The sequence below is a fragment of the Streptopelia decaocto genome (genome assembly GCF_964273445.1).
Source record: "Streptopelia decaocto genome assembly, chromosome: 1".
Lineage (NCBI taxonomy): Eukaryota > Metazoa > Chordata > Aves > Columbiformes > Columbidae > Streptopelia > Streptopelia decaocto.
In genome coordinates, this window is record NC_138663.1 from 129145724 (window position 1) to 130200019 (window position 1054296).

Consider the following 1054296-nt stretch of genomic DNA (forward strand, 5'->3'; position numbering starts at 1 on the left):
ACACCTCCAGGGATAGTGACTCAACCACTTCCCTGGGCAGCCTGTTCCAATGCCTGACAACCCTTTCCATGAATGATTTTTTCCTAATATCTGATCTAAGCCTCTCCTTGTGTCACTTGAGTTCATTTTGTCTTGTCATGTCGCTTGTTGCTTGGAGGAAGAGACTGACATCCTCCATGCTACAACCTCCTTTCAGGCAGTTCTAGAGAGTGCTATGGTCTCGCCTCAGCCTCTGTTTCTCCAGACCAAACAATCCCAGTTACCTCAGCTGCTACTTATAAGACTTGTGCTCCAGACCCTCAACTCTTACAGGGAGGCTTCTCAAACTCATAAACACTCACCAGTCCTGTACTCCCACTCAATTCCTCCATAAATTTCAAATCCCTCGAGTTAGAGTATTTGAGCATTTGTAGTCACAGGGTCCTGTTGGCAGCTAATAGTCACCATGTGCAGGGCTCCTACTGTCATCAAAATCACTGCTCAGCCTGAAACTGACACAGGGACTTACACTGGCATGTATTGAGTTATTTCTGCCTGGTTTGCCATAGTCTTTGCAGAGCTCTATTATTTTGCCCCTCTGCAAATGATATCCCGGGTACTAGAGCATGCTGGGAGCACTTCCAGTTGGAGTGGGGGTTCTCACTCAATATGCAGGAGGATAGGCCTTGGTGCAGCCCTTGCCATGGACATACTGCAGAGCCCTGTGCCTTCTCCCTCATGCATCAGCAGCAGCTGGTGAACAGATCACGGATGAGAGCAATCAGTGTAACATATGAAGTTACAGAGCAGGAGATTGTCTGCTTTACTGCACCGTAAATGTTAAATGCCAATATGAATTTTGTGGGAAGGAAGGAGGATATACTTAAGGTGGTGCTAGCTGAGGAGGTCTCCAGCACAACATGTATGATGCTACACAGAATTTCCTTGCACCAAATTCTCTAGTGTCTGAAAATTAAACCCTGAGAAGTGCTACACTTCTAACAAGCTGCTCCCTTGTTATGAATGCTAACTCTTCTAGATCTTCCATCTGGTCCAATGGGGGCTAGACTAGATGATCCATAAAGTTCCCTTCCAACTCAAGTTATTCTATGATTCCTAGCAAAACTACATGGAGATAGAACACCAGCTATAACATAATTAGGTATTTTACTAAAGAGGTCAGTTTCCATTTTAAGACTCTTATGTAGAAACTTTTCTTCTATAGAATAAGACATATTATGGCTGCAGTAAACAGATTTGCCCACCACTTATAGAAGGCCCTTGTATTTGTAATGAGTGCCTTGCAACCCTTGGACTGTTTATCCTCAGAACCTCCCCATGAAGTAATGAATGCTGTCATACTTAGGTTGACAGGGTTGATGTGAGGCTTAAAGAGTCAAAATGGTGTACTAAAGTTGGTCATCTGGTAGCTTGCTGCTACCAGGAGATCATCTCTCCAATTTCTTTGGGCTGACACTAGCATTCATCTCACACCCTGATGAGTGTGGGTGGTTCTGCTCTCTAAACTGATAGAAATCTATTCTTCTTTCTTGCTGATAAATTTTCTGCCAATGTAGAGGGTTCAAAAAACAGACAGTATGAGGGCAAAAGGGGTGGTGACATCTTGAAGCAAAAAATATGCATGAAGTGGGGCTATTCCTACCACAAAATGAGATTCTTTACTTAATAACATACTGTTATTTTCTGAAACTGATCTTTTCTTAGTAATACTGCCATTGTTGAACAGCAAAACGAAAGGACCCATGTTGTAAAAGTTCACCTTAAGTGCCTTAACTCAGGTTACAGCAGGGCACCAGTGGCTGAACAGACTGAATTTTAGACTGACTTCATGTGTTCAAGGATCAGTATGCCACCATACCTATGGGATTATCCTTACTCCCTCTTCTAACTTTTGTTCTGTTGTCCTGAATTCCATAAAAGGAGATCACAGGGAAAGAGAGTTTTCTTGATTATAGTACCATGAAATACACACACTCACAAACACGCTGTTTCTTCTACAGTAGTGGTTCATTAAGAATTACAGAACAAAATAGTTATGTATCACATAAGGCTGCTATGGAAAGAAGGAAAGTAAGTGATTGTGCAATTGAAGTCTGTGTATTAAAGCACTCAAGATGGATGGAGAGCTAAGTTAAAATTACATGTAAAACATAAATTTTTCGATGATCATCCAAGCAGATGGTTGCATTAATACAGGATGGGTAGGCTTGTGTCTTGTAAAATTGCAAGTTATTCCTAATAATTTAATTATTACAGATATAATTTCATTCATTAACTCCAGTCTTGGTTTTCCTTAAGGTATGATAATGCCTAAGGAGATCACATTTTAGTGTAACCAAATGTTCTGTAGGTTAAAAATGGACGCTTACAAATAATGAAAGTTGTGGGTTTGAGTCAAGTTTAAAGCTATTTGTACAAACTTTCACATTTGGGTGAGATATCTGTATTTTGGAAGAAAGGGAGACTGGTTTGAGTCCAGCTGTTTGGAAATAAACACCCTCAGATGTTGTTTTTAATAACTAATAATCTGCTATAAGAGAGGTTTCTTTCTCATTAAAAGAAAAGTATTGTCTGAAGTAGATTTTTTCTTAGCAATATTGCCATTTGTTAAAAAGCAGAAAAAAAGTTAAGTGATTTTTAATGAATCTCACATTTACCTAAAGAAAAACTTCAGCTCAACCATTTGCAGGAAAAGGCCATTATAATTCAAGTTTCTGTAAACATGCTGTGATGACAGGATTTTAATACTGCACCTGAAGGAAAAAGATAGTGTACAAATGTAATGCACCTGCTGGCTTGGGTGTTTATATGATCAGCTAAGCGGGAGCTCTTAATACTTCCCAGCAGATCTCTTCAGTGGGCCTGCTATAAATCCCTCCACAGCCAGACAAGTTGGCCTTTATTTTTTCATATTGCTCTGGGCATCTCACATGACATTCCCAAATAAGGAATTGTACTACAAGCCTGCTCTGATTGCTAGTAATGACTTAACTGCAGAGGAATTATAACAGCATGAATAACAGTGGTTTGCAGTGTGAATGCCTAAGCTACTCCAAAAATGCCAGACGAACCAATATAATGTGCTTCTCACTCATAACTTTGAAATGGAAGAGAAAGTCAGGGCACTTTACAACTGCTGCTAATCTGTAAACACTGATTGTTCATTCAACAGCAGGAAGCAAAAACAAATGGAAAGCAAATAATAGTATTAGCTGTTACTGGGTCCTATGGGAGCAAAATTAAGCAAACTACTACATTAAAATATAGATAGGGAAATAAAATTTCCCTTTGCTTAAAAAGGGTAACTTGAATGAACATTTTGTCAGAAAAACCTTTCTCTGTGTGTGCATGTCTTCTTAAACAGCATTAGATTTCTAACTCGTAGATAGAAATAAACCAACACTGTTTGTATATGAATTAGACTGCAAACTCCCTAGGGACAGAATCTTCTTAATTGTTTTGTCTTACAGCTTGTTTAAACTGGCCTGTAAGTTTGGGCTGTACTTGTAAACTGTTGGTAGAGAGAGTGGATACAGAACATCTATCTAATAAGTATCTAATAAAACATACCAATAAGAAGACTATAGGTAGGAAATATTTCAAAAGGCAACAATCAGATTAAAAAAATTAATTTAGCACATAGGTATCTTCAGCAAGCCTATTGGATTACATACAGAGTAAAGGGGGCGCTCACAAGTGGGCAGTGACTCTCAGTGCTTGTTAATGGAAAAAGCTGCAAATTGCTAATGTATATATAGGGGACATGCAAGGAAGGGAAAGAAAGACCAAAAAGCAAGTTGCAAATCAAGCACAGGGAAGTAACGAAAGCCTGGGCTTAAGCTCAGCAATTCACAACCAATTTCAGCCACTCTCCAGGAATGATTTAAGCAAATTCTCTGGCAGGATTTCACCTTGCAATTGCTACTGTGCTACTAATAAGCAGTTTTCCTAGGTGTGGCTGGTGCTGCCTCACAGCAGCAGAGGAATGAGAGGTTGGTGCCTAGAAAGGCTGTTTAATAATACAGTCTGAGTGGAGAGAGTAGGGCTGTTAGAAAGAAACTGTAGGAATCTGAGGAAGCTTAGAACTTGTTGTAGCAGTACTTGCTCTGAGTCCCCTGCTGGGTGGGAATTGTGGTGGGCTTTGCTAGGCTGTGCCTCAAAACCAGATTTTTGAAGGATATACTTGACCTTTTTTGGCAGGGAACCTGCAACGTACTGTGGATGTTTCTCTGAAACATAGTGCAGCGTTTCATTACCCAGCTGAGTGATCTGATGTGCTTGATGGGCAGCACCAGGACTAAGGAGCAACAAGGCTGTCACAGCAAGGCTAATGCATGCACAGGAAAACTTCAGTGATGCTGCTTCTGTGGGTAGCCTGTGACATTGTGGCACCCTGAATAGCCCTAATGGTGCCTACTGTGCCACCATGGAGCAACCTTCAGGGCAGACCCTTGCCACAAACAGCTGTGGTATTTGGAGCTATAGTGAGAGACCAAAAGAATTCCTCCTTACACGCTATAAAAACTTGCATTCCTTCCTTTGGGCAAAGCAGGCTGGATTTCTCCTTGTCTGAGTTCTCTGACTTAGTTGTGCAATTTGCCAAAAAGTCTGCCTCCCTGGAAAAGAGCAGTTACCACTAATTGTTTTCCTGAGAATCACTCTTTTGAGTTGTCAACCAAAGCTGTCTTCTGGCAGCTGCCCAGGTTGCCATAGTTCTAGACAAAATGAAAATGTTATTCAGTGAGGCATCTGCATCAAAGGGAGAAGCGATGGAAATATCAGTCAGCAAAACTTGTGATGTTGTGCCTAGGAGGAGCTCTGTCTCAGTATTTTGCACCATTGCAAGAATGGTGCTTGCAAAAAGGATGAAACTATGAGATCTGGCCAGGGATTCATAATTCCATATAAGGAAGAATTCCATTTTTCAGATTTCATTTTCTTCGAGATAAAGTGTGCCTTGGGCTAGAATCACTGTTTTCTCATCCATCTGGCTACCTGAGCAAAAACATAAGGGAAGAAAGACACATGCTTCATAATTTATGCATAAGCCTTCAAAAAAATATTTCTTTTGAGATTTTGTCAAATTCACCAAAACAAATGTTACTGTTGGAGGGAAGGTGATGGGAGGGAAGAGAGCAAATCTGGGACACTGTTTTCTCGAGGATGACAGTGTGCCCCAGTGCTCAGTACTCATTTGGACTGTAAGAGCAGGAAAATGCCCGGAGAGCCAGATGTAGTGGTTTTCTTCTGATCTTGAATAGGAAAGGACTCCTTTACCCTTCAGGGCAGTTTGTATGAGTTAACAGAAACTGCACTATTGCTCTCTATCCTTGTTTTGAGGAGAGATGGCCTTTTTTCTGCTATCTCTGTATTTTTGAAGCAATAGTGAGCCACTATGCACAAGGCACTTGTGAACTAGGAGGAGAAAAACACAATTTAGGAAATTGAATAACTGAAAAAAAAAAAAAAAGTACCAAAAATTACGGTCCTGCTTTGGGGTAAAACTCGGTTGGCATTGTCCATGAAGATTCAAACAGCCTATGTCAAGTGGACATGATATTGCAAATCTTTTTGTGTAACCTCCAGACCTGCAGCATGAGAAAAATCTCACTCACTGGTGACAGATTGTAGTCTCGCAAGTATGAAGAGATGTCCTAGTTTATGTGTGTGGCTTTTTTAATGCATATATTTACATATATCTCTCTATATAAGTAAATTTTAATTTTACTGTGGGACCTCTGTAAATTGACTTTTGCCTGTTTAGGTATATCAGGCCTTATTTAACTCAAAATTGGTTTTGATAGCTATGTGCAAATACAGTATGGAAATCTCTCTTTGCCTGTGATACAGTGTATGCATCACTGAACTAGTAACCTTTGTGTAAAGAATTTAACAATAGAGTTCTCTAACATATGGAATCTTAAAAAATATCAGCTTGGGCCTTGACTTCAGAAATTGCTGCTGCCTGGGATGTAGGCTTTTTAAAATTTCCCAATTAAATGCTAAGAGTTTTTTTAAAGGTTTGCCATGATATAGTAGGATATTTAGTAATTTCGTATTTTTTCCTGTAAGTAAAGAAAATAACAAAAAAAAAAAAGGCTGAAACTATGGAAATACTTTCAACATGAAAAAGTCGTTTAGAAAGGAGAATCAAGAGTTGAATTTAAGTTAAAAAATTTATTTTTTAACCACAAAGAAGATCAACTGATGCTCCTATTTTCCTCTATGGTGATCCAGTTTCTAATGGCTCACATGCAGAACATTTTACCAAGTATTTTTACTCTTAGAAAAAATACTGAGTGTATAGTGCATGTTGACTCTTGATACAACTGGTCATAATCAGAAGAGAGAAGGACAGGCTGACCTTGCCTCTGACTCCTATCCAGGATTCTCCTACAGGATATAAGTGGCAACATTTCTGAGTTTTTTTGCAAGGTAGACTTGGTATTTTTAGTCACCTGCTTAACACTTCAGATAAACAAATGTTAAGTCACATGGGTGTGGGAAAGAGAAGTGAGAGCTCCTGATGAAGTCAAGGAAAGAAAAACAGTTCTTACATTTACTGAGAGAGGTGCATATGTCTCACTGCACATCAGAGCAGGGTGCATCCTTGGTGTGTCCCACGGCAGGGATGTTTCTCAAATGTCAGCACTGAGTGAACCTATTAAAACCCTGGGCATGGCTCCAAGCTTCCTGCTGACTTGGCTGGATCTAACTTTGAGGTGACCTCAGATCATTCAGGGTCTTTACCAGGTGGGTTGTGAATATCTTTGATGTTGGAAATCTCTCTATATCTCTGGGCAACCTGTTTCTGTGTTTAATCAACCTTGTTGACTTCTTCAACCAGTGTCTAGGTCTGTATGTGCAAAACACAAAGAAAACGTGAAGACGGGGGTGTGAGGGGGTGGGTGTTGTTTGTACATCTACTTTTCTAAAAAATTCAGGTTTGATACTTATTATTTTGATGACTTCTTGATTCTTACATGTTGGTTCTGCCATATCCCAAATATGAAGTAATTAACAATTGATCTTATGTCTCACAAATATATTTTACTACAGCTTCATCCCTGGGCTGGACTGTCTCTTCTGGAGTCTATCATTTGAATCACATGGAAATATCTCGGAATTTTTGACTAGAGAGCAGACTGTGTAGTGGATATGATGATGTGTAGTTGAATGTTTTCATGAATAGGTAAGCCTTCTAACATACAGTTTGTAAGGTCCGAGACAGATCCATTCTGACTTTGCAGGCTATCAAGATAGTGTGAGATAAATACTTCTGATCATATCCAGTTATACAGAAAACAGTAATTGTACTACCCTGTCAGTTTCTCTTTGTGCATCACTCTCACTAATGTGATAAGCATTTCTATCTATCTCTGGAATTTTACTGATTGTTTTCTTTTAACAATAGCAATTGTATGGAGTGCAGTCACAGATAATTTGCATTGGAGTTTTTCAATGTGCATTCTTCAGAGTCCCTTGGCAATAGTGGGATGCAAAGCCTTGTTAGACTATTGGCTTTATTATCCAGCCCATGATTCACAGGAAAATGTTGTAATGACCTCTTGCACCAGCAACTAATTCTTTTAAAAGATGAAAGTTATTTCTTCTCCTGGCACAGATATCAGAATCTGCCTTCAAAGAATGATATGGCATTAATAGTACAAGCTGCCCAACACTTCTAAAGGAGTAAAAACGGCAAGACCATTTTTTTTTCAAGTGTATACACAAGCCAGCTGTATTTTTTTTATCCTGTGCTTCAGAGGCAGAACTGTTTCCTCCTGCTACTCAGACACAGCACATGTTAGCAATAAGTGAATCATATTTAAGATGGAGAAGAGGAGAAAAACAACTCTGACCAGAAGACTGACCTATCTTCCAAATAAAAACTAACCTATAAAACTTGGATTAATTCAGACAACCTTTCACAGCTATGCTGTTTGCTCGTAGTCTAGAAGAGCACAGGTTCTTATTCCAATCTGGAGTGTGTACCCTAAATGGTCAGCTAGATAAAAGGTCCAGTTTTTGATGCTATGGGCATTCATGTTTATCTCTTTTTCTGAACTATACTACTGTGATTTCTTGTCCTGACTGCTTTTGATAAGTACCTGCTCCAGAAAATCACTTTCCTTGTGTTTAGCCTTTTTCAAATTTCTGGTCAAAATTAACTGATGATAAACTAAAGCTCACTGGGTGATGTAGTCCCTTAGCTTAAATGAGGCTTCTACTTCCCTGATGTTTTTACTTCACCAGGATAGACAGCAACAATTTTGTCTTGTAGACCTAGTGAATCACCCTCTTCTCTAGATTTTCTGACTGTAATGCTAGTGGCCTGAGTGGTTTACAGGCATGTTTTGTTTTGGATGATTTTACTTATGGTTCAGGTGTCTTATATTTCCAGTGAAAAGCTTACCAGTATTTTGTACTTTCCTATTTCTGTGGGAAAATGTAGCCTGATACATCACATTTGTCCTTTCACAGTGATATATCACTGATAGATTCACCAATCCGTAGGGCAACTATATCTTTCTCCTTGTTGGCCTATTTTGATTCGTTGAGCATAGATTTGTAGGAAATATCAAATGCCAGGTGAACAATCTTTGATTTCATATTCTATTTCATTTCAGTTACTTCTGTCCTCAAGTTTCTCCAGATCTTCTTGCCTGATGTTTCAATCCTTTTCAATTTGCCAATGAATGACAGTTTCATTCATACCACTTATTCAGTATAGTGTTGCATTTTTCTGCCATCACCTTTAATTAACTATTTAGCACCCATGTGTGTGGAGTTTCACTTGCAGCTTTCCTCCATGTCAATAGTTTCCCTGTCAGCAAATGTTATTTTCATTTTTCCTTTATCCAGTTTTTAATGTACATTATGATTTTCTTCTTTTAATTAAATGGTAGGGATAATAAATACATTTTATGCTTGTTAGACCAGATGAAATGAGCTGAGCATATTCTGAACTAAGGCAACTCCTTTGCTGGTGAAACTATCTTAATAAAAAATAAATTGCTTACTTAAGATACATGTTCAGTAAACGCATGCTGTATTTTCTCTGTTTTTCCTGTTTATGTCAGTTTCTAATTCTTGCTTGACCAGCCTGATCTCCTTCTATGACAAGGTGACCTGCTTAGTAGATGAGGGAAAGGCTGTGGGTGTTGGGTACTCAACTTCAGTAAAGCCTTTGACACTATATCCCACAGCATTCTCCTGGAGAAGCTGACAGCTCATGGCCTGGATGGGTGTACTCTTTGATGGATAAAGAACTGGCTGGAGGCCCGGGCCCAAAGAGTTATGGTGGACGGACCCAAATCCAGTTGGTGGCTGGTCAGGAGTAGTGTTTCCCAGGGCTCAGTATTGGGGCCAATTCTGTTTAATCTCTTTATCAATGATCTGGATGAGGACATCAAGTGCACCCTCAGTAAGTTTGTAGATGACACCTGATTGGGTGGGTGTGTTGAACTGAGGAAGAGTGGCTGGAAAGCTGCCTGGTGGAAAAAGATCTGGGGTTTCTGGTCAACAGCCAGCTGAACATGAGCCAGCAGCGTGCCCAGATGGCCAAAAAGGCCAACAGCATCCTGCCATGCATCAAGAATACTGTGGCCAGTGGGACTAGGGAAGTGGTTTTCCACCTGTGCTTAGCACTGGTGAGGCCTTACCTTGAATCCTGTGTTCAGTTTTGGGCCCCTCACTACAGGAAAGACATTGAAGTGATGGACAGTTCAGAGAAAGGCAACAAAGCTGGTGAAGTGTCTGGAGCACAAGTCTTATGAGGAGTGGTTGAGGGAACTGGGGCTGTTTAGCCTGGAAACAAGGAGGCTGAGGGGAGACCTTACGGTTCTCTATAACTACCTGAAAGGAGGCTGTAGCATGGACAGTGTTGGTCTCCTCTCCCAAGTAGCAAATGATAGGATGAGGCCTCAGGGTGTGCCAGGAGAGGTTTAGATTAGATATTAGGAAAAATGTATCCACAGGAAGGGTTGTCAGGCATTGGAACAGGCTGCCCAGGTGGCATGGTAGAGTCACCATCCCTGAAGGGGTTTAAAATATGTGTAGACAAGGTTCTCAGGGACACCCTTTAGTGCCAAAGTTAGGTTAACAGTTGGACTTGATCTTGAGAGCCTCTTCTAACCAAAATGTTTCTATGATTCTAATTACCTCCTCCAAAACTTGTTTGTAGCTCTTGGATATTACTGAATGTAGATTAATGAGTATTTTTTCTCTCCATTTTTATCTACAGGTATTACAGGTCCTTGCTATTCTTCAGCTACATTAATTTGTCAGTTTTAAAGCAAAAAAATTCACTCCTCAAACCTTTTCCTTACAGGACCTGTAATTTCAAGTATAAAATCTGTCAACATTTTAGGAAGGACTCAACTCTTCCAATTTGACTGTATTGGGTGTAAATTTTGGTGATGTGCTTCTAAATTACATGTAAGAACTCCTCATCTCGTTAGCTACTTATCCTCCATTCTTCACTCAAATTCACTTTCTTGAAAGCAGAGGCAGAATACTTATTTTGCCTTAGAATTTGAGTGGACTAATTTTTATCTTAAATTCACCCCTTCTACTACATGATAAAGTTACTTTTATTCTTTTACATTTTTTTCTCTGTATGTGCCTACTGAGCCATTTGTTATTTGTATTAATTTGCTTTGTAAGTTCTGACTCTGTTTTAGCAATGCTTGTGGTGTTCCCACTCTTGATGACAAATGACATGAAGCTCTCCCTAGTGGGTAGTCACTTTGCCAGTCTTTGTAACTATATCCTTATTTCTTCTATCTTAATATTTTTCTCTTTTTGGATGTAAGTATATTTGTTCCTGTATTATGTTCATATGCTGATGTGGCAACATCACTGATCCCCTACCTCAGGGTGTGCTTGGTTAAATTCTGATTTAGATATTTGAGTTTTAAGTCCAGGTGAATTCCCTGACTTTCTATATTTGCCTTTTTGAAATCATAAGCTTGATTTGCGAATCTCTTGTGGTAGCTCTTTTCAGGAACATTTTTATGGTCAGTTTTTCTCTAAGGTCCGTGCTGCCTTTCAAAATTGTCTAAACCAGTGTTATCTTAGCCTAAAATTTTGTTACCTTAGTGAATGTCTGAAGATAACTTTCTATTACGCTCAAGTGCTTCTGAGCATTTTATTTCTTAAATTTGCTCTCCATTGTACATAGAGGAAGCTAATGTCTTTGATTAACAGAATTTTAATGGCTGTCTCTGACGTTGTTTACTCATACCCATCTCTAATTTGGGGGGAAGTTTGTAACACACCCTTACATATACTGTCTTAGACATCTAATGCATTTCTGACCTAGCATAAGGGATCCATACTTTTCTGATGCCTTAGTGTGGCAAAATAACATTGCTAAAAACATTCTGTATCTAAAGACTTAATTAATTGCTTATAAGGAGAGAGAAAAGAAAAAGTCACAATCTTCATGAATCATGTACCTGTAATAATTGACAGACCTCTTCTTTATGATACCTCCATTATTTCTTCTAGTGTGATGCTGAAAACTATGTATTCCAACACAGGCTTCAAATGGAAGGATTACTATATAAGGCTAATAGGCTTCCTGTTTACATATCCCAGGGCTTTTTCGGTTGTTTTGGGTTTAACGTTTTTTTTGTTTGTTTTCTTTTATCAGGTAATCTGCTCTAATCCCAGGACATCTTCAGCAAAATTGCTTCCTGACCAGTTTCCCTATGCTGCCTTGTGCCCTTGTTTATCCATTCCCAAACACAAACCTCTGTGCTTGCCACTTGAAGGAATATTTGCACTGTATCTTGAAGGTTTTGGCGTTTGCCTTCAAACTGCTTTCTGCAGGCTGTGTAATACTTCTTAGTGTTACTTTTATCTCTTTTGCATTTAATGCCCTTGCCAGCGTGGTCCCCTTTCCAAACAACTGACACTGTAATTCAGGTCTCTTTAGAACACTTGCAACAGTACCAAACCCAAACCAGTTCCCTTCACAACCCTCTCCCTTTCCCTTCCATTTAGAAAACAAATCACTTATAACTCCTTTAAGTGATTCTATATATACACATATACATACACAATTTTGTACCTGCCACACAGCCCTCCTTCCTCTAAGAATGTGACTCAGGATGCCATCATGTCTTACCAACATCGAGAGAAAAAGTTTACTTCTCTCTTAGTCCCAAGGCTTGTTACCCATTCTGAGAGGGAAATTAGATGGGATTTATATGGTTTGTTCTGTACTGATCCAAAGAGTATCTGTGCATGGGTCACTAACAAACATGGGAGGCAGGAGAACTTCAGATGAGGCCATCATTCTGCTGAACACAGGCTAATTTGTAGCCTCTTTGCTGTTGTGGAGTACTAAAATTGCATGCTTTTAAAGTTAACGGCAAAGCAAAACAGTGTACCCTTTAGTACTCAATTCCAATGCAAGTGAAGAAAATCTTTAAAAGACAACATTTCATTCTGTTTTTGAAAAATAATTTAATATTTCATGACTTTTTGTCTCTTTGGAGCTGCATTTAGCCTCCTGGTGTCCTTAGGAGACCAAAGCAGCATAGTATGAGGCTGAGCTCTTGCCTTCTTGAGGATCTTCAGCAAATCCATGAAAGGGAAAAACTTGAGATCCTTACATTTACAAAAGTGATGGTTTTGTCTTTGGTTAGTATCAAAGGCCCACACTGTAAGCGATCGGTAAACGGCAAATACATCTTTGTGCATTGCTCTGTAACTCCAAATCTGGGACTTCCAATGCTTCATACCAGTGCTTGTCAAAATAGTGCTAATGAGATAATTAAATCCATGTGATTAGAAGCAAAGTCCGAATGATGTAATCAAATGCTGGTGAGCATCTGATGATCTGAAGGTGGGGGTCGGCTAAAGAAGGAAACAGTCACATCTTGTGCTCTAGATGTGAGGCTTGCAACCATCTCTGGTTGCACCTCAGTGTCTTTTTTTCTGTCTCACATATGCTCAGCACTGAGTTTTCTCTCTGGCTGTGAAACACTCACAGAGTTGAGGAATGGGGAGGATGTCCAGGTGCTCTGCTTTGAGTTGTGCCTCCTGCTTTCATGACCTTGTCATGCACAATACCTCTGCCCATGTATGCACATATGATGAACTTGACCCAGCAGGTCTTTCCTCCTGATCCCAATATGACGTGTTAATATTGAATAAGATAAAGTCTGATTTCAGGGCTGTTGGGCCCACTGCTGCCTTGATGTTATTAAAGTTGCATTTTGCCTACAGGCTTTCTGTTTTATGGAGAAAACTGACTTTCTGCAGTCACTTGTGTTGATATGGTCTCTAACATTGCATGCCATCTTAGAGCCGTTCTGCATTGACAGATTTATTGTTCATTTAACAGGCTAGTGGAGGATTCAGCAAGTTTGGGAAACTGCACTAGAGAGAACACAGATCAGCCAGAAAGTCCTGAGTTTTTTGCAGCAAAATTTTATGGTTTTGCAGAAAATGCACACCCCCCCCGCTTTTCTTTTTTCCCCTTCCCAAGATGAAAAAGGGGGAGGAAGTTGGAGAAAATGTAGTGTGGACTAATTTGACTAATTCTTCATTGCCCTTAGCACTGTCATTTAACTTGCTGTCTTAGTAATAAGGAACTCTCACCCGTCATCAAAGAAGTTTCCTGTTAGCAGAGCACACATGGATCTGCAGCAGACCTCTGCCACAGGCTGCTGTGGCATGGTTTGATCTAATATCGTAGAAGCCTGATACCTGATAAAATTTTTGGCTTCCTAAATTGCTCACTGCATGTTTGGGGTAGTTATTTTCTGTGCTGGATATTACAAAAGAGAATTTGTTTACTTCATGCCTCTTCTCCAGATGTAACTTGCCTACTGTGGAAGTTGTGCTTCTAGAAACAAAAAATTATCACTTAAACATCTGAATAAGTAATGGTTTTTGGCATTCATGCCCCAGGCTGTCCATTATATGAATCACCAACTTATGAAAAATATTTTTCTGGGTATTTTTTCTGAAGGCTGGTATCTTGGCAAAATTTAAATAATTTATCTAAATTTATTTTGTGTGCTACTGAAGCAAAATGAAGTGAATACCATTTAATAATTGCCACAAAGCCAGAAAACTTTGATTCATTTTAATTAATGACTGTTGCCTGACCAATATGTAATTCTCAAGAGACTGATCCTTTTTCCTGCACACAGTGGTTGTGAAAGAAAAGGAAAATGTATTGAGTGACAAATAGAGTTTGAAATAATTAAAAGAGGATGAACAAAGCACCAATTCTAGGAAATATGGGCAGAGGCTGATTTTTTTCATTAGTCATTCTTTTTATTTTTAACTCAAATCAAGGATCGACTTTTTCTGTACAAAATCTAGTATTGTGGCCTGTGCTCTCTTGTTGCAATATGGATAAATATGAAAGTACTAATCAGATTTCTCAGTAAAAATGCTTAGTATTCCAATGTTCCAGTTACAAAGTGTGAACATCAGTGATGGATGATTTTCAGTTGGGTCACTGACTTTTTTAAAATTTTTTTTCTTTTACCATTGTTTTCCTTTAAATTGTTGCTTTCGGATAAATTGAGTATTGCAAAACTACTTTGTATAAAATGAAACTGAAACAAAGTTGAAATAAAAATGAAATTGGGATCTAGATATTAATTATGACGCTGGAATGCTGTTGCAGATTGGGTTTCCTTAAAAACAGAGCGTTTATAACTGCACATATTACACATGCATAGACTAGATTAAAAAAAATCCCAAGTATTCAGCAAGAGGCTTTTCTATTTTTCAGTAACCGACACGTAATCCAGACTTTGTCACCTTTACTTACAGTAACTCTTGTGCTCCCCATCTCATAATGGGTGTATTAATTAGGGGAAGCAGTTCCTGCCCCCACATTACAACTAGACACGAAGGGACCAGTGAAACGTTAGTTAACTTTTCCTGCCACCTCGTGGACAATATTATAAATAGCTTTTCCCACTCTATAGTCATAAAACCTGCGGAAGTACAGCGCTCACATGTATCTGTCAGCCAATGACTTGTGAAATTATCTTACCCTCCCTGATAGCAACTTGACATTTACTAATAAGGAGATTGCCGTAAATTAAATTTCTTCCCCAGGAAACTTCTCTCAAACCCCAGAGTGAAACACCAGAAAGTAAAATGAAATGTTTTAAATCGAGTGAAAGTAAAATCCCTCAGCACAAAACTTTCAAGTCCTAAATACCAAATTATCTAGCTGAGGTAGTGCTGCCTTTCACTGATACCAGAGTAAGAGAACAGTTACATAGATCTTGAACAGCCTTTGTAACAAAATCTCAGATGTGTGGATGCTTAGATTTTGAAACACATTATGGGATATCCTTGTCCTTACATTAGGCACAGCTGTTTCTAATGGCTAAGTTTTATGATAAATTGCCTGAAATAAATGGAAAATGCTGCAGAGGGGTAAATGGCAGTGTGGATTTAACGGCACTCATTGCAGACCTAGCCTTGTAGTTTGTGCTGTTCATGCACTTAGATGCAGAGATGCTCTGTGTTCTAAATCTGACCACCATTTATGAATGCTGGTTCCTGAAGTGGCATTCAAGAAGAAAGTTTGTAGTACTCCACCAGTGGTAAAAAGAGACTTATTTTTTCTTCTAAGCATCCTGAGTGGCTGTAAACATTCCTGTTGACATTCTTGGCAGGTCAAAGATTCTCTGTGTTCTGAAGTCACGACAGTAAATAAATAAGAACTATACCACATGCCTTCTGAATGCATTGATCTTATTGTTGTTTTGAATCTACTCTAACAAATCTATCTCCCTGGACTACTCTATATATATATATATTTTTTTTTTTTACATTTAAAATTCCTTAGTGTGATGGGTTAGTTTGATTGAATTCTCTTGATGCGTGTCTCTAGTGTTATTATATTCCATAAAGACAAAATATTTTTTCATACCTGTCAAAAGGCTTTCATGTTTGCCAGTATGTTGCCATGTAGTTTAAAAATCATACTTTCTAGTACTTGCCTTCCACTAGCTAGTGAAACTATAACAGTGGCTTTCTTATAATCTTCTAGAATATTTCCTTAGCATGGATAGTCTTCATTTTTGTTGGTTATGGCATTGCCTTTTGTGAAAGATTCAATTAACAGAAACTTTGTGATGGAAGCTCTCAAAGGAACCAATATAATTGTGTCTTATCTCCTGTATAACTTGGGCCATAACATCTTATCTTGTAATTCCTTTATCAAGCTTGCAATTTATATTTGAACTGTACTCTTTCTCAGAGAAAAATAGCCAGACATGAATGTGTAGCTTTCCTTGGTCCTGTGTCCCTGTGATTGATTAGCTTTGCTTCAGAGTTACTGGTAGAGCAGTTAACAAACTCTAGGCCAATATATCTACTGCTGTCATGGAAATCGAATTATAGAAACTGAGGTACATGGAAATGGTAGATTTACCTCCTAAAATTTCTGCTCTTGGGAGAATAAAGTTATGATACTATGTCTATTCATATTAAATTTGGTAAGCAGTTCAATGCTAAAGAAAAGGTAGAAGTTATCTTTATGTGATATTGAAAAAGTGAAATGTTACAACTCTTTTCAAAGATTTTTAAAGACCTAGAAAAAAACTATGTCTTGTTTCAAATTAACCGAAAATGTTAATTTCTCTCTCAGTAAGCAGGGAAGGGAAACAACCTACTTTTCTTATATTCCTCTTTAGGGATGTGATTTCATGTTTTTGCAGTTTCTGTAACATGTAACGGTTGTACATGTGCAACAACAGTCACCTGTACAATGAGCCAACTGGGAGGTATTCTGCAGTGTCAGAAATGCTGCTTTGGGTAGCATTCCACCTCTTATGCCTCAATGGATTGGTTAACAAGCTTTGGTGTCAAGGACTCTCTTAAAAGGGAGAGTTTGGTCCATAGTTTTATACTTTGCATAACGAAAATACACTTGGTGAAACACATGTGAGGAGATGTGCTAAACAGAAACTACTCTCTTTATAAAGCACTTTTAAAAGAAAAGCAATTTGTTAACACAAAACGGAAGTATAAAGTCTGTTTTTCTCATCAGGAGACAGATGAGTACTGTGGCAGAAAAAAAAAAGGCACAGAAAAAATACCAGATGTCACAAAATCAGAAAGCAGTATGACTGAACTGAAAACCAATCTCAGATCTTGATTTCAGACCTGATAGTTCAGTGTCAGAACCTACTTATGTGTCAAGAGAAAGCTCTAATACAGTATTATAGCATGCACCCTGCCACAGCATTCTTTAATGAGCTTTTCTTCTTGCTAAGATTTGCATTTTTGTGAACCAAGCCTTGACACAGACAAAATAAAAGGTCTTTTTCTGGCTTTGATAGGGCTTTTAGCTCACAAGGACACTGCTGATAAATCTTACATTCTATAATTCAAAATCTGAATTGTAGATTCAAAAATCTATAATTCTCTCTACATGAATATACTGAGGTTAAGAGTTGTAGTATCATTGTAAGGGATTAATAGCAAATGAACCTGAGGACTTTAGAGTCTTGGAATCAAGCATGTTCTTAGCAGCCCTACTCAGACCGGAGTGTTGGGGGCAGCAAAATCATACCTGAGGGACTGAGAGGTACCTTACATTCTTTGAAGTTCTTTTTATAGACGTATTTTTTCTTTGTAAGACGTAACAATTGTATTTCTGTAAGAAACTGTTGTTACATTGTGCAGTAGAGTTCTGTTTGGTTTATGTTCTGTATGTGTTAAGCCTTTTGTAACAGTAATGTGGAAATAAATAGACCAGATACTTGAAACTTGCCAGGTTACTGGACACTTTTGGCTGACAAAAAACTTGGGGCAAGAAGGAAATGAACTAGAGAGTTCTCAGTTTAAGAGTCATTATATATTTTATCAAGCAGAAGTCACTTTTTTCTTTGGCAAAAGTATTTTTTTACTGGCTCCCTGCCAATCTGCATGGGCATGAGGTGAAAATGGTATATACCACTGCTGTGCCTGGCTCTCCCTCTCAATATGCAGTCCAAATATCTACAAACTTCATGGTTAAAACTTAAGTTATTGAGTTACATTTAAGGAATATGGATTTGAAAACAGATTTCAATTTCTACTGAGACTGGCATTCTTACTGGCTTCCATCTTCTAGAATTTAAGTTTTCACACCTCAGACAAAATTTATTGCTTCAGTGGCTTACACCACAAAAGCCTACAGGTGCAGTGCTCAAGTGTAGTGAGAGAGTATGTGCAGTCTTAGCATGTGGCATATTGACATAGTGTTTGTGGCATTATTCTGTCACTACATAAAATTTGTGTTAGTAAACATGGAAATCAGGAAAATGTTATGTGTAGTTGAGTATTTCAAATATTTCATTGGATAGGTTTTGAAGCATCATCTCCTAGCAAGAGCCACTTGCAATTAATACCATGAGAAGTGAGATCTGCACTCTTCATTGATATTGAAAGTGAAGAAACCTAGATGTATTCCTTTAAAAACAATCTGATATGTGAATTGAAAAAAAAAGCACTTAATATTCAAATGAGCACTCCAGATTAGTGCTTACCTTGTGATTACTAGGATGCTGTCTAAGGTTGTTTAAAGCAATTATTTTTTTAAAAAATTACTGCAGATTTCCCTTTAAATATATGACTAATATTGTCTACATTTGCTTCCTTCTTGTGTTTTGCAAAGGATGGATAAGGAGAATCTCCATCCCCTGATGGATGCGAGGGGAAACATAGTGACAGAAGATGAGGGAAAGGCTAAATGCCTTCTTTACCTCAGTCTTCAATAGTAAGACAAGCTGTGCTTCCCTGAGCCAGAAAGCAGGGATGGGGAGCAGAACAAAGCCCAAATAATCCAAGGGGAAATGATTAGCGACCTGCTACACCACTTAGACACCTAGAAGTCTATGGGGCCAGATGGGATCCCTCCAAGGGTACTGAGGGAGCTGGTGGACATGCTCACCAAGCCACTTTCCATTATTTCTCATCAGTCCTGGCTAACTGGGGAGGTTCCAGTTGGCTGGAAGTTGGCAAACGTGACACCCACCTATAAGAAGGGCCAGAAGGAGGATCCAGGGAACTACAGGCCTGTCAGTCTGACCTTGGTGCCAGGGAAGGTCATGGAGCAGATCATCCTGAGTTCCATCATATGGCACATACAAGATAACCAAGTGATCAGGCCCAGTCAGCATGGGTTTATGAAAGGCAGGTCCTGTCTGACAACCTGATCTCCTTTTATGACAAGGTGACTCACTTAGAGGATGAGGGAAAGGCTGTGGATGTTTTGTACTTAGAATTCACTAAAGCCTTTAACACTGTTTCCCACAGCACTGGGCTGGACGGCCAGGCCCAAAGAGTTGTGGTGAATGGTATCAAATACAGTTGGCAACTGGTCATGAGTAGTGTTCCCCAGGGCTCAGTATTGTCTGTTTAACATCTTTATCAATGATTGGGATGAGGGGATGTGAGGGATTAATGGCACAGACTCTCAGTGCGAGTGAACCAAGAGACATTTTATTTTCACAAGGTACTTACATTTATAGTTAGTAGCTGTTGTACACGCATTTAATTTTCTGTTTTAATTGCCTTATGCTAGCTGTTCACGTGCTTAAAGTTATCTTGCGATTGGCTTACTTAATCTTGCATGCATTCTGGCAGCTTGACTAACACATTGTAAATATCTTTTCTTGTACAAAAACATTCTGGTTTCTTATTCTATTTTGGTCAAGGTCATTCCAGTAACTCAAGATGACTCTCTGTAAGATACTCCACAGGGATGGAGTTCACTCTTACTAAGTTTGCAGACAACATCAAATTGGGTGAGAGTGTTGATCTGCTGGAGGGTAGGAAGTCTCTCCAGTGGGATCTGGACCGCCTGCATCATTGGGCTGAGGCCAGTTGTATGAGGTTTAACAAGTAGCAAGTGATAGGAAGACAGGAAATGGTCTCAAGTTGCGCCAGGGAATGTTCAGATTGGATATTAGGAAAAAATTATTCATGTAGAGTGTTGTGAAGGAGTAAAACAGGCTGCCCAGGGAAGCAGTGGAGTCACCATCCCTGGAGTTGTTTAAAAGGCAATTAGATGAGGTTCTTAGGGACATAGTTTAGTGCTAGAGTTAGGTTATGGTTGATAATCTTGGGAGTCTCTTCGAACCAAAACAATTCTATGATTCTATGATTTGTAATGTTCTGTGTGGGTCACTAGGAAGAAAATATATGGGAATCTTTCCACAATTAGGAAACAATACTTTTACAATTTCTGCCCTAATACGGTATGTTGTGTTCATTACCAATGTGTATAGTTTTGTTTAGAAGAATTTCAAAAGAGATTGTATAGGGATTAGTACTGTCAGTCAGTTACAGGGGATTCTTTTGCTGTTGAACTGCTTTTGCCATACTGTCAAAGGGATGTTTAATTATACCAGTCTAGAAGTGCCTTTTATAATTGTTTTTAATGCTTTCTGTAGGGGACAAAGATGTACTGATAGAGAGGTATTTTCATATAAGGATAACAATGTTATTTGGTCTATATCACTTTAGTGTAGTTAAACTTGTATAAATTTCTATGTAAGAATAAGCTTTAAGATATTTTGGCTGTCAAACACCACTGCATGCAGGTGAAATACTCAAATCTCTTACATTCCTAAGTGTATCTTTGCCTAGAGATCATTAGAAGAGTAGCTACAATGAAGATGAACATTTTTTTAATGAATAGGATCAATGGACATGAAAGAGAAAAAGCATCTCAGATGAAAGGAGAGTAGAAGCTCAAACCATGCTACACCTTTCTTTCCTCTGTGTTGGTTGCTGTTACAAACTCCTATCAAGAAGACAGCTTGAAAAGAGGTCCTATTGCTTTAGGAAGATTTTAGGAAATGCGCATAAAGGTACACAGAAGCTCCCTATTCAAAAGACTCCTCTTATATGTATACAAGGAAGTGACTCATGAAATCCAGAAATAGTTAGTTAATTTCTGTCATTCTTAACTAATTTCTGTCATTCTTAACATGCTAGCCGTATCTTACTGCTTCTTTTCTGGAAGTCACCAGAAGCAGGTGTTGACAAACATAACTCATCTTGGGTGCCACCAAAGCTGTCAGATACTTGCCACAGTCCCAGGATGGGCTTAGTCCCAGCCAACATCTAGCCTTTTTCCACTTTTCCCTCCACTGATGTCAGGTTTATCCCCCTGCCCTCACCAATTAAAGCAACAGCCCTCATCCTGGCAGAAGACTGTCAAAGGTAGCTTCAAAACCTAGCTATAAATGTACACCTCCGGTGGATGTTTCTGAGGGCAATAAAAAGAGCAATGTTGAATGAGAGGCAGTAAAAAGATTTAGATTTGACTTTGAAATGTTGGTCTAGCATGGTGAGTGCTGAAACGCTGTGATCCAGATGGCTCCTCTTCAGCCATCGAGCCCATGGCTGCTCTCCCTGCATCGAGACCGTGGCTGCTCTCCCCCCGGCACACTGGCCAGCCCATGGGGGCTGCAGCTGTAGTGGCTGCCACACCGGTGTCTGCAGATGTATGAGTGTGTGTGGAGAAAGAAAGACCCGGTCCATGGTTCTTCCAGGCAGGCACCATGAAAACCAAAGCAAATTCACAGGAGTGGGACAAGGTTGCAAGAAGAGGGTACCTGCTTTTAGATGGACCCCTGGGCAGTCCTGCCCCAGCTCAGTGGCTGCCTCCCCAGTCAGGCTGAGGGCCTGTGGTAGCACCAGGGAATGGCTGGGCTGTGGCTGATCCTGCTGATCAGCCCTGGCTTGCCACTGTGGCCTCTGCCTGTACTGTGATGGTCATTTGGTCAATTATTTTTGTATAATAACTTATCTTGTAATAAAAGTGTGTTTATTCAATGGTCTGTAAGCATAAAAAAGAATGGATCTTGATTTGCCATGGATAGTGGAAGAGCAAATCCCATTTTTATTTGTGTTTCATAATTTGCTTAAATGTCTCTTTTTCCTAGTCTACTTGCTGCAAAATTAAAGAGTATTATAATATGACTCTGACTTCCTTTTTATTTTATTTTTTTCATTAAGGACAAAAAGAGTTTCTCTTTATTGTTCCTAACAATAAGATCTATAATAGAAATTGCCAAGTTGTTGAGCAAATGGCCCCCAGGTTCATTTATTTTCTCATCCCCACCTGAGCCTAAGCAACACAAATATCCTGCCTTTTCAGTACAGTTCAATGAAAAAATATCTGTGTATTATGGATAGAGTAAGAAGTATAACTTACAGGAGCAGAAGAGGGAGGGAAGGCTAGATATATGCAGAAAAACGGGAGAAGGGTGAGAAGAGCCAGAAGATAAGAACCACCTGCGTCCAACTCCCGTATTTCTCCCTGACGGTCAGACAAAGCAATGCAGCAGGCAGAAGTGGAGGGGCAGCAACACTGTGTCCCTTTAGTAGTTGCAGCTTAAATAGCCAAATGCTTTTGCACAGATCCTTTGCTTCATTTTTTGGCAAGGGGGTGGTACTTTCTCTTCCAGTGCAGGCTGTGGAAGCAGGGAAGCCTTCCCCTATGGCCCTATCACTCCCTTTCAAGCATTTCACCTCACTGTTTCTACCTCCTTTTGCAGCAGATCGAGTTTATGCCTACATTTCTGAAATCCCCTTAAAGTACATGCCTCTCTTTCTGGCTGGTGTTTGTATAGTGACCAGCAGAGCAAGAGGTCAGATTACTTTGTCCTTCTAAGTTTGTGCTTAGTTAGGGATATTCTCCATTTGAATGGGTTGTAACACAGATACCACAATTGCCAGCTAAAATGATCTTGGAAACATTCTTTCTGTTTAGTAAACTTTTAAGTCAGTATATGCAGTTTTATTTTATTCATGCTTATGTCTCATAGAATCAAACTAATGGAGACAGATTTTCTAATTAAAAGAGAGACTATGTATTTATCTGTTGCCAGAATGTTAGATAAATGTGTTCTGGATGCAGTTAGTCTCATATCAGCAGAATTAGATGAATCCCGGTTTTCATTAGCTATCATGAGTGAGGATGGATTATTGCACATTTTCTGTAAGCAGCTTAATTTTATTGTTATATGACATTCCTCAGCACAAAAAGTGAATAACTGGATGGCATTTAAAAAGCTAAGAACTCTCATTGGTAGCAGTGGGGGAAAGTTTTCACTCCTAACATGACAAAGATGCCATGTATACGAACTAATGTGTAAATTTCCAGACTTTTTATCACAAAGCAAACTCTTCTATGCACTAGCTTCAAGAGCCTTTCTACTTCATTAAGGGAGAAAAAAAAAATAAAGGAACAGTGACTTCCATGACAGATGATGCACAATTTCTCTACTAATATAATGAGCCGTTTATGAAAAGCAAATCATCAACAGCTTGCTGTCCTGCAGCAAAGGGAAGCATAACCTTTGTGGTATTGATTTGCTGTCCTGGATCAGCCTAGAAGGGAAAATAGTTCCTGTTAAAGCTGTTGAAATTTATCTGTCCTTGTCTTTAAAAGTTGATCTAAGGTTATAGATGACCCAGAAATTTTCTACCTCGTAGCTAAACATTAAACAAACAATTTACTTTGTATGAAGTGTAATTATTGCCAAAGAAAAACATCTGTAAATAATATCATGTGTTGAAATAGTTTTAGAAGTGACCAAATAATTTAGGATGATAATTTTGTTTTTATATTTCTGCTTGTGGAATGCAAATGGCAAGATCACAGCTGAATTTTATTTTGTTATTAGCAGCATCTGATGAAGTTCATGAATTATTTTAACTGTTCTCAGATTGCTTATTTTTCTAAAGACAATTCAAGGGAAGGACCACTACTTTTGGCTATCAGAAACAGCATGCTGAGTGGGTGGATCTTTGATCTGGCCTGGTATGACTGTTCTTCTGTTCTTGTATGTTTGTGAACACTGTGTGTTACACAGTGTCAGCATTTCTGATTTAAATATTCATACATTAGATTTTACAGTTTTGTCTGCAGGAATTCTTCTGTATGGGTCACTGAAAGTTGCATTTTGTGAATTCTAGTAGTAAAACTCAATCTAGAGAATCTTCTTGTTTTAAATTTCCTTAATTTTAGTAGCCAGTTCCATATATCCAAAACACCCACAGAATAATTATGGTTCTAAAAGAGGTCTTAACTATAGGATGCCCCTTCTATTTATAACATTCTGGAGGAAAAACAAACCCCCCAAAACCACCAAAACAAAACCACCCCCCCCAAACAAACAAACTCACTCCCCACGAAAAAAACAAAGCCAAAACCAACAACCCCCCCCAAAAAAAAAAACCCAACAAACAAACAAACAACAACAAAAAAAACCAAAAAACAAAACTAAACAAAAAACCAACACAAACAAACAAAGAAAACCCCACCACAACACCACCACCACAACAACAAAAACCAAAACAAAAACCTCACCACAACCTGTTAGGATGCATGTGACAGTTTAAATGCTGATCATCTGGTAATCCAATGCTAATCAGAATGGTAATTGTCATGCCCAAGTAAGCTGGATCTATTCATTTTCCCACTGAAAGAAAACCCATTTTCAGACGACGTAAATTTTCTCACTCCACTTTGCTGGGAGTATCGGTGAAGCTATTAAATAAGGTGCCTAACAGCAAGCTGTCACCAGGGAGAAAAGATGGATAAGATACATGTGTCTTGAAAATATCTCAGTTCTTGGAAGAGCAGAATATGGAAATTCCATCTTTTAATGAACAATCCCCTATACCTATGTTGATTTTACTGATAGCAATAAAGCTCTGTTTGGCCTTAAAAAAATCCATTTGCACCTGTCTCTTAAAAATGAATCTGTTCTAGAGCTGATTATTTCTGTAGAAAAGGGACAAGTACAGACAAATACTTATTTGGTGACTTTTGGACCAGGCCTGCTGTTCAGATACTATCAAATTTACAAAGTCTAACTTGAACAGATGTTATCTGGAGAGGGGTGTGAAGAAATGCTGTAAATTACTTCTTTTTCCATCAGACTTTTTTTTTCCTCAGGCAAGTCCTCCAAGTTCCATACATTAACACATTACCCTAATTACTCTCTCAGCCCCAGTACTGAGTCATGTGGAGTAAGTCTTCAATAGACGACCTTACAGATGAACATGTAATGAAATTCCTAGACTATAATTCACAACTGAAGAAGACATTGGATAGAGGCATCTTTGAAGGCTGCATATTGTAAGCAGTATGTCAAGAGTAACTATCACAATCTGTACTTCTTTGCTGTTATAGGCAATTTCTTATTAACTTACGTTAGCATTGAATTAAAAGCTGTCATTGTGGTGGTAATAAATAGCAAGAAAGCCAAATTATAGTCTGTCTTCTTAAAAACTTTTTTTTTTTTTTTTTCCCCCAATGAAAGGGAGGGGTTGTGTGTCTATTGTAGTCACCTTGGTCTGTGACTTGTGTATCTGAAAATGTAATTTAGATAGACAAAATGTGCAGAAGAAATGCTCGAGTTCTATTCCTAGTTTTGGCTCTGGCCCCAGACCTGTCACATTGGCCCAGATCCATCACTCAGTGTAAGAGTAGTTGTGCTGAGAATTGCTACCCTTAAAATTTAGGCAGCTGCTTCCAGGAATGGAATTCAGAAACCTCAGTTGGATGCTGAAACTGTCTACACAGTGCATGGGGGAGATACATGTCCGAAAAGCCAACTGGGGATCATACTTCAGGCAGCCCATGGGTGATGCAGGAGAGTCCAGCTGTGTAGTTTGTGACTGCAGGAAATTTGTCCCTTGTGTAATATCTGCTTATGGATTTATTTTCATTAGAGTCCCAGGTTGGCTTGACCTAACCATAACTCAGGCAGGTGGCTGGTGTGTGCCAGTGCTGGGGATTCCTGGGGTCTGGTTTACTAATGCCAAGGAAGTTAATATCTCCTGCTGCATGATCCATATGAAGTCACCTCCAGGCAGAGAGCAGACCCTCTCCTCAGAGAAGTATCTTTACCACTTGACTACCACATAACATTTCTGGCTATCCACTTGCTAATTATTTCAGCTCCCCAAAGCACTGGAATTTCAGGAGGACTTGTGGCTAAACCCTTCTCTAAGGAGGCAGCTGGTACACCTCTGAACACACCTTGGCTGAGGTGAGCAGAAAATTCAGAATTGCAAGAGGTGAGGTCTCCAGAGCTTATGAATATTTATTTTTAACAGGGTGATGCCTGTAGCTGCTGTGTAGTTTTGTTTTAGGAGCTCTCAGCAAGTTGTAGCCAAAGAGGAGTAGATTTGCAGATCAAAACAATTGGTGCAGAGGAGCCAGCAGTCGCACAACAGGTGTTTGAGGGGTTTTCCTCAGGACTAGCTTTAGTCTGGGCCACTGTGCAGAGAAGCTCATTAGCAGCTGGAGATCTAAAGGTGCACACCTGGTCCTCATTTTCTGGGACAGATTCACCTGAAGTCCTTTGTGTGTGTGTGCATGTGCTGTGACCAGTCCACAATGTGAACTAAAGTACCATAAGTGGGGACCATTTCAAAAGTCACTCCTGGTCTGGCCTGAAGCATTGACATCAAGGCAGCTAGAATAAAAGTGTGCCCATCAGACAGTATCCCTAGGTAAGAGAAAAGTTGCCTGCATGAGTCAACCAGTGCATGAAGATGCTAGAGAATTTCAACTGTGCTTCTGGATTTCACACTGGAATTGCTTGGCACAAGCAGAATTTTCAGTGCTTCTCTGGGATGTAGTCCTTATCCTCTTCATGTTGTGCTTACTTGTCTATAAAGTGTAGGTACAATGGTATTCTCTTGTTCTCCTCTCCAGGATCCCAGGAGTTGTCTGGGAGGGATATTGAGATTATACAGAGGAACATTGTCTTATTTCCTCCCTATCACCCTCTTCCCCTTCAGAAAAATACTAGGGTTAAAGTTGTTATGCTTTTCCTAAGGTTTAATATAGGAGATGAGCACCCCTCCAGCAAGAAAATTTGAACCACTGATGTAACAAAATGGTTTTCAGCTTTGCAGTTTCTGTTGTGGCAGAATGCCAGTAAGTGATGACATTGGGTTGGCATGGTACTACTGGCTCTAGCCTTTTTCCAGACCTGATTGCCTGCTGGGTATCTTGTTTCTTTGCTGCGAACTAAACAATTAGGAAGGTATATCCTGCTTCACTCACAGCTCAAAAAAGGATGAAGGAACACTGCCAATATTTCTTCCATCACAGATTCTCTCCTGCATTTTAAACCAAAGGTTTAAGTCAAATTCCTACACAGCTAAACCAGAAAAATCTTGAACCAGCAATTCAGGAACGTAGGAGACCAGGAACTGAGTTTTCTTGTTACTGTGGAGGGCACTGAGGTCAATTGCTCTGTGTCATACTGTACTATAAGTGTGGGAGGAAGAATCCCTATATCCTCTCATCCCCAGCTCTTCTGCAGCACATGCCTCTGCACCTACCTGCTCAAGTGGGATTTAAGCTCTATGACTTTATCAAGACAAATTCATCACCTTCATGGTCCAAGGCTTCCTCTGCCTTGATACCTATTAAAGCTTTAGCATCATGCCCCATCTGCCTCCCTTAACTCCACTTGCAGTACCTGCTGTTTACCAGCCCTGTGCTGCCTTGCCCCTGATCCAATGTGTGGATTAGGAAGTAGGGGGTTGACATTGTCTGGCTTCCTCTACCGTACTGTTCACTGGAAAAACCCAAGGAACAAGGAATTCAGCTATACACAAACATAGGTGGTACGTCCATTTGTCTGCAGATGCTGACCCTATGGTTTAAGTAGCCTTCATGTAGATAGCTACCTTGGAACTGTCTGGTTGGAAGCATGCAGCTAAACTGTGAAGGTAAGTGCTTGATGGTAAATATCTCCCATAACAGCAACAACTGTCACTTAAGTAAACATCTCCAAACAGCCAAGATTGGGACCTGACACTAACTTCCTGTCACTCTGAAATCACATATGCATCAGTCTGTTCCTCACATATTAAATAAACATAGCTAGGATAGAGTTATAGGACACCTCTAAAGCGGTGAATTAAAATAAATACAAGGGTTGATGAAAACACAAAGGAACAATTTTGATAACTTTTTCAAAGTTTGAATTATAATTTCTTTAAAGTAGACCCAGTCCTCCCTTACAATTTAAGCAATTGTTTAATATATTTATTTCAGTTGGCCCTTCTTAACTTCCCCTCAGTTGCCTTAACTCAGAATCCAGGAGGTAATTGCATCCCTCATATGAGGAAGATGTAATTGCAGATACTTTATCCTGTGAACACAAGTGCAGGTACCTCCTCCCCTCATGTTCATTTTGGCCTTGATGCAGTCAAAAGTTGGCACAAGGACTGTGGATGTCAATATCTTTCTCAACAGCTGATGTGCACTGTTCTGTGGATTATTGCTCATGAGCTGCTGCAAAACTCAGTTGGTCTGCACTCTGAGCAAATAATTCCTTTTATTTGGCAAAAAACCAAACCAAACCAAACCAAACCAAAAAAACAACCTTCCCCACCGCCTCCCCCCCATTCCCCCCCCCCCAAAAAAAAAAAAAAAAAAAAAAAAGAGAGAGAGAGAGAAAGAGGAGGAAATAAAGGCCATCAGACTGTTCCCAAGCAAGGACATCCAGAATGGTAACGAAAAATTTTGCTGCCGTGTTACAGAACCATTAGAATCATTTACCATCAAAGGTCAAGTGCATTAACCACATTTTTTACCTAAAGTGGAATGGATAAAACACTTTGACTCAGGAAGACCAATTAGAACTAGTAGGATCTTTTAATTTAATAGCTGCATTAAGCAAGATGTATGAATGTTGGTACAAACAGACATAGAAAACTAGACATTTTCACTGCTTATGATATCTGAAATAGAATAGAATTTCAACTTGACTCACAGAATGCTACAGTACATCTGTCCCTGGTGTGGCTATGTAAGAGAAGGAAAGCCTAGGATGTTTTTTTCTAGTCCTAGTAGGGTCATGTGACAAGTAATGCACCTCTTGCCATCACTGATGTGTGGAGGTATACTCTGTGTATCTGCAGGGATAAAGTGACACCCAAAATGACTGGGAGCTTAGACTCCCTGCTGAAATGGCAGCTATCAGTGGAGTGCAGACCACGTTCTCCCAGGAACTTAGGTTTCAGTTATTTCTAACATACCATTTGTAATGTTTACCATTGTATACTGGTTAAAGACGATTGGCAAATATTCAAAACCTAAGAAATAGTAGAATTAAGTGTGCTTTGGGCATTTTAATTTGTTCCGCTTTTCCCCTGCCTGGCATGCATTAGTTATATGAGTACACGCAACCCTTTTCACAAGCACATTCTGGGTTTGAACTGGCTGTTGCCTAGTGGGAAAAGGCTAACAGGTAAAAGCTGGTCACTCAGATTAATTGCTTTTAAATCCAGATAGTGCAAGTCTCTCTTAACTGTCCAGGCTGATTTGCTGTAATGGGAGCAGAGATGTCAGATCTTTCAGGAAATCAGACACTAGTATCTCCTTATTCAGAGCAGGCAGGAGATGACTGACTCTGTTCTGTCCTAGGAAGGCCATCCCCTGGCTTACCAGGTTGTCAGGTGAAAGGCAAAGGTCAGCTGTGTCTCTATAAAAGCATCGTAACTTTGGCTGCGGTTTCTTCATTGTGGTGAGGGAAAGTAATAGGACTTCATGTTTCTAAATGATCCTATTCTCAGTTTGTCTTCATAATGTTGTTGATGAGAAATTCTGTGATGAAGATGCACAATAATTCCTGGTTTTGTATTCTCCCCACCACTATTAAATGTTTAGATGGCAGGACGAAGCTACTTAGAGCTACCTGAAGGCACTGGAGATTTTGGCAGTGTGGAGAACACAAAACATGCCCTAAGTACAAAGGTAGACTTGTAATAATTTAAATACTTTGAGTTGGATACTTTTAAAAAAATCCAATAAACTGGTTCAGAAATCATTGTCCCTCTACTTTTTCAGGTTTGGGGAAGGCTATGGGCTCCTCTTTTTCAGCTCTTTAGCTGGGCAGAAGGCAAATTCCTGAGTAAGGCATAGCTGATATTCTGTGCATGTGTAAATTAAAAGTGTCCTAGTACTGAACATTTTAAAATTTTCAGTTTTTTCCCTTGGTTCCTGTAATTCTAGTAATGTGGGTCAGGTCAGTAAAAAGATCAGAAATTAGGAGATGATAGTTGAATGCAGACATTGACTTGATGCCAGCAGTTGATTTGTGTTAATTTGCTTAAACATTCCTTTTGTAGACAAGCAATTGCAAATAGAATTTAAAAATAATCCTAATCACGCTGGGAGCATAGTGATTACCTCTTGATTACCAGAGAGGAAGCACAGTGGGTTATCAGGTGTGATACATTTCAAGCTTATTCATGAAGCAGGTGTTTTCTAGCCTATTTGTATATATGCCAGCATCTCCCTTTAGGGACTTTGATTTATTCATAGCTATCAGGTGTCTCGTGGCTGTCTTCTCCATTTCTAGCCTTTGCTATTTATCTCCCACATCCCATCCCTGAAAACCAAGGACATAAGTTCTCACAGCAACACTTTGTAGACTGTCAGTTTTGTTTCCCACCTTCTAAGATGTAGGGGCCTGGAAGCTATGGCTGCGCTGAACTCCATATTCATCTAAAGTCTACCTGCTGGTAGTGCAACTTCTCAGTTTTATCTCTTTTTACTGAGTTCCCCTAATGCTAGGTAACTTTATCAATGAAACAAAGCCACAAGTAAACATCTAGAGAAACAAAAGTTACTGGCAAATAAATACTATCTGGTTTAAGCAACAATGTGATCTCTTAATCATCCAAATAGAAACTCATGTTACTGTTGCTATTGAGAATGTTTTCTGCATTTTGCTATCCTTCCTTTCTGGTCACTTTTCCCTTGTACTTTCATTTAATTTCTCTAAACTCCTTCCTGCCCAGGTAGCTGCTTTTTTTTTTTTTTTTTTTTTTTTTTTTTTTTTTTGTGTGTGTGTGTGTGTGTGTGTGTGTTATTATAAATAACTCAGATTTATAGTATTTTGCTTTTCTCACATTAATATTGGAGAGTAAGTTCACCTTCTCTTGCTCTACCTCTCTCCTTTGAAGGTTCCTGAGTTACTGGAGGGGTGCCACAGTCTTGTAGCCAAATCATGTTCAATGCACATTCATTCATCTGTTTTGACACAATTACAAAATTAAAATAGACAGGACAGAACTGTTTGTCCCTTTTTATTTTTTTCTGCCGTAGGTTATAGACAGGCTTTAAATGTAGTTGGCAGAGAACAGCCTAGAGCCAGTACTTATAAGTGTGTAAGCCATTTTAAGAAGGATAATAAATTCTGAGAATTTCTGTTCTAATTACTTTTTAGCCTAAGCTTTCAAAACATTTATTTTTGCTGCCAGACCTGAGAAACCTAAGAGGACTATGATTGTCTTGAAAATGTGAAACACTTCTGAAAATGAGGCTTTTTTACATGTGTCTTAAGGCAGGTGTTTCAAAAATTATATTGGCGTTTGGATCACCAGTCCCTTTTAAAAATACATGCCCCAGCACAGCATCCTGCAGTTATCCTTGTTCAGATTTCGGAAGTGACTCATTAAGAGCTACCTGGTTAATCAAATAGCTGAGACAGGCAACAAAATATTCAACCCAAAATGATGAGCACAAACTTCTCTTCTAAACAACCGTGAGAATGATTTAGGGAGTGACATAATCTTCTAAATTACATCTATTATGATATAAAAATGCAACATGCCAGAAGGAGCGTGAAACTCTCATAAAGGCTCTTAATTTAAATTTGTTTTGAATTGGCAAAACCCACACAAAAACAACATACTCGATTTAACTCATTTAAACCATGTCAGAATAAATTGGAATATGAGGATAAAGTCATGGCATATTACAGTCCAGATTTCCATGAAATTTTACTAATCTAGGAGCAAGGATGTACAGCACTTTGTACATAAAATAAGGTACTAAATTTAAAATATGACCCTATGCGTATGAGCATAATTAAAATACCAAACTTAAAGATGCAATTATCAAGTAATAGGAATGCTATGCATCTGTAATGTTAGAATTTCCTTAAAGCACATTAAGAACATGCAACACTCAGCAGATTCCTAACTACTACTTAATTACCCTTACCGCTTATTGCTGCAGAGATGCAGAGTATGGAAAAGATACACATTTGCCTAACCAAAAAAAGCATTAAGAGATTTTCTTTTGTAGTATGGATAGCCTTTTAAAATTTATTGTATACCTTGCTCAGTAAGCAACTAATGAAATAATCTGTAAATCCACATTTTAAAACTGTCATCTGAATACTTCAGTTAGCACCAAGTATAACACATTGCATGAATCTCTGTTGTCCTTGTACAAAGCTCAGTGGTGTAAGAGTTTCAGAAAGATCCTTAAAAGCTCCTTTGTCTTTGTAGTCATCAACCTATTGCCTTTCAAAAGAAAAGCTTGTCTTTAATACATTTGTTCTTTTGGCAGGATCTCTTTTATAATAAATTGTGCATTTCTCAAGAAGACAGTTCAGGTTTTCAGAACACTCTAGTCCCTTTCACATAACAGTTGTAGGGCTTTGAGTTTATTTGGAGACTGATTCCCTTTCTCTTATGAAAAGCTTTTAAAATGCAGTTGTACATTTAAGAGTCTCATGTTTTGTGGGGTTTTTTGTTTGTTTGCTTGTTTTTCTCTCTGGCTTCAATGAAAACAAATGGAAATTTGATGTTTTGTTTGTATCACAGTATGTTTCGGATTGGAAGGGACCTCAAAAGATCATCTAGTCCAATCCCCCTGCTGGAGCAGGAACGCCTAGGTGAGGTCGCACAGGAACATGTCCAGGCGGGTTTTGAATGTCTCCAGAGAAGGAGACTCCACAACCTCCCTGGGCAGCCTGTTCTAGTGCTCTGTCACCCTCACTGAGAAGAAGTTTTTTCTCAAATTTAAGTGGAACCTCTTGTGTTCCAGCTTGATCCCATTACCCCTTGTCCTATCATTGTTTGCCACCGAGAAGAGCCTGGCTCCATCCTCGTGGCACTCACCCTTTATATATTTATAAACATTGATAAGGTCACCCCTCAGTCTCCTCTTCTCCAAACTAAAGAGACCCAGCTCCCTCAACCTTTCTTCATAAGGGAGATGCTCCACTCCCTTAATCATCTTTGTTGCCCTGTGCTGGACCCTCTCCAGCAGTTCCCTGTCGTTCTTGAACTAAGGGGCTCAGAACTGGACACAATATTCTAGATGGGGTCTCACCAGGGCAGAGTAGAGGGGAAGGAGAATCTCTCTTGATCTACTAAACACCCCCCTCGTAATACACCCAAGAATGCCATTGGCCTTCCTGGCCACAAGGGCACAGTGCTGGCTCATGGTCATCCTGTATAACCTTTAAGATTATCAAATAGCTACCTAACAAGCACAGTTCATTCTGTCTGTTTGGTCTGAGATACTCTCCATTGTCAAATACTTGTTTCACACAGACTGGCTGTGCCACACTGCTCTGGAAGTGGTGGGGAGGGGGGAAGATGTCCCGAGAAACTGCATCTGAAGTTATTTAATGCAGCACCTCCCCTCTTTGGTCTCTTTGGACAGTTTATACACTACCTGTGGATAGCTTGCTTGAGTGTGCCTGGTGGTGTTGCCTGGTCAGGAGAGCTGGGATCTCACCCATTGCACAGGGAGCATCCTGATTGAATTCAGGTGTGAGCTTTCAGGGTCCCTTGGTGATAGTAGCTGAGTCTTGTCTTGAGGGAAGCCTTTTGGCAATCACTTAAGACATAATTTAGTTTCAGATTCTCTTATTCTCATTTTGGATGTCTTCACATCTGTGTTGTTTGTAAGGGAAACCTCAAAGTAATTATAAAAATGTTATAAAGTCCTTGTTACAGGAAGAGTAAAGAGAAAATAAAAAAAAAAAAAATAAGGAAAAAAAAAAAGAAGGAAAGAAATAAAAACTTTGCAAAGGAACAACACATGAGAAATGGCAATGGAAGAATATTCCTGAGGGGAAATAGTTTTTTTGAAAAAAAAGATAATAGCATCTGGGGAATGGGGTTACCACAAAATGTAACTCCCTCTGAACGCTTCTTAAACTAGCTGTGTGTCTCTTTTGTATTGTCTCCACTTTAAATAGAGACAGGCAAGAGTGGGAGGCTGAGTTGTGTCCTTTGACAGAAGCCCAGACACTCTCTGAGTTGTGTAATCTCAGTCCCTGGAGTGCTCTCTGTCTTAGAGACAAGGGACTTACATCTTGGTGCTGGATTTTTTTTCTTTATTGTAAATTCTGTGCCAAGGAATTGTTGAAGTGACAGTATTAATGGCTCAGAGCCTGCAACAAGTGTGCCATTTCAGTGCAGGCACCAGGAACTGGCACAGTGAATGAGAGTGGAAGGAAAAAAAATCTCCAAAGAGCGGTCGGTCAGGAGTTCATTTCATTTCTTTCTACATTCACTGGACCGATAAGCACAATTAACATCTGCTTCAATGGAAAGAGTTTTCACTCAGTTATTTCCTTCATCTCAGACTTGGACTCATTCGATAATTATTTTTACATGCTGACTTTCACATCATCGACTGTTATTCCCATTCTTGTACCATTCTTGTTCCCATTCTTGTGACAATGGAAATTTATAGTACAGTCAAGTCATTGTTTTTTACTCTTTCCTTGCCATATTCCTACTTTTCTTACAAGTGCAGTAATTCTCCTGCCATGTCATGGTGGGTTGACCCTGGCTGGATGCCAGGTACCCATCAAAGCTGATCCATCACTTCCCTTTTCAGCTGGACAAGGGAGAGAAAATATAATGAAAGGTTTGTGGGTCAAGATAAGGACAGGGAGAGATCTCTTACCAATTACCATCATGGGCAAAACAGACTCAACATGAGGAAATTAACTTAATTTATTGCCAATCAAATCAGAGTAATGTAATGAGAAAATAAAAACAGATTGTAAACACTTTCCACTAACCCCTCTCTTCTTTTCTGACTCAACTTTACTCTTGAATTCTTGACCTTCTACTCTCCCAGCAGCACATAACAATGGAGAATAAGGGTTGCAGTTAGTTAATCATATGTTGTCTCTGCCATTTCTTCCTTCTCAGGGTGAGGACTCCTCATATTCTTCTGTTGCTCCAGCATTGGCTCCTTCCCATGGGAGATGGTTCTGCATGAACTTCTCCAACATGAGTCCTTCATGAACTGCTGCAGTCCTTCATGAACTGCTCCAGTGTGAGTCCCTCCCACGGGGTGCAGTCCTTCAGGAACAGACTGCTCCAGCATGGGTCCCCCCCAGGGTCACAAGTCCTGTCAGCAAACCTGCTTATGCATGGGCTCTTCTCTCCACAGGGTCACAGGTCCTACCAGAAGCCTGCACCAGCATGGAGTCTCTGTGGGGTCACAACCTCCTTTGGGCATCCACCTGCTCTGGCATGGTGTCCTCCACAGGCTGCGGGAAGATATGTGCTCCTCTGTGGGCTGCACCATGGGCTGCAGGAGAACCTCTGCTCTGGTGCCTGGAGTACCTCCTCCCCTTGCTTCTTCACTGACCTCGGTGTCTGCAGAACTGTTACTCTCACATATTGTCACTCCTTTATTCTACCACAGCTGCTGTTGCACAGCAACTTTTTCCCCATCTTAAATAAGTTATCTCAGAGGTGCTACCACCATTGCTGATGGGCTTGGACTTGGACAGCAGCGGGTACATCTTGGAGCCAGCTGGCACTGGCTCTATTTGACATGGGGGAAGCTTCTAGCAGCTTCTCACAGAAATCACCCCTGTAGCCCCCTCTACTACCAAACCCTTGCCATGAAAACCCAATACATACACTGAGTTGTGTACTTTGTCTTTCTTAGGACAATGTATATATCTGATCAAATTCATCTGCCAGGTAAGTAGGATGACACAGTTACTGCTGTTCAGAAAATAGATTCTGCATTGAATTAACTACTAGAAAAGCAAATCTCCATTATGTCAAAGAGTGGTAATATTGCCTTCAATACTCTTTTCCTATCAGCATGGGATGGGTAAAGCATTGAAGTGAAAGTCAGAAATCTATAAAATGGCTCATTGACCTTGGACAACTTGGATTGTTTCTCCTTGTGTTTTTTGACTGTGTGCCTATTTCTTTATTTCTTTCTCTCTGTGGATAAACCATTTCTGCACTTGTTTGTACAACCTCTGTTTTTCTTGGAGTCTCCAGGTAAATTAAAATATGCCTCATTTAAAAACAAAGCTGTGGGGCAGTGCAGCTCTCACCTGTTTCCTTTCAAATTCCACAGGAGTTTTGCCTGATAGCAAGTGTAGTACTGTGGTTTGGATTAAAATGATGTGCTGTTCCAGTAGTCATATCATGTGTCCTCAGGAGGTATTTCCTTGGGAACTACTGGTCTGAGCCTTCTAAAGGAAAAAATGCTTTAGTTAAGCCTGTAGGCTGAAAATCAACGAAAGCGAATGCAAATTAGTCCAGTCAAAATGGGCTAACAGATGTGATGGTATCAAGGTAGGTAAATAACTAGCACATGGATAAAAATGAATGGAGTAATATTGGTGTACTGGGCATTCTCTTAAATAGTAACCAGAGTAATGAAAGCTTAAGCTATTCTGTCCATCATCCCTTCTTCATGTCCAGAAAGCAACAGTGCTGGTGGATAGTGCTAGAGGACACAGAACTCTGATATCAGAATGTCGAGGGTTTAGGTTGTGGGGTGACAATAAAACCCTGGCAGATGTATTGTTAACCTCCTCTCTTCCCCCCTTCCCCTTTCTGCCCCTTCCTCTCCCCCCATCCTGCTAAGGACAGGTGATTGGGAGGGAAAGAAGGACAGAGAGAAGAGAGTTGGAAAAATTGAAGATATTTTACTAATGCTACTAATAAGAATAGAGAAAATAACACAAAATATACAAAACCAATCTTGAAAGTCTCAGCAACTGCAGAGCCGGCACCTAAAAGCCTGGATTGAAATTTGCAGCCAACCGGAGCTAGATTCAGTCTCTCACTAGGCCTCAGTTCACAGGGACGACTAGCAGGATCCTCTCCTAATGTCGGCCATAAGCAAAAGGGAAAAAAAAGAGCAGAAGGACGAGATCCTCGTGATCTCCCACTTTTATATGAAGTATTCACATGAATGGAATGTTATACAGAGTTGGCCAGTTTCTTGGTCACCTGTTTCTCATTGCCCCTCTCGTGAGATGTGAATCTATCCTTATCAATAAGTTCACATTCCATTGCTATGTTTACCGAAACATGTATCTGGTTCTCCAGGAAAATGCAGCTAATATGAAGGCTTTAGCTGACAGCCAAATTCACTAAAAGAGAAACTTGTTTTTTAGCAAAACCAGGACACAGAAATAGAGCACCACCAGGGACAACATACTCCTCTTGAACCATATTCTTATTGCTTTGGGTAGCTGAAAGGGACCCATGTGTTATCACCATCTCCATTGGCTTCAACAAAATCCTAAAATCCTAGTCAGTGCCAGACTATTAGACCTGAATTCCTGCTCTCACCTTCTCCTTGTGTGGTTTTGTGTTTGTTTTTTTTCTCTTTTCTTCCCTATTTCCCAGTGTATTGTGTATTTCTTCCCTTCCTTCAAACAAAGTTTTAAACAGCCTGGCTTGCAGAGGTTTGTCTGATCTAAGCATGACAGGTAAGATCTTGTGTTGAGGACTTGCCAATTTTTGATAGTAAGCAAGAGACAGCCTCAGAAACAGAAGCTGCATCTTTAAAAATCTCCTTAGTTCTTCCTATTTTCTGCTCTTTGCAACCTTGCTTTGTCTTTGAGGAAAGAGGATCAAGCTACAACAGAAACAGCAGGAGCAACAATAATTCCAACTCACTTCAGCACCTGTTTTTCTTTGCCATCAAAAGGCCTGTTATCTCCCTTGTTAGCACCCTCTGATAGATTTGCCAAACAACATGCTTTGTGTGTTAAAACTCTGGTGGCAAAAAAGAAAGGAATTAACTGAGGCTGATAAAAAAATTGAAAATTTTATTTAATTCAGTAACTTTTGTGTGACTATTTTTTTTGTTGTCCTGCCCTTGTAATAATCAGTTATGAAAATTATTAGTCTATGATTGTTTTCCATGCAATTAAGGAGGCTAAAGTCTTTGCTTTTGGAACCCCGGATCAGTGTAGGAACTTAATGTTTTCCAAAAACAAGATCACACAAACAGCTTTGACTTTCTTGGTCTATTTCTATAGCCAAGCGTAGCAAAGCAGAAGCTAGGTGCAGGTCTCAAAAAGTTTATCTAACAGCACTAGACAAATGGTGGAAAATAACCTTGTATATTTGCTACAGAAACATAGCCTATCTCCCCTAAGCAGGATTGTCATCTCAAATGATAAATAAATACATAAATAGCTCTATTTGGCCTTTTGAAGGAGTTCTTCTCAGGACAGGTAATTTTGGAGCCTGTTTAAATGCAGGGAATTTAATAATTTTTAGACTCCATCTAATGGTATGGGTCTAGATCCATCAAGGCTTTTAAATGCATTTGAAAAGATAAAACTATTGAGATTAAAATGTCTTCTTCTAAGCCTGTGGGAAAGGAATAAAAGGGAGAATGTGGGCCTTAGAACCACTGCAAGTTTTATGATAAACCAATATCAACTCGGCCTTGATGTTTATGGGTAAGCCAGTGTCTTTTGCTAAAAAGATTCAGTGAATTGCTCCAAAGTATCATTCACTGTATGCTTGAAGAGTTCTGGTACAGTGGAGCCCACCTGGCTGTGGCCTTTAGGTATGACCGGTGTCTCTAGTTACAGCAACATCATCTGCTTTTGGGCCACAGCTGCCCAGAGAATGTGCCTCTCTTATCAAATGTAGGAGGAGGCTTTCTTCAGAAGCTGCAAGGGGTTGTTTTCCTATGGACCTTTCAGGCCATGCCGGGGTGACAGTGAGCTCGTCCTTCCACAAAGGCTCTTTATGCAAATGATATAGCAAGTTTAAATTGCATGTAAGGAATAATTTGCAGAGAATAGTGAATAAATATTTTTAGCTTTCCTTGTTCTGAGCGCTAGGGTTGAATATGGAGCTGAGCAGGATTTGCTGCTTGTCTCTGCAGTACATATTTGAAAATGTCATTCCTGCTGGTGATTAGTGTAAGAGATGATAAAGGTTCATGGCTTCATCAGAGGTAGAGGATTCCTTTGGGATTTGGAGGAATAAGCAAACTGTCAATATATACTGAACATGTGAATTCACGAGGGACGCTGGTCACATCAAGGAAAATACAAATCTAGTGGAATGTGGGACAGCAAGGTATCCCGCAAATATATCATAAAAATGTTATAGGCCTCTTTCTGAATGAAAATGATATAAACCAGTAACAAGCAGGTGTGTGGAGCTGTTTTCTGCACATTTATAATGTTTTCAGCGTTTTAGTACCCATATTTGGAAAGGTTTTTTTGGAAGCCAGAGAGAATATGGAGAAAGCCAACAAAACAACAACAACAACAAAATCATTTGAAGACTAGAGAAAAATTTCTTTGTTTAGTTTCCCATAAAAAGTCAATTGCATTGTGATATCATTACAGTACCTGAAAGCCATTTGAGAACAAATGCCTGGAAGTGGGAGCTAGAGAACCTCCAGGTAGGAACACACCCTTGCCAGCTGCATAACAGAGACTCCATCTGTCCTGGTAAATTAACGTTTTGGGGGAGACGTGGATTCAAAATATCTTTTAATGTCAAAAAGGCAGAGGGCATGGACATACAAACTAGAAAACAATTTAACTGAAGATCAATGTAATTGGGCATCATGCAGATCAAAAAGTTGAAAAGGGTGTTCATAGTCCAGAGGCACAATTAGTCATTAGCATCAAGTCAATCACCATCCAAATGCTCTTTAAAGAACCAGATTTATTAAATAATAGATAACTTCCAGATGGTAACAAGGGCTTCTAAATGGGATCAGCCTACAAGCTTGAAGTTATAATTTTTGAAGTGATGATGACAACCTTTCAGACATTGTGTCTTAAACTGTTACTATCTGAATTTTTGAAAAAACATAATTCTGAGTCTGAAGAAAGCAAAACATTTATTTCCCTTTTTATGTTTTCTTTTGTGTTTATGTCAATGCTGAAATTATTATGACTATTGAGCGACATCTAGTGGATATGATGCTGAATACCAACATCTCAAAGGTAAAAACCTTTTGAAATGATTTTCGGTCATAGCGCTAGCAAAACACCCACGTAAATGAAATATACATTGTAGGAACATGTAGGTAACAAGCCAGAGAGACAGAATCCAACTCTTCAAGAAAACTGAAACTTTAGCCAATTTAAATGTGTCAGACTTCTCTTTATTTTTGATCCCTCTAATTCTCATGTAAAAGCCTCCAAACATACTACTTGCTGCACATTTTGTATTGTCTATTTTACTTTCATATAATCAACATTTTAGTCTACATATGCATACCTTTTACCAGCCAACCCATTCTAAATCACAATCTGTCACAGACGAGCACTCCTGTGGTGAAGAGGGGCTTCTGATGTATTTGCTTCTTTTTAGTTTCCATTTCATTTTTCACAATTCAATACGAACTTATCCTTGAGGCTTACTGGCTACTGTAAGTTTGGAGTTGACATTTCAGGTTGATTTACAGTAAGCTGATGACAGAAAAATTGTAGTTTTTCAGAAGCGATTGTTGAAGAATACCTGAAATGCTTGCCAGCCTTAATTATCTTTTTGGAAAAATATATTGCTGGGAAGACCACATTTCAGAAATGGAGATATAAAGACTTTAATTTCTAAAGCTGAATGAAAAAAATGTCAACAGAAAGCTTTCATAGCCTAAGGGCATGATTTCTCAAGTGCCTTACAATTTTTTTAACTTTACTGATCATCAAGCACATAATTGTGAACTCTGGATTGTTCACCTTGGCCACAGAACCACCACAGGGCTCTAAAAGTACCTTTAAATTCCCACTTATGAATTTTATTTTACCCAAGTTTGTAAATGCAAATGGTTTTTAAATAAATCAGATATTAAAGACTTACACTGCTTAGGTGCATCTGTCCTACTGTAACTTCATCTGTAACTTGTAGCTGATCTTTCCGTCCCATCCCTCCCATCCCACCACTCCCCCCTGCCATGCCCCAGTAAGATGTTGGTTGCACAGACCTCAGATATTCCAAGATACATCCCTGCAAGTGATGCTGCCACCCTCCCATCATTATCTGCAATCTCATGCTCTCTTAGAGTGGTCAGAAGGGAAAGATGGAGCTGCAGCAGTTACGGCTCCTACTCAAACCAGAGCCAGAACGTCTCAGTCTTGTGGCATGTGGTTTGCAAAGCTGCAGCCATCTGGTAGCAAAATTTCAAATAACTGTTCACAAGCCACTGCACATTCCTAGCAATGAGCATGTCAGAGTGCGGCAGTGCTTCATCTGTAATGGCCTGTTAAGACTTGGAAATCAATACCAGATACCCATAAGAGGTGAGGAGTTGACTGCACACTGCAAGGAAGGATTTAGAGGTTGTTCATATTTTGACTCTTTTTTACCCCCCTCCCCAGCTGGAATGCAGTGACATTTTATCTTTAAAAGGGATTTTTATTTGATTTATTCTTGTCTTTCCATAAAACCTGTGCTATATTTGCACGCAGATATACCTCTTCATAATAACTGTTTGTCTTTCTGTGACATCTTGTACTTTCGTGTAGGCTGAGGCTAAGCTTCCATTTTAGAAGAAATGAGATTTTTTAAGATACAAGACTGTTTTCTCTTTCATTGTATACTATGTACAGGTTCACTAAATAAATGAAATTAATACCCTAATCCCTATAAAAGTTGTTTTACTGAAAAACTAATTCCATCAATACCAAATTTACTTTTGTAATACAGGATCAAAGATAAAAAAACAATTAAAAAAAAAAAATCTTGATTCAGTGGATCTTGACTGTAAGTCAGAGTTTTCTTTCCATAGACATTTTCAATGTCAAGCTATAAGGAGGATTTATGACCCAAAATGAGCTTCTTCCTAATTTGGATATAAATTACCAACATACTCTATTTTCACAGCATCACAGAATGGTTGGAGTTGAAAGGAACCTCTGGAGATCATCTAGTCCAACGCACCTGCTAAAGCAGGTTCACCTAGAGCAGATCACACAGACACATGTCCAGGAGGGTTTTGAATGTCTCCAGAGAAGGAGGCTCCACAGCCTACCTGGGCAGCCTGTTCCAGTGTTCTGGAACCCCCAAATTAAAGAAGTTTTTCCCCATCTTCAGATGGAACCTCGTGTGCTTCAGTCCGTGCCCATTGCCCCTCATCCTGTTGTTTGGCATCACTGAAAGAAGTCTGGTCCCATCCTCTTGACACCCACCCTTGAGATATAAATTTATAAGCATTGATAAGATCCCCTCTCAGTCTTCTCCAGGCTGAACAGACCCAGCTCTCTCAGTTTCTTCTCATAGGAAAGATGCTCCAGACCCCTCCTCACCTTGGTTCAAAATATGTACTAAAATCATATTCCAGTGCTGCCAACTCTGAAAATTTTATCTTCTGTTTTGTGATACCTTGTGTTCGTATCCAACCCACTTATAAAGATAATATTTTCTCAGACAATTTTTTAAATGAGAAATCTGTGACCGTTTTAGAAGTAACCTTGGAAAATATGTGAGCCTCCTGATATTCATAAACTAGAAAGCAAGCAAGCAGGACCCAAACTTCTGATCCAGGCTGAGGAATGCTGTTTAGTGAGCATGCGTGACTGATGAGTTATGAGGTGCTTTGCCTGACATCATTGAAAAATATCTGAAACCCATGGCTGCAGCAGGAGCCACCCCCACTGTGCCCCCCACTGAAAGCTAGGCTGAACATTTTGTACTATTGCACTGCTGGCGCTGGGCAGCAGGGCCTTTGTGGGAACCGATGCAAGAAGAGACAAGTTCCCACCCAGTGCCTGCTGTTGCTATAACTGAAATATTTCTGCAGCCTTTTAGTGAAATCACAGAATCACAGAATGGTTGGGATTGGAAGGGACCTCTGGAGACCATCTAGTCCAACCCACCTGCTAAAGCAGGTTCACCCAGAGCAGATCGCACAGGAATGCGTCCAGGAGGATTTTGAATGTCTCTGGAGAAGGAGATTCCACAGCCCCTCTGGGCAGTCTGTTCCAGTGCTCTGGCACCTCAAAGTAAAGAAGTTTCTCCTCATATTCAGATGGAACCTCCTATACTTCAGTCCATGCCTGTTGCCCCTCATTTTATTGTTGGGCACCACTGAAAGGAGTCTGGTCCCATCCTCTTGACATCCTCCCTTGAGATATTTATAAGCATTGATAAGATCCCTTCTCAGGATCTCTTCTCCAGGCTGAACAGACTAGCTCTCTCAGTCTCTTTTCATAAGAAAGGGGCTCTAGGCCCCTAATCATCTTTGTAGCCCAGTGCTGGACTCCCTTCAGTAATTCCTTGTCCTTCTTAAACTGGGGAGCCCAGAACTGGACACAGTACTCCAGATGGCGGCCTCACCAGGGCAGAGTAGAGGGGGAGGATAACCTCCCTTGACCTGCTGGTCATACTCTTCTTAATGCGCCCCAGGACACCGTTGGCCTTCTTGGCCACAAGGGTGCATTGTTGTCTCATGGTCAACCTGTTGTCAACCAGAACTCCCAAGTCCTTCTCTGCAGTGCTGCTTTCCAGCAGGTCTGCCCCTAACCTGTACTGGTGCCTGGGGTTATTCCTCCCCAGGTGCAAAATAACGAAATAGCGTGGGAGAATTTATTTGCCTTTTTGACTCGGCTATCCGGTATCTTCCTCTCAGATTAGTGAGCATTACAAATGGTTTCTTTCTCATTCTCTCTTTTTTTTTTTTTTTTTTTTTTGGTAATCGCAGCCCTAAGTCCTGATCTGAAAACTGGCATATTTCTGGACACATTTCTGCAGATGTGTGTGGAGTTTGCTGTGCCCTTCAGGGGAGGTAAGAAGTAATACTCTGCCTTGTAGAGCTGGGGCCAGCTATGAACTACAGGACTGGCTCATGGGTTTCAAATTGATGCTGCTCCTGATCCCAAATCGTTGCTCAGCTGCAAGCAGACCTATTGCACGCAAAAGAGGGTTGCCTCCACATGAACATTAGGAGCTTCCTGGGGAATAATAATAAAAAATGCTAATGAAAATGCTGCTGCCACAAGCCACAGCAGCTGGATACAAACAGCTTCTCTTGAGCCTCAAAAGCCGAGAACATGAAGCTTGATCTAATACAAAGTGTGGCTGAAAGGCAAGCTACACGGGCTTAGGCCTTGGAGTCATGTTTATGTGTCTTGTGGACTAAAGCTGATTCATACCTGGAGAACTGTGGGCATGCAATGCTGTTTAGACCTGCTATTAGTCTGAAGACATCTCTTTGAAGCTCTGATCAAGTATATGCTACCCAATTAACCGTATTCACCTTGCAGGAACAGCCCAGTAAAAAAATATGGAGCTCCAAACCTAAATCAGGTGTGCTGGAGGGCTGGGATTTTATGCTGCTATTGCTATTTCAGTACCCAGTCTGGAAACTGACAGTACTTTTTTTAACATGTTTGTTTACAAAATTGGACTGACCTGCACCACAAAGTCCAGGAGCTGATCCTGAGTTTGTGTACTTTTCCTCCTGCCATATGCAAGTACAGGCATGCTATTGTTCTCAGAAAGTAAAGGCAAGAGAAGTTCTGTTTCACTGCAATTTTATAGAAAGGGATTTGTTTGTTTGTTTGTTTTGTTTTGTTTTAATCAGTTTTCTGAGTGCGAGGTTGTTAATTTTGCAGATCCTCGCAGTCTAAAAGGTTTGGGCATTTGTATTTATTTCTTTATTTTAGGGATCAATATCTCATCTGTTTCAAATACTATTAGACTTGCCAAAAAGTTTCCACTGCAAATCTATTTTTTCTCTGCATGTACATGAAGAATTTCTACTTTCAGCTCTTTAGCTATTGATGATTCAGAGTGAAAATAAGAAAGTGTGGGGGTTTTTTTGTTTTATTTTGTGGTTTTTGTTTTGTTTTTGATTTGTTTGTTTGTTTTACTGCTACTAGGCCTGCAGTATCTGTGGTTTTAAGATTTGTCTCAGGCAGTGTACTTGAAACATTAATTGGATACTCATTCACAGAGCGTAAATTTGAGAAGGTGAAAGACTCTTAATGTCTCAAGTGCCTATTTTCAGAATGGGAATAACTGACATCTGTATTTTCTCTTTAAGCACACTTTGGAAAACAAAAAAAGGTGAGCTACAAAATAATTTCCCCATTTTAATTTTAATTTTTACTTTTATTTTTATTTTTATTTTTTTAATCAGGAAGCAAATTAACCCTTGCAGGAGACTTCCTGTTGCAGTGACAGACCCTGCTGTCATTAAAGCCAGAGAACTATCAAGATGTTGATCATCCATTTCTGATTCTAGCAAACGTAACTTTTGCTGAAAAGGTCTTGTTTAAAGCAACTTTGCTAAAGCTCTGAAATGCCTTGACATTGCTTTGCAATGCATTGGTATGCTTTGCTTTGAAGATAACCAGCCACACACAAAAAGAGCCCCGTTGAGAAAAATATTGCACACCAAAAATGTAATAGGAGTAGATGATGCAGTGCTGAGATTGTGTTACAGTGCCTCTTTCTTTATTAGCACCATCTTGACCCTTACTCATGATTCCAACAAATCACCTGGAGGAAGGGTCACTCTTGAAAAGTAGAAAACCCGACTAATCCACTGTTTGGGGGGGTCACATAAGGTCAAAACCCTCTTCCCATTTACTCTCAGGGACCGAGGGAAGTCTGGTCTTGTACAGGACAGAGAGTTCTTGCAAAAGTTTGGTATCAAAAGTTAAGTGAAAGCCATGCTATTCACCAGAACAAGGGATATTAAAAAGCATAAATATAAATCTATTTGTAAAAGTCAGAAATAATTTTCTTAGTATTAAATAATATTTTCTAGTGTATATGTATGTCTTTTGTGGTTCATTTTGTCTCACATTGTCTCATAGTGTTTGCCAGAGCTAAATCTTCTTCTTTTAGCTATATTTTACAACAATATAATATTCATTTTTATTTAGTGAAGATATGGGTGAAACAACACAGGCCTGTAAGATCTGAAAATGAGTCAGAGCTTGAAGTCAGTAATGCTTATTTTATTTTGTACTAAAAGCTTAGCAGCAAGCTTCTTTTTTCACTTCAATATATTTCATAAGGTTAGCATTCAAATATCGAAAATAAAGAGCTGGATTTTTTGTTTGTTCATTGTAAAGAACCCTTATTGACTCTTAGGTTTATACTAGAACTACAACTTAGGCAGGCTCAGAACCTCAGCTTTTAAAATTACTAATATATACAGCTTGGAAGTCTTTAAAAATGCATGCCATTAAGACAAGAAGAGTAAAAGGTTTTCCAGCTGAGCTATACACAAATGTCATGATCCAAGACAGCACAGTTTTGTGCACATGAATTATCCTAGTGACTTCACTGGAATTTATTCACATGGGCAGAGCTGCTCACAAAGGAAGAGCATTTGCACTTCTGGAGTCATAGTTAATTCTTCCCTGCACAGAGAAATAGAAAAAGGTTGATAACCTTAGCTGTGGCTGTACAATGTGTCAAAAGCAAAAATGCATTATTTCCAGACTGATCAACGATAATAAATCATAAGAAGAAAATCAATTGTTTCTTTGAATCAGGGTTAAGAACAGCTAGGGTTACTTGCAAAAATACCACAAGCAGGCAAGAAATGCCAACAGCATAAGCAGATGAACAAATTAACACCAAGCACTACAAAGTCATTCCATTTTTCTGATGAGTAGCAAATACTAATACAGAAACAACATAGCAACTAGTTTTTCTGTGTCAAATCTCCCCGATATTTAAATTATGTTCATAAATTAAATTATACATGTTATTCTATACTAGTCACTGTTAAAATCGAATACTGTTTACTGCTAGTATCAATATACTACCCAATTCCATTTGTGGCTTCACCAGTGGTCATTAGTTTGCCTTTGGCATATCCTGTGGGATTTTTACACAAAAGCTATTTAAAACATGTACCTTTCCTTATAAAGTCCAACTATGAAACTAGTGATTTGAAAGCATAACCTGCCTGAATTGTTTTTGAGAATAGTATCCTGAAAATCTACAAGCTGTCAAGATCAAATTACAAAGTTACAATCAATGAATATGAGACTAGACTAGATATTACTCCGTAGAAGGGCAATACTAGTACATCCAAATCCTATCAGTATGTAGCATTCTGGTATTCTCTACAGCTCCCTGTGTCTCTGCTTTGTCTACATGGCAGCTGGTTCCCACTGTGATCTCCAGAAGACTCTGTAAGAATTCATTGCAACAGTACAAGATGAACAGGTGAAAAATCCCTGGGCAAACCTCTGGTTGCTGTCATAGCTTCCTCTTCCATATGCTGGCAATTTTCATGATGACTGGAAAAGTTTTGTTATTTATTTTTAATCAGGATTTAAAAAAATAGTATCTAGGAAGCATTTTGCTTGCTTGCATTTCCCTTTCTCTCTTTCTCCCTTTCTCCTTTTTCTCTTCTTCCCTTTTTGACATTTTTTTTTTTTTTTCTTCCCCTTTGTTTGACTTGGTTTTCACCACAGCAAAGAACAAATTAAGATTTGGGAGAGTGGTTGTGGGGTCTTTTTGGCTCTTGTGGCAATGATCATCATGGATGCTCTGGGAATTTTTTCGGTAAGAACTTTTGCTGTTATTGGTGGTCGCTGAGCTATTGGCAAAGACAGTCTTTACCTTCAGCATTCATTATTCAGTGAAGTTAAACATGTTTTAGCAATGTCAAGCAAAAGGCTTTCTCTGAGGTTAGAAAAAATTGGCAAGGCATATTAAGGGCAAGGTATTGTGGGTCCACACCTACCCACAAGTACTTTCTTGGTCCAGATAAAACATGGAGTTTTAAACAGCAAACATTTTATTTTATTTTATTTTATTTTATTTTATTTTATTTTATTTTATTTTATTTTATTTTATTTTATTTTATTTTATTTTATTTTATTTTATTTTATTTTATTTTATTTTATTTTATTTTATTTTATTTTATTTTATTTTATTTTATTTTATTTTATTTTATTTTATTTTATTTTATTTTATTTTTCCTGCTTTGTTCAGATTCTTGTAACACCTCCATCAGCACTGTTTACGAAGTGCAATAGATCACTGCACATCTATTGCTGTGAGTTTTTCCTCTCCTTATTTCTCCAGGAAACAAACAAACAAACAAACACAACAAAAAACACAACAGTATTTATTCAAGTACCTTTTTTTTTTTTCTTTTAAGACCTCTCATTCATTCTGTATTTGTTTTAAAACATATATGTGATTGTGTATTTACATTAGACGAGACAATGTCAAAGAAAATTGTGATTTGCTCAAGTAGCACTAGATGGTGCTGTGAAGAAAAATATCTGACATACCTCTCAGCAGTCCAACGTGGGTGCTGAAATTTGTATAGCCACATCGGTAAGCTGTATAAAGCAGGTATGCATTGTTGTTCAGGATTGCACTCAATTGCTTTCTTTAGGACTGGAAAGTGGTGAGAAACATCATCTGACTAGCATCCAGGAGAAGTTGGGTCTCCCAGCCAAATAACAGAAATATGTAGGTGTCATGCATGCCCTTTTCCGCAGAGTCACAGATGGCTGCTGAGGCATGCACTCAGTCGAGAAACAAAATATGTCAGGATTTCAAAATCTATGGAAAATCACCATAGACAGCAGAGCAAGGGTCTTATAGGTCTGTTGCAGTCAAAGAAATGCAGAGCATTGTTCTGAACTAATTAAGTCATCGAGGTTTTCCTAGCATTACAGATACTATAAAAGTGGTATCTACAATTGCTGCTGAGTGTGAGCTTTACATCAGGAGGAAAAATACTCTTCCACCCATCATTTATCCTCTTCCTGGACAGCCTCCTGCTCAGCCTCCAAGCTTTGTCTCCTTTGGGGATTTTTCTTCTTTTCCACCTCTCAACATGGAGCATGAGCAGAGAAAAAGGTCTGAAAGTGCAACTGCAGTTTGTACTGCTGTGTAGGCTGATCTGCCTCTGCAGTGGTGCTGAGTGCCTGTCTTCCAGACTGGAGCTGTGTGACAAAGCACTGTAATTTATGGCTTCAAGCCATCTACCTTGAAAATGGTCCAGTCCAGTGCTCATGATGAGATATCCATACATCCCATTCAGCCACTCTCAGCTTTGCAACTAGTTGAGTCCTAAATTGATACCAATAAATTAGTTCTCCCCCAGGATAAACGGCATATTAGCTTATTGCCTGTGACACAAAGCCAGCTCCACAACACATCTATGCTCAGCTCCTCTGCAACCCTGTTAGACATTTCCAGTGTTGTCATTGCAGTCTACAGCTTCCTCACAAGGGGAGGAGGAATGGTAGGTGCTGAACTCTTCTCCTCAGCGACCAATGACAGAACCCGAGGGAATGACAGGAAGATGTATCAGGGGAGGTTTAGGTTGGACATTGGGAAAAGGTTCTTCCCCCAGAGGGTGGTGGAGCACTGGAACAGGCTCCCAGGGAGGTTTCACAGCCCCAAGCCTGACAGTGTTCAAGAAGAGACTGGACAAAGTCCTCAGACACGTGGTGTGAATTGTTGGGTTGTCATATGTAGGGACAGGAGTTAGACTCAATGGTCCTTGTGGGTTCCTTCCAACTCAGGACATTCAATGATTCTGTGATTAGCTCCCTTGTTACCATTAATTCATTCAGAACCAGCTCCTTTGACACTTCTTCTCCCTAGCTGCTTGGGTCTACTGCTTGAGTCTAGATCTATGAAAAATGGATTAATTTGATGTTGGTGTCATTCCTAAACTTCAAGAGGCATAATATATTTTGCCATCTTTATGGCATCCCCATTTATCCTTAAAACACTTCTAAAGGCAGAAGATATACAGAAAGGTGCTTAAATGTCTCGTGAGTGGGGTTCTTAAGTTAAAATTACAGTATTTTAATACTTCACATGCTATGATCTCTTTGTAAAGTTTTCATAATGTCAGAGAAGTTTATAGAGTAAATTAGTTTGACTTCACTCAGAGTGCTAGCATTTATAGATCTACAGCACTGCCTTTCTGAATATATTTACTGCTGCAGAGAGGAAGGGGTGGATCAAAGGGTTCTAACACTTATTTCTGCCATAATTTCTCATCTTCAGCACAGATTGGGTTTTGTATACATAGCAGTTTCCTGCTCCAGAGATGTCAGAAATTATTTGGAGCCTGTTTACAGGACATTAGAAAAGGATATGCACAAACCTGCAAAAGTGTAGGTACTGCATACATTAAACATTAATGGCCTACATAAGTCACGAATCCAGATTCACTTGCAGATTTATTGTATGCTGTATTTTGCAGTGTGGGCGTGGGAATAAAACTAGAATCTGTCTTTTCTGAGTGCATTTCTCCCCCACATATTATTTGAGCCTTAACAGTAATAAAAGGAGAGAAATAAACAGTGCATATTAGGGATCTAAAGCATCAAAACACATGAGGAAAATATCTAATTGTAAAAGATCACCAAAGTAACAGCAACAATAATTTCTGGTTCTGCAGGGGCTTGATGCCTTGAGATGCTAAATTCCCAGAGTTTGGTAGGAGTTTTGAGTTCTTAGTGTATCACACCTACAAAATGCCAAACCCCCCAACAACGTACCCTTTTTTCCCCGCAGTAAGAAGAGAATCTATTTTTTAATTTGTCAGCAGCATTTCTCACTTTAGAATACTGTTATTTGAAAAGCTCCACCAGACTGAGTCATATGATCTCAGGAGAAGTTCATGGTTTTAACAAAAATTTTGATGTGACCCCTAGTAGTTCAACACCTCCACCACTCCTGAGGGAAAAAAAAGAAAGTAAGAGAGAGAAAAAGAATTATCAATTTCTCAACCATGGTTTCTTGGTATGGAAACCATCATTTTTGAGTATTTGCAGAAGGCAGAAGACCACATCCTGCCCTTCTTGTCTCAGTAATCTCCCATATGATTGAATAAACCACTACCACAGTGATTTGAATAACCATAGATGCCATATTTCTGGGTGAGGGTGGGATAGATTGAAGAATTTGCCTCCACATTATGTCTGGGTTTAGACAACATCAAGTTTATCTGTAGTTAAACAATGAAGAAACAAATGCTGTGACATATTCTGTGAACTTAGAATTGTTGGGCATCACAGCAACCACCATGCCTGACATTTTCCATAGCACAGAGTAAAAACATACCCACTTGTCTTTTCTTGGAGCCCAGCATACCTGAAGCATGTCATTCCTTCTGAAAGAAGGACAATTCTGTTAGTACAATTATTACTGAATGCTATTAAAAAAAATAGAAAACTAATGATGGGAGTTACTTCCTGAGGTGACTGACATCTGGGTCATTCCCTTGACCTACAGAAAGGTTAGTTACACCTGTCTATGTCAACTCCAGACATTTCTGTCTAACCTGTCTTTTAAAGACTTCCAGTGCTGGAGGCTACACAGCCTCCCTAAGGAGGCAGCATCTAGGACACCATTGGGCCCTGGGAATGATGTTAAGGCTGGTGCTATAAAACAAACCTTCCATTTCTTTTCTTAAAACATGAGAAGACATTTTGCACCTGATGAATGGTGGAAGGTTTTAGACTGCTGCTTTTTCTACAGGTGTTGTCAATTTCTACATTTTACAGTCTTGCCACTGTTGAAAATCCCAGGCACCACCAAATTGTCTGTTTGGCCATAATTTGAGAAGGATTTCCTTAGGAAGTACACTCTGTGGCTGTGATCTTTTTGCGGGAATCAGAACTTCTCCATCATCTGCCATGCAGATTTTGCTGTTACTTCAGCACCAGGGAAAGGGTTTTCCTAAGTGACTTTAAAGTTCTACCTTCTGGAAGAGTTATGGGATAGAACCGACGTAATCAACCACTTACCAGCTAGAATTTTGCTACTACCAATGATGTTAAAGAAAAGTTATATGCTTTCCGCTGATCTTCTTCTACCATCATAGTTCTGAACTGCCAGTTTCATCTCTTTAGTCAAAAGAGGGCATTTAGAAAGCAAATGAACAGTGGATACTTGTGAAAACCAGTCATGTTTCAGAAAGTCACTGTGCATATATTTGAGGGGCGTGGGGATTTCATTTTCAAACACAGCTCCCTAGGCAGCCTCCTGCACAATCTGGCATTGTCAGAGAGTGAAAAAAAGATCTTAAGGGCTGATTCACACAACCGCTACATTTTTTTAGTCATAGGAGTACCCACAAATCAGCAAAATCATGGCATTTACAAGCATCCTACCACCTTCTGTAGTACTGTTGATATTAGCATAGAAGGCAGCAGTGAACTTGTTAATCCTCACAAAATTGGAAAGAAATGGCTTTGTAACAGAAATTTACAACATGAGGAAATAAGCAGACACACTTTTAAAACTACAGCACAGTGGAGTTTTGTTCTTTCCTCTTTTTAATTATCCTTTTTATTGTCTGAGTTAAAATTCTAACAAGTAATTTAGTAGAGCACTGTGGTATTTTATTCATTACTGAATTATGATACTATCAACAGTGTTACATTTGTTATTATTGTTATTACTATTGTTATTATATTCCTTTATCTTCGTGACCATACAACATAGCTTCTGGAAGATAAGTGAATGCTAGCAGTGCACCACTGGCAAAATATATACATAGAAATGTGACTAATATTTAAGCATATTCACCTCTATTCCACACAACACTTTAATATAATTTGTTTTTCTACTTTATGTGGTAATTTTATTTCTGTCCACTAATAATTTAGAGTCGTTTTCTACTTACATTATTAAACTCTGCCTGAATTACGCAGCTGGTGTCTGAGATCACCTGTATTCTCACTCTACAGTTTCACTGACTCTTCTTATGACATCAACATATTTTTAAGGAGGGAGCATAAAATATTTGCTTGCAATCTCGCTTGGCATCTTCTCTAATATAGTCAAGAATATAGAAAGAAAGTAAAAAAAAAGTTCATGCCATGTAAGAATGTAACCAAGAATATTGCCATATCTGGACAGCAATACAGAGGACAGACTGAAACGACTAAAATGCAAGACTTAATATCAGAATTGGAATCTAGTTTTGAAAAAGTGTTTTTCATTCTCCTGGTATTGGAAAATAGTTACCAAGCAACACTGTAGATATTGGTAATGCAGGCAGATCTATTCAAATAAAAAATATTCAAACCATTGTCATTATCTGGGGGGCTCTGTTATTGCTGGATTCATAACATTCGGTATCTGGAAATTTTCATATTCCACTCCTAAAGCAAAAATCTGCTTTTCCTGAAGAAGTTGCCCTTAATGTTAGTTCTGTTATATTAAGCTTGCAGGGATATTCCACCATCTGCTGTATTTCCACCTATGTTTTGCTGGGCTGATATAGTAATGGATGCCAATGACCGAAGGGCAAATAGATGGTAAGTACATACACAGTACGTTTGAGAAGAAGCAAAAGATTAGCTTTTTCATTTTTGCAATGATTGGCATGGGATTTCAACAAAAGCCCTTATGTCGAACTGTCCTGTTATTCCTCAGGAAAACAGCAAATAAATGGGTTAGATTCAGAATTATCTTCTTGTTATCTAGAGTCAGTCTACATTTTAGAAGCAGCAGAGTAGACAGAAAAATTGCTAAGTGCATGTCTTGCAAGCTGGCTATAGTATGGAAAAAAAGTCATGTTACAGAGCCAGGGATTACTGTTCCCTTGCCATGTGGCTTTGCGTAGATGCACCTAGGATGTTGTTGCAGATTGGGACAAACTGTTGGGAAAAGTCATAGTCCTTCATGTTGGCTGCAGGAAGTTCCAGAGTTCCTGAAAGAGAAGGCTGAATTAACAGTCATCTCCAAACCCCAGAAGATAGTCTTCTCCCTGTTCTATCCAAAGATGCATGCATGTTCTGACCCACTGGTCAGAACAATGGATTTTCATTTTAATGCTGTATGGAGCTGGAGGGTGTAGGTGACACACACACACTGTAGACAGACAGTGCTGATTGTTCCAGCACAACCCAAGTATGTAAGGTAAGTCTAGCCCAAGGAAAGGCCCTGGGAGGCCCTTTCAGAAAGGATGTTTTTCATTTCCTCATGAAGTGGTAAAAAGGGAGACTTTGCCTGTTCTTGAGAAGAACCACAATTATCTACAAGTTGTCTAGTGTCCTCATAAAGTTCTCCTCCTGGATAAAACAGACAGTAAGACTCTTCATCTTCTGCTTGACTGCTTGGGCCAAGTGGGGAAATGGTCCTGAGACCTGCCATAAAATGAAGATAAAGTGGCAAGAATTCAGGGAAGAACTATAAAAAATGACAGCTATTTGGAAGGTGTGATTTACAGCAATAATACCCAATCATCTCAACCTGTGCTGAACAAGTTGCTCTAGATGCCCTGAGCTATTCTCTGCACTTCAAAGGAGGATCTCTTGTGCTGTGCTTTTTGCTGTATGAAAGAGCACAGGGAGAACATTTACTTGTGGCATTTGGGGCATTCCATTTCCAACTGGCATCTGACTCTATAAAACAATCAATATCTGGAGCAAGTTAAAAAAACTTGAGCTTAGGCTGAATCAGCGAGTTGTAAGTGTGAACAGTTCTTGGTCCAGCAGTCATGAAAGCCTGGGGGAAACAGAAGGGGAGTTTGCTTTTGCTGTTATCAGTCTCCTGATTCAAGAAAAACAAATGAAGCAGCCAGGGCTGCTCTACTCACCTTGGCAGTGCAAAAAGCAGAAAACAGCAATAGCCAACAGGGAAGGGATATTTGCTTTCGAACTCCCCTCTCCTCTGTGGGCAAAGGAAGCTGGGGAAGACAGCAACCTCTATGTTCTCCTTTTAATTTCAGGATGAAGGAGATTTATCTATTTTAATGTGTGACTCTGAGAACATGTTTTTAAACGACAGTGACAATTTTCTTTCTTAATGCAAATGCTTGTAAGGGCCTCATGTTGTGGGCAATTAAAAGGTTCTGATAAATACAAAGGTGATCTGATAAAAGCCATTTCTCCTCATAGGCAGTGGTAAGAGTATACATCTTAGAGGATGATAAATATGCTAAACTGATGATTACAATTTTTAAAGGTAAAACCTCTGGCAGAAAGCCACACTGCTGATATTATCTTGTAAAGATGCTACATGCTGTATATGTCTGAACTTCTGTCTGTGCCTATCTTCTTATAGTATAGAGAGAAAATTATTTTTTACAGCATTTGTACCAAATTTAATTTGAGAAATCAGTGAGTAGGAGTAGAGGGTGGAAGGAGCTGGGGGCAGAACCTGCTCTATTTACAGCTCTTAAAAATAGCATTTGAAGCCAGAAACTCATACAAAACCAAACTAGCCATCATCCACACGCAATGCATTTCCAAACAGAGGATATCTGCAGTACTTCCCAATTATGTTCAGTTCACTGCAGCAGGTGACCCCAATTTCTTTGAAATATCTTTATAACAGTTCTTTTCAGAAAACCTGCATGGGGTGCTGAGGATAAAAGTCAAGGCCATAGAGTTTCACTTATTTGGACTTCCTTCAAATAAAAGTGTGTTTATTACATGGTCAGGGAGAGAGCTGGAGGACAAAGATGTGACACCTGCATGGAGGCATTTAAAGCCAGTGGCAAGACAAGTTGGAGATTATCAAAATGAAATTTTGAGATGGCTGTTGTATTCACCACCTGGACGGTCTATGCTCTGCCTCTATTTCTTTCTCTTGTAGCTTCCATATGCCCTGTGGTGCTTGTGAGTTGGGCCAGCTCTTGGCAGTCTGGTGGGCCTGATGCTGCCCCAGGGGCCCTAACAGTGGGGATATTGTACTGGTGACTGCTGATGCAAGGGTACGTCATGGCCCCTGGGCTGGGGAGGAAATCAGCAGCCATGGAGCACCAAGGAGGCCCATGCTCACCCCAACAGCACGCAGCTGTGTTCTACAGCTGCTTTCCTGAACGCTTTGCCTTCTGCCTGGTACATGTATACAGTGGGCTGCACAGTGTGTAACCCTTTTGGAGTGTGCCTCCAAAGGAGTTTTATGATGTGGTCCTTGATTGGGATGGGGGTGTAATGGCATGGGAGGGGCCTTACAGGGATATCTGTACTTGGCAATAGAGTTTTCTAGCTGTACATGTATGCCCTTGTTAAAAGACGGGGCTTACTTTAGTTTCATGGGTGTTTTCAGAGCAATGCAATAGAGAACATGACTGTTTTTACTTAATATTCATTTTAGTGATGTTGGCATGCAAATGACAAAATTTAACACAAAGAGCACAAATGGAATTTGCTGATGACACTGTAAGGAGGCACCGGTGTAAAAAGCATCAAGGAAGGAGAAATGGATAACCTCAGGGGAAAAAGTAATAGTGGTGGAATTAAATTTTATAGTACAGAGTGTAAATGGGCTTGGGCTTGGGGACTATTATCACTATTTTGCTTTATACTGGAAGCTCATTAGCTAGGGATGACTGACGCTGACAAGGATCTGGGTGTATTGGCCATGGGACAACTGAGAGCCACCAGTGCTGTGAAATGGCAATGGCAATCCAAAAATGCCTCTGACAGGATATTTTCAGTAGAGATGAGGGAGAGTTCATCCCATTTTACAAGGTACTGCTGAGAGCTCATCTGCAATACTGTCTCCAGTTTTAATCAGCCGTATCTAAGAAAGATGAATTCAAGTGGGAGTAGTTTGCAATGAAAGGCTAGGAGGTGTCTGAAAATGGAGAAAAAAAGGTTGAAAATCACCATGCTGGGGGAAAGTGTCAAACTGAGTTGGGATTTGTCTTTTTTTTTTTTTTTTTTGTATTGCTTTAGCACTGGACATTTAAATGTTAGATAAACAAAATACAATTTGTTTTACAACAGAGAATGTCTCCTCTATCAAATGTGTGTAGCTTTGTGCTAAAATGGCCAATTTAAATGGGATTCCAAAGTTATAGTTCAGCCATCAGCTTGAAGTTTGTTGCAACATGGGCCTGTATATCTAAAATCATTTCTAGTGGTCCATATATCACTTTATGGAATTTGGAATGTGTACAGGAATGGTTCCCAAGCCAGCAGAAGTAATGAAAGTAAAACTAAAATAAAATAAAATGAAAAAAAGAAATAAAAAGAAAAAGGAAAATTTATATAATTTCATAGAAGCTTTTATTCATTGTTATACCTACTAGAACACATAGTAGTCTTATGCAACCATGATTGTACTTCATCATCTTTGTTATGCCACCATACACTTTCTGGCTAATTTCATTGTTTTCCACAAAGATGCCATCTGCGTGGCATGGCAGGCTCGTGCTCTGTGACCTGAAGCTGGAACAGGACATCTTGGTCATAAACTGAACAGAAGCAGGAGCCGAAAGATCACAGCTGCCTTCTCTCTCCCCCTTTGCCCTGGGTCTCTCTGGAGGCCTGGAGATGAGGGGTAGCAGGGTGCTGGGGCTCAGCAGTGCTGAATTTCTCCTCAGCTGCCTTGTGGTCAGTGTGGAACCCTGGCTGAACAGGATAACATGATGGTGCCATCCATCACTGGCCTGATGGTGCTCAGTTCCCACACAGCCAGTCTAGAGACACATATCAGTGGGTGACTCACAGCTTTGGGTTCATTATATCCAAGGGGCTTGAGGGAGTTGAACTGTTGTTGTTGATTGTTTCCTGAAATTTCTATTGATTTTCCAGGAGGAAGAAAAGTCTTTGAGCACAATCTCACTAGTTTTCTTCACAGCTTTTCACAGGAAGAGTGAATTTTACTTTTTGCACAGGATCTTATTCCTAATTCTGAAAACTGCTGCACTTCTTCCTCTTTTTTTTTTTTTTTTTGATTGTGCCATCTGTTTACAATAAGAGAGGTAATAGATGTTAAAGTCAAGTAAACTGTGATATTTTCTTGGAAGTGATACCTGTATTTCTAATTCTTAGACTGTATTTTAAGGAATGATAGAACTCATAGTTTAGGAGAACATTGAGGTAGCAACCTTTAAAGATTAACCAACCTTGTAACCATAAAATCTTTGCATAAGCAGACCTTATAACCATAGAATCTAGAATCTTGCTAACCATACCTTATTCTTAAAGTTGACATATATTTACGACATATTCTTTTAAAACAGGTAACAGAAGCAACTGAGAAACATGCGGATGTTACTTAGCATTGCTCAAGTGAATAGCTTGTGTTAGAATAGGCATGGAATATGTTAATGGTTGTCAAGAACTGTAACAAATATGTAATTTCTCTGTCAATATAAGCCATGTATGACCAACTGGTTGGCGGCAGATCTATGGAAGGACACCCCCTATCCAGTCCCGGCACTGATTAAGAAATGCTACTTTTAAAACCTCAAAATATGGTTTTAAGAATCCGTTACTTTGCTGATTTTACGGCATCAGAAGCTGCTTAGTTTCCCCAGCTTTCTGTGCACCCTTTCATCACACAAACCTTGAACATGAGTGATGGTTCCTGTGAGATGCATCACAGCTACTTGCTCTTTTCACTTGCTGCCAAAATATTGTGTGTTTAAAGAAATTCCAGGGAATTTTGGTGGAAAGCTTAAATGGCAAACATTTTCTTAAAGTCACCTCAGCAGGGAGTGGGCTTCAGCCTGCATGAGTAACCCTGTGTCCTGCTTTCCTCTGCTCTTTTCTTAAGGGACCCTTACAGTCTTTCTCTTCTCACATAAGCTGACTTGCAACTGCTGCTTGACTAAAATTTGGGTATGCCAGTTATGTGACAGGTGTGAGTGCAGTCATGTTTAAGGAATACCTGTATACGTTACAGCATGTAACAATGAGTTCCTTGTCTGTGTTATCTGTCCAGATGCCTTACCCAAAATTACTAGAGGCATTTTGGGTGTAGAAGTACCTGCATTTTGACCAGCTGCTGTTCTGTCCTATAACAGAGGATAAGAATAATTAGACAACCTTCCCATACCTTCATACAGGGTGCAAGCAGCATCTTGATCAAAAGGTTGGACTTCGCTAGTCAAACTCATCAGCATTGCTGTTTGTTTAAGGCAGAAAAAAAAATTTCAAGGCATTAGCTAGGTGATGCAGGGAAATATTTGCATTGAGCATCACTGCGCACAGTCTAGAAACCACCTGCTGCAACATTTTGTAAAATACGTTTTGAGACTGAAATGCCAAATAGTATACAGATGCTAATCAGCTAAAACCATCAATATCTGTTTTCTGAACACGGATCAGAGAACAGTATCTTGGATACAGCATGAACCAAGAGACAATATTATTGTCAAGCAGAGAAACTATCAGGTCATACTTTAATTCTTCTCAGTTGTCCATGGAATTTATTTAAACTCCAGTGCAAAGGGAGGATTCACAGATATATCTAGTGAGGCAGAAGGCATGTTGTAAAGGCTTATTTAATGGCATGTTGTTAAGATTTTATCATGCTCACATGTGAGCCTGGAAATGTGGAAGGTGTAACTGTTTTGCCATAGCAAAGAAGATACTTTTTTAGACATATTTTCTGATCTGCAATACATAATCTTTACTGCAGCTAGCATCCTGAAGATTACAGGCTTTATCTATTTCTTGGTCAATTTGAACTCTATTTTATAGCCTGTGAAAATACCTCTACGTACCTTCGTACATGTCAGCCAAGGGTGTTTATAATGTGCAGGAGTGCGCTCTTTTTTCGCCCTGTTTCTTCAGAAGCATCAGGGACATTTCTACACTAGAATATGAGCCTAAAATAGTCCTAGTCTGAAGCATGTCTATATAAGCCAGCCTCAGAAAATCTCTTGATACATGTCTTTCCCCCTCAGAGGTGTCAAGAGCCAATTTGGATTAAGAACAGTTTAGTTGTCTTCTTCAGGCTTGTGAAGTTCAGACACTATCCTGGAGACAAGCTGAGATTTTTTTCAAGGTTCAGCGTCAAACTGCAAAACTTGACTACTGGCATAAAGAAAGTAAATGATTTTTGGGGGATGGCACCAACTACTCAAAAGCCAGTTAGTTTTTACTATGAAGTTTTGTAAAGCCCCTGCAGGCATGCTACCGGTTCATTTTCCTTAAGAATTTACTCTCAGTATTGAAAACAGACGTGCCTTTTGTGCAGATATGTTGTTCTGCACAGAAAGAGGGTCATCTGGTGCAATTTCAAACTACTTGGAAGCAGGGTTTTTGTTGTTGTCCTGTGTTATCCTGGTCCATGACTGAAGCTCATGGGTATTGCTACACTAAAACTGAGCTAACAACAAATGTAAAAATATCCTTTGAAAACCTACTTCTGCAGTGTTGTATGTTGGCTCAACTGTTTCCACTTCCTCAAATATCTTTCAGTCCTGACACAATACTTAAAAAGAGCTGCTTGGTTTTCTTTTTAGCTACAAGCTGTTTCAAATTCCTGTTATAGCAGGCATAGAGTTTTACCATCTCCTTTACAGTGAAAATAGTGATAATTTAGCGGGAACAAAAGAGATACCAGGGTCTTTTGGTTTTTGGACAACACGATGCATCAATCATGCAGGTTGCCAGCAGTTTGATTCAGCTATGAGCTGTGAGTGAAAGTTGATGTTCAAACACGTTATTGATCTTCCATGGTTTCCCTTCCGATTAAATGTCAATCATGTCCTACTAGAGCTGGATGAATTCAGGGTGTCTTTGTTGTACTGTTATTGCTCTTCTGATATGTCATCATCCTGATTAAGACTGAGAAGTTCAGTATTTTACATTCTTATTCTACTGGTCCACTTCTGTCTTGCAAAAAAACCTTTCTAATGACAGAAAACCAAAATAAAACCCACTGATGACATAGGTGCATTGTACATCTTTTTCCTTTTGGATGGTTGGGCAATGTAGGTATACGCTCTCCTCTGAATGAATGTAATGTATTAGGGCTTGATCTTTCCCGCACACCTTTGCCTGAGAAACTCCCCACATATAAAAAGGGCTCATTCAGTTTAATGGGACAGCTCATGTTTGTAGGGCTGAGGCCTTGAAGTGCATGGGTAACTTTTATTGGCAGTGATTGCAGTTATTTATCTAAATTCTTTGTGCAAGTATGGACAAAGGCAAAACAGCAGTACATTGAAAAAATTAATATTGAGTATGTTTCTGATTAAAGTGACAGCTAATACAATATGAAACAATAAAAACCACATGGAAACCAAACAGTTTAAATTCAATTAGGCTTCATTTAACCATGAAATAATATCATTAATATCAATTGACCTACACCACTGCTGACTTTGTAACCACAACACTTTTCACAGTGAAGAAAGTTTCCGTCTAACTTTAAAAGGTAAATTGGAGCTTTCAGTTTCTAAGAGACTTTGGTGGAACAAGAAACACAGTGTTAATATTATTGCTTGATAAATTATTTCAGGTACTGCTAAATGACACATTTTGAGTGAATCTCTTATTTTCTTGAGGATTTTCCCTTAGAAATCTGCAAGTTCACACACTCACATAAAAAAAATTTTTAAGTATGGCATTTCAGATGTCAGTCTGATTTGGGATTCTCACTCCACCACCATCCAAACTATGGCAGGTGCAGCAAAAATCACAGTTCTAAAGGTGATGAATTAGCAATTTTTATTTCAAAAATTCCAAAGGGCAAACTTTGCTAGGTATTTGTTTGTTGAGCTTTTCTAGGTTTGCATGCTTGTTTGAAGCTTGAATATAACATTAAAGGTAGGATGGGCAAGCTGCTGGCACTGCTCCTCACCCACATTGTTACAATGCCATTACAAACCTATCCTTATTATATTCACACCTCCTTCTAAGCCACTATGGCAGTCACATACTTGCGTCAAGTCACATTTATCACTGCACTTCTTAACACAGGCTGTCAGATGCACCTCTCCACATCCCACTGAAAGCACCAGAAACTTCCAGGCTGACAAACCACTGTGATCATGCACACGCCCCTTGGTCAACAGACAGTACCCTTGACCAATGAAACGCCTTTGTTGAGAGAAGTTTCTAGACCACTACCATAAATGATCACAGCTCAGATTTGACCTAGGGTATAAATGGAGTCTGCTGGAGACCTGTTTTGAGTTGGTCTACCTTGGAGGAATGGACTTACAGTTGAAGACTCTTTTCCTTAGACTGGGATTCCATCTGAGGAAATTTCCTTGAGGATTAAGACACTTTGCCTTATTGGTAAGTGACTATATATTCTGAGGACCCTTCAGAGTAGTCACTTTTTATGACTGGGAAGATGACTGAATCACCATTCTAAAGTGTCTTTGGATCCCTTGAGTCTGAATCAGCTATCGTAAAATGATAGAATGTCCTGAGTTGGAAAAGACCCACAAGGATCATTGAGTCCAACTCCTGTCCCTGTATATGACAACTCCACAGTTCACACCATGTGTCTGAGGGCATTGTCCAGTCTCTTCCTGAATACTGACAGGTTTGGGGCCATGACTGCCTCCTTGGGGAGCCTCTTCCAGTGCTCCACCACCTTCTTCACCAAAGGGTGAAGAACCTTTTCCTAATGTCCAACCTAAATCTCCCCTGACACATCTTCCTGCCATTCCCTTGGGTTCTGTTATTGGTCACCAAAGACAAAGATTGACACCTAACATTCCTCCTCCCCTTGTGAGGAAGCTGTAGACTGCAATGAGGTCTCCGCTTAGTCTCCTCCAGGCTGAACAAACCAAGTGACTTTAGCTGCTCCTCATATGGCTTCCTCTCCAAACCCTTCACCAACTTTGTAGCCCTCTTCTGGAAACTCTCCAGTACCTTAATATCTTTTTTACCTATGGCTCCCAGAACTGCACACAGTGCTCCAGGTAAGGCCGCACTAGTGCAGAGCAGAGCGGGACAATCACTTTCCTCATGTGGCTGGCAATGCTGTGCTGGATGCACCCTGGGACATGGGTGGCCCTCTTGGCTGCCAGGGATACGAGTGGCTTGTGTTCAACTTGCTGTTGACCAGACCCCCTAGATCCCTCTCCACAGAGCAGCTTTCCAGCCTCTTGTTGCCCAATCTGTATGTACAGCCAGGGTTGCCACGTCCCAGGTGCAAATCTGGCACTTGTCCATATTGAACTTCATGCAGTTGGTGATTGCCTAGTTCTCCAGTTTGTCCAGATCCCTCTTTAGGACCTCTCTGCTCTCAGGAGTGTTGACAGCTCCTCCCAATTTTGTGTCATTGGCAAACTTACTAAGCAATCCCTCAAGTCCTGAATCTAAGTCATTTATAAAGACATTGAAGAGTGCTGGCCCTAAGGTGGATCCCTGCAGAACCCACTAGTGACTGGTCACCAGCCCGACATATCCCCATTTACTAGAAGCCTTTGAGCCCGGCCTGTCAGCCAATTGCTCACCCACTGTATTGTGTGTTTATCCAGCTGTATGCTGGACATCTTGTCCAGGAGGATACTGGGAGAGACAGTATCAAAGGCTTTGCTGAAATCCAAAAATATCACATCAGCAGGCTTCCCTTGGTTAACTAGGTGGGCAACCTTGTTGTAGAATAAAATTAAGTTTGTTAAGCAGGACTTTCCCCTCTGTATAGTAATTGAACTCCCCACTGATATCTGAATCTGTGTTTTGTAATGTTGCCAGAGTATTGAATAATTTTGGATAAACCTCATTTCTAGTTGGTACTCTGCTAAACAGTTCTGTTGGGAGATAATTGCCTGCCTAAATTGATTTTTGGGGTACTTCTGCGACACTCAGTAGCACAGTTACCACTCTTATTGCAACGTAACCTTGCAGGTGGCTGGCCAAAATTTCAACTACTAAGCCTAGATGTATCAAAGAAGCAAGTTAGCCCATCTACACTCTGTTGCACAAATATCAGTTTCTTCTTGGTTAAAAAAAAAAACCAGAAAACAAACAAAAACACACACAAAATAAAGTCAACCCATATTCACAATGATTTTATCCATGTCCAGTCATCATCTCAGTCATAAATTCTTTTGCTTGCATCTCTGAAAAGTCACAAATCTCAAGAATTAGTATGCTAACCAGGTGAAAATTCAGTACCTGCAGACAACACACTTCTGGGAAAGCAAAGCCCAACAAAACCCTCTCAGACAAAAAACTCTCAGACTATCAGAATAAGCATAATTAAAGCATCATTGTCTCAGATTCTGTATTCGTTAAGGTATCTGTTGGGTAGAGAAAAAATAAGACCACAACTGATAGTGCTATCATGCTGGCATGTTTCTCAAATCCTTGTGCTCAGGGGAAGGAGGAAGCACAGAGAATGTTCTTGACAGTTCTGTTGCATAATACTGCAAATGCTGTCCCTTGCTTTTCTGTAATCACTTTTGCCTTTAAACATATGATTTAGCTATAAATTATCACCCCAGCCACAAGCAGCTCCTTCATATACTCACTGAAAAGCAAATTAACCTTTCCTCTCTAGAATGAACTCTCCTGTTAATATGAATATCAATTCAGTCCTGTTTGTTTTGGTTACCCCCACCTGTCTGCACTTCTCAAGCTGAATACTGACTATCTAGTTAGTCACTTAAGCAGAATTAATTTCAAGAACAAATTAAAAAAACCCCACCACCCAATAATATAGTAAGTGATGTTCTGGAAAGCTTTTAATTACTTCATCTGTGGCTTCTAATTGCAAAACAGAATGTCTAATTATTGCCCTGGTTCTTCCATCTTGGCCTTGGACCAGATCCACAGGAGGTGAACACCACTGCATTGTAACAGAAGTCTGTGTTACCTACGTGCTTTTCAACTTGCTGCAGATCTAGCCCCCATGTGTTCCTGGGCATATCTTTAAGGTACTTTTTTCCAATTGATGCCTTTATCCAGGTAAGACTTGCTTTTTCAGGTTATAAACATTGCTTAGCACCTGCTCTCAAGTGGCATGCATGGAATCTTACTCTCAGAAACATGTGGATCTTTTATCACCCAAGGAAAAATATATCCAAAGAACACAAGTCCACCAAGATCAAAAGAACAAAGTCTGTATGCAGTGAAGAAAGAGCCGTAATAGAATTTGAGTGTTGTATGTGTATGGGCATACAGGGTAATGGGAAAGGTTACACAAGGTTTTCCTTTGTTCTTACTTTCCTGCAGTTACAGCAGATGCTAAGGAGTATGTTCTCCTCTGCTTGTCGGGCCTTGTATCCATACACAAAGAATTTCATCACCCTACTTTATGCTATCATCTCTCTCACCGACAGGCAAATATGGTTAGTAAAAATCCATTTCTTCTTTCTATGCTCTCATTCTTTTTTTTTAGACTAAGTGACATCACTTTAGTTCTCCTACCCCCACTGCAATCGATAAATTCCTCTTTTGCAAGAAAGAGTGCAGAGCAAGATGCAGCTATATCCAGTCTCACTAGGGAACAGTCCCTAAAAAATTAAAATACATATAGATTTCTGATGTCAGTAAAATAATTAAATCTGCAGTAAAACACTGACTCATTGTGCCTTAGCAAAATGTAAAATTTTATCGTGTCACAGCATCAGTTCTGTTTCCATGCTCTCAGGAGTGTTGTTCCAGGCTCTTTGATGACTCAAAGTAGATTGAGGACATATGTTTTTAGGACACTTTCAAATACATATAAAAGAATTGAAAAAGCAAGCCAAGATTCTGTGGCAAAAGCTGTAGATTCCTGCAGTGAGAAATGCTGAGGAGAGCTCTGTTGCACAACTCCTGCCTGCCTGCAGGCTCAGAGACAGGATCCAAAGCCACATCCAAAACCACCGTTGCAACCCTGGAACACCCCAACTGATTGGCATGTTAATTTTAGTGTTGCCCAAACACCATGTGTAACTTTCTCATATCCATGGATGTACATGAAGAACTGTTGCATTCCTCAGTGTCTCATACCAAAGCTCACATCAGCTGGGATCAAGAAACAAAACCTTCCTCCAAACGAGGGCTGATCTGTAGGAGCTTTGGAGCTCACGTGGAGGATATAGAGACAACAGCTGTTTTCTTTTAAAACATGGCCAAAGGAGGAGGAGGGCCCACTTTTCACACAAATCTTGTCTGAGCAGTCACCCAATAGACAAGAAAACAGGAGTTGCTCCCAGGACTGTTTCAGTGTTTTATATACTTTGGAATAAGCCTTTACTGGATAAACATCCTTGGAAGCAAGGGACCTACTCTTTCTTTTCTGCTCCAGTGCATCCTAGGTTAATATCTGCACCACATTCACTTTCTCTCTGTGACCCAGCAGATGTTTTAACTATTTCTTGCAAAGGGAAACCTGAGATTTCTCCCATTTCCATGAGAATAATTGCCACATTGCAAGCCCTGCAAAATCTCACATGCTGCAGAAAAGGGAATTGTGAGAGCTCTCCCAGTTCGTGGGGGGAAATTGTATACCCCAGTGCACATGTGGGCTCACACTGGCTGCCAGCACAAGCTTCTGCTGCCAGGGACATACAACATTTTTAAGCAGAATCAAGTATACATGTATGTCTGGATCAATTTACTCAGTGGTTGGGAAAATGAGAGGGAACTCGGGTACAGAGTGGAAAGTTAACAAAGAGGCAAGGGAAGAGAAGAGGTAAGGAAGTATCTTCCTCCCATCTCTAATAATTGTACACCTGCATGCTGCTGAATTTCAAGCACAAATGCCACTACTAACCTTTTTATTAAAGTTATCTGCTGAAAAAAAAAAAAAAATACAAAACATCAATTGACTGCTTTAAAATAAATAATTACCTTTTTGCCAAATTGTGCATTTATTGAAGGGAACACATAATTCTTTCCAGAAGTATAATTTTAGTCTTTGTAAGTATATTGCTGGCCTCTTTATCTTCTTGTTCTGCTACTTGTCATGTGTGCCAGGCCAATGTTGCTCTAACAACCATAATGAGTCTTACAAGCTTAGCGAAAACTTTGGGGTACTTTTATGTCTGTTCACTTAGTAAACATGTACTTTGTTTTTCTAATGGTGTTAAACTGAACTCCCCAGGTTAAGTGGTTAATAGAGATCAAAATTAGTCCTTCAGGGACGGGCCAGAGTCTGCCTGTGGTATTGTCAAGTACTTTTCAGTATTTTCAAATACCAGTGATAGCTTTGCTAAAATAGTCTCTTTCTAAATCTCCTCTTTAATATATCACTGCTTCATTTCTAACTTTTTTACACTGATTCAGACCTACATTATTAAGGAATGCCTATGCATCATCTTTACCCTCATAAATAGAAAGACATCCTTAAAGCTTTCATACTCCTTAGCTGCCCTGCATAGTGTGGTGAAGAGGGTGAAATGGAATATGTTATGAAATGTCATACCCAGTTGAAACTAAATTAGCAATTAGTGAACTAATAATAAGGTTGCAGCACTGTTTCTTCAAAAACCTTTAATTTTGACATCAATAGGCATCATACATATCTCAGTGTGGAATAATTTTATAGCTTTGGTTGATCTTATGATAGTAATACTTAAATACAAAATAAAGGCATCTATGGCACTGTTAATGGAACGATTAAAGGGGCAGATGAAAATGCAGAAAAGCCAGGATAAGAAATGTAACATAAGCTAATTTACTTTGTACTTTTATACTGTCTCCTGTGGGAGACTGTTGAAATCTATATCTGGTTACAGAAGTATTGAATGACTGCTACCTTAACACTAGTTGTATTAATCACTATAGCCTGCCTCTGTAGTTGGTGAAGAGGCAAAAGCCTTGTTTTGCCTCTCCAAATTGCCCTATCTCACTAGGTAAAAGTTACCTTTGTGAATTAACCCTTCTGATTTCCTGCCTATTAGTTTACTGCATAGGGTGATGCTATTACAACTAATCCTCACTATTTCAGTTCCTGATATTTGCACATGGAAATTGCAAAACCTTGTTTTGCACTACCATGAGCTCTTGCAAATAACTTCTTAGGTTATTTTTTTTTAAAGAAAAAAATGAAGGGGGGACATTGTCGAAGTTTAATGGCAGTTTAGCTTTATAGGCCTCAGTACAGCATCCATCATTGAAATTAAGCATGTGCTTAATTGGGTTTCTGAATATGGATGGATTTAAGCACATGCTTAAATGTCTTGCTCACTTGAGACCCTAATGGACCATGCAGACTTAAAAGTTCGCATCTCATTGAGATAAATGGAGTGGATAATCATAAATCTATCAGAACAGAAGCTGCTGCTTGCTGTATATATAGACAGCATCTTGTAGTATTGTCCTCCCTCTCCAGCTAGGATATCTAGATCTTGCTGAAATAAAACAGTAGCAGCAGAATAAGAACTGGTATCTCTCACTCAGATCAGTTCAGCAGTACAATATTAATAGTATTAATATTAAAAGTATGATCCCTGTGCATTTGCCACAGAGAAATATTTTTCTATGAAACCTTATAATTTTCAAAATTATCAGAAATTAGATGAAGAAAAAAAAAAACAACTCAAGCAAACAGAAGGGTTATTTAAAACCAAAGAATCCACCAGTTACTTCATACCTGTACACTGTCTTTCCTAGACAATTGTCTTCACAGTTGTGCAATGTGCTAATGGTAGCAGCAAACAGAAAATTAGCAGAAAGCACCTGCTGTGGAAAAGCATTGATGTACGTGATTGAGGAGCACTACATTGCCTCTTCTTTTCCTTTATCTCTGTTCCATTTTCTGCGTGACTCAGTGACAGGAGCAGACTTGTAGCAAGGGCCTGCTGATGAGAAGGACACACTCCAGCTGTTCTATCCCCAGCTCTTATACAGTGGACCGCCTCTTCTGCACCTCCTGGGTTGATGCATGGGGTGTCAGGGAAAAATTGTGGTCCTGCATTGGGAATGCTGTGATAAGAAGGATGAAGACAGAAACTTATAAGGAGCTTAAATCCCCCTTATCCCTATTTGTTCTCATTTATCTAGCAAAAATTTTTTTCACTTGGACAAGAGTTGTTGCAATGAGTAGCACTGAACACTCTGCCCAGAAAGCCATTAACTGTCCACTGAAACCACGCATTCCATGAGCAGCAGCCCAGCGAAGACCAGTGAGATGCAGACTTGTGTCTGGCTTGTCTATGAGATGGTTTTGTATGTGGTAATGATTGAAGCTCATTATTTCCTCAGTAAGAAATTAGTATTTTCTGAGATTACTTGCCCCTGTGTTGAATTAGACAAAATGTGGGAAACGGTACAAAAAGTTTTTGGAAGAAATGGGGAATGAAACAAAATAAATTATTCATATAGATACCATGATCTCAAATGTCATCCTTTAGGAAATAAGGCTATGAGATTTCATTAAAGCTAATGGTGGTAGACACGTCCCAGATAATCCAGTGATGGGGACTGGACATGTGATGCTTTCTAAAATAAAGCATACAGAGCAGTTCCAACCGTGGTTGCCTTTGCTTATACAAGGATCTGCACCTACCGCCTATTTTTTTCTCTATATTACACCTTCTAGGTTTGTTTTGAGCCATGTTAGATGATAGAGTGCTGGAGGCTAAGTGAGTATGAAGCACTGTCTGGACAAGTGGCAGCCAGAAAATTTAACAGCTTGTCCTTTATGATGAATTTCACAAACCTACACATTATATTATATAACTATTTTGTTATCACTGTCAAATAAATATTTTACTAAACATCACAAAAGAAAGCAAGGTACTTAAAAGAACTACAGAATTACTTGAGGGGGTTGAAATTCATCTTTTCCAGTCAAAGTCTAAAGAAGATAAGTCTGTCTCATGTCTCTAAGAAAAGTGAAAAAATACTATATATACAAGAACCTACTGCGATCATGTCGATCTGTAATACAGTATCACGAAGGCTGGTAACATGCCACAAGCTTTGCACTGAGTTTGCAAGGTGTCAGGACTTGCTCTGTCTGAACTTTCTGTGACTTGCCTGAAGCCTTGTTTTAGTTAGTTTAGTTGTGACAGAAATTTTTCTAAGTCTTTACAACTTTATGGCTGATTTGGTTTGCTTTGGTTTATGTGTGTGGTATCACCATGGTTTTACCAGTATAGACAAACACAGGTCAAGCTGGATAAGAAAGACCTTAAGAGGTGGAGACACAGTGTGGAGGAATATAGGCTTGGGATGATAAGGTATGGGGCACGGGCTGTGCACTGGAGACTCCATGGCTAAAGAAGTGCAGACCCAAATGTGGGCAAAACTGGGTTTTAGGAGAACAAAGAGAACAAAAAAATAGTATCTAACATATGTAAATCCACCATAAAAAATCGGCTATAACACACAGGTGCAGGTCAATTAAATAAAAGCTGTGTGTAAAGGCATGTTAACAGACATACAAAAGTGATCCCAAATGAACCCAAGACAGAGAAAGAGGAGAACATCAATGTGAGCATTATATTCCTCCGAGTTGTATGCTGACAACTCGCTGTTAACACCATGAACACTAGAATGAAACCCCTGACCTTAGGACTAAGAGGAACACCAGAGTGACCATATCATCAAGAAAAGAGGTAGAAACTAAGTGCATGTGTAGAAATTTAATTGTATTACTATTATTACTACTGAACATTTTCTGCATACACATGTTCTTTCTATTTTCATAATGATTGCATCTGGATTAATAACAATTATTGGATTAGACTTTTAGGATTTCAGTTGTACTAATGATAATTTTTAACTTTATGTATATGGTACGTTTCCTCTTTGCCTGTAAAAAAGATTTTTAACTATCTAAGGAAGAAATTTCAAAAATATACAGCTCTCTTACTCTAGCAGAAAATAATAGAAAATAAGATTAATTGGTCAGAAAATAATATGGATGAAACACCAAAATGATATTTATTATATGCTGCCAGCAAAAATAAATACATATCACAATAAAAAAGCAAACTGTGCAAAACAGGAAAATGGTCTTAATAGGGAAATGTTAATCAGGAATGTGCATTTCACCATAGGAGTTTGTTTTGGCTTAGTATTTCTGCCAATGGCAAGCTTTAGGCAAGAGGGAAATAATGTACTACTGTAGCTCATGGAAATAGTCTGCCTTCCCTTCTACATTTGCCAGGGCATTGTTGTTGCACTGACTGTTAGAGATGTCAGGCTCCCCAAGCGGCACTTGTTTAGGCTCATAGAGGTTTTCCATTACAAGGGTGGAGGGGGACATCATCTACATGCTTCACTCTCACTTGAGCTTAGAAAAAAATGCTCTGTGCAATGTTCATTGAAAGACCTTGGCTTTTCAGGGGCTGTGAAAGTTGTACATAAAATGAATTTTTACTGCCGAAATTGATCTTATTATTTGGAGTGTTTTAGGCTACATTTGTACAAAGCAGCAAGTAACTGTTCTTTGGAGAGCTGTGGCGAGGCTTTATAGGGACATGGAATGGAAGAAAAGAGGTCGCATTAATTTATGCTTTCATAATATCGAGACTGTAAGGAAATATATTTTAAATAAGAATTGACATAGGAGACCTCCGTGATAACAGCTTATATTGAAGGGAATCATTCTTATACAATATATTTCTCAAGGCTCATAAAAGATAGCAATAACAAACAACATTATGCAGTATCTGGGAAATTCTATTTACTTAAAATGCTTTCTGCTTTTTTTATTATCCAGGCTCATTCCTTCAGTGGAAGTTTTGATTGCAGCTTGAGCAATGTGCATGATCTCATTACAACAGGCCTATATTAGAAAATCTGATACTGATAGTTCCAACAATGGCACCTTTCTCTTATTATCTGTCACTTGGCTACAAGAGCTGTGCAAATTTCCTGCCATCAAATTCTGGCAGGTGGTTGGAAACCAATCTAATATACCGTACATATCCCACATATACCCTACTGCACTGGGTAAGAAAGCACTTTCAATATCCTGACTGTGGCTGATTTGGAGCACAGGCTGCCTCACATGCAGTGTTGGGTAGCAGACAGGTTTATGCTTTGCTGGGGAGCATACAAAAAGCCATCGTGTAGGCCATAATACAGATACACATCAACATAAGTCTTTTGACTGTACACCCTGAAGTAAGTCACAGGCAGCTTTCAGGGCAGTCATTCATTATTTTTTAGCTAGCAATTCCCTAATTCTTCATCATCACTCTTGTACTGCATGTTCATGTCCAAGGCCAGCTAGATTTTGCCTTTGAAAGCTCCAAGAGGCCAGGTAGTGTCACTTAGCTCCAAGGGATCACAAATACTTAGGATGTATGCTCCCAGGTTTTGGTGCTGTGATGAGAGAGGGAAGGGGGAAGAGCTATCTCACTTTGTCTCTGTGCAGCTCTCCTGTGGCATTTCAAGGTTATTCCTTAGCTGTCCTCTACTTTTGTAGGGTTTGTCAATACAGCAACAACTGATGGTGGAGGGTTACCGGCTCACAAGGCTTGCACCAGAAGGGCCATGAAATAGAAAGCAAATCTGTCCTGCCAACCCAAAGTTAATAGTTTTGTAGCCTTTTATACTAAGGTTTATTTGGAAGAAAAAAAATACCCAAATCTCACGCACAGTAAAACAAGATAACTGTCCAAGCAGGGAAAATTCAGAACCTACAAAGTAAGAAGTAAAGCATATGAAAAACTGGAAAACAAATATCGCTCTTGAGAAGGATGGGCCCTTTTCTCTGGGCCTTCTTTCAAATTTGCAACTTCCAGTGTTTCTGTGGTTGGAAGAAAGTGTCTTCTCTCCTGGCTCCCCTTTGGAGTCTTTAGGAGGGGTCACTGTGTCATTTCTGAAGCTTGGTGTAGGTCTGTCCTCCAGTGCAGGTAGCCTCTTGCTCCTTTCAGAAGTCCTTCAGTCCCCACTCCTTCAGGCTTTTCCCTGCATTTCTCTTCTCCAACCGTTTGTCCTTCCCTCCAGAGGGACTGGCCATCTGGTTTGCTTGGATGCTCTTATGGAAGATGTTTCCTTTCCTCTTTTCTAGGGTGTTCCCCTTCAAAACACAGTATAGGCATCAGGACCAGCCTTCCTCTTTGCTAGCCCTCTTTGTCGCATTCCTGTAATGATACAGCATTTTATAAATACAATATGCCATCATGTAAGTACCTGCTGGGGAGCTACAATCACATTAACTAGCCTGACCTGCTCTAAAATCTGTTTGTGGCAAGGGCAGCACAAACACCTGGCTGAAGGTAGCATGATGTCAACTCCCCTACTCCTTTCTTGCCTTTTTCTGACACCATAATTTGGGGATTTTTTTGTTGCTCAGTTGTTGAAAAGTCTTGGTGGAAGCCTCATGCTGGCCGTTTTGAAGTAATTTTCTGACAGTCTGGTAGATAAACTTACTGAAATAAAAAATTTCCATCTTGAGAATGTTATGTTTTTAGGAAAGAATAAAGATAACAGAGCAAAATTGCTAAAGAAAAGCCAATACCTTCCCTTTTTTATGAATGCACATCTTAATGAAATACTCTGACTAGTTAGCTGCTGAAAACATTTAATATGAATTAATGAAACCACAATTTTTGTATAAGCTGTTTTCTGGAAGGTCTTCTGTGTTGCCAATTGTCATCTTTCTTAGTGGAATAAATCCTTCTGCTTGGGGTTGTTTCAGTCTTCACAGCTGACTTCTCAAAGTAGCTCATTTATTCAGGGAGTAAAACAAATTTAATGAACCATGGGAAACACATGAGTTTTCAGAAGTGACCATAATGACAATCATTCATAGATAATCACAGGCTATTTACCTGTGCCTGAATTGCTTCAAATTTATTTCCTTCAGACAACTTCCTAACCTTGGCTACAGTGGCAATATGAAAGAACTATAGGTCCACAAACAATTTGTTAATTAAAATTAATGTTGCATATTGAGCTGTTGCATTAAGCATATAGGTCTTCTCAAAGAAAGCATAATCAGCTAATTAAACAAATCTTTGGGTCTGACCAGTTTGAGAGGTGAAGGATTTCTCACTTCAGCTGCATACAACCTTCCTGGAGGTCGTGTACATTTATAATCAGCATATCCTCAGGTTTATTGATTCTCCTCTGTAAAGTGTAAAGCCTGTTTCTGTTGATGTCTAGGTTATTGCACTGATGTGCTTACCAAAGGAAGCAAGAAACTCTTTTACATTCTTACATGAGCTAATCAGATTTATGTAGGATCCAGTCAAGTATGATGGATTAGATGGATGGGTGATTACTGGAGACAAAAATCAACACTAGAGCTTTTCCTGCATACCAAATGCTTGCTATCTAGAGTTTACCTAACTCAGGGAGTGAAGAGAAAGTGCAGAGGAATTTGGTCTCATCTGTGTCAAAATTTAAACTGATACATAACATGGCAAAAGGGTTAACATGTATACATACATAAGAAATATATATATATATATAGATATATGTAACTAGGGAAAAGTAATGGGGAACAAAATCGATGCAGCAGAGGCAGTTAGATATCCTAGGTATATTTTCTGTGACATTTAGACATTTGAATCCAAAAACACAACTCACAAAACCCTTGCTAAACCTCCCCAGCATTCAAAAGATTAAGGATACTTGGGATTTCACCAGAAAGTTCCCTGGTGTAGCCTATCTTGCACCTGATCCTGCTCAGAAGTGACAAAAAGCAGCATCTCTCTGCTGATATCCCCTTCACTATAAGAAGGAGGTGAGGCTCCTTCTTGCTTTGGGAACTGTTTTGTCATTTACTTTAATGCCTACAAATTTGAGACATCAGCCTCACTGGGCTACAGGACTGTACTCCATGTTTTGTTCCTCCTCTTTGGCTCCAAAATCATATGCTTATATAAAAAAAATAGAAATTGTCCATCCTCAGATGGTGGATTTAGGTACATAATCTGTGAGACCATTTGGATGCTAAGATCCTTTGATAAGCTAAGAGCTGGAGCAACCCATTGTCATTAGCTTTCATTGGGCAGGCAGGATTTGGTCTTGGGGCTCATTCAAGTACTTTAATAATTGCTGTCTTAGATTTAATTATGCACCTGAGCTTGGATTTACTTTATGTTAATATTTTTATATAGCATAAAAACCAAAATACATAATATAGCTTTCACAGACAAACTCTCATTTCAAAATAAACTCCAGGATCTACATGACAGAATATTAATTTTAAACATTTTTCAGAGATAATTTTGGCACTTGTGTAAAGAAAAAAAGGAGGTAGAGGAAAGAGCTGCAGTGATAATTTCCAATGAGCCAAGCAATTCTGATACGTTTTTTCACATGCATCCCACATCTTTGAAAGGATATGCACCGCATCTTATACAAGTGCAGAGTTTTGAGATGTGCAACATTTCCTGTGTAACAACATATCAGTTTCAGGTTGTGATGAGAAAAAATTGCTTTCAAATATCACAGGTTCAAAAGTGCAGCTGAAATTTTAAAGTATTAGTTTCATATTCTGCTAAAGAAAAACTGTGAGAAGAGAAGCAGAGAGGAGACTGGGGATAACATTCTAATAAAAATATCTATATCTAGCAAGACAGTTGGTATTATATATATCTATATAATACTGTGTACATGACGAATATAGTAACAGAGTACTCAGGCTGCATGATTAGGCAGCCAAAAGTTTGGAAACAGCCTAGTTAATGCTGTTCACTGTGCTGCTCTGCTTCTTCACATTGTGAACACATTACGCCTTTTTTTAACTGCAATACTTCTCTGCATACCCTTTCTCAGAAAGAATAAATATTTATTTTATATAACCTCAGGAAACTTGAAATGTTCTTTATTCCTCTAAGCATTTGTGGATTTTCATTATCTTAAGGGTACAAACAGTAACACAGATGCTCAAGCTGTTTTTTAGGCTTTTGTACCATTCAGATGGCATAGAAGAGCCATAAACCAGACAACACCAACCCACCTCTCCACCCTTTTCCCACATTCCCTTCTGTTGTGTCTGATGTGGATGCTTTTCTCCTGCCTCTCTCCTTCTGCCATTTTTGTGTGGTTAATTAAAGTGAAACACGGCAGTACAGGTTTTCAAATGAGGAAACAGAGCTGGCAAGACCCCTCTTCCATCATCACTCCTAGGTATAACAAAGGGTGCAAGGCAACATCTCCTGCAAGTCTTCATGTGATTTGTCCTTGTCTGTCTCTAGGGCTGGGGTGAAGATCATCCAAGCCTAGGGGATCTAGGTCTAATTTTTATTTTATCCTAATAATGATCATGTTTTACTATGCTCTCCCTCCTCCCACAGATACTTGATGTACTTAAATTCTCTGTTTGGAAGGACTACTGAGCCTGTAGAGAGCAACCTTTTCCCACCTGACTTCTGAGGTGGCCTTCTCAGCTTAGTGTTGTTAGTCAACAGAAAAGTTGCCCAACTACAGTGTATCTAGGAATCAGTTCACCTACAAACTCAGCTGCCTGATAAATAAACAAGTTTTAGCTGCTACTCTCTCGAGTTTTTCCTGACACAGAATAGGGTCTCTAAATAGAATTCCTTTAATTGTAATGCCAGTGGCCTATTGCCTCTTTAAAAAAAGGTACGTAGTTAAATCTACAGCATCCACTCCAATGCCTTGGATATTTATCCAAACCCACTGATATGGATGGTCTCACAACAGAGTTGTCTTGATGCAGACCCGGACAATGACTTCTAATGACAATCTAACTCTGAGGGTCCAAATAATTGCTGGAGCATCTTATGGAGGAAGAAAAATATTTGTAATAAATTTAAAGATATCTACTACATCCATATTCTACATTGTCAGACAGTCTAGAGGGCAAAATCACAGCTACAGACATATGCCTTCCCTGTCCAGTTAAGTGTGAGCAAACACGCTGTTTTGGATGTGGTTAATAACTTTACTAGCTCCAGATGATTATCAGTACTCACCTACTAGAGATCATTTCTGAAACTCATTTCTGAAACTGCAGAACATGGGTGCTCTTTCATTCATTTCGATGTTAAATCTAGAAGGTTATTTCACATCCTCTTCACCATCAGTTTAAGCTAAGCTGGAATTCTTAGCACTGCGGCAGGTGAGAAGCAGCCACTGGTAGCTTTCTACCAGGACTTCTGTATGTGTGTAACCCCCAATGCAGAAGCAGGGATGAATGGGGAGGGGTGTGCACACTTGCAAAGCAGAGGCATTTGTATGCCTTTATTGTATCTGCTGGAAACTTCTTATTCCCATATTTGTTTTCTCAGAGCTCAGACTTCAGCACTAGCCTGATTCTTACGTGTTCTCTGTAATGGATGTGCAGGGGATTCAAATCCTCTGTACTGCATGGCTAAGAGACTAAGCTAAAAGGAGTGAAATATAGACTGTTAGGTGAAAGCAGCATAGACAAATTTTTCCTATCTTTCCAGCTTCTATTTTGTCTTAGAGGATAGCATAAAATTCTTACCTGAAGTGATGACTTTAAAGCTTAAGGGATGCAACTTGTTTCTGTAATGTGACTCCATGATAATTTTATTTTATAAACCTGAGCTTAGCTTAATAGATTTCTATTCTAAAGTTACATTAGGACAAAGAAGAGAACATGGTGTGTTAGAAATTCAGAGCAAGGTCAGTAGGCTGTAAGAAAAAAAGAAAAAAAGTTTTAACTGGGATGGTCAGCAACTCTAGCAATTTTATTATAGATAACACAATTACATTGTATAATTCCCATGATTGCCAGAGAACTCATTGATTACTCGCAATGGTACTGCATTAGGATGCTGATAATGAGATGTTTATTTTAATAACTGTTCTCTATGTAGATGTACAAGTTTACAGAAGCACTAGGTTAAGGATACTTGTTAATCACAGAATCACAGAAGTGACTCCTGAACTAATTTAATGTAATAAGAAGGACAAATGGGCTTTGAACTCAGTTGCAACAGTAAACAAGACATCACTGGAGCACAGATCCTTTCATGCTGTTCTTTTTGCAAATACAGTGTACTGCCTTTCAACACTTTAGCTATTTCTGCTTAGGATGGTTATATCATATAAAGAACTCAGGATTTGAATTAATAAAGGCTAGACAATTCTGACACTCATGTTAAACAGCAGCTTACCCTGGGAATCACAATTTTCCATGTTTCTTTGACACATGCTGTAATAAAAGGAATTGCACTGGAAACAAGGTAATGGTTACCTTCATCAACGGTTGCAGATCCTGGCCTAAAATTAGTGATGAAAATAATAGAAATTGATTTTAACACAATTTCCATGAGAAATTAGATGATTTATACCTTTTCCTGTTTCTTATCTCCACTTTGTAAGCAAATCTTGGTTCCCTTTACTGCCCCCATAACACCTCTTCGATAAGCCAATTTCCATATGTAAGCTGTTACCTAGTGTAGAAATCTCTCCTGAGAATCCAGCTGCAACTCCATTTCTGCGCTCAAAGCCATTATCATGCTGTCTGGATCCGAAGGCATTCATAGCATCTACAAACAATCAAGGAACAACTAAAGATGCAGTTCCAGCAATCGGAATTTAAAAAACCATCTCAAATACAGAGGTACTGTAAACTGTACAAAATGATTAGATTTCACACAACTACTAAACTATTTTGACAATTTAGTCCTTAAAAATCTGTACCAATAACTATATTGCAAAACACAGAGGCAATCAGCACAGCATGATGCAAGTCTCTGATCTCAAGTTAATCTTTAAAAATAAAATGACCTAGAAAGAATTTATTTAGTTTCTTATGTAGCTGAGAGTTTTGTGTTGCACTCTGCAGAGACGAAGGGCCTGGAGAGGATTTCATTTGCTGCTTCTCATTGTCATTTCTGTTGAGCCATCACTAACCCTCATTAATCTTATAAAAGACTCTGCCCAGCATCCTCCCATGCAAGCAAGACTCGCCTGTTGGGAAGCCTGAACAGGATGCTTTGGGCCAACACATCAAACGTGATGTATGAAAACTTTTATAGACAGCTTTCAGAGTTGTAGCTGCAACCAGGTTTCCCACCAAGGCTTTGCAAATGGCTTTTGGAGAAAGCACCCAATCTCCTGTTACCCTTGCTTACTATTTGTTGGGGTTTGAGGAAAACTTTCCTTGCTCAGCACTTCAAGCTCTGTCAGCTTCAGTCCTGCTCCATGGACCCTCTGCTTTCTGTATTCGATGTGGTGGTGTTTGGGTGAACCCAATGGGAGATGCTCAAAGGATGGGCCAATTCATATCCATGAGCATTAAGCAATCTCATTCATCATAGCTGCCCTTTAGACAGTACAACAACCCCATCCGTAGTCAAGATAGATCTGTTTATAATCCAGATGTAATATTACTTCCCAGCAGCAAAATGAAACATATTAATCGCTATATATATGTACAAGGAAAAAGCTGGGCAGGGCCATAGAAAGGTTTTTTGAAGTAAAATGCATGTACATATACCTGTGTATGCATGGATATGGATGTATAGAGAAAGGAATTAGAGAAGTGTCTGCTTTTATATACTCTTCTGTCTGACAAATAAAGGAACTGTCATATGCATGCCTGTCCTTTTAATAGAAAAAGGCTTATAAGGGGCCTCTGCTGATTATTACAATCTGTCATGCCTTCACATAAAAAACCAAAACAAAACAAAACACCAAAAATATAATGAAAATATTTTAGTGGATGCTTAGTCACTTTGAACCAAGTTATTCATCATGCTTTGCAAATACAAGCTGTAATAGAGGGAATTTTTCTCATCTTTTCTCTAGAAGAGAAAAAGAAGTATCAAACCAAAGTTTATGGTAGTTCATCATCTTACACAAAGACAAAGGATTTAAAATGTACAAGGAACAATTCAGGTTCATGATATCTGTTTCAAAAACCATGATCAAGGCTAGATTTTCAGTCACAGTTTTTTACTTTGAATCTTAAACTCTAAAAGGTTCCCCAGAGACTCTGTCTTAACATGCATTGTAGAATATAAAACATAAATATAATGCTCAGTTGTATAGATTTTAATTAAAATAGTTGTCTGTGTTTAAAGTTTAAACTTCCTGTTATGTTATACAAAAGCATTAACTCTATTTTCTGTATAATTCTTTTTAAACTCATCTTAGAGGTTTTGACTTCTATGGGAAGATTGAAACTGTTCTCTGATTTAATCCCCTACACAGATTTGTCTTTGACCCCGCTCAAATCTCACTCTTGTTTGCCAGAAGGCATTGTAATGATAATTTTCAGGCAAAGGCACTATCTGAAAAATAAGACCAGTTTTCAGTCAACTCTAAAGGACAAGATACCACTATAATAGCTGCTCATACGATTTAGTAAAAAAGCAATTCTTTTTTTTTTTAAAAAAAAAAAGATGTGAGACCAAACAAAATTAAAAACAGAAGAAAATCCATATGTCAACCAGGGCAGAGCGAGTACTTAAAGAAAACTCAATTCTGTTTTGCTTAATCCCACATTTTTTAATCTGTTGCCTAGCCCTTTCACCTTGTTTCTACACAAATTTAAGCTGGTTAGATATCTCTCTCCACCTTCACTTCAAGTATTGCAGCTGTAGATTGCTTAGTAGTGAAATGAGGACCACAACACTTCTCTGCTTCACCAAACAGTCCAAGTTTTAACTACTAACATAAAGAAAAAGATGTTTTATCTTTCTGGCCAGTATTAGCCTCTCTTTTATAATATGTAAGCATTTTTTCCCTAGAGTTCCTCTTCACCTGAATAAGGCAGTTGGTTCATTGAATGTTTTCCTCAGCCTTTCTATCCCCTGTCCTCTGTTTTACGGTCTCTGCAGCCGGTATTTAAACAAACACTGTAACAGAGAAAATTCATTCTCTGTGCCTACAAATATATATATATATGTATATATATATAAAAAAGGTGAATGAAATCTATACTTGCTTCGCATCTGCTTTCAGTATACCACAGCAAGTAAATGACATGGATGAGTGTGTGCAAGGTAGGGCAGAAGAGTAAGCAAAACTGCAAAATAAAATGGCTCTTGAAAAGCAGGAAAAGATGCTGTTTGGTGTTCACTAAATATCAGAAAACTAAATGCAAATTTGCCCTTCAATAAATGAATGGAAAGGAGAAAGACACTGGGAGGAATTCAGGAGGTTGAGTTCAAGTTTTCTTTCAAGTTTCAGGTTTGTCTGAAACAGATGGAATTTCACTCTCAGTGCTGCTGACAATGCATAAAGTGAACCCACCAGTGAGGTTTAGATAAAACCAAAGTAAACAGCAGCAGATTTCATGCTGTTCTAATACAGACCCCTGTGAAATCACAACTGTTCGGAAAAATTTGTAATATACTTCAAGTATGTAGGCCTACAAACCTCAAGAGGCACCACTGCAATGGTTCTAGCCGAATGACTTCTAATTTGACACTGAAGAGGCAACCTACCAAGTAATAACTATGAAAACTGCACAGGGACAATAATTCAGCTTACTGTAGTTGTGTTTTCAGCACAAGGAGATTTGCTATATATTAGTGTTAACCTTAACACAAAGCTTACCTTGCTATCAGATGATTGCTCTGTTTTTTAATGTGTGTGATCCTAACAAAAAACAAGTCATAGAATGTGTTATAATGTGTTTGATGTACCACATTGCATATACTAAGAGAAAAAATAGAGCTATTTGTAGCAGAAGAACTAACATGAAAAAAAAATAATTCTCCTTCTAAGACCACTGGCAAACCACCCATGTTTTCACTGGATAGGGCAGGTAAAGACTCTCTAGAGCCAAGAATCACCACTGAAGCCCTGTTCCGTTACAAACATAAACCACATAGCACTTTCTGATTCGAAGACCTGTTTGAGCAGTAGCTCATCAGAACAACAGCTCAATGGTAACTGCAAGTATTACATCAATTTTCCAGAGGCACAATGTTCAGCCATATAAATCCAGGCCCAAACAGGAATTAAAAATCATGAGTTCTGGCCTGGCACTAGCTCTTTCTGGTCCCCATGAATCTAAAAGCAAACATTAAGGAGGAGAATAGTAATTTATTGATGCTGTTCTGCACTACTATGCGTAACACGCATACTTAATTCCCAGCCACTTGCTCTGCAGAGACCAAGAGCACTTAAACCAGAATGTCTCATCACTTCAGTAATGACATCTCCAGGGATCTCCAGTGCTGGGTGACTGGGCTAAAAAATCTGAGAAAGTGACTGATTCTGTCTTTCTTGGTGCAAATGCCGATTTCTTAAAATAAGAGCACACAAAGCTGCTGCAACATGGTGTTATTAAAAATTCTTTAATATATGTTTATTAAAGAATAACTGAGTTTTATTAATCAACTAGACCCCTCTGGTATGAGAAATCCTTATAAAAAAGTTTGACATGGGGGTGATAAGATACAGAAAAAAAAAAATTGCATACTCTGTGTAAAGAAAGTGCAAGACATAAAGTACAGAAACACACCGCAGAGACACAACAGAAGCCATAGATACCTCACTACATAATCACTTTACTAATCCAGTCATCAGTCAGGACTAATAGGAGCTACACATTTTTATTCCACAGTGCTTCAAAATCTGGGTCAGCCAAAAAACTCCCCCCCAGCTGCCTGCTAGAGCCCCAGCATTTGCCAGGTAGAGGGAAGTCTTGCCAACACCGACCACTCCGAGGAGCCAGAAGGCAGCAAACCACTGTCTGAAAAAATAAAATCCAACTGGCAGTGTTGTCCATTTTGTTTATAACACAAGCTTTTTGAACATTATGAAACTTCAGAAATGCTTAACACCTCTGGAAGTCAAGCAAGACTGTGTTTATGATTTCTCACTAGTAAAATGTCTGACTTATCTTGAATGCAGGTAGGAAACTATTATGGTGTTCAGAGAAGGTTTAAAAAAATATTTGAAACATGGGCAAGCTATTTGCAAGCTGTAGTGTGAGCATCCCTTACAGCAGTCCCATGCAGACAGGGAGTGGTGAGAGACAAGCACCCTTACCTGGCTGGAGCACAGGACCCCGACCTCAGCTGCACCCTCAGCATTAACAAGTTATCAGAAAAACACCATGCTACTGCCTCTCAGAGCTGAAAGTCAAAGAGATGACAAGGAAGGAGGCAAGGGCCAGCAGACCAAGCAAGCCTTTCAAACAGGAGACTATGCATGGGGGCCAGGAGCAGTGACCAGCTCTGCCAACTCCCTCCCCACCAGGCAGGGCTGCAGGTCTGGGGTCAGCTCCTGCCAGTGCTCTGGGGCATGGGGTCAGGCGGTGGGGCCATTCAGCCCAGAGACAAAAGCACGTACCTACATACACACGCAAAGCACACACTGCCTATGACTTTAAACCAAGAGCTGGAGGCAGCAATGCCTGTCCTGTCCTTGAAAAAATGAGTAGAAAAGGAAAGGGAGAAGACGTGGCTGCAGCACTACTCTGGGAGCTTGTGCAACCCCTTCAGCATCTCCTGTGTCAAAATCCAGATAGCAGTTGTGGGTCTCCTTGAAACTGCCTTTTGTCTGAGGAAGTTTTGTCCAGCTCATGTTGAAGGCTTTGTGAGTTTTCCCAGACTTCTAAGAGGTTTAGCTGTGCAAAGGCTCTACCACATGCCTGGTCCTCTCAGACACGTTATGTCTCTGCTTTGGCTGTGGTCCAGGCATGTGGTAAGGTGCTCAGGGTTTCTGTAGCTGTGCCACGTAGCTCTGCTCAATGAGGTTGATGTTTTCAGGTTGTCTTTACCAGATCTGCTGAGAATGAACTGTGTATGATACATTCCTACAACATTATTTTTACTGCTTGCGCACAGAACAAGTGTTTGGCAGATAGGTACATGCTTCCATCTGGGACATCCCTTGCAGATATAGATGTATGGAAAAGAGAGAGTAAGCAGTGGTTTGGATGTAGCAGGGAAAAGAAGGCTTTGAAGGCTATATGCCACAGAGGAATGACTCAAGAGCAGTGACTTCCTCATGTTTTCACATATACTGTGCTGAAAGACATAAACTTGGGCATTAGAGTGCAAGCCTGTCTCCCAGAGACACCTGCATGTCTTTAGCATTGCATGCTTTCCATTATAAACAACAGCAACACCTTGCTTATGTGGCAGAATTGTGAATAAAATCTCTTATAAAATCAGCCAGCACTGTGCACACAGCTTCAGTCCCCTGCAATCAATACTTTATGGATAACTTGATGCATGCACTCTGAAGAAGATGAAACTAAATGTACCGTGTCAGTTTACATAATCCGAGAGCCGATAGCCTTCATTTTCTGAGCCAGCAAAACAAAGACACAAAGAGATTTGGAGGCAGGAGTTTAATCTCTGTATATTTTGCATATTGTTTTTTTTCCAAAAAATGACTCAAAAACTTTGTAAAGGGCAAAGAAACAACTGAGAGTGTCATAGTATTTCAGACATAGGCTGAAAAAATAGTGTAAATTGGGAAAAATGCTGCATAAACACCTTTCTTTCTGTATTGTGCTGGCTGCCTGACACATTAGATAAGTCAATGAAAGGCAAAAGCTTTCAGTATCTGTCACCTGAATTTACATCAGGACTTCAGTTTTCAACTTTATTTAGGTTTCTGGAGCACCCAAAAAGAATATGAGGGGAATACTTCTGGGACTACGGACAACTGGAGCTGAGCCTGTGCTGTAAGAATGTGGTCTCCCAGTTCCCTGCTCTCCTTGCCTTTGCAGCTTTGCAGCTTCATGTGCATGTGCAACCATAAAAGGTTATTTCAATGATGAGAGATCTTCAGGATCCCTTGTTTAAACACCATGACTCTCACATGCAGGTGATGGCTTCTGCGACTCCTGTCAGCTTCAGGTACTGATTATTCATCCAAACATGCAGATGGACACTCTTTTGTGTATGGCTGGATGCACACAAAATTGATGGCTAGGCTGGAAAATATTGGCTTGTATTAAAGATGGAAACATTCCCTGGTCATGTTCATCCTCTTATTGTTCAAAATAGGTTTCATGTAAGGGTCAGTTTGTTCCCATATAATGATTTCAGACAGTTACTCTGATATATTTATCAGATATATTTATGTATTTATCAGATATATTTATCAGATATATTTATGTAAGAAAGATACTTGGCAGTTAAATTAAAATTTTTAAAATGTATATTTTCTATTATTTTTAACAAATATAATGACAATTCTCACGTAAGTAAATAAATGCTAAAAATACAGAGACACAACCTCTTGTCTGCGAAGTTGGCAATTAGGTGCATAAATTCCCTTACAAATCTGGAACACTATAGTGCTACAGCTGGCCCTACCTCTTGAAGTTACCCTTTATTTTTAGGGAAAACAGACACATAAAAAACACCACCTGAGGACTTTGAGAAAGGAAGAAGAAATAGGTTGCCCTTATGTAAAAACTCATACCTGCACTGAAATATTTACATATATAATTTTATGTTTGCAGATTTTTACATTTACTTTTTGCACTCCTGCACAGCTCTATCAATTGACATGATTTCCAAGATGAAATAAAAAGTTTAAAAGCTAAGGGTAAAGCAAACACTACAAAATCCCTTGGCTTGGACACTGATATAACTTATACGTATTATTTGAATATAGTACTTCTTGGAAATACTTGTGTTCCATTTAATCAGGTAAGGTCTCAAGAGAAAAAAACAGTTGCTGACTAGTCTCTTTCTAGCTCTGGGCATCAATCAGGTCATCCTGAATCCCCTAGCTTTTTTGCAATGTGCTGTTAGAAACCACTTCATGTTAAGTGCCCAAGACATTTAAGCGGTCCTCTTTAGGGGACCTTGTGGTCAGTGCAGTGGCCCTGCCAGGAAAGCAAAGTCAGAGTCTGCATGGAAAGTCCACCTTTCACTTCAGCTGAACTAAGGGCTGAGGAAAAAGAGAGTGTTTTAGTGTAAATGGAGACATCAAAACTGACAAGGAAAAGTCAAAACAAAGCCGTCCACAGCAATCAACATAGTACCAATTATTCAATAACAGAATCTGTTGCTAGGTGCTGGCCAGGAAGAAAATACCTGTGCTGTCTTCGCTGTTTTCATCTCCCCTGTCAGCTTGCCCCACTAATTTATTTCTGTACTACTTTGTCTCCTCACTTTAGTCTTCATTCTTGTGTTGTTTTATCACGGTGCCTCCCTAGAGCCTTTTCCTCATCCTGGGCTACTAATCTGTGGGATGATAAACCCCAGAGACAAAGCTTTTTCCTGCTGTTGCAGTCAGCTACTTTTTGTTGTTGTTGTTGTTGTTCTCACTCTGTCTGTTCTCCCGTTCTTACTGATCTCCTCTGAAACACACAGGGCAGATGACAGTAAAGAAGCACAGAAAAAGGGGAGAAATATAAGTGAAGTTATTGCCCAATGCACAAGAAAGCTCAAGTTACAACATCTTTAGATGGAAAAACTATCAGAAGTAAGGTTTTAGAAGAAGAAATGTCTTCCCTGCTGACAGCACCGTGAGGGATAGCTTCAGGGCAGAATTTTAAAAACAGAGGCTGTCTTGACCTCTCTCCAGCCTTGCATGGTGCTCAGCATGACAGAGCAGGGAAGAAAAATATACTGGGTCAGATACAAAGACACATTGCATTGCAGCAGAGATGCAATAGCCCCCCTGATTTTCTGTGGCTACGGATGGCATGAACTGGGATACTACATTCAATATGACCACAAGAAAGATTTGAAAACAGAGAGGGTTCAGAAAAGAGCAACAAAATAATTAAGGGGCTGGAGGGATTTGCCTATGAGGAAGATTAAAAGAACTAAATAAATATGTATAGTTTGGCTAAGTGATAACTAAGGAGAGGCATGCTAACCATCTACAAATATTTGACTGGCATACACACTAGGGAGGGAAAGGAATTACTTAGCATGAAACAAGCAGGTATATCAGGGAGTAATGGGATGAAATTAAGAAATGGAAAATTGAGGCAGAATTTAAGGTAAATCCTCTTGACAATGAATTCTAATAGTCTGTGGAAAACATACCACCCTATGTGCCATAGGGAACAGTCCTGCATTGATAAGAAGGGGGACTTAAATGACTTGCTCAGACTTTCCAATCTCAAATATTTATGATTCTATGATTAAGTATTATTAAATTTAATGACATGTACCTTTTTTTTTTTTTTTTTGAACAAATTCTGACTGTTGCCTCAGGTCAGAATTGTCCAATTATTTCCTAACTAAAGTCTTATATTTTGACTCATGAATTCTCCTAAATTCAACTAGGTAGGTCTTTTTTAAAAACAAACAAACAAACAAACAAAATCAAAACAAAACAAAAAACTAAACTGAATTTCTGTTAATGCATTTTATCTTATTTTCAAACAGCAGCTATCTGCCCTTAGTAGTGACTCATAATGCAAGGCAAGCAAGCATACTTAAGGCTGAATGGCTCAATGCCTGAACCTGGTCAGCCTCAGGTTGAATGCCTGCTGTGTTCAAGGGAATTGCTGTTCCACAGCCCAGATGAGCACAGAGGTTGTTCTGACTGTGAGGGTGAACTGTATGGAAAAAGAAGAAAAATATGTTACATGGTATTGCCAACTAAGAGCTGCTTATGGAGCTTTGAACCTAGATCATGTCTACACAAAGAGCTTCATGTCACCGCTTTACCCTGTGCCACAGCAGCATTCATTAAATGCAAACAGGTGTTTGTGTGGTAGTTGCCCAAGCTCCCAGCAAGTACCACAGCTGCTGGATAGCAAATTTCCTCTACTTTATGTTGGCAAACTCCTTCATTTTGGTGCACATGCCTGCTTCTGCCAACATATACTCCAAAATGTCTCCTGAAATGGGTACAAGTCTAGGAAGTGATTAGGGATCTTACATTTATATGTCTCACATGTATAGGTTAAAATGCATCAACTAAGTCTTGTGGTTTCTGAATGTGTTGTTCAGGGTTTTCTATAGAATCCATCCTAGTTTTGTATGGGATTTTGCCTTTGATAGATAGGTATTTTTTACTTCCTCAAAAGTCTTCACTGTTATAAAATGCCATCTATTACGTAGTTCACATTTTTACCATCTTAATTTTAGGCCACAGTTGCTTCTTGCACGAGTGCAGCCCGTAGGAAAATAAAACAGCACAAAACAAAACAAAATACTGAAAGCACATATTTTTATACCATTCTGCTTATCACTCACAGAAAATAAAGAGAAAAAGAATTAACCATTTCCATGTTGTGGGAAAAAAAATAATGAGATTTAATGAAATCAAACAAGGGCAAGTGTAGAGTCTTGCATCTGGGCAGGAACAACCCCAGGTTCCAGTATAAGTTGTGGAATGACCTATTAGAGAGCAGTGTAGGGGAGAGGGACCTGGGGGTCCTGGTGGACAGCAGGATGACCATGAGCCAGCACTGTGCCCTTGTGGCCAGGAAGGCCAATGGCATCCTCGGGTGTATTAGAAGGGGAGTGGTTAGTAGGTCAAGAGAGGTTCTCCTTCCCCTCTGCTCTGCCCTGGTGAGACCACATCTGGAATATTGTGTCCAGTTCTGGGCCCCTCACTTCAAGAAGGACAGGGAACTGCTGGAGAGAGTCCAGCGCAGAGCCACAAAGCTGATTAAGGGAATGGAGTATGAATTTTCGAGGTCCCTTCCAATACCTGACATTCTGTGATTCTGTGATTTTCTGTAGGGTGTTTGCTTAACTTTTTCATCAGTTAGATTTTTCTGAACTTTTCTGTGGTGACTATTGTTGTTTGTTTCTTCAGTTTATTGATTATTTTCATGGCCCTCAGCATAGGTACTGTTCAGGAAAAATACTAATATAAAATGAACAGGCTTCTTTATCAGGTTCCTGAACTGTAAGCCAGGCACTCTGCATAGTTACCATAGAAGTTATTTATATATTTATATATTTCCTTTTACACAGGGTTTCTGTTGAACAGGAAATAAATACATACTTATGGAGATGCATGGAACAAAGTAGCAGTTTACTCATGCATAGAAAGCAAATTACTTTTGGGAAGAATAAGAATGTTACAGTCCAGAATTGATGTGATTTTCTTGTTATCTTAAAGAATAATGTCAAATCTTTCCTCACTGCATTTTTTTAATGAAAATGAGAAATAACTTTGCACTACTGTGTGTTCTTGGATTCAGGACATTTCCACACTCCACAACTCCTAGCTGAGCTCCTGGCTGACTTCAGTAAAGGTAATTTTGCTGTGACAGCTGTGAGATAGCATCTATAGATTGTTCTGCAAAATGTAACTTTCCATTAGGAGTCAGGGTGACTATTCTCTGGCAATCAGACCTCTTTGATAAACATTTATTTTTGTCTTCTTCACCTAGACGAGGCTCTGCCACAGTGTTTGGAATATCTACTGGGCTGGATCTAGCTGTATTTCTTGCAGCTGCTGCAAATCTATATAGTGACAGTTGCTAGCCGTGATAACAGTGGTCAGACAAGCAACACCATTTTTAGAGTATCCTGTTTACTATATCCCATCTAACAGTGAAGATATTGTGTCCTTACTGCTCAGGCATAGCTGGGGAGGGGCTGATGAAGGACGAGGGGACACACTGCAATTCAACCAAGAGCTGTGCTCATGCTGCAGCAGACTCCTGTGTGTGTCAGAGCAATTCCTATTCTCCATGACTTTCTGGTCTCTGTGAAATAATGGTGGTAGCTAGCTGAAATTTCAGCTTACTTGCCCTACGTTAATCTCTCTTCTCTGGTACTCTGAAGGAGCTGGCTTTATCATCTCTATCAATTCTGTCTCAGCAAGAAACTCACCTTGGGAGGTGGAAGTTCTGGGCCAGGCATTTGCAACAAATTCATATCCATATAGCATCATTTGGGCAATGCACAGGCAATGGGAGAGTAAAACTATTTACCCTCTAATGAAATCCTCATTTGACATGAATGGATGTGCTTTTGGCATAACCAGTTTAACTCTTCTCCTTTTGTAAGAAAGGAGGCATCTCATTTCACTCACCTGGTAGTCAGTCTGGTGTTTTGCGCAACTTCTTGTTACTCTTCAGACTTGACTTTCATAAAATCACATATGCTTGTGCAGTTTCAAACTCCATAATTTCTATTCTTCCTCTGCTGTTGTTTTTTGTAGAGCAGCTAATTTTCATTCCAGGGATATTGTACAGAACAGCCTAATAGTTAACACAAGAGGCGGTCATCTGACAAAGACTGGGAAAGGACTTGGGCTTTCTGTTCTAATAATCACAAGTGTCAGTAACAGGATGGGAGGAGAGACTCAAACACAAATAAATTAATTAGCGAGGACATTATTTATACACTGGGAATTCCTAGTGTATGTGGTGTCTTCTCTAATAACCCATGGACAAATCACCTCCACTTGCTATAACACCTTGGGGAGAGGGCCAGCAGAGAAGGAGAACTGCAAGTTCACATCTAAAGGGAAGAGAATAAGCAGCAGACTGAAAATCTGCAGGGAGAGACCCTGCATATGCATAAAGAGCAGAATGATCTGTATGGACACCTGCCCCTCACAACAAGTCCTATTGCTCCTGGCTAGACAGAGTGATCTGCGGTTAATATGAACAGGATTGTGTCACATGGGGATCTGAGCACTCCAAGCTTGCTCTTCCTAATGCAGCGAAACACAGGTGAAAGCAGAACTTTCAGGAGAAAAAAACAGCCTTCTATGAAGGTCAAGGAGGACTAAGAATCCCTTCCTTGCTTATGCATCTTTTCTGAAAACAACTTGGTTTCCATGCACCATAAATAATGAAAATAAATCTAGGGTAAGGACCATTTCCCCTTTACAACCTGATGTATTTGGACCAAATTGTTAACTGTTAAGGGGAAAAATGCCAATGTTGTCAGAGGACCTCAAATTCTTATTTCTGGCCGATAGTGATTGGCCCATTTTATTGGGCAGTTTAGTTGGCTACTTTGTAAAAGATGAAGAATGAAAAAAGATAGTCTTTCATTTCTTTGCTGTAAGTCTGTACATGGTGTATCATAAAATTCTGACCTTTAGCCCTTGCTTAAGAAAAATACAAAAATAAGTTATCCATTAAATATTTGACATTTACAGCATCCTTACCTATGAACAATACGTTCCTCCTTTATGGCTGAGCCACTCCAGTGTTCAGTACTATTCAGAATAGCATCTGGGCTTTTCTTCAGAGGTTAAATTCATCTACTATTTTGTAAAGAAATAAAAATGCTTTTTTTTTATGTACAATTTTCTTTTCTCTAATTGTCCCATGAACATATAGGACCTGGGTATTTAGTTACGTGATGTAATTTGTCACATTTGTTGCTGCAATAGTGATAACCCAGGATGGTATGAAGCTATGATATTTAAGACAGAAAAGGGTGTTGATATTTAAATCTGCAGTAGTTTAAAGTGTCTGAAGTATAAAAAGAAAGAAAAGAAAAGAAAAATTTCCCACAACTTTTTTTAAAGACAAGCAAACCATATAATTTATGGTACATGGTAATTACTTCTCTGTTTGAGATATTCACAATTTTCTCCCATTGTAATTTCACATACTGGATAATGAGTATCCTCTGCACAGAAACAACAGTAATGGCTGTGCGGCAGGAGAACGGTTGCTTGATTGTTCTACAATAAAACGTTTTCTCACGTTTTCTCAGTGCATGACTCAAATACAGGTGTGCAGAGGAGTAAAACTGAAAGGCCAAAATATTAAGCTACAAAAAAAGGAAAGATACTTTGTTTAACAGTCAGTCAGAGCAAAGCAAAGCCATGTTGTATAAAATTGATGTGAACATGAACATCAGTTCATGAACTGATGTGAACATGAGCATGAAATTTGTGTTTTCAAACAATCTCCTGCAGATGACCCTTAGAATATAGCCATTGACTACATATGGAGGTAAAGGTCTGACTCTTTTTGTTTCTGAAGGATCAGACAAAAAACTTGAAATAACAAATTGATGTAGATTTTTTCCTGAAATACAGATTTTTAAAATCTGTCTAATGATTCAGTGCAAGAATATCACAGATGTAGCCAAACGCCCTTTCAGTTCTGTGGGAGCAGAATATCATGTGCTATGAAACAAACATCCACTTTCCTTTAATTTCTAATGTAAATGAATTGGTGGAGGATTATGTCATGGAAGTTATAGACTGTGCAGGGAATTTCTACATATTAAGTTAGTGTTTTGACTTTTTTTAAAATCATTTGTTAAACAATTAGTTATATCAGGCTTACACATATTCTTTGAAATAATTTTATTTGTCAGTTAAAATAAATTTGGTAGTGGATAAGGAATTTAACTTTCTTACTATGTCACTAGATACCTATATTACAGAATTTGTGTAAATGTGAACATGTTAAACATTGCCAATGCTAGGTAGAACCTGCTGCTTCAAAAGAGCTTAGTAACATAGAGTGATGGATGCTAAAATAAGCTTAGAAGAAAAAAAAGGTTTCCAAAATTTTGAGTGATAAAGTTTTCATTTACAGATCTTCACAAAGATTTGAATGGATGCTTCAGTCCTTTAACAGAGATACCTTACACTTAGGTTGTTACAGTGCTCTTCTATATTTTTAAACAGGAACAAATGCTCTTCCTCATGAAGATGACTTGTCTGCTGAAAAATTGAGGGCAAAATAGAATGAGATAGATGAGATTCTTAAACAACATGATCAGTAGGTAAGAAAGTACTCTTACAGCCATTTTTTCCAAAGTTAAATACACAACTCCAGTCACAGTAAGGCAACAGCCTAGAACAGTGAGTACACCTGATCTTAGCAAAACCTGAGAAATAATTTCCTGCACATAGCCAAGAGGAAATAAAAATCCCCCAAATCATATCAGCCAAAAATGATATAACGCAGTCTCATATGTTGTAGAATGCAAAGAATTATATTTAAATACAATGCAGTCATTCCATTTATAGGAAAAGATAGTTTCTGTAATTCATTAGAATGCTATGAATTTCAATATATAGAAAATCAGTTTTAATTTCAACAGCAAACTAATTCTCAATACAAAGATAAAACCAAAAGAGAAAAAACAAATCTTACAGAATCCTCCCAGAATTAATATTGGATTTATCCAAATTCAAGTTTCAATAATACCATCATCAAGTGAGCCCTCAATTAACCTTGTCTGACATTCCAAGCAGAATATTTTAAGGGCTGTGAAGCATGCAAATAGAAACTTCAATTAAAGAACGACTTCATACATTGGACAGCCTGAGAGAATAGTGTGAAAAATTATGTAACCAGCCCAGTGCTTCAATAAACACCCACAGATGATAGAGAGGAGACTGACAAAATTGAGGATCAGCATCCTAATTCCTTTCTCAGGTAGAGCCTAGAAAGATTAAGAACTTGTTTACATGGGGGAGCAGGGGTTCCCTTCACATTCACTCTGAGCTTGATTTCTGTGTGTTCAGATGACCTGCGTTCACACAGCACAAATCTCACCATGCATTAGCTGCTGAGATAAAACATATTCTATGCTCCTTTTGAAACCATAGTAGATTCAGAGTGCATGAACTGAAAGCGTACAGATATTCATTGAGTGCAGCTGGATCACACAGGCCCCTGGAGAGCTGCCAAATGCTCTCTCAGAGGGCAGCACTGCGTGCCCGCTCCTGCCCTTGCTGCTCCCCATCAGGTGTTGCTACCCAGTTAAACACTGGCATCCAGCTGGGGAGAGCCCTTTGCTGGTGGCAAACACAACCCAGAGGTTGCACTGGAATTACATCTTAATTAATAAAACCATGTTCTGGCCTAAGAGCTTTGTCCACCTAGAGCGTGACAGATATCCTAGAAGGGGAAAGGTGAAGGTTCAGGCTGCTGTGCGATGATGACATGTGGCAAGAGCAACAGTGATATCTCTTAGGCGGCTTGTTAGTACCAAGAAAGTGATCTGGGCTTGTGTTTATTATATTCTTTGACTTTTCTGATTTTTACCTTTTCTTTTGTTTCCATTAGATGTAACCAATATTATATATTTTCGTACACCACTAGGAGCTGTTTTTTTCCAAGTATCTGCTTGAGACTTGTAGCTGTTTGGATTTTTAAGCTTTTTTCATGTGCTGAATGCAGTGACTGTGACAGAGAAAAAGCTACTCAGACTCACTTCTTGTTGTATACATTTGAAATTCCCTGCTTCTAGTCTGACTGTCAAATAGGTATTTGTATGTATTTGTACACTGTTCTTCTTCCGGCATGCTGGAAAACCTTTCCTCTAAATGTTCAGAATGGTAACTTGTTTTCCCTATTCAACCCTAGGAAAGTTGTGAGAATGCAATCGTTCACTGCATCTCAGCTAGCCATTCCTAACTGTTCCCTCTTTCCCTTCTGCCATCTGACACATACATTTTTTCTTTCCACTGTTTCTTTGGCTTCTCCCAGTAGGAAAGCTCTTCTTCCTGTAGCACTCTGAAAATGGTGACTGTTGGCTCCTGCCTTTTGGTGCAAAAAAAATAAAGAGAAACACTGGCCCCCAACCCCCCCAGAAAACATATTAATAGAAGTGTACTTACTGTGCCCAGTACAACGAATAGTGTTAAGTACTATATCCTAATTAACAGGGTACAGTAATGTTCTCATTTTAATCAATGGGCTTTGTAGTTTCAGCTTTTCTGGTATGTAACGAAGTACATTTTGAAGTGCTTTATCATAGAGCTCTATAGCTTATTTTATAGACGTTTTCTTCCCCGATTACAAAGGGCAGAATTTCTGCAGCAGAAACACATTTTTGAGGCTTTTTCACAGGATAAAACTAAACTGCAGCTGTAAATCAGCTCTGCATAAGAAATGCGTAGACTTAGTGAGCGGTGAGGCAGAAGGCTGTGGTGTGATTAACCCCCAATGTTCTGGACAGTTGTTTCCAAACACTGTTGCTGCATCTATGTATTTTGTGCCTTTTCTCAAAAGGTGTGATAGCTACTTTATGGTACAGCAAAACCAAGGTGGGAAGCAGCAGGAAAAGAATTTATAGCAACATGAGGCTTAAAGGCTGCAAGATTTTTCCCTCTGTCTTTTTTGTAAACTAATAGTTTCAAACTGTTGCACCCTTATGGCTCTCACTATCTCTTTCTTATCTTCAGCTTGGCTGGAGTCTTGTACAACAAAGCTTTCTGTGTATCTGTATGTCTGTCTTCCCTCCTTTACTTTCAATAACTTTTGAACTGACAGGAGCGTTTCAGCCACGTTTGGTGAAGAACATCAGGTTTCAAATATTTCAGGTTCTCCAAGAAACTGGGAAAATGCAGGGCTGGGTGGAAGACAGAAATGTCTGAAGGACAAGTGGGGATGAATCAACTCACAACCCTTCTGCTTGGCTCTCCCAGCAGCCAAGGACCACGGCTGGCTGTGCAGGCTTCTCTTGCACAGCTCAAAACTGATGACAGCATATGGTGCTTCTTGCAATCCACATGTACGTAGAGGAGAGGGCTCATTGCAGACAGAAATATTGGGGGCACAGAGGGGAAATGAGAATATGGTATTTGGGGGATCTAGGGAAGACGAAGGGATATTGTTGTGATGTGGTGTGTCTGGGAGGGGTAATTGTAGGAGGAGGTATGGGTTTATTGTAGATGTGGGGGCTGTGAGGTGAAGGGATGTAGGGCATGGATCTGTGGGAAACCTAGCTTTATTTCTACCCATGGATATGAAACAACATGAAGCAACTTGAAGCAGTAGTTAAATAGTTATATCTCCTTACATGTATTTTGTAAAAATAAAGATTTGCTTTATTCATCTGAGATGTTTTTTTATGAGGCTTATAATACTAGCTACATAAAAGAAAAGTACATTTCTCATACTTAAGATTTTTTCACGGTTCAATAGACTAAGTTTAAAATAAAATGAAATAACAGTGGGAAAATAACTACACCATGCACACAACAGAAGCAGTGTTTCCCCACTTAAAAAGATTTTTGTTCAATACCCCTACACAGTCACAAAATAGTCTGTGAACTCCTCTAGAAATAATCTACTAAATGTTCATGAAATACACAAAAAAAATGCTACACACAAACACACACACACACACACATACACACACACACAAAAAAGGAAAGGAAACGAGGAGAAATCATATAGCCCCTAAACTCTGAAACTTAAACCATCATTGTTTTATCCTTTGTACAGAACACAAAAGTGCCCTCTGATTAAGTGTGCAGGGAAAATGAAGTTTGTGGAGGGTGTTTCTCTTCATTTCTCTGCTCTCTTAGCTGTATAAATTGTAGTGTGCAATTATGTGAAAAGAGCAGGTACTGACCAGGTGCTGATAGCCTACTTACAGCGCAGTGTCATCTGCCCTCAGTTTCTAAAACCTTCTATCATCCTCCAGTCACTTAGACGATAGTTTCATTACTTTCTTGTGATTTTTATTATTTAGAAAAATGCAAGGCAGAGTTAGCAGAGTGTCCCAGGATAAAAGTTCTGTCATCTCTATTAATGTGATCAAGGTAGTGGGAACAGCGTTATCTGTTTCACTAAAGAAAATCGGTCTGGCTTAGTGGCATGCAGTGCATCTTGTGCTTTTGCTAATCATGCCACAAGGATTTTGACAACGTTACCACAATAACTTACATGGCCAAAACAGTTAGAGAAGCTGGTCTAACTCTGAGCTCTGACCTGCAGAGCTCCAGCAGATGGCAAGATGTCAAATCCATCGCCTCCCTCCAACCCGATTCATATTGGTTAAGACCAGCAATGCAACACTGAGCACTTTTTTTTTCAGAGCAGTTTGAAAATGTACCAGACTATAAAAAGGGGCAGATCTAGGAATGGATGTGTGTGAATTTGGTCTCAGAATTGCAGTTGCAGAGAGGTAAGGTTCACAGCACACAACAAGAAAAAATATTCACAATGCTTATCGCCTACACACACAAAAAATAGAACAGAGTGGGTAGGGAGGAGGAAGCAAGCTCACTGAGATGGATATAGTGCAGTACTGAATATGTAACTGCTAAAGGGGTCATGTTTTTATGCAAACCAAACAGGTCACGTAGGCAGGTCTGGGAGAAGCTATTTCTGCTGATACTCAAACCAGCTGTCCCTTACAGCAAGTCATCGCCTTGCTTTTCCTCATATTCTCTTGCACAGTGACTCTTTTTCCTGCATTCTGTACTTGTAATTGTTTGTTGTTTGATATCATCACCTACTCACTAGAAATAATAATAAATAGAATAGATCGATATAAAGAATTCAAGACGCTTAAACCTGCCAATTTAAATTAGTTTAGGAAGAAGTGTTCAAGATAAGCTAAAAGCAAATTAGATGAAACCGAGGCTCTGCCCGAGAGATTGCCTCTACACACTAGAGAAAGGAAACCTGACTTGCTTCCCCAAATAAGGAATCAGTTCTTATGTAGTGTCTGATATCACAAATTTTCTTTTTCTGTCTATTTGTTAAGAAGATCCTCACCACATCCCACCAGGCACGGATATAATCAGAGAAGTTTTAATCTTTTCTTTTAAGCCAGTCCTGTCAGCAATGACTAGCATTGCATTTCTTTGAATTCCCTTCCAACTGCTCGGCAACATTGGTAAGAGGTTATCAACTCTGTACACTGTCTTCTAAGAGCCAACTCCCTTCCACATCAGGGAGACTTCAGGTTATTCAGTAGGAAACATTAAGCATCTTGCAGGATCAAACAAGATCTTCCATTTCACCATTCTAAACCAGAACAAGATTATTGTTCCTTCCTGAATAAAGGTATGATGGTTCTTCATCTGCAGACTGAAAAAATAAAAATAAAATAAAATTCAAAATGGCTCTTTTACTGTGATACCTCATTGCAGATTCATATCTGTTTTTCTGTCAATATTATGCACTCAGTCTCTTTCAACATTTCTGTTTTCCAAATTTTTCCTCCCACTGAATCTGTATGTTTGATTAATGTTTTCCCAGATGTCTGAACCTGGAGAAAAAAAGCACTTTCAGTCTCATTTTGTTAAGTGCTGGGAATCTCTTTGATGATCCATAACTAATTTTACTATACTTGTCACAAAGCAGATGTGTGGTGGTAGTCCCCTAAGCATGCTGCATTCAATCATTACAAACTCTGGATTTCTCTTTTCTTTCCCTCCCACCCCTCCCCATTCCCCGCACCCCGTCCCCCCACTTCCTTTTTTGTGTTTATTTTTCATTAGTAATTAACCTTCACAGTTTATCACATTCTCTTTCACTGGTTTAATGAACACATTTGACACATGAGTTATACAGTTGGACCAACCACATTTTATCGTTCTTTTTAGTTTCATCTCTTTGTACAATATCAGATTAAGGTGCAGTTTCAGTTTTCAGTCTTTAATTTGACTTTTTTGTTTCAGTCACTTAGTGCATTAACTCTTCTCCTGAATGATTTTTGCACTCAAAGGATGTGTTCTTTAAACATTAAGAAAAGGAACTACTGAAATGAAAGACTCTAAATAATTCCTACTTAAAGGAGGTGTACTCTATTCTATCTAACTCAGCATCCACAATTGGCTTTAAAGATCTCCTTTGTTTCAGCCCTCTCTTATAGAAAGCACCTCTGAATTGTCCCTCTTATTTCTGATAAGCTTCAGATATAACAAAACCAGAGAGATGACTGATGCTATTGAATCTGACAACAAGAGCAATTCATGGAACTATCTAAAAGGAAACAACCCTTCCCTTTTGTGACTGCACAGAAAACATGACTATTTAGAATCACAGAGTAGCTGAGGCTGGAAGGCATCTCTGAAAAATGTCTAGTCCAACTCCTCTGCTCAAAGCAGTGTCACCTAGAGCAGGTTGCTTAGGGCCATGCCCAGTCAGGGTTTGAATATCTCCAGTGATGGGGACTTGACAACTTCCCTAGGAGACCTGTGCCGGTGTTTAATCATTCTCACAGTTAAAAAAAAAAAAAAAAAAAAAAAAAAGTTTTGTTTTGTTCCTTTTCTTTAAAAATATTTTTTTTATATTTCCATTTGTGCCCATTTACTGCTTTTGAAAGTCACACTTCATTACACCAACAAAACAGGTTTCTTGATAGAATATCTTCTGCAGGAAAAATAAAACAGCTACAAATGTGTGTCTATTTTTCTACAGAAGTTGTCAAAGTACAATTGTAATACCAACCTAGATATTTGTGCTACTAAACATATCAAAGTCCTTATGAAACAAAAGTAATATCTTATTCACTGTAATGCATATGACTAATACACTAGCTATACACAAAAGGAATTATTTTCCAGTGAATGCTGGAATAGAAGCCAAAGAATAATTTTTATCATAGTAACAGCAGTAGGTATTACACCAGAAATGATAGTATTGTTCTTGTCCCTTCTTCTAAATCTGTAGGATAAATACCTTGTTTGGTTGTTACTATTACAGTCCATTTAGTGTATGTGTGAGGTGTGCATGTGAGTAGTTACATGCACATTAGGTCCCTGAAAAAAACAATAAGTATAAACTGAGATTAATTTTGTGTTTGAATCTCAAAACTGCATGTTGGAGAATCCATCAGGAGCCTATGGTACAGAATTTGAGCAAGAGCACCATGGTGACTATCAAAAATACAAGCTGGGTGACATTCAAACATATTTTATGGATGACAGTCAAACAATTGCAAAACTTAAACTTCATGAACTTCAGTGCTGTCACAGCCATTGCTTCTGGTCCTTTCCTTAGAAAGCCCTTAGTTCTCTCAGGTGATCATGTATATAACTTGTATTCAAACTCATTTTTGTAAATGAGGGTTCTTCTTTTTTTAAGGGAGATGAACTTTGAGATATTGACCATCTGTCTGATGAAGTGAATCGAACCTGAATTTTTGTCAAGGATCATTCTGCTGAACTTCTGCAGGTGGATTGCATTGGGCAGATGTTTTGCAGTAAATGCTCAGAAATCCTACCTGATCAGTACTAGGCGGAGTTGTTTCTCTGTTTAATGTTCACATAAGCTAACAACTCACTGGCCTCCCTTGGACTGAATACTAACAACATTCACTTTCATTGTCTACAAAATTGTCCTTGCTAAGTCTTGTAAAGCTATGTATGAACTGGCGAGCACTGCAGTCTTTCTAGCCCTTGAGTATGAATAGTCATAGCCCTGTACTTGGGCAATCAAACAGCCACATCCTCTACACAGCAATACTTTATAGGAAGGGAGCCAAAACACTGGCTGTGTTCCCCTATCTAGATGACAGGGCAGGAGCTGGACTTTGAAATGTGCTATCATCTATACCTGTTACTCAGCCCAAACCCGGCAAACAGCTGAAGATGAATAATTGGTGTAATGGACGATTTAATTTTGGCAAATAAAGTTGGTGCTCTGACAGTGACCAAGGTATCATCTTCAGTTTGGAGGTTTGTCAGGTGCAGGATAAAATTTCTCTTCCAAACATGAAAAACACGCCCACAAAGATGCAAGTGGCTAGCTAAAATATGATAACTTTTGCCAGAAAGAGACTTGATTTTAGGTCTCTCAAATCACAGGTAACTTCCTTGACTTGGCTGTCTGTAGCTGTATTTGTCCCTATTTCTGCCCTGGTTCATACCCTTTACCCTCCTGATACGAAATGGGATTCTTCATGATATGCCAGAAACTATGGTCCAGGATGCAAAAAAACCTTTTTCCTGCTCTGAATATTTTAAAAAAACCCACAAAAACAAAAGAAAAATACAACAACAAAAACAAACAAACAAACAAACCCCAAACCACAACTAACCAATCAACCAACCAAAAAAAACCACCAAACCTTGAGAGGACATGTTAGAAGGGGAAAGCATTATCACTTTTTGATATTTTTCTTATTTTTTTAAACAGTGGATTTGGGAGTGGGTGGAAACTGGTGACTTGGACATTGTCACAATGTTGAAAGTCATCAGGCTGGACGAGTGCTCTGCTTAGGGAGAAGGGAATGAAACATGAGGGAGAGGAGAGAATAAGGTGCGGTTTCTTGGATTAGAGTTTTTGTAAGCTTCTAGAAGAGAGAAAATTCAGATGTTTAGCTGGCAGCAGTTGGTGGTGAGGGAAGAGCCCTGGCTAAGTTCCCTGTTGGGCACAGGAAACAGTTTCCCTCCATCTGTTAGGAGCTTCTGATTAGATGAGGTAGGTTAAATATTTTTTCCCTCTGCTCCCCCTTCCCAACAGTTGTGAAATAACTCATTTGTCTTGCTGGGAGCAAAGAGAAGAGAAATGAAAGCACAAAGCCAGTGCAGGGCTTTTTGTCCTCTTTGGAGGCTGCAGAGGCTGGAAGGAGATGATTAGAGTGATTGAAGATTTATGGAAGTGATAAGATGGGTGAAAGGGTACTGAAGGGAGAAAGGAATGATGCATTTACTTAATAGGATATCTTAAGTTTCTCTGTCAGGCTGCCTTGTTTGCAATTTGTTTAATACTTGGTCGTACCTCATAAAGAATAATGGTGGCTTATTGTACATTTTCTGAAAGGACAAATTCATATCTGCAAGTGTGTGAAGTGGCACAGAGAAAGAGGAGTACCTACACACTCTTCATGTGCCAATATGGCTTGTCTTGAGGCCATGCTGAAGTAAAATCAACTGCACCATGTTATAGTGATGTTTTCCAATTATAGACACTTCTGAGCTGACTGCCATAGTGATTAAACTGAAATTGTATAGGACTGCAAATAAGGGCCAGTACAAGCTCTTCAAGCAGCAACTCACTGACATCAAGCTCTGGCAGGTTTTAGAGCAACAAAAGAGACACATGATTACAAAAATAAATGAAAAAAAAAAAAAAAGGAGCCTGGGAAAAGCTTTCCAGCAAACCCCAAACATATACAGGCAGGCAGACCAAATCTAAAAGAAAGTAAAAACAGAAAAAGAATATTAATTCTGAAGGAGAGGAGGAAATTTTCTTCCTTTCTCTTCTAGTCTCTTCTCTCTCTTCACTCTTCACTGTCTGTGACTAATCTACTTGGGATCCTTATGTCTCCCACTGTGATATTGATCCACCTCCTGTAAGGGCATTAAATTGCATAACACACCAATACAACAGGCTGCTCTATTCATGGAGCAGCCCCCTGTTAATTCTTAATAGTTGGCTGGCTTGGCACAAAACGGTAAAAAAACAGACAGCCACAAGCATCCCACAGCCCAGGGCAGCATCCTTTCACTAGATTGTTGCCTCACCACCTCCCTCTGCTTTGGCAGCCCTGCAGTTTGCATTGTTGGGTCTGCCTGCTTTATCCAGGCATTTGCACAGGAGCAGAAATGACAGCAGCCTCTTTTCTGTTAGAGGGTAAATGAATTTTGTGACATGGGTTCTACATCAACCACAAAACTAGCAGCTCTCCTTTTGGGGGTTGACCAGAAGATTAGGCTTATATAATCTAAGGCCAAGTTAAAGGTGGTTGCTTCTGCTAAATTTAAATTTGTAAGGTTATTACAAAAAGTCATAAGTTTGCTTAACCAGAAATCAAAAGGTACATTATTTCATGTCTTAGTAAGTAGAAAGAAGCATGTCTGTGAAGTCAAACACTGTTTGCATAGAACCACAGAATGGTTTGGTTAGAAAGGGTCTTCAAAATCATCTAGTTCCAATTCCGCTGCCATGGACAGGGATACCTTCCACTAGACCAGGTTGCTCAAAGCCCCATCCAGCCTGGCCTTGAACACTACCAGGGCATCCGCAACTTCTCTGAAGAGCCCGTTTCAGTGTCTCAGCACCTACATGGTGAAGAATTTCTTCCTTGTATGTGATATAAATCTACCCTCTTTCAGTTTAAAACCATTACCCCTCTTCCTATCACTACAGTCCTTAATAAAACATCTTTTCCCATCTTTCCTACAGGTCCCCTTTAAGTACTGGAAGGCCGCCATAAGGTCTCATGAGGTTTTCATAGTTAAACACTCCTCTCCCCCCAGGACTGGAAAAGGAAAATGGCCAAGAAAGCACCCATGAAGCATTTTTTTTAAACATGCCCATTTATAACCCAAACTAGTTAATTTACATCTCAATTTGCATATATCCCACAGTACTTTATTCCATTGATTAGACATCAGTACATTTACATTTCCATCACTTCCACATTAACAGCAGCGGTAGGTCACAGTGACCTTACAAATATCTTGTCAAAGCCTTTTGTGTCAAAACAGCCTAACCTCAGAAATGCACTATCAAAACATCCCCATCATCCGATGTCAAAACACCTTCATCACAGAGTCTAAGCACATTCAGATCCAACAAATTAACATATCAAGGCTTTATTGCTTTAATATCCAAGTAAAAAACAAAAACCTAATGCCTTCCTGTGAAAAGAAAATTGTTCTTACTCCCATTTCCCACTGCTAATTAACAAAGTTCCTATCTACTGCGGTGTCTCAAGAGTGATTTTTTTTCTGACAGTGTCAGTGACCGATATTTTCATTTAGTCAAACTTGCCAAAAAGTCTGGAAGATGCTTCTTGGGACTTAGCCTCAGTGGTGGTCAAGTCAGTAAAATTCCTGGTTAGATACAAGATTATTCAGCAAAGTGAAGAGCATAACTGAAAAATTTTGTAAGCAAAACCCACACAGAGCTCTGGACAATCCCCCACTTCCACCACTGCATTTTAATTTTCTTATTGTTCAATTTTCAGGACAAACCTATCTTAGTACTTGCCTTCACTGCAAGTGACTGAGTGGGGAGGGGGAAGCACACACTACACTTTTTTTTTTTTTTTTAATTTAAAAGAAGTGAGATAAATAATGCTCAGAGATGAAATCTAACTGTTTATAAATTGCTGTCTCAGTGATTCTCTTGCCCTCCTGCCCATCTGCATACAAGGCAGAGAAAGTACCTTACTCTTTTGCATAATCGCACAGTTTCACACTAGTGCAACTGAATCCATGTGAATCCGGTAATTTAAATTGTATTGCATCTCCACCTCTGCTTTGTGAGTGAAGTGTCTATAAAGGAGGTTTTCAGGGACAGATCCCATCACAGGGCAGCTTACTTGAATGTAAACACACATAACATCCACATACAAATGTAGTCAGGATAGTAATGTTTAGTGTATTCTTGAATAAGTACATGCATAAAACATAATCTGAAAATGCAATACAGTAAACTAGTCTGGAGTGTCATCACTGCAAATATTCACGTTCAGGCAACACTCACAATTTCAGGCAATTACTTTCTTAATAGGTAAAACTTTCAAATATAGAATACATAAATATAAATCACTCTGTTGCATTTCTTTTTATTTTTTTTTTCCCCCCAGGATATTAGCTAACAACCAAAGCAATTCAATTTATGAGCAAGAAGAAGGTCATAGGCAATCTGCTCTTAACTGACCTTGTAGTAAAGACATTGTGTCACACCCATTTGCACTAGGGCAGGATCTGTTGCATTTTGCTCTGTTTCCCACATGAGCCACTTCTGTGGCAGCACAGGGTGATACCATGAATTCAGATTGATTATATCAAGGTGGAACAAATCAGAAGCAGCAGTTGCAAATTTGTAGAAACAGACCTGACTGGTGTATTGGAGTTGTCCCCAGGAAAAGCAAGTGAGGACATGACCACATAACTCGATCTTGTATAAATGCTTTCTATTTAATTTTTCAGACTTGCTTCACTCTGAAAGTCATTCTTTTAAAATTCATGATTTTTTTCTTAGACAATGTACAGCAACCTCCATGTAAGCTCTCTCCTTAAAAATTGTTTCTCAGTATAGGAGATATTAATTCTGTTTTAAATGAGAAGATAATTTCATGGACTACTTAAATGTGACTGATGCAAGGAGATAGAAAAACAATTCACTCTGCTGTAATTCTGGCCTTTAGTTTATACTTAGCTTTAATGAATCATTATATTTATTCATACTTCTCTTTCATTTCCTAAAAAGTAAAATATTGATTTGCAATCTGTAGTCTCAGAACTAATCTCAGTATTTCAATGACCAGCTTCACAGTAGTAAAGTCTCTTTATGTTAGTGCTTATTTTCATCTATTTCTCCAAGTTCTTAACTGTAAACAAGATGTGCAAAATCAATTTAAAGTCAAGGAAGGAAGTTCTTTAGATCTCTCTGGTAGAAACTTGTACTGCCTGAGAGATGGAGAGGGAATAGCTGTTTTCATAGGTTGATATTACCTAGGGGTATTAGACAAAATGACACACACATGTGAAACAAAAATGTATGGAGAAAGAAGGGCACCATGGGGTGTTACAACTGCAGAAGATAATAGAAAAGAAGAAGTGGTAGGGTGAAGAGTCAGAAGAGAGGCATATGTATGAAGGAATAAAAAGACCTAATGAAAGGGAAAGTTGGGCAAATTTTTTCCTACATAACTTTGATTCCACTCAATTTCTGCTATCCAAAGCAACAAGGATGGCTGCGAGGCTTGAGCAGGCTTGACACAAAGGGCAAGGGGAAGGGGCTGCTGCTGTAGGGCTGCAACTGTAGAGGGACTTCCAATGAAGTTAGCTGCAATGGTCATTGATGGTGAAATGATACTGCCGATACTGTGGGACATCACAGAAGGGTACTGAGAAAAAGGTCACCTCAACTGGATAAAAGCCCAATTATTTATAGATCCAAGAGAGCAAGAATATTAGAGATGATAAAGGAAGAAACCCACTTAAAATTTACTTGATAACTCAAATTCTCCCAAAATTTACAAGAGTGCCAGTACCCCTCTACAGCTACAGCCCTTAGGCCCAAAGGTTTCAGTCACTGTCATAGCTGTGAGGTTGCTGTAGAAACACCAGCCTGACATTGATGTGCTAGAGTGGAGAATCAGCCCTTGACATAAGAAACCTCCTTGGCAGCAAGGAGCCTTGCAAATTGACATTTCCAGCATTCTTGTAATTTATGGTACAGATGACTTCTACCAGGATTTATTTCAAGCAGTTGAGGGGCTCTATAAACAGGGCACCTGTGTGTCACCCAGCATGTATATCAATGCTGGCACAGCACACCTTAAGGTTCACTTTCCAAATGGAAGTCAGCTGCCTCCGTAGAGCCCAATAATCACCATAGCCAAGAAAGTGGGAATTGACTCTCAGAATAAATGAACTTCCAAGATCCAGTTTAGGTATGTACTTGCAAATTACAATTTCTCCTTGATTTGATCATTAAACTGATAATATAACTGAGAAAGTTAGTGTCATCTTTCTGACCCAGTTCCTCTGGCTTCCCAAAAATGTACAGTAGCAACCCAAAACTTTCCAGTAACATAATTGTGTATCAAAGATATCTCTGCATGGGAAATAGTTGCAGCAGAACACAGAGATGGGCAATGCTTCAGATCACTAGCCTTATGGCAGTAAAATACAGTACTGTTATTGTGGGCATCACACTTCACAAAGCGTTTTTATACAATCAGCTGTTTGCTATTGCTGCTAGTGGAGCAGCAGCAGTTTGAATCAGCAGTAACACTACATTATTTACAGGCTAGAGATTTGGGTGGGAAAAAAGTTAATGAAATATAACAAGGGCAAGTGCAGAGTCTTGCGTTTGGGCAGGAACAACCCCAGGTTCCAGTATAAGTTGGGGAATGACCTATTAGAAAGGAGCGTAAGGGAAAGGGACCTGTGGGTCCTGGTGGACAGCAGGATGACCATGAGCCAGCACTGTGCCCTTGTGGCCAGGAAGGCCAATGGCATCCTCGGGTGCATTAGAAGGGGGGTGGTTAGTAGGTCAAGAGAGGTTCTCCTTCCCCTCTACTCTGCCCTGATGAGACCACATCTGGAATATTGTGTCCAGTTCTGGGCCCCTCAGTTCAAGAAGGACAGGGAACTGCTGGAGAGAGTCCAGCACAGAGCCACAAAGCTGATTAAGGGATTGAAGCATCTCCCTTATGAGGAAAAGCTGAGGGAGCTGGGCCTCTTTAGCTTGGAGGAGACTGAGGGGTGACTTCATTAATGTTTATAAATACGTAAAGGGTGAGTATCACAAGGATGGAGCCAGGCTCTTCTCGGTGACAATCAATGATAAGAAAAGGGGCAATGGGTACAAAATGGAACACAGGAAGTTCCACTTAAATTTGAGAAGAAATTTATTCTCAGTGAGGGTGACAGAACACTGGAACAGGCTGCCCAGGGGGATTGTGGAGTCTCCTTCTCCGGAGACATTCAAAACCCGCCTGGACATATTCCTGTGCAGCCTCATTGAGGTGTTCCTGCTCTGGTGGGGGGTTTGGACTAGATGATCTTTTGAGGTCCCTTCCAGTCCCTAACATTCTGTGACTCTGTGATTTCCACGCAGCAGTCCTGAGCAGAGAGAACTGTGCCCGTGTGTGCCAGTCTTAGAGAGCTAGCCACACCGTCAGCTCTTTACAAAGCCGGATTGACTCAAAATACGGGCAATGACAGCAGGGTGCAGGGATAAACAGTTTGGGCTGACACAATGAGAGGACAAAAAAAACAAAAACAAAACTGACAGCAACAAAACACAAACAAACCCACAAAAAACTTCAAAACACATTTCAGTAATATCCAGCCATCATCTTAGCTTTTGCAGGCAGTTTGCTCTTTTTAGCATGCTCTGCAGGCCTTGTCATCATTTCACTGTGAAAAGAAGTTGAGGAGTTTTTTTTGATGTTTTTTTCCTTTCAGCAAATTTTTTCACTACTATTCTTGTTATAGTAATATTGCACCAGAGATTCCTTTGATTGTTTGGTTATGTTAAAATTTTCATTAATGCTATTCTCCTTTGAAACTTCTTCCTAGGGGTTTATTTTTACACATCTGGTGGAAAATTTTATTTGCTTTTTTGTTTGTTTGCTATCACACACAAGAAAAGCACACATAAATCAAATGTTTTGTCCCTCAGTCTTCTCTTGTCTTTATGCTGTATCAAAAATTTCAATAAAACCTGTTAAGTAATAATCTTATAAAGACATCAAAGTGGAACGTGACACACCAACAAATCACTGAGAGTTGGATATACAAATAATCTTTTCGAAAAAGAGATAAATTATTATTCCTTCCTTCTTTATTTCTTTTTCTCACTTGGAGTTTAAATAGTTTTTATTTACAGAATTGTGTACCTGTGAAACAAAATCTCTTGCAACAGAGTAAAGATGAATAAAATTTGTAAGGGGTATAAAAACGGCAGTTGTATCCAGTATGTCCTTGTTTTTAATCTGCTTTCAGTAATCATTTCTTCTTATTGTTACATAAGAGATATCTTGACAAACACTGACACTTGCACTGACGGCAGACAAAGATATTCACTAGATAGGTGTCTTTCTTACTATGAAAAATGGAGAAAAAGATCACCTAATTGTATATTATTGCAGTTTGCACATCTCTACAGAATTGCAGTATGCAAAATAATTTTCATTGAGAAAGATGTGATAAAGAGTATTCTGACAGGAAGGAAGAAAAAAGTAGTAAACTTTTAAAGATATAAAGGGAGAGAGATGGGAAATAAGAAGCACAGAAATAGCTTTGCATTTTCTTATTTGAATCCAAAAAAAACAAAAACCTAATCAGGTTGTCAGGCATCAACCAATCTAGTGCAACAGGGGAAAATCAGAGGTGAGAATGGAAATTTTAGCAATGCACAATGTCTTATAATTGTATGGATCCTTTTAATTAATCCAACTTTCACCTGACTCTCTTATTTCTAGCCTCTCTATGTTTGTGGGTATTTTGTGCGTGCATGCATGACTTTTTCTCATCCTGAGCATTTTTGCCTGAACTGCAAGATGGCTTTTCTACTTATGTTGCCTCCTCCATCCAATGCGTGTTTCCTGGCTGTACAGTCCCAAACTAATTCAGTTTCAACTTCCCTGCAGCACTGTGGCAATGACAGCGTATGACCCAAGAATCACAGAGCAGATAGTTGTCATTTGGGATAACAGTAATAAACCTTCCAGACTTGGCATGGGTATAATAGACTCTTTTCTGTGATGTTGAACCACACACAGTTGTTCACATAGTTCCTCTTTGTGTCTGTGGTCAGAGATTAAGAACAGATGCAAAGGCATTAAACCCTAAGTATAACTGGAAATTATAGGAACAATGGCTTCTTCTCATTTCAGTCATGACTTTGATCAAAACATTTATATTTGCCTCATTGTAAAAGCTTATTACAAGCCACCATATCTATTGCTTCACTGCTATTCTATAGTCTTTGAGAAAAGAATTGGGGTAGCTGCTCAAAAAAAAGTTTTACATGAAAATATGTTGTAATACATACATAAGTGAGTCAAATGTAATGAGAAGCTTCTAATGGAAGTCAAAGCACTGAATAACCAGCATCCGTGGCCAAAAGGTTTTTGCGAAGTTTCACTCAGATATTTGCAATGAGTTTTCACTGCATTGTGTATTCTTCTTTTAACTTTTCTTCTCAATAGCAGGCAGATGATGTCTTTTTTTGTTTGTTTTTAAACTGGTAGGGGTGTCTGCAGATAAGAGAACTCCAAGTCCTCTTTGCACCATTTGGCATGGCTATTCATGGATTTGCTGATTTGGATATTTGTGGTTGGATCACTTGATTGGTCATACAGTTGTCACCATCAATGCAGTATGAACAAGAAGTGTCATATTCTCAGAAAGACTCGTGTGCATGTGTGTATATTTTTAAACGGATAAAATCTTATTTGAAAGCATTCAGCTTCAAAGATCCACTTACCATTCACTGGTTGCATTCAGATGAACACAGTTTTAAGCAAAAGAGTTCATTCCTTATTTTGATGTAGGATCAGTCCTGCTGTTTCATCTAAGCCTTATCCTTTGTCATGTAATAAAGCTGACAGGATGACAAAAAAAACTTTAGTGCTAACAAACTTTGTCTCTTCCCCCTTTTGACTTTTCAGAAATCATCTGGCAAGTGTCACTGGTATTTATTTAGAAGTGGGAGAGATCAAGCACATATAAGATTTTTTAAAATAACAAGTCATCATGAAAAAAACCCCACTATTTACAGCACTGCTAAAGAACAGGGATTCAGTTGAGGCGACCCTGTTCTGCTTGCAAATGCTTCTACCCTGTGAGCTACAAGACAAGGCCCCAAAGGAGCACAAGAAATCATGCTTCTGTGAACTCTCTACCTTTGAGAAACGGAAAATTAAATGTTAAAGAGACCAACAAATAAAAGCAATAGAGAGAATGCTCACCAGACCTTGTCCTCTTCTCCCTTCTCCATCTTCCAGCTTGGACCCAGCAGAAGAAGCACTTGCACGCAGCGTACCCTTGCCACCCTGGCTGCTGTGGCTGCAGCCTGGGTTTAGCTGCAGTGATCCCACCAGCTCAGCCAGAAAGCAGCCACCAGCAGGGCCAGGGACCCTCTGAAAAGGTCTTTCCCTTGGAGAGGAGACACAAAAGTCAGCAGGAAAGGCAGCACTGTCAGCCATTGAGAGCTGCACAGCTGATGCTGAGCTCCTGATTCCTGTTTTCAGGAGACTGAAGCTCAGAGGACAGGTTTTGAAAGTTTGAAGGTGTTTTAAACTGTCCACGTAGGCCAAGGTAGTCAAATGGAAAAGAGGCAATGTCCCTCACATCAGTTGTGTTTCACATTTACTAGATAGCTCTAAGCTCAATGAGATGCAGTGCAGGCATCTGTAGCTTTGATGGCAGGCCTCCCCAAGGAAAATGGGGAAAAAAAAGCACTTCAAAATGTGATTGATAAACTTTAAGGAGAAATTTCCTTCCCAGAACCAAGTATGGTGAGGGCGACCTGTGTGAAAGAAACTAATTCACCTTATCAATGGAGACCATTGGGTGACTTTAGGAGCATTTGCTTTATTCTGGGTTATTTCTAGCTACGTAGGCAAAGAGTACAAAGGCAGATGGTTTTATGAGAAGGAACACATAACATCATTTGTAATGTTACCTGTAATCTCAGACGTTGCTTTCAAACAGGAAGGTTGATGTCAGTAGCTAATGGATCCAAGTGACTGCCCTTAAAGGGGGAAGGAGAGTATTCCAGCTACTGTCTCTTTCTGTTTCTGATTCAATAGGCCTCTGCACTGTTCAGAGTATAACTTCTCATTGCTAACTACACTGTTAGCTCTCTCTCACATCAATGGTCAGAGGAGTACATCCTGCCACAGCAAGTTATTTTGTCCAGAATACAAATGTATTCAACATAGCAGGATCTTATCTGAGAGGGAACGTGTTATATTTGGCAAACTGCCCTGGCTGAAAGATGAAAGTGTTTTGAAGCACACAAGCTCTTCTTCTTCTCTGATGATAGCAGACACTTCTCATATTTTTAGACCAACACCACAGATATGTACAAAGTTGTAGCATGTAGGACTGCACCCAGGAAGTAGATGTTCCTATTAAAAAGTAATAAAACCAAATCACTGTAGGTCTGTGGAAGAATAAAGGATGCAAAATAAGATTAAGATTGTGCAGTAGCTTTGCAGTCAGAGAAGTCTTTGACTTAAATCTGTGAGCTGAAATTTCATGACTGTCTTGAACAGAGGCAATAGATAAAGGAGATTAACCATTAAATTACTGGTTGCTGGGAGGAGTGGTCTGCAGATAAAAGACTTCAACCTATTGGAAAATAACTTTCTTCTACAAACAGTCAGAGAATGAGATAGAGGTGAGTTGCTATTGGCCCTAGTTAGCTCCAGTGTCCCAAGAAAATTGCCCAGAGTCCTAAGGACAGAGAGGCACTTGGCAGTATCCATCAATACGAGGCAGTGGTTCTTTGATTGCTAGACAAAAGTTCAGTGATTAAACTTTAATGCAGAATCTCAGAGCAAATGTTTGAGAAATTTTGATTCTATTAAAAAGGATTAACTAGAAATACTGTATTAAATTGAAAAAGCACATGGATGTAGAAGGAGGCTGGAATGTATCTAAGTCAATTTTATTAAAACTGGACTTGCAGGCAACTCATTCGCTTGTAAGGACTTTTGTGGGGGGACAATGTTTTAAGAGCCACAATTTAATTACTAAGCCACAATACAATTTAAGTGTTCACTTTGCTTTTCTCTACTATTACTCATGTTGCATGTAGAACATTAATGCATTTGGCATCAGTATCAATTCCTGGAAAGGCTCAGATTCCCCATTGCATTCAAATTTGTTTAGTGGACAATTTATTACACTATTTATGTTACACATTAGTATCGTATTTGTTCATCTGTGTCTACCAAAGGATGTCCTGTCTTTTGTTCCTTGTACTTCACTGGGGTCTCAATTATTTTAATGTACATTCTTAACTTTTAATAAATCAAGGAGAATTGTCTACAACCACAAAACCCAGAACAATATAATTTCACTTGGCAGTTTCATCACCCATACCGCACATTTCAGCTCCATTTACTTCACATTTGTTTCCCCTGCAACACTATCATAAGGAGAATGAAAATTTCTAAGAAGCAATAAAGTAATAATCTTATCAATAGTAAAAATTAAAATTTCCCTCTGTGATACTGTGCATGTCATGGAAACATTATAATGCTCAACAGTGTAATTTGATTATATTGTAAAGTAATTATACTTAAAATTTTTCCTTTTTTTTTTTACCAACCTAACATACTGCTGCTATCTGTTTTCTCCATAACAAGGCATATATAATGACAGAACCGATAGCAATTGTAACTGATAATGATGCAATTACAAAATCAAACATATCTCCTTGCAAACTCAGGCTGAAGTCTGCAGTTGGACCTGTGCAAATGTTTCTGATGGAAGTTGAGTGGCACTTCTTACAATATACATATCCAAGAGCAGAGTTTAGCCCCGGTATTAGTAGCTGTGTTTTCACTATCTAAATCCTAATTACAAGTTCTGCCTTCAGTTTCAGCCAGTCTTAAAGCTGCACACCACTTATCATTTAGGATGTTGTTTTCATACTCATTTTCTTTAAAGCTCCCAGGATTTTGTTACTTAAGGTTGATCATGTCTCATTTGGACCAATTTCTGAGGTGTTTTGGGGTCTTTGAGATAAGCAGGAGAAGAATTTCAGACAAATTATTTCAGCTATTTCTGGGGGCAGGATAAGGTTTGCTTGCTGTTGGGTTGAGAAGGTCTACCTTTCATGTGCTCTGCAGAAAGCATTTGGCAAAGTGGCAGTAGTAACAGATGGTATAGAGTAAGATAAGAGAGACAGTCACCTTCATGTCATGGACATTTCCATGTTGTTCCCATAAAAAGGACTCATAACCAGACAAGTTTTTATATCTGAAAAATCTCAGTTTTACATGTGCAATGAACAGTTTTTAAGGGGAGGACAAGAAGTGGGCAAGGAAGAGAAGACAGCAGTCTCATCAGGAGTCCACACATCTTACCTGGGTTGGACACACTTGGGAAAGAGCTCTGAGCTCTTGTGTCAAAAATACTGGAAAGAAACTCTGAAAAGGTTTTTGCAACTTCTACAAGCACTACAAGCTCTTAGTCCTATGTGAATGAAAATCATGATGCGGGGGCCAGCCTTGGCAGCTTGCTAACATGCTGTACAGCAGTGGAAGACTAACTATTGCCTGGGAGAATGGAACAACTCCTATTAACATCTGATCAACTTATCTCCAAGCTGTTTGGAGCACTGGAAACCAAGCCTCTGGAAGACACAGGCAGCAATGCAATACTTTTTCTACTTCATTTCCCCCAGTAAGCCAGAAGATATCCTAGGATGTTCTCACCTGCACAAACACCTGTGTGTCCCTAAGAAAGCTTGCTAAAGACACAGGTGTAGCCAGGTGAGATCAAACGTTCTCCTGTAATGTCTGTTCTTGAAGTCAAAACTGGTAGTCTGTTGGCAAGAGTACCTGGTGTGCACTCATTATTGTATCATGTTGGATTACACAAAAACATTTTGTTGTTTTCCATCAGTTGTTGATGTGAGGAGTTTTTGATTGCATAAACTATTAAGATCATGTTAAAACTGGGTATCTGAATAAATAAAATAAAATGTTCTCTCTGTTCTCTCTTGAACTAGAAATTTTCCATTGCTAATTTTTGCTATTTCTCTTTTATGGTAATTTCCCCAAAAGACAGTTCCTTTTACATTCTTCAAAAATATAGTTCTTTGAGGTTATTGGAGTGGGACTCACCATTATCAATATTAAAGTTGCAGGTCTTACAATAATATTTTCTAGTATTATGGCTGTCACACACAGACTCAAGTAGACTGAAATGGCTCTGAAAGAGCCTGATTGGCTACCAAAATTAGTTTAAAGTACATTTTAAAAGAATTATCTCTGATTTTGTTTGTAGAAGATACCATTAAAAACATGCAATTAAAAAAAAAAAAAGAAAAAAAGACATAATAATAAAATGGCATTACTTAATTTAATTAAACTTCTACCTAACTGTCAAGGTTTGATTTCAGGGTGACAATAAACTATGGCAGATGCTTTGTTAACCCCCTCTCCCCCCCGGCCCTCCCTTAGTTCCCCCTCCCCACTAATTACAGGTGATTGGAAGGTAAAGAAGGACAGAGAGCTGGAAAAAATTTAAAATGTTTTACTAATGCTACTAATAAAATAGAGAAAATAATACAAAATATACAAAACCAATCTTGAAAGTCCTGGCAAAGATCAGCACTGCTCCAGCAGCAGCAGAGCCTGCACCCAGAAGTCCTGGATTGTACTCTGCAGCAAACCAGAACTGGATTCAGTCTGTCACTAGGTTCGCAGGGATGACTCACAAGGTCCTCTCCTAAGGTCGGCCATAAGGAAAAGGGACAAGATCCTCGTGATCTCCCACTTTCATATAATGTATCACATGAATGGGATGGAATACTTGGTTGGTCAGTTTTAGTCATCTCATGCTTGCCCCTCTCGGGGGATGTGCATCCTTATCAGCGACCTTACATTCCATTGCTATGTCTACCAAAACATGTATCCTACTTTAGAAAAGTGCAATTACTAAGAAGACTTCAGCTGAAATGAAAATTCACTAAAAGAGAAACTTGTTTCTAAAAAACCAGGACACTGACTTTGAGTATCAAACATGTCTCTATGTCATAACTTTGAATAACTCATATCCATGGTTTCACTGTCATTTTTTGATAAAATGTTAGTGCTGTATTGTCATTACTGCTCTGTGGCAAGGAATCACACGTTGAAAGAGAGTGTGAAATGGCATTGTCAGGAGCCACTGTCTCAGAATCTGTTTCAAATTTGTATACAAAGCCATTTTGATACCATTTTACAGTACAATTTCATCTACAGATGTTGCCAAAGGCCAATATTCCACTATAACAACTAATGCATTTCTCTGGAAATAACCTGATTTTAGTGGGACTTGATGTTGCATAAGATGCCATTCAGCATGAATAAAGGTTTCAAAATATGGCCCAAAGTTATTATCCATATAACCTAAATGTCAGTAAAGCAATGAGATGCCCAGATTAATGGCTAACGCCTGGGATGACATTCCTATCTTAACCCAAGCTCTCTGACCGAAGCTTAATAATAACATGTGCATAGTATGTCATCAGACTCTGAAATACAGTCACAATAGTATGAGATTTCAGAATAAATATCTACTTTCATTTTCTTTTATTCCCCTTGTGGATTTAAGTCAGTTCCTTAAAATATTGTTTAATATGATTTTAGAGATTTAATAACAATCTATTGACCAAGAGAGGACAAATGTCAGTTGTCTCCTCAGCTTGTTCTCAGTAGCATGTTTGTTCGAGAATGCTCTTTCTTTTTAGTCTTACATTAAGAAACACCTTCCAAATCACCTTTGAAGCCATCAAACACCTTTTCCCAGTTAATGGGAAGCCTGTAATAATATCTAACAACAACACATTCTATAAAGTATTTTGGGGTGCCTTGAATATAAAAAGCATTGCATTAAGCCAGATTCTATTTTTCTGCTGTTTTATGTCATTTTCCACACCAGCTGAATTGCTTATAACAGTAACGTGTAACTCACATATGCAGAACATGAAAAAAAGTTTTAAAGTAAGAGATAATTATGTTATTATGTAACTTTGAATGCTATATGGACATAAAATAGGAATGTATTTTAGTTATCACATAAAGTATTCCTGCACTATGGATTTCCATTCATAGTGTATTTCTGAATATTTTAATGGAAAAGATAATGAAATTAATTAGCATTCCTTCAGTACATCAAAGTCTTTCACTATTGTCTCTATGGGAATTTTTCCATGCTCACACCATTACTCACTACAATACAAGCAAGTCAGGAAGAAATTATGGTCATGGTCATAGTTCTGAAATCTGGGCTTCTCATTGAGTTTCCAGTGAATGTGTACAAATAAAAGGCCAGAGCAATCTCATGCCAAATTTTGTATTCATAAATCCAGATTAGGTCCAAAATTCTCTCCTAAGTGAACAGAGACAACAAGACTTCCAGTTGAGAGTGAGATTCAGAACAACCCAAGCAGTCCAAATGTTCCCAAAAGAAATGTGCATTTGAAATGTTATCTTTGGCTCAGAGCTATAATCTGTATAGGACTAGGTTATAAATCCAGGAAAAGCATTCCTGCATTTAGGCACAAAGTGAGTTTTTGAGGAGTATGACTGGGTTTTAGGATAGTAGGACAAGAAGGTGGCATATTGTTATATTACTACCCTACAGTTAGGTCAAGAAAAAATTTACCTGAGATTAGAAGTACAGTTCTTGACCTTCCTTAGCCAAAAGTAGTTTAAGTTCATAGCTTTGATCTTCCAGTGTGATGTCCTAAGCAGACAGTTATCCACTAGACTGAAACAAAGAAACACTTTATTGCCACCATACTGAAAAAATCAATCAATCAATCAATCAATCAATCAATCAATCAGTCAATCAATCCAGGATTCAGAGGGCCAAACAGACAATAGAGGGAAATGAAGAAAATTGTGATTCTAATCATTAATAAGAATGCTCATCTGGTAGGAAAGTGATATAGGTTTGAATTTTCTGATCTTCCATTTCCCAGATAGGAGCCCATGTTATTAACTTGTTCAGAAATTAGAGAATGACATCACCTCCTCTGGCTGCAGTTTTGATGGAAGGGCTCATGACTTCTGTGATTGCAAAAGCAATACTCTGAATTTTCCCCAGCAGAACAGACTTCTCAAAGCATAGAAAATGGTCTTAAGGCGTGAAATTGTTGCCATTAGCTCAGGCATGATGGCTATGCTACTGGATATATATACATTAGCAGAACTTGAACAGCTTAGTAGGTAAAAGTTTAGGTGTCAAGGGGATCTCACAGACTGAAAGGGACATTTGGGCATTTATGGTCCAGACTGTAGCTTGCAAGAGTTCTTACATTGCACTTGAGGATATTCAGCAGGGCACAAGTCACAAAGCCAAATCTATTATAAAAAAACTGTGAAGAACTTAAAAGACAAAAAGTAAAATTAGTTCAACTTTGAATAAATGCATGTTGACACCTTTTCTTCTGCCATAACTTTATCACTGGAGTGTAGCTCATGCAAACACCTGGGGATGTTTCCTCTACACTGACTTCAACTGGAGGAGAGTTGCACTCAAGCACCAAGGATCCTTTAAAAGTGTTAAAATATGCACAGCGATGAACCGGGGTATATTTTAATAAGTATTTGGGTTATGTACATGTGCTTGTGTGTGCTTTACTATACTTATAGGTAGGTTTATATACGCCCTGACACACAGTTAAAACTGAAATATGGTGAGCAAATTGGTATATCTAGTAAACAGATGTGCTGGCAGTAGAATTACAAAGCTCACAGATAAATGTCCTCCATAATTACAAAATATAAGCAGCACCACAGAAAAAGAGCTTAATTCCTGCTAAGCTATCTTTGAAATGAGATGTGAGTGTAATTTGTAGAATGTTTTTGATGTTGACAACAAACAATTGAAATGGCTCTTCAACTGAACATCATAGTAGAAAAGAAAAAAAATGGTCTTACATAGCAAATTCCAGCTGCATCTGTTATGATCTATAAAGCCTGAGGTATGTTGAAAACTCAATACCTTTAATTTGGTATACTCAAGGCAGTCTTTATAGACTCCCTGTAACACACTAGTCATAGTAATCACAGAAGGGAATATTTTGCGTATCTCGGATCAAACCTGATGACTAGTCCAACTAGCTCGTTTGTTAGGGTATATTTCAAGGGTTTGGTTCCTTTTTAATTGGGATTTTTTTTTTTTAATTGATGGACAAGATAGACTATTTCATACATTTGAGATACAGAATGAGCTTTTAATGTGCAGAACATAATCATGAAGCCCTTAGGTCTTATTTTAGAAGTAATTTTTTAGCTTTTGCTTGAATAGCACTCTGTGAGGGACAATGGAAGAAAATCATTATGAGGTTCCACATCAGCCAGGATACTTTCTGCCCCTTTTCTTTGATTTAGACATACACTGCCAAACAAATCAAAGATAACACTTGGGAGCTGTATGTTGCTCTGGTGGATTTCTGGAGAGGAAATTATAAAAATGGACTTAAAAAAAAAAAGGAGAAGAAACACAATGAACCAAAAAAAGTTTCAGCAAGTGTTGGCTCTGCGGTCAGTCAAATGAAAGAGAAGGGGCAATTTGATCTATTGCAAACACATAGCCAAGGATGAAGAAATAGAAGTTATCTCACTGACAGAAACAAACACATTAATTTTGATGCAGTTGATTGTTCAGGTTTTATTGTTATTTTAAAGAAAACAGCTTTCTCCCTGTTCTGGTGACATGTCTGTGCACCAGGACAGCCTCTTGATCACATGTAATTCTATGATACCAAACTATGTCCCGAAATTGGTAAGCTTGATAAATGAGAAGCAAATAAGGATGTTTTCCATTCTTTTCAGAGCTATTAAAGGATATAATCTCTTAATGCTTCAAAAGACCTGTCTTCAACTATAACTACCACTAATTAGAGGTCTGGTAATGCTTGATATGCCTTCAGAGAAAAAAAAAATCCACAAACCAGCTTGTTAAAATTGTGATGCTAGCTCACTGTGAACAGCTGCCAGCATGGGTGATTTGGAAGTGCATGTGGAATGAGGGAGAAAAAGCTGATGTAAATGCAGTCAAAATAAGGAGAAGTGTCAAAGCAAGAACTTTGTAATGATGTTTAGCTTAAGTGATGCTTGCATTCCAGAAAGTGCCCCATATCCTGGGTTGAATCAAAAGAAGCAAGACCAACAGGTCAAGGGAGGTGATTCTCTTCCTCTACTCCACTCTTGTGAGACCCCACCTGGAGTTCTGCATTCAGCTATGGGGCCCCCAACATAAGAAGGACATGGACCTGTTGGAGTGAGTCCAAAGGAGGGCCATGAAGATGATCAGTGGGTTGGAGCACCTCTCCTATGAAGATAGGCTGGGAAATTTGGGGTTGTTCAGCCTGGAGAAAAGAAAGGTCCACAGAAACCTTATTGCAGCCTTCCACTACCTAAAGGGAACCTACAAGAAAGCTGAAAAGGAGATTTTTACAAGGGCATGTAGAGACAGGTTGAGGCATAATGGCTTTAAACTGAAAGAAGGTACATTTTGATTATATATAAAGAAGAAATTATCCACCATGAGGGTGGTGAGACACTGGAACAGGTTTCCCAGCGAAGTTGTGGATACCTCATCCCTGGAAGTGTTCAAGGCCAGGTTGGGTGGGCCTTTGAGCAACCTGATCTAGTGGAAGGTGTGTCCCTGTCCATGGCAGGGGGATTGGAACTAGGTGATCTTTAAGGTCCATTCCAACCCAAACCATTCTATGATTCTGTGATTGATTCATGAGAGGGTGAGTTTATGACAGAATTTCTGAAAATTCCACATCTGGAAATGACAAAATTAAGTAAGACATCTTGTTTCACAAGTCACATCTAATAATTTAATCACTTTTTCCCCCTGTGTAAAGTTTTCTATAGTGACAGGACAAGCATTACTTCAAGCCATGCTCTTGGAATTACCTGACCTAATTGTGTAAAACTGTTTTTACCTGTGACAGTACACAGCACACCTTGTACAAATTTTGCCAAAAAATGTTGTATGCAGGAGTGAAGGGGCTGAGAGCAATATGTGAGACAGATGTATGTACAAATCATTAAAACAGTGTAGATTGAAAGCAATGATTTCTTCAAGATAGATACCTAAATAACTTAATCAGATCAAAAACTTGTAATTAAATTGTCTTCCAAAACCAAAGAAAACTAAAATCTATGCTAAAAAAAGATATCTTAAATTTTACTTTGCCCTAGCAGAGTTGTGATATTATAGCAAGCTCAGCTTGATAGTGAAAGCATCTCAATTTCAACAGGCTGCCTTATGGAAATGTGCTTTTAAGTTGGAGAACTCATTAAAAAGTGTAGCAGAGAAAAGCGGTGAATTAATTCATGAACTTTTATTCATAACTATCTGGCCTTAGAAGATTATTTGACATTGCGTATGGATGTCAAATACTTGTAGATTGAACAGTATTGTGCTGAGGATGCTTCTTTTCCCTAGGTTTCCTGAGACAAAGACTTAGCCATAGATTCCAGAAATTCTTATTAAATAAATAATTTATTCATAAGGCACAGTATATAGCAGCTTGAGCTGGTTACCTCTGGTTAGGGACCTCGAATAAGATGATCTTGGGCAATGATACCCTTAGAATTTAAGTTTCCCACCCCGTGCATGACAGTCTGGGCCAATTATAAAATTAGAGTCTGGGTTCTCCCAGTTCTTCATTGGATCCCTTCATTTTCATCAGGCAGGCTGTGTCTTACCTCTGTGGGTAGTTGTTTGTCTTTTTCTGACCAGACTAGATGTCAATCAAAGTCCTGACCTTCAGCTGCTATTTTGCAGCTGCAGCTGGGGAGAAAATAAGTCCTTGGCAATAACCAAAACCTTTTTTTCCTCTCGTCTTCTTTTAGATGTGTGGTTCTGTTCCTTATCTCTAGGGGTGCAGATCCTGTTGATCAAAAGCTCCCTTTTTCTTCTTGCTTGAACAGTCTCTGGGGCTGCTTCTTGTTCAACAAGGTAGAGAGTTCAAGAGTTCACAGCAAACAATCAGTTATGCTAAGGAGTTCTCTACAAGCAATTTCTGAACAAGTTGTATGAGAAGCAGTATACCAAACAATTCAATAAGCTGAGGCAGTCTATTTCCTAACAATTGCATATGACTATCACTCCCAGTTTGCAGATACGGTGGGTTTACACTTGAATACTTTCCTAACTATACATGTAGTTTAATCCTACCTTTATATGTGTAGGCCCTGCATGCAAAAATAACACTATGGCATCTTTAAGAAAGTACATGTAAATTTTATTTTAAAGTACATTTTTTTTTCTGCATTTGAACATGTAGCTCCTCAAAAGTAGAACATATGCTTTGAAGTTGAAAATGGTGTTCTCTATGTGTCCAGTGATAGAACACATAAAATGCTAGAATTATACACATGTGTGGGAGAAATGAACCTAAGTGCAGTTTTAGTTAAGGCTATTACAGCTGGTCTAATGAAATTCCAGATTTGTTTGTAGTACAACAGTGCGTGGTAACTGCTTAGTTCAAGAAGTGCTGTTTTTTGAACCTATGAACCAAGTTGGAGTGTTGTATGCAACTCTCCTGTCTGAAGCAAGATAAAAACTGATTGCACTGGTGTGGCCTGTTGCATTTTCAGGCTTTTTCATTACATCTAATATCCCTGAAAAACAATACACTCAAAACAATGCATCTGTAAATGAAACTTTACCTGTGTTTTCCTTAATCTGCAACAAAGATGATTAAGAGAGTGGAGCACCTCCCTTATGAAGAAAGGCTGAGGGAGCTGGGTCTCTTTAGCTTGGAGAAGAGGAGACTGAGGGGTGACCTTATTAATGTTTATAAATATATAAAGGGTGAGTGCCACGAGGATGGAGCCAGGCTTTTCTCAGTGGCAAACAATGATAGGACAAGGGATAATGGGATCAAGCTGGAACACAAGAGGTTCCACTTAAATTCGAGAAAAAACTTCTTCTCAGTGAGGGTGACAGAGCACTGGAACAGGCTGCCCAGGTGGGTTGTGGAGTCTCCTTCACTGGAGACATTCAAAACCCGCCTGGACATGTTCCTGTGCGACCTCACCTAGGCGTTCCTGCTCCAGCAGGGCGATTGGACTAGATGATCTTCTGAGGTCCCTTCCAATCCCAGACATACTGTGATACTGTGATACTGTAATGTGAAAATTTCACTCCTTTAAGTGAGACCAGGGATCTGTAGGATCCCTGTACATAAGTCTGCTGGATCCTGTCCCTGCAAAACTCAGAAAGCAGAGAAGGATAAGCCCAGCAGTGCTTGTGAAACCTTCTGCATGGCCACCTTCTTGTTCCTCTTGCTCCCTCAGGAAGTCTTGCACTAGCTGCAGTCTCTGACCAGTAGTGGGAACTCCTGCTGTTGTACATTCTCTGAGAGATGCATGAAATGAATTCTCTCTTGCAACTGGTGTTACTGTCACCTCGGAGCTGGATGCCTACTTAAATTTGACCAAACTTTATTTTCTTGGACACAGAAGTTTTATTTTTCCTTTTAAACTTAAAGTGAAATAGAATTTTAAAAGTTTCACTTAACAAATGTCAACTTCCAACACTTTCTGACCCATGATATTTTTTTCAGCTTAAAAAAAAAGCGTATATTTCAAGAAGAATTCATGTTCTTATATGAATTTGTATGCATTTTTGTCGAAAGAAAAAAAAAATGAAAAGAAAAAAATTCTTAGATCTAGTCTGTGTCCCTTGTCTCCTCAGAAGCATTGTATAGCAAAAGCACAGATTCATTTCCCTTCTGACTTGATAATAATTTACAAAACTGAAATAAGGCAGGTAGAAGGCTTCTAGGAACTTGACTGGGATTTTCAAAGGAGGGTTTTTTAAATGGATGGTGGTTTATTTGCATTTTTAAAAAGCAGATGGGGAAATACAAATTAAGGATTTCTCCTGCATCTGAAAATATGAATCCTTTAGTTATATGTGGATTTAACATTCTATTTCTTCCAACTATACATTAGTAATGTATTTGCTGGGAATAATGTTTATTTACACACATGTAGCCCTATCTCTTAGAATACATTTCTATGTATTTCTCTATAAAAGCACACAATTTACCCCACATCCCTATATGGCTTCACCAACAAAACCCCCCCGTATTTTTCATGTTTTTCTCTTCTTTGATTTTAATTATATCAGATCACCATAAACCAGTCCATTTTCAATAAATACTGACATTCCAATATTCCACAACCTATTAATTCTAAATTGTTGTTTGAATCATTATAAAAAGAAAAGAAAATTCAACAGAGGCATGCAATACAGTCTGCTCTACGCAACCAGGTAAATCACAGTTTGCAAAATCATTTTACCCTCTAATAGCGTCAAAAATGGTTATTATGCTTTAAGGTTGCTGCACTTTATCTAATTTTTTCTTCCATTCCCTAAATGCCTAAGCAGTTTTTTCAAACGTTGCACACTCCATCATTTGCTGCACCCTTTTTCTGTATGAGAGGAACTGTCTTGATTTCTATAACAAAATAATAACACTTTGTGCTATTGTGATAATGATACTGCAACAATCCGAGATATCCACTAGCGTTTCCATCTCTACCTTTATGTCCAGTAAACTGAGATTTCATCAGCACCATCCTAATCCAGTACACTAGAACTGAAGCACTGGTCAAACAGTATTTTACATATTAACAATGCTATTCATATGTGCTAATGAATCTTCTGTATAAAAGGACTTATTTCCTTCTTGCATCAATACTATTTTATATCAGAAAGAGATGACAACTGATCTTGTAGACTGGCTACTGCCCACCTATCCATGAACATCCTAAGCAATTTGTTCAGATAGAAAGTCCAGGTATCTTTCTCAGTATTGCGCAGAGTCAAGGAGTTAGTGGGCTAGTGAAGTGTTTTTCTGGCTGTTGGTATCCCATTGAAGCTTGAGATTTTTATTGTAAATTGTACTTCCTAAAACGGCCATCTCTATCTCCCCACCCGAGCCTCTCCTTTGTACGCTGTCTGCCAGCCTGACATTTTTCCTCCTTCACTTCTTTTTCTTTCTGCTAAAACTTCCAGCCTCCAAAACTTCAGTACCTTCTTAGGAACATCAAGTCACTTGGCAGGCTAATTGCTTTTCTGCTAGAAGTTGTTATCAAGTGAATACACTATTTTCTGTAGTAATTACACAATGACCCTAGGGTAGAATGTGTACAACAATAAACCTCAGTAAGAAGGCAGATCCCTGCTATTGTAAATGGATGAAACTCCTCTAATGTCAATGGGGTCATGTCTGTTTGTATGAGCAGATAATTTGGCTTGCATTAGTAGGTCTTTGGCAGATACTTCCCTTGTCTTTCTAGGAAGTATTCCTATATGAACTCCACCTGCCATTGCAGGAAGGCAATTACACCTTTCTTACCTCCAAGGTTATGATGGCCAACACTCTCTTAGAACCAACAGTATCAAATTTAGCTTAAATCATTCTCTCCATTGCCAACATATGGATTAGTTTGCTCACTTTCATTTTGAGAATATTTCAAACTGCTGCTCAATAAAATCCCTAGATGTCAGAGCATTTAGCTTTCTTTCTTCGGTCAATAACAAAAGTATTCTCCTTTTATTTTCTCTATTAAAAAGCTCAAGTGCAATTATGTTAGAGAAAATGTTATTCTCTTTTTCACATATTCACCTAAAGATGAAATTTTTCTGTGTCCATTGGTATTAGGACAAGGAATTTAATGCTATAGGGATGTATCAGCCTGTTCAGCCTGTGTCAGCTTGCTCAGACCTGACTGCTTGTACCAGGGTGAAGCAGTAGGTATCATGGGTCACGTGAGGTCTTGAACATGGAAGGCTCAAAAAAAGAATGCCTGTTACCCTAACGCAGTCCACAATTTATCTGTTACATAGTGAACAAAGAGTAATTGTTACAAATTTTCTGAAACAAGAGCAGCCTTAAAAGCTTGTAACCTTGTCTTTCTGATTTCTTTCCTGTCTCCTTCCATAGTCAAACTGCAAATAATATTTTTTGTTTGGTTTGTTTTTGTTTTTGTTTTTGAGGAAGAGGCTAGAGGAAATCCTTTTGAATGATTAGCCATGAGCTCAGGTTTGGTCACATAAGGAAGACAAAGCCGGAATGCGTTTTTATGAAACAAAGTCTCAATTCTTTCATAGTTATTACCTACTGTGCAGCATGCCTTGTTTAAAAAAGTTTGTTTAATCATTTAATTCATAGCTTCATTTATTTTCCTTGAAGGCTTCCATTAACTTCACAGCAAGGGATGTAGACCACAGAGACAATGGTGATGGCTGGTGGTCAAATACATAGGTGAGGTGGCTTGGAGTAAACCCTGTAGGCTGTCAAAAGTAGAGTTAACCCTGACACTGCAAAAAGTTTTTCTTCTCTGGACTTGTTCCACTTCTAAAAATCCTAGAAAATTATTGCCTGGTAAGGTAAACGATGGCAGAGCTGGATCTCTATGTCTATGCCATAGTAAAAAATTAAACTAACTTACATATATATATATATTTATATATTTTTTCTATATTTATATATATTTATATACTTATATGCTTATATACTTATATATATATAGTCTAGTTTATCTCCAGAAAACTGTGGAGTGTTTGAAAATCCCATAAGCAGAAACAGAGGAAGATCTATTGTGTGAGAACCTAGACTTACAAACAGGCAAATCAACTCTTTGAAGAAATAGTAACCAAGGTCCTTAAAGGGAATCTGTGTTCACTGAGATATGTGACCTGGCGATACTGTCACATATTTTTGGCAAGAATTTTTATATTTTACAAAGATTATAACACTGGCAAGGCAGGTCCCAGTACTCACCATCAGAACCTTAACAGATATTGTGCCTTTATTTAAGTAATAAATGTACAAAATATGTTCAAGGAAGACCCATCGTAATGCACTAAAGTTAAACCAAGAGGTAAATTAATCTTGGTTGTATGTATTAAAAGAAATATGAAAACTGAAACTGTACACATATTTAAACATATGTTCTTCAAATTCTATATTCAATAGTATAACTTCCACTATAAATAAAAGTTAAAAATTTCCCCAATGTCAAAAAAGCCAAATATTACTCCTGAGTGCTTTTCACTCTACCTCACTTTGCAGTTGTTTCTAATTATCAAGATTAACACTGGTCACCATTGCTTCTGAATAGATTTGTTGTGGTAATCTGTCTGCATTACTGCTTTTCTAACAACAGCTGAAAAATAAGCCTGTCAGATTCATTCCTTTATGTTCAAAAAGTTTTTTTCTGTTCCTCAAGTCAGATAATACTTTAGTTTTACCTGCATCAGGTGTGATCTGATTTGAAAAATTACTTCGACTATACTATGTCTTTGTCTTTAATTTTGAATCTGGATTTTTGTTTTTGACAGAAAACTGTATGCTTTATTGTGCTGTGTCTTGTCGTTTTAAAGGTTGTCGTGTCATCTCAGATACTCTAATGGCCATTTCCCATAAAGAAAGATGGCATTTACTTAGAAAGAATTAAGTCACTGTCAGCTCCCTGGAAGATAAGTACGAATTCAATGTGACTCTAACCAGAGCTGTTTATTTGTTTACACTTCAATTTCTCTCAGTAGTTCTAGATAAATTTACTACAAAAACACTACCATGGTCATCAGAAACCAAAGGGTGTTGATGAACACAGCTAACATTAGTGAACACCAACAGCAAACATGTCCATGACTTGAGAAAAAAAAAAAAAAAAAAAGAGCGAGAAAAGAGACTTGGCAGTTTACCCAGAGAGTCAAATCCATATAGGAGGAAAGTATGGGCTAGAAGCCCTTGAGTTGTCCAGAAGAATGACTGCTTTCTTCCCTTGAAAAGAGAAGTGCATTTACCTCGAGATCCCAGCTCCCTGTAGTTCCCAAGTTAAACTTAGGAAGTGACTAGGTTGTCAGCACCAAAGTGTGCAGCCTAAAGAGAAGGCTAAAAAGGTGCTCACCAGGAATCCCAGTAAGCATCTTCGGAAGTATATTTCTATCATTTTTACACCTCCATAACAGTAGTGTTGGTAGCATCTCGATCAAATTCATCTATTCAGCATGTACATAGATTCATTGTTCATTATCCTGAGATCACCTTTTAATCTCCAAGTAGTTCACAGTCCTGATTATTTTGCAATGACAATATGTTTTGGAAGATAAGCAGTGGAGTACTCACCATTTTCATTTTGATTTGCTAAGTGAATTCAATGATAAATAATAACCCTTTTCTCTATTAAAACATATTTCATGTTGAAGGAAGGAAAGATTTCAGTCTTGCTAATAATATTGCAAGTTTTCAAGTGTGGTAGGTAGCAGTTTTCTCAGATATTTCAACCCAAGTCTGTATCTGTAAGCAGGACCTTTAATTTCTAAGCAGACATTTTTTTTTTTTTTTCCCCCCAAGGCACTGAAGTTTCACTGCAAAACAGCAGTAAGTCCTTTAATCTTCATAAACAAAATTTAGCAAAAAAAGTCTAAATGATTATCTGCTACTTACATTAACCTTTCAAAAGGTCTTCTATGTTCTATTTTATTCAAGAGAATTTTTACTCTTATCCTTTACCTGGAAAATTCGGATTGATACTAAAGCTGCATATTTCCAAAATGGTGTCACTCCTAATAAATTACCATTTTCCACCAAAACAGCTGTGTTGAGAGAACTGAAATGACAGAAACCTTGCCATTTACAGAAAGAGAAATCAAAACTGAAATTGAGATACTATGGTTACCAATATGTATATATATCATCCTGTTATAAATGACTCTGTCTGAACAAAAGTTCCTAAAAAAAATGCTATTAGGCATCAGCTGCTTTTAGAGTCCTCAGTTTAAAAATGACTGAGAGCAGATATTCCAGGAGATTGGTGTAAACTTCAGTTCAGTGTAGTCTGGCATTTCTGAAGCTGGGAATAAGATGCTTTTGAAAATGTTATCTGTACAATTTTTTCCACTTTCCATACTTTTGTATCCATAGTTTTTTGTTAGATTCTTCTTATGTACTTTTTTCCTTCATATTCTTTCATGCTTTTCCTTTTCCTTTTTTTTTTTTTTTTTTTTAATATATATTCTTCCTGTTTTGTGTGGTTCGCTTCAGTTTTCAGTTGAGAGTTTAGGAAGAGCACCTTTGTGTACCAAAGAAAAAGAATGTGGCCTTTGCCAGTTCTTAAGTGTATGTAAGATGATGCCCCAGCACAACCTCACAAGGTAATTAACATTACCTCATTATTGACTAGCTTAACTGCTTCTCAGAGAGTGGACTCCTGACATCTCAAAAACTTGTAAAGAATTTAATCGGTATTCTAGTGGCTTTCCTAGGTGTCTAGAAGCAATTTCTACTTTTCCTCCTTATGTCACGTAAAAATTTTGAGTGAAGACTGTTCAGAGTAAGAGGCATTACAGTCAACATCACTTTAAAAATGTTACACATGCAGTGAAAATGCAGCTTAGAGATAGCATTCATGCTTTGAGCAATTATAGCTGAGAGATTTTTTTCAGATAAAACATTATTTGTGACATCTCATTAAATTGACAGCTTCTTAGACAAGAGTGAGCCATGTGAATTAATGTATTATGCATTATATATATTTTACCATTTGGTTACTGTAATTCTTAATGAACTAAAATTAAAAGCAGAGGTTATTTGTGGGTATAGCCAAAAATGCATCTCAAGAGAAAACACTATGTAGCAAATCCCTTTAAATTAATGACACGTGTATGTGTGTGTGTGCGTGCAAGAAACAAAACGTGTCACAAGTAACAGAAAATCTTTTGGTACACTAGTAATTAATTAAATATTTTCATAGACTACCAAGTGCCTATTGCATAGATTCTTTTTGAAATTTCATCGATTACCTCCATCATGAAAGCACAATTATATGCTCTAAAAACCTCAGAACTGCAGTGATTTAATTTATTTCTTCTGACTAGTGAAATGGTAGGTATGTTTGTATCACACAAAGCTTCTCAATGCAGATTTCTTCAAGCTAGTCATGAATGTGTGGTAAATCACCAAAACCTGAATAAGCACAGAAGAGGAGGATTTGCTTCTTTGTCTGAAGAGTTATGTTATGACAATTTTTTATTTTTATATTTCTATTTTTATTTTTTCTTTAAGAACCAGAACAGCATCTGCAGCCTGCACAAAGTTGAGGCATTTGGACACATCTTCCAAAACATGTTCATTTATTTTATTCCTTCTGGATTTCTTTGTTGTCTGAATCCACAAACTTCAGAAACAATGTCATATATTGTGCTAATGTCTTATCTGAGGTATTTTTATGCCCTCATTTCTGTCTTTAGTTATTCTAAGCATTTCTTATCTCTAACAAATTTTCTGTGCAATGCAATGAATTCCTGAGAAAAATAGGAAGGCTAATTGTTATTTTAGCTGTAATGTTAAATGATTTCGTAGGACGTGTCTCTTGGAATTAAGATTACACAATTTTTATTTAGAAAACAAAAAACAATAGTTTATCTTATGGGCTAAAGGAGGAAGTTTGTATCTAAACAGAATGGATTCACTGAATCTGTTGGGAGTCCTAGGAAGAAACACATTTTCTTTACTTATTAAAGTGGTTTATTTAAAGCAACTTCAGCTACCCAGAAATGAAAGTTTACAAGAAAACTCAGAGGGGACAAGAGGATCACAAAACGATGAAGCTTCCAAAAACCTGTGTATAAGTTGCCTTTTAGTCTCAAAGGGCTGAGGCTTAAGCTGAAATGAGTGCACATTTATAAAGAAGTTCAGCTGTGTTATCCTTAAATCCTAACACTCTCCTAACATGGAAATATTTTTAAATGTCTGTAGACAAGTCTAATATCCTTTTTTAGGGCAGAAATTTCATCAGCCTTTTTTTTCCTTTGTTAATCAAGTTGTTTTTACCAATGTTCTTTTTTACAAGAGAGATTCCTCAATAAAACATTTCAAGCTATTTCTGAGTGGGTCCTGAACATTAGGAATTCCCAGAAATTGTATGGGAGGTCACATAATTTTTCAAAATATTATTTTGTCCATCTAGCCACATGTATCTTCACTTAGTCTTTCCTTGTCTCCTCAGTTCTTTTCCTCATTTTTCAGGGATGCGGCTCTGCTTTCTGCACTTCCCTCCCTGCTCTTTCTTTGTTGCTCCCTCATTTATTCAAAACTAAGGCAGGTGCTGTGTAACCCTATGGGAATACATTTCTCACCCTCCCTGAGTTCTTTAATAGCTGTTTCCACCAATGCCTTATTTCTGTGCTGAACTTTTTCTATGTCAATAGTTCCACTGAGTTTAGTGCATCTATACAGTCGAGTGAAGTTATTGAAAAAAGGTTTTCAAGTTTTTCCTGGATGAGAACCTGCAACCAGATCTAGCATTTTTGTAGAAATACTCAGGATGTGTTACACTCACTGTTTAATTAACGGGACAACCCCCACAACAAGGTTTGCTGGACTGCAGTGATGCACAGACCTGTCTCTAGCCGTCTATCTTGACAGAAGAACAATAGGAAGAGCTCAGCTCTGAACTGCGCTCAGCCATGTTGGAATGAAAAGTGAAAATGACTTAAACATCCTTGGGCAAAATTTGTGAAGACTAATTCAGAAAACTGAATGCTTATTTATTGAAATTATGAAAAGTATGGAAAATTATAGAAGTACCTGCTATTTCTCATTTCTGTGCACTTCTCACACATAGTATTATAGCAGAAAAGTTAAAAAAAAAAAAGTATGTTTTGCCCTTGAGAGTAATAATATGATTACAAGACAGTTTCAGAACTACCAAATATTTCAAACCATTCACTTTAATGTGTGTTTCATTAACTTTAGGTTGGGAATGAAAAGAAAGCTCCTTCATGTTGTTTTTCATACTGTTCCACTTCATTATTAAACAACGATGCCAAGCTGTTCACCAGGATTGCTGCTAGCAGGCTTGAACAGCTTCTGCCAAGTGTGATTAATGCAGATCAAACAGAGTTTATTCAGCGGAAAAGATTGGCAGATAACATTTATCATCTCTTAAGAAAATTGGGATTTCCAGACTGACGTCAGGCTGGTGATAACTGAGAGGCTGAAGGATGTTTGACCAAGTAGTTTGCATATTCTTTAGAAGAAAGTTGCATCCATTTTGATTAGATTTGAAACCTGATAAAAACTTCATTTACATGCAAAGCCTTTTCCAGTGGTTAACTTTTTAAAAGGACAAGGCATATGGAGACTCTTATCAGGGATTATAATTTTTTTCATAAGCATAAGAAATATATGTTAGACTATGTGTCACTCACTAGTACAGAGTAGCCTGCTACTGGCCAAAGCAGCATCCTCAGGCTAAATGCAGGGTGGGAGAATAAAGCAGCCTGGATTTAATTCCTGGATTTGCTTTGTTACCTTAGGCAATCGGGTCCAACCATTTTTTGCTCTTTCTGTCTGCTTGAGAGTATAAACTTTTGAAAGGCCCTGGGCTCAGAGGATGGCTAAAATACAAAACAGCAACTTCTTGTCTTAGGTGAACATATTTTTAAATAACAAGAAGATTTTAATGAGGAAATTGAAATATGTTTAGTCTTTACCTTCCTCAGAAGTCATTAACTTCGGGTCAGTTTTCTGGGTGCTGAACAACACAAAAGCTGTGTTGAGAAACTCATTCAATTTCTAAGATCTATTCCTTGCCCTTGAACCTCTAACATGAGCCTCTGCAAAAGATCTTAGAATAACAGTTTTCCACTTCCTCCTCCTTCCTCAGCTAAACACAACCCTAATAGCAGTCAGCATAATAAAAAATCTCTGACATATAAAAGCAACTTCCTAACAGTAGTCAGCTAATCTCTGAGACACCCTGTGTTGTCTCACTTGTTCGGAGGCAGCAAAAAGCTCATTAGTGCCAGGTGAATCATGTCACCAGGTTCAGCCAGCTTATCCTGGAGTGGCTATCTAAAGCTGTCTTGGGCAGAGAGACCTTTGCTTCCCTCCCATTTTGGTAGTATACTACAAGTAACCTGTTCTGCGAGAGCATGTGTTTCTCTGCAGTGACAAAAGTCCTTTTTGATATCACTGTGACCTAAGACCTCTGTTTCTCACCACCAGTTTCTGTAGGCTTATTCTTTTGAAAGCATCTAAGCTCCCAAGGCTCCAAATGATAAAGTTTGGTTTGCCTTTTTACAAAAAGGATACTTCAGAAAAACAACAATAACAGTTTAGAACAAGCACAGTTTCTTTCACATATAGGAAATGTAAACAGAAAGAAGCCTATTTTCTTATGTCACTGTATAGGCATTTTCAGTTGTTGCAGGTAGCATTTTTGGCATAGTTGTTTCCTTAGTATAGCTAAGACTACAGCTTAGATTTTCCATTCCTAAAGTTGTCCTTTTATTTATTTGCTTATTTTCTGAAGCATTCTGAACATCTCAATACATTTAAGAAATGCTTATCTGCTATTGATAACTCACTTTCATATTGATAACACAAGTTTAGAAATATGTTCTCTCAGGTGCCCTGTGCTAGTCCAGATCCCTTTCTTTGGAGTCTCACTCTCAGCAGTATCTTTGGCTAAGAGGCATCATTTTATCTGAGACCAAGCAGAAATTGTAAAAGAAAATAACAACAAAACTCAACAGCCCAGCGTGTATAATCTAACACTGAAGTTTGTGCTGCAGCTCATCTGACAGATGTTCTGAAGAGTGTGCCTCTGACTATCAGAGCTATGGTTTCTTTTCCATTTGAAAATGATCATTCCTGCTTTCAGTGGTAGATGTATGGCAGATCCCTCAGGGAAATTGCAATATGCTCCACTTAGTTTCAGCCTTCACTAGCCCAACATAATTTGAAAGTAGCGGTAATTTTGAGTTTTGACCAGTGTGGTAATACAGCTGTCCCAAACCTGTCTTTGGGGTTCTTTGTGGACAGCTTAGTCTTGCATTTACTGCTGCAGAACCTCAGCTTGGAGGCCTCTGTGCCATACTGGAGGATTTGCATTCCTTGTTCTTTGCTTCCTCCTGCACAGCAGCAACTTTGGGTTCCTGGCTCAGGCAACACCACAGTCACACAACTTGCTATGCAAAGTTCATAATTCTGTTGTACTTCTTCAGATATTCTCCAGAGCCAAGAGGTGTGACACTGGTCTGGTTCAGGAGCTCAGAAGGGAATAATGTCAGTCTCATGCAATACAAGTTATTTCTAGCTCTCTCTTGCGAGGTCCTTTTGAAGCTGATAGATGAAATCTGCTCCATTTCAGCTCTCTGCAATATCATTCCCAGAACCGCTGCAGCTCATCTCTCCTCTAGCAAATGTCCACTGCTCCACTGTCCCCCCATGTCATACGAGCTGCAGCAAAGCAGCTATAAAATCTTCTGATTTACGTTTCAAGTTACAACTGGAATCAAGCCAGTTCAAGGCTTTCCAGAAGCACGGGCAAAGTCACTTTTGTCTCTTGAATAATAAGGGTTACAACACACATAAAGCAGTTCCTGTCCTCAGTAGGGGCAGGTCAGAAGAAGGCACTGAGCTTGAACATTGTGCCAGAGTTTTTGTCCCTGTCATCTCCAGAGATGGGAGTGTGCCTGGCTGATCATCACCCCACCCTGCGCTGCCCCACCATACCACAGCAGCAGCTATGCTAGGGGCTGCTGGAGCCCCACCATCCTCAAAGTAGGCAGCTGAGACCATAGACAACCATTTGCTCCTTCCCTGCACACAACCAGCTTAGGAACCTGCCTGGTTTGCCTGTAATGACAGCTAAACCAAGGAACAAGACCCTCACTTTCATCATGAACCCTGCCTTTAGCAAGGAACAGCTGCAGCCCCTCCTAATGATAAACCAGCACTGAAACACAGACGTTCATAATCTCCTCTGTCAGGTTCTCATACCATTAATTCCACCAGTGCTGCAACCTTTTAGCAAGATATCAGGCACTAGCAGCAGGCTCAGAATTGCAGACTTTAATTAAAAACTGTATTTTAAAATAAAACTCAGTTTAGATGTACTGATAAGTGATTTTCACCATGTGAAATTTCATAGTGCTTTGCTGAGAAAAATCATTGCAAGCTTCCTATTAATTTCTGGTCTAGCTGGGTTTCAAGGACAATTTTATTAAAAATGAGCAGAGCCTTATATAATAAACCCTTTGCAGTTGTTATGACCACCTGTGCTACCTCCCACCCTTATCCACCATGTGACATAGCACAGCTAATTTTCCCACTTCCTAGCAAGGAAATTGAGCTGCTACAATTTTAGACTTTGTGGCTAACACAAACATATTTTAGACTTCATTATTTTTCTGTTTGGCAAGGCTGGAGCTGGCACAGTTTGTATCTAAACGCCTTTAAGAGTTCTTTCTCTGTGCAGAACAGTATGAAAGTTCCAATAAAATCATTAAAGTTTCTGAATGGGAGTGAAAGCAAGAAACAAGAGGAAAATAAAAAATGGGTTCCTAGTTGAAGCACAGAGCACTGACTCTACAGAAAAGGTCTCACAGGAGACAATCTTAATGGATTACTGTTAATAAACATTACAGCTTATTAAACAGTTTATGAAACAAACAACAGGATGGCACTCATCTGAACTGAAACACAAACAAGGAAATTATGACTCTTGAGGCTTGCTCACCACAGATAAATTGCTTCCTGCTTTCTCCTCAGCCCTACGTCTAAGTTTCATAAAAACACTAATTGCTACCCACTCTCATTCTTAACCACTGATAGAGAAAAAGGAAAACAAAAATCAAAAAGCATACACCAGCTTGATCGGGTCACCGCAGACCAGCCTTTTTGGTTTGTGATCATCAATTTTTAATTTCATGGGGAAAATAAAACCTTAGACCTAGCCACAAAAAAACATCAGATGACTGTTCCTTTTCCACACAAGAAGAGCAGGACAATTCAGTTAGGGGAGAAGCTTGGCAAGCTGAAAAATGGAAGGTAGGGGAGGAGATTATAATTAATGCATATGAGTAATTTACATGCTGTCTTCTCTCCATGGTGAGAATGTAGCAAGCTGTCTAATTGGAGCCTGGGTTTTGGCTCCTCTTAAATTCCTCAGCAAACATCGCACTTCACAGTCTGCATAGTTAGATTTTGTAGGTTTTGGCCACAGGAGAAGCCTAATAAAAATACTGGGATGCAGAGGGCAAGCTATTTCAGGCATAACATTCTGGAGCAATGCAAAGAGGTCACAACTGGTGAGAATCTGCATGAAATTGCATTAGGCACAGATGAAGTGTCTGGTCATCTTTCTGCCCAAACTCATAAATATATTAACACACACACAACCGTCTCAGTCACATCCTATTTTTATATCCAGCAACTGTCTTCTTCACTGGTCTCTGACAATTCTGATCAATTGTTGCTACCCTTCAAAAGAATTTTTGATTTTGTTTTCAAATCCTACCTTGGGCTTTTCCAGTGGATTTATGTCTAAAAAGATGCAATGACACTCTGGCATGAGAGTGGATGGAGGTCTTTTTTGTATTTGCTCAGAGCCTGTGCAAAACCTACAAGGGAAAGAGGAATTACCCAAATATTTTCAGTTCAATTGGTTATTTAGATTTTTTAAAAAGTCCTTAAAACTTAATTTCCAATAAGCAAAAACTTAATGTGAAAACAGCAACAATGCCTATTAGTTTAGCCAAATTAAGTGGATACCAATCCTGTAAATTATTCATCAAACTGCAAGCTTTGTGAGGCAGATCTTAAAAGTCTGGAAGCCCTTAAAGTTTCATAGCTGACATTTGGAGGAGTGAATTGATTGAATGAGGACAACACCGTCGCCTGTCAGGGAAATGAAAAGACTAGTAATGATTGTCCCAGCTTCATGACTCTCTGTGCCTAGGTGCTCCTGCGGCCTATAGCCAGTGAATAAAAAGAACTTAAGTAAAATGTATACAAGAAGAAACTTGCATCTTTTAGTAAGATGAAGTTAGGTATATGACATTTCAATTTCAACCTGCTGTTTTAGCAAAGTGATGCGAATGACTGGTTTTGAGTGAAGTTAGAAAAATGAAACTACTAATGAGGCTTAAGAAAAACAATTCAAAGTAAAAATGGTGCACACAGAAGGGCAAACCTACAGCTTCAAACATGTATATGGAAGTAGCCCTGCTCTGAAACTGTTTACTGAAGTCACAATCTTTATTAACTGCATTCTATTCCTCTAAAAGACAGAATTCAACTATGAATTATTTGGAAAGGCCAGAATCTCCACATTAATTTACTGAGGCTTTCATCTTTCTGCACAGCAGTGTATTTTTAATACTGCTCAAAAGGTATCAAGTATCTTCTTTCCAACCTATTCACCAGCTCTAAATGGGATTTGACATTATGAGGTCAGTTTTGCTTTACCTCATAGATGACTAACAAATGTGCAGAGACATAGGTTCACTGTTCTCACATGGATCACTGCTCAACAGATCACTGGTTTTTGATGGCAAACATTTAACTTCCAACCATTAAGTAGGAGAGGAAATACCAGCTGTAACAAATTACTTGGCATCTAAACAATGTTAAAGTTGCCCATTAGGAGTGCCTTCAGACAGTGGAACAGCACATTAGTTTTAAATGGCAAAGTTCAGTCAGTGGAGTTCAGATCAGAAAAGTTTTACTGAGCTATTGAAAGGCCTGTACAGTGAAATGTATTTAGAGCAAACAAGACCAGAATGGAAAACTATTTCTATAGTCAGATGAAGACTGTTATTCCCCATGTTGTCTCCTCCCCCCCAACACCAAAAGCAACCAAAAATTCTGAAATGCACTGTAAAGTATGATGCTAAAACTAATTTGTCTATAAAGTTGTCATATTAAACTGATTTCACTGTGCTTTAAACTGTGTGGGACTTCAGACCAAAATGTATTTTCACCCTGATAATATTGCAGTATTTATTCCTACCTGCTATTAATTACTCTTTTCCCCTTTATAATCATATCACCTATATGGCTGTTCGTATCACGTTCCCAGTTAGGAGTGTTTTCTGTCTTGAATAAGACTGGAAACCTAAAGAAGGAAGAGGAATGTAAAGAAGAGGAGTACAAAGAAGAAGTATATAAAGAAGGAATACAGATAGTGGTACTATATGGGGCAGGGGTGTAGAGATGAGATCAGTTGGCACTTTGCTTTTTAAAAACAAGCTCTATTGAAAACTTTTTTTTTAATATTTGGCAAATTTCATTTACCAGTTGCTCTTTACCACAGCATGGGTGAGGGAGCACAAAAGTATATGTGTCATGAAATATTGATGCAGAAAAGGTTAAAGATGCTGATGAGAACAAGGTTCCAGAACAGAAGGGAAGCGTGAGTTTGTTAGTGACCTATCTCGAAATGCAGATATGGGCATGTTGCAGGGAACTCTCAAACAGACCATTTTAGGGTCTGTGGTTGATTCTTGGTGTTTTTCTCCTTAGCCTTACTCCATCCCCAGAATTTCTCTACTCCATACTTTCTTGGCTCTCAACAGAAATCTCTTGTATTCATCTTCACTTCTAACCTGTATTGTAGTTTCTTGAATAATCACATCCTTGTACAGTACCAGAGATCCCAAAAGGAAGAGATCTGAATGGAGAAGAAGGGGTTTTAAAATATAAAAGACAAGGTGAAAAAAGAACTCGTATTGCCTGCAGAGATCATGAGAGTAAATTATGCTTTACTATTTCCCAATGCATGTGATGTGTTGAGAGTGTGTGCCTTGAAAGGAGGATGACTGAAAACAGGGACGATGTCTTTGGAGTAAACCTGTGAAATGTGAAGGGGAAAAAAGACCTATGAGGAAGGGGACAAAAAATTTAAGGAAAAAGTACAACAGCAATGATACAGAAAGAACCTCAAGGAACTGGAAGGAGAGCATCAGCAGGAAGGGAAGAGAGATTAAAGAAATACATGCAATTTATTATTTTATATAGTTTATTTGATCAGTGTATCTGAGCTCTCTTCAAATTATTCCACTTTGTTCACAGTGATAGGTGGAAATTCAGGAGTTTAATTAAGCAACATTTGACATAACGGGACTCATTACAGAGCTGTTTATAAATCTATCAGTGTGTTGGTTGCAAATGTATAAGAGATATCTAAGCATCTTTAGTACTTAAGAAAATTGTATAATTTGAAAGATATTGTGTTCAATCTTCAGTGAATGGATAAACAAACGTCAGACAGAAAATTCTGCCAATTTGGAAGTCCAGGTGAACTCCTACATGACCACTGCTACTTGCTAAGACTATTACATCTCAAGGACATGGGAAGATTGCCACTTGGAACTCAGTGAAGAAATTTATTAGCTTCACAAGTCTAAAAACCAGAGTAATTGAGTACCATGAATACCATGTCTCATTCTCCTTTGTCTCTAAGGGCTGGATAGTTTATATGCCTCTTGATAGTTTTCTGCAATTATCATGAAGAAAGATGATCAGTTCAGAATAAACAGATAAGCAAAAGCCATACCTGTAATGAAAATTCAAAATATTAAAATTGAGTACCATATAACAACTTCTGAAATGAGACGCAATAACCCCCCAAATGTCAAAAAAGTGCAGCTACTGCTCACTGTGGTTACTAGATCTATCATCTTGGAGTATGAAACATTTCACAACTAAAGGCCATAAAAACGTGCTCAGAAGGATATAGTTCTAGGAAGTGTTCTGGCTCTTCACTTTTTTGTGTGGGAATTATTGTGACAGACACTTCTGCTCTTTGCTTGTCACTATTGTGGCAGCCAGTGCTGCTGAATTAATGTTCTTTTATGAAAAGAAAAATATTGTTTCAACATTTCTTCAGGACTGAGGACACAATTTCAAATCTTGAGGAAGAAAACCGACAGTTTAAACTTTGACCTCCAACTAACACAGAGTAAGAACAGAATATACAGCCTAAGGATCACAGGACATCATTGCTATACATGCAGTCATTATTATTTTACTTCATTTTTGAAATTCAGAAAAAGATAAAGACATCTTTATGAAGATTATTCTGTGCAATTAGAACAAAATACATCTACCCTGAATGAGACATTTCAAAGACTTTAGAATAATTAGTACAGTAACACCTAAGTACAATATAATATCATGGACCAAATCAATGATATCTCTGTTTTTATTTTCTATTTACCAAGTATTTGGAATAAAGGCATAAAGCTTTTGCCTCTCTTGAAGCATGAAGCTAAAAACTCTTCATATATATTTATGTTACTGTAAGTAGAAAACAACAATATGCTATGTAAATGGAGAACTGCCTGTTTCTTTTTATACTTAATTCAACATCAATCTGTCTCTTTATTTATCCTCTGGCAATGATAGTGAAATTTAGTTTAGCCCTATGATTAACAACAAAAAACCCCCCACCCGTATAAATTTAGGATGTCTTCTGCTTTACTGTGTATGATGCTTGTTTACTCCCCAATGAACTTGTTTTTTTCTACACCCATTTTTTAACAGGTAGCATGAAGACTATACTGTTTGAGGTGAACAGTCAGCATTCATTCGAGCATTAAGTACTTCTTTTCCATCTTACTTGCTCTGTTTTGCTTTCTGTACAGCCTAAGTCTCATTACTGATTGAGCTGTTCAGAACAACACTGAAGTATTTTTTCTCAGTGGTTACAGGGGCACAAGAAGGCTTAAAAAAGTTCTTGACAATATTAGGATGGTCAGCAGAGAACAGAGCAACCTGGCAAGATCTGTAGGAGTTCTTCCTCAACCACTTCATACTTGTCAAGGGCGCATTTTTATTTTCCTAGTTTTCAGTGTCTTCTTATCCTTGACATCTTCAAATTGTACTTCTGACTTCACAATCACATCACTCTAAACAATTACACTATCCTCTCAAAAAAGACTCCAGAAAGGAATGGGAAAGCACCCAGTCTCCCTACTGCGAGATTTTTCTTCATCTCTCCCTGCTCCACAAAGAGAATTTCCATTAGTTCTGTGCAGAGGGTGGGAGCAATGAAGTTCTGCACTGTTTTACCAAATGGTATCAGCAATGAAGAATGATGGTAACAAATGTGTCAGAGCGATATTCTTCCTATGCTGTTTCCCACTAAACCTGGCAATGGTTTCAGAGTTGTTTGACACTGTGTTATGTTGGGATGGAGTAACTGAGAGAGATCCTGAATACCGGATCAGATTACATCTGGAGTCGTAGTTCTAAAACCAGTCTACCAGAAAATGTTAACCTAGCAGTAGGGAAATCATAGTTGAGATAGGGGAAAAAAACAAACCAAACAAACAAACCCCACATACAAACAAACAACCCCAAAACAAACAAACACCTGTGCAATTCCTGAATATATACAAAAATGAGAGGGGAAAAAAGGCATTAGTAGTCAACCAAGAGCAAGGGTGGATTAGAGAAATAACATTTCTCAATATTATCTTGAGGGAATCTTATTTTTGGCAAAGGCAAGGATGTCTCACCAGAACACCTGTCCCATTTATAAAGTGTCACCAGCTAGGCTCAGAAAACATAAGTGCTAAACTCACCTCTGGTGACTTTGGTATTTGGTACTTTTAAAAACAAAATGTGTGCAATAAGAAACTCATTTCTTCCTTTCTTTAAAGTATGTTTACCTAGTGGAAGCATTTCAACAAAACTCATTTTGATAAAAAATGCCCACAAATTACAGATATTTCAGCAAAATATCAAACACCAAATATTTTGGTGAAAAGTGGCAAGGCATCAGTTTGCAAAACCCAAGGCACACACAACTTATTCAGTAACACTGGTAAAAAATAAATCTCTCAATGACTCTAGGAAAAAACATCCCTACTCTAATTTTTTTTGAGATTTCTCATTTAAGCCAGTTCTTAATCTATTTTTTGAGAGTTATAGTGGGTTTTGTGGAGTGCTAACTTATAACATGAGGCCATGTGTCAACTGCTATGGCAGTCCAGTGGGAGATGTAACTTTTAAGAAACCTTCTCTATAATAAATGCATTTCCCCAGGATTTAGAGTTAAATGACTAATATAAAGCACTGGAAAATGTAATTTACTGCATAGGTCTTTAGAGGTCAAAACTGACAATATTTTTAATTATATTACCAAAGAACCCAACTGTATTAGCAATGTAAACATCACCAAGCACCAAGTGAGGAAGAAGAAGGTTTACAGCCAATATCTATTCATCATGTGCTATCTTGATAGGACAGGTGATGCTTCCAGAAAAGCCTGCTAGGCTGTCACCTGTGTTTATAACACTCTTGGTTTCTTCACATATGCACTTTAGCATGGTACATTAAAGTTTTGCTGTGCAGCTTTAAAGAAACCCATCTACTACACAGTGGTGCTGTCTCATCTGAGTTAAAGCCATATGCTGTTTCCTTAGAGATAATATGTTGTACTGTCAGGAGGATAATCGTATGTAGAATGGCAATACACATCCATTTTGTGAAGTCTCTTAAAGCTTACTTGGATAGCAATTTAAACCCACCAGGTTAAAACATATGTGAGAAATTACAATTGTAATCGACTGTCTTGAATAATGCATTGTTGCCATGAAATCCTAATGTTGCTTTCCAGTAAAGTAATGCTTCCTGAAGAGAAGCAGAATGTTGAAATGAATGATGTGACAAAACTATCAATGTTAAAAGAAAAAAAAAACAACAAAAAACCCAAACAAAAACCAAAACCAAAACAAACAAACAAAACAAATCCAGAAAATAATAATTTTTAAATTCTTCAAGTAGAAATGTGGTAAATTAAACCTAGGTAATACCAATACACTGAACAAATATGTGCAAAAGGAACATAGTACATGGATATCAAATATTTAAATGGCATGCATTTTTGTCCATTTGAAAAATGTCCCTGTTCAGCAATACAAAGTAGTTTTATTTGTACCCAACGTTAATCCAATCCAAAATGTCAGGAAAAAGTATAGTCTGTCTCTCACTCTTTAAACCAGGGACCTATACCTCACTGTGAAGTCAGCTACAGTTTTAAATTAAATTCATAGAATAATGCATCTCCAAGTTTAAATTTTTCCAGCTTCTTAATAAGTGTTTGAATAAATAACCCCTTAAACTGATTAAGTCCCTTATCTAAGAAAAAAAATGCAGATGTTTTTATGTCAACTACCATTCATATTTGTATATGGACATATTTGCCAACCTTGAATTGTGACAGTATAAAAATAACTTTTAAGAAACATTTAGCTGAAATGTCCTGTTTCAACTTGTAATAAAATAAATATTCTTCCTTAATGTCTTACAAATTTGTAAGAAAACTACCCTTGGCATCATATGTTTCCTTGGCTGCTGAAGGAGATGCCTAAGGAATGTGAAATGATACTGGCAAATGGTCTCAGTAACCTCCCAGGCTGTCAAATCTTAGGCTGCACAAGACTAATCACTCTTCTATAAAGCATCTGTCTTAGCAACACTCCTCAAGCCCAGAGGCTCAGAACATCATCTTTTTAAGGGAGAAGCAAAATAGGTTCCCTAACATTGATAAGCTGCATTTTGATTCATCTGTGAGTCACAGAACTCATTAGCAGGTACAATTATAAAGATAACGGACTAGGATTTCTATGGCTTGGTCATAGGGAAGCTTTAAGTATTTAAGTTCATTTTGCTTTATTACAAGTTTTACGGTAATTTGCAGTCATGGTCTGCAGATTTCTTCTAAATGCTGTTGCTCTGCAAAAAAACCCAAAGGGAAGCACAAAGAGCCACTGAATTTATTTTAGTTCTCTAAGTTTAAAGCAGGAGTGACCACTCTATGGCTCACATGACATGAGGGATGCTATACACTCTCAGATGTGACAGAACTCATACCTTGAAGAGAGAAAGAATTATAAACCAGTGTGGCACTCCTAGAAAACAAACCTGTAAAGCAACAAAATTCAAGTAGCAAATAACCAAAGCGAACAATTTGCAGTCAGGAAGACACCCGGTGATGAAAAGTTCTGCATGTAGTCACAGCAGCACAAATCCTTAACAGCTGCCTGCAGGCCTGGCATTGCACAGTACAAGGTTTGCCTCATCTGTGACTGAAGATACTTCAGAAAAATAAAATTATAAAGGGCAAAAAGCCCTCAGAGAATGCAGCCCGGGTCTCACCTGCTTCATTGTATGAAACAACTTCAAAAGTTACTTCATTTATTTTTATAAGTTTTAAGTTTGTAAGTTTTAAGTTTATAAGTTGAGCACACCTGAAGTCTTATGGAGATGAGTCAGGGGCTCCTGAGATAATAGAGGTCAGCAGGAAAACACCAGTGAAGAACTTCAAAAGAATTAAGGGGTGTTCCTCTAAGAAGGTGACACATCCAACAGCCCAGCTGAAGTGCCTCTACACTGATGCACACCGCATGGGCCACAAACAGGAGGAGCTGGAAGCCACCATGCTGCTAGAAGGCTATGACCTAGTGGCCATATCTGAAACTTGGTGGGACATATCCCATGACTGGAGTGTGGCACTCAATGGCTACAGGCTGTTCAGAAGGGACAGGAAGGAAGGAAGGGTGGAGGGATTGTCCATCAAGAGATAGAGTGTGAAGAGCTGTCTCTGAAGAATAGCCACGAGCAGGTTGAAAATTTATGGGTGAGAATCGGAGACTGAGGCAGCAAAGGAAACCTTGTGGTTGGTGTCTTCTACAGGCTGCCCAATCAGGGGCAATACTGGACCTGATGGTCACCAAGGCAAGTGAACTAATTGGTGACACCAAGATTGGAGGCTGCCTGGGTTTCAGTGATCACATGCTCATGGAGTTTGCAGTCCTGAGAGATGTAAAGTCAGGGTCCTTTTTAGGGTTGAATTTTAGGAAAGCCAACTTCCAGCTCTTCAAGGAGTTAGTCAACAGGATCTCCTAGGAAACTGCCCTAAGGGACAAAGGAGCAGAACAGAGCTGGCAGATCTTTAAGGATGCATTCCTCTGAGCTCTCGATCCCCAGGTATAAGAAATCAGGTAAGGAGGGCAAGAAGGCGGCGTGGCTGAGTACCTCCTTTCTACCCTTTTTCCAGTCAGTGGGGTCTTCACCTGACTGCTGTGACTTCCCAAATATCATGGAGAGTGGCTTGGCAACTATATCAGCTGATTCCCTCATAGCTCTGGGATGCATCTCATCAGGTCACATGGACTTATGTTTGTTCAGGTTCCTTAAGTGGTCATGAACCTTATCCTCACTTATAGTGAGAAGGACTTTGCTCCTCCAGTCCCTGTCTTGCAGTTCATTTTCCACTCGAGAGTGGGGAAAGAGAGCTTGCCTGTGAAGACTGAGGCAAAGAAGTTGCTGAGTACTTCAGCCTTCTCCTCATCCCTTGTTACCAGTTTACCAGTCTTCTTCATCAGGGGGGTACACTTCCTTTTCCGGTTGACATACCTGTATAAGCCCTTCTTGTTATTCTTTGCACCTCTTGCCAAGTTCAGCTCCAGCTGTGCCTTGGCCTTCATGACCTCATCTCTGCACAACCGGGCAGTATCCCTATACTCTTCCGAGGATACCTGTCTCTGCTACTGCTGCCTGTACGTTTCCTTCTTGCCCTTAAGTTTGACCAGCATGTCAGTACCAGGAAGTACTGTTTAACATCTTCATCAGTGACATAGACAGTGGGATCAAGTGCACTCTCAGCAACTTTGCAGATGACACCAAGCTGAGTGGCGCAGTTTACACACCTGAGGAATGGGATGCCATCCAGTGGGACTTGAACAAGCTCGAGAAGTGGGCTAATGCAAACTCCATGAGATTCAATAAGGCCAAGTGCAAGTTCATTCACCTGTCTCAGAGAAACCCCCAGTATCAGTACAGGCTGGGGGATGAAGGGAGTGAGAGCAGCCCTGCAGAGGACTTGGGGGTACTGATAAATGAAAGATTGGACATGAGATGGCAATGTGTGCTTGCAGCCCAGAAAGCCAGTCATATCTTGGGTTGCATCAAAAGGAGCATGGCCATCAGGTCAAGGGATGTGATTCTACCCCGCTACTCTGCTCTGATGAGACCCCACCTGGAGTACTGTGTCCAGCTCTGGAGCCCTCAAGGTACAGGAAAGACATGGACCTGTTAGAGGGGGTCCAGAGGAGGGCCATCAAGGTGATCAGATAGATGAAACACCTCTCCTACGAGGACAGGCTGAGAGAGTTGGGGTTGTTCAGCCTGGAGAAGAAAATGCTCTGGGGACACCTTATTGCAAGCTTTCAGTACTTCAAAGGAGCCTAACAAGAAAGATGGGGACAGACCTTTTAGCAGGGCCTTTTATGACAAGGCAGGGGAGAATGGTTTTAAACTAAAGAAGGGGAGATTCAGGCTAGGCATGAGGAAGAAATTTTTACCATGAGGGTGGTAAAACACTGGACCAGGTTGCCCAGAGAGGCAGTGGTTGCCCCATCCCTGGAGATACTCAAGGCCAGGCTGTACAGGGCTCTGAGCAACCTGACCTAGCTGAAGATGTCCCAGCTCATTGCAGTGGGGTTGGACTAGATGAGTTTTGAAGGTCCCTTCCAACCCAAACTATTCTCTGATTCTCTGACTCTGTGTTTCTAGGAAGTTATTATTATCATGAACAGAAAGACCAAAACTTCACCAAAAAAAAAAAAAAAAGGACACAGCAAGGAGGAAAATTAATACAATACCGAAAAGCCATGTCTTATTTACAGACTGATCTTCAGCCTGTTTATTTTATGAAACTACACCCATGAGGAAGTTCAATACAGGCTACCATTTCAGGGAAACCACAAAGAAATTATTCCACAGTATCTTGGCAAATGTGTTATGTGATCATCTCTCATACTAGAAAGAACAACAACCACACAGTAAAGCATTTATTTGAAGTTCATTCATTCTCTACACATGTGCACAGACACACAAAGACATATATGTATATGTGTACTTTTACACACACACTTATATATAGATGTAGATACACAATGGCATAAGATAAATGCACACAATGACATACCCATATATTGAATTTATAATAAAACCAAATGTAATCTATAATGATGACATGAAATATCCTTAATTCCATTTTATTGGAAGCAGTAAAGAACTGAAAGAATCAGCCGGAACTGATGTGCATAGCAGTAACCCAGAAAAAGCAGATAACAATTGATGGCACTATACTTTCACATAATATAATGATGAAAAGGATTTGAGGAGGTGTCCAATTATATATCAACACAAATTACATTTTACAGAGCTGCATATAAATAATTTTCACTTGCAAGTCATGAGAGTTGTGATCCTACTTTCACTGTACACCTGTTTTTGCTCAGTGTATGCATGCAAACTTTGCTATCATTGAAGAACTGCCTTTGCTCACTTTCTTCTACCAATACTGCCCAAATTTTGTACTATGTCTTCAGAAAAATCATTGCTTTTCTTTCCTTCACTGCATTTCTTTCATGCCTTGGTCATCTCTCTCTCTCTTTTTAGGATTAAAGAGAAGGAAAAACCCTCAGACCAGTGCAGCTTTCTTTCTCTAAGGTGAGAGATGCCTGGACCTCACAAAATGAAAAAGAGGGAATCAGACCTTTCACTAATACATAGAAGTTAGGCTGTGTGATTCTGACTTGAAACAAGACTGATGAAAGATGAGGTAATCTAAACAGTTATCCAGGCCCTGAATTACTTTGAGTATCTTTTACAGAATGCCTCTGTATTAGCATTTTGGTTCGGACAAACAGTGTGCTTCCAAATTAAATTTTTGTTTTTCCTATTCAGCGTGCCTTGGTCTGCACCACAAAGCAGTTTCAGAGTGCACAAACAAAGAAGATCAAGCTAAACTGAAGGATGCACTTTGTGATCTCACCCTACTTGCTTCAGCCATGACTGGGTGTTCAGTCCATCGCATCAGTCCAGAGCTAGTCCAAAGGAAAATGCAGGAATACCCACAATGTGTCTGTTGGATCCTCAGCACCATCTCCTTTTCTACACAGAGCCTTTCCCTTGTGTAGCATATCCTTGCTAAGGTATACACAACTTTGGGAATGCCTGTCGTTTTCCACTGTGCCTTAATATATCTGGAGAGAAATGTAATCAGCTCACAGTTACAACTTGAATGCAATCCAGCCTATAATTGCAAATAAGTTAGACAGCACTGGCTAGAATAGTTCAGGATTACCAAAGAAAAGATGAAATTATAAATTTAATTCTGAAATAATGTTTAATTCTGAAATAATTGGTGGATTAAATAAGGACAGCACAATAGAAGTCAGTGGAGTTAAAGCTGACTATGCCATCTGTGAACCTGGCTCACAGACTTACATCGCTAGTGAATGTTGGAAATAAATTTGCAATGCACTAATTACCTGCTTCTTAGGATACCTATAAATATGGTGAATATAGCAACAAAATGCTTAAGCCCTTAGTTAGTCAATAGATACTATTAAGATAAACTATTTTCAGTCAGCTCTCTCACATTATGTGTGTAAAATAGTGGTCAGCTCTGACAACCACACTACATTAAAAACTCTTGCCAAGCAGCATGTATTTTAACAAAGCACAAGGTTTCTTAATATGACCTATTTCAGCTTTTTATCATTTTCCATAACCTTTTCAGAAGACCTAATAAAACCACTTAATCATTAAAGTTTGGGATCATCAAAATATTTTTCCTATGTATATTTTAATTTGTAAATTTTTTAAATTTAACTTGTATTTTAATAATGGAAGTTATAGAAAATACCAGAAGATACAGTATTTTTGCTAAAAAGTTCCAAGACTGATAACCCTGAAGTTAAAAAATAATAATTTCCTGCCTCTTATATTATTTTCAGTAGACAGATAACACCGACAAAAGCATACTACAATTCCCATTACAATGTTTGCAATGTCACTGAAAAATAATTAATGTTATTTTAGCATTCATAGAATACCAGACTCCAAAAGTCACATTAGTTGCTTGCATTGAAAAATTAAGAAGCTTTGTGACTAACACTGTACAACTGAAGGGTCTAACTTTATCTTGTGAATCCAGCTAGTTCCCTCCTCTCTTGCTTATGTATTTCAAGCCAGAATGCTCATAGCCTTTTCCATATTTGGTCTCCGAACCTTTATAGTGCCTATGATGTTTCAAACACATAGCTTCCATTCCATGGGGCCAGACTGCTCTGTCAGGCTGAATGGCCAGGGTAAACACATTTCCAATTTCAAAGCTGTTTGTTTTGGTAATTCTAGATAGAGAGGTTCTGAAATTGGTATAGACTCATTTTTGTGTTTAGAAAAAAGGCTGTTTCAGATCAGAATTATTCCCATGGCTCTCAACTTGCCAGAGTCCACATGCGTAGCATGTCTAACAAAACAAATCAAAACAAAAACCCAAACAAAACAAAAAAACCAACCCCCACCACAATGGAAAATGAGGGACTCCAAATATTTACTAAAGAAAAAAAAAGCCTAAACTCAGGATCCTTAAAATACCACAGACTTTATTCCAATCAAGAAACAGCTCTTGCTATAATACATCATCATTTATTCGGGGTGAGGGGGAAAGTTTGTCTGTTGTGGTTTAACCCGAGCTAGCAATAACAACCATGATAGCTGCTTGCTCACGCCCTGTCACACCCCCACAACAGGTGAGAGAATCAAAAGGGAAGTGAGAAACTTGGATTGAGATAAACACAGTTTAATAAAATGACAAAATACTAACACACTACTAGTAAATATATACATAAAAAGAGAAATAAAAGATACTCAAGGCAATTACTCACGAACTCTATCCGCAACTGAGCAGCCAGTTCCAGCAAGCCACACCTGGTCCCAAACAGCTGATCCCGGAGAGAGAGAAGAGAGGAAAAAGGCAGAAAGGCCAGAGGCCTCTGCTAAACAGCAAAAGCCAAACTAAATGTCCCATAAAGACCTCACCCGGCTGCGACCCTGAGAGAGCAAGATATAGCAGAGGAGCAAGAGAAAAGGGGAACAACCCAGAAGAGCAACTCTCCTTAAATCTGAAGCATGACACTAATGGGATGGAATACTGTTATTGATCAGTCTGGATGTCAGTCAATCGCTGCCCCATCTCTGCCTCACTGTCTCACACCTGTAGGCAGAGCACTCAGAATGTCTTTGGCTCTCAGACAAGAGTGATTAAAAACATTAGCTCTGTGCTGGGATGTTATCTGCTTGTTCTCAATCTGAGTCCAAATAATGAGCATGCTAGCTACAGAAAAGAAAGGTTTCTAACTGCACAAATAAAATTAACCCATTTTCAGTCAAACCAGCACATTGTCTCAAAAGTAATTTTAACAGAAAATTGAGAGGAAAAGGAGCTTTTAAAATATGTGGAATGGTCATAACTGACTTCAATTCTATTTTGCATGAAGAGAGGCTTCAAACTGAAGTATATTTAAAAACCTGGTGGTTTCACATTACTGTGGTAAACTAAACCACAATCAAGAAGATGCCTTGGATTAGATATATTGGTTACAAATTTTCAGTGCCTCGTCACAAGTTCTCTGAGGCTATTAACCTCATTATTATCTTACCTATAGAAGAGCGGTGCCTAGAAGACTCAGATGAGATCAAATCTCTATCACTGTAGGCATTTTACAAGTGCTCTTGTACTCACTCTCACGTAAATAACAATGAAATACAATGAATGAAAAAAAGGAAAATGGCAAGAATTGGAAAACTAGCTCTAAGTCAAATAGTACACATCTGTTCTGCCTTGCATTAGTCTGAGAGTGGACTTGGGCATGTTGTATGCCCTATGCCCCTTTTACCACACTGTCAGGAAGACATAACAACAATTCACTGCTTATCCATCTCCTACAATATGACTGCACACCATGGCTGTGTAGAGGAACTCAGTAGATTTACCGAGTACTCCAGTTGGTGGCAAATACAGGGAGTTCACACTATAAACATTTAATTGGGTTTTGTTTTAAAATAACTAGTCCTGTGGGTTGAGTTCTTGATAGCATGACAGAGGGCATCTTTCTGCTCAATTCCATGTCAAGTAATCCAGATCGTCTGCTCTGAGCCTGCTTCATGGTACACACCAAACCTCATCACAAAAGTGTGTGAGGAGAACTGGGGGATTTGATTCAAAAGCATGCTCCTGACCCAGACTGCAGCACCAACATGCTGCGTAAGTGTTGTGCCACTCTTACTAGAGTCTTGCCTGCTCTGTCAGTCAGCCTTGTGGCATTACAGGCTAAAGAGAGATAGATCTACCTCCATTCAGCCAGACAGCCCATCTGCACTGCAGGAGGTGGCACGCTTTAGGCAACAGGTCAAGGCTTCCCCGCCACTAAGCTCTAAGACACCAACAGGTCTACAGCCTAAAATGGACTCATATCCAAACACTGTGGGTTTGAGTGTCTTCTGGATCAACCATCTACTTCTGGGAGAACAGCCAGAATGAATAAACCCAGATCCCCTCTCAGCCCAATGACTTACTATCCAGAGCACATTTTTTCCCTCAGTCAATGTATATTACACAGAAATGGTTGCCATAGCTCAATACCTTTACCATTATGAAGGAGTGAATTCACTCCCCTTACAATATTTTTGTGCTGTCATAAGTTCATGTAAGTAGCTGTATTTTAGTGCTAGCAATATGAAATCTTCAGTGATACCACTATCTTTATAAAAGTTATCATACAATAGAAGGAAATTTCATTCTCCAGGTAATGCATGTGTGACTTACAATTTTTATTTTCTCTTGTTTATTTTTTCTCTCATCAGGAGAATATGTTTCATGGGTATATCATGTATCATATTTTAAATAACAAATTTTAGTGCATGATATCCAATACCACATTCATTATTTTAAATAAGATTAGGCAATCTAAAGTTATAGAAAAAAAGTTTCATATATGTCTAATCCATAAAAAAAAAGAAAGTTTATTAACCACATAAATATTTTAGAATAAGTGCTATATTAGAATTTTGGGAAATGCTGGTTTCATAAAGTATTTCTTAAAATCTAAACATATGAGCATTGCTCCCAAATATATATTATATATGTGTACATGCATATTTATGTGTACACATGCATGCATACATAACTAATGCTACTTAATATGCACACATTGAGTGTGACGTATCTGCGTAAGTGGACAAAGCTGGGGCCAAAATTAGAAACTGTTATTTCAATAATTTGTTTCAAAACACATTATTTTAGGCTGTACTCTCTCTTGTTGATTTTAGAAAGTCACATGATCTTTAATTCATATGGATCATAGCAGCAGGAGATAAATCCTTCTTCCTTTTACAGAAAACTTTTTGACTTGTGTCATCTCTGCCCTAACCTTGACAACAGTTAAAAAGCATTTAAAATAATATCTAAAACATTTCGTTAATTCAAAAAATGTGATATCTCATCAGAAATGTGAAAAAGCAATCAGGGAGAACAGAATGAAAATTAGAATATTAACATGCTTTAAACTAAGCAAATTCAGAGAGAAGCCAGAGGTGGTAAAACGTCCCGTACTGGGGTTCAACAGCCTCATGTTGCAGAATAGGGTGAGAAAATGGTTTCTAGAATGTAGCAATGATTAGATCAACAAAACCCAGAAAACTATCAGTAAAAAAAAAAAGGTATTTTTGCATAAAGATACTGTATCATGATGCATAAAATTGTAAAAATAATTTCTAATACAAAAAATACAGATACAAATGGAACTCTTTAGAATTTGTAACAATAGGTATGCATTTAGACAAGTTTTCATGAATTTAAAAATGCGTATCAGTCTAAAACGACTAACGAGACTACCCAGTCTTGTTTACATCTGACTTCAGCACATCTATATTTAGATGGAAAAAGCCTTATTTGGTACGTGGAAATCATATAGAAGCACATACATTCACATGATGTACATGACTGCATGCAATAATTGCCTAAAAATATTCAACTTTTCTGAGGGTATCCAGTTCAGCTAATACATACCTTTACCATCATTGAGCTCTCCAACTGTGATCAATACATAATGCAAAATGTAACGATACTTCACTCCAGAATCCTAACACACCATTTTGCCTGAAATACTTTATCTAGTTTAGATAAAATTATCTAGCTAATTTGTGTATGATACTTGTATCATCTCCATTACTGGAACACCTGAGCTCCTCATTGTGTCTCAGTGTGGGCATCCATTAAGAAAAGTCGTTTTTGCTTGCAGTTTATAGACTGTGAACCTCAGAGCGGAGCTACACAAGACATATTGTGAGTTGCTCTGAAAATCCTCGCCTACCAATAGAGAAAAGGCTGAGCACAGCTTCCAGAAGCATCTGATGAGTACCAAAGTTGTGTATGAAGGAAGAAAAAGTGAACTCACTTCCTTTTGGATGAAAGGTACAAGATCAGCTCGACCACCCATAAAGCCACAGCTTTCAACTCCATGCTGTTCCTAACCTTTAGATTCTTTGATACATACTGCAGTCCCTTACTCATGGTGAGGAGTGCATGCAGTGTATCAGAAGAGACTGGTGCCTGTGCATATGTTTTCACCAACCTAATCTTGTTGGAGGAGTCACCTAGCCTAAGTAACTCAAGACACTGAGTTACTCTTCTCCAAAATCTGCAGGTGTTTTATGATATGCTGCAGAGAGGTACTCCTGTTTGATCTCCATTCAGGATTAAGATTCTCCCCATCATCTTGGGATTTAGGTGTCCACATCTACTGTTTGTTACAAGGTAGAGGCTGCAGTAATGACCGTCCTGTATTTAATCACTTTGTGGTTAGCTGTCAGAGTCTTATTGTGTGGGCTTTCAGAGTCTTCTGCATACTTAGCTCCTTGCATATACGAAGTCAAGGTTTTTTACATGCCCAGAATTTCTTTCCCTTTGAGTTGCACTGTCCAGGTTTTCTTCAGACAAATTATTTTTCCACCCTGCAGAACCTGAGGATTTTGACCATCTGAGCAGGAAAGCTGGATGACCCAAAGTGCCAGACAAATGCCACTGTAGATTTGGGATCAACTTACACCAAAAGTGCTCAGAGCCCAGCCTCTCTTGGATGCACTGGATACCACACAGATTAAATCTGACTCATTGTGGGATTGCTGGGCTCAGCAGATGCACAGCCTGACAGGTCCGCAGACATTTTAAAGTTTATAGACAGAAATAGGAAGAAAGTCATCTGAGATTATTTGAATTTGTATTCCCTATCTTCTAAGGAAGGTATTCTAGCAATGAATGATCGGTATTCAGGAGTGATCAGAGGCCCTCACTTTCAATGCTAGAGATAGTGTAACTGTGTAACTGGGCCAGAAAAAGGGAGAGAGGAAGCCAGAGGGGATGTTAGTATTTAGCCTGGTAGTAAAGGAAAATAAATAGTGAACAATATGTCTGCCATGACATCTTTTGTATAAGAAAATGCTTGGTAGATCTGTTTTGACACATAGTAAATTGGGCCACACAGGCCCAATTTGGTTTTTGTTTGTGTTTGTTTTTGTTTTTAATCAGGTTTAAATGTTGTGAGGCACATTCACAAATAGATCTTGTTTGATAATTTTTCGTCTTAAAAATATAGACCTCCAATGAGCTAAGCAGTGGCTTTTGAGGAGCTGTCCAGTCATCTAACTCTTACAAAAATCAATGTGAATAAGGGATGCACATATCCTGGTGGCTCTAGTCACTCACCAGAAAGCATTGATTTCTGCAGATGGAGCAGAACACTGAGCTCAGGTGTCTTGAATGCCAAACTGGCCCTTAAACAACAGAACTGAACCATGGATATATCTTCAACTTTGTAGGCAGAGATAAAAAAACTAAGCAATAAACAAGAACAATTCAGATGGTGTAAGAAGAATATAATAAAATCACAAAATTTATGTCAAGTGGCTTGTATCTTATTAAATTACATATTAACTGAATTGGATAACTCTCTGGATTCCCTGTAGATATACTTTGAGCATTTAAAGACAAAATAAAAGAAATTTAACTTAAGTACTTATGTTAACCTCTGATACATGAAAGCACTGAAATACCTGTTCCAATCCATATTTATTTTACAATAAAGATACGTATTTGTCTAGATATTATACTGAATGAAGATATTCTCCCAGAATGAGATGTTGGCTTCCAGGGCCATTTTGAAGCTGGCTAAAACTTTCACCTGTATTTGGTTGTACGTCACCTTTAAATCTTTTCAGTTAAATCCTGCATTGGAAACAAATTGCCATTTAAAGACTAAAATGGGAGAAAAGGAAAGCCAAAGAGAAACAGGTTGGGCCAATTATCCTTCCAGTTTACTACAGTCATGTGAAAGTTGAAATGCATATATCTGTCCAGTATACTCGGTTCATTTAACAAAAACAGAGAAACCCAAGTCCTAAATCAAAGGAGGAAACTAACAAGGAGAAAGAGCATTTTTAGTCTTTTTTTTTTTCTGTCACACTGCTTCTCTGAACTGACCATAAATATCTTCCACCATAGAAACAGTTTGAAGACTAAGTTCCAGATCATATTTCAACCCTCTGATGAAATATCTCTGCAATAGGAATAGGTAATAAGTTTTTAGGAAGGGGATTTAATATGTCACACCTTATTTTCATTTTGAGCTTTTGGCTGAGATCTTCAAGTTATATGCTACAGCACATTTAAGACATTTCTGTAAACTCATTTCACATGTGAATCACTAAATGTTGGATTTTGAATGTGACTCTTCCCCCACCTTCTTTTATAGATGACAAGGCTCAAGGCTTCTCAGCTGCAAATTCAATTTTGTCCTTCCAAAGATCCTTCAAGCAAATTCAATTTAGCAGTGTCAGCAACAGGTCAGATTTTAAAGAGTCACCTTCTGGCAGGTGAGAACGACTTGTTGATGGGGATTGCTGAAGGGTAGGAAGGACACAAGCAGTGGCAAACCAATACTTGGGAGTTGGACTCAATGATTCTTATGTGTGCCTCTCAAGTTGAAATATTCTATGATTTGTGTGGGAATATAGTACAATTTTGAGGCACTCCATGTGGCAGGAAGGACTACAGATGAGTGAGATGGAGTTGCAGTGTTATTGGGTAAATGAGAGAGATATGGGGTCCACAAGACATGGGGAAGAAAGGTAGAGCTGGGGCTCTGCATGGAGGAAGGAGCCCAGAGTGATAAAAGGCTAGCAGGGCATTGCTGGAATAACATGATAAGTGAGAGGAGAACAAAGCCCAGGTTGGAAATTTTACTTTCATCTTCTGTTGCTCTTCTTCTTTGCTCATGATCCAAATAACCCCATGCTTACTGCTTCTGTTGCCCCTGGGCCAGGGAGGCAGTGCAGAGCAGATGGTTCAGAAAAATAAAGCAATAGCTGCCCTCATACCTTATGCATGCTAGTGCCACCAGAGAGTAAGACTGTAGAAGTAGGTCCATAGTGACCTACATGTTCTCCAACACAGGCAGAACAGTCTTTCCCAGCTACAGCCTGCCTCTTAAACTGGTGCCTATGTTTCCTATGCCATTTGCTGGCTCTGCTCCAGGCATAAGCTCCAGCTTCCACAAATAGATCCACCGCAATCAGTGTGACTACTCATGTGAGTAATGGCTCACAGCTGGATGCAGAGTCATGAGCTCCCTACATTTTTAGTTTTTGAATTTTAGTAGTTTTCTTCTGCCCTTTTTTTTTTTTTTTTCTCCTCATAAATTGGATAAGTAAATTACCTTAGCTCCTCTATGTTTAGGATCACAATGATCAGCAGAGTAAAACAAATAAAAAGGGATCTTATTAAGTGAAGTTAACCCAATGCTGCTGCAACTCATCATTTTTTTGTTGTTGTTGTTGTTCTATCAATCTCATTTGCTGATATTATCTTTAAGAGAACTGAATGACTCTCCTGTGATTTCAAAGCATCCCAAGTTCCACTAAATCAAATGTGGTGTTAAAAGTTCATCAGTTGATATGTCTTTTCTGAGATCACACTAAATTAATTTTTCACCAGATATCCTATTGCTGGCAGCATGTGGGATCAGATATGTAAGCATTAGTCCCTAATGACAGTGCCATTGTCAAAAATAACTAGAAAAAATTAACGCTATGTCCTTAGATTATTTTATTTTAATAATTAATAAAATCCAAAAATAAAGAGACAGAAATCTCAGTAGACAAGAAGGAGATTTTTTACTGAGAAGCTGATTTTTAAATGCTTGCTACTGCAGCAGAACACACTTTCAAAAAGTGTTCAGTGTCCAGCCATTGCTTCTGCAAAAATAATATCTAGATCTTTGGAGAATTCAAACAGCATGCCACTGGCTACTTTACTGATGCTTTAAAATGCTTTAGTTTCCCTTGAAATCTTGACTCTGCAAACAGCCAAAACTATTTTCTGAAAATCCTCATACTTCCTAGCAAATGTCACAAACACGTTCTTCAGAAGTGTGTGGCAAAGAACTTCCTCACTGATCCCTAAAAAAGCGGATATCTAAATTAAATCTATTTGAGCTGAAATTAAGATGAAAATATTTTTTAAACCTTATTGTTTACTGATTTTCTTCTTAAATCCTTTATAAAGACACATTGCTTTGTTATTTACTTCTGCGTAATTCTCTCTCCATCCTCCTGTCCCAGACAGCTACCTTTGTCTCTGTGTTGTATAGCTGATTATTCCTCACTATTACTACAGTTAAGCCTATTCTTTCCTTTGCAATAGCTAAAATTCTTCATCCCACTTTACCTGCTTGTCTCTTCTTCTGGCCTCCAGGCCAAGTTCATCTTCCTTTCTTGCTGCAGTTACAGCAAGGTCATACTTCTTTTTTCACATTTTCCCTCTCACCCCATTCAGTTCATTTACTCTGTCCTCATATCTCTATAAAACTCTTTCTCTGACCAGAACTGACCTCTTCTTTACTTCTAATCTCAGTAAAGGACAAATATCTCCAGAAAACCCAGATGAGTTCAGAAAGCTACAAAAGCTGCACAGGACATTCTCACTCCAATTTTCAACATTCATGTTCATTTTTGTTAGTGTCACCTATTTCAATGTCTCTCTAATTCTGCTCCAAATCTGCTGTGACACACATTTATAAGATGGTGACTTTTAGACCAACAAGAAAAAAAGATGACTGTTTGAAAATCTTGTGCCTATCTGAAGAGGAAACAACTTTGAAGAGAGGTATGTCCATATAGCTGAAGGCAGAGGTATGCCACGTTTTAAATCTACATTTGCAACACATAGCAGTCTTGCTGTATAATGAATAGGTAAGGGTAGGCACAGTGGAAAAATATCTTTCTTCTTCCAGGGTTTGTCTGTACATATCAGGACTGTACTTCTGATGAAGAGATAAGGAAGCACAAGCTGAAAATATCTGCCCACTACCTCAGCTGAAAATAATTTCACTTACCACTGTTGGGAACACCTCAGAAAACCACACTGAGAATATTAACACATACATGCACATCAGTTGTACTTGTAAACTTAAGTAATTTTCTCTAGGCTGATGGTTGGTTTGTTTGTTTGTTTGTTTTGTTTTATTTTTCTCAATTTGTGTAGACACAGCAAATAGATGTGTCAGCTTTTTGTTGGTTCAGTAACAGAGAAAAATCTCCTGAATCCGATTATCCCAATTTGTATGTGGTCGGCAGTTACTAAAAAATAAGTAGTCTGGAGACTTAGATTTGCTTCAGAAATCAGAGTAATCTTATTGTTCCCCAATAAGTATGGCGTGAGTCACTCCACTGCAATAGTCCCTCCACATTCCAGTCTTAATTGTCTCTAAATTAAGAAAAGTGTTACATGCATCTTACTGTGAGAAAATGAATATTTCTGATCCCTGCTGCTAAATAACATGGCAGAGAATTCCTCTGAATGTACACCAGATCAGTTCACTAATATGAAAACTGTCCCTTGAATACATTATTGAATCATTTTTCATTTCAGCAATTATTTATAATTTGTTAAACCCATAGACTAATTTCACAAACAAAAAGTGAATGTTACTTCTTTATCAAGAGGGGTCCCTGTGAGCTCCCAGCCTTTCTTAGCTCTTGACAGAAACTTGATTGCAATAATGAAACATTATAGTTACAGCTCTGTTAAAAAACATTGGTTTTGTTTTTGAACTAAGTTGTGACAATTGCCTCCCATTTGAATCAATTTCACACAAGCCTTGCAACAATTTTTTACTCTGTGATTATTTATTAGGCATTATTACCTGAGTGCTCAGTGACTCCCACTGCTGTGGAGGACTTGTCCTGCTGAGAGCAATATACAAGTTGATGGGCAAACAGCACTTGCTCCAAAGTTTTTGCTGTCTAGGGTCCAAAACATTCTGTGTGCAGTGACAACAGGAGGTCCACCACCCACCCACACAGCAGTCAAGGGGGACATCAAGGCCAAGGATGATGGTACAGCCCTGCCAGGAACAAGTGCTCTGTTTTTGATCTAGAGGAGTGAAGAGGCACAAGTATTTACATTGAGTACCAAAGTAGCCCATTTAGATCAGCATCTGACAGACAAGTGGTTAGGTAAGGCAGGGAAGCCTACCAAGTGTAAGTCACCTCGCTGGGAAGAGGATCTCCACCTCCACACATACAAAAGGTCAGACTCAGATACATAAATATTTTCATTTGTTTAAATGGTTGCAGGAGGGAGACCTAGATCTTTATGCAAATACTTCCCCTCACTTCAAAGAACCCTATTTTTGACAAGTATTAAGGAGAAGGCATGTTTGTCTTATATTAATGCAGTTTCCACCTCAACAAATCAGTGTAGTTTAGGAAACATCTTATTAAAAACAGGTTCTGGTTTTGAGTTTCTAAGAAACACTGCCTAACAAACTTAAGCTGTATGTGGCTTCTTGTTTTCTTATTCTGCATTATCTAACCTACAAAACATTTCGGAAGAGAATTTTTGTGTAAAAGCTGCCAACAAAAATCGATGCATAAGTGGTACAAAAATAATTTTGACTACGGCCTGCAATATCTTTAACACATGAAATTTAACCAGAAGAGCTTGAATTCAGTGAAAAAAATACATATTAAAAATTAAAAATAGCAAGCTCAGAAAATTGAATCGAATCAGGATTCTCCTGCCACCTGGGAAAGGATGTGGAAAATGTTTTATTGCACAGGGGAGTCCAGACGATATTGACCAAGCCCCTCTTGACTTTCTCTAAAACATTTGTTGCATTAAAAACAACCCCTAGGTGTAGTAATTTATTTCTGAATTCCCTGGGTGTGCAGAGAGACACAAAGGTCCTAAATCTGCTGACTAAGATAAATTGCGGGTTGGAATTTATTTAACAAATGATAATGCAAAATGCAGGAAAATATACAGAGAAACAGCAGATAGCAGCGGAATGGAGTACATGACCTGCCTGAGAAGTTACTACACACAGTCAAAGAGCAGATATAACTGGAGACTAATTCCCTCAGCTTTCAATCCCTACAGAAATAAAGTACTATTAAGAGAACACATATTTCTCCCTGCAAGTGAATCTTTCATCTGCTTAGCAAAGATGACTGGGAAACTGCTATTGCAGTAGGAGAAACAAACTTGCTGTAAAGCAGAGGAAAGGTTAAGAGAAAGGAATGTGCTGAAATTCATTTAATGAGTTAAACTTCCAAGGCAAAAACAAGCTGGAAATAAAAATCAATCAATCAAACAAACAAACCCCAAACAAGACACACTTCATGCTGCTATGGCTGCCTGCTACACAGTGCCTTGTTTCATGGTTTGAAGCCTCTGGTGTTGGCCAGCATTTGAGTTAGGACACAATACTCAGTGGACCAGTGCTCTAATAGGGTATGGCAATTCCTATGGTCTTGTTTTGTAGACAGGTGCAATCAACCCTGGTCCTGGTTTGTTTGTTTGGTTTTTAAATCTTCTCCCCTGTTTCTCCCTGCACACAATGACTGAAGAAACATCTCACCAAGCTGTCACTGCCAGCCTCTGGCAGATCAGCTCCTTCCTTGGGCCAGGGCTCAGCAGCCAAGTAGCAAGTACAGACCTACAAGAGCTGTTCATGGAGCAATTCAGATGAGAGAAAACAGAACCTGCTACCACTTTGCACTCACCTGCCTTCAATCTTCTCTCTTCCTTTGCTTCCAAGCAATCAAAAGAGGAATGAGACACACGAAAACATGCCTCTGCCCACTCAAGAAAGCAACTAAGGAAAGACCTTGGAGTTAATATCAAACAACTGAAAATTGACATAGAGAATCAAGAGGGGCTATTGGAAGGGGAACTTGTTGTTGGTAGCTGGAAAATAAGACAATTTGATACACGAAAGTTATCATGCTTATAAATGAATCATATTCTACTGAATCTCCTTTACATGCATAGTGTTGCATTGTTTGTACAGCAATACCACAGTGTGGTGCACAAACACTAGAGATGGAAATCTTTTCGCAGAGGATTTGAGGAATTGTTTTGGAAGACAGAGCTCAATTCACCTCCACAGAAACCATGGTGAGGCAGCAAGGACATAATTGAAAAACAAGTGAACAAAACCCAAACATCAATATAATTTTACCTCCAAGTGAGAACTGCCTTCACCAGCCAGGCTGAAAGGAAAAGGGAGGACCCCATTTCCGTGATGAGCAGATCTTTCCGGAGATGGGTTTCACTACCCATCTGTTACTAGGATAGCGCTAATTCTGCATGTGACTTGAACCCCTATTCCTTGTGCCAACAGGGTCTTATAATTTTCTTCTTTAGAAAGCCTGCCTTAGAACTTCTCCTAAAGTCTGGATTTACTTAGAGAAAAAGCCAGAGGTATAATCAGCTGCTGACCTGATACTGTGAATTTTCCTTCATAGAAGCAAGGACTCCAGTTTCTCTGCTGAACAAGTTTTCACAAAATAGGACTTTCATATTTGAGATCGCCTAATCCATATAAGTCTTGGCTGAATTGGGGAACAGTTTCAGAAGCAGAAGCAGGACTGAGACACGATATGATTATATCCTCTTGCTTGCCTGGAAAATCAGACCTAACTCATAAGACTTCAAACAAAAGAAATATTCTGATATAGAATTATCTATCTAAATAGAAATATATTGTTTTCTTCATTTTTTTTTCTATTTTTCTAACTTACAAATAATAGATATAGTCCGTTTTCTTACCCTGGGAAAGACTGCTTCTGACAAGAAAATGCAGAAGAGGAGGGACTTCCAGATAGCTCATCAAGAAAAAAAATGCAAAAACCTACCCCCTATAACTAGCTGGATATTGTCACTGACTCACAGGAATGTGTTCCATTAACCCTCCTCTTCTGTCTTTCACCAGCACATGTACTGGTTTATTATTCTAAAAGAACTACTATTTTTATCTAATTAAAGTTCAGTAGTGTCCCCATTTGGGTAAGTGTCTATCATCAGATGGGAACATTCACTCCCACCACACAATTCATATTCACAAGGCTATTCACCTCCCCACCCATTGGACTGCTAGCTGAGCAGCCTGCTGCAAAAATGTATATCACAATTTCTAACACATTCTGTGCTATAATGACCTACTACACTTCTGAAATATGTCCACCACAGAAACTCTTCTGGTACCCATCCCAGAACAGCTCTACCTCTGTGACATGTAAGTATACAGGAACATTGAAGGGTAAGCTACCCAACACATAATGGCTTGGTTCTGGCGTGCAGCTGCATTTAGCAGAGCATTTAGTCATACTTATCTTTCAGAACTAAATGTTTTGTGGTATAGACCCCTCACACTGGTCTGCTTAAGCTGAGCTTAACATAAGCAGTAATATCTTCAAAATCAGAAGGGTACCCTGCCAGTGACAGCAAGTTTTGCTTTTCAGAGACATGACTATCAGCAATGCCTACCGACTCTTGGCTGTGCAATATACAGCGGTGATGCTGTAGCCCACCTACAGCCTCCAAATAGATTTGTCAGGGTACCTGGCAACTACACTAGACACAAGTTGAGGTCTGTGTGGAGAAAGACAGGAAAATAAGCAAGGATGCAAGCTCTGCTCTCAGTCCACACTAAATTCTTCCAGGTCTGCCACTTAATGAGGCCTTTCAGAGGGGTTTAAAAATCACGTATTTCAGGCCATGTTTCAGTTTTGGAAGAGGCAGAGAATAGGTCACTCACTTTTACTCAGGACAACTGTGAGCACTACATGCTCATAGTTACTAAAGAAAAGCAGCTGATGTGCTAAAGATATGATAGCTGAAAGTAACAAGCAAGAAGAAAAGCAACTGCACCACTCCAGAACATTCTGAGATACAAGAAAACATGAGAGGTCTGCAGTAAGGTTGCTCCTGATTTTTTTTTAATTGAGTTGTACAGTCAACTAGATTTCTCTGCTACTCATATCTTGTTTATAGATGAGTCATCTTTGTGCTGCCAGTTCCCAGTTCCTTCTTTCCCTGTCTGTGACATTTCTTTCATCCTTGCCAGATCTGCTACAAGGTCTGACCAGTCTCAACAATGATCAAATAACAGATTGTGAAAAATAAACTACATCCAAGAGAAGATGCTAAAAACTTCTTACATTTTACTTTTTTTCTCCTCTTTTCTTCAAGCATGTTAACACAGCACCTACCTTGAGGCTTTTTGTGCTTTATCCAAAAGACTAGATCCAGGCTACCTTCAGCAACATGCTAAAGAAACACTCTTTATTTATTGGATAAGACATAGCATTTCCTACATTCCTGATTCAGTCTTTGATCTCTCCTGACAACTTATTTTAAAGAATTTTGCTATCTTAAGGGATTATAATTGGTACATGCTGTCCTTTCAAGAAAGATATTTTTTAAAAAAGAAAACTAAAAAAAAATGCCTGGAACATCATTCATGTCCTTTCTGCTTTTAAAAAGTTCAATGAAGTTCACGTTGACCAAACAGTTAAGAAGTATTTATATTTGTTTTCTTTTCCTTCAGCTGCAAACCACTAATGCTTTATGACACCTTTATTACAGCATTCTCCTGTGAAATGCTCCTTTCAGTCCTTTGATCGTGAGCCAGCGAAGAGCCTCAGTGTGTCACCTTGGTGTCCTTGCGAGTCAGGATTGCAGGGTAGGCTGTTGTTCTTTTGCTCTTATGCACATTTAGTATCTTGCCTTCACTGAAAAAAAAATAAAATAAAAGTCTTGCCAGCAGTTGCGTGTGTTTCTTTTGTTTCTTTTCTTTGCTGGTGGTCTTTTGCTTTTTTTTTTTTTTTTCAATTTTCTTGTATACTACTCTTCAATAAAGGTAAGTTTGATTGATGTTCTTTTACAGGCTACTAAAATGTAAGCTAGCACTCTTCTGTGTAAAAAAAAACTTCCAGAAGCTTTATTAGTCAACAGTTCTGCATTTTTAATTGTGCCTGTGTACTTTGGGTGCTCACACTGACAGTCCTGTATCATTACTGCCAGCTAATAAGCATGACAAAGACTAAGTGCCCCATGGCCAGCACCTCTGTGTTCCCCATCTCTTGGGTGATTCCATGCCCCAGGATGCACAGGGATCCAGCTGCAGCATCTATTGAGATGCCAGCTGAATGTCAGATACTTTGTTTTTTCTATCTTACAAGGTTTTCTGAATATTCCTAAAATACTCACTCTTTTGAAAACATCCTAGCATTCCTCCCTGCTTTTAGTCTTTCTTCCACCTGCAAGGATGCTGAACAGATCTGCAGCCTTCTTCTGTCTGATCTACAGACACCCTGGGAAACTCTTGCACATATTCAGAAATTCAACAAGTATAACTCAAATAGCATTGGAAGATCCCAGGAATAGGATATAGAGTTTACTGAAATGAACAAGCAAACAATACTGGCTAGTGCAGGCACCTATCAGCTACACAAGGAAGAAGGATACTTCAGGGTCTTAAGAAACAAGCAGTAACTGATAGGACCACACTTTCATGCAAATCTGAGACTATTGGGAATGACTGCCAAACTTTTGACCAGGATGGGTTCAATCTAGACGACAACAGCTCAGAAGCAGAAAGCAAGTGAACTTTGGCAAAGGAGAAGAGAGTGGTGAATGTCACCAAAAGACTGCAAGTCTAGCTTGTGCCAGGCAGATGCCAGGCACTGGGGAGTTGATAGCAGGTCCGGAAATACACAGAAAGAATGGCTGTCATTCAAGAATGCAAGGCCACTACTTGCACTTTTCCATACAAAGTCAGGAGGAAACATCTTCTTGAAGAGCAGTGCAGTCAGAGATAGGACATATATCCTAATGAGATTTTTTTTTTTTTTTTTTTTTTTTTTTTTTGCTTTGACTACATAAACAGTAAAGCTGCTAATTTTCTTCAGTTATGTAAGCACCTGTCTCAAGTGGGAACATTTCACTTAACATCTGTGGTGGCTAGTCAAAGGCAGTATGTAACATGACATTTACCCTGATAGAAACATATGTCATTTCCAGAAGATGCAAGGTGGGATCTTTTTTCTTGACCAAACCCTCCACTTTTCTGGAATTGCAATATCAAGGGTAACTTTATCCTTTGCTTCCCTCATCTTAGGGCCACGAAAAGAGACATCTGACCAGTACCACAGAGATTTAGTTAACATTTGAGAACACACACAGATTAATATAATTTTAGTTTCCTGAAAGGGTATGAAAATGTATCATGAGTCATACTGCTATTAGCAAATTTAATGTTTCTATTATTATTGCTACGTACAGTGTACTACTGAATCATCTTTGTAAGCTAAAGTGACAATTAGCAGCAGAAGTTAAAAGCACGTTAAAATTAGAAAATTTGCTTGCTAATTTTCAACATCCAGATACAAAGGCGGTTCTGAGTATCTACCAAGACTCTGTTCAGATTAGAGAAGACCTACAAGATCTTGACAATATGTCTGAGTACTGAATTGCCTAATATTTTTACTGTGTGTTGGCTAGAATATTGCAATTAAGTGCCATATAAACAAACGATATGAACAGTTTTGGACAGAAGAGTGCTGTTTGGGCATCTATGATCTTCTAAGATATTTCATAATAAATGTACACATTGCATTGAATACCAGCATCAGGAAAGGAAGCAGTGTAAACACTTCACAACAAAGAGGAAAAGAGCAATACATTCTGCAGATACACTTTCATAACATCACTGAGGAGAACGTAGTGCTTGTAATAGCACAATTTAGGGATGTAGGGAATGTCTCAGTTCTTCCTGATTTGTCACTGGCATCCATTTGAGAAAGATGTTGGTCATGCATGTCTGTCATAGTAGGAGTAGTACATGATCTCCAAAAAGTGGTGAGATAATACATTTTGCTGATTCTAGGCCATAATCTGCAGTACTACTATCCAATATTAGAGTCAGTATTTTGGTACATTTCCATCCTGCTATCTTAGTTCTGCAAAACACTTTTTCATAAGCAACCTGTTTGTAGTACAGGTCCTCTTGGTGAGTTTTCCAGTAAATAGGGAGGTTACTCTCCTGAGAGCCAAATCTGCTAGAGAAAACACAATTTTTTAGATAACTGTGGAAAGAAAAATAAAAGCCAGTCTTTAACTTCCTAAAGTCTTTTCCAATAAATTAATTGAAGAATAGAACATGTGTCATGGAATGTACTCCAGAAGCCCTCTTAGATCACAGTGAGCCCACAGGAAGGCCCAATTTGCAGAGAAAAAGAAACCTTTTCAAGGGGTCTCAGGTTATCAGGGTGGGAACAGAAGAGTGGATGCCACTAAGTTACTCCACACATGATTATGGCTAATGTGTTGTTCTGGAGGTTGAAAACGGCTCAGTTAAGGCAGAAGCTACAAGCAGCTAATGACATGCGGGCCTCACTGCTGCTTGGTTGTTCGCATGAAGGCCTGTAAGAGCTAAGGGAAGGATACAGGTAGATATTTGATCAGCATGGAAGACATGAAACTTTTATACCTAGAAACGTCAGGAAAAGGTTTTTGAGCTATCCCTGGAAAATGCTGTTGTTTAACATGAAGCATAAAAAGGACATCTCTGTACAGATCAACACAGCTATCTCACAAGGAAAGATGAGTCGTGCTTGGCACATAACATTGCAAGACAAAAGAAAGCAGAAATACAATCAAGTACATTGCTACTGTAATTGCTCCTTTACCCTTGTGAAAGTAGAGTGCAGGTGTGAGATATATGGAAATGGCAAAACTGAATTTCAAATGGGACTATAGCCTTCTGCAGTTTTTACATTTCCTGTACTAGAGGTTTATGAGAACGAACTTGTAAAAGGTGGGACCTCGGAGTGAATCAGCACTGCTGTTTGTGAAGCATGTCTTGATGCAGTCTGTTTTATTTTAGTCACATACCTAGATTGGTAGATTTTTCTTTGTTGCTATGATCTGCATGTTCTGATATTGTTCCTTTATGACAGATGAAATTCTACCACTGATATTAAGATACGATTGATAACTAATGGCTCTAATATTATCTCGTTTTATTGTTAGGTCTTTAAATAAAGAAGTTATTTTCAAAATCTCTTCTTAGGTCTTTTAGTCATTAAATGAACACTATTTTTTGAAGAGTGTTTCTAATCTTTTTTGATTAGAAAAATAATTCTATGTACTATCTCTACCTTAACTTCCTCCTTTATTGGGCTTTTTCTGGCTTCCCTGTGTCTGATCCTGCTACATTTCAGAGCACTACAAATGCCTAACAGGGACAGGATTGCATCCTATGTATCTCTGCTTCCTGATGAAGTTATCTTTCTATGGTACATTAGTGTATTCACAGCTACATCCAAGTGAAAGTATGCTCCTCTTTTTGCATGTGCAAATGTATGTACAGATATATGAAACTTGCTGTACATACACAAACACGTATGTTCACCTCTTCCTTCAAATATATATTTTGGTAGAAGGCGACCAGTGGGGAGCTAGTAAATGCTGTCTTGGTCTTCTCTGTCTTCTGGTAGGCCTGACAGAGATATTTCACCTTAGCTTGTTGCTACATCTCATGCCTTTTTTGGCCCTTGACTACTGTTTCTGGAGTGTCGTCGACCTGAATATCTCTGTTTTCATTTCTGCCTTATGGAAACATCTGCTCAGGCTCCTAAACCATGCAGGGAGTAGGGTTTTATTCAGGTGTCAGAAAGGCAGTAGGATTTAACTACTTCAAATTTGCACATGGGTGCAGGCAAACCTAGAGAGATAAACTGACAATTTTTTGTAGAACAGAGAAGGGAATAGAAATTAGTGCTTGGATCATAATGCTTTCAGTGCAAGCAACCATAGACCTCACTACCAAAAGAAAAGTATTTGATATTGAGAACCAGCTGTGCATTCAAAATAGAAAAGGCAGCAGGCCTTCTCTTGATGAGTTTAAGCATTCAGAGACACATTCCGTCTCCTTTTGTGCTCACTCTGATAAGTCTCTTACTCCCTTTATATTCCTGCTGTAACTGGGAGGGCAGAATGTGAGCTATACAGTACTGAGGTGGATGGTAGAATGCAGTCTGCAATAAGCCATAGAAAATACAATACCCAAAAAAAGAAACAAAATTACCAGTATGGCAGTGAAGAAAACTGACACTGCATAAACAAATGGCAGGATATAGGTTAAAAAAAAAAAGTTGAGATTAGATTATAATATTTTTCATTTATTTGTACTCCATTGTTTCACTGCACCTCCTGCACCTCCCTGGTATATGTTTTATTTCTTAGGATTTACAGTAAAAAGATGGGATAAATAATCTGGATTTTATCACTAAATGATATAGCTCTTCCTTGGCTTCAGCAGTATAAACAGTTTCCAAAGATCCTCTCCTCTGCTCTTTTCAGTGCTATATGTCTGTTTTAAGCACACAGAGCTACATTGCCTGGCTTCTGCACTATGGTATTTAATGTGCTTTAGCTATTATGAAGAAAGGATTCTCCAGAATTACTTAAACTGAAAAGCCACTTGCCTAAGCCTTCCCCAAATCTGTTGTGATGTCATTAGATCCAAATGAATGGGTGCAACAAGAATGTGAATATTCAGGTCATGGAGTGAGTTAAAATAGTTTTTATAGCTCATCCCAAAGTTGTAAGAGCAATCCTATTTAAAAGTGTATGTAAAACTAGGTTACTCTTACAGTGACTACAGCTATGAAATACTGCTGTCTTTTTAAGCACCACAGGGGATGGATGCCAGCATGGCAGCCCAAGGAATGGTAAATTCTTAATGTGAAGAATTGGATAACATATCATTTCCACCAAAGGTTGGGGGGAGTGACATGAAAGATTGAAAAGCCTTAAAGGACACAGCTGCAAAGCCAGCTACTGCCTATCCTTGAGATGTTCATACAAGGACTCTGTGATGTACAATGCCAAAGAAAGAGAGATCTGTGGAGTCTGTTGAGACAAGGTACCTCTGTCAACGCTAATAAGAAGTGAGGTTATCTCATTGCTATGTTTGGGTCAGAAAAACAGTGAAGTTTCTCAGAAGACACATGGCTAAAGAGATAATGAAGTAACTGAAGAGCTACCACTTTTCCCATAATCTTTCCCCACTATGAGAAGATTAATGATAGAATGATATATGGCCTCTTCATCTAAAGGAAGTAAGGGTTTCTTTTTTTCTTTTTCTTTCCTCTGTTTTTCTTGCTTAGAATTCAGATGCTATTTTAGGAGACTGTAAAGCTTTCTTGATCTTGCTGAGAATGTCATTTTTACAGATATGTGCAACATCCAGGCACTTTAAAGTAACACACTTTAAAAAATCTAAGTAAAGAAAGAACAGACTCCTTGAACTAAAATTTGCTCAGGACTGAGACTCTGGTTAGGCCAGACCTGTTTAACTCTGGGCTCCATAAAAAGCATATGCTGATGGCTCCATTTTTGTAGTTTTTTTTTTTTTTTTTTCTACTGATCCTTACCTGGCCTGACTGATTTATTTGTTTTTGCTCTGAGCTACAGAGATAACAGCATGGAACACAGCACAGCGGTGGATTGCCACATTAGTGGTTGGATTATCGATAACTGAATAATAAAGAGACATCCTTCCCCTCACAGAAGAAAGGCAGTAGTGAAGACCTCTCAGAAGTGAGCATGCTGGCTGCAGTGAAACAGTCCCTTTCTGCAGCCGCAGTCCAAGTTCTCTTACATAGCCAAAGCCCACGATGGACAGAGAAAGTCTATCTTCTGCTTCCTCTTCCATCTCCCCTCCTGGCTCACCTATTTCGGCTCTCTTCTGTCCAGTCAGGCAAAGAGTCAGATATGTTCTGTTGCATCAGTCAGATCCAGTTTTGCTTTGGGGTTTTTTCTTTTTCCCCTTTAGCCCCGAAGCATAGAAATTTGCTATTTTGTTTTGACAATGTAACCTGAAGTTTTAACTTCACCTTGTGACTTACGTATTTGCTTTAATACCAGCCAAGACACAGATGATGATGGTTTTCAGGTGGGATCTAAACTAAAGATGACATTTCACTGATCCTCCATTTCTGCCCACCAGAACTGGCCTCACCCTGCAAAGCCCATGGGCATTCTATAAGACTTCTGCACCACAGGTGAAATCTACAAAGCAGGACAAAGATGTAATTAAGTGTCAATATATTTCTTACTAAATGTATCTGACTAATACAGTGATAGTTATGCAGCAGTGATGATGTGCATTTCACCAGTCAGTGGCAGCCAAAGTAGGTATAGAAGGTTTCTGGAGCATTTACAAGCACATACTTTTAAACATTGACTACTTTTTTCAGTAGAGTAAGGGCTGTCAGAGACTGGTGTAGTCCTTCTCGAGCATCTTCAATCTCCTAAAGCTTCAAAAGAAGCACTTTAATTCCTTGTCTTCTAAAGCAGGGAGAAATGCAAAGAAAGTTTGCATGTAAACCTTTGGTGTATGCAATATAGTAATATTCCTTCCTTAGCATAGTTTCTTCTTCTTCTTCCTCAATGAATAATTAGACTTTTATTCTTCTTGTTTTCCAGGTCAGTTTGACCTGGCAGGTTGTTCCTTGTCACATTTTCTTTCCTATCACACTCCAAATTGCCATTTTCTACACATCAGCAGCACTGTATCTGTAACTTTTGTGCTCCTAGAAAAGACAAGATTAACCATCCCACGTTCTTACTTGCCTACATGTGACATTATGCCACCTTTGGTCTGATAATCCAAACAATTCCTAATCCTCATTTACACAGTTAGTCAAGAAACTTCTGAACATTTCCACTTCCCAAAACCCTCCCTCTATCCCTGCATCTTCCAATAAATTATATTTACCCTGTTACAGTGTTAGCCCAGATCTTTCTTTAAGCAAAGGCCCCAAATTCAATATAGGCCTTTAGCCTTGAGGACCTTGAATCTTTATCAAAGTTGAGCAGAATAAAAATATTACCTCAAGTGCCCTGCTGCCTCCCAGTATGGTATTCGGATTCACCACAGCAGTATGACATTTTAACTCATGACTCATATATATTAGCTTCTGGTTCAGTACAACCCCTGACCCTTTTCTGTATAACAGCTTCCTAGCCAGCTGCTCCTCATTCTTTATTTATGCAGTTGACTCAGCTTGCCTACGTGAAGTAACATGCACTTCCCACCTATTCCATTTCAGCTCATCTTCCCCAGGTTGTCAAAATCATTTTTAATTCTGCTCTTGCCATCTGGTGCATCTAGCTTCCTCCCTCTCAACTTGCTAATGCCTTGAGGATGATCATTAATGAACAACGACTGGTACAGAGCAGGTCCATTTATCACTTTATTTTAATAGTGAATGTGATAATTGCATTCTGTATAGAAGTTTCAAACAATTTTGCACACACATTGTCACAGACCTTTGCAGACCGTGTTTACTTTTGAAGATGTCAGGATAAACAGAGTCAGGAGACAAGACACAAAGGATTCAGTGCTGCTTCTCTGGCATGCTGCAGAACAGAAGTAGGTTGGTTTGGCACAACTGTTTCCCCAAAAAATCCATTCTGGAACTATTTGTCTCCACTTTAACTTCCAAGTGCTTAGAATGGTTGGGAGAGCTTTGGTCTAACATCCTTCTAAAAATTTTGATTACTCAGTATTACCATACTTCACTGTCTCCTTCAGTTGTTAAAGATAGGCTTCTTGGCGTGTTTCATGATAGCCACCATCTCTGCCAACCCCACACTGACCTCAGTTCATATAACTGGATTCAGATCTTGGATATTCAATATGTATTTACTAAGAGAGAGACTATTGGCAATATTTACTTGAATTATTTAGGGGAAGAAAATAAACAAGTCACCAAGTTATGATTCTGACTTGGCAGTAATGTTAGAAATTGGTGGGAAAAATATTTATATCTATAGTCTCTGATGATTTATAATATTTTTGAATAAAAAACTCAATATCAGCTGTAGAAATCGTCCCTATTTTTCTAAATTTGCTCAAGATTCATTACTATTTTCCATGGGAAAAAAAAAAAAAAAGGTATTTTTCAGAAAATCTACATTTGAGAAAAGAAAAAGAAGCAGAAACTTTTACTCCTAACTGCATAGTCTCAGCATACTTATAACTTAATTCAGCCTGATTCACAGTACATTCCAGGCCTAACAACCCAACTTTGTTCATAATGTGATTTTCAGTGTTTGTGAGAATAGGTTATTGGTTAAACAGATGGGGGAAGAAGGGAGTGGAGAGAGCTTTTGAAGTTATGAGATCATAGAAAATTTATTCTCATGGTCGAATCAAGGGACTTGCAACTGCTGATTAAAAAAAGGGATTTTGCAATTTCTCATGTCTAGTTAAATTTGTATCTACTCAGGGCATTGCCCTTATACTGCAACTGAAAAACCTGTAAGACATTCAAGGTTACACTGCAGCTGGGAAAATTCCTTGGCTTCTAATAAATTTAAACCAAGAGACCCCCTAAGATATTGAGACTAAAGTGGAACTAGTCTTCTGTCTGACAAGTTAAAGAAAAGCAAATGATCCTACCTCAAAGGATACGTTTTGCTGAATGGGCACTCAGGAGTCACTCTGCTAAAATATATTAAAAGTGATGTCAAAACAAATGTCCTTATTTGTGTCTGCAATTATGATTTATACTCAGCATAAAGCACCAGCTACAAGAGAAGAAAAATGAACTTCAGAAGGGAGAATATTCAGAAGCTGAAGCACCAAAACATAACTAAAATTTAAAGTCAGTTAGCAAATAGCTACAAAGAAAGAAATTAATATTTTGGGTTTGACTGAACTGGGTGGCATACTGATTTACTGTGGGATTATCACAGGTCCTTGCATCTAAAAGCTTTTGCAGAGGTCAGCCCTGGGCTCTGTGTCCTGGCAGAGGCAAAGTGCCCAGAGCAAGGGCCAGCGACATCACCACCTGCCCAAAAATGCTTTGGTTTCAGCTCTTCAGCTAGCTGCCCATCAGAAACTACAACTCACTCCACCTAAAAGAGGTCCTTTCTCCCTCAAATGCTGCAGTGGGAGACAAATCGCTTGTCCTCTCACTCCAAGGATCTCCCTTCCTTTCCCTGGCACAAGGGGGATAATTCATATCATTCTGCATCTACAGAAGTGCTCATTAAAACTTGTACACCACTGTCCCTATGATTAACCTGCTTTTGTAAAATTGAGGGCACACTTAGTATATAATAAAGACTCTTCATAGCTTTCCCAGAGTGATAAATATACACGTAAGTAAACAGACAAGGCTCCCTCAGTTTCCTTAGGGAACTTCCACATAGACTAGATGGTTATAATTCTGATTGTTTGCCCGCAATTAGAAGCAAAATACCCCCCTTTAGTCAAAAGTTCAGCATGCTAAAGCCTGCTGTTGCAAGGGTTATCCACAAACTGTGATGTTAAAAAATTGATTTAGTTTTGGAAGTGTTGGTATGTGCCACTAAATTGGTGTGTCAAAACTGACAAGTAAGGGGCTCTGGAGGAGCTATAGAAGTTTAGCATTCAAATATTGCTACAGGTTTTTGAATAACTAAATGTGCAGATGTATATCTCCCTTTTGTCGCTTACTTCAACAGTTTTGATGTCAACTATTTCAATCCACTTAAAAAGTCAGACTTGCAAATTTATTTAGCCTCACGCATCACATACCCCTATCAACAGCATCATGGACACATGGGCAGCCTGGGCATGTACCCTCTCCAAGAACCACAGACAAAACTACTTCTGTCAAAGGGAGTTACCCTTCTGCCAAACTACTGTTTGGCTTTTTGGGTTTTTTTTTTAGACAAAGAATTCTCGTCTCAAACCACAGCTTCACTAGGCCACACTAATGGTAAAACAACAATAATAATAATGATAAAATTCAGCAAGGCATAAAAACTTGTAGAACAGAAATAGTGGTGCTTTTGCCATTTTTATGATGCACTAATCTAGTTGCCTCGTAAGGAAGCAGATTATGGTCTCATAAAACAGCACAATGGAGCTATGGTATAATGACTTCAGTAGGTACAGCAGCAGCTTTACTACAGTTCCTCTCTCAACAAATTGTATGATGTAGAATGATAAGCATAAATATAAAATCAATCTAAATTTTATTTGATTGTGATTTCCACCTTATCAGGACAGAAAGGCGTCACAAGAGAACATGAAGTAGTGAAGACAAATGCAAAAAAACAGCCTATAATAAAAGACAAGCTAACACTTTCAGCTGCCTAACTGTAAAAATATTTCAGCAGATGCCCAGAACTTTAAAGGTATTTACACAATTCATACAAATAACAGCTTTAAAAGCAAATTGTCAGCGATAAAATAGGGAAGAGTAAAAAGGCAGAATTAAGTAAATGGAAGTACCCCATCAGAAGCTGTCGTTTATATGACATCAGTTTGTTTCATTTGTCTGTGGGGAAGAATATTAAAAAAATACTTTTTAAATGACTATATCACACACTTGATGCCAGCCTAGGAAAAAAGGTAAAATAAGAATTTTGCTTTACTTTTTTTTCTGCTTTGTGATATTGCAATGAAGTAATTATAGATATGTCATTTTATATATTTATACAAAATGAATACTAACAGAATAAGACTCAGTATCCCAGTTATTTACAGTACAAAGACTGATAAACAATATAAAATGGTTGTATGTATTTACCAAGGGTCTGATCCAATGTTCGGAAAGCCCACTGGATGCCTTTTTGCATCAACTACCAATATATTCTCATAGTATTGCCTCTATTTTTGGTGTAATTTTGAAATAATTGTTCAGACAAGAACTTGCTTTTATTTTAGTTGTTGTATAGTAAGTAGCAGTGTGAAATCCAGGTCTGCAATTACAGTGCCTCAGTTCTAAACACCAATGCACTTCTAAATAAAACCTGAATCTCTCTGATCATCCATGATAGCACCGCGAAAATTGAATTTACTCCCAAATTTTTTTAAAAAATTCTCATTGGATTTGCAGTTCTATTTCAGAGCCATTAAAAAACAGTTTGGAGGGATTGCAACCAAATAGTTATTATTGTGCAGTGCTTCAGTAGCATTGGAATTTTTAACAGAGTTATGATGTAGAATCTGCAGGTATATGAACATCCTTACAAAATCAGTCCTACCTGGTTCCGTTTAAATGCTGCTTTGAGTTTTGGACTCTCCTGCTGCTTCCAAAAACCATTTCCCTTAAACATCTCCCCAGCTTGTATAGCAGGACCTCATACAAGCTGTGGTCAAGTATAACTCTCCACCTCTTCACGCTGCTAAATTACTATTTGTCTTCTAAGATTAAGACCTTTAGGTGCCAGGAGAAAAAAGAACAGTACCTGCTCTGAAGAGTCTATAAATTGGAACTTAAGTTTTGCCCTTTTCTAGTATACCTAGTCCATGCACAACCATGCTCTCTGAGAATGGCCACTCAAGCAGCTGAAAGTGCTGTAAGGTTACTCTCCCATATACTTTCTGTCCCCACAACTGCTGCAGGGGCAGCTTCTATGGAAGCAGCCACTGCTGTGCTAAACATGCCAGGTGTCTTACATAGTCTGCAGGATCTCATGAATGCCCTCTACCTGAATAGGTAGGTAGGTAGGTAGGTAGGTAGGTAGGTAGGTAGGTAGGTAGATAGATATACATAGACAACATTTCATTTGTTTCCCTCTTCCATGAGTTCATGCCAGCAAGCTCCAGGAGTTGACTGCTACCTTTCCTGCTTTCAGCTACACTAGTAAAAACCATTCACTATTGTCTCCTCATACAGCCTGATTTTGTCTTCAAGAGCTGTGGCTTACAGAAATGAGTAAGATCTGGATTTTTTTTGGAGGGGCTGAATATGGCAGTTCAAGTAGATTTTAGCAAGGATTTTATTTACTCAGCCTTACAAAGAATCAGCTTAAAGGTATTGTAAGACCTACAGTCATCTGCTACGGAAATTCACCTCAAAGTTTGTTTCTTTGTTTGTTTTTCATTCAGCTCCATCTGTTGCTGCAAGTTAGAGACAAAGTGATCAGAAAAATGATAGGTGACAGCTATGAGGGAACCTTTCAGATATTTTGAGGGTCATACTGAGCAGAATAATGTCAAATATAGCATTGTTCCTGATGAGACTGGGAAAAATATAAGTCCATAGCAGGACTGGGCTTGATAACATGCAAAAGACCTGGTAGAACAGGCCAAAATGTATCAGGAATGCAAAGGCCAAATGTGTGGGATGTGAAAATAGATGTATCCACCAGAACCAGAGATACAAATACAGAAATCTGTTGGCAAATAGAAGTCCAGGTAAATATATATATATGTCATAAATGACTAAAAGAGTACATAAAGATTTTTGATTTTTAGCTGCTGGTTTGCCTCTGCCTCTCATCCCTTCCTTAGTTTCTTCCTCTTTCATATAATCAGAAATAAGAATACATGGCCAGGTAAAGTGATGTTGTCGCTGTGGCTTGCAACAACCAGGCAGCTGTATAGCACCAGGATAAATGACACAGAAGCAAAGTTATCTTACTTTTATGTAAATTTCATTTTTGACCTGTATGCAGTTGGCAGTGCATATTTTATTGTGTTCACTGGGTTTTCATTACAACCCTTGTCATTTGCTGTAAGGTATTTTAACTTCATTTAAATCACCTTGTGCCTCAGAAATGCCAATAAATGTCATTTTTATCATCAGTTTTGTCCTGGGTTGGCTTTTCTGAGTTTTCTGTCTTTAGATTTGATTAAAATTGGGAAATAAATAGTGAATAACATATTGATTGCAGACTGGGAAAGGTTGCAGATAATTTATTATCTGGTGAGCATGATACTGAGGTTTTTTCCTACCAGAACCTTCAGACTAAGAAAATTCATTCTGATGGGAAAGCGGGGTTTGTAACTAATCTTCAGTGCAAAGTAGTTTTGCAAGTCTATGTTTGATCATCTGTAGACCATAAATCAAGTTAAGATCAATGGTAGTTATGCCATACTGTTAGTTTAGCAGACCTTAAAAAAAGAGGCTATTGGAGATTATTAAATCTGAAATCAAAATGCCTTGCTTACAAAGGAAAAAAAAAAAAATATCAACAGACATTGTCTGTGAACACTAATCTGAACCATATTTCATTGTATTAGCAGTAATTTCATTACATTGCTTTAGCCAGCCTTACAGAAGAGTGAGTATTTGGAGCTGTATGTCCTACACTGACATTTTTTCATTCTCCAATGCTGTATCACTAGCCAAAAGAGTGAAAACTTAACCTGTCAGCATAAGCTTCTGCACTTTCCATCATATCAATGAACCCTCAAGAACCTTCCTGCTCTCAAATCTTCCCATGACTGGGAAAATATGAGCAGAAAAATGGTGATGATTCAGAGGAAGCAAAATGAGACAAAACCATGTACAACATCAGTTGGGTTCTTCAGTCTTTCCCATTTACCCTTCGAAGAGCACCTGATCTAATGCCCATTTAGTCTAGAGAAGCTAATTTACAATTTCAATGGTAATTACAGTTAAGAGTTTTTGCCTCTAACTGCTCTCCTCATGTCAATCTTATGCCCCTTGTCACTAATGGCCATGGAAACCACGCTCTGTGACAATCTTGCTCTAATGGCTGCAGGACAAACATTTTCAGGACATAGTATTTGGCAGGAGGACTGAATTTCATGGTGCCTGATTCACAAGTGGAGACTTCAGGTATTACTGCAACCTAAACAGTAATCAGAAAACACCTTATAATGTCTGGTGGGGTGAAGAATCACCATTATCTTTTATTGCCCTAAAATATCAACAGTGTTGCTGTTTATTAAGAGTACAGAACAGCTCAGGTAAACAACTATTCTACTACACAAAAAGAAATAGCAGAATGCCAACAAACCCAAGAGGATCATTACCAGTAACAGAGCTGTTGGTGGAAGCTGGACCCCAACGACAAACCCTTTCCCCACCTTCAGCCCATCAGAATCACAGTAACTGTTTTGTGGCTCAAATGGACTTACAGACCGGAAAGCCAATGCATGTCATTGATGCGAATGCCCGGTAGCACAGGAGAAATAAGTGACACTTTTCCAGAAATGTCTGAGACTCCCCATTCCCATAATCTCTGAGTACCTGACAGTCTTTAATCTGCTCATTCTCACTCCACTGAAGATAATGAACAGTCACAATCCACATCTTCAGGAATAACATTTTGCATCATATGGGCTCATTTTCTGAGTAGGTTAAAACAGGGTTTGTGATTGCTATAGCATCAAATTCAAGAGACCCTGAATTATTCAAACACTTCTCCAGAGTGGATAGATCTGGCTCCCTGTATGGCAAGTGCAGAGTAGCAGAAATACACAAGCAACTAACATACTAAAAGGTACCAGTTTCCCGTGTTACTCCTATTGCTACTACATTGTTTTTTGTAGAAGGTAGCAGTAACACATATTAATAATTCCATTTGAGAAACATAGATGAACAATACTCAGCAACACTGATATACCCATGTATATTTGCAAACTTATTCAATAAAAATAATAATAAAAAATTTTATTTGCAAACTTTATCCACTAAAGTTACATTGAAAGGCCTGAATTCAGAACTTCTGGAGCATCTAGGACAAAACCAGTATGTGGTAAAATATGAAAGGATTAAACCTAATATTTGCTTCTGGGCATTTATAAAGAATGAACTTGTTTTCATCCACAAACTTCATATGCAGTTAAGGAACAGAGTTACTATTTATTACAGGAAAGGACTCTTGCAGAAAAGGACTAGCCAGAAGAGCTGTGTGAATGACAACAGAGAGAGAAATGAACTGTCTAGAGACAAGATGCTCTCATGTAAGGTATTGAGCTACATGAAATTTGTTCCGTGTTTTATTCATTTGTAATATAAAGGGGTCATGGTGCATTTACTAAGAGCCCAGGTGGTTGTACTGCTTGTGAGCTATTGCTTTTTTACTAATGGGAAAAGGGAAATACAGAGCATGTAGGAAAATAGCCCAGATTTGAAGGTGAGCAAATGGCAAACAGAGAACAGAAACATATCTCTGCTTCCATTCTAAGCTGAACTGTGGGATAAGCCTGTGAACCTCAATTCCCAACCTGGTTGCCTCATACCTCATATCCAGATCCCTTCTTCCACCAGCAGGCTGCTAATGGCATTGCTGTTAAAGAAGAAAAGGACTCCTGCATCAGCTGCAGGCCTTTTGAGGCAGATTTTATAAAAGAATAAAAGATAAACTTTACTGAAGTTATTCTGTTTCTTGCCCCAAATTATTCAGACAGTGCCAATGACCAACAACAAAAGACTGTTCATTGTCCATTGCAATCAACAGGGGAAGATAGACTCTGGAGAGTTATTTAGCATAGAAACATGTGTCAAGTTTCATCTTCCAACATTTCTAGCCAAGATAGAAAGGGATTTTCAAGAATATCTACGAGATTTCAGCAACATGAATGCCATTGAAACAAATGGGACTTTTGCTCTTTGTTGCTTTTCACTCTCCTCATTAAGTCTAAGGCATTATTTTCACCAGATTTGTACATGGATTACAAATGTCTGGAGCATTTCCCAAGGTACAATTAGATGTAGTATCTTCCTTCACTGCCCAAATATTAATACAGTCTAGCAACTTGGAAAGATTAAGTCCAGATGCACTAGTTTCATGTCCTGACCACTAAGCTGCCCTCAAGCATTCGTACACAGGGAGAGAATATGTCAATATATGTGAGAATGAAACCTCACTGATACGGGCAATACATTTGGGTCATAATATGATCACTAGAACTTCATTTCTGTAGAGTTCACACATACCTTGAACCACGAGAGATTAGTGTAAGATAACCAGCTGAAAAGATAAGCAAAGAAAAATCTTGGAATAAGGTATTTGTATGGTAGTATTATTATTCTGTGTTTCCACTGCAGCTTCTCATTTTTTCCATCATTATGCTTCAGGCAATGACAAACCCTTTCGCCTTAAAAACCATCAATGAGATGTTTAAAATGGTATGTGGGGGAAGGGGATGCAGGTATATAATAGGTATATAATTTTTTTTTTTCTGATATCCCATGGCACCCACTCAGCAATTATTACATGGCACCCTATCTACACACTGGGCAGCATCTATATTTTAAACTGCAAAATTGCACCACTTCAAAGCTAGAATAGATTTGCTCCCTACACTCCCAATTCTCCACTAATGCCTGCTGCTGACACAGAGGCAATGCCCAATCAACTGACTGAGCAAAGTGTTGACAGACCCTAGAGATGCTTCTCTGCCCCCACTGTGATGAGAGGGCAAAAGGAGAAGAAACGGAGTCCATTAACAACTTGAGGGGGATGTCAAGGGATTAAATATTGTTCTGAGTTTCAGTATGAAATGTGGAATGAGTCAGAGCTCCAGCTGAACCACTGGGAAGAGAGGAGCAGGCTGCAGAGACAGATAGAGAGGCAGAGGCTGCAGAGAGAAGGGAGCAAATGAAGCTGCAGAGAAAGAGAGGAAGCCTGGTTTAGTACCAACCTTTAGGTTCAACCCCTGTTAGAGAAGAAATACACAGCTGAGCTGTCTTATGCATACTATCTCTTGTGGCCCTTCAGTTTATACTCTTGCAGTTCCCCCTGTGCCCAGCATCAGGGAAGGACTGATCAAGAATGCACAGCCTCCCTGATTCTCTTGGCTTTCCCTTTGCCCATTGACAGTGGAAATACTCAGTGCATGGAGGGGCAGCACCTGCCCTGTAGGCAAAAGCAGAGTCAGCATGAGAGGAGAGCTGTACCATTAATCTGTTTGGCTTAGTTTGGCTTAGTAACAGAAAGACACAATTTAGCTCCTTGTGACTATCTGAAGCTTGATGTTCATGTCAGAAAAAGGATGTGGAAAGCCCCTCCTCAGGCAAACTGTCTTCTAAGGTCCAGATGTGGCAGTGAGAATAACTTTTCTACACCCTTTATTACAGTTAAACATCTGGTGCTTAACCCTTCTCTGCCTTCCAGGCCTCTGTATCTTTTCATTGTTCATTTCACTAAACCACCTTTTTTTGGATAAGTTGTAGTTCAGAAAAACTTTATGCAGCTCTGAGCATTATGAAGTTTGCTGAAATTAATCCAACTCATTAATCAAGCAGAAAAGAATGCATCATATTGGTACTGTCTTAGGGAATGCCACATTGCACCACAAAAGAAATGTTTAATTATACTGTTGCTAAAGTTTATTCAGCTCCCCATTTATCCTCATCCCGGTATGATGGCAATAGTCAAGCTAATCAGGAAGCTGGTGTTTATAAATCAATTAATACATCAATTAATGCACTGCTTAATGTGCTGCCTAGAGCAGCTATTATTAGCAGTATGTCAGTTAATTGTTTCCTCCCTACTCTTCTGACTCAGTGGGAGTGTATTGGCAGAAGGCATCTCTTTATGTTCGTTTCTATGATATTGAGAAAGATGCTGGACTTTGCACTTGTGGATGAATGGATGCAAAACCTTATGCGTCCCTGTTTCATTAACTGAAGAAAGAAATTTACTTCCTGACTTCCTACCTTAAGTAGAGGGTGAAACACATTCCTTTGCAACATAAGACATGTAATCAAAGACGTTGCATTTCAGACTGCATCACACCAAGCCCCTTCTCCCCTGGCAGCAGTACCAAGGCCTGCTGAGGGACTACATAATTCACAACAGCAGCCTAACAACTGATGCTGTAGGATGTATCTAACGTATCAATAGGGACCCTATACCTTTCAAAAACTGTTGAATGAGTATTCTGTGAAGTAGCTGTGAGTATTTGCAACCTGCTTTCCCTCAACACAGCAGCACACCACAAATCAGAAATTAGCCTCAGAGGCATAGTCACAGAAGACACAGAAGTTAACGTCACAGTAAGTAAAGGACCTTAAGGATTCCTGTCCATCAGTCTCCTGCTTATTTTCCTGAGGTTCACTTCCTTTAAATGTTGGTACATAAAACACAGACTTATCAATCAAGATCGAGCTTGATTGCTGGTGAAACTTGACAATACAACTTGTAAAAATCTGCCACTGGTATAAGACATTGTCTTGGTTTTCGGCTCTGATGAAAAGTACAACATGACCTGCAGTTTTAAGCAAAATGGTAACAAATTTTGCTTAATAAATTTTTCACACCATCATACACTTAATTCTTTAGCATTAGTTAGTGCAGCTGTCAGTAGCTATTAAGTATAGCCTTGCATTAAAATGGCATGAGGTGAATTACCCATTTGGGTTACAGCAGTTGTTGGTTTTTTTTTTTTTGTTATTTGTCCATATATACAGAAACAAACAAACAAAAACAAACAAAGAAACAAACAAACACAAACGAAACAGCACTGGATAAAAATAGACTGATTCAGTTCCAACCTCCATCTTGCTTTCATCTTTACTTTTTCTGCATTCCCTTCCTAAAGTGTGAAGGTACCATCTTCATTTTCATTATTGCTAAAAAAAGGATAAAAAAGTTTGGGGTTTTTTCTATGAGAAGTTATTATAGATTAACAATCAAGTTCTAATTCTACTTAGCTACATAATTGTTCTAGTTAAATTATATCACTTTGAGCTTATGACATATCAATTCATGGGCTTTCTATATAATAGAGTACAATAAATTAAAGTAGCCTGCTGCTATATTACATGCCGACACTTATGTGAGGGCTTGTTATCTTCAGCCTGTTATTGGACAAAAAAAGTTTTGTACCTTTTGTATGTTTGTGTGTGCAAAAATTATATAATAGTATGGAAATAATTTGTCTAATTTTAAACTCTGGGATATCTGAGTTTTCAGACACATCTTACAAGAGACTTTATAGATATCTCTTCGATAGAAAACAGCAAGTCAGAGACAAACATAAAACAGAGTAGCGACAAGATATTGATGTTGAACATCCTCCACACAAGATCAAGAAAAGCTCAAAATCCCAAACCAGAAAATGCATAACAGACAGTGAAGTAAACCACATCAGTCCAGAAATTCCACAGATGTGGAAAAACTGACTCCAGCCATCGCCAGAAAAGGTTTTAACTCTGAACAACATCTTTATTAAGTAAGGCATCGAAGAAGAGAAATACATACTACAATGTACTAGAAAACACAAATGGAAAAACAAGAATTCCTGGAGCTGTGAAATTGGTGGTGAATGTAGAATGGATGATACTTTCAAAGGCACTTTATATTGACTGAGCACTGCTTCAAATGAACGGAAAAGAGCTCTCAGCAGCTGAAGGAGCTGAGCTGGTTCAGGGCTCAATACCTTTGAAATTGTCTCTCTGTAGCTTGCAAACCCCAGCAGTTTTCAAACTTGCAAAATACTGAATGATTACATGCATTTCCACTATCCAAAGTCCTGGGTTCTCAGTATTGGTGCAGGTTGCAGCAGCACTCATGTTTTTAATGAGAGATACCCATCACAAATCCTTTTTCTCTCAAGTTAGCCACATAAATACAAAACTATTTCAAACACATGCAGCCTGTGCAATCTCACCACTGGGAAGAGGGGCAACAGCAAAACTGAAGGAGTGCACTGCTCCTCAAACCAAAATGAAGGTATATGATCATGGTTTGAAGCACAATAGTTGGCTTCAGATCGCAATAAGTGAAAATAGCTTTGAAGTACCAACACCCACTCCCTGTTGGGGAAAACACTTTCTCCAGGATTTTGTTTTCCAGCTGCAAAAACATAAGGTTGCTTTTAATCTAAAAAGAAACCGTTTCACAGGCATGAACTCTTTCGAGTTATGTAGTTTACTTTGTAGTTTTCAAGGGATTTAAACCAAAAGAATCATCACCTTTCAGAAATACAGCCTTAAATTATAACAAAAAATCTCTCTGTAGAAATTACAGCATAGCTATCCACAGATCCACTTCCTAAATACAGAAATGTAAGGTCTCAGGCCTGATACTACATGTTGTGCAGTATCAACAATTCAGCTGAACCTTATGTGAAGAGGAAATTTTACATAGACATTTGCCTTAGATGTCTTGACCTTCTGACAAGGTCTAGAAACAGTTCCTTGCTCTTAAGGCCACATTTCAGCAAAGAAACACAATCAGCTGGAGCATGATAGCATACACAACCAGAAATATTCTGCTCCTCTGTGAACTTTCCATTAATGGACTTCATGGAAGAGAATTTCCAAAGTCTGGAAATTAAACTGAATCTCAAATACACTGAATAAATAGTGGAGGAGATGCTGGATATGATTCACTGACTAACTCTTAGTCAAGACACAGAGGACATACTTCTGGACAGGAGTGTGAAAGAATGTTAGCAAGGCAATACTGAAGAAGAGCTAATATAGGAGGAAAAGAATTTACCATGTATGATATTTAGGATGAGAAGCTGGAAGATGAGAGGGAAGAAATACGCAAAGAGAAATAAAGCTAGTTCCAGCAAATGGAGAAAGATACAACAGTAACAAAGATTAAGGAAATAAAGTAATGAATATAAACAAAGAATTGCCATACTTAACTTACCATGACTATGGGCAGCCTGTCATCAGTGGAGATGAATGGAACACCAGCATACATTTTGCTACTCTGGGATTAGAATCAACACATAATGGAAACATAAAGAATTATTCAAATGGATTGTGGTCTTAAAAATACTAGTGAATGCTCATAAGTTTTTAAATAACATAGTAGTAAGAGATGGGATATGTAGTAAAAAGCAGACTGATTTAATTGCTTCACTGAGAAAGACTCTCAGTGCTGAAGACAAGAAAACACCAGACCGAAAATGGACATGCCAGTTCTTTACAGAAAAGTTTCTTTGTGTCATGGACCATTACAGAGCCTGCTATGAGGAGAAGCTGAAGACATGCTTTCTTATCAAGCAGAAAAGTTACTAGTCTCCTGGGTGAAATAATAAATTACTTCTGAATAGCTCCAAATCTATCAGTCACATCACTCTTACTAATCAGCTCCAAATCCAAGTTACTACTGAAATCTGAAACAGGGAGAGAAGTTTTATGGCAGACCCCAGAAGACAGAAACAAAAGAATGACAGACTGCACTTTCCATCACCAAGAATTTGTTGACATGTCTGTATAGTTGACTACTCAGAGAAGAGATCATAAAAAAAAAAGTACTGATAAAATGGATCAAGAAAATTATACGTGGTTGCCTGTTGGAAAGGTGGTAATTCTGCAAGGGGCGAGGGATACCAAAACAGCAAACAAAACAAAATATGTGAACAACAACAAAAAAAGCACGTATCAACACTATCCAGAAAACCCATGGGAAGTTCCACATTTACAAATACAGATTGTTCAGTCTTTAATGCTTTAACCTGTAAAGTGCTATGTAGGTGCTAAGAATAGATGACTGGTTGCTCTCCCTATGACACTACTTCTTTCTCCATCAGTGCATAGTTCTGCCTAAACACTGACCATAGAAAAGAAAGTGTTTTTTTCTCTCACTCTCTTGTCTTGGACAGGTAATTATCTAGACTTACTCTTCAAGGGGATCAATCACTACCTCTTATGAAACATCAATTTAGTGTGTTTAAGTCACTGAACACTCATAATTACAATTCTTGCCACTAGGAAAAAGATTTTTTGTTGTTTTCCTACTTATTACTTTTATTTCTCAAAGTGTTCCCTCATATGGAGAAAGATTCAAATAGAAACTCTCTCTACTTACCCAGTGTTGTAACAAGTGCTCTGGGGATGTTAATTAAAAACCTTTATAATGCTTCATGTCCCTGACCAAGGGTATTAACTTAGCAGAACACACATTATCTTCTGTGGCTCAGAACCGGAAGAGCTGTGCTCATACAACTTTTACTCTTTCTTACTTATTTAACACAATTTCTGTCCCCTAAAAGTGAGTTATTGAAAGATTAAGGCCAATGACCATCATATGTCTATCTTGTGAAGCTGAAAAAAATAAAAGGATCCTTGAAAATAGCTACCTTTGACATCTTAATGCAATCTTTGCTGTTAAGCTTCCTAGCTGACTTCCTATGCAATAGATGTAAGATTTTTATGCAATTCCTAGCTTGTTTCCTACAATACATGAATGATGGCATATCTTAAGTGCTATGTCTGCAGAGTGTAAGCCAGAAAGTGTTTTTCAAGTAATCATGAAATCTAAAGTGGGTTTCTTGCCATGAGTAATGTATTCTAGAGATATGAGCACTTTTGTATATTTAACATTGTGATTTTCTCTTTGATCTCAGATATCACATTTAAAAGTATCCTAATCTTGGAGTTTTATAACTCGTCTTGAAATTTTATCAAGCAAAGCACATACACTTGTGTACACCACATATTCTTATTTCTTCCTTTTGGTAATCATCAGCCTTTTCTTCTCCTTCATGGTGTAATATTATAGACCTAGAATTACAGGATTGTGCTGGTTTCAGCTGGGATAGAGTTAGTTTTCTTCCTCGTAGCTGGTACAGTGCTGTGTTTTGGATTTAGTATGAGAATAATGTTGGTAACACACTGATGTTTTAGTTGCTGCTAAAAGACTTCTCATCTTGGAGATGGTTGAACACCTACCTGCCCATGGGAAGCAGTGAAGGAAATCCTTGTTTTACTTTGCTCGCACCTGCAGATTTTACTTTACTTATTAAACTGTATTTATCTCAACACACGAGTTTCCTCACTTTTACTGTTCTGATTCTCTCCTCCATTCCCTGGCGGGGACTGAGCAAGCAGCTATGTGAAGCTTAGTTGTCATCTGGGGTTAAACCACAACAAGGATCTATCACAAATCTTAATTTTCTGGGCTTCCTCATGGGAACAAATCTTGCATCTAGAATACAATTTGCAGCTCCCTGCAAAAAATGAAAATCTTTTCCTCCCCATCACCACCCTATGTGTGAGTGTGTCTATGTTCCCAAAGAAATAAAACAATAAACCTCACAATATCTTGTGATAGCTTGGTGGCTAAACCTACATGTTTAGCCACTGAAGTTTTCACTGCTGTTACCAATGAGCTGCCAATCTAGGCTTGGTAACTTTCAGTGCATCATTTAATAACATGGATGGATCATGAATCACTGAAACTGTAGGTGTGCCTTTGTCACAAAGAACTATAATGGCAGTTTGCACGGGCTCCAGGATCTGTATTACACTTTCAACTTTGTCTGATTATCTTCAAAGAAGTCTTGAGGTCTCAACCATTTCCCCAGATCTGTTTTGACAACAATGTGGCACTAATATCTGATTGTTCCTCTAACTATCTAGAAAACATGTTGTAACTTTGTTGGAATATCTCTTATTAATTTACATCAGAAAACAGCCAGCAGGAGCTACTTTTTTTCCAGCACAGTATTTGCTGTGTGGATGCCTTCAAAAAATAGTACAAACACTGTTCACCTGGTGCACATTCAGGCCCTTTTCAATGACTGAACTGAGAGTATGTAAAGCATCTGAGATGACAGTGCTGCTTCTTTAATTGCAGTCAACATGTTAACCATATTACCTCTGGAAGGGGATGGGTTCTGACAATACATTCTGCAGTCTTAGTGAAATGCAACCCTAGTCAACACATGAGCAAGGTTGTGATCATTCAGCTATCAGAAAGATCTGACTCGTTCAACTATCTTTTTTGCAACACAAAATCTTGATCTGATGTTAGCTGTTTTTGAAATATTTTGTTATTGTCACTCAAGATACCGTGACCCTAGAGGTTATAAAAGATACATCAGAAGTACTTTGGCCTTTGATTTCTACACAGGCTTATAAAAACATTTGCAAATAATTCCTCCTGTGAATGAAACACTGAATTTTATATATAAGCATCCAAATGCTTTCTTTCAACCTCTGAATACATAAGCAAACACGATGAAGTCGTCTTTGTTACCAACTTCAGTCCACAGTTCAGCCCTAAGTCCTAATAACCTACTTGTCCAAATGATATACAATTCAATTCTATCCTAGTTTCTTTTTTGAAGTCAACCAACCAGTTTCCACCAAAACAAAACTAAGTTGTTCTAAACACTTTACTCCAGGGACAGCTGCCTATATTGCATTGTGGATAACACTGCACTGCTTTGGTTCTCCTCACTGTCTTCTGCATCCTGAAATCTCTTTATGTATTTTCCTGCTTTATTCCAAAGCATGCAATGCAGACCCTTGACTCTCATGCTAGAAAAAATATACATATCTTATAACCTGCTTTAATATTATTTTGGATATTCTGTGTTAGGCAATAAGCCACGCACATACAAATGTCCTTGTTTAAGGTGCAATGGCCCAGCGGAGTGCAAAGCAGTGCTGAGACACCTTTAGATAATGTGGATGTAAGCCATTCTTCATCATTTTGTCTAGAGCCGGAATTATTTTCTGGGATGGAGGATTGTAGTAATGCAAATATAACCAAACACAGCAGTAGATTCTGTAATGTGGTCACATCATGATTTCAGTTTACCTCACACCAACATTAGAAGAGCTGTGTATATGGATTTGCACTCTTTTTACTATGGGATTTACCAGCTGTGTCCAATCTGCCTTCCAGAACAACTCCATATTTTTCTCTTCAGAGGCATCATAACTGTATTGCTGGCTTTAGAACTCATGTTGCCATAGCAAACATTGTGTATTGTCTTGTTATTATTTGTGCTTTGAATGCTTTTGTATGCAATTATTTAAAAACTAAGGTATTTGCATTCTTGAGACTGAAATGATGTTGTGGATCTTTGAATTACAATCTCAGCATGTTTCAGCTAAATCAGTTTTTGCATTTTACCACTGTGGGGGTATATACTGCTGACAGGGATGCTTCTGTTGGCAAGATACTTGAGGGTCATTTCTAGAGGAGAGAGATGGGGGAACTGGAGCCTCCCAAGCCACTTTTGACAAAGAACATGGCAGGATTTTTTGCCACTCACAAGAGACAGCAGGACACCTTGGGATGCTAATTTTTCAGCTACTTGAAAAAAAAACACACAACAAAGGTATCCAGTTCAGCATGCATACAAGTCAACCCTCCTTAACTCAGCAAGAATCAATGAATTTAACAGGAAGTTAAGTACCTAATCAAGTACATTATCATGTGCTGAATAAACTGTGAACAATGAACAGTTTCTCTGAAGCTAGTAAAGCTACACATTTTAATAGCAGCAAACAAAGGAAAGAGAGTTTGTGCTTTAGGATTTCCTAACTCCATAAAATTACTTCTCTCTTGTACTGACTAGAAAAAGACCACATTACCTTGTACAGAGCCTCAAGACCTGCCAATTCTTTGTAACAAAAAGCATGGAAGTGTGTAAACACCAGTCATTTTCATCACCAGTGTGTTCCCCTCCCTTACCCCAAATAGCTCTAATAATGTCTTCAGTACTCACTTAATATGCAGTGTATTATGTACCACAGAACAAGTAGAGAGGACTCTTTATGTCACTGAGAGCAAAAACCTCACCTATGTTTAGTTCTTGTTAACTGTGGCATATTGAGCAGAAACACAACTTGGGCCCAGTTTAGGTGTTATATTCCAGGTTCAGACAATATCTTAGAGGTGAACATGAGCCTAACAAGCAACACTTTTGTCACAGTTCAGTGTTTTTGAAGGTGTTACGTCATCTGCATTAGCTTTAAAAACAACCACTAAATTCACCAAGAAGTAAAAATGAAAATGAAGCAGCCTGAACTTATGCCATGTGTCACAGTGGAATCCTTTAGATGATCTTCATTCTTTTTTATTTCCAACTTTTACTGTGGTGATTTTTCTACATACATGGATTACAAAACCTATTTTTCATCATGGATGTTGTTTAGAAAATATTATGATTGTAAAGAACACTTTAAAATTGTATCTTGTTTTTCAGCTGATGATGCTAGCTATTTCTGTAGGTAAATTTGTTACGCAACTTTGCAAGTGAACTATAAGAATGTGTCTATTAGGAGGTGACATGATCAAATAAAATTGCATTGACAGCTACCTACAAATCCCTTTCTTTGCCTAAGAAAGGCTATATAAATGTGTGGGAGAGGTCCTCAGTTTCACATTTATTAAAATAATCTAAATTCTTTTAGAAGTCTTGTGGGAAAAAAAAAAAATAAAAAAATAAAGCTTCTATTCATAGTCACTTTTCTGATTTCTGCACAAAATTCTTGATGGTGTTAGAGGCTTGTCTTTTAACTGTTCATACCTCCTATTTCTCTTCCATGCTCTCTCATTATCATAGATGCTAAAAGCATTTGATGTTCCTTTTCCATAATAAGAGTTTACTGTTCAGAAGTTGGCATTATGTTGAGAGTTAGATTTATTTTCTTATTGTCTATTATTTCCTGCTAATATTACAATTCTAGATTAAGATATCCTTGCAGTGGAAACATAGCTGCTGGGGATTTTTAATATACTGGAAAGGCTTTGATACCACTGTGGTTACCTGAGTAGCCACAGAAAAATGGCCAAATTGAAGGCTGGTAACTGACAGGAATAATCAAAGATGGAGAAAATAAATAGCTCCTTAGCACCGATAGATTATTTATTTGCAAATAGAAAACAAGGATATGGGAAGAAAATACAATTTTAATAGAAGGTTAGTTGAGTGCACTGCAGCAAGGGATTTGAGTGTAATGTAAAATTGCATATTGTTTCACTTGGCTTCCACATGCTTTCCTGCTATGCTAATGAGGAAAATGTCTTTAAGAGATCAACAAAGAAATATGAGTTTGTACCAGAGAATTAGATTCTGGATGCAAGGTCATACAATTTAGGTCACACAGTCCAGTGCACAGAGCAGTGCTGATAAATTCTGACTGAGGTGGTAATCAGTTAGGATGAAAGGAAAATAAAGAATTAAGGAAAACAACAGTTTTCACACAGCTGCAGTGCACTAAACAACTTCTATACTCCGATGCAATACAAATACTTTAAAAGAAAAGGCAACCTGCGGTGTGATAGCCATTTAGCCAAATGTTCTGAAAGCTGAAGGGCAATGTTCAGATCCTTTCTGTTTTAATAAATATCACTGGTATGAAACCTAGGAAAAATAGGATAACCTGGTGAGACCTATGCATGCTTCAAACACAGAGCTCAGACATAAACTAAGCCACCATATTACAGACTGTAGAGTTTTCAGAATTTAGAGGTTGCTATTTACCAGTATCACACCAAAGTAAAAATAAGAATGATGATTCTCAGAACACAGATCTGGATTAAAATCCTGGGTAGAATCTAGTACAATCCATGTCCTGCTAATGTTTTACTTCACTGGACGAGTCCTTCTTTGTCTCAGTCTTACAGCCTGGGCCTTACAAGCTTAAATATAATTTGAAAGGGGAGGTATGATACAGTATTGGCTAAAGCTGTTGAAATTTTTCTGCAAATAAGGATTTTATCAAATAGCAGAGCCTTAATCAAAAAGAATATTAAAAGTATGTCTTTTTCAGAATGAAATCCTCACATAATCAAACCACCCTGGCCTTTTAAGGTAATTCTTGCTTAAAAATCCTTTAAAATTATTGTCTGTTCTTAATTAAAAAAGAGTATGTATGAAAAGACTTTGTTATTTTTTTGGAAGTCATATAATGAAAGAAATTGCTGTATGCTCACCATTGACATGCTGGCAGTGCACACAAGCAGAGAGGTTGTGCTGAAGGCAGAGGAGCAGCACGTCTGTTAAATCCTGCTGTGATCTGAAAACTCTGCATTATGATAGGGCTTAGTATGATAAAGGACAAATGATCTCAGTTTGACTACAGGAGTTTGCCCATTTTAAGGCTGGGTAATACATTCCCTCTGTCTCCCTCCTTGCAAAAGAAGCTGAGTTGGCAGGCAGCATGAACTGGCTCTTTGAAATTACATTCCCCCTATAAAGACTAATTACTTTTTATTTAAGTATTTAAGCTTGGATGGCATAACTTACTATTTCCAGGATCTACTTTGTTTATACAAAATAGTTGCTTATTTCAAAGTCAATACCATTCAGCATACATATATTTTTGTTTTCATCAGTGTCCAAATTCCCTCAAGGGTTCAATTGTCTTTACCAGTCCTTCACAATTCCCTTGGGAACCCTTCTCAAAAACCTGTTACAAATGCTTCACTCAGAGAAAAAAATCTGTGTAGTGTTGCTGTTGGTTTTTTTTTGTTTATATTTCACTGTGGTCTTTCCAAGTTCCACATGAGGTTCATATCTTCTTTCTGTGAATGCTCCAGGGTCTCATTGTGCCAATGACTAAAATGATATAAGCTTGTCTTATGTACCTATATGTAATGTGGCAGCATCATGAAAGATCCTGTTCCCCCAGATATCTACATATTCCAGACTCACTTTCTCTCAAAAAACTACAGCTTGAACCAGACTGGTTGGTCCTCAACTCCCACTATTCCTAAAATGGACAAGCTGTTTTGTAGCAATAATTTTTAAATATGTCACAGATCAAGCTACCAAAACCACCACATTAACACAAGTTATGCCACTGACCCCATGTTAAGACACCATGAAGTAAGTTTAATATAACACATTGCAGAGCATAGTTGCATTGTCAGCCTTGAGAAAAGGTGGCTGAGGGGAGACCTTATCACTGTCTACAACTACCTGAAAGGAGGTTGTAGCATGGAGGGTGACGGTCTCTTCTCCCAAGTAGCAATTGACAGGATGAGAGGAAATGACCTCAAGTTGTGCCGGAGAAGGTTCAGATGGGGTATTAGGAAAAAATTCTTCACGGAAAGGGTTGTCAGGCATTGGAACAGGCTGCCCAAGGAAGTGGTGGAGGCACCATCCTTGGAGGTGTTTAAAAAGCATATAGACAAGGTCCTTAGGGACATGGTTTAGTGCTAGACTTAGGTTATGATTGGACTCGATGATCTTGAGGGTCTCTTCCAAGTGAAATTATTCTATGATTCTATGATTCTATGAATAGGAAAACAGAGGCCAAGAGCTGGAAGGCCTGTTGTCACAGGCCGTCAGCACTGGCCACTGACACAGCCACTCTGCTGCTTCTCTCTGCCTTGCTCGTTGCTCAGGGAATAATTTTGACAGAAACAGTGTTGTAACTCACTGCAGAAGGTGCTATTTATCATAACTATGTGTAGGAGACTGAGGACCCACTTCAAATAAAATGTCTGATTTGCATGTTTAATGTGCGATAGTTTTTATTTTAAATTATTAATGAGTATGCTTATCTGAAGAAAGAAATTTGCTGAATATTTAATGTTAAACAAGCTTTGTTTGGTTAAACAAACTGGAACAGAAGAAATTTCTGAAGTTGCAGTCACAGCATTTTTAAGCCACGAGTTTATCAATATTCAAATACATGTAGGAGATGTTTGAGAATCTAAAACCACATCACAATCTTACATTTCTATGACATCTTTAATTCAAAATGTTGGCAAAGTGTTTAACAAACTGCAGGCAAGGATAATTTGACCTATCATTAAAACACAGACATGGCTGCAATGAGTTTTGGAAGTGCTTTAGCAGTGCAGAGGATCACTGCACAACAGCATAGGAAAAGAATAAAGAATGCTGCAGCTTTAGAGACTTGATATCAATGGGGATTTAATCCTCAAGGTTTATGAACTCATACTGGCATGTCTGCAACTTTAGGTCCCCATGCAATTAAAGAAAATATAACCCATAATAAATTGAGCAGATCTAAAGCAACTATTCAAATAGGCAGAATACTGTGGTTAGCCTATGACAATGTTTCCAAAAGCAGGATGAGTCTGAGCTCAATATTTCATTATTGACATACAGCTTTTTGTCTCAGCTGAGAGACAGCATCTTGGTAACAGACATATTCTGTGGTTCTGTTCATGGCGTAAAGTCAATAATAATCCCCCAAAACAACGATGTTTATCAAGTCATCAACAGCACTTTTATTTTCCTTGATGGTCTCTGACCCTTTTATTCATATAAAAAAAACCCCTTTAGATTATGAGTCCTGATGGAACAATATCTCTAAAATATTGATGCATAAACACACTCATTGCTTCCTGGCACCCATGGCCCTGAAGTGCTTGAGTATAGTCCTTATAGTCAGCTGAAAAAGCAGAGACAGAAAGGGCAAAGCAGGGATGAATATTCACAAATCATTGCTCAGAAGCAGTTTTGTTGTATTCCACTGGACTTGGTTCAGTATCTAATATGGTTTGACCTTTTGCTGTTTGAGGTGTTTTTGATCTTCACTGAATGGCACTATACTCTGTCTTTAAGACTACATGGATTCCAACAGCAATGATGAAGTAAAAGCAACCATCTCTTCAAGCCTTGCTTCAAGGAAGACTGACAGGAAACTGAGTGAAATTAGTCCTTCATAATGCACCCCCAATTCAGTTTTGATTCTAGTCAGCCTATTTTTACCTCTTTCAACAAAGATTCATGCAGAGCTGTCCCCACTTCTCAGCACTGCAATCTGATCAGCTTCTAGATTTCACTTGATGATGCTCAAACTGAAAAATTCCTGTGCATGCCCTGAAGCATGCAGCACACCCTTGGACACACTTCTGAGGGAGATCGGTCTTCATTGGGTCATAATGTCAGGTTATCATTTTTTTAATATCTTTTCCTAGCTGCCTGAAATTGTCATTCTGTGGTGCACCCTATGCCACTTCCCCCAGGAGAGACAAAGTCCACACTTCTGTCTTAGCCCAGCTACCCAACAGTTTTGCCTTTGTGGTACTCGCAGAGGAACTAGATGGTGAAAATTCAGCTTATGCAGGCTAAGCTTCCCATTCAACCACAGCACTTAGAAAGGGCAGCCTTAGCAGAAATGCATACAGACATAGTTTAGTTCTCAGCTCCCATCAGTAAAACACAGATAACAGGGATATTCCACACTACTAAAGTTTTGTGAAGGTAACTGTAGTAGAAAATAGGAATTGCTCAGACAACACAGTAATGGGGGGATCATATAAGTATGTTTAAGGGAGAAATACAGGGCTGGTCTTTCTTCCTGACTCTCCACTTTCCTATTCCAACTGGAAATGCTCAGGAAGTATAATCTGTGAGAAAGGCAGAGAAAGTGGCTGGTCAGGCTGGAAATAGGCAGCCTCATCCTGCCCTTGCATTTACAACTACGTAATAAATTTGCAGTCTGGTCAGCCAAGCAAAGAACCGATGAGTCAGTATTGTCTCTTCAGCATGCCCTCATGCAAGGCCAGAGTGAAGTATCCTGATATAGTTTACATTTCAGAAAAGCTAAATAAGAATGATTCAGCCTTTTACTCAGACCTGCTGTGAAAGAAAGAAAAAGTGTTCACCAAACTGCTAAAATGGAAGATTCCTTCCAGCTGCAAACATGCCAATTATTTTGGCCTCTATGCAAGAAATGAGAAACATGTTTAAGTGTACAATTCCATGTTTTGCTTCCAGGTGACAAAGGCTCAGTCCTTCCTTATATGAGACTTTCTCAAGTGTATGGTTACAGGTGCATGTGCACATGCACATTTCCAGGTGGTGGAGTAGATTTCTTTTTTAAAATTGAAGAACCCCCAAAGGACAATCAAATTAAACAGTCCACTTAGAGAACGACTACTGGAATTTCACTGGAGGGATTCTTTTTCATGAAATGAAGGCCTCTGATGGTGATAGATATTGTCTAGGCTGTTCAAATGTAGAATTTTTACATCTTTTAATTAGCTGAGTTGCTTTAGGAGTACTAATTTATATCAGTCATCTTCAATAATCTTGCTTACTGTATATTAAAATTAAAAATTAGGTAAACTAATCAGAACTGAAAAGACCAACATATTTCCAATTGCTACCTCGATGGACTTCTTTTGTCTGTGGTTTTGAAAATCACTACCAAACATAATTGAGAAATTGCAAACAAGTCCTCTTCTCATAGTTGAAAATATATGACTTCAACTTCAAAAGTGCTTACTGATGTTGGAGCTTGATCTTTAAGCAACATTTCTTCAGCACATCAGTGATATGGTACAATTAGTTCCTCATAAAAAAGAAATACAGCATCTCAGAATTCAAATTTTATTATTGCAAGGCTTTGACTTAACATCCTGCATACCTAAGCACTGCCAGGCAGCTGGGATGGAATACATTGCATTGAGATCTATCCTTTTTATTAAAAACATATTATACCTTAAGGGAAGTCTGTTTTTCTGCAGGGATTGCTCCACAATTTAATTACAGCCGACTATCCTCTCATTTTATGAGATGCATCGGAGCTCAGGAACCACAGTATGATTTATATCAGCATATCCTGCCCTGTCAGAGCAGAATGTGTAGCTGTGCTCTCTTCAAAAAAATAGTATGGTTGGCAAAAATTCTTTGGACAAACTGCAGAAATGACAGTAAACTCACCTCCATGAGGTAACATACATCATCCTACTAACAAACTATTACCCACTAGAAACATCTCAGAAACATGTGCTGGCTGGGGGAATATAGCACCTCACTATATTTTTTTCCTGTACAACTCAGGCAACAGCGCTGAATTTCTAGAGTCTCTTTTTTTTTTTTTTTTCCTTTGTTTTTAAGAACATATTTTACAAAAGAAGAAACACTGCAGAAATCCTCATGAGAACAAAACATCCTTTTGACATCTTTAGTATCTTTTTTTTAAAAAAAAACATTCTTTAAGCACTTGTAAACAGCTGTATAAAACATAATATTCTCAGTCTCACACAGACACACATAAAGGGAGTTTAAATACTGCTGAATAAACAAACTCAGTTGAGTAAGTCTCATGCTATTGCAGTCCTCAATTAAGGGCAGAAAACAGATAATTTAATCTGGGCTGTACAACAAAAATAGGATCAAAGTTTGTCACTGCAGAAAACATGCTCCTACTCAACATGGCATCCACATCTTAGGAAAGAGAACGGACTATGCAGATATGTAAGTCACAAGCTCATACACAGACCGGATTAAAAATTACTGGCTGAGCGTGGTAAGATAGATTTTGCTAGTGGTATAGTATTTCAAACACTTGCTGGCTAAAATTCTGCTACTCTTCTTTTACTGCTGGGCAATACTTTCATTAAATCAGCAAAAGGTTCCAGAAATATGAGATGAGGGAGGTCAGTCAAGATTGCCAATATTAACACCTTGGTTGTCTCATGGAATCCCGGTTTATTTTGGTTCGTTGGCTGTCTGCTTGGTTGGTGGGTTTGCTTTTTATTCCTCCAAGTAGTCCCTGATGACAGAATTATCAGAATGCATGAATATATCAGCTATTTTTTTTTGCTTTGAAACAAATTTCCAGCCTACGCATTTTTGAGAACAAGAATAAAAAATTACCATCATGCAAACTAGCAACACAGAAATAGAGAACAAAGGTATCAAAAACCAACAAATCTCAGTGTGTATATATATATATGTGTGTGTGTATATATATATATATTTTTTTTTTTTTAATTGCTCAAATGTTTCAAGGTATTCTCAGGATTTCTGAATATTTGAGGTTTGTAAAACTGCTCTTTTATTATCTGCCCTATTGTCAACTGTTTTCTTATCAAGCCTTCATCTGGTAGTCATGTGTCCAAAAAGAATCATACTTTCTTGTTTAATGCTCTGTAGCATATTACAATTGACAGATGTTGCTGTCTTCCTAGCAACAGTACACAAGGAAATGCTCTCCCACACCCTGTTTTCCTCAAATGCGGCAGCAGACTTGCAGAAGGGACTGCCTTTGTACATCTTCCTTCTCCATACTGAACATCTCAGACAGCATTTTAAGGATGAACCGAAAAGAAGGAAAGTGAATTCTAGCTCCTCTGAAGCTGGTTTTCAGAAACAAGAAAGGATGTAGTAGGCTGCTGGACAGCTGGTCTTAGTCTTATCATAGCTAGTAAACAAGTGCAGAAGAGCCATAGAGAGACTATGTTAGAGGAGAAATCCTGCTTATGCTGTCCCCAGTGACCATGGAAATCATGATGAAAGGCACAGAGTTGACACGTCCTTTGGCAATGGGATGCCGTGTGGATGGAAGAATTCCTACTCTTTAATTGAGCACAGAGGTTGTGACTACCCTAACTTAAAAAATGTGTCAGGTTAACATTCCTTTCACCTGTATATGCTTCCCCTAAAAAACATACATAAGGCCCAAAGGCAATCTAGCTAACTTTTAAAGTGATCCCAAAGAAGAGGAATAATTCTTGTGAGAAGCTCCCATGACTTCCGTTCCTGCAGCAGTAGCATCACTTCTCTATATCTGCCTGGGTGGGCTATCTGATCTGGAATCTGGTCTCCAAGCAATTAAACTGACAGAAGGGAAAAATGGTAGGGGAATTGCACACACACACACAAAAAAAAAGAGAAAGCTTGTATCTGAGCAGCTGTTTCGGCATCATAGGTGTTGAGCTACAGGCTAGTATCAGTGAAGCCAGTGACATGGGATTTCTCTGGGCAAAGACCATGAAATGATTTATAATTTAGTTAAACTTGCATTATTAAAAAGGGACTCTGCCTCTTTTGAAATATATTTGCGTCTGTCAGTCATTCTCTTGATTTTACGAGGTACTCGCCTAGTTGGATACCAGGTTATTAAAAAATAATAATTTTTGTTGTTGTAGTTATTGAACTGATGTTATCAAAGGAACTCTGTGATTTACAGCATCTGTCTCTAGGGAGGCTTTAGTGTTTTTTTTTTTTTTGTCTCTCTTCTTGATGTACATTTAAATTTGGCACCCAGTGAGATTCTGTTTCTCTCTTTCCTTGTGTGAATGCAGATGCTTGGGCTACTCTATCATTCACTCTTTCTCAATGCAAAAAGGGTTTAGACTCTGGTATGCCTTTCTTTCCTGTTTGGAATTTTCCAAAATCATTTTCACAACCAGCATTTTGCTGAAGATATATCAATCTGAAAATCTTTACCAAAAAACCCATTACTGTTTATAAAATCTTCTGTGTTTTCTGAAGATTTGAAACAATATTTGAATGCTCAGAGCAGTTATTCTGCTTAGTTTCCTTTTTCCACTAACTGTGAAAAGGTCACACGTAGGACACAGTGGAGCATGCCGCACATACAGCTGTGTTTGCACTAACTGCTGCAAGGTCTGCAATTGGAAACATTGCAATCCTGGCAGCACAGCACGGTTAACAGAAAAGCTAATGCTATGAAGAGGAAAGGTCTATTAGTCAAAGTGCCTATTGCAGCTGCTTGGTTTTTTGGAGCCTTATTAGTATCTTTGCATAGTATCATGTCACATGTTGGTTTCTTAAAGCTAGTTCATGACATGCAATGCAATGCTGCTGAGCTGCCCAAAGAACCTCAAAGCATAATAAATGTACACACTGCACATGTATTTAACCTGCAGGCTAGACATGGAAGGGAACCAACCATTTGCAACCAAATGCTGGTCTGCACTGAGAGCGCAGTAGGAACTTAAAAGTGAGATCAGGATGTAAAATGTCTGTAGTTTCAACTTCTGCAGACGTCACTTTGTTCAGCACACACAAAGTAGGGCAGCATTCAACACCAGTACTTAAAAAAAAAAAAAAAGCTATAAACCTTTCCAAGACTACCACATTTTGAAGCGGAGAGAAACATCTGCAGAAACTCAGAGAGAATTGTTGTCTTGCACAGAAACAGTCAGACAAGAGTTAGAGGCCTCTCGAGCTCCTCTGGGCACGGCGAAGCAGACTGCCCAGAGAAATGCTGATTAACAGCATTTTACTCTGCTGGCTCCCAGTTTCTGATGAGTTCCTGTACCTGGGGAGCTGTTGCCTTTCCTAACAAAAGCTGGCATGTGCTCTGGTTGAAAGCCGTGGTTCTCATTAAACTGGTAACTAAATCCTCTCCCCTTCTCCCTCACTGGAAGCATTGCTGGCTGGCCAGATACTTACCAATCAAATGGGAAAACAAAAGGTACCAGGGAGGCATCAGTCATAAAACTTGTAGTTTTATGCACAACTCACACTCCTTTCATACAGTATTGGAAACACTGATGCCCTCTCAGTGTCTTGCAAAGGAGGATATAATACATGTTGCCCACCAAGAGTTAAAAGGAGACATCCTATGTATTTTTAGCAACGCAAATAAGCAGATGTATGGCATGAGCAGTGACTATTTAGAAAGTCAAAGATGAGAGTCAATGCAACCATTGTGCAACCATTCTACCAGCGGATATTACATTAGAGTCAGTAACTACTAACTGGCTGATAGGTAACATCATGCGCTGTATTAAGCATACAGTGGTATCTCATTAACTACTTACCATTTAAGTTGTTTCACTGTGTTTTACATGTTAGAAGATCCTTGAAATAACTCAGTGCAACAGCAGGCGTGCAACTAAACCTGATATACATATGTACAAACACAGCTGCTTGGCAATGACCCATACCTCAGTACAGGTCTACATGGAGGTGCGATGTTCACAGTGAGTGTTAGAGAAGTGTTTACTTCTAGGCAGTGGCTCCAGTATCTGTCACTTAGAATGAATCAAATCATTTCTTATACTGACATTTCTCTCCCTTGATGATAAATGGAGTCTAGAAAACTAGCACAGATCTGGATATTGTAGAATTCTGAAATTAGGTGATTTGAAACCCTAATCTTCCCCAGCTTCCTACACAGTCAGTGGGGAGTCATGCACCTTGAAAGAGTCTCTAAGTTAGGCTCACACACTGCCAAGCACAGGTAAATATTTCTACGGAAGGAAATAATCTAGGCAGAGGAACAGTGAAAAGAATATTTTTGAAGGAAAAAAGAAAGGAGTATTACAGAAAGAAATACTGCAAAACTAACAGAGCACTGTGCCAAGCCTTAGGAAGTTCCTCAGGAAATATTTTTCAAAGCAGACTCATGCCTTTGCTGTAGCCCCATATCTCTTTAAGTGTTGCTGACTTAAAAGACAAGCCTAAAATATTAACATGAAAAGAAATCTCAGCAATTCTTGCCACATCAACAATTAATCCCATACATTATTAAATTCAGACTTTTCAAGGTCAATTATTTTGACTGGAAGCAACTGATTTATTGCCAAAATTTTGTGTTTTTTTTTTTTTTTGTTTTGTTTTTGTTTGTGTGTTTTGGCTTTTTGTTGTTGGTTTGGTTTGGTTTTTAACTCTGTTTTACAGTATTGGGAAATGCAGTAACATTCTGTGAAGCAGAGACAAAACCCTCTATTTCTTTTCTGTCATGGGAATGCCTAACCACTAGGTTGCATAGTGACATTCCTGCAATTCTCTTTTTCACTGTGACCCAACAAATCTTACAATCTTTTCTGAAAATTGGAACACCTTCACCATGAATAGTGTAGTATGCTTTCTTTCCAAAGCAACCTATGGTTGGCTCTCCTCAAGGAGATGGGAAATATGGAATTGAGTTTGTTCAGGCTGAAAAGAAACTGAAATTCTTCCATATCTGGTTCAAAAGCTAGGACAGGGATTTCCCAACTTTCTTTGCTTGCGTGTCACTAGATGCAGCAAGTATCACCACCATTGGCAGTGTTTGCTCTCATCTCTGTGTAGATCTGTAAAGAAGCACAAGAGAAGGCTTTGGTTTTTTTGTTGGTTTTTTTTTTTTGTTTGTTTGTTTGTTTGTTTTCTTTTCCTCTACTATCTCCTTCCTGCCTTGCTTCTTTACAAGTCCTGCCAGGATAAACCCTCTCTCTCTCATTACACCTCAAACTGGGGCCCCAAGCTCTTTCTACCTCCTGTCGCTCAACCAGGTGCGATCCTCCTAAGGGCGTTCCCTGTACCCACCATGGGAGAAGCCACAGAGTGAGGTGTTAGTGCAGCCCACAGCAGCAGCCGACCAGCAGACCAGAGTGAGCTGCCACTGGGGTATAGCTGCTCCCTGTGGCAGTCTTCACTCCATAACACAGACGAGAAACTGCACGATGCACTTGTGTGTTGGGGCTCTTTCTGAGTCATGAGGGAAGTCTCTGCACCGAGGCAGATGCTTCCGCAGTCCCTAACCCAGCCAGACAAAAAGAAACTTCTCAATAATATCAGCAACTCAGGAAAGACAGAAAACGTTAAAATAACAGGTGGGAGGCCAAGAATGAAAAACCTATAAAAACCGGGTTTCGGTTTCATCACTGAAAAATGGCCCTCTTATCTACCAAGTAAAATGGGCCCTGAGAGCTCTTCTGTCTGTGAGGGTGGGTGAGCACACAGAGACTGAGAGGCTGAGGAGGGTGGGAAGGTGAATGCTGCTGTCTTCCCTGCTGAGCTTTCTTCCACCCCATTCATACCTGAGGGAATGTTTCCATTAATACGCATCTACAGAAGTTACTGGAGGAAGGAAGCCAGACTGTTCCTCAGCATGAACTGTCTTTAACAAAAGAACATCATTTCCTTACAATACTTTTGCTTTAGGGTTATTTTAATCTGAAGCTTAACAAAATATAGGAGCTGTTTTGGTTAAAAAGCCTTAGTGGACTAAAAGCACGACAAAGGACCTGTAAGACTTCTATCTTCTTACTTGGTCTAAAAACTTCTAAGTCTGCTTTTCTACTTCAATATCCATTTTAGATATCAATGTCTATGTCTGAACTATTAAAAGATGATGGTTTTGAGCTGGGACCAAAATCTATATTCCTCCTCCTTGCCTAAGGTAACCATGCATTCCTCTTCATTATGAATCACTGCACAGCAACAGATTCAACAAGCTGATATCAAGCTATAATTAATTTAAATTAATTAAATATTAATTTAACAAAATCTAATAGAGGCTAATAAGTATTCTTTAAAAATTCAGTAAGTTGTGCAAAGACAACATGGAAGAAAGGTTGCTTGGATAATAAAAATTACTTGGTATGCCTAAAACACGTTGTTTATGTTATCTGACATTGTAGGACTTGCAAAATTAATCCAAATCTGTGATCTCCTTTATGTTAGCACTGCCCTAACGACCTCCCTTAGGTGTATGGGTGTGAATGGGATCAGCATCAACTCTCCTTTCTTAAGTCATAAAACAAAATTTTGCTTTACCTGAATTATGACATCTACTCAGTATTGTGTAAATGTATTTCCTCACCTTGACATTTGTGACAGCAGATAGAAATCACAATATCAGCACCCACCACAAAATATTATAATCCGTTTGTTTGATCAGACAGTCTGATTTCTCTGACTTCACTCTGAGTACCAGCTGAACCACGCCCAAGACCCAGGGAGATTATGTGGGTAAAGCATGTACTGCAGCTGTGATGATACACAGAAAGGGGCTGGATCATGCTGAGAGTCACTTCTGCCACACAGTAATTCAGTAGAATAAGAAAATATCTCTTTATCTTAAGGTCTGTATGCCCAGGGTTTTCATAGACATAAGGGGGAGGTGGGCATCTTTCGGTGTTACTGTTTTGTTTGATTTTGGGGGGTTTGGTCTGGTTTTGTTATTGTTTTGGTTTGGGTTTTTTTTTGCTGATGAGAGATGATGTCTTCATAAAAAAAGAGATAAATCCATTCACTTAAAATGCCTGTCTACATAATTTCTGGAAATGTCATTTGCAACAAAGAAGAAAAAAACTGTGTATTGTCAGCACAAATCTGCAAAGCTTTTTCATACAAACAGTCATTGTACTATTTAAATCTTCAACACTTTCTGCTTTTCATTGCCTTTTCTCCACTACTACCTTCAGCAGTACATTCACACTCTGCTCTGAACAGGCAGCTGTTACTACTGTAAATTTGTAAGCAGGTAATGGTCTGAGTCAACCCTATGGAACATATACATTACACCATAGCTAATAAATAAAATGACAGCAAGGGGATTCTGAGTACAGCAGCTACTGTGTCTAAAGGGGCTGATACATTGCTTATCTGAATCCATGGCAATCTTTCTACTGGCTACAAGTGGCTTCTGGCACTTAGGAGCCAGCAGGCAAGAAACAAGCTATCTACAGAGCAACTATAATATCAGAAATCAGTGCAAGATATATCCAGTGGAATTTAAGCTGCAGAAAAGACCATAACAGGAAAAGATTTTCACAGCAAGACATTCATATAAACATGGGACTACTTTTAGAATTAGTATTCATTACAATTGAATGAAATAAGGTATCTTCCTGAATAAAGCTGTGATGTTATAGAATTCTGTATTGATGAAATGTCTAGTACTGAGAAAATGAAACAGTCTTATTTAACTGAAAATAATAATTATTTAAGGAGAAACTAATGCAAAACAAAGAACAGAAAACATAAAAAGACAAATATTTTTAAATGTAAATTACATAAAAATTCACCAATTCAGAATCTCAGTACTAAATGAACTATGCAGTTCTCAAAAAAAAAAAAAAAAAAAAAAAAAAAAAAAGAGACACCTCAATTTCTGTTTTCACTAAGATTTGAAGAATGACTCACATGTGATCTCCATCAATGTACTGTGCTGAAGGGGAATCTCAGCAGCCACGTACTTGTAAAGCACAAATACAGGGAATATTTGAACTAATAATAAGCACAGAGACTCTTCCAGGGAGAGAGCTCACCTCTCTCTCAGATCTGTATTTTGAAATTCTCTGTTACACAAAACTTTGAACACTTTGAAGAATTTACATGCTCTACAGGGTACATGGTTCCTACATTACAATGAGAAATTTGATGGCCATGCTTTTACAACAATATTAATTAACATCTATCTATAACTTCGGCAAGGACAAAGATATTCAAATCTGCAGAGCACAGAAGGATTAATGGGTAGCAACAAGAGGTAGCAGATTATTAAAGAGTTAAATTAAGCTCTTAGTTAAACAATAGTGGTCCACCCATATATATTTTCAGACAGCCAAAAATTCATAGTAATACCTGGACATCTGGATTGCAGGATATATGTTAGACATTGGGACACTCAGCCTTGAAAACAATGAGTCAGGTGAAGATGAAGTCAGAGGTTGCCTCTTCATGAACTATAAAAAGAGAAACATTACCGTTAAATGGCCTAGTGAAGTCCTTGGAGACAGGAGGAGATGAATGGTCTCAAAGTAAGACAGCTATTGGAATTTATGCACCTGGTTCCAGTGCACATATCATGGCAGATGTAGAAATGCTAGAGATATGGAAAAGAAGATCTGTGTGATGTGTGACAATCTTTCCCATTCATTGGCTAATTTATTTTCAAAAATACTAAGTTTTTCAAGCTTCTATGAATACAAAAGAATAAGGAAAGTAAGCCTACTGAAGTTCCTGCTGTAAGGCTGCAGTGTGGGTTCAAGCGACAGCAGGCTTCCAAGAATACATGTCACAGGACCTCCTTGTTTCATAAATTGGTGAAATGTTAAAGTCAAGGGATAGGCAGGTGGGCAGAGCAGATGACATTATATAATGAGATAGTATAATAAACCACTTGATAACAGAACCTGTTTACTACAGTCTGCTAAGTTAACTAACTTTTTTAAATATTACAAATTTCTACTCATATCTCAAAGATTTTCTGCAGGGTTCAGACGTGAGTGACATATCTGACAGAGACAAAAATGTGTTGGATTTATAGGCTACCTTGAACTACATTTTAGGGTAAAATAAAAGCTCTCCTTGTTCTCTGTTCAGATAGAATGCAACTACTGCAAACAATCTTAGTTGTTCTCCACTGCCTTTGTTATTTCATCATGAACAAAACACTGCTGCCTCAATAACAATAGTAATAGCGGAAGTGATAATTATAGTCCAAAAAGATTCAGTTCACAGGATGACAGTAAAACTTTTTAATAATTGCAAAGGTATTTTTTTTACTCTTCACTATAATCTATAACAGCATAACATTGCTTCAAGATTTTTCCTTACCAATTTGCTTTCTCATATTGAATGCACACAATGGTTAGTTACAACAGAACTGCTCATTAGTGCTGAATTGTTGGCAATGATCATTGCAGCATTTGTGGTTTTACTAAAATAAATAATTAACAACTGTGCTAAAGATATTGGATGTAGGGGAAAATGAAACAATGAAGGATCGATACGTTAAATCTTTAAGAAGCTCATAGGCTGATGAATGACCTCAGTGGTAAAACACCATTAATTGCCTTAAAATATAGCTTATACAGACTGGGGTTTACCTATTTGTTAGTGGAGAGAAGGGACTTTTAAGAGGGAGGAGTCCACACAAAGTAATGGAAAAGTCCCCTTCAACATTTGGCATGTCATTACTCTGACAGTGCTACTTTTTGTCATAAATATGTATGTCCTGTTTTCTGAGATTATAGTAGTGTGTTGAAATTACTGTTTTTAGGATTAGCAAAACTTGTTTCTTGGCTTCGTTTTCCAGCCAAATATCTGAGAAGCAAATTGAAAACGGTGCTGAGCACAAGCACTGCTAAGCCCCAATCTATTTTTTTTAGATCTTCTAGGCTGAAGTCCTTTTTATAAACTTGTAGAAATATAATGTTTTCAACTGAAGTCTAGACACTCCAACCTTTTATCCTTTTATTTGCAACTGATAAAGAATCACAGTGTTCTCTAATCATATTCTAATCACCTCTGTGACTTCCATCCACACCTCAGTTAGAGGAGGTTTAGAAGATTATTATTTAATGATCGTATGTATAATCTCCACAAGAAAAGAAATGGCAACATGTTGGAGATAATCCAACCTTGTGCAATGATACTTTGCCATTTTAAAGGAGGAGGACAGCAGGTAAATAATCTGACATACAGAAGCAAAGAGGGCAAATTAAAAAAGACCTCTTAAAGGTGCACATAAAAACAACTTAAAACAAACAAACAAACAAACAAACAAACCAACAAAAAACAGAACAACAACAACAAAACACCACCCCCCAAAAAAAACCCAAAACAAAACAAAAAACAAACAGACAAACAAACAAAAAGACCTACAGAGCATCTTTTAGTCTTTTATGCAATAGAAACCAATATTTGGAAGCAAGTGAACCCCTCCTTAGCTGGCTTCATATTTCATAAAATAAGATTCTAGTGGTTTATGTGCAGCTGTAGTCACAGTATCAATACACCAGGTACACTAAACCTAGTAAAATTTTGTGCAATTAAGGTCAAAACAAGACAAGTGGGTGTTTTGATCCCATATGAAAAAGAGGGCTTTCTCACTCTAATTCACCACTGAAGATAAATGAAAAAAAAAAAAAAAAAAAGAGAGAGAAAGAAAATGTGTGGTGAAATATAAATACACAAGATTTTCATCAACTTATCCTCTAGGACTGGCCAGAGGGGCTTCTTTTGGCCTATCCTTATCAAGAGTCTGTTTGAAGGTGACATGAGAACTTTCTCTCCCATCCTTCTTTCTTTGCCATGTTTCCAATATTTTAGATTAGTATTAACGTAAAATTTGCTGCCTTTGCTGGACAAGTCAGTAAGCAGCTTCCTCTGAAGCCTATCAAGGAACTGGGCAGGAGACCACTTTTGAGCACTGAGCCAACACTGCCAGTGAAGCCTCAGAACTTGATTTTTCATAGCTGCAGGTCCTCCCAAAAGCATGTGCATTCTGCCAGGCATGGGAGCAAGATGCCTGAGGCCATGCTTCTCCTGGGCACCCCTTCTCCACCAAATCAGTGCTGTTTGTCAAGATGCAGTGCCAACAGACAATCCTTTTCAGACAAACTGTAGTGTTATCTCTGTGAGCTGCCACTTCTTTGAATTCCTCATTATCTACTCATGAAATCCAATGTGTGCCTAATGCCAGCTTAATCTACAAATCAAAAATTACTAGCAACAGGGTAAGTAGGTGTATTGAACATATACAAACAAGGCATTACAGGAAAGCATTTTTTTAATGCTAGTGTGCTGTTCCACTTTCGCAGTTACCTCTGTTACTTACAAAAAAGTTAGAAATCCAGAGGAACCTATTTTTCCAAGTATAAAGTGATGGCCTGCCTGCTGCTGCCCTTGCATAAGCATCACCAGATGCACTATTTGTCTTCCAGACAGAAGCACCTTTCCCTAGTATTTTAATTAATTCTTATACTTCATATTCTTCAGGAGCTTTTGGAGTGCTGTGTTAATGTGAATAAGTGTGAAATGACCTCATTCTTTAACATAACCTTGCAAAAGGACTTTCCCTTGAAACGGGGGTTGTTCTTGCTCCTGTACATAAAGTTCCAATGCACGTTGCTCCCCTGGGTCTCTCTCCAAGCTGCATTTCAGCTCTTATCTCTTGAATAACAGAGGAGTGGGGTAGAATTACTAGCCATGAAATATCTATATTTCTTCTGATTTTGTATGATTCACAGATGGTGCCATTAATTATATGTCTTAAAAATACATGTCCCTAAGATTAACCTGCAGAAATTAAGTTTACACACATACACGAGCCTTCCCTTTACTAATAAAATAAAACAAAATCAATAAAATGCTGTTATCTTGTGCCATGTTAGCAGTGAACTAACGGGCACTTCGCTAACTAACTGCCTTGAGAGTGATTTTGCTTGTCTCTGCTTCTCTAGCTTCCTTCTGTGCTTTATCTCATTTAAATTTTTCTTCTCTTTCTAAGCAGATTATGTGTAATCCTCTTCTATTATTTGTGCCAGTGTGTGCATGAAGAGATGTCTATAAACTGTTTTGCTCTGGTATCTTCAGTTTTCTCACATTTCTTTTTTTTTTTTTACTGACAACTCTGGGCTGCTTCTTAAACTTCTAAATAATAGCATTGAAAATGGAGAAATCTGGGAATAATCTTTGCCACAGATACTTAAGAGAGAGAAAATTCATGACCTTGTGACCTTAGCCAACAAATACCTGTGCTTTTTAGGCCTTTTTCAATGCTAATTTCCAAGCTTGATACTAATACTGCTTAGTTTTTCTTGGGAGAGCATGGAAAAGATGTCGTAGTAGGAATTTATTATAAGACAGCTAGGGCTAATTAAAGCCTCTATAGCTTCATTTACGAAACTCATAAATCTTGTAGTAGCCACCACACACACAAAATAGGGACAAAATGGAGCTGTGTAGACAAGCTTTACCCTTTCTCCATGTTGCACATTGAGCATGATAATCACTGAGAATCTCCAATAAAGAACATCTAACCTACTGCATGCCAAAAAGATAAATAGGTCTAGTTTTCAAGGTGGAATTTTCTTCACAGGACAGACCTGTGAGTGCTCATCTTTATCCCAAAGCCAGGATTTTTAAATACTTGGGTGCTCACTAATCAACACATCCAAAATGAGTAATCAATGCCATTGTTTACTCAGTAAAAGTTTAGGAATTCACTTCTCATTGAGTAAATTCCCTATGCACAGGCTTGTAAAGTATCTTTCCTCTATTCTGTGTAAGAGACTAAGTCAAGTAAATGAACAAACTAAGCCAACCTCAGGCTACGATTGTGGAAGCACCCACATCTGGATTGAAGAAAATATCTGGATTTCAGACTTAGGCATTCAGATTAGGTAAGACTTATGAATTTGATCCAGAGTCAAAGGAGTCTAACAACCAGCTCCTGGATGGTGTGCTTTTCTGAGAGATGGCTGTAGAAAACTTGGGTGGGTGCTATTGCTACATCCACTCTCATCCATTTCTTCATTAGTAATGCTGAACCCTTGGCCCAGCTCAGTGTCTCTCTTTTCCCAGAAGGGATAGGAAAATTTACTTTCTCTTAACCTACCCCCTAAACCAAGAGCCTTTCCAGACCTTTTTCTCAAACAAACTCATCTCATGTCTGGACTTCAAGACTTCTTCCCATCTCCCTTCCCCATTCCTTCTCCTGGAATCAAAATCACAAAACGGAATTTCATTTGCACTCCTGAGAAATCTTGAATAATTTCTATAACTGACAACATAATGAAATTTACAACAGCCCCCCAAAACAGTGAGAAAGACTGCCCATAGTATGACCTCACATACCTCAGCAAAAGAGAGATCATGTGGAGCTGTTAGAGGTGTTTGATAATGACAAGACAGGCATTAAGCCTTGACAATATTTATCCTCTTTTTTTTTTTTTTTTTTAAATGTTCAATGGAGAAGCAACAGAGAAAACAAACAAACAAAAAAACCAACAAAACCTGGCTTCTTCGCTCTACTGACTTTTACAGAATCTGTACAATGTTCAGGTTTCCATACATTAGCTCCTGTGGGGGATCCCGTCTGGAATCCCTCATGTTTATAGCAATCATAGAAGTCTCTGTGGGTCTCCCTTGATGAATAATTTCCATATCCCTTTTCATTTAAAGCTTGTTTATATACAGATTCAAATTAACAAGAAATCAGCTGATTAGAATTCTAGATACTTTTCATTAGCTCTACTACAAATGGATTAATTTGAAAAAATACATAAACATTCATTATAGGCTACTCTATATATCTGATGAAAGAATTAACCATTTGTTCAGAATTTGTCAATGGATTACTGGAACAGTCATGGCAACTGGATTCCAAACAAAGTGAACACCCCAAATATCAAGAGCTAATGGCAAAGTAAATACATATTATTTTCTGAGAAATTTATAAACCCTCTTAAGAAACATCTCTAAAAGAGCAGGAATAAACCACAATATTTAAACAGTAGGGTTTGGAATATTATAAGGCATCATTCAAAGAGGCCGAGCCCTACTAATGAAAACACAACAAACTGACCACATGCAACATGCAACAAAAATAATAAATCCTTCCTTCAAGAGGGACAAGAAACCAACAAAAAACCTGTATGACCAACAAATGATAAGGCTGCAAAAAGTGCACTCACAGAAGGTGCAAATATACAGAAGACAAATTAATTTTTTACATCACCATCCACTATGGAAAGTACTGTGAACCCTTGTGCTGTAATCCTTTTGCCTGGGAGACTTGTCAGAGGATCCATATGAAATTGAAATCATTGCAGAAAAATTCATGACTCAAATGGACAAAATGGACAGTAGGAGCACACCAGGACCAGATGGTGTCCACACAGGAGTTTCAAGGGAGCTTGAGGATGAAGCAGACAAATAGTGGGTTATAAATTTCTGCCTAAAACTGGTATCTGAAGATAAAAAAATATAGTGCCATTAAAAATAAAATAAAATGAAGGCAGGAAAAATATGCCAAAGGAACAAGATGAAAGCCTAACATACACAAGGCCAGTTAGCAAAAAAACCTTGAGAGAATACAGGATGAACAGAAACTTGGAAAAAACTGTTCTACTTGGAAAATGCCAACATGTCTTTTCAAAGAGCAAGCAATGCCTTAAAAACCTGTTTGGGTTCTCAGTGCTGGATTTCAAAAAGAATCTAGATACAGATCATCAACCTGGTGTAACCTATTTAGTCTTCCAAAAAGTTTTCAATATATTCTTTCATTAAAGGGTCTTGAAGAACTACATGGCTGTATGCAAGGGAAAAAAAATCCTGGCTAGATAATTGGCTTAACGATGTGATAAAGAAGATGTAATATGACTGGTTCTCAAGCAGTGAAAGAAAACCATCAATGGAGTTTCACCTGGGACCCCTGCTGTTCTATATGGTCATAGATATAACCTCCCAAAGGGGGTGAGTGGTGAACCGACAAAGTTTGCTGACGATACTGAGTTATTAAAGTAGGAAGAAAAAGACTCATGAAAAAATGCAGAAAGATCTTATGAGTCTAAGAGGCTGAGCAATAAAATGTCAGATGCTGTTCAATATAAGTAAAAGTGCAGTTAGTCAAATGGAAGAAAAATAATCTTATCTCCACATTTAAAGTGACGGCTGTTGAGCTGAGCGTTACAACTTCAGAGCATAATCTTTGGATTAGGATCAACAATTCCATGAGAATGCCTGCTCAGTACTCAATAGTAGTCAAAAAAGACAAATTTTAAGTTAGAAACTATTGCAAAATTAAGAGAGAATAAAACAGAGAATTTCATTATGCCATTGTATAAAACCATGGTACACCCATATATTGAATGGTGTGTATGCCTGTATCTCAGGAAGGATACAGGAGCATAAAATATGTGCAGGAAACAAGCAAGCAAACTCAAACAAACAAACAAACCCCACACAAGCAACCAAAAATCCCCAAATCCCAGTAGAAAATCAAATGTGTAGGATAACTTTTGTACAGGGAACAACTAAACTAACCGTCTATGGAATGGAAATTAATTGACTGAGGTAGGATATGAGAAAAATTTGCAAAATTGTGACTGGTGTGAAAAGGGTGATAGGGATGAACTGTATAATTTATCTTTTATATTGTCAGAACTAGGGCACATCAAAATAAGATAGAAGGAGCCAGACTCCACACACAATAAAAAGGAACCAATTCTCGATGCAGCATCTGGGACTCTCATGATGGCACAGGCTACAGAATCTGGGTTGAAGGGGAGACAGAACATAGATGAGACAGTTAGCAAAGAGAAGGAGACCAGGCTTGGCATACAGAGTTCCCTGACTGAAAACAGTTCCCTGTCTGCAACAGCTCTGACTGAAAACAGTTGGAGACCAGTAAAAATACTGAAGGGAAGCATCCTACATCCTTACTCTGCTTTTACTCTTTCCTAAGCACTCACTCCTACAGAGTCAGAATATAGCATGAGATGAACCTTTGGTCTGACCCACTGTAATTGTTTTAATGTGTTTGTAGCTTTGAGGTATAAGGCAAGTGCCACCTGCAACATACTAATCTTTTCCTCTGTGGATTAATGTATTACAACTGAAGAATTCAGTTAACTTACTCTTAGACTCTTGGTACTGGTGTCTATCCCATAACCAGTGCTCAACCAGAAGTAGTACTGGGCTCATCTGCTGTAGTTGCTAATCTGCTATCTTTCTGTAGCATATAGCTCAGCAACCTTAGCGACAGATCTTTTTAGTTTTTATTAGCAGCAGGAGAAATATATGTTTAATCTGTTATTTTTGCAGGGAGTATGTCAGAACATTTTCCTTTGTTTTTGTTATGTAGTGCAATGGCCAGTTAATACACTGAAGAGAAAGAAAATGCTAGAGATTATGGCTGAACTAGTTTTCAAACACAATTGGACAAATAAAATACTTTTATTGAATAAATTTCACACTGTAGAGCCTGAAATTTGGCAACAAACCTTACAAATCATGAACAATATAGAGGATACAGAATTTAATTAACAAAACCAAGAGTGGAAAAGCAAGTACACTCGTATATGTAATATGGCTCTCAGCTTTGATATTCAGCAATAAAATAATAAACCAATACTTCTAAACCAGCCTGAAATGAGTAAAAACCAGAAGCAACATAGTTGGAAGGTTGTATTTCAAAATGTAATTAGTGTCAGAAAATTTCAGAACTACTAAAAGCAAATAAGTCACCAAGTTCAATACAAAGGGAAGCACACATGACAGAGAAGCAATTTAGAGAAAGAAACATAGCTTGTTATTTTTATTATTTAAATCTAATAATCATCAGATTAATTTAGAGGAAATCAATTAAAGGTAAAATTCTACATCTTCATATGGTCAAATAATTGGTGTCAAATAAATTTTAATTTACTGGAAACAAACCCTTCTGTGCAATTAAAGAGAAAAACCCCAACTATTATTTATGTTAAATAGCAGCTTTTGCTGTTAAATATAGCTCTCCAATAATTAGCTATGTTTTAAATGAATGGCCACATAACATGATTTCCTATATTCTGTCCTCACAAAATTAAAGACAACTCTGAAAAAAGGCCTATGTGAGTACTTTCAAAAAGAATACTGAACTGTAATTTATTTGTAACAGTACATTAAGAGATCTTTTGGACAAAGCTAGTATTTTATTGGGTAAAATACTGAGATGCACATTGAAATAACATATGTTCCAGCACAAATGCCAGGTGGATGCTCACTTTAAATCAGAATCCAAATATTTCCACAGTATTCCCACAGAGCTGCAACACTGAGAATCGCTAAGATGTAATTTGTATGACTGAGCAAGAAGTACCACCTCCCTTTGTGATGTGCAGTGTGGTCACACCACCAAGCTTATGCATATACCTAAACATGATGAGAAAACACTAGCAATGGCACAGATGGCAATTTTCAGTGCTCACAGACTCACCTCCATGGGAGAAACTTCACAGACCCTTCAAAAAGCCTTTCAGGGATAGTGATGCTACTGGCAGTTTTCTCTTAACTGCTACAGGTTGAATTCTCTCAGAGACAGACAAATATTCTGATATTAGGGTATGTGGCTGAGTGCAGAGAAAAATGCCTGTTGTCTAGAAACAGGTCTGATGGTAGGAAGAGAGACCAAGTGAGCTCCTCTCTTTCCAGTTAGCCAGGAAATGTGCCATCCTTGCACTGCCTTTCGGCTGTTTTGCTGCAACCAGGAACTACAGACAAATGTTAATGTGTAAGAGTAAAAATAATAATATAAGCTTTGTATTGTTTTGCCCCTTCGAAATTCAGGCTTAGCTTGAGGTCTGTGCACAGTCAGACTAGTTGTTTTTTTTTTTATCCAAGCCAGTTCATCCATCCCTAATCAAGATGCTAGCAACCAGCTGTGTTGATCCTCTTGTATTCAGCACACAGCCTTTTTGTGCTCCATGGAAAAAAGATCTGACTTTAGACTATGCCCAGTCAAGAGTGTTTTTCCATCAGGAATCTACAGGTGCAAGCTCTCTGGCTTTGGCTTTGCTCTGCATGAAAGCTAATTGCATACCCCTTGGATGACCATCTAGACCTGTGTCTCTTAACCTCTGCACTGCTGAGAATAAGCACCGTGTTCAGCACTACAGCACAAACCAGGAGCAAGCTCACCTAATTACCCCTCCATGCTTCCTCCTATAATGATGTCTTCCAAGGCACTGCTTCCCCTTTCGTCTTCTTACCAGCTGCTCCCTCCTACTTCCCCAGGGTAAAGGAAGGGTACCTTTTGCTGGTCCAAAGGAGTCATCACACACTCCTCTCTTCAGGTTTATCTCTTTCTAAACCCATGGGTGGCTTTTACAGCATAAAGGAGTAATGGTTCCTGTCCCAAGGCTTCAGTCAAGTCAAGGAAGGAGCAGCTGGGAAGAAAGGGAAGGAGCAGCTGGGAAGAAAGGGGGGATAAAACACCAGTAGTACTACGTAGACTAGTGGGAAGGGCTTCAGCCAAAAGGGGCTTGGTACCTACTGCAGAAACGTGGAGCACACCAGGGTTGGGTGGTAGATATGCACCATGGCACGTTCCACTGTCCTGGTGATTTGTCACATCAGTAAGGAGCTGAGCACAGCACAGTGTCTGTCAATTATTCAGTCCAGATACCCATATTTCTCTGTTAATTAGGATTCAAAAGACCAAAGACCACAGACACACAGACCCATGGTGATGAACGTGTCCCTCCCTTTCACCCTTGATTTAGGCTTAACTGAGGAACCTGGATTTAATGGATTACCTGGTGACACCCAGCAGTAGCAGTCCAACATGGATTGCAGATCCCTTTGGTGGAGGTATCAGGTTTCTCTTTGCTCTTTCATGAATGCAGTCCCCTGGAGGAAAACAAGAAGTGTTTAAACCACTGATAAAAGGATTCTTTTCAGGTTGTTGTCAGCAGGTATGAGTAAAAGGTGACTGTGCCCTCATCACCCTTTCAATTACAAAAGCAGAGGAAAAGTTCATTACCAGGCCTTTGGAATGAACCATGACACAGATTTTTTTTTTTTTTTTTTTTTTTTTTTTTGCATAGTTACACTTGTAAAATCTGCTATATAACTATACGCTTTCTTAGCATCTATCTATTAAGGAAATGTGACTAATTTAAAATAAGGTAACCAAAAAGAAGGAAATGAGGGAACTGGCTGTAAGCACATGTATGACATATATATTATGACACAGACATATAATACAGGCCAGATTACCAAACAACAGTGCACTTAGTTCATCGCTGTCTCCTTTTTCTTTTTAAATATTAAAAAGCCAACATATAGCCTTTTCCAGGGAATTCACTGATGAAGGGTCTTCTCACAAATCTTGCAATGCAGTGGGCTCTTTATGAAAGCCTATGATAGCCCCAGCAAAAGGATGTGTTATATTAAAACAGTAAAGGTGGAAAGAACGAAAAAACAGGTAACCACAAAGCTGTCTTGGGGCTACAGACCCTCCAAAAGCAAATTTTTTTTTTTTATTTTTTAATCTGCAGCAGAGCCTACGGTGGTCCTACAGTGTTTGATTTACCCAAATTTCATGTAGATATCACAGGCATCCCCTGCCTTTGCATGAGGGTCAGACCACATGCAGAACTGACAGCTTCCATGGGGGTGTCTGAAGCCCTTCTTGGATCTTAGGCTCCTCCAGCCATTACAATGTGATAAAAAATCGTATCTTATAAACTTCAGGCCCAAGAAGCTGAGCATAGTCCATTTGTGACAGTGTTTGTTTTCCCCACTGTAATTTTTCAGACAGTGTCATACTCTATTTACTCAAATTGCCGTAGCTTTTAGAAGACTTAATTATAATTGATATTTTACTGTTCTAAGGTAATTCTACACTATTGTTCAAATAATGTGTCTGCACATGGTTTTGTTGTAAATGTATAGTTAGACACATCTCTTATATTATTGACTCCTCTCAAATTAATTTTTAGATATTTTTAATGGTAAGAATATCACTAATGAGTAATTATGGAAAGAAAGACATAGTTCAGCCTCCACTCATCTGATGTAAACCATTATTTAGTCCTTAAATCTATCATTCCCCACAACTGTTGTTTAATTAATTACACAGTACCTGTGCTCTGGGGATAGTTTTATTTATTTTTTTTTTTTCTTTATTGAGAAAGCTCTGATATCTCAGTCAGTTTAACACAATACCAGTAGGTGGAGTAATGGTAAAGCAAATATCTGCTGCAGCTATCTATTTATATTTATAAACTGCCATTTTTAATACCTTTTGCTGAGATTTGCATAAACCAGTTGGATATATGTCAGAAACATCTATACATATATATTTCTTACATGCACACACTTAAAAACATATAGATTAAAAGAACATACTTAATACCTGAACAATGAAGCACTTTTGTATCTTAATTCTAATATTTGATGCAGTTTTCTTCAATTTCTTCATATTGGGTAATATATATTTTGCAAATTGTGCTAGAAGCCTGAAACCCTAGATTCCCAGCCACTTAAAAAGAACTGATCAACGCCCGAAGGGAATAAGGACTCGCTGGCAAGTTCCACTTTGGTATTGAGGTCAGTTGAGATTTGAGAGACAGCTTTGGTTAATAGTGTCATGCCCTCGCCAACCTGCAGTTGTGTATCGTGCCCAAAGCCTTCAGTACACTGTATAGGAGCAGCATTACCAAGACCTTTGTTCCGTGTCAGGGTGGAGGATGGCTGTTGTGGATGAATGCACTTATGTTAAATAAGTAGTTTCTATGAATACAGCTATTTTTCTTCCTCCTTTCCATTCCACAAAATTCTCACAGCTACTCATCTGGACTTCAGGTAAACACTAGCAAATTCCAAGCATTCAGGTTGGAAACAAAGCAGAGCCTTAACACATGCATAAGAGCCCAACATCACTGCAGCAGCTTGGTCTCTAAAAACAGCAATTTTAAGCTGAAATATAAGTCACACCCATATGTACTGTCAAAATATAGAAACTTCAGAAAATGAAACAGATAATGCACTGAAAGGAACCTCATTTAGATTGCAGCTTGTAGTCTTTGTTCAGGCAAAATTCCTACCAAAGTCAGCTGTGGAGGTTTGTGGGGTTTTTTTTGTTTGTGGTTTTGTTTTTGTTTGGTGGTTTGTGGTTTTGTCTGTTGTTTTGTTTTGGGTTTTGTTTGTTTGTTTTTGTTGTTGTTGTTTTTGTTTGTTTGTTTCTGATATAATAAGCAGGCACAAGACCCTTAGTCACTATAAGAAGAAAAATTATCAGTTAGTATTAATGTATTTATTGAGTCACTGTATCCAGATGAGAAGTACAATACACTTCTATAGAGATATCTCAGACTGATGTCTGAACCATAATCAAGACAATATATTCCCTAATGTCAGTGTCCATTTTACAAGTAAGATGGCTGAAACCAAGCTTTGCTTGTGTGCAGAAATTAAAAACTTGGTCAGGTTATCACCATCATTCTTCAGCTATGAGTTTTGCAAGAAAAAACCTAAGTTCAGGAGCACTTAGGTGATGATATTAAATTGCAACTACCAACATAAAGGGGAAAGAAAAAGAAAAAAAAATACAAGATTTCATCCATAAAATTAATATAGTTCTAAAGAACTGTAAACATCAATCTCAATACATGCACTACCAAGCATAGGTAAGGCTTCTTCCCCTATCACCATTTGTTTCATGCAGCTATGTGGAGGTTATTAATATTAAGGAAAGTCATTCTCCCCATCAAATCCACAAGTTCAAGAAAATATTTTCACATATTCATTTGAAAATACTGAATATGTCTGTACTATGTTTTGTAGGGTTGCTCAAGCTCATAATAATTTTACTATAATTATGTTTGTAAATTACTTCTGATTCATTTGGAATTATTTTTCTCCTTTTTGCATGCAGTATTTAGTGAACCAAAAATATCTGTACTCTTTCCACTGTCAATACAAGCATTGCAGTACTATCATCTTCTACCTCCCTATTTTACTCTAGGAGAAAGGGGGGAAGCACAGAATAACAGGTATTTCAAACTAACCACTTATTTTCTGTCAGACAAAATATAGTCATATCCCTGAAAACAAACATAACCTCAACATATACCAAAGAAAGCAAGTGAGCAAAAAAATGAGTATAAAACATACCACAATCATTCAATAAAAAAGAGATGTAAGATTAAGAGAGTCACGAATTAGCATGATCTCAAGAGATCACGCCCGTAATATCTGACATGTTTTGACACATATGGAAAAGGTAAATGAGTTTTAAAGCTGAAGAAGAAAGGAACATTTTACAGAGCTGTTGCCTAATTAGGACCGTATTCTCCAGGCTGCCATGCGGATCCCTGCGGCTTCCACAGCCTCACCGGCAGCGTCCCGCACCGGCCCTGTTCGGTAACCAGGAAAGCAGAAGCTGAGTGCGCCCACCAAAGCCGAGGCAGCATAGACAGGTGTGAGGCTGCGAGAATGATGGCCATGGCACCAGTCACTGTGTCGCACACAGTCGTTGTGCCCTTTTCTCAAAGGATAACCTGAATTCACCCTCTGCACTCCCCCTTACTGGTTAGTGCGTCGGCTGTTCATTTCTTCAGCTCACAACGCAGCCTTTGGAAAAAGGGGGTCAGGATTTGGGGGTGAGGCAGGGCAGAGCAAGCTGATATCTCACACTCATTCTTCTGGTACCTTCATCTCACACATCTGGACAAAAAAGATGTAATACCTGTGTTTCAGACTTATGTTTTCCAAAGGATACAAAAATAACTTTCTTCTTCAGCCCTTGTTTCTATCTTAATTGAGACCAAAATTGTTTTCTGCAAAGGCTTTTTATGCCAATCCCAGGAGGATTTAGACTGAACAGGAATTCCACTAGTTTTCAAATGGATTGCTTCCTGTTACTCAAAAGTTACAGGTCAAAAGCCCAAGAAACAAACATTATATTTTGGCAAAATCATAATCTCTGCTCTAATTTTCTAATTAGATAATGTACTTGTCCCCCTACTTTTTTTTTTGTTGTTGTTGTTGTTGTTTTTTGGTCTTTTTTTTTTTTTTTTTTAGGTATCGCAGTTTGGATTTTCAGAAATTGTTTGGGACAAGGGCATTGACCCTTTACTTCAGCCTTCTTTTTGATCACAAAGAATCCTGCTCATGAAAAAAAAAAAAATCCTGTAACATTTATGGCAAGGCCCTTCTATAGTGATGACAAAAAAGATGAACCAGATCAATTTTGCACTCATCCTTAATCTGACTACACAGTTTTCAGATTAGGTGCTATCTTGTCATTCACAGTTATCCACAGTATAAGGTTGGGAGATCTGACATGAGGGATTAGAGGATGATTTAGTGTATGAATTTGCCCTTTTGATATGCTTCTTGACGTTTCCAAGTCTAGAGAGCCCTTTTGCATAAATCTTAGCTCATGCAGCCTAGAAAGGTAAGTTTGCAGCACAGTCACTTCTGCTGGTATTATTTGTGTAAAACTTCATCCCATTTCAGTGACTGCTAGGTGCCACAGCCTGTGTTATGGTTTGCAGCATTTTATGAATTGCTCCCTGGGCTCAGAGCCATAGATGAAAAAGAGTTTGGAAAGCAAAAGCAGACAGGGAAGTGGGTCTTAGTCAGATTTGCTATGAGGCAGAAATCAAGGGCAAGTCTGGAAGCTCTTGACAGAAAATGAGACAAGAGAAAGTAAAGCTGTGGCAGAGGGGCACAAATAATAAACAGAGCACTTATGAGAACGTGAATATACCACAGGTGAAATCCAATATCTAGCTGAAATGTTTTGTTTCTCAAAAAGAACTGTAAAAAACTAATGCAGAGTTCTGCATGCAAATCTTAAATTTGTAGATTAATTCAGTTTGGAAGAGACACTGGGAGGTCACATATACCAACCTCCTGCTCAGAGCATGATCAGCACTTAATCTATCCCCACTATGCATTTGTGAACAAGCATGTAATGAATACTATACCCTCAACCAAGTATCCTGGACACTATCTCAAAAGAAAAAAAAAAGAGTATCACCTCCTAAAATAGACATCTGAAAGGTAAAGAATGTGTCCAACAGTAACTAACATAGGTATTCATTACACTATCACTTCAAAGCACAGCTTTCACATGTTAGCAGCAGCCTCGTTACAGCTTTGCCTTATCTGCATTAGCACTAAATTTCAAGTAACATGCAGAAAAAGGAACCGTAGTAATGCTTTAGTGGCAGGGCAATCAGAGGGAACCTGAAGATAGGAGTGAGGAAAACATCTTTAGAGTGTTCCTAAATTTTCTTTATAAAACTGCAAAACATGGTACAGAAAGAAATAAGATTCCAACAGAGTTCATGTAAATGAGAGTTCTAAAAATGTGCAATGTGCACTAGGTACCAGAGGATTAGTTCATTATTAAACTTGTATTGTGTTTACCTGTGTAGCACAAGATTGAGGAAGACTTAATTGCATACTGTGTCCTTGCCCTCTGACCTTCCTGTTAATTACATTTTGCTATAGTAAGAATTAGATGCACCATTTTCTCTTATTTCCCTAGGACTCAGAGAGTTATTAATTCCTAATAAGCTTGCTTTTTCCATCTGCAGAAGGCTATATTTTCTTTTCATTGCACGCACAGTACTCCCAGAAGCTTTTAATTTGCATATATTGAAGATCACTTCACATATTTAACACTTCCAAAGTAAACTTGCTTAAAGTCACCATGTGGCTGTGCTCTGAGGCTTAATCTCCTCCTGGTCTGTAATCATAGCACCCATAGAAATTAGTAAAATGAGGAGTAGAGGTATAGTCATATATACACGCACATATATCCTCACATACGTATTGTAAGTGTGAGTATACCAAAGGAGCAAGGCTGCCTGGTAGCTTCACTGAGGTTCATTTTTTGAAGTGTTAAATGTAAAGACTGTTCTTCAACATACTTCCCACTCTCTGTTCTATGGAGCTGTTGTTGCCATGTCATATGCTTTATTTTCCAGCAAAGATGAGGTTCTTTCTTGAATCAGTGAAGACTTTTTTTTAATCTTTAAGAATGTTCTTTTTGTTTCAGATGGGATATTAATTGAAATTATATTCTATTTTCATCCTCACCTGCTGGCTTAATAGGCATCACATTGCACAAATTATTTTAATACCTTGAAAAATTCATTAAGTGAACAAAAGATCCTGACATAAGTCATAAGATTTTTTCCTCAAATATGAAGTTAATAAAAAAAAGACTCTAGGTTATTAATGTATACTTTTTAAGCCACCTTTCTTCCCATTTTCAAGAATGGTCTTTCTGCTTATTTCCAGAAAATTTAGACACTAAGCTCTGAACAAAGACAACCGTTAAACCAGAGGATTTTAACATGAGTGAACCTCCCAGGGAAAAAAAAAACAAAAACAAAAAACAAACAACAACAACAAATGAAACAGTATTTTCAGAATGCAACTTGTTTTCTTTCTTGGGAGACAGAGCATGGAGGGTAGCAGTTAAGCCTCTTCCTAGATTTCAAGTAGGGTAAAATCTGCCTTTTAAAAGAGGACTTCTGTCCTCAGAAGAGTGTCTGCCACGTAGGCAAATAGGACTGGATGGAGAGGGAAAGGGAAAGTATAATCAATGTGGTGACAGTGGAAGCATTGTGCCCTGCTGGTGCATGCAGATGTGCTGGAAGGGCTGAAAATAAGTTGATGTCACAAGCACTTCTCAATTTCTCTGGATGGTCAAGCATGAAGAACACATCCTGTCTTCCTCAAAGTTCATGGCAGTTCTCCAGTACTGGGGTATTCAGTTGGGGTTATGTCGATATGTGGTCCATCTCCTCACCCCAATGAACCAGAATTATTATCAGGCTCCCCTGTTGATAAGAAAAAGCCTTTTTGACTTTTGTTTCAACTTCTCTCAGTAACTCCAGTAAGATTTGGAATTTGAAGGAATAGATACAGTGAAAGCCTGCAATAACATGGATTTGGGATGAGGGACAGTTTCTGGTTTGTGGTTATCATTGAGAGCGAAGCAGCAGAGTAATGGACAGATCCATTTATTCTCCCACAAACACATTTTCCCCACCCTTTCCCAGCACAGAAAGTCATTTGAATATAGTTTTCTACTGCCTAGTGAGTAGCACTTCCTGCAGTGAAGAGGGTTTGTGGTCAGAGATGGATCATCACACTGTACAGGTTCACAGAGCCAGCAGGAAGGCACCTGATACCCAATATTATTTTGGCCAACAGGAAAAAAAATGGAGCGATCAGGCTGTTCTCTGGCATGGCATACCAGTGTAACCTTGGAGAAGGCTTTGTGAAAAATAGCTAAGTCCAAGGATAAGACTCATTCAGGTCCCCCATGCACTTGATGCCCCTTGGCTCTAGAGCTGCATTTTAACTTGGATCCAGCCAGTCCCCTACTGAAGGGACACTGCTCCCCCTGGCTGAACACCAGCCAGGAGGAGCAGTGTCCCTTCAGTAGGGGACAGTCCCTTCAGTCCCAGACAGCAGCTGGGGTGGCTGGGCTGTGACTGTCCCTGCCACTATCCTCTGCACTGCACAGCTTGCTCACCTTGCTGGGGGATGTGGGACAAGGCTGGTCAGGGAGGGAGGGCACTGCACCACCTCCGCCCCAGGGCCCCACCAGCAGTGCCCTTGGCATAGTCACAGCTCCACGTACTATTCAAACTCACGTTAGTTCAAAGCCAATTGTGAAGTCACCAACATTGGGAATTTAGTCCAGGACAAGTCTTGACAAACTTGCTATGGCAAAAGAAAAAAATTTACATTTGTTAGAAAAAGCTGTTTCCCTTTAGAGTTAAATTTGGTTTTGCACATAGTGTAAATATCTAAACCAGCACATACCTGTTTACAAGGTATTTATTTTCTACTTAATTGAGATTTTTGAAGACTACTACGTTGGTCACAAATCAATCAACAGACAGACATAAGGAAGTTATTATGTCATATCTTCTAGTTAGTTTTGATGCTATTTTTCTCAAGTTGCTCTAGATTCATCCAATCTACTTGACTGCTGTGTAAAATTATCCTTTCCAAGAAGTGATGGGTAACTGCAACAGAAAACTGCTCATCCTTCCCAAAACAATGAGCTCTCAGTATGTACTTGAAGTCTAGTGGGACTGAACATATGTTTAAGTGCTGGTTTATGTGAACTCACACCCTTGGTAGCTCTCAAAGTTTTGTGGGCATGTATTTGTCTGGCTGTGCAGAGCAGAAGACTAAATAAACCATCTGAAACTTCTTTTCCTTTGTTGTCTTTAACTGCAACAACAACAACAAACTACACTTAGATGTAACCAAGCCGTTCATAAACAATCACTAGGTGGCTGATTCTACCACTTCTATGAAGATCGCTCTGCAGTTCATTTTAGTAGTGGACCATCCATATTCAGGGTATTTATTCAACTTTGCTGAACACCCCTATCTTACCATAAATGGCTGATTAACTGAAACTCAGTTTGAAACACAGTAACATCCCCTACACACTCTAGAGGCAAGGCAATACATAATGCACTGCAGGACACTGTAGCAGTGTTAATGGCTGTTTCCAGGGGACAGCAAAATAGCAAGTGTTGGAAGTGAAGAGTTTTTAGACATAGAGGAAGAAGTGACATGAAATATAGTGACTTCCCCAGGGTTTCTATAGAGCTTAGGGAGTAAAATAATGTACACCAATAAAGAATGTTACTTCTTTTCTTTGTTGACAACTGTCTTCTAGAAATTTTCAAAGCATGCCTGGTTTTCCATTTATACGTATGGGTTGACAAAAACAAAAACAACAACAACTGCTACTACTACCACTAATAATAATTCTATAAAGCTTTTTAGAACATATAATGAATGTACTGGGATTTGAAACTGTACTTGACTGTTGTATATATATTTCACATTGTAGAGGAGCATCTAACAACCTGATCATGTTCTGATACATAACTGAAGGAATTCACTATCATTGTCTGCTAAAACAAATTTCTGCATAATTAACCAAACTAAGTACACTGAAAGCAGCTTGATTTGATTTAACCTGTAGTCCACAATGATCTCTGAAAGCTTAAATTCAAGAAGTTTCCAATAATCTGCAACATTTCATTGTGGAAAATTAGGCTCAATCTACCAGTTCAAATAGACAAGAGAATAACACAAAGTATGGTATTTGGTACAGTAGTATTGCAATTAGAAAACATATGAACATACTATCACCATTGACATCTAAGCCCTCCAGATTTGTTGGGCAGGCTTTTGTAGTTTTGGTTTGGTATGTTTGTTGTTGTTGTTGGTTGGTTGGTTGTTTTTGTTTTTTTTCCTTTTTTTTGTTTGTTGTTTTGTTTTTCATTCATTTATGGGAGGCATCATACACTTTGCAGATGAATGCTTCAGTATCAGGTTAAGAACTGCATAATATAATGAAAATTGTCTTCACCTTTGGCATTTAGTGCACAGTCTTAAATCCAAACAGGGTTGATAAATATTAAAAGGAAAACAAATTGTCTTTTAAAGTCAGATAAAATAAATTATTACAAATTATACATGTCTCAGTTCAAAATCGTTAATGGCTCTCAGAGTAAGAGATTAAAAGACAAGAATAACCTAATTAGAAAGGATTTACAGTGGGGTGTTCAATTATTTGTGCTCAGAGCAAGGCAGGATTGGATCTGAAGCACATGACGATGCATCAGAAATAATGATGAAGATCAAGAATACTAATTAGTATAGCCCTGCCATAAACCAGTCACAATTGTGTGAAAAATTTCTGAAAACAACTCAGATACAATATCTATCTGTCTGAAAAATTAGTCCACTTTGCATTGTCTGAACAAAAGGAATACTTAATTATGAGCTTTCAGATATTCCTTTCACTATACCTGTAGTATGTAAAGCAGTGAATTTCATCAGCAATTTTAAACTAAAGCATGTATATTTATAAGCAACCCTTATGTTACATTTGTTAAGGGAATACTGAATAAAAGGTAGCTATACTACTGTGGTTGGATGATTTCTTAGCCATCAGCAGGGAAGCTGCAAAATAATTTTAACTGAACTGAGCACTCAAGGGTAAATTCAGCTTTCAGTTACCCATGTGTAATGCCAGTAATTTGCATTCAAGAAACTGTGGGTAGAATTTGGCCTCAAGGAAGTAGTTTGTGTTAGTGCCATAACCTTTGTTTTACAGGGAGTACAACATTTGGCCCAGAGGAGAAATACACTTCTTGTAAACCAGGTATGCAAATAGGCACAAACCTGCTCAAGACATCACCAGCATAAATTGGAAATAATTTCATTTCAATTTAAAAGGAAATTAACACTGTCTGAAACAGAAATCTGTATATGTTTGTTCTGATTCTGGTCTTACAGAAGCATTTTGGATTGCACTCCTTAGATGAGTGACCCCGGTCTGTCTTCTTCATTCAAATTCATTTGTGATTTACCTATTATTTGCTGATGAATAGAATCTAAAAAATTTCCTGCTACATATTTTTAGAGATTAAATTCTCCAGTAATCTGCTTCACCCATACATGACTACAGCAATAATGCTGCATGCTAATATCATCAATATTTCTGTCTTGTTTAAAAATCTGCAAGTGGTACTAGAACTTGTCACCTTCTTGATCTCTTTCAGCTCTCTTAATGAAAGACAGAAAGTTGTATATATTTCCAGAATAGTATGGCTGTGTACCTATTTGAAAAGTGCACCTCCTGAGTGGAGGACAGTGGTCCTGGTCCAGCTCACACCATAGTGCTCCCATTGGCACCGGAGTCCTTCACATTCCCTCCACCTTCATTTCAACAAAAGGGAAAAATATTTTATATGCATAAGGTACTGTATAACAGTCAGCTGTAGATTTCAATGAAGTTTCGTATTTAAAAAGAACTTCTCACACACTAAACTGCTATTGTAAACCACAAACCAAACTTTTACTTGATACGAACAGGATTTCCATATGACTATCATCAGCCTACCAGTACGGCCCTTGTCTAAAAATTATTTGAATGTGACACCATGAAGTAGAAAAATCTTGGAGCATAGATAATCATATCCTTAAGGTTAACACATTAAATTATCACTGCCAAAAATGTGTTTATGAATATATTTTTAAATTCTAATTTAGTGTAACCTGGCTTACATTTCTGGTAGTATCCATGCTTTCACCATGATTATTCTGTTCTGCATTTTCATAGGTTCAGTGGGTCATTTACAGCCCAACTTATGCCCACTGCCTAACACTATGGTAATAAAAGACCTAAGAGCACGGCTGAAGAATCTCAGTGTACTCTCTGCCCCTGCCAATAGCAAACTGGCAGAATAACTTGCTGGTCAGAGGACAGCCAAGCCACATTAAATCTATTGTGTATTTTTATTGCTAGCTCTGGCCAGAAGGCACCTTATGAAGATGACATCCATTGCCTTATCTAAGTGAAGCTCCATTAGGAATGAGTAACAGAAATATCCCTGTAGGCATGCTTCCCCTTGCTAGCATGCTGCCTAAAATTCCAACTCAAAATTTAGCTGATATCGCTGTGTTTATCACATTAGCTACAAGTGAAATGCTTATCTAATTATGCAAGCACTTCTTCCTTATTTCCTCTGGTTAAACCACCTATAAAAAGAAGTTAAAAAATAATTTGCTAATCATGCTCTAGTTTTCCCTCTAACACTGCTAAGCTGTGCAAGCATATGACTTAACTGTCACAAGGATTTTATGCAACCTTAAATGCTGCTGTACATACCTGTCTTATTTTCGAACTCCTACCCAATTTACATTTAAGAGTTTAGATACTAACACAAGGAATGAGTTGTTTACCCATTGTAAGCACAGGAAGGAGTGTAAATGTTTCAAAGAGGTGTTAATATCCAAACCAGTTTAAAAATAGTGAAACCAGATCAACAAATATCACATCTTTTTTTTAGAAAAATCTTTGGGCAACAGAAAAATGGACATTCTATTTTAATAGAGCTGAACAGCAGTAATATGGGGAAGAACAAACAAATAAACAAACAAAACCCCACACACAAAAGAAAACCAAACCAACCACAACAAAACCAGAAAACCCAAACAAACAAAAACCCCCAAAAATCTCAACAAAACAAAACAAAACAAAACAAAAGAAACCAAACCAAAACCTAAAAAAACAAACAAAAACCACTACTATGTTAAAACAAACAAATCAACTTCAGCCCTTCTACTACCATACTGGAGAAATAACAACAGGGTATTTTCAAGTTACTTTAAAACTCCAAATTGATTTTGTTACAATAGTTTTAATACTTTTAGCAATATGTTTAAGAATGACTGAACTGAGGGTAAACAGAAATGAAGTCTGCATTTCAAATTCAAAAGCAAAACTCACAAAACAAATTTTGCATAAAATTTCAGTCTTAAAGACTAAGTAGATGCATATTCTCCTGTTAAGTTTCATTCCCAAGCCAAGGACATATCTTCTTTTCAAACTTAAAGTGCAAACAAAATATTTTCAAATGAATTCAAATCATAACTATCCAATCCCTGAGAACTGAGGAAGCATCAATTTGTCTTGTTTAGTCTATTCTAAAGCCATAATATTCCCATTCAAAGGAGACGCATAATCTGTGAAGAGACTGTCTAGCCCCATCTATTTCATCATTTAAGAACATGAGTGTCCTTCCATTTTCACTAAGTTGCACAGTTTCTCACACGTGCCATGTAATGCATTTCTGTGAAAGAAAAATCTACCATTAAGAATCCTGTCCTACTGAAATAGTCATCTGTTCTCCACTAAGAAGTTATCTTTGTACTTGCAGAGGAATATAATTTAGTAGGTTTTTCTCATTGGTAACTAATGCATTCCCAAGTGCTTCACCACAAATACTGTGGAAAACATGGTTTCAACTGACAAGGGTCTTCTAGCTTGCCAGGCTGACTGGTTCAAACAGCAGACAGTGCTGTTGCCTGGGCAGTCAAATATAAATCTAGCTAAAGAATTTTTTTTAGTTCAAGGAGGCAAAAGCATGATCCCACTTTTTACGAAGCACAGTGAGACAACATTTTACTGCTCAGCTCCTGCCTTGAGACCCCAGCCTGGGGGTGTCTCCATCAGGGGGAACACAACCTGGGCAGCTGCTGCCTATGATGGCACTGAGGGGACATGCTTCACCTCAACAGCTTCCTTGCTCAGCAAGGCAAGTTAGCCCAAGCTGTGCCCTGGAAGATTGTAGGCACTGGAGCTGGCCAACTTGGAGCTACTGGTGGCACTTTTGCCTTGCAGCCCACTTACTTGGTGCCTGCAGAAGAGAAGTTCTCTGGAGACAACTGTGTTTTTCAGGATGAAAGTTATTTTTCTGTTCTGGTCATTAATACTTAAGTGATAATTAAGCATGAGACAAATCACTTCAAAACCAAAAAAGAAAGCTGTATATCACTTTTATCCAATACAATAAATACAATTAAAAGGAACTATTGCTGTCTCTCTTAGTTTTCCCTCATATATATCAGCTGTCATTCCTTGAGCTTTAAAGTGCTTGAATAATAAACCTGCACAGAATTGAATTACTTCAGTAGCAAGTTGATTAGTTCCCACATCCAATAAAATGTCTATGGTATCTCATATATTTGGCATTTAATGTTGTAATTAATAAGTCTTGATCATGTGCCTCTTACAGCCACAGGTCAGTGACAACACTGACATTCCCTTTCTCAGCAGGAAATTGAGCCTCCAAGACATTTTCCTGAGACACTTTCAATTATGATAAATTGTCAGATTTGCTTCAATCGTTTTGAAAACTACTTCAAGTATATCTTCCTAGGTAAAAGCAGTGTAAAGCTATGAAGTAGTATTTTTTTTCCTTTGCACAAATCACAATTTGGGGAGTATTTCAGATTTTTTCAGGGTCATTATAGATTCCCCAGTGAAAGGCATGCTTTGAAATGAACTGATCTCAAGTACATATCTTTTCAATTTAATCTAGCATTTCCAATAGAGGGCCAGATACCAAATTGCTTTAAATCTGTGTAGCTCCATTGATTTCAATCGGTATATGTTAAATTTTTCCACACAAGGATTTGTCCCTTTAATTTAAAGTGCTGAAAAGGCAAGGTTGCAAAAGTATTTATCCTACATTTATTTTTACCGATGTATGCAGAAATTGTGGGGTTTTGTTTTGTTTGTTTGGCTGGTCTTGTTTGGTTTTGTGGGGTTTTTTGTTTTTGTTTGTTTTGGGGGGCTTTTTTGTGGTTTTTTTATCCTTCAGTTATTAAATATCAGGATCTTATTTCTTCCATTTTGTTCATAGTCATGCTGACAATATGCAGGTCTGATGATGAAAACACTAGTGGACATAAAAGTGTGGCACAGGTAAAGGCAGTTTTATGAGTTATGACCTAAAACATGTGAGACATGTAGAAAAAGGGGTGGGAGGAAAAAGGAAAGCAAAACATAGCAATGCCATGAAACCAGCATTACTATCATTACTTCTTCGTTACCTACCGTGAGGGTGCGCTGTTTTTCTATTTGTGAAGTTACCAAGGTCACCTTGTTTACATAAACGCAGTTTTAAAATAATGCTCCTGCATATAAAAAAATTAAATACTGAAGGTAAACTAAGACTATTGATTTCTAATCACCAGTAAGAGAGAAAGGTTGCAATAAAAAGGGGAAGAAAGTGCAGATAACCACTCTGATGCAATATGCCAAGTGGAGGAAAAGAGGGATAAGAAGAAATAAAGTATCCTGAATATTTGCTTCCTTTGTCTGGAACTTTATTCAGTTTCACTCTGATCAAGAAATGTTTCTTCTGAATTGAAGGCAAAGGGTTGACCACACTCTACTTATCAGCCTGGCTGCACATACTCAACATTTACAGTCCTACCTTGCTGTTCATGTATGCAACGCTGCTAAACCTGATGTTCACACACCATGGCTTAGACTCCAAGATATTATTCATTTTAAGAAGTAACATAGTTTGGGTCTTCTCCATTTCTGTCCTAGTTTTTCTTTTAGTCTTCAGGGAGTGACTTTATCAAGGTTTTCTTTCTTTACAAGCGCAAATGCTAGAAACTTATTTCAGTTAAAATTGAAAGTTTTATACAGCCGTGTGTCTGCAAGAGCTGGGATGTTACAAGGAAAAGAAATATGAAATATCATGAGACCTGCTGTTACTGCAATAAACAGTAAGAACTTATAAGACTGTATGATATAACATAAAATAGTCATACTTTTCTCGAAAAGAAGAATCCCCTGAGCTTCAGGAAGCAGGTTATTAGTCTTCTAAGTTTTACAGACTAAAATCTTATGATAGAGAGCTTAGTGTTTTGCTCAAAATTTGTTGCTGAAATACTTTAAAAAGAATGATATTTCTATTACATATTAGGAAGAAACATTCAGAAAATTTGTAGGAGACTGAAACCAAATATCTCCTTGGAAACAACCAGTAAAGAACATGGACTCCAACATTAAACATTTCCAAAGAAATTAAAACAACAGCAAAATATTTGAAGGACAATTGTTAAAATGATTAAAAAATAAATGAGATAAATATCATAAACTAGATACAATATATACAGAGAATAAAGATTTGAAAGGAAAATGATGGAAAGCAAACAATAGTACAGAAAACACTCACTGTAATAGCAGAAAAACATGAAGAAAACACAGTGAAATCTCCTGTTTCAACCTGATTCTTGTAGGTAAACAACCTGACTGTGATGTTGAGATCCCACGATTCTGATTTGCGGCAATTACACCCGGAGGTGTAATTAGAGGTATTCCTATCCTTTGGCTTTATAATGTGCTGTCTTCTAATCTGTATAATTCTTATTAAATTCATATGATAATCTGAGTTGCTTAATATCTCCTGCTTCTAACCTTGTAAATAATTTTTCATGTTATAAACTACAGTAACTAAGAGGCTCTGCATCTGCTAGCTCTCTAAATATATATATATATTTTAAAGAAAAAAAAAAAAAAGACACACCCACAAATTAAATGATTTCTTGAAAACAAGGAACGGGTAAACTATACATAGGCTTCTGTTCTAAACTATTAATAGAAATCTGGCTGTTGCATCCAGACAAGCTCATTAACTTAAAACTTGTCAGGTTTAAAAGAAATGTGGAAAGGAGCTACTTAAAAAAGTGAGCAATCATAATCTTTGCTGGTTGTGCACAAGGACTCTGCTTTCTTATATATATATATATATATACATATATATATAAAAAACATTCCTGGTGTCATTCAGATGCATATACTTTTCACAACTAACTTTGTCCACACAAAGTCATTTCACACCAATTCACCCACACTAGAGATACCTACATCATATCAATCTTCACTCACTGCATTGTCATAAAAACTCTGACTCACCTGTATTCATCTCACTTGTCTGACTCACTGACTAGCAGGGACTGGGAGTTTTACTGTGACAAGAATATTCAGTGGAAATCAAAGTGTCTTACTTAACCTGGATGCTTTATGTACGAAAAAAATTTGTCAATTGCTTTTTCTTTTTAGGATTGAATGAAGGAAAATTTGCTTCGGTGACCACTTGTTCTGAAACAGAACAGTTTTGTCTTTTTAAAACAAACCATGCCTTTTCATTTTGGGCTGGATCCACCATTCCTCTGTTTTCTGGATCTGCCACGGCACCTCACAGGAACAGTATTTTGCTCCTTCCAGAGCTCACTTTTTCTCTGTAGGCACTTTTGTTGAGCTGCAGTTACATTTACACACCACAGCATCCCCTCCAATTAAACTGTTAAACACACCATCTGAGTCACAAGACTACTGTGCCTGATGGAGGTTGTATAAAAGTTAGAGCTCAAATCTGAGCCTAAGGAGACAAAGAGCTGAATTTCAGTTTTCATAAGGCACTGGTCCCATTCAGGCATGCACACTGTAACATCCAGCCTAAAAACTTTCAAAAGTTCAGGTTTATTAGAATTTTCCATTCTAATAAATATATATATATATATATATATATATTTTTCCCTCTTAATCCAGGGAAAAGGGAAATGTTGAAATCACAGATTTTTCAAACCTTTTCATACTGTTGTGGTTACTATCCAACCTGCCCCTACTGCCATTCACAATGCTCCTTCGCACACCCATCCTTTCCTGTCTCTTTTGCCCTCCCAAAATCCACACATTCACTTCTCTCACCCACCTTCTCACTCTTCCTAGCAGGGCTCTCTGTGACATGGTCAGCAACTGCAGCTGTCCCTTAGCCTGAGTCAGGGCCTAAAGTCAAAACCAGAATTACAAATTTCAGTCCTAACCTTCTGGGAGAGAAGGGAAAGCTGTTCCTCCCTCCCCTCCCCCACCCCCCGCAGATTTGGGAAGATAACTAGAAGGAAGGAGCCAGGGTATGAGGCAACCTATTAGAGGTACTCTCACAGCAGGGAATCAGATGTCCTATGGGCCAAACCTCAGCTGGTTGCAGCACGAAGAGAAATAGGCACAAAGAAAAGGCAGGAAGGATGAAGTAATTGCTGATCTTTATAAGCCTTATGTAAAATACCATTCATAATGGTGATGACAGTCACTTTCTGCACACAGGCACAAAGGGCTTTTTCTTCCATGGCACTTTGACAGTTCAGGCAGGAAGAGAGAGGTGGCTAGTGGAAGTAAATTGTCAGCAGTCTGTCACTGAAGGGCAGATTGCTTTTCCCCTCCTGAATTTTCCCTCCTGAGTTAAGATTAGTCTCTGCTGAAACCTAGGGTTCTCTTCATCACTGGCCAGCACCCACAGAGATGAAATTTCTTTATCAGATCTCTTCAAATAAGTAGTTGAAGCTCAAATCGTTCTGACCTTAGGAAGGGGAGGTACAGTTGTTGCCAAATACTAAAGAACAAAGTATGCCGAAAAATAAAGCTCCATAATGAAAAATCGTTAAAAGCTATTTTTCTACATGCAGGCTGTTGGAGTACAAATTAAACCCAGTGCTATCACAAAGGAATTAAGACCAATAAAATTATTGTAAATAAATTGCCAGTCTTTACTTCGATCAGTCTATATTTAGCCACGTGTACAATAACATAAATTAATTTGAGAAGAAAAGATTCAGTTACACATGAAATGCTTCAGAGTACCAGGAGTTTCCAAAAGAAAAGGAAAGTCTCCTTTGTTTTATTTGACTTTGTTTTGATAATTACTTTGCAGTTTACCCAGGTATAATGTCATCTTCTTTGCAGAATACTAAGATCCATGTGGAAAACAGAAATGTCTGCTAATTATTTCCTTCTAAAAGCAAACAAGAGAATGAAATGTCTCGTATAATTGAATTTGAAAAATGCCAAGAAAGTTTGTTCTCCTTACAGCCAAAGTTAGAGCAAATTATTTTGGTGAGAGCTGAAGAGGGGTCAGGGGAAACTAAGTTTCCATTTAATTTCCAGGTACACACACATTTTGACTTTAGTTGTCAAAAGGCAGCCTTTCCATAACAGGCTACAATAAATAGCTGGAAAAAAGCAAAGCTTCTGTCACAAGGGCTCTGCCTTTGTTCTGTATTTGTGCAATACCCAGAACACTGAAGCTCTGGATTCTAAGCCAGATATAAATAAACATGTAAGGAAGTGAAAGAATAACACGAGAGAAATCAAATAGACGGGTAACCTGGAAGAAGAAATCAAATTGTATTTATGCCATTTGACTCTTACTTGTCTAGCTCTTTATGCTGCCTTAGAAAAAAAGAAATTTTATTACAACTCAGCAATACTTGCAATAGCCTTCTTTAGAGAACTTCAAAGATAGCACCAATAGAACAATGAATGCATATATATTTATATAGCAATCACACTCCGTAACATAATAGCTCCATTTTTTTTCCCTAAGGAGCATGGCCTACTTCTACACCGTGGAGCCCATGAGACCTTGAATTAATATAGGTCAACATATCGAACTTCTGTAAGCACTGACAAGGAATCTCACCATGCAGCATTGCAGTCTTTGATATCAAGCTACAGCATCCAGAAAGCCAAAATGTCTCCTTGATCACTAGGACAAGAACGAGAGCGAGGCACCAGCCACCTACAGGGGAGGTCTCTGCTGGTAGCCGATCAGCTGCTGCTCACCAGCCCCAGCCCAGTGACCTCTGCAAATACTCTGCCTCATTGACTGGACCCTGCAAAGTTGAATCAGACCTTTGTAACACATCACAACTGGGTACATCTTCCTCCCAAAAGTTGAGGTTCTTATCCTTTTCAGCACAGCAACAACCACCAAAACAATCAACCATGATGTGTTGCAATGAAGGAGGTAAAAAGTTGTTACAAATAAACTAATTTTGTTATATTCCCCATTGAATGTAAATGAACTGATGTGTAAGACAGAAGAGCAAATACTGTCAATCCAGAGTAGAGTTTGTTCTACAGGGTAGGATCAATGGATAGACACGTAAAAAAAATATTGTATTTATTGGATTAGTACTTTTCAATTGGAGATAGCAGAAAGAATTAATGGGATAGCTGTGTTCATCTACATATTTTGTATTGCAATATCCTAAGTGGCAGTTTCAGATTTTGCTGTGTTTTAGCTGCTTTACAGAAAAGATAACATGAAAATGTAGGCAAGAAAATGAAAGATGGCTGCTTTCAGAGTGGTGTTTTTGTGAAGGTATGGCAGGAAAATTTTGTGAGGTAATTGTACCGATATTGCTAAGAAAGGACAGAGCTATGAAGTACAAATATATCAGTATTGCCATTTTACAATGTCATGTCCCCTGACTGAGCAATGCATTCATGACAACATGCAGGAGAGGTGGAAATAAAAGAGACAGTAATACCTCTGATTGCACCAGATGATTGGAAAACTACAGAAAGGAAAGGTTAAAATGTCACAGTGGCATTTTTTTCTGCAGAGGAACCTGGCAGAGGAACTTTTGCTTTTGGTACAATTGCTGATGTGATCTGGAAAAACTGACACGAGGTTCCAGTGGAGTTATTCCCAAATCATCCATGTGCAAAGAAAGCATCTGTGTTCTGTTTTCACCAGACCACAATGCTAGTAAGCTAGGCATAAAAGAAAGGAAAAGCTTTAGCATCATCATGTTGCACTGAAGACAACAAGGTTATTTCAGAAGACAGCAAGCCTGATATTAGCTCATATTATAATCAAAACAAATCAAGCATGGACAATTTGGATCACCTAACCAGGCTTTATACACACAAGAGGAAAATTTGGTGGTAGCCAGTGATAATATGATTCTGATGTGCTGTGCAGAATGGCTACATTCTTCATTTAGTATTCAGAGTTCCCAGGCTCAAATTCTGCAACGTCCTGTGATTGTCGATTGTTTCTGTGAAGTAGTCAACAACATAGCTAAATAAAGAGATGATAATCCAGGAGTTTTTCAAGCTACAGCTCGTATTGGATTTCAAACATTTGGGATGGAAATACCAACGTGCTTGCAGCTGTTGCACTTGAACCACACAGATCAACAAAGAATTAACACTGTCACTTGTAACCACACAGGAACAACAGAAAACTGAAGATGTACACCCAAGTGTCATATTAAAAAAAAAACAACCAACCAATCAACCAAACAAACAAAAACAAACAAAAAAACCACAAACAAACAAAAAACCAAACCACATTTGTTGCAGAAATAGAAAATAGCCTAAAAAGCCTGAATTATTAAATAGTTCAACATGCACAGTTACGTAAGCACATCCACAAAATCTTTTACATAGAAAAAAAGGCAGATATAAAATGTAGGTCTCTGCATTGATCCCTGATTAAAGCAAAGAGAATAACCCACTTATTTTGGCCCTATGGCTAAAGAGAGGAATAACAAATGGCAATGAAGTAATCTATACAAGAAAAAGAAATAGAACTAAGGAAAGAAATTAAGATAGACACATAAGAGATGAGACAAGAAGGTGATAAATGAAACAGCAAATCAAAAACCTGCACACAGATCTTTTAGCTTAGCAAATTCAGTAAATGTTCTTAAGGTTTTCTGTATTTACCAAGGAAATACTGCTGAACATTTGAGATGAAAAGACTGCTAATTTGAACATAGGAAGTACATAATAGGACTAAATAGTCTGAAGGAAACAGTAGAGAAAGCCAAGAAAAATTAACCAAAATGCACACAGAGTCCTGCTAGGAGCTGCTAAATGGAGCTGGAAGCTTGATCTGATGGCAGCAACACAAAGGCCTTAATCCACTTATATTGATGCAAGTCTTAAATTCTGATAGGTAGAGGCTCAGACTATTTGTCTGGCTCATTTGAAATTTGCAGTGCCAGGCTGTGGGCCTCTGATCAGTCAGAGAATGGCACTTTTCCCACTGAATCATCAAGCCAATGACCTGTCATTGTGTCAGGGGCAGGGATGGGCTGGTGCTGATGGAAGGCATGTGTGTTTGTGTTAAGGGAACCAACAATTTCCCCTCAAAATAGATACGCTGGCCCAAACACTCTGGCTAAGTAGAAGTACAATTGCATTCTGCCTACCTCAGTTTTCCCTGTTGTTTTAATTGAAAGCTATATTGCTTGCTGCCCATCCTAAAACGTTGACTAATTCTGCCCTGCTTTGCTGGACAGCTGCCGTGTTATGGCCCAGAGGTAAGTGATGAAGTGATTCCTCTGTACTTGCTACTGGCTATTTCACTTGGGTACAGAATGTCTTACTTAATGCTTGTAAATCACTTGGAGATCCTTAAATGAAAGGCATAAGAGCACAAAATACCATCATCATTAGCTATAAGGGCCACTGCAGAGCAATAGAAAATATTCCTTTTCCCTGCCCATCTGGGGTTTTGCACACTGCCTAAGCAGTGCTCCCATTCCCTGCCAGCTCAGAGAGCAAGAGATCAAATCTGTGCCTCTGGCATAGCAGTACAGAGTGCTAATTACAGAACTACCATAAAACATCTGCTGTAATGCATAACTATAATTCCTTGGCATGCACAAATACAGCACCTAGATGCTCAGAGCATAGCTCTCTAAGCAAAACCTATGAACCAGAGTGCTAGTGGCCCTCAAGTGAGTCTTGTCCCAGATGAAGGGAGGCAGAAGAGCATGGAAAGGCACCAACTCCCTCACGCACTCCCTTCATGCAAAGGAGTTGCAACTGCAGGCTCTGCACCCAAAGAAACACAGAAGCAAAGCCATTGAAGCTGCCATCTATCTGCTCCCAGAGCAAGGTCAACAACCTAAAATGGAAGGACAGTGGTATTCTGTCAGGGATTGGCTCAAGGAGCATGGACATGAGTCCATGAGTCCACTGTATGAGCACAGCCCATTTTGTTTGACATAAGTAGACCTTAGTTAGCTTGACTATTAGGCCGTGGAAAAGGGGGAAATGGAAAAGTACTGACTAAGGCTGGGGGAGGAATGGGGAATGTCTGTGAAGAGATAAGAGTCAGAGGAAGGAATGCAGGATATGCATAGTTAGCTAAACCCAAGTAGGTGGAGTAAGTAAATGTAACCTTTTAGTGCTAAGCCTATTAGATAGAGACAAGTATGCATAATTATGGTATTTGGTATAAATACGCACTATCCCGGGCAATAAAGTTGAATCATGCTTTATCACTCACATTGAGTCGGCCTGCATGTTTTCCTCAGCCGCGAACTCGCAGTATTCAAAGAGCATACAGATAGGCACCTTCCTTTCATTGCCCAGGGTGACACAGAATTGATTGTTCACAAGACACTGTGAAAGCTTGCCCCACTGTGGGAAGTCTTAGAGAGGTTATGTCTGAGACGTAGTTACCACCAAGACACAGCCTTTCCAAGAATTCCCATGGCCAGGCACAGCTTCCCAGTGCTTCCACACTGCCACTGCACAGCTGTGTATAAGTAGGATATCTTTGTTCCAAGAAATCACTGGTATAGAAAAACAGGACATTAAGAATTAAAATAAAACTTCTGTTTATATACATTTGGAAAGGGCTACTTCTCATTCATGCTTTGAGTCAACAGTTACTGACTGTAGGGACCAAGAGTACTCATACACCAAATATTATGCTTTATTGCTTTTTAGAATTGGAGGGATTCAGACAATGTCCTTCCAACATGGTGCTCTGTCTTCAAGGACTTGGAATGGCCTGTTTAAAAACTCATCCAATATATCAGGCTTATAAACTGGATGATAAACTCGATCAGAATGGAGTTTCAAGGAAAGCGATCAAATGTTCCCTTCATTCCCAGCTGATGTGCATAGACTTGAAAAAGTGACACAGAAGGTGCATGCGTTCTGCAGCAGGGTCACCAGGAGATATTATCTGCTGGAAACTTTTTGTTAGTGTGAAGCTTCTTTATGCTGAAACCCTCATGTGTCAGAAAAATATGTGCTTCAGTGCCTGCAGGAAATATATCTCCTAGCCTATTACATCTCTCTTCATCAAAGAGGAAACACTTGTAGTAATCATTGCTATAATTTTAAAATATTATCACATTTTAAGAATCAAGATTAAAGTAAACCTATAATAGGGACCAAACCCACACCTTGCTTTTCGAGAATGTAAGGGACAAATGAAGCCATTAATTCCACAATGACAATTTATGTGCTAATGTGATTAGCCCTGAAGACAGACCAACACGTGAAAAAGAAAATATGGTTACAGAATGGCTTTGCAGCAGTTCTGTGAGCAAGTCCTATAGAAAGTGCAGTGAGCTGTTCTGATATCTTTACAGTAAAACAGGAAACATAGACACTTCACGTATTCATGCACAATGGTACTAAAGATGTATAAGCAAGACTCTTCAGCCTGAAATGGATAAATAGAGATTAAACACTGTTTTTGATGCAATACTAATCAAAGAAAACAGAGGCTTTCATGCTGAGTTGCTTGGATTTGTTTTGTCTGCATAGAAGCACCTTTAGAAGTATCAATATAAAAATAAGAAGCTTTCACAATGCCAAAATTCAATATCAAACAAGACTGGCATGTATGTTCTAATATCTGTGCTAGCTGGATCACATGCATCTGAAAAGTCTAGCTACGACAACTCCATTTACAAAATATGAGGAGCATACCAAACATGTGAACAGATCCTTAACTGCATTGCACTATGAGCACATCTTAAAGGGGAGGCACTGTGAGGAAGACAGGAAAACTTCAGTAATAAGTTGAATCGATATCTGCAACTCAACAAATAAACTAAAAACAAGTGTTCTGTAGTTTGCTACAGAATGTTTAATATTTTCATTCATGTGTCTGATAAATTTATTTTCACTTAAGAAACATTACATTATCTTTTTCCATGAGGCAAAATAATATTCTTAAATAGGAATCTTCATTAAAAAAAAAAAAAAGAGGTGATTCTTCAAAATGTTTCTACCATCAAAATTAAAAGTATCTAGAAGAAACTAAGCACCATCTTTGTAATAAAAAAAAAATAATGCTGTAGCATTTAAGAAAGGGAAGTCGGTAATGAGTGTAGACAGGAAGTAGTAAAATACAAATGCTTTTTTCTGCTTTCCTGAGAGACAATTACTGGTGCTTCCTAAACACTTGTCAGTTTATTCTGCTCACCGAAACGTCCTTCCCTTTTGTCTTTTAATATTAGATTCTGTGGGATTCAATTGACCACAGTGCTCCATTGCCTCCATCAGTCAGCAACATAGCATGAAAGAAGTCAAGAGAAAAAAAATATTTTAGAAGGTGTTACTTCCATAAAAGCCAGAAATAAAGAGATTTGTTGTTTCTGTTCCCACCACAGACCCAATTCTGTCGAAGACTGGATATGATGGTACATGTGTATACACAAGGAAAACAAGCAAGTATAAATGTCTTAAATAAGTGTACATACAAAACACATTTGAAAATTATCATTTGGAACTGTTTAGATTCACGCATATCACTGTATAACTTATTTATTTTTAAAGTAACCAGGGAAATTTAGTATCATTTTCCAAATGAAAGAATATACAGAAGAGAAATAAGAATACCATATAAGATGGCTATGTTAGAATGAGAAAAAACCCAAACAAACAAACAAACAAAAAAAACCCAACAGTGTTTAAAGTATCTCATAGAATCTCTGCTTGATAATATGATGTCAAACCGTTGAGGCCCTGGACCATGGTTTGCTTAAGGTCTTTGGTATTCTTCCAGACACAAGGAATTTATCAAAGCCGGCAGAAACTGCATATGCAGCTTGACACTGAACCCTGTGAGATGCTGAGTATTAAGGGAGATCAGTAAAGCTACTTTTGTGAATTTTTTATTTTCTTTACAGAATATGGAGAAAACAGCTAAAATGGTAATTTTTCTAAATACAACCCTATCCAGAAAGGAAAAATAGGTAAATAGTAATTTGGATGGGATAAAATGGCAGGATTACCTCTTTTTAGAAAAGGAAAGATTGAGAAGAACAACAAAATAAAAATAGTGCATTTCATGAAGAAGGCTAATATATTCAGAGAACTGGTAGACCATAGCCTCACAGGGAAGAGATAACCCTAAGGAAATTCTGAAGCACTAACAATTCCTTAAAGAAATTATAACAAAGGCACAAAAGCCAACTAACCCAGTGTAAAGGAGGAATGGAAAAACTAATTAGACCCCCACTGGCTAGATCACAAGCTCCTCCTTGACCTCATTTTAGAGGAAGCTACACAAGATTACTAAGGATAGGAATAAAATTATAGCATTAGTATCTAGAAGCAGTGTGAAAAATAGCTTAATAACAAACAATGTAAAAGATAAGCAAGAAACCATCCTAGAAGTACACTAAGCTAAGGCTAAAAAAAATTTTAAATTTTAACCTCCTCTTTAGAAAGCGGATGCCCACAAAGATGAAGTACTCCATGCCTTTTTTTGCTATCAGTTTTCACTAGAAAAATGATGCATGACTGATGTCAAGCAAAAGGCTAGAGCAGGGAATAAAGAGCTCAGAGACACCTAGGATTTGTTTTCAGACTCCATGAGCCTGATAAAATTTAAAACATCTGAAAGTTCTGTCACATTAATGGCTGGTTTTGAGAATCTCTGGGAAATGGGGAAAACTCCAGAGAATTGGAAGAGATCGAATATAGCATGTATTTCTGAGACAAAAAAGGGAAGAGGTAGAAATTATATATCAGTTTCCTTAACCAAGTACCTAAAAAAAACCCAGCAACCCTATCAGCACAATCAAACAACCTTTAAGAATACACAAACTAGCAAGGAAAAAAAGACATGAAGAATGAGTTTTACCCAACATATCCAGTATCTTTTTATGGTGAGATAACAGGTCTTCTGACCTTAACCCTTCTGTAGGAGGGAGAAGGGTAAATATCAGGCACTGACTCTGTCCTGCTTATGATACAGTAATAGGCAACAATGAAGGGAACCAAAGTCTAGATCAACAACACATATAACATTTTCTGGGCTGTCTTCAGGTGTCTCAAAAGTAAAAAAAAAAAAATATGCATCAGGATTTGTCCAATGGGTACCAGTATTGATTCAATACTTTCATTAGTGGTTTGAGTGATGGAACAGAACCCATCTATTTGTTAAATGTAAAGGTGACGCCAACATGAGAGAGGCAGCAAACACAATACAAGAGACTGTGGTTTTAAACTATATTGCATATTGGAGGGTCTCTTTTTTTTTTTTTTAATGGCATTCTACACTGCCATGTACACTTAGGGGAAAAATGTTGCAGAAATATAGTCTGGAGAGCAATCTGGTTAAAACAAACAAATATGTGGATCACAGAACATGAATCAACAGTGTTATTCTCTGGTAAAAAAAAAAAAAAAGTGGGCATCATAGCAGGATAATAGACAACAACGTAAACTGTGCTGCTTCTGTGTTTCCTAGTTTCCTTCTGTTTTGCTGTAGTAATGGGTTCAGTTTTGGTCATTGCCTACCAAAAACATGTGGGTTGCTTGTAGAGATTCCTGAGGATCAGAGATCTAAGATACACAACGTACAAAGAAAGGCTGAACAAATTGGGGTTGCTAACTGCAAAAGTCTTCAAGTATATTAAAGGCTTTTGCAGAGGGAGAGAAAGAATAACTTATCCTCCATGTCCATGAAGGAAAGAACAAGAAATAATAGGCTGAAACTGCAGCCAGGGAGATCCCCTTTCCATCACCAGGGTTTTTCAAGAACTGTCAAGATAGGCATTTTTCAGGAAATGCAGACAAAGTTTGTATTGTCATCTTCTGCAGTGTCTTCTCTCAGGGCATCTTGAAATCCCTTTAAACACTACAAACAACAATTTTTAGTTGGTTGTCTGTCAATTCAAAATATTTACTAAGTCAACACATTTCCTTTTTCTACCCCCCAAAAATGTGGAACTAGTTTTAAAAGGTAGTAATTTTGGTAACTAATTAGTATGATTGCCAGATATAAATAAGACAGTATGTGCTGAAAACATGACTTGGGTCTATGGTCTCTTCCTATTGAGACTTTTGATTTCTACTATGATATTTTTTTGTTGAGGATCAACACACTTCATAAAAAGGAAAATTAAAAAAAAAAAAAAAAGCAGCATATTTCAAACACAGACCTCATTGACCTCAGAATGCCTTTTGCTCTTTACAAAGGCAAAAGCCTTGGCCCTTTCAAACTCCTGTAGCCAAATATCTGTTCTCTCTCACAGGAAATTGTTTATAACAAAGAGAATTTATTATTTTTTCTTATTATTTAAATAAATTATCTTGTGTTCCATCCTATGGTAATCACCCCACAAAATCCTGAATATTTCATGTAGTCACAGGGGCATTGTTTAAATGGGAGCATGTTTTCTCTTTCTCTTTTTCCTATCATTTAGTTCAAAGCAATACTTAACTGTTCACTTTTGGTTTTTTTAAGTTATTCACATGCAGAAAGTTAAGACAGGTCCACCTCGAACATATCACTACTGGCTATGTAGATAAGAGATCTGGTAAACAAAATAAAATCAAATTTACAAGGAATGGAGAAAACTACCTGGATGTATAGACTGAGTGCACCCTCAGCAAGTTTGCTCATGATACCAGACTGGGAGGAAGGGCTGACACACCAGAAGGATGTGCTGCCATTCAGCAAGACCTGGAGAGGCTGGGGGAGTGAGCAGAGAAGAATCTGATGAAATTCAACAAGGGCAAGTGTAGGGTCCTGTACCTGGGGAGGAATAACCCCAAACACCAGTACAGGTTAGGGGCAGACCTGCTGGAAAGCAGTGTTGCAGAGAAGGACTTGGGAGTTCTGGTTGACAACAGGTTGGCCATGAGTCAACAATATGCCCTTGTGGCCAAGAAGGCCAATGGTATCTTGGGGTGCACTAAGAAAAGTGTGACCAGAAGGTCAAGGGAGATTATCCTCCACCTCTAGTCTGCCGTGGTGAGGCCAGATGTGGAGTACTGTGTCCAGTTCTGGGCTCCCCAGTTTAAGAAGGGTAAGGAATTACTGGAGGGAGTCCAGCAGCAGGCTACAAAGATGATTAGGGGTCTGGAGCATCTTTCTTAGGAGGAGAGCCTGAGAGAGCTGGGTCTGTTCAGCCTGGAGAAGAGAAGGTTGAGAGGGCATCTTATCAATGTTTATAAATATCTCAAGGGTGGGTGTCAAGAGGATGGGACCAGACTCCTTTCAGTGGTGCCCAACAATAGGATAAGGATAGGCATAGACTGAAGCATGGGAGGTTCCGTCTGACTATGAGGAGAAACTTCATTACTTTGAGGGTGCCAGAGCACTGGACCAAGCTGCCCAGAGAGGCTGTGGAGTCTCCTTCTATGGAGACATCCAAAACTTGCCTGGACAGATTTCTGTGCAATCTACTCTAGGTGAACCTGCTTTGGCAGGTGGGTGGGACTAGATGATCTCCAGAGGTCCCTTCCAACCCTAACCATTCTGTAATTCTGTGAAATAGTCTACTATATTATTTGCCACATGTTCCTGTTTGAAATTTCGCTTTCACTGCTTCTAGATATTAACATTGTTTTTTCTTACTAGCGTATTGGTCTTTGTCATTGTCTTCCCCCTCCCATAGAGTTTGCCTCAATGCACATTGGTAAACATCTCAGGAAAGTTTATCCAAAATATTTCTCATGTGAAAGAAAAAAACACAAACAAAAGTGTTCTAAGAAGAGGAGAGTTAGCCCTCTGCACAAGAATGATTGTCTTTCATACAAGAGCAGACACTGTATACACATGCTTTTTAATGGGTCCTGAATTTAAATGCTCTGGACAAATTTCTCACATACAATGCTTTCTTAGAAGCTGAAGATAACTTATAGTCAATGACATAAACATGAAACTTCTTCCAATTTCCTTCTGGCCCCAATGTTCTAATAAGATGATCTCTTTTACTATGGTTTACCTATGAATATACACCATTCTTAAAAACATATTTTACTTATATATGTGCAAAGATTACTTTAAACTGTATAAATCTAAAAGTATTCAAAACCTCTTGAACAACAACAAAAAAAATCAGTTTATTTGTAGCAAGTTATTTTGTTCAATCCAAAAGAAATGTACTGTGATAAAACTATCAGTTCTTTAAAAGCTTTGGTTTAAAGCTGGAGTACGTGCAAAAGTACTGAAAACTGTATGCACTCTTCATATTCACAACTCCAAATGTAGTAGACTGCAAATTTGGCAAACCTACAAGTGTCAAGCAGCTCTCAGGCAAGTATAATAGGTATCTTGAGCCTAAGATGATTCCAGGATTGTGCTGGCTATTGGAATACTTCTTACCCCACCCATCATAGAAACACAGGTATTTGGGGAAGAGGTGCACTCCTACGCTAAGAAGAGTTTCCACTCCTACTCATTAACTGAGCAGCTCTTCAGCTGGTCATTCCGGCCAGTGCAAAAGGACCATCAGGATCCAGAGATTACACTCTCTGGTCCTCAACTCCCACAGCTGTACTGCACTGAAGGTGTCTTTATTGGAACATCAACTCAGATTTTTTTTATATTACTATACCTCATTGCATCTTACAGCACACGAAGGTTTCTGGAATGCAAAGACAAGAAAAATCAGCAGGACAGCAATGGTGCTGACAAGTGGACTGGGATAAGATAATGTAAAAATTTGTGAAACCAGTGAGATGTGGTGCAACAACACTGGCAAATGTTGATAGAAGAATATATTTGCTGGAAAGACATGCTTGCTGAAACAGTGAGTGACAGGATTGCCGAGGAGAATTAGATGGCTGGGTCACTGACCAAACAACAGGGATGTTTCATGGCTATGAGATTACGCATGACTAATGCTGAGATAGGAACGGAATTTGCTCAAGAGGAACAGTGTTAAACTAGCAGGAAATTTGGGAAGACAGCAATGGCACACACCTGTTCAAGTTACAGGCTCAGAAAAATATCAACCAACAATTTATTACTTGTTTATATAAAAGATGAAGTCATATAATAACCCAGAGGTGCTCAGATTAAAATCAATTTGCAATGAGTTTCTAGTCTCAAGAAACTGTAGACAAAAAGAAAGAGATGAAGATTAATCTGGCTGCTTTAAGAATGTAAAAGTATTAAACAGAAAATGGGGAACAAGAAATATCAGACTGCAACTGAAATAGCCTACATCCATCTTTGGTATGAACCACTATTAGTTCTGCCAGTGTCAGCACACACTGGCTATGGTGCTCCACGGACTCTTACTGCCTTATAAAGAGTCTATCAGTCAGGCTCTTCTGTTGGAGGTTTAATGCAAGAAAGCAGAAAGGTTGCTGGTTTAGCTACAAAAATTAGACTACTCAGAGACAGCAAAGGTATAAAGAACCTGTGCTTGCTTTGACAGAGGAAACAAGAGAAAAGCTTGAAGCTTGAAACTGTGCTGGTGCCAGAGGTGGTTTACATGATTAACCCCTCAATGATGAAAATAGTGCATGATAGCAGAAAAAACGTAAGCTGAAACAGCTCAAGGAAGGATGACAAGAAATCAGAATTAAGATGAAATGTGACAGGGAAGATTTCAGAGAAAGGAAAAAAATAGAGAAGGAGAAGATGCAAATAGGAAGTGAAAGCAAGGAACTGCTTGGGATCATAAATGAGCTCAGTGGAAAGTAGCATGGCAATTGCTGGGCTGGAACCACTGAATTATGGGATTATGGCCCCAGAACTCAGCACTGCAGCATTCTCTTACAGCTACCCGAGCAACTTGAGATTTATTACACTGCACAGCTCCCTGCCTTTCTTAGCCTGCCCTTGTAAAAGCATTGAAGTCAACGCTGAATGGAAAATTAACCAACCCTTCTCTCTTCCTGTCTTTTCTTAATAAATTAGCAAGAAAATGCAAATGTTATTGTCTCCCTCTCCGTTTCTTGCTTCAGTAATTGTTGACATGTCAGGAGCTACCAGCCGGAAGATTTAATTCAGAGCTTTCTTCAGAAGCCAGCAGCTTTTACAGGTGCTAGAGGTAACTATTCAAACTGCAGCACTTTTACTTTGAACTAGTGTTGTGACCCACACCTATAAAACACAAAGGAAGAACTTAAAGCAAAAGGCAATGGGATGCTTATGAAAGCAAACCTTTCCCAGGACAATTTCATAAAACTTCAACATGGAAACTCTGAAAACACAAATAGAAAATTCATGGAGGTGCAGATGGAGTTTGTTCCACAGTGGTCAAGAAAAATCTTAAGTCCTTCTGCTTTTCAAGGTGATGTGAAGAAGGGAGGGAGTTTGGCTTACTCAGCCTTCAGTGGGTTTCTTTGTTTCAGGTTTGTGTTACTGAGCGTGATTCTGAAAATACTGAAACTGCTTAAATACAGAAAACTGTGAGGTTTTAGGTACAGATATTCAACAGAAGAAGATGCAAGAGAGATGCATTTTGAGAAAGGCAAAGACTGTGCTCAACTTTCCTTCATCTTATTTTTCTCTGTATTTCATCTGTTCTATTCTCACAGAAATAAATGTATGAACACCACCTGTGTGGTTCTTCTCTTTTAATATATTCTTTGGCCAGGAAAATTAAATGGTATGAGAGAGAATATTTTATTCAGCTGGCTACCTCCATTTTCATGGAGGTGGTATCATACAATTAGGCCTGTAATTTCAGACTAGGCATTCTCACAATCCATTTATTGTTTCAAGGAATCTTGGATTTATTCAGTGTCATTACTTTCTGCTTCAGGACTGAGATCTGTATGATGCCCTGACTTTTCCTCTTCCTTCCCCTGAAGGATCACATGCCACAAGAGGTTTTAAAACAGAGACAAAAACCTTTTCCTTCCCAGAGCAAAATTCGGTTCTTACAAAAGAGTTCCAGATTTGATCTATCCAACCGCAGTCTGAGACAAACACGGGTGTGGCAGTTGCACTTCCCCCCCTGAGAACTGGTGTGACAGTTGCACATCCCCCTCTGAGAACTGTAGCCTTCAATGGGGCAGTTAATGGCTCTTTTGTGGGACCCAGAGTCAGTTGACAGGGTCGTTAGCAGAGGGGCCCTGAGAAGCTGAGAAATTTCTGGAGTGCCCACAGCCAGATCTGATCAGACTATAAACAGGGCTCCCGCTGAAGATTCCTTTTAAGAGCAGCGGGTCTGCTGAGCCAGAGCCCGCCCCTTAGACTGGAACGCCATCTAAGGAAACTTCCCGGGACTGTGAGCACCTCACCTCCTCGTCTGGGTGAGTGATAATTTACTGGATATATCCTTGAATAAGTCCTTCCCTAACCAGTCGAGTGTGAGTGCTTGCCTAACTCAGGCGAGTGATTATTTCTTGAGGCGACCCTGGAGTCAGAGGGCTCTGGTTTGTTTCTTGTGAGTGTGTGCATGCACACTGTGGATCCTCATTATTCTCATTTTGCTGCACCCCAATAATCTCCTCAGCTGATATCCAAACCTGTATTTTGTGCTGTCAGAGTGCTAACTAATTGTATAAGCCCTGTTTTGGTCAGTTTATTGGCTGCACTTTTCCGGCCAGAATAAAGTCTCTTTTGGAACTTGTGCACCTAAAACTGACTTTGGGGTGCCTCTCTGACAATGGGGCACATATTTCTACAGCAGACTGGCTTTTAGCAGATATGGAATTTGGCTCTGCTGTTCTCTCTGGCTGTGCAGAGTGCTTGAAGTAGCACCATACAAGCTATAGCAAATGATACTTTTTGTTTCATGGCTTTTCAACGTAAAGCAACACCACTCAATTCAGAAGGGGCCTTGGTGCCCACCAAGTCTCTGCAATCACAGCAGATCCAGAGTCGCCACCTCTGTGGGGGCAGAGGGTCCCACCCCACCAGGGCAAGTCGTGCTGCCGTATGCTGGGGCTCATGGTCCTAGGTGAGATGCCTGACCTCTACCTTCATGTCCCAACCCAGTGTTTCTACAAGACACTTTCCTTAGCAAAACATCACCAAGGAAACCCTGTTTTTTGTTAGAACTCAGAGTCCACCTTGCCCAGCATAGAGATGTTGTTCTTGGCTCCAAATGCTGAAAAATGCTGCCTGGAAGAGACTAAATCCTTCTGATCCAGCCCTCCAGCAAGGAATTACCCAAGATGATGGATCTGGGAACCCATGAGTGCCTCATAGGTATAGTTCCTGCCCTCATCTAGAAACTATGTGGTCTTTTTCTCTCTTCTGCTTTCCTCTAAATTTATAAAATCTTTTCCCTCTGCTTCCTCCCCAGAGTTCTGGAAGGTCTGCTCCTGTGCTGAAGCACATAGAGGGACATTCTGGTACTATGAAAGTCAACAGCAAAACTCCCTACAGCTAATTAGAATGAGCATTAGTTTAACTTTACTTTTAATAGAGAGTAACTCCATACTTTTTCAGGGGTAAGGACAGCAGGAAACACAAAAGTCTCACATTAGAGATGCTTACACTATCTACTTATTGTACAGTTTGGCAACAAAGTAAACTCCTATTTTCCTTCAGTTTGCATTCCCTTCAGATTTATTTAACCTTTTGTTATTTTGGGTGGTGTTTTGTTTTTCCCCCTCTTTGTGCCCTCCCCCCCCATACCCATTGCAAAACCTCTTTTAAGTAATCATAAAAGCTCTTGAAGAGTGAGGCCCTTTATCTTTCTACAGAATTAGTATAACACAGGTTGCTTTCCCAGCCGGAGGCATCCACTTATAAGTGAATGCCTGGTTCATTCTCCTCAGCCAGGCAGTTCTCAGCCAAGAATCTAACAAAGAGAAATAATTTTTGTGTTTATTTGAAATGCTATTATTTCCCATGTTGCATCACATATTCACATTGCTTTATAGGAACAATAGAAGACAAACCCTGCCCCAGGGAAGTTAAAAATAATGCTTTTACAGTTCTTCTCCCTCTCCCCAAGAATTTCACACTAGTTATTATAGAAAAATATATTAAGAGCTAAACATTACAGGGGGTACTTGGGTTGAGAAACAATGCTCTCTCCTCTGCCCACACACCCTTTTCTGCTTCAGGGGCAAGGAAACCTATTCCCATCTCCTGCTGGCTGTGAAGAGCAAAGAAGGGATATAGGAGGGAAACAGCCTGTGGGATGAACTGAGCTACTCTTTCTTCCCACCTGAGCTATAAAGGGGCTACTAAACACAAGAGTTGGGTGAGAGCTGCAGAGATAGCCCTTTGCAGCAGGTGTCTGCTCCCCATCTCCCTCTGAGCACTCACCCCATGTGGGAGCTGGTGCCCACAGACACCCACATTAAGTCACCATGCATGTGGTAATGGAGTCAGCAAATCTGCAAATAGCAAGAGGGAATCCTGAGGGAAAGAAAAGGCAAAAAGAGATTGAGGGTGGGGGAAAGAAAATAAATGGAAAGAGCATCAAGACTTTCAAGATAAAGAAAATAGGAGGACAAGACGAGGGGTGAGGTTTGGAAGAAGACACTGAGACAAGGCATGCCAACAGATCATGAACATGTTTCAGAGTTGAAGACCTTTCCTCTCACTCTACTCCCCCCAGCTCCTTTTTTTCTTTCTTTTTTTTTAAGCGAGGGGTGTCAAACTCCTTTGCACTGAGGACCACATCAGCCTCACGGCTGAATTAAAAGGGCTGAATGCATATTACAGTCCTAAAATTACATTCAGCCCTTTGAAGGCAACTGCTAATTTAGCCCCTGGTGAAAATGAGTTTGACACCCCTGGCTTAAGAAGTTATTATAGGAGGAAAACAACAACATTTGGGAGACTGAGTAGGAACAAACTAAAGGCTATGACCTTAAACAAACAAAAAAAATACCACAAAAAAAAAAAACAACAACAAAAAAAAAACCACACACAAAACCACAACAAAACAAAACAAACAAAAAAAAGTAAAATAAGTAGGAGTGGCCTAAACATCACTTTCTTAAAGAAAATAGTGGAAAAATAAACTTGTGAAGTGCACCACTGGTCCAAGGATCTTTTTTCCCGACTGACTGTGTATGATACATCCTATTTACTACCTATAAGTGTTTTGGCCAAAATAACTCCACTGATGCAAAGTGATTTGTGTGATAGTAAATGTTATCTGTACTAAGGTTTGACAATGTGTTAACACTAGCTAGCCAGCTGCAATCATGCAATGGATAGGAATTTACGTGGTTGAAGCAGTGACTTGAAAATGTTGAAAGTATCATGATGGACATCTTTATACTTCTTTTCTTACAGGGTAAGCAGTTGCATACAGTTGAAGAAGGGAATTTTCTTTCCAACTGGGAAAAAATACCCAAACATATAAAATCTGTAGAAAAAAAATTTCCACTGCATTTTTTTTTTTTTTTTAATAAAGAGGTAATAAAACACAGTAACTAATTTCTGTTCTTTGGAATAGCTTTTAGTCAGACTCAATTCTGTCTAAGGTTGCGCAGTCACACAAGGGAAATCATCCTCAAGCTACCTGGCATATCGGCATGTTTAAGAAGAGAGCAGAGTATTTGCTGACTGTCCCCTTTGCTTCCCCCTCTCCAACTCACTGATGAAACCAGTGAGCAAACAGGAGTTGGAAAAAGTTAGCAATTTACTACAATAGAGTAGCAGCAAATTCTTCCCCCCTCCAAATAAGAAGGATGAATGATGATTCAGAGAACTAAGATCACAGTGATTACCAGACCATCTTAGTCAAACAGCATTTCAAGCTATCCCTAAAATGCAGCTTTTGTTTGCTGCACATTTAGATCAATTCCATTGATACTTTCTTGAAGCGATATAGACAGATATGTTCTTCAATTTCTTGCATCAGGCTACAATTTAATATGAAGAAACCCTATGTAACTCTCAACAAGCAATGAGTCTGAGGTCATTACTGAGATGCCAGAGGTAACTAAAGAGATTATGGAGTAGGCATGTATCTTTGCCTTATTTTGAAAACCGTAAGCAATTATGTTATACTTATTTGCACAGAAAGTGAAAGCAAATGTGAAATGCTGTAATAAGTCTCATCTCTCTGCTAAAAGGAATATTCACTCTTTTTTCCTTATTTGTTCAATCTGTAGTTAAGACTTTTGTCTCAAATTTGTATTTTTTTCTGGATGAAATTCTGGATTAAATTTATTACCAGCTATATTAACAGAACATTCACTGTTAATACGTTAACTGGTCATACTAGGTTTTTAAATATGTATTTAAGGTGCTTTAGTGAGTAAACAGACAGATTTCTTAAAAAACAAAAAAACACCTTCAAATCGACAATCATCTGCAATTAGAAATACTAACTAGAACCAAAGTAATGAGCCTTCACAGCCAGTTAATGTATGCTTTAATAACTTTTTCAAAATATACTTAGCATGCAGTGCAATAGCTTGTTAATACTGCATGACACTTTCAAATATAAAAATGTATATTGAGATGACAGATAAGTGTTACATGACATCCGCCCTTGGATTAAAGGTTCCTTATTTGTTTGCAATGACATGAGAAATGATAATGGTTCCTAAAAAAATGATATTGTCCATCATGTCATGGGTCCATCGAGATTTTCCTCTTTTCTGCAACTTTTAATACAAAGGGAGACATAAAATTTCATTAAATCAAATCTTAGAGGCTTAGCTTAAACCTTAAAATCAAAACAGTTGACATAATTTTTGATAAATCTTTAGATGTGGGTAGGGCAATGAATAATAAGCAACAGGTTTGAATCTTGTATTTGGCTTATAAATGACTTCAAGGTGCAGTCACATATAGAGTACATTAACATTTAACTTGCACGTGACAAAGGCAAGGCAGCTTCTTATTCAAAATACTCCTGGAAAGCGGACATGGCAGTTGTCATATTGCAAGGCAAAAGTAGAAAAAAAAAATGATATATTTAGCATGCAGCATCTCCCATTCTTAATCAGTAAAAATATGTGCTTTAATTTCTATCCACCTTTCCATGTTAGGAAAGAGCACTCCCATCACATTAATGCTGACAAGAAAGATGAAAGACTAGTAGTGCCTCACGTGGAAGGCCTACATGCTGTAAAAGTTCCAGCATGGCATTTTCCTTTGGAAAGGAAATGTTAAGCTATTAAATTTGAAGCCAAGAGGACTGGATTCATCTAAACACAATGGTTTATTGATATACCTGGAAGACCTTGTGAACATTGTATCCAGTAACACAGAGAAATGCAAGACCAGAATAATTAAACCAAATTTGGAGCACTGCAAACACCATCTTAATGTCAAATCATTCTGGCTTTCTGTCTTTTGCACTTTTTGTTGCTACTCTTTGCTTTTCTAAACACCCATGAGACTTAGGGTAGACAAGTGGAAATGAAGGCCAGCATGCTTTGGCTCAATTCCAGGAATTGGCTCCTCTGTCTGCAAGCCTCAGGAGTTGCCCAAAGCACTACCGCAGGTCTCTCAAATTAACTTTTGTCTAATTCATTTCCTCTTACCCAAACCCTCATCTAGACACTATTTAATACATTCTGCTAGCTAACTATGACAACAACTTGCATGCTCTCATTCCAGGTCTACTCCTGAATGCTCCTATAGCATATACATCTCTAGCAAGATATGTACTCTACTCTAACACCTTGAAAGGGGATTTTGGGAGAGAGAGTAAAGAGTAAACCTTGCTCACAGCTGCTTTTGTAGTGTCCCAGGAAGATACAAAGTAAGAGTTATCAGAAAAGCATTATTCCAACTGAGTTAATGCAAGATCTGCACTAGCACTTATACACACACAAACAGCATAAAAAGAAAAAAAAATCATCCACAAAACAGCCAGAAATCTAAAGTAATTAGCAAAACATTTTAGTCTTGTCCCATAACTGCAAAGTTAACAAAATAATGTCATGATCCATCAGGTCTTTCCATGCATTTATAGGGGCAGGGAAATTAAAGTAATCTAAAAGATGCCATCTTTGTCCAGACAGAATCTTCTCAGTGATGATCTACACAAAAAATGAGATGTGACCGAGGGAAACAGTTTGCCAGCTTATCAGCATTGAGTCCTGGACCTCGTAACAATTTTTTAAGATCTATTGGTGTACAATACTGTGTGACGAAAGACATCGCTTCCCTGTTTTCATGAAAGTGACTCTTTAGGTCCCTTTCTCAGCAAGCCTGTCTTCATAGCAACAAGCAAAAACCAACCATAAAACTATTTTTTTCTTTTCACACAGCTATGGCATATAATCTTTAAAAACAATCTGTATGTCACAGTTGGCTGGAGTCAATGTGAGATCCCCATCACTGGCACTTTCCTTGAAGTCAGTGAGACAATGGATATGCTCAAAGACAAACAGTTAGAAAAATGGTTGATAAAAAAATAAGATAAACTGTCTATAAAGGTAAAAGGGAACAACGTTTTTTTTCATAATGCTAAACATCAAATATCAAATTCTTTGGCTTTTAACAGTGTAAATATCAATAATCAGAATATCCTCTCTGAAGCAGGAAAAAAGGGGAGGAACATGTAACAGTAGTAGCAGGGTTGTTTGCATTGTTTTCTGCAAAACTTTTAATGCGGTCAGGCACAGAATTCCACAAGCAAAATCACACATTGGCCATAATGGAGATGGCCTAATTTTGTGTAACACAAGCATACACATGCTAATCTGAAAAGCCTCTGCACAGTTAGAAAACTGTTCGATAAAAGTCAATCTGGAACTTAATTATAGCTAAAACAATACATACTGTAGGAAAAAAGGCAAATTTGTTCTTAATAATAATAATACCTGAATTAAAACCCAAGAAAGACAAGTTTTTCAACCCATAATTCCACAAAAATAAACTTATCAAAATATATTTTTCCATGCTATATATTATGTTACACATTATTATGAAAAAACACAAACTCAACTCCAAATAACCAAGACAAGGTGGGAAAGCCCTCTGTAGTTTAAAATCCATTCTTGATTAAAAAGACATTTTGGAGGTTCATTACTCTTGTAATTACAGTTGAGGTTGTTAGTCCCAGTTGGTATTAAAAAAATCTGTGTAATTAAGTGTATTGTTACGATTCCAAAAGTTACACATTTAGGTTTAAAAGATGAAATTAAGTCATATGAACTTGAAGAAATGAAAAAAAAAAAAAAAAAGGAAAAAAAGAAACAAACAAACCCCACAAAACACCAACCAACCAAACAACCACAAACAAAACCCTAAGGAAAACTAATACACTGAATGCTTTTTTTTGTTATTGCCCAAGTTGTGTAAGAATTATATCACAGTTATTTTCATTTTTGCCTCTTAAAAATAATGTTGCACTAGCTGCATAAGATTTTTGGAAACAGAATGAAGAAATAAGGCAAAAAATACAGCAGCGTTATGAGTATCTGTTTATCAACCTGACCTGAGATAACATTACTTTCATTTGGTCTCCTTTCCTTGTTGAGAATTGTTGGGAACAACCTCTTGTGTGCCCAAATGTCAATGACCCCTAACATGTTTTAGCAACTGAGAACAGCAAGAGCACATTAACAAAGCAACTGAGTCATCTTTGCTGCTGGGGATGCTGATGAATGCTGATATAAAACTACTTTAGTCCCACTTCACCTGAGCAGCACAGAGTAACAACACTATAGACTGATCTCACTTTTCTCTTCCTAAGCTCCTAATGCTGTTGCTATATATTTCTATAGTTTTGAAAGAGATGAGACCCAACACCAGCTTAAAAATAATAAACTAATAAAATAAAAAAAAAAAAAAAAGGAGAGAGATGCATCAGGAACATCAGGGAAAGAAAATTGAAGTATTAGTCATCCAGACCCATGAAGGTCAAGAGGAGACTCAAGGTGAAAAAGCTTGCTGCAGTTGAGGTTTAATTGCTGTGGGTTTTTAAAGTCATGTATGTTTCATACAAGGCACAAAACATTCCCTGCCTAACCAATACAATAGACACAAGTAATGGGACAGAATTTCTTTGCTCAGACATTAGCAGTCTTTGAACAGATTTTGCCAGAAATTATCTCCGTAGCCTTGTTTTCAGAGTCAGTTTGCAAGGACCCTTCTGCCATCCTCAGATCTTTGCTGACTTCTTGGCAATATTCAGGCTGCTGCACTGATTTATAGAATCATATAATCATAGAATGTCCTGAGTTGGAAGGGACCCACAAGGATCACTGAGTCCAACTCCTGTCCCTGCATATGACAACCCCACAGTTCACACCATGTGTCTGAGGGCGTTGTCCAGTCTCTTCTTGAACACTGTCAGGCTTGGGGCCATGACTGCCTCCCGGGGAAGTTTGTTCCAGTGCTCCACCACCCTCTGGATGAAGAACATTTTCCTAATGTCCAACCTAAACCTCTCCTGGCACATCTTCCTGCCATTCCCTCAGTTTCTGTCATTGGTCACTAAAGAGAAGAGTTTGGTGTCTACCCTTCCTCCTCCCCTTAGTGAGGAAGCTGTAGACCACAATGAGGTCTCCTCTCAGTCTCCTCCAATCTGAACAAACCAGGTGACTTTAGCTGCTCCTCATACAGCTTCCTCTCCAAACCTTTCACCAACTTTGCAGCCCTCTTCTGGACACTCTCTAGTAGCTTAATATATTTTTTTATACTGTGGCACCCAGAACTGCACTTAGTGGTCCAGGTGAGGTCTGGAGTAAAGCAGGATGCTGTGCTTGATGCACCCCAGGACACGGTTGGCCCTTTTGGCTGCCAGGGACACTGTTGGCTCATGTTCAACTTGCCATTAACCAGAACCCCCAGATTCCTCTCTGCAGAGCTCCTTTCCAGCCTCTAGTCCCCTAGTCTGTATGTACAGCCAGGGTTGCCGTGTCCCAGGTGCAAAATCCCCTGCACATGAAAGTTAGCTCTGTTGCTGCTGTTTGCAAAGGGATTTGTTTTTCTGTGACAACAGGATCCTCTTTAAAGAGTGAGGAACTACTGCAGACTGGCAAGATGCCCCTGGCAGAGTGGGCCAGGTACATCCTGGCTTAATTGGGAAATTCTGAGGGAGTTCAGATGTGACAACCAAGAACAGGGAAGGTATGAGCAGGTAGAGGCTACAAAAGAGAGGTCACCCATGTGCAAGGTTGGATTCAGGGTGAGCAAAGCTTGGCTGGAGCTAAAACAGCTGAGAGTTGATCAGAGCAAGAAGGAGAAAGTCTAGAGCTACCTTGGTAGCAAAATCAAGATGTAGAAAAGTGTGAGCTTGCTGGTGAATTGGAAGTTGGGCTCTATAAGAAAAACATGGAAAAGGCCAGAGTACTTAATGTTTTGTTTGCATCAGTCTGTACTGAGGAGGTCTGCTCCCAATGTTACCTGGGGTAAACAGGAACTACCAGGCAGAGGAGAATCAAATTATGGGATGCTTGAATAAGTCAAGTGTATATCCATTCATGGAGCAGGACAAAGCATACCAAAGCATGCTGGCCAATATCTCCATGGGGCCACTCTGTCTTCTTCAAAAAGCTCTCCCAACTTGCATGGTCCCCAGTGACTAGAAAAAGGCAAGTGTTACTGCCATTAAAAAAAAAAAAAAAAAAAGAAAGAAAGAAAAAAAAAATCAGAACAGTGGGACTATAGGACTAGAATCTAGAATCCAGGGAGCTACAAACCACTAAGGCACTCTTCAGTCCCTGGGAAAGTTACTTGGCAAGTCCTCATGAAAGGCACTTGATGACAGGAAGGTGATTTGGAACAGTCAGCACAGATTTACAAAATTGCACTTGATCAGCATGATTACCTACCATGATGAAACGACTGGCTCTGTGAATGTGGGACAGCAGAAAACATCATTTACTTTCTAATGACTTTCACTAGTGTCACCTGGCAGATAAGACACAGTGACTGGAACTGAGTGGGTGGTCTATGAGGTGGCTAGACTGGCTAGACTTTCAGGGTAAACAGTTTGAAGCCTAATCATAACCTTTTTTTTTTTTTTTTAATGATTAGAATATCTTAGGCTTTGATAATGGAGCTTATAGAGCTAAATATTATCTGTGTGCTGGATGACAGGGGGGACTGACACCTCAGGCAGTTTGTGGGTGGCACCAAGTGGCAACAAAGGGCAAGGCTGTCACCATGACTATGTGGGAGAACTGGCCAACAGAAAACCTCAAGAGGTTCAACAAGGACAAAAAGAAACTTCTGCATCTGGGACAGAATAATCCCAGGCAACAGTACAGGCTGGGGACTGACAGGCTAGAAAGTGGCTTTGCAGTAGAGGTGACTTACATTATTTACAGAGTAGCAAATGCCTCTTCCATCTGCTATCAATAAAGCAGGCCTACTTCACACACGCGCTTCAACTTTGTATTCCATTTCCCAGCCTAAAAATAGGTTGCAGTAATCTGATAAGGTGTCTGAAAGAAAATGAATATCAGTAAGAAAATCTGTCATAATACAGAATAGAAGCAACTAGAGCAAAATATTTCCTAGGTTTTCTTCCTTTCTTAATTTCTGAGACTGATCATCTGAAATTATCAGAAAAGGGAACAAAACAAAGTCACAACCCAAAAAAACAACAACAACAAAATCTGATGATCCATGACAGCCAAAGAGATAGTGAACAAGAAGTGAATGAAACATTTATCAGGTGCCAAATGGTAGACAAATCAGATACTTATTTGAAATTAGTATCTTATCCTACCATGCTCTGTTGACACCATCACTTTCATAGCTTATCATTTCTGTATGACAGTGTATACCTGTCTTTTACACTTCATCTCAGAATGTTTCATCAACTTTGATATTTAGAGAAAAGGACTGAGCTGACCAGTTCATAGTTCACAAGCTCTACTAGGTTTCAGTAGAAATTTTATACAAATTTATACCAATATTGCACTGAATCTTGCATGCTACTAATAGACAGATCGAGTTTGTGTTCTGTAAGTTTTCCAAAAAGCAGAAATAGCACCAAAGTAAAAAGTGCCCAGCTTTCTGTTTACTTCATTGTAGGTTTGCATTTTCAAACACAGTGCATAATCACAAGTGAAAAAATGGATTGAATCAGTCAGAATTATTTTTTGAAAACAGTAAATTATACAGAGAATTTTCACTATGGAGGGTAGGGGAGAGTCAAGATAAGGAGAGAAAAACAAAACAGGCTCTCCTTATTTTGGAAAAAAATGTATAGTATAGAACTTCTGAGAATTAATCTCTAGTATTTTAAGATATCTATGCTTTTCTTTATTAAATGCATCTTACCATGAAAAGAGAACAGATAAAGAGACTTGGCTAGTAAACCACAAACAAAACAAATGGTCAAAATGCAAAGCATAGGTTCTCAGTTCTTGCAATTAAAAAGAATTTAAGAGCTCCCCACTGTAAGTACCTGTGCTTTCCAATTGTTTACAAGCCTAGTGACTTGAATCTTGGACACTATCTACATTTGGATGAGTTCATCTGACCAGATAAACCATTACAGTTCCAATAAAGCAATAGAGCCAAATGAGCTTAGAGCCACTGGGGACTTTGTCTCACACTGTGACAATCAGAAAAAGGTGATTTTTTTTTTTGAGTTATCTTTGGAGGCTTGACCATGCCAACCTCACAAGTACTTTTTCAGAACTCTTTGGTAATATCATTTGCTCAAGCAGAGACTGCACTGCATTGAAGCCTCTTGACAGCCCCAGCCACGCACAGGCTTTGGCGAGCAGGCATGGCAGCAGAGATCTCTCCTGCCTTCCCGAACAGTGGCCAGGCAGGCACAGAGCAAGGTTTGCCCACAGGCTTCGCAGGTGCCCATGGAGGAGAGCAGAGAGGCAAGGGCTGCCAGCTTCTGTCAGGCCAACCCCTTTGCTCCCTCGCCATCCTCTGGGTGTCAGCAGCGTGGCATTTCCCCCTCTTCTTCTGTATTGCGGGGGTAGTGCAGCTACAGGAGGCAGAGGTGGGAAAAGAAAGGAAGTACAAGATGCTTTTGCCCAGTGCCGCCCCTCTGGTCACCTGAACCTGAAGCAAACCCCTGAGGGAAGCCTCAAACGGGAGTGCAATCTGAGTATTCCCATTTGCAGCTCCCCTCCCATGCGGGAAGATTGCTCTCTCCCTGCCAACACTGAAGGACCACTGAAGACCTTTGCTCTGAGGCCTGAGGCTCTGCACGCCAGCTGCCCAGCTGAGTTCGCTGAGAGCAGTGGTCACCCAAGAGCAAACAGCCCAGGCACTGCCTCCTGCAGCTTCAGCTCCTGGGGCTCGAAAGGCAGCCAGCTGACCTCAAGCTCATTGTTTCTGGAGCATCAGTCATAGAATTTGGATATTATCCCTGAGTAAACCCAGCAGATTTTTCCCTTCATCATAGGGGCTCTGTAGCTTCTCAGTGAGATGCTCACATTTAACTTACCCAGAGGAAAATTCTGTGTTTTTCCTTTTAGGAACAACATATATCATCTGAAACTCTTAAATGCAAACATACACATTAATCACTCTAAAGCAGATGCAGGTCTCAGATACCTTCAGCACAACTCCTAAAGTCAGAAGTTATATGCAAGTGAAGACAGGCTTTTCTAGCACAAAGCCATCCATCCAGTTGATAGGCAGCACTACTAGGTCTCTGCCAAAGTCCCACTCCTTTCAGTCTACTTATATTTCATTTCCTATGTATTGGACCAAGTCACATTATTTGCAGCTTCAATTACTCATGTCAATTCTTATTCACATAGTCAAACAGTTATTTTAACAAAAGGAACACTTGCAGTCCAAGACACACACTGAAAATTTAACAACAAGAATGAACCTGAGCAAAAGCATGAAAACAGTTGAGGAAGCACCACAATCTCCTCACTGTGTGTTCAGAACAGGAGTTAATAGAAAAGCAGCTAAAAATGCTTCCTGAGCACCACAGTTACAAGCAAGAACATAAGGCAGCAGAATGCCAGTGCCACCGGATAACTTCTGCTGCAGAAGCTCCACCTGTGAAACACGCTACTCAGATCACAGGAGGTCAAGCTCTCACTAGGGGACCACGTCTTTGGTCAATGTACCTTCTAGTCCTCAGAGACTCAACTTCTAAGACTGAGGTCTACACAGCCGAAGTCATGTTTACTGCATGACATCTTGACCACTCTTGCCTCAGGCCTGTTTATCTTTGTTTTCCCTTCTTGCCCAAGGAATCGTACTGAATGCCTTTCCAGTAATGGGACTTCTGAGAGCTTGCTTTCAAACAACTAATAAAATTCAAAAGAAGTCTTCCTGATTTGTTTCTTTGGTGCAGTATTCCCACTTCAACTCCTGCCAAAGCTCCCCTCCCAAGGTAGGCAAAAGTTTCTTCCAAACTATCTTCCTTCCATATATTAATAAAGCATTACTCCCAGGTCTGTACTTAGAGCAAACTTTCCTTTTGCTGACCACAAAGTAACTGTATACAGATTTCCAGCCAAGCACTGTTGCTAGCTTAATTTTTTGTCTTCTCCACTCAGAGAGTTCAAATTCACAGTGGTTATGCCATACCTACTGCATTATAGTACATGTGTTACACTGCAATTATTCTGCTAAAACTTAAGCAATATTAGCACATATAATTAAAAATCCCTCATATTACCATGTTGTAGAATTAGCAAACAATGACTAATCTGAGAATATTTTTTTTTGTCTGGTCCTTTTAACCCTCTAAGTGTTACAATTAATTACACCACTGTTTTTTTGTTTTGTTTTTTTTTGCAAGTATTATAGTTAATGATGATTAGTGTAGAAAATTTCATTAGGTTCCCGTTTTCTAGCTTAGAGATATCACTTTCATTCTAAAGTGTTGATTGTTTCTTATCTAACTTTGAAAATGAGATTAGATACATTTAAAATGATGTTTCTTATATTGTCTAACTATGTAGATTTATATGGTAATTTAAAATCAGATAAGCTATGAGTGGCATAAGACTGTGTAATAAAGCAATCACAGCAGTTGACACTTTGGAGAGAATTGAGTCTTGCTTCAAAAGAGGGAGACAAAAAATGTGTACCACTACATGCTGGGGAACAAAGTGATGGGGGAAACATTTAGGGCTAGAAAGTCATTACTTAACTTACAGGCAGTGCCCTCATTTTCTCTGCGTGACTGGACAGGTGCATCCATTATGTGTTATTTCAGGAGTAAGTAGAAAAGAAATAAATGGTCAAATACCAAGAGCTGCCTAGAATGAGATTGACTTGCTGAGGATTTCTGTGATGGGGGCTTGGATTACAGGCTTCTCCGAATGCAGTTCTCTTTGTGTGCTTTTGCACAGGCATGGATGGGAGAATAATAATGTAGGAGTGACCCCAATCCAGTGGATGCAGTTTCTTCCAGCAGAAATTCAAATTCTCCTCACAGGTGGGGCAAAGCAAAAGAAACTCTTTTGTCTTTAGATTTTAAGGCAGCTTCTAAACCAAAAATGGAAACTGAATTATACACAAGAACCCTACACAGAAATGTCCTTTTCAGCATATACAAAAAGGAACCAAGAAGTAAAAGGTGCACTTATAGGGAAAGATTTTGCCCCTGGGGACTGTGAGGTGGCAAACAAATTTGCAGGATGGGAAGCTGCACACTGATTTTCTTCCTAAAAGAAGTCACCCTAGTATACGTTCTTAGATATTAACTCAGGGCTGTCATGCTGCAGCAGGAAGGTGGTAGGACAGAAGAAGCTAAAAGTACAGTCTGGAGTATGCTAGGAGAAATGTCTGTTTGAACTGTAGCTCTTGCACACTGGAAGCACAATATTGGAGCCTCCAAAGACTATAGTAGAGGTTGTTCTAAATAGGTCTGGACAGTGCAGTGACATCAGGGCATCACCTCCCCCAGACACGCCACGAGCACTGCCTTCTTCCAGTGAAGGACACAGATCACCCTCCTCACTTAATCAGGGCTTCAGAGAAAGCTGATTCTGATTACAGGCCCTCTTCATGAATTAACCTATGGCATAGCCAAAGCATGTCATTATGAGGGCAGACTGGTGTTGGGATAAGACAACAGTGACAATGTACAGCCTTCCTGGAATATGTGTCAGGGAAGCTTTGAAAATCTGCATTATGATGGCAGAGGGAGGGATGGGCTGTGCCTTATACAAATGATCTAGTTTTCAACAAGACAAAAAAAGAAACACAGCTATATTTGTCAAGCCAATGCACATTTAAGAGCAGCTGAGTCTTGGTCTGAAAAGCAGAGCTGTAATCTACTTGTTTCAGTTATACAATCCATATTTTATGACCAAATTGTGATCAAACACTATTATAACCATTGTTCTTGCAGATTTTACATGTGAATGGTAGACACTGCTGTATCATCAGACAGCTGAGCCACAACACAAGACACATCCCTTTGCTGGCTGCACAGCATGATCAAGCTGTCTGAAGTAAAGAGGATACAAGTCCTGGGTTAAAGCAGGTAGCAGGGATCTTTTGCTCTGGAACAAGGTCATCCTGAGTTAGCATGCACAGCTCTCACAGGAGCCAAGAGACAAGTTTCTCCTTTGCTTTTAGAACATATTTTTATTTCATTTCCCACTCTCATTTTCTCTCTTGAAGTCCTGTACATGGCTCAAATAATTTGGAAAACTGCTTGGGGAAAAAAAAAAAGGGTGGACTGGAAGGAGTTGCTGAACTATGGAGGAATCCATGTGCTCTCTGTTTGTTTTAACTGAATCAAAAATTGAGTGTCGCAAATGCAACAAAAGGTAAATTCAAAAAAGTGTTTTTCTGTACCTGAAAGTTTAAATGATTCTGTACTGCTACTCTCAGTTAACCAGAGTTTCAATGTATGAATGCCCCTTTTCTTAAAAGCAAACAATAACACAATGTTTTATCAGAACAAACACTAGCTCTAGTATCTCAGATCTGCCAGTGAGAGACTGGTTGGCAAATAATTTTATTCTTGACTTCTCCTGAACACTGTACCCTCTTAGGCTGAGCTGTTAACACAACTGTGCTTCTGTTCCCCTAAAAAATCTCCTTGCCTTATTCTGCTTTCTTCCTCTGGCCACCTCTTGCTCTGTCCCCTACACAGTGAATCTCCCTCCAGGCAGCCCTGCTGCTCATTGGAGTGATACAGCCTCCCACCCCCCCTCCAAAAAACATCCTGGCAACTCAAGGCACTGCAACTAGTCCAGAGCTAGCACCAGGCTTTTACCTCCCACTCTAGCTTCTTCCTAACATGGAAAGTGAAGATTGAGCAAATAAAAACAATATCCCCCCTCATTGTCCCAAATAGGTTGTGAGCAACCAAAAGATAAGACTTCTAGCAGAACACTCAGTATCAAGAAGTAAATGTTATCCATGAAGGAATAAACCTCAGCTCTTAAATCACTTAATGCCTTCCCTGAAGTCACAGATCTACCATGGACCAGGGAAGTCAAATCTAGTTTGCTCCAAGGGATGAAGACAAAGAGGCACAATACAGGCAGGACTCAACTTCCTATCGTGCCCTTTCATCTTTACCAATCCTTGTTTCTCATCTGACACATTTCTGCTATAGACTTCAGTACCTTTAATACCAGAGATTTGTGCAGGATTTTTCAGTGTCAAACCCACAGCAACAAAGAGTTCTAGACATTTCCTGGAAATCTTTTCCTATCCCACTCCACAACCCCTCCCAAACTCTCTTAACAGTGTCAGTTAAACAAAGCTGCATAAATCCAGTATAAATCAGCTGTTTTGCTGTAATTCAGCTTAGAACTCTTTTAACATTATTGTGCTTTCATCCTACTCTAGCTCAGCCAAGCAGCAAGTAGTATCCTCTAATAAAATGACTTTTTTGTGAGGTGGTCGTAGAATATATCTGCATAACAAAGAACAAAAACAGTTGAATCCCTTCTTTGGCAAATGATCAGCTAGGCAAGATACTTAGACTAACCAAGCAACATATACTAACACCACATGCTCAAGAGTATTCATAATCATGCAAATTTGTTTGGCCCATTGACTGAGTTTCCGCAAGTGAACAATTAGTTTCTCCTCTATAAATTTTAATAAGCGTAGGGCAAACCATCTATGCTGTAGCTGTTAGCTTTTTCCTCATCTCATTATTACAGAAAAATCCATTTGGCATTTGTCATCTTTCTCTGTATATCTTCAGAAGAAAATTGTTCTCCATATTCAGCAGCTTCCTTTTTTAATATATTGTCATAAACAAAAGCATGTATTCATTCCTCCTCAGATTTCTCCATAGCACTTGAGAAAGTTTTGCTTGGCAGTTGTCATACTTCAGGATATGTTTCATAAGCAAATCACTCACCATTCAGCAGCTTTATGTGGATCTACTAAAAAAAGGAAGTGCTTGCTCCACTTTTCATCAACACACAGATGCAACCTCATTATAGGTCCAAGGATGAACAACTCTAGATGCATAAACTCATAACCAATTAGGATTATGGGGAGATCTTCTATACTTCAAAAATACAATTTGTGCAAGTAGCTAGGGAAAACTTCTCCGTGGTTATTGATTAAAGTGAGAATTTGATATTATTAATCTTACCGACTTTTTTCTACTAATTCTTGGCAATTTACTTGGGAATAAATAACTATGATCTTTTGGACAGTTCTTCTTCCAGCCTTCAACAAGATGTTCCTTTTCAGAAAAGCAGGTAAGTGTGGAAAGTGCATGCTCTATAGCCAGTACAAACCAAAAGTAGCAGAGGGAAACAAAGCCCAATGCAGGTATCTGAATCAAAGACAACTGAAGTAGTTTAAACTGCACCTGCAGCAAGTCAGCAGGAACCTCTTCACTGCCCTCTCACACACACTTGTTCTCTCAGCTGATCCCAGGACAGACAAAAATGACAGGTAACAAGACAGAAAGAGAAATTCCCTAATTTTGTCATGGTGGGGAGGAATTTGACGCACAAATACACAATACTACACCTTAGGTCTTCAACTGCTGTATTGGCATGAGGTTCCTGGTATCATGAGAGTGATTGCCACAGAGCCCTGATGCCCGTTTTCCAAAGGGTCCACCACTGGCTTGTTGTGTATATCTGAAGGACTACTGCAATACCCAAAAGCAAAATTCTTTTTGCCATCTGCATGTAGCAAAAATTTTGCTTCTGATTTTTGATTCCCCCCCCTCAAGCCTTGTACCTCTGCAATGCTTACCACCTTTCAGAAACACACAAAGCACTATCTGTCACAGCCAGCTGTTTCCTTCCTACACCTTCCCAGGAGAGCCCTGAGTGGGGATTTTATTAGCTGGCTCAAAATGCAATAGGCCAGGTGTAGAGAGAATATGACAGCAGACACTCAGTAATTTAGAATAACAAACAAACAAATAAAAAAAAAAATCTGTGCTAATTTAGACTCATGAAGAGAAGTTTATTGCTACTACTATATGGGTAGGAGGGGGTATCACAAAGAGACATGCAGCTGTGGCTCTATTATTCATCTAAAAAGGACCAGGAAATAAGTTTAGGCACTGGACCCTGATCATCCAGACTGACTGTTTCCTAGCTGTTTTAACTATTTCAACTATACCTCTCCATCGCTGTGCCCAAGTCCATCTAGAGATATAGCTCACTCCAGAGGTAATACAGATGAGACTTGACAGAATCAGGATTCTTTTCCCTACACAGCTGTTTGTTATTAACTCAGAAGGGTCATGACAAAGGAAAACTATTCTTCTAGGCTTCTACATAATCTTTGACATGATATGAGAAAAGTCACACAAGTTATTTCATAATAAGACCGTCTTGGGAACACAGAGGAATCCTAAGGTTCAGGGACCACTTCACTGCAGATTTGGTAAATCTGGACATGAACTGTTAGATATCATACGACCTTGAGGTGAACAATTAGTCCCTTTTATTCAGATCTGTAGATTTGGCATGTACACTCATATGCCATCAGGATGGATAATGATTATTCGCCTGTAGATATGCACATATTAAGCCTGAGCTCCACCTCTAAGGGTTTATACTCTGGAAAACTTTTGAAGTTTTGAAATAGAATCCAAATAGCCCTGAGGCTATTAATTTTCCTTTCAAGGTGTAACAAATTTATACTAAGGCTGCTTCTTGAAAGACCATTTTTGACCCAATGGCCCATAATGGCTTCTTCAAAGCAAGCTACAGTCTATCAGTCAACTTCTGTTTAATTCACAGATCATTGATACAATGGAATTTAACAGCTGCTCAAGAGCTATTATAGTCTTTCTTGTCAATCTGGTTGTCAAGGTTGTACAACAAATGTCAAAAATCTTCAAGAATAATTTTAATTGATATTTACTGACCATACAGGAGAAGTAAGCCTTTATGCTCTAGCTTTTTCTCCAAAGGGTGAAGCAAAAATGCCTTACAACCTGGGTATTAGAGCTGCCAGAACAAATTGGTCAACACAGTAAACATCAGATATATTCTTAAGCTGTAACAGCTTAACAGCATATTTACTCAATAAATCCCTGCTCTTCCTTTCACTCCTATAAAATGAAACTAGCTAAACATCAAAAAGAAGTTAAAAAGGGAATACCTTTTATTAAGACTTTTACTATAGATCTAGTTTTTACAATCAACACTCAAAATACTTTTTGTAAAAAAAAAAAAAAAAAGGCACCTCTATTTTCTTTACTAAAAAAAAGGAGGGATAGGAGGGAGAGGCAAAGATGCATTAGACAAGTGGCTAACAACACTCACAAAATAAATGCTTCCACACCTTTCTTTAAAACAAACAAACAAACACTCCAATCCTGCTGCTTCCCTAGAAGCGTCCTAAGCACAGGACTCTTGACTAGGAGTTTGCTAAAACTGATACACCAATTGGAACACCATACTTGGAGTCAAGGGGGAAAAATTGCAAATAAACAGTACTCTGTCCTGTAATGCTCTTAAGGGATGAGCTTACATGTATGTGCATACATTGGTAACCCCGTCTGTAGAGGAGGAAAAGGAAGACAACAGGTAATTTGTGTTTCAATATTTTCTCAAAAGAGTTCTGTATGTCATGCAATATATATCAAATGGCAAAGAGCAGCTAACCTAGGTCTTTCCACTTCCAGGAAACAGTTTCCCACAGAGTGACAAGGCTTTTTTTTTTTTTTTTTTTTTTTCCCATCCCAATGGGTTTGGAGATGTGCAGAAAATAATTAGAAAGGAAGAATTGCTACTAAAGCAGCATTCAGGTAAAGGGTAGGCATCCATTTTCATTCCCTCAGACAGAGGATGACAATACATACCAATTTACTAGATAGTAGGAGTGATATCATCCACCTCCTCCACACCTCTTTCAGTAGATGCCTGTTAAAGTAAGAGCACTCTAAACTAAAGGTTTTAGGAAGTGGGACTTGGTAGTTTGCATACAAATCATCACACTTGCTCCCTCAGGTGTGTATGTAGCACAGAAGGGCTGAGACATAAGGGCTGATCACAACTCCTGAGGTTTCAATTTGCTAGCAAAAGGCAGCTGTATGTCCAGCGTGCTAATTCTAAGTGTCTCTAAGAGGCACCATGGGCTCTGTGCACCCTACTCCAAAGTAGAAAAACCTGTCCATTCACCTATCTGGGCACCCACCACAGAGCTCTAGACTATAAATTCAGAGCTGAGAAGAGAATATGCTGAAATGTCAAGTATATTAGTTACTTATTTGATTTAGCCCTCAGTTTCTTTGTGAAGAAATGAAAATTTGGAAATTCAAGTCACTGCTTGGAGATAGCATCCCTTGCAGAAAAACTGAAGATTCATTAGGTAGATAGACCAATTTATTAGGAGGAAACTTCAAGCTCAGTCAACATTGTCAAGAGGAGAACTTAGAAGAATGAAATTAATTTGAGGCAGAAGAAGAGAAAGGGGAAAATTTAGAGATTAGAAAGGCCAAATACAGAAAGGCATTATGCACTCTTGATACAAAGGAGTAACTGATAAATTTAAACAAAAATAAATTCTTAAAGCTGACATTTCTCTGGTTTAAAGGTCACCCATATTCTATATAGTACTAGGAAAGACAACCAACCCGCTTCAAAAGATGTCACTTAAAAATAATGTGTCTCAGCTCAGAAATAATCTTCTGAAATACAGAAATTAATAAAAGAAAACTGATCTTTTCAGTATAAATTCACAAGGCGAAACTAATCAGGATTAATAGCTGAAGACAGAGTAAAAACTTAGTATTTGCAAGCCTGTGCACAGATGGATTGAAGTACCATGTAACAGTAGTGATTATATCAGAGTAATCAGTAAAACATGTTAACAGAAATCCCTGTAAGAAACTGCAAAATGTCTGTGGCTTTCAAGTCTATGAAATCTGGGACTTCAAAACAAGCTGGACTCCCATTTTTTGGCTGATTTTTTTTTTTTTTTTTTAGCATTTTTTTGGTGTTGGTTTTGGTTTTTAGTTTGTTTTTTTGTTTGTTTGTTTGGGGATTTGTTGTTGTTTTGGTTTGGGTTTTTTTGAGATGAACTTTTGTACCCCTGCAAAATTAATAGGATGTCCCAAATTTAAATCCCACTTTTCTCTAAAGGAGCAATTGTCTGGTAGGAATCCAGGGTTTTCCTACCAACCCTTTGTCCTGCACTAGCCACCACACTTAACAGACAGGCAACAGCCTTGATTAAGTTATTTGTATTCCATAGAGGTTTACTACTGCCTGGGCTCACTCTGCAGTCCTCTAACCCTGATCGGGAACAGCTGAGCAACTGAAAATAGTTGTTATATACCATTAAGACATAATGATTACCTTAAGAGCACAGAACAGCAAAACACATTTAACTTGAGCAGCAAAGCTTTGACCTCACCCTTCATTACACCAGTCTACCAGAAACAGCCAAGTGGGTTTGTGGAGTGAGCTCTGATAGACAGAAATCCTCAACAGGACACAGAGTCCTAAACTCTCCCTTTTGGCTCACTCCTGGCTTTCAGAGATGCCTATGAACTGAAAATATTTCATTAAGGTTTTATAACATGAATCAGTACCTGAATGTATAAAACTTGGGCTGGAGGAAGCGAGACAGCAGCAAGAATGAGTTTCTCCCTGAACAAACGGAAGCAGGGCTGGGCACTATATACTACAAATGAGACAAAGCACCTGTGCAGCTGCCTAGGACTTACCGTGGTTTGTAAAGCTGACTTTCCAGAGCTGCACCCTTCCCTCATAAGAATTTCCTGTCCAACTCAACCAGGTTAGAAATATTTCTAAGTCAGTTCTGCCACTTCTATTTTCTGCATCATTGTAGGTAACGTGGCTGAGGATCGTCATAAACACAAGTAAGTGCAGCTGAGGAAGAGACTTTTTTATTTAAAGAAGCTAGTAAAGAACTGCTCAGTTTTCTGATACAAGAATGATAAAAATGTAGTTCTCTCTCCTGCTGGTTACTTAAATTCTCTCAGGGTGAGCCTGTAAATGAAGTTTAATCAGTAAAACAAGCAAATATGGTAATTAGATGAAATGGATGAGTAAGAGAGTGTCACTTTTATGCAGTTCTGTGTTTAACTAGTTTGAAAATACAAATCTAAAATGACTTCCAAAATGCCTTTTTTCCTTATTCCTTTCATTTTTAAGCAGATAAAATAATGAACTAATACTATTTAAAATCCAAATACATTCAGGGCAACGGCTAATTCTGTAACCAATTAAAGGAAACTCTGGGGCAGAGAGTAGAGTTTGGAAACCAGTAATCATGAAAAATACATTGTTAGGTTTCCCTGTGATACTTTCCAAAAGAATTTTCACATATGTCATTGGGCTCGTTATTTCTTAAACACTACAGATATTAGCATCAGCATGATACTTCCATTCATACATCTTCCTTTTTTTCTGTCTATTCCTTCTCTAAACTTGCTATCTTCTTCAAAGCAAAGTTCTCACACTTAAGAAAAAAAAAAAAATCCTCTTGTCAGCAAAGCACTCTCATTCTCTTCCTTCAAATCCCTCCATATAACCTACATTTCTTCAAGACTGACAGTAGTGCTCTAAATGCTGTCAGTATCACACCTATCTTGCAATTTTACTCTTATCCTGTCTATCATATTCTTCTAAAATCAGATTCTAAATTGCTTGGGGCTTAAAGTTGTCTCTCTCCTTTATCTTGAGACATTCAAAGAGCCAAGCATTTCCCACACCAACTGGTTAATTTGTAGGACCTGTGGGACCACTTTATGGCAGCTAGAACAGCTGAGGTTACTGTTACCCATGAACTAGGAATCAGCTGAGCACATAATATTCCAGCTCCATGTTTTCCACACCAGTGGACTACATCACTGACATAGAACTAGTTATATGGCATTTGCAAAGCAGACTATGGTCAGCTTGTGGTGTTCATTTTCAGAAAGCTATCTTGACAGAGTTGTGAATCTGCTTTACTTCCACTTTTGTAAGCTAACATTAAAAAAAAAAATCCAGTGACTTTTAATTATGAATCTCACATATATGATAATGCCCTTAAACTTATACAGTAATCTGAAAAGTAAAAGTGACAATCATAAAGTCCCAACAGCAAAGTATCTAAGCATGACAAGTGAACTGTGGAAAACAAGATGCTCTGTGATAAATTGTGGAGAGTTTTTGGAAGAAAGAGGACATGGGCTGTGTGCAGTGAGCAAGCCAGAGCTTGATGTGGCTGAGGTGTAGGCCAGGACCTGCACGGAGGGTTGTCTGGAGACACCAAAGACAGAAAGGAAGTCGCTTAAGTAAACAGAAGCTGGTCTGTCCCCAACCCAGGCTGCAGGAGGGGCGCTGTCATCACTGCGCGTGAACAGCTGGTGGACAGTGCCCTGCAGCCAATCACCATGGGGGTGGGGGGACACGTGACTGCAGGAAATAACCAATCATAGCCTGTGCTTGTCATGTGAACACTAAGCAAAGAGTATATAAGGGTTGTTAAAACCCGTATCGGGAGACATTGATGTTCAATGTGTTGTTAAAACGTTCATTAAAGGGCATTGATGTTAAACTCATATTGAGCCCGATTCTCTGTCCTTGCTGGTCCGCCCATCGCGCTCAAAGAGACTTACTGTTCCCAAGTTTTTCATTCTCCACAATAAATGGGTAGTGCATGTTAACTTTACAATAGCAGAGTATAGCAAAGACTACATATTCAAGACTAAATATAAAATGGGTGACTACAGACAAAAAACAAGACAAAATTCAGTCCTGATCTTTAATACAATAAATGTTAAGCTTTTCAATAAATAAAGAAAAACCTTTATTTCTTACTAATTATATGAAGTTAATGGAACTTCTCCCTATCAAAATATTAAACCTAACTCACCCCAGGAGTTCTGACTATTTGAAACATACATCTTTCTCTACTGCTTTTGAAGTATCAGTATATACCAATAAGCTTTATAATTGACTCTTTTTTTAAATTTAGAAAGTCTTCATAAACATAAAATGAGCCAATTTAGAACTTGGATGGTCTTTGCACTGAAGTGCTGATGAGATAAAAAGCATATCTGAAACACAGAAAGCATAGGTTTTTAGAGACAGTACCTCTAAGAAACTATACAAATCATTTTTGCTTAGTGATTTTCTATTTCAAGGATGGAAAAGCCATTTCACAATGGCTTATTGTTTCCATAAGCCAGGGTATAACAAAGGCCTTGGTCTGCTTTTGTAGCAAAATAGCTACAATCAGCTGAGCCACAGGAGCAAGCAAAAGCATCCTTTAATCATGCTGCAGTGTTCTTGTCATTGCAATGTGGAGATGTTCAGACTAGTTGTAAGCAGCAATAGCCACGTTGCTCTTAACATATCCTGGTGGAAGAACCACAGAGCTCTGTGGTGCACAAGTGAGAATCCATTCCCTCTGCTGTGCTCTTAACCAGGTCTCTCCTGCAGGGACTTGCAAGGAAGGGGTACAGAAGCCCTCTCATCAGCACTGCTGGGAGGACCCCAGACCAGAAAGTTATGAGCATTGTATGACACTGAGGTGGTACATGTAAAATGGGAACTCAAATCTGGTTTACAGTTCTCATAAATTGGAATTCAGAAGAATCCATTGTTTGGCATCAAAAGAAAAACACACACCAAAGCACAAATTAGAGGCTAAAGGCCATCATTTCTTTCAATTAAAAAGCACAGCAGAGGCAACAAGAAAAAAAGAAAAAAATAATAAAAAAAAAGAGATAATTGGGACATGCTGTTTGGAGTAGCCGGAACACTATGCATAGCAGCGAGGATGGCTGCCTCCAAGTAACTGGGCAGCTCAATGCAGCAGCAGCCCATTGCCAGACAAGCAGAACATGCACACCCCGATTTCCAGCTCTGTGCTCAGCTCATACTCTGCCTCACAGAAGAGGAGATTTTAAAGTCTCAGCTCTCCAAAACGGCAAGCTCTGAATCCCAAATCTATTCACAGCTATGCTCTAACACAAATTACCTGCCCTGTGGTGGCTGAGCACACACTGGCAAACCTCAAGTGCAAAAATACTGGGATACCTTGGAAGCTGGTCCAAAGAATACAAACTCATTATAATTTTCCCACAGATCCCAATACCTGTAAGGGACACTTCAAGAAGCATCTAAAACATGGATCAGTATTTGAAGCTCGGTATGCCCTTGGGATTATCTTGCTTTGTTGTACTCATCTACTCTTTTTAATCGTGTACTCTAAGCAAAGCTTCATTTCTACAACATGGGGTTTTCAGCTCCTTGCTATATTGGAGAGTTATGAAACTGCAAGGCAATTTTAATAGAAATACTGTACTGTCACATAGAGGGAAGGAAAAGAGCTAATCATGACACTACATCTGAGATGAAAAGTTACTGATCCTACAAGAGAAAATGAGTAAAGAAAGTTACGGTTTAACATTCTCTTTGATCTATGTATGACTTCGCCATTTAATTTGCTTAAGCTTGAAAAAGGTGGACAGGGAAGAGAAGGTTTTATGAGAGAAACGGTTTCACAGCAATCCAGCTTCACTCGAGACTTTTGAAAAAGCATTAACTTATATACTATAAATCTGCCTCTCTTTTAGGCTTTTTCATCCTACAGTTTAACAAAAGTGAAAAAAGATATTTTATATTTATATGGCACTTGAACTGCTTAGATCATCATGCTATACAGTAAATGTATCTCACTAAAGGTGAGAACCCTTTGGATAAAATTACTAATTAAAACTCTACAACTGCAAAATTTACACTTAAAATTAGCTTTGTATTTAGGACTTTTGAAACAAACATATAATGGATGTGATATGGACTGATATGGAAAAAGAGTAATGTGGACTCATTGAGACATACTGCAAACATTGCAGATCTGGACAGCACATAACGCTGTTCAGAGTATTTTCAGTGTTGTATTGAGCAAAAGAACACACTGTAACTTCACAAATGGCCCACGGGTCAGAAGGAGTTGGATGTCTGTCGATGAAAGCACTGGGGTGACCCCATTTTATTTCTTGCACCCAAGCCTCTGCAAAGAACAGAGGGATTTGGGCTCAAGACCAAGGTCCTCCCAGGTTCTCCAGCATGCCACCCTCGCACACAGACCCTGGCAACAACCATGTTTCTCACTGCTTCACCACTCTCCCTGAGTGATGGTAAGGACCACAAATAAGGTTGTTTTTTTTCCCAAAAGACCTTGAGAAGTCACCATGGGCTGGGTGTTCTTGTTTTCTCCTTACTAGTTTCCTTCAGTTTGGCTAACTTGTTCCTCAAGGCAAGTGGGATAAATTTGGTGTAGTACAGGAAATGTCCACTGCACAGTCTACCCTGACACTGTCCCATCATCACGTACCAGCTGCCCCCAGCACTTTGCAGACACAATAACCCTGCAGCTGGGGTGCTTTGCTCTCTTTTACTGTACATCTTTACAGAGGAAATCACTAACCTGATCTGCTCAACTGTTTCTTCAAATATCCTTTCTACAGCCTAATGCCAGCACAAATGTTAGTATGAACATTAGGGAGTTATAATTTGATCCCCAAAGCCCCACGATCCCTTTTCCTCCTTCAGCCTTTCTGACCAAGAGTGTATCACAAGGAGTATTGTCTGCAGTTTCTTCAGAGGAGCCAGTAAAAGCCAGTCCCATAGTCACATTAAAGGTCCCAGGGTGTCTCTTGTTAGAAGAGAATAGGGATTTTTTTGTGCTTTCTTCAGCCAAGAGCTCTCCTCCCAGGGCAATGTACTAAGTACCTGCCAGCTGTCTTCCATCTAGCAGAGGGAGCTGAATGCTTTTTTGTAATGAAGGCCACTATATACATCTAAGCTATTAATTCAAAGACAAACAGGCACTTCTTTGATGGAAAGATATGGGTCTGCAAGCTAGAAATGGGTTAATAAACGTGAAAATTAATCTTCTAAGGATAATGCACCAGTGTCAAGTAGCAAAACAGCCAAAGCACAGTTCTGACATCTCCTCTGGACACACAATATTCCCATAAAATCTGGGCAGAGGAGAAACATTTGATGTCTGGCCCTGCCATTTATATTTTTAGAAGGCTACACAACAATACTCTGACACCCCCTGAGGTATCTAATGGTTCAACAGTCCTGTACAGCCAGGTTCTGCCTCCTTTCTAAGGCGCACAAATCCATAAACCTTCAGTGACCTGTAGTGTCAGTATGTTCCTGCCTGCAGCCCTTTTTTTCTGCTGTGTTAGAAAGCCTGATGAGACTGCTTATTGAATTTCTTCCTTTCAACATCAAAGATCTTAGCCATGCTCTCCAATTATTTAATAGATTCTGCTACAGTGGAGATCACTGATTCATTTTCACTAGAGATATCCAGTCATTGTAAAGAGCAATTATATATAATAACAGCCTAGCAGTTCTCAAATGTTCTTTTATCAAACGCACAGTCCAGTGATTATTGAAATAGGCAATCATCTGATATCGATAATAAAACTTAATGTCTTTGGTGTTAGTTTTACCAAAACATCAGCAGTTTTGCTCTGCAGACCCCGACACTCAAAATGCAGCAGGGCTGTTCAGACTGCCTTTTGCTTTAACTGTTATGTTTATTTCATGGCCATTCTTTTTAAGCCTTGCAGAAAGGTGTCTCTGATTTGGATTTTTTTTGCTGCTCAGCAGTGCTGTCTGAAGGAACAACACGGGGAGATGGGAGATGCTGACTTCTGAAGCTGGCTCTGTCACCAGGCAGCCTCAAGCAAGATGTTTTGTGTCAGTCTTCCCATCTGTAAAACTTTCCTACTTAACTGCACACAGGGGCTGAAGATCAATTTGTTAATGGATGTGCATTAGCACTATGCACAGCCCTTTGAACATATAATATGTCCTAAAAATACTAACCCTTTTTGCCCTTATTCACAGATTACTTTCCAGATCTACAGATTAAAGCATTATTTTTCTAAAACTTTCGCTGAAATAAAACCTCAGTGATAGCTACTTACTGAGCCCTGTCTCTCAATGGCTCCAAGGTAGCAAGTCCTCCGCTTGAAGTAAAAACTTTTCCTAACCATTTTACAATTGTGATAATACTAAAAGCAAAATTAGACTACTGAGGTTTGTAGGGCTTGCTTGACCATGAAGCCTAAGTTGTGAAGAGCAAAATGAGAGCACCCACCTTCTACAGCTTGGTTTTGAACCCAACCATCTGACAAAGACTGCAGAGATGAAGATAATAAGAGTCTTGAGCAAGTTTTTTATCTTCATTAATAGAAGGCAAAAGTATGCTAGTTCCCTGCTCTAGAAAGCTATTATGTGCCACATAGAATTTTCATACATTTTAAATAATCCTTAATTTAACAACATGGTCCTTTATCTTTTATACCCTGTTCTTTCTCATATGTAGGGCTACAACAGATACAAGTTTCCCTTGACATGTTCTCTTTTTCTGCCTTAAAAATGAGATCCAGGCAGACTGTGGTCATTTGTCTGCTGTGTAGGACACAAGTGTGGTTCCCACTGGACCAGGGACTGGAGCCATCTCAGATCCTGCCCACAGCATGTACATAGACAAATCCTAGGGGCCATATGCCATTAGGATGACAAGTTTTTGTATGAAATAAATTTACCTAGGGCTCTTCAACTACCTAAAGCATGTACCACTCATTCCCTGGATCTGACAGCTGCTAGATGTCTGCCTTCAGGATTTCCCAAGCAGAAGCCTTAAGGACACAATCTGACTGGGAGGCATTAAGTGCACATGTTAGCAAGGAATAAAGAAAAAGAGCTCTTCTGGGAAAAGTTGTTGGGTGAGTGCATTTATTCCAACACATTCATTCTGATCGTGCACTCAGACTAAAGCCCCAGAGCACCACACAGTCTGGATGCTGAGCTATCCTCTGGCTTTGAGCTGAGACAGGTCTAACCTTTCATGAAGGCAAGTAACCTGGGCATATCATGGGGGGCCTGATTCACACTGTTCTGCCTCTAATGGCAGCTAGGCTGTAGGGGGAGATTCAAGAACACAATGTGCCTGGCAAGATCATGGAGCAGATCCTCCTGGAAACTATGCTAAGGCACATGGAAAATAAGAAGGCCATTGGTGGCAGCCAACGTGGCTTCACTAAGGGTAAATCATGCCTGACAAGACTAGTGGCCTTCCACAATGGGGTTACAGCATTGGTGGATAAGGGAAGAGCAACTAATGTCATATACCTGAACTTGTGCAAAGCATTTGACACTAACCTATACAACATCCTTCTCTCTAAATTGGAGAGACATGGATTTGACAGATGAACCACTTGTGGATAAGGAATTAGCTAGATGGTCACATGTAAATAGTTGCAGTCAATGACTCAATGTCCAAGTGCTGACTAGCATTGAGTGGTGTTCCCCAAGTGTTGGTATTGGGACTGGCACCATTTAACATCTTTTTCAGCAACATGGGCAGAAGGATTGAGTGCACCTTCAGCAAGTTTGCGGATGACACCAAGCTGTGTGGTACAGTCGACACACTGAAGGGAAGGGGTGACATCCAGAGGGATTTGCACAGGCTTGAGAAATGGGCCCATGCAAACCTCATGAAGTTTAACAAGGCCAAGTGCATGGTCCTGCATATGGGTTGGGGCAATTCCAAGCCGAAATACAGGCTGAGCAGAGAATGGATTGAGAGCATCCCTGACGAGAAAGACTTGTGGGTGTTGGTTGATGAAAAGCTCAACATGACCCAGCAATGCACACTTACAGCCCAGAAAGCCAACCGTACCCTGGGCTGCACCAAAAGGAGCATGGCCAGCAGTTTAAGGGAGCTGATTCTCCCTCTCTGCTTTCATGATACCCCACATGGAGTTCTGTGTTCAGCTCTGAGGCCCCCTAATAAAAGAAGGATGCGGTTCTGCTAGATTGATTTCAGAGGAGAGCCATGAAGATGATCAGAGGGCTGGAGCACCTCTCCTATGAAGACAGGCTGAGAGTTGTGTTTTTTCAGTCTGGTGAGGAGAAGGCTCCAGGGAAATCTTACAGCAGCCTTCCAGTACCTAAAAGGGACCTACAAGAAAGCTGGAGAGGAATTTTTTAACAAGGGCATGTAGTGATAGGACAAGGGATAGCAGCTTTAAACTGAAAGAGGGTAGATTTAGATTAGATACGAGGAAGAAATTCTTCACTATGAGGGTGACGAGACACTGGAATATGTTGCGCAGAGCTGTGGATTTCTCATCCCTGCAAGTGTTCAAGGCCAGGCTGGACAGGGGTTTGAGCAACTTGGTCTAGTAGAAGGGGTCCCTGCCCATGGCAGCAGGTTGGAACTAGATGATTTTTAAGGTCCCTTCCAACCCAAACCGTTCTAGGCTGCTATGATAAAATGGCTCTACAATTTTCATACAAATTTCAATCTCACAGACCAAGGAGACTATATGTATAACCATCAGACACGAATCCCTGTGGTGGGACACTGTCTGGGGCCAGTGTCTGTGGGACTTCAGGAACTCTGCTGTGTTGCTAGCTGAAGCACTCCTAGCTGCCATTTCAGCTCTGTCACCCCTAGTTTTGACAGAGTAACTGGTCTAGTTTACCTATCACTATAGACTGCTCCAGCTCTGCCTCTTAATTGGAATTCATATCCTGCAAAAGCTAGAGCCTGCAGCTAAGAGATACAGCAAATTTTTCAGCTTTAACCAGCATAATCTGAGCTGGTTTTAATGGTGCCTGTTTCCCACTCCTCCCCAGTCACGCACAAGCTCTCTCTGTGGGCACAGTGGAGCAGCCACAGCAGCTGTGAGGGCAGCTGGGGGTGGAAAGGAATTTTGCTTGTCTACACAGTCTCTCTACTTCATATTCTAAATCCACATCCATTTTTTTTTCTTTGCCAGGCAGCTGTGAGGCTTTGTTAATACACCACATGAAATCTGTTTTCATCTAGCATTCAAAACATGACTGTAAATGGGTTATTGTTGTCATACTTTTAGATTACTTTAACTTTAGGAGCACTGCCTTTTTCCTGCTTATTTTTCCTGGCAACACACACTGCTTCTCTTCCCTGTAAGGTGAAAGATGTATAGACTGCTAGTTGTCAGGGCTTGCAAGTCGCTATTTAAAAGCAGATATTTTTTGTCAGCATTTTTATTTGTGAAGCTTCTATGACAGATTTGGAAATTGAAGCCCTTGATTTATCTCCAGGCTGAAAACTAGACAGAGGCAAGGACACCGTGAGCCTTAGGAATGAAATTACAAACATGTCATTACCTCCTTTAATCTGCTCTTGTTTCTGTGAAATTATTCCAGACAACCCCAAAAATCCATGCACTCTTACAAAAAAGAAAAAAGAAATCCTCTTTTCAAGCTATTTTCCACCCATGTAGTTTGAGGCCACTCACTGTTCACTTGTGTAAAAACAAAGGCTAGTAAATATACTGTTTTTTAGCATATCTAGGAAGAGAAGCCAACAGACTCAACCAACATACATAACAGTCATCACCCCATCCCTGCCACCCCCTCGCTTTCTTTTTTTCCTTTATTAAATCTTGTTTGGCTCACAGGAGAAAACAGTCTGATGGTGAGTCACACTTGCCCTCAGTTCAGGCCACATTTGGCATAACATAACATCACATCTGGCACATTGAAACCATGACTGACAGCGACTGATTGAGATTCGCATGATGGGAGTAACAGGGGTTATTTCAAAGCAGAAGTGAGGGGCATCAGAGGAGATATAGTGAGAAAGCGGCAGAAAGCCCAACTCCCCTTTGCCTGCTTGAGCATTTCTATTAGCTCTTGTTTGTCCACGGCATGATAATCCTACATAGAAATTAGAATTAGTTTAGTTTACATGTTAATTAGTTTAATTTAGTTACATGTATCAGTTTATGTTGTTAGCCATGTGACAATATCCATGGACAACTGAAGAGGATGTGCTGTGATGAGAAAGGTTTGAATGGGGGTGCAAATAGTTGTATAAAGTATAGTCCCTTTTCTGAGCCAGGCCCTAAGCTTATGCTGGCACTAGCAGTAACCCCTAAGTGATCAGCACCAAGTAGAAATTTGCAGTTGCCTGAGCTGGGCATATAAAACTTGTTTCTCAGCAGGCTGGTGTGTTTTCCGTGTGAGAAGTGCCCTGGTCACCCTTAAACTATTCACCACTGAGATGGCCATACAATGCCAAGAGAGAATGCTGAGGCAGCGAACAAGTGACAGATCTCATTTTGCTCCAAAAATCAGGCAGAAAATTGCACTAACAGCACCTTCACATCACAGGCCTAAATGGGTAAAGAAATCACCTGATGTGGAGGAGATCTCATTTTGCTTCAGATGTGGGAGAAGGCAGCTATACCTGAGGCAATTCAAGTCTACATCTTCCAGCACCTGTGCAGCTACCACATAACTAAACTGAAAGCAGTGCTGGGTAGGAGAAGGAGCATTGTGTTTTCCTTCTCCTTTTTCATGTGATTTGACTTCAAAGAATAATGGGTTAGGTTCCTAGCAGTTAACCACAAGAGTTATTCTCATCGTCATAGACCCAGTAAACTTGTAATCTTATTCTTCCAAGAGCTGACAGTGGTGACAAACAAACCCTGAAGCAAACATAGGTGTTTCTGCAGCCATATCACTTTAAAGGAAAGCAGTCATGCCAGAACTGAAAACACAGACACTAGGGACCACACGACCCCATTACCCTTCCTGGTAAATCTGCAGTTTGACCTGATTTCTGGAAGTTCAGGTAAAAGGTTCCAGTACTGGGCCCAAATTAATAGCTAATTTATTATAGGCTCAGCTAATTTGGCAAAGCTCCAGAGAAGGGTGGAATTTCAGACATATCTCTTCTGTAAGCATCTTCTGCTGTCTAACACTCCACATTGACTTGAAATGCCTTTGTCTTCAGAGGGCTGAGAATCCATGTCCTGGAAACCCAGATCTGTCCATGTAGATTTAACATAAAGCTCTGGTCTCTTCTCTGGCAGGTAGGCACAAAAAGGTTAGAAATCAAAACACATAACTTTAATCCTTAAACCCATTTACCAGTCTACCTCTCTCCTCTCTGTGACATGAATCCACTACCCACCCTTTATCACAGGCCTCCTGTGAAAATAAAAGCAGTAATCCCTAAGAAAATTTGGATGCTGCACTGAATGCACCTTGACTTCAGTAAAGCCTTTGACACAGTCTCCCACAGCATCCTCACAGCTAAGTTGAGGAGGTGTGGTCTAGACAATAGAGTAGTGAGGTGGGTTGCAAACTGGCTTAGGGAGAGAAGCCAGAGAGTGGTAGTCAATGGTGCAGAGTCTACTTGGAGGCCAGTATCTAGTGGAGTGCCTCAGGGGTCAGTGCTGGGGCCAATATTATTCAATATATTCATTAACGATTTGGACGAGGGAATTGAGTGTACTATCAGCAAGTTTGCTGATGACACCAAGCTGGGAGGAGTGGCTGACACGCCGGAGGGCTGTGCTGCCATCCAGCGGGACCTGGACAGGCTGGAGAGTTGGGCGGGGAATAACCTAATGAAATTTAACAAGGGCAAGTGTAGAGTCCTGCACCTGGGCAGGAACAACCCCAGGTTCCAGTATAGGTTGGGAGATTACGTATTAGAGAGCAGTGTAGGGGAAAGGGACCTGGGGGTCCTGGTGGACAACAGGATGACCATGAGCCAGCACTGTGCCCTTGTGGCCAGGAAGGCCAATGGCATCCTGGGGTGTATTAGAAGGGGGGTGGTTAGTAGATCGAGAGAGGTCCTCCTTCCCCTCTACTCCGCCCTGGTGAGACCACATCTGGAATATTGTGTCCAGTTCTGGGCCCCTCAGTTCAAGAAGGACAGGGAACTGCTGGAGAGGGTCCAGCGTAGGGCAACCAAGATGATTAAGGGAGTGGAGCACCTCCCTTATGAAGAAAGGCTGAGGGAGCTGGGTCTCTTTAGTTTGGAGAAGAGGAGACTAAGGGGGGACCTTATTAATGTTTATAAATATATAAAGGGTGAGTGCCATGGGGATGGAGCCAGGCTCTTCTCGGTGGCAAACAATGATAGGACAAGGGGTAATGGGATCAAGCTGGAACACAAGAGGTTCCACTTAAATTTGAGAAGAAACTTCTTCTCAGTAAGGGTGACAGAGCACTGGAACAGGCTGCCCAGGGAAGTGGTGGAGTCTCCTTCTCTGGAGACATTCAAAACCCACCTGGACATGTTCCTGTGCGACCTCACCTAGGTGTTCCTGCTCCAGCAGGGGGATTGGACTAGATGATCTTTTGAGGTCCCTTCCAATCCCAAACATACTGTGATACTGCGATTTATACACACTGCCATGTTGTTCAGCTGCTGTTGTCTGTCTTCAGGTGTGCTATCCCAGAGAGCTGGAAGTGGGGCAAAAGCCCATTTATCAAGAATGGACAGAGTAAAAAGAAACTGAAAGAGAAAAAGAAAATATCCACCCAAGTTCCAGTACTGACAGAAAAGCAGAAGAAAGACAGGAGAGAGATCAGGCTTTCACATTGTAGAAGGCTGTAACAAATAGCAATTGAAAAGGAGCAGACTGCCTGCAGAGGTAAGAAATAAACAACTGCTTCTCCTCCCCTTTCCCTCCCACACCTGCTAAAGAGTCTATGAAAAGGGCAACAACTGGGGTCAATGACAGTCAGGTACCAGACAACACCACAGAAAAGGTAAAGCCACCCATCCCTATCAGAGAAGCCAGTCAGATGAGCAAGTGATGGGTAAAGCCTGTGTGGAGGGAAGGCAGGACTGAGCATTACCAGAGAAAAGAAATTATGCCCAAACTGAATTGCTCACCCTTTAAGAAAGTATCACTGCTATCAGTAGGTCAAGCTTCTTTTGGGAATTCAAATCTGTGATGGAATCATCAGGAAAAAAAAATATATTGTTAATCATCAAGGATTAACAAAAGTCACATTGTCATTAGCCAACGGGACTTTCTTTATGATGTTTTCATTACTTAAGATGGAAGTTACCTTCCCACGTAAGATCTGTCTGCGATGAATGTATCCATTTGCTTCATAAATTGACCAGAATAAAGCAGAATTCTGACTGTAAATTACTGTTTCAATCTTTCACTTATGGCATAAATAGTCTTTATTGCATAATATGTATAGTTTTGCATATTAATTATGTAGTGGTGTTTTACTATGGGCACATAATTTCACCATTTATAAGGTATTTCATATTACTTAGGTACAGGTACATTTAAAACACATTGTTACATAATCTCTATTTTGGAAAATAATCTTTTGAGAAAATACATCAGACTGTCATTTTGGTGCTAAAATTCTATCTCGATCTGCTTAAATGTGTGGGTTACGAGTGCAGTAGAACTACTCTCATGCAAGATGAGAACCAAATCCACAGTATGGGAAGATGACTAAATCTCAGATTTTTTGTGTTCTAGAACTTGTGATTGACAGGCTACCTTATAACTCTTCCTCTTTTTTCTTCACTTTAAGAATATCTAATGAAATTAATCATAGCGTGAAGGAGACAGTTTGAAACCTGTTAAGAGTTATGTATGTCAGTGAAAGCTTTACAACTCACTTGGACTAATTTGCTACTGGCAAATATATCACTGTCATACACTTCTGTAAACTTTGCATTTGCAATGTTTTGAACTAACCATACAAGCTGAAGCATTAAAGTCTAAAGGACTGATAGAAGTGTTGATGCAAGGCCTCTAACTTGGCAGTAGCCCCAATAAAGATGTGTTACTATACTTCTGTGACTTGTAATATATGATGTTTAGTCCATATCAGAGACACAGACAGAGTAGTAAAAAGTAATTTGACTCTTTCTAAATAAAGCAAGGAACAGCTGAAGTGGAAAAAAAGAGAAATTGGTCAGACTCAGACTCTGTGCAACCAGGTTGTGCATTAGTATCAGCCAATATTTTGAAATCATAACATTATTATTAATTCACATATTAATGTATCTTTCTGTGATGGATAAAGATGGTGTCATTATGCTATACCCAGGCTATCCAAAACATTTATAGAAGCAGCAAAAGTTAAATTAAAGTCTCCAATAGTTTTTTGCCACTTCAATACCTGTCACTACTGTCAGTTCCCTGTAAGTTATTGATTTCTCTTTGAAACAACTACCAGGAACAATATATACACTATTAAAACTCCTGCTTTAAAGAAAAACCTTAATTACGACCTCTTATTCTCTTGAGTCAAGATATTGACACATCCGATCATCACACAGCCCATCTGTTTCCAAAGTTGTTTTACTTTATTTTGCTGAGGGTGCAGTAGACATTACAAAAGGGGACGAGTTGTCCTGTGGAGGACACACTTTTATCTAGTGTCAGGATTCAGAGATACCTGCTTATTTCCAGCCTAGGTACCACAGTTTTAGCTCTGTCAGATAGCTGAATTTGGATTATTAGCAAGTTCAGTAGATATTGCTGAATGCAGTTTCTTTCTATACCAGTGGTTATCATAGGCATTTACTTTTCTGATACCACCTAACACAAGTGCAAATCTAATGGGATTTATAATAGATGTTAAACTAATAGTAACAGGCAACAGCTAATTTTTAACATGGCAACCTTTAAAGTACTTTTAAAAAGTGCTCTAAGTATTACCTTCATTTCACAGATGGAAAACATGGGATAGATACCAGACCTGCCCAAAAAAACCCAAAAAACTGTAAAACCTATGTATCCTAATACTGGGTTTGCTCCTCTCAGTTGAAGGGCTTTGAGAAGAAAACACCCCCTAAAGTAACTCCTGCCCCCCAAGTATGTTCATAACAGAGTGTATTTGCAAACACAGAGAATCAGGCAAAAGGATTTTTTCAAAGATGCTTAGGAATTTGATTAAATATATTTAAAGATATCACTACACAGATCTCAAGTACATTCCAAGATCACATCAGATATAGATCTGTAATTGAGGCAATTCTTAGCCTCATTCATCACAGCTCAAGTCCCATCTGAGATGCTGTCTTGGAATATGCATTTTGTCTTTGTGAATAGACTTTCTAATTCATTACAGTAGGAAGTGATAGGAAACCCAAGTATTTCCAGATAGTATTTGTTTTTTTTTTTAAAAAAAACAAACAAAATCAAACCAAACCCCAAACAAAGCCAAAATAAACAAACAAAAATAAAACTTTGTATGCCATTTAAACCCTTCTTTCTGGAGACTTTTCTTGTTTTTCTTGAATATCATATCTTTCCTAAACAATTTATCTGGTACAAATAAATTTAGGAAAGAATAAGGAACACCAAGATGCTAGGTACTACCTCAAGATTTTTAAATGATTTTATTAGTATTTTTTTATCAGTTCATTGGAAAGGGAAAGTCTTCTGGTGAGAGATGATTTGCAAAGGGACCTTTCACACAGAAGTCTTAACAGAGACACTTTTGATTTCAGATTGAAGTCTGGTTCTCCATGTAGGAAATGCTGCTGTAATCCTGTACCAGCCAGATGAAGCTGTTAGATCAGTCCCATCATACAAGATTTAGCTTCTTCTTGGTGCCAGCTCTGTACCAGCAAAGGAATTAGTTTTTCATGGCAAACTGAGCATTAGAGTGGCTATTTGGCCCGCAAGGAGCAAGGGGATGTTAGTTAGTCACATTGTACCCGGCTCTGCATTCTTTGGAGATCAGTCATTTGCATTTCTTGGAGCTTAGCACAGCTACTGAAAGCAGCTTTTCCCAGTGAATATTATGAGGACATTTAATTCCTAGACCATTCCCTGCAGCCCCACAATTCTCTCACAGAACAACTTAGGAATATCTGCTCATGGTTTTCCTGTGTCATATTTGCCAAATCCTCCTGTAGTCTATCACAAAAAAAAAAAAAAAGCCTGCTTTACTATGGCTTTCAGTAAATATGTAGGCCAGAGAAAATAAACAAGCAAGCAAATACCCAGTCTCTCCATTATTTTCAGGGGTTTTTGTTTTGTTTTTCCCTATCCAGCTGTAATTGCACATTTTCTGACTTGAAACATGGACAATTCACTACCAGTATATGACTGTGCCAGACACTCATCCTTCCCAATATCCTCCCACTCCCAATTTCTATGCATTAGCTTAGAAACAAGCTGTACAGCTGCCTCTACTTCTTGGAAGAGGTCAGTGCATTAACATGCTACTGATGTTTTCTGAGGCTAGATGAGGTGTGGGGCAGAGTCAGCAGGACTGTAACATTTTATGCTATTTTTTTTTTATTATGTCTCTGATGCTGCCTAATGAGAACTTTGACATAAGAGGCCATTCAAACAGGAAGAAAAAAAAAAAAAAAAAAAAAGAAAAGGAAAAAGACAAAAAAAGCCTGAACTAAACCTTTCTTCATTCCTTGCCTTAGGATGACATTACATTCAGCCCTTCGCAGAAGCAGTAATTGGTTTCTATGCTTACTTACATCCAGATGAATCAGGAGTAATTTCGCAGAAGTCCAGGGAGTTAGGCTGATTTTAAACTGAGCTAGCTTTGGTATAATTCAGTCTTATTTCTGTGATTCTCCCTTTCACCTTGTTTCATACATATGTGGTATATGCCAAATCATTGTTGGTTCTTTATTAGAAAAATTAAATCAAACCATAAATTAGCTCATTCGTTCGGGATATGAGGGAGCAAGGGCTTTCCTTTATCTTCATGTATAATGATCCCAGTTTCTACAGAATACTTCATTTCCATTTGCAAGAGAATTTCATGACTTGTACAAAAAACTCTGTGGCAAATGAAACTCCAACAGTGGTCTTCACTCCTTTCTTTTGGTTAATTGTAATAATTTTCATTTCCTTGTTATAAAAGAGATTATTTCTGAGCAGGAAATTCCTACCCAAGGTATATAAGAAAGTGAGACATTTCCAATTTTTGTCTCTTGAGCATATTAATAGTGCACCAATGTTTAGCCTATTTCAGTATGAATTTAACAGAGGGTTTTTAGAGCTCTTTTTACCTATAAAGAAATGAGAATGCCTCTGCCATTGTCAAAGGCATTCTGTCTTTCTTTTTGGCAACCACCCGAGTAAGTGGGTAGCAGCTGGTGACAAAGTTTATGACTGCAGTTGCCATTTTCTTGTGATAGCTGAAGCAGAGCACTGGCCTGAAGCAGTTGCTGCTGAGTTCCTTATGTCTCCAGCAGGGTTAGGGAGGGGAGTTATGCAAATGTAAATATTTATATCAAATATGCTTATTCCAATTGAAGCTGCTAGTACACTTATCCCCCTTCAAAACAGGGAAATCTTTAGACAGTGTCATCGTTTTTCCTGATCTATTTGAAGATGTCCATGCTCAGTGCAGGGGGGTTGGAGTAGATGACCTTTGAAGGTCCCTTCCAACCCAAACTATTCTGTGATTCTATGGGGAGGGGATTTCTTGCGGCTACAGGAATCTCAAGCAATTGCCTTCTGCTCTACTGTCTACTGCATATTTTATGCTGAAGGTGTTGCCTGTAGGCAACCTGCTCTCTCTTGGACTCCTGGCTTCAGTGTGAGTTTTTAGCAGTACTCTTTGATCAGTTCGAAGGCTGCCTGTGAATGACAGTGGAAGTCCTTTCTGTCAGCAACTTGATGTGATGCCTTCTCAGTCCCAGCTCTGGGGACTTTCAGGCATATCAGCTGCACTGAGTGACACTCTGTCAGTCTGCCGTCATTTTCTTTCAGAGGCCTTTTCCTCTCTCTGCCTTTGCTTTGAAATTTCTATTTCATTCCCTCCCTGAGTCCCTAACAGGCTTTGTAATCTTATCTGATTCTTTAGCTACATTCCTCCACTTTAATTGCAAACCTCATGAGACTCACAGTGGTAGGAAAGGTATTGCAGCATTTCCTTCTGCCAACACTTTTGTTGCATTTCTTGCTCTTCTAGACCCCACCTAGCCTATACAATTCTCTGTTCCCTTTTCTCAGTTTCTTACAGGAACACTTATTTGTTAGCTTTGTGCGTTAAAGGTAAATACCATATTGTCTGGTTTTGCCCCACAGCAAGGCAGGATGATCATGATTCATTTCCTGAATGAAATTGTAGATTCATGGTCCCAGGGGCATTGAAACCAGCCATGCTATTTCCCTCCCACTCTGAAAGAAATAAATAATGATATTGGCAGAGAAAAGTATGTGATTTGGTGATCAAATAATGCCCTGATCTGGTGTTCCTGCTGTCACAGACACTCTGCCAAGCTGCAGAAGAGCCAAAAAGCAGCAACACAACCAACTGCTTCCTTCCCATCCTGGGTGCAGCAGTCATTATCTTCAGGGACCAATGCTGAATTTCTCTTCCACTTCAGTGAATGTGGCTTAGCTGTACTGAGTACAGTGGAAAAATCGAAAATGTTTCCCACCCTGCCACGTTTTTGTATATTAGAGCCTCCTTTAGAAAGCCGGAATAGGCCTCCTAGTGAAAAATTTTCAACCAAAGTTGCTGATCAATGAGTAAACCTAAAGTTAGTTTACCTGTGCCACATAAAGCATTGGTGGAAGCCATATGGGTATAAAACAAACGTGAAAAAGAGAACGCTGTGTCCTGACAGATTATGGTAGATATAAAATCATGAGCTTGGAGTAGCAGAGGAAGTGGAAGATATCAATGGGGGTAAGAAGAAGACACAAAAAAATACATGACATTAGTGCTGTGCTTGTGTGTGTATACTTCTGTCCGTTTGTACCTGTCTGTTTATGAGCTCATACAACCCAAAAAAATGAAAACCCTAAATTAAATCCCACTGCTAATTTCAAAAAGAACCAGAATAAGATCCTGCATTCATGTTTCAGTAACTTGTGATATTAAATGTGAACAGACTTCTTATAGTCCCTAAATCACCCATCAAAGGATAAGCTTATGATGTGTAAATGAGAGTCTCTGTAATGACCTAGTGACCCTCTTCCCTTCTACTAGTGAAAAGACATAGGTCTCAAAGAGGTTTTCATGTGCTGCACACATGTTGCTGTAACAGGTGAAGGTAATGACATTGGCCTTTCTGGCATGAGGTACCCAAGGAGTAGTTATGGGAAACACTACTGACAACTTGATTCTGTCCAGTCTCATAGGATTAATCCTCTCCTACATCAGCTTTGTCTTCCCCATGCAGACAGGAGGCTGGTTGGTCAGATGAACTGCAGTCATGTGCTAGCTGCATGAAGAGAGCGCCAATCTCGATTGTGTCCAGGTAAATAATATTTAGGGGTAAGTCTGGCTGTGGGGAGTGACAAAAGCAGGCCCCAAAGTGACAAAAGCAGGCCCCAACAGGAGTACTGCTTACCCTTCTCTACAGCAGCAGTCGTGACCATTGCTTTTTATCAGCTTTAGGCAATAAATGAATTTGAAGGTCATGGCAGCAACTCTGCTATGTGACCTCGCAGGTGGGCTACAGCCGTGCAGTACAGCTGACCATGTAGTGTGTCTTCACACACCCTCAAAGGTGTGCAAAACTTGGATACATCTTCTTAGTAAAAACCAAGCTCAGCTTGCTGCCCCACAGCCTACATTGGCTTCTTATAGTTTTTGGAATTTAGTCCAAGGTCTTGGACTTTATTTCAAGGGCCAGATATAGTGGAGCTGAAAGGCTTCCTAGAGCTAATAAACGTAGACCAACATCAGTAACTTTATTCCTCTGTCACTCTGAAGGTTTTACAGGGAGAATTTTCTAAAACAAGAACATTGAAACTCACAGGAAAAAGGGACCATCACAACCTGTATAGGTTTCTTCTCTAAGTACAAAGTGCTTTTTAATCTAAACATCTTACATAAACATAGGGGAAATATTAAAATAAATAAATAAATAAATAAATAAATAAATTACTACAATGCTTCATTGCACACAGACTCCTCCATGGGGAGTGGATGAAAAAATAAATATGACAGCTCTTAGTCATGTTGCTTACTGCTGTTCTGGAGGGTAATCTCATACTATGTTAGTGAGTGCAATATAATGATGTACTTTAACTGGATCATATTATGGCATATGCACTTTTTTCTCTGAGGTTAACATTAGATGCTCCAGAAAGAATGAAAATGCACTGGAAAAATTACAGAATTATATGAAATATTTTCATTGTCCTGAGACAGAGCTAGCTAATGCTCTGATACAGAACTGAAAGCCCTTCCAAGATGTATTTTTCCCATTTCAATTACTGGTACTTTCTGTCCAGCTTCATCTGTCAAGGTCCAAATTATGATTTGCTGGGTTCTTCTTCTTCCTTTCTTTGTATCTTATAAATTCCCACCTCTCTCTAAGTTCAAGCAACTCAAAACACTTGAAATGGGAAGCACTGCCTGTTTTCCATGTGTTGGCATCAGTGTTTTGGAGAATGGTTCTCTCTGTTCAGTAGCTCTGTCATTCTGCTGGTTGGACCGGTTTCATTTTACATCCTCTTTAGCTGAAGCTCTAGAAGTGAATACAGACTGAAAATAGGAATAACAGGCTCCCCTTTGCTCCCACACCTAGAGAAGTACAAACCTGTCTCCCATGTCCCTGGTATCTGCACAGCTTTGCCTCTTCTCACCGCTCCCTTCTTCTTTCATGCAGCCAGCTGGCACAGCCCGGAGGATGTCCTCCCCCACAGTACACCGAGCAGGGATGGTTACTATCCTCACCAGCTGACATTAGTGCTGATTTCCTGTAAGTTGCCACAGGATAAAGAAGAGACTTCTTTCAAAAAGATCTTTCTGGCTTGCTTAAAAACTCTCTCTGTCTTCTTTTCTTCCTGAATGCATCTTGCAGAATCAATAAGGCCCCAGCCTCTTAGCCTTGAGCAGCAAAGAATCTATTGCTACAAACTCAGCTGGAGCAAGAGCTAGGGCACGTAAGTAGCCTGGAGCTAATATAAAGTGCCCTCCCATGGCTCAGGATGTTGCCAAGTGCTTGAAGCAGAACCAGAAGGCGATGTACTATGGCACTTTTGTCAAGCAAGGAATCATCTTCATTATCCCTACTTGATTATCTCTGAATTTCACTAATTGCACTTACCTTTACCTTACTCCTACCAACAGAGCTCGGACAAGTGTTGCTCTATAACACTACTTCTAAAAAAGTGCATATAACTTCATGTAGGTGCCTGATGACTATTAAAAGGGGTAAGTAGCCTCTCTTTCACATCAGTGTATAATGTCATGACAGTCTGGTAAAGACATTCTGTATTCAACAAAATTATTCTCAGTATTTAATGAAATTTCAAGCAGCCTTTATAGTTTAAAAGATATCATGTTGGTTTTGTTTTTGTTTTTGTTTGTTTGTTTGTTTTTCCCTTTAGAGTATTCCTGTTGAGAAAACAAATGAACAAACCAAACCCAAAACCAAACCAACCAACCAACCAACCAACCAACCCCAAACCAAACAAAGGCAAACCAAAAAAAAACCCCACAAACCAACCAACCAAACCCCAAACAAATCAAACTAAAAACCCAGACAAAAAGGGACTTTTGTCTTTTATTACTATAGAAGGTGAGAAGAGGGAAAATATTTTGTTAGCTGCTGCTGAAAGAGATCCCTTACTGGCATTTATAGATTTAGGACTACTTCTTTAAAAAAGGAATCATTTGAGGGACATAGCAAGTTAATGTGATCACTGTAAGAATCTACTCTTGGTCAAGGAAAGGCACAAAATACTGTTACATTTAGGGAAGCTTTTGGCTGATAAAGGAAAACAGGACAGTACTACAAGTTACAGCTTGAATGCAGAAAACTCTAAATCCAGTGGCGGATGGTGTCATTTGCTGGACTGTGCCATTTTCTTTGGGCACACTGTCAATTTTCAGCATGCTTTGCCTAAATCATGGGCATATGACATTGAGGATCATGTGGAAATTTGCATTGTTGTGGTATTAAAAAGTATGTTATTGCACAATAAAAGTGAGTTAAGGGGACATTTTTTGGTTTAGTGAAAAGAAGGGATAAAGATAAGAACGCATCTGCTGAATCCAACGGGGTTGTACATTTGTCAGATGCATGCTTAGTCTAGGTCATAGGAAAGCTCTGCCATCAGACATGTGCAACAGCACTGGGATATCCTCTGCATGGAGGTACCAAACTCTGTTACCATCTCTCTCTGTATCTGGGACTGGTTTCTCTGTCATATACACAGGTCCTCTCAGAATTTCCTCTTACCTGTGACATTTGCCTCTCTCCCTTTGAGACCAGTGGCCTTCTCACCCTTTATAATATCAACTCAAGCATGATAAGTGGTGTAGAAAACCTTGCATGAATTCTCTAGCTCCTTCAAGAAGGCTAAGCCACCATTTAAGTCCCACAGGCTTAAATGCTTTTTCAGCACTTGACCTCTTCATAGGGATGAATTTCTCTAACAGTGAGGACAGCATCCAAAAGCTGTTACTTTGTCAGTCAGAAGAAACTGTAAAGCAATACATAGCAAATAGTGCATAAACATCAAATAAAATAATAGAATTTATAATTATCTGTGAAATACCAGCATCTCACAGAAAATTTTCTTGGATAACTTTTTAAAATATCACAATTAATACTTAAGGGAGTATATTATTATAACAGTTCTACTAGAAACAGCAAAATCTGCTCAGTGAACAGTTTGTGTGCACAGCCACTTGTCTAAATCAACTCTACCGCCAAACTGGCAAGAACCAGGAAATATATTAAATGAATAGACAATTCAGAAATGTCCAACAGATAACTAAAATTGAAATTTTATTTTTTCAATAATATTCATCAGACAATTTTCTGACAAGACTTTTCTGAAAGATGAAGTGCAAATGGGAACCCTGTAAGAATGTTTAGAAGAATTGTACACGACATTTTTTAAGCGCCACTAAGTACACATTGAATACTTTGTAAGTATATAGGCATAGCAACATGCAAGTGTCATGTACCTAACATTACAATATGCATTTTGTCTGCTCAAAGTTATTAATGAGGAAATTAAATGAAAAAAATGTGTCTCATCAGCAGTGCAATATGTTTAATTCCCATGGATTTTGTTTATTGGTTAGTGTTTCTGAACCGTTCAAATATATCCTTCCCAAGGCCATAAATTGCCAGTGTAAGAGCAGAGTATGCTGGAGTTCCTAGGAGAATACACTTACAGTGGCTATGAATAGATGAAGTTGTTATTACAGTCCTTTCACAAATTATGCCTTATTATTTGTTCTAGGAAACTTCCTGGGGAACTGAAGGTTTTTTGTAGTTGTAAAATAACCAGGCTAAAAGTAAAGGATGCACAATGGTTGCTTTATAATTCTGTTGGTAAGGAGCTAAATAGGAACTCAAACATGTGCATTAAGGACTTGAGCCTTGTCCTTTTCAAATCAATAGGCATATTGTACCCAACTTTTATGCAAGCAGGATGTATATGAATCCAGTAATCTATGAATTCACTCTCTTGGCTCACTGTTTAGGCAGACACAGATGATTGTAGGTCATATTTGCATATTTCTATGGAAGCTATATAGGGGTATAAGCAAATCTGTTTTCACTGAAAAAGGACAACATGTGCAACTGCATATTTACTAACAGTAATCAATATGCATAGAAAGGAGAGAAAGAGGAAGTGATAAAGAATTCAGTCCAGCAATTAAAGATTTTCCTCTTCTTCATAATCAACACAAACAGTTGATGATCATCATTATTATTTTCTTTACAAGTTATTACTTTAAAACCCCTCCTTTTGAACCTATTATGAAAACCCTTCAATGATTTCATTGTAGAATAATACTAGGAAAATGAATGTGTTTAGAAGTGATTTTCAGTGCCATGCATAAGGACAGAGTAAGGCTGTCTGTAGTTTGTGCTGAAATGTGAGATCAGAGCTCACACAGGAAACACTGCTGGCTTGACCCTGAACACAGGGAAAGTGCTAAAGTGCTGACCCCAACAGGCTTGGCTTTGCACCTGAAATCTAAAAAAAATAAAAAAAATATAATAATAATAAAAAAATCCTCAAACTTTTCTTTAACAGTGACACACACTGCTCTTTTCAGAGGAGAGACATTTTTTGCTACCTCCTTTCCAATTAGACTGCTGCTTTTAGCCCAGCAGAGAATAAATGACTTAAGACACAGAACATGGAGGGCAGATGTCTAGTAAACACAGAAGCCATGAAGATTTTTTTTATCTATCTACTGAGAGACTCTGGAAGCCCCTGGTCCTGTAGAGTCATCATATTGGCTCTACACTGTCTTCTGTCTGGCTGTGAGTACAGTAAACACTACTGAAGAAAATGAACACAGCAGCAAGGTGATTCCTAGATGTTGGAAGAATTCTCTTAATGGCTGCTGGAAGCACACAAAGCTTGGAGCATCCTGAGGATGTGGAGTGATACAGAAGTGTGCTGTTAAACCATGTTTGTACCCTTATTTCCTCCTGAGTTAAAACTAGTGCAGAGTGCTGGGTTAGATTCATCAATAGCAAGAAGGAACTGTGCTAGCTTCTGTTAATGCCAAGTAGACAACTCCCATTTGCTTTAGAGGTACTAGGTCCACTCTGAAAAAACATGTAGGAAGTCCTACTCTCAATAAGAGTTTCTGCTGTGCTCTGTTGACATCAAAGGCTGCTCTATCAATTTAATTTTCTCATATTGTTTGCAATAGTCCTTCCCTGTCCCCCATGCAATGAGTGTTTTTAATGTAAACATGCCCAGGCAATATTATGTTTAAACACATAACAGGCATGTCAAAATATCTCAACAATATTGGTATTGCATATTTAATTCGAAAGCTTGCATGTGCTTTAAAAGTTTCTCTTCAAACCTGCATGCCTCACTGGAAAGAACTGTGTTGCAGTTGGATTGCACATCATTACCTAATGCTAACTAAACATTGACGTGTTATAGAAGTTTATATTTACGCTGTTTGGGATGAATCCCCAGCCAGTGTAAATTGGCCCACATTTAAGGCAACAGAGTGAAGTTGATTTATACCATCTGAGGCTGTGTCTTTGTGCCCTGTTAAAAGCTCAAACTGTCCCAGAATGAATGAAGAACAGGGCCAGAATTACGGACCCAGGATTTTTTTTTTTTCCTAACAGAAAAAAAAACAAAAAAAACAAAACAAAACAAAAAAAAAAACCCAGTGATTTTATTTCAAGACTACATCAAAGTTGCAATAGTATTAAAAATGTATACAAATATCTCATAGCTCGTCTTTAGACTAAGAGGTAGATGTCATATTCTAGGAACAGTATAATGTGGAATGATGCTAATGGCAGTTGCTAAATACATCTATTTGCTTGTTACATAGGACACAAAGGACGGTTATAGCAATGGTAACCACAACAAGGTTTACAATATTCTTTTCTTCTTTTGATATTCTATGTTATCTGTCTTTCAGTGCATTCCTTCTGGAAGGGTATGATGCATAAGTGGTGAGAAGTAAAAAAATCAGTAATACGAAACCTCACATTTACAAAATGTTAGCTTTATCATTATGATTCATCATTAAAGGCATCCTCTGTACTTTGATGGAAGCATTTTGTACTTACAATTTAAGATTACCTGGCATTATTGAGCGAGTAGTGGAAATTCCAGGTGAGGTGATTCAGCAAAATAGGGGTCAGAAAAATTCAGCTCTCTCTCTCTCTCTTTCTTTCTCTCTTGTTCATGCTAAAAATACCAGGGCATATGGCAGCATATTTCAGCATCTTAACATACTAGGCTCCCTTGAGGATGGAAAAAAAGAGGAAACTTGTGCTGTTGAGCCAGAAATAGATTGTAGAACAGTGTTGCCAGACATGCAGAGTGCTAGCAGAAAAGCCATTAGCAAAGTCAGTGTCTTACTTTGCCTAAAGGTGTTTCCGTGATCTTTAATGGGCCTCAAAGAAATGGAAAGCACAGTTATTGAGAATGAGGAGTGGTATAAGCATTTCTATAAATTAGTCATTGTAAGCAGAGGAATTACACATATTGCATTAGGATATCCACTGTTTGGATATGTACCTTCCAGGTTTTCCTTGTGACTGTTAGGGGTCATCCCCCTGCTTGAAATAATCAAAATGCATATTGTAATTACACGGTTTTCCAATATCCATACACAGCAAGTACAAGATACTTACATGTAAGTACACTGTATTTACCTATATTTTTGCATAGTTTTTAGTGTGTACTTTGTGCCACTTAATAAAAAGCATTACTTGTCATTTTTGTTCGTTTTTTTTTCTCTATTAGACAGCTTATTCAATTAAAGTTGAAGTAGCTGGATTTTTGGTATGTTCATCACATATTACCAGTTCCTAGGAGTGTAGAGATTAGACACTTGGAGGAGTCTGGGTAAGCGGTGGGGGAAGCTGCAGTGTGAACATGAAGTTTTAAATCACCTCCTTAATTAAGAAATGCAATATCAGATTCATGGTGCTAATTTAATAAACTTACCTTTAATTTGAATGGAATTGTAAAGGTAAGAACTCCATTTTCCTTTTGGTAACACTTTACAATAAGTGGCACTAAATTACACTATAACTGTTATGTTACAGGGAATTACATGTAACTACACTGTAACTGTTGAAATAGCTACTGTACATGTGCGTACATGGTAACTTCAGTGCTGTTACAATCATGAATTACATAATTACAGATGATTCTGTCCTTTCTTTTCATTGAAATAGTTATATATATATATAGATCATACTGCAATGAAAATACACAAGATGTTAACTTTCATGTCTTATTTAGAAAAATTGGTCTTCTTCATGTTTTCCTTTATAGATGGAGTCTCAGTGCAAGACAAACCACCCTTAAGTAATGTGGAAACTTTTTAAAGTGTTCTAGATTAAATTCTGAGCCTCAAGTTAAACATAGGTTCCTTAAATTGTTTCTTGGTTTGTCAGATGACCCTAAAAGAGTGCGAGGATGCACCGCTCTTTTGTTCAAATCATGAGAATGTTCTCGAAGCACTAAAAAAAAATCTACATCAAAAAGTTTAAAAATAATCAGCAATCGACACTGTAAACAGTACACTGGCAGAAAACTAGCTACCTGGTCTCAAGAAATCTACTCTGCAAGTGTGTGTAGGAGAGGATGTCACATACATTTTAGAGAGGGTAGCTCCCATTCAGAGCCTCCGCTTTTCACATTCGCTGGATACCTCACACCATAATAAAAGCGGTGTTTCAGAATGGGATCTTGGACAAAGGGAACAGATGACTGGCTTTGAGCCTGCTGAATGTTGTTAGTGTTGAGACATGGTTCTGCATACAAAGAAAAGGGATGTCTCTTTACACCTAGTGTAGTAATTTAAACCAGTGAAGACCAGACAGGCGTGCAAGGTGCTATCCAGGTAGAATACTTGATGTGGGGTTTTTCACACCTGCTTTGCACAGATGCAAGGGACATCACGAGGTGCAAGATAATGGAAGATCAACTGCATTAAAAGCAAGCACATGTGAGATGTTTTAATTGAAAACCAATGAAATAACCTATTTTAACAGTACATTGTTTTTGGTGGTGTTTGTGTTTTGTTTTGGTTTGGTTTTTTTTTCCTCTTTTTACAAAGTTTAAATGCTGTTTCTTTGCCACTGGAGAAAATGGTTTGAAATGGTTACCTCAAGGGCAATCTCACTTTTGAAGGCCCTACCTGACCTTGGTTGGGTAATGGTTCCAGTAACAACCCTACTATTCAAGCAAGCTTGAGTTAGGAAGAATGAAAAAAGGCATAAATACCATACTGGTGGGGAATTCCACTTGAGCAAATAAGGCCCTCATCCAGGGAAGCACATATTTTTAAGCATATGAATAGTGCCTTACAGTCCAATGGAACTTCTCTGACGCCTAAAGCTCAGCATGTGCTTAAATGCTTAGTTGAACTGGGCTCCAGGTCCTGAAATGAAACCGTGCCATATGTGATACTGTACTGTAGGTAATGCAACTTACTGTTGTGACATGAACCCATATTTTTGGTATTAAACTGAATGACTTCCTTTGCCAGCCTTTTACATGTGTTTGTTTTGAAAGACATGAATATCTTGTAAACCTATACTAGTTTTCAATGTGTCTAGTAGCACCTACCTGGTTCTCTCAAACTACCATATTATATTAACATATTATTGCATTTTTCCACAGATGGGTATGGAGAGAACTGTAAAAACAAGCATGCAATCACATCAATGCAGACTTATTTCTTTAAAATGTCATACTGTATATGATTTATTATGTTAACACTCAACCACATCATATTATTTATGCCTGTATACTTTGAAAAAAAGTGCTGCTTTGATTGACGACACCCTTTTTTTCTTAGAAATGAACAAGATAAATGTTTCAACAAAAACAATTAAAATACTCTAATATCATCCTTAAAAGGTTTATACTCTTCTGATAAATAATCTGACAGAGCACCTTTTATCTTCCATTTTACCGTACTACATGATGTCATTTTCCAAAGTCTCCCTTCCCCACACAAAAATAAAATCCCAGGAGAAAGTCCTTTACAGCAGACCATCATGCTTTTAGGCTTCACAAGCACAGCTACCAGAGAGAAATACTCTTTTGTCAAAGGTGCAAAACTTAGGAGCAAGACAAGCTCCACCTAGACTTGCATTCTCCAGTGTACAATCGTTTCCAAGAGCTGTTACAGCAACCTTTCTCTTTCATTGGAAGAGGAAGTAAGCCAATGGGCTTAGAGTGTTTTGTTGTCATATTTAAGAGCATGTGATTTTTCAGCTGTCAATTACACAAAAAATTTCAGAAATAATCCAAACAGAGACTTTCACTGTGGAGCTAAAAGCATGGCAGGAATTCTCTATCATTCACGGTGACATAAGTTTGTACCTCACAAAATGCATAGACAGGAATTTAATATAAAGAATTAGTCCATTTACTGTATACACAAAACATATATCTTTTGTTTTAACACTTCTATTTTTTCTTTTTTTTTAATTTTTTCTTTTTTTTTCATTTTTTTTTTTTTTTTTTTCATTTTTTGGCAAACCAACATAGAGAAGCAGCTCTGGAACTGCCAAACGAAAAATTGAGAATTTTAGCAACTCAATAGTATTTTTTAAGGATAGTAATCAAATGTGGTTGTAATTTAAAACCTGAGGCTGTGCACTGGTTGTTAGCTTAAAACTATCTTTCCATATAACATTGTGCTTCCATTGTATAACAAAGAAAAAATTAACAAGAACTAGAAAAGTTTGCTGCTGAACAGTGCTAGGACATACAGACAAAAAACCACTAACACATGTTATCTACTCAGAATACTGATTTGAGTCATATCTAAAGGGATATAACGGACATTAGAAAATGCTTACTTGTGACTGACTTAGCTACTGCCAAAAAAGTTAAATATGTATCAAATAATGTTTAATTGAATTTATTATATGCACTATATACAGATACTAAAATGCCTTGCAGTTGTGCCCCATGAACACTTCAAATTTGAGTAGGCAGGTGAGGTCATGTGAAGCAAATAAATTATAAAAAACAGAAGTTACACAGAAAGTTCTCTAATCTCAGTGATCCCAAAAAGCAGTAAAAGGGCAGGTCAAATTTGTTTCAAATGAAGTACTGTTATCTAACTTTGCAGAATCTGTATAGCTATTCAGCATATTTTTACCACTGAAACATGGCACTGTTGTCAAGGTACCATTTTAAACATAACAAAACAAAGCAAAATAGAACAAAAAATTCAGTAGACTGGTATTTTCTTTCCATCAAATCCAAGCATGCAAGAAACTATACCAAAAATATTTCATTTTGTGTTTCCTAGGGCATATGTTTCAAAAACAAGTTGCTTTTTTTGAATTATAGATAGACATGTATAAAACATTCTTTGTAAACCTCTAATCTTAGACTTAACATTTTATGTAAGTAAGCTAGGTCCCTACCTAATAGTATTTGTTATGAATTTTGTTTTATGACACACTAGTAGGGACATGATAAAAGAAAACGGAAAAAGAAGAAAGCTGCATAACATTTAAAAATGTAGAAAACTTGGATTAAGATGATGATTAACATTGTTAAGGCTGTATATTCAAGCACTGTATGTTAAGAGAGCAGTGGATATGAATTTTAGGCAATAAGAAATGTCCTGCTTTACGCATGATACTGTAATTATAGAATGATGATGTCAACAGCTGATTGTTGGCATAAACTGGCTACTTATAGCAGGTGTGAGAGTTAATAAAGATAGCAGAAGATGGCAGAAAGGAATTCTGAGAAATTATAGCCAGTTTTCCCCAGCAGTCAGCCTGATAAGTAAAACTCCAAGATTCTAGCTCTGCATCTAAATGAAATACTCTTTTTTTTCCTCTGCATTGACTTGGCTGCCCTCTGCATTGATAATGGCTGTGTCGGCATCAGGTGCATCTTCGGCTCCTTTCGCTTCATTTGTTAAATATGTTCCTATAGGAATCAGTAAAATAGAAAAAAAAAAAAAAGAAAAGAAAAGAAAAGAAGAAATATTAGGTTTTTGGCTTTACACTGCATTGTTTCATGAATGGATAAATATTTTTACACAGTTTTAGTCTATGTGATAGAGGTATGCCCAGCTTTCTACTTTGTCTACGAAATACTTATAGTATTAATACTGACAAAGCATATACATAAATTCAAATATATCTCAAATAAATTAAGGAAATATTTTAACAAAAATCCACTTTATCTAGCTGCATTAATATGCAATACATTTTGCAATTTTAGAACAAATGATAAAATCTTGGTTATTTCATGGAACAACTACCCATAAAAACAAACTAACTTTGAAGACTTAGATATTAATAAATGCTTATTTTTTATAAAAAAAGGCCACTGATTATTTTTATATTTCTATTTGTTCTTGATAGTATCTACACTTTAATTTTACAGAATCGTATTATAGTCATTTCCAAGAATTACAAAATTGAGGTAGTTTTATTAACTGAACCCACTCACATTCTACTGTAACAGATATCTTTATGCTCAGGATATTAATAAAAACAATTGTGTAAAATAGTCAGCTTCCCATTTGTGAAAAGCATTATTTATGTGGGCCTGAGATGCGTTACTGTTCACTCAGGAAAAAAAAACAAAAGAGACACACTTTCACTGGTTCATTAAAAAAAAAAATCTTGTTTTTCCCTGCAGAGTCCAATCAAATTAAAAATATGTTTTTATCAGCTTATGTATGCTGGCAATATAGTTATCCTATCTACAATGAGATTTAATGAGTTAATATCAACACTAATCCTCTCTTCACTTTTGTTTTTGGAGGGGGAAGGGAGTGTTTTAACAATAGTTCTACAAGTCATTCAGAAGTTGAACCTCAAGAAATTACTTTGGAATTAACTAGGTCAAAATAGGATCATAGAGAAGCTTAGTCAGAAGCCAGTGTCAGTCCTTCCCTGTTACGTCTAATAGCAGGGGGGCCTGAAAAGGAAGGGAGTAGAATTGTGAAGGTGAAATCTCTGAATAAAGTAAAGCTTGGCCCAGGAATTAACCCCTCATTCCAGTGGGATCATTAGCAAAAGAGTCACTGATCTGAAAACTCACCACCAGCGTCTGATATTTTTTCAATACATACTTAAGGTATTAGCACAATTTATTAAAATGAAAAATCTTGTTCTCTCTGTATGTTTGGATATATTCTGCTGAACTGATGTACTAGATAAAACTATGAGATCATGTAACCAAAGGTCTAGAGCCAAGGGCCAAAACCAAGGGGGAATCTTGCCTCTTAGTCTCTCTAAATCACTGACTTATGATACGACCTTGGGCATGTAACTAGATGTCCTGTGCCTTAGCCGGTCCACTGGAAAACTGGGTAAAATTTACAGGGACTTCACTTGCGACTGGGCTGTGAACTGAGCTTTCTAGTCAAAATCATTTAGCAAATGGGGAAGGCAAAAGGGAACAGCCATCCCAGGTGAAATTATGCCTTGCTTTCAAAAGGGACTGAGTTTCCACTAAATCGGTCTTACCTTTATGTCTTGCCAGGTATCGACCAAGGAGAATTATAGAACATAGCGTTACAAAGACAACTACAGCCACTATTCCTCCTATAAGAGCATGGTCAGGTCCGGTCTGTCCAGCCAAAGCATTTGGATCTAAAGGGAGAAACAAAAAGCAAAAGTGGTCCTACACAGACAAAAAAATTGACAGGAAAATTCACAATACCAAGTTTTATACCGATCATCCTGAAAATAGGGCATTTCCCTCTTTAATATTCAGCATGGTTATTCCCACTTTTACTACCAGTATCTTATCAACAACATAGTGCTGCTTGTATTCCCAGATTGTTAAAGCCCTGAAGACATCACAGTTATGAAAAATATTACCTTATTCTTCTTTGGCAGAGGTTATTAAATGGGAAAGGTTTCTTGTTTTGTCCTCGTCATTTTACAACTAACAACCTGGCCATAGCTATTTATAGAAGGAAAAAAAAGGAACTGAGAATTGGGCATCAGATAGCATCAGCAGAATAGTGTCTGCATAATACATAATTTATAGAACTGATTCTCAGTGGGGATCCCTTATATATTCTCTTCCTCTCACTCCTATCCTATTGCACCAGAAATAAAAAGGGAGATAAAGTGCAGCCATGCCAAGTTCCTCTGCACATGGCTGAGCCTGCATGAATTTGGTCAGATAAAGGTATCGGGCAAGCTGAAAGATCGTCATTCAGTCTCAAGCATCATTTTGTGAATTTACCATGAATACTCGATTAATGTCCAAGATGAGCAACCTGTAATAGATATAACAATGTATTATCAGGTTCATTTTACTAACTCTGTGCAGAACACTAGGAATAATGCCAGATTCAAGCTTTCTGTGCTGGTCATTTTTCTGTTCTGTTGCCTGGTGTTTCACAAAAGTAACAGAGAGGCAAGGAAGGAAAATGGCACTACTTAGGGGTGAGTAATTCTTTGGAGCTTTTGAACAATGAACCAGCAACCTGTGACTGTTGACTCATCTGAAATATGCAAAAGAAAGTAAAAATTCAAACTGAGAATCACGGTAAGATTTCTATTTTTATGAAAATGCCTCTGCTACAAAGTAATAGTAATTCCCTCAAGGTGCTATTAGCATGTACTGTGTGTTGCAATCAATCTACTCTCACTGGTTCAAGGGCATTTCCCTCGTAGGAGCTGTTTATAATCTACAAATAGTTTGCAAACAACTTCTTTGCTTTGCAAAAGGGAAAGGCAGGAAAAATATTTACACTGAAAACAAGGCAAGTCTGTAAACATGACAAGACGGTGCTCTGATAATGCTGAGGAAGTATGATTCCATACCATAATTACATTCTGCTGACCGGGATCATTGTATAACAGTAAGATATATAGATATACCTTCATCTACACAAGTGTACACAAATATAATATTATACAGATGAAAGAAAAGAATCATGCTTTCCCTTCCTTTTGTAAATTGTTGAGCATACCGAAACTACACTTTCATGTTTGCTGGAGTACAGGGCGCTATGGCCACTGTTAACAGATACAGTTCTACTTTTAACAGTCACTGAACCCATCAGGCATGGCTTTGTCACTCATTGCTGGCTTGCTTAGCTCCCACATCTTTCTCCTATGGCTGCTAAGAGGACTTTGGAGAAGTTGACCATAGCACTTCTGTGATGGCAAAGAGTAGTTATTTGACTCAAAAAACCTAGAAACACCTTATAAAATCAGCTGTGCCCGCCTCTTCCTTCATCTTCATGAACCTCCTGGCATGGTGCTGCTGTTGGTGGCACAACACTGAGTACGGAGATTCAGTCCAAGGGGACATTGCCTCCGTTTTGGTGATTAAAAATGACCCTGAGTTCTGTGTGCCAGCAGCCTTGCAGGCAAAAGCAAGACAGCTGAAATCTTGCCTTTTTGAAGCAAGACCTTGGAGTGTGCAGCCATCCTTTCCCATGCCTTGCGGGGACTCTGTCTTCCGCAGTGAGTAAGGAGGAGGTGACTGTTCATTTGAGAAAATGGAAGGTGGCAGGTTGCTGCAAGATTGTCAGCCTGCTTGAGCCATCTAACAAATTCCTCCTGCTGTGGTGCCTGTAGCAACATTGTGATAAACCTCCTCCCTGCAGCAAAAAGGCACCACTCATTCAGAGACAGAGGAGCAGCAATGTCCCCAAATGCTGCACGTGACCTGCAGGAGATGCTCTTCCCCAACACTGGTCCAGGAGCAGCATGATCATGTTTTCCCGCTAAAAGCTAACTCCTGCTAGTATACTAGGAGTAAAATTAAAGAATGAAAGGAGATATTTTAAGGGATAATATACATTCTGATGCAGAGTATAATGCCGAGAAGGCTGGCACAGCACTTTATAGAGGCACTTTCTGAAAAGCTGGTTGCAGTCTACAGCCTTGGCTCAATACCCAGATTTACAATATATCTCCTCTGTGAGCTTTAATAAACATTATGATTAAAAATCCTCACAATACACTGTGTTTTTATCCTTATACATGGCTACTCACTTCTCTTCTGGCGTACCTGATATGACTATATAAAACGGCTTAGAGCCAACATATATGTAAAGTTCTCACTAATGTGGATTAATGAGATTCTATGCCTGCTATAGGTCGAAGTTTTGAACTTTAAAATTAATTTAGATATTCACAGGAATGAACAGTTAGTATTGTATTTCTGCTATAATCTCTTAACCTTGATATCAAAGTCAAATTATAATGGTAAGTATTGCTAGACAAGTTTGCCCATGAACAAACCTGTCCATGACCTATTACCATAATATTACCACTGAATAACTTATTTGTTAAAAAGAAAAAGGAAAGAAAGGAGAGGAAGGAAGAGGTGGAAGGGAAGGAAATAAAGAGATCCTCTAAAACATCCAATATTTTACTGTGAAATAAGAATTCTTTAATCTCAAAATGAAAATCTGTACAACATAAACAATATTCTGAACAGGAAGTGCACCTCATAGAAATATTCTCCTCATAGGAAAATAATGTTAGCATTAAATACGCCCTACATTAAGCATACAGAGTAACGTACTATACTTTTGCCTTTCATTAAATGACATAAGCCCCATGAGTGAATTATAGATATGGGGCTATCTATCATCGTATAAATAATTACTGGGTCAAAGTCTGCCTGGACAGTATCTGAATGATAGAAATACAGGGGATTGGAAACTATGCCATTTTGTGGTTTAGGTATTTATGCAGTGAACATGTATAATTACTCAAGCATTCTGGGCACTTATAGTAGCAACTCCCATTGAAGTTCCTGACAGTGTTAAACATGTATTTAGGAGCTGACCACCCCACATTTTGCTTTCCAGAAAATAGAACAGTAATCATATTATTTTTAGATTCCCATCATAAGCTTCATGAGCTTTACCAGGCAAATCCTACCCTGCCACACATAACTTCAGTGAATGAAATCTTAAGTATTCAACTATGCAATAAACACTACATCTTCTTCAAATAGCAGTTGTTTTTCTGTTTATTTCATCCTTTGATGAGACTAAGGAAATCTTAAAATCTGACAGCAAGACAATGACACAAAATCTCATAATTCTTTTTTGTTTGTTTTTTGTCCTAAATTTAGAAAGCCTCCTCAAAATACCGATTGCTGATGCTGTGAAGTTAAACCATTTTTAATTTCTGGGATTTGCCTGTTACTGTTTATTCACAAACCTCCAGAAATTACATACTTAAAATGACTAAGAAAAAAATGTATCAGTCATTAAGAAATGAAATGCATCATATAAATCTTAGACCTATTAAATAAGGAGATATGTGCTTTTTATGACTTGCTGACAAAGTTTCAGTGTAGAATATTTTTATATGAATTCACACGTTAGTTAAGCAGATAAATTTTGGAACAGTTTTTCATGCTTTTGCATAAAATATATGTTAATTATCCATCTAATTTCATTTTCTCCCTGCATAAGTTTCCTTCTTATCTATGCATAGCTAACTTGACTGAGCAGGCTGCAGGAAAGGGTCAGATAACCCTTCCCTAAGCAAAGGGAGAACAAACACATTTGTGAATGCTGAAATGATATATTTGGGGGAACATATGCTCAAGCAGCTCCATTTATTGAAGAACTTTATTAACGTGTTTTTGTCTCAGGTGCTGAAATTTTAAAAAATCACTCTGAGCGTGAGATACACCTATGTTGGAGGCATGCAAAACAGTAATTTGTTTTGACCATTTCTACTAAAAGAAAAATTGAAATTAAAGGTCCTAATTTGCTGTGAAGCTTAAATAGCATTCACAAAATGAAGACATATTAAGCAGATGTATTATTCATAAATTACTGTTCCTTAGGGCTGGAAAAAGAACAGGGATGTCCCATTTCTCAGGCAAGTACTGAAACCATCAGCCTACCGTCACTTTTACTGATTTCATGAATAATCAACCGCTGAGGCAAAGTAGAAGGGCTCCAGCAAGGGATCCTGGGGCATGGTTCCATGTTACAATTTATGTGACAGAAAAATCTCTTCAAGTGACTTTGGCTTCTTTCCCCATATTCAAGGACTTGTTATCATTCCCAGTATAACTTGCCAATGGTTCATACTTCTGCAAAAGCAATTGTTTGAAGGGCCTGGCTCAAAATCAGATCAGTAAAGCAAAGTACATTTTAGGGTGGGGAAATCCAAAAAGCATAAAAATTAAATAAATAGCTCTGTCATATTTGAAGGGCTGTTGAACTGCTGCAGATGAGGGCAGGGTGAAAATGAGTAGTGGAAACCAGTGAACATTCCTGGAGAAAATCTAGCAAGGAACCACAAATCATGAGACATCTAAACCTGCACTACTTCTAAGTGCCTTAGCCAGAGGAGAGCCAACTGCAAAAACTGTGGAAAGCAAGTAGCTTTGAGTTTGTGAAGTCCACCAGAGAATGCAAGTTAAATTAGAAATGTTATCCACTGAAACTTCTCTGTATTTCAGGTTAATTTCCTAAGCAGATATAACTCGTGTAATCATGCTTTTTCACTCCGTCCAAATTACTTAAGAACCATGGACGCATTATGACAAGTTTTAAGAAACAGTAAAGATCTCAAGATTACAGTTTTCCTATAATCTGAGGGGACAGGTTGCTGCAGGAACTTATTAGATATCAGAGAACCTACAAGAAAGACATCTTCAGAAAAACCCTAACAGAGACAAAAGTTTCAGTCAAAATCTGTGCCCAGGAATCAATTCTTCATTAGAGGTTTCTCTCCATTGTGAGTACTTTGGTGTCCAATACTGCACAGATCCTGTTAGAAGCTTTTCACCTGGTTAGATGGCATTTATAAAATCTGAGCCCTTCCCAAGTCACCTTTTCCACCTTCTCCCCATAACCACTTGCAGCTTCTCTTCCTTCTTGTCTCATAATGGTCAGGTCACATTGCAGAATTTGTATAATTCAGTTTAAAAAGGCAGTCAACCATGAGGTACAATCTCATTGGGAACCAGAGAAGATTTCTTTCTGCAGTTTATGGAACAAGCTTGGTTTTAAAAATGTATTTAGGTTAATACCATTCGCCAGCTTTAGCCATAGGGTTCATATAATTTTTAACTATTCCACAAATGTAAGCTTTGGAAAAAAAAAAAATAAACCAAGCATTAAACCCCAAAACAAAACAAAAACTCCACAAACAAACAAAACCAAACCCACAAGTATTTGTCTAACAGCAGTAGGAAAAAAAAAAGACTAAAATAGGAATTTACTCACAATATAGATAGGAGGTAGGACTGAAGTGATAGCTGACAAGGTATTTCCTTTAGGAAAAGCGGCAGTAGTGCTGTCTGTGATGCATGCCAGTAAGTAGAATTTACCCTTTTTAGCACCTTAATTTGGGCACCCAAGAGTTCAATTTCCCTTTGCCTGGCCTGGAGTGCTGAAACAGGTACTTTTAATCTCATTTTGTAATATAGTGCTAAGCACTAAAATACATGTACGTGAAACTTGTGAAAGTATTGTTAAGGGGAAAAGAAAGTTTCTTCACCTTCATTTAAATTGCAAAGAGTAGCTGCCTAAAGGGGTTGGTTGTGAAATTCATTGAAAATGTGTTTTGTTATTAACCAGTTCTGAACCTAAAATATGTGACAAGCTTCTTTTTCCTTCAGTGCCTGAAGCAAAGAAGAACAAAACAGTGTACTAATATACTGCATATGTAAACTGCTATTTTTATAGTGGAACATCATCAACCGTAGACTAGACAGGCAGGAAAAAACTTTACTTGTAAATCTTCAAAGGAATTGATAGCCCTTTCTTCTCTAGTTACTGCAGTAGCATGTTTGGCCCATTTTGCCTCAAAGTGATTTTTTTTTTTTTTTTTTTTCCCACCGTACTGAATTATATATACATTTCTATTAAGAAGAGCCCATATCCCAGAAGCACAAAAGTCTCACACTAATGTTTCGGCAGCTGAACCTACAGCTCCTTTTGAAGAGTTCATGTTGTTCTCATGATTCTCAGACTTCTTTCAGTCGAGGGAAAAATCCAAATGTCTTCTGATGTGTATTTGTAAGTAGATGGCCCTTGTCAAAGGTAAATAAAAGCATTACCTGTACCTATTTATTCTGTAAATGTATTATTTGCAATGCTAACAGGAGAGCTGTATACCTACAATGTTAAACAAAACGTGTAACAGTATTTTTTGGGGTCCTTAGAGCCTTGTTGCAGATTTTGTGCCTTGTGTCATTAACATAGTGGTGGGTTTTTTTAAGTGTTCTTTGTTTTTTTGTTTTTTGGTTTTTTTTTATTTTTTCTCCTTAATGCTGCTTTAAAAGCTCCACTTTCCTGAAGGGAACAGTTGTTATCATTAGAGCACATAAAGGACTTTTCGTATTGACAAGATTATATTTTTGTCCATCAATTGCTTCAGACTTTGTCTTAGGAAAAAAGAACTAAAATCCACAAATTTTGTCTTCATCTTATTTTCTGTAGAGGATAATTTAGTCAATTCAGGGCTTGAAGAAATACTTGCAGTCTGTCCAGCTATAACTTCTAGCTACTGAAACAGGAGGCTGTAGGGAAAGAGACAACTGGCACAGATGACTGTAGAATTTCCCTGGTAAGTTTATTTCCCTGAACAAGTTGACTATGGGCTGCAGCAACACACAGTTGATGCCTTAACTCTGCTTCCAGCATTTAAATTTTTGTCTTCTTGTGAAGTTCCAGAATGCTCAGTGCCTCCATTGAAGAAATCAAAAGAAAGGAGGTGTAAGTTTGGAAACTTCAGCCAACTAGATACTTTTAAAAATATATAAATAAATAAGAGGAAGAACTCATCCCTACCTACAAAATCAAGATGCATGACTTTGTGAGAAAAAACACATTTCATAAGCATCATTTTTCTCCTGATGACTTTCCATCAATAAATGGATCCCTGCTCTTCTTGGTTTTCTTCATCAGAAAAAGGACAGGCACCAGCTGGAGCAGGTGCGTGTGTGCACACAACTCCTTTCCCTGTCATCAGAAGTTAATTATCTGTACAAATAATGAATGATTCGCTAATTAACACAGAGGTCAGAGACGCCAATGTACTTTTCTGCTCCCTTCCTTGTAGAACCTTGTAGTTGTGGCTTTTGGTCACTTCTCACAGATTTTGGTTTTCCAGCGAGAATATGAATGTGATTGTGTGGGAAGGGAGCATGGAGCACATGCTCAAGCAGGGTTTTCTGAGTGTGGGCATCTACTGCTGCCCTCCATCACAGTGGCTGGGGCCGGGTATTCAGATGGTCTCTGGCAGTGTTATCTTTCCAGTACCATGAGAAAGCAACACATGATCACCACAGCTACATATCATGAACTATGGTTGTTAAGAGAGTAATTGCTCAAAGGATCATTGTTCAAAGCTTCTAAGACAGTTATTGTGTTAACCTTAAGGAGGTCCCAACAGTTTAAGCCCACTAGAAAGTAGAATAAATGTTTTTGCTGTGACTTTTTTGCTGCTTTGTTTTTATGCTGTTATACAAACTCCCTCACAAATTGCTTCTCAGAGATAAACATTATCACTGCAGACCTCAAATAATAGATACTACTTCACATAAGCAGTGCAAGAAAAACATGCTTTCAGCTGAGAAAGGGTATGAAATAAATGGAGAGGTTCAGTGAATCATAGAGACAAAGTTCTTCCCAATGGCATAAGGTAGGGAAGAGAAAGCTTTCTCACCAGTAAAGCAGACCCACAGACATAAAGTTAACCAAGAACATGTATGGTCCTATAAGGATCAGGGAAGCATGAGCAGATTCACAGTTGCACAAGATACATTGTACTGAACATGTTCATGAGAGTTTTAAAACCAAGACGGGCAGTTTTAATTTAATTGAAGAACAGTTCTAATTAATACTTACTCTGTGGTGGAAGAAAACCTATTGTTCAAATGAATTCTGTATGCTTGTCATACTAATTTTTTCTTACCAAATCAGATTAAAATAATTATAAGCTTATAATGACAAGAAAGAACCCCAGTAAACCAGCCACTTACAGCCAGAATCTGACACCTTATTCATGCTGAAAAGCAATTTAATCTGTCGTGGGACTACTCAGTATGAGTAATTGCAACAGAATTTCCTCTTTGGCAATTAATAGCATATTTTATCTGTCAATATATCTCCACAAGATTAGCTAGGCATACTTGTGGTTAGGGTAACTGAGCCAAAAGAGGCTGTTGACTGACCCAGCTCATCTCAGAAACAGGGATGTGAGATACATTGGCAGAGACAGCCTGTTGTAATGCACGGAGTAACAGAAGAGTAAATTATTAATAGGAAGGTGAGCATCCCTGTTAATATGTGAGGAATCTTTTATAGCTGTTTTAGTTAGGGCATAAAATCTTATGTAAATTCTTTGGGACAATGGTAATATCCATTAGTGAAGTTTCTGTCCAAGCAATAAAACCACCTTCAATTTATTTGAAGTTTTGCCTGTAGTTTAATTGAATACTATCCATTCTTTATGACAACTTTGTACTAATGGAAACAACAATATTTTCCCCATTTAATAATGACATGCTTGATGGAATTCAATATCTTAACCAAATACTCCTCTGGGAACATTAAGACTTCGTTGTTTTCAAATGCCTTAAAGTTAAATACCACCCAGCTATTAGTGAGACACTGTTTGCTCTTAATGTCATTGATTGGTAATGGATTTGCTAAGAATAAGGTTGATCTTTACTTTCCTAAAGGCTTTTTGTATTCACAAAAAAATAAAGCTACATAGTTTTTGGTTAATGGGCCTATTTTTTTTTTTTTTAACTTGGCAGCATGCATTCATTTCCAGCAGCACTCATGATCTCTGTTGTCTGCACCACTGGCTGCAACACATCTGGATTCTAACAAGGGGGTCACATCCACACCAGTCTGCAACTGACAGATTAATTTCCTACCTTCTCTTGAGACAACAATGAGGACTGAACAAATCAGAGGTCCACTGTAATTACTATGTATATTTCAGATTAAATAAATGTGATAAAAGCCTCCATCTGGCTGTTGATCAAACGTGCAGAGGCAGGCTGATTTTCAGTGACATAGTACAATAGGTCTCTTGTAACAGTCCCTAATGTCAGCCTGTAAATTACTTACATTTGGGATTACTTGACTATGGCAGACAGAAATATTACTCACTGTTTAAGGACTGCCTACTGGGAGTATGGGCGATGTAGTCTAATCTTAAAGTTGTTAAGCAAGGCATTAAGAAATAATGGGGCCATGTTTATTTTACTAAATGCTGATTGTACTCACACTATTTGAAGATGGCAAACCCAATTTAATAGTAGTCTGAGCCTGGTCTGAGAAGCTGTAAAAAGTCTAATACTGGGGAAATGAGTGTATGCGGTGTACTGGAACAGTTCTTGAGGAAAACTTTAAAAATCAGGAAAGTCTTGCATAATATGTCAGTAGCTTCAAATTATACTCTATCTGCTAGAAAAATGCAGGTCACTCTCAAAACAGAAATTCATGGCCTCTCATGAAAGAAAAATCCCAACCTGCTACCCAAAAAATAAACAACAAAAATTTCAAGGGAAAAATAGAAAATGATGCTGCCATTTCTCCATTTACTTTACACCTCCTTGCAGTAGTGCTTGCAATACGTGGAGAGTCAAAATTTACTACATTACTGGAGGTCTTTTAAAAAACTTATGGTAAGAAAAAAAGGCTGGTGAAAAATATATGGAATTTATTCACAGAGCAACTAATTGTGGTTAGAAGGGCTCCTTGAGGTTTACAACTCAGAAAGCTACAACAAAATTAACTCAAAATTGAAAATACCAGTGCTTATTTTTTTAAAAATGACAAATCTCTTATCTTAGTCAAACTGTGGATATTCATGGTTTACAATATCACATTTGTACCTCTTCTTAAAAATTCATTCTGACCAGAAACTGTACCAGGACACTCTGTAAATCAAGGTGCTGCTCAGCAAGGAGATCTTTGGCCCTTTAAATTCATGTTGTAAAGCCCAGCAGAAAGCTCTTTTTGCTCTACAGCTCCTAAGAGGTCAGCATCTTTGTACTGCAGTAGTTAAAATTGATTTCCTTCAAGCTATTGGTCTGGAAAAAGTTCTTGGAAGGATTCGTGAGTCTAGGAAATATCTCATGGCATTTTTTGCTCTAGAAATATTCTGCTCATTTCCTATTTGGCCACCTCATCAAGTAACTTTCCCTTCCTTTTCCTATTCAGTTCTTATACTCTTTAAACTGCAGGAAAATTTCCATATAATCCCTTCACCCTGAATTGTCTCATCAGATTACATCACTTGGCATCCACTCTTACTTAACTGAAGTGGTTCATTAAATCACATTTCCTCTTAAAAGGCCTCCTAAAACTTAGTTCTCTCTTTAGGAAACCATGAACATCAAATGCAGAAGCAAAAAACAGCACTCCAAACAAAGCTGGAATTAACACGACTCTTCCAAATGCTACTGCAGAGCAACTTCGTCTCTTTCCTTCTTCCTTCCTAATAAGTCTGTTCCCTTTACATTATAGACATGTAAGGTACATTATGTTCCTCTCTGAAGTATTTTGTGTGCTTAAACTGACTAAAAATAAAGATGCACTTCAAAAATGTGATTCTGATCATTGTGACATTTTGTTGGATGCAGAAGCTTTTGTTAGTCAGCAAAATTTTAGTTACGGCTATCCCACTATAACAATATAATTCCCAATATGAAGTGAGTAAATACTATACTCAGCTGAAAAACAGAGATTTTTACTGGAAGTTTAGGAATATGAAGCCAAATGTGGATATTTCAAGTTTTCTAGTGTTACAGCTTAATTCAGTAAAACAAGTATACAACAAACGGGGCATAAACCAAGATTAAGTGCTTTTCTGGCTTTAAAACCGGAGTGTTAGATCCCAGTTGCAATTTACAAGACACTGGCTACCAAAGGAGACACAGATAAACTAAAGAAGGAGCTACGATTCCATTAGCTGTGAAAAGTAGCATTTCTAGCCTTCCTTGCCCTCTGGAAAGCTTTAGCAAGCTGCTCCTCCTCTTCTGGAGGTGAGATTCATGAATTCAGAGCCCATTGCGACAGCTTCTCTCTGACACCGGAGTGTCTGGGTCTGGCGCCAAACGCAGCAGTGAGCCTGCGGCGCTGGGCAGCGCATAATCAGAGAGTCCTCCATGCTGGTAGCAGCTACTCATCAAAGCGTTGCTCTTGTCACCTGGGCCAAGGAGGCAGCATGTGGCCTGTTCCTGCAAAATCTATTTCAGTACTTAAGGCAGAAAGGGTTTTTTTACACCTTGTAGCCTAGTAAAATCCTGAAAATGTATGCTTGTTCTGCCTAGTGATGACTTAGTCTGCTCACAACAACGCTTAAGGCCTAGAGGCTCGTGAGATGTCCCTCCAGGACACCATGCTGGTGACATTCCTTGAAAAAAAAGTTAGTTTTTCGAGAGATAAGCATGGAAAATCAGGTTTAAATCCTTGCCATGCGACAAATACCCGTATGCATGCTTTGGCAAAGTGTTTTCTTTACCTGTGTTTCGGTTCCCTTGAACTAAATTGAGACTCATCAACAGTGAATGATCTTTACTCATAGAATGACTGACAGAACAATGAGCGGTTTTGATATACAGTGGTAGTAGGGGTAAGGTGAGTACTTCATCTGTCCTTACAAACAATATTCTACATGATAGTATTTTAAAAACATTTGAAATGGATTTCTGTGTGTTTAATTTTTGCTAAACTTTTGATGGATATAATTTTTGTTTTTTGGATAAAAGGAAACTGTGCCTTTATTCCTATGTGTTTGCATAATGAAGAAATTAATAGCTGGATGCCTTTATTTCAGAGACATGAGACTGAACAAGATAATCTTACACAGCTACATTACTGAAAGAAAATCACACCAAATAACTGATGAAGATAAAAATAAACAGAATACATGAATAAGCCAGAAATAGGGTGAATCAACTTCTAGATTATGGAAATCAACAAAGAAGTATTAGAGATGTTGTTAAACATTGTTAAACAGGTCAACATGAAGCCGTGGGTTCATAAATAACCTTGAATTTAACAGGCAAAGTTGTTTCATTTTAATAATAGAATCATTGAAGATGTATGTCAGCTGGCAGCCTGGAGAAGAGAAGGCTGAGATGGGATCTTATCAATGCTTAAAAATATCTCAAGGGCAGGTGTCAAGAGGCTGGGACCAGACTCTTTTCAGTGGTGCCCAACAATAGGATGAGGGGCAATGGGCACAGACTGAAGCACAGGAGGTTCCATCTGAATATGAGTAACTTTGTTACTTTGAGGGTGGAGGAGCACTGGAACAGGCTGCCCAGAGAGGCTGTGGAGTCTCCTTCTCCAAAGACATTCAAAACCCTTCTGGACACATTACTCTGTGATTTGCTCTGGGTGAACCTGCTTTAGCAGGTGGGTTGGACTAGATGATCTACAGACGTCCCTTCCAACCCCAACCACTCTGTGATTCTGTGATACAAGAAGGTAGCAGAGAATTAATGTTAGAAAAATGAGCAGCTATATTCTCCTGGCTTCAGATTTCTTTTTCATCCCAGTAATGTCTGCTTTCTCTTAAGTGTTAATAATTTATGCATTACAGTTATACTTAGAAATTATGATTAAAGCTTCTTTATATTTAGTTACACTAACTTCCTAAAATCTCAGGGGACCATTTAAAGGTTAGTTCCTTTATCTGTATGTTAATCTAATGCAACAATAACAGTTTGGAACTTTAAAATTACATGAAGCAACTAAACCTGCATCCAGATCTCAAAGTTTCAGTGAACAGTATTACAAGGTTCTGCTACCATTTTTTTGACAACTGAGTAACAAAAGCAATCACAGCAATCACAATAGAAGACCCATAAAATGTTACTGGTTTAAAATAATATGTACAGGTGCAATTATATCTCTTAATAGCTTCGGAAACTGTTCAAGCACATGAACATGTTAGATATTTCAATGGACATTTGTGCCTTTCATTGCTGCCATAGCATGCAAGTGGTTAAATCTTCATAGTACTATAAAGAGGTATTGTTCCAAAAGATGCCATGGCTCTGCAAATATGAGCCATAACATAATATACTTCACATATGTCGAGTATGACAATCCTTGTGAATTATATGCAAAACTAAAAAAGAGCAGCAAATTCATACCCTGCAAGAGGTCAGCTAGTTAGCAGCTGCCCACACTCACAGACAGTAAAGATCAACAAGGTGCTTGGGGGCTGGAGCACATAATGTATGAGGACATGCTGAGAGAATTACATTTTTTCAGTCCTAAGAAGAGAGAGTTAAGGAAGGAAACATTATTGCTATCTTCAGCTACCACATGGGAAGAAGAGATGATCGAGCCAGACTCTTATTAGAAGTGCACAGAGATGAGAGGCAATGAACACAACCCAGAACGTCAGAAGTTAAAAATAGATATTAAGAATTTATGTTTCACCACAAGGATGGCCAAACACTGGAACAAGTTACCCAGAGATGGTGCGAGTTCTCTGTCCTTGAACACATGTCAAACACACCTGAATGAGGCCCCGAGCAACCTGATGTACGGTGACCCAGCTCTAAGCTAGGCTTGGACCAGATGATCTCCAGAGGTCCCTTAAAACTTATGTTATTCTACAGTTCTAGGATATGGGTCACAAGCCATAAAAATGAAGAATACAAGGACATAAAATAAAGAAGTTTTCCAGGTTTCTGCATCTAAATATGAACAGAGTTAATAATAAACAATCCTACTATTGCTTTAAGATTCACTGTTCTTTTTGTGTTGTCTTACATTGTTGCCATCACTTTTATATCCATACTGTCAAAAATTCAACAGGCTCTCCAATTACTTTTCTCCTGCCTTCTAGTAATGGCAGGAGTTCACATAAAACTTTAGAAATTATACCACAGAAAGCAGTTCTGTGTTGGCAGAGGAAAATTCTATGTGATAGAATTTTGTTGTCTTCCTCTAATAATTTGTCTTTTCTTGAAATATTTTTTTCTTTATCTCAAAACTAGGGTCACAGTAGGCATTCTGAAAAAATATTCCATACCAGATTATTTCAGATAATGTTTTACAAAGCAGTGTACATAATAAGAATGTCAAAGATCAGCAAATTGTTCCAATGGACTTTCCATCAAATTATGTTTACAATTACTGAGAGGTTAGATTTGCAAATAAATGAGCTGACATTTCCACATTCTCTGGCAATTGCAGTATTTTCAGTTTGAGGATTTCAGTTTTATGGCCAGCTTGACAAAACCAGTGTAATTCTGTTTTTCTCAGGTATAGCTAGGTTTATTTAAAGCAAGGTCAACTCATTTGAAATCTCTTGTATCTTTTTACTCACTAGAGAAATTGTCATGCAAGTAAAAGTCTGGATGGTGTTGTTTCTCTGTAATAGCAGGGAGTAAGAACCAGCAACCACAAAAATTACTTCTCTGCCTGTCAGACTTGATATTCAATGCACAAAACATTTCACAGATAAAAATATACTGGAGCTTATCTCCATGTAATAGCAGTGAGCAGGCATCTTTCAAAGTACACTGTAGGCCCCAAACACTGCAGGGGCTCTGATGGAACTACCACATGGAAGACCTCATGTAAAAATCTGACAACTAAATTTATGATCTGAATCTTCTCCAAAACCTGGGGAGATAAAATCCTGCTGCAAAAATTCTGATCTGAAATTTCTCTGTGGGAAATTCTGCGGGAAAACATTCTGGAGTGCATCAGCCACCCCTCTTTTCTTCTTGGTCCCCACAATCTCTTCCTTTTTGGTAATTTGACTTCAAGAAAAGGAAAAATTCGCATAAAATCTGCTAATTATGTAGTATCGCAGCTACATTTAGGAGTGTGCTTCCACACAGTTTTCTGTATCTCTGGCCTTCCACACCCCTAGCACCATCCTTCTCCATTACTTTTTCATGAAAGAGGTTCATATACTTCCAGCAAAACTGTCACTTAAAACAACTTCCTCAGCGCCACAAGCACCTGCATAGATCCTGTTATTGCCTTGCTATTGCATTGTTACTTCCTGCTATTGCTTTAGAAATTAAGAAGTTTTTCTTGTCCCAAAAGTAAGTTCCTTAAGACCTTTTGCATTTTTGTTCTATTCAATCTTACTGTGCACTCAGGATGAGAACTAAATGCACATTGAAGTATCTTTAATGTATCTTATGTCAAATTTGAGCAACAACATCATGAAGTGTGTTCACAAAAGCATGGCTTAAGCCATTTAAAGGACAGGGAGACAAATGTGTCCCTGCCGAATGCATCTTTGGATGACTAGCATGCTATACTGTCCATGCCTAGAGGCAGCACTGTTTTGGCTGAGCTGATCATCTGTGTATCTGCCTGCCCTATGAAGTTGTTTTAAATTCACAAAGTAGGTGTTTCTAGTCCTAAGTTGCCTGAGGGCCCAACTGATTTGTCTTACTTCAAGAATGTTAAATACACACTTGAAAACACTGAATCTAAACCAAACTGTACTAGCCACAGACAGTCCTACTCAAGATGCAACATGAAGAGGAACAGAATCATTGTCTCACTAGGGTTGTGGAGATGATTAGGGAATATTAAAATAAATACAGTGCTGGCATACATGAAAGAGGGTGAAACCCCCTGATAATCATAAAGACATCACCACAAAAAAAATCACGTGCCCTGGCCATGCCCACCCTTGCACTGTGAGAAAGTAGTTAAGTCCCCAGAAAACCATAGTCATGTTATCTGAGAGGCAGTGTTTTGTGACCTTAATTTAAGAAATGACCACTTTTGAATGGAACTGGCTTGGAGCATAGATAGAGTGAACATATGAGTTAATGTACTCAAAGAACAGCTTGAAATGCCTAATTCAGTATTGACCTCCTCTTTTATAGCTGACCATCTAACACGATTCACTGAGTATTAGATTACCTCGTATTTGGCTTCATTCTCTGTTGACTAGGTGTCCCTAGAAAGGTAAATTCATCCTGGCAAATAACTCAGAAGATGGATGCAGTGACACATCTCTTGTCATATCTCCCTTTCATGCATGAGAAAGTGTATGCTGACCAATAATGGCATGATTTGGCCTTGGCCATGATCAAAATGTCACAGCATTCCTAATGAGATATAAACTATTTTTAGCTGGGTAGTTCCTCAACAACACTTCATCTATGAATGAACTGCAACACTGTATTTTGATGCAACATATATTAAGGACACAGTATCACTAACATGATCTGCTGCCTTCTATAATGATTGGTTTGATTCCTGGCTCTGTGTTCAAAAGAACACAGATGCTCAGTGTTTCCATCTTTCTGCATCTTGCATCTCTTCAGAGATGTGTAGTTCTGACACAGCAGAACATAATATTTTAAAGCACATTTGGTTGATAAGGTATATTATTCATTTATGTTCAGGACTATTCAGTTTTTAAAAAAATCTATTTTAGCATCTTATTATAAGAATTCATAGTTCATTGACTAATTTTCTATACTGTTACCATTTTTATGGGAACATAGAAGAAAATAGCATACGTCAAATCTTCTTGGAAAGTTTTTTTTTGAACACTGCTTTTGTTTAAATAATTTATTTTCTAGTTATTAAAAGAAAATCTGTAGAAGCCAAGAAGCACAGTTAAACATATATCACATTGTCTAGTGTTGCTTAACTTTGTTCTTTGAAACATCTGCTTTTAAGATTTATTTACCTGTCTGGTGACAGTCAGACAAATTACTGCAAGACTTTTTTTTTTGCCAAAAGAGATGTCTGTCATTTCACAGAGCAGTTGCAAAGAAAATAAGTTGACTTGCCTTTTTCTGAAATATGCTGGAAACAAAAGTTGCTCAAAGAAAACAAATGCTGTGGTTTTCCATTGCGTTCATGAAGAACTACGCCAGCCAACCCTTTAAATACATACAATCATGACTGAGCCCCTCATCAGACGCTTAACCATGAACAGTTTAACACTGTGTATGATTCATGCTTGCTTGACTTCAGTATCTAAGGATGCAGTCTTTCTCCCATCTGAATCAATGCACATTTCAAGCTTTTAAATATTTTAAACAACTGAAAACTACTACTAGGAGTTGTTGGCTGTCAGAGATATTTCTCAGCCAATACGCACTATTTCTGGGACCTTCTTTGTGTGCAGCATGGTTGACGATGTGTTTCTTCTTAATACTAAGAATAAAGAAACCATTCTGGAAAGCACAGAACAGGCATTTATCTCATGCACATACCTATGTCGTGGCCTGGCACGTATTTAAACACAGTATCATCAAGAGGATTTGTTGAACCAGATTTATAATCTTTAATGAAAGTCTGTCACATTATCTTGGAACAGAGAACAATCTCTAGGAAGCAGGTGCAGCCTGGCCGCAAAGACCAACCCTCGTGCTGGTGCGTCTCCCGCAGCAAACCCAAGCAGTAGCATTTCAGAAAGAATAGTATTTATCATTTCAAATTGCATATTTTGGCACAACGCATTTTTATGATCTGGTCATATTTTTAGAGACCAGACAATCTTTATAATCAGCTACTATAGAAATCCTTATTTAAAATGCTGATTTGTGAAGGAAAAAAAAATTAAAAATATATGTGTATATATATATATATATATATAATCTGTTTAGTTCATAGACTCTCACACAGAAACGAATACTGAGAGAAGTGCTAGAGAAAGTCTCTCCTTTCAGCTGCCAGTACTCAGAATCTGACTTGAAATTATTCTACCTCTTCACATGCCAGAAGCAATATGGATGGGATTACTTCAGGGGTAAAATACCACACAGTGCAAGAATTTCAGAGTATTATCCTTTAAAGAAGCAACCATGTGTATGACATCCATGACACATAGAAAGTACAAGTTCATGGTGTGGCTTAAAGAGAACTAAATGAATGTTGTGAAACATCCAAACACAACACTTTGAAATGTCTTGTATGTGCCTTCTGAGGAAACATAAAAAATGGTGTCTGTGATTGCTTTTCATAGCTGACAACAGCATTTTGATATCAGATCTTCCTTTTTGAGGTAGAACCTGTGTGAAACAAGCAGCTGTGCATCAAAACCAAAATTATCTTCCAAAGAGCTACAAGAAAGACCCAATACATAAAAGGACAGATAATTATTGCAGCACAAACATAATGAGCTCTGAGTGTAATTGATGGCGAGTTGAACTGTTCTTTCAAATCAAAAAATCAAACTTCATTTTCAACATGTTTAGGGAGAGTTATTCTAGTGCTAACATTTTAATAGTGTTTTTACACCTAAATTGTACAGTAAGCTTTTATGTCCAGACACCCTGAAAACTATATGACTCATTTCAATAGGTTATGCCTTGTAAAACATTTTGAACAAATTTGAAAGTCAATTATAATGAAAGAGATGTTAGGCTGGTTGTGCAAATTTTGGAAAAAGCTAAGCCATGCTTTTCTTTACAGCATTATGGACTTATTAACATCTTTGATACAGCAACATAAACAAAATATTTCAAGATTTTTTTAAAAACAGAAGAGACTGGAAAGACTGGGAAACGCAGAAAAGAATCTGCCGTATGAACACAAATCTCTTTCCATTTTTACCATTCCATTCACTTTTGTTTATAAACAATGTTGAATCATAGAGATGCAGCCATGGATACATTTGTTCTCTTTGTGTGGTAGGGATGGGAAAGGAAAGGTAGATTCTCAGAAGTTCCTTAAAAGAATAATGAATTTAAATGAACATGCCCTTCTCTTAGTTATTGCTGTTTCTATTAGCAGCAGGAATAGGAGTGCCAGTTTTATTTTACAAATATACTTCTCTCTAACATTCAGGGAAATTAGAGTTACTGGTATAAACTGGTCTTGTGCTTGCTTACTCCAAATGATGCCTCTGTACACACCGTTTAAAAGAAACTATTAGGGATTCTTTAGATAGTGACAGGAAATATGATCCATCTTTCCCTGGGTTCCACTATTGCCCATTTCTATTTTTTTTTGGCATTGAAAACCAGACGTATACCAACAAATAAATAAAATTCATGCTTGTATATCCCTGTGCATCTTTGATTTTCTATGTGAACACCACAACAGGAGAGTCTGAGCTTTAGAAAATGCTCCTGTTTCCTTGGTGTGCAAAACAAAGCCAGGTGTGCACAAACTGGTGCACAAAACTGCCAGGTCCCTTCCCCACACTTCAAGAGTTGCTCCTCCTACTAGGGAAGGAACCAGCTCTGAACTTTGCCTGTTTATCAGTTACAACAGTTAAAACCACAAAGGCACAACTGAGCTTATGGCTTCTACTACATATTTTGCATGGGTTCCTAAGTATTTAACGTTATCAAAGAGGAGATGCAGAGACATAAAATGACATCCTCTTTGAGAAGAGTAAGGGTGTGAATAGCTACAATGATGAAACTCAGCCTCTGTTAATCCAGCAGGAAAGTTCAACTAGTAAAATCAGCTTTCAACCCAGAATAGCAGCCAATGCTCTATTCACGGTTGAACAATTAGCAAAAATCAGATGGGCAAACAATACATACTTTAGTATGTTTCTCCTTTTTTTTTCCTTTTCTTTCCCCAATTAGTTGGTTGCTTTGTTGTTGCAAAATTACTTTTGTTTTCAAAGAATCTCATTTTCTGCCCATTGAAGCAAAACTGAAGAAGAGAAATGAGAAAATCACGGGGCAACAAAGCAGGTAAAATCTGCTCTGAACTGCTTAATATTCCAAATTCCTGCTTCAGGGAGATGAAAACTCTGTTGGCACAGTCTGAGTTGCACTGATGTCTGAACAGGAAGAGGTTACTGTGGATTTGGAAGCTAGACTTGTTAAAAAAAAAGAAAAGAAAGAGCAAGAAATTAAGATTCCTCTGTATTGCTGTGGTTTCCTACAACATAAACCTCACTGATAAACAGAAATATAAACAAACAAAATTTAGAAGCATTAGAAGTGGTCACAAACTGCTGAAGGTCTCCATGTAATTAGTATTCAAACTACTAGCAAAACATGCAGCTTATTTTGATTCATTATGAAACATTGCTGGAGAACCAGAAAAATAACATAATTCCTAATGATTAAGACTCTGTATTTCTATAGGCATCAGATTCTTTTCAGGTTGCTGGGAACAAGCCAGGATTCCATTTTTTTGCCTGAAGCAGACAAGAGACTGCTGAAATGAAACTTTAACAACTCTATTGCAGACAAAAGTATGCCTTGAGAGCGTATGCTCAGTTCAATTGCATGAATATACACGTAGGGGCAAAGTCTCCTCTGCATCACCTAGTGGAATAGAAGTGCTGTTATACATTGGCTGTATATTCTTTCACATCCTTCAAGCATCTTATGTATTACACCAGTTGTAGCACTGTATGAAGACACGGTATTTTTTGTTTGCTTGTTTATTTTCTTTAGCAAAAGAAGATATATTTAGGACATATTTCACAGAATCACAGAATGTTAGGGATTGGGAGGGACCTCAAAAGTTCATCTGGTCCAGTCCCCCCAGACTGGAGCAGGAACACCCAGATGAGGCTATACAGGACCGTGTCCAGGTGGGATTTGAACGTCTCCAAAGAAGGAGACTCCACAACTTCCCTGGGCAGCCTGTTCCAGTGTTCTGTCACCCTCACTGAGAAGAAGTTTCTTCTCGTATTTAAGTGGAACCTCCTGTGTTCCTGTTTGCACCCATTACCCCTTGTCTTACCATTGGTTGTCACCGAGAAGAGCCTGACTCCATCCTCGTGACACTCACTCTTTATATATTTGTAAACATTAATAAGGTCACCCCTCAGCCTCCTCTTCTCCAGGCTAAAGAGACCCAGCTCCCTCAGCCTTTCCTCATAAGGGAGATGCTCCACTCCCTTAATCATCTTCATTACCCTGCGCTGGACTCTCTCCAGCAGTTCCCTGTCCTTCTTGAACTGAGGGGCCCAGAACTGGACACAATATTCCAGGTGTGGTCTCACCAGGGCAGAGTAGAGGGGGAGGAGAACCTCTCTCGACCTACTAACCACCCCCCTTCTAATACACCCCAGGATGCCATTGGCCTTGTTGGCCACAAGGGCACAGTGCTGGCTCATGGTCATACTGCTGTCCACCAGGACCCCCAGGTCACTTTCCCCTGCACTGCTCTCTAATATGTCATTCCCCAACCTATACTGGAACCTGGAGTTGTTCCTGTCCAAATGCAAGACTCTTACACTTTCCTTTGTTATATTTCATCAAATTTTCCCCCGCCCAACTCTCCAGCCTGTCCAGGTCTTGCTGGATGGCAGCACAGCCTTCTGGTGTGTCAGCCACTCCTCCCAGCTTGGTGTCATCAGCAAACTTGCTGATAGTACACTCTATTCCCTCATCCAGGTCATTGATCAATATATTCAATAATACTGGCCCCAGTACTGACCCTTGAGTCACTCTGCTAGATACAGGCCTCCAACTAGACTCTGCCCCATTGACCACAACTCTCTGGTTTCTTTCCTTCAGCCAGATCCCAGTCCACCTCACTGCCCGATCATCCAGTTCACACATCCTCAGTTTAGCTGTAAGGATGCTGTGGGATGCTGTCAAATACCTTACTCAAGTCAAGGTAGACCACATCCACCTCTCTGCCATCATCTATCCACCTCGTTATGTCCTCATAAAAGGCTATGGGGCTGGTCAAGCACAACTTCTCCTTGGTGAAGCCATGTCGACTGCCCCTAATGACCCTCTTATCCTTGATATGCCTGGAAATGGCACCAAGGACAAGTTGTTTTGTCACTTTCCCAGGGATGGAGGTAAGGCTGACTGGTCTATAGTTACCTGATCATTCTTCTTGCCCTTTTTGAAGACTGGAGTGACATTTGCTTTCCTCCAGTCCTCAGGCACCTCTCCCATTTGCCATGATTTAGCAAAGATGATAGAGAGTGGTCTAGCAATGACTTCAGCCAGCTCCCTCAGCACCCACAGGTGCATCCCATCTGGACCCATGGATTTATGGATGTTCAGATTGCTTAATTGCTCCCTAACCCAGTCCTCATCAACCAAGGCAAACTCCTCCATTGTCCTGACTTCCTCTGGGTCCTCAGGGGTACAGGGCTCCTCAGAACAGCTTCCAGCAGAGTAGACAGGGACAAAGAAGGCATTCAGTAACTCTGCCTTCTCTGTATCTATCTTTAATGGACTGGCCAGGAATCAACTCTATACCCACCTTATCCACTCATCCTAACTCCCCCAAACAATCTAACCCTGAATATTCCATCACATGTTCAAAATAACATGCACAATATTTCATACTATTACTAGGTTAGACTCACATGGTTTGGGCACTATAAGCAACTGCTATTCAACAGACTTCACTGATGGGTAGTACTGAAGAGCCTGCTCAGGAAAAGTAAAACCAGATCATTGGATGAAAATGTCAACACAGATTATTAACTTCTACCTGTTGATGCCTCTCTAGTTGTTTGCAGTGATTCTCCTCTCACTCAGAAACAGATGAGTATTGACAAAGGAGAGTAAAATCCAGACACTTTTAAATGTTCAGGGCTAAAAATCACTGTTTCCGATTTATGACTGGATGCAAATTAACTGCACTTTCTCCTGCCTGTGTATGAGAGGGAGCAGGGTAGACTGACCAGGATTTGTACCCTCTTAGCCACTAGAGTTTCACATCCAGCATTTCAGTAAAAGCAGAAATTGAAAATGGTGTCTTAGATAGCCACAAGAACTGCAGCAGCTTTATTGCTGGTCTACAGTGGGGGTATAGCTTGGGACCTAGAGAGAAGTATGCCTCTCCTTGCTTTCCATGGAAAGAACCAGAACACAGCTTCACCTGGATGCCAGTTACAGTGCTTACTCTTTCTAGACAGCAAGCTGTAAGAGCGCTGCTGATGAACCTCAGATCTGAAGAGCAACACCTTTACTACATGATCTTGCTAGGAGTGGTCCTTGACATGCAAACCAGCCTGAATTTTATGCTTATCACCAGAAGAAAAAAGCCTAATGAAAAGTCTGTAACTACATAGGTCTTTTTCCCAAAACAAAACAAACAATACCAAAGCCAAAACAAACAAAACCACCAAAACAAACAAACAAACAAACCCCAACAAACCACAAAACAAACCACAAAACCCCACCATATTAATTATTTTCTTTAATTCATTACATAAGATCTTTAATTTTATAGCTTCATTCATCATTGTTTTTTACTTCTAAATACAGAAATGGGATTTTTGGCGCAGAAGACAATGCGTATGTATATATTACAATATAATTCATGTTCATATAAAGTTGCCCTCATTGGTACTACACTCAAATTTAGATCTGTGTAATCAGCACCAACTTACTCTGATTTCGTAAGAATTGTAACAAATTATTTACCTATGTTTTCTGTGGTAAATTGATATGGATAGCAGCATATTTACATGATATGTACATCAGTAAAGTTTAAACAGTAAATTATACTGTCAGAAGATTTAATTTAACTACATTGGATTAAGTTAGAGAGATATTACAGTTGTGATTTAATTGTCCCACAATTTTTTAGGGTTGTTATCTGTGGTTATAACATTTGAATTTGTATTACCCCTCTAAATGCTTTATGTTCCATATTCCTACCATTGTTATAATATACGATGTTCAGGCTTCCCCTATTACTTTGGTTAATTGTGAAACCATGACTGCTATTACAACCTTGAGCCACCCATACAATTTTTCTTTACACATACATGGTATTTGGGACTTGTAGGTTTATAGGAGTGTGATTGCCAATTAGTTTGATGGTCATTTCGCCACTGAAATCACACAGTAGGTGGCCATAAAGAAACTTTATTTTTCCCTTAAAGCAGTAAGAGTCACATCTGATGAGCAAAAGATACTCTGTTACAGTATCTTTTTTCTTTCTGATAAAATAAATTATATAGTAGGTTGAGTGTCTTTTTCATTTGTAACTTGTATTTGAATTACCAGGAAAGAGGAAAATTCTTAACTTGGTTTTTATGATTTTATAATTTCACTGAAATGGTGGCACGTGGCATTAAAGAGTCTAAATTTGCAATTAATTTTGTTAAGTTGTATTACATCACTATTATTTATGGCAATAACAGTGGAATTAAGCTGCACTCTCAAGCAACTCTTTCTCTTTCATAACCATTAGACTTTTGTTGGGCTTACTTAGAAATAAAATCTTAAATTTAGGGGGAAAACTTGCAAATTATGTAACAGTAAAAGAAAACACACTGTATGCAGAACCATCCTTCTGGAAACACGAAGTACTTTACTGTTATGAGCACACGCATAATAAGTTGCTCATTTACTTTTATGTTTTCACAGTTGAGGCCTAATTAAAATACACTGTGGCACCTTTAAAATGATTTTTAGTGACAAAAAGCTCCATTATTTGCTGTTTTTCCCAAGCTTTCAGACTCATCCCTGTCCTAGTCTTTAAATCCTACACAGATAGACAAATGTAACCATGTAAAAATAATCTTTCAAAACATTATAGACTACTTAAACATTCTAGATTTACTAGTTTATAGCAAGACAGACTCCAATTGAAACGGTAACTGCTTTCTTTCTTTGTTTTCCAGACAATAACAAATCAATGGTTTTGGTTCAGAGTTCCAAACAGACTACGTACCAGATCACAGACACATTTTCCAGGTATGGTTAGAGCCACAGTGGGTAGGATGACAAAAATGTTCTCATCTTGCATGTAGATGTTTCTCCAGCAGGTTTTGTTTTTCCTTTCTAAACCTTATTTTGCTAAAAAAATGATAGGAAGCCTCTTCAAAACTATCACAAGTCAAAACAATTTCTGAATGGTCAGTTCATGAGAAAAACGGGGACACTGGTTCTTGAAAATGTTGATTCACGTAACGATCACTGACTTAGCTTGATTTGTATCAAATTATTTTTACCTATGGTTTCTGTGGTATGTGAACTCTGATATGGATAGCAGTATATTTACATGATTTATACATCAATAAGGTTTTAACAGTAAACTATATTGTTAGAAGACTTAGTTTAACTAAATTGGTAGAGGGATATTACAGTTTTGATTTAGTAATCTTGCAATTTTTACTGATTTTTTCTGTGGTTGTTAAATTAATAGATTCAAATTTAGTTTTCTTAACATTGCAACAAAAATAGCCTTGTAGTATAAGTTATCTTAGTCAATAACCTAACAGTTATAAAGATCCATTTTAATTAAACAATTCTATTATTTTAATATTAATTACAGCTATGATTTGAGGTTGGTATATTTTTATTCATTTAAATTATGATCAATTTGAAATTTGCAATTTTTTCCTGTGCAGAAAAATCTTAGAACATAGGAAAGACTGTACTAGATTGGACACCACCACCACCTAGTGAAGTCTTGTTTACAACCAGATGAAAAATGGGATACATAAGTTCCCCTTGTTCACTCAACCATTTTCTGACTTCAGAGTCTAGAAACTTTCTGCCTTGGTGACTGTATTCACATCAATCAATTTTTAAATGTAATTTCTAATTTAATTTAACTGCTACTACCTCTCTTTCCAGATATTTCTTTTCCAAGCTGAAAAGTTCTAGTCTGTTTAAGCTCTCCCAGCACAGATACCATTTTGAAACAACAGACATCCTTTTTGCATTTTTTTTTCTAATTTCTATCATATCTTTTAATGCCAGATAACCAGAACTTTGTGTGGTATTTCTGATGCAGAGGTACAGTATTAAGCATGTAAGGCACACCATAAGGTGAACAATTTAAGGTGCACCATAGATTTACACAATGACATGGCCACGATTTCCATTTGGGTTTCTACTCCACTCCTGCTGGTGCCACCATTTTACCTACCTTTCTGTATTATCACTGAATCCTGACTTGTTTTCAAAGAACTAGCTGCAATGATCCAACCTCTGCTTACAAACTACTATCAGCAGCTCATTCAGACATTCATTGTCCTAGTGTGTACAGGTGAATTGGTTTTATAGAATCAATGCATCATTTGCATTTATTACTTTTCATATTTTCATTAGAATGCTTCTGCAACTGTGCATCATGATTCTAAAAAATTTCCAAGTTAGTTAAATGTCACAAGCCCATAATGGTCACATCATTTTGTTCAGCAGCCTCTCCCTGCACAGTGTACTCCAGCTCTTGCTCCTCCTCTCTCTGCTTGGCAGTTGTCCTTTCTCTCCCCAGCAAAGTGCAAGAGCACTGTGGGGCCAACATGACTGTGTCAATGACATAGTAGCGACCTATAACTTGTATCTTGGCAGTGAAATAATTAATGTCACTTCAGATAACAAGTGAAATACTTTTGGACTATTCACAGTATTGAAATAGCTCAGGTTATTTTATAAGTGGCTTGTGAAAAAAGCACTGCTGGGCAGGATTGGTGGGGGTTTATCCCCATTGTATGTGAAGGAAAAATACGCATAATCTTTGGTAGACTTCTGTAAATACTCCAACATCGAAAATTATGAAATGTTCATAATTTTATCATAAAAGTGATTTCAAAGGTTACCAGGTAATCATGTATTTTTGTTAAACACACTCACTACATAAAAGAACCATGTAATAGGAATAGGGATTGTTCAGCATAAAAGTACACAGTTTTAATTTATTTAAAATTTTTGTCATAAAATTACAGTTGTACTATTGATGTTCGTAGCTGCAATATTTAACATTATCTACTATGGTACTGCAGATGTTCAGATATATAATTTGAAAACAAGTCAGGATTTAAATCTGAAGTCCCATTACTTTTTCTTTCTTTGAAGCAGGTTCTGTGGACACTTCAGACAGAAATTGGGTCTTATCTTAATATTCATTCCTTATCAAAGTTGTGAAGTGGTTTATAAAATCAGCAAATAGAGTAAATGCTTGATAAGTGCACAACAATATAAACGCTTTAACCTTATCAGGAACATTATTTATCTATAATAACACAGACTGAGTGCCAAGAAAAAAGAACAAACCAAAAAACCCATTTTTGTTCTGCTTCTCTCAGTATGCAATGAATAAATGAAAAAGAGAAATCAAATTAATGGAATGTTTGGGCATGATTATATTGCAGTTCCTGTTACACAACCTTCCAAGTAAACTTTCTTAAATGGGTTCAAAGAATAGGGTTTAGCCCTAATGATAAACATAGTCGTAATCCCCCAAGGACACACATGCATTTGACTTAAACAACAGATGTAGCTTCTCTGATTTCCATGGGATTGCTCATAATGCACAAAACGTGTGGGTAATCTCTTGCAGGAGCAGGCTGGCATCTCCAGCCTGATTAATGACATTTGTCCAGAATACAAGAATACAATTGCAGATTATAGGAAGGCACCTCTCAAAGTGCTAATGTTAACAACATATTGCATAATTACATAGTGACAAACTAATTCAATTAACGTGTATATATATGTTTAATGTCATGTAAAACTGATGAAAAGTTCTTAAGATTTCAGTACAGGTCTGACTAAAATATACCATCTATAAAATTTAGACTGAATAACACAGTGCTACATTGCAGGCCTCATTCTTTCTAATGCTTTTGCACTACTATGTATGTAAGTAGTGCTTCCAATGCAGCACAGCTCTGCTGCTGATGCATCATTTTGGTTTTGATTGCTGAAAGAATAACTGTGGAATGCAGCCTAGATTAGTTCACATTCCTGCAGCAGTTAGTGGGCATCATGTATTCTATCACACTTACTGCCACAATCTTAGAAAAAAATTACTTTTTTCAGTGCTACATACTTCTATTTCTATGGTTTTTATCTTTCATTAAGATAGTGGCAATGCAGACAGTAATTAGTGGTAATGAAATATCAGGATAAAACTGAGATCTTAAAATATAAGATGTTCTTGGAAAGAATAAATTTATTGACAAAAGTTGATTAATTTAAAATTAAATAAAGAACAGGCTTTTTTGACAGAAAAGAAAAAGTGTCCGTTCTCATGATAATCACATTGGAAAATTCCAACATGTTTACTACATTCACAAATAAATCATCACAGTAATTTTTTGACCAAGATCTGAAGTTAGAAGTTAGGTTTAAGTTGATGTTCAGGACTAATAAAGCTGATTTTTGGAACTGAACTGACCAAGACTAACTCTGAGAACATTTGACTGCCATTTTCATTTCTCCCCTTTCCAGAAGACTTCCTTTCAGCATACTATTAGTGTAGCAATATGGCTAAATAACTGCACTTTTCCAACATCAGTCTTTTGAACACAGTATAAATTATAATCTTAAAACCCTTACAAAAAGAATTAAAATAGCTTTTTGATGCATTAAATAGCCATATATTGAAGGTATCCAGCAACAGATGGAGAAATCTATGACTGTAACACTTCTTAACATTTGTGTGTCTTTTTAAAAATTATTTCAGAACTTGAATCTTTTAATTATAATTTATTTGGAATGAAAGATGACCTGGATTTTCATATGTGATATTAAATGTAAAATTTATATATTTTCCTGTCTCAACTGAAGGTTTGTGAGTTCTAGTGCAACATTAGGTATCTGCTGTGGCTACCATGATATAAATCATAAGGATGACTAGAATAGAATAAAACAGTACAGAACAGAACAAAACAGAACAGTTGCGGTGGAAGAGACCTACAATGACCATCTAGTCCAACTGCCTGACCACTTCAGGGCTGAGAAATAGTCAAAGCATGTTATTAAGGGCATTGTCTGAATGCCTCTTAAACATTGACAGGCTTGGGGTACCGACCACCTCTCTAGGGAGCCTGTTCCAGTGTTTGACCACCCTCTCAGCAAAGAAATACTTCCTGATGTCCAGCCTGAACTGCCCTTAGTGCAGCTTTGAACCATTCCCACACGTCCTGGCATTGGATGCCAGGGAGAAGAGCTCAACACCTCCCTCCCCATAGCCCCTCATCTGGAAGCTGTAGAGAGCCATGAGGTTGCCCCTCAGCTGCTTTTTTTCCAAAGATGACAAACCCAAAGTCCTTAGCACTCCTCAGTCTGATGAATTAATACCAATTCTAAGATTCTGAATGAATACAGCAATTTAAATGTGGATATATATATAAAAAACTTGGCCAAGTAAATTACTTCTTTTTTCAATATCAGGTAATCACTAATAAAAGTCATATAGATAAGTATGTGATAATAACAAAAAGTGTGATAAAGAAATATAAGGCTAAAATGGACAACTGTAGATAATCAATAGGGAAGTAGGAGTTGTTACTATGCACAGAAGATTTTTATGAATATGAAGACACTCATTTTCTCTCATTTCTCCAGCTTTGTTTCTCCTATTGCCTTCCTCAACCATCTGTTTGGCTGATGACAGACCCATTCAATTTTAGACACCTGTGATTTTAAACACCGAATAAAGTTTACTCTGAGATCTCCACTAAAGTTGTGAAATCATGAAGAATTAGTAGCACTGTTTTGTAGCCATCAAGTCAAAAGAGAAGTCAAAAGAGAGATAAGGTTTTAAGATATGTCCAGTCTTACATAACCCTAATCAGATGATCCCTGCGGAAACGAAGACAGTATTGTATATGACCTCTGTATATGACCTCTGTATATGACCTGCTAGCACATGCTAGCTACTGAGCATGTTCCATCTTTATTTACGTTGGGATAAAAAATGTGTTTTAGGCTTGTGCTTGAATACAGAATGTAAGCTCAAATGCTGCCATTCATTCACCATAGATTCAGAGACTTTTTTACAAAATGGTTAATATGTTAGGATTTTGGAAGTTGTTCAGACAGACTAGAAATTGGGACAGTATAAACAGGGTTAGTAGACTGTAACATAAGACAACTCAGACATATTTTCAACAGTAAAAAAAAAAAAAAAAAAAAAAAGTTTTAAATCAAAATCCTGAAAGTATTTGAACAGCATTAACATCCAAAGCCCAAGAATCTGCTCATTGTGTTCTGTCTTCAGACAGTTTAACCGTTCATATTTTTTTTAATAAAACAGACACATTAAGAAATGTGGTTTAGACTGATTCATATGTTGTTCTTATTATGAACATTATTTATTTTGTTATTATACACAAGTTCATGCAAATATTGCCTATAAAAACAGAAGAAAAATTTTCCTGCCCTTGAACTTTCCTGATGTTCTTAAGTTTCCCATAACACCCCAAATATACCAAGAGCAAGATGTTTCACACTGCATACAATTTTATTATGGTGCTGAAGGCAACCACACACTATTAATTTCTCTGGTGTATGAATTATTCCCCTGACTGTTTATTAGGTTGAGAAGGATTTAGAATTATGTAAAAACCCTACAGTTCACTCATAATTCATAATGAATACAGAGAAGCACATTCTGCACAGAAAATAGAAACTAAAAACTCTGAGTGTCTTAGTAGCAATTTTCAGCATTTTTTTTTCCACAGAAGTTATTTTGTAAGAATTAGTGGATACTACTGGAAAGCACCAGGAAGTAAAATAAGTGGACATTTCAGTCACACAAAAACAATTAGGACACTTCCCAACAGTCATGCTATAATACAGGGACTTAACAATAACAACAAAAAAGTCCCGTAGGGACTTGGCACAAGGTCTCATGGTGGAGAAGAGCCAACTTGATTGTAATAAAAGATTAATTTCTTCTTAGCGTTACTAACTCCAGAAATACAGGGAACAGATGCTTCAGAGTTGAGCTGGAGGGATAGGGCTCTGGTGTTAAGCAACCTTTAAAACCTTAAATAACTCAGGGCTGCTATTGTTTTGTAAAACTCACAACTTATGAGAAAATAAACAAATAAATAAATAAATAAAAACAAACAAACAAACAAAAAAAGAACAACAACAACAAAAGATCTGACATTAGGATGTCCTCATACAATAGCAACCCAGCACTCACACTATCAAAACTGCATTGTAGAAGATGATAAACAAGTTCAGGATCAGCGACAGTAATTGTGTCAAAGAACATCAAAGTGTGCCCAAGTATGCAATTCAGCCCAGGTGAATTCCTGCACTGGAGACAGTAATTGAGTCAAACACAAACCTAAATATTCAAAATGTTCCTCTTAGGTCTGTATTGAAAGTTACACCCTGCCACAAAAAAAATGAAAAAGTGGAAAGGCTTTATATATTAATCTTCTACAATGTTCCTATTCTCTAACAAATTAATATAGTTATAAAAGCTAGCTTCTATCAAGAATGTCCAAGGACCTGGTCCAAAGTCAATGCTAAAGATTGATAGGGCACTTTGAATTCATTAAAATGAAAGCTGTCTCTTCTCTATAGGGTGCTGAATGCAGTTCATGACCTGATGTGTATACAGTAGAGATTTGTCAGCCACAAGAAAAGAAGTATATAAAATAAATAGAATGGCTTCCTTAAATTGTCAGCCTTGGGGATTTGTCAGCCTTGGGGATTTTTCCTTTTTTTTTTTTTTTCTTTTTTTTCCCCTGACTATCCATAATTTATTCCTATAAAAATTTATATTCTGGCCTTTGTTGCCCAGGATCCTTGTCTCTTACTCTTTATGCTGGAAAAGGAAATTGTATATTAACGTAAATTGCTACTCCTGATACTTCTTTCCCTTGACTGATGCTTTTCTATTACAGGCTTGCAAGAATTCAGGCTGGAAAGAAACCCAAGCATCTTGATTGAAAGGATTTGATATATTCTTTTCAAATTCATGCTATCTAAATCACAGCAGGATGACTTGTAATCAAAGTTTTTCAAAAAGAACACAAATTTGGGGAAAAGGAAAAGGCCATTCAGACCATTGCAAGTCATCTTGGTTAACACAGTTCCTCCAGAATAGTATCTCTCTTCTTCTTTAATGACCCCAGTGCCTCCAATTCCAAACTTGGCTCAGTAGGCTATTGAAAAATTGTATTTCTCTTTGAGTGAAAAGTACTTCCTTGTGTTGGTTCTGAATTTCATTTTTTCAGTCACTTCCATTTGTGCTTTCCCATTCAGTCTTTTATACTCAGCCAAACAGTGAGTCAAGTGCTATTGAATAGGTTTTCCACCCTGTATTTCCCAGAGTAGATGAGCTTGTAATTCTCTCTCAATTTATATAACCAAAATAATGAACTCGGCTGTGATTAGGTACAGCCATTTACAATATCGTATGCTTCAAACCAGACTTCTCTTCTGCTTCTTTCCTCTAAAGCGTGTTTTAAGCTAATCTTTTAAAACATTGGCATTCATTTTTTGTCACCTTTTTTTTCACTCCAGCTTTGTTGACTCTGCTTTTCTGCACCCAATGTGACGGCCACACTGCAGAAAAATGTCAACCTTTAAAGATTTTTGGTTTAGAGTCTTAAAGTAACAGAACTACAGCAATGCGCCCTTTGTATTTCTAGTCTCTCTACCCCTCTTAGTCATAACAGGGAAATACATTTTAACTCTATTGTCAGATGCACAGCGCAGCCGAGAGACAGGCACCACCACCACAGCAGGACCTGAACCTTCAGCATTTTGACGCACAAGGCACATGCTCAGCATTCTGCTCTGAAAATACTCCTGTGTCATTCGTCACTGTGTACACTGCACTTTGAAAACAACCCACATCAAGTATGATGCCCAGTAAAGTATGAGGCCCAGATGGGTCTGAGAGGAGACCTAGGCCAAGTATGAATTTGTACTGATGCTTCTCTCGGCTCCTGAAGGAGATGGTCCTAAGAAGTGCAAATACGAGCCAACTTCCCCAAGCTGCATGGCACTCAGGTTTCTCCGTGGTGCCATCTCCAAAGTGAACAAAGAACAGACACCCCAAATAGCTAATGCAGCAAAAATGGGTATGGCTAAGCAATTAATTTCAATGCTCTGAAAAATGCTAAAATATTACTTTAAGAATATCCTTTTTTGAATTCAGTATTTGGATAGCCTCACATCCAAAAATTAAAAGGTCAGATTAAATCATCTCCAAAGTCACTCTTTGTAGATTTTGCTTTTATTTTATTGTTCTGGGGAATGCTGTAGCTTCGAGTTTTACGAAGGTCATCTTTCATCCAAAAAACTTAATATAATTAGTACCAGTTCTGTATTTTGTGAGACTCACATTGGAAGTTATTAACTGTGTTTCAAGTGGAGTGTCAGAGAAACCAAGGGCAGAGGGAGTAATCTTTTCAGCTTCAAAGGCACAGTTGATGACTCTAGTTCACTGGTTAGTGAGAAAGACGTGCATTTTTTACTAAAGGTGTTAGCAATACATTTGAAACTATAAGCATTTTCCCTCTTTTTCTTTTCTCTCTGCATTTTTAGACCTTCTTGGCACCATTTCAGTCTTTTTTAACATCCTGCATGACACTGGAACAGTTGCTTTAGTTGTCCTTGTTGTTAACTGTGCCGATTCTTAGTTGTATACTTTTGCTTTTAACAGTGAAGCACTTCATCAGTATTCTGACAGCACAGAACTTGCCAAAATCTGCCTTCCACAGTAACATCAGAAAAAAATATCTTGCATTTTGCTGGTGCGATCTTTAAATACTGTAAATATCTCTCTAAATAAAATAGAACTATGTTAGCCTTGTGGTTTGATATAAATACAGCAGCAATGAAAGACACTCAAGAGAAAGTATTTGCCTAATTTTTCTTCTTGTTATAAAAATATATTTCCTTTAAAACTCATCACTGAAGATACACTTGACAACACCTTTAAAACAAACCAAATCAACAAAAAGTCTTAAGAAGATCCTAAAGATCTTCAGTTCTTTCAAATGAAGTCTTGCAGATTTTAATCTATGAATAACACACCAAACTACATATAGTCCCACTGAAAATTAATGAGCTCATGTATATTTAAAGTATTACATAGGTGAGAGGATATTACAGCCTGTTCTCCTGTAGAGGAAATTCTTCACATATCTGCAGGTCTTTCTCAAGCTTATGGGGCACTTCAGGCAGCACTGAAAACACACTAAAAATAGTCTTTGGACCGGAAAATCAAGATACTTCTAAACCTCAAAACTGCCTGTCAGCTAGATGGGATACATTAGTTTAACTAATTTACAAGCCAAACCACTTGTAGAGTGTAAATACTTGATCCCAAAGTCTCTTGAAATTTGTGGAATTCTGGCTTTTACAGTAGCAGGTATGGATTTTTTTTTTTTTTTTTTTTTATTTTGAAAGTCATAAGACTATTAAGCATGATTGGAGTGTGAAGTTAGTACGAATAATATAGGTTTCATGTCTTGTTTACAAATGAATTTTGAAAATTATCACACCTTATGAAACTGTAGGAAACATTATGACTGAGGGCACCACTCAGCTAGAGGATGGATGAAAATGCTCAGTATGATTACAGTCTTCAATCTACACTGACTTTGATGTTACACTTTATGTAGAGGTGGTGATACTGATGACTTCTGTCCTTCCCATGTACTTTTGGAAAGACCTGTTTTTCCTTGCTAGTTACATGTGGAGGCTGGGCAGAAGGAGTGCTAAGACCCTACAGCACTGTTGCCTGAGGGGCAGTCTCAGGATGAATTCAGAGCACAGGACTTTCCTTGCTGGCAGTAAATGCGCTTCCAACAGAAGGGACTCTTAATTTGGAAAATCTCTGGTACTGCTGGCTTGCAAGAGAGGCTGTTTGACTGCATAATTCATATGCAGGAAAAAAAACCCAGCATGATCAGAGCTCAGGTTAGGAACGTTTGAATTCCTGATGCATTGCTGAAGCCTCTCCGGAGATCAGCTATATAATGGAATCTTTATCAGACCATCAACCAATTGTGATACTTATCTGTACAGCGTTGCATTTTAGGTTAAGTGATAATCCATCAAGGCTGGAAATCATTGTGTACTTTTTAAGTTGCATACTTCATTACTGCAAGCTCACAGCTGGATGGATTTGTTAGCACTAGAAATATTTGTTCCAGACAGAAAAAGCAGGTTCCTAATATATGATATTATGGTATTTCCTTTGTTTTCATGTATTCAGAGTGCCTGTGTTGTAATCTATGTCTCATTTCTGATGTTCACGTGCACGGCAACCTATTCAGAGTATGAAATCTATCTTTATTTGTTCCAGAATGCAACAGTCTCATTTCATGAATAATATGAACAAATAACATATAATAACGACGACAGTCTTCATCTTACATCATAATAGCTGAGAAACAGAGAAAACTGCAATTTTCTAAATTGCATATTTCTCTGCTTTAAGTTGTAAAAGATAAAAATTGAAAAGCCCAAGTACATTTCATGGCAATCAAGGCAAATAGCGCGATGTGGACAACTTGCCAGAATTTTTGTTTGTGGCTAGACTGCTTTAGTGCTGTGCATCTTGACTCGAGGATAACTCTTGGATTAATATTACAAATATAAAGCACTTTTTAAAAGCATTTAAGAACTGGGAATTCCACACAGAAACACTTGATTTTGGTCAGCTCACAATATAAACATCAGGATATTTCAATTTTTTAGCATGTTGTGGTAGTGGAGTTTCACATTTAGTTTCACATTACATGAAAAAGTACTTTCTTTCATAGCTACCATTTGATGCTACATACTGCCTTGTTGTCCAATTTCGTCTGAGCCACAGAAAAATATCTTCTGTGGATGCTAAAATACCCAAAATTCCTAGCCTTAGTTTCAAAAAATGTAGACTATTTTCACACTATGTTTGAACCACCTCTTGCTTGAAGCTAGCATATTTTTGGTCTATGATCGTCATGCATGTGGACGTGTTTGTTTGTCATAAGTCTGATTCTCTGTGGACATACTTAGAAATCAGTAGGAACCTAGCCAGTAAAGTAACAAATTGCTTGAGTTTGGGTGTTTGGTTGGTTTGGGTTTGTTTAGTTGGTTTTGGTTTTGTTTTTTCTTTGGTTGCTACAGGGAGATACCTTATACCATGAGGCTAAAGCATAAGAACACCTGAGGACTCCTAGTTATAATTTTTTTGCATGTATCAAATCTGTGTACGTGATCTGATGCACTAACATTCTTAAAAGCCACTTTCATGATATTATAAGAAGGCTTTTCCTGGCTGGGTATCTATCAGACCTAAAAACCAAACAGTTCTTTCAATGTGAATCTTTGAGCTATACCCTGTTGATCTTAACTTTGTGCACTTTGAGAATTTGCAGCATTAATTGTACCACCAAGCCTGACTTCTGGGATGAAATAATAATTAAATGTTCCTTAAGCAAATAAAAAATACTGTTTCCCCTAAAATAGGAATTGCAGACTACTAAGTCTCTACAAAACATACTTGTAGACCTTTAGAAACTTTAAGTCTTGTTCAACACATGTTTCTGGAAACTTCAGAAATTAGCAAGAGTCATGAAACTTACACAGCAACTGAAACCAAAGGAATTGTATACCCTGGAGGAGTCAGGAGAAACATTGAGGGATCTACAAAGAAATGTAACTAATAAGAATTCAGCTTCCTTGCTCATGTTGGGCAAAGTTGTTCTGGATTCCCCTGTGCATGGCATAGTTCTTGTGCATCCTTCAAGTACCATACGAGAAGAGAGAAGCACAGGACAGCCTAATCTCTTTTTTTTTTTCTTTTTTAAACTCTGGGTTCTAATTTCCTCCTGTTTCCATAAACAACAAATTTGAATCTCACCACAACAGGTATATTTAGTTATTAAAAAAGTTGACTGTTTGATCCTAAAAAAATAAATCTCAAATCTTGCTCTCTGGATCTCTGCTTTGGGTTTGTCCTCCCTGCTGCACAGAAGCCTAAGATTTGCCCCAAGGAGCCACATGCCTGCTGATGAGCTGAGGCCATACACAAACACAGCTGTGGAGTTTTTCTTTCAGTGTTGGAGCCCCTGGTAGCAGAGCGCACACAGAAAAGAAGGCAGACAGCCTTACACTCCTGCATCTCCCTTCTGAACCTGTTAGCAAGTAGTGGACCTTGGGAAACTGGGCACAATTTTTCTTACTGGTCTCCTCTATTTAGCCCACACAAGTGCCAAGGAATTCAAATGAGTTTTCTATTCCTGGCCTTCCTATCAGCTGGTTGCAGATGCTGGCCAGGGAAGGTTTCCCAGCTACTACTCAGCTGTACCTTGTGGATGTTTCACCTGTGTAACAGATAACTCTGATCAGAGACAACCCTGGAGGTTTCAAGACTTAGGGAAAGAGGCTTGTAAAGTAGGTTTGGGATTTCATCATGGTCTAACTTAGGTTTACCATTATTTACTAGCACACCTTCTAACTAGCTGAGAAACAAGAAGAATGAAAAATAAATGTAACAAGAAAAGTCATAAAATCAAGAGCTGACAGTTCTTGCAAGATGGGTGCTAAAGGCTTACTTGAATGTCTAGTGGGAAAAAAATAATCTAAAGAAGTGTTGCTCTGAACCTCAGTTTGGCCTCCTGGGAAATCTAGAAGTGGACAAGCCAGTAGGAGATTATTATAAGAGAAGGGAAGATGAGAAAGAAGCAATAAAAACTGTAAATTTTTAATTTTCTTACCTGGTTTGAGTAAAACCAGAGACAAATTAGGCTGTTACTGCTACAGCTATAAAGTAGTATGTAAAACAACAAGCTTTTATCCTGCTGTCATACAAAACTGCTTTTCACAGAATCACAGATTGTTAGGGATTGGACGGGACCACAAAAGATCATTTAGTCCAATCCCCCTGCCAGAGCAGGAACACAGAGAGGTTACACAGGAATGTGTCCAGGTGGGTTTTATATGTCTCCAGAGAACGAGACTCCACAACCTCCCTGGGCAGCCTGTTCCAGTGCTCCGTCACCCTCACCATGAGGAAGTTTCTTCTCAAATTTAAATGGAACCTTCTATGTTCCAGTTTATACCCATTGTCCCCTGTCCTATCATTGGTTGTCACCAAGAAGAGCCTGGCTCCATCCTCATGACACTCACCCTTTATATATTTGTAAACATTAATAAGGTCACCCCTCAGCCTCCTCTTCTCCAGGCTAAAGAGACCCAGCTCCCTCAGCCTTTCCTCATCTGGGAGATGCTCCACTCCCTTAATCATCTTTGTTGCCCTGTGCTGGACTCTCTCCAGCAGTTCCCTGTCCTTCTTGAACTGAGGGGCCCAGAACTGGACGCAATATTCCAGGTGTGGTCTCACCAGGGCAGAGTAGAGGGGAAGGAGAACCTCTCTTGACCTACTAAGCTCACCTCTTCTAATACACCCCCGGATGCCATTGGCCTTCCTGGCCACAAGGGCACAGTGCTGGCTCATGGTCATCCTGCTGTCTACCAGGACCTCCAGGTCCCTTTCCCCTACACTGGTCTCTCATAGGTTGTTCCCCAACTTATACTGGAACCTGGAGTTGTTCCTGTCCAGATGTAAGACTCTACACTTTCCTTTGTTATATTTCATTAAATTTTCCCCTGCCCAACTCTCCAGCCTGTCCAGGTCTTGCTGGATGGCAGCACAGCCTTCTGGCATGTCAGCCACTCCTCCCAGTTTGGTGTCATCAGCAAACTTGCTGACAGTGCACTCTATTCCCTCATCCAAGTCATTCATGAATATACTGAATAGTACTGGTCTCAGTACGGACCCTTCAGGCACTCCACTAGATACAGGCCTCCAACTGGACTCTGCCCCATTGACCACAACTCTCTGGCTTCTTTCCTTCAGCCAGTTCACAGTGCACCTCACTACCCGAACATCCAGTCCACACTTCCTCAATTTAGCAGCGAGGATGCTGTGGGAGACTGTGTCAAATGGTTTACTGAAATCAAGATAGACCACATCCACAAATGTTTTAGACAAAACACATTTTATTCATGGTCAGAGTTGAATGCAATAACTATATTTGAAATATGTCTACCCTAATCTCCCTTATTCCTCACATATTCTATACCTTTTCCTTGCTTTGTTGTTTCTTTCTCTGTCAATATCACAAAAGTGCCAAGTTACGTTAATTATATTGTGTGTAAGAAACATGAAATCACAAGGAAAGAAATGGTAATTCTTAACATTTTTTGATAACAAAAAAATCTGTGGACTACAAGTATTGTCCAAGCAGTTTCTGCATTTAAGCTGCCTATAAGGCCATAATGAAATGGGTATTCCAGTCTTTTTTTTTTTTTTTTTTATTTCCCCTCATTCAGACTTCAAGGTAAAAATGCGAGGAAAAGAAATTAATGTAATTTTTTAGCTAAGGTGGTTCGATGGTTGAAATTTATGCTATTAAATAGAAATATTCACACAAATTAAATTCACAGTAGTTTTCAAAATTATCACATCCTCAATCCCCTCCTTAATCCACTGCAAACTCTTCTTTTAAATTTAGCTCCACGGATCTCCTTTAAGAAATCTTTCTTTTATACCAGAGCCAAAACCAATAAAAGCAAAGTGGATTATAATAAAGCAGGGATTTCATTAATATATAAATGTGTACATTCGTTGCCTTTGTAGTAACCCTGACTATGAAATAAACTCTTGAACTTCACTCTGCAGCTGCCTGGGAGCAGCATCATATCTCTGCTATATGCAATGACTTTTGGAGATGTTTTTAGGCATTGCTATATAAAGCTTTGAACATTCTGGCACAGTCATTATACAAGTGAGTCAGATGAGACTGAATCATTCTGATACATGCAAGCGAACTGAATAGATCTATCTTCTCAGTTTGGGATGCTCTTGCAATGTGACTTTTGTACCTATTTAGGGGGTGGTGGTGGGATTTCAATCTTCAACAAGTAAAAATTACCAAAATTTATAACTTCCTTCTATTGAGTGTTTTTTTTTGTTGTTGTTGTTTTTGGTTTTTTGCCTTTTTTTTTTTTCTATTTTTTTTTTCTTGATGGGAAAATGATTTACATTAAAAAAATAGCAGGGTGGGGTGGTATGTGGGGTTGTGATTAACATAATGCCAGCCTTTGAGAGGGGTTTATGTGTACACAAGTTTTTCTGCTTGGTGAATGCAGAAACACAGAGCTGTTCTGGGTTGAGGTAGCTTCTAGACTGTTAATCATACTCCCTCTCTACCTACAAGACTTTGAAGGAGCGGCACAGAACAATCTAAATTAATGTTATTCTAACAAAGAATTTCTCCAAGGAAGGCATCCCTTCTTTCACTACTGGGGGCAAATCCACAATCCCTTTGTGCCTCTTCCAGTACGAAAGGGAACACCAGCATGGATCCATGCACAGCTTTCATAAATAACATTACATAAATCTGATGATACAGTGTGTAATTATTCTTTCCGTAGTCCTCTAGAATTGTTTCTTCTCACACATTTTATTCTCATTTTGTCATACATTTCTCATCATGGTTATTAGGCTTTAAGATACCCTTGACAAATATATAAAGGGCAATACTCTTCACTGGCATCAAGTTGTATTTAGATTTTTTGAGCTAGTAGGTAATGCACCAGTAAAGGAATAATTAATTCCTGAAGGACTGAGCACAAAAGCAAGCATACATTTGTCTGAGAAAGTGAAAAGTTTGACTAAACAGGATGTTTATGAATTATCATGCTGTCATCCAACCGGATCAGTAGGTTTTTTTCATGTTGTTTACTAAATGCCATGCAAATTACGACAGAGATGGGTCATACAGTTCCAGAATTAACTGGTGATAGTTTGGAGGTGGGGTTTTTTTTTCCCCCATTAATGCATTTTCGTAATAATGAGGTACAATCATCATAATGTAAAATGTCATACAGACTCTCTGGTCTCTTTATATCCTGTATCATATTCCTGTAAAGACATCTCTTATGACTGGATGTGAAGTAACATATCCTCAAGGTGAACTACGTAAAAGTCATGCAGAATAGAGGAATGTCCTATAAAATTTACCTGAGGTGATTCATAAGTATGAAGTCACAATTTCTGAATGGAATTAGTGAAATCCATCCAGCAAGACTATTATGTCAGCTATTGGAAATCCAGTTCAATCATATTATTAATTAGTATATACTACCCTATGATCTGTGGCAAACTTCTGTTTGTTTAAGGCATGATTAAACAAAATCTGATAGAGAAAGACAAAGAGAAATGCTGCTTCTAATGTACCCAGAAGGTAAAATACAACCAACAAAATTATTTGAGTATTGAAAATATATTAATATCTTCTCAACTTTATGTCCTTATATACTCCTTCAGGTCAAAATTCTTACCAGAATAAAAAGCAGAAGTGTCAAAGGAAAGTATGTTTATGTGGTTCTTTTCACTCAGCCAGAAACAGACACTACCGAAAATGTGGTCCTTTCCAAAATGGTTCTTATGCAGCTTGTACCTCTGGTGTATAGGTGCTCTGATCTAGATAAGGCTCATTCTAGTATTTCAGGATGGTGAAATTCTGCCTTCACAACATTCACGGTAAGTTTGTGAACATTATTTGTTTATGGGTCCAAGAAAGATATGGGAGGAAGAGGCCTAAGGAGAGCATCTTGTCCATTTTCCTCTGCCATGGTAATCAAGCATTTTTAAGGAGAGAAAGGATGAAGGAAGTCATAGAACTTCCAACAGCTACACTGTGTCCCTGCCTCCTGCTCATTTAGAAAGTTTCCCCACTAAAAGCCTTTGACACTGATTCAGTGGATTCATTTTCCTCATCAAACTTGGGAAATAACTCTCCATCAGCTTTATACTGACTTTTCTTTTTTGAAAGCAAAACCAAACAAACTGGTGCCTTTAGTTTCCTCACAGAGCACATCTCTAAGTTTCCTGTTCTTGTTCTGTGATCTATCTCTGTTTGTGGTCATCTTTCAGTGTGACACCCTTGCTAGAAACAGCACTCTAGTTATCAACCATTGTTAGATAAAACACCAGTTACTTCAGCCTTGTCCTAATTGTTCATGAATAGGATCATTACATTTCTTTATTTTTGTCTTTCATCTAATGTATTTCTAAAACATTTTGTTTGGTTAAATTTCTCACATCTTGCTAGTTGCAATTACTTTTGCATCTGATTGTTTCTGATATTATGCCTGGTTTCTTGTTTCTTCCACACTGATATGACTTAAACTTCTAGCAATCTTCTTTTGTTTTAACATTTTTGGGTTTTGATTTCTTAGATTGTTAGATAAACAACTTCATTAGTCTATTATGTGTCTTATTTTTCCATTGCATTGGGATAGACTGTCATTTTCCTTTCAGTACAAGCTTTTCAAGAAATAGCCTTTCTACATTCCTTTGTCTCTCAGATTATCTGCCCAAGAGACCATATATCCCAGTTCCTTGATGATGAAGTGGTCTCATCGTCTCAGCCATCTTCTGCATTCAATTCATCGGGGAAAAGTAGGTGCTCATGTTTTAGTGATTGCCTTCACACAGATTTCCTTCTTTTAATTTTGCTTAAAGCAGTATCTCTTTGTTGCTGTAGCATCAAATTGCATGTGTTCTCATATGTGTTAAGAGTTGAAGCTTAGAAAAGCATTCTCCTTTTCCAGATACTTCTCTTGATGCCAGGCACACAGAGTAAAGAAAAATGAGGTCCTAAACCACACTTAAGAGGTAACAGACTGCCTTAATAACGTTGTTAGACTAAATATACAATCACATCAGTGACACAGTTTAGCTAAGACCACATAACAACAAGAAGAAAACAATTCCTTCACGACAGCAAACACCAACATATCACACCAAGCACTTTGTCCTTCCAGTATCCAAGCCCTCAGAAAGCTGGGAAGCTTCTGCTGTTTGACGCAAAACGCTCTTCTATATAGACACGATAATTCCTGTCATTCTGTTCCTTTTCAATAAATGTTCCTCTTGCAGCTACTCAGACCCATGAGCACTGGACTGTTTTCCATGGTCTGTCCTTTTTTCCGGAGGGAAAGGACTACTACAATACTTCTTTTTTTTCACTAAAGCAACAATATTTTTTTTACATCATAAGTAACATTAAAGCTTAAAAATGTTATATCATTTCTGATGCAGTTTATTACATGAAAGCCACAATATTAAAATACCAATGCCCTATGGAGGAGAAAGTTGGGCGATCTGATACCATCACAATCTTTACACAATGGACTTGCATTTAGCTCAACTTATTCTTGCAAGTTAGGCAAGTCACTACAACTGATTAGTAACAATGCTTCCAGAAATAAAAGATTTCATAACTCTGTCTTAGCTCCCCTGGCATAATTATACCTCATCATGTGAGTATTTCAAGTGTGATAAGTTAATATGATTTCCTCTCTCCTTGCACAACAAAGGTTTTCAACAGACCACACAGGAACCTTCTGCCATTTCACTCACTATGAGAGATTACTAGCTACCCAGAAGATGGTAATCCACAAAACCTTACACACACATCTTTGCTATTGAACAGTTATCTGATGTCACTGAATACAACAGTAAAATTAAGGTTTATAGTTTGCTCATAACAAAGCAAAGCATTACTAGAAACATTTAGAAACTTATGACAGACAAAAAACCCAACAAGATGTAAGGCAGGGAGGGGAGAGAGAAATTTCAGCTCATTTACCCTAGTTCTGGTAAGACAAAGACAACCCTAAAACAGGAATAGATTAAATTGTAAAAGACTAACAAGGGTGATGTAATGTGATGCCTCTTTGTTATCAAGCAAGATTGCATCACCAGTAATTCCAATGCTGAGACACCTATCTTGTTTTAAACATTAGCACCCAAAATAACCAGTCTTGAAAGGTCATGTTTACTTAAAAATAGCTTGCTTGCATTTTACATTAAAGTTAATCTACTAACCTTAAAAAAATTAAATGCAAATGTATACAAATAATTTAAACATCCTGTCAAAGTTCACATACACACTGCTTGAGCAATAAAAATATTCAAGGTCGTATGAAATCTTTCTTAACCATGTACTCTCTCATGGATTATTCTATTAAATTTATATATTGAACTAAAGTGTTTGAATCCTCTCTTTAGCAAGTTCTATTCTTCGTAAAAATCGAACCTATAATTTCCTATTTATAATGTGTTTTTTCAGGCCATAACAAAGAAGCATACTGTACCTCTGGTGCTGATGGCTGTTGCCGATGTGGTTGTGCTGGTTGTTAAGGCTACAGTGGTTGTGACTGTTGCAGTGGTAAGGGAGGGGATGACAGTAGTGGGAAGCAAAGTGTTGAAAACATCTGGTGAGTGGAAAAAAAATATAAAATAAAATCATATCATGCAAACAAAGGAGAACCATAAAAGTGGTTTAATTTGTAAATACATGTATGTTGAAATGACTAAATTAAAACATGATTAACATAAATTATTACAGGTACAATGAAGTACCTTTAAATTCTTGACATTATATCACTCTCAGTTTTTATAGTCAATCTTCTAGCATACAGAATTTAAAACACTGTTAAAATGACCACGTTTCCACAGTTCTGGAGAGTGACTGTTTAAGTGACAAGAATCTATTTCTTCACATTTTAAATGTCTCATATAGTAGAAACCATATACAGATGAAACATGCTGTGTCAGAGTGGGAAATGAAAAAAACAACACCATCATGCTAAAATAAACACACACATGTTAACAAGAAATGGCTTTATGTTAAAACACCCACTTTCAGACAGACTCAATGGAAGGAAAAAGGGGAGAAAATGCTACTAACTATAAGAGCTGCTTTTTCCATGTTGCTTTTCTTCTTCCCACACATTTGTTTAAGACACAGTTGTCTGCTAAGATCCAGAGCAGAGTATATTTCAAAAACTTTACCCTAATTAGCAGTCACAGCCATCTTTCAGTCATCCCTAACACTCAAAATTTACCATTACTACATGCATCAGTATTTCTCTAAAACAGTTTAGGACTAAAAAATTTGAAATACTAATAATACTACTATTAAAAACATGTGTATACAAGTCAGAAAAAAAGCACAGTCCTTATGACAGCATCCTACAAAACCCTTCAGCTTTTGATCAAGTAAGTGCAGGTATGCCAGACTTAGGTATGCTGCTGCTTTGTTGCAGAGGAATCAACAATGTCTGTTGCAAAATGCTCTAGTACAGAGCAGAACATTACCAGATGTACGGATAGAAAATACTTTGATTACACTGCCAAAAGCAATAAAGACCAGTATCACTTTGCTTATAAGGTGATTGCAGGCTTTAAAGGAAAAACAAAGCCTTGAAGAGAACTAGAGAAAAGCACTTCCATGAGGACATAAAAACATCTGACATTTTTCAGATTATTTATAATGCAGGTTTAAAAGGAAAGGACCAATTTCTCAGCAGCTGATGGTTAGTAACCCATTCCACACTGATTTCAGTGAAAATATTTCTGAAGAGTGATATTCAATGCAATAAAAGAGTAAAAATCTGACCCACAATCTGTCTTCCCTTGCTGTGGAACAAAACGCAATTGGTCTCTGAGCACCATCAATTCTGACTGAAATCAATGGGAGCTGAAGTAGCTCAGAGCTTTACAGTATCGGGCCCTACAGAACACACTTCAGACACAGGGTCCTTGAGTTCAGCACTGCATAATTACTCTCTTAAGATTTCAAATTAGCATGCTTAGTTTATTTTCATATTGGATGACAGATTATTTTGCCACTTTAAAAGTCTCCTTGTCAGTTAACATCTATGAGTCACCTACAATTTTCTGTATTCTTCTGTTTTTGATAAATGCTAACAGTATTCTTGTTGGAACCTATACCTTTGGGATTTTCCACTTTCGAAGCCATCAGAAAACAGTATGAGAACCTGCTTTCATCTGTTGTACACTGGTATTTAATCTGTTTCTCAGTACAAAATATTCCCAAGTCAGAAAAATTAAACCAGACTTTTAAAAAAACCCACAGCGTAGCCAAATTAATCATCAAGAAAAATGGTAACATTACCTGCAGTGTGAGTACCATGATAATTAAACAGAACTGAGTATAACAAGCATTAGAAATAAATTAACATGTTAAAAAGATACATGTCACATATACTGATCTTTGCAATTGCTTCTCATAAAGGGAAACTCCTTCCCTGATAAGTATCTGCTAAAAATGAAATCAAACAGGAAAAAACACACCTATTTCATAAGGAAAGCAAAGCCTTGTTTATTGGGAAGCTTTACAAATCAGTCTTGTGCGTAAAACCTAATTAGTGTGACTCACAGTTCCATTAATTATCGTTCTTAAACATGCCATTTACTTAAGAATGTTGCAGTGGCAAGTTAACTGCTACTGGCAAATACCGTTATGGTTTTATGTCAGTGCTTTCCAACCTGTGAACATACTGTTTACCCATTTTACCACCTAATAGCTTAAATGAGTCATTGGTGAATTTAGAAGTTTATTGCTTTCTGGTTTCTCTTCTGATTGAAAAATTTTCAAAAAGATTTCTTATTTTAAAAGAAGGGCTACTTAGGAAACAGACTAGTTGAAAAGAACTAGGGTGTATCAGAGTTTTAAGACAGATGTGATAGATTCACTTTTTCTAATCAGACGAAGAATGATGAAAACTTGTGTGGAAATTAGTATCCTGATCAAACTCACAAACTCTGATGTCAAACATCAAAATGGCAGCTTGTCTGAAGGCTCAAAGAAAAACATATGTTCTCAAAAGAAAGGTACATACAAGCAACAGCATTGGCTTTGTTTCTTTCTTAGCAAAGTAAGGTGAAATTCACCATGCAAATAACTGCAGTCGCTCTGTGTTGCTCACAGCATTACAATTACTTGCTCTCAAAGACTGCAATACAAGATAGCAACCAGGAATCATCAGCCTGAAGAGCACTACTTGCCCACGCAATGAAATCTAAGTCAGCCCTGGACTCAAGAAATGCCTGGTGCATACCTGCTTAGGTTCAAGGCTCTGCCCAGTAGAATCATATCTTCAGTGACATGAGTGTGCAATAGGAAGGTATGTGTAAAAAAAAAAGAATAGCTCACAGCTCTCTGGTCAACATGTTTTGGAATTCTTGGGCCATAGCCCATCCTTAAACCCTATTTTGGACATCCCAAATCCAGGTGTAGATTAGAACTCTGAAAAGCACCCCAGCCCCACATTCAAAAGACTTATGTGAACAGGGACCCCCACTCCTACTGAGTGTCTGTGACAGTTCTTCCAAGAAGATTTATGGAGTCTCTTGAAAACTACTTGATCTTGCCCTGAAATTGCTTTTGCATCAGAGAATGCAGAATATGCAGGTAGGAAAAAAAGCAAAGTAACATGCAGTGCCCTTCATTCTCTCATCATGTATTGTAAGTGTAGGAGGTAAGTGGGTTTGGTAGTTCTCAAAATTGGACAGACTACAAGTATAAACTCATGAACAAGAGCAGAGGCTTCTGTTTAAGGCATATGAACCACTGTGTTTTAATGAGGTTGTGCTGTTTCATTTGTATGCCAGAAAAGGGAATTACAATTTTACTGTTTCTAGTTCTGTATGACTTTTTGGTCATTGCTTTTACTGCAGGGCACACCTATCGTATACTAATGGCAATGCACAGGTTATGTTACCCAGAGCTGCCTACTGGCAGCTGCTCAGAAACATGCTATCAAAGGGACTCTGTAGATTTGCCCACTTGAGCTCTCTGCCTAGAAGGATCTTCAAATAATGAATTTGCAGATTTCTACCCAAGAAACCTGTGTTGGATTGAGACTTAATTCCATTTTTCTGGCCTTGCATTTTCTGAATTTAGTTGTACACAACATTCAGCTGAAAACATTTTATTTTGTTCATGAGTCTCCTGCCACTAAATACCAGGGATCATTATGACCAAAAGACCTTGTAGAGTGGAACTTTTTAATTCAAGTAGCCATACCCAAATCAAGGCACAAGATCGCTATTTCAATAATACTAAGGTATTAATCCTTAGCCTCTAATGGAGCAGAAGGTAGCTATATTTTGCCAATAGGGAACCAAAAAAGATAGAAAAGCCACGCTCGCAGATCTAGAAGTCAAGCAATAATCGTAACCATTACGTTTGAAACCTTACTCCTAAAATGAATGTGTGTTGACAGACAGTCAAAAGTTGAATAATGTATTTAAGTTGATATTCATCACCTTGCTATCTGTGAAATACAATCAATTCACACAATTGTTTCCATAAAAGTTGTTGGAAATAGAAAAGGGGTTAGACTTCATGTCAAGGGGAGTTACTGACTGCAGTTCCAACTATTTTTCACATACGTTCCCACAGATTATACCTGAACTGGATTTTCAGTGAAAGAGACAGGCTCCTAACCTCTCTCAGTGGCATGAGGGGGTTTGAGCAGAGCCACAAATGCTAAGTGAAAAGGTCTCTTTCCAGTGAGGACCTAATGTAACATCATGGTTCAGTGGATGCAGAGGGAAGTATGGGGAAGCTTTTAGAAAGGTGTTCATGGCTGCTGCTGCTTGTTAGCAGGTCATCAAGCTACAGGAGCACTGGCAAGGTGAAGGCAGACAGCAGGTAATCTGACTGCTGACTGCAAGCGGACAGTGGAAAAAGGAGGAGCATTCAACATTGGTCTGGAGGCTGCTCTTTAGCCGAGGCACAGATGTAGTCTGTTTAAGAGTGGCAGAATAGTGTTGTACAAGATTGGCTCAAAACACTGTTAAACTCTGCCTGATCAAAATTTTCTACTCGCACCTCCTTCTTTCTTGAATTGATGATGCATTCTTCTTGCTAAGGCGAAAGACATTCATCCAATTTACTCTCACTGCCAGTTTGGCCCTAAGCATTTTTACTTTCCATTTCCAAAGAAATGAGAAATGGTTCTGTTTGGTTTAGCGGGCTTATATGAAAGATAGATCTGACCTATTGAAAATATTTGACTTGTTTGGTAAAAACACAACCGATATTCTGAAATGACTGAGCACAATTCCGACAACAATAGCTGCAGTTGATAAAAATGTAAAGGCTTTTGTTTCAAGCTCGACAAAGGCTGACAGAAAAATTAAAGGACAAAGTGATAATGATGGATGGCCCTTGCTGTATTTTGATGGAGAATGAAAGAAATTTTAAGTGGTAAACTGAACTGAGTGATGACCTACCTGGGAAACAATCTCACTACTCTGTGCAAAATTTCATCAGTCCGTGGTATGTAGTACTAAATAATTTAGCAAGGTTTTAAATTCAAAGGGAGCTACATTTAGCCTTACTCCGTGAAAACGGGATTGAACAAAAGGATCATTCAGCTTGAATATCATGTGCCAATAGCTCCTTGCCACTTTGAATGATCATGAAGGCTCACGGACATGAGGTCAAGGGGTTCTTCTTACTAATTGATTCAGATTTATGAAACTCTGAAATGGCAATTATGTGCTTGACATTTTGTCTAGAAAATCAGATGTCATTTAAAAATATCGAAACCCTTTTAACAAAAGCTCCATGTAGACCTAGATCTGTAATTAAAACCACTGGAGTCTTCCAGTGCATGAGCTCATAATGCAAGATATACAGAGGGGCTAAAACAACTAGGCAACTTAGAAAGAAAAGAAAATAAATTCACATAGTCCGATGATTCCAAGATGTTTCATGGGCCTGATGATATTAAATGTTAGAAGATGTGGGACAGCTCATTAAAGTTTGATTAAACATAGTTTGGTTGCACAGCCAGGATAAAGGAAAAAAAATCAAGAGATATTAAGATTTTGATCTCATTGCTCTTTTTACCTAAGTTAGAAACTGGGAAGAACACTAGTTCTCTCTTCTTATAGAAAGTTTGGTAGTTTGGTGTGGATTTTTGTCCTATTTTGAACTCGATAGGTTTCAGTAGCAAATGAAGGATGAAGTAGTACAAAATTACAGCAAGAAAAGAAACTGTCTCCTGTTTTCAAAGAGAGCCAAGCAAAAAAAAATGGTATCCACACATTCCTGGCCCAAATTCTATGCTTAGAAACTTATCAATAGAACTTGAAAGAAAAAAGCCCATGCCATTATTAGTACTTAGTATTGGCAGCATGATGTCATTCCAAATCACTTAAAAGTTCTTCCTTTAAAATGACGACCTGATATCACACCGTGGCACATTTTACAACACATGCTCTGACCAGAATTGCTCATGGAAAAATAAAAAATGTGATAAATATGACAAAACAAGGTGTACTAGCAAGTTATTTCTGATTATGCCAACTCATTTGACACTGAAATATGAAGAAAAATTTAACTGCCCTTAACTGTCTTGAAACAACTCCTCTACTGAATATCTCATTCATTTTGTGCACCAGAGCAACAGCAGGGCTCACAAAGACCACAGGTATGTGAAGGGCTGATTTTCCACCAGTAAAGCCAGGTCAGGCTCAGAGGAACTTTGTGAGCTGTCAGGAAACAAGAAGCTGTGGCTCTCATACAGGTGTGACAAAAAAGAAGCGGTGGCAAGGAAGTGTCTCAATGTAGTAGGAAGGACATGGTAAGGGAGAACGAGCTTTCAGGGCTGAGACCAGTGACTTCCCTCCACACTCAGGTGCGGCTGCCCGGGCTCAGGACAGCTCTCACATGGTGCTGTGGGTCCCAGGGTCAGGCGGACAGCAAGGGATATTTAGATAAAATTCACGTCTACCACATTCTGTGGGGACTGACAAGCAGAGCATGCTCAGCAGGGGCAGCTCCCACCCTTTCTCTTGAACCTCTCCCCGTACACAGAACAGAATTTGAGATTTAGTGGGCACTGGGTCTACGTACATGCATTTTATAAGGCTTATGAGTACTTGCTAAAATTCAAAGATTAGCAGTAAACACACAAAAAAAGGGTGCTTTTTTGTTTGTTTGCTTGTTTGTTTGTTTTTTGTTGTGGTTTTTTTTTTTTTGTTTTTTTTTTTCTGGGTAGGAAAACATGACCTTTCTCCACAGCACAGAGGTTGCCACAAATATGGCTTTGTCACCTGGAGACCAGCCTGTTGCACACACAGTTGGAGTTGCACATGGGGACCACATGAAATTTGAATCAAGGTTTTCACAGGAAAGCAACTAACATGAACATTTAAGCATTGCACTAGTGGCTGATAACTTTAAAAATGCAGGGTTTGACCTTTGAAGCCCTCAGTGTTTACTTTAGGGATCATTTTGCTCCCCACACTACTTCACTGAATTTGTGATCAGCAAATGCACTCTCACAGCAGCTCCCTTGAAACAGAAAGAGAAGCTTGCAATGAAGGTCCTGAGATGCTGGAACACACTCTCATTTCACTGTCCATCAGACTCATTGTTTGTCACCAGTCTAGCCAATTATAAAGCTCACCATTCTTGCTCTCAGTGAAGCAGAAGAATAAAAGGTGACATAATGTGGTATCTCACAATACATTTGCTTATTGCTGTTCAGTTTTGGTGGGGCACATTATATGAATTGCAACATTTGTATTGGAGAAAACAAATAGGTTGTAATGCAATATTCCTTAATTTCTAATTGTGCTAAAACCAGGCGAGATACAGAGAACAGAAAAGGATAAAATTCATAAGGTAATAACTTGTCTTGATGATTAGATATTGAAGATTATCTTAGTACATGGAAAACCTAAATTATCAAGAAGGCAAATTCTTTAATACTGAATAATCTGTTTTCAGGTGCTCTAAGTTCTACTTTATTAATTATTATTAGTGTACAATGTACCTCTAAGGACAAATCAAAACAAGTATTCAAGAGAAAGATTGATATTCCATGTTCTGGAGTTTTATGAATACAATATGTACTTCAGACTACTAAAAAATATGGTGTAAGACCTATTTTTCCCAAAGCTACTATAAGTTTTGCTAGTAGGTAAAAAAGCCCTTTCCCATTTAATAGTAGTAATACTAATAAAGCCTATTATTTTATTTAAGGGACTCATTCTATCCTGTACAAAAGCCCATCTTTCTAATTGATGTAGTTACAAATACTGCACTGAGAAGATCACTGAAGCTTATGCAACTTGCCTGAAAGAAATTAAGTAAAATTTGCAGAGCATGCAAAAGGCTAAGAAAGAGAATTAAGTAATTCAACATTTTAAATAAAAAGGTAATGTTTTAAAGCATTGTTTGAGACTGCAGTGTCAAATGAAGTAGATTTTCCTATCAAAAGGCACCTATACCTGTCGATCGTGTTCACAACTCAACATTAACAAATATATGTGCAGTAAAGAATGGATCTCTGCCATGAGTTTCTGTAAGACCATTATTTAGACAGCGCAGACCAAATATTAAGGAAAAGGAGCTAGCATTATTCCCATTTCACAGCTGGAGAAATGAACAAAGAAGTATTAAGTGAAATGTCTGATTTTTACAGATATATGAGCCTGACAGGGTTGTTCAGAACAGAACTCCCGAGTCCTGTTTTAACCCTCTACTAAAAAACCAAAACAATCAGAACCATAAAAGAAAACAAAGCCTTTTAAAATGATATTTTAAAAGGAATTGTTCTTATAGCTGAAGTGCCAACTTCACTGCATCCAAGACAAAACGTTACCATAAAAGCCACCAAGCGTCTTGTATGAGTAAAGCCAGCATGATTTGCCCCAGAAACACAGCCTTCTATCACTATTAATATGGTGCTGTAGGCTCATTGCCATTGCTTAAAAATCATGTTAAGGTTGTGATGTTAATTTTTATTCTTTTAAAGTTAACAGACAAGTCATACTTCCTTGTTTCTCCAAGCCATAAAATAGGAGTATTCAAAATCATATGAAATAAAGTACCAGCAGCTGGCCCTTGAAAACCTACGTACAATACAAATTCAGACACCAGCAGCCTTGAACAAATATGACAGCTTTCTCAGAATGACACTTGACTCCTTCTGTGCAAAAAAATTCAAAAAGCTCAGCCAGCACTGCACTAGGAAGAGGAACAAGGCCAAGGAGATTTTTCTAAAATTTCCCTATTAGAGACACAAATGCTGAAACTAAATGGAGGTAAACAGATTGCTGATCTTTATTTAATTATGGTAGCTACTTTCATTTCTCTGAGAAATTCAGCAGAAATCACTGAAATTGCTTAAACAAGTAAAAACTCACTGCAATAATTTTAAGGTTCATAAAAGAGATAAAGAATATTATTTATTTTAAATTACTTTATTTCAAACTAAAATCAAAGGGGTCCAACACTAATCTGAAATGCTTTATCACAGTGGCATAGCTGTATCCCATTGAAAATCACCTCGGACAAGTTAATGGCATCTTTGCAACCTGAAACAGTCTATTGCACTTCTTTGCACTGTATTTGACTAATACACTTCATTCTCATTTTCTTATCACCATACTACATTACCTGAGAAACCAAGGACCTATATTTCTAGCTGTCAATCTTTCATGCTCTGTCTTTTTTTGCTCAAGAGAGTTGCAGTTGAATTCCCCCCATGACTTTTCTGGCTTTATATAACACACTACTATGGATGGCAGGACACGTGCAATATAGTCAAGACTTAATTTGATTAAAATTATCCAGCTTCCCTTCAGGCAGACACACATTTACTTACACATTTACCTTAACTACCAAGCCATCCAACAGGATTAAACCAAAGGATTATCACAGTATCTGTTATAAAGAATGCTTGGTCATATCTCCTAAATTATTTTAAACAAAATGATATACAAAGCTGTGCAAAGACATTTCCGTTTCTGCCTGTGAATGATGAAAACCATCCAGAGCTCTCCTCAATCAAACAGCAAACTAGCACTTGAACATCTCAACCTCCTATGACTACTCCCTGCCTCCTACCCATCAAGCATTAGGAAACCCACAGAAAATATAAAAAACAGACACAACAGAAGGAAAAACAAATTCAGTAGTGCAATGACCCACAGTAATACCTCAAGTTTACCCACTCCTACAGTTTTACCCTGTCAAACTTTTTTCTTTCCCTCCTCCTTCCTTTGTTTTCTTTCTTTCTTCACTTGCCATGAAGATTAACACGGGTTGTTTCAACTGACAAGCAAGAAGTTTCCAAGCAAAAGCATTATTTTTCTTCAAGGGCATATTCAGTGAGTAAACAAGCTGTGTAGATGCCAGTGAAGTAAAAGTAAAGAAAGTGCATGTCAGAGTGTAAAGCAGATAAAGAATAAAGAAATAAAAACTTTAATTATTCTCTCTCCAGGGCTTATAAGAAAATAAAAGTAATCCTGACTGAAAATGGTTTGGACCACTCTTCTCACAAATAACACATCACCTTACACCACAACATGAACTCCATCAGTTGCAGCAGATATCTTGAGACCTCTTCACAGGCACCTGCCAGGTAAGTTTCTTCAGAAGGGTTTACAGGAGGAACCACAGCCCTGTGAAAGAAGTCAGGGTGTTGTGGGACTTCCCCATATAGCACTTTACCACAAGCTTTGGTAGATCCATAGTCATACTTGCTGGCAATGGTGGAGTTTGTTTTGTTTGTTTGTGTTGTTGTTCTTTTGGTGGTTTTTGTTTTGTTTTGTTTTGGTTGTTGTTTGGGGGGGAGGGGGGGAGGTGTGGGTGGGGTGGTGTTGATTTGGTTTGTGGTAGGTTTTTTTTTTAGTTTTGGGGTGTTTTTGCCTCCCTGCAACCGGGGAATAATTTTGAGACATACACTTGTGTCTTCCTGGCTAGTTTTTGTTGTCTCTTCCCCTTCCCATGGCAATTATACAGACAGATTGATGCAATGAGCGTTCTTCAAAGCTGTCAAAACAGTTTTGAATCCTAATGACAAAGTCAAAGTAATTCACATTAAGGAATGGCAAGACAGAGGAAGATATAATACAGAAAGATTATTATATGATTTAGCAATAAAAAATGTGACTTTAATTACAAATCAAAGAGAATTTTATCATATTGGGTCAAGAATTCAAGCAGTAGAAGAAAGAAAAAACAGTTTGTTATTGCAGCTTAGAGGTTTCCATTTTGGAGGAGGGGCTAAAGATGCTTTGGGTCTCACCTCAAATGTAGACTGAATCTATGCTGTGAAGAAAGATGTTAAGGAGATTTTTAAATTTTGTTCAGGGAAATGTCAAATTTTTGTAATTTTTATCTGTTTTTTAGTTAGAAGAATATGGAAAACAAGGGAGAGGAAAACATTATTTACTGTAAGTAAAATACTAATGGAATGCTATACAAAGTATTTTATTGAATATTTTTTCCTTCATACAATACGGACACTCAAACTAAGATAAACTCCAGAAAAAGTTTACAAGTCATTAATTATTAAAATTACAAATAACAGAACCAGAACACTCAGAACTAATAAATATTAACATCAAATTATTGATGTTAGAAATGTTAATGGTTTGAGATGAGAAAATTTCGACGTGTCTACTTTTCTTTGAACTTCTATCCTCATCTTATCATGTGATCAGTGACCTTAGATACAGAACTTTTCAGACTTCTCTAAGAATTTTTACAGAACCTTTCCCTACCCCTTTCAGACTCAGGATAGTGTTTGTAATCTCACCAAAGCATTTATATCTATCTCCATTTGCTCAGAACCAATGATTTTTGTTACTTTCCCAGGGTTTGTAACCTCCGTTGGAATAAAATATTATACTGATGTAGCACGAGGCTACTAGCATCACTAGCCAACATTTTAAACTGTATCACTGTATAGTGTATCATTTTCCTTTCTTGAATTGAGTGGAAAACTGAGCAACCTATCCTCAAAAGAAAGGTAAGTTATAAAAGCACCGTATGAGAAGGATAAAGGACACCCTTATCTCCATTACACGTAGCACCTAATGATCAAGAAATATTTCAATTTAGAAAATTATTAAATCACTTTAACAATTTATTTATTGTTTGGGTTTTGTGAATAATAAATTATCTATATGCAAAAAGATCACTAGCAACTGTTAGACTATAACTTTGTCATCAGTTTGAAGTGAATTTTTTCTGTTGACAGTGATATTTTCTTCATTAAGATTTTTAAGTCAAAAAGCCAAAAAAGCTCCATTGAAGTAAAGTTCAAGAATGTTAGAAGTATAAGCAATAGCAAAGCTTGAATTCCAGAAAAATCTGAGAGGAATCTCTGCTACTACAGCAAATCAGTGATAATTAATTCAACAGCATTATTTTAGAAATACACATCACTAATGATCAGTTAAAAGTTCTTTTCAAAAAGCAACAGCAATTTATACAGTATATCTAGTTCAAGAAGTACTTTATTGTGGATGCTTTACCCATATGCAAGCATCCAAAATATTAACTTTATGCAATTATTGTATGTGGAAACAAGAACTCGTTATAATTCAAAACTAACATGCAATCTTTTCAGATATAACATACAGAATCCAAATCAAGAATTATCACATTAGCCAATTTTATATGTACACAGAAAATTAAATATTTTCAAGTGTTGTATGCTATTAAAGACACTATCCAAGTCTACATTTTTTTTTAAAGAAGTATGAGCTATACTTGCTAGAATATGTTGTTAAAGATTGGACCCAGAGAGAGCTTTTGATGCATCCACTAGGAGAAGAAAAACAAAACAAAACAAAACAAAACAAACAAAACCAAAAAGGAAACAACAACAACAAACACAAACACACACAGAAACAAACAAACAAAAAAAAAACCCAAACAAACCAAAACAAAACACCAACAAAACAACTCAGGACACATCCAGATTTAATTCAACTGAAATACTCTTAATTCAATAATTCCAATGAATACTCCACTGTGGAAAATAAATTAATTAAAATCTTCTATATGTCATCTAACAAAATTAACTTAGAAGTTTTCTTTCATCAAAAGTAGTATTTTAATGTAAAAATGTAGAAATGTCAAACAGATTCCCCAAAAGTGTTACTGTGGTTTGGAATGTTATTTTCTTGACCTTTACAAAATAATTTTGAGCTCATCTGAAAAAAAAAATAAATTGTGTATTATTTTTCCAAAGTCACCATAAATGAAGAAATATCAGTTCATACAGCTCAACCATAGACCCCGCTATTCATGTATTTATCAACAAAAAACAACCTCAAAGCATCTGCCTTGCAAGCATTCAGGGATGATAGCTGGACAGTTCATCCACAAAATTAAGCCAACAATTCCACCATAAGTTTCTTGACAGTCTTCTTATACCTAAAAAATGTCAACTATACATTCTTCTTCTTTTGTCCAGTACAACGATTTCTTAATTCATCTGGTTGTGCAGCATCCATCTGCATTGTGCCTTAAGGTCTGGGACACCTCTTTTAGCATAACCAAGTCACCTAGAGAAGTCAACTTCAATGTCATGACAATGATTGAATACCTTAATGTCACTTCAGAATGTTGATGCAAAATCAAAACATTTCAACACAATTAGAAGGGCTGTGCCTTGCAGAAACTTCACTCCACCACACCTCAACTTTTGCAAGAAAACCATCCTCTGCTGTGGATTTCAAATATATGAAGATGAAAAAAAAAGAAAAAGAATCTCTTCCTGAATAAGTTACTACTAATAAGTTATTCTGTTTATTTGTTTGTATGTGTGCATGTTAAGTGTTTGTGTATGCAGACATGCATAGCAGGGAAGGGGGAGAGAGAAAAAGAAAAAAATATATGATTTGGGAGGATGGAAACATTTGAGAAGGAAAAAGTCTTCAAGAACGTCCTTTAATTTATTTGTTTTTCAGCTGAAGGCTCAGGCTTATCTGTCTGTGAGTTGTCTTCTGTACTTTTTAAGGTTATTTTTCCTTCTCAAAAGATGGGAATATGCCTTATTGCTGTTTAGTGGTGGGCCAGCAGCTAAATAGCAAAACAATTGCTCGCTCACCTTTCTTTCTCTGGAGGGAATGGAAAGAGGAGGAAAGACTTCTGGGTTGAAACAGAAGCAGATTTATTAAATAATAGTAAAAGGAAAACGATACAAAGCAAATAGCCACTAGAAATTGCACCTGCAGCAATGAACGCCAGAAGGCGGCGACTGTGAGCACACTGAGTTCAGTGAAGATGCGGAGATGAACACAGGGAAGGGCACAGGGAAGGTAGTGGAACCAGGCTCTGGAAGCAGAACAGGAGCAGAAACCCCTCAGGGACAGCAGCCATTGAAGAAAGGGTGCTATTTCCAGAAACTTCCCACTTAAATATAGAACATGACGTTCACAGTATAGAATACTTCTGTTGGCCAGCTTAAGTCAGCTGTCCTGGATCCGCTCCTCCAAGCATTATACACCTGCTTACTTGCAAAACCTGAGAAACTGAGGGATGACCTTGGCTTCTCTATCAATAAATATCAACATCAGTGAGTTCTTACATCCTTTCATGCTAAGTCTCAAACACTGGAAAATTACTGGAAGAAAACATTTACTCTGTCCCAAGGTGCTATCTTATTATTCTTGAACTACATTCAAAACAAAGGACAATGCTAGCTATCAACAAGAAAATTAGCTAAAGCAATGGAAAACTACACTGATTCAGCCAAACCAACGTAGGATTCAAAACTGAGACACCCTCTTTCTTTTAATTCAAACAGAGATATAAAAACAAAACAAAATGCAAAACTAAATAGCATAGGTATTCACATGTACAGAATTTCAAATTAAGTCCTAAGCAGTCTTCTGAGACTCGTATTCTTGATATGCCTTGATTGCTGTAAGGGCAAGGTTGTTTTTTTACTAAAAACACGCACTATTGTAGCTGTGCGTGTTATTGTTGTTCCACTACACAATGATCTGGTCAATTCTCTTTTCCCAAAGCCCAAGCTTTTTTCAGTCGAAGTGTAGGATTTTCCCATAGGCAAGGAAAGTCTTTTCTCTGAGATTTGTGTGTAAATGAGACATGTCAAGTCAGGAACTATAAAGGAGGAAACTTTAGAAATTGTCCAGCTACCTCAACATCTACAGTGTTATCACCAAAACAGAGAGCAACTAGATAACTGATGAGCATGCTCTTTCACAAGGATGCTGCTTCCTTTCCTTCCCACCTCCCCCCACTCCTTTAGTGAATATATTTTGTGTGTTTTTTGAGATATGTTTATGAGGATAAGGTGTCCAAAAGCAGTGCATAAGATTTATCAGAAGCCTGTAGTGAAAATATTTGCAAACCAGGAGATCTATTGCCTATCCAATAAGCTCAGTTTTCACAGAAAACTGAAAAAAAAAAAAAATGGCACCTCCTCAGTTTTAACTCAAGTTACGGTTCTACTCAGTTTTCACCTTCATAGAGTAAGGGATGTGCACAACTGAGTTACAGAAATAAAGGAGAGGGCCCCCTATGAAAACGTCACAATAGAAATGAGATTTAATAAAAATGTGATAGTGGGCAAATGAACAGACAAAGATAAAGGAATCTAGAACAGATAGAAGTAATGAAGTTTGTTTCATTTCAGATGTGCTTTGGATGCCACAGAGTTTCTACTAAATTAAAATGAAACTTGTATAGAAGTAAAAGTGCATGGTGCTGGTAATATGGGTGGCCACAGGAGACAAACTTCTATAAATGTATTTGGAGGCAGAAGTTAATATACTAAGCTGTCCGGTGCTCTTGGCATAGCACTATGTTTGGCATAGTGCTGTTCTAGATATGGAGAACAGTCAGTCACAGAGATTTACTACTAGACCAAAACCGAAGAAAAATGTAGAAAAGAGGTCATGAAAGAAGGAGAGTGGATATAAGGGACAGAAATCCAGGAAATGCAGAGTCTAAGGTCATAATTAGCGAGAAACTGAGAGCAAGGTGGAAATACTTGAGAAGCTATTGAAGGGAAGCAGCAGTGATTTTAACTGCAATGCAGCGATCAGACTGGAAAACGGTAAAATGAAGGTGGAAATGAGAACATTATTGAGATAACAACAGCTGTGGGACTTAGAAGAGGATACAAGCCAAAGGCCTAAGTGGGAGAATTTATAACAGAAGATGTACTGGGATTTGAAAGAAACTGTCAGCGACAGTAAGAGGAATGAGACAACACCATCAGAATGCAAATATGAACCCCCATCATAGTGAGATTTTCCATTCTTATAGCACAAACAGCAAAAGAGGCCAAATAGATTGTAAAGTTGGGAAGTGAAGAGATCAGGCAGCAGGCTTAAACAAACAAAAGAGAATACTTTTCCTTCAAAGCACATAATTCAATTCAGAAACTTGTTGCCACAGGTTATTGTGAAAGCAAAGACGATAAATATTTTGAAATGGGACTGGACAAGCAGTGGAAGATAAATACATTATAATCCAAAGGAAAGGTGCAGTGGGACCTTTGATCTTACACATTGTAGCAGATCTTCTCTTTGAACGTACATTTCAAAATATTAATGAGGATGTAACTCGATCTTTTAGTTGCCTTTATTTGCAATAAAATAGCTTGTTCAAGAAAAAAATACAAAATAACTGAGAGACTGAAGTGAAGGGAATATGTCATGCCAATTTTTATTCTCTAGAGGTACTATGTTACTGGCTTAAACACTTTCTACTGTATGTCTGATTGTAAGAAATGCTTTGACCACCCACAGCTGCTGATTCATGTTAATTTCCCTTTGCTTTGATACATCATATATACATGACACATGATACCTCTGAATATTTAAATTAATTTAATATGTGTCTTTAGATTGGCAAATCAGGGTATTTCACCAAGGTATTTTATGTCAAATCGATTTGCAAATTATCAAATGCTGCTGTTTTCATTAAGATTTCCCAATGATGTGGACTTCTGTCACCCACTCAATATGATGTTGAACTAAGTCTTCAGGTCTTCTAGTGACATCCAGAGGATATGAACTACTGCTACCCACATAACAGCTGTGTCTTCAGTTTGATGATGATGGACCACTTCCTTCCTCAACTCCAGTTAAATCAATACAGTTACTACCTAAGCTTTGCAAGTAGAATCTATGTTTTTGGGTTGAGCATTATGAGTTTGACAGTTAGCTCTGTTTACTGATGATTAATGACTAGTGTTTGGACAAAGGTAAACAAAATTCTTTATAAATTGGAAGAGAGTGAAAATTGCCTGGGGCCCATTACCAAAGAAAGGGTGCAATATATCTAGCCAGAATGTGCACTTCTAAGGCACTAAGCTTGCCAATTAGAATACAGAAATGACAACAGCTACAGGCCTTAAAGCTTGTGGCTTTGTTACTGCATGAGCAAATGTTTCAGCAAACCAGATGTCTTGCCTTTGCACTGCTGCCTATAAACTCTGACTTTGTACCCAACTTCTTGCTTCATGAAGGGTTTTCTTGACATTTATTATTAATAATAAAAGGTAAGAAAAATGAAAGTAACAGCCGTATTGATTCAGCAAAGCAGCATGAGAATATTTAATAGCCTGTGCCTTTTACCTGATTCAATTATATTCAATTTCTCTGAAGTCCAATTTCTTTAATTACACTACAAATCTAAAAAAACTTTTTATGTTATCAGATACTAATTATAGCAGACAGATTGCCATTCAGCTGGTTACAGCAATATTTATTTCCACTGCCATCACTTAATATCAAAACACTATTACCTCATCATCACTTACAGTGGAAAAAATACCACTTTTCTGTATAATTTTGTCTCTAGGTTTGTCCAGTTAAAGGCATGAGACACTCTTTGCTTGGTTTCTATAATTAATACGTATAAATACTTTGCTTACCCCTAAAACTAGGGTGTCTTCCAAAGTGATTCTAGGATTCTACTATTCTATACCTTCTAATTTTAAGCAAACTTCTCTCTATGCTGAAGAGGTCTAAATCTCTTCTGAGTTAGGAAGATAACTTCAGAAATTGAGAGAATTAGTAGATTGAGTCCCACTCAGGGTGGCATTTCATAGGGGAAAAAAGGAATAGAAGTCTGATGAAACTTTTGCAATATTAAAATACAGAAAGACAAAATTTGTTGAAGTAGAAGTGAAAAAAAAGAAAGCATGCAGAGGAAATCACAGTATGGATAAGAAAAGAAAAGCTCTAAATCAGGTTACACTCCTCTGCTTATGCAGAGGATGCCTTCCATCGATGTCCTCTGTCTTCTCACACAAACTAGCCTGGAAAAACTGAACCTGCCTTAGTATGTCTCTAAACTTGCACATATAATTATCTGTCTTTCTCTCTCACCCTAACTCCTCTGGGCTTCAGAGTTTCCTAGAAAAATTATTTGTTGTTTAAAAACTGTGGAGCTGAACTTCCAGAGGCTCTATTAAGGCAGTGGCCACTAGCACTCAGGGCACATATTCCTCACTCCATAAAGATCTGGTAGGTCGCTTTTCCTAGACTTTACTTCCTTGACCTGTAATTTAAAATAATCTTTTGTGAAGAGATTCTCATGCAGATTCCTCCCCTGTCCTCTCCCACATCATTACCAACAAATGTTCCCCTTATGTTAAATCTGGCATATACTTGTATTAGGAACCTAACATTCAAGTAAAGAAGGCATGTTGATATGATAAATCACCTCTAATAAAGGAGTAGGACAAAAAAAAAAAGATTACAGCCACACATTAGGCACAGGGGAAGGGATGCAAAATCAAAGGTTGTTCCCAGATATAATTAGGAAGATCTAGGAAAAAAATACACCCCCTATTAAATGAAAGAATGTATCGCAGAAAATGATAAAATGTAGTTTTGGTAGCCCTCAGAGAGAGAGAGAGAATATTGTATAGTTTTGGGAGGATTGTGTTTCACTAGGGACATTTTTGAATGTAATGAGCTAAAGAAGGGGTAAGACACTACCTAAATTGATCTATACAACTGATTGTGCTACACTTGATAAAATAATTGTGTCAGTCTCTTCTCTACTTAAAATAAACTTAACAACTCTAAAACGCAGTAAGGTGAGCATTAAACATCATCACATACTCTGTCACACTACTCTCATTGTTTCAGAAACCTCGGAAGCACCTGACATTTACCTTCTTTAGCTCTAACATTGGAATTGCAGAAACATAATTAGGAAAACTCTGATACTCGTAACAGAAAAGGTCAGCAATGTGCAAGCTAAATCTGATAACATGCCTACTGTGCTGCCAAACATAACAGAATGCCTTCCTGATAATGAATGATTTTACAGACTGCCATGAAGTTGTTGCAAGAAAATCAGATCAACAGGGGCATGCCACTATGGAAAAGACACATAGGAGATTGTGAAATATTCTTTGATAGAGGTATATTGCAAAGTCACCACTGATGGAAAAAATCTACCATTATAAATGGCCATGTTTTCAGAAATAATCAGATAAATAAATTGGGCAGGAGACACAAACAACAGAAGTTTCAACATTTGGTAAGCCAGAAGACATTACCTCATCAAAGGCAGTGCACTTTGTGCCTGCAGCCAAGAACCAATACAATATTACCTCCACAATGTAAAGGATAGTTTTCCTTTTTCTTTTCTTGTAGTAATCAATGTAAGTAGAGGTTAGAGGGTTTAGTTTTTCTTTTTGTCTTTAACACAGAAATACTCACGCAGCAGTACAGGGTCTGAGTTCCTCATGCAAAGACCTCCTCCTTACTTGTGCCACTAATCCTACATAAACTAATAGTGAACTTTAAGAAAAATGAAAAGTAATCTATGGGGTTCTTTTGATAAATGACATTTCATCAACAGTGTCAAAAATATCTCATTACTGAAAGCTGAAAGTAGCACTTATTAAAAGTTTTCTGCCAAATACCTAAAGGCAGGTTAAACCTTTAGTGAAAAATGTTATTTAGAGCTTGCAAACAACAAGAAAACATGTATTTGCTATACCTGAATTCATCATGAGCAAATAAAATCTATACAATTCCCATGCCCATTTACAGAGCATAATTTGTATTAGATTGTTTCATTATATTTTGCCATTTTTATAAGAAGTTGCATTTTTTACAAAACTAGAGGAAAAGCAAAATACTGCCAAGAGCTACAGTGGTACTTTCACCTCTATGTTCACTTCGGTTAAAATTCAAATTACAGAAGTCAAAGTTTTCCAGGAATTATGACATACATATCTGTGATAAGAGATCTTTATGTTTTGGGACAGCAGATCCTCAGTGCAAAGCTGTATTAAAGGTAAATGCTAACTTTGTATTATAGATCCTCCTATGCCTGAGTCATACCAATCTTACCCATGATTAATGTAAAAGCCTGCTATTCTTTTCATGTGACACATATTGTTGCCTAATTAATTAAGGAAAGCACATCACTTGTAATTTAATGTGAACCTTCCCATTTTTCAATTTTATTAGAAGTAGTCACATGAATTTAGGACAGGACAAATTTTTGAGGACTGACTGTAATGACAAGCCAGATGATGATCAGCTGACTTGTATAAGCTGAATTTTCTCAGCAGCAGGCTGTAACTTGGGTAAAGAAAGTATCTGATTGTCCTTTCTTTGGTGGTCTATAAAAACAAAACAAAAACCTGAACTACTTGTCTGTCTAGTATTTCCATATTTCCCTTCACATATGCTTTTGTAACAAGCTTTATCTGAACAGTGTGTGCCTGAGGCAAGTATGTATAAAACAGTACCCAACATACTGCAAAACATTTTTACAGGTGCTTACTTTGCAAAAAAGTTCACAGCATAAGCAAATATATTTTGTTTAAACTGTATGAAGAGAGGCATGCCAATAAAAGGAAGTAAACATGCACCCCACAACTACATGATAGCATCAATAAAAGTGCAATTATACTTCCAGCTTTTTCTTGCTGTTCTTTTGGTAATGATCATAAGAAACTGATTGCATTTTCTTGAAATTTTACATATGCATAACATGCACCAAAAAACTAACGAGCATGCACTCACCATGTACTATCAGGACATATTCTGTGCTGTTTCGGCCGATAGGATTTTTTGCTTCACATCGGTATGTACCATTATCTGTTTTGTTTAGGAAACTGATGCTTAGGACCCTGCCATTGACAACCATTCTCTCTGGATCTGGTAGTTCTCCACCATCCTTTGTCCACAGTACTGGTTCTGGCCTGTTGAATCCAAAGCAATGCATTTAGTCAGATACACATAGCATGTATATGCAACATATACATCAGAAAATTATGAATAGTAACCTGCCATCACAGAGTATTCAGTGATCATTTGAGTTACTGGATATAATGAACTGTCATGATTACAACTTCACCATCCTGGATGGGAACTACTAAAGAAAGTGAAAGAACAAGCAAGGAAGAGAACCGAAAAAGGAAACAAATGGAACTGGAACAGGCCAAGATCTTCTCTAAATTAAAAACAGGTGCTTGCAAGGTTTCAGGGTTCACAGTTTGGCAAGATACTTGGCAAGCTAAGTGAAAACAGCTTCCCATTTGTGTGATGAGCAATATGGTCCTGTGTGGCTGACAGGCATCAGAAATCATGCAAGCAGGCTGAAGTAAATGTAAGTGGTTTATAAATGAATTCTAAAATTATTTAGGCTATTCACATTCCCAAGTGCACTTGCGTATGCTGAGTACTTTTCCTGAACCAGGCATATCGGTCTCAAAGTGGCACATCTTACATACAATCTAAATTTGTTTCTGTTGCTACATTGTGTCACAGCCCATCCCTTTTTCCACCCTTTCCGCATTCTTCCCTCAAATAATTGCTTGTTACGCATGTTCTCACAAGCAATATAAGATTTGACTTAAAATCCTGGATTTCCTTCTTTTGTGAAACCTTTTCTCCTGTGCCTCATGAACTCAAATCCAAGAAGCCAAAGGCAAAGCACTGCCAGAGAAAACCCCCTGGCAAGTTAAGGGCACCACAGAGAAGGGAACTTACCATATTGCAGATTCACATATACCTTCCCACTGGCAAGTGATACCTAACTCTTTCCTAAAGACCTTCCAGAGGCTCCACAGTTCACAAGATTTGCTTAACGGACAGTGGGATGCATTTATTGCTGGTATGCAGTCTTAGCGTACATGTAACAACATCTACTTTCAAAGTTACATGAGGGAAATCACCAAAAAAGACAGATCCACAACCGGGACTGAAAAACTGTCTTACTGAATATCTCACAAACAAACAGAACATCTCAGGTCCTTAGATACTAGGCGTTAGAGCAAGAAATATATAGCCTGGGAATTCACTGCTACGTTACTTGTATTTGGTAGCTTTGTACATTATAACCTAAACATTGATCCCTTTCTTTTGGGTATGCTACTTAAGTAATTTCAGTCAGAAGCAGTTCTAGATTTGCACATTTATTTAGTAGGAGAATGTTACATTATATTTCCCTATTGAAGTATGCTGTTGTATAATAGTAATAAAACAAAATACAAAACGCTGTTATAAAATCAGCAGATGATAACTTAGTTGCAAGTCTTATCCAAGAAATACTTAATTTAATTAATTCAAGCAGGTGTCTAAAGCTTATTAAATACAGTGAGTGTTAAGAATAAGAATTAAACCTAGATACCTAAGGAGACACTTTTTGTCAAAATGTGGCTTTATGTGCAGAAAAATAGTCCTAATGACACATTTTCTTTTAAGTTAGGCATGTCATGTAAACAAAGTGAATTTTTCTGAAATGGACTTACTGCTATATAATTTATATTACTTTTTTCCAAAGTAAAAATACCATAACTTATGTTTATCTCAAAAACCAGCAGACTTTTATACACATTTAAATAATATTTGGATGATACCTTGTTAAATAATTGGTGAACTTTTTACCTAGACCAGCTATTATTTGAAGTTATGCTATTTTAGAAAAATCATATACTCAGGGAATATAACAAGATTCACATCATTTTAAACCAAGGATTAAGAACTGTTGGTGTAATGTGCCTTATTTATATCTTACCATAAATATGTCTTAATACTCTTCTTAAGTCCACTTTCAGGAATTGGTGTCTAAATATACATGATATACACTTCTTTTCTGCTTAATGTAAGAAGGGAACCTAGATGTCCATGCTGTTGCAGAAACATATCCCCACGGAGTTTACAACGTTAAGATGTGACTTGCTTTGGTATTTTAAGGTGGATTTGTTCAATTTTCTAGCGAACTCTTCATTGTTCCCCACTTACCAGCTTACTGTGAATCTGTAATCCCAGGAGCGGAAATTCTGAAACACTTCTGCTACAATGTGCACCATTACCTTCATAAATGGCATGTTAAAGCAACTTCTGCACAGTGGTAATTTATGGAACTTACATTTTAAATTGAAATTAGATGGCATATCCTAGGGGAAAACCCATAGGATAACAAATAAGTATGAAATGGAGCCTTAGATATAAATTATTCAGGGAGCTTTGTCATATTGTAATATACCAACTCTAGTCTTACAGAGAGTGCTTAGCTATGGTTGCAAAGTGATGGTGGCAGAAAAATCACAGCTTAGAGAGAGGCAGATCTACATACTCTGGGTGTCAGGGAAGTTGTGGATTAACCATTAATATCAAGCCACCATGTGCTGGCTTAGCAGCAGCAGCAAAATTCCTGGGCAGCTGACTCACAGTCAACACATCGTGGTGGCTGGACACAGCTCTCACCGAGGAATGGTGCCTAAAGCAGCACTTCTGTCACAGCCACAAAACTATATTGCACTGCTGGGAAGCTTTGAGACATTCTCATCTAAACAATTCCTTAGGTAGAAGTGAGCTAAGAATGCGAGACATGCTCGTGCACCCAGACCAGGATATGTGGCCGTGGTCAGCATTTACGAAAAGCTTGTGTGTTTGTCCATTATCTGTAGTTCATTCCTCCCGTACTCTGCCACTCTGCCAGCATCCACAGTCATTCTGTCAGGGATGTTGGAGGGCACATCTCCTGGTTTTTTGTTTTGTTTTGTTTTGTTTTTGTTTGTTTGTTTGTTTGGGTTTTTTTGTTTTTTTTTTGTTTGTTTTGTTTTGTTTTTTATCTCCTCAGTATTTACTTGTTGCCTATGAATGTCTGTAATATCTTTTTGAATCTGCTTATACTGTATGTCAAGCCAGCCTCCTGTGGCAATGAATTCTGGAAGTTCCTACCTGCTGTGCAAAAAACGTATTTACTTTTATCTGTCTTACACTGATCTCCTAGCAGTAGCAATGAATATTGCAGGATATGGTAAATAATGCTTCTGCATATTATAACCTTATCATAAGGTACAATAGCCTTGAACTTAGTAGGCCCCTCTCTCTCTTTTTTTCTGTTTGTTTGCACTTGATATCTTCTGACATTATTGGCAGGGGGAAAAAAATAACAACAAAAAAGGGTAAAGGAACTGTAAATTTAGAGCATATTGGCTATTCCTTGATAATTACTTTAGTACCTTCATTGTCCAAAGCACAAATGAAACTGAAACAGTGATGGGGAAGCTTTCCTCCTGTGGCACAAGACACAGAGAATTATGAATTGCCCATAGTTTATGCTTTTGAAACATGTTCATGGGTGCAGATCCAGACAGAGGTCCTTTCTCTTACCCATCACTTTGATAGGGTTCTAGCTCACCTGCAGAATATTTAGGTTTGACATTCTAAACCACCAAATATATAAACTTCTAATACCGCACATTATTCTTCAATGCATACATCTCCAACACTGCAGAATTTCAGCTTTTCTTTGCGTACTAAAGATTTGCCATAATACTATCAATTACTGTGTGGACTAAAACAAAGAGGATATCCCTGCACCTTGCATTTGTGCTTACTTCAAGCTGGATCACTCTTTCCAGTTTAATCCCCATTTTTCTCAGACAATACGGAAAACATCTGTCTTGCAGCACAATAGCTATAAAGTTGGAGCAAGCACTGTGGCCACTAATGCAATTGCATGTTACTACCTTCACATATTCCACGGCACAAACAAGCTCACTGACCTACTTTGTCCTAATAGGACTGTGCAGCCTGCTGGTACCAATGCAGTCAGCTAAAAAATAGGCCTGTCCTCCTCTCTCTCTCTTTCCTTTTTTCCTTCTTTGCCTCTTTCTTTCTTTCCTTCCTTCCTGCCTTCCTGCTTTCTTTTTCTTTCTTTCTCATCCTGGATGAGAGGTGCTTTTCTATGTCCCTGGTTTAATCCCTCCCATGTGGATGTGGTTACATGGAAATGGGCTGTGCCATTAATACATCTCCATTGGATTTAGGGAGGTAGCAGAGCTGAAGCATCAAGAGGCTGTTTTCTTTCCCAAAACATAGCTCTGCTTCTGGCTTATCTATTCTAATTTGCTCCCAATGAGACACCTTTTCAAACCAAAAATGCTGTACTGAAGAAATTCTTCCAATGACACAGCTCATGCTATTTCTTTGGCTTATATGTATTCCTTTTACTGTTTTGGATTCATATGCAGCTGCTTGCAGTGGAATTATCAGGACTATATTAAACCAAAAGAAGCCAGAGATACTAATCACAAGCATACTAAAAATCCTTAAGTATGACTAATGACTTCACTGCTAGCCCCCCAAAAGAAATTTGAACTCTATACTCCCTCTGAAGAATGGCTAAGTGGTCTTAGATTTTGGTATAATTTGTGTTTAATCATAGTAGAAAGGTCCAGAAGCTTTCAGTAACTGACTTGCAAAGGGGTAACTAGTATTTGGTATAAATAAATGATTTTGTGAGCTGTCTTCATGTTAGCCTCAAAACTTGACATAAAAAGCAACAGAATTTAGTATTCTTTCCTAGTCAAACTGAAATGGGATTGTAATGATTATATCAAAAAACTGGTATCATGTTCCTGGATGATTCATGTTTTTTATTGTGGAACAGAAGTTTTCTTGCACATAGCTTAGCAAAGCATTGGTAAATAAAGCATATTTTTCTAATCCTGAGGCTAAGAGAACTTTTCTGCCAAAATAAGCCAGAGAGAAAGCTAAGGGCAAAGTGGAATTTGTTGGGGGGAAAAAAAAAAAAAAGTTTAAAAATGACAGGCAGATTTGATTAAAGAAGAACACTGAGGCACAGATTTACTTTTTCAACAATTGTTTATGTAACTAACTTGAAAGTTAACAGTTAAATAAGTCCACATTGATATTTTTTATAATCTAGGCCTTTAAAGTTACACAGTAGTATTTTAAAACAAGTTTGTCAATTTTACATCCCTTTCTCCATCTTTAATTAAAGGACTGTGATGTTCCAGTGCTTTCCTATAATCCTGCTTTCTAGCGATATCTTTATATCTAACCATTATATTTATCTTAAATCAGCCTTATTTTAAAAATGATCCATAGATCTATTGTATGACCTCTTCTTTCCACACAAAGTTAATTTAAGCATTGCAATCCACTCCCACTTGAAAGTTCTTGGCTCTATTCATTTTTGTTGCCCTTTTCTGATTTTTGTGTAGAGAAAGGTCATGTATAAAGTGTTCTTCACCAAGACCTTGGTAAACAACACTCAGATCACTTGCTGCCCCATAATACTTGCACAGGATAACCTTTTAATTTCCATAAGATCACACTCAAAAAAATCCCACAATGACAACAACAAAACAGAGTTGGTTTGTTTTTACATTCTCCATCTCACTATATTATCATCCATCTGGGTACCTCAGCATCCTATCAAAATTTTTTAGCCAAATGAGGGTAAAAACCATAAAGATGGAAGAAGGATTTGTGGAATACTAATAAGACAAGTAAATTAATTAGAGTATGGCCTCTCTTGAACAATGCCTTTTACTTCTTCAAACAGGAGCACACTCAAGTCCATAAAAACATAATCCAGTAGTTATGCTCAAATGAGTAATGGAAAAGGTATCACTGCATTTATCAGAGCATTTTTTGTTGAAATCCTGGTGCAATGTTAAAAGTCACCCAATGGAACGATTGCTTCATTAATTTGAAACTTACAGTTTCTCTGTATTGAGAATCTGGATTTTTAGCTTTGTCAGTTAATCAACCAGTTGAAAGATTAAATCCTGAGGGAACCTCTTGTTTATGTAAAGTTTCAGTCTGATGAGTCATATTGGGATGAGCTGGTCTGGGAGCATTTCATCTATCAAAAACATCAATATCCACAGTCACTAGCCTTTCATAAAAGGCTTGGATAGATGGTTAGTATTTTACGAGATAAGAACTCTCTATGATTTTGTAGTTCTGCAAAGCCCTGAGTAACCTTCTTAGAGTTTTTCTCCCCAGATGACTTAGTCAAGAATGTCCCAAGTACTTTTAATGAAGTTCTGTTTTTAAAGAGCTTTGAACATCAGAATTTACTATTACATTTGCCTCCACTTTTTGTCTTTTAAGCAGCTCAGCAGACACAACGTAGCCTAAGAATATTTTTTTTTAAATAGTTAAGAATAAAATTATTAATACCAACATATGCTAAAAATTAGGTGACAACATTTGCCAAGAAATCAGAGCTATAAAGACAACAGGAGCAACAAGAAACATTGAAGACAGTTGTAGTGTATTATGCCTTTGAAAACCTTGCTGAAATGATAAACTTAAAGGGGTGGCAGGAATATCAAACTGTTATTATTCATCATTTACAGAAAAACAATGCTAAAAAATAGGAAAAAAAAATAGCAGAAAAGGGAATTAAAAAAAAAAAAACTGACCAAAAAAACCCCCCAAACTAAACCAAAAAACCACAACCACACACACACAACAACAACAAAACCCCAAAACAAAACAATTACAACAAAACAAACAAACAACAAAAAACACCTCACACCACACCAAATCCCCTTCATCCCTCACTTTCTGTCCTGGATACGGATCAAAGCCTTTCTTTTGTACATCACAAATGTACTGGGGTAACAGGCCTCCCTGCCTCTAGCTTGTTTTGCATAAAATGGGCAGTCCTCTCACCTTCAAACTGGCTCAACAGATTACAGTAGCTAACCATGTTGCTATGACAGACTAAATTTGCGGCCCGAAGTCCTCATCCCTCAGTAGCCTGTGACAGCAACTCATTAAAGTGACTCAAGAGACTATTTTCAAAGCCAAGGTAGTTATTCTTTAACCCAAAGATACAAAGTATAGATTGCTAAAGGATAAAAGAGTAATTTTTCATATTCATATTTCCCCCTATCTACACTCCAATCTTTCCTTGCAATAAATTTCAAGGTTTCTTTCAGGTCAGTTAGTACTCACCTTTGCCTGTAAGAACCTGACTGTTCTCTTTCTGCCATAATTCTCTTTCCTTCTGTATTTCCCTCTCATCAGGCTGATAGCCCATTTCCCTTTATCCTTTAGTATCTTTAGAGTCTAGGACACCCTTTGACCTAAAGCTTTCAGCCATTAACACAGCTGTGTAATGCTGCTGCTCTCTGGATAGCTTTTTTTCCCCACTTTTCACCAACCTATTATAATGTTAACTCCTTTAAAACCATTTACCTGTAGTTTTTTGCTTTGCCTTTTGTGCATTTCTTGTACCCTCTCCCCTTAAATATTTCCTTTATGTTAGTCATTTTCAAGAAGGCAAGGCAATATAAAACAAATATCCTGAAAAGTGCATAATCCACATATATATATTTATATATGTATATATGAAATTTCTTACCTAACACCAGTATTATTCACAATCTTCCCAAAGAAACCTGCTGTGAGTAACAGTTTGGAGATTGGCTTTCTCATAGTCATGACATAGATCAACAAAAGATCTTACGTGAAATCAGAAGGTATCTTATCAGTGAATTGCATCAGAAATATCCATGTATTCTACTATTGTAAGCAGCAGGGAGGCTAGAGATGGACAGAAAGATTGTCTCAAAAAAACACAACATAAAACCCCACAACTTTGTGAGGGAGATGCCATAGGAATGTAGTCCAGAATTTTATTGAAATAAACTCAAAATCCATTGCCACATGAAAGCAATGTCAGGGAGACCCCAAAGCTTGTTTACAAAGTACCATTCTCCCTAAAGTAAGTTTAATGTGAGAGAAAAAAAGAGGACACAGAATGCTTAATGCTTTGGGTGATCCACTGTCTTTCCATGATCCACATTAGAAGTGAAAAAAATAGTTCTGACCATCATAATTCATTATGAATATTCACTGTGTCTGTATTGGAGAGGCAGTGTTTTGTCAGGGATAGTTTGGTTGTGCCAGCACTGCAAGCCCTTCAGCTTTGAAGGAAATGCAAAATCAGAGAGCTCACAAATGTGCAACATGGCTGATGGGTCAATGTCAGAAAAAGCTTTGTTGTGATATTGTGCAATATATCAAAACTGAGATCAAGTCAGCAGTTTGTCTCAATAGTGGAATACATACGAACCCATCACTGTAGTATATGGTAACACAGTTACTTATTTAAGCGATTTCTTATGCCCCCAACACTAGAGCATGCAAACGGCCAACTCAGAATAAATCAGTGAGACATGAAATCAAACTGTGCACAGTTGGTTGCTAAGGCCATTTATCGCCCCAAGTACCTCTAACTATTCAGAGTCAGGAAAACACTTATCTAAAAAAATGCATCCTCTTAAAAACTGTTCTTGTTATAAAGATTTCTAAGAAAATACCATAATCATTCAGGTTACATGTTTTATTTTGCCAGTTTCAGCAGTGCTGCTTCTAGTGCTATTAATTTCTTTTAAGGCTTTATCTGAACATCTTATCTGATCTCCTCTATCAGAAGAAGTCTCCTTTTTGTCTTAGTTATTAAACTCACCTTGCAGTGAAATCACTATTGCATGCCATAAAAATAACACGCTAACCACTACAAATGTCACCTGCCTTTAAAAAATTGAGACAAACTGTTTCGCCGTACATTTTTTAGTAAATTCTGAAGGAGACTTCTGTTAAAAGTTCCTCTACGTGCTTATAATAAACTAGAAAAAATAGAAGTCATTCTAAGCAAGACTGTCCTCTTGATCTGGAAGAGAAATATGGTCTATTCCATATTTACCAACTTTATTGATCATTTCCCCTCAGCCTGGCCTCCCTCCTCTCCTATTAGAAGCTGCTCAGTGTTAGGTTAGGCTTGACTGCCAAATGTGCAAGGGAGAACACAATTCCGGCTGCAGAGTTCCTACTTCCTTTACAAAGCCCTGTTACTTAGGCCAACACCATGAGCGGAGGTACCAGCAAACCCTGATCTAGCTTTCCACTGTGACAGACAGCTAAATCTTGTTCTGATAATGGAAGGTTTTCACAGACACTTAGAAAGTCAGCTTTTCTAATTGACATTAATAACTTCAAACTCGTATATCAATTTATTTGCTGAATTGTACCCTACAAGTTGAAAAGCTTTTTTTTTTTCTTTTTTTTTTTTTTTTCTGATTAACATGAGAAACCTTATTATCTTCAATTTACATAAGAACTAGAAACCTTTTTGCAAAGTTCATAGCCTCTCCAAATCACATGGATCTCCTGTGGAGTGAACAAATTCACATTTTACGTCTTAAAGAGCTTGATTACTCTTAAATGAAAATTAGCTATAAACTCATGAACTATTGACAAAAGGTTTTAACTGTGTGCCAGTGTGTAAAGATAGATCAGGATTGACAGGCATCTGCTAATGCTTAAGGCTTACAGTTCATGCTGCCTATTTAAATTATTCAGCCTGTGTTTTTAAGTAATCTTTCTATTTTCTACATTTTTCTATATTTCAGCAATTATCATTTCTGCCAAACTTTTTCCTTTGAATATGCCATATTGAGAAACCGTTCCAAAAGGTATTGCACCATCTATCATGCATTACTTCCTGAGTCTAGAACTTCTGGTTCACAATAGTTCCAACTATATGTTAGAACATTAATGTGCATTAAAATCCTTGCCATCCAAATCTAGTATATATTCTGCAGTGGAGCCACTTTCTGATTCACATGAACAATGACATTTTGTCCATTGGTCACTGAATTACTCTGACCATGTCTGAATCAAGAATTGAGCACTACCATAATGAGTTGAGAGTACCGAAATGAGTAAATACTGAGTGTGACGATATAAAAATTCTTAAAAAAGGAATATTAAAGTTTTCACTCAACATACTTTTTGTTAGTACTAAACAACAAAACACATGTAGAATACTTTCTGCTTTTAAATTGTTACACTCAGAATTATATTTAAACCCACTTTAAGGATAAATATAATTTAGAACGCTACATCTGTGGTGTATATGATAGTTGCCTGCTTCAGCTATATTTTTTGTAGTAATGCAAAAAAAAATATATTGTATATAATTCCAATACATAAAACATATTTTCTAATAGCAAGTTCTAGAGAAGGCAAATCTATGAAGTATTCTAAATAAACAATCTTTTTAACCTAGTGTACATTCAGACATCTGTGTTTCAGGATAAGCTGTAGCAAAATATTTTTAACTCTCATGGAAGTGCAAAATCTATTTCAGTTTTTATAGCTTTTTAAGAATGTTTAATTGCTTACTGATTGCCAATCTTATTTTGGTTCAATGAAATCTCTAAATGATTTCAGACTTCGTTTCAAGTTTGTCCTTTAAAATGACAAAATAAATCCAAATAATATTCTTCTAAGACACTATAGTTTTACTACTTGTATATAAAAAAGAATTAAAAAATGCTTCTATTTTTATTCTTCTGATGAACAATACTCTTATGTTTGAGTTTCATCATAAGACCTCAGCCATCCTTCATTTCTTCATTCTGGTTCTACTCTGAACCAGTTTATTGCGGTACTGAATATTTCCCCAATTATATATCCAGCCAGTACTCTTCCAAGCCTGACACTTTCTTTATAGGCATGCTTTTGGGTTTTTTATCCAAAATTATTTTCAAGATTTTATTCTTTTGAGATCTGAACTCTCCAGATGACTTGTAAAATTTCCTGCAGTCTTTAAGTGTTTTATTGCTGTTATTTTTATTGGTATCCCACCAATTTGCTAATTTCTGAAGTGAAACAACTTCTTCATCAGATTAAGTGGTAGATCTTGTGGCTAATTTTCTTCAAGAAAGTCAGATCTCATAGTCTTCACTAACAGATTTTTTTTCTTCCTTTTTTGCCCCTTGATATTTAAAACTAACCACGATTTTCCTTACACCTAACAGGCCATGCCAGTATTTTGATACGGCTGTAGTTACGGGTTGAGCTTTTAACTGCAAAATTGCATTATTTCTGAACCGTCAGACCAATACTACAGAAATGGTTGCACTTTACTTTAGATGTGTGTATGATGTATATACCCCATACGCACATAATTTTTAGGAGGAGGCTGCCAATTCCCATTCTACAGCACCTTTTTTTTTCACACACTGATGGGATACTACCAGTACCCCTTTTAGGACAGTCTTAAAAAAATAAGAAAATTTTAAAAAGGAGAAGCATCTTGTGCTTATACTCTCCACCTTCTTAATACAAATTAAAACCACTGCATGCTGTCTAAAAGGCTGTTGGTTTTCTCCACCCTTTTTCTCAGGCATTTGCTTCTGTAACTTCCTCAGTCAGAAAGTGAAAGCATTGCAGATGTGCTAATTTTAATGGGCTTTCATAGCAGAGAACACTAAGAGCCAGCACGTATCTATTCTATATAGTGCCCATTCTGTAACCTCACATTCTGTTTTTCCATGCTGCCCAAATCTCTCCCACATTTGTCATATATCCCATCTACTTTCAAACTTCTGGTGTCTCATTTCATCCCCCATCCAATCTTTTGCTTTCTCTGAATCTGACCAGCTTCCCAAAAAACAGATTGGAAATTTCTACTCCTTTATACTTTCTCAAGTCTTCAGACATTTCTGCACTGGGCAGACAATTACTCCCATAAAAGGCAAAATTTGCTGAACTGCTTTATTTCTGCCTTCCATCACTTACGAATGTAGTACCACAAAATGGAGGAAGGATAAAGAGGTTGCCATATTTCCAAACTTTCAAGGCCAGAGCATCACTTAGGAGCAAAAAGGGAATTGAAGAATACAGGCACAGTGATGCATACAATAAATAAAAAAGTAAACCTCTTTTAAATACACTATTAGAAGGTCAGGGAATAGGCACTGACTTAATTTTTTTTTTTTTTTTTCAGATTTATTCTGAAATAGATCTGTATATTTTAATGCATTTTTAGTACTTCAAATCAAAATGTCTAGTTTTTTAGAACATTTTTAGTAGCCAGCTATTAACCACACCTTTTTATATGTATTTTAAAGTCTGAGGCTTAAAACTTTTCAAGTTCAGAGAAAACACCATAATCTTGACACCTTATGAACAGGTTTCATAAAAAGTGCATTTTGAAATCTTCTGTCTGTAGAAAACAACGGTATGTATGGCTATAAAATTCATTTTGTGTTGCCAGTTTATAAATAATTTATATTTCTTTTAAATTTTAACCAGGAAACAACAACAAAAAAAGTCCTCCACAGAAGGAAGCCCTCCACAGAAGGGTAACATCTCTCTCAGAAAGATTCCTGAGGCTAAAAAGGCAGAAGGAGAGGTGTACAGCTGCAGTACAGCTGCAGGAAAGAAAAAGAAAAAGAAAAAGAAAAAGAAAAAGAAAAAGAAAAAGAAAAAGAAAAAGAAAAAGAAAAAAGAAAAAAGAAAAAAGAAAAAAGAAAAAAGAAAAAAGAAAAAAGAAAAAAGAAAAAAGAAAAGAAAAGAAAATCTTATGTCATAAATCCTGCCTTACTGTCTGGGGAATGGAGGCCCTTGGAGAAGTAACTGCCACTGTCAGCTACCTGACACTGGCTCAAGGACAAAGTACTAGGTAATTCCTTGCAGGGAATATCTGCAGGTCGGCCTGGACTTGACCACAGATTAGATAAGGTGTTTTCCAGTTTCTGTAAAGTAACAAAGATGCTGCTTTTGTATCAGAAGTCTTGTATTGAAGGCCTGATATGGACAGATTGCACAACAACGAGCTGTTCAGGTGGATGCACAATGTATTATCTGCCATGCAATCATTTAACAGCCCTCACAGGCAATGGATAAGATATCTCTAACGACAGATCAATAATTAAGGGCAAGTGACAGCCTTGCTTTTAGAAAACTGTGCAAGAAAGTAAAGGGAGAGAGATCTTCTCTTTAAGATGCATCTTCCTCACTGCTGCAGGCGGAGGGGCAAAGCAGACTCGGTGAAGCCACTACATCCTCTGGAGAATGGAAAGTCAGCAGAGCCTCAGGTTCAGGCTGACGGCCGGGTAATCCCACACAGGGAAAGAAATGAGGTCCACTCAGGGCCACAGCAACATTATTCCAGTCAGAGGAAGGTGTAAAACATGAAACAGAGAAACAGTGATGCCCTGAAAACTCCTTTTAAATTCTGGAGCTGGAAGTATTCTGGATAAGTACTGGAGCACATCAGTAATATATGCCCTTCCCCTGTTCTTCCTGGGATGGGTGCCATATATTAATGTGCAAATTGGAAAGAAAAAACCTTTCCCTTTCAGCTTCAGAAGCTAGGACCCACAATATCAGAAAAGAGCAGGGTTGTGGGGCAAAAGTAGAGGAGAAACTATATACAGTTAAGTGAATATAAAAAATAATTGTCACACCTTGCTTAAATATTTTATTGCTGTTCCTAGGGGCTTTTTCTTTTCTGTCAGAGTACAGCTGAGATGATAAATGGCATGCAAGAATTTCATTCTCATGAAAAATCGTCGATTAAACACAGAAATCTTAATGGCCTGGTTTCACTATAATTCTAGTTCTATAGGTTCCTAATTACGTAGTCTGTGTTCAAACAGCTAAATCTTTGGGCTTCTTATACTGCTGTTTACACCTTGTTGATTCCTTCTTAACCTTTAAGAGCTATTGAGAAATTAGTAGATTTTTCTTTTTTCATCAGCTGTAACTAAAGCTTGACTATAAGAATAAAGGACAATAGAAACTGCAGCGGAATAAATGGACAATGTCTGAAAAAAATGTATTTCAAAGACAAGCAAATGTCAGCAGTATTAAGATAATATGGTGCTCAAGTGGATGCATCAGAATGGTTGCTGAAAATTACTGGGATTAACCAGGAACTATGTTCCTAATGTTAATGAAGTACTGCTGGGAATAGGAAAGCAGCAGTAAAACATAATGATAGGATGTGCACACCTTAGTTACTATGCATTTAATAGAACAGAGGAAAATAACATCTTCTCAATCAGCATGTCTTCAGGTCCGTTTATAACATTGTGTGTCTTCATAGAAGTTTAGAAGCATACTGCATCCCCAGCGAGGGCAACAAGAACTGAGGAAAATACTGATTTATCAGAAATAACAGAAAAATAGCAGAAAGAGTTTCACCACCCCTTATTTTAAATGTTTTACATTTTCATATTATAGGATTAAAAAATGTACACTTTCAGAAAACTAACTTGGCTTACATAGGCTGTGCTGAACTGCCACATAGAGAGAATGGTGGAGACTGCAAGAAAGAGGAAAGAGGAGGTAACTACTGTCACACTGGATTTTCAGTTCCCTTTTCTCTTTTTTCTTAATCAACATTATGTCTGCTGATGATAGCACTACTGCCAGTTGAGGCCCGAATGGTATATCGAGGTATTAATGAACAAAGATTATTATGAGCTGGTTTTTTTTCCCTTTGATGAGTCAGGATTTTAGATTGCTTAAATATTTCAGGCTGAGACACTGATGGATATTCAGATGCCTAACTTTCACTGTTTTCAGTAAGAGCTGTGTCCCAACACTCATGAGAAACCTCCTCTGTTATTACGATAAACTGAGAAATCCCACCTAAGAAACACCAGCTGCATTTTCTGAGCTAAGGTCAAATGCTACCTGGCACAAGAATAAAAGAGGAAAATGAAGAGTGGCTGATTCACTTCCCCTTTTTCCATTAAGTAAACAGCTACCTGCTTGTCCAAATACTACTTGTTTAAAACCATTTGTCGCTGATGTAAGGCACAGTCAAGGAGAAGCCTCATGAAACTAAAATTCACCCATGTGCTTCAGGTGCAGTGACAACATGCAGAGACCTAACGTAAGTACCAGTGCTGCAACCTGAATGACAAACAAAGACTACACAAAGTCTTCAGTACCAACCCTCATTAACCAAGGTATGCTCTTCTGGACTTTCAATGCATGTAAGAACATCACGAAGTTTGGGAGACATAGTAGAATATCCTCTTTTCACCAGACAAGATCCCCTTAAATAACTAGCTAGAACAATGACATTTCTAAATCTTTAGCTGAATCATGGGTTCTTCTCAACAAGTAACCAAATGTTGATATTTATCACAGTTATAGGAGCACCAAAGGAATAGAAATACACCATAACATTTTTGTGTCTCAGTTGTATTTTTTCACCAGTGTCAAAAAAATCTGATGTTGAAGCACACTTTATTAGATAATAATAAATAATAAAATGCTTCGTACTTTCAAGGTAATAAAATGAAATCTTAAGAACTACACACTGGGAACGTATGATTATTTATATTGCAGAGCTAAGTCCTATACCGTGGTCTCTGTCAATTTCTTTTACATCGAAAAATAACTTATGAAACAGTAATACCATAAAGGGAAAAAAAAGAGACAAACATTATTTACTTAGAGGAGTTTGCTTTTCTTCTCCCAAATGTATCATTATTTCCAGATAGAGGGGAGTGCTTTAGTTCACTCAAACTTCTCTCACATAGAAAATTATTCATTAGTACTTCATAGTAATAACTTTTTGCACTGTAAAGGAGATACCTTCAAGCTCTCAAAGGGATCCAGCTTCATTAGCATCTAGTCCTAGCAAGCCACAACAGTCTATGTTCAACGCTTAACAGCATAGAAACAGCTGTACTGGATCAGACTAAAAGTTCAGGTACCCAGTGCCTTATCTCCAACACCAGGGACAAGCAGATGTCTAGGGAACAAGCCAAGCAGAGATGTTGCCTCCCAAGCACTTCTCCAACCTGCAACCGTCTCAGGCATTTCTGAAACCAAGCACAGTTTAAAAATATTCTGTAAACCTTAAGGATTTTTCCTTTTCCATGAACTTACAGAGTTTTCCCTCGAACTACCACAAACTTTTACCATCTGCCATATCCATTGACAACAAATTCCCAAAGTTTACCAGTCATTGGATAAAAAATGACCTCCTTGCTTTGTGACAGAACTGATTCTTACTAGCTTAATTCACCCTTAAACATTCATATTTGAAGAAAGAATGAACCAACAATCCCTAACAGCTATCTGTTTGACATTTACGATTTTGTAAATATCTGTAATATTTCCTATCAACTGGACCACCAAAAGACACATTTTCTGTGCTCTTCGAAGAACTCCAATATGTTTATAAGATTGGATTTTCACTCTGGAAGAAGGGACCTTCCCTGTAGGAAGTTTGTTTTTATTCATACGCCTGCTAATTCTAGTCCTTTTTATAGTCTTTACTATTTGTGAAGCCCAGGTGTCACTTGTACAGACTTGCACATCCTGGGATCTCTCCCGAAGCCCTGTTGTCCCGAGTTAGCAAGGTGGTTTTAAACATGAGGTTTCCTGTCACTGTTCATAATTCATCAGTCTCATCCTTGAATTCCTTTTGAACACCAGGGTGAAACCATCTGGTCTTGCTGGCTTGCTACCACTTATTTTGTACATACGTTCCACAATGTCCTCCATAGTCCACTTAAGAAAATTCTTGCTGATGAGCACCTCAGAAAAAAAAGAGGGATCCAGTCTGTCATATACCCAGTTTCTTCCACAGTAAATATGGATATAGCACATTCATCTGGCTTCCCTGTACAGCCTGATCCTCAGCTGATCCTACAAATATACTGGCACACTTCCTGGTATAAATCAGGAAAGACTGTTACTTTCAATTTCCTTTGCTAGTTGCTGCTTAAACATATATATATATATATATGTATATATATATTAGCAGTTTGGCTTACTGTATTTTCATATTTAATCTGCCAAAATCTAAGGATCTCCTTCTTTTAGAAAACAACTTCAGCTTTTTTAAATTATGGCTTCATCATTTTTATTACTTCACTTTCTCTTTTGTTTAGCCTCACCAATTTCTCCTTTTCAGTTTTCTCTCCCAGGTGATATGCCTTGACCCTGTGTTTCTAGACTCTTTTCTTTAAAAATTTATTCTAACATAGTCCTCAGGCTGCCTGGAAAGATTTAATTCTCTTAGCTGCCCCTATTAGCTTCTTTTTAACAAGATTCTTCGTTTTTATGTAGTTCTCGTTTTTGATGTTGATTACCATATAATTGTCTAGACTTCACTTATTGCCCCTAGGTGCAAACTGCAAGTAAATACATTTTAAAGAACAAGCTGAAGGTAGACTAGATGGTGCTGTGAGCTCCCCCAGTCTGTCGCTTCCTGGGACAAACCAACTACATTTGGAGCATTCTAGAAATTGTGTAAGTGAGGTAAGAAGATAGACTAAGGATATTCGAGAGCAGTAGAAGAAAGGAAAAGAAGAAAATCACAATTACGTAGCAATTATAAGTAGAAACACTGACCCATCTCCACTTAAATCCTACTATTCCCAAAGGATCCACATTCCCCTGTACCCTGTCAGCTCCCCCAGCTCTGAGCAGGTGTGGCTGGATCTCCTGCTCTTACTGTGGGGACATCACAGTCCACCCCACTACCACTTCTTAATTCTAGTCACAATGGTGGTGCCTCAGGGAAAGTCTGTGTAAGAAAGGGCAAAACACTGCCCAGCAGTGAGGGGTGAGGAAAAAAAAATGTGAGAAACAGCCATTTGAGGTGAGGGGAAGAGGAGAGAGAGAAGGTGCAGCAGGCAGCAGAGCAGAGATTCCCCTGCAGCCCCTGGAGAAGACAACTCTGGAGCAGTGTGAGGAGGAAGGAATGGCAGAGACTGACCACAGCCCCTGTTCCCCATCCCCTGGCAAGGGTAGTTAGAGGAACTGGCAATAAACTAAATTAATTTTCCCTGAGCTGAATCTGCTTTGCCTGTGACAGTAACTGGTAAGCAATCTCCCTGTCCTTATCTCAATCCACGTCCTGCTGAGTGGGGTGAATGCAAGAATGTCTGGGTGGGTGTCTGGCTGCCAGCCATGGTCAAGCCACCACAGATAGGTACGTGGCAACTGCTATTAAGCACGGAAGAAAATACACAGGAGAAAGTTACAGGATCCTTCACTAAGTAGTAGCCATCTTTTCTGTTTTCCAATGTATAAACACTAAATACTCTTATGTTGTTTGTATTATTTTGGTTATGAATAACCTTTGCTGTTCTTCTTCTCTACAAGACTATTCCCTCAAGCCTTTGCTGCATAATGCACAGAAACAGGTATGCGCAAAACTCAACACATACATCTGTGATGAAATTTTAACTTCAGAGCCCCACCAGCCAAAACCCAGTAGACTCACCTCTGTCTCCCAGTTAGATCATTCCCTGACTAGGTTATCTGCCATTAAGAGCCCTGGCATGGCTGCTCAGCCCCTCAGCTGCTTATAGCAGGCTCTTAAATGAGGGACAACCAAGACAACTAGCTGTAACAGTTTCTTGCTAGTTCTCTTCTCCTTGAAGTGCTACATTCTTCCAGCCCACTGCTTTTGCTCTCCTGTGCAAGACTACAAATCACAGACTCAGTTTTCTTTAGGTCATATAATATACATTTTGGAAACAGTTTACAGTAGTACTTTAAATACTAAGCCTTGAATCTGGAAATTTCATTTTAGCTAGGCAAACTTAAGTCTGAGAAATCTCTGAGATTTTCCTCACAATAGAAAGACAAAGACTATCTAAAATGAACAATGACTAATTTGTAATTTACACTAACAATAAATGGTGTTAATTTATTCATTCTCTTACCCGTTTCCCTTACCTGTCAGAACCACAATCCTACTTACCTTGTCATATCTGTTTGTTCCAGGGCTAGGCTCACATACCAAAGAGTATTGTTAAGCTTACGTTTTCAAACCTAAAAAGGTTGTTTGAATATTTTTCCAGCCTTTGTTTTCCAGGCCTTAGCAGGGGGCTAAACTGTCTGGGTTAATGCCACAATGTTCTTTGCGTGGAGAGATGTGCACTTCCTTCCATCCATACAAATGCCATACATTTTGTAAATATGCCACCCATTTGTCAAAATATATGTCAGAACAGTACTCTCTCAGAGCAACCTAGAACAACTGTATCAAGTGATTTTCCCCAGCAATAACTCTAGGGAATGGACAGCAAAGAGCTTCTTCTTCTTCAAAAAAAAACTCATAAAAAAAAAGGCCAGTAATATATGCACACAGCACTGCGAATTTCAATGGTTATGTGAGCACGTCTCACTGCCTTTTCCATGATGGGGCAAAATCTCCTTGCTGTGCAGTGGAGCAATTTCGCCACCTTTCAAAATAGTTCTCTTGGGTTTTCCTGTAGTAAAGAGAACTGCTGCCAATAGGCACTATGACTCTCAGTTTTGTGAGGAAACTAAAACCGCCAATGCAGTTTTAGAAAATTATGTAAGCAAGCACTGGATTTACTGAATGGGTGTCACTGATGAAAGTGCAGTATGATGACTAGTGCAATATCATGTAGGAACAGTTCAGGGATAGGCTTCAGTGCTCACTTAAAACCAAAAACAAACCCCAAAAAACCCAAAACCGAACCCTCAACTCACTTGTGGCTTTGCCTTTCACATGTAAGATAGCCATTCCAAAAGTATGCCAACAGACCTGACCATATTGTTATCTTCCCATACTTACTCCATTCATACCTCTTTTTAGAATTTGAATGCTGACTGAGAATTTATAACTCTGGAGAAGGATGATCAGGCAGAAGGTTGCATTTGAGTTTGTCAATTAAACTGTTTCTTTCAGTGTCCATTTTCTGCACCACATTTGCACATTAATCGTACATGAGCCCCAATTTTGCAATGAGTGGTGAACAAGCCAATATCAACATCTCTATAGGGATTCAGTGATTTCAAAAAAGGGCACACTCTGAGCTTGAGTTCAGCATGCCAAGAGCTTGAGATCACAGCAAATGTACAGAATTGATGTGACCAGGTCACAGAAACCTGCTTCTGCCTGTTTTGGTTGAAAAAGGAAAAAAGTAGATAATTGTAATTTAAGAAAAAATATATCTAACACAGCCTCACAAATCTAGAGAATGTTGAAAAAGAAAAGTAATTTTTGTATCAAAATTAAGGAACCAAAGAAGATAAAGTCACAGTGGAGAAAGGAACAATACAAAATATAGTCAATAGGGGAAAAAGTAGTGATTCCAAAACCAGTGTCCAACTTCATAAAGAGAGGTTGTCTTCAGAAAAAACAAAAACAAAAAAACTTTTTCAATGAAAGGACACCAAATACAAAGAAGAAATTGTAAAAAAAAAAAAAAAATAATCTGTTTTGATTTTAAGGTCCCCTCCTTACACTGTTGTATAAATGCACACTTACTTTCCTTTAGAAGGATGGTGTTTTACCCTGCTACCTTACAGCATGTACATGTTCTTAGGGCACTATATTGCTATAAATGTGGTGTAAAAATGCAGATATGCAATGAACTAGTGTTCATTGTGACACTGGGTGTTCCAGATCACATCTGCTGCACAGGGAACACATTTTGGTTCTCTAATTGTATAATACAGAAAATACCATGAACATGATTTAAACGTAGTAATGTGTCTTCTTGTAGTCTACTGCTAATGGTTGACTCAAGACTGCTGTAATTTTACCTGTAAGTGTAGCTAATCCTTTATCTACGGAAACCAAAGTACCTAAAAGACTGAGCATCATATCATCTCCCAAAACTTTTATTTCTCATGTTTTATCTTCCAGTCTAGTACTCAACTAGAATTATCCATGCTGTATTTCAGTTTTATCTATTATTATATTTCATAGGCCTTTTTTGTTTTAGAATGTGTTCCCAACTGAGAGCAAGGGAAAGAATTATTTTGAAAGGCATCCCCATGCAAAATGGATATAATAAGCAATAAAAATGCTTCATTTAGTTGTTTTTCACACTGTACTTTCTGCACCATTTTATGTGTAAACACTGCAGAAAAGGGACACTTAAAAAAGAGGAAAAGCAATTATTGAATTGAGCCTATTAGGCAATGAGATCATTTTACAGATCACTAAAGGAAGTTCTTAAGCACTGCAGGAGGCTTTATTGTAAAGTGTAATTTTCAGACAGGCACTAATGCTCCCACCTGTTTCTTTTTGTGTCACACTTTTTATAACACCAATTTCCCTGCTCCCTGCAAAATACTGGGGAAAAAAAAAAAAAGCATAGAAGGTCCCAGCTGTGAAAAGAAGATACAGCCTCCCAGATGGCCAGGATGTTTAACACAAACTGAAATTTAATCTATTAAATATACATGCTGTATCTCAGCAAAAATGTTACCTGCTTCTTAGTGTGTTATCTGCTACATCACAGCATAATTCCACGGGGAAGGTGTAATGTCAATGGAATATTGGTGTTGAAGGTTACAAGCTACATATTTACATAATCCTTTAAAAATAATTGGTTTTTTCTTGCAAAGACAAACTACCTATCTGGAAAGTTTCACTAGGCAGTTTTTTTTCTACACTTCATATGATATTCCTTATAAAATTCTAGAACATTTTACTGAAAATGAGCACTCATTTAACACAGCATATAACAAATGCCTACTCAGTCAAGGCAGGATGAACTCCTTCAAAGTGACAATAATTTAAAAATTGGTCAACTATCTAAAGAAGGTAATTACAGTAACAGTGTCAAATTTTGTACTAGCAAATGTTGCCAAGTTTGGCTTCAATAGAAATTAACTAGAATTGTTTTAAAAATAAACTGGGCATAAAATTTGTGTACTGAAAAGGTTCACCATTATTAACAGTTCCAATCTACAAAAATTTTCTCATATGCTATGTGATAAGTCTGTGTTGCATATGATACAGTTTCTCTTTATCTTCCTGATTGACGGAGCTTGAAATGTAGTGTTTAACACTGATAAAGGTATTTTTAGTTAGACACTGCTGCCTATATGGGTGAAGGATCTAGATGCTTAACTTACAAGTCTGTTTGAGTTCAGCATGCCAGAACTTTCTATGTGGTTTACAATAACCATGGAACACAAAGTGATTAACATTAGCCTAGCATTAACTAGAATTCCTTTATAGGCTGCTAGGTATTCATGGCACAATCTAGATAGCATTCTGCAGTGAATAAAATTTATGCAGAAAATGAGACAATTTCTTACAGAACCTCCATCTCACTTCCTAGAGAAGCTGAGAAGTGTATCATGTCAAAACAGGAAAGAAAGAACTGGACATGGGCAAAAAGCTGGCTGTTAGGGTAATGAATCAGAATCTAAACCTGCCATTATGATATAGTTTCAAAGCAATATTGGCAAACTACTTACACCAAAATGTTAACAACTGAATGTCAAGTGAGTTTCCACAATTTTCTCTCCTAGTTTCTGATTTCAGACTCTTGAGCATAGATTTGTAGATGTGCTAAGAACTCATTGTTACAATTCAAACCAATGATGAGCTATCTTCTGAGTGTGATGCTATGTCACATCAAGTACTTTTGGGAAATTGGGGACTGTGTTCAATATCAGACATAAAATATATGTGTTCTATTTGTCAGTTTTGATTTTAAGATTTTTTTTCTGCTTCTGTTCCCAGCGGTAAATTTGAGGCAATTGATTACCCTAGTTGTACAGAGGTGTGATAACAATAAATATTTAAATATTTGCCAAGTTCTCAGATTCTATGTGGAAGAAACATAAAAACACCTATGAAGAAATTATTTTAATCCTGTGTTCTGAGAGAATGCCTCAGATAAGACCTGAGTAATACAGATAATTCATAGCTACCATTCATAATTCCTATTCTACTGAAGGAGGCAGTAGATTTAGCCTTGGAAGAAGGCTAAATCCAAGGCTTCTTCCAAGGCTAAATCCTGCCCATAATGCCACAGTTTTCAGGAAGTAAAATATTATGATGCTTTTCATTGTATGATGAAAATTGTGAAATCCAAATGCATCCATTTTAGCATTTCTCAAACCACCTTCTTTAGATTCAGGGGATTTTCCACTTTGAATTCGTTTGAACTAAGGTAACTGTTCAGATTAAGGAAGAGAATTTCTACTCTTTTATTTCTAACACATTTTATCCTTGAACCTGTGACAAAATGATTAATGAAATAAGTGTATCCATAATTTTCTAACTATTAAACACGTGAAAACTCTGAATAAATGACAGGATCTGTAGGAGAAGAAGACTGTGTATGCTGTTTACCTTGATTTTAGCAATGCTTCAGTTACTGTCTCCAATGACATTCTTTGTATCTTGGCTGGGATGTTACCGTTGTCCTGGATGTGTGTACTACTCAGTGGGTAAAAAGTGGTTGGCCCATTGATTAGGTTGAAGGGACACTCTACCTGGTGGTTGTTTACAAACTGACTTTTTCAGGATTCTGTCCTGGCTCCTGTTCTGTTTGACTTTTTAATATCAAAGACCTGGCTGAGGTGATGGAATGTGCTCTCATTAAGCTGGTTGTTTACACCAAACTTCGGCTGTATTGAGTATAATTGCAGGGAAGGCCACTATTCAGAGAGGCCTCTGCAGGCTGGAGGAACAGGCCAATAGGTTCCTCACGGAAGGCAGGGAAATTCAGCAAGGACAGATACAAAATTCAACACCTAAGCCGAGAAGGACCTGTGGGTCCTGGCTGACAGCAGGCTAAATGTGGGCCAGAGGGAGTCCAGGCTCCGCTGCTTTCAGGTAACTAAGTTGTAGTTAACTCTCTTCACTAAGTTTTCTCTTTTCGCCTAGAGCCCTGTCAGGTCCTTCTCAAATGAAACAGCCACTCGCTGAGGTCACTGACAGAAACGTGTTGTATGCTCCTCTGTTATCATTAGTGTTTGTTTCAAGTGTTTGCCTTTGCAAAATGTTTGTCTCATTCAAGGGTGTCTTCTTAAAATAGATACTAGAGAAGTCAACTTTCAGGGGCAATACTATATACATAGTTTACAGTAGCTTTATAGCACAAGCTATTTAGCATGCCCTCATTATTAGAAGTGACCAATTTTTCTGATATCAAAATATGTATTTGTCTATATATTACTGGGCACATATAATACTAGTGTTTAGTACTGGTTGTACTTTTCTCTATAACTTTTTCATGACCTTACAAATAATGTTATTCTGATGAAGGATACATATAAAGTGTTCTTCTGAAATAAAAATCTTTCCTATTTTTTTCAAATAAGGCCAAATATTCACTTTACATTAGTCAACCAACTATACTATGATTCCCCTGAGCTGCATGGAATGGAAAGACATTTCTCTAAAGCACACAGGAGACAGCCAACTCTCTCTTTGTTTCCTGTGCCCTAATTATTCCATTATATTTTGACATCCTTTCTGCTGAAATGACACTGACTTAAAAAACCCCATATTTCATGCACACTTTGCTGAGAGTGCTGACTTAGAATATTAAATATTGAACCATTTTTTCATTATGGGGCAGTTTTTTAGTTCACTTTTGGGTCAGGTTTGAGTCACTAGACTCTACCATTATGACACAACAGTGTGTAGAAGCTGCAACTTGCAATAAGAAAATATCAACTTCTAAAATCTTTTGTAAGCACAGATGACTGTAAATGATAATTTTGTTCTTGGGTTTTTATTTTTTTCAGCTGTCTTCTGTTCATTTTAAAATATTCAAAATATTGTCAGGCAATATGACTTCAGGAAAGTCTAGACATTGCATATGAGTTCATAAAAAGGATGTCTATGATTTCTGAAGCTTAATTACATTTCTGTTGTTGGAAAATAAACAAAGCCTAGGCAAAGGTATATTATGGTAATGAATTTAAAAGAGCCACTGACACCTTACAGACATATTAGGCAAGTTCATTTACTAAAATATTATAGCCTGACAACTGTCTAGGGCTTCATCAAAAAATATTGGAAAAGACAAAATAGCTCTAAGGACTGAAAATACAAGAGATTACCTTCAATTTGGTTTGAAACTATATGGCTCAGCCACATTTCCATCTCCCTCTCCATCTTCTCTCCCACTCCCCCCAACTTCTCTTCTTCCCCTTGACCCACTTGTAGGACTCCTGTTCCATCTGTGCACCAAGACCACAAATGTGAGGTTACATGAACCCATTCACTGCAACAGCAACCTCAGAGTCTGGGATAATTCCATCCCACCTCACACATTCTAACATTGATGCTGCACACATGCAGCCAGTGTAAGAGGCCATTTTTTATCTTGTCCAAAGACATGGTCATTGACTGGTCAAGCCAAATCTTATACTCTAAACTATGAAACCTTAGCAGGGCCTTAGTTCTCCAGTTTTAACACCCAGTAAACAGTTCTTCCTCCTGTCTCTGCTATATCTGTGGAGAATGCGGTTTCAGCAGGAGATGCAGAGGGCAGTTGATTTCCTAGAGGTGTTGGTCTGAGCTAGGCTTCCCTCCCATTCCCTGCTACAGGACAGTAAGTTAAGTAAGGATTTTCCATAGGACTGTGTTGTAGATTTGGAGCACAATATCTGGGTATCTGTGATGCACATGGTTTGAGGTGCTTGGTGATGCAATGTAAGATGGAGTAAGTAAATTCTAGCTTTAGCCTCATTCTGCTTTTCCCTTTTGGGAAAGAATTACTCTGCAGCAGCTATCAGTATCAGGAATGTCACCACAGCCATGGCCTGGCTTCATTCTTTCTCCATTTTCATGTCTAATGTCATTTTGAAGCTCGTGAAAATTGCTCCTGGGATACAAGAGAAATGTACCTGTAAGTAAGTGTTCATTTACTGGTATGATTCACTGCTACCTACAGAAAACAAAGGAGACTGTTTTAACTGTGACGTAAAGTTGACAGTGTATGGAAATTAACCCATGGCGTTTAAATGGCTATGAAGGACCATGGCTGGCTCTGAGCTCTCCATAAAGCCCACACTTCATCACTTCTCTTGTGATACTGACATACTTGGTCTCTGTGGACCTCTCCAATTTCTCTCTCTCTACAAGCCAGAAGGTAATTGTAATGTAGGTTGGGAGCATGACATTACTGTTTCTCATGCAAAGCAACTGCAAACTGCTCCCAGGAGGATGCCTATTTATTACTGGCTTTGCTCCATGAAAGACTGACCTAATGGAGCAGTATGGAGCAGCTGACGTTGGCGTTTCTTCTAGCATTAGACAATTAGAGGTGTATTTATTGGCAAAATATTTGTGCCCAAAAGATTACCACAAACAGCTGCCCTGCCTTGATAATTCTATGGTGTGGAGTTTTTATTTGGCTGCCCTTTCAAAGCCACATGTAAAGTTTGCATTTGCATCCATTAAGGGTGCAACTGAGTTTTATTTGAAAACAAAAACCAAACCAAAATAGTAAATGCCTCAACTGAAACTCTATTTTCATTATTATGTTTTAAAGAATGTCTCCTAATGGTAACATATGAATTATATCTACAATATTATATGTACCAAACAGAAAACATGGTGTATCACTTTTATATTTTTTTACATCCTTCAGAAATGGCTAACAAATAGGGTCTAGAGGAAAAGATAATATCTGAGAGGATTAATAGCCTCTTCTTTTAACAGAGTCTAACATCTTTGGCATGTGAAAAAAAATGTTAGCCCATTTTCAGTGAAGATTATACAAAGAGCAAGATGCATGTAACCAAAATTCAAAATAGCTAGAAAATTTAATATAAATGTCTACATTTAGACATCTATACTTGGTATTGAAAAATACAGAAGTAGATATCTGACTGAATTAACTGTCTGAACTCCATGTAGTTAGTTGAGAGAAAGTAGCAGAGTCTGGCTATTCAGTCTGGCTGTTTCTTCTGTAATTGTCTAAGGTAGAACAGACAAGTCATGTCATAATAGTGCCTAAATCTCTCCACTGAATGCAAAGGGAAGCCCAAGTGAGCAGCTTAGACGTAAATATCTACTGTGCAAATGTTTAAAGACAGCTGAAATGATTCTCATACATTCAGAAATAGAAAAGCATTGTTGCAATGCTCAGAGACAGGTGAAATCATTGGAGGACTAGAACACCTAGTTGGTATCATACACCTATCCCTCCTTCCTCCTCACATGCCAATTACATCTCTCTGTCAAATCATCCAGATGTCTGTCTCACAAAACTAAGAAGAACAAAAAGAGGAAATCGATGCACAACCTCCAAATTTTCTTATTGTTTAAAGACTCCAAATGTGAAGGGCCATATGCCCTCTACAACAGACAACAGCTAATTAAAAATATAAAAGTACATAATGACTGCCTTACTTCTAACCTTTATCCCTACAGTGAATGTTAGATGAACAGTGAAAATCAAGCACCTGGGGTTAGGACACCTGAAGTCTATAAGCCAAGCAGAGCATTTAGCATATAGTTGTCACCTGTTAAGTCATGAGGAAAACACTGAGATAGGAAAAATCCTAATTATCACCTAGCCAACAGTGCACTGAAGGCAATCAGGGCTGACCTCTTTCCTAAGATTAAGCACTTGAATATCATCTTGAATATCTTCTGCTGAATTTTGATACCTAGGGGAATGTTCAAATGCTATTAGGTAAATGGATAATTCCTTCTCCTTCAAGTATATTATAAAAGCAAGAGATGGCTTGCAACTGATTTTTGTGTTACCTACAGGAGTATCTATCTCAGAAACACATATTAGTTCAGAAGTACACAGGTACACAGAGGACTGATTGCATTGAGCACCATGCAAGACTAATTGGGTGGACCATCAGTGTTCTGGTCTCAAGCAGAATAGAAGCAGGATCTAAATGCTGAGTTGCTCAGGCCAGTCAAGATTTGGATGGAAGAGATGCTTTCAAATCATACAGGCATATAATGTAACAAAGAAAATACTTATGGAGTTGAAATGATACCAGACTAAACTCAGAAGAGCTTTTCAATTCATAAATTTTGGAATTAAATTCCTGACTTCACCTAAATCTGACTTCAGCTTCCTATATGAAGCAATTCCATAAAGTGACTGAAGTTTTACTAGGGAGAAATTCAGCCCTAAGTGACATGATTTTTGGCATGTAATTTGCACCTTTTCTAGAACCAAAATATTATTGCACTATTATTTTCAAGACCAATCTAAAGCTGTATATCATCACTCCATATAACAGTTTGTATTAATCTTTTGAGCAGAAGGTCAGTATTTAATAAACTTGATTCATATCAACTTAATATTAAGCAACTGGATTATTTTTGTATTTTTATGGATAAATATATAACAGCTCATCTGAGAATACACTGTTTTAGAGACCAAAGTCTATTTAAATAGTAGTTTCTGCGTAAGAGTTAATCTCTGCAGATCTGCTTTTAAAATATTGATGGCAGAGATGTTAGTTTCCAAGTAAAACAATTTATATTCTTAAAGCAGGCTGCATCTTTTCAAATTCCGGTCGAAACGGGCAGCCAACTTGCACATATCATTAAACTTCAAATTCCCCTGTAAATGACAGCCAAAGCATCCAGAAAGTTCAATATATTTTCTCTGAGGCTAGTTGATGTAGGAAGATTTTCATGAGACATTTCTTTTCTTCTATCAGTTCAATGATGTAAACAGTGACTGATTAAGCCTGCACTCCTTTCAGGTTGATATACCTGACTGAAAAAAAAAAAATCTCACAGCTGGAATTCTTCCTGAAAACTAAAATAGATGACAAAGTAAAAGACCAAGCCTCTACAGATACTTAATGAAGACAGGCTTCAAGGGGTTTTCTATTCCAGAGATTACTTTACACCCCAGGACAAGACAAAACCAGCAGATTTCTGCAGCTGAAGATTGCAATCACAACAGAATAAGGAAAATAACGAAAACATATTACTTGTTAAGTCACTTACACTGGTTTTCCTTTGGATTCACAAGTCAAAATTATAGATTGTCCTTCTTCAGGCCATGAATTGGAAGAAATGATTTTAACTAAAGGTGTATCTAGGAAGAAAAAAAATAGACATCTTGTTGATATACACAAAAAAGATTTATTAACTATGAGTGCATTCCTCTCTATTTGCAAAAGTCTGTATCATAGATTTCATTTGCACTTGGAGATGCTTTTTTATGGAGCCTTGTGTGATTTCCATTGTCTTCGGGAAGGCAATAAAAATGACCGATGGAACTAAACAAGTAACTTTTTTATATCCCAAGAAAACACAGATATAAAACACATATATATACAGAGGAAATAACTCTTCTTTCTGTATTCAATGCAAACACTACATATGACTCTTCCAAACTCTGACATCTAACAACAAAATAAAAAATATTGAGGATGAATAACAACTATTCTGTGCAATTGCCTCTTTGTCTATTTATAGGTTGATATGATGGAATGCTGCTATTAGAGGAATTAATGCAATAACATACATTTCAATAAGAACACTTTTATCGTTGCAGAAGCTTGAAACTCATAATAAGAAGTCTGTAATGGGCTTTCAGATAAAGCATGTTGTTACAGGCATTTTACAGGATTTTATTTCTGAAATGCAATAATGCTGCCCCTAAAACAGAACATTATTTAAATCAAAGTTACGAAGAGAATGTTTTAAATATCTGCACAAAGCACTATATAAATGTCCCTAATCTGTCCTAAATTTTTTAGAAATATTTTTCCTACACATTGGAATTAACTTTATAGCTTTATTTGCAAAAACATACACAATATAGCTACTGTGAATTCATTCAGAATAAATAAAAAAAAAATTGCCAGCTGCCTTGCAAGGGTATGTTCTCATAATCAAGATAGTTTATATGAGCTAGAGACACCTCTTATAAGGAAAAAAAAAAACAACAAACCCAAAACAAACAAACAAACAAACCCAAAACCAAACAAACAAAAAAAACCCAAAACAAAACATAAAGAAAGAAACATTTTTGTATAAAGAAGTTTTTTGCTTGGGAAAAGAAACAGTTCATAGTTATAGTGAGAAAAAAATTCAGACTCAATAGGAAAGTATAAATTCTTGTTTCTTCACAGTTTCCTAATACAAAACACACATCTTCATCTATGGCACAAGAAATACTTTAACCTGCAAACCTAGGGTATCTAAGTTTTGTCTCACTCAATTTGCAATTCCTATTTTCATTAGCAATGAGGTAGCAGTGACACCACCAATATCCTATTATCAAGCAAATGTGAAAGAGCATGACAATATGTCTCTACAAAATCAAATGCAAAAAAAAAGATATGCTGTAATGATATAATGTCTTATTGAGATGCTAATAGTCCCATTGAACACTAAATGGCAATTAAAAATGTCAGAAGCATTTTCCTAACTTTGATTTTTATTTTTGGCATATCAAAATGTAAGAGCATGGCACAAGACAAGAAAATTCCACTGAAAAGATCATCAGCATCATTTAGCTTTCAGTACAGCTGCACTAACCTTACACCAGTAGCAAATCTGTTCCACAAGTTCATATTTTTAAGGACCCTGCAAACCATTATGCAGGTGACTAATCCTTTGGAGGATGTGCTGGAATTTGTTTCATTTTTAGCACATGCTTAAGGCACTGACCTCAAGTGCCTTAATAAATCAGGGCATCAAGTACTTCTGTGATTTCAGTGGTGCTATTGAAGATTAATAAATTACTCTCTTAACTATACATTGAACCAGAGGAACAAATTAGTAACAGTTAGGAACACATGAAGAATTTAACCGAGGGAGGGAGACAACTAATGCAATGAGATCAAAAGGTTTCCAGAGAAATATGAAAAAGAGCTAAACTTTGATGGAAGTAATCTTGATAGCCACAGGTGAGGAAAGAAATTAAAGGTCCATCTAGCTAGCATTACTGGCTTAAATATTTAAGAAATTATCAGCATTATATGCATTACTGTAAATGACCCACATAAAATAGAAGAGAGGACTTCAGACAATTAAGCTTTCATTTGCATGGATCAGTGCAGTGCTGTTTCCCCCAGTGTGAAGTTCCCATTCCTACTTTATTTAATGCCCCAGACAGCTCTCTGTTTTCCATGCGCTTCTGAGCAGAGCTTATTTACACAGAATAAGAAAGGTTTTATGTTTGTATTTCACTCTCTAATGCATAATAAAGCAGTGTAGGAAATATGTGATTTTCCCTCCTAATTGACTTGTACAGTAACTACTTGCTTCTTTAAAACAGGTAACACAGGAATTAATTCAATATACAGTTTTTAGTAAAGCTTACAATTGACAATTTTTGTATTTAATTATCAGTCCTTTTTTTAAAAAAAAAAAAAACCTAGTTGATATTTTATTTTGGATGCTTCATTCTCAGTGTTGTTGCTTCTACTTTATTTTCATGCTGTGCTTGATTTCTGTCCAGAATTAAAGCGTGCACTTCTAAGGGGAAAACTATTAAGACAAACTTGTCCTTCACTTTCACATTGACATCAATATTTAGAATGAGAAGATTTTTTTTTAAATAATTCCATCAAAACTAACCTAAATATATTATTTTAACAAAGATAAATAAAACCCTGTTGACTGTGTTTTTTCCAGAACACAAAATGCTGTTACAAAATACTACCTCCTGCTAGGACTGTTCATTTTAGAAGAATTTGACAGGTATAAATGTACTCTATCAATACTGGGAGCTTTAACCTGTTGCACTCAGAAGTATAAATCATAACAACAGGAACATCACCTTATCTTCAGCAAACAACACCACCACTAGAAAACGAAGTCTAAAGAAAGAAAAACATATCAAGAATAGTAACACAGTTAGAGAGATTGATTTATTTTCAGATATGCTCATCAGCTTGTTATAAGTAATGCAGATATGTCCAAAAAATCTCCACTTTTACAACCAAAACAAATGAAAGGAGTATGGTCAGGCGTTTTATTGTGTGTCAGATGTTCTGTTAATTCTCCTTTAAAGTCAGTAGAAGTATGCCAATTTACATCAGTTAAACCTAACAGAACTTAAATTATTTGCATATTTTTTAGGATTTGGCCCCGTACTTTCATGGTAATAAAATATTGTAGATCAGTATTTCAAGCAAAATTCTTATGAACAAAGGACTGGTGACTAAAATTTCTTTACAATACCTATGAAGAAGCCCTTATCCTGAGCTCTAATGACATTATGGAGGAGATAAATATTCCAAAAAGAATGAGCATTGGGAAAATTGAATTTAAAAACAAAACAAACAAAACCCAACAAACCAACAAAAACCAAAACCACAGTGGCTTATGTAAGCATAGGTTGTAGAGCAAGCCTTCACAGTAACACAGGAAAACACAATGGTTTCAATACCCAGTGACTTATGTATTTCCATGCATCTCCAAGAGCATGAAAAATGTTTGGCCCTACACTCTTCAGCTGGAGTAGTGAGGTATTTATGAGCTGCAACTGATTGGAGGTAGCAGCAATGTGAACTGAGATTCAAACATGTCTTTAGGGACATAGCAAGACACCTTTACCAGCCATGTGCCAGGAATCTGTCTTTTTGCTGGAAATAACAACTTAGCTGTGGTTACAGAAAAAACCTATGGCATGATTTGTTTTGGTTGTTTTTTTCATATATCCTTTCCAGTTTCAGCAAAGCAAAGGCAAAAGTTCCACTGAGTGATTCTGTTTCATCCAGCTTTCTAGGATTTGGGTACATCTCATTGCACAAGACCAGGGAAGCCATTCAAAGCTTTGGGATGATTTATCTGTTTTTGATCAGGCAATATCATCTTTATTCAGCAACACACAAAATCAGTGAATGCGTGTGGAAAATTGATTTTAGTTGACACTGGTAATGAATGTTATCTGATATAAGAAGTAATTAAACACTTCAGCACATGATTTTTGTTGTACTCTTAGCAATAACTAATGGCAACATTAATACCTTGTGGAACTGCTTTACTGATTGATTTAATCTCTTTGAAACTATTTCAAAATAAACATGGTTCTTATCACTCACCAGACTGTCGCTGCTAATCAGATCCTCAATGCTAAAAGGTTTGGGGTTTTTTTTGCTTTTTTTTTTTTTTTTTCAAAATTAACTTCCTGTTTTTATATTGCATGAAGTAAGAAGGATTTCATTATGTATTTATATCATCTCCCAGCTCTTATAAGGTTACATGCAGCATTACATTTCTTCATATAAATTTCTTCACATAAATTTCCTCATATAAAGGAATCATATGGAAGCTGCTGCAAGATTCCCAGATGATAAGTTATGTTAAACTGTATATGTAAACCCTTGACAACCACAGTGTAAAAGCAGAAACTGAATTAATAAAAGTAACAAATTAGCCTAAGATCATAAAGCAGGTCACCAACAAAACAAGAAAATTAATCACTGTTAGCTTCTTCTCAGTGGCAAGATCTTAAAAAAGTAACTTGGCCTCTTTTTCCTATGTAACTTCAGAAGTCCTCCACCCCTTAACTCCTTAGCATGCTGGATTACTGGAGCTTCTGTGGATACCTTTCCATGGAAGTCCAAGCTGCTGGTTGAGTAATTAAATCAAAGTATGACCCCTATGTATCCTATAACATTATTCAGCAAAAGGTGTGTGAGAATAACCACAATTATGGGGGGGGAAAAAAAAAAAAAGTGAGATAAAATGATAAAATTATGATGATGTTAAAACAGCACCATGTTATTTTGTCAAATAATCTCTCTTTAAAGTAATCATCTTCAGTTACTGTAACTACAATCCTAGAAAGAGAAAATAAGATCACCTCTTTTCATGGCCAGATAGTTGGGTGGGTGGAGTATGTACATTAAGTTGAGACTTTTAAAAAATTACTATTGGCAGTAATATACTACTCAAGAGTAGAAAGATTAGTGATTTCAAACAGTGGTGGAAATGCACCTATTCAAAGATGCATGCATCAGTCTTTACTGCAGATAACAGATATATATACATATATATATATATATATGTTTAGCTGTAAAATAAACACTAGTTGCCACTAGATTTCTCTGCACAATTTGTTTAAAGTAAATCTCTATGTTGCTCAAATCTTAGCCTTCATTGGGCTTCCAGTGAAAGGAGGATTAACAGAAAAAGTCTTATTGGTTCTCCCCTGCAGAATCTTAGAAAGGAATATTACATCAGATGTAGAGATCCAGGTCAGGGCTCATAATTTTCAAGTTCCCTGCTGAATTATAGATATTTTTTTTAAAATAACTGCAAAAACTTACTATGAAATTTAAACTCAGCACCCCAAATATCTTTCAATCTGGCTAAAGTTTCAGGAAGCAGAACGGAACAAGAACACCTCCTTCCTTTCACTTACAGAAATAAGGTTATTAATCCCTGCAAAACAGACCTGTAATACAGCATTCTACATTCTAGAGGCTGACTAAACTCCCAAGTCTTAGGACGACATTTCTATGCTTCCTTACTTACAGGTAATTCGATTTTTATGAGAAGTAGTAATCAGCCCACCAAGACTAGTTCTTTAGACAAGTTATTAGAGCCCATAAAGTGATTTATGAGTAAAAGAGGTTCCTTTACTGAGTATTGAAGTATTCACACTAAGTAGATCAAATCCAGCAAAATACTTATTTGACAGTAATGCAGTGATTAGAACATTCAGACCCTTGGAATCTGGGGATTAAGGGTTTGGTCTGATTCAAGAGTATAAGGACTTATGTGCTGACCTACCATACAATAGCAGAAGTCTACCAGGTATTTTAAGATCTCCCACTCAGGTTTGAAATAAAATTTCACTTTAAATCTGAAAGAGTTTTTTTTCCTACCTATGTCCTTGTTTGGATAAATCAGGATTTTCTGACTACTAAAACCAACAGGTATTAGTATAGAAAATCCTTAACCCATTCCACATTATGAATTAGAATTCCACAAGTAACTCAGTACTGTGCAAATTGTCCCTATTTACATTCAGTGACAACATAACATGGAATATACTGTCCATCTTACCTACATTTAAAAAAGGTTTCTAAAGCCAGATTAGGATATTTATAAAAAGAAAAAAAACCATAAAACTTTAATATTCCCTACACATTTCCTAGGATGTTTAATTGAAAGTTCTGTCAATACTTAGCATTGAGTGTCTTTGATACATCTATTCTTGGACTCTACACATAAAAAATTACTGAAATGTTTTCAACAGCCTTTGAGCTGGTGCAAAATGTTTGGATGTTCTCTTTGTACCTGGGTACCACGTTTTTGTCATAAGCAAAGCAGTCCATTAATACATATAAAACAAGTTATTTGCCATTTAAGTAACGATTAGTCTTGACTTATAGTTTTACGAAGGTTAGTTCACATCATTCTAAGGAAATGGATGACAGTGGCAAGAAGAAATCACATTTCTGTTGGTTTCCACTGTTGTCACATCATCATAGAATGTATGTTTTCTAGTCTGTAGGATATTAAAAGATCTGGCACAGAAAAACTGTCACATTTGGTGACAATAAGCTTCAATATATAGAAGGCGTATAGTGAAAGATTAACCTCTTTAATTCCTTAGTTTACGAATCTTTGGGACTCAAAAAGAAAAATCCATCGGTGAGGTTCTTTCCTCTATGTATGGTACACATCAGTGTGATATATACCGTCCAAACCTCTTTTTCTTAAAACATGAGGGATTCTGCTTTTTTTTTTAATTTTTCACAATGTCCTGCTTAGTCTTCCAACTTTGAACTAGAACCAAAAGAGCTATACCTAGTGCAAATAGTAGAAAAGCAGGCACAGCTGCTCAAATGTTTGCCTGTTGTGAATAAAAATGTACACCTCTTTACAATATGACAGTAAATACTATTAAGCCTCCAAAACAACACCCTCTCATCTGATAAGTTTCCATCCAACCAAACTGTCAGGTGCCTATATCAAAATCAGGGCAAATACAATCCTGTCTCTCATCATGTTCTAAATAATGGAAAAGAGCTCATTAACATCGTTTGACCCTAGGCCTCCTCTGGAATACTTTGATTCTGATGCATGTTTTCTTTGAAGGTGATTCTCTCTCTCTAGTTCATGTTATGAACATCTCCCCACCTGCAGTAAGAAGCTGAGTTTGTTGTAATGAAGTCTGTGATCCTTGTTGGACCTACTGTTTGAGTGCAAATTATGCTAACACTAAAAGGAAAGGCACCAGTAAAGGCAGGGGTGAATACAACATTTGCTGGGTTTGCCAAAGGAAGCAAGTGTTCATAATACATCAGGGTATGCTGCAAGTGTTATTCAAATCCCTCCTTCTAAAAACATTGGTACGGCCTTCTTATTTAATCTTTTAGGATGATGACTAGATGTTTTTAATTACCTTTTGTGACTAGAAATTTTCTTCTATGCACAATGATTTAAAAAAACCTTAAAAGTGCTACTAGTAAGAAAAGACTGTGTTTAACAATGCAATTCTGCATTGGATCTAGTAATACGAAATAGGCCATTGAATCCAATAAGGAAGAGAGCTATGCTTGTGTGTCAGGGTGATGTTTCCCACTGTGATCAGGGAGCTTCCCATGACTGCCAGGTTTTACCTTCACAGACCCTAAGCAAGAAAAGGAATGTGTCTTACTAACTACTTATCAGTTTGGAAAACACTCCCTTGAGCTCCAGGCAGCCCACAGGACAAAATACATAGACCCTGCCTAAGGTACAACATCCACGTCATGGCTGCCAGATGATTTGGCAGAAGCACTGGAATGAGGTCTCTCTCCTTCTCTAGAGGACATTTTGTTGGGTTTTCTTGGAATAACAGGAGGATTGTCATCTTCTCAGCAAGCAGGTTGTGCCTTGTTGCAATATATAAAATCCTGCTTTGGTTGGTTGATGAGGCTTACTGCACTCTTCTATTGCCATAACGTGCTGCATCATTTCTACAAGATTCTCAAGAGCAAGGGATCACAATGTTAATATCTCCCCCAGATAAACAGGTAGATATCTGTCATTGAGGGTTATCATTTCAAGCTGTCTGCATAGCCAGCAATTGCCACTGCCCAGGAAAACTAGCAGATTTCATTTGTCCCCCAAAGTTCTAGAAATGTATTAGCCCCCTGGTTCCTGCTGTTGCCCACTGACTGTTCCCAAATTACTCTAACTTCTCACACAATCATGTGCCTGTGTGCATCAGTATCTCCTGCCTGGATCTACAATACTCAAGTCTACCCTGCCATTTAGAATTAATTTATTTATCTTGATGTTTAATGTTTTGCACGCTAACTACCCTCTGCGCTTTGTACCAGAGTTCAAATTAGTCTGATTTATTTATTACAACACACTTTTGCTCTTACAGGTTTAGCTAAATTATGAGCTACCAACAGCACGTCTACTTCGTAGTTATATTTTATGACCACAAACCTTCTGAATATTGAAAAGCTTCCATAAATTTCTCTGATATTTTATTGTGGAAGCTAACAGCAACATTTCTGGTGCTATCATTTTAAAAAATGTTATAAAAATCTAACAGTCTGATAATAAAATATTATTGCTACCTGGTAATAAATGACTGCCAGATGATAAGATTTTTAAATTATTTCCTGAGAGACTAATTCATTTATTTTCTACCTGGTTTTGTCTGATTTTTCAAAAAGCATGTTTGTGAAATCTGTTTATGTCACAGCCTTCTACATTTTTCATCATGCTTTTTATTTTATTTCCTTGGAACCTTTCCATCACTTCCAGATGCACAGATAAAATAAGCAGATACCTCTGAAAATGATGATGTATCTACTTTCCAGATTAATTAGCACTGGAGTAAGCATAGGATGGTTTAAGTTATTTTTTTTTTCCAGAAGTCTTGAGGAAATCATAAGTTTCATATATGGAAAGCAATTACAAAACTCCTCAAAATTTCTATATTTCTACAGAATTCTATACCTATTTCTTAAAAAAAGTATGGTAATTAAGCTTAGAAAAAAAGTCCTTTAAAGTAAATTCCAAGGACAAACCACTCTAGTATGTACAAAAATAAACAACAAATTGGATATCCCAAATGAGATCTGAAAAAAGAGAGAGGAGTACTCTAATCAGCTCTGTGAAAGTGCTCACCATTTTTAATAGCTTTTATGCTTACCAGCTGCATGCATTCTACAGCTGTGAATCAGCATTCCCCCAAATTGGGCTTCTTTTGTAAATGACAAGTAGCATGGCTTCTGCCTGTACCCTGTTGCTTTGAATAAGCAATTGCAATGTAAGTCTGTATTGGTAAACTTCATCAAATAAGCCTGAGAAATAGTCAGTTTGATGATCTGCTTCAGAATATAACTAATGGCTCACTTTTTAAACACATGAGATAAAAACCTCAGTATTATGTATCTGACAAATTATTTTATTATTAGTATTTGTGGGTGAGACAATCTAGATCAAATGATTGTGTCATGGCAATGGTATTTAATTTCAAGAAATATATTCAACTATACTGTAAAAATAAGCTTTATAATATTTTTCAATATTTAGCTTTGATACAAGTAAATACTTGGTACCATATCTACATGGGTATTCTTATATCTTCTTTTTACATTCCTTTAAAAGCTACTTTATAATCAAGCAGGACAAAAACCAGCATATGGTCCCTTTGTCTTCTGAGATTCTTTGATGACTATTATGTCATCCTCGATCTCATCTCTTTTAATTTAGTTTTAAATTATGTTTGTTGAAGAACAAAGTAATAACAGTTTGTACCAGAACAGCATAAAAAACACTCCTGGAAGCAAAAAAAACAAGCCAAATGCCAATGTGGGGAAAAAGAAAGCTTGATCAATGAAATACTCCCTCCTGATGCTCATAATTCATGAGTGCCTGAATTCAAGCACCAACCTTGCAGGAAACCCTTTAAGTTACTAATGCTGTGAACACTGATTATCTGGTATTTTGTTAAAAAGTATTCATAGTACCTGTTTCACCATCTCACCTGTCAGTCATACCAGACTCCTTCACCACAATTGCTGAAAAGAAAAAAAATAATTAAAATGTGATAGTACATAATGTGTGGCTTGGGGTTTTGGGAAGGTGAAAGAGAAGATGGAGGTACGCTACCAAAGCTCCACAGTTCCTCTCTACTCCACTTAAAATGTGTTAAAACCTTACACTTCCTTTGCCATGTAATGCCTATGTTGATCATTCCTACCTACTTTGTGCTTGGTCTTAAGACTGTGAGACCTAAATGTGAGCATAGCTTTAGATATATTGGTAGACCCAGCTGAATTAACTGGTAGACAGAGTGACACTGTCACCACAGTTTGAGATGTGTGCCACTTCATGAAGATGTAATAGAAAGCTCCAGTAGCACTGCTTGTGTAAATAAAGCTATTCTCCTTCACATGCTTTTGCAGAACGGGTCACTGGTGTCTTAGTTAACCATTAGGTCCCATACATACATAAATGATATGGTAGAAATAATATTTTCTTTGGCAACTCAATTCTGTTTTCTTTGGTGGAAGCAAGTGATGAAGCTTTGTTATACAGCCTTCCTCTTGTTTAATTATTTCTGCCCTCCTGATACTTTTTCAGACAAAACAATCTCAATTTTGCCAGTCTCTGTAGATACGTAAACGTCTCTGTTCCATTTAACATCTCCATTGCTGTACACTGTGCTCTTTCCAACTTATTTTTATTTTATCTAATTTTTGCCATGCCACCTGAGAGGCATATTGAAAAAAAAGCAAGAGAAAAAACACCTTTCTGCCTAAATCACATATTATCAAGAAATACCTAACTCTAAGTCAGCATATGACCTTGCAATGTAACTTCATCTTACGCATCCTCAGTTTCTTTTGCTTAAGGCCTTCAGTTTTCTGTTATGTCTGACTCAAATTATCTCAAAACCTGCCTGGACACCTTCCTGTGTAGCCTCATCTAAGTGTTCCTGCTCCAGCAGGGGGATTGGACTAGATGATCTTTCGAGGTCCCTTCCAATTCCTAACATTCTGCGCTTCTGTGAATATGGCTTCAGAACTGCAAACTGCAGAAGGAGTAAATAAGAATTCTATAAGCTCAGCAGACCAAAATACCCCTTCAAGACTTTCTCTGACATTCTTATCACATATTGGGCACTATAAAAGTTTAATCTATATAAAAATATCTAAGCAATAGTACAGGGACATGAAATTTTTACTTGTTTCTTATAGATATATACTACACCCTCATCAAGGGCAAATCTCTATTCCTTGGGAGGTCTTACTAACAATTTCTGTATATGTTTTCCTCCAAAATATCTCACCTGTTTTCCAGTCTTTAGTTTTAGAAATAAACATCCCCCAAAACTGTTCTATAGGGAAGCTCTATCCTTCTGTCGTTAGGTTCACTGGCTGAAGGAGACCAGAGTTGTAAACTGAGGTGTGAGCTATACATATTCTGTAATTTTCAGCCTTCTTCCAAGATAATTCAATTTGAAATAACACCAAAACTACACTAGGAAAAAAAGAAAAAGGCATTTGAAGCATATTTTTGAAGGCAGCATGGAGCTTAATACATCTGAGTCACATACTTGAAAAATTTTTGCTCCAATTGGGACCTGATGTCAAACTTTTCAGATACTGGACTGTCATTCAGCCACACAGTCTTTATTGTCCTGTTAGTGCTACCTAATCTTAAGTAGTTCTAACAAACATATTTTAAAACTTGCTTTCTAGTTCTTCTGTAAATCAACCTTCCAGTACATATCTCTAAAACTGTTAATCTAATCTATTCACATTATATCCATGTATCACAAACTCACAGAATGGTTGGGGTTGGAAGGGACCTCTGGAGATCATCTACTCCATCCCACCTGCTAAAGCAGGTTCACTAGAGCAGATCTCATGGGAATGTGTCCAGGCGGGTTTTGAATGTCTCCAGAGAAGGAGACTCCACAACCTCCCTGGGCAGCCTGTTCCAGTGCTCTGGCAACCTCAAAGCAAAGCAGTTTTTCCTCATATTCAGATGGAAACTCTTACATTTCAGTCTGTGCCCATTGCCCCTCACCCTATTGTTGCTGTTGGGCACCACTGAAAGTAGTCTGGTCCCATCTTCTTGACACCCACCCTTGAGTTATTTATAAGCATTTGATAAGATCCCCTCTCAGCCTTCTCTTCTCTAGGCTGAACATACCCAGCCTTCTGTCTCTCCTCATAAAAAAGATGTTCCAGACCCTTCTTGGCCACAAGGGCACATTGCTGACTCATGGTCAACCTGTTGACCACCAGAACTTCCAAGTCCTTCTCTGCAGTGCTGCTTTCCAGCAGGTCTGCCCTTAATCTGTACTGGTTCCTGGAGTTGTTCCTCACCAGGTGCAGGACCCTACATTTGCCCTTGTTGAATTTCATCAGGTTCTTCTCTGCCCAGTCCTCCAGACTGTCCAGGTCTCACTGAATGGCAGCACAGCCTTCTGGTGTGTCAACCCTTCCTCCCAGTTTGGTATCATTAGCAAACATTCTGAGGGTGCACTCAGTATCTTCTTCTAGGTCACTGATGAACAGGTTGAACAGAACTGCACCCAGTGCTGACTCCTGGGGGACAACACTAACTACAAGCTTCTACCTAGACTCTGTATCATTGATCATAACCCTCTGAGCTCTGCCATCCAGCTATTCTCAATCCATCTTACTGTTCACTCATCCAACCCACACTTCCTGAGCTTACCTATGAGGATTTTGTGGGACACAGTGTCAAAAGCCTTGCTGAATTCAAGGTAGACAACATCCACTGCTCCCCCCATGTCTACCCAGCCAGTGATGCCATCATAGAAGGCTATCACACTGGTGAAACATGATTTCCCCTTGGTGAATCCATGTTGACTACTCCTAATAACCTTCTTTTGCTCCACATGCTTGGAGATGACATCCAGAATGAGTTGTTCCATCACCTTTCTGGGGATGGAGGTGAGGCTGACTGGTCTGTAGTTTCCTATGTCATCCTTCTTGCCTTTTCTGAAGACTGGAGTGACACTGGCTTTCTTCCAGTCCTCAGGCACCTCTCCTGTTCTCCATGACCCTTCAAAGATGATGGAAAGCAGCTTAGCAATAACATCTGCCAGCTCTCTCCACACTCCTGGGTGCATCCCACCAGGGCCAATGGGATTGTGGATGTCCAGTTTGCCTAAACGACCTCTAACCTGATCCTTCTCAAAGGGGAAGTCTTTATTTTCTCCAGACTTTCTCTCTTACCTTCAGAGTTTGGGATTCCTAAGGACTGGTCTTAGCGGTAAAGACAGAAGAAAAGAAGGCATTCTCTGTCTCCTCCATCACCAGGGCAACCACCTCATTCAACAGTGGACCTACATTTTCCCTCATCTTCCTTTTGCTGCTGATGTACTTGAAGAAGCCCTTCTGGTTGCCCTTGACATCCCTGGCCAGATTTAACTCCAAGTGGAGCTTGGCCTTCCTCACTGCATCCCTGCATACTGTAACAGCCTCCTTGTATTCCTCCCAAGTGGTTAGTTACACAAACATCCTTCTTCCACCTGAGTTTTGACAGGAGATACTTACTTATTCATGCAGTCCTCCTAGTCTCTTTACTTGATTTCTTGCTCATATGGATGCAATGGTCTTGAGCTTAGATTAAGTGATTTTTAATATTAGCCAGCTCTCTTGGACCCCCCGCCTACCTTCTAGAGCCCTAATCCACGGGATTCTTTCAAATAGGACCTTGAAGAGGCCAAATTTCACCCTGCCGAAGTCAATGGTTGTAATCCTACTTATTTTCCTGCTTCCTCCACACAGGATCCTAAACTCCATCATCGCATTGTCACTGCAGCCAAAGCTGTTCCCAACCTTCACATCTTCATCCAGTTCTTCTTGGTTTGTTAGGACAAGGTCCAGCAGCACACCTCTCCTTTTTGGTTCCTCCACCACCTGTGTCAAGAAGTTGTCATCAATGATGTGTAAGAACCTCCTAGACGGTGCATGGTTAGGTGTGTTGCCTACTCAGCAGATGTCAGGGTGATTGAAGTCCCCCATGAGGACGAGGGCCTGTGATTGTGAGGCTACTTCCAGCTCTTTGTAGAAAGCCTCATCGATTTCTTCTTCCTGGTCAGGTGGCCTGTAATAAACAGTTACAACAATGTCCCCCTTATCCCTTAATTTTTACCCATAAGGACTCAACTCGTTCTTCATCTCTCTCCTAAGCAGATCTTGATACATTCAAGTTGCTCTTTCACATAAAGTGCAACTCCTCCACCTCACCTTGCTGGTTTGTCTTTCCTAAAAAGTGCATAGCCTTCACAACAACGTTCCAGTCATTTGAGCTGTCTCACCATGTCTCTGTCACAGCAATGAGATCATGGCCCAGCGACTACACACAGATCTCTCATTCTTCCTGCTTATTCCCCTTCTATATGCATTGGTGTACAGACACTTCAGAGGAGTAATTGAGACTGAAGGTTTCCCATGAGGGGTGCAGAAGGATCCACCACAGCCATACATACCCTTGAAGTAGTTGGCCTTCTGTTTCTCACCTTGGGAGGCAGCTAAGGAATATTTGTCGCTGCTGTGGTTGGTCTGGCTTATTCCCCAGTTGGACTTGATGGTGTGAGCATTGCCAATTTGGACCCTCCCCCAAGCTCTTCAGTTTAAAGACCACCTTATCAAGCTAGCCAGTCTACTGCCAAAGATTCCCTTGCCTTTTCTAGACAGGTAGATTCTATCCCTCCCTAACAGGTTATATTCATAAAAGAATGTCCCATTGTCATAAAAGCCAAAACCCTCACAATGGCACCAGCCTCGAAGCCAGGAGTTGATGTGCATTGTGCATGTATTTCTGGCAGCCCACTTTCCTCCAACCGGTAGAATGGAGGAAAAGATGACTTGGGAACCAACATTTTTCACTTTCACCCCTAGGTTCTGTCTTTCAGTGGCATTTGTGCCCACGTGAAAGAGCAGCAGTGGATAGTAGTCTGTGCTCTTGACAACTTGTGGAACCTTCTCAGTAACATCTCAGATCGTAGCTCCCAGAAGGGAGCATACCTCTCGTGGCTCCCTGTCAAGATAGCAGGTGGGCGCTTCAGTGCCATTTAACAGAGAGTCACCCACTACAAGCACCCTTTGTTTCTTTTTACAGTATCCACTGTGTGCTGCTGATACAGTTTCTCCTTGCAGACCTTGCTCATTGGTGTCTATATAGCTGTTAAAGCTTCATATCTGTTTTCGGTTGTGATGCTGGAGCATGGAGACTGAGGCGAAGCCCTTTTTTTGCAGGTCACCAGGGTCCAAAGTGCCTCATTCTCATTGGTGTCTGCTACATTTTCAGTGGTGTCTGCTACAGGAACACAGTTTTGAAATCACTTATTTCCATCTTAACTCCTCTAATACTGTGCAGCCTTTTAACTGTTTCCGGCAACTCAGCTACCTGATGTATCAGATTATCAACCCGTGCACACCTTGTGCACTTAGCTTTTCTCCCGGAGTGGGGTCTGGGCACTAATTGCAACCTACCACCTCTACAGAAGTCTCTTTTCTTACTGGTTCTGTCTGGGTGGAACCGAGACATTTCAGGGGCTTTCCCTGCAGGAGTGCTCACCATTATGGCAGAGACTTGGAGCACTACCCTGGGCTGTGGATCTATGAGTAGAATGCATCGCCCTGCCTGCGTGCCCCACCTGCGCAAACTGCCATGGACCTTCTTTGCCCATCCTGTTCCTAGCACTCCTTGTCACCTGCACTGCTGAGGACCATTTAAATCTCCCACAGTTGCTCCTTACAATGCCCAAGCCTCATCAGCCTCTCTTGTGAGAGATGCCACTTGCCGGCATGAATGCCACAGCAAACTCTTTCTCAGGTTTCCCTGGCTTCAGGAGCCCCAGTGTCCACCCCGGTCCATAATAATATAGTGTTCAGGCATGTAACTTACTGTAGCTGCTGCTGCTGTGTCTTGCTTGTCTTATCTGTCTTATCAAATACAATGTAGAGAAATTATTTTTTAATCACTTTTACACTAGATGATTGTTACTTGGATTAGGAGCTTCAAAAATCAGTCAGTCTTGGGGATACTGCTGCTTGTCTGTCTGCAACAGAACATTATTTCTGGAACCTATCTCCTTACCCAAAGAAAGGTCTATCATTACAGGAATCAGCTGCACTGCTTTATTTATACAATGACACTAGTTTTCTGATGTGTTCAGGTAGACGGACTATCTTGTTCTCTTTATTATGTCCACCTAAGAATATCCTCCTGTGACTTGACTGACTCTCTGTGGGGATTTCTACTGATGACCATGGCCAGTGCCCAGTCATGACCAAATTAACTATGTGACCCCAAAAGCCTACAGTGAGCTCTATAAGGTTCTATCCCCAGAGAGAAAACAGTTGTTAGCCAACTAGTGCTTGTTAATCCGGAAATGTCACCACACTGATCAAAGCTAGCATCTCCACGTGGCTGAACACTATGTGGTTCAAACATATATTTGGAACAGGTTCAGGGATGACCTCACTGTGCTCCATTTCCCAGCATATCCATGCCCTCTGTCTTATCAGTCATTTTACTGCAGGTTGTCTCTTTCCTATGCCTAAAGTCCTACTCCTTTGAAATTAAATCATATTCAATTTATGTTTATTTCCTGAACATCCTACTTTTAGTATCCTTTAGCCCTCTCTTAAGCACACAACAAGCAAATGGAATAACCTGTTCACACCATATTTTAAAGTTTCTAAGCAGAATAGACAAGCCACTCTGTGGATTTGCCTACAAAAGATTTTACAGAAAAATAAATTATATTAAATTGTATTTCACTTGTAAACCATATTTGAAGATAAGCCTCCAGATGGGAAAGGTCAGAATTGTACATTAACCCTTTGAACTAGATATCCCCTTTGAAAGATGAAAGTTTGACAGTAAATGGACCCACAAGTTTTTGAGTTATTTTACATTTAAATAATGGATTTCTTATTTTCATCCATCATTAACCTAATTGATCTCATTTAAACATGCAAATTGTGGCACAGAACTTTCATATTCACAGATATCATTCTTTAGTGTTTATAGTAGCTATCCTTGATGTTTCATTTAAGCACTCACTAATATGAAAAGCCTAAACAAGATAATTTTACTTATTAACACAATATTTACAAAATTTTTGAGCTAAACAATTAAAAATAATAACTTATTTACTTTTCATTCAATATGAAGAGGTCTACATGTACTGATGGCTGAATCTTTTAATTTGCATTCTTATTACTACTAATTTCAACTGCATCTTACATCGCTAAATGTGGAAATATCCCTCCTTTAAGGGAGGCAGAATGGAAAGCTGGTCACCAAAGTACTCAAATAACATTGAGATATATTGTCCATAATAATATTCACACTGTGACTCAGGGATAAAAGAAATCCTGTTTGGAGAAAACACCAGAAGAATATCTCAACATAGATGAGTCCTGGGGTGGAAACCTGAGTGTCTACAAAGGGCAAACTTGTCTAACAAGGAGACAACTGAAAGATCTTGAAATTGTCCCATTCTCAAGGTCACAGCAGTCCAGCAGAGCATCCTCATTGAAAGCAAAAAGCAAGAACACCACTCAGATAGTTGTATGAGAGCATCAGTCAGCAGAGACAGTACCTCTTCATCAGACTGAGGTAGCCATTTAAGAAAACACCTAGCTTGTCCTCATAAACTTCTAAAGGATTCAAATGGTTGGCAGATTTTTGTTGAAGTATGGAAGTCCCTGCTTGCTCAGGCTTACAGAGATTGTCTGTTATCAGAGAGGCAGGTTTTAGGAGAGAGTCAGGTCCTGTCTGCACATCACAGAGAAAACATAGCCCTCTTGCTCTATAAGTAGAAGGGAAACATAGCTTTAATCAGTAAGACCATTTAATTTCAAAATAAAGGTCAGATAGAGAAACCCACTTGAAAAGGTGAGACCTAAGAACTCGAGGTCCAGGCCTATTCTGTAGAGATGAAGTACGTTCTGAAAAAATGTATTGCTACAACCAAGCTCAGGTGATCAAGATGCTGGGTGATCTCTTACACTAACCAGCTACTACCTTCCATTAACTCAGTATGGGAAGTATACTTCATTATTAAGGATAAAGAGCATACGTATAAAAGATCCCTGGGACAGGCCAGTGTTGGAGTAAAACCCAGAACTCTTTGGTGTCTGAAGCAAAAAGATTGTTTTTACAGCACCCAGAGTCCTGTCAAATCACTCAAAAAAATTGTTCTGGGTTTCCCTCTTGTGGCCTGTTATTCACATCTGTCTTTGTCAGGTATGTGTAGCAGAAAGACTGATAAGAGATGACAGTCTGCTAATGACTTAGCAACTTCCAAAAGGTTGGATCTAGGTAGCTGTACAATGACATCAGACTGTTTCCTTAAAAAAAAAGAAAGAACACATAGCCGAAATGTGTCTCATTTCCAGAGCTGAGTCTAAGAACCCTGAAGAATAAAGCATTAAAGCCGGCAAAATCATTAGGAGTATATCCATTTGGAACAAAACAATTCTCTTTCCTCAAGGGGAAATCTTCCATGCCTTTTCTTCTGTACAGGATGTAATAGGATGGGCTGTGCCAGAGAAAGTGCTGCTGCATCTGTGCCATCATGTTACTCTTAAAAGACAGCTCAAGCTTGAGATATTGGCCACCTTCCACGAGTTCCAGAGGACTCTGAAGTGTCACAGTTCCAAACACTCAAATTGTTGTAAGATAAAATGGGTATAGCAAGAGAGCTAATTTGGAATAGAGAACTGCAAAGCCCTGGATGTGCAAATCTTGAGTGAGTTCTTTTACAGCCCTTGAGATTTATGCCCTTGGAAAATCCATCTCTTTTCACTGTATCAGAAGTTATAGGAGAATTGTGTGCTTGACTAAAGAAATAGTTAGATAAACACTTTCTCTCATAGAAAAACCAAAACAAGTTTCCATTCTTACAAGCATTCAGCTATTTTCCCTCCTGACTCAACATACAGTCTATCTGCATTTACTTGAGCTGGCTCAATATTTTGGGGTCCTGTTAAAAAATAAATGAAAAATTGGAATGCTGTGACACCTCATTATCGTAGTTAGTAAACCATTTCCTGACATTTGGGTTGGATCTCTTGCCAGGTTGTGCATACAAAGATTAAGGCACTGTGTAATCATGCCAAATATTCCCAGATTTTACTTTAGCCAGTGTGACTTTAAGGATGTCACACAGCCCAATGAAGAGATGGTCATAAGCAAATGAGAACGACCAATAGGGCTGTTGAGTGATCAGAAACAAAAAAAAAAAAAAAAAAGAAGGAATTGTCTTCTAACTCTCATATTTTCTTCACTTCAGAGCAACATGTTCTCTGCCTAGACACTGCAAGCTACTTCCTAAAAAGAGGACTGTGCCTTTGACCCTAAAGCGTGGGTACTGCTTAACTCCTGGGTAATTCTGCGAGGCATACGTCAAGTAAAAAAACCAAACCAAACCAAACCAAAACAAACCAAACCAAAACAAAACAAAACAACAAAACCTGAAGTAATTAAAAAGAAAGCAGTACACTAAAAGAAAATTCAAATCTTATGTCTTAGTTGAACGGCCTCAGAAAGAGAAATGGTCTGCCTCAGCCACACAGTCAAAAGAAAATGAAGGTGTGACACATATTTTACCCATTTACAGTAAAGAAGGACCATAGGGAGGCAACAAGGAAAACTGTCCCTATCCTCTCAAACTTTATCCTAGCTAAGAGGTGCTCAATTCTATATGCGTCTTCATGGGCACACATCTGCCCCTTCTGAGCTACAAAAAAAATCAGCGTGTCCATGGTTGAGATAGTCACCCTGAACAGCTCTCTAAGATATGTAAAGCGTAACTTATCTATTATAATTAAACGTTAAGGTTTAAGGAAGATTTTTTTTCTCTCTAAATACTGTTTTGATGTGCCATTACAGTTTAGACATTATCCATAGACAAAGGGTCTAAAAGTCAACATGCACGACCCTTTTCTTGCCCTTTTTTGTGATGCCTTATTTCACACAGTACTATATGAATGTATATTATATATATTTCACATCTTATATTTTCACATATTCACACCCCCCCTATATATCATATTTCATATATTTTAACTTATTTTTGTTCAGAATGCATAATTGTAGAAACTGTGTTCCAACAAAAACTTGAAACCAGCCAAGTAAAAATATTGGGCTAAACTCTCTTAGTGAGCATCAGGTAATGTAGTTCTTTCACAAAATTACTCTGCTTTACACCAGTAGAAATTCTAACCCCATGCTGTTTTCAGGGTGGCCTTCATTTGTTTATACATCAGAAATCACAGTAGTACACTGTTATTAAACACACACACACAGACACACACTATTTTCTAGATGGCTGCACAAGTGCATTGCTGATTTGCTTATCTGTAGTCTGCTGCACTCAAGGCATTTTGTTTACTTAATTCAAAATCAATAAGTTTATTTCCTGGACAATAGCCAACAATCTCTTGGAATAGCTGCCTAATTTTAAATTCAAGTTTGGACGATCATTGTAAAAGAATCTAATAACAACCCACAAATGAAGAAACAGCCTATTACACAAACATTGTAAAAACAAGTTAGCTGATGGCTATAGACTTGTCAGACTGACAATTCACTGCACATCTGTGTCTGCCAATCTAGAATTTACTCAAAATTGCCTCTTTAGATGCTTCTTTACATAACACATATTTAGCTTATTAGTGCTGTCATTTGGGAGTGTGGTCAGCTTTTGAGCAAAATCACACTGAGTCCTTTAGCACAGATCACATCACAGCTGCCATTTTAGAATCATGATGATTACTTTTGAAGTTCAAATGATATGATTTCACTTTAAAGCTTCAAAAGTAGCCTCTGGGGTAGACTTACACAATTAATTTTTACTGAGGTCTGCTGGGTAATTTACTGTAGTCAGAGAATCTTCACTAAGGTAAGGTAATTACCACTGGGTAATTTTATGGCACTCTGTTCAGTGGGAAGCAATGTGTTGGCTGGGTTCTGCTCAGACAGGACATGGAGGAAAGTGAATATGCTGCTTCTGGGAAACAACATGTGTCTGAGACATTGCGGAGGGATGAACAGAATTCACTCACTTCCCAGGTGTCGACCAGAAGTTGCATTTGCCCTCAGAATGTCTTTTGAGGAGTGTGCATGAGGACTTATGCTATACAAACTCATAAATATCATACTGAAAAGCTTTCAAAACTGAGTTCTGCACCTGTGATTCTTCTATACAAAAACAAAGAATGCATCCTCAGTTTAGTTTGAACGCAGAAGTAAACAATAACATTAAATATCCCTTTGAGATTTGCATTTATCACTTACAAGAAGCACTTCCTAATAATCAGTGGCAGCTAGGCTGACAAGCAAACTTCAGAAGAAAGCCACAGGGGATACAAGTCTATTTTAGGTTTACTGTTGACAGTAAGGGTCAAAGGAAAAATAAACTCAGCAAGCAGTGTCATGCTGCCACAAACCTCTGCTGGCCAAGCAGAAACTAAATTACAGCCAAGCCTTTCAGCACGACAGAAAGACTTGGGCAACTGGGCTGCTCTGCAGAGCATGACATACAGATGAACAAGATCAAGCACAAGTGAGCATAACATCAATTAGTGATAAATAAAGCTCAAAAGATTGCGGGAGATAATTATACCACAGTCTGCAGTGGGGTACAGTGTGCTTACCCCAACAGCATCCTGATTATTTTAATGTTTGAAGCCTGCAAAATTAGTCTGGAAAGCCCTGTGGAAACAAGGACTGATCATGGTCTTTTTCAAGATAACCATCTTTTTGTCAAGCTATAAATAATATAGGTAATCTCTAGTTCTGGACCTAATCATTGAAAAAAAAAAGTATACCAGAAGGACCTGAACATTATTTCTCTTACATACACATATATATATTAAAAGAAAGTAAACACTTTTTATCATAAAAGTTTAGTCCTCAGCCTAATTTCATGTATGGTAGTACTACAGTGGAAAGCTGATTTGATTTCTCTGTCTCACTAATAAGAGCAAAGATTTGTGTATGGGGAAGAAGAGGGAATAAAGTATATATCATTGTTGCTGATGGCATTACTGGCTTTCATTTGTTAAGTTTACTTCCTATTAAAGTTGATCATAAAAGCAGATGTGTGGACTCATAAACACCTATACCTACATCTCTCCATGGACTCTTTACAAATATCTGTTTCATATAGTCTCATCACCTCGGACAGATTTAATTTTAATCTGTCTTTCACTAGGCATAAATAAAAATCTGTAATTCCAGCCATTGCATTGTTTTCCTTTTTGTCTATCAACCACTGGATGCAAACACAATACTGTAATCCCTACTGTTCTGTTAGTTTCCTTTTCTTTGCTTTTTTTTTTTTGTTTGTTTGTTTTTGTTTTGAGGAAGCCATAAATGTTCTGTCCATAGTCATGGGCTAGTTGCCTTGAAAAATGAAGACTTTATTACATTCAAGCATAATTACACAGGACATAAATGGCTAGACAATTTTTTTTAGTTTATTTTTTCTAACCTGTAATGATAATTCATAAGGAGCATCCATGTACCACAGATAAAATTCTTCAGATTTGGGAAGGTGTTTTAAAACCAGAGTACAATTCTAGTGAGTGATACCCAATCATTGTGCATCTGTTCTCTCCTAAGTTGATATTCATCTGTCCTGTTCTGTTTGACCATTTTAAGGTCCTTGCTTATCTGTTTATCTGAAAAACCCCTGAGATATTCAGAACAAGTGCCCTGTGGAGAAATGATACACCGTTTGGTCATGATTTTGGAGCCTACAGGACGTCAGATTAACAAATTGTCTTGACTTTTCTCATGGGGTCCCATAATCCATCTGTTTTGTCAGCACTATTTTTGAATTGCTGTCAGCTGCCACTGGGGATATATTGGGTCAACTCATATTAGGTCCTGTGAGCATGCCTCTCATTGATACAAATACTGTTATACATTTAAGTCTTATGGATTGATGGAAGAAAGCCAACAGCTTCCACTGACTGCAGTAATACCCACAATGAGGGAGAGCAATACTAGAAGAATAAAATCAAGGGCCTCAGTTCCAGTGCAATATACTCCATTCGGAGTCTTCAAGATTGCTCTGGTATATGATCCTCCTCGTCTTTTTCCTTCAAGGCTTTTTGCTGAACCACATCATTAGTTCCCTGAATCTCCTTCTCTTTCTATAAAGTTTTCTTTAGAAACTTGCCCAGTGTAAGATCTCTGAGTATGTTGACCATGGAGATGTAGATGGTAAGGAAAAGGACAATAATAGCCTGTTCTTAGTCTCCTTGTCACCAGTAATAAATATTAATTTCTCCATGATTTTAAATGGTATTTCCACCCTCTCTTCTAAACTTGAGCTTCTGTTGGTACATTTTTTACTTATCTTTCCATGTACAATGTCTCCATATTAGTGATGGAGAGTATTAAATCGATTGGTGGAAAATAAATGGAGCAAGCAGACACGACAGAGAATAATTACTTGTGCATTGTGGCTTTTGATAAGTTGGCAGTCTTGGGGGGTGGGGAGTGCAGCAACATAAAGCACATTAGTAATTGTAAACACTCTGTTCAGTTTGTTCTTGTTAGAGAACTTCAGTGAACTCCCAGAAGAGAGAGAAAGATCTTGTTCAAAACATGAAGCAACAGGCCTAGAGGAAGATGCATCCTGCTGCTACTTAGCAAGGTTATGACTTGCTACGTAGTGTGCAAACGTGAATGAAACAACGAATATTCAAGAAGCTTTATGTATGAGAGGCCACAGAAAGGCTTCCTTGCCTTATGATCTTCTGATGATCACACAAACCACAAACCTGCCTTTAGCCAGAATCACATTATGTTGCAGCCACTGTAACTCAGCTTAAACCTTGTGTAGCTGTCCTGTTTCTGTATGCACTGTTCCATTTAGTTTGGTTCATCTCCTGTAGTCCTAACATCTTGAGGAGGGCACGGAAGGAAAAGTAAGCAATTCGGAAGTGAAGGTATGGGCCAGCTCAGTGGATGAGAGTTGTGGGATTTAAAATTCAGGGAAATAAACCTGTTAAAAATTCATGTCTGTAGTCCAGATACCATTTCAACACGTTAGGGGAGGCAGGTGTTCAACAGCCATTTGGTGAAGAAGATGGGTAGAATGTTTCAGAATACAGTTGTTTTCAGTACCTATTATTAATACTTGTGGATACTAAATGACACCCTCCTAATTTGCAGGCTTTTTTTTTCACATGGGATTTTTAGCAATGCTGTCAGCTTCTATGCATGGAGTGCTTTTGGCATTACTGTATTTTACATGTGTTGTGAGTCTTAAACGCTTATGCAATCATGCAATCATCTTGGGGAAAGGGATCCTTAAGATCATTGAGTCCAAGCATTAAGCTAACTCTAGCACTAAACAACATCCCTAAGAATCTCATCTATACATCTTCTAAACACCTCCAGCAATGGTGACTCCATCACTTCCCTGGGCAGGCTGTTCCAATGCCTGACAACCCTTTCCACAAAAGAATTTTTTCCTAATATACAATCTGAACCTTCACTGGCGCAACTTGAGGCCATTTCCTCTCATCCTATCACTTCCTACTTGGGAGAAGAGACCAGCACCCTCTAAGCTACAATCTCCTTTCAGGTAGTTGTAGACAGTGATAAGGTCTCCCCTCAACATCCTTGTCTCCAGGATAAACAGGCCCATTTCCCTCAGCCTCTCCTCATAAGACTTGTGCTCCAGGCCCCTCACCAGCTTCATCGTCCCCCTCTGCACTCTCTGTAGTACTTCAATGTCCTTCTAATGATGAGTGGCACAAAACTGAAAACAGGATACAAGGTGGGGCTTCACCAATGTCGAGTACTGTGGAACAATCAACTCTCTAGTCCTGCTGGCCACACTATTCTTGATACAAGCCAGGATGCTGTTGGCCTTCTTGGCCACCTGGGCACTCTGCTAGCTCATATTCAGCTGCCTGTTGACCAAAACTCTCAGGTCCTTTTCTGCCAGGCAGCTTTCCAGCCTGTAGCGTTGCCTGGGGTTATTGTGACCCAAGTGCAGGACCCAGCAATTGGCCTTGTTGAACATCACACAACTGGCCTTAGCCCATCAATCCAGCCAGTCCAGATCTCTCTGTAGAGCCTTCCTACCCTCCAGCAGATCAACACTCCCACTCAACTTGGTGTCATCTGCAAACTTACTGAGGGTGCACTCAATCCCTTCACCCAAGTCATTGATAAAGAGATTAAACAGAACTGGGACCAATACTGAGCCCTGGGGAACACCACTGGAGACTGGCCACCGACTGGATTTGGCTCCGTTCACCACAACTCTTTGGGCCCAGCCATCCAACCAGTCAGTTCTTTACCCACTGAAGAGTACACACATCCAGGCCATGAGCTGCCATCTTCTCCAGGAGAATGCTGTGGGAAACAATGTCAAAGGCTTTACTAAACCCTAGGTGCACAACGTTTGCAGCCTTTCCCTCATCCCCTAAGTGGGTCATGTTGTCCTTGAAGGAGATCATGTTGGTGAAGCAAGACCTTCCTTTCATAGACCCATGCCGACTAGGCCTGATCGCTTGGCTGTCTTGAAATATCCCCCTTTAGAAACAAGTTAGTTATGCCAGCAGTCCTTGACATAGTATCTCCAGAACTAGTGTGCTTTACAGACAAGCTTGTCTGCTTCATAATAGAATCTGGGGCAGGTTCTTTAATTACACCTAGCCAGAAACAGAAGCATGCAAGGTCTCTCCCGTTCATTTGGTCTGACAATATGTTCCAGATGCCTCATTTTGCTAGCTGGAAATCAAATAGCTGGACCCTGAAGAATGGTGGCTATAATGCAAGTGAAAATGAAAACATCATCGGATGGTGAAATGGCATTTTTCTGAGTGTCTCATGGTTTGTAAGAGAAAAAAAAAAAAAAGACTCATAAGACAACACGACTTCAGAGTAGGGCACAGAGATACTTAGGCAGGTGCCTTCAGCTTTGAAATAATGCATTGCAGAAAAGATCAAGTTTCCAGAAACCCTATTTGAAAAAATAACACAATGTATTTAGATAGAGGACAACTGAAGTTTGGATTATCTTAGTAACATGCTGTATAGATAAAGCCTAAAAATAAAATTTAAAGGGTTTTTCCTTCTGAACTTGTGTTATTAACAGAGTTTCATTAGCAGGATTCAAAGATATTGAGGCAGTCTACTGCAAACTTTGCTTCTTCATACCCTTGTTTCAAGTTTCTAGAAACTTTCAAGAAAAATTGTGAACCACTATGATCTTGATTTTTAAGAACTCTTTCCCATTGCTACAATGATAAACAAAAAAAACATATGCATTTCCTCTCTACTATTTCTCAAAGCAAACCAGGAACCCAGTCCCACAGTGTTTTCACTGGTAATGCTGTCATTAAACTTTTTAGAGTTTCCCTTGTAAAAATAAAAACAAAAAAAACCCCAAACAACTGATCAAATACAAACCAGAGAATCTGGCTGAAAGAAAGATGTTCTCTATCTGCACAATACCAGAGATACCCATTGCTTCCCACATTAGAAACTATGAAACAAAACAAAACTAGACAAGCAAGTATATATAATGTGTATTACTTACAGTGTATTTCTAGAACCTGCATTGCTATCTGAGGTGTAGAGTTTAGGGACTCGTGATCTACTCTGCAGCTTACAACTGCACCATCATCATTGCGATCTGCTAGGAAATCCAGTGTGCTGCTGACTGTGAATGTTTTACGATTTGCATCTTCTTCTTTTAAATATTTAACATCTGAAAGAAAAAATAAACAAACATGTCCAATAATTTTAGGAAAAGTAGTCAAGCATTAGACGGCTAAATTATCTATCACACTCATTGAAAAAACCCACATCTTTCATGCCTGTATTAATCTATTTAAAGCAAATTGTTGGGGCAGGAGATACATATTGAGAAAGAAAATTTCAAAATTGGTAACATGACACTACACTCTAATGAAATTCTTCTCACCATTCTCTCTTATATGTTTAGGTCCAAATTTGATGTCAATTTTCTCTGCAGTTCATTAGAAAAATGTGGTCTGTTGCACCATCACTTACCTTAAGTAGTCAGAGTGTCACTAATTACTAAACTTTCTAAGTCCATGCTTATAATCTTTCATAATGATACATGGATATTACTGGAGCCACATTAACTAAGAGTTACATACATGTAATCTCATTAATCTTGTGCTTACTTTCTTCATTGCTTATTCTGTTGTTTGCCTAGAATTAAGCAATAGATATCAATGGCGTTGAACAACAGTAAATAGAGCATGTAATAGTATTTACTCTACAGACAAGCCCCAAGAAGACTAGAAATGAAATTCCTTCAGAGAGATCACCTACTCACTACTTTATATCATGCTAAATTGGCATACTTATTTTGTGCAGATTCAGTTAAAAATCTCTTTGACAATTTTCAGCCCAGATCCTGGAGTGCAGGAAGCCTACAGCCATGCTTAAGAAGTATTCAACTCAGCTCAAGGTTAATGTTCAAATTCAGAAAGTTTTGTTGTAGAACACAAATCTTGGATCAGAACTGAAGATCCGAAAGACTGAGCTTTTTTTTTTTTTAAAAAAAATATTTTAATGTATTAACTGCAACATGAGATCTTACACATACTTTAGCATGATTTTACTTGGTTCCAAAATACCTATAGTACTGATTTTAATTTATTTCAGCAAAATAGTAAGCTTGTTATATCAATTTGTTACAATGAAAGCTTTAAAAGACATAAATACATTGATAAACATATATATTAAATTATATTGAGATTACATGTCCTCTGTGCCCTAAAAAAAAAAGAAAAAAAAAAGTGAGAGGTTTCATTTTTATAAATTATACTAAATCCCACTAGAGAAGATGACCTAAATAACATTTCCATGAAATACCAATTTTGGAAAGCAAATCTTAAATGGCCTAAGATACACCTTTTAAGATTAAAAATACCTCTGAATCAGTAAGGTGGTCTTTCTCATTGTCTCTAGGTAGATGAAGATGCCACGTAGTTATACAATTTTCATTCTTTCCTAAGAAATAATTATTACTTGCATACAAGCATTTTTCTACCTGTTGGTTTAAGAGATTTCAATTTCTGCCATGGTGACTATTAATATTTAGGGATCAGTAGGTGAGAGGAATATTGACCAGGGTTAAATCATAGTTATTAGAATGAAATAACTAATATTCACTAATATTTAAAGTAAACACATGAGATTTTTTTTTCCCAGAGTTACGTTTCCAAATTTAATAATAAGGACCTTTATAGATAGTCTTCTGCTTATAAGCAATGTACACATTCCTTTGCTTACTGACTTCAAGGAGAGAACAGACAGCTCCTGCAAACATCAACAACTTTAATTTCAGTGAGAGGTTGTGGATGCTTAATCCTTTAGATTAAAAATAATAATAATAAAAAAAAAAACACCAAAACAAACAAAAACCAACCAAACCAAACCCCAAACCAAACAAAACCAAACCAAACCAACCAACCAACAACACACAAAGAACAAAACAAACAAACAGAAACAAACAATCAAACAAAACCCCAGTTAATTTTCTAAATGGATGTTTAGAAGCCTTTCTCTAAACATGAACTGTTTGGAAGAGTCTGACCCTTAGAGTTAATTACCTCTGCAAGAAGAATGGTGATAATATTCTATAAACTGTTGACATCTTCATCATTGGACATATTATACTCCACTTTATCAGATGTTTCTTCATAGCAAAATGAAAGTATGATTGTAATATATGCTAACTGAATGCAAGCCCACCTGGATGCAAGAGCAGTGTATCAGGTACTGGGTATCTCACCATATGCTACCAATCAGAATATTTACCTGGAGTTTTTAAAAATTTTTGAATAGGCCTACAGTAGTCCATTATTTTATTATTTTTCTTGCTACTTCTCTCTCTCCTAAAAACCCTCTTGAAATAAAGGTTAAAAAAAAAAAAAAAAAAAAGATCCATTACAGAGGCACAGGTTGGGGTATGACTAGCTAGGAAGTAGCTTTATAAAGAGGAAACTGGAGTTCTTGGGGACAGGTTGCACATTAGTCAACAGTGTGCCTTTACAGTGTTGAAAGCTAAAAAATTACTGCCTCGCATCAATAACAGCATAGTCAACAAGCCAAGGGAAGTGACTTTTCTCTATTCAGTATTTGCATGTCTGCATTTAAAGTACTAGGCTCAGTTTTAGGCTTTCCGGTACAAGAAAGGTGTTGAAAAACCCAAATAGGTTGAGGCGAAAGCCACAGATACGCTCAGTGGCGGAAGCATACGATGTACAAGGACAGCTTAAGGCAGTTGGGTTTGCTCAACCTGAGGAAAAGATGACTAAAACCAGACGAACTGCTGCCTTCAAGTACCTAATACATGGTCACAGAGAAGAAAAAATCCAAAGTCCTCTTAGAGGTATGCAGCAAAAGTTAAGGGGCAATGAACACAAGTTACACCAAGAAAATTCTGATTCTGTATCATCAAATATCTAAACAAAATGAAAATCCTCCACAGTAAGGGCTTTCAAATACTGAAACATCTAGCCCAGACAGACTATGGAATCTCCATGCTTGGAGATTTTTCAAAAACTGAATTGGAAAAGACCTTTAGCAAGCTGATCAAACCTTTGAACAGAGGTTTGGACATATGAAATTTAAGAGTCAACTATGGGTCCACTTATATGACTATCAGATAGGTGCACATACAGATATGCTTTTATTAACTAGTACTAGTTTAGCTGTTTGATAGTCAAAATAATAAAAAAAGAAATGGTAGAATGTCTATCATTCATTGTTCATTGTCAACTATTTCCAAAAGCATATACTTGTAACATCCATGTAGAAACACTAATCTTTTAAAAATACAGTTGTGCTGTTTTTGCAAGGCAAATATAATTTTTGTTTACATTTAAAATCAAATTGTGACAAGAAATGGCCTTCTTAACTAAAAAAAAATCATATTCGTTTTAGAGGTTTAGAAAGACAAAATGTTCACTGCCTCCCCGAATTCTTTGCATGTACTAAAGATACATAAACTCCTTCAAACTGTTCTAATCTGTTGCAACAAAATTACTAATATGATCTTATTTATTTTTGAAGTCAAATTCTGCTAGGGAAAAAAAAAAGAAAATCTATTAAAAATATTTCTGAATTATAGAATTTTTTTTCAACATAATATTGTTTAAATTGGCTTGACCAAGATCAAGTCTTGCCTGATCAACCTAGTGGCTTCCTATGAAGAAGTAACTATATCAGTGGACAAAGGAAGGGCGACAGATGCTGTCTATCAGGAGTTCTGTAAAGCCTTTGACACAGTCCCCCACAACACCCTTCTCTCTAAATTTGAGAGATATGGATTTGATGGGTGCACTGTTCAAAGGATGAGGAACTGGCTGCATGGTCATACCCAGAGAGCAGTGGTCAATGGCACAATGTCTGGATGGATGTCAGTGACAAGTGGAGTCCTTCAGGGGTCTGTAGTAGGACCAGTACTGTTTAACATCTTCACCAATGACATAAAGAGTGGGACTGAGTGCACCCTCAGCAAATTCGTGGATGACACCAAGCCGAGTGGTGCAGTTGATATTCCTGAGGGCTGGGCTGTCATCCAGAGGCATCTGGACAAGCTCAAGAAGTGGGCCCATGGGAACCTCATGAGATTCAACAAGGCTAAGTGCAAAGCCCTGCACGTGGGTCAGGGCAACCCCCTGTATCAATACAGGCTGGGAGATGAAGGGATTGCGAGCAGCCATGCCAAGAAGGACTTGAGGGTACTGATGGATGAAAACCTGGACATGAGCCAGCAATGTGCACTTGCAGCCCAGAAGGCAAATCATATCTTGGGCTGCATCGAAAGACTTGTGGCCAGCAGGTCGAGGGAGGAGATTCTGCCCCTTTATTCTGCTCTGATAAGACCCCACCTGGAGTTCTGCATTCAGCTCTGGAGCCCTCGGTACAGGAAAGACATGGACCTGTTGGAGAGGGTGCAGAGGAGGCCACAAAAATGATCAGAGGGCTGGAACAGCTCTGCTATGAAGACAGTCTGAGAGAGTAGGGGTTGTTCAGCCTGAAGAAGGCTCTGGGGAGACCCTATTGTGGCCTTTCAGTACTTAAAGGGCTCCTATAAGAAAGATGTCGGCTCTTTAGCAGGGCCTGTTGCGACAGGACAAGGGATAATGGTTTTAAACCAAAGGAAAGGAGATTCAGGCTAGACATGAGGAAGAATTTTTTTACAATGAGGGTGGTAAAACACGAACAGGTTGCCCAGAGAGGTAGCAGATGACCCATCTCTGAAAACATTCAAGGCGAGGCTGGACGGGGCTCTGAGCAACCTGATCTAGTTGAAGGTGTCCCTGGTCATGGCAGAGGGGTTGGACTAGATGACCTTTGAAGGTCCCTTCCAACCCAAGCTATTCTATGGTTCTGTGAAATACCTTGTAACAAGTGTTGTTGATTTTAAATGAAGATTATGTATTTAGCTTCTCCAATATTATTGCTTTAAATGATCTTCCAGAAGTGTCATCAGAATGCTAAATTGCAGATCGCTTTGTTAATTTGGTGCATATATGAGAGATGGAAAACTAAAGTAAAAGGTATGGTACTCAGTGTTTCACATTCAGTCTCTCTCATCACTAACACTCTATCAAACAGTATTCCTTTACCAGATGATGATTCCTTTTTTGAATAATAGCAATGGAGCTACAATTTTAGAATGGCTTTTTCCCCTTCGGTGCAACTCTGAACTCAATGCATCATTTATATTCTTTTGCATCACGTATAATACACTGTAACACAATTGGATTTACTGGTGCTAGACAGATGAACTCCTAACCTTTAATGTCAGCTGCATTAGCATATAATTTCATATCTATTTTCTCAGATTTATCATTTCACCTTTTACAGTGCACAAAGCTAATGTAACTTCTGCTGATGCCACTGCAAACTGGTTAGGTTATTTTATTCCTAACCTTTGTGAAATGGCAATGTGCTCTTCAGAAGACCTAGAAGACCAAACTGAAATGAATGTGCTCAGTCCCTTCCCCTCTTTTTTTCTTTTTTTTAGGAAATGTTGAGAAGAGCAAAAGTTAAAGAGTCAAATCATATAATTGCTTGCTTGGCTTCAATTATATGTCAGCTGAAAGGCAAAGTTAATACACGAGATTTTAAAATATAATTTTTAAAATAACATCTTTTTAGATATGTTGCCTTGCTGTCATGTCAACTGTATCAGTGGTTCTCTTAAAGTATTGACATTGATCAGAGTGACTTTCAATCTTTACATATCTTGAATATGTATATTAATCTTGTCATCTTTTCTGAATGACAGAATCTATGCCATGCCATGTGTTAGCTGTGCTTTAAATTTTTCCTTTTAATTATGTTTAATGAGGCAGCCCTTTTCTTTCAGCAATTTTCTCAAATTTCCCAGTGACTGGAAAGAATGGTTCTTTGTTTCCAGATTTTCTACCCTTGTTAAAAGTGGTCAAATATATTTGAAATGATTCCAGCCTAAAATTCTGGTCTCCTTTAAAAGTATTCTGATTTTGATCACAAATCTAAAGACTCTTCTAGAATGGACTAGGTTCCTTGGACAATCAACTGCAATATCCTTTATTTACCAATTTTATATCACAGCTCTGGTTGTGTACATTGAACTGTGGTAGAGAAAAGTAAAGGAAGATTGATGGGTTCTGTAATTAATGCTGCAATTTTGCTTGAGGCACTTTATTGTGCTAACAAAGGCCACAATGTAAGACAAATACAAGAGAAAGCAGATAAAGTTGTGGGGTTGTTTTGTTTTGTTTTGTTTTGTTTGTGGTTTTTTTTTCTTTTTTAAGGTAGAAAGAAAATGCGGGTTTTGAATCATTTATTGATCTGATCTTATAGCAGAATTATTCATATTATTTATTTTTTATTTATGTACTCTATAATGGGTGCTGCAGCTGGCTGGGGTAGATGTGACTAAGCCTTCTGTTACAGGAAGCTCTCTCCACCCATTCACCAAAAAAGATTTTAAACTATCCCAGCATTTATGATGACATGGACTAGAAAACTAAGTTCTAAGGAAACAACATACAAAGTGAAAGAGAAGACAGAAAAGAAATAAATACCTTTTACATGCAGCTGTTTTCTATCTCACAGAATCATCACAGGCAAATCCTTGCTTTCAGCTTCAGTTTTAGTCACCCAATGACTTTACAGTTACAACAGACTTTTTCCAACTCCCCCCAGTCCTGGTGAAGTTCTTCCCATCCCCTTTAAAGTCTGTCTTCTCCCTGCTCCTTACCACAGACACTCAGTATCCTCAGCTGCAGGGACCTAGTTTCCCAGCTGAGATTCCCTCTATTGCTGTATGTCCTCACTCCTCCTCACCAGAGCAGGCTCCATAGCTCCCTTATGGGAACTGCAGTCTCCTGTATCCTTCAGACTGTTCTGCCTCACCTGGTCAGTTTCCTTAGAAGAATGTAACACAAAACTGGCAATTGAGCAAATCAGACATATCTCATATTAGAAAGGCAAAAAGAGATGTAAAATATCTGGGGTGAATGGTATGGCTGTGATAACAGTAATCCATAAAACGTTTCTCTATGAAGCATCACAGTTGAGTTTATTATGCTGAATAGAATTCAGAGCAATTCAAAACATCAGGTTTTACCATTTGAAGAAAAAGTAAAAAGATGGTTATATGACCACTCCAGTAATTTACAAAAAAATTCCTTTTCTATGTACTATCACACAGCATGGGAAACAAACAGGAGCAGCTGGAAGCTGCTGTGCAACATGAAAACTATGACATAGTTCCCATCATGGAAACAGGGTAAGATGACTCACACAAGTGGAGTGCTGCAATGGATGGCTCTCAGCTCTTCACAAGGGATAGGCAAGGAAGGAGAGGAGGTGGGATAGTCCTGTATGCTAGGGAGTGTTTTGACTATTTAGAGCAGAAGTGTCAAATTCATTTTCACCAGGGGTCACATCAGCCTCATTGTTGCCTTTAAGGGGCAGAATGCAATTTTAGGACTGTATTAATGTAGCAGTAGTTACATTTATACAGTTCGACACCCCCTGTTTTAGAGCTTACTGATGGTGACAACAGGGTCAAGTGTTTACAGGCAAGAATCAGGAGAAAGGCCAACGAACCAGATAACATCATAGGAGTCTGTTATAGACCACCCAACCAGGAGGAAGATGCAGATGAAACATTCTATAAGCAGCTGGGAGAAATCTCACGATCACTAGCCCTTGTTCTCACGGAGGACTTCAACTTACTAGGTGTCTGCTGAAAATACAACACAGCAGAGAGGAAACAGTCTAGGAGGCTCCTGGACTGTATGGAAGACAACTTCCTGACACAGCTGTCAGTGAGCCAGCTAGGGAAGGTGCCCCACTAGGCATCTCGTTTGCGAACAGAGAAGGACTTGTGGGTCATATGATGGTTGGAGGTCACCTTGGGCATAGTGGTCATGAAGCAGAAAGGTCAGTAGAACTGCTACCCTGGACTTCTGAAGGGCAGACTTTGACCTATTTAGGAGGCTGGTTGAGAGAGTCGCTTGGGAGACAAAGGAGTCCAGGCAGATTGGTCTGTCTTCAAGAAGGAAATCTTAGAGGCACAGAAGCAGGCTGTCCTCATGTGCTGAAAGATGAGATGGCAGGGAAGAAGACTGGCCTGTCTGAATAGAGAGCTTCAGCTGGAACTTGGGAATTAAAGGAAAATTTATAACCTTTGAAAGACGGGTAAGGTAACTCAGGAGGACTACAAAGATGTCATGAGATTATGCAGGAAGAAAAACAGAAGGGCCCAAGAACAACTGGAACTTAATCTGGCTACTACCATAAAAAGACAACCAAAATGTTTCTATAAATACATGAGAAACAAAAGAAGGGCTAAGGAGAACCTCCTTCCTTTATTGGATATGGGGGGAAACATAGTGACAAAGGATGAAGAAAAGGCTGAGGTACTTAATGCCTTCTTTGCTTCAGTTTTCAATAGTAAGACCAGTTGTTCTCCAATAATCAGTCCGCTGGGCTGGAAGATATGGACATGGAGCAGAATGAAGCCCCCATAATCCAAGGGGAAATACTAAGTGACCTGCTACACCACTTAGAAACACACAAGCCTATAGGGACAGATGGGATGCATGCAAAGGTACTGAGGGAGGTGGTGGACGCGCTCACCAAGCCACTTCCTGTTATTTATCAGCAGTCCTGGAAAAACAGGGAGGGCCAATTGACTGGAAGTTGGCAAATGTGACACCCATCTATAAGAAGGGCTGAAATGAGAATCTGGGGAGTTACAGGCCTGTCAGTCTGACCTCAGTGCCAGGGAAGGTCATGGAACAGGTTATCCTGAGTTCCATCGCAAAGCGCATACAAGAAAAACAAGTGATCAGGCCTAGTCGGCATGGGTTTATGAAAGGCAGGTCCTGCATAACCAACCTGATCTCCTTCTAGAGCAAGGTGACCCACTTAGTGGATAAGGGAAAAGCTGTGGATGTTGTGTACCTAAACTTTAGTAAAGCCTTTGACACGGTATCATACAGCATTCTCCTGCTGAAAGTGGATACTCATACCTTGGATGGGTGTACTCTTTGCTGGGTATAGAACTGGTTGGATGGCTGGGCCCAAAGAGTTGTGGTGAAAGGAGCCAAATCCAGTCGGTGGCCAGTCTCCAGTGGTGTTCCCCAGGGCTCAGTATTGGTCCCAGTTCTGTTTAATCTCTTTATCAATGATTTGGGTGAAGGGATTGAGCGCACCCTCAGTAAGTTTGCAGATGACAACCTAGTTGAGTGGGAGTGTTGTTCTGCTGGAGGGTAGGAAGGCCATACAGAGGGATCTGGACTGGCTGGATCGATGGGCTAAGGCCAATTGTATGATGTACAACAAGGCCAACTGCTGGGTCTTGCATTTGAGTCATAACAACTCCATACAATGCTCCAAGCTTGGGGAAGAGTGGCTGGAAAGCTGCCTGGTTGAAAAGTACCTGGGAGTTTTGGTCAACAGGCAGCTGAACATGAGCTAGCAGAGTGCCCAGGTGGCCAAGAAGGCCAACAGCATCCTGACTTGTATCAAGAATAGTGTGGCTAGTAGGACTAGAGAGTTGATTGTTCCACAGTACTTGACATCGGTGAGGCCACATCTTGTATCCTGTTTTCAGTTTGGGGCCCCTCGCAATAAGAAAAACACTGAGGTGCTGGACTATGTTCAAAGAAGGGCAACAAAGCAGTTAAAGGGTCTGGAGCACAAGTCTTATGAAGAGAGGTTGAGGGAACTGGGGCTGTTTAGTCTTGAGAAAAGGAGGCTGAGAGGAGACCTTATCACTGTCCACAACTACCTGAAGGGAGGTTGTAGCATGGAGAGTGTTGGTCTCTTCTCCTGAGTAGCAAGTGATAGGATGAGAGGAAATGGCCTCAGGTTGTGCCAGCGAAGGTTCAGATTGGATATTAGGAAAAAAATATTCTATGAAAGGGTTGTCAGGCATTGGAACAGACTGCCTGGGGAAGTGGTGAATTCACCATCCCTGGAACAGTTTAAAAGGTGTATAGAAGTGATGCTTAGGGACATGGGTTAGTTGTGGACTCAGCAGTGCTAGGTTAATGGTTGGACCTGATGATCTTACAGGTCTTCTCCAACCTAAATATTTCTATGATTCTATGATTAATGATTCATTCAATGATTAAATATCAGAAACTTTACAAACGTGAATTTAAAAATATAATTTTAAATAAGACATAGTTTTGACAATTGCATAAAATGACATCAAAGTCCTTTTAAGTACCTTTAACTTCTTTGTCGTTCTTGAACCATCTGATATCAGCTGCTGGCTTACTACCAGACGTCTTGCAAGTTAGCTGCATCCTCTCTCCCTCCATAACTGGTGAGGTAAATCCAGTAATTTGTGGCTTCTCAGGAACACCTAAAAAGGAAACAAGCAAAATATCTCTGATAGTGTCAGCTGCTGCCACGAATATATGACCAACTTAAAGTTCACTTCATATGCTCTAAATTTCAGGAGCAGAATAATTAGTTCCTTGTCTTCTATCAAAATTGAAATGCCAGTTAATCCTGCTTCCTATTGCAAATAAACTGTCAATCTGTACCATAGTTGATTCTAAAGAATTAAAGAAAACATAAATTATCTAGTTTTCTAAGGGAAACAGATTGTATTTTAAAAACGGTGTTATCTATGTATTTCTGCATGCAGTTCTAGTATGACTTGCTATTATAAGGTTTAAAATGGTCTACAAAGCAAGCAGGATGACAACGTATATTAGAAATACAGCTGTGAAAATACAATATAACTGGCAACAAAAAGCTGAACTTGTCTAAGTTCAGAAGGGATGTTTAAGCATGAATTATGAAGATGTTAATACAAAATCCAGGGGAAAGGGAGGGTGAAAGTAAATACAGGAGCTACTTTATCTTCAGAGAATACATAACCAAAAAACAATAGGTATAATCACAATTCAATTGGCTATGGAGCATTTTTCAGCTGAATCCAAGTTCTTTGGAGGAGGTTACATAATCATGACATACTATATACAGAATATTAAATTTGGAAATAGTTGTTTTTCAATGAACCATGGAAAACTTTTTAAAAATAATGAAGAGAATTGGGAAATTGATTACTGCATGTATAAATCCATCTGACTTCCAAAAACACAATAATAACTTTTTTTAAAGTGATACTGATGACTATAATTTTAAAATCTCTGAAAATGTCATTGTTATAACATGCATCTGCAGCACTTTGACACATTCATATTTGTGGCTAGATAAAGGAATCAGTCATGGTAATTGATCCTGTGCTGTGTATTTCACAATTTAGTTTGTTTACATCTCTTTTCCACAATGACAGATTATGTACATAAAAACCAAGCAGCAGTACCTATTGCATAGTACATTTCTGTAATAAATTTACTCCTCTCTTTCAAGACAGAAAATGGTGTCTACTATAATACCTTGACACTTAAATCTTCTAATCTATAACAGAGCAGTCAACAAAGAGATTATTAGTTCATAAAAGGATAATTTATCTGATTAAAATATGTAATACATTTCAATGGAAAGTATCTCCTTTTCAGATAGAAGGTGTTCCAAGAGTTTAAAATGTTACTTTGAAATAGAAAATTAAAAATACAAAATGAAAACAGATCAGCATCTAAAACCTTGAAGCTTTCTTTCTTGGAAGTAGCTGATGTTGCAAATATTTCATTAATCCCTCCCTCAAACTGAAGGTAAAACGAGAACAGCTGTGAAAGATCAACTTACTTTGGTTCATAAATATTGGCTAGATTTTTTTTTTGTCTTTGCCACACCTTTCTATGTCTTTCTGCCACTTAAAATGTTGAACTGGTCTACTCATCTATTGTTTAGATCATGAGATGCCTCTCTATGGAAAAGATTAACTGTAGGCAGTTGCTACTCCAGATTATTCTACTCTGAGTGGGTATTTTTTGTCCTTAATAGCAAACTTTTGAAGATTTTTGTAAAATAGTCTCACAGGGACTGAAAGGGAGATGTATTTCACATCCTATGCACAAAACCAATTCCCTGGCTGGATTAATGTGAATATTACTGGTGCAGAGGACATCTTACATCAGTCCTATTAAATTCAAACGTCTGCCTGTATATATAAAAATGAAATAAATAAAAATCAAATTTAAAAAAAAATAGTCAAGTTCAGGGACAGAAAAAGGAGAAAAGAATAAAAATCAATCTCTAAAATCATATAACCTCTTAGGTACACAGGTGTGTTTCAATGAACTGTAGCAATTTTGGCCAATTGGGCTACTGACATTCATGGAAACATATAAAGCTTCAAGCAGAAACTTTATTTCCTGGACATCTCTCAAAATCTCTTGCTTTTCTATGTGTATCTATAACCTTTGGGGAAAACAGCAGAGCATTTAGAAGATAAAGCATAAAAGAAACAGCAAACCCAGTGAAAATATGCACTTTATAGACCAAAAAAAAAAAAAAAAAAAAAAAAAAAAAGAAAAGAAAGCAGAATGAGACAAGAAAATGCATAGCTAAGGAAAAATGATAAAGCACTAAAACCCGTTTTGATTTTATGCTTTCTGATCTTCTTCTCTCTGCCCTGTACAATATATTGTTAGGAGATGAATACATGCACCTTCTTTGCACTTCTGGTGCTTGGGATGTAGAGGTTATGTCCATTTTATGGAGCACTCATGCTGCGATATTTGTGTGCTCCCTAATTCATTATCCTGCCACAGCACAAATAGCAAGAGGCATGTTATTTTTCAGCACAGCAATATGAAACAATAAACTTCAGGGAAACAAGATCAGACATTTACATGTATCTTCTGACAAGCTTTAGAAAAGTTCATTCTTATCATAATTTGCCAAAGCCTGAGAAGTTTAACACTTGCTTCTTCATGCTCAGCTATTTATACTTACCGAGAACGGTAAGAAAAGCCTTGGAAGTTTTGACAGGCATTGTAAATAAAGAGCAGGTATACTGCCCTTCATCCGACAGAGACACGTCACTGACACTGATACTCAGTTCATGCCATGAAGCTCGGACCAGCTCAATTCTGTTGTCCCTCAGAGCTGAAAAACAAAAAAACATATTATAGGGTAAGAAACAGCACATTAACCAAGTGTAGTATGTTGTACAAGAGGCTCTATGATGTAGCCTAGAGAAATCATGGCCTAGAATACAGGGATATGGCCACAGTTGTCTTTCTGCAGAGCAGTTTGTTTTCTCCGTGGAATAGAGTGCAAGAGTTCAGCGAGTTTTTTAATAGTGTGCTAAGTGACTTGTAATGTATATAAACCTAGAAATTAAGGGACTTTAGTTTCTTTGGTCTTCCTCTGAAACAAAAAAGTGACTTTGATTTCTGCCCCATAACAGCTTTGGTCAGTGCCTAAAATAACTCCTTCCTAAAACCTTTTTCTTTTTCACATATTTATAAATGTAGCTGAATATTAAAAATCCTGTTTCATCTACTAACAAACTATATTTTCAACTTAGAAGTCTAGAATTGCACAGCTTGCCTACAGATTTTTCTCACATCCGTTACTACTCATATTGAACTGGAATACCAGATTTCTTGAATGCTCAAAGGATATTTCTTATTATGAATATATTGAAAGTTCCACTTCTACATGCATATATAATACATTTAAAGATTTGAGGTAATTTAGGATAGCGGCTTTACTTTTTTGATTATGATCAAACATCTGGTCTATCAGAAAATCCTTCCAAACAAAATTTTGTTTCCATGAAGCCACTTAGGCAAGAGGAGCAGATAGATTTACTTAAATTCAAAATGTCACTTTAGCTAATGTCTTGAAATTTTAAATATTTTAAAGCCTATATTTAGATGAACACACAATTTCTATTGAAAACTACAACAACAACAAAACCACAAACAAACAATGAAAACATTCCTAAACATTCAATTTCTCTGTAGTGAAGTTGTTTTGGGAATCTACATATATTAAGTCTTTTGGCAGAATAGAAATACTAGTATAATAAGTAAGTTAACACCATAATTCTCCTAAGCGAACAATAAAAAATCCTCTGTAACCTCTAGATTCAAATCTTTGACCTGACAGCATTTGAGTCTATTTTTATAGTCAGCCTCTGAAATCAAACTAATACAGGACTGTTACAATTACTGGAAGAGCTATGTTTTGATTTGTGAGAAGAACCATGGTGTTAAAGTCTCTAATGCTGTTATCACTCACCTCTTTCTATAGTCCCTAAAGGCTCTTAGATATAATTCTCCTAACATTTAAATCTTCCAAAGAGAAAAACAAAGCTTTACCGCAGTTCTTTTGCTGCTAAATCTAGATGTTTCTGCCCCATTGCAAGGCTCTCCAAGTGCTGCCAGTTCAAGATGATTTACACCAAAATAAGCAGCTACAATGAAAATTCAGCAAAAATGTCATTTGAATTTGTTGTCTTCTAATGCTAGCATTCAGATTTCTTTACAGCAATCTCAAGCTGAATTTACTGGCTATTTCAGGGTAGGCCAGCTAAAGCTTGACTTACTTATTCTCTGCAGGGCCTGAAGACTGAAAGGTGACAGCTTAAGCAGACCTAACATACAAGCATGTCATGAACTGCTCCAAGGCACTTCAAAGTGACTGAGATTGTGTGTAATGGACAGAGTCAAAACATAACTGAGACATCTTCTGACCAGCCACAGCAAGAAATAAATAATTACGTAGTATATAATATAAAATGCATATAATGATGGAAAATACTGGCAACATTAAAGCAAACAAGCAAGCAAAACAAAAGCCACAACATGGAAAACTATGTATATACCAATATGCTGACACAACAGCCAAGAAAAACAAGCTCAAGAAAACAAAAGTCCATAGAAGCAAGCTTCTACCAACCCAGAACAACAGGCAAAGCTGATGACTCTGTCTTTAGCAACCAAAAGCCCTCACAATAGGGAAGCTGTTGCTATCTTTGAGGAAGTAGATGGGGATTCAGAATTCATTTCACAGTTTTTCAATTCTACTCAGATGCAAACTGAGCATAAAGAAGAATGGTAGTTTATTTCACATTACTGACCCTTCAAAAATAATTATTTTCAAAATGACCCAGAGCTTCGAAATGGTTTGATTACTACCATGCCCATATATATAATTTGGAGAACAGCATATGATTTTTTTTTTTTAAAAAGGACCTTCTGCATCCCATAATTTGAAAGTGGTGAGTTTTGCCTCTCCTTAATCAGAAATTGTTTAAAAATTAATGCAGTATATAATCTAATATTGTATTTTATTTTGTTAAAATTTTCAATTGCTACTGCCTTGTGATAAAGATTTATGTAGCTGTTGAAATACTTTCCTATAGATCGGGCAATGTGAAGAATTCCATGCACTAAACAGAACTGTAATGAATTACACTAGAGCACAAATGGTCTATAGGTGTTGCCAATAGCACACCACTTTTGATCTGACTGGCAGTGAAAAAAAAGCCAAAAAAAATTGAAATACAAACCACCTCCATCAACTATATTCCCACTGCTCCTCTCTCATTTCCTCCCCTCTACACCTTTTTTAGCCTGTGTACAACAGAGAAACTTCAGCTCAGCCAATTTTCTGGAAAACTGGTAAAAACAGCCACTGATCAAGAGCTGATATAGATGTTCCATGTTTCAGCCTGAAGTTAACTTTTATTGAAAGAACAGAAAGAAAGAATTTTATAATGGAAATACCAACACAGAGCCTTTGCAAAAAAAAAAAAAAAAAAAAAACGCAAATAGCTTTCCTTTGCAGGAAAGCTGTTTGTCAGAAGCATTTTTATAAGTGCTAAGTCTAAATGCAATTAATTATCTGTGCCATCAGTTTCAAACCTAAACATCTGTAAGCTTTCCTGTCTAGGCAGACCTGAGACCAAACCAATCAGAACTCTACTGCTATTGCTTAGACAAGGCTAGCACTTACATGGAGTCTTTTTAGAATCTTATTTTCAAACCTTATTCCTACATCTATGTCTGTATCCCTATCTATATTGGTTTAGAAAGACATGAATTCCTCTTAAGAAACTCATTGCTATGGTAGATGCCAGAACTGGTTTGTTTCCATTTTCTGTGTGAGGTACATTTTGCTATAAGGTTGAAGTTGGATCTGAGAAAAAGTGGCTGCCTGTTTAGCCCTGGCTCCTGCAACCTGGGGCAGAGAAAACCCTCTGAGAGAGGGTGACTGCTCCCTCGACCAGCAAATGAACAGTTGGTGACATTGCACAAGCCAGGAGCACTTCTAGCCAGACAGAAATCTCCAGGCATGGAGATTGAGTAGAGCAGGGGTCTTGCTCATGGCAGAGAGTAAACTCTTGACGAGCCTGTTTGATGGTGCAAAGAAGCCCGTGGAGCCAGAACAGAAGCCAGCTACTGAAAGGTATCAACTGGAAAGCAAAAGCTTGAAGGAGAAGACATTCTCCTCAAGGAGCTAGTGGATGGGAAGCAGATTTATTTACAATACTCTGTATTCCATCCCTTTCAGCAGATCTGAGTTCTACTTGTTTAAAGAGTGATCTCATTTAGTTCACTATTCTCTCTTTAAAGGATATGAGCTTCAAAAGCTTTCGATATACTTTTTGATTGCTCTTTCTTTGGAACAAGAATTGTCCCCAAAAGAGCAATTTTACTACAAGGTTCAAGCCAGCTTTAGGCTCTACCACAGTAATTTAAATAAAGTACCATACCGTAAAATACAAAATATTATCTCTTTTTTAATGAATAGCTGAAAACAAAAAGCAGAACATGTATGGGGACATTCTGCATGAATTTGGAGTTTGGTATACACCAATAAACAGATTTCCTATATACTGAAATGCCCATGCATTGTTCAATACAAACAGCAGTAAATATTTCTAGCTCCCCACAAAAAAAATAGAAAACATACTAAAATACAGCTGCTGTATTGTACCCCAGTGACAGTATTTATTCCTCCACCTTTTAAGAAGGTTATACAACTAGCTTCATTTTGTATTTCACAACGTAGTTTCTGAATACTTTCAGTTGTATTGTGGTAATGACTAGACAGACCGGGTGAGCACAGAAGAGAAAGTTTTGTCCTTATAGGCTCTACAAGCTCCATCCTCACTTGATGTGTGTGGTTTACCAACATCTCTCCTACCTATGCCTGCTCATTCATAACCTTCTCTGGAAGCTTTTTCTTTTTTCCATTTCACTTTGTCAGAAGCCAACCCCCTTTTCCTGGGGATTTTCACCTACACACAAAATCATTACCTTATCAATAACTTGCATACCTACATTTTTGCATGATACGGAGGTGTTAGAAAAAGGGTAAATAAGCTGAATATATATTTGATTTCTGGGAAATACACCTTTGCCAAAACTATAACAAGGAACACTATCACAGGCGGCTCCTTCCCGGATTCTTAAGTTGCAGGTACTTAGAAAAAATATAAAATGCAATAAGAAATAAAATTGCATAGTAAATTCCAGTATGCTCTAAGTATATTATTCGTTTTTCTGTAATTCCAAGGCACATGTTACATAGTTAATTAGAAAGGTATGAAACAATTATGCACAAAATACTTGTTCCTAAGCAGATACACTTCATTTATTTTACCTGTCAGTCTCTTTTTCTGTAGAAAAGATTTCCTTTCAGAATGTTTTCTGACACAGAAACAAGCAACCTTGATAATTTGCATAGTTTAGTTTATTATGAATAAAATATACAGTCATGTATCTCAGCTGCATTAATTAGCAATTCTTGAGACTCATGGCCACTGCAATAAACTGGTCTCTTTGTTCACAAACACAAAAAGCTGCACTTTATGTTTTGAAAAAAATATTATGATCATATGTAGTGAAATATTACAATAGGAATTATATCAAAGAGATTAAAAAAAAACTTAGAAATTCACACTGTCATGGAAAAAAAAACAAAACACATTTCATACTGTGTGGAAAAGGGAGTTGGACCTGTTAGATATAGTGGCCAGAAAGCAGCATCTCTCATCTTATTTCTCTAAAATGATTATATCTCATTAGTATTTTGAGTGATATAGTTGAAGAATGGGGAAAAAAACAACCAACCAACCAACTAAAACCAAACCAAGCAAACAACTAAAATCCCAAATCCTCCAGAGTGTTTCACAGATGTTTTGACAATACTAACTTGACATATGCTGCCATCCTGGGATTCACTCAACAAAATTTTCTTCCTCATGTTAGAGCTCTTCCCTCTGTCATGGGAATAATGTAACCATTAGTTGGAACCAGAAAGATTTCTGATAGTCTACACGTTGTGCTAAACTCCCAAAAATTTAATACTTATGAAACTGAAACCATCCTTCTGATTTTCAGACTCCAGCTTTCTGAATGCAGCACCATGGACTAATCTGAAACAGATTTAAAGGGATTTATATTGCGTTTCCAGATATACTTGGATGTACTTCAGAAGCCCTTTTGCCTTGTTCCTGATAAGTTCAATATATCAAGGTGCCTATAGGGATGATCTACAGCACTTGAGCATTAAAATCTATCAGGCCATAGACCACCACCACCACCAGGGAAAGAAAAAACAGAGACAAAAGGGGAGTAAATGGAAGAAAAAAAAATCTATTATTGTTATTCTGTGCTCAGTCTTCCAGGCCACCATACTTATTTTCAAAACATTTCAACTTCCTTTAAAAAAAATAATGTACTCTTTAGTCTGTTACAGTATGAACAGTTTGCACATTTCCAAGTGATACACAGTTATTCTGGTAATGCCTAACCTACCTAGTAGGAACTTGCATGGTATCTGGACCCCTAATATTTTAAAACTTCTCAATTATTTGTACATAGAAATAAATTATTTTTCCTTCCTCTTTCATTTCCTGTCATGCAATTTGATTACTTTCATACAAGAAGGGATACAAGGCTGTAGCAGTGTGGATATTTAGTAATCGCATGTTTTCTATTCTCACATGTGGTGAAGCAATCTTTAACTCTCATTGGAAATCAACTCCATAGCACTGTGTCTGTAAAACTATCACTTTTGCTTTTATTACTAGCTGGTCATGACTGCAACAAAGCCCAAAGGTGAGAAAGATAGATGATCTCTTAATCAGTCTAGGGTCATGACAGGTTTCAGTACTGGGACAGAAACATTGAAAATTAGTCTACTTTCACAGGTAATGCTAATGCAGAGGGAAAAGCACTTGGTAATATGTTAGAAGTTTCTATGCAACCTGTTTGACTGACTGATGTATGTACCATTGGAGTCCTTTAAAGGTGACATCATTTCTAAGTAAAATTAGCAGAAATAATAAAGAATTGAAGGTCACAATACCGTGGACAGATCTTTGGCTAATTGGCTGTGAAATTTTCAGATACATGATGATTTTTTTCCCCATTAGGAAAGTGATTAGTAACACAGATGAGTTCACACAGGCATTCCAAACAGCATCTTTCACAGTTCCATGTCACTTAGGTATTGTGGATACTTCACTCATTTGTTGAACCCCTTCATGTACTTAATAAATTCAGGGCACCACTGAGTTTTGCAGAAGGTGCTAAGTGAGGTTTTTGAAATGGAAGAAAACATAATAATCCTTGGAGATTAGTTTTATTTTCATTCCAGTGTATTTATATTTCTCTTTGAACTCTTCTGAAGTACTTGGTTATCAAAAGGAAGAAACAGGGTCAATAGGAATATACTACTTGTACCTCTAATCATCTGGTCATCTTCTACTTTATGCTCTAGCCTGCAATCTAAAAAGAAATAACTAGATTGTTTTCAGCTGACAAATACTTCTGGGATATTTGATTAGGTTATTTAGAGAATAATGTTCAAGAGCAAGTTGCATTCTGTTTTTTATATTTTTTTAGATTTTTTGCACTTTGGATAATGCATATGTCTAGGCACACAGCAAAATGCCTTCATTGGAAGAGATGATGACAGTCTCAGTAACAGAGGCATCTTCTCTGTGCTCACCTACTCCTCTGAAAAGGCCAAAGCACTGGGGACCAAGACACCTATCCGTACAACATTATCTATTATTTATGAGGGTGGGCTATATTTAAAGAACAACCTTAGATACTTAGGAGGAATATCCAAATAGCAAGATAATTTCTTCAGCGAAATGACAACGTTTCTCTGTTTTCTGCAATCTAGATAAAATGGAAATAGTTTAGGGTGACTTCTGACAACTTATGATCTTGAACACATTCACTCAGTGAGGTTTCTCCAACTGTCATCAATGGACAAAAGGAGGCCAGGATGAATATATGCTCTTCATGAATGGAATAAATGCAGTAAAACTTTCTTGCATGCTAGAGTTTCTGCACTGAGCTACATCTTCTCTCACAATGACTTTCTGTATTCTCTTCAGTTTCTCTCCTTTTCAGAGTGTTCAAGAAACATGGCAATATGCAAAAAGAGAATAACTTATTTTTAAGAGTGTTCATAATGCCTGTTTCTGGAATTAAAGAGGAACTGCACTTATGTGCTGCTTGTCTTTTGAGAATCTTAAGGATGACAGTTATTGAGATCTCCGGGCTGCCTCACATTTTCATGTAAGAAATTTAAGTTTCAAATCCTTCCAAAACATACAGGTTTTTAACTATGAAGATGCTATGTTGTTTTACTGTGTTGGAACAATGTTTAACTATACCTCAAAAAAATAAAGCAAAAATCACATTTGTCAGAATGAAAAGTTGTCTTACAAGGTCTGCTCATTTAATTTCTTCCGCAATGAGGATTTACAAGATTTGCTACTATACTAATGCAACTGGACACGTGACATAGCACAGTTCCCTAGAAAATATTTAACAATCATACTTCTGAAATATGCAGCTGCAAAAAAGTAAAATTGCAAAACAATCTGGAAAGGTAAAAGATGGACAGAATTAAAATAAATTATATTTAATAGATAAAAGTAATTGGTAATCTCATATACCAGGTTGGAGACTGATATTTTGAAAGCAGTATTGCAGGGAAGAAGCCCTGAGGATTACAGAGAAAATTATTTAACTGTATTTTCAAATGCAGCACCATTCTAAAAAGACAAATTGTATTCTGTGTTGTACTGATTCTGGCAATTATGGTAAAAGCAAAAATAATGCTACAGTATTCCAAAACTGTATATATATATCATACTGTGTCATATATGGCAAATTACAGATAGAAACAGTCTCTCAGTTGGAAATGTAATTTCTGAAGGTCTACTGATGGAACACTACTGCATAAGTAATAGTATGAAAATAATACAATGGAGAGCTGTAATAACAGTCCACACCTACATAAGGAAATACTAATAGAAGTTAGAAAAATAATTTTTTTTTCTATAATTTTGAGGGCAATACTGAAAACACAAAACAGTATGTTTCAGGCTAAATTAGAGTTCATTGTAAGTGAGAAATATTAGATAATGACATCACTGAAGTAGAAGGGATAAATAAATACTAAGCCTCTTGCAAACTGAAACAAGAGTACACAGATTATCCAGTTTGTTCGTCTGTGAAGACCAGACTAGGCGATTTTTCCTCATGCTACTGATGTTGATACTAATCACTGTGTTAACAGTACTTAAATGATTGCTGAGCAAGGCAGAGTTAAGTTTGTTTAGGTATTAAAAACTGTCTAGCTAAATAGCACAGTGGTCTACCAAGAAAGTCTACATATTTTAAAGAACATCAATTATACAATATGGTCACTTTTTCCTTTTCAAGAGACTATCCTTTACAGTCAGTGCTGGTGACCTTCATGAACTGGCTTTAGTCAGCTTTGGATGCAAGGAATCCTAGGGGGTAGTCAACAACTCGGCCAAATTTTACACTCTTAACACACTGCTGGAAATCCAGTTCCTCCTCAAACCTGCCCATGTGCAAGATGTTCTTCATATGCATCTGCAGGTGACCATGTCTTAAGGAAGATGTAGAACTGTATTTCTCTAACCTTGTAGATGGTGACATTACAGTTCTGCTCATTCACTAGCTGAACTTGATGACCCCATAATAATGAAAATGTTTTTAGTGGCATGAATGAGTAATACTTGTGGTACAGTCCTGTTTATGGTATTGCTTCATATTTCTTGGAAAACCACCACCCTCTAACTCTCAAGAACATGGTCCTGTTCAAACATACTGCCTCAGCAGAATCTGGAGAGACTTTCTCACTTACTAACGATCTGAGATCTCTCTGTAAGTGAGAACAGCTACAAGATGGGCCATTCTTTCTGCACTTCTTGATCACTCATGTAGATACATAAATTAACATGGTTCTTCCTGTAGCAGATGGATACATTGGCTGGACATGCAGTAAGAATACTTGTTCATCCTAACTACATTAAGGAGTCAGACTCCCTAAAGTCCTGCTGCAGTCAGTGGAGCAAGACAGCTTCCTCCAGAGGCCAATTAAGAACAGGTCACTGTCTTGAAAATATTAGACAACCTGAACAAAATAGTGAAGAAACTGTCAACGATTGATGACTATATCTGCAATCAATCTAGCAACTGCTTCCAGTACCAATGTAGAGTCAAATACTAATGTATACGTCGATACTGAAGATATTAGTCGTGTTACTGATGACTTTCAGATCTCACTATTGAGGGAATTGAAACATGGAACAAAGTATGAGGAGACATCTGAGATGAGTCTAGTGCAATTCCAGAGAGAATTCACAGACAGCTCTTTGGTGGTTTCAGCAATTTTTACGATGAAGTCCTTTAAAATTCTATAAAGTCTCTCATCTGGCCTATCAGCAGACAATCTGCCTCTGAACCACAAGTACACAGAGGCTTACTGTTTTGCAGGATTTGTCTTAGTTTTTCTGATACAGATGTGCTGTGAAGGAAACTGAGAAATGGTGATGGAAACACATAATTAAGGAATTGGAGGCTGAGAGACATGGGATTGTTTAGCAGGAAGAGGCAGCAAATTATGAACTTAATGCAAATGCAAGAGAAAATTTGGCAGCAGATGTCAAATACTCTAAGGAACTTGATCTAACTGGACATATTTGGAGAAGAAAGTTGGACTAGGTGACCTCCAGAGTTCCTTTCCAATGTGAAATGTTCTGTGATCTTGTGATTCTAGATGTTTTTGGGGTAAATAATCTGTGTAGCACAAAATTCTGGAATGTGACCAATCCTGAAACACCAACAAAATCCCCAGCTTTTGGTGGATATTCACAAAGATTTATCTTCTTTAGCTTTTCCTGCAGCTAGTTTGTGCAAATACGCTTCTTGTGCAGCTATATTCTAAGAATGTGGTGACTTCACAAGTGCAGCAATATAATATTTGGAGTCCAGAGTGGTGGCCAGACATATTCACCAAGTATTACTGAACATCATTTGGAAAAATAAAACAAATATTTGACAGACAACAGCATACTAAGTTCTGATAGCTGCACTGAATAAAAACTCTGCTATGAATAAAAGCATTATCTAACAAACAGTAGATACTGACAGTAATAGATTATTGGAATCATGTTACCATTGGTAACATTTATCCCCAACATCTGACATTTTCACAGCCATCCACTTATGCCAGATATATTTGAATAAACCAGAAGAAACTTGTCCATTCTTAACATATATGCCTAAACAAAAATCAGCTGAATGTATCCTGGCTTTTTGATTTAGAGATTTATGCAGGCATTTTCTTTTTTAAGAGTTGAAGACAAATATTCTTCTGGTTTCTTTCTGCAGTTCAAATTGTAGTAGTAGTAAAAGTATTTAAGACATTAATTTGAAGAGCAAATACACAGAGTACAATTTACAGCTACATAGCTAGAGAATGTCACTTACCCTTCGCACTTGCAACAGATGATTAATCATATTGGTTCTCATACAGTGCTTTTCTTAACTGGTATAATCTGAAGACTCACTAAGAAACCATCATAACTAACCTGCCTTCAGTTTATTACTTTTGAAGGATAGTTTTGTATATCATGATCGTCATATGAAAGGAAGCATTGAATATTTAAAAACTGCAAGGAATTGTTCCAGTGTTGACTGCTTTTTGTGGCTATTTTTAGTAGACTGTAAATCACTGAAGTATTGGAGAAACAGTCGAAGAATTTCTGAATCTACTGTGTACTACAGAATTGTATATAATAGATCAAGGATGACTTCCAGTTCTGCTTCACAAGCTGTCTGAGACATGGCACAAGTTGAGGAGGTATTTGGCCTTCAGGGCAGTGAATGTTACTGTACTCTTTCTTGGGCTTGTCGACAAAGTGCCCGTCAAAGGACATTAATTGCACATTTGGATGATAATATGTTCACAGCATCAGATATAATAAAGAGTGCTGTAGTTACAATCTGCAACACTGGATACATGAATGTTTTTGGTGTCTAAGTTATAATATCCCATTTTTAATTATACTGTGTCCTTGAACCCACCTTATCTCTTTTCACGTCAGAGCTGATTCACTTAACTCTGTTTTACCTTAGAATTCAACTAGTTTTTCTTCTTCTACAGACACAAATGTTAAGACCTCAGTTTTAAAAGGTATTTAGAAAAATAAACCTGTTATCTATACACCCGAATCTCCTTTCCCATCTTATACAACTCCTGGTACGCTCAACAGCTTTGGAAAAAATGCAGACATCAAATCCACTTCTGCTGGTACACAATGATGTTTTTAACAGTACCACTTTCAATAAAACCAGTGTTTTTTCTTCTGCTTTCCATTTCACTTGCAAACTCTGTTTGCAAAGTTTGATGCTTTCCTCGGATCCTTCTCTTGCCCTTCTTGAATCAAGGTGTTTCCAAATTCTTCAACCAAACCTTACTAAATTAAATTTTATATTTAATTTCTTTCTACTGTAACATTCTTTAGTATACTCAATATATGTTTATCTTCCAACAGACAATATTTGACCTGCCTCACTGATCCCATCTTTTCCTCAGTTTTTTATTCCTCTTACTCTTCATCTTTCTTCCTTCTTTTTGTTTGAAATCCTTCCTGACTTCACACATACGTGGGTGTTGCCAGTCCTTGGAATAAGCTGTCTTTGACTCCAATTATTCCTCCATCTAGTCTCTTCCTCTTCTCCCCATCAGTCTTTAATTGATAAAAAAAAGCTGTTGGCATCCCTCTTAGCAACACTTTTCCCATTTTCTGTACTAAATAATTTTGTTTTCTCTCTGTGATAGATAATTCCTATATAAGAATGAGGCCACTGAAAGAAATTAGAAAATAAGAATGGGCTAAACCAATTGCATATGAAATATACATCGGGAATACTGATTAGTAACTCTTTAAAAGGGAAGAGTACATAAAATTAATTAATTTCTTTATATTTCCAAATATAAACTCTAAAGTACACTTTATCTTTTCTGTAACAGATGTGCAAAAATGTAACAATTGCAAATTTAAATTACTTTACACTTATCAGCATCCTGAGCTGTATTAGAAAGAACTTTGCCAGCAGGTCCAAGAAGATGATCCTCCCCTCTGGTCAGAATTGGTGAGGCCACTCTTGAACTACTGTTTTCTGTTCTGGGCCGACCCAGTAAAGGAGACACAGGGACGTACTGGAGTGAGTATAGCAAAGGGCCATAAAGGCAATTAAGGGACTGGAAAAGAACTTCTACCATATAAGGCGAGGTTGAGAGTGCGGGGACTGTTCACTCTGGAGAAGAGAAGCAGATCTCATCAATGTTTATAAATACCTGATGAGGGGAGTACAGAATATGGAGCCAGGCACTTCTCAGTAGTGCACACTGACAGGACAAGAAGCAATAGGCAGAAACTGAAATGCAGGAAACTCAACTTAAGCATAGAAAAAACTATCTTAATGTGAGGCTGCTCAGACACCTGCACAGGTTACCTAGAGAGGTTGTAGAGTCTCCACCCTTGGAGATATTCAAAACCTGACTGGATACAGTCTGGGACAACCTCCTGCTCTGGCTGATCCAGCTTGAGCAGGGTAGTTGGACTACATGATCTCCAGAGGTCCCTTCCAATCTCAGCTATTCTATGGTTCTCTGATTCACACAACTTGTACCACACTACTACAGGGAGAAAAAAAAAAAAAAATTAAAAAAAAATAAAAAAAAATCAAACATTTCTCCTCTCCTTCTTTTCGGATTTTCAATTGTTTTCTTATATTTAATAACTGATATCCCAAATAGCACTCTGCCGAAATGTACTGAAGACAACTGTCTGAGGACTATCCATCCATAGAGATAAGTCTTATCTGGTACTGTTCATATGTTGACAGTTAAACGTGATATCCTCTGGAAAAGCGTGCTGTTCTGAGTAGGTCCTCCCATGAACATGTCTTTTCCCAGAACAACAAAGAATTTAAAAACTTTTGCTTGCATCAGTGAAAATGTTTCCAGATAGAACAACAGAAAAGAAAGTGCTGGAGAGAAGGGAGCCTGCCAGATGTTCTTGGTGGATACATGTGGATGAGTTCTCACCTGCTCCAGGATCATATTCTAGATGGTTGTGATTTGTTCTCAGTTGCTTTTGCTACTTGTAGGATATCAAAAGCTTGGGCCCTCAAAGAAAACTTTTGCATCAACACTGAATTACAGTATCACCATCAGAAACGATAACAACAACAACAACAACAACAACAACAACAGAGTTTTGGGAGCTCTAGCAACTTTGATCTTCAGGGTCACTGAAAAGCCCAATGAATTACCTCTGTACCTGGGGTAAATTTCCTCATTGAGAAGGGATGTTATTGCTAGCTAGAAATCTAAAATATTTCCTCCTCAGACCAGCAATCCCATGGTGTTATCAGGATTTGGCTGGAGCTGAAGAAATCTATTTAAGAAAATCCCTAGTAGACACACAAAAAAATGAGTTCTATAATCCAGTTATTAAAGGTGCAGTCATGAAGTACCTGCAAATGCTGACTTACTGAATATTATTTCAAACCCTCTATGCTTGATAGACAAGAACCATACTAGATTAATTTATTTTGAAAAGGTTTATTCTGAGAGCAGGAAAAAAAAATCATACAGTACTTATTAAACCTCAATTAAAAATGTGAATTAAAAAACAACCAACCAAAAAACCAAGAAATAATATTGTAGAAAAATGCTCAGAGCTGATATTTTCTCCAGTGTTTCCTAAATTTGAAACTTTCTTTGGAGACTTAATTTTCTCTAGTTGCATCCTGTATCCTGAACAGTGATAAATTAAAACAAAATAAAACAATACCTCACCACTGGCACCAGAAAGAAAAGAAAAGAAAAGAAAAGAAAAGAAAAGAAAAGAAAAGAAAAGAAAAGAAAAGAAAAGAAAAGAAAAGAAAAGAAAAGAAAAGAAAAGAAAAGAAAAGAAAAGAAAAGAAAAGAAAAGAAAAGAAAAGAAAAGAAAAGAAAAGAAAAGAAAAGAAAAGAAAGAAAAGAAAGGAAAGGAAAAGAAAAGAAAAGAAAGGAAAGGAAAAGAAAAGAAAAGAAAAGAAAAGAAAAGAAAAGAAAAGAAAAGAAAAGAAAAGAAAAGAAAAGAAAAGAAAAGAAAAGAAAAGAAAAGAAAAGAAAAGAAAAGAAAAGAAAAGAAAAGAAAAGAAAAGAAAAGAAAAGAAAAGAAAAGAAAGAAAAAAAGAAAAGAAAAGAAAAAAAAGAAAAGAAAAGAAAAGAAAAGAAAAGAAAAGAAAAGAAAAGAAAAGAAAAGAAAAGAAAAGAAAAGAAAAGAAAAGAAAAGAAAAGAAAAGAAAAGAAAAGAAAAGAAAAGAAAAGAAAAGAAAAGAAAAGAAAAGAAAGAAAAAAAGAAAAGAAAAGAAAAAAAAGAAAAAAAAGAAAAAAAAGAAAAGAAAAGAAAAGAAAGGAAAAGAAAGGAAAAGAAAGGAAAAGAAAGGAAAAGAAAAGAAAAGAAAAGAAAAGAAAAGAAAAGAAAAGAAAAGAAAAGAAAAGAAAAGAAAAGAAAAGAAAAGAAAAGAAAAGAAAAGAAAAGAAAAGAAAAGAAAAGAAAAGAAAAGAAAAGAAAAGAAAAGAAAAGAAAAGAGAGAAAAGAAAAGAGAAAATGAGCAGAGTCTGCAACCATGTTGATCTCCAGGGGACAAAACAAAAATGAAATCTTCATATGCAAATCTGTCTTCCTAATTCTACCAACAGACATAAAACTTTATGTGGACTAAATTCAAAAAGGAGCAAAAAAGCCTTTTTCTCCCTCAATAGCAGTTTAGGTGCTAGAGTTCCTTAGAGACTGCTTAAATTCAAAGAGGAAGGAGGGGTAAAGACTGTGGAACTACTTGAAGATATGTCTCCAGCCTGCCTATCTAGATCCAAGACAGGCAGCTACAGATGAGCCTAGATGAAACATTACTGACTGAGACAGTCAAAGTAGGATGGAAATTATGATTACACTGCTCTGCAATGTGAATTGCAGTAGCCAAAGTGATGTCTTGAATTATTCTGTGAATGTAGTCACTGATCATCCATTTTAAAATTAAATATATATTGTTCCCTGTGAAAATGAAATCAAAAACTCAATTCTGATCTCCCCCCATTATGGAACAAATCAGATAATGTAAATCAAGTGTCATCTTGTAAGGTGATTTCTACTGGAATAAATTTGGTAGCTGAGACAGTCATGTCAAAAAGCCACTACAACAATATCCAGGAAGCTCTCTAGCACTCTGCACTGTTACTTGGTCTCTAATATTTCTGTCAATTTATTAAGAAATAGTATCTAGCTCAAGTTGTGGGTGAAGCTAACACATAAAACTACAGCAAACATCAGAAACACAAACTCCTGTGCCTAAGGAAAGCCCTTGGGTGCTGCTGAAATTCTTCAATTATGCAATGACAAGTGCCTAGCTGAGTTGCTGAGCTCAGGTCTCTCATGATGAACAAATACCTAAGGGCAATTGCCTGATTTCTCCTGGGTCAATTAACTGCATGGTTGAGAGGATTGGGAGGGTGGATCCTATGTCTGCATCATGGTAATTCACAAACAAGGTGCTCCTCCACCTATTTTACCCATGAGCTCACCCACTAGACATTCTTAGAGTTAGCTGCTAGGTCTCCTCTTGCAAAAGAGGTGCAGACTAACTGATTCTCCAAAACCTACCTAGTTACTGTCACCTCCAAAGTTCTGGCTGGAGACGCCTGCTCAGAAGGGGCAGATCCCAGGACTTCCAACTCATTGACCATCTGCATGTCATCACCACTGGACTTCTGGGCATTTGCTATTAGAAGTCTCCTTTGAAACTGCCCTACTTTGTATGAACACACACTATAAACATATAAATATATACTAATGGAAGCAAAGACCTGAACATTATTTTTCTGTGTTTCTTACCCACTAGCTTGTCTTCTTTTTTTGCTTCCTACTGTGAATATTTACAGTGGAATAGCTTCAGGAAGGCTTGAGCAAGAAAGTACAGCATCCAGATGGCTAGGACATTCACTGAGAAGGCTGGTAGATGAAAGGTCTTATTGCTGGTTTGTATTGGAGACTGTGGCAGTTAAAAAACTTCTCCTTTCCTTACCCATCCACTAGCAGTGAATGCTCTACCTACCTGGCTACTGCCTAGACCAAGCAGACTCTTCTCCATTTTTCCATTTGTTTCCATTGTTCTCCATTTTTCCATTTGTTTCTTTGTTTCAGTTTAAAGATCTGACCTGGTTTAAATGCCATCTTTTAAAGATAAATGGAGAATCCCAAGAATCACTAAATACCTCCCTGTAGGCTGAAGTTGCTTGCACAGGCTCTATTCCCCCTCATTAGGATTTCTAATGTTTAGCTTACGTATCTTCTGCTTCAGCTTGCCATCTTTGGAGACCCTCACTCTTAATTTGTCTTACACTTTCCACAGATTTCCCAGAGAGCTGAAATATGTGGTTTGAAGCAGACATTTCCTATAGTTACATATGCCTTTCTGTGGAACCAGGCTATTGCCTCCCTAGTGAGGAAAAACTGTAATTTTCATTAAACTATCATGTGTTATGAAGCTACTAACAAAAGCCAAATGTTGACTCTAACCTCTCACCACACTTGTTTTTAAAAGCCAAACACTTACCTAAAAGAAGCTCTTTTTTTTTTAAACATCTCAAAGTTCTCGCTACTTGTAATATTAATGCAATTGATGTTTGAATGTATGAGGTATGAAAAGACCAGAACTGGGGTATGCATAGACCAGAACTGATTGAGTGATGAAGATGCTTATTTTTCTAATTTCTGTTTGGGTGTACAGGGAAAAAGGGTAACATTTCCATGGCTGAAGTTAAAGACACCTCTTGTCAAAAAAACGGACTCTGGTAACATCAACAATATACAAGCCATACAGGGTATGCGTATCAAGTTAGAGGAAAAAATGAGGAAAACAATCGTTAAGACAAACAGCAGACTAAACTAAACCTGACAGGCTTGAGTGATGACATAATACCCTCCTACTCTGTGATGGTGACACAAAAATGCCAAAGGACACAAAGCTGTCAGTCTTGTTGTTTATCTTCTATCTAAGACTAATAAAAGGAGGTTGGTGATTGACAGAACAGACATGGGCATAGTCCAAGACATACAGTTTGCACTCTGTTCTAAAAATGTATTGATGGTTTTAGGGGTGGTTTATTCGTTATTGCCTTTTTCTGCATGACTATTGTGATTTTTCACAAACTTTTGATATAACTTTTTAAAAGTTATAATTGCTTTCTGAAATTCAAGATTATTAGTTATAATTGTTGATATTGCAGTACCCTAGTAATTTACTAACAGTGTCAGCTTCTGGATAAGTGTCCAACTTAGTTGAAAACAGAACTAAGTTTTGCATAACATCTTAGGTTCGATCATGATGAATAATGGATTATCAAATATTTCTATTTTTAGCTGTCTCAGAAAACAAAGCCTAAATGTATTCTGCTACATCAGCTCCTCACCACTAAAAATGGAAAATGACACAGGTCTCTATAGAGCACAACACTGATGCAGCACCATTTAATTTTAGCACATAAATCTTATAAGGCAGGTAAAACTACAAAGAGAGAGAACAAGGAACACTTTACATAGTGAAGTATTACTGAAAACAAGCGACTTATTTGGTTATTTCCCCAGTCACTGTGTAGGACACATCTGGTAGAAAATACTCTGAAATGAAACAAGTATCTTTCAGAATTCTGCAGGATAATTCATTGGAGAAGTCTGTGTTATTAAAAACACAGGAGACAGCATTCTTCCCTAAACAAATGTGTCTGTATGCATGTGAGGATGCAATGACAATAAGTCTCAAATTATTCTGCTTTATTACTCAAGAACCTCACACAGTTGAAGAAGCCACACTGTCTTGCAATTCATTTCTTTCACGGGAGGGGTTGCACAGGCCTGTGCTAGCAAGGTACATCTTTAAGACTTCCAAGAGATATCTTCTCTTCTAAAAGCAAATACACATGATAATAAGAAAGGCATTTTGTTCCTGATTCACTCTTCCTCTCATACAGAAGCCAACATTGAGAGGCACAATACTGAGGGGCAATATGTGTGTTTCCTATTGATGCTGGCCTGACTCCCTGCAAAGCACGGCACATATTCCTGAGGAACACATGATCTGCTTCTGCTTTGGATCCTGGTTTGTTGTTTGACTTTGTCTAGAGTCCTCTTAGCTCACCAAGCCTATGAATTTTGACCTCACACAATGACAGCAACTTCTCCTTCTACCTAACACTTGCTATAAAGTGTTATTAGGAGAAAAACAAGGTGCCTGAGAAAGGTGGAGATTCAGTTCTCATGCCAGAGTGGACTGGAAAGCATTCCTCTATTGACACAGAAATACAAATTAGCTGAGTTTTAACAGCTCTATTCATCTCCCAGTTGTTGAGTGCCGAGGCAACAGCAAGGATGGAAAGAAAGCACTTAGCTGTAACAGCTGAATTGAACAGGCATTTCACTATGCTTTTAATAACTCCTATTGCTATATGTCTACATGTTTGCAACCCTGGCATCTGAGACAAAAGTTTCAATTCTGATCTCCTCACTGACTACAAACCAGTTTGTTCTTCTCTCCCATATTTCAGTGATTTTGACTGATGACAAATACATTGTTCTAGATTCAACAAATCATTTTGCTTTAAGGTTCTGCTTTGGCAGTAAATTTAACACTAGCCGATGCAGGCACAACAATTCATAATGTGAAGGATAATCAGAAAAATTCCCTCTTTTTCCTGTACTACAACTGCCTTACAAGGCAGTTATATATATATTATAATGAGACATGTGTCAGTGTGCACCATTGTGCTACAGGCACATTATTCCAGCTGTTGATGTTATTTCTCTTTGGCATCACATCATAGTACCTGAATCCGCCCCCCAAGCTCAGAAATGCACACCCTATCATGCCTTATTACTTCAGTAATATAGAAAACCTGTCTACTCAGTGAACTTAGCAGCATGTAACTCTTCCTCTATCACCTTGCCCTGCACTCCACTCACAAGTTTCTGGTGATAACAGAGTATTTTATTGTTATTTCAGGTGCAGGAATCTGCCAGTTTTTCAGCCATCTTGTCTTCCCTGGGGCAGTATAAAATATATGAATTAAATACATGGCTGGAATAGAGGGGTTTTTTTATTATTATTATTTGCTGAAGTGTGCATTAGCTGAACTGCTTCTTCCTACTGCAGTGTAGCTGTTAGCCTTCTTAAAGAGATCAATACCTCTTACAAGCACATCCCTAGAAATTTTATACAGAAACCATTTCATTTTAATAAAAAGATCTGCCCTTATTTTGTCTGCATTTTTTGTTCAGAAAATAGGGACTTCTTGCTATTGTTAACAGCATAATAAAAAGCATCTGATAATGTTGGGTCATTTCAGTCTGATATATTTAAAGCAGTAACATGATACATTGACTGCCTTTTAAATATACAGTCACAATACCACCTCTCTCTGTGCCACACTCTGTAGAGAAACTCAGCAACAATTAAATGAAAGCATTTAAACAAATTTGCGGTTTCAAGGACAGCCTAAAAATATTACAAGATAGCCTGAAAGCACTATGTTCTTTACACCCCGATGTCAGCCTCCTGTCAAAGTAGTTTTATTTTGACTACGAAAGAATGTGATCTTGACCAAAATAACAATGAAGGGAAGCACTTAGTCAGAACTGCTCAGATGTAATTCCTGCTCTAACACATTCCTCATCATAAATGGATTCTCAGATAACAATGGATCAGCAAAGTTTCTACCTCAAAATTTTAAGTGCTTTGCTAAAGTAACATCCTTAACAACTTTACAATAGTAAATGGAAATTATACTCACACAGCCACATGACACCCTGAAACAAACACTGATACAGGGAAAAGAATAGCTTTTAACTGGACTAAAAGACTATGAGAAAAATTAGATATGAATAAAATGCCTAAGAGGCAGGAATTGCAAATGCTTATCTCAGAATTTAAAGCAGTCTTTTCTTAGATTTTGGTGAACCAGATAAACTTTTCACCTTCTACTATTTTCACCTACTTCTATTTCAGAAATGCAGATTATAGTTGCTAGCAGCACAAGAGACACTGAGTTCAGTAATATATAAAGCATTCAGAGGAAAAAAAAAATAAACTAAAGAACATAACTTATTGTTATATTTGGGAAAATAAGTGACATTCCCAATTCAATTCTTAAAACTACAATATCATTAATAACATCATACATTTTAAATCAACTAAGTTAGCAAAACCAGACTCAAAGCAGGAAAAAAAAAATCATTCCATGACAACCATCTCAGAGCTCTACCATTTGATTTTATCACAGGTCAAAACACAAAGTTGGAAGACAAAATACAATTTAGTGTATTTTAAAGGTGAGCAAACCTGTACTTTTTCTGATAAGAATCTGGAGTACTTCCCACTTCCTGGAGTTGCTTGAGGAAAATCTAGACACCCAAATTCCATTTTTCAATAGTCCACATCTGAATATAGGTATATACTGCAACTGCCACAGATTTGCATGGTGGTGTCAAACTTGAGCAACCCATCTGTACTCTGTGGAACAGCCAATCTCTGCTCCCCAGCCATAGCAGCAACCTCTCATATATGCACAGTCCCAGAGAAGAGTTTACTTCTCAGTTTGGGCATACTTGGCATGTGAAATTCCCAATATGATGAGAGGGTGGTGACTCTGAAGGCACATCACCTGAGAAGCAGTTTATTACTGTAGACTTTGTTTGTTATCTGGCCAAAGCAAGTACCATCTCATAATATCCTATGGATATGCATGGAGAAAACTCGCTGCAGATGTGGAATGTCACTAAACATAGTTGAATGGCATTTTATGAGGCTGGACTAAAAAGCAAGGTAGGCTAAGCTGTATCCAGACCTTAAGTGGACACAGGATACAATACACAATGAACACATGCTTCTGCCTTTAAAGGTACTTCTTGGTAGTCACTGCACGAATTAATGACATTTTGAACAGTCTCAAACTAAAGCACCATAAAGCACACATTCTAACACAAGAGTAATCTAGTCACCACAAAAGGTCATTCTGCAGTGGATGATGTAGTACTGCAATAGGAATATCAAACCTAGCATGCAACTAATGGCACAGTGCAGAGGGATCTGAAACCAGTCCAGCTGCATTAGCAGGGCTCAGCAGCTGCAATTTGAGCACAGTGATGTGGCTATAACACTCCGGGGACCCGTGCTGGTAATTCTGCACAGTAATTTGCTTGGCTGCGTGTCTCAAGTCAGTATCTCTGCCTACTAACTGAGATACAGATATCTTTAAAGTCTTCTTGCTAGCTTTCTGTTTCCCTAACACAGCAATGCTGAAATTGACTGTGGGAAATTTTTGAGTTTTTTCTATCTACTGAGTTGGTCCTGATTTTAGTGGCATATTGATTGCTGAAAAAAAACCCCATAAAACAGAGAATTGTTTTACTATTGTAATTAATAAGATGTAACCTTCATGTTAAGGAAACCTTTTATCCTTGTGATACTGTACTATGCCACTACAAAGTGGATAATAATAATTTGTCCAGCAGGACTAGCAAGAGTGTATCAGAATTCACAGTAACGATTTAAAGGACCATTGATTGCCTAAATCAGTCTGTATCATTCATCTATTGCAATATTTATTCTAGATTTAAGTAGTTTTCCTATGCTCATTATCTCTGCAAATCATATTGGGAGTTGTAGTTCTTCAAATAAGTTTTTACCATGTAGTGCCTCTTAGGTCTATAAGCAGAAAAATAAAACAGAAATTATTTTCTATTTTTCACTGCAAGGTGAAGTTTTCACTAATCAGAGTACTAGAATCAATGCACCATGAAAGATTGTTTGGCACAGAGAATATACATCACAGATACACTTAATTACTTTTCAAAGGAGAAAGAAAACTGTTCCGTGAAACAGCAGACACCTCTCATATTGACCTGACATGAGTCGACAGAGCTGATTGCTGCTATACTGAAGCTCAGACAAGGTTGTGTTTTACAAAACTTCTGCCAGGCACAGACAAGTTCTGTAACAATTCTAGAATTAGTGTTGTTTTCACAGATGTCTTTTTACTCCGCACTATTAAATCTGGTGAAAGAGTAGGATCAGTAAGAACCCTCTGAAACTGACACTAAAGATTTACAGTGAAACACTTTATCAGTCAAGACAGCGTCTGTCGCTGTTATTCACACTGAGGAGCATCTTAATCATCAGAAAGCCCCACTGCAATAAATTATGAGGCAATTCCTGCCTGTGGTAGCCATTGTTCCAAGTGTGTGGTAGTATGACTCACAGGGACACCTTCACTCACCTCCTGCTCCAAACAGGAGATAGTGGTATTTCAGCAAACATATTTTCAAGGACTTGTGGCGGGTCCCTGGTCGTATCAGCACCATGGCAGGGAGCCTTGTCAACTATTTTTCCTTTCTTATCCTAAGGTAGCCCAGCTCACAGAGAAGCAGAGATAGCCCATGTAGACGTTTACTTAGAAATTATAGTTATGGGAACCTATGTAGCTCTTCATTTAACTGCTGAGATTGTGTTCTCCTTTCTGAGCCAAAAGGAAGTGAAAAACATACTGATGACATTGCATCATTTTTACTGAGGTTAGGATAAGGGCACTGAACTACTGAGTTGAAATTAGATTAACTAATGGATAAAGAGCATTTGCAAGATCTACCTAGTTTGTATCTAAGATGGAGAGCTTTGTGATGCAATTTTGCAAGGCTACTGAGGAAGACAGTGCATGTTTATGGGAGGAAACTGATAGTAAACACGACATCTTCCAAACTGTAAGGCATGGTAGACATGCAGTCTCTCAAATGGGTATATAATACATTAAAAATAGCCCTCAAATACTTGTAGGTGTACTTAACTTGTTTTCTTGAAGTTAATATCATAATTTCCATAGTTCACACTAAGTATTGGTAGCACTGATTTTGCAAAAAATATTCTTCAAAACACATCTCAAAGATATACTAGACTGTATTACTTTCACTGAATAGGAAGTCAGTGACATAAAATCCTTCATCAGTAATCTTAGCATAGTCCTGTTCTATTCCAATCCAATTTATGCTGCTCAAAAGCTTTCGACCTACTTTCTCCTTGAATAATGATGCTGTTTCTTTTACTTTGCTCTTTGTAGCTTGCACACCATTTCAGATTTGATAAATCAAGTCCTAAAAATTTTATGATTATTTCTGTTATTTCAAGATTCCTTTCCAAATACCTATTTTTCCTGTCTTATGTTTTCATTCGCTTTTCCTTTCTTACACATCACTGTACTTCAGAAATCCACTTTGTTTTACAGAGTTTTATTAGTCTGTTTTTTGTGCTATCTCTTTATTATATACTACTTCTCTTACTTTTGTTCTGTTCTATTTTCCCTTTATCTTCTTTCATGTCTCTGTATTTTTATAGTGAAGTACACAGTAGAAGGAAAGCTACCACGGATTCTAAGGAGAATGTCTGAATTTAAAGGGAGAAGGAATCAGCCCTAATCTGGGTTCAGTTCCTCTTTTCTTTTCTTGTTTTTCTTGTTTTTGTTATTTTTGTTGTTGTTGTTGTTTTTTGTTGTTGTTGTTGTTTTTTTCCTGTAGTAATAAGGTAATCAATCAATTGCACTCCCAGTATCTAATTATATTGAGTATTACTTCATTAGCCTTTTCTTTTTACTAATCATTATAAGGTTTGTAAACTCTTTTGTACAGTTGTACCCAACACAATGGCCATGGCTTACACGATCTCTTTGAACACACTAGAGTGACAGGCACATTAAGAGATTAGAAAACAGGAAGGGAACTAAATAGCAAGTTACTCCATAGTCTTGCATCAAATGTTAATCACATTTGAAGAACACATAATCTGTCATATCTCAGCTCCCCTATATCTTCTCCTCGTGCTTTCACATGCTCTTTTCCCTTTTATTTCAGTACTTACATTGAAAATGCAAATTAATGGAAATACTATTCAACAACCAACCATGCACTGGAAAGTGCATGCTTTCAGATATTAATCAAATTACTTCTTGCATGACATAGGAATGTTATGGAGCAATGGATTCAGAGCCATGTTGTCTTGCACAAGATGTGGACATAGCGGCAGCACAGCAGGGGAAGATGGCCAGTCCCCTGCTCCATGTAGGAACATGTAAGTGCTAATGCTAAATTTCCTCTTTAAGGAGCTTTAGATACTATTACTTTAAAAAATCCACTTCATTTTCAGAATTTGCAAGAGCCAAGAATTACCTATTTGGCAACTAGAACAGGAGTAAGTCATTGCAAGGCAGGTATTTTAATGAACTTTTCCTTGCTCCTGATTTTCTCCCTCCTGTTTTTCTCCTGCCTTTCCTTACCCCTCCAAATACATTTCTGTTCTAAGCTGTCCATTTTGTACACATACAAAATTTATGTACCTGGAACTGACCTCAGCTAGACATGAAAAGAAGATTAAGTAGCAAATAATTCAGTTATGTCTGGCTTTGATTTCATGATTACACATAAAGTAGCAGGGGTTTTGTTCTCTCTCTGTCCCTCTCTTTTTTTTTTTTTTTTTTAATAACACCATCGCAGAGGTACAATCCATATTTATTCTAGCAAATAATGAAAAAAAATGGTTGATTAATCAGTTTACAGAACAATGTGTTCATTTTTTGACTACAGGTTCTCAACTATTGCCTGTTTTTCTAATTATTTTTTTGTTAATGCTATGACTCTATAGTTCCAATAGAGTGCAAAATAACTATGGGAAGTAAAGTCTCAGTTCTCTCTTATACTTAACTTTTTTCAGTCTTTTTTATTTAAGTTACTCTCAAAATGTTATGCGAATTGACAAGTTTCCTATTTCTGATGACACTTATTCTAGTAAACTAATTAGTTCTTCCTCTTCTGTGATTGTTATGCAATTATATTATGTCATGGAAACAGCACGTTCTGTCAAATTGTTCTTTTTGTTTCTTGAAGTTTTAGTACATTAAAAAAAAGACAAAAAGGATTGTCTATAACAAAGCCATAAATAGCCCCCAGCAATTTATTTTTGTATATATAAAACTCTTATTAACTAATGATACCTTCGATTTACTGGAACAGATTGAGTATATGAAAATAAAATCTTGCATCATAACACACTATCTTTGAAAATTTCTGCACCAATCATATTAGATTATTCTCATTGACTCAATCAGACATAATTAAATCAGAAATAAATTAGACTTCCTCTAATAGAGTAAATACTGGATTCCTATTTGTTCACTTTAAATATTTGCTTGTAACTGCAGTCGTCTAAGGATTAAGGGTCACATCAAGCCCTCTGGTGAAGTGATGCATTTTCATCTGATCCTTTGGTCTGTATTCCCAAGTCCACAACACAACAGGACATTGCGTGTGATGACGAATGCCTTTTTGGCAGATGACACAGACTGTATGAAATGACCAGCTGATTACATCTCTCTCACTGTAACTATATCTGTATCTACATGGCAGTTCTTTGACGACCATTTTCTTGGATGAACTACATCTTTAGCCTAAGTAAGAATAGAAGTTTTCCTAAAAAAAAATGTCAGTTTGACAACAGAATAGTCTCCATACAAAAATGGCAGATGATGCTTTGTGGATAGTTTTCAAATATTATCTGAATAAAATACAAGGTGTTTCAAAAAGATGGACCCAATTTCAAAGCAGTATATTTCATGATTGTGTCCATTTTTTTGAAACACCCTGTACTAGGAAACTATATCCAAATAAGAACAATCTTGAACCAGAAAGGACGTAACCTTCAGTGAAGAAAAATATTCATTATCTTTCATCTGAATATCAAAAAGTCTTCGGTCTCACAAAACCTGTCTGGTAATGGCATATGTTTCTGCCTTGTTCTAGCTTCAGCTTACACCACAGTTTGTCTAAGATCAAAGAAAATTTTTCAGTATACTATACCTTGTCCTTGTGCCAAAGGCTCTTAAAGAAAGACATCACCAAACTAATAGTATAATCCATGAGAATAAGGTGGGGCTGAGTATTGATACTTAGCCATTCCCTCAGACAAAACATAGAGGCGCCTTAGGTCATACAGAATATGGTCACAGCAATCTGCATCAGTCTTCAGGATGGGCTTTTACAATAATCTATTGAATAAATGCAGGAATGAGGGGAAGACTCAGACCTGATTAAAGAAAACACTGGAATCACAGAACACTGAATGAACTGCTGTCCTCTAAAAACCTTTCGTGAAGAAACAGCCTTGATTCTTTCTATGTCAGCAGAAACTGTCAAATGAATGACACACTTGGGCATCGAGCATTCATGCTTCACATTGCCAAATGAAGGAAGAAGATGAAAAGGTCCATCTCAAGACATTCCACACTTCCCGTAATGGTTTATATAATGCTAAGTATTATGTATCAAGCAGATGGGAGAACTCAAATAGAGGTGACATTTCATGCATATGTTAGCATCTCCTCATTCTCTTGTATGAAGTGCTCCACAAGGTGGGAAGAAAAAGAATTCTTTTTGTTTTCCCCAAATGTAACTTCTATGTGAGAAATCCCCTTTCATACAAGTACTCTAAATGAAAAGCTAATTTGCTGCAGAAGACCATGATGGCTGGGAGGAAGAAGATCACAGTCAGTTTCATAGCTTCCCTTTAGCAAGTAATTGGGATATTCGGTCCCTATCTCAAAACTTTTACCTAGGTATGGCCCAAGGCCCAGGATCTTGTAACACAGCACTGATGCAAAATCTTTGGAACACTTGCTACTGTTGTCTCCCACAAGCTGTAAAACCACACTGTTTTACTGCACTGAGAATTATAAAGTATGAACATGCAACTTTTATGTATTTATAAATACTTTGGCTCCTATTTTCTGCTATTAACAACTGTGACAAATACAAAATGTGAGCATATGCCCTCATCATTTTCTCCATAGCCTGTATAAAAATTAAAATTACTACTGCAGATAGGCTTCTAAAAGAAATAAAAGGCATGTGCTCTTTTATACTGCTTTGTTTTGCTCAGATTAGGAGAGCTCGCCAGCTAAGCCGTTTATCAATTACAATTTCAGCTGGCTACCTTTTAATGGCTTATTTCTCTGAGGCAATGAGAAGGCAATTTTACGCAAATACCTTCTACCTCAGGTGCTCTCTCATACAGAGCCCTATTCTCATTCAACATACCTATCAATCAATATATCTATATTTCCCTATGGAAGGTGAGTGAGAAGTGAGGGCAGTGGCAATTTACATGCATGACATTCAGTAAACCCTTAATATCTTGCTTAGTTTAACTACTGCTGTGAAGTGTCTCACCTGTTCTTTGGAACAGGGCCAGAAGGTAGAACTCTTGTCTTTGTAGCTCCTGGAAGGCAGAACCAAGGTAACTGCTGTACCTTCCCAGGAGCACCTGGATAATGTCACAAGCATTGCACCTCCTCATTGAATGCAGGGAGGCAGCAGCCTTTTGTTCTTGAAGATTACAGTAAAAAAAAAATGTGGAGAAACAATATAAAGGGATGGTTTTTACTTATTCTCATGCAGCATAGCATTTGTCCGTTTTTCTTACTGATGCCAGCTATTCTAAAAATCATGCTTCGAAGATTTGAGACATACATTTTAGTAGTAGTATAAAGAGGCACCAGTATCAAGCTGATTTAGAATAAATTTGCAGTTGGTTACTTGGAAAATCCTAATCCAGATTACTACAATATATACTATGCTGCCTCATACGCTGAGGGAGCTCCTTGGCTGTTTGCTAATCTCCAGACAGGAGATAAGATGTCCTTCTGAGCCACACAGCTCCAGGTTGCTGGGGATGCAGACAGCTGATAGAGTGTATCTTTCCATGCAAGGCTGGGATAAGCAGAAATGCTTGAGCTGGAAACTGCTCAGTGCAGTACAGACAAAAATAAAGGGAAAATGCTTTCCATGCCTCGCTTTTAATTCTGCAGTTGTCCTTGCGTTTGACCAAAATTGCTGTCTTTCAGAATGTTCTGCAACAACCCTTGTTTGCACAGGTTATGATGCTACATGAACTGGTACCTTCATTTTAGCAGTGCTCTTTTATTTCTTTTTTTTCTGCTCCTGTTAATCAGCATATTGGGGACTTTTTCACAAGTAGACAAAATGGTTAAGATATTTGCAGAGCTATTTTTGAAAAGGAGGAAGGAGAGCTCTTTTTCCATTTGAAATTAATACTGGACTGTTTGAGTATTTATTAAGAAAGTAGAATACTTGAATCTATAAAAAGGCCAACTGGAAATTATTTCTGTAATAGTTTTGGATAAGTTTTGGATACTCAGATGTTAAAAGCACATTTAATTTCTGCACAGAGGCTAAATGAGGTTGCAAAGTACTAAAATAAGATGAGGGACAAACATAAAATATTCTTATATTATCTGTATTTATAAGCAAAAAATTTCCATTAATACAATGCCTTCTGCTTTTTAAAGTCATAATGAGTGACACAGGCTCTACTGACACATAACGTGAAAATTTTTTAAGTCCTTACAAAAAAATAAAACCATTGTTTGTGAGTGACTCAGGGGTGAGTATTTTCAACTGAGGTACATTACTGCCACTCAATACAGTGGAAAGAAGTAAGCCTTGGGAAAGCATGTGTGATAACAATCATTTATAATCTCACTCAGGTGGGATGCAGATGTTTTGACAGCTATTAAATGGTAGAGGATAAGATCCAAGTCAGCTGTGTCAGTTTATCTATGCATATCATGCAAACATTTACTTATATGGATGATATCTTGTTATCACTGTAAGAAAAGGAAAATGGACACATAAACCTGAAATACTAAAGTTCTAGGAAAAACAACTCTACCCAAAGTTGGAAAATGAGTCAAAAAATTCTTCACAGCCCTAGGACAATAGTCTTATGTCACTGTTGCATAGTTTTGACTACTTTTAGTGCATATTAATCTTGAAAGTGACAACATTCTCCACAGTTATGACAAAATAATTTAATAAAAGTGGAACAAACTATAGACAACGCTCAGTAAAGCTAAGCGATACTATAACAAAAAATCCAAATTAGAATAGTAAACTTCTCAAATATCCCTTGTGAGTTATATGACTACTTTAGTAGCAAATCTTAAAGAAACACATACCATAAGAAAATAAAACCGTCCATTTAATTATGAAGCTTTCACTTAAAATATTAATGGATGTAAAAAATATTATTCTGTTTATATGACTTATTGGAAAATTACAACAGTGACTCATTCACTACAGAAGAAAAGCCCCACTACCTCTAAACCGTTGGTACAAAATGTGAGTTAGTGTTCTGTAAGGGGAAACAGATAAGAGGCAAAGAAATAGTTTATTTTGATGCTTATTCTAAGAAATAAGAAAATTAGTTTAGAGGGAACAGTCCATAAATGTAAGTATATTCTGTCCTTATTTGGGCTGACAATAGAGGGAAATTCAGAATTCAAAAATTATAATTGAAAATGGGCCAGGATTTTATAAACTAAGTTCTCAAAACTAGAGTATAAACATGTAATCCTATTGAGTTTGGTGTATACAGCTTCCCATGTAACTAGCTGATGAGCCTGTCCAAAGAATTATTTTAAAGTGAGAATTTAGCCATAATTTTTGTAAGTACCTACAATATATTTTGGGCTCTTCATCTTCTATAAAAATCAATTCTCAATTGTGTAAAATGCATTTAAAATACTAAAATTATTTAGATTATTAAAATGAATACACCATACAATAAATGAATAAATAGTGTATATTTCCAAATTGAATTATTTAAAGATAATATCTAATATGACCTGCCTGGTTCACTTAATAGTTGGTATTATCAATCACGAGGACTTTAACATGGCAATGAAACATACGACAATAATGGTTTTCACATTCATGTTATTTGTTTTCCATGGCACAAATGGAAAAGATTGAGATTAAATAGTTTGTAAGCTCAGGAAAAGATTGGAACTGAATCCAATTTGAACTGTGGTGTAACACTTAAGCAATACTCTGAATTCTCAATTCCAATCAACTTTCAAATTTGAGAAAGTTTGCCATCTACCAGTCTCGGACAGGTGAAAGAACAAACCACTGTGTAGATACCGTTTTGTTTTTATGAAGGGTTGATAGAATGAAAAATAGCAGAAAGAACATCAGTAAGGAAATTCTGAACAGTGCTACTGTGCATCAGAGCAGACTGCAAATATGACAATAAACTGGATATTTAAAATGTAGCCCAAGGCATAAACCTACATGAAGTGTTCATTATCACATATTTAAAGTTAATGAAATGTTACTGTCAATCAGTTTAAGAATATTGTAAAGTTGAGTTAAAAAGACAGGTAAGCCTCTCTAAACCACTTAGGAAAGAATCCCTTCCCATGATTAACACTTCTAGAGACAGAAACCCTTGTTACTTCCATCTTTTACTCGTGGAGTTTAATGAGGTCACAATCTACTTACAGCAGCAGCTGGTAGGACATTCTTCCTTTTAACAGTTTCTAATTTAATTATTATTGTTATCAAAGATGGTACTTTTCATTGTGGCAGCATATAAAATAATATACAATTAAAAAAAAATTGAAAAACCCAACAAACTTATATTCAAAAGGAATAAAATATACTGAAAGAAAAGTTTAATAAATGTTTTTGTAGTAGAAAATGTTGGGGATTACTTTATGCACACTGCATTCTAGCACTTCCAACCCATCAAATTACTCTTCAAGCAAAACCAAGGCCACAATCCCCTTGAAAGACTCGATTAATTTGAAATAACAGTAGTAGAAGCAATTCCTCTAAGTCCCACTTATTCTTAGTAGGAGGACCAAATATTGATTTTTTTTTTTTAAACAGAACTTTTTTTAAAAAGCCTGCTCTAATTAATCTTTCAATGACAGATATTGCTATTGTCATCCATACAGATGCAGCAAACTTAACTAATGAGTGCTATCCCTTCCAAATCCTCTCATTTCCTCTATCTTATCCAAAATCGTCTTAAAATTCAAATCTGCAAAATTTCTTACGAGATGAAAAAAGGAATCTGCCAACATAAGAAGGAAATACATAAGACATGCTTGAGTTTACCGAACTGTCATCTCCTATGGACTAACTTTCTAGAGATCCCACGAATGAATCCCACAAACTATGAGTTGTTTGGGTCAGCACAGAACCCTGACATCTTGGAAATCACAGAGGTTTAATCAGTTCCTGACATAGCTACTTTACACCATACCAAACTCATCCATGAAACACCACGGAGTATGAGCATTTACTCATTTACTTTACAGTCTGCATCCCTGAGCACACAGCTAACATGTACTGATTTACAAGAAGGATACTACTAGAGCTTTTTAAAATATATATGTATTTTTTTTTTCTTTTAACAAAGAGCAGCACTGCAGCATTTATATTTGGTGAAAGTTCAAGAACTAGAAGGAATCATAGATTGCAGGCCTGAAAATCTAAACTGCAAGAACTGGCCTGAGGCTGGCAATTGTTGCTACCACAGTATTGGCTGAATGAGCTATCATTTGACCCTAAAGCACCCATCCAGCCAAAACATATCAAAGAATGGCTGACAACAGCTATTTCAGCAGTATTTGTAGAGACAAGAACACATCAAGAGTCAATAGTGAAAGTAATAAAAAAGGCTAAACTTTCCATTACAAATAAAAACCAAGAAAACCTTTCTGATCCTGTTTGTACAAGAAGTATGTGTAATGCTAAGGCTTAGAAGTGGAGGGGGGAAAATAAACACCACACATTATCACTGCTCAAAGTAATAAAAGATGCCAACATAACCCCCAGAAACAGCTTCCAGGAAAACAAGCACATCTTTGATTCTGTAAATAATTTTGCCACCGTATTTACAGTTTTTTGAGTATGTCTTACCTCAAGTCATTACCCATCTCAAAAGCATGCTCAAAAAAAATCTAGAAAACCAACTACTAAAGAGCTCTTTCAAAAGCATAGTTGAAATTACATAATAAGCATTACTCACTCTCCTCCTGCCTTTTATTATTAGTTAATGATGAGTTGTTGGAATTGAGTGCTTGGTGAAAAGCTTCATGTAAAAGACTTTAAACTTGGTGTTAGCCAGACAAAATGAAAATTTTAGAATTAAAAGTACCATAAAGCTAGGGTTTTAAGTTATGGTTTTGTATTTCAGGGATAACAATTTCAAATGTTTGTGAAGAATGTTATTTTATTTATTTTTATCTGAGCACTGTTTTAATTGTACTGGATAGTGGGGAAACAAAAATATGTCTCTAGACAATATTTTAGAGCAATGCTTAGATTGCTAGATATTTTTGTGTACCACTCGCTATAGCCCTATGTTATTTGTCAGACAATATAGCAGTCTGATTCCTTCTAGATCTAATATGTTGCTGGATTCTACAATATTAATCAGTTAAAAAGAGTGGGATGAAAGACATGTCAAACAGGGCTAACTATAAACAAGCTTATCCACCAACTGCTGTTGCCAATGGAAGAGTGACCACAACTCCATGGACACTGCAGAGAATGGTCCTGACCCTGTAGAGAATGGTCCTCCGATACCAATTGTCATGCTATGCTTCAGGTGCTTCAGGCTACCTACCTTCTCCTTTGTTTACAATTGTAGTCATTGCAATTATTAATAACTACAGCATATGTATGTATTGCAATTTGACTGCAGGCCTGAGTTTGTATTGCAATCCAGATTTATTTAATCTTAACAACATTGCTGTCCCCAAGGACAAAGCTTTGGATGAATCTTAGAGAAGGAAGGAAGCAGCAGCTTGCTGTCACTCTGTCCCATAGCATGTGGACTACTTGTTCCATACAGGAATATGGCTGTAAGAGGATAGGTACACAGGATTTGGGCTTGCCTTAGATTTTAGAAATGCTCCCACATCTTAACTAGTGGGGGACACTAATAAGGACACTGACTGAAGACTTCGGGGGGATGCACCACAATCCAGACATTCCCTAGCGCTGGCTACCAAATGCGGGGAACATGTGAGATTACATCTGCTATCTTGTCTGTACTGTACTGAGTTGCTTTGATGTAAGTTGAAGGTCAAGACAACTTCATTAACTTGTACTCTTGGACCAAGTACTCTTAAGATCCTAAATATTTTTTCTTAAAGTAGAATACTAGATCAAATAATTTTGTGTCTGAATGTACAACTTTCAGGTAAAAAAAAACAAAACAAAACAAAACTCCCTAGTCTGTTGCCTTTCCACTTTTCACCAGTTTATGTTGTTGTTTTCTTGTTTTTGTTTTGGTTTTTAATATCACAAATAATAATCCCCAGTAATAATTTATACACCTTGAGCATTCAACTTCCTTTGTTTCTATCAAATGACAGTTTATCCCATAACTAGTTTTCCTGCATGTGACTTGCAAATTTATTCTTGCCTCAGGAAAATATGTTCTTATAGTAATATCTATAGTACCGTTGGAAAATGCTAGTTCAATAGGTATATAAAGAACAAAAATCCTTGATATGCAAACAGCTGTGACCTTTAACATACCTTGCAAATTCTCACAAAGCATTGCAATTAATAACTTTATCAAATCACTGCATTAAAATCACGACAAATTATTTACTCAATTTCATTAACAAAAAAGAGTTTGTGCAACATACAGCCAAAGCACCTCTGAGAAAAAGGCAGCATGCTGTGTCTCGTCACAGGGCCAAATGAGGCCATTTAACAAGGAAAGGGAAAAAGTAGAAAGTGAAAAGTGCCATGACTGAGCCTGGAAATCATACTGATGGAAAGTGATCACATTTCAAAAAGGCCGTGATAGAGAAACCGTTATTAAGCAGGGCCAATGTGGCATCAGGAGCTAGAAAACTGGAATTAAAATTCTGAGAAGGAACTCTAAACACATAATGCTTTTTTTTTTTTCCTTTGTTATTTACAGATTTATTGTCATTTTTTTTTTCCTCCAGCTACTAGTGAGCAAACTCAGGAAGAACACACACTGTTGCCAGGCACCGTGGAGGTCACTCCCACACATCTGATTACCTCCTTACTTGATTCATAGGATTGTTGCTAGACATATACTGAAAGCTACCCTGAAGAATCCATTCATTTCTAAGACAGATGCCTGATACAAAATGCTCTCAGAGTCTGGAAGCTACAGGAAGCTAACTAAATTTTATGGGAACAGTATGACTTCCAGAATAGTGGTTCTACACTTTAAATATTGGATCTAAGAATAAAATGCAGGTATTGTTCAGAATTAGTCAGCAATCTGAAACACTGGAAATATTTTTGTATGTGGTGTTGCTAAGGGAAAGACAATGATGGAAACTCATAGATTAACAAGATAAAAGGTTACCTGTAAAGTCTGGTATGTGGAATAAAGAATGTATCTTTTCTGACTCTTACTATAGAAAGTCTAAAAAAGCCTTGATAGGGAAGCAAAACAGTATCATTAAATTTGCAACAGATTATCCAATATACTAACCAGTTTCCACTTGAATAAAGCAAAGCATCGTCAAAGCCTGCTTCTAGAAAAATAACACCTACTACTTGGCATGGGTGTTATAAAATACCTAAAACCACATCTTTAATTTTGAGTCACTGTACATCAACAAAGAGGAAGAGACCCTGCCCTCAAAGGTGTTGTAAGTATGAAAGGCAAAGAAGGGACAGGAGAAGGGAAAACTTAAATCTTCCAAGTCACAGGCAGCATACAGGAGCTGAGAAACATGATGGACATTTTCCCAAAAGTACTCATTTGCCGGCATAAACCACACCTGAGGACTGTCTCCTTAGACATCCAGAGAGGTAAGGGCTCCTAAACATCTATTCAATCCCCACTCCCATGCTGAAAATACATAAGAGCTTATGGAAAACCTTGAACATTCATTCTCTTTGGAAAACAATTTTATGAGGGACAAATGTAAGAGCAGTTTTTACTGAAAACAGACAATATACTTCTCCTTAAAGAAGTGCTCAAAACCCTCACAAACTTTTACCTGATGGTCAAGGATCTTATCCAAGAAATTAAAGAAGTACATTTGGAGTCTTTTAGACTTAAGATGGCATTGAATACAAAGTCATCAAGGCAGGACTTTTTTTAATATTGAATTCATGTCTGAACACAGAAAATGTTACAGAAATATGACTAAACACTACCATTGCTTCCATTAAAACAAACAAAAAAATCCCAAACAGGCAAGACATTAATACCTCTTGCAAAGATCTTGTTCTTTTATGAGAGAGGGAAAAAACAGTTACTCAGAAAACTTAAAGCCAGCTTTGGGTACTGGTAGGGCTTACATGCTCTAGTTGAGGTAGCTCAGGACTTGAACAGAAGTAGAAATCTACCCAACTTGTGAGCTTTTCAGTAAAAAAGGTAAAAGGTGTGCCCCTATCCAATTCTAGACGTTAGAATTCACTAAATGCTATATTATGGTCTTGCACATTTCTTTCTTAAACATTTAACTTGCTTAGGTGGTTCTTCTCTCTCAGTACCCAGGTATTTTTGAAAATGACAATCCATCTAATTTACCAAATGTTACATAAGAAGACTTTAACTGAAAGATAAATTAATACCACATTTGAAGAATCCTAATCCAGTGCCTTAAACATAAAATTATTTTTCTGTAATTACCAGATTCCCCCGAGCCATTTTCTACCCCCAAGGCATCTTACTGAGAAGTCATTCTGCTACTGAAACCTAAAGTACTAAAAAATAAATTCAGACAATCTTCTTTCCTGTCCTGTTGTGTTCTTTTAGATGTTCTTCTGAGCTCCTTTGAAGCCATCTATGTTCCTTCTTCATTTCTTGGTTCTTTTCCCAGATACAGCTCCTACTTCCTTTGTCTCTTTGAAATCCCCAGCTTCTACACAGAGAAGCAGCGTATTGAAATCTTACCTCTTGATGTTATCCGAGGACCTTTCTCTGACACTCGTTACTCAAAATCTTGAGTCCTAGAGAAATCTTCAGTGAAACCATGCAAAAGTCAAAAGAGTAACAAGGAGTACAGAGACTTCCAGATGATGCCAGAGGTGAGATTAAGAAGACATCTTTCCACCGTTTGATGAGTTAAATGGGTTTTGGAAAGAACCAAACTTTACCTATAAAGTAGTGAGTCAGGAAAACTAGAGAATGCCAAGGGTCTAATTCCAAGTCTGGGCATTTAAACTTAAGCTACTTAGTTCTAGATCATAAGGATGGGAACTGGTGTTTCTCATGAAGTGTCCTATCACTCTCCCCACAAACCATGGCCTTCCAAAAGCACCTGATTATACTTAAAGAATAATAATGCAGACCTCTCACTCTCATAAGGTAGCTAAGCCGTTCACTTGCACATTGCCCTACCAAGGAAACAGACTTTCATTTTGATGACTGCTTTTGTTCTGAGTTGCTTAGAAGAACTGTTGCATTTAATGTTTGAAGCATGTCTTTATTTAGATCAGAAATGAAGAATTCTGTTCCTTAACCACACTGTAAATTGCACCATTATGCAAAGCCCATTGGTGACCTCTCTATCATGTACTACATTCACTCATGTACCCTGGTGAGACAGGAGCACTCTCACAGTTCTGGAGAGAGACAGGTTCAATGATCAGAGGTTCTATACTTCCTTTTAATCATCAGTGTCAGAATCAGTGACTCAGAGGTATATTCAGAGGAAGAAACTGTGGGGGAGTATCTTTAAAAAGAGAAAGCAAAATAGAGTAAGCAAAACACAAAACTAATTAAACTTGATGCAACAAAAAGCCAAAGCATTTTTGATGCAATTTATTAAGGAGAAAGGGCTGTGAAATTAACAGCAATCAAAAACTAATTAAAGTTGATGTACTAGGAGCAGCCAAAGAATGCCTGATAACATTTATTGAACCCAAGAAACATGGCTGTCAAGTTAAAAGAAGTCAACCAAACTCTGTTTTTGAATAGTAATGCAAAGGTAATTATTCTCTGGGTGACACTTACAGAAGAAGATTCAAGTCATTACCTCAAAAGACAAAAGGACTGACATGCTGTGTTAAACTGCCTGTGAAAAAAAATGCTCTTAATGCAGAAACTTTACAAGTAATTCCTAGGTCTTGCATATAAACAAATATGACTCATCAATCAAACCCCATGCACTATTATTGTTATATCAGTTACTCTTATAAACTAATATTTGACATTTAGAATACCTTGCCTAACAGGGTACTTACAAGGCAAAGACTCCTGGTGTTTTCATCCTAGCTTTGAAACTCATTGTCTCAGTGCCTTGGGCAAGTCATTAGCATTGAGAAGTCCATTTGTTTTAGGATTAGGATGCAAAACTCAATTCTTGATGTCAAGAACCATTTAAAGTATGGCCGACTACCAGAATTTATTTTCTTTTAGAAAGTCTTGGCAATAAACAGTGAAATCTGCAGTGAGCTTAAGGCGCTTGTATTCCCCCTATGCAGTTGTACATCTTTTATATCATTGTCTCAGATTTATAAAAATAATTCAGACAAAAACAGATGTTCACAAGGAGTATAATGAAAACTAACATATAAGTACGTTTTGCCAAAAGATTCTAAAGTATGTCAAAAGCTTACTGTTTAACTAAAAATCCATCTTGTAACTCCTGTAGGAATGGTCATAGTCAGGGTCCCAGTTAACTGAATCTCATCCTAAATACTTAGCTTCCAGTACCTTTATTCTGGAATCATGGTTTAAAATCAATTCAGGGAATTCTTCCCAGTCAATCTCCAACATTACCATTGTCCTACTAAATCATTATCAGAAGGCTTCCCTTCATGCACTGAACAAATAAAAGTCTATCTTGTAGACCATAGTCAAAGGTAGCACAGACCCCAAACAAACTATCAGATTTGTTTTGTTATTTAAATCTCACAAAGACAACCTGCTCAGGTCAGAAGTAAACTTTTTCATAATTCATTTCAACTCTTTTAAGTTCCACTTTCTGCTCTAATAATGAAAAACCCAAGCAAGCAAACATACAAACAAAACCCACAACAAACAAACACCAACAACTACCTTTCTCTGATGTATAGTATTGCTGAAGCCCATCATTCAGTTCTAAAAAGCTGCAATATGGTATTACTGACATGCCTAAAGAAGATTTCCATGTCACAGTACTCCACTTTTTTATAAATCTGGCATTGGTTTTAAGCATAAAATAGTAAGTTAGTCTGTTTAATGGTGTTGATTTTCTTCTTTGCTGCATTCTTACCCCCAAGGAATTCTTACCAGTGGGAGAGATCCTCAGTACTCACACAATCTTTCAGTCCTACTTTTTTTTTTTTTTTTTTAATAAAAATGCTCAGCCTTACATGGTCAAAATACCCAATTTACTTGAAGAGACAGTTTACATCATTAACATGGATATTTAATGGATCATTTTGTCCTAGTCTGTCAGAAATTGCTTGCAATTTCTGAATGAAAGTTTTCTTCTTCATTTTTTCTTCTTTATAGTGAGTCAAGACTTTAAACTCCTTTTTGCCTTGGGAATAAACACTGGCTTGCAGTAAGCACTTGCTTGTGTTTACTTCAACAGCAGATCAATAAAATTCCAGTCAAGCTCCAGTAAAGACAGCATTTTCATGTTTGTGTATTATAGACTTCTGCAGAGTGGTGTGGAACTTCATTACACCTAGAATTGCGGGGCCAAATCACCTCCTTACCCAATCAACTTAATGTTACCAGCCTGGAAAGAGTTATATCTACTACGCCAGGTCATGATTTGGCCTGTTACGGACAAAATCTTCCTACTAGGCAACTGTTGGTATGCATTTATCCTTAGGACTGAGCCTGCAGTTCAATCTGTTATAATTTTATTTCTTGAACACCCAGAAAACTTTTAAAGTGCTAGCTATTAATGATTTTTTTATGTTGTTGTTCAGCAAAGAGCTACTGAAACCTGAAGTCCCAAGAAGTTATACCCCTCCCATTTATACAATGGTAATTAATTTGTTCCTTCTACAAAGTTTCTCAACTTCCTTCTCCATCTTTCTCTGCTGAGTAAGAAAGAAATGAGACTTACCCTCCCGGTCTGGAGCTCTCCATGAGTTGACTAACTGCCTCATTCTTCTATCTCACCTGCCTGCTAGGGCTCTGCCTCTTTGAGTGGAGAAGAATAAAATTCTACCTGACTTTCTTGCATTAGCAGAATGAATTTAGATCACTTTTCTTCTACTCCTAATAGTCATGCATTTATATATATATATATATATATATATATATATATTTGATACCCATACATTCTTTCAAATAGGTCAGAAGTGGACAACAGATTCAAGTATTAATAAGGGGCCATTTGGAAGAAAAGAATTCAAGTTAACTGACGGTGCAATTGTTCACTAGGAACACTAGCTAAAAATGATTTTTCTTCCAACGTTTCAGATCAAACATACACACTCACAAAATTCCAGAACAAGTTTGAAAAGAACACACTGACATACACACATTGCAGGAACTTGACTTGAAAATACCTGCTCATTTAGAACCACTGCAGAAGGGAAAATCTTTGAAGATTCTCAGATCATATTGTTACCAGCACCACATAAATTACACTAATTCAATTCTTATTACCCTCTATTCCAGGCATATTAAATCTTTACTAACAGGTCTCCTCCATGTCATGCCCATATAGTGAGATGCAAGGCCTTTTTTATCATAAGGCAAATGGTGGTAATTGGGGGGTGTTTGGGTGACAGACTGTTCTCAGACAAGGAGAGTAATTTCCACAGTTCAAAATAAGAAATTAAGCCTTATCGCCTCTAACACATCTTGAAAGATGATTCTGATCTATTGTGCCTTGATCAGTATGACATAAAAAAACATCTGTTTGTTGTTGGTAGTTAAAAGATAGAAGAAGAAATAGGAAGTTGCTATAAAATATGACTGGCTGAATATCTTTCTTCAAAATTGTTATCAAGCACATAAAATTTTCATATCACTGCCATTTGCTCTTTTCCTTTGCTACACTCTCCAGTGTTTGAGAACATAAACATAGATGCAACATATTTGACTGTCTTAGGAGAAAGGGGAAGATTGTCATAATCCGAAAGAGATAATCCTTATTAAAAGGAGTGCAATTTTTTTCAGCAAAATGGGTTTATTACTGACCACTGTGAAAACCATCCTCTCGGGAAGCTGCAATACACTGATAGATTATACACGGGCCCCTTAACTTACTTCATTACAAATTGACAACATCATTGCCAGCGCATTTTGTTAAGCACAGATGAACTGCACCTTTTAAATTCTTCAGCAGCAAGGCTGACATATTTTGGACAGTAAATCCTCTCATTTTTGAAAAAGAAATGATATACAGTTTAGGACACATCGATCTGGAGGATGAGTCCAAGCTCATCCAGGCTTAAAAATCTGGGAAATAGCACGAGCTGACCTGAGTTGCATTAGCTTTTCTGAATTCCTCTATAGCCTCTCAAAAGAAGTGGTTTGAACATAACATGATAGGAAAGCATTTATGACTGTCATTGGGAGCCTTGGCATTGTGTGTTGATGTGGCACTGCATCATCTTCTGGTGATGAACTCCAGCTCAAGTAGCAGAGACAGAACAGAAAGAAATATGCTTAGAATGAACTCTTTTTACATCACCTTAACTAGAATACAGACAGATAGAGGATAATGTGAGTAATGAAGCATGGATCCAGTTTGCAACACTGCATAAAATATGTCTTTCTGCCTAGCAAACTTCAATCTATAAACACCTGAAAGTACATGATAACTTCAATACTCAAACCAGTCTGGATTTTGAAAGTCTACATTACAAAAGTGAGCTATTTTACACAAATCCACAACACATTTTATATCATAGTTTTAATTTCCTCAGAGGTTAGGAGAAAAAGAGTTCAGTAAAAGAGCAGGGCATCAAAACAAAACTTTCTTACCTCCTATTTTAGAGCACAGATGTGACAAAGTTCCTAATTTTTAATTAGCAAGGAAAGAAATAGTTAAAGGAGTTCTTAACTGCAGCTTTCTTTGTCCATATTGGTGCTGCTTTCTTTTTAAAAATAATCAGAAAAGCCTTAAGATGCCCCAGTCAAGAGGCAGCAGCCATCCTTTCTGCTTCTGTTTGTAACAGGAACAAATCCCACTAGAAAATGACACAAAACAAATCTGAAATGATCCAGCTACAGTACCGCCAGATCTTTGCACAATGCAAAGTAATGCTATTTAGCAACATATCACCTTGCAATGCTGTCCCTTCACTATCTACAGATGGGGATGCACAGGTGTGTCCAGGCCCTCCCAGGATCTGTGCTGGAGTAGGGAACTGAGCTCCTAGCCCTCAAACACAGCGGCTTTGTCTCCCTTCTGCCAGAACTGGATGTTGCTCTGACAGTAAAGTAACACTCACAAAGAAGAGCTGTTCTAGGAAAGGGGTTGTTCTGGTGCCATTTTGCTCTGTGGTGCCATGGTTCATGCCTCACTCCTTTTTCCCAAGGCACAGAGATCCAGAACTTTAGGCCAACTCTTAAACTTATGAACCTGATTCTTGAAGCGGACCTTTCCACTGCTTCAATGCACCACACCTGTCATGAGTGTGTGAAGTGAGGGGATAAAACTAAGACCTATATTAAATTCCGGTTTTAATTCAAAGCCAGTGAAGAGAGCTGAAAAATGAACGGTGCTTCATTGGTAATCTGTGCAGACAGGCTGCTGTATTCTAAACAAAACTAGAAAAAAACCAACATTTACAAAAGCATATTATGCATTGAAAAGTAAGCTAATTAATTGATGTAGTAATTCCTCATTTTCAACCTTGTATTTTAAAAGAAAACATAATTTTAATGATATGATGGAAACAGATTATTTTCACTTTGGAAGAAGTTTCCATTTCATATATAAAAAGCTGAACCAAAATAGATGTTTTATTTAAAAGGAAATTTTTAAAAAGGTTTTTTTGTTTATGCCAGGCAACTTACAAAATATTAAAAATTCAAGTTTGATACTTGATGCATTTTGAAAAGAAGAATATAAAATGGTGCTATTTCCTTCAAAATAGTAAGTTCAGATCTCAGTCCAGTTACGTTCTGAAGTAGGATACCTTTAATAAAGAAATTGAGATTTCCTTATTAATGCTCAACAGCTTCAGTAAAGAAGCTTGCAGATCATGAACACACAGCTATGCTTGAAAGACAAACAAAGGCAAGATGTCTTGCTGACTAAGGCTGCCTGTTACAGAAGGTGAGGGTATGATAGTCTGGTACATTTTTCCAAACACTTTTTGTTCTTCACTGTGAAAGATGTTTCCTTTTCACGGCCGCCTACAGATATTAATTCTGATAGTTTTCCTCCCCTGGGTGAAAGATTAGGCATGTATCATTCACATAAAGCCTTGATATTTTTTCTGTAACATAATTTGTACTACAACTGGTGAACAACAAATATACCTGCAAAACACAAAGGGAGGATCCTTGGCAAATACAAAGAGCTGAAAGTTTCCCAAATGCTTTACTAAGAACTAGTGAATAGAGGCTGACATAGATATGCCAAGGAGAACACCACAGACTGTGCTCAGCCTCTTGACTCAGAGGAACGGCAGGCTGCACAATTTCAAGGCTTCTTCTTGCCTCTGCTCTAAGATGATCCTTCTGGGTAAGTGCAAGGAGGATTTCAGTATGAAATTGGACCCTGTGACAAAGAAAGAAGGAATAAGGCCTCCCTTCCATGGCTCACCCCCAGCCTCACGATAACAGAAGTTCATCTGCAGGAAGACAGTGATATGAAATGCATAAAAGTTGACCAGGCAGCATCAAAGCACCATGCATTGCAAGAAAGAAAATTATAGGCCTTTTTTTTTTTTTTTAATGTTAGGGGAAACTGAAGCCTTCAACGGGTCTGAAAAAATACCCATTCACAATCCTGGCTAATCTGCACAGGGAGACAATTCCATATGTGTGAGTCAGTTGCTAAGAAAGCTCTGACTAATGCAGATACAAGTCTGACTTTTTAAGTTGACATTTCTACTTTTCCAGTAGATCAGAACTGTCAGGATTGTTTCTCAGGCAGACCAGAGGATTGCAGAGGAGAGTTATTCTGTAGCAGTCTAAGAGTTTGGCACAGGAGCTTTGATGGAATTAGCAGTGGTGGTATAAGAAACCGCCTTGAACTCTATTCCCAGTACTAGCAATTACCACTCCCTTAACAGAGTCAGAATAAAGGAACAGAATCACAAGTAAACCAGCTACAATTTTTCCTATACAGGCAAAGAGCAAATTCCCTTCTGCTGTTGCTCTCGCAATGCCTTTAACTAACATCTGCCAGTGGGGCAGGAGAGACAACTGGAGTCAGGAGCATTTAAAGTGTTGCTACTAGACCTGCCAAGAGCTCAGCCTTTAGTCCTTACACTGTCTTCCTGCTTCTTCTGTTTTTCTCACAAGATGTGACTATGGTAAAGATTTATTCTTAAAAAATTTAAAATTATCAGAAATGTCTTTTATCAAGTACATTACCATAGCATACTGTGCATCTGTAGAGTACCAAAATAGGGATGAAATAAAATTTTGCTAGGTAACTGGAGAAAGAAATCTTTAAAGATAGCATTTGGCATGGGTTAATCACCTCTTTCATTAAAGAAAGGAATACATACTGAGAACATCTTTCTGGCCTCTGATTAAGCAATGATCCAATACCACTATAAATCTTGAAGAAATTCCCCATGGTTCAACTGAACAGAGGCAAGTCTCTACTCCTCAGACACTCAATTGCTCAAACAGCAAGCAAAAACCAACCTATTCGGTTTCAGTACAAACAGTGCAATTGTTCATTTTTTAGTGTTTGAGTGGCTAATATGACTGGTTCTATCTGTAATTAAGGTAAAAAGGATTTTACTATCCTATCTTCGCAATCACATGGTATGAATTGCCTTGCAAGTCATTGGAATTATTTCTTCCTTTGAATAAGACAGATTTTAAGTCTTGTCTGCACTTATTTGCATTATTTACAAGTATTCTAAGCACTAGTTCTACGTAATACTTGCCCATATCACATATAGATTAATGCAAGTATGATCAAGTTTGGCATATTAATTCAACATGGTTCAATTCAGACAGGCGCTTTTTCTTTTTTTTTTTTTTTTTCCCTATGTTAGTAAACAGCACAACCATGGTATTAAAAGGGAAATGATGGGATTTGCACTAAGACACATTATAGTTTCATTCAAGATGGGAAAAATACAGATGAAACGCACTTCATATTTAGGCTGCAAAATTGACTAAAAGATCTGAAGAATGTCAGAATGGAAATTGTGCCCTGTATGAAGTAAAATAAATACAAATATGCTAAGATTGTACACTGTGATGTACATTTTATAAACCACACTTTTGTTCACTGGTGTAAACTGAACCATGACTAGATACTATGAATGGGAAGACTGACCTAGTAAGATGGCATTATTTTTTACCTCCAAACATTATTTTAGATAACGGGAAATTCTATTTAAGTTGATTTTACTCTCACTTAACATACATTGAGTTGTCAGTGTAGTTGCATGGTACTATTCTCAGGCTGCTACCAGACAATAAAGCTACAGATCGAAATAAAATAGTAATAGTTTGTGAAAGGCTACATTTTAAATGTTTGATCGGACTGATCAATGAGTCTTTGCTTCAAAAGCTGAGGTTCAAGCAAGGAAAAGACAATGTTTGGTCCAACAGCTCATCCATATCTCACTGAACCGGAAGGCATTTGGGATGCAGCCCCAGTCTTACTACAGCTGCCACATAAAAACCAAAACCAAAACCAAAACCAAACTTGTTTGCATCTGTCTTTTTGTTTTCAAAAATATTTCTATTAGAGTCTATACACTTTACTTACATCTTAGTTTTACTTCAAATTTCAGAAGGTTATTTTTCTTCCCAGTCATGTAATTATTTTGTATTCTTCAAGAAGCATTCTGAAAACTTATTAATATTAGAAAATCAATGCATATGTAAAAAGAATTATCAGTCAGTTACTGTAGATTAGCTGTTACAGGCGTGGTTTTTTAATTTTATTATTATTTTTAAACAGCTGTTAACATGCCTTGAACTCTCTGCACACTATTCATTTGTGGTTTTGTTTGTTTGATTGTTTGCTTTTTCCTTTCTCCATTTAATCAATTGCCCTTTGGTTTTTTTTGTTTTTTTTTTTTTTTTTAATTTCCTCAAGCTCCTTTTATCCAGAGTACATACCTCTGAAAGTAATCTCATTCAGGTTGATTCAGTTCTCGTTTCTGTTCAATTTAAAGTTATTTTCTTTGGCTCACAGCAGAACATCACACAGTCTCTCACTGAGTTATTGAGGATTTTCACCCCATATCAGCAGCTCATCAGCAATTACTTTTCTGCACACAGATCCTTAAAGATCCAGGACATGATGATTTGTTACACTTTCTGTGCTGAAACAATCATGAAGGGAAGCTGCTCAAACAATTTTTTTACCAGAAAGGGAGTGATGAGCACTTCTAATAATGGTAGATCCTTCACTTAACCTCAAAAAGAGAAAATAATAATATGTTTAGATCCAGGCACAGGAAAGTGTACATTTAACGACTTTATTTAAATCTTCAAATATATTAAAATCCTCCTATAAATTAATCATCCAGGTTTTGGATTGGCTTCCTAACATCTGATGTTAGATCTCGTAAAAGTTCTCCTTAATTTGTTTCCCACTGCCGATGGAAATTTAAATATTGTATAGTAGTTTTGGTGATGTAGTGGGATTTAAGCACACATGATAAGGTCTGACTAATGTGCAGGTGGCATAAAAAAATCATTTAGATTTAGTATGCATATTTTACTTTTTTTCAGTACTATATATATATATATATATATATATATAATTTTTTTTTACAAGTAGCTCTTGATCCTAAACAAAACTAGGATTTCCCATTTCATTCCTTTACATCGCATAGTGTCAGTCAACAAGGGCTTATATTTTTAGGATGGCCATTCAAAAGAAAAATGGTATTCTGCTTTGCTACACTCTTTAAACATTAAGAAGTTAAGTCTTTTACCATTAAGTCTTTCCGTGGTATACAGTGCAGCTGAAAGCGAGTCTTTAGTATCATTTTCTCCATTTTTATATTAAAGAAAAGCAAATCCGTTCTACCAGTGAAAAAAAGACTCAGGCTATCTTCACCCTTGCTAAGCGTGAAAATAGAAGCAAAGGGAAACACGCTGCAGAGACATTCACACTCACTGGATGCCAGTTAGCGCAAACTCAGAGAGAATTTATCTCGCCTGGTCAAAAAACTTTTCAGTCCTGCTAATGCAACATTGTGGGGACTTCCCATCTTGGTAGCTTTGGGACTTCTGTGCCATATTTGACTGAGCAATGTGGAAGTGCCCACACAACCTGGCAAGCCTCCATCTTCTCAGAGTAGCTGTTATTTCAGAAGGTAGAGGGCTGAAGTCCACGGGTACAAGCGTGTTACCAAACCAGTTTCTGCGCCAGGCTTGGAATTCATTTGCTCAGGTCTAATTTATCTAGACTAGGAATTCTGTATCATGCTCATAGAAGAGGCTTTTTCTATTCATTTCCTATTTTCCTACAGAGTAGTCACTGTCCTTTAGTCATATCCTTTGGAGTTATTTTCCATCCAGTTTCGTAATTCTCTAAAAATATGTTGTTGAATCACTCTTCTGGACTATATTTCTCCTTGACCTGCTGTGTTTTTATTCCTTCATCATTTGCTGACTGATAGTTAAACTCTACATTAACCCTTCTAAAAGCAGCTGGAATGGCAGTGACTGTACCACCTGCTGTTAGTCTAGGGCTGCTGTGATTACATTGCATTCCATTTCAGTTTCTGTTTCCAAGTCAGCTTTTGAGTGATTGTTTCCAGTATCATTAGTCAGTGTGTTGTGCAAACTTAGATTTTAAATGTCTTAAGCTACATGCATGTTTATAAGCCACACTAAAAAAGTTCTTCTTTTCAGATGACCTAATTTGCCTGAAGAAACTGTGAGGAAGGTGGACAGACGTGCCAGCAACATATTAGCTAGCTTAAATACCATCTCAGATGTCTCTTCATGACACTGCATTGTGCCATGCAGATAATGTCATGGTTTTGTGTCAGAGTTTTGTCGTCCAGACGCACAGCCGTCACTATACTTGTGGATTTTTTTCTTATTTTTGTGTGCAATATATCACATCTTTCTGTCCTAGGAATATCTGAATATTCCAGGATTGTTTTTCCCTTTTAAGTATGAAAAAATATGCCTTTATTCTAAAGCATTGTCTATTTCTTTAAAATTTGCTATGTCATTTCTAAATATTTGCACTTCAACTTTTTCTACTGCTGTTGTTTTCCTTTTGAAGCATAATTTTCACGAGCCCTGCAAATATCAGCTATTTTTTGCAAACTTACTTTTTCTTGGATCTAATGACCACTTGTATGACAAAGCATTCATGTTCTGGTCTGTCTGGTAATTCTCTTATCCCTATAACTCTACTGTACTGAGTATGTTGTGATATGCGATACAACAATCAGCACTCTTGCCTGTAATTGTTTGTTCAAAAAGATAACCTTCACTTTCCCTAAGGAACAAAGTTCACTGTGTTCCTGATTAAAAACAAAATGCCTTTTTCTGCCTACCTTTATGTTCCTTGTGATGTACAATGTTGAGCTCTACAGCTGCTGGATCTACCACCTATCATCGTGAGCATATTCTTCCAATTGCCCTTCTCTGCACTCAAATTGTTCCTTGCTATCATTTGCTCTAAGAGTTCTCTGAAAGAAAACAATGGGTTCAGAATTAAATGTAGTAGGTCCATTTTCTTCTGAAACTCCAGGAAGTTTTGCTCATCCACAGAAACAACGAGCACAGAGAGGTCAGGTATATGAAATTTCTTTTTCCACTTTTCTTTTTAACCTCCTTCCTATCACCCCTCAAAGATTTCTCACTCCTTAGAAGATTCTTTGGCGTTTAAAACAAAAATAGCCATCAGCCTGAGTAGCACGAAACTTCATAACAGAGTAATCTTAGCAGTGTCATCACAACTACTGTTCCACTTCATCATATTCCAATGTATCAGCTTCATTCTCCATTTAGCTTGAGTGCTGGCAAACTTAATTTCTGCACATACCCACACTTCAGCACAATATAATGCAAACTCCTACACTTTCTAACCATATCTACAACATGCTCATTTACTCCCTTAATACTGCTAAGAAATGAAAAATAAATGCTGTAAGTGGGAGTAGTTTACTAATTTATTGCAATGAAATAATATTCTAATGCATTGTAATACATTTTAAAAATGTAATTTTCGTATTCATACAGACAATAACTGTCAAGATATTTTAACAGACTCCTGCTCTCTTTTATCGTGTTATCTTTTTTTAAGATGCACGAACACAAGCATTCTGGCTTTTAGAAGTGGCAACCTGTTTTTTAAACCTTCTTTTTTAAGGATCAAGTGAAACATTTCTTGATCTCAAAAGCTCTAAGACACCTTCTTTTTATCCTCCAAGCACTGAGAAACTACTATCCAAAATCACTTAAGCTCGTTTCCTACCCATGGCTCAGAAGTAGGATGTACTGGGTCTGGTTGGATGGAATTAATTTTCTTCATAGCAGCCCGTATTGTGCTGTGTTTTGGATTCATGACCAAAACAGTGTGGATAACATGCCAATGCATTGGCTATCACTGAGTGGTGCTTTGCACATTGCCAAGGCCTTCTCTGTTTCTGACTCGCACCCCCAGCAAGTGGGCTGGGGGTGGGCAAGAGGCTGGGAGGGGAGACATTCGGGACAACTGACCTCAGCTGACCAAAGGGATATTCCATACCATATGAAAGTGTGCTCAGCCATCAAATTTGGGTGTTGTTCTCCCAAAGCAGGGATTGCTCAGGGACTGGCTGGGCATTGGTCTGCTGGTGGGAGGAGGAGAGTGATTTCCTTTGTATCACCTGTTTTTGTTTGTTTGTTTGTTGTTGTTTTGGTTTGTTTTTTACTTTGTTGTTGTTGTTGTTGTTTTTCCTTCACTTATTGAACTGTCTTAGCCTTGATCCATGAGCTTTTTTTGGTTTTGCCCTTCCAATATTTTCTTCCTCCCCACCACATGGGAGTGATCGAATATAAGAACCCATAAGTAAGAAACAAAATTGCACCTGAAAGACTTAATTCAGGTTATCTATCCTTATTATGTCATACCATGGGCCTCAAGGAAGCATAAGACCTGGCCAGACAGCTACTGATAGTCACATAGCATAGTTGTGAAATCAACAGATCTGACTGACATAAAAGATTAAGCTTAAATGCAGTTTTTGGAAGAGCTGTTCTAAAAGATCTTCATGGAGAGCTTTCTGTGAAAACCAGATTTCTACCTCCTACATTTTTTTTTTTTTAAATGCTAAAAACCTCTCAAATTTTATAAGGCATTTACAAGCAATTGCTATTCAGCTCAGGGAAAAAAATAAAACTATTCCTTGTATACCCCAACTTTTCCAGCTGTAAAGTCATGCTTCAATACTTGTCTGTATAGTTTTCTTGCATTTTTGCCATTTCTTTCCATGTTATGTCATAGGTTTACGACAAGGTATTATCACATCGAAAGAGTCTATTTAAATAACAGTGAATCTCTAATTTATATGTGTACCCTAAGATGGACTTAAGCTTGGTCATCATCTATTGTCTGATACCATCTCCTCTCAATTATGTAACAGGAAACAGAGTGTGTGAAGGTGGAGACATAAGTCCATCATTGCTACTCAGTTTCACATGACGTAAATGCTAATGCTCTCAGTCCTCCCAACAATACATCCTGTCTGCCTCCCTGTCTGCATAACTTATCTAAATAATGTAGTTCCTACTTTCTATGGCAAAAAGAAACACTATTTGCTTCTCTGACTTTCATTTTGTACAAGCATATTCCATCTGTCTGAGGCTTGTTTGTCTACATATATACTTATCTTTTAATTTCAACTGCTTGCTGGAATCACTAAATGTCTTACAGGAAGGAAGTTCACTATTTTCCCCCACTCAGAAACATTCTCAAGTGACTTTTGTAACCCACATTTACCTCTGATTGTTCATCAGAGATACAGGATTTTCATGCCTGAAAGGCCCAGACTTTTGTATGTCAATTATAACATTATTTAGTTTTGACAGTGTTACAGTAAGAATTAAAGTTCTCTGCACTAATGACTCCTCTGAAACTGGCATATGTGACACTGTAATTAAAATCCTATTCCTTGCGTACTGTGAATTTCAGAGTCTCCCTCTTTATATTGAGAAAGAAAAAGGCTTGGAGTTGTTTTCATTGAGTTGATAGTACAGCTCGGTACACCAAAAGGCCCAACATTTTTGTTAGAGATGCAACCTGTCTCTAAACTTACCCACAAGTTCTAATGTAATAGTGCCACCCCTGAGAGGGAGAAAATGCAGAAACTTATGGGCAAGTGTTATACCCAAACATGTTTCCATAAGCTCACCTGAGGCATTGTGCCTATCAGGGAACTCTCAAGAGCTTTGCAAGTACCCTGCCCTCTTGTAGCCCTTGCCTAGTACACCAGTATCTTTGAAAGCTTTCAAGATGATAGTTAGAGAAATCCTGAGTACTCTTACATGTGAAAAATCAAAGGTCATCCGAAGAAACAGATTCTGCTGCTGAGGGCTGAATAATCCTGAGGCTTTCTAATTTTTTAGTAAGACATGAAAGTGCTTCTACTTGAGGAAAGCACTAGGGACATGTACCTGTCTGTGATTAGCATCAGGCATGTCTTCTCAAAATCTGGTGTGTCTTTGGCAAACATCATGATTAACGTCAACACAGCACTTGTTTTACTGTCAACAGACCTGCAAACTTCCCTGTTAAGGTGAAGAGCAGGTGTTTTACACTTGCACTTGCCTGATTGAGCAAAACTGTTAGGTATCTATACACCAGGTACCATTTCTGTTCCTTTTCATAGTCTGTTTGCACATTTTTATATTGATGAGATTAAAGACTTTCAACATCAACAGCCATAATTCAGTTGCACACGTATCCTTTTATAACTCAATATCCTGCTCCATGTGTATCTATATTCCCTACCAAAAGATAGTATGAGAAGATGGCTGCTATAACAAGTTGAATAAACGTTCTTTTCACTCTTCTTATTATCAACCATCTCTCCTTCCATGCTACACCCTTTTTGTTATACACCTGCATTCATATTTATGTCTGTCTGTATTAATTGCCCCTTCAAAATCCTTAAGAAGTACCACTAGTGAAGATAAAATAAAATAACCTATATTAATTTAAAATAATATCTGCCAGTTCTACATTGTTGCACGTTGTGCTTCTTCCAAAGGCAGCTATATAATTATAGGAATTCGTGTGCATAAAGTGATATGGAGGTTTCTATGGTAATTATTCATTTTAATTGAAAATTGTGTAGGAAAAAACTCATTTCATGTGCAGCATGCAATTTGCATCTGTTTCCAAAGAACCCAAGCTTGCTCAGGGTAAGCTATGAATTCATATTTCCCAGGAAGACAAAATCTTTAAAATTCTGTCTGGGGGGTGGGAAACTGAGGAGTGTCTTGGGGAGGCTGTTAAGCCTATTAAAATTTGAGATCATGTATACATTTATGCAACTAGACTATCCCTTTTTTTTACTGCCAGGTAAAGATTTTGTGCTTCGAATGAAATAGGTAGAGTTAAAAATCAAATTGATACACAATGTCCTTGAACCTACAAGGCAGAGGACCAGAAAAAAAAAAAAAAAAGAAGTACCAGAAGGGACAACAGGGAGACAGCGTGCTGAAGGAGACAGGTCATAAGTGAGACCAAATCCACAAGGTCAAACATTTACAGTTTTCATGAATTTTCAGGGTGTGAGCTACTAAACACCCATTTTCATTGTGCTGAAAGGATAAGTACGATCTGAAGGTTGGTTTTGGCTAACATTAAGAAAGTGGTTTGAAAAGACTCCGGCTGAGGACACTGCTCTCAATAAATTCAATGCAATGACTGGATCTAGTAGAAAGCTGCCTGTTATAGCCAAATTGTATGCCTCTCTGAGAGAAGTGCAAATGGAAAGGAAAAAAAAAAAACAAAAAGAAAATCAAACCAAACCAAACCAAACAAACAAAACACAAACCAACCAACCAACTAACCAAACAAACAAACAAGAGAAAGCCTTTACAGCTGTGTTTGCCATCATATACTGAGAAAACCACCAGGGTATCAGAGCCATAAATACCTTTCTCCATTTTCGCTCAAAAATGCAAGCATCAAAAGCATCTAAAGAAAATATCTTTCTTGCTTATAAGAACACATACATATACACACAAAGAAAAATTGCCAGTGAAAGCTGTAACTTCATTTTCAGAAACAGCAGAATGTTTTCCATGTAGGACTTCTAGGCACTGCTCGCTCCCCTCAGTATACTCAAGTCTGGAAATGTCACACAGAATGCAAATCTTTTCCAATGTAAGAAAGATTGAAGGACCTAAAGTTTTTCTTGATGACATTAATACATTTTCCTGTCTAATAGATGCATAGCAACCCTTCTGTAAAATGAATCATCAAGCATCCCTCAAAGTCTTGGGACAAGCTAAAAGTTCAATAAAGAGTATGGTCCTTTAAACTTACACACTTCAGCTCCTCATATTTCCTGTGGGGAATATAAATTGCTTCTAAGTACTTACTATGCTGCATGCCATTTAAATTCTGTTGCTTCAATTCATTATATTAAAAAGTAATACAAACTTCAATTATTCGTTGGAAAAGTACAGATTTAGCTAAAGTACACAGGAAATTCAATTCACACCAAAATGGCTACAAAGTTCAAATTAATCTATTTGCAGTCCTCCCACGTCCTTCTCAGCATCCTTTAAAATGTCACTTATTTTATATAAGATATAGATTTTCTGAATACTGATGCGCTCTATCAACAGATAAGTTTTCTCTCCTTTTAGTTTTGCAGACATTATTTACCCATCCCAAATCACTATCAACTACAGCTAAAATAAAGGGGTCCATACGAGTAATGGTTACAGGACCAGACCTACAGCTCAAAAGTTTGCACCTTATAAACCTCTCATCTTCAATCCTACATTGAAAAGGTACTTATGATTTCAAAGAAATTGCAAATCAAATGATTACACGCTACAGGAAATTAGATAAAAGAGAAAGGAACCACTTCAACACCATAAAGAGATTCTATTCAGCTATTATATTAATAGCAAAAAAAGCTATATTTTGATTGCAGATTCTGCAGGTATAAAATGACAGCTTTTAGACTCTACTTTTATTGAAGTGCATAGATCCATAAAGCACTTTCAGTCCTAAAAGGTGTTTTAAAGTCTCGTAATCATTCAGCAAAGCATTTGGACAGCACTTCTTTAATTTTAAGCAGAGGAATAACTGCACTTGTTAAAATATGTTCTAGAGTATGTAGCACCTTTCAGAATAAATTCAAGCAGTAGAATTAAGTATAAAATACTGTTGGACCTCTGTATCACTGAAATCAACACCAAAACTTTTGCATTTTTGAAGACAAGTGATTTTATTCCTCATAAATTTAGCTTCAATTTCTTTAAAAGAATTAATATAATATTCATGTTAACATTCTATTATATAAAATGTAATGCTTTTTCATTTCAGTTTAAGACAAATGTATTAGAAATCTATCCTCCTGCAGTGCTAAAGACCTTCTTTTTGTAAGGGGTGGACATTTTCTTGTATTTTCTTTTATTTTTTTAACTAAAATGAAAAAAATCTGTGCATGATGCAATTGGAAAAATCAGGGCACTGAACCATTTTTATTAGCTGTTAAGAACACCTACCATAGCAACTGTGTGTTGCAATAACAACAAAACTGCAGTACACCTGAAGCAAATAGTGGAATTATATACATATATATATATGTTTATATGTATACACACACAATAACAAAAGCCAGTCACAAGGTTTATGGACTACTTGTTCCTCTCTCATCCTCTCACCACCCATAAATGCTTTTCCAAGATGTTTTGCAATAACGCTTTCCAAATTATCTTGCCATAAGAATTTCAAATATTATTACTTTCCTTTAATAACAACGTACAATTTTATATGCAACATTTCATATACTTCAGTGAAGCCCCTTCAAAAAAGATTATATAGTAATTATAGATGAAAACATATATTCCTAGCAAATATTTTCACATTAAAATGTTAAAGGGAAATTTTTTAAACGTTTCTTTTTTAGAAAAAAATTACACAGAACCATAAGTTCAGGAAACGATTTACCTTTCTTGTCATCGAAGTACAGTGTTTGTTGAGCTGGATTTGACCACTGGAGGGAGGTGTTATCATTTTGATCGACCCTGCAGGTCAAATTTGCTGTTCCCCCTTCAACAACCGTGACGTTCTGTGTAAGTGGAAACTGCCCTTGGCTGCCTGAGGAGGGAGGGGAGGGATGGAGAAGGGAAGAGAGTAAGAGAGGAAAAAAAAAAAAAAAAAAAGAGAATTTAAGTTTTAGAACTGAATTTATTGCAGCAGCTTCCCACAGATGACAGAGCCTGAACACAGTGTGATCTATTCTGACCAAAGAAAGGTAATACAATAAATCGAAATATATATTCACTATATATTATCTGTATCCAAGACACAGATAGATTAATTAAGAAGCAGGCATTTCCCCCCTCTTTCTCTTCCCCCTCCCCCCACCCTGTAAGTTATACTATTTAGTTCCAAAGAAATACTTTGCATTTTAATCTCCTCAGACATACCCTTACATCCTGGATATGCCTCTGCATAGGGCTCACGTGCTACATATGTACAGAGATGTCTCAGTACGGATAATATAATTAAATGGCTGTTGAAAACATCACTGAAAGCGTAACATAAAAATCCATGTAGCATTTCTAAAATAGAGGGACATGGCAGCCTTGTCTCCCTGTTTCTTTTTATGGTTTTTAAAGGACTCTCAGGACAATGTTTTCCTGCCAGGTTTATAAAGTTGTTGGAGAGCAAATGTAGTGTGAATCTAATACTCGATGCATCCTCTGTTGAGGGAATATAATCTGGTTTCATATGAAAGTGGAATTGATGATGTAGTAGGTCTCTTTCACATCTGTGATTCTATTCCAGAGCATTATGAATCACATTAAGTGCTTGCTAAAAAGTCACTGGGAAGATTTCCAAATACCTCTACACAATACAGGAGCAGTATCACCCAGGTTCTTGAATCACACACATTTTCAATGGCATAGTTAGACTAAAGTGTTTATGTACTGTGAGAATAAAACGCTCCTTGTCAAATAGCACAGCACATTCTGACAAAGAAGTATCACTACAAGGGAGCACAGTAAAAACATGGAAGTCATTTTTATCATGGGTGGGAAAAGAAAAGTTCTTCAATAATAAGCAAGATACATCATTATCTGGGAGATAAATTAACATATTCAAGAATACAGTGCAAAAGAAAGACAATCCAATAGTCTAAATCAAGCATATGCTTCTTTCTTCCTTTCCTTTTATACAGGTTCTCTTAATACAAAAAGGACTCGAGGGAAGGTAGAACTGCTAGCATAAGAAGCATAATGCTATGACACACAAGTGGGATGTGCCAGAACTGGAAAATCTCCCTACAGTCCTACAGGAGTGTACGAGCTCATAGACATGTCAGAAGTACATCAAGGAAATTATATATAGAATATCCACTAATCATACCAATACTGAATCACACAACTGGCACAAAACCTTCACAGAAACATCCTATTTTAGTGGCTCTCATGAGAGTTATTGCCAGCTAAGTTAAATGGAGGCATACCTTCTATATGGAAGGCATGATAATACAGGTTTTCAGATTACCAAAGTAAGCAATTACTAAATAAAAGATTAGCAACTGAACTTCTATTTGACCTGTTGATATTGCCAAAAATTTAATTCTAGCCAGGTTTCAATAACTGTCCATATCCCCATGCAAAATAATTTTGATGGCCTTAGGCCTGGTACCTAAGCATCTACGCCCCTGAAACCCTTAGTGTTTAGGTAGTCTAACACTCTTGACTGCCTTGCTTTAAAATAAATCAATAAATGAAGGATTTCTATCAAAATGCAAATCTGAATGACTGGTATAATTTTTGTATAAATATCAACTTTCTGTAGATGTCTAAAGATCAAAATTGACTATGTACTGATATTTACTATAAGAGGTTATTTACTATCAACAGGATAACAGATATAGTAAATACAAAAATAAGGAATATTGAAAACACCATGGCTAATTTAAATGCTGCAAACAATAAATACCAGAATTCTCATGACATCTTCTGTATCTGACACTTCATTAATCAAACCCTGCTTCTTGAAAACCACACGTTGAGAAATACTTGATGAGTGAAAAATCATAAACAAGGATGGAGGAAAAAAAAAAAAGGAAAACAGAAAGATTTGTCATTTCCTTCCATTTCTCCTCTTTCAATTCCAATGTGTCAAGGAACCTCAAGATATTGCATAAATTGCTTATTGCTTAAATTAGAATTTTAAAAATCCAGCAAAAATGCACACAGCCTGTTATTACTTCCACTAAATTACAGGCATCTTACCAAAGAAATAACCTTCTAAAGTATGAGTTGTGCATAAGAGGCTATGTGGGCTAAAATATATTTTGCATACAAGAAACATCAGACAGAACCTAGCATCAGAGATTAGCACAGTGAAAGCTGTCATTTACATTAAAGACTAGGAATGGGAGATAGTTTAATATAGAACTGCTGTAATGTTTTAGGACCCTGTTAATGCAACTTGGGAGATCTCCTGAGAATTATCCTACATTCTCTTTTTGATATTATAGTTCTTATCATGAAAGTATCATTATATATGCAGTCTATCATTTGCTAATGATTGACCAGAAGCGTGGTTAGCAGGTAAACTTTTCTAATCAGCCATTTAAATGGAAATGGTAGATGCCATGATCTGAAAGAAGTCAGATGAACTTTCTTTTCTCTGACCACTCCTGAGGTTTTGGAAGCAAGAATTAATCTAATCCTTATAAAAGGAAAACCAAAATATTCATCCTATCCCTTATCAATAGAGAAGCTGTGTGGATCTGGAGAAGATGCACAGAGCTTCACAGGAAGCCTGGAGTGGAGAAAGAGGTATGGAGAAAAGGAGTCATTTAATCTGGAAACCAGCCCAGGTGAAAAGAAGGGAGCCTGTGCTGAGAACCTGTGCAGAGAAAAATAGACAAAGCAAGACCAAAAGAATGGACACTGCACATCTCTTAATGAAGACCAAAATTATTAGTAAGTGATGAGAAAACCAAGACAAATAAATATTTATGAGATTTACTTCATTGTCTGTATCAGCATCTAACTTGGGTGATTGAAGTAGGAGCTTCGGGGCTGAAAGGACTAGAGAAGGCTATAGAAGCCTATACCAGATAGATGAACATTATAGAAAACATCAGAATCGTGCCATTTAACACAGCATTATAAGTGTCAAATAAGTGGTTTTATGCCACCACAGATCAGATTTTTTTCCTGTTAAATAGATGGGTAGCATGTGCTCAGGAAGCATGCCCGAAAAGCTGTCAGTTGATGCAAGTACTCAGAGGGATGAAGAGCCCAGGCCACCAGTGATGCAGACAATGTGTTCTCAGCCACTTCTAGGTACCACCCTTGAGCTGACAGGGCAGCAGGCTCCTGCTGCAGCACAGTGACCCATGGCTGGAGGCCAGCAACTGGAATCACAACATCATTCCCCAAGGGACTTGTTTTGGAAAAAACCCCTTATGCTTGTGAAAAATTTATTTCCACTGAAAAAAAAACCCCATTCATGCTCTGAGTTGGTGCTGATCCATATGAGCAGCACCATTAAATCAAAAAATGCTTAGTGATGATCCTTGAATAAGAAGGGAAGCCTGAAGGCGCTGCCAGATGGAGGTCAGTATGTTAAAAGAAATACAGTTTTCAACATCATTTCTCCAACTGGATGCTACCACTGTGGTTCGCTATTATGACTGGTTCTTCATATAATTATTTAACTCCCATTTCTCAATTTCTTCCTTAGCTCTGCAAGCAGATATTGAAGAAGACAATGTTATCTAACAAAAGCATTCTGCCTAGACTTTAGAAGTCTAGTAATGGAAAAGTTAGTGGCACCTTCAGTAACTTTTTTCAGAGAGCAATGGTCATCGTTGTTTAAAAAAGAAGACAGGATTTTACTTCTAGCCTGAATTTGTCTCACTGCAGCACCTAGCATCCACTGACTCTTGTTATACCTTTTTCCCTGCTCTGAAGAGCCCTCTATTATCAATTTTCTCTTTTTTTTTATAGACACTTAGAGGCTGTGATCATATCACCCATTAACCTTCTCTTTGATAATCTAAATAAATTGAGCTCCTACGGCTTTCTGTAGATATCATATTTTTCTAATCCTTTAATTAGTCTGTGGCTCTTCTCTGTGCCCTCTTCAATTTGTCATCTTTTTTCTGAAGTGTGAAGACCAGACCTGGAAATTCCACTGTAACACTCACAGAAGGAGAAAATACAACAGTGAGGCCACTTTTCTACCAGCACTTCATATAGCTGGTTGCAGATCTAAATGAGACCCCTTGGCCACAGAGTCAGATGAGAACTCAAGTTTGACTGACTGTCCACCATGATGACAGTGTTTTTTCTCATACACCACTCCAAAGACAACCAGTTCTCTTGCTGTAGCCCTTAGACGTATGTCCCTATGTCCCTATGTTTCACCGTACTGAAATATATATTTCCCTGAGCCCAGTGACCTGAGCTTTTCGTCATTTCATATATCCACGGTCTTTGTGGCATCTGCAAACACTGCTGGCAACAATTGTGTTTCCCAGGGTGTTTCTAAAAACCAACTCCGAAAACCATCTAAATAGTGCAGCACCAACTGCTTTTCCCTATGCAGAGAAATGCACAGAAAAATGGCTATTCAATGGAGAGTTATTATTTATTGTTATACTTTCAGCCTATTTTTTCAAGCAGTTCTAATCCACTTAAAACTTGTAAGGTTGGTTTTGAATAAGTTTTGGTTATTACTCAAGACATCAGGCTATTTCAATCAAAGGTCTTGGAGCAATCAAAAAGATTTTAAATATTAGGGTTACCTTTTCCCAGATATAACTGTAATTTAAGAAGTCATGAAAATATTAAATTCATCACATATTCATTTATAAATACATTTTTAAAAACATTGAAAAGGAATTAATTCGTGGTGAAGCTTTGTGTTAAATCAGGGCATGATAAAACTTTCTGTGAAGGCAGAGAATTTAGCTACAAACTAATGTCCATATTTCCTTCAATGGTGGTGATGGCAGTCAGATATAATCCCATGAAATTAAGTGACTTGTAAAAAGATTTGGATTAAAAAGGAAAAATATATATTTTTTTTCATTTTTTATATATGTTTTTCCACTTTTTCTCATCTGACTTCAGCCCGTACTGCTGTGGGTACAGGACAGAGAAATGTACTTGTGGGGAACAGAGGCTTGAAACAATCATAAAATAAATGCTTTTATTTGAGTTTATGTATGAAAAAAATTATTACTTCATTGCATATATTGTTCAAATCACATGTATCTCCTGGGTTTTGCATATATATATTACTAAAGAATACTTCTGTACTCCAAATTATTTGAGATCCTTTCTGTTCTCCCTATCTAAACATAGCTCTCTTTTAATCAAGTTATTTTAAAAATTTATAAATGTCTATTTGTGTATTTTTTTTTAATGTTGGATGTGCCAATTTTAGACACCATAAAGAAGTATAATCAAAAAGAAAGCGGATTCCCCTTCCAGATTTTAGGAATTAATCCAAGTCTAACTTACTCTCTTTAATTTCTGAATTGGACTCCCCATTGTCACAAATACAAAAATTCTGGCATCGTACTTATTTTGTTGAAACCCCCAAATGATGACAGCAGTAACAAAACTGCACTCATAGCAATAGCAAACTATACTGAACTAAATTGTTCTTTATTCCAGTAAAGCTCCTACATGGTCAGTATGCTTGAGCAGAAAAGAATAAAAACCATGGCATACGACTTAATAATAATTAATTATATGTTATATTTCAACATCCATTGGAAAACCTCTAAGCACTTACCACACTGCTCACCCGTGCATTAAGTGTTTCCCAGATACATCACTTTTTAGTCTGCATTGTGATAGCTGAACAAACCAAGATGCTTTATTTGCCTCTCACTGTATGGCCCCTCTATTCCTGGAACAACTTGACAGCCTTTCTCTTCCTTCAACACAGGCAGCCAGGACACCACATGCCACTCCAGAAACCTTAGTAGTACATTATACAATAGCGCTAGTTATTCCTTATTTCAGGTTGCAGGTATGGAAAGGACGCCGAAATTTGGTGCTTGTACCAAGGGCAGACACTGATACTTGCTTTAGAAATTCACCTGGAGAAAAACTATCATGGGATTACATGATGATGATGGGACACAGGGCTTGCAAAGGTCAGGCGTCTCTTGAAAATATGCACCCAGTGGGAGTATAAGCTGAGGGGGGACAGGGAGTAAGAACATGGAACAAAGGAGGGGGGTGAAAGCTATATCTTTCATAGGAGTTTTAATTTGGATCAAAGAGAAATACACTCCCCTCAAATGCTACTTAGTAAGTATTAAAAGAGACATTTTATTTTTATAAACATCTAGAAATTGCAGAATATGTAAATAATATGGGCTGTTCTGAACAGAGCTTTTTAGGCAAGTTCTGTGTAATTTACTTCCTACTTTACTGTTAACTGAGGTGATTGACAGTTATGCTTGAGATAATGAACATGGTGCAGATGATCACCATTCACAGTCAGGGATACCCATGTAGCTTGCTTGCTTCCTTCACAAGAAATGGTTGGCAAGGACACTTCTACCCTTCACTGACAGGTCAGGTCAATCAGTCACATATGTATCTACTACAGCATATACAACTTGTGGCAGGATGCAAATCCCCTCTCTCACCCTCCCTCCTTCAGTATGGGAGGAGTAGGCACATCTCCCTCTCTCTCTCTGCTACTGAGGCTAACAGCTTCTTTTGTTTGGCCCCAGAGCACCCTGGCCAGGGCCATTAGGAGAAGTGAGTACTGAGGTGCCAGTGAGCCGCTGGGCACCTGCAGCCAGTGTGGGGGATGCTTGGAGGCTTCAGGGGTATCCACAGCCAGTGTGGGGGTGCAGAGAAGCTTCTAGAATGCCTACAGTCAGATCTGATCAGCCAATATAAAAACGGGATTCTCGTCGAGACTCCGCCCATTGTCGCGGGTCTCTCGGAGCACGAGCAAGATGCTGCCGCCGAGAGCCCCCCTCCCCGGGATGGAGACTCCGCTTGCCGTGCCGCCACGGGTGTGAGTAAAACTCCTCAGAGGATTGCGAGTATATTTATACTTTCCGTGCACATATGCACGTGTAACTTTCCGTGCTCAATATGAGCACGTGTAAAATTAATCCTCGCATAATCACCGGTGTATTTTCCTCCCGTGCTTCCACATAAACATGTGTAACTTTCCGTGCACATTTGCACGCGTACTTTTCATGCTTAATACAAGCACGTGTACTTTCTGTGCACATTTGCAAGGGTAAATTTCCGTGCTCAATACGAGCACGTGTATAAATTATTTCCTCGCACAATCGCGAGTGTATTTTACTTCCCGTGCTTCCACATAAGCATGTGTAATGTTCCGTGCACATCTGCATGTGTATTATAAATTTACCCTCGCAGGATTGTGAGTGTATTATAAATTTACCCTCGCGGAATCGCGAGTGTACACTTCCCGTACTCACTACGAGTACATGTATCTTTTTTAAAATAATCCCACACCGTGTTCAGGCAAGTGTGTACTTCTCCGGGACTCAGGGACGGCTCCGGCATTGTTTTGGTGCAGCCACGTGCATGCACTCTGTGGACCGCCTGTTGTATTAGTTGCTGCCCCTTAATAATTTCCCTCAACTGATATCCGAACCTGTATTTAAGTCACTTTTGGAGTGCTAAAACCCAGTTTCTCACCAGTTTAATAAAAGTTGTTTTGGACCCTGTTGTCCCTTAAACTAACCTCGGGGTGCCTCCGTGACACAACTACATTCTATTTTATAATCAAACTTTGAGGCAAGTCAAACAATTTTACTGTCTGTCTGGAGTACACTAATATACAATGAAAAATAAAAAGCACTGATGGTCTACATTACAATTGCATTGGATCTGAAGATGAAGCAGAAAGCTTAACTGGAAAACACTACAAGGTTACACAAAGATTAATTACAATAAGCAATGAAGCCATTGCGAAAACTAGGCAGCATCTAGATATCACTGTGACTATGCTCTATCCCGGTCCCTCTGCTCATTTTAGGAAGCTTTGTTAGCAAAAAATATTTCAACTATTTTGACTAGAGCTATAGTTAAGTATATTCTATGCCAGGCTGGCTTCGCAGTGCTTTGTAGAGGACCAATACTATTTTCCAGTAGAACCAACGGGCTCATATCTCATTAGCCACAACCTGTTTTCAGTCAAGAAAGGTTTTTCTTTTTATTTTTTTTTTCCACCCAGAAACCATGGCTCAATTGCTTTTACAGATTTTAAAACTGATTGCTATCTCAGTATGTGACAAGACTATGCAGAATAATTATCATTATTTGGTCCAGTTTGGAAACATTCATCTTGTGAGTTCATCTCATGTCTATTTGTTTATGGTTTTGCTTCTTTGTTTTTTTATTGTTTTGTTTTGTTTTGTTTTGTTTCTTCTGCAATTAAAATGAAAGTTCTTTCATGAGTTCAACACTTCCATTTGATGTTTTGGTTATCTATTGTAACCAGTTTACCAGGCTAATCATACCCGTGTCTTGGTTATAAGCACTGAGGAAACATAATCCTCTCCTTTGTTTCTGGAGAGATCTGTTTTCATAGGAAACAGTTACATTTTAAGAGAGTTTCACCATACCAGTGCAGCAAGCTTTGTCTACTCATGTCACTATACATCAGAAAGCCATAAAAAGAAATGGGTGTGGAAAGAGAGTAGGGACTGGGAAAGAGGTGACAGTACTCAACAATCTTTTGGCAGATCGGATCTACCTTCTCCTGCAAGCCTGGCTGCCCAGCATCCCTCTGAGCTAAACAAAGTTTATCAGTATACAAAAGGAAGAAAGCAGAGTTTACAGTTCTGTTCATTCTCACACAGGAAGCCTATAGCAGACATTTAACCTTTTCAGTCTTTGGCCTTTTATTTGACACCTTTATTGAATAACGTCAGCCAAAAGCAAAGCCCATTAAAAATGCAAAACTCTTTGAGAGGAAATAAAGAAAAAAAGTCTTGAGTAAATTATTTTTCAAATCAGTCAGGTTTTTTTTTTTTTTTTAATATTGACTTCAAAAGGACCAGACCCTAAAAGAAAAAAATCTGGAGTAAATATTTAGGTGAGGAGGCAAGCAACTTACTTCTTCAAAGAGCAGCATGCATCTGTAAGAAGAATACATTCATTTTAGCCTTCTTACTTAGCAAAGGAACTAAAACATTAGAAACAAAAAACAGAATTATGAAATATATAAATATACTGATTTAGTTTCATGGCTTTCTCTCAAAATTTATTAGGAATGAATCCCCTTCTCTATTTTTTCAGCACAGATACCATATATAAGGTTAGGGTCCCGGAAATTTTGAAGAAGAAAACTACAGAAGAAGTTGTTAGCCCTATTATTTTATTTCATTTATTTTATTTCATTTATTTTATTTCATTTCTAAGAACAGTCTTAAGAGTGTTTTAAGACATTGACTACAGATTAAGGAAAAGAGTTTGACTCTTGATACAAAATTGCTTGCTTTGCTTCATTCTAAAAGACAAGATGACAAGGTAGCCTGCATGCTAAAGAGAAATTTGCATGAGCATAATTTGATACACAGTCTTCGACCGGGTAGATTTGCCTTTCCTAACTTGCTAGCAATAATTTAGTCCTATATCTGGACACCATATACTTTTAAGAGTTGATCCCCAGAGAGAATGTCCTGTAAAATGTTTGCTTACTGAAGAAACATTGTTTAAAAAAGAACAAAACAAAGAAAGAGAAAATGAGTGCTCTGGTAACTATTACATGCTCCAGTAACAAAACCACTTGCAGAGAAAATTTGAGTTAATGAGAACACTGCAGAAACTTTCTATAGAATGACAGAGTTTTTGAAGAGAGAGAAGAAACAACTCAGCAAATAACTATTACCCTCAAACTGTGCATTCAATGTCACTGGGCTTTTTTAAATGTTTAAGCAATTACTAAAATAACCCAAAGGACAAGAGCATGACAGCAGAGCCTCTGATTTCAGACTATAGAATTAATGCTAAACAGCAACAACAGAGAAGGAAGAGGCATTTGTTCCTTCACTCCCTGTGTTTCAGGTGTATGTTTCTACAACAGCTGCAAATTAAAGATATAATTGATTCAGACTATATTTCAGTGGAAGAGATTGTAGATATAAATTTGAGAAAATTGCATAATGAAGTACAATTATTCCATAAAGATAAACAAGAAAAAGTGTGAGAGAGACAACTACCAACTTCACAGCAGTTATGTACTTGGCCATTCAAGCTAATGAAAGTACTTTCAGTTACAATTATTACTTCTCTGTTCAACCTTCTCATCTGAACAACACATGAAATGAAGTTCTGGACACGTCATCTCAAAAGAAAATTAAAGAGCTGTAAACACATGAGTTACCAGACTTTTTAGGACTGACTATAAATCACACTACACAGGGTTCCGGGGAGGTGCACAAGTAGGTAGTACAGTTCAGGCTCTTGTCATTGCATGAATGTGTGCTACTGTTTAGAAGCAGGTTCAGGACAAAGGTGATGTAGTGACAGAACTGAAGATAGGGCTCTGAGTTTTCCAGAAATTGAAGAATATTTAGGGAGTTTAAAGACAAAGTGAAATTTGTATTTGGAAACGTAAAGCATGTCAACATAAACAAGGAAAGATCATAAGCTAATGATGATGTTTCTACAGTAAGTAATAAAATAAATATATATAAGAAATTTAACTTATAAAATGTATTTCCAACAGAAATAGATATGACACTTAAGCAATATTAGCCCATCTCAAAAAAGTGACTTTCACAGAGAATAGAGAAAAGCTTCTAGCTCTCCCAATGTAGGTCTTCTCTCCAAAAAAACCTATCATACAGGTAAAACAGTAGCCAATCAGCCTATACTGCTTGTATCTCACAGAATCATAGAACAGTTTGGGTTGGAAGGAACCTTCAAAGGTCATCTAGTCCAACCCCTCTGCCATGAGCAGGGACATCTTCAACTAGATCAGGTTGCTCAGAGCACTGCCAAGCCTGGCCTTGAGTGTTTTCAGGGATGGGGCATCTACCACCTCTCTGGGCAACCTGCTCCAGTGTTTTATTGCCTGCATTGTAAAAAAAAAAGTCTTCCTTATATCTAGTCTAAATCTCCCCTCTTGCAGTTTAAAGCCATTACCCCTTGTCCTATTGCAACAGGCCCTGCTAAAGAGTCTGTCCCCATCTGTCTTCTAAGCTCTCTTTAACTACTGAAAGGCCACAATAAAGTCTCCCTGGAGCCTTCTCTTCTCCAGGCTGAACAACCCCAACTCTCTCAACCTGTCCACATAGGAGAGATGTTGCAGCCCTCTGATCATTTTTGTGGTCTCCTCTGGAACCTCTGCAACAGGTCCATGTCTTTCCTGTAATGAGGGCCCCAGAGCTGCATGCAGAACTCCAGGTGGGGTCTCATCAGAGCAGAGGGACAGAATCACCTCCTTCCACCTGCTGGCCATGCTTTTTTCGATGCAGCCCAAGATACAATTGGACTTCTGGGATGCAGGCACACATGTCCAGGTTCATGTCCAGCTTTTTATCCACCAGCATCCCCAAGTTCTTCTCCCCAGGGCTGCTCTCAATCCCTTCATCCCACAGCCTGTATTGATACTGGGGGTTGCCCTGACACAGTTGCAGGACCTTGCTCTTGGCTTGTCGAACCTCATGAGTTTTGCATGGGCACACTTCTTGAGTTTGTCCGGGTTCCTCTTGATGGCATCTTGTCCCTTGGCCATGTCAACTGCACCACTCTGCAAATGTGCTGAGGGTGCACTTGATCCCACTGTCTATGTCACTGACAAAGATATGAAACAGCACTGGTCCCAATAGGATCCCACTTGTCACCAGTCTCCACCTGGACATTAAGCTGTGACCACTACCCTCTGGGTGCAATCATCCAGCCAATTCCTTATCCACACATCAAATCCATATCTCTCTAATTTAGAAAGAAGGATGTTGTGGGGGACTGTGTCAAAGGCCTTATAGAAGTCCAGGTAGATGACATTCATAGCTCTTCCCTTGTCCAATGATGTAGTCACTACATCTCAGAAGCCCACGAGGGTGGTCAGGCAGGACTTGCCCTTGGTGAAGCCATGCTGTGTGCCTCAAATCACCCCCCTGTCCTATTTGCTCTGTCACAGTTTTGTATTTTAGTTCAGCATCAACAGTGGTTAATAAAGTTTTCCAGACTGCTCTTGTATTACTGTGATTTGGGGGCCTCAAAAATTTACCACCACGCTGCAACATACAATCTAGAGGCAGCAGTCTGCCTGAACATTACTTTCTATCTTCTGATTAATTACCTACCTACAAGAAACAATCAGTTAAAAACATAAAATACTCTGGTTTGGACACTCCTCTCTTTCCTGCAGAAATTTTCCATGGAATAAGAGCCAGGTAAAAGGAATAATCATCAATTCCAAGAGAAGATCCGACTCTAGTTACATGCACATGAATCTAAATAATTTACAGAAATGACTATGAAAGGAAGACACAAACTTAACATTGCTGATTTTTCTAAGATGACTGTAACAGAACCAGGGTTGTCCACACTCAGTATCTCATGACTAAGCCAGCAATTCTGTAGTATTTGTGCCAATTTTTTTTTACACTAACATCATTTTGATGTGAAACAGGACAATAGGAAAACTATCTGACCCTAAACATCATGGGAAGACTTAAAAGTAAAGTATGCTGCTACACATCCTATCTGACTTAGATTATGAGTTCTTTGTATCAAACAACTATCATGCAGATATTTAGCCATGATAAAATTCAATTTAAAATTTACTGTCAGTGTAACACACAATGTATTAATATAAATGATCCATTAGCAAACCCTTATAACAGTTCTAAAACTGACTGCAATGAAATACGATCTAAAGCAAACAATTTTCATACCTTTTCTATCCTGTCTCCATATGATAACTCATTGCAAGCCACAGATGTTTGGTACTGTGATGGAATGACCCAGCCATTTACACTCTTAAAGCCGACTGCACTTGAACAAGAAGAAAAAACCCCAACCAATCAATACAAAAATAAAATAAATTTAAAAAAATCCACAAGTGTTTTGATGTTCAGCCTGGTACAGGATGGTTCTGCTTTGAGGAAATGGTCTCAAGGCCTGAAGGAATATTCTGTGTGAGAAATTTTTGTTCTAGTTCTGTACATTCAAAATATCCACAAAATAATGATAAGCATCCAAAAGCTTACATGTTTATCTGAACTTAATGCAAAACATACCTACTCTTTTAAGTGCACACTATTAACGTAAGTTCTTCTTCTTAAAAAAAAAAAAAAAAAAAAAAAGTTACTTAAAATGAGTTCAATTTGGGTCTGTAGATATACATTTTAACACTTTTAACAAATCTTTCTACTGTCTAGAAAGTAAATACTATGAAAGGTGTCCTGAAGCAATGCTCAGAGTTCATGGCCATACATTGATAATCCTCTTTCAAGAACACTCCATCCAGAAAGCAGTGTCACAGTTAAATAAGTGGGCTAGGGAAGAATATGAAATTATCAACCACAGTCAACCACAGTTCTGAACAATTATATATGGGAAGATCTAATCCTTGTTGAGGAAAGTATTCCTAGAAAGACGACAAGAATGTCCAGAAAGTTAATTATAAAAAGGTCACAAAACCACTTTATCTTTCTGGGATGCCATTTGAAAGATTGATAAAAAGGACGAGCAGATGACTGTCTCTCCACTTGGAGCAAGAACAATTGAAAGACAAACAGCTAAGAAATAAGAAAACTACAATCATATTCAGAGATGTTCAGAAGATAAAATCCATCAGACCTAGACTGAGGTATCAGTCTGGAGCAAGTGTTGTGAAAAATGCTGCACTGGTACTTGGACTCTTTAGGATTAGTGTGAAGATTCAGAACATCCAGGATAATGCAGGCTTTGGGGTTGTTTTATTCATTTGTTTCTTTTGGGTGCTATTTCACAGAATCACACAGAATCGCAGAATGTTAGGGATTGGAAGGGACCTCGAAAGATCATCCAGTCCAATCCCCCCGCTGGAGCAGGAACACCTAGATGAGGTTACACAGGAAAGCATCCAGGCAGGTCTTGAATGTCTCCAGAGAAGGAGAGTCCACAACCTCCCTGGGCAGCCTGTTCCAGTGTTCTGTCACCCTCACTGAGAAGAAGTTTCTTCTCAAATTTAAGAGGAACCTTTTGTGTTCCAGTTTGTACCCATTGCCCCTTGTCCTATTTCATTACTTTCTCTTTTTTTTTTTTTCCTTTGTTCTTCCCAAACTGAGAATTATAAATAGTCATATACAGAGCTTCAATATGGAGCACATTACAATCAACAACTAATGTGCCAAATGAGTAAATGAATCCTTTCCATAGACTTCCTAAGTCAGTTCCACAGGTTTTCTCTCTTATCCTGTATGTTTCATTGTTTCTGTGAATTATGAATTTGTGTAAGCTATTAATTGTTAACAGCTGTCACTGCATAGTGAAACTGTGCACCAGGCATTTGCAGCCGTTGCTGGATTCTGCATGCTAAAAACTCATGTTACTTACGTTTCCTTACAGCCTGGTAGTGCTTAGCATTGTCTCAGGTCAGCGTCTCTCCACAGGCTGCGTGTATTATCTCCTCATTCAGGCCAGATGCTCAGCTGATTTGTTTGCAGAACCCGTGCTGATCTCACAGATACTTCAGTAGCCTAATCATAACCTTTCCCACAACTCTACCGTATTTATTTAAATCTTGGCTTGAAATAATTTCAGGATATATGAAAGCTTATAAGCTTAGTATTAGGAGAAGATATTTCGGAAAATAGCAAATGTTGGAAAAAAGTAATGTTTAAGGAAGATTTTAAATTAGTAGAAATTCAGAAATAATTGAGAAAATAATTTTGGCTAGGGGAAAAGTAGAGATGGACTGAAAACATTAGAAATATAAATTTTTCCCTAAGTGTTGAAAACAAACCATTTTTGTTCAGAAAAGTCAAAATACATTGGTTTTCATTTTTCTCAGTTAAACATTCCACTGAAAGAGAATTACATGACCAAGAAAAAAAATGCAATTAAATCAGTACATCTATTCATATTTTTTTTTCTCATCATTTTGCCACCATAATTTTCAACATTTCTTTGCTCCCATCTCTGAAACATTTCAAATCTATTGGGGGGAAAAAAAAAAAAAATTCTCTCAAGCTTTCCAGGTTTCAGTCATTATAAAAGAAAATATTCTTGCATCTTGCATCTCTCTAGAAACACAGTTTTCCTTTTTCCTTCATCCTTAAAATAGATAATGGAGTTTGAAGTACAACATGTAGGTAACCCATTTGGCAAGGACAATAATTTTATCTGTCTGTTTATTTATGTTCTCTATTCAAACACTCTTTTCATCTGAGCAGAACACAGTCAAGGTTTAAAATTCTTCCACTTTTAGCTTTGTCTCACCACCTTCTGAAATTTCATCCAAAAGAGTTGTTAAAAGACAGAAGAAGAAACCGCTATACAGGTCAGCTCCAAGTACTGTTGTTCTTTGAATGTTTGTAACCTCAAAGAATATTTAGGAATTCCCAAAATGCACCATCATTGAACTGCTTACCCTTATTTACAAACACCCCTGGCAATAGCTCGCTCACCACTTTAAGTCTTCTGTGTTTAAATGAAAGCTGGAATTTTTCACTGTACCAAACAGATGAGCAAAACTGAAAATGAAAGTTTTTCTGGGTTTCCCTTAGTATGTGCCCACACAATAGCTTTTATTCTTGCTAAAATGCAAAAGCAAATGTGTATCTTGCACACGTTTACACATATATACACAAACAGGAGTGGGGACAAAGAACAGTGATATGTTCATCAATAAAAACCCACTTTTTCTGCTAATTTAATTTCTTTTTACTTCAGACTTTAATTAGAACAGAACAGCATATCTAAACACTGATCTTACTACCTCTGGTTTGGAAACAAGTCATTGCACTAACACCTGTCATTGCACTAGCAGATTAAATAAATACTTGCTACCCAGACTTCCAACACTTTCACTGTTCAGTTTGCTTCTTATGATATGAAAAACTCAAAGGCAAATTAAGAAAAAGCAAAAGTAGAAAAAACCAGATTTTGACCAGAGACACTATTTGTGATGTTACACTTATCTCTTCTGATTAACCAGATTACCAGTGTTTTTCAGTGAAATACTCTGCAGTTGTAAACAAGTCACAATTAAAATATAGTGGTAAATGGGGATCAATATCAAGGAGTTAGATTCTTGAGTTCTGTCAATGTAACACAATATGGACAAATTAAACACACTTTCAAATAAAATCCCTTTGATAGCAAAACTTATTTACTGTAAAAACTATTGGGGACAGGGGGGATGTGTTAAAAGGCAATACTGTCTTAAAGGTGAGAAATATCATGCCTGCAGATGGTTTTGATCTGAACAGGCACTTTCTTAATGACTTTTCTGTTGATCAATACACAGACACATCCCCACCAACTGGGAACATTCCCTGAAGAAAGAAGTTCTGATTCTCACACACCAAAAGCCTGACTGATTAATAAAAGGTTTTCTACTTGTGATCATCTTTATATTCACAAAGTTTTCATTACTGGTGTTGTCACCCACCATGTCAATATTTACCTTCTTTGATGTTTGACTGTTTTTCTAGTACAGAGATGAGATCTCTGTTTAATGGAAGTTCCAATATGAAATAATATGAAATAATATGAAATAATAGTTTTAAAAATTACTTGGTACTTGATTTTTTTTTTCTCCCTCTTTTGGTTTGCACAATAAAATAATACCAGGAATTTGGTTTGGAGAATGACCAATGGATACAGTTTCTGCAGCCCATTTGAGCCTAAGTGGCACCAAACTCTAAACAAAATTACTTAGGCCAGACTACACATTCAGGCTCCAGAACCCAGACTTGAACTAAGGATCTGAAAGACAGTTTACATCAAATGAGGATGCATATTCTCCTCTGTCCTCTACGCTTGTTGCTTCAACACTTGCTCTTTTTCTCTGTTGTGTGTCCTGACACAGAACAGCCAATTCCCTTCCAACAAGCATCTTCACACTATTTGTATTTCAGAAAAAAGGAGAAGGCTTCTTCTGGCGCAAGCCTCTGCAGAAAGGAAATATTTCCTCAAGTGACTGTTATTTGTCAAATTTCATCTGGGAGCTTAGGTGATTTGCTCCTATTAGTAGATATTAGAAGATGAGGATGACATCCTGCTCTTCTTTCATGCACCTGTTCCCTAATGAGTCTTGCACACAGATCAGTTGTAGATATGGCTCTAATTTTGTGCAATTTAAATATCACTTTATATAAAACTACACAAGACTTTGGTGTACTTTGAAATAAATCGCTTACTCTACTGACTTTCTTTTTTTCCTCCCTACGGTCTATGAGATAACTATTGATATTGCAGTGCTGATCTGCAGCACTTCTCCCTGCTGACTTAGGCCAGCAAGCTGCTCATGAATCTAGCAGATGTTTCAGTTGTCTAGGCCAATGGAAACCTTATGGACCCTTTTTTCTTCATCTCCTCCCAGGAGCAAATGTTAGTACAGCAGATATCTGGATGTGTGCCATGTAGCAACAGAGACAGGAAAAAGCTGCTGTGGCTTCGTTAAGCATGGTGCTGTATACTGATTGTATTTTTTTTTCCCATTCCTCTCTAAGAGGGTTATTTACAAATGCCACAATCTTCTTATGTAGCCAAACATTAAATCTGGGTTTTTTTTTTTCAAACATGTCCCTAAACTTCCCTTGTTGTGCTATTGAACCTTATATTAATACACAGATGTAAATTAGAAAAATATATTTGTGTTAAACTTCTTTTCCCTAACAATACAAACTTAAAAATGCCTAAATGCAAGTTGCATTCAGCATTGTGTCCCTAATAGATTGTACAGACTGTGTCAAGGAAACTGTTAAGGGTATTTAGGTACAAGAACAAGTTAAATTTTTTAAAATGTAATTAAAAAATAAATTAATTAAAAGTAAATGAATGCCTGAATTCTCCAGCTGCCCTCAAAAATAGATTTCTAGAAAAGCAATTTTTATCACTTGACCTTGCTTTCACAGCAGATGGAAGTCTCTTATTCAAAATCTCCAAGTTTTTGTTCTAGAGTCTCTTGTTCGTTTGGTGGTGGTTTTGTTCTTGCTGTTGTTGTTTTGACCTTTGGACCCCTTCTTTTTGTTAGGATTTAATATGGGGTCTGTCCTTTCCAGTAGTCTATGACTAAAAAGCTTCACCCCAAACATCATATTTGTCTGAAATTCTTGTCCTTATTGTTCTTAAAGTTAATAAGTTGGTATGACAAAAGGAATCATCAGAAAAAATTTCTTCAAATTTCTTCACTTTGTGCATTCATGAGATGTACTTATAGATACAGGCATTCATTAATCCTCTCTCATGAGTCAATTCAATTCTTACTCCTCAAAAAGCACAAAAAGGGACAGGATGGGTGTACTTGTGTGAAGCCAATGGTGGAACCAAGAACTCGGTTAGAAGGGACTTCTAAATTTCTGCAAGATGCAGTAAAAGGTTAATATTAGCTTCAGTGCCACCTGGACTGAAATCTTTGTCTCTTTTTACCCCAAAAAAGCCTATTATATGTCAATAGGCCAACAGAAGAACTTTATTAATTGATTCTTTTCAATTAGAAAAGTTGGATATTTAATAGGAAGTAATTCCAACTCCACACCAATGGGGATGTGAATGCAACAATGCAAATTTTCTGTCTTCCTTAGTATAATATTTTGGTATGTCCTCTTGCACAAAGAATTCCTTATGTATCTGGAATGAGATTCACAGTTCAATGTAATTTTTTGCCTTTTGAACACAGTTAATTTATCAGCTGCATACAAACACTCATATTTTTACAGCTAAGTTTGACTTAAAATATTATTAATTTTTATTAAAAAGGTAAACCTAGGAGCTACACTACCTGTATTACTGCTTTAGTGTATAAAAACTTCAGTGAATTTTATAACATACAAAGCACAAGAGGTCTCTGCAATAACAGTTTTTTTAAAATCCACTGAAAAAAATCAGCAAGTATATTGATATGTGCATTAAAGTAATTTTCTAGATCAGTGAATCCATGTCAGTAATGGCTGACTAGATTTCCTACTTGGCTGTAAGAATATTTTAGTTGAAGTCATTTATTTTATAATTTACTGAATGATTCTAAAGGTTATTTGGTATCTAACAAAATGTTGACTTGAATAATTTTCTTCTAGAAAAGGGAGAACAACATTCATTCTGCACATTGTTGAGAAAACACTTGCTTGTGTCAAATTTGCAGGATAGCCAAAAATTCTCTTACTGGCCACATTAACATTACCTTACTTCTCGCATTTTACATAATTGATTTATATAAATATGTTTTTCTTTTAGGATTAAATCACAACATTATTTTCTCATGACCAAAAGGCAGGAGCGCTAGAATGCTTATCCTTATAGCCCACCATGGAAAGTGGCTGTAGAGTGACCATATATTGGGGATAAAAGGGCAGTGCAGTTGAAGGTTTCCTTGCTGAATCACAAGTGTCATTGGAACGAGCTTTAATCTTGCTAGTGTGGGTGTTAGCAGCTCAGATGACATATCCACACACAGCTATTACATCAGTCAGCACCATACCCACATGCCCATGCAAAAATGAAACTCTGAGCTCACTAAGGGGTGTTGCAATGAGAATCAGGAAGAAGAAAAATGATTCACCAGGTGAGGATCAGCAGCCTCCTCTTTGTGGCCCATGGAGAAAGAAGCAGAGACATTCATGAAAGGAACATACAGGGCAACCACAGGTTTGCTGTTTCCTTAATCACCCTGAAGGATGAAACATTTGAGAAACTAACAAAAATGCTGTTGTGCAATTAGGAAATGTAAAGCCAAGAAAAATTTCTGAATTGCGTTTATTACTGCATAGCTGTCCGGTTGGCAGCCTGGCAGGTTGTGAGCTGCACAATCACACACAATGCTTAAGTGGTTCTTCTTGCATTGGGTTCTACCAAGTGTTTGTAATTACATGAGTATTGAGTGTTGATGGGTTTTAGTCATAGGAAGAAAAGGGAAACAGAACAAGTGTGAATTAAAATGCCTTAAGATATACTACAAATTAATTTTTGAAAATGTAGGGGCTTGCCCACACTCTGAAAAAAGAAAATTCTCCCACTTACTAAGGAATTCATTACATGGCACAGGGGGATATCTGATAAAATTCACAAAACTGATTTATCAGCTTCATTAGAGTTTTGTTTTGTTTTGTTTTAATTCTCAGCAGTTACCACAACTAGCCTAATCAGGGAAATATATTTCACCACAAGGGAAATACAAATGCCAAAGACCACATTTGCCTATCAGGGGAGAGCAGGAGAGGGGAGGAGGAGACACAATGACTAACATCTGTTGCACAGATTGAGACAACTCGACTTTTTCTGGACAGCAGAGTGCATTTCTCAGGTGAAGAAATGAAAGAGCACGAAACACCTCTTTTTTTGGCATTCATGCACTCAGCAATTGGAATCCCTGCCTGAAAGACTCTATTTGAGAGGAGGGTAAGAGGAGAACTGATCTCCAACACCAAGTGCCTTTAAATATCACAACTTTTGTATTCTCAAGACTATGTGCTTGTTTACGTACAAAAAGAAAGCTAACAAGCAAGTGCGTAAGTGTATGCTGGCACAGACTTTGACTGTAGCCATTATAGAGTATCTGGGTTTGTTTGAAAAAAAGTTAGCTAAGAATATAAGCTAATTATAAAATAAGATTTGAAAATTGTTTCATTTGGGAAGGGAAGCTGATGATCATGTGGGGATTTCCTGTGATCAAGTCATACCAGTTTAAAAAGAGTAAACAAACTTCTATATCTCTGAGCACATGAAACAACAGAAAAGGTGACTTTACCTGTGATTCAAATATTTTTTCAGTCAATACTCAGCCTCAAGGCATCTGTCACACTTCACACTTAGATATATTTTTTCTTCCAGTCTGCAGTCAGTGATCAGTGCTTTCTCTTCAGAACAAGCTGTGGGAAGTATCTAACTGCTACAGTATCAAGTCCTACAATGACTCATTTATGCTGTTTCTCCGCTTCTGACCTGGAGCAAGCACAGCTACCTCTACACTATACTCTGATTTGCAGTGTAACCATCAGTTTTACTGATCTTTCTGAGCTTCTTTCACAGAACCATAAACACAAAATCATATCAACTAAATGATTCAGGTAAACTAAATTCTTTCACCAGTGTGGCCTTTGGGCTAGGCAGTTGTAGAGTAAAGATCACCGTCCTTTTCAACATTGTTATGTTGCTTTTTAAAACTACCTTAAGCTCAATAGTTATGTATCCCCATTTCAAGAAGATACAGTAAAATTCATAACAATATCTTTCCAAGCCCTTAGTGAAAAGCTAGCTTTTATATAGGCTTCTACCTCTTCATATTACGAGAGCTGTTTTACTCACTTTTGGATGTTGCTTCTCCTGCTCAACTCTGAGAATCAAAGGAACAGTAAGAATGATAGTAATGAAGACACCTTTTAGCATCATACATTGTATAAAAAGCCTGAGTTCTCCTGAGCACCACAGAATTACAGTCTATGACATGCACTTATAAATCATTCGTTGAGCTTTCCATTCTTCAGTTCTCCTAGAATAATATCCACTGATGAAAACTAATTTATCAACACAGTACTGACAATATGAGTCTAAAGTCAGGAGAAATGTAGCCCACTGTAAAATAATCCACTTCTAAAAATATCAAGTGCGTAAATGAGGATTTGATCTTCTCAATTAATTTGATCTATAATTAAACAGTGTCTAATTTAGATATTCTTCCATTTACAATTTGTACTTTCTGTCATCAAAAGCCCTGAAGCCTTTTGTCAAGCATGCTTGCCATGTATGACAGACTTGGATCAGAAAGTCTCCTTTACTCTTTCATTGACAGCAGACTCTAGAACAGGGGTGTCAAACTCATTTTCACCTGGGGCCATATCAGCCTTGTGGTTGCCTTCAAAGGGTCAAAGGTAATTTTAGGCCGGTATAAATCTAGGAGTATTTATATTTATATAGGCCTAAAATTACATTTGGCCCTTTGAAAGCAACCGCAAGGCTGAGGTAGGCCCTGGTGAAAATGAGTTTGACACCCCTGCTCTGGAAGATCTCTCCTGTTTTTCTCTAGATACCTATTTGCCGTGTTAAGTTAGGTTTACTTTGCCCTGTGTGCTGCTTTACCACTTCCACTGTCTGACTGGCCAGGCCTTGAACTGGATCTATGAAATGATTTGGTTTCAACAGCCCTGGGCTGGCTGGCAAACAGCTGAATCACTGCAACTGAGGTCCTGAGGGCTGGGAAGAGCTTCTCCAATATCAACTTGTGAGAGAGAAAATTAGTATCAAATCACATTCCTGTGATTTCCAGTATGAAAGATAAACTTCTATAGAGATACACATAGCAAATATGCACTGAATAACAATGCAATATGATTATAAAAGCTAGCTCAAAACCCAGCCAGAGAGTTCTCTTACTTAACATTACACTAAATTTACTTACAGAAACAGCTTAAAATAAGGTTTCACAATGGAAGTTTACAACTTTAAAAGATCAAGAATAATTGCTTGGCTTTTACTTAAACATAATTCTGCCCTGTGTTTTGAGTAGAACAAAACAAGGCAACTGTTACAGTCTCCAAACAAGCCGTTGTTCTAGTATCCGTTCCACCGAAAGACTCTAATGTTATTTATGCTGCTTCTGGGCAATTATTTTGAAATCATAAATTTGCTGTAGCTAGCGCATCTCATTCCCCATATGTGGAAACTTTCCTTTGTAGGAGTATATATAGGTCCTCAGAAGATACTCTCTGTAAAACCAGCTTTTAATGGCTTTGCTTTGGGGCAGCAGGGAAAAAAAATACAAAAACAAACAACCAAAAGTAACAAATAAACTAAACCCACAAAAAAACTACCACCAACAAAACAAAAACAGACCCTGCTTATGTTTTCAGCAAGAACTGCTTACATACAGCTGTTGTAGACCTGCACTGGCCCATAAAGAGAACTTGTTTTTTATTCATCTCATCTTTACAATAGGCAGAACAGCTCCATCCAAATATACCATCAAGAAAATATTGTTTAGAATAAATGAACCTGGCCTAAGAGAGGATGGAAATAAGAAGAGAAAACAAGGAATTGAAATTATGATTTGGGATTTGCATAAATATTTCCATTTTTTTATGCAATGCCATATGGACAAATTTATATAACCCAGTGATTCCAAGAGTTGGAGCTTCAATAAAAAAGAAAAACACGATGGCAAACAACATGAGACTTGTCACAGGACAGCAGGAGATAACAACTTCTTCATATACAAATGAAAATGTGAAAGAAACAATTGTGTGTTGTACCACTGCTGCACTCTGATTCTTTTGTTCCAAAAGCCACACTGAAGACATTAAACTGCTGCTAAAAGAGTGGGAATAACATGAAAGCTCAATGCCAGTCTATATTTCAGAACTGGTACAGTGATACAGAAAACTCACTTGCTGTTGACTAACTACTGCTGCTACAGATACTGTTGCTTCAGGCTTCATATACAGAAGGACAACATCCCAGGGAAGAAAGAAAGGAAAAAAATAAAAATCAACAAAACCAGCAACCCCTCTCGCCCCCCCAAGCAATATCACATTTGTTTGTATCTGGGAAGTTCTGTTCAAAAGACTGGAACAGAGTGTACAGCAAACCCAGTGCCTGCAGAAAGGCCTCCGAACCCATGCAGTGTAGCCACTCTGTTGACATGCAACCAACACAAGGCTTCTGGAAAATGCTCAATATGCTGCCTCTGAATGGATCCTTCACATGTTTACTGTGTCTGTTTGGGCCTCCTCCTGACTCTGAAGTGAGATGTGTGGCCTGACCTTCTAAAAACATTGAGCTGCACTGTCTTATTTGGAGGTGTGTGGGGGAAGGGCATTTCTTTTTTTCCTGTCTAGAATACAGTAGGAAAAATTGTCCAATAAGAATAAATGCCAGTACACTTATTAGTGCAAAAGATAGATTAAATTAAATGTTTGCTCTCAAATTACAAAACCCATAGACATCTAATGAAAGATATCAGAACATCTTAAGAGCTGTGGTGAAACAGTTACAAAGAGAAGCGAAGAGTCTTCCCCTCTCCTCACCTACTGTAAGCAACATTTGCTAGCTCTGGCAGACAAGAAGCTTATCCAGGAAAGTAGACTTTATGTTTTTTTCTCCCTCATATGCTTACAGATGACTCATCTGTACCAAAAATATTAAAATACCAAATGGAGGTAAAAAGTAGTAGATATTTTTCCAGGCACTCATAGAGCTGCCTGGTGTGGTTGCACTATAAAAGACGAGACACAAAAGCTGTATCGATCCTCTAAGCAAGCACACATTAAATAAGCCTGAAAAAGCTTTGCTGGTGTGTGATCATCCACAGATTAATAACTACACATGTCAAAGAGATGGCAAAAGTTCTTCCCCATTCTCTATCTTGCATTTATTTTCTTCCTAGTGGCTGGTACAGTGGTGCATTGTGGATTTAGTATAAGAGTATGAGCATAATTTTGATAACACACTGACGGTTCCGTTACTGCTGAGCAGTCAAGGACTTTTCAGCTCCTCATACTGGCCTGCCAGCAACAAGGTAGGGAGTGCACAAAAGTTCGGGAGGGGACACAGCTAGGACAGCTGAGCCCAGCTGACCAAAGGGATAATCCATAGCATATGATATCATGATGACTATATAAAGCTGTGGGAAAGAGAAGGAAGGGGGGCTGTTCAGAGTTACGGTGTTTGTCTTCCCAAGTAACCATTCTGCAGGATGGAGTCTGTTTTTCCTGGGGATGGCTGCCCATGGGGAGCGGTGAATGAATCTCTTGTTTTGCTTTGCTTGCAAGTGCGACTTTCTCTTTACCTATTGAAGTGTCTTTATCTCAAATCATGAGTTTTCCCACTTTTACTCTTCTGACTCTCTCCCCATCCTACCAGAGATGACTGAATGAGCAGCTGCGTGGACCTTAGTTTCTGGCTGGGGTTAAACCACAACACCAGGAGACCACATTACGTAAGACCTCCCCAATATTAGAACAATAAATCATAACAGCAGAAAAAAAAAAGGAGGAACTAAAATGATATATGACGTCTTGCAGATGACACTACAGAAATTGAATCTGATGCAGTGAGAGTCAGAAGGCTGGTACAGTGAACAAAAAAAAAAGAGCAACTGAATTGGACTGCAGACAGAGAGAATATTTAAATCATTGCTTTGGGCAAACTACCTGCAGATGACTGAACACCGAGGAGCTAGAGAGAAAAAGATTATGACAGGATGTCTGAACAGCAATAAGAAATTTTTAATTGGTTTTTAATATGCCTAACTTGACATGTATAAAAAGAGACCTAGTTTACAAAAGGTAGATCTTAGTATTTGCTGAAAAACTGTAAACCACTAGTCAATTCTAAAATTTCTTATTGAAATAGCTTGGGTGTGAACAAGACATTTAAAACCAAAGAATGATAATAGGTTGAAGTACAGTGATCAATGGAAATGAAAAAAATGAAAAAAAAAAAAAGGAAATAGAACAGAGAAAACAGGATCAACAGGGAGAAAGGTGAAAAAACAAACTCCATCAGACAGTGCTGGTATGTCAGCACTGAAATATTTCAGAGAAATGCATCAATTCTGATGACATTCTCTGTAGAAAAAAAACTTTACAGTCTTTGAAATACCAGAAAGGAACGCTGTGTATTTTCATTTAGAGATGTATTTTAGATCCTTATATTGTTTAAAATATTATACATTTGATAAGGTTTAAATTCACATAGTGTCTAAAGAATGCTACAGAAACTAAAGACAAGGTATAAATGAAAACATTTAAATTTCAGCACACTGAAACATTTTAAACTGACAATTTTTTTACCCTGACACCTTACTGAACTTGAAAGATGGAATGTATTTCTGTGTAATATGGATTATTTTAATGTGGAGCTCTCCCACAAAACAAAACCAGCACATTTCAATGAGTTCCAACACATTCATTTACATTTATATACCGTCTCTAGCTGCATCACAGCATTAAAAGAGGGATTCACAGAACACAAAATCTATCTACATTTTCCTCCTACAGGTCACAAGAAATAACAATAAATTCTTTAAGCAGAAGTATAGAATAGACCATACTAAGGTTTCTAAAGCAATTTTCATTCTACATCAAGTTGGGTGTGGAGGGAATTGGCTAATAAAAAGTCTTACACACAAAATCCATTACAGGAAGGCTCATTTCCCCAAAACTGGGTCAGAACCAATTTCAACCTTGTTAACGGGATGTGAAAATGAAGAGTGTTGAAACAAGCAATGCAGGAACGATTTTAAAGTCTTTGTTTTGTACCCAACCTTTAAGTTTAACAAACAAATTTTAAGGGATCAAAGCTAGCCTATTACGAAGCATAAAACTACCTCTGCTGAAGACCATAAATTATGTATGGAGCAGGCATATTTACTAGTGCTGCTAGTAATGCAGAACATCTCTGAATGAGCACTGACTGCTGAATGTCTCATGTTCTTTTATGGTAAATTATGCAGAAAGCTCCAATACCAAAACTATTCTAAGGTGCTAGGGTTCATGTACATGAGTGAGTCATTCAATAAGCAGAAGGTAAAAGTATTACCTTTTTCCTTCTGCTCAGGTCCAATGTTTTTTGAAGAGTAATTGTCACTAACACAAAAATGGATATATTGAAAAATGATAGATAAAATTATTGTCTTCTCCACCCCCTTTCCTTTTTTCCCCCACTTCCTCATCATGTTTCCCTTCTTCAAGTGATGCAGATGCATAAAAATTCGAAGTACTGATTGGAGAGATGTACCAAATTCCACGAACAGAAATGGCAGTTGAGAATATAACAACCAGAATGTACATCAATTAAAGTATTTCCTCCATCATGAACAGTTAATTTTCAAAAAAAATCTTTTGCTTCTTCCAAAGCAAGAATGTTTTCAGAACAGTTTCATTTATATTCAAGACTCAGATGAATTTTAAGTACTAGTGAAATGTGGGGAATGTCTATATGGCCCAATGAGGCACAACACATCACCTCTTTTCCTCCTCTGTGGCAGTGACATCCAGAAGCTATTTGTTACACTTCTATCAATATGCCTAGATTGCTTTGATGCATAGCTATACCTTAGCTGTATTATTTCTGATTCAAGACCTAAGTCAGTATTTCTTTCTGGAAGCCCCACTGAACTCCATGAGTTGGTGTGTGTGCAGGGATTTTTAATAGGCAGAATCGAAACCAAAGCAGAAGAACAAGCACAGGTTTTCCCATACAAATCTTGAGCACATAAGGAGACAGTAGTCTGCTCTGGAGAAATATGTGAGGGACAAAGAAGTAGTCATTGGATTTGTTCCAGAAGACTGGGAACAAAAGATTAGCCTATCCCCTCCACCCACAAAATCATCATGAGCCTGCTTGTTTAGCTGGTACACGTGTAGACAGGCCACACTTGGCTGTGAGCGGTTTATCATTTCCTAAATCAGTATCATAAAACTCTGCAGGAAAGCTATCAGATTCAACTAAAAATATAGTGAAATATACTTCATATGCACCTTATCTTAATATGGTATGGCAGGAAAAGACAAAGTGCTATGAAACAATGCAATTCTCTGCCCCCTCCAAATACTTAAAGTGGTTCTGATTTCAACTAAAATCTGAAAGTATTTTTCAGTCCTTGTGTTATTTGCAGAATCCAAATGTTTTTATTTATTTATTTATTTGGACTATACAGAAGTAAAAATATACATTTTTTTTCCATTGTCGTTTCATACCAAAGACAGTGGTTTAGCACACTGCATTTTTTCAAACTTCTCATTTAAAGCAGGTGGTTTAATTTTCAAATCTTCAGGGAAAAATATCCATCTTGGGCTGAAACTTTATCTGCCTCATTTCAGCAGAGAGGTTTCAATTTTTCCTCTTTAAGAAAGTTATAAACCTCATCTTGAAGTCTTTGAAGATGAAATGTATTTTCCCTATGCTCCTAACTTCAGCAATGGTCTAGAGATTTAACAGGAAACTAGGTCATTAGAGTCCCCGATACTTTCTTTGACACAGCTAAATGACATCTCTTCTGGAATCCAAATGTCATTTTGCCCTTTATTCTTAGAAAAATAGATGTCAATCCCCACCAGAAAACACTGCGATCATTACCTTTCGATTTAAAATTTAAATCAGTGGAAAATAAAATACATTCGAGATGTTGCTTCTCTCCAGCTTCTGTTTCAGATCAATTTTCTAGGCTTTTCGTGCTGCCCAAGCCCCTCTCAGCTGGGCAGTCTCTTCTTCCGATTAAGAATGAATCTACAGGTATACACGGCAACATCTGTGTATTTTAGAGGCCATCTCATGGAGTTCAGGATCAGAAAATATTCGCTTCATTTCACACAGTTATAGAAAAAAAAAGAAACCTAGCATTTTAGTGAACTTTCATGCTACAATCTGACTTCACATTATAATGCATTCAACAGCAACACAAAGCATAATGAATGCATTATCATACTGTAGATAAGTGGATAGCAATGGGTGCAACACAAAGCTCAACGGGTTTTAAGATTAAATGGCTTATTCCAATCATAAGTGACACTAGTTGAGAAAGCCTTGTCTATCCTTTCATTGGCATCCTCCTGATACCAGCCCAGGCCTCTCACTCCTTCAGCAGTGTTCCTCTTCTAAGAATCCCCACCTCTCTCCCACACATTTTAAGCATGGCTTTAAATTTTACTGATTGAGTGGCGTTTTGTGTTTTTCTATTATGCTCCCCCAGGATACACAATTTATGTCTAATAAAAGCTCTCATCACACACTCAATGGAACAAAGCAGAGAGAAACAGGGAAACAATATGTTGTAAGATAATTTGCCAGCAAGTACCATTACAGAGACCTCTATAGCTGCGAGGCCTTAATACTTGAATGACAGAAGTGACAGAACAAGACTGAAAATGAAAAAGGAAAAAACAAAAACAAATACCACCAAAAAAAACCAAAACAAAGCACCCTAGGGCATGATGGAAAGCCAGGGGATGGGAACCAGGAAAATAATGAAATTCAAATCAGTACAGAAGCTGGGAGATCTGAGCACTAGAAATATGGTTTAGTTTAATTGATTTGTAAAACCTGTGTTAGCATTCAATTCAAAATCTTCTCCCACTTATTTTGGGGTCATCTTGAGTTCCTTGCTCTCTCCACCCTGTTGTTTTGCCTTGTTTCCTGTAACAGCTTTCAACCCTCAACCCCAGTGCAGAGGAGTGAAACACTGGCACATAGGCTTTGACCAGAATCCAGGTCAGGGGCTCACACAACCTCCTCTTGACTTCCAGCAGCACAGAATGGTGCACTTATGAACAAGTGAACAAGGTCCACAGAGTCACATGCACTGGTTTTCTGTATAACTATGATCCTGCTAATGAAAATGCAGGGAAGTCCTTAAAACACCTCTTCTTGTAAGTTTTCTCTTCTGTTGATCTATTCTACATTCCAGTGCTGAGCTACTAACTTTCTAGAAACCCATATCTTCTCTTCAACCCAAGAAGCTAGAGAAATTAAGCCAGTAGCCTCTCAAAGAAATATGCTTTGACATTAGCCTGGCACATACAAAGATGACAATGGAATTTCAATTACCCACGTCAAGCATGGTACTGTGGAAGTGCTCAAGTGCTCTGCTTTGCTAAAAACAAAACCTCTTTCCAGCTTTGATTGCAGCAAGCCCAGCTCTTATTTCACCTTTCAAGGAGACTGTAGAATAAGATTCAAGAGAAAAGCGCTCCAAAGCAGCAGGAAGCTCTTTGGTCAAGGAGATGTCAGACTTCAGTACTCCCTTGGCCAAGCAGTTCAAAAGTTTCAGCTGACTCAATGTGCAGGTTTTACTGGGATAGTTACTGTTCTTCATAGTGGTTAGAATAGTTTCTTTTTAGTAGCTAGTACAGTCTTTTGTTTTTGGTTTAGCATGAGAATAATGTGATAACACACTGGACTTCCTACACTTTTCCTTGAGACAGAGTTGATCTTTTCTTTCCAGTAGCTAGCCTGTGTTTTGGAGTTGATATGAAAAGAACATGAGGACTCACTTATGTTTTGGCTGTTGCCAAGGGGACCAAGGACTTTTTCAGCTTGCCAGCTGCAGGTGCACTTAGAAGCTGGGAGGGAGCATAATAGGACAACACCTAGATTGATATCCAGGCTGGCCAATGAGAAATCGTCTACCATTCGCATCGTAGTCATTATATAGCTGGAGTGGTCTTCTATGGCTTGCTCTTACCTCTCTTCTTCCAGGATCAGCTGTTTGAGACCAAGGTGCTCTTTTTTTCCATGATCAGATGTTCAACACAATTGTGTTTGAGAATGACCTGCTGTCCTGGTCTCCACTCTTCTGGGATCAGCTGTACATGACTAGTGTTCATGAGCAATTGCATTGTGCATCTCTTATTTTGTATATCAATATAGGTACAGATATAGATATTATTTTACCTTCCTTTGCTGTCCTATTAAACTGTTCTCCCCTTTTGATTTGCTCCCCCATCCCACTTGGGGGAGGGGAATGAGCGAGCAGCTGCATACTTAACTCAAGTGCAGACTTCTCAGGAAGAGCATACTGTGCTTATCTTACAACCAGGCTATAAAGCTGCCTGCTAGGTGACAGGGAGTGCATTTTTTACTAACAAAAACAAATTTTGAGAAGAAACTGCAATAATATGTAATTTTATAAGGCAGATGTGTTTGATGCAACAAATAGATGTCACAACCTTGGGCTAACAAGGGAAAATGTTTGAGGGTCATTGGAGGGAGGAAAGGACTTTGATGAATTCTGCTACTGCTGTCTGATCAAGTACTGAGATACACCCAAATATATGAGCTGATTTTATTTGGTGAGCTAAGAAAAACAAACAAACAAACAAAAAAGCAAAACCCCCCTAACATAAACTAACTTTGCAATAAGCTCTTTCATTGTATGGCTATTTGGAAAGCAAATCTTCCGACCATGAGTTTTTTTTACCCCAACTACCAAGTAAATTCAGGTAATCTTGTGTGAATTCTGATGCTAATTCGAAGGCACTCAAACTACTTTTGAGTCTCTGTTAGTAATCCAACACTATGTCAATAAACTAATTACGACGAGGTGTTTCAAAATCATCCTGTATTGTCACCAAATCAGCCTGGCTTTATTTAAAAAAGAAACAATCAATCCCCCTCAGGCTTCCCAACTTCTCACCTTTTTTTTTTTTTTAGCAGATGAATTCACAGGCGTTTTCTGAAACACTGGAAGAAACGTGCAAAAAAAAACCTATGACAATGCCAGATGTACTAGTACCAAAGTTGGCTGAGAATCAAAGAAGCTATTTATTTCTTAGGGATGTGATACATTAACTAAGATATTTGAGATATTTACATTGACTTTATCCCCAACTTTAAATACACAGGTAGACTCACTGACTCCATGAGAATTACAGGCTTAACTTTAAGCACATAAGTAAATGTTTACAGGATCAAGTTTCAAATATATAATCTGCACAAGCCTGATGCTTCACTTCTCTACATAAGAAAGCTGTAAAACTTCATTGGAATGAAATTCTCCACACACTCTAGCGAACTGCAGCACATTACAGAAGGAATTAGATGAAGTTCGAAGATGAGAATGGGAAATACATACCTCGGACATAAACACTGACAAACTCATATTAAATGCAGCCTGTCATAGTTAAAATCAAACTCCTGTCTTTTCATATAGAGCTTGGTTTATGTTGTTGTAACGTAATAATACTTATACCAGAGATAAACAACTTTTCCAATTTATAACACTTTCTACTGAGTAATAACAAAGTATTTGAAAAGTTATTCAATTTCCCTCCTGACAGTACTAAACTATAAGGAAAAAGATATATCTCTCCTAAGTTTACAAAACATATAGTCAACATTCCACACTACAAAAGCTACTTTTCAAAATGTTATTATAGCTAACAGTTATACCCTTCTGCACCCCTGCCCATGAAACCTCAGGCCTCCCAAAAACCCAATCCTAAGTCTTTCTTTGCCACCTGTCAGTTCCCTTACAAATCTCTTACAGTATTGCTGCCTTCGTCTCCTCTTACCCTGATCAACCAACTCAACCATCATGCTGTGATAAACCAGTCCGTCATGTCTTACACTGAGCCATACCTTTTTTCTAAGTCTGCCCTATTCCTGCATCAGTATCATGCAACCAGCACCCAGCCCTGTGGTTCAGACCCTCCTTGGAATGCACAGCCTTCACACCCAGAACCTGTTGTGCATCTACATGCCCTGCCTCCTGCCGTGTATAGCTTCCTATAAAGACTTAGAGCAAGGACCTTTTTTTGGGACTTCACTCTCCATGTAACATATGAGGCAGGATCTGCTGGCTGGATATGCCCAGCATCAGGAGCTTGAGGCAGAAGCAAGGCTATTACGCTGTGCTGGAGACAGGACTCAAAAAGCTCTCCCCAGAAAGTTTTGCCCAGCACCACTACAGGCTACTTCCTTCCCACTATGTCACTTAACACTCTGTTCCCTGCTTCAGTTATGTGGCTTTGCCTCTTGTTAATATTGGATAAAATGAGACAAGGCACAAGGCTGCAGAGGTCACTGAATATCATCCAGGCTGTTAGGAAGTCACCTACAGCTCAAACTCCTGTTTGGACACCTATTCATCCACAAAATTATTTTCTGTTTAGGAATCTACATAAATCAAGGGACATTTACAACTCAACTAAGGAAAAAAAAAAGTCATGGCCTTATTATTAACACATTAACATGACTAATATATGACAAGATTTGGAGACCTCACAGACAATGAAGATTGGCAATAGTATGATCCTTTGTGGAACAGATTAATCTCCTGTTTAATTCCCATTTCATGTGAGAGATTAAATCCTACTCACAAGGAAAGCAAAGTGCTGGCAATTCATAAATGCATGCACTTACAGAGAAGCAATTCAGAAAGCTGACCTATCCATTTTCGGTCAATAAAAGAGCTTGTAAAATCTGAAGAATTATGTCAAAAGCACATGAACTCTGTGGCCTTGTTTCTAACAGAACAGTATTCTTGTATTACTTCAGAAGAAACCAGTGGCATGTCCCCAGATAATCAGATCATTTTCTTGGCTTTTCAGTGTTTACTTTTTGAGCACTTTTATATTTACATACTGTTGGTAGAAATTAACGCAGAGTTAAAACAATCACAGTGAAAGCAAAAGGAGGAAAACACCAAACCAAACCAATAACAAAACCAAAAAAACCCCAACAAAACTAAAACAAAATCAACCAAACAAAAAATCCCCCAAAAAAAGCACCTTGAAAACAAAACCAAAAAGACATGCAAAGATGAAGAAATCTAGGTCATAACTCTTTCTGTTCTTTCTAATGGAAATACAGGGAAGAAGCAAGGAATATAACAAAGACAACCAACAGTATTAAGTGCCTCCAGGATTAGAAAAAATTAAAATAAAATTTTGAATGCTTTCACTGGAAACACAGCTCTCAAACTGCCTCTAAACAGTTTTCTATTATTTAGGCTGAACTGTGCAACAGGAAGCATCTTGGTCTAAGAAATTAAGAGAGAGGATTGGGGCATTATCTGTAATCTCCAAATGTTGGTTTAGTACATAGGAGGAGGTCAGGAAGGACATCAACACTAAATTTAGATTTATCACTATAGCAGTCTATAAAGTTGAGAAAAACACTCCTAAATCTGGATATGAAGACTATTTGCATGCATAAGACATACTGCTGAAAAGATGAGCCTAATTCAATTAGCGAAGAGATAAGAAACAAGCCAAATATTTGCATGTTAATGCAAGGAATATGGACAGCAAAATGCAGGAACTGTAGACAAGTGCCTTCTGTTACAGGATGAAGAGAAGTAAGATGGAATAGCAATCATGCTTAGAATACCACAAGAGCACGAGCTTTTCATGAAAGATAAAAATAATGATGAAGGCAGCTGGGTCCTAATAGCAACTGCATGAAAAGATGGCAGAAAAGATTTTTGTTTGAGCCAAATTAATTTTGAAGAAGCTGGTAGATGGGATTTTATTGAAATTGTTCTAGTTCCTTAGAACTAGATTTGGTTGTGAAGTAGACAGATATGTTGACAATGCTGAAGAAACCAATCTGACTACAAATTTTTCTGCAATGGGATAATTGTCAGAAAGTACATGGTGCTAACAATTGGAAAGACATATTAGTAACAGGATGCTCAAGGGACCCACTAAAACCAGTAGTGGTGTTGATCAGGATTCTCCTAAAGCAAGATGCCTCAGAGAAAAAAATAATAACTTTAAACAAATAAATAAATATACGCACACATTTTAAAGGCCATCACTGATGCACTGATGAACTAGAGAGTGTGACTAAAAAGCATACAGGTGAAAAATAATGAAATAGGAATTATGTCACGGTTGAGACAGACAAACGACATGGACCAAATTCTTTCAAGATGAAAGTAATAGGTGCCATTTATTGCTACAAGTGCATTTTTATACAATTCTACCAGTTTATGTGTCTTTTCACTATTGGTTACAAGTTACAGCACTAACATCTCATTGGTTAATTTTGCTATCATCCATGTAATTCTTCTATCCCCTTCTCTCTCACGGGTACATCTCTCCTCTCTCACGGGTACGACTCCATACCTCCGGATACTCCTTTACTCCCATCCTTCTCAAGGGTAAATCTTAATATCTTCAAGGCTGATCTCTACTCCCATATTTTCTGTCAGGGATTCCACAGACCCACTGCAGTTTCCCACAGAATTACAACATATGTAGCAAGTTGGAAGATACACATAAGGCACTTGTGGAATTATATGCAAAAAGGTACAAGAAAAGGGAAATGTCCAATAAAGTCCTTTAAAGATACACAGCTTGGCCAAGTACAATACTGCTGGATAAGTATTACCATATATACTTAGTATACAGATAAAGTAATAAGCCAACTACAAAGTGAATGGAAAACAGCCAACAGAAAAATATACTAATAAGAAAGTTGAAAAAACTCACCTATCAGGAAATTATTACATATGAAGTATAGCTGTAATTTGGGTTAGACATAATTGGTATTTTTTTAATCCCACTGCTTGCTTTTTTTAACACCACTATACAGCATTACACTTGCTAAATATCAGCTGCCCTGAGTAAAAAAAAAAAATAAATATATAGCTAATAAAACCACCATCAAGGCATCTTGTGCAGATCAGGCAGGATAAGTGAATTTGTTCCCTGGAAATGACCATGGAGAGGTGAAAGAAGGGATCAGAAACACTGGCATAGTCAACTGAGATCAACAAATGAATACAAAGTTAACAAACATAGACCAATCTGATTTCTGGCAGGTAATAGGAATTTAGTAGATTAATCTTTACTTAAGTGCATCAGAATAAGATCTCATAAACATAATTTGTAAATTAGGCAGGAAATGTGGGAAATGAAGAACTTGCTTATGGGAGATGGTGTCAGGCTGCAGCTGAAAAGAAGGGGATACTTGAGGGAAGTCATTAATGCTTGGACCTTTTTCAAGGACTCCTCTTCATTCTTTATTTTTAATATTAATAATAATTTTATTAACAGACAGCATGAGCGAGTTAATGAGAAAATCTTTAAAGGTATCATTCATACAGAAGAGGACTGGTACATCTCACAGAAAGTGCTGGACAACCTTTAGGATAGAGGTAATAGAAATGAGAAAAAAGTCTTGTACTTGGTGATTAATAATTGAAACTTCACCTACACGGTGGATCTCATCAGCTGAGAACAAATGAGCAGGAAGAAGGCACATTTTCTAATTTATCAGTGGATGACTATGAATGACCAATATAAAGCAGCTTCAAAGAAAGCAGTCATACGACAAGCCAGGTAAAAGTATTTCTGGTAGAGGTAGGAAGGCTTTATGGAAAAGACGGGGTGAACCCCAGGTAAAACACTGCAGATTATTCTGCTCACTTCAATCAACAGCAGCCAGTTCACACCACAAGACACCAGAAAAGTATAATGTAGCCAAGACTAGCCTGGAAAGAGAAGAGATTGAAAAACATCTGTCTGTCTGTCAAAACAAAGACTGAGAGAAGACATGATACTTGTCTGTGTATTACTCGTGGAGATAGAAAAGAAGGAGGAAGAAGATCAGTTTACAGTTAAAGATAATATCAACATAAGGAAAAGTTATGTCAATAAGCTACTTCCAGAAATTAGAAGAGTGTGCCCAAAAATTACAAGAGAAGGGTTCACAGTTTCCCTAATCAGAAAACTAGCTGAGAAAGAAAAAAAAATACTAAACCAAACAAAACCCAAAAAAAGCAACACAACAACCCCCCAAAATAGATTTACAGAAGAATGCATATAAGGAAGAGGGAATATGTAATGCCTGTGAAAAGAGAATGGACTTGATGATCAAGAATATCTCTTATAGCTGTCTGTATTCCTCAATACCATGCACAATTTGCTTTTAAAAAGCAGTCAAAGGGCTTGAACGCCGTAACTCAAAAAGTCAATCAAATTCATGTCCTTTGGAAAACATGTAACATTCTTCAGGTAAGACTGACAAGTTTACAGCCAAAATCTCTAATATGACATCTTATTTTAAGGAACTGTCATGGGAAATAATGCTTTGCTCTTCAGAGAAGCATTGAAGAAAGTAAAGTTTATTTTTAAAAAGGTAAAGTTATTAAAATAGTTGTCACTAATCTACACAAATGACTGAATATATTTTGAAAGATATTTAGATCAAATCAAGATGGTAGCTGAATACAGAAAGAATAATAAAAGATTACAAAACTGCCTCCTGTGTTACCAGGACATATCAGAAAAAGAAAGCAAGGAAAAAAAAAATGCAAGCAGGAAGGACCAGGAAAACATGCTATATTGGTTTGCAGGTGAGGTGGATACAACTGTACAGCACATCACCATGCAAACACTGGGATGAGCAGGGCTGGAAGCTGTAAATGCAATGCGTTTTCCTGACACTGAAACTTGCTTCCTAGCTGGTACCACTGAAACCAGAAATTTGTAACCTCTCAACAGTGCTACATAGCCCACTTTTTCTCATGAGCTTCTGGAGAGAGAAAAAGACAACAAATAGAGCAATTTTATTATGTCTCCTCTGGAGAAGCATTTATTTTACTAGTCTGCCTCCTGGGGATCATTTATTGTTGGAGTGGGATGGGCAGTCCATTATGATAATCGTTACAAAATTAAATTCTGTAAGAGAAGCCAAATCATGGGAAGAAAGCCTTTTCATTCTATTCATTTCTGTACATAACATTATCTAAAAAGAATGTTGAATTATTAACTCATTAGTTTTATACACTTGTAAATTCCTAAAATGTAAATGGACATCAATGCAGGGATTGCTATTCTCCTTTCATTTTTGAGCTGCTACTTGGGAAGCATTAGCTGACACACTTCAGTTCCAGAAATCAGTGACAAAAAATACAGTAAGTACTATTGCCCAAAACGAATGAAAAGAAATACTTCTGAAGGAAACTATGAAACAAAGGGATTGCAGATGACAGACATCTTGAATCTACTAAGTATGGCATGAAAGCACAAAATTTCTACCTTAAGAAACTTAAGGTTATGAACAATTGTTTCTAAATCCAACTACAATAAATCGCTTAAGTACTTTTCCTGATGCACCACATGCAACATGTATTATGTATATAAAAATGACAATAACTATTAGAAAAAAACACATGAATGGAAAAGCCACCCCTCACAATACAAAAGGCTTGCAGCACTCTCAGCAACAGTTAACAAATGAAAAGTGAGCCTGTAGGAGACCAATTGGATGTATTGTATCATGCATGGGGACTGTTATAAATCAGGATTCTATAGCTTTGTCTTTGCTTACACAATCTAAACCAGCATGGTTAGGAAAGCCAGAATTTGGCAAACTGACAGTGACTTCTAAGACACATGGGGACCTGCCAAGTCCAGGTAGAACCTCTACTGCTGGCTGCTGCAAAGGCCCACTGCATTTGGAACCACTGTGCATTATTCCTTTCTATTGCCCTCTTTCCAGTGTTTTCCTCCCTTCTGACAGCTTCACTTAAATTTGAACTCCTTAACTATCTTGCCCAGTTCCTTTTGAAGGTTTTTTGTCAAGTTACAATATTTTAAAGATTTTTATCATCTTTTTTAGACCACATAATAAATGCAAAAGGTGGTTAGGTTGGAATCAGGACTGCTAGTCTGTTATTAGCTCTTCAGGGAGCCCATGAACAGATTGCTGATATACCAAATGAAAGATCCAATATTTACAGTGTTTTTTCTTTGTTACTAAATCTTTTTTCATTTTCAGAAATATTGCCATTAAAAGTGCTCACCACAAAAAAAAAAAGAAATCACAAAAAAACCCAAGAAAACCAAACCAAGCAAACAAAAAATCACAACAAAAACAAACAAACAAACAAAAAACCCAAGAAAACTAAAAACAAACAAGAAACAAACAAACCCATAAAACATGTATTTATTATAATTGCAGTATGTAGCTTCTGGACCTGACTTCATAGAACCAGGCTCCAAAAAAAAGAAATCTTAAGATTTTCTATTTCCCGGGATACTGCTACCGACACACTTTCAGCTACAGTAGTCTCCGAAGAACAAGAACTCACCAGTTCATCTGTTTAGCTTTCTGAGAGCCAGCAACAGTTTCCAAACATAAATGATTAGAAGTTCCTACTGAAATTTACAGTTATTGGAAATAGGCCGAATAAAGTTTCTGGTTCTTTTATTTGAGCTGAGAAACTGCAAAAAGGCAATAGGGTGGTTCTAGCTAGTTTTTGTAAGAGGTGAAGTTCACTTTATCAGCTTAATAGAAAAGGACTTACATGTTCGGCAATCAGGTGAGTAGTGAGGATATTAATTCAGAATCAAGAACCTAAGGCAGCTGGTAAGTGAACCCTGCATAGTTTTCTCCTTCATCTCTAATGATCCGTCAGGTTTTGTGGAACGAAAATCCCACATTGTACTCTGCTCAAGTGTTTTCCACTACCTTTCCCTTACATGCAGGTTGTAATCTAAAAAAATGTGTAAGGAAGTCCTCGAAAGAAACCCAGAGTAATGCAGAATATAACACTTATTTACAAAGAACTTCCAGAGATCCTCTACAGAACAGTGGCAACACACAGAGAAAAGTCTTAACTTCCTTTCTTCTGTTCCTATGCCTGAACCAAGAAACCAAGCTAGTGTTAATATAAAGCACTAAATGTTAGCTACTATAGTGAATCCTCAGCCATTTAGACACCATGTGTTTCACTGACCACTGTCTACTCAAGTAAAACAAATTCTCTGAAGATCTGATCTCACACAGAGATTTAAGAGGCAAGTCTTGAAAACTGAGCTACTGTGGAGAATCAATGAAAGTCTTAAGGTTTTCAAAAGAACATTTGAGAAAAAAAAAAATCCTTCTATTTTAAAACACTCTACTTCTTTTGGTTATAAAACTATGCAGGAAACTAAGCTAAGCTTGAAAGAAAAGTCTATGATTTAAAAAGCATCTGTAACTATCAACAAAGAAGTAAAAATCAGTGATCATGGGTTTGCCATAACCCATACACCAACTGTATATTTTCTCCAGTCTTTAGGTGTTATTATCAAACTCCCTCAGACATTTTGTCTCAATAGAAGTTGAGGAATTTTGATATATGGGCATAAGAGAAGTCAACAGCCTGCTTCAGAGTGGCAGCTCCATCCAACTACCAGATATTTTCAAATCCTGCCCAGCAATTCCATAGCATGTATAAATATGATGAACTTATCTTGGATACTCACTGTATCTTTCTAATTGTGCTTAAGTTTAAAGTCTGGACTCTGAAACAAAGTGTTTTGTTCAGCTGGAATCTGAAAAATGACTTCATTGGGCCACCACAGAGCAATATGTGTCTGTGTCTGATGTGTTCACAATACTTTCATATCTGAAATGAAACGCAATGCCTACAAAAATTTTTTTAGATAGCCATAAGGGCTCAATGCTCAATATCACAACCAGACTTACAACAGCACATCCGCTCAGATAGCAAATAAAGCAACTCAGTTTCCAGTAGATTTCTATTCAAGTATGGCAAGTCCTCCTAATACACTGCTTTTGACAGTCTTGTCTCAAATACTTAACAACCAAATGAGAGCAAACAAATTGAATAAAAGCAATCAGAATTTGCATTAACCATTGTGGAGGGAAGAGTTGCCTATCTGAAAGTTGGAGAATAAGAACTGGCAAAATGTTGTAGTAGATGAAAACCGGGTCCACCTCAAAAGGGAACATCCTCCCTAGACTCCCTCTCCCATAACTGTGCTGCACTTCACATGAATGAAAACAAACATTATCTTATTCCATCCCAAACTCTTCTACCCTGGTTATTAAAATGTTTAGTCAATGTTGGCTTAACATAGATGTCTCTCAAAGGAAAAGAGCATGTGAGCAGCAATAACCTGCCCCTACCGATGTCTTTTCAGTGAGGTTTGTGCATTCCTTCATTATTTTTATGTTGCTAGAGCTGCTTTATTCCATGGCTACCTACAATTTCAATGACCATGTGGCATTACCAAAACTATTAATGGTTGTTTTGTTTACATCTATTCTGGAAAACATACCAAAATAAGATGCATTAAAAGCAGCAAAAAGGCTTGTATGACCCCTGTTTCCAGTGCTTCTCGCATAGTCCCTCAGCCTAAAAAAGGAAAAGCTGATTCATGTTCTCACAGCCTCCTTAGTATGTAGTAGAATGGTGAGCATTTGGACTGCGTACACACAACATTATGTGGAAATCTCAGCTGTCTTAATCTTACAGATGTTAAGGCCAGGTATTTCTCAAATATAATTGTAAAGGGTAAAGATCAGTCAGCAATTTTGTTTAGAACTATTATCATCATTATGACTCCAGCTTTCTCCCTCAGAGGGTCAGCTAGAGTTTGTAAGAAAAAGAAAAAACATAGCAACATATTTCACGAATCTGCTAAAAACCCCTCAGAACTCAGGCAACTGCTGTCTTTTTCAAAACTCTTTTGACAAATAGTATATATATTATACTCAAATATATATATATGATTTTTTAGAGTTTATTGCAATTATAATGTTTTATGTTATTTGATGGAAAACCGAAACTGTGAAATAACCTATTATCTTGATCTAATGGGAACTTTTGCATTTAGGAGGATTTAAAAAAAAAAAAAAAAAAAAAAAAACAACAAAACCAACGCATTTTTATGTTTATTGAGTAAATATTTATTTGAAAAATCCTTATGCTTTTCACAAAAATAGGACTCGAATTGGAGAAACACAGTAACAATTGCCTACCTAAATTAATTTCTCAAATACCTGCTACTGTATAAGTACCAGCAGCAAAAGGCATGCAAGGAGGAGCAATATGCTTCATGTATGCTTTCACAGTCCTCTGCACTCTTAATACGGTCATTTTCAAACCTTTTTTTTTTTTTCTTTCTTTTCTTTTTCTGTGCATTCTTCACAGTCAAGCATCAAATTTTGTTTTTCATCATCACTTTCCTCCCCATCAGAACTGCTGAATATGAGAAAACTCTGGCCTTAAGTGCCATGAAAATTCACAGAGGAAATCTGTGGCAGATACAGGAATGAAATCCAGACCTTTTGGATTCACAGGTTTAGCCATTGGACATGACTTAACCAGCAGAGAAAAGCACTGGACCACAGAGGTTATGTACTGGAAGCAGTGACTAAACAACAAGGGAAGGAAAACTGTAGAGACAGTAAAGGAATGGTTATTAAGGCTTCATTAGCTTTGTTGTTCTCCTCCAGAAGTACAATCATTTACAAATACCAAAGGTGCTTTTACCTTCAGAAGCTGAAAGTCTATGTTGAATAAAAATGTCAGGAGAAGATTTTACAAATAAGAACTACTTTATTTCAATAGCACTATAATGTGCGAAAAATTTCAATCAGGCTTCAGATCATGCTATGCTACTACAACAGTCTTGGCAAGTTTTTGTAATGACCTTGTATTAAAGGTGGAATCTGACAGGTTTTCATTTCTACATGTCTCGGTGGTGAAAGCTTGCAACCATAAATAAATGCACTTTCAGGCTCCTGTGAGTTATGGAGTTTCCCTAGACACTATATTGGATTCACACTTTCAACATCAATACACATCCACTAGTTTGTATTTTTTTGCCATAATGTTGCAGTGTGTCATTTTTATGCAGATGATACCCTGAATTATCTGTCCCTCAATGAAGAAAACTCTGTGACAGCAGAACTAATGCCTGACTGATGTTAATAATGCAATAGCTCAGAACTTTGTGAGGATAATGCAAAGAAGACAAATAGCAATATTTGAGTCTCCTTTGTGTACTTTTATTTCATCCTATTCTTAACATGGACAGCTGTAGTGTTATTTGCTTGTTTTCAGGATAATTTTACCTTGAATGAGAAATATACTTGACTAATTGCATGTACTGAAGAAAGGATCTAAACTGTAGGTCTTCCACACAGGAAATTCTGATGAACACAATTTATCCTGGTTTGTCTGGTTTTCAGTCAAAACAATGGGATGAATTAGACCTATTATTTACCAAGATGACAAATACTTACACAGAGAATACAATAAAGTTTATCATATGCTGTATGAAAATCAAAGAGATGGTTGGGTTGAACATGACCATTGATGAGACCTAGTGAAGTTTCAAGAAACAAACTGATTCCTAACTAAAAGATAACATGAGTCATTGCACAACTATCCAGGCATGTATATTTGTACAACATCCTTCACACACTCCCTCAAGACTTAAACTTCAAATAAGCTGATACCGATTTCATTGACATAATGAGAACAAAATAAATCAAGCGAGTAAAGTCCAGAATGATCTTTGCCTCTTGAATAAGATGCATTTAGACAGTGTATCAAATGCTATGATGATTGATATTAGCGATGGAGATGTTTGCTTGAAGTAGCATTGTTAAAGCTAAATTTAAATGTTATGTTTCTGAAAGAAAATCAGTCTTCTCTTTTAAAAGTAAAGCAGAAACAACATACCTCTGCATTTGTAGAAGATATGACTGAAAGAAAAAAGTTCTTCCCTATGGAGCTGAAAAATAAGTGCAATTTCTTTGGGACACAGATGCAACACAAGTCACCATCTAAAAAATCTCCTGGATAGCCAATAGGCTACAAAACACAGTATTGTTAATATCAAACTTTTGAGGCAAGTGAAATAGAGTTAAAAGCATTTACAGTACTTAGAAGTGTAGTATTAAGACAGAAAAAAAGTTTAAAGGTGTCTCCCATCAACAGGACCTCTAGAAGCCATAGAGGTACAACTTTCACAACAGTTTTGGAGAGAGAATATAGCATTGTCTATATACAGACTGAGTGGGAAGTACAGTAATATATTGCTATGAGAAACAGTAGAACTATTATGTGAATGTTATTTCTACCTGAGAAAATTAAAAATAGAACTTCATACATAGCTAAAATGGAGGAAAGGAGCATGGCAGAAATAAGCTACCAATCCACCATGTTTTAATTTAGATTGGATACTATGAATCTTGCAATGTTATGGCTGTTATATTTTCCCCTCTGCAAAAAGTCTCTTCTTGGGACTCTTCTTGGGAATTTCACTATTTTTTATCTAGGGCCTCAGAAATCTTAGGAACAGGAAGGAATGTTGTAATTCTCAACAGGCAGATGATAGATCTTTTCTGAGGACTTGCTTTTTCCTCCTGCAACAGCAGTTGCCTTTATAATCTCCTTTCTTCAATAAGAAGTTTTCATATTTTTCCACACCATTCCCAACAGCAAAAAACCTATCAGAAATTCCAATTTAAATTCTAAAGGGTGATAAAGTCAAGTGTCTAACTGCATAAGGTTAGCGGGGCAGCTCCGGAAATAACTTTTTAACAGCAGCTGACATAGAGTGTATCAGAGAAGTAAAAATGTGGAGCACACTATTCCATTCCTCAACTAATTACATTTGAATGAAGACACTTGGCCTCTCTCTTTCACCTGCTGGCAGAAAATTGACATGTCATTAGCAGCTCTGATAAGACCACTGAGACTGAAAACCATTGTTAACTGCTGCCAGAAGATATCTGCAACAATATTGTCACCAAAATGTCAAAACAGCCCTTCTTAGGAGGTCAAGAGGTCTTCAAACTGATGCTTTGACAGAGTAAATGCTCATTTACAGAGCTCAAGTTGAACAAATCTCATCTGGTGCATTAAGGAACAGTCCTTAAAATATTCATGCACTGAAACAACTCCAATCAGATTGTCGAGACTTTCAGGTGGCATCTTTGGTTTCTACTTCATCAAATTCACTGCTATGAACAACTATTTTCATGTCTAATTTTACCCCTTACTCTTTCAAGTTCTCTGAATTAGACTTCTTGAAAATGCCAAAAGTGTTCTCTTCAGAACATGAGTGTCCTGTGGCAGTATCTGCCCAAGGTAGTCCAAAGCAAGATCCTACCTTCTATGCAAAATCCAAGTATTTACCCTTTCTGGAGACCACAAAAAAATTTCATGCAGTTTCTTCTAGCTAACAGAAAGTATAAACTAGAAATAAGAAAACCAGGGTAAAAGACAACAATGATAGCATAAATCTAACCTAGAACTGTGATATCTCTGATCCTAGAGATACTTCAATTTGTCTGTAAGGCTCTGAGCAACCAGAACTTGGTAGTTCATCCTTACTCAGTCCAGATGATCTGCAGATGAGATGACCTTCAAGCCTAAACTAAGTGCCACACTGAATGCAAACAGCCTTCAACAAAGTCTGAGAAAATGCTTCAGGAAAAAACATGGAATGCAATATTTGAGAACAAGGGCTCTAATGTTCTGCCTGTAAACAATCCCACAAGGAGAGGGAGGGAAGCTGGAGACCAGCAGGAGTTTCTCACGTTAACAAAGCATGAACAACATTTCAACGATCTGGACGAGGGGATTGAGTGTATCCTTAGTAAGTTTGCAGATGACACCAAATTGAGTGGGAGTGTTGATCTGCTGGAGGGTCGGAAGGCCATACAGAGGGATCTGGAATGGCTGGATCAATGGGCTGAGGCCAATTGTATGAGGTTCAACAAGGCCAAGTGCTGGGTCCTGCACTTGGGTCACAACAACCCCAGGCAGCGCTACAGGTTCAGGGAAGAGTGGCTGGAAAGATGCTTGGCAGAGAGGGATCTGGGGGTCTTGACTGACGGCTGTCTAAACATGAGCCAGCAGTGTGCCCAGTTGGCCAAAAAGGCCAACAGCATCCTGGCTTGTAGCAGGAATAGTGTAGCCAACAGGAAGTGATAGTGTCACTGTACTTGGCACTGGTGAGGCCCCCACCTTGAATACTGTGTTCAGGTTTGGGACCCTCACCACAAGAAAGACATGGAGGTGGTGGAGAAAGTGCAGGCGAGGGCAATGAAGCTGGTAAAGGGTCTGGAGCACAAGTCTGATGAGGAGCAGCTGAAGGAGCTGGGGTTGTTTAGCCTGGAGAAAAGGAGGCTGAGGGGAGACCTTATTGCTGTCTACAACTACCTGAAAGGAGGTTGTAGCATGGAAGGTGTGTTGGTTTCTTCTCCCAAGTAGAAAGTGACAGAATGAGAGGAAATTGCCTCAAGTTGCGCCAGAGGCGTTTAGATTGGACATTGGGAAAAAATTCTTCATGAAAAGGGCTGTCAGGCATTGGAACAGGCTGCCCAGGGAAGTGGTGGAGTCACCATCCCTGGAGGTGTTTAAAAGGTGTTTAGATGAGGCTCTTAGGGACATGGTTTAGTCCTAGAGTCAGGTTAGGTTATGGTTGGACTTGATCCTGAGGGTCTCTTCCAACAGAAATGTTTCTATGATTCTATGACAGGTGAACCCATACAATGTCACCTACTAACATGCTCTGGAACCCTCTGATCTCAGGGCAGGCTTGAGTGTCAACTTCATCTTGCTGAAAATGGCAGCAAAAATTCCAAACTTTGAGAAAGGAAAGATGAAGATCCATAAATAGAAGCATAGATGTAAGAGTGCTAGATTTCAGGGAAATAAATGCCAAAATAGAAATTCCTCCTGCAACAAAGCACTTCCTCAAGTTGGGAGTTGCCATTTCCAATGCTGTATTAGATAAGTGCTTGCCACTTAAGTGTTATACTTCAAAAGAAGGAACAGGTTCTCTTGATTGCTTAGACAGAGCAATGTGAAAAAGCAGTAAGGCATCAGCTACTTTATGTCTTCCACCACACAAGACTAGAAGATGGGTCCCACAGTTTTGCTAAAAGACAACTATTGTAGGACTGAATTCCTGGTGGGTATTTGGTACCTTCTTCACAGGGCTGTTCAGTACCAAAGGAAAAGCTGATGATGTCTCGAAGGCACTGTACAACTGAGCAAGAGAACTCCAAAGATAATGCACAGCTACAGACTATGGGATTTGCCGTTATCACAGCGTCAAACCCAGTTTACTATATATAGTTTCAGCTGTTTATTCAATACACACGTGCACTTCTGAAATAAGGGTGTGTTAGTATTCACAGATGATTTGAGCCCATGAGTAATTCTGACTCATTTTATAATTCCTGTGCCTCCAGGGCAGTTCCTGTTTGAATGGCAATATATGGGTACATGAAGTAATTGCTGAATACTGATGAGATTATACTTATTTGTGCTGAAATTTTGCTTCCGTGGATGTGTGCTTTTTTTGTTTTCTGTTTTGTTTTGCTTTCATTGATGATGAAGGTCTTGAACTCTTGACCACTGTTACACAGCACAGCTGAGTGACTATATGACAGTACAGAAAAGAGTAAAGCAAACTTCGTGGCATGCATTGACAATTATGCAAATTTGACTTCATCCACTCCCCTCACTCATGGCATCCAATGCATGCAAACTTTCTGAGAAAAGATTTTTACAAAAAGCCATGCAAGCCTTTAAAAAAAAAAAAAAAAGCAGCTGTGCTGTATTTTATTTATTGATTTGATTATTCTAATACATAAACACCATCAGTTGGCTGTGTTTTCTTTATTATTATTATTATTGTTCAACAGCTTCAACCTAGACATTGTATATAAATGAACTTAACAAACACCGTGAATATGAGAGTCCTTAACTTCCAAACTACATGTAACCAAGTATAAATATTTGCCTTAAAATCTGATGTCTAATTATCAAACAACTCATCTATCAGAAATGTTAGATAAATTCTAGTAAAATATACATTTTCAGGATTTTCTATGAAAAAATATATTCATAAATAAACATACACATATGTATATATACACATATATGCATACATTTATGTGTACATGCAAGTAAAAATGCTCTAATCAGGTTACATTTGCTACATCACTGCTTTGTTGAAATTCAGGGAATGGTTTAAGGTGCAACTGACCTTACATGATTAATTCTGAAAGGTTTACTTCTTTGTCACGCTGATTTGTGACAATCACCTTGCTGCTCTGTAGAGATCATAGTATGCCTCTCTATAGATGGGTATGCTATCAGAAATAGTGATGATCATTTTATACTAGTGTGAGAAGATGGGAAATGCTTAGGAGACGCTTATGTTCATTGTTCTCTGTTCAGGTATTTATGACTATGTCTAGATGTAAAAATATAAATTACATTTACATATTCATGAGCATTTTCATGTAATATCCCCATTTTGATTAAAATGCCAACAATACTCCTACATTACTACAATGCAAGTCAGAAATCTAACTACAATGCATTTGGTTTTATATTTTTCCTAAAAAACTTCCTAAATTAAAACAATTAACAAAATATAGTATAAATAGTGATGTTTGATAAACAATGAAAATAGTCTGCATTTAGGGGCAATTACAAAATTGTAAAAAACTAATCTATTATACCACAAAATCTAAAAATATCTCTCTTGGCTTTGAGAAGCAGAAAAAATCATAAAACCTTGTGAGAAAATACATGGGCTGCAGAACCATGCAATGCAAATTGAAGAGTGCAGGCAGACACTCACCTCTACCTTTGCTCTTTGTAGCAGCCACTGGAAGCAAGGAAAAGATTGCAGAAGAAGAGAACAAAGATAGATTAGACAGACGTTTGAGCAAGTAAGAATACAGAGAAACTTTATCACTATCGATTCAAAGCTAAGAAAGACCATTTCTAGGATTATTTGACCAATTTGTTTGAGACACTGCAGTACTATGAGATAGATCAGATCTACGATTCTGTCAGAAGACTTGTTGAGAACTTAGAAAATATATCACAAAACACACTCAAAAAGCATGGCAAGGAGCGCAGAAAAATCATGAACTATCAATCACAAGTAGGTGAGAGCATGTGTCCACACATTCGTGAATTCTAAAACCTACAGCACAATTTGCTTTGCCAAAAGTACCTTCTGAAGTACCTGAAATCATTCCCTTGTTCCTACTTCTTGAAACATCATCTTCCTGTGAGGCTGATGCAAACAAACATGATTTAAATTGCAGGTACTCCAGTTATTTATAATCTGCGTTACATGATCATTGTTTTTCTTCATTGAAACCTATATATTCAGATTGTTTATGCACCCGAATAGAACATGCAAAGCAAAAGAGCAGACAGTATTTTAACAAACAGTGATCAGTTTTCAAACTTAGAAAAAAGAGAGGCAGACAAGGTGCAGACATTACAGCTTTCCTTGAGCCTCCTGAAGAAACATAGTTTTACACTATTAGTTCCAAAAGCACCAAAGAAACCCCAAAAAAACACAAAAAAAACAGGACGTTACTATGTTCCTCTAACATCTACCCTACCGCCAAAACCAACAGAATTATTACTTTCTGTTTTCTGACTCTCATGGATAATGTTGCTGATATACAAGATTTATCAGAATCCAAAGTGAAAATGGAATCACTCTGCTAGCTTGTAAATTACATAAAAGACACTGCCCACAACTTTTTAAAATCTCAAATGCACTCTGAAAGGCATTCTTTCAAGAGCATATTCATGACAAGAAAGGTACCTCAGAAAAACAAAACAAATTATTCTTCTTTGGCTGGCACCTCTTCTAAGGCAGAACTGCATTCACAATTGAAAGGCAGCTAAACTTCTGACCAACAGACACTCTTGCTCTCTTGGCTTCTCTTGTTCACACATAAAAGTATTAGTAAGGAGAGCATGGCAGTGATGGCCAAGTTGCCATATATGAAGAATTGTTGAAAAATTAAAAATCTTAACTTTGTGAATGCACCCGAAAATGTAAATTCTCCTGGCAGTGAAAACAAAACTGAAAAAGCAGTCCCATGGTGTCTGAAATCAACAGAACAACGCTGCTTTGGGTTGGTACAACACATGCAAATGCTTCTGCAGAGCTGCTTCTGCAAGGCTGTTTAACAAGACATACCCACCTGCAAAGCAGCCAGTAAATCCTACTAAAAATTGCTTGCATAGTAAACAAATTTAATGGTGCCATTCTAATTTTATAATAAGTGACCAGTTTCCCCTTTGTTCACATATAAGCTGATAATGAATGCATCAAGTTCATCAACCTGTTAATTTTGTCATGTTTCCCTTTCTTTCTCTGTCCTGTGAATTACATCTACATTAACACTTTATCACTTCAAGCCAGAGCAATCATTTAAACTCAACAAAAGTCTGAAGGAAACACGCCTCCCCGTGAGGTAATTCAAAAGCAACCGGAGACTTCATACTCACATTCATAATTCATAATTAAATATATATATGTATGTGTGTGTATATATATACACATACCTATATGAAAAAATATATATGTACTTTAATAGTTCAGAATAAATACATATACACACCTACATGCATATGTAAATTAAATATAATCTATGTGTATGGGTACATATATACATGGATATTAAAAGAATCCAACCATTCTATGATTAGATAGCTTTATTTTGAAGCATGAGCACTAGAGAATTATTATCTATCATGTATCAGTAAACAAAGAAAAGATATAAATGAGGTTGTACATTATAATTGGAAGTAGGACAGGTTACTAAGCTTGTTAGACCAATTATAACTCTCTGTAAATCCACTAATAGAGGACTAGATGACAGTGACCTTCTTAAAAATGTCATGTTCAATACTTATAAGTTTTTCCATTGACAGCACAGTCCAATTACAAATCAATTCATAAAGTTCAAACTGCACAACAGCCAAATTAGCTGAAAATGGTCTTTCAAAATATCATTCTACCTATATATAGGAACTAACGGGACCTGTTTCCATCAACGACCCATCTTTTTAATACGTAACATGAGGGAAAATTTCTCTTTCATTATTATAATTAAGGTTAGTATTTCTTTTTCCAAAGGTGAAAGAATTTTTTGCTCTTCCCTCTTTAGTCTCCTTGTCACTCTGTGTAAAGAGAAGACAATTTTCAATCTATGTCCAACATGTTTGAAAATTTTTATCCACCTTTTCTTCTTATTACTTCGTGAAAGGTCATAGGAGGAGACAAGCATACATAAATATTCAAAAGAGCATCATCAGGACTGAAATTTAGCAGAGGGAGGCTGATGTCTCGGTTAGAGCACCAGAAATGTGATAACTCAGCTTTTTGTGCCACTGATGTCAGTGACAACAGACCTGTGGGTTTCTAAAAACATTACAAAGGATCTACACGTGCTTTAAGTCTTGAGCAAGTCAGATGATTTCTCTGCATTTCACATAACACATTCTGTTTTTCCCCACCTAGACTCCCTTGCTTGCTGACTCAAAGAGAGCTCTTCAAGGCAGTGACTCACCCACTTCTCAAAATAGTATACTTATAGTACACTGATTTGAAACTTCTGTAATACAACTAAAATGGATTAGGACAAGCCAGGAATAATTTATGGATACAATGTAACATGAACAGTGGAATTTACTGTATTTAGCTGGCACTTACTTTTTTTGGTGGAATTAATAAGCCAGTCGGGAAATGGATAAAAAGGAAAGACAATGACTTCTGGTATTTCCCCACGTTTGGAGATTTCTTCACTTTAACAGGGGTATTTTTCTTTAGTTACTCTGCTGTGTCTTTCTTAGGAAATTGATTTTGGATAGGGAAGCATACTACAGAAAAGTGTGAACAGTGATCTTTGTTGGAATTTAAGAAGAAGAAAGAAAGACAAAGAGAGAAGAAAGACCATATTCTCAAAAGTCAGGCTGAAAGGCACAACAGAGCAACTAGGTTTCTAGGTAAGACTGAGGAAAAAGAAAAATAAAAAAGAGAGACAAACAAAACAAAAAAGCCCAAACTCTTCTATTAATCCTTAGTTCTATCAAAATCAATCAATACTTTATTTTCTGAAGGCTCTTCTGGTCACAGTGTGTGCAAAACAAACAGGTTGGCTACTAGGGGAAGGTCTGGGAGTGAGAGGATCACAGAGCAGCAAGAAGTAGAGGTCAGAGACCTCAGGGGAGCCCACTCTGAGAGATCAGGAAAGGGGAGGAAAAGTGTGCCAAGTCCTGAACCATGGCAGTTAATTTTCACAGAACTAAGGTTTTTAGGGAATTTTTAAATCAGAAAAGTATTTCTGCTGTAACCATGCTGCTGAATCAATGTTTTTAAAAATCATTGCTTGAGCATAAAATTTTGATTCAAATTTCAAAAACCCTAATATATACCCTTGCTCTCAAATATCAATAATATATTGTGCTTTATTTTTTCTGTGATATATCTTTCTGACTTCTTGCTTTTTGTATGCCAACAATTGTTAAATTACATTCTTTGATAAATGGTGGTTACAAGTTGTTCAATATTTTCTCCACACTCAGCTGTCTCTATGCTGTTCAATTTTGTGGACATTTTCAGACAGATTTGATATAGTGTTTATTTTATTTTTCTCTTATAGGTGATTTATTATTTGATTTTTTTTTTTCTTTTGTCTTTGGAAAAAACCCCACATTCTTCCAATTACTTCAACAGCTCAATAAAAATAAAAAAGGGGAAAAGTATTCCCCCTAGATGTCCAGCTTACCTAACCTTTTATTTCAGAAAATATGGAGAAAGAAAAAAGAAAAAGTGAAAAGTTGGAGGTCAGTGCCTTGTTCTCATTTCACCTATTACACATACTAAGAATGCAGCTAGAGGAAAAAACAGTAAAATATCTAAATGTTATAATTACTAAATAGCTCTTTTCACTAAAAGAAACAAGATGATACTCACACTCATAAAACACATTGCACCGATTTTCTCCTGAATACAGTAACCTACAGTTCCAGCAAATCTGGAGGTCCTCTCATCTTCAATAAAAAAAATAAGGCATCTACAACCTATAGTTTCAACATATTTATTTGTCTGTATTTTTATGCTAGTCTTAAAGCCTTCTGCAATGCTGGAATACTAAAAACTATCAGAGATGTAGCATAAAACAAAATGAAACAAAAAATACCACAGAACAAAAGACAATAAACACCACATAACCACATACACCAAACACCAACAAAAACCCCACAACTCTCTTTCCCAACACCCCCAACATATGAAGCAGATTTCCAGTTTTTGAAATGAGTTATTTTTAAACTACCTAAATTTAGAATTTTCTTTTTAATTTGATGATGATGATTACTTTTTCTTTTTCTTTGGATAAACTGATGGATTATCACTGGTCATTTAGGTCACCTAAATGCTCACTCTGATTCTCTGAGTGGAAAAGCTCCTCTGTGTGACAGAAGGCTTAGCAGGATCATTTTCTCTGGAGAATAATGCAGATTATTAGACTCTCACAGACTAGGAGACTCATTCAAAGCAAAGATACCAGCATGTGCTCTAATGTAACATGCTTCACCACCTCCTTTTCAACAACAGCATTTATTCCAAAAGCCACTGAAGGAGAAAGAAACCACCATAATCACCTGAATTTCTTAGTGGGATTTTGAGTCTCCTGCATTCAAGAAGACACTTCTGTATAGTCTTGAAGTGTGTGGCCAAAAGATGGCATAGAACTATGGGACCTTGTGAGTTCTTTTAGATTAGGATATGGTTTAAACAACCTAGATATATTCTCATGACTAGATTTGTTTACTTCTGATTTTCTGACTGCTGATTTGATTGCCTTTATTGATATGCCATTGTATTTTATAGTGAACATTATTTTTTGTACATAAGTTCTGCAAACTCTTCTCAGGGAGATTTCTAGGTTATCAGTTAGTGGCATTTGCTGATATATTCAGAATGCAAATATTCCCAAATAAGTCTTAATCTCTCTATTTGTATAACCATTAAAGATCTGTGCGGTCATGCATATGTAATTATATGGAATTTAAACATGGGACCTTCTCTTATGTATTCTGTCTTTGCATCATTCTATCCACAAGTTCCCAAGATGACATCAGGTAATTTCCCTCTAGAAAGAGACACATTTCACTTATTCATTGACTGATCTTTGGAAAAAGAAAAACCTTTTTGATTATGAGAATTTAACATATTTTTCCTCCCAGAGTTTAAGAGAAAAACTATGAATGAATTGATATGCAAAAAAAAAAAAAAAAGAAAAAAAAAGTATGTGAAGTGGCAAGTGCAAAGTGCAACAATTACTTACAATGCCTTCCATCTAGCTCTTCGGCTGCACACCCCAAAATAGCACTTGGGTCTAACAAGACACCATTACATTGTGTTCAAGCCCACACGAACTCTTAGTCCTTCCCTCCATATTGTTGTACATCTACCTATTGACCATTTTGGTTTTACATATTTATTTTATCCTTTTTGAATACAGGACTTCACCCTTGTCTTTAGAACATTCTGTTGCTTTAAAGTTATTTGGTCCATTTCTTAAGGACATCTTAAATGCTAACACACCCTTCCAATTCCATTAATAAATACTAACTTGACTGTTAACCTACAAAGTACAAACGTATCTCAAAGATACATACTGTACCACATTATTTTTGTATATCTGCTACTCTGTTGAACAACGTAATAATTCTTGACAGCAGCAGCAGATGTTCAAATCCAAGACTAACAAGGTCATAAAGGTCTTCAGTTGTGTTCAGTGGATCTACATTCAGCCCATAATTAGTAACCCAAACCAGAAATAAGCAACTTGTTATTAAACAAAACAATACTAACCCATCTTACTTAATGTCTCTCGTACATACACACTATAAAACCTATAGGCAAACCAGACATAAACTACATAAGTTAATGAGCAGACCCAAATGACAACACACTACTACATATTACTGCATGTAGCAAACCCATGAACTGACCATACATCCTGGGCAGTAATAATCAACTGTTCTATTACTAACGGAGAAACAAAAAATCAAAACAGCAGCTACCGTATGTTTACTGTGCCCTGTGAGAAAAAGCAATGTTGCTTTTAAAGCACACTTTTCTTTATAGGAAGCAGAAACTCTAGAAATTCTATAAAATTATATTTTACTTGGTGAAACTTCAAAAGGCAACGTGGTGAAGGAGCACAGATTCCAGCATTTTGGTTTTCCCCCCACACTATTACTCTAGAATTCGGTGCCAGGTAATGACAGAATGTTTTCTTGTGTTCAGAAGCTTTCCTTTCCAACCCAATAGAATATAGATATGTAAAATAGTAATTACTGAACCCAGATAATGAGAAGCAATTGGTATACTGGAATAGAAAAGCTAAAATGATTATAAGCATCTTTCAAACTTCCTAAAATGCTGCTAAACACATAAAATATTTTAAAACTGCAACTAGTTTATCACATGCAATGACTTTTATTATGCAATACTAATCACAAAATATTGAAGAACATGCAGCTCCATTTTCTTTCTGAAAAATAGTCTATAAATATAGTAATTTTGTTCTCAACACTCATTATAACTGGCATGATGGAGATCGGCAGAAGCATCTTATAATCTAAACATCACTAGAGTTCAGCATTCCGGCTGTAGCTTATTCAAATCAGCAGCTGGAAACACATAACACAGTATATTACTATATAGTGAAACTAGAAGACGAGTAAAATCATACCCTAAAGGCTTCTCTTAAAGGCATCTAGATAACATGATTTGTCTGTCCCAGAATGCCAGCTTTATGTATGTTATAATACAGCTGGACATGCAACTTCTACAAACAATAAGTAATCAATTTCATCATAAGCTGGGTTTCCACAAAACTTCACAGAAATTTCACTTACAAATGAATAATATAGTTTGTGAACAAGAGTAAATACAACTTTTATATTTCATTGTATCAAAGTAACAGAGTGTTTTAATATTTACTTATAAAAACAGTTCCAAAGTAGTACAACGAAGAACTCCACGAGGCTGTGTCATTATGTCAGACAGAGATACAAGTACTCAGTTTTTCTCTCAGATCTCTTTTACAGTTATCATAAAACTTAAACCAAATATTTGAAAAGTTTTTGCTTCTGTGTTTATGTCAGGTCTCTAGAAATAGAAGAAAAGAAAAGAATCCACTTGGATACACCTACCAAACTACTTCGGAACGAACTAGCTGTCATGACGTAACTGTGATTGGGCACAAGCAGCTGGAAGAAGTGAGTTCATGTTTCTTTTCACCTCTGCATATCAATGCAGGCAAAACACCTCAAACTACACCTTCTCCATTTTGCTCAACCCAGGAGCAACCTGTGGCATACATGTCTCATATCAGATTATTTTTTTAACTGTATTTGCTGTCCTACATTATTACAACTAGACATTTTCTGAGTCTACTTTGCTTATATACATTATTTTCTATGCACAGTCCACAGCTCTGATAACCCACAAAGCTCTAATAGTTCTTGTATTTCAAAATAAGCCCTTATACAACCAGCATGAAATCAGAAATGTTAGCAAGGAGCTGGTTAGGCAGGCAAACAGCTAAGGTTCTCCTTACTTTACTTCCACGTACAACTAATTAATCTACTGTAAACCCTATGAAGGTTTTGGAAAGGCAATTGCCTTTCATGGCATGGTTACTTTTTTTTTTTTTTTAACATCTCAGCCCATGAGAACATGTGTTAAAACACATCCATAATAGAACATCCGTGTGAAATGCTTTCTTAATAAGGTTGAAGTATAAATTAAGTGTCAATGGGACAGCAATTGAAGCATGTGGAAACATGCACATATCTTAAAAACCAGAGAATTAAAACTGTGAACAAATTTTTTTTTTTTTTTTTTTATTCCTCAATTATTATCAATTTAGGCTTTTCCATACATTAGGAGACAAACTTGGGTAACTGACATGACTGGTGAAAAAAATACCATAATAAATAAAGTGCAGAGACAGGATTTTCATATGTTTAAATGTTTGACAGTAAATATGTTCTAAATTGAAGCTCTTCTTCAGTTAGAGAATGGGAATTTCAGATGTGACTTTTCAGTGATGATTTTATTCAGCCACTAAAAATTCTACAAGGGATTTTCTTCATCACCACTTGGCAATCACTGCAATTCTCATGTCAAGAAAAATACTGGAAAGCTTTACTTTTTGTCTTGACCTGATACATTATAGCCATTCCGCTTCAGACCTTCCAGAGAGTTAGTTTCAATATTATAGAACATAATGACTCCTTTGGAATTAGTGAGGCTTACTGGATGATTTAGAGACATTAAAATACCTTCATAATTGACAAACTGTATATCATACTCCTGAAAATAGCTATTTGCATGTATGATAATGAGTGAAATTTATTTTAACTAAAAATGGATCATATTGTTATACATATTAAAAGTATACATTCACTTCTGAAGAGTAATGAAATCTTTTTCTCAGCATTTTTTCACTTATCAAGACAAATTAAAAATATTAAAACTTATCTGTACAGTAATCAAAATACAAAAATATAATTTAGCTCTTTACAATAAAAGTGGTGAAGATGTAAATCAACCACGATGTTTTGTTAAGACCCCTAAACAATCAAAAACCCAAACACCAACTTATACCAAAGTAGTATTAACCACACTCAAATGACTCAGTTTAAAATAAATACTTGGCAATTTATTCTCAGAAACAAGGAAGGAAGACACATTGCTTTCCATATGAATTATTTATTGCATCTGTACCTACTTTGGATGATGATAAACTTAAGGTGAATCTTTCAACTGGATCATATTGCTATTAGTAAAGTAATATTAAAGAATAATTATTGCACTTATTTCATGTGATTTACTACCATTTTTTCTATGTTTTTCTGACAGTTCAAGAAACACAAGTAAAGCGTAAGAAAAAAGCCAACTATGTGTACGATATCTGAAGTTCAAATATTTGACTGTAATTTATCATCTGCTATTCATAATCATACTAAAAATAAGGCTAACTACTATCTTTTCTTTAAGCTTTACAAAAAAGGACTCTATTTAGGTGCTGGAAACAGAAAAGACTAATTGCCACTCGATTTTGCCTACCAATATCCAATGTGATGCCTAATAGTACTGTTAAGGTGAAAAGTTGCCTTGCCAAGGCTTACTGAGCATGACTTATTTTTGTAGCTTGTGTGAGATACGTAAATGAAAAATTATTTTTTTAAAGATGCAATATCAAGAGATAAATTTCATCCCCATTCTAAATCATTTTGACCACAGACCATCTTTCATTGCATGTTTGACATTTTATCTGACATATGCATTAAATTCACAAACATTAAATTAATGAAAAAGTAATTTCCTGTATATGGTTCTAATTTTCCGCTATTATTTTAAATGTATATATGTGTTGAATATGCAAGCTAATGCAGTAAAAGTTGTCACCTCTTCTGCAACTTTCCTACAGATATGAGAACTACAGCTGAAAATTCACAAATTCAAGAATTCACAATTCCAGACTTATGATTTTACACCCATCCCTATCCTCTTCTTGTATAAAGAAATACAAGTTCTCTATTAGAAAGAGAGGAATGAATATGCAGAATCTACAAGTATATGTGTGAATGAATATGCAGAATTTGAAAACTCATAAAACAGCCATTAGTTTTTTCAGGCAGAAAATAAAGTAATATTAAATTCAGAATTTAGAGCATTGTTAAAGAAGCTTAAAAAAATAAAAATTGTTTTGAAGAAGGTATAATTGTTCCAAATATGATACTACTAATATTGACCTGAACCTTATTTTTTTTGATCTGAGCATTAAAAACATTTCTATTCCTACTTGAGTATACTGCCACTCTACTGAAATGGTTTGTGCAGGATTCATTTAAGAGTTGGTCTATGTTTACAGCACCTATCAGTATTCCTGGCTGTCCATATCACTCTCAGATTACTGTATGTAATAACATGCCCAAAGTGTTATTATAGTAAGTAAAAAGCTGGAAGCACCGTCTGTGGGGGAAGATGTAATCTGGAAGCTTTTTGCAACAAGAAAAAAAAAATAATCTATTTTTAATCTATTTTTTTTTTTACACTGAGCACTAAGCTGATGAGCTGAAAAGTTCTGCTTAGGTGATCAGCAGTTAACATTAGAAAACTACACTCTCGTCAGCTTGCATTTAATCTGAGTTAGTTTCAAAAGGGGTGGCTCACAGCTTGCCAGTCTAACAAGAACATCCCCAGACCACTGACATGAGCTGCTGATATGGTTTTTACAGCTTTGTTCTGTACTGGGGCCTTTCATCTTATGCCCTTCACTCTTGGCCTCGAGATGTATATGTTTGCCATATCTCCAAAACAGAGCAGACACATTTCATAAATTGCCCAGTTCTGTCTAGGAGCTATCAAAATAAGGACTTATTAGTGAACAGCCTTACCAGGGTGTGTGTATACAAAGTACAGTCAGCATATGCACCAGGCAAGCAGACACACTAATGATGGTACAAGGTCCACTGCAGAGACAGAGCCAAGTAAGAGCTTCTGAGTGACTGCTAGCAATAACCGAAGTGAGAAAAAATGATGTTCTCGAAGTTCTGCCACTTTGGAAGAATGAAAATTAAAAGACTGAAACATTATGGCTTGCAGGTAGCATAGAATCTTTAACAACTGAGTCTAGGAGATGTAGCAAGTTAATATATAAAATGAATTAAAAATTATGAATGATGAAAGACTTCTTCAAGGTCAACAAGAAAAAATAAAAAAAAACAGGGAGGTAAAAAAGATGAAACCAGAGAGAAGAGGAAAAAAAGCCAACATTAAGTGAAAAGAAGGGGAGATGATCATATTGAAAGATCCAGATCAGAAAGCTCAGAGAATCGAATGTATATGAGATATACCAACTGTTACAGAAATCTCAAAATTCTGAACTCCAGTCATGTGTGCTTTCAGCATTTCCATATTGAGGAAGTGTTTCTAAAGTGATAAGAGATATAGTGTATAAGGAGAGAGACTAAGACTCTAGAACAACTCTAAATCAATACTTAATGACACAACAAGAAAGTTTTCATATATTATTAACTGCTTCCTTACTATCGTTATGATGGTCTCTGCCTGTGTTCCTTCCTTCTAATACTGCCACAAAGTTGTTACATTACTCACAGTAAAAAACAAACAAAAAACCTTTCTTTTATTTTATATATATATATATATAAAAGATAAGCACATATTTCTTGCACTTCTCATTTCTCATATTTCTTTTTATTTTCATATCAGTGAAACTACTCCCAGAATTTAAAAGAATATGAATGTAAACCTATTACACTCAATATACATGCATATTATATATTTCATATTATTTATACTAGATATTGTGTATGTTATTTCAGTATACTCTTTTATGAAATAAAACTATATTCTACGTTACAGAAACCTATTCATTCAATATACATAGCTATATATAACATAACATCCATTATTATATTCTATACAATAATAAATAAAACAATATATATGTGATATATCTATAGGAATTATGTACTATATAATATACAAAAGTGTGCATATACACATACATTACTGCCTATAAAGTATAATGCGTTTTAGTACATTTGAATAACAAGTTAAATCAAGTTAGAGTAATGTGCACAGTCAATTGAAAAATGAAAGATGACAACACTCCATGGAACACTTTTGAATAATAATATTTTAGAAAATTATTGTTGGAGAATCATCCTAATTATGACTTCTGAAGTAAAATAGTCCTAGTACTCCTATGATGAAAAAGGTGTTATAGTAAAGAAATTATTTGTGAACCCTGTACATTTCTGAGCTGCACAGCAACTTTACAGTATTTTGATTCATAATTTGAGTTTTATAACAGACTGGAATAATATATACCAGACAATTTCCCATAGTATTCCTCAGTAATGCAAACTGAAATTCTACTGAAAAAAAAAAAAAAGAAAACATACAAATGAACCCACTAAACTAGTCTGCAAGGCAGACAAGCAAGTTACTATTGGGTATTTCTAACCCATTCCTTAACATTTCTGCCAACATACATCATCTAGACAACATTATTACACAATTACATTGAGCTAAACAAGCATGCAACCCCCTTTTATAGCAGAATAGTGTTTATAGATAAAATTAAGCTTTAATCATTGGTGGAAATAGAGGAAACATTTTGAAATGTCACTCTTTTGTAGCAAAAACCATCATACAACAAAGGATTCTGAGCAAAAGAATGCAAAAAGGAGGGTGGCATTCCTATTTCTGTTTTGCTGTCGGAGCACAGCCAAAAGAGATTTGTAGTTCAGTGAATGAGTGGCAGAACAAACTCCAGCTGTGAACATGTGCGCTGCAAGATTCAAACAGGTCTCTAGCAGCTAACTGGGTAGCTCACCAAATTATCCCAACATGCTCCTGCCTTGCCCACCTCCTGGAGCACACGAAAGCAGATGGTAACAACAGAGGCATCCCCATTCTTACCCTTGGAAACCAAAGAAACCTTGCATACACCTCTTTCATATTCAGTACAGCGCTTGCAGTTTAGAAGAAGTTTGCACATGCAGTCATAGCATAAATAGAAACTGGCAACACAACTATGACTACTCCTCCTTAAAAACCTCATAAGTCTTCTCTTCAAAGAGATTTATGAATAATGGGAACTAAATAATTCATGGCACTGCAGATGCCAGTCCAAATAGCCTCTTCCTTTTTAAGGTTTCAGTTTGTAGATGTGTGATCAAAAGCCTTCATCAGTCATGATAGTGGCATTTGTACTCAGTCCAAACAAACCGTATTTGCATCTGAATGTTTTTCATTTAAATGAGAGATATAATATGCAAGCCAAGTTCCAACTAAAAGGCATTTTATGCTATTTAAATTCAGTCAAATTAAAGGCTGAATGCAACCTAAAAGGTCTACTCTCAGAACAGTAATTTGACACATCATAAATAAGACGCATTTTTTTGTTAGAGTACCTCAGCACTTGTCTGAAAATTTTACACAGCATCTTAACAGTGCTGCCCCTTGAGGAATAATGGAGAAAAGTCCTGCATTTAAAGTAATGAAGTAAACAGAAACTTAGCACACTGCCGCCAGTTCAAAGATTTCACTTACTGCTACACATTTACATGAAAGCACATAGATACAAGTAGTGGCTCTGTGAAGGCAGCATTAACCTGGAATAATGTGCTACTGCCTTTTTAAGCAAATAAGTAAGTGTCTTGTACATCAAATACCTTGCTTTATTAGTAAGGTGAGAATCATTCTTTGCCATGTTCACTGTTCAGCTCTAGTACTATATTTAAAAGTACCACAGGCAGTCCCTCAAAAAATAGCAAAGGGAAGAAACCAGTCCATAAATGTCTAAATTATTAAATGCAGGAGAAGTCAGAGGAATTTTACCTTGGCAAGAGTAAAAACAGTAGGATCAGATTAAAATTCTTGTTCTTCCCAAGGTGAAATAAATATAACTCTCATAATTCAAGGTTAACACTAATTTTAAAGAGCCTATTAAGAGCTTAAAATGTCCTTTCCTTATGAACCTTAGTGGGAACAAAAAAATATTTTTAATTGTTTGGGGGTTTACTGTAAATCCCTTACTTTTTCCCTTTTTTAGGTAGTCTTCCTATTGTATTTCACAATGACATGAGGTAGTGAAACAAGGAAATCAGATATTATGTGTGACCCCATACTGAAACATGTCATAGGTCAGTCTTCCATTTGAAGTACATGCAGAGATTTTGTTTTATTTTTTTCTTTGTAATAAAAAAATATCAGTTTATATGCAGAAAAGAGAACCCCATGATTTAGTTATCCAAAATACATAATATTGATGTCTTAATTTTAAAGTCCTTAAAGTTGAGTAGTTAGCATATGCACCATACATGAGATAAACTATGGCAATCCCAACGATGTTGACATTCTTTAACATGCAATGTATTAAAATATTTAGAGACTGCATGATTGGAAGGTATTACTAATTTTTACATGCAAAGACTTTAATAAATGAAGTTGAAAAGAAGAGGAATGTACTCTAGAAGACAAGGCTACTCCAAAGCATGAAGGTACAGGCTTCTGAGGAAAACAAGAGGGAATGGCTTGTGGCGGACTCACACAACACAGCCCCAACACTGTGAATGTTAATAAGTAAAGCCGAGGAATAACACTGAAGCATCATGTATCGGAAGCTGACACTGATGAGGGCAGATGTAGAAAAATGATTATCAACTTCAGACCCCTAGAGCAGCGTGAATGAAATCACATCCTCGTGTTCTGGGAAATAAAACAGACAACTTGGATAGAAATAAAGACAGCCTTTAATTATCTAAAAGTAAATTGGGAGCAGCCCATGATAATGCAGAAGTGGTGTTATTATAGAACACAATGCGGAGACAATTCAGAAATCAGTTTGTTCAAAAACATCAACAGCTGGGTTTAATAATAGACACAATGAATCAGAAATGAAGAAAAGCTTGAAACAGAAGATTATTGAACAATTCCACTCATATTATTAGATTTACAACTAAACAATGGCAAAGAACCTGTATGTTGGAATTATTTAAATAAAGAAAAACAATAATTTGGATTGATGAGCTGCAAGAGCATTAAAAAATAAGCTTTTATAACATCATTTTGTCTTCTTATGTTTCCGAGATGTTTGGTTATGCATTTAACGTGGCAAGAGGTAATCTATCCATTTCTTCATTAATTTTAAAATAAAATAAACACTGTCTTGACACAAGACCAAAATGTAATTTGAATGAAAAAAACAGTTTTAATTTTAAAAAAGATTTTAATTCCACAGTACTGCTTTCTGATACTTCATATTCTTCTGCAAATTCTCTCATTGTTTTTGTAATTCACATGGCATACAATGCTTAAATTCCACTACATTTGGGAAAGTATGGGAACAGCACAATCAGACTGATTAAAGCCAGTACCATTGGAAAAGCAAAAAAAGCAGTGGTTGACTGTAAGTTTAGTTAGAATTATAGGATATTTTATTAACAGAATTATAAAGTTGAACTTTGTACAACACACAGCAAAATTTTACATGTAAAAAGTAAATATGCAAAGCAAACACTGTAGTGCAATTATCTTGTTCTGCACACAACAGAAATTAACATTTTAAAATTGTTTTGTTTTATTAAGAGAGGCAAATAAGGCTGTGTTGTCTGGGGAAATCTCAGCAACCTTATATCTTTCTAGTTAACTGGCTAACCAGTAATATTTCCAGCTATAATTAAATTTTAAAAACATGTTTTCCTGTGCATTGGGTTTAGCTTCCAATATCATCTTGGTTGAATTGGTAAATGATGTTCTATAAATTGGCAAAGGTGAACAACAAACATTAGTGTGCTGAATACATGTATCAGGTCTGTGTAACAGAACAGGTTAATGAAAAAAAACAGAAAATAAGATCTGTTCTGCAAAAGCTTACAGAAGAAGTTCTCCTACTGTGCATTGTCACTTCTACAGCTATTGGGATGTTCATGGCATTGTGCTGACAAGTATAAAGAAAGGGCTTAGATCTCCCCTCATTTCACTATGAAGTCTGGTCTATGCTGCACCAGTTTCTCCATTGATTGTATGGGTCTTTATGGTGGTTTAACCTAAGCTAGCAATACAACCATGATAAGCCACCACTTGCTCACCCCCTCTCCTACCCCCTCCAAGCGGGGAGAGAATCAAATGGGAAGGGAGAAACTTGGATTGAGATAGACACATTTTAATAAAATAACAAAATACTAATACACTACTGGTAAATATATATATATATATATATATACACACATATAATAGAAATAAAAGATACTCAAGGCAATTCCTTACGAGCTCTGTCCACAACTGAGCAGCCAGTCCCAGCAAGCCACACCTGGTCCCACAGTCGATCCCAGAGAGAGAAAAATAGAGGAAAAAAGCAGAATGACTCAGAGGCTTCTGCAAAATGGCAGAAGACCAGGCTAAACATCCCAACCAAAACTTCCCCAGCTACCTCCAGACAGAGGGAGAAAGTGGAAGAGGAGAAAAGGGGATGAGAAACTGGAAAGCCCCACTCTTAAATCTGGAGCATAACACTAATGGGATGGAATACTCTCATTGATCAGTCTGGTTGTCAGTCAAGCTCTGCCCCAACCATGCCCCGTTTCCTTGATGCCTCACACCTGTGGGCAGAGCTCAGAGTGTCCTTGGCTCTCTGACCAGGGCAACTAAAAACATTAACTCTGTGCTGAGGTGTTATCTGCTTGTTCTCAAATTAAGTCCAAATAATGAGCATGCTAGCTATGAAAAAGAAAGTTTTCTAACTGCACGAAGAAAATTAACCCATTTTGAGTCAGATCAGCACAGTCTTTCAATCAGAACTGTAATCTGATATTCAGAGAGGGAGAGGAAGGAAAAGGCTTTGATCTGTGCAGAAGTAACAGAATTCAGCTTGCAACTGAAAAAGTAATCTAACACCCACTAAATATGACAGGGATATTTCTATTGACTTTAGTAGGCTATGAATCAAGCAATAATTATACCATTAGATTACTGAAAGAAAATAATAGTGATTTAGGAAAAATACACACACACACAAAAAAAAAGGAAACAGCACTAGAACAACATTGGCTAGATGAAATTGCATTTTTCAGCATCCTCTAATGCAGCAAATATTAGTAGCCATGTGAAAGTATTATATACTTGTCAGCTAAGATGTATGGCCATTGTACAATGTAAATTATTGATAAAATAAATTAACCAAGAAATTTTATCGGAGGGAATATTCACAATAAAGAAAAACAATTTCTTCAAAGACTTGCTACCAGACAAAGGGATGACTCATACAATAAGATCTAGGAATCAATATGCAACCAATATTGCCATAGCAAACAACTACCTCATGAAGTAAATCCAATAAGAAAAAATAACATCACTTATCTTAAGTAGCGCAAGCAGACATAAGATGGTCTGGCTCTTGACAGGTATTATGTGTCAGTCTGTTGTTCACATCAAAATTTTGAGAATCAGTTAAACTAAAAGGGAACTTCCCAGAAGGTGATCACTGGCTGTTGAAGCCATGATTTTAGTCCCCAAACCGCCACATGCCATTTCACACTTTCACCCTTAAAATTAAGTGAGGTATTGAGAAGCAACAGCAGCATGTAGCTTTATCAGATAATAATGTTTCTAAAAGCTATATAGTTCATTCAATACAGAAAACTATGTGTTATTTTAGATTTTTGAAAGGAGTGAACAGTCTGCCACTGAGGAATATGGGGTCTTTTATACATATATAATTATATGTAAGGCAGAAGGATACAGTTCCTCTTCAAGTTTAATGCCAGGTTGAGTGCACAGCCATCAAAAGTCCATGAAAAACTATATTAACAATAATCTTAGGTAATTGAAAAACATGAAATTCAGAGCACTGGAGAAGACATTAAGGACATAAAAATAAAAGAGTAATTACGAGAATTAAATACCAGAAGATAATAATCTTGACATGATATATTTTTTAACACTAAGCCATTTTGTACTCAAATGATAAAAATTTAGAAAGATGTATTTAGATCATAATCACATTTTCAATTAAATGACCATAAATTTAGAGTGAATGTTCCTGCCCTCTGTCCATCCCTCAACCACTTCTTTCCCCTTCACTCACTTTTATGCCATGATCAGTACATTTTCAACTATGTGGAGAGTCAGATGAAGGAACTGATACAGTTGAAAATAAGTTCTTTGTGCTGCTGTTTTGGATACAGCTGTGTATTGGATTCAGTTCTCTTTGTGGATCTACTTACAACCTACATTCCTTCATTGTATGTAACTATTAGTGTTTCATACTTCATTCACATCATTAATCTGAAAATATTATATAACGTATATTACAGTTAATAGTAGGAACACTGAATAGCTATCATACAATCTGCATCTTGTCTCATAAATAGAAATAAATACTAACACAGGAAAAATAAATACAAATAGCACACAACTTGAGACTTTCAGCATCTGCAAACAGGAGATATTTAAGATAAAGTTAATTAACTCAGCGAATTTGCTAAATTTGACTGAAGCTTAACTTTAAAGTTTTAGCTTTAGAAGAACATACTTTAGACACATAATAAATACACTATCAGTAATACAGCTACTTTAGATAGATCATAAGATTACTAACATTTATAGGCTTATTACATATTTAATTTTGGATTGGAGTGATCCAAAATAAGATAGTGGGCTGGGGGGCATGGGAGAAGGAAGCCCATTTAATATATGCAATCAACCAATTAATTTATTGACTGGGAAAAAAGTATTATAAAATAATGAAGGGCATTATGAAAACTATCCAATTTATTTTGAACCTTAGTCCCTGAGTATGAAAAATATGGTTCTATGAAATGATACTAAAATTTCAACTGCAAAAAGGAGCCACTTTTCCAAGGCAGTGTTTAATTAATTTATGGAGTTACTGCTGTGAAAGTTCATTGAGATAAATATTAAAACTGCTTTTTGAAAGGGTTGGATAATTTTCTGATGATAAACAACACTGGCAGCTTTGTAAGCAAAGACAATGATGTAAGAGCAATTAAATCTCATGCTTCAGGGTATAAGTAGAATCCCTCTGCCGAAATTACAACATGAACTATTATTAATAACATTTTCTTCATCCCATAAACGTAAACTCCTAGGTGAATTATGTTATCTGGCCCGCCTCTTAACCTGTTTGCCACTGCCAAGGGCAGCCTATGAGACTAGAGAAATCTGATAGTTGACTCGGTCTGGGAGCGCCTGTATTTCCATGTGAAATGCCATCAAAAAAGTAAACGCAGTACTAAGTCCCCCTCCAACTATCTACTGCAAAATACCCTTCATCTAGTCTAACTCCGAAAGACTACACCATCGATGCGACAAAAACAATAAAAGGGAGCAAAAGTGGAAGGAAGAAGAGGTATGTGGAAAGCCATAAAAAAATTGCATGAAATGTGATTGTCCTTTCATTATTCAGATATTTAGCAGAGAACTTACAGATCTAGACACACATTTGAGTATACTTCACAGTAAGTTTCTTATGAAGACAAGAAAAGCCCATAGAAGTAGAGTTTATTAGTAAGTACTTAGTTATACACAACTTCAGAGTTTTATCAAAGAAATATGATGTCAAATAGATTTACATCCTGATCACTTTGTAGCACCTATTTTCATATATATATATATATACACCAAAAAGAATAAGATAGCAAAATACATTAACACCTTTTTGGTAGACGCAATTTACCAATGTTGCTTGAAATCACTAAGGCCCATAAATATACCTTTCTACAAATGGCAAACACCACTACAAAAGGAAATGGCGAGTAAACATTAAGCCAATAAAACAGGTGAAGTGCTGGATCACGTCATATTTCCTAATGAAAACTTTTTCACATTTTGCAATCAATAGCTCAGAGGACAGGCCGCAAAGAACAGCAACCACAAGACAGCTGGGCCTACACCTGAGCGGCGCTGCCTGCTGCCCCTGCTCATTTCCAGTGTGAGGGACCTCTCATGCTTCTCTGCTCTCACCAACAAGTGACAGGAGCAACGCTGACTAGAAACAGGTTGCAGAATCTCTACAACAAGGAAATGAGTAAATGCATTTCAAGGTAGATTCAATATGCTCCCATGCCCGCAGGCTTTCAGGAGTTGCCATCTGCAGCTGCGTCAGTATTATGTGCCTTTCTGAGTTATTTTGTCCACAGTCTCTGTGCTCAATGAATACAAGTTATATCTATATTCAGAGTTCACATAGTAAAACCAAAATAAACAGCTTCTTCCTGCAACAATTTTCAACTCAGCTACATAAGAGAAAAGTAAAAAATTGAACTGTTGAGACATTTTCTGAAAGACTTCCCTCTATTTTTTCACTCAGGAATTAAAACTAGTTTTCTGAAACAAACAAATAAACAAACAAAAACACAATCAAAAAACCCACCTCCCTCTTACCACATGATCACGGAATGGTTGGGGTTGGAAGGGACCTCTGGAGATCAGCTAGTCCAACCCATCTGCTAAAGCAGGTTCACCCAGAGCAGATCGCACAGGAATGTGTCCAGGTGGGTCATGAATGTCTCCAGAGAAGGAGATTCCACAACCGCTCTGGGCAGCCTGTTCCAGTGCTCTTATTGTTAATAGCTTTGTGTTATTAATGATAGACTTAGTTAAAATAGATTAATAAGCACCATATCTATTTCTGTTTAAGAGAGATCTTCAGAATTACTAGCAGGGGCATGATTAGAGAAGACAATTTTCAACAGATAACTGATTCAGAGCTTTGTCCACTTCGTTTACCAACTCTTCAATTAATGAGTTGGGTGAAAGCATTTTCAGTTATACCAGCTGATCGTTACATTTTATTCTAGGATTTTTTTTTTTAATTAAGAAGAAAAACATACAGACATTTATTTGTAGTGTTTATGTTTACTATACATCTAACAGTTTCACAACTGAACATGTCTTGACTAGGGGTTTAGACCAGATGACCTCCAGAGGTCTATCCCAACCTAAACTATTCTATGACTCTGTTCAAGTTCCTGTTATAATGCAAGACAATGTGTGGGTAGAGGTAAAATCTTTTATTAAATCTGTTGGAAGGTATGCAAAAAGTAACATGAATTTACCATAAAAGAAAGACTAGGAAATAAAAGTGGATTAGTAAACTGGAGGTAGTTCAGAGTTTCCACTCCTGCTGTTCCAAGGGTTGAGAGGGCTGTAAAATAAATTACCAGTGTGTAATCAGCACAGTGTGGTAGAATATCCAAGCTGCTCCGTGGCTCAGCAGAAAACACTGGCATCCATCCATCTTCACCTCAGCTTTAAAATCCTTGTTAAAATCTGAGCATTATTTCTCTCTTGCACTAAGTGGGAGGGCAGATACACCAGCTTCCAGCCTGGAAACATAACACACGAGGCGAGGAAGTTGCTCACTGGCTAAGGGCATTAGAGCCATTATTGCTGGCAGCTACAGTCCAGTTTCCTTTAATAAACCATTCCTATATGCTATCATGGAATCCTTTGAAGAGTGACGAGCTAGTCACTCCAAGCAATCATCACCCCAGAAATGTCATTATCATGGTCTGCTCTTGCAGCAGGTAGAAAAAACTTTCTCCATGAGGGTAGTGAAAAATTGAAACAGTTCCAGAGGGACTGAAGAATCTCAGTTTTTTGGAGATACTCAAATCTTGTTCAATCAAGGCCCACAGTAACCCCATTTAACTTCAGAATTGTGATTGCTTTGCTCAAGGGGTTGACCACATGACCTCAAGAGGACCCTTCCAGCCCAAGTTACCCAAACACTAGCTGCATCAAGAATCCCTAATGCTACATGAAATAATCTCATCTTCAATTCTGCATTCCTAACCTTCAGTTTTATCTTGGGTGTTTTATAAGAAATGATATGTTGAGTACATCCAATGACTAAAAGGACTTTTGATCACTATAGAAAAAATAATGCTTTAACTCATCATACAATTAGAGTTCTTCCAATATTTACTAATTGCCCTGATTCTTGAATCATCTAAAGGGAAAAAAAGATAAAGCCATCGCTGAGTTAAATCAGTAATTTAGGATATTATTCTTTCTGGAATTAAAATTTGAATCGGCATGGAATCTCAAATGGGGCTGGGTACAAAATGAATCTTTTTTGTTTCCCTCTGGTTGTAAATTATTAATTTTTATAAGAACAAAACTTTTAATCTTGCATTACAAACAGGTTATTAGATGGATGATGTACCATAGCAGACACTTTGAGTAGATTAAAAAGAGATAAGAATGGTATTTACTCCCTAAAGCTGTAAATATATTCTCTGCAGCTAGAATTTTGAAATTACTACTTAATTTTACATGATACTGTAAACTAGTTTGTTTTAAGGGTGATTTACAGATACCAAGCAAACATTAAAGCATCTGAAACCAAAGAGTTTGGCAATCTTAAAACCCAAGAAACTAGAATAGTCTTGCAGTGTCCTCACCAACAAACTTTTGCTCAGGTTACCAAAGTTAACAAGACAGTTTGGATTTTGGTAACAGAAGAGTCTGCTAGAAAGATGGTCAAATTTAGCCAGGAAAGCTCTATAGCACACAGAGGCCTGAAACAGCTACGATCTATGATGTAGTAGAAAAAAAATGAAAACACTAAAGTTTACCTACTTCCCTTACTTTAATGGTGAAAACTCTATCATGCTTTCACCACAGAAAGTACTCTCCACTGTTTCAAATGCTGTCTTAATCCAGCCACAATACCTCTGATACACACAGAGAACAGCCTTCTCGTTCCTGACCAAGACTAGCAGTAAAAGTACAGAACACAACTTTGGTTTACAGTGCCTTTTATTATTATGCTTATCATCAAATGCTTCTGTAATATTAATATATATGTCATACAGAACACTTTTTTTTTTTACTGTTGCTGCCAATACATTTACTAAAATTCATCAACGCACTTGATTTCCACAGCCACTTACAAGGTGTATGGTATCCAACATGTCATGAATTCTCCTCCTTTTGCTCCACTTCTGTCTAAAAATAGACCCTTCCACTATAGCGTCAATTCATGTTCTCTCTCTGTAATAAATAACAGTCAAGCTCCTGACCTTCAGGGCTGCAAACTGTATATTGCATCATGTCACATGTTAGAATACAGGTGCTAAGACTCTGTTTGTCTTTCTGTGTAATTGCAACTAAAAAAAGTTACAGTTTTAAAGGAATTTATGAGAGCAAGTACAACAAGATCAATATTTTACATCTGAGTTATTAAATTTCTAGTAAAGACACTATTCATCAAAACCATCTATACATTTATTCTTCCCATTTTTAATCTCATAAGACACGCATGACATTATTCGAGTAACTTAGAAAAATCTAAGAAAAACACCCCTGTAAACGGTGATGGGTGGCAGTTTAACACTGGTATTGATTAAGCAACTTGACTATATCGGAACTTGGCAGAAAATCTTCCTGACCCTTGACGTCAATGTTGGAAGAATATGCTTAGACTTTGATATGCTTAGACTTTGCAGAGGGAGCAACTGCACCACTGGATGTGAGGAAAGGCTCTCACCTCTGTTCTGGGGAGGGAGTGCTGCTGTGTGCATTAGAAGCATCTGCCAAGGGCACCCTGACCTGTCTTGAGGGTTCTGCTTTTTGCTTCTCCCATTTCTTATGCATCCCCGTGTACCACAGCTCTGGCTGGTGTGGAGTGAGGTGCTGGCTTTGGGCCTTTTAGGTCAGCAGTATGGAAAGACGCTGAAAGGGCAGCGTCGTGCGATTATGGTACTCAAAACTTAGCCACCTCACTGAGATGTCCAGCTTCCAAAATTCGGTGTCTTAGGCAGAGGAAAAGCAGAAGGAGTCCAGAGCATTTAGGTTACACTTCATCTCTGACCTGCTCTGTAAAGGAGCCTGTCACTCTCTCCATTTATCATGGAATCTCTTAAAGCTGGTGCTTATGGGTAGGTGACACAGATATTTCCCTGCACATACTTTCGGTGTTGAATTACAGATTTCTTTTTTTAAGACTCTGAAGACTCTAACATTAGATAACAATTTATAGTAAAGAAGAGAGAACTTACAAAAAAGTCTGTTCCTTATTATCAGTACTACTCCTAAAAGTCTGACTGTACAAAATATGCATGCATGTAGATTAAATGATTAAACTAGGCTGCAACTTTTTAATTATCTTTAGAGCAGCAGCAAATAGCTGGACTGTACATTGGAATTTGGGTGATCACTTCTGCGAGCAGAAAAGTGGACGGTAAGAGTCTTACTATGGTTATAGTCCTTACTGCATTGAGCATCATACAAACACTGGAACACACAGTCCTTGTCCTGAGAACTGTTAACCTGCTGGACAAGAAAACCAAGTCAGCAAGAAAGTTGTGTAGGCCCTTAGCACGTGTTGTATGGCTTTAAAAGAAAGGAGCAGAATGTGTGCCTGGGATAATGAGAAAGGTATTTCTGAGGAAAGAAGGAGTGGATAACAGCAGACGAAAGCTACAAAGCAAAGTATGGTAAGAACAAAGGCAGAAGGAAGAAGAACAAAAGGAAGCATAAAATAAGGAGGATAAATTAAACTGAGACTATTCTCTTAAAAGGATCATAAAAAAAAAAAAAAAACACTGTAGTATTCAGATTCAATAGTGTCAAAACAAATTATAGAAAAAACAAACAAACTCTCCATGAAATCCTTAACTAAGATTAGAGCAAACAATGTCTGGAAGCTCCCTTGGCACTGAAACAGCTATCCCTGCACCTTTGACTGACTCCAAGAGAGACTCAAAATCTTTTCTGTATTCTTTTTGGGAGACAAGGATGAGGAGGGTGGAAAACAGAGGTCAGAATAACACGAAATAAATCTCCACACAGTTTTTCCTTAGCTTCCTGACAATGTCTTCAACCCTTATGGGAGGAAGTTAGGATAATATAAAAGTATCAAGACACAAATAATCTGTTCAAATATCACCTTTTTCTGTGTATTTTTGCAGTGGTTTGGGCATATTGTACAAATTAACTTACAGAAAAGGGGTCATGACATTCTTGAAGCTTCTGAAAGATTGTGTAAAAGTAATGAATACAAGTGTAAGTGGCAGTGATTTCCATATTTTCTAAATAACTTTTCACCTGACCACTGTGATGCAATCTAAAAACAACCATAGCTAGCGTGCATTTGATAAGTTAGGCTGCTACTACAAAATTATCAAAAGCAACAGACAGTAGTTGAGCTCTGACACTAAACTGCCATTGCTATATTGAAATTTTTAGGCAGCTCTTTGTTTGCTATTTTTCTTTTTCCCCCTGAAAGAGGAATGTTAAGTAGTAACTGGGGAAATTTCAGGAAATAAGAGTATATTCCACCTCTGTAGATACTCTGTAATATAACAAAATGTTTCCTGTAGCGGTGATTTAATCAGCTCTTTTTTTCAAACATAGCATTATATTGTCTAGGAAATAATACAATAAAACAATGAAATAAACACCATAACTAAGTAGCACACTACAAGGAGAGACTAGCAAGAACAATGTCTAGGTTTAGTGGGGAACAAGGAAATGATGGACAGCTGTCAGCCTTTTTGGGAGAGGAAAGAAGAGAGGCGAGTACAGTCTTCCACTGGAAACACAACTGCATCAACATGACCAGGGTGTGCTCATCAGCAGGAAAAAAAACAGCTCAGGAAGAATACTCACTTTTTCTGCTCATTAAAAAATATTGTATTTAAGAAAAGTCGAAGTGTTTTGCTTCAATAAGTTGCATTTAGATTTCATAATGTTATTCAGTGTGCAACTCATTTTTATACCTCCACATCATATTAAAAAAAAAAAAAGGCTACATAATTCTGTGTGATAAATAAAAATTTTTGATTACTCAAAATTTCAGTTTTGGACAAAGTGAGAATGATTTTTATCCCGTGTAAGCTGCTTTTTCTAATGTGCTATTTATTCTTAATGTAGAGTAAAACTTATTTCCAGAAATGTTTATAAGCAAGGGGAGGAGGGAAAGGTACTGTTCCAGTTCAACTAAAACTAATGGGATTTTTTCTGAGACAAACCATTACAGCTTTTTTGCTGTACTAAAAATGTTTACATCACTTGTAGGCTTTAAAGAATACCCACGCAATGATCAGAAATCATGTGAACAGACTATTATGGAATATTATGGAGTCAGAATGATATAGTGTTGACAAGAGCAATGTTTGCTTACCCATGGCACTGCAACTTGTACTCAATGGCACTCATGCAGCCTCCTGCCATGTGAGGAGGCAGAGGGAGCAAGTAGCACCTGCTTGCAAAGGTCTACACAGATGCACCCTTGGACTAGATAGAAGTCACTGGTCCCAGGATCAAGACATAAATCTAAATATACCTCCATTTTGTTGGCCTTACTTTCCTTTACTGCACAGGTAGCCCAGAGGTTAAAAATCAATACATGCATGAATAAACCTTAAGTCTTTTTCCAAGTAGTACATAATGTAACAGGGAAAAAAAAAAGGAATGCACACTCATTCTAGAAATACACAGCACTTTATATGTATTTTTAATTTAAACATTTGTTCTATCCCAAAAAAGTAAACCAACAAATCCTCGGATTATCAAATAGCTCTCCTTTTGCTTCAGGTGCTTTGTCAGTTTGTCAGTTTGTTATTGTGTACTCACTCCTCTTTAGACTCCTACTCATACTATTTAATTTTTTCTGCAAGCCTGTAGATAACAAATCTGTTGTCAGCCTGTCTGTAGATGTCCATCAGATATGCATAGGGAATAAAATGGTTAGAACAAGAGACAAAGGGCTATTCCTTTACTCGTGCCTAAAAAAATTGGATTCAATAGAAGCTGAAGCCAGCTGTACCTCTTACAGGAGCAGCAGGTTGAAGAATGCTTTCTGTTTACAAATACTATGTGTAGCATAGAGGGACAGACATTGCATGACAGATCTCTCTAAGTGGATAGTTTTTAAAATAAGCTATTGCACTTCGAAAAACATAATTTGCAGATACTGATGTTTTAATCGTCCAGAAGGAGGAAAAAAATATTGTATGTATAGAAAAAAAAAAAGTCTATGAAATTAAAAATATCCCCACTGTCAAAAAAATACCAAAACAAACCACAAAACTTGAATATTTTGCATCTGATTAAAGAACATCCTCTTCAATGACTGCTCTGCAATGCATAAAAGACGGAGACACCTGAATTCTCTTCTTTATAGCTGATTACCACACTTGGTGAAATCCATTGAATCTCCAGTGACTAAAACTCCAATCTATTCATTTAATATCACTAGAACTTTACAGGTGGCAGCTTCTCTCACTTCACCTGCAGCACTTAGCTGGCCAGATTAAATCAAAAGCTTACATAAATATGCTTGCAGTGACATTCAGCTTTGTGCTCTTCCATTAGTTTATTTCCTAGATTAATCAGCATTTGTAATGCACTCCTTAAGCTTGCATGAATGCAACATTGTAATGACACTGACCATGATTAACGTTTCTTCATGTGCACTTGCTATTAAAGCGGTCTTCTGTTAATGATATACTTTTACGAAAAACATTATTTCATGTATGAACAGCTCTAAATTATTCCCATATCAGTGGTAATTATCTTTGATATTATGAAGAATTATTTAATATCGGCACTTAGCCAGCTAACTTTTATAAGATAATACTCAATGCAAGGTGCAAAACAAGACATGCTAAATTTGTTAACGACTCTGTTAACTATTTTGTTAACTCAGATAACAAAGATATTAGTTAACACCAAAAAACCACCAAAAAAACCAACAAACATATCCAAAGCTGGTTTTAATCTGAGGAAAACAGTACATATTCACACACACTCCAATTGACCAATATCTACAAAACAACTGACAGGTAAAAGTAAGCGGCATAATTAAGAGCCAGTCACAAAGGTACCAAGAGTTTAGCTACATGGAAAAATTAATCAATTCCAGAAATTCCAGAGTCTGAAAATTAAAGTAATTTTCACTTCTTTGAAACTGTATGATGTAGAATACAGGTCTACTACTCTTAAGGGATCAAACAAGGATGTGTTTCTAGTTCAATAAATACAGGAAAAAAAGCATTATCCTCAGAATAAATACAGTCAGCAATATTTATGAAACCATCTTTTGGGCTGGAGAGAATACCAAGGGCTTTTTATGAAAGAAAAATGAAGAATTCATAGAGTAGCTATCATCACAGTAAGTACCAAATTCCATCATTGCTTTATATATCCTTCTCCAAAAGAGCACAGAATTCCAATTTCAGCAGAAAAATGTAGAAACACATTAAAAAGAGGCTCATTATAGAGAAGCAATGTGAGGAAATAAATAAAAAACACTGGAGTGCAAGAGCCATCAACCTTAAAACAGTAGCAGGAACATCAGCAAAGCACAATGTTAGTCAGAGAGGCTGTAGCCCACAGCCAGATGGAGACTGAGAGAATAATCCTTCAAAGATAGCAGCACAGAAGGGCTCCAGAGGGGAAGCGAATGCATGTCCCTCCTCTGTCTGATGGACAGAGGAGCCCATGCAGCTTTAGCTGGGAGCTTCAGAAACAGGAGTTTAAACAGTGCTGACACCACCTCCACCCATGCACTGAGCCAGGAGAGAAGAAGAGGAGCAAGAGCTGCCATGCAAAATCTGACTGACACCTTAGCAAAACAATGTCTGGTCTGTGCTGAAAAAGCACTGGCAGAAGGAACTAAACACAACTTGAGCTGAGCCCAGGAAGGAGAAGGTGCTGAAGGCAGCCTGAGGTATAACACTTTACTGCTGACACAGGGGAAACAGTTTGCAGCAATTCACGGAAGCAGGGAAGGCATTTGCTGCTGTCATCTGCAAGGCATGGAACTCAATTATCCTGCTGTGCCACAAAAGCAAACTAAAGACCAAAGAACTGGCTAAGAGCAAGGAATCACAGATGACTTGAGACTGGTAAGGACCTTCCAAAACCAAAACACTATAGATACCATCTAAAGCTCTCTCTTCATTTATTTGTGTGCACACTAGATAGTGGGGCATGGATACAAAGCACTCAGGGCTGAGTCCTTAGCAGAGGAAGGCATTGAGATGAGACAGAAAATATTAAAGGCTATCCTCTATAGAAATAACAAACTGATCAAGGAAAATTTTCTTCTCTGAAACCGCTATAAGCTATCATGCCATACAGATGATCTGACAATTCACATTTATATGAAAAAAAATGTTGTAAGCCTTTCAAAGATAAGTTTGGAATTGTTTCTCCCCACACCTCTTGCTAGATTATTGAAGTCTCAGCCCTACTGATTCCAAATTCCAGAGCAGGCTGCTGTGCAGAATGACTAGAGAGTTTGATTAAAAAGACACATTAGACTTTATGGCTCTCACATTAAGACTTGCCAGAAGTGCTCAGCAGACATTATCATATCACAGACAGCAAAACAGGGCATGAGCAACTATGTACCAAGCTCACATCAATCACTCTCTGCCCAAATCTTCAGTCTAGCTCAGGTCGGCCGAAATCTGTGCTCAGCTACACTTGGTGTTTCCACCAGTAGGGAGTCTGTGGATGTCCAACAATGATTCCACCATACTACAAGGTGGAAACCTTTGTTGCCCAGATTTAAGCAGCTGTCTGGATTCTTACATGACATCTTGGCCTTATTTTAATATCTCCTGAGAAGGAATAAAATATTTTTTAAAAAGTTTGTCCCATTCCTTTAGTCCCTTGTTCCAAACTTATTTTCAGTGTATTAAATATGAAAAAGTAGTTGCTCTGCATCACTGAAAATAGGACACTGAGAATTTACACAGGAAATTTTATGGGTCTTATGAAAGGCATGATATTAATCACTATAATGATGACATTTATTTAAACAAATGACCATAATACAAGACAAATATATTAGCCATCCTAACAAGTAAGATGAAGGACACCACCTAATGACCAAATATATTCTTTGTTCTTAAATATGATTGCAGAATGAACTGTTCTTGAAGGAAAAGACAAATGAACAGATTTTCCAGATTCTGATACTATGAACAGCTTTTATATCCAGTATCTGAAGAAAGGGTGTGGTGGGTTGACCCCAATGAGCATCTAAGCACCTAAGTCCACCCCATCCGGTTGCTCGCTCAGTCAGGGTGGGGAGCGACAAAAGGAAGGGCAAAAGCATGAAAAAAATGTGAGTTGAGATAATGTATTAAGTAGGAAGAAAAAACAAACAAACAAAAACCCAAACAAACAAAAAACCCCAAACAACCAAAACTCCCCAACAACAACAAAATCTCCAAGTGAATAGAAAAGAATCAGGAAAAAAATACAAATGCAAAAACAAACTAAAAAGAGCGATGCAAAGGTGCACTGACCACCTCCCACCAACAGATTGATGCCCAGGTGCTCACGAAGCAATGGCTACCTTGGAAAAACTCCCTCCCCCACATAGTTTTATTGCTGAGCATGACACTATATAGTATGGAATACCTCTTTGGTCAATTCAGGTCAGCTGTTCGTGGTGGGGAGCAGAGTGAGAAACAGAGAAGGCCTTGGCACTGTGCAAGCACCTCTCAGCAGGAGCCAACACATTGATGTGTTATCAGCACTGTTTTGGTCACAAATCTAAGACACATATCAAAGAACCATACAGGCTGCTGTGAAGAAAATTGACTCTACCACAACCAGACCCAGTACGTGAGGTTAAAGACCCTATCCATCTTCAAACTAGAAATCATTTGTCAGGAAAAAAAGTGACATTAACTACAAACACCTAAAACTGATAAAATATCAGACCCTGATAGGCTAGGCACCAGTGGAACTTCTCTAACAATAAAATGACAGCAAGTAAATTAACGGCTTGAAGATATACTTCATTGGATAAAATTTATGAAGGGAATAGGCCATGATAGGAGGATCTCTCTTTTGTAGAACAGATAATAAGTAATCTCTCACAGCTCCACCCCAAAAAGTCTGAAAGGGGAAACTACAGTGTATATTTTCTGGAATGTTTACTAAAGTAAAATTAGGGGAAAACCCAAACTCTATTATTACTGCAAATGAAATGAAAGATAATAGTACACAAACTGAAACTAACAAATAAAATTACTTGTTGACTTTGCTCTTGTTCATACAAAGCAAAGAGAAGGAAGAAAAGAATATAATGGTAGTTTAAAGCAACAGTAGTTTAATACAACACGTTAGTGACTATTGTATAAATCCCGTATTAGTAAGAAAGATGAGATGGTGATGTCATAATTGCACAATATTTCTCTTCATATTTGAAGTTTGAGTATGATTTCCATGATGTAAGAGACTGAAGATACACAGGAATCCAAAATCAATTTGTCACGTTTCAATGTCGGTGCACTGTGCTAAGCGAAAACTAATCTGATCAATGGAAAGAAAGGTGGTACCAGTCTGCTCCACAAACACTGTTGGGCTCAGAATACAAATTCTACTGTTTGCTTTGCCACCCGATGACAAGAGAAAACCAGAAAGAAAGACCTTTTTCAATGGCAGTATCTACACTCTACTTGCAACACACCTTAATACAGAAACTTCTCTTTCCCTTCAGGGCAATGCATCGTGACAGGTATATGAAATCGGTTCTAATCTTAATAAATTCTAATCTTAATCTCATAGCCAGAATGTCACACAACTTTGCTTCTGATTGCAGTTCCTTACTCATCTCTTCACAGTATCTTCTGCCGAAGAGATGCCACTATTTTCTCCTACATTTTCTTTGACGCTATCAACACCAGAACACCAGTACTCCTACCCCTTGGCACCACCCAGCTCCATAGCCCTTTAAATTTTTCATTAAACCAAACTTCTATGAGACCTGCCAAAGAATTGCATACTGTCTCTTTCAACAACCAAAACCTTGTATCTTCCTTGTCACCAAAAATTTTTGTTGCTATTGATTCTTCTAGTATCAGGTCAGACAAGAAAGAGAGACTTATCTCCACATGTACTTCTCTTACACCAACAGCAGCAACAACCCAGCAGTTGCAATGACCTGCATAGAATTTCTCTGTGTAAAAAATACATTAGAGGTTCATAGTTAATCAAAATGTGATATTTAAGGCTTCTGGTAAGGGATACTTATGTATAGTACATAATTGATTTTTTTTTTTTTTTTTTTTTTTTCCTGAAGGAGACCTTAGATTTAAAGCAGATTTTAACAATAGTATAAAATATTTGAAAACTATTTGCACAGGATAACCACAGGATTTGACAAAGATTGTAATATTACAGTGTGCTATGAATTGTCTGAATTTTTCCTCAGTAAACTGACTACTGATGTAAGAGGTCAAGTTACTTAATAGTTCATTCTGTAACACGTTCCTAAGAATACCATTATCATAATGATCTAAATAAGTTTTCAATTAACAAATTAAAATTAAAAAAAAAAAAAAGAAAGAAGAGTGAGAGGAAGTGACTGCTAAAAACATACCACACTCTCATCTATACACAAACACTTCAGAAGCTAAAGGGAAGCTATAAACCCTGGTTTGGGTATTAATTTCCTGTCTTGTTCTGAAAACTAACTCCTCATAGCAAGTATAAAATAATAAGTAGGATTTTTTTTTTTCTGCCTGATCTGTGGCAACCAGCATATGAGGTCCTGGCCAGGCTTAGGCTGAGGGAACATAGTGGAAAACCACCTGCTGCTTGCTTACTAAACAGAGTGTTTTGATGTTTTGTATTCTTCAGTGGACATGTTCTGAAATCCAACAAGTGCATCTCAGAAGTGCTATGTTTATAAAACAATTCTTTGAAATTCACACTCAGAACTAAACATGGACTTTCAGAGTAAACTTTTTTATTATCTGAAAGTTTTCTTAGCCAGTATGAACTTTCACTAACCAGAACAGGAATACATTTTAATGAACCCCTAGAGGCATGAATCATAGCTCTTGGTTTTTCTCTAAGTTGGAGAAAATAACTTTCTTGGAGCAGATCTCTTTTGCCCAATGGCAGAGGAAAATGTAACTATGGGCAAAGAAATAAGGCAAATATTCAGCCACCCTCTTCTTCAGTGCAGTGAAACAGCAAATTCTTGAAGTTACAGCAGTGTTTCAGGTCCCCATGCTCCACCAATGGAAAAGCACTGACCTGCTCAGGCTTGGAACCACTGGCATTCAGCAATGATCTGTGTCTGAGATAGCTCTCCCTGTGTTAAATGAGCAAAACTGGAAAAGACATTTAAAGTAATTTTATGAGATACCTTAATCGTGCTGTGCTTATTAAGAAAAAAAAAAAAAAGATAGGTTTTTCACCAATGGAATAAAAAAAACTCTGACATTTCCAGCTCCAGTAAGAAATGACTGGACATCATCAGAAAATCATGACTTGACCCAAGACAGCATTAGATTACGTAGTAATTTTCATGCTCACAAATCAAATGTAATTTGCAAGTGGATGGACAAATTTACAAAACAGCTATAAAACCACGAATCTTAGTGACCTGGCAATATGATAATGATGACCCTGAACTGCTGAAAGAGTTGGAAAGCAAAGCACCACAGTTGAGAAAGGCAGGTTTCTTAGCAGGCTTGGTGTCTCAGAAGCAGGTTTTGACCATTTTATAGAAATGACTGAAAACCCACAAATGTTTACTATAATGTATTAAGAAAAGCAACTACTATAACACCAGCAAATCTGCTCCAGCAACTCTGATACAAAATTATCTGCTGTCAAAGTCTCAGGGAAACAACCCTAGATGCAGTCACCTTATGTGAAAAGGGTTTCTCAGTTTTAAAAGAGGGAGTTTTGCAATAACTGATCTTACAATTGATCTTACATAATACCAATTGTATTGGAGTGCAGAGGAATTATTTATTATAATCACGTTTGATAAATTCATACCTGTTGCCTTTTCAGAAAAGTATTTTGGACATATTAACAGAGGTGATTCAAGTAAGTGTATATGAAAAATTCAATACTGTCATACTTCAGGCTACTTTTTGTTGACAGATAAAAATTACAGACATTTTACATTTACTCTTTATTTCAGCTTTGTCTTCTAAAATTATCACTCTTTAATATCTGAGATATTCCAGGTGAAAATGATGAAATTTTCACATTTATGAGGAAAATCTTAGACCTGAAAAGTGGATATTTTTCTGTACAGTCTTTTTTTGTCCTTTGAACATGACAGACTTTTTACATATCCAGAATGCTACATATATATATGTTGCCGTAATGTAAAGGCTAGGAGTCACTATATATTAAGAACTTTCAGAATAGCGGGTGGTAAATTAATTTGTATGAGAAGATAGCTGGAACCTCACAGAATACTTTGCAAAACAAATTTAAAATTCATTATTATTGAGGGTTTTTAATCTGAACAAAATCCATTAAAAAGTGAATAGAAAACAACAGATGGAAACTTTTTCATTTTTTATGTTTGTTCAAATTTTATTTGATATATAGTAAATATTATATAGACTTAACACATACACTGGCAAAGTTTTCTGAAACCTAATTTTAGAAGGTTATTTAAAACACCAGAACAGGCAAACAAGTAAATTTTTTATTTGTTACAGACGAGTTATTTAGCGACATGCTTTTATTATATAAGCAAGATTTTTTTACAGCAGTTAGAAGTGCTGTGTATAAAATATGCTGCCAATAAAAATAATTATGGAATATTTAAAAAGGAATATACATACTAAATTCAGAAGAGTCCTTTTTCTTCCTGAATTAAAAAAAAAAAAAAAAAAAAAGCAGCTTTGTGGCTACATTCTGCAATAAATTTAAAACCTATATCTAAATCCAAACAAATGAACAAACATGAAAACCCTTCCTTATTCCACAGAAAAATTTCCACTTTCCTGACAGGACCTTCATTCCTTACACATTTATCTTGTTCTTATTTTGAAGAATGCAGGAGGCCACCAAAGAGCTTTAATTTCTATCTCTGGAAAAGCATATTTTGTACCTGCAGTCTTCACAGAAAAAACTCTGAGGTAACTACTCTGTCTCTCTCCATTAGCTCTCTCCTCTCAAACTTCCGTTGGTCCTTTCAAACTTTTTAAAGAACAAATTCAAAATGTTCCTAACTAACAACATTGTTTTAATTCCAACTGTGCCCCTTCATTCCAAGTTTTTGAACTCTAGCTAATTTAAGTTCCAGATTTTTTGTGAAACTTTATGCCTCCCTTGTTTTTTAATGGCTTCTTCCTGTGATCTTCAGAAGAGTCTTTTTATTTCACCTCAGCTCTCTGCAAATTCCTCAAGACCACTGTACTTGATGTAGGTCTCAAAACTGAATAATCACAATCACAAACTCAAATAACATATTCATATAGCATCTCTGAGCTCCTATCTCACAAATCTACCCCTTTATTCTAGTTCTGTTCTACTGTGTCCAAATTTAAATCTCATTAGCTTCTTCCTATGGCCTTTTCTTACGGATGTCTTGCGTGCATCTGATGTATTGTGACTCAACTGAAGCTCTTCATTCTACATTTTTCTTCCCCCCGCACATTTTTTTTCTCTTAATCTCTCTCATTACTAATGCCTATAGCAATAACCACCTTCATCTGAGCCTTCTAAACTTGACTTAAATCACTATACTGATTATACCCTTTGCTAAATCCTTCACCTTGTTGGTCCACAGATGCCTTCTGTACCTGTACAGCATCTCTAAAATATAGTTATTCTCATCGTTTAATACAGAAAAAAAACTTCATCTTGGCTTCCACGTGGTACCATTCCTTCTTTTGGCCTAGGCAAGTGCAGTTTTGCAGTGCTCAAATGCATTCCAAATGTGGCTACCACCAAAAAAAAAAGGATTATCAGCCCAGATAAGCATACTGTAGTGCCCCACTAGCAATAGCTGCTACAACATGCATCCTCTCGATCATCTTAGGGGAGCAGCACACTGTTGCACAACTTAAAAATATTTGCATCCTTTTCGCTCTGAACCCCAACACAACTCTGTAAAGTCCCAAGGAAGCTCATCCCACTCTATCAATCAGCACCTTTGTAAAGCCACTTCAGTCATTTTCTTTATTGCATAAACATGTTTTCTTCATTTCCACAGCCCTCTTGTCCTATCTCATTCTCTACCTCAATATTAAGATGCCAATTTCTACTTCTCAACTCAGGCAGGAAGCCCATTTAATGGAGAAGACAATTCTACAAGCTGGCAAACATAAAGCATTAGTCTTCCTGAAACGGCCCTAAAAATTCACCTTCCTCATGCTGTCAGAACAACAAAGGCCGTTACAACACTGAAGCTACAGCCCATGGTGCCAGCCAGGATTGTGACACCATCTTACTGAGTTCTATTTCTCTGTATGATTCTGGTGTTTTGCTTTACAGTTAGTTTTCCTGTTATTGCAAGACATGGACCTTCTTTTACCTCTGTGTCTCTAGATCAAGTATAACAGCACAGCTTTAACACTTATGCAGTGAATTAATGAAAAATACTAATGTAAATTAATTCTAATTAAAAACCTTACTGTGACTATATATTTTTTTTTTAATCTCAATAAAAGATACAGCTAATATGGGAAAGAACTAGAGCATGATTTATATTTTAGAACCACCTTTTTTTTTAATTAAAAAAAGCTGTATCAAAATCTTAGATATATCTGTACCACAAAGAGTCAGCTGGAGGGCAGGCAGGGGCATAGAGGGAAGATTTTTTTTAGATCAACACTATTCTGTAGCAAGTTTATTCTTAAATGTTTTTGTTTAAAAGCTGTGTCTAGCTTATAATGCAATCAATGGTCAATATTTAGGCTCATATGAGAACTTTCTATCCCAATGAGAGATTTTCTTCATAATGTATTTTAAATTCTGGTCTCTTGTTTATTTAGACATTCATCATCCATAAATAAGTGTTTTATCTGCGAGATCAGTTATGTGATCCCAAAATTAATGGACCCCCAAGAAATATCTTTCATAAAAAATATTAAAAAATAAGAAAATTTATTAGTATGCTTATACTTGGCTTAAAGGAAAGCAGACAATTTGTGCAAGAACACAAATGGCTCTTAAGGCCTCAGATTCTGCAGACATAGGGATAAAAGCAACATTGTACATTCTCGGTAACTTTGCTGCTTCATGAAGTATTGCTCATTAAGATACAAGCTTATGTCTAACATCAGTGACAAAGGCATTATTTCAAATGAAGTAAATGAAAATAAACAAAAATTACGCAGAATCTTAAAATGGAAAATTACACATAGCTAAGCCATTGCCAAAATACTCCTTCACAATTTATCAAGCCACAGTTTTCAGTTGGCAACGCTACCCTTCTGTACATCTAAATATATGTAGAGAGATATAAGTACCTGCCTATCTTTAGCCAAACTACTTCTCAAGTTGCAGTCATTTAAAACAGCAAATATGCAAAGACCTTGCAGCACGCTCACCCTTTCAGCTTGTCCTAAATCTGCAGCCTAGTGTTTTCCATAGCAAATAGGACATGGCTTTGCTTTCAAAAGGTACCCTTACTGATTCTTTTCACTTTTCCACAGATTTGCTCCTAGAATTTATAACTAGCACTTCAAGCCTTTTCTCCCCCTCATCCGCACTGGTTTAACTTCTTTATGATGGCAGATAATTGTTTTGGCCTTAGGCAAGGAATGTGCTCTCTGCTTAGGAAGGCGGCTGCACAGCATCTTTATAAAGGACCCAAATGAGGAAAAATGGGGTAGTTGCAGAACATTACATTTCTTTATCCTACCAATTATTGAAAAAGACTTTTTTATTTAATGTGGTAAGAATACAAATAGGAGGTCAAAATACAACACTACACTCTTGGTATTAAGGATGATAACATGAACAACATGATGAACAACAATTAAAAAATATTATTTAATGAACATGATAGCAAAACTATGATTGAACTAACACTTAAACCACAGAAATCAAGCATTGCTATTAAAAGAATAAAACAGAAACAAACAGAAGTATTTGAAAATCTGAGGGAAGTCTATTTTCTATAGAATCTATATCCACTTCTTTGCTGAAACATAAATGGATCCTTTTTTTACTGTAATGAGTATAATTTGATATGTTACAGCAAGAAGTTTATAACACATATAACGTCCATCCATACTTAAATGGTATTATTCATTAACAGAGGCAATAATCAAATTGTTTTTCAAAGATCTGTGTATCTGAAATGGCAGGCTGAAAGATTTAACAGAGGTGAAGAAATATCAGATCATTTCCCACTTAGGTGTAGCCAAGAGAACAGAAGAAACAGGCGCTTGAAACATTCTTTCACAAATGAAACTGAAGGTAGATTTTTGGAAGGCTGAGGGGTAGAGGTGGTGTCCTCTGTACATGCCCCAGAATTGCATATTTCTTTATTTTACTTCCTGCTTCTCCTTTTAATATGATATCAGTAATTATCAGCTAAGCTGGGATTTTTTTTCCTGTGTTGAACCAGATGAGGAAGAGAAAATCACAGAATCATAGAATGTCCTGAGTTGGAAGGGACCCACAAGGATCAGTGAGTCCAACTGTGACTCCTCTCCAACAGTGACTCCTGTCCCTGCATATGACAACCCCACAGTTCACACCATGTGTCTCAGGGCGTTGTCCAGTCTCTTCTTGAACACTGTCAGGCTTGGGGCCATGACACGTCCCTGGGGAACCTATTCTAGTGCTCCAGCACACCTGGGTGAAGAACCTTTTCCTAATGACCAACCTAAACCTCCCCTGGCACATCTTCCTGCCATTCCCTCGGGTTCTGTCATTGGTCACTAAAGTGAAGAGATCAGCACCTGCTCCTCCTCCTTTCCTTGTGAGGAAGCTGTAGACCATGATGAGGTCTCTTCTCGGTCTCCTCTTATCCAGGTTGAACAAACCAAGTGACTTTAGCCACTACTCATGAGGCTTCCCCTCCAAACCCTTCACTAACTTCGAAGCCCTCTTCTGGACACTCTCTAGTAGCTTTACGTCCTTTTTATCCTGTGTTGCCCAGACCTGCACGCAGTGCTCCACGTGAGGCCACACCAGTGCAAAGCAGAGCGGGACAATCACCTCCCTCACCCGGCTGGCAATGCTGGGCTTGATCCACCCCAGGACATGGGTGTCCCCCTTGGCTGCCAGGGCACGCTGTTGGCTCATGTTCAACTTGCTGTCATCCAGATCCCCGCTTTGCGGAGCTGCTTTCCAGCATCTTGTCCCCCAGTCTGTATGTACAGCCAGGGCTGCCGTGTCTCAGGTGCAAAATCTGGCACTTGCCCTTGCTGAACTTCATGTGGTTGGTGATTGCCCAGTTCTCCAATTTGTCTGGATCCCTCTGCAGGGCCTCTCTCCCTTCAAGAGTGTCGAAAGCTCCTCCCAGTTTTCTGTCATCAGCAAACTTACTAAGTATTCTCTCAAGTCCTGTGTCCAAGTAATTTATAAAGATATTGAAGAGTGCTGGCCCTAAGATGGATCCCTGCGGAACCCACTACTGACCGGTCACCAGCCCGACAAAATCCCATTTACTAAAAAGCCTTTGAGCCCAGCCCACCAGCCAATTCCCTAAAAGACTTAGAGTACTGAAAAAGAAACAGAGGCAAAGTTACTTCTATTCATCACCTTAGCAGTTCTGTCATCACAGCTGTAATTCCTATGTCCTGTAAAAGTCTGCACCTCTGACAGCAAATATCCTTACAGGAATACTTGGGGGGAAATCTCTCTGCTGACACTAAAGTTTTCATTCTGTACTGGAAACATCAAAACCTAAACTTTACAATGATATGTTAGAACACATACAGACTTTACATTTCCTCTATTTTGATTATTTTGCTGTTCCTATGTTGTCCCCATTCACCCAATAGTTGAAGTCCTTAAAGGTATTAAAAAAAAACAAACAAAAAACCCCACCAATAAAAAAAAAAAAAACCAACCAGACAAAAAACCCCCACCCCAACACAAACAAACAAAAAAACGAACAGTTTGAATTCATCCATAATCACAGCACTACCAGAGATTTTCCAAATTATTTCCTAGTTTGTTAGAAAGTACTTAAAAATAACGATAATGAAAACATTACTTAAAAGTTCATAGTATTGTCAAATGGCTTAAAAGGATGAGGTTATTCTTAAAACTCTCTTAAGTGCTTAAAAGCTTGCTCTTTTTGCTGGTATGTTTTCTGGGTTTTTAAAGAAGATTTTTTTAAAACCTAAAAGATGGAGGCTTGATTTTACAGAGAACAGAACTCAAACTGGTTATTGTTAACACCAGCTCTTTTTCCAACACCCTTTCTGAACCTTTTCCTGTAAAGGCAAATTCAGACTTACCACACTGGCAGCAGCTGAGGAAGAAAACATTAGATATTCTTTGGAGATTTCTGCTGGCAACTGACTGCTCGATCTATTTCCCACTACTGTGAAGAGCACAATATGGCAGCAACAAAACAAAAACCCTAAATTGTGGCTTTGCTGACATCTCATACTTTATATTCAATTTGAAAATCATGATTTTTTTTTTTAAGGAAATTTGGTTAACAAGTTTCAGACTGATAATTAAACAATAGCTCTGTTTCAGCTCTTGAGAAAGGGACAAAGGTGCATAGAATTCATACAGTTCAAAATTCAGATACCCTCTCCATCACATAAATTAGAACAATAATATACTCCAAGTATTTTAATTAAGAAGAGTTTACACAGTTTTCATTAATTCCTGAGTGACTACACAGCAACTCTGGCATTTAATAAAGGTATGCTATGAAATCCAAGTGGCTGATACATAAACCTCCAGAGGCAGTACTAACCTCAGGCTGGCAAGCATCTTCTCTTCTGTTTTGGTTGAATGACCTTTTACTTGACCTACAAGCATCATTATCACTAGAGAATACCAATGAGAAGTGCAAGTAGCCAACTCTCTGCTACACAGGTTGCCCAAACAAGTGGCTGGCATACAAGGCAGTGTTAAAAAAATAAAATAAAAAATTAGGCTTTGCTTTCTAGATATTTGCATTTGTTCTCCCTAAAAATTGACAGATTTATCCTCTTCTGCCTTATTTCTCCCTCCCTGCCAGGCCTTGTCTTTTGAAGTTATGTTCTTCTAAGCGTACTGCACAGAGAAACAAAATATTGACATGGATGCCTGATTGCCATGGAATTACTCCACAGAGGAGAATTCTGAATTAACATGCAACATCATTTTAGCTTTAACATTTTGTGGTTCAGTCACTAGACCTTGCAGTTTATTGCGTCTGTGAACTGCATTTGCTTCTGCCCTTCTGCCAGAAAATAGCCTTCTATTTAAGGCACTTGAGGTTGAGAAAAAATCATCCTCAAACAGATTTCATTAATTCAGGCAAGAGAAAGTTAATATCCCATGACACAACTGATTTGTTTGTAGGAGTGTTAAATGCATCATTTCCCTAATAAACTAAGCCACTAGAGGAATGTGTAGAAGTTGGTGTTCCTTCTCTCAACTCATAAAAAAAGCAGCAGTATCTGCCAGGTGAACTCTAAGGAAAAGTATTGAATGGATTGCACACTGATAAGCATTTCTAAGGTAGATAAATGGATTTATATATTCATCTTGCAATAGAAAGAAACTATTCTGCCTGAACTATTTTGAGCGGTCCCTTTTCCAGGACCCAGAAGGATCCCAAATACATATTCACTAATTTATTATAATGTAGCATTGCTTTCCAAAATAAAAAAGTCTATTCTGCCAATGTATTGCCCCTCTTACAGTTTGAGCATCCAGGCTTAGATCTCCAAGTCTCTGCATTCCCATGTTTATGGGTATCACTTTAGAAACAGTGAACTTCTATTTGCTGATCTTTATGAAGTCCCAACTTATCATCTAATCAATAGAAATTAATCAAAAATAAAAATAAAAAAACGTAACCATCCAGATAGCACAGTTATGTGACATGATTAATTCATTTTTTAAACAAGATAATCTTCTGGAATAGATGTAACTAATACATCTGCAGAAGAGAATAGACACTTATTCACATCAGTGCAGTGAGAGACCCTCTCTGCTTCATGTACACCACAATAAAACAAATTAGGGTCTTATTCCACCAAGCCTTCAATTTAAGAAATCCTGCATGCCACAGATAACTTGCTTTTGAATGTTCCTTGCTGTCTAAGGAGGGTTTGAAAGCCTGCAAAGACTTCAAGGATTCCCAGACTCCTCCTCTTCATACCTGAATTTCTGTGGGGCCTGATTCTGTTAGTCTTCTCATATGGAAGGCCAAACATTTTTGTTGGAGACAAAAAAATACCTCATCCCCTCCCCACCCTGACTAGATATTTTCCCCATTGCTTTTGAAAATCACTGTCCTTAGTTTTTCTAATTTAAACAGCACATTCTTGTGATGGGAAGATCATAGTCCTTCAGAAAGATGAATACAAGACAAAAGCTAACTATTTTTGATGTGTCCAGATATATTTGAAACATATCATTAAGCAAGACAATTGCCTAATAGATCACCATAAATTTTAACATTGTCACTCAGAAAAATCTCTGCATACATTAGCAGGGAAAATACCAAGCTTTCTGCTTTCATCTATTTTCTAGGGAAATATGGCTGGAAAAACAATCAGCCCTCCTACAATCTTCTGCAGCCTCTTTTGTTCTCTACTGAGTAAACAAGCAAATAAGACCCCTAGATTTAAGTGAACAAAGGCTGCAATACAAATCTAATTGCCTAGCCAACCCTCACACATTTTGAACAAGTATGTTTCATTGCAAATACCCGTGAAGACCAAAACCTTGTGCCCTTGCATGTTCTTACATCCCTTCTTGGAAGAATACAGTATTGGTCTCAAAGAAACTGTAGACATCATTTAAAACAAATAATTTTGCATTGTATAAGACAGGGCATGGAAATCATTAGGATCCTGAGACTAAAATGGGCATATTACTTAAAAGTCAAGAGACTTATATCAATAAGATTTTTAAGTTCTACATGTCCAGACTCCTGGTGCAACATGCATGATATTAATTTGTAAATTGTTTAGGAGTTGGAGTGGAAGGGTTTACAAGTGCAACAACAGAAAGCCAGAGGCATAAGAGACCAATTAAAAAAAAAATATTAGAAACATTCCCACTCATTCCAGTTTAGTTGGTGCTTCACAAGTGCTTCATACGGAATTTCTGCATTAACTTGCAAGACAGTCATGGTCATAAATTTAATTCTGCCAGCATCACCAGATTTATCACTGGCAGCAGCACCAGAAGTCCAACTTTAATGGCAACGAAGAGAGGCTTTCCACCAATGCATCAAAAAGTTCTTCAGTGGGCCAGTCTTGTCTCAGTGCTGAGACCTCCACAAACAGAGCTGATACCACACCCAGACGCACAGAAATACTGTGATTGCTGAGGTGCCAGCTAGCACCCCTCGCTGTGCGTGGGCAGAGGTGCATTTTAACATTGCATCATTGTGCTCAAATGTTGAGATGATCTTTGCATCATACTAGTATTTCAGCCAAAATGCATAAGATATTGTACAGCTACTTCCACTGCTGAGATAGTTTGGTCAAGGAAGTACCAGCAACCTTGCTGCTCTTTGAATTCTCTTTGGCCATTTAAAGCACTCCCATTAAAATGTGCAAATCATTCATTCTCTCCAAAGGCTGTCAATCTGCAGCAAGCCTGTGCAACCGTTCAGTTATGTACAAGGTTCATAAAACAGTGACAATACAGGAGAAATACAGCTCTGCTTTCCATTAGGATCTTAAGCCATACAGTTGTATGGCAGGAGTTTCTTTATCCGGGTCCAGTTCACACTACTTGTGAGAACTCAAGACTATCAGCACAGAGCCACCTTACATCCTGTGGGATGACAAGGATCACAATTAACAGTCTATTGTGAAATAAAGGACAACATTTTGCAGCAATAACCTATTGGCTGGTTCACTTGGCCTATGGTACTGCCAGGAAAACCACAGCCAGAACATTATTTCCTAATGATCCTTTCTGATGAAGATGTGGATGTTAAGGGCAGCTATGGAAGGGTAAGCATCGCAGAGGAGAGGTAGAGCAAATGAAAGGTGCATGACATATAGGGAAGCTAAATCCAGGCTCATGAGCTGTGAGATATTGGAGGTGTGAGTATAACGGAGGATATGAGATGCTGTTTCAGTCCTCAAATTTGGCAGACCATGGATTTTCACCAAAGTGTACAAATGCCAGCATATTCAAGAGCACCATAAATTTTTACTTCTCAGTCTCCAAGGTACTTAAATGAATCAAGTAATTTTGGTATCACATGATTGCAGGGACTGGACAGATGCTTGCATTCACATGTTGAACAAGCATTTTGTTTTCCAAATATGTATTTATACATACTTTATGAACACTAGCTGTGATCTTGCATGTAATCTTACTTTAGCTGTATTTGTCCTCCTTTCACCTAGATGACAATCAGAAGAATAAATTTACCAATGGTATTGCAAACCAATACATATTTTTGAAGGGGTGAATTATTTAGCTTGAGTCATAACATAGTTGCCAATAAATAGTGTTTGACGGAATTGTATGATCCCCAAGGTAGCAATCCAACTTTTAATACTGCTCTGTTACCAAAGACATAAATATTTCTCTGACAGTGTCAGGTTTAACATTCAGTATTGCTATAATTTCTGCCCTAATCCATAAACAGTTTAAAGAATTTCTAGTCTCATCTGCTGTAATTATAGTTGTTATTATGTCTGTTTCTGCTATACAGTAGGGTTCTTGTTCTCCAGAAAAAAATAAAAAAAAAACAAACCCAAACAAATCAACCACCAAAAACCAACAAAACAAAACCAAAATAATGTACTTTAAAGTGCAAATCAAAACTGCTACATAAATGAGGTAAATATTAATTACAAGACTCAGCTGTTCAAACAGAAGAGGACAATCAAAACATGCAAAAAAATTTTTCAGCTCCATGATTATTTCAATAACTACTACTTATCTGACAGACTACTATACTAGTACAACCTGCATACTGTGTAAAAATAAAGGCAATTAAACAGGAAGACACGTGTCAGACCAACATGCTTAATTGAATGTGAGGAGATGGAAAAATCTAATTAACTTTGCACACCAGTTTTGCCTTTGTCAATTACCTTAATTGTACTAGTGGAGTACAGGCCATGATCTTCACTAAAATTTGAATTGCAAGAGCATGTCTGAAATCACTGAAAGAAAAACAACTTCTGAATGCTTCTTAATTATGGCAACTTGTAGCATGAAGCAGCATTACGTGTTGAGATACAATGATTTTAAGGTTAAAACCATTTAAACTTCACCTACCTACTTCAATGGTGTAAATATTGAAAAAGATTGGGTGCCATTAATAATTAGTATTTTAATGCAATACTAATAAACAGGAGTTTGGTATTCCCCAAACACTGGCTTGGTGACCTAAGAGTAATCGTATTTCACAAAGAACTCTCACTGAAACAATCGAACAAGAAAGGAAAAGGTACAAGAGATTTACCATGGCACCACTGTAGCAGTAGCTACCTGCCTGAGGGTCAGCAAGAACAAATGAGACATTTTTGCAAGTACAACTTCATGGGCACAACTACAGCTACTGCTAACAATGGTTAATTTGCTTAAGGAGGACTCAGTTTACACTGTGGAGTACATACTGAAAACATATTAGAATCAAAAATAGTTGGAGACTTAGGAAAGGAACCTGGAACAGCCCACCCACATAACCTCTGCCCCCATTTCAGAGGCTTTGCAGATGCAACTTTGGGTTGGGGCATAAGAACTGCAGCCCAACATTGAGGAAAAGATCCTAAGGTACAAACCAATTCTTTTCCTTCCAAATTCGACTCCTGACAGTACCTACTGTTTTGTTACCTAACATTATAAATAAAAGAGAGGCAGCTTCCCATCAACACCCTTATCCTTGATGCTTGTTAAAAGCTACCTCTTTTAAGCCACCAATAGTTGAAGATGTCTCTGCTCATTCCAGGGAAGGTGGACTAGACGATCTTTGAAGGTCCCTTCCAACCAAAAGTATTCCATGATTCTAAATTAAAGCAACTTCTTTTACCTTTATCATTTTGTAGGAGGTCAACCCTGACCAGCAGCCAAATACCCAACCTACCTCTTGCTCACTCCCCTCTTCTGCAGGATGGGAGAAAACCAAAAGGAGGCAAGAAGACTCATGGATTGAGATGACAGTTTAATAGGGAAAGCAAAAGCTGTGTGTTCAAGAAAAGCAAAATTCACTACTTCCCATCAGCAGGCAGATGTCCAGCCACCTTTCAGACAAGGAGGGCCTCAGTAGATGTTAACAGCTGCTTGGGAAAACAAAAAACATAACCCCCTCTTACTCCTCCTTTCTCTGAGCTTTCACAGCTGAGCACACCACAATATGGTGTGGGATATCTCGTTGGTTACCTGGGGGCAACTGTCCTGGCTGTGTCCTCTCCCATCCTCTTGCCCAACCCCAGCATCTGCAGGGGTAGAAAGAGAAAGCTTTGGGGCTCTGAAAACACTCCTCAGAAACAGGCAGAACACTGGGGGGTTATTAACACTGGTTTACCCACAAATGCAAAGCACAGCATCATATGGGCTGCTAGGAAGAAAATTAACTCTGTCCCATCCACACTCAGTACTAATTTATTGGAAAATGAAGATATAGAAATCATGATCAAAAGAAAACACTCTAAATATCAAACAGTTTTAAAAATTTTCAGTTATATATTCCTCATCCTCAGTGTCGAAATGATATATTTTCTTATTTGACACATGCATGCTTCCATCAAATACTGCCTGCCCTGCTTCAAAACTTCCAAGCTAAAAACCGAAATCTGGACCCCTTAAATGAAAATGCATTTCTCTGTAACTAAAATCAGCCTTGACACCAACACAGTTACTACAGATCTCTTGCCTTTACATAGAAAAGATGGATATAATTTTGTCCCACTTACTCCTGTAAGGTGCTCAGCTGAAAATGAAAAAATCTAATTTTTCCCTTTCTAAATGTGTGAATTCTATCAGCTTGAAGTTCCAGATAAAAGACATTGGAATTAAGCATTGGATTGGACATCAGACAGATCAACTTAAGCCCTCCCATAGGTCAGAACACATTGTATAATACTATTCATAGAGCTATCAGCCATCATCTTTGCTTGTCAAGGTTTCCTGCCATTGCCATTTGGTTTGAGATCTACCTCCTTCAATAGCATCTTCTTAGTGTAAGGTAAACAGACCTTCTTTCAAATAAATTGCGCTTCATTGTGTGGTGTGGCTGCACTAGAGAAGACATTGTGGGATGACATGGCAGTTCTTGTGAACGGATGGTGGGACCACTCTTCAGTCCCGTGAGAGAAAGGCTTCCTTATCAGTAGATGTAGGAAACGGAGATAGGTACCTAACAGAAGGTTGAATCTGCAGGAGGAAAGGCATCAGGGAAACTAAGCATGGTACAGTTCTTGAGAGCTTGAGAAAAAAAGTAAATAAAGCTTTTGTTTAAAAAAAAAAAAGTACAATAGTTCATTGAATAGTCTATACAAGTTTGAAAGCCCAAGACTACTGATGTCCCCTAGAGGAAGGAAAATTTATGGATTAAATACTTTATCCGAAAAAGAAATAGATCAGCTGCCATACCACAACCTGGCAGCCTGAGGCAGAAATACTCAATATATCAAATTGTTATATAAACAACCAATGTCTGAGAAAAAAAAGTGCCCTAAAGACTAAAGGGGGAAAAACCCCACCAAATCATCAATTGAACAGAACATCAATTTTTTTCTGAAGTTTGCTGGAATATACTCTGAAATAATAATGTGAAGGATCCATTTGGCTTTCAGATATATAAACAAAATGACAATTCAGTTTTCTTTCATTAGTGCTTCATACTTAGCATTTAAGAGCAGAACTGGACCCCCTAAATATCAGGATTTCTGCAATACTCTATACTGCAATATTGCAAGGCTTATGTCTTTAGTCTTCTGTTTAATTAAACAGTAGGTTTTTTTATTTTTAAGGTACTGTCACGGCAGTTCCCAGAAAATTAAGCATCTCACAATCTGTTTTGAATTCATTTCAAACTTCTTGCTTTTCTAATAAAGCTACCTCCAAAAAGTGCAGCTTTTAAGATACTTCAATGGGATTACAGCTGGCCTTCTAATTCTGCCATTAAATTAATTCAGAGAAGCTCTCCAATGCAGTTACTTCTGTAACAAATAAGACTCCAGTATAAAAGATGCATTAAAACGTGTCCTGATCACAATGTAAATGCAGAGAGCATTACAGCCATCTAATCTCAAGAAGACAGACAAGGAAGATTGTCACAAATTGCACACTGGAAAAACGTACATGTTTATTTTTGGCCCCATACAGATAAAAACCTAACATTTTGCATTTGATTTACGTAGCTGGAGGGGCCATCTATTACAGCATTCTAGACTCCAGCTATATTTGTTTTTTCCACAGGAACTCAAAGTTCAATAAGATGAAAGAGCAAGATAAAGTGATACCCGTTCCACAGAAAGGAAAAATAGTCTTGCAGAAATTAAGCAAAGGCAAATATCCCACAGCCAGTAGGTGGCACAGATGGAAGTCAAAGCCCAGCACTGTCAAGATTGCTCTCCCCTTTCAGCCTTGCCTGTACTGTTGCAGCACATAAATCAATTAGATAACTTTCATTCAGAAACACATACATAACCTTCACATTTTAACAATTCTGTAACAAGACTGAAGCACTTTGTGAAGGAAGAAGAATATTGGTTCATGTATCCTAAACAAGCTTCGCAACAGCTATTCACAACACATTTACTTCAAAGACAAAAAAAGGACAAAGTCTTTGCTTATCCAGCATCACTTTCACTGAAGTAATAGTGCTACAGGATTGAAGTAGCTAAGTACTGTAGGCAAGGATTCTCTTCCTTTGCTCCCCTAATACAGAACAGTAGTGGGCTATATGTAGAGAAGAGACATTTCCCCTCCCCCATCATTTAAACTGCATAAACTGTAATTTTAGTAAATCAAGCAAAGAGCTAATCAAGTTTTGATTTGCTAATTACTTCTCAATTTGATTAGAGCTGGCAGCTAATCATCTCTGGAAAGAAAAGTCAATCTTTCACTCACATTCGCAAATCAGGATTTTAGTGTAAAGAAATTAGGATCTTGTGCATTACACCCTAATTTTTTTAATATTTCAATAATTTTAAGAATAATCCTATTTTTATTATTGTAGCATTACTCTGAATACAAACTCTGTAGAATTATGTGGCGATGAGAGTGAGCCATTGATAGGAGTCATGGTATTACTAACATCGAAGTTCAAGAGGTACATACGCTACGTTAAATAAATACAATGCAATTCAGAAGTGTGGTTCACACAGGGAAAAAACATATCTGAAAAGGAGGAACAGACCAAAACAGAATTTCAACAACCAACATTTTTAGAATCAACTTGTAGCAGTAATACTCCCATATGCAGAAAATAACAACAACAACAATAAAACCCTAAAACAAACATTAAAAAATTACATGACATAGAATAAACAAGTTCAGCAGAAAATCAAGAAATTGGACTATATGGTTTCATTTTGTTCTGAAGCAACAACAGAACAGGAAAGAGAATGAACTTCTACTCAGTTGTTTCTGTGAAGAGTTCTTGGCATGGAGTATCCACCTATATTTTGCCTCATCAGAGCTGAGGACAAGCAGCCTTCTAAAACCCTAATTCTCTGCTGCTCCTCACTGCCTGGCTGCCATAGTGTTTTTCTGCATTAGTTGCACTATGGGACAGATGGAAAGTTAATGCTCTGAAAACTGCATTGTTACAGATATCGTAACAGCAGTTCCTGACCAGAGTAAAGCCTGAATATACTTTGGTAGATAAAACTCAAGTCGTGCATCTCCTTTCAAACTCTTCTGGCTATCCTTTCCCTACAGAAGCAAGCAGGATGGGATGATCCTGCTTCTTCACTATCCTCCACACTGCTTGCAGCTCCAACATCACTAAGCATGAAGTCCTTTCCTTCATCTAACCAAGCCTACCTAGACTGGACCACTGCTGCTTTTGTCTGTCTTGTCCAATATGAAAGATAAGAATGGAAGTCATGGATGGGCAAGTACGAAGCTCCCCCCAGCCAGTGCAGGAGCCTGACATCTCCCCATCCAAGAAGTGTCCAGCCTCCTCCTAGACACCACACACCCTATTGTCACATGTCCTTAGCAACATCCTAGCCTTGCATCTTCCTTATCCAAAAGCTCTTATACATAATAGTCTCTGCTTCCTTACTTATATTCCTTTGGGCTTACATTTGATGCTTAAATTGAGTACTGCAGCCACCAGACTGCCATTAGTCAAGCCACCCATCATCCTCAAAGTTTATCACTCCAGATCCCTGTCTGCACTGGCCACACAGTATATCCAGTTCCTTGAGCTACCCAGACTGCCTTCAGTTCCACCATCACTCTGATGCCTTGGGAGAGCGTGAGCAGGGAAGCAGCAGCAGAGAGGAATAAACAGGCAGCAGCTCTGAGGATTGTTTCAAAACATTTGAGAGGCATTGCAGAGATGGGTAGAGACACGTTAAATTAAGTGAAATTCTGAGTACGGCTTGCCTCCTTCCCTTCTGGTTTCACACTTCAAGACCTGAAGATCTGCACCATGACAGAGACCCACTGAAGCATGACCACTGCTGTGGTGAAATCAGGAAAGGACAAAGTGGTGTGAGATGACACTCCTTCAACTCAGACTAATAGGGAATGGCACACGTGAACAGTCATTTATACCTAGTTTACTAAAAAACGGTCTTGCCTACCTGCTTTATTGAAGATACAGGCAAAAAAGGAATAGAAATAATTGAAGAGCTGTCTTAAAGTGCAGCTTAGTTAAACAAAAAAAATAATAGTAACAAATAAATAAATAAACCAACAAACCACACACACACAAAGAAACCCCATGAAATGGGTCAATTTTAGAGAAAATACATTTTTAAGAAAAAATGCATTCAGAACCTGTCAAAAACATTTTACTCAGAGTTTTTCCTACAAAATATTTCTGTGGGGTTTGTTTGTGTTTTTTTGGTTGGTTGGTTGTGGGTTGGTTTTTTTGTTTGTTTTGTTTTGTTTGTTGTTGTTATTTTCACTTTTACCATTACTTCTCATTTCACATTTTAAAACATCTTTTATTTTAGACTTTTGAAAAGTAAGAATAAAACAAAATATCTACTATGATTCAAAAGAAATTTTAAGTATTTCAGTTATAATTCATTTCACGATGAAATTCAAATGGTGAGGCTTTATTAAGAACTTGAATCATTTTTGTAGATGTTCCTCAAAATAAATTATCCAGCAATCAAAAATAGCGTATATTAAAAAAGATGTAAACATCTTCTGTATTTTCTATAATCTCTGTGTCTATAATATTTTTTCTCAAAATTGCTGCTTTCATTAATTAACTATTTTTTCTCCAGAGAAGGCTGCCATTCTGCTTTCTAGTTGAACACTGGAACATTAGAAGAGGAGGTGTCTCGACTGAAGAGAGTAAATACTAAAGACACTGTTCAACAGTGTCACCAGTTTTTTGCTGTAACAGATTGCAAATTTTGAGTACCATCATTGCTTTAGAGTCTCTCATTACAAAAATGACTGTTTATTCATAACCGATATTACAGTCAAAGTGTTACAACTTCATCAGTGTATTAATTTTAGAAAACAATTACAAATTTGCAACTGTAGGTTCAGTAATATATAATTTATTATATTTTAACATTAATCAGAATGTAAAAACTAGAGAACTCTCCATTCTCTTTACCGCATGCTATGAAATCATAGCAAGCACATCCCTACTTGTCTGCTCTCCACTGCCCCCCGTAAAATAATTATGTGTAAGAATTATTCTTAATTATCTTCAAACTGAATCTGGGACAAGAAACTAAGAGAGGTAACTATGAAACATTCCAAAACATGCAAAAACAGACTTTGTGACATTTGGCATATCCCATACTACACTTTACAGCAAAACACCAGCTATCGCCCTGCTGAACAGTGCAAACACCCTTCAACCGAGTTGTGAAATGAATTAAAGGGAGAATATAATGTTCTAGGTGTTGCCCATTCAAAAAAAAAAAAAAAAAAAGGTCATATTTAATTTTTATACTCCATAATCTAGTATGTGTTTCCCATCTTAAATTCAGAACACAAATACCAAACACTTTTCAAAACATCCTCAAAAACACAAGATAAAAAGATTTTGCAACCAATACCATAACCTCACAGAAAACTTTAATTTTGCTGTTATAACATGCACAGTCTAAACTTGGCTATTCGTGATTTTGGCAGTTATTTCAAAAGCTGTAAGAGCTCATTTAGAAAATTACTTAGCTATTTTAATGGAATCACATGAGAGAGCACCACTTATTTTTGCCAGCAATATTATTCCAAAAAGTGTTTTGCTTATAAACTCATTTTTTGTGATTCTATTGATGAAACCTGCATTCAACCTAACTTCCAGGTCTCAATCTACAACCAATAAAATGTCACATTTCACATTTTATTTATATTTAAAAGTACAGCTTAAAAACAATGTTGACTGCAGTAAAAATTTAGTCTGAAACACATTACCCACAGAAAGACACACTTACAGAGTTTTCAAAGCCTTTGAAACATACAGTTGAGATGATATCTATTTAACCAGCTATTTTTCAACATCAATAAAACTAATGATTATTTCTGTAGGAAATTATAACACTACGACTCTTTTCATCAAAGAGGAAAACAGCTCCACAATTCAGTTTGAATAATAAGTGATTGTGTGCCAAACACTCAACCCAAGTCTTTTAAACACTAATGGTTCAAATCAGTCCAGCTATTTGATCTCTGCAACTTTATTCCTTCTTTCCAAAAAAGATGTTAGGAAAACCAAAGACTTCAACACACAGAAGGGTGGGCTGGGGTGGGGAAGAAGAAATAAAAAGAAAAGCTGAAGGCAAACCAGCAGATCAGTAATAGACAGGGTTTAAGCTTTTTCCTTGTAGAAAGCCAGAATGCAACTGAAAGACACAGGTTGCATTTATTGGGAAAACAGATTTTCCTAGCAAATTTCATTTATTTGTTGAGGAAAACAGTTATGCCTAAACCTTTGTTCTAGCCATTTCTCCAATAATTGCCTCAGTCAGCTCACCTAATAAACCATTGGAATGATTTGTATCTATAATTTAATACAAAATTCATAACTTAAATGAACTCATGAACCAGGCTGTTGACAAGCTTACTTTGTGAAGAACAAGGAAATTATGCTAAGTCAAGATATGTACTTCAGACCCTTTATCATGAATCATACATAAGATTTAAGAGGAAAATTAAAAAATATAAAGGCTACTATCATTCCCTGACCTTCAAATGAATACTCCATGAATTAGTAATCAAACTGTAGTAAATAAAAGTTTGTTAGAGATTTAACTTTTATGCATCAGTGGTCATAAAAATGATGGTGTAATGGCTGCTAACCTTCCTGCACATTTTTCTGATTTAACTATGAGGATGTTTGCAATGTATTTTTTATACATTTGCTAGATGGCTTTTACTAGTGGTTCTAATAATTCACCTGTATTTCCAAAAAAAAAAATCAAATTCTTTAGTTCATCCTGTACTTTTTCACTTTACTCTTCCACTGAGCACTTGCACATCCTTTGAGGCAAAGAGACCTTTTCAATTTTGCAAATTGAAATCCGTGCTTCCCAATGAACCTCTGTCAAATCCACAGCTAGTTGAAAGCCAATCTAGTGTTCATAGCCTTAATCCCCCAAAAGTGAAGACTTCTTCTTTAGGGTACATTGTATATTGGTAATATATAGCCAACAGAAGTACAGAACATACAGGAAACTGGTAGAAGATCTTTACATTTACCCTGGAATATTTCACTTTGGGCACTTAAAGGAAAAGCCATGGCAAGGCATTATAAAAAAAAAAAAAAAAAACAAACCAAACAACTTAGGAAGACAAAAATAATTATTTTATCCAATACAAATAAAATTTGCAAAGATCAAGTTATCAGTTTAGAACATGATTTGGATAGAAGTAAATTAACACTCCTGCTTCTAGTAAGTGTTTTTTTTCCCTACGCATGACAATTTTAACAAGAAATCACAGGTTCATTGTGGCAGGAAATTAGGAAGAAAAGTATAAATACTTCTACTTCAACTGAAGTATTTTCCAATAAGACTTCATCCTCTCCTTGTTTACCTGTTCTATAGTGTGGCAGACAAAGCTGCTGTGATATTGAAAGCAAGCTAAGGATCTCTGCCTTAAACATATCTTTACCTCCTTTACAAATTAATTCTTCACCACGTTTGTTAACAAAATAAGTCATCTAATTCTCAGTAGCTGCATAAATTGCTAGCTCACATACATGTTAATATTTCAACTGCCTAGCAAGATGTCTTATGTCAAAACAATTTGATCATACAATTCCTAATCAAAAATATTACTGAAAAACACTACAAGTATTTCAACTTGACAGATATATCATGTCTTTATTTTCCATTTAACCAACACAAAAATATCCATATAATCTTGCTACAGTAAAATAACTGTCCTAATTAACAGGTGACAAGATATTGTGAGTTTAAATCTGCTGTAATTATTCCTCTGTATACAAAATGTACAAACAGTCATTGAGACATACATCAAGAAAATAACATTGTGACACTAAACTAGAAGTTATAACAATTTCTGCTTCCTTTAATTATATATAGAAGAAAGTAAAAAGTTTAAGAGAAGACAGATAGATAGATAGATAGATAGATAGATAGATAGACGGATGGACGGATGGGTGGATGGATAGATAGATAGATACATTACCCAAGCTCAGCATACTTAAAAACATGGTAAGTAGGGCACTGTCCTAAGAAAGCAAACACTGAGAATTCTGAAGAGCTTTGGGAAAAGGAAACCTGAAATTTTGTTTGAAATTGTGAAGTCAATTTGAGAAAACATATCTTTAAATTCTCAAAGTTCTCCCAGCCATAACTCTTTGAAAAATGTGTATATTTTTAAGCTAAGACACAAATACCAATTGCAAGCAGAGACTTCTTGCAGAATTAAAAAGAAGTACAATACCTATGTCTTTGTCCTTCCTCTTTTGTTCTCATATACATGGCTTGGATTACAGAAAACTTCTAGACAATCTAGTTTGTGGTGTCCAGCCACTCCAAGACAGAAAAATAAGACTTAATTGAGCAGGAAACTGTTCTTGCATTACAGAAATAATTATAAGGAACATTATTTTCCAAGCATGTATTTGTATACTAATCATCTTAAATATGGGCTGCATTACTGAATTGTCTAGGGTCTAATCTTGGCTGTCTCATTACCTATGACCATTTTCTTCCCAAGCATGGATATGCTTTTTTTCTCATTAATTCATTGCCACAATTATTAATGCTTTAAAGCAAAGCTGAGATTTGTCTTCCTTTTCTTTAAGATAACCCTGTGTTCTGTTTCTAGGCATGTCAAATGAGTTGTAAGAAGAGTTTTAACAGATTTATTCAACTACTATATTTTGCTTCTTTACAATAGCCTAGAATTTTCTATGGAGTACTGTGGAGAGTTTTGGGAAGAAAGAGGACATGGGCTGTGTGCTGTGAACAAGCCAGAGCTTGATGTGGCTGAGGTGTAGGCCAGGACCTGCACGGAGGGTTGTCTGGAGACACCAAAGACAGAAAGGAAGTCGCTTAAGTAAACAGAAGCTGGTCTGTCCCTGACCCAGGCTGCAGGAGGGGCGCTGCCGTCACTGCGCATGAGCAGCTCGTGGACAGTGCCCTGCAGCCAATCACCATGGGGGTGGGGGGACGCGTGACTGCAGGAAATAACCAATCATAGCCTGTGCTTGTCACGTGAACACTAAGTAAAGAGTATATAAGGGTTGTTAAAACGTGTATTGGGGGACATTGATATTCAATGTGTTGTTAAAACGTTCATTAAAGGGCATTGATGTTAAACTTATATTGAGCCTGAGTCTCTGTCCTCGCCAGTCCGCCCCTCGCACTCAAAGAGACTTACCGTGCAAATTCTTCACTCTCCACAGAGTACAATCTCTAAATAGCAGAACAACTTAAAAAAATGAAAATCTAAATGCATTGCAGCTTATATTATCCTGCTTGATAAATGGATACTCACTGACATTTTGACTATGTCCAACTCCTAACCCCCTATTTTCTCTTGCCCATGGCTATCAAACCACAGAAATGAAACACTGAATTCCAGCACGGGACTATGTCTTGGAAAAAAAAAATTGGAGATTTCAGACAAAGTTTTAAAAAATATATAAAAAACTATATCTTTTTGTTTTGTTGTCAAACCAAATATGATGTTCCAAAATAAACATATTTTATCAGAGTCTCTAAAACTAGTAGTATTCTCCCACACAGCAAAACAGAAGAGGCAGTTGTCCCGTATTACCCAGTATGGTAGTAGTAGCACCTAATTACATGGTCTTCCCCATTCTGATTCAGTAAGGATCCAATAATAAGTTGAATAAGGCTATTAGAAAGCCTGCAGAGAGAAATATGAATGGCTATATTTTCTACATTATCAACTAAAACTGCAAACAAAACACTCTGAGTCCTGTAGCAGTTCCTCACTTATGATCAAAATTTTCTTCTCTTAAGACATCCCACTGATCTAAGAAACAGAGGTAGGCAATGATCATAATAAATTCCAGCAACTGATTTTGTACAATTGTTCATGCCAAATTAACCAAGTCTATTTAGAACATAGATTTCAATCCATCCCTCCACTGAGACATGCTGGTTATAATTTTGAATATGTTCTAACTTCCCCTTCCTCTCCTTTTGTCTCCCCCAAGTCTATCAGCTCACAGAAATTAAATGTAGTTGAGCAAAACAAGCATGGGAAAAAAAAAAATACCTTGCTGTTTTCTCATGCACCAGAACTGGTGGGAACCATCTCACAATCAAGATGAAGCAAACATGACAAGATTAATGACTTCTGAACTATGGAGTGCCCTTCAAGACCACTGCCTCCCTCGGAACTCCTCTGCCTCAACTCTACCCTCTCCTGCTCTCTAACATGCTTTTCCTTCCTCCTAGATATCACAAGGTACTGAAGGAACAGATACTATGAGGAAAGGAGTCTGGAAAAAAAAAAACCAAAAACATTTGGTAGAGCTGAAAATTTGAGAAGGAAGGATAACTACTGTGGGTTGGGAAGCTGCAGTGACAAAAGAAAGGTGTACACAGGGGTTTGGTGGAAGTTGCCTGGAAGACACACTATGCTGGTATTTTTTGTGTTCAACTTTTGTGATACTTGTCATGCTAAAATGACTACACAGAGATTTTTCAGGCATTCCTAGAATCAGCCAGGAGCACAAGAAGTAACATGGAAAAAGAATAGTGGAGACTTCTGGATGTATCTGCAGAATGTAAAGGTTATTGAGGCAATATGCATTATTTTTACATTGACTGACACAACATGATTATGTCTGAAGAGTGACTGTATGTAATTTTGGAATAACTAATATGTATGTTTTCTGCATTTCTTAATTGTATAGCTTTTTGAAGTTTACAAACCATTCTTAGTTAGGCATCTATTTCTTTCATTATGATAAAATATAATTTGACCAAATAAGGTAAAATGTAACTCAGTAGGAGGCTGAAAATTGATCTTGCTTATTCCAAATTGTACTTCTCCCAGTACTCAGAAGGACTTAAGCATTCACAGAAAGGCCTTACAAATAGGTTTTAAATGGACAAAAAGAAAGAAAGAAACAAACAAAAAACCAACACACTACATGAACAAAGATGCAAACTGGAATCTTCCTTTAACATTGAATATGAGTAAAAATTTCTATCACAATATATACTGGCCATCCCACAGAAACCTATGCTTCCTATAGGAAGGAATTTAAGTACCTTTATAAAATTTACCATAAATACCACAACTCAATAGAGCAGTGCTGTAAAAACAAACCCCACATTTTTTCATATTACATTTGGGATCAGCAACTGAAAACAAACCGCCATGTTCAATTAATGGTTTGAAAAGTGAAACATTTTCACTGGATAATGATGCAAATACAACATTTAAAAATCTAACTAAAATTACATAGAAGTTCTTTCACAGACTTTCAATGAAAAAAATGATAAACCACATAGCCATCCTATATTTTATTTCCCCTTCTCTAGAAATGAGATACTACCATTAATTTTACTCAGTTTTGTTTTCTTTCTTGATTAAGATGCAAGCATCTTTTAAAGCAGTGTACGAAGCATCAGGTGAGCATTTGTCACTCAGATGCTAGCACTGACTGTCATTCCAGGAACACAGCATGTGATGTGATCTCAGTGAAACCAATCTTGCTTAACAGGAATGTTTTGAAGGACAGGTAAAATGTAGTTTCTTAGTTCATAATTCAATTTCTCTCTCTTTTTTTTTTTTTCCCACTTCCAACTTTACTAGCTGTGAGAAATTATACAACTATCCTGCTGGCTTGATAGGCCATTATGAATAATAATATAGCAGCCTGAAGTCAAACTTGCTTTTCTTCTACCAAATGTCTCAGAAAACAGTGCAGGCCTCAAATGAAAATGTTCCTCAACACCAACACCATGACTCTGGTGTTCATTCATTTTAGATAAATTAACAGAAAGAGCTGTTAAAGCTTTGAGGTTGTATGAGAAAACTATACCATTTTAAGACTATGTTCATCTCCAAATAGCCAGGTCATAATGAAAGTGCTATGAAATGCATGTGAAAAACAAAACAAAACAAAACAAAACAAAACAAATCATTAGAAGGCAATAAAAAAAGGATGTACAGCATTTACTTAAAGACAGGAAGCCAGAAAAACTACAAACATTGTTAGTGAAAAGTAAGTTTCTCTGCCATGTATCTGCAAGTTTCAGAGAAAGTCATATATCTCAAAACTTTTTTGGAGGATAGAACAACAATTTCTTGAAGAACGAGGCAGCCACAGATTACTTAAACTGTTAATAAATAAAAGTTTAGTAATAAATACTTGACTTGCTTCTTGTTTACTAGTGTTATAAGCTACAAGACTTTATTTTTTATAACCTAACTTGCGCTTTAGGCAGTACTTCCACAAAAAGCAGCAAGTCAGCTGATGAACCACAACATCCAAATAAAGGGTTTGCTACTCAAGCTGCTTCTGCATTGTTTTTGAGGTTGGTTAAATTGTTAAATTCATGACAGAGAAATGATGCACTGAGAAAACTTCAACTGAACCAGGCTATCATGATGATATATTTGTGCTGAGAGTTTGTCTAAACACTTAAAAGGAAATAAAAGGTTAAAACTAATACCAGCTGGCTCATTAATACAATATAAGTAGTTTTTAAAGTTCTCCTACCAATTCTACTTATCAAACAACATTTTAAAATGCTTTAGAAGTATTGAAAAGTTTATTCTGCCATATTTAGAAGTAGCATCTGTTACTTCACAGGTATGAGAACTATTGCTCTATCCTGGATTTCTTTCTTGAGAAAACGAAACATAATTACCCTTCATGGGTGACATATTTGATTCATTCTACCGAGATTAATTTCATTTCATTGTAAATTATACTGTTTAGTTCAATATTTTGAGTATCTAGTATTGGAGGGAACAGCTGGGAAGACCTAGTAAGAGAGTTGCCAAGGAAACAGATAGAACTTTCAGTAAATTACACAAATTAAATACTGTGTTTATAATTATTTGTATTGGGTGAGTTGTTACTTTGATATCATCTAATGTCTTCTAATGTTTCTGATCTCTTCTTCCTAACAGTAGGCATGTTACAGGTATACAATTTCTGACAGAATGTTTTTTACAAGGATCTTTCTTTGTTGAGTTTTTGAATCTTTGTTTTTGTTACAGAAGTCCAAGGTCAATATTATCAAAGCAAATACATGGAAACTGAGTCTTAAAAAGACTGGTATCAGTTCTCGTCACAGAGAAAGCAAAACAAATATCCTCAGCTTTAAATTTTCCTTTCTCATGCAAGAGAACTGTGTTATAAATTACACATGACAGCTGAACACCCTGAAGAATCTCTTTGGGTGCATGACAGCTGAGTTACATATTAGCCAAATATGATAGAATTAAGTGTCACTTTATATTACTTTCAATAAAACTGATGAATAGATTAAATTAAAAAAAATGCAAAATCTCTGTGAAATTTTCATTTAAATTTACCAAAGGAAGAAAATGCAATGCTGAGGATGTTGGTCTACTCATTTTTCAATACTTCTGCTTCTAAATATTGCAAACTATTTGTAAGTGCATAGCAAAATTTAAACAGCAATTTATTTTGCACAGGGTGTATGCACTTTGATTCTGTAATACACTGTTTACGCTTAAAATATAAATGTTACCTCATTACGGTGTCCCCCTAAACAACAAATTCCTATAAAGAAAGTAAAAACAGCTTGATAATCAATATGGATTTTGAGGCAGTCAAAGAGCTGCTTTGTCACACAGAGCCAAGGAAATCCTCAGTGAACATGTGAACATTTGAAGGGTTACCTAAAGTTTGTAAAAAACATGTGCTGTAACAGAAGAAAAAAATAGGTGCCAGAATAAAGGACGTTTTTAGGAACACTTCAGGGAAATGTAGGCTAAAAACCTGTGAGATTTGGAGTTAAAAGTAGGTAGACTGATTTAATACTATATGTTTTATAAAAGAAATATGATAAAATCTTTTGTCAAAATAGGAAGCTGCACACAGAATGTTTGAACTACTCCATAGTGAAAGGAAAAGGCATCATTCTGCTTTGGTTTGTGCTATTTTTCGCCATTGTATATTTCTTATCCTTGCAACAATTATTGCCACACAGAGAAATCCTTATAGCTTATCAGGCCCTCCCAAAATATTTGGAAAATTCTATTAGTAATTATCTAGCGATAACAATAGTAGCAAGAAAAATACAAGTAGAAACAGTGAAAGTAACAGTAACAGTAACAATAACACTACTAAGTGTGAAATAAAGGGGATTTTTATGATAAATAAGCTGCTGGACTTCATTAACAACTTTTTTCATTGCAATTCCAATATTCTAAAAAGTTATTGGGAAAATAATGTTAGAGAGAGAGAAGCAGTCTTTCCAGAAAAGAGAATCTGACTGATGTAGGTCAAAATTGACATGCCAGAATTTGCTTGGAACTAAGCTGCTACCTACAACTAGGGCAGCATATAAAGCTGGTACATTCCAACCATGGAATATCATACAATTGTTACGCTAAGCATTTTCTATGTTGCAGTGAGAAAAGCTTGGACAACATGTGTATTGCTTCCTGCTTTTTAACAGCTGAAGAGAGTAGTCCACCCTCTTAACATAGGTATATGTTAAAAATACTGTTTTGAGTCTCTTGGAAAGAAAGCAGCAAACTCTCAGTGAACCCATCCATTCCTTCAGGGGTTACACACATCAGTCTAACAGCTGCACCTGAGTCACCAGTATAAACAAAAGCCTTAATGTGGTTGCCTCATCTTTATCCATCAATGGATAAAAGCTGTGTTCCCCGGAGAATTTTTATATTGAACCAATAATTTTTATATTTGGGTAGAGGTACTTAGAATTCTTAAAACACCTTTTAAATACCCATCCAAACATTTTTATTCAAGTTGCAGAGGTTTCAGTAGGAAACGACAGTCAATAGACTGCATATAAAGAAATGCTTTCCCATTACAAATCTCTACTCCTTAATGTGGTATCTCCAGCGATACAGATAGAAATGTGAACAGCAGTGATAGCCTGTAGCATGTCAGTGCTAGAAAAACAGGCACAGGATGGGAAGATCCAATGGAGACCCAGAATGGTTTGAAACAGCTTTATTACTTACATATACCTGGTAACGTGCCTAGACAGAAGCTAATTTTAATTGTTTGGGTATGCAACATCATTTGTGTTTGCAGAATTGAGAATAGGCTACAAAATCACACAATTACAGATATGGTCACAAAGAAGTATTTTTTTTATTTCCTTCAAATAACTTGTAGATAAACCTTGGTCTTCTCTGACTTTACACTTCCTGGCAACTTAGCCCTAAAACATCTTAGGAATTTTAGTCGAACAGGACCACTGTCTTCTTGAAGAAATGGATAGAGGAGAGGTGACAACTGCCAGTCTCCAAGGCCTTGTCTAGAGTTTGGCACAGAAGAAAGCTCTCCTAAGCATCTACCTTTCTCCCGTGACAGCCCTTGCTGCAGACTACAGCTTACAGTAACTAGAGAATCTCATATAGGAGGATTTGAGTTTTTTCCCTTTCTAAATGTGAACAATATTTAATGTACAGTCCTTGTGTATTCGCGGTAAAGTTACTTATCAACATCTCTCTAATCTGATGAGCCAACACATTGCTAGCAAAATTTCAGCGCCTGGCAAAAAACAAGATATGTTAAATTTATTAACAGGAAAGATTTTACAAAGAGGTACAAAGACAGGAAAACATCGAGAAAATAGCTCCTTTTCCAATTTGAGGTCATAAATTGTGTGTAAACTTAAGGCCGTCTAGCTGTAACTGTACATATGCTTATTTACTAAGAATCTGAAAGCATAAACAGGGAACAGCTAATTTAGATCAAAGAGTCTAAATATAAGCTAGACTTTGACAATAAATCTAGTTATTCTGACAGGCTTTAAAAATCCAAATAGGAGCTAACAGAAATTTGATGCTTGCAGTTCAAACAACATAGCTGAAAGAATACTTAAGAGGGCACAGTAGTTCTAGGCAGTAAGGACACTGTGAGATATCACACAAAATTATAATTCTGTGATCTTATTTGATGCAATGTAAGTACCAATTATCCATTGCAAAGAATGCACTGTTGGATATAGTATATTTATGTCATCTACAACATGAACACCAAGGTAGATTGTGGTCAATCACATTCAGACTTTGGCTTCTGGATAGGTCCATTTGGTGTACTATTCTTCTGACTAGCAACACACTAGTAATTCTGCTGTTGCCCCTATTATACTAGAAACCAAAGTGATGATTCTGATATTTAATTTGATCCAAACCAGAAATCTGGAGCAATTGTACATGAGATTTATCTATGTATAAGGAACAAGCTCATAGCAATAGATAGATAGATAGATATGTTTAAGGAAGAACTAGAATCAGGAATTTTACTATAACTAATTTTACACAAAATTGTCACCTGTACATTAAAAACGCCCACCACCACCAAAGCCAGGAAAACAAACAAACAAACAAACAAACAACACCACACAACCCCCCCCCCCCAACCTAAAGGAACAAGAACCTTTGACAGATTACATGTTGCTGTAATTGGATGTAACAGTTCTGTTTTTCTGACACACACATTACAAAAAATATTTTTCTATTTTCCTGATAAATTATTATTATTAGAATAAGTATGTATTTACTTTGCAGGGACTAAGAAAGACTCCTACAAAACCAGAAAGTTTCCTATAAAGATTAATATGCATATGTGGCAAGTTAATGGGGTCAAAATCTATCAAAATTCATATATTGAAAAGAGCCTGAAAAGCATAGGGCTCAGGCACAGCAAGCCTGTGGTGCAGAGTACTGTGAAACAGATGTTTATGGGTATCTTCTCTGAAGAAGGTGCTACCATGGAGGCAAATGAATTTGACTTCCTTAAATATGGCCATTATTCATTGCCTGAAATACTGGATGCTGAGACTTTTTGCAGAAATTATTCTCTTTGTGTTAATATTTGTAAAAGTTTCCCACAAGTGGCTATTACAGAGCATGTATTGTTGTCACAAAAACAGTGCCAAGATGGGACTTCCACTGTTTGAGAAAACATTTTCTTTCAAGAAGAGAATGAAAGAGAATTTTGAAGCCACTACTATCAAGAATAATAGGCCAAAACAACAAAAACATTTAAAAATGGCAAAAATAACTTTACAGTTTGCAGGTTAGAAAAAATGGGTAAGATACTTATTGGTACGTGTCCATGCTACACAGGCAGTGAACTTTTTAAACAGGCAGTTAAAGTTTGGAATTAATCATACTGAAACAGAAACTAGCATTTGTGCAAACAAGAAATTTCAAATTCAGTATGCTGACACTTGCACCTGTCAAGACAGAATTACTGAAGTGATCTGGATTCTCAAAGTAGGGGAATGAGGATTAAACCAGCTTTGAGTATTCTCTGTTCATTTGCTGAATGTCTACTATGATGTGCAGCAAAATACTTTCAAAACCTTTTAATTTTGACAGCTTTTGACCAATACAGAGTGAACATTTATTCTTGATATGTGACGTATGTGGTATTCCTTGAAGAACATATAACACATAAAACGACATAGGAAGAAGCTTTCAGAAGTTCGTGTGGGTCAAAATGCATGGCTTACAGTGAAAGGTTAAATGAAACCTGTTGTTGCTTGGTTGTTTCTTTTTGTCATTGGCCTGTTTGTTTGTTTTTTATATCTCATAAAATGCTTGCTTTCTAGATTGATGATACATTTCCAATATACAAAGGGTTGTAAGAACAGTTGGTTAATTCTTCTCCCTATATCTGCTAGAGGACATGAAGACAATAACTCGGTTTGCAAGGAAAGATTCACATTGACTATCAGGAAGACACGGAGCGGAAAATCCATTATAAAATACCTAAAGCAATGGAAGGAATGATCAGAACCCAGTGCACAATCTCTGTTACTGAACATTCTTGAAAACCACTCTACAGGTTTTGTGACTATGCAGGGCACTTAGGTAAGTGAACACTTAAGCCTGATCCAAACCTTTATTTTTGTGATTCAAGAAGCGTTTCAAGTAATGCCAACAGACTTACACCTAAATACTAATAATTTTTGTGATAAGAAAAAGGAAAGATAATTAGCCTTCTACCTGTATATATCAGGATGAAAAGTAACTTTGTTATTACCATGCAAAATGCACCTGGAGAATACACAAAACATGCCTTTTTTAGGTTTTACACATTTTGCAGCTTCATTTTTTTCCAGAATGAATTATCCATGTTGCAACTACATTGGGATTCCTTTCATGTTTTAATTTCTCCATAGTGTGCTTATTTGTCACCTTGTTGTTCACAGCATATGAAAAAGGTGATGTAGGTGTTGCACATACGGTTGACACTCTGTCAGCTCTCCGGTCAGCATCTGTTTTTATATATGCATGAGAGAAAGTATTACTGTTAAAAGAGGTTTCCAAAGAGATTCAGAAGCAAATTAAAGAAGCTACTCAGCTGTTGATTTTAATGAGTGGGTAAAAATAATGAGAAAAAATAATCAGACACAGACCATGGTTCCGTCGGAAGTATTTTCTGATTTTCTTAAGCAAATAAAGCATGTATTTTTAAGGTTAAAGAACAAACTAGTGTCCAGCATGAACTTGAAAGTAATTTACTGCTTCTGTGATCCAAGGCAGAACATATAGTAATACTCTTAAATCCACACTGGGTTGGGAGTGGGGGAACATAAAAAAATCCCAACAAATTTCTTTCACATGCCTACAGGTGATGCTTCTAGAATACAAAGTACGTTCTACCAATAAATTAATAGAAGGAATTTTATCAGAAATCTAGTTAAAACAAGTCAAATGTGTAAAATTAAAAAGGAGAAATACAAACAGTGCAGCATGTTGGATGAGGGAAATGAGCCTTCTCTCTTCAGCCTGTACCAGGCCACATCTGGACACTGTTTCAGGCTCCCCAGTACAAGAAGGATCTAGACATACTGGAGTAAATCTAATGGTGGGCCATAGAATTGGTTAGGGGGCTGGAGAACAAACAGACAAGGAGAGGCTCAGAGGCCTGGGCCTCTTCAGCCTGGAAAAATGATGGTCAGAGGGTACAGAGAAGATGGAGTTAGACTCTCCACAGGGATGTGCAGTGATAGTACAAGAGGCAATGGGTAAGTTGAAATGTGAGAAATCCCAATTATACATAAGGAAAAAAGGGCTTGGGGCTTTTTGATTCTTTGTTTGCTTAAACTGTGAGGGTGGTTAAATACTGGAACAGGTTACCCAGAGAGGCTGGGGGATCTCTGCCCTTGGAGGTGTTTAAGACCTGACTGAACGTGACCCTGAGCAATCGGATCTCAATGGACATATTTGGAACAGGCACTTGGACTAGATAACTACTGGAGGTTCCTTCCAACTTAAATTATGACTCTACGTTCTACTACAGAAACATCCAAATACAATTTTCCAGAGTGCTCCAGTTTAGTAAGGATTTAAATTAGTTTTCTTTGGACAGCAAAACTGATTAAGTTTGTCTTCCATACTCGTTATATTTCTTCCCTCCAGCATAAAAAATTCCTGTATCCTTTCCATGAAACACCCACTGGACATGAGACACAACACATACCATGGTTATACAGGAGCTGATCTTCTAGCTGGTATATTTGGACTGACCCAGTGAGCTAGCTGCTTTCAAACAGAACACAAACTTCTTCCTCCCCCACCCCCCCGACACTATAGACAGTTATTACAATTATCTTGCCAGAGCTGCTTTCACAGAATTCTGGACCCTGAATATATTGAAGACCTCTAACCTTCTGACAGATGCTTTTGAAGCTATTGTTTCACAAATTCCCAGCAATGGTGAAAAGACAGGCAGTGCATATAACCCTACAGGACACCAGGTTCAGAATCACTACCGACTAATACACAGGCAAACATCTTGAACTATGGCCCCACTTACTCCTTGTGCTTTCTGACATCTAGTTTTAGTTTTCATTTAGCATCTCAGAAGTAGCTTCTGTGTTTCTATACAAGAAAGAGTAACATGTGCAAGAATAAGTTATTTATTTACTCTTTCTTTTGCTCCTGTCAAAGGCCAGAAACAAACCCTTAGGCATCAAGATTTGTCTTTCAAAATCCAGTTATAATAGATTGGGAATATGAAGACAGTATTACCAAGACTCCTTTAAAAACAAACAGCCATTCAAACCAGATCATGTTAAATCACTGACTTCAACCAAGTAATTTTCCCACAGTAGAGCCAGTGAAAGTCTCTAGGGTTACCATAGGGTTGAACATATACAAGTGAATCAGCCTACTGCAGATCAAAATGTGTGGGCATGGAGGAAATTCTGTGATCTTCCTCTAGCACACTCATGCTATTTCCTATTTCTAGTTACATTTTTAGATTTTGCGTGTATACGTGGTATTGTTACATGACAGGCATTAGCTGGACAGCAGTTTATATCTTCTGCATATTGAATCTGCATAAAACCATTTTTCATATATATTAATCTCCACAAGGAAATAGGGATACTTTCAGAGAGAGACACAAAATATCATTTTTGCTTTTAATCCTTGTCTCGCACCCCTACTCTTTCCTGTACTGTTGGTACATTTCTCTAGATTCCAAACTTGAAGACAGTAATTTATTAGGTTAAATGAATGTAAAACCCCCAGATTTTACAAGATCATCACTAAAATTTGAGATTGCCATTTCAAGACTGAGAATTGCTCATTGAACTGTAGATTAAATGTTTTCAGACTTTTCCACTGGTCATACAACAGTTCTACTTGGCTTTTCCTAGAAGAGGCAAAGAGACACAGATAATTCATCTGGCAGCTGGTCTCGCTGTTGGCAGTATGCTGTACAGACATTTTATCATCAGGCTATATAAATATATTTAACTTTCCAATTATAAATAAAATTGCCACTTCAATAATAACCACTGGCTAACATAATTTTATTTAATAGAAGTCTTAATATAACCAAAACCAACTGCAGAAGAAAAAAGAAATAATACAAAACCATTAAAAGTATGTGCACCGTATACGAAAAAAAAGATAAACTTTTAACAACTCTTGATTTTCCTGACACAATATTTGAAGTATGTGATGACTCCGCAATTAATCTTTTTAGCTGCGCACATATTTTTTATATTTGCTTATTATACTTACTGTATTATTTAATCTGTATTTACTTCTACTCACAAGTTTGTCTATGCTTGTTTCCTAGTGTCACCGCCCTCTCTTCCAACCTGCAGATGTGCTTGCTTTTCACATATGCGCATAGCTAGTGCAAGAGAGCAAGTAAGCAGATGAATCTTATTAAAAAACAAACAAGATTTCTCAATACCCATCAGGAGAACCACTTACACTTGAGCAACTGAGACTTTCCAAAAAGAAAGTTGAAAGCAACTACAGAAAATAGACTAGGTGTTGTTTGTATTTGTATTTGTTATTGTTGTTGCTGTTGTTATTATTATTTTTATTGTTATCGTTATTATTATTATTTTTTATTTTTTTTTTTTATTTTTTTTTTTCCCTTTACAATCTTCTCTTCCATTTTCCAGGATTAAGCCAGGCTGGTAATTAATATTTGCCACATTTGTGATATACTAGTAATCTGTCAAAATATATTACTTGTCCAATAACAGTTTTTACCTGCACCGGTTTTGTTGAGTTTAAGCAAGCTGTGAATCCAGCATTAAACTAATTCTGAACTCTGTATATGCTATTTGGTTACAGACAGCATTACTATAGCAGAAAAAAAGACAAATGAGAATTAAAACTTAAACTTCAAAACTGTTTTCTGCGCTGAAAATGCATTTGATACACATGATGAGACAACTGACACTTGCAATTACATTAATATCTGCTGGCTATTTTTTTTTAGCTCCATTCAAAAGAGGAAATAATAAATTTTAAAATGCTGTAGAAGTGAAATGATTAGCGAAAAACAGGAAACAATACTTACTGGAGGATGAAAAGGCTTTGATGTGTCAAAATTAAAAACTTCTACGTTTGACATATTTTTGTTTTCACATAAGACAGCATATTAATATTGGTTATTGTACCTGTCTTATACCACCAGTATGTGCTTTCTAATAACTTGACAGCCTTATTTCATTGATCTTGTTGAAAAGCAACTATATTATGGGTTATTTCCTAAGATCATACTTTCAGAGGTAGTTCAAAATTTGTATACAAGGCTTTATTTCTCTTGCCAGATTTCTTTTTGTATCAAATGTACTTTTAATGTTGATTTTTTGCTTTTCAAATTTTCTAAAAGCCTGGAGAACTGTCAGGATCTTCTAATACATTTTTATTAAAAAAATGATCTGAATTTTTTTGCTGTTAAAATATAGTCTGCCATTCATCTATTGATAGAGATCTGTCCACTACAATAAAACTTTCATACTTTTTATCTCTACGTCTGTAGATACCAGCTCTTTAGTATCCTTCTCATTCCACTGCCATCCCAAATACTCTGACAAGCAAAATGAATAAGTAAGTAGGGTTGCCTGGTGAAGGTGACTCAAGGTAGAGAAAATCTAAAGTGATGCTATCCTGTTGAGTGCCTCTACATCATGCAACATAAAATACTAATTAATCTACTGGAACAATTGTCTAAATTATGCTTGTTTTGCAGTTAATGGAATGGTACAATTCACCATTCACTATTAAGCAATTTCAAATAGAATGAGACTTTACTAAATGTTTGTTTCAAGTTCTAATTGCTTGATTTTTTTTGAGAGAGAGCGCTATTTGAAGCACTCTTGACATTCTCCTTTTTGTTATCATTATTGTATATGTACGCAGAACTCTACATATTATAAATGCACGTAACACACAGAAGAATACTAATAAATTTTTCAGACTACAGGAGTTTTTCCTTTAGCACAATCAGCCAATCTCTCTTGCCCTTGAGTTTAAGTAGGTAGACAGAAAAATAAGTTAAGGCTTTTCCTATGATATTTTATGGAAGAGTTATCTCACCACTCAACAAATTGTCACAAGCTACTTATCTTGAATAGCACTTAAAAAAACCCCAAACCACCAGATTATTTCTTTTTAACTATTACTTATTAAATTAATCTAAAGGTAAATATATATTCATACAGATTACTTCTGTTTCTAGTTATTATACTTTGATTAATTTAGAACATGCATTCTCTAAAAACAATGATCATGTTAGAACAGAGTAAAGCCAGTATCAAGCAAAATTCTAAACTAAAATTGAAACATTTTTTTACTTTGTAATTCAGTTCTTCCTAGGCATTTTTTTTTTGTAATCTTTGTAATCCATGATGTTAAAAGGCACACATGTCATTTGAAAACAGCACATATTGTCTCATTTGCTTCTGCTGTATTGCAGGAGGTTAGCAGTGAAGATCTGCACATATGAAATGTTATGCTATTTTATTAATGCATTACAATTACAGAACTCATTTGCAGGGATGTGAAACCAATCTTAAGAATTTGTTGATGGTTTAGACTCAGAAAGTCAGTCTGAACCCAGAGTTTTTGTTTTATTTTTATCTTGCTACTCTGGGAAAAAAAAAAAAAAAATCTGCTTCAGTATTTTGTTTGTGGAAAAGGAAATTCATGCCTCCTTAAAACAACCACAGTCTCCAATATAACAATATGGAAAGCTATAAATAGCCAGTTTTAAGTTTCAGTTAATAAAAATGTTATCAAATCAACAGTAAGTAATTGCATCCTGTAAAAATCGAGAACAAAAGTGTCAGCAAACCTCGTCCCGCAAGTTGTAATTTCTTTATGTCCCTGCAACTGAATAGGTTTCATTCTCCTATATTTCTTTCAAATTTCTACAGCCACAGCTTCCTGTCTTTTTATGATTTTCATGCTGAAACTTAAGGAGTAGAATAAGAGCTATGAGGCAGAGATGAGACAAAAAGGGGCTCCACGGGAGGAGAAGGGAAAGGGAACCCATTGGGGCTGAAATATATTCTTGGCTGTAGCATTCAGAACAAGATTTTATTATTGTACTTCTGGTTAACTACATATCATTTTCTCTTCTTTTTACTGTTGTGCTATGAGGCTCATCCTTCAAACTTCTGATTTCATAAAAGACTGTACTCCCATGAGGAGAAACACAGTGACCCTCCCCCTGGAACTTGTCTCTCAAGGGAAGTCAGAAAAGAGTCTACAGGCCCTAAAAACTTTAGACAGTATGATCCATCTTAGAGAGACTGTTGTAAGAACTCTCTGAACATAAATGGTCTGGTTGGTTTATTAGGTTTTGTTTGTATTCTCTTAGTTTGGTTTGGTTCTTATTTTGTTTTCCCTAGATTTTATTTTCTCCATCTAAGCATTATAATTCAAAGTTTTTAAAACATATATACATACGCAATTATATACACACTATAGATACATACATATATATATCTGCAGTCAACATTGCTAATACTGCCATAGATCAAAAACTACAAATGAAGAAAACAGAAGTGATAGCTCTTCAGATCTTCAAAGCAGTGACTTAAAGTTTTCAATGTGAACGCCAAGGAGTAATATGACTATACAATTTTACATTCAGTTAAAAGAAGAAAGGAGCAGGCATAAAATTATTTGAAACAGACAATTTATAAGTTGCTATTCATCTTCTGATTATAATTTCCATCAGGTTCATTTCTCACATCCTGTAATAGCAACAGTAACAGCCAGTTAGAAGCAATTCAGCATCAAGCTACTGATAGGTTGCTACTAACAAGATACCTAGTTTCTCCCCTATGTTGATAAGTTATCTTACAATAACGATATTCATTTCCTGAAATCTAAACTGAGTATTAGTCAGTATGGAGTCAAAATACCACATTTGAAACTTATTTTTCCAGAGGCATTATAGACCATGCAAAATTGTATCTTCCTCCTCCTCTGTCGCAGTTCTCATTTTCTCCCTCATGAGCTGCCCAATATCTGGCAGCTCATCCCAGTCTCCTGCCCTGCAGCTCAGAAAGCTGCTCTAATTCAAAAGCATAGAGAAAGCCCAACATAATGGCTTTGGGGGAAAAAAAGGAAGGTCAATGGCTGTGTGTCAAACACAATCATCAGTTTTTTTATGTCTTTTTCTCCCTGACTTTCATCATTTGGAGAAAATGACACCACCAATTGGGTGTATGGGTCTGAAAGAACATGTAGGAATCAGAGATCTGTTGTGTGACCAGTGGAAAGGTCCAGCAAGGTATTCCAACACTGAAATACCAGCTCATCAAATAATGCACTGTGGAAGTTGATTCTCGCTTCCTGCTCTGTTTTGCAGAATGTATAAAGCGTTAAGTGAAACAAAAATAACAAAAATAACTTTATGGCCATTTCAGCTATCAACTAAAATTTCTCTGCCCCTCTCCAACCTTTTTTTTTACTTTATATGCAGTTTTAATTACAGTGCAACTATTAGCACTTCAATCATAATCATGATCCTGTTGCAGGGGTATAAACAGCTCAAGTGTTGGGATGGCTTGAGGAGATTTTGGTCCAGACTTGCCAAAGAGCATTAGAAACTGCAATGGAAATAGTGCAGAAACCATATTGCCTATTTGAGAGCACACCAGTATATTTTCCAATATACTGAGCAACTTGGATTAAAAACCCCTGAAGTAATATTTAAATTATTTGTTTAATAGTAGACCATTGACAGCCAGGCTTTTGCAGCTTGTATGATTATATTGATACTATGCTGGTGCTCCTGAAAAAGATGGCCTATACTTTTCAGATCAGTAAAACAAATTAACTAATCATTTTCTCACTGTCGACTTACTATATTCAGCTTTTACAACAGGAACGCATGCTTAATGAATCAGAATCGAAACCAGCTCTTCAGTATGAGGCAAGAGTTTTATATAAATCAAATTCATTTTTCAGAACACTCAAGTTTCACCTCCTCTAATTACTGACAGTTCTTTTTGTGCCTTTAGAGCTAGCATATCAGCTGCAGACATTAATGTCTCACATGAAAGTGAAGGCTTTAGAATATTAGTTACACTGACACCTGAAATGAATGCTACTTCTAACAAGCCATCTCTGTACTTAGATTCCATTTGTTATCCAAACTTTACTTCACCAGACAGGAGACAAAAATGAGTGCACTTAGGAGATGTTAATTTATTTACCACTCAAGCCTTCTACTGATATTCTCATCTAAATTTGAACTAACTTCTGTATGGATAAGCAGGATTCATTAGCATTTTTTAAAACTTTATGTCTATCTTTGTCATAGGATAGTTCTCAAAAAAATAAAAAAACCTCACAGTTGAGCCAAACAATCAAAGAGTATAGAGAGAACAAACTCAGTTAATATTAAAGGTTTCCCACTGAAGAAAAATATATTATTAAATTCCCTGAATTTTAAATTAAGGTTGTGAACACAACACCAAAAAGAATTGGTTTCTCCTAGTAAGAAATCTCTCCAGCCTCTCTTTTCTGTCTGCATATCCTTATAACACATTACAAAGACATGGAAATTTAAAATGAATTTGATTCCTTTCACAGTGATGACAGGAAAATAGCAGCAAATAATAGTCATACTATTGCTACCTGATAGCTAATCTGAAATATTTGCTGTTCTTGGAAGCTACTCCTTGTAAAGATGTGTGACAGCAACACTAGGCAGCTAGCAGCCTTCCTCTTGAAGGCTGAGAGAGTGACTATCATGATCTTATCTTGATCGAGATACTTCCTGATTGAGGGTGAACCAGATCTCTGGCAGTCTCTGCACAGTACATTACCTGGAATAAAACCCTTTCCCTTGCCAGCAGGCACCGTGCTACACTTCTTGCAGCTGTCTTATCTATTCCAGATTATAAGAAGCCTTTTCATGAGTTAGGCAGGGTAGCAATTTAGAAGCTTTCTCAAAAGCTTGAACTTGTAGACCCACTAAATAAGGCTTAATGTTTATAAACTACATGTCTGAGTAACTCAAAGCCTCTGGAAGAAGCTTTCCTGCCTTTTTTGTTAGAGACACAGTAGCTTTTCAGTGCCTGGCTACAAAAAAAGTGATCACTTGACTTCACAATCTGGAATAGTTATGAAGAGGATTTGTAGCACAGGACAAAAGCCGCACACTTTTCTTTTAAATACAAACCCCAAATATTTTTTGCCACTGTAGTTGAGTTCTTACCACAAAGATACCCTCAAAAAAGCAGAACACAACACTTCATGTTAAAACTGTCATTATATTGGACGGTGTACTCTGAGGACCGCTGACCTTTGACAAACAGTTTTTACTTGCACATCATCGACAAGGAAAAAAAATGTAAAGCAAGGCCAAGGACAGTCCTACGTCTGCATTTCTGTGAGCAAATTATTACAGCTGCTGGCATAGTTGGTTTGATAAAAAGGTAAACTGCCCTTTTCTAAGTTCAAATCAACATTTTAGTATACAAGTAGTTGGAACTGTAAACTGGAATGAATGAATCAATCATCATCATAACATCCTTCTGGTATGGTGTTGCGGTAACAAAATCTATTTGTCTTGTGTTCAACATGATGTGACTTAAGGCTTTTTGGACAGAAGATGAACAAATACCTACCTCTGCAGTGCTTGTATAAACCCATGATCTATACCATCAAATTAAAGCAACTTGCCACACTTCCCAATAACTAACCAATTAACTAACAAAAAAAAAAAAAAAGATCTCAAACTGTTCTACTTCAGTTATTATAATATTTTTATTAGCAATATTTTATAATACTTGTCTCAGGAAAAATGTAATGACAAGTGATGGAAAATATTAAAGAAAATTGAGCTCAGTAAGATATATTCATTAGTATTGCATAATATATTGCAAAGGTTTAGTCTTCATCACCCGACTATCAGTCACCAGTCTGCACTAGAATTTTAGCTGGTAGTTTTGACTAGGTATCAAGGGTACATATTTTGAAAGAGACACAGGTAAAATAGTCTGCTCACTGCTAAACTATTTGTTATATTTTTCAATATGAGAGAGTAAGATTTCCAGGACTCCTGTCCTTCAACCTATGTACATGAAATATTGAGTATCTTGTACCTACCTGTACTATGACTATTTCATAGTTTCCATTTGTTAGTGTTGGTGGCTTACTCTATGCCACATCACACATATTTTGCCCAAATTTCTTATTTCTAATGCTGAATCTGCTCTTGCAAATCATCTCCCACTTTTTCCCTATATTTTTGTGTACTAGGTGCTAAAACATATGTTTGAAAGCAATTTAGGAAATTATTTGTCACTGTTTGGTTATCTGAGAGACCCTTCTTTATTTAAGCACATCTTGGCAGATGGTGACTAAGCTGACATAAGCCAGTTCAGTGGCTGACCAATTACAGTCTACACAGGAATTAAGTAATTACAAAACCAAACAAAAGACCCTGTGATCAACTAGTCATAGAAATAAGACAGGGTTTTGCCATTTGCCCAGGAGCAATGGGGAAGAAATAAAGGGAAGAGCTTACTAGTGTCATGTACTCAACTTTGATGAAAGAATTTCCCCTGTGTTGTTTTGTGCATTTTGTGTTTGAGTAATGAAACTGGTTCTAGCAAAAATATAAGCAGAATACTGCCAATATCATCTGTCTTTTCTGGTCTGGACAGACAGGCCTACAGCTTACAGCCATCAATGGCAGTGAATTTCTGTTTATGTCATCCTGTTTTTTCTAATGATTTACCACAGTCACTGTTGAAAAAGGAGTAATGTTTAATAAAACACAGGTCATTCTATCATATTCTCACTCCTTTTCCCTCTCCCTCTACTTCTATAACCTAATTGATCTAAATTTATTATTTGGATATGAGATACAATCACTTTCAATTCAAAGATTAGAGGACAATTGCACAGTATAGCTTTCCATTCCTAGTCTAAGTAGGGTCCATTACCTAATGCCCAGGGTTACCTCTAATGAGAGGACATTAGAGGCAGAAGGTAGACAGAGATCCTCAAAAGAGTGAACCAACTGTGGATGGTCAAGATAGCTATATCAAGGCTATACTTCTAAAAGACTTTCAAAAGATACACTCACAATAACAAGAGGGTCCTATAATGGTTTGTTGCCAGCATTTAGTTATTTTTACTCACAATAGGACACTATCAAAGAAGGTGGTGATATCCAACATATTCCAAGAGTTTTTTAAAAGTAAAACCTCTTTGTGTGTTTGCATGCACACAAGGATACTTATTTGGTTTGAGTTGTTTTTAAAAGAGAAAGGGAGAAAGGCACATCATAAGCTTATAACACGCCTTCAAAATTCTACTACTTACAAAAGGGCATAACCCACTTCTCTGTATCTACTTCACTTATCTTCAGTTGCCCAGGTGTCATATCAATTGTTTTAGGCTTTATATGTCCCAGTATTCCCGGTATAGCTTTTTGAAAAGAAGGTTTAGATGCACTTCCTCTTCATTTTTGTGTGTCTATTAGTAAACTCCAGAACTGCTGCAATAGTCAGTGAGAATTTTTTTGAACAACTGAAAACGTACATGCAAGTAAATCGACTGGCTATTTCACTGAAGTAAGAAAATTCACTTTAAATGTATTTAGAGAATGCAAAATGATCTCTAGCAGATTTACTGTACCAACTATCAGAGGCTTTATAAACATTCTATAACTCTGCTTGCTGTTTTCGAGCAAGATCTGAAAGAGTAAAACAGAAAGTTAAGTCATTAACACATTGACATTTTTGCTACTGTTTCAAACTGTTTGGCTTAATTGTTTGTCTTGAACTGTTGTGGTAAATGTTGCAAGTTACTCTTGATTCAGTCTGATACTTCTTATTGCAGAACAGGCGAAAAATGGCCCATAGTAGTATGAGCTCCCTGCTATCCATATAACTATGTCTACATAATATTACTGAGATCATTTCTAGATACTGTATTCTTCATTCCTGCCTCAGAACAAATGTATGCAGCAGTCTAACAAGCTATCCTAGCCTAGATTAATTTAAATAACTCAAGTGTCAATAGCAGTCTCCTTTAAGTGGCACAGACTTCAGCACTGGATGAATTCAACCCAGTTCTTGCCAGCACGAGTCAGCCCAGGCTGAATGTTTTCTGCTACAGCTACAAGAATACCACTCTTCCATACTTCAGGACTGTATGTTGATGCAGCCATCATACTTTAAATATCTCTTGGGAACCCTTTTACTTGGTGCCCATTCATGTTTCTGAGCTCAGCTTTCAATGAAGCTACTTTCCAGCTTTAGATTACTAACTAACTGTATTTAGATAAACATCAAATCTCAAAGTATTCAAGTCAGGAAACTTCAAAAAAACAACTAAAGCACTTGTGTGCTTGTAACATGTTCCATGGCTCACACAAATTAGTTTCAAAATAGATTGAGATCGATGTTTGGAGACTAATATACTCAGTAAAGCTTCTACAATATTTGTATCACTCCATCTGAAAAGACAAGCAATCTTCCCCTGCTGCACTATGTTCCTTTGTGCTGAAACATTGAAAATGGTTAGAAAGTATTCCTACTTTTATACGAATACTTATATGAATATGATATGATATGAATATTTATATAATGCTTATATGAAAATGATCATAATCAGTATCATTTTTAAACAGCCTTCCAAGTAGATGCATTAGAGAAATTAGTGAGTTACACTGTAAATACCGTTTTAGGTTCTCTAAATATACAGTAAGGTAGATTGGGAAATTATTGTAAACACTGATGTTGTATTAGGTAGGCAACCAAATTCAGTTTCATGAGTTCTAAATCTTTAGCTTGCTACAGTGTTTTTGTGTTGTGTTTTTTTTTTCTGTTTGTTTGTTTGTTTGCTTGTTTGCTTTTTTCTTGTTTTTTAATATTAAGTTTCTTAATGCTTTAGAATGTTTTAACAGCTTTTGAAGTGATTCGAGAAACACAACAAAAAGAAAAACAAAACAAAACAAAACAATAGTGCTCCCACAAATTCTCTATGAAACTCAGAGAAGGAGTGTATTGTTTTTAAAAGAAGGAATTCTTCAGTCCAAGTATGACTCCAGCCTCAGCTTTCTGCAGCATGCTTTGCTCACCATACATTCAGAATGCACTTTAATTTCATCCTTGGGTTGTATACACACATTCCTGGTATTTTTAGTAGCACTTCAGAAGTATAAAATCTATTCCCTATGCCCTCATCAATTCAAAATTACCATTTTAAGGCTGATTAAATAAGGATTAGTGCCAATGTTCCCCTTATTAGTCTGTGTCTTCAGCTGGAACTGATGATGTAGTATTTGTCAATAACTAGTTCATAGCCTTAAACTCCACAAAAAGAAACCTCTGCAAGACAGTCCATCTGTCAGAAGATTTTGTACTAGGCTCCCATGCAGCAGAAAACCGTCTATTATAGGATGATACAAGCTTAAAGTGGCATGTATCACAGCTGTTTGATTACTACCAAGAAGATGACTTGCATCCCCCTACAGCCCTGTATCAGAATCCAACAGTGATGGATTGAACTTCCCTGATTTTAGCATGATGATGGATTACCTCAGCAGCATGTGTAAGAAAGGTAAAGTCTGGTCCAAAATTAACAACATGACTAAAAGATGCTGGCCTACATTGTGATTTCTGGCAGATCTGAATAGTTTGTGAAACATTTTAAAGACTTTTCAAAAAGTCTAAATTGTGAGATTACAACCTGGTAATTCTCCATAAAGACCCTTACTACACAAGCACCTAGAAGACACAGATCAGGCAACAGGTTCAGAAATTCAATGAGTTTGTTCACAAGGTCTGAACTCAAACATGCTCTACAGTCCAGAAACACACAATTTCAATTACTGCATATAAACAGTATGTTCCAACTAGTGAAACATCACACTATAAACTGAGATCTAAATTATCCTGTTAGTCTACTAGGTTAAAAAAAAAAAAAAGGTATCAAATATAAGGTGTTAAATCAGTGTCACTACAAACTAAAACAGAAGCAAACAAGAAAACACCTATGATTTAAACCTTGCACTGAAATTACTTGTTTTGACAAACAATGCCACTATTCATCATCTTTGCTAACTTGTGGGAAAAGGGAGAGGTGCCTGAAGAAAGCAAATACCACTCCAGTCTTCAAAAAGGGCAAGAAGGAGGACCCAGGTAACTATAGACTGGTCAGCCTCACCTCCATCCCTGGAAAGTTGATGGAACAACTTATCCTTGGTGCCATCTCAAGGCATATCAAGGAGAAGAGGGTCATTAGGGGCAGTCAACATGGTTTCACCAAGGTGAAGTCATGCTTAACCAACCTCATAGCCTTTTATGAGGACATAACCAGGTGGGTAGATGATGGTAAAGCAATAGATGTAGTCTACCTTGACTTCAGTAAAGCATTTGACACAGTCTCCCACAGCATCATCACTGCTAAACTGAGGAAGCGTGGTCTGGATGAATGGGTAGTGAGGTGGACTGTGAACCGGCTGAAGGAAAAAGGCCAGAGCATTGTGGTCAATGGGGTGGAGTCTAGTTGGAGGCCTGTATCTAGTGGAGTGCCTCAAGGATCAGTACTGGGGCCGGTATTATTCAATATATTCATCAATTATTTGGATGAGGGAATAGAGTGTACTATCAGCAAGTTTGGTGATGACACCAAGCTGGGAGGTGTGGCTGACACACCAGAAGGCTGTGCTGCCATCCAGCAAGACCTGGACAGGCTGGAGAGTTGGGCAGGTGTCCTGGTTTTGTTAAAAACAAGACCAGTTCTCTTTTAGTGATTTTTCTTTCAGCTAAGTTCTTCTAGGTGGCTGTACTTTTCTGAGTTTTAGCCTGCACGTTTTTCCTTGGATGCTGTACTCGGTGCTGATAAGAAGACCAATGGAATGCAGAAGAAGCTCATGTTTAGATTTATTACCATGGTAGCCAAGAAAAACTGTTAAGTTTTTCCACGTTCTGTCGTGAAAGGGGTGTGTTTGAGGAGGGGTGGATGGAACAGGTAACTTAAATTGACCAATTAACTATTCCATCCCATAATCATCATAGCCCCTATATAAGAGGGTGATCACAAGGGTGGCATGGCCCTGCATCCCTGCAACCAGTGTCCGGTTTGCTGTGAAGTCCCGCCCATGACTTCCAGGGGCCTGGCCTGCAGCTGCTGGAGCCGCCAGCTCCGCACACCCAGCTCCGCCACTGCTGGAGTGACGCCAGCTCCACATCAAGCATTTGAGATTGGTTTTGTATATTTTGTATATATTCTCTATTAGTAGCATTAGTAAAACCCTTTAAAACTTGCCAACTTGAAGTCTAAGTATCTCTTCCTTCCTCCTTATCTTTCCAATCTAGAGGAAAGGGGTGGTGGGAGGTGAAGGGAGTAACGGGGAGCATCTGCCACGGTTTACTGTCGCCTTGCCTTAAACCTTGACAGCGGGGAAAAATTTAATGAAATATAACAAGGGCAAGTGTAGAGTCTTGCATCTGGGCAGGAACAACCCCAGGTTCCAGTATAAGTTGGGGAAAAACCTGTTAGAGAGCAGTGTAGGGAAAGGGACCTGGGGATCCTAGTGGACAGCAGGATGACCATGAGCCAGCACTGTGCCCTTGTGGCGAGGAAGGCCAATGGCATCCTGGGGTGTATTAGAAGGGGGGTGGTTAGTAGGTCAAGAGAGGTTCTCCTCCCCATCTACTCTGCCCTGGTGAGACCACACCTGGAATATTGTGCCCAGTTCTGGGCCCCTCAGTCCAAGAAGGACTGCTGGAGAGAGTCCAGCGCAGAGCCACAAAGATGATTAAGGGAGTGGAGCATCTCCCTTATGAGGAAAGGGTGAGCGAGCTGGGTCTCTAGATGGGAGGAGACTGAGGGGTGCCCTCATTAATGTTTATAAATATGTAAAGGGTGAGTGTCACGAGGATAGAGCCAGGCTCTTTTCAGTGACATTCAATGGTAAGACAAGGGGCAATGGGTTCAAACTGGAACACAGGAGGTTCCACTTAAATATGAGGAGAAACTTCTTCACCTTCTTCTCAATAAGGGTAACAGAACACTGGAAGAGGCTGCCCAGGGAGGTTATGGAGTCTCCTTCCCTGGAGACATTAAAAATCCACCTGGACACATTTCTGTGTAACCTCATCTAGGTGTTCCTGCTCCAGCAGAGGGATTGGACTAGATGATCTTTTGAGGTCCCACCCAATCCATAACATTCTGTCTTTCTGTTATTCTGTGTGCCAAAAATCTTGGTGATCTAGTATTTCATGTATAATACCACCAATACAGTATGGTCCTTGAACACAAAAAAAATTTTCTCTGTGGCATATTTTGAAGCATTTTGGCTTTCTTTACATTTTGGGGTTCTTGGTGCTATGGACCTACATGAGTTGTAGCAATATGGAAAACTTTGACTGGACTCTATTCACGTAGCACTTGCAAGTCATGAAACACAACTAGTTAATTTTACATCTCTCTAAATTGTATTGCATCATATTTTGTGTTGCAATTTGTCATAACATTTTATAGCAGTTATCAAGATAATTACATTTTTTGGTAAGGTTCGAAGAGCAGGGAACACAGTAACATAAATTAAAAGGGTTTGAACTAACCAGACTTTAAATCCCCAACTGTACTCAGTTAAACAAATTTACCTTTCTATAGAGAGCAGATGTATGCCTATGTTTTAATAAAATCCTAAGTTGAAAACCTTTAATTGTAATTATTTTTAAAGTTTTTGTTTATACAAAGCAGCTGAAAATATAGGGTCTAAAATTATGTCCTATTGACAGTTTAACTTGGCAGGGGCTGAGGTGGAGAGGATTGTTTTCTCTTAGCTGGGTTGCAGCTTCAGGTGATGCTTTCCTAGCATTAATTCCCAATTTCATTAACACAGTTCTCTATACACAGGTGCGTGAATATGGAACTAGAGGAATTTGAATAATAATTTAATGTGCCCTTTTACTGAGGAACATTTTGGAATGCAAAACGTACCTGAGCAGTTCATAAAACTTCAGAAGTAAGATGACTTCAATAGTCATTGGGTCCCCAACTTTACTGAATGCTGAACAACCACACTAAAGCACTAACACTGTGCTGGAAACATCTTCCTCCCAGCAAGGACAAGGCAGCAGCAGCAGCCTCCTGCAGCCAGGAGCCATCTCCATGTCTAAAAGGCAACACATTGCTGATGAGCTGCAGGCCAGTTAGTGCTAATCTATGAAGCAAAAATCATAAAAGCATTATAATCCTCCTACTATATGGTTTAATAAAGATAAGCAAATTTTGCAGAGGCGGTATAGCAAAGAAAAGAAACATATGCAATCCAGCTCACCTAATTTTAGGTGTCTTGCTCACACTGCTAAAGACCTCTCCTTTGCAGAGTCCATGGAGAAAAAAAACACAGTACTTTACTTTCATGCACCTGACTTATTTTAGGCACCTAGTCAATGTTGGGATGACTTAGACCCGAAAAATGCCAATGAATGTTAAGGGGTGAATAGTCTACACAATTGTCTTAGCTGGCATATGCCCGACTTACAGGAGTAACAAAAAACAAAATATGGCTGAATTGTGCATATTTAATCTAGAAAAACTTTTTAGATGGGAGTTTCATTGCAGAACATTTATTAAAGAAAGCATAATAAACATTTCTTCAGTATCTTCTACAATAGCACCTAGCCTTACCACACAGACTGCAACTTGGAGTATTCCTCAAGTTGTAAATAAATTGTTGTGATACTATAATTTACTGATTAAGCACATTATAAAACCTATTCTGATCCAGATGCCTCCGCAGAAAATGGTTGCAGCAACCTGCATGAAGTATGAATACTCATTTCTGAAGAGGGAAAAGGCACTCTTTAATTGGTATTTACTTGTATCTTCTCTTCTATCTCAAATTCAGAAGAGCTACCAGGTAAAAACAGCAGTCAGCTATATCTGGTATGCTGCTAAAAACATTTTCAGCATTTTGAAAACTCTGGATAGAAGGGTAAATACTTACAAATTATCCACTATCTTGCATACTCCTGTGGTAGGTTATGATAGCCCTGGTCTACTGAAGTCTCATGAAATGCATCCAGGTATGGAAACATGCTCTGGAAAAGCTTTAACATAACTAAGCAACCTATGTCCCATTAAGCAGGAGGTAAGAAGTCAAAAACTAATGGACTTTTGAACTGTTCCAATACATTTAACAAATCTTTCTCATAAAGGAAAAAGGGTAATGAGGAAAGTACCACTAAGAAATTACATAACTGAGTCCATGAAAGTATTTACCCATCTATTAGGATTTTTAAATCCAAACACCACTTAAACTCAGTATTCATAACAAGTGATTTTGTAAGCAGCAAGCCTAATGAAGCCTGCATTTCTATGCATTATATTGCTGTAACGCCAAATTACAAGACAGTAAATGTTTTTATTTTATCTTAGGTCGGACAATTTCTAGTGCTCATCTTCATCTGCAATGCTAGAGATAACAGCTTCACAAACAACAGAAAAGCAAATTTCAGTAAGCCAGTTGACCTGCACTTCCACTTTTTTCCTCTCTCTCACTGAAGCGTTCAAAGTCTTTTACCGAAACCAACTCAGTCTGAGTATCAGGTCAAACTGTGGCAGGGCAGCCTGCCACTGTGCAGGACTGTCAGGATTGTGCTGTGGAGGTCTGCTTACTCCAGCCGCTTGGCAGACAGGCAGAGCAAGATCTGTCAATAGGGGACAACAGAAAGGTCCAGGCAAAATTGTTTCTCTAGGTTCCTCTTTCCCTCACTCTCATTTCCCTTCCTTTGCTTAGTCAGACAGCTGTGCAAGAGACAGAGATCTGATAGATGGCACAGAGCTGTTAATGGTAGAATACCAGGGAGCTCACGTCACCCTACCTGCCCCTGTCAGGAATTAGCTGCTTTAAGTTACACTAAACATGAGGTGGTTAAAGAGCATATGCCTGTGTACATACCATGAAGCACCTAACACACCATAACTTTATTGGTGTATCTTCAGTTACAGTTCTGATACGCAACTACAAAGCTACCCCTCACAAATCTGCATGCATTTCAGCAAATAGGCAACATATTAAAATTCAGAGTCTGTTTTGTTTTTTTTTTTAACCAACAGGAAACATATTCAATAAAATATTAGAGATCATCTTCCTAGAGAAAATCTGAATACTGGAAGGGCTCCTCTTCCAGTGGTATTTGTCTTGTTTTCCATGGAAAACAGTGACTATGCTAGCATATGCTTACTGCCAAAATCAAGACATTCTGGGCATGTTTCGTGAGGGAGCCCACATGCATTTTCCAGTAACAATACACTTGTTACGCTGGCTACATTCATGTCACTGACAAACCTAACAAAGGAAAAGATGGCAAAAAACTCTCCCTGAAAATGGAAGAAGCTGTAAGTATTAAGCAGTACCATCTGATTTTTCTACATGCATAGCCAGCGAAACTTAAGAGTCATTAAAACATGGTGAACATGTGAGCCTAGAGCACATCTCAGTAGGCATACGATACATGAGAAATTCAAGTCTTGCTTTCATCTTTAAAGGATGTTTTTGGAAAAGAAAAATTGACTAATTTGCTTTAAAATACATTTCCCTTACACTTATTGAGTACTCAAATATCCAGAAAAGAAAAAAAAAAAACAGCAAAACAAACGAAACTTGAAACCTTACCTACCTTATCTATGCTTTCCTCACTTCTATTCAACGATTTCATTTACATATCTTACTATCCTCAGACACTAAAATAGATACCTTTAGAATCCATCAATGTTTCATGCTTCAATAACCTTTCCAGTATTTTTTTACATACATTTATGACTCTTTGTAAAAATGTCTCATTCATGCTGTCTTTTTCTCAACCTTTCCTAATCTATTTTGATTTTCCTCCCTCTTTTTGTTCCTGCAAGAATAAAGAGTTCATTTAACATTAGCCACCCTCCCCCTAAACATATAAACTTCGCTAAAATCACCATAAAATATATTTTTCTATTTCAGTCAAAATAAGCCTCTTAATCTTTCTTCATAAATTAGATCTTTGAAGCCTGGTATTATTGTTGTTTCTTCTCTTTGACCACTGAAGAAAAATTATCTAAGAATCAGTACTGAAAACTTCAGCTTGGGATTTGGTCTCAACAATGCTTCCAACAAATTAAGAATTCTATCTTTTGAGTGTGGATAATGCTCAAGAGCATTTTTTTTCCACTCACAGTGCTATGTTCCTTATATTGATTTTGCACTGTACCAGGCAGACAGAGAGAAAATACCCTGTCATTTTCTTCAAAACTGCTGCAGCCCATTACCCCTCAGTTAACTATCTCATAGGAAAGAAAAGTTTAAAAAAGGATATTCAGCATAATTGTCCCTTAACCACCCTGAAAAAAAAAAAAAAAAAAATCTTGTGGGGACCTTCATTTTCAACATTCCTTACAGCTTTTTATCACCTTCAAGAAGTTTCTGCATCCCAGGTTTCTTCCAAAGAACGTGAATATTATTCTTTAAAAAATCATAATGCAATTTTGTTAACCTAGAAGCAGCTGTAACATGACACATTTCCCCTGGAGCTTTAATTTGATCACACTCTATTAAAAGTTCCAGTTGAGAAACAGTTAACAGCAAAGAAACTGTATTTATATGCACGTTAGTAAAACAGGTCTTTGATCGTGATCAAGCCCATGGGCACTACCATTATATAAATATTAAACTGGATCCACAAAATCATATAAAGAGACCGTTGCTAAGCAAAACATTCAAAAGGAGGAAATGCCAGACTTAAGACAGCCTGTAAAATCCAGTTCTTGTATATCATGACACAATTCCTAATTAAACAATAAAATACTACCTTTCACCATCAGGACTCCTGCATATTGCAGTGAAAGAGTTCACTGCAAAATTGTTTTCATTGATATGTTCACTGTACAGCCTTATACTTAAAAACACAAACCAGTATTGAATCAGTCCCTGGTACAAAAATGATTTTTTTTTCCTGTGAACATTTCTGTCACATTCCACTGATGTATTTAAGGACTTCACAAACATTGCAAATTCATTTTCAAACTCCCTTTATGGAATTAAATATTATTCTTGAAGCTGTGTTACAGTTGTGTTCAAAGTCCCAGTGTCTGACAAGCAGGTGGAGCAGCCGCAGGGAATTTCAACTTAATACCAACACTCTCAAGTCTAGACCTATTCAGTACTGAAAGCCTCCTTCATGAGCCATGGCCATCAAAAATAGAAATCTTCCCTGTTGGTACTTAAAAGACGGCTGCATGATTAACTGCTTATATATGTTGATTATCTCATTTTGCCTTCATTCATTCACTGTCTCATTATTTAATTGCAATGTCATGGATGATTTGGTTTTGTTTTAAATCAAATACCAGAAAACAAAACAATTTCAAACAGAGAGCATTCAAAAATAAGCCTTACTGCAGAGCTCTCTTGAAGTCATATTCCAGATAGTGAAAAGCATGGTATCAATCATAGAAGATAACACTACATTCCTATAAATTCAGTGCACTCCCTTTCCAAAGATTTTGAAATACTTTTAAGCTTTACTGGATCACTCTTCAAGACATGTCTAGAGAGAGAGGTGCCACCCTTTTAACTAAAGACTAAAGAAGCATGAACACGTCATCAGTTTCCACTACACCAGACCATTGCAATCGATACTACTTTAACACTTGACTTTGCTTCAGTCATACTTTCATTTGCCATGTAGCCGTTGCTACGTTGACAATGCTCAAATACCAAACAGACGATACCACCTACTGCCTGTACTTCAGCTGGTTTACTGATTTTTCTACCATTTTTATTAATAATTTCTAACAAAAGGCCTAACATGTGAAACTGATATTACAGTGTGCTAAATAAACACCTTTTATTTTCATTCTTGCTTTTATTCATAAAGAAAAATGCACATATATGGGTACATTGCAACAAATCAGTTATTGCTGTGAAATAGTCAACAACCTAAACTAAATGGAGGTAAGTTCCATAAAAGGGATTAGAAAACTGGCTTTTGGGGCATTTATAGCAATTTACTGTCCACTAATAGTGTTCTGGATTCACAGATGTTTAAAACAAATGAAAATAAACAAACCAAATAGCATTATCTTTCAATGCACAGTGAACTTACTGAAAGATATTCTCATTTTCCATTAGCTTACCTCTTCCCCACAATGCCCCTAGTTTTTATATAGATTCTGAAGAACTTCACTTGTGTGACTGAAGGTGTTATTGCTCCCAGCTGTCTTGCAGAAAACTCGGAGGGACAAGACTGTCACAAGTGGGATGGCAGCACAAGTGGATGTGAATCTGCTTCTCAAAGCACCATTCTTTGGTATGTTAAACTGCATTAGCATGTTCCCGTGTGGCAGTAACCCCCAGAAAACAGCTAGCTGCTAGCAATGGCTGCTGGCATTTTACATCATCCCTTCTAAAGCCATCAGAATTCACAGGTTAGGATCTACAGTCGTGGTATTAAAGGCTATGCTTCACCATGTTAAATTCCTGTGATCAAAGAAGGCAGCATCAGAACCTAATGATGCTGTGCCGGACTTTGAGAGTCTGAGGTCTATGACTGGGTCAGATGATAACCTCCAACACAACTACAGCTAGTCTCACTTCATTTTGTGTTTGGTTTCTCCTCTCTCTGTTGGGCTGTCTTTCAAGGTTTGATGACTCCTGTTGTTCAACACTTATTATTCTAGAAAATACTTTATGGAAGTGTTTCAGCAAGTAAAATTAATCACAGTGTGTAAAAAAATAGCAAAGTCTGGGTGGTGGAGAGTTACAAGGTGAACCCATGAGGCAGAAGGCCACGAGTCACTCCATGCCAGTCATAGGCAGTTCCGACACCAGGACAAAACACCAACATGGCCAGAACTGCTGCCCCTGGCACCCCAGCAGCGACCACCATGGGGGCAGGAGACACACAGGGAGAGGTTCTTGGGGAGAAAAACTGAGAAGACACTCTGAAAGATGCTCCAGGAAACACACAGAGGGAAAAACTTCAGAAAAAGGAGACACCTGAGAATATCTAAGAGATTGCCAGCATATGCAAGAGAGAATAAGATAGACTCCAGAAGAGAGAAAGCAAAGGGAGATGCCCAGGGACCCTGCAGCCCCACATGCAGGCTGAGCAAACTATGGCAGAAATCCTTATGCTGATGCACCCAACTTCTCTGTCAGACCACCATCTCTCCTGCAAGGCACAGAAGTCCTTTGCCTTGTAAAAGTGAGCATATGTGATTGAAGTATTTTGGCATCCACCTCCATCTGGCCTTCACATTCATAGTGTGGTCTTAACCCACAACAACATCATACAGTCTGAAATACATGGAAGCTTATCTTTTAATATTGGTCAGATTTTTTTCTACAGGACGTAGGTTTTCACTGAAATCTTCATTACAAAATGGGAAGATGTAACTTTCCTCATTTTAATTATTTACTCTATCTTGAAATATACCTCCTGTATGGTAAATGCAGGTTTTATGTACTGAGAAGGCCTTTGCTCTGACACACTGATTGTTCTGATGTCTTACTGGCTTGAGGTGTATTTCAAATACAAACATCTGGCAACTTCCAGTTTTCTCCTGACAGAGATCCTGCTGGCACTGTCATGCAGCTAACATGGGTGCATTCCCTCTAGATTTCAAGCCATCTCTGGGGGATCAGTGTGCTCGTATGCTTCACTGTTTAATATTATTATCCAGTGAGACTGACTTCTTGCAGATTCTTTCAGCCTGTAGAACAAAAATGTGAATATAATGCCTACCTGAAACACACTCAGGCTGAAAGGCTGCCTGCATACTGTATTCATTCAAAGATGCAAGTTTTATACTTTTCTTACAGAAATCATTGTATTTGAAGACCTAACTGGAAGAAGCCCCACTCTTCCTAAATACTTATGGGTGATGCACTAAAGAAGATCAATTTTAAACCTTCCTCGAGATTATCTCCTTGCAAAGAGGAGCCTGCCCCAACACTACTCTCATGCCCCATGTCAATGACTGAGCCCTAGAATCAGAGGAAACTGTTCCCAGTCACATTGAGGCCTGAGGAACTGAAGTCCTAGGGAACATGCTTTTCCAAGTTGATGTCTGTGTCATATGTTATTTGGAACAACCCTGCTTGAGCCCAGCTTCTGCCACTGGGATAAGGAAACTGGGAGCAGAGTCCTCTGTTCTCACATTCTCTGCTTCCTATGGCCCAGAAGTCTTCCTGTGGCCCAAAGTAGATGCAGAATATAGAATGTGGTGAAGCGTCCAAAAGCCTCCCCTTCCCTCCATCTATGCCTGCACTATGCAGGCTAACACAGAGTGCAGAGGCTGCACTTTGGCTTTATCTACTTACCCCGACTTTGAGATTTGTTACTTATTCAGGGGAGGGGAGAGGGAAGAAACAAACAAACAAAACAACAACAAAAACAAACAAACAAAAACCTCCCAAATGAACAAACCAAAAACCACAGCACACATTCCCCACAACAAAATATTTTGATTATTTTAAGGGAGAGAGGAAGAGGTAAGAGAGAAAGGAAAGCCAAGACTGAAAATGGAAAACGGGAGAAAGAATGAATACATAAATTCAAATTATTAAAAGTTTAGAAATGCAAGGGCAAATCTTAGATTTTATAATAGTTGACAGGAGGAGTGGTTCCATAATTCCATCAGGGCTGAAAATAAAGCCCTCAGAACATCTGAAATAGATCCAACCAGCCACCAAGACAGTTTTCTGGCAGTTGAAACAGCAGCAGATGGGGAAAGGGTAACATCTTTCAAAACTCAAGACGAGCCTCTTAAGTCAAGAAGAGTTCATAGGCGATTTGGACAAAGCCAGGATTGCATCCTTTGGTCTGAGCTTTCCCTCCTGACTGCTCACTAAAAGCATGAAGAAAATCAGTGAAATTCTTACAGAAGTGGTATGTTTATCTAGATGAGCTGAGAAAATGTTCCCGATAGCAAGCTACTTCCTTCAGGCATGTTTTCCCAGAACAGATTTGATGCATAAATTCATGCTCTGATATTTACCTGATTATAACAAGTTGCTCATTATCAGAACAGAGAATTTGATTAGAATCAATTTCATACATACCTGTCTCTGGATGGGTCCTATGCAGCTCTGATAGTTTAGATGAGCATCACTTTCTTACAACAAATCTGATCATTCTCACTTATAATGCTTTGGTTCACATCTTAGAGTAGTCTTGAAAAGCACAAATAGACTCCTTTAAGGTGAAACTAAATTCACTGTACTCCAAGAATACCTCTAGTGCTCTCCAACCTCTGTCACATACTCAAGTCCACAATACTAAAGTCAATGCAAAGCCAAGTATTCGAAAAGACACACAACATGGGTGTTGGGTCCCCAGCACCAGCTGTTCCCATCTACAGCTCCCTTCCTCTAATACCACATTATTTGTTCATGCAGAAATGGCCTTTGATTTGACAGCAATAATGTGCATGAATTTTTAGCTTGGTCTTTCCTCCATGGCATTAGAAATAAGCTTTACGATTTCCACCTCCTCACTTAAAACACACACCCTGTACATTAGAGTTATTAAAATACACAGTACTGGAAAAATAGAGAGATAGGTTTGTGATCACCAAAGGAAGATCCATTTCCCAAAACTAAACCAGGACCTTATTCAAAAGTAATTTCCTAATAAAATTAATTCACCTCGGATCATATTTTAAAAAAATATTCTATTCAGTCATTTCTCTCATAATACATTCAACAAAATTTAATTGTTAAACAGGACATAGGACAAGCTATGAAAAGGCTGTACCAACTAATTTACATCAAAACACATGAATACAAAATAAATTATTTAAATCCATCTGGATGAAGGCTCAGGAAATTGTGGAAAATCTTAAATTCTGGCAGCCCCTCCAATTTCATCCAAGTGACTGGTTTTAAGTACTTATGCCAGATAAAACCTAAGAAATTTTTCCCCTTTCCCTCCAGGAAAATCCATTACCAATTGTTGTCCAGTGACAACATTCCTGCTCCTGAAGTAATTCTTATTAAAAAAATGTTCCAACTCCTGTTGCCTGGAGTCCACAGTTGACATTTTGTACTTGAGATCATGTCGATCATTATGCTAAAATAATTATGCTGAAATTGATAATTTCTTGAATGAGTTATACTACTAACACATGTTCCCATTAGTAATTTACTAAGAAAGTCAACCTACCTGGCCTGGGCAGCAGTGCAAGTGCTCAAACATTAATTTCTCAAGCTCACCGAGGCAACAAAGGGAGTGAAGCATTGTCAAGAAATAAAACAAAAAAACCCAAACAAGTCAGTGTCACTCAGTCAGTGATTCTATGATTCTAGGTTTCAGGCACCACCTTGAAAATACAGCCAGAAATTACAAGCCCTGGTCTCCAGTCATGGGTCCCATCTGATCTCTTTGGAAAGTACAGATAAATAAAGAAGCATTCCTTATCTGCTTTTTCATACTTAAAACAGAAAGAAAAAAATCTAGATGCTGAGCAGCTTTAGACATTTCTTGCAGAGCCTGTGAACTTTCTATATATATAAAAAAGTAATAACTCTATTCTACATTGTTTATTTTTCTTAGATTTGCCTTACTGATACCAACATCAGATCCCTCATGTCTAGAAATGTTATCCATTAACTGCTTCAGTTTAATCACTGCTTAAATAACACCCTTTAGTAATGCCTCTAACAATCAGCCAGAATGATGCAGCAAGCTAGTAGCCATATGGTGTGCACATCATCTGGCCACTGTATTTGAGTGTAAAGGTGGTAAACTTTTGAAAAACTTTACAAAAAGTTATAGTGGTAACAGTATTTCTTCCTCCTGTAAGGTAAAATTATACATTTTGTAATGCACAATTGTTTGTGAAAAAATAGCACTCTCCATCCAGATTGCCTGTTAAAGCATGATTATGAAACAAACAAACAAAAAAATCTCTAGACCACCTCCCAGCTCCTAAGAACCTTTTGAATAATGAAAACATAGACTAATCAAAATTGAAACAAATCCACAAGATGTCAAAAAATAGTTTGCATAAAATCTACAGTAACTAACATTGTGCTACCCAAATTCTGTTTTTCTTGTACTTCATACTCCCGTTAGAGGGTCTATCAGATATCCTGGTAGATGAAAAGCGACAAGTGTACACAGAATCAAGTTATTTACCTCAGGCTTCTCCAGCTGCATGTTACTTCACTAAAACATGTTTACTTTTACTAGTATGCAGTGGTATAACTGATAATCAACAGACTGGTAAGCAGCTTGTGAAGACAAAGACAGTTGCTTCAATGAGCTGTGTTTCAAGGTATTTTGTGTTTGTCAAACTATGTTTTCAGAGACAAAAGAAGGCAGGTGCACAGTTGCTTGTTCTTTTTTTTTTTTCCAGCAACTTCTGTCCAAGCAAAATTTGCAGTATTTGAATATATCTACCATTTCATAAGAGTTAATACATGTTTTCAGCAGACTATTGCAGCATTTTATTTTTATTTTGAAGAGCTGTATTGTTGTTAAAAAAAAGTATCTTTATGAAACTCTTTTTAATATAATTATCCTTTCTCAAAGGAAGAGGCTGTGAGATTCACAGGACTTTAACAAGTCACCCAGAATGTACTGCATGCTTCTGAAGGACATGTTTTCAGGCTCTTGAAGGACACTTTTTCGTGCTCCTGAAACATACCTCCCACTACATAAACAGGGAAAAAAACCCCTCACATGTTCTGTATATAAAGTAGTATTCTTCATATTTTCAGTACCATAGAATCTAGCTAGCATTGCCCTATTATTTCAATTTCTGAAATGCAGATAAAGTGAGGAGAATAGAAAGCTTTTACTAGAAGCAGTTCTTTTTATTTTATATCTGACATTCCACTATCAAGGACAGAAATTATGTTCAGCAACGATGACAACTACATTATCACAATTTAAAACACACCAAGAACACCACAGAGTACTCTTGGCTTGTAATTACAGAGATACTAAACCATCACCACTTGTGCCATTTGCAGAAGCCTTAGAAAAAAGAAAAAAAAAAAAAAAGGATGGAAAAGGAAACTTTAAAATTGTTTATAAAATGTGGTAGAGAAGACTGAAAATTGCTTAAGAGTGCCCTCAGTTTCCCTTTTTGTTTACAGAGAGCACCATTATAGTAAACTAACCGAGCATGGAAAAAAGTAGAAGTTGAACATGAATGACAAAAGGGGATTCAACTTAGGAAATCTTGTGGACCAATAACAAAGACCTGATGGGTGTCACAGACAAACAGAAATCTTTTAGCTACCAGACTCAGGACATGAGTTTGGCACAAAAATTTTCACCTTTCAGGAGAATATGATGAGTAACAGTATTCCAATGTGAGTTTTTGCATTTTGCAGAGAGCAAAAATAATTCCTTAGACCAGTGAGTAAGACCCTGCCAGGGAATGGGCACTTGATGTTTCACTGTACCTACGTTGCACCTCCATTTTGCCAGCTGAAACAGTGAAGATGGCGATGAACCACATTTCATCTTTCCTTCCACCCTCCTTTCTTGGACTGCTGCTCTTTCCTGTCTTAGGCAAAACAGAGCTAGCTTGAGCATAAGATAATTGTTGGTTTTTTCGTTCTCACGAGGGAATTTTGTTGCAATAAACTAATTGTTACACCACAGACATCAAGAAAGAGAAGCAGTAGCATATCAGGTACTCATCCCAGAACTGCTCTTCACTAAGAGTGTCTGGGGACAGCCAGGGAAGAGAGACATCATTGGCCTTTGCTGCAATGCACAGAAAACACTGCCTGAAGCCACCAGTGTCACAATAACATTTTGACATCAATGTGTAAAAGAATCAACTACAATAACCCATCCTGAAAACACAAACATATATTAAAAATATACAAATGCATATTGAATTAACATGTTCTGCACAGTGCCTGAAACTCCAGCCCTCCTTTGACCTGTCTGTCTATGTAGTGTTTATTCCAGTAACATCTGTTATTTTTTTGTCCAAAACAAATTTCAATATTTCAAATTTTGAATTTCAATAATATTTGAAAAATGATCTGTTTAATATAAAATTACCCACGTGGTACACATGTGATACAAACATTAAGCTGGTACAGATGTATATTGCAAAAAGCTTTTTGGTATAGATTGTGACTACAGAAGCCAAGACATATCCTATAATTTGATATTGTAGCTGAAAAAATAAAAAATATATACACAACCCCATAATACAATTCTAATATGTGAAACACAGAACAGCAATAAGCGCAAACATCTATGCCAAGGTGGTGGGTCAGATGAGAGCAGCATTAGGCAAAGAAATAAATGCAGACATGAGAGCTTAACTAAAGTTCATCCCTAGTTTTTTTGGTATTTTGTGGCATGGGCAATATATTTTTAGTGTTAACTCTCTAGGCAAAGAACAATACCAAGACAACAGTAAGTCTTCCACTTGCTCTGTCCATGAATGACATTAACCTTAAGAGTTCCTGACAAGGCCACAGCTTATGGTGCTAATTTTCTTTTAAATTTGAAGCTCATTCTCTTTAAGAACTAATAGCAGAACAGTTCCATAAGAGAAAAGCTGAATAGATTTGTTAGTGCTAATTGGCTCATTTGGGTGGGGGGTTTTGTGCTTTTACACCTCAATAACTATATTCCTACAGCATGCATAAAATCATAGTGGGAGAAATCTGTTCCTCAGCAAAGCAATTTTTTCAATAGTTTTGCAATGCTATGGCTATGCACAAACATAAGCATTCAGGTGGAGTTGGTGGATTTATTATTTCTTCTCCCGGTACCATAATTTATTTCAGCATAAAGAAGCTAATTTTCTTCAAATAAGACTTCATTGTCATTCACATAACAAGCTAAGTTGATTTAACAAACTCCGCTTAATCAAAAATTAAACTATTCAGAAGTGCAAAATAATATAAAGTGCACAGGATCTGTTCCTACATAAGCAGCAACTGCAACTCCAACAAGGTCAGGGAACACTGTTCCAGAAAACAGAAGCCATGTGCTACACCATTTACTGAGAGTACACTGATCATTACAGATGTATTTGTTATTAGTAAAGTGCCTGACAGTACTTTGTTTCCTTCACCAGTGACATTGTCAGAAATGGAAAGGCAGTTAATAAATAAAGTAGAATCACTGAGGAGAGTTTGTGGCACAAATTAAGGTGACTTTAAAAAAAAATATATATATATATATTTATTTTTTTAAAAAAATTATTTAAATATATACATAATTTCAGCACTTATTTGAACATACTTCCTTGTGTTGCTGGCTTTGACAATTCTGCCCTTACATATTTTTTCCATGCATGGTATTTGGTCTTTCACTGGAGCCAGCAGGCATCTGATATGTTTGGCCAGTATAAGATTCAGAGAACATAAAATCTTGATTCCTTCTTCCTCTGCCACCCAACATTATAGGTCTGCTGATTATTCCTTGGCAAATATTTATGTTCTTTGCTGGTTTATCACTGGTCAAAACAATAAAAACTTCTGACAGGCCCACCAAGCCTTCCATGATACTCATGGCCTTTTGCTGTTGTGTCTTTGCACTTCATGCAGATGTGAACCCAAAATGTTATGGACAAGATTTAACCCCTTTTGGAAAGTAATGAATTTTTGGTCTTCTCTGTCACTTTGAACAGTGGCAGACCAGAACACAGTTCAAAACTTCTTTCTTCTGTGGGTTACAGAGTTTTAGCTACTAAATATTTGTCTGTTAAATAGACAGGTTGCCTATTCCTCCTGTTGCATCCTATGTTTCCTTACCTAACTGAAGCCAAATTTACAAGACCTGTGTTCTCCTAAAAACAGCTAAGAGTAGCCTTAGGACATTGGAGGCTCAAGCCATTAGAATTTATTACCACATTATCACAGGATAATAAAGGAGAAAGAAAAGCAGAACCAACTTCACTAAACCACACATGCACAAAAGCCATGATGTAGTAATGAACTGTAAGTAACTCGACCTCACTTTCCCTGAGGTTCTTTTTCTGCTGTGGAGAAATAGTTGTCTGTCTATTTGGAACTCATTGAAACATTAGGGACAAAAGACTCCAAAGCCAAGACAGAGATGCTAATTCTATCCAACTCTTATATATCACACACAGTTAGCAATTGCTTCTTTGGCCTTTACAAACAGCTCTGGCTAGAAAATGCAGAAAAATTATTTGAATGAAAAATGAAGAAAATTAGTTTCTGGCGAACATTTTATACTCATGAGATCTAGTTTATTTTGATAAAATTAAATTTTAAAGACCACCTCTTTCCAAAAATGACTTGTTTCCTATGGAGGCAACAGACCTTAATGGATGTCCTTGAAAGGACAAGGCATACAGATACGGGTAAAGGTACCATCTGTACACTACATAAGACATCATAAATATCCTTCTGTTTAATTATATATTTTACTGTAGATACTAAAAAGATATTTTACAGAGTACTAAGCCTACTGAAACAGAAGAACAATTCCATTTTATGCAATAATATATCTTACATATTTTGTTTGGCTTTCTCCAGAAATGCTCAAACTATACTTCCCCAAAAGCTCACAAAAATATATTTGTCCTGGTTTTGTTAAAAACAAAACCAGTTTATCTTTTAGGGAATTTTCCTTTCAGCTAAGTTCTAAGTAACTGCACTTTTCTGAATTTGGCTGCATGCTTTTGCAGACAGGAGCAGATAAGGTGAGCAGTGGTATGCAGAAGAGCCCCAGGTTTAGATTTATTGCTATGGCAGCCAAGGTTGCTGACCAATTTCACATGCCACATAAATGAGAGGGGCATATTTGCAAGGAGGGGCGAACAGAACAGGTGACAAAAATTGAGCAACTAAGTATTCCATCCCATCCACATCATACACCCTATGAAAGTGAGAGATCACGAGGGTCTCGTTCTCTTCAACTATAGCTAGCATCTGAAGAGGACCCTGCCTGTCATCCCTGTGGTCCTAGGCCTGGTTCCAGATCCTACATCCCTCAATGCAGTTCTGGTTTGCTGTGGAGTCCAGCCCAGGACTTCTGGGTGCCTGCTCTGCAGCTGCTGGAGCCGGCTCCGACACAGCTGCGGCTGCACTGCCCCGGGAAATTCAAGATTGGTTTTGTATATTTGGTATTATTTTCTCAGTTTATCAGCGTTAGTAAAGCATTTTAAACTTTTTTCCAACTTGCAAGTCTCTCTCCCTTTTTCTCTGACTACTTTTCCTTAGTGGGGGGGCGGGGGCAGGGGGAGTTAACAGAGGGCACCTGCTACAGTTTGTCGCCCTGTAGTAAAAGTTGAGGATATTAAACAAAGCAAACAACAACAAACCACAAATCAACAAACAACAAACCACCATACTTCAAAGAAGTTTGGTGACTCAAAGCCCAGGAGCACGCATACATCCTAAGCCTTTGAATAATTCAGCATTTAGCTCACAGGAAGACCTTACTGAGATTAATGAACTTGGCATGTCCTGCCCATCATAGAATCATAGAATCATAGAATGCTTTGCGTTGGAAGGGACCTTAAAGATCAGCTACTTCCAACCTCCTTGCCATGGGCAGGGATACTTCACTAGACCACGTTGCTCAAACCCCTGTCCAGCCTGGCCTTGAACACTTCCAGGGATGGGGCATCCACAACTTCTCTGGGAAGCCTGTTCCAGTGTCTCACCACCCTCATGATGAAGAATTTCTTCCATATATCTAATCTAAATCTACCCTCATTCAGTTTAAAGGCATTACCCCTTTTCCCGTCACTACAGGCCCTCGTAAAATGTTCCTCTCCAGCTTTCTCGTAGGTCCCCTTTAGGTACTGGAAGGCTGCAATAAGGTCTCTCCAGAGCCTTCTTGTCTCCAGGCTGAACAACCCCAAGTCTCTCATCCTGTCTTCATAGGAGAGGTGTTCCAGCCCTCTGATCACCTTTGTGGACTCCTCTGGACTTCCTCCATCCCTTTTGAAGAGTCAGTCTGTAAATTAAATATCTTTTTACAGAGCAACATCAACAGGTTCTGCTCTACAAGCTGTGACAGCTGTTCACTTCTATTCAAACACTGCTATGGCCAGTTTGTCCAACTGTTAGAATACTCAACATAAACCAGATATCTAGACCTTAGAGCAGCAACAGAAATGCAGGTTCTCACCACTCCAGTTGCACAGTTCAAGGAGTGGCCATTCCAATCTTTTTTTTGTTCCTCCACTCTAACCCAATGACCTTTGAATTTAGAGAACCCATTTAAGTGGCTTCAGTACTACCTATAACATCTGTTATTAAGGCTTGAATCCTGGATGTTTTGCCTCACCATCAGGAAATTGTAACAGAAATAGAAGTAAAGACCTCCTCTTTTGTGTTTAAGAAAAGCACGCAACCAACAAAACCTTCAAACCATTGGCAGCAATAACATAAGAGTTCATTGTCAAGGGAGCATTCTATACTGAGAAGCCTGAGTGGAGAATAGTATCTCCAATAACATAAAACCACATCCCCATAGAACAGCTGCGTACAGAAGTTTCCTGCCTGTTGATATTACCATTCCAAGGGCTGAAGGGTGGGACACATTAAATCACAGGGACATTCACAGTTCTGGTTTTCCTTTATCTGACCTTGACTATTTTTTTTTTTTTTTTTTTTTTAATGATTATCATTACTTTTATTGTTAGTAATACAGTACTGTGAAACAAAAGGAAAAACTGTGGGATAGATTACAAACTTCTCTCCAATGCCTTGTTGCATTACCCTCTTGTTGCTTTACAGCTTGGAAAGGTACTATAAATTTATCTGACAAGTAATCTATGCTGCAGGACATGGATAGAAAAAACCAAAAAGTCTTTTGAAAGAAATAAAAAAAAAAGAGACACTCATCTTGCAGTTCTGTTTACCCTTTTCTCCCTGAGATTCACGAGATTCATACAGTCAGCAGCATCTTATAAAACCACACGGGGCTAAGAAAGCCAGTAGTATCAACACCAAATAGCCCATGCATATTTCTTGAACAGTGATAAAGTGTATTCATGATATGTTCTTATAAACTAGGTCAAAAACTCTTCACATTGACACACAGCAGCAATTTTCTAAGACTGGAAATTTCAATGCCTATCTTGATTTGTAAATCTCCAGGCAAACTTCTGTGCATAAACAGGTATCAAGGCCACTGTATGAATTGCAGAGCTCTCAGGAACAGAATGGCAGCAGGGATATATTCCAGTAGAAGAATAAAAAACTTAAGCTAATACATTTCAGTTATGTGTAATTGCCATTTTGACTTATGTGTGACAATAGGATATGTATGTTTTCATCGGAGTACAAAAATAATAATAAAAACTAATGTTTACATTAGTTTTGGTTTTCACTGCTAGAAAGGAAAGACATCTATTATACTTTATTTGTAAGTATAAAAGTATATGTTCATTAATATGAACACACACACACACACACACACACACAGGGAGTGAAAAGGCAAATTGCATCATTGTACTCGTGCTTACAGACTAATGAACTTGTCTCATCTCTCAGATTCTTCCCTATTGTTTTTCAATACTGTCTACCCTGCAAACTGTTTTTTTCCTCTGCTGTTGCTTCACATTTCTACTCCCTGTCCTTCTTTTTGTTACAATAGAATATCAGATTCCAAGAGTGTTTGGGTAGCAATCACTTCATATTACACCTTAATTTTGAGCACTTTCTACTAAAAATGTTTCTTTTTTTCTAGAAAATCTGTCAAATAGGGGTAAACAATCAGTTTGAACACTCTCACAAACAACAGAGAAGTAGGTCGGATTTGTGCTTGTAAGCTTCCAGTACAAAGATAATTGGTACAAGCAGAGGTTTCCTAATTTCACCTAACTGTTCACCTGGAAAAAAAACAGACATGAGGTGGAGCAAGCAGATACAACTCCAAAATGTTTGAGTCATTTACTGGCTGACATACTTTGAAAAGTACACAAGTCAATTGCATTATTTCACAGAAACGTTAGGAAGATTGAGAAGTATGCAAGCTAAAATAAATAAATAAATAAATAAATAAATGAAAAAATCTATTACCTCAGGCAGAATATAATAATTAAGGACATTTCAATCAATCAAAGAAATTGGAAGCTACAGATAATCCACACATTCTGCTGTAGAACTCTAATTCCAGTTCAGGCTGCCTATGCATTCATAAACTGAGAATTTTCATACAAAGTGAAATGATAATGGCTTTAGTATTTCCAGTGTTTAAGTGTACTCCAGTACACTTAAACTGTAATTCCATAAAGAATAAATTATATCCATTAGCTGACTTCATTGGACATACTTGAAAGATAATATGATTGCTGTAATTGATTTTTTTTTCTCAACATTTTGATGAAAGCTGATTTAGTATTGAATTTTCTCTGAAAGAACTTCCTGCTTTTAATAGTGCACATTTTGATAAATTTTAAAACAAGTACTCATTAAGTCCATTTATCTATGATTTTAATAAAATATGAAGGACTATATCAGCATGATTTATGTTCACTGCATTAACTGTCAATTGCATTCTGGTCATATCTACAATGCAAGATTCATATTTATATTCAATAGCAAGTATATTCTGTGAAGCTGCATAGAACTACCCACTCATTACAGACAATGCCTTAGCATAGAACAAGTCACTTAAAAAAACCCAAACAAACAAACAACAACAAAAAACCCACACACACAACCATGGCAGTAGACAAAGGCACTAAATGTTGCATTGTTACAATTAAGGTAGTGTCATTTTTTATATTGATTTTATTACAAAGTAAAGATCTTTCAGCAGAACGTGCCACATCTCCTTACAAGTCTTTCAATAAATGAGTAAAGAGAAAGTAGAAATATCACACATACAGTATAATGGTGATCCTAAACTCTCATTGTTCTAAAGGACAACGTTGAACAAGAAGGACATAATACACAACATCACAGCTTAATTCTTCCTCCTGAAGCCACCACCACTGTGAAGCCTCAGGTGTTCCCTTTGGTTACAAACAACATTGGACAGTTTCACAGGCAACATGGGCTTAGGTAGGAACCTAGTGAAGGACACAGTGGGTAATGTAATCCTAAATTCAGTGCCAGATTTTACAGCCTCAGCATAAAAAAATAATAATAATTAAAAAAAATACGGACACCCAAAGCCATTTAAGCACATCATCCTTGCCTCTTAGACTTGCACAGGTCTCCTGTTTTCCATGTAATGGTTTCATTTGGTAACTTTACTTGTCAGTCTAACAGAGACTTATTTTATGCTGTGCTTCTGCTAAATTAGAATTGGAGAAATGTATTCCACTCTTGTAATATGTAAAACTGTAAGCCAGCCAGCTGAAAGAAAAATTAATTTCTTCATGAGCTAGTTGTTCAGCAGCTGAATGGCCTATAGCTGAAATGATAGCTGTCAATTTACGTTCCTACATTATTGGACATAACATCAGTTTCTTTAAATTGATGAAACTCTATCAGTCATATCTGGAGCCGTACTAGTATGCTGCTGGGCACTCGAGTGTAGCAAATACCTTGAGATAGTCAGAGAGTAAAAATATTTACTGAACTTATATGAACAATTGGTCAAGTCATCAGCAACATTTCAATGAGACCAGGCATTGGGATTTAATAAAAATTAACTTTGAAAAGTTTCTGAAAATAATATTTTTATTAATATTTAACACTACATATTTTCAGTTGCTGTCCAATAAAAAATAAGTGCTAAGCTCTGTTTGAATTTTTCTGTCAATTCTTCAGTATAACAAGCAGGTCTGTGGCATTTTTTGTTGGTTTGTGTTGGGTTTTTTCCTCCCACCACACAAGCCAACTGATGTCTGATTAATTCAAGTACTCTTCTCTCTACTGCAACTATCAAAATCTTGAAGTGCCATTCTAAAACATATTCAATTTCTGCACAGCCCTTTCCTTTCCTTTCCTTTCCTTTCCTTTCCTTTCCTTTCCTTTCCTTTCCTTTCCTTTCCTTTCCTTTCCTTTCCTTTCCTTTCCTTTCCTTTCCTTTCCTTTCCTTTCCTTTCCTTTCCTTTCCTTTCCTTTCCTTTCCTTTCCTTTCCTTTCCTTTCCTTTCTGCAGTTGAAAATTATAGCAGCTGAAAAATACATTGAGGGAAGCAAATATAATTTACTTACTTATTCACTCAATATCTTGCTGAGAAAAATGGCCTAAAAGGATTACCTACCAGATTACATTCTGTAAGTACACACAGTTCTGATCAGGTCTATATCCTTATTGTGCTAATAATTGGACAAACACAGGTTTATACCCTGAATAGTCTATAAACTGTCATCATAGCCATATACAGCAAGTGGTCGTAAACAATCACAGAGAATGCAGAAGTAAAGAGAGGTGAGCAAGTACAAGAAAGGACAAGCAGTAACCACTTATACTTACATAGATGATACAAAGTCATTTCTCCTATAGTCTGTTATGATTAGAAGATACTGGCCACTAATATGCATGAGCAACTCCCTCATGGAAGTAGCAATTATCTACTTAAGTTTCACTTAAGATTGCCACAGACCTTAAGTAGGGAGGAGAGAGAAAAGAAAAGGAAGGGAGGTACAGAAGCTGTGATGACTCGTTCACATGTGAAATTATATCACGTCAAAAACAAAGCATAGAATAGGTGGTAGAGAGGGGTGTGACAGAAGAAAATGCTACAAAAAGTGGTGTCAGCAGTACTGTATATCTGATGAGATGTGTAAGTGGGCAATCAGGCCAGACAAGTCTGGAGGGAGAGCCTGCAGAAATGAGACAAAAGGACTCAATTAAAAACTTAGGTGCTAAATAGAGAAGCAGAGAAAGACCTGTTGGGAACCAGAAAATTAGGAGGTGTATGCATATTGAAGGAGTGCTTTGAGCACCATGTCCAAAATTTCACTATTTTGGCAGTCTGTGGAGAAATACCTATTTTCAGCAAAGTTTCAGTTGCATTCACAAATTATCTTGCTCATCAAGACCAGACCCTTTTAGGGTTAGTGTTGGATCTCCCTGAAGAGTTCTGGGGACAGCATAAGCCAGCGGGTGGCAGATACCTTGATTCTGCCAGTCCATCCTTGAACAATGCATAAACCCCCCATGTAAGGAATGTTATGGTCATTAGAGCCATCTTTTTCATTAGACATTAGTTTTTTTGGTTGGTGGGTTGTGGGTTTTTGTTTTGTTGTGTTTGTTTTGGTTTTGTGTGTTTGTTTTTTAAAAATAATTGAAAAATAAGTGTAAGCTATGAGAAAAAGACATCACAATGTACTAAACCCAGCATTAAAGATTGTGCTAAACAATGAAGATCAACAAAAATATCCTTAGCACCTCCAGCAGTGACTTTGCCCAGTAGCAGTATATATTGAGTTCTTAGAGCTTTGTCTTCGCAAAAAGGGAGCATGAAAAAAAAAATTCCAGCTACCTCAGCTACCCAAAGAAATTGCTTTTTGTGACCTTCCCCACTTCAGCATGAAATAACAGATTTTACAAACCCCTAGATCTCTGTAGTGGGGAGCAGAAACATCACAAGTTAACACAAGTAATTTCCACTCGGCTTCAAATCCACGCTCAAACTTGTTAGATTGGTAATCAAGTATATTCAAGTATGCACTGCAAGATTAGTGCATAGTCTTGACATTGAAAAGGTGCTTTCCTTTATTTACAGATACCTTAAAACAGCCACTTTAATTAACATTGCATAATTTCATCATTTATTTGTGACAGTTAGTTATTTGTCAGGGTTGACATAAACTTTTCAACAGTTAAAACAATTCAAGATTTATAAACCTTAGCTTGCTACAAGCTTTGCATGAAGTCCAAAAACTTAAGAATCACTTTGCAAAACCATACAGTCAATCCCACCCCTCCTCTCATTTTTCCACTCAGACACAGGTTTTGTCAGCACTGGCAGCCATGCCTGTCTGTGCACACTGTGAATGACAGCTAGCAAAGGAGGAAAAAAGTTCCTTGTCTAGAAAATTAAGCCTTCTATTTGATGGATTAGTATTTTCATTTAGATCTGATCATCTGGTAGTTCACATGCATCACCTGTAGAAGGGGGTTATTTAGACTAGCTTTGTGCCTAAGCTGAGCACACAAAATCTCTGCATACATCTCTAGATACACACCAATTTACATTTTCAACAAAATTCCTAACTTGATATCTATTGTTCCTTCTTGCTTTATTTTTGGCATAAGTAATAAGCATAAGTAATATGCTGCACATGCAACTGAGAAGTTAACTTCTACAGTATATCATTTATTCCTGTAATAATTCTCTAAATTCTAATTGTCAGTACTGAAACACAGAGTAATGATGCCTTCTTACCTAACCACTCTACTGGTGTTTTTCCTCTGCTCTCCTGGTGACACCAAAATCCCTGTCCAATACAGCCAAAAAGACTGTCTATTAATGAAGACCCATTCATGTTTTTAATTTTCCTGTTTTTAATATAGTACAAATATCAATAATGTGCTCCTATAACCAACACACAAGTAACTCAAAGTACATTAAAAACACATATGTGGATAATTATTCTTTAACAAGTTTATTGATTGCAGTACATAGATTCAGCTAATTGACAAAAGAAGGAGGCCCATGGCAGAACAGGAAATAAAATACCTGCCTCAAAATTTTTCTTCCTTTTTTAGTGCATATAAGTTTAATAGTATACATTGCTGCAACACACATATTGATGTATCCCAGCTTACTTAAGGGAAAAAAAAAAGGTTTCTATCCAAGATTTACCTTTGGCAGTCATTTCTAAAATGAAAAGGAAACTCACTTTATTAATGTTACAACAGGTACCAAAGATTAAAACCTAGCTACTACAGCTTTCAGCCCCTGATAAAATACTCTAATAGCCTAGAAGAAAGATTTATTCTAGTTCTTCGGGGAACACTGGCCTACTTCACAAAGGTTTTGTGGAGACTATATATTTTTTTTTTTCCTAATTATGAGTGAAACTAACATTTGCGCCCAGGCACGCAAAAAAGGAATGGAGCTCTATACCCACATTTCATAAAATGGAAACTAGACACAACACTATAAGGTAAACAAGGCTTCTACGGAGAGGGAATAAGGGCAAAGAAATAAAGACTAAATCTTGAAAGACAGTGTAAATATGGGTTAAGAAACAAGGATTGGAAAACTTCATGCCTACATTTTCCTTCTCTTAGTGGACAGATACCTAGGTCCCTTTCAGAACAATTGGCTGCATATGAAATTTTCCTCCCTGTGAACAAGGAGCTGCCAGTGTCTGATACCAACAAGTAGCAAGCAGATAGAGAGAAGATGGTTGCAAGAATAGTGTAACTTCCAGTAGCTTTCATGTAGTCTGAGGTCTAAGGATTACCCAGAAAAAAGGACACTTTTTGTTGTTGTTGAGAAAACCTTGATAGTTTTCATTTCCACTATGAGTTTTAGGTTTATTCAATGCATACAGATTTTGTCCATCCACAGTATTCTACAGCAACAAGTTGTAACAGTTTCACTTCGAATAATCTCAAAAAAAGCACTCCCTTTTGTTTTTTCTGAATTTACAAATTTCCTAAATTACCAACAAATCATCATTCAGCATCTATGTACTGTAAAATTTAATTTTAACACTATTACGTTCTCTTTAGGACTCATTATCCTAATATTCCTCTGTGTTTGCAGTCCTCTATGTTAAATTCCTCCTAAGTCATCTTTCATTTACAGCCTACTCCACAGAAAATATATTTTCCAAGTATTTTCCAGTTCTACAGTTTCCTTAGCCATAAGCACATAATCCATCTAAATCTATAATTTCACTTACCAAGCATTAACCTCCAGAATAGCCAGATTAATTGCAAGGAATCCCTTAATATGACAACTGGCTCAGACCTTGGCCCAACGTACACAAAGCAGCTGGGAAAAGCAGCTCATGAACCTTTCTTAAGGGGGCATATACCTTTTTATACTGATCATATACAAGGTGATAAGTCTGAGGACATAGCCCTCCTACATATTTTGTTCAACATTATGCTTCGTCAAGCTGTTTTAACTCCCCCCACCATGCTTTAGAGGAATGCCTCACCCAGAAGTGGTTGAAATGCTCTCAGATATATTAACTTCAAGAGGCACAGAATTAAAGTTGTAAGCACCTATTGCCTTTGCCTTTTTATTTCCTCCTCATGTTGACTTTTTGTTGAACTACACATCCTAAAAAGGCATATGATATCATTGGGCAACTTAAGTTCTGTGTTAGTGAAAGCTTGTCTTAGGACTCCATCTGGGTATTTTTGCCAAGAATGTTAGAGAATTACCACAGTGGGAGATTTTGGGCTGTTTCTTCAGGGAAGAGAGAGAGTTCTAGACCAACTGTCAGCTTGAGGCAGCTGAAACCACTGTGAGGGCTACCTCAGATATCCAAGCATTTCTTTCAGGTTCCACACAGGGACTACCTTTTCAAGGTATTGCTACCATGATTTAGCTGTTAATCTATCAATTTAAGGTAAAACTAAACCAAAGCTAGCTCCAAAATATTTAAAACACAGCAGACATATTCCTGATTTGTCTTCCTATCTAGTGTTTTCAGAATGGGATGGGAACAATCCTAATACAATCTGGAATTCCAACTGCATAAATAAATAAATAAATAAATAATAAATAAATAAATTAATTAATTGCAAACAGAGACAAAGAAAAGAATCTAATTATGTGATTTGATTATGAATACTGAATGATAACACTGGCTTCAAGTTACTAAGTTGCCATACAGCTCTGTAACCCAGTAAAGTCATCACCAGTGCTACTAACAGATCACAAGCTTTATACTAACTCTGCAAGGCCTCAAGACAGGGACTTGTCAGCTTTCGTCTAGGTTTGTTTTAGGCTTGCCTAGAGCATTATTTCAGCACAAGCTGTAACAACAACTGTCTAATTAGGTAACTTTTACCTGACCTGATTTGCGTTAGTTTTGTACAATGGTGTGGTGTAAACCCCACTGTTATTAGAATTTTGATATATTTTTATAACTAATGGAAAATAGGAGTGAGTTGTTATTCTACATGAAAGAAGCTATCTCTGTATCTAGCATAAAAATGCAGTATAGAGGAGTGCAAGCATGAAATGATAGCAGAGGCCTTCAAAGTACAGACAGAAGACCCATGACTGTAGAAAAATCTTTGGTAGTCAATTACTGGTCGCTGAAAGATGCAACCTTGGGAGCTGGATAATGAGAGAAAAAAGAACAAACATCCAATCTTTGTAAAACATACCATCTAGGATGTAAAGTGGACTGTAAACCAGTGAAGAAGGTGTACAGCATGTTACAACAAGATGTAAAATCAGCATCAAAGGAACTCTAGAGTGAGGAGAAAACAGAGCATTTATAACATACTCATCCTAGTAAAGACTTAGGATGCTGATGACTTATTGCAACCCACTCTTACCTTCATTTCTGCTTGAGCATTACTGAAGCTATTGAGGCCCAGAGAGAAATTGGAAGGTACATACCAGAGCAAAGAGGTAAATATTAGGAAGTGTATGTAACAATTTAAAATGTATTATTACTATTGTGACTTTCTCTGTAATATCACTCTTCTACTTTATATGTATGTAACTGAGCTCAAATAATAGTAACTATTTGGTTAGACTGCTAAGATTTCAGTTAGAATAACAACAAGCTCCTTACTTTGAACATAAGGTGTGGGGTTTTGGTCCACATAAACTGCAAAAACTGCAATGCAAAAGACTTAGAACAAATTGGTAGAAATAACATTGATTCAGATGCAACAATTGCTAGCAACTGTAACAGTAGCTCACATGCTTCCAAAAGCAGAATAAGTTTTCTTTTTCCTCTCTACCTTTTTTAATAAACTGGATGTCTTACAAGTGTATTAAACAAATTACAGCTGCAGGAGTTCTGACCCACAGCTCAGCTACTAAATGCTTAATTAGTCAGTACAAAGCTCTCTGCTACAAATTTTCTTAGAGCACTGGTCTCTTTGGCATGCATTTGCCTTGAAGATGAGCCATAGGCTAAACCAGTTTCATTTTAGCTAAACATCTCAGATTGACCAAGTACCTGTAAGGTCAAAATACTCAATGCTTCAATCTCAATGATAAAGTAATGAAATAAAAACTATTTTGTTACACACAAGGAATACATTCAAGTGTCAGGATAGCTGTCAGCTACCATGAATCCATACTATGACTATACTAGGCAATATTCTAATTTTAATAGCATTATACAGATGTTCTGAGAAACACTGCCAATATCTAACAATCATTTAAGAAGCTAGAGAAAATAGACACAAACCCATTTTTTTTTACCTTTGTTTATACAGACTTTGCTATTGTTATTCTGAACCTAGTCACATCTTGAATAAGTGCAGTGAAACAGATTTATGAGAACAATGCAAAATATAACTCACTTCTGCTCATTGGGTACCCACTGTAGGGATAAACTGAAGCCATCTGTTTGTTACTATTCCTGTCATTTTGAGACCACATACATACTTTATTGTTTCTGATGTACAAAAGCACAAAGTTATCAGACACACTGCAGCACTGCTCTCTGCTTAGTAGAAGATCAGGGAAGCAGGCACAGAAATTCTCTATTAGAACAGGGCACGTCTGAGATCAGCAGTGGAGCAACATGAGCACAGTTGTGTAGTCTGTGCCCTACCTGGCACATGCAATGAAAAGGCCCCTCATTTTTCATCAATGTCTTAATCTTCACACGTACAATTACAGCATTCCTCAGTAATGGTAAATACAAATTATACTCTCTTCTGCAAGAAAAAGATAAGCTGGTTTTTACGTTTCAACAAAAATGAATGTACGATTGGAATAAAAATATATTTATCCCTGTTTAAATATTAGCAGTATATAATATCTTTTAAAATACCTGCACAGAAAATGAATGTTCTTCAGCTCAGCTTCCTTACAATCATCATAGAAAACTACAGTGCAGACAAAAAAATGCTTTTTCTCTTTGTTACAGTACTCTTTCAGGTCTATGAAAGATCAGCCATAAATCATTTATACTGTTTTGTTTTCCTTTATCCTTTGATACAGAAAATTATTTAAATGATGCCTATCTGATATAATTTCCCATTATACAAACGATACCTTGATGAAGTCTTCACTGTGATTTGAAAGTGTGTTTTAAGAAAAATAATATATTGCACTCTATTTACTAGCTTCATTATTTGAATAGTTCACATCATATTTTCTTGGTGAATTGCTATATAATTGAAATGTTAAAGAAAAAATATCCAGAGTGACTGAAATTGCCATGTTGGAAATTGGAAGCCTTTTGTACTCAAGACAGAGCAGCCTGTTGCTTAATAGCTTTCGGGAAACAGCACAAGTTCACTATTGCAGACCCAGCTAGCAAGTGAGAAACTTCTGAATTTCAGGAGTGTCATGCTTCCTTCTAGAATTATTTAAATGGGGATTTGCCACAGTTTACAGTTTATCAACTAAATCCCAAGAAGTCCTGCATAATCCTCATTTTTTTTTTCTCCTATAGCTAGCAAGACAAGTTTCAGTTGTGGTAATATGGTTACAATCTATTTGTTTATATTGTTTATCACAACAAATAGCATTTATAACAATGCACAGAGCAAGAAAAATACATTTTGTACTAGTTTTATGTGTTTATTCTTGCTGAGAAAGGAAGTAATTTACTCTGCCTTGCAGAATATTTAATCCTTTTTACCATTCAGATCCAACACACTTCATCCCATGGGACAGGACCTGAGAGCATTCCAAGAAAAACCCTATCTTAACCAGCTTTACAGCCCAGCAGGGGTCCACTTCTGAAATGATTGTATCTGTTATTTTTAGAACTGATAATTACTCATTTTCACATATTTATTTCTAAAAAACTGTCAAAGAAAACTGACAAGTTATGAAATATTCTGATAACATTTAGGAGAGGGATATTATTTCTTTATAATGTTTTCTAATAACGTAATAAAGCAGGATTGTTTTGTATGGAGGACATATTTTCTTCATATTTACCAGTTCAAATTGGCAGAGCTATATATGCCTTATTGGCCATGGTATAATTATCCCTTCCTTCTCTGCATGTTAAATGCCTTGCAAGTTTTTTTAGGAGATAGAGGACTGGCAAAGGAAATGCTGCCTTAAAAAAATAAAAACAAACCACCATCTAATATAAAAATAAACCAAAACCTCGATCTATCCGTGGGTTTGCTGTATTTGATATCAACCACCTACCATGCACATCCTGTTTCAAACCATTGGTACAGGCATTAGTTAATTATCTCTGTTATGTGTAGTTTTAGACAATATTCTATATGAATTTGCTACTTAGTGTTGTATTCAGTTTTCTAAACCATAGCACTGAGCATATTTAATTTGTCTTTATTTTCATTCTACTAAGAAACAGGTGTTTAGTGGGCACAGGCTGTCTCACAAGGAGCAGAAAGGAGGACAGTCAAATTAGGTTTATCTCCCTTGTTGTACCAAACAACAGAAAAAAAACTAAGCTAAATTATGGAGAAAAATCAAAGTAAAAATCCTAGTGTAACCTCAGTAAATCAGCAGGTGCTTAATTGCTTAAAAAGAATTAGAAGGTGACAGACAACAGGTTTATACTAGACTTTCCCAGCATGGCACAGAATTTTGAAGAACACCTTGATCAAATCTCTGGTGTCGGGAAGGCCAGCATTAAAAGGGAGAGTGTTAAATTCTGAGCAGATGCAAGAGGAATACACAATCCCTACTCTTTCAAAATGTAGTTTGTTGTAGCAGAGACATGCTGTTGCATCTCCATCCCAACAAGATTATCACATCACAGCCTGAATAGTCCGAGGCCTGGACCTGGCACCATATTTGCTATTGAGGATGCAGTTGTGAGAGGGGAGCGTGAGAAAGGGGGCAGAAGAAATCTGTCTGCCCACATGCAACAGGCATGTGCTCTGTTCTCTGTCATAGGAAACCATACTGTGCTGGCACTATTCTCTAATAGGTTAGGAACAGAAATCCAGGAATGACACATTTTCAGCCATTCATTCATCAGTTGCTAAACAGCTCATATGAAAGGGACTCAATACACAGAGTTCACATCACACTGTACTTCAGATTCTGAAGTAGTAACCTGCTTCTTTTGACAAAAATCCAATTGGCTAAGACGACTTTTCATTCCCACCTTCCTTCTTTATTTGCTTATCACATTAAAATTACTGTTTTAAACATAGAAAGCCAAAAAACAAAGCATAAAAGATATTTACATAATACTTTACATAACAAGCTCCTTTTGAGAAATGAGAATATTAAAATTTCAAAAGTACAGTCACAGCAAGCGGTAGGCGAGCAACGAAGATAAATCAAATCCTATTTCTTGCCATGCTGTGAAAAGACGGCTGGCTTTTAATCATCATGATGTGCCATATGTAAATTCCATCAAAGAAGAAGTTTGGTAAATGTTATATTTCATAACCACAGGGAAGGAAGCTATTTATAAACATCAATTAAATGATATAATATAGTCTAAACCATTAATAATAAAGCTATTAATCTAGGTAGACATTACTCTCATATGGGATAGTTTTTGAGATATGCTTTTTCAAATGCATATCTAATTTTTTTTTTTTTTCTACTCAAGGTCATTCTAACCTGTCTTATAGTTTCTGTGAAATGAGTAAATAAATTGTTCCAGAAAAAGATAATCCACAGAGCACTCATAAACCTAGAATCACTTTCTCAAAGAAAGTGGAGAATATTTCAGCCAGCACCTATGTTTTATATGTGGTCAAAAATCTATATGTGTACATATGAAGCTTAACTGCTAATTCATGTTGTGTTTTGCCAGTCTCAGGAAACATTTGGAGATGCAAATGTCTTCAACAGGAGACAGCAGTGAGGACTAACACCAGACAAAATCCATTTGCAAGCTTTCAATGTAGTAAAGAACCATTCACAATAATAATATCATACTAGAATTTTACATTACTTGCACTAGAAGAAAGCAAACTCATTTGAAAACATTAAAAATCATTGTATTTCACAAAATTTCTAGGAAGTATGTAATCACTTGTGTCATAGTAAGTAAAGCTTTGACATAGAATAGTTTATCTGCCCAGTCTCAAACAAGTATGGTAAACTGAGACTAGATCTGTAAGCCCTAAGTACTGGACTAACACATAAAAATACCTTTCTTTCACAGAAAAGCAGCTGAATTCAACAAGTCTCAAACAGACATTCTACAGCAGAGTATTAGGGATGGCTAATGACAGCCTTCTTGTAGTAGTGGAACTGACAGGCTACCCACTAGATGCCCCACGGAACACATGAGGATACAATACTTTTCTAAAAAAAAAAAAAATCTAAAAGCCCATAGGAAAGCATACCCTTGAAAGCAAAACAAACAAACAAACAACAACAACAAAACAAAGAAAAGCATGCAAACTTTCAAGATTTACTGTACTTCATTTATATTTTGCTTCTATCTACAAAAAAAAAAAAAAAAATCCATTTCACAGTCTCACCAGAAAATTTATAGAACTTTGTGCTTGTTTTCCGTGACAAAGGAACAAAGGTTTCCAGCTACATATTTAAAACCAAAAGTTTTATTCTAATTAGTTTTGTGAAGGGAGAAAAGTATCTCCATATCTTCAGCACACTCAGCAATGTCTGTGTGCATAAACTGAGACCTGTCATATCTGCCTTGTGATTAGGAGAAATGTAATGCTTCACCTCTTTGTAATGTTTGCTGCTTTGTTGTAACTGGTGTGTAGATGAATGGCAGGTGACATTTCATAAGATTTAAATAAGGTAAGAAATTAATCAAATTAATATATTCCTTTTCTAAATTATAATCAGTCATTTGCATATAAAATGCAAGAGTCTGTAAATACAGAATGAACTCCAAATAACAGAGGACATAATGAAGTGCATTTCTTACATTTTATAATGTGTGTGTGTATATATACCCATCACGCATATACCCATCACAGAGACAGCTTTTAAAACCCTGAAACCCTGTCTAATTTATACAGCAGTTTGGACTGAGGAAGTGATAATCCTTACCCCCTCTATGGCTCACAGTATGCAAGATACCACACTGCAACATTCTGTATGGGACCTACAGAGATCCTGAGGTATCAGCTGCAAAGCCAGTGCTCCTTTAGTGGAATTTTTATGCCTCTGTCAAAATTTACATCTACATTTTCATGCAAGCTCACCACTATCTCCAAGTTACATTTTCTGCAGTCTCTCTTATTTCAGCTCTCTCTTCTGCAGTGAAGCTCAATATCATTTCAGGTTTATTTTCAATGAGGGATGACTGCCTCTATCTTCAAAGAGGTATGAGGAATGCTCAGTCTTTGTGTCTTTGCTACTTCCCTCCTACTCCTACAAGTATTCACAACTTTGCATGCTGCTTACTCTCACAGAGATCTTTTCGAAGTGTTCAAATGCCTCTTACATTTTAAACTATCACTATTCCATACACTTTCTTCTAAAAGCAAAAATATTTCCTATTATGATTTTAATTCCTACAAGGGATATGCAGCAACTCGAGTGTATCTCTATTAATCCCAAGGAAAAAGGCAGTTGATGGGAAGGGATGTAAACAGCAAGGACAGGAAGAGAAAAATAGTTACATGTCAGCACAGCGGGGACAGAAGCTACAACTCTATTAAACTCTTAATAGAGGTATTCAAATTAAAATACCCCATTGAGTGAAATTCTGCTCTAAAGTATGTTACCTTATACTTCCCCTGCCTCCTCTCTCTCATCCTACTGATGAACCCTGGGAAATGTTTTCACCTCCTGTGGTGTAGTCAGCAATCCATCCCATGACTGATTGACCCATATCAGGACTGAAGCAGACCCTGTGGGTCAGTAGCGTGCAGCAAGGGGAATGGGGAGGCACTGAATGTGTGCTTGATAGGCAGACGAGACAAAAGATTACAGACAGGATAAGGTGGATAATAGGCTCATCTTCTGTCACCTCTTCTTTTGAGGATTCTCAAACCAAAATATTGTTAACTGTTCTTTGCTATTAATTGAATGGGAGCAGAGGGGATATATAACCTGTCAAAGTCTGAACAGCTTAACCTCCAACACTTTTTCAACAGAAAAAACTCACTTAGAAAATGAAGTAAACATCCCTATTAACCAAACTCATGTTTCCTTCCTCCCCTCCTTCCCCACGGTAACAGACCTGCACACAGAGGGTGCTCATAGGCACCACCTATCCTGGATAATTCAAGAAGTAGTTTAGAGCAAGGATGAAAAACAAAGAGCCCTCAAGAACAAACAGCATTCATTTCCATTAGAGGACTTTTCACTACAGGAGTCACTTTGTTTTATTGAACAGACATGCTAAATCTAGTGTTACAAAGTCACATCATTTTTTCCAGAGAACAAAGTTGCTGCTTAAGCTACATAAACCTCTGTCGCTTTGATTGCACACCTTCAGTTTGCTTTTATCATTAACACCTGGTGCCAGCCTTAACACAGAAATAAATGACTTAATAGATGAGAGCTGAATGTTATAAAAAAAGCAAAGTATTTGGTCGTGTCAAAAGGAGTTCTTGAGTATACAGGCACATTTCAGAGCAAGGACAGAGTATCTAGTTCTTGTACAATGCCACTTTTTCAGGTTTAGGTCAATATTTGTCAATAGAGCAGACAGAATCTGAGCAATAAAACACAGATTAGCAAACATCTGTTTACTTCTGCATGTGCACTTGGATACTTCATAACCAAAGAAAGAAACTGGAAGAAAAGGAGCATTGTAAAAACTGGTATAAAACATATTTGCTTTGTAAAACACCAAAAGTTCTATTGTCAAAGCTAGGACACGCAATGCATTAAATGCTCTGAATATGAGTAATTGATTTCTTCAGTATTTCAAAAAAGTGAAGAGTTTTCCTTAGGTCACAGATGCAAAGCAACATCAACAACAAGCAAGTCGGGAAACCAGAACAAGACAGTTGATGTCTGTTAAAGCCAAACAAAATTATTTAGTAAACAAGCAAACAAAAACAAAGTTAAAAAGAAACAAACAAACAAACAAGACCCACACACATTATCAGCTAAATATTGAAAACTTCACCAATCTGAATAATGCAAAAATGACTCCAGTGAAACCTCTGATTCAAGCAAAGTTTGTTTCTATAAATGTAAGGTATTTCTGTAATCGTATTCCAGATACATCATATTTTCTATTATTTTCAGAGAAACAATGCATTAAAGGAGTTTAATGAATTTACCTCCATTTTTTATCAGGATTTATCTTTAGACAAATAAAAGAAATGCTTTGCCACTGGCACTTAGCCACAGGGTACTCAATGGCAAGTCCCAGTAAGTTAGGATCTCTAAGTTAACTTCTTCAGAATTGCATATCTGCAAACAAGAATGACCTAAAAACTTAAAGTATCTCAGAAAATATAGCCCAGTTTTCATCTTAATATATGCTTATGCTGTAGTTGTCCACTCTTTTAATAAATCACAAAGTAATAATCTCAACTAAAAAACATTACAAGATGCATATAGCTTCCCAGTGAACACTGCAGTTTTTTAGATTCATTGCATGTAATCATCTCTCTCCCTGTTTATTAAATAAGGTACAATAAAGGAGCATCAGAAAGAATCCTGTGTATACTTCATTTTCAGGACAATAAATTAAGGAGCTGTCTTTTTGTCTACTGATCCATGACCTGAAGTTCATAATACCTAACTTAAATTTAAATCAAAAGTTTAAAGGAACAGCACTATTGAGTGTGTAGTAAGACAACAATGCATCCATTCTTTATGAAGATCATTTGAAAACAAGTTGTTCCATTAGCGTGGTTTGGCCATACCTGGTGCTTCCACTTGTTTTCTAGCTTCACTTAAGCTATGTCAATTAAAACTAAATGGGATTTGGCCTTCTGCACTGGTTATGATAGTCACTTTAGACAGAAGCAATAACATTCAAAAATCAACCAGGATTTTTTGTACAAATATGCAAGTGTAAAAACTGGACAACAAATAGTGTTTATGATTTTATATTGAATTACAAGACCTCGCAAAGGTAACAAAATTTTCATTTAATTAAATATACTACTTAAATTATTATTTTTCTCTCAAAAGCTATTAATGAAAAGGATAATTAAGATTTTAAGCAGCACCCTAACAGACAACAGCTAGTTGTGTAATTTACGTGTGCATGACACACTTACATATACAAATATGTGTATGACAGAGCAAAATATCATATTGTCATATATATATATAACTCTTAAAAAAAGAAAAAATCCTTTGACAGACTTGCGTACTCAGGTTTCCTACTGTTCCCAAAGGCTCAATTCCCCTTTTAACACAGCTGCAGATGTGGCTAATGCTCCATGTTTTGGCAGTTTCATTTTCTACACCAAGGAAGATAAGGAGGAAAGAAAAAATGGGAATTTTGGGGTCTCTGAGGAAAAGTAGAGAGGAGTCTATGCCATGGGAAGTTTAACACTCTTGCAGGATTGGGATGTCAGAGACACTAGTTTAGAAATCAGTGCGGCACGGGGCAAATCCTGCTGCAGAGCTGTTCTCCTAAGGTGACTGTGGATTTGGCACCATCCTTAGTTTCTAATAGGAAATCATGTGATTCTTGAGGATAGAAGTGCAAGGCGTGGTGTGGTGGGCGACTAGTAGTCTGGGTGGGAGATTCCCAAGCAGACTTCCTGGCATTTATTTACATAAACCAGCCACCACTGAATCAGATAAAGAAGGCAGAAGATACCACATAAAGAGCCTGTCTTAGTAATGCTAATGTTTAACAGAACATGCTGGTTTGCAGCATTCTGCATTTCAAATAAAATCACATATTATACAGAAATGTACTTCCAAATTCAGCATGCACAAAAAGATAATCTGTATTTCTTTGCCTTATCCAACTGCAGTTATTTTTCATTGCTGAGTCTTCCTCCAGTTAACTCTGAAAGTCATGGCACTTTGCCAAAGTGCATATTACATATAAATCCATTTAGATGCATATTCGATCTGAATAGAGCACCTGAGGTATTTTAGTGTACTTTCTGTACAGAGATTATTGCTACTTGGATTCCTTAAGTGCCTGTGAAAACATGCTTAGAAGTGACAGAATGAAAAGATGTGGTAAGATGAAGAAGCCTAAGACAATGATAGGTTAGCATTAATTGAATACAGAACAACTACAAAATCAAAAATAAACAAATATTCTTTTAACTAAGGAGTTTTCTTTTAACCTACATACACATGGGAAAGACTTATTTTTGGATTCCTACCAAAGTTTTAACATCTGTACTTCTATTCAGTGCTAGGTATGGGACAATGACTTAGTAACAGGTCAGAAAAGAGACAATAAACATCAGTTCCCACTGAAGCCTTTTTGGTTTTTAATAAGTCTATTCGCAGTCAAAACAAATCAGGACTTTCAGTTCCACTACTTCTAAAGTACTTTGATAGAAGAAAAGAAAGCAACCCACAGAAAGAATTTCTCATTAGTAATGTATAGGGAACTTCGGCATCATGACTTTTTAGAATGGAATAAATATGCATGGGAATAAATAAATCATATTATTGACTTATGTGGAGGGACTCAACATGGTTGACTTTAAGGGAACATACAAACAGTTAAACAGGTGCATGGTGTTAATGTGATTATGCCTTCTCAAATGATCTTTAACTAGCAACAAAACTTGCAGGCAACAACTTTACCATGGGCAATCAACCACCGATACAGGTATCCAGATTGCATGTTTGGCTTGAACTGTTTCATCTGAGATCTGAGTCTTCATTACTAGTGTCACCCATGCAGGACTATATTAACAACAACCTGCTGTTCAACACAGCAAGAGCACCAGAACACACTACACCACTGTTCTTTTCTACATTGAGCTTTGTCAAACCAAGTATGAAAAAAACAGTATCTTTTAAGACTGGGTGACAGCAATGGAATTTTTGAATAGTCAAATCAAGGGGAACAAAAAGAACACTGATGAAAAGGTGAATGACTCAGATGAGGAAAAGTTAGTTGACTCTGTTCCACCAGAACCTGCATTTTGGTTTGAAACATTGTGATGTGGAAAACAACATATTTGCATTTACTTTTGAATGAATTAACAGCAGCTTAATTTTGAAGGTTTCTTGTTAAATAATCTAGTTAGTTAACTGATGTTTGACTGATATGAAAACAGCTTTGATTTAGCTTTCTGGCTTTATTTCTACTAAAATTGTATGATTTTCCTAGTAATGTATTTTTTTTAATTATTATCACAACAGTAGAGTAATTTTACTGCCTTTTCTACTGAATAATTTGATTACTATAGAAACAAGCTGTGCTTCAGCTTACTATTGATTTGTGTGCACATGCGTTAAGATTTTATGGTCTGTCATTATAAGCTAAAATATGAGATAGTAATGTGCCCCGTGTCAAGAACAATGTGACATGAAGAAGGATTTTGAGTTATTTTGCCAGCAATCCTAGGAGTAGGTAAATCACGGCAGACTGCCACTTGCCACAGCATAAGTAACCCTACAACATTAAAAATTATGTGAAAAATATTTTTTTCACTTTTGTATCCTAATAAGATAATTTGCATGAGAATGGTAAAGATCCTATATTGCATAAGGGAAGGAGTAATTATTTATTAGAGACATGTAATAATTACTAAATATACTTCTGAAGGATTTTTTTTCTCATTGTACACGATATCACAGACAATTTGGAACTTTGTTCTTTCCTTTTTAATTGTTCATCTGTTGTAGGAAAGTATTGAATTTGGAGATTAATTTAAGAAATTGGTGGATAGATGATGGCAGAGTGGTGGATGTGGTCTACCTTGACTTCAGTAAAGCATTTGACACAGTCTCCCACGGCATCCTCACAGCTCAAGTGAGGAAATGTGATCTGGATGATCGGGTAGTGAGGTGGACTGCACACTGGCTGAAGGAAAGAAGCCAGAGAGTCGTGGTCAATGGGGCAGAGTTTAGTTGGAGGCCTGTATCCAGTGGAGTGCCTCAAGGGTCAGTACGGGGGTCAGTAATATTCAATGTATTCATCGATGACTTGGATGAGGGAATAGAGTGTACTATCAGCAAGTTTGCTGATGACACCAAGCTGGGAGGAGTGGCTGACACACCAGAAGGCTGTGTGGCCATCCAGCGAGACCTGGACAGGCTGGAGAGTTGGGTGGGGAAAAATTTAATGAAATATAACAAGGGCATGTGTAGAGTCTTACATCTGGGCAGGAACAACCCCAGGTTCCAGTATAAGTTGGGGAACAACCTGTTAGAGAGCAGCATAGCAGAAAGGGACCTGTGGGTCCTGATGGACAGCAAGATGACCATGAGCCAACCCTGTGCCCTTGTGGCCAAGAAGGCCAATGGCATCCTGGGGTGTATTAGAAGGGGGCTGGTTAGTAGGTCGAGAGAGGTTCTCCTTCCCCTCTACTCTGCTCTGGTGAGACCACATCTGGAATATTGTATCCAGTTCTGGGCCCCTCAGTTCAAGAAGGACAGGGAACTGCTGGAGAGAGTCCAGCGCAGAGCAATGAAGATGATTACGGGAGTGGAGCATCTCCCTTATTAAGGAAAGCCTGAGGGAGCTGAGCCTCTTTAGTTTGGAGAAGAGGAGACTGAGGGGGTCGCCTTATGAATGTTTACTAATATATAAAGGGTGAATGTCACAAGGATGGAGTCAGGCTCTTCTCGGTGACAACCAATGGTAAGACAAGGGGTAGTGGGTTCAAACTGGAACACAAGAGGTTCCACTTAAATTTGAGAAGAAACTTCTTCTCAATGAGGGTAACAGAGCACTGGAACAGGCTGCCCAGGGGGTTTGTGGAGTCTCCTTCTCTGAAGGCATTCAAAACCCATCTGGACACGTTCCTGTGTAGCCTCATCTAAGTGTTCATGCTCCAGCAGGGGGATTGGACTAGAAGATCTTTTGAGGTCCCTTCCAATCCCTGACATTCTGTGATTTTGTTAAATATGCATATAAACTATCAAACAAGAATGTTAAAACCTGCAAAATAAAGTACAAAAAGAAAATTTGGAAAAACAAACAAACAACAAAAACCCAAAACATTTTCCACACAACTTTAAATTTTATTCCCCGTTCATACTTAATACAAGTGCATGCTTTAACAGCTTAATTTTATATTGGTGTTTCTGCACAACTCTCTCCTCATTCATGGCATTAGACAGCTTAAGGGGGTGGGGCATGGATCAGTATACTTTATCCTGATAAATCTACTTACAGTCTTAAATTTCATTTAATATCTGCATTGGCAAGAAAACTCATAGACTGAAGGCATTTTATTTTACTGGTAAAGTCAAATCTTCTGTTCAATTACTTTTTCCTAGACTAGGAATGCAGAGGTAAAAGGAAGGATTATCCATTATCCCTACCCGTTTTTATCACAAAGACACCATACCTCCATTCACAATAGGTACAGAGACAAAAATCCAATTTGCCCTAAAGTAACCTCACATATAAAAAGGCTGCTTATAACATCATAGTTGTATGTGAAAACAATATGAAACACCAAGAAGCTCTGCAATTTATTTAATAATTTACAGCTCACACTGTTGTCACAACTTAAAACTGACTGAAAATTGTCTTGGAAATTATGGCTAATGGATTATAATAGCCTCTGTCACAAATTATGCAGAACAGTTTTGGTTAAGCACTATGTAGCTTTATATAACATTATACTTCTTTAATATGGTTATGACTAGCTATTTCATCAAACTGCTCAGAAATATCTATTAATGAACCCAAACTCATATATCTCTTAAGAACTTTAATAATGTCACTTTCAATATAGGTGTGCTGGGTTTGGTTGGGATGGAGTTAATTTTCTTCACAGTAACTCTTATGGTGCTATGTTTTGGATGTATGCTGGAGACAGTGCTGATAACACAGGGATGTTTCAGATACTGCTGAGCAGTGCTTGCACAGAGCCAAGGGCTTTTCTTCTCCTCATCCCTGCCCTGCCAGGAAATGCACCGGGGAGCACAAGAAGTTGTGAGAGGGCATAGCCAGGACAGCTGACCCCAGCTGACCAAACGGATATTCCACATCATATGTTGTCATGCTCAGCAATAAAACTGGGAGGGGAGGGGGTTGGAGGGAGAGCTGCTGCTCAGGGACTGGTCAGGCATCAATAGCTTGGTGGTGAGTAATTGTTTCATTTGCATCACTTGTTTTTCTTGGGTTTTATTTCTCTCTCTTCCTTATTTTCTTTCGCATTGCCATATCATTATTATTATTATTACTATTGTTAGTGGTAGTATTTTATTTCAATTATTAAACTGTTTTTATCTCAACCCACAAGTTTTCTCATTTTTACTCTTCCGATTCTCTTCCCCCATCCCCCTGGGAGAGAGTAAGTGAGCAGCTGTGTGGTGCTTAGTTGCTGGCTGGGGTTAAACCACAACAATAGGTATGGTAGACCACTATTTAGTGCAAGAAGCTAGACTTTATTACTTAAAATGCATAGGTGCTTGACAGGGAATCAGAGTCAATGTGTGTCAAAAAATCCCCAAATGAAGCCTGGACTGAGCTCTCCCACACTCCACGAAATTCTAGAATTTTCTACTTTTTCACAGATAGAAAGATAAAAAAGATAAAATTCTCAAAACAGGCTTTGCAAACATACTGACTTGAGACTTTAGGGAGAAGACAGAGACAGGAAAACAAACTGTTACATCACTTTATATAACTTCCTGTGTTCTCTCTGGGTAAAACATAAACATGCAGAGTTATTAATGCCAAATTAGCCATCAATGTGCAAGAAAACATCTACAGCTACCTGCATTTTTTTGTCTGTGTTTGTATGAAGAATTTTAACAACACTCAGCAGATATTGTCACATGAGATTCTCTTGATTGCTGTAACTTTGTAAGAGAAACTGGAATTTGCATACAAGTTCAATAATAGCATGCCACTCCTTGAAAGAAGGAAATGGTACTTATAAGGGGAGTTATTAATATCAAGATATATGGAATGTCTGCTGTGTAGACGTATTTAACAGCACTGCATTTTACAATATTGTGGTTTTGATATTCATGCTAGAAAAGGAGCATTTTTTTTACAAAAAACTTTTCTTTGACTACAGAAATACTTGATGATATCACCATTTTGTTTATCTTAAACTTCCATAAAGCAGGAAAATACTGTTGTCTAAAATTTTCTTTGTCTAGACCATTTGCCAGCATGTTGTGCGTGCAAAGTCAATTAAGTTACCGATTTAATTGTTGGACATATTTTTCATTACAACTCTTCATATGGTGTGACAGGTAAAAAACACAGTGATAAACTTTGGAAAAAGTCTTCCAAGTTCGGATAAGATACATGTCCATGCAGCTTTATCCATTGACCAAGAACAAAAAAGAATGGCTACTGGGGCAGAGAATCATGGAAGGGAGAAAAGGTGTGTGTGTGGGGGGAAGAGTGGGAAAAAAAAATAATAAAAAAAAAACCAAAACAAACCCAAATTGCCCTACAGTCAAAAGAATTCCATATGCCAGTTTGTGAAATAAATCAGAAACTGTTCCAACTGCCATCCTTATTAAAGTTAATGATGTTCTGAACAACCTACAGACATCAATTTGACCAAAGATACACAATACATCATTTCAAAGCCTGCACTGCAACTTCACCACCATTCATTTGCTACAGGTAACATGCTCCAAGATTAAAACAAATAGCATACTACATTTAAAGTAAGAGCATCTGCTGGAAGTTGGAACAGATGTTGTTATATCAAATAACTATCAATCTTATTGTGATCTAATGGCACTGCCAAGGCTTTAAAAATGCAGCTGGACAGTGAAAGACACACCCATCCCAATGTTTTTCATGAAAGAACTTTGTGTGATTTCTACCTTAGCTAAACAATCTTGAAATATCTGGACATTTCTCCAAACCCTACCTTTAAAAAGCCATTTAGATCCATTACAACACTATGTCTAGCAGTGAAGGATTTATGCTGTTTACTTGCCTTTGTATAGCTGTAAGATTTTATATATCCCAGTATCCAACAGCCCAGATGATACTGGCAACAAAAATCTGAGTTGCTGAAATGTGAATACAACCTCATAAAGGATATACCAGGACTAGCATTTTTTTTAAGTTGTATTTTAAAGATAGGATGCAATCAATGAAGGAAAAGCTTCTATAAATGTTCTAATTGTTTTCAACATGCTACACATGACTCTTGCTGGAGAAGTACCATCTCAAGGACTGCAAAACTACACACTATTTGTGAGGGGAAAAATAGGTATCAATTTTAATTATTTTTTCCAGAAAAATCTTTGAAAGCTGCAGGTGACAGATATTCTAGTACTGAATCTTAGCTGAAACTACTGCTGACATCTTCATCACAGGGTACCCATTGTATTTTATTTCAATAACCAGGTTGATAAATAAGGTTCAGCTGTCTCTTCAAAATACAAGATTCTTACAGGACTCATATCCATAAATCTTGACTGACACAAAAGATGTAGAAGGAAATACAAGAAAGAAAATATAAGAAAGAATATGGCAATTTATTTTTCTAACTGTTTGCTTGTTTGTGGGTTTGTAATGTAAATATTTTGGATGCTTGAGCACATTAGTCCACACAGCATTGCAAGCTTCACCAATCTAATTTTTTTAGCAAAATGTTGGCCTACATATGCTATCTACAGGCAGAAGTGAGTACAATGTGTCCTCCTGGCATACTGGTATTTCAGAATCTTTCAAATTTAATCTTTAATATTGTAGATTACATACGCATCTCAATTTTTTTTTTTTTTTTTTTTTTTTTTTTTTACTATTTGCAATACACTTTTTTTCTTGTCCACTTTATTTTTACTCACTTCACAAAGTTATCATATTGTTGTCTTAGTCTTACTTTGCAAACATATAGACATCATACAAAATATATCCAGTATCCTAACAAAAGAATTAAGTGATTTTCACAGAAGTAGAACATAATGTAATGAGACTGTAGCACAGAACATAATTCTTTCTATTGGATTTTGAAGGTTTGCTAAAGATTTGCTAAATATGGATACTTTTCTGTTGGAAATAAAATCTATTACTGATTCAAACATTTGCATATGCAAGAGAATCCACATACATTCACACGCAATTATAGTCTCATCATAGGCTTCAGATACCTGAAATCTGTTACCTTGATGTTGTCTGATTATAGTGAGAAACCTGATATTCTCTTACCTAGAACACACACACAAAAAAAAGAAATTAAGATTAATACATAGCATTATTCAAATAATACATTTTGCAAATTAAAGAAAAAAGAACTACATCCAACCAAAAGATAGGTAGGCAAGCTATAAAATTAGTATTAATACAATCCAAGAGATTTGACAGCATCTTCTACCACAGCCTTGTCATTTCCTCTCCTTGGATGACTATAAAGTGAACCTTATCAGTCAAGTAAGATCAAAAGCCAAATCTGGCAAGAAAAATCCAACATCCATGTTTATATATATATATTAGCATGATTCACGTTATTATCATCTTTCTAACTTTATCAGTGTGCATGTAACACCACTTGTACAAATAAACAAGTGCATACAATTTTTCTTGGAAGGTATAAACTCAAAGGCAGATTTTATACTCCTCTACACTGATTTTTTGTGGGTTTGTTTTTTGGTTTGTTTGGTTTTGGTTTTTTTTTTGGGTCTAATGTTACTAAAAAAATGCTTTAGTGTCTATTTTGTCTTCTACCTTCTTTTCCAATAGCCAGCCAATAATGACAAATGTACCACGACATATTGTAAACAGTATAAAGTGTCTTGAAGCTCAAAAAATATCTGAAGAAGCAATGGCTATAAAGTGTATAAACTAGGAAATATGAATGTTCACAAACCATATACCCTTTACATGGTACACATTCTTTTAAGTAAAATAACTTTAATGATGGCAGCAAAAGAACAAGTAAAAGTTATTTCAACTGCTTGAGCTGTGGAATATATGGATTCCTTGGACAACTGAAACCTTGTTGCTACAAACTGTTCAATGCTTGTGTGGATTACTGGGCCCTAAACAAAACTACAAAATTGTTCACTTTTTCACCTTATGGAAAGATAACACAAAGTATCCCTTAATTTAGAGCTGTAAGCATAAACCGCCGGGACTCACTGTGCTAGAATCTACATTTGAGGGTGAGGGGCATTGGAAAACATCAACAAATTCTTACTTGCCATTACATTTATTAGTTTGCAGCAACTTGCATGAAATCCTGCCAAGATTTGAATTTAGTTCAACATCTCATGAGCAACACAGCAAGAATTAACACATAAACAGCCACCTTAGGTATGTCTTCAAGATGCAAATGCTTATAGATAATTTGAAATCCACCACTACAATCTTTCTTCCTTTAGGTCTATCGTCGTCTGTTACAAAAGCTACTTCGACATTTTTATTTTTATTCCCATTGTCATTACCCCTCCATTTAAACTAACTTCACTGATTCTATGAAATCCTGTTCATCTATGACTGCGTTGCTGCTGGTAATTTTCAGTTCACCTCTCTCCTTCCCCATTATGTAGCATCTCTGCCTACTTAAAGGTATCCAGTATGCTTTAAGAAGCTACCATTTATCACAGGAGGTACCTAATGTTGACAAACTGCTTAATCTGAAGGCTTTTAATACTTTCCCATCCAAAAGCATATGACAGAAGTGTCCTTAACTACCATGACAAATTATTACTACCTCTTATTCAAACATGCACTGACATGGTGTAAGACGACACTGATAGTGTGGAGACTAAATGAACTCAAATACAAAAACACTTTAATCACAGATATGTGTGCAGTTTTCTAAATTAGATGACCACCATGTCCTACAGGAGAGACAGCACAGTCTGGGAGGAAAGGCAAGTGGGTCAGCATAGAGGCTCCAGCTACGCTTGATTTGTGCAGCCCAGCAGTAGGACTGCTAGTCCCCTGGATGGCTCCTTCAGTTTCTTCTTGAAACTTTTGGGTTCTCCCTCATATAACCTGGGAGTATCTTGTATAACCCTGAAATATCTCCCTTGTGTCTCCAAGTGCATCCTCCAGGGTGTCTACTTGGAATGTCTCACCAGGAGCCTCTCCACTTGTCTCTTGCCACTAGTGGCTGCCACATTTTCTTCAGCATGTCTGAGCAGGTGCACTATAGACTACCCGACTGGCTGAAGTTTTCACAAGCAATGTGGTGTTTACTCCATTTTCAGAGCCAGCTGGTACAGGTACAGGGCAGTTCACTGCCTTGTCCTGCACAGGCCACCAATGGCAGTCCCGTCACCCATTCTGTCATTTAAGTCCAATACATCCCTCAATCTAATGCATCCAATGCATCCCTCACCTCTGTGAAACACATTTTAAGAACTGTTTGAACATATATCCTTCATAAACTCTACTTTTGACATAATCAAAATTTTAATATACATTTAATAAACTCTGCCCTTGTCCCTGGGGCTAGATAACAGTGAGTAACAACGTGCAATGTGCACAAGACGACAGAGGATAACATGATCACAGTCTGAACTTTCAGCCATTACAAACTGCACCTCTTGCTCCTGAGGGCCTGATTAGGTATCATTGCTGACATGATCAGCAAATGTTAGCAATTTGCTCACCTGACAAACTAACACAGTTTTTTGTTGCATTGGATGAGCTGCCTAGATGGGTTTACCCCATCACCATTTATGTTCTTCTACATCATCCACAATCCAGTACCATTTTATTTCCAGTTTGCGCTGCAGCTGGAGCACGTCCAGCACCATCCCTCCGACTGCCGGCTACACCACCACACCAGCCTCATGAGTGCTCCTTTTTCCCTGTTGACCATTTTCACACCCTTCTCAGGCTGCATCCTCCTGGCATGGTGTGTGTGGGGGAAGCAAGGGAAGATGCCTAAGCAGGCCTTACCACCCTGTCCTGCTCCCTCACTCGCAAACCCTGAGAGGGATCCCTCTGTTCTCTGAGGCCCTGGCCTCACCGACTGGCTTGGGCTCACCCTGACAACCCCCAAGGCCTGGGGCAATGGCTGCTGCGTGCATAGCCCCAGCACAGCTTCAACCCTGGGGCCTAGTGCCCACCTTTCCCACCGCCGCCATATGGCTGAGGAGAGGGGTGGTTCAGTCTCCTCCTGCCCCATTACCCTGGGCTGGGAAAAAGGGCTCCTATATCAATCGGGCCTTGTTCCAAGTCAAAATGAAGTTATTAGGGATTTTACTTAGAAAAACAACAGTCCAACAAAAAGAGGGGAGCAGAGGGTTCACTGTTCTCCTCGTCATTGGACCTGAATGGTGCCATGGGATTTCAAAATCATAGAATCGTTTGGGTTGGAAAACACCCACAAGATCGTTGAGTCCAACCATTAACCTAACACTGTAACTAAACCAAGTCCCTAAGAACCTTATCTATGAGTCTTTTAAACACCTCCAGGGATGGCGACTCAACCACTTCCCTGAGCAGCCTGTTCCAATGCCTGTGAATAATTTTTCCTAATATCCAATCTAAACCTTCCCAGGTGCAACTTGAGGCCATTTCCTCTCATCCTGTCAATTGCTGCTTGGGAGAAGAGGTCAACACCCTCCATGCTACAACATCCTTTCAGGTAGTTGTAGACAGTAATAAGGTCTCCCCTCAGCCTCCTTTTCTCCAGGCTAAACAACCCCAGCTTTCTCAGCCACTCCTCATCAGACTTGTGTTCCCAACCCATCACCAGCCTCATTGCCCTTCTCTGAGGTCTCTCCAGCACCTCAGTGTCATTTCTGTAGTGACGAGCCCAAAACTGAACACAGGATTCGAGGCTCAGCCTCGGTGAAGGATTCAGGCAGTAATGCTGGTTTCAGATCAGAGGGGAGGCTGGGCAAGAGCACCCAGGCTGTCGGCCACCGTGGCGCTTCTGTGGTCCTGGCCCAGAATCACCAACATAACCAGCCAGCACAGGCTGGCAACAATTTCTTTCAATGCTGGCAATAGTGTATCTGCTTATTTCTTTCTCCCCACAAAAGCTGTAGTTTCTTCACGTTCTGTTTAAGTGGCTATGCACTGACCCAAAACTACTTGGTGACATTTCCCACTCTAGACTTCAATCACTTAAAAACCATTTACTGTTTTCTTTTTAAACTGGATCATTTAGACAGATCTGGGCTAATTTCTGGTAATAGGAATGCTTGAAACGGCACAACAGAGAATGTGATAACTCTCAGTGGGGAAAGGAAACTAGCATTGCTGGCAGAGCAACACAACCTTCCCTTTAACCTAATTCTGTTTATCCATTAGGTGATCTAACTGATTTTCTCAGTGAACAGCTGTGGGACAGGGGACAGGAAAGCTAACTTTTCTACTCTTCTGTCATGAAAACCTGTGTAACAGAGCATTCTTTAAAACCACTTATTTTCCTGCTCCCTCTGTCAAGTTTGTGATTTTTTAGTGACCACTAAAGGAGTAAGTATTTAGCTCCCAGGATACTTAGGAACTAAACCTAGGAAAATTTCTTGTCTATGGCTATTTTTTGTAGATTTTCCTTGAAAAATGTGACTAGGATATCAGGGAATTCAGCTGGTCTTTGGGGAAAAAAATGAAGGAGAAAAAAAAAAAAGAGGAAATTTTCCCAGTGGTAAATGTTTTCTAGCCATTTGATTCTGTGATTTTATTCTAGAGGAAAGCTGTTTGGTTTCACCCATATAACTTTCAATAAGGTTCTTATTATGCTAGAAGAGTTATAGAATATTCCATCAAGAATATAAACTATTTTTTTTTTTTAAACAAGCAAGTAGTTAGATTTTTAAATGTCAATGTGGTTTATTTTGAGGTTGCTAAATACTATGAAGAGGGCTTAAAAAGTGCTATAATCTACAAGTATTTCAAGACTAAAAAAAAAATCTAAACTACTTAATTCTCTTTCATGACTGAAATAAACTCAGAAAAAATGACAACAATTGTGCAAAACAGCCATTGCTGGAATATACGGATGTAATCTTCTGTCATCATATTTTGGCACCCTCAACTACTAGTAACTCTTTAAATTCATCATATCAAGTCCACTAATGCTCATAATGATCAAGAAGCAAAGATTTCCTTGTTCTTTCCAAATAAATAAACCTATATTTAAAAAAAAAAAAATCCTGGCACAGTAGATGTTTTCAAACTGCTTGACTTTATTAGCAGTTAATCTACAAGATACAAAGAGAAATGCTATTCATACCCTATTCATTCTTTCTAGAATATAATTACCAGCAATAGCCATGCTCCACCAAGCTTCTCAGCACACCAGCAGCCTTCCAACACATCAAAACCTCCATGGCAATACCCCCAATATTGACATGTTAACACTGGGCCAATATCTTTCTGAGCCAGAGCTGCCAATGCTTGTGAGTCTCCAGACAGTGCTCTCAGTGACCCCTCCTTACAGGGAACAGCAAAGGGAACTTCCATGCTGGGCTCCCATCTGAGTGTGCAAAGCAGGTTCTGAAAAAGGAAGACTTTGTTGCCTGGATGTCCTGCTACTACAAGTGTCATCACAGTTCTATGCATCTTCCCTATTCAAACAGCAGTCATACCGTTCATCTAAGACACAAAGTACAGCAGCTCCAGATAAATAATGTTTCTGTCGTATCCTTCTACCCTTCCTTTTCTACTCTTCCTATCAAACTGCAGAATCAAAAATGTGTTTGTCTTGAGATTTATGTGTATTATTCTAGTTTTATTAATGACTGTCACAATTGCAACCATCAGGACCGTCCCTTTCATGTTGCATGAGAGAAATTTTAAAATGGTGCTTGCAAAAAAAGAAACAGACTCTAAGAGTGTATACGGGGATATAATGCTTAGATCTGAGATACAAAACCACCTGCAGTTCTTAGTAGCCAGAACACATTTTATAGAAAGAAAAATATAAATAAGGCATCAGATAGAGTATTATACCCTGTATTTTTGGATGAGAAACTGAGAAGCAGATGTTGGTGACCAACAAGCAATTTAGATGTAATAACTAGTAAGGAAAGTGCTTTAGTGTGGGATAGCAAAATGGCACTGACATCCTCTGATTTTACACAGTCAAAGGAAGCAAACAAAACTAGACCGAGGAAGAATTCTGTGGAATGTAGACTGAAGATGCAGCAAATGGCATGAAGAAATAACATCACTGCAGATGCCTATAAAGGTTTAGAGTTTATTTCCATATGATTTAAAGAGATCAGAGTTTTACAACTCAGATATAAATTGGGAGATAAAGGTTTTATGATCTACCATCCAGGAATAAGCTGAGTTCAATAAATATCTGACCAGTTATCAATCAAGACCAGTGCTTATGGCATGCAACAGTATAAATTAGTAGTCTTGAATAAGCAGATCTGTTATTCTTAAAACCCATTTGGGAAAAAACATTATAAAATATTCCACAGTAATGAAACAAAACATCGTTTTTAGTTATGATCACTAGTGATGAGTCAAACTACTATAAATCACAAGCTACTCTAAATTACCTTCCCTTCAGACAGATGCCTTATTTAAGATCTGAAAACTGGTGATTTTATATACTGAATGTTAGCAACCTGCTTCTAAATTTCTCACTATAGATTAATCCTTTGAGTTCAAACCCAGAAGACAAAAAATAAACATTTACATCCTCACCACAGTTGTGCAGACTGCATAGATACGACACTTGCTCACAGTTCTTGGGCTAATCAGGCCTGCCTATATCATATGAATCCTCCTTGAGCTCAACTTTGGGTTGACTTTGAAGTTTATGAGCTGAAAAGCAGCTAAATTAAGCAGAACAAAACAAGCAAATGACAGATAAAGAAACATTAGACCCAAGTCTATCCGTTCAATTAATTTGCCATTTTATTCACTCTTCTGTTTAACTGCTTTGTCAAAATTTTGACAGAAGTACCATTTGACTGAACCTCTGCTATGCACAACAATAAGCTATCTGAAAAAAATACAAAATAGATAATTCTGCACAACAAGACACAGTAAAAAAATCAAATCCCACTCAAACTTTTACAATTTTAGTTTCTTTTCAATGTATGCATTTGGTCTTTACTGGATATTTTACATTTTGTTATTTTATAAAGAAAGAAATTAAATTAAGACTCATAAAGAGGCAGCAAAATATTCAAGAAGTAAAATAAGGAACAAAATGTATAAATTAGAAAAGCCTTCAAGAAAAAAAAGGCATAGGAGACTCACAGGATACTGACAATTATTTAGTCTCATTATAATATCTATAGCATTCATCAACCCAAATAATATGCAAAAACAATTAAGACATTAAATCAGTCCCAAACAGGATAAAGTGCTGTCTCAGTCAGGTCCAGCACCTTCATCCTCAGTTACTTCAAACAACCCCCCACTTGACTTCAATTCAATTTTTCACTTGAAATATTGTTCAGATGTACATTTGTCAAATAAGAACACTAATCAAGGATTGGTATAAAGACTACAGAACACCTTTATATTCAGATAGATTTTTTTAATTATTATGATTATGTAAGTTATCAGTAGAGATATAACTGTGCATTTCTAATAGAAGAATGTAAAAAACACTTCTTGCTTCTCAGAGCTAGCTATATTAAGAGCAAAAGCAGTAAGATAAAATACATTGAGTAAGTTTAAAGAAACTGATCAATAGGTCTTTAGGAGTGTGTTTATTTGGACAAGGGACAATCAGGCTTGAGTCCTGTAGAGAGAAATATACTTTTTTTTTAATTCTCCAGAAATACAACGCACAATGTCTATATAGGGTGCATTATAAATGTACATAGGGAACGAGGAACATACAATCCTACTTCTGCAGCTCTGTTGCCATTGGCAGAGTGAATCTACTCCACATATCTGGCTTGCACCTCCCTACGGTGAAGACAAAGAACAAATGCGGTTTGTGTCTTTGTGCACCTCCTTTAGTAAACATGCCCTACTTAAGTCCTCACAGAGTTCCTTATTGTTGTGTAGAGGCTCTTCCAGTAATCCAGCTAACTTAGTAAAAATATAGCTTACTACTTTGTGAAAAAATAGCTGCAGCATGTTAACTGTGTTGCTGCCTCTAGCACAACTTCTCAGGCTTTGCTGCCTGCTAACTTGATATGACTAGGTATACTGGTTTTCAAACACAAAACCTAAAGAGTTCGAGCTAAAGAACTACCAACAAACCCATCCAGGTGCTAATTTTTTTCAGATATATTATATTTGTACTAGGTCTGGAGAGATACTTATGGGGACAATAAAATATGTTTTTGATGAAAATACAGGCCTATTCCTGTTCTCTAAATCACAGAAACACCAGAAAAATTCAAAGAAAACAACGAGAAAAAAATGTGTTATATTGGTAATATTACTCCCAAAATAGCTGACTACATATTCTGTTAACTGTTTTCTTTTTGATGTGATCAAGATGATTAAACTATGCTGAGTACTTCATGAACACAGTATAACAAAACACATGCAAGAACAAAATCTTATTTTCCGCAATTTAAATTTAAGCACTGAGAAGCAATTCTTCTTTAGAAAATTATTTTTTGACAAGTTTTGAAAGCTCAGATGCAGCTGTACTTATTTGTCCTCTAAAGCCAATATAAACAACAGCACAAGCTTTTCTGCATGCATAGTTGATTTTCAAATCATGCCTTGAAACAAAATAATAATTATATGTAACTAGAAACATAGAAAATGTCCTTAAGTCACACTACTGACTGGAAAACCATTGCCAATGATTAAATCAGAAGAAAAGTAAAAATACGTTAAAAAAACCCAAAATAACTTTGATATATGAATCACAAAAACATCGTTTGTACCTAAAATTTGACTTCAGCCTAATTTCCATTACTTAGAACAATACTTCACAAGTGTACTAATCAACATACTATGACGCAGTCTTGTAAGAATCCTTAGTAGAAATCAGAACAATATATACATTGCTTAAGGACTAAACACACACAAAATACAGTTGAGAGTATTTAAACATGATATATCAAGTTGTTGTTTTGTTGTGTTTTGTTTTGTTTTAAAGTGCTAGGATGAACCAAAACATCTAATTTGTCCAAAACTATTGAGATTTTTCTCTGTTCCAATTTCACTTTTGTTCTGTTACATAGATTTTGTGTCCTGACAGACAGGCTTGTAGCCTTGTCTCTCAAAGCCAGAAGGGGCAGATGTAGACTCTCAATTTCAATTTGGGGAAACAACCTAAGTTATGTGTTTAGACATATCAGTAATCAAAAGCTCATTTGTTTACTCTGAACTCTGGAGTGGGATTTCCATTATTTTTCTGCTCAAATTGTAAGGTGGGCATATCAGAGAATTACAGGTTAGGATAGCTCTGATACGCTGGCTAAATAATTATACAGTGTGTTTCAAAATGATGGACCCAATTTGAAATCACTACTGTTTTGAAACTGTTTCCATCTTTTTGTAACACCTTGTGTATTAGATATTATGTCATGAGTTTCTTTTGAAATAATGTAGAAATTAAAATAGTTATAATTATTGTCTCACTTCTCATATTTTACAAAACTGAAATAAGTGACTTTGATAAATGGTAGCTAAAAATTCTGAATGTTATTTGACACTTATAACTTCAGTTTATTGTATTTGCAAATACTTAAAAAAAAAAAAAAAGAGAGGAAATATGGGTGTGCTAGGTACAGGCCTGCGTTGAGATGCTATATCAAGAAAAATAAAAGAAGCGAAAGAATCTGTGGTGGGTTGACTTTAGCTGGCTGCCAGATCCCCAACCAGCTGCTCTCACTGCCCTTTCTCAACAGGAAAGGGGAAGGGAAATAAGATGAGAATGCTAATTTTTTTGTTGCCACGGGTGAAACAGACTTGACTTGGGGAAAATTAATTTAATGTATTGCCACTTAAAACAGAGTTGGATGGTGAGAAACAAAGACAAAAGCTGAAAGACGTTCACTTCTTTATTCCCAACTCCTCTGCCTCCCCCAGCAACTGAGTGGTGGGGCAAGGGTGGAATGGGGATTTTGCTCAGTCCACACCAGCTCCTCTCTGCCACTCCATCCTCCGCGCTCTTTTCCCCCTCACCAGTGTGGGGTCCTCCATGGGTACAGTGTGGACACCGGCTCCACCATGGCCTCTCCAGGGGCTGCAGGGGAGCCCCTGCTCCAGTGCCTGGGTCACCTCCTCTCCCCTTGGAGCTCAGACTTTTCCTTCTAATATTTTGCCTTTCCTTACACAAACTCCAGCCAGGGCGCTGCCACGGTGGCTGCGGGGCTCAGCCATGACCTGCAGTAGGTGGGTTGGAGCTGCTGGAACCAGCTGTGCTTAGTACGAGGCAGCCCCAGCCACTCCTCACAGAGGCCCCTGCAGCCTCTGGCAGCCCCTGGGCACCTGAACCCAGTACATTCTCACAAACTGGCTTTGTAACCAGCACTGTCATGGCTGCAAAGTTCATTTGGAAAGCTGGGCAGCAAAGTCAGTCGTGATTTACAGGCAGGTGTGGCCCATGGCAATTTCTCTGTCACTCTCTGTGCTCAAGGTAGGTACTCTAAGTTAGTGCTGTGGTCCTGCAACATGGCAAAAGGCTAAATCTTGCTGTTTATAAAGCATTATGCATTAAGTAGGCCTCTTGATGTCAACTGAGTCGATTAAAAGCATATGTATATTTGAATTTCCTATCAATAATATTAAATAGATAAAGGAAGAAGTCATACTACGGGGGACATAAGAAGTGGTTTTTTATTGATATACACAATAATTGATTAGGTTTCTCTGCTTCTGTTGCTAGAAATTCTGATGTATTCCACTTTGGATTACTAGTTAGCTTTCATTTCCTTTCAACTTTTGCCTCTGGATAAGCTCAACTATTCCCAAGAAGAAACACTGATCAAGTACATTTGTCATGCGAACAACTATAATAAGGTAATTCATCATAGTCTGTCAGAGTCTTATTCCAGGAAGACTGCTGCATTTTTATCCTTACTTAAAAATCTGCTGTCACTCCTGCTGAAAATTTTGGTAGACACTTTGGACATGTTTAAAAGCCCTTCCAAACTGATAGTGGCAGATAATTAAGTTATCAGCTATCAAAGTCTTTTTTCACTCTCTGCAATGTTTATGACACCATGAACCTTTCTGGCTGGTTTAATCTGACTTGTTAAGGATGTGTGATCCCTTGTTTCTTCCCTTTTCATTCCCTTTTCCTTTCTTAATGGTAGCCAGTGACCAATATAATTGACTACAACAAATGAAGCTCTCCTGGAGAGTCTAATTGAGCAATTATGTTTTCTTTTCAAGGTCTGAACTCAACCACATCCCGCAACCCATTCTTCAGGCAAAAGAGTTACTTGAAGGCAAAGCAAGCTAGATTTTAGATGACTAAACAGAAGAAGAATGAACCAACACTAGCTGAGAGTTGCGCTTAGGTGAAGACAGGAGTTGTTATTTGGGCTGTCAGTAATGCTTAACTTTTTTGTATATTTTCCAGTGAAAGGTGAACTTTTTTTTTTTTTTTTTTTTTTTTTTTTGGTGCAAGCTAGTTGCTTTGCCAGCATGTTGGATACAAAATTTCATGTCCTCTTCCTGTCTTTTCTCTTACATGTCTCTTAGAGTACTCTATGGATACAAATATTCCCTTTCAAAAAAATTCTCCTTTTTTGCCCCCCCAAAAAATAGGGCATGCAGTTTTAGCACTGGTGAACAACCTCGCAAATGGAAATACACCGATTGAAAAAAATACTGGAAAAGAAGCAGGTTCTATTTTCATCTTCCAGAACAGCATTAACAATAGCAAGGAGAAAATGAACTCAATCTTGCAGATCTATTGCCTCACATACACACACAAACAGGACATAGTTTTAATCCTTGCACCTCATTCATCAGCATCTTTTATCAGTGGCTTTTCAATATAGCAAGTCTAATGACAAAGTGATCTTAAAAAGCTAGAATCAATTTCCACTTGAGTCATAGCTGTCAAAAAGGCAGGTAAAGAAGTTAGATCTGATAAGCAAAATTAAAAGTACCATCAGTTAAACCTACAAGTAGATATATATGGTAGATTGCTAGCAATGCCATGCAGTCTATGTGTAATTAGTTTATTAACAGCATTTTGTTTAAGAAAGACAAAGCAGAATGCCACAAGATTTATCCTGAAGCAAGGCTTCATCAAGTGTGAAACACAGGGATTCAGCATCATAAATGAGCCTTATTCCTAATACAGTGGAAAAGGGATGGAGCTGTGATAGCTCTAGGTGAAGGAAGGTGCATTTTAATTCTTACTTGACTTCTATTAATAGGTCTGTTGTAGGTCTTATATGAAAGTGACATTTATTATAACCAAGAAGTCTAAGTATGGAAGAAGACAAGTCAGTAATATTTCAGTCTGCAAAATACCCTGCCTTCCAAACATTGTTTGTATTATCTCATATGGAAGAGATAAAATTAATTAAAAAATACAGAAATAGATTAATACACTCAAGGATTCTCATGTGTTTGGAATTAAGAACATTTTCAACCATTTCCCTTGTATTTAGAGTTTCTAAAGTTTTGTCACTGAGAAAATTTGAGGAAAGGGAGATTCAGGGGTTAAAGTAAACATTATTTTTAAAACCAATATTTAAGTAGTGTCATGCTTATTCCTTGTTTCTAGTCTTTTTACATAAATCACACACAGGGTCACTTCTAATTGTGTCTAAAGAGTTACAGAAACAAGATTTATAGTGAAGAACCTGAAGCAATTATACATTGAAGAATGCAGCTCATATTGCTAATATTCATTCCAAATCACTGTAACTACACCATCCAGTGCTTACAGTTTGAGGAATAACCTTTTTACCTCAGAGTATCAGCAGAACTTAGTATTTTGGGGCATATATTTTGCCTTGTTTAGTTTCCTTTCCCCAAAGCAAAGCTAAAAGGTGAGAACTATGTTGGTTAGAATTGTCCTGGCTGAGAACAACTCAATTGAGACAGATCTGCACCACCAATCAGTGTGATTAGGTGCTCTCCATAATTATCTGCACCACCCCTCTCCTTTGCCCACATGTCGAGTGTGAAAAGAAGAGCTGCTGATACATATACCCCTTGTAGATTGCTTAAGAACAGTACTGTGACTGACTGTCCAACTCTCATGCTAAGTTTTCCCCTTCCACTGCCCATATTCTCCCACCACCAGCTCCATAGCTCTATCACTGCTCGTTTGCTCTGTGGTTGCAGGCTTGAAGCAAACATCTGCCAGACAAGTAGATGTTCTGAAAATCTTGGCTTAAATCACAAACCCTTTGGTTTCAGCTCTTCTCTACTGCATGACCAAACACGGCGACATACTTCCCTCTGTGGGGTCACTCACCAGGAAAGGAAAAAGTTCAGAGATGCAAATGAAAGCAGCCCCTGGCTGAGTGTAAATGGCCTTAGCCCAGCATATACATCTAAAAACAGCATTTTCAATTCAGAGGGTTTTTTTTGCTAGTTTTTTAATAATCTAGTTGTCCTTCCCAGTCACAACTAGCCTGAGCTACAGACAGCACTAAGAAACATAATCAGTAATTTCACTGAAAGATTTCAAAAGAAATTCAGGAAATTCGAAGAGGAGCTGAGTGTTCATATTCCAATTGAAGACAATATCTAATTTCTTCCTATTCTGAATAGAAAACCTAGTGTCTGCTATGTTGTAACTATTCAGTATTAGGAAAAACCTTATTACTCATATGGCTATTATGAAAATTTGCCAAGACTTTAATGAAGGCAAAACTGCTGGAGTACATACAATGAGTCAGAATTGTGAAGAATCCCAATTCATGTTGTTGAACAATGTTAATTTCTGGTTAAAAGCCACATCAACGTCACAGCACAGACAAACATAGTTCTTATTGCCAAAGGGACCTGAGGGCCATGACAACAAATTTCAGGATGCTGGATTTTAAATGGGAGGCACTCCTATCTCAAAACAATCATTCTACCCAGGGAGTTATAAAGACAGACTAAACAATGTGAGGCCATAAAATGTTTGACCTTTTTCCCGCAAACCAATAAATCAGGGTGCCAAAGAAGCACAACACTATCAAACTGATGAAAATAAGAGGCTGATGAGAACGAGTCCAAATATGAGTGGGAAGCATTTCATTTCAGGTTTCCAGGGGGAATTCTCGACACAAAATAGACTGAATTCCTACCCAACATTTCTCTGTGTGTGGCCATCATTAGTTTTAATTACTTCTGACATTTTGTCTATCATACTAGATCCTTGGAGAAAAGTAATGGGTCTCCTCATGTGAAAGGTGAAAAGAACAAAGATTGTATTAAGATGCCAGAAATAATTAAACCACATGATCTTACTAACTATAAACCCCATAAAGGACCCCATTAAACCACTAGCAACTACCTGTGTGACTACAGAAATCTCCTCATTAGCTATAAAAGCCAACTAGCAGCACCTTAATTCTAGCATTTCAATTTCATTAGTTGATTGTGTATGCTTGTTCCAGATTTAATATCAGCAATTGTCAATTGTCTGATAATAATTAGTATGTCAATAACAGACATTTAATGAGGGCTACTTACCTGAGGAGCTGAGCCCAGTCATTTCCTAACTGATTCTTTTCGAGTGGCTGGGAAAGTAGTTTGTTAAAGTTATCTTTAACCTTTTCCTGAAGGTCATGTTTGTACTGTAATAAAACTTACTCAGCTTTTTGAAAGAAAATACCAATCAGTTCAAATCAAAAGCTTTGGAAAGTACAAATTACATTCTCTCTCTTCCAAGCTTACTGGGAGAAACACTGTGTGATAGTCTCAAGAAAAACTAAGCAAAGAAATCTAACACTCTGTATTTTCTTATCTTAATAGAATTTTACAACAGCAATGAATGCTTCAGAAATACTAGTAAGGAGAAAAGCTAATTGGCAGAAGATTATAAATTATATTTCCATATTCAGCAAAATAAGTACAAGAAAATTTGTTATTATATTCAAAACTATAACTCAGTGTGTAGAGGCAGAAGAATGCAAAAATAATTTAAAATACTTTTCCTCTTGGAAATATTGTTTCATGAAACATTAACATATCAACACATTTCATACAAAAACACTGATACATTAAAATACTCTATTTTCTCCCTATTTCTACACATAATGCAGTTACTAAGTTATGCTGTGGGTATACCCACCTGTCTATATATATATGATGATATAAAATAAGCAAATATGTACTCAAATTTCTACTTGATGAACTAAATTCTCTGCCTTCTTTTGATAATGTTCATACAACACCTTTTTTTCTAAGGACTTAGTAAAAGTGCATAAACACACACCTAAATATAACCCTTTGAGAAGTTCTACTGATTTCAAATTGAGTTGATTGTATCAGCCCTAACTAATGAGTCTGATTACATCATTCTTGTCCCAGACATGATAAAATATGGACAAGAAATAAAATGTTATAGCAAGTATCACTATACTTCTAGACAACAAAAGCTCAGAACCCAAAGAGTGCTCAGAACCCATTCTTCATGCTCTTTTACCATCTTTTGCCATTCATAAGTTTAAATGGTACTCCTGTGGATCTTCGTGTCAGAATAAAATACTAAGCACGTTAAATTGTTATATTTCTCCTGGGACTACCAGTTACGCCATATATTATAAAGGGTTGATGATGTTGCCACTTTGTATTTGCCAGATTTTGTATTAAAATTAAGTATTATTTGACATATGCTTTCCTAAGTGTTTGTTAAAATGAATTAAAATAACAGACATTAAAATACAGACAGTAGCACAGCCGTGACTTCACATGCTAATTGTGACTACAGTTCTCATATTGGTACCTTGTACTGTAGTATATACATTTTTGAAATAAATTTTATTTCAATTTTCAGACCTCAAAGACAACTTGTGATCAAATTTGGATGAGCAATTAATATGATATAGACAAATATGAAATAGAATACCAAGTTTTTTGTATCTTCCTGTCTGTTCTCTTATTCACCTAAGCTGTCAGCAGACACTTGACCTAAATGTTTAGAAGTTGGATAATCACTTAGCCAACTCTGGAAGCCGCTTATAGCACTCTATAGAGTCCATAATTACGGAAATAAAACCAAATTAAACAAAGTTTAAAACTAAATCAGAGGAATTATTCTGCAAATTCTCAGGTAGAGGGTCAGCAGAGTAATTTTACTGTCAAGCTAGAAATGCACAAAAGGTTCGAGTCTTTTAAAAATTTCTGATCGTGAAAAAAAACCAAACCAACAAACTATATGTTTTTGTCAGCCAACTTCAGCAGAAGAGTCAAACTCAGTAATAAGGTATGGACATATAAGCACAGAAATCTGAAGTTTACACTAAAATGCATTTCCTTCCAGTAGTCTTGAGAAACAACTAAAAAGCCACATATATAAAACCAAAAGGTCTGCAAACAGGAAGGAAACAAGCAATTGAGAACATATTGTATTAATATCATGTCTAGTAATTGTTACAGTGTTCATCAGGTATTGTTACATTAGCCTGAATTGGTGCAGTCATAGGCCCTGATTTTGCAATATTTCCCTTTTGAGACATTTACTGAAACTAAATGCAAAATCTTACTTCACAATGACAGGACCCCACCTTCTGGATTAGCAAGCACAATTCTTTGTTGCACTAACCTCATATTTATACAGCACTTTGAAAGCAGAAACAGTTATTTCAAGACTAACAGGTAGTTGCTGTTGTTGAATAAGCTCTTGGTGGCATGGGATATTTATTACAACTCTTCTCATCAAATTTATGTGTGCACAACAATTAGTATTTTTATCACCTGCAGTTATTGAACTTAACGTTCGCCATCATGGAAGCTAGTACCTAACTTTAAACCGGCTTTAAATACTTCCTTTAAATAAACACTCTTAATTTTTCTTTTAAAAATTTCAGATATTTAAGAACTCCATTTTACTTACTAAACTGCCTTTGATGTGACTTCTAAACCAGATAGGAATAGAAAAAGAAAGGGTATGCTCTAATTATTACAAAATACATAACTTTAAGATGTGTAATGGTGGTTAACAAGAACAGAAAGAAACCCTGCAATATAGTTTATTTTGTATGAATGAACATGCTATAATAAGTGATTCAATTAGAAAAAAAAAAAAAAAAATCAAGTATCTCCATTCTCTGGACCATTTTCTTATAGAACAGACTTTCAGAAGTAGTATCATTACTGAACTATATTTCAAGATCAGAAGGATCTTCACTCTCCTAATTGCAATTTGAGATAAAGCAATTACCAGAAATTATTCATGTCTAAAGATACTGTACTCCACAAGTTGTTTTATCCAATGGTAAAGTTATTTTATGATCTGTGCTCCCAACATACAAAATAGAAGATTAATAGTGGTTCTTGAATTTTCTCATTAAAGACTTAGTTTTAGTGAAAAATGGATTAGTGGTCAGTGGAAAAGGCATGTCATTACTGCCTCTTTCTTTGCATCGACTGTCAAGATGTAATTCAGCCATTTTGTAGAAACAGCATAAAGTTGCTGTTCTAGTGATTAATGGAAAAGGGACCATCTCTGTGTTCTGATGCTTGATTTATCCTTCTAAATGCACTCAATACCACAAGGGTCTCACTTTGCTTACTAAACTGTGAAGTGCTGTCCATTCACAGCACAGAAAATCAGATCACCATCTGTTTCTTTGCAAAGACTTTATTTGAAGAGATTGTTGTAAAAGCAAAACAAGTTTTGAGAATAAAATAGGAAAAAATGTAATTTGAAGTTGTCACAATAAAAATAAATAGAGGATGAAGATGGATGATGGTGGGTGGTCTGACAGCCTGTCTGAAAACATATGGCTTGATCTAAGACTCACTGAATTTAGGAAAGGTCTCTGTTTACCTAAAGAGATTTCAGTTACAGACCTATATAAGTCATTAAGACTAGAGAAACAGAGTCCTGCTACCACTACTTATGGCTTTTTTTTTTTTTTTTTGTTATTCATGGGTATTGAAGTTTGTTATTTAAATATTGTGACATTTCCAAATACATTGTATGTTACCATAAACTCCAATTTATAGCAAAACAAACTGCTTCAAGCTGTGCTGGATGTGGCAAATGGAAGTAGAAGGTGTCTAAGGAGTAAATGGATGCCAGCTTGTTAGCTGAGGGAAAGGGCTGAGGCAATAAACACTGTGAACTTGAATAATGAGGAGCTGAGACATACAGAAGGCAGATGAGGGAAAGGACCAGAAGCAAAGTGTCATGATTTAACCCCAAGCAGCAACTAACCACCACCACTCACTTGCTCCTCTCCGGTAGGATGGGGGAGAGAATCAGAAGAGTTAAAGTGAGAAAATTCATTGGTTGAAGTAAAGACAGTTTAATAGGTGAAGCAAAAGCCATGCTCACAAGCAAAGCCGGGGTCCATCACACATAATGGTTACTTGGGAAGACAAATGCTGTGACTCTGAACATCACCCACTTCTTTCTTCTTCCCCCAGCTTTATACACTAAGCATTCTGTCATATGGTATGGAATATCCCTTTGGTCAGCTGGGCTCAGTTCTCCCGACTGTGCCCCCTCCCAGCCTTTTGTGCACTCCTCACCTTGTCACTGGCAGGCCAGTACGAGGAGCTGAAAAGTCCTTGACTGCTCAGCAACACCTAAAACATCAGTGTGTTGTCAACATTCATCTCACACTGAATCTAAAATATACCATGTACCAGCTCCTAGGAAGAAAACCACATCTACCCCAGCTGAAAACAGGACAGAAAGGCAATTTGTCTCTTTGAGAGGGTCTGGAGATACTAAAATAAAACAGGAGCTTATAATAAGAAGCTGGGTTTATGGAGGTACTGAAGGAGGATAACTAGAGCTGTTGAGTAATTAGACAGTAGCCAGACATCTTAGAAAGATGCGGTGGTGGTTTGGACAGCAGACAATAAGGGCTTATGGATAACCACCGGTACTAGACTGCCAGATGGCAGGACATGAATATTTTCAGAGCCCTTTTAAGAGGAGAGAAAAAGGGAATGCTAACAATAGACTAATTACTATACTAACAACTATTTTTAATATGATTGCTGAAATGCTAGAGGAATGTTTCCCCAATTAACTCTTCAAAAGAAGTTGCTGCTTCTGTTTCTTCCTGGCCCCGTAACACCACTTATTTTGTATTAGTATGAGCACTCATGTGACTGCACATCAGGGAACTAATTCAGGTGAAAAGCAACATTTGCATTCAGATCTCAACCTTGTCATGTAAATACTCACTCTAACTCAAGTCAAGTTGCAATGCAGGGGTATAGGTGCCTGAGACAGCAACCCATCTCCATGGGGCATGTATACAACGAACAAGAGGGTGTGCAGTAACTTGAAGAAGACCCCAAAAAATTTGAAGGAGTCAAGCCTCTTTTGCTGTCCAATAAAGCCAGGCATAGACTCTGTCTCTTTCAGGATTGAAACATAAGCGACCACAGAGATTCAACAATCGTTACTTCTACTCAATGTTATTCACAACACAGGCTTGCTGAAAACCGTCTGTTAACTAGGAAATTACCATCACGAGAGTCCTTCTCCTGGTTTTGGTTTAAGGACCTATCTACAATCACCTCCAGAGGAAGCTCTCCAATTCTTTTTCTATACCTCTCTGTGTGTAGTTCACAGAAGAAAAGTAAATGAGAACTTTCACACAGCAAGAGGTACCATATTTAGTAGGGAAAATTACATTTCCTCCTTAAAATACTGTCCTTTCAAATACATTGCAGCCATAAATCTTTGGTTCAAACTTGTGTGATCTTATATGTCAGGCAATCTCCACTATAAAAGATGTGAGTGATTTTCAAACACACAAGCCTGGTTTACCACTCTACCATTAACATTGTACCATTTACACAGTTATACTCGTAAGGCCTTTGAGGTTGGCATTATGAACAGTAGGAAAAACAAATGCAAAACAAGATCCTTCTTTGGCTCTTGTCCAGCTACATCACAGAAACCCAGAAGTTTCCAGTCCAAGTGTCACAGAGGCACCCCGAAGTTAGTTTTAGGCGGACAACCAGGTCCAAAACAGGCTTTTATTCTGTCTGCGAAAGTCCGGAAAAACAACCAATTAGAAATGGGGTTTATACAATCGGTTACTCCGGTAACATAAAATACAGGTTCGGATATCAACTTTGAGGAAATTATTGGGGTGCAGCAAATAATAACAATGGAGATCCACAGTGTGCATACATGTGGCTCACCAAAAACAATGCCAGAGCTGTCCCTGACTCCAGGAAAAATACACGCTTGCCTGAATCTGGCAAGGAATTATTAAAGAAAATACACGTGCTTATATTTAAGCACGGAATAAGCACCCACCCAAGTGGCGAGGAATTATTTAATACACTCGCTTATCTGGCAAGGAAATAAGGATATCGCTTACCCACACGTGGAGATGAGACAAACGGCATCCCAGTCCTTGGAAGGCTCTCGGTGGCAGCACTTTGGCCTGTGCTCCGAGAGGACAGGCCAAACACTTGCCTCAGTCCTGTTTAAATACCCGAGTCAGATCTGACTGTGGGCATTTCAGAAGCTTCTCTGCACTCTGGGTGTGGGGTGCCCAGAAACTTCTCGGCAGCTTGGTGCTTCTGCACCACCTCCTTCTCTCTCTTAATGACCCTGGCCAGCGGGCTCTGGGGTCAAACAAAAGCTGTTACCCGCATTGCAGGAGAGGGGTCGGGGAGGACGTGTTGAGGAAGAGGGAGATGTGCCTGCACCTTCCATATTGAAAGAAGGGGGAGGGGGGAGATGGGGGTGTGCATCTGCCACACCAAGCTTATCAGATTTTCATCACAGGTGAAATATGTTTCCTTTCGCTTCACTTTTCAGTTCTGAATACTACTATATGTGCAGTGCACAAAGCATATCAATAACAGAGACAAAATAACATCTACACCATCATTTAGAATTCCTCTCTTCCATTCATGTTTTTTAACAAAAGATTTCATTGCTGGTAACATGTTACAGGCGCTCTAAAACAGCCTTAAGAAAAAGGGAGAAAACCTCAGTTTTCTCACAAAAAATGTTGATCCTTAGCTCATATATGTGTGTTATCCCCCAACTTGAACTAAAAATGTACTTGAGGTATATGCTGATGTCTTCTTTTAAGAGATGTGAATGTTATCTTTAGCATGTGGCCATTAACCACTCAGTGGCCATTAACCAACAGTGACCAGAACCCTCTTGAACTTTAGCTGTATATAGTGTCAACTATAACACAAGTTCACATAACAAAAGTGCCCTCCAGTTCTACAAGAGCAGATAGTGCTCAAAAGATATATATATATATTTAGACACTTCAGTGTCCTTGCCACTTGTCACTGTCACTGAAGAGCATCACTGCATTTAACATCAATACTCCAGTGAATTACATAATTATATTCACATTTATAATTGACAAAAAAGGGAGACAGAGAAATAAAAAATACAGGGCTCTACAGCTAAAATCCTAAATCCTTATATTTTCAGCTTCTTATCAGCAGACTGACTACCTGCAATTCTAGCTTGGTAAAATGCAACCTGAGTGGCACCTCATATTCTCTTCCCCAGCCTCAACCTGAACAAACCCCAAACCACTTAAAATCACCAGGTCTCTAGTTACAGTAACTAATTTCAGCTACTTAAATTTTCAAGTGCAGACCAAAGCAATTTTAACATTATAAAGAGGCAGTGTGCATTATTAAATTAGTAGCACGTCACAGTCCTCCTCAGAATGAAGGCTGTAGAAGAATTAGCAGCTATGTATTTAGAGCACGGAAGGAAGATCAAGAGAGAGGTCCCAGAATAGCAAGTCTATACAGTGCTGCGGGAAATTATTCGTGCTGTTCTGGAAGCAGCCTAGCCACATTAACATGTCGCTGGGCTACGCCAATAAACCTTCTGAGGCTGGACTGCCCTGAGTGTAACTGGATAATAAGTGACTCAGCTCAGGTTGGGAATCGACAAGCCTTAAATCTTGCATTTCTGAACATTCTGTTCCAGGGTTGAAACAAGCAGCTTAATTCTACTTCTGCCTGACATTGGTTCTAGCGAAGCTTTTCTGTGATCAAATCAGGTTGCACTGCTATGCCTATATCCCAGACAGGCTCCATTCGTTGCTAAGCTTCCTCAGCATGGAAAGACATCAGATGCAGTCACTGACTTTAGGTTTTCTAGAAAAGCTTTTAGGAATAAATTTTCTTAGGAAAGGATTCCACAAAGATTTGAGTTTTTACATCCTCACTGCACCAGTGGGAAAAAGAAAAAAAAAAAAAAAAGCAATAGCTTTTCTGGATTTTGTGTGTTTACTCACATACTGCAGCTACCTGAGCACCATAAATCAATAAATCAGAGCTCTAGGTTTGTAGCTTATATTTTCTAAGCCTCAGCTGAAGCAAAAGAGAGTAATTTTCAGAATTTCTTATCTCAGTTGTAGTTAACATAGCCCTAATATGCAGATGTGGTCAAACCGTATAACGTCTGTAAGTGCTTCCTTGGTGTCACTCATTACTCTCGATTGCAGAGCAATATGTGGTCAGAATTGCCAAGCATGTTCACTTTCCTCCTCTTTGAACAGAATCTGGCTCCTCTTCTAAGACAGGAGGCTCTCTTATCACCTGTACCTGCATCCATCATTCTGCCCTCCCCAAACTGTCTGTGTCCAGCTACTGTCAAATAACCTGGCAATCAGTTTTGTCAAAATGCCTTTTGTCAAAATGCTAGATGATCCTTCAGCTGGTCACCCGCCCATTTGGCAAAGCTGTTGTCTTGCTTGGCCAGCTTCTTTAGTATATCCACTATACTGCCCAAGTGGACCTATTCAAATGCCAATGAGCTTTTTTAATCTTTTCACTGGCCCTAACCAGTTATTGCCTGTCATAAACAATGCCCATGGAAATGGATAATGACACTGGTAAAAGGTTAACCCTTGGATATCTGTGAAGAAGCCACACACACTTATGCATGCACACAAGTAAAGCAAGTCATGGTATTTCATAAAACTAATTTAAAAAGAAGTCTCTTTTGGTTTTGAAGCTTTGGTTATACATAAGGATAAAAATGATTAAACTCTGGTACTGTTATTCTGTTAAAAGAAACCCAGAAGGCTTTGTGTAACTTGGAATAAAGGAAGACACAAAACTTCCGCATAAACACTTGGGATACTATAAAAAAGTGAGTTTTCAATTTCTGACCCTGAACACTCTCACTAAGTATGTCCCACTTGATCAGCCTATAAATTTTCAAGGTTATTTGGAAAGTGAAGAACAAAAGAATTGCTCCTCATGAGAAAAAATTCCTTCATAGGAAAAAGGAAGGAATTCTTTCTTTTGGAACTCCTCCAGATATTATTACCCATACAACTTAAAAAGTTAAATAGCCTAAGGTGCTATGTGTATCGTATTTTTTTTAATGTATTTAAAATTCAGTTTGATTAAAGTCCAGCATGCAATATTTTGAGATATAGCCATAACTTCTCTTGCAGTTTTGAAAGATGTTGCTAGATGTGAGCTATGGAACCAATTAGAGTACCAGTTCAGTCTGAGGAAAAATGAGCCTCTATAAACAGAGTACTTGTATCACAGAAAAGAAAAAAACAAAGATACCCATAAACCCAAACTAGAACATCAACACAAAAATGAAACTGGATTTTAAAGGAAATATGACATAGCCAAATGAAATTCCTCCAAATATATTTTGCAGAGGATTTTACACTGAGCTCCAAATTTCAATTATCCAACATAGGCATGTGATTAACTAAGGTACAGACGATACACTGCACAAAATACAACTGAACTCTCCAGTACCAGTATAAAAATGAATTAAATCTCTCTTGTAATTTCTTTCCCCACCCCCTTAGGGACTCAAAAATATTCAAATAATTTACAGACTCTCCACTTTCTTATATGCAACCCCTTTGAATGAAAAAAGGACTGTAGAAAAGAGAGGCAATAAGACTGAATCTAAATACATTTTACTTGTTTTAGAAAATACAACAATGGCATGGTCCTATAGTGAACACAAGAAAATTAAAAAAAAAAATAAAAGAAAGTGGTGATCCAAGACTATAGACTGATTTTTGTCTGAATATCCGTTCTTAGTTCAGCTACCAGTTAGATCACTTCCCTCAGTTATGAAATGTTATGCTGCTCCTCTTACTTTCATCAGTGGTAGCACTGCAGCATGCTACAAAGACAGAGCAGCATTGATGTTCTAATCTCTACTTATTTTTTTTTCAGCATTTTTAATCCTTTCCAGCTTCTTTTGAGGTACAACTTCCTTCCAGCTCACAAAGAAGGCTAATAACATCAATAAATTGCTCACGAGGGCACTTGTAATGAAATCTTTGCACAAGAATTCCAGTGTTTTTGAAAAAATCAGTATTTTTCAGAAGACAAAACTAAACTAGCTTCACCCCCCACCCCCCCCCATTGAAAAAAGATACACACACACACCTTTTTGTTATAGCTTTCTGAAACATTATAAAGGAAAATCTCTTGCTTGTCTTTGTGTTGATCAGTGAGAATGAAAAAGGCTTGTACCAAGTTGGAAGCAAGTCAAAATGCCCTTTCTGACTTGTTAATGAAATCCTTCTGATGTACAAAAGGCATTTATTCACCACCTTAATAGTCACACTGCAAGTAGATTTTATCTGGCTAGAGACTCATTTATTTGAATGAGAAACTAATCTCTTTTGTGTGATTCACATAAAGGATTTGAATTTAAAAATAAATAAAAGGAACTGTTTACCTGCCCATAGCTAATAATACCTTTGGAAATGCCATCTATGGATATTGACTACTGAATCACAAAACATCAGTCTGGCACATTTAAAAGAGTTCACACTATAAAAACATGATGAGTCTATGCTCTAGACCAGCACATAACAAAAGGAAGACAAAGTTAAAATTAGATTCCAACCACATTCAGAAAAAATAACAGAAAATTGTGGAAAATATTTGTAGAGAATGGGTTTGAAAACATATGGAAAAAGCTCCTGCTTGAAGCTTTGCAAATTGCATTTGAAGGGACTGACCTGACATAAGGTTGGCAATGGATGCAACTGAAGCTTTAATTGAATAAGCTCGGACATCTGTCTCAACTGTCAATCCTCCTAACAATAAGATTGATAGATGCAAGCTAATCGCCAATTACAGGGAGTTCTTTCAGACACAGGCGGTGAGTCGAGAAGCTGGATGAACTCATATGGAGGCGGATCAAGTGCGTGTGCAGAAGTGAGAGCAAGATCTCTGTCTGTTTCCAGACAAGAGACCACAAGATCTTCTTAGACTGAATTCACAGAGCAAAGCATCACCAGCACAGTAGCAAAGGTGAGAGAGAAAGGCTGGCTCCACAACTGCGTGACCAATCTCTATCTCATCTTAAGACAGTTTTAAGCAAATACCCTGTATGGTTTTACTTACACAGTCACTAGCATCCTTTTCCTTTTGAAATACAAAATATTTCAGCATTACATAATGCAACTGCATTACTCGTCTGCCTTTCTTCTTTCACCAAAAACGAATACATTATCTAGTCTTTGTATCTTTTCCACTTCCTTCTTAAAAGACTGCTATTTATAATAAGAATAATCAGGATTCCTTTTTCTCATAATATGCTAAAACTCTTCCAGGACTGTCTTTTGCAGCTGTTGGCTAAAGTTTATGTTCTCATTTACTCTACCAATTTTCTACCATTCCTAGTTTTAGATATATAGCCTTTGCTAACAACTTCTTTTTTTTTTCCAAGTTTCATTTTCACTGGACCAGACTTTTAAAAACCTTGTCTCTCCTCTCTTTTTTACCTCCTCTAGATTGCAGAGTTGTGCTCTTGTGAACAGAGGATGTGATTTTTTAGTTTACAGTTATCAAAAATAATTTTCTGTTTAAACACTGCATCTCCACATCTTTGGAATTCACATGTAAGACCACCACGGTATACCATAACAGTCCTTTAAAGAATTATAATTATTTTGGGGATAAAATTACAGCACAGTGAATTTATTCTCCTCTCTTCTCCTCTCTCCAGTATTAAAAATTCGTTCTTTAAGGCACATGCTAGCTTCTTTAAATATCACTTCTGTAAGTACATCTGCATAACTAAGTACTTTGATTTGGATTTATGTGCTGGCAAGGCAAAACAGATAACAATTGTGGTGACTATTGGGAGCAAATATTTGTTTCAGTTCTTGTTTATCTCTGTTCTAGCCTTCTTGATAACGGGAAACCGCTGGTGGTGGCAATAGTTGAGGTTATGACAACAGTTGCCAGGTTTCAGAAATAATAACTGGCAGCACAAAGCCTCCAGCATACCATAGACAGAACTACGACCTAATAGCTAAGTGTTATTTTCCCTCACAAACCATAAAAGTTTCTGGTCTGACTTAGTTGGAGCTATCCCAGTATCAGAAGTTACTTGGGTACTTCTGTACAGCCTTGAAAGAAGCTCAAAGGAACTAAACTGTTCTTGAAAGTTCTGTTGTTGTTGTTTGGTTTGGGATTTTTTTTCACCCATTTTTTGCTGCTCATAGTAGTTCACAGAAAAATATCCTAATTCCTTCTGCAGTGCTTAATGGGAAAACAGTACTTGGGGGGCAGGGGGAAGGGGAAGAGCTGGGAGAGGGAAAGACCTTAGGCTTGTGTTTTTATATCTCAGTGGGCAGCGAAGTTTTCATTTCCCTAAAAAGCCTGGAAAGTGACCTCCAGGTACTTATGTCTGCACCAAATAAATCCTGTCTCTGGCAGACAAGTATTTTGCAGTGGAAGTCGACTGTGCTGTTGTTTGTTGGGAATGGAAATGCCAAAGGTATCTGAAGCCCCAAGGGTTAAGTCATTGCTATAAGAATAATGACCAAGCCATTAATGTACATGAATATTTAAAATTTCAGCTGTACTTAGTTCCAGTCTTAATTGACAAAAGCACTTTGCTAAGAATATGTAAAGAAATTATCTATTCTCCTCTTTTGTGTAACATCTTCACCTCCAGATTTAGGACAAGAAGTTAAATGGATGTTATTTTAGTAGCTTGTTCTGCTAGTTCATTTAACCATGCTGTAAAAACTAGGACTAAGCACAGTTGTGGTATCATCCATTCTCCTTGTCTACCCTCTCTTTTTACATTAATTTACACAGCTTTCTCATGATCTATTGAAAATAATTCCACCACAATCACTTGGCTTTATCACCAATGCTTTTTAGTTGATCCGGAAAAATCTCTGCTGTCCAAATTCAGGCTTTCAATATATGCTTACATTCAAAGTGCAGGAATAACTGAGGGTTCAAATCTGAAGTGTGGAGTGTAGTTTGCTTTAAACATTTCTATTTTTTTTTAATGGAACTACTGAAAGTGTCCCTAAGCATTCTCCAGAAGCTATTAGGCCATTCAATGCATCCTGCAGTGTTAGAAGCTCCATGTACTGTGGCCCAATGAGTGAGTAGTCCATGTAGATTTTTAATCTAGAAGTGCTGTATAGCTATGAAAAACAGCAGTGATTGTCACATCACATTAAATATATATATACATTTTTAATTAGGTTTCTTCTTTTTCTGAAGAAACACAGCAGTTTTTTTCTAGTAGGTATACTTCATCAGGACATGTAGAGATGAAAGATTTATAATGACTTTCCTTAAATAACTGGAAGATCAAAACTAAGTAAAAAAAGATATACAATTAATAACTATTGGAAACAAAAAAGAGCAGACTCAGTTGTGTACTACAGCCATGAGTAAAGAAAGGAGCAGAAGATTACATGACAGGTATAGTGTACATACCCCTAGAGGCACATGAAAGGAAAACCTAACAGTTGTGCCTTCAAAAAGTCTTAACTCATAGAGTTCCAAATGAGTTTTCCAGTGTTACATGTTAGAGGCCACACAGCCAAAAAACATTTTCACACACCATTTTAGAACTTGGCAGTGCAGCTGACAATGCTATAATTAAATACATTTAAATAGTGTAAATTAAGTTATTTTTCTGTCATTGGGAGAATTTCAGCTTTGCCAAAGCCTAATTATTTAAGATGTATTAATTATTTTAGAGTTTCATATACCATGCTCAAAAAGATGCTTTAATTTTAAAACAAAATACTGCTGCAGATAAGAACAACAACATTGCTGAATCTTTTGCATGAAAGATTTATTGTATACAATGTGATTTTATTATCTATGAAGGACTGAGTTTTAACAAGTTGAATGAGCCACAAAAAATGATTTTATTAAGCTGTCTTAGAATTGTGATCAACTGAACTAGTAGTGTCACAGTGTGTGTCTTAAAAGGAAGATGAGTAGATCACCCCCACCACATATACCTACTAAGGCAAACGGCATGCAGGAGATGCTTCAAATGGAACAATGTTGAAGGGAAAAGCGGAAAAAGCACAGCCCTAGAACACTTTTGTGTTTATGTCAGTGTGAAATCTGTGTCTAAGAAAACCCAATATATTAATTCAGTGACAGTGTGGGGAAGATTCTTCAGGGATACTGAACTTTTCACAGTTTCATTTATGTTAATACATATGTCTAACTGGTACAAGGGGACACCACCACTATGCTTTTCAATGTAGGACACAAAGTGAAATTAATGAAGCAAAGAAATGCAATTAATTACTCCCTTGTTTGTTTTCTAATGTTCCCCTAAAGTAAAGCAGGCATGGAAAAAGTTATTCCCAGATTATCCAAGCAATGCATAATTCCAATGGAAATACTTCTAAGCATTCTCATAGAGTGTATGCAGAATTAACATGCCTTGTTTGCCTTAAACTGCCTGCAGCATATTACATAGACACAATCAAGCTTTGGGAAAGTTTGGCACCAAGTGTTCCCTTTTCACAAAGAAACTACCATCTCAAAATGTAAGCATGAGGAGCCAGTTCTTGGCCAAGCCATTACATTTCAACATTTTATGTTTTCAAGTTGTAAAAGAACAGGTAGAAATTTATTTGTGTCTCTATGTGCACACTCAGATTTTTTTTCAGGTATTTAACATTCCTGGTGAAGAGGTTAAAAAAAGAAAAAAAAAAAAAAGAGAGAGAAAGGTAGACTTGTCACAAGTTCTAAGTAACCTGGACTGAAAACTCAGATTTTTGTTCTTGTTGTTGTTATTGTTAAGAGTTTCTGAAGTTTTTTACAACGCACACTATGTTAAGTAAATGCCATTAATATCAGAAATCAAAATTTTCTGGAGGATGCAGTTTGTTACCTTAAAATCAATAGCCAAACTATAAATGTTGAGTTTCTAACTCCTGGGATCTATTTATTGTTATATATTTTACAAGTAGCATTTTTGAACAAAAAACCAACATGTTCTCTGGAAAATGATAGTAAGGAGTACTTCCTATGAAATGCAGCTTGCCTAACAATGCAGGGAATGAATAATCAAAATTATATAAAATGGCAAGAAATGAAAGAATGGCAACCTTCCCAAATCCCTCTACTGGCATCACACAAACTTATATTTAAGGAAAGGAAGGAAAGGAAGGAAAGGAAGGAAAGGAAGGAGAGGAAGGAGAGGAAGGAGAGGAAGGAAAGGAAGGAGAGGAAGGAGAGGAAGGAGAGGAAGGAGAGGAAGGAAGGAAGGAAGGAAGGAAGGAAGGAAGGAAGGAAGGAAGGAAGGAAGGAAGGAAGGAAGGAAGGAAGGAAGGAAGGAAGGAAGGAAGGAAGGAAGGAAGGAAGGAAGGAAGGAAGGAAGGAAGGAAGGAAGGAAAAGAAAGAGAGAAAGAGAGAGAAAGAGAGAAAGAGAGAGAGAGAGAAAGAGAGAGAGAGAAAGAGAGAGAGAGAAAGAAAGAGAGAGAGAAAGAGAGAAAGAGAGAAAGAGAGAAAGAGAGAAAGAAAGAGAGAAAGAAAGAGAGAGAGAAAGAGAGAGAGAAAGAGAGAAAGAGAGAAAGAGAGAAAGAGAAAAGAGAGAAAGAGAGAGAGAAAGAGAGAAAGAGAGAAAGAGAGAAAGAGAGAAAGAGAGAAAGAGAGAAAGAGAGAGAAAGAGAGAAAGAGAGAAAGAGAGAGAGAAAGAGAGAGAGAAAGAGAGAAAGAGAGAAAGAGAGAAAGAGAGAAAGAGAGAAAGAGAGAAAGAGAGAAAGAAAGAAAGAGAAAGAAAGCAAGAAAGAGAAAGAAAGAAAGAAAGAAAGGAGAGAGAGAGAAAAAAATATTGGAAAAATTGGACATTTGTCCTTTTCCTCCATGTTTGTTTTATTTAGCAGGTAGTAAATGAGAATTTAAAAGTTGCCAAAGTTAGTTACTTTAAAATGGCAATAATGCACTGATGGCCAAACTAAAATCAAGATCACGCTATGCTGGATGCTATAAAAGGCTATTATAGATTAACTTCTTTTTCAGTTCAGCTAGAGCTTAAGGACTTTAAAGTTACACTAAAAAATCTACATATCATGTAGACATGTGCCTGTTTTGCTCAGTGAGAAGTGAAAAGTGTCCTACGGTCTGGATCCGGCTTGTCAGTGTTGTTACTTGAAAAGACCTTGATGCAAAAAAAACATAAACACTCATTAGGATTCCTGTCACTCCCAAAGAAGCCTAATTCACAGGAGATCCCAGAAGCAAATGCTCCCTGTTCTACCTCTCACCCGATAAAACTTGCTGCAGAGTGGTCCAGATTCAGCAGCAGAAACACCCAACCCCAGGCTCGCTTAGCTGCCTAGCCTGCAGGTTGAGGTTAGGCTACTCATTTGTATCTATAGCCTGCTTGCAAACACTCATGTTGTGAAATACTTAATGCAAAAATGTTCATTCATTCTCTGAAATGAGTAGTAGGATTCAAAAGCAAGGAGTCTGAGGCAGAACAGAACTGCAGTCTGCGAATGAGCAGTATACATAGGAAAATACCAGTCATTATGTAGTAGCACCTTAATATGATTTCTTCTCCTCTTTCCTCTTCTTGTCAGCCCTGCCCCAGGCAGCTCTCTCTTACCATCTGTGTCTTTATTTTCATCCTGGGCTTTACAGCATTGAGTGCTCAACAGCTGACTCCAGCAGCAATGGTGTGAAACCCAACCTAGCCTCCTAAAAACCCTGAGTCTGGGAGCTCTGTGCAGATGCTCCCAAGCAAGTTACACTGTGCCCTAGCCCCGCTCGGAAAAGGTTACTAACACTTCTCCTACCTTGCAAGAAAAGTCTGCTCCTTCTGCTCAAGCGCGTTACCAAGATACATGAGCCAAACAGCAGCCTTTGACAATGAACTGCAAATCCACAAGTTGACACTTATGCCAAGAAGGAAGAAAAACATCAGAATCTTCTTCCTCTTCCTTTCTTCCTATTCCCCTCAACTCTTTCTCATGTTCTGCTCTTCAACACACAGAAATTTCAGTGTCACCCACTGACTCTGAGGTATATTTTATTGTTCAGCATGTTGCTTGCCTTAACTCTGTATTGTCCAACTTCCCCATTTAATGTATTAAGAACTTAAAACATCTTTAAGTGACAAGTACATTTAATCCCAGAATTCTCTAATCCTAGACATGCACTTTAGCCTGGAAATATGTTATTTTCTGATTTAAGATACACCAACACAGATTATGAGCAAGTAAAAAGACTAGTGTTCCAATAATCTCATGCCATCTTGAGACCCTTCTTGTCACCCATTCCAGTGATTTCCCTTGTACTTTACTCACAGTCTTGAGAACAAATACATTGTGCAGCAGATACAGTACATTAAAAAGAGAGGTTTGTGGCTACATAAAAATACTATTGCTAAAAGTCTAAAAATCTTCACATCTAAAACCTGCCCTAGTAACACATACCACATTCTGGAAAACACAGAAAGAATAGATATGTGTAGAGAGTCAATCCTGCACACACAATATTTATAACTCTTTGTACAGTTATGCATTTAAAAACACTATAAGTTTTTTCCAGTAATAAACAAGTAATGCAGATCACATATGTTCTCTGCAATAAAGAGAACCCTTTACCACTGCAGTAAGAAAGAAGCTACAATTTAAATTGTCTACATCCCTAACATTTTTAAACTATATCCCTCTGTAGTTCATAGCATTATATAAGAAGAAAGTAGAAAGGAAAAATTTAAACAGAGGAAAAAAATAAAAAAAGAAATCCAGCCAAAGTCTCCCCAACCCAACTCACAACAGGATGAATGCTGCATGCAACAGTAAAGGTTCTATTCATTCATTCAGCCATAAAGACCCTTCTGACCTCTTCTACTATCTAGACACTAGGAAGAAATCTTGAAATTATTTCGTCTAAATAATAACAGCAGATAATTCAGATGCATAAAAAAGTTATACACATGAGAAAAAAAAGAGCCATAGTCACTAGATCACTTATGCAACCACATTGACGGAAGAAGACAACCTGTATTCATGAGGACTAATCCCATTTATGCTGTGAATAAAGATTCTCCAGCATACTGCTCACTCACTGAAATAAACCTATGGTTTAATGTTCATAATTTCAAACATTTCATTTAGTTACTTCTGAAAAGGAAAAAAAAAAAGAAGGAAGTTTGACCCAAGTGATTCTGGACATCTCATTTTTTAAAAAAATAGTAGGATAGAATTATGGGGGATAAACGTTACTGCCGAAAAAAGCACACAGGCACAAAGGAGTCTCTTTGTTCAATATCTTTTGTTAGCTTTACACAATCAATCCAAAATTTTACACCAAGATTAAGTTTTGTAGCCACCTTGCTTTGAGAAGTAGCCACTTCTGACAACGATAAGGAACCTATAGATATACAAACATGTAGCAAAACATGATAGGAGATGCTTTGAAGAATGGTGGCTTCCTCCTTTTCTCCACATATATTTATAGCAAGAACATTGATCTCCTCAGCAGATGAACTCCATCTTCTTCTGCCTCTACACAGTAAGGTTAGGAAGCCTTTCCTTCTCACATGGCTACCAAGCACATTGCAGTCAGCAGGAAGGATGAAGTGAATGAGCCCTTTTTTGACCACTGGGCTGTCCTGAGCCAGTTTCTCTAACCCAAAACCTCCTTGTTCTCTCTGTTTATAATAAGGTCTGTATGTAGGTAGTACAGTAATATTGTAGCATATAAAAAAAACAGATTTTGCCCCTTTTTTGCAGGCAACAGGCACAACAGTTTCCAGATTCAATTAACAGTGTTTCAGTACAAGCACTAAACGTGACTTCTCTATAAATATTGGAATCATGAAGCTCAAGGAAAAAGGCCTTTTTTTTTTTTTTTTTTGACAATACTAATGTTATGTTCTACTCTGCTTCACTGTATATGAGTATACTTCCACATGCAATGGTCAATGACTGAGGCTGGGAAATGAAAAAGTTAATACTAGCTGATTGCCAGGAAGTGAAGTACCTATGTTTCCAAAGGCAAAAAAACAAAACAAACCAACAGTGGGATAGAGTGCATTACAAACAGCAGTGTTTCGAAAAACAAATCTAGACTTTGTTCAAGTATAAGTAGCTGGAGTTCTGAATACATTTGGGTTGAATGTCACATAATTTCTCTTGAAATCAAAAATCTCCGTCAACATGAAGCTGTTGAACGTGTCTTTAATTTCTGTAGGTGATCTCAGTATAATTTCTGCATGCCAGGTGACAAGAGGGAACAACTGCTAGCTACTCACTTGCAGACTAATTTTTATTAAGCACAGTATTCTTATACTAAAGGCTAACAATTTTCTACATCAACTGAGCAAAGGTTAGTTTTCATGCTCTTCTGAATCCTACACACATTTTCTTCCCACAGTAGATGTAGGAATTTCCAAAGCTGAAAGCTATTTTGAGCAGCTTCCAGAGCCTCTTTGTAACACCTTCTTAACTGTGATTTCCTAATCACTATGCAGAAGATTTCACTGCCTAATTAAAGGACTGGTGCAGTGATGAAGATAAAGAATACAGAGCAGGGCTGCAAGCTAATCTACAAGCAAAACACAGGAGCTACTTGTCAAGAGTAAGGGCATATTTTATCGACAGCTGTGTCCAATATGGATGAGTTATGTAGAGAAGGTTTAATATTAATGCATTTCAGTCTTTTCCATTACTTACTCATTACACATACCTAGGACACTTCCAATTCTCTCACTCTCCCTTCTTATTGTAATATAATTAACATCTTAACCCCTCTGAAAACCCTTGTTTTCACATCATCACAGACTTTTACAGACAGTGCTCAACAGAGCTGTAGGTCCCAGCAGTTATGTTTTTGGCCTGTAGAATGGAGGTTATGTGCTTAAGTCCTGGCGATGAGTGAATGTGCAGGCCAAATCCACCATCAGCACCTTCGAAACTTTTTTGTTCCTTTATATGTCTCTCTCTATGTATATATGTCTATTTATACCACTGTACCCCAAAAGGATATAAATATTGAAAGAATTACAGATTAACAATGATATACACCAAAGATATTACTTACTGTTATGTAAAACAACTATTTTTAAAGAACATGAGGTTGCTAGTTTAAACATTAGCATTAAGTTCATTTGTACAAACACGGTTCAGCTCTCTTGAAAGATGAACAATCTCTGTTCATGTCATCCATTCCCTCTGTGGGATGCCAGTCCATTTATAGAAGGACAGCTGCCTGAGAGAGACTGTTACTGTACCATCCACAAGGCATCTGGTATGGGAGCTCAAAGCTGTCTAGTGAGGAGGAAAAAGACAACACCATAGGAAAATAATCTTACAGAAGAAATCAGCAGAGTCTATCCTGTTTACACTCTGTAATCAAAAAATGTTAAGTCAAATTCCTCCTCATGGCTACTAATTGCCTGTTCCTTATTTGGGGGCCATTAATTGGAGACATCTGGGTCACAACCTGCAGACACAGAGCATTCACAACAGCAACAGAAACAGAAGGAATGCTGTTATCAGCACATAAACCTCTACACAACCATGCCCTAGGTGTGCTAAACCAAAGACCCAACTGATAGATTTAATTTGTTGAACTTATATTATCATGCCCGACTTTGCCCTATACAACTTAAGAATAATAGTAAAATGGCTTGCAATCACAATGGTGTTTTAAAGTTGACTTTGTCAGTGATTTATTAAGGCTTAGATAGATAAACAGACAGCTATTTTACAATAAAATCCTCTTGCAACAGGAAAGCTCAGGTCTGCTTCCACACAAGCTTTGTGGTGTTCAGGCTCTCTCCTCTCTCTTTCTGGCACTTCAAAGTTTTACAATGGGAAGGGAGCAGGCTGTCAGGACATGAAGCGCACCCTGCCTCCTGGGGCTTTGGCCAGCCAGGCTCTGGGCCAGATCAGAGCACAGATGGCATCATTGAAGACAGCTGCTGTGAATAAAGTGAGAAGAAACCACAGCTGAGACTGTGCCCAGTTCCCATGGGAGCTGCTTTTACACCAAGTATCATATCAATCCCAGTATCCCTGCCTGAGATGTGCTGCTGTTGCACCACAGTCCTGCTGGTGCCTGGCCATGTGTCCTACTGAGCTGGACATCAACACAACACAACCCAGCTTTCTTGGTCCCTGCAGCCACAGCAGATGATCAGGACCCTTGGCTGAACGTGGCTGCCATCACCATTCCTGCCTGACTCATGTTGCTGGCTGACGTGTGACAGGGCTGTGCTGGCTGAGGGCACTGCCCTGCCAGCTGACCGGTCCTGTGGCTGGGACCCAGTGGTTGCCCCAACCCTAGCACCATGGGGCCTAACCCTAAGACTCCCCCAGACCCTACTCCCCAGCCCACAACCCCATGACAACTCACAGCTCTATCACTGTCCCCCACGACTGTACCTACTCCACCCCAGGCTACAAGTGACTGTCAGTCCAGTCCAGGTTTAGCAGTGGCCTCTGGGAGGAGGTATTGGCAGGGTCTCCACTTCTACATTATCTGGTTGGTAGTTATGAGATTATCCCCAAAATACTGTACCTGAGGATATAAAAGCTTGTCCAAAAAATGGTGATATGTAAACTCACATGTCCTGTAGTCTGAGTATCTAACTAGGAGCTATCAGGTAAGAGGTGAACAAGAGGATGGTGGGTTTACCATCTCAACAGAAGACAGAATCATCCTCCTTTCCTGGAGAAAGAAATACTTCAGGTAATTGCCCTTGGATGTGTTTTCTGCCAATGAGCAAGGAGCAGCAGAAGGCACCTGGGTTCAGACATGTATAAGCATCCCTTTTATGTACAAGCATCCATAGTCAACATGTGCAGTGGTGGACTACCTCCTGACTGCCACGTTGGGCACCAGAAGTTATATCTAATGACAGCAGAGCAAATTAGACTCACACTGACATACCTTGACTGCTGCAAGTATTCATGACATCTAAATAGAGCCCAGGATTTCCCACTCTGCACAAAAGCCTGTAGCAGCAATACCCCAAGGCATCCATACACTGAAAAGGGAATTTAACTCAGAGTTGTGTAATCTAAGCTGAGAGACAGACAGGTACAAATTAGGCATTACAACGCTAAACAGAAAAATTCCTGTGCCCCTTTGTGGATCTAGTTGTAAGATATAACTGCTGAAAGACCTGGAAAAAGCATATGAGAAAATTAATAATTCTGTCTGTGTTCAGTGTGAGGACTGGCCTGTGTGCTGTAAATTTAAGATGTAGTCACAAGCTGATAGGAATGGTGAAGTTAGAGAAAAAGTACTGAATAGCACCTCATTTGGTACTCAGCAGAAGTGAAAGGTTGTGCAGAAATACTAGTCTGTAAATAGGTAATTAAAGACTGTATTAGTGCACCTGCCTGAAGGAGACAAATCAGCATTGCACAGGCAATCTTGACCACAGTGTTTCCTAGGCTGCCAGTGCTTGCCTTGCAACCTTGGAGTAGCCTTGGCATATGTTAATTTTCATTCCTTTTAATGTTATATTATATAAACAATCCCTGTATTAAGGTTGACTTCAGATATTTGTATTCAAAAAAGGAATTATCCTCTTTGTTTTATTTGAAGGATACATTATATCACCTTCCCCGCTAAAAGGACGTACTCTAATTAAAGATTGAATTTTCTCAGGATTTTAACTAAATCTGTCACTTAGATTAGGAATTAAAAATAATTAAACATAGGGTCTCATAAGAATTGTATTTCTGCACCTAACAAATTGCTAGTTTTTCATTCTTTGTGCTCTCTGCGTAATCTGGACTTACTTTGAAATAATTACCACACATAGGAAAATTAAGTTGTAAGTAACAAAAACATTCTTTCCCCATTATAGTAAGAATTTTGTCTTTCTTAGAAATAATAGTTATTCCACTTCTGTCCACAGTCCAGCAAGGCAATTGCTTGCCTACAAACAATTTCATCAGGATGTGACTAGACCCTACCAGAAGATGACATTGTGTACATTTCTACTAACAGCTCAGAAAACAAAGAAAGCCTTTGGGGAAGATAGCCACCATTTCATTGAAGCTTGTTATGATGCTTATGCTATCTGTGAGCAAGAAGAGCTGATGCTCCCATTTCCTGGAGCCAGACTACCCTGGAAGATGGCTAGCACTTAATGAAGAAGTTCCATTGCAGAGGTCAGTTATTAAATGCTTCTTTCATGTCACAACATAAATGAAATAAAGAACTTCAGAGTATTATTATGTACTGTAAATAACATTACATAGATGAATGCAATATCTGCCCTAGATACTTTCTTACCATGTGAATGGAATTCCTTGTTTCTGCACGCATTTTACAGAAATTTCAGCACATTTAGCCCAGACAATCTGCTGTCCCAGACATCTGCTACCAGCAGGATAGCAAATGACCTTACTTTACCAGGGTGGACGTTCTGATCCACACCACAAGCCTCAGCTCCTCTTGGTTGCTACGATTTCCTTTTCAAACTTCAAATATTCAAGGTATTTTATGGTCAATTCTTTCATCAGTTAATAGCAAAAATGAAATTAAATTGTGACGAGAAGAAAAAAGATACGTAAGTTTCCTGTAGTCTCAAAAAAAAAGAAAGGTTCAATAACAATGACCTTAAAAAGCAAGGAAATATAGAAAAAGAACCAATTTATTAACAGTACTGTGCTTTGGCATTAATAGAGACAAAATGCATATATCCTCACAAGGAGTTTCAGCTTTGCTTACCAAAAATAAAAAAGGTAACTAAAAAAAAAAGAGGGGGGAGCACACTAGCTACACATTAATCACAACACTTAACCTGTGCACACAATGTCAATTTGTGTGATATTCTGGTGTCTGTAAGGTCGAAATTCAGCTGTGTGTTGTTCTCCAAAAGAGTTAATGTCAGGAACAGAGGTGGCAGAACAGCATGAATGGAGTCTCCACTTCTTCAGAGATATTAATCTCAGAATTGCTTATGTATTAAAATTATTCAAAGATTCATAAGCACTTGTTTCTCCTCATTTCCCTAGCTGACAGCAAAAATTAAATATGAAACATAATTCTTGCTCAATTTTAAAGATTAATCCATATGTTTGTCATCGTACAAAGTACGCAATTAGAAAAATATGGAATTGTGAGCATTTGAAAAAATATACCACTATTAAAAAATGGAAATTATTCTTCTGTCACGTACTGCCTCATAAAATGAGCTAATTATGTTTTATGGCAACTCCACAAACTTTTCCCTTGCCCCTGCTAAAAAAAGAAAATGCAGTGGAATGAAAAAAAAAAAAACCCTTGCTTTCCTAAACCTTTATTGCTATTGGTTGATTTTAACCTGACTGTATAAAATTTTCCATACTTTTTTGCATATGCTTATACATTTCCATCCTTTTTGCAATAGAATTACTTCTGCTTTCCTTAAAATTGCCATTCCAAAACAAAAACAAAAGTTCCTGAGGCAAATTTATGATAGTTCAAAGCCAGCTCTTTCTTTTTTCCTGACTCTCTTTCTTTATGAAATTGGAAGAAATGTAATTACCTTGGAGACCTCTAGCTTTCTGATAGAAATCAGCCAATAGCTTCACATGTTTTCAGAGAAAAAGTCATACAAAGTCATAAAGAGTGAATAATCATTCAACTCTTCCTTTAAAAAACAAAAACAACCCCCCCAAAAAAAACACGAAAAACAAGAAACCAACCAAGCAAACAAAACCAGTGTTACCTTAGCAAATAGAATGGAAACTGTCTCATCTCTGAGCTCTGTTTCAGAAGTATGAATTTCAAAAATTCTCCTTGCTCCAGGAGACAGATTCATTAAAATTCAGTCAATTTTAACGAGCACTATAAAAAGACTATGAACAAGATTAATTTTCATAATGTCTATTACTTTTCACGTATGTACTGTTATTTTAATATGTGATCTTTAAGAAAAAAAATCCAAACTCTAACCATCATTCTGGTTGCTTTTAAGATCTGATTTCCAAAGAACTCTTTTTTTTTTGTAAATTCAAAGTTCCTTATTTCAAAGTTAAAATAATTTGGATGAAACTCCTCCCAAGATTAACCTTTGTTCAAATCATAGCACTCATAAATGACAGAAACATCCCAAAATCTGCAAAGATAAATCTGGTCTTTGAAATTACTGAAAGCCTTCATTAAGCCTTAATATATGCTGTCAGTTTTAAACTAAATAATAGATGGGATTTTAACATAATCAGAAGAAAACTGCTGGTACCTGCCTCTGTTACTGTCACAGTTAAATTGACATGGTAATTTTAAAAATAACGCCTTCTCTAAGTCAGTTAAAGACTGACAAGCACCCACGACTTAGAAAACTATTCTTCACATAGAAGGAAGCACCTTACTATGAATTTGCTGGTACAAATGAGCAAATATCCCTTCTGCTGGTCTACTGTGGGATAAAACTTGGGTAGTTGGGTTAAATAAATAAATAGATATAAAAATGTCATACATAACATCTTTCTCTTTGAAAAATATTATTTTGATACAGTAATACTTTGCAAGTATTTTATTATTTGTTATTTTATTATTCATCACTGTAGAGAAAAATATATCATAATTTTTATTAAACATGCATTTGGGGATTAGACTACATACTGTGCTTAAACCCTACACTCATTATTCCACGTACTATGAGGATGAGGACTGCATAATGCAGATAACTAAACAGCTAGAATCTCAGATCGTCCTCTGTATCTTATGGCATCCTAAAGTCCATACATAGTTTACAAGGGAAACAAAGAATCTCTAGCCACTGTGGGAGTGCCACCACACCAGCTGGTTTCAGGTATTCTTCTCTCCTTCTCTCCACACCCACATCCAAACCAAGGAGAAAAAACCTGCTGTAGCTTCTTGACTGCTAGACTCTGCTGTCCATCACCATATCAACCCAGCCTCTTTGGATTCCTCCATGTTGAACTGGATGAGCATCACCACCCCAGCATAACACCCTATCTGAATCCTTTACAGCAACACTAAGTGCAGGAGCCCATCTTCCTCCACGGAGATTTCACTACCTCCATGAGTGAGCTGACCAGCTGATATCACCATGTGCCTCTTCTCTTTCCTTCTTTCCTCTCTTCTGACACCTATTTCAAATGCTGCTGGCATTGCCTAGGATCAGAAATCAATGGCTGGCAGGTTCTAATTAGGGCTGGACTGGATCTCTGTTGACCCAAACTCCTCCTAAACTTGTCTTATGCAACAGCTAAGAGTTTTTATTGAAAGTAGCACTGAAAACACCTCTTGTGTGTGAACTTAAGGATGGCGAAATGAAACCAAGTTGTATAGTGGCAGAGGAGGTACGCCACCAAGAAAAGTTTGATTTAGTATGGGTTGCATTTTTCTTCTGTAAGGTCACTAGGTGGTTGTTTCAAAGCCTCTTTTAAGACAGACATGCTTTGTGCCTATCAGCTATCACTGTAACAGACACATTTCACTATTTTACCTGCAAAAAGGATTAAAATGGGATGTAATCATTTCAAGTACTTCAGAAGTAGCTCAGAGCTCTACTTGCTGGATTACTTGATAAGACTAGAAAAAAATATTTGAACACTCAAGGAAGGCAACATGACGATGGATAATAAAACGCCATGACTCAGAGCCCTTTTTCACAGATAGGATTTATTTTCTGGTTTTGTAAAACTAACCAAGAAATTTACAACTGGAAACACCTGCAAAGATTTCAACCCCTCTGGCTTGAGTCAGGTCCCCCTGGGCTACATCTATGGAACCCAACCGGACCTTGAAGTCTAGAAATTCTTTCAGGTCATGCAAATGTGTCAGACATCTACACATGAAGCTATATAAAAATACTTTAAATAAAAACAAACTCCACAGCCTACCTATGAAATGAAATTTATTACTCCATCCTCCTGAGGATTTATGGGAGATGACAAAACATAGCACAGAGCCATTTCTCTTTTTAGCTTCCAAGGAAAATAAACAGGACTGACTAACTGAACAGGAAAAAGAGAGTTGTAATTCAAGCAGTGAGAATAACATGTGGATATTCTTTTACATCCGACTGCTTCATGACCTTAAGAAGCTCAACTCATCATTAACAACCAAGATTCCTCCAAAATTAGAGGGCCATGTCATCCCCTTACAGTAGGCAAAAAAAAAGATAGTTATTAGACACTCAACCCTTCATTGACTTGACTGATTGAATAGAAGGAAGAGAGAGCACTGGTGTGCTTGTGTAACTCTGTGCACCCGTATTTGTATGTATGTGTGTGCATGTGCAAATGTGTAAACAGAAAAGCTTCACATACTTTATTTGTAATCAATTTATTTTCTAATTGCATATGTAAAGGTGAAACGGAGGCTATTCTGCCTCTGTTTTGGCCTCCTCATAGTGAATTCTTGATTATTGTTTTTGTTTCATGTCACATCTATCCATGTGGCACGTACTGCATATATCCAGCATGAATGTTTCATGAATATTGGGGAAGCAATTGTAATGTGAGACACAAAGCATATTTCCGATGACACATGACTGATGTGTTTGGAGATCTGGGTTTATTATGTACTTGCAACATTCATATACTACCGGAAAGCTGGTCTTTCCCCCTATTTCACTGAGTAAAGTCAAAGAAAGAAAACAAATGTGCATTTTGAATGTATCTGATCTTTTACTGAAACAATGAATTAATGTACTGTCATGTTTGTTTTCTACTGTCTTTCCCCAAAGACAGAGCACAGAGATAAAACTAACATTAAAACTCTTTTGTATTTCTTCCAAAAATATAAGTTTCTTTTTTAAAAAAAAGTTTCCAATGCATCATATCATTACTAGGTTTGGATTAATAGAATTGTTTTAATAACACATTTTTTACACAGGATTTTTATTATAGAAATTGTTCTATTTTTTGTAATCTTCAATTGTCTAAAGAGTTTCTGTGTTATGTCACTATCTCCAAATGATTAAAAAGTTCAAATTTATAAGCAGTGACCCACAATCTAGTCAGAAAACAGTTGTTAGTACAGGAACCTGGGTGTGTATTTGTTGCTATCTCATTGCTGTAAGAATGCCCAATTCCAGAAAGGTGGTTTCAGTTGATTTCTCTTTCTTCGTACCAAACCAAACCAAAAATAGAAACAACATCTCCCACACATACACCCACACACATAATTTTGAAGAGGCTGTGGCAGAATGCAACCCCCCTCGCTCTCTCCCAGTTTGGAGTAGGCACATCTCCCTCTTTCTCCGCTACTTGAGGCTAACAGCTTCTTTTGTGTGGCCCAGAGCACACCACCCAGGCCCATTAGGAGAAGGGAGTGCCGAGCCGCTGGGCACCCACAGGCAATGTGGGGGATGTTTGGAAGGCTTCAGGGGCACCCACAGTCAGTGTGGGGGGTGCAGAGAAGCTTCTAGAGTGACTCCAGCCAGGTCTGATCAGATAAAAAACAGGACTCTCGTCGGTGACTCCGCCCATTGTGCGGGTCCCTTGGAGCACGAGCTTGGTCGCTGCCGCCGGGAGCCACGGGCCCCCCCCGCTCCCCGGGATGGAGACTCCACTTGCCCTGCCGCCACGTGTGTAAGTAAAACTTCTCGCGGAATTGCGAGTATATTTATACTTTTCGTGCACATTTGCACATATATTTTCCGTGCACATTTGCACGTGTACTTTAAATTAATCCTCGCACAATCGCGAGTGGCCGCCGAGAGTCCCTCGCACAATTGCGAGTGTATTATAAATTTACCCTCGCGGAATCGCGAGTGTACACTTCCCGTACTCACTACGAGTGCGCGTATCTCTCTTTTAAAAAAAATAATCCTGCACCGTGTTTGGCAAGTATGTGCTCCTCCGGGACCCAGGGCCAGCTCCGGCATTGTTTTGGTGCAGCCACGTGCATGCACACTGTGGACTGCCTGTTGTATTAGTTGCTGCCCCTTCAAATTATTTCCTCAACTGATATCCGAACCTGTATTTAAGTCACTTGTGGAGTGCAAAAACCCTGTTTCTCACTGGTTTAATAAAAGTTGTTGTGGACTCTGTTGTCCCTTAAATTAACCTCGGGGTGCCTCCGTGTAATATTTCGTGACAGAGGCTTTATTTGATCCAGTGAGAAAAATGAACTTTTAGGAAGCTCAAGAAATTTCATAGTGTAGAGTTTCCCTCCATTTTACCCAATGGCTTATCTTTAAAAAAATCCATTAATGCAGCATCTTTGATATAGGAAAACAATATACCAGTCTTTTTTTTTTTTTTTCCTACGATTGTTACATGTAACTAGAGGACTAATAATTCTATGTATTGCCCAAACCAAGGTAGCCCTAATGGTAACTTCTAACTTGTGTTGAAAAATCAGAAAGATAAAAAAAAATCAAGAAAATAGCAATGAAAGGAAGACAGAAGTGGCCTTAAAAGCCTGAGAAATTTCAGGTGTCTGTAATCTCGGCAAGTTTTTGCTTTAAGTATTCTAAATTAACAGCCTGCTTCTGTATCTTCCTTGCATGAAAAAATATTAAATCAGGCTCCTCCTCAAACTAGCTGTTGCTTTCAGGTAACAATTCAAGCAGTAAATGCAGCTCTTTTACAGTCCCTCTAGTTTTTCCTCTGCTAAGAGAAAATTTTACCACCTGGAGAGATGCCTCTTGGTAGAAAAATCTCTGGACCTTAATAAAAGACTAAATGTTGAATGGCAAACCCCAAAAACAACTCAAAGCCGAACAAACATATTGCTAAGTCTACTGGTCTAATTCTGAAACTCCCTCATGACAGTTTCTCAAACTCACCTGTTTCCCATTCAGTGTCATAATTGTGGACATTTCAGCTTCTATACCTCGATTTTCAGCCCTTATTTAAAGGGTACACTTCACAGGGCAAAAACCACTACTTTCCACTTTCCATCTTTCTTTTATAGATGTTGCAGTGAGAAAAATAGAAAGCATATAGCCTGTTTTTAGTTCATTATTTTATTTATTGTATTTTAAGTCTAGTAACCCTCTGAGGTGAAACTATTCTGTCACAAGGGGGGATGTTTCATGGTCAAAGAAAATAAAGGATTCAAACAAGCTAACAGTATAAGTACATCTCAATTCACATTATGCACAGATGCTGCTGAAATATCAAACCCACATGCAGCACTCAGAAAAAAAGATTCTTAATCCTTCAAAAGCAGACTTAGTAAATGAATATCATGCACGGATAAACAAAAGCAAATTTCAGAAAAATTACATGATATATAACTATCTGTCAGCAATTGTAGAAAAAAAGAAAGTAAATCTCTCCTGGAATCGGAACTCTCCAACAAAAAAGCTAATTGTAATTTTAAATAAGGCCACAGGTGTTGGTTACCTAAATGCTTTCCTGTGTGGCAGCTGCTTGTTGATTGGTTTTGGTGAACAGTTCTTCACATCAAGGAGTCCATCACAATTATCGCCTTTGTTGGCAGTGTTGGCATAAGCCAAGAACTGAGCGGCCATCTCTGTGCCCTCTGATGTGTAGCATGTTGATGAGGTTTGCTCACGCTGTACTTGTTCAGTGCTTCAATAGTTGATTTTAATTCCCACGCTTTACTATCAAACAAACTTATGTTCCCTTGAAAATATATATTCAGATAAGAATAATCTCCTCTGACTCAATGAATCACTGTTGCTTTAGATAGCATCCCAGTCCTTGAAACTGAAAATGTGAGGTCAGCATTTACAAATCTCAATTCTTACCTCAGAAGTCAGAATTTTTTGGAAAAGACAACATGGAATGGCCAGCACAGGTACAGAAGAGATTTGAATATATTCTTCAAGAAAGGCAACAATGAATCATCAAGTAAACAAAATTGTCATGTCCATAGAGACGACGTGTTTTCCTAACTAGAGATGCTGTAACATACAATGCAAAAACCTAGAGATAGGGGAGGGAGGACAGAAAATTTTAAAAAGCTGAAACATTTCCATTGTCTTAGTTCAGGAACGGAACAGAAAGAATATTCCAGCTCAATCTAGAGACACACATCTGTTTATAGGCTGACTGATCCCTCTTCCGTCTTTAAAAACCAAACCTTTGCTTTCCTAAGTGGTAGCATTTAATCAATTTCCTATACACAGTATAGGAATACTGCATCCACAAACATATTATGCATACATATACACACATATACTATAGAATACTATATGAAGAATTACATTATTCCATGGTCTTGACCAATAGTTGTGAATTTTTTTACCTTCAATTGAAATTCCGCCTTACCTTTCACGTTATCCTACTTATACTGAAATCTCCAACAGAAATGTATGGGTAAACATAAGAATGCTAGGTCACTGTGTTCTGTTTCATAGGTGATTCCTAGCCATCACTTGAAGGCATTTCTAATATTCCCATCATCAGAATACTTCCAGTAGTCTATTTGAATGAAATATGTAAGAAAATACATTATACTGTGGTATTTATCAAACTTCTCTTTCAGAAGCAAAGAAGGATTGTTAAAATGTAAAAAAAAAATAAAAACATATACTTTATTCTAAAAAGTAGAAATCAAGTACATTAAAGACTAGAAATATTGCTCTCAAGCCTTCACACCTGGTAACAGGTAGCTGTAAAAATTCAGATTCCCTCTCAGCTCTCATGCATCTCAAATAAGGATAACACCATCTATACACTCAGAAACAATGTGGCAAAAACATCTCAGTTGTCACATCTTAATGCTTGAAATATGTGAAGTATAATATAAGTGGTTAGTATTACTCTGGGAGAGTCTTGATTTTCCATACAGACAGCTCTGGGGTATACTTTCTTGTTAATGGTACATTTTAATTTACTATGATGGCATTGGCTGTTGCTTTGTGAGTTATTTTATGATGTTTAAAGATTTCCCATGGTAAGAAAACTTCAGCGTATTTATAGTCTTTTGATTTTCTAAATGTTAATTTGGTCAGTTACCACTTCTGGTTATTGATCATCCAAGATTATAACAATTCTAAGCAAGTGCCCTCAATGAAATTGCATTGCAAGAAAAAAAACAGACAGCAACACAAAAAAATGACTGTTACTGGCATTTACTAATCTCAAATGTCCAATCATCAACAACAAAAGAGACTATGATGAAAAAAATCAGCCATGTTCAAATACAAATAAACTCAGTTTAAAATATCATCTTGGGAAAACACAAAAGTCTGTGAATCCATTAAAACAGTATTAATGAAATGGAAAATTACTAGAAGGATGAATTTCTGTATTCAGTGTGTGGGTTCCCAATTTAGTGGCAGTAGTACTTTGGAAAATACAAAGCTAACCACTTGTAAAGGCCAAAGAAGGATTTTACAGGAGAACACAAACAGAGCAGAGGGCATGACTTGGATTCCCTGCTTGACCGCAGCTAGGCTTTCCTTTATGCTCACTGAATATTTCCTCTTTTTTTTTCTTTTCTGCAATCAGCCCTTTTCCCCTCTTCTGTTTTCATTCATTTTTTTTTCATTCATTCACTAGGCAACTTCTGCCCCTTTTTGCCTTTGTTTTCGGCTACTTTTAACAAATCTCTTCAATCAGAATCCCAGATTAAAAAATGAACTGAGTTCTTGCTTATTTGGTGAAAAGTTGTTCTACCCTTCCTGCCTATCAGTAGCTGGGAGCATTTTAATGAGGCCTTAAATTTCTTAACTGATTCTATGGCACTACATTAAGTACAGAGAGCTGAAGGACTTTGCAGATTTATCACTTCTACTTGCAAGTGGGGAACTCCCCCCAGCTGTTTGTCTCCCTGCTGGAACTGGTCATGAATTTTCCACCAGATGGTTTCCTCACCAGACCATGCAGGGCTGTCACAACTGAGCCGAGGTATTTCAGCTGTCAAAATGAAATACAGCAGTGGGCCATTCCTGACAGTTTTCCTCTACGGCCCTTTGACGTTATGGCTATCCAGACTTTGAGGAATTTCATTTCCCAGTACCATAAAAATCCCCCAATTCAGCTGACAGTGATAGTGGAAGTTGTCAGCTCCCAAGCTCCAAACATTGTACCACAGCAGAGGTCAACTTTCCAGGTCTGCCAGCAAGGTCAGTGGGACAGCCAGAAGCAGGAAATCACTTCATTTTTATGAAAGGATTTCTTCTTCTCTGTTGTACTTTGCCCTTTCTTCCCAGATACAAAATCACAAGGATTCATGGCTTTTTTCTTTAAAATAAAACTTTAAGTCAAAAACCCTGCTGAGTGGCCCTGTGGCAATCCATCCATGAGAGAGAACAGAGAAACCCAGATGGAGGAGAGGAAAACTTCCTACAATGCACAACTTTATATGACATCTATTTACAGCTAGAAAGAAAGTGGTATCTCTTTCCCTAATCCTCCCATTTGCCTCATTTCAATACCCAAGTCCTAAGTGCATGAAGTTGCTTTACTCCACACGTTTTAGCAAATCTGGATGGCTGTCACGTAATTACTAGGGGTTAAAACAGCAGGGCTAGCAATAGAGATAACAAACTAAATCTTGTTTGAGAAATCTCTGTATTCCTTCTGTCATGCAGAATCAACTTTATCAGTCATTAACTTTGTAACCTAAGCTACTTACCACACCTGTGGGCTTTCAAATGGAATCAAAGGAGTTAGTTTTGACCTTTAAATGACTGGAAAAAGGGTACTTGTGAGACATTTTCTCTGTTGTGTGATTGTGCTGCAGAGGAATTTGTGCTAGAGCTCTATCAATTTAGTAAAGTGGGACCTCCTAGAAGGGCATTCACTGTCAAAGCCCCTTGACTCTGAAACTGGATGCCCCTTTAGCTTCCCACACTGGATTTATTGACTCTCCTGTAATGATATTGGGTTACTGAAGGAAGTCTTTGAACATTAAAATAAGTGCTGATATTTTCAACAGTTTAATGAAGACTCTTGCTTCGTGATTCTTACAGGCAGTTGAGTCCATTATAATGAATTCCTGCAACACCAATATAAAGCACAGTAACTTTTAATGTTATTCTTTCAGTCTCCATAAGAAGAAAATATTTATATACAATTAAAATTAAAATTGTTTAAGGTGAAAAAAAAAATTATTTGGAACTTGTTACGATAGAGAGACAAGTCCAAAGCTATGTGTTTTAAAGGAACTGAAATAAGTCCTGTTTCAAGTTTGGATTTTGGGTCTGAGATGAAGTGAGTATGGAAACAGCAGCAAAAGTTCACATTGAAGAGAAAGTCTATCAAGTGATGTGTGAACTGGCAAACTACTTTCTAGATGCTGAGACGTATTAGTATCTGACCCCCAGGTCCCTAAAAAGTAAAGGCCAGAAGAAAACTGCTTAAACAGCCAATTGCATGTTGCTCATTACTTGCCTGTAAATTCTGCATCTCCCCAGCACTGAGACACAGGCAGGAGGTAAAGGTGTAAGTAGAAAGCAGTAACTCAAGGCAGATTACCACAGAAATACCTGTCCTTCTAGCCAAGGTACTGGCAGCTAAGCTAAACCTGTCCGCTCAAAAAAGTTACTGCTGTGTTCTTTCTCCCTTCTTCTGGAAGCAACCAGCCCTTAATCTGTCAATCAATCTGAAAGTATCTCTCATCTTTGGACGAGACAGCAAGGTTAGTTGCAAATTAACTACGAAAAAAAAAAGAAAAAAAAAGGGGTTAAGAAGACTCCTCAAATATTTGTCATTTTAAGCTTTACTACTTCTTTTCATGATGGTCTGCCTTTGTCTATTCACACTCATGTATCTCAAGTTACGTTTTTAGGGACATGGTTTAGTGGTGGACTTGGATGTGTAGATTGGACAGATGGACTTGATGATCTTAAAGATATTTTCCAATCTCATTCTAATGATTCTGTGATTCTAATCTAAGTGATTTTAGGTGCACATTTCAATTTGACAGATGAGGGATTTTTTACTTGTCAGCTTACAATTCCTCTCTGGAAAGCTGAACAATGGTACTTTCTTAAAGGCCATGATACGTGGGCATAGTAATGTAACTGTTTACCATTTCATGACATTATCCAAACTATATTTGTCACCTTAAAAAAAAAAAAAAAAAAAAAAAATAAATTGAAAAATAATTAAAATAATAAGCAAAACAATGAAATTATATCTCTGAGAAACTTTTGCATCCTTAAATCTGTTTCTTGCTTGATTGGTACATTTACAGCTCTCAGGTTCTCCTCTAAAATTAAGGATACCATTAAAATATTTTATATAACTTTCCTTATACCTAAAAATATCAGTAACTTCATTCTGTTAGCTAGCTACTGTTACAGTTTCATATCTGCTTTAAGAAATCACCCAAAAACATAGGAAAAGAGACGCTAATCACTTCAGTTACATTTGAATTATGTCCTCCCCAAACTGATCAAATAAAATGCACACAGAAATATCTATGTCTTAAATTACTAGAAGCATTTCAAAGATCTGTTGACACTTCAATATCCAGAACAAGTTCACTGTCAGAAAGGTTTCTCATGAAATCCAGTAAGCCCTTATAGATTATTCTGAAAAAGATCAAGGAACTGGATAATTATGGTCATTTCCTTACAAATAGACAAATCTGAAGGACTTTCTTTTGCAGTGTTTTCATTATGCAAGTACTTACAAAAAGAAACATCATAGTTTTATTTTCATTCCTTTTGTTTCACTTTGGCTGGATCACAGATGAAGTGTGGTCCACAAAAATGCATTGCCTTTTTTATCTGCTGCCACTGAAACTTTACCTAAAAATTCAGTGATAATGCATACACTGGTTACAGCTGGATAGTCTGCTGAAATACAATTAGTGCTTCACTGAAATTCAGTTGTTCCCTGTTTTACTTATATATTATTATTACAAACAAACAAAACTTCCAAATTATTCAGTCATTCATAATATACTTTACTACCTCATCCTACAGTGTTTACTCAGGGGCTCCAATTCTGCCTCATAGAAAGCCAGACAGATCAAATTCATAAGGAACAGCTAAGTCTTGAATCAAAAGAAACTATCAAGTCAGTTTGAAACTATAGCTTTAAGCAGGTCTCTGCTTGCTAATTTTTTCATTTGCAATTGAACCAAAAACTTTGATTAAAATTTCTGACCAGATCAAACTGAGTTTTAAAAGTTCCAGTTTTTTTCTTTGCTCATCCTAACCTGCCTTTCCAAAATAAAGGTTTAGCCCTTCCTAATATGTTCCAGTTGATATGAAATGAAATGTGAAAAATGACAAAGGCAGTTAGGGTCTAGATTCACAAAACTAGAGAAAGATGATTTACAGTATCTCCAGGGCTGGAGAAATTAAACTGAAGAAATTAAATCAGAGACAGTTCTTGAACTTGCAGTTAAAATATCATCTGCAAATACCACCTCCTGCTATTTTTTTCTTCTTATCGCCTAGAAAAAAATATTACTTTTGCTCATCTTAACATTCATCTCACATCTCTCCCTTTCAGAACGAGAAGTCTCTGGTTTTACTATTTGCTCTGCATCATATTCCTCACTCCAGAAATGGATGCTGTAAGAATGACTCAGTGAGAAAGCTGTGTGGTTGCCTGCTTATAAAGGTCAAAGTTTGTGAAATAACACGCATTATATGACATACTTGTTTAGTGACAAACCATCTCTAGTTTCCCCTGAAACAAGAAGAAATAAAAGACAACCACAGTTTCTTGGCTTTCAAACTAGTTTTAGCTTGTTTTATCAGCAGTTTTCAGTAATCCTTGGGTTTCTCTAAATTAAAATTCCTTGTAAATGTCCCCAAAGGTACATCTACACTGAACATAAAAGATGTCTAGAAGTAACACTGAGCACTGAATCATCCCTGATTATCCACATTGCTTGTTACTTTGATCGCACACTGTCTGTTGGAGCGAACAAACTAGCTCTTCCCAAAGTAATGCCTCTGTTCATTTTTGGACATAATATACTCCCAGGTCTGCTCTCAAGACATAGTACATTACACTCAGCTGCCTCCTATCACCCAAAACAGTCTCTCGACACTGTCTTGGCATATTTTGCTTCTTCAGACATACCCCAGCTACAGCACAGGGCAGCACATACTTTCACGTTCATATTACAAAATAGCAAGGTGGTCAGTGCAAAAGAGCCCTGATGTTTTATGCAGTTTGAACTTAAGAAAAAAACAGCTATGCCTATGGCCTCAGACACCATAAAGGGCTGAAGAGACCCAGAGCAAACTTACTTGTTACATGGGCAAGGCCAGTGTGCCCTAAGAGAGAACTACTTTGAACCATTATAAATGTAGCCCTGTTTGTACCATTGGCTCCAGGGCCTAGGGTTGCTCCTTGTCTTTTTTGTGTTGCAGTACGGACCTTCCTTGGAGGGTTACCTGAGAGCTGAAACTGGTTGAAGCAAAGTAGTCAAACTAAGCGACTCCACAAATGCTGGTTTACCCCAAGGTTCACCACAAAACTCTCTGCCAGCTCTGCTGACTCTTCATCAGCTGAGGGGTTCTTTTCCATGGAGTATCCTTAGCTGGTGGGATCAGGCAATTATATTATCCACCCAAATTACTTGACTGGAATATATATATATATATAAAAATATAATTATTATTTTTATCTATTTATTTATTTTAAATTATTATTATTATTTTTAGCTTAGACCTCTTATCTAGTGCCCTTCCCACAAAGACTAGGGTTAAAGAGGGCTCAGTCACACACTGCCAGTGAACTCAAGGAAGGTGAAAAGTTCTCCTAGATTTCACATATGAAACAAAACCAATTTTATATATGAATTTGTCATCATGAAAGACACCACACAGCATGTACACATGCATATCCATGAGAACACCACATTAGTATCAAGCTTGGCCTAGCTATTTTTGCAAATAAATTGAGTGAAAACGTCACTGACTTTTGCACTAAGTACTCATGCTTCCAGCACTGGCTATGGCAATATAGCAGTGTTCTGTTTCTAGGTTCAGATAGTCATCTTCCATTGAGAGGTAAGTGATATTTCTAGAAGTGCCTACTGATATCTATTAATTCTTCACTTTAAAATTTAGGTATTCCCAGTTAGCAGTCTACAAACTACTCTAATGTTGTTTTTTTTTTTAATTAAGTGAAAGTGTAACATTTCTTTTTATTTTTTTTCAGCTAGTATAATTATGTGCATTTTGGAATACAGTTGAAAAAAATCCTTTTCAGGATCTATTCTTTATATCATCAATTTCATATGATACCAGCCATTTGTGACTGATTATTAGTACTCACATTGGGTAACTAAATCAAATATTGTAAATCCATTGATTTCAAGTGCCCATAAATTCATCAATGACGTGTTACCATAGCATTATCTTTCAGCACAGACACAGGGGAATAATAACTTTCAACAGATTTAATTTTAAATAGTTCTCCTTAAGACTGCAGTAACAGTTTAATGACAAAGAGATTTCAGAACAAAAAAAAAAAGTGTAGAAAATGAAATAAATCTGTCCTTAATGACTGAAAGCTCACAGAATTTTGAAGACGAGTTCAGCAGTTGTCAATGCCTATAGAATTTAATGGAGTAGATACAAATCAAAAGACAAAATCAATACCTAGGTGTTTGTGCTTCATTTCTTTGTAGTTGTCAAACCTTTGAAGTTGTTAAATAATGACTTATAGACTAAGAATAGATGTCTACTTTGACATTTCCTTAATACCATGTCAAGGATCTAGTCACTCACATGCAAACAAAAAAAAGAGAAAAAAATTGTGTGATATGGATAAGAAACTCAGCCTCAGAACCATATGATGAGTGGTTTACCCTGCCTAAGTCTTCATATTGTCTTTATACAATGAAAGAAAAATAATAATTGAAAAAACCCTCTTAGTTTCTAAAACTCTGTGAGAAAAAAACTTTCTCCCCATATAAATATATTTGAGAAAAACAATTTAGCATGCACCTACAGAATAAAAGCGGATCACTTTGTAGGCTTAAAGAGTTCTACAGTAAATCATTCTTTAGAGATTCTCTGTTGAAGTCCTTCTCAGAAGCATGCGTCACGCAACCCAGTGGGCATAAACCAGCTCTTTAGTCAGTTAATAACATAGTCATCCATTACAAATCTCATTCAAATCCACAGTCCCTCCATGAGGGCCCAGAGCATTCCAAGCCATGGGACTGAGATACTGTCCCTTCCCCATTACACACCTGCTCTGCTTCAACTGAAGCTGATAGGAGCTGTGTCCCCACATCCTACAGGAGTGGGATGTGGCAGAGGGGAAAGGCAAACAAGTTTTTCTTCATGAGGAAGCTACTGCCTCCTGAGCCAGTGGCTCTGTGCTGTGGAGCTGGGGCAATTCAACCCAATGGTGTCACAACTGTTGGGAGAACTGTGTAAAATGGGAAGTCAGGGCAGAATAAACCAGAATAGAAATTAATCCCACTTTGCTTACTCCCAGGTCAGCATCTCTATGGCTCTGATTCATGTTCCTTTCCTGATTAATTTTCTGCAGCTGAAGAAGTTACTGCCCACAGCTCCCCACTCCCAGCCCCGGTTCAGTAGTTAAAATAAACCAACGGTTTGTGGGACTTCATATATTTAATCTCTGCAGCTAAATCTCCTGCAGGGATTGCGAATCAGACCTCTCAGGTACCGTGGCTTGTAGTCTCACATATTAAAATAAACTGAAATGTCGTTTGGTTTCTGTTAATACTATTGTGGCTCTGAGGTAGAAATGCCACCATTTCATCATCACACTCCTGCAGCAGAAGCTTTCAGAAGAGGGACACAGAGCACGGATTCCATTCGGATCCTCTTCAGCTGCCCAGCAGGAATTGAGAGAACTCATGACTCAGAGCTCTTACTCTGACCCAGAAGTGTCCTGTCTAGTTTGGGTTAATCTACTTTGTAAATGTAGCATAGGTGTTGCACTTTAAATTCACATCCTAACTTATTCTGTATTCATCCCATTATGCAGAGACATATGAGAAAGTAATATTAATAATTTCACATTTACATCAGAGTAACATTTAAAATTTAAATCTTGTAAATACTACTGTTTCTACTATCAGTTAAAAAAAAATTATAGGCATTATGCAAGACTATCAGAGTAAAGGAATTGAAATGATCAATAAAACTCAACTCTGAACCATCCTGCAGAGTGGAACAAAGTTAAAACTGGCTCCCTCATTCTTTCAAAATGAGAAGGAGGCATGGTAAAGCAAAACAGCAAAACCTTCTTCCCAGATTTCTATGTGCATTTAATGCCGTTGGTAGAATCTTGTCACTCTGACAGCCTTTTTATTCCTTCATGTATTTCTGGAATACTGAGGACAGATTAAGCAGATTTATTTCCTTTCAAGGTCACTCCTTTATTGATCTGAAAGTAAAGCAAAAGCTCAGACTTCCAGAGTATTTTCATATTTTGATTATTTGGATATTTAAGGAATTTCACTTATTTTAATTTAGATAGAAGAGACAGAATTTTGGACTATTAAAATCTTGTTGGGAAACCCATCACCTGGTACTAGAACTGATATGTGCAGCCTGTGGCTTGTGCTCTCAATATTAGATCATCATGACCTGTTAGGGTATTATGGGACTTCTTTACAGGCACTCTGTGAGGGTTTGTCAGAGGGGATCACAAAAATTTTGTCATAACTGTGTGTACGCTTTCTGCTGCCTGCTAGAGCTGGGATTTCCTAAAACTCTATTACAGGGTTTTGACAGAGGTACAGAAAACAGAATTGGCATAATTGAAATTCAATGTGGGACTGATTTTGTATTTTGGATGCCTGAATTTCATTAGGACTATTCATTTTTCCATGACAACACAAAATTAAAGCAAACACTTCTAGGCATTGCTGCATTTAAAGTTGTTTGTTTGTTTGGTTGGTTGTTGGTGTTTTTTTTTTCCTACTATTGAAGTCTCATTTTCCTTTTAGGAAATTTTGTAGAAATGTAAACCGATGGAAAGAAGACTCTAGAGAATATTTTGTCCTCCAGTAACATTTATGGATGAGAAGACTTGCTGAGCAATACCTTGTTAACAACTTTCAGGTTTTAAACAATAGTAGGAGGGAGTTTAGTCTGTATGCTGCTTGCTTTTAATAAGGTACTGTATAATCAAAACAAGATCTCCCACCGGAGAGATTCTTTAGTAGCAAAGGCATCACCCTGGACATTTGATACAGAGGGTATGACAAGAGGAAGAACAAAGGAACAATTCAATACCGCTTATTCTTGCTGTAGCTGTAGAAAGTGCTACAAGGAATAGTAGGCAGATCAGAAATCACTGCTGCTAAAGTATCCACTTAAGCAAAGGACAGAGATATAATAGCTGCTACAGGAGATGACAGGTAGTTGCAAGGCATATCCTCATCCTGTGCCACCCACTGTTAGATGAAGCTCAGAAATATCACAGTTTCTCAGCTGATAAGGACAGGTCTCCATTCCATCTCACAGTAAACAAATCTAATTTTTGCTGCTATGAAAGCTTTGATCATTGAAGCACTTTTTGCAATTTCATGACTGCAGCTTCCAAAAAACACCCCAATACAAATGATAATGTATATGCAATGATCTCATGCTTCAGAGACATGAACAGCCAGTTCAGGGTCACAAATGGATAATTACATTTCCATACTTTCTTATTTCTTGCTTTATCATCAGGAGCTTGTTTGCCAGTGCTAGTTTTTGGTGCCAGTCAACAGAGAATAGCAAAAGTATGTGATGATTCACTTGACCATTTAACTAATTCAGCTCCATTATTGCTAATTGGAGTCCTGCATGAAGTTAGCTCTCAAGGGAGTATATGTCCAGGGAGCAAAGGAATATCAGTACATCAAAACTGTTACACACAAGATCTGAAAAGCTCCAGATATTGGAAGTGCATGGAAAGAAATGCCAGTGGAACTGCTGTTTTCTTGCACAAAGGAAGCAACAGTATTAATCCCTTGTTAGGCTGTCAGCTACCAAAAGTAAGGGAAGGATTTTGAGTCCTAAACTGATCTACACAATGCTTGTGCATTAAAGTTATTAAGTCAAATAAAATAAAAATGGAACATGGTAAACTATCTGATACCTTGCTTTCATCATTGGTTAGTAGCCAGTTGATTACAGTGAATTAATTATACATTAAATGATTTTTGCTGAACTGTTGACAATTTGCCTCTGGTGCAAATATTCAGGTTTTGTAGAAGCAAAAGAAACTATGCTTTATCTTTATCTTATACAATTTGCAAAGTGATTAACTGCATAATGTAGTGTGGAACATTATGTAGACAGCAGCCCCAAAAGCAAATCTGGCATAATGTCAGTGACAAACTTTAATCTGTGACAAAACTATGTTTTAACTTACATATTAAAACCTATCCTTCTGTAATGCCACAAATAAAATTATTCATATGACAATTTAAAAAGAGAGACATCTATAATGACAGATAATTTGCCATTGCAGAAAAAATCACTGGAATAGGCCAGAGGCGGAACATTATTTCAGGTAACTGCCTGCACGTGACTGAGGATGCTGAATTGGAAACAATCTCCTGTAACTCTCCTCAAAAAAAAGTTTTTATGTTTCCCTCAAAGAGGAAAAAAATTACAAATAGGAGTTACTGAAAACGCCAGCTGAATATGAAGGAGAAAATAAGTTAGGTTTCAAGAGAAACCATTAAACAATAGATAAAAATGGTTTTATATAGCCTGCTGGGCAAGACTAAAGGTCTGTTCTACACACTTTTCAAAATCATAAACACTGAACCGAAATGAAATTATATGATGTAACTCAGTTCCACAAACAAGTACTGTAATTTGATTCTGGAATGTTAAAACATTTCATTTGTTACTACAAATTTCTAAGGAATTTTTTGTCATTTGAATAATTTAGAACTTCCAGTGATAGCAGCCAACCTGTTCTTTTTGCACCAGCTTTTGATGGAGTATGGAATTTTACCATCACTGGTATTTGTTTCTTCTTCCTGTGACTTTCTGAGCTACAATTCTCTGCCAGCCCCAGCGCATCCTTCGTTCTCTTCCTCTCCTGCAGTCACTGCGGCAATGTGCTCTTGAGCAACCCCTCCATATCCCCCCACCTGCTGCTTGCCAGGTTGCTGGGGCTGTGCCCAGTTCCCTCCCTTCTCCAGGTATAACCCTCCCTCAGTTATGGTGAATTTGGCTACTACCTTTAGACAAATCCTTCCCAAATGCATCTCACCAACTCCACACAATCTGGTATCTCCAGTTGTCAAACAGAAGAGGAACATTTGGTGATGGTTTCACGGGTAACATTATTCTGCCCCTGAAGTAAAATAGGGAATGCTAACAGGCTATTTTATTTTAATGTTGTGTCTGTGTTTGAAAGCCTCATTAAGCAGTGTTGCAGTTTTCCTTCAAGAAGGATGCCTGTGCAATGTTTTTTTTTTCTTAAGGGTGTAACAAAAATATACATGAATCACCTTTATTTGTGAGATTATCTGCAGGAAGTTCTTTGTATACAGTAAATTTAGAAAATAATTTCTATTTAATTCCAGTAGATCTGCATTCCACCTGACTAAAAGAGCAAGATAAAAATGCAGTGTTTATCTCTGTGGGATTTTTGTGTGTTTGGGGGAAGGGGGAGGTGGTTTTGTTTTGTCGCCTCCATATTGCCTTATAGACCCCCATGGTACACTGAGGTAAAAAATTTTGGTCATTTATGAAGACAATATTAAATATTAAAAGAGTGCTCAATATGATGACAAGTTTGAAGAGTGAAACAGAAGCTCTTTGGTAAGGTCAGTTGAGTAGCTGACAATTCTAAGGAGACAGAGCTTTCTTTACTCAATGCAAGTATACAGCCACTGCTGTGTAAAAATAAAGCTACTTGGAAGAGAGAGGGATATGTCTTGAAAAAAATAGTTTAATATACCTTATTATTCTTATTATACTAATACTATAAATATTACTACTATTATTAAGTGGATGAATCCCATGCTCAAGCATATTTGAGAAAATTTAAAGAGACTTAAATTCATTTGCATTCAGAGTTTCAAACTAACTGCAATCCACTTGTTTGTCACTTCTGTGTTAACTAGTCTCCTACCCTCTCAAATGTGGCTCCAAAAGCTCATTTTATATTCCTGCTACATGTTAATTATCTGTTGAACTCTGTCTTTGTAAACAGCAGGTGACGAAGTGCAATCACATTCATCCAGAAGCATTAAATATCTTCTTTTTTTTTTTCCTCAGCACACTAGATAAAACAACTTTCTTGCACTGAATGCTTACTGAGATTTTAAGGTAATTTTAATCTTTTGTGTTTCAACTTCTTTATCATCTTAATGCCCCAGGTCTGTTTCTGGAAGAAAACCTCCACCTCTAGCCACAGACTACTTCTTTGAGAAGTTTCCTGAAGCTACAATTTCTACACCAAAGTAACACAATATGTTTCTTTTCATGTCATCAAACTAATTTTAAAAAGAGAAATATATGGATCAGCAAAAAACATCGTGTCAGACTGTGATTATTTGTGAGTCATAAAATTTAAATAAAATTTCCCAAATTATCTAAAATAACATTATACATTATCTTGTCTGAAGTAGATATCATGGAGAAGCTTTCCAAAATTTACCAGGGTTCCTTTTGAACTTTTTTTATGTAAGCAAACAGCTTCTCTGAAAGTATGTATATATATGTTGAAATGATGCAGACTGTCTCTGTGACCTCTCAAGTCAAAGTATGTTAAAGATTGGGAATAATTTCCTTTCCGTCTCTAATGACAAGAAATTTTTGAGAACAGCAAAAAAGATATTTTATTAGCTGAGAAATTATTTCGTGTCCCTTTTTATACCTCAGCCTGACTGAGAAGATATGAAAGTCATGCAGATAATGCTTGAGAAGAGACAGACTACAAATTAAATGTTACCTTAAATATTCAGTCTTGTACATTCTAATTACAATGTTTTCAAATGAAAAACATGCATTCAAAATTCAGGTTTTTATTACAGAAATTCTATGAGTTCATTACAAAAACAATTCCTCTACTCCTGTATCTTCAACACCGCTGGTATAAATTACAATTTTGATGACAAAGCTAGTACACATTAGAAAGGCATTACTGTAACTTTTTTTTTTTTTAAATTAATAACAAATATTGGTGGAGAATACTGGCAGTATGACTGAAACTAAATTCACATGTATTACAAATTCTGGAAAATAAGAATCCCTGACCACAAGAAGAAAGCATTGTTTGTAGTGAATAAATAAGAATATGCTGAAAAAAAATACTTTCTTTCAAAAAAAATTATCTGTCTCTGTGCCTCATGAATTAAAATTTTCACCATATGCTTAGATAGCCAAAACAAAAAAAAAAAACAAACATGTGGAATCTCTAATCTTCAGATAATGAAGGAATAATTTATTTCCATAATGAGGAAATGTGTTTCTTGAAACTGGGAAAATTTAATGCGTAAGGATTTTTATGTAGCAGTTTTGCCTGAAACTGTTTCATATGCATAGAGGAAGGAAGGGAGGAAGGGAGGAAGGGAGGAAGGGAGGGAGGGAGCGAGGGAGGGAGGGCGGGAGGGCGGGAGGAAGGAAGGAAGGAAGGAAGGAAGGAAGGAAGGAAGGAAGGAAGGAAGGAAGGAAGGAAGGAAGGAAGGAAGGAAGGAAGGAAGGAAGGAAGGATCAAGAGAGAAAAACACTACAAAGAGAAGTGGAAACTACCTTGTGTGTCCACAAGAATCTCATGATTACTTTAGAACTAATGGAAGCTTGCCAAGACTGGTGCAAAATTAGAAATGTGATCTTCTTCCCAATAGAGGTTGCCACCACAAGTAAAAGGTGATGAGAACTGGAAGCCTTTCCAGATTTTTTTTTTTTTTTCAGGAAACCACTCAGCAGATAATTCTATTAAATTCTAAAATGCTGGATAAGAAAAATATAATCCCAATTTTAAATTGCACGTCTGCATAAACTGTGCAAGGTGATTTGTTTGTTTGTTTTTTCTAAACAGGGCGACACGGAAAAAGAAAAAATGGCTTGACCATCTGAGAACAGTCATTAAGGGTCTTGAGAGACAGACAGGGAAATCTAGCATATTTGAGTCCAGCATTTTCTTTTGAACCTTACACTGCTTTTCTTATTTAGAGGTAATTTGTTTAAGCATGCACAGTGAGGGTAACATCTGGCTAAAGGATGCAGCTTCTCAATAGAAATTTGTCAAATGGCTTATTAATATATGCAATGGAATAGGAAATTTTTTAATATGTGATACTAAAATAAAATCAATTACATTTGCAAGTTGTAACAAATCTCATAGTTTAATTGCAAGATGTCATACTCTAGAAGGACTCTGCTGAATTTATTTTACCATTTGGTTCTAAATTTAACAGGTGGAAACCATTCAAATGGAATTTATTGTTAACTAAGTGTAATTCATCTATCTATTTATCTTTATATATTTGTACCTGTAAGGTGCTTACGAACTCTTTAGTAAGTAACACTGAATGTAAATACAAAGTACAAATACTGATTAAAGTGAGTCACGCTTCCATTGGTATCACTGAGGTCTGTGAGTTGAGGCACTGAACCTTACCCATAAGGTGACATGGGCTACTTGCAATGCTGTATTCATAGAGAATCAATTATAGGTTATATTTTGTAATAAAACAGAAGTTAGAAGATATCATAATCTTTCCAAGGTCAAAACTTTTTCTCAAAGAAAGCCAAATGTCTGCGTTTGTGTCAGTGACAGGTGGGAGAAGAAATTTTTTCTACATTTAAACATAGAAACTTCTCTAATAACCATTGTAAGATACTCAACCCCCCAAATTAGAATTCTTTTATACTTTTTTTTTTGTGTGTTTTCTTTCTTGTTCTTGTTGTTGTTTTTGTTTGGTTGGGTGGTTTGTTTGTTTTTCTTTTAAAACAAAAGGCACAATATAAACCTCAAAAGTCAAAAACTGCCTTAACAGCATTCTAGGAAGAAAACATAAATGGAAACACAATGTGCAGACTTACAGTAAAAGCTAGTTGTTTCTTTTTTTCCAAAAGAGATCTATTGTCATGAAAGCAAAAATCTGTTTACTCTTATCTCCCACAAAAACTGACTAATTTTCAGTAGTTTGTCCTTTCATTCACTCAGAAGACTTTTTAAATTAATTCATTGTACAATCCTACTATTTAAAAATAACTCTAAAAATAATCACATCTCTTAAAGAAAATACAAAAGAGATACAAAGTCTGAATAAAGATCTGAAAAGTTTTTTTTGTACTACCATCGTAGCTATATTAGAATTTAGTATTTAGTTAGAGGTGTTATCTTTGAAAAATCCACAAAGAAATTGCAAAGCAAGAAACTATTAATAAATATCTTAAGTCATTGATTTTGATTTTTGCAGGTCCTCTTATCTAAGCATATAAAAATATTTCATGAATAATAATAATAAATTTACTCTAAACCCATCCTGTGAGCTAATTCTGTGTAATGACTAAGATAAACAAATACTTCTGCTTTAGCTTAGAATTAAAGGAATAGAGCTTAATCAATATTCTTGAAGTATAAAATGTCATCATTGAGGAAAGGAGAATAGCAGCTAGGGAGAGTAGACACTAAAACAAAGTTATGTTTTCATATGACAAAACAAAAGGAAAAAAAAGAAGAAAAAATCATACGGAGATTTATTATATGTTTCAATATCACACACATATGCATGCATGTACAATAAAGATATCTACAAAGGAAAATTTGCTTTGTTTCTATAATCACTCAAGGGTGTATAAAATTAAAGGCAAACTGCTGCTACTTGAGAAGAATACTTTATATTTTCCTCAGTTCAAACCTCTGTTTAACTTTAAACCATTAGGTTAAAGAGCAATAAGATATTTAAATATTTCCAGATATTACAGTGTATCAAAATATAATCAAAATAGGAAATACTAAATAAATGGCTTTAAGAAGTGAAAGGTAACATGATGATCATTGCATATTTAGGTTAAATAGATGAAGAGTGGTACATATTATAACTACATATTATAACTACATATTCCTACATATTATAACTACAATACTGGCACTTCACTGTGTACTGCAAGTTGTTTTTAATCTATAACAGCAACATATTGATAAATAGATGAGCAAGTAAGACAGTTCACACTTTTTATAGTAATAATCTTTATAAATGTAAAGTATCTTTACAATCCATAATAAGTGGACAGGCTTTTAAAAAAATATTTTAGGCCACACAAATAGAAATTTTGATTTGCAAAGTCACTAGGGAAGCAGATGTTTTGAGGACTTTTCTGAACATTGGCAATATGTTTTAGTCTAAAATAACAACAAATGTACATTATTACTTATATACTCTTTGCCCATAGTGAACACTCCACAAATGCATAAAGGGGAATACTACAAGTTTCAAGTTCCCATGGTTACAGAAAAAATGATATTTGATAGCAAGAGTGCTTCTTTATAGTTTTATCTTCTTGAAAGTGTAAGACTGATAGGATTTACTCTTTAAATGTATTTTTAGGCACCTCTTGCCTTACTTTTATGCTTTATTGTTTCAAAAATGTGTGTTCATGAGGGAGGTTTGTGTAAATAAAATCATTAACACAGGTACACAGAGTACTTAATGTTTTTTAAAAAAAGTTAGATGTTTCAATATTGTAACTTAAAAGAGTTGATAGGGAAATTATTTGTCCATGTCAGTATATACTAAAATTAAATCCTGACATGAGGACAAGGTAAAAAATATTCTTCTTCCTTTCATGACCAAAAGAATGTAAACATGGCAAATAAACAAAAAAAAGTAATATCTATAATATCTTCCTAGAAAATAGAGAAATTAGAATATTGTTATTTCTAAAGGTGAAATTAATACAGAAGTACAGCCTTTAATAAAGAATTCAAAAAGGCCCCATTAAAATTAATTAAATACTTAATAATCTTGCTGTTCATTACCCAAGAACAGAAAAATTTTGAAAAGGTAGCGTAAACCACTTGATTTTACACCAAAACCAGACAAACAAAAAAGCAGTCTTTACTGAAAAATTAAATGATAAAGCTTTCTACAGTATTTCTAAAAAGATCACTGTTAAGGAGGATCTGGGACACTGGAAACTTAGAACTGATACCAGGTACTGTCAGGTAGATTTTCTAAGGACAGAAAAGAAAGAGTATAGTAATGAGAATGCCAATGTTTCTGTTTTGCTGTATCCACCTGTCAATACTGAATTCCCAAAACACTCTTCAGAGTAGTGATTTGTTGGATAACATGAAGCTCAGGAAAAAAAAAATAAAAGAAAAATCATTCCTTACATATCTAAATCCATTCCTTAAAAATTACAAGGACTGGAGCAAGGCTTATTGCACATATGAAATAAATACCCGAAACATCCCCAAATGTGCTTTAAGAAATACATCTTCCTACCACAACTTTGAGGATCAAATAATGTCTTTTGTGTGTGTGGTACATGGAGTTTATCATCGGGGGGTGGAGGAGAGAAGGAAATCACTTAAGAGTGAAATGATAAATCACTCTTAAGCAATATAAGTTGGTTTCAAAGCTGACTTCTGCTGGGCAGAGAAAGGTTTTCAATTTAATTCTTTTTAATCACTTGCCTTAGTTAATACTATTTCCTGACCCTTTACCATCAAAAATTGGAAAAAACAAGTCATTTTGCTGCCAGGGAGTAAAACATACTGTGCACAGCAGAATACCAATTCAGCCTGCAAAGCTGGTTTCATTCCCATTGGTTGTCTTTGTCTTTTTCTTTTTCTGGTGAAGTACATCATTAATGAAGACTACAGAAAAGCACAGTAATTTGTTTTTCATGTTAACCTCTTCAGCTCACTACTACACACAGCAAGACAGACTGCAACACTACTGGAATGCTGGCACCAAAATTACCGCATTTTCTTCAGGTCTGTTCCCTTTAAAAAAACCTGCTATGTAGACAACAGATAAAGGTCATAATTTTGTCCAAATAATTGATAACTGAATCTGCTCTCATTACAATTTACTGGGAGCTCATATAGAATTACACTTTAAAGAAAACGTATTTACTGGAAGCTTCCCACAGCTAGAAACTTTGTTTACCACTCCAACAATCTGAAGCCTAACATTAGGCTACAAAGACTGATTCATTTACCTTGTTGAAACATAATTTTAAATTCACTTTATTCACTCACTTAAATTCATTTTCCATAATGGTTAAAAATTATGTGCATTAATTACCCAGGTAAAGCTTATTATACATATTGCCTCAGTCTTGAAGGAGCTGATAAAGCCTTCCCCCTGTTTACACATAGCATTATGTTTACTTTTCAATTTACCTAATAAAACCATTCTCCAAATACCTTAAGTAGCAGCATAATTCTGATGTGCTTTTAAAAAGCAGAAGCTCGTTTAGTGTTATCATTCCTTGATATTTCTGAAATAATTCACAATACTTCTGGGAGTATTCACAATGCTATCTTTTTTTTTTTTTCCCCTTAGGTTGAAAAGTCGTTCGGGTTGACTTCTTCTCAAGCTGAATACATTCAGGCTCCTCCATCAAGCAGTGGCTGTTTCTGGAGAAAACCAAAGCCCAAGCTGGGAACTGACCTGCATCAAATACATCAGCTACTCCAAGACCTGTCAAACCATCAACAAGCCCTCCATTGTCACGGCTGACAGAGCCACGAAACAAAGTTTCCTTACTATCACTGCCACAGCCTTTCTGTTGGCTGAGGAAGCAGATGGCCTTTACTGGCCTCACAGTCTGAGATGGTCTTTTTTTGATAACTGTATTTTTTGAGTGACAAGAGGATTTTCTTGTGTCAGCCCCAGAGGTTGGGAGGCATGCATGTGTTTGAAGGTAAAGACAGAAAGGTTGGTGTTATGAAGGGAAGACATAAACTCTAAAAATCAGATCACACCACTGTTATCAAGGCTAACAACCACCTTGGTCTGGAGAAAAAGAAATGTAATCAACGGGGGCTTTACAAGACACATATTTACACCCTTCGCCAGACAGACAGAACAGATGAGAGAAACCTCTGCCCCTCATGCCCAAATAACATTTCTACTTATGATGACTCCTCAGCTACAAACACAATCTACTTGTAAACAGTAAAGCCTGGGTAGACCTGCTTTGAGCATAAAGCCTACAAAACCATTTTTATTTGGTTTTCCAGATAATTTTTTGGACCACAGTTGTAACTCCATTCTATGGGGACCTGAGGTTCTGATGCAAATTGAAGCCAGAAGAAACTTGTTCAGTTTGGGACTACATGGAATATTTATTTTTGAAATATAAATCATCAAGGGATGGATAGTCTCTGGTATTCCCTTGGGTTTATATTCTTTTTTGATTGTGTGCCTCAGTGACTTCTTTCCTGTGACTGATGCTCAGACAACCCACTGCTCTTCTATACTTCTTCAGACTTGTGTATGAACTTTCTAAATGTGTTTGAAGGTATAAGAGACAATAGTTTATTCTCCCCATTTTTTTCCATTCTCTATATCTATTATGTTTTCTACTCAAATGTTTTCTGTTTCAATAAGGAAAACTGTTCATTTATCAGAGAATTTATTCTAAAGTAATCTAGAAAATATTCCAGCAAATAATAAAATAAAACCAAGCCAAAGTAAAATAAAATACCTGCAAGAGAGTCTTGAAAATTGAAGCTCCCCACTTGGTTACTAAGGAGAGTGAAGATTTTTGTAGGAAAAACTTAAGAGCGAAACATTTTCCTGGAATCTCCCTGATCAGGCAGGAAGGAGAGAAATACAGGGAGACAGTAATGGCTACACATAAGGCACTCTGAAAACACTTTCTGCAGAAACATTACATCTGAAGTTAAAATATAAAAGAAAAATATGTATTAGATTAATGGTAAATGATGCTAAACAGTAATTAAAGTACAAAAAATATAGCCTTCTATTTTTTTCCCTATTCACTGTTAGAATTACTCTCCATATTTAGCTGGTTAATTAACTTCACTTTTTATTCAACTGGACATGATGGATGAAGAACTAACAAAACCATCAGAGGATATCAGGACAAAGTACCCAAAATGAGGCACATACATGCTGTCGCTCATACAGAGACACATATTTGCACCTAGACCAAGAAATGCAGACATTCTTTTACACTCAAAGCAGAAGGAATTGTTTAGTATTACTTGGCTTATTTTTTTAAAAAATAGAAAATTCATAATACATGTACTGCATAGTGTTGCTTCAAATCATATTTAAATCTTGTTTTTCTCTTCTGAAAATAACAAAATACTAGGGAAGGACACAGCAAGTTCTTATTTGACACGAAAACTTAAAATTATTACAAGAAGAAATGTCAGCCTTTCTGTGAAGGCTATTTAATCAATATTTTAATAAAACATAATGGGAAAAGTTGAAGAAAATTTTAATTTTGCATGAGAAACAAATGACAGTTGTAAGAAGAAGGAGAGCAATGCCTCAGAGTGAAGAAGCTTTAGGGGAATAAAAGCCCAGACTTCTATATGAATTATGCTTTCTGGAACTGAAAAACAGATTTAGAGTATTAATCAATACATTTCCTGTAAAGAGGGGTAATATGTTAGAAAGCTTTGGGAAAAGAATAGCTAGATATTAGCAGAACATCTCTTATAGGAGGCAGATAGTTCTCAATATTTAAATTATGACTGCCTTCAAAATATTTGTCCAAACCCAATTAGAGGTCACCAAGCAGCTATAATTCATGTACCTCTGTTTGCAATAGCCCTGTTTTCATGTGTTGAACATCTGCTTTGACAGCCAAATATCTACTTTTGTTTATTGCTCTTGCTCCACTACAGCTAATTTAGGTGAGATGTCACTTCTTATGCAAACATATACTTTTGTTATGTCTTAACTACCAGGTACATTTAAAATGCTTTCTAGGACACTGAAAGTATTTGGTAATATGAAAATATTATTCAACCTATCTCTCACTTGCAAAAAACAACAGTTTAGCTTTTACAGTATCTATTAATGAATGAATGTCATTAAGATAAATTGAAAATTGCCTGCCAAACTGAAATTTGTAAAGTGCGTTATGACTGCTTGAAAAGCTGTATCTTCATGGACATATTCTTGAACTGCTGTCTGAGAGCAGAAGAACACAATTTAGGGACTGATCCCGCTTTTGCAAATAAATAAGACATCCCCATCACAGGGAGAAATATTATGTGCTCATTCAATTTTGATATACTGTTTGGTATGTTTTTCTATCCTGAAAGTACTGTTTTCCATCGTGTGTTTTCTTTTATCAAAATAGCTCGGTCTATAGCACTGTTTTCTGAGAAACAAAAAGACATTAAAAATTTTTGTAAATTAACTCTAGGACTACACAGAAGTGAATGTTAGAAAAACATTACAAGCAGTACTCACGAAAATCACACAAAACATTACTTAGTATTCTGGGTATTAAATTGTAGAGAATTAAATAAAGTATCTCTCCTCACACGATGACTTACAACTTTTAAAATTTTATAATGAAAATAATAGTAATGAATTATAATAATTATAATAATAATGGAAAAAGGGAGCCAGGACACAGTTGTTGAGTTATTCTGGGGGTGGTTCTGTTGCCTAAGCGGAGGTGTCCCATGCCTAGACACAGGTGTCTGGTGCTGTAGCAGAGACTCGGGGGTATCCTGCCTGCTGTCCAGCTGTTAACCCAGACAGTCTTGGGCTTTCCACAGGCCTTGTGCCATGTTTGTCAACCCTGGGTAGATCTCTTGGCTATATTAAGGCATCTTAAATAGAATTAGATACCTAGTTTTAAGCAACTGAATGAAGTTTACATAAATGTTGCAAAAGAAAGTTCTGTAAGCCTTTTTTTTAATAGATATATTTTCTTGGGGACTATATCAACATCTACCACTTACTCCCTTTAAACAGCTGATTATTTTGTACTTAACCATACTGTCTACAATTTTACCTCCTGAACTACAAAGGTTACTTTATTGTTTGATTTTGACCAACACCAATATTCTTCGTTGTCAATGTATTCTGCAGTGTGGAAAACCTTTTTCTAAGACTCTTGCAACCAGGAATAATTTTTTGTCAAAGGAGACTTTCTGCTTGATCCACTTCTTTACGCACTATCTCCTATTTCCTAAATTGGAGGTTGAATGAGGATTTTTCTGTTTTCAAACAGTTGTCTAACAACTGCCTGGAAAATATTCATCTTAGGTTAAATATGATCTAGTAATACGTGCACAGATTCTTTATAACAAAAAAAAACCAATACAACAACAACAAAAAAGATCAGAGGTGAAATGAAGCCTTGTTTGCCATACAGAATAAGAGAATCAAAGGACATTGCAAATCTAATAAATTATTCAAAGTGCCAGATCTTATCCAAATCAAGAAAGGAGTAAAAGGGAATTGCTTGCCTCTTCAGTGAGGATTTATTTCTCACTTGAATTAGCAGAAATACCGACGGGGAAGAGAACACGATCCTGAACTGATGTACATCCTTATAGTTCCACCAAAGTCAAAAGAATAAACAAATTTCACAGCATCTGAGGATTAGGCCTTAAAAGATCAAAATTTAACAGATTTTTATCCCTGGAAAAAAGAAATAACTAAAAAAAATGTAGTACATTTAAAATCTGCTCAACTGGAGATCTTACTCATAAGACAGATGGTCTGAATGTAGGATTACATTAAGCATTGGTTCGAAAGAGGAACTTCTTTCTTGCAGCAAGTTTGATTTGTCCCGCTGTACTGAAATGGTTACACCGAGGCAAACCAATTAATCAGAAAACTTCTTTTGCTTTGGGTTGATACCTCTTCAGTCTCCTGCTTCCAGGAACTTTACAGCTGGTTGAGAAGTCATGCAAATTCTCCAATATGACTGCACTGTAAACATTTTTTAATCTTTTGTGCCGGGCTACACAGGCTAAATTACCAACTAAAGTGTTGCTTGCATTGGGATGAAATAACTTACATGACATAAAATAATCCTTTTTTCACAGGGAAATTTGCTAGGAGTCTGAGGCTTAACAGTGGTATCATAAATTCCCACTCAAGATAGAAGTTGTACTGCTATGGCACATAAACCTATTCCTATACACTACATTATTTCCAGTGTGAAATATCCACGAACCATGAAATGATTCTAACCATTTTTAGTGTGACTGTTGTATAAATTATCATAGAATAAGTTCTGAAAATACATACAGGGGTTTTTGTTGCTGTTGTTATGGTTTGGGGTTGGTTGTTGTTTTTACTGTTTCAGATATCTTTCTTTTTCTTGATTATTTTCTTTTACATAGCTTTCTCTTTCCTGGTGTAATTCATAGTTTCTTAGGGAAGTACACTTCAGCTGAATGATCTCAAGTGATACCAATTCAGCCGTGGCTGTAGACAGAGGTAGAGTCTACTGAGGAAAGCCAAAGATAAACTATTAAGCAAAGCAAAAGAAGGATTTCCTTAAGCTGGGTTTGTTAGTTTCATTTGGTTGTTTTTTTCCCCCTTTCCCACATTATCATGAGTTGCTGAGGGTCTAGTTTACTCCTGGCCTGAACACAGAGATCAATAAGTTAAATGATTAAATTGCTCCAGGGAAGTGGTTGGTTTATTTCCCTGCTGAAAGTAAACCCAGGTTAGCAGATCACTGGTCCATAGAGGATGTAGCACTTCTGTTGCTTGGTCTGGAGTGGGAAAACAAGCAGCCTTTGTGTGCCTTCAAGAGATTTTATTTGAACCTTATAATCTTTGTTGTGGCAAAGAAAGATGAAGAGAAAAATCAGGAGTTTTTAATCATTTACTGTTTTCCTGTTAAAAAGTTTGTTGTTGTTTGGTTTGGTTTGGTTTGTGTTTGTTTGGGCTTTCTTTTTGTGTTTTTATTTTTTCCTTTCCTTTTACTGAAGTTTTAACTCTTCCATTTTTAAACTAACCTGTGTGTCTTTATTACAATATCTCCTAAAAATCTGATACACTTTAGGTGCATTCATATTTTCAGACCAATGAACCTAGTAAGATTCTACTTTAGATTTTACAGGATTTTGCTTCCTAATATTTAATTAAAAACAAAACAAACAAAAAACTTTAAACAGTAAGTATAATCTAGTCCTGTTAATAGATTATTATTGCTGATCCTAACTCATGAAGTCTACAATTTAAATAGAGGTTCTATTTATATTTTACAAGCCCTTCGTCATTAAAAACTAAGCAAACTCAAAAATAAGGTTTTTTCTGCCTTCTGGTGTTTATGCTACCTACAGAAAAATTATTCAGACCTTAAAACTTCCAATGAAATTACATTTTGTGCTGAAGCTCCCAAATATGGTAATGTTGATCTAGTTGGGGAAGAACAAGGTATGATTTCTCTGTGATCAGCTTACCTTCTCTCATAAAAAAATAATAATAATAAAAAAATCTAAATTTGGAGAATCTATTTTTAGAGGGTAAAGTAACACCCAGTGTAATTCCTTTGAAGAAAAATGTGCAAACATACCCTTCCTATGGTAATCGGACTGCCTTCGCCATTTTTTCTCAATGTTGATTACTTTCTTTTAATATGTACTTTATCTGAATGGCATAACAACAGACAGCACCACTTTCTTTTCTGCAGTATCATTTGTACAGATTTTACAGCTCATATATTAAGGACTCCCATAGGCCAAACCAGATACTCTGTTCTATTTTGTTAAATTGTGGATAACACAACCCTATACACTGAATTGTATCAGTGTCAATATGGTGCTGCTGGATTCAATAACTGCCTATAAACTTGCCCAGGACTGACAAAATACTCTACTCCACTACACAAGCAACTGTACTGGGGAAAAAATTCCATTGCTATGCTCCTGTATCTTCTTTCCAGACATTAGGTCAGAGAATGACAAAACAGGCTAGTGGGATATCAATATTGGTTAAAGCTCTTGAATGTCAGAGTATTCAGCTATTCACTTAAGGGCAGAAAAATCCTCTGACAACAATTCATTTAAACTGCTGATAGAAAATACATATGGGTTTCTAGCTGATAATGTTTACGATTTTCTGTCAAGATAAAATTATAATCTGCCAGCTGGAAATAATAGTATCCAGGTAATCAAACTTGTGTTGATAGGATAAGAAAGTACAAAGTAAAAAATGATTATAATTATTTTTAAAAAATCCTGAAATTTGGATAAATGTTTGATGTTTTAAATACATAACTAATGCAATGTGACAGTATACTTCATAATTATTATTCACAGTTATATAAAAGAAAGGTAAACATTTGCCAGCGTATATGACCTTGAAAAAAAGATTGCACTGGAAGTCTTTAACTTAACCAACCTATTCTCTAGATTTATTAGAAAGCAAAATGGGAAAAAGGACCAAAAAATATTAACCAATCAAAAAAAATTATATTTTTCAAAGCTAAATTCAGCAGCAAGATTGTTTTGACAGCTATACTGCATTTTTATTTAAGAAAATGTTCTTAACTAACAGTTTTGTTAGTTAAGTGGTATTGGATGACTATTACTGACTAACATAGGTTCTGACAGGACTGAAGAGAAATAAGAGTGACTTACATTTACTACATTGTTCTTTAGAAGCCTCTTATACCTTTAAATATTTGTTAAAATATATTTTAGAATGGAAATAACAATATTTCTAAATTATTTGCATTCAAATATCTATAACATTCTAGCTTATTCTATGAGATTATATACGTTAGAGTTGAAAAAAAATCGATGGCTCTGTGTTTCTTAAGATATATAACAAATTAATAATCACTTTAGAGGAACTGTGCTTTTCCTAGTGCAGCCTCTTAAGGTCAACAATGTGTTACAGAAGTACTGAGAAACAGGACAAGGATGCAGACTAAAGACGGTATTAAAAATGATTAAAGCAATGTGAAGTATCAAGCAAGTCTAGTAAGAAAAAGGTTACTATACTAAACACCCAGTGCCACTTGTACCGGTAGGCTTTATCTTAAAATATCTGAAATTGTAACAATGCTGAAGTTATGCTTCCTAAGACATCATTATATTATGCAATGCATTTTTCAGCATGGATCCATTTTATAGGGTGGACTCTTTTCTTTACCCTAGCCAAACATCCATTTGAAACTGATTTACAACTCCCCTTACTGTTGGCAAAACACAGTTTCTTCACAAAGTCCACATCTCCAGGGATTGAGATTGATTGTTTCACACAATATATGGTGACAAAAAGATTTACAGTTTTTGATCAGAGCTACCAGTACAGGCACAGGCGTCGGGTGTTATTACTTCAAAGATGGTGCGCATTTTAAGATGAATTGGGTCCTAATGATGACCTGTGGTGAGCCACCAGGCTTACAGTGTGAAGTCCCAATTTATTCTGACATAGTTTCATTGCCATAGCCTGGTTTCTCATTCCGTATATTTAATAAAAAGCTGATAGACATTTTATATTAGACAGTTCAGCATTTTATCGAGAAAAATATGCTTCTGTGATCAAACACGCATAAAATATAGAGGACTAAACCTTGCACAGCACAAAGACAAAATCCAAAGCTATGGGGTTTTTTTTCTATTTTTTTTTTTCTCCTGATAAATGAACAAGTAAAGTAATAAGGGCCACATTTTCGTACCTGAAAAAATCAACAGTTACCAATTCATTTTTAAAAGATGTAATATGCAAAAATGAGTTTGATCGCTACAGGATTAGCCCAGAATCCTGAAACTTTATTTCTGTGGCAAACCCTACCTTTCCTTTGACAGAATTGTCAAAGGAACGGATGTAATTTGCTGCTTTTGGAGACTTCAGCCAGAAATCAAGCAAATAAAAAAATCTATACTTTTTTTTTTTCTTTAATGTAGTAATATCTTCCTTTTTTTCTGATCCTCATCTTTAATGGCTAAAGAATTAATTTTTTCTTTTCAATCATTCCTCATCAGTCCTGGGCCAACATTTAATAATTCATTTATACTTTGGAGACATGTTGAGACTGCTAATTAGTTAAGAGATGGACTTTACGCATAATAACTTGATGTGTGTCTATGCCAGACAGATGAGTAGAGAGTTATAACATCCACACCCTTAAAACTGTCCTATGCTCTAGGAGCTTCTGCTTAAATAGAATTAAATTCAATAAATACAGGATAAAATAAATAAAGCCTTTTCTTTTTCACAAGCTTTCAAATCAATTTACTCGAGATTGCTTAGAAAGGCACTGAAGGCAAATTGACATGTTTAAAAGCATTTAAAGATTTCCAAAAAAGGATTTGTTCTAGGTAGGTTAATTATAAATGACATTTCTAGTTAGCACACAGAACTAAAATGTAGTTGTGTCAGATATACTAAAAAAAAAATAAAAATCTTTGTTTAAAATAAAAAGATGGAACTTTAGGAAGTTTTTTTCAAACAATGGATGAAAACAGGCTATGATTTTTCTTTGGACTGGTGCAGTTTCCCTCCTGCAATTATTTTACTTCTGAGTAGGCATCAACACACAGTGTTGGATAGCTGAAGCACTTTCAGATGGTACTTTTCAAATGTTCATAGCTTGCCTCTTCCCATAACCAAATTCTTTGGGGACTGAATGCTTCAAACACATTTTGTTCTCATGCATGCCTGTTTAAAAAGAACCACCTCCTTCTCACTTTTAATTAATTTTATACACCCATCTTCTTGTATTTCATGATTTAACATTAAGCCTTCTTTTCCTGACAAATATCCACGCATCGTTTCAAAAGAAACATGGATTTTCATGTATAACAGCTGTCTTAACAACTGCCAGAAAAAACAAATCAGAACCAGTGTTATTGTCTTACCTTAAAATATTTTAGCTTCTTTATAAGTATTTATATCATGATTATTAGGCATTTTGAATGAACACAGCTATTCAAATAATCCTTTCCTTTAACTTTAATTTGATTTTTTCCACTGATAGGCATAATCAATAATTCATCAATTTGTGAATTCATAAGTGTGCCTCTTGTAATATATTCTTTTCAAAGTTTTATTTTTCTGACATGTTGAAATGACTTCCTATCACACTAACTAGCATATTGGAATGTTTTCCTATTCTCAGTTTCAAAGCACCACCTGCATAATGTAAGGGTCTCTTCAAATGAGCTGTTAGGAGTAGACTTCCAAGAAAGTCCAGAAGAGATTACCAATTATAAGCAGAATATTAAAGTGTCAGAAGAATTTTTGGTCAGTTAAGTGGAACTTCTGAAGGGAAGCATTGCAAATACTTTGCAGAAATAATCAAAATCCATAAGTGAACTGTTACCTTCCTTTGAATTCTTCCTCGTTCAGCGCAACATCAAGAATAACCAATTCAAAATGTCCTCTGCTAAACTACTGTAAAAGCAAAGAAAGCAAAATCCATAGAGTGCAATGGTTGCACAGAATTACATTTCTACCCTTGAAGATAGCAAAAACATGTCTATAAAATGATTTGTTTCCAAGAGGCCCAGGCACGATGCGTGCCAAGGCTGGCAGCATGGCAGAAATGCTGGAAGCATAGCATGCACAGAGCCTGGTGGTAGCTCAGCCACCTTCCAGCACTACAGCAACTGAGAGGAGATAAACTTACGGGATTAAAAGTTTTCCATGCCAGAGTTTCCAGGGCGTACTCAAGACCATCATGTAGGGTGGAAAGACCCTTGTACAGCAATGGAGAAAGTTGAAGATGATGAATCCCAAACAGGAGAAGGACTCAAAGCTGTTGTGTCAGGGGAGGGTGGCATGCTTCACACAGCCAGCAGCAGCGAGAAGGTTAATAATCCTGTCTTGCTTTCAAAACTCCATCTTGTAAGAGAACAAGTCTTCATCCCCATCAGCTAGAGGGTCAAAGTAAATTGTGGCAGCAGTCACGCTAATTATCATGTTTTCTTTTGATACAAAGGAAGACATTTCCTCTCATCTCCTGAAAGGGGAATATGCTACTGTCACATGGAGTCACAGTGAGAGCAACAGGATTCCAGACAGCAAGAACTCCATGTTTTCATGTAATCTTGTAGGATCCAGCTTTATACGTTTACACAAACTTTGATTATAAACTTTATTTAACTTTGCCAATGTTATGAAATATCACAGTGATGGGAAATCTAAGGAAGAAAAAATTCAACTAAAATTTGACTGTTTATAATCATCTTAATTAAAGATGTATTAATTCACATCATTGCAGACAGCTGAGGATACTGGAGTATGTACTTCTGGTTAAATATTCTTTTTCTGTTTCTAAATTGTTTTGTGTTTGGACATAATTTGGGACAGTTTTTGACTTATTTCTTCTATTTAGCTTCATGGCCCCTCTCACTAATGAATGAAGGTCAGTGTTTTAGTCTCACATCTTATGAAAAAGTTAAAGGAATAGAATATCAATGTATGCAGACAATACTGCCAGTGAAAACTTCCCATAAACACTGTCCCTAGAGACTAATGGAGACCTCTGGGTTTCAGAGTACCCTGCTTAATAGCACCACTCTAACTACAGAAGGATGCTGGTAATTTCTGTCCTCAACCACTGGTGAAGTGACATAGTGAAAAGGAGGAAAGAAAACCCTGTCTGATTCAAAACTGCAATTAAATTCTGGTGTACTGAGGTTCAAAGAATCTTTGTATTACTATTGCAAAGTTCTGGGTGAGTGAAGAGAAAGCATTCTGCAGCACTTTACAAATTTCTGAACTCATAAAACTGCAGGGTCTTTCTGAACTTCTGCAGTTCACATGAACCAGACTTCAGGAGAAGGGCACATAGAGAGCAATGTAAGATTCAACTCACCTAAGAATTCTGCACTATTTCTCTTTTCAAGAAGACTTGAAACAAAGGCTACCTGCTTTTCAGGTTCAATGTTCTTATGATCCTCTTCTGGATGCATACCTAGCAACAGCTGTTATTTTTTTTTAAAGGTCCTAAAAGTGTATTTGACAATCACAACTTATACAATGAGACATGCTTCGAAAAATCTGATGTTCTGTGCTAAACAGTTGTCATGAAGAAAGCTTCCCATTACTCCTTTTGACACTTGTTCCAACAGCAAATCTTGACACTACAAGTTTTCAGGGTTGCTCCACCACTAGATTATTGCAATTTGTTCTACCTGCTGAATTCTGGTTCTTAACTGATTCCTTTAAATCACCCAGTCAGTCAGACGTGGTCCCTATCACAAAAGAATTCCAAATACTGTAGCTCAGAATTTTGACTGTACCAAAGTCTACACATCTCTTCATAAAAGCTAGACATATCTACACCTTTACCCCTTGTTTTTAATCCTAATGTTTGGTACTTTGTAAATTGTTAACATAGAAACCAGTGGCTAAATACACAGGTTGAACTGTTATTGAACTGTTCTATAAAGAATGAGATATTTAAAACTGATATACATTTCTAAAATTGAACCCATGCATTTACAAGTAATTTAGAAGGTCCCGTGACTATATAAACATGACAACCTCTTTCTGCTCTATGAAAATTTGTACAACACAAGTAACCCGATACAGCTGTCTACAGCTGAAAAAAACTTCCTGGAATATTCTCTATTTTTCTACACAGAATGAGTATGGGAGGGGATTTGTTGTGTTGTAACCATAGACATGAAAAAAATCTTTACCACTAATACTCTTGAGATTAATTACTGATGAACACTCTGAAGTGGTACTAGAGTTGGAGTTGAGCTGCCTAAACTGCAGGTATATAATACCCTTTGATATACCCATTCCACCCTGTGATAGGCCTCTACTGCCAATGACAGGGGACTGTGGGAAGCTCTCACCCTTCCAGAGGAGCAGCTAGAGTCCAAGTGTTACTGCATTTAAAACTGCGGTAGATGTGTGTGTAAGCAAAAAGTACCGCCCTAAGAAATGTAGGTTATAACAACTGTACATATATATTAAGTGTAGTTTGTTGTCATTACTGTCTCCTTCTCCAAATGGCATTTGTATGTAATGCCTGGGAACTTCTCACCCAGTAAAAGAAAAAAAAAATAAAAACACACAACAAAAAAAGCTGTTTTCTTCCTGTACCTGTTGGGTTTTTCAACCACGTTATATGATTTCATGAAGCTAGGTCTCTAAACTTTTATTTTACTTTTGACAGAAATGTTAAAAGCATATCCATTGATACAACTGGATTCTTGTAAGTTATATTACACAGTAACATGAATGATATGAAAATTTTATGTAATAACATTATGAATATTGAAATTTAACTATTTAATGATGCAGTTTATGAGATAACAATGTGACTATGATGAGGCACCAACATTTTTGGCGTAAATATGTTCTGCTGCTAAAGCTCATGGGATGCTCACCATATACCTATAATTCTTAAAATGAATGCAATCTGCTTGGGAAGACACCACCACCTCTTTCCAGAAAAAAACTGACAAGCATGGATTTGAAAGACAGCATTGTTTTCCTAAGCTGTATGTTAAACTGATAACTGTTCTGTGAGAGTGAAAGCATAAGGATCCAAAAAGCTTCAAGTACACAAAGCCTTGTGAAGGAAGGAGTGTTACCTTCTCAAGGGCACTTTTGTGAGTTTTGAGAAAAGACACAAGCTGACCTAGAAGAACATTAAAGAAAAGCTTGTAAAAAGTAAGACTTCATGAGATGAGAGATGTATTGATTGATTCTTTCTCTACTAGGTATCTAACAACCCCATAGCCCTGGATTTCACTTTCTCTAGAGTCTTTATGTAGAAGAAAGTGACCATTGAAGGTGCTGGTATCTATACAGACTGGTCTGGGTTTTCTTGTTTTCTGGGAGTTGCTTTTTAAGATATGTTTTCTCAAAAATGTGTTTCCTTCCTAATACATGGCACTGTCTTTCAAAGGGCTTTTTCATCTAATGCATTCGTTCAGAGAAAACCATGTAAGTCCTGAACCAAAATTAGATCTGCTGAACATTTTTCACATAGTACATAAGGACCTATACTTCAGGGGAAAGGCAAACTGTGATTTTATTGTGAGAGACGGGTGGTTGATACAGATCTGAAATTAGGAGGATTGCAGCAGTTGGGGAAATAAAGGTTATGGATCAAAGGCAAACGGGTTACTATTCCTTCAGAAATTACCACCAGTCACCTGGAGCTCTGTAACTGACAGGGTACAAGATCTCATCCTGTCTCAAAAATAGAATTTATTTAATCAACAGTTAGAGCAAGCAGACACAAAACCACAATCACTACAGTGGACAGTCAGGGATTTGCAAAATTATGGAAATTCTAATTTGCCTAGTCCTGCTGAAGCAGCACTTCTCCCAGGAACAATGAGAGATTGTACCACTTAAATACAAGTGTGATTTTGATATAAATAACAGTTGTCAGGTTGGAGTCAAGCAGATTTTTTTTTTTTTTTGCTGAAATCACTTCAGTCCCAAAAAATGCATAATAATATTAAACTAGATAAATTGGTTTTTCAAAAACAATCTAACATACTTGCATTACACTTATCTTCATGTGATAATGGCCTATTCATTTCAAAGCTTGGTATGCTTAACATAGCTTTTTTATTCCATTTTTTTAAATCATTTTTAATGCTGAGTATGGGAGAGTATATCATCTTTATTATTGAATAAGTAAGCAATTCAGTATTGCTCACAATGCAAAACTAGAAAACATAACATGAAATCATTAAGTAATGGAGGGTGAGAGCTAGTCCTTTTTCTACACAATGCATAGCCAGACTCCACAAGTCATTACCATAGACAGCTCTTGACGATAAAACAACATTCCATAAGAGAATGAGCTTAATTTCATGGCAGAAAAATATCTACAAGACTTTGGAGCAGAAAAACGTCCTCTAGCTCAGGAAGATCCTAAACCACAGTCTCCTAGCAATCTGAGAACGCACACAGATGCAAATCTGACTGTTTTTTTTTCCCCTGGTTCTTTGCTCTTTTCCTAAGCATATTTTACATTTGGCTAGAGGTTTTATCAAAGCAAGTATATTTAGGATCCTGCACATTTAGGGGGTACTAGACTGTTTAGCAAACTTTTTTGATGGCAATATATAATATCTCCATGCACTTATTTTCACTTAGCAGCAAGTGATTTTTTTTCTCCTGAATACAACTCTTTCAAATGTGAGTTTCCCTTCAACAGTTACATTCAAATTCAAAAGGACTATTAGTACTTAATTTTGTTTCAAATTATTTTTGTTAGCTTTTAGATAGGCATTCCAGGAAATCCACAGCAATAGGTGCCATAAATGAATAAATATTTTTGAAGATAAATAATCTGAATCTAGTTGAGAAAAAAATGCATACTGAAATGAAATACAATATAGACAACTAATTGATCACCATGAAAACTAGGACAGTGTTTAGGCTTTAAATGAATGAACTGATCTCAAAGAATTATAGCTGTTGGTTTCAACAAATATAAATCATGACCTGTTATTAGGAGAGAAAAAAAACCTTGCAACAGTCTGTCTTTGTTTCAGCCTCTCCAGACCCCACAGTAAAAATCCAAATTATAATGATAAGAGGTGTCTTCTGCTTCAAATATTAAATCACAACAAAGAAAGTGTTAACAAACAATAAAATATTAGCAAAGCCAATAAAAATTGGCACAAACAATTAAAAGGAATTTTCATGTGTGTAATGTGATCATGATAAATTCTTCCTTTCTCATTTAGCAAATAAAGTTTCGTTAATGCATTTTAAGACACTTTTAGAGAGCTTTGTTCTTATAATCTCTCTTAATCTCATTTCATTGTGTTTGCCATTTTACTTCCACCAGGATTCCTAAGATGGACTGAGATTTCTAAACTGATTACTGTCTTTAAAATAATTCTTTCTAATACAGAGCACAGGGTATATCAAAGTTTTCTACTGTGGCAGTGACCAATGTCTAAGAAATCTAATGAGTCATTTAAGCTCTAAGCTGTAATAATTTAAAATAAGATACATTGAAAGATATTTCTGAGTCATTTAAGTTATTTTTTGTGTCATCAAGAAACCTGTGGAAGCCACTTCAAGATGTCATCCCATTAAGCAGATGGAAGACTGTGTCAATACAGTTGAACGTGATAAGTTTTCTATACAAGCTTAACAAATGATAAAAGAGCATAGTACAATAAAGCCTTTGCATATAAACACACGACCAGCTAAAAAACAAAAACAACAACAAAAAATCAAAACCAAACAAAAAACAGCAAAAAAACCCTAAAACAATACCCACATATCCTCCAGAACTGCCCCCTGCATTCTTCACTTCTACATTAAATAGAAACACGACCAATATGAGTTTTTAAAAATATGTCTAAGTTCTTGGTTTTGTTTTCACTGGCACAATTTTAATTGATAAATTCCATCTGATAGTAAGGAAAAAAAAATAATAATCCCCAGGAGGACAGGCAGGTGGTGAAGCAGGTTGCTCAGAGAGGTTTCACAATCTTCAGCTTGGGAAATTTTCAAGTCCCACCTGGAGAAAACCCTGAGCAGCCTGACCCTGTAGCTGACTCTGCATATAAAACATCAAAACGAGGTGTTGGTATGAGCTTCTGAAGGACTGTGTGTTACTAAAGATTTCTTTCACTTTCTAAATACAAATTGAAATTTCACTTTCTAAATACAAATTGAAGAATTAGTTTTGATAATGTATCTATTATAGCCACTCCCAAAACAACCTTATGCCTAAAAAGATTCATACTAAATATAGACCAGAGTATTTCAGTCATTTAGAAGTCCTCATCTTCCATCCAGTTCTGTAGACGCTTATCCTTGAGTAGTTCATTTGGTTCTGAAAAGTTTTTGTTTCTTGTTGCGACAAAGGCAAATAAGTGATATAACTGAAATATGAGCATAAACTGTGTTACTTAATTTAATCATTGATAACACAGTGCTTTCTTTAAATTGTAACTTTTAGCAAATGAAAAGGTATTTGGTTTGAAAGCAAATTTTTCAAAAACTAAAATCAGCATCTACAATTGATCATCATTACTATTCTCTGCCATTCAAACAGATGACAGAAAAAAACAAACAAACAAAAAACCAAACCAAACCAAAACAAAACAAAAACACAAACAAACAAACAAAAAAAAAACCCCTACATAACAGGTTTATTCTTCCATCAGAATCAGAATATTGTTGATCGGCAGTTTTATACAATCATTTTTTAATGAAAGTTATTTTTATTAAAAAAGAGCTGAGTTTAGGCAATGGTAGGTTCAAAAAGAGACAGAGAAAAAAAATAAAGAACAAACATTTACACTGAAGAACTCTTTCTAATTGGCATTCTGCTCATCCCATGCACAAAGGAGAATGTTTAAAATATTTAATAGAAAAGTAAAGTTCAGCACTTCCAAGAGTATCTTGGGGAGAATAACCAGCAAAACATAAGACACTATTCCACTCTGAAGAATGTTTCCTCTTAAAGAGAGGCAACATAAACAGCAACATTTAATAACTATTTTGTTCATTCACATATACCAGATGTGTCAAAGTCATTTTCACTGGAGACCACATCAGCCTTCCGGTTGCCTTCAAAGGGCCAAATGTAACTTTAGGACTGTATAAATGTAAGAGCAGACTTTGACACCTCTGGCATATACAATGTATTTTTTCATTGAGACATTATTTTCTACTCCCACCTGCGTTTAAAAATTTTGGAAAAGATATTAGTATCTGCAAACTGATGATTCTGTTCCTTCCTTCTCCTCAATTCCATAAAAATGTGCTTCATTCAGCTCCCATGAAAACATGAATAAAAACCAAAAGATGATAAAATTGACAAACAAATTTGTTTCTTAGACTCCAGCCCCACAAATGGTTTGTATAAACTTCTCGTTGCCTCTCTGTTCACTAGCATATTTTTACTTTTTATGTAAGAAATAATTTATATGAATACTAGCTTATTGGGATTGACTAACTTCCCATCTATTCCACACCAGGTCAATGACCTACCTAAACAAATGAGGAAAGTGAGTACATGCTCTTCTAGCTTAAATGGTAGCAGGCTTCCATGAAGGCTTCCTTAATAAAGCTAAAGAAGAGCACTCTGTAATTTATAACATCTGATACAGCAGAAAAATGGACTAAAAGCACCATATACCTTTATTCAAAAGAAAGACAATAAGGTCTCAAGCATGGTCTTAGATCCTGTTGAAAAAGGAGAAGAAAGGACAGGTGAGCTCACAAAACAGAGAGAAATGAAAGAGAAATGAAAAAAAAAACATTCATCCTACAATTCACTGCCAAAGTCTTTACCACTGAAGACATCACATCATTGCAAACAAAACCTCGTAACCTATACTTTGGTTTCTTTATGAAGAAAGAGAGAAAGCTCTTATGTAAGTAAAATACAAGTACTTCCTTCTCCTTGAAGAATTTTTTCATGCCATTTAGAAGTTTCTCTTTGAAGCACCATTTATAATCCTAAATGCATTAAAAATGGTTAAATGAATGTATCAGTTTCAAGCAGTCTACAGATCATCTCCCTCTCTTCTCCTTGTTGAATTAAGATTTGGTTATATTTTTAATTTTTTAAGATGATCTCTACAAATGTCATTAAAAATTACAGCCTGCTAAAATACTAATTTACATTAATTGATTTTAGTCCACACTCTTCTGTTGTTCATTGTTGCTTGTGCCGAACATACAATAACAATCATATAATAGTTTGGGATGGAAGGGATCTCCCAAAGTCATCTAGTCCAACCCCCTTGCAATGTGCAGGGACATCTTCATCTAGATCAGGTTGCTCAGAGCCTCATCCAGCCTGGCCTGAAATGTCTCCAGAGATGGTGCATCTACCGCCTCTCTGGGCAACCTGTTTCACTGTTTTACCCGCCTCATTGTAAAAAATTTCTTCCTCATGTCTAGCCTGAATCTCCCCTCTTTTAGTTTAAAACCCTTAACCCCTGCCCTGTCATAACAGGCCCTGCTAAAGACTCTTTCCTCATCACATCACCACAATTAGATCTCCCCAGAACCTTCTCTTCTCCAGGCTGAACAACCCCAACTCCCTCAGCCTGTCCTCATAGAAAAGTACTCCACCCCTCTGACCATTTTGGTGGCCTCCTCTGCACCCTCTCCAACAGGTCCAGGTCTTTCCTGTACTGAGGGTTCCAGACCTGGATGCAGAACTCCAGGTGGGGTCTCACCAGAGCAGAATATAGGGACAGAATCACCTCCCTCAACCTGCTGGCCACGCTCCTTTTGATGCAGCCCAAGATACGTTTGGCCTTCTGGGCTGCAAGCACACATTGCCAGCTCATGTCCAGTCTTTCATCCACCACTACCGCCAAGTCCTTCTTCCCAGGGTTGCTCTCAGTCTCTTCATCCCCCAGCCTATATTGGTACTGGGGGTTGCCCTGACCCAGGTGCAGGACCTTGCACTTGGCCTTGTTGAACCTTGTCAGGTTCACATGGACCCACTTCTTGAGCTTATCCAGACCCCTCTGGATGGCAGCCCAGTCCTCAGGCATGTCAACTGCACCACTCAGTTTTGCATCATCCATGAACTTGCTGAGGGTACACTCGATCCCACTGTCTATGTCATTGATGAAGATATTAAATAGTACTGGTCCAGATATGGATCCCTGAGGGACACCACTCATCTCCGGTGTCCATCCAGACATTGTGCTATTGACCACTACTCTCTGGATGCAACCACCCAGCCAGTTTCTTGTCCACCAAACATTCCATCCATCAAATTAGTATTTCTCCAATTTAGAGAGAAGGATGTTGTGGAGGACTGTGTCAAAGGCTTTACGGAAGTCCAGATAGATGACGTCCATAGCCCTTCCTTTGTCCATTGATGCAGTTACTCCATTGTAGAAGGCCACTAGGTTGGTCAGGAAGGACTTGCCCCTGGTAAAACTGTGGTGGCTGCCTCAAATCAATTTATTACTGGTGTTAACTGATATAAAGACTTCATCTAACTCAATGTTTTCCTCATATGCTTCAGTTTCAGGTATAACTAATGTAGTATTAGCATTGACCTTAATGAATTCCTCTTACCATTAAATTTGACATTGCCTATACTAATTGTTATATAAGAATCTCCCAGCTACTACATAAGGTCTATTAAGTTAGATTAGAGCAGAGGTTACTTATTCAAAAAGGCTTGTATAATTAAAGAGCTTAAATCCACATTACAACAATGGAACATAAAAAATTTAAGAGTTCTAAATGAAAACCAAATTACAAACTTTTTCCATAAACCCTTCAGTCATATGAATAAGCAAAGTTTAGAAGGCCTTTTCTGTGCTTCATCAGTATCTATTTATGTGGTTTCTTATATTGCAGTAATGAAAGAAACAAAGGTTGTTGTGGATGTGAAATACAAAAGCGATTATGGAAATGCTTTATTAAATAATTATCCTTATTCATCTAGTTCATTGGCAATGATAGAATCAAGTGTTTCCAAGTTACAACAGGGAAAATAGTTCTGAGGCTTGAGAGTAATGCCCACTTTGTTTTGTCTGCGCTCTGGAATCTTTGGTGGATAAATGTAGTGACAAATGGGTTCAAATATCTTATCTTCTGCTCAATTAAAAAGATTTGTGAGAAATCATAATAAGAAAATGCTACTTTTTTTCTTGTGAATATTTTATCAGTTCTCCCTATTGTGCAGCTTTCCCCTCCTATTGGAACACCTCAGGTTGCACATTCTTGCAGACTAGGACTTCTGTGAGGACCTTTGTGATTAAATTCTACATGGACTGAAATACTTGTTAATACCCAAATGATTGTATTTTTGGAAAACATATAATAGTCATTATATTCTGGGTTAATATGATAATCTCATCCTGTTTGCAATACTTATTAGGGAAAATGGACACATGATCTAGTCATCAGGGAAATCTTTTTCATAGAGTTAGTAAACAGATACATGAGTTAAGCAGCAAATTTATTGCATTTGATTTTCCTCAGTCACTTCAACCATTTTCCTAAAATTGCAAACTCCAGTCATTCATTTCCAGTCAGCAAAGCTCAAGAAATAAATTTAAGTCTTTTAATTCTTAGTCATTAGGAATCCTCAGTCCTCTTTATATCAACAAAAAACAAAACACCTTAAGTGAATACCACCCTTTTTATGCAAGCTGAACAAAGTGGTCTTGATGATCAAAGGTCTTCTACCACTTGGAAAGAAATTACTTCTGCTATAGGTATTAGATCCATGACAGTACATGTCTGCAAGTGGAGGTACTCAACCAAGGATAACTGCAGCTTCCTGAGATTTCCCATTCACCTTCTGTCTAGAAGATTCAGTGCAAAAGTCTAAACTATAGAGCAGCATAGAACTTTCTTAATCTATTCCTACTTGGTTTACTAGATAGCATTAAATAACACTGGAAAGAGATTAAAAAGAAATGCAGAAGACAGGCAAAAAATACTGAAAAAAATCTCAGAAATAAAAATAATCAAAATGAAAACCAAACTGAAACTTTCTACAGGCAAAGCTGACTGACCCAAACTGATGTAAATAGCTCACAGTAATAGTTACTGTTAGTCACATTTGGTCGCCTTGTATATAAGCCAATTTTATATTAGTGACAGGATAATAAAAATAGGCTTTCCTTTGATATTCTGCTCCACCTGCATCAAAGGTAGATTAAAGCAAAGGTTCCCATCTGCAAATACTTTATGATTTGTTTTACAATATAGTCTATCAGTTCAAATCAGCTTGTATTACCTCTCTCCTAGCAGAATGGTCAGCTGATGATAATCTTCCAGGTAACATTCGAAACTTTGGTTTAAAGTTTGTATTCTTTCTGACTGCATTTGTAGTGACAGATTGCACACACTGCAAGTGAATTCTTTATGTTCTTTATTTTATCAGTCTTCATGCACTATATTAAGCTATTTAAGATACTAAATGTGATTCTCTTCTTCTTTGCTGCGACGGCCATACTTGTATACAGTGACAAGTTTTCTGAATGATCTTCCTCAAGGAGAAAAAAATCCAGACAATGTCAAGGTGATGTCCTCAGATGTTCTGAGTAACTAAAAGGAGAAGCTTCCATCTCACCACTGGCTGAAAAGAGTGTACAAAGTGGCATTCTTGGAGGAAATGAGCCTCTGTGTACATACTCTTGCTTCTTGTAAAAACTAGTTTTACAAATACTGTAAATCTTGGAAGAATATGTAGATTCAAATATGTTTGACAGTAAAAGGAGGAAAGTAGAGAACATTTTTTTGTTCCAAAACATCAGAATCATATTGTCTAAGTAAAGATTAGATTATGGTTTACGGATGTCAATGAGAAAGGCTTACATTGCTTCTGCTGCTGGTATTTGATGTAAGAAAACACCACAGTGACGTAAGACAACTCAGTCTTATTTCTGTTGTATGAAAATCATCATAAAACAGGCTGTTAAAATGTTAAATCTTAACCCTTTAAAACTGAAGCAGCATTCTCTTATCCATAAGAACAAGTGAATATATCTTTTAAAAATTGTAATAATATATCACATAAGCAAGTGTATTTATACGTGTATTTTATCCACTCCTCTCTTTTGCAGTACTGTTTTGTTATACTTCACCTAGTTAAACTGAGCTGCTACAAGAAAATGTAATTCTCAGTCTTTAAAGTTTGCTCCTTGAATAAAATTCAGATGAAAAAATACCAGTGATCACTCAATGGAACAAATCCAACTCAAAACGCATACAACATTAAAGCAAGTTAAGAAATAAATCCTAAATTTTTCTATTTTAAGAAACAAATTAAAGTCTTCCTTTTTTTTCCGAACTCCTATTAGATGTATTGTAATAACGCAAACAGGCAAGAAACCTTACAATTAATCTTCACTGTTACGTAGGTGCCCCTTCATATACCACAAAATCCTCCACACTCATGCATCTCTTCTATACCCTTCCCCTTGACCATCAAAGCACTTACAGCTAGCTAGAAACCAAAATTGTTTAGATAACTATGCATTATTTATGTGGTTAAATAATACATCTGTTATTGGTCTAAAATATTAAGGAAAAAGAACACAGAACATTTTCTGGAATATTATAATCACAAAACTATAAATACTACTTAATCATCAGTGCTTTAAAAACAGCTTCAACTGAAAAAAAAAAAAAAAGATAAATATAATGAGAAAAAAGGTGAGAAAAAAGGTACTCTGTACAAAGGGGATCTCATACCTGGGCCTTTTATTCCCCGAGCTTACAGGCAAGGCCCATATACTTCATACCCACATTGCTGATTAAATTCTGATGTCACAGGACTATTGTCTCTATATAACATTGAGTGCAGAAAGGTTATGTGGCACTGGGTCTTAGTTTTTCATATATTTTCTCTTTTGACATTCTATAGTGAAAACATACAATAAAATCTCATATTTTTCCCAGAATATAAGTAAGGATCACAGGAAATATAGCAGTCTGGACCTTCTTTGGACAGTAGTAATGAAAGACTACTTATTTTGGATTTTGCTCTCAAAATAAGCATTTTTTTAAACAGCTAAGGGATCTGTAAGACATCTAAATTAATTTATATACCAATGTACAACCATTTTTGTTAGTCACAGTCCTGTATTTTCATTACAACTTTTCCTTTAAAAATGTAGACGGTTAGTTTATGCTGAAATCAATTTTCAGAAGTAAAATATGACACACAAAATTTCAACTTTTTCCATAAGTAGAGTTGTGCAATAAGCCTTTGGCACAAGTACAGTGTTTATCATCTGTTTTCCAAATACACACATTAAAACAGTTAAATAATGGACAAACTGAATGTTGAAACATTCTGTATAAAGATGGAAATTAAGCAGATGCAATGTACACGAACATGTACATACAAAAGAAGCTCTGAATATGAAGCTACATAAGGCACATAATTTTGCAAGATATCTTGAGTGTTCTCAAAATTAGTCAATTGCAACAAGTTATTTTTTTTTTTTATTCTAAATAGCAGATGTAAAATGTAGAGTTCAAGATTCTCAATTCAAAATTTCCTAAAGAAATCTTAAAATTAACTTTAATTAGAGATTAAAAAAATGTCAAGTGGAAAAAGTTATAAAATATTAACCTGCACTTCTGTTGTACAAATTCTGCAAATTTTAACTTAATCATAAAGAAAAGCAAATAAAGTGCTGATTGCTATTTTTTATCTAGGACGTCCATTCATAGCCTGTCCATTACTACAGTAACACGGGTCTTAATTAATCTCAATCAACAAGATGAGTTTACCTGTGCACTTGTCTATGTGAAATATACACAAATATTACAATATCACCTATGCATTTAAATCACAAAGCTCATCAACTTCTGTTGGCAAGGTGAAAGATAAAAGCCACAGAAGGTCCTTCCCAGCCTCTGTCACTAATGATAAACAGCATTAACTGCTTCTGCAGACGCTAATGCTGCTATCTTGGGAACACAGGCAGTCACCATGAAAACTTTACAGCTTCACTAATCATACTCTTGTTTGTCACAGAACACCAAATAAAATCTCAACAAGAAAAGGCAATAAATATTAACAGCTATGAACAAAGGAAGGTCACATTAATATGTAGATCTTTAAATACAAGATGCTTTCTTCATTAACTAAATAACTTGTTCATTATTATAGAGTGTCAAGGGGGCGTAAGGGAGAAAATACATTAAAAAAAAATCCCTGATTGAGAGCTTTAATATATTATCTACTCAACATTTAATATTTACAGAGTAGGGATTTTCACTTGTTCTACTTTCAGTTCAAGGTTGTAAGATGCTTATATCATCTATTTCATAGCCCAAATATGCAGTTCAGCTTTTCCATTACCCAGAAACCGATGGGTAGAGTTTGGTTTTGGTCTACATTTTCCAGTTCTTTTTTTCTCCCCAAAGTTTTTATTGTTTAATTTTTCTTACTTTGAAAGAGTGTTGAGGGCATATCTGGATACCTTCCTATTTCTTTTTGATCACAGAGCTACGGTGATAGTTTCAGTTTTTCCCCTAAGAACTAGGTGAAATTATCTGTACTGTACACTGCCTAACACTCCTTTAAAAAAATAGGTAGACTTGAGCTGCCACCAGTGCTCTGTGTCTATGTGGACATACACTGTTCTTGCAATTCAACTACATCAATAATATTTTTCTTATAGAAATGCATGGTGAAGGACTAGCAGGAACAAAAAGAAGTGAGCACATGCAAACTCTGTTCTTCCTTGTATAATGCTATACCTAACCCAAATACATTGTCCATACCTAATTAGTCCAAAGTCTTTATACTGACGTTTTTTCCCTTTAGTTCCCCTGAGCCTCTGCCTGTACCTTGGCAACCTGTTCCTACCCTCTCTTCAGCTGAGAGCAATCAAAAGGCACTCTGTATCAAACCCTGGCCTACAACTCCTTGTGCACTCTCTTCCTCATGCACTGCCTTGAAAAATAAGAGAAATAATGTAAGATTAATGTGACCAGACACTCCACCATTATTATGATAGAAAGGTTGCACAGTCTGCCTCCAGAAGTGGGTTGTGAAGTATGTAAAGCCTTTTGGGAGTGCAGGAAGAAAGCTTGAGTTAAAAAAAATCACCTTGGAAAAAGCAACAGGAGAGCTTCACATCTCAGCCCCCCTTAGGCAGGATCCCTTCCATCCCTTCTGTTGCAGTACCAGCCTGGGCCCAAACACTCCTTCACAACAGCCAAAGCATTACTTGACAGCACCACATTTATTTGATGTTTCTTGTACACAAGCACTGAAGATAAAATGAGACTATCAGAAGCTAGCGGCCTGTGAAGGGCACTAGAGTCCTTCTGTCACGGTTCAACCATACCCTTAGATATATAACCCCAGATTCAAGTGCATGTGAGAAACCTGAACGTTAAAAGTATTCAAGACGTGTGGTTAAAATGAAAAATGGTATTTTAATAATCACTTTAATATAGTAAAAAGCCAAAATTCTTAAGATGCAAGTATATTTATGGATATATTCAAATTGATCTTCAGTTGGATGATTATTTAATATGTATTACTTCACTCAGAATAAATTAAATAAATTCTATTTTATATATTGAACTTTAAACAAGCAATCTTTTTATACCTAAAGGCTTAATTTATTTTAAAAGAATACTTACACTCTTGAATTATTTGTTATTGATTTATCATTGGCAAGTAGGGAATGCCAGCCAGCCTTTATGAATTGATCACATGTCTAAAACTGATCATTGGAAGTAAAGCATGCCCAGTCCCACCAACATTACAGATCGCTAGTGATAGGCAAAATTTCAGGGATACACAACAGAGAACACAAAATATTTTATATGTGAACTAGAAATTAAAATTGTAAACTTGCAACAGGAAGTCTTCAGAGACGTTAAGAGAAGAAATATCTAGAATTTATTATTATGAGACTAAACCCATCTACAAAAGAAGCTGAAAACATGTTCAGTGCATGAGTTTCACATTTATTTTACCTATACTTGATTGAATTCCTTTCAGAATTCCAGTCCTGCTAGTAGCTTTAAAAAAAAATACCACACAAAGGAAACATTTCCTTTTATGCAAAATGTTTTAATTAATTGAAAAATTGTTTTCATGAATTATAATCCATATAATGGAATGTGATGCAGGAATAAACACCATTCATTCAGTAGACTTATTTAGATCTATCCTCAAAATATGCAAAAAGTATGAGAGTATTAATAGATCATTTTAATCACCACCAAAAAAATGAGTTTGACCTTTTTTTTAATAAAATACAGTATAAAATATTTTGTCCTTCAGTGTCCAAAAGACACAAAGAGTATCCACAAAAGCCAGCAACATTTCTTTCAAAAGAGGACACAGAAACAACTAGATCATGTTATAAAACCAGGTACCCATAGCAAACAGAAGAAGCTTAAGGAAAAACAAGTATTAAGCTTTCTCAGAATTTTCTGATATCCTGCAGAAAGGTGTCATTCAAGGATTTCCTGTGCTAGAGTTGGTATTTTTCCATCTAATTGCTCTAAATTATTTTTTTAATCTCTAACCCAGCTGTTGCTTTTTTAGCTTGTATAAGCTTTTTGGCATCTACAACATTCTAAGGCAAGGAGTTCCACAGTCCAGTGGTGTATTAGTTTAAAGAAAGATTTCTTTTGTGGAGTTGAAACTCTCATTCCCCTTCTGTAGCCCACAGTCACGAGAGACCCGTCTGGAAAGTGGAGGAAGATTCTTGAGGACGAGGCCTAAATTAGGTATTCCATTATCTTATGGACATCCTCCCTTTCTTTTTACAGGTTATAGAGTCTAATATGCTTATAATTTCTGGAGTATATGTATACTTTCTAAAAAGGTACTTCCTAGACTGCATGCATACTTCATGAACATATCACATACAGCTTCCTTCCCCCGCTCCACTAAAGTGATGGATATGAATGGTAAAGTGTTCAGAGAAAGACATTAAAGTCAGGTATTCACAGACATCTGATTATTTCCTGAAATCATTTAAAGCCAAGTGCAAATAAAACGGCAGGATCGCAAAATGATATTTCAGACAAGACACCTTCAAACAAGACTGTTTGACTTCTAAGCAAAAGACTTCTAGAACTCATTCATCAAAAGATAAACAAACATAAGAGACCTTATCACACAGGTACAGCAGATAAAACAGAAAAGGGAAAACAACAACAACAACAACCCAAAACAAAACAACAAACAACAGCAACAAAAACCAACAACCACATCTTTGTCAGAATGGGAGATAAATGTAGGTAACAGGAATGACACAGGGACCCAGATTAAAGTCACTATCTTGAGAACTTGTTTCAATTCTGATACATTCAGCAGAGATCTACTTCACAGCAAAATCTTCTCAGGCCTAAAGAAGAAATCATAAAAAAAGCTGTCATACAGAAACATATGGTCATGTAATAATTGACTGCCCTACCGTATTATTCTGTTAGGACATAAGACTTTCAGTGAAGCAACAATGAAGCAATTTACTTTCACTACTCTGATCATGAACAAAGAGTAGGTCTCACTGCTCAAGGAAAAAGAAGTAAAGAATTGTGCATGAGACAACTTCCTAAATTCACCTTTGCCTGTTTTGAGCAAATTCAGATATTATTGTTCATAAATTATAGGCTTAGAAAACACTTGTCTGTCAAGGAAGGAAACTATTAAAAGTGATAATATTAATAATAAGTGAGACTAAGAGGGTCAACTGGATGAACTTTTTGTGTCTCTATTTGAGAGTGAGAGGCAGATCATTAGCAAAAGATTACTTACTATGGGACTTTCTTGGCTTTTTCCTTAGTGAAGAGAGACTGGTTCTTCTAGGGTGTGAGCTAGAGAAATTAAGCACTTAATCTAATTATTTCTCTAGAAGAACCCATTTCTTTCCCTTGAGGAAGCTTAGAAGTTAGCAAAATGCAAAACTCAAGAAAGCAAGTTTGGGAAACCAAAGCCCAGGAACATTAGCTTCTCACTAAGAGAAATTTTCTTAAGAACAGAGTGTGACAAATTTCTTATCATTCGGTTACATTTAAAAATAGGGTTGTTAGTGATCCAAATGGATTATCTTAATACAAAAAAAAATACTTGAAAAAACTGTAAATATCTAATACAGTGAGGCCAAAAACATGCTCCAAAGTTCAACCTACATTGTTTGTAGATGTAAAATTCTGAGTTTGGACTTAGCAGGAAAGCTCACAGTACAAACTCTTATCCATATGGTCATGAAGCATCCATGATTTCAGGTGAGTTCTTACAAGAAATATAGTTAAGTACAATAAATAATATTATTGCTCCATATGAAAGACTTGTCTGAGTTTTTGAACAGTGATGGATCCTACTATATTACTAATACAGATCCACGGGGCATTATGATAGATATGGGCACTTATTTCACCACCCTGCCAAGGGACCGTATCCTTCTTAGTTGTCTCAGGAGACAAGAAATTATTTATATCCATTTCAAAGCTATATTTGGGATATAGTGTGTGGAAATGACCAGCATGAAAAATAGCAGTTAATTTAACACTTACAAACCCTCTTTTTATTTGCCTTTCAGAGAAATATGTCAGCTGTTGTACTACTGTTGGGAAGATCACATTAGGAAAAATGTGTGTACTCTTCCTCAAAACATATTTACCCTAGTCTAATTGTTTCAATATTCCCAACTGAAAATTACTTTAGAAAACATGTAAGTGCTTACTTATTTGAGAGCAGGAGCGACAACTACCTTTGAAATTATGTCATACCCTAGGGTATAAATTTCCAATGACCTGGTTCAGTGACTGTCACACAGGTACTACAACCATGTCAAGAGCTATGAGAGGGATTCAGCCAGAACGTAACATAGCTAAGTGATGGAAAAAGCTGTCACAACAGGAGGAACAACAAACAGAGATGTAGTCAGAGGCATTTTTCTGTGGTCAGCAGTTCCACTACCAGTGAAAATTTCCTGTGGGAACACAGCAAGAATCTTCAACAGTTGCCTACAAGGTACCTTTGAAATCTGTACCCAACAGACAACAGCAAAGACATGGGAAGAAGTTTAATTTCAGATATGGTTCCAGTAGAGCAAACTAGCTTAATTCTTGTGCTTTAAGTTAATCATCTGCATAAACACATGCAGGTTAAAAGGTCAGAACCTGAATCTGTAAATTCTGTTAGAATGGGCCATAATTTCTCTGTATTTTCAATTAAAACTATTTCAGAAGAAACAGTCACCACTGGATAATTGATGCAGTAACTTAGAAATTCACTAGTCTAGAGGATGAGAACAGTATGGCCATAAGAACATGTACGTTCTTAAGAACATGTATGGCAATATAATAGGAATCAGTTCTGTTCTAGAACAGCACTGTCACTCCCTTGTGTCAAGCAGCTGAAGGAAAGTAGTTTATTTTCCTGAAAAGACTTCTGGAAATAAGAAAAGTTGCTTAAAAACCACATTCACTCACACAGGGCAGTATGATAGTAGATTTTGTTTAGCTGAGAGCTGTTTCTCGTTTCAGCTTTTAATAGTGTCATTTATACAAGTCTAATATTATCATATGCTAAAACTGACTATTATTTAGAAGGTTAATAGAATATAGGCCTCTTTCTATAAAAAAGATGTAACTAATTCTAAATTATCTCCAACAGAATACATATATTAAGTAGATATTAACAGAAAATTTTCATGCATTTTAATTGCATATACTTAAAAAACAAATGTTACACATCTCATAGCTGCACTTCATCTTTTTTATTCCCTCATGTTTAAAACACAATACAAATACAGGCCCATTTCTTCTAAGTGAAAGGATGACTTGGAGGTCCCAGATAGTCTTCCCCTCCAGTACTATAATAAGTGATAAATTACAACAAATTGCAAGCCTAACAAAACAACACTTTAAACTGTATTGTCATATTTATTATAAAATTCCTGGTTCATTGCATTTTGGCATTTTATACAACTGGTTCTGACAGTGATTAACATGGTTTGGGCTTGTGCTGTTTCACCCAAGAGAAATAAAACACCAAAATCTCTGCAGGTGTGTAATGGGCCAGGGATTCACAATCTGTTCTGCAAAGTCAGACTTCAAAGACTTCAAAAACAAAAATCCTAAAGTTGGCATTGCCTCTGTAATCATTTTAAGTTTTTTGCATATTTCAAGGAATTCTAGTTTCAATGTTTTAATCAGCACTGTTATTTAATACTTTTCTCTAACAGTTTAACCAATTGCATGACAAATTCTCCATTAGCTTTGAGTTTCGCAAACAAAATAACATCACAACAAGAAGATCTGAGACCAAATAACAGAGCAACCTAAATTATTTAGTACTTATTTAGACTTGAAAGGGGTTTTCTCTTCTTTGAAGCACTGTAGAACTTATATGATGCATATGGGTTGTTAGAATTATACACTAATTACAAAACAGCAATCAGATAGGTGCACCTGCAGTAAAGAAGCCTCCGGACAACATCCCTAATTGCTCCTGTGATTACCTGTCTAAAACTATCAAAGAACTTATTGAAGAAGAATTAAAGTTCAGGCTATAATTTCAAGTCCTTTACAACTGAAAAGACAATTAAAGCTAAACCCCAATTTAATAAAAATGTCTAAAAATGAAAATAAAAAGCCCCTCTGTCTTGTGTGTTACAGAAATTTCAAAACTCTGTTTTATTATTAAATCTCTCTATTAAGAAGTGGAGATTGTTTGGGGGGTTTTTGTGTATGTATGTTGAGGGGGGCGCTCTTCTGTTTTTCTTTTAAAGTGCATTTCCTTACATTCAATATATTTGCTTTCAAAAGCACTTCAAGAATTTTTTGCTCCCTACCCAAGTGTTATTTTTCTTGACATCTAGCATTTAGTGTGAAATTTCAACTCATTTGTTCCTCAAAAGCACAGTCTCTTAAAGTAAGAGACTAAATATTTTGTTTTTAAAAGAAGATTGAAGTAATACTGTAGGCAGCAAATAAAAATAATTTCCTTTCCATTTCCCCTTAGATAGAAATTATGTACCGTATTTCAATGTTCAGTTATAAACTTAGAATCACAGAATTATTTCAGTAGGAAGAGACCCTAAAGATCATCAAGTCCCACCATAACCTAACTCTGTCACTAAACCATGTCTCTAAGAACCTCATTTAAACACCCTTTTAAAGACCTCCAGGGACGGTAACTCCACCACTTCCCTGGGCAGCCTATTCCAATGCCTGACAACCCTTTCCATGAAGAATTTTTTTCCTTCCCTGGCGCAACTTGAGGCCCTTTCCTCTCATCCTATCACTTGTTTCTTGGGAGAAGAGACCAACATCCCCATGCTACAACCTCCTTTCAGGTAGTTTCAGAGAGTGATAAGGTCTCCCCTCAGCCTCCTTTTCTCCAGGCTAAACAGCCCCAGTTCCCTCAGCTGCTTCTCATCAGACTTGTGCTCCAGACCCCTCACCAGCTTTGTTACCCTCCTCTGAACTCTCTCCAGCACCTCAATCTCTTTCTTGTAATGAGGGGCCCAAAACTGAACACAGGATTCAAGGTGGGGGCTCACCAGCACCGAGTACAGTGGCACAATCACTTCCCTAGTCCTGCTGGCCACACTATTGCTGATACAAGCCAGGATGTTGTTGGCCTTTTTGGCCACCTGGGCACACTGCTGGCTTGATAGTCAAAGTTTCAAAATATTAATCAGAACAAAATGAGTAATTCTAATATGACAGAAACCAATGGAAATGGTTTATGCAATTTTGCTGAAGACTCGGTCAAAACCATTCATCCAAACCAAAAACAAAATCATCCTCTTGATCATAATAAAATAAGGTTAGTAGAAGGAATGAGCTTAACAAATCTACTGTAAAAGGGAGGTTGTAAGAATTGAAGTATTATCCAGTGTTAGGCACGTCCTTATTAGATGAGAGTTAACTCACAAAAAGACCTATTAGATGTCTTTTTAGTTCCATAGCTGTTTCGTGATTTATGGGAGTTAGGTTTGAGTGAGTCACGCAGAACAGCATCATCCCGTGCACTGGCCTGGCTCCTGACTTGGCTGACTGTGATGGATTGCTGCTATTGGAATGCCTCTTGGCTTTCTATCTGCCTCTGTATCACACCTTTGAACTTGAGGGGGAGGTGAAACAAGCAGATTGTCAGATATAAGCAGAAGTCAGAGTTCCTGAATTTTGAGCCTTATAAGTTACCTAGTTCAGTATGATTCATGGCCATTGTTATGGCTGGGGTTTTTTTGTTTTGTTTGGGAGTCACATTTTTTTTTTTTTTTAATAATCACAGAAAAGGAGGAAAAAAAAACAAAACAACAACAACAAATACAAACAAAACAAACACAAACCCAAAACCAAACCAAAAAAACCCTCTAAATTGCGTTCATTAAATCTTTATGCCTATGATCAGCTTTTTCCTCCCTCGTGTACTTTATAAGGACATGACTCTACAACAGTCTGAGTATTATAAAAATGTTTAAATCATTTCTTTCAGTCACATGACATGTTACATAGCCTTATTGACTCTGTTTCAAGAATGAAATTTACCTTAAAGTGTTCTTGTGTCTTTTATTTTTTTCCTTCAACTTCAAAGGTACCAACAGCTTTAATACTCCAATACAATTAAAAACAGTATCTTCCAATAATAATTAAAAAAAAAAAGAGAGAGAGAGAGAGAAATCCACAGTTTATTCTTTATTAGAAATCCCATATTTTAAAATTTTCTTTAACATTTTGGAGCTTTGGTGCTCTGTATGAGTTATAATATTGGCAGCCTGCTGGAAATTAAGAGACAGACAAGTAACAAAAGCAATTGTATTTGCTATTCACATAAAACTGTTGCAATTACACTCCATGCAAGGACTTCATTAACACTAGAAAAATAGCACAGTCAAAATACAATACTAAACGTGGATGAAAGAAAAGTATTCAGTCCAAAAAGAGAAACTACAATATATAAAAAGCACAGTAAAATCATGGTATAACAGGAAAAAAAAAACAAAAAAAAAACAGTAAAAGCCATACTATACAGAAGAAAGAACATTTAATAATGAAAAACCCACCTAGTACGAAGACATAGGGAGGATTTTTCATTTTTTTGCAGAGGAAAAGTTGTATACAGCTAGCTTGCAATTGGAATTTAAGAAGCTGAATATAGAAACTTTGAAGTCCTGATACAAACTCCATCTATCCATTAGATAACAGCTGGAAAGATAATAAACATATGAATTTTGAAAAAGAGATTTTCAACATAGTGTCATATACTGAATTCTTTGCTAACAACTTATACAACTCACAGGAATGTTCCGGTAGTTGTTAGTCACCATTCTTCTTGAGACTGAGAAAACACCACTTCAATGAATAATACAGAGCTACGACCGTATCGTGTAGCCTCTGATGTCTCTGTATTTGAAAGCCTAGAGGCACAATGTACAAAATTTGAATGTGAAAAGTCGCTGTGTCCTACTAAATGAGCACAACATAATGATTTAACATAAAGTACAGAGTAGAAGCCCCAGTGATGTCTGCATTCAGTATGTCCTGCATCTACATATAATCTGCTTGGAGAACTAACTAATAGGTGGACAAAGTACTTCACAAGTGAGTTATTCAAATATGGACAGAAGAAATGAACAACCAGAATTCATTAGAATATTCAAGTGTTATAGATGCAAATATCAGAGAATGAAAAACATAACCAAAATGATGCTAATTTCCCCCCTGTTAAATAACAAAAAACATGTATTAGCATCATTATCAGCTAAGCACATGTGGTAAAATATTAATTTCCTTCTCTATTACACAGAAAAATATGAGAGATGTAGGAGCTCAATAAGCTACAAACACTGGCCATTCACAGAAGGTTTGGTGTTTTGGCACATTTGTTTGTTTTTCTTTTTTAATCATCAGGCACCTAACTAAAGATGATAACATTAGGTTTCCTTCGACTACTCAGATTATAAAATTACAAAATAAACGTGACCTTTACAGATCGGTTGCGTGTATGATTTTTCAGAGTTGTACCCTCCTGCTTCAAGTTCTGTAATGCTATCAGTTTCTCTCTGACTTGTAATAAGCATAGCACAGAATAAGGATGTTAAATTTGCACATGAATTCAAATGTTGTAATGAAGTATTACCATGTCTCCTTGATATGAAAGTTCAGTGATACTACTCCTATGATTATTAATTTCTTTGGCATACACCCAGAATTATTTATACTGTATATAAATGAATAAATAATGCAGCTAGCAGTAAGTTGAAGTCACTCTTTCCAATTTCTGTTAATTAATAATGTGGCTGTCATGTTAAGTCAAAGGATTTGTGCAAAAAAATGAAATCATTAAGGCAAAAAATAATGTTAAACTATTAGCTATCAAACTTTAAAAATGCTAATCAATAACTGTTAGCCTGAAGACGCTTGTGGCCCTACCTGGCATCAGTTTTCTGAAATAATTATTTTGTTTTATCTTAAAGAATTTTTCTGCAATGCTTTGTTTTCAGAGAAAATGAGGAGCTGGGGAGAACAAAGAATTCACTTCGAGAGCTGACTGTTTGGTATATATTAAATAATATATGTATGACGTTAGGTAATGCAGAATTAATACTGCAGATCCAAATGACTGTAAAATATCCAAAGGCTATAAACACTCTTAGCTGATAATGAGTTATGTCCTTGAAAGTTTCATTTTGATGGATATCTATGGGATTTTCCATCAATACCAGTCTACTGAGAAAAGACAAGATTTGAATGTGCAGCTTCAGTAATCATTTTGATGCTTAACTATTATAAATACTTTTCATGTTAAATTTGGGAATGAAAAATAAATGTAGCTTTCCACTATGATATCTATTGTACTTCATTTTGAGATGTGGGTGGCAAAGTTCCATTTCCTACAAGTAACACAATTATTTTTTAGTGAATAGAAATGTTAATCATCAATATAAATGTAAATCAGAAAGTTGGCTTAATTATACAAAGACTTGGGGTTACTATGTATCCCAGTTTTTGGAGGGTTAAAATTTCTTGCTATGAAAAGCTGATTCAAGACTTCTCCCTAAGACATATTTTTAAAGTTTAAAAATCAGCCTCCCCATCAAAAAACCCAAACACCTCCCCAAAACCCAGTCAAACATAATCACACTCACACCAACCAACCAACCAAACACCCACACCCCAGAAAATTATTAATTGAAACAGGTGAGGCAGGTGGGTGTAGTTTGAAACTGGAATTGTTCAAGTACTGAGTTTGATTTTACAAGGATAGCTACTAAAAAGGGACCTCTTTTTTTTTCTTTGAAGTAACTGTACTCTTTGTAGACCCTTCTAGTTCTACAAAAGGGCTATTCCTGTCTAAAACTAAGAGATTTCAGTTTAGAAATAACTTTATGTAGCAAAAGTCCATAGAAAACAAGATTTAAGATGAGTTCTCTTACAAATAGTACTATGTACATAACTAGACATATTATTGTATACCCTTCTGTTAGACTTATTTCTTATTGCAGTTCATATGGTATTGACTTTAGTACCCTACACAAAAATGCTTTCACAACATCTGGGAACCATACATTTCCAGTTGATGATGACGATAACTACTGATGTGGCATTCACACCAAGAGAGCAGACTACTTTTCTTTGGTATTTTGTTCCTCTGCTAGTTCTGAAATTTTAAAATATCTAACTCACATGATAGATACTTGAAACTCTGAAGTGGGCACCGATCAATTGCGCTGATTATGTATGGACAAAGAAAGTTGTAAGCTAAAACCAGAGAACTTACAACGAGAAGATGTTCTGTATGGGAGCCCGAGCAAGTGACTATTTGCCTAATAAATCCACTGCCTAACACCTCCTGTGCAGCCCTCTGCCAATGCGACCCAGACTCTTCATAAGCGTAGGAGAGAAACCCGGGGGTTAGCTCAATTGTGAGTGTTCAGACAGAAAACCAGCTGTGGTGGCTCTCACACATCCACATTTAGATTCTGTCTATGACACTGTGTCAGCACAGCAGGTTTAATGAGAGTACGTAGTGCACTCAGAAGAGCTATCCTACATATCTCATCCCGAGGAGCTGCCCTGAGGCTACTGTAGCGCTACTGAAACAATCTTTAATCTGACTCAAACAAGCATACAGGATTTTCTCAGTGATGTTTCTTAGCAAGTCAACATCAGACATTCTAATGTGGCTTGACCTGTAGGATTTGAAAGAGGAAAAGAATAAACAAACAAACAAAAGGAAACAGGTAGTAGAGAAAACAGAGTAAAAAATGCAGCCAACATGTTTTAAGAATTCATAATTTAAAATTTCTCTGCCTTTTTTTTTTTTTTTTGAAAAGTAAACTTAAGGGACAGGAAAAGCAGAGCTAGAACATGCTATTTGTAAACTATCCAAAACCAGAAGAAAATACCCAGACTGTTTCTTTCCTGAAAATATGGCACCAGTAATTTAATTTTAGCAAAAGCCACAAATGTTAATGATTCATTAGTGGGGACATTAGAGGGCAGCCATATGACTGAAACTTTATTTTGAAATTCTTCTCAGTAGTTCTACCAAGGTCTCATAGACAGGTAATATTAGGATGGAACCTCATTAGGATTTATATTTCTTATTCAACTTTAATCTTCCCAGAGCTTGAGGCTCCTCTATAAGCCTTACCTTGTACATATTTTTCTAAGACCTTTTATTTTTTCTATCCCAGCAAAATCTTTGCTAACAGTATGCATTGGTCACAAAGAGAAAGAGAATTCATACAAAACATGGTGGTGTTATCAAGAAAAAAGAAATTCAGCCTCTGAATGATTCAATGAAGTTCTGTCTACTGGTATCATAGGTGTCTTACGAAATGACAGACTTTATCTATCTATCTATCTATCTATCTATCTATCTATCTATCTATCTATCTATCTATCTATCACCCTAGCAGAAAAATGCTCAAGTACTTAAAATGCTTAGGTAACTTTTCTACAGTCCTTATGTTTATAAAATAATATATAGATAAATAGTAGCACCTAAGAAGCAATGACATACCAAACTTGGGATGCTGAATAAATAAAATTGAGAATGTGGCAAAAATCCTCTGTTTCTTCACTTCATCTAAGACCTTCCCCACACACACAAACTCAAATCAACTGGTTTTCTAATGTTATTATAACATGATGTCTTTGCCTAATTTTAATGCTATAAATATCTACTCTAATTGCTTAAGTCAGGAGAGTGATAGCTCTAAGGAGAAAACAATAAATTGCTAATTCTGCTCAGGAGAAGTTCTAGTTCTTTGTAAAAGACATCATTGTCCTCAGTGTTAAAATTTTACAGAAGAAAATGCTAAACCATACAGTTCAAATAAATATGACCGTTGTCACAGTCTGCACCAAAGCCAAAGTGAGATAAACTATACTGGCACAAACTAACCTTAAGCCCACCAAATGAAAGATAATAAAAGATCTCATAATTTTAACTTTTTTTCCCAAACTGAAGATTTCCTGAAGCCTGTAGTTTGCCAATTTTACCTAATCAAATGATGCATGGCCTTTTATAGTACCTGACATCAAAAATTTAGTGCACTACTTAGAGCATTACGTATTTGCTAACAGTGAAAAAACAAGGTGCATATCTGGTATAATAAACTTAACTGCAAATATTTCACAGCCCCTTCTCCCTAAAAAGGTACAATATTTCTCATTCACTTATTATGTGCATTTAAGTGTGTGATATGTATTTTTTGAAAGCACTCTGGTAAAAACAAACAAACAAACAAAAATACCACTTCCAAAATATCTTGAATCATACTGTATAAAACTCAAAAGCACTTACAATATACACGTTTTTAAGAACTAGGTTTTTTTAATTATTAAAAAAATCAAATTTCAGTTTTAAACACAGTTGAAGGAAGTAAATAAAGTGGTTGTAATGAATAAAAGATATTACTGGTAATTTTATGTCTCATCACAGTTATAATAAATTCATGACACTTTCTCTTTTAGATGAGACAAGTGAAAACCTGAGAAAAAGAAAGGTATTTCGGCCCTAATCTTGCAAGTTAAAAAGTGTTTTATCTTTAGAAGTGAAAGGCACATGAATATGGGGTTTTTTGAACTTACAATCTGAGCAACGTCCCTGAAATCAATAGGTGAAAATAACTTCAAAAACATTGGATTTAATTATTGTTTTAATTAATGGTAAAATTGCTTGCAATTTCATATAACAACTCTCAGCCAGCCTGTGTTTAAAGGCATCTTCTGCCATCACTGTTCTAAAGGCCTCTGCATTTGCAGGAGGATCACTCAACTGATTGGAACTGCTGGTATGCCAGAAAAACCTGACCAAGTCTCCAATATCACAGAACACACAAAGGCATCGCAGTATTTTATACTCGCCTCAAAAAATCTCCCACCCAGTGATCACCACTGAACTAAATTAAAAATTCAAATATATAACTGCTATCCTCCAGAATAGATCCACAGCATAATATTAATATGCCAAAACAGTATATTTAATACTTAGGCTGTATTCATTATAATTTTATAATTCGACATTTTATGTGCCGTGCATAATGAAAAGAACACACCATGGCACTTATGAGCCATTGTGCTTGAAATTATGCAGTTCTGTGCAATATTTTAGTATTTGTAAAGTGACTTCTAAATAGCTATAAATGGCATCTTGTAGACATTACTATATATAAAGTCAAACTATTTCATATAATGTAAAAAACTGAGCCTACATTCTGCTTCAATATTTGTTTTATACTTTAGAAAGTAAAATACGTTCTCTCTTCTTCATCCAAAAAACATACTTAAAATCTAAGAATAAATCCCAGCCCTCTGCAAGAAACTCATAAAAATATTTTTCAACAGTATCATCAATACTAAACATCTATACCTTTCAAACAGGGATTTCAGGAGTATGACTGAAGAGATTCTCAAACTGCATTTGATTTCATATTTAAAAGGAAACTTATTTAGTACTTTACACAATTTTAAGACCAATTTTCTCGATTCCTTTTGTTTAGTGCATTGGGGCTTTTTGTTTGGTTGTTTTTTTTATATTAAGGAGGAAAATTAATTTCTTACCTCAGGTTTTGAATACTTGCATAACTGCCAACTTAATTTCAGATGTTCTTCCCAACATTAATGTAGTTATAGAACAAATATGCTATCCTAGTGTAAGAACATGTACTTCTTTAAGCTTCATTTTTCAATTGAATCATTGAAACATATTCCTGCTGATCATCCTGTCCTTAAAGTTTAGTTCTTTTGTTGGATACACTATTGATGTCACAGTTTAAATGTTCTGCTATCACAGATCACAGTTGTGAAAGACTTAACGAATGAATTATATGTTCGTCACCATTTTCTTACAGTGGAACAGTTTCATCACACGTACATTGCAATATTGGAAAGAAATTCAGTGAAGAACTACAGAGGATTATGAATAAACTGAAGAGTGTCAACACTCTTCAAGAGCTGTACAGGCAGGAATCCAGCCATAACTATGCATGTCTCCTGAGATCAAGATAGTGCTGATGAGAATTCCAAGCAAATATGATAAGTTATCCTTAATGAACAGAAGGTTACTCTTTGTTTTGTTTTTCACTTTTTTAATCAGTTTTGAAAAATGCGGGGGGGGGGGGGAGGGGGAAGTGGAAGTGGTAGATCTTTTGGAAAACAAGATTTCCTTTTCAAACTTTCTTAAATTTCTACTTTAGAAGATTCTTGTTCAAAATATAAAATGAAAAAATTAATTTAGGAGCAATCAAATGACATTTTTTACTCAATTTTTTTTTTTTTGTTACAGTTTTTGGCTCAGCCAAAACATCATCCTTATCCCCACCCTTTTAATTTTGTTTTCCCATCACTGTTATAAAGTACTGAATGGAAAAGAGGGTCTTCATTTCAGATCACATTTTATTACAAAAAAAAAATACGGGGAAGAAAATAAGTTGAAAAATGTTGAGACCATGACAGTGAATTAAGGGTAGCTAAAATACTGGCTGCAGGATGTGGTAACAATAATTAAGTGGCTTTTTTCTTTGGCATTCTATAACAGACTCTGCTGTAGCGATTTCACTTAAAAGATGCATTTCATGTAGAAGGTCTTATGTACTGATTAATAGAAAATCAGTTAAAATACTGTAGTCAAATTATTCAAATATTTGCATGGATTAGGCTTCTGACTTGACATGTATACATCTACAGACATACATGTGTTTGAAAGGTAGTCTGTAGATGCTGAGTCATACTAGTTTTCCCTGCAGTCAAAGGAAAACCTAGGAATTTAGTAAGTATTTCTAATGCAAGGGTGTCAGACTAATTTTCACTGGGGACCACATCAGCCTCAAGGTTGCCGAGTGTAATTTTAGGACTGTGTAAATGTAACTACTCCTGCATTTATACAGTCCTAAAATTACATTCGTCCCTTTGAAGGCAACCATGAGGCTGATGTGGCTCCTGGTGAAAATGAGGTTGACACCCCTGTAATGAATATAACATTTTGTTACTACCATAAGCAATGCTGTAGATAGTGGTATCTGAGTAATACCTCTAACAATTTACTAAACTGAAAGATGTAGAAATTAATCTATCAAACTAAAACAGAAAACCAGTCTATTGATTTGGTACATCACTGATCACAAACTTACTTATTTAAGAAATAGATGCCAAAATGTTTGCCCTTTAACAGAACAAAAACATTTTGAACTATATAGAAAATTCAGGTAACCCTATTTTTAAACAAAAATAAACTCTTCACTGCAGACATCCAGTATTACTGAATCTAATTCATAAAGATATGAATTGAGTTTGCATCTAACTTTAAGCACGAGTAAATCTCTGTAGGGAAATGCAGTTAATCCTGTTCATTAAGATATGCCGAAGTAGCTTGTTATACAAGGACAGTGACTCCGTAATGTGTGTTTCTGTGCATGCACGTGTGAATTTCCAGAAAAAAGACTTTCGGCAGATGGTTAAGACTAACCTTATCATTGACTTTTATATGACTCTCCCAATTAGGGATGAACAGATGATGGGGGTGGGGGCTGGCGATAAGCTCATAAATCAAAGGTCAAGACTGAAGTGTGAACATTGCTTCTAAGTCAAGTAAAACTAAATTACTTTACTTAATTTTCAGTCATTGTTAAATAAATAAAAAAAAAAATGTATTTAGAAATGCCATCAGCAAACAGAGGATACTGACATTCTTGATATTTGTATGGAACACTACTTACTAACATAGGTTGAATTTATATCCTGTATATTTTCAGTTATTTCAGCTTTTCAGAATATTGCCCTTAACTTTTTGGCAACATAATTTGAAAATAACAGGTCAAATTATTTTTTTTTTGTTGAATGCTGTTTTGGGTATTTTTGGGATATAGCATACTTTGTAATATCTCAGCATATAGGAGTAAAGTAGCAAAAAAAGCATATAGTATAATATATTTTAGTAGTATACTCTTAGTTATGGAGCCTTATTTCTTCATCTCTGATCCAGAAGCAAAAATCACTACATTTACAGGTGCTTGTTTCTCCACAGATAAATTAATTTTCCCCTAGGTTAAACAATCTTATATATTTCAACACCAAAATATATATATATATATATTTTTTTTTTTATTTCTGGATTTTTCCTTTGAAGCTGTGATTACAGGGACAAAAAGATTAAAATTTCTCAGCCTCAAATTAATTTTGTGACACTAGTTTTTCAGAACATTTTCAAAGATATTTGACCTTGATCATATTTGCTAAGACCATTCAGGAGGATTTAAAGTTGTACACATATGTGGGGAGGTGGAAGCTGTGAAATTCTAAATGGAACCAAAACCAGAACAGTCAATGCTGTAACTCTTGACCTTTCTAAGAGTCTTCAAAAGTAGAATATTTAATATATTGGCAAACAATCATCATTGTTTCTGCATTTATGACCTAAACAAATAAGAAGAAAGCTGTCCTGAGTCCAGATAGTCTTTGTCCAGAGGAAAAACAGTTGTTCTGTGTTCTGTGTAAAATGTGTACTATTTTTGTTACAGCCTTAAATACAGTAGAATAGACTAAGGATAACCTGTTTATTGTCTTGTCTTACACTCTTGCTCATTTTTCTCTTCTATAAAAGCAAACACCCAAGAACTGAATCAAATGAACCTGTTGTTTTGATCAAAAAGTTTTTACTCCTGCCTTCAATTCTTCTATGACTGCATTACTCATTCACTCTCTTCCTTTTTCAGTCTGTGCATTACCCACTTCCCTAAAGTTTAAAAAAAACTCCTCATTTTCATGACTCCACACACACACAGACCTGGGGAATGAAGCCCACGATAGCTGCTCAGGAGTGCAAATCAAGCATTTCATGCTCAAAGCTATTACACAGAAATGACTGTTTGGGGTTGCATCATCAGCATTACTACTGTAGCATGAAGGAGAAAAACAAAACAAATATTAATGGAAGAGATGGAAGGACAGCGATGAAAACATAAAGACTTGTTAAGTCATTTTCCCAGGTTTTCCAGTGCCTCCCTGGTTAAGGGAGTTATGCAAATGGACCAGAGTATTGACGTGCAGGTGGTTTCATCTGGTATGTACTATCAAATTACCTATGAGATTTCAGGAGTTTGTCATACATGAGTGAGTCAGGTAATTAAACTATTTGTTGCAATTTAATAGCATGAATATTGTAGAATCTATTCCTCATCTCCTTTTAACTTTACGACAGAAATTTTTAACTATTTTAATTAATTTCACCACCTTGCCCAACAGATTGCAAAATTTTTTAGTTTTTCATTTTAAAAAGCTGAAGTACAAGAGTCAACAAGATCCAATAAGATATACCTGACCCCCACAGCATAAAACTCTTTTCTTCTTTTAGGTTATATGTCAATGATTTCTTAAAAATATATTTAATAGATTCATAGCTTTAATACATATATCAGACATGGAAGAGTTTCATGGCAGTAGAGCTTTCCCTTTTTATTTCAGCTTTGATTAATATGCATTCCACAAACGCCACCAATGAGAATGCACAAATCTGGTGGAAAAAAAGCATTTAAATATATTGTTTTAGTGAACACTAATGTTTGACCCCCTTTTTTTCATTAAGTTTGACATTTTTGACACTATTCTGTATTACAGGCTGTTAGCCTAAAGCAATGATTGGGTAGGTTAGATTTTTACTGAAATGCAGAGTGAAAAAGTGTGAGAAATTAAAATTACAAGCCTATATTAACATGTTCTTTTCAGAGCGTAGCTTGATCTTTGTTGTACAATGAAGCATAAACATAGAATACAAAGTTGGAAGGAGCCACAAGCATCATCTGGTCCAACCTTTCTTGGCAAAATCACAGTCTAGAAAAGATGGGACAGCACCGTGTCCAGCTGAATCTTAAAAGTGTCCAGTGTTGGGGAATCTACCACTTCCCTGGGGAGATTATTCCAATGGTTGATTGTTCTCATCGTGAAAAATTTCCCTCATGCCAAATTGGAATCACCCCAGGAGTAACTTGTACCCATTGCTCCTCATCTGTTCCATGTTACTCTTTGTAAACAGGGAGTTCCTATCTTCTTTATAGCCACTCTTTAAATACTGGAACATGGTGATAAGGTCTCTCCTAAGCTTTCTTTTCTCAAGGCTGAACAAGTCCAATTCTCTCAGCCTTTCCTCATACCATGGCTTCCCAGTCCTTTGAACATCTTTGTGGCCCTTCTCTGAACCTTCTCCAACCCACCAACATCACTGTAAGACAGCAGGGTCTAAGTGTAATGATTTAATTAGAGCCCTCAGTTTACATTGGTGTGAAATGAAAGCCATATCCAACACGTCTTGATAGCGAAGACATCCTCTAGAAAACAGCTCTATTTAAGCAAATGTCCACAAAATAGAGATTTTTCCTCTTTTCTACTTTTTTCTTTTTTTCTTTTTTTTTCCTTTTTTTTTCCCCTTAAGTCTTTCAATAGTTTTACTGTTTTTTATCTTACTTTTTCCTTCCCTGTCTGCTCACCATGTCTGCCCCAGCAGTGGCCCCAGGATTCCCAAGCAGAGCTGAGTCACCCCCTCCTGCCCAGGAGGGACTTGGGGAGCTCAGTTGGAGGGGCAGAGTCATTTGGGCATGTCCCTTCCCTTCAGGTCCTTGAAAATTTTACCCTTCAAAATCCCAACATATTAAGTTAGCACATTGCCTTACTGTTCAGAAGGGTTTTTCAAATGGCTCATTCTCTGCAGAAACTATAGCAACTAAATTTTACATTGCATTTCGTATCTATCATACTACCTTGAAGAAAATGTGCTAAAATATTCAGAAATAGTGTACAATATATACTACACCATAAATTAGGATAAAACAAAGAAAGCATTTTCTAACTGCAAAGAGAGAGCAGTTGCAGAATTTAAAAAAAATAAGTATATATCAGTGTCTTTTTGCATCATATATGATTTTAATAAGGGGAAATGAATCAGCAGTTGATCTATAGATACCACTGTCAGAAAGTTGGTAAGATGGCAATGATACAGCCACCAAACCATGCCTCTACCATCTCATAATCATTTTCATTATAAAACCAGACTTGCTTTAACTTCATGAGAGGTGTAACTGTTAGTCTTTCTGGCAGAATAAAAAGGAACTTTCCAATCTTTCAAGCTCTAAGTTATACTAATCATGCTTTAATTCAGTATATATATTCTTTTAAATTTGCACTGTTACAAAGTGAACCTACCTTCTGCTGCATAATGACAGCAATCTCTGTTAATTCCAGGAGGTGGCTACAGAAAGTCCAGGTTACTCTTTATTTTGAATTGTGAAGGAGAATCCTTCAGCCAGGCAGCACCCAATATTCTGGTCTGCACAACTGGAGTAAGGATGCTGCCTTGATGAGTAGTAGATGGCAGATGAAGTTATAAAGTGCACAGTAGCGCATCTATATTTCCAGGCAGGGTAATTTTTAATTAACCTGCAATTTAGGAAACTCTCCATGCTCTCAGGAGTACTCCTAGGGAGCCTTTCTGGCTCATATCTGAGGAGGTAAAAAAAATGCCTCCCTTGGTGCACTGAGCCTACGGCATGACACTGCAGACTCTCTATAGGCTAGGGAAAAAAAAAAGTCCATGGGGAAGCAATGAATATCTATACCAAAATATCCAGATAGCACTGGGCTAAAAATTAAATAACAAATTTAAAAGAAACTTCAAAGTAAGGAGTTTGAAAAAAAGTTGCATCGCACTGAAGGTGAGCAGACACACAGCACTATAATTAGGCATTTAGCAAGAAAATTTGCCTTCCAAAATCAAAGGTAACAGCTGCTACTTGCTTTTAACTAAAGAGTCTACTTTCCTTGACACAAGGTTTAGTTCTAAAGTGCATGAGCTAGTATATAAGGCATTAATAAAATTGGTGTTGCCCCTGTAAACAACACTGAAAAGGAATGGGAAAGGGTTTTAACATGCAATAGTATTTTTCATATTTCTTTCAATTAATTTTAAATGCCGTTAGTCAAATGTAAACATTTTGTTTCACAGTGTGTGCTTTCCCTGGAGAAGAAAAATACCCTCTAACACAAAGAAGCAGCACCATTATGCCAGATTAGATCAGTGGTCCACCAAATTACCCATGACAGTAACTAAAGCCTCACACAATGTAGTCTTTTCTGTTTCTAATCCATAAAAAATGACCTTTATATTTCTACCATCACCTCAAGACCGACCTTCATTATAAATTCATCATATTCTCCCTTTCCTCCTGTATTTGCAAAATTTTTATTCTCCTACTCTACAATTTCATCTGTAACTGCCCTGCTGACTCACTCTTGCATTCCTCTATTGCTTGACTGAAGCACTTAGCAATTTCAGTATCTTTCCCTGGGATCAGATTATAACCTGTAGAGAACACTGCTACTCCTTTCCTTACAACAACAGATTGAGTCCTGAACTATTCTCACTCGGATTCTCTTCACTAGTCTCATACTCGTTACTTATTTCTCTTTTCATATATTTCCACCGTTGTCAATATGCAAATGTCTCCCTCTGGATATATGCCATCTGGAACAGCCTTTTTGCATTGCTTTGCCTCATCAGCTCCAGCTTCTATTAAAATCTCCTTAAAACTGGAATTTTAAAATATAAATATATTTAATATGAACATTACACTGTAATTAAAGCAATAAACTCTCTTCGCTTCCTGTCCAAAATTATGTTATTAATTTCAAAACCACATCCAACTTCACAGTATCATGCCTAACATTTCTGATTTAGTAAAATCCACCAACAATAAAACCCAAAGACAGAAGTCAACTTGTAAATATTAAGTCTGACATGGTCATTGTGCACATACATGTATGTGTGTACGCGTATATATGTATGAGTCAAAGAGAAAAGCATTCTCCTGTCTCTTAGGAGAAATGGAAAAAAACAACCAAACCAGCTTCATTCCTCTTAACTGTTTCATTTGTCTTAAACCTGTGACAAATGTCATACAAATAAATGCTGATAGCCTGTTTTTTCAGCAAGCAATCTCCTTGTTCCAAGCAAGCAACTGGAGCAATGTTTTACCTCCAAACAGGAGACAGAAGATGCCACCGGACTGTGGGAGTCAGTGTCAACAGTGAGAACATCTTGACAAAGATTTACAGAACTGAGTCTCATGAAAGTAACACTGAAAAATTTGGAATGATCCAAGAGGTTACATAAAAAGTATTACATGTTACATGTTACTAATGAATTGCTGCCTGTAAGAAACTGGGTTTACTATGTATCTTTTAGCTTCAATCTGAACTTAATGTATACTTTGCAGAGTGAACTGTTCAGATGATATGGTAGAAAAGAATCATTTTACCCCTCATCTGCATGCTTTTCAATCAGAATATTTTCTAATAAATTGCAGTCCAAGTTTCATCTGTTTTTCCTAAATAGTAAATGTATTCCTATTTAACCATGTGCAAAGCACTCTGCTTTCATACACTTCTAGATAACTACACTGAAAGCAGTGTACAGATATTTGCCTGCTTTGCTGGAGCAGAAACAGAGGCTTTTTTTTTTTTTTTCACAAATGCTTTTGGCATTGTTGTCTAGCATCCTCAGTAATATTTGATACTGGATTTTTATACAGTGTTCTCTCATTTCGGCTACTCTAGATTTCCCAAGAAGGAAGAGGTTCGAAGAGTAATGACTATCAAGATGCTTAATGAGATTTGTCTGACTTAGGTTTTAATTAAAACAAAACAAAACAAAACAAAAACCAGATCACTGATGATGTACTAAAGTTACAGGCAAATTAACTTTACAATATGGTACAAGTTTTAGGGGGGAAAAAAAAAAAAAAAGACAGACTGATACCTAATACCATTCAAAAGCTGTAAATACCTACAGTTAACAGAGGCCAGTTATTGCTATAACACCTTAAGAATCTTTGATTGTCTTTTAATATACTCAACAAAACAGGATGAGGGAAAGGGCTAGGGTGGCTCAGTGTTGTTGGATAGTCAGAGTGCCAGCTACACTTGATTATCCGTGTGAAAGATGATTCTGTAAGGCTCAAATTTCAGCTTCTCTGTTACGAAGATCAGTCCAAGCTCTGAAACCACAGGAAAAGTCCTTGAAAAGTTGTGAAGAAAACATAGCATATTAGCCTCACAAATCTCACTCATGGGTCCACTTCATTTCTCAGTTATTCTATGTGTGGTACCTTTCAGTTTAAGGTGTTTATACAGCTCAAACAAATCACACCAGTTTATCTAAACAATATCAGAACACAAATTTGAGAAAAATTACAAAAGGAAATCAGATGCCACAAACTGCTTCAGTTTGGAATGCTGTTGGAGCCACTGTATATTTAATTCATGCAACCCAACTTCCCACAGTAAACAATACAGTTTGGATGGAAAGGATAGGTGTGTTTATAGATTGGTTGAAACACAAAGCACATCTCATCCTCCCTGGAAATCAGATATATTGATACTGTATCACATTATTACACACAAGAATATGCCTACAGAGACTGATCATTCTACAAGTTTTCTTTTATAATATCACTCGTTTAAATCAAAGGTGACACGTCAATACAGTCTACAGGATTTCTGCCTCGTTGAGAAAAATCCAGACATTTTGTATTCCACGCAAATAATCCAGTTTTATACGGCCCATAGAGTTCAGAGAAATGTTCCTGAAACAGCTTTATGACAAAAACTATCTACTTAAGAGAATAAGAGGAATTTTGTGTTTCTTCTTACTCATGTGTTCCTAATCAGGCATTTGAAACAAAATCTACATCTAATAAGAAACTACAGTTTAACCTGGCATCATAACAGCCCAGGTACAAACCAACTTACCCTTAAGAAAATAACATTGAGAGAACCAGTTAGTAATCAGTAACAATTCTAACATTACTGTTAGGCTGTTAAAGATAAACAAGGCCCAGCAGCTTGGCTGAATATCCCCTGAACCATGCTCACATTTACTATGCATATCACTCTGCACCAGCAGAGAAAGGGGACAAGGAAATTTGAGCTCAGCTTCATGGTACAGCTCACACAGATGACTATGTCTTCACTAAAGCAGAATCCAACACATATTTGCAATATGGCCCTTTGAAGCCAGAAGATGTACTAGAAGTATCTGCTGCCTGGGTTTCCCTGAAAAGCTCTAACCACTGATAAAGAAAAAAAGCCTCCAGTCTGGCCTAAGAGTTCTCTGTGTCCTAGCTATATAATTATACGTTTCTTTATCCTGTATGTTGTGTTCAGACATGGTATGAAATAGCATACAAGAACAGACACAGGAAAAAGTATGTGGTGGTGTCTATTTTTTAATTTAGTAACACATGCAAGCAACTGCAAACAAAAAGGAAATTACTTTTAACCCATTAGGGCCCAGATGTATCTATTTACTTTCATTTTATTTTTTTACCCCTGTTTTTTAAAACTCTAATTTTTAATATTCAGTATATTTATTCCACAACACGAATGCACACAACTTCACTTTTTACTTCCATTTATACCTACAATAATGAACACTAAACAAACATAGACATTATCTCCAGAGCAAAAGCATAAAATGAGATCATATTGTCTCTTTTCTACGGGATTGATCTTGTTTATTGACATTCTTATTCTAAGGGGATCCAACCCCTATATAGCCAGCACATTTTGTCTAAATAGAATGAATTATTTGTGTCAGAGGACAGGAAGAGTAATTTTACAATTTTGTACCTTTAATGATTTTTTCTGACCAGTATGTCTTCAATATTTCCAAATACAAATCTTTTGCTCTCTCCCTTTTTTTTGAAGATATAAAATAATTTTAGTGTTGTGGAAATGTAGAATTTTTACACTGATAAATGTGGTATGAAAACCCGTATCTCCACAATGTATTTTAAAACTTATACTTGCACCTTTTCTCTACGAATACCAGCAGGTGGACAAAAACAAACCTCTTCTGGAGAGATTTCAAGCGAGTCACTACCTGCTTTGTACCCTACTTGTGGTCCCTGTCTCAGTGGAACTGCCTTCACTAGACTGCCTGCCTGGAGCTATCTGGTCAGTAATTAATGGGAAATGTGTAACTACTATTTATCGATTATTCTGCAGTCCTTGCTCTGGTCTACAGAAGATGGAGAGAAATGCAGCCAGGATCAAGTGGTGTTTCCCAGTCATGCAGGGGCAGCCCAGCCTTCCACCCACTGCTCCTGCCTCCCTGGGTACCCAGAACTTCTAATCTTGTGCACATGGGAAAACAGCCCACTTTTCTGAAATTGGTGTCACTCTAAGAATTTTTACTTGTTAGTTGTGTTAACTTCACAAGAACTGGATTACCCTTGAAAGCCCATGGAAAACTGATGGGTTTTTACCTCTTCCAGATCGACTGAGGCACACACAAACCACAAAGGGAATTGCATTTAGCCAGGGTTAAGTAGGAAGTTTGATTGTATATTACTTTCTTAGCTCAGTTACTAATGACTCAAATGAATTTCAAAGAAAGCTTTTCTTCTTCCCTCTCCCTCCCCCACCACCCCTGCCAACTCCCCTTAAACCAAACAAAATTAAAAACTGCAAGTGACCTTAGTGGAGAAAGATACAAATGATGCAAAATCAATTTATCAGCCTAATCCACATCACTTGAAATCTGATGAATAATGTGTGGTAGTTCAACAGGGAACATCTCTTATAATTACTTGTTCATGAGCTTCCCACCAGCCAATAACTATTTGTCTTAATTGACAGTGTGTACTCCTCAAATAGCTAAACCTTCCTGTTTTGATAAATTAACTCCATTGATGAACCCTTTGCTAATGTCTTACAGTAAAACCAGAAATTACACATTAGTGGGATAAGAAGACAAACAGCACCATATCCCAAAATAAAAACCCTAACTGTCCAAAGCGCAGAAAAGCAAATTACTGTATATCTTTATTTAGAAGCTAAGGATTTGGCTAACATTAATTATCTCTTTCTTAAAGCTTTAATTCAGGGACAGTTTCTATTAAATTAGATTACTTTCCCTTGGGGTATTCATGGGAAATACGCAGCTACAGAAAAAAGTAGATTCTAAATGGAGGTGATAGAGGCAATGAATACTTGTAATGAGGTCTGTATCAAAAAGAAAAATGCTCAGCCTTTCATCCAAAATATAAATAGCAAAAAATGCACAACTCACAAGTCTATCTGCTCTGAACAGGTCCAAACTTTGGCCACCCAGAAGAGTAAAGAGCTGTCAAGAACCCCACAACTAAAAGTTTCAGTATCAAGAGAATACAACAATTTTCAGAGAAGCTCTTTTAAAGAATACTTTTTGTTTGTTTTGTTTTACTGTCTCTGAAGCATCCCCCTAATCCTATGGCTCTTTCAGAAATAAGAGCTTTCAAGTGCTTCTTTCATTCTCACGAGAGAACTTCAGTAACAAACTGCTGAGCCGCTGTAAGACAAGCTGTTCAAAAATAAAAATTTAGAAAAAAGAGGTAAGCCCTGGCTACAGACAAAATTTTATGAAACACTGAATTATAGACCACTCTATTTCAAGATCTGCACGTGTTTAAATACAAATAATTTTTAAACTAACAGAAGTTACCCACATATTAATGATTGGCAAGATCTTATCAAATTATGTCCAAGTCTCAGGCAGTAAAATTAGTACTAGTAAATTTCTTGAATATATTTAGAGCATATGAGCTTTAAGGCATGTTTATGTACCAATTTGTTTGTTTGTTTTAACTATTTTTTCTTCAATAACGAGCTATTAAAAATCAACTTTTGGTATATTTTTTGTGGGGATCTGTATTGTCTTTATTGTAAGATTTGTCAGTAAATCTGTGAAAAGTCCATGAGAAACCCCACATTGATCAATGCCTTATGATGAAAGTTTTTTTATGCTTATGTTCTCTGCTTAAAAATCAGAAAACAGGCTGCTTTCTTGACCTTAACTGTTACACATTTTAGCTATTAAGTCTTCCTGATATTTTCATTACCACCTGTCTAATATTATCCCACCTAGCTAGCTTTGCAATGCAGGATTGTCTATAGTATTTGTGCCTTGGGGAAGGATTTTTCATTTCATATTGTTTGTTCAGACTTTAATGAGGTTCTTGAAAGAGCAATCCCTTGGATCGTAATAGAATCCCACTATAGATAAGTGACTGGCAGAAAGCATTTTAACATGACTAGTTTTGCAGAAAGAGAAATATACTATCACAAAAGTAGACTAGATCACAAAAAGTTGAAAAGAGAATGAAGCAGCAATGGGCAGTCACACATTATATTAAATGTGTAACATGAGAAGATACTAACAAAATTTTTTTTTTTTAAAAAAGATCAAAAGTACTACTAAGATATTTCTCTGAAATAGATAATTCTGTAGTAAGAATCCCATGGCTACGTTTAGAAACAAAAAATACTTTGTATAGAGCAAGTCTGGTTATCAGTAAAGTAAAATAATGGTTTTGTTCCCCTCGATATACTTTTTAGGCACTATTTTCAGGTATACTTTTGAAAATTTAAGTATCTTTCGAGGAAATAGAAATATAGACTGTACTGGAATACTTCAAAGAACGCTTATATTAACTTACAAAATAAGTCTAATTCCATTTATTTTATGTATTATTTAGTATAAAATATCTAATTATAGAAAAAAATAAAAATTGTTCAAACCTGAAAGAGCAGGCCACCAGTGGATTCAGCAAGACAATGGAAACCACCAATATAAATGTTATCTGCTATGATCAAGGCTATGTTCCATGTATCATAGAACCCTCAAAAGTATAGAAAGGATAGAGAAAGATGAGCAAATTACTCTTAAAGATTATGTTCCCTATGGTAAGAAGAAAAGTATATCTGGACGGGAAGTAGGAGAGAGAAAGAGTACAAACAGTTGTTTGTACTTATTAATTAATAAGTTCCACCTGATTTTCATGGTGCTTTAAAAAGTAACCCATTTTTTAAAGATAATTACAAGCAATTTTATTATTCTCCAACATATTTTAAGTAATTATTATTATTATATGCCTGTAATAATATATAATATTGTTATATTATTATGCCTTATGACAGGAAGAACTCAAATTATTAAAGGAATAGAAGACATCCAATGTCCCCATCTCTTCATTATTGAAGAAAGTAATGTAACATTCTTATTTGCTCTTTTCTCTTTTGACACTCTCCTTTAGCCTGATTTTAAAACCTAAGTTGACAGTTGATCAATTTGCAAAAATGACAAGCTAGGTTATTAATTTATCTACGATAAGCTAAATTTCTCAATCGTAGATTTACTGAAGTAATTAAATTACTAAAATGTATCAGAAAGCAAATTCCACATGAATACAGTTTTAATTTATTAATTTGCAAATAGTTTGGAGCAGACAGCTCAGCTGACAGCCCATGACAATATCTAGCTCAGACAGGAATTTCAGATGGCCTCCAAAGTGCCTCAAACATGACTAAGCAATATGCAGCACGCACAACTAGAGACAGGCCTGGAGAAATTCTGAACTAATTGGTTAACTAGCCTGCTCATCACTGCGTGCTTGCCCTCCGCTCAGCCTTCACTGCCCTTGCAGTCAACCAGCTAAGTGCTAATAGGGAGAAAGGGTAAGGCACAAAAGAGTCAGAGATCATTTAGTTCTCCTTTAGAAACACATCCAGCTCTTAAATACCCATGTATAGTTTATCTGGGTTGTAGATTAAGTGCACCACAGATGCTGAGATATTAGACCTGGCAGTTTGCAGAGGCATCTTTGGTCCAGCAGGATGCTTTAGCAGAGCCATGTCAAGATTTCTGAGCCAGGTCAGCACTGCAGCTGCTTATGGCAACATTTCAGCTGACTCCAGGGAGCCTCAGGTTCCTGTTAGCCTCTGTTTAATCCCAGGCAAAACCTGGCCCTGCAAGGCAATGCACCTCAGCTAATAAGCCCCTTCTGCGTCCAAAACACTGAAGAACAGGGAGCTGAGCCAGTGGGAGCCAGCCTGGGTCTTGCTGACATGGAAGGGAGCCAGCACTAATAAGCTGGGTCCATATGACGGCTTTCCTGCACATCCCAATGGTATGGGTATTTTCAAGGTTTTTTCCATTATCCACTGTGTTCTTGCTGACTGCCTGCTGTGCCACCACATTGGTCTGGCCCTAAAACAGCAATTGACGGGGAGAAGGAAATGGAAGAAAGGTCTCCTGCATAGATGATTTGGTGGCTCCTGACATTAAGGAAAAAAGGATTTGGACATTAAAAAAAAGCATTTTTCTCTGTGATTGCATATTTTAGAATTTTAAAAGATGTTGCTGCCTGCAGCATGTGTTTAATAACATTGTAAAAATAAAATATGGAATACTCCAATGTTTGAAAACTATGAATGACATTTTCATTATAAGTTGTGCTTAAAGTAATCCCCATGATAAATGAATTTATATGAAATATGCTCTGGTGAATTAAAACTTGTGCTGCAGGTACAGATCTGTAAGGAAGAGATAGATTTTGTAGAAAATGTACCAAGATCCTCCTATTTCTCAATTATAAAATACTGTTTAAAACTTGCCATAACTTCTCTTTTGTTTACTCTTTGGGGGAAAAAATAAAGTACTAGAGTACAAATCTTGAGATAATTACATAAGATATGCCAACTCATCTTTTAAATCTTATAAGTTTCTATCTGAGCTATAAACTTTTTTGGTTTGTGTTGAAGTTTATTTTAATTAATGCCTGGAAATCCAATTATTTTTCAAATACCTTTTAGAACCAATATATTATTTCTGTAAGTAATATGCAATTGAGTACAAATTTACAGTTTTTCCCAATATGGAATTAATTTACTGCATGCTTCACTGCTCAATGCTCATATTTTCATCATGGGGTGGTACTCTGGTAATGAACAGTAGTTATATTCGACAGGGGAGTAATGCAATCTGAAGACTAGGATAATCTGTTGGGAAGAGGAGCACATGGATTTAAATAGAGTATTATAGCATATGTAATATCCATACTGATGGAAGACTTTTTGAAAGGTACAAACATGAATCGTCTAAAGATACAAGAAAACTGAACTTTTAAGGGTTAAAAAAAAAAACAGTTGTATTTCATCTCTCTTGAGTGTTGCATTAAAATCAATACAATATGCAAAGACAACAAATTAGCAATATCAACCTAAGGAAAAAAAAAAAAAAAGAAAAAAACTAAGAAAATCTGTCCGTTTAAGTGCAGAAGATGAAATATTTCACTATTAAGGGTAAACAACACAGTTCAACAGAAGACAAGTAGATGAGGAATGGCAAAGTAAACATTGCAACTTCCAGTCCCCCGTTAGCCTTCAATTTCTCCTAGAATTATTATTCTGAAGATCTTGAGTGTTGTCATAAATATACCGGGTATATCGCTTTCTTCTGGTCTGTATTACGTGACCTTCATATTTAATGTTTGTTTCTGATTGTGATTTTTTTTTTAATATTCAAGCAGTTTAAAACTTGCTAGTCTCAATCCTTCAATCTACTAATTGTGAAATAAAAAGAAAATGGGCAATACACTTTTAAGCTCTGTCTGCTTATCCTGGGAAGAGAAAATGTCTGACTTCCTGATTGTTAATTTATATGTATTGACATAAGTCAAAATAAGTAGTTCATTTTTTTTAATACAATATATACTGTATGTTTAGAATGCTGTCTGACATGTTGTATGCAAAGCAGAAACCATAAGCATGTTTCTTACTCTTAGTTATCTCACCAATACAATTACAGCCACCTCCATTCAATCTTCAACAGGCAATATCCATCCACAGGGCAAAGCTCACCCTAGAAATCAAGATACACTCCTAGGTGTTAATATAAAAACACTCCTTTCCACCATGAGGTCTTTTTCAGTAAAATAAAAACTCAGAAAATCTTAGAGCCAGAGGAGAAAACTGCAGTCTATATGTACATATCACAGAATACATAGCACAATTGGTATAAAAGGGATGTTACATCGCCTCACTTAATAAACTGTGTGCATGGAGTTTCTTTAGCCTGCACAGTAGAATAAATTTCCATTCCTGAAATATCCTGTAACTCTTTCATGCCACCAATTTCTTAAGGTTTTTGGTTTGTTGTTTTTAAGAGCAGATACTAAAATTAGGTGTATTATGATAGTGACTGTTTTAGTGAAGTTAACTACAAAATCAGTATTACCTTCCTAATTTCCATCTACCCTCCTTCAGTTTGTACATCATATAATCACAGCTGTGTCAGAGGATCACATTGAATTGTCCAGCAGAAAGCTAACAATCTGCCCCATCAGATGACATTCTTGACTGAACTCTAAGGTGATGAGTATCTCAGAAGGGAAGGGAAAGGCTACTCCAACATCTGAGAAGTTTATTTCTTTTGTTATTTCTTTTGTTGTTATCTATACCCTTTATTGACCAGCCATGGGAAAATGGAAGCGTTGGCCTTTTGTTCTCAGTAATTGTTATTTTAAAATGACAAAGTCAAAACTTTATATCTCTGCTTGGTCTTCGGTGTCTCTTCTCCTACCCCACCTCTTTCAGTTGCTCTACATTAGACTCGCACTAAAATGGCAATTGTGTCTACATCACCTCTCCTAACTCAGCTGTTGAGCAAGGATTTACTCTGCCAAAACCAAATTGAAAAGCCACATATGGTACCTCAGGGTTTGCCTAGAGCTGTGGAGCATCTCCCTACCTCATGCTCCTGTGGGACAGGTAGAACATCTGTCCCCCAAACCTGAGTACTTGAAGACCACTGTAGCTTGTTAGGGATGGCTTCCCACTGTGTGGGTCTCAGTTTTTCATCCTCAGAAGTGCATACATAGATTTCTTTGTTCAGTTTCACTTCCTCCTTAGAGGCTGAATAAATTTCACATTATCCTGTGGTTTAAGCAACAACAAAAAAAATCTATTACGGAAATGACTGCCGACAAACCACACGGGCCACATGACCTATCAGTGATTTGATTTTCAGTACATGTTAATGAAGTTGCAAAATTACTTTGCCTAGTTTGACTAATCCAAGACTTTAATCTTTGTAACTGCCACAATCAACCTCAGTGTACCAAGGTTTCCAACTTTCATAGTCTTTTCTTATAGTTTTCATTTTAATTTTGGTTTACCCAGTTTTTTAGACACTTTTATCATCTGTGAATATATGCCACAAAAAAATGCATGATAAAAGATCTTGACTTATAGTTCACTCAAAATTACCTGTGTGATGGTTGACTATTTTCCTCTAAGTCAACCTTCGTTTTTAATGTTATATCTGTCTCTGACTTTAAACTCCAGGAAACAACGTAGTGGTATGAAAGCCAGCAATTAAGAAGTAACAAAATATACTCAGCCTTGAAGAAAAAAGATGAAAAAAAATTACCTTCACTTTCCGATTTGCTAGAAGTACATATATACACACAAAACAAGAAAATACTTTACATGACACATAAAACAATACTATTGTATAATTAGGAGGAAAAAAACGACTGAGTTTGCCTTTCAATTATGGCATATTATATGTGGGAGACTACTGACAATGTAAATCCCTGCAGGGATGGATTTGTAAGAAATTCCCATTACAGCCCATTGTGTACTGCTGTTCACGCAGAGACAGATTTCAGAGAGTTGACATAAAACTACACTTTACCTTTGGCTGCCACCAGGGTAAGTGCTAATTCAACATAAGTGATAGCTTGTTTGTTTGTTTAGTTTGGATGAAAGGTACAGGCATATTACTTACACTTTAAAAAATAGGAATTATGCTTCACTATTACACACAATGGAAGGTCACAGCTATTTTAAGTAAAAACAAATAGAAAACAGAAGCACAGAGGAAAGAATGTGCAACTGACTGATGCATTTTGTTATCGGCATTGTCTTATCTGCAATCCTTACCATAACCGTCAACTATAATTTATTCAAACGACCTCAGGGTTGAAGAGTAGCTGCCAAACATTTCCACCAGCTCAGTGCACTTACATGAAATCACACTTTTCTCTTGCGTTAGATAAAGGAAGCCTGAATATATGGAGCTCAACCACTGCCTTCTGAATTCAAAACGCTAGGGTCTGAAGGATAAGATTTGCTACATATGAGCCATAATAAAAAGCATTTATGTATGCACCATAGTTAGAAGTAGGTTTGCAGATAGAGGCATTGAACAAAGCTACAACTGAGTGTACTGCACAGAGACTAACATTTTCCCCCAGAGATTTTAATTTCATTCATTTTTTTTCATGTTATCTGTAGCCTTGCACTGAAGGGCAAAATGCTAATGTCGATGGGAATAAGAGTCTAAGACTGAAACAAACATGCAGGATTGGCTGCTGAAGCTTTGAGACTGGATTTTTTTTCCTATTAATTTATTTTGCCTGGCCTTCTGATGTTTTTAGAGCATACACTTCCTGTTACATGGAAATAAAATAAGTCTTGCTAATCTCTCTTTCTCTGAATTGCTTAGTTTTCACCATCCAATCAAGCAAGTGATACATTAACAATGAATGACCATTTCTCTAGCAAACTTGTTCTTTCTTCAGTCCTGGTGATTATAATATACTCCACAACAAATATGGTGTTTCGAATGTAATGCTTTTTCATCCTTTTTGGACATTAAATTGATTGTTTATATAATAGCATCACATACTGCAGCCCTTCCCTCGAGCTTTTGAAGGACTCCAGGCAAAAGTAGCCTGAAAAACTTCAGTGAAAACAATGTAAAGTTGTCTTCTTCCATTACAGAAAATGTATGAAGAAAACTGACATTCCCTTGAATCTAAAACACTAAAGCAACCTCCTCTTGCAAGTGTAAAGGAATGAATTACAATGAATCAAAAATCCTGCACTGAACATTTCCCTCTAAACAAAAGAACTACAACAGAATCCACTATAGATGCTGCTATTATTATCAATTTTACATGAGAGGCACCCAGATGCAATACTGATAGATGGGCAACAGTATAGTACCTCTAAATGTATCTTTGATTTACAATATACTATTGCATTTCAGAAATAAACGAAAATACCTCCTATCAATGCCATTTTTACCTATAAATATATGCATAACTAATTATTATTTACTGGCTTCACAAATCTATAGTTCAAATAATGAGAGCACTTTGCACAACACAGGTAGAAAATACTGGGATATCATTTTGTAGTGCCTTTGGAAACATCACTTAGTATAAAGCTTCTGATCACCTAAATCATCTGTTTCTTGAAGAATGCTCTGGGTCCCCATGATCACCACAACTGGTAAATGAAGGTAAGGCTAAAAGGAACCAGCTTTCACAATGCCTTTCAGAGACCAAGAGCCAAGACTGAAACACAGTAAATGGAAAATATCAGGAGAAAGAGGAAAGGTTTGTATTGGAAGCTATAAGATAGTATCTTTGACCTGATATTAGCAACCCTGAGAAATATGAGATGACCTTGCCAACACAGTCAACCTTCTGCTCACTGTTAAACAATAGAAGAATTCTGATATCTACAGGGAGTAAATGAGATGGAGAAGAAAAATCATGAGACATCCTTTTTGAGAGTGGAGTTTTCAATGTTAAAACAGAGATTTCAGTCTCAATGTGAAGCAGAGACACAAATCTTGTTACCAAAGAACCCATGCTATTCTTTTCTGCAGGGAGCCATACACATCAATGCAGTGCCCAATGTTGTTGCTGGATGAGAGTCCTCCACAATACCCATCCTTTCACAAGAGGAAAGGTTCCTTATCCTCCTCTAACATGTTGTGAAGCACACAGCAACACACTATGGTTTGACAGCATTCTCCACCGTGGCATCAAGCCCATCTCATAGATGATACTAAGACAGGGGTGTCAAACTCTTTTTCATCGGGGGTCACATCAGCCTTGCGGTTGCCTTCAAAGGGCCAAATGTAATTTTAGGATTCGACCCGCTGGTCTTGTGTTTACCACTCGGTCATGTGCATTGTACTCCTTTAGCACCAACACTGTCTCATAACACAAAAGACATACTGTTTTTTCTCCTTGAAACACAAACGTATTCTCTTTCCCATCTGTCATTAAATTGCCTTCTTTCTGAGTCAATCTTTCTCTTAATGGACATTTTTGAATTAATGAGTGGGACCCTGGCTTCTGGTTGCAAAATATCTTTTTACAGGTTTTTTTTTTTTTAATAATATGCAATTGCTAAAGTTCATGTATCTGGCTAATTTATTAAAAAATTAAATTAAATTGTTGCCCTGTTGAGAGTACTCCTCTAAGCACCTCCCCACCCCCCTACCCCTCCCCTCGTAATTCTTGTCTGTCTTGTCTTTCAGTGCCTCAAGGCAGTTACTAGTGTCCCCCCATCAATGTCACATATTACTCTTCTTACACAGGCTCAGCACTCTCCTCTAGCTACAGCTGCAGCTCCTGCAGCATAATGTGTGTCCCATACACTGCACGCATGACTAGCACGCTGGCAGGAACGTCAGGACAAAGAGCTTGGCACTGGCACCACGTAGAAACAAAGTGCTGGGTTGGATAAAAAAGGGTGGAGGGCCATGTGTTTGACACCTGTGCTACTAAAAGATCGTTAATGCTTGCGGATACACTAGCCAGATGATCATTAACACTGCCCCACATAGAGACATGAGATGACAACTTATCTGAGCAACAGTCCTGTCCCAGCTGGGCACTATGTTCCTTTGGATTCTGGCAACAATGTCTAAGATGTGAAGGACAAGAGTAAGTCAGCAGCAGAAAAATTGGTGCATGGCCTCCTAGCAGGAGCAGCCCGCAGAAACCGTAAGAGCTTGCAATAAAGACATAAGTAACAGTTTTAGTGCACACTGTGAGGGTGAAGCCTCAAGAAGCAGCTCAGAAGACAGTTCAGACCTTTCCACTGGTTTCTGAGAGGTTTTATTAACATGATAATTCACAGTACACAAAAGGATTTTTGATACAACAAACAAGGATGAGTGCATAACACTGAAATCACAAGTCAAATTCACCATTGCCTAGTCATGTATTTTCCTTTTGCCAGTCAAAAGCCATTTGAATCTGACCTAAATACAAAAGGTCAACAAAAAATCTTAATATTATGAGTTTACATAAGTGGAAGACTGACTACTTTGGCAATTTGACTGTTGACATTCAGGTGACAGAGGGGAGGGTAATATAAGAATCTCTGCAGACTATAAAGGCAGAGCTGGCACATAAAAGTGGTTTAGCAAAATAGAGAAATTGACCCATTAAGGGAGCAAAGACTCCTTCACAAACCAACCTGCTAAGAAAGTAGTTAAGAAAGCTCAGAGCAAGTTTATGCTCTGTCCATGTAGGAAATTAGCACACTGACCTTCACTCTGGTATCCTCAGTGTGAAAGTAGAGTATCACCAGGGTCATCGATAACACATATGCACAGCAGCTGTGCTCTCATTCTTAATATGTTTCCTGGTACAGGAAAAATTAAACTATAGAGTAATATAAAAGATCTGTAGAGTTGTAGGATGTTAAAATTACAAAACTTACTGCTCTTTTTAAAGCCTAAAACAATCAAAACATTATTGCATTTTGAGCGTACAATAAGCTGGTGATTAAAGTTATTCCATATATATATTTTAAAGAATTTTTATATTAAAAATTATGAACAATTAACATAACTGCAGCAGCAGTCACTTTTTTGCCTCTCACATTCACCATAATAATTTATTATGAGACCCAACAGTGAAAAGTAATAAATAAAATCTCATTCCATTTTGCTGATCAACAGCAATCAGGTAATGTGCTATTATATGAGATACAATCAATATAACAGGAAATTTATATAGAGATGTTTACTGCTACTTACTGGGTACTTCTATTGATATTTTAAATGTATAATTAGCATAACGACTCATTTGCCTTTCATCATAAAAGCAGAAAGCTTCAGTCCTTGGATTTAGACTTCCAGATGTAAAAGCTATAACATTTTGACAGAACTTCTAGGAAGAACAATTTCCCCATCCACTTCACAGAGACTTGAAATAGCTCCAAAATACCACCCTTTAAAAAGTGTTCAAAAGCATAAAGAGAGATTTCAACGGTGTTAAGCACAGGAATAAAATGTCAAGCACTAAATCAAAACATTTTTTTTAATTCTGTCCACACTGGAAGGATTTGAATAATATGTATTTTTTCATGACTCTTCATACAATGGACCTTATTTCAGGAAGATATTTATGCATGTTTCTAATCTCATTAAAGGCTTACTCACTGATGAGCTCATTGTATTTCAAGATGTGCTTTGTTTCCTCTCCTATGATTCCTTTACAGTTGTACTTTATAGATAAAATATAAAAATTACAGCATAAGTACTCTAATAGGATGCTCCATCTGTGTCATTGACAGTAAAAGGTGTTTCAGAAGACGTAAGAGAGCCTCAAGGGGAAATCTCCTCCTAACTCCAGGCAGTTAACAGATGTCATTCTTTCTCTTCAAAACAAATCAAAGCCAAATAATCTAATTTTTGAAACCTATCTAATGTGTTCTTGGTGTCCATTTTCTCTTCAAAACCATCCTTTTTGAATATTTCTATAAACTTCATCAAGTTTAAGTTCCAATAGTTAGAACTGCTGGATTTAAAATGGAGAAAATAAAATAAAGCAGAAACCCCAAAAGAATCCGTAAGATCAGTGTTTAAGGACAGTAGAAGAGCAAAGAAAAATGCTACATTTGTGTGTTCCTTCTGGAAGGCAGAGGTCTTGGCCTCTCCATGGAGTATAAATATCTATCATAAATAAAAGAGCAAAAATGCTGTAGAAATTGTGTAATTTATTGAATGGGCAGTATGTAAGTAGCAATTAGCAAATTACAACCATCTTAGTAGTACTGAAAATAAAAATCACATAAACTGAAATCTAGACTAAAGCTTAAAAATGTACTCTAATTCTTTCACCCTACTTTTTAGACAAGATCTTTAAAAACTCTGTTGTTTAGAGAAATTCAGCATCTTCTGCACTCTTCCACTCTTTAAATATAGCTAAGTTTTTTGTACCAGTGGACCACAGGTAAACATCAAGATGTTTCGAGGTTTATCACAAATTCTTCATCAACCTTCGTATTAAATGCTCTAAATTTTACTGTTGAATATTATTCACTGGATTTGCTCAGAAGCTTCCACAAAAAATGTCCATGGCCCACTAACTGTGGAAGCATATTCCTTTTCTAATTTACTACCACAAACATTTATATAATTTTTTATACTGGCTCTGAATTTGGCTTCCCACACCAGTTTCAGTTTTGCTGTATTTTTGGGGGGTATTTAGGAATGCTCTGACCAGTAGAATTACCAGTACTACATAAAAAGGAAGTGTGAGTTGAGTGACCTCGGGAAGCATTATCAATCACACAAAATTAGAGGAGCCCTAGTGAGAGGAAACACATGGTATAAAAGAGCCACAGTGAAATGAGCCAGGGTACATAAAACATCTGCCTGTGGAAGCTGTGATCTCTCCCAAGCCTTGCCTGGGAGCCCACCCAAAGAATTTGAGCAAAGATAAGCAAGAGAAGTTATTCGTTCTCATTTGACCTACTTCATCTTCTAATTAGCATTTGGTAATTGGCTGGAAAAGGTCCAGTTTCTTGCCCAGTAGATGCTCTTCAGGTATGCTGATTGCTTTGGGTTAATACCCAGGAATACGGCAATCTGTACTAAGTGATTTAGGAATACAAATCTCACTGTAATTAAGTGAAATCCAAGTATCTAACAGCTAGGGATTATTGATAATCCCAAATGTTACAGCATATTGCTGAGGATGACATGAAAAAGCTGCCAGTGTTACGCCAAAGAACAATAAGTAAATAAAGGAGAGAAATCTTGCTAGTCATTTCTTCTTTTCAGCAGTAATAGATCATCAAATAAAAAAAAATTCAGTAAAAGCTTTGTACAAGTGGGGAAGAAGATAAACTAAGAGAAAATAAATACATTTAAAATCAATGGTAAACTAAGTATTTTTAAGAATAAGTTTTATTTTTGGGTAAAATAGGCAATAGCAGGAATATTCTGAAAAAAAAAAACAAGGTTAAGGGATGGGAAAAATCTACATAACAAATACTACAAAACACTGGCAACTCAGTCAAGCTACAATTTTATTTTTCTGTAAGGAACAATGTTGAAGTAACAACAATTTGCCAAAGTGTTAAATGAACTCCAACTGTCTGCTCTGCAAATCTCAATCTCAATGAGTATCCTGAGGCATGCTACCATGTCTGAAAAAGCTATAGTTGAATACAGTCTCCTCTGACCCCTGACAATCAGTTCAGCTCAGAAATACCAATACAAAGTACGTGCAGAAATCTATTTTGACATATTTTTTTGAAGGTGGATGATTTATGGTGATGACCTTTTTTTTCACCAAAAACATCCCAATCTTTAATCAGGATGAACATCGTAAGATGCCAGAAGAAATTTTCGAGCAGCATATCAGTCTCAACAAGAAACTAATGACCAATAGCAGTGTGGATGCTACCTCCCATTAACTGAATCAAGGTAGGCAGCATTAACTGGTAAACAAGTAATTATATATTTTTTTTTACACTGAGAAAAAGTAGGAATGCTGTAAAGTCAAATAACAAAAGGACTGTAATTTTGATGGTCTTAGTCATAAAGTTTAAATCTTAGTGAAGCTTGATTTGGTAATGAAATGCTAACTGCATCCTTCCAGTTTCATTAAAGAATGTAAAGAAAGACTTTTCTGGAGATAGAGAAGTGTTTGCTACTGAATCTTAACCACTGCAAAATTCGTATTGAGGTTGAGGATTTGAGGTCAATCTTCTAGTTTCTGAAAGTTAATGGAGTGATCAAACTTTGACTAGAAATTTCAGGGATAAAGTTCTTCCAGCTGAGCTTAACCTCAGCATATGTGATGGAATTAAAATGTACTAAATCCTCATTTCCCTGAAAGTCTTGTGTTTAAAACAAAACTGATGAGGTGGTGTTACCATCCCATCCTTACACCATATATAATCAACACAATGACAAGGTAATAATATTCAATTGCTTTTCTTGTTCTCAGTGGCTATTGTATGATAGTTGAGAAAAATGAAAGTTAATTTAGAACCTGTTTCTGCAAGTGCAAATGTAACTCAGCTCAGTTCTGTTTTGCTCTACAGAGATTAATACACGTGTATTGATCTACCCACATGCATTCACTTGAAACCCAAGCCACTAATTAGACCCCAAATGTGCCAGGAAATTTGAGTTTCAGTTACGGGTTCTGCCACAGACGTGTGATGCACTTTAAATCCCTTGCTTGAAAGATACTGAGCGAGCACAAAAATATACCAAGTTCCATTTCATATCTGCTAATCAAAATTTCTGAAAAAAGATTTTTTTTAAAAAAAAGACTAGTGCAAGTATGGTTCAAAGCAGAGAGTGTGAAGAAGTGGTTCTGTCCACAGCTCAGACCACAAGTCAGCCTGTTAAAAAAAGTAATCTCACATACAGTTAAAATTTTGATGTAGGAGCAGATTTTTTAAAAGTTTTCAGATTACACAGGGATTGAAAAATACTAAAAATACTTTCATTTTTGGGGAAAAAAAAGAAAAAACAACACACATGTTTAAATGTCACTCAGTCACATGTAAAGCTTGTAGAAAACACAGTTCAATTGTAACTATTGAAGCTGTGCTGGCCTGAGCCTGCACAAGCTGGAACAAAAGTATGGAGCAGAACCAAACAAGGCCTTTTTTTGTATTTTTCTTTTCCTCCTGCCTCCTAACACAAAGAGCTAGATCTTCTGTTTGGAGTTTTGCAGTTAGCTCTGGAAGTTGGATGAGCTGTTACCATGCAACACTCATACGTGCTGTGCATGGCCTTAATCCATGTAGCTGATGAAGTTTCTGTGAATGGCAGGCATTGTCCATTTGCCTTACTGCCAAGGCAAGTTCAAGTCCCACATGAGCTCTGTGACAATGTCAGGCCACAGTGCGATGGCATCTTCACATGCCTCTCAGAGAGGTTAATACGTCTTGCTGCCAGAGAGGCTACTTAGCTCAGGTCGTACACCGATAATTTAGTCTGAAGCTATAATGCCTCCAACTCCAAAGCTGTTTTTCAGTGAGCAAGATTACTAAATTAAGCTGTCCCACTGTTCAATTCCTGAGCCTCTTGGCATATTTCCTGGCTGTGGCATCTGCCTATTAAAATTTGACAAAGCAATCCAAAGCCAAACTATTTCAGGCCTCCAAGACCAGTGCTGACCTTATTTCTGATAAAACATGAGAATTTCTGTTCCACATTTTCTTTAGATTCACTGTGAAAGACAACATGATATATATAGAACATGGTACAGCTTTACCTAGTAGTATAAGGACGTACATGGACATAGACAAATAAAAAAAAGAACAAAACAAAAAAATACAACTCTCAACCCCAAAAGAAAAAAAAAAATAATTTTCAATGGCTTTTCAATCAATGCATCTCCAACCTCTCACAGAGCTTGTAACTTTTCTTATGATCCGTCACTCACTGCTTTTCTCTTGCTGACAATTTCCTGTGACTATTAGAAGGCTTTCCCGCATTCCTGTGCCCACCTTCTCTGTCCTTGCATCTTCATTCTCTGCTCTGATAAACACCAGGGAAGATGTTTGGGAGATCACATGAGACGTTGAAAGGTGTAGTTGCCTGTGTGTTCCCTTTAACCACAGTATGGTCTGAGCAATGGCTTTTGTCCCTTTTTCCTATCCCCACAATTAATCATTCCTTCCCCCGTTTGGTTAAGTTGGCTTGGTTATTGAGGCTGCAAAATGAACCAGATGAGAAAATGGATTTGAGCTGGCATTTACACTGAGAAAAAGTAGACAGAAGAAAAGCACTAACTCCTAAATGTAAGAGCTGCTTAATTTGATGTTGCTGCACAAGGAAAGGTCTAAGTAGCTGTTATTTCAAAGCACTTTTGATAACATACCAGTGCAGCTGCTGTAACTAGAAGATATGGGTTGCAAATGGTTACCAGAGCACTATATCTACATGTTAATTGATGCATGCATGTTTTCTAATGGATCATTAATTTTGTCAAGTGAATCATTAATAGTCTTAGAACAAAGATGTATGTGTGATTAGTTTGTGGTAATGAGACATTACTTAGGCTATCAGAAAACCACATCTTGAAGAAAAAGAGGGGATTTAAACACAGGTCCCCAGAAAGTACAACCACCAGATGATAGCAAAAGCCTTGACAGTGAGAGCACAGGACAACGGTAAAGCTGCCAGGGCTATAAACACAAATCAGAAACTGTCAATCACTAGTCACTAAGGGACTGTAGCTTTGTGAGCTGGGGAAAATAAATGGTTTTATCAGTGAATGAAGATCAGGTTAATAGACTGTGTTAGCAAAACAATAAAAATGAACCAAAGCAGACTCTGTCTGTGGAGGAAGAAGCACCTTAGGTCAACATCATACTCTTCCCACCAAAGAAAAGAAAAAAAAGAGCAACATTAACATGAACAATTTCTGGTGAAGAACTTGAAATGCTCTCAGCTCACCATAGCTCCACCTTGTTTTTTTACTAAATAAGACTTCTACTATGAGTCTTAGCCCCTAAGAGGCTTTGAGAAAAGTAAGAGTAACACCAGAGAAAGAGGAACATATAAAAAGTTTGTCTATATCAGTTCTAACGGTATCACTATTGGGAATGAGCTGCAACAGTTGCATAATTCAGTCTAAAAATATATATAATTCCTAGAGTAGACTTAACATTTTAACAAGATTAAGAACAAATTCTTAGTTTTGCATACACAGTGTGTTTCTTTAGGACACACAAAATACACGGGGTGTTACTTATGGACCCTGCCCTTAAGGACTGACTGTTAAAATTCAGATGCAGAGCTGCGGCTTGAGATTAGATAAATTTGCCCTGCTGCTTAATTCTCATCTTTATCCTCTTGACAAATGGGAAGAAAAAAGCTGCTGGCAGTTCTCCAGAACATCTTTCTTATGATATGGACATTAGTAACAGCAATTAGGAATTGCATCTCTCCTTTCGTGATGCAATCAGTAATAAAAAGAGAAATAGAACCAACTCTAAAATCATCCTTAAGCAACCATTTAGAAGGAAGAAGCGAAGGCTGTACATCTTGAAACTACTGTTTTACACTGTGTTAAAACAAGTTCAATGCTTCTGCTTTGGCTTTCACTGTATTATCAATTTAAATAAGTGTAAAAAGGTACAAATTAACTGAAAATTTAATAGAAATTCTAAACAGCTGTGATGCGGCTCTAAACCTACATCTTTTTTTTTCAGTTTTGCCTGGTACCAATACAATATGAAGGAACTGTTAGCAATGCTACCTGGGGTTTTTTTGTTGGTATTTTGTACTACATGTCAAATATCGCTGCCGGATTGTTTTCCTTGTCTCCTGATCTAAAGTTCTCCTTAAGACATCATTAATACTCTGAGGTTTCTACATCAGTTTACCAAAGAATGATAATGGAAAGAAAGACTAGATATATGAAAGTCTAGCAGCCTATTCTTATTTTTCTACGTCCAGGGTCCAAAAATAAAGTCGGGCATGAAAACTTCGCAAGTAATCCCTTCTTCCTCATGTTCTTTTCTCCCAGGAAATAACTCACAACTAGAAATTGATGCAAAGAGACAGCAAGCATTCTTGCTCTTCATTATCATTTTCTCAAACATAACTTGCATAATCAAGCTAACAAAATTACAAGATTGAAAGCCTGGAAAGCCACATAAAAGAACTTGGAAAATTCCATAATAACAGTGTTGACCTACTGAGATGACTGTAAGATTAGACTGCGAGATTTAAGTGCTTAAAATATGTTTATTTGACAACTTTCTTAATGCTTTCCCCCAACACTAGGAGAAAATCTGTGGTATTTACAGAGTGCCAAATATGATTATTCATAGTTTCCAACAAAATTTGCTCTATACTGCAAAAGTGAAACTTTAGCCACAGTGAATACTAGCTACAAACAATGAATGTGCATTAAATACACATATAGAGACATTTGGTTTGCACTTCTATAAAATACATACAAATGACTAAAAATACAGACAAGAAATTTTGATTAAAACACTAGGAAATAATTAAAACAGAAATGAAAGTGAATTGTCTATTCAAAATCATATCCTAATTTGAAAAAATAAATAATTGCTGATACATTGTTTGTTTAAATATCTGTATAAATTGCTTGTTTGAAGAGTTATCAATAGTTAGCCTTCCTGATTTCCTGATTCAAATCCCTTTCTTCTATCACATTCTTTCTTGTATAGCTGCTTCTAACAATCATTACCTAAAACTCTTTCAAGTGCTGCTCAGTGACTGAGGAGTATAAATATTTTATATTTTAGTGCTGAAAAAAGAGATCAGGCTTACTAGCTTCCTCAAAATCATGAGTAAAGCCAGTGTTTTAGTTTTTAATTAAAATGTATAGAGGTTCTGGTCTCTTAATCTTCTGTATCATGCTCTTTTGTCACTATGTTATGTGGACTCCAAAGAAGAAAAGCAGTAGTAGTAGAGGTAAGTCCAGACATGAGCAGAAAGGTCAGTCAACCCTGTTGTCGTCACCATTTTGCCAACCACCCATTTTTTATTCACAATACATGGAAAGGCTACCAGAGTTCAACAAATGTAATACAATTTGACATAAAATACAATTTCTGTGATAGCACTTTCAGACAATACAATAACAAGTGGTTGCACCTAAAAATAGTAAGATAATTTGTATTAATTTTGTGGCATTATTGACAACCACACAAGAAAATTAATCAATACCAAAGGTATCTTCTTTTCCTTTAAGTGATGAAGCCCTGTATCAAGTATTTTATACATTTTATAAAAGCAAGATTATTAAAGAAAGCAAAGCTTCTGTGAAGATTAATCCTTTTAACACATTTGTCATTATAAAAATACTAAAGCTGACATTGTTACAATATTAAGGGTAATGTTTTCACAGGCGGCTGAAAGTCAATTAAAAGCCTCAGTCTGAAATGAGAAACGCTTCAGTGAAATACCACTGAAAATAGAATCATTTTGGTTGGAAGAGACCCTCAAGATCATTGAGTCCAACCATTAATCTAACTCCTGCACTAAATCATGTCCCTAAGAACCTCAACTATGTGCCTTTCAAGCACCTCCAAAGGTGGTGATTCAACCACTTCCCTGGGCAGCCTGTTCCAAGGCCGTACAACCATTTCCGTGAAGAAATTTTTTCCAATATTCAACACAAGCAAACAATATGCAACACAAGCAAATATTACATATCTTTACCAACATTTTAAATATGCATAATGCATAATAATTTATCTAAACAGTGCACAGAATAAAATTAGGACCTAAAAATGTTATAGACTCTTATTCCCAGTTCTGAGATAGCTTGAAAGGTTTGTACTAAGAATGAACTACTTCTAATAAAGGAGAATTGAATGAATGAACACAAGTAGAATGCCAGTAAAAAAAATTATACACTACACTTGAAACACATTAAAGTAAAAAACCCGATGAGACAAGATACAGTGAGGCTACACCAGACAAACAAGGCAGTGAAGAGCAGATCAGAATGTTTCCAGCCAGAGGACACTATATAGGTACCCGAGAGCCACACAAGCAGGGGAGCATTTCTCTTGAGTGATTTTAGTGACATCCTATTTTTTCTAAGAAATATGCCTATCCAGACACCGAAGACCTGTATGCAGGTAAGTCTGTTTGAAGCAAGTGGGAGACAAAAAAGGAGGATTGATCTGGAGCACTCTGAGAAAAACAGGACTCATTTAGATTTTGCTGTTGTGTAGTTCAAGCTCACAAGGCTTGTACAGAATGTAAATGCCAGTGACCTGTAAACAACATCCCATAGAGCTCTGCAGAGTATGAAAATGATATGAGTTTCTAAACCACAGCGTATGCACCACTGTGGATACATAAGCCTTTTTAAAACGGTTCATGTCCTGGCACAAATGCTGCCATTGCCTGTGGTCACACGGGGAGGGGGAGAGAGGGGCTGCAAGGGGAGTTGCAAAGGTCTTGCTCTATTCTTGTTACTGTTGAGGAATAACTTACTTCACAAAGTGTAAAAATCTTAGTATCTATGAGCAAAATTTAGCTGCACAAAACATACTTGATATATTGGAAAATGAGAAAACTGAAATATAAGCACCATTAAACAAAAGGAAGAATAACGTTAGCAGACGACCATAAAGGAAGCCAAGAATGAAAAGGTAATGTGTTCAAAGAAGAGACTATGAATGATTCCTCAACATTTAGCAAAAGCTGAGAAGTGTAATAGTGTCAGAATTATCCTAAAAATATAAACAAATGACTGAAAAGTCAACACATCTTCAAGACTCATCTCTGTTCCAATGTGACAGTTTGCTGGAGTACCAAGCCATGGGAAATAAAAGAAAAAACAAACATAAAAGATAAATAATACTGAATTAAAAAAAAAAAAATAAAGGAACTTTTACATCACCAAGAAGGAAAACAAGTAGAGCTCCAGATTTTTATTTTTTTAAGAAGGTCAGCAAAATACAAGGGTAAAATACATTATTGTGATAACTAAAGAACAAATGCTAATAGAGAAGAAGTAGAGAAAAAGTTATTTTTTTCTACATTCTAAGCCTTAAGTACTTTTAAAGTTCAACATTTTATTTAAAGCTATAACAATATATACTGTAGAATTATAGAATCGTTTTGGTTGAAAATGATGTTCAAGATCATCAGGTCCAACCGTTAGCCTAGCACTGTCAAGTCCACTTCTAAGCCATGTCCCTAAGAACCTCATCTACGTGTCTTTTAAACACTTCCAGGGATGGTGACTCCACCACTTCCCTGGGCAGCCTGTTCCAGTGCCTGACAACTGCTTCATGGAGAATTTTTTCCTAATATCCAATCTAAACCTGCCCTGGCACAACTTGAGGCCATTTGCTCTCGTCCCATCACTTGTTACTTGGGAAAAGAGACAAAATCACTCCTAATTCAGGATATCAGACTTCTTTTGATATATGAAATTATGCCTGTCCTTGAAGGTTGCAAAGTTTAACTAGTTTATATTTTATTTAGTACTTAGGATCCTGACAGCAGGCTGTCTTAAGCCTCATTTCCACCTAATTCAGAAAAACAACATTCCTTATTCATGTACTGTCTGATCAAAGACTTACATTTAGTACAACACACATTGAAAAAAGGCACATTTTGAGATTTCTTACGGCTAAATGAGAAACTGAGCCCAGCTCATGGAAATTAATTATCTGAGTTCATACTGGTTTTGCAATTTGTGCACAAAGTTGCCTTGCCAAATTTACAACATTTAAAAAAAGAAAAGAAAAAAGGTATGGTATGATATGGATGCATAAGAGTATCAATTCAGGCATAACAATCATGGAATAGAAAAAAATATGAGGTGAGGCTTCTTACTTCTCTTAAGTGGTTCACATTTGCATTATTTACATTATTTGTATGCTGATTAAAAGCACTTTGAGCATAAAGCATTCCAGGCATCCACATGATTGCGTTAGTGCTGATGGATCTTTGGGCACAGCAGTCACAAGAACGTGCAGACAGAGAGAAATGCCAATTTCTTTGCCTTGAGTATTATGGGCGGATCGCTTGTATTTAGACAAGTCTGTGTGTACCCTTAGTCACTGCCTGTCAAAGTATGTAACAAAGTTCTACTTTAACCACAGGTGCAGAATAAGGTCAAGTCAATCACATTCTGTTTTAAATATCTGATACACTTTTTACAGCCACTGATTTAAAAAAAAAAAAAAAAAGTTGTCTGTACAGTTACATAAATTAATACCTGTTAAATTATAATATTATCTTGAAATTTGGTGCCAGTCTACTTGACCTTTGATATCCTCTCAAGAGTTTTGCAATAAAAGTGCCCAAGATCCCAGCAGTCCTCATGGTGTAAGTCAGAATACAATTTAAGTATTTCACAGCTGAAGACCAAAACAAATTCTTGTGGGGCTTTTATTAATTTTGCTGTGCTGAACTAATAAGCAGATGCAGTTTGATGTAGTCAAAGACACAATCATGTGGAAGTGGATAGGTTATTTTAAGGACCTGTGAACTGACAATGTTTCTGGACTAGAGTTAATGTCACAGAACTCAAGAAAAGCACCATTCCAGCTTATGGTATTCTGGTGCCAGGTTCTTTTTTATTTGTATTTCAAGTTTGTTATGCTTGATAAGCTGAGTGTGACCATAAACACTTTATTTGTTTTACTTCAGCTGCTACAGAGGAGACAGGCAAAATAGTATTCAATATGGTATTGAATGAGTTTTCTTTGTTTAATTTCTTACTTCTGTTAAATATCTATTTGGCTCAAAAGACATGAAAACGGCAAAACTGGTAAAGTTTCAGTTTCACATTGAGTAACAAGAATATAATTTAAAAGCAGTTTTTCCAGCCATCTACATCTTAGATTTCATTGATGATAAAATCAATAATTTTCTCCATTTTAGAATGTTTCCAACTTACTGCTCAATAAATAAATACATCTGCTGGCAATCAGATACATTTGTCAAGAACAAACATCATTTCCTTAGATATAAGTGCAACATCTCACCCAAACCTATTACTTTTGACGAGAGGTTTTTACTCTGGGTATTTCTCTTCTTTAATCATTCTCAAAGAAATCCTAGCATAACTTAAGCAACTTAATTTCCAGTTTATTTCAAGTGTAAAATCTGAAGGCGAAACAGCTTGAAGGTAAATTATAATTTGGTTCTTAGGGACGGTCTTATAGGCTTTTCAAAACAGATTTGTCTCCAGATCCCTGTCAGTGGGAGCTGGAACAATGTGTCCTCTTCTTTAGTCTAAAGAATGAATCCCTATATCCAGATCCATTTTGTCCCTCGAGTAGTTTGCACACTCATCGGTTCTTTGACAGCCTTTCAGTGGTTCTGACCAAGATTTACACATTTTCCAATATTCAGTATCAATTCTGTTAATTCAGAAAGGCTATTTTGCTCTTGCACATGATTAACTACCCCTTCCTTTCACTTTGTCCAAAGAGCTATATAAGACAACAAAAATCTTAAAAAAGCTGTATTCTTTCCTCTGTGAAACAGAAGATTCTTTAAAACCCAGTATAAAGTCTTATTATGGAGGGAAAGAGGCTTTCTGAGCACCTGCAATGGAGCTGATCCCCAACCTTTGAAATAACATTTATCTACAGAAGTGCCCAAATCAGCATTACTGATCTAGTTCAAGATGCCCCTGCTCATTGCAGGGAGGTTGGACTAGTTAACCTTTAAAGGTCCCTTGCAACCCAAACTATTCTGTGATTCTATGATTTCTGGAGGAGTGGCTCCACAGGAGTGGAGCAGGAGTGGCTCCATAGTCACACAGAGACAAGGAGCCCAGCCAGGCTGGGCTGCGGTCAGCCCCCGACTGACTTACACAATGTCCTGCAAGCCCAACGCTACGAACATCAAGTGACTTGTGCAAGGTCCTCTCACTTCTTATTATCCCCCATTACAACCTGAGGTTGTGCTCCCTCATGCACTTTCTCTGGTCTTGAATCAAGCTTTTAGATTTACTTCTCCTTTCTATGTTTCATTATTGTGTTGCTTTCACATGCTAATTGAAAACAGAATTAACTTTCTGATTTGCTTTCTCAGTGAGGCAAATGTATTTCATCACCACCACAAATTAATAGAATACAATACAGCTAGAAAAAACATTTATACATATACTTGGAAAACTTGTAATACACATCATGTCACTAGTGAGTGTATGAATAATTCACAGATTCAATTACTTAGTGGCAGGGGCACCATACAAACTGAAAAAAACCACATTTATTTCTTAGCATGACGCAAGATAGCCCTCTATATTCAGCATCTCAAAGAGTGTAGGAGGTAGAGATAGAAATAGGAGGTCTTAAGGACAACAGGAGGACAGTCAAATAGGTTGTTTTCTTTCATGGTTCTGAGCTCCTGGCATTAAAGTTGAACAAAGTTTAAGCAGAAGATGAACGTGCCGATTTTACCTCTAGAGTAGCAATTTGATTTGATCCTCACCCATAGAAAAGACAAAATTCTTAAAAATGAGACATTTCCTAAAACAACTGTGACAGTGCAAATAAATTCACAGACAATTTTGGAAAAGAGTGTATCTTTACTAAGAGGAGGGACTACAAAAGGTCTGACAACCCTTGACAGAAGCTGAAGGCCAGGAGACCTCACAGAGACATTACCTTCATTAAAACTCTGCTAAAACAAACAACCAACCAAACAAACAAAAAAAACACAAACAAGAAAACCCCCACACCACAGCCTGGATCTAAGCATTTTAGTCTTCACTAAGGTAGGAAGTGGGAGAGTAAGTTGATATGTCAGGCAGTCACTTTGGAGCTGAGTTGCTAAATCTATTAAGTATTTTATGAATGGGCTTAAAGTCTTATGATTTTGTAGAAAATTTGATTTTCACTTGCATAATGAAAACATGCAAGCTTGAAACATTTAAACATTAGATAGAAAGGAGATGAGGTCAGAACCTCTTTGAAGTCCAGAATGTAACTTGGGTTATTGCCTAATTTGTTTTTTCAGAGTGAGATAAGACTTAGCATAGGTACAGGAAAAAAGATAAAACAGTGACACTTTTACAGCTGAGTAATGATAAACCTACGTGCAATCCAACTGCATATATGGTAATTTTTTGTTACCATACAATGCTAAGTATTTAAGCAAGCAAACTTGCATTTACCCTAAGGCAATAATTTGTCTGTTTGGAAAGTCTTGCTTTTTTTTCTATTTATTTATTTAGCAAAACAAATATACATAGCCTTTGCTTAATTCTGATAAAGGTTTGATTGTAACCACCTTGCCACAGGAAAGGAAAAGGTCATTCTAACCCCAACAACAGAAAAATTTTAGCGAACTAGTTGAAACTCCTGATGGGAGAGAAAAGAGTGCTGACTTATACATGTTAAAAAAAAAAAATAAAAATAAAATCTACCCCTCAGAGAAGAAACTGGAATGCTTGGACTGAAATCCCTGTTAGTTTCTATGATAGAGTTTGCCATGGGAAATGTAGAGATACATTTGCTTTGCTAATTAATCTAAGAAAACATTACAGGAAATTTGTTTTGTTTGTTTGTTTGTTTTTTAATTACAGGTGATAATTCAGCATATTTTACTTTTCCAGTAGCAAGTTTTTAAGTAAAAGCTCAGTATTTGTGTAGTAGGAAAATTCCTTTCACATTTAAATTCAATTCTTTCTAAACTTTATTAGCTTTGAGAATAGCACAAAAGCTTTGAATCTAACATTCAGTAATTGGATCTGAAAAAGCATTTGTTAAATACTGAAATCTCTATTAGAATGAAAGGAATAATTTCAATTTTTTGGAAAGGAATTTATGACACCAGTATTCTGTATGAATATCCTAAAATAGGTAGTAAAATGATTCAAATTATAGTGATTTTTTAAAGCTAGAAGTATGCAGTCATAGGTGGCATGGAACCTTACAAAGGTTTTGCTTTTAACGCATTGTTAGTGAACTGCTTCTGAATAAGCGAAAAGCAACTGTTCAAAGAAAATGGGGTTTATTGTGAATTGGTGATTGATTCTATAAACTGCTGGAATAAAAAGAAAATATTTGCAAATGAAAAAATATTTATTAGATAAATATTTTTAAAAATGGAAAAGTTAGATGTGGCAACAAAACCAAATGCAAATAAAAGCAACACTTGCGCCACTGCCAGGATTATTCAAAAGTATTCAGACTTTGTTTTCTAAAAGGTGATTTTGGAAGTGGTGATAAATTCAACTTTGATGTATGCAAACTAGAATTAAATTAACTGGATCACCTGTAAATTGGAATACATCTTATTTGTTATTTCCTTGCATGCAAAAGCAAAGATAACATTTTAAAAGGCATGGACAACATTACAATTTATTACTGCAGTACAATCATGTCCTGCTGTATAAAGCAATTACACAGCTGCAAAAAATGTCTGCATAATTATCCTTTCCAGTTTAGGTTCCTTCATAACTGTACTCTTGGATCTTAGCTTCACTAACCCCAAATTCTCTAGTCCTTATGCCAGAGACAATAACCTTCAAAGATTTGGTTAAGTTTACAGTGACACCTGCGGAGGGCTGCAGACAGGCTGCCATAGCTATTCAGAGGTGTGAACTGATCCTATTTGTCAAAGCAGGTGCTAATGAAAAAGTAAAAATTATAGCAATTTTAAAGAGTGTTAATTGTTTCACTGATTAATACTACGGGGGAAAAACTACACTAGTGAATCTTCTGTTATTAAAGGCAGCACCAAGAAGTGACATGGTGGCTGAAGAGGGCAATATGATACTTCTTTCAAAGGCTGCTGGAGGTCAGAATGAGCTATGAATAATTTTTTGTCTAGGATTTAGAGTAATATCTGTCTTATTCGAAGACAGATGTGAGAGGAATGGACATAAATTTATGGAACTACCTCTTAGTTTGGCGTGATAGGACCAAAGGAATCAATGAAAAAAAGTCTCAGAGGAAAAAAAGAAAATATTCTCTTAATCCTTATTTACTGTACACCACTTATAAAATTATGCCTATACTGACCCTTGAGGGTGAGAGCGAAGCCATCATCAAACAGGATGCAAATGAACAACATATTCGTCTCGCCCTGGCTCTCCACCAAGTTAAATCTTGTTGCATTTCATTGTTTGAAGCCTGTGAGTATCTTACATGTCTTGTTCCTGTTTTGCTTTTCTCACTCCTGGGAGCAGCCACCTCTCACACAGCATATCTCTCCCGTCCTGAACCTGGGGGAAAGGTGGGCCAGAACTTGGTTCCCCAGGGGGCAACATCCAGTAGGGAACAAACAAACTACAGGCTGGAGACTATAAAAGAAAATTTCCAGTCCTCCCCCTGTATATCAGTGCCTGAGGAGCCTGTGGATAACATGAGCTTAATTCATAGAACTTATTTTCTTTCTAAAATATAGCCTTCGGTTCTTGTCAGTGTGTTAATTGTATTTTGAAATACCGATATTATACTTCAAGTCCTCAGATACTCCATAACAAAACTCACCACCAGGTGTTCTTAACATTCAAATACCCCACTTGTTCAAATAAGGTTCTGTTTTCTTCCTTATAATACAGTGAGCACAACATCACATAATTTCACAAAATTTGTTTTAGATATTTAAAACTGATGACATTTTTTTGTTTGAGAAAGCAATTTGTGTAGAGGCTTCACCCTACAAGCAATATTAGCCAAGATTATTCAATCTCATTCAAACAATGTGTGGTAAATTGCTAATTATTGTCAATTAAACCATACAATATGAAGCCGTTTTATGCTACCCAGTTCTTCCAACTATAAGAAATGAATAGTAAATGCTATAAAACAACAAAACCTGTAAAAAGGAATTTTTAAAAGTATCAACATATCTCACACACAATTGATAAGTCATACAAAACCATTCTGGCACCTGTGCAATTGCAGGACAAGTCTTTACATTAGAACAATGATTAAAGCAGTACACTCTATTACCAATTTCAGCTAAAACAGTTTTTTTTCTGTTCCCTTTCTGAGAGTTAATTTTAGGTCAGGTAAAAACAACAGCAAAAAAATCAGCATATATAAAACTCAAAAAATGCAACCCACAACTGTCTCCGCCTCTCTGCAGGGCAAAAAGAAAACAGATGGTGTATGTTCTAGCAATAGGCTAGGCAATCCGTACTCTCTTCTAGAGATGCAAGCCTTGCATTTACCATGTTTTCTTCTTTCTGGCACCTTAGCTGAGATATCATCCTATTTTTACCATCAGTTCTCGAGACAATTCATCACTCATGTTCAGCTTACTTCTTTGTGAACTAAATGCAAAACCAGATGGTTTAACGTGTCTTGTGTAACTATGTACTACATCACTGCTGGGAGTTTTCTGAAGAGCATTTGAGCAGTGTATCTTATTAGCTTAACCTTACACGTCAAAGTGAAAGCTTTTTAAAAGTCTTCAGAAGATTTTACCACTGGAAATGGAAACAGAGGAGAATGGGCTAACCAACCAAGTTCAGCAAATAACTGATAGAACAACAAAAAGCAGCAATAATGAATCAAAAAAATGTCTATGTTAATTGATTCTGCCGAGTGACTTTTCATTAATAACAGGCCATACTTCTATAGTATGTCAACAAGTATGTGCAATATGCAGCATTCAAGAAAGAGCAATCACTGTTTCTAACAAGCAGGTTGTTCTAATTATCACGTTTGTTTAAATATTTTGGTAAAACTCTTTACCACTGAAACAAGAATATAACCACCTAACTTCATTGCCACTCCCTTATCTGCTCTCTGGAGCCTGCTCCATGGTCCTTGCCATCCTCAGGGCTGTCTGATCCTTATGAAAATCACAGCAAGCAAAAGCGGGAGAAGAAGAAAGAGAAGGACTGAAGTGCATGCAGGTCTGAGCCCAATCTGGAGTGAGGTTACACACTTAAATCCAGAGTCAGGCAAATGTTTCTGGGTCCCGGAGTGGAGCCTTGCTCTAACTGCCTGGAGTTCAGTGGTGTGAATGTACGTATCGCTTTTCTCAGTGAGCTTTTGAAAGGATTAGATAGTTAATATTTTAAAACCTTTAAAAGATTAAAAAGTTGCAAAAGGCTTGCAAGGTGACCTCATGAGTTCTAGTTGCTTACAAACCTCACTTAATGAACTCGATTTGTTTGTATTTACAGGTGTGACAAAGATATATTTCACCCTTCAGAAATTAAGATGCATATTACATTTGTGCCTTCAAATATAGTAAATCTATACTACTATTAATATTACACACATAAAGAATACTTAAACAGAACTTTGTTTTTTAATCAAAATCTAATTTCATGCCCAGATTTTTATTTGTTTATACTGGTACTATAATGGAATAAATATGTTGATAGACCAAGCAGCCCCACAGTTTGAAGATAAATGGAAAAATATATATATATACACAGATTTGTATTTATTTAATCACAAATAAAACTCAGGGTATTTTACTGCAGTCTGGAACTGTACAATGTTACCTTTATCATTAACAGAAGACAAAAATCTATTTGACAAATGTTTCAAAAAAGCACTCAAAATGTAGATTTCAGTGTGCTGACTACAGCTGGAGCAAACCAATAAGCAAAACAAAAAACTAAATGAAAAACCCTAAACGTCTGTTACTGATAGCACTCAGACAGAGCCAGGTTTCAGTGGCATACTAACAGATGACTGGAACAACAATCAACAAAACTCACAACTGGTGTTCATTTAATTTTCAGGATTTTATAGAAAATGGAAACTTCTATTAATTTTCAAAGAGGTGTAGCTCATAAATAAGTTATCACTAAGGCTTTTTCCCTGGCATTTTCTTCACTAGGTTCTGTTGTCTATTCTGCAGAAATGTACATGTAAAAAAAAAGTCCTTTCAATTACATCCCCACACTCACAAAAACCCTCGATGGATGCTACATGTATACATCCCATCAGAGATGATGGAGGGACTTCCAGTTCCTTCTCATTCAAGCAACAGAGATACAATAAGAGATGCTCTTCTCAGAGGCTGCTTTTCATACGTAACATTGCTACATAAACTGCTTTAAGATAAAATAATGGTTACTGTGCAGCCAGATCAATTTTCCAATATAATTCACATTTAGTTTCACAAACAATTAATGCAGCAAATGTTGCCCGAGTTATCACTGCCTCTTCAAACTTGCTCATTGAATGCAGAGCTTCAAAATCAATGCAGATGTTTTTCCAGCAATGTGAGCTGCTTGGCTATGTCCAGAACAAGTAGTGTGGGTCAACTGGAAAGAGATAGGTAAGAATAAACAGTTGGCAAAAAAGATTTGCTGTCCAAGTTTCACATATTTCCACAACAAATCTTACTTCTCTTCAGGTGATAAAGCTGGAAAACCACACTGAGAAATACTAGAGAAATCATGCTTTTGTTTAAAGATTCTTGCTGCTGCAACTCTCTTTAAACTGGACAGAAAAATTATTTCACATAGCAGAAAAAAATTAGTAGTTTCTATAATATTTATGTGATAGTTTCCTAAAAAAAATGTGTTGATTTATTCCAGAATCCTGAAAATAAGTGATACTTTTGTGGAGTTATTTTAGAGAATACAGCCAGTCTGGAAAACACCCTTTAACGAAACTAAAAGAACAGTGAGAATCACCACTTCCATCAAGCAAATCATATTGTCAACATGCAATTATGACAATATACATCCAGAGGACAAAAGATTCAATTTGCCACCCCGTCAGCAGCAAAACAGACAGAATAGCATATTTTGTATATGTACAAAAATAATGAAAAGACCACAGCTTTAATGACTCAGGTTTGTTGTATACTGGAACTGTCTATAGATCTCTTCCCCTAGAAAAAAAAAAACTGGTTTTAGAGATATACACATGTATATATATATGTGTATTTTTTCTTTAAGTTAGGATGGAGAAACACCTGCAATCAGATGTAAACATCATGGCTTGGATGTAGCTTTACATTCTATCTGTAACCTATTCTTAAAAAGGAAGGAATTTAATTTTTTTTTAAAGATAGCAAGCCTTTCTGACTTTACTTTGGATACAAACAGCTGGCATTTACTTACATCTATTCCAGATGAAAGCAAAGTAGAACTTTATTTAAATCAAAATTAAAGTCTCAAATGGAAGAAATTATTAGTTAAATTAAATTATATAAATTAGTTTATATATATATATTATATATTATATAACTTAGTTAAATTAAACTATAATAATTTATGCTCTTATATAATACTTGAATCTCCAAAACATTAGGTTGTATTTCCAAAGTCTAAATACAAATTTTAGACACATGCAATCAAGATGAAGAAAGTTACCTCTCAACACTAAAACAGTTCAAGTGGGGGAGATATTGTTTTAAAGACAATTTAAAATACTTGTATTTTTGTACACCGCATACTGAGATTTTCAAAAGCAGTTCATTAGTTTTTGAAGTGACTGGAATAAAGTTTTAAGGAAAAATAATGTATTCCTTTAAGAATTTAGTAGTAAGTATATCATGTAATCATGGCTCAGTCAACATTTTTTATTCTGATACAGAAAGTGTTTATATTTCACTTAGAGAAATATCAAATTTTGAGAGCTGAATATGTTTATTTGCTGCTTTATGTGCACTAAATTGGTTTCACTCCCAGAGGTACTCAATACTACTGTATTTTCCATTACTTATTTGTGGTTTGATTCACTATTGAAGATTCTACCAGATATTTTCCATTGGTGACTTTAGGAATAATAATTTAGTAACATGCACCTCTTCAGTATTAGCTTATATGGTCATATTTAAGAGCTGCAATGTGGCCTTCAGAATATCACGTTTAGATACAGAGAAGTTAGGGAGAAGGAAGAAAACCCATAAACAACTGATCTGTTATTTAATGGCTGTTCCCCACTGCAGCATTTACCAGGTACCTGCTCTAAGGAACTTAAAATTTTCCAACTTAGCTGTTGAAAGCCCAACCACAGCCCTTGGGGCTCCCGGCCTGCTCCCATTGCTACCATCCCTCCTTTGCCAGCATCTTACGCAGCCAATGCACATTTGGTTTGCTGTTAGGATTATCACTCCTACATTCAGCTTTTTTTCTACATAATCACTTCCAAGTTTCTTTAAGTACGTCATCCATCTTCCAAATTCTCCTCACAAGATCTAATTGGGCTGCATCTTCTCAAAGCTGAAGCTCGTTGTGGTGCTTCTGCCAGTGTTTCTAATATCTCTGTAGACCTTGTATCATTTTTTTAAAAATTTTCAAGTATTTCTATGCCCTTACAATTCAGTATCACATGCTAATTTTATTAGCCCGTTGTTAACACTGTCTCCCAGATCATTAATAAAGATGTTAAAAATGACTGGTTCTAGCAGTGATCCCTGTGGTACCCTCAAGACACCCTTTGTTTGTAGTCTTTCAGCCAGCTTTTAATCTACATGACACTGCTCTTCTCCAAGCCAATTTGAATTAATTTTGTAAGCAAGGCTTAGCAAGGCAACAGCCAACCTTTTGCACAAATCCAAAATTTCATCAATGCTTTCCCCAATACCCACTCCCTCCCCCAAATTTCATAGGTTTTTGAATCAATTAAAGTGGTAAGCATTATTTACCAAATTCATTGACAACTATATCCTACGTATTTGTTGTATCACATCCTTTAGATGTTTTATACATTTCTTTTACACTACATCTGCATTCTTCTCAGTATTTTAGTTTTTTCTTAATAGCTTGCAGCATTTTGAAAGTAATAGGCCATTTTGTAGTAGAAGCTGCCTTTCTAAGTATTGATCTGATGACTAACAAATAATAAGGAATATAGCCTTATGCTATATACAACAAGTAAAAATATGTTTATCAGTAAATGAATCTGTATGTCGATTGGTAAGATTACAGTATATTTTCTAAGTTCTAGGATACTGTAGTTTATGAAAATGTGGTTAAGACCAAATAAATTTCCAACATAAATGAGATCCAACATTCACCACAGAAATCCTAGAGGTAAATATAAAATGTTATAATCCATATCAGTTTTTGAGTGAATAGTAAAGAAGAAATTAATATATGCATCTTCCTGTGTGAACTGTGTACATACTTAAAGGCATTATTCAATTATTCAATTTTTTGCTTTTTATCAATAATTATTTTACAGGATTTTAACTTATTGCTGGATTATAAATGCTTTTTCTTGTTTTTTCTCATTTAAGACTCCTATTTATTAATAAATTTGTTTTCAGTAGACCAGGAAACTGGTCTCTCGTATTTGGTAACAGGCCAAGTATGTGTGTTTCTTAACCCATAGCTTTAAAATGAATTTATAAAGATTTTTAGTTTACTTCACCATATTGTCTTGTTTATAAAGTACTCCTTTTCATCTAAAAAACAGTGATGATAACACAGTACCAGAATGTATCAACTTCTTCAAGAATATAAGAATAAGAATTTAATATTCTCATGTGTACCAGATTTCTTATTTCTAAAATTCATCCAAAATAAATTCCTAAACTTTGGTGTACTTATATCATAGTATGATGCGAAATCACCCTACATTTTGATGAATGTAAATAGATGGCATTCAGTAGTTCCAAACTCTTCCATTTGAATTTTACAAAGGGTTCTAAGAACAGCTACAATAATCAAGTCTAAAAATTCTACTTCACAATCACAGGCAATATAGTTTTAATAACATTGACCTTACTAAAGTGAAGGGCAAATGTTATCTTGATACCCCTAAGAATCTCTGAATGATGGACATGAAATCAATCTCCTTCCTTTTACTAAAAGCCTCATTCTCCTCCTCTAGGAGGAGGTAGCCAGTGGGCTTTTTACTACTGCATAATAGTGTGGTAGCTAGAGAGGTAGGAGTACACATAATAAGGAAATGTTTAGTTCTTTGCTACCGGAGTCAGCATACTCATTATTGAGAACATTATGGAGAAATAACTAAACCTTTCTGTATGAGCTGCTTCCTTGTAGTCATCAGCACACTCAGTAGCCCACTATGAAGAAATTCTATTTTGTCTTGTGAAGTTTGTCTAGGAGGCTGGAGATTTCAATGTTAATCCTTACTTTCACAAGGTGCCTTCGCTGGATTTTTTTTGAAGAGGCATAAACATTCTTAAACAGGGATGACACTTATTCAAATATCCTTTTCTTTAATCTCTACTAAGGTTCTTTTCAAATACTGTCAGCTTAAGACTCCTGTTCTTTTAAGTTTTCTGTTAAAAAAAGCAAAAGAAATAGTTTTATAGCTTCTGCTTATTTGTGAGCTTCTGCTGGACTAAGAGCATCACTGTATTGCTGTTAAACATCTGACCTGCAGATCACTTCCTCTGATTCTGGGTAAAGTGGATAAAGAAAAAATGTTTACATTATTGCAAAAAAGTACAGTACAAATACATCTGCAAATGTAATTTTTTGTTCTTGTTATTAGAAATTTTACTTAGTTATCAGTTATATCCATTCACATTTGTATGTAAATTTCCCATTATGTACCTGTATCTAGAATATTTTTATTTGACTACTCTGTAAGAATTGAATTTTATTCTTCTTTTCCTACTCCCTCATCCTCCTGCAGTGCTTTCTGATAGCCCACTCCAGGCCTACATTGCTGGATAGTGGCAAGTGCTATTCAGTCCTCATAATCTTGCACAGATACAGGTAGTCTAAACGGACAAATAAAATTGGGAAGGAATAGGTGAAGTCAGCAGCAGGAGACTAGCAACACGGTGCCAAGGGAATGACAATCCTCCTGGTCTTGTTCTTTACAGATCTGCTGGGCCTGATGCTGTGCTGCACCTCAAAGAAGGAACTTGTGTGGGCTGAGAAGTGAGAAGAACAGGATATTCTGGATCTTGGAGATTCTTCTTCTCCATGACTACAGCCACGGGTGTCTTTCCCACTCACTGAAATGAAGGAAAGAAGTAGCTGCCCCCGTTTTGTACTCCAGCATTTGATTTTGATGAATCATAAGCTCACACGCAGACCTAACTCTACCTTTAATGAAATTAAGTAGTTCAAAGTCCTTGTATTCAAAAGTTCCTTTCACTCTTTCTCAGGTTATTCTGTGTCAGTATATTCTTGTACACTTAAAAGCAAATATTACATGATAGAATGTATTATCTGTCGCTCACACTCAATACGCATTTTTACATAGCTCTCATATTCAAATTTCAGGGATTTTTGTCAAGCAATTTAGGTAGGTACAAGCTCCTTAAAGTGTCCTTTGGGGACACCTGTCTTTCCAATTTCATTATTTCAAGTGAATATAAAACTAGCGTCCCCAGGTAAAAGTCATGATGCAATTCTATCAGACAGTTGCTGTACTTTTCGCAGTGTGGGTGTGAGAGCTAATTTTGTCCTTAGATTCAGAGACTTCATTAACAGTCTTAACACATTCACTGCAGCTTTCTAAAATCCTTTCAGGCTTTAACACTTAAGCTACTGTGAAAGAAAAAAAAGTTCATATTTGGGAAATGCTATTTCTTGAATCCAAAGAACACAGATCTTTAAGATAAGGCTAAATGCCACATTTAATTCTAGTGACATGAAATTTATAAGAAATTAATTATAGCTAGTAAAGCCTGTAGATCACTATTTTGGACAATTTATCCTGATATAAAATATGTGAAACTCTGAACTGAGATGCATAAAGGAAAAGAGTAGAAATTAAGTGTCAATTACATGCAGGCATATGAATGCCAACATAACACATAACACTTTGCTGTTATAAGTTATTATTCATAGAATTTAATAATGTGACAATATATTGATCAAAACATTCAAAAATTATAATAGATGAAAAAATACTGTCTCTTCCCTCAAAGATCAGCATTATTTCCAGATTTAAATGTTTCATACAATGGGGTAAATTTGAGGGTTTTTCTTAAAAAAAAAAAAAAAAGGTAAATTGAAAAAAAAATATCTGACATCTGAAACCCTCAATATTATTTTTCCAGTGTATGTAATTTACAGGATGAGAGTAAAAAGATAAGCTAGTCCTTCATGTGGGTCCTGTATAGCTTCTGTACACAAGAATGTTTTCATTAATTGATACATGTTGTATAGGAAAGCATGTATATTCACTACATATTTTTCTTAAAAGCTGTCCATGGAAAATTATAATACAGGTAACCAAACTCCTACATGTTGCTGTTTGGAAGCTATGAGAATTAAAATTCTGCATCTGAGTCATAAAGAATCCAGCTATGTTTCAAATTATTGTGAAAAAGTTACAGCTATCCTTACAACTCCTGTAAAAATAAAAAGAAAAGCTTTAACGTTATCTCGATATTACTTCCAGGTTCCTTTCTATTCCTTTTTAAGCTCCCTAAGCCAAACCCAAAGTCTGTTCCTTTCTGATTTTGACTTCATGATTGAAATTATATAAGAAATTTTAAATTATGGATGAACTTCACTCCAGGTAGACTTGTTTCACATCACTTTCAACAGTTGCAAAATACTCTGCATACAACTTTTCAGCAGCGGTGAGGGATGGTTGAAGTAAGAATAATTTGTGGAAATTTTGCTTTCCACAAACAAGCATTAATCTGGAGTGGTATCTCCCAACAGCAACTCCTGTTGTTTTCAGACTGATTCAGGAAGCTTTTTATAGAACAAAGGGTCCCAAACTGGCTGAAGAACTGACACCATTAACTGGACTACATTATAGATGAATAGCTATTGAATTATCCATTTTCATATTTACATTTCATATTTAGAATTTTCTGGAATTTCCTGTGTTACTCCTTGGGTGCATCAGGATCTATAATCAACTGAACATGAAAGCGAATTTGTTTCAGAACCTAAAGGACCTTACAGTGAGTCATGAACACTCAAATGCTTTAAAAAAAAATTTAGAAGATGAAGCAACAAAAACGGGCACAAAGACTGGTAAGTTCAAATTCTTTTTTATTAAATAAGCAGAAATATGCAAACAAAGGACAGAAGGGAGACAAAGGAAACTGAGGTTCATTTTTCATGACCTTGAGAACCAAACCTGACTAGAATGAAACTTGTGCAGGAGAAAGGAAAATGCTTGATTTTCCTGCTAGTGTTATTCATCACTGAATCAGTAAGTTTTCATTATCTATTGTCATCTGAGTTGAAGGAAGAGCTACACTCACCTCTGTCCTACAAAGGTGGAAAAATACTTTCCTCTTCCCTGAGAACCAGGTATCTAGAAGAAATATCTGTTATATGTGAGCCAACAGTTCTAGGGATGTACCTGTAGGTGCAAGGGTTTTGTTTCCCTGATGGCAGATTTCAATCCAGGAAACAGGTACCCATATTCTCTCAATCAGCTAAAATGGTCTAAATGTTATTAGTTTGGTGGAAAACGAACTGGGGTTTTTGCATTGTTGAAATTTGCCGTTTGATATTGGAATACTTTCTTAAATAAATGTGGTTGTGTTAGCCATAATTTTAATATTTTTTTCTCACTTTATGGGGGTTTGTGTTTGTTTATTTGTTTGGGGTTTTTTGTTTGTTTGTAGTTTTTGTTTGGTTTTGATACTGATTTATTACTTGATGTTTATTTTATCTTTATTTTAGACTATGGAAATGATTTTAGACAAAAAGCAAATTCGAGTGGTTTTCTTATTTGAGTACAAAATGGGTCATAAAGGACTGGAGACAACTTGCAACATCAACAACACATTTGGCCCTGGAGCTGCTAATGAACATACAGTGCAGTGGTGGGTCAAGAAGTTTTACAAAGGAGATGGGAGCCTTGAAGATGAAGAGCATAGTGGCTGGCTAGTGGAAGATGACAACAACTAATGAAGAGCAATGATCAAAGCTGATCCTCTTACAACTACACAAGAAGTTGCCGAAGAACTTGAAGTCAACCATTCTATGGTCATTTGGCATTTGAATCAAATTGGAAAGGTGAAAAAGCTCAGTAAGTGGGTGCCTCATGAGCTGACCGAAAATCAAAAATATCATTGTTCTGAAGTGTCATCTTCTCTTATTCTACTCAACAACAATGAACCATTTCTCGAATTGTGACATGCGATGAAAAGTGGATTCTATATCGCAACCAGTGATGACCAGCTCAGTGGCTGGATGGAGAAGAACCTCCAAAGCACTTCCCAGAGCCAAACCTGCACCAAAAAAAGGTCCTGGTCACTGTTTGGTGGTCTGCCGCCAGTCTGATCCTCTACGGCTTTCTGAATCCTGGCCAAACCATTACATATGAGAAATATTCTCAGCAAACTGAGCAAACTGATGAGATGCACTGAAAACTGCCTCATCTGCCATATTCATCTGACCTCTCACCAACCAACTACCACTTCTTCAAGGACCTTGACAACTTTTTGCAGGGAAAATGCTTCCACAAGCAGCAGGATGCAGAAAACACTTTCCAAGAGTTCGTCAAATCCCAAAACACGGATTTTTATGCTACAGAAATTAACAAACTTATTTCTGGTTGGCAAAAATGTGTTGATTGTAATGGTTCTTATTTTGATTAATAAGATGTGTTTGAGACTAGTTATAATGAATTAAAATTTACAGTCCAAAACAACAATTACTTTGCACGAACCTTTTTGTCCGCATCTCAGATTTTGTCTTATATTCTTGTCCTCCTCACTAGATAACTCAGAGAGAGGTAGGTTAAAGCCTGACTTGATTTGCTTTGGTTGAAGGTTATTAATTCCATATAACGTGAACTTCATTTGAGAAACTTACCTTTGCTTAAATAGATTAGTATTTTTGAATGTATATAATACAAAACCTATTGTTTCAATGGATCTTACACACCTTTTCCAACATCCACTGAAATTAAATATGTTGTCAAAATGACAATAATTTGGGAGTATAAACAATGAAGTATATAAAAAAAATCTTGTATTCTATGTTTTTGTTTCCAATATCTGTTAGGTTTTCGGTCTCTTAAAGTACAGTATCAATTACTGAGTAATCATTTTATAAAAAGCACCTTCCTTTTCTGTCATCTGTCTAGGGTATAAATGAATGAATATGAATGTAACAATGCTTTTTGTGACTATTTTCACACTTGTATTTTTGGAAAAGAAGAATTTAAGAAAGTTGATAGTTCTCACACTAATTTAACAGAAAATGTGAAAAACAAATACACTACTACTGCTGGAAAATCTGCCTGTAAGAATTGTAATCCTCTGCTTTATATTACTGAATGACAATATTTTGTTCTAAGTTTTTTTTCAAGTTTTGAGAAACATATGTAATGTTGCTTCTCACGACACATTCGACAAACATTTTAAACCTTTCACCATCTCACTTGGTCTCTGAAAAAAAAGGAAGGGTAGGATAACTGTAAGAAGAAAACAGGGTTTGAGAGGGTGTTCTTGCGCCAAAATGCTTTGTGAGCAAAAGAATCATCTCAAGGCTACGAAATATACTGTATTTAAGTAACTCCTCCTTTTACCAAGAGCTTAGTTAAACATGACAAGTGAACGGTCAAGTGACAGGTTTGCAATTAGAGCTGCTGTTTCTCCACAAAGCAGTGAAGGATGGTGGCCTTTCAGTAGGTGAAGTACAGTGGTGAGTAAACTAATCTGATTTATTCCAGCTTAAGCCTTGTACCATAGCAGCAGAATTCACTTACTGAAAAGACATCCATTTGTAGTCCCAATGTGTTTGAAAGCAGAAACACTGGCTAAATAGTGGATTCAGAGGTATTTTTCTCCATAAAGAACAACTTTAGTCAGGCATGATGGATCAGGAAGTCAGAGTACAGGACTGCAGAAATCCACAGATGTTGATACAAACTTGATTAACAGCCTTTGTGACCCCTGCCATTTGGAAACTGAAACTCTGACTCAGCAATAATGCTGAAATCTTAATGTGAGAAAAAGAGCTCACAGTGTTTTATCAAAAAACTGCATGACAAGGAGAAAAGACACTGGTATAGCTGCTCTTCAAACTGGAACAGAAGGGAAGAAATCTAAGATAGGCAAAAGTGAAGATGAAGTAGCTGGGGGAAAAAAAAATTGGGGAGTATCAGCCTTTTGGAGGAGAATCACAGGACTAAGTAGCATGTTAACTGTTGCTTAATGGACACAGTCATATGTATTTTAAACACACTTGCAGAGCCAAAGACAAAACTAAGGACTGTTTAAGAGAGGAAGAAATAATGAAAAATAATCACAATATCATCTTTTACAGAAAACCATTTAATGAGGTGGTCCCAGTGTGAGATTGGTTCACACTTTTGCTCTCAACTTTAGTAATGTTGTATCTGTTTACCAGTAAGTTTGATGGGAAAAGGCTGATGTCCCTTAAGAACTGCAGAGTAAACTCATGTTTGATTCCACAAAACTAACACTGACTTGGCATCAGTAAAGGTGGGTCCATGCAATCATCTGGATGGCTTGGCACAGACATCTCCCCACCTGCCACCTGGAGTGAGACTTCACAGTCTTCTTGATGTGGACATCCTTTATAAGCAGCTTCATTTGTTGGACAACTTTCTACCCTTTCCCTTCCTCTTCTGGCAGAAGATAAAGCATGTCCACCAGCTCTTCTCAGAAACGTTGATTCTTTGCCAAAGGTTTAGCAATACTGAGGGCAAAAGCAATTTTGCTTTCTGTTAGTTCCTGCAAAAAGCCTTCTTTACTTCAAAGCTTTCCTAGCATGAGGGCAATGAGAATGGTTGCACTCTCATTGAACTCTCCAGATAAAAAGTGCAAAATGCTCTGAAATGAAAAGCGCTATGTAACCATAAAATATCACAGACTGAAATTCACCTTCAGTGGACATATGAAGACAGATGTTTTCTTGGGTGATCTCTCAGAAGCCTTATTTACCTCACTCCTTGTTTGCAGTAACTAGAGTCAAGCACTTCCATGAATAATTAAAAAAAAAAAAACAACCCTCAGTCAACATGCATGGTAACTAAACAGAACAATCTGTAAAGATTTATCTTCTAGTAATGTTGATAGTTCAGGAGAACAAGAAAAGACTAGGAAATGTCTTACAGAGGAATCATTATATTTAGGATAATAAAATCAAAATAACATGACAGAAAGTTAAAATAACCAAGGTTCAATCAACATGGTTAAGTTTTTTTAAGAGATAAATCTATATTGACTAGAAAGGAAAATATCAGGAAAACTGACATCTAAGAGTAAGATTTTTCCAAATAAAGGTTTTGTAGAAAATTGCAAACAAGCAACTAATATGGATATGAGACTGCTAGAAGTTTATCTGCAAACAGAAAAGAGAGGCTCAAAATCATTAAGTGATCTAATATTGAAAACCAGATGAGAAATGCTAATACTACATGAAAACTGTGGCCTGACCAGTAGAGCAATATACAGCTGGCATCAGGATCAGTTTTGCAGGCAGCATCTCGGATGACTAAACTGAATTCCTAGGTCTCCCATGTCATTCCTTTAAAGGTGAGAGGATGCATCACTAGCCATAGGGTGAGTTAACCAAAAACTACTCTCACGTTCAGTAGATAGAGATCTGACAGAAGTTCACCTCATTGTATCAGGGTAAGTGGTAAAGAGAGTCTGATTCTCCACCATTAAGTTAAAAAGTCATCCCTGTATTAGTTCAGAGCAACACAGCAGATCATCCCCCTGCCCTTGACTTCGACTTTGTGTCCTCACCCCAAACTAATAAAGAGCTCATTGAAACTATGTCAAAGTAAAGGTGAACGCATATTCAAGAAGTTGGATAAAATAACCACTTTTGATGCAACCACGCTAATAGTTATTTAGAGAAGGATGAACAGCCAAAAGAACAGAACTGGAACTGACAAGAGAATGAAAAGAACTGAAGAAGTAATATCAAGAGGGTTTACTATAATTAGCTGCCTAAAAATCCCAGTTTTCTGTTGTGATTAAAATTTGAGAAACAAAAAGAGGCAATTCTATTTGATTAGTACAGCTGTATAACTATGTAAGAAAGATATAGGAGGACAAACAGCATTCAAAAAGTAAATTAAAGACTACAAGAAACAAAAAAAGCCAATTAGTCCTTCAAACACTAAACAGCCCCTGCTAGTGAAGTGATTTCTAAATTCCCGTCACATCCATTACAAACCTAAGTTGTCATCTGACATCCAATTATCATTATACGTAACTTCTTTAACTATTGTGGGTATTAGCATGTGATAATGACCCTTTCACATTCCAAACCTGACTGATGTAAAATAGTCTTTGAATTGGTATTCACTCCCTATATGTATTTAAAACAAACAAACAAACAAACCAACCAGCACTATCCATGATCACAGAACTCTGATTTCTCTGTGGCTACCCTTCATGGTGCCAAATATTCAGATAAAATTTAATCTTGTTTATTGCAGTGACCAACTAACAATGACTTATAAGTAAGCCATACAAGTGTCATAGTGAGGCTGGCAGAACAGTATATAGCAGTTATCTGGAAAAAACATTTTCATCAACTAGTGAACAGTTCTTGTGAGGAAAAAAAAATGGCACCTGCCATATTCTCTCATGCATGAAGACAGTCTGGTATTCAAGTATAAGCCTACATTTGTCCTTAACCACACTAGAGTCTTTTCATCTTTCTCTGCTTCAATTTTTAGTATTTATAAAGCTGTATAATCCCCCTCCAGACCAGAATTTGAATTGTTAAAATAAATAAGTACCTGTAAAACTTCTAGAAATTGTTCAGTGTAAGTATACATGCTCCAGTATTTTAGCAATCAGTAGTTTAAAAAAAAAAAAATTACTGGAGATCCAACGAGCTAGTCATGCTCCAGAACCAAGCACTCAGAACCTACATTATTAATCCCAGTTCCCAATATTTCACTAATCAAAATATTGTACTTAACCATTTCAAACTACAGCAAACAAGCTAGAAAAAGAGAAGGAATGAAGGCTGATACAATGAGAATGGATGGTAACACAAACATAAAAATTAATGGTCTCAGGCCCTGGTAAGTATAACTGCTGTAATCCTGAGGTTGTATATGACCACTCATCCACCATTGTTAACTGGCTGTGCATTATGAACATCACTCCTGTCAGAAATCATCCCACAGCAGAGAAGTGATCTTAACTCTGAGACCACTTTTTGCCACTTAAAACCAGTATTTTTGCCAAATCTATCATAACAGAAATTCAAGTTACATGCTGGTAAGGATTTTCTTACAAAATAGTTCTAGTAGTGCTTACAAAGAGACTCCACTCCTTAAATAGTCTTTATAAAGAAAACTGAATACTTCATACCAGAGAAAGAGTAAAGAAGTGTCTGGTTTATACATTAGCTTCACAGTCTGATAATTTTCGTGATATCACGGCTTGATCCAATTATTAATATTTTTCACAAGAAAAAAGCTTTCCAAAGTGGTATATACATGATAAAAAATCTGCAACTATTAAGACATTCCCAAGGAGACTTGCTATTATAACTACAGTTTTGCAATGAGTACAATCAAGCTAGAATTCCATGCATCATTTTAAGGAAGTTCCATTCACCTCTTGTGCATCTTCCCTCTCACACCCACTGAGATACCAACTAAATCAGAAAGGCCTCCACAGGATGGGCCAAGAGGTCAATACCATCCACAACATCTAACGCTGAATGTACAAAGGAACATCAGAAATCTTACGCATTTTCCTCTATGACAATGACAAAGTTGTATTGTTTTGTTAGTCAAGAATAGCACAGATCTTTCTGCAGATTATGTACTCATAAGGAGCCATTTTCAGATCTTCAAACTTGAAAAATACATGCTCTAAAAAAGCATTCAGCTTCAACATTGGTCTATGAGAATGAGTAATTGCTAGACATGTAAGATCAGTGTAGGAGTATTAAGTACATAAATAAGGGCCCTAACAAATATTATGTATAAATACTTCAAAACTGCTGAAGCAGTCACTGCACAAAGTATGGAATAAAAGTACCATCTTTCAGTATCTATACTACAGTCACTTCTTGATGCTAATGTGTTTTTACATTAATCAGGAGTCCACTAAAGACATATTCATTGCAGCAGCAGTACTAGCTACACAGAAGGATATTCTTTTCAGTCTAATCTAATTTGGGAGTGTAAGTATATGGAATGCGGACAGATTGTCTCCTCAATGAAGAAGTAAATGAATTGGAGCACCTCTCCTCTGGTTTTCTGTGACATAACTAGGACAAACCTTGTGTGAAAAAGCATGTACCTTTTTATCTTTATTTCCATCCTAATGCCACAATTAAAATGAATCATCAGGCTCTCTGTTGCCATAAAGATGGAGACGAATCTGCCACAGCTTGAATTGCTGTTACAATACACTTAGAGTAAATTATCTACTCAGGGATGACAGAAATCCTGCCAATTATACAAAATTATTTTGACCTCTTAAGTGTCATCAGATTATTATTGGAATCATTGACACCCTGGATTTCAATATTTGTAATTTAGAAAGTTTGTGTTCTACATCTATAATATCTTGACATACAGCTTCTGTTCTTAATAAATCCATGTTGTTTCAAAAAGTAAAGATCATACTGAAAACTGTAAAAACCTGGTAAAGGGCACTTTAATTTGTAACCATTAGCATTTTTATCATCCACAGTGTACCACTACAGTGTCAGGATGCATTTTGCTTCTGGGTAGTATTTCTCTCTCAAAATATGGCCTTTTGAAATTCTGAAGATCCTCTTTGTGTTACTATTAAACCATTTTGCAATAGCAATATTTCCGAACAAAGCACTTTTATCATAGGGTAACCGACATTGGTGAGGGTTAGACGACCTTGGTCGTGCTGCAACATTTGTAATTCTCCAGCACAATCAATTATCTCCTGATAATGTCTTTTGTAAGAGAATATTGTAATGCAATGAGGACTTGATTTTTTTCTGTGAAAGAAAAGATCTGATTTGACTGGTATACAGTGTTCATACATGGGTCACTGACTGACAAGGGAATTATAAATTACACAGCAATAAAAAATAATAGTAGACATTTATATAGCACTGTACCTCACACATAATTACTTTCAGGCTTATTACAGTAAGTTTATTTATCAAAAAGAAATTCCAGTAACCATCATCCTTCCAACAGACTTTATTTGAAAACAGTACACGAAGAATATAATTAATTTCAAATCTTATATATCAGTTAAGAGGTAGCCTAGCATATTGCAGCAGCTATACTAACCACTCTCTGTAAGTAAAGATAATGAGAAAAAATATATAATATTAAGCTCAAAAAATAATCTGAAAATTTTGACCAGGAAACTTTTGTTTCAAGTTTCACAAATTCTTAGCAGAGAGGAAAAGAGTTGCAGGTGTACAGATGCACAAAGGTATGTATTAGCTCATCTTTTCAGGCTTATCCTCAGAGTACACACACAGTCGCATCAATTAAACAAACAAGCAGAAATGAAACAAAAATCACAGCAATGAAACAACAGCCCCCACATTCCCCCTCCTCATATTTGGGGTGTCCTTACAAGTACATCGCAGAATGGAAGTCAAAATGTTAGACATCTAAAGAAGGCTGCGGCTACTAGTGTGCAAATATTTTATACATAACCAGTATGATATTCCATAGGGTTTAGAAAAAATCTAGAGCTCAAAATTATCAAGATCTTACATGAAACAGATGAAACACTCCTGGAATTGTAAGCTATTTGCCTTGCTTTTACTGACAGGAGTGCCAACAACCTTCAGTTCCCTAAGAATTCTGGCAACCATCTGACCACGGAGAGGTTTAGAATCCCAGACGAATTGAGTTGAAAGTGACTGTCAGAAGTCACCTGGTCCAAACCCGTGGTCACAGCAGCGGTGACTCTAGTCATATTGGGAAGTTAGAGGGCTGTGTTTTGAAATAAACCAAAGTGCAATGTTCCTTCCTACAAACAGCCATTTGTAACCATCAGAGTATCACACACCGACATTAAAAATGGAAATTAAAAGAAGAAATATTTTAACATAACCTAACATTTGATAACATTCAATCTAAAAATCTTCAGAGCAATAAAATATATCATGAAACCAGTCAACGCTAAGACACCCCAGTAAACACGTAACAATAAACTTTAATGAGAGTGATAAATAAAAAAAAAAAAAAGACTATAGTGTGAAATCTAGAATCTGAGGCAAAACCAGTTTCTTTTATCTATACAACCTCAGATTTCTCTGCAATAGTATTTAAGATTTAATAGTAAAATACTTTTCAAAAAAATGTATTTTAAAAATGTATTTATTTTTAAAAAGTCAGCAAAACCCACTATGTATCTGAGCAATAGTCAATACACATATTCAGTGCATTGGGTTACATTTTATCTCTGCATCAAAACATCCTAAAATTACAGATAAAAATTAATCATTATAAGGATGAGGACTGAAAACATTCTAACATTTTATTTCTAATACTGTTTCAAGCAGTAAATTCTAAATTTCTTTAAGAATAAGGTGGTCTCAGCTAAGCAAAGCCAACCATGCATTTTCACATGCAAAAGCTTTAAATCACAAGTATTTGGATATATAAGTTTGAAGTTTAGTATCTTGCTAATATTAACATCTGACCTAATAGAAGATTGTCTTTCCAAAAACAAAAGCAAAACAAAACAAGCAAAAAAAAGATATATGCACAACCCCAATATCTGCCTTGAAATCCAATTGTCCAGAAATCCAGAAAACACTGCATGACTAATAATTGATTTGAGTAATTTAACAAGAAAGAGAAAACATTTTTCAGACTGTTGAGTGTCAGTATAGTTAAAAGATGGTAACATCTGACAATACTAATGACTAATGAACAATGTATCCACAGGATATTTCATGTTTAACTGACACTGCATTTGGAGAGTTAGTTCCCAAACCTTTAACATATCTTACATCACTGAAGATCGTACCTATCTTACACATAAAGGACTATAGTCAACAGCATAAATGCACAAACTACATAAGGAATAGCTCTAGGATAATCTCCATATGTTCTGAAGACACATTTTATTTGAGATTTAAAAAAAACCCAAACTTTATTCTATAGCCTGCCAGCTATTAATATTTGGGCAGAAGGAAACAATATATATATATGTATGCATGCATATACACAAATCTATGCACATGCAGAAAATAACTTTATAAACGGCACCAAAAGTAAATGATTCAAAATTATTTCCAGGCTATTTTTTTCTTTCTTTCTTTCTTCAAACATTGTATGAAGAAACTTAATAAAACCCTGTAGCTTAGATCTATTTTTTTGCTGTAAATCAATTTGAATTCTTTCACACTGTAATAATAATAATAAAAAAAGAGGGATTGTCATAAAGTTTTCATGTGAGATTTCATTCTAAGTAAAAGTCAAACATACAGGTTTAACAAATTGAAAGGAAAACCTTGGAGAAGAAGTGAATGGATTGCAGAAATATGGCTCTTCTCCTAAGGATGATGCCTTAGACATGCTACATTTACTGAAGTCCAGTATAACTGCAAAAGCTTGGTAAGAAAGGACCCTAAAAGTGAAGGAGGGATAGCTTCCTTCTCACCCCCTCCAGAGACCACAAAACAGTGGGGGACTGGACCCAGAGGCTATATTACTCCAATTGACCCAACAAAATCTGTTTATTTACTACCATAACTTTGATTACTTAATTTCTATCATAATATGAGAGACATATTTAACAATAAATGTTTCTAGTTGCTTGATTGAAAGCTGTAAGGAAATGAAACGATCCAAGTTAAAAAATTATTAGTCTTAATCTTAGATCCTGCTTATTCCACAGTAACTATTTTTTTCCATATGAATAAAACAAGGAAAAATGTCCTCCATTGTCACAATGGAGACAGAGACCTGACAACAATTAAAACTTTCCATTTTCCCTCAGTATAAAATTAAGAAAAAAACAGCTAAATAATTGACTTTGACATACATTCAGAGAAGGTGGAATCCATTCTGTTTAAAGCCTTGCAATTCGGGGAAGTAACAACAAGGTTTTTCTTGAACTTTCAAAATATACCAAATTTCAACATTAGATTCTTAACTATAAATATTGCAAAAGCCTCTTTCTTGGTCTGCTACAAGCTTCTGCTTGTGTAGTTAAGCAGATGTGTGTCGATGTGTAGTTAACTGGTTCCTGCTCCTCTTTCTTCCCCACTCTGCTCTGATCAAGGTCTGGATTCTTATTTATTGTTCCTTGATGTTATGACATTTATTTCAAAGCACTTGGATTTCAAGTTTCCCAACATGTGACAAGCTATTTATTTCCCCATAATTTATAATAAAATTAATGCTTTGGGTAGAAAGGATGCCACTCATATCTTCTATACATGGACTTAAGTATAACACCAAAAACTTGCACTAGACATTATCAGTGTATTCTGTTAGGAGCTTTCACATATATGCAAGTACCCTGCTCTTAGAGCAACTCACCCCGTGTTTACATTTTGAATGACTTTGTGCTCCTAGCACAAGAGGAAAACTGATACACAAAAATCAAGCAAGTTTTTAAAGTAAAAACCAAGAGAGAGTTTGTTGCTTTTGTAAAATCTGGACCTCAGTAATTTGCCTAAAATTACAAATGAGTTGTGCGTCAGGAGAAAGATTTCACCTGTTTTCCTTTAAATTATCTACTGAGACTTTCATAACTGAACAATTTTTTCCAGGTTCTGAAACTCACATTTGTCTCATGCATACTTATAGATTATCATACACTTTTGTCTTACAGAAGATGAATGTTTGCAGGCACCTTTCAATCAAGTATCTCAAAGAGCATCACAATTGATAAGACTCACCATCTTATCCTAAACCAGCAGTAGGATAAACAATGCAGATGTAAATGCCACGTGTAACATCTAAATTATACAGTTTTAATTCACCACATAGGATTCTACCTGTATGACTCATAGCACTCAATGGCAGTCATGTACTTAAAACCACAGTACACTATGTTGAACAATGACAAGCAAGTTTATATATAACAGATCAATAAAAATCCCTCATGTATTTAAATATTATATACTCTTTTGTCTCCCTACTCAAGGGAACAAAATTGATGCTGCTCAAAGATTTCTCCAATCATCTACAAATGATACAGTAAAAAGAGGATCAGATTCAAATAGAGAAAAACATACAATTTGTTCAAGGAACATAACAAGAATCAAAAGGTGTCTACCATGCAAGCAGCAAAATGGGATTCACTTGGATTTACTCCAGGTGATATATGTAGAAATGCAAACTGTGAAGCAAATCAGATGGTCAGAAACAGAAGAAAGATTGGAAAAACCTGGTAAAGACTCAAATTAAGCTCCCAATACGGAAACACTCATCAAATCAATTAAAAAAAAAAAAAAAAAAAAAAAGAAAGAAAAAAAGAAAAAAAAGAGTAAATAATTATCAGAGTAAAGAGCTTACACAATATAGAACAAATACTTTAAATACTTTTACATTTTCAATACAAAAATAGAGGGCAAACATTTAAACAAAGAACGATGCCTTCTTTTAATACACTTTAAGGTAACAATGCATTCAGCACATATTTAGACATTATATTGCGTATTACTTTTTATTGATCTATAATATTTATAATATGCCACTTTATCACTTTATACTCAGAAAAGTGCTTCTCATTTAGCAACGGAAATTTCTGCAAATACAATTCAATTAGAAATGGGTTGCAATAAATTTGTTTTACCCTTAAACTTACTTTTGTATCATTATTATGCAAGTCAATGCAACTCACCACAAAGTCCATCATGCATCAGCCTTGCTCTGAACCTATGTGAAAAGCTGTTATTTTAACCCAGATACAAATGAGACCCTGGTCATTGGAACTGTAGAAATCAAAGGATGATTATATCACTTTCTTCTTTGATAGCCTCTATAGAAAATTAACATGCCTTAAGCTCTTTTGTTGGATGAGCTATTCAGGCTTGGAACAGACTTCTGAATATTCTATTTTAAAGTAGAACATTTTTACCAAATCTTATTCATCCCCTTTTAAAAATGTTGTTATTGAATGAATGTTGTGTTCCACGATCTAAATCATGCAATCCACTTTTGAATCGCTCCCTAGCTTCCTAAACCTCTTCTTTATTCTTAAAATGTTATATTGTCACCTATGGTCTGCACATGGACTATTCTGGACTTTCATCTCAAATAAATTTCTTTCCATGCTTTCCTAACGCATTTTCCAAATGTTTCATTTTCTTAACCTATTTTGCCTTAAGAGTGTTGTTCTATGTTTCTAGAAATATCTCCGTTCCCATTCATCAACTCATTTCTCCTTTCCCGCTTGCCCCCTAGGGTGAATCTCAGCTCTCTTAAAATAGATCTCTTCGAGAAATATTTCCTCTTGTCATTATTACCTCTATCACACACCTCTTTTGTTTTGCTTATAAGCTGTTTGTGACAGGATGGAGCAAATACTGCCATTACTTCAAGTATCTTCCAAAACCACAGCATTAATATACTTTTAAAAAGCACTTAGGGGTTTTATGTTGATGTGCATTAATGAAAAAAAAAAATGTTGCTCTGCACTGAAGAACAGAATGAAATATAACATTGATGTGAATCACTTAGGTCAGATGCATCAATAATTTAACAACATTGACAACCTATAACTATTTGTAATTCTTCAGTGAATACTATAATGCGGAAAAGTATCTGCATTATGTTTTCATCCTAAGTAGCACAAAGTAACAAGAAATACCTTCCTTGACTTACCATGAATTTTAAGTAAGCATCCACACTGCGCTAAAATTACTTTATTGGTTCAATTGCAGTATAGTAAAGAAATATCAGATTCCTATGCCATGGGATTAAAAATGAGTAAAAGCTCACATTATGAGACTATTTTGTGACAAAAGCATGCCAATAAAATGTGTTGTTTCTCTCTCCCAGTAAAAAAAAAAACAAAACAACTGTATACATATGTATATATATATATATATACATGGTGGAAAGGAAAAGAAGGAAAAGGTCTGAGAGAAAGAAAAAATAGGAAGAAAATTTAAGCTTGAAGTTTCTGCTTCCAAATTAATACACAGTTACACTAAGGCTTATCCAAGGGACCTGAAGGAGTTAAAGACCAAACTCTCTTCAGAGTTAGATGTTGGTTGAGAAAACCTTAATGTTTTAGCACTACATATTGATCTTTTTTATTTACAAGTACATAATTATACTGCTAAACATTAAAGTTAATACTTCTGTAATGAGAAGAATGCACAAAATATATCTAACTGTAGCAGAAAGACATTAATCCACTTCTTAAACACGGAAGTATTAAAAACATTTGCTGAGTTTACAGTAACCTGTGGGATCCACAATTGTTGAGAAAAGATAAACCAAAAAAGATAATCATTATGATAGACGTAACTTTTTTTTTATTTTCTAGAAGCATGTTCTGATTTCTAAGAGATGGCACAAATTTTGATTTCAAAAGTACCTACAGCTATCTAATTAACTATTGGTAGTACTAAAAAGGAAAATACAAGTGAATAATGAATTAATGAATTTATTTTGTTGATGCTATTACAATGTCTATATTAATTTTGTTGGGTAAAATTCTGTGAGGAAAGAATGGGCACACAACTGCATGGTTTGAATTTAACCATCTTGTGCAAGCAGGGAGGGATGTCATCATTAGGATCAAACCTAATCCAAAAGTGGCAAAAACAGGACTGCTCTCAGCTGAAATGATCCCAGCCTTTATCTTCCAAGAGGCTAGCTAGTATATACCACCTAGTGTATACCCCCATGCAATCATGTACTAGTACTGCTTGATTTATACTGGAGGGGAGGAAATTCCTTACTCTTCTTTTCAACATCTTTAGCTCCGAAGAGAAGGATTTGATACCAGAACAATACATTAGACACCTGTTGAGTCTCTTCCAGCTGTCATTGCTAGGACTTCAAGGTAGCTATATTTAAATATCAGTTTGAAGCTGGTAAACTTCTGCTATCACTTCTTTTACTCGTAGTATAGGGGTTAGGGAAGAACAATAAAAAAATCTGTAATCAAAACAGAAACAATAAATCTTCTTTCAGAGCTAAAACTCAAAGCAAGAGCCCCTCCACCTGAAAAAATAAATGAAACCCCCAAAATCACTTTATACCTACAAAATACACAGATTCATGCAGAACCTACAAGTTCTTTTGATAGTTGAATCTTCAGTAAATACAGAAAGAAATGACTGCACAGCTCTATAGAGCATAAGGTGCAATTAAGGATCTATTGGCATTTAATTGTTATTAATCATGCCACATTCTGTCATAAATCACAAACTACACACAATATGCTGTGCTTAATAGGTTTACATAAAACCCATGTGTGTTTGTGTATATACGTGTGTATACATAAACACACATGTTCACAAAAATAACTTCTTTTCCCCCTTATTATTCTTAATTAAAACTGAAATCAAAACAAATATTAAAAGGTAATCCCCAATTTTATTTAAAGACAATTGGAAGATATTATTCCCATTAGGTATTTTGATAAAGGAATTAATACTTCCATAACGAGATAGAATCATAGAACCGTTCTGGTTGGAAAAGATCTTTAAGATCATCAAGTCCAACCGTTAGTCTAAAACTGCCAAGTCCATGTCTAAACTATGTACCTAAGAACCTCATCTATGCATCTTTTAAACACCTTCGGGGATGGTGACTCCATCACTTCTCTGGGCAGCCTGTTCCAATGCCTGACAACCCCTTCTGTGAATAATTTTTTCCTAACATCCAATCTAAAACTCCCCTGGTGCAACTTGAGGCCATTTTCTCTCATCCTGTCACTTGTTACTTGGGAAAGGGTAGTTATCTTGACCACCCTCAACCCACTGCTATTCACTGTTTTCTTTCTGAAAAGACAGTCTTGCTGAACACTATGAACCAACATTCCTGGAAACCAAAACCCTCTTTTGATCCCCAGAGCAGCTTGAACTTGGCAAACAGCAGAAGTTTCTTTAGACAATAACTCCAAAATGCCTCAGCAATGTCCTAGAATGCTGGATTGTCCTTGACCTCTTGCAGAGATTGCTGAAACCAGTGCCAATTACTGTCAGTTTTGTTGGTTTATTCTGCAGTGTAGACACCTGTAGACCATGAAATGGAACAAGATTGCAATTGCTTTCACACAGGTCACCGTGCAGCCATCAGCTGGTAACAACTGTCACTCATCACCTACTGAAAATGTAATCAGATTGACAGTACAGAGATGAAAGTCACTGTTTTCCTCCTCATGAATCTGAAGTCTCTATTCCTTCAATTGAAAGGAGCCAGTCCTTCCCTTCTTCAGAAGTTTATATTGTTACCCAAATCCATTAAAAAAAAAAAAAGGCCATAAAATATATCTATACTTTATTAAACAAGTAGAAACACAAAGCAACTTGTCTACAACTATGAATGTTCTCAACCCACTTGTTCACCAGTAGTGAGAGTATGTCCATGTGCTGGGGAGAAGAAGATGGGGGAAGTAAAGGGAGAGAGTGGTTAAGCTGTCAGAACACTAAAAAAAAAAAAAAAAAAAAAAATAAAATAAAAAAAAAATCAATGTGTCAATGTGGATGCTGATGGAGTAAAGACAGGAAAAAGCTCTAAGACAGACGTTCCTCACAATTGCATCCTGCTACCAGCCTCCTTCTAGTTATTTTAAGATGGCTCTATCTCAATCACCTCTGTTAATATGAGGTCCAGAAATACATGATAAGTAAAACAGCAGTTTTTCAGGAGATCAGCCTTTATGTAAATTGATAAAAAAAAAAGAACAGTTACATAGTTAAACAGCTAAAGTCCTATGAAGAGGGTATTCTGCTAGTTATATCTCCAAATAAAAAGTGTATCAACCATGCTGACATAAGATGTTCTCCCAAAAAGAGTAGCTCAATGCACAGCAAGACATGGAGGCAAGGTGCACTTGTGACTTGTGTGCAAGTCACAAGTAGCACGAGACCTGACAACATACTCCATGGAACATCAGGGAGTCGAACTTCAATAATTTCCTCTTACCATCTTCTCATCATTTGTCAGGAAATTATTATATCTGCTATTTTTTACTAGCTAGCAGGCAGACAGCTCTCTTCAAACCCTAAGCTCACATTAACAGTTTTCTTTTGACCTACTGCCCTAGGAGGGTCCGACAGAACAAGACAGAGACAGATCTCTTCAGCCTGCTGAAAATGCTGTTTCCCATGCTGTCTCCCAACCTTCACTAGTAAGAGCGAAACATTCAGGCTATAAATCAGATAATCTAATAAAGAAAACTAAACTAATTATAGTCTAATAAAAACAGATTGTCTAGTAGAAAAAGATAGTCTAAGAAAAAAAACCTCATAGTTAAAAAAACATCAAAATAAGTGATCACAAAGTAAAATAAAAACAAATGAGATGTTGGTTAGTGGAGGTCATTTGCTAAGGCAACAAATATACTTTTCACCCAATTCCTGCCTTACAAACAGGTAAAGTTCACAAATCTTGAAGAATGAAGTGAGCAGCAGAGGGATCTTATCTCAAAAACAAACAAACAAAACCCCAAACAACAACCACCAACCACCCCCCCAAAACAACAACAACAACAACAACAATAAAGCTCCCACACCATCTCAATCAATAATGATTTTTAAAGCTAGGCACAGGATATTTCATTTAGGTTCCCAATTCAGGTTTACTTTAAGACTGTGATACTTGTTCTGGTCATTACAAATAACAGATAGATTGTATTCAGACTCTATCACAACACAGTATGTCTGCCAATGAAAGTCATTAAAATGATGAAAATCACTGCTAATTATTGCTACAAGACCAAAGTTAGTCTTCTCCTCCCTCTCCCCTCAGTCAGGTAATTAAGTACTTTCAAGAAATCAAGGAGGGAGAAATCGTTTGGAGAGAAGATTCAGTATTTGTTATGAATAGCTGTTTACATTTAAATACTTGAAAGTCATGAATTTCTATGATTTTGCATAACCTTTGTCACTTCTTCACAATATGAAACTCATTTCATTACGTGGACGCCTTTTCTGAACAATGTTACAAGGTTGCAATTTTGTGATCGTCCTTGAAAATAAGACAAACCTGTTGTTTCACAAATCCAGTAGCACAATATCACAAAATGGATTAATATACTGTTTTCATTTAACCTGTGTTTACTTATCTCATAGTAGCTTTTAATTCTAATATTCTCCAGATTAACAACAGAAAATATGGCATAAGAAAAGAAAAGTAAACAGCTGTTTCTATTAGCAAATAAAATAATTATTGAATGGCTATTGAAAAAGGCGAGTCATCTCAGTTGTTGCTTGCACACTGACAAATTACAGTTAGTTAACTCTTTGTATTTCAAGTTGACCAACATTAGGTGAAGTATCTCATTCACATTATTTTTGTATTTTGTTTTACTTCTGTTCAATGTATCTTAGTACTTCAACAAAAGTAACTGACATCATTGTTGGAGATTTTATGAAACATTTCAGTGGAGCTATTCAATAAAAACACCTGAAATTTGAACTAACTATCTGATGTGTAAGAAACTATTAAACAACAACAACAAATAAAACAAACAAACAAACAAATAAATATAGTGGACACTCCTGGCTAATACACTAGCTACCATTACTACATTGACACTTGTTTAGTATTCACATCACACCTTCAACAAATATTTTGTCTCATAGCCTTGATTCATTACAATGCTAAAAAGGCTTCAGCTTCTCAGTGCTTGTTTTACACTTTCAATGATTTCTTCTCAAGTAGATGTTAGAAACAGTAACTAATTAGATTTAAGCTACTAATTTATTTAATTCCACACACAGCCACAAACATATATACACAGATATGCTAGCATACAACAAAATGCTAACAGAATTATATAGTTCTATATAGAACTATATAGTGAACATTTTTTTATACATGATGGTTATATCTACACAATGATTTAAGAGATCTGAAAAATTTAAACAAACATGTCAGGACATACACAAATTCTATTCACACACAAGAAATGTAATAGTAGATTGTTTATTCCTATTAGTGTGAATTACAACCAGTCAGGCCAGCCACTATGATACAAAGCATGTATTACCTTGAACTAAATTCCACAGTTTAGCTCCTGAGAACATATAATCTATGCATTCAGTATCATCTTAATTATCACTGTAATAATTCTATTTTCTTGAAGTCCCTAAAGATATAGAAAGAAAATCACAAGGTTTGGCTTTGCTTGTTTGCTTAAATCTGGCTCTATTTAGGTATAAAGAACAACCTTTAAATATTGTCTTCAGTTTTGAGACGATTAAAAGAATGTTGGGAAACAGTTTTTTGCCATCATATAATATACCTAGTTCTGTAAAAAATGTAATAGAAAATTTCTTCCTTATGACATTTGCATTTACAAGCTATACTGTAAATAGTGCTTGTTTGCTTTAGCAAACAGAAACTTATCAGAAACTCTGTAATTTTCAATTAAAATTTAGAGAAGGAACCCTAGAAATCAAAACACGAAAACATGAAAACAAATGCTGCAAAGCTGAAGAATAAATATTGACAGTTAAGACAGAAAGGACTAATGTACAAAGGAGACAGAGCCCATGTCTGTCTGACTTAAAGCTGGGATTAAAAACAACTGTATCTAAAATTAGGCAAAAGGATACTCACAATTTCATCCTTAGATGGGCAACAATATTTTGAAGCACTCTATCAAAATCAGATTGATCCAAATAACTTATGTTTTCCCATTAAGTAGTTGGTTAAAGCAGAGAAGACAGTCATGAAACTCCTCTGACTAGCCACTTCTCTAGTTTATTTCTTGCAATGTCAGACCAAAACAAACAGCATACAAATGGATCTACTAGTGAACATATTAACTAACTGAATTACAGAAAATGTTTTTATCTTCTACATTTTTTAAAATCTTTTCACCTATAAGAAGTGAACACAGAGAGAAAAGGAAAAGAAAAACCATTAAAAAAACACCTGAACTCTTTCCGCGAAAATAGTCTAGAATATATCGGGAAATCTGTATTATTTCAATGGATACTTAACCCTCAGAGTAATACAGTGGATGAAAAAATGGCTTTTTTTCTTTTATGGTTTACAACCTCCTCAGTTTAAAACCAGTTTTCATGTAAAATTGTCTCTCTCTTCCCACTACCTGCAATCTTGTCTTCTAATCATGCCTCTATCCTCCACCCCTTAGTAAGAAAAGGTAAATGAAGTGGAGTTTTCAGGCTTTTTTGGTGGCAGTGGTTTTGATTTTTTTTGTTTGTTTTTCATAATCCTGAGGTAGCTTTCTATTCTATATACACATCAACTAACTTGTTCATTCTTCTTCTGGAAAAAAAAAAATCTGAAAGAGATGAATATCTAAACTTGTGACTGTCAAAAATTAAAATGTATTCTCAGCTCCAGCGATCACACTGCTGCTTTTATTATAATGAACATTTGTGACCCCAGGCTAATAAAAACACTGCCAATGAATAGAAACTAAATATTATGAAAATAACGGAAGCAGACAGAAAAATGCTCAGCATTTACATTATTTTTATTGCAGTTTTTGATGCAGGAACAACAAATTCTTGTATAAGTAACAACAGCAGCTGTTCTGATTGCTTTCTTGCATGTAATTTCCTTTCAGTTGTTGTGACTCTAAGTCTCAGTGTTCTTATGTTCTTGTACAAAGTCTTGCAAAAGCCAGTCTTCTGGACAACTCTAAACTCTAAATAATGAATACCAAAGCATCATGAAAATTAAACATAAAATTCCCAGCAGGCAACCATAATGGCGCTACTTAAAAATTACAGTACATTAAAACTTCAGAAGGTTGCATAATAAAATTCCTAAATGATTGATTTAATATAAAAATAGTTGCAACGATGATTGCAGAGGCAAGGTACTAACAGGTGTAGAATACTTGTCTTCTGACTGACATAGCCATGTGTGAAAAAAACTTAAGTGAATGCTGATGTGTCCCAAAGAAAGAAGGGTATGAACTACTACACTGATGTGTAGGCTTATTTTATTGCTTTTGTTTCCTTTCAATAATGTCAAACGAGAAATGTAGAATGTTATGTATTGCACGGGGTCATTTGTTCCACTACACACTACATTTTTGCTTTTCATCAGAGCTACTATCTGTCATTTATTCCTTTGTATATCACCACTGTAGTTATCACCCATAGTTAATTTCCGTGTTAAATACTTTCATGATTTCTCTGCATCAAAGGTTAAGCTTCATCTAACTACATTTTCCAAAGTGGATCTCCATATTTGTTCAACTTTCTCTATATTATGTGTGAGTTCTGATCTAAGCCTAAAGCATGAAGGCAATCAATGCTGATGAATGACTAGAAATAGTTTTTTCATTCCACTCTTCACTGAATAAAAAGTTTCCATTATATCCCTCAGCATCTTCACTCTATCAATTTGACAGGGGCATGCAGTTCTACACTCCGCTGCCTTCACTCTAGAACTGTATACAGCTCTTCTATCTTTTTCGAATATAAATGAAAAATGATAAAAATCTAGTTAAAACTTCTTGTTTTGCCTCATAAGTGTCATCTTCCTTTTCTTTTAATTGTTCTATATATTATTAAAATGTATGTGAGAGTAAATATCCAGTGTCACTCAAAACATATATGCATAAAATACAAAAGCTTATTTGGAAAATAAATCAATACAGCACAACAAATGCTAATCTAGTTAAGTCAGTATGTAAGGCACCTGTGACAAAATTTATACTATAACATCCTCGTGTTTTTTGACTGATCACTCTACCTGCAAAATATTTGTCTTACAAAGAAGCGTTATTTAAGATGCATTGCTCAAAGATAATTGGAACAAAATGGCAAATATTAAAATGGCACATAGAAAAATTCAATTAAACAGGATTTTACCAAGCCTCAGACAGTAGAACAACACACTGCTAATCGTACAAGAAAAGTATGCCAAACATCCAGGAAAGCAACTGAAAGCAGCATTAAAAAGGGAGTCCTCTGCCTTCACCCAGGTGGTTCTGGCAGAAATGACCCTCCCCTGCAGTGAGGTGTTTGGTCCTTCCTAAGGTGATCTCTGATTTACCTAGTAAAGATCCTGCTTCTGCACAGACCCAAGATACCAATGATGGTCTTTTCTTAGTCTTGTTTTGTCACTACTGTCCCATTACATTCCTGGCATTCAGGCTTTAACAGAGACAAAGCTCTTTAAATAGTCCCAATGAGCTGTGGTATTGTCCCATTACACAACCTGTTCACCCTTTCAAACTCATCACCTTTAACATGTTTGTTCGTTATGAGTCCTTTGAGGATTTAAGTTTCTCAAATCAAAGTTTGTGCATACTGAGAAATTATACTACATTTTTTTTTCTTCATAGTAGTTCAAAAATATGAATCATGCATCTTGATATGACCAAGAAGTCTTCTGGAGGAGTTCTGGGGGAGCATGGGATATGGCTCTAATCCCCCTTCAGGTCTCACTGGGCATCAGAAGAGGAAATACGAAGGTGAGGGTGGCACCAAACACTGTGCTGAAAAGTAGAACTGGGGATCTTTCCTACCACTTACCTCTCCTTCACCACCACATGTCCTATTCCAACCCACCTCCTTCTCCTTTCCCCCCTCCTGTCTTGGAAGCTGCCGGTCCTATAAACACACGACAGCTTTAGTGGGACATGGCACTGTGGAAAAGACATTGCAACAGCCACCACAGGCAGGCAATGCTGTGAGAGTGTGGTATCCATCTCCAGCCTCCTTTACCCCCCTCATTTCTGCAAATGAGAAACTGCTGTAGTAATTACTCCAGGTTGGATTGCAGAAAAAAAGAACAAGGCATAAAAGACTAGACGCTGCCAGTCAGGGGCAATTTAGGCCCAGTATTTGCACTGCAGTTGCCTCAAAACTGCAGTGACAATAAAAATTATTAGGTGATAATAAAATACACTTTTAGAATTATGATACTACAGTCTTATTGCTGTGTTGCCCAAGTGCTTTCTTAAATGGTCAATAAAACAGATCTCTTTATATTAAATTATCTCCCTAAATGTGAACCAAATTTATATCAACTTCCGTTATCTCATTATAAAAGCTATAAAAAATGTAGCACAAGCCTCTTCCTCTTGTCCTATGATCTAGCAAGCCATTCTACAAGTTTTCAGACAGAAAACGGTTTAGACACTCAACTTTTTCAGTACTCTGCAGACATTTTCTGCATAAATCCAACTGAAAGCTTGCCCAGTCATGATGAATAACTCAAAGAACTTAGGCTTTAGGTATCATAATGTGTTTTTGGTTTTTTTTTTTAATGAATAAAAGATTATTCTGGAACTTCGATTATATAAATTGAAATACTTAATCTGCTAATCAGCCAATACATTCTGCAAAGCAACTGCTTTCTCCCATAGCTTCAGTTTGTTACTTTGTTTCCCTTTAATACAGCCTCAGACAATAGGAAGTGAAGACACTCATGAACAACGGATCTCCAAAAAACACTATTCTGTGGCCCTATATGCTGCATACTCTCTTTATCTACTTACCAGTACTGACTAATACTCTAACTATTCAACTCATCTTGGTTATTTAGCACTCAACACAGTAACTGGCCTGAAAAACCCAGAAGAGATAAAAGAAGAAATATAAGAAAATAAGACACTTCAATGTCTGATTTATAGAATAAGGTATTTCTCATAACTATATAAATAAAGAGACTAAGTTCATTTTTGCTATCATCATTATTTTCAATAGAAGTGGTCAGTACATCTACATATGTCTTATATTTGTTGTATCAAACACAGGACTTATTGGTAGAGTTACTTCCTCAAAAACTAACAGGATCTAAATGGATTTTAAGTAAAATTATATATAACTAAGCTTCAAAATACAGATTGGACTCAGAAAATAAACAAAAATAACATTGTTTCTTTATAACAAAACTTTTTTCCTCTGTGGGAAATTGTTTAACAGGGCTGGTGCTCCTAGAGGTGGTTAGTGTTTGTTTAATTATTCAACTTTGTTTCATCCTTGTGCTTTATTTCTGAAACACCATCATCAAATACCAGGTTATAATTAAAAGTTGTTTTACTGCCCCAGTGTGCAGATCACATTCTCTTATTGAGCTCCCTGCCCTTTCCTACTTGTCCTTCCTCCCTCCCATCTTCAAACAAGAAGTACAGCTTGATCTTTTCCTTGATCTTTCTGTAAAAAGCAATCTATAATATTGACCTCTAAGAAGCTGCTAGCAATTAGATTCCCCAAGGGGCTACCAGAGTGAAGCCAATGTTAGATGATTCAGGAATCCTAAGTATTCCAGGGACTTTTCTGAATAAAACTTCTTCACCTGGTACAGGTACAGAAATACTTTAACTAAGCAAGGGAGTCAGCCAGTGGTGCTGATCTCCAAGTTACTTTCCCCTGCAACTCAGCCTACTTCTCTCTGCTGCAGGCTGTCAACCTGCCCTGGAGGAGCCTTTAATTCCTTCAGGTACTACCCCTCAGCCAAAATTTCTACTGCTTGTAAAAGTTTCGTATTTCTCAAATACCAGTCACCTCCTATAGACTTACGGTGATTGGAAGGTTTCCTTAGTCTTTTGTATTCATGAAAATGAGAGTTACTAAGAAAGACCACCGATACATGGGTCTTAAAGAAACAGTGAAAGAGCAGGTAGAGTCCTGTATAGCATCTGTGTAGAGACATAATTATTCAACTAAAAAATTAATTATTCTTTAGAAATAATGCTGTCAACCATTTTAGGATTTACTGAAAATTATTACTTCTACTCTTATAACCTCTTCTTTACGAACAATTACTTAAAATACAGTACATCTTAGGAGCTTAAAACTACCATTCAGTAACCAGCAGAGGTAAATACTTCTTGAGAAGTTTCCCACTTGAACATTAATTTCCCTATGTACCCAAGCTTTGCTATTCTTCAATAAATTATTCCAGAAGAATAACATTAATTTGGTCTGTTCTCCCATCTTGGGAGGGAAAGCATCAGTCCTGGGGGCAGACTATCAGTTTTCAGATTAATCCTTTTGTTGTGTCTCTGACACTTTATGAGGCGTTTTTCCAAACGATTTTATCTCCCAAAAACTGTAACAAAGCCTATTCAGAAAACAGAGTCAGCAGACCTCAGGCTGTCCTAATATCCCCTTTCTTTTGATAAACTGAACCACAGGCCACTGACTTGCAATGACCTTGGTACTAAAGGACACCTCAAGCATCTAGAATCTATAAATCAGAGGGATCTCCTGTCTTTGAAGTAACTTTCTTTCAGATTATTAGGGAAAAAGTGGTGAAGTAGATTTTCAGCCACCAGTACACAAGTCCTTTTGTGAGCACTACAAATAATGCAACATCTTTTAGTTTAAAATAGCACTGATTAATTCAAAACTATTTTGAAGTCATTAAGAGCCCTCTGACATACATTCATATATAAAATTTTAATTACAGATGGACATGTCAAACTGTATGTTTGTCTGTCCCTGCATTTTAGAGGTCTGCAAGAAACTGTAGCAATCCCTGTTTGCTAAGCAGCCTCCCTGAAGCCAGACAGTAATTGTATTCTCAGCTTCTTAAGAAACTGAGAAGTCCATTCATGCAATGGACAGCAATTCTTCAATGGGATGGAATGGAAATACAACAGCTGAGTTTTGTGAAGTTTAATTTACAACAGAAATTTAAAACAATCCTTCAATATCTTCAATATAGAAATTGCAAAACAACCCAATTTTCTACTCTTTCTCCCTTATTAAAAAAAAAAAAAGAAAAAAGAGCTGTTTTGATACCTGTCAGTGTAAGGTGAGAACACCAAATTAGGATTGCAAGAGACTGAAAAAGCATCCTTCAAATATACACTTACTATAATTCATTATGTATATGTACGTACCATGTATATGTGTTCAAAAATCAAAAGAAAACAAACAAAAAAACCACCCAAAGGCCTTTCTGCCAGTGATGGACAAGCTTAAACTTGACAATTACCTGAAATAAGAATATCAGTTTCCATCATATTTCCAAATCTAGTTCAATTGCTAAGTAAAAAGGTACCAGAAAGTTGTTTGATATCTGCTACTGAGAGTTGGCAGTTATACATTCAGAACAGAATATAGGAGCATGCAAATGTATAGCACACATTCATACAAAATTTAAGAATTAATCATGTCTTGTTTATATAAAGAATATTCAGTGTCTTACAACTAGTCCACTTCTATTATAAAAACATCTAAATACATATTTCAAACAAACAAACAAACAAAAACACACAAAAAAGCCACAGCACCCACAGCTGAAAAATCTCTTGACATTACCAACTACTAGATGTTGGTTTGGGGAATATTTACCAAATGCCTAATTCAAAACAGATTACTGCTGCAGATTACTGCAGCATAAGACAATAATCTTCTCAAAGGGTTCACTATAGCATGCAAAGCATTAGACTCCTTTGACTTTTTTATTTGGAGAATAAATCTTAATTTAAAAGAAAAGGAAGGCAAGAGAAAGGTATCATTTCTCACTGGGATGTCACGTGAAACAAATGCACAATATGATCATGTGTAGTCAAAGCTGGTAGAGTGACGTTCACTTTCCAGAGCCAGAGATCTGGCAGTGCTACTGTTAGCCTGCACTATTCAGTCTGGCATTACTCCAAATTCTCTATAACAATCAGAAAAATACTGATATACTGAATTATCTGTTGAAACCACTGAGTCAAAGATGATAAAATAGTGACAGCAATAAAAACAGCATACTAGCAGAAATCCAAGATCCAAGTGTGCAAAAAATGTGCCCTAAATAGTGAATCAGGCTGAAAGGGTAGGCTGTTTTGCACACAGTGAATCTGGCACTTTATACTAGATGCAAATAGAAGAAAATACTCCACACTGGTATCTATGAAAACAGAACTAAAATTAGGGAGGAGTATGACCCTTCTTGCCATTCACCCAGCTTTTGAGATTTGAGGAACAATTGTTTTGTCTTTGGCACTTCTGTCCTAGTCACAGAACCACAGAATGTTAGGGATTGGAAGTGACCTCAAAAGATCATCTAGTCCAATCCCCCTGCCAGAGCAGGAACACCTAGATGAGGCTACATAGGAATGTGTCCAGGCAGGTTTTGAATGTCTCCAGAGTAGGAGACCCCACAACCCCCCTGGGCAGCCTGTTCCAGTGTTCTGATACCCTCACTGAGAAGAGGTTTCTTCTCAAATTAAAGTGGAACCTCTTGTGTCCCAGTTTGAACCCATTACCCCTTGTCCTACCATTGGTTGTCACCGAGAAGAGCCTGGCTCCATCCTCATGACATCCTTTATATATCTGTAAACATTAATGAGGTCACCCCTCAGTCTCCTCTTCTCCAAGCTAAAGAGACACAGCTCCCTCAGCCTTTCCTCATGAGGGAGATGCTCCACTCCCTTAATCATCTTTGTTGCCCTACGCTGGACTCTCTCCAGCAGTTCCCTGTCCTTCTTGAACTGAGGGGCCCAGAACTGGACACAACATTACAGGTGTGGTCTCACCAGGGCAGAGTAGAAAGGAAGGAGAACCTCTCTCGACCTACTAACTGCCCCCCTTCTAATACACCCCAGGATGCCATTGGCCTTCTTGGCCACAAGGGCACAGTGCTGGCTCATGGTCATCCTGCTGTCCACCAGGACCCCCAGGTCACTTTCCCCATATCAAACAAACCATAGAAAGGGATACAGAGGTTTTCAAACCACTTAAAGCTTCTATTTAGTTCTGCTTCTTTCTGAAAATGATCTAGAGTTTGACACCACCATTTCTGCCCATTCTCACATTTTCCTTGATCTATTTACCTTCTTCTATCTTTTCTATTATCATTATTGTTCCCTGCCCTGATCTTTTCATTCCTTGACTATGTTTCTGAGAAGGATTTTGACTGAGCTAGTCAAGACTTTCTATTACAACATTGTCATGAGTCAATGAGCTAAAAGCCCAGCAAAATTGTGACTAAGAGCATAGAAAGACGAATTCTGGCACAGCTAACTGGAATGACTGAAAACTTACTGCACCCAATGCTCATTACTGACTTTGTTTGGTCATTTCAGCACAAAGTTATTTGGATTTGCGAGGAGCCATACTGTGATTTGAAGAACAGCATTCACACAACCATTAATTCAGCTGCAAAGGTGGTAATCACTAGTAAGGTAACAACCATTTTAAACAGCTACATTTACTGCTAGAGAAAAATTAGTCTGTACCCTAAAATGGCTTGATCTTGGCAAGTGTGTGCCTTGGCTTTTAGCAGGGAGTAAAATCCATGTGCTTGGCTTCTGCTGCTCTCACACATCTGCAAGTAGGTCAGTGCACAAGTAAAAGGTAAATTTCCTAGTTTTACTTTTCTACTTTTTCTGAATTTGTCTCATTTTACCTTCAAGAAACCAAAATTATTCATCAGAAGCAGTAGTAATAACAGTTTTTAACTCATTTCGACTTTTTCTATCCAAAAGGCCTTCAAACAAGACTTCGCTTAAAGAAAATCAAAACCAAAAAATGATGACTGCTACAAAAGAAATAGGACAAACTTTTCAAATCAGACCTTTCCCTGACTTGTCAAGTGTCCTAATATTTTTGTTGCAGCTTAAATATTTTTTTTTAAATAAAATTATATAATGTCTGTTGCCATCAGCCCAAGCAAGTTAAAACCACTTTTAAGTTCTTAATTTTTAAGTGTTAACATGGTTAACACTTTAGCATTACTTAATCCATGCAATAAGTGTAATTTTATACAACTTTATTCTGTACTGAGTCACTTCTGCCCTCAAAGAATGAGGGAATTGCTTACTGTAGGATCAAAGTCTTAATTACTTTTTCCTGCTCTCCAGTGAAGATACAAAGCAGTCAAGAAAATAAAGCTAGCTTGTATGGAAAAGGAGAAAGGAAAATTAAAAGTTGTGGTAAGAACAATGAGGAATAAATAGTAGAAAGAGAATTGTTACAAAGCCTAAAAGATGACAAAGTACAAAGTAGCAAAGCAGAAAGCTAGAAAAGAACATGCTACAAAAAAAAGACAGCAAAAGCAGAAAAGATGTTCATTCAAATATAATTTTCCCATTAGGGGTCCCTATTGATAGATTATGGGCCCTGGATGAACAAAATACAGCATGTGACAAGAAAGTATAATTGCATTATATAAATGTATGCTACTGCATCAAGGACAATCATTTCATTTTAAGGACAAAAAAGAAATAGTAAATGTCTAATGAAGAGCAATGTAATATTCTATAACTAGCATAATTTCCCTCACAAGGAGGGGTAATACTAATTCACTTAGAAATGTACCCTCTCCGACCAGTCACAGTTCTAACTACACAAAGTATCATAATACAAAATAATAACAGACTAGGCCTACACGGGCTCACTTACTTAGCTTTTTGCATGTATCTCCCGTAAAAATCTCAGAAGTTCCTTAAGTTGAACTCAGTTCAGCAAATGCATCCAACTGCATGTCAGTGTTTTCATTCAACCAGACTGAGTTCAAAACAATTTGCCTGGATATAGTCACAATCAGAAGGTAACATTTTACTAATAAACCATACACAATATCATCAAAAAGGGCATTGGTTTTCACTCTGTTTAATGGACTATATTACAGAAACCACGTTCATGTCTGAAACCTGTTATTACTTCCCTAAAATAGCAATAAGTGAAACGATCCCATTCATCCAGCATGTTTAGTAGGAAATGAAAAAAAAAAAAAAAAAAAAGCCAGTAAAACCACCTGGCACAATAAAAGAAAAAAAATATAAAACAAAGAATAAGCAAACCTGTATGAGAGAAAACCTCTGAAACTTAACCAGGTTTGACTACTGTTTTACAGACATGGTTACTAGACAGATTTTAACTGTGTACTTAGGATAAGACATTATCTAACTGCCTGTTAGAAGATATCATGAATAAGAAATCACGGACTTGGATGACATTGACCCAATAAAATTAAGTTATTTATAGTTTTTTACTTTTAAATCCAGTGAAGGTAACTGCAAATGTTATGGAAAAGTCTAAAATATTTTTATGATCAAAAATATTTGAGAACTGTTCTACTGTCAAAAAGCTAAGAGATATACAATACTGGACATACTGTATCTATTGCATGGTAGGTTATGAAGTAAAATAAAGCTTCATATACAATTCTACTCAAGTTTTTGAAACATGAAAGTGGAATCAATCATGAATTTTCTGGGAAGATAAAAAAAAGGAAAAAAAAACCCTCTGAGAAAAAAAAAAAGTACCATTTATCAAAGGCTAATCATAGAATAATGGAATAATCTAATAATATTTACTTCTAATCTAATAATATTTATTTCTGTTAATATCATTTTGGAAAACGCAACAGTTCAGAAAATATTTCTCTAATCCAAACTAGACTGGGCCAATCTCTGGCCAAAAGCGCTGAGAACTCTATACCACACCCATATTAACATGCACATTGCTTATGATCCTTATATTGCATTTAGAAGAACCATATATTGGCTCCGCTTCTGTTTAACATAGAAGGAGCACTTGAATCTCAGGTCTCTATATACACACAAGTTGCCTGCTACTACTGACTATTCTCAAGAAAGCCTCTTTGCTTCGTGTTGAAGCATTTGGCACTTCCTAAAACCATATTTCTCTCAAAATTTCCACATAGAGTGCAAATAAGGAAATGACTAAATTATTTATCTGATCCATCTTTCTGTGTAGCCTCACACATTTTCAACTATTTATACAAAAAAGAGGAGACTGATGCAGAAATTCCTGGACAGAAATAACCATAATAAACCTTCTCTCATTCCTTGCTGAAGAGATTAAAAGAACAACAACCAAAACCAAACAAACTAGATAATCCATATAAAATAAGATGTGGGAGGCAGTTGAGAAGGAAGAAAATGGGCTTTCCTAGATGAAAGCTAAAATGTAGCAGAAGGGAAAGAGCCCAAAGTGAGGAATGTGGAAGGAGACATTAGCTTACAAAAGTCACCATCACTGAACTGGGTACCTAACTGGCACAGTTCTGTAAATCAGTCAATTTTGCTTTGTATTTGTCTCCACTGAAAAAAGGTTTGAATATCATGGAAAAGAGCATCCAGGTAGCCAGAAAGGCTGTCCAAACTGGCAACTTCATAAATTAGTAGTTTTAATTCTATCCTGACTCCTGCACAGTACAAGCTGCACAAGAGTTTATCTCCAAGAACAACAAGCAACTTCATTTCAAGATATTCTGTAGCAGCTCAGTTGTTCAGGTGCCTTTCCTGAGGTAGCTCAGGTTACCTTCTGTCTTCTAGAAGATGTATATCTTCTGAAGTCAAAAAACTGCAAAGACTTTTATTTACTTTATTCCTTTAACATGAAGTCAGGAGTCTTTACAGCAACACACTGTTTTACCTCCCGGTGAATACCATCTCAGTGAGCTTATGTTTCCTTCCTGCTTTCTCCTTATTATCATGTTACTCCTGCACAGCACTGTATCTTGCAAGCTGAATGAAGGATAATATATTTTATTTATATTGGAAGCCACATAGCATATTTTCTGTGCTGTAAGCAATAAAACAAAAACATAACAAGATGTTCAATTAAATTGTGGATCATAGACAAAGTACATCGTGCCCCTAGCAACAGCTTCCATTGACTGCATAGAAATATGCTGTAGACGACAAATCTTTGTGAAGTTTCTCTTAGTAATTACTCTGCTTAATGCAGCCTGTCATTACATGGTAGCTTTGATATGGAAAATATTTAGTGTCATATACCTACATGCAAAGCTGCTAGCAATAAACATGAACTCTTTGAGCAGAGCAGTCATAAACCCCACGCTATGTTCCTCTTTAAACTTGAACAGTGCAAGTTCTTTGCCTCTTCATGGCCAACAAGCAGCAGCTCATCCCATACTGCTAGCCAGATTCAACTTTCCAGGGCAGTAGAGGGTAAAGACCTCTCGGTAGGATCCTGGCTTGCATTTCCAGCCCACCAGGTACATAAAACTGCCTGACTCCCTGTTTACATGGGACAACTCACCACTTGGCTTAATGCTCTCCCTTCACCCCTCCTCTGCACTTTTGCCCTGCCCCATCCAGCCCCAGTGCCCATTCCTATTCCTAACCCAGCTGCTGATGCTCTTCCAGCCTCACTTGCTCCCATACCTGATACTGCTGTTACAGATTTCCCAGCTTTCCAGGCTTGAGCCTTGCCTGCCAGAAGATGCATATGCATTTGCAGTTGCTATTGCATCCACTTCAGATCTTCAGCTTGACTAAATGATTCTTCCTATTTTTTTATTCACACTGATCTGCCACACTTAGCTATTCTACTCTATGTTTTCCATTCCTCCCTGGGCTGATCTCAAGTCATCTACTTAGCAGATAACAGGCACAGAAAACCCCAACAGAGTCATTTTCACATACATGCTAACAGGCAGGATGCCTTATTTAAATACAGTCTCCATACCACATACCATTTTAAAGGCTAACTCATCACCTTGCAATGGAATGCTGTAAAAAAACCCCTGAAATTCGAGTTGTGTTAATCCACACCGCGCATTACCATTGTTACCAGATTCTATCTATTCTATACAGAAAATTTATCAAGGTAATAAAATAGAATTCAAAGAAAACCACAGTTGATAAAGCAGCAGCCAATAGGAACAAAATCTGTGATTTTAAGCACATTAAACAGATCTTCTTTTGAGTATGTAGATATTACAAAACAAAAAAACAACAACAAAAAAGGCATTTGAAGAAAACTACGGAAGAACAGCTAGCTTTTGTTCAGGGACACTAAAGATATTTCCGTAATTGGTGCCATGAACTGTCCCCTACAAAGTGTATAAATAGACAAGTTTCAGATTGATCGTAGTTTCACAAGGTTTGCAGATATTACTGAATACATGTTTTCATTTGTAACTGCTGAGATCTCAAAAATGCTCCACAAGTAGTACTTCCATATACAAGAAACTTTAATCTACCAAGTTAAACTTTCTATTTTACTATCTCACTCTGAAGTACAATGCAGATATTTCTAAAATATGTATTTGTTGTAGGAATTAAACAGAAAAAAAAAAAACAAACACAAACCACAAAGGAAAAAATAAGTAACAAGTTATCAAAACACTACACTACTTGTTTCTTCAGTTTATTTTGCCTTCAACCAGAATAAACCAAAGCACAGTCATAGTGCTCAAAAGCCTATTAAATTCAGATTTCATCTCAAACTAGGGCAAAAAATGAAGTATTAAAGTTACCTGAAGATGAGAGAAAATGCTTCATCAAGTTATATTTTAAACACACTGTTTTCATTAGATGTGGTCCTGACTACTCAGATTTTTGAGGCACTTCAGAGACTGTACTGTACCTTGATTTTGTAGCTGCAGGAGAGACAGTATGAACAAAATGTCTCTGTTTTTTGATGGGCAGTGCAATGACTGCTTTTGTGTCAGCAGAATTTTAAAACTGTTTATGAAAATATTCGGGAAGATACGGTTTACTTTAAAAACAAACAAAAAGTGCAATAAGACACCTCCTCCATTTAGAAATTCAAGTCTTTTCCATTGCTGCTGCAGTTAGTAACACAAGCTTAGTCAAAGAAAGATACCATGTAAACAAAACTGATATAATTAATCAAGATGTCAAAAGACATCATTCCTGCATAAGCTTTTTAAGGCAGCTCTAATTTTAAAGTATAGCTCATCTTATGTACAGAATTCTATATTTAGAAAACACACTGTATCCCTTTAGACATTAGCAGAGTTACTTAATCAGGTAGCAATGAAAACAGGATGGGTATTTTCAAATTGATTTGTTCCTAATACTGTTTATTAACATATCTAAGTTAAAATTTCACTTCCCTTTTCTTTGCTTTTGAGCTTAATTAAATGCAATTCAGATTATTTCTATAGAACATGTAAGAAGAATGCAATCTATTCTACACTCGAGATGCAAGTCTCCAATAATGCGGGACTATTCTAAAACTGTCAGAGGCTTCTCCAACAGCTAATTAATGCTGCCATAAATATGTCAGTTTTTTGGAAATGGTGTTTATATGTTAGAAATTACTACTAGAGAAAGGAACTGGTTTTGCATTCCATAATAATTTTCTTTCGCCTGGATTACCTTTTTCAAATCTAAGTTTCTAGATAGAATCCAACCTGGTATTTAAATGCATGATCTCATCTTCTTGTGAATCCACTTTAAGTTTAACTATACATAAAACCAGACAGAACTGTCCATAGTTGCCAACAATGGAACTTATACAGAGAAGAGATAATACACTAAAGTTTGCTTACTCCATTTGGCAGATTTGGGTAGTAGAAAATGAATATGAAATACCTCTGAAGTCTGCAAACTACAGTCACATTTGAATTGTTTGGTTCAATCAGGAGGCTATACATTGTAGCTATTATCTAAGGAACCACTGAAGGAAAATAACACAACACTGAATAATTTCATATGGGGTGAATTACTGACCCAGGAAGATTGTCATTCACTTCCCTGAGGCTTATCACTTTATTCTCTGTATTTCAATTGAAGTAAATAGTATGAGATTTGATAGGACAAGTTTTGTAAAAGCAAGGTTTTCAAATGAGAGAAAAATGGTCATTGTTTCCACAAGACATCTGAGCTTGAAGTGTGTTTTATTAGTTCTTGAAAAGTTACCTTGGTACCTAAGAACATTGAACTAGACATACTTGAATACACAAAATATCTTTCTAACCTTCCCCTCATCTTTGCAGAGGGTTGTGGTTTGGTTTTGTTTTTGTTTGTGTTTGTTTGTTTGTTTGTTTTGTGGTTTTGTGTTTTTGTTGGTGGTAGTGGTGGGTTTTGGTGGTGGTGGTGGTGGCTTTTGTTTGGTTGGTTGTGTTTTTTTAACATTTAAAGAAAAAGTATAACAGATTAACTGCAGAGTAACAGTCACGTTTTTTAAAAACAATGGTATAGCCAAAATACCATAGCCAATACACCATAACAAAATGACTCTCAGACATCCTAAACTGGCATTCTTAACTACATTTTTAATGTACATTTTCTGCCTTGATGCTTTGAATGCATGATTATTATTTCTGTACTCATGTATTCTTATTTGCACATGCACATGGAACTATTCTGCATTCTTTATATGAACTTTTAAAAACTTTTACAGGTTTAAAAAGAAAACCCTCACAATTCAAATTTCCTAGAAGTATGCTATTTTCACATTGTATGAATATTACTGTACAAATATCATTGAATGAAGCCATGCTTTTTAGTTTAACCACATAAAGCAGGAAAGCATTACTAGTAGAGCACATATCAGGCTTCCAAGAAAATCTAAGAGAACTATGTCTAAAGGCCTATTTCCAACATTTCCTTCCTTCTAAAAATATTTAAACCAACCGGGCATTTGATAATCCAGGCATCCATGTTCACACCACACCGTTACTTTCAGAAGAGAGAATTACTAAGTTAACACCACAGACTTTAAATATTAATCTAACAAACAAAGTATTTTAATTAGCATTTAAATAAATACCAATTTCTGTGAAGTCAGAACTGAGATTTGTACAGGTTTAAAGCATTTTAATATATTGATGTACAGCTGTGTTTCTACTAATTTTAATTTCTGACTGATATGACAGACATTTCTAATGGAAGCAACTGTGGCCATTGATGCATTCCAGTAGGGCTGGGATTACAACAGAAGCCTTTACTTCTTGTTTTTCTGATCATACACACAGTAGTTGATAAAAAGTAAATCCAGTATAATTCAACCATTTTTTTAAAAGCCTTTCAGAAAAAAAAAAAAATTATATATATATATATATATATATATTTGTCTTTCTTTCCAGTTATAACAAACATATGAAAGATGGAAATTACAACTAAGAAATAAATAATAACTAAGAACTAATATACCACAAAAAAAATTTCTAACAACTTCTGTAGAACCAACATAAACCCAAAGCATAATGTTGACCATTAACAAAGTTCAAAATACAAGACAATTATGCATAAATGTAGTAGTCACAAGCACAATAGTTTTCTAAGTCTGTGAAGTATTTTCCTAAAATTATTTGTACAACTTTGAATTTTAGTCTACTTTCATGTACACTTGTTCCTTTAGAAACCAAAACATTTTCACATCTACAAACTTCTCAAAGTTTGCAACTCTGCCCTAAATATAGAATTTAATGACAAAAGGACAGAAGAGAAAATTCTATGAAACAGAATAACACCTACCATCCAATCCTCTCCATCTAAAATGCATTTTCAATTCTGTTGCAAGTTTTTGCACAGTGTTTATAGAGTAGCCAATTATGCCACTAATGAAAGCATCATTGCAGAAGTTATTACCAATTTTTCTTTTATTTTTTTTTAATATTGTGCTGATTAAAAAAAAAAGAAAAAAAAGTAATAGTTATCTTACTTACCCCCAGCATACTATAGAAAAGCATTAAGCATACTTGACAACCAGGAATTCTGTTAACCTTCAGTTACTCACCTAGGAAAAAGAAGAAAATGCATAAGAAGTCTTGGTATGAGGAGGAAGAAGGAAGCATTAATTTGTAATGTAGGCAATTACCTTCTATATTTATGAACCTTTTGAAATAACGTATTTTATCTTTAAATCCAAGTGAAAAGGAAGGAGCTAGAAATATTTCACATAGTGAGGTGGACCACAAAACAGGTAAAAATTCCATTTGTGTAAAATTCAACCGATTTGTTCATCTGTAGCGCAGGTACAATACTGTTCTGCTACCACAAGAGGAGTCTCAAAATCTTCTGAACCCAAAATGGATAAAGATTCTGTGTTCTGCCTAAAGCAACATTTTAACAAAACGTAGTTACAAAACTAATTAACTTTTGTGACTACCATAATCACTTTCAAGGTTTCTTGTGAAGCCTGGTGGGAGATCCAGCATTTTTCCTGATAAAATTAGACAACTTTTCTGAATTGGCATATTTTTATATTTTTATCTTCTTCTCTCTCTAACAGCATAGTGAACATACTGTGCTTTAGGTAATGCCAAATAAGTTTCAACAATGTTATGCTCTCCTAGAGGTTTAATGAATTCAGCATTTATTACTGAGTAGTGTGAATGGAAAACAATTATGAATGTCAGAATAAAAGGTTTCTTCATCAATGTATATGCATAAGCCACATTTGTTAAAGACAAAAAATTCTTGTATCTCAAATATTTAATAGGAAACAAAAACAAAAAAAAAAAAAAAAAAGAAAGAAAAAAAGAAAATGAAATGGCACCTTTACCAAGGAAGCTAATATTTTCCTGTAATATATTACACAAAAATTGCATTAGCTTTAGGAAAGGCTATGCCCTTTCAAATTTGGGAGATTTTGCCAATGAATTAAACTAGAAGGGACGTAATAAAATGGAAGTTGCTAAAAACTTAGCATAAATGAAAAAAACTTAACTACTAGCTAGTCCTCTATATGAGTGAAGAAAGTTTACAAACATGATTTTTTCTGTAGTAACTTTAAAATAGTAAAAATGTCCATGTAAATAATGTTTTTGACACAGAAGTGTGATTTAGAGACCAACAGAACTACAACTTGTGTCAGCAAGTGCTTCAAATTATATGAGTGTGGCAGTGAAAATCCTTCTAAGCAACTGTATTTTCCAATGAAATGCTTTTATGACTTCCCAGTGTCAGACTATTAATGTCACAGCAAATTGTAGTCATTAGTCAAAAATAGCGAGTAAAATGGTTTACATGCTTAAAGTGACCTTGAGACTGCCTTGTAAAATATTGATAGCCAAAACAATTGCTGCTTCATGATTGCTCCTGACTAAATGAAATTGTACTTGAATTGAAAAACTGAACTAAATCTCATTTTAAAAAAAATTGCGCACCACGTTGTTACTTTCAAATGTATATGTAGTCATACAGGAAACCTTAACCTAAGTAAGTGTAGCCACCAGTTTGAAAGATACATAAAACGTAAAGATTATCAATCAAATTTACTATGCTACTGGCATATTGGTACAGTAATTACATTGGCATAGAACAGAATAACTATACATTAAAATTCCTGAGCAACAAAGAATTGTCCACACAATTTTAAATTGGCATATTGCATAGAGACTTTGTAATTTTCAAAGGCCCTGATCAGAAATGGAAGTCCCACAGTGTTGGGTAAACTTCAGTCTTCTTAAACTAGATTTTTATGTTTCTGTGTGCCTTAGTTTGTCCTGTTGGTTGGTTGTTTTTGGTTTGTTCTTTTGCTGTTGTTGTTGGTTTTAGTTGTTGTTTGTTTGGTTTTGGCAGGGGAAAGGGCCACAAATCATCGATTTTACTTTTTTTCTTTGGATAAGTGAAAAATAGACAAAGTAGCCAACAATAAAAGAATTTTTGACAATACAAAAGAGTGTCAGTGTTACTTTTGAGAGAAGACAGGTGCATTTTATGACTTCTCTGAAAACTATCCAAAAGTGACATGAGCATCAATGGCTACTGCTAACTCAAAGATTAAAATTAGGCATGGAGTTGCTCTGTGTAAACACAGCAAACACACTGCTCTGTAGTAATGCACTGCTACTAACATATAGGTAAGACAAAAAATGCTGAAAAATCGCTGTTTTTCTTCTAATGTTTCCCTTTTCTTGTTCCTGTTTTCCTGTTCCTGTTTTTTTCCTGTTCTTTTTACCTCATTCCATTTTCCAGTTTCCTCATTCCCCGTCATACACTCATCTCACTGTACACATCCCCTTGGTCCTCTTTCTTCCAGACACTTAACACCCTACTTTTGGGGTTATCCTCAGATTTCATACTCTTCTGGTATTTCCAAATTCTTTCTCGTGATGACAATGAATTTATAATTGCTTTGTATTTTTGGCTATCTAGTACTTCCCTGTGTGTGCTACATGTAAATTACTAAGTAAATACTATAATTAGCTTGTCTAATTTCACTGAAGGAAGATACATGCACATTAAATAGCAAGGTCTGCTTGGGAATACATGCCTAGGAAGCAAATAGCTTCATTTCCAATTTTAGCAGCAATCAATTGGACTTCTAGAGTTAATCTTATTATTGCCATCATGATAAATTCTGCTTCCAAAGATATGCAATTAGCTTTCAACTGAAAGGACACATGAAGCAGCTTAAACCAAATATGTCTATTTTCTTAAAAGAAAATGAAAACCATTTTACAAAGGCTGGCATTAGTAATTATTGAGCATTTCAAAGGAATAGTGGAGGTGTATATATTTAATCCTACAGATACAGTTCCTTTGAGTTCTGTATGAATACCTTTATCTAAAAGTAAATATATGCGTGTTGTTAAAGACTAACATTTCAGGTTTTAATAGCAAAAAAAATAATAATAATAAAATCCCATAATCTTAAAGGTTATGATTTTCAGGTTTTATTGTTTATAACCATCTGCTAGCTACACTGTCTTAAAATAATGCTCAATGTCCAGGCTGGGTAAGACAAGGAGTCTTAATATTAGTAAAATTATGGCAGAAAGTTATAAGCTTTGCAGCAAAAACAATGCATAAACATGGCACAGCAAGGTATGTAGCTCTCCCTCTCTGCTGTAACTTAGGTCAAAACTAGACAGTTTTGTTTTGTTTTATTTTTTTTGCAGATAGCAATCTGTAAACCTAAACTTTGCATAAAGCAAAGTGGCAGTTCAAGCAGTCATGAAAACACTGGGGTACTTTTTGTAACCATCTGTTCAGTGAAAAAAGACAAAAAAGTTAATCACTCAACAGATGAGACAATCTGTGTGGAAGTTTAAAGAGAAAATATTCTGTTATGTGGGCTTCAATCATAGAAAATCTAGAATTAAGGTTGGGGTGTACACCTAAATCCAGAATTCAGCTGCCTATATGTGAAAAAAACACAGGAAAATTGCATTTTCATAGCAGAGGTTGATTCCTGAAAACTTTCTAGTCAATTAAGTATTTGAGAAATAATTTAACTAATTCAAGTGAATTCTTTATGAGTGCAAAAAATTGTTAAGAGATTTATTTCTTTTCTAATTATCATTGTATAGACTCTTCAAACTTCTACCGCAATAAAACTTTAGTGATTTAAAGATAAATGAACATCGTTTTGGTTAATTTAGATAACATATATGCTTCACAAAAGGCTGAGCAGTGATATTCTTCACACAACTTTCCACACACCAGTGCTCTTCCAAAATGGATGACATCTCTTAGCATCTCATCTTGGGTTAAGCATAACTTAACCATTGATTTTATTTGCTTGTAATACTCATTTTATGGTAACAAGTAGCAAGGATGCAGTTTTTTCATTAACTACTGAGTGTTTTCTGTTAAACATTAAACACCGCTTTCTTCTTTTTTCTGAGTAAATACCAGGTATTTGCTATTATATGTGTATTAACTCATTCGCTCATGCAAGAAACCTAGTAAAATACCAGTAAAGACATACAATGTAAGAACTGTCATATTTCATATGATATTCAAAATCCATGAAATACAGCATCGCTAGAGATGATGGACCACTGCTCTCAGAAAGAGGAAACCTCTTCAAGCAGGGCTGACTTATGTATGGTTGGATTCCAAAAGACCGAGACTGCTGTGGGCCATGACAGTCTTCATCTCGGTGACATTAGGAAACAAGAAGCTAATGTCTGTGTAATGACAGAGCAAGAAATGTGAACTCGTTATTTAGTTAACACAATCTCTGGACAATTCAACTAGTTTTTACAAGGTGGTGGGACCAATCAACACAGATAAAAAACAGAAAACTCTGTAACTTAACTCTAGTTGAAATGAACTGAAAGTTGAAAGGTTTGTATTTGAGCTACATGTAATTCACTTTCTAAACATAAAAAAATTCCCTCCAGCAATAGCTTAATAGCAATCATAATTATTTAGAAATACAATTTTGTGAATCATTAGCTCCTTACATTTTGCATAATCTTCTTCAGAGATACAAAGTCTCTTTTGTGCTGTTATTCTTTTCCAAACACAATGTGCTTCTTTCATCTATATGCAATATGGATATGAGTATAGATGAAAGTAATTGCAATTATCAAAAGATCAAATGTATGATAAAATTGAAGTATTGGATCAAAGCTTTCACATTTTTGTCAAATACATTTGGAAAAATACTGCACAATTTAAGAGTATAAAACTGCTCATGTATATTCAGACACAACCAGATGAAAACACACACACAAGGCTACAGAGGCGATCTTGAAAATGTACTAGATCTAATACTTCAAAGCTTACATTTGTTTCTAATATATTTGTATCACTCTACAGACTTTCTCAATCTAGTGACAATCACAATAACATCAGTATCACACCAAAATGCACACACAGATTAATTGGTTTCCATTTTTCAAAAGCTACCAGGATTTAAATTCACGATGATGAAAAGGGAGCTCAGATTTTCTTCCTAAGTTTAGCATTTATCATATAAAAATTCAAATCAAGACAGGAAAATAAAACACACTAAAATTTATGGGTATTTAAGTATCATTTTAATGGGTTTATTTTTTGACACATGTATAACTAAAGCAACATACCTCTTCAGCAAATCCTGTGCTAACTGGAGGTCTGACAGGTATGACAACTAAATAAGCTTGTATGAACTGAGCTTCGGCAAGTCATTACTAAAAATCACAACCAATAAATAGCTTGCAAATGGTATATTAGCCCTTTATTTAATACTTACTACCAGTCAAAACTGACACTAGCCTCTTAAAATAATAAGATCCTGAGATATCACATTGTACTGTGATTATGAATTGACCTATCTTTATTTAAAAGCTACTTTTTTGAAGTTTGTGACTATTTATAAGATATTCACTATTTATATTCACTATATTCACTATTTATCTCAATATAAACTTAACAACTAAATAAATAATAAACTTAATAAACTTTCAGCCAACAGCCTGAAAGAAAGTATATTCACTTTAATAATAAATTTGGAAAGGGATTCTCTTACTACCATCTTCTGAAACAAGAGATCATAAAATCATTTTGGTTGAAAGAGACATTGAGGATCGAGTCCAACCATAACCTAACCTAACTCTACCATTTCACCATGTCCCTAAGAACCTCATCTAAATGCCTTTTAAATACCTCCAATGATGGTGACTCCAGCACTTCACTGGGCAGCCTCTTCCAATTCCTGACAACTCTTTCCATGAAGAATTTTTTCCCAATGCCCAACCTAAACCTCTCCTGGCGCAACTTGAGGCCATTTCCTTTTGTCCTATCAGTTGCTACATGGGAGAAGAGACCAACACCCTCCATGCTACAACCTCCTTTCAGGCAGTTGTGGACAGTTATAAGGTCTCCACTCAGCCTCCTTTTCTCCAGGCTAAACAGCCCCAGCTCCTTCAACTGCTCCTCATCAGACTTGTGCTCCAGGCCCCTCACCAGCTTCATCACATTCCTCTGCACTCTCTCTGGCACTTCAATGTCCTTCTTATGATGAGGGTCCCAAAAATTGAACACAGATAGAGCAAATTAGGCAGTATGATAATCTTCCAGATACCAACAATGTCTTCCTTTTTGTTTGCTGGACTCACGCTGGCCTCAATAAAGACTGACACAACTTGCAGACTTCCCTATGGTGGATCTGCACTAATACTGCATGTCATGAGGTGCAGATTCAGTTCCAGACACCACCTGCTCTCCAACACCAGTCTTTTCTGGCTTCAGGACAACATGGCCACTGGACCGGTAGGGCAGCATAACTTCATTTACTGTCAGATTTCTGGGGCTTCTCTTGACTTAGCTGCTAAATAATGACCAATTTATCCTACTGGTACAGGCCAACAAGAGAAAAACAAAGGGATTTTATATATATGAAGTCTTCTATACATATTTAGTGTTGACGCATTGCTGTTAAAAAAAAATAAAATAAAAAATACAGGTGTATATTTTTGCCCTTGATTTCCACAGTATTTTGAGCTACAGTGAGACAAGTGAGATCAATGAGGTGCAATAAAGGGAAACAAGATTATATTTAAAAATACGGTTAATAAGCCAAAAAAGGTATGTCTTCAATCTGCTTTAGATGCAATCAATAAGACAAATATCCATAGTATATACAGCTGTTGCCTAATTCATCCATATATTAATTTCAAAAAAACAAACTTAAAATCTTAGCTGTTCCTTATGAATTACACAGTTTTAGAACCTACCTTAAATTACATGGGGAAAAGAGGAATTTGCTTCTAACCACGGAAAAGAGCTTTCCTTTAGTGGAAAGATATTAAGTGATGCCTAGGAATGTTATTTTTAAGTAACACATGACGTGCTTGCTTTAACAACTGCTCTGAGCACCTGGTGAAATTTGCAGCTGAGAAGGCCTAACAATTTAAAAATAACCAAATCACAGCTTATTTTTAATTTCAAATAATATAATCACCTGTATTTAGTATTACATATATTTGGACAAGCTGCCAGTCTCTGTTCCAAACCATCTCTTTCCCTCTGTCATCTCAAACTTGACATTTTTCAATTCCAAATATGCAGATTTTTTTTTTTTCCCTTGGATGACTTGTCATTAAAACTGTCAAAAACTATAATTATTTATGTATACCTATTTATTATTAATCTAGCAAAGTCTTCACAGATATCACACTGTTCCTGTTTTCCTCATGTCATTCTGCTGCCAACCCTGGTTTTCATTGCTGTTGGTTTGACACCTTTTTGAGTACATCAGTCTCCTTTCCCTTGTTGACTGTTTCCACAGCATGGCAGGCACAGACATGCTAGCCGTTTTTCTAGTTGTGTTTGTTTTTCAAACTTTTTATAAGGTTTGCATCTATTAAAATATTTTAATGGAAGACCATAATAATTATTAAAAAAACAGTTACATAAATGTTTTGTATCGATAAGTAGCTTGGACAGATCAAAGTTTTGATTTTATGCCATTAATGGGGCAACTGTCCATAATTCAAATTTCAAGGTCTCTGCTTTCACAAAGTTTCACATATAACCATTTCAGGTATCTATAAAGTCTTGCAAACACATGACTAAATGGGTCCACTCAAGATTTAAAGATGAATAAAGGAGGGGGCGGGGGGGGAGAAAAAACCCTCCTGCTTTTCTGTGGAATTAATTTTCTACTCTCTATACATTTTAGCAAGCCAGCTAATAAAAAAGGTAGTTTCACTTCATTCCTTTCACTTCACTTCACTTCACTTTACCTTTCATTCCTTACTCTGGAATTTAAAGCAGTGCTGTACCTTTCTAGTGTCCAACTTATTGACACATCTGATACAACCCCTATGGATCCCTTTTTCCCTCCTTGCCCCCAGCCCTCCATGCTCTTGTTGTTAAAATTTGGTTCCAAATTACTGGCCAGGATAATTTTTTTAAATGTTGCTCAACTGAAGATCTTCATGAGTGAAACATAAATATAAATCAAACCGAGTCTTCATTAAGAACCACCACAGATTGTACATGATGGTTGTTAGCAATAAATCTTGCATCTCCTGTGAATTTTTCAAAACAAATTTGTCACAACATATAAATTGCACTAGTGCAGATAGATGCAAACATCTCAGGAACAGCAGAAAGATTTCCAAATTAAATATTTTATGAATCAAAAGGAATTAATACTCCATTAAAGAAGAGCATAGGCTGAAATAAAATCTCCAAACAAACAAACAAATAAACAAAACCCACCAAGTACAAAATAAGAATGTTCAGGAAAATAAACTAAAGCTACTAGGGGAAGAGAATTGAGAAATATTCTACTCAGGAAAGAGCTTGTGTGTCCCCACTACCTGTCACAGCTGAAAGACCTAACTTAAAACCAGCATTTATTTACTATTTCTTTCTCTTCCTTTCCATATAAATTTAAATACCATCTAAAACCTAATATTTTCTTCAGTAAAGGTCATTGTTTCAACCTTGTTTGACACAACCACCAAAATTATTTGTACTATCTCTTATAGTTACTGTAAGAACTATCCCCTTTCTTTCTTCCACAGTAACTGCAATGAGTATTTGGACTAAATAAACATCTTTTTTTTTTCCTCTCTTCTCACAAAATCATCGCATCTGATTCATGGTTTGTTTTATTTTATTTCTGCCACAGCACTTCCCCTTTGAAAATGGGACAATATTCTTGAGCTGGATCCAAACAGTGCAGTGCCTTTTCCAGATTTTTTAATAAACTGTTAAAAGCCATTATTGTAGAAGAAATTAGTAAACTAATAACAGCAAAGTTTCAAGAGTCATGCAAGATCTTTTGTACACAGACTGCATTACAAAAGACTTGGAAGCCTGAGATGAAAGTCAATGAAAAGTATGAACCTGCTACCGTTTCCTGCTTCTTTCACGTTTGCCTTTACTCGTGGCTTATTTATTCTGCTGATAACTTTCCTTCAGGCAGGAGATGATGTGGTGGGGTTGGGGCTGGTAGACTTTAGACCAGAGATTTTTAGATCCATCAATGTTTCATTTCCTTCTTTGTTTTTCAGTAGGGCACACACAGGGTAGGGGTGGAAGTCTAAACTTTATCCTCATGACAATTTTGACAAATGTTGTTCAAAAACTATACTGCAACATCCATGCATCCATTTGGAAAGTCTTCTGTACTAAATCTGATGAGATAAAGCTTATAAGAGCTTATGTGTTACAAATAAAATGTGACTTGACATAACCTTCAAGTTGCTGCCATGTTAAAGTAAAAAAAATACTCAAGTCAGTTTTGCAAACTTAGTTTTGGAATTGAAAAAATCTCATTGTGAAAGGTATCAAAAAAAGAACAAAACAGTAAGCAGATTTTCTAGGCCCAAGAACCTCGGGCATTTTCACATCAAACTGATTAAGGATATCACTAAAATACCCATGTGGAAAGGCTACTTTGCAGGATGGCTGCCTCACTAAATGGCAAAATACAGTCAACAAAATATAAGATGAATATAAAACAATTACTCTGGACATACTACTCAGACTTGAAGTGCATTCAGTCAGTAGCTGAACTCACAACAGCCAAGAGCCATGACCCTGCAAGCTTAAGAATAGCACAGCTCATCTCATATTCTGAAGCTGCTGCTGGGTATGCAGATCTTCAATATGTCCATTAATTGACATGCTGCCTATTGAACTACTACATTCATTAGGTTTCCCAATGAAGTGAATGTTTATTAGCTTTCCCTTCTATTTTAAAGTTATTGCACAAGGTATGATGATTCGATAAAGAGTCGTAAGAATTTCAGGTACATTGGAATTTCATTAAAGTTAACTTGTTTAAGATATTTCAATAGTTCTAAACATGCAGATAAATTCTGTTAAAGTGGAATTGGGGTGTTTCTTGGTTTTGTTTGGGTTTCAGGTTTTTTTGTTTTTTGGTTGGTTGGTTATTTTAAAGGAACCATAAAGGGACTTAAAGTTGAACTTTGATGGGAAAGTGCCTAGACAGGCTTTTTTCCCTATGCAGTGAAAAAACAGAATGGGAAATGTGAATCTAGGTCTTTGGAGTGAGTTCCTAAAAAACTGAAATGTTAAATATATTAGAACAGGTCTCTAATTCCCTCAATCGCTATCAGTGGAAAATTTCTAAAAGTCCTGGATTTATAAATCCATTTTTTTAATACCTAGCAGCCAATAAGGAGAAAATTGTTTATTGATAAAAGGAGGTCTCCCTTTTTCCCCCCAGTCTAAGTAAGATAAGGATACGTAAGCACATGCCTGAAAGATTACACTCAGAACCTAAGAAAGCACAAACCTGAAGTCATCAAAGAAAGCATTCTAGACCCAACAAAAAGGAACAAACTGTGCAGCTGGCCAGCACATCATCACTGTGGTGCTCTGACAAGAAACAAGTAGACACGGAGAAAGCCTAGATATTCACAACTCCTGTGATTGTAATTTCCAAGTGAACAACGCAGGCATATTTGTTCTATTAGTTTTGAGGTATTGCCTTACATGTGGTTTTTGTTTAAATGATTATACTTTGACGTGACTAACCATTCCAAAATCAACATCTTTATCAAGACAAAAGAAAAACTTCAGCATCATCAGCTAAGTCAGGCTACCAGAACCACCATATCAGAAATTGGCACAGGGCCCCACCCTATGTGTAAGAGAACAACTTTCTTCCATGCTTAGGCAGGTAAGACCTCAAAAATTAAGACGTAAAAAGGCATGACTTACACAAACCAGAGAGCCAGTGTTGAAGTGTATTTCACCCCTGTGTCAGTGACAAGACATTGTTCAGAATACAATTAGATGAGCAATTTAAAAACAGTCACTCTCTGAATAGAATATTCAAATATCATTTTCACATCATGAACTGCATGAAAATCACGTGCTAAGGAACACTCTAAAATAGCACAAAGAGACGTCATATACGGGTTTGAATATTTCAATATAATCTCCACGTATGAATGTATACTGTTTACAAAGTAAAATACTTTATTTTAGTACTATTTTTTCCAATAGCACACATGATCATACCCACAATTCTCCAGTTCACGATCCTCTATATGTGATATGATCACTGCTTTTGCGTCTTGAGATGTCAGGATATAAGGTTTTATATTAAAGAAAAGCAGTTTAGCTAATTTTGCGTTTGGACTTCTAATGGTTACCTGCATTTCCCCTAAAACAATTTATAACATTGCCCTCCCCAAAAAGTATCTCTCAAGAACTGAGAATCTATAATTTTGAGAAATACAGAGCAATCTTTAAAACTATCATCTTAAGACTGCTGAGATATGTGTGTGTACATATATATATATATATATACCCACAAACCAAGAATGACAAGTTTCCATTCTGAAAAGCCTATGTAGATTTCAAAGACACAGACAGAAAAGTAATATTTTTAAAAATCAGAATGTCAGTAATTTTCTTAATACAGGAGAGATGTCTCTAAATCAGAGTTGACTCATGCTAGTACAACAGCATGAAGTACTGCTAGTGTAAGAGCCATACTCATTCTTTGCTAAATTCATTGAAAATTCCAACAAATTTGAAAATTTGAATTGAAAATTCCCTGACACAACTCATACATAAATGCACAGACACATAAAATGTAAAAAATCAATTGGATCAACAAGTGTCCAGAGTTTTAGGAAAACTAGCATTGCTGCCAACTTTCAATAATACCAAACAACTCAATCATGAAGTACAAAAATAATTTAATCACCACCTTTCCAATTTTCATTTCTTTCCACCATATGAAAAGAGAAGTCTCAGAAATAAATGCCATAGGGCAACGGCCAGATTTAGACTGAATGGATCTGAATCACTGAATACCAAAAAATTAATAGAAGTCGACCAGTAGGAATTTTTTGCCTTTTAATGGTCAAGCTATTTTAGGAGAAGCACAATAACACAGATTTTAAGAATATTTTTTATTCCCAGTTTTGATTTTTTTTTCTGTTTAATATTTCTATGAGCTATTAAGATACTCTGTGACTCTTAAAGCTAATAATCAAACACCTATTTTTTCTTCTAAGACTGATGAAATCTGTGCTAAAAGAAGTCAATATTTTACACAAAAAACTGTTGAAATTAAGGCATACACATATTCTGTGTTTTTAATTCAATTATATTAAAGAAAAATTGAAGAAATTGAAGCAGAGATATTCAGAAAGATATTTTCCCATCTATTTGATGAATTCTACATTTCTGCTTTAGTTTTCCTAAACACATTTTCCTATTTTTCTTTAAATTGGACTTATAGTGCAACAGGTTTGTTCTGCTTCTTCAGAGGGTTTTGTGCGTTCAGAGTTACATGTTTAATGGTATGAACTGATATGTTCCTTCTCTATTATTTACAGAAAGGTAAGAACTGTAGAAATGCCATGTCCTAAAAATGTTTCCTCTACACTTTAAAATTTGAAAGTAATTTTCCCCTTCCAAAGACATGAGCAGAGCTTTTGTTTTCTTAAAAATATTCCAGATATAAATGTCTGGTCTTGTCTACAGCTCCATAGATTACTGAAATTGCTTTTATACTTTATGTTAAAGACAGCATGTAGGAATTATGAGAGACTTCAGCTAATGCTGCACACACCTTTAATGCAATTGTGCTTTTCAGACAAAGCACTTCACACGCTTAAAAGTTAAACTCTATGAATACCATCATCACAAAGTCTTTATGCCATTTTGTAGGCTGTCATTTAATATATTTGCAGTTTGGTAACTACAACACGAGAGAACAAGGTTCAGTTGACACATTGGTTTGCTTTAAAATTAGAAGTTTAACTACATTAAGTTCTGTGATGAATCGTTTCATCTACTACATATAGTGTGTTTCACACAGAAAGGGAAAAAATGTTACTGACATACTGTAAACTTCAGATTCTTATAGAGGATCTTTCAACCACAAGTATATGCCAGTGTCACTAAAAGCATAAAAATAAAGAGATATGATATGCAATTTCAACATGCAAATTAATATCTGAAAGTTTGTAAATGAAATCTGAAAATAGATTTAAATTTAAATCATGACATCTTGTGAACTACTTCCTTGGGACAATTAAGGAAAAAAAGCTCAAGTGGAGTTTAAGTAACTTCTCTGTTGTTTTGCTACTAAATTATACAAGTGCTTCTACCTTAATACAAAATTCTGTAAAGAATCTCAAAAAAGATCATATAAAAGACGACCTCTTGAAGTACTTTTAAATGTATGACGTTTTCGGAGTTGTAAAGCTTAGAATTATGTCATTTCAACCTTCTTCTTGCTACTTCTTTCCTATTCATGCTGCTGGAAAAAAAAAATCCCACTTCCTTTTATAATATTCTCCTGGTTTGGTTGAGGGGTTTTTTTGTTGTTTTTTTTAATTTACTAATAAATATACTTTGATTCCTGCAGAAGAATGACAAGATCTAGATCTTACCTAAAGAGATGGATGAGATTTATTTGATCACTACATACAGCAGTAAGTGACACAGTAGCCACTTCATAGAAAAATGCAAACTATACTTCTCCCAAAATGTAGTTTATAATTTTGAACTCAAATATTTATTTTTTTTTTTACCTGAGAGAAAATTTAAACTAGTCAGATCTCATATTTGTTGATTTTTTAAAACAGAACATGAAATCCTGTAAAATAACTCAAATTCTTAAAAGGATTTAGTAGGATCTTCTCACCTTTTTCCCAGCTATCTAAAATACCTATTCTTTTGTCTGATAGACTAATGAGAAATCAGTGTCAGGGCAAAAATTTGAAGCTGAAAACTTATTGTAAATTACACATTTCTCCATTAAATTAAAACCTTCAGCATGATTTCTGAAGTAAGTTTTAGAGGAACATTTCCTTGCTTATTTTTTTTTTCCAGTTTATTTTTAAAACATTGATGTTGATAGGTTTGGAAACACCCCTTATGTGTGATTCATTTGATAGTTGACTCAAAATGTTAAAAAAGCAAAGTCCATTAACAGGTTGGGCAGAATCATACCATTCCTACCATTGAGTACTCAAGGCCAGCCATACGTTTACTGTTTGAAAATCATATAATATGTTTACAGTTAATTACTCCCATGTACAAATTTCTTTTACATTTGTTGATAACAGAAAATTGTTTATTCATTGTCACTGGAATAGTACACGTTGTAAGTGATACTGAAATATTTCTATTGATTAATCTTTTAACAAATAACACATTTCGTATTTGTAGTTTTAGTTGAATTACTGAAGATATATCAAGTTCTACACTTGGATTCTTTTTGTTTCACCAGTACTGTTTTTAAAGAGATCCATAAGATCTTGTATGTAAAGGTTATTTGTTTTTGTTTGTTTGTTTTTTGTGGGTTTTTTTGTTTGTTTGGGTTTTTGTTATTGTTGTTGTTTGGTTTTTTGGTTTTTTTTGTGGGATTCTGTAAGCTCTTACCCTCTCTATATAATATTATTGATACCTTCAGTTTCTTCAAATCTCCAAAGCATTCTTTTAGTGTATATATTTTTTTCCTATATGTACCTGATATCCTAGAAGACTAACACACAACTCCAAGCAATTGAACAAGAAGTGCACAGATATACACCACTGTTACGATGACAGTCTAGTAGCACTGAATTACAATAGATACTTTTAGACTCATTGTAGGAGTTCAGCCAATGAAATATTAACAATAGTAACAAAGCAAATCCATATTGTTTTCACCTAATATTTGCCTTAAGAGACAATTTTCCTTTTTAAAACTAAAAGCTTACAAACTTCTGAGATTGGAAAAAATTAATATTTTTTAACAAAATAATTATAAAAGCCATTTTAATATCATTATCATGCTTCCTATCTGTAACATTGACAATAATAATAATCTCAAAAAATTCCACAGTGTTTACTTTTGAAAAATATGCTCTTTTGCCACCTTCCATGAGGAAAGTTTTCAATACAAAAGTAGTCCTACATTATGGAAAACTTTTCTATTTAAGAATGCCAACTGCATGCCATGATTCTGGAAAAGCCTTGCCTTGAATGAAGGTTATAGTTTGACACCTGGAATCCCAACAATGGTGAAGCTATGTGTAAAAGTAAATGAGAGTAATAGAAGCTCCCCTACAGCAATAGCTCTGCAAATATTGGAATAATATTGGATGTTCTCATGGATGTAGACGCTTTCTTCTCTGAACCAATAATTTGCCTGAAAAAGCATGAAAGTGTACCATTACTTGTCTGGATGCACTTTTATAGAGAGGAAGACTACAGAAGACAGCCTTGTGAATGCCAAGACAGAGTTCAAATTAGAAATTACTAAAAAGAAGCATGTTTGTTCCCCACACTCCTAAATATCTCATACTCAACGTTATTTATCTTTTCCTCATTAATCACTTCACCATTCCCAAAAGTCTGCTCCCACACAAGTGTCTACCCCTCAAAGTACCTTCCTCATCTACTTCCACCGAGGCCTCACACTTTTCTAAGTCCCTCTCCATACATTTCTCCAATTTCCCAAACAAACCTCTCACTCATGTCACTTCTGAATTCTCTGAAATTTCACCTCTCTCTCTCTAAAGAAAAAAGGAGAAGCACAGAGACCATCCAAATGGAAGGCCGCTTCACCACTTAAGTTTGTCCAGCAATGAAGTGAAAACACATATTTTGAGAGAGCATCCAAAGCTGACCTGGAACACAAGGACAGCTGACCTTCAGAAATAAAATCAGAAATACCACCAATGAAGAAAGAGGTCAACTGCTTAGGTAAGAAAAGCAGAGCTTGGTAGCTCAGGAGTCTTCACTACCGAATACATGTTCGTTCTGAGGAAGATGAGTTTACAAGGAACTGTTTCCAGAACTGCCCTGGAATGTTTTGCATCATCAACAGTGATGGCAAAGACTGTGAGAGAGACCAAGAAAGAAAACAAACCCTGTTTCTAGCATCTCTCTTTTATTCCTTTCTTTAAATCTACTTTTCATAATGTATTAAATGAGTAGTAGTTTTACCAAACCAGTTTATTTAGGTCAACTTGATTAACAGTAAAAAATACACTAGACAGTGCAAAATGAGGTATTTTCTGAAGTTTGGTTTCTGGTTTTTGTGGGGACTTTTTGTTTTGTGATTTCATTTTTTTTTTTAAGAAGTCGGTGTTATCTGAATTGTCTTAATTACCCTTGGCAAAATAGGAAATACGATCTTTAATTATTAGCTTGTTTATTGCCAAATGAAATATACTCGGTTTCACTGGCATTTGTACATACCCATTAATCTTGGACATAAAAGCATGGTTATTATCATTTCAAAATATACTGATTGAAAATTTGATATTGATTTACTCTCTAGCATTCTGTATTTTCTTGAAAATTACACCTAACTGTATGTATATGTGTTTATAATGAAAGCTACCTCAGCTTACAGCTTTTTTGTGAACATTCGGTAATATGTTCATGGGATCGAAGATATTTTAGACCAGCACTTCTTTTGCAATCATATTGTGATGTGATATTTGACTGAATACTAACATTATTAACAAAACCCTACATACTGAACAAATGTTTTAGAGTTTTCCATGCGAGTGGCATGGCTATTTATGTGCAATGTTCATTTTAATGAGTGATTCTGTCATGGAAAATAAAAATGTGTTCATGGTTCAATACATGAGTCTGTTGATTAACCAGATCTGACAGATTTTGACCTCTAATGTTTTAATCCTCTGTCACTATCAATGATGCAATTTCTGTTAAGCTAAATATTTAAATTTGAAAGAATAATTTTTGTTTACATCATCTGGAAGAAAAGCTTTATAGATTACCTTCTGCAAATTGCATCACGTTAAAAACTTATAACAAATCTGAAAACATGTACCCCTTTATTCAAAATACTAGTTTATAAAATTCAGCTAAATTAATATTATATTTTTACCCAGGAATGCATAATACTTTCAAATTATCAGCTAAAACAAAACAAAACAAAACGTATCTTCAGCAATGCATATATATCAAAAATACCAATGCAGTCTTATCAGTGATATGTGGGAATTTGCAGGCATACAAAAATGCAATCACATAAATTCCTTCATGCCAATGTATTTTTCCCTACTTTCCAAGTATCAACTTAAAAATCAGGAAAGAACAGCAATAAAATATTTGTCTCTAGTTTACCACATCACATCTGCTATAGATAGCAGGTATGCAAGCAATGGGATTTTTATTATATTGGAAAACCAAAAAAAAACATAATCATTATAAATACAGATTTATTTGTCCTGTTAGAATATAGGTTCTGTCATAAGGACGGAGAAGGAAACCTTAAGCTCTCTGAAACTGGGTATAGCATTTACCACTTTGAAAACATTGAAAATCAGTTAAATATTCAAATCTTTTAATTTATTCCTTCCTCCATTCTAAAAATAACTCAACTGTAAGGTTTCTTTCATTTTTGTCAATTCTACTAAATTGCACAAGTTTCCTTCTACAATAAGGCAAGCTATTTTTTAAGCACTGTAGTGAAAAACATATGGTATTTTATTTTCTTTTCAGAAAGAAAATAGAGTTTGGGTGTCTTACAAAGGCAAGAGTTCAAAAAGTCATACTTCTATTCCTTTTTTCTTACCATTATTAGAGTAACCCAAGGTAACACCAGAGATGATACAACACTAAAAAAGCACTCACCTACTTCTTTTGAATACTGCTAGCTAAAGAGCCTTAGAATGATCCTGTATTTTACTAAGCTCTCTTTTATCACTTAGGGCAAATGTCATTCATATTTTCTTATTAATATTTTAAGCTTCATAAACATGTCCTGACTTAAAAAAAAAAAAAAAAGTCATTATAAAAAACCTGCACATTTTTAAAGAAAAAAAGAAAAGCTATTTTCAAATATTAAGGAAAAGGCTTCTCAGGTTTTTCTAGAAGCTCTCTAAAACTACAATTTAAAAATCAGTGATTATGGATTATTCTTTTCTGTCAATTCTGAAAGCTTCTGCTCAGGAATGGAGCTTCTTTCTGCTGTGAGCTGTGTTCTGCACCAGCACAGAAAAGCAATATAGTGTCTTCAAGGAAGGGCTCTCCGTGATTTAATTTTTTCAGCACTCGCGGTAGGTAGCTCAGGGCTTTGATAACATGCTTACCTTTCAGTGAGGAAAAATATTTTGAAAATCTGATTTCATAAATAGAAAGATGCAGAGACAATTATAAAAAATTAATGTTCATAGAGTAGTTAATCTTACTCTGCTCATTATATAAACCTTCAACTGTAAATCTATTGACTACACGGGTATACAAACCAACCACCTCTTTTCATATGGCAATCTTATATTCTGAGGAAAACTTATTTTCAAAGGTGGTTTTCTCTCCTTATAAAATTAATTTTGCCCTTTTTTTGTTTTTAACTTCAGGATGTGTAAGTACTGTAAAACATACTGGAGATTGATCTAACACAAGAAAAACTAATGCTTTTAAGACTCATCAAGTACTATTTCGAAGACTGACAGTCCTGCTCAGAAGGTTAACAGAATTACGCTGTTTATGTTAATCTCCATCATTTTTTTTTTTTTTTTTACTTCAGATGTCTTAAAAAAAACACATACAATTTGTTCATAAAACTACTTATATTTGCAAGCAGTGCTGTTGTAAGCACTAATCAATTCAGTTTTTTACTGACAAAATCTATATATTGATAGAAATCTTACTTTTGAGGAAAGATTATGAACTTCAGTTTAAGGATCTGTACTTTTCTGACCTGGCATTTACAATGTAGTTACCCATTTTCATCCTGGCAGAGTTCTAGTCTGCTAATATGTCAGATTTTCTAAAACAGTTTTCATTTTTTTTTCCCCAAAAGAGAGATGTTATTTATTCTAAGACAATGTTCTACCTCATTTGAACACAATTGTTTAGAAGACCCAAACTCAAGTTTCTCTGTCTAAAACAGAAGTATTTGTAAACATTAACAGTAGAATACAGATCTCAAGTGTTCTGATATTTCTGATTGTGCTAGGTTTTTATACGAACGTTTATACCAAATCAGGAAAAAAAGCAAAGATTTCCTATCTGACAGCAACTAATTTTTCTGGGTCAGCTTTCAAAAACAAATGAGTCATGTTGTCAAATACAAAACTTTCTGTGTGTTTGTTTTGAAACATGCTGGGATACCTTTCAGTTATCCTTATGAGGCATCCTAATGTAATCACAGAAAAAAAAGATAATACTAAACTAATAAATTAACAATAAAAAGTGCGTGCTCCCATACAAATGATTCCATAAAACATAAGGAGAATAATGGACACAATGAAACATTTGTTCCTTGGTATACAGTTAATAAAGACTGCCTGTTCCTGAATCGGGTTCCTATCTACTGTGAAGTTCAGTCCTGGTGTCTGCTCTGCAGCCCTGGCACCCCAGTCCCAGCAGCACCTGATTTCATGATCATCTGGGAGATATTGATTTTGTATATTTTGCACTATTTTTCTTATTATTAGTAAAGCTGTTTCAGTTTTCCAACTCATAAGTCTCTCTTCCTTCTCCTCCTTTTCCCTCTCCTTGGTGGATAGGGCGGAGGCTAATACAGAGCACCTATTATTCCTTTTATTGTCACCCAGCTTTAAACAGTGACATCATGTTACACCTTCTCGGTTGTCTCTCTTCCAGGTCATAACGCACTACAGTATATTTAATCTCACCTCAAAAGGAAACCTCTCCACAATTATCATCTTCATTATCCTACTGTGTAATTTCCTTATTTTTAATTTATGACTTTGAGACAGTGTGGCTCATGAATTTCAAACTACATCCTGATCTTTTCTCTCTTGTTCTGGATTCCATTTTCCTTCTGAAATTCAGGAATAGCAGCTAAACTTTTTCAGATGACTACCCATAATGTGTCCAAGAGGGTTTCCCCCCACCCCCCAAGTAATAATAGTGGCTAATTTAGAGACTGTCATTACTACAGTGATGGAGCTTACGTACAAGCTTACGTTTGACATCAATATTACTTTTTAAACTTGATTCTCTGGAACCCTTGTAAGTGGAGACCATATTAATTTAACTAGAAAACAGAAAAGACAAGTACAGTTGTCAGCCTCTCAGAGTCTAAAAATCACTTCTGAGACCTATTTGGCAGTTACCATAAAGTAGATAAATTCCTAGGAAGCACCTATCCATATCATGGGGTGTGGTGGGTTGACCCTGGCTGGATGCCAGGTGCCCACCAAGCCACTCTTTCACTCCACCTCCTCAACTGGACAGGGGGAGAAAAAGTAACAAAAGGTTTGTGGGTCAAGATAAGGTCAAGGAAGATCACTCACCAATTACCATCATGGGCAAAACAGACTTGACTTGGGTAAATTAGTTTAATTTATTACTTATCAAAATCAGAGTTGGGTAATGAGAAATAAAAAGTAAATCTTAAAACACCTTCCCCCCACCCCTCCCTTCTTCCTGATTTTCTCTACCGAGGGATGGGGAATTGAGGTTGCGGTCAGTTCATCACACATTGTTTCTACTGCTCCTTCCTCCTCAGGGGAGGGACTCCTCACAATCTTCCCCTGCTGTAACACAGGGTCCTTCCCAGAGGAGACAGGTCTCCACAAATTTATCTGACTTGAGTCCTTCCCATAGGCTGCAGTTCTTCATGAACTGCTCCAGCATGGGTCCCCCATGGGGTCACAAGTCCTGACAGCAAACCTGCTCCAGCTCTTTGCATGGGGCCACAGGTCCTTCCAGGAGCTTGTTCCAGCATGGGCTCTCCATGGGGTCACAGACTCCTTGAGGCATCCACCTGCGCTGGCGTGGGGTCCTCCATGGGCTGCAGGTGGATCTCTGCTCCACCTTGGACCTCCATGGACTGCAGGGGACAGCTGGCCTCGCCATGGTCTGCACCACAGGCTGCAGGGGAATCTCTGCTCTGGCACCTCAAGCACCTCCTGCTGCTCCTTCTGACCTTGGTGTCTGCAGGGCTCTTTCTCTCACATATTCTCACTCTCTTCTTTCACTGCAGTTGATGTTGCATAGCAACTTTTTCCTCTTCTTAAATATATTATCACAGAGGTGCTACCACTCTCATTGATAGGCTTGGCCTTGGCCAGCGGTGTGTCTGTCTTAGAGCTGTCTAGCACTGACTGTATTGGACATGGGGGAAGCTTCTAACATCTTCTCAAAGAAGTCACCCCTGTAGCTTCCCTGCTATCAAAACCTTGCCATGCAAACCCAATACACAGGGTGGGCAGGAAAGAAGTACCACACTTGGCTACTAGCAGTCTCTGTTGGTCCTTTCTATAGCAAGGCCTGGGGGTAAAGCGGCATGAGGACTGAACCACTTTCTCACATGTGCAGGCTGTACTTGAATTTCCTTTATTTGTATGTACCATCTTTGCATTTATTAAAGACCTGCTTAAGTGCAATTATACTCTATATGATCAGCTGGAGAATTAGCAGCTGGATGTTCTAAAATTAGCCTTAAGAGCTGCAGGGCTCAGAAAACAAAAAATAAAACCACACAAAAAACAAACACCACCACAAAGAAAACAAACCCACACTACTGAGCATGTGTGCATTGTTTCTGCATTAGTAATAAAATATTTTAAGATACTTCTAGTCTGGTAATTTTGTTGCTTTCATAGTATTTTTACTTCATGCTAGACTAGAAATTATAAAATACCAAACAATGTTTTCATTTTTTTAAGTTCTCACTGTCGTGTCCGTTTTTCCATTATCCAGGCTTAAGGCTTTACTGTATACCCAAGGTCTCAACACTGGCAGTATTTATCTTAGAATGAAACAGTTTTTCCCTTAGGCTTCAAAACTGTGGCATTCGGAGAGGCAGTCTCCAGTTAAAAAGAGCAGAACAGTTCTGCCTGCAATTGACCGCTTCCCTTGAAGATTACAATCCAAACACACTTTGAAAAGAGATGCTCCTGGATTAGACACAGTAAGAGGCAGAAAATCCCCTCTGAGAAGCACGGATGGAGTCCCATGCAGGGATCCCTGGCACATGCAGGTTACCTTCCACCCACATTGCCTAAATTCCACCATGCTGGTTAACACACTCAAACACACGCCTTGGTCTTTTATTTGAGTTAACTATCAGGGGGTGCACAATGGGGGAATGGACATAATGAATCTTAATTTTCTGCGTAGCCCTCTTTCGCGTCAAGTCAGGCCTAAAACCCAGGCTTAAATAAATTGCTTTGTATTTATGAATTCCCTAAAAACTAAGAGTCCCTGTGGTAAATCTGAAGAAAGAAATTAGAAACACTCTTGAATGCCTCTTTTATGAAGCCAATTCCTAGGAAATTAAGAATCTCAAAACAAGGAAAATTTAATCTGAAACACAGAAAGAAAACATTAATTATGAAGCGACAAGGAAAAGTCATTCAAAATCAATTCAAGAAAGATTAAATAAAAAAAAAAAAAAAAAGAAAAGTAAATGTTCCCATTAGTGTTGTAATGATACTGTTCTACAATGATTTAATTTAAAAAAAAAAAAAATCTAGTCCCCAAAATGAGTTGCTTTTAAGTGAGTAAAATGTTAAGCCAACATACAATAGAATTTGACTGTGCCTGACACAGAACAGACCAAGAACCACATTTGCCTTAAAATAAATGATAAGCCCACATAAAAAAAGAAATGCTGAATATTCAATTAATATTATGGCTCCACTTTTGCAGTGACATCTATGCAAGCAGATGCCTGCCAAGTAATACGTATGTCAGTTCTGCTCCCCAGTGGCTCTGACAGAATGCTGGAGACCATGTTTGGCATTATGAATCCTTATCATTCCTGTTACGTGAGCACAGAAGATTGATCTAAGTTGTAAACTAGGTATGGCCAAACCTATTTAAATACCTAGTGACACATTTAAATTGCAATAGTAAGAGATGAATCTGCCTACTATGTGAGGTTCAGACTTGGACACATTTTTAAAATTGAATTTAAAAGTGATCTGAATTGACAAGCCAGAAAATTTCTGTATTGTGCCTCCTGTTCTGGGAACACAAGATGTACCATAAAATTATTTTATTAAATATGTAAGTTCTCTGTAATTGTTGAATATATACAGATTCAGAATTAAATAGTTTCTTCTGAGACAGGAGAGTTTTCATAAAGGCAGAGTAATAAGGATTTTTTTTAATCTTCTAAAAAGAATTTTTTTTCTTTATCACTTACACTTGGAAATATGAGGTATGGAAAAGCCATTCATTCAAGAAGCCCAAGTTAAACAAAAAAAACCACAAAAAAACAACACACATGCCCTACAATACAATTTCAATTTCTTGAAACTTCAGGGAAACCAAGTATTACTTTTATATATTCTTATAAAAAGAATAGTACAGCAAACTACAAGTTATGAAAACTACAACGCTAAAAATTATTATCAAAGAGGTTGACTTGAAAAAAAATGACTATGTACAAGAGTATATTGTTACATTCCCATTATATTTGATGTACTGCATGCAGCAACAAGTATAAGTGCACTTAACTACTGTTCCTGTCTGGTGTGGATTTGGCTGTGTTCCTATTGTACATGTGAAAAGGTTTTTAAAAGATACTGAAAGGAAATAAAGTCAAATAAGATGTACTGTACTCTATGAACAAAACAGCTACACAGTCTCTCAAACAAGCCCATTTGTGTCAGGAATCCTTTTATATTCAGTAAAATACTGAATATAAACTCAAACCACATATCTGCAAATGGTTCAATTCAGTCATTGTCATGAACACCACACAGACAGAATAGTATAGATGCAGTTTAGCTTAAATAAGGTACCACATGGAAACAGCAATCAATAAATAGCCTACTGCTAATCCATCGCAGCAAGAATTCTTTCTATCCTTTTCTGCAAGTCCTCTGTTCTGCTTTGATACAGGGACTAAAAACAGGTCAACACTAATCCATCCAAAATTAGTACTAATTTTGTAGTCCTCTAGAATCAAACTGACAGTCAAGGGAAAGCAAAAAGGGGCTGCTGTTTTAATACTGTCCATTAAAGGAGTGGCTTCAGTAAAAAACAAACTAGCCAAATGGTACTCAAATGCAAAGTGTCATCATACAGCAAGGAGACTCCAGTTCAGGATTATGAAGACCAGTCCTCCCCACTGGTTAGTTTACTGCACTGGTAAAACACTTGTAACTAACTAAAGCTCGCAGGGTTCCAACTTTCACACATCAAAGCTTCATATTATAAGAAGGAACAGAGGAAGGGGGAAGTAATTTCACCTCTCAACACAAATCTAACAATGCCCACTGCAAAATCCAAAAGACCTGGTGTCACCCACTCTTACTATGCAGGGTAGGCAGGAAAGGCCTAGAGAAGGTCTCTTACTGAATGAACAGCAGGTTTGGTCTGGTTTTAAAGGCCTCTGTCTCAAATGTTAGTATTTTTCCTTAAAAGTCTGAGATGGCTTAACATTCAAAATGAAGGAACACACAGCTTCATTCTGAAAATCCTGCCACATTATGTTTGTAGGACATGGTACCAGCATTTTCAAAAAAGGATTAGATTAATTTGTGGACAACGGTACAGAAAGATACCAAAAGGAGTAGGCAGGGAGTTACCTTCTAGTACACCTTCTAGCACCCTCAATTAAGCAGTTAAGTATAAGAGAAATGAGCTCTGGAAAGAGATAAAGTTGGTGTGTTTTCCCTCAAGTGTCCCACTCTGCTGACAGAACTGGGTTAGGTAAGCCATTGGCTTGATCCAGTAGAGCACTTCTTATGTCATTGTGAATTCATAGTAAAATGTTGAAAATGGGCCCAAATTCTTGTGACTGTAATGGCATACAGAAGAAGCTCACTATCCAGTCTACAGAAGTATTTTTCTTCCATCTGTTTTATACAGTTCTATTAATTTCATCAGATGTCCCTAGTACTGGCATTGTTTGCCAGTCAGTTTTGTTTGCCTGACCATTATATGAATTTGTAAACTTCAGTCACATTCCTCACTCTCTCCTCTTCAGACTGAACTGCTGAGCCTCCTCTGATCTCTCTTCATTGGCAGCTGCTCCACACCCTTAATAATATAACCAGATTTCCTCTCCATCATCTCTAATGTCATCAAATCTTTCTTTAAATTAAGACAACAGGACTGCACATTGTGCTCAAGAGGATGCTGCAGGAAATGTTTAATATAATCACAAAACAATGCCCTGAGTATTCTTAAAAACAAAACAAAACAAACAAACAAACAAAAAAAAACCCAAACAAAAAACCTCAAAAAATAAAAACAAACAAACAAACAAGAAATTTAAAAAGGTAACCTAACTTGACTACCATTGTCACCGTCATTGATAACTGGGGACAAAAGAATCAGAGTTCATATGAACTATAAAACAGAAGAGAGGTTGCTTTAACTAGATGGCATTCTTGCTTCCAAGTCCTAGTAACCTCTAAGATTTGGGAGAAGGGAGAATACTGTCCCTATTAAAAAAAGAAAAAAAAATCATGACAAAAATTTAAATAAATTTAATATAACTTCTCTAGAGCATATAAACTTGAGAAAATCCTACCATCTGAATTATTTCAGTCCTACCAATAAGGCTCAAAACAAGATGTCACACACATACTTCATTAAAATTACACAACATCTCCTGTGCAATAAACCCGTAAAATTTAGCCTTTTTGGAATTTGTCACTTCCTGACATATAATGAAGATGCAGCTTTGTAATCACTGGCATCTGTTTTCTATTTACTACAAGATTTGAAAAGATAAATCTTATGCTTTATTAAGTGCAGAGTGTTTGAAGTGGTATTACATACAACAAACTTTTTAAAGGAAGACTTACTGTAAAATTCTATAGCAAGTGGCTTTCTATGTTTATTGTATGCCTTAAAAAGATAATTAAATAGATTGTATTTGGATACAATCAACATTATCGATCCACAACATGTAATAAAGCAGATAGTCACCATATACAGGTTGTATGTCAATAAAATCTCTATCTACCAAACAGGTATATGCAGTTACATATTGGTTATTTGGCTTGGTTTTTGTTCTTACTTCATAGGGTTGTTTTTTTTTTTTCCAATCATACCTTTTACACAAAAATTGTTAAGGCTTATAGAACTTCACAGCTGCATTGAAGATTATTCAACTAAGACAATGAAAAAGCAAGCAAAAGGTCCAGATAAACCACCACCAAAAAATATATAACACTACATCAAGGCTTTCTCTTATCTTGAAAAACATAATGAGATATGGTTATGGTTTTCATTAACATGAAAAATAAAACATGAAAGTATAAAAAGAAATAATTGTCCTTAATAGTGGTATTTGATGTATCTATACCAAAGTGTCTCTACAAATCTTTACTTGAAATGGTAGGTGGATGGTAGATAGTTTGCATTAGTTAATATTGCAATCCCATTTAAATAATTGAAACTACTTGCTGCTTTAAAATTAAGTATATGCAGCAAATACTATAAATCTATTTTGTTCTCATTCCTATAACTACTATGAAAAGTTTGTTTTCTATAGTGGTTGCAATCAGAAAAGTGGTACTGGGCACCTGTTTCACTGTTGTTTGGGTTTTTTTAAATTCTTCACAGACCTACAAGGTCCATCACTAGATTTATCTTCCTTAAATTTAGACATCACAATTTAAATGGGATATTTTGGTCATTAACAACACCATCATAGACAGGAAAATACACAAAAGTGGCTAAAACCAGCGAATTCTGTACCTTCTTCAATGTGTAATTGAGCTATTTGGATCAATTCTGGGCATACAGAGTTTTTTCTAAACACCATAACTTGTGTATAAATGCATGAGCTCGGTCAGAACAGTTTGGAACACTAAAGGGATATCGACACAACTATTCCTGCAATAATTTACATGCACAGGTTCTATACTTACTTCAAATATTACCGTCCTTTGGTGATAAAAAACAGCAATCACTCTTTGACAGATGGGAAACATCAACCAAGTCAAAGAGACAGAAGTATCTTCATTATAACATATGAAATCAGAGTGGCTTTACTAGAATAAAGCAAATAAACATGATGTAGTTGGGCTGATTATAACTTTATTTAAATTGTTTCTATTAAATTCAATGTCCTGGTTTTGTTAAAAACAAGACCAGTTCTCTTTTAGTGATTTTTTTCTTTCAGCTAAGTTCTTCTAGCCCTTTTAGCCTGGATATTTTTCCTCGGATGCTGTACTCAGTGCTGATAAGAGACCAACAGAATGCTGAAGAAGCTCCTGTTTAGATTTATTACTATGGTAGCCAAGAAAGACTGATAAGTTTTCCCACGTTCCGTTGTGAGAGGGGCGTGTTTGAGGAGGGGTGGATGGAACAGGTGACTAGAACTGACCAACGGAAGTATTCCATCCCATCATTGTCATATCCCCTGCATCAGAGGGTGATCACGAGAGTCACTCTCTCTTCAACCATGGCCAGCATCTAGAGAGGACCCCATCTGTCTGCCTGTGATCTACAGGCCTCAGGCCCTGCATCCCCGCAACCAGGTTCCAGTTTGCTGTGAAGTCCCGCCCATGACTTCTGGGGGCCTGAGATGCAGCTGCTGGAGCCTCCAGCTCCGCACACCCAGCTCCTGCTGCTGGAGTGAGGCCAACTCCACATCGAGCACTTCAGATTGGTTTTGTATATTTTGTATATATTGTCTATTTATTAGTAGCATTAGTAAAACCCTTTAAAACTCTCCAACGTGAAGTCTAAGTCTCTCTTCCTTTCCTCTTATCTTTGCAATAATCTAAAGGAAAGGGGTGGCGGGAAGTGACGGGATAACAGAGAACATCTGCCACGGTTTATTGCCACCTTGCCTTAAACCTTGACATTCACAAACAATAGAACTAGACTGATTCTAAAAGAGACTCAGCAAAAACTTGACATATGCAAACAGTTGCTAGAAAAGTAAAATCCAAGATGAGTACTTTGTCTTTCACTTCCACAAATTTGGTACTGTTTTCAGAAAGAGATGCTAAAACAGTAGTTTATACATACATACCTTCTAATGACTTTAAATACAGAACATGTACCCACTTATGCCTGTGATAATGTGACCTCCCCGTTTATCAAAACCAGAAACTCCTGGCTTTCACAGATACAATATTAGAGAAAAACAGATTCATTCAACAGCACAAAATGCAATGATAAGGCTTTTCATTATTCTTTATTTTTTTAAGTAACATGAATGATCTATGAGGTAACTTTAAAGTTTACAGATCACATTTTAAAGAAACCATAGAGAAAAAAAAGGTTAGACCTAAACACCGTGCTTTTGTCAAGAAAGGCTGGACCAGAAAATTCTTGTGGTCCCTTCCAACCTGGTATTGTATGATTCTATGACTCGCCTACACAATTCATTGACACTTGAGATTTTTGTTCTCCTCTCCCCACATTAAAAATAAAAAACAGAAAATTCTACTCCATATCATAGTTGGAAATCAGCACACTTCAGCATAATTGAGAAGAACATCTCCTTGAACACTGCTATAGAATTCACCTTATTTTAGTGACTCATGTTAATATAAACATGTGTAAACTATGAACAAATAGAACTGGCCCCTTTCTTTTAAGCTCTCCATGCTATTCATGTGCTCTCTGTGCCTCTCTTGCTGTCACATATAAGAACTAGGACCATCTGCATAGTCCCAAATTTGCCCGCCATGATACAGACTTCACAACTTCTACAGAGCTATTCCACAAGAATCATCCAAGTGTAAAGCACAAAAAGATCAAGCTGAGCGAACAAACTGAATAAATTCAGATTTCTCTGGATTTGAATCCTGAACTTCCACCCAAAAAGCCAGCAGCTTCTTCTCACATGAACTCTTCCACCCTAACACATTTTCACTTTCCAGCTTCCACATCATCCTCATCTCTGTTCTACCAGCTGTAACTGCACCATGAACTACAACAAAAGCTGCCTGCCACAGTTAGTTCAAAAATACATATGTGCTGACGGTTGAGTTACATATGTGATTAGCCATCAGGTCAAACACATTAGATAACAGTAGCCTCTGTTTGTGGTGGCACTAATGAGAGCTTTTCCTTTGAATCTATGCCCAGTTACAAGGTAGTAAAAAAAACAAGCAAGGCAGGGAGGGGAAGAGACTCATACATGGCTCAATTGTATAAACTTCACTTCCAGAGTCATTAGTAGATGAGACAAAAGGAAAAAAATTCAACAGAAGTAAAAAAAAACTAAGAAGACTCATTAAAAGTTACAAAAAAAAAAAATCATCTGGAAAAATACAGTCTCTGACATTTTTACTTTAAGTGATCCTGAACATTACCAAAACAAAACAAAACAAAAAAAAAAAAAAAAACACAAAAAAACAAACCTAAAAATTTCTGTATTATGGACATTATTAATCCATTTAGTACTTCTGCCTGTTTACTGAATTAGTTTTTATGAGCTGCAACCTGACCACACATACTCAATTAAAAGATTCTCAGAGTCATGTATAAATAAAATGGTTATTACATTATGCTGGATCCATGAAAATAAAAACAACAAAACAAAACAAACAAAGCACACACACATACCCCAAAACACACACCACAGAACAGTAAACTAAGAGAATCCTACCTACATTTTGGGAAAATGTATTTTATAGCTACTTCTCATTAAAGCAGATGGTATTAAAAGAAAGGAGAAAAAAAAAAAAAAAATAAAGCCTGTCATCTTATGAAAATCTCAATTCCAGAAAGCTAGGACTCAATTCCCAGCACAAACTCACATAAAATTCAACAGTAGATCAACTTCTCAAATGTAGTTTATAGCACTACGACTAAGGGGTTGTTGAACTGATTTTCAGTTCAAGTGAGAAATCAAGTTAACCTCAACCTCCCAGCAGACAAGTATATACTAGTAGAGTAAGAGAAAATAACTAAAGGTTTCTGTGGCTAACACAAAAACCAGTTGCTAATGTAACAAAAAGAACACACTAAACGTCCAATCTTCTTTCCAAAGAGTCTCCAAAGATCACATTTTCCAGGAGGGAAGATATTGTCCTTTCCCACCTGATAAGGATCCAACTACAATGTATTTGCCACTTTCAGATGGAGAAACCAGAAACAGTGCAGTTATTTCTGACTTCTCACAGTACAACCACCTCCGTCCTTGATGGGTTACCTCAACAGAATCACAACACACTAGTCAGACTCTCAGACACTGTAACATCCTCATTAACATCATCAACAAGGCCACAAATGTGTCACACCCTAACTATGATTTAATTTCCCTTCTTGATCTTTCTCTAGGACTCAGTAAGCAAACAACTAAATGGATGAAAGACAAAATACACAAAATATTGAACAACATGTAGGAAACACTAATGTCATTGTGGTAATAACGCATGGCTGTGGATCAAACAATATAAATGAATACTAATAAATAAAAAAATATTTACTTTCAAGATACATTGAAGAAACTATCCTTTTGATATAACCTAGCCAAGTGAATCAAAGGTTTTACAGTGCATACTTTCTCCTCTTATATTCACTCACCTATTACGGAGAACAGCATTGAAAGTGAACAAGAACTTCAATTACAGGTCCAATTTAAGAAGTATGGAAGATCACACTGAAAAATGGTAGGTATTTCTATGCAAAATTATATAAACAGAATAAATTATCTTCAATTTCATAATGGCTAGACAGAGTACAAAAACCTTTTGAAGGCCAGGCAATTCAAAATACTAAGGTTCAGAAAATCCAAAGCATTAGTGGGCTTTCCAATATGTTATTACTATTCCTGTTATTTATTTAAGGGTTTTACTTCTCTTGAGAAAATAAGAAAGTCAGATCGTGGCTGATCCACTTAACATTTCCCATGATGGAAGGTTAAACTTCTGCTCAGAACCAAGGTTTCCACATTGGAAAAGAAGCAGCTAGGAAGAAAACTTGGATTACCAGCAAGCATCTCTCCAGAATTAACGGAATGTTTCAGAAAGTGAATTTCTGAACACAGAAGAATGAAGTAGTTGAAAAGAGCAAGATTAATACACTGTATTCTTCAGAGAGGCTATAACCATGGGCTGTAACTTTAAAAGATAAAACAACTGTTGACTGTTGAAAAGATTCTTAATTTGCCTAATACAATCTAAATAAAACTCAGGAATAAACACTTTCTCTTCTTCTCACAAATCAAACAACTGATCAAAAATGTTTCTTATCAATTGATAGCAATTAAGTTCTAAGAGACTGTCCATGACCAAACAAGAGCTATACAAATGAATGCTACACTGAGTGTAAGTGTTTTAAAGTAGTGTTCTGGGAAGGATTTAATAACTACACATTCTGGTTCAGAGTGAGAAAATTGGTTAATTATTGAGAAAACACAGTACAGCACCACTTGTTCTAACATATATATTCAAATGTTTATTTTCTTCCTGAAACAAGTATGACCTCTACTAAAATCAAAGACAGTTTCTTGAAAGAGAATATCCACATTGCAATGTTGTCTACCACACTTTTTCTTAACATACAAAAATACTGTATACTGCAAGACAGTATTTTTGACCTGAAATAGATATCTCTGAGATCACTCAAAATACTGCATTGATGCATTCTGGGTAAAGGTTTGGGGCTGGGTTTTTTTTGTTTGTTTGTTTGTTTTTTTGGCCAATGTATTAATTTTTAAATTATTTTATATGGGTGGAAATGAGGGAAAAACTCAGAGACTGAATTTCAGAGAAGAATACAAATACATAGGATTAATTACCTTAATACGTTTTGCCCCCCCTCCCAAGCCAAATAGTACCATCTCTAGAAATCCACAATACACACCCAAACAAAATAAAAAAAAACAAACAAAAAACACTAAATACCTGACATGGAATTGTATAATATTAAAGATTTTGTATTATTTTATGGCAGATTTGAATATTGGCTATAAAATTAGCCTTTCCTTTGTTTTGATGCTTACTTGGGAGATTAACTGCTTCATAAATGTATGGTAATTACTTAGCACAACTGACATATACTCTCAAATTAGAGGAAAAAAGCCTCTGTCTTAACCTATTTTTTCCTCATCAGGTAAGAGTAAGAGGCATACCACTACACCAACAGTTAGTTAACATTCTCTGAAGCAGTTGTTCATTCAACTACACAAGAATACCTATACCTAGAGCAAAGACACAGTGAAACCAGCATTTGTGGGCACTTCCATTGTCATGCATTTGTATTTGATTCCTGCTACACAGGCTATCTGAAATCATTACTAATTATATATAAGTAGACATCTTATCCTTAAATTACAAGTTATAATGACAGTCAATTTATAATGTAAAATTCAAGCACAGAAACTAATGAAACCTCACAGGAACAGGGAGGTGAACACAGTATTCATTCAGAGTGTTACCTGATGGCTTATTTCACTTCAATGTATTACATTAGTAATCTTGGCAAATAATAACAGAAAGATGTGTACAAGAAAACAAAATCTATTCTAAAATTCTACTTAAAATTAAAATTATGCATTTTATGAAAAATTCTGTAGCATTTTTCTTCAATGCCATCTAATGATATCTTCTACTTTTTAACAAGAGGTGGGGCTTTTTGGTCTGGCCTGGATTTTGTAAGCATCACAGCCAGTATACAAAAATTGCTTCTCCTGTTTGCATATTACACCTATTTCACAGAGTTTATAACCAGCATTTTAGGATTTTTGTGCATTTCTCTGAGATTATACAGATTTGGAAAATCTGTATACTGCTTTTGTTGACAGTACAACTCTGTGCAAAAGCAAGTACACAAACATAGAATTGACTCTTTCTGTGTAATTTCTCCAGTTGGCTTTGCAGAAGATCTCCTTATATTAATCCCTTAAAAAACTGCTTAGAAAAAAAAAAAAAAAAACAAAAAACAAACAAACAAAAAAAACAAAAAAACCCACAAAAACAAACAAAAAAACCCCCACAAACAACAACACTCACCTTGAGTAATTTTAGACAAATATAAACTGTAAGTTTGTGGACTTCTACACAAGCAGCCTGATTGTCACCCATTGAATCTCTTGCTGCGATAAGAATATTCCAGTTAAACATTTTAAGTCAGGTCCTTAAAAATGTGGAGCCAATTTGTATTATGAGCCATACAAGAACTGCTGTACCTTTTGAACTAGGTAGTATGCTGCTCAGCAGCAACATCGAAATGTAGCAGAAACTGAATGCCACCTCAGTCTACCACCTTTACAACTATTTTCTGGCTAATCTTGCCCAGTAATAGTTTCAACTACCTTATTTTCATCTCTGTGTGATATAGCCTGCAGGACTTCAAAAGGATAAAAAAATACATGCCGTTTTTCATCAAAACTGTATTTTTATCAAAATCGATTTTGTACAGAACAGTTCGAAAACCTTTTCTGTCTTGCTCAGTTTTGAAACACTTCACTAGGATTTTTCCATTTTGCTAAAAATTTACTTTCATATTTTTCTATTTGACTTTTGCTGTATTTCCATTTATAATGTTTTGATTTTTCAAAATCAAATACAAATAGTTAAACATCAGTTAGGCAAGAAGCCTTCAATGCATCAAAAACAAAAATCAAGTTACTAGGGTGTTATTTCTATGTTAAACAGAGCTTTTTGTCCTGAATTTGAGTGAAAAGTAAATAGCAGAAATTTCCTATGGAACAGTAATTTATTTCCAAGTCATGGTGCCAGAAACAAACCAGGAGAAATAGCAAATTCCTTTTGTGCCATCCTAAATCTGCCTCCCAGTCATTCATTCCTGTCATCTGCATGCCACCTTTGACTACATTCTCTAGATTATCTGAACCTCTCTCTCAGCAGCATCCACATTTTACAATCTGTTCTTTGATCTGCGGCAACCTTCTTAGATCTCTGTGGCTAAATGCTCTATTATTATCTTTTGTTTTCCCATCCTTAATTAAGTACATGAGACAACAATTTTGCCATCTTACAAAGTTCTGTGAATTGATTTTGGCTATAGGTGAAAGATTTCACACTAAAGGACCCAAGAAAGTAAAGTATCAACCATTCTTTTAACCTAAGGAAAAAAAAAAAAAGCATGCAAAACAAACCACCACACCATAGAATATACTATATATTAAAGCTATAAAATGGAAGTTGACACCGATGTTTACCAAACATGACATTTTAGTTACATGTATAATTAGAAGAGAGAAACAAGCTGTTGTCCTGCTTCTCCTACAGAGCATGCAAAAAAAAGAGATTAATTTATATTAAAAGGTGCAACCAAATGTACACACAACAAGACCAAAAAAAAAAAATCTAGATAATATATATTTTTCTTGATTCCTGGAAGAAATTGTGGTTCAGTTGTTACAGTTACATAGAATAGCAGCTCTATTCAAGGTACATGAAGGAGTGAATCAGGGCTCAAGGAGCTGAGTTAAGCAAATTCCTTAGCGCAAAAACAGTGGCAGTGTTACATGTTGACATGCACTGTAGTTGCTGAAGGGTAACAGAGAGCCACACTCTGTTAACGTGTGGTATAGGCATACTTTACAAAAAAACTGCATGGTGAAGTTGAAACCTGGCTTTTTTCCCAATTCTACCTGAAATTACCTTGTGCAAGCTGTCAGTCAGCTTGGGTGAATGGTACATCCCAAGGTAGGAAACCCTGGATTATAATAAGAATTGTTAACAACAGTCTGTGGAAGAGCTGAGACTACTACGCATAACCTTTAGATGCAAATTTACTGAATTTTCTCGCAGGCTACAACAGGAAAGGGTTGAGTGTCCCCAAAAGCATATGAATACCGGAATGTTTTTATGTCTTTGTGATAACTATTTTAAGAATGCCTGTGTGACTCTGAAGAATCCAGAACTATTGCACATGTTGAAGATGGCAACACTAAACTCACAATAGACCTTGTTTCAGAAAGCTACCTAAATAAAGCATACACATTTAAGATTTAATCTTGCATATAATGAGCAGTGCACTATTCTTCAATCTCACTTATAGCCCTTAATTAACTTTATGTACACTTACATTTAATGTAAGACATTTTTATTATTAAAAGTCCAGAAAGGACCACCAGGTCTGTCACTCTAAACTCCTGCAGACCACAGAGCATCGTGGTGTTTATCAAGGCCAAAATGACAGAACGAACAAAAAAAAATCCAGTACTTGGCAAATAATACCTTCACCACAGCCAAGTCATAGAGCCGAGCAAGGCACCATCACATGCCTGTCCTCTCAGTCTGAGAACTCTGTGACCACATGGCAGCCCGTCTATCTTCTCCCTTTCCCATTTCTGTTCCTTCTCTTTTCCCACCCTTACTCCAGGGTCAAATTCACTTTTAACTGGCCACTAGCATTGCTTTTGCTGATGTTGTGTAACCTGCTACCAGCCGTTTCCATTTTCTGCCTGTGCAGCAGACAGAAAACTTGATACTTTATATTAATACTTAACTAGTTAACACCACTTTCATTCACTCTGGGACTCCAGGAAAAAAAAAAAAAAAAAAAAAAAAGTCTTCCCAAGCCTGAACAGTTTACAGACTGGTGCAGACTGCTTGTGAAACAACAGTGCACTGTGTGTTTGTAAGCTATTACTGAGTTTTGCTCGCTTCTACCACACAATTTTTATCACGTAAAAGTTAAAGAAATAGCGCATTGCAGTCTTGTTGCCAGCTGCCATCAGAGCCATTGGTGGCCGAGGGGCTTGAGGACACGGATTGCTCCAGGCAGCACACAAGCTCAGATATCTTGGACAACACTCCTCCTTGTGAAGCAGAATTAGAAGTCCATTGGTTGCCCTAGTTCTTACACAGTCTTGCACCTATGTGCAGACATATACAGACACTACTTCACTGTTCTGTCTTCTTTTTGAGGACATATGAGTTTAGTAACTTAGCATCTGACACTCCGACCTGAAGCTTTACTGGGGCTAAAGAGATTCTCATGCTGACTCCATACATGGTCTCCAGGTGATACCGCCTGTGTTGTGCTGCAGAGCCGGCCTTGCAGGCCGCAGCAGCCCACAGCTGTGAGGTGACCACGCAGAGTGTAGCCTTGCTCTGCTCCTGCGTCGGGGCACCTCAATCATCTCCAGGGCTGCAACAGAAATCCCTGGCTCTACACACTACTTGCAGGCTTGAGCTCCAAAAAGCAAGCCTATCACTGACACTTCAACACATAGGAAAGAAAGCTGATTCACCTTCTTTCTGTCTGTACATGTGAGCTGTTCTTAATCCAGCTAAACGAAAGCTCAACAATGCTACCCGCTATTAGTTCTATCTCAACAGATATCATCTCTTTTCATCCTTCCTTTCCTTTCTTTAAGGCACTGACAGCACCTAAATGCATGTGTGCCTTCCATTTTCTGTATGAAGGGTTTTTTTCCCACTTTTCTTAGCTCATCTCTAGTGATAAATGGGTATTTACATGCATTAAATGAAGAAAGGACACACAGTGACTATAACAGGAGCTGCTTGTTAGTAGGTACTTAGCTTGATACTTTGGGCAAGTCATTTAATCTCCCCTTCATTTCAAAATCCTCACCTGGAAAACATTAATAACAGGTGAGAATGATTTTACTAGTGTTTATAAACAATTTGAGACTCCCAGCAGGCTTAAAGAAATATAAAATGTGGCATTACTATTAAAGAAAAGTTGAAATATGAACATCATATTCAAAATTAAAACAGATCTGATATGAAAGCACAGTATTGTTTGACTAATCTTGATTTTTCTGGACTGAAATAACCACGTCAAAGAAGCCAAAAAGTAAGAGAAACAGGGGCAACACAACATTCCTTTTGCACATGCTTGTGCTATTCACTTAATATTGTATTTACGGGGGGAAGGGAGGAGATCTATTTGAGGGCACAGCTTTCCAGAAAGAAAGAAAAAGGAATAAAGATGATGAGAAATGAAGGGAATTTTCCTAGCCTCTGTGTTTGCTGCCCAAAATCTGAAAACTCTATCATTGCCAACTCTTCCAAAGCAGGAATGTACAAGAGCTGGTTTTGAAAAGGTTTGCTCAGGTTATTACACTGGACCTATACATTGACTGGAGCTCAAAGCAAGCTTAAGTCTGCATCCTTGTGAATCAAACACTTCATGCTGGCTCAATGAAAGACTTACATAAGCAGTTACGTAAGTCACACTGCCAAGTGTAGGACAAACATGTTTACAAATATTAATATTTCCTTGAAAACCCTTTGATAAGCCTTCAAAAATGGACAAGGTGACCTGTTTCATTTTTCCTAGAACTCTCACCCAATTGTAAGAGATCATAGGATAGGATGAAAGAAAGAAATCAAGAGGCATGCTCCTTTCTTTCCATCAGTCTGTAAATGTCCTACAACTCTGACCTAAGAAACAACCTTCTCCTATTTTTTTTCTAAACTTATACCTGTTGTTTATTAATCTGATTTAATGAATTCAGTATACCCGTTCCGCAGCATGTATGTTGGATGAGGGAATTATGCTGCTCATGTTTTCCACTCCATTGGAACTAGCCTATATTTTCAACTTATACAAAGAAATGAAAATCTTTCAGTCATGAGGTTATTATCAAAACAATACACAGCATAGGGAAGATATAGGGATATGATCTAATAGTAAATCAGTACTTGGCACCAGCTCTACTAAAGTACTGCAACAGTCTAAGGTTCCTCTCACCTATTTTTACTTTAATATCTAACCCTATCAAAAGAAAGAAACAATTTGCTAATATGACTGTCTTGCAAATGAACTAATTAATGTTCACAAATCCTTCCCATGAACATAAAACAATAGAATTTAATTAAGCTAATTTAAAATGCATTACCATGCTTGCATATATTCAAACTTCTTCACATGTTTATTCACACATTTGCTACAATGCTTCTGGGGTCTTTTACAGCTTCTCAAAATCTGAATACTAAAAGACTCTAAGTCCTCTTCAAGCAAGAAATTGTCATTGATTGATGGTACTTAAAAAATAAAAGTAGTATACTAGTACCTGTTGATTTTAAAAAGCAATAGTTATCAATAACTGCTAATTTTAGTCAATATCTATAATATTTAAGTTAAAGAATTCACTGAATTACTCCATTATTCAAAGACACAAAAACTCAAATAGAAGACATACTGAGTTCTTAAACATAACAAATGCCAAGGCTATTTGTTCATTTTTAAAAAAAAATCAAAGGCTGGGAGCAGGTGAGAGGAAGGGCAGTCTAACTCAGCTAGGAAATAACTGTAAAACTGCCTGGCCCACTTTTCATCACGATGAAAAAATAAAAGAGACATGAAGTGTTATTTCTCCTCATTCATTGTCATTTCTAGTAGCTGTGTCAAAATGGCCACAAGAGACAATCGGGAGCTAACAGACTTCATAGATGAAATTGGGAAATTGCAAGTATGACAATTTAAACTAAAAAACAAAACAAAAAGAAAAAATCACCCCCACACAAAAGTAAAAAGGTTACTTTGCCTATCTGGTTAGGAAAAAAGAGAGAGAGCTAGAGAGAAGGAAATCCATTAGGTTTCTACCTGTTTTCAGAAAACAGGAAACAACATAGGTTTGCTTGATTGTTTTCCAAGTTTATGAAATAAAAAATTACAAACCTGATTAGCACAGAAAATTTTATGATGCAAGTGACCAATTTGGTATTCATGCTGAGCACTGCATATATCTTAGTAGCTACTATTATACATTTCATACAGTAATAATTTTTTTCTTCACTAGTCACTGAACTGAGGTAGGAATATTCTTACATATTTTCACAGTTGTTGGAATTTTACAATACCAAATACTCTCTGCTTGAAGTAATATACATCCATTTGTTCATGTAGAGATTATGGTCAACTAGTACCAAAAGAAGTAGCTGATGTCTTCTTCCAATTAATTTTTATTACAAATTCTCATGGGATTATAAAATCCAATATTCACAGAAGTTGCTAAACTGGAGACAAAGAATTTCCATTTACTAGCCTTAATCTCCATTTAAAGCTACTCTTCAGTTTTGTGCACCCTCCTCCTCAGCTCCCTAGGAGTTTTCAGACATAATTAGATCACCACAAATCATATTCTGCTGGTTTAGTACTGTATACATTGCAAGTCAGTGAAAATTCTCTCTCCACCACTCCTGCTTCCTTCTTCCCTCCTCACCCCCAGGTTTTTGAAGTATCAACCGATAGGCACCCTCTACATCTCACAGCAGACCAACACAGACGCATCTTTATTTCCTTTGATCATTTACATGCTTCTGCAAGCAATGCAGCACCACAACATGCTTCCATTTTGTCTTCAAAGTATGTGATGCTTCTTGGATAAATATCAATATGTTAAAGCAGTGTGTTATACTAAACTTCTTAGAATATGTTCAACAATGAAAAGTATTCTTATTTACACTTTGTTTCTCTATGTCTTTTTGAGCAAATGACACAGATTAAAATGAGAGTACAGCATGCATAAAAAACACTGGAACATGTAGCTAACCATGCAAAAGTATGCACTGTTAAGGTTCTTTCAGCTTGTATGCATTAGGAGGACTGTCTGCTGGGGAAATTACTCTTGCATTAATTTCCTTCTCATGAACGACAGCTCATTACACAAACAAGAATAAACTAGCTGTGCCTTAAAAAAAGAAAAAAAAAAAAAAAAAGAAAAAAAAAAAAAGGACACCACCACACCAAAAATCGAGTTGACACATTCAGTAGAAATGACTTAACTATTATGTTTATCTTTTATCTACACTGTCTGAAGACTGCATTACAGAAAATAGTCATTAAAAGTTACCACATACAGAGGCACAAAACTGCAGAAGGATTCAAATTCTTTCTTTATGAAAAAGATTGTCATAGTCACAAGTATCTGAAACTTGTTTACATTTGCTCAGACCAAGAGGAAATTTAAAGTCTTTTCACCTGGCATAAAATTAATATATTCTAATTTAATGCTACTTAACAAAACTGTTAGATTATTTTTATCGCTTTTGGTTGTTGTAATTAATTTTTTAAATCCACAAAAATAAACACTTATTAAAAATGGCTTGATAGATGTTCCTAAAGTTCCTAGAAATATCAAAAGTTCTTTGTCTGGTTAGAACTATTTATCTGTAACTAAACAGTACCAGCCTGAGGTCTGTATGGTGCCACATACAAAGTCTTTTGTTTTTTTCTACAGAAGACACTGTTCTTAAGAACACAGTGAATATTTGTGAGAGGTTGATAACCGAGGAAGCTGCATACACTTGACTCATTGAAAACTTCAGATGAGGCATGGTAGTAGATACAAGTGACTTAACAGAGCTTCAGGAAAGTAGCTTTACCCTATGAAGAAAGCAGCAAGACTGTGGATCATTTTGCGGTCCATTTCTGCCACACCAGCTTTTAAGATATTTCTCTAAGACAAAAAGCAGATAAGCATTTAATTTTTTATACTTGGCTTGCTCCCAGTGCTCTCGGGCAATCTCATCATAAACTCTACTGAGCTTAGTATTTCAATTCTTTTTTTTCTCTCCGAGTGCTTGATTTTACATTCATTTTTAACTACATTTTTCTGAAGGGCTGCCTGCTGAAACAGGATCTGTTCTGAAGCACAACAGTAGCTGACAACTCTACCAAAATATGGCCTACATGGCTGGTACTTGCTTTGCCTTTTGTTACTCAGAGCACAATGAGCCTTGTAGCTTGAAGACAGGCCATATAGAGTTGTTTCCAGTGGTGATATGGGTGTAAGAAATAAGTCTCTGAATAAGAGGTAAGAATATTTGTATGATAAGATGATAAGAGTTGTTTTGGAGCTAGAAACAATAACTTAGGAGGTAGACTATGCATCAGACTTGGACACCCTTATTTTGAGCAAGTTTTCCCTACAACATTTTAACTCTTTTATGTAAAACTAACCAGAAATTCAGGACAGAGTATAAAAGCTGCAACAAGCATTTGAACTAAAGGAAATATAATGCCCAGGCTCAAGGCCTCCATTATGAATACCCTGTAACACATGTAACATACACGAGTGTATCCACAGAAGTACCAAAATGTCTAGGTTGCTTCTGAAAGAGGGATTTTTTTTCTTAGGGATGTATTTTCAGGCACATTCTGCATCTAGTTATCACACAATGCAAAACAGGTTTCTACAAGAGAATTCTTGTCTGGAAACCACATGACAGAAAGATCATGACCCTGCTAATTGCCTGCTTCTCTGGAACAGCAAACGCAGCCTGATGTTATGCTGACCTTGCCTGCACAGGTTCTGCACTGGACTTATGCTTCATGTGGATGGTTTGTAGTCTACAGGCAATGGTCTAAGTCCTTCCATGTGAATTTAAAAGCAAGTCTGTATGAAATCCAACTAAACAATTTGAAATATGAACCTAGAATGGGAGTTTCACAAAGGCAATACTACCCAGTGGTTAAACCAGACTAACCTTCTCTTTTAAAGCATGATCAAGAGACAGGTCAGAAGAAAAAAAATTGCAGCAGCTGACTTTGCTGGAATGTTACAACTTTGCAGATGAACATGTTTTGTTGGCTAATAATACACATCTCTCTTAATACTTCAGGGTGAATCGCTACCTACACAAAATCCTTGAGATTCAAAAATCAACCTAGGAGAAAACCAAACAATGTCAGCAAAACCATGTGCAGGAAAATCCAGCAAAGGTCACGTCACATTGTTAACTAGGAAAAAAATTGCATGTGAAAAAGGAGTCTGCCAAAAATCAAATAGTACTGAATCTGTGTGTGCCAGAGACCTTTCAAGAAAATCAAACAAAGAAACCAAATAAAAGAAATGTAGCTACAGCATGCAAGTCACTGTGTTCCAAAGACCTTGCCAAAAAATGTTAATATCTCACTGAAAACTCCAAATTCTAACTAATCATATTAACATAGTCATTAGATGCTGTCAATGGATAATTAAATATATTTGCAGTTTTTGCAGCCTTTAGCACAAAGAATGGGCACTCATCCAGGTAACCAAATGTTCACAGGAGAAGCCATCAGCTTTTTTACAGAAAAATCCTTCCGTTAAATTGTTTAATGTAGCCAACTACAGCAGCAATTTTTCTTCAACGTAAGTCCTTGAATCTTTTTCTACTTTCTACAGAAAAAAAAAAACAAACACAAAACTCTTTGGGTAGGTGACTTTTATTTTCTTTTTAAAGAAGTCATTTAGATGAGGGGAAAACAAGTGTATGCAATATTTCTCACGTTCACAGGATGATGTTTCAAATCTTAAAATTAAACAAGTTTAGCGCACAAAAAAAAGCACAGTCATGACATCAATTTTCTACAAATTATTTATGACTATAATATTTCAACTATGAAAAGTATTAAAACATTAATGTTTCTCTCCATTCCAATATATCATATCTACTGTTCTTGAGGGAAAAGACCCCTTTTCAATATGCACTACAGAATATGGTCTTGTATGAAGCTGTCATTATGAGGCAACTAAAATTTGGTTAAGAAAATAATGGACTTTCTATTTAGATACATCAAACCCAGCACAATTATCAACAGTTCAGTTTGAATTCTTCACATCAACAACTTTCAAAACAGAATATACAAACCACATAGTTGGTTTTACAAGCATTGGATCCCCATGAAAATATTACAAAGGAGGAGGAGCAAGGCTATCAGCTTTCAGTCAAATCAATTCCACATAAGTAACGAATCTGAAGAGAGGTAATCACCAAGATGTATATGGGCACTACTGTAATACAAAACAATCCAGTGGATTAAAGCTCTCACGAGGAGAAGAAACTGCAAGAGCACCAGAGAAGTGCTTGAAGGGAACAGGAAGAAAACTCTTGCAATCTTGGTATACTAACCATGCAATTTAAAAGCTAACCCAGATGTATATATAGACTGTGCAACAAAGAAAGTTACTTTAGGCATTACAAACAAATTCTGATCCAGAGGCCAGGAAGAAAGGTGAGTTATCACCCCTACAATGTGCACTATAACACGGTGTGAAAATATTCCTATTTCAAGTTTTCATTCACCCATAAATTCTGTTTGCTATGTTTTAACGTGCATATGTCTGTTCTCTAAAGACATTTTGTGGATGACTAACATTAGCTGCTTTTATTGTGGCAATCAGAAGACAATCTTACTACAATGTTACAACCAGCATTTTGGCATAAAGTAGATCTCAATGGCTTGCATAATTGTTCCAAGTTCTCATGGAAGTGCACATCTTGAGGTGCATCAGTGTTTCTGTTTCACAGCAGATATGACCAAACAATATTAGTCTGAAGCTCTTAACACCACATGATAAACTTAAAACATTTTATGTAGGGATTCATCCACACTGCAAGCTCTACACAATATTTATATAGAACAGTACCTACCAAATGAAAGAACAATGATGGGGAACTTGCAATGAAGACATTTTTACCCAACTTCAGAGAAATGATACGAAAAAAAAAAAAAAAAAAAAGCCTTAGCAGTATCATTGCTCAAAAACTTTTCCTTCTTATCTTTACAGAATTCCCCAACTCCTATTTTTATTTCAACGCACAAAAAGAATAAAACTCATTTCAACATGTGACAAGAAATACCAAGTATTGATATGCTGCATGTTTTCAATAACTTCAGAATAGCGAAGCAATTTTAAAAAGACACTGTTTGACTACGTCACACTATTTTCAGCCATAACAATAATATCTTAAATGTAACATTCCTTTATTCCTTTGCTCCCCAAAAATGGATGAAATGAAACTTCTGAAAAAGAAACAACACTGCCAGAAGTCTGAAAAAATGTCATTAGATCCATGCTATGAAAAGGGATTTACCGAACAACAGCCACCTCTGAAAAGTAAAACAGCTTACAGCTAAACAGAAGGCATTACTAAAATGCTAGTAGTTTGTAGTGGGACTTAATAGGCACACTAGATAAATCCATATAATTAAAATTACTATTAAGTTCTGTACTTCTTCCCTAAAATCAGTTTTGTTTATAGCATTCTTGGACCTGTTTGCTTTCTATTTTCCACTTTGTAAAAAGCAAAATTTGTAATTGCTACCTGCTATCAGTGATAGTCTACCATTTGCTGTTTCATTTTGTCTTTTGTTACCCAGAAAACCTGATATTAAGGATTTTTAGATTCCAGCAAAAAGACAGCTTGAAGAAAAAGTGACAATAAGTTATATTAACTCTCTGTGAGCAGTTCTGAGTGAAAAACAATTCATTAAGGACATTATGTTTGTCATTTTTAGTCAACTACAATGGCCTACTACAATGTGGTCAATATATGGTGGATGAGATAACAAAGGAAAATAACCAAGCCTGGGAATTTTTGAGGCATTTCAGCCTGTTTTCTGCAGCCTCTTCCATTTTTAAAAGTAATTCATAATTCACAGCTCATGATGTTGTCATTCTCAAGCTATTAGTTAGACAATAACAAGTTAATCAGAATAGAATATTTCAGTAGGAGGAGACCTACCAATAGTAATCTAATCCAACTGCCTGACCAAAAGTTAAAGCTTGTTAATAAGGGCATTGTCCAAGTGCCTCTTAAACACTGACAGTCTCAGGGCATTGACCACCTCTGTAGGGAGTGTCTTCCAGTGTTTGAACAAGTGACCTCATACTTAAGCTTGGAATACTTTAGCTTCTTTTCCCACAAAGAAAATGGTTAACTTAATGTTTATCTAGCTAATTATGTCTATAGGTAGATAGCAGGTTATAAATTTAAGATAACAAGAAGTAGGGAAACAACCACACACATACGTAGGATCCTTTATCCAGTTCCGCGAAAAACTTGAAATAAAGGACTCAGGATGAATTTAGCAATTAAATAAATAAAAACACATACATATGTATAATACTTACACCCACGTGGTCACCTATATTCTTGTTCTTCTCAAAAATTTGAAATAATTTCCATTTAGCTTCATTTCCTTGGCATCACAGATATATTTGAAGCCATATTTATTAGAGGCACCACTTCCACCGACCTGCTTCACCAAGTCAGATATTGAAATTCATGTGCTGCCAACAAGGAGTCCTCTGAACTTCATAATTTGAGGCCAGAATGATCAGCTCTAAGTCTAGACTACTGCAAATTGGTTCCTGTTTGGTAACATGGAAAGGTGAGATACAGAGCATACAGCTCTAAATAGTAATTGTAGAAAGCATGGGGAGCTGAGAAATTAAATTTCCTGTTGGCCATTTCAGACCGGGCAAAAACAAAGATAAGGATAAAGTGTGAAAATATCTGGAAATCCTAACATTTTTTGGTCGCACATAACCGTCCTTTGTATTGGCTCTGTTTCCACAGCCAAGGTCACACTGCTCTGCGTGTTCCAACATCAAAAAACAACCCTGGCCCCGCAGAAGCAGGTTTCCTCTTTCTTCCCGTCACCCTAGACAAGGACCAGAGCAGCATGATGCCAACCCCGCTCTGTCAGAAGATGCAATTAGGACATGGCCTGCAGGAACACTCCAGGATGAGGACTGGTTGACCCACTGTACCCCAGAGCGCCCCAATGTCAACTTTAGACACTGATAGCAAGAACTTCTAATATAATCTATTTTGTCTCATTTTGGACCAACTTCATTCTAACTTGGGAAATGGACTTAAACTGTTACAAATGTTGCCATGCATTTATCCTTCAGAGTAACCCAAAAGAACCAAAAGAAAGTTGGAAGATAAAAGGAAAGAGTAACAAAGAAACAGTTTTACATATGTGAAACTGTAACTCAAGGTCGTAAAAACACCCTTTTTTATTTTTATTATTATTATTTACTGTCACTTAGAACAAAAACTTATACTTCTATATTGTAACTTTTTTTTTTCCCAAGTGTATGAACTTTAGTCAGTCTTTTTTCCTTTTACAATTAGCTTATGTTGGATAAAAATGTGTAGGCCACATAATTTGGTATTTCCACTTAAAGCTCTGTATTTGAAACTGGAGCCTGAAGTTTTGCAAAGTGTTCACCCTGGCACTTCTATTCCTAGACATCAGAGAACATAAATCAATACATATGACAAAATATGAAAAAATACACACAGTTCCTATATCCAGTTACATTACTATTTAGTAGTCTAGTAATTTATTCTGAACTTCAGTTGAAGCTTTCTTCCACACAGTTAGGGCATTCTTATAATTGCTGACCTTTTAATACAGTCTCTGGCATCTAATGAGATGCACAATCAAGGCATTTGCTTAATCTAGATTGTCTGATTTGTATGAAGGTGTGGATTCACACTGAAGATATTCCTTTAGTAAGGCATTGACTGAGCAGCCCCAACTTACATCTTTGAGGCTACAACCCCCTTATCCAATTTAGTTCTATTTGAAAACACATTTATGAGTGTCCAGTTTATTAACAGGAATGCTGACAACTTTGGGGCGGGGCGGGGGGGGGGGGGGAGGGAGATTTTTTTTAGGAACAAGTAAACCCTTTTACACCTTTTGTTGGATAAGGGAGAAATTTGCAAAGGACAAGGCTAAGTAACTGCACAAAAACAAACCTTATGAAATCAAAGGACGCACTTAATTACCTGTTAAGTAGGTAGTGTATGGTAGTCTTAAAAAAGAAAAAAATAATTTTATATTCAAAGTATCCACCTTCTGGGAATTCATGTATAAACAATGCAGTTTTAAATGTTATTTGATTTTCTACTTAAATTCTATCAACATCCCATTACATTGACTACATTTTTTTTTCCAAATATTTTCAGCTTTGCTTCACCAACATAGTTTGATGGCTTAAGGATACTTGCACTCAAAATAAGAGACTGCTACAATTTCAATGCCACCCTGTGTTTTATTCCTCTGGAATAGTCACTACCACATGGCTGCCATCACTTACATGTAGATACACCAAAAAGAAATTACAGCACAGCAAGCTTTATCTAATACAGAAAGTCATGGCTGAGAACTATTGATTTCTACTTTAAAAGTAGTCAATGTTTTTCTTAACCTATATTGGCTCATTTTACTCACTGGAAAACAAAAACTCAACCACTCCAACTTCTCGACAACAGAGACGTGGGGTTTTTGGTAGAAACAAATTCATCTTTGGTGGCACTTCATTTACCCTCAAATATTTTCTTATATTTCACTTTCCATATAGATTTTCAATCAAAGTTAAAAAAAAACCCAAAACATTATGTTACTTTACATCCTATTCCTTAATATTTAAATCTGCTATTCTAGTTCTCTTTTCCCCTGCACGATCTAAAATTCTAACATCCATAGAAATCCTTGGCTCTGCTTAAAATGCCCTCAAAACAAAGGCTTCTTACCTTGCTGCACCTTCTTTACCTTATTTTTCTCTCCTTTCAGAGCCTCCCGTAACATTTAGTAATAATTTTGCTTCTTCCCAGCCAATTAATTCTTATAGTATTATATTTATCTCTTTGTATTCCTCAACTGTCTTTCAACTATGCAGCATCTTCATCAACGTTTCCACTAGGTAAGACAAGTCTGCACAATCCTAAACAGCAAAATCTAAGATTCCACATTGGCAAGAGCCATTTCTTTCCTTTACAAGCCTAATTTTTTCTTCACACCTGACATGACCTTTTTAATAAATTGTTAGATTTTCAGTCTAGTTCTTTGTCCCTATGGTAGCAGAATTGGTCTCATTTTATCTACTCATAATTTTTAAAAACCTGTCTTCAGCACTAGATTCCTCCTGTAGATGAAGGATGGAAAAGAAAACAAAGCTTCCCTTCTCTTATGGCTTAGGTTGCTATAACATTCTAGGACTTATTTTTGCAGGTGCTTTATTGTCTTTGAGTTTGAACATAAAAGATTTGCCTATGACACTTAAGAAGACTCATTTTGCAATTGAGTTTCTTTTGTACTGGAAAAATAAAGTTAATCTCAAATATCATTAACAATAAATACCAGTAACCAGAAATCCTACATTAAAGCATTTTACTTAGCAAATTAAAAGAAATGCTCAAGAATGGAAACAGAAAGAAAAAACAAACAAAAAACCCCAAACAGAAAAAGACCACAACAGAGATCCTAGTTTCCTCATTATAAACTAAATTGTGAATCACCTGAGCATTAGAGACCATTAAATAACAATCTTTTTCAAATATTGACACTGAGGTTGGAAAAAAGCACACATCAGATCAGATTCAAGATATTAATGGTCTATGTGCTAAGACCTAAATAGAAAATTACCTTCAATCATTTTCAGTGTTTTATAGAAATACTCAAAGAATTTTAAGAGGGAAAGATATGTGTTAGCAATCAGGACACATAACCACGGGCGTAGTTATATGCGGTGCTTTATTTCAGCGCTGGGAAACCAGGGGTTCGCACCCAAAGCTGGCTTCGCTGGTCAGTTTAAGTTACACAGTATTTATACAGTCCGTTCACATACATATTCATATATTCATTAAGATACGTAATGGTTACTCAACATTGATTGCAACATCGATTGCAACATCTTGGAACTATTTTAATCATGTGCAGTGTCCTCTGGTGGTCCTTCAGGGGGTCTTCAGGATGAAGTAAGTAGTCTTCATCACTTCAGTCTCTTTCACCTTTGGGTACTGCACAGGCGTACTATTTCTATAGCTAGATAACTGCTGACTTGCTCAACCTCCGGAGATACTGCATGTACTTCTCCTCACTCTATGCGTATTTAGGCAAAGATAAAAGCTAGGTTGTTAAGATAAGAGTATACTCGAACACGATATGCTTGAACATCCTTTCAGGGTCAGTTTACAAAACTGATTCATCCTTTCAGGAACATTTTGTAAAACTGGTTCTGTTACTAACAAGAGTACCACAAGACTGAATAGATTTGACAATAATTCAAAAATAACTGCAGACAAGCACACAAAAAAACCCCACAACACAAACAGAAATGTCAGAGAAATAAAGAAATCTTCCACATTTTGTGACTCCTGACACAATATTAATTGATTGCAATTTTCTTCAGGCTTGTTGCTGTGAAGTGTCAAAGCCGCTTTTGTAATATTGCTAGAAGTTTCAAATATGGAACACTAGGCTTTCCCACCAATTTTTGATATACCCATTTTCAACTTTATATGACTCAGTACAGGCATATGGGAAGCTTACTGTTGGCATAAATATAGACTTACAGATGGGAAGTAAGAGGCATAAGGTTCATACACCACTTTGACATGAAGATGACTAAGATAGGCAGGGTTGTATGCATATTTTCTCAAGTCACACAGGGATTGAAATATTCTAGTAGAGGACTCATTCTTCAATTTGTGTTGTTTTACAGGCCTGTGATTACAGAGTTCTACAATAAAATGGGTTATCAGGTATTTTTAGTATATGGGGATGCTGTCACTATGAGAGGTGGACAAGACAATGTTTACCAAAGATAAACCTAGTCAGATGGCTGACCGAGTTTACAGAAATCCATGAACTATTATGACTTGTTTGAAAGAAACAAGTCATTAACTGCATTTATAGGTTGACCAAAGGCTGTTTTTCCCCCCCTTATTAAATAAATTAAAAAATAAATAAAATAAAATAAAATAAAATAAAATAAAATAAAATAAAATAAAATAAAATAAAATAAAATAAAATAAAATAAAATAAAATAAAATAAAATAAAATAAAATAAAATAAAATAAAAGCAAACCTTGACTAGCACAAGTTAAGTACAGGAAGATAGTGTGATTCCCATACAGAAAAATCTTTAAGAAGCTGGCTGAACCACAGCTAAAGAAAGCTCTCTAATCTGAAAGGCAAATACCTAATGCCTTGCATTATAAAACCAAAACATACATGGTTTCCCTTCAGATTACTACGTTTACACTCTTTCACGTTGGTCAGGTCAATATGTGAAAACAGATTCCATACACAGAGATGACACCATTTTGCCCAAAAGCAGTTTTAATCTACACAGTCAGCAAGTTCAAGAATGTTTTCATTCAACTCCAGTTACTTAAAAATTAAGATGTTATTCCACAGTCAAGGATTATGTGCAGTTTTACTCCATCTTCCTCTCTGCATTCAGGGCTGAGTTACTGTTGTTTATCTACTGTAGTCAGATTCTTCCACAGCTATTGAAAACTAGATGAGGATTCATTCAGCAGCTGGCTAAATCAACTACACCAGCTTTAAAAGAAAACAGCAATTTAAATCCTTGAGAAGTAGCAGTACCAAAAGTATACTCAATAATATTCACAATATCTTTGTGCTTGGAAGCCGACTACAGGACTGGGAAGCCATCAAACTATTGAAGGTCTATCATTTTCTCTTTTGTTTTTGCAAAGCTTCTTTAAATAAAGGATAATCAAGAGACTGAAAAGCAACCTGATCTATTTGAAGACATCCCTGTCTATTGCAGAGGTGGCTGGACTAGATGACCTCTAAAAGTCCCTTCCAATCCACATCATTGTACGATGCTAAGATAAAATGAGTATCAAAACAAATCAAAACAAAAACACCACAACAACAACAACGAAAAATTCTCGTGTCTCTATGATCAACTAACTAACGAATAATATCTTTTAAAACTGAGTCTACAAGAAAAGGTTAGGGCTGGAAAAAATTACAGTTAGAAAAGAAAATTGTAGGATTAGGAGAAAAACTAAGAAAAATATCTCCACATACACAATATTTTAAAATTCCATTTAAATCATAAAGTTTTAAATTAAAACAAAGCACACATCTAGGGCACATAGCTACACAAAAAACACCTACAAAATATAATGTCTTAAAAACAAACATCCTTCCCACAAATAACTAACACCTAAATAATGGAAAACAGGGTAAATGAAGTGGCCCATTACAGAAAGACCAAGGTTTTTATTTGGTTTAAACATTTACTGAAATGACTAAATGATGACTAAAGTAGTGCTTCATCATTGTAACAAATCAGTTGCAGGAAGGTTTATCTAAATGTTGCAGTCAAAATAATTTCCAGTGTAAAATTTAACCAGCAAACCATTGCAAGTATCCATTCATCAGCAAAAAAGAATTAAACCATAGATAATTTTGGTGTTTCATATTCATTCATAGATTGAGTTTTCCAAATTTGAAACTATTAGTCCATTTGATTTCTTTTCTCCTTCATAAGGAAGGCTTTATTTCAAAAAGTGATCTGTAACACATTGTATGTATGATGCCTTAATGAAAGATAAACTAATAATTATTCAGTATTAGTAGCAACTAACCCTTTATTTCTAATTCTCCTGACATATTTTATCCAAAAACATCGTTAACAGCTAACAGTACTAAACAGTACTAACAGTACTAAACAGTACTAAAAAAAAAAAAAAGTGATAAAAAAGTGCAGACTGATATACAGGCTTTGTATCCATGTGACACTCTGCTATAGGTTGTTTTGCCTGTCATGCAAAAGTAAGAGAAGGAAAAACATACCACAAGTCAGAGTGCTTCAAAAATGTATATTCACATTAACACATACTACAGTTCTAAAAGGACTTCTGAGAGCCTGCATACACATACATAGTTTTATTTGTCAAATCTTAGGAGAATAACCATTCATCTAATATGTCCATGATGACTGCTTTATTGTTGACGTGTTATTACCTCCACACATATATCCTACAAATAAATTACTAAACAAAAACACATTCTGCTTTCTGGTAAGGAAGAACAACTTCAAATGGTGACAATCTTGTTTGATACAGGTATTCTTTTTGGCAACAATAATACTGGATGATTTTTACTTCCAAGCAATATTATCCATACTATGTAAGCTTGTCTGAACAGAAAACTATGAAGTGTTAACAAGTGCTCCACTGAGATAAAAGTTAACTTGGTCAGCTCTGTTACAGGTAAAATATTATTCCAATCTAATACACATCTTTGTTAACATGGTATGAGGTAGAACTGTATTAGAGGAATATAGCAGGCTATCTTTCAATTTTTTTAGTTTAACAGCCATTCTTGAGTTAGAAAGGAAAAATAGCTGAGTATACATTCATTTTCAATGAAAGCAAAGTTATCAGATAATAAATGACCCATTAGTTTGCCCATAATTCTGTCAGAGTTATTACAGTCTTTAGGTTCTGAATGACTGTAATTCATTATAATTGATTTGCAGGACAAGAGATAAATTTGACTTGCTCAATTGCAGATTCACTAAAATAATTTTGAACATTAAAATTATTTTAGAACATAAAGGTCATGACAAAAATCTAACAAAACAAAGAATGTTAATAGAAGAAATGTTGCAGTTTGATTTTTAAAAGCAGATTGATTACTGAAAATTACCAGTCTGCCTCAAAGTTTAGTTTAATGCTCTATGGATTTTGTCTTGTACATAAATCTTCCCAGAATCAATCTTTACACTGATGCTTAAAAGGAAAAAAGTGGCTGAGGAAAGATATAAAGATAGGTCTATACACGCTGCATGGATGTGAGGAACATTTAACCTTCCTCTCAAATACTTACTTTTAGACACTAAGATATTAATACAATACAGGACACTGAGAAACTTGAAGTCTGTATGGAAACTTGTAAGTTATTTCTTTCTTGCTAGGCTGAAACACTTATCCACATTTTCAACAGTTCAGAAGTCTTCCAAACCTTGAAATTGGAATTGATTTGTTTTTATTGTTTGTTGGCCCTAATACAAACTATGAAATTGAAAGTGATATGACAACTACTGTGGTGCAGAGATTAAGAAGAGTTTTAGAAATCTGTTCCTTAAATCTAATCTTAGCACTTTAAAAAGAAAACAAACAAACAGAAAAAAAACAAAACCAAAAACAAATGAAAAGAAAAAAAACACAAACCTCGGTAACTACACTGATCTTTTAAAGTGCAAAATGTGATAACATCTTTGATGCTTTGACCTCCCTTCTGTTTACTTGCTATTCAAAAGAAAAAGCAGCATAGTCTCAATGTTTATTTTTCTTTCAGAATCGCAAACCACTTCAGTTCCAATTTTTGTGCTCTAATTGTTCTTAGGATACCACAAATGAAAATGCTATCGTGCATTTAAGTATAGGAGCCTTTTTCTTAGGTGGAATACTAATAGTTCTGGACTTGACTGGTTGTTACATGTTTTCTCCTGTGTAGGTGCTCTCCATGACACTTCCTGCTCTCAGAAGCCTTTGGCAAAGGAAGGCAAATGTACTGAGCGGGACTCTCAGTCTTCCACAGGGGGTACTGCAATAATGTTAAAACTAAGTTTCAGGTCAAAAATGTCAGCCTTATTTCCATGGATAGTTACAGCCTGTTATTGTGATCATATCAAAACCTTAAGATCTGGTCTTATTATTATATTAGGATTTGTGGTTCACAGCAGACAAAGTTTAGATTAGAAGCCACAGTTATATCTTGAATTAGATGTCTGGAAGGAAAAAGAATGGCAAATATATTATTATAATGGTTGATTTCAGCTGGAGCAAAAAGGCCTTGGAAAGTTTTAAATTTCTTTTTTCCCCAACTCATACTCTACAGCTGAACAAGCCAAACATCCATCTTCCATATTTGTTCTTCCAGTAGCTGAACACTTTCAAAATAGCAAGAACAAGGTAACAAATTATTTCTGCAGAAGAAATAAGAAAATAGACTCTGACCCTTCACCCTGGAAAAGATGTGATGGGTCAAGGGCGAACATCTCATGACTTTGAGCTTAACATAAAGAATGAATAACAAACCCCATAAAAAGCTAAGGTGTGCAAAATGAGTACATCTTTAAATGAGGAGTCATTTGACAGCAATAAAATGCAAAGTATTTTTAATCTGGGAGAGCTCTGCAGAAAAATTAAAATAAAAAGCAGAGCCTACAATATATATATGCCACTGAGGAAAGCTACATACATCCCTTTCTACCTCCCCAGGAACTGCATCAGAGACTGTTGTGTTAATGAGGAAGCAGATGTCTGACACCAGCTTCAAAGGCATCACAAGTGATCTGCACATACATGATGTCGTTATTTTGTCCAGATCTTCTAGTTACTTGAACATAGCTGGACTAAATGTGCTCAAAAAAAAAAAGCTAAAATACAAGAAATCCTCGAGAAGTCACTTTTATACAGACATAGAATTTTTTTTTTTTTAGCAAAGGCACAGTCTGAAGGCAGTCATATTTGCTGTGCACATATTTGACAGAGCATGTAAACATACTACTGTTTGGTGAAGAAAAAATAGGGAAATCCTAAACAAAACTACAGGTCTTTCGCAAGAATCCACTACATTTAGCAAAACACCATAGTCTCTCCTTTCACTCTCTCCATTTTCCCCAAACTTTTAATGAAGATCAGGTTAACACTAACTCTCTTGAAATTCATTTGTCTACACAACAGTATTAGCACTTTGAATTCAAAAGGCAACTCAAAAAAGACAGAAATCATTAATGATTAAAAAAAAAATCTTAAAAAAAGGTGAAAGGTTTTGTTTGATTTTCACACTCCAAAATATCAGGTTATAAGTGCTTCATAGCTAATTGGAAGAAAACTGAATAGGAACTGGTTAACAACTCAGCTAAAGGTCATCCTCAAGAATTCTAAAACCCTTAATAATTGAGCAATTAGAGTTAGTGTCAACATTTTAAAATCCATATTCCTTTTTATTTCCTTTGTTATTAATCTGCGATTGTCTAGCTGGTAACAAAATCTTTCAGGAAACCTGAGATTTTTTCAGAAGCTGAATTTCTAGAAACACATGAGTACAGTAAGAAGTAGGAAAAGACGAAAAGACGAAAAGATGAAAGTCAATGATCAAGAACATGGTGAATCTGAAAAAATTGTGTGCCACAGCTCCGTAAAAAACAGTTGAGAATTCTATATAAACAAAATAATTTAAATGAAATTTTCAAGAGGGAAAAAAACAAACAAACAAAACAAACAAACAAAAAACAAACAAACAAACAAACAAAACCCCCAAAACAGAGTTTCTTTCACAAGGGAGGGGGAAAAAATGAGTATTAGTTACTTTTGCTCTTAATTATGTCAAAAAGGAAAAGAACACAGTAACGTTAAAAGAAAGTAGAACATTCTGCTACTGTTCCTTTTCTAATTTAGGCATATAACCAAACCTAACTACCCAGAGTCAAAATTCTACTTTTTAAGCCCCAATTTACGGAAACAGCTCTTAAAAAAAGCTTCCACTCACATTTGTTACATATGACATTAAAAACAGAACACTACCATACTGAAAAATCTTTAAAGTTTATATCATAATAAAAGATTCACTAGTACTTTTGAATTATCCTCATCCTTAAATGTGTGTTTCTTATGCATTATTTGTTGAAAAACAGCTGTATCTGTCTCTGAATTGAACACTTATGTGTTTCACCACCTTCTTCATGAATGTAGTATCTCAGCATCTAGAAACACTAATTCATTTTTATAAAAATATTCTATTAGGTAAATATTGTTATATCTCTCTTTAGAAATGGGGAAAATAAACACCACAGTTAATATTAAAGGATATGTTTTCAGTTACCCACTAAGATTTCTATAACCTCACAACGACCAATTATCCCCCACACGTACACTTGAAATAACTTATTATTTTGTGTGTTCATGGCAAATCTCTTTTCAGATTGTACTTTTTCTTTTTTTTAAGTTATGAATCCTGAATGTTTGTTGTTGTGTTTGAGTGCAAATATGCTAGCATCTCTGAACACATTTGGTGATCAAAAAAAAGTAACTAGACAAAATCCATTGTGAAGGTGCTCTAACCTAACAACCTGGTTAGTTAATGCGATACTTTACCACACACTGCTTAAAAAAACAAAACATTAAAAAACCAAAACATTAAAAAAAACAAAACACACACACAAGCCACCAACACAGCACAGACTAACTGGTTTAAGTATATACCGCTTCACAAAATGTGAAGTTTAGCATACACTCTTTTCATTTCTTCTCAAACTAGTCTATCTGTCAAGTCACAGCTAGATTCAATTCAGCTGCTATCAGATATGGATTATAAGGAAAGGGATTTTGTCCTTATTTAACATGGGCATTACTTTGTGTCAGGACAACCTTTGTCTTAGAGCTGAAAAGCTCCAGTGCAATTGGATCCATGAACCTGAGCTCTTCAGTGTTTTGGCTCCAAAGGCAGAGCCAAGGAATGGTACAAGCTAGTGTTTTGGGTTTCTAAACCTAACATTTTGCCAGAAAAGCACAACTACTACTAAATGTGAAAGGGATTTTAAGGCATCTGCTTTCTCTACATTAATATAACTGCTTACATCAAGCGAACGCTGAACTGTTCAGACCTAAGCCTGCTAACACTGACAAGACTAGACAATTCTATCATCCATCTTCCTTTCATGCCTTTCTCTGGTAGACATGCTTATTTCTTGCCAAATACTACATAACCATGAAAAAGCCTCTACTATTAAATAAATTAGCCCGTGAATATGGCCTTAACCAGATGGTGATATAAGTTTAAGATTTGTTTTCCATTTTCTTCCACTGGATTTATACAGAAAACAAGTTCAAGGAGAGTGAGACAGATCAGCCTAGAACAGCACTTTCCTGAGCGCTTTCCTGAGAAATGGAGAAAAGTTAGACTTCCTCCAAATTTATGGGAGAAAAAAAAAAAAAATAAAAGTAGTAACACCGTTCTGGTTTTGAAATCTCTTAAACCTTCTTCCTTTGTGAAATAGGATATTGATTCTTCACTGTCACACAGTTTAATACTGTGATCCCTGGCACAACACAGCACTGTCTGTAGCTATGAATTCTAAGAATTTTCTTTCCTTCCGATTTCCAGCAAGCTAACTTAAGTCATTCTTCCTCCTTATTGTGCTGGTGTCTGACAATCAAGACACCTGTCATGCCAGTGGCTAGCTATTACAGCCATTTTTATGAACAATGCTTTGGGGAAACATAGAAAAAGTGGTTTAAACAACTTCAAAGTTAGAAGCCATGAGAACAGTATTCTTCAGTACTCTATAATGGCTTCCATTGGAAGATCATAGTTTTTCTTTTCCATTTATCTGTTTCCCCTCACTACATGACTTTCAATTTCTTCACGATGTTACAGCAGAAACTGTAGAGACAACAGTTTCATTATCTGTACAACTCTCATTCATTCACCAAACAACATCCATCCTATACATTGAGTAAGAATCCAGTGACAGTGTGTGAACACGTAATTAAAGACAATTATAACACATACTCACAGGGAGAATGCAGGGCAAATTAAAATTGAAGAAGTAGCATGGATTCTGGCATTCCTAACTGGTACAAGATTGTAACCTACAACAGCTGTGTGAATCAGCAAGAGAGAGAAATGGAGCACACATTTCCTGTTAGTGGATTTCATGGCAACTTGCCAACATCTAATGAAGTCTGAGGCTCAGGAATTCTGGATTCCCTTCCAGACTCTTCAAGCAGTTCAAGGCCTCTTTTGCACCTGCCTCTCCTCATAAAGCTTATCACTCCCAATTAATCTTCTCGGTTCAATCCTAGTAGTTTGCTCCCTTCTATATTATGTTTCCCATTTGCCACTTCACCAGGGAATAACAGGCCTATCTTCCACCCATACCCAAGCAACTTATTGTGTTAAGCTACCTTGCTAGCACCTAACTTGATTTCAAATATTAAAGCATATGTTACACAACCCCGCTTCAGTCCAATTGCTTTCTCTCTTGACCATACAGCTCAAATACAGTTGGGTTTCTTTACAGTAAAGCAATGTGGCATCTTTCAGGAATCCTAGTACTGTTTAAACATTCAGATCAGGTAAAAAGTCAGCCCCACAGAGAAGCAGGTGCAGGAAAATAAAACACAATGTCCTTTCATGTTTACCTTTCACAATTCATATCACAACATATTATGCAATTAAAAAATGAAGATAAATTCTTAATTTTTTTAACTTTATCCAAAAACCTAAAGGCACAACAGAGATAAATTAGAATCTCGGTCCCCAGACTACAGAAAGCATTCTTATCAATACACATGATTATAGGAGGGCTTCTGCTACATTTAGCAGCAGCTGCTCCTTGTTGTATAAGATACTTAATTTATCTGTGTTAGTAAAGTTCATAAAATACAGCTCAGGCTTCTACTATGATGCCTATCAAATTAACCAGTACCTACCAAAAGAAAAAAAAAAAATATTTTGAATAGGAAGTGCAGTGAGCAACTGTGAAGCATTTCAGATTATCTTAATGAGACTTTATGACTTGCAATAAAGTGGTATATGAAATTCAGTACAACTTATGCAATACACATGTCAAAAATCCTAACTTAATTTTTACATTTGTGGAGGCTAAGTTGACTATCACTATTCAGGAGTGAGGCTCTGGTGTAATGCTAGATAATGCTATGAAAATCCAGCCACTACTCTATGGGTTTTTTTCACAAATCTAATGGAATACTAGTGATCATTAGGAAAACAACAGAACAAAACAGAGGTCACCATTAGACCACAGTATAAACTCAGTTTGTCTGCATCTTGAATACTGTGCTAGGTTCTGACCACCTCATCTAAAAAGATACTGAGGAAAAAAAAAAATGGGGGGAGGAGGGACAGGATGGGGAATTCAAAGAGCAACAGCAATAACAAAATCATGCATTAACTTACTCAGGAATTTAAAAGCCACAACTACAAAGTCTACATAGTCATCAGTGGCACAGAGAGAGCAGTTAAGTATCACTGTATACTCTAATGTGTGAGCTAGTAGTTATCAAAATGAATTAGTACAAGACAGGTTTAAAACAAAATAAGTGGTTTGCTTGCAAGAGGTGATAAACTCATACTCCTTGCCAAAAAGATAACCGAAAGCTAAAAATTACACTGGAGACTGGGGCAAGTTCATGGAATAACTATCCAATGAGAGTAAATAAGTATGTAAAACCCCACATCTGGTTCCAGAAGTTCATGAAATTAAGAGACACAGATTTTAGGGCTTGTGTCATAAATCCTTGTACTACTCTGTTCACTGCTGGAGACAGAAGAATGCTATATGGTCCTCTAGCTTGATTCAATCCAGTCACATGTTCTTACAAACCTGGCCTACAAACAAGTCTTCTATAGTTTGGCTGCTAGGAATCCAAAGCAGGATTTAAAGTTTAAGTTGCATATCAGCACCAGCTCCTGTCTCAAGTGCAACGTTGACTGAATTGACACTCCAAACCCAAACTGCTCTACACGAGCTAGAAATTAAAAAAAAAAAAACAAAAAAAACAAAACCAAACAATTTTCAATCTTTGTAGTGTTTACAAATCAAACACCAGCATTTTGTGCACCAAACAGCTGCCTTCTTAAAGTCCTTGTCAAACAGAACAACTTGTCCTAATCTAAAAAAAAAAGAAAAAAAAATTCAACTCAAAAAGTTTTGTCTGACACATCCAAGACAAAATATAATTCTATTTGACCTATAAGAAAGAGTGGTTTGTCAATTGCTTTCTTTCTCTATTAGAATCTTTCTTTTCAAATGAGTAGAGAGCTACTCTAAAATGTGCCGTTTGCTGAAAGAAAAGCCCAACAAGCCCATCACAGATAGAACCAAGGATGTAAATGACAAACAGCTAAGCGGAACCTTTTGTCATATTATTTAGGCAACTGACAATATGCAAAAGTTCAAACCTATTATTTTTACACATTGAGGTATAGGTCTAAAGACTTTTGTCATCCTGACTACTTCAGAAATATTGTATAGGTTCTCTGGAAAAAATGGAAGGTGTAAGATTTCTATGACAATAGTGTCTCTTTAAATTCAAAGCTTTATTTAACAGTTTCTACTTCGCCATCTTCCAAATAAAGGCAGCTCATCTTAGTATCAGGAGAAAAATTACTCCAAATTTATTGCTTTGATGAGCATTGCACTGTACAATTTACTTCGGACACATTCAAATAAATGTAATTGTTATTATACATAACTTATATACAGAAGACAGGTTAACTGGTTTCCTGTCAAGCAATGATTCTTAATTGGGAAATTCTTTTTCAACCTGTTGAAGTTACCCTGAAGAAAAGACTTCTCTGAAAGATCCATGTGGGTAGACAGAAAGTGTGGCCAATTAAAAAAACAAAACAAAACAAAAAATCAAAGCTTCCTACAGCCACTGTGTTAACTATTCACCTTTTTCTAATTGTGGATCTCCATCGTAATTGCTTGAAATTGGCTGCAAACATAGATATTAGCAATATCATTGATATTCCCCTTCTCTAGGTAGATACAGAAGGACTATGCTGGTTTGACAAAGTTCTGGAATGAGTTGCTGAAGGAGGACTACAGGATGAACTGCATCTCAGCCCTTTAGTTCCAGTTGCATTTCCAGGTTACATAAACATATAGGAAAAAAATAATCAGAAAATAGCCTCTGTTAAAGGTTCTCACTATTATCTCAGTATAAAAGAAAAAGAAACTTATGGACACGTCAAAACACAAGTGGGAGAGATCAGTCATTACGTTTCAGACAAATCTGTAACAGTACATGTCTAATTCAGTAATCATACTTGAGCTGGTATTGTGATCACACAGATTCTGTAAAAAGGAGGTACATAAGTATTGCACATTCTTTAAAGATAAAAAACTTTTTTCAGTAGTTAATGCTTCACTATATCCATACCACTATTACTACTTGTAGTAGATGAGCAAAAAAAGATATATTATACCCTAAAATTTGAAAACAGAAAAAACAGATATAGGCTGTAATGGTTCATTTCACTCAGAAAACCTTACTGCATTCTTCTCACATTTTAACCCTGTGACTTGCCTCAACTGTAAAATCTTCTAGGGGGTTTTCTTTGTTTCATAGTCAGCTGAAAGCTGATATTGGCTAGTTTCCTTCATAGCAAAGCCTCTGCAATCCTCACAATTGTTCCAGCTATTTTCTGTAAGTATAATACTATAGTATTTTTTATTTCTGGGTGGGTATTTTCTAATAATATCTAATTAATTCAAGAAAGTTTTCCTTTCTGCTTAGAATTTCTTGGACTCATTCAATATCCAATATCAAGCAATATGGTTAACTCGTGAAGGGTGCCCCCCTAGTAGCCCAATTATGGTATTTTCAATATTATCTAATGACAGATGACTTCTTTCTTTAAAGTGAAAAAAGGAAGAGTGTGACCTCTTCCCTGCCTTTTTCAACTGAGACAAATTAGTTTATTACTCAGAGTCTGGCTTTAAAGCTTACACATCACACCACTTTTGCCACACAACAATCGTCAGAAAATGTTGCATAGCTTTTCTTATATGTACAGTATCTTACAAATTCTTGCAAACTAGATTAGGTTTCTAGTCAATGAAAGATACATCCCATAATGGAGCCATTTGAAGCATTATTCACTGAATTACCAAAAACTACCTGGAACTCCCCATCCCCAAATACTGGGAACAAGCCTGATCAGACAAAATATAGTCAAATTAGAAGACTTCTGTTTTCTTGTGAGTATCTTCTACCAATTAAGTCTGTAACTATCTTCTAAATAGTATAGTCTAAAATCCTATACATAAATTTTAAGAAAAAAATACTTGCTGTGAAAGCTGACTCCGTGGAACTGTACTGATTCATTTCTTTCACCATTTTTAGTTCAGTAAAACAATACTGCACATGCTATCGTGAAGCTGCCCTCCAGTATCCTGTATCCCATCATCAGAGGCTCTGTTATACAGAACTATATGCTTATCATTCCCCTTGGCGTGACTCACTTAAATTTCAGATGAAGCAGCAAGTCACCGGCTGCCTCCAAGAATCAATTCTGTCAGTATTCACTGTATCTGCCTGACACACTAGTGCCAGCACAACTGAGCTGATTTTCCCTGCAGCACAGATGTATAGATTACACAGAGGATGTTATCTGTACCACTGAGGAGTAAACAAAGTTTCTCTATATTTCTTAACTATCCTGAGTATTTCCAGTTGCTTTCTAACTACTGTCGCAGTGTAACAGTCAAAAAAAAAAAAAAAATACCAAACAACCAAAACAATTTGTCCCTGAGCCTGAAGAAGTACAGGCAATAACTATAGATGAAATACTGTTAGTTATCCATCAGAATTTCAGCACCCACACTGGCTGCTACTGTTAAGTCTTAATGTTCAGAGTGGTTACACTACGAGTTGAAGTGCTCTGTCTTGGTGGACACTATTCATGATACTTTCTTTCACAAGCCTATATCTCAGCAAGCATTTTCTGTCCCACTGCTTCATGAAAATAATCTCTCATTCAGCATACCATTGTCTTCAGCAATATTCTCTTTGCAGGGAAGTTCATGCCAAAGTTGTATTTTGAAAATTCTTTATAGCTGTAAACTCCTGACATTTCCTCTACTGATCCTTGTTATTTCAGTTGGCATCATTTGGTTTTTTGCATGTAAGAATTTATTTCCAACAATTAAAGCAGCAACTTGGGCATCTGAACATTGTTCTTCTGAAACAGCCAACATAACTCACCACATCTTGAATGCTTTATTTTCTTCCCCAACTCACAGCACTGCTATCTTGCTCAATCCTTCTCTTTCATACCACTTTATTGCTGTTTCAAAATATTTCTGATAAATTACAAAATTTAATTTGTATCTTTCCTATTTTTTCCTTGCTCATTCCTCTCCTCCTTCTTAATACTTATACTTGTACCAACGCTAGTATTGAAAACATATTTTTGAAGTTTTTCAACCATTGATCAAAAACATGTAACCATATTACACGTAAAGATACGTGATTAATAATATTTGGAAAAGTCAATTTGTCCACATACTGTTGCCTAAAAACAAATAAATAAATAAAACGCTCACACACCTGGAATGAAAGAAGTGTTCCTCTTCCTTTATTCATATTACTGCAACAACATATTCAAGAATTAGAAAGATGTGTTTTTGAAAAATTCCTTTATGTCTTGATGAGCTAGAGAAATAAATTCAGATCCACCCGGGTCACAACTGACAGTGAGCTTGTGAATATGTGCCTTTGAAATGTCTGCCACACTACTGGGACATCATTGCCCTAAATTTTGAGGTACAGCAAGATTCAGATTCATTTATACTACTTCAGTTCTTGCTTGAAATGTTTGTGCAGTATTCAGGAGACTGCAATAAAACCACATTTTAATAATGTATCGTTCAGTTTTCTGGCATGTATATGAATATTGTTAGCTCTCACGACAGAGAAATGTTTGAAGCTCTGGGACAGATGTGATAATTAGTAAAACCTGGTTGAGGCTCTAACTTTTCTGCTAGAGACTTGATTTGACTTTATTCTCTTCCTTTTTATTTTATCTAATGTATAATCTACTGCAAGATAAACTGTTGGAAAGTATACATATCTTGAAATTATATGGCAAATACAGTTGCAAGCATCTCAGTAACCCAAATGACTCTGAATAAGGCTGTACCACAACTGTACACAGCTACAACAATTCTAGAAGTCAGGGAATGCATAGAGAGGGCACACATACCGACACAGAGCAATAAAGACACAAACCACAACACATTAACCAAAGCAGTCACAGCAACCGGGCCAGTCAGATTAAAAGTGCAAGGTCTGTATGTATATAGTCCGTCCCTTGGTAGCTGTGTCCTTCGAGACTGATACCTGCTTTCCAGCATCAGTTTGAGCAGTCCCTACCTGAGCCCCAGCACCTGAATCCTTCTCTTACACCTGTTCCTCAAGCTCAGAAGCAGCCCTCATATGAGAGCTTAACCATCCAAGCCATCAAGGGATTGATTACATGAAATTTGACTTATTTTGCATAATGGTAACAAGCTTAGGGTACAAAATATTCACCATTTTAAATCGCTTGCATCAAAATTTGTCAAGAAAGAAACACAAGTAGGCATTCTTTGTTACAGGTCTCAAATATATGTACTTTGGCTGGTTTAAAGAGAAAACAGAAACACTTTGTCCTTTCTTATATAGTCATGTCTGTACACTTTACAGAACAATATTTCTCCATCAGACCACAAACGTGGAGAAGTTTAAGAGTTTATCATGATAAAAATCACTTTCATGCAAGTGTATGCAAACCTGTTTCAGTGAGTGCAAACTTCTTTTTGGTTAAATTTGCTGATGTGTTTCTTGACTGAACTAAACTGAAACACTCTGGTTTAAACTGACTTGAGAGAATTCAAGCACAAAGGTGTGCTCCTATGAAGTAACAGCTGTTAAGAAAAAAATAATAATAAAAAAAAAATCACATATTGAAATTCAGCCAAATTCGTTTTTGTGAGTGAAGAATGACAGGAACTTCACCAGCTCCCCAGTATGTGTCTGAATTTCTTCTACCTCCATCATTCTCTTCCATCAAATATGGATTTCTGCTGCACTGAGCTTCAGTTCTCAAGCTTCTGCTATATGCAATAACACAACCCATCCTTTTTTTATGCTCATAAATTTGCAATAGATCCTAGCATTACTCAATCCCCTCTGCCTCAACCCACAAATGCAGTTTCAAGATAAATCTCACTAAAAGAGCTGCAAGCTGAAGATGGCATTTCATTTACCACACCAAAACAAAAGTCGGTATTCCTTTCCTGATACATAAGAGCTACTGGTTACATGGGTATGGGTAAAGACTTTAAAATTATTTTTATTGAGGCTTTTCCTGTTTTAATTAGGTCGTTTGGATTATTAGACTATTGAAAAAAATTAACAGGACTAATAAGAAATTCTTGGTCCTGGATACACATGGTGGGTTCTCTTTGCCCATAATAAGAGGGAGCACAACACAAGTAGGCAAATAAATACCTTTCAATTTCAACACGATGCAGGTAGTTTTGAAGGCTTCATTTGGAATTCAAGTTTCAGGGAGAAATAGTGCAGGGAAGCATGTCAGCTGTACAAAGGTGATAGTTAAGGATATCTGCTGTTCACTGCAATGCTTGAAATTATTAGTCATGGAAAGGCTCTCACCCCAGCCTTCCTTTGGAAGACTGGAGTTAGAAATGTTGTAGTTACATAGTAGAAAGCAAACTTCAACCTAAAAGTACAGGTGTTCCTTCTGTCATGATGTCAGTTCTCACCATGAAGTTTAGAGAGAGGTGACATTTTATAGATTCATGAATTGTATCTGATTGTCAGTCATGTGTTCTCTCAACTAGAGAGTTGCAATTGTTTTTCTTTCCTTAAAGTTTAAGTCTGTTTTGGGATTCAAAAAAACCTATTTTTTATATATATATATATTATATATATATATATATATATATATATATATATATATATAAAAATTTAACCCAGGTACTAGGACAGCAACTGAAGAAGTCAAATCAGATTCTGAGACAGAAATCAGCATATAAGTTCGAGCTGCATTCTACTAACACAGTTTTTCAACTTATTCAGACAATAGCAGTATAAAAGAGTACAAAAAAAGAGGAAAAAACACCACCTCAGGTCAAATATATAACAGTCAATAGTCTCATTGTTGGTACTCTCTTTTAATGGTCTCTTGCAGACCTTTTTAAAAAATACACCAAAACAAGAAGTCCAAGCAACCTTCAGCAAGAATGTCTCTCCAAGAAGGAAAAACATGCTAGAACATGCTAAATAGATCTACTTATTATTTATACTTCCGGAATGCTGTAAATACCATTAGCAAGACTGTGCAGATTAACATCAAACACACAGCTCTTTAAAGAGAGTTACATTTCACAGCTCTAACAAGAACCACCAAAGTCATCAAGAGAAAAGAAAATTATGTTATTTAACTTTTCTTTAAAATACAGTTCCTCAGGGAGCTACCTGGGGACCATAAACAGCATCATGGATTGTGAAAGCCTGTAACCTTAATACATTCTTATAGCAGCTGATGCTCCACACTACTTAACATTAAACATTAGAAACATTTGGCAGTACTTCCTGAACAGCATGGTTCCTTCTCAAATACCTGCTTTCATGGAGTTCAAAATTAACAAAGTTCCCATTCATTCAGTAAGGACTACAGATAACCCAGCAAAATCTCAGCCCCAAATTTATTTATCTATTTGATCTCAAATTTAGAAAAAACCTTGGGAAATTCCAACAATTACATCTCCTCAGTAATGGAAGCTAGTACAAAGACACTCAACTCCATATCTCAGTGTGAAGCTCTGTCAAACTTGACCACCAGGACAGATGCCTCAGCTATGATCCCGGATGGACTCAAAACGTATAAAATGTCCTCCAGAGCTTCTGTGCAAATGTAGTAATAAATCATGACAAACTTTTGCTACAAAACTAATCTTTTAGAACAAAAATAATTAGTCTCAGAAGAATCTTTATAGGATTCTTGTTCATGTAAAAAGTCAGACTTATAATGACTACCAGTACCACAATCTGCCTCTGCTCCAAATAAAATACATTTTAATGACATTTTCTTCAGGAACTAAAGTCCACATCTTACTGTATATTTATGCAAAGAACACTCCAAAAACTAAAAATCCTCTTGAGTTTGCATTTCTCTCCAGAAGGAGATATGACAGAAAACTGACAAATACATTCTTATTAACTACAGATCTTATACTTGACCAAAAGATCAAACACACATTTTAAGTCACTTTAGTAACATTAAAAAAATATTTGTTTGAAGAACTTAAAATAAAAACTTCTATTTGTGTAAATAAATCCTCAAACATGGACAGTGATAGTTCTATATTTACAGAAGTACAAGGCTAGTTCCATGACCCAGCAAGTCTGTTGCTGGCACAAAGGAAGTTTCAACATCGGTGAAAGCAATGAATGAAGTATAAGACATAAGAAAAGATATATGCAGCTGGTTTTGCTCAAGGCTGTAAATGAGGCAGAATACATAGAAAACTTTCAGAAGTGCAATTTACCAAAAGTCTAACTATTTCTGGATTTCTGGTTTGCTTTGGGTTTTTTTTCCCCACTAGTAGTTACTAATCTACTCATCTATATTTTCTGCATCAGCTAGTTATTTTTACAAATGCTGATATAAAACATATGCATGATTAAAATACCTGTACATTCCTTTTTTCCTAAAATATTAGTAATTCTGAAAATACGGTTCACAACAAATGGTAAAATATGTATTTGTATTACTGTTAGTCAAGTAGCTTTTAGACCCAGCCAAAAATAAATGCTTATTTCTCAACTATCTGTGAAAGTTATACAACTGCTAGTTTATATTAACTGTATCAGCAGAGTTGTATAAGCTACCTGACAAAAATAGCAATGTGTCAAGTATCTTGAAATATATTAGCTCCATTATTTCAAATGCTCTAGTAAAATTCATTTTAAACACCCTGAAAATTACAAAAATGCAATACATTTAACACTCCCTAATGACTCAGTAAGCCTTAGAAAGTCAGTGTGCATGTCAGCTCTCCAGAACTATTCACAAACAAGAGAGACCTTTCACACCAAGGAGCTTGTTTCAAATCCCAGCACTGACAATCTGCCAGAATTGAAAACAGCAGGACAAATAATAATTGGGTATCTGTTTGCATATTAATGACCAATATTCTATGTGCAGAAATGAAACCATGTTATTTCAATCCCAATGGTAGATAAAGATATACTATGTTTAAAGCCTGACAATTTTAGCAGCTGCAGAACAGCGCAAACACTGCAGTCACTACAGAGCATGCCAAAACGGTGTTCTGACTGGCACTGCTGAAGATTGCTTCAGAAGCTCATAAAACATTCCTAGATAACGACATATATTTTCTTTCTGCAAATTCAAACTGCTGGTTCTCACCAGTACACAGCTTTGCCGGTGCCAAGTTAAAGAAGTCCAACACACAGTCACAGGAAACATCTGCTTTCATCATTCTAGTCAGAAGGAGTAAACAAATAAAAAACAATACACACATTTGTGTTTCCCTTCCACAAACCAGGCCTTTAAGATTTACATTTCTTCAAGGAGAGTATCTCACATTTATATAACGTGAAAACATTTCAATAACAAGGGTATTCTATAGAGTATAACATATAGTTTTCTTCTAATAGAGCCAGAAACTTCATCAATAAGCACTAAAAACATACACATTACTTTGGAAAGAATCTCAACTTGATCTGTGAACGAGTGTTCTTTGATTAAAACTAAATATACTAACAAGATTAGATCTAGGCAGATTGCACGGCGTTTATGCTGCTATGGGTTGAGGGCAGAGGTGTCTTGTTCCTAACAAGTTCACTGGTATTTCCAGAGTCAAGAGAAGGATGCCTACCAAGGAATCTCCCTGTTAATTTAATGACAGAATAAAACCGAAAGTATATTAATCATCAGGAATGTACATGCCAACCGCTATCATCTCTCTGACCATGAGTAATCTCACATTAAAAAAAAAAAAAAAAAAAAAAGAAGCCCCTTGAGGTTACAAGGCTTCACATGGTATCCAGAGAAACTAAACTCCTTAATTTCCTTTCCATGGTGTTGAGGCCATAAAGGCTATTACTTAAAGCTAAATAAATGGTATTTTGCCTTTCCATAATTTTGGATATTATGAATGCTTTCAGAAGAACTGGTGGATGGATATAACTAACAGCGTTTTAGCAGAATGTCTTTGTAACTTGAGCAAACGCCTCTTTCACGGTTGTTTTGGTTTGGTTTGGTTTGGTTTGTTTTTTTTTTTTTACTGACTTAATGACCCAGAGAGAAAATAGAGAAAAGGGCTTCCTTTCAGACTGTAAAAGCTATCACTCTCATTAGATTGCAATGGATGTTCTTTCCCACTTATTTAAGGGGAGTAATGTTAAGTCTGAAACAGGCATTTCACCTCTTCCGTGAGAAACATGCAACAATCTCTTGCTTCTATCATAAACACATCTTGTCCTGTGACTATTTTAGTCTCAATGACATAAGGAAGTTCATCCCCACCTCTCCCCATTCTTCATAATGCGGAGTGAGTAATGAATGCACGATATCATCTGAAGTGTTATTCAGCACAACAGAAAAACCTACATTTTATTGGACGTGGTACAAATTAATCTCACAGTAAGGGAAAACATTGAGGGTGCAGAGACTAGTTAGAGTCTAGTTAATTTGGAATTCCTTCTACTTATGCATAGCAAATGCATGCAAATTATTTAGCCACAACCAATATACTATGCATAATTTACAGAATAATAAGAATGAGAGCCAAAAAGTGCAAATGATGTAGGATCAAAATGTAGAAGAGTAAGTTACTGAGGACACGTTCTAGTGCTTTCAGTTGTATTTTTCACACATTGACATAAGTAACAGCAATAAAAGATGCATTTGAAAATATTTTCAGTGAAATAAAAGGATCTGGCTACAATAAACTGGGTTCAAATTATCCTCCTGTCCCTATCAGCTTCTTCTCCCCTCACTACATGGTAAGATGTTAGGAAAATGTGGTCACTAAAAGAATAGCAAAAACACATAGGGACCGATGCAGATGATTCCTTTCACATGCTTATTAGCATTCCAAACAGAGCATAGGAATCCTCAGCATAGCTGTTCTGTTTTTATAATCCTGTAAAGGAAAGCAGTCACCATTTCATGTCTTTCCAAATGCTCAGTTTATAACCAAATGTGTCAAGTATCTTAACCAATCTTCTAGCTCTGTATGAAAATTCTTCTCAACAGTGCATACAGTAAGTAGAACAAAGACAACAGAGATGCAAAGGGTTTTTTTTTGTTTGTTTTCTTATCAAACCAGTATTTTTTTCCTTTTTTGAATATTTTTCCTCTCTTTGCAAATTAAGCCTATGATCTAAAAGCTAAAGAATCTAAAGCCTCAGGTTTTAAAACCAGACCTTATTATGAACATCTGCTTCAAAAAAAGGTTCTAGTTGTGTGACATAATTCAAATTTTCAAAAGAAGACAGTAACATTTGCTTTGCAAGGTGAACAGGGTGAAGAGTTTGGTAACATCATTATGAGAGACAAAGATAAGTTTAAAATTAAGAAAATTGGCCTTAAAACCTTTGGAAGGTTTGATTAGTGTGGAGACAGAGCACAGCAAGGGTACTGCAATAGCATAACCATGGGATCAGAGTCAGATTAAGACTCTTGGCAATCAAAATAAAATGCCTCTTTCAACATAATAAGCCAGGACATCAGTGCAGCTCCTGTAAACTAGAATATTTTAAGTGAATTAATGTTTTCAGTCACATTACATCTGGAGAAAAATGAAGCAAATTCACATTATAGCAAAAGTGTATTTGTAATCTGTAGGAGTTTTGCCTATTATTGAAAAGCTATTTCTTTTCCAAAAGACCAACTGATAAAAGACAAAAATGGGTATTAATTGTGATATTTACATGATGATGCAGGTGATGCTCTTTAGTAACTGGATTTAGACAACTAGCTCATTTCATGTAGGCCATTGGACAGATGGTCACAACTTTCAATCACGTCCAGCCTCATAGCAGTTCAAACTCGTGACCAAGAGGAAAAAAGCTTTGTGTGCCATTAATAATCTCCATACCATCTGTTCTCTGTAAATGGAGACACTCTAGGACAATTCCCAACATATTTTTATGATAATATTTATTTCAAATCTTTCCAGAAGCTTGCTATTTACCCCATCAAGTTCTCTCATTTGGCAAACATTAATTTTCCTAATTTGAATTCACTAAGAAACCACACAAGTCACTTCTATTTAACAAACTTTAGCTGGCATAGCACCCTAGCACTGAATAGCCTTTTGCATGCCTTAGTTAAGAAGTAGGTATTGCTCAAGAGTTTTTTCAGAATTAAAACAAAATGCACATCAAAATACGTATATTATATATGTGCATGAAAGGAGTGTTTTGGACTCACCTATTATAGTAATGTAGTTGAAAAGCTAAGAATTTGAAGTTCAAAAAATTCTGCTGAACTCAGAGGTGGGCTACATTTGAATGCACAAATGCTGAAAATGCTTCAGCAGAAAAAGAATTGAAAGTCAGTTAAACAATTGTGCAGAAAATTCTCAACAGCACGCATGGATTTCAACTTCCTAGACACGATGAGCCGACTTTGGCCAGTTGCCAGACACCTGCCCAGCTGCTCTCTCACTCCCCCTTCTCATCAGTGGAAGAAGGGGGAGAGAAGATGGAAAAGCTTGTGGATCAAGAAAAAGACAGGGAGATCACTTATCAATTATCATCACAGGCAAAACAGACTTTACTTGGACAAAATTAATTTAGTTTCTTCCCAATTAAAATAGAGTTGAATAGTAAGAAAAAAAAAAAAAAAAAGACAAAACCTAAAACACCTTCCCTGCTACTGTGCACCTTCACTTTTTCATTCCTGGCTCCTCTACCTCCTTCCTCCCTGAGCAGCATGGCATTAGTTTATAGCCAGTCCTCAGTTCTTCTTTGTTGCTCCCTCCTCCTCACACACTTCCCCTTCTCCAGTATGCATCATTTCCATGGGCTGCAGTCCTTTGGGATAAATCTGCTCCAAGATGGGCTCTTCACAGGCTACAGCGTGGGTATTTGCTCTAGTATTGTCCTCTCCACTGGCTGCCAGGGAATACCTGCCCCACCACAGTGCCTCTAGGAGCCACAGGGGATCCCTTCTCAGGTGCCTGGACCATCTCTTCCCACTTCTCCCCTTCTCCCCTCAGGGCTCCCAGGGCTGTTTCTCACACTTTTCCCCTCACCTACAAGTAGCGTTTTGCCCCTCCTTACACAGACTCCCCAAGGTGCTGCCATCATGGCCACAGGGCTCAGCTGTGCCCTGCAGTGGGTGGGCTGGAGCTGGTTGGAACAGGACAGCCCTGGCCTCTCCTTACAGAGGCTGCCCAGCAGCCCCCACGCCTGGGCACCCACGGCCGATACACCCAGTTACGAGTCAGACATCTGATGTCACCAGCTCAATCTAGACTTTTTTTTTTTTTGTCTTTAAGTTTTAAAACTCATCTCAACAAGAACGAAGTTACAATGAAAACACACTGCTAGTTGTTTCCCTTTTCCTTCTTTTTATTTCTCCCCGAGCTTCTGTAGTAGTTAACAATTAGTAGGTTGTTTCATGATGAGGAAAACATTTTTGTGGTGATGCCACCTCTAAATCTGAAGCACAATGGAGGAAGCATATAATGCAACATTGTTGGACTCTATGATCTTAAAGGTCTTTTCTAACTTAAAGGGTTCTATGATTGTGCTATTTATAAGGTAAGCACAGCAGCCTGCCTCCACTCCTCCAGAGAGACAGGACTGCACGGCAGTGAGTGCCCAGCCTGTCAGCTTCAGTTCTCCAAATGACTCAAGAAGGTAAGCAGGCAAAGGGATTGCAGGTGGCTCTAATGTGCACAGGCTTGTTTGAACTTAATACTCTAGTAACTGAGCTTTTAACTCCACGTAGCCTTTTCCCTTCTCCTGCTGACAGCGATCTTAAGTCCTGACAAGGCAGGCTGACAGATGCAAGTGCTGTACTCTGCAGACGCTGGCAACAAAAGCAGAGGTAGAGCTTTTATGAACACACAGCCAAGTACTGCTCCTAGGTCTGGACAAGTGTTCAAATGAGGCAGGATTCTCATTTCATGGTTGCCTTTTGCTCTTTTAATTTCCTTGGAAATGTTATTTTTTCAACATACCAAAACCTCTGAGAAATAACAAGCCACTTTAAGAACTGGCAGAAGCAAAAAAATCAAACCTTCAAACCACGCATCCAATTGCATGTTGTGCAATGAAGAATAAAAAGAATGAAAAACTCCCCACTGGGAAGCAACTGAGAGAAGGGACAAAGAGGTTTTCTTGGATTTATATCAAAGGAAGCAAGTGACCTCACCATGACCAAAAGCAACTGTCCAATATCAATCAATAACTTATGTAAAATGTAACTCTGAGGACTAAAATACGCTTTGCCCCCATGCTGTCCAGTAATACTCAACTGAAAAGGCAAGGAAACTATAAAGCAAGATCTGAAACTTCAATGAATGCACTTGTTCCCCAACTAACGTTGGCAATGCTAAGTTAAAGCCCCTGACATCCTTTGCCTTAGCAACTTCTCAGACATCACTTCCATTGAGAGTGCCTGCCTAGAATGATGAAGCCAATGCAATCTTGCTTATATGGGAGAGCAGGGGGAGTGGTAAAAAAAGCATTGCCAAAAAGAGCAGAAGCAGCAGAAACCAGCATGAACGGAAGAAAAAGGAAAAGCACCACATAACACACTGAATTTATTTAGTTCCCTATAAAGAGAACTAGTTATAACAGTTTTCATTGAGTTTCAAAGTGAAGTAATATGAAATATAACTGTGTATCACTCGACTTCTTGCATTTTAGGTTAGACTTTTGCTTTTCAGAAAAGCTAATATACAAGATAGACCTCAACAATTTGTATGTAAAATCCAGACATAGTATTTGTTACTATTTCTACTCTATTTTTTTTTTTTGAATGAGCAATACAGCTTCTTACACAAAGCTATACTTAAATCACTTTTCATAATGTTTTAGGAACAGTAGATGTTTCCAAAATGCTGACAAATACAGAAAAGACATGACCATGATACAGACCAGGGGCTACAGTGCTGCTACGGAGTCAGGTGACCTATGACACAGCTGTCTTACTAGGCAGATGGAATGGAGAAGAGGACCAACACCACATTCTCATTAATCCACCTTCATATTGTCACCTTATCTTCCAAGCAGCAACTGTGGAAAAAGTGACCCTAGTTGTGATCTTCCTTCATTTACAGCTTCAAGTATTCACATCTGGAGTTCCAATATAATGATTCTATTTTCTAATAGGTAGTGTGCACTGCATACTTTCACAGTAGGTACACCTTTGGTTCAGAGTCTGTGACAATCTTTATACAGACAAAAGTGTCTCTTGGTTTGTTTTAGAGTTTGTGGGGTTTTTCTTGTTTGGATGGTTTTTTGGTTGGTTGGTTGGGGTTTTTTTTGGGGGGAAACACCTTCCTGCTCCTCCATCCCCACTGCATTTTGTTTCTGAAGACCTTCTGCCATTATTATAGTCACAGCAGATCTTTATAATTCTTACCCTCATGGAACTCGCCTACACAGAATCACAGAAGCTACCAGGAGGCAAAGAAAAATAACATACCTAATTTCTTAATATATGTTCAGACCTAGCAGCTCTGCCAATACAATTTCTTCCAGCAGTTTTATCAACCTACCACCTTTTAGAAAACAACTGGTCACAACTGAGCAAACAGCCACTACACATGACATTAGCAACTGTGGTATGTTTTGAACCTAGAACTTGTGGACATGCTTGTGAAACTTTCAAGTAGGGAACACAGAACAACTTGGGCAAAGACCAGAGTTTTGATTAAGTGCTTACAAAACAGTCTCTGAAACACAGACACAGGTCAAGTACACAGCACCAGGGCTATAACTTATATTATTTTAAGATTATATTGCTTTAGTGTACCCGCTGAATTAAGTCTGTTCAAAACCAATCATCAGCAATCTTACTTCCCATCTTCAAAAGGAATTTTCTGCCTCTAAATGTTTTTCAAACCATAGATCCTATCAGAACTTTTTATTAATATTACAGCTCTATTTAGTATTTTGTGTACAAATACTAATCTTCCCATCAACTGTACATGTGAAGGTTCCAGTTAGTAATATGGATAGCCAGAAAGAAACATGGGGAACACATGAGTCCAGATCAACATTTAAGACTTTTTCAAGTACAGATAGGAGTGCAGGAACACCTCTATGCAATACAACAAGTTGGCAGAAGTGGCAATGTAGACCATACTAGAAGACAGATTGTCAGCAGTTTATTATAATCAGTTTTAGTGGCAAAACATATACTCTTTACCTGGCATAAGCTTATTTCCAATAAGACGGGTACAGCTGTGCATGGAAAAGTATCTTCACCAGCAAATCTTCAAGGGCAGTCAAGCCACAAGTCTAAACATGAAATGGAATGAAAAAGGTAGGGAGGCTGATGTTTTCAAGTACAGCCAGCTAGAGAAAAAAAATGGTAGACTATCTGATAAATTTAAAGTAGTAAGACTTTCAGCAAAAGGAGCAATAGACCCAAGTTCAATACTAAGGATGCCTGAATGTGAACCTCATCTTAAATGATGCATGTATTACCTGTTTCTAGGCTTCTAAGCTGTGAGTTAATTAAAATTTGAAGAAAGTTAACTCTACTAGCAAGCAGCACATCAGTTTTCCACCTGGCATTGAGAACATGAAGCAGCAGCTACTGTTGTTCTCGTCAGTCTGATGTACAAACTTAGATTTTCGAAGGACTCCATGATAGAAGCATATCACTTTAGAAAAGCCTGAAATCCCTTTTAATAATAAAAAAAGCAAAAAAACCCACCAACACAGCCCTAAGTTTACATCTTATCTCTCCATTACTACAATGTGAAAGTGTCCAGAAGTTCCAGTTCCTTCCATTGTTCAGTAAGACACAATACAAAATCCTATCCCCATTTAACACTGCTTTCAAGTAACTGAACAACTTTTTGGTTGTGTAAAAGCTGCAGATTCCAGCTCTCCAGTCCTGCTTTTAGTCCAAACTCAGGCAATATTATCATCACTAATAGACCAAATAGTAAAAGGCAAAGCTTTTCTCAGGAGAGCAATTTAAAAATGCACAAGGAACACACAGACTGACTCGGGGAAATAACACCCCATCATCAACGCATAGTGTAGCATATGCAGCCCTACTTCAGAAGAAATCATCTCATCCTTGCATCTACATCAGTTCATTCTTCAGGCTAGGGCTGCACCTGCTGCTGCAGTGTTTTTGTTGATGTATACTGATGAGTCTGATGCCCAAAAAAGCAAATGCTCTTAATAGATTTATAATCTGAACAAACTGATAGATTTGGACCGCAAATAACACTGTGATGGTCTAGGGAAAAGATGCAAATCAAAGTAAGACTAGTTTTGGATGGTGCCTACATCACAGACTTAAGGACTGGAATGATACAGACTAACTCAAGTCACTGAATTTAAAATATGATTACTAACCTGTAATGCGTTGTGACACCAGGGAGCTAAAACTGGGTCATTAGTGTTCTCTTTCAGTCAGAAGCTCTATGCAGCTACACAGCTGTCACCTAAATGGCATGGATGGCTAAGTTGAAATGGGCTGGTTTTATAGAGTGGCAGACAAAACAGTCTGTAGCATTCTGAATACCATGGTAGGGATACTCAGTAGAATAAATGAAACTGAAGTTTTACAGCAATTATTCTTTTCTGCTTCAGACTTGGTAGATGCTAAAGCATATTGTACTGGAGCACTAATTATAACTTTCTTCCTGTTGCACATTTGCTAGATCTTCTCCTAGAAAAAATCACTCCTCCCTCTCCATCTACTAATTGTGGGAAGAGACAGAAGTGACTTTTCATCTTACACAGGCAGGATGGGTGATATCTACATGCACAGACTGCCAGAGACTGTCCTTTTGTTTAGCAATCTAGATAATTACAACTACCAAATGACCAAGGCTTTTTGTTACTTATGAGACAAGGCTGCATAAAAACTATTCATTCACAGGATGAGGGTGCAGGAAGCAGAGGAGATGGTCATAATGTCCATGCAAAGTCTGTGGCATAAATCATTAGTAAAAAACCCTTATAGTTACCACATATGAAAACAAGTCTTTCAAACAGAATTACTAGGCTTTAAAATGTGGCAATTAAGATTATTTTTTTGTAGAATCACCACCTTAACAATACTTTATCATACCCTGAAAGGGGTACTTTCATTAATACTCAGGAACAACATGCAAAATCCATTCTGTACTAGCAAGAGAAAAGATTTCACAACTGATTGGATGCTGTGAACTAAAACATTATAAAGTACACAACATGTGATCTCCAAGTTCTCTTCAGATTGCGTAGAACTCATTATAACTACTGGACAGGAATCAGACACAGCCGGTTTAACAACTTTATCCATGGCCTGGAGAAGGTTAGGGAGCGCACTTTCATCAGGTTTCATGACACCCCCAAACTGCAGTGGTACCATTGGTGCACTCGAGGACAGGGCTGCCATTCAGAGACACCTATAGATGCTGGAGGAACATGCCAACAGGAACCTCAGAGAGCTCAGCAATGCAAATTACCAAATCGAGCCCCTGGGACAGACTAATCCGCACATCACAGAATCACAGAATCGACTGGGTTGGAAAAGACCTCAGAGATCATCGAGTCCAACCCTTGGTCCAACTCTAGTCCGTTTATTAGATCATGGCACTAAGTGCCATGTCCAATCTCAGTTTAAAAACCTCCAGGGACAGCGAGTCCACCACCTCCCTGGGCAGGCCATTCCAATGCCTGACCACTCTCTCTGTAAAGAATTTCTTTCTAATATCCAGCCTAAATTTCCCCTGGCAGAGTTTAAGCCCATGCCCCCTTGTCCTATTGCTGACTGCCTGGGAGAAGAGACCAATCCCCACCTGGCTATAACTTCCCTTCAGGTAGTTATAGAGAGTGATGAGGTCACCTCTAAGCCTCCTCTTCTCCAGACTAAACAACCCCAGCTCCCTCAGCCTCTCCCCATAGGTCTTATGCTCAAGTCCCTTCACCAGTCTTGTTGCTCCTCGCTCCAGCACTTCAATGTCTTTCCTGAACTGAGGGGCCCAGAACTGAACACAATACTCCAGGTGTGGCCTCACCAATGCAGAGTACAGGGGAAGGATCACTTCCCTTGTCCTGCTGACCACGCTGTTTTTGATACAGGACAGGATACCATTGGCCTTTTTGGCCACCTGGGCACACTGATGGCTCATGTTGAGCTTCCTGTCAATTAGTACCCCCAGGTCCCTTTCTGTCTTGACTGCTCTCCAGCCACTCTGCGCCCAGCCTGTAGCGCTGCAGGGGGTTGTTGTGCCCAAAGTGCAGCACCCGGCACTTGGCCTTATTGAACTTCATCCCATTGGAATCAGCCCATTTTTCCAGTCTGTCCAGATCCCTCTGCAGAGCCCTCCTGCCTTCCAGCAGGTCGACACTCCCTCCCAACTTGGTGTCATCAGCAAATTTGCTGATGATGGTCTCAATCCCCTCATCTAAATCGTCAATAAAGATGTTAAACAGGACTGGACCCAACACTGACCCCTGGGGAACACCACTAGTGACTGGCCGCCAGCTAGATGCAGCCCATTCACCAGCACTCTCTGGGCCCGGCCCTCCAGCCAGTCAGTGCAGGTTGGGGAGAAACTCCTCTGGAAAGGCCATTGGGCTGTGGGATGAACTGAGCCAGCAGCCTGCCCTGGCAGGAGAGAGGGCCAGTAGTATCCTTGTCTGGATCAAGGTGGTAGATCAATGGAAAGGATTCTCCTCATCAACAAAAGGGACTATCCTTCTCAGCAGTCATTAAATAGCACAGAAAACTGCATTCTTTTATTGGTGGACTAAAAACAAGATGTTGAGCAACTAGAGCAAGTTCACAAGAGCTTTTGGTCACCAAGGGGAAGCTGAGGGACAAGGACTTGCTCTGCCTTATGAAGAGATGGCTTAGAGTACGGAGTGGGACTCAGCATCCTCCCAGTACCTATGGGAAGGTCATCAAGGAGATGAAGACAGTGTCCTCAGTGGTACGTGCAGGGAGCACAAGGGACAATGAGTGTAAGTTGAAGCAAGGGCGGCTCAGGCTGGTTGTAAGGAGAGACTGCCTTCGCACAAGGGCAGGCAGCAGTGCAGATTGCCCAGAAAGCCTGTGCAATCTCAGTCCTTGGGGGCATTCAAGACACACCTGGATTGAGACCTAAGCAACCTGGTCTGACCTTGCAGCTGATCCTGCTTCAAGAGCAGCAGGATAGATTAAAAACCTCCCAAGGTCCCTTCCAACTGGAATTATCCTATCCCTATCCTGGAACTTTAGAAATGGCATGTGTAAAATCTTTTTCTTAATTGTATATCTTCTACCCATTAACTTGCAGTTAAGTCTCCTGCAATACCTGTGAAGCAGGACATTTTAAGTATGAGTACTGTAATTTCTTATTAAATAAACTGAAACTACTAACTGAAGGAGGTGACATTCTCTCCAAGTTAGTCTCACAGAAGTGGTGAAAAATGACGGCATTTCTTCAGAATAGACCTTGAATAAGAATTATTTACTTGCCTCCCTTCTATATTTTCTAAATTTAGATTTTAAAAGTATTTACAAATAAATATAATCAGGGCAACTTAAACTTCAGATTTCCCAAACCTTAAAAGCAATTGAAGTATTTTTTTGTAATTAAACAGATTACAGTCGAAACATCTGCTTCAACTGGATGTTTTCCAAAGTATTTACAATTTGAATTTGGCTGCATTGTTTAAAAAAAAAAAAAAAAAAGGAGAAATAGTAAAAAGGCACAAAACAGTAATCAGAAGAGAACATGACCAAGTCTTTACTTATGCCTGAGCAAATGAAAAACTAATGTAATGTAACTGCAAGAAGGTATTAGCTGCTGAAATAACATCTTCAGCTGATGTTTGAAGTTCAAGACTGTCAACTGCCCTTTCCAGAGAAAAATTAAGTATTTCTTAAAAATCCCCCAAAGCAGAGAAAAATAAAGTTATAAGGTACAATGTAAGCCACTATCATATTTCCAAAGTATTGAGATGGCAGATAATTCCCTTTCAGATGGACTCCTCCATCCCCATTACTTCATAATTTCACACTGACTTAAACACTGGAAAGAACTGAATGAAGTAATCCCTCTCCCTCTGTTCCCATATTGCTTATTCCTGCTGCTGTGCCACCTAAACTCTTATTGCTGGTCTCTGGACTGTGGAAGAGATTCAAACATAAAACAACCTAACAGAATGATTAGTTTTAATCTACAAGTTCCTAAACCCGATGTCACCACATATACACTTTTTCTGGCCGCATTGTCAGAGCTGTACCCAAAAATTGTTCAGAGAAGAAAAATCCCTACATTTTGATTTAAAAAAAAAAAAAGTTTTTTGAGTGTAATTAGAAAAAATAAGCAGCTTTATATATAATATTTTTCAAGATTTCATGTTATATTTGAACTCAGTATATATTTGAATGGCATTTGGTCTTCCAATGAATATGAGAACACAAAAACCAGACAATTTTTATACATTAAAAACCTAAAGCATATATACAAAGTAGGCAATTTTCTCATCCAACATTTGATGCTTGAATACTTCAGTCATCATGCTTATACAGTCTAACAAGTCTAAAACAAGTATCTCGAAAGATAAGAAACTACTGAAACAAAAAACAATGATAGGTTTAAACACCTCCAGAGAAATATTCAAGCCAAAGGGACGAACTAACCATTCAGTTAAACTCAACACAGACATAATCTTCAAAAACAGTGACTTATATCACAACACTACAGTGAGAGAAAAGAGACAAATAAATATGAAATTATTTCACATGACTTTTCTTTAAGGCCTGGCTGCCAGATTCTAAAGTTAAGAAAAACCTGAGCCCTGTACCAAAGTCAAATGTGTGTCTAAATAAGGCTCAAGAGCAACAAGAGACATATGTAAGACATAATCTCATAGTTATACTATTAGGATATTTGAAGGTCTGAGATAAATATGATCTATATTTCTCACCACAGAAATGAAGCAGTTTGTATTACTGCATGCCTCCACCTCCATGTTTCAAACTGCACAAGGTTTTATTACATATGTACTGAAACACCCACCATTAAAGAGGTAAGTTTAATAAACTTAGAGAAACACAAGAAAATCATATATGAAATAACATATACATATGTAATACATAAACAACAAATACAGCTTCATTGAGCACAGACTGTACCTAGAGTTTACTCATTAGCTGAAATGACCACCATTGCTATAAACCTACAGAGTTTGTAGAGTGAAAATATTTGGCAATATAATACAATATTTTCAGAATCCTTGTCTCTGATTATTAAAAAAGTAGATTTCCTTGAGATAGGATATGTCTACAACTGTGAGGAGGAAGAAATAAGGGTAAGTCACAGTAAAATGGAGCTGATGATATAAATTAAGAGAGTTATTTGCATCTTAGTCCATAATAAAATAAGTCATTCTTTCATTTTTCACTAAAGTTTTCTGAATCTTCTATTGGCCTTTTATCAGATTATCAAAATTTAGTTTGGTAAATGACTGGTAGCAAACACTAGTTTAACTTCAGTTCCTGCTGGCAACAGAATCTGTAATAATTGGTAGAGATTAACTTTGAGCAGCAGAGACAGCAATGCAAAGAGAAGCTCCAACAACTACATGTTTATAAGCAACAGCCGAAAAAACAAATAGCCTGATATTCTAACTAGTACATTTTAAGTAATCCAACTTAAGGTCGTACGAAGACCTAGTGAGTAAGGGATGTGAATTGCAATAGATAAGCACTCAAAAGCAGAACTGGTTTTGTATAGACTAGTTTTTACAAGTAGAAGCAGACCTTCCTTGAAGTTGCAGTGAGTTTTAATGCTATTGTATATTTGCTTTAAAACATTTCTTTTCAGAATATGCATGTTTATTTCCAGTTTATGATTGATTCATTTCCTCTCTTTCAGGCAAAATACTGTTTCATATGATGAAATTTTTGAAAAAAACAGTGTGATCTTCTTTTTACTGTTATCGTTAACTCTTATGGCAGTTTTCTGACATCCTTCCAAACCTTGTTCTTCTCAAAAAGATCAACAATGAACTAAACACAAAACTCAACATCTACCATAAAGAAATGGTACTTCTATAGGGCTGTACTAACCTAAACTGATTTATTACCTCTAAGAACAACATAAGGAGCTTGTTCAGTTTATGAGCAAAGATTAAGTTATTTTTAGCTTCCAATCCCACAAACTTAAACCTGTAAAAAGTTCTTCCAGAGAAACTGCTTTCCCGCTGCTGCCTGTGAAACCTCACTCTAGAGCGAGCTTCTTCAAACACAGCTCAAGAGGCACGCCAGCAATGCTCACACCCAACTGGCAACAGACGTAAACTGCTGTTTACACAGACAGAACTTTTAGCCGACAGCAAGAGCAGCATCACAGAAGCAGCCAGGGAAGAACCCTGGTACCAAGATGAAGTAGCAGATGCTTCCTGAAATGAAGTAGACCTAATTAGGCCTTAGAGAATCCAGGCAAAAGTTTTATCAATTTAAACACCAAAAATATAGGAAGCAGATAAAAAGTAACATCATGTTTCAGTTTATCTGTCTTCCACGTCTTCATTTAAATCTACATTAATTCAATTACTAATATGTTTGTGCATCTCAGCTGCTTAAAGCAGCTCACTTGCATGTTTTAAGCAGCAGCAACTTTTTCTTTGCACGTGTACACTCTCTTTAGCATTTTCTGAGCATGCACTGATCATAATGCAGAACCCACACTTTTTTTAAATTACTGCACAATACAGCAAGTTATTATCTTTTACTAACTACGCATTGTCGACTTTTACAACGAATTTAAGAGTCAAGCCTACAATGGATTTTGTAGGCAGATGTGAACAAACTATTTGCTGACAGCATTAGCTCTGCCCACTGAACCCAAAGCTTTAATTCTTGCTGAAAAACAGGATGCATTAGCTTAATGTGCATTGCTTACAGTTGAGTTTAAAAACAGAGAGCATCTGTCTCATGTCTACCCATCATATATCATGTAACTATATTATACAATACAGTATCATGTACAGAACAGAATAATTAAAGCAGTGTTGCTTGGGGCGTGGGGGGAGGGAGAATTACATAACGGATACTATCCATTACAAATACTAGTGCTGAGTTTCAAGCTGGTGAAACCCTTGCCAGTGACTTATAAAAAGGAAAACCATCCTTGCACTGCACTGTCAGAATGCACCTAGGTAGGCTGTGTCGGAGACTATGCTCACCTTTTCTCCATAGGGGACATTATTGAACCTGTTACTCTCACTACTCAACAAATCACATATTTCTGCTTTTCTCATACCAGGTGGGCATGTCTCACTAATGCCTAGAACCTTTTCTGTGATTACTAGTCTATTCACAGGTATCAACACAATGTTTAAAAAATCTAAATCAAAAAGAAAAACCTGAAAAATTACATCCGGAATTGTCTTTCTTCAACAAATTATCTGAAGAGCCTTTTCATTTCTGTAACAACCAGAAGATGTAAAAACACACAGTAAAAAAGAAGAAAAATAAGAGACAAAAATTAATTAGCTCATTGATAGTGTTTCTTGAAATAATGGATACATGATACATTTTCAGTTAAATTTCTTTCTAAAAATAATAAGTTAATTTGTAATAACACTATAGCTAATAGATCTGCATACCAAGCTTCCATAGTGAGAATTAAAAGCATGCTAAGCTTCAGTATCTGCAGCTTGCAGGTGAGAAACTAAGGAAGAGAGACTAATAAGATCACAGGACACAGAATACTATGCCACAGCTGCTTATTTGCAATATGTACCAAATCATTACTTCAAAAAAAAACAACCCACACCTGCTATTCAGTGCACCTTCCTTGATAACTAGAAAAAAAACCACCTTCAATACTGGTTTAGTTACTTTAAATATTGACCCTTAAATCTATAAAATTCACTAACCTCACTGTCAGGGAGAAGCAAGAAAAGGGCTTCTCCACAAGCAGTGAGCCATGGACAACACCAGCACAATAGTGCCTCCTCAGCAGAGGACAGCCCTGAATTATCTGAGCAGGTTGAGCAGAGTCACAAGTGACAGTAACAGGTCCCAGTGAGCAGTAAGGAAAGGAACGACCCAAGGATGATTTTAGAAAACCCCCTGACAGTTCAGGATCAGGCAGGAACAGGAATGGAGACAGACACACTCAGGGGAAGAGCAGGCACCTGGACTGAGCTTAAATGGAGTTCCAAGGCACATGGGCAGAGGGTATGGACTGGGACCCCAGGTCATGATGATCAAGGCAACTGAGGCCTATTTGTGCCTTCAGGGCCTTGACACTCAGCATTTTTATTTTTTTTTATTCCGTTCACCTACAAATTCAAAGACAGTTTTTACAAAATTTGTTAAAATAGATGCTTTTCTATCCCACACGGTTTAATTCATCTTGGAATAAAATGCCATTTAAATATCTGAACAAGCTTTAAGCAGCTGAACTACAATGCTTAGCACTGAAAAAAAAATAAAGGTTTACATACATCTTTCATAGTCATATATTAGCAATATTCCTGGGTTTTATGACTCTTGTGCTTATTTTTGAAGAGTACTCCATAAAAATAAGGATACTTGTCCAAAAAAAGATGAAAAGAAGCCCAAAAAAGTTTATCTTTGCAGACAGTCTAGACAAGAAAAAAAAGGACCAAAACAAATTAAGATAATTTACTGAAGTTTATTTGAGAATGCTCAAAAATATGCTAGGCAGCAAGGTAAACTACAACAGCAGAAACCAGTCATTCTCCAGCACAACACGTATGAAAAGAATGAAGCATCATAAAATTTGGTGGGTTAAAAGTAAGAACTCCATAAAATAGACCAAAGAACATTTATGGAATAAGTTATTAAAATTAATAGTAAATCTTTTTCCAAGTACAATGAAACATGCCAGGAAGTATGTAGCACCTTCTGAAGAATTATGTACAAGAGCAGATGCAGAAGATAAGTCATTAGCTGTCATTAGGGAAGGGAGCTTCCCGTGCCGATGTTCCACTGCAGAAGGAACACAGAGGGCTGGACTCAAACCTTCACAGAGAAGGCTGTGAAACAAACACACAAAGTGAATATTAACAAATGAGCAGGACCAGATGGTTTTCACCCAAGAGCTCTAAATGAACTCAAGGATAAAATAGATGAACTACTAATTAAAGCATGACGTTAAAGAACAAAATAGGGCTACATCCAGTTCTAAAAGCTTTTCTGAATACTCTACAAAAACTTACTAGCTCTGTAAACCTGATGTATTTATTAAGCAAATAAGTAGAAACTGTAACTAAGAACAGGTTAGCAGGCTTGAGGATTATACTTTGACATTCTGCACAAGAATCAATATGGCTTTTCTAAAGCAGACTGATACCCACAAAGTTATTGGAGTCTAGTCAAGGTGTGAAAAAGCATTGGATGGAGGTGAGGTCGGCTTTGAAATGTAAAAGACTTTCAACAGTGCCCTTTCCAAAGGTTTTTCAGGAAACAAAGCTGCGCAAGGCACAAGATGCAGCATGGGGAAATAACTGGCTAAGGCATGGGGCAGTAGAGCATGGTCATAGTTTACAGCAGAGAACTCACTGTCGGAACTCTGCAAGGTTTGGCGCTGAAATCAAAGATGTTCAATTAAGTGCTCTAGATATCAACTAAATGGTCCATTATTAAACTACCTCAAAGAACAGTTGAATAGGAAAGTCACCAAGTTTGCTGATAATACTTAGCTATTGAAGATGATAAACATGATTGAACAAGACCAAATACCTAATTATAGAGGAAACATCACCTGTAACACAGGGAAGTATCTCAATCATAATTTATCAAAGATTGGGATAGTATTCCAGGGAAGTTTCACCAGAGATCTTCACCTTGCTCTTACTTTATTTTGGCATCTTTTTTGACTACTGTTGTGGGCACAACTAGTCTAACGTTCTGCAGAAAAAACACCTGAAGATTATTACTAGGAACTCACATCAGCTGGAGCAGCGTGAATTCCCAAGTGACTAACCATTAGGCTCAGCTAGAAACATGCATTTTGTTTTAACTGAAGATACATTTAAAAAGAGAAAAAAAAAAAGTCATGTCATGTCAGGTGAGGTAGGCACCTAACTGCACTGAGACTCTGCTTTTGAAACACATACAGAACTTCAAATTACTCACATCATTTGGCTATTTATCCAATTCATATAGACTCAGTTTAAACTGTATATACTAGCACAGAGGTCACTTTAGAATAATGGATACAGCTGTTACAGCTAGTATATTTGCAAAACTGTTTCTGCTGTATTATTTTTGACAAGCTTTACACTGTGAAGATGACTGTTTCTGTGTTGCTTGAATTGTCTGTCATAGTCACCTTCTTCTGATCTCTACATAGTCAGCAGATCATGAACTTTGCCTTTTAGAGCAGATTTTTTTTTCTCCATTGTTCACTAAGATTAGGTAATTGCAGCAAACGTTTTGCTGTCTTATATCTTAAGCCTGTTGGAACAGCCTAAAGCTACTTATTTAGGTAGCAGACTACTTTTTAAGAGTCATATGTAGCCAAGAATATATTAATGTTCTGATCAGCACCAACAATTAATAATGGACTCTCAAGGCAGCCTCAATCACATTTTTCAGTTTAAAACCCAACCAACCAACAAATAACCACCACACTTTAAGTTGGTTGGAATCTGTCCCTCCAACACGATATAATCCTTTGCTGTGCAACACTCCACAGCTAGCACTTTAAACCTGGATCTAAATTTACATTTCTATCTATCAAGTGGAAACAACAGTTGTTTAAAAAAAAAAAAAAAAAAAATAGGTCCTATTGTTTGTTGAGGGAACTGCAGGTCCACATGCCTAAACCCTGCATGGGGTAAAATAGCAGAGACCATAAATGGAGAGCAGAGTTAGTAGAATGTGTGGATAAGTACGATTTAGATTGGAAGAGTCAACAGTGAAAATGGCTTCTTTGAAGAAAAGCATGGAAACATATTGCAGCTCTGTGAGGAACAACAAGCACACAGTTAATGATGTTCCATCTAAGGAATTTACAAAGATTTCCAAAAGGCTTTCAAACAAAGCCAAAATCAATCACTATGGTTTTGGGGGTTGTTTCGTTTTGAAAAGAAATCAGGCAACCACCTGAGATAACAAGAAAGTCATAAGCCATAGATTGTAAATCCTTGCTATTCAATTCAAAATGTAAAAATGTCCATCAGGAGCAGTCAACGTGGATTTACAAACAGCAAATAGTGCTTAGGCAACCTAATTTCCCTCTGTGAAAAAATGACTGTCTATGCAGATAAGGGAAGTGTGGTGAATGCAACTTTCAGAAAGCTTTTGACCATCTCACACCGCATTCAGATTTGAAAGGTGAGGAAGCCTTCCAGTGGACGAGTAATAACACTGAATTAAGTGACTCACAAGAGATTCCTCTGGCATGATAAATAAAGCACAGAGGCACAGAAAGTATTCTGTACTGTTTGAACAATGCATTTATTACATTACATATAACATTAAAACATTCTAAACTTTAAATATATGCTATAAAGAAGCACAGTGGCTCAATGGCAAAATGCATACATAAGGCAGAAAGAAAAAGAAATAACTGGATACTAACTTGAGCACTAAAAGGCAGCTCCAGAACAGTAAACTAATTGAGGAATTAGATTAACAGTCATTATTATTTCTTTTTCTCTCTCCTGTCTAAAATCCTTCTTTTCATTTATTAGCAGGATCTGCTTAGGAAAGCTTCATGAAATTGAGGTAATCCAGTGAACCCGTTTGATAGGGTTTTTGTTTGTTTGTTTGAAATGTTTCCTAATTCTCTGGAGTTAAGCAAGAACATGGTTGGTTGATTCCATCTGACAATTTACATGAACCAAGGAAGCATCACTACAAATTACGGCTAGGAAGCCAACTACACCAAATTGTAAGCAACCTGACTACCAATCTTTAATAAAGGTTAAAAGCAATATATCAGGAGGCATATTTATCAAAACAAAGTGTTTTGACAGACCTAAAGTATGTTTTCTTTTGAGAATTTGTCTCTCAGGCATTTTCCATTTTCATCTGGAATGGAAAAAATAAAAACAACACTTTCCCATAGGTCAAAAAAGAAAAAAAAAAGTAAGCTTTGGTTAAATCTCTAATCAGATTACTCAGCAATGAAGAAAAAGAAAATATATCTGATGTCTCCCATCTCCTACTTCACCATTGTCAAAAGGAGGTTAGACAGGGATATACTAGTACTCCCACAAGAGAAATTATCTGTACCACTTGCCTAGCAATGCCTCTAAAGCTCCATTGCAAGCACCTTCATTGATCCCAGCTGTCTAGACAAACTGGTGTACTGGTGTCTGATAGTCAATTCCCACATGTCATTCTTCTCACAGTTGTTTTACTTTGTTTTTGTGCAAATTAATTGTTTACACACAATATTGGCCTTTTCTGGTATTAAGCACAGTTCCTACTTTCATAGCTAAATAGAGTTATTCTAGGCTGTGCCAAGAAGCTACAGTATGCTATTCAGTAAAATTAGAACAAACAGGAAAATTTGTCATCACATAAAATGCAGCACTAATTCATTTTTCATGACTGGAAAAATGTAATTATGGAGCATTTCTAATATAAAAGACTTCACTGCATAAACTTAACACACATTTTGCAACTTCCAACTAATTAAAAAATATTTTAAAAGTGAATGGTTTTAGAATGTTGTATGAATTAAGGATGCGAGAACAGTGACAGAATATTCATTCATACTTATTTTTAATAAACCAACTGGGATACGAAGCTATTGTTTATAAGGTTTCTGAATATATCAAGATCTAATGGAATTACATAACAAAAATGATAAAACTAAACATAATTCTAAAGCCATTTCAGTAAATTATTGAAAATCACCAGTATGAACACCTAACAAGACTAGAGTTAAGATTTAGTTAAATTATCTGAATTGAAACATAAATACATACTGACAATTAAATATTCTTCACTAAAAACACAAGAAACAGAAAAATAATGAAAATATCCTTGAATCAGCTCTCTGGGTTTAGTTCAGAAACCCAGTGACTGCTTCCTTTGTCTAAATACCTTGGCTAGAGAGGGGCTTTTTGTATTCATCAGTCAAAAAGACTCAATATAGTAAGAACAGGACAAATAATAACCACAGATGAGAAGAACCTAATGAAATTCAACAAGGGCAAGTGTAGGGTTCTGTACCTGGGGAGGAATAACCCCAGGCACCAGTACAGGTTAGGGGCAAACCTGCTGTAAAGAAGCATTGCAGAGAAGGACCTGGGAGTTCTGGCTGACAACAGGCTGACCATGAGTCAACAATACGCCCTTGTGGCCAAGAAGGCCAACGGTATCCTGCAGCACATTAAGAAAAGTGTGAACAGCAGGCCGAGGGAGGTTATTCTCCCCCTCTACTCTGCCCTGGTGAGGCTGCATCTGGAGTACTGTGTCCGGTTCTGGGCTCCCCAATTTAAGAAGGACAAGGAATTACTAGAGGGAGTCCAGTGGCAGGCTACAAAGATGATTAGGAGTCTGGAGCATCTTATGAGGAAAGGCTGAGAGACATGGGTCTGTTCAGCCTGAAGAAGAGAAGGCTGAGAGGCAGTCTTATAAATATCTCAATGTTGGGTGTTGAGCAGATGGGACCAGACTCTTTTCAGTGGTGCTCAACAATAGGATGAGGGGCAACAGGCACGGACTGAAGCACAGGAGGTTCCATCTGAATATGAGGAGAAACTTCTTTACTTTGAGGGTGCCAGAGCACTGGAACACGCTGCGCAGAGAAGTTGTGGAATCTCCTTCTCTGGAGACATTCAAGACCTGCCTGGACACATTCCTGTGCAATCTGCTTTGAGTGAACCTGCTTCAGCAGGTGAGTGGGACTAGATGATCTCCAGAGGTCCCTTCCAACCCCAACCATTCTGTGATTCTGTGAATTTCTTCCTCTCAAAGGAAGTTCATGCAAACTCCTTTCTCCCTCATTTAAGCAATTTCAGCTCAACATTTTACCACTGTGCCCAGACAGGGTGGATAGCTAACAGCTAACCTGTACAGAATACAGGTATAGAACCATGAAGAATTTCACAGATAATAAATATCACTTAGAACTCTTTTGTTATGTTTAGGCTGCTAGTACCTATTAAAAATACCTCTACAAGCAAATTTATCAAAACTATTATATTCTAATTAGTTAATCATGCAGCAACATAAGCCTGGAATATTCATTTTGGTGGTCAGAAGAAAAGGATTGTAGTCTTAAGGCAGGGTACATGAGGAATTCATTTGTTTTTCACAACACTTCCCAGCTGTGGACTGAATTTTCAAATGCCACTCAGAGCTGCCAATATTATCATTCCTGATTTCTCCTGCTTTTCCTCTCATTGTACTAGTATTACATGAGGTTTGCATTGATCTGAGCCAATTTGTTATTCTAGCAATGATGAGAAATCATACCATTTTACTTGGCAGGTATTAGCTTTTTTTAGGAGAAAAAAAATCTGGAGACTGTATGATTTTGAGAAAACTATGAAGACAGGTAACTTCAGAAATTATGAAGAACTTCTTAATTTCAAAAAAAAACAAATAAACAAAAAAAAAATCTGTTAAAACTTGCAAAAGCCATCTTTAATAGAGTCAGATAAACTGTGGTACTTCAAAGCAATGACACTCAGCATTTCCATTGCAATTATTTAACAGTGTGGAGTCCAAGCCAACAGTAAGGATCCAATTTGTATGAAGCATTCACAGAAAAGAGCAATCTAAGAGCAGAGGATGCATGTTTTCCCGCTCAGTGTATTTAAATGGCAAGTCAGATGACAGTGAACGTTTCATTTCACACATATGAGTTTAAGCATGTAGCTTGAGAATCTAACATTGTCAAATAAAGAGGTCTGAAATCTGTCATCACTAGAAATGAAAATGTAAAAGAAGGAACCTTCTTATCTTTCAGAAAACCATCAGGGAAAGCAGAAGGAAACAGGGTATTGCCAATCCACTGCCATTTAAGTAGGATGCACAGAACCCCAGAAGAGCAGCGGTTTGAATAATGACTCAAAAATTGTAAAGTACAGACTCACTACCCAGCCAGAAAAGTTTTAATCCATCTTGTTCATCAAGGGAATATTAAACTTCTTTAGCAAGTGAAATAAGTTATTTTACTTCACAATCTTCCTATCAGAATTGCAATATTGTGTAGCAAACCCTTCATAACCAGACGGACTAGAGAGGGAATTCATAAAGCAGTTATTCTCCAAGCCCTTCGGTTAGAGCACTTAGCTGAGACAGGTGACATCTATCTATTGATCAGCCGCTGAAGATTTAGGTGGGAGTCTGTTCTCTGAGTTGGCACAAAAGACATGCTGAGATATTCATGTGGTGGTCTTTCTCCATGTATGATGAGAGATCTCTTGGAAGCTTATGTAGTACACACTGATTTTCATCCATATCTAGACTCCTAGACAAGTAACTAAGATCATCCTTCAGGTATCTTACTTCCTACACCAGTGTTCTGTGAATCGGGGTTTCAGTTTCTTGTCCAGAAAAAGAACACAGCAGGCTAAACCAAAAAGATACTCATCATTTCCTAGTGGCTTTCATCTGCCAAGAAAGACATTTACCTAACCCAGGCAGTCAAGAATTTCTATAACATCATGTAGTGAGACAGCAAAAGATGTTCGTTATCATCTTCCCTTTTATATTTTTGTATATATATATATATTATATATATATATATTTTTGTATACACCTCTACTTTTTGTAGAGGTAGCAGTAAATACCATTTACAATAGTGACTTAGAATTCACACACTTGACAAGAAGAAAAGATCAGTCTCAAAAGCCAAAATGCAAGTGTAATGCAGAAGATACAGGAAAAAAATGCCAATTTCTTTTCTGCCTTATGAAGATCCCTGAAGTTCTACTTTTAGAATTCAGTTGCCCTCTGTCAAACTAGTTATTCTGCTACTGGGCCTCAGTTCTTTTCTCCTTCATGTCAATTCAGCAATAAACTCAAAATACAGAGAAGGGGAAAAAGGGGGAATGGAGAATGGGGTGGGGGAGGGAGGGTGCCGGGAGAAGAGATACTTAAGAGCTACTTTCTTTTATAATCTATCAAGCCAAACCACAAGTGAGTAATCCAGCCGGGTTCCCCCCCCAACACACACACACCATTTTCTCTTGGAAAGCTCCTTAGTTCTTTCGGCTTCTAAAATCATTAGGGAAAAGTGAATGGCCATTGAAGTTAATAAATAAGAAACCTTAACACTCATTGAAGCAAGGCTTTGGACTTATCTTTTTTTTTTTTCTTTAAATGAGATTAGGAATACAGATCATATGGATACTAGTACAAAAAACTTCAGTTCTTACTTCTCTGTAATAACAAGAAATATCCTTGTGATCCATTTTGAAACATACACTCTTTGTAGGTATAGCATATGTTAGTTTTTCTCAGACAATAATGTAAAAATATAACAAATTATATTCCACTTTAGAGAGACAGATTAATATGTCATTTTTTACAGCTGTAGTATGCTGCATTTTCAAAACTGATTCTTAAATAGAGCTAGTTATTTTCTAATCAAATTCTGAAAAATGTTAAATACCATCAAAATTTCTCAGAAGCGATTAACCTTTCATGAAATCAGATATTTCAGAGCACACTACCTGAGGAGGTTAACTTCCAGTGTTTGCAACTTCAGGGCAGACTGCCATCATGTCAGCAACTATAACTGGGTGAATGATCAGGGAAGAGCATTTCTGTGCCCAGGTTTCCCTGTGTCCTTTGTCCAGAATAAGGAGCCTGAATGTGCTTTGGAGCACAGTCTCCACAGAGAAATCTGAGTGCCTCTGCCTATGAAAGCTCTGAGCTGGAGTCAGGTCTATGAATGATTCCAGCTCCTGGCTGCAGAACTGAGAGCCTTCTAGAGTGTAGATAGTTATGAGAAAACTGCCTTAAAAAAAATCTCCAAACTCTTCAGCATATCACCTTCATCTCACCTGCCACACAACTGCTATTCATTAAAATACTGATTGTTATTAGCAATGTGAAAAAGGTAACAGCATTAAATTCCATCAGTAGTTTTTGATTTGCTACAGGTTTGGGGTTTTGTGTGTTTTTTGTTTGGTTGGTTTGGATTTTTTAAGTATTGATGTGTATAGTATTTTCTCAATTATTTTAGGTTTTTTAATCCTAAAAGTAAATATGGCAAAAATTGTTTTACTCTAAATTGGAAAAATGAAACCAAAACATAAAACCTTTTAAAATCAACTACTTGCAGTTTTTCACATATTTCCTGTGAACTAAAGATGTTAACCTGAAACTAGCACCCAACACCTCTCATGATTCACATTTAGGTAGTTTATTATCAATAATTATTTTCATAGGGGAAAAATCCAGAGATCTTTGCATTTTTCCCACACTTCCCAGGATGGTGACAGGAACCTTTGCTCACCCCTTCTCTGACTGCCTTCTCTGTACTAATAGCTTGGTATCTTTCACCAGGACATGGAAACCTTTCTGGCCTGGGTGGAAACAGATAGCGTGTTATCCATAAAACCTGCCCGCATCCTAAACGACTCTCCACTACACTCCATCCAAAAGAGATTAATGAGACAGATTTCCTCTCTGTCTGCTGCTCTGCATGTTTGTGTTCCATGCTGAAAATCATGACAAGCTTCAGGGCAGAATTAATAAAAATTGATTAAAACAAACTTGATCTCTATTTTTCTTCATTTGTGCCTGGAAAATACATTGATGCATTACATTAAATCTCATTAGTAAAAGGAACAATTTAGGATGTACTAAATATCCTGATGACTATTATTTTTTCTTTGACTGTCTTGTGTGATTAATCTAAGATGAAAATCAACTTCTTTTTTTTTTTTTTTTAACCTAGGAATTCTAAAAATAACTACACATTTTCTTAATACTCTTGGTACTGAAAGCATAAGGATAAGGGACTAGTAAGGAGTTTTCCATTGAGAAGACTCTAAAAAATTAACATTGCTCACTAAATGGCATAAGCGTTCAATCCATCAACTGAAAAGATAAAGTAATGAATAAATACTACACACAAAGACAAAAATCCAGAATCTAGGGAAAGTGAGGAGATGGAAGGAAAACTATAGTCATATTTCTAAGTTTGCAGAGCGCAGAATTGTGGAGTTCAAGCTGAAGTGATGGCTTATCCTTTCCCCAGCAGATTTGTGAGATCAGATTTAAACCTGCTTTACTGTTTTCCCCAAGGACTCCCAGCACCAGGCAGAAGCCAGAAGGTGCAGTTGGGATTCTTTGCACATCTCCTTCTGACAATGGGGATTCTCAAGAACTCAAACCTTCTCAAGTCTTCTGACTTCACGGCCTCTTAGACAGGTAACACTGTGGGAACAGGTATTTACAGCCATTCTTTTCCTAACAAGGTACTTTTTTTCCAAAGACATTCTGTTTTTTATTTAGAAAACATTATCAAGACTCATAGGCACTCTCTATTCCCAGAAATAGCTTTGTCAACTTCATAATTTCCAAATAGGTTCCTTACATCCCAAGGGTGAAATTCAGTATATAAATCTATAGTCTTGAAGTTGATCCAAATGTTAGTGTGCACTTTAGTAACCAAGTATTATAAATTGGTTTAACTAATTTTATTTACTTTGATGTTTAATATTTAAAATTCTTCTCAGTGTAAAAATACACATAAACATGTCAGCACTACTCTCATATTTAACATCCTCCTACTAGTTCACATGGAAAACCATCTGTCCTTAAATCCCCCACCCCCAGCACACTTTCAAATAATTCCAGCTGCATAGCACTCCAATCCTATTTTCTCCAAGCTTGATGTTAATCTCAAATCCAGGATGATGTTTGTTTTCTATTTCAGGGCCTCAAAATGTAAACAAATTTCTTCCAAAAATGTTCTTTTTGATAAAGGAACTGGCCAGAAGAAAAATGATACTAAATAAAGTAAAATTTATATTTCACTTAATAAAACATCCAACCATTACAAGCATTCAAAAAAAAAAAAATAGCCCAACAACATACCTATTTAGATATCCAGTATACAAAATCTATTTGCTACAATAGATATATGCAGAAATAATAGCATTCTTTCCATTAGTTTCCAAAATGAACAGCCTTGGAGATGAAAACACACACTTGTCAGGATGATCTCCCCCGTGTGAAAGCCAATTTTGCTAAACGTAACTCTGTATGCACTAAAGATTATAGAACAGTTTTTCAGGGTCAAGAGAGATTTTAGGGCAAAAAACTACATTTACTTCATCTGAATAAATGATAAAATGGAAATCCATTAACACAGAAAGAATATCCACATTGCATTTTTTTCAGTAGACTTGACTAATCTAGACTCCATTTCTATAACTGGATATTCTCTATTTTATTGAACAAGTAACTGGAAAATTAGACAGAACTATGTTTAGATTTGCATTGCAACGGACAAGAAAAAAAAAATAAAAAGGTTGGTCAAACTGCAAAAGTAATAACGATGAGTGAGAAAAATTACCAAGAAAATAAGTTGCTAGGATACTGAGGACTAATGTGAAATCAGATATAGCAATTAAAGTAAAACTATACTTTCAGCATGTAAGAACACAACCATTTATTAGACTGAGTAAGTAATTAAATGGAATATTGAAAACAGAAGTAAATGAAAGAAAGCAGTTCAAAATACTATGTAGTCAACATGGTATTGAAAGTTTGAAAGGTCAATTGATACACCATTACAAAGACAAATATCAATTTGACAGCAACATGTACAGATTAGATAGAGCCTCTATCTTTACTTACACCACCAATATGATCTTCTGTTTTGAAAAGCTTGGAGTTTAAAATTTTTCTCTATGTTTCTGCCAAGCTAGGGGTAGCACAGAACAGTAAAAGCCAAGTGCTTAAAGAAACAAACAAAAAACCCCACACCATAAAAATATGAAAACAACAAAACAAAACCCATCTGGTGACTACATGTAAAATTACTGTAGGACTCTTCCAGTAGAGCTACATGGATAATAACAAAATAGGCCACCAGAAGAATTCTGTTATAGGGTGAAATAAATTTAGTCCTTGCTTCTTCAGAGTTTTAATCTCCTTTTATTTTCTAAACTAAACTCAGTTTAGATATCTAAATCAGTACTCAGATCTGCCTCCATCTTATTAGGGTATAGAAGAGTATCTAAACTCACCTTCTTTAACATTAGCACACTAATGTTCACTCAGCAATTAATTTGGAAACAGCTATATGAAGTATATAACAACTATGAGAACTCTCAGTATCAACAGATTCACTATTTTATGGAATACGTTTTATTTCCGACATATTTCACAATCTCAATCAATCATCCTCAAAATACAACTTCAGACATGATTTCTGTTTTGTCTGAAAAAAAAAAAAAACAAACCACAGTATTTTCAAACTTTGCAAGTCCTCAGAAGCAAGGTTTATTTGTTTCACTTCAGTTTTCCAGTTTTATTTTTCGCCACTTGTATCTTGGCCTACACACTGGAAGTGAGAGATTTAACTTTTTGTGAAGTGGATCAAAGAGACTGGTTTGTATACACAACCTCAAGTAAGATTCTGCTAAGCATCCCTTTTAGTTAGCTTTTATCTGCTTAAATACTATATCTGTGTGACAAGAGATTGCTCAAAAGAGTGAAACTAATTAAGTAAAAAAAAATCAGTAAAAGTAATGGAAATACTGAAATACAGAATTTGCTTCACCTTGTACATGAAACAAGCACATCAGCTTAAAGCAGTGGATTTTCTACACTCTGGTAGCATCAGGCTTGCATTTGTATGAGTACACAAATTATTCTTGCCACATTTTCATTGAATCAAGATTTACAAATTCAGCCACAAATACAAGAAACCTGTGTATCTACTAGTATGCAACAATAAATTATTGACACATTTCTTTAGGCATCTGTGATTTCTTTAGGTTATGGAAATGTTGACTTCCGCATCCCAGGCACCCTAGGTATACAAGTTACACATTTTCATTAGCTTAAGTGAATTTACATATCTGTATTTATATGACCAAACGATAGCACATTGAAGTACTTCTTAAGGGTGGTAAGACTCTGTCCTGGTTTTGTTAAAAACAAGTTTCTCTTTCAGTGAATTTTGCCTGTCAGCTAAAGCCTTCATATTAACTGCATTTTCCTGGAGAACCAGACACATGTTTTGGTAAACATAGCAATGGAATGCAAACTTATTGATAAGCATGGATGGACATGGATGGCTATACCAGTGTGCCGAAAGGCTAGCCGGCGGGGAAGACAACCGGCTTGGTTAAACAGGGAGATTCTGAATGAAATCAGAAATAAAAAGAGACTTTACCGACTGTGGAAAAAAGGGCTGGCTACTTATGAAGAATTTATGGAAATAGCTAGATCATGCAGAAAAAAAATCAGGGAAACAAAAGTGCAATTTGAAGTTAATTTGGCCAATTCTGTCAGGGATAATAAAAAGTCCTTCTTCAAATATGTTAACAACAAAAGGAGGGGCAAGGAAAACCTCCATTCTCTGTTGGACTTTGAGGGAAATATAGTTAACAAAGATGAGGAGGAAGCTGAGGTACTTAATACCTACGTTGCCTCAGTTTTTACCAGTAAGACAGGTGGCCCTCAGGACAACTCATCTCTGGAGGTGGTTGACAGAGATAGGAACCCAAATAAGCCCCTTGTATTCCAGGAGGAAATAGTCGGTGATTTACTGAGCCATCTGGATCCTCACAAGTCTATGGGACCAGATGGGATCCATCCTAGGGTGATGAGGGAGCTAGCAGAAGAACTTGCCAAGCCTCTCTCCATCATCTTCCAACAGTCCTGGCTCACTGGGGAGGTCCCATACGATTGGAAATTGGCCAGTGTTACCCCAGTCCACAAAAAGGGCTGCAAAGCTGACCCTGGCAACTACAGGCCTGTCAGCCTGACCTCAGTGCCTGGCAGGGTTATGGAGCAGATCATCCTGAATGGAATCACACAGCACCTTCAGGATGGACAAGGGATCAGACCCAGCCAGCACGGGTTTAGGAGAGGCAGGTCCTGTCTGACCAACCTGATCTCCTTTTATGATCAGGTAACTCACCTGGTGGATGAGGGGAAAGCCGTGGATGTGGTCTATCTGGACTTCAGCAAGGCCTTTGACACTGTCTCCCATAATATACTCCTGCAAAAGCTGGTAGCCCATGGCTTGGACAAGTGTACTCTACGCTGGGTTAAGAACTGGCTGGAGGGCCGGGCCCAGAGAGTGCTGGTGAATGGGGCTGCATCTAGCTGGCGGCCAGTCACTAGTGGTGTTCCCCAGGGGTCAGTGTTGGGTCCAGTCCTATTTAACATCTTTATTGACGATTTAGATGAGGGGATTGAGACCACCATCAGCAGATTTGCTGATGACACCAAGTTGGGAGGGAGTGTCGACCTGCTGGAAGGCAGGAGGGCTCTGCAGAGGGATCTGGACAGACTGGAAAAATGGGCTGATTCCAATGGGATGAAGTTCAATAAGGCCAAGTGCCGGGTGCTGCACTTTGGTCACAACAACCCCCTGCAGCGCTACAGGCTGGGCGCAGAGTGGCTGGAGAGCAGTCAGACAGAAAGGGACCTGGGGGTACTAATTGACAGGAAGCTCAACATGAGCCATCAGTGTGCCCAGGTGGCCAAAAAGGCCAATGGTATCCTGTCCTGTATCAAAAACAGCGTGGTCAGCAGGACAAGGGAAGTGATCCTTCCCCTGTACTCTGCATTGGTGAGGCCACACCTGGAGTATTGTGTTCAGTTCCGGGCCCCTCAGTTCAGGAAAGACATTGAAGTGCTGGAGCGAGTCCAGAGAAGAGCAACAAGACTGGTGAAGGGACTTGAGCATAAGACCTATGGGGAGAGGCTGAGGGAGCTGGGGTTGTTTAGTCTGGAGAAGAGGAGGCTTAGAGGTGACCTCATCACTCTCTATAACTACCTGAAGGGAAGTTATAGCCAGGTGGGGATTGGTCTCTTCTCCCAGGCAGTTAGCAATAGGACAAGGGGGCATGGGCTTAAACTCTGCCAGGGGAAATTTAGGCTGGATATTAGAAAGAAATTCTTTACAGAGAGAGTGGTCAGGCATTGGAATGGCCTGCCCAGGGAGGTGGTGGACTCGCTGTCCCTGGAGGTTTTTAAACTGAGATTGGACATGGCACTTAGTGCCATGATCTAGTAAATGGACTAGAGTTGGACCAAGGGTTGGACTCGATGATCTCTGAGGTCTTTTCCAACCCAGTCGATTCTGTGATTCTGTGATTCTGATTCTGTGACATCTCGCGAGAGGGGTGACGAGAAACAAGTGACTAAGAAACTGACCAACTGTGTATAACATTCCATTCACATGAATATTTCATATAAAAGTGAGAGATCACAAGGATCTCGTCCCTTTTTTCCCTTTTTTCCTTATGGCTGACATTAGGAGAGGACCTTGCTACTCATCCCTGTGAACTGAGGCCTAGTGAGAGACTGAATCCAGCTCCAGTTGGCTGCGGAGTCTAATCCAGGACTTTGGGTGCCGGCTCTGCAGTTGCTGAGACTTTCAAGATTGGGTTTGTATATTTTGTATTATTTTCTCTATTCTTATTAGTAGCATTACTAAAACATCTTTAATTTTTTTCCAACTCTCTTCTCTCTGTCCTTCTTTCCCTCCCGATCGCCTGTGCTGAGTGGAAGGGGGGAGAGGGAGGGGCAAAAAGGGGAAGTGGTGGGGGGAGAGGAGGTTAACAATACATCTGCCAGGGTTTTATTGTCACCCCGCAATCTTAACCCTCGACAGACTCAGAAAATCTGAAAAGCTTCAACTGAAAATCCTAAATACAGAAGCTAGACATTCAAGAAGATCATCTACAACTGCAGTGGCCCAATAACAAAGATAGTAGTGTTCATTGTCAAAATACTGAATGTATAGGTAATATATTGAAGAACTACTAAAAGTTTTAAGTTCAGAACAGAATTTCCTGCCTTGACTGTTTTAAGTAATTTTTATGCTACTAAACATTGGGAATTAAACCATTGTGTTACACACAAATTTGACTAGTGAAAGCATGTGATGGCCATCATCCTCATGCATCACTTACCCCTTTTGGCTGGTACAGTGCTGCATTTTGGATTTAGTATGAGAATAATGTTGATAACATACTGATGTTCTAGTTACTGCTGAGCAGTCAAGGATTTTTCAGCTTCTCATCTTTGCCTGCCAGCAACAAAGTGGGGAGTGCATAAAAGGTTGGGAGATGAGACAGGCGGGACAACTGAGCCCAGCTGACCAAAGGGATATTCCATACCATATGACAGAATGCTCAGTATAAAAGCTGGGGGAAGAAGAATGAAGAGGGGGACGTTTGGAGTGATGGCAGTGATCTTGCCAAGTAACCGTTATGAATGATAGAGCCCAGTTTTCCTGGAGATGGCTGGATACCTGCCTGCCGGTGAGAAGCAGTGAATGAATTCCATGTTTTGCTATGCTCGTGCATGTGGCTTTTGTTTTACTTTTTAAAGTGCTTTTATCTCAATTCACAAGTTTTCTCATGTTTATCCTTATGATTCTCTCCCCCATCTCACTGGCAGAGTGAGAGATTGGCTGCGTGAGGCTTAGTTGCCAGCTGGGGTTAAACTACAACATAAGGCAACTCAGCAAATACTTTCTATGTGCACACATCTAAAAGGAGAACAAAGAGGAACATATGGATAAGGGTTGTCAGAATATTTTTCAATTTAACACTGTCCTTGAAAGTGTATGCCAACCGTACCTTTGCAGTAAAACTATTAACATGCTTTGAATGGGTCGAAAATAATGACAAGAATGAAGAAAAACTTTATGACCAACTTTGTTTTAAGTCATACAGATTCTCCAAATCAGTAGCTGTATTAAAAAATAATGAGACTTCAAATGTTAATGTGTTTTACCACATCAGTGAATTGACACCTATGAATAGAATCTACAAGTACAGAAAATTAAGTGGTCTATTTAGAGGTGCCAGAGCACAATGAGCAGTCAAATTAATTAGCTTTGCAGCTCCTAAAAGCCACAGGCAAGCTTGCTGTCCCCCACCACATTACACAGCAAACATATGCTGTATACAGTTAGAAAACAAAATAATCATTTTTCTACTACTAAACAGAGGAAGCTGACAAAGAACATACCAACACAGATACAGGCATAAGCAAATAAGTGATAAAAATAGCATAAGTCTTACTTGCAATTTTAAGCACAAAAACAGAGTGGCCATAACCACTCCTTGAATATTGAATTCCTGTTCTCTTAACTTATCACATGTTCCCCAAGCACTGTAATTCTATTGGTAGATATTAAGTACAGTTCTGTGTTTCTATCACTTTTGGCTGTACCTATTAATATGTAAGCACAATATTCTCCCTGTATAATCACATTTACCTTTACAAATATGGAGTATCTCCTTACATAAAACTATTCTGTTGTAGCAATTTCACTGTGCAAAAATATATTGTTCTCCAAAACCAATTAATTTGAGAGTTTTCAAACTAAGTAAATACTCTTCAAACACCAACATCAAAATTGGGCTGTTTCATAAACAGAACTCTCCAGGCCTTGCACTACAGTCCAATAATACACTGGCACATGGAGCTGACAACAGATGTAACAGAGGGAGCACTGACACTTGCAGTGTCAAAACACCTATATGCAAGACCCAGCATGGGGAAGAAGAGGCATACTGGGCTTCAGATTTCCAGCAAGCTGCAGCTGAATTTCAGCAAGATAATCTGTGCAGTTCATTATGTCAGTTAGCAATAGCAAAAGCTTTACAGCTTCATAAAAGTTACAGACTTGCTGAATCCTAATGCCCTGAAACTGAATAAAATATTTTCTTTTTTTTCTGTACAGGATCTCTGAAAAAGAAATCATCTGCAAGTATGCATGCAAACAGCTGGTTTAGAGATTTTTGACAACAGAACTCGGGAAGATACTTTTTTCTGTTTCAGGTACAGTACTGTCCTGGTCTTGTTAAAAACAAGACCAGTTGTCTTTTAGTGATTTTCCTTCTAGCGAAGTTCTTCTAAGCACCTTCTAAGTAACTGCATGTCTTTTAATTTAGCAGCATGTTTTTTGAGACACTGCGCTCTGGAATTGATAAGATGACCAATGGAATGCAGAAGAAGCCCATGTTTGGATCTATTGCTATAGCAACCAAGGTTAACTGATAAAATTTCGCCTGTCCCATAAGTGAGAGGGCTGTATTTACAAGGAGAAGGGAACAGAACAGGTGACTAAAACTGACCAACTAAGTAATCCATCCACGTCATACACCCTATAAAAGTGAGAGATCATAAGGTTCTCACTCTCTTCGACCATGGCCGGCATCTGAAGAGGACCCTGCCCATTGTGCCTGTGATCCGAGGCCTGGTTCCAGACCCTGCATCCCTGAATCCAGTTCTGGTTTGCTGTAAAGATCCACCCAGGACTTCCAGGTGCCTCCCCTGCAGCCACTCGAGCCACGCCAACTCAGCTCCCGCAGGCAACCCTGTACTACCCCAGCAAATTCAAGATTGGTTTTGTATATTTTGTATATTTCCTCTACTTGTTAGTAGCATTAGTAAAGCATTTAAAGTTTTTCCAACTTGCAAGTCTCTCTGCCTTTTCCTCTTTATCACCTTTCCTTAGCGGGGAGGGGGGTGAGGGGGTAAGAGAGAGCATCTGCCACAGTTTGTTGTTGCCCTGCAGTAAACTTTGACAAGTACTCTGAAAGAACAAGCTTTAAATGGAATCTGTTAGCCCTTTCTTTCCTCTGTCACTAGTCAGCCAAATTCCCTACTCCTCAATATCCATTACATTACAAAAGTATCAACAATGTTGTACACATCTGCTCCTTGCACACAACATCCCTGCTTTCCATTAAGAGGCTCTGCTTCGAACTGCCATTGAATCAGACAGGCAGCTCTTATAACCCAAGAGAGCCTGCTAGCTTGTTTATGTCCAGCAGGTGCACCATAAACTTTGAGGCAGCTAAAAGAAGATATAAAACTGGTAAAATAGTTCTGATAAGCCAGGCAGAACCTGTATTCACAAAAGGATCCACTAAACTGCCCTCCCAAATACCCCACTGGTGGATTAGGGAGAAACCAGCCATTGTGAATGATTTGGCCAAAGGGAAAAACAAAAACAAAACAAAAAGTTTGCTTTGACTTAGTCTGAGTGTAGAAAAGCATGTCCCTGTCTTCTATGGTTTTATTTTTCACTTTCACCTAAAAGATCTAAGACATCCAAAAAGGAAGAGGGAGAGGGAAGTTTTAGCTTTAGATTTTGGGATGGGCTCTTTGAAAACTTCTAAATTTGAGAAATAATTTCAGATAAACTCTAAGGATGGATAATAAAAGACTATTCTTAGCTCATGTAAGCCAGACATGAAGTTGAAAAAAGAGATAGACAGAAGCAGAAAACTATTTCCACTGTAAAAATGGAAATCATCCAAATTCCTCATTTTTACTTGCATGCATTCAAGTTATAAATTATTCCCTTTTCTGAACTGATTTTTTTCTCTAAAAGATAGGATAATATGAAAAACATAGTATTTTCTTATTACTGATTACCATCCCAATTTCCAGAGGAAGGGGAAGAAGTCAGCCCCTCCTACACAAGTTGGGCAGCTATGCAGCAAGCACAGATCTCATATACGGTTGCCTTCTTACCAGCTGATCACATCTAGCCACCTTTCAGTTCTCTGAACTCCCTAAAGACTTGAAGGAAAATGACCATTTTCTCCATTTTCAGTGTGACTACATTGTCTCTCCATTAATTCCTTCTTCTCCCACGGTCAGAAAATGAAAAGTCACCTCTGGGCAGGCTGTGAAGAACAATCTTTTCAAAAATACTTTTGAAATATGCGAATTTTTCCCTGTGCACATGAAGTTATGTAAGAAACAAGCTTAACGAACTTGCGGCCAAGGAGAGGAGAAATAATGACATGGCTTCTTGATTGCATAGATACCTCTGATGCAAAAAAAAATTAATTAACAGCTTTTTTCTTATGCACTTGAAATCCAGAAATTTAGATTTAGTAGCCTCCTTCCCCACTGAGTTCAGAGAAAGCCTAGGCAGCAAAGCTAACCTACTGTAAAATATAGCTCTATGTACGCAGTTAACATGAGCTAACATGAATTTTACATATCATAGCCAGCATGGAGTCAATTAAAAAAAAAAAAAAGTAAACCTCCCCTAAGCCCCAACATTTACAAAGATTAGTTAAGGTCTGATGAAGCAGAATTGAACTGAAATATTTTTAGAAAGTGCAGAAATGCTTAAAAGGGTAAATATGCTATTTATTTTATATTCAACTTTTCTTCTGAGAAGCTGGAGGCATATACTCAGTCCAAAATGTTCCAAAGCTTGTTAAGCTCAACTGTTATCATCAACAGAATCAAATATCATAAGCAATTACATGACACAAATAAAAGGTCACATCATGAAGGCTGCTATCTTATAACCATGTAAGAGTATCAGCCCAATAACAGAAAAGCCAACATATCAAAACAAGAAATGGAGCATCTGCCTTTTAAGAAAGTCATAATCATATAGGAGTGAAGATCAGGGGTTTTATTTTACTGGCTAAATTTGTTAAGAGTATCCTAGATTACAGAATTTGTGAGTGAGCTGAGAATTCCTGATGTGGGTTACTGGAATGGAATATGTCCTTTAGATTATTATCTTGAAAGCTTGCTGTGACAGGACTCTTTTGAATACTTATGGGTAGATAAACATTGAATAAACACGGAGACTTCACAAGATTCAAGGAGACAGGAGTGGGAAAGTCAGAACTTGTTTCCCTTTCTTTCACCAGGCTGGATAATCAAGGAAAAAGCAAGAGAAATGTAATTTGGTTTTATATTCAAAACAAAATCAGTAATATGCCATGAGTAAACCAAGAACAGAATGTTAAAATTCTTGTATTATAGTTTTAGCAGAAGACGGGAGGAAAAAAAAAAAGAGAGGTGGACTGTAGGACTGACTTTAACCTAGGAAGAAGGCCATGACTTCAGTCCTTCCTGATATTTGCTGAATGACTATTACAAAATCAAGGTTTATTGCACAGTTTAGAACAACATAAAGTCTCAGAATCTTATATGAATATATATACTTATACTATTATTTTAATATATTTTATATATCTATATTTATAAAATAATACTATTGTTTTCTTTAATATATTAAAGTCTTTCTAAATAATATTGATATTTGAAAGGTGTTTGGTTCTTTTTTTACTCATACATATTTGGCACATGCCTTAATCAGTTAAGGTATTTGTAATGTTTACCAAAGTTAACCATCATGCTGTCAAAGCAGAGTATTAATAAACCAAGAGGCTAAACTCAACCATACATCTAGTTTGTTGGGGCTTTTTGTAGTACATGTGGTACAGTCAAAGCAATGCAATTTGAAATAATGAACAAGTATATACAGACATTTGTAGTTATTAAATATTTTAAAATTTAATGCATATGTAAAAAGAATTCTATGACACTATCAAACCAGCAAATGTTGGCAGCTGTAAAACTGTTCTAGGCATCACAAGAAAAAACTTGAGATGTCTTAAAAGCAAATAGGGTAAGTGGTTCTGAGCACACAGTTTGATTGGCTTCTTCCATCATCTCTAAAGAGGCCCATGGGCATTGCTTTCTCCTCCTTTGTCAATATTCCACAGGCCCTTGTCTCCTCACATTTCTGCAGCCTCTCTTCCCTCTTGCTCTGACCCAGTCTTGATACCATACCTTCTTCATCATGGCTTCTGTATTTCTCTCCTGCAGGCCCCACAGTGTTTCCTCATGAGTTCCTCTTCCTTACGGCTCCCCTGCCAACCTTCACCACTCTCCAAAGGCGTCACTCTCCGAAGTGCCACCTGCTCCCCACCTCCACCCTCTCTATATGGGCAAGTGCAGAATCAAAGGGACTCAGTGATGGAGCAATCCAGCTGCCTCCAGAGTCACTCCACATTTCTCAGAGCTGCCTGACACACAAGGGAGACTGCAGTGAAAACCTTCACTGAGGCACACAGCCAAATGCAAAAGCTGAGCAGCATTGCACACTCTAACTATCACCTTTAAAAAGCCTACTGGAAGACACAGCAGCTGAAGATGCTGACTAACACTGTCATCCAACTGATCTATAACTTTCAGAGTATTTTGAGCATATCTAACAGCTTTAAGTTGCAGAAAAATGCATCCTGGCAAAGTAAGAAATGATGCAAAATTTTGTCATTTTCCTAAGCAAAAATGTTTAGAAACAATGTCGGAGGATAGCAATCTTTCTGGCAACTGATACTTATAATAAACAATGATTCAGTCTTTTAATTTGTCAGCCCAAGTCCAATAATTTAAATAACTTTTTAAATGTGCACCTGGATTTAGCAAGATTTTAACAGATGTCCTTTGTGGTAAACACAGCAAGTGATCACAGTTTTGAACTTTTTAAATTACTTTCCAGTCTGTTCCAACATGAAAGTGAATCTTTGAAAATGTTCTGGTGGAAATGGATCAGTTACCTGATCCTATTGTTTTTTCTTCCCTCAGTAACTATTGATGGAGGAATCTTCTCTAACCATTGTCTCGATGCTTATTGAAAGAACATAATTTTAAATTGACTTGTAGATAAATATGAATCTGTCTGAACACCATATAATGAGTCGATTTCCTAAGGCAGCCATTCTAGTATCTCACTTGCCTTAAGCATGCTGTAGTTTCTGACTACACTCTTCAAAAGATTTGCTCTAATATGCTCTGGAAAGGCAGTAGAAACTCAACTAAGCAAAGGAGAAACTGAAGCTTGTTCCTGAACACCTATTAGATTAAATGTTCAGTAACATGTCCATAAAATATTATAGGAGAGTTTACATATATATATATATGCACAAAGTATTAGCACAATTAATGCCTATATACTTACTTACACGATATATCTATACGCTATAGAAGAAATGTGAGTAGAGTTATTTAAGTCCACTACCTGTTTTTTAAAAGTTACCTCTTAAGGAACCATGAACTTTACAGTTGTAAAATTTTAGGAGAAAAAGAATAAGATAAACCAAAAAAAAAAAAAAAAAATCAGCCTCAGTCACTTTACTTGAAAGCATCATGAGTAAAAAAGATGCCAAGATATATTTTCCTTCTTACTGAGAAAAAGATAAAGATCAAGCATACTGCAACACAACAGACATTTCTAACTTATTTTTTTAAATTATACATACACACACACATGCATATGTGCACACAAACTAATGCAATTTCTGTTTTTATAAATTTAGAAAGTTTTTGTTTATATAAACAACTTGAAATTTGAAAACTACACATTACTCATCAACCAAGTCTTGTTGAATTCATGTAATGCCAATATAATGTTCCCATGTGAAAAACAGCTTCAGATTAGTAAAAATATTAACTTTATATTAACCAATAATTTCTTTATAGTACTGTCAAGTAACTTTATGTGCTATTCCAAAGTCAGTAAAAAAACCCTGCAAGTCTGCAAAACCCATATTTAAAAATGCCAGTCAAATGCAAAAATAAATGTTTATAAGCAGTTGAACAGTAAAAATAAAATGCCATCTGTTTTGTCTCTTTTGTGATTTTAACCCACAGAAGAATTTTGGAAGTCCTGTAAAAGAATCTCCTTTTTTAAGTTTAATCTCTACTGACAACTTGATGGTTTTCGTCCATAAACAGATATTAGAGAAGTTAATTCATTTCTGGAGTTTTCAACTTTCCACATATACATTCAAGAACACCCAGTACCAGTATTGGGAATAAAGGAATCTGATTGAGATGAGATTTCTGACTTTTTGCCACAAAATATCAACTAGCCCTTATGTTATCTTACACATTGTTTTGTTAAGTACCTGAATCGGAATGCGGAATATAACCATGGACTGAACAAACAAAAAGGATTCCAAGTTAAACTAGAAGATAAACAAAACCAAACCTGAAATAAACCATTTTCATTTCAGAAGGGCAAAATTCAGAAATAAAGCATCTGCACCAAGTCCACTAAAGTGTGAAGATACTTAGATCCAGCACCTTCACATGAGTCCATTGGGAAACAGCATCTTAATCAAAGAGAAAAAAAACCCAAAACCTATTGGAGAAGCTTCTGAATAGATAGCTACATCAAGAGACTACTCTGATCAATTTTCACGTAATCCTGTTGAAAACAAGGACACTTACAAAAAACAAACAAACAAAAAAAGGCACAACATGATCATAAAACAAATCAAGGCAAGAGTAAATACATGCTTAGGAGAAGGATAAAAAGAACTACCAACAAGTCAAGTCTTGCAAATCATATATAAGGAAGATTGAAGAAGGAAAAATATTTCCATCTGTATATTTTTTTTTATGCAATGTAATGGAATTTTGATTAAAATCTAAAGCAAATTCCAAATTCTGCATCATAAGCTGTAGAATATTTTAAGTGTGATAATTGCTATATTGGATACATTAAAAAAACAGACAAACAAACAAAAAAACCCACACTATTTTTTTACCACAAATACAAAGCAGGAATCAAATAGAATCAGTTTGTCCCAAGAACGAAAATATTGCATATATCACATGGAAGATAAATTCTACTAGCTTCTGCTTATTTCTGGAGAGCCTCAGATTGGTCTTTGGGCAAACTTCATTTAATATTCTCATAAGCAAAACTTCCACATAGGTAAGAATGTTTACTGACGATAACCTTTGGAAGAACTATCAGTACAGGGAAAAAGCACAATTTAACATCTAGAAAAAACTTCATGACTCAAAGCAGTGGAGCAATAAAACAGTCTGAAATTAGAAATTGTAGCTAATCATTCCTTTTGCATGCTATAGAGAGTTTTCTGTTTTAAGCTGACAGCTTAAGACTTGGAAGCAAAGCAAAAAAAAAAACTTAAAAATCGCGAGTGTGAGCTCCAAATGTGACAGTGCCTGTAAATGACAAATGTAGTAATCCAGCAGCAGTGGACATTAAAAATAAGGAAGGATTAGTAACAAAAAAGTCCTAATCTTATTTATAAATGAATTCTTAGTTCATAAAAGGGACTATATTATGTGGCAGCTTAGAAGAGCAGATTAGTGCTGATGTATATTCTGAAAACTATTAGCATAGGCTCTGTTCATAGAGGGATATTCACTCTCTGGATTGAGGCTAGTCAAGCACCCAGCATTTGGAATAGAAGTATGAGATACTTGTCACCATATAAAAACTGCATTGAGGAAGTCACTCAAGTTGTTCTTCTGAAATCAGACGTAGGAAGAACAATCACAGAAACAAGTAAATCATGATTACTAAAGAGGTCTCATACAAAAAAAAAAAAAAAAGAAATAAAATAACAAACTTGCACAAATTAAAAAAAATAATCAGTTGATAATCACACATTGATATTTAATGTTTCACCTGAAATAATATTTTATTATTTTATTACAGAAATTATATGAAGCAGAAACTTGTGCAAAACACATAATTTCTTAATTCTAACTAAGAACTTTAAAAACATTTTTAAGTTTCAATTTGGTCACAACTGAACTGTGTATTGTAGCCAAACTACACACACATAGCAGGGATAGCAGGGAGCTTTGCATTTCTTTTCCATTTGAAACTGCTTATGTTATTTTCCTATATCTTACAGCAAGCACTCCCCACTTCATGCCTCAAATCATGTTCCATGTATCTCCCTTCTGCCATATTGTTGTACATTACTTCTTTTCTTCGTTCCACACACCATTTCAGAACTCTGCATTTTCCTGTTTCTTAACTCACTTAGCTTACATTATCACATGAATGCAGCTACCAAGGAACAGGAGCAAGCTGAGCATCAGGATATGTTCAACTGTTTCAGGCCTTGGTCTGTGATCTGGCCAAGAAACAACAGCAAGTACCAAAAATATATTTACATTTGCAGTACTAAATAAATATGCTATGGATCCAATATTCCTCTTTTCTACTACTCTACTTGGGCTTTTTCCATGCTCAAACTTCATTTCCAAGGTCAATAAAGTTATGCCTGTCTCTACCTGAACAATTTCCTGGAGATTTGGAATTTGTTGGCATAGACAAAAATGCCATTCAATCAAACCAAAGCTATGAAACATTGACCAGATCTACTACTACTTTGTTGTTTATTTTTTTCCCATCTCTTTTTTTTGGCTAACTATCCTCAAATTTTCAATTATTTTCTAGTGTTTGCAGTGATCAGCAGAGGGACAGATGTTTAGTCATATCTTCTTGTTCACCTGCTTGCTACCTCAGTATTTCTTCCAAATCTCTCCTCAGCTGACAGAGAAGTAGTCATAAGAAACACCAACATGTTTTGTTCAGTTGAGCATTGTTAAGGTGGTGTAAGAGTTGGGAATGAATAAATCTTCTGCCATATTCTAAAGTTTCTAAAGTTCCTAAAGTTCTAAAGTGTGCAAGCACAATCAGCAGCTTAGTTACCTTAAGTACTACCTCTCCAAATTTACCATTTCCTGACTTAAAAGGCAACATAGTAAAGACTTTGGTTAAGGGAATCCACAGACAAAACAAACAAACAAAACACCTCTGAAAGAACCCACATCCACTCCTTATACCTAGCACTATACAGGAAGATGGGGATAGGAGGTGCTTTGGCTAGATGGTCAATGAAAACTGCAACACACATACAAAGCCATTCTTCCAAAAAGCAAAAGCCATCAGGTATTTTGCCATAAAGCAAAAAAAGGTCTTACAAGACAAGGTACTGTCCAAGACAAGTGAAGCAACAGTATAAGGTGCAGGAAATATTCACATTCAATGTCAAAATTAGAGTAGTCGAACCAAAGTTACAAGAGTAAGACTTTACCATTAACAGTTTTGTGACAGGGCATTCCTGGACCACAGATGAAAGCTACACTATAACTCAGACTGTGTGAAACACTCCATTGCCAAATTTCCAGCTACATGAAAAGAGAAAATACGAACATAAACATTTTTTCTCTCATAAGATCTTACAAATGCTACTAGGATGTCATTATGAATTCAAGCCAACACCCCTTCCAGTTGCTCTTCCAAAAGCACATGGATTTCAGATAACCAGTCCAGCATATGTTGTTCTTTATTTTTCAAGTAAAGATGCTGCAGCTATGAAAACTGCCTGTTTTCATTTGTTTATGTTTTTAGCAAAACACTGCAGAAGACAGTCCAAAGTCGTCTTCACAGACTTTCATTGTTCATGGTGGACAGTGGCTAAGGAGAGAGACAAGAGAGTAACATGAGGTTTTTTTTTTTAAGAAGACTAAGCAAAACTGAGTTTATGATCCTTTTTCTCATTGCACCAAACTCTTAAAAAACTTTTTTTCATACAAAAGTTGGGAAAATTTGAGAACAATTACACAGATATTACAGATAAAATGATATCATCTGAGGCAACTTGGTCCTAAGTTCAACCTTATGAAAAAAAGGAAACATGAAAAGCTCAGGAGAAGTTTGCAGGGCATGGACAGCAGCATTACTCTCAGGAATCCTAACTCCATTAATTTTGTCATTCTGAATCATTTTTCACTCCTTTTTTGCTTATTTCTAGTTTTTTTCCAGTTAACTATCAGAAATGAAGCAGAATTCTGAACAGATGTTCAGAAAAAATATTTGTCATACAATGATTTTGGTTGGAAGAGACCCTTAGGATCATCGAGTCCAACCATAACCTAACCTAACTCTAGCACTAAACCATGTCCCTAGAAACCTCATTTACATGCCTTTTAAACACCTCCAGGGATAGTGACTCCACCACTGTTCCAATGCCTGACAACCCTTTCTGTGAATTTTTTTTTTCCTAATATCCAGTCTAAACCTGCCCTGGCACAATTTGAAGCCATTTCCTCTTGTCCTATCACTTGCTACTCAGGAGAAGAGACCAACACCCTCCATACTACAACCTCTTTTCAGGGAGTTGTAGAGAGTGATAAGGTCTCCCTTTAGCAGCTCCCGAATTCTTTGAATCCTGTTTAAGAAGAACCTGATCTGGTGGTTTTGGGGGTCAGATCATAGTGAGTCAACATTAGAACAGGAGATTCTTACTTTCATTTTAAAGGGGAAAAATGCCCTTATCTCACAAGGATCAGGGAAGCAGTGTTCAAATGGGATACTCACGTTAAGCTCAACTAACTATAGCTTGTTGCTAGCTGCTGAGACCAGTACTGTCTAGGAGAAAGAAAAGGATCCAAGTTTGGATTTAATCTGAAGCCTCTTCCACATGACTACACTGGTGTCTTCTGGCCTTGCAAATCTTATCCTTCTCTCCAGATGCTTACTGGATGCATATGTGCACACTCAGGTCTTTAGATTAGCAAGATTAGTCTTTAAGCTTCAGTATTAGCAAGGTACATTCAGAAGATCTGGTTTGGCAGCCCTCCTCATGTGAGTCTAAGGAAGATGATAATAAAAGCGATACATCTGCCACTGAAAATTTACTGGATATACTTCAAATATATCATAAAGTTCATTCTATCATATTTTATTAGAAGTATCACCTTTTAACCTTTCCAGTAAATAGCCTAATCATTTATAGGAGAATTACTGCCTGCTTAACAACAAAATCTCAAAGAAAGAAAACAATTATTAAGCCAAATACAGTGCAAAACTAGAGGCATTCCAAGTGACTTCCTGGTGTTGTAAACTTTAGGTTGTTTGTGTGAAAAGAGGTCACACTAACAGTTATGTTTGTTACCATTTCAAACTACCCTTTTTAGAGTTAGTAGTGCTCGCAAAACAAATTAAAAGCTTAAAAGTACTGAAAATATTTATATTGGACACTTTTGTTTCCATTTTTTCAGCTTATCTGAACAACTTTAACATAACTTAAACATATGAACTCCTGCAGCTATAAACAATAATTTACCAGAAATTAACTAAAATTATTACATCTAAAGAATGGCAAGCTGACATCCACACATTTCATAGAAATCAATTATGTCTCTTCAATGAGAACATATATTTCATAAAAGAAGGACAAAGGCTATAATGTAGCACAGCCTTCCACATCCAGCATTAACCAGGTGATCCATGATGACCTGGAACAACATAACTTTGTATTCAACTAGTTGGTAACAGGTCTTCCATAATTCAGTTGTATTGGCATCAAGACTTAAAAACAAACAGTACATATTTTTGAAACTACTTTTATTCACAGAGAAAAAATAAACATTTTCAGGAGAGGTTTTTACTTTTCCAGACCCCTTCAGTTGTTGCATTTATCTTTAGTTTTGCCCACTCCTTCTCAGCAGAAGATAATTTATTAAGAGTCTGTGCATGAGTTAACTTTGAATGCAGTTCAAATCAAATGATGAAAAATACAAAGTTTATTAAAGCATGCAGACTATACATCACTTATCTTTGTTAAATACTAGAGAAACAACCTGACTCTTCAAACTTCTCCACATGAATTTCCACTGACCACAATGGGTACTGCACTTTTGGAAGCTGGCCTACATCTCACTCAAAACTCTGAATTTCAATATGTGTTTTTAACATTCTGATACATCACTTTATATTATGACAAACATTATAAATAGAAACCAAGACTAATGTCTAGATCTGGCTTAGTACAGTGATAGTATAATCTGATACTAAAAAATTTTGCTGAGCAGGGACATGTACTAAGAGAAAGTTAAATGTATGTGTTTGCAACCCCAAGAGTAAGAAAAAAAAAGTGTGTTGAAATGTACTACAAAAGGATAATCAGCTCAGCCACAGCCCCATGATATTTCTAGTTCCCAGACTTGTTTGAAGATCTCTACTTTCAGCCTCATAACCTAGATATGCTATAAGCTGGTGAACTTTAACTACTCAAGCAGATACACTAATTGTAGAATAAGACAGGTTCAATACAAGAGTCACTGCAGAATAAAGAACTTTGCTTTGCTTAATACTTTTTCTCATATTTTCTGATGAGAAAGGTCCAAAAATGAAAATGTTAAAAGATATTTGACAGCAGACCCAGCAATAAGAGAAAACATTTAAAGGACCAATAGTCACTGTTTAGCCAACATTTTAGGTAGTTAAAAGCTTCATATATTATGTCATTTTACTCAACACATCTTACTATTTGCACAATCTCAACAGAATTTTTGGGGGGAGTGGAAGAAGAGGTTTTGATTTGCTGGGGTTATCACAAAATGCACAAATGCAAACTGCAAAATACTAGTTCTTATTTAACATATTCATTCTGGGATGCAGGTGATGACAAATGAGCATAGATAAAATGATCCCGTTACATGTATGACATTTCTATACAACAATTACTTAAGATATATAGTTTATATCCTTGGTAAGTTGAAAAAAAGGACCAACACTCTTGTGTGACTGAGGATTTATCACATGCTGTGACAGCATCTTTGAATTTTCAGAAACAGGTATACAGCACGCACATGGATGATACCTACAATTCAAACTGCAATTGCAAAAAAATTATAGACAGCACACAAGTAATTCCATTGCAGTAACAAAATCTTGATTGTAACTGAGCATTGATACCAATGCTTATGTGTTTCACAAGGAAAATAAACAGAATTGCAAATAATACAGTCCCCCACAGTTGAAAAGATACAATCATGTTTGATTTACTTTAGGTAACTGGATTCATGGCAGAAGAGTTGGATTTTAGAATTTTATTTATTTATTAAGTGTTTCTTGCAAAGTTTTATACACGCTTAGAACTCTTCAGTGGTGGGGAGAGGGTAAGGGGTGGCTTGGAAAAATCTCCAAACAACTTGTGTCCTAGATATTGGGAATATTTACATACAGTCAACTAAGTAATTGAATTAGGTTCATCAGATAACATGCAATAATTGCCCTATCATCTTGATCATTCATTTTCGGTTTTGATATAGACAGATGCACACAAACACAATTCTGTGTCTATCTTGTACTTTCCATTTAATTCCCTTATGTTGGCAGTGTTATGCACAGGTAGAGGCTTTCATGAGGAATTAATCATGACAAATACTAGGAAACAACTCTCAGAAAAACATTTGTATCATTATCATAAGCCTGTACAGCCTTAGAGCTCAATTTAATTAGAATTGATGGACCGTGCTTGAAAAAGTGAAACCCAAAGGTTCTGAGATCCCATTATCAGGAAAAAGAAGGAGAAAGTACCCAGGTTACTCTAAATATGAAATATTTCTTTTAAATCACATATTTAGAAGAAAGATTTCAGGTTTGGTTTTTTGTTTGTTTTTTTTTTCCCATTGAATTTAAATTATCGTATATACATCTGTTTAATTTTAGTCTGAACTCTGAAGTATGAGTTCTCTAAGGGTATACTGAAGAAACAAACTCAAGTCAAATTCTCTACTGAAGTTATACTGAACATTTGTTTTAAAAACATTTGAGAGTAAAATGTGAAAATTATGAAAACAAAATGAAAATCTCTGCAAACATCAAAAGAAAGTATCTAAGAACTTAAAGTAGTACAAAAGGGATATATTGTTATGAGAAACAAGGTAATTCTCTACAAGACCCTTCTAACAATCTGTATCCCTTCCACAGGTACAATTGAAGTTAAGATGTTCTTGGTTGTCTTTTTTACTAAATTAGACATTAATGTTTAGTGTTATCTCCCTACCTAAAGCCAAACAAGCTAAAAAAAAAAATCATAAAAATCCCACAAACCTTTACTTCGTCTTATGTCTGATGTAAGAACAACCTGGGTTGAAGTTTCAGATGAGAGTGGGATCCTTATGTTTTAGCTTGAGACTGATGATAATTGCCTGTTTATTCAGAATTCCTCTTCTTCAACTTATTTAATACATTGAAAATGTAAAGTCTTGTGTCAGCACACTGACATAGGAACAAAAACCCTAAAAACCTAGACAATGCGGGAAGAAGAGATGAAAGAGCAGATTAAATGGAAATAAAAGCTGAAAATACAATATGAAGCATAAGAGAACTTGGAAACCAAAAAAGGATGAAGAAAAAAAAATATCATTTTCTCACAAATAAAAATGCAAAATATTTTATGGATTCTTTACATTGTAGTATCTTTTTAGATTAGAAAAGTAACCTTATATATGGTATTATCTTGCACTTCATGCATAAATTATTCATTGAAATATTAGCTAAGGGGAAAAAAAGAAACAAAATAACCCCACACCTACAGTACTAATCTCGATAATTTCAAATAGAAAAGTTACCTAAAACTCAGTACCTAGTTCAGATCTCTCCTTGTACTGGTAATATTCAGGGGAAAAAGAAAAAAAAAAATTAAAAAAAAAAGTGTGACTGTAAAGTACTCAGAAAGAAAATCTGAGCTTTACCGATACTTGTGGAATCATTGTGTTTCACAGGATCTACACAGAACAGGTGATAAAGAAAATCAGCTTTATTTCTTCTTTGCTCTGGTTTGAAATAATAACCCTCTCTCTCCCTCAGATTTGAGGATCAACTAACATCCATTTTCTAAAAAAATATTTTTGAATGGTTTAGAAATTACAAGGCACTTCCAGGGCAACCGCCTAAATTACGTTCTTCAATAGTGTCTGTAACTTAAAAAAATCTCTCAGTAAAACACCAGTAGCTCTAACTCTAACACTTCATTCCTTCACGTGTTCATACTTAGCTGTTTAGACAGGAGTGGGCTGGTACAGAAAGACTTAGAAGTGGTTCTTCATTTATTTATTGACAACGAAGGCCCCTCAATAATACAGTATACAAACTGTTTATTTTCTTTGTTTTGAATCAGAGGAATTGAAAAGAAGCAACTATTCAAAATAAATTCTCTCTGTCCAGCCAAATACTTATTCAGGAAGACAACTGCATATCAAAGCACTTGATTCAGGGGTCCCACACTTTACTGGAAACAAGCAAAATACTGCAAAAATGCAGTACTTCAAATATTCATGAGTATGTGTTAATCCACAAGCAAAACTGCAAGTTGTGGGAGAAAGCAGAAACTCCTTAAGATAACTAGTTTAATAATATTCCATTTATAAGATGTATTCAGAAATCTTTTACATACTTGTACCAAATTACAGTTAGCCATGTGCAATCTATTAACACACCTCTTTTAAAGATAGTCTGCTAACCCATGCAAATTGAACCTCTATCTCTGATATACAATTCTGGAATCAGTAAGTGCTAGGCACTGAAGTAACTATGGCAGCGAGTTTTTATTAATAGCTTTTAATGGTACACACCAAAAACTTTCTATGAAGTCTATTAACACATGCAGTATACTACCCAAATATGCCTTTTGTTTGAATGCCAAAAATACTTGATTGTCAGGAATGAAAAGCGATTTTTTTAAACTATTTCTTTGTCAAGTAGAGTTGCTTTGGGTTTCTCTCCAGTTTCCAAAAATAAACCAAAACACGCTTTGATATTTTTCAAACATTGGGACAATAACAACTACATTTATGACACCAAAATCTTACAGAAAATCAACATAAAATGAATTATTGTTTTAACTTGGTAGATACTAATTTGCAATATTTTGGATATTGTTTGTATATTTTAGACAATCTCTAATCTGAGTCAAGTAAAAGCATTCTATGCTTACTCATGAACAATCAAAAAGTACAAACCAAACTTTCTGCTTCAGATTAATCTCTATATTACAGCGCTTCAGAAGGAACAGGGAAGAGCAACTGCAAAAAGTGGGTTTGCGCTCTCCCATTTGTGCCTATTAGCAACTACAGCTTTTTTTTTTTTTAATAAGTAATTATTTAGTTAGATTAAAGACTTAAGTCTGACGTAGCTAGAGCAGTTTTCATCCCTTTCAGTACAGAAGTACATTGTCCCCTTACTTCTTTATATTCCATCTGTTCTTTCAAAATTTATGTTTAACCAGTAGTCATTGAGAGGCATTCTCTACCAAAGTGTTACAGACTGAAGTTGGATTCTCATTAGATATGTATTCTTCTGTGGTAACACTGAACACTGATATAACAAACCTATTAGATCCCAGGCACTTCATTATAGCATAGTTTCACTATTTCTTATTACAACATTGATGTCATTGAGACACGACAGTGATTAAAACTTTATATTTTTTGTAAATGGAAGAAAATTTAATAAATTGATTTTCTTGCTTAATTAACTGCGGTTTATATACTGCTACTGCATAGTTACAACAAATTTCTTCCAGCTATTATTGATGATTAAACCAACAATGAAAAAGGATTCAAAGGTTCATGCCTCTAATCATGCTAAACTGATCTGACCAAATGATCCTGAATACAGAGCCAAGAAATGAGTCAAAAAAATATTAGAATTCACTCTTAAGTCGTTTAAACTGAGATTAAAAGGTAGTATATCACCAGGCTGAATAAAACTAAACCATTTTTGGATGTCAAAGTTCTTCTACATAAAATAGAAAGTGTTGTACAGTCGTTAATTTTTAAAGTAGCATTCTCAATGAAATCAGAAGCTATAACTTCTTCAAACATTTAAAAGTGCTAAATTCTGTCTTGAAAAGTAGTAGTCTGGTGTTCTCAGTCCACACTTAAGAACTCGGCTAAGCTACAAAGATGAAAGAACAGCACCACCTAGTTCTCTATTTAAAAGTTTTCAAATATTATCATCCATTTATTTATTTTTGTAATCTATATTCACATATGCTTGTGTATTCTGCAAATAAATCTGTCACGTTTCCATAGGAAACAATACTAACAAGTTTGTCAGAAGTTATTAAAGCAACTGATGTAGATACTTTACAAGTGTATTCTCTGAAGAAAAAAATGCATATGCAAGAATGCTAGAGACTTGTAATCACACAAATATTGTTCTGAAGCACCATAAAAACTGAATGGATTGCTCATCCATCCCTAATATCACTTGCCGGACCATTTCTCTAATTTAACCAAAACATTCTATTTGTATTGATTCCCCTGACACGTTGAAGTATGTGTATATGTTCCAGATGCAAAAAATATATTCATGATACAGACATCACAAGAGCCTCAGTAACAGGTTTAAAAATTATAGTTCATGCAAGCTTACTTTTCTACTCTGTAAATGGTAGAAGCCTTTCTTAAACAGGGTAGATATTTTAGCTGCTAGTTCAACCAGAAGCTTTCATGTAAAGAATTTCCCTGCTAGAGAATGAGAGATGTGTATTTGAACAGCCTGGAATTTTACCTTGACACCGCAGCACCTAAGAAGCCCCCTACTCCTAACACGCAGACATCTTAGCCAAGTTTAACAAGAACAGCAGCCTGTGTCTCAGTTTGATAAGCACACAGGTACACATGCAGAATCATCGATCTATTTTTATAGACATGCTGGATTTTCCAAGATCTCATTCACAGCAACAGGCCATAATAGCAGTGGAACTTTTTTTCTAAAGACATCTTCTGTTTTGACATTGATATTCACCAGTCAACTCTAATTTCTTACGCTAATATACATGGCACCAGATATTTTCTGTAAGTCTCTTAAATGAAATAAAGCACAAGTGACATGGATACTGTGACTAATCTGGATAGTACCGCATTTCACATTGCGATGGCATGACTTGTAACATTATAGAGAAAATGGGAGTTAACTGAACCTACAAAGTGCCTTATCTGCATTTGAACAAAATGTTCCAATCAAATAATTGATTTATCTAACTTAGAACAAGGAAATGATATCATGTAGCACATTTGCATCAATAAGCTGAAGTTCATCTAAATTGCTGGTTTTTATACAGTAGCTTTTGAAGCATTTTCACTTCTCACATTTGACCCTTCTTACCTATGCTGTAAGTCTTCCATGCTGTACTGGTGCAAAATATCAAGCTCTTAACAGACAAAAACAAACTAGAGCCTTATGACTACTACCTCACCAGAAAGCTTCTGCAACTTGATGCCCCTGGTAGGACTTCGGTCCTGATCCAGGAACTGACACCCACTGTCTCCCCTCCTCGCCTCTGTTAGTGCACATTTGAGGTAGGTAGAGAGAAACAGGGAGAATAAAAGAAAACAATAATAACTAATAAGTAAATAAATCTACACTTCCTATCACATCCCTCCCAGGTATCTTCTCCTACAAGATAGAGAGGAAGATGTCCTCTCATAACTTCCACAGAATGCACTTGCCCTAAACCCTTCACCTGCTGCATTTCATTTCCTGGGGGAAGGAAGAGGTGGAGAGGCATAGCAGGAGAAAGATGAAAAGGTATGCTGGATCCTGCAAGCTTGAAGTCATTGAGTGTTTGTTCCAGCCTAATCTCCCTGTGTGTTTGGGTCTTTCACAGCACAGGCTTCTGTGGTAACTCTGGAGGGGATGTTTTAGTCATACAGAAAATCAGTTGCCTCATTCCCTGTCCTCCATCTACCTTCCTACCCAGGCATCATTCATGAAAGCCACTAAGGTGCTGGCGTGCCACAGCTCACTTATTGCAAAGTTGACCCATCAATGTAAACAGATTATATAAGATCCAAATTTGAGGCCTTTATCCTGACTGTCTTAAGAAGGGGAATCCCTTCATGCATGCAAAGGAGGGCTATTGCTGTTTCCCCACTTCAAGCCTCGCAGTGACAAAGAGAAGAAACAGTTTTGTTTTCTTGACAGGTATCCCAGGCAGACAAGACCTGCAGGGAGATCACTCTGCATTTTTCCATGACCAGCTAGTCATCAATTTTGAAATTTCTTTCTGAAGTTATTTCCTTTCTAGAAGTTGTTCAAATGACAAGCATTTTTAGTGATCAGTTATAAGACAAAAAGCCTATGATATTAACAATTCATTAAACAGCAAATTTTCATTTGTTCACTTTAAATGATATAGACTACTGGATTCTGTTTTCCTGTTGAGAATTACATGTATTTCATTTTGCAAAAGGCATAATCTAATGACCATTAAAAGCATCTGCACTTCCAAATCCTGCAATACAGATGTCACAGTAAATAAAGAATACCCCTCATAGAACATGCTTAGCTGCCTTCTTTATCCAGATTTCGTGTTACTCCATTTTGTATCAGACTAGGAGAAAATTGTGGTTTTGTAGAACGGAAGTATCACTTGCTTTTCTAACACACAAAAGGAAATCTGTACAAAATCTGATATAATTGTTTTTCTCAAAATCCAAAAACAGTTTGGGAAATTCTGCAATCACCTTATTTTAAATGACACATCCCTCAAGTATTGTTTACACAAAATAGATAAAAGTCTATTCACTTAAAAGAATCTTATGTTCCAAGCTATTTTGAAATTACATTAGTCTTGCGTGTTAAACATATGTGAACATGCCATTAATAAGTCTATAAGACACTGAGATTTTTATCTACCATAAATAAAAAACAAATGCTCTGTATATTTCTATTGACTACATGCCTTCCCCACCTCCAAAGTTCATCATTCAGAACACAGCAAAGCAATGAAGAGTTATAATTGGCAAAACAAAGATGACCAAAGAAAGAGAAAACACTTTAGTTTTGGTCTATCCAATTCTAAAATTCAAACTTATTTTAAGGGGAAAATACTGACATTATGAGAGCTCTGGACCGTTCTTTAAGGAGTGAAGGAGGCTTTTCACTCTAAGAATGGCATCCATTTTGCATTTTACATTTCAAAAAGAAGCACTAACCAGCAGTTTGTAACCCATATATTTTACATTTAGTGAGGAGAGATATGCCAAATACTTGACCAAAAAAAAAAAAAAAAATCAAAGTTCAGGTAAGGAGAGTCTTCTGAAGAAGCTGCGCAAATAGTCAAGGTGTTAGCCCATACTTATTTATACACTACTTGTGTTCAAATACACATCATCTTGATTTTATTTGCGTAAGCAGCAGTCAAAATATGTTCTAGAACTGTAACATGTCAGATTCAGGACTGCAGCTTTTAGAGAAAGCACAGAATATAAAGCTAATGCACTGCTAAGACAAGATGCACTCTCTTTTAGTATGTATTGTCCTAGTAATTGCCTGACTAGATATTTAAGTTCTGAAAAGCCCCTCCATGTTGGGTGTTGCTAACTTTGCTACAATTGGTTTTAATTTAAAATTGAGAGGATTCCCTTTATACTGTAGAAACACCACTTTTCATTAATGAAAATTATCATTAAACAAGATGGTACTTATATCTTTCTCCATGTTAGTCCAAATCTCACCTATTTTTCTTAGTATTAAAAGGCTACACTATACAAGCCTGGAGGCATCAATAACATTATTAGAAATCTGCAAGTGCAATAGAAAAGTTAAAAAACAGTAAAGTTAAGAGGAAACTGGAATGCTTACTCCAATGAACAGGACATATCACATGCCTTATACCATAGCAGGAATAAAAGCAGGTCAAGTTACACTGATAATCCAGCAGATGTAGGTCAGTTTGGGATAAATATCGCAACAAATGGAAAATACCAAAGTGCCTACTACAACTGCTCCTGTGAAGTAATTTGCCCTTTTTCTCTTCAGAGCTGTCAGTCAGTTGCAGTTGTGGAGTTCCCAGCATTGAACTTTGAAAAGGCAGAGTTTTTAAGACGCAGACAGACAGGTCAGTATAGCTGTGATGGCCTACACAGCTTCTACCAGAAGAAGTGGCAATAATACAATGCGTTATATATTGATGATATCCAGAAAGGCATAACTGTGTTTTCATACATGGTCACAAATCATGTTTGCACGTGATAGCATACTCAGGTTACTTCAGCTAACATTTGGCAATTGAGTTGCCATTATTAGAATCATTGTTTGATTAATATTGTGTTATATAAGAAGTTTAAAATATAACGAGAATATTTTCACCTCTAACATAAGAAAGCTGTCTCTCTCGCACTCTTTCCCATCCAACAAAGAAAAAGACAGGTAGTCAACAAACTGTTTACAGAAATATGACAATAGAGGGAATATCAAAGCAATGAGATAACCACTAAATTGCATATATGACAATATGCACTCTTTTACAAATAATCTAAACCTTGCCAACTCCATTCACAGACCAAAAAATAAGCTGGAGAGCGGTTCAGTAATACATCTCTACGAGAACAAAACTTTATATAGAAGTATATACAGGCAGAGAGAGAAACCTTCAGCTCTGAAAGAGCTTTAGGCATTCAAATTGAGAAATGCAGACTATATACTAATCATTTTCCTAAAACTGAAGAGCAGCTGTCCATGGACAGTTAATATTCTTTAAAAGCTATGTACAAAAAAAAAGGAGGATCCTTAATTGAGTATTACAAAATGGAAAGGAATTAAATTTATGAATTTATAGTAACGTAAAACTATATTAACAGTGATTCGCTGCTACTTAGAATGTGGGAGCTATGAAAGCATTCACAGTCTCCAAGAGCCACTTGATTATACTAGCAAGCAATAAATACAACACAACTCATAGTTAAGAAGAAATGATCTTTCCCTTAAAAATTCCAAACTTGTCAGACAGCAAAAACACTCCTGAAAGGCTTAGACACATCTCAAGATCTCTGTTTTGCAAATGAAAGGATGGCAAAGGATGCAAGTATAATTTTATTTTTCACATTTAGAGGTATTAGGGGAAGGATATAAGATGTAGGCAGATATTTCTAAAGGAAGAAACAGGGAGTCTTCCAGTCCATATACAATTAAAATAACTACCTACATTCTTCACTGAATCCTTTTTGCCCATTTCAAGTTCTCCATGTTAGAAAGTCCTACACACAAACCATTAATATTAAAAGATAGCTCTGGAAGATGCAATACACAGCCTCCAATGTTAGAACTCTGTTTTGTCAATCAAATAAATGTTTTCTGCTTCTTCCTCTTTACCCCTTAAAATGCTATAATGATAGTGTCCTATGTATTGACATTTAAAGCACACATCCTGAACTCACAGTACATTAACATAAAAGAAATTGTAAACATTTGGACTTCGCTTTTAATTTTCATTTATAAAATGAAGGGAAACAATCTTGAAATAAGTTCATGAAAAAAATAAAAAGCAACATTAAGAATCCTTGCAAAAGCACCCATTTTCATTTTTCAAAATACTCAATTATTTTCAAAATGCTTCCATTTTGTAGAAACAGAAGGTGTTCAGGGGCAGTTTCCTGATAGAAATCATTATTTTACAAGTTACTCCTGGTCACTGGAATTTGGTATTTACCTTTCTTCCTTTCAAATACACCTCAAAAACTCCTTGGGAAGAAGTGATATACTCATTAAGATCATACTTAATATTGATGCAAACCCAGAGGAGACACCTACTAAACCATGTCTAATAGTTTTACCATTCTACATTTGTTTTGGAACATGCATTTTAAAAAGCGTATCAGTGGCATTCTCTCTAGAGAAGACCTTCCATTGTTTTGAGAGTGTGTAACAGAATTAGCCTGTCATCAGATTAACTTTTTAAAACAAAATTGAACTATTCCTTCTTTATCTTGGAGAAGGCATTTAGAGGGCAATGACAGCATCTTCTATTACTAGTTTTAAATATGAAATGAAGAGGTAATCATTGTTCTAACCTAACACAGTCAGCCACACTCTGGTTTTGCTGCTATTCTCTTGACAAATATCTGATGTCCATGTCAATGTCTTCACCACACATGCAGTTGTTACCAGTTACTTAATCACCATTTGTTATGCATTTAAAAAAACAAAACCAAAAATACACCCCTCAAAGTCCAATATTGAATTTATCCAGCAATATCAGAAGATTAATTCTTTGGTGGAAAGGCTAATCACATTCAACACATTTTGTCAATAGTAGGATCAAGTCAAAGTGATGTGAAAGCTAATTATTAGAACTAAGGTTTCTATAATAAAAAAATATGGCTTAAATATATTTATAGTAACATATAATGGAACTGTAACTGACAATTAAGTAAATTTAAAAGCAGAGGGAGATTCACTGGTTTACATTTCTTAAATTAAAAACCAACAAACAAAAAATGAGAATTAACAAGAAAAGTAGACATGAAAAATATATTTGTTTCAATGGAGGTGCTTCTATTGATCAGCATTTCCATGGAGTTACTTCTTCAGTGAGAAACTTCAAAACTGTTTACTGTTGATTATAGAAACTTGATAAATATTTTGAGCTTAAGAGTGATAAATATTGTGAGAGGAACTGATCCAGATTCATGTATTCCTCAGGAAAGTCATGCGAGGTCATCAATGAGAATTTGGATTGTTTAGATACTTCATGTTCTAAAACTAAACATGACTGTTATATGATGACTATCAATAAAAATACATAAATAAATCAAGCAAAGGAATTCATAAAATATGAACTAACCTGAGAACTAAGCAGCTAATAAGCCTACCAAACCTTGATTAGATTGACTGAAGTCATTTAAAGACAGTCACCATCAAGCAGAGTGATACATTTTATGTTGCAACTTGTGTGTAAAATATTCCAGATAAAGATTGTATCAAAACTACTGTCTTCTATTTTGTAATTACCTATACTCACAAAGAATTTGCAAAATTACAACATGCTTTCAGCTTGCTGTAAACTGTATTAGCATCACAACATGTAGCACTCAAGACAATCCCTATGCATACAGTATTGGGCTACCAAGTTTTCGCTAACAGAAATCTCACTGAAAATTCAAAACAGAATCTAGATACACAACATGTTGAGTCATATATGACAACTTTGTCTTAAATCAGCTTAGATGATCTGAGAAGTAGACATTTGCCCTTTTTTTTTAATTCTGCTTGTAACAGGTCTGGGCTTATGGGAAAAAAAAAAGTCTCACCCATAAGCAATTATCTGTCTTCACTGATCTGATGCATCACTGATCACAGATTTAGACAAATTAGTGTGTCTCTATATTATTTTCATTAGTAAACAGGTTGCGAGCATTTGAAGTGTCTGAAGAAACCATATTGAGAAGATTTGCTTGGTGTTGACAGAGAACTGGAAAGAGACCATTTGCTCCCATATCCAGCATTATCCAGTGTCTTCTCAGAAGCAGAGCACATTAAGGCATGAAGTGCCATTTGCATTATCACACAGCAGGGGGCTACAGCAGCTACAATTCCAGGATAATCTTAACCCCTATCTGTATCCTACAAATCCAACAAAACTATTTTTACTGTTACATTTTCTCATGTGATAACCCTTTGCAATGAAGAACTCACTTTTCAGGTTGCATAAAGCCAGCTCAGATGATGTGCTTAAATTATTCTAAATATATGCTGTCCTCAAACTGTTAAATTTTGTCCAAGGAAGGCTAAATTCATGAAGCAGAAAAAAAATCGACTGGAATGAAATAAAAATGTAAGAGTGACTGTGAACATACGTAACCATTTAACCGCTTGGGACACCAGGTAAGTACTCTAGAATCATTACAGTGCACAAGCTAAGAACAACAGCAACCAGAGATCCTACTATTTTCACAGCAAACACTGGAGAGGGCAGAGCAGACTAATATCATACCCGAACTCAGCTGACAAACTGCTTTTCAGCTCAACGTGTTATTACTCTCTCTTCCACTTCCACTTCCACTGCTCCCCTTTCACAGCATGCAGTTGACACTGGGCTCTTTTACTTCTTATTTGCCTTCTTTACGAAGGGGCTGCTTGCTGTTAATGCTATTCCACGCACAAGCTGAGAAGCATTATTCTATGTCCTCTTTCCTGATGAAACTGATGCTTCATCAATACTCAGGACAGACTCCTTAAGCAAGTCTCTCCACAGATCATGCCAGAAAGGCACACTTCCATACAAAATACACATCAGCTTGACTCTTTGTCACCTTGTCTTTAAACTTAATTAGCTTCAATTTCACAAAAAGGAACCATCCTCAGTTAAAACCCAGAAGTGCTTCATACAAAGATCTTATTCGTGTACAGAGCTGACGAAAAACCTGTGTATCCCATGGCCCATAAGGAGAAAATCAGGGGAATCTAACAAATCCATTGGGCCACTTGACAACATAGTTTTGGGAAGCAAAGCAGGCAAACAGGAAAAACTACTTTTAAATGTAGGTATAAAGCTGCCAACAATAAATTTGTCTAATATGGTAATGGTTTCTTCTAGTTGTGCCAAAATAAATGGCAGAAATTGACAAAACAACATTTATGAAGTAGCACTATAAGGTGGACTAAAATAATTCGGTATTCTGTTAGATACAGTCACTATTCAGGATAGTCTTCTCCTAGAAAATATTTACTCATCTTCTCTATTCTCCTTTACGAGAAAAGGTTAGTAGAAATTGTTTCCCCTCACTCCTGTCTAAGTGTTAGAGGTTCTTTATATCCTGCTCCCCATTTGTTTAAGTGCCCATAAAAAGTGCCTCCTGGAACAGCACTTTGTTCAAGTGCAGTATACAGAGAGTCCCAGTATTTCTGATTGCAGTTTTAATCAGGAGCTGAAAAAATAATTGTGTGAGGAACTGAAAAGAGGGAGATGTTTTATACACACGGAGGGCAAGCTGGGTAGCATGTTAAGCATCGCTTTTCCCCATCTGCAAGGACAGGCCCAATCTGGTTATTTTCACACGGTCGCAGTCAGATTTGTATTACACCCCTTTTCTTGCAACATGTTTTTTACCTGATGCAGTTCACAGAGTTACATTTTGCCTGGCACACTCCCTAAACTGCTGTGAAAGGCATCACTGTTTTTAATCACTGGTTTACTCTCAAAACTGCGATGCACTGAATGCAGCTGATTGCATCTTAGGAAAGATCAAATCCTCCCCCTCCAGCAGCAGCCCCGATTTTATTGGTGACAGAAAGTCAGTCCAGACGCTCCCCGCTCCCCACCCCCCCCTCTTTTGCAGGGCAATGAATTGACAATTCACAGGGAAATGTAAAAGGCAGAGAAGAAGCCAACCCCCAGGTGCAGCCCGCCACACATGCCCCAATAAATAATCTTGTATAGCACCAACACAGCAGCTCCTTGTGCAGTGACGTACAGGGCAACTCAAACATTGGTAAAGAATACAAATAATCTGCCCGATGAAACTGCCCTTTGCACTTGCCAAGCGCACTCCCCCTTCTCTTCATTCTCCTCTCCGAGACCGGTGACTTGCTCGGGAGGTGGAGCGGGGGCATTCGGAGGCTTCGGGCCGACGGAGGACTGAGGGGGCGGACGGAGGAGAGTCGTGTGTTTTGGGCAGCCGGGCGGCTGCCTCTGCTCTCGCTAGGGGCTGCTAGGCGGTACTCCCCCCGGAGATCACCCGACACTTGACGCAGGCGAGGGAACCGCGAAATATATTAAACTTGACGTGAAATGGAACGACAGGGGGTAGAAGCAGGAAAAGGAAAAGAAAAAAAAAAAAAAAAGGACAAAATAATAATCTCACAAGGTCACTTAGTTTAATCGTCTCTTCTCCCTCTCAAAGTGGCATAGCCGGCACGCCGAACGAGCGGATGGGAGAGAGACGCCCCGCCGTCCCCCCGCAGCCGCCCTGAGGACCGGCCGCTCGCCAGCAAGTTGCTGCGCGGTGGTTCCCTGACCCCGTTTACACTCAACATCGCCCGCCGGGGCCGCAGTTGCCGTTACCGCCTTCCCTGACCCTTGCGCCCGACCGTTACCTCCCCGCTCCCCGCCCCACCCCACGCGGGCCCCGCAGAGCGGCGGGGACGGGGTGGGGGGGCTGCGCCGCCATCCCGCCGCCGCGGAGAGGGCAAACTCCCGGCGGCAGCGCAGTGCCGGGGGCTCGGCTGCTGGTTCTCCTTCCCCTCGAGCGGGAGAGGTCTGGAGGAAGATCTCCCGCAGGCAGACGGGTGGTCACCGGCACGGTAGCAGCGTGCGGCGGGTTTTCCCTCCGCGGCGGCCGCTACATCTGACTTGGACGGATAACGTTAATTAGGGGGAGCGGCGGTGCGGCGGGCGAGAAGGCGGCGGTTGGGGAGAGTGAGACAGGAACACATCCAGTCTGGAAACTCGCTGCAGGATGAGCCGCCTGGAGCAGGATGGTGCCGGGATCCGCTTCCGAACTCCCGGCTCATCCGATTACCCTGCGTATATATTTTATACCGCACCTACAGACACGCGTTCCCGGCAGCGGCGCGAGCGAGGCATGGAGCCCCCTCTCCTCCTCCTCCCGTCAACCCTCCGTCTCCCCTCCGGGGAGGCACGGCTGGAGCCCGCACGTTTCCCCGGGATGTTGTAGCAGCGCACACGCTGCGGCTGCACTCGCACTTTCGGGGGCACGCTGGCGGCGGGCGAGCGGGGAGGTGACGGGGAGTTGAAAGGGTGGCTGCAGGGGTTGGCAAGCGACTGGCGGCGGCGGGCGGGTTGTGGGGGGGAAGATGCGCGGAGGGCGAACGAGGATGAGAAGAGGCTGACGGGGGAAGGCCAGGAAGGGTTAACAACCGTGCGGCGCTTTAGCGCTGGATAGCGCTACCCGCACGGGAGGCTGGGGGCACCCGGCGAAGAGAGGGCGGCGGAGGCGGGGGGAGCCGGTAGAGCGGCGAGGGGGAGAGCGGGTCAGGAGTGGGGTGGCGGGGAGGCCGAGCGGCGGGGGGGGGGGAGGGGCGGGGGTGGGCAACGGGGCCGGGGATGCCCCGGGCCGCAGCGGTGCCCCCCCGGGGGTCCCTCCCTCCCTGCGTGCGGGGCAGGGGTGGGGAGGAGGCGGTACCTTGTACGAGGATCCCGCAGAGGCTGTAGAAGCGCAGGAGCGCGCCGGGCTTCAGCCGCATCCTGGGGTCTCCCCTCGGGCTGGGTGGGCGCCAGGCACGCAGATCCGCAGCCTCCCGCCGCTCCGCTCTCCGGGCGCTTCCTTCCCCCCGCAGGAGCCGCCGCCGCCGCCGCCTCCGCCGCAGTGTCTCCCTCGCTGTATCCAGTGGGGTGAGGAGGAGGAGGAGGACCAGGGTCGCGGGGGCGGATTGGGGAGGGAGGAGGGGGGGGGGAACGGCTCTCTCTTCTGGCTCCGGCGCTGCTGGGCAGGTTCAGGTTCCCCCGCGGAGCGGTGCCGAGTGCCCCCACTGGGTCCCTTTGCCCCTGCCGGCGTGTCCGTCCGTCCGTTTGTTCGCCTCTCCTGTCCCGTCCCGTCCCGCTAGCGGGCGGAGGCGGCGGGGGGAGCTGCGCTGGCGCCGCGGCGCGCGGGGAGGCTGCGCTGCTCCGCTCCGCTCCCAGCCGCTTCCCGGCTCGAGACACAAGGGCAATCTCCGCTTGCGAGGCTCCCCTGGCCTCGCCCCGCCCCTGCCGCTCGCCCCGCCCCTTCTGCTAGGAGACACGCCCCTCTGCCCGCCCCCGCGGCCACACCCCGCCCCTCCCCGCACCGTGGGCACGCCCCTGACCCTTTGTTGGCCACACCCCCACCGGCACGGCACGCCCCCTCAGGTGGGTGTGTGACTGGCATCGGTGGCTCTCCAATAGAAAGTCCCCGGGTTCGGCCGGATTGCCAATGAGGCGGTGACAGAGGAGGCGCGAGACGACAGGTTACAAAACAAACGGGCGTTTCTCCGAGTCTTCAGCCGCGAGGGATGTGACAGACCCTACCTCCTGCGCCACTGAGTGGCAGCTGGCTCGGGCCAATCGCGGGGAGACCCGGCTCCGCTGCGGCTCTCCAACCAATGGGCGGTGAGCGACGGGGGAGAGGGGGCGGGCGGCGGGGCGCTGTCCAGACCCAGTCCTGAAGTGGCGGCCGTCGGCGCACGCGGCGAGATGTGGGGCTGGCCGGCGGCGGTAGCGGGCGCCGCAGGAGAGGCGGCGCCGCCCCGAGGCAGAGCGCGACAGGCGGGCCGGGGGAGCGGCTCTCCCGGCTGCCACACTGGTGGCGCGGGGCGGCAGGGACCCGACCCCCGGGAGGCCCGTCGCCCCGCGCCCGGGGGAGGAGCGGCAGGTGTCCCCTCGCCGCGCGCCCTGGCCCTCAGCGCCCCGGGCGCCAGCTGCAGCGCGACCGTTAACGCCAGATAGCGCTCCGATGGCGGGGTGGGAAGCCTCCGAGGGCGGCGGGGCGTTGGGCGGCGAGGCGGGGCACCCCGCGGACATCCGCCTCCCGCGGCCAGATCGGCGGCGCGGCGGGAGGGAGAGAAGCGCAGCGGGAGGGACGGGCGTTAGCCGCCGCCCGGCGTCCCTCGTCCTGCCGCGGCTGGGGAAGGAGCGGGGCCCGGAGGCCAGAGGCAGGCGCGACCGGGCGGTGAGGACGAGGTGCACCGACAGCGGGGCCGTGGGACTGGGATGAACCCAGCGTCCCCGGCGGCTGCCCCGGAGGCGCGAGTAACTCGCGGGTGACGGAGATGGGGTCCTCGGGCCGCAGCGCCATGGCCGGCGCCCCGCCTGCCCCGGTGAGTGCAGGCGGCCAGCTCCTCCGCATCGCCGGAGGGAAAAACGGGGAGAAGTACCCGCGAGGTGTGGCCAGGGACAGAGGCTGTGGAAAGGATCCAGATGTTTTGCTTCTCCCCCTGCAAGGGAGGCGTAAAGCACCTTCTCCTGCCTCTGCTTTTCCTCCCGCCTCCCTGAAAGCAGCAGATTTAAGAAAGACCAGCTGAATCGCCTGTATCTTCAGGATTAAACACTCATAGGCACCTTCACCACAGTAGCAATGACCAGCTCCTCCTGTGAGGTGTTCAGACAGTGGCAATAAGGAACTTTCTGGACATTTCGTAGTGGTCCCTGGGCTCTGAATGGCTTGGAGAAAGTTTTCTATTTGAAGGGTTTCTTTGGGAAGGTTTGTCGCATTCAGCTAGGAGTACCAAATTGCTCATTGTCTAAAAGGTAAGACACTGAATGTAAGAAATCCAAGATGCCAAACTACTTTTTCATGTTTGCATATTTGGTGTTTAGCACAGTATCATTCACCTTTTGCCAAAACCTCTTAGTGAAATCAGAATGCTTTAAGTTGGAAGGAATTGTGTTGCCTTATCTCAGAGAAAGCAAGATTCCCCTGCACCCAAACACTTGTAGTGAACAGGTTCTGGTTCCATCCTTTTCCAATTGCGATTTGCTCTCCAACATGATGCAGTATGTTTCGCACAGTACCTCTCTGAATTTCCACCTTGAGCTTTACTGAGATAAACAAGTGATGCACAAGTCTTGCATACCTATAGGAGAGGGAAGGTCTTTAAAAGCCTATTTCTCTGAAGAGCGTATGGTCTCAGATCATTAAAGAAGTGCTAACAGCTTGAACTTAAAGAACTTGCACTAAACTGGTATCTGGGAAGTCATGTATTCTGTACTCATATCTTCCACTTTGTTCATTAGCAAGGAATGATTACGCCTGGCAACAGTTAAGACTGCATCAGAATTTATATTGAGTTCCCCCATCTCCAAAAGATGTCCAAGCACAGTACAGAATCAAATTACAGAGTTACATTTTAAAGTTCTATCATTCGTATGATTTTGTATCAAACGAACATCACGTACATCACTTGTACACTATCAAAGGTGTTGCACTGGAATGTCCCCTAGGACAGGGAAGCGTTTGAAGTCTGTCTCTGGTGAATGAGTAGATACTTGCTTTACCTTTTTTTATTGCTAATAAAAAAAGCACAATAGGCAAAGGTTTTACCACTGTTCATACAGTTCAGTGCACATAAAGCAGTAATGAATGGAAAATGTTTCTCAAAATATTTTTGAAGTCTTGCAAAAAGGAACAAGTCATGATTTTTAAGGCAGCACAAAAAATGTCAACAAATGCTTAAAACTTACATTTTTTTGGTGGGGGCAAGAAATTGAAAGAGCAGTCCTGACAAGATAAGTAATTCAATTCCTTTACTAAACTAGGACTGTAATCCAACCTGAGGTGCTTTTGCATTAATTATGATAACTGACAGCTCAGTACTTTTGACAAAACACACTTTTGATTGTAATCTTGTTCCAGGAAGCATTATAGGAAAGATACAAGTGTCTTCCCAGCTTAGCAATTAGAAACTGTGAAAAGAGGTCCCCTGGCAGGTGTAAGAATGAAGCGTCTGTCTGTGCATCACAGGTTTTCCACATCTTTGCTGCATTAGTACTTTTGGAAAAGCTGATCTGCATGTTTAGAAACAGCAGTTCACATTTTCCTCCCAGAACCCAGTAACACGGACATTACATCACACCTCACGTCAGAAGCACAACCAGAACTGCTGGTTCTCACCATTCTCTTCTGGCTCAAGTGGTCCTGAAATGACCTAGAAACATGTTAATAAGAAACAGGTTCACGGCGGGGGTGTGTGGGGGGTAGCGTTACTCTCTTCATCACACAGCAGAATTTTTTACTAAAAATTAGAAAATTAAACCCAGGGTTTAAACCCCAACAATAAATCTTTGTAGTAGAGAGGAGTATCAAGAGGTCTTTATGCTGCATATGCTGAAGCAAGCTTTCTGTCCATTTTTCAAAACAGAAAGAAATCCCAACCAGAAGCCCCTGGTTTGGTTGACTAGCTATATATCTGACAAATTTATAATTGAAATAATTAGAACTGCTAGATATGATGTCATACTTATTTTCTTCTGATTAATGGAGCTCATACACTTAATGGCCAGAAGCCTCATTACTTCCAGACCAAAAGGGCAACAGGGAGTCTTCAGGAAATTCGCTGCAGAACAGAGTAAAAAGTAATACCCTAAAATATCAACAGTAGATCAATGCTGAAAAACAGATGCAGAAGGTAAACGTTTTATTGGAACCAGAAAAAAGTTTCTCTGCGTTATTCTGGTATCAATCAAGGTGATACTTACAGATATTCCTAATGTTAAACAAAGCAAAATAATTTAATCTCCAAGCAGGATTCAGAAAGTGTCAGCAAGATTTTCTTCTTGCTGAATTGGTAAATTGCAAGTTGTCCAGCTTCCCTACACTTTCAGCATGGATCCTACATTGTGTCATCCTACCTCACATTTTTTTTTCTTGATTATGTTTACTCAGAAGCTGACAGACAAACCCTTCTTCTAGCAGAGCAGCCAGCTTTCTTAGTTTTTCCCTCTCTGTATTTCCTGTTGATCCTTTTTTAGACAACATAGATTTCACAGGTGTCGGTGAATAGCTGATGAAATTACAGGCAGCCTTGACAGACCACTCAGGTCACTTACTGCTTCATGTCCTGGTCCACTACACATTCTGTTAATTTGCTAGCACACTTTTTTTTTCTCCTGGCTTAGAAGGCTTAGGGCTTCTCTCCAAAAAGTTACATCTCCTCTGTAAGGAGTTGTCTGTGTGGTATGGGGTTGGTCTACCTCTAGAGTTAGCCTTGAAAGACAAGCAAAATATAAAGGGATGATCATTTTAATGATGCTCATTGATAGCATCAGTGGTCAGTGATTAGGGAGAGGAAATGATACCCAAGGAAGGCTTATTTAGGTGACAAAACATTGTAGTTCTGTTGAATTTAGTGGAAGATCTAGAGAGGATTTAAGAAGAAACTTCCAGTATTAAAAGCTGTGAAACATAGTTGTAGAAACACTTGCTCTGTGTTATGTTCTACAATACATTTTTAAAGTAAATTTTGTATAATCTAGAGGGTAGTGAAGAAGTAGTCAAAATACAATTGCAGTGTTCCAACAACAACAAGAAAGCCCCACAGGAAGAAAGGTATGGAGAAGGTAAGCTGGTAGTGACAGAAGTTAGAGACAGCTTCTATCCCAGCTTGCAATACTGCTAAACACTCATGGATCACATTTAAAACAGTAGTTTGGAAAGTGAGACTTATTTACATGGCTCAATACAAAAATGTTGTGACAAAATGCCCTTGCAGCTGCCACCTAGCCTTGAAGAAATATCTGGTTGGATAACAGCCGTCTCTTGCAGTAGCAAGCCATTAATTCTTTCATTTGCCCCCTCCTACCTGCAAGTGGCAGAATGGCTTTCCTGGGGTGCAGGGTCTCTCTCCAGAAGGGGACACATATGGTCACAGAAAGTGCATTTCCCTGCCCAGTGCACCATTGTGGGCCCATGAGAGGCCAGAAGTTCAGAGGTTCCTTGACTGAAGTCTGTGTATTTGTGTTTTGTATAATCGCCTTACCATACTTCAGCAGCTGGAACAGAAGATTTGGTGTTTTGTTTGCTTCAAGAAATTGTGTGGTGGAGGTGAGTTGCTGTTGTTTGAAATAATGTGGGTTTGGTTGAAGCTGATTCCTAAAAAAAAAAATAAAAAAATTTGATAACATTTGCTTACCAGATGCCAGCAAAAATGCCTTGGTTTGAACAAATACTGTAACTACTAATTTAGTTAAATCTATCCAATTGTGAAAATATACTGTCATGAATAAAAATATATAGACATGTAATGCATTGCTTTTTTTGTTTGAAAAAAATTGGCTTCAGTAAAGAGCAACTGAAGTTAGAAAATGTACTTCCAAGAAGAAACATGTTCATTTCCATAAAACATATTGGTGTGTAAATATACAGTATGTATCAATTCCAGAGCAATATTATGAATTCAGTGAAACTTTGTTCTGTTAGTAAGATGAACATTATAAATGAGATATTTTGCTGGCTTTTGGAGAAGAAACATCGTCAATGCAATGCCAATGCAAAATGAACCAAGGTCAAACCAAACTGGTATCATTCTAATTGAATAGTCCCTAATGTGGACTTCGAGTTTGTGAAAATAATTATAACAATTACCAATGGTAAGTGGAAGCAGAATTATTCATAACCTGATATCTCATCCATATAATTTGTGGAATGAAGACACAAAAAAATTTGTGCTGGCAACCTGATTCTCCATACCTACTAGATTCTCCATACATACTAGTCAGTTTCTCCTACTCCTAAGTGTTTGATAATTAGCAAAAGTGTGTGCTTTCCTATATTTTCTAACTATCAACTAAGAAGCAACCACTTGAAGAAAATTTTAAATTACTTACCCCAAACCGCCTCTTAGACCTTTATTTACTTACCATATAAGTATATATAATGTACGTTACAATTTGCCATGAAAACATATTGCATGGAATTAGAGACTAATTGTGCTTTAAATATTCTTGGATGAACAGGTTAACATACAGTTTAGAATACAATCTAGCTAACATATCTGAAATATATATTCATCCAATTATTTATTGTTTTGTTATTTCTGATGCTTTGTAATTCTTAATTGTTTTGTGTTTGATTCCTTATGCACAGATTATGCAATGTGTTGAAAGAAAACCTCTCTTGCATCCAGCTGAGGAGACAAAGAAATATTAAAAAACTCAATAAGAAGGAAGCTGTTCATTCTGTAGAACATAATGTCATCCATTTTACTTTCTTAAAGCATCTTTGATTATTGACACCAGTACAAATACAATTATTTTCTCACACATTTTGGTGATTTAAAAGGAGGCTCTAAACATTTAGACTCAACTTTTTTTTTTTTTTTCTTTATACTAAGGTTTTCACATTAGTGCATCCTTAATTAAAATGTTTTCAAATACAAGTCAAAGTATTTTAGCTGATCCAGAGTAAGACTCAAAGAATTGAACAAATACATTGTTTTCCTACAATATTTGTTCTAGCAAATGCATACTTTAGAAAAGGGGTTTAAGACTTGATAGGGCCTTTCTGTTGAGAGTATTTCTTTTGCTGTCTCTGTGAAAAATCAGCTCAAGGCATAAGTCACAGGGAAATAAAAAAATGCTCACAATTGACTTAATAGATCATAGCCTTTAAAATTTCTACACGTCCTATCTTTATTCAACATGCTCCTAAGAGTTAGATGATCTAGCAGTGAAATACAGCCTTCCAGCCAGACTGGATTACTATTGCTCTTTCTAGCAAGGAGAATGAGATTGAAATCTTCTCAGGTGGTGTAAGGTTACCACAATTAGAAGCAGAATGAGTAGACTCTATGTAGCTTGTGTATAAACAGTTCTAATGCCATGATTGTCCTCACTGAAGACCTACTCAGTTGTGTCACGGCATGCACACCAAAACTCTCCTTAACAAGAAATGAGGAAATGTGAGAACTTGTGTACTCCAATTTTTGCCCTGACATTCAGTTGGGATGCTGAGAGCATTAATAAGCCTTAATGGTCCTGACCAGTCTCACCTGGCGTCTCTACCTTGAGCCATGGGCCCAGAAGTTCTATTTAAGCCAAGTTGTGTTAGAAGGGTATAAGTCTCTAGTTTTGTCTTTACCTGGTCATGGAATAGTTTAATTCAGATTTCAGTCAATGGTTTGACCTTAGCATGTCTCATTTTATGAACTTGCCTAGTGATCACTAGATCTGATTCTAATCTTGACCTGCAGATTCACTTCACAGTGTGATCTCTGGTCTACTTCATTACTATTATATTGCCCTATGATCTGGACTTCTGGCTGGACTTTATAACCTCTAGGTCTGTCCTTGCTTGAGTACTATGGGACTAGGCTGTGGCTGTTGAGGCCTCTGTCCTGATGGGCTGGGCATCTCTGTGTTCTTGGCTCACCTTTATCAGGGAGCAGCCTCACTCTTGTTTTCCCTAACAGATGTGGTCTGGGGGAACACAGTACCTAACAAGTGGGAAATAGATCCAGGTCATTGGTTTCAGAGATTAGTGTTGTCTTTTAATCTGCTGACACTAGGTGGAATCAAAAGGATGTCACGTGGCCCAAAATAAAAGGAGGAGAAAAAGATAAGAGAGGAAGGTAAAATGTATTCAGATAAATGTTTATGAGACAAGTTCTAGAAAAAGAACAAGTGTGATGGAAGGTCAGGGTAAAAATAGGACTAGATGTTGAATGGATGAAAAGGGCTGGGATAAAGCTGAGGCTGAAATCTGGGGCAAGGTAAATTGTTGTTAAGGACAAGTAAAGCAATGGAAACATGTTTTTGAGACTCCAGGAGGAAAGGAGTGTGTAATCATCCAGTCAAAGAGTTTAAGATCAACAGAAGATGATTTGGGAAATAAGAAGTGTAAGATAAATCTGAAAACAGAGTAGAGCTTCAAAGAGGAACTGAGAATCCTTGAGCACAGAAACTGGACCAAGGAGCCACTGGATGGGGAGCGTGAGACAAGACTAGGTAAGAGGTAAAAAAGGAAAACTGAGTGGTGATGAAGAACAATTAAAGAAAGTCTGGCAATAAAAACTGATGAGAACAGGAAAAAAAAACACAAACCAACCAACAACAAAACAAAACAACAACAAATAAAAACACACCACAAAACCCCAAACAAACAAAAGCCAACCAAAAAACAACAACAACAAAAAAAACCCAAACACAAACAAAAAAACGAACAAAACCGTAAAGCAGGGAAAAAGAAAATCAAGGCTTAAGTGGTACAACTGGCACAGCATGAGCTCTGAGAAGACAGAGGAATGGAAAGAAGAATGATGAAAGTAGCCACTGGCGGGTGAGACAGGACTAGGAGAGTAACAAAACTTCAGGTTCTAAGAAGAAAAAAAGAAATGTCTGTACCCAAATTACGTGATAGGGCTTGAAATTCAATGTATCTCACTTCCATAATGTATCTGCTTTTAGTAAATATGTGAGTCATGATAAAATATATATGAGATTACTTTCTCCACTAGGTAATAGTAATTTACTGTACTACGCCCTAACAGATGAGCTCAAACAAAAGGTGTAAGGTGGATTTAAAGACTCTAAGCCTTCTGTATGGGTATCAATGTGATAACATCTTTTTCCTTCATTCACTTTAATAAATTTGAGGGAAGTACATGCATGTACTGTATGTAAACATCTTACAGTTATGAGATGTTCATAATAAAATAAATGAACTTGTTGGTCGTGCAATTTATTATTTTTTTTTAATTATTTTTATATGGCGAAGTAGAACTACATGATAGACCTTCTGTCTTCTTCTGTGCCTTGTCCATCTGTCGTCCTGTTCCACCCCTCCTCTGCAGAACGGAGAGCCTTTGTCTCATCCAGCTGAAGGAGTAGCTCTAGGGATGATTCATGGTTTTGGGGAGAAGGAAGACGTTGATAGATCAAATCTCAAATTCATTAGCTGAAAAAAAATGGAAAATGTATAATCAATACAGCAGAGGACTGAAAGAAGAGAAAAAGATCGATTAATTGAATGATACCTTTGAGAATTATATTATGTTTTACTATGCCACAGAGTTCCTCTGTGATGTTAGGTAAGTCACTTAAACCAAATGTTTTTAGCATGGTAATAAATTAATATTAATGCTTATTTTCTCAGTCTCCAACTTCATACCAGAGAGTCAAATCTGCAGAAATGTGAAGTACTGCAGACATCCTAAAGCCAGTGTGAACTGGACTAGGAACATGCAGAGCTGTGTAACGAAAATTGGCCACTTGGAATTAGTGGTTACCTTTGACATTAATCTTAATTAAATACTTCATTATAATGTATCTGCAGAACAAGGACAAATTAAGGTTGCAGAGGCAATTCTGAATCCTGGCATTTCTTAAGTCTTTGATTTTTCAGTTTTAGTGATGTTAATGTGGTTTTGTGTATCAATTTGTTCATTTATTAGAATTCAGTTATTTGCTTTTCTTTCTTTTGGTATTAGCTTATTAGCTTTGATTTAGTTCCTCTTTTGAAATATTTGCCTAACGTTTTTAAATCTGTTAAATCTCAGAAGTGTAATCATCACAAATGGAGTCAGTGAAAGTTTCAGGATTTTTTTCCCCTGAAGAGTTTCAATCTCTTATGTTAAGCCAATAAATCACAAATGAAAACAGACATTATGATTACTAAGATAAACAATGACTTACATTGCTACTGGCCCAAAATATGGAACTGACCTCACCAGTCTTTGGAAAAAAAATATTGGAACTATATTTTGAAAGAAACAAAACTGAAGGAATTATGCAAAATACAGCAATTTGTCAGTCTCTGTTGAACTATACTTTTTGTTTCAGAGTGGGTGAGAGGTGATTGTTACTGTAATGTTTAAATTATTTTGTAAGTAAAGCTTATAATTGTTTTTGAGCAGAACATCATTATTTGCAATCAAATTGAAATGTATGTCTGTCACAGAAGTTTATAAGTTTGCTAAACTCATTTTCATTAAGTCTATCGGAGAGGTGAAATTCTGGTTTAGAACTGCAGTATAACAAGCCCTGCTAATAAGTTATTTAATGAACAAGTAAAGAAGTGAAGGTGGCCTATTTTTAAATGCTCTTCTACATAACAATGAAATAAAGTGTTTCATTATATCACTTGCCATTATGATATAGGACAATCAAGTTAGACAGTTTGCTGCTAAGTGGAAAATAGGATTAAGAATAAAATAAAATATATGTTGCAGTATCTGTAGCCATTAGGAGGTGCATTATTTGTTTTCCCATAGTAAAATTATAATGTAGGAGATTTAATGTGTTAGCATCCTTATGGATGGTTTCTAATGCAGTGAGAACAAAAGTTATAAAGGAAAATATTTGTGAGAGAGGAGTGCAAGAAACTATTAAAAGGTTTTCAAGGTGCTTGTGCTTGTTAAAGCAAATCTACATTCTCTGACAATCATAAAAGTGGCTCATGGCAAGTGCATTTGGTTGCCATTAATACTTCAGTTGTTAGATGATGGTACTAACAGCACTTTAAAGTAGGGATATAAAAAGCAAGATTTTTGCTTCTTATGTATCTAAGTTATTTCCTGAGTTTTAGCAATATCAAGACTGTGTTGTAACTTATTGTCAGTAATTTTTTAAGTGGCAGACAATAAGAGTAAAATGAGTTAGACTGAAATCAGCCATTGCTAGAGGCTGTGTATGGAAAGAGTGTTAAGTAGGTACACATACGCAATGTCATTTTTAAAATTGTTTTTCTTGTTTTCAGTTGTATGCAATATTTGTCTTACAACAGAAATTCTTCTTCTCTTCCTGAACAAATTAGATTAAGCCATGTGTCATTTTTTCAGATCAGAATGTGGTTTTAGTACCAAGCTATGGAAAATCACTGAGTACAACTATACTGCATGTGTACCCTTAGTTTTTCTTCTGAAAGTATAAAGACTGAAGTTAACAAATGATATCTGAGCAGCAGGCTATCCACTAGAGACGGGTTTCCTGCCTACAGCAGAACTCAATTTGATTTGTATTTATAGCTTTTGCATTTTACGGAGGGCAAAACAGGCTAATTAAATAATTACAATATTTCACTTCAACAGGATACAATAACTATTTATTATATAGAAAGTAAGTTGATGAGAAAAAATAAGAAACATTGTTCAGTTCATGCATTGCATTTGGGCACTTGCCACATGAGTAATACAAAAGGTAAGAATGGATCCTTTTCTGATATTCATACTCCAAAGTATGTCTTGATATTTGAAAGTGCTTCAGCATATAAGAACTAATTATCATTATAGCATCCTGAAATACACGCCTATCTTTCTTAAATAAAATCTTGATTTCAGATAATTCAAGAAGATTAAACTTAAGAAGTAGGGATTATCTTTGTTCTTCATATTTATTTCACATACAACATTTCCAAAAGTAATGATGGATTGCAAATGAGCACCAAGTTTACTAGCAGATTTGACAGAATATGGGAAGATGTGATTCATTCCTTTTGCGCCTCCCATATACAAGCGTACCCCAAGGTTGTTAGCCATGTGTATATGCGAGACAATTTGAAGTTTGCGGTAGTTGGAGTATGTGGCATTATTGACTCTACATGTATATAAAATATTATGTACTTTTCTTATGTCTTGTTCAGGTGTATTTGAGTGTACTTCAGTTCTGCAGAAGAAATTTTACAGCTTCATGATTGTTCAAGTACTTGGTTTCTGTCCCTGCAGCTTCAAGTAGATGAGCCTAATTGTGATGTGATTTATGCGTGTAAGTTTGCAGAAGGAAGCGGGTGGTGTGTTATTTAATACAGAGAATTCAGAGGGATTTCATTACCAAAAATTCTTATGCAACTAGTCAGGAAACCAAGGTAATAATGCAGATGACTATTGCTGAGCATTTCAAACTTTTCAATGTAAGATAGTTATAGCAATGGCAATTTGAACAATGAACCTTTCCTCCATACCCATCAAGAGGTCAGTGAGTACAGCCACTGTCTTTAATTTCCTTTATAACTGCCTGACACAATAGAGTAGCAGATCAAAACCAAAATCTCAGTTGTTTTGAGATGACCCTAAAGTCACTGCAACTAGAGGCACTAGAATAATCTGCAACAACTGCTAAACAACTATATTTTCCTGTGGCTGATAAGTCCAGTTTTCTTTGCAAGCTTAGGCATGTTCATAAATTTTATGGCCATCACTGCAGTATATTTATCAAAGTATAACTTTTGATCTCAGGTTTTATGGAAGTTTTCACATCCAGCAGTTTTACATGGTTTAATATGAATACATCATTTGTTAATCTGTTACACTTGGAACACTACCAAAATGAGAAAGACAAAGGAGTTTCCAGGGTTTTTAACTTGACCTTATGAGATCTATGCTTGCTAGAATGTTTTGGCCTGGTTTACTGCAGAGATTTTAGGGAAATGTTTGCTGCGTGTGGTTTGCAGTTCCTATTGTTTAAGGAATCTCTTTAACCTCTCTAACCTGTGACTGTTGGACTCAATCACTCCTTTGAGAGGTTAGACAGTCTAATTGGATTAAAATGTGTGAGATCTTCATGATGATCATTTTGACAGTATTCTGATAAGGGGCCCAGTCAACACATTGCAAGTTCGAGTGACTGATACTGTGCATTTATCAGTATTACATAAACTAACATATAAAGTCAGCTTAGCTGAAATTCTGGTTGTTATCTTTAGTCATTCACTGTTGGTTACAGTCATGAGTAAGGCTGAAGTTTTACAGTTTTTATTATGGCATATGATACAGGAATCAAGTGTCTGACACTCTGAATTGTGCCAATACAAGTGTTTTGTTTGTCATCATAGACCATAAGTTGCACTTTCAAATATGATCATGAAATGGCTCTTTCTCAGTCTTCATTTTCATTTTGTAGTGTTTTCAAAGTCTCATAGTCTGGCTACGTGGATCGGTGATATGGTATAGCAAAGTTGTAGATGTGTATTCTGTGCTTACAGACATTCACTGCAAGGATTTTTTAAAGTACTTCTATAGGATGAATTACTTTATAATACTACCTAAGGTCCATGCTAGTCCATACTAGTTTATGGATGATAAAAAAACTTATCTCATTCCCTGAGTTCCCTGAAATTCATATGTATTAATGTTTTGCGTCTTTATCAGTTTTTGGCATGTCATACAAGAGTAAGATAATTCTTCCACAGGTTTTGTAGAAACAGAAAATATTGGCTTGGTTGGGTGACCCTCAGAACAACATTAATGTTGTTTTTTCCAACCTTTTAAGCATTATAACATTTGATTACCAAGTTACTCATACTAAATAAAATTGCTTTCAAAAAATCTATGCTTTCTATATGTTCGATTTTTTTGCAGAGTATGGGACTTTGTAAATGAATTAAATTTCCTCTATTTTGAACACAGCAAAATCAAAAACTGTCCAATCTTGTATTTTTCCAAGTAGCAGTTCAAACTCATTTCAGTCTCAGTAGGAAAACAAGCATTTTGCTACTTCTCTCAGTGAAAGTAGCCTAAGCTTGTTCCCTTTTCTCAGTGTATTGTTTGTGTTGTCACTTGGAAAGACATTTTCTGTTGTCACAACCAAGTTGTGACTAAGTTCTACTTGGGACCATGTTTGGAGAAAACTATCACTTGATCAGAAGAAGAGCATCTTGGAAAGTTGGTTAAAATTCTGCAAATTGGCAAGGAGTATTAAGACTAGTATGCAGGAACACTAGGAACAGCATAAAATAATCATAATAAATATAATTTAGAGCAAACAAATTATAGATGTATAGCACGTAAGTATTAAATGTTTGTAATAAAAACACACGTCTTGGTGCTGTCTTTCTCTTTAGCATCTTCCTGAAGAGAATGGTACAACCCTGGTTGAACATTGTGGGACAGAAGTTTTGACATTGTGGCACTGAGCGGTTTAAACAAAACACTTTTTCTTCAGTTTACCTTTGAATGGAGAAAAGCCCTCTTTCAGTTACAGTGAGAATTTTGTGTTCATTTACTTTGGAATCTCATTTATTTCCTAAAAACAGTATCAGACTGGATCTGTAGCTCAGGTGGTGATTGTGTCTCCTTCTCACTTTGTGTGTCTCTCATCTCTCTTTCGCTCACTGCTGCAGAAATTGCGGCAATCCTCACAGCAGAGTTTAAGACTGCCACTCCACTGACCTAGATTTGCCAAGAACTTGATAGCATACATATTCTTTTCCTGCTTTTGAGCTGAGTTCTCTTTCTCATATACTCAAGCTATTCACATCCACTTAACTTGTAGCGGACAACTTAACAAGTCTGTGAGTTATTTGTGCTGTTGTCCTTTATATTTAGTGAAGAAACCGCTATGATAATCCCAACAAGGAAAGATAAATTTGCATTTATAAGAAGAAATATTATTAGAAGATAATAGGGATATGGATAATGAGAGAGTTCCATTTATAGCTTGTTTTTATTCTAAATACAGTCCTTTCCTGCCTAAAACTTCATTTGCAAAACTACACACACTCAATAGTAGTCAGGCATTTATAAGGATATGTATGATATAGCCTTTTTTCTCCAATCCAGTGTGTCTTTTCTATCAAATCCAAACAAGGTTTGTTAAATTAAAAATATAACAAAATCTACTTGGACTATAATTTTAAGAATTATTTTTATAATTCAAGTAATACTTTCTTTTTCCTTTTACTTCAGAAATTACAGATTTTTCTTTAAGAAAATCTAGCCTTTAAATGTACATATAGCTATCTCTGTTTCTTTCTACTTTTCAAATTTCCAGAAGCATAAATTTTGACACAAAAATGCTTATACACTAGTATGAAGTAAATTAATTGTCTTGAAACATATTGAGCTGAGTCTACTATGTAATTTCTACTGATATCAGTTAAGATTGATAAACTTTCCTTACATTAAAGTAATAATATTATACTTGAGATATTTTAATTTGTAATTTCAGTATCAAATAGTATTAATGAACATGTAGCAAAAAATAGGTAGTACACACCAGAGCAATTGAATTGCCCTGTATTTCACTGGTGTCACTCCCGGTTTATATAAGTTTATGCACAAGAAGAATCAGTTTAAGCACATGATATCTTTTTGTGAAGGAAATAATTTTTATAGGAAATATATTTCTGGTTTTAATAGTTTAGAATTTGCATTCTTAGGTGCATAAGGCATCTATCACTGTTCATTATTTCAACATTGGAATGTACAATTCAGTCTTTTGACTATTGTATTGACAGACTAGATATTTCTCTACATTGTTTTAAGAAGAATTTCCTTTTCTAAGTGATGCCTGTGTGACCTTTTATTATGGAAGAGTGTTGTTAAAGCATGTCCTGAATATGTCAGTTGTATAATACAACTGACATTTAGTATCTGTCCTGCTTGTAAAAGGCTTGGCAATATATAGTCAGCAATGCACAGATGCATTATCCACCTTCCACATGACTTCGTTGAAGTTCATGCTTAAACAATCTGAAATTTCTCTGAAATTAGTGAGATTTTCTTCTTTTGGTATGAATTTGTCCATGAAGCTGCCATTTGGATTTACCAACTTCTCTCCCATCTGGTGATATTTTTGAGTAATTACTTTTTCCTATGATGTTGCTCTCTTACACTTGTTGAGAATTTTTCTGCTTTCCATTTGAGGAAATCAGCACATGGAGAGAATGTGTTGTGTTCAAATTCTGATACAAGAGACCTCTGGTAGTCTAAAAATTCCATGTCAGGAAACTAATCCTCATAGTGCTTAATGATAAAAGTTGCTGTTGATTTTGGTATAGATACTATTTTCCAAAAAAGTAGAATAATGAACTGTGGTAAATTATGCATTTTTAAAACAGATATGGCATGTTTCCAACATGCCATGAAGTGGGCTCCTCAAATAGTAAGCATTACCTAAAAATCTGAGCCAGCATCATGTTATGTCACATGTCATAAAAGAGGAATATTAAAAGCTACTATACTAGTTGATACTCAAAATTCAAGAAAGTTTTCAGAAATGCACCTTAGCAACCTAAAATGTAAACAAGTAGAAAAGGAAGAATTTATATTTCCTGCCTGTTGATTTAGACTAACCGAAAAGTGGGACATGAAGTAACCTGGAGCTGTTTACATTTCATGCTTTGGGAGAAAAATGTTTCTGGTAATCTGAAATTAGTGGGAATACTTCTACTCTGGCAGTATTGTGGACACAACATTATGAACAGCCATTAGCAGTCACAGAACTAATTGCTATTAGGAATGACTCATAAAACTTTAAGTTACAATTGTTTAGGTATATCCATATGAAGAAGCAAAAGAGAGAAGGTAGAATGGTACTTTAAAATGTCAATTAATATACCAGGCCTCTGCATGAAGGTTATGTAGTCAAGAATACTGTTATGTAGCAGTGTGAATGACTTCGTATCTGTGGGGGGATCTCCTAGGAGATCAGAAAATTCATAGAAATCCAACAACCCCATGCCACTTAGTTCCCTCAGGGCAGCTGTCTCAAAGAACTTCAGTGTTTCTCTTCTTGCTTTTTTTTCCTAAGTAAGACTTACATTTTATCACCTATTTAAATGGAAAATACTTTTGATTCCCTGCATCGTTGTGGTTTCCTTCACGAGTTCTTAGTTCCAATGAAAGGGACAACCACTACAAATACAGTTTTGCTGTAATAATATTGTGGAGGAATTTCTTCTGTCTTGTATTTGATGCATCCATTTAGGGACTCCATAATTCAGTGTGGTTTTTGTTTTTTTCAGTCACATTGAATAGTATTCTGAAAGGTTTAAAACTTTATTCATTGCTTCATGAAAACTTCTGCTTGTTTGCTATTGTGGAACATATTACTGTAGACAGTGCACATCAGCTTTATTTTTTTTTTTTTCCCCTGGCCTTGCTGTATTACACTTCTTTACACTGAATCACATAATTACTTTAAGGTTTCCCAGAACTTTCTTAATTATAGTGTCTTTTTTCATGTTGGTTGATCTTTCTTCATTCTGTGCTTTGTTATTAACAAATAACTTAAATGAACCTGGGCCCCTCATCATAAGAAAGACATTGAGGTACTAGAGAGAGCACAGAGGAGGCAGTGAAACTGGTGAGGGGCCTGGAGCACAGGTCTGATAAAGAGCAGCTGAGGGAGCTGGGGCTGTTTAGCCTGGAGAAAAGGAGGCTGAGGGGAGACCTTATCACTGTCTACAGTTACCTGAAAGGAGGTTGTAGCATGGAGGGTGTTGGTCTCTTTTCCCAAGTAGCAAGTGATAGGACGAGAGGAAATGGCCTCAAGTTGCACCAGGGGAGGTTCAGATTGGATATTAGGAAAAAATTCTTCACAAAAACGGTTGTCAGGCATTGGATCAGGCTACCTGGGGAAGTGGTGGAGTCACCATGCCTGGAGATTTTTAAAAGGCATTTATATGAGGTTCTTAGGGACACGGTTTAGTGCTAGATTTAGGTTATGTTTGGACTCTACAATCCTGACACTCTCTTCACAGTATCACAGTATCACAGTATGTTTGGGATTGGAAGGGACCTCAAAAGATCATCTAGTCCAATCCCCCTGCTGGAGCAGGAACGCCTAGGTAAGGTCACACAGGAACATGTCCAGGTGGGTTTTGAATGTCTCCAGAGAAGGAGACTCCACAACCTCCCTGGGCAGCCTGTTCCAGTGCTCTGTCACCCTCACTGAGAAGAAGTTTTTTCTCAAATTTAAGTGGAACCTCTTGTGTTCCAGCTTGATCCCATTACCGCTTGTCCTATCATTGTTTGCCACCAAGAAGAGCCTGGCTCCATCCTCGTGGCACTCACCCTTTATATATTTATAAGCATTAATAAGGTCACCCCTCAGTCTCCTCCAAACTAAAGAGACCCAGCTCCCTCAGCCTTTCTTCATAAGGGAGGTGCTCCACTCCCTTAATCATCTTCGTTGCCCTATGCTGGACCCTCTCCAGCAGTTCCCTGTCGTTCTTGAACTGAAGGGCCCAGAACTGGACACAATATTCCGGATGGGGTCTCACCAGGGTGGAGTAGAGGGGAAGGAGGACCTCTCTTGATCTACTAACCTCCCCTCTTCTAATGTACCCCAGGATGCCATTGGCCTTCCTGGCCACAAGGGCACAGTGCTGGCTCATGGTCATCCTGTTTTCCACCAGGACCCCCAGGTCCCTTTCCCCTACACTGCTCTCTATCAGGTCATTCCCCAACTTATACTGGAACCTGGGGTTCTTCCTACCCAGATGCGATACTCGACACTTGCCCTTGTTATATTTCATTAAATTTTTCCCCTCCCAACTCTCCAGCCTGTCCAGGTCCCGCTGGATGGCAGCACAGCCTTCTGGCATGTCAGCCACTCCTCCCAGCTTGGTGTCATCAGCAAACTTGCTGATAGTACACTCTATTCCCTCGTCTAAATGGTTAATGAATATATTGAATAATATTGGCCCCAGTACTGACCCCTGAGGCACTCCACTAGATACTGGCCTCCAACTAGACTCCGCACCATTGACTACCACTCTCTGGCTTCTTTCCTTAAGCCAGTTTGCAACCCACCTCACTACTCTATTGTCTAGACCACACCTCCTCAACTTAGCTGTGAGGATGCTGTGGGAGACTGTGTCAAAGGCTTTACTGAAGTCAAGGTAGACCACATCCACCGCTCTGCAATCATCCATCCACCTTGTTACGTTCTCATAAAAGGCTATGAGGTTGGTCAAGCATGACTTACTCTTGGTAAAGCCATGCTGACTGCCCCTAATAACCCTCTTATCCTTGATATGCCTTGAGATGGCACCAAGGATAAGCTGTTCCATTACTTTCCCAGGGACAGAGGTGAGGCTGACCAGTCTATAATTACCCGGGTCCTCCTTCTTGCCCTTTTTGAAGACTGGAGTGACATTTGCTTTCCTCCAATCCTCGGGCACCTCTTCTATTTCCCAAGACTTGGCAAAGATGATGGAGAGCGGTCCAGCAATGACTTCAGCCAGCTCCCTCAGCACCCGTGGATGCATCCCATCTGGACCCATGGATTTATGGATGCCCAGACTATTTAATTGCTCCCTAACCCAGTCCTCATCGACTAAAGCAAACTCCTCCATTGACCTGGCTTCATCTGGGGTCTCAGGGGTACAGGGCTCCCTAGGACAGCCTCCAGCAGAGTAGACAGAGACAAAGAAGGCATTCACTAATTCTGCCTTCTCTGTATCTTCTGCCACCAGGCACCCACCCCATTCACCAGTGGGCCTACATTGCCTCTGGTATTAGTTTTATCTGCTATGTATTTGAAAAAGTTCTTTTTGCTGTCCTTGACCCCTCTCACCAGCTGTAATTCTAAGGAGGCCTTGGCTATCCTAGCTGCCTTCCTACATCCTCTAACAGCAGCCTTATATTCCTCCCAAGTGGCCAGCCCCTGCTTCCATGACCTGTAAACTCTCCTCTTCTGCTTGAGCATACCCAACAGACTTAACCTATTCAACCACGCAGGCCTCCTGGCTCCCTTCCTTGACTTCCTACGTGTGGGGATGCTCTGCTCCTGAGCGTGGAAGAAGCAACCCCTGAATGCCACCCAGCTATCTTGGGCCCCTTTACCTTCAAGCAGCCTTGCCCATGGGATTTCCCCCAGCAATTGCTTGAAAAGGCCAAAGTTAACCCTGCTAAAGTCCAGGGTTGCAATTCTACTTGCTATTCTGTTCCTGCCACACAGGATGCTGAACTCCACCATCTCGTGGTCACTGCAACCCAGGCAGCCCTCAACCTTTACTGCTTCGACCAGACCCACCTTGTTAGTGAGGATGAGATCCAGCAGTGCACCTCTCCTAGTCGGCTCCTCCACCATCTGCATGAGGAAGTTATCATCAATGCACTGGAGGAACCTCCTGGACTGTGGCTGGCTGGCTGAATGGTTCTTCCAGCAAACATCAGGGAAGTTAAAATCACCCACAACAACCAGGGCCTGTGACTGTGAGGCCACTCTCAGCTGCCCATAGAAGGCCTCATCAACTTCCTCAGCCTGATCTGGTGGCCTGTAACAGACGCCCACAACAGTGTCACCCCTGCCAGCCTGCCCCTTGATCCTGACCCATACACTCTCAACTCGCTCGTCATCCGCTCCTGGGCAGAATTTAGTACATTGTAGTTGCTTTCTCACATAAAGAGCAACTCCACCACCACATCTGGCTGGCCTGTCTTTCCTGAAAAGGGCATAGCCATCCATGACCACATTCCAGTCATGTGAACTGTCCCACCATGTTTCTGTAATTGCCACCAGATCATAATCTCCCGACCGAACATAGGATTCTATCTCCTCCTGCTTATTCCCCCTGCTGCACGCATTGGTGTACAGGCTTTTCAGGGAGCGAGCAGAGCACACCAATTTCTCCCTAGGGGCATAGGAGGCCACCCGGTCCTCAGCAGTTTTAGAATGCTGCCCCACTGGGACAAGCCCAGCTACAATCCCATCCCCCTTCGAGCCTAGTTTAAAGCTCTCCAAATGAGCCCAGCTAATTCCTGCCCCAGCATCCTTTTGCCCCTGCGAGATAAACCTTTCCCGCGTAACACTGTCCGGACTGGAATCTTATAAAACCAACCATTATCAAAAAATCAAAAGCCCTGCCTGTAGCACCAGTCCTGGAGCCAACCATTTAGAGACTGAATTTTCCTATTCCATCCCACATTGTCACTTGAAGATGGAAGGAGTGAAGAGAAGATCACTTGAGCCCCTGAGTCTTTCACCATCCTTCCCAAGACCTTGAAATTGTTCTTCATTCCCCTCAGACTACAGGAAGCAGCTTCCTCCCCGTCTGTCTGGAAGACCAGCAGCGGGTAGTAGTCTGTCGGGTGCACCAGTTTGGGGAGCTCTCTAGGGATATCCTTGATCCGGGCTCCAGGTAGACTACAAACTTCCCTAAGATGAGGGTCAACTCTGCATATTGGGCCCTCTGTTCCTTTCAGAAGGGAATTTCCTATTACAATCACTCTTCCAACTGAAATGATTCTATGTTTTAGCAACTTACATCTCATTCTTATATCAATTGAAGAAAATAGACTATAATGCTCTTGTGGCACTCCTTTAGTAACCTCTTTCCAACTCAAACTTGTTTTCCCAATAGATATTAGTTCAGCTGCTATCGGTCATTAACTATATGATCTCTTGAAGCTAACAAAATTTTAAAAAGCGTGTTTTGTATTAGGGAAAAATGTATTCACACTGAAAGTTTGCTGAAGTATTTTACTTTTTCTTTCCATGTTCATATGTGCTACAGCCAGTACCTCTCATCTACAGATAAGGATTTTCAATGTAGCTTATTTTTTGTATTTCATACTTATTAAGCTTACAGTTAATATAATAACAGTAAAACTAGCTTCATAATTGTTCTCTTCTTAATGATTCAAAGCTGCTGTGGTTTTACCCAAGCCAGCAACTAAGCACCACGCAGCTGCTTGCTCACTTCCCCCAGCAGGATGGAGGAGAGAATCAGAAGAATAAAACTGAGAAAACTCATGTGTTGAGATACAGATAATTTAATAGTTACATCAAAAGCTGTGTGCACAAGCAAAGCAAACCAAATAATTCCTTTATGACTTCCCCCCAGCAGGAAGGTGTTCAGCCATCTCCAGGACAGCAAAACTCCATCATGCACAATGGTGACTTGGGAAAACAAATGTCATCACCCCAAATGTGCCCCCCTTCCTCCTTTGTCCCCAGCTTTATATGCTGAGCATGAGGTCATATGGTATAGAATATCCCTTTGGTCAGCTGGGATCAACTGTCCCAGCCATGTCCCCTCTCAAATTCTTGTACAGCCCCAGTCCACTCACTGGAGGAACAATGTGAGGAGCCAAAAAGACCTTGACTCTATGCAAGCACTGCTCAGCAATAACTAAAACTTCCCTGTATTACAACACTGTTTCCAGTACAAATCTAAAACATAACCTCATACTAGCTACTATGAAGAAAATAGCTCTATGAGAGCCAAAACCAGCACAAAAGCATTGGAGAAATGCCAAGGATGTTTTACTGATGTCTGTGGAAGTCCATTGTTCTGGTGTCCTTTTCATATCCCTTCAGCATGATGCAACAACTCCTGGATAGTACATCTTTCAAAGGTACTAAATGAGTAAAAGATGTAGCATATGTTCAGATGTAGATGTTTTAATGGTCCCATTAACTCCTGTGGCCTTTACATGAGTTGTTCCGCTGAGGCGGAGGTATGCCCCTTCATTTTTCCATGTGAGTGGATGTTCTGGTCCATGTGGGATAATATGATGGATTAGGAGCTACACAAATTTATTCTTTAGCTCTAACTTGCTGAAATATCTGCTTTATTATTAAGCTACTGAAAAACAGAAAACAAAATGCGAGAGACTAATATTTGCTATTCAGTGTACAAAACTGATAGGTTTATATTTTTTGTCTATTTGTATTGTATCTTGCAATCTATTCACAAAAAAGGAAAATGCTACAGGTGTGTGCTGGCTGTGGACTGTTTTAAATATTGATGTGTTAAGCTCTTTACAGCCAGCAACCCAATATGTAGACTGTTTTAGTTTGAATAGAGGCTCAAGTTAGCTGCTATATGCCTTCGGTGTTTGAACTGGTTGTGCAGAGAATCTGACATTAATATTTACAGTGCCTCTCAGCCAACCAACACTTTTCATTTAGAGAAATAAATTACTGTAACAGTAAGACCATACTCTTAACTCCTTCAAACAAAGTTCTGTCAAGTGGTACGGGATAGAAAAAATAGATAAAGCAATAAACTCAGGTTTAATTAATTTTTTTCCTACTTCCCAAGTAGTCATATGGAATAGCCAAGAGAAAGGGGGAAAAAAGTTTATATTTAAAACCATATAAAATCACAAAAATGAGAAGATCTCATCATTCAATCACCTTGCTTAGATTTGGGGGTATAAATTGAAATAGGAAGATTAAATGCTTCAACTTTTTGTAGATTAAATTTTGTACAAGCATTACAGCTGCTGTTTAATTTCATACTGCTTAGTACTGTCATATTGGTTGTCTCAAACAGTATTTTTAATACTGTAGGGAAAAAAAAAAAAAAGAGCAGAAAAAGCTGATGAGAAGTGGATATATATGTTTACCAAATACAAGCAATTTGAATTTATTTTGTTTTCCACAGAAGTAAAGACGATTTGTAGTGCTGAGTTCCAAATTAGAGCAATTTATGACCAATCTTTCTCATTTTCATTACATGACAGGAGGTCAGTTAAAATGGGAGAGAAAATAATTACAGTGTCCAGATGTCCAGAGAACAACAAAACAGAGCCAGTCTGGGCTTTGCTTGGATTTTTCAAGAACTGCATAGTCTATACAAGATTACATCTGAAGACGATCCAGAAACTTGGCTTATTACAGAATATGGTTACTGACTTGTTACGTTTTGGAATGGATCAATGCATTCTGTACACTGAACTGCTTTCTACTTGATTTTGTTATACAAAGCCCTAATGAGAGGTATAAGTTATTTTTCTTTCTGCCTTTCTTCCCTGTCTTTGTTAACACATCCAGTTTTAGCCAGTTCATATGAGAACTGAAAACTGCATAGGAGGGTTCTAAGACCCCATTGAGGTTCCTTAGTAGCATCTAAATGAATCACCTTTAGTAGCTTTAAGAATCACCCTTTGGCTAGCAATACTAAAAAGATCCTAAGATAGCTTGGGAATCAGGTAGGCAATAGATTTGCAATATGTAGTAGACTTAGGTGTTGTCTAATATGGAGATATAGTAATAGTTACAGCATAATATGCTATTCATATTTAGCAAATAATGGTGAAATCTGTTCAGAACCAGCTCAAGTATTTACATATAGGAACTACCAATGGGATTTATTAGAATTTTGATTTATTTGTTGAGTATTATGCATGCACTTAATTTATAACTGTAGATGTAGACAATATGTCTTGGTTTCAGCAACAGCTTAACTGTACAGTGATGAAAGACGTAAGTTGTTAATAAATACAAAATGAAGAAATTCAAAGTCCAGGCTTCAATAAAAGCACATGACAGAAGAACACTAAGTCTTTCTCTTCATGTAGAACCCTAGAAATATGGGAATTACCCAATTATGTGATTCCAGAGTTCCATCCATCTCAGTCTCCTGATTAAAACAATGGCCAGCAGCAAACATTCAGTGAAAGAAGGCAAGACTGGCAATATCATGATCTTTCTCATGTTATGTTCCTGCATTTCCTAGGAATTAGCAATTTAGGAATTTCCTAGAGACGGAAGTTACATCAAAACTGTCTTGTTAGCATCCTCTCAATGCAGTTTTTTCTGCAACTGTCTCTATTCTATGGCAAAATCATTCACAGTTTTGAATGTCTGGTGTAAGTCATACTATTTTTTTTTTTTATTAAGCCTATTTCTTGTTCTAAGTCTACTACCTGATCAGTTCATTGGGCAAGTAACACTTTACTCAGTTCATCACTTCTTCATTATTTCCTTATACCTTGGACTACCATTCCTTCCTTCTCCTCCAAGGTAAAAGCCCACATTCTATTCAATTTATCTTTGCTAAGAGACTATACTGTGTCTACAGTCTTGCTTTGTGTCTTTCCAGCAAGACTTGCTCTGTATCTTTTCCACTTCTTATGCCTGTATTTTGAGAAGCATTGGCCAGACAGATAGTATTCAAAATTTGAGCAGCCATAGATTCATACTGTGGCATGTTGTGGTTTTGTTTTGTCCTCACTTCCTCTCTTGATACTTTCTAACTTTGCTTTGTTGCTACTCAACACTATCAGTGTTTCAATAGAAGAAGGTGCGGTAACTAGATGATGCCTGAATGTAAATTGCTTATCTCTATGTATGTGTGTATTTATGTTGGGAAAAAAGGGAGGAAGGGGCTGTGTGCATATATAATATGTAGGTGGTGGTTTTGTGTGTGCACACGTATGTTCTCCTGCATTTACTGATATAATTTCCTATTTTACTACACTATTTTGTATGAGATTCTTATTAGGAATCTCTATTAGGAATCTGTTCTAGCTTTGAGTCTTCTGATTAATTTTGCAACAACGAGGGCTTTGTCACATCATTATTCACCCATCCAGTCCTCTGTAAGCAAATCATAATCACATTTTGTTTCCAGTTAGTCCTGGAGTTTCTATCCCACTTTCCAAGGCTGCTTTGTTTCTACTACAGGACCTTTTTTCCTGGGATTTTTTTTCTGCTTTCCACTATTTTTCATGGTATATTTGTGTGTATTCCATATTGTAAATGATATTTTATTCTTTAAAGAAATTCCCAGGCCATATCTTTCATGCTATGCTTAATATTGTGGTAGGTCTTCTGAGATATTGCAGTTTATATCAGTTAAATGACATATCCTTTTAACTCATTACACTTAACACACGCTTATTTTATTTTACTACAGGTTCCCCAGGGAAACAGTCACAGCACAAAGCCTGTCAGAGTTCAAGGAGCATCTGGATGACGCTCTTAGTCACATCGTTTAGTTCTAGGTAGTTCTGTGAGGAGCAGGGATTTGGACTTGATTATCCTTGTAAGTCCCTTTCAACTTGAGATGTTCTATGATTCTGTGTTTTATTTGACTGAAGTTTCATATGTAAGGCAGTGAGAAGGTTTCGTCTGGACTTCAGCAGCACTATTCAGAAACTGAACATTTAAGTTACTTACCAGTATCTTGAAGAGATATCTGTCTGATCATTAAACCTTGATATGAAAGAGTTCCCCATTTTAAAAACTGCTCTGGTTCTGTGCCATCCTTTCTCTAGAAATGCTTTCTCAATGTGTTTCAATAATGTAGGAAAAGGATAATCTGTGATATTTTTTTTCTTTGCTTGCCTAATAGGAGTTTTAAGTACATAGTATGCATTATATAACCTTATATAATTACTACTGGAGAAACAAAGAAAATACACTCTATGTTTTGAAAGTATAAGAATATGTAACCTTAAAGAATGCTTTTATTTATGTTAAGTTTTTGCAAATCACCTATTGTGTCAAGAATAAATTCTTACAAGAACCTCTTTCCACTTTTATTTCTTTTTCTCTTCAGGTCTTTTGCATATTTATTAGCTTCTTACCAGTGATACTTTGAATATAATTTTAAAATATGGAAATAAATATTTTCCTACATTTTCTATTATGATAGATGCAAAGGAACATATTTTCTGCATGGTGTACAGGGAGTTAGGCGGGCAATTTCCATTAATAATGAACCATGCAGAAAATTTACCCTTGAGATGTACATGTATAGGCATCACAAACATTAATCATTAAAGTTGTCCAGCATTCCTAAACTACTTTCTTATCCAAAAACTATAAGATATATAAGAATTTAATTTCACATTGAAACATTCAGAATTCATCTGGTTCATCTTACATAAAGAAATGTCATTGTACAAAGTCAGGAAGGTTGTCATCTCCACTGCTATATCTGCCATGGAGTTTAGTGGATAAACAGACCCTACCACTCTGGTTACACATGCAATGTGTTCAATGCTAGTGTTTACTTCAAGATTTCACATAAGTGCTTCTCAAGCAAGTATTAAGCCTATTATCTTTGCTGTCAGAATACAGGTCTGGTGGTTTATTAAGGAGCCTATAAAAATTGCATCTGTCACTTCATATATAAACTTCTCTTCTCCAAGGAATTTGCTAAAATATGTCACCACTTTTGATACCCAGGTATGAGTAAAAGGGCGCTTGTTTCCTTCTCTCCTTATCTAACAAGCTATCCTTCTGCATAGTTAGGCAACAATGTTGTAAATGATCACATATATACTTTCCACTGTAAGAAGTGTTGCTAACTTCAATAGGATGCACAGCAATAGAGTTGAGAATACGTGATAAAATTTGGAGGATTAAGACCTTTGATTTTCAGTAGACTGGCAAGGTCTGTGAGAAAATCCTGTGACCTTGCTGGAAAATTATGTTTTCTTTTGGTGACTCACATTTGTAGGTGTCCCTTTACTGAGCTAAAATAGACAGAAAATACAAATAGCTCTCTCCTTTTTTTATGCTTTTTTTAAAGTGAAAGTGTCTCAAAGCCATTCAAAGGCCTAATTCCAAAAAGTAGTACATATTATTTTTCAAAATGTCTGCAGGCTATTTTTGAAGCAGAGCTAGGTTGTGCAGTGTCTGAAGAGGTAACTAGACTAACCTGAAATTAGTGTATGAAGCCATGTTCTTATTCTGTATTAGTGTTGTGCTTTTCCATAGGTAAAAGGAAGATGAATACAAATAAGCTTTTCTTTGAACTTGTATTAAAAAGGGGGATTTAATTGCATTTTCTGTGGACTTACGTTAAATTTAAGTTCTGGCAGTCATGAAAACTAAGACTTTTAAAAAAGCTTACCATTAGTGTTATAATAGCTTACTCTAATTATAACATACAAAGTGTGGGGTTTTATACTTCACAACTTGTCCTGGTGACATAACATTTGATATCTTACTTACAAACTATGCGTTCTGTATTAGACCTCATAGTTTCATTGTCTGATATCTTGAAATAGAATGAGGTTTCAGCTTTTTTTGGAATGTTTCACACAACTGGTAGAAGAATTTAAGCAGATACATGGGTATTTAATGAGTATTTTCAGCCACAATTTATTTGGTGAAAAAAACCCTAACAACTTTAAACTTTCTTAGATGAGAAGAGTTTGGCAGTTTCCATAACAGACCTTGATTTTTAGGGCTATCACTCAGTTTGCTCTTAAATCTACCACTTCTCTGCACTATTTTTTATTCTCTAGCTTTTAGACTACTTCAAAATAGAAAAAAAAAAGAAAAAATTATAAACAATATACTGCTTTTGAGTGCATGCCCTTCCTCTTACAATGTTGTAGCTTTCCCTCCAATGTGGGTTCATTTTATTGAGCTAGCTTGAGTTAGCATACAGGCACGCAGTTGCTTGAAGAAGAAGACATCAGTCTTTCTGGAGAAGAAAAAAATGTTGATGAGGTGAATGGAATTTATAGTAAACAACTCAGACTTGATCTTAACCAGTACTTCTTTTCTGGCTAACCGCTTTCTTCATACCACAAGAGCAAGCATTTTTTTGGAATGAGTAATGCCATTTAAGTTCCTAAGTTCTGAGCTGGACATCACTGGAGATTCAAGCAATAGCAGTGACCTCCAGGTAGCATAATTCCCAATTGCTCTGAGACATGAAATAATATTGTTTCTCTGATAATAGACTAGTTTGAATACTGTACCTCCTGTTCTAATCACTTACAGTATACTACACATGCTCCAGTGAGTCTCAGTGAACAGAATGGAGAGCTAAAAAGACAGGCGAATAACATTTAGCAGTTTTACTGCCTATAATCTTACCACAGCTTTAACAGATGGCTTTCACAGTGTTACTGTGCATCACTAAAAAGCTGGCATATAATCTCAGTGCAGTTAAATTCCAGTATTGCATTACATACATAGTGTATTCACCATGTGGGAGTGTGTATATAAACATGCTACCTGCCTGGGAGATATATTATATGAAAAGTCAGCATTGACATTTCTTGTGATAATATCATAACTTTCTTGGTATTAAATGCTAGTGTGTCTTGTTAAGACATTAGCAAGATTCCTGTCATCCATTCATGTAACTGCTTTTGGTTTCTCAACCATGCACAAGCCTTCACGCCTCTGGCCATTATATCCCAAGACAGACTTGTTTCAGAGAAAGAACAGGGAAAAGAATTCTTGAAGAAGTCCTCTTTCTACTAGCTATAATGTTATTTGTATTTTTGCCTCCTGCAAGATGTGTAGTTTCATACATAAATGCTTAAATACAGGCCTATTGTCAACAGCATGTGTTTTGTGGTCACTCAGTGGAAGAGTGGTGATAGTCCTGTACAAGTTAGGGAATAACAGGGGCAGTTACATACCTGTTAGTGCAATCACAATGGTCACAGAGGTTTAGAGCTTCTCACAGGTGGAAGCTTTAATTTCTGTTGTGTTTTCAAATAAGGGAACTAGAGGCAGTAGGTGAAAGTAAATCAAAAGGCAATAGCTGTCTACCTGTCCTGTAAGCAGAAAGGAAGAGCAATTAATGTTGTAACACTGTATGTAGGATGGAACAAATAAGACTAAGAAAAATTGTGGGGACATAGACAACAAAAAGACAAATGTGATGGATATGGAGTTGAGAAAGACACACTGTATTCTTATTATGTATTTTTTTAGTTAGTAATAAATATGCATTTTTCTGCTTTTTGATTATATGTGTTTGACTCAGACAACATGATTATGTACGTGGAGTTATCAGTGTCTTTGTGTATGGGGAAGCTTAGGAAATGCACAGGGAACCTCCAGCTTCTCTCTGGCAGATTGAAGAGGACAGTTCAAACTTCTAAAACTATAGCAGAAGATTCAACAATAAACCTGAGGGGCTTCCTTTCAAGAAATTTTAGTGGAAATGTCCCCTAGACTTTTGACGTCTAGGTGCTTCTTAACTCCAGCTTTACAGCAAGCCAGTCCTGGCAATCCCTCCTGCAAAGCTGGCAGCTGTGCTGAGAGGCGCTGTCACAGAATGTTACCTCTTCTGTGAACAGTTTTCAGTGGAACCAAAGCTACTCTGACATTTTGCAGAGAATTCGGAACTCTGCTGTCTTTTAAAGGTGTAACTGAGATTGTCTTGGGAAGACAGTAATCATTTTCCATTGTTTCCTTTAAAACTGGAACCAGATTTCCAGTATTATATTATGTTTCAAAAATTGGAGACTGAACTGAAGAGATAAAAAATGTCATGGCCAGTGAAAGTTGGCAGAAAAAATAAAGCCAAAAAGGGATTATGTGGGAGTTCAAAAATGCTGTAGAATCAAGAGAAAAACTGAAGAAGGAGATCACAATTACTGTTGCTGCTCACATTGCCTTCCATTCATCTGTTTTCCTTTCGTATTTTCTTTTCAGAATTTCCTGCTTAGTTACTGAAGCACAGAAAACCATGACCACTTCCCTAAATGCCATCTTAATTTCAATCCAGTGAATTTAATTGGAAGTAGCACCCAATGAGTTGAAAAATAAGTGCAGCCCCAAACACAGTGTTAATACCACTGTGGCTTTGTACATGCACAGAATTAATTGCATGAAGCTCAGTGGAGGATCAAGACTAAAAGCATTAGTTAGGTTGACTTGAAGAATTTGGAAACTGATTCTGAAGTGGCCCAAGTTGTATGAAGCCTGCCCTGTGAAACTGTACATAGGTAAGGAGGAAAGTTATTTGTAAGACTAGACAATTTTCAGATTACTGGGCCACTTGCATCAAAAATGTCATCTTTGTGAGAGAATTTGTAAGTCCAATGAAATCGCCAATAAAAGAAAGTCCAGAAGATCCAATATCACACTTTTATGTGTTAAAATTCTTTAAATGTAAAACTCACTCTAAAAATCATTAGGAATATTTCTGTAACTAGAAATACCACTAAATAGAAAAGCCTATAATACATTGTATTGTATTTTGATTGTGAAAAGAAAGTTCTGTCACCATGTGAGAATGGCTGGCAGGGATTCATAGGGGGAAAGAGGGTAGGAATAAAGAAGAATAATACATTCATCTGGAGCTGAAAATCATGTTTCATTTTTTTTTGATAATTCAATTGTTTCAAATGTGAATTCTCACCTTTTGCTGACTCAATACAAGAGAGAAAATGAGAAGTATAGCTCCAAATAGAGAATAATGAAAAGAAAGCATTCATTGTTCCAAACTGACTAGAAAACAACAAGAATAAATCAGACAAATCAAGCATTGTGGTAACTGTTTTACAGTGTTACGCTTCTTTACATCTATTATTAATTGAATGACAATTTCTATTTATGGTGGGATACCCAGGTAATTTGGATTGAAAATGAAAGATACTTGAGGTAAGGGAGTTCAGGATATGCTGCTGATAAATGGCTGCTAATTTAAGGAAAAATTTATTGCTGGACTCTGAAAACTAGTTCTTTGCTCGCTCCTTCCTTCCTTCCTTCCTTCCTTCCTTCCTTCCTTCTTTTCTTCCTTCCTCCCTCTCTCTCTCCCTCCCTTCCTTTTCTTTTCATTTAGAGTCATTAAAAACAAGTAAATGAATCTTAACTTCCACACAGGATTTTAGCTGCCATGGCATCTGAAATCCCCAAACACACTGATATCCTGGTGGCAGAAAAAATGTCACAACAGGGGACCTTTGTTCAAAGGTTTGAAATTACTAACACACATTCTGGTGAACAAATATCACTGCAGTGACATTTATGAGTAGAATCTATTCAACATGAAAAATACCCAACTAAGATAATAGTATGGCTGACAGAACTTGAATGGTAGTTTTAAGCCTATGTATCTTTGATTTCATTAGGCTTATATCTTGAAGTATTTTCATTCCATAACATATTGTTTGAAGTTATCATAATTTTAGGTATTGCATGAAATGTTTCTTATTATGTTGCACGTATACCAGTTGTACTTGTTCTAGGCATGCTATACTGTCTATTGGTAAGAATTGTATGCATTCATAGAACATTAACTTTGACTTTCAACATAATATATAAATAAGAAAATCCTTCACTCAGCTGCATGGTCATCATATTCCAGAGAACCTGCTATATAGGCAAGAATAAAACATTAAGTATAATTTGTAGTAAACCCACTATTTATTCACTTCTTTTCTTTCACAGCCTGGAAAAATTGCCATGCCTTTGCAAACACTTTTGTTTCTTTTAATGTTTTGTTTCTTTTGAATTTAGACTATGTGTTGACTCTGCAGTTCACAGAATCACAGAATGCCTGGGCTTGGAAGGGACCTCTGAAGATCATCTAGTCCCACCCACCTGCTAAAGCAGTTTCACCTAAAACAGATCACATGGGAATGAGTCGAGGCAGGTTTTAAATGTTTCCAGAAAAGGAAACTGCACAGCCTCTCTGGGCAGCCTGTTCAGTGCTCTGGCACCATCAAAGTAAAGAAATTTTTCCTCATATTCAGATGGAACCTCCTATGCTTCTGTCTGTGCCCATTGCCCCTCATCCTGTCATTGGTCACCATTGAAAAGAGTCTGGTCCCTCCTCTTAACACCCACCCTTGAGATATTTATAAGCATTAATAAGATCCCCTCTCAGCCTTCTCTTCTTCAGGCTGGACAGACCCAGCTCTCCCAGTCTCTCCTCATAAGAAAGATGCTCCAGACCCCTCATCATCTTTGTAGCTCTCTGCTGGCCTTCTTCCAGTAATTCCTTGTCCTTCTTAAACTGTGGAACCCAGAACTGGACACAGTACTCCAGATGCAGCCTCACCAGGGCAGAGTAGAGGGGGAGGATAACCTCCCTCAACCTGCCGGTCACACTCATTCTGATTTCACCCCATGTATTATTTGCCTTCTTGGTATCCTGGGGTGCATTAGGAAGACTCACTCTCTTATTACCTTGGATAATCCCTGGTTATTTTGATGTCAGCCTTGATGACATCAGAAGGATTTGTTTGCTATCTGTTTTCCTGCAGGCAGGGTCTTACTCATTGTTCTCTAAAAAGTTTTCATTTTGTGGATGCATCCTCCTCTCTAGAATATTCATACAAATGAGATTGCTCTGTCTGCACTAGTTTTGCATATGAAAAGAAAATAAAGGAGAAAACAAAATCTCCTTGGTAAGTTTCTCTTCCATGGCAATTCACTGCAAAGTACTATGGCATGCCAACAACAAAGATCAGCAATATCAAGACTTGATATGACCAGATATAGGTTTGTACTATTAAAATAAATTCAAACTTTGAGTGAATGATTGAGACACTGAAAGATGAGTAGATACAATCTGTACACAGACTATTACACAGGTTAACAACAGTGCAGTAGTAGATTAAGATTTGACTGACAATGAAATCAGCTTTAATCTCTGTTCCAGTAGACAAGTGATAACTTAGACTGTCAAAAACTGAAAACAGCCCTGGAGATGTGAGTTACTGATTTATGCAAAACATATTTAAGAAGTCAGAAATACTGTGTTAGGAGGCAAAAGGTGCTAAGAAGTGGATCGATTCAGAAAATTGTTCAGAAATATAAATGCTATTCGGAAAGAAATATCATAAACCTAAAAGAAGCTTTACTCACTCGTTAGTGATCTGATCATTAAAAAATGTGAAAAAGACCAAAGTATGTATCTTTAACTCAACTATAATCTCTACTTGAACATATAGCTAAAAAAGTGGGAAATTCATCAGTAGTAGAGACAAATGCCTAAATATATTGGAATAAAAGCCTTGTGAAAATATTAATTATTAAATTAAAAGCAAATGTAACAACCCTGAATTGCTTCTGGGAGTTATCATAGTAATATAGGAACCAAAATTACCCCAAGGACTTTGGATTGTCTTAGTCTATTCAGTAACAAAAAAAAAAAATAGATGTATCTTACCTTTCCCTGTGTTTTTGTTTTGGTTTGGTTTTGGTTGTTTGTGGTTTTTGTTTGAGTTTTGTTTTGTTTTTTCCTTTCTTTTCCAAGTTATGAACTTGTTCTGGTATTTCAACATTTAACATTAGAAAATATTCCTCCTCATATCCAACATAAATCTTTACTGTAAATGAAAATTATTTCCAATTGATCCTCCTCAGTTTCCCGGAAAATGACTCATTATGAACCCAGGTATAGTGCCATTCCTTTATTTGAAAGCAAGTTGTCCTGGTTTTGTTAAAAAACAAGTTTCTCTTTTAGAGAATTTTGCCTGTCAGCTAAAGCCTTCATATTAGCTGCATTTTCCTGGAGAACCAGACACATGTTTTGGTAAACATAGCAATGGAATGCAAACTTACTGATAAGCACGGATGGACATCTCGCGAGAGGGACAATGAGAAACCAGTGACCAAGAAACTGACCAACTGTGTATGACATCCCCTTCACGTGAATACTTCATATAAAAGTAGGAGATCACGAGGATCTCATCCCTTTTTCCCTTCTGCTTATGGCTGACATTAGGAGAGGAGCTTGCTAGTCGTTCCTGCGAACTGAGGCCTAGTGAGAGACTGAATCCAGCTCCAGTTGGCTGCAGAGTCCAGTCCAGGACTTTGGGTGCCAGCTCTGCAGTTGCTGAGACTTTCAAGATTGGTTTTGTATATTTTGTATTATTTTCTCTATTCTTATTAGTAGCATTAGTAAAACATTTTTAATTTTTCCAACTCTCTTCTCTCTGTCCTTCTTTCCCTCCCAACCACCTGTACTTAGTGGGAAGGGGGGAGAGGGAGGGGCAAAGGGGGGAAGTGGGGGGGAGAGGAGGTTAACAATACACCTGCCAGGGTTTTATTGTCACCCCGTAAACTAAACCCTCGACACAAGTCATCCTCCAAATCTTCTCTTTTCCAGACTTAACAACCACTATTTTTTCAGTCTTTATTCCCAACTATGTATTTTTAAGCCTACCCTCAGTGGCAGATTTGCTCAGTAGTGAAAGCATATACTAATCTCTGTAGCATCCAACATTTTTAAAAATCTATTGTGCAATAGCAAATATTTCTTTTTTGTAATTACTAATACTGTGATATACATTAGAAATGATTGTTTAATTTAATGTGATTTTATAAGCTAGAAAATCTTTAAGGCTAATGTATTCATCTGTTTGCTTAAATGTAAGAAAAAGAGGGGTTAAATTTAAAATACAGTAGAGATGAAAACTCTGAAAAGTAATTATATAACATCTGAATTCTAATTCTGCAAATTTCCTGACTTTTACAATATTTTAAGCCCCTAGGAAACAGGTTCGTAATAGTCTCTTATGCAGGAGAATCTTAACAAAACTAACTTGTTCTGGGATTTCCTTTGTTTACCCCAATGTATACTGTTTTTTTTTTTAAGTCTATGATATAACAGTGCGTAGATGAAAGTATTAATTCTGCATTTAGAGCTTAATTTTTATACAACATACAGGATAACAGTAACAAAAGACAAGGAGGACATGCATGGAGAGAGACTGAGGTTTACCAAACCACAGGATACACAAACTGCTTAAGTTCTAGGCATTTTCATTAACTGAATACTGATGCTGTGGCAAATGTCAACCCTTAAAGTACAAATTCATGTCACTAGACATTTTTTACTCTCTCCCAAAATATTTGACAAATTGTGAATAAACTGGAAAATCTATCATTTTTCCTTTGATTTTGCTTCATGCCTGCTACCTCTTTCCTAAAGTGTTTTTGAAGTGTGTGATTCCTGCTTGCTTTTTTATGGGTTCAAATTCAGCTGTATATTGCAAATACAACTTTTTTTTAGGTGGTGCTATGAGTATTTTGTTGTACTGATGACTTGTAAATTTATACTTTGGAATTTTATTATATATGACATCCATGCTGTGCAGTACTTTCAGCACCTTGTGTGCTTTCTTCTGGAAAAGTAAAAACAAAACAATTCCCTTCTTCTGCAGATGAGGTGCAAAGGGCATTTACAAGAATCAGTAACTGCCAAATGACAAGTTGCAGGTTGGCAGCTGCTTCTCTAGTCCAGCTTCATTTACCAGTGCATCACTTGATCACTTTACACAGTGAATATAGTAACCTGAATGTCATATCACCCAGCCTTTAGTGGCAGCTGTAGTATTCCTACAATAGTAGGTTATTAAGACATCTGGACATACAAAAATATGGTTTTCTTTCCTGAATTTTTCTTTGCTATGGGTAACACTGAGATGATCAATTTGGACCCATTCAGCTTTCTGTTCTTCTCATTTGTGCTTTGCACAGGAGACATTTCTTCCTTGGTCCTTTTGGTCAGAAGGAGGTGATGCAGTGTAAGCTGGCTGCTGTTTATTCCACAGTGATCCCTAAGGCACTCCACACCTTCATCTCCCTTGCTAGTTTGTTTGGTGTAGCACCTTAATGGTTGTGTGTTTTCCCTGGAGCAATTACAATTTTTGTCAAATTCTGTACCTTTCTGATACTCAGTGTTTTCCCTCTAGTGATGGTGTTTGCATTATGCATTTCTCCCCCGCATCCTGTGGCTGCTGTGTGTGCACAGCTGGCCTTGCCTGACCCCTGGCCCCCCGTGTCAGAATTCTTGCCAAGCTCCATCTGTATTGCCTTGGAAAGCTGTTGAATTGTGCACCTACGCCTATTCTGAATGTCTGAAACTGGTTTGCTGCTCTGGTGAATATTATGGCATAAACCAAATCCTTTTATTTTTATTTTATTTTTTAATAGAAATAATTCTGGTAATTTTTGTCTTTTTTTAAGAAATGAGCCATACACTACTGTACTGTATCATCAAGTATACAGTTGACAGATAATTGAGTGATGTAGCTTGAGATTCAGATTTTATCTGCCCTAAGCTTCAGTTGATGTGAGTATCACCCCTCTTCTGCTCTTACCTGCTCATTGGTATATTATAATTCTGTACAACTTCCGCGCCGCCTGGTTTTCTGGCAGCAACTCTGCCAAATCCTCTCGACTGTACAGCTCTCTGGAAGGATGTCAGTCTTCATAATTGTCTGTTTATTGGGACTGAATTATATTTCTTTCCAAATAGCGTTTCCCTATATCCAGTTGTTTCTGGAATGTTTGTGTATGTGCCTTCCTATTTTCAGATAGGAACAAGTTTTCTTTCAGTTCTATAGAGATCCATTGATTAATCACTTGCAAATTATCATTGATTAATCAATGATAATTAAGCAGATCATAACATGCCTTTAAATATTAACCATTTGCATACATGAATATTTAGTCTTTTATTAATATCTGGAGTAGATTAATTATCTGTGGTCTTTACTGTTAGCTCACATAACTCATACATTATTTTTCTCTAAACCAAATTCATAATTTGAAATTCTTTACCTGTATATTTTTAATCCATTCTGTGTCAATTTCTTTGTGAGCAGCAGCATTGATATAAAACTTACAAAGTGAAACTACTTTCCTTTATTTATTTTTTTTTTCCTTTCCTGTGCTGCTTGACAGCTTGTGTCTGGGTTAGCTACCCACTGCTCAAGCCTAGCTGTCTGTTTTTTTGAGGCACTCCCCTTTTCCCCTTTTCAGCTTGTAGGGAAGGCATGCTGAGAAGTAGATGTTTGACTTTTGACACAATACAGTGCTAACATTTAGGCTCTGAACTTTTTTTGCAACAAATACACCTTCTTTCTATTTACTGCCTTAGAGAGTACTTTTGCCATTGAGAATCTGCCAATTTTAACTTGCCATTTCTTTATGATTCATATTCATACTAAAAATTAATAACAGTCTATATAGTGTTATTTCTTTCTCTTTTCTCTCCTCTCGTTTTCTTTTCAGACCTCTCTTACCTGCACTAATGTATGTTGCTCTTTTCTTTTGAATCTTTTGACCTTCATATTATAATACTGGGCCTCAATGACTCAAAATCACTTCTTATATTTGAAATGATAGACTGGTTACTGTTGTACACCTTGGAACTGTTGAAGCTTTTGGTACACAGCTAGGTCTGTTGAGGATACACTGACATTTCTGCTTTAGGGAAAACATTTATTCTTCCAACACTTTGTCAAACTCTCTAGCTATCATGCTATAGATAGAACAATTTAATTTCTTCCTGTGGCTTTTTTGTTTCTTGCTACTCCTTGAAACTTGTTCCCCCATTGATGGAACTTCTGCAGCACCTTGTTTCTTGTCCTGTAACTTTCTTGTTTGCCTTTTCTACTGATATTACTACGAGTTCCAAGATCCTGGCTTTGGTCCTTTCCTTACTGAGACTCCAGGAGAAGTCACTGCACAGGATTTGCAATGAGTTCCTCTACACATTTTTTGTTTCTCTGTTAGGCTTGTGTGATTTATGCACAATGATATTCTCTTCCTGCTCCTGCTCTCATCATCTGCCTTGATAGCATTGTTACGATGATGGATGCTATTATTAGTCTCATATGCTTGCATAGTATGGAACCATTATCATCTCTGTGGAAGAAAGGGAACTGAATGGGTCAAACATATGGGTTTCAGAGGAAGAGGTCTGTGAGTCACAATAGTTTATCCTTCTGTCTCTAACTTCTTAGCCCCACCTCCCACTTCCGCAGTATAAACTGTCTTTTACAAAATTTTTGTGCTACCTTTTCCATTGATTTCTGTGGTATGAAACTATTCCTTGAATAGTTCAAATAGTGTCATCCAAGATTCTTTTTGTTAAAAATCGAAGTGTAAATCTCAATCCATATTAGTTACTGTTATCTAAAGATAATAGGCCTGAATAGTGTTTTGTTTCTGCTGTGGCTGGCTTCTCATTTTGACTGCTAAATTCCTTTAGAGTGAATATCCTCAGATGGATGACACATTTTAGTTCTGAAACTATGTCAATATAATATATATTTTATCTAAATATATATAATATATTACATATTATATATTAAATCAAAAGATGTAAAATACATTTTATATATTTTATTATATAATATATATATTAGAGGAAAAAGGAAAGTGCATTTTATTACTAATAGCCTAATTCCTGTCATATAAGTATTTTTTTCTCTTATGCCTGTTTAATTCTACGTTAATAAAAAACTTTTTACAAAATAAAATTATTAACAATGTCCATTAAATAACATTTTACCAGAAGTTCAACTTCCTCCTGTTGTCTTTTGTACTTCCATCACGTGCCATTGAAGGGCCTGGCTCCATCTTCTTGGTAACCACTCCTAGGTACTAACAGCCTGCTGCTAGGCCACCCTGAGTCTGCCTCCAGACAAGCTGAGGTAACAAACCAGGTCGAGGGTCCGTCTAGCAGCAGGAGATGGAACAAGAGACAGGAATCAGAGAGACAAACTATCTGCAATGTAGAAGTTCAGCCAGAAAACAGGACTGGAGACAAGGAGGTATATATGATGCAGCTCAGACAAGGACTGAAGGTCTAGACCTGAGCTGAAATGCAGCTCCTGGAGCAGTGTGGAGTGTGGTAGAGACCGCAGATGAAGCTGGTCAAGGCCGTCAAGATTTATTAATGCAATGAAGGCTAACAAATGTTTCCTCATTTTCCTTGTTGACCATGTTACTATGAATGTAGCAGTAGAAGATCTTGATGCCCTTAATGTCCATTGGCAACTCTCACCTCTAACTGAGGTTTGAATTTCCTAACACCATTGTTTGTAGTCTGTTCATGTTTCCACCTCATATACAATGCCTTTTTCCACTGGAGCACTGCCTTGAGCTTCATGCTTAGCTGAGTCTTCTGATATTTCTGCGTGTTTTCTTAAGAATTGAGATGGGCTATTCTTGTCCTTGGAGGATGTAATCTTTAGAGATCTGCCAGTTTTTATGAACCCTTCAGAGCTGTCTCCCATGGGATTCCACCTACTAGTTTTTGGAATAAGGTAGCAGCAGCTACAACTAACTGTTTTCTTTTTCTGCACTTGACTTTCTGTGTATTTTCTTACTTGTTTGTTGTTTATCCATTTTTGTGTCTTTTAAATCCAAGTAAAAATGCATTACTGTTTTACCACAAAATGAACGACTCTGATTTACTATGTGAGAAGCACCATTAGTTAAGTCAAGTACTTTCACTAAGCACAGTTGTCCAGGGTGTCTACATTTTACTAGCTTATTTTAAGCCTCCTGAATTTATTAGTATGAAGTTTCATGGTGTTATGTATTTGTCTTATTTCCCTCTCAATGCTTTCATTCTGCATTGGAAGCAAGACCCTACTTTTCCCAAGGAACAACACACACTTCACTGTCCCACTTGTCTATGTGTACTTTTTGGCATCAGAAATCTGAAGCATAGAACTTACTTTTGTAATAGTAAAATGGTGTAACAAAACTCAAGAGTAAATATAATTTTGGGTCCAACACCATTGCCTTTTCCTGAAATCAACTTTGCCAATGTAACTGATGACTTGGCAAAATAAAGGAATTCCACAAGCCTGAACTTTATTATTTATTGAACAAATGTAAAAAGTTCATGGTGACTTAGTTTGCTATGGTTTATTTCTAAGTAGGTAGTTTTTTTAAAAAAACTGTGTAGCTGAACTTGAGAAACAGATTGTTTCTGGTGCGGATGAATACCCACAAGAATGAAGAAGGTGAAAAGGGGTCTCTTGCTACCTATGTGCATGACACCACTTCAGGCTGTTCTTTATTCTTGTTACCCTTTGATGTTGTGCTTGATTTGACATATAGGGAAGAGCTTCCTAAATTACCAGGGTGCGATAGTATAAGCCTACCATCTAAAGAGCACTGGAAACTGCTACAGGAATCAGGAAGGCTCAATGTGTTTTCCCACAAGCAAATATCATTCCATAACACCTCCAGTGTATGTCAGTGTCACAATGTGGTGCATCTGCTTTTAATTCTGAAGAAGTTACTTTCTGTCTCTCCTGAGATTTATGCCTTGCATATGTGTATTCTCCTGGACTCAGATTTACACTCTGTGGGTGATCTTCTGCCACCACAGGCCATTGTACATTTTGTAAAACATGGTGGAACTGATAAAAGGGAAAAAGGGCATCCAAGTGAATTGCCAGAAGCAGCCCTCAGGTTTCCTGAGCCTCCTGAAAATAAGATAGGGGTAAGAATATACTTTCCCTGCTTGATGCTAGTGTATTGTGATGTGACTACCTGAAACTCCAGAAGTCCTATATTTTCAACATAATTTTATTTTGTTTAAAGCTAGCTCTTAATTAGGTGAATATTGTGGGCCATCTATTAAATATGGAACAACATCCTTTCCAAAATCCACAATTACATTCATTCTCACCTAAACAGTAAACTGTTTGAACACAAATGGCTTTCATGTAGAATGAGACTCTGTAGTAGGTGAACTTATAAATGCCTAGATAAACTTATAAATGTATATAAATATTTGTTCCAAATATGTTCCTAAACAGATTTTTCAAGGCAAGAAAACTAGATAGAATTCTATCCTAGATAGAATGCACAATAGAGAAAAGTTTGTTTCAAATGTAGTTCTGTAATTAAATTGGCAAAAGAGGCAAACTGCTATTCAAAAACCAGACATTACAATAAATCCAGCAGGGAGAAAGTGCTCTGTCACCTGGAGAGTATTTCAAATGTGAATTCCTCAGGAGGATTTCTATGTGATACTTTTAATATTCTGTCAGATATAAAATTCTGTTAAAATTTTGCTTATCTCATTGAAAGACTATTTATCTGTTGTCCCCTTACTCTTAAGTAATACTTTACTGGGATGACTTCAGTTCCATTTTTGCAAGTTGTTATGTAGATAGGAAGTACTTGCTCAAGTCAGCAATATTTTTTTATTTAAATGGAAATAGGTTGCTTGTGTAAATGACTGCATGGTTAGACCAATTTTTCCTCCATTTTCTTAGTCTTTTATTCTGTCTGCAAATCATCAAAAGTGTATTTGTTCACTCTTAGTTGACTATAGAAAGAAAAAAGTTTTGTTCTTCAAACCTGCAGGCCACAGGTTTTATCTGATAGGCTGTTCCCTGGTTCAGTGGGATCTCCAATTTTATGAAAATCCAGTACAAATCAGGTGCTGAGGGTCGAGGTCCTTACTGAAAGAAAAATGTTGTAACTCTCTTATAAAGGCTTCATTGATGTGTGAATGGCTTTCTTTTACTTAATCTGTACACCTTGAATTTTAAAAGTTTTCTGGTTACCCCCTTCTCCCCTTTCTCAGTCTTTCTGGATTGCCTTAGGTGATCAGACCTTGCTAGGGCTGCATAAATAGCGATGGCAGTAGAAAATGCTCCAAAGATAACCCTTAAGCCCATAAGAATAAGTTGTTGATGTGAGCAGCAATAAAGGTGGCCTGGTTAAAAGGAGAAAACTGCTGGGAAAAAGAAAACTTCTGCTGAAAAATACTGCCAGAGAAAGGCCTGCCAGCCTGGAAGTTAGAGCCTAGGAACTAAGTCTGTGAACCAGAAACATCTTTGAAAAATGCAGCTGGCATCTTTGAAGTACAACTGGTGGACCTAGAAGCCAGAGACACCCTGAGATACCACCAAAAGGTGCAAAAACAAGGAAATGAAACAAAAACTTATCATCTGAGAGGGTGGAAAACAGTCTGGGAAAAAAAATGCTCTGAAAGAAAATATGTATTGGCTCTTACAGGTGAAAAATTGAAACTAACAACATCTATTGTCTGCTAGAAGTAGTATGTCCTATAACCTTTTATGTTATAAAGATGACTTAATTTTTATCATAAATGGACCCTCTCTCTCTGAGAACATTCTGTGCTGCTTTTATTTTTCTTTTCCTTAAACAGGCTGAATTTTCTGCAGCGGCTTTCTACAAGAGTTTGGGCTCTCCCTGAAGATGCCTAGCTGACTCCAGACTTTGTGACACAGATCACACCTGATGGGAGGCTCTGTCTGTTATCTTACTGATACCCCTTTTGGGGTCAGTTCACCTTATCATCCCAGCTCTCGGACATTTCAATTCTCCTCTGGGCCAGTTTGTGCTTCCCTTTGGGAAGGTTTGGTCCCTTCTGAAATTCACTTGATATCAATTTATTTTATACACATAATATTTATCTTGTATATTTTTATATATATATATATATATAAGCAATCTATTATATCTGCTGTTATGTTGTTGATAAGTTGCTTCACTGATTGTAAGTTTATATCAAACTGTAATGGTATATACCTACTTCACTGTTGCTATTATTGATTGTTTCTATACGATTGATTACTTCTAGTATTGGTTGTTCCTTTTAGCTTTGACTGATATTATGTTATTGCTGATAGTAATTCATAATAGCCTGGCATATATATATATCATATTTGCTAGTGGTGATTTTGTGGTGCACTTGCTACTGGTGATTTGTATAGTATTTGTCGTAATCTGTAATAAAGTAGAAAAATTTAGAGGATAAAGCTTCCATGTCCTTGTGCATCACAGAAACTTATGAACGCATGGTGGTGATCTCTATACACCCGCAGACAGGGTAACCCTGTAGATCGTGACAGTTGTGCATGATTGCTTGCTTGTTTATATGAATTTTCTATTCAGATTCAACCTCATGATTTTTTAAAACCAGACATATTGATCTATTTTAATGAATAACTTTTGAGAAAAATGTTTTTCCTGTGCTGTCATGCCTTGATGACTTATAACATTGAAACAGCTATTATTTTGCTGGAACTGGTCTGAATGAAAGCGAGCTATTACTTTGCATTAGGGCATCTTTCAGGTGCTCACTATCATGCCACTTCTCTTTTGGGCTGCCAAGTTAAGCTGCTATGTTAAATCCATTCTGACAAAACAGATATAGTTTTAGGGAGCCATCCAGCGATACAATAATTTACTTTTTGATAGATATCAAATCTTAAAAACCTAATGACTTTATTTTCTCAACTAACAAGGTATTTCTTTTTGTGATTTTGTAAAACGAAGTACAATGAGGTGTACTTTACATAATAGTGTTATGTATCTTAAAGATATGAAGAATGTTTCTAGATATAATTTTGCAGTACTGGGAATGAAAGCCAGCGATGAAGCATCTAAGCGCTGTTAAGATTTTCAGAACTTGTGTTGCAAGGTTCTTGGGAGATTGCATTTTCTTTTCCATTACACTTGAACTTGGTCACTTTTCATCACAATATTTTCGCATCTAATGATTTATTTGACTTATGAGAAGAAACCAGTGGTAACAATACACCTTATTTTGTGGCTATATCTTGCCTTTCTCTGAATTGTTCTAATCTCCACTTTGCTGTGAAGAACAACAAAATTGCCTGCAAGTCTGCATCAACATCCGTGTTAATATTAATACTTATTTTTCAGTCTAAGTCTGTAAGACTGTGACTGTGACTTGCTGACTCAACTTAAGTTTGATCTCCCTCACGTTTTTGTTTTTGGTTTTGTTTTTGTTTTCTTCCTGGCTGCTGTGGACGTACCTTCAGCTATGACCTCACTGTAATAATTTTCAAATTTTTATTTTAGACAAACAACTGGGGAGCTCCTACAAGTAATGATAACTATGGTTTGTTGATTTGATATAGAGAGGGTATATTACTAGAAACTTCAGAACTATGTTGTAAAATGAGGATGAAATTTAGCACAAAGATATGGCTTTCCAGACTAGGTATAAGACGTGGTAAGGTAAAACCTGTTACAAAGCACGTTTTCTGGAAAAGTAATGTAAGACTTCTGTAGGGCCAAACACATGACTCTGTGTATAGTCCTCAAATCTCTTACGTGTCTTAGAAAATACTCCTCGTTGTTGAGACATTTGTGGGGAAAAAATACTAGAAATTCAATCAGAAAAGTTCTCAAGATGTACCTTTTTGGAAGCTCCTTAAAAACAAACAAACAAACAAACAAACAAAAACAACCCACAACAAACATCCGTTGAAATTGAGAAAAATAGGTAATGTTCCAAGACCTCTTATCCTGCTGTCATTCAGTGTCTTGAGAGTGTTGTTATACTTTCACATGTTCTTTATCCCTATATTTTCTCTGATTTGGATTTACAAGGCTGAAATGGAAAGCATTTCCAAATATTATCTCATGTCAGCTGAAAAGTTTGAAGAGGAGATTTGATCATATCATTTTGAGATGATAGTCTAGCAAATAAGAATGATGAAGTAAGAAGCATTTTCCAGTGTCAATCATTCTTTTCTTTTAAAATATTATTTACCTATTAACATAATAAGGTAAGTGAAAAGCAAAACTTTAGGTGCGCCTTATACCTAAGAAATCACTTTTTAATTTTAAAAGACACAGAAACCTGACGTTTTATCTGATTCCTGTTTTTTTTTGTGTCTGTGTGTGAGGGTTTTTTGTTTGTTTATTTGTTTTTTTTAATCATAGCCAAAGTCAAGCTTTTGCAAATATCCTGGATTATTTCCATTGAGGGGCTACGGTAACAATAATACAAATAGTCACATTTCTCTATATAGTTGAATCATTTTTCCCTGAAAATAGATGCTGTATTTTGTGGAGGTAGCTATTTCTTTCTGCAAGATGTGAGCTGACTGTTCCGTTGAAAGACACTGAACTAACAGATGTGGAAAGCATAATTCTTTATTTAATTAGTATGCAGAACTCAAGTAATGACTTTTTTTGTGTGTTTTTCTTTTTTTTTTTTTTTGTACACTATTCTACTAGTGAGTTTCAGCTCTGCTCTGGGGTAACCATCTATATCTCAAGAATTACAGTCTATCTTTATATAACCGTCAAGTTTTAATCAACTTGCACTTTGCTTGTGAAGCCAAAGTGTTGAACGGCTCTAAAGAGAAACTGCCCTTCAGTTTTTGGCTTCATCAATGGAAGAGACAAGTTGGTCACAGGTTTTGCCTTTGTATACAGTTTTTTTGAGAGACAGATTTAACATGGGCCACAAAACAGGCATTAGAAGACTATTCTAGTTAAAGCTGTCGTTTAATTTTGAGTTAGTTTATTTGAAATACCATTATAACAAGAATCAACAGGATCTATTATTAAAAAATATCTTCCCAGAAAGAAGGACAAGTTGACCACCAAAGATTATTCCATATGATTCAGATGGTTTGGATGCATGTGGTATACTGTGTAGTTATTTGTGTATATTTCTTTCTTACAGGTATAAGCTTTGATGTTTTTTCTCACTATTTCATTAACTAAACTCTTTCTCATTTTAAATTGCATATGCATAGTAGTCTTTCCACTTCCATGGATATGGATTCTTTATTTAATCCACACAGCTTTTACAAATAAATCTTAACTTCTAAATTAAGAAAGGGATGGTTTAACATTGCTTGTTATAAGCAGGCAGAAATACCTTATCTGTGATTTTTTTAAACATTGTTTGTAAGCTCTGGAGATACTAATGCTTATTTCATCTTTGTTATACTCCTGGATAATCTGTTCTGTGGCTTTGTGCATTGCTGACATAAAATGTTCAGGGGGTTTTTGACTTAGTGAAGTCTGTTGTTTAGCCTTGCTATCACTGAAGCTTGTTATCATTCATCCTGCTCATTCAGGTGAAAGGTTCAATCCCTGTCCATCATGTTTTCTTAATGCCCTCATGTCTTTACTTGCCTGAAACTGTTATAGCATAACTTCCTATTTTTATTTAGTAGCATAATCTGTTTTTAGCTTTGAGAGATAATAGCTGGGCATGTCTGTAGGAACATTTATAGCTTACTTTGTGTTATGGTGTAGTGTTTAGTATTTAGGAGACTGAAAAATAAAGGAAGTGCAAGGGTAAAGCAAAAAGGGAAACCTGTGGAATTGAATATAACAGGAAAACAAACAAACAAACAAAAAGATACTTCAAGCCAAGTTTTCTAATAAATTTCCCTTTCTAGGAAGTGAAATAAAATGCACTTAGCTCCTGATTTGGCTTCATCATCTACACAAAGGGGTATGGGAGAATAAAGAACTTCTTTACCTGACTGTGCATGGACTATCTCAACACTGGGCCCCATCATGCAGGAATAAGTACATGTCATGCAGTCCTTCTTTCTCCCACCTTTAGGCACATGGACAAACCAACTCTCTTTATCCCCTGACAAATATTGGTCAGAATAGCTGAGTTGACAAGGAAGAGAGAGGTAAAGAAACATTGGGATATACAATGGTGTGGACTGGAAGGTATCTTCTTATACTGCTATAAAATGATAACTTGTGGATAATCTTTGGAAAGCCTACTTAGAGTTCTCTGGGCCATGACTTGTTGACAGCTGATTTCAGAAGTAACATTCTATTCCACACTTGAACAAGAGGATAGGTCAGGCTACCAGTTATTCAAGCAGGCAAAATACACATTGCATCCATAAAAAAATCTCTACTGCTAAGAAAGAAATCTAACAGAACAAAGAGGCACTTATGGCACCACTACACCACTTCAATATACACTGGTCTATAAAAAATACTTCTGGAATATAGTACTGCATGACAGAAATAGTGATAGGCACTTCATATATATAAATACAAATACATATATAAAATATATATTTATATATATATATATATATATATGGGAAAGGTTCAATCATGTGCTTAGTTTACAAAGATGCTTTCAGACATGCACACAACTGCATCTGTGCATACAAATCTGGTGTTTGTATATTAAATAATTCCATATGTACACACCAGTTTCATGAGGCACTAGCCAGTCTTGAAGTTCTTGACTGTAATCCTTACAACCATTTCCCAATATATGGCTTCTTCGGAAAGAAAGCCAATTACTAATAATTTGTGAAGCTAAGTATTTCCTTAGCATCCTTTGCTAAAATGGATTTTTTTAAAATGTATGATGAGATTGTCACTGTGACTAGATTCTGACTTCAAAACAAGACTAGAAAATAGTGGGTTGAGAAAATGAGCTTTGTAAATTGGCAACAGAGAAAAGAAAAATAATTTATACTGGCATTTCTAAAATAGAAATTATTTTTTTCACTGTGTTTATCCCAAATATATATTTAATAGTATGCCTTGATTCCTAACTATCTTTCAGAAATCTTTGCTGTCAGGGAAGGTTCAGATTGGATATTAGGAAAAATTTCTTCACAGAGAGAGTTGTGAAGCACTGGAACAGGCTGCCCAGGGAAATGGTCACCATCCCTGCAGGTGTTTAAAAGATGTATAGATGAGGTTCTTAGGGATGCGGTTTAGTGACAGAGTTAGGGTATGGTTGAACTCAATGATCTTAAGGGTCTCTTCCAAATGAAATGATGCTATGATTCAATGATGTTTCATAATGGCCAGATTATTTTCTGCTGTATTTCACCCTTTGCTTTCAATGGCAGTCACTGCTGACTCTACTTTTACTTTTCAAAAAAACTGTATCTCTAAAGTACTAAGAGTTTTAGACTTAATTAAAGAGAGGGGAGCTTTGCTGTGCTATCATCATGACTACCCAGGTGAACCAGAAATAGCTACCACTAGGTAGGAACTCTTCATAGCGCATCTAAACATTTCATCAAGAGATTAAGCTATAGATCTTGAGCTCACCATTAGGCTATTCATAGACAGGGCCCTTTTGCCTCTGACATGCTTCCTATCTGAAATACCCAGTCCTGAAAAACAGAGAAAGATATTGTTATTTGAATATTCTATCTTATGGTAAAGATTTTCTTTCTGTTATCAGTTAATATTATTTTTATGTACTGTTCTATTGATGAAAAATAAATAAACGATAGGATTTTTGAAAAATAGCTATGCAAATTCAAATTATCGTACCTTCTACCTATTTAAAATGTATTTTTCTAGTTATATCCAAGTTGATGTAGTTAAATAAAATATCATTCATATCCAATACTCTGAACCTTTTTGTTGCCTATGATCTTCTAAGAGCAGAAATGATGGGATTTTTATCATAATGGATCTTGTTAGTGATCAGTTGGTAAAGGACATGTATGAGAATTGCCTTGTAAATGTGACTTGTCATTTAACTGTTGAATCAAAATGTAATCAACTACTACAGACGTTGCACCATATAAAAGGAGCAAAATAGTGTACCAGGCAGGACATGATACATAGGACGTGTCCTTCACATGACAAGAGAGATTTACTTTCAGTAAGTTTTTCGAGAAAACACGTTGCTGGTAAAACTCACTGTTTTGTGCTATTGACAGCCATTCTCTTTCCCTAAACATAAGAAAGATTTGGGGTTTTTTTTGCACACAGTATGGCTATGCACCTGTTAATGCAGCTTAGGGTGCTGTAGGGCTTTTTTCCTGCCAGGGCATGTTACTGGTTCATGTTGAACTTGCTGCCTACCAAGACCTAAAAGTCCTTTTTCTTATCCTTTGTTATGTTTGTAGGTGACATGATTTGGAGTAAATTTTGTCCAGAAGAGTTAAGGAGCACAAGGCTGGTATGAAAAAGAATCAGCAGAAAAATAACATTGAGCTCGGTATTCCTCTATCTCACATGAGCGTCCTTCCTGATACTGATTTTTCTGGATTCATTTTATTATTTAATAGAGAAGACAAAAGACAGCTTTTAGTATCTTAGCGAATGACGATTTTCCTACCTGTTAGACTGAATAAATCGTTGGGCCACATTCACATAATTTCTGTGAGTTCTGCATTTATTAGGAAATCCCGTTCGTGCTGTCTCCTGGGATAAGACAGGGAGAGGTCATTTAAGATCAAAATGCCTGAAAGAATCTGTATTGGAAGAAAGACAGGGAGTTAGAAATAGAAAAGAAAGACTGACCACCCCATGCTTATGGCTGTTTTTAGCTCAAAAGTTTAAAGTATCTAATAAATGAATAGTGCTCTGAGAAAATTTATTTAAAAAAACCCAACCGCAACAAACAAACAAAAAAGCCAACCCAAAACTCCACCCCCCAATAAGGAAAACAGTACCTGCCCAAAATAACTATTACATAAATCAAATACACAATTTTTAATGCTAACACTGTGAAATCTCGGTGATTTCTGGAAAGACTGTTGAATTTCCAGCATTTTTGAAGGATGTTATTCAAAACATGGGACATCTTGTAATTTCCAATTTTTTTTTTTTTTTATTTTTCCTGTGACTTTCATGTTGTTATGTAATAAATGCCAAAGTCTGGTTTGGAAATCGGTTGCTTTCATTCCTCAAATCTCTCAGAAGCTTGACAGCACATATCTATAGCACATCACAGTACTGAAAAAAAATGACAACCAACATGCTTCCCACAAGAGACAAATTGTAAATAGAATTGGAGCTTACTCTGAAACTGCTTGGAAGAGCAAAAATGGCAGTGAAGTGAGTATGAATTTGCACTACTTTGACCTTGAGGCAGCACCCTTGAGAGGCATAAACTGAAATGTAGATGGCCAGAAAAAAAGTCAGTATAAGAGCTAGTGTGGTGTTGAAAGAAGCATGACATTCTATTTTTCTCTGAGATGTTTTAAAGATTTTCCTTAATAACACACGAAGAAACATAATCTACAAATATCGTTGTTGTATTTCAATCAAACAATGCCAGTTTAAAAAAAGATTTTTAAAAATGTCTAGTTTATTTTGCTGTTTCGCTATTCTTAATACTATGATATACATTATATGCTGGCCTCATTAAGTATTTAGTGGTTCTCTTAAAAAAAACCACTACGGTTTCCACATAAAGAAACAAAATCAGTAATAATTGTGTTGTCGTCATCCAGGTAAGTAATTCAACATGAAAGAAGCAATACTACATGTGCCTTCTCATGTTTCAGAGTTTCAGCGCACTAAGATGCACAGAGCAACTCAATATACATGCTCATGCAAAATTTCTTATCTTAAAATGAGCACTACCCCCAGTGAATTAAAATTCATAATTCTCCTCTGTGGCTGTGCATTTTTTCACTCTCCCTTAAAGTGAAAGCCAGTTGATTATGATACCAGATACAAAGAATGAAGACTGAAATACCATTTGTTCCGAAAGTATGTACTTGACATAGGAGGATATACATGAAAGACCAAAAGGGAAGATATATATATCTGTCCATCAATCCATGCATCCATGCATCCATCCATCCATCCATATGCTACTCTGCCTTCTGCCCTTTTGCTGATATGCTCAAAGATTTCAGTCTTGGTTTTTAAGTTCTATACTTCAGTCTGAAAGACATAATGAAATTTTTTTAACACATCCTGCAAATGAGATGGCAGTTTCTCAGTTGTAGACCGTGAAAACTATTATTGCAGATCGATTGTTAACTTCTTCCTAGCAGACAGTTTTATCATGCAGTAGGATCTTCTCCCCCTTCACAAACTCGAAGTTAAAAATAAACCATAGTTTGCACAGTTGTTATTATATTTTCTCTTAGCATGTGACTGATATTTGGACAGAAAATGCATTTCGTTCCCCCTTTCATTTTTTCCAAATTTTTGCTTTTGCTACTGAATGTTTCTGAAGAGTATACATTAATCATTTGTTTCTTCTTCAGTATTCCTGTCTTTTAATACATTTTAATAGTATCTTTGGAGATATCAGGAAAACAACGTTGCATACCTGTCCACTGATCTTTATTTTGCTATGCTTGTTTATTTGAAAATAAAAGTTAACCTACTTGTGCTGACAGATTTTGCTGGTCATTTGTTTAACGGAGCCTTGGGCTGTTCAACCATTTACTATTCTAGCTGAAGGCAGCTTGTGACATTTTCATCTGCTAGGCAATAATCACCATTACCTTATTCAGAGCTTGTTATCCAGGCCCAATGTGTTGAATTTATTTGTTAATATGGAAAAACTCAAATGTTATTAGGCTTTTTTGACTATAAGAAAGGTAGAAAGACTTTAGATTATTAAAAAGGTGTAATAAATAAAACAGTAATTTGACTATCACATTCATTTTTTAAAAAAAAATATTTTGAAATAGTATTCACATTTCTGTGAAATACCTATGAACTAGAAAAATATTTCTGAATGATGTTTCAAGCAAAGTCTCCAGATGCATGCGGGCTAGAGAGGGTTTTGTCACCTAGAAGCACCAAAAAAAGGCAATGATTAGGCTTTACTCCCAAACCAATAATGAAGGCAACCTGATTTCGGAACTCAGCATGAATGCATTAAATACAGCTAAGGAAGAAATACGTATTAAAGCTTATGTACTTATAAACATGTTTTTATTCTTGCCTTCACATTATATGGATCTTTATATGAAGAGGTGATGCTTTGTTTTGAAGAAAATATCTCTAAGACACTTTAATTTGCTTCAGGCTTTCAGAGGAAAGGTCTAGAGACAAAAAAAGGGTAACTTCACTTACAGTGATCTACTGAATGCTGCAGCTAGGCTGCTTACAGTGTTGGAATAGCATGTTTGCATCTAGATCTTTCAGTACCTTTTCACTGAACCATAACCTATTGTGTAGACATATGCCATTTTCATAAGTTTGGGACCATATATTCCTTATTCTAGGAGAACGTAGGCTGTCAAGTGTTGTATAGAAGATTGCAACACTCATGATGCAACCATGGCACATCCAGCGTATATTATTCTCTTTACACGCATTAGGTCTGTGAAACAGCATGACAGGTATCATGTCTTCAGCTATTCAGCCAGCTCTTAGTTTGGGATAAACTAGCAACCTGAAAAGTCCTTTCTGGACAGTTAGTATTTATGTCATTAATGACTAAACTATGTTCTTGCATATTTTATTGTCATTTGTCACAATTTGTCACAGATTCACAAATCCAGCACTACAGAGAGATAGATTCAAGGATGTATCAATAAGAGTTTGATCCAGCAATCAACATAGTCAACCAGACACTGTTAAGGGTCAGTGGATTTTGCTCTAAAACTGCACACTCCTCTTAATACATTGTTATAATTGTGCCTGCTATTGTAAACATTTATTTCATTGATTTTAACATGTTACATATAGTTGAAATACGAGTCTTAATGTTGAAATAAAGAAACTAACAAAAAAAAAAAAAAAAACAAAAAACATCAGTCAGGAAGATCATCTTATATCCATGTTGGGATCTTACTGGGTATGTAAGATACATTTACTCAACTGAGTAGACAATGTTTCACATTCCACAATGAAAGCATGAAACTAAAGCAATTTTACTGAATATCCTGCAAGATCACATTTGGCTTAGATCCTGTAGATACAGAATATCAGCATAGTAACAAACCTTCATGTAGCTTAAGACTCCACGAAAGCTATTATAACGTTCTTACTCTAGATGCTAATGTCATTTGTTTAGTAACAGAGTTGTAACAACACATTTTTGGACATTCTTGACAGTATCTTGTTTCCCCCCTCTTAGACACTGTTTTCATCTCATATGTGGTACAATTCTGGTCAGTGATGTACAGAAAGGCAGAAGTTGTTCTGATGAGGAGACTGACATATTGCAGATGTACAAAAGGTAGTGAACTCTGAAAACAGCCAAGCAAGCCTAATTGCCATTATCACTGATTTACCAACGTGTTTCTGGTGATATTATATTCCTAAATTAATCTATCTGAAAATAACTTTCCTTGATACATCTCTATTCAATTAGTTTGAAGTATTTGCTCTTCTCCAGAGATGGTCCTGCATTTGAATTAATACAATTTAAGAAAGGAGCTTCATGTTTCCTTATTCCCTTTTGGACCCAGGCTCTTTGGAAGGTGTCAGCTCCAAAGCTTCCAAATCCTAATTTCTTTTGGAGCTACTTGCATAGCTCAATTAATTTCCTCCGCAAATCTTTGACTTAATGAATACTTTCCATGTAGCTGCCTTTGACTTTGTTCCTTCAGGGTCCAAATTTAAAGTCTTAAAAAAAAAAATCCACAAGAACAGAATTATACACTTTAAAAATCCAATGACATTTTAAAAATTTAATTGTGATGTATAAAGGGGGACATAATTTTGTAGTCTTTGGAAAAGAGGAAAAAGGAAAAGGTCTAAGCTTGCTTTTGTCAATGAAAAATTTGAATGTTGATTAAAAAACATTTTACTGTGAGAATCTAATTTTGAAAAAAAAAAAAAGACAACAGTTCCCCTAATATCATAACTTTTTACCACGACTCAGCTACTAACAAAAATTAATAAACTTAGCCTTGTCTTCTGTTTAAAACTGTTACTTCTTTTTCTGAATTCCAAACACATGCCATACAGAGGAAAAAACCACAACTATACATGGTGAAAATGCTCACATTTGGGTAGAGGCAAAACATAAGTCATCAACCAGGCCAAAAGTTGCAATTTTAGTCTTAAGCATAGAAACAATGCTCTTATATAGTGTCTGGAAATTGCAGTAGTGGTCAGTGTTATTGCAAACAAATCCTGGGTTTGTATAACTGACTTAATAATGCTGCTTGTTCTGGTAGTATAATGTTAAAACTAACTATGGGAGTAATACCATTTTTTCATGATCTAGTATTTCATTATCATCAAAGTAGATGTCTAGATATTGCTAATTTTATCAGCCATCTATCTAGATCTGTTTTTTATTTTTGGTTTCCAGGAGTATGTATTCTACTGCATCCAGACATTTTAAATGTTTTCAACACAGTCGGACTTTCAGGATGACCAGTGACAGCATAGTTGAACATGGCTCTCTTCTACAAATATTTACTCAGCATCCCAGTTCCTTTTGCCAGACATGAAAGACCAAAGCAACACCTGTAACAAAACACAGTGGCTTGCTGTACCTTCAGGTTTGTTTCTAACAGTATGTGCTGCCAGCAGATGCTTATCTGTGTCCTTAGGCTCAGTTCTGATGACAAAACTTTGATCTTGGATATCCCTTCTGCCAGAAACATCCTCTGTGGAATTTTCAAAGTGTGTTTCTTCTTGAAGAATTATATTTTGAAATATAATTGAAGATCCGCAGGAATAATCTTCTTCCTGTTGGGAAGGACGCACAGTGCTCTTTCATTGTTTCCTATGTCTTCCTAATATTCTATTACACCATCTTCTGTTTTATTTTCAGGAGGAATTATCTTTGTGACCCTCTGTGACTTGTACAGGGGGCATCAGATGTCAATTTTCCTAATTACTGTGGTCAGTTTACTTTACATCAGAAAGAATCTGTCTTCACATTCTATTTTCTAATTAAAATTAATATACCGAATTCAGACCTGCTGTGAGTGGGTATTGTATGTTAATTCTACTGGACACATTAGGCCTGGTGATGTACCGGAGTTGTTTTAACTTGACAGAAGGTCAAAACAAAACAAATTCAAAACAGTTTGCATTGCTACTATTGGCAACAACTGTTCAAAGACAAAAATACTTGCATGTATTTAGTGAGAAATTAAGAGTTAAAGAAGCCTGAATTATTATTATAAGTATTGCTTTTATTACAGAACACAAGCATCTCAAATCCATTAGCTAGCTTCTTAGTTGGATACTTTTGTAAAGGCAGCTGAAAATAATTCTCAGTGTAACTGGTAAATCTCTTTCTGATCAGATGACTTGAGCACTGCATTCTTCCTCTCTAGTGGCCGAACTCCATCCCAAGTAGTAATCCCTTCTTTATAAGAAGAGATATCAAATCCCCTCCAACTGTTCTCTGTTGAGAAAAAGCTGCAGGCAGCCTCCTGCATCCCAGAGATGATACAAGATCTCAAATTCTAATTTCTGAAGGCTTTTGGAGGCAATGCATTACTTGTATTATTCTGTACCTGGTTTGAACTGTTCTTTCCTCTGTCTCATTCCTTTTCCTGGACAAATTATCTCCCAATGATTTGTGCATATTTTCTCTTATCTCATTAGAACAGATCTCCTCAAACATCTTCTCCCTTCTGTAAAATGTCATTACCACCTAAGGAACATGGGTTCGGCACAGGAGCTCTAGACTCAAATGACATATATTTCTCTTGCTCAAAGGCTCTCACACATACCATGCCCTGAAAATACTTTAGAAGTAATTTAGTACAACAAAGCTTTTTATGTCCCTCTGATCTCACTCATTTTTAACAGAAGTAGAGGAAAACTTAACTGCTCTTTATTGCCAAGCAGGCAAACAACACTGACACTATGCAGCTAAGGAAGAATCAACATCACTCTTCAGGAGACCTGTATTTTGTCTAGTAACTCCAGCACTCAGAAAATAGAGCACAGATTCTTGGCACAAATATTTAATATTAAGGTTGAGTTTATGGCTAGGCCCTTTATTCACCTGTGACAAGGAGAAGAAAGATGACACATCACAAAGATGTATAGATGTGACACATACAATGGAGATGCCAGTGAAACTTTGGAGAAAAAATTCTTCTGTGCTTGCTATGATGCTAGAAAATAAAAGCCAACTAACCAACCTTCACCAGAATTAAAGTATAATTATTTTATTTTGTGTTAAAATATAACACTTTTTGAATCACTGCATTGGTTTATAAGATTATGCGGAAGTTAAGATTTTCTAGTCTCAAAAGAAAGTGCGTGTGTTTAGATAAAAGTAAAATCAATATACCCACAAGTCAGAATAAACAAAAAGTTCTTATCTGTTTTTTTCCCACAGTTCTTTCTGTTACCTGTCTTAAAAGTCCAATAATATAAAAAAAAAAAATTTGAAGGTGCGATATTGTTTTATAAGTAGTTACCAAATTTTTTATATATATATATATATATATTTTTTTTTCCTATCAAAGAATCATTGCAGCTGCAGCAACTAAAATGGCCATATAAACTTCCCTTATTTCTGCCATGCATAGAAGAAACTTGATTCTTATGCTAACTTTCTTGTAATTATTCTGATAATGTAACAACTCACTGAGTGCATCTCAAGACTCTCTTCATTCAACCTTGTGGAGGATAACCTGCTAGGTGCTGAATGCTCTCTGGAAAATTAGAGAAATGAACAGGGATATTGTGCTGAAAGTAGACAAGAACTTACAGCTGTCTGTCCTAATGTATGAAAAATAAAAAATTATAAAATAACATTTTAAATTACATTAACTATTACACTAAGACACAAATTCAGAATGTTCTTAATAAACTGGGTTGTTCTGGTCATCAGTGATCTCTGGCAGGGACCTCAATCTTCTGTTCCTTTTCTACTTATGGGTAAAGAGCACACATTTGTACCTCATTTCACCTGTTTGTTCAATCTCCTCCTTTGAAGTCAGAATTATTTAATTTAGCAGTTAAATCAAAAGTCAGTTTCTGTTTCTATATTAAAAGAATTGTATAAGACACGGTGAACATTCAGTGCTTCGGTGCAGTGTTTATCTTTTTGTCTCATTGATTTTGCAAACAGTTTTCTCTTCCCTTCAATGTCCCTTTTCTCTTTGAGATGCCTACTGTGTTGTGGTGGAGGCTTTTTTTTTTCACACTGCCAAAATAGCATCTCAGCAAGATTTCAGATGTGCACTTTATTATAACAGGGAAATGTCTCTCTGTCATGCATGTGATTTTGGATTGTTTTGTCTCAGAAGGATGATGCTGCATGGAGAATGGAGGTCAGATCAAATATATCACATCAAACCTGTAGGTTCCAGAGAGAATGCCTTAGCTTTGTCTGGCTTTCAGATGAAACAGCCTGTTAATTGAACGCAAAAATGGAATGTCAAATAAAATATGCTTCTTCAAGGAGCCATAGACTATGAAACTGAATTTCTGCACTGAAGATGCAGTATCAACAGAAATCTCACTACATAAACCCCTGAACTGCTCTTTACTGTTCTGTATATCACACAATGAATATTCTCTCATTGTTTGGAACTGTCATTGCTTAGGTGCTTATCTAGGGTATTCTGTGATTCAGAAATCACTGGATGAGTCATTAACTTCACAAAGGCCTTTTTCATGTCACCCAAAATACAGGAGTACTTAATCCATAAACAAAACCATAATCCTTGTTTTCACAATTTCCCGAACTAATGACTGAACCTACCCCAGTGAATCAGGGTGCTAATGAGAAAATCGAATAGAAGCTTCAGTATTACTGAACCAAGTTGAAAATGGTATTTCAGTCACTGAAAGAAAACTTTGCTTCTCCCTTAATTCAGATATAAACCAGTACAATATGCCAAGAATAACTTTGCTCAGGCTCGTGACTCAGAGTAGGGTGGGCTCGAGGTATGTCTGCAACTTGAGGAGGGTGATGATAGAGTTGAGTGTCTATGAGAGAGACTCAAGGAGAAAGGCAACAAGGAGGACATCCTGGTGGGCACCTGTTACAAACTACCCAACCAGGATGAAGAGGCAGACGAAATATTTTGCAGGCAGCTGGGAGAAGTCTCCTGACCACTAGCCTTTGTTCTTATGGGGGACTTCAACCTGCCAGATGTCTGCTGGGAATACAACACAGCAGAGAGGAAGCAGTCTAGGAGTCTCCTGCAGCGCATGGAAGACAACTTCCTAACACAGCTGGTTAGTGAGCCTACGAGGGAAGAAGTCCCACTGGTCTGTTGTTTGTAAATAGAGAAGGGCCCATGGACAATGTGTTGGTTGGAGGTTGCCTTGGGCATAGTGATCATGAAATGGTTGAGTTTTCTATTCTTGGGGAAGTTAGAAGGGTGGTCAGCAGAACTGCTACTTTGGACTTACAAAGGGCAGACTTCGACTGTTTGGAAGGCTGGTTGGCAGAGTCCCTTGGGAGACACTCCTGAAGGATGAAGGAGTCCAGGAAGGCTGGTCTCTCTTCAAGAAGGTAATTTTAGAGGCGCAGGAGCAGGTGGTCTCCATATGCTGGAAGGTGAGCCAGTGGGGAAGAAGGCCAGCCTGGCTGAATAGAGAGCTGTGGCTGGAATTTAGGAATAAGAAGAGAATCTATAACCGTTGGAAAGAGAGGCAGGCCACTCAAGAGGTATATAAGAATTCTGTGAGGTTATGCATGGAAAAGATTAGAAAAGCCAAAGCCCAACTAGAGCTGAGCCTGGCGACTGCTGTTAAAGGCAATAAGAAATGTTTCTACAAATATATTAACAACAAGAGGAGGGCTAAGGATGGATGTGGCCAGAAACATAGTGACAGAAGATGAGGGAAAGGCTGAGGTACTAAATGCCTTCTTTGCCTCAGTCTTTAATAGTCAGATCAGTTGTGATGCATGTACCCAGCCCCCTGAGCCAGAAGACAGGGATGGGGAGCAGAATGAAGCCCAAATGGTCAGTGACCTGCTATACCACTTAGACATCACAAGTCTGTTGGGGGCCAGATGGGATACACCCAAGGGTGCTGAGTGAGCTGGTGGAGGTGATCACTAAGCCACTTTCCATTATCTATCAGAAATCTTGGCTAACTGGGGAGGTCCCAGTTGACTGCAAGTTGGCAAACATGACGCCCATCAACAAGAAGGGCCGGAAGGAGGATCTGGCAAAATACAGACCTATTGGTCTAACATTGGTGCTGGAGAAGGTCATGGAGCAGATCATCCTGAGTAACATCACACAGCACATACAAGAAAACCATGTGATTGGGCCCAGTCAACGTGGGTTTGTGAAAGGCAGGTCCTATTTGACCAACCTGATTTCCTTCTATGACAAGGTGACACACCTAGTAGATGAGGGAAAGGCTGTGGATGTTGTGTACCTAGACTTCTGCAAAGCCTTTGACACCATATCTCACAGCATTCTGCTGGAGAAGCTGGCAGATCTTGGCCTGGATGGGAGTACTCTGCAGTGGATAAAACTGGCAGGATGACTGGGCCCAAAGACTTGTGGTGAATGGAGCTAAATCCAGTCGGCAGCCCATTATGAGTGGTGTTCCCCAGGGCTCAGTATTGGGGCCACTTCTGTTCAATCCCTTTATCAATGATATGGATGAGGGGATTGAGCGCACCCTCGTAAGTTTGCACATGACACTAAACTGGGTGGGAGTGCTGATCTGCTGGAGGGTAGAAAGGCCATACAGAGGGATCTGGACTGGCTGGATTGTTGGGCTCAGGCCAGCTGTATGAGGTTCAACAAGGCCAAGTGCTGGGTCTTGCACTTGGGTCACAACAACTCCAGGCAGTGCTACAGGAACAGGGAAGGGTTGCTGGAAAACTGCCTGGTGGAAAAGGACCTGGGGGTATTGATTGACAGCTAGCAGTATATGAACCAGCAGTGTGCTCAGGTGGCCAAAAAGGCCAACAGCATCCTGGCTTGTATCAGGAATAGCATGGCCAGCAGGACTAAGGAAGTGATTGTGCCACTGTACTCAGCGTTGATGAGGTTCCACCTTGAACCCTGTGTTCAGTTTTGGGGCCCTCCTCATCAGAAGGACATGGAGGTACTAGAGAGAGTGTAGAGAAGGGTGACGAGGCTGGTGAGAGGTCTGGAGGTCTGGAGCACAAGTCTGATGAGGAGCAGCTGAGGGAGCTGGGGCTGTTTAGCCTGGAAAAAAGGAGTCTGAGACCTTATCACTGTCTACAACTACCTGAGAGGTGGTTGTAGCATGGAGGTTGTTGGTCTCTTCTCTCAAGTAACAAGTGATAGGATGAGAGGAAATGGCCTCAAGTTGTGTCAGGGGAGGTTTAGATTGGATATTAGGAAAAAAATCTTCACAGAAAGGGTTGTCAGGCATTAGAACAGGCTGCCCAGGGAAGTGGTGGAGTCAACATCCCTGGAGGTGTTTAAAAGGCATTTAGATGAGGTTCTTAGGGACATGGTTTAGTGATAGAGTTAAGTTATGGTTGGAGTCGATGATCCTGAAGATTTCTTCCAGCTGAAATGATTCTATGTCTCTATGATTCTATGACTTTGTGTTGGGGACCTAGATGAGTTTGGATAGACTGCCCAAAAATCCTTCCAGTGTTAAAGGAGAAATTTTAATGGAGAAAATTTGAAGATGTTTACATCCTTCAAAGGCTTTAATATAAAGGCAGTAAGTAAAATAAATATAATATAATGCAAACATTGCACAGAAGTATATTATTAAAGCACAATATAGTCTTATATTGAAACTGATCAGAAAAAAATGGAACTCCAATACTGAAGCATTTTTTAGTTTTTAAATCAGAATAAACAATAACAGATTACCAACCTGGTATTGGATAAATATAGCTTTCAGAGGCTAAAGCTTGAGAGAGTGAGATTATGTTTTGTTTAAGTCCAACTATAAATGTTGTTTTATGAGTGTCATGAAGCATCTATCACTCTTGACATTTATCTTACATCTTCATTTTAGGTTAGTGATTTTACTAGATTTTGTGTTCAAAACCAACAAGTTAGTGATACTCAGCTAGTAACCTGAGCGTGGGTCTATAGTTGCATATTAGCATGCCATCAAGGTGAATGGAAAAAACTCAGGTATTTCAGAACCTTTAGGTAAATCTGACAACCTAGAAGCAGCTGATGTAACCAGGGATCAGCTGAGCAATGTGTTGTCACTTATGAAGTGATATACTAAGGATCAGTTCAGCAGCACAAAATACGCTGATACTCCTGTAACTAACTACATTTACTTCAAATAATACAAATGAGGTAGAGGAAAATAACTTTAGAAAGTGTTTATCTTAATTTATAGTGTTAATTATAAGTCAGCAGATCAACCAGCAAACTGCACAGCTTTACTTTAGAGATAAAGTACAATTTAAATTTTAGTTGTTTTAATTTTTTTTTTGTTTTGTTTTGGTTTTGTTTCTACAATTAAGATCCCATAGCAGGCCAAAGAGACAGCAAACCTTTCTTTTGTGAGGAATTTTCTATGCTTTGGCATGGATGAACAGCAACTTAAATTTTGATTTACATTTTAAAAAGCTTAGGAAAAAGCACAAGCAATTGCTCATAGGGCTGGGACACCTTTCCTATGAGGAAAGGCTGAGCGAGTTGGGGTTGTTTAGCCTGGAGAATAGAAGGCTCCAGGGAGATCTTGCTGTACAATTTCAACATGAAAAGGGGACTTATAAGAAAGATGGAGGGAGACTTTTTACCAAGACCTGTAGTGACAAGACAAGCGGCAACAGTTTTAAACTGGATAGGGTAGGTTTAGATTAGACATCAGGAACACATTTTTTATTATGTGTGTTGTGAGGCACTGGAACAGATTACCCAGAGAGTCTGTGGATGTCCCATCACTGGACCAGATTACCCAGAGAGTCTGTGGATGTCCCATCACTGGACATGTTCAAGGCCATGTTGGATGGGGCTTTGAGCAGCCTGGTCTAGTGGAAGGTGTTCCTGCCTGTGGCAGGCAGGCTGGAACTAGATAATCTTTCAAGGTCCCTTTCTGCATAAACCGTTCTATGATTCTATGATTCTGTAACTGTTTCCCATACAATTTCACATACAAGACATTATGTTGAGGGATGACTGATATGTAGAGATAACTTCTTTCTTAATGTCTAAAAATGTGCTTTACAAAAGATGCGGGTGATGAAAGTGTGATATCTTTTTAACAGATATAAGTAGCCCCCAATTAATAGCTTCAACTATGAGTCCTTCAGAGAAGACATCTTGATTTAAAATAATTTTTAAACTAATAAAGAAATATACCGAAGTGTCTTCTTTAGTGAGATGCAGAACTGTACTTTGTCATGGAAAAACCCTACAACCTATTCATGACACTTTTAGAACAATGACTCCTGCTGCTAAATTTCCATATTTGGAGAAGTTTTGTGTATTTTCAGACCAAGAGAGTGTAAGAAAACGTCCTGGCAAAAGTACAGAATGGGTCTCAGGAGGATGGTGCTACTTTGGGTGCAAGCTCTTAAAACTGTGACCTGTAGCATAACATGCAAATATCAATTGCATCATTACTTTAATGGGGAAAAATCATGTAGAGGTCTTTTTATGTGGAAACTCTCTGTTTTTAATCGGCTTGGGGAAGATACTTTTCCCAGAGAAGCTTATCTAGTGCCTGTTGAACTAAATTGAAAAATTAGTATTGATCTGAATGAGAATGAGATCAGCCCCATACTGGGAAAAATGACACATATATTTATATAATAGTTAATGCAGGAAAGCAATTAGTTCTTTGCCTGATAATTTGGTATAAATTTAGCAATTAATCACTAACAATTAGTGAGGTAACTTTTTTCCTATAATTCTCTTCTATCTTACATTTTAAAGAGATTTCTTAGTTTGTCTACATGTATGACACATTATCATTCTTTTTTTTTCATGAAATAAAATGATTTTACAAAGTGTTATTTCTCATTTATGTACTTTAAGACTCTAATGAATCAAATTAAGAGTTAAAAATTAACGAATTACAAGCCTCATGTAAAAAAAAAAAAATGATACTGTACTTGGAGTAAAAGGATAATGCACCATACACATAAGGACATTGTCTTAACCAAATGTCAGATATTGCAAAGGTGACCAGAGGAAGTTAATGTTGTTACTTGGAATGCCTGAGTAGTAATGAATAGTCCAAAGCCAGCTCTATCTCTGTATCTCCCTGGTAAACAATGAGGTTTTAATGCAATAAACATTACTGTACCAATTGAAAATTCACTTGCCGAATAAGCATGCAATTGTTGCAGAGGTAATCACTTTTAAAAAACAGAGTATTTCTTTGTTTAGCTTTGTAATAAGAGATAAAATTAAGTGCTGGAAGCAATACTAAACTGTAAAAAATATGGTAAGATAGAAATAATCATTGAATGCATGTGATTTTCTATTCTTCAATGTGCTTCATAAATCTGAGCATAATTTAGGCACTATGTTAGGCCTGGAAAATAGAAGAGAAAGTCTATATAACAGGAGCTGGATGTCTTCAATCTGTGAAGTTTCTTCTTCTGGTAGACTTCAGTGGACATATGGGGAATGAGGCCTCCTGTCTTCTGCATGTGCTGAACAGAGAGAGAACAGATTGTGCTGATAGTAGTGATATCTGCTTCATAACCTCACATACGGGCTGTGACCAGTCAATCACCAGTACTGCATTCCAACAACCGAACAAGCAAAAGGTGGATTGGGAAGGCCTATATTAACTGCATTATCATCACCTACACTGCTGTGACTCTGACTGCCATATAGGTCACTCAGTTTCCTCAAAGTTCATCAGAATAGCTGCAATTTGAATATGGCAGTGAGTAAACAAAAATATAAAGTGGGGAAAATTACAAGGAATTTTGTTCTCAAAACCAGTCACGTTTTATCTAAAGCTGAAACTGTCTTTTATGACACCAGTAATGAGGAAAATAGCAAGTTTTATGTGATTATTTATGCAAATTGTTTACTTTTATCTAGAGGACAAGAAAACTGATTTGATGACAATGATGACATGACACAAATTCAGCTGAAAGAAAAGCAGAATGCTTTTCAGGAATGAAGTCTTCCTTGGCTGGACTCTATTACCAGCAAACTGACTTACAGGAAGCTGTGACATGCCGTTTAATCAGATTAACCCAGAGGAAAGATTAGTCGTGAAACGCTCATGTTGACAAATTGCAGATATGTGCTGTTGAAAGCCATGAGAACTTGCTCTTTGCAGAACTTTCTCAATATGGTACGTGACAATGAAGGTCAAAAAAAGAGAAAAAAACCACACAAATCACAGATTGTGAAAGTATGGAAAGGTATTGTACCTTTCAGCATCTCCTTGTTGTCAACACATCCATCTCCTGAGGTGTGTGAGATCTTGAGATATCTATTTTCACCTTAAGTAAGCTGCCACCTAAAGTAAGCTGCCAAGTGTGTGTGAAGTGTGGTGATGTCCATCTGGATGGCAAGGCACTCAGTTTAGGAGGCATCTCTTTTTTAAAAAAACAAATGAACAACGAAGTGCAAGAACTCCCTCAAATAATTCCCGCCCACTCTCCCCTCCCCCCACTTTTTCTTTCTTTTACAGGTTTTGTCCTGTTTTTTGTTTTTTGGTGTTTTTTTTTTGCTAAAATTAAATTTGCTCAATGGATTAGGTAGGTTATCTATGTACTGGTGAAAGTGAACTTGCAGCAAAAATCTTAGAATGGTCTTGTTTTAATTAGTAGGTTGCATTGCTTGTGATATAGACAAATCATGAGCTCTGTAGTATGTGTGCCTTTCAGCAAACCACTGCTGGAGCATACATCTGTAGTCTGTACCAGCAGGTAAACTGATCAGTTGCTGTCCTTGAAGGCAAGTGATATGACACAGCTTGCACCTCTATAGCTCTTTACTCAGATAGGATTGTCTTATCTATACTGCCTGTCAAGACCCTGAGTACACCCCTAGGGATTAGCTGCCTATGCCCAGGGTCAGTGCTGGTATGTAGCTGTACAACCCCGGTTCAGAGTATTGGGAGAGAGAGCTATGTCCCACTTCTCTTGTGGGCTGCACTGAAGTTCAGGCCCTCAACTGTGGTCTTTCCTGAGCTACACTACAGCCCTGCCAGGCCATGTACCCAGCAGAGGTGGCCCCAGGCCCTACTCCACTGGCTGAAGTTCCTGTCTTGACCTGGGACCTTCCTCATCACCCTGGTCTTGCCTGGTGAGCACTGAGCTGTTGGCTAACCCTAGGTGCTGGCATGGAACTTGCTCTGCTCCTCTTTCTCACGTGTTACTCGACTGTACCCTTGTTGGTCAGATCTCTGTCCTGTGCCTGCCTTGCTGTCATGCCAACCTCCTGGCTCACCTTCTCCTATGGAGCAGCCATTATGGCATGTAGAGTGAAATTATAGCCCTTACACATATAAACCCCGTGATTTTCTTAGTTTTGCATTGCAACTTACAGAAAATATCTAACAAGAATTTTTTTTTCAGAATATTTCATAGAAATAATGCCAGCAGTTAATTTTTTAGCAACATGCTATTAAAAAAAAGATCAGATATCAGTACTGATTTTATGTTTTTCCTGTTTGAAAGTAATCTGAAAAATGTCCTCCTTCTATTCTGCATATAGAAATTAGGTTGAATAGAAGCTTGAACTTTCTCCTTTCTAACAGTGCAAGGTACAACCCACAATTTCTTCAGGGTGCCTTCTAGCTGATATCAATGCTGTTGCTTCAAGATGTAGAAACTGAAGACCGAGAGGCTTTATACATGATTTTAAAACTTTTCCATCTTCAGTGAATAGTTTCTGTCACAAGGAGATAAACAGCTCTTTTCAGGGCCTATGATGTATTCAGAAGACCTCAGTTACACCCCAGGTTTTCTAATATTATTTTAATTTGTTGGGCATGTTTCTACTGAAGATCTAGAAGGCTTTGCTCATTGCTTTACACTTTCTAATATTTTAGCAACTAATTAGAAGAAAATATCACCATTGATAACACCTATGGATGCGCCAAGGATTAGAGAACTAACATGTAGTAAAAGAACAAATGTTTTATTGTTAGTAAAATAGCTGCAACTGAGCAATATGCTTTTTAGCATGACTGAGTGTAAAATCACATCATAGAATCATAGAATCATAGACTAGTTTGGGTTGGAAGGGACCTTCAAACGTCATCTAGTCCAACCCTCCTGCCATAAGCAGGAGCATCTTCACCTAGATCAGGTTGCTCAGAGCCCCGTCCAGCCTGGCCTTGAATGTCTCCAGGGATGGGACATCCACCATCTCTCTAGGCAACCTGTGCCAGTATTTTACCACCCTCATTGTAAAAAATTTCTTCCCCATGTGCAGCTTGAGTCTCCCTCTTTTCATTTAAAACCATTAGTGCTTGTCCTATTGTAACAGGCACTGCTAAAAAATCTGTACCTGACTTTCTTATAGGCTCCTTTACAATTATGAAAGGCTGCAGTGAGGTCTCCCTGGAGCCTTCTGTTCTCCAGGCATGAAGCTATGGTCCATCCTGCAAGAGGGTACCTGGAGAACAACCAGCAACAGAGCCATCTCCTTCCACTCAACCCTGGCTCCTGCTTCCCCTCCTGGTACCAGCATTCTCCAGCTGTAATCCATGACTCAGATGACCACAGCTGGATCCATCAACTCCCCTTTCCCCCTCCTGCAACCATCCTGCCACAACTGCAGAATGGCACCTGGGGTACAGACCAGCCCTGCCAGAGGAAGGTGAGAAAGCTGGGGTGGGGACGGGGCTGCACCAGCTCTGGTAGCCACACTTGAAGTATGGTAACTCTGCAAAAGATTCAGATAAATAATCAGTTGAACTCAAGTTTCCAATGCAACGTTGTTTTTTTAGATACATTCTGAAGGAGAAATCAAGTTGGTTAAAGCCATTTTCACCGGTTTAGTTTGTTTATTTGTTTGTTTTGGCACTGAGATAATTGCTTCAGAATTATTGTGAAAGGCTATTTCAGTAGTAGCAATGTTCCTCTAGAATTATACTGAATAGATATAATTATTTATTCTATCTGAACAGTGGTGGTATCTGTTCATTACTTTGCCAGAATTGATTTATCTGGGCTTTTATCTCTTATGGGATTATTATGATGGCTAATATTAATAGATGATAAATTATGTATAGTTACACCACACAAGTGGATTTGATAATCAAAATACATGTTGATATTTCACCAACACTTAAAAGTATCATGTTTTTCAAAGTTGAAATAAAATGTTTATTTACTTGTTGAAATGTCAAAATTTGCTGTTTTCCCAGGAGTTCCTGCTTGGCTTTATTAAACATTTAATAGCAACTTTTATTTCTATTAGAAACTTTTACATGAAAAATTGCTTAATTACTTATTTAAAATACTTGGATTGTTCTCTCCATTTATAGTTTAGTAGTCATTCAGGCATCCTTTGATATTGTTGTTAATCGTGCACTTTTGACCAAAGGTATTGTATGTAATCTGTTTAAAAAATTTAAGGAAGAAGGAAACACAAAGAGAAAATATGGGCAATAGTTAATAGTGGAAAAAAAAAAAAAATTCTCCCAATGAAAGTAATACAATAGGTTAAAAACAGGGTAACAGTGATTCTCCCTCAGGAGATAAATCATAGCTGTGATAAAGCAGACCCTGTTCATTTATGTATGAGAATCTCTTCTTGTTTCATTGTACCATGGGGGAACAAGTAGATTTTGTAGGGCTGTACTCCTGCCCCATGAAGTGATGTGTGTATTAGGAAGAGCTGCACCCCATATGTTGTTGAGGTGGTAAAATGCTGAGATGAGTTAAAGATTGATGCCCTGGCACTCTCCTTGTGAGGTGTCCCAGGAAGAACAGACCAGGATCAGGTGGTAGCCATTTGGAGAGCACAGGGCAGAGGGAGGCCCTGCTCTCCCTCCCAGAGCAGCCCTATCCCACAGCCCCCAGCAACACGAACCAGACCAGGCCAGGAATGGTGACCAGGCTGGGCCACAGCCATCACCAGTCACTGCCAAGTTAAGTGTCAATAAATACAAATTCAAAGGTAGTTTTTATTTAATTTATGTAAAACTCTAGTGTTTTGGGAAATAAATGATGCCTGATGCTGTGGTAGTTACTGCTGTGGTGTCTGCTATTGTGCCATGTTTAGGAAGACACCTGTCCAGACGTTTATTTGTTTTGCATTTAACTTCTGTCTCCATGGCAAAATGGCAGATGGAAGGCTTGTGCCACACCGGGCCAGCACCTCTGCACCCATCACCTGGGCTCACACTGGGGGAGGCAGGCCTGGGCTCGGACTCTCCAGCAGCAGAAGAAAATGCACTTTCTCATTTTCCAGCTTTTCCCCTGGGATAATGGACTCTGGCAGGGGAGGATGAGTCTTTAATCACTGAAATTTTTAAGCAGTGAAGATGCATGAAGGCCTTAGGCCCTGCCACAGAGGCACCCTGAAGTCAGTTTTAGACAGACTGTAAGTTCCATAACAGACTTTATTCTAGCTGGAAAAGTGTAACCAATAAACTGACTAGAAACAGGGTTTATACAATTATTTAGCACTCTGACAACAGAAAATACAGGTTTGGATATCAGTTGAGGAGATTATTGGGGTACGACAACATAAGAATAATGAGGATCCACAATGTGCATGCACTCAGAAGAAACAAAACCAGAGGCCTCTCACTCAAGGGTACCTAACCTGGATTATGCGAGGACTTATTCAAGGACATATCCAGTAAATAACCACTCATCACAGGAAAAGCTGAGGTGCTCTCAATCCTGGAAAGTCTCCTTAGATGGCATCCCAGTCTAAGGGGAGGGCTCCAGTTCACAGACCTGCTGTTCCAAGAAGACCACTCAAAGGGGGTCTTCAGTGGGGACCCCATTTTATAGCCTGGTCAGATCTGGCTGTGGTCATTACAACCTGGTCCAGAAGCTCCTCAGCTTCTCTGGGCACGCCCTTTGTTGAAGACCCTGTCGATTGACTGAGGGTCCCATCCCTCCTGCCCCCTCAGCTGTGTGGAGGTGAAGTCACCCTGCCCCAGGGCAGGGGAGGATGTGACTGTCAGCATCTTGGTACCGCCCTGGGTGTGTACATAGGGACAGGCACAATGGGGCACAAAAGGTGCTAAAGAACCATTAACTGCCCCATTGAAGGCTCTGGATCTCAGGGGCACGTGCAACTGCCACAGGCCCAGACAACCACGTGCCTCATCCTCTTCCAAAACTGATGCGTGCATAAGCATAAGGGCATCTGAGATATGCGAGTGACTTGCCAAGGAACTAAAGGAAAGTAGAAGCTCTAAACAAGCTCTGAAGTAAACTCATAGATTTATATTTTGCTTGCTTTGTTCCTATCATTTTGTCCATCAGCATGTGAATTACATCAATTTGGGCTGCTGAGGTCTCATTTTCATTCATAAGAAGGGCACTTCACATCACTCTGGTAATATGAAAAAGGCATTAAAATGGGAGTAATTTATATTTACATTATTTTTATGACTCTGTTGCTATTAGAATGGTGTAAAGCGGCATTAAGAGAAAACACTATCAGGCCCCTTAGAGTCTTTACTTCCAGACTCCCAGGGATTCCAATTTAGAGCCTAAATGACTGAGGGAATGTAAGTGAGCACATCTAAGAAAGGTGTTTGTGGCATAAGGTACATGTTAGAAAGGCCAGGAAAAAGTACTAGTTTAAATTTACTAAAATCACTTCTAAACAGCTGCTATATAAGATCAACTGGAGTAATGCCATTGAACTATCTAGAAGACGTTAACCTCTTTCACAAGTCCAATATTGAAAAAAACGTTGCTAACATCAGAAGGTTGTTCACCAGCCTACATGAAGTAAATAATTTTGGCATAAATACATTTCCTACTGGAGGTATGTTTATTTTGTTGTAACACCACAGAAATCTCAGAAACACTGCCAAGGATTTATAATAGACACAAAATTAATGACCTTGGGGACTGAATACTCTTCCTGCTGGCATAGGATATACAGACGGAATAAAACTGGAAATGTCTATCTTCATCTTATGTGTATCTTCTGAATGTTTGTATAAATCCAGTATAGTCATGAATGCTATATATATTTAAATAAATAACACATTGATAGAAGTGGCCTAAATGTGCACTTTTGTTTTCTTACAAGTGATATCTCAGCATTAAGAATTCATTTCTACATCTCAACTACTATTAAAATCTGTGAACTCTCAAATTATTTCTGTATTGATGGCACCTTCTTGCAAAAAATAAAGAACAAAAATTCCTATTAACACCAATGATCTTTACCTCTAACATGTAGTGTCTGATGACATGAAAAAGCATTACTAAAACATAATTAAGAAAATAAAGTCAAGAAAAATCCACTTTGTATTGCAGCTTGTTCCTATGCTCTTATTCAGTATCTCTGCTACTTTCTCTCAGTTTGTTTTACACTTATCAGGACCAAACTTTTCACTGCTTGCAGATGCTCTTTTTCCAAGCTGTTTAAGTTGCTTTGCAATCTATTGTGTCTTCATGTGTGTCTTCCATCCTTCCAGCTTCAATGTCACCCATGTGACTAAGAAAGAAAAGAAATGGTAAAAAAAAATTTTAAAAAGATAAAAATACAGGATAAACAGAAGAGCTCAGTGTTCAGAATTTGGTTGAATGAAAATCCCCAAACCAACACACAAAACCGCATTTTGAAATCCCCAAAATAACTGGACTCTGATGTAGCTACATGAACTGCCACTGAGCACGAATATATCTCCTCTTTCATCAAAAGGTATCTTCATATTCTGAGTATGGATCATACCTATAATTTATGAAAAATAATTAAACCATGTACAAAAAAACGCACCAGGCTATACGCGATAATTAAAATTTAATGCAGTCCGAGACAGGCAGACTTTCTACAGGGTAAAATGTTGAAACCAAATCGTATAATTATCAGTTGATCACTCACATTCCATATAAATCAGAAACACTCTTATGCACCTATGAAACAGTAACTTAACATGTTTTGACATTTTTTGAATGTTTCTAGTGACGTATGTATAATTTTCAGTCACATGTAGGTTAATAAATTTTTGTATTCAAATCACTTTCACTAACCATTTGTATAATAAATGGAGACTTCTTGGAGAATATAAAAGGGAAGAGACAGCCTCTGCTTGAGGTAGGACTGTGAAAACCTTAGAATCATGCCCTGCTAAAAGGTTTGTCCCCATCTTTCTCATAGGCTTCTTTACAGTACGCAATAAGGTCATAATAAGGTCTCCTCAGAGCTGCAACCCCAGCTCTCTCAGTCTATCCTCACAGGAGAGGTTTTCCAGCTTTCTGATAATCTTTGTGGCCCTTCTTTGAACCCTCTCCAACAGGTCCATGTCTTTCCTGTACTGAGGGCTCCAGAGCTGGACGCAGAACTCCAGGTGGGGTCTCACCAGAGAAGAATAGAGGGGCAGAATCACCTCCCTCAACCTGCTGGACACATTTCATTTGATACAGACCAAGATTGTCCTTCTGGGGTACAAATGCACGTTGCCAGCTCATGTCCAGGTTTTCATCCACCAGTACCCTCAAGTCCTTCTTGGCAGGGCTGCTCTCAGTCCCTTCATCCCTCAAGCTGTATTGATACTGGGGGTTGTCCTGACCCAGGTGCAGGACCTTGTACTTGGCCTTGTTGAACCTCATCAGATTCCCATGGGCCCACTTCTCGAACTTGTCCAGGTACTCTGGGTGGCAGCCCATCCCTCAGGAATGTCAACTGCATCACTCAGCTTGGTGTCATCCATGAACTTGCTGAGGGTGCACTCGATACCACTGTCTATGTAATGGGTGAAGATACTAACAAATACTGGTCCCGGTATGGACTTCGCAGGGACACCACTTGTCACCGGTGTCCATCCAGACATTGACCACTACTCTCTGGGTGGAACCATCCAGCCAGTTCCTCATCCACCAAACAGTCTACCCACCAAATCCATACCTCTTCAATTTGGAGAGAAGTCCAGATAGATGACATCTGTAGCCCTTCCTTTGTCCACTGATGTAGTTACTCCATCATAGAAGGCCACTAGGTTGGTCAGGTAAGACTTGCCCTTGGTGAAGCTATGCTGGCTGTCTTGAATCACCTCCCTGGCCTCCACAGGCCTTAGCATAGCTTCTAGGAGGATCTGTTCCATGATCTTCCAAGGCACAGATGTGAGGCTGACAGGTTGGTAGTTCCCAGGGTCCTCCTTTCTACTCTTTTTAAAAATGGGTGTGGTGTTTCCCTTTTTCAGGTCACCATAAACTTCACCTGACTGCCATTACTTTCCAAAAATCATGGAGAGTGTTTGGTAACTACATCAGCCAGTTCCCTCTGGGATGCATCTCATCAGGTCTCATGGACTTACGTTTGTTCAGGTTCCTTAAGTGGTCATAAATCTGATCCTCACTTACAGTGAGAAAGACTTTGCCCACCCAGTCCCTCCCTTGCAGTTCATTTTCCACTCGATAAGTGTGGGAAGAGAGCTTGCCAGTGAAGATTGAGGCAAAGAAGTTGCTGAGTACTTCAGCCTTCTTCTCATCTGTTGTTACCAGTTTACCAGTCTTGCTCATCAGGTGGGTACGCTTCCTTTGACCTTCCTTTTCTGGCTGACATACTTATAGAAGCCCTTATTATTATTTTTTGCATCCCTTGCCAAGTTCAGATCCAGCTGCACCTTGGCCTTCCCGACCCCATCACTACACAACCACGCAGTGTCCCTATACTCTTCACAGGATACCTGTCCCTGCTGCCACTGCCTGTGCACTTCCTTCTTAACCTTTATTTTGACCAGCAGGTCTTGACTCATCTGTCGGTCTCTTGCCTTCCTTTCCTCATTTCTTACACTCAATAGAAAGCGTCCTTAAAGATCTAACAACTCTGTTCTGCTCCCTTGTCCCTCAGAGAAGTTTTCCAGGGCGTCCTATTGACTGACTCTCTGAACAGCTGGAAGTTGGCTTTCCTAAAATTCAGGTTTGTGACTTTACTCTTTACCTGACCCATATCTCTCAGGACTGTGAACTCTATGAGTGCATGATCACTGCAGCCCAGGCTGCCTCCAACCTTGATGTCACCAATTAACTCGCTTGTGTTGGTGACTGTCATGTCCAGTATCACATCCCCCATGGTAGGGCTGTCTATTACCTGGCTTAGGAAGTTATCCTCGAGGCACTCCAGGAGCCTCCTGGATTGCTTACACCTCACTGTGCTACTTTTCCAGCAGATTTCAGGATGGTTGAAGTCCCCCAGCAGGACAAGAGCCTGCGAGCGCAATGCCTCCTGTAGCTGGAGTAAGAAGGCTTCATCAATAGCCTCCACCTGATTGGCCAGCCTGTAGGAGACACCAAGCACAAGGTTTCCTTTGTTGCCTCGGTCTCTGATTGTTGCCCATAAGCTTTCAACATGCTCATGGCTATTCTTCAGAGACAACTATTCACATTCTATCCATCTCTTGATGTAGAGGACAACACTTCTGCCCTTCCTTCCTTATCTGTCCCTTCTGAATAGCCTGTAGTCATCAATCACCACACTCCACTCATAGGATCTGTCCCACCAAGTTTCAGTAATGGCCATTAGGTCACAGTCTTCTAGCAGCATGGTGGCTTCCAACTCCTCTTGTTTGCTGCCCATGCTACATGTATTGGTGTAGAGGCACTTCAGCTGGGCTGTTGGCTGTGTCACCTTGTTAGAGGAACACACGTTAATTCCTTTGAAGTATTTCACTAGAGTTTTCCTGTTGTCCTCTATTACCTCAGGTGTCCCTGGCTCATCTCCATAAGACTTCAAATGTGCTCTAATGAGGCCAACATGCCTCAGGGTCACCAGCTGAGGGTTCTCACTAGCACTCCATCCCTCTATCTTTAGTGTCTCATCCCACAGCTTGTCATGGGCAAGTCTGATATTGTTCCCCTCCCCCATCATGTCTAGTTTAAAGAGCTAGCCCTGCTAGCTCTTGTGCAAAGACAAGTTCACCTCTGGGAAAGGTGAACTCCATCTGATGCCGGTGAAACTGATGCTGTATACACCATCCCATTATCAAAAAAACCCAAAAACTGTCGTGATGACACTAGCCATGGAGCCATGTATTAATAGAGTGCACCTGTCTGTTTCTTCTAATGTCACTGCCCACAAATGGAAGGAGGGAGGAGAAAATAGCCTGTGCTCCCAATTCCCTTACCAACCGTTCCAAGGCTCTAAAGTCTCTTTTGATCACCCTTGGACTACGGGTCGCAATTTCATTGCTACCCACACAGAAGACCAGTAACCAGTAGTAGTCTGAGTGCCATACCAGGCTAGGAACTTTCCTGGTGATGTCCTTAAGCTATGCCCCAGGAAGGCAGCAGACCTCCCTAAGGGGTTGGTCTGTCTGGCATATCTGTACCCCTCAGAAGGGGGTCACCTACAACTATAACCCTTATTTTCTTCCTTGTGGAGGTGGTTATAATACCTTTGTATTAGGTATAGGTTGTAGGCCTTTCTGATCCTGTCAACACCTGTGGTTAGATAGACCTTCATTTTTCTCATCCATTTTCTGTCCTTTTACCTCCAGAGCCTCATACCTTCGGTACAAAGGTACCTGGGAGGGTGAGGTGGGCAAGGGGGGGGTTTCACCTGCCACCCCACATGTGGACTTGCTTCCATTGACTCCTTTCCCTTGACCTACTGTCTTCAGTCTGATGGGGGAAGGAAAAAGGACTCCCTTGATCTTGTATTTCCTGTCTCAGGGAGGTCAGAGCATGATCCCACCAGTCTACCTCCTTCTCTGACTCCCTGATTCTTCTTAACCTTTCTACCTTCTCTCTCAGCTCCACCACCAGGCTGAGCAGGTCACCCACCAGGCTGAGCAGGTCACCCACCTGGTCACACTTCACACAGCTGCTATCTCTACTGCCATCCCATACCAGTGAAAGAGTCTGGCACTCCCTGCAGCATGGGGTCTAGATGGCTGCATGTTTCCATGGCAGCTCTGTCTGGGTTGCTACCTCCTTCTTGACAAGTGCAGAGGGCTCCTCATAACTGCCTTCCAGAAGGGATAGCCTGACTAGTTTCTGTGTTTAGGTGTTTTGCAAAATGGATTATCTTCTGCAGCTTGATGCGTACTATCTGTGGGACTATTCTTAGTGGCTCACCTGTGGAAGCATAAGAGAACTGTACTTTCCTCAGAAAGAAGAAAACAGTGCTGTGGTCCTAAATGCAATTAGGATTTGGACTTAGGTTCTCTGATGCTGCTGAAAGGAACAAACTCTCTTGAGACCTGGGCAGTGGCATAATCCTCCAGTCCTTGAGGCTCTAGCTGCCAGGATTATGAGCAATAAGTGGACATATAATGCATGCTGCTATACTTCAAGGGGTTACAACTTTGTGATGAATTCCTTAATTTCAAACTATTGCAAGAAGCGTTGACCAGCTCTTTTAAACATTTGTCACTTTTCTACTCATTGGAAAATTTCGATGTAAGAAAACAGTCACAGCAAAAACTATTCCAGCTCAGCTGAACAATTAATAAACTTGCTCTGCTTTTTTCATTTTCAATCACTATTCTCCAAGGAATTCTCCAACTATTCCTCTATTCTCAGATTAAAAATTTAGGACAATAAAGAACTGCAAGTAAAGTTGATGTGCCTCTTGGGAGCAAGTAGCCAGAGATTTTTGTGTCCATCAAATCTCTGCTCACATCAATAGAGAGCTGAGTGATCTTAAAATAGCAGAAATTACATTAGCTTTGTTCATATCAGTGTTTCTTGCAGCTTCACAGTCTCAGGCCAACAGCAAGTGATCACTTAAGCATCCATCATCCATAGTGGTTCTTACCGTATATAATCTAAGCTTCAGCACAATGATCTTTCATTTGAGGCTGCAGAGCCTGGTAAATTCATAACACAATGCCTGCTATTATTGGTTCAGGCTGATAAACGTATGATTGTTTGGAACCAGTTTCAGGCCTGATATTCATGTCAAGTTCAAGTTCTTCAGATTCACCACTTCAAACAAAGCTTCTGAAATAAGTCCTACTGAAGTAAAAGGGCCTGCCACATAGCAGTCTGGGAAAACTCAGGAATGTGAGAAATATTACAATTTTTTAGGAGTTATGATTTAGAATGTGCAACCTGTATGTTTTAGGTAGATATGAAAGTATTTTCTGGCAAAGTATAGAAATAAGTACATGCTTTCTGTTTTCCTAAATACTTTCAGAAAACAATTAATTTTAGCAAAAGATAGTTCTGTTTTCACCTGGAATTTCATAATTTATCATATAAACTCTCTTATCTGCAAGTGAATGTATATAATTGAATTAGGTCAGAAAAAACGGTAAGAAAGTAAACTTGAATGCTCAGCAGTTGTGATGGTATAGTTTACATACGTTGTTCAGCTGCCTTTCATAGCAGCTATCTGTATGAAACAACTAGAAGCTAGGTTGGTCTAGTGTGTTTTTTCTGAAGTAGCATTTTGCCTAATTATTTTTATTATAATAATACAATTTCACATGCATTTGTACCAGAATAATAGTTCACTGTTACCCAAAGGAGAAGATGACATTCTCCTTTTCCTTTCCTTGTACTGGGTCCAGCATGTCTGGCCCTTTCCCCCAGCAGATTTGATTTACTAAATGAGTAGGAAAAACACTTTTTTTCTTCCCCCCTGCCCCCATCTTTGTTTTATGCCATTTTAGTGAATTGAATGGAATAGTGGAAAAATCATCTGGGGAATGTGTGTGTCTAGAAATAGGGAAAGGATCTCAACTTTTCAGTAGTTTTGAGACATTATAATATTTTACTGCATCTGATGAAATTACATACCAAGGCTCAGACCCAAGGTGTTAGTACACGTGTCAGAAAAGTGGATCATGAGCTTGGTTGTTGATCTGAATAATTAAGAAAAAAACAGTAGAAGCTGTATTGAAGCTTTTTTAATTTTAAGTTAAAAATTTGTCTTTGTTTGATTTGATTTTAAATTTAACTAAGAATTAATTATTTTGTTATAATTTGGTATTATTGAATATTCTTTGACCTTTTTAAAAGTTTCAGGTCAAATACAAAATAAATATTCAAAATTTTCAAAATGAAAATGGAAAGCTGCTACTTAAAATGGAAAAGGAAATATTCCAAAATTACTGAAATTTAATTCTCCCATTCTCTTTTTTTCTTTCTCTGCAAATCTGAACACAAAATTGCAAAGAGTTTGGCTCCTTAACTCTTTCCATTTTCAGGGAATTCGTTAATTGATGTAATGATACATGCCTACCTTGTGTCATTATAGTTTAAAATTGTATCATACACCAGGGAGCTGCATATATTTCTGTGATAAATTTAATATATGTGTTTTTGTCTTAAAACCATTTGTTTGTTTCCTCATTTGCAGAACAGAACACATCAGCTATGTTTAAAAAAACAGGAAAAAAAGGAAAAATGGAAAAAGGGAGCTTAAGCAATCCAGACAATTTTGCTTGTATCAGATTTTTGTAAAACCATTTATTTGAAGTGTGGTTCTTTGGCTTTGCAGTAGGAATCCAGAAACTGGCAGGAAAACAGTCATTTGGTCAAAGAGACTTTTGCTGTCTCTAAGAAAATTCCTCTGAATTTGGCTGGAGCATAAACCTCTGAAAATAATAATTTACATACACTCAGTAGAGCATAGTGAGGGGCCTGATAAGATCTTTTTGAGCCTTGTGTCACCACTGGAGCTGCTCTAGTACCAAAGGCTTTGGTACATGCCAGATTCAGAGAAAACACTGCCAATCTCCACTAGGCTTCATATATAGTCTGTGCACAGCTAAATATTCAGAAAGAGCATACTGCCCCTCCAGATCTTACCCAAATATCCTCTTAGTTCAGAAAATGGACTATGCTAGTCTCATAATTCAGGAATTAGGAAGATGCAGCCTCCTGCTGCCCTATTTTACTGATAATTAAAGCGAAAACTTGATGAAGTTATCCATGGCAAAGCCAGAAAGAGAAGCAGGATTCTGGTATGACATGACTTCTCCAAATAATTCCACTGCCTTTCAGCATGCAAATGCTAAATCTCTGTCCTTGTCTGTGTCCATGAGAATTCGTGAGTGTGACTCACCCTTGCTGTTATTTGTTTACAAAATAGGGCAAATGGAGGCTATGTCACTATGCATAATTCTAATATTTGCTAGATCATCTGTCTTAGATCTTATTTTTTGCTATTTTATTAATTTGTAAAACAGGATTTCTTTTCAACTGCAATTTTTGGGAAGCTGGTGAGGTAACATGTAACCAGATCTAATGGTCATGCAAGTTTCAGCCCAGCAGTGCTAATCAGCAGGTATATGTTCAGTTCAGAGAGGAATACCAATTTTATACACCTCTCTATTAAGGGTAATGGAGTTGGGAGGCTTTATATTTCATTTGCTTTTCCCCCAAAACAGAGCAATGATATTAAAAAAAACAACCAGCCAACCAAGACAGATCAAAAAACACATTAGGGCTAGACTTTCTAGCACTTTAAATTCCTGTAAGCAATATATATTTTTTTTTTCCAAATAAATAGTTTTGTTTGAAATTGCATCTAGCACTCTAGATATGTTTCAGTTCTTCTGAAGAGTTTCTCAGTCAGAGAATTTCCAAGTTAATGAGTGCTGTCTCTTAAGACCATCTTCTTATTCCAGATAACAGGGCTCCTTTGGAGGAATTCAAACACCGGGCTTACTTCTCTCTTCAGACTATGATTTGCCCTTCTGTCGTGTGCAAATTTATTCTCCTTGTTGTAACATTTTAGTTAGCTTCAATGTGTTATTCATGGGGATGGATCCTCACATGGTAAAAAGAAGCCTCCTTTGATGGATTGCTGTAAGCTACTTCAGTTTCCAAGAGAATTAATCTGGTTGAAAATGTTCTTTTTCCATTCTCTTTCTTAACTCACATTCATAGAGAAACAAGAGTGTGTTTTGTATGCTAGCTGCTCATCTGAAACCTAATCAATATATTGAAATTTTGACTAATTCATTTACAGTATGATCCTCTTGTCATTGCTTAGGACTGGATTTAAAAGGGGGCATCAAATATCTGTTTGTGAGTAGGAAAAGCTCTGTCAGAAAGTAGAAAAGACAGGAGGAAGTTTTGCTGACAATACTTAGGAGGAATATTATAAAGTACTCTAATGACGCAATGTCAAAAAGCAAATTTACCCTTGATTCGTGCTTAGTTTAAAATATTTCTGTGAAATATTTTTTTCAAACCAAAGACATGTCAAGAACTGTGTTCTTTCTCTGACAGTGACTGCAAAAGAAAGCCTTCAGGAAGAAGACCAGAAATAGGTGAATACTTGTTCTTCATTGTAGATTATTTGGACGCTTACTTCAGGGATTGTGGATTGGGTACTGTATCTGGAATGCAGCAATATTCCCTACATTTTCTGTTCTATTAAACAGATAGTACATCTGGGACTTCAGCACTATCTCCGATATGTGCTCTTTCAACATTTATTTGTTTATTTTAAAATTTATTTTGTGAAGAAATGCTCCTGAAGTGGTCTTGAGGATTCTGCATTTTAAAACTTTAGCTGTTAGAGTTAGAAACTACATTTAGCTTAGGACATGGGCTTCTTTTTGCTCTTACTTTCCCTACACACCCCTCCCCCCGAAGCAATAGTCAAGAAATCAATAGATTTCTTCTAATGTTCATTCAAATAATAGAGTGATTCATAGCTTTTATATGAATATGAACTATTTGCAAATTAGTATGGCAGCACCACTATGTTAGTGAAAACGATCAAATTCTGTTATCTCTTGCTCAAATCTTAAACGTCCTTCTTCAAGATATTTAGAATTGATGGTAAGAAAAGAGGTAAATACCTTAAAAAAAAAAAAAAAAGTTCCTGCTCTCCGTACAGTCGTTTTGTACCTGTTAGATTAATTAAAACAAAAATGAACAAAAACACCACGAACAAAGAAAACCCAACTAACCAACCAAGACCCCAAAACCCCTCCATAAAACTCTATGAGTTTTACAATGAGCATATAGTAAATGGATGGTTCCTTTTTCTCTTTTCTTCATTTGAGACTGTTGTTTGAATCAAAGTCCACTTAAGCCAGCAAATACCATTATCACACTGTGCAGTAATACACCTTAGTACTATAATTGAGATTAGCTTTAAATTGCTACAGTTTGTGAAACAGTAATTTAAAAGGCTTCACCAGTTTTTCCATGTGGAAGCAATCTACC

At 37.3% G+C, this 1054296-nt stretch overlaps 1 protein-coding gene across 2 annotated transcripts; it reads right to left on the reverse strand.

Annotated features, from left to right (window-relative positions):
- Positions 1 to 295457: 295457 nt before the first annotated feature.
- Positions 295458 to 974804, reverse strand: CADM2 (cell adhesion molecule 2; the record flags this gene model as incomplete). Of its 2 annotated transcripts, XM_082052398.1 has the most annotated exons (11): positions 295458 to 298124; positions 299678 to 299803; positions 343917 to 344036; positions 364432 to 364610; positions 393197 to 393287; positions 419751 to 419921; positions 429942 to 430079; positions 432587 to 432739; positions 487169 to 487314; positions 535229 to 535259; positions 974521 to 974804. In XM_082052398.1, the coding sequence occupies 11 exons, from the start codon at positions 974579 to 974581 to the stop codon at positions 298006 to 298008; spliced, it is 1335 nt and encodes a 444-aa protein (XP_081908524.1). In that variant the 3' UTR covers positions 295458 to 298005. The 2 variants fall into 2 exon arrangements, with proteins under 2 accessions (XP_081908524.1, XP_081908525.1); XM_082052399.1 differs by lacking the exons at positions 343917 to 344036; positions 487169 to 487314; positions 535229 to 535259; positions 974521 to 974804 and having other exon boundaries at positions 432587 to 432626.
- Between the last annotated feature and the right edge of the window lie 79492 nt (positions 974805 to 1054296).